Source organism: Esox lucius, chromosome 7 (genome assembly GCF_011004845.1).
Source record: "Esox lucius isolate fEsoLuc1 chromosome 7, fEsoLuc1.pri, whole genome shotgun sequence".
Taxonomy (NCBI): Eukaryota; Metazoa; Chordata; class Actinopteri; order Esociformes; family Esocidae; genus Esox; species Esox lucius.
The window spans coordinates 30,715,633-31,601,932 of record NC_047575.1 but is presented as its reverse complement, the minus strand read 5'-3'; the positions used below and the strand labels follow the sequence as shown (position 1 = coordinate 31,601,932).

At 39.6% G+C, this 886,300-nt stretch overlaps 16 protein-coding genes, 1 long non-coding RNA gene and 5 other non-coding genes across 56 annotated transcripts; 11 read left to right on the top strand and 11 right to left on the bottom strand.

Annotated features, from left to right (window-relative positions):
* Positions 1 to 5,382: 5,382 nt before the first annotated feature.
* ntm (neurotrimin) lies at positions 5,383 to 547,168 on the bottom strand. Of its 6 annotated transcripts, XM_013134541.4 has the most exons (10): positions 546,914 to 547,168; positions 206,975 to 207,065; positions 120,227 to 120,459; positions 66,523 to 66,648; positions 31,315 to 31,443; positions 29,517 to 29,637; positions 25,658 to 25,809; positions 23,982 to 24,017; positions 6,415 to 6,492; positions 5,383 to 6,110 (listed from the first exon to the last, which is right to left on the bottom strand). In XM_013134541.4, the coding sequence occupies exons 1-10, from the start codon at positions 546,972 to 546,974 to the stop codon at positions 6,004 to 6,006; spliced, it is 1,134 nt and encodes a 377-aa protein (XP_012989995.1). In that variant the 5' UTR covers positions 546,975 to 547,168; the 3' UTR covers positions 5,383 to 6,003. The 6 variants fall into 6 exon arrangements, with proteins under 6 accessions (XP_012989995.1, XP_012989994.1, XP_012989998.1 ...); XM_013134540.4 differs by lacking the exon at positions 546,914 to 547,168 and having other exon boundaries at positions 206,975 to 207,583; XM_013134544.4 differs by lacking the exons at positions 31,315 to 31,443; positions 546,914 to 547,168 and having other exon boundaries at positions 206,975 to 207,587.
* LOC117594733 lies at positions 348,334 to 349,002 on the top strand. Its single transcript, XR_004575978.1, has 2 exons — positions 348,334 to 348,625; positions 348,935 to 349,002. It is a non-coding gene; the product is annotated as an uncharacterized LOC117594733 (long non-coding RNA).
* Positions 547,169 to 622,650: 75,482 nt separating the features above from the next.
* lim2.1 (lens intrinsic membrane protein 2.1) lies at positions 622,651 to 629,205 on the top strand. Its single transcript, XM_010902043.1, has 5 exons — positions 622,651 to 622,781; positions 623,900 to 624,081; positions 624,334 to 624,483; positions 627,767 to 627,901; positions 629,005 to 629,205. Exons 2-5 carry the CDS (start codon positions 623,907 to 623,909, stop codon positions 629,064 to 629,066), a joined length of 522 nt encoding a protein of 173 aa, XP_010900345.1. The 5' UTR covers positions 622,651 to 622,781; positions 623,900 to 623,906; the 3' UTR covers positions 629,067 to 629,205.
* A 3,149-nt stretch (positions 629,206 to 632,354) lies between these two features.
* bsx (brain-specific homeobox) lies at positions 632,355 to 634,288 on the top strand. Its single transcript, XM_010902044.3, has 3 exons — positions 632,355 to 632,751; positions 633,275 to 633,465; positions 633,560 to 634,288. Exons 1-3 carry the CDS (start codon positions 632,499 to 632,501, stop codon positions 633,797 to 633,799), a joined length of 684 nt encoding a protein of 227 aa, XP_010900346.2. The 5' UTR covers positions 632,355 to 632,498; the 3' UTR covers positions 633,800 to 634,288.
* A 9,064-nt stretch (positions 634,289 to 643,352) lies between these two features.
* On the bottom strand, positions 643,353 to 667,033 carry jhy (junctional cadherin complex regulator). 2 transcript variants are annotated; one of them, XM_010902041.4, is made up of 8 exons: positions 666,969 to 667,033; positions 666,033 to 666,430; positions 657,012 to 657,807; positions 651,777 to 651,881; positions 649,836 to 650,723; positions 648,618 to 648,704; positions 647,765 to 647,905; positions 643,353 to 644,263 (listed from the first exon to the last, which is right to left on the bottom strand). In XM_010902041.4, the coding sequence occupies exons 2-8, from the start codon at positions 666,419 to 666,421 to the stop codon at positions 644,042 to 644,044; spliced, it is 2,628 nt and encodes an 875-aa protein (XP_010900343.2). In that variant the 5' UTR covers positions 666,422 to 666,430; positions 666,969 to 667,033; the 3' UTR covers positions 643,353 to 644,041. The 2 variants fall into 2 exon arrangements, with proteins under 2 accessions (XP_010900343.2, XP_010900344.2); XM_010902042.4 differs by lacking the exons at positions 643,353 to 644,263; positions 647,765 to 647,905 and having other exon boundaries at positions 648,617 to 648,704; positions 649,816 to 650,723.
* A 6,818-nt stretch (positions 667,034 to 673,851) lies between these two features.
* Positions 673,852 to 683,211, top strand: LOC105028967 (sodium- and chloride-dependent betaine transporter). The gene is made up of 14 exons (XM_010902040.4): positions 673,852 to 674,298; positions 676,408 to 676,542; positions 677,842 to 677,982; positions 678,127 to 678,214; positions 679,014 to 679,146; positions 679,301 to 679,435; positions 679,565 to 679,668; positions 679,852 to 679,976; positions 680,688 to 680,800; positions 680,970 to 681,107; positions 681,646 to 681,748; positions 681,964 to 682,064; positions 682,308 to 682,478; positions 683,110 to 683,211. Exons 1-14 carry the CDS (start codon positions 674,169 to 674,171, stop codon positions 683,209 to 683,211), a joined length of 1,719 nt encoding a protein of 572 aa, XP_010900342.1. The 5' UTR covers positions 673,852 to 674,168.
* Positions 683,212 to 689,834: 6,623 nt separating this feature from the next.
* hspa8 (heat shock protein 8) lies at positions 689,835 to 695,021 on the bottom strand. Its single transcript, XM_010902039.5, has 9 exons — positions 694,906 to 695,021; positions 694,004 to 694,213; positions 693,581 to 693,786; positions 692,594 to 692,746; positions 691,803 to 692,358; positions 691,372 to 691,574; positions 690,955 to 691,153; positions 690,508 to 690,740; positions 689,835 to 690,309 (listed from the first exon to the last, which is right to left on the bottom strand). Exons 2-9 carry the CDS (start codon positions 694,206 to 694,208, stop codon positions 690,109 to 690,111), a joined length of 1,956 nt encoding a protein of 651 aa, XP_010900341.3. The 5' UTR covers positions 694,209 to 694,213; positions 694,906 to 695,021; the 3' UTR covers positions 689,835 to 690,108.
* LOC114839590 lies at positions 690,377 to 690,470 on the bottom strand. Its single transcript, XR_003781988.1, has one exon. It is a non-coding gene; the product is annotated as a small nucleolar RNA SNORD14 (small nucleolar RNA).
* On the bottom strand, positions 691,218 to 691,311 carry LOC114839591. Its single transcript, XR_003781989.1, has one exon. It is a non-coding gene; the product is annotated as a small nucleolar RNA SNORD14 (small nucleolar RNA).
* On the bottom strand, positions 692,452 to 692,545 carry LOC114839594. Its single transcript, XR_003781991.2, has one exon. It is a non-coding gene; the product is annotated as a small nucleolar RNA SNORD14 (small nucleolar RNA).
* On the bottom strand, positions 693,858 to 693,951 carry LOC114839595. The gene has a single exon (XR_003781992.1). It is a non-coding gene; the product is annotated as a small nucleolar RNA SNORD14 (small nucleolar RNA).
* Positions 695,022 to 697,138: 2,117 nt separating the features above from the next.
* Positions 697,139 to 717,304, bottom strand: LOC105028965 (cytotoxic and regulatory T cell molecule). 2 transcript variants are annotated; one of them, XM_034293172.1, is made up of 13 exons: positions 706,952 to 707,008; positions 705,712 to 705,841; positions 703,677 to 703,814; positions 703,237 to 703,392; positions 702,934 to 703,053; positions 702,158 to 702,319; positions 700,742 to 700,939; positions 700,496 to 700,567; positions 700,031 to 700,105; positions 699,566 to 699,640; positions 698,920 to 699,072; positions 697,597 to 697,683; positions 697,139 to 697,448 (listed from the first exon to the last, which is right to left on the bottom strand). In XM_034293172.1, the coding sequence occupies exons 2-13, from the start codon at positions 705,755 to 705,757 to the stop codon at positions 697,282 to 697,284; spliced, it is 1,449 nt and encodes a 482-aa protein (XP_034149063.1). In that variant the 5' UTR covers positions 705,758 to 705,841; positions 706,952 to 707,008; the 3' UTR covers positions 697,139 to 697,281. The 2 variants fall into 2 exon arrangements, with proteins under 2 accessions (XP_034149063.1, XP_034149064.1); XM_034293173.1 differs by lacking the exons at positions 705,712 to 705,841; positions 706,952 to 707,008 and adding an exon at positions 716,532 to 717,304.
* LOC105006577 (heat shock cognate 70 kDa protein) lies at positions 716,157 to 723,166 on the top strand. The gene is made up of 9 exons (XM_029120813.2): positions 716,157 to 716,269; positions 717,971 to 718,204; positions 718,369 to 718,574; positions 718,882 to 719,034; positions 720,918 to 721,473; positions 721,702 to 721,904; positions 722,123 to 722,321; positions 722,406 to 722,638; positions 722,739 to 723,166. The coding sequence occupies exons 2-9, from the start codon at positions 718,000 to 718,002 to the stop codon at positions 722,943 to 722,945; spliced, it is 1,962 nt and encodes a 653-aa protein (XP_028976646.1). The 5' UTR covers positions 716,157 to 716,269; positions 717,971 to 717,999; the 3' UTR covers positions 722,946 to 723,166.
* LOC114839592 lies at positions 721,965 to 722,058 on the top strand. Its single transcript, XR_003781990.1, has one exon. It is a non-coding gene; the product is annotated as a small nucleolar RNA SNORD14 (small nucleolar RNA).
* Positions 723,167 to 724,768: 1,602 nt separating the features above from the next.
* On the top strand, positions 724,769 to 736,567 carry zpr1 (ZPR1 zinc finger). The gene is made up of 14 exons (XM_010865192.4): positions 724,769 to 725,009; positions 725,156 to 725,317; positions 726,552 to 726,642; positions 729,591 to 729,661; positions 729,749 to 729,835; positions 730,087 to 730,209; positions 730,434 to 730,496; positions 730,586 to 730,652; positions 731,384 to 731,454; positions 731,706 to 731,795; positions 733,762 to 733,872; positions 734,296 to 734,385; positions 735,925 to 735,990; positions 736,122 to 736,567. Exons 1-14 carry the CDS (start codon positions 724,890 to 724,892, stop codon positions 736,233 to 736,235), a joined length of 1,326 nt encoding a protein of 441 aa, XP_010863494.1. The 5' UTR covers positions 724,769 to 724,889; the 3' UTR covers positions 736,236 to 736,567.
* Positions 736,568 to 736,749: 182 nt separating this feature from the next.
* LOC105006575 (histone H2A) lies at positions 736,750 to 737,674 on the bottom strand. The gene is given in 1 exon segment (NM_001311044.1): positions 736,750 to 737,674. A coding segment is annotated over 1 exon segment (387 nt). The 5' UTR covers positions 737,591 to 737,674; the 3' UTR covers positions 736,750 to 737,203.
* A 22,759-nt stretch (positions 737,675 to 760,433) lies between these two features.
* On the top strand, positions 760,434 to 762,590 carry si:ch73-261i21.5 (zona pellucida like domain containing 1). Of its 3 annotated transcripts, none has more exons than XM_010865189.4 (4): positions 760,434 to 760,582; positions 760,884 to 761,055; positions 761,441 to 761,552; positions 761,898 to 762,590. In XM_010865189.4, the coding sequence occupies exons 2-4, from the start codon at positions 760,909 to 760,911 to the stop codon at positions 762,032 to 762,034; spliced, it is 396 nt and encodes a 131-aa protein (XP_010863491.1). In that variant the 5' UTR covers positions 760,434 to 760,582; positions 760,884 to 760,908; the 3' UTR covers positions 762,035 to 762,590. The 3 variants fall into 3 exon arrangements, with proteins under 3 accessions (XP_010863491.1, XP_034149271.1, XP_034149270.1); XM_034293380.1 differs by lacking the exon at positions 760,434 to 760,582 and having other exon boundaries at positions 760,749 to 761,055; positions 761,898 to 762,064; positions 762,156 to 762,590; XM_034293379.1 differs by lacking the exon at positions 760,434 to 760,582 and having other exon boundaries at positions 760,749 to 761,055.
* A 30-nt stretch (positions 762,591 to 762,620) lies between these two features.
* Positions 762,621 to 779,958, bottom strand: hyou1 (hypoxia up-regulated 1). Of its 5 annotated transcripts, none has more exons than XM_020048539.3 (25): positions 779,718 to 779,958; positions 776,637 to 776,709; positions 776,141 to 776,234; positions 775,632 to 775,710; positions 775,339 to 775,493; positions 773,707 to 773,783; positions 773,399 to 773,580; positions 773,154 to 773,269; positions 772,770 to 772,956; positions 772,369 to 772,503; positions 772,066 to 772,148; positions 771,150 to 771,282; positions 770,741 to 770,952; positions 769,841 to 769,979; positions 769,601 to 769,658; positions 769,270 to 769,346; positions 768,940 to 769,119; positions 768,325 to 768,527; positions 768,034 to 768,121; positions 766,762 to 767,018; positions 766,279 to 766,363; positions 765,777 to 766,035; positions 765,380 to 765,463; positions 764,839 to 764,949; positions 762,621 to 764,692 (listed from the first exon to the last, which is right to left on the bottom strand). In XM_020048539.3, exons 2-25 carry the CDS (start codon positions 776,701 to 776,703, stop codon positions 764,643 to 764,645), a joined length of 3,111 nt encoding a protein of 1,036 aa, XP_019904098.2. In that variant the 5' UTR covers positions 776,704 to 776,709; positions 779,718 to 779,958; the 3' UTR covers positions 762,621 to 764,642. The 5 variants fall into 5 exon arrangements, with proteins under 5 accessions (XP_019904098.2, XP_019904097.2, XP_019904095.2 ...); XM_020048538.3 differs by having other exon boundaries at positions 764,839 to 764,946; positions 765,380 to 765,466; positions 779,718 to 779,957; XM_020048536.3 differs by having other exon boundaries at positions 765,380 to 765,466; positions 779,718 to 779,956.
* Positions 779,959 to 781,523: 1,565 nt separating this feature from the next.
* On the top strand, positions 781,524 to 795,041 carry vps11 (VPS11 core subunit of CORVET and HOPS complexes). 3 transcript variants are annotated; one of them, XM_010865184.4, is made up of 16 exons: positions 781,524 to 781,709; positions 782,665 to 782,813; positions 782,924 to 783,059; positions 783,159 to 783,322; positions 783,557 to 783,804; positions 786,333 to 786,516; positions 786,675 to 786,826; positions 788,445 to 788,631; positions 790,458 to 790,601; positions 791,041 to 791,244; positions 791,501 to 791,662; positions 791,816 to 791,949; positions 792,240 to 792,442; positions 792,777 to 792,948; positions 793,373 to 793,595; positions 793,746 to 795,041. In XM_010865184.4, the coding sequence occupies exons 1-16, from the start codon at positions 781,568 to 781,570 to the stop codon at positions 793,911 to 793,913; spliced, it is 2,772 nt and encodes a 923-aa protein (XP_010863486.1). In that variant the 5' UTR covers positions 781,524 to 781,567; the 3' UTR covers positions 793,914 to 795,041. The 3 variants fall into 3 exon arrangements, with proteins under 3 accessions (XP_010863486.1, XP_010863484.1, XP_010863485.1); XM_010865182.4 differs by having other exon boundaries at positions 786,303 to 786,516; XM_010865183.4 differs by having other exon boundaries at positions 781,525 to 781,709; positions 786,315 to 786,516.
* A 1,304-nt stretch (positions 795,042 to 796,345) lies between these two features.
* On the top strand, positions 796,346 to 803,763 carry ift46 (intraflagellar transport 46 homolog (Chlamydomonas)). Of its 2 annotated transcripts, none has more exons than XM_020048441.3 (12): positions 796,346 to 796,691; positions 797,027 to 797,093; positions 797,610 to 797,683; positions 797,803 to 797,933; positions 799,608 to 799,682; positions 799,807 to 799,900; positions 800,177 to 800,305; positions 800,469 to 800,587; positions 800,864 to 800,930; positions 801,965 to 802,025; positions 802,195 to 802,280; positions 803,322 to 803,763. In XM_020048441.3, exons 1-12 carry the CDS (start codon positions 796,578 to 796,580, stop codon positions 803,412 to 803,414), a joined length of 1,110 nt encoding a protein of 369 aa, XP_019904000.1. In that variant the 5' UTR covers positions 796,346 to 796,577; the 3' UTR covers positions 803,415 to 803,763. The 2 variants fall into 2 exon arrangements, with proteins under 2 accessions (XP_019904000.1, XP_010863483.1); XM_010865181.5 differs by having other exon boundaries at positions 796,353 to 796,691; positions 797,027 to 797,123.
* Positions 803,764 to 805,677: 1,914 nt separating this feature from the next.
* Positions 805,678 to 836,481, bottom strand: LOC105006567 (BBX high mobility group box domain containing). 9 transcript variants are annotated; one of them, XM_010865175.5, is made up of 16 exons: positions 836,355 to 836,441; positions 834,294 to 834,375; positions 824,367 to 824,462; positions 821,181 to 821,352; positions 818,658 to 818,924; positions 817,602 to 817,803; positions 817,431 to 817,498; positions 816,975 to 817,055; positions 814,778 to 814,858; positions 813,796 to 814,624; positions 813,565 to 813,697; positions 813,072 to 813,226; positions 812,781 to 812,864; positions 812,236 to 812,442; positions 811,863 to 812,055; positions 805,678 to 811,436 (listed from the first exon to the last, which is right to left on the bottom strand). In XM_010865175.5, exons 4-16 carry the CDS (start codon positions 821,337 to 821,339, stop codon positions 811,358 to 811,360), a joined length of 2,538 nt encoding a protein of 845 aa, XP_010863477.2. In that variant the 5' UTR covers positions 821,340 to 821,352; positions 824,367 to 824,462; positions 834,294 to 834,375; positions 836,355 to 836,441; the 3' UTR covers positions 805,678 to 811,357. The 9 variants fall into 9 exon arrangements, with proteins under 9 accessions (XP_010863477.2, XP_010863475.2, XP_019904091.2 ...); XM_010865173.5 differs by lacking the exon at positions 824,367 to 824,462; XM_020048532.3 differs by lacking the exon at positions 824,367 to 824,462 and having other exon boundaries at positions 834,294 to 834,321; positions 836,355 to 836,373.
* A 22,601-nt stretch (positions 836,482 to 859,082) lies between these two features.
* On the top strand, positions 859,083 to 885,597 carry LOC105006566 (galactosylgalactosylxylosylprotein 3-beta-glucuronosyltransferase 1). 11 transcript variants are annotated; one of them, XM_034292978.1, is made up of 7 exons: positions 859,083 to 859,318; positions 869,113 to 869,243; positions 873,386 to 873,903; positions 874,495 to 874,566; positions 874,684 to 874,791; positions 885,025 to 885,128; positions 885,275 to 885,597. In XM_034292978.1, the coding sequence occupies exons 2-6, from the start codon at positions 869,144 to 869,146 to the stop codon at positions 885,109 to 885,111; spliced, it is 885 nt and encodes a 294-aa protein (XP_034148869.1). In that variant the 5' UTR covers positions 859,083 to 859,318; positions 869,113 to 869,143; the 3' UTR covers positions 885,112 to 885,128; positions 885,275 to 885,597. The 11 variants fall into 11 exon arrangements, with proteins under 11 accessions (XP_034148869.1, XP_034148866.1, XP_034148865.1 ...); XM_034292975.1 differs by adding an exon at positions 864,057 to 864,227 and having other exon boundaries at positions 874,495 to 874,791; positions 885,275 to 885,596; XM_034292974.1 differs by adding an exon at positions 864,042 to 864,227 and having other exon boundaries at positions 874,495 to 874,791; positions 885,275 to 885,596.
* The last annotated feature ends 703 nt before the right edge of the window (positions 885,598 to 886,300 follow it).

Sequence of the window (886,300 nt, the reverse complement as noted above, 5' to 3'; positions counted from 1 at the left end):
CCCATGTTTTCTCCAGGTAAGCAACACACACGTACCCGACCATCCACATGATGTAAAAGGAAATGTGATTCATCAGACCAGGCTTCACATTGCTCCATGGTCCAGTCCTGATGTTCACATGCCTATTGTAGGTGCTTTCAGAAGTGGACAGGGGTCAGCATGGGCACCCTGACTGGTCTGCGGCTACGCAGCCCCAAACGCAACAATCTGCACTGAACTGTGTGTTCTGACATCTTTCTGTCAGTACCAGCATTAACTCTTTCAGCAATTTGAGGTACAGTAGTTCGTCTGTTGGATTGGACCACACGAGTCAGTCTTCGCTCCCCACGTACATCAATGAGACTTGGTCGTCCATGACCCTGTCGCCGGTTCACCACTTTTCCTTCCTTGGACCACTTTTGATAGGTACTGACCACTGCAGACCAGGAACACCCCACAAGGTCTGCAGTTTTGGAGATGCTCTTACCCAGTTGTCTAACCATCACAATTTGGCCTGTCAAAGATGATCTGATCCTTACGCTTGCCCATTTTTCCTGCATCTAACATATCAACTCTGAGGACAGAATGTTCACTTGCTGTATAATATATCCCACCCACTGACAGGTGCCATGATAACGAGATTATCAATGTTATTCACTTCACCTGTCAGTGGTCATAATGTTATGGCCGATGGGTGTACATCATAAATTGAACAAGAGGAACCCATGGTTGCTGAGTGTTTGCGCAAGGTTTGAAGAGTCTGAGTATCGATAAAGCATTGAAACTGGCACCAGCGGGCTCATCTTAATGACAGTTATTGACATGTCTCAGGCCTAACGACCTGATTAAGGCCCGAGACCTTGTAAAAACAATCTGAGACTATGGAAATCTTAGGGTGCCCAAACTTTTGCAAATGCTCCAATTATGTTTTTTTTTTATAAATAGTGACTCTGCCTGTTATGTTTTCTGGAAATATGTTTTTCCCCATGTCCTAAGAAAATCATCAAAACATGTTACTTGTCAAGGGTGCCCCAGCTGATGCATACAACTGTTTATTTTCTCCAGTTTTTTTTGCATTATTTCCCTCCATCCATTCTGCCTTTAACAAGATGTCTAGTCCCAGCACCACAGCATGGTCATCATAGTGCTCCCACCATATTTCACTGAAGAGGTTGTCTGTTGAGGCATGTGCGGTGGTAGCTTAACACCACACAATGTCCATGTAGTTTGGGCAAAAAAGCACTCTTGGTCTCATCTGACCAAACAAACCTGACATAACCCTTCCCCACATTGCGTGGGTCACTCTCATGCTTTCAGTTGGTACTTGAGTAATAGCTTCTGTCTGGCCACACTCCGGTACAGGCCGGTTTTATGCAGAGCTCTTGATATGATTGATTGGTGCACCCTTACTCCACTCCCACTAAACCCTGTAGCTCCAAAGTGATTCTTGACCTGTCTGTGGCATCTCTCCTCTTTCCTTCCTGTTAGAGCACTGAGTTTTGAGGGACAGCTTTATCTTGGCAGTGGCTTGTTGGTTTTGATGCAGCTCCCACTTCCTGATTATTGATCCAACCATGCTCACTGGGATTTCCAAACACTTGGATAATAGGGTAATCGTGTTCTCATTATGGAAATTTGTTTCACTGTGTAAACTGTGCAAGCAAGAAACATATTGCCTAATTTTATTTAAATAGTTCCACACATAAAACCAATATCACCATACAATTATTGATTTTGAGTATCAGTGTTAAATGTTAAATAAAATACACTGTGTATGGAAAGGCCCTTAAATAAAAGGTAACATTATGTACTGTAATTTAACAGTTGATCTCAAATCCAAGTGGTTGAGTATACAGAGTAATGTAACTTCTCTCTTTTAATTACTGTCCCTTATTTCTTTTTGTGTAATTTATCCCTATCTTAATCAAATCTCCTCAGAACATAGGTCATATTTAGGGCCCAGTGTTTTGGTGGTTTTCCCATTTGACTTGCTAAGTTGATTGCAACTCATGCAAATCATGACTTTGCGTTGCAGCACATGTATCTTTTATAATACATGGTGTTTCGAAAATAGACTGTATACAATCAAGACTAGGATCAGCAATCCCTCAGCATCCCTCAGTAGCAGTGCTGATTTATGTTCAGCCTCCCCCTGACCACGTCCATGCATTGATTATTATCTAAAAAGCAGAATCAAGACCATAATAAGCACTCGCTTTCTTATTATGGGCCCAGCTATTGTAATAATAATTTAAAAAAAAGATAATAAAGAGGATCAACAGCTCTACAGTCTGCAAACTAGGCCAGTGTTGCTGCACTGCACCGAAGAAAGCTGCAAAATCACTGCGTATTGATTTCACAGATCATCAAGTGTTCTTGCCTGTTAAACAGAAACAAACTGTGCATTGAACAAATGTCTCTGGTAGATGTTTTCTCCATAGCCTCAGATTGAGTGGATGTTAAACGTGAGTACTTAAAAAGGTTACAGGAAATGTTGTGGTTTCTGAGTTTGTCCAATTTCAAATCGGTCCAAATTCCATCGTAAATATCTGTACACAACATGGTATAATATAGATACATGTATATATCCGCATTGTACTGAGTGACAATATATGCAATAAATATACATTTATGTCAAAATGTACCAGCTGAACAGAACCACAAAAGTAATAGTTAATGGTTATTAAAGAATATTTTGGAACAAATACACAATGATGATAAAAATATTGTGATATTAATGGCTGAGAATTATTTGAGCTCATTTAGGTAAAAATCCCATAGACAACACTGCATCACTAAGTAAAAATGTTTCTTGAAGAGGCATTACAGTTGTGCTAATAAGTTTGCATACCCTGGCAGAAATTTTGAAATTTTGGCATTATTTTTGAAAACATGACTGATCATACAAAAAACTGTATTTTATTTAAGGATATTGATCATATGGAGCCATTTATTATCACATAGTTGTTTGGCTCCTTTTTAAATCATAATGACAACAGAAATCACCCAAATGGCCTGGACCAAAAGTTTACATACCCTTGAATGTTTGGCCTTGTTATAGACACACAAGGTGACACACACAGGTGAAAATGGCAATTAAAGGTGAATTTCCCACACCTGTGGCTTTTTAAATTGCAATTAGTGTCTGTGTATAAATAGCCAATGAGTTTGTTAGCTCTCACGTGCATGCACTGAGCAGGCTAGATACTGACCCATGGGGAGCAGAAAATAACTGTCAAAAGACCTGCTTAACAAGGTAATGGAACTTTATAAAGATGGAAAAGGATATAAAAAGATATTCAAAGCCTTGCAAATGCCAGTCAGTACTGCGCAATCACTTATTAGGAAGTGGAAAATTCAGGGATCTCTTGATAACAAGCCACGGTCAGGTAGACCAAGAAAGATTTGTTTGAGATACAAAAAAAAAACACAGGTAACCTCAGGAGAAATACAGGCTACTCAGGAAAAAGACGGTGTGGTTGTTTCAAGGAGCACAATATGACGATACTTGAAAAAAAATTAGCATGGTCGAGCTGCCAAAAAGAAGCCTTTACTGCGCCAGTGCCACAAAAATGCCCGGTTACAATATGACCGAAAACACATTGAGACGCCCCACAGCTTCTGGCACACTGTAATTTGGAGTGAGGAGACCAAAATAGAGCTTTATGGTCACAACCATAGTGAACAGAATACCATCCCCACTGTGATGCATGGTGGTGCATCACTGATGTTTTTGGGGGGTGTGAGCTCTATAGACACAGGGAATTTTGGGAAAATTGATGACAAGATGAATGCAGCATGTAATCAGAAAATACTGGCAGACAATTTGCATTCTCCTGCACGAAAGCTACGCATGGGATGGTTTTGGACTTTCCAGCATGTCAATGACCCTAAGCACAAGGCAAAGTTGACCCTCCAGTGGTTATAGCAGAAAAAGGTGAAGGTTCTGGAGTGGCCATCACAGTCTCCTGATCTTAATATCATCCAGCCACTCTGGGGAGATCTCAAACGTGCAGTTCATGCAAGATGACCAAAGAGTTTGCATGACCTGGACGCATTTTTCCAAGACAAATGGCCAGCTATTGCAACTATTACAAAAGACTGCAAGCTGACATTGATGCTAAATGGGGCAATACACAGTATTGAGAACTAAGGGTATGCAGAATTTTGAACTGGGGTCAGTTTTTTTGTTTTATGATTGTGCCATTCTGTTATGACCTACAGTTGAATGTGACTCCCATGTGTTTCCCTGCTCAATCATGTTTTCTTCACAAATGGTACATATATTACCAATTCTCCAAGGGTATGCAAACATTTGGGCACAACTGTATGTAGAGTTTTTGCATTGTAATATAAGAAAATATAATATATCCAGTTCATTATCACAGATTTTCATGAATTACACACAAATTGCCTGTTTGAAATGTGGGACACTCACATGAGATAGGCTTTGTGTACAGGACAAAATTAATTACTGTTGGATAAGGGTTAAGATTAGAGTTAAGTTTGAAGGCTATGGTGAGCATAACGCTAGCCCATTTGCAGTGCAAGCTTAAATTTTTCTCTGGTTGAAATGCAAGTTGAGCGTACCAACCACATGCCTTTCTTCTAACACCTGAAGAAAATAGTTGTGTACATGAAAAAGGCCTTTTTTATGCATGTCATATTTTCGAATACACAATTTTTATCTATTTAAAAAAAAAATATGTGACGCTGTGCTCAATATATTTATGTAGTAATAGTGGAATGATTGTGTTTCACAACATTTAAGCACCAGAAATGATTTATGGTGCATACAAAAGTGCATCTTAATGAATCCGTATCTGAAGCTGAATCTCTACTGGTCAATAGGGGAGCACTGGCTTCTTTTGTCAAATGGAACATATTCACACACTCTCCTCCATCAGCACCCCTTAAGAGATGCATTTCCAGGATTTTTGGCCACTAGCTGTCAAAGTCGCATCATCTAGCAAAAATGGGTTCCTGCCAATTCTGTACTTTGCCATGCATGTGCCAATACTTGCTTCATTTCAAAATGTGAGGTTTTAATGCGAGGTTTTGTTACTTGCAAAAGCCCTGGAATGCATATTAAAGTGACAGTTAGAATTTGCACTTTGAGTTATCCATAGAGAGTTTTGTTTGGACACAATCTTATACCAGTGTAAGGTGCTAACACTTGTCAGATTAGACTGACCACTTAAGAAATAAGTGAATATGACCCATGTAAAAACATTACGGCTTATCTTACACTTTCACAAGTTGTAGTGTTATTAAGAAATGTTGTGAGAGATTAACTAACTTGAATATAGATGTAAAAAAACTAAAAAACAAATTCCAATCAAACCTAGTTGAGTAGTTACTTGTGGCAGCTAAACGGGAAGAAAAACAGGCTCTTCCCCTAAATAATTACATCTTTTGTATTTTATTTACTCCTTTCAAAATATGTTAAAACTGAACAATAGATAGAATTGCACAAACAACTGAAATATCACAATTTACAATGCTGAAAGAAAGAACAATTTTTTGTGGTTTGTCAATGTCAGAACAAGAAATAGATTGAATTAGAATTACATGAAAAACAAACACGATAACAGCCTATTTGGCCCTAGAGTAATTCCAGTCCTTCTGTTTCAGTGAGGTGTTTGTTTCGTTCACCTCATAAACTTAGCTCTTTATGGCTAAGACTCTTGGGGCTAAGATGACTATGTCAGTTGGTGGAAACTGAGATAAATAAAAGGGAAACAGACATACCACACAGGAAAGGTCTATTTTTGAGTCCCCTAAAACAAACATGTAAGAACCATACATTAATGAGAGGGGAAAGAAAACAAATCAAAACAAAAAAAGTGCCAATGTTGTTATGTTGTTAACACTCCTAAAGAAAAATGTGTATGTTACATAATACTTTTCAATGGTTTGACATTATGTAGCAGGGCCCATACACTCTGTGCATCCATTTGTCTTTCCAGTGACACATGAAACAAGCACACTTTGCCCTTATGAAGCCAGAAAGTCTGCACTGCATCAAAAGCTGAGCAGAAACTGGAGGATGATGGCCAGAAGTAGACAACTGTAGGTGTGTACATGCGTGCCCATCGAGCCACTGTTCCCATCCTGCACTGCTCCAGGTCCTGGCATGGCAAAGCGGGAGTGAGAAAGGGAGGGGACAGAACACCTGGATTAGTAAAAATCTTCAAATCTAAAGATAACAATTTATTCACTGTTCTAATACCATCTCATTGGCGCTCGACAATATACCCAGGTACATTGTGTGGTAGCACAATATATACAACTACAATCCCTCTCAGTAACCTGCAGGTATCAGTAATGTTAACCATCTACGGGTTAGTGATTTATTATGTTCTGATCATATTGACCTTTTTAATAATTAGTTTTGAGGTTTTAAGTTAGGATTTTATTGGATTCAATACAAACCTGCTTGAATTGCAAAGGTTTCAGAGGTGGTCTTTTCTAATACAGAGGAAGTCAAGTCTAACACAGAGGTTGACCCATCTAAAAGAGAGATTAAATGAAAGAAAGCACTAATAATGGATTGCAGCTCAATCACAAAATTATCTGAGTAATTGACACTAGCGGCACAATGTAAAAATCTACTCAACTGAGTAAACAGAGACAAACTACAGTCTTTGATAGACAGTGAAGGAAAGATCAGTACCCACGCCTCTTTTTCATGGCTGGAAGGATGTCTGTGAGCTTTCAGTCTAAACTGATGCACGATAGCAGTAACCGGGCTAATGGTGTGGGGCCAGGAGCAACAGCGGAGTTGAAGGCTGGTCTAATTAAATTGTTAAAGCACTTAAAGTTTCTTAAAGACTTCAACATTTTTGTGAATTTAGAAAAATAACAGCATATTACACCGTCAATTCATACAAATTACAGTATATGTATCTTTAATCATTAATAACTGTGATATATATTTATATTCTTTAATTAATCTATTTAAAATATAGTAATAATAGTGATGCTGGTAATAACAACTTAAGTAAAACATTAATAATTAATATAAAAGACATTTCAAGTTAGCAGGTTCTGATAAAATGCTATAAATTCCAAGCATGACTAATTTACAGTTATTTTGAAAGATGTGATTTAAACCCTATGGAATAGTCCCGCTTTGTATTATTGGTAACTATGATAATTCCGTTTGGTCAACAGTAATAACAAGGTACTGGATTATCATGTTTTGCAGGATAATAATTAGGTATAGAACTTTTTGTCAGCAGTATGAAAACAACAATGTACTGTACCTTCATTTTCCCACTAGTATCTAGACAGGGACTGTATTAAAATGATGCTGCCCATAATGTCAAGGTCTAACATTTTATTGACCTAGAGTGGAGCCTGTCAAGTCTGTTTAGAGGCAAAATAATGACAGTATCATTGATTTGCTCTTAACATTAAGGAACATCAACTGAATCGAGGCCAAAGCTAAAGTACTCAAAAAATGCCCATGAAAAGCATCCAGTTATTTGAATACATTTGTTTTATGTGACTTAAAGACAGGGTTTCTAGTACAATTCCAAAGACAACAGACATTTTGCAAAGCTCACCCCAAAACAGTACAAAACATCATGCCTGAATTTTACGTGAATAATGTGTGCATGTTTCTCGTCACATTCATTTTGGGAGATGGCAGAATACTACATTTTCATTCAACACAGTATATCACAATATGTCATTTCAGGACCAGTGTTGTGGGTAACGTGTTTATAGTAATCAGACCTTTTTTTCACTTTTCCCCCCGTTTTTTCCCCCACCCAATTTACAAGTATCCAATTCCAGTGTATGATCTTGTGCCACCGCTACAACAGTCCTGCGGGGTCGGGAGAGTCGTAGATCGCCACAGGCTTCCCCTGGGACTGGTCTGCTATTTTACACCCCCTCCCTTAACCAGGAAGTCAGTCTGGGCCAACATGTCAGAGGAAACCCTCACTCACACTGCCTTATTCCTGCACAGTGTCACAGGATTTCGTAACATCTACACGAAATCCGTATTAGAAATCTGTCACATGCACACGTAAAAGTAATTTATTCGTGTGTAGGACATGATTTTCTTCCTATGGCGAACCTCATACCGTAGGCAACCACTTTTCGTGTACATGACACACATTTTCTGAAGAAGTCAGAGCAAAAACAATATTTTTTAGTTCATTCTTCTGTTACCTCACACGTGGTCTATACTGACACTATCGTTACGCAGCCTGAAATGTATTCCAAATGTGTTCCAAATAAATATCTAGCAGTATTGGTGCACACTGGCTACAGTAAATGCGGGATCAATAGCCAATGTAATGTATTAAATGCATTATAAAGACGTTTGTGTAATACACATGAAAAACTGAAGCTGTTGCTGAAAGAAATTATGAAATCCTTTAATATACATGAAAACTAAATCCATATATGACATGAATCATTAAGAAAATTGTGTCCTGCACACGAAATTAAATGGCTTTAAAGATCCCTAGAAAATTGTGTCCTGTACACGTAAAAAATGCCTTTTATGTGTGCATTTCACGATTTTCTAATACGGAAATTGACACGAAATCCTGTGATACTCTGTTGCTTATTCATAGCCAGGTTAGAGGCACCCACCCTGCCAGAGATTTTGCTGGAAAGAGGTGGCAGAAGGAAATCCCACATTCTGATTACCTCCCCCCAGGAAGATGCTGACCCAAAATGCAGTGCCCAACGGCCACCCCCCAGCCACAATCGGCAGTGGCACGACCAGGGCTCGAACCTGTGGCCATAGTGACGCAGTTAGACTTGAGTAACCTAACGCGTTAGTTATTTAATTTAAATAATAATTGTTTAGTTTAATTGACTAAATTTCCCTCAGCGCAACCCATGTAGCTTCATGTAGCGTTCCTTTTCTCTAGTAGCAAGTGGCAACAAAGGACCATTCTCTGTTGGACAATCAAAGTTGACCCCAAATCATCCTCCATTTCCAGGCAAAGTTAACAGTTATTACTAAGGTACTGCAATATAAATACATAAACAACTGTAAAAACAAAGCAATACCAGAGGTATTACATTGTAATTACAATAGAAGTATGATTTATTGGTATAGATGATACCACCCCCCCCCCCCCCCCCCCCCCCCCAAAAAAAAATATATCAACCTACAGGTTTTGTAATTACCTTTTGTTTTTCCACGTCTAATAACATATACGATCATTCTATTGTAATTACAATGTAATACCTGTGGTAATATGTATTTACATTGCAGTTTCATAGTAGACAGTAGTGGGACAATGCGAACTGAGCGGGAAAATGCGAACTGTTGTGTGCTGGCGTTCGTGGAAAACCGGCTGGATCCCCTGGTGCCAGACTCGTGTGTCACTCCTGCTGGCTTTTCTATCTACCGTCAGGACAGAACTTCGGAGTCAGGTAAACGTAAGGATGGAGGGGTCTGCATTATGCTTAACTTTAGCTGGAGAACGGATGTTGCAGAGCTCTCAACACACTGTTCACCAGACCTCAAGCTACTGACTGTAAAGGCCCTTCTACCTTCCACAGGAATTCAGCCCAGCTATTATTACAGCTGTCTATGTAGCCCCGCAGGCAGATAAAACACGCACATTGGAAGACCTATTTGAAGAAATACATAGACTAGAGGATGCCCACCCTGAGGCAGCTTCTATTGATTTTAATAGAGCAGATATGAGGAACGTTCTACCAAAATACCACCAGCACATTAACTTTCCTACCAGGGGCAACACTTGACCATTGTTATTCACAAATATGAAATGGTTACAAACCCCTCCCCTGCCCTGCATTCAGTAAGCCAACCACACATCAATTTTGCTCCTCCCATCCAATAGACAGTGCCTAAAACAAGATAAACCGGTTTCTCAGACAGTTCAATGCTGGAATGAGGGATCCATTACTGCTCTACAGGACTGCTTTGAAATAACGGATTGGCAGATGTTCTGTTGTGTCCGCCAAGCTTGTTCCTAATCTCAGGACCCTGGGACTTAACACCTCCCTTTGCAATTGGATCCTGGACTTCGTGATGGACAGACCCCAGGTGGTGAGATTGGGCAAACTCGTCTTCTCTGCACTGACCCCAAGCTCCAATGCAGACCGCAAGTACCTCCAGAGGGTGATGAAATCTGTGGAGCGCGTCAATCGGCTGTATGTAGTGAGAATTAAGAAGAAAAATATATACACAGCAAAAATATAGCAAGAAGAAAAAGCAAAAATAGACATAACACTGTACACTAGCAGCAGTTTAAAAAGAGTACTGTAAACATGCAGCCATATTGGTAGTGGTATTGAAATTCTAGATATGGCAAGTATTGGCAATAATATACATAATGTGAACTACCAGTAAGTTTTGAAAGTGTAGGATGGGTATGTTAATAGCATTGGATATTATATTTACATACAAGTACAAGTATTTGTTACACTGCTGATACACTGCAAGTCTGTAATTTTTTATCATAGGTACTCTTTAACTGTGAGTGACAGAATCAAAACAAATCCAGGAAATCACATTGTATGATTTTTAAATAATTAATTTGCATTTTATTGCATGAAATAAGTATTTGATCACCTACCAACCAGTAAGAATTCCGGCTCTCACAGACCTGTTAGTTTTTCCATTGTGGAGAGGTCTGTTTGATTGAGTGTGTGGACAGGTGTCTTTTATACAGGTAACGAGTTCAAACAAGTGCAGTTAATACAGGTAATGAGTGGAGAACATGAGAGCTTAAAGAAAAACTAACAGATCGGCAATGTATCAAATACTTGTTCTCCCCACTGTAGTTGTAGTGTGCTACGCCACCATTCATAAGCATATTACACTCAAATGTATTTATAACATTCAATAATTCTACTAAATCGCTGCAAGTTTATATTATTTTGTATATTACTGCCTTTCTTGCCATATGTATAATGTTCAGTAATACTACACAGATTGCTGCTAGTTTACAGTACTCTTTTTAAATTGCTGCGAGTTTACTGTATTATGTATTTTTGGCTTTATTTTTTTTATCATACTTTTTTTGTTTGGCTGTATTTTTGCTTAAATATTCTCCTTCTTAACTCTCGCTACGTAGTTGTTGGGCGCCATGTCACAAGAATTTCATAGTGTCGAATGACGCTGTGTTGTTCGGGGCATTTGACAAATAAACTTTGTAATAAGTGTCAACTTAACGGAAAGTGTTACCCTATAGTTAGTAGTAAATTAACATCTAGTATAGTGTGGTGGGGTCCAGTCAGTCAGATCCTATATCCAGCTGGTCCTATTTCAAGAGGATAGTGATGATCACAGCAGTGATTTTTATACTTTTACTCATTTCATTAGATTTGGTTCAGGTGATCACCTTATCAGTACCTCATTAAGTAAAATGAGGAATGCCTGTGTTGGAATTTAACAGACACTGGAATGGAATGGCTCCTATACATGTAGAGATGCTGATTTAAGAAAAATTTGGAGTGGTCTCTTAATTTTTTCCAGAGCTGTAGCTGGCTAGCTTAGCTAACTAGCTTTTTAGACTCCTCCATCTAATAAACTACATTTTACTGTATGTGTTAAATAAATATATATAAAGATTGTCTTCTAGTTCTGTAGCCGAGTTTTGTGTCTACCACACTGCTTCCCTACATATGCGCGCTTGCTCTTTTGTCACACGAATGGCCATTAAACCAATGTTCATGGAAAAATACTCCCACTCTTCGAGTGTCATATAGTAATGCTCATGTTGTATTGGTAGTTTTAAAAACATATATTTCGGTTACCTGAATACTATTCGAATAATAACAATTCAAACAAAAAGCTGTTGGAAAGCTGAAATAATATTTCATTACAAACAGAGTTGGGGAGTAACAGATTACAAAAAAACTGTAACTGTAATCCATTATGTTACCAACTAAAATATTGTAAATGTATTACAGATACTTTTGAAAATAATTACTACTTTTGGATTACTTCAATTGAAAAAGAATAGGTGCGCAAAATAATCATGACATGCTGCGTGCTTGTTTTTTTATTTTATGTTTTAAAAACATTGTTATTTGAAACCAAATTACAATTGAGCACCTCCGTTGTGTGTGTGATCATCATGGCCGCAAAGGTGGACGCGCATAACCAGTTTAGTGATTGATGTAGCGCTAGTTTAATTGGTAAAAACAGAGTGTACAGTATCTACGATAATATTTGTCAACCCATTTAAATGTGATTTAGTTAATCTACTGAACGCATCTTTCTCAGAACAATGATAGGTGATACGTTTACCTCGTGTTATATATATTTAAAGTTTCAAGGTTTATTTGTCAAAAGCACCGAACAACACAGCCAAGAAGAGATGCGCTGAACAACTCAGACAGGAAATGTTATTGAAGATTAGGCAACTATTTGTAAGATATCTGTATCTTGAAGCTGCTTTCAAGATAAAACATTATATGGAATTAATCACGATATTTAAGGAGAAAATATGTTTTGGGAAGCACTCTGCCAAAGGATGATGATTTGCATTTGATGCAGCCACCTCAACTCTGCCCATACATGTAGGCCATGTGATTCTTTTTGCTTTGCACCTCAAAATATTGCATCCATTGGTTATCATTGACTGCTGACGACATTGACTTTAAGCTAGTGTATGCAGGTGTATGATCACAGTTTATTTCTTTCATTTGCGTTTTGAAAATCCCTCGCTGGTGGCCCTAATAATCACAGGTTCTGTTTGCGGGGGGTAAAACTTATTTGTGTGCGGATGTTCACGATTGCAAATGTGCATTCGCATGCCTGGGGATTCTGCAACGTTTTGACAATGTTGGTGCTCTAGACCAAAACATCAGACTACTGCAGATTTAGTGTATGTACGAAAAGCTACGGATATCTTGATTTTTATATACAACAATGTCAGTGCCCTGAAAAGGCTAACACATCCTTCAGTTTTTGTTAAGTTCGGATAAACAGACAGATTCTGGAAGAACGAGGGTTATTGGATTAATTGTAACGATTGAATATCTGACAGACCTTTAGGGGCTAATGTAGAGATGTGACCCCAATCATATGAAAGTGGAAAGCAATGGTTTAGAATCCCTTTCCAAAGGCCCTGTACAAACCCATAAGGTAAAATGCTAATTCCGTTATTGGCCAGTTATGTAAACTCTAACATTGATTGATCCCGCAAAAGGTGTTCAACTGGTTATATACTATTCCTATTTGTTTTCCAAGTCTTCTTAATATGAAAGTAATCTAAAAGTAATTTATGTTACGTTACTGATTTTGAGTAATCAAAATGTACATTACTGATTACAAATGTAGACTGGTAACTTGTAACTGTAATTACATTTAAAAACGAACCTACCCAACCCTGATTGCAAATGCATGATGATAAGGATGTGGATTAGTCATGAGCCTGCAAGGCGAAGCCAAGATGGAGCATTATATGATTCTTGGCTCCTCTAAATGAAAATCTGTGGTTCAGCACATTACATTCTGCCTGTCATTTGAATGGCCTATGAGAAGGAAGTTTCAGAGAACCCACTGGCTAACTTTGTTGTTCAATAGAGGAATGTTCCAGCCCTGTGCTTTCTACCAAAGAGATGATCATTATTCTATCGAAAATTGTAATTACATTTTTGAAGGACTATGCCAGGCAATAATTCATAATTGTTCTACTTTCTCATTAAGCATGCCAAAACTTTTTTAGGCAACCCACTGAAGAATTTGGCAGACAAAAACTTAAATGATGAAAAGGGGTGTACAGTTCTTGATAGGAGTGACTGCAGTACAACAAAAGCATGTAACTCATCAAAATATGCAGGAAGATACGTATTTTCTGAGTTTTGAAATATACTGCATTACCTTGTGTTATGGTAAGAATATAGTTCAGCCTGCAACTTAAGTGGTCAATCATTGATTTTACTGTCAAAATTCCAAAGTCCCTAAAAACATTTCTGGGTTCTCTAATTCTTAGATTTCTTGTCCCCTAACTGCCAGCCCAAAAGTTCAAACTTGATAATCAATTAATTTCAACAATTGTCTTCCAACCCACTGTAGATTTAACCTATGTTAGCTTTGGCTAACAACTTTACTAATCTAATCAAAATCATTTAAAATGTAGAATCAGCTGAGTGGGGGCACTCTGTTCCTTTACTTACATGACCTAACCAAATTTTTTGTCTCACAGTAAAGTTCATTAACAAACTGTTTTCAGAGATTGCTGTGTTCACATGTGCAAATCTGTTAGTCTTATCCAAATCGACTCATGGCTGTAACTTTTGGCAAAGGGGACAGATTTAATTTGTACAAAAAAAAACACTTTCAACTTTCAGACTTTTTTTTTGATGATCAGTAGCAAAAACTCTTGATTAAATCCATTTAGATTTCATGTTGTAACACAACAAAATGTGGAAAAGTGGGATGAACTCATTCTGTTAAAATACATTTCTGTTGATTTTAGTTAGCATTGGCTATCTATTACCTGGTGTTTGTAATGTTTTTTATTAGAAATAAATAAATACATGTATCAATACATATATTTATTAGTGCTGTCAAACGTTTAAAACAATTAATCTGTAGTTAATTGCAAAATGTTGTAAACAATGGACATTGCTTGATTTGAAATTAAATAAGTGAAGAAGCTATCTTTTTTTAAGTTGGTCCATGCAAACAGTGTATATCATGGCCCTTAAATCTCTCCCCTCAAAATATCACAATGACTGTCAGAATCTAATAGTATCCCATGTAAATCTAAAGAGAAAGTTTCTGGTTTGTGATCCAATAGTTGTACCATATTCTACCATTGTGCGCTTGATCAAAGAACCAAGTACAATAACAATTATGTTAGGATTCTGTTTAAAACACCCATCATCCCCTCTCTCTTGAAAGCTGCAGGCATGTTATCCAATACTGAATCACACCTATGCTTTCCAAGTACTTTGCTTACTGGGCTAAAATGTGGTTAGAATGGGGTTCAGGTCAGTAGATTTTTTGATAGGTTTTTGGCCACAGCCAAATACGTTTGTCTTTATTAAATGATCTCCAGATATAAGATTACTTAAATATGCATATGCGTAAGGTAGGCAAGGTAGCCAGAGATGTAACTCCACAAACATTATTCAGGATCAGATATGTAATTAATTAATGCTCAGCATTGAAGTTGATAGTTACGCAATTATAATGTGTTTTAGTGGAAATGCAACTGGCATTGAAATTAATGTCTAGTTTAGGTTATCAACAACATAAAATAGCCTAACTTACCATGCTATAAAGCAAAGTTAACAGGTGGATTTGTGCACACACAGCGTCTAGGGATCAGTTTCAGAAAAGGGACAGAGTAGAAGCATGGCTACTCTGCATTGATGTATTGAAAAAATCTAATGTGAAGTGCTCTCGACCACTCCAGTCAAGAGCCAAATAAATGTACCCGTATACTGCTGCAAATTAAAAAGTGACAGCACTCGCTCAAGTCAAGCAGTAATTATGGTTCTCAGGCTAAAATAAAAAAACATTTTTTTAATGGCGACAAAATAATTTATGGCGTTTAGCATTTTTTATTAATCACATGTTTTAACGCATTAACTTTGACAGCCCTAATAAAAATATTTACAAATAAATTAATGTATTACTCAAAATTACTCAATTTATTTATTCCCATGATCATTAATTTCTGTATTTCCTTGTCCTTACGCTAATGAGGGGCTGTCAATCAAAGTATGTCATGGTATCACCTTATTCCAATTGGTTGATCGGTATCAGACCAACTTTACATGCCTTGGTTGAGACTTTGCTAACCTAGTCAAAAATGATCTGAGCTGATTATTTACTTTTTCACGTTGAGGCTCTGACTGACAATTTTTTGATTTAGATGCTGACACAGAGGTTGACCATGTAGTGTTCATCAATGGAGGATCATTGCCTTAATTTTCCGATCTACAATTCCGATTACACAGAGAAGTTAGACCACTGATAATATATAACTGCATTGGCAGGGGCGAAGGTTTAATTTCAAATGTGAGGGGGACAAATCTTTTTTGTAAATCCCCATGGTTTTGGAATGGGATTCTGCTAGAATAAACATGAAAAATACTGCCTTCAGCCATTTCATTTAATATTACTTAGTTATGATATTATACAATCTTTACAAATTGTAGATATATTAATCTCCAAGGGTATGCAAATGTTTTGATAGTCACAATGTGAGCTTGTATGTGGCAGGTTGGCGTGCTGATATACAGGATAAGGCATCATAAGTCAAACATATATCCAATCAATGGCCTTGGCTGGGTCGTATGGTTCAGTAAGGCTTTGGATATCCTACCTAAAACATGTTGGGGAGAGAGAGAGTGGCTGACACATTTTTCTTTGAAGCTGAGTAACACAATTATATCTAATCTCACTTGGTTTGTCTTAAGAGTTCAGAAGCCTTTCTTTTGGGACATATATCCAATTAGCTACCACAGTCGATTATTCCTATGTGTGCACGTGGGTAATTACAATAATAGTGAAGCTTTGCCCCCACAATCTAAATGAAAGCAATTAATACATCTCTGAGGAGGAGGCTCACTGTCAGGTGTAGTGAAAACAAGCACTCATCAATCCACTCTCAAAAGTATTCACCCCCTTCGACTTTGCCATATTTTGTGTTACATGAAAGCAAAAATGATTTAAACAAGAGTTTTGGCCACTTACAAAAACAAAATAGTCCACTTGTATACTGCAAGTACTGTAAGTATTCTCCCCGTTTGCCATGACATGCTGGAATGAGCTGTACGATTAATTTTCTTTTGAAGCAACGTAATTAGTTTATCTGCGTGCCGTTATGCTGTTTCACATTTTGTAGGTGAAATACATGTTGCCGGGAGGTCCCAAAGTTGGTTAGTAAAAATCCTAACAAAAACTACATCAAGAAGATAGGGGAATATTCAAAGCAAATCCAGAATAAGGTTGTTCAGATAAGAAGATAATTCTATGGCTGAGCAGGGAGAAACTCTGTATACTACAACAATAGCCTGGGTCATTCACAAAAGTTGCCTTCATGGGAGAGTGGCAACATTTTTGGCTAGAGTTTACCAGAAGTTGTGTGGGAGACTGAGAGCAAGTGGAAGAAGATTCAATGGTCTGATTAGACCAAAACATTGCTTTTTGAACTGCCAATTTCACGCACTATATTTGGCGCAAGCTGCAGATTCCCTGAGAACACCTACCATGAAGCAGGGTGGCTGCTGAATCATGCTATGCCTCTCAGTGGTAGGGACTGGGAGGGGGGTCAGGGTTGAGTGAAGCATTAATGTAGCAAAATACAAAGTCCTTATCCAATTTGAAAGATTTTGAGCAATTTTGAAAGCAGAATGGGCAAGAATAGCTGTGTCCTGATGTGCATAGTTTGTAGACAGTTATCCAAATAGTCTATTGTGCTGTAATTGTTGCAGCTCTAGCAACTTTGAACTAAAAGGGGGTGAATACTTAAATACTTAGTAAAATATTTTCTGGTTTATATTTTTTAAAAATTAAAGGGTAATTTCATGTTAAAATATTCATGGTCATTCCATGACACATACAGTTTTGGAATTATTTATTGTCATTTTAATGTTTGATGGATAATCTACCTTTGTAAAAGCTTACCAAACACTGGGAAACTATCTAGAACATGCTGACAGGGTGCATAGGTGAACGGTCAAAAGAGACACATACATGCTCTGAATGAGTATTCAGTTGGGAAGTTAGGTGGGAGGAAAATAATATATAAATGCAGACAACACCAGGTTGAAGAACAAGACTTCTGGAACAATATGCCTGGGACAAACAACTCAAAGGTAAAATTGTCTGGCAGCAATAACAGATGTCAGACTTTGCAAAAAAGAAAGAAACATTTGAACAGAAGAACCACATACCAAGCATGGTGCCAAGGGCATTATGGTTTGAGGCTCCTTTACTGCCTAAGGGCTTGACTAGCTTGCCATTATAGAGTGAACCATGAAATCCACATTGTACCAGATAATACTTGAAGAGATTGTAAGGCCATCTGTCAAAAAGCTGAAGATGAACTAAAATTGGATCTTGCAACAGGACAATGATCCAAAATACTTGAGCAAACTCACAACAGAATGGCTCTAAAATAAGAAATGGAGGGTTATGGAATGGCTGACTTATAGCCCAGTTCTTAATCCTATTGAAATGCTGAAAGGTACTTAAATCAGATTGCACATGTACGAAAGCTCTCAAATATACCACAGTCTAAACAGTTCCACAGGGAAGAGTGGGCAAAAAAGTCATCCAGGTCAGTGTTAGGCCCACCCATTAGGAAATTCAGGGTGGTGCCCCGCTTGGGACTGTAAAAAAATGGATTAGGTTAAATGTTCATAAACATCTTATAAATATTGATAGCCAAGGCTGGTTCAGCAGTCTGAGCTACAGCATGGGTCCGAATCTGGCCATAAGCGTTTTCAGCAAATTCTTCTATCTTTCCCCACTGCCTCTATCAATTAAAGTACAATGGCCCTCATTCATGAAACATGCTTAAGATCAAATTTGATCTTAAAATGAACATACAATCATTTCACCGACAGAGCTGGTATTCATCAATATTATCTTTGTCATGTTATGTCATGTAATGTGTGCTATACGGTCAAAACCCATGTCTAGTTGGAGACCGTGTAAACCAACGTCAAAATGTAAGATCATGCTTGATTCTCAAAATATAAGATCATGCTTGATTCGCAATAAGATCATCATTATCACAAAAAACTAAAATCGTAACAGCATCAGTAACAACAACCACACAATTAAAATTATAATAACAGGTAATATAAAATTATTCTCTCCTATAAATAGTAAATTAGCCGTTTCAGGCTATAATTAATGTTGAAATCTGTCAATTACAAGGCTACTGATTACCACATCCGCATAAATTATGGGTGTGTCATATGTAAATAAGGACAGATGCAGGGCGTTCTCGTGTCTACGCCGTTATTCGATTTGCAGTGACATCTAAGCTCATTTCGACTAGACATCAAAGCTCAAGTGTGATTCAGTTTCCCAACGTTTGAATCTGAGATCTTTTCAGAGAAGGTTCCATGAATGAGGGCCATTGACTCTAAATACAGCTATGGAAAAAAGGTGCAGTGGTCTCTTACATTTTTCTGGAGCTGTATATCTTCAAAAGAATATACACTACCGTTCCAATGTTTGGGGTCATTTTGAAATGTTATGTTAGCACCACTGAAAACTGTTTTGCTGATAAAAGAAGCAATAAAACTGGTCTTCTAGACTAGTTCAGTATCTTCAGCAACAGCATTTGTGGATTCAATTACAAGCTCACAAACAAATAACTTTCTTCAACAGTCTATTCTGTTTCTCAGAAATGAAGGCCATTTCTTGCGAGAAATTAACATGAAAATTATAAAATGTGTAGTACAGTGCATACCTTTACAGAACAGTGCATACTGGCTCTAACCAGAACAGAAAGAGGAGTGGGAGGCCCCAGTGCACAACTGAACAAGATGACAAATACATTAGGGTGTCTAGTTTGAAAAAACAGTCGTCAACTGGCAGCTTCATTAAATAGTACGCTCGAAGTCTCAAAATCAACAGTGAACGCTACTCCTGGATGCTGGCCTTATAGGCAGAGTTGCAAAGAATAATCCATAATATAATAATCAGGAAGTGTCTTCAGCATTGGGAAATATACTGTTCATCCAATGTATATATTCAACTATCACCAATAGGCATCCTGTCTTCAAAAGCTCCTCATAGGTAGAAATGCCATCATTGTGGTTCTCTGCAGATTAAATGAGTCATGAGTTCCACCTGCCGCTTTGCGACCACTTTTGGCCACTACATTTCACCTGCAAATAATTAATTGTAATTATTTTTACATACTAGACTTGGGAGGGTACTCCTAGGTTGGTACAGGTGACCTCTACTCCTTAAATCGATTGTATGAATCCAAGTAAACAAACTCCTTTTGACCAACCTGTTTTGTGATAATGTTTAGAGTTTCGAAGTGAATGACTGTTAATTTTGCAGGAATTTATCCACTCCCTCATCCTTAAGCATTTTAGATTGATAGTTTTATTGAAACACGTGAGAAGTGGCACTTGGATGTGCAACAGAACAGCAAAATAAAATGTAGCAAAAGATGGGACTTAATAAAAGATTTAATAAAATCTTCATTAAACAATCTGCAACATTAAATGCCAGACGAGAGCAGGGAATATACCTGTTAATTCTGTAGGACCAGATATGTTAATCAGCTAGCGAACATGGTGACCACTTTGGAAGGACAACAGGTATAATACTCAGTGAAGCTAGGCATTATAGGAAAGCTACGATAACAATACAACTTTATGTTACCAATACCAAACTAGATGAACGCTACCATCGTGATACAGCTATGGAAACAATTAAGAGACCACTGCACCTTTTTCTTTCCTTTCCAAAAAAGTTGAAAAGGAAAGTTTTGAGTGAGGAACAGAAGCGTTCAATTAGCAGTGGTCTCTCAATTTTAACCCTTCTCTTCCTCATTTAAAACCTTCCTTTTGGACTTTTTTGGAAAGGAAAGAGCTGTATATGTAAAGGTTAATTTGTGAAATTTCTTTCCTTCTTAATGTGTTTGAGCCATTCAGTTATGATATGGTAGGGATGCTATACAGAATACCATCATTTTGTCTGTATTGTAGTAGTTCATCATTAGAAAATGTCAATGTCAACTTTCAATAATTCTTAAAGTGTACAGCCCCATTTCCAAAAAAGTTGGGATGTTGCGCATATGCAAATAAAAACAGAACACAATGATGTGTACATTTTTAGCTTTATATTTAATTGAAAATAGTAAAAAGACAATATATCAAATGTTGAAACTGAGAAGTGTTATTATTTTTGGAAAATTACATGCCCATTTTGAATTTGAAAAGTTGGGACAGGGGCATGTTTACCACTGTGTTGCATCGCCTCAATTTTTTTAACAATACTCTATAAGCGTTTGGGAACTGAGGAAACCAGTTGCTGTAGTTTTGAAAGTTAAATGTATTCCCATTCTTGCCTGATAAAGAATTTCAGCTGCTCAACAGTTAGTTTCCTAATGTGCCAAACAGGTGCGGGCAGGTCAGTTTAGCACCCTTACTCTTTAACTACGGAGCCATGCTGTTGTAATACGTGCAGAATGTGGTTTGGCATTGTCTTGCTGAAACTAGCAAGGCCTTCCAGGAAAAAGACCTCATCTGGATGACAGCATATGTTGATCCAAAACCTGTATATATTGTTCAGCATTAATGGTGCCTTCACAGATGTTGTGTGTACTAATGCACCCCCATACAATCACGGAAACAGCCTTTGGAACTGTGCACTGACAACAGGCTGGTTGGTCCCTCTTTAGTCCGGAGGATGTGGCGTTCATGATTCCCAAAAAATCATTTCAGATTTTGGCTCGTCAGACCATGGGACAGTTTTCAACTTCACCTCAGTCCATCTTAAATAGCTCGGGCCCAGACAAGGAGGCGGCGGTTCTGGATCAGGTTTATATATGGTTTCTTCTTTGCATGGTTGAGATTTAACTTACATTTGTGGATGCAGCGACGTACTGTATTTACAGACAATGGTTTTTGGAAGTCCTCCCCACAATGCAGTGCCGCTTGAGGGCCTGAAGATCATGGTAATTCGATATGGGTTTTCTGTTGTCCCTTGCAGATTATTTCCAGATTCTCTGAATCTTTCAATTATATTATGTACCGTAGATGATGAGATCCCCAAACTCTTTGCAATTTAATGTTAAGAAACAATATTCTTAAATAGTTGCACTGTTTGCCCACACAGTCTTTCACAGAGTGGTGAACTCCTCACCATCCTCACTTCTGACAGACACATCCTCCCTGGAATGATATTTTAATACCTATATCTAATTTACCAAATTAGTTGTGCGATATTCCACCAGGTAAATTTGTTTAGCATTACACACCTTTTCCAGTCTTTTTTTGCCTCTGTTCCAACCTTTTTGAAACATGTTGCTGACATCAAATTCAAAGTGGGCATGTATTTTTCAAGAAACAATACAAAGTCTCAGTTTCAACATTTGATATGTTGCCTTTGTACTATTTTGCATTAAATATTGGGTTTAAGTGATTTACACATCATTGCACTCTGTTTTCATTTACATTTTACACAGCATCCCAACTTTTTTGGAAATGGGGTTGTACTGTAGTTGCAAAAAAACATCAAGCGCAATGATGAAACAAGTGCTCATGAGGACCGCCACAGGAAAGGAAGACCCAGAGTTACATGAGCTGAGGTTCATAAGTTCATTAGAGTTACTAGCCTCAGAAATCAGCAATTAACTGCACCTCAGATTGCAGCCCAAGTAAATGCTTCACAAAGATCAAGTAACATACACATCTCAACATCAACAGTTCAGAGGAAACTCTGTGAATCTGGGCTTCGTGGTTAAATTGATGCAAAGAATCAACTTTCAAAAGACACCAGTTAGAAGAAGAAACTTACTTGGACCAAGACACAAAAGCAATTGACATTAGACGGGTGGGAATATGTTGTTTGGTCACAATGACACATCTACTGTGTCATTGTGAGACACAAGTGGTTGAACATCTTTTTATGTGTGGTTACCAATGTGAAGCATGGAGGAGGTATGATGGTGCAGGGGTGCTTTGCAGTTGATTTAATCTAAATATAATTGTATATTGTTATTTGTTTCTTTCTAACCAAAAAGGTTTTTTGGTTACAACTTGAGTCAATATCCATATATGTTATTTTATAGTTTTCATGTCTTCACTAATAATATACAATTTGGAAAATAGTAAAAACAGAGAAATATCCTTGAATGAGAAGGTGTGTCAAAACTTTATGTATGTTACTGTGTGTTATCAATTCAGTCGTGAATCTCCTTGCACCGACTACTAATCCATTTTTAAACAATTTGGAGTTGGTATATTGATATTTTGACATCATATACTACTTTCAGTGAGTGTTTAGGCTATTTCAGACAGGACACGGAATTGTCAGTCTTGGATCCCAGCAACTACACAGCCAAGCTATTGAAGACACTGTGATAGAATAATGACTGCCATGACCCCTATTTGAGAAGCCCTGCTTAAGTAGATATTGCCAGCATGCTAACCTACTGTATGAATGACTAGATATATAATCTAGCTAAAACATTTTTTTTTTTTAACTTCAGAAACCACGTGCCATTGAACAATCAGCTAGTGAATCAACCTACCATAATGCACTAGAACTTCAAAAACACTATGCCAAATAACTTAAAGAATACTCAAGGTTATGAATTTGGATAATAAGCTTCTTTTTAAAATGAGGTATTGTTTTGGTATTGTCTACTGTGATACTAAACATGGAATACATTTTAACTAAAAATGATGGTTACATGACATCAATAATATAGTCACAGTTCAACAACCAGAAAGACACATTGCTTAACAAATGATCACAACAGTTAAGGCACACACATATTCATTTTTAGGACAGATAGATACTTACACAGCAGAAAAAGCACATGCAAAATCAAAATAAATCCATGCCACATGGTGAGGTATTTAGGTGGTTGAAAAAAGAAAAAGAAAACACTGTTAGCAAAACATTAAAAAGGTACTGAAGTTACCATTTCCACAACCATTCAAGTGACTTATTTTCTCATTGTTGAACCAGGAAAATTCTCCTGGGAAATGTCCCTTGTCGGACATACATTTAAACTTGTTATCAATATTATGAAATGGAATTGGAAGCTAATAACTTTTTCATAAGACCACCAAGCAGCCAAGTAACCATTTGACAATCTCATTTTGTCAGGCAGCGCTCTAAAATTATCTCTTTCCATCCAGTGGCAGAAAAGTAGTCCTCCTGTCACCTCTGTATTAGCACTGAGTGCTACTCTAGTGATATTGGCATCTAGTTTGTTGACGATGTGAAAATGGCAATGTATATCATCCGTTGTTAGCATTCTGTTAGTGCATCAGAGAGGTTAGAGTGGAAACGCATGCTCATGCCGAAAACCGGTACTAACCTTGCAATAGTGTTGAGCTAGTGGGCTCAATTATCTCTACACCAGAAGAACAGAACAGAGCAAAATAAATAAAAACAAACAAAAGAAAAACATTACTGGGAATGTTGCGCTAATGTGAACAACATTAATTTAAAGTTGTCATAACAGTTTGTTTAGCTGTGTGGGTGTTACATGGATGTCCTAGTGAGAAGTATTGCTATTCACCTACTGGTAACAATCAAGGTAAAGGAAACACTTGATAAAAAAGGGGAAGAAACTAGTTGTGTCCTCAGATGTGTGGAATTAACATATCATTATGCTTAAGATTATGTATAAAAATGTTGAGCAGGCCCAGTTGCCCATTACTTAAGCTACAATGGCTACAAAAATTATCAGTGACTTTGTAAGATTAATGATTGTTGGGAAATTGTTGATTGTGGCTTCAATGATGAAGACTGTTCCACTTGCTGAAGTCTCACAATATACCACGACTGTCTCAATCACCAGACCTCAACACAACTGAATTTGATGAAGCCATCAATAAAACATAAAATTTACGTTCCTTACACTGGAGTCTAAGGCAAGGCACATTAAAGCCACCCTATGTTTTTTTTTGGCTGGTACCAGTAAATCATTATGACGAAGTTAGCAGTTTTTCTTACTCAAAATTGGTAATGAGTTATTTATAACAAATTAATATAAAATGCATACACTTTAAGTGAACTGTCAGTCATGCACTGCATAGAAATAAAACATGTTGGACATTTTAAGTACACTTAATACAGTTCATGAATATGCATTTATCCATTTTTCAAAAGATATTAATGATTAAGCATGTCATTCTAAATAAATATTACTTGATAAGCTTTTATAACATGTATCATAATGTAGCAATTGTTTAATATATAAAATAGCACAATATAAAAATAATAAAACATAATATATAATAACCACACACAACACATTTATTAATAGTTTATTAACAATGAACTCCTCAAAATTTCCAAATGTTTCATAACTTAATCATTTACTAATAAAAAATTATATATTTCAGGGTTTTTGTGTGGCCTATTAATACTTATATACCGATGCAAAACATTTGTGTTGTTACAGTAGGCTGAGTAATACCAAATTAAATCAGAAAATACTAACCTAAAGCATGTGACATTATGAACATGTGGATTACAGTCAATCTCTGACTAATCTCTTTTAACCCAGAATAAACAATTTCTGTAATTTGCAAGGTTCAGTTCTGGGTCCAAACATGTTAGTAATTGGGAGATCTACAGTAAGTCTCAACCCTGGTTAAATGGAAACTTTATGGCGAAACCGTAAACATTTGCTAATGTTGTTTTTATATTTGTTACAATTGATATGTTATACGTTGTTTTGAGATCTGTATAGCAGATGTTTTGTTGTTTTTTTTGAAAATATTTCATTGATCTCACAAAACATGAATATAGTATTTCTAAAGTATAAATAGCTTAAACCTTATATGAGGCAAAACAAAAAACTAATGACAGTAAATTGTTTAGGAGCAGCTTGGCTTAAAACATTTTAAGCTAAGTAATGATTCATAAATGACTTACTAACCATTTATGCTTTGTTGTGTGCAGTTATTATAAATTCCTACCCATGCATAATGGCTTATTAACTGAGGTGTTACCAAACACACACAACTCAATTTCAGTGCTTACCATACAGGACAAAGCTTGTGTTGGAGCTGCCCAGTTTGTTGATGGCAATGCATGTGTAATTGCCATAGTCTTCCTCAGACACATTCAAGAAGGTCAGCTTAGAGAGCTGCCCGACGTCCTCAATCTGTATGCCGTCAAAATCGTTGAATATCCTTGAACAGAGAATCAACACCTCACTGAATTAATTGAAGTATTTGTAGAGAATGATCTTAGCCATGTAGGAGTACAATGACACACACTTGTGAATCTTTAACCTTACTGAAAGCAGCTAGACGTTCATCTCATAAACACTAAGACTCCAGCCAACCAAGGCATAGACTGTTCTTCCTGCTCCTGTCCAAAACACCATTGCATTAAAACTCAGACCAATAGGTTGGAGTCAATATCTCCTGGCTATAAGGCTATTAAATGGCTAACAACTACTTCTCTCCCTGTCTCAAAAACTATCCACAATGATTTCATGCCCATCCACAGGTCAATACCCACTCTGACACAGACAAGCACACACACACACACACACACACACACACACACATTCACACAATTACTCTTACTCGCATGCACTTCCTCACATACACGCACTCACTCACACACCCTCATAAACAATCATTACTGACATTAAACCCTTACCCCCACACACCCCCTTATGCATACACAGCTGCTAACAAGTGTATTGATTAAATCTATTACTATCATTATGCTTCTAATCACTGTATGACATTTAAATACCAATACCATCAGTATGTATCTCTTTATCCTGCTACTGGTTACTGTTCCTCTTCAAAGAGTATATTACCATTATACCTATATCACCATCATTATTTATACACTGATGAGCCAAAACATTATGACCACCTGCCTAATATGCTATTGGTCATCTGTGTGCTGCCAACATGGCGCTGACTCACCCAGGCATGGACTCAAATCCTGTAAGTTGTGAGGTGGATATGCCGTGTATCAGACTTGTTTGTCTAGTACATCACACAGAAAGGCAATCGGATTGAGATCTGGGGAAGTTGGAAGCCAGGGCAACACCTAGAACACTTCATTATGTTCCTCAAACCATTCCACCATTCCTGAACAATATGTGAAGTGTTGCAGGGAGGATTTTCCTGCTGAAAGAGGCCACTGCCATAAGGGAATACCACTGCCATGAAAGGAATACCATTGCCATGATTGCGGTTGGTGGGTGTCCCTTTGGTTGATGCCTGGCAATATGGGTGTATTGATTTCCTGCCTGTTGGGCCCTGTCCGGGGCCTCCCCCGGGTAGGGCCACAGTTTCGCTGGACCCCCCCCGTCTCAGTTCCAAGGTCTTACGCTGCTATTGTGCTGGGGGATTGGGTCAGTTCTCCTTCCCCACTAAGTTCTCCTTCTCCACTATAAATTGTTGTTGAAATGAGGAATGCATTTTCTGAATTTTCCCAGTCTCCTGTTTTAAACTTTAGGAGGACATGAGGTCCTGGTCCACACCTGCGGAGTACCTGGTTTGGGGGGCCCGTTGCTCTCCCTGTCCTTGTCCATCTGGTCATATTTCTGACCTAGTCTAAATTTAAATAGACTTTGGATTTAGCCCAGATAAATGTATTAATTAGTATTAAATATCTCACCCGGCACAGCCAGAAGAGGACTGGTCACCCCTCTGAGCCTGGGTCCTCTCTAGGTTTCTTCCTAAAATTCGGCCTTCTTAGGGAGTTTTTCCTAGCCCCTGAAATTCAACACTACTGTTGTTTGCTCCTTGGAGTTTAAGGCCAGGTGTCTCTTTAAAAGCACTTTGTGACAACTGATGTTGTAAAAAGGTCTTTATAAATACATTTGATTGAAAAATACATTTGATTGAGTGTACCTGGTCTGCAAAAAAGAATTTGTTGGTGGCATGTGTCAAACTGCTGTCCACATGAATGACCAGACCCAGAGTTTCTCTGTAGAGCATTACCCAGAGCATCACATTCTCTCCAATGGCTTGGTGTCTTCCCACAGCACATCCTGGTGACTAGTGCCACAGTTGACCTTCTCTCGGTTCGGACCAAACGGGATAGGCTTTGTTGCCCTTGCACATCAATGGGCCTTCTTTTGCCCAACATCCTGTTGCCGGTTTGGGGTTTGTCCCTCCTCAGACCACAGTCAGTAGGTACTCACGACTGCTGACCGGGAGCACCCCACAATTTTTATTGTTTCAGAGATGCTCTGACCCAAATTGTCTGGTCATAACAATTTGGCCCTTTTCAAAGTCATTCAAGTCATTACTCCTACCCATTTCTCCTGGATCCAACATGTTGACCATGAAATCTGATTGTTCCCCAGACCTTGACATGTGTCTTTGTTAGGAGATGATCAACATTATTCGCTTCACCTGTGAGTAGGCATAATGTTTTGGCTCATCAGTATATGTCCAGCAACCAGGCACTGTTAACATGTATATCTATACAACTAGACATACACAACTATATACTGTACCTCTAACAGGTACTGGCACTTCCTCAACAACTCAGATACTCCTGAATAAACAGTTGTGCTCAAAAGTTTGCATAACCTTGGAGAATTGGTAATATATGTACCATCTCTAAAGAAAACATGAGTGAGCAGGCAAAACTCTTGTTTTATATCTTATGGGATTATCATTCAAATCTATGTCATAACTTAGTGGCACAATCATAAAACAAAACATGGCAACAAAGAAAAAAATGAACTGACCCCTGTTCAAAAGTCTGCATACCCTTAGTTCTTAATACTGTGTATTGCCCCCTTTAGCATCAATGACAGCATGCAGTCTTTTGTAATAATTGTCTATGAGGCCCTGAATTCTTGCAGTTGGTATACCTGCCCATTTGTCTTAGCAAAATGCCTCCAGGTCATGCAAAGTCTTTGGTCGTCTTGCATGAACTGTATGTTTGAGATCTCCCCAGAGTGGCTTGATGATATTAAGGTCAGGAGACTGTGATGGCCACTCCAGAACCTTCACCTTTTTCTGCTGTAACCATTGGAGGGTCAACTTGGCCTTGTGCTTAGGGTCATTTTGGTGCTGGAAAGTCCAAGGGCTTCCAATGCGCAGCTTTTGTGCAGACAAATTCTAATTGTCTGCATGTATTTTCTGATAACATGCTGCATTCATCTTGCCATCCATTTTCACAAGATTCCCTGTGCCTTTAGAGCTCACACACCCCAAAAACATCAGTGAACCACCACCATGCTTCACAGTGGGGATGGTATTCTGTTCACAATAGGCCTTGTTGACCCCTTTCCAAACAGAGCGCTTATGGATGTGACCAAAAAGCTCTATTTTGGTCTTGTCACTCCAAATTACATGTGCCAGAAGCTGTGAGGGCATGTCAAGGTGTTATCGGGCATATTGTAACCCAGGATGTTTGTGGCATTGGCACAGTAAAGGCTTATTTCTGGCAACTCGACCATGCAGCTCATTTTTGTTCAAGTATCGTCGTATTGTGTTCCTAGAAACAACCGTTACCTGTGGGTTTTTCTTTGTATCGCAAACAAAAAAGCCAAAGTTGTGGGAAAATCACCTTTAATTGCCACTTGCACCTGTGTGTGTCACCTTGTGTGTCTGTAACAAGGCCAAACATATAAGGCTATGTAAACTTGCGATCAGGGCCATTTCGGTGATTTCTATTATCATTATGATTGAAAAATTAGCCAAAAAACAATGTGATAATAAATGGCTTCATATGATCACTATCCTTAAATATTTCTTGTTAGCTTTTTTGATCAGTCATATTTTCAAAACAAATGCCAAAATGTCACAATTTCTGCCAGGCTATGCAAACTTTTGAGCACAACTGTATGCTAAATGAATGAACATTTAGGTAAATTAACATTTCTGGAATAAGATGTACAGTGATTTACCTTCTGTCGTCTCTGTACCATTCAAAGTCTGCCTCAGGCATTGAATCCACCTCACACTCCAGAACCCCTCTCTGGCCAGGGGCCACGCCGACATCTCTGCCCTCCGATACACTGGGGGCGTCTACGGACACACAAGATGGAACGTTGACAAATTAAAGGAAACACCAACATAGTGTCTCAGTAATGGGTTGGTCCACAACGAGATGCCAGAACAGCTTCAATGTGCCCTGGCACTGATTCCACGAGTACTGGAGGGATGGAAAACAACTCTTCCAAAACATACACTTCTCATGCACTGTGATTTGGGGTTTTCATCCTCAAATTTCATCCTCTCAATTAACAAGCCTCTTTCAAGTCACTTACTGTAGATACTTTCCTCTTGCCAACTTGATCCAACATCAAGGTCAACTGGTACTGCTCAGCATTTCTATACATGCCACAGAGCATGACAGGATGTTAATTGCACCATACAGTACACTTGTATGGAAGAATCTGGATTCGTTATGTTCCTCCACTCATTCAGGTTTTCCTTTAATTTGTCACCCGTCTGTATGTGTCAAGATGTCTTACAGGGGTCAGGTGTAAATAGTGAAAGATTTGGTCCATCAAAAAATATTTACCATTTCAATAGTTGTTAACGTGTTGAATATATCATTAATCTTAGGAGAACCAATTGTAAATGGAGTGGCGTTGAGTTGAGCTGGTACTTCAGATACAGTGGGCTTCATTTCAAACATAAAAGATGCTTAATGAATATACTGTACAGAACATGTAAGTCAACTTTTATCATTTTGTGTCATCTGTCCTTATCATGAAGTCTGCCCCAACATGTCGTCTACTGCTAGCAGCACCTTTACACCAAGTGTAATTCTGAGCACGTGGAAATGTACATAAAGGAAATTCTGATTTGGATACATTTCTGAGTTCATGTTGTAATGATTACCAACAAAATACATTTTATTGTAATTTCTTTGCAAAGGATATGGGACCAAATACAAAAAACTAGATCACTTTAACATGCATTATTAAGCCGATTAATCTAGAAGTTTACATTCTTTTGCCTGCATTGACATTAATGTTGGATAGATTTTCTTAAATACATGAAAAAGTAGTGCTGTAATGTTCATTTGGATAAAGATCTAATAATATGTTAGGTCAAATGTATTCAGAAATACAGAACATACCGAACGTACTTTCAGAACATACAGAAAGTACTTTCACTGCTGTAAGTAGTTTTAAGCAATTTGTTTTACTTTTTACTATATAATCAAAAAGATCTGTCAATGTAGTAAGATAATATGACTTATTTAAGCAAAAGAAGCACATTAGGTTCATGGTATTTCTGGAAGATCTACTTGTGGCAAAGTTTCAGGCTCCTTGACAGATTCAGCCAGGCTTTTGACAAAAATGTCCTTTCTCCAAGAATTTGTGTTAGACCAAGTAATATAATTTTCAAAAACACTTAGAACATGTAATAGCTCAGTATTTATTCATAGCTCAGTATTTAAAAAGTGTGCACCCCTTTATTGCTCATGTTTATCAATGGTGACAATCAATTTGGAGAGGACAACTAACCAGCAGAAAAATTTTGTGAGACATGAGACAAAACCTACATTTTAAACTTTCAGATCCAAAATCATCCTATTTGAATTTGACTCCCAGAATCCTTTTCATTATTTATTTTGAGCTAAAGTCACAGTAACGGCTCAAACATAAACTATGCTACAAAATCTAAATTTTGGAATCTGAGAAGACTTCCAGCAAATAAACCCCAGGACTGGACTGGCATTGAACTCACAGTTGACTGTGATCTCCACGGTCTGGACATCTAAGCCAATGTCATTGACGGCCGTGCACTGGTATGTCCCTGCTCTCTGTCTGGAGATACTAGAAATATCCAGGTACTCGTCCTCTGATGCCAGGTCACCTGTGGACGTAAACAACAACAAGGTATGAGGTATAATTTTTTTTTTAACCCACTGGTCTCATCAAAACTTATTGAACATGTTTCTCCATTACAGAAATAGGTCAGCCATTGATGTCTAGACTGATCTATTGAGCACCTTATAAAGAGGCAGCGTGGCTAAACAGGTCAAAGTAGCACTGTAGCCATTTAAACTCAACTTCTGTAGGCTCACACTCGAATAAGACAGGAATGAAATGAAACTGTCAATTCATTTATTTTATTGTTATTTGTGTTATGGTGGATAAAAAAATAAATACATCTGTATTGATGATGATTGGTACACTTGTACTTGCCTTTTCAACCACTTGTACTTGGTCTTATATTTTTCATGTGGCAATTTCAAGGCTGAGTGGAACTTAAGACCCAGGAGCAGCCCCAATCAGCATGTGATTACAGGGCAATGAGACACAACCGTGGGCACCTGTAGGGTTTATTTGTCTCTATATTCATTATAGAGCAGGTAGTCCTTCATATTTAGAGGACAAACCTGTGGACTGAGTGCAGGAGATTACAGTTCTCATTGAAGTAGATGCCGCACAAAAGAATATGGCCAACCAAAGAGGAGATTGAGGTGTTTCTTTTGGATTCACCTATGTTTACATACGAAGTAGACTTAGTATTAGTGATGGGAAATCAAGGGTTTCTGAAGCATTCAAGGCATTTGTCAAATTGGGCCAAAAATCGGTTCACTGTCTTAAGGTTTTTTAACTCAATGCACAGTGGTGTCATCTGCAGGTCAGGAATAAATATCACGTTTAATGTTTATATAGACATCTTTTTCTATACAATTATTTAAGACTTCCTGGCATAATTGTTAGACCTATGTGCAGTTGGCCCCCCACTCAAGGAAAATTTGAATGGCACAAACAGAGCACAAACAATTGAGCCAATTTTGCCAAATCTTTGCATTGGGTGGGGGGCCAACTTCACGCTGGTAATGGTTAAGCACGTGCATTGTGAAGGGGAAATATAATGTGAGTTTGTATACCACGTTACTATATAAAGTGACCTCTGAAGGTCAGTATTAGAAAGTGTCAGGCACTGAACCAGCATAGAAGCCAGCATTTTATGAGAGGATTTGGAAAAAGCACTTGATCAAACAAGGTTTAATACGTCATGAATCAGTATTGTTACTGCAAGGAAAGGACCCATCCTTTCGCATTGGATCAGACTAGGTTGAAATTTCTAAGCAAACCTCTGGAAATTTTGTTCAATCTTCAGATATGCAATTATTGAAAAACATTTTCATACTTGGTATTATTGAAGCTGCTGAAGACAAAATATGGACATCATTTTTGATTAGGTTATTTCAACAAGTCTGGTTTCATATAAAACATAAACTGAAACATAAGACTGGATTTAACACAGTGACAGTGAAGTCAGGTTATTATCTAATTATCAACATAATCTACTTACAGTTGTGCGTTTGCATATCCTGGCAGAAATTGTGTAATTTTGGCATTGATTTTGAAAATATGACTTTAAAAAAAAATTTTTTTTTGAAAGATAGTGATAATATGAAGCCATTTTCTGTCACATAGTTGTTTGGCTCCATTTTAAATTATAATGATAGACCAAGAAAGATTTCAAACAAAACTGACAGAAGTTTGGGATACAAAGAAAAACCCACAGGTAACCTGCTCTGGAAAAAGACAAAGTGGTTGTTTCAAGGAGCACAATATGACGATACGTAAACAAAAATGAGCTGAAGGTTCTGGAGTGGCCATCACAGTCTCTTGAACTAACTGGCATCGAGCCACTCTGGGGAGATCTCAAACATGCGGTTCATGCAAGACGACAAAAGACTTTGAATGACCTGGAGGACATAATGTCTTGGCAAGAAGAGTATTTGATACACTGCCGATTTTGCAGGTTTTCCTACTTACAAAGCATGTAGAAGTCTGTAATTTTTATCATAGGTACTCTTCAACTGTGAGTTACGGGGGAAAAAATAATCCATTAATATTTGGTACAGAAACATTTGTTTGCAATTACAGAGATCATACGTTTCCTGTAGTTCTTGACCAGGTTTGCACACACTGCAGCAGGGATTTTGGCCCACTCCTTCACATTGACATTCCCCAGATCCTTCAGGTTTCGGGGCTGTCACTGGGCAAAACAGACTTTCAGCTCCCTCCAAAGATTTTCTATTGGGTTCAGGTCTGGAGACTGGCTAGGCCACTCCAGGACCTTGTGATGCTTCTTACGGAGCCACTCCTTAGTTGCCCTGGCTGTGTGTTTCGGGTCTTTGTCATGCTGGAAGACCCAGCCATGACCCATCTTCAATGCTCTGACTGAGGGAAGGAGGTTGTTGGCCAAGATCTCGCGATACATGGCCCCATCCATGCTCCCCTCAATACGGTGCAGCCGTCCTCTCCCTTTTGCAGAAAAGCATTCCCAAAGAATGATGTTTCCACCTCCATGCTTCACAGTTGGGATGGTGTTCTTGGGGTTGTACTCATCCTTCTTCTTCCTCCAAACACGGCGAGTGGAGTTTAGACCAAAAAGTTCTATTTTTGTCTCATCAGACCACATGACCTTCTCCCATTCCTCATCTGGATCATCCAGATGGTCATTGGCAAACTTCAGATGGGCCTGGACATGCACTGGCTTGAGCAGGGGGACCTTGCGTGCGCTGCAGGATTTTAATCCAGGACGCTGTAGTGTGCTACTAAAGCTCTCTTCAGGTCATTGACCAGGTCCTGCCGTGTAGTTCTGGGCTGATCCCTCACCTTTGTCATGATCATTGATGCCCCACGAGGTGAGATCTTACATGGAGCCCCAGTCCGAGGGAGATTGACCGTCATCTTGAACTTCTTCCATTTTCTAATAATTGCGCCAACAGTTGTTGTCTTCTCACCAAGCTGCTTGCCTATTGCCCTGTAGCCCATCCCAGCCTTGTGCAGGTCTACAATTTTATCCCTCATGTCCTTACACAGCTCTCTGGTCTTGGTCATTGTGGAGAGGTTGGAGTCTGTTTGAGTGTGTGGACAGGTATCTTTTATACAGGTAACGAGTTCGAACAGGTGCAGTTAATACAGGTAATGAGTGGAGAACAGGAGGGCTTCTTAAAGAAAAACTAACAGGTCTGTGAGAGATGGAATTCTTACTGGTTGGTAGGTGATCAAATACTTATGTCATGCAATAAAATGCTAATTAATTAAAAAAAATAATACAATGTGATTTTCTGGATTTTTGTTTTAGATTCCGTCTCTCACAGTTGAATTTTTGTCACTTTAGATACTATGAAAAAAAGTCTGTAAAAACTGTTGAAACCATTGAAAATCGTATACATGTGGCATGAAGTCTGAAGTCTCCAGAACTAGGTAACACAATTTTTGTATATTTTGTTGAGAGTCCCATATGTGTGAGTGTTGATGTTCCACAGATTCTGTATAAACTATCGGTTATATTTTAACTAACCTACTAATCCTTACGCTAACCTTTATCCTAATCCTAACCCTACCCTTAACCTAAACCTTTTTCTAAACCTAACCTTATCAAAGCAATTATTAATAATGTCAACAAACATTTAACAAACTATCGACAGAACATCTACAGATGGAAATTGGGACTCTCAAAATAAAGTGTAACCCAAAAGTACAATTAGATGGCACCTTGATGCCAAGTAATTTGGAAGCGTTGACAGAAACCTTTTTTTCTTTTTGAACATCTTTCACTCAATAGGTAGTTATATTCATACAAATTTGAATGTATATACATTTAGATTTAATGTAAGATCAAGCTGATAAACAACAATTTGATTTTTTGCAGAATGGTGTGAATCACAAAGGTTTTTACTTTGAAATGTTTGTAGGAATACAGTACAATGTTCCATCAGGAATTAGCCTTCATTACAATATTATGCATCTGCAAGTGTTGATGTGTGAAAAAGTAATGTAGTAATGCTGAGGGGACTACATTCATTTAAAAATGTTATTCATTTATTCCAGAATCAATTCCTCATGTTGGCATCAGAATGGATGTTTTTTTTTTTTTTTTTACATTTTTGCATTCTATTGTCAGGTGCACAAGGCACCTGAAAATAATATCTTACTACAGACAGGGTCAGCTTATATAACTTCAAATGATGTACGTGTCCATATACTGAGAGTACTGTTACATTGTTATGAATTCAATTCAAAGAACACCAACCAACCAAACCATTGCTCTTTGAAGGCAAAAGTCTAATTGAAACTGTAAAGGACTGTACTGATTTTTTTCTTGATTTAATTAATATTTCATTTCAAGAGATATGTTAGGTAAACACATACATTGAAGAACACATCTACACAACAGATCTCCAAAGAGCTGCTTTGAGGGAGCCTACTATCATTTGACACCAGGACATCATGAATCCTAGGCCTTATAACCTAACCTATGACAAATACTGGAGAACTACTACCATGTGGATAGGATGGAAAGACTGTAATGTTAAACATGTCAACCCAAAACTTCAAAGAGTCCCTACACTAGTCACCATTCTGCAAAATGACACATTCCTGTGGAAAAACATGACTAGCTGATTAGTATGACTGACTGCCTTTGTAGTAATCCACTTTAGCTATCACTGCTCTTCTCTCAGTTTTCATGTCGCTGTTCCCCTCAGAAATCCACCTCACTGTCACATCAGTAAAGCAAATCAAACAATTTCAGAAATCTTAAAAACACTAACACACTCAACGTTTGAAGATTTTCTTTTTTAAAATGCATTGAGGGAGAACCATTCTTGTACAGCACTTACCATCAACATCATGTACAAAGTATTCCAAATGGAACTTGGAGGAAAACACACACATCTCCCCAGGTGTAATAATGACGCATGTATTCACTTTGGTGGGTTTGGAGTAACATGTGACACCCACTTGGGATGAGCCTAAAACAAGAGCAGTCTGGAGTTCAGAGAAGTGGATGAGGGTATCAGGAGAACCCTTGTAATGCACAGGTGTCAGGTGAATCTGACAATGCACAGAAAGCCTCTCATCCTTTTTTCTCTATTCTTGTTTTACTTGTCAGTCTTACACCCCCTCCCTCTACTTCTCTCTCAGGTCATTCCTCTCTGTCTTAATCTTCAGTAATACTAATTAGCCTCATGCTCTGTTAATACTTTCAGTACTGCAACAGTGGTTTCAGACTGCAACACAGAGCTACATTTTCATGAAAAAATCTTTTACAGTTGCGTTATTAAACTTTTAGCAAATAAAACATTGTTATATCGTAATGTAGCCACCTTGGCATTTAAAGATTACATTTTCAGCTGTAGCTTTCCCCTTTGGTGTCTTGTTTGGATATTCAAAAATAAATCACATACAGTACTATACAACACTGTCCAAAGGGCAAGCAGGATCCATACTACATATCCTGTAACAATATGCCCTCTAGCAGATTGGGTATCTAACTGGGTATCAACACAGAGTTAAAGTACATTATCAACACGTTTTGTCTGGCTGACCTTGAAAAGCATATTTTTCAGTATATATCAGTCCTAATAGCAATTGTAAAAGGACATTCATTCTTAACAGTTGATTTTGTAGACATATGCAACTTCTACAGATCATCTGGTTACAGTAAAGAGCAAAAAAAGACAAAGTTCTACTTATAAACAGAATTATGAATCCTTGTATGCATAGAAAAAGTGTGATTTATCAAATAATACTCTGAGTGTCATACCCATAACGGTAGGAGATCACCATTTATTTGGTAGGAGAAACACCAATTATTCTTAACCTCATAACTTGTGCAGGACCAAAACAACTTGCATTTCAAAATTCCCCAAATTAAACATGTAGTAAGAATATGGTCAAATCATCCCATTGAAGCATGTGTGGAATAAAATACCATACAATGAAATACAAAGGTAATGGCAAACAAATCTGTGTTCACTTCAACCTGTTGTCTGATGGTGTATTTAACTGTTAACTTGGCCTACCCTCAAAACAGTGGGCATCAGTAGTCTAGCTAACCCTAGTTGAGATGGCAGACTTATCGACAAGGTCCTATTAGCTCATTGCCAGAAACCAGAGAAAGGATAGTATTTGGATATGTATTGGAATGTTGTGAATTATTTTCAATTCTTGCAATCTCTGTCACAAAGTAAATGTTCTTGAAAATCAGCGATAACTTTGAATATTGCAGTCTGTCAGTGATTCCCAACCTAAAATACTCTGGTGGAGCAATATTGATGATAGTTGCAAATAATGCTTTTACCAACAATTAACTCTGTGGTGTGAAGACATAAGCAATCAAGACATATTGGTCCTAATTATTTATTCAGTTGTAAATGTGTCTATAATGTTCCTTTCACTTTCCTTTCACATAAAATGTGCTGTCGTATAGATTAGTAGAAAAGATCAAATGTATTCCCTTTTTCGGAATACATTTTAAGGCATCAAAATAAGAAATATTTGCTAGGAGTATGTAAATGTTCACTAGCATCTTAGCTGTACAGACAGAGGCAAATCCTGCCTTGGCCACGAGCTGTAGCACAGTCATGGCCTTACTCATTACCCATGCGGGGCCTCTGTGACCAACACCCACTGTGTCACTAAAGCCAGTGAAAACAAAGCAATGTATGCCGTAGGGACACTGACTTTCTGTGTAGAGAAATAAGAGAAGGACATGGGGGCCATGTTGGATCAGCCAAAACAGAGTTGCCTATCAACTGTAGGCAACTCTGCCAACATAGCCTGTACTATCCAGCAAAAAACAAAACAAGCAACACTATCGAAATGCAGTCTGCTACTTGAAAATCCAGAATGCTCAATACGGAAGTACTCAAGTAGATACTGAAGGACGACAAATAGCTGTGAAAGACGAGATGCCACAAAGATAACACAGCCTCCATCGCGTCGCATGCCCAGTCGCCACCCTCACTGTGACTTAGAAATAGAGGACACTCAGGAGACGACACAGAGCATGGAGAGAGCAGAAAGGCAGGAGGGGGCTGGCGTATCTCAGGAGGGGAGTGCTGCTGAGTCTTCAATACAATTGCTGTGTCTTTGAAAAGGGAACATGCACCACACTTATGCCACAGGCAGATCCCGGATGTAGATAGAGAGAGAGAGAAGAACATGGAGAACTCAATACAGAGAGAATAGGCGAGAACAGGAGAGCGGGGAGGGAGAAAAACCTCAAGAGGGAAAGGGCATGAGAAAAAGAACAGGAGGGAAGTGAGGAGGTGTGTTAATCCAAGTAGGTTTTCAGTGTATCAGTCCATGAGGGATTGCAGCCAATGTCAGTTCATACAGTATGAAATTGAGGGTCCATCCTCAGAATCCAATTTATCCAAGGAGACAGTGTTGCGGTACGGTTACTTACCAGATTATTATAAGAGGGGGAAGTCCAGGTAAAGGACAAATGGATGGATTTGCCTTCTGGGAGGAGTGTATAGTTTAAACCTTTTGAATGTCTGTGGCACTAATTTACTTTCCCTTAAACAAATTATATTTGCTCATCGATATGTGTCTGTTGAAACTGAGTAGTAAATGTTTAGCGATAATCCGATCCCAAACCAAATTATAGAATCTCATCTCATGTGCTAAGGCAGCTTTTATGTACAGGAAACTGAAAAAGTTAAAGAAAATCTATTGAAATCAGATGCATTCACACAGGTGTGGAATTACTGTCACATCATGCACAGGGTCATGTATACAATGCTTGGTCCAGTTGGCCATTTTGCCTACATAGCATTATTTCAAGTTCAAAAAAGGAAATTACATGTTTGACATGTTTCATTGAAGGAAATTAATAAACAACTCTTGGTGATAGGATCTGCTCTTTCAGGTTACCTAACTGCTGAAGCAAAGCATCAATATAAAATGACCTACGGCAGTGAGCGCTTTACCAATCCCCCAGCAGAAAACCAGAACTGGAGGAAGGGGTGGGGTTGGCAGCAAAAGGGAATCCATGCGGGTACAAGCAGCAATCGGCAGCAGGATGAGTGAAACGATCTGATGAGTTACAAAGAACGACAAATTAAATAGGCGTGTTTGTTATGACATCTAATTGGGGCATTGACAGCTGAAGCATTACAGAGGATGGCGGCTCACTCAGGCTCCCCTTCTGAACAGGTTAATCTTAAAACACATATGTCAAGGCTCAAAGAAGCCGTTATGGTAGCTGTAGTTGCCCAACTCCCTGTTAAAACTCAGAATTTAATGTAAATTAATTACCTAGAGGGTTCATTTTGACCCCAATAAGAAACTATATGAAATTTATAAAAATTTAAACTTTCTCCTTACAAAATATTATTTAACATTGAAATCAAGTTATATGAAACATTGTATGGATAACCAAAAAAGAAAATGTGCATTACCTGCTTAACGAAAATGTATTGCTTGGCAATGTCACAGGTGTCTCTCAATAACTGGATGGATGGGTCACTTGTACAGTATGTTCATAATAATAGAAATGTCTAGTGAGGAGGTTTAATATTCAGAATATGCAGTGGAAATTAAGTCCAACTATATGAATTATATTAATTGGCAAATACAGATTTAGTAAAAGAATGTAATTATCTGCCCAGCTGTTTAGCCCCTAGTTTCATGGATAATTTTGCCAGGTCGACCTTTATAAAAACCAGAAAATAAACCAGGCAAGCCTAGTTCAGCCGGCCTGCAATTGAAAGTGGTGAATGTTGTTGCCCACACTGGATTTGAAGCAGGGATGCCCACATGAGAGGCTATGTACTTAGCCACTACACCACAGAAATGCATATTTACACTCACCTAAAGGATTATTAGGAACACCATACTAATACTGTGTTTGACCCCCTTTCGCCTTCAGAACTGCCTTAATTCTACGTGGCATTGATTCAACAAGGTGCTGAAAGCATTCTTTAGAAATGTTGGCCCATATTGATAGGATAGCATCTTGCAGTTAATGGAGATTTGTGGGATGCACATCCAGGGCACGAAGCTCCCGTTCCACCACATTCCAAAGATGTTCTATTGGGTTGAGATCTGGTGACTGTGGGGGCCATTTCAGTACAGTGAACTCATTGTCATGTTCAAGAAACCAATTTGAAATGATTCGAGCTTTGTGACATGGTGAATTATCCTGCTGGAAGTAGCCATCAGAGGATGGGTACATGATGGTCATAAAGGGATGGACATGGTCAGAAACAATGCTCAGGTAGGCCGTGACATTTAAACAATGCCCAATTGGCACTAAGGGGCCTAAAGTGGGCCAAGAAAACATCCCCCATGCCATTACACCACCACCACCAGCCTGCACAGTGGTAACAAGGCATGATGGATCCATGTTCTCATTCTGTTTGCGCCAAATTCTGACTCTACCATCTGAATGTCTCAACAGAAATCGAGACTCATCAGACCAGGCAACATTCTTCCAGTCTTCAACTGTCCAATTTTGGTGAGCTCGTGCAAATTGTAGCCTCTTTTTCCTATTTGTAGTGGAGATGAGTGGTAGCCGGTGGGGTCTTCTGCTGTTGTAGCCCATCCGCCTCAAGGTTGTGCGTGTTGTGGCTTCACAAATGCTTTGCCTCATACCTCGGTTGTAACGAGTGGTTATTTCAGTCAAAGTTGCTCTTCTATCAGCTTGAATCAGTCGGCCCATTCTCCTCTGACCTCTAGCATCAACAAGGCATTTTCGCCCACAGGACTGCCACATACTGGATGTTTTTCCCTTTTCACACCATTCTTTGTAAACCTTAGAAATGCCCGTCTGGCACCAACAACCATGCCACGCTCAAAATTGCTTAAATCACCTTTCTTTCCCATTTTGACATTCAGTTTGGAGTTCAGGAGATTGTCTTGACCAGGACCACACCCCTAAATGCATTGAAGCAACTGCCATGTGATTGGTTGATTAGATAATTGCATTAATGAGAATTGAACAGGTGTTCCTAATAATCCTTTAGGTGAGTGTATATAATGTCGGTATAGCATCTCAACATTAGAATATTCTGTCACCAAAGTTTTAATATTTCGCTAGACACCATTAAGCATTGTTTTAAACTGACTAACCTTTCTTATTAAGTTTACCTCCACCACAAATAGCATCTATGAAATGTATGGCTTTTGCCACTGGTCGTTTTAACAGCTCATTAGTGAATGACATTTATACAATAACTATAAGGTGAGGATAATTGACTTTTTTGTCAAGTGAAGAGAGAATTGCGTAGCCAGCAAAGTTTTAGTCTATCCTGAACTTATCCTAATGCATAAATAAAAAATCCACCAGAAATAGTCACAATATAACAATAAACTGGTTTATAACGTTTTATAAAGTGGTTTATAAAGGTTGTAGCCAGCAAAGTTTTTGTCTATCCTGAACAAATCCACCTTTGCCATGGGTCATTTTATCAGTGTATTAGCCATTTTTGAATTACATTGATACAGTAATTATCAATATAGGTGACGATAACTGACTTTTTTGTCAAGTGAAAAGACGAGAGAATCATGTAGCCAGCAAAGTTTTTGTCTATTGTGAACAAATCCTAATGCATAATTCAAAAATCCACCATAACTGTTTAATTTTAGTCTTCCTATAACATAGCTACTGAAGGTTGTAGTTCTTGTGAGGCCTGAACAAATCCTAATGCATAATAAAAAAATCCACCAGAACTGTTTTATTTTAGTCTTCCTATAACATATCTACTGAAAGTGGTAACCAGTGAAGTTCTTGTGAAGCCTGAACAAATCCTAAGGCATAATGTGTTTTGACTGTGATGGGAGTTGAACGCAGGACCTGTTGGTAGTCTGTGCCTCTAATCACTAAGCTATTTAACAAGGAGTAGTCAGTCGGTCGGTCAGTGACATTTGCTCTTCTAGGATGGCTCTGCTAATGCGGTCCGTCAAAAAAGTGGCAGTAATCAATTTCAGACCAATGGTTTAGACAAATAGTTCTTTCTAGTTTATTTACATAGATGGAAGGGGTAGTTCACTTTTCAAATAGTACATTCTCTGCAATCGAACAAATTCAAAAGCTTCAAGAAGATTTTACATATAAACCGAGTTCAACTGAGTTTTTGTTAACTCTTAAGAGGTCATCCATGACACTCTGTTTCACTGGGTTAGGGTTATATAAATATGACCTGACTCTCAGTCATCCAATCCACATGGTGAAGGTCAGAGAACATAAAAACAATGAGACAAAAGGTTTTTGGTCTTCTCACATCAGCCAATGGCTTTAGGTAGTTACAAAGCTTCATGCCTGAGAATACCCATATCCACTATTAGGACAATAGTTCAATAATGTAAAATTACTAGAAATACGATGAATCTGACTTGAAAAGGACACATGTATTTCGCCCTTACGCACAGGATAAAGGATGGTACAATTGGCCCAGAAATCTCGAAGGATTGTGGTGGAACTGGATCTTGACCCGTTTTATGTAGCTAAACTTCAAAAGAGTCAAGAAATGCATGTAGTAACTGAATTTAATAGGTAAAGAAAGGATGAAATTGTACTATAGGTATCAAAGATAGACATTCTCTAGAGATTGTGAGATCTAAGATGCATGCATAGATGAAGACAAAGCAAGAGAGAGCGTTTCCAAACCCAACTCTGGTTTATATCCTCAATTATTTGGGGGGTTTGGATAGCTAAACAAAGGAAGCATCAGCCCCGAAAGGAAGAATAGCCCCCTTATCAACTAGGGACACATTCTTATCTGTTTTTCCTGTGGCCGTATCATATGAGAGTGGTCTAACTTGCGGGTCAATCTAGCGTGAAGGCATGACCTTTTGGTCCTGTATTCAGACCTTACATAATGTCTGTAATACATTAACATTCCAATGATAACATATGACAAGACACACAGGGTGTTGTTTCAAATAGGTATTGAGCACAAATTTATGAATGGCTATTCTAAAAAATGAAGAATCATTATATATGTAAAGAAACAAAGAATTTTAATGTTTCAGTTCCTTCAATTTCAGTTGGAAAATTGCACAAATTTGTTACGTTGTGCTCACCAAGTCTCCAAAACCATGATTTGACTCCACCTCCATGCAGACATGTACCGTCAATAAACCACAAATATAAGCACATGGAGATTGCTAAATGTAATTGAAAATTTGATTGGAACTAGGTTCTATGTAGACTGGCTGGCACGATCCATGTTCCTCACAGCGCAGGGAGAGCTGTGACTCACATCTTGACAGGAGCCTATTGCCACATTCACCCAGAAAATGTGTGAGTGTTCTGATTGTTTTTTATTTACATGCTATTTGCACCATGCCCCATATACTAAGCATATACGAGAAACAATGTTAGTTAATAATAAACAGCTAGCTAGATTGTTATAAAAACTGTGGATGAGAAACTAATGGTAATAACTGATTTATTTTAGGCCTACCTGTTTTCTGAAAGTTTCCCAGCTCATCATTTACATGAACTCTCTAATGATCTACTGAAGTGTTTCTTATTCATTTTACTCTTATGATCTGTCGAAAACAAAACTAGCCTATGTTTTGGGATTTGTTGTCTATTTGATGTCTATGTTGATTAGTTGCCTGGCAACCGTTTCCACTAATGCTTTAGCAATGAAGATTGACATCTTGTAAACTACCTGCTATTCTTAAATTTGCATAAAAGGCAAAGAGATGTATTGTCAGTCATGCTATCTTCTAAAATCGCTATGCTATCTTACTCATCCTCATCCTTCGAGCACGCTACTGTACGTAAACAAACACAGTCTACGTCAACTCAAAATGGAGACATCCAACCAGCGAGACACCAAGGCCACACCCCCTTCATTACCGAAGCCTCTTGCTGACAACATAAAAGCACTCTTTCAGAACTCGAAAGTCAGGAGGACTTTGAGTCAGGTGTCAGCCAGGCTAGGGTCTAGGGTCTAATGAGATTAGGATTCAGCTTTTTGGCAACAAACACCAGAGGTGGGTTTGGCATAAAAGAGCCAGGATGCAGAAAATAACCCAATACCCACTGTGAAAAAAAGGAGGTGGATCTGGGGCTGTTGTAGGGCCTCCTTCCAGAGGGCCTACAACCTTGTTGGGATGCATGGCTACATGTACTCCAACAAGTAACAGGAGATTATAGGCCAAAACCTCTGCCCTTAACACTTGTCATTACAAAGACAAAGATCTTCTAGCCCCACAACCTCCATAGCCATAGAATCAAGCATTTGCAATGGCCATCACAAACTCTTTTGAGCATGCACATGCACAGGTAAGGCAAACCTGTGCAGAGCACATGCCCCTTTGCTATGTAGTGTCTCTTCCAGTTGACATGTGCCCATCTGCCTTGGTGACGCGCGTCACGCACACTGACAGGCATGCGTCCCATCGTTTGTACGCTCACTCACTCAAATTCAGCAGATGCCCCTCAGAAGTTCTGTGGATGGTACTGCTTTTGAGTATAAGATCAAGCTGATAATCAACCATGGTATTTTTCTCAGCCTTTATGTTCATACTTACCTAGGGTGCCAATTCTGGAGGGCACTGTGTATGTGTATACACCAATTAAATTATGTATATCAGCCATAACATTATGACCACTGACAGGTGAAGTGAATAACACTGATTATCTCGTTATCATGGTACCTCAGTGGGTGGGATACATTAGGCAGAAAATGAACACTCTGTCCTCAAAGTTTATGTGTTATAAGCAGGAAAAATTGGCAAGCGTAAGAATCGGAGGGACTTTGACAAGGGCCGTGTTGTGACTGTGTCAGAGCATCTCCAAAACTGCAGCCCTTGTGGGGTTTTCCTGGTCTGCAGTGGTCAGTACCCATCAGAAGTGGTCCAAGGAAGAAAAAATTGTGACCCAGCGACAGGGTCATGGGTGGCCAAGGCTCATTGATGCACGTCGGGAGTGAAGGCTGGCCCGTGTGGTCCACCCACATTGCTGAAAAAGTTAATGCTGGTACTGACAGAAAGGTTTCGGAACGCACAGTGCATCACAGTTTGTTGTGTATGGGGCATAGCTGCAGACCAGTCAGGGTGCCCATGCTACTGCTGAAAGCGCCTACAATGGGCATGTGAGCATCAGAACTGGACCATGGAGCAATGGAAAAAGGTGGCCTGGTCTGATGAAAGAGCACACCTTCAGAGGTGTAGTGGAGTCCATGCCTCAGCAGGTCAGGGCTGTTTTGGCGGCAAAAGGGAGACCTACACAATATTAGAGAGGTGGTCATAATGTTATGGCTGATCGATGTATATATAAACACACACACACACACACACACACACACACATATATATATATATATACACATATATATAGGAAAATAATCAGGTTTTTGTTTTTTGTTAGCACTGAGATATTTTACTGAATATATCTGGTGTTTTACAAACTTGCTTGTTTGACTGACAGGTCAACACTTTGGCTTGACTAGCTACACTATGTTGTTTTAAAATGGATCTGGACACAGTAAAAGCTTTTTGCTTCACATGGTTGCTAGTTCCTGACCTTCTGAAAACATTTTGAGGAGTTGCCTGAAGTGTGAGTGGAATTGGAGATAAAGAAATAAAACAGTGCTGAGGCACTGTGAGGGCAACTGGCTACTATTCGGAACTTTGTTTGATGAGCTTTCTGGCGCCTAGAGCAGCTGAGGCATCAAGATCATTAGCAGACTACATCACAATCTTCTACCATCCTCCGACTGCTTCACTCTGCTAAGCTATGACCTGAAGCTCTCCATCTTCTGTTGGTTAACATATATAATGTTATACAGTAGCAGTCAAAAGTTTGGACAAACCCATTCAAGTGAAGGTTTCACACACATTCAAGTGTGTCCAAGCTTTTGAATGGTATTGTACACCTTTTATCATTTCATTTTGTTTGGGCTGTTGCCGGGCTTTGAGAACATATAGTAGAAGTGCAATACGTTATTTTTATTATGTTAATGATCGAGTGGATGAAAATACAATTACCACCTGTCATGTAGCTGTGGGTTCTATTACATGACTATGACCATCTTTTTTCAATGAAAGATAAGGCATTTTGACAATCACGATCTAGCTATTCTACAACACATCAGGGTCATGTTTTTTGTTGGAAATTACAATGGGTTACGAAAAACCACATCTGGCACTAATGCACTTGCATTTTCATCAGCATGTATTTCAGTTCAGACCTTCAAAGGTGTAACCTGTGAATGTGGACATGTTGACATTTTATTATTACAATAAACCCATGAAAGTGGTACATGGCAATTCTTCAAAAGCATTCAATAGAATGTTTGGGGGTAAAGAGTATTAGAAATACAGCATTGACTATTGACTTAAATCATCAAGCTGTCAAAAACCTGTATAAGGGACAATCTGCCTTTTTCCTTTTTGTCTCCTCCCATCCGGTCAGATACAACAGCATTAAGGCAAAAGCACAGACTAAGTATGATACATGTAAATAACCCCCTTACTGAAAATAATATGTGCAATACCTTGTAGCTCTAGTACAAAGCATTTATTTCAAAAAACTATTAACATATCCAATCAACCTCATGCACCAATTCAACTCCAGTGGCTACCTATTACTGCAGTTATTCACAATTTACATTATGTATTCATCAATTTTGTTGTCTTATCCACTATTGTTGGTTCCTGGTTAGCTAACCAAATGTCACCATCTTTCCTATAGTGCACTATTTTGACCAGAGCCCTATAGGCCCTTGTCAAAGGTAGTGCACTAAATAGGGAATAGGGTGTAATTTGGGGTGTAAGACCTGGTCTTGCAGACAAACATTGCCAGTCTGGTACTGTGGTGGGGTAAGATATCTGGGATCCCTCCTGATCTGGCAGAAGCCCCTAAGCCATCTATCTATCATGAAGCGGGGAGAAGCAGTGAGGCGGCGGGCGGCTGCGGAGCTAGGTCATGACTACAACGATAGCTCCAGACAGGACCAGAATATCATCAATCCCCTCCTCCCCTCCTTCTCCATTCCGCCGCCTTCCACTCCCCCTCTGGATGGATACTATATTTCTGTCACCCTGGAAAATCCTTGTAATAACTGGGCCCACACTGAATGGCCCTGAGGCAAGAGGATAGTGCAGTGCACTGGAACTGTGTGTGATGGTGGTGGGGCTAAGAGATTGAAGCTTGTGTTACCCATGCTATGAAAATAAGCATTCGGTTGGCTTTCTCTGCTTGGCTGTATTTGGCTGCTGAAGCAAGAGTCCACTTATGTATACTGTCAATATCTTAGGGGGAATCTGAGCAGCAGTTAAATGATTGTATCAGCAGTTAAATGATTGTGTTGAAATAGTATAGATTATACGGTAACACTCTGTCATAACCATGTCATGTCATCTGACATAACATTCCGTATTCTATCATAACATGGTCATAATGACACATACAGTTAAGTCTTGAAATGTCTGGACACTGACACAATGTTCTGAATTTTAGGATGGAGCTTTGGTCCGACTGCGGTTGCAGGGAAACCATGCTCCTCTCCATAGTATTCTCTTAGCGAACATCCAGTCATTAGACAGAAAGCTGGACAAACTTAGGAGCAGGCTAGCTTTCCAGCGGGACATTAAGAACTGTAACGTTCTGGTTTTCACTGAAAAATGGTTGGAGCCCTCAATCCCAGATGAGGCCATTGTTTCCTAAAGGGCTATCCATTCATCGGCAGGATCGAACAGCAGAGTCCGGTAAAAGCAGAGGGGGTGGTGTCTGCTTCATGGTAAACAATCTATGGTGTCGGGACGCGGACTGCATTTCTTCTGGAAGCTCTCCTGATCTGGAGCATCTTACAATTAAATATCGCCCGTACTATCTACCCCGGGAGTTTACATCAGTCATTTTAACAGCAGCCCCCCCCCCCCCCAAGCCAACGCTGGAGTTGCGCTTGACAACATTTTTGGAGTTATTGATAGGCTTGAATGTTTACATCCAGAGGTTGCCTTTATTGTTGCTGGCGATTTTAACTGCACCAATCCAAAGAAAGTACTACCAAGGTTAAAAAACACATCAACTTCCCGACACGCAGGAAAAACACTCTTGACAATGTCTACTCTCCATTTACTCATGGATATAAGGCCCTCCTCCGTCCTGCTTTCGGGAAATCAGACCATGCATGGATACTGTCGCTCCCTGCATACAGGCAGAGGCTAAAACAAGAGAAGCCAGTGACGAGGTCCATTCAAAAGATGGACGGATGAATCGGACGCTGACTTATGTGACTGTTTCCTCACTACCGACTGGGAAATGTTCCGAGAGGTGTCTGGAGGCCATATCAATGAATGCACAGAGTCAGTGACCGGTTTTATTAGCAAATGTATTGACGATGTTGTACCACGAACAACTACAAAATCATTTCCTAATCAAAAACTGTAGGTCAACAGTGGTATTCATGCCATGCTAAAGGCACGGACTGCAGCATTCAACTCCGGCAACAAGGACAATTATAAGAAATCCCGGTATGACCTCAGGAAGGCAATAAAAACAGCAAAAAGCCAATACGGAGTCAAAGTAGAATCTCTCTACCAGGACTCCAATACCAGGAACATGTGGAGTGGTCTGAGAACCATCACTGACTATACAGGCTATTCAGGCAGTGTGGGAGAAGTGCCGGCTTCTCTCCCAGAGGAACTGAACTCTTTCTATGCTCGCTTTGAGAACATAATCCTTGGTATGGGAACTCAAATGGACCAGGACGGCTGCCCTTTACTAATGACCAGGTCAGACATCTGTAAAGCCCTAAAGACGATTAACACCCGCAAGGCTCCTGAACCAGACAACATTGCAGGCCGTGTTCTCAAGGTCTGTGCAGACCAACTGACTGATGTCTTTACTGATATCTTCAATCTATCGCTACGTCAGTGAGCGATAGGTTGGCAAGTCGATCACTGTTCCTGTGGCAAAAAAGCTAAAAGTCCTCTGCATTAATGACTACCGCCCTGTAGCACTCACACCAATCATCATGAAGGGCATTGAGCGGCTAGTTAAAACTCAGATCACAGACTCCATGCCTGTAACACTAGACCTGCTACAGTTTGTCTATACACAAAACAGATCCAAAGAGGATGGCATTGCTCTGTCCCTCCACTCCGCAGTCTCTCATCTGGACAAGAGGAACACATTGACTACAGCTCAGCCTTCAACACCATTGTGCCCCACAAGCTGCCGGTCAAGCTCAGGGATCTGGGTCTTGACCCCTCTATGTGCAGATGGATCCTGAAGTTCCTGATGGGCAATGCCACCTCCTCCTCACTGACTCTCAGTACTGGCTCCCACCAGGGCTGTGTGCTGAGCCCGCTCCTGTACTCTCTCTTCACCCATGACTGCCTGGCAACTCATGTCTCCAACACCATCGTTAAGTTTGCTGATGACACCACCATTATAGGTCTGATCTCTTACAACGACAAGTCAGCTTATAGAGACGAGGTTTAGAAATTGCCATCACAGGTAAGGTCACTGACTTTGTGGTGTCAGCTCAATATCAACAAAACAAAGGAGATGATTGTTGATCACAGGAACCAGCGGCGGGGAGACCACGCCCCCATATACATCAATGGGTCTGCAGTAGAGAGTTCACAACATCCGGTTCCTTGGTGTCAACATCAGCGATGACTTGACCTGGTCTCATCTCTCTAATGTCGTGGTGAAGGAGGCCAGGAAACGTCTCTTCTTCCTTTGCCGATTCAGGAGATTTGGCATGGATTCCAGGATACTCTCCAACTTCTACAGATGCACTATCTAGAGTATTCTGACGGGCTGTGTCACCACCTGGTATGGCAGCTTCACTGCCCTCGACCGCAAAGCACTTCAGAGGGTGACCTGCCATCCCTGCAAGATCTCTAAACAAAGAGGTGTAGGAGGAGGAGCAAACAGATCATTACAGATCCCAGCCACCCATGCCATGGACTGTTTACCAAGCTGCCGTCAAGCAGATAGTATAGGAGTATTCCGTCCAAAACTAACAGGCTACGAGACAGTTTCTTTCCACAGGCTGTAAGGCTGCTCAATTCAGGAACCCCTCTTCACTTCCATCCATAGTCCCATGCACACCTGTCACTTTATATCATGCTCATCTGCCAATCATATCATGCACACCTGTCACTTTTACATTTCACTATGGTTGTACAGTTTTATAGTTATTATTATTGATGCATGTTTTGTATAGTGTTATTATTGATTGATTGTGTTATCTTATTTTTTTATATTATAATTACTGTTACTTTTTAACATTTAACTGCACTGTCGGGAGTAGGAAAACCAAGCGTTTTATTGCCAGAACTTGTTATTGCAAATGACAAAAAAAAACTTTGAACTTGAAATGTTCATTTTTAATACGTAGTCGAGAATCCTTTGCATATAATGACTGCTTGATGTCTGGGACGCATGGACACATTTGTTTGTTTTAAAGGGTTAATGAATTAGAAAAATACAATAATGTGTTTATATTGAAGATCTTATCAAATGAAAAAAAAATATTAAGAAAAGAATACGAAGAACAATTATTTCTAAGAACACAGGCTACAGTATTTTCATTAGTTTATTAGAAATGTATAAAATGAAAATTACTCAACAATATTATTAAATTATTCAAAGATAAATCCATTATAATTTACTTTTCATTTTGATCTCACTTTGATGATGTACAAGGTAAAATAAAAAACATTATCGACCAAAGGAAACACGACAAATTTCAAAGAAGGAATAGGCAACAGCATATTTGTAGGAATAACATAGATTGATCCTATGATTTATAGCCTCTCTTCAAGTAAAAATATTGCAGTGTATTATTCAATTAATTGTAAATTCGATTAGCAGAGTAAAATGATCATCAAAAGATGATTTACAGTAGCCTACACCGTCACGGTGCCTAATTTGATCACGCCTCCCTCCGGGGAAGCTCGACTACATTGCTCCCTGTCGCCGGCCTATTATCCACCAGCGTCCATTCTTCCAGTTGCTTCAGTAGCACCGCATTCATGGAACACCCCAGACTCTCCACTGTTACGCACACCTGTTCCTCATCACATCACTCTCGACCTCTCATCATTACGCACGCCGGATCCTCATTACTACAGTCTATAACTGCCTTTGTGTTTGTCGGAGTCTTTGTGGGGTATTGTGCTAGTTGTCCGTGTGTTTGTTGTTTTTCTTACCTAGTGCGCTTGTACCTTTGTATCAGTTCAAGCCGTTTCGGCCTTCATTGTTTGTATTACGCATTACACTTTTCAGCTTTGTAAACCCTTGTTTCACCGTTTCTCCTGTGCCTGGTCCCACATTGCTTACCACACCGTGACATACATGAATAACTAAATATAAAAATACATTTCATATGCAGACTAAAAGGATGATATTAAGTTGACTTAAAGTAGTTTTTGGCAGATGCGTTTGTGGTCGCTGTTGTTTTTTTGTTTTTGCTTTTTGCGAGGAGGTTCAGGAATTGGAGGTGGCGGCTCATTATCAGAATCAGATGAACACCCGACATGCAAGACATCGATTTCGGGATCTTTTTCTTATCCTTCATCTGACTCATCTAAATTTTGCAGCTTCTGCAATGCTGTCAGGGTGTCAAATTGTCGGGTTCGGTTTGCCATTGTGAACAAAACACTGTAAATTGTGTCTGAGTTGTGTCTGACTTGCTCACTCAGTTCAGATTATATAAAATGTCTACCCTCATCATCCTTCTTCCCTCATCATCCTTCTTCATCATTACACTTCAGACACACACATAGGTGTGTCTGGGTTTGTCTGGGTTGATCAGGGGGTCATTGCCCATTCATCCATTGACGTCATTGCTATTTCTTTGCTATTTATTAGATTAGATTCAACTTTGTCATTGAACAAGTACAGTATAACAAAATGCAGTTAGAATCTAACCAGAAGCGCAAATAGAAGAGTGCCTGAATGAACGTGACATCCTGTGTACAGTGGCCTTTTGTTATCTAAACATAACAAGCAAAAACTTCAACAAGTGTCAACTTGGCCTTGTAATTAGGATCATTGTCATGCTGGAAAGATCAAGAGCATCCCATGCGCAGCTTTCTTGCAGAAGAATGCAAATTGTCTGCCAGTATTTTCTGATAACATACTGCATTGTTCTTGCCATACATTTTCACAAGATTCCCTGTGCCTTTAGAGCTCACACACCCTGAAAACATCAGTGAGCCACCACCATGATTCACAGGGTGGATGGTATTCTGTTCATTATAGGTCTTATAGTGAACAGCACTTATGGTTGTGACCATAGAGCCCTATTTTGGGCTCTATGGTCCAAATTACGGTGAGCCAGAAGCTGTGAGGCATGTCAAGGTGTTGTCGGGCATATTGTAACCAGGCGTTTGTGTGGCTTTGGCGCAGTAAAGGTTTCTTTCTGACAACTCAACCATGCAGCTCATTTTTGTTCAAATATTGTCTTATTGTGCTCCTTGAAACAGCCACACCATCATTTTCCAGAGCAGCCTGTATTCCTCCTGAGGTTACCTATGGGTTTTTCTTTGTATCCCGAACAATTCTTCTGGCAGTTTTGGCTGAAATCTTTCTTGGTCTACCTGAACTTGGCTTGGTATTAAGAGATCCCTGAATTTCCCTCTTCTTAGTAAGTGATTGAACAGTACGGACTGGGATTTGCAAGGCTTTGGATATCTTTTTATATCCTTTTCCATCTTTATAAAGTTCTATTACCCTGTAACGCAGGTCTGTTGACAGTTATTTTCTGCTCCCCATGGCTCAGTATCTAGCCTGATCAATGCATCCACATGAGAGATAACAAACAAATTGACTATTTATACAGAGACACTAATTGCAATAAGCCACAGGTGTGGGAAATTCTCCTTTAATTGCCATGTTCACCTGTGTGTCACCTTGTGTGTCTATAACAAGGCCAAACATTCAAGGGTATGTAAACTTTTGATCAGGGCCATTTGGGTGATTTCTGTTATCATTATGATTTAAAAAGGAGCCAAACAACAATGTGATAATAAATGGTTTCACATGAACACTATCCTTAAATAAAAGATAGTGTTGCATGATCAGTCATATTTCTACCAGGGTATGCAAACTTGTGAGCACAACTGTATAAGTGGGATGTGTAAATGTGCAAATTGAAGGTGCAAGGTGGCATGTGCAACTGAAATGAAGAAATAGCAGCAATGAAGTTCCTGAGGTAAACGTACATGTAACAAATAAAAAAGAATGTAAACAACATGTACATATAAAATGCGTATGTGATTTTGTTTCTTTCTCCTTATGAAGACAGAAACGTGTGATATGTTTCCTGAATTGATAATTGGTGATCGATGGTATTGTGAATAATGAATTAGCCTAATACATTTGTAGAAACTTAATCTTCAGTAAAATAAGCAGAGAAAATTCAAAGGGACATGACAGGATGTTTATGCGATTTTGTTTCTCTTTCCTAATAAAAACAGTACTGTGTAATAGGTTTGTTGAATCGGGTATTTAGTTTTTTGAATAATTATTTAGATTTAAAAAAAAATATTTACATTTGATGAACTAGCCTACACAGGAAGCTGAATCTCCTATTGAAAAATGATAATGTGTGATATATACAGCTCCAGAAAATATTAAAAGACCACTGCAACTTTTGAGTGAGAAACAGAAGCGTTCAATTTACAGTGGTCTCTTAATTTTAACCCTTCTGTTCCTCACTCAAAACCTTCCTTTTCAAGGTGCAGTGGTAAAACATTTCCGGAGTTGAATGTTCAATTGTCAAGTACCCTATTTTGTTTGCATTATGTTTCAATAATAGCCTAATTAAATTGTTGAATGGTCATGGAAATCTTGTATTTAATTCGTAAGTTCATTCAAATTCAACCAAGACTATCATTTATCTGGGAATATTGCACATTCATCCATTGATGTCATGCATTCATTGAGGGGTAGTGCCTGGGTACAATTAACGGCTGCCTAGGTAGCAACGCTAAGTGCCGTGGGCTGTTGGCCGATTAAGTCAAAAAACAGTGTAATAAAACTGGTAATTAGGCATTTGGGGGTCCTAGTGTTAATAAACTCCTGGGTTGTTCTCGCAGTATATTTTGGGTCATTGCCCACCTGTAAAGTGAAGTGCCGTCCAAAGAACTTTGCTCAATTTGGCTGAATCCGTGCTGACAATATACACACCCTATACACTTTATGATTCATCCGGCTGCTTCTGTCTTCTGTCACATCATCAATAAATACTAGTGACCCAGTACCATTGGAAGCCATGCATGCCCATGCCATCACACTGCCTCCACCGTTTCACAGATGATGTGGGATGCTTCGGATCATGAGCTGTTCCAAGCCTTCTACATACTTTTTTCTTCCCATCATTCTGGTACAGGTTGATCTTAGTTTCATCTGTCCAAAGAAGAACTAGGCTGGCTTATTTATATGTTTTGTAGGCAAAGTTTAATCTGGCCTTTCTATTTTCAAGTCTTCTGAATGGTTTGCACCTGGTGAACCCTCTATATTTGCTCTTCTCTTTATGGCGGACTTGGAAAATGACATGCCTACCTCTGAGAGAGTGTTCTTCACTTGGCTGAATGTTGTGAACAGGTTTTTCTTTACCACGGAAATTATCCTACGATCATCCACCACAGTTGTCTCCCATGGACTTCCAGGCCTTTTCGTGTAACAGAGCTCACAAGTGCGTTCTATTTGGCCACTCCTAATGTTCCTCGATTGGTTCACTCCTAATGTTCCTCCGCAAACATAACATGTTATGACATGGTCATGAAAGAATTACAACTACATTCGATTAGCAGAGTAAAACACACATCACACGATTATCCTGTCTCTATTAGTGAAATTCCAATAAACGCCCTGAACTAGAGAAAATACTGTTGGAAATACCATTTATAAACCGTGGCTTATACACAGATTTTGAAAAATTTTAGTCCACAGCGGTTAATACTTGGGTGCGTCTAATACATGAGTTGTTTCAACCGGCAAACATTTTCGCAGATGATCGCTTGATGACATTGAGATCCCAGAAAATCATTTAGCAAATATAATACAATTGGTGTTACAAAATCATTTTATTCTTCAACATAATAATTTGGGTAGTGCCCTATAACATATGTTTAATACTATTGTAAAATGTATGTACAAGTCTTAATTTCCAGGCAAATGCAGTTTATATATGGATGCTGTTAAAACTCACGTGTTTATACACACAAAGCAATAAAATGAATGGTGTGGTTAGCTGTGCAACCTATAAACAGGGATTTACGGTAATATGGAACAAGAGGCCCCACAAATGACTAAAATAGTGCCATATAGTTGAAAATAACACATTATTATATTCAAAATCACTAGTATCCTAGTGCTGTCCAAGGGACAAAAGGCATATTGATAACCCCATACTGTAACTTCAAGGAGGATAGAACAAACCGTGAGTTATTTTTACCTTTCTTCCAAACATTTTCAGGAAATGCTTCTTACTCTGGACTTTACAGCTCTCAATTTGATTGGTGGTTATTTTTGTTTTAATTCAATTTCAACAGAAGTTCCAAGTTGGGGATGGTTAAAAGATGAATAAACATAAGCAGGCTTTCAGGGCATTTGTTTTGATCACGGGAGATATCGTCTGGGAGAAATGTTTATTTTCTTTGAAAAGGTAAAACCTATTAAAATGGTTTGTTTGGCTTGTTTCATATGGAAATGTGTCTATATTAAGATGTTTGTATTCCACTAACATCACTTGTTCTAGCATTTCTTAGTAATTAAAAGATAGATATGAACAGATACCTCTAAAAACAACAATTGAAATTACAGTGCTAACTTTCTGGGCATAGCACAACTGAAATAATGCTTATTATTAATTTTGGTGGACATTGTGTGTTATGCAGTTAGTTGCATCTTAAATCCACTTATGGTTCAAATTCCCTATAAAACTATAAAAAAGCACATACCGGCTCATTCTACACATTTTGCCTGGCATGGGGTGGTGAACTCTATATACTTCGGCATGACATACACAATGAAAGTGAAGATGTACTAATTGTGAGTACTACACAAACAACCAAACTGAAGGGTACTCTGAGGCTGACATACAGATATTAATGCTAGTACTGTACAACTAAATCTGAGCATTACAGCATTACAAAACAAAATAACCTTCAGATGCTAAAAATAAACTATTGATCCTATTGAAGTTATTGAGCAAAATAATTCACTGGATTGTGGTGAAAAGGCTCAAGCCACTTGTACCTTTTCTATATTGTGTATGAATCTCGTCAAGTTGTTCAAATTAATTGGCATTTTGTAAATTTCCAGTTGAGCCTAATTAGATGCAAATGATGAGACCCATAACAACATTTGGCTTGATGGCCAACACTGTCAGTACCATAGCATCAAAAAACAAATCTATTTCAACACCTAACTACTGTAACATCATGTGGATGTAAATTGGTGAGGAGGAAATGTTTTATTTGTCTAAATAATATCCTAATAAAAAAAAAAAACATGTGTAATTTCTTAGTGGCTCAAAGGCAAAATAGTACATTGCAAGAGGGCAGTCTACACTAGGGATGGGACAATAGACGATTTTAGTACTAATCGTGATGGAAAATACTCATAATAATGAAATCGTAGAGAAATTCCATACTCGGGATAATTGTAAATCAGGATAACCCTCACGAGTGACTTGAAAAAGTTCTGCCAGTCGCAGAATTTTACCTGAGTGCTTGTTTTATTTTAAAAGTAGAGCGCACATTTCATCTCACGTTGTGTATGCCACTAAACATCCTCTGCAATGTATGGTCAATGAAGCTGAATCACTCAGCTAGCTTAAATAGAGGAGCATTGTCAATAACAAATAAATTCTAATAAGTCATTATGAGTTGGGATTGTATTGTAATGATAGAAAGAATAAACTAGTTTTCCAATTCCTTTCCAACAGTACTAGTCTAACCACTACACTTATTAGTCTACATAAAAAGCTTCTGATCACGTCTCCACTTCCCGCTATATGCAAATACCTGTCCATTCCATTACCACGGAAAATAAGCAGTTGAAACAATGTTGAGCTCAAACAAACCAATGATTTCCTAGCAGAAAAAAGTTGTTAAACTGCAAATTGTAGAAAATATGAATAGGCTATACATTATACACATAACTCTTTCTTTATGTTGTAGGCTAATTGTTAATCCTTTCCTACTAAAAGTGACAGGAGAAGACAAATAGAATATCATTTGCACGGGCCAAAATAAAATTGACTATCTACACCAGTGGTTCCCAACCAGGGGTACTAGGACCCCTGGGGGTACTTAGCCTCTCCACAGGGGGTACTTGAAAACACTCATGACACCATAGACTTACTAGTGAAATGAACATGAGGGGGTACTTCAGGGGTACTCCAAGCAGTGCAAAATCTTTTTGAGGGTACAGTAACAATGCAGAATGGAATTACTGAAATAAATGAACTTTTTGATGATATTCAAATTTTATGACCAGCACCTGTATATTACAGATGTGACATACAGATGTGCAATGTATAGATGTGCAATGAAGGCAAATGCCGTACAAATGGCAATTCTAAATGCCACTAAACATCCTCTGCAATGTTTTGTCAATGAAGCTGGCAACCATATACATTTAGAGATAAAAAGTCTACCTGTTAGTTCAGGGGCAAAAAAAAGTCAATTTCTGCCTAAAATGATGTACCCAAATCTAAATGCTTGTAGCTCATGACCTGAATATAGTAGACATTTTTTTTGTTACCATTTGAAAGGAGACACTGTAGTTTGCAGGAATTATAAATGAATGCAGGAAAGTATAACACAATAGATTTGGCAGAAGACAAACCAAAAACATGCATTTTTTGTAAAAAACTAAATTCCTCATCATGTTTGAGTTGCAAGGCCAAACATGGATTAGGAACCTGGAGGAACTTTCCACTTGATCTACTTGATGTCAGCATGATCTGGGTAAAGTTTCATGGCCATTTGATATAAAATTCAGTGATCTCATCGAGAGGGGTCAGCTGAGGTGGCTTGGGCATCTGTTTCGGATGCCTCCGGAACGCCTTCCTGGGAGGGTGTTCCGGTCCCGTCCCACCGGGAGGAGACCCCGGGGAAGACCTAGGACACGCTGGAGGGACTATGTCTCCCGGCTGGCCTGGGAACGCCTCGGTGTCCCCCCGGAAGAGCTGGAGGAAGTGTCTGGGGAGAGGGAAGTCTGGGCATCCCTGCTTAGACTGTTGCCCCCGCGACCCGGCCCCGGATAAGCGGAAGAAGATGGTATGGTATGGTATGATCTCATTTGTAAAGCAAGGCCAAAGTGTCCTTTCCAGATTGGCCACTTTGTGCCAAATTGGACACATAATGAATGTTTAAATTCATACATACACAGAACATACAACAGTGCAAAAGTGATTAATATAAGGGTTACACACTCCCAGGAATGTTACACATTATGGAAAATTAGCTTTCCTTCATAAAGGTACTAATAGAAGGCGCCACAAGGAGGCAGATGCAATGATCTAATATGTGTGGTGTTTGCATCATATGTGGTGATCTAACATCATAATTGGTGTTTGCATCATATGTGGTGATCTAACATATGTGTTTTTTGCATCATATGTGATCTAACATCATATGTGGTGTTTGCATATTATGTGGTGATCTACCATCATATGTGGTGTTTGCATCATATGTTAGATCACCACATATGATGTTAGATCATATCTGGTATTTATGCCTCCTTACACACATAGATACTAGTAAGCAAACAGTTGGCAGGAGTAGAAAGGAAAAGAGTAGAAGGGAATAGGAGAAAGAAGGGGGAGACTTCTGGGAAATCTCTGAAATGGCCTGTCAGATGATGGCGTCACAGTGGGGGTCAAGAGCCAGAGGGACCTCCTGAATCACTGTTGGTTATTCAGGGAGAAATATGGGGATGAATAGGCCATAAGAAACAGCCACAAAATGTCAAAGCCAAATCACAGACAATTGGTTACATATAAGGACTTTATGAACTCAAATCTACTATAATGACGTGACCCAATTGGCAGTAAATGCTCAGAAACTATATGACATAGCCTAACATAACATAGCCTAACATAGACTAATATGCTAATGGTAATACACTGTATGTCTTGGGTAATCTATCTTATTGTACTCACCAAGTAGCTTGACTCAGAGTCCATGATTTCTTCCAGAAATCTAGCCCAAATTGGTCTCCTATGTCGCTTTTCCACTTAAGAGTAACCATTTAAACTTTAAATGTCAAGTAAAGTTTTGTGAGCAGCGACAGCTATGCGTCTTGCGCAATAGTCAAGTTTGGTTGAAGATTTGTGGGGGTGGTGCGCACTGTTGGTGTGTCCTGTGTGTGCATCTGACGGTGATCTTTCAAAAATTGCCGTAAAGTGTGGCTCATGTGCTCTCAACCTAGCGAGTTTCACATCCATTGGTTGTCATTTGAGGGAGCTATATGCTACCAAAGACATGCGCTCTCGCTTAACCGGTGCCAGACTGCATGTCTGTGCTTACGTGGTGCGAAGCATATAGGCAACGCAGAAGGAAAAACTATGTCTGGTTAAATGCTAGAGACTATTTTTGCTGTGTTAAAACCTAGTAAGGTTTGAATATCATGAATGGTTTTTTGATTTTGTTGTACAACGCTGTGGAGAACATGAATCGTTTTCGATTATAAAAACAGAATTTATCAAACAAAACAATGCTTGGCTATATCTCTGGGACCATCAAGATAAGAAATCAGAAGATTTTTAAGTACACAATTTACCATTTATCAGACACCAAACTAGCGACCCTGGTGCCATTTCTGTGGATGTTGACCATACTCAAATACTTGCATAGGAGTTAGTCGCCGTAATAGCTACTTTAAATTGTGTACTGCAGTTAGATTACCGAGATTTTAAGCTTTCTGCACATATATAATATGGCTATAACAAAAAAAATTACAACACTTTGTGGCATAAACGTGTGGTGTCCCGGCGCCGGGACGGTTGACGCTTTGTGGTGGCAACTGAGTCCATCTTGACATGGGAATATTTGCCCACACTTCTTTGCAAAAGCACTCCAAATCTGTCAGATTGCGAGGACATCTCCTGTGCACAGCCCTCTTCAGATCACCCCACAGATGTTCAATTGGATTCAGGTCTGGGCTCTGGGTGGGCCATTCCAAAACGTTAATCTTCTTCTGGTGATGCCATGCTTTTGTGGATTTGGATGTGTGCTTTGGGTGGTTGTCGTGCTGAAAGGTGAACTTCCTCTTCTTCTTCAGCTTTCTAACGGACGCATGAAGGTTTTGTGCCAAGATTGCCTGGTATTTGTAATAATTGATAATTTCCTCCACCCTGACTAAGCCCCTGGTTCCAGCTGAAGAAAAACAGCCCCAAAGCATGATGCTGCCACCACCATGCTTCACTGTGGATATGGTGTTCTTTGGGTGATGTGCAGTGTTGTTTTTGCGCCAAACATACCTTTTGGAATTATGGCAAAAAAGTTCAACATTGGTTTCTTCAGACCATAACACATTTTCCCACGTGCTTTTGGGGGACTTAATATTTGTTTTTGCAAACTTCAGCCAGGCTTGGATGTTTTCCTTTGTAAGAAAAGGCTTCCGTCTTGCCACCCTACCCCATAGCCCATTCATATGAAGAATACAGGAGAATGTTGTACTCTTTTGCCTTAAACTCTGACTAACCCATTCTGAAATCTGTCCAGATTTCAATACAAGCTTTTTCTTAAAAAAAAAGCAATACATTTTATTTCCTTATACAATACCATACCATCTTCTTCCGCCTATCCGGGGCCGGGTCGCGGGGGCAGCAGTCTAAGCAGGGATGCCCAGACTTCCCTCTCCCCAGACACTTCCTCTAGCTCTTCCGGGGGGACACCGAGGCGTTCCCAGGCCAGCCGGGAGTCCCTCCAGCGTGTCCTAGGTCTTCCCCGGGGTCTCCTCCCGGTGGGACGGGACCGGAACACCTTCCCAGGAAGGCGTTCCGGAGGCATCCGAAAAAGATGCCCAAGCCACCTCAGCTGACCCCTCTCGATGTGGAGGAGCAGCGGCTCTATTCTGAGCTCCTCCCGGGTGACCGAGCTTCTCACCCTATCTCTAAGGGATCGCCCAGCCACCCTGCGGAGAAAGCTCATTTCGGCCGCCCGTATCCGGGATCTTGTCCTTTCGGTCATGACCCAAAGCTCATGACCATAGGTGAGAGTAGGAACGTAGATTGACTGGTAAATCGAGAGCTTCGCCTTGCGGCTCAGCTCTTTCTTTACCACGACAGACCGATACAGACTGCATTACTGCAGAAGCTGCACCGATCCGTCTGTCAATCTCCCGTTCCATCCTTCCCTCACTCGTGAACAAGACCCCTAGATACTTAAACTACTCCACTTGAGGCAGGCACTCTCCACCTGAAGTGGGCAAGCCACCCTTTTCCGACTGAGGGCCATGGCCTCGGATTTGGAGGTACTGATTTTCATCCCCACCGCTTCACACTCGGCTGCAAACCGTCCCAGCGCATGCTGAAGGTCCTGGTTAGAAGGGGCCAACACGACAACATCATCTGCAAAGAGCAGAGACGAAATTGTGTGGTCCCCAAACCTGACACCCTCCGGCCCCTGGCTGCGCCTAGAAATTCTGTCCATAAAAATTATGAACAGAACCGGTGACAAAGGGCAGCCCTGCCGGAGTCCAACATGCACTGGGAACAAGTCTGACTTACTGCCGGCAATGCGGACCAAGCTCCTGCTTCGGTTGTACAGGGACCTGACAGCCCTTAGCAAAGGACCCAGGACCCCATATTCCCCAAGCACCCTCCACAAGATGCCGCGAGGGACACAGTCGAATGCCTTCTCCAAATCCACAAAACACATTTCCTTATACGATTTATTAAAATAAATATTTCCTTAAAAGCATGATAGTTGTAGACAGGGGTGTAAACTGATATTTTAGACACATCAATTGCAATATACTACTTATCTACAACCAGGTGTAAAAAGTACAAAGTAGGAGTACTCGGCTGTGTTCACCAGTTTTGGGAAGTTCCTAAAGAAGGGTTAAATGACCATGTAAACAGAGTTCATAACTCATCAGTGTCCTTAATTGATATTTTACACTCTCCCTTTTTATTTAATTGATCACTAGTTAGTTTTGAACTCCCTTTCCCTGGTTATTTAGATCTTAATTAGATAGTTCCCATAAGTGGTGAACACAGCCGAACCCCGTTGAGTACTTTTACTTTGTACTTTTTACACCTCTGGTTGTAGATAAGCAGTATATTGCAATTGATGTCTAAAATATCAGTTTACTTTCTCCAAGGAAATCTCACATTAAATTGCAAAGTTAGTTCAGACATGAAGTCCAGCTGGTGGCACATTTCTTTACTGACATTCCTCAGCAATGGAGGCAATTTAAATCTAACTCATACAGGAATAGGATTTTAATGCAGAATAAATATTTTCTTCTCATGAACATAAAAGAAAAGTGTTGCTTGCATAGGTTTGTAATTGGACTGTTCGTGGGTATAATGGACGCTTTTCCTAATTTGGGTGTATGCTATCTTCTTACCTTAAATTAGGTACATGAAAATAGAAGTTGGGTTCTCACATCCAGCGGTGGACATATTCTGTTTGCCTAATTATTTCAATATTTTAGGAAGTAAATGCACAAGTCAATACACACTGGCCAAACCAATGATGTTTCCATTGATTCTTTTTTTAAAATTATTATTAATTTGGAGATTTTTACCATGTAGAGTAAGTTGTGTGGATACTATTTTACATTATAATTTGAGGCAGTAAAAAGCAAGCCTAGCAATGGGCCTGGCAAAATACCCTTTTACTACTGTATGCACTGTCCCTCCAAAGTCCTCAATTCTAATGTAAATCCAGTTAAGAGCAATTAGAAAATATGTACCGTGAAGGAAATGTACTTTTTACACTCATTCTAAGCACTCTTGTTTTAGGCCTAACATTAATTGTGCATTTGACAGTCTTTTATGACAATACATGTAGTCAGCTTTCTTGTTCTTGAAACTAAACAAAATAAACATTGGGCCATGAACCATCAATGGTATTATGAAATGTTGGCAAAGGAAGCTGCACCCTATAAACACATTCACAAGCCTGTGATTGCACTTGGCTAAGGTTGAATGGCATCATCAAATAATAATTTGTTGTTGTGAGAGCCAGCATTCCTTGTGATTAATTTCCAAAATGCTTAGATGCCCAAAACTTTAATTTACCATCATTCTCTTGTTATGTACATCATTGGTAGAACTAGTCAACACATACTGTTTCTCTTTGATGGGTAAAAGAAAACAAGGAAAAAACATCTAGTGTAATCCTGATGTAAAGTAAAAGATGGCCCAGCCTAATTTTTTGATTTGCTTTAGATATTTGCTTTACATAGGGGGTCGCAGTAAAATGTAAAAGTATGCATTGTGTACACATTTCTAATCCAGAGTAATTTATATTTCTGTCCCACAATGGAAATTGAACCGACAGCAAGCACTGTGCTCTACAAACTAAACTATACTGTATAAAAATCAATAATGCATACATTTCTTTGAAATGTTGGGGTTTTCTTTGACAATCTGTTTTTTATATTGTTTTACTGTTGATGCTTGAGGTATTGACTCCTCATTTGTAAGCCTTTGCTTTGTAGAGTCAAATGCTTGATGCAATCATTGCATACTAGAAATTTCATTTTTAAACGGCTTACCCAGTTTGGATACACTGTGAACACCCTACAATTAAAGCTGACAGTCTGCACTTTATCCCTATAGTCACTGCATAATTTTAAATCCAAAATGCTGGAGTACAGAGCCAACACAACCAAAATGTATTACTGTCCAAATAATGTTGCACCTCACATTATCTCCCGACATGGCCCTTACAATTGGCTGCATACACACCAACCTCTTTAATGCCAAATGAAAAATCTCACAGTCTAACGACTAATACAGAAGAAGGCAGTAATTGCTTAAATGTGCGTATGTCTTCAGTGCTGTCAGGGGTACTGGCAGAGTAAATGACAGTTACTCTTTTTCAGGCACTGGGGCTGCAATTATGGCACCCCCATTCAAGAAGACCCCCGCCCACCATGTATGGCAAATGGAGGCCCATCAAAGCAACTTGCCACTTATCTTCTTAAAGACAGGGCCAGTCACATTCTTGTGGTAATAACATTTCAATTCAGTGATCCTTCCATATCTACAGAAAAGGAGATAGAGAGAGAGTGACAGAAGGAGTAGAAGAAAAATGTATTGTATAGTCAAGAAATGTAGCTTAGTACAAATGCAACAGCTACTTGGCATGAATAAAAGGGATATTCATGATTTCCTCCCACCTTGTGGAAGTTAGCTAAATTACCGAAAAAACACGTTCACGTTTTTATTTTTTTATTTTAGCAATCAGGATATGACAGAGGGTTTCAGTTGCCCCTGTCTGTCATTGCTCAATTGAGGAAAGTTGATTGTGTATCTTAGTGACGCTGATGGAGAAGAGGGACGTGTGGCAATTCCATTTGACAAGAGAAGCCAGTGTATAGCGGACCAAGCATGCCATAATTAGAAATGAATGAATAAATAGATGCACACAGAAAAAGATAGATCATTATATAAATAAATATATTTACAGTAGGGAGAACAAGTATTTGATACACTGCCGATTTTGCAGGTTTTACTACTTAAAAAAGCATGTAGAGGTCTGTCATTTTTATCATAGGTAATCTTGAACTGTGAGAGACGGAATCTAAAACAAAAATCCAGAAAATCACATTGTATGATTTTTAAATAATTAATTTGCATTTTATTGCATGACATAAGTATTTGATCACCTAGCAACCAGTAAGAATTCCGAGTCTCACAGACCTGTTAGTTTTTCTTTAAGAAGCTCTCCTCTTCTCCACTCATTACCTGTATTGACTGCACCTGTTTGAACTCGTTACCTGTATAAAAGACACCTGTCCACACACCCAATCAAACAGATTCCAACCTCTCCACAATGGCTAAGACCAGAGAGCTGTGTAAGGACATCAGGGATAAAATTGTAGACCTGCATAAGGCTGGGATGGGCTACAGGACAATAGGCAAGCAGCTTGGTGAGAAGGCAACAACTGTTGGTGCAATTATTAGAAAATGGAAGAAGTTCAAGATGACGGTCAATCTCCCTCTGTCTGGGGCTCCATGCAAGATCTCACCTCGTGGGGCATCAATGATCATGAGGAAGGTGAACTACACCGCAGGACCTGGTCAATGACGTGAAGAGAGCTGGGACCACAGTCTCACCATTAATAACACACTACGCCGCAAGGTCCCCCTGCTCAAGCCAGCGTATGTCCAGGCCCGTCTGAAGTTTGCCCATGACCATCTGGATGATCCAGAGGAGGAATGGGAGAAGGTCATGTGGTCTGATGAGACAAAAATAGAGCTGCACCGTATTGAGGGGAGGATGGATGGGGCCATATATCGCAAGATCTTGGCCAACAACTTCCTTCCCTCAGTAAGAGCATTGAAGATGCGTCGTGGCTGGGTCTTCCAGCATGACAACGACCCGAAACACACAGCCAGGGCAACTAAGGAGTGGCTCCGTAAGAAGCCTCTCAAGGTCCTGGAGTGGCCTAGTCTCCAGACCTGAACCCAATAGAAAATCTTTGGATGGAGCTGAAAGTCTGTATTGCCCAGCGACAGCCCCGAAACCTGAAGGATCTGGAGAAGGTCTGTATGGAGGAGTGGGCCAAAATCCCTGCTGCAGTGTGTGCAAACCTGGTCAAGAACTACAGGAAACGTATGATCACTGTAATTGCAAACAAAGGTATCTGTACCAAATATTAAGTTCTGTTTTTCTGATGTACCAAATACTTATGTCATGCAATAAAAAGCAAATTAATTACTTAAAAATCATACAATGTTATTTCCTGGATTTTTGTTTTAGATTCAGTCACTCACAGTTGAAGAGTACCTATGACAAAAATTACAGACTTATACATGCTTTGTAAGTGGGAAAACCTGCTAAATCTGCAGTGTATCAAATACTTAATGAGATCTGTATGTACTTATGTAAACTTGTGTGTCTGGGTGTGTATTTGAGTGAGAAAGAGAGAAAATTAATGGAAAGGGATATAATGTAAATAAACAGAGCCTAATTGAGTTGAGACTATAGGGATTTGTATAACCTGAGGGAGAAAGCAGTTTCCAAGTGAGTGAGGGTTCTGGTTTGCCACTGGCTTGGCACATCAGGGTGACATTGGAGCCTTCGTTGACCACAATGTCCTTCGACAGGTTGATGATTATAGGCGGCACTGCAAAACACAATAGAGAATAATGTTATTTGTTTGTGTTTGACCATTTTAACCGAAAACTATTATAGTAGCTTGGCTACCCAGAATTTGGTGAATGTACAATGGAAAAATATAATACGATAAAGATTACAGGTGTGAGCATATCTAATGTCAAGCTAGAGCTAAGACAACTACATCATAGTGTTTCTTATAACCTATAAGCCAGCCTCCATAAAATGGAGGAACACTCTGAAAAATAAAGTTTTTCTTGACATTACTGTTTACCCTAAAAGGCATTCCCTGCTGGTACAGTGGACTGAACAACGGCCACAGAGCTCTTCAACCATAACCTCAAAAATGTGACACAAGAGTTATTCCCACTTGAAAAAAAAATATGGAGTATCAAGAAGACCTCACTTTACCGTTCATGCAATGGATGCAGATCAGGGCCACCATTGCCTGCTCACCATCAGTAAACTCTGAATTTTTAATGAGATTAACCAAAACTTGTCTGGATAACACTTCGACACAAAAAGTGGAACATGAGATCTATAATGCTAAAAAACTAAATATCCCTTTAAGCTGGATCTAATGAAGTTGAAGGAGAACAAAATGGAAATAGAAACAAACTACGACAATATGCTATGGTTGGTTGGAGTGCATTCAAATTAAACAATTCCTACAGATCAGAAACATGGCCTTTTACATACAGACTAGTATTTTGTACAGAAACACAACAAACCAAAGCTATGCTCTGCTGAAATGTCCCTGGAAACAATGACCTTGATACAAGGGCATTGGAGTGACTCTAATATTTGGGGGGGTGGGGGGGCATTTGACTACAGTGGGAATGTTAACGTATTCACCAGCATGTTTTCTTAATACGTAGTTCTATGTGTTTTTACACTTCTAGAATCCACTTCTAGTTCGATTTACCTTGTCCATGACAACGTTAGATATAGACACGCTCTGGTTAAAAAAGGCGTTGGCATTATTGACCAGTGAAGTGCAAAAAGGGCTGGTGCAACCGACACAGTTTCGCTCTGAGGTAGTCTGGTAGAAAATACTGGGGGTGATTATTGTTTGCCACGCGCCCTATGCAGACACTGCTTGAGCAGAAGGTCTATAATGGTTGGGAGCTGCGTACCAGTGATGTGCTGGGCAGTTTCTCCACCCGTTGCAAGGCCTTCCAGTCAGCCACAAAGCATCCGCCAAACCACACCGTGGCACAGTTCATCAGAATGCTCTTGACTCTGCAGTGGTAGAAGTTCACAAGGATCTCGGAAGACAGGCGGGCCTTCTTCAGTCTCCTCAAAAAATATAGGTGCTGCTGTGCCTTTTTGACAAGTGTTGAGGTGGATCCAGGAGAGGTCCTCGGAGATGTGGACACCTAAGAATTTGAAGCTGGACACGCGTGACTGCAGACGTTAGACTGCCTGTAATCCACAATGATTGAGGGCCTGGTTGTTGTTAGCGCACCATGCCGCCAGGAACTTCACCTCCTGCCTGTAGGCTGAATTGTCATTGTCAGGCCTACCACCGTGGTGTTGTCTGCAAACTTGACAATGGTGTTGGAACTGTGTACCCAAACACAGTCATGGGTGAAGAGAGAGTACATGAGTGGGCTCAGCACGCAGGTTTGTGGAATGCCAGGGTTCAGGATCAGGGTGGAGGAGGTGAAATTGACAAACTGGGGCCTGTTGGTTAGGAAGTCCAAAGTCCAGTTGCAGAGAGAGGGGCTGATCCCTAGGTCATGGAGTTTGTTGACGAGCCTAGAGGGGTTGACCATGTGGAATGTTGAGCAAAAGTCTATGAATAGCATTCTCACATTGCTATTGGTTTTGTCCAGGTGGGTCATGGCAGAGAGTAAAGCTGTGAAGATGGCATCATTTGACCGGTAGGCAAACTGGTAGGGATCCAGTGAAGGGGGGAGATAGGACTTAATCTTTCAAAGCACTTCATGATCGTGGGGGTGAGTGCGACAGGTTGAAAGTCATTCAGGCTAGACGCAGTCGACTGCTTCGGCACTGGCACAATGGTTGTGGTCTTGAAGCACTTGGGGTCAACCGCCTGGACCAGGGACAGGTTGAATATGTCAGGAAAGACCTCAGCCAGATGCCCAGCACATGCTCTGAGCACACGCCCGGGGACACCATCAGGACCAGCAGCCTTGCGTGCATTCACCCTGCTCAGTGCGGTGGATAGTCTGGGGGGGTTCAGCTTTAATGGCTGGCTATTTGTTATCCCTGTCGAAGGGGGCGTAGGACCTGTTTAATTAATCGGTTTAATCAATCTGCAGTTTGTGGTCATTTTTAGCCATCTTGAAGCCTCTTTTCAGGTTGGCCCTGGATGAGCTGTAGGCCTCCGCATCGCTGGATCTGAAATCAGCGTTGCGTGCCTTTAGCAGTTGTCGGACCATCCACGGCTTCTGGCCACACTTTGACTGTCCTCACTGACAGTTTCACAAGTTTAATGACAGGTAAATACTTCGGGAGTAGGAACAGTGAAAGATGATCCAAACGTCCCATGTGGCGGAGGGGAATAGCTTTGGAAGCCTCCGTAATGTTTGCATACACATGGTCTAGTGTATTGTCTCCTCCGGTGGGGACATTTTGGTGAAATTTGGGAAAAACTGTTTTCTGATTTGAATAGTTGAAATCCCCTGAAACAACAAAAACACCATCTGGGTGTTCCGTCTGCTGTTTGCTAATGGCAGTCTGCAGTTCTTTCATTGCTAGTTTAGCATTAGCACCCGGGGATATTTAGACTGCAATAACAACAATAGATGTCAAATCCCCAGGAAAGTAAAAAGGCTTGCATCTTCAGGTATTACAGATTGATTGAGCAGTGACTCCCAGTAAAGTTAGTGTTTGTACGCCATTTTATGTATACTTAAATGCGCAGCCCACCTCCTCTGGTCTTGCCACCCTTCCAGCTCGATTACGTTGTCAGGTATGTTTACGATCTCAATGCCGCCTCCGGGGACTTCCAAGCGGCAATGTAAATACCGTCTACTGAGTAAATAAACCAAGAACTAGTAAGAAAATTACTGCCAATTTGCAAAAACTAGGTAGACACAGGGTCTTGCAATGTGCATGTGCCTGCATCTAAGCTGATACAAATGAAGCTGTGCCTAACAAACTTGAAAAACCTTTTTTTGCCCAGAAAATTTACAATTATTTTAGTATAAAGCTTTTGTAAAAAAAAGAAAAGAAAACTAAACACATTCCTTATAATCTCTAATACCTTTCCGTAAGTTGTTTATAACAGCTATACAGGTCCTAAAACTCCTAAACCTCAATATCAATGCAACATAATCTATGGAAAATCCATCATAAAAAAAATTATCAATAACCTATTATATCAAATCAATAACCAGAATGAAAGAGAAATGGCATTGGGACCTGTAAGTGATAAAACTGTATATGCAGAATTATGGAACATGAGAAGTCAAAATCCATTGGTTAAATTGGTTAAATTCCTCAAGTGTTGTCAGTGGAAAAGTAGTCTTGCGTTGCCAGACTTGCAACAGCACAGGGTCTGATCACAATGTTAGCTTTTCTTGCACTTAGAGATTAAGCGAATACTTGTTCAGGGGATTGGTCACAGAGTTTGGGTATACAGAATTGAGACTTCGTGCTCATGCAAAGTAAATTGTTTTCTTAAGCGCTAGTGGACAAGTAGCAACATCACTGTCCTCTGTATGTTTAATTTCTTATACCTCCCTCTGTGTGCAAATCTCCATAAGTAGCACACATTTCTTAACTGTAGCCATTGAAACATACCGCTAGTACCAGTCAAGCTGTAATGGACAAGACTAATGGAAAAGTTTATTTAAACTATCTCCTCTATTTCAACATTGAAGGATTTTTAAATCCAACAAGAAAAATCCACTAAATAAAATGGCTGACAATAGTTGTTTTGGTTCATTATGAAACAATGTTAATGAGATATAATTCACCCTTTGGCTGATGTATTGATTTCCTTTGCACTTTTAACACTATATGAGAAGAGTGCAGTGTAAGGCCTAATCCTTGTCTTTGTGGAACGCTTGCAGAGCACAAAAAAGAGACAGTCAGCACAAATATACATGTAATAAATAATCGTTATTTAGGGAAACACTGGGAACAGAATGGGTTGTACTGTGTATTCAACAAGCGAGATCTAATTTGGTGGTTATCCTTCACTGAGTCCCCCTCCCTCTAAGATGTGAAACCACACAAATACCCATGGAGAGGTTGGAGACCTTAGAAGTATGAAGGTGAACGGCAAGGCTTTGGATTGACCAATCATTTTTGCTGTGTCTTTGATTGTCTGGCTCACCATCTTCCACCATGACACTCTGCAACTGACCTTATGTGGTGGCTGAGTCATTAGCTTGTTTGCACTCAGCTTTGCCATCCCGGAGGATACATTACGTCATGTTAGGCTTTTCTTGCAGTAATTCACATGATTGGGTTGAATATGTGAAGTGACCTTTCTGCCTTGCTTTGCACCACCTCTGGCTTGTATGGTGGAAGAGATCTTTTTGGACTATACTCTGCCTTGACCGAAAATAGTTTGTTATTGGTCTAATGATGTTCCTTTGGTGGTATGGGCACTGTGTTTTGTAAAGTGGGTAAGTCCAGGTTTCCACCTCCCTCCCACCCTCCCCATAGTAAACCTAAATAAGTTAAGAGAACTCAAAACAATTAAGGCAATCTGTTGCCTTAACATTTTTAAGTTCACAGAGGTTTGCAGAACTTACATGTTTAGGTTTATGTAAACATTTAACTTTTCATTGTATACTTAAATGATTGAGAAAGCATTTTATCTTACCAGGAGGACGCCTAAACAGCACTAAAAGTTCTTAGCAAAGAGTTTCCTCTCAATACCTATACAAACATTTGTGCAGTTATGTGTCCCATCTATAACAACAACTTCACCAGGCAGTCCAGCTGTGGCCATGAAGTCGGCTTTGTTTCTTTGTAGTCCAAAGGTTAGAACTGACACGCCCACTTTTTTTAAGAGTTACTCCTAAATAAGTAAGTTAGGAACTACTTTTAGCCTTAAGATGTTTTGTGAATAAAGCCCCTGGTTATTGAACCCATTCATTTTCTATCATTTCTATTCCTTATTTATGTGTATAAAATATTCAGCAATGAATACTTAACATATCCCTAAATCCTTATTTTGAAGTCTTGCAACCCCCATACTGTAGCTCATGGACTATTCATTTCAGATGTCCTCAAAATGCACTACATTGTCAGATTAAAATCCTAGCACAGCGGCCAGAAAGTCATGGTTAACATCATATTACGTATGCATAGCTGCAAAGCTGCATTTTTCCTGTGGTCAAATGCATATATTTGTCACAACCTTGATCTCCAGTGTTATTGGGTTGTTTCTGTTTGTTGGTGAAATTATTGCCTCACTGACTAGCTCTACTATGATCATAATACCCTTGTGATTAAGGCAATACCTTTTAAAAGCTCAGTATCATTAAATGTTGACCTGATTACGAGGCAGATTGCCAGCAGCAGCCCTTTTAGGATTGTTTGTGATTTGGTCTTAGTGACATAGGAGTCCTTTTGACGACTCCTAACTTTTCATAGCTGATTTTAGCACTAAAACACTTTGTGAAATACTCTTAGACCAAAAAGGTAGGATTCCTAAAATTAGGACTGACACGCCCCCTTGCTTTTAAGAGTTTCTCCTAAAGGAACATTACCAGAATTTCTCAATGCTATCCAAAAGGCATTGGCTTGCAAAGTAATGCAAACTTTCTACTGACATCCAGCTTAAGTTTTGACAGGAAATTGAATTTGTCATGTAACTGTTACAATCAAACCATGATGCAGCCAAGACTATGCTTGAAAATAACTAGGCAGCAACTAAGAAGTGTGTTGTTGGAATTTCTCCCAAACTTTCAAACATATACAAATAATGAAACTTTATAGAACCTGGTAACAGCCTCTCTTCTATTATTGGGTACCATTAAATGTTTGCCATGATTTAACTTCTAAAGTGGTTTGTCTGTAAAATCTGAAAATGAATCGTAGCTATGTACTCTTGACTGGAGATCGCTAATAATGCACCATTATATTTCCTAATTCTTTTAAACATTCCAGATTGCCATATCAGTCAATAAGTCGTGTGGGCATTGTTTTCAAGAACACATCCTTCCGTGACAAAGTACATATACTTCTGAATGTACACACTGCACCATCAGGTTAATATACTATCTTCAAAGCCGTGTTTCATCAGTTGCCTGCTTTCAGACTGAGATGCATTTGGAAAAATCTCTGGAATCCGATTAACACAATGGGCCACTCTGTGCATTATGAGTAAAATGTTGCAGTTCTCAACACTAACCCAGAATTTCTACCAGGGATTTTGTGATGACCAACATGACAAGATGCATGACAAGATGTGACAGGAAGTCCAACTTACTTACACAATAATCAGCACAAACCTGAACAAACAATGGAGAAGCCTGGAGAGAGCATTTAAAGATGAGGTGTATGAATGGGAGGAGCTAGATTAGGTGGGGAAAGAAGAGGAGAGGAAGAGAGGAAATAGGAAGAACGTAGGAGGTAGAAATAGTTGGGGTGGGGGGATGAAAGCGCAGAGGAAGAAGAAAGGGGAGAGAGGAGAGGACAGGAGGGAGAGGGGAGTGAAGAGCAGAGGAAGAAGAAAGGGGAGAGAGGAGAGGACAGGAGGGAGAGGGGAGTGAAGAGCAGAGGAAGAAGAAAGGGGAGAGAGGAGAGGACAGGAGGGAGAGGGGAGTGAAGAGCAGAGGAAGAAGAAAGGGGAGAGAGGAGAGGACAGGAGGGAGAGGGGAGTGAAGAGCAGAGGAAGAAGAAAGGGGAGAGAGGAGAGGACAGGAGGGAGAGGGGAGTGAAGAGCAGAGGAAGAAGAAAGGGGAGAGAGGAGAGGACAGGAGGGAGAGGGGAGTGAAGAGCAGAGGAAGAAGAAAGGGGAGAGAGGAGAGGACAGGAGGGAGAGGGGAGTGAAGAGCAGAGGAAGAAGAAAGGGGAGAGAGGAGAGGACAGGAGGGAGAGGGGAGTGAAGAGCAGAGGAAGAAGAAAGGGGAGAGAGGAGAGGACAGGAGGGAGAGGGGAGTGAAGAGCAGAGGAAGAAGAAAGGGGAGAGAGGAGAGGACAGGAGGGAGAGGGGAGTGAAGAGCAGAGGAAGAAGAAAGGGGAGAGAGGAGAGGACAGGAGGGAGAGGGGAGTGAAGAGCAGAGGAAGAAGAAAGGGGAGAGAGGAGAGGACAGGAGGGAGAGGGGAGTGAAGAGCAGAGGAAGAAGAAAGGGGAGAGAGGAGAGGACAGGAGGGAGAGGGGAGTGAAGAGCAGAGGAACAGAAGGGCCTGAGATGTGAGCAACTAGTTAACCATGTCATCAACCAAGGTCTCACATTGAGAGTGGAGGGACAGAGAATTCTGTATCATTCAAATATTCCTGAGAGAGAAAAGGTAAGTGAATTGTGGGCATTGCATTTCTGAAACACTAGTGTTTGAATATGAAGTACACTGTATGGTACAGTTTTTCTGAATTTATATTACACATTAATATACCAAATTGATGTCCATTTTCTCAAAACAACTAACATTGGACAAATTGATAGATGTTCATATTGTAGCCTCAGTACATTGATTAAATTAGCATTTTGGTCGCTAAATGTAATTGTTTCCCGTACAAAATAGAACACAGAGCAGCTTCAGGTGGATCAACACGGCTTCTTTCAGAGCAAGTACAAGCTGTTATATGTTTATATATAACCCCCTCCGCCTCAAAGAAATACAACAAAGAATAATCCAGGACAATCAAATCTTTCATAACATTCAACAATGCGGTCTGGCCACAACTGATCGTGTCCTAAAGAGAAATGCCATCCGCATGTAGCAGGTATACAGCCCTTACAAAGGAATTCTCATAGAGTAAAGTAGCTGCAATTTCAGTTTTCCAGAAGTCTCTGTATTCACATTTTATATGTTCTATAATATAACTATTAAAACTGTAATGATATATGAACGTGACAACACATGATCAACAGCAAAAACACACTACGCCAACTGAGCCATTGTTTTCCTATGGAGAGAGTGGCGCTAACTTGAGTGTTGTGCCAATATAGTGAAATGTTAAGAAGCAAAAATGTAAGCCTCCCTGTGCATAGTCTTACATCACCAAGTGCTCTTCCAAGCATGGAGATCACCTCAGACCCATCTTCATGTGTTGTCAGCTTTATAGTTCCATCACTAACCATCACATTTTTTGGGTTGTTTTTGGAGGACTGTGCAGTTAGATGGCAGCCCAACAGATTAGGAATACTGTACATCTATGGTAATGAATCTCAAACAAATAAATTAGGAGAGGGAGTAATGTTATTGATCAGCATGTCTCAATGTCCCTGGTCAATGTGATGGTGACATTTACCATCTGTGCTGCAATCTCAATGAATGGTTTAGCAGCCCACAATGATATCTCTGGGCCACACAATGCAATTCATTTATTCCTCAATGACACCCTCATTCCAAAAGAAGAACAAGAAGGAACAACCAGAACGGATTCAGTTTGTGCTGGTTTGGGACAATGTCCAGCCCTGTTTTTGATCACACATGGGGATGGAATGTGTATTGTATGACTGCGAACAAATGCCTGCCAGGGATGGATAAAATAATTCACAAAAAAAAATTCCCCCGATGCATGGTTCGAGAAAACATATACAGGTGCTGGTCATAAAATTTGAATATCATCAAAAAGTTGTTTTATTTCAGTAATTCCATTAAAAAAGTGAAACTTGTATATTATATTCATTCATTACACACAGACTGATATATTTCAAGTGTTTATTTCTTTTAATTGTGATGATTATAACTGTCAACTAATGAAAATCCCAAATTCAGTATCTTAGAAAATTTGAATATTACTTAAGACCAATACAAAAAAAGGATTTTTAGAAATGTTGGCCAACTGAAAAGTATGAACACGAAAAGTATGAGCATGTACAGCACTCAATACTTAGTTGGGGCTCCTTTTGCCTGAATTACTGCAGCAATGCGGCGTGGGATGGAGTCTGTGGCACTGCTCAGGTGTTATGAGAGCCCAGGTTGCTTTGTTGGGTCTGGTGTATCGCATCTTCCTCTTCATAATACCCCATAGATTTTCTATAGGGTTAAGGTCAGGCGAGTTTGATGACCAATTAAGAACAGTGATACTATGGTCCTTAAACCAGGTACTGGTAGCTTTGGCACTGTGTGCAGGTGCCAAGTCCTGTTGGAAAATGAAATCTGCATCTCCATAAAGTTGGTCAGCAGCAGGAAGCATGAAGTGCTCTAAAACTTCCTGGTAGATGGCCGCGTTGACCTTGGACCTCAGAAAACACTGTGGACCAACACCAGCAGATGACATGGCACCCCAAACCATCACTGACTGTGGAAACTTTACACTGGACTTCAAGTAATGTGGATTCTGTGCCTCTCCTCTCTTCCTCCAGACTCTGGGACCTTGATTTCCAAAGGAAATGCAACATTTACTTTCATCAGAGAACATAACTCAGCAGCAGCCCAGTCCTTTTTGTCTTTAGCCCAGGCGAGACGCTTCTGACGCTGTGGCAGGTTCAAGAGTGGCTTGACACAAGGAATGCGACAGCTGAAACCCATGTCTTGCATACGTCTGTGCGTGGTTGTTCTTGAAGCACTGACTCCAGCTGTTGTCCACTCTTTGTGAATCTCCCCCACATTTTTGAATGTTTTTTTTTCACAATCCTCTCCAGGGTGCGGATATCCCTATTGCTTGTACACTTTTTTCTACCATATCTTTTCCTTCCCTTCGCCTCTCTATTAATGTGCTTGGACACAGAGCTCTGTGAACAGCCAGCCTCTTTAGCAATGACCTTTTGTGTCTTGCCCTCCTTGTGCAAGTTGTCAATGGTCGTCTTTTGGACAGCTGTCAAGTCAGCAGTCTTCCCCATTATTGTGTTGCCTACAGAACTAGACTGAGAGACCATTTAAAGGCCTTTGCAGGTGTTTTGGGTAAATTAGCTGATTAGATTATCTTCAATATTGAACCTTTTCACAATATTCTAATTTTCTGAGATACTGAATTTGGGGTTTTCATTAGTTGTCAGTTATAATTATCAAAATAAAAGAAATAAACACTTGAAATATATCAGTCTGTGTGGAATGAATGTATAAATTATACAAGTTTCACTTTTTGATTGGAATTACTTAAATAAATCATCTTTTTGATGATATTCAAATTTTATGACCAGCACCTGTACTGTGATGTTGATGAAATACTCTGGCTTGACAGATATGAAAGTGTTGAAGAATAAATTAATTGCTTAAGTAAATATTAAGCAACTCAAACAGTAAAAAATAAACAAAAAAACTTGTAAGAATGAGGCCACAGCTGATACAAACTACTCCCATGAATGTGAAACTCTTCTGCATATATACAACATTAATTTGCACAATTGTTCAATCAGCAATCAATACTTATTCAGGCATAAAACTGAACCCTTTGAGTTGTTGTTTGCAAGAATTGACCAGGAAAGGGGAAAGGAATAAAAGGTTCAGATTTGTGGTTGTTGAGTTGCTCAAAGTGGAATTCCAAAGTGGACTAGTTTTAGATTAAATTTGTGCCACAATTATTGACCATGTTGTCAATTATGGTCTTTCCATGAGAAAAGCTGGGCAATGGGCCCAGCCCAATTTCAGCAGATCAGCTGTTGCATCTATAGTAAGAATGTTCAAGAATGACAGTTACAATGCTGTAATAAGTGTGAAAAAAACCTTTTTTTAATTGCTCTGTTTTGGCAATGATTTGCTAGCTTGGGGTATATTATTTGTATTCTCTGCACTTCCAGTACAGCATTGATAAAGGGATAAATGGGAAAACAAAATATTTATGGATATCCATGCTCTTCAGTGAATATATCAATATTTTAGGATAATATGCTCTGATAATATGTATACTTGCCTTTTATGGTACACAGTGCAATTATAGTATTAACAAATGGCAAATACATACAAAATAGGGATAACCATTCAGGGGTATATTGATGGTTGTTGTAAGTATTTATTGGGCCATTGCGTAATGACTGATTGAAATAACTAATAGAATATTGTTTTGATCCAAATTCTTGACTTTGTCTTGTGCATTCAATGTTTTGCGTCTCTTGCAAATGAAATGTGTCATTTGGTCGTGCATATTTTTTGTTTGGACATGCGTTTTAAAGGTTTTCTCCATTGGTTTAGTGCTTTTGTAAATAAATGTATAATTCATGTTTTCAAAACAGTTAACACAAAACAATTATACACAAAAAACACTGTAAGCACAAACACAAATATCATTTGAAAAATGCACTAAGACACTAAAGAAATGACACTGAAAATGCTGAAGCTAGTTTTGTGTTATTTTGTTAATATGTTTTGTAATGACCTAGCTAGCCATTAAGGTAACACATCTTTTAGCCAGTCATACCCTATTTTGATAAAGTGTGACAGTAAAGGTTTGGAAGTCAACCAATTTTTTTCAGCCAATATGTTTGGTTGGTTATCTTTCATAGGATCAGAGTTATTAAGTTGCTAGATGGATGATATTATGACAAATAATTGTGTTTAAATGTGTAGTGTCACGGTTTAGGAGGCAGGATACAGGCACATAGTTTAAGGGAAACATTATTTTAATGTTCTTTTTATACTTAATATCAACTTAAAAAATAATTGAGGCGCAACACAAATGGCACAAACAATGATCCACAACTGAACTCAAAACAAGGGCAACTTAAATAGGGTCCCCAATAAGAGGCAACACAGCACAGCTGCCTCTAATTGGGGACAACCAAAACTGCAGAGATGCCCTAGAGGCAGAGATGCCTAGAGGCCCCCAGCCAGGACCTGACAGGTCATAGTGTAAAAAAACTGTAATAAAAAAATCTATATTTGAAAAAGCAATAATAAGTGGACCCAGAGTAAGATGGTCATGTTTTCCGGTCTCTAGTTATCTTTTCTTTACCTTTTGTTAAGACCCACCACTGTTTTTCTCTGTCTACGCAGTATTTATTAGTGTACTTTGTTGACTTTCCATTGCTAACGTCTTTCGTTGTTATGTTGCAAACTATGTCCATGCTTGCTTGTCAGTGTTATTATTTATTCTGAATGCTTCGGAATGCTTAAACACTAACAGCGATTCTTGAAGCATCTCTGAGACCATTAACACATGTAACTAGTGCAATCTGAATGCACATTCTCTGCCTTACACTCAGATTGTCATTTTATAACAGACCTTTTGCAATACTGTAAACACAACTCACTGCTTTACACTCAGTTTACAACTTAATAACACACTCCTAGCAAAACTGTAAACAATGGTCTCTACATTGCTTAACTATTTTGCCAATTGCCTTTCCACATTGACATATGTGATAACACTTCTAGATAATGAGTTCACTTAAAAAATAGGAGCTTGAGCATGATAAATAGGCCACAGGTAAACATTTGGAGGTCAATATAAAAGGGGTGAGAACCAGAGGAGGAGCAGGAAGAGGTGATATAGTACGTGGGAGAAGTAGAGGACTGGGATGAGGAAGGGGAGTCAGGACCACAATAACTGATGAAATGACAGCCACTGTGGTTGATCATACTGTAATGTCGCCCACAAGATGAGCATGAGGGAGGCTGGGATACTGTTGCAGGTATCATCCCGATATTTTCATACAATTTCAAAGAGAATGATCTATCACTAAAACCATTCAAATAGTTTTACAGAACAGCAAGAAAACCAGTATCTGGTGAAAGAGGTCGACGGTTCAACCCAGAGCAGGAGACACACATAGTAGATACGGTCTTTGCAAATAACTGCATCAGACTGAGAGAACTGCAGGACCTCATAACAGCAAATAACACCATATTCCAAAACGTCAACAGAGTGAGTCTCCCTGCACTCTCTCTTTGTCTACTGAAACACAGAGTTAGGATGAAGCAGCTGTACAGAGTCCCAAAAGAAACTCGGACCGCGTAAAACAACTGAGATACAAATATGTGCAGGTAATCTATACCATCCTATCATTGGTACTGGATCTGGATGTTTATGGTGCTACATAATATTGATTGGTGACTGTGTCTTTTCCTAATGTGCTACATTTTTTTGTTGTGTGTCTTGCAGAGAGCCATGAAGCTAGAAGCAGTGCTTCGTGAGCTCATATTATGTGGATGAGGCAGGTTTCTACCTTGTGAAAACAAGGGGTTGCAATAGAACTATGATTGGACACCGTGACATCATCAACACCCTGGGCTATTAGTCAAAATGGCATCCTTCACCATCAATCCTAGGCCCATACAATACTGCACACATTATCCCATTTCTGGACATCCTCAACAACATACTAATCCCTACTGACCTGGGGCCAGAGCAGGCTAGGTACATTATCACCTGGGACAATGTTAGTTTCCACATTATCACATTTCTGGACACCCTCCACAACACACTAATCCCTACTGAGCTGGGGCCAGAACAGGCCAGGTACGTTATCATCTGGGACAATGTTAGTTTCCACATTATCCCATTTCTGGACACCCTCCACATCACACTAATTCCTACTTACCTGGGGCCAGAGCAGGCCAGGTACGTTATCATCTGGGACAACGTTAGTTTCCAGATTATCACATTTCTGGACACCCTCCACAACACACTAATCCCTACTGACCTGGGGTCAGAGCAGGCCAGGTACGTTATCATCTGGGACAACGTTAGTTTCCACCGGCTTCTGTGGTCCGCAATTGGTTCACAGGTCACCCACTGTTCCTCACACTCAATCTCCCCCCACACTCTCCGTTCTTGAATCCTATTGGAGAATTCTTCTCTGCATGGCGTTGGAAGGTGTATGATCGCCAGCCCCACCAACGCATACCCCGTCTACAGGCATTGGAGGAGGCTTGTGGAGACGTCGATCAGGGGTCATGCCAGGCTTGGATACGGCACTTCAGGCGATACTTTCCACAGTGCCTAGCTCAAGACAACATTGCATGTGATGTGGAAGAAGTCTTATGGGCAGATCCACAAAGTTGTTTATTCATTTATTTTCTGTAATTTTTTTTCTAGCACAAATGTTTTTGTTTTCTTCTACTGCGCTTTTGTTGTTCGAGGAGTGTTACAACATTTTTGAAAAAGAAAAATTTACTTTTCCCCCTTATTTGTACTGATAGTGTATTACCGGTATGTATGTTCATAATAAATATCCATACGGCACACATTTGGATACCTGCGTGTATGTGTTTAGTAAATGTATGACCAAACTTTATTGCAAACTGCTATGCCCTGCATCCAGAAAAAGCAAAAGCCACAAGTGTTTTTCTTTCATATCAGTGTGTAGTTGGCTCTCCGTGTGATTATTCAAATGAGGGTTTTGTGTGTACTGTATTGATGCAAAAATACAATTTAATTTGAAGGGTTTTGCAAGAATTGTTTTCTTTTGCAAGAGATGTATAATGTTTTGCTGGTTTGGTGTAAGATTTTGTGGTTAGTGTGTTGAGATTTGCATAAAAGCCTATAGTTTCAGAGATAAAATAAAACTGTAATCAGAGCCTTACATTTGTACACAGTGTACATGATGCATGTTCGACGCACATCATTTAACCTGATTTTATCTGATTGTGACAAAATTGTTGAGAATACTGCCGTATGCTAGGAAATCTTTGACTATTGCTGAGTAACTCACCTCTTTTCTCCTATCGACCTTAAGTATTGAAAGCTTGAGTTGACAGTAGTATGAATAAATAAGTACACAACTCTAATTTAGAAGTGCTGATTATTTCTACCATTTCCTATCAATGAATAATGCACTTAACTCGAACAAATGTGAACAATATCAGTATGACGGATTAAGAATGTAGTTGACAGGTTCAATAACTGGTAACGTTACAGTACATTGAATGTGAGCAAAAACGTTGTCAACCATGGAGAATACTTTCTTTTTTTTTAAATAAGCATTTACACTGGTACACTAAATACAAAGTAAGACTGCATTTACTATTCAGTAAATGTTTAACTCCATTCACAATATTTTGAAAATAACTTTCTATTTTAAAAATAAGAGACACCAATAGATTTTCCAAAAACATTTATTTTCCAACTTAAACGGCATTAATGGAAGAGAGATAGTGAGGCAGAATGCATTTATTATTGTATGAAGTACATACACTATTGAACTGTTCTCATGGAGATTTAAAAATGGTAGGCTCACCCATCTGTGAAAGACAGAAACTTAGGCAGCGTTTGTGTATATAGAGAAAGCATTGAATCACATGCTTAGGCTGTGGGATGACAGAAATTATATTTGCTTTAATTACTCATTCCATATATAATTCTGGGATTTCATTCTGAACCTTCCATACAAAAAAACACAGTACGTACTTTCCTCAAACACAGCATTTAAAAGAATGTACCCATACAGTCAGGCCAAATTCACGTATCAATAGTGGTAGCTAGCTATCAGTAAATGGAGGGATTTAGTAGATCATGATGCTGTTAACCGAAAGTACAATCATCTGACGCCGCAGTGGATACTTTCAGAATATTCCCACAAAAACGTACTTTGCGATGAAGCCATGGATGTGTTTTAGAAATATGCATATACTGGCTGATCTGGCAACCTGGAGTGCAGGTAATTGTTTTAATAGCATAATAAAATCTGAAAAGTGTGTTATCCCCATCTCCAGTTCCATCTCAATATCCAAGAATTTAATGAGATGATATGTTACGCCACGGTTTTCTGATTTCACAGACTGAGCACATGAATCAAAATATTTTACTAACTAATAGGGCTTAGGCTTTCCCAAATGTAATGATTAGTTTTTCTGAGGGTGGCTAACCCCTTAAACAACAAATCAAAACATATGAATTTAGGGAATTAAGGCATACTGTATAAAATATCGAGAGGGGTCAGCTGAGGTGGCTTGGGCATCTGTTTCGGATGCCTCCGCAACGCCTTCCTGGGAAGGTGTTCCGGTCCCGTCCCACCGGGAAGAGACCCCGGGGAAGACCTAGGACACGCTGGAGGGACTATGTCTCCCGGCTGGCCTGGGAACGCCTCGGTGTCCCCCCGGAAGAGCTGGAGGAAGTGTCTGGGGAGAGGGAAGTCTGGGCATCCCTGCTTAGACTGCTGCCCCCGCGACCCGGCCCCGGATAAGCGGAAGATGATGCGATGCGATGCGATGTATAAAATATACAATACTTTATTGTGAGCCATTTCTCATGGCTCTGTTCAACTAAAAGGACCGCTAATTTGATTCATTCTAATTGCTCAATAATGAATGAAAAATGAATGTAAAATCTCAAATGTAAATCTCAAATATCCAATTGGAACAAATGGCAAATATCCTACTGTTATTAACCGGAACTGGATAAGAGGCTGACTAAGTTGCTGATAAAGGGATGATACATGCACAGATCTCCTACTTTCAGAACAAAACTCAAATAAGACAAATTGGTCAAATAGTCCAAAAAGGCCAATTGCTTGCATGACTAGAACAAATATTTGTGTGCTGTCCAAGCAGGTAATGCCACTCCATCTGAATACTTGAGAATTATCCAGTTCATTGAAAAAGAACATCAGCACTACTAGAGGGTGCTGTACATATCAACTTACCTTTAGGTAAGTGGAGAAGCCAGTATACACTGATCAGCCATAACATTATGACCACTGACAGGTGAAGTGAATAACACTGATAATCTCGTTATCATGTTACCGGTCAGTGGTTGGGATACATTAGACAGCAAGTGAATATTCTGTCCTCAAAGTTGAAGTGCTAGAAGCAGGAGGGTAAGGATTTGAGTGACTTTGACAAGGGCCAAATTGGGATGGGTAAACGACTGGGTCAGAGCATCACCAAAACTGTAGCCCTTGTGGAGTGTTCCCAGTCTGCATTGGTCAGTACTGGGAACACCCCACAGTAAGTGGTCCAAGGAAGGAAAAGCAGTGAACCGGCGACAGGGTCATGGGTGGCCAAGGCTCATTGATGCACGTGGGGAGCGTAGGCTGGCCTGTGTGGTCTGATTCAACAGACAAGCTACTGTAGCTCAAAATGCTGAAAAAGTTAATGCTGATACTGATAGAAAGGTGTCAGAACAAACAGTGCACCACAGTATTTTGCGTATGGGGCTGCATAGCCGCAGACCAGTCAGGGTGCCCATGCTGACCCCAAGCACCTATAATGGGCATGTGAGCATCAGAACTGGACCACGGAGCAATGGAAGAAGGTGGCCTGTTCACATGAATCACGTTTTCTTTTACATCACATGGATGGCCGGGTGTGTGTGCATTGCTTACCTGGAGAACACATAGCACCAGGATGCACTATGGGAAGGAGGCTAGCCGGTGGAGGCAGTGTGATGCTTTGGGCAATGTTCTGCTGGGAAACCTTGGGTTCTGCCATTCATGTGGATGTTACTTTGACACATACCACCTACCTGAACATTGTTGCAGACCATGTGCAACCTTTCATGGCAACGGTATTCAATGATGGCATTGGCCTATCTTTCAGCAGGATAACGCACCCTGCCAGAAAGCAAAAATGGTTCAGGAATGTATTGAGGAACTCAACAATAAGTTCAAGAAAATGACTTGGTCTCCAAATTCCCCAGATCTCAATCCAATCGAGCATCTGTGGGATGTGCTGGACAAACAAGTCCAATCCATGGAGGCCCCACCTCTCAACTTACAGGAATTAAAGGATCTGCTGCTAACGTCTTGATGCCAGATACCACAGCACACCTTCAGAGGTCTAGTGGAGTCCATGTCTCGACAGATCAGGGCTGCTTGGCAGCAAAAGAGGAACCTACACAATATAAGGCAGGTGGTCATAATGTTATGGCCTGATCAGTGTACTGAAAAATAACAAAAAATGACAGCGGTATATAAATGATAATGGGCCCACATTCATACTCTTTTTGACTGTCTGGCTCATTAACAATCCCCATTAACAATCCCTGTAACATCTTGATGGTAAACAAATCTCAGTCCAACTATTGTATACATAATAAAATCCCATTTCCAATAATTTGCTGATATCACAACCATGTTAGAAAAGGTTTTGTAAAAATAACATTTGTGTGTTCTAGCTACACAGACTCCCTAATTCATTCTTCATTACGTAAGTAACCCTGACTCCAGAATTGGGGCTACACTAAGCTTGATCAATCTCTTTGGTGCTGTGTCTGGCTCCAGCTTTAATTGGAATAAGTGTGAACTAATGCCTGCAGGGATACAGAACCCCTCTTTGTTAGAACATCTCCCATTTCAGATTTTCTATCTTGACTCATTTAGTAAGAGGAAGTGGGAATGTTCTTTGCTGTTTTTGTTTTTTTTGTGTTGTCTATTTTTCTAGTCTTTTTTTAATGTCTTTTTGTAGTTTATTTTCTTATGTTAAACATTGAAGCACCCATCCTGTCTACATTTGTTGTTAGTTTTGTTTCTTTTCTTGAAACACACTGTATTAGGCCTAGTCCACACGAACACGGGTATTTTTATAACCGTGACTTTTTTTACGCGGTTCGGCCTTCCGTCCACACGAAAACGCAGTTTCAGGGCACTGTAACCGAACATTTTTGAAAACTCCGGCCAGGGTGAGCATTTTCAGAAACGCCGGTTACAGTGTTGTCATGTGGACAGTATAACCGGGTTTTTTGCCTTGCGACGTCAGAGTGTGCGTCGTTATCCGCTGTGTTTGACGTCATATTGTGCGCCGCTAACTGCTTTGTTGATGTTTGTTGACGATTCTTTGCAATGGCGGATGTAGCCCAAATCGTGCTTATAACAACTGTGCTGCTAACAGGGCTTCTAACATGTATACAGATACATGCTCAATTATATCACTATATTGAGGAACAAAGGCGTCAGAATGCAATTCTACGCAGGGCACTGCTAATGACAACGCTAGGATGTCGGCATACTTGGACTGGCAAGACTCCCAGTCCACATTTTCATGTGTTTTGTTAACTTTATATTCACGTGTGACATTAAGTAAAATCTCAACTTCGCCATCAGTCCAAACATACGACTCTCCCTTTCCTCTGTTCGTCATGTTGTTAGTCTAGCGGAACCGGTAATAACTTTTTTCTAGGCTTCTGATTGGCCAAGGTGACTTTACGATTTGGGTTATATCGCCGCCTGCTGGTGTGGCATGCTCTTGACAGCGCGTTTTTGTGTTTTCATGTGGACGGAGATTTATTTTAAACCGAGCATGTGTGGACGGGTTTTTTTTTTAAACGGAGGAGAAAAAACTCCGGTTATAAAAATACCCGTGTCCGTGTGGACTAGGCCTTAGACCACCCCTAATGACTATGTCCCTATCTAAAGTCCTCCTGGTTGTGTTGTAGATCAAGTTGCTGCATAAGGACTTTATACGTGTATTTAAATACTTTGTACAATAACAATGATCATCGCTGTAGGGTTCACATGCTTTCATGCAGCACTGTCCAACACTGTTTCCTAAAAAGTGTAAATAAAAAAAGAATGCAATGATGTGCAAATCATTTAAACCCTATATTCAATAGAAAATTGTACAAAGGAAACATATCAAATATTGAAATTGAGACATTTGATGGTTTCTTGAGAAATATGCCCACTTTGAATTTGATGCTAGCAACATATTTCAAAAAGGTTGGGGCAGACGCAAGAAAAGACTGGAAAAGTTGGGTAATGCTAAAAAAACTAAAGTGGTGGAATATCACACAATTAATTAGGTCAATTGGCAATAGGTCAGCAACATTATTGGGTATTAAAAGATCATTCCAGAAAGGATGTGTCTGTCAGAAGTGAGGATAGGGAGGGGTTCACCACTCTGTGAAAGCCTGCGCTGGCAAATAGTGCAACAAATTAAGGATAACGTTTGTCAACGTAAAATTGCTAAGTGTTTGGGGATCTCATCATCTACAGTACATAATGTAATTAAAAGATTCAGAGAATAGGGAGTAATCTCAGTACGCAAGGGACAAGACCAAAAACCAATGCCAAACCACATACTGCACGTATTAAAACAGCAAGGCTCCGTAGTAAAATAATCTCGGTGCTAAACTGGTCAGCCTGTAATCCAGATCTGTAACCCATTGAAAGCATTTGGCACATTATGAAATGAAAAATACAATTCCTGAGGTTGCCCGAGAGAGACTCCTTGAGAGAGAATCTAAAAAAACAGATGTTCTCTTGTTTTGCAATATCTAGACACATTCAACTTGTAACCAAACTTACATTGATACAGTCAAAATACAATCAGAAAAATACACTACAGCAGAATAGGACACAATTGAAAAACATGTTAGTACTCAACTCTGGTCCTTTGTTTACCCGACCACTTAAGCGCAGCCAGCCTAGAAGAGAATGTCTCTTACTGAGTGAGCGAGTGATTAACTAAGCACCCCCTGTTAAATAGCGTAGTGGATAGAGACGCAGGCTCTGTAAGAGGTCCTGCGTTTGCCTCCCGTATATTATGATTTGTTCAGGATAGACAAAAACTTCGCTGGCTACACGATTTTCTTGTCTTTTCACTTGACAAAAAAGTCAGTCATCGTTAGTGATGGCCATTCGAGACTTCATTACCATTCTTCTAGCAGCACGATATTATGCTAGCGGTGCTAATTCACTTTACTTTTTCAAAATAAAGCCATCATTGAAATATATAATGTAATATAGTTAACATTCTAGTCTGTACATTTGATGTTTAATGTCAGTTTCAATGTTATTCTTGTCTGTTCTTTTTCACAGACTAAACTGTTAAACTATATTGCCTTATACATTTCAATGATGGCTTTTATTGTGATAAAGAAAATCTGACTGCAACCAGCATACTATCCTGCTGCTAAAATAACGCAAATGAAGCCTTGAATGGCCATCCCTAGTTATCGTCACCTATACTGATAAATACTATATCTATGCAATTCACAAATTGCAAATTAGCTGTTAAAACGGCCAGTGGCAAAAGAGGATTTGTTAAGGATAGACAAAAACCTTGCTGTCTACAACCTTCAGTAGCTATGTTATGGGAAGCCTAAAACTAAACTGTTTACTGTTATATTGCGACTATTTCTGGTGGATTTTTGAATTATGTCTTAGGATTTTTTCAAGATAGACAAACACTTCACTGGCTACACGATTCTCTCGTCTTTTCACTTGACGAAAAGGTCTGTTATCGTCACCTATATTGATACAGTAGTTATTGTATCAATGTCATACACCAATGGCCAATAAGCTGTTAAAACGGCCAGTGGCAAAAGCCATCATTTCATAGATGCTATTTGTGGTGGAGGTAAACTTAATAAGAAGTTTAACGCAATAATTAATGGTGTTGATAGGAAATGGGCATGAGAAACTTAACCCAGTACAGATGTGCTGACTAACTCTGAACAAAGGACAATACATAGGATGTGATGCCCGTTACTGATGGGCCCCACACATCCTGTACATACATCTGTCCATAACTCCTGCTAAGAGTTGCCCATGTGACTGTCATAGGCTCTATGGATAGGCCTATTGACCATAGGTTGGAATATACCATACAAGGGGTCTTATAAACCTTTCTTATTGGAGGGTATTGGACTGTGTACTGGTTGGTTATGACCACTGCCCACCTCCTATGTATCCTGGCATAAAACACTGTGTTAACTCTGTAATTATTGGAGAGAGAGAAAAATGAAAGAAGGAAGGATAACATCCTAACCTCATGCTGATTAAAGATGGCTCTCCCCTGACATCCGGTTACATTCATTTTGTTCATGGATCAGAAATGGACAGAATCTAACAGTCTAACAAAATATTCAAACTTGGCGTGATGTTAATGAGTGACAAAATGATATAATGTCAAGAGGCTATAGTGACACCTGGCGAATGTGCAGCTCTTAGGCGTAGTGGTTAACAACACTGTCATTCACGTGGGCGAGCTGGGTTTGATTTTCGAGAGGGCAGCCACGATCAACTCTTTATATTGCGGGCCAGCTGGACATGCCTGGTTTCTTGTTTAAACTTAGTTGGAAGGCTAATGTAATAATAGGAAACATTGTTTTGTCCACGGAGTGATAATATCAAATTCTATAACGAAATAAGTATTCTGATTTGGACTGGCAGTTTCAAATCCAAAAAGTTTTTGATAATAATATTCTGACTGCAGGTAAGTGATGCAACAGATGATAAGCGATGTTTACGCACTACATGCTTCAGCACTCGGTCGCCTCGATCTGTGAGTTTGTGTGGTCTACCACTTTGTGGCTGGGCTGTTGCTCCTAAACTCTTCCACTTCAAAATTACCCAGACTGTTTAAAAACCCAGCATCCATGGATGATAAATCTGGTTGCTTAGACTTACTTATATGCATGTAATTATCAGTAGCTCTATGAATGAGTGTGTGTACGTTCCCAATTACTCCACCGAAGTAAAGATGAAGGAGGAACGCCGTCGTAATCTATATTTCAAAGTAATACAATTTATTCCAATTAAGTAAAAGTTACAATACCAAACATAGTTACATACCAGCAATATGTCCACACAAATCATATCCAAATCTACTAATTATACCTTAAGAGTCCAAAACACACTACATGACAAACGTGTGCTAGGACCAATTGTTATAAATAGACTCCTAACTCGTTTAACAACACAACATGTCGGGAGGTCTCTTTAATGAAAAAACACTCCAAAATAGTAGGCTACAACTCAACGTGTTGGGGGGCCTGTTTAATGAGAACAAACTACAATAACTGTTTGGGATATGGCTATTTATCCTAACAGCAGACATATCTAAAACACTCAACTAATGATTTGCATTACTTTACCTTAGCTAACACAATGAACACGAAGGACAGGCATGGTCCCACTAAACCAATGCAAAATTCCCAAATGGATTTGGTGTTGCCGTCTGTTGTTGTCAGTCGTGCAACATGGACAAACATTCTACAATGTTCTTGTCAAGTTTGATCCATAACCTGTACAGCACAATAAAGTATATCAGACTATTCATCCCTTTATGGGTAACAAGGGAAATCCAAACACTACTTTTCAATGAATACACTCCCACCCTTCCTCATCAGACAATTCTCATTACACAATACCTGTGAGCAATGGGTGTGGATGAAACACTAGAGCTCAATAATTAGGAGGGGTCCATAAACTTTTGGCCATAATGTCTTTATCATGAGGAACACAGTGAATGCAGAGGTTTCTATAAATACTACATGATTCAATTTGTAAATAGGTCCAGCCGATGCATATTAAAAACAGACCAAGTATTTTTGTCTTGCGAATATACCTATGATCGCATGAAAAGCATATTTGATATTTAGAACACTTAGCTGGCCAGGGAACACAACAAATGCATCAAGCAGTTTAGTGAGAGCAAGTACCACCTGCGAACTGCACGCCATAGCCTACAGTATTCTTGCTCAGATGTTGCCCATCACTGATGGAATTCATGAAATGTCCACTGGCAAAATATTGCAAAACAAGGCACACTTGTCTGTACAACATGAGGGCATTACTCCTGCGAGTGGCATTGAAAACGTCTGGCCCTAGAAGCTAGCAAAGTTACTGAATTCCCTCAGATGAGAATCGATATCTTTATTAAAGAACATCATCGGGGTAACCTAGAGGAGTTGCAAGGTTTCTAAACGCCCTTGTCCTTTGGAATGAGCCTCTCACAATCTGTGTGCCAATGTCGATTGGGTCTTCCAAAATGTTTCCCAACCAATTAGCCCACTACGTTGTCTGTGGACACATTCCAATCTACGCCTTCCCGGGTAGTGCCTGTTTAAAGCATTTACCCAACCTAGACTACTAATGCATTACATTTAGACTAGGACCCAGAAACAGAGAGATGTGTGTAAATAGAACAGCAGAAACAAATAGTATTCACATGACATCATACAAGGCACATGCAGATAATATCATAGGATTTATATGATACAGATGTGCTCATAAGTTTGCATACCCTGGCAGAAATTGTGAAATGTTGGCACTGATATTGTAAATATGCAGAAAAAATAAAAAAATAAAAAAATAAAAAAATATATATACATATTTAAGGATAGTGATCATATGAAGCCATTTATTATCATAGTTGCTTGGCTCCTTTTTAAATCATAATGATAACACAAATGGCCCTGATCAAAAGTTTACATACACTGGAATGTTTGGCATTGTTACAGACACACAAGGTGACACACACAGGTGAAAATGGCAATTAAAGGTGAATTTCCCACACCTGTGGCTTTTTAAATTGCAATTAGTGTGTCTGTTTAAATAGACAGTGAGTTTGTTAGCTCTCATGTGGATGCACTGAACAGGCTGGATACTGAGCCATGGGGAGCAGAAAATAACTGGAAAATAAGTGGAACATTTGGAAAAGAAATTTGGAAGAAAGAACTTCCAAAAGAATTGTTCGGGATACAAAGAAAAACCCAGAGGTAACCTCAGGACAAATACAGGCTGCTCTAGAAAAAGACGGTGTGGTTGTTTAAAGGAGCATAGTATGGGGATACTTGTACAAAAATGAGCTGCATGTTCAAGTTGCCAGAAAGAAGCCTTTGCTGCACCAATGCCACAAAAAAGCCTGGTTACAATATGCCCGACAACATCTTGACACGCCTCACAGCTTCTGGCACACTGTAATTTGGAGTGACAAGACCAAAATAGAGCTTTATGGTCACAACCAAAAGTGCTATGTTTGGAGAGGGGTCAACAAGGCCTATAGTGAACAGAATACCATCCCCACAAGCATGGTGGTGGCTCACTGATGTTTGGGGTGTGTGAGCTCTAAAGGTACGGTGAATCTTGTGGACATTGATGGCAAGATGAATGCAGCATGTTGTCAGAAAATACTGCCAGACAATTTGCATTCTTCTGCACGAAAGCTGTGCATGGGACACTCTTGGACTTTCCAGCATGACATTGACCCTAAGCACAAGGCCAAGTGGACCCTCCAGTGGTTACAAAAACACATACGAACCCAGAGCAAAAGAAAGCACTGGGGACGTAACACAGCAGAAAAAGGTAAATGTTCTGGAGTGGCCATCACAGTCTCCTGACAGAGATATCATCGAGCCACTCTGGGGAGATCTCAAACGTGTGGTTCATGCAAGACGACCAGAGACTTTGCATGACCTGGAGGCATTTTGCCAAGACGAAAGGGCAGCTATACCAACTGCAAGAATTCAGAGCCTCATAGACAACTATTACAAAAGACTGCATGCCGTAATTGATGCTAAAGGTGGCAATACACAGTATTAAGAACTAAGAGTATGCAGACCTCTGAACAGAGGTCAGTTCATTTTTTCCTTTGTTGTCATGTTTTGTTTTCTGATTGTTCCATTCAGTTATGACCTACAGTTGAATGTGAATCCCATAAGAAATAAAACAAATGTATTTTGCCTGCTCATGCATGTTTTCTTTACAAATGGTATATATATTACCAATTCTCCAAGGGTATGCAAACTTTTCAGCACAACTGTATATAGGATAAACATCTAAATGGCTATACTAGAAAATGAAGGCTCATTAAATGGGTAGTAAATACATGAACACAATTTTTTTAGCTCCTTCATTTGTAATGTAAAGTGGTATCAAAAATATGAATCTTACATTTGTATTCTCTGTAACCCCTCCCTTGTGTGAAAACTCTGTGATCTCGAGTGATAATGACCTGCGGCAACCATTTAGATTATACATTTCAAGTAGTTGGTCAATGTTTTAGTTTGAATTGTGGACATAAATATTTATGTAATCATTGCCTCATTTAAATGAATCAACTGGATCTGCATCAATGGTACGTCTTGAATTAATTCAACAATGTAAAATAGGAAAGTAAGAAATAAATTACCCTTTTAATATTCCAACCCCCAAAACAAACTTCATTAATAGATGTCCATTAGTCTATTTACTTATTTACTGGTAGTCATCTAATAAATGTTTCTGTCTTTACAAACCATACTGCTAAGAATGTGGAAAAACAAGCAGAATGCACTTTTTAATAGCGTAAAATGATTGCAATATCATAAAATGGTTTCATATTGCTTACTTTAATGGTTTTTTCTTTATTCACATGGATACCCATTTTTATTAATGGAACCAATTGCTGCTATGGTGCAATAGCCTGGTCCATAGCCTGGTCCATAGCCTGGTCCATAGCCTGGTCAAACATAGTGCCGTATGTAGGGTGTCATTGGTTGTGTATTAGGATGCAGCCTGTATATGTTTTTCCATGAGATGGGAACTCTCTAACCTAAATATGACGTCAAGTATGTTAATGACATTTTTAATAGAGCTCTACCTTGCCTTCACTTTTTTCTGGAGGATTTCAGCTTCAAAAGATTCTTAAGGCTGGCTAGTTGTCCAGGCCCTATATTCTTAACCTAGTATCCCAGCTTCTTCTTCATCATTGGAAGCCAGGAGAAAAGATGATTACAGAAGATGAATATGTCTGCCTTTAGGGCTCAGACACAAATAGCATTTGCCTGCTGAGGGTACTTACAGAACAACAACTGGTTTCACATTTTCAATTATAGCAAAAAGTGGTCAATTAGACCTCAACAACATGCTGATCAATTGGTAGAGAACTGGAGATTCACATATAGTGTTGGACCTGTTATGACTGCACATTTCAAAGCAGTATCACAATAATTACATACATATGTAACTATTTTGGAAAACATGAACACAATCAGTATTAACCTATCAGCAATGCTATTACGATCAAATTGACATATCGCAGAGCTATTGGTCCTTAATGTTTTGTGATTAGGCTCAGTGTCAACATATGAGAAGTGCCATTTACATACCATCGGAAACAGGCTGCTAGGGGCAGTTATGAACGTATTAATGGTTAAATGTTATTTATAACAAGGTGTTTTCATTTAATCGGTTAAGGACTTTAAGGAGCAACGTAATCCTCAATGATTTGTAAAGCGAATCATTAACGACCAATTGCACTGGGGATATGTTTGTCAGCTAACATCATTCCTGAGAGATATGGCTGGTACATTTGGAGGTTTGTGTGATCAATGGAATTCAATTGGTTATGACTGTAAGGCCTAACCAGAACCAGTCTACATGAAAACTGTGGCTCAGTAATTTACACATTCAGACCAGTTGGGATTACAAAAAACAGAAATTGTCAATTATCAAGCTAGGAAATCCACCAAAAGTTCACAAAGTCATATTAACTGTGATTTCAAACAAAAGTAAATTGGTTCAGGGCATATCCAAGTGAAACCAATCACTCTGATGCCAAAACATCTATTTTCAGCCACTTAAGTTGTAAACAAACCTCTATGATTGTAGGCAAACATACAGCCACTTATGTCGTAAGCAGTCCACTTTATTTCACTGTGTTCTATTTGAATATACAAGACATTCTAGCTCCACAGCGGAGGAAAAAAAACACCATTATAAAGAATTATTTAAAATGTTAGACCCCCAGCAGAGGTAACATGGTTTTGTCTCTTGTGGAAATGTCAAATGATTTGACATGCAAATGATGACCTCTTTCAGGCATTGATTAACATGCAAATGTGGTAATCAAGCACAGCATATTTGCTGGATCTGCATTTCCACTGATGCAATTTGCCTTCTATCGTAAACAGACTGGGTCATTCCTTTGAGCAAAAGAGCTCCTTTACAGAGAAATCCCTCTTCAGTTCCCATACCCATTAAATAAGTACTGATGAGCTGAAAAGTTTACCTGCATAAGGCACATCCCACAATCCCAAAGCTAAAGATCAATATTTCATTTTTAATTTGGATTTACAGGAGTTGTCTACATTTTCTCAGGGTTGCACGTGTACAAATTAATAGACAAAACGGAAAACAACTGTGTGGCTAATGTGGGTAGATTTTTTAGGTTGTACAGCTTGTAGTCTACTTTATTTACCAGAGTCTATTGTATTTACAATAAAGCTTTGATTTACTGGTATGGCACTGTAACATAAATAAGATAACAGCTGAAATCATTTTAGACAAGTTGGCAAGACAGCAAAAAAATAATGTCAGTGATCCCTTAAACATTAGACATTAAATTAGAATGTTAACTCAAGCCAAAGTACAGTTTAGGGGAATTATCTCAGGCAAATTCTATCCTTATTCAGTTGGGACTAATTAATGCACTAAATCTTAATTTAACGAGATAGCAGCAGAATATATGGATGACAAAAGAAAGTGTGCAAAAAGGAAGTAGAGGCAAAGTTCAAACCACAAGAAATTAACAAATGGGGGAGAAAAACAACAACTGCCGGTAGAGACCAAACAACATGCCACATAGTCTCATAGCCTTGAGCCATTTTCGTCTTCCTTCATAAATGTAGATGACAGTGGAGCTCAACAGAGAGCTTGGCAGAGCTCTGTGTGAAGGGATTACAACAAATTGGCTTAGTTTCTCCTTGACCCCCTCCCCTTAAAACACACAACCAGCAACTATAGATACGTTAGAGTTCCTCCACTAACCAGCCATTCCAAACCACTTAGAGCTGGAGCCTTTCTATCAGCACGTCTAGTGTCTTGCATAAACACTTGCTTGCATTTCCTTGCCACCTCTGCAAACATCCTCGTGGTAATGTTTCCCGCCCACGTCAGCGAAACTGTATTGAGAGCATGAATTTGCACATGAATAGGAAAGACACTGAGGTACATAACAGGCTCTCGATTTCAAATCAGCAACGCAAACATTCAAAAGCTTACTACGTGCAAGTACGTGTAATTGCTTTAGATCAGTGGTCTCCGCCCCAGCAACCCTAAAAACAGTCTGTAAGCATCCAAGATCCCCCAAAGTGGGATGAGAATCCAATTTTCCAGAATGCTGGTTCAATAAAATGGCATACAAATAGAAAATAAAAACAGCTTAATGAATCTTTGATGTCTAAATCTGATTCCACTGCTCAGGTGATGTGGACTACACTAAAGTGGTAGCACAAGGGACACATCTCAGATCAACAAAAAAATGATTGTTTTATTCTGTGCTGTTACAGTAGAAAACCCATGCAACACAATTCTTTAAAAGAAATCTATAGTGAAGAAAACCAATACATCTACTTAAACTGAAACCATCTCAAAAAGTTATAAATATTCAACACAAGTTACAGGTATAGGAAGGTCTTACTGTTCAACAGGAAAATGTATGCACTATTGAAAGGACAGGTGTAATCTCATATACACACCTTAGAAGACCAGCTATTGTTGGTAATACAATTAAAACATTGTCTGAACATTCTGACAGGACCCAAGGTGTTGACCCACCAAACAATCAAACTTTATTTACAGTGGATATAAAAAGTCTAAACACCCCTGTTAAAATGCCAGGGTCTTGTGATGAAAAAGATTGAGACAAAGAGAAATCATGTCAGAACTTTTTCTACTTTTAATGTGACCCATAATGTGAACAATTCAATTGAAAAACAAACTTGGGGTCAACCAATGAGAGTCGGAAATGCAGTGTGTCGAGCATCACAAATGGAGAACACAGGACATCGCAGATGCTCGTTGATGTGCGCGAGCTGTGTAGATACAATAATTGAGTAACATGGATGTTTAAATATATTTTGCAACGCTCGCACACGGGACGAGCCCAGTGGGGAATGCATGTTACCCAACTTTTCCAGTCTTTTGTTGCCTCTGTCCCAACTTTTTTGAAACATGTTACTGGCATCAAAATGGCCTTATGTTAACCCTTTAGACCCCAACAGAATTCTAGAATCCTGGTGTGGATTACTGAGAATTCTCAAAAAAGGTATATGTTTTAACACATTTCAAGCAAACAGATATAGCACAAAAATTTAGAACAAATCAAAATGACATGTTATGTTTAAATTACTTTTGTGGTACACCACAAAACATTAGGCACAGACATATAGTGTCTCACCACAGAAAGGGCAAAAGTTATTTTTACATTTATGTTTGTATAGTTGACATTATAAAATAAATAAACATTTGAATGGTCATCAATCATCATTGAGCTACACCTTTGCCCATATGAATTAGCATACCCAGTACACAGATTGATACAAGTTAACACATGAATGAGGAATACACAAATTAGAACTCTGAGAAGTAATTAGCGTGCCCCCCTCTTAGGGAACCACAAGACAATGGATTTTTTAAATATAATTCACAAGCGCTGCAAAATTACACTTGTTTGCTTATTTGTTCTTACTATTTTAAAATAAAACCTTCAATAGTATGGCTCTTTGAGAGAACATAGTCAATTCAATCAGCTATAGTTGAAGTACATATGGTAGCATAAGACAGCATTCTCAACAATGGTAATATACAAGCTTTTTTCTTCTTGTTGCCCTCAAGGAGAAAATCTCACAGTTCTGTTGCATTGAATACACATGGAACATGGATGTTCTCTGTGTGATGTTTGAGATAGCCTGCAGCCTGACCTCCCCCCAGTTAGCTTGCTTGCTAGCATAGTACAATCAATAGCATAGTTCTGCCTATTGAGACTGTGACTTGTTCTAGGCTGAGAAAAGTAAAACAAGGTAGTGTCAACAATAGCAGCCTTATTACGATAAAGCCTTCCTCCACCACGGTCATGGATAAAAATGACTGTATAACCTCACATATCAAAATGGGACTCCTTAAAGTTAGAGCACTTGCTTCAAAGGGAACTGCAGTAAATTAATTAATTACTGATCATAAACTGGATGTAATTGGCCTGTGTGAAACCTGGCTAAAGCCTGATGAATTTACTGCCCTAAATGAGGCCTCTCCTTCTGGCTACACTAGTGATCATATCCCCTGCTCATCCCAAAAAGGAGGGGGGGATGTTGCTAATATTTATGACACAAAATATACATTTGCTCTTAAACACATCACTGGTTTTGAAGATTTACTCATGAAAGCTAGCCAAGCTGATACATTGTTTTTCATAGCTACTATTTACAGGCCCCACAGACCATACACAATGTTTCTCAGTTAGTTTCCAGAATTCTTGTTTAATCTTGTAGTCATGGCAGATACTATTACATTTTTTGGCAATTTCAATATTCATATGGAAGGTCCAATGACCGTCTTTAAAAGGCCTTTGAAGCCATAATTGACTCAATGGGTTTGGTCCAACATGCCTCAGGGCCTATGCACTGCTACAATCATACCTTAGTCTTAGTTGTGTCACGAGAAATAGCTATTGTGGATCTAATTATTTTTCTTCATTATCCTGGAATATTGGACCACTGTCTTATTACATTTACCGTTAAAACAAGAAACCCACTTGAACCCCAAACAATGATTTTTAAAAGATGTAATATAAATTTTCTCACTACTAAAATAATTGTTTATACTCTTCCAGGCAGGCTCATCGGTGAAAGAGAAATTATTCCATCCATCCATCTTCTTCCGCTTATCCGGGGCCGGGTCGCGGGGGCAGCAGTCTAAGCAGGGATGCCCAGACTTCCCTCTCCCCAGACACTTCCTCTAGCTCTTCCGGGGGGACACCGAGGCGTTCCCAGGCCAGCCGGGAGACATAGTCCCTCCAGCGTGTCCTAGGTCTTCCCCGGGGTCTCCTCCCGGTGGGACGGGACCGGAACACCTTCCCAGGAAGGCGTTCCGGAGGCATCCGAAAAAGATGCCCAAGCCACCTCAGCTGACCCCTCTCGATGTGGAGGAGCAGTGGCTCTACTCTGAGCTCCTCCCGGGTGACCGAGCTTCTCACCCTATCTCTAAGGGATCGCCCGGCCACCCTGCGGAGAAAACTCATTTTGGCCGCCTGTATCCGGGATCTTGTCCTTTCGGTCATGACCCAAAGCTCATGACCATAGGTGAGAGTAGGAACGTAGATTGACTGGTAAATCGAGAGCTTCGCCTTGCGGCTCAGCTCTTTCTTCACCACGACAGACCGATACATCGACTGCATTACTGCAGAAGCTGCACCGATCCGTCTGTCAATCTCCCGTTCCATCCTTCCCTCACTCGTGAACAAGACCCCTAGATACTTAAACTCCTCCACTTGAGGCAGGCACTCTCCACCAACCTGAAGTGGGCAAGCCACCCTTTTCCGACTGAGGACCATGGCCTCGGATTTGGAGGTACTGATTTTCATCCCCACCGCTTCACACTCGGCTGCAAACCGTCCCAGTGCATGCTGAAGGTCCTGGTTAGAAGGGGCCAACACGACAACATCATCTGCAAAGAGCAGAGACGAAATCGTGTGGTCCCCAAACCTGACACCCTCCGGCCCCTGGCTGCGCCTAGAAATTCTGTCCATAAAAATTACAAACAGAACCGGTGACAAAGGGCAGCCCTGCCGGAGTCCAACATGCACTGGGAACAAGTCTGACTTACTGCCGGCAATGCGGACCAAGCTCCTGCTTCGGTTGTATAGGGACCTGACAGCCCTTAGCAAAGGACCCAGGACCCCATATTCCCCAAGCACCCTCCACAAGATGCCGCGAGGGACACAGTCGAATGCCTTCTCCAAATCCACAAAACACATGTGGATTGGTTGGGCAAACTCCCATGAACCCTCCAACACCCCGTAGAGGGTATAGAGCTGGTCCAGTGTTCCACGGCCCGGACGAAAACCACACTGTTCCTCCTGAATCCGAGAAATTACATTTGCAAAAAATCAAAGATCTAAAGTCAACACAGTGAAAAATCTAGATATGGTTGCACCAATAAAAACAAAAGAAACTTGCTTCCTGGTACACAGACAATACTAGAGCACTCAAACATGAGACAATGTCTTACGTGGATGCACTGAGCAGGCTACAAACTGAGCAATGGGGAGCAGAAAAGAACTGTCAAAAGACCTGCGTAACAAGGTGATGGACATTTATAAAGATGGAAAGGGGTATAAAAAGATATCCAAAGACTTGCACATGCCAGTCAGTACTGTTCAATCACTTATTAAGAAGTGGAAAATTCCAAGCCAAGGTCAGGTAGACCAAGAAAGATTTCAGCCAAAACTGCCCGAAGAAGAAGAAAAATCCATAGGTAACCTCAGGAGAAATACAGGCTCCTCTGGAAAAAGACGATGTGGTTTGTTTCAAGGAGCACAATACGACGATACTTGAACAAAAATGAGCAACATGGTCGAGTTGCCAGAAAGAAGCCTTTACTGCGCCAATGCCACAAAAAAGCCTGGTTACAATAGGCTCGATAACACCTTGGCCTACACCTTGGGGTCAACTTGGCCTGGTGCTTACGGTCATTGTCGTGCTGGAAAGTCTAAGAGTGTCCAATGCGCAGCTTTTGTGCAGAAGAATGCAAATTGTCTGACAGTATTATCTGATAACATACTGCATCCATCTTGCCATCAATTTCCACAAGATTCCCCGTGCCTTTAGCACTCACACACTCCCAAAACATCAGTGAGCCACCACCATGCTTGTGGGGATGATATTCTTTTTACTATAGGCCTTGTTGACCCATCTCCAAACATAGCACTTATGGTTGTGACCATAAAGCTCTATTTTGGTCTTGTCACTCCAAATTAGTGTGCCAAAAGCTGAGAGTCGTGTCAAGGTGTTTTCGGGCCTATTGTAACCAAGCTTTTTTGTGGCTTTTTTTGGGTTACAGCAGAAAAAGGTGACGTTTCTGGAGTGGCCATCACAGTCGCCTAACCTTAATATCATCAAGCCACTCAGGGGAGATCTCAAACATGTGTTTCATGCAAGACAACCAAAGACTTTGCATGACCTGGAGGCATTTTGACAAAACCACCTGCATAAATTTGAGGCCTCATAGACAACTATTACCAAAGACTGCACGCTATCATTGATGCTAAAGGGGGCAATACACAGTATTAAGAACTAAGTGTATGCAGACCTTGGAACAGGGGTCAGTAAATTTTTTCCATTGTTGCCATGTTTTTTTTGAAGATTGTGTTTTGTTTTATGATTGTGCCATTCTGTTATGACCTACAGTTGAATGTGAATCCCATAAGAAATAAAATGTGTTTTGCCTGCTCACCCGTTATCTTTACAAATGGTACATACATTACCAATTCTCCCAGGGTATGCAAACCTTTGAGCATAACTGTAAGACAGTGCCAAGCGACCATGTAGTGAAAGCTTTAGTGGGTTAGTGATAGTGACAGCATGGTATTCACAAGAGGATTACCAAATGGGGGCGTGGAAAGAGAGAGAGAATCTCCACTTTGGAGAGATGAGAACACATAGTTGGAAGAAGAAAGGGTGACCGGTGTAGCAGTATTTCTGGGGTGATCCATGTCTCCATCAGGGCCAAAAAGTCAAGTGATTGAAGGGCAGCATAGGCTGAGATGAATTTGGCAGAAATGTAGAGAGAAGCTTACAAAATTAGATATTAACACAAAGATACTTAAGTGGGAGAGTTCTTTACTTTCTCTACTAACTCCTGTGGAACAATTCAGCAGTACTTGTTCGTTTCAGTAACGACACAGCCGCTTACAAGATGGCCGATGTCAGCCGCTGCTGGTTCAGCCGACCCGGAATTAGAACTGACATGTTGTTGCCCTCACTGTAACTCCCCTGGTCTCCTGTGTTTGACTATATAAGATAAAGTTTGACTATTTCACTAGACACCATTAACCATTGTGTTAAACTGACTAACGTTTTAACAGCTTATTAGCCAGTAATAGGCTTACTAGTATAATTTACTAATTGGAATAGTTATAAGTATTGAGCAATTGCTAGCAAGACTGAAGATGATCTTTACACTGCCAAAGCTTTTTCATTTCATTGCACAACAGCATTAGTTTTTTTTTCCATTTGTGAATGACATTGATACGATAACTATCAAACTGACTTTCTCGTCAAGTGAAAAGACAAGAGAATCGTGGAAATCCCTACTCTTTTACTGCCCAAGGGATTGCGATCTAGCCTATATAACCCAAAAAAGCATGCACAGATGTGTACTTTGAAAATCCACCAGAAATAGTAGCAATATAACTGAAAACATTTTTACTTTAGGCTAACTATGACATTGCTACTGAAGGTTGTAGCCAACAAAGTTTTTGTCTATCCAGAACAAATCCTAATGCATAAATCGTTTTGACTGTGATGAGATTCTAACGCAGAAAACTCTTGTTTGGCAGTACGCGTCTCTAACCACTATGATATTTAACATGGGGTAGCCCGTCAGTCAGTCACTCACTCAGTAAGAGCCAATCGCTCTTCTTGGCCGGCTCCGCTTATGCGGTCCAGCAAAATCACAGGCTGTATTCATTATTTTTTTAAATTACTACATTAATAAATGTAAGTTTTTTTATCAAAATGATTATGCAGCTTCTGAAAAAATTAAGAGACCACTGCACCTTTTTATTTCCTTTCCAAAAAAGTTGAAAAGGAAGGTTTTGAGTGAAGAACAGAAGGGTTAAAATTAAGAGACCACTGCAAATTGAACACTTATTTTCCTCACTCAAAACTTTCCTTTTCAACTTTTTTGGAAAGGAAAGAAAAATGTGCAGTGTTCTCTTAATTGTTTCCGGAGCTGTATAAATTACATATTCAAACAGATACTGTTCAAACATTCCTAAACAATAAAATAGACATGTGGGTGGGAGGGGGGATGGGATGGTGTTGGTTTGACAGATCAAATTAGGACCAGAAGCCCTCACAAGGACTAGAAAAAAACATGGAAACACTGCCCTTATTAGGACAATTTGCAGGTATCTGTGAGGACAACGTCAATTTCTTATTTAGTGATTAGGTTCAGGGATAAACTTGTAATTAGGGATATGCATTAAGGCTGCAGCATATTTGGTTAGGTTTAGGATTAGTTAGGCATTAGGCTAGGTTAAGTGTAGCCATTAATGTTTCGTTGTTGCAGTTAAGGTTAGGTTATGGATAGTGTGTATACACAACACTGTGGGGGGATGTGTGTTCCTTCTTGTGTATGCAAACACAATATAATGCAGGGTGATAAGTGCTTGCCCATGATGTGTGGGAATGCTGCACTTGTCACATTATTAAAAATGCTGGCATTCTTAGAATATTTTCATTCTTAATTATTTTCAGAGAATGTTGTGAAACACCCAAGGACTGACCATGCCACTGGGTTGTGCAAGAAGGTGGTCAGCACCTTTTTCTTTAGCTGGAAGAGGAGAGGGCTGAGCTCAATCTACCCACTCACCAACTCATCACAGAGTCCCCAACCCAGTCGGGGTCAAGACAGAAGATGTTTGAACGAATCCTGGAATAAGAAAAGGCCATAGCCCAGGCCCTGCACTCAGAGAAGAAAAGCAGGCACCTGGTGCCCAGCTGGCAGGATATCGACATGTTGGAGTCAGTGAACAAAGCCATAGGCCCACTTCAGGAAATCACTGATGCGCTGTTTGGGGAGGACTACGTTAGCGTCTCCTACCTCTAGCCTGTGCTAAACCTGTTCAACAGCAGCCTGATGCAGCCAGAGGACGGTGAAAATTAGTTCAGAAAGAAAAGAGTGCCACACTACAGTATCTCAATGACAAATATGAAAATCCTGCCACAGTTGAACTCCTTGATATTGCCTCGTTGGTGGATCCCCGGTTCAGGACAACATGTATAGACAAGATGGAGAGCATCAAACAAAGAGCTGTTTAAGTCTCTGCTAGCTGGGGAAAGCACACATCACGCTGGCACAACTGTGCACCAAAAAGAAGAAGAAAGTGAACCTATGTCTAAGAAGGGCAAAAAAAAACAAGCTTCCAAGCTTCTTCAGGAAGACAGCGCTGTCTGCCCCAAAGTAAAAAAAGGACAACATCAAAACTGAGTTGTCAAGTTACTTGATGTCCCCTGACACAGACCCAGACAAAGACCCACTTGAGTGGTGGAGTTTCCATGAGGCCAACATCTCAAGACTGAGTAAGCTTACTAATAAGTATCTGTGTATTCCTTCTACTAGTGCCCCTTCGGAGGGGGTCTTTAGCGCAGATAGGAACACTGTGACATGTCACAGGGCATGCTTCAAGCCAGAGTCAGAAGACAGACTTGTGTTCATCTCCAGAAACATGTGAAGAACAAAGTAAAGGAAGATATTTTGTTTGACAGAATTATTATTGTGCAATCATTTTTTTCCCCTTCTAATATTTTGTTTTAATTGCTTAAAATTATGAAAGCCTGGCAAGCAGTGTTGTTCATCTGTTTTGCAATAATATGTCTAGTTCATATTGAGGCCTTGTATATTGTTATTTTAATAAAATAAAACATTATAACAAATATAATTATGTTTTTTTTATAGGCTTTTTAAAATTTGATTAGAGAAAAACCAGAATAAATTAGATACATATGATTCATCCAAACTTTTGACTATAAATGGAGATATTACTTTTATCAATATTAGAGCTGTGCATGGCCACGCAGTCATGTCTGAACAGGGAGTACAGAAGGGGACTGAGTATGTAGGTCAGGGTCAGTGCAGAGGTAATGTTGGTCTAAAGAAGTCCAGGATCCAATTGCAAAGGGAGGTGTTGAGACCCAGGGTCCTGAGCTTAGGAACAAGCTTGGCAGGCACAATGGTGTTGAATGCAGAGCTGCAGTCCACGAAAAGCATCCTTATGTATGTGTTGCCTTTTTCCAGGTGGGAGTGTGCAGTGTGTGTTGTCTGGGTGGTGGCATCGTCTGTAGATCTATTGGGGCAGTATGTGAATTGAAAGGGGTCCAAGGTGTCAGGAAGGGTGGAGCTGTGAGTACTGACCGCTCAAAGCACTTCATGATGACTGAGGTCATTGCTAAAGGGCAGTAGTTGTTCAGGGAGGAGTCGCAAGGTTTCTTCGGTACAGGGATGATGGTTTTGTGTTTGAAGCAGGAAGGGACTTCAGACAGAGACAGGGAGAAGTTGAATACGGAAGTGAAAACCTCTGCTAGCTGGTTGGTGCACCCCTTGATGACACGGCCTGGAATGCCATCTGGCCCAGGTGATTTCCATGGGTTTATTTATTTAAGAGCTCTCCCCACATCAGTCATTGTTACGGACAGAGTGCAGTCATCCTGGTCCTCAGCAAAACACCTACCACAAGGAATTGTGTCAGTTGCCTTTAACTGCACAGTAGGTGTTGAGCTTGGAGCAAGGAGGCAGGATATCCCACAGGTGGTATAAGGTACCGTTTCAGTTAGTAGTTCCAAGTATGGTGAACAGCGCGCAGCAAGAACAGCAACATTCGTGCTCCAGATTGAGTAAATCATAATGGAGACCCCTCTGCCCCTTATGTTTACTTGACTCTGAAGATCTGTTCTACCGGTAGATAGAAAAACCAGCAGGGATAATGACTGGGTCTTATATCAAGGAATCTAGCCAGGTCTCTACAAATGCTAGCACACAACAGTTTGTAACGTATTGTTGAAAGTTAATTTGTGCATGTAGTTTATCCATTTTGTTTTCCTCGGATTGAACATTTTAAGTAAAATGCTCAGTAATGGAGGATTGCAGTATCTTATAAATAGGATGCCGGCATGTTTGCCTTTCTTTTTTCTCCTTCGTTGGCGTATTGGTAAAAAGATTAGCGGCAGAACAAAGGAGTCATACCATGTGCTTTGGTGAGTAGTGTAAAAGTCCATATTCAATTATGAATTAATTTCCAAATTGATTGTACTTTGTGAGTGACAGTGTGGCATGAACAAAAATAAAAACAATATATACAGAAATAAGGAAAAAACGACACAGTGAATGCAGAGCCTTTGTCAGTGCAACCTTTCTCGACGGTGTACCTGTGGTTGAATGCTTGGCATAGTGGGTAGATTGACTTCCTGCCTTTTGGGCCCTATCCGGGGTTACCCTCAGATAAGGCCACAGTGTCACTGGACCCCCATGTCTCAGCCCTAAGGTTTAACACTGTTATATTATTTTGCTGGAAGAGTAGGGTCAATTCTCCCTTGACATATCCTTGTTAATATAAGGAATGTGTTCCCTACATTTTCTGAGTCTCCTGCTCTGTTTAAACTTAGGAGGACATAAGGTTACACAGCTTCTGCAATGGTTATTTCAAATAACTGTCACTACAGCAATTGCTAACAATCTATTGCTAACGTTAGCAAATTAGAAATAATTTTTTGAATGAATGATAGAGGTAGCTAGAAAATCTACTCAATACTTACATAACTTCTAATTCAAATGTCAATAAATAATGTGTAACTTGTTTTTCGGCTGTTCAGTTGCAAAACAAGTTTGTATTTGACTTGTGAACTTCAAGCCCTCTACAGCAACGTTCACCATCATAGATGAATTGAAGGGAAACTATTGCAGTTCTTTACCTTAGATTTGGCCAACTGAAGTGATGTAAGCACAGTTGTGAACACAAAAAACATACACAGCACTGCAAAATAATCAGTTTCTCTGGTTTCAGAATTGATAGGTATGTGTTTGAATAAAATAAAATGTTTTATTCTATAAACTACTGACTACATTACAGTATTTATTTGTAGAAAATAACTGGTCAAAAGAACCAAAAACATATGCATTGTTTTCAGACCTTAAATAATGCAAAGAAAACTAATCCATATACATTTTTCAACAACAAAATAGTTCAGAAATCAATATTTGGTGGAATAACCCAGATTTTTTATCACAGCTTTCATGCGTCTTGACATGCTCTCCACCAGTCTGTCACATTGCTGTAGGGGTATTTTATGCCACTCTTGGCACAACAATTTGATGGCTTGTGACCATCCATCTTCCTCTTGATCAAATTCCAGAGGTTTTCAATTGGGTTCAGGTCTGGAGATTGGGATGGCCATGACAGGGTCTTGATCTGGCTGTGTGGTATGGAGCATTGTCCTGCTGGAAAAAACAATTCTCAGAGTTGGGGAACATTGTCAGAGCAGAAGGAAGCAGGTGTTCTTCCAGGATAACCTTGTACTTGGCTTGATTCATGCGTCCTTCACAAAGACAAATCTGCCCGATTCCAGCCTTGCTGAAGCATCCCCAGATCATCACCGATCCTCCACCAAATTTCACAGTGGGTGCGAGACACTGTGGGTTGTAGGCCTCTCCTCTAACCAATAGATGACCAGGTGTTGGGCAAAGCTGAAATTTTGACTCGTCAGATAAGATGACCTTACTTAATTCCTCTACGGTCCAATCCTTATGGTGTTTTGCAAACTTCAGCCTGGCTCGTCTTTGCTTCTCACTGAAGGGCTTTTTTATAGCTTTGCACGACTTCAGCCCTGCCCCTAGGAGCCTGTTTAAAACCGTCCTTGGCGTGCACTTCACCCCCGTTGCTGTTTGCCATTCTTTTTGTAGGTCACTTAATGTCATCCTATGGTTGTTGAGTGACATTTGAATGAATTGACGGTCATCTCGGACAGTGGACAGTCGTTTTTGCCCTCTGCCAGTCTGTAGTTTTGTTGTCTCAAATGTCTGTTGCTTGAACTCATTCTTATGAACCGCAGTCTTTGAAATTTTCAGGATGGAAGCAACCTGACGCTCACTGTATCCCTCTGCCAGTAAGGCCAGAATTTACCCCTTCTTTTCATCACTCAAATATTTTCTTTTCAACTTTTCTGTCATGCTGAATAGTAAAAAAGAAAAATCTAATTACCTTTGAGGTACTACTTGCACTGTTTTTGCCATCCAGCTAGTCCTATTGCAAAAGGATAGTGATGACAACAGCAGTGTTTTTTTATACTTTTCCTCGTTAAATTAGATTTGGTTCAGGTAATCACATAATCAGTACCTCTTTAAGTAAAGTGAGGTGTGCCTGTGTTGTAATTTAACAGACACTGGAATGAAATGGCTGCCATACATGTAGAGATGCTGATCTAAGAAAAATTAGGAGCGGTCTCTTCATTTTTTCCAGAGCTGTATGTTGTTATTTTCATATTAAAAGTGTGAAAAAATATTTTAGTATGTATATAAATTTATGAAAAAAAACATGATAGGGACATACTAACTTGTAATCAATGTAAGTACAATTATATAAAATATCATTTTTAGCAGACAACATTTTCCAAAGCAAATTTACTATCATGATTGCATAGATACCGTGGTGAACCATGACTACTGGAGCTAAGCCCTCAGTATAGGAAAACAGATAGAGAACTCTGATGCCTGTGTATACAGTAGTGGTGGGGAGATCGATCCCAGAATATCGATACTACAGATACGTCTAATTTTTGAGGATTGATTCTAGCGTCAATAGGATGGATACCAGTTTTAGTTGTTCTCTTCTAAGTTGTACCCATTTCATCAAAGAGTAGGACTGTTACTCTGAGCAAACAACATTCCGTGGTCGTGCTTCTCCAGCTCCACTGCTGTTGCTTGTGACTGTGCACTCAATCAATGAATAAAGCTCGCCGCACCGAGCACCCTGACTACCTGCACCTACATTTATTGCATGCATGAATGCCATGGCTGAACGAAAGAAGAGCATTGTGTGAAATACAGACTATATTCAGACATTCAGTTAGTATATTTAGCCCATTGAAACATATATAAATTCCATATTTTAATGGAATTTAAAATAATATACCTCAAACCTGAAACATTAATTTTTTTTGTCTGTCATAGGCTATAGACGTAATTATTTTAAAATTTTACCTAGGTGATTCCCCAAGAGCTCTGGATATTAAAAGAAACTCTCCGCTACATGGAAGTACATAAGCCACTTTTAATAATGAAAAGTATTGTAATCAGTAATATATCAGTAATAATCAGTAATATATCAGTATTGGTGATTCTGGCCCTCTATTGCTCGGTATCAGATCCAACCCAAAATGTGTGGTATTGCACACCCCTAGTATACAGAGCATGACTTGAGACCTATGTAGGAGAAGCAATTATTTGATGACATAGTCAAACAGTCCTAAGCCAAGCCTCGGCTGTGGCTCAAAGAAGCAGCAGACGAACACAACGGCTGCAAATATCGATAACACCTTAGTAACATCTGCCATAACAGTCACTCAAATAGTGGCGGAATAAATTCAACCACACAACTACTCACATTGTTTCAATACCACGAACAGTATATGCTGTCAGAGAGAAAAAGGTTGCTTCCAATCGCAATTTCATTAACTTTTTTTTGTTTTCACCACACGACCAGTGATCTGAAGTTGAAATAATGCTACACACTGTATTCAAAATTATATGAACAAGATAGCAACAGAAAGCAAGCTGTGGATGAAAACAAGATGTCCACTCACCAACATGATTATCAAATTAAAAAGTCCATTCTCCTGACCTTTTTTATGAAATTGAATTACGGCAGGTTCACGTAGCAGGTCGTTTGATTTTAAATCCGAAATACATTCTTTTTCGATTGAGATCAAAGTCATTCTTACCATTCTTATGTACACTCAATGCAAAAAGCTCCAGCTAGCTAAGCTCAAACGTGCCAAAACAAGATAAGGCTCGCTATTGGCTCTGAATTAGTGACATATACTTAGGCCAAGAGGGCCTTGAGGCATCAAACAATTGTCCCACCTTTTATATTCTTCCACGTAACGCAGGTTTAAGCGCAATTAATATCATATAGGACCAGAAGTTTACTTCCTATGCCAGTTGTTATTTTTCTGTTTTGTTGTGAAATAAAGTTACAGTAGTAAAATAAAAGAGGAGACCTGTTTTGGTGCTTTTTTGAGGCTATGGAATTTTAAGCGTAATTGAGGTTAGAATAGACTAAACGAAGGTTCGTTTCAATTCACTTGCTATGGGGACACGCTAGCGTTACAGCTCAGCCAGCGTTCTTTTGCCGTTTTTGAGGCTAGGGTGAATTTTTAATGCGTTCTATTGTCCTGCCTAATACTACACTAAAAAGGAACACATCGCTAACTAGCTTACACCACAGTAAACTACTTACCCTCGTAGTTGTGCAGATAACTCGATACGTAGAGTTTGAATCCCTTGTTCCGCTTGCTTGTTGGAGCAGGGGACCAGGCATCAACAATTCGATGGATATCACTAATGCTTATTTTAGGCAGGTCTTGGAGACATCTACTAAAAACTGAAATTTTGGGTGACGCGGGTGATCGCCTTAAGTAAACCGGAAACTGATATGCTGACATCTGGCTAAAGCGGAACTCCGTCCATATGCTTGTGCACAGAGCCTATTGAAAAACAAACTGAAATCTTTGAGGGGGAAAAATACAAATCTCACAATAACCTGGTTGCATAAGTGTGCTCATCCATAAACTAATACGTTGTTGAAGCACCTTTTGATTTTATTACAGCACTCAGTCTTTTTGGGTCTATTAGCATGGCACATCTTGAAGTGCCAATATTTGCCCATTCTTCTTTGCAAAAGCTCTCCAAATCTGTTAGATTGCGAGGACATCTCCTGTGCACAGCCCATTTCAGATCACCCCACAGATGTTGTACTGGATTCAGGTCTAGGCTCTGGCTGGGCCATTCCAAAATGTTAATCTTCTTCTGGTCATGTGCTTTGGGTCGTTTTCATGCTGAAAGGTGAACATCCCCTTCATCTTCAGCTTTCTAACAGACGCCTGAAGGTTTTGTGCCAAAATTATTTGGAACTGTTCATCATTCTCTCCACCCTGACTAAGGCCCCGGTTCCAGCTGAAGAAAAACAGCCCCCAAACCATGATGCTGCAACCACCATTCTTCACTGTGGGTATGGTGTTCTTTGGGTGATGTGCAGTGTTAATGTTGCGCCAAACATACCTTTTAGAAGTATGGCCAAAAAGTTCAACCTTGGTTTCATCAGATCATAACACATTTTCCCACATGCTTTTGGGGGACTTGATGTTTGTTTTTGCAAACTTCAGCCGGGCTTGGATGTTTTTCTTGGTAAGAAAAGGCTTCTGTTTTGCCACCCTACCCCATAGCCCATTCATATGAAGAATACGGGAAATTGTTGTCACATGTAGCACACAGCCAGTACTTGCCAGAAATTCCTGCAGATCCTTTCATGTTGCTGTAGGTCTCTTGGAAGCCTCCCGGACCAGTTTACTTTTTGTCTTTTCATCAATTTTGGAGAGATGTCCAGTTCTTTGCAATGTCTCTGTTGTACCATATTTTCTCCACTTGATGATGACTGTCTTCACTGTTTTCCATGGTATATCTAATGCTTTGGAAATTCTTTTGTACATTTCTCCTGACTGATATCTTTCAACAAAGAAATCATTATGGCAGGTGTGTAATGACTTCTGTTTAACATGAGTTTGAATGTGATTGGTTAATTCTGAACACAGCCACATCCCCAGTTATAAAAGGGTGTGCACACTTATGCAACCAGGTTATTGTAAGGTTTTTATTTTTCATTTTTCCCCCTCGAGGGAAGATTTCAGTTTGTTTTTCAATTGAATTGTTCACATTATAGGTCACATTAGGTGGCAAAAGTTCTGATATGATTTATCTTTGTCTCACTTTTTTACATCACAAAAACCCTGCATTTTCACAGGGGTGTGTAGACTTTTTATATCCACTGTGTATATACACTCACCTAAAGGATTATTAGGAACACCATACTAATAATGTGTTTGACCCCCTTTCGCCTTCAGAACTGCCTTAATCCTACGTGGCATTGATTCAACAAGGTGCTGAAAGCATTCTTTAGAAATGTTGGCCTATGTTGGCCAAATCCCAGTTGATGGAGATTTGTGGGATGCACATCCAGGGCACGAAGCTCCCGTTCCACCACATCCCAAAGATGCTCTATTGGGTTGAGATCTGGTGACTGTGGGGGCCATTTCAGTACAGTGAATCCTGCTGGAAGTAGCCATCAGAGAATGGGTACATGGTGGTCATAAAGGGATGGACATGGTCAGAAACAATGCTCAGAAACAATGCCCAATTGGCACTAAGGGGCCTAAAGTGTGCCATCCCCCACACCATTAAACCACCACCAGCAGCCTGCACAGTGGTAACAAGGCTTGATGGATCCATGTTCTCATTCTGTTTACTCCAAATTCTGACTCTACCATCTGAATGTCTCAACAGAAATCGAGACTCATCAGACCAGGCAACATACTTCCTTCCAGTCTTCAACTGTCCAATTTTGGTGAGCTCGTGCAAATTGTAGCCTCTTTTTCCTATTTGTAGTGGAGATGAGTGGTACCCGGTGGGGTCTTCTGCTGTTGTAGTCCATCCGCCTCAAGGTTGTGCGTGTTGTGGCTTCACAAATGCTTTGCTGTATACCTTGGTTGTAACGAGTGGTTATTTCAGTCAAAGTTGCTCTTCTATCAACTTGAATCAGTCGGCCCATTCTCCTCTGACCTCTAGCATCAACAAGGCATTTTTGCCCACAGGACTGCCACATACTGGATGTTTTTCCCTTTTCACACCATTCTTTGTAAACCCTAGAAATGGTTCTGCGTGAAAATCCCAGTAACTGAGCAGATTGTGAAATACTCAGACCGGCCCGTCTGGCACCAACAACCATGCCACGCTCAAAATTGCTTAAATCCCCTTTCTTTCCCATTCTGACATTCAGTTTGGAGTTCAGGAGATTGTCTTGACCAGGACCACACCCCTAAATGCATTGAAGCAACTGCCATGTGATTGGTTGATTAGATAATTGCATTAATGAGAAATTGAACAGGTGTTCCTAATAATCCTTTAGGTGAGTGTATATATATATATGTATATAGATAGATAGATAGATAGATATATATATATAGAGAGAGAGAGATCTGTAAAGGCATCTTGGCTATCAACAGGGCATCTCGGCCACCTATAGGGCATCTCGGCTAAATCGGTAGGGCATCTCGGCTAAATCGGTAGGGCATCTCGGCTAATCGGTAGGGCATCTCGACTAATCGGTAGGGCATCTCGGCTAATCGGTAGGGCATCTCGGCTAATCGGTAGGGCATCTCGGCTAATCGGTAGGGCATCTCGACTAATCGGTAGGGCATCTCGGCTAATCGGTAGGGCATCTCGGCTAATCGGTAGGGCATCTCGGCTAATCGGTAGGGCATCTCGGCTACTCGGTAGGGCATCTCGGCTACACGGTAGGGCATCTCGGCTACTTCAATATTTATAGGGCCTCTTTGCACTCTGGACTTAAATATCTGGATGATAAATATTTCTCATTCATGTCAATGGGCCATTACAGCTTTTTATGAAAAAATACACATAGAACCAAACATTATTCCTTGTAAGATTACATATCTCTCCTGTCTATTTGTAATGATGCCCTGTAAACTAAAAAACATTAAAGCTAGAAATCAGTAATACATTTAAACAAAAATTTATTGAGTCCATTAGCCTAACCCTAATTCACAAAACTAAATTGATGTTAATAGATATTTTAGAACATTCTATGACATGGTATTTGAAGTGGAGAGGACAAAAATATACCTTCATTGCTGTTAGAACCATGTCTTATCATTCCAATAGGGCCATTACCATAAATAAAGATAATCTATAGAATTCTTATGATGGAGTTGTTCCAAAAGGATGAATTGAATGCTTTGTGGGTTACTTTTCAGGATCAATAACTGAATAATTCCACTGTAGAATTGTCTGATCTGGTTCCCTACAGATAACAGTGTGAAATTGCTAGATGTAATCCTCCCAAAATGTTAACTATTGTTATTTTGGTATGGTTGCATGTTTAGTGCAGTCACAAACGGTCAGAATTGTATGTCAATTTTGACAATAATTTTGTAGATTTTTGCCATATCTTGGCCTTAGATAAAGATACAGGCAAGCTACTTCAGTTACTCCATCAAACTTAGCCCCCAGTTGACATATCCAAAGCACCAGTCTCAACTCTTAAGCTTTCATATTTTTCAAAGAGGTCATGGGTCGTTCCGTAAAGATAAATTGTATATTTAAAAGGGTAAAAAATTGTAGGATCAATAACTGAACAACTCATCTAGTTACAACCTATAGATACAAGGGTGTAGTTGACAATTTAAAAGTTCCAGAATGTTACCTATTGTTATTTTGGCATGGTTGCATGTTGAGTGTGGTCTCAGCTAGTCAACACTGTATATACATGTTGATAACTATTTTATTTTAGCATAGCCACTTCACCCATTTCTTCAGACATAGCCCACTGTTGACATATCCAAGCACCAGTCTCAACTGTTAAGCTTTCATATTTTTCACAGAGGTCAAGGGTTGTTCAATATGAATGAATTGAACTATTTCAACATTAGATGGATGTACAATCATGCAATCTAGCGATATTATTTCCCTCCGTTTGAGACAAAAACAAATGACCATGGGGAGAAAGAGAGAGAAAAATCGTATTACTAGCTACCTAGTTATGATCCCTCAAAGACTGAAAAAAAACTATAATTCTCAAACCAAAACCAAAATTTCTGTTTGTAGCATTGAAAATGGAAGAGGACAGAGATAGCCATGTGTTAATTTATAAAAAAATATAAAATTTAAATATTTATTCAAGAAGAGAGAGATGGTAACCTAGAGGCCCTAAAATACTTCTAGAGAGAGAGAGAGAGAGCGAGCGAGACATTTGTGACTGATCCCCACTGCATGGACAACAATGGGTGGGAACCAAGCATTGCATGACAATGTAGTAAATGTGATTCATGAAGCCTTTATTAAGCAGTGCTTATTGTACATTTTCTGGTGATAAAGTGAAATTGTGATGGCAATCAGGGACAACAGACACCAGCATTACTGTGTTAAACACAGTTTAAGGTTTGTTGTATAATATTTGAAAAGGGGATGAGCAGAACCAAAACAAAGAAAGTATTATTTAAAAGCCCCTCAAACTGATCTAACCTAATTTAGAAAATCTAGTCTACTTAACTACCCAAAATACAGACAGTGGTCTGCCCAGAGTCTTACAAGTAAATGCTAGGTGCAGAATGTAAGCCCATGGGCGGCATGCCTATATGCACTCCCTATGTGCAATCCCGTTCCCCCAGGGATAAACAAAGACAAGTCACATATGACAAATGAGTGCCTAGTGCCAAAAAAAAAGTAAATTAAACACCAGTAACCACAAATGGGGTGGCAGTAACACAGAGACAACACGTATTACATACCCAGACAAAACACTGGACAAACTCTCCCTACTCCGTGTATGTAAATATCTGGATGTCAGAATTAATGTCTGTATGTCTGAATGTCTGAACCTAGTTCTGCCATGAGAATGAAACCTTTATTACACATGATAAATTATTAGAAATGCTTTCTTACAAATGTATGTAGTGCTTGTGGAGGCATTCTGAATCATTTGTAAGTGCAAGATCAATTAAAGTCGGGCTGAACATACTGACTTTTCACCCAAATACCCTGATACCCAAATGTATTTGTTACGTTTTGAATACAAAAATATTTTTATTTCACTCAATCAATTCAAACACAAATGAATGTTGATATACAATATAATATATATATATATATATATATATATATATATATATATATATATATATATACATATACATATTTATCAGGCAACTGTGCATATAGATATTCACTGGTACATTTGTCAACTCTAATTAAAGGGCAGATAAAAGTGGACCATAGGGTCACATGCTGTGGGATGAAAATATGGTGAGGTCTCAGCGGGGGGGGGGGTGAAATTGTCATTACTCAACAATCTTTTGATGTGTGTTGTTCCCACTACCTCCCTGCTTTCTCAAGCACTGCACACACAACCTACTGCCTTCCTCCGTCCTCTCTATTTTCACTCTCCATCATCCATTTGTCCACCTTTCATTTCCTGGCTCTCAGCCACATTAAATCGCTCTGGCTAAAGCTTGGGTATTTGACAAACAGACCTGGGGAAAGATTTGAAATGTTGCCGTGGCAACTCGGTGGGCAGACTAGTGGCTTGATTGAGAGAGCGCTAGGACAACAGAAAGGTCACGACAACACAATGGCGCAGGGTCACGACCACTACTGCACTAGAAGGCTACAGCTGTGGTGGCATTTATAGCACATATTTCCCCTCAACAGGATGCATAGACTGGACGAAATCATTTGCCACTTGATTAAAGCCCCTTCTTCATCTTGCAAAAGGTGGTATTTGAAGAAACCTTTGCATCTGCATTCTATAATGGGCTTAGACCCCAGCCCTAAATACAACACATGCTTACCATATTGTGTACATATATGGTAGGCATTGTATTAATATGCATTTAGAAAAGTATACAATTGTTTGCCAGAATGTTGCTATGGTTAAATAACTATATTTTGTGGCTAATTACAAGAATATTTCATCAGTATTATATGGATATGCTGTTTTGCGATCTTTGACTGAATAATCATCAACGGCTTGACCTGTTGATAAAGAGGGAATCAAATAATGGCGATGTTGTTAGTATTATCGGACAACACAATGCTGTCAGTCCTAATCAATGTGTCCCCAGGGTTTTGATGTAGCCAAGCGCAAATTCTGCTGCCTCTAGCACTAAGTAGCTGTTGACATATTCTCAATCCCCTTCATGGTTATATTTAGTATTTTGGCTATTTGACACATACCAATATCCATTGAAATAAAACATTCACAATGAGGTAAAATGATGTATTGAAAATGTGCTAGATGGCAGAATATTTGTGCGAAAAGGTGATTTGTGTAACAGGAAGAAAAAAAATCCCTCCTGAAAATGGCGACGTTAACGCGTTAGTATTTCCCTCTGTGGCTGATGGTGCTAGTAACACAAAGCCTCTTAAAGAACTAAAGCTATGTTGAAAAGTCCAGCAGAGCAGGGTAAAGCACTTGATTAAAAATGTACATAAATAAAGTAAATACTAAAGAAGTAGAAATTGGTATGTTCAGCCACCTAGTATCTACAAGGAGCACAGGGTAGGAAATCGTTTGGTTCATCAGCCACTGTGGCTGGTGGATGCGCATGTTTTACCAGCCCCTTAACATTTTTACCAGACACATTTTCACTTCAAAATGAATGACCGAAAACAAACACGTAGATGTGTTTTAAAATCTAAAAACATCTATTGAATGTGTATTTCAAAGAACAACAAACATGACAAACATGAGCAACATGTCACTTACTTATTTACTGACTGACTGTCTGGCCCTTGTTAAACAGCGTAGTGTTTAGAGACACAGACTACAAAACAAGTCCCCCGTTCAACTTCAGTCTCAGTCAAAACACATTTTGCCTGAGGATTTGTTCAGGACAGACAAAAACTTCGCTGGCTACAACCTTCAGAAGCTACGTAACAGGAAGCCTAAAATAAAACAGTTCTGTTGGATTTTAGGATTTGTTCAGGATAGACAAACACTTCGCTGGCTACACGATTCTCTCGTCCTTTCACTTGAGTCAGTTATCGTCACCTATATTTATAGTTATTGTATCAATGTCATTCATGAATGGCTAATAAGCTGTTAAAACAGCCAGTGGCAAAAGCCATACAGTTCATAGATGCTATTTGTGGTGGAGGTTAACTTAATATTAAACTTTACTCAGTTTAGCGCAACACTTAATGATGTCTAGCGACATATTCAAACTCAGTGTAATGTTAATGCGTGACAAAAGGATCTAATGTTGAAATGCTATGCCAACTGTGGACCAATGTATAGTTTTGTGGTGCAGTGGGTAAAGACACAGCCTCTTACGTGGGTGACATAGGTTTGAATCCAGAGAGGGCAACAATTATTATTATTTTACATTGCGGGCTGGTTGAACTAGGCTTGCCTGTTTTCTTGTTCATATATACATATACAGCTCCAGGAAAAATTAAGGGACCACTGCAAAGAGTGAAGAACAGAAGTGTTCAATTTGCAGTGTTCTCTTAATTGTAACCCTTTTGTTCCTCACTCAAAACCTTCCTTTTCAACTTTTTTGGAAAGGAAATAAAAAGGTGCAGTGGTCTCTTAATTGTTTACAGAGCTGTATATGAATGTGTCTGCTGTTTGTCCGATGAAAGCTGACGACAGTGCAAACAGTACATTTGCTCTGTTTGTTCATCATACACCAGCCAATCCCCCACCTTTCTGGTGTCATCCTGTTGCTTTTCAGAAAATAAAAATGTCTTCTTTGCTTTAACAGGGTCTGTTTTTTTGGCTGATGTTACTTTTACTGCTGATGGCCTTTTTATCCCAGCACTATGCTGCCACATTTCTGCTATCAAGCTAGCTAGAATGAAAGCAAAATGTTTATCTCCGCACATATGTAGAGCTACCACTTGTTTTACAATGCGTTGACAGATTTTGACCCAACGCTCTTGCCACCCAACAAAGCAATGCGCTCATGATATATGTGGTTCAGATAGATTCCTTGGAGTTAATTTGTGTTTTTCTAAGATTAACACGTTCTGAACCGTCTTTTTGGCTAATGTCTACCTGTCACTGTGGTGGGTAATTTTGGCAAATTTGTGTGCCAAAGCAAAATATGACCTGCATTTGGTCGGTAGCGGGTGTACATTTCCTACCCTGAAGGGGCACAGCAGAACACTTACAATTTACCATTATAGCCCTAGCATCTAACTAGATAACATCTGTCCAGTTTGGCATTATAGCCAATGTTATACATTTGTTTTGGAATTCACATTTGTATAAATTATCCTGCCTGTGGTGTCAGACAAATATGTCTGTGATCTGTCTTAGGCTAATGGTGCCTGACAGCGAAGGTAGCACCGATAGTAAGTTAGCAACAATAGTGACAAGTTTGAATTCTAAATAAAAGGAGAGGCTGGAAACTGAAGTGCATATCAAATTAATTGAAAAGCTGTAGTGCCAAAGAACAACTAGCCCTTAAAGAGTAACTCCCATCTTCCATTTCAGTTATAGCACTTCCCTTCAAAATAATTCTAAAGTGCTATATCCCTCCCAAATGTTTTCTGTATTTCAACTGCAGTACAGGAATATGCCCCATTTCTGCAGTTGAAACCTTAGTCAGTGTCTAAGCTTGCTCTGCTGACTGGGCTAAAAGATGTGATAGCAAGTTCCTGCAATCAAATAAAATTTTCGTGACTGAGCGAAAAGATCTAGGACTTCTCGCCTCCAGAACAGCCAGTTCAACAGATGGCCAAGATCAACCCGGCCCAGAGCCGTGTCAATTTGAAACGATAGCACCACCAGATCAACTGGACCAGGCAGGAGCAGAGGCAATGGAGGAGGGAGAAAAGAAGTGAGCAGTGTCCCATTGGTACTGTACTTAAGCCACATGTCACTTATAATATTAGTTTGTGAGCTGCGGTCAGACACCCAAGCCCTTGGTTTTCCTTTAATATACAAACTCAGTTAATAATTTTCTATGCAGGCACTGCAAAACCAGTCACCTAGAGAATGTGTGCTGCAGGGAAATCATGAAGGTATGTTTTTAGTGAACATTGTAGAGTCTATTTACAATATCAATTAATATTACTAGGAGACTATTTTAATCAATAGCCCATCTCAACATTGGCACGATGCCAACTGCTTTTACTGTAACCTTTGAGAAGGTTTCACACAGTAAAATGCAAAGCAAGTGAAATTCATATAGGGACCGTCCCTTAAGGGATATAGGAATGCCTCTTTTGTGTGCTTCCATGTCAAAATTTGCATTGGCCGTTTTGAAACATAGGAGCAGCAAATAGCTTGATTTTGAAACAAATCCCCCCAAAATATGACATATACAATGAACAGTCAAAACGACAACATGAATGGATGTATTCCTGAACTATGGCCAAAACATCTGGTTTCCAGTTTGTGATTTAATAAAGAATTTGTATTTCTAAGAAATATTGCACCACAAAACATCTAAACTCCTCCTTTAAATCACATCTTATGCCTCTGAAAATCCTCTATTTGCACCTATACTGCTATTCTACATAATAACATTTTCTCATTTTATGGCACACAGCGATATTTTAATCTAATTGCCATCAAAGGAGCTGGGAAGCATTAAGCTTTTAGAGAAGCAGCCTGCTCTGTTCTCTTCTGTTCCACCCTAATGCTCCGGTGCTTAGCAATGACACCGTCATCAATCAAATTGCCTCAGTATGCACTGATTAAGAAAAATACAGTATCGCAGAGGTGCAATGCCGTTGATGGGGCTCAAATCAGACAATTATCCACTTCATTAGAACATGTGGCTCTGAGAATCCTCATCATGAAGTTTACAAGTTTCTGAGTGGAGCCTTGTCACTGATTGTTGTTTACTACAAAGTTCTAGGTTGTATTCATTAGAGCCAAATTAATATCTCTCCCCAAAACCCAGATTGGGCACTTATTTAATTCCAGTCCAAAAACTGTTAATAGTTCACAATAAAACATAATATGTCTGCAACATAAAGCACAGTTTTTTAAACAGAAATGTGTGTATTTAGGGCCAAATCTGAATACTTTCAAAAATTGCGATTAATTGCAATTAACCACAGAAAGATTATGCCAAAAAAATCTAATAATTTGATAGCAAATAGTTCTAAAAAAAAAAAAGTGCCTTATTGAATACAACACTGGATATGAGCTTCTTGAACAGGTATGCAGGGGTATTCAAGGTGAGCATCACATAATGAGTGAACAAGTTAGGGACAATCTATCATAAGCTGTGAAGAGCTAATAATAAGTCCACATAATAGATACACAGACAATAATGGATTACTTCGTAAAGTGCCTTTCCAGACTGGTATTGTTCTATCTGTTGTTCTCATATTGATTCATTTTTTCTACATCCATTCCACAATAAAAGTAATACAAATAAAAAATTTTATGTGGCTATAACTAGTTCAGCTCATTTATTGAGTGCTATGAACTGAAGAGAGACATTCACAAGCACAAATATACAGTGACAGAGAAAGAGACGTAGTAAAGGACACCTGTATACAAGATGTCTACAAGATGTAGGTTCTTCATATTTCGCCTACCTTGGACTAGGATGTGCACTGACGTCGTCCTCGGCCTGCTGCTGGTCTGCACTGCACAGATGTATGGGCCTTCATCTGTCATGTCCACATCCTCAATCTTGATGGTGAACTCCTCCTGATTGAATGTAACCAAGCTCACCCTGGGATCCACCGACCACTTGTCCTCACCAGCGTATAGTATACTGGACCGGTTGAGCCAGGCCGTGTGTGTGACAATGTCCCCCTGTGCACACCTGCAGGATAAGAAGGACCACTGACAAATGAAATACCTATGGAAAAGTAAGGCTTTGCTTTGCAGTAAATGAGAGACCACAGCAGGTCTCATTTTTGATGGCACATACAGATAGTTTCAGAAATATTTGGACACCGACATAATTTTCATAATGTTGGCTCTGTACGCCACCACAATGGATTTGAAATGAAACAACCAAGATCCAATTGAAGTGCAGACTTTCAGCTTTAATTCTAAGGGTTGAACAAAAATATTGTATGAAATGCTTAGGAATTGCAAATATTATCATACACAGTCCCCATATTTCAGAAGGTCAAATGTAATTGGACAAAATAACACAATCATAAATAAAAATATTTTGCAGGCAATGACTGAATGAAGTCTGCAACGCATGGACATCAACAAACGTTGGGTTTCCTCCTTTGTGATGCTTTTCCAGGCCTTTACTGCAGCTGTATTCAGTTGTTGTTTGTTCATGGGTCTTCTTAAGGTTTGTCTTCAGCAAATGAAATCCATGCTTGATCGGGTTGAGATCAGGTGATTGACACGGCCATTGTAGAATATTTATGAAAACAGATTAAACAGATTTTGAGTCAATTGTCCAATTACATTTGGTCCCTGGAAAAAGAGGGGGCTTCATATTAAAGAGCTGTAATTCCTAAACCCTTCCTCCAATTTGGATTTGAACACCCTCAAATTAAAGCTAATAGACTGCACTTTAAGCCCATATTCATTATTTAACTGTAACATTAATAAATGTTGTTTTACAGACAAAATAACAAAACGTGTCAGTGTCAGTCATTTTCAGACCTAACTGTATTTCCCTCAATGGCATCTTTTACTTTAATTCAAATGGAAGCACTAGAAGCGGAACTCCAATTACTTGAAAAACATAAAATCATTTATTTACACAGAGTAAACCACTTTTTAAATAAAATAAAAAGTTTCACTTGGGTTTTGTGGGTTACTGTATGTAAAAAGTCAGATTTTTGTATGTTTTCATTTCAGACTGTAAGGCAACAAAAGGTGAACAATGAAGGGTTGTGACGTTCTATACCCACTGTATGATTGATTAGAAGTTGAACCAACACCAAACCATGGATGCACTTAATTCTGTTAAACAATTTAGGGAGAATCTACTGTAAGTTGTAAAGAGCTAATAAAACAAGTCCAAGTAATGGATACACAATAACAGATTACTTAGTAAAGTGCATTCCCAGACGGGTACAGTTCTACCTGTCTTTCTCCCTTTATTTATATAGATTTTTTTTATGTTCAGTCTAAAGTAAAAGGTAAAGTATATTAATTTGTCATTGTCAAACCTGATCTAAAAATAAATGGAGTCATGTTTTAAAGCAACCATTTTGGCCTTTGTGTTTCCCCGATTGCTTGATCACACATAGTGGTGGGTAGATATGATTGTCCTTGCCCAATAGAGCCACTCCACATTTTTTTCAACAATATTCCTATTGGCCATGACATTGCTGGATAGACACAAATACATACTGTCTCTGTGTTTATATAGATGACAGCCTGATAGGAGCCCTATCAGGCTTGTCCAATCAATCAATCGAATGTATTCATAAAGCCCTTTTTACAAACAACAGTAGTGTTGAATTTCAGTGGCTAGGAAAAACACCCAAAGAAGGCCGAAATTTAGGAAGAAACCTAGAGAGGACCCAGGCTCAGAGAAGTGACCAGTCCTCTTCTGGCTGTGCCGGGTGAAATATTAAGAGTCCAATTGGAATTATTAATAAATGCATGTGGGCTAAATCCAGAGTCTATTTAAACTTAGACCAGGTCAGAAGCAAGAGCAGATGGACAAGGACAGGAACAACACGGGGGAGGGAGGAGGTGTCAGCACAGTGGCAGCTGAAATCGTCAGGTATCGTCTTGATCTGCAACACAACCAGGAAGACTTTGGACAGGGACAGAAACGGGCCCCCCAAACCAGGTACTCCACAGGTGTGCACCAGGCCCTCATGTCCTCCTAAAGTATAAAATGGGAGGAAACTGGGAAAACTCAGAAACTGCATTCCTTATATCAACAACAAGTTATAGTGGAGAATGAGAACTTAATGGGAAAGGAGAACTGACACTACACCCCCAGCACAATAATATAGCAGCGTAAGATCTTGGGACTGAGACGGGGGGGTCTGAGACACTGTGGCCCTACCCAGGGGAGGCCCCGGACAGGGCCCAACAGGTAGGTAATAAATCCACCCACATTGCCAGGCATCAACCAAAGGGACACCAACCAACCGCAACCACCCTGAATGAGGGCCAAGTATTGCCAGCAGAGTACAGCCCAATTGTGCGCAACAGAGAGACAACAACAAGCCAGTGACTCCTCCCCCGAAAGGCATTGGAGGGAGGGCATCCTAGTGGCGACGAGAGCCCACCTGTAAAGACAGTATCAAGCCTTCTGGTCACCTTTATGCCCCTGGGCCAGGCTACACCTAATCATAAACCGTGCTGTAGAGATGAGTTGTTAGTAGATACTTGAAAGTTTGCACTGAGTTTGCATTTCTTTTCTTAATTGGAAAATAATTCCACAGTAGTGGAGCTCTATGAGAAAAGGCCCTGCCACCAGTTGTTTGTTTAGAAATTCTAGTTACAATTAAAAGGCCTGCAATCTTGCCATCGTAGGTTACGTGAAGGTATGTAAGCCTGGATCATTTCAGCAAGGTCAGTAGGAGCAAGTCCATGTATTGATTTATAGGTTAACAATTATTTTTTTTAAATCAGCCCTAACCCTAACAGCATCCTGTGTAAGGACGCTAGTACAGGAGTAATGTTTGTGTTAATTTTTTTTTGTTCTAGTTAGGATTCTAGCAGCTGGGTGCAGCACTAATTGAAGTTTATTTATTTATTTGTCAGGATAACCGGAAAGAATAGCATTGCAGTAATCTAGTCTAGAAGTAACAAAATCATGGATTCATTTTTGTGCATCAGTTTTTGATAGAAAGTTTCAGATTTTCGCAATGTTTCGAAGATGAAAATAAGCAACTCTTGAGACATATTTTATATGTTCATCAAAGGAGAGGTCAGGGTCAAGGGTAACGCTGAGGTTTCTTACAGTTTTTTGGGATACGACCATGCAGCCGTCAAGGATCACAGTGAGATCTGCTAACATTGCTCTTTGTTTCTTGGGTCCAAAAACAAGCATTTCTGTTTTTCTTGAGTTTAAGGGCAAGAAGTTCTCTGTCATCCACTTCCTAATATCTGAAACACATGCTTCCAAAGTAACTAATTTTAGGGCTTCTCCATGCTTCATTGAAATATATAACTGTGTGTCATCAGCATAACAGTGAAAATTGACATTGTGATTCCGGATAACATCACCCAGAGGTAGCATATATAGTGAGAACAATAATGGGCCCAGAACCAAGCCTTGAAGAACAACAAAACATTTGACTTGTCAGAGGATATGCCATCCACACTAACAAACTGATAAATAAGATTTAAACCAGGCTAGAACATGTCTACGTAGCCCAATATGGGTTTCCAGTCTCTCTAAGAGAAGGGAGTGATCAATAGTGTCAAAAGCAGCACTAAGATCAAGAAACAACAGGATGGATGCGGAACTTTTGTCTGAGGCCATTAGAAGGTCATTCGTTACTTTCACGAGTGCAGTCTCAGTACTATGATGGGGTCTGAAACTGGACTGGAGCATTTCGTAAATGTTATCTCACATTGCTATGAATTCTGGATATTGAGCTTTGCGTACAACCAGGAAATGTAGATGTCTTGTTTCTACCAGATCAATGGAACAAACAACATAGACAACCATGTTTTTATTACATGGCAGTATTTATTACATATTTAATTAATTAATTCTTGCTTTCTCATGTTTTGGTTACTACAGTACCGGTCCAGTCGTGAAGTCTTATCAGTTCTGAATGTTATCTGTAGCAACTTTTAACTGCTTCAATTGTGTTGGTAATCAGTTTACAATGCAATAAGGCATATCAGGATTTGTGGTATATTGCCAACATATCACATCTATGCACTGTGCCCAGGCACTCAGCGGTGCATTGTGCCTATGAACAGCTCATACTGCCATTATTTTTCTGCCATACACCACTTTTTGAACTAACTAATAGGTATGAAATCTTACTCAAAGTCTCTGCTTCAAATGTAAATTGAGAAAGCAATTCCCACCAAGAGAAAATATTTAGAAGAGAAAAAGCAAGCCTCAAAGCATTAGCTGTTAGGGGTAGTGATGAGATCTGGAGATAACTTGCACAGCTAATCACTGGATGAGAACAGATTGTCCCAGGAGGTCCACTTTTGATACTGACCCACAAAAAGAGCCAAGCCTGACCCATTGAAGAGCGACCAACTCTTTTTTATCCAACAACATAGACAGGTCTACTCCATAGCCTCACCATAAGATATACCATAGGGTGCACCCAAGTGATTTTTTATATATATGTTTTAAATGCATTCCCCTCTACAATCACTGGCCCCCTCAGCAGGGCCAGATTATGGACAGGAATGGGGCCTGGGCCCAGGGCCCTGTGATCATTAGGGGCCTCGGGCTACAAGGCTCCCCCGATGGCCAATATTTGTTGTGTAATATATTAGGGATGCTTTGTCATTAAAGTAACCTTGCTGTATATTTTACATTGTATCAAATAATAATCAGAAACTCGCAAGTTAGTCTACATCAAAATGCCTAAAAACCTAAAACAAGCCAGTGCATCATGTCATGTGAGATTCATTTCCACAGTAAAGGTGAATTGGATAAGACCGCATCTGGTTTTGTACCTGACTGTATTCAGCCTCATCTCAGGGTAGTTGTTGGTCTGCTGAGATCATTGGTTGTCTGGAACTATCCTTGGCAACATGGGGTATGGGTTGTCCCTGTTCTGGTTTACCTTTGGGGGCCACAGTGTACATTCACCCTTCCTGTCTCATCCCCCAATATCTATTCTGCAACAGTATATGTGCTTGGGGAGCCTGGGTACCTGTTGTTTCTGGTGAAAGGTCTTAGCTGGTGTCTTCTTGGATCTTTGTTAAGCGCCCTCTGAATTATCGTTGGTTTTTATCTATGTCTCGACCTCTTAATACTAAAACTAACATTCCAATGCAGTTAAAAACTTTTTACACTATTTGTAACTGATGATTTTCTAAAAGTGGCTCATGAAAAGCCAACTTACATTAACTCCCAAGGAGTATTTGGACCCGGTGGTCGGTTTAAACTATTGATGAAAGATTTTGCCTTAAAATGCTATGCTTTCCTATAATCTCCACTCGGCACAGCCAGAAAAAGACGAGCAAACCCACAAAGCCCTGCTCCTGTCTAGGTTTCATCCTAGATTACTGCCTATCTAGCAAACCTCTCCAAGCTACTTTGCTTAATTGTGTCAGTATTTACCTTTACTGCACCTGTTATAGAGATTGTTATTCCAGTTAAGATGATTGGGTAGAGTCAGTATATAATGTTCCCTACCCTTGTAATCACTTTGAATACAGTTGTGCTCAAACCTTTGCATACCGTTGGAGAATTGTTAATATATGTACCATCTGTAAAGAATACATGAGTGAGCAGGCATAACATGTCTTTTATTTCTTATGGGATTTATATGCAACTGTAGGTTATAACAGGTTATAAAAGGCACAATCATAAAACAAAACATGGCAAAAAAAATAAAAAATGAACTGACCCCTTTTCAAAAGTCTTCATACCCTTTGTTCTTAATACTGTGTATTGCCCCCTTAACCATCAATGACAGCGTGCAGTCTTTTGTAACAGTTGTCTATGAAACCCTGCATTTTTGCAGGTGGCATAGCTGCGCATTTGTCTTGCATGAACCACACGTTTGAGAACTCCAGAGTGGCCCGATGATATTAAGGTTAGGCGACTGATGTCCACAGAACCTTCACCTTTTTCTGCTGTAACCACTGGAGGTTCAACTTGGCCTTGTGCTTAGGGTCATTGTCGTGCTGGAAAGTCCAAGAGCATCCCATGTGCAGCATTCGTGGAGAAGAATGCAAATTGTCTGACAGTATTTTCTGATAACATGCTGCATTCATCTTGCTATCAATTTTCACAAGATTCCCTGTGCCTTTAGAGCTCACACACCCCAAAAGTTCACACACCACCACGCTTCACAGTAGGGATGGTATTCTTTTCACTATAGGCCTTGTTGACACCTCTCCAAATATAGGACTTATGGTTGTGACCATAAAGCCCTGTTTTGGTCTTGTCACTTTACAATTACAGTGTCCCAGAAGCTGTGAGGGATGTAAAGGTGTTGTCAAGCATATTATAACCGGGCATTTTTGTGGCATTGGTGCAGTAAAGGCTTCTTTCTGGCAACTCGACCATGCAGCTAATTTTTGTTAAAGTATCGTCATATTGTGCTTTTTAGATCTTTATGAAGTTCCATTACCTTGTTACGCAGGCCTTTTGACAGTTCTTTTCTGCTACACATTGCTCAGTAACTAGCCTGCTCAGTGCATCCACGTGAGAGCTGAGAAATTAATTGACTATTTATACAGACACTAATTGCAATTTTAAAAGCTATAGGTGAGGGAAATGCACCTTTAATTGCCATTTTAACCTGTGTGTGTCACCTTGTGTGTCTGTAACAAGGCCAAACATTCAAGGGTATGTAAACTTTTGATCAGGGCCATTTGGGTGATTTCTGTTATCATTATGATTTAAAAAGGAGCCAAACAACAATGTAACATAAAATGGCATCATATGATTACTATCCTTAAAAAAATATTTTTTTAAGGATATTTCTAAATCAAGGCCAACATTTCACAATTTCTGCCAGGGTATGCAAACTTATGAGCACAGCTGTACGTTTGCAGGTGAATAACAATCCCATTTGTTGGATATCAAACCTCTGTCTACAATTCAATAGGATTTACACATAACTTTTCAAGATAATATGTGACCCTCCTGTTACAGTATGCTTCCTCGAAGAAAGGCATTATTATATGTTCAATACATTGCCTTAAAAAAAAATATTTTAAAGGCTAATTAGTCTTAAAACCCAAAATAGTTAATAATGTTTTAAATAGAGGGTTCTAGGTACAGTAAAGCTCTGCAAAGAAATCTACATAGCACCAAAAAGGGTTCTACTTACATATATGGTTCTACTTAGCACCTCTACGTTGCACTTTTTCTTAATGACAAATTTCATTAAAACTATAATGATCTTGATGAATCCCTGACCCAGTTACCAGTTGATGGCATAATGGTGTCTCATTCCTTTTTACCCAGTTGGACTACTTTCATTCACAAAGGATAACCTCGAAAATCACCGGGGAACAGGCTGAGAAAAATGTAGCTGATTTTGCCTTTCTTTTGCTGGCAGTAAGGTAGTCAAGGGCACACATTATCTGGGGAACCGGAGAGAATGTCTGTCCCCTAATGCATTGTGTGAAGTTAATTTTTTATCCATTTTTTTATGATAGACTGCAGGGCATCCTTCTATTGAAACATTAAAATATGGTGTTTTATGTTCTCAGAGTACGACCCTATTTTTGTCTTCTCGCTCTCAAGTGCACCTCATTGAATCAAGAATTTATCCCGGGACCTGGCAATTGTGACAAATGTGTCCCAAGGTGAACGTAACCAAAAAGACCCAACAAGGATTTGTTACCGGTAATACCTAAGAGAGAAGCATTGCAAGGTGCAAATTGTACAAGGTTGTCAAGAGAGACACATTGTGTATTAGCCACTCTCTCAGGGCATTTTGGTTTGACTTAAAAATAGAAATGATATCAAGAGAGTAAACTACTTACTCAATATTAGGCCACACTTTTTTTCAGAATTGCAAATCCTTAAAGTGTCACATTGGGTTTTATTAATGATTCCAGAAACATAGGAGAACACTGGAAGAGACATAATAATCCTACTGGGTAATTCTAAATGTAATAATATTTAATATTATGAATGTAAGATTAAATCAACCGCATCTTGAGGCTAGGGGGAAACTTAAAGTAAGAGATACTGAAAATAAATTGTGATTGACATGGTAATATGAGGATGATGAAAGGGGGATTTCTTGGAAAGACTGTGTTTCACTCTTATTGTGATAACAACGACGGCAAGCTGCTGCTAAAATTCGATGCACCGCTAAGGAAAAACTCAATATATTTGAGTGTTGTTGTTTTTTTAACCAAGCTGAGCTCAGTTTACCTATGCATGGTGTTCGCTACCGCACAAACATCAGAGCAGAGCAATAACGTCCTGCACCTGATTTCTGGATTATCAAGATAGCGAGTGAGGTCAGAGAAACTGGCTATGTCTGTGCAAGATGGCTGTGTCTGTGAACACATGGTAACACTTTCCGATAAGGGTACATGAACTACCATTAACGAATACAGTAGATAACATGAACAAAGGAAGAACAATGACATGAACAAATAGTTAATAATGATAACCCATAATTTATTAATGATTTCGGATGCATTAACTAACAGGGTGTAGTGTCATTTGTTCATGGTGACACAGGACATAAACTCATGTCGTTTTTTTGCAGGAAAACATTCTTTAATGTTCATGCAGGACATGAATTCATGTAATTAGTTGTTTGCATGAATAATAGGCTAAGTAATATACATTATTCAAAAGATCATCAAATTTGTTTATATGATTACAGTGCGGCAACCATCATTACTAAGGTAAGCAAGCTTCAAATAGGTGTGATGCGCACAAAATGTATGGTCCCATTTAGGATTATGTATTGTTTGAAATGGGGATACATTACATATATTAAAGGGCACTTACTATGGTTGGCTAATAGAGGGGAGAGAGATGTGGTCGCGTTGCGTTGAGACTGAATACGATCCAAACAAACACCTGTGTGTCCTCGTGACTCTTGAAGGAAAAGCCATGTTTTCTTTCTCAACATTTATCCAGTTTTCCAGGTCGTTAATGTACAAAAGTACACTGGAAATGTCGATACTTGCCTGTTAAAGTGTATATGTAGAGGGTCGGATAGTGATGTTATAACTATGAACTAGACAGAAAACCCATGTTGAATGTAACGTCATGATGGTGGTGCCTTCCTTTGAAAAAACAAAAAAACTATTTGTAACTCTATGAACTCTACGAAAACAACACTCCTGACAATATCCCTAGGATTTATATAATTGAATTTCGTAACTGTATTATTTCGGAACTTTGCACTTGTTGCACTGTAAGGGTTAACGATTAGCTAGTTCCTGTACTAGCTGGCTCCAGTTAGCTGTATGCTAGCTCCAGTCAAGTGTTTGTTGGTTTCAGTTAGCACTTTGCTAGCTTGTTCAGCCATGTTATATTTGTGTTAACGAGAAGGTAATTTGCAATTGTCTAATCCTTTTACAAGATTTGACTACACTAGCTAAACATGAAGGTGTTTTATACATAAGTACAATATTACTGTTGTATAAGAACTTTGTGAAATGTCTGATGTAAAAAGGGATTGACAAAATTAAATGTGATTGACTGATTAATGTGACTGTTTAATGTTTACATAAGACTTGTCTGTAAACACTACAACTGAAAATACATTATTCATCTCTTCTTTCATTACTTCCATGTTTCCAGAGTGGTTGTTTTACAAATTGTCTTTATAGCCTATACTTTGAGTTATTCCTGTCATTCTTGAAGGGAGAATATTGTGCTATCACTAGTATTCTAACACCAAATCATTAGTTCATACTCTTTGGGCCCACTGAGTAACCATTGAGCTGGAATAAAACATTAATAAAGGGTACTTCACTATTAGGTAATTATTTTGTGTCCCCTTAAGTAAAGTGATGAATTATCCTACCTTAACAATCAGTAACTAATTGGTAGCTATAAACCCTTAATAACTGATACTTCACCATTAGTTATTTTGTGTCCCCTTAAGTAAGGTGATGAATTGTCATACATTTATAATAATTAAATAATGACAAGAGTTCATGTTCTGATTCAACATGCTTGTCTATTAACTTCTAATGTTATGTTTTATATCATGTTTGCTTCGTAAGGACTCCAGGAAGAGTAGTTGCTCCTTTTGTCAGGAGCTAATGGAGATCATAATAAAATGCTAATAATGTTTCGTTTATTTTTTCTGGGATATTAAAATTATGGCTTTGCATGCAGTGCAATGTCCATTATATTGCAATCACCCAACATTGACATACTGTAGGGAAGAGGTCGGCTTAAGCTAGAGCCCTTCTGTAGCATTTGAGAAGCCTTTTAAAAAAACATGTACAGTATATATCAGGTTGCATGTTATTGATCACACTGTGAAATTATTCTTGCAAAATGCCCTCACCTGCTATAGGGCTGTTGTCGTTTGGCGAGAGCCCTGCTTTTAAAATCATGGGGTATGCAAGGTCCTCATACAGTACAATGTTTTCAACCTTCACACCAAATCCACAAAATGCCTACAAATAAAGAAATGAATGAATGAATATTTTATCCTGCACTATTCCTTCTTATCACTGTTGCACAGAAGGCAAACCAATTTAATCCAAATAAAATGTTGACCCTTTCAGCTCTATGAAAGAGATCCAACTACAGCACAGGAGAAAGTGAACATTAGGAAGTGTAATAAACACCTCTTTCGTAGTGTACACTGACACTGAACAGCACTTTCATAAAAGATACAAGCCATTTCTCTTTTCCACAATTAGAGGTTGAGAGTGAACTGCAAGCTTCAGTGGAGTTGGTTAATGTTTAATGCTGTTCCCTCATTGGCTAGTTCACAGGGAATACAAACATTTCTGTTTTAAGTACTAGAAAAGATGAAGATGAATTTTGCATAGCTGCGATACATTTTAAAAAGAAAATAAGGAAGTCTGCCCACAAATGTAATTTCAATACTCTGTATAAACACAAAAACTAGAATGGGAAATGTTGGTTTCCTATTGAATACATATTTTATGTTTGGCTGTTGGCTGTTGGCTTACTCGTATAACACATTTAGAATATCCACACACAGTTAATGTAAGCGCTCTATACTGGGTAATATAAAACAAAACATCAAACTAAGCTTATCAGTCTGAGGATTTCTCATGAATTCAAAAGAGGGGACTGGATGTAATGTAACCTGTATCCCACTGCTGCCTCCACACAGAAGCAAAGCAGGGTTGGTCCTGGATTGGAAAGCAGTTCCTGGAAGTGGTGTTGGGGGCCCAATAGTGAGTTCACTTCCCTCAGGTATAAAGATGAAATCTCTGCCCTGACTCTGTTGTCACTAAAGATCCCATAGCACTGTATGAGAAGGGTTGTTAACCCCAGTGTCCTGGCTACATTTCCAATCTGGCCCACATACCATCATGGACACCGTTGCTGGTCCTAAGCATTGAATTGGCACATTCATCTAATATCCTCCCCTGTAACAAAAATAATAATCATTTTAAAATACTATCTGTACTACATAGTATGTTTTTTGGGGTTAAGATGTTCAGCTAAAGGATTCAAATGTAAATGTAAAATGTATTGGCATTGCCTGTAAAAAGCTAACATAAGTTTATGACAAATGCAGTGGAGTAACATAGGTTACAACAAAGTATTCTGTAAGTTATTTGAAATTATATTAAAGAATTTGATTAACCTCTTGTCATTCTAGGTCATTTACTACGGAGTAGTAAAACAGTTTGCATTGTTTCAGTGTGAACTTAACATCCGGACAATGTAACAAGGGTTCTGTAGCTACAATTATATAAAAGCATAGTTTTGCACAAGGCTGAGGGGTAGGGCTGGGGAAATAGTAACCACTCTAAAACTCATAGACATAGCTATGCAAGCACTCATTTCATTATATAAAATTATTGTTTGTTTAAAAAACATGTTTTGAAATGGTTTGTTTACACTCATTTTGTTTAGAAACTCATATTGTATTTTTGGTCCTGATTTGGTGCAACGAAACCCTCATGCACACTGACACACTACACTTGATAGGATCCAGACAACATCACACATCCACCTCTGTTTAGGTTGTTTTCAGCATGACCGTTCTTTTTTATGGCCATGCCCATCCACAAAGAACAATCACAAAGAAATTATTAAACGACCACTGTCACAGCCATGACAAACAAGGAAAACCACACGTCAACTAAGGAGTAACAATCATTTATTAAATGCTAAAAGCAAACACACAACTGCAATGTCCCTAATGAGAGCCCCTTCAGGCCTGCAAAGCCAGCCTTTAAAGCCACTCCCCAGTTGCACCCAATCTGGCCCAAATTAAGCAGCTCCGCAATCACCTGTAAAACAAAAGCAAAACAAAGAAAGGAATACATGGCAGGAAGGACGTCACACCCCACCCCCGTCCTCATAAAACAAAACCCCAACAAAAAAACATATAACCATCACAACCACAATCACTGGGCAAGAGGCGTGCGTGAGACCGCATCAGCAACCACATAAACCACCCCCTTAATATTCCTGATGTCCAAATGAAAGCCCTGCCAGAACAGGTACCACTTCATAATTTGCTGATTGGGATACTGCATTGGACAGAAGGAAAACAAGTGGCTTATGGTCTGTGAAGATCACCAAAGGGACCTCACCAGACCCCACATACACCTCAGAATAATGCAAAGCCCAAAACAATGCCAAAGCCTCCTCGATCACTGTGTAATTCACCTGAATCACATGAAACCTGTTTGAAAAGAAACAGGCTTGTCAACTCCAAAGTTATCTGTCTCTGGAAGCACTGCCCCAGCCCCAACACTGCGGGGCTTCCACATGTCTCTGGAAGCACTGCCCCAGCCCCAACACTGCGGGCGTCCACATGAAGCAGAAAAGGCTGATCAAAGCATGGAGCGGCCAACACCAGGTCAGAATACCGGATAGCCTAAGCATTCTCAAAAGCATGATGACCCAACTAGGACCAAACAAATTCCACCCCAGCCTTAACCAGATCAGTGAGGCAACCACAGCGGAAACATTCGGACAAAATGGGAAGCCTGTAAATAACCAACACCTTGGCGCGCACCGGGCACACCTGACCCTGTCCAACCAACTCTCTCAGGTACGTAACGGTTGCCTTAGCAAACTCACACTTTGCCAGATTAACTGTAAGATGTGCCTCCAGCAACCGATTAAACAAGGCATGAAGTCTGAACAAATGTTGCTCCCAGGTGTCGCCACAGATCACCACGTCAACCAAATACACCGTACAACCCTCCAGACCTGCTATAACACGGTTCATCAACCGCTGAAAGGTTGCAAAAACTCATAACCTTATAAGCATAAAGCCAGGATGGAGTAATGAATGCAGATATCTCTGGTGCTCTTGGTGGCAGCGGTAGATCAAACTTGCTTACATACTTAGCCCCAACCAGGTCAACAGAGTGCTCCACCCGAGGTACAGGATGAATCAGGCTTAGTAGCACAGTTCACCTTGGGATAATCCATACAAAAATGAAGGGATCCAGACTTATTTACTGCCCATCTGGAGAACTGAAGCATATATCTGACTTAGCTAAAGTCAGATATATCTGACTAACAGAAAAACTATGTGGGAAAAACCTAAACAAAGAAATTACTATTTAAATAATACTTCTCATAAGTTAAAGAACATTATTAGGTGGAGCACACTGACAAAAGGTTAGAGCTTAAGTTAAGCTAAAGAAAATACCTAATAAAAAAAATAATCTTATTTTTATGTTATTATTGTTAATTTGCTTGTGCTAATTAGGTTTGATTGTGTTATAAATCCAGCCACACCATATTTTCCATCCCCCCCACAGTATTGTACAAGGGATACTTTTTGCAGAAAAATGAATCAGTGCTGCAGTGAGTGTATTGTATGAAATACTCAGGAGAGTATTGTAAAGTTACAAATATAATGTGAAATCATGGGGCACTGTGCTACATCCAGCAAAACTATATTTTCTATGCACCCTTTGCCCCCACTGCAACCCACAGTACTGTACATGGAATTCATATTGCCTCATTAGTTAGTAGCTAGTAGCTTCTATTGGGAGTCTAGGAGGCGACTCATTAACAGTTCTAGATAATGGTACATTGAGATTGAGTACTTAGGTTATCATTAAGGAATGATGTTAAAACAGTATTGTCAAATAATGTTAAGAAAATAAAAGTTGACAAGCAAGAGAGACTGGTGTAAAAGGAGGGTGTTTTAGCATTTCACGCCTCAAGCCATTTGTGTCGTCCTTTGTATTCCAAAACATCTTCTTTACTGTGTGTGGGGGCAAGACAATTTTCTTTTCCCTTGTTGATGGATGACCGATAGATGTGTGATACCTAATTTGTATACCCCAGTAAAACAATGAGGAAGCCTTGGCAGACGACAACATAGTTCATTAAGGTAGAAAACTACTTCAAAGCAACAAAAAAAAAAATCATTTAAAGCTTTTCGTGCTTAAAATGTTATGGTAGGCTTATTTCCTCAGAACAATGTTCTTTTATTGGAACACGCTCACAAGCTTCCAGTTTCGGTTTCACACTAACAATACAGAAAATGCATTTGTTACAGGCCATTATTTACAGACTGCAGTAATTATGTAGTAATCAATTTGACTATGGTCCTTGTTGTTCTGTTGAAATCAAACCTTAGCTAACCCAAATTCAATGCACAGAATGTTCTTCTCACTGTGGCCCATGTCAGCTATGAGCAAACAAATAAGCAAAAGAATGCGGAGTGGTCCCTACATTACGGATGGCTCCAAGGCCCAAAAAGGAAGAAACATTATGGCATTTAAACATTTTAATCAATCACACAGGTTAATTAAAGTCCTACTCATAATTAAAATATTCACCCTTGATATTTTTCAACACCTCACTTTTACTATGTTCTCAATGGTAGAATAGTTGATTAATTTATCTATTTCACATTTTCCTCATGTCATATTATAACTAAGACATTGTAGACCTGGACTCTATAATCATTGTAGGCATGGACCCCTGAAGGTGTGCTGTGGTATCTAGCATCAAGACATTAGCAGCAGATCCTTCAAGTCCTGTAAGTTGTGAGGTGGAGCCACTGTGGATCGGACTTGTTAGTCCAGTACATCTCACAGATGCTCAATCAGATTAAGATCTGGGGAAGTTGGAGGCCAGGGCAAAACCTTGAACTCTTCATTACCATTTCGGAACAGTGTGCAGTGTGGCCGGACGCATTAAAGAGGACACTACCATCATAGGATTACCATTGCCATGAAGGGGTATACCTGGTCTGCAACGATGGTGACGTCCACATGAATACCTGGAGCCAGGGTTTCCCAGCGGAACATTGCCCAGAGCGTCACACTCCCTCCCTGATTGTTGTCTAATCTTGTGAGTGGTCACACTCTTCACCTGTGAGTGGTCATAATGTTTTGGCTCATCAGTGTATATGACTAAGTGTCCTGAGAAAACATCCCTTATTGATCTCCTCTTTTTCCGTTTTTTATTTCTGATGTTTCATGGTTCTTGAATGTATTGACTTAAATTAGAAACTGATCCTGATAATCTGGATGCCATATCTATCGATGATTTGGTCATAAAAACATTACCTAATTACAAAGCCTGTTCAGACATGAAACCAGTCAGTCTGATGTGAGCTGGTCTTACTAGCATGCATGTGCAAAGCCACCCGCCATCCACCACCCCTGCTTCTGTGTTCTTTTCATGTGGCGATCGGTACTTTGTACCTTGCTCATTGTCAATGGGAATTGCTACTAATGTATTTAGGGAGTTGATATTGTTATTGTTGTACATGTTTCCAATAAGTGGTTAAACTAATACATGGTGTTTTCTGTCTGAATTTATTTAATCTCACCTTTGAGCTAAACATAATCTCTAAATGATACCCCTTAAAGAAGGTGAACCCTAAAATCTAATCTACAGGACTTTTTTCCAAGGTATCAACGAAAATATTGAAGAAACAAATGTCTATTCAATTAAAAGGGTTGTTACCAATTAAAAAAGTATCAACCCAGCGTCAGATAACACAACACTGATACTTAATCAGCAAACATTGTGAATTACATCATTTATGCATTCGATAACAAACAGCACTGCTTCTCTTTTTAGCAATTTGTGTAATGATGTATGCACTGTTGATCATGTTGCAAAAACCAATCAACACAGGATTGTCTAGTCAGGTCACATTAAGTCTCCAGAACTGGGTTCCACAGGGTTCTGTACATAGGCCATTGTTGTTTACTTCCTAAAGTACATTAGTAATGCTGGTGCAGCAACAGCCAAAAGCCATTTGAAGTGCCGCAGTGTGCATGTACTATTGTCCAGGCTCAGCTCTGTCAGCTGAAATTGCTTTTAATGCTGACAAAGTTGAGTGTTTTCACAAAAGCTATGATAAAACCTCAGACTCCACCAGTATACTTACTATGCAAGACCAGAAACTAGAAAGACAAGCAAAATTACAATATATAGGAATCACTTTAAAACCCAACATAGAAAGTCTTGTGAAAAATCTCAGTCTTGGCATATGCTGATATGTTTCGAGGAAGGATATCTCGATCTTTGACCATCAAACACCAAGTATTTAGGAAATGGCAAGACAATAAATGGAAATTGGAAAGCACTAAATTGGGATGGGAATGAAATTGGGGTTAAATACATGAAAAAATATACTGTCAAAAGTTTGCATACCCTAGGAGAATTGGTAATATATGTACCATTTGTAAAGAAAACATGAGTGAGAAGGCAAAACACATTTTATTTCTTATGGGCTTCACATTCAACTGCAGGGTATAACAGAATTATGTGCCCCCTTTAGCATCAATGACAGTGTGCAGTCTTTCTGTAATTGTTGTCTATGAGGCCCCGAATTCTTGCAGGTGGTATACAGTGGGGAGAACAAGTATTTGATACACTGCAGATTTTGCAGGTTTTCCCACATACAAAGCATGTAGAAGTCTGTCATTTTTATCATAGGTACTCTTCAACTGTGAGTGACGGAGTAATTAATTAGCATTTTATTGCATGACATAAGTATTTGATACATCAGAAAAGCAGAACATAATATTTGGTACAGAAACCTTTGTTTGCAATTACAGAGATCATACGTTTTCTGTAGTTCTTGACCAGGCTTGCACACACTGCAGCAGGGATTTTGGCCCACTCCTCCATACAGACCATCTCCAGATCCTTCAGGTTTCGGGGCTATCGCTGGGCAATACAGACTTTCAGCTCCCTCCAAAGATTTTCTATTGGGTTCAGGTCTGGAGACTGGCTAGGCCACTCCAGGACCTTGAGATGCTTCTTACAGAGCCACTCCTTAGTTGCCCTGGCTGGGTGTTTCGGGTCGTTGTCATGCTGGAAGACCCAGCCACGACCCATCTTCAATGCTCTTACTGAGGGAACGAGGTTGTTGGCCAAGATCTTGCGATACATGGCCCCATCCATCCTCCCCTCAATACGGTGCAGTCGTCCTGTCCCCTTTGCAGAAAAGCATCCCTAAAGAATGATGTTTCCACCTCCATGCTTCACGGGATGGTGTTCTTGGGGTTGTACTCATCCTTCTTCGTCCAAACATGGCAAGTGGAGTTTAGACCAAAAAGCTCTATTTTAGTCTCATCAGACCACATGACCTTCTCCCATTCCTCCTATGGATCATCCAGATGGTCATTGGCAAACTTCAGACGGGCCTGGACATGCGCTGGCTTGAGCAGGAGGACCTTGTGTGCGCTGCAGGATTTTAATCCATGACGGCGTAGTGTGTTACCAAAGGTTTTCTTTGAGACTGTGGTCCCAGCTCTCTTCAGGTCATTGACCAGGTCCTGCCGTGTAGTTCTGGGCTGATCCCTCACCTTCCTCATGATCATTGATGCCCCACGAGGTGAGATCTTGCATGGAGCCCCAGACCGAGGGAGATTGACCGTCATCTTGAACTTCTTTCATTTTCTAATAATTGTGCCAACAGTTGTTGCCTTCTCTCCAAGCTGCTTGCCTATTGTCCTCTAGCCCATCCCAGCCTTGTGCAAGTCTACAATTTTATCCCTGATGTCCTTACACAGCTCTCTGGTCTTGGCCATTGTGGAGAGGTTGGAGTCTGTTTGATTGAGTGTGTGGACAGTTCAACAGGTGCAGTTAATACAGGTAATGAGTGGAGAACAGGAGGGCTTCTTAAAGAAAATCTAACAGGACTGTGAGAAACGGAATTCTTACTGGTTGGTATGTGATCAAATACTTATGCCATGCAATAAAATGCAAATTAATTACTTAAAAATCATACAATGTGATTTTCTGGATTTTTGTTTTAGATTCTGTCTCTCACAGTTGAAGTGTACCTAAGATAAAAAATTACAGACCTCTAAATGCTTTGTAAGTTGGAAAACCTGCAAAATCAGCAGTGTATCAAATACTCCCCACTGTATACCACCTGCAAGAATTCGGGCCTCATTGACAACAATTACAGAAAGACTGCACACTGTCATTGATGCTAAAGGGGGCAATACACAGGATGTCATTCTGTTACAACCTCCATGGTGGTATTCTGTTCACTATAGGCCTCATTGACCCCTCTTTAAACATAGTGCTTATGGTTGTGATCAAAAAACTAATTTTAGTTTATGTATCGTCATATTGTGCTCTTTGAAACAACCATACCGTCTTTTTCCAGAGCAGCCTGTATTTCTCCCGAGGTTACTTGTGGATTTTTCTTTGTATCCCGAACAATTCTTCTAGCAGTTTTGGCTGAAATCTTTCTTGGTCATTTGGGTGATTTCTGTTATCATTATGATTTAAAAAGGAGCCAAACAACTATGTGATGATAAATGGCTTCATATATTCTTTAAAAAAAGTTGTTTTTTCCCTTGATCAGTCATATTTTCTAAATCAGTGCCATATTTTCAAAATGTATGCCAGGGTATGCATACTTATGAGCACAACTGTTTTTAAAAAATAAATGAAAAAATAATAATAATCAAGCAAGTGGCCATTATCAGCCAATATCATTCTACAATCCAGCCTTATAAAGAAAAGTAGGATATCATACATAAATCATCAGCATTATTTACCATATTTATGTTTTCACAGTCAATAAAAAAGTGATTTAGGTTTGTACAGTCTTTCTGTTTTACTGACATATGTATTTTGATGTTTTATGTAGCAATGGTATGTTCTGTACCACAGCTAGGGCAACGTTGCTTTAAATTAAGTTAAGTTTTGCTGTGTAGTCGTGATTGACACACAAAAATCTGATTGAGACACAGCCAACAGCCTTATTGGACAACTGTTAGAATTCCTATTATGGCAAGACCCAATCAGCTAAGTAAAGAGAAACGAGTGGCCATCATTACTTTAACAAATGAAGGTCGGTCAGTCCGGAATATTGCGAAAACTTTGAATGTGTCCCCAAGTGCAGTCGCAAAAACCATCAAGCGCTACAACGAAACTGGCTCACATGAGGACAGCCCCAGGAAAGGAAGACCAAGAGTCACCTCTGCTGCTGAGGATAAATTAATCTGAGTCACCAGCCTCAGAAATCGCAGGTTAACAGCAGCTCAGATTAGAGACCAGCTGAATGCCACACAGAGTTCTAGCAGCAGACACATCTCTAGAACAATTGTTAAGAGGAGACTGCGCGAATCAGGCCTTCATGGTCAAGTAGCTGCTAGGAAACCACTGCTAAGGAGAGGCAACAAGCAGAAGAGATTTGTTTGGGCCACGAAACACAAGGAATGGACATTAGACCAGTTGAAATCTGTGCTTTGGTCTGATGAGTAAAAATATGAGATTTTTGGTTCCAACTGCCGCAGAAAAGGTGAACGGATGGATTCTACATGCCTCGTTCCCACCGTGAAGCATGGAGGAGGTGTGATGGTGTGGGGGTGCTTTGCTGGTGACACTGTTGGGGATTTATTCAAAATTGAAGGCATACTGAACCAGCATGGCTACCACAGCGACATGCCATCCCATCCGGTTTGCGTTTAGTTGGACCATCATATATTTTTCAACAGGACAATGACCCCAAACACACCTCCAGGCTGTGTAAGGGCTATTTGACCAAGAAGGGGAGTGATGGAGTGCTGCGCTAGATGACCTGGCCTCCACAGTCACCGGACCTGAACCCCATCGAGATGGTTTGGGGTGAGCTGGACCACAGAGTGAAGGCAAAAGGGCCAACAAGTGTTAAGCATCACTGGGAACTCCTGTTGGAAAACCATTTCAGGTGACCACCTCTTGAAGCTCATCAAGAGAATGCCAAGAGTGTGCAAAGCAGTAATCAGAGCAAAGGGTAGCTACTTTGAAGAAACTAGAATATAAGACATGTTTTCAGTTATTTCACACTTTTTTGTTAAGTACATCATTCCACGTGTTCATTCACAGTTTTGATGCCTTCAGTGATAATCTACAATGTTAATAGTCATGAAAATAAAGGAAACGCATTGAATGAGAAGGTGTGTCCAAACATTTGGCCTGTACTGTATGCAGGGACATTGCATTATAAACAGATGCCTACGGTCTGAAATAAGATCACGTTGCATTCAATCATTCCTAGAACTGGGTTTACATAAGGAAATGCCTTAACTGTGAATTCCAGCAACAAACACTACCAACTGTATTCAGACAGGAAATCCAAGAACATCTTTTGACTTTCAACTGTTTTCATTTTCAAGACATATTTTTGAGCAGTTCATGCTTGAACTGATAGAGGATAGAATGTATGAAAGAGATACAGTATTAGGAAAGTAGGAAAGAGAGTGATGAAATAGCAGTGGGCTGGAATCAAACTTGTGCTGCTGTGGGGTGTCTGTACCAGAGGCAGCAGCATAGACTGGTAGACTCCTAGGCCACAGCATTTTCATTCCAATAATAAAACCTATAAACAACTACGTTCTCTTTGCATAATGGGCTCCATTACGGCTAAAGAGCTATTGAGAGGAGTGACAGAGCATGGCATGAAAATAAAGAAGGGGAAATAGTTGAAGCGGGTTGGAGAGAGTGAGAGAATCCACATTGATGCCCCAATCCAGCATTGTTCAGTCAGAGATAATTGATTCACTTCCTTTAAACCACCGTAGTAAAACAACCCCACACAGCTTCTGGCTCAGTAGTTACTATGGTGATTGCTGCCTTTCCCTGGACCCCTGGTGAGGTGGATCCAGGGCCTTGAGCCTTAAAACCTGCCCCAAACGTGCGCACGCACGCACGCACACACACACTCCGTTACAAAATATTGTATGTGTAATGACTGCCCCGACAAAATGCGACAGTTCCTGCAAATAACATGTTAAAAGCTGAAACTACATAAGACACACTTTGCGGATCCAAAGTCATCACGAATCTCAGCCGTTCCCCCAACATGTGGCCCTACCCTCTGAGAAGTCAGTACTGTGGATATAACAAATTATAAGAATACCAAATCCACAGTAGGCATACTGTGCAAAAGTCTATGGCCACCTGAGAAAATTCTGTTTAAAGCAATTCCTCTAAACAGACCTAAAAACATACTATAAATACACTCCAGCCATTCTTAGTATTGGTAATGGCCAAGCGAATACAGTTTGACAGAGATTTTTTTTTTTCTTATCAACAAGGTAATACTCAGGGAGTAATAGCCTACCTAACCAGATATTCTAGGTGTGATTTTCAAGTTGTCGTAAAGACATTTGAAAGAAACTGGGCAACTAAAATAAATAAATAGCTCACTGCATACAACAAATAGTACTTAAGGGCTAATTCTGTGAGGGACAGCCAGAAATCCAGTGAAGTGCTTGATCAGCATCTGTCAGGATAAGGGTTTTACTGTGATAGGTCTTCTAACAAAACATTGTTGCAGAAAGGCAACAAGCTGAAGAGATTGCCAGATGGTCTTCAGATGGAACACTTCCTGCATTAGATTGGCCAACTCAGAGCACCAACCTCAAAATAACTGAAGCTGCTTGGAATTACTAGTACAAAGAACAAAAAAGCAGCCAAAAAAAGAATTAAAGGGATAGATCATCCTAGATTCATATTTGGGTGAAATAACACCTACCTTGCGTTTTTCTTGAAGGCCCATTGACTCATTTTTCACAACAAGCTATTATTTACAGCCTGTCCCAGCCTGGAATTAGCATTATTAGCATCGTCCAAATTCATAAATGAAAGTATTTTTTTTACCTAAAAATCCTGTTAATGTTATATTCCTTGAAATAATGTTTTCATTGTCGCAATATGAATCTCATTTTGAACTCAACTGATACTTCCTATGTTTACTGGTCAGTTTTGTTCACAGTGGTATTTATCTGGTATGTCACCAAATTCTGCCAGCTGTTTCATTGGTATGCAGTTAAAAGAATTGTTGCTAGCGCGACAAATTACAAAATTTAGTGCTTTTTGAGTGTTTTCCCTCTTGCATTACAGGTTTTGTTGCTCAGGACGCACTGTTTAAATTCATGAATCTGGTGGATGCTAATCCAGGCTGTGAACGAGGGGAATTATGGTGTGTCCTGAAAAATAGGCCTTCAAGAACAACTTAAGTTAAGGGTTATTTCACCCAAATATGTATCTAGGATAAACTACCCCTTTAAGCCAAATCCTTTAAAAAGTTTTAAGAATTTACAAAAGGACTAATTTAAAAAATAACATTCTATCAATGCGAATTGGCTCAGTTTTGCATTCTTATGTAGGCCGAAAAAAACGCTGTCTTGTTTTAAAAACACAAAACCTTTTGTTTCTTTTTACTATAATGCTTGTTTTTACGCAAATAATTAATAATTTTTTCAAACAAATGAGAGCTGCTCAAGATAAGAGGCTTTAGTTTTCATTTAGTTTTTATAAGGCTTTCATAAAACATGGGAATCAGAGGGAGCCAGACAGAGGAAGTTTTGACGGGTACTGAACTCTGTTCTCCAGTGGGAAGACATAAAGTACATGTATAGAGCTAGGACTGTTAACACTGCTCCACACTGAGACTTTTGCACAGTACTGTAGGTGTAAGTATTGACTCAGGGGAGGGAGTCTAATTGAATGATGCTATTTTAGGACTGAGACAAAAAAATATATATATTTGAAAATATGGAGTATGGTTTGTACATATGTGGAAATCAATTCTAAAATAAATGCAGGATATTTTTTAGGACTAACATGAAAAAAGGGAGGAGCAGACTTTCTATAAGCACTGTAATGGAATATCAACAAAATGGACAACAAACTACAGTGCTAACTAGATTAACAGCTAAAACATAACTAACTAATCAATAAAGGATTCAGATAAACAACTTATTTTGCGAGAGAAGGACTTTGATTTGTTTTCCATACCTTTAGACAAATGAACAAATGGACTGAGGCCATGTGTGTTTCTTTATAGACAGCTAAACTAGCATTTAGCCTACCTGATCAGATGCCCTAATCCAGAGCAATTTATAGTAGTAGGCATATGTTTCTGTAGAAATCAAACCTACCAAATGACATAATAATCATGCTCTACCAACTGAGTGACAAGAGACTCTTGCTACATTTTAATAACTGGCAGAGAAGGTAAGCTAGATAATGTGTGGCTGGTAACAGTTGACCTACATAAATAAGTGGGAGAGACTGTAAATTTCCTGATGTAGCTATAGCAAGCTAGGATTTCAAGGTTTTCCAGGCTCATCCAAATAAAGCAGAAGCCCACCACAACATGATCACTGCAAGTAACTTATGAGGTCTCCAGTAGCTCACTACCAGCTTGGGTAGTGGGTTTAGTTTCCACAGGGGGGCAGATTGAAAATATTTCCACTCACTAATACACAGATGATAGTCTGTTAAATGGCTTAAATGTAAACAGAAAAATGTCTGAAATCTGAGAACTAACTTGAACATGTTTTAAAATCTGTCAGTAAGCACTTCCCATTTACAGACTATGTTAAATTAGACATTTTATACATGGAGAACTGAAAATGTTTTTAATCTTTTATCATAATCACTGTGTTAATATCATATGCTAAATGTGATTGTGCTAAAAAAATAATAATAACACTACATGTGCTGTCCCTAACAAGACACATGATGGATGTTTCTTATCACTGAGTGTGTGTGCTCAAACAAACAGGCAGGCAAAATAGTGGGACCAGAACTTCTCTAAAAGCATTGGGGTACTTCACGTCTACACACTGTACAATTCACTAGTAATATAATAGACCAGTGCTATTATGGCCAAAACCTTTCATTACAGCACACATTACGAGCAGTGTTACAACACACGTTACGAGCACTTTTAAAAGTAACTGATGACGGTTACAGTTCCCATTTAGTAACTATGTTACTTCGTCACTTGTTATCGAAAGTAAGATGTTATGTAACTTAGTCGTTACTTTCGGAATAGTCCTTGGATTCAATATTCACGCGTTGGTCACTTAGAAGGCACACATTTAAGGGGATATCATATTAGATTCAACATTATTGTCATTGAACAAGACAAATATAGTACAACGAAATTCAGTTGGCATCTAATCAGTAGTGCAAATAGAAGAGGGCAGAACATGCAGTGGGATGTATATACAGCTCTGGATAAAAATTAAGAGACCACTCCTAATTTTACTGATTAGGTGATTACCTGAACCAAATCTAATTTAACAAGGAAAGGTATAAAAACCACTGCTGTGGTCATCACTATCCTCTTGCAATAGGACTAGCTGGATGGCAAAACAGTCTAAGTAGTACCTCAAAGTTAATTTGAATAAATAACTATTCAGCATGACAGAACAGTTGAAAAGAAAAGCTTTGAGTGAGGAAAAGAAGGGTTCAATTCTGGCTTTACTGGCAGAGGGATACAGTGAGCGTCAGGTTGCTTCCATCCTGAAAATTAAAAAGATGGCGGTTGATAGGACCGAGATGACCGTCAATTCATTCGAATGTCACTCAACAACCGTAGGATGACATCAAGTGACCTACAATAAGGATGGCAAACAGCAGCTGGGCTGAAGTGCACGCAGAGGAGTCTGTAGCCACACTTGTAGCCAAATTACATGAGGTGAAGTGACTGTCAGTGGGCCACTCGTTTGGTGTGCCAGCCTAGTTGGCAGCGCTTCTGTGTTTGTACTATGTTTGCGAGATAGAAAAAGAAAATGTGAGGTATGAACAGCGCTTGGAGAGTGGGCCGCACTACCACAAATCGTGCAAGCCGTTGGCCCACTACGTGCTGCAGCAGGTATTGCCATGATAAAATTCAATTTCCCGACCCTCGTCACCGGCCCAACAACCTGCGGCCCATACGGGAAAGCTCCTTATTCTCCTGATTACTCACTCCGGCATTGTGCATAATAAATAGTTTCATGACTTCTGAATCTAAATCTGTTAAGAAATGATTCTTTAAAATCACATTTACAAACAAAACATGTATTGGGATGTTTATTTACTATAAACTATAGTGGACAAAAGAAAAAAAATTCTCTGCTTATAATGGAACAACCACTGTTATACCACCATTAACACCTCCCATACAATACAAATAAAATGGGCAACATAATGTTTATTTAGCAACAGAATGAAAGTGTACTCTTGTGAATCCCAAACAAGCCCCACTGACCTATGCACTTTATTTGAGTGACTTCTGTAGCACGAATGGAAGATGATTTGAGATCTACTTTGGTTGTCCAACAGGGGATGATTTGGGATCGAACTTTGGTTGAGATTCCAGCAAAACATAACAGCAACCCCGGTGATGAGTTACAGGCAAGGGTAATAATGACGTAGTCAAAGTAATAAACTGCTACCCAAGCCAGAATTGCGAAGCTCAGCCTTCCGTTGGGTATCCATCTGCTTTTTGGCTTTTTGCTTGATTCCCTCATCACAGGCCGCTTGTGGGCGTGTACAATATTTGTTGTATTTATCAATGCCGGACGTTCACGTTTACTAGGTCCAGTAGCTAGCAGGGCTACAGCTCGGTACAGATACAGAGTAGTATGCTATCTTTCCCCACTGTTGGGATACCTGATAATTAGGCTAATGAAAATTGAAATTGTTCTAGTGAAGATATAGCAATTGCTTTAATACTAGTAATAGGCCTAGTGACATAAGATCTAACTATGTAGCTAATGTTTGTGTATTTGATGACGATGTCGCTTTATAATAACAAATAAAATGACTTCCCTCTTATTAGAAATCTTCCCAACCAGCGGAAACTTGTACCAGACAGGCCTTTTCTGGCTGTTGCCAACCGCCGACAAGGGAAATTCGTCTGACATTTGTATAATACAGCCTGCTCTGTTACGGTACATTCGCACTATTCGCAATGGGAGCGATGGCTCAATTCATTTCAATGAAGGGAAGCGTGGCGAGAAAGTGGGTTACGGGGGCGATGCGTGGGATCCGTGAGAGGTGAAGAAAAAGTGCAGATTTTCCAACTTCATGCAAATTACCTGCGCCTATCGCTGGGGACTGAACAATCACCGGATTTTGTGTAAGTGGTTGTGAAATGCTCTCTGTGCAATTAAAAGAATGAACAGAACTGATTTTGCGGTCCTTTTTAAAAGATGGATGAAAAAATTTAACAAGTTTTAGTAGCAGTGATGGGAGCTATAGGCTACGATTGCACGCTATTTTCCTACAGAGACGCAAACAAAAAAAAATGCAGCATGGAGACAGGTGGCAGAGATTGTTGGTGCTTCTGGTTATAATATTAGATATGGTAGCTGACTGGTGACTACATAATTGTTATGGTTTGCTAGCTAGCATTGCAGGTTGTAAGAATTACATCAATGACGCATATATATTAAGTAGATACATATACAATGTAAAACTGTATTAAAATAAGTTTCTATTCCAATTTTAACCATTGTAATAATCTGACGTTCCTTCATACAAGTGCTATTCTCAAACCTTAATACACAGCTTACCTGGTGTTATGCTAGTTCGCCCACAGACACACCCACAAGTATGCTACAGGCGAAGCACACTGGGCGATGCCAGCGTTGGCTATCCGAAATTTCGCGAATAGTGTGAATGCACCGTTACTCATTGCATCTTTCCCAGAACAATGATAGGCGATAGGCCTACCTCGTGTTATATATTTTTCTAGCTTTATTTGTCAAATGCACCGACCAACACAGCCAAGAACTGAACAACTCAGGAAATATTTTCGAAGATTAGGCAAATATTTGTTAGATAGCGGTAACATGGGTCTGCCTTCAAGATAAAACATTATATGGAATTAATCATGATATTTAAGGACAACAGGTGTGTTGGGAAGCACCCTGCAGAAGGATAGGGATTTGCATTTGACACAACCACCTCAACTCTGTCCATACAGGTGGGCCATGTGATTCTGCTTGCTTTACATTTCAGAATATTGCATCCATTGGTTAACACTGGCTGCTGACGGCATGGACTTTAAGCAATGAGGGCAGTATGATAACAAGTTCTTTCTTTCATTTGCGTTTTGACAATGTTGGTGGTGGTGGAGCAAAACATCAGACTACTGCAGATTTATGCCCAAATTACACGACTACCCGGGTATGCATGCGTCTGAGCTGCAGAAAAAATGCATGGGAATGAATGAGAGAGTACTGACTAGCGTCTAGAAGTCCATCAGTGCGCTTAAAATTATAAACCAAGTCTATTTTTCTCTCGACAATGCCTGCAACTTTGCCCAAATGGGCTGATAACAGAAAACACTTGGTATGTGCCCTGTATATATTGATGAACAAGCATACTTATTTACGATTGGAAAATGGCACGTGAAGGAACATATTGGGAAAATAATATTTTATCATATTTACACAGACATTTGTACACACAGTATATTAATAATAGGGTTTTATTAATTTGTTCAGTGTTTTTATATAAATTGATTTGGTTAACTAAAATGTTAAGATGAAGACTTAAAATTGACGTAATTAGACAAATAATACCGAAATAGGATTTAATAAGGTTTTACACTTTTTTTTACACATTTTTTAACCACGATCGGAAAAGGTTTTGTTTGCCTGGCAGAAAGCCCAGGCAAACAACCATAATATATTTAGTAGCCCGTTTGTTAAAGGAAATGTTGTGAGGCAAACCTACTGTGCATTGAAAGCACATTGACTCTTTGGGCTAGTACATTGTGACAAACAATTGGCAAGAATTAGAACGTTTGGAACGGGTTCTGAAGTAGAGTTGGTGCCACAAAAGGGCCAGGGTGAAGAAAGACCCAAAATGTTGCCTGTTTTCTGGCAATTTCTTTTAAACTACAGCATACAGCTTAAATGTAAGGTGATATTATGCTGGCCTCCATGACAAACACAACAATATACGTTTCATTCGGAAAAAGCATTGTTACATATTTCATCTGTCCAGCCTACTATACCTATGTTTTTGGCCAGTCACCCACCTGACCTGGCATCAACTCACGAAAAACGAATCATTAATAATGAGCGATTAGTCACTGAGGTAGAAAATACACAGAGCTTTCAGATGTGAAAAGCAAGTATTACAAGAACCTGCCAAGAAAAGAAATTGCTTAGCGTGCAGTTTCGTCAAGACTCGCTGGATCATCTCGTGAGTATTAATAAAAGTAAATTTACTTTTGGTTGTAAATTTGAGCAAGCTTGTGTGCATGCATTAGCTAGCTATAATTGTAGCCATTTCAAGTACTACATATAGATCGTGTGCAAATCCAATCAGTACAATGTTAAGCAGGTACGTTATTAAATTGAAGAAAATTTTGTGTACAATAAAACTGGCATATCAGACGCAACACCATTGTTTCAAATAGTTCATAGTGAATTCATTTTGTTTGTGTACTGTACATACATTTATCTAGCGAAATAGGCAAGGCAACGAAAAAATATGGGTAAATCAGACTCGATATTAACACACAGAGAGCTAATAAGTCAATAATTATATGCTATGTTTGATAGATAATTGTAGGAAAGCTAACTAATCAAGTTATATTTGTATTACAAATAGTACAACACTCACTACCCATGATGAGGACTTTTCACCATGAATTCCAAAAAGTTCATAAACCAACGTCCGCAGTAGTTGCGCGCCTAATGAGAATTCAAAATTATGCGCGCAATAATGACGCCTCTGACGTTTGCCTGTCGAGTGATTTGGGTTTTAGTGTACGCACGAAAAGCTACGGATATCTTGATTTTTATATACAATAATGGCAATACACTGTTTTAGAAATTGCCATTTATTTTTCAATAATGTTTTGAAGCATTTTAAAACGAGAATAAAACAAAAGACAGAAAAGGCTATCATATCCTTCGATTTTGGGTTATGTTCAGACTAACAGCCAGATTCTGGAAGATCAAGGGTTATTGGATTAATTGGAACGACTGAATATCCAACAGACTTTAGCGTGTAATCTAGAGCTGTAGCCCAATCTTATTCAAGTTGAAAGATATGGTTTAGAAACCCTTTCCAAAGGCGCCTGTACAAAACCCATAAGGTAAAATGCTAATTCCATTTTGGACCAACTATGTAAACTTGATCCTGCAAAAGGTTTTCAGCTGGTTATATGCTATTCCTATTTTTCTATTGCATCTTAATATAAAAGTTATTCAAAGAAATCAGATTATGTTACTGAATTTGAGTAATTAAAAAGTAACGTTACTGATAACAAATGTGGACAGGTAACTTGTAACTGTAATGGATTACATTTAACCTACCCAACCCTGTGCATTAGTTATACAATTAATCCCTTACTGGTTCATTTTTTTTACTTTCTAACTCATTACCCCCAAACCCTGATGATGAGCTTTTCATCACAGCCTTTCATTACAACATAACAACATAAACACATTAATTTGTAAGATATTTTTCAGCTTTTTCTGTTTAATTGACAGTAAGAAAGATAGACAAGCGAGTGTCTTTAACTAGTGACCACCCAGAAACAAAACCATGTTATAGAGGTATAAGCTACTGGACCGCCTTAGGCTGCTGATAAGTAATATTGTCATGCCATCTTTTAAACAGATTTGCCAGTGCAAATTGCCATGCAAAAAGGAATGAAGTCAGCATGAGTGTATACATTTTCATTGTTAATTGGTTCAATTCTCACATAGAACTGCAAATTACAATTAGTAAACACAGCTAGAGCTTTAATGCTATAACGTAACAACACCTGGATTTCCCATGTCTTTCAAGATGAATGAAGTACACAACATATCTGGTTATATAATTGCTGGGGGGAGGGGGGGTCTCAAATGACATGGTAGTTAACTTGTTTTGGGACTTGGAGATTGCAACTGACAATTGACACAGTGCGGAAGGAAACATCCACACAAACATGCACACACAGCCATTTTCTGCTGTGTTTCAAATGTATGCATCAAGACACACAACCACAGGCAAGATGTGGGGATTGGCTGGTTACTCGTCTAATATGCTCCTGGTTCATTGAGCTGGACAGAGAGTTGGTGTCTTACGGGCTCCTGACACATTCAGGTTATTTTTTATTCCTCGTTTTCTTTCATTATAATCTACACCATAATTTCTTAAGATATTGAACAACTTAAGTGAACTTGATCTGGAATGGAGCTAATACTATGATAACTGTGTGTTCCAGGATGAAATGTTAACTTAGAACTAGGTCGTCATCACTGAGTGGTGGCACAATAGAGAGGCAGACCAAGCAGCATCCTGAAAAGACTACGTTGGTGACCACACAAACCATTCCACTAGTGAATGTACAAAAAACTTGATCGGCTTTGTTAAACAATATCCTACCTACATCATCATGGCCAGAAGACAGACCTGGGTGAGACAACAGTGGGATGGGTGTGTTTCTTTGTTAACAACAAATGTTCTGGAACAACCAATGTTAAGGAAGGTGTATTGCACACCTGAGCTAGAAAATATCATAGCAAGATGAATTCCATACTATTTACAAATTGTGACATCTATATATACGGTTGTGCTCAAAGGTTTGCATACCCTTGGAGAAAGAGTAATACAGTGGATATAAAAAGTCTACATACCCCTGTGCAAATGCCAGGTTTTTGTGATGTAAAAGAATGAGAGAAAGATGAATCATGTCAGAACATTTTCGACTTTTAATGTGACCTATAATGTTAACAGTTCAATTGAAAAACAAACTGAAATCTTCGAGGGGGAAAAATGAAAAACAAAAACCTTACAATAACCTGGTTGCATACGTGTGCACACCCTCTTATAACTGGGGATGTGGCTGTGTTCAGAATTAACCAATCACATTCAAACTCATGTTAAATAGAAGTCATGATCACCTACCAACCAGTAAGAATTCCGGCTCTCACAGAGCTGTTAGTTTTTCTTTAAGAAGCCCTCCTGTCCTCCACTCATTACCTGTATTAACTGCACCTGTTTGAACTCATTACCTGTATGAAAGACACCTGTCCAAACACTCAATCAAACAGACTCCAACCTTTCCACAATGGCCAACACCAGAGAGCTGTGTAAGGACATCAGGGATAAAGTTGTAGACCTGCACAAGGCTGGGATGGGCTACAGGACAATAGGCAAGCAGCTTGGTGAGAAGGCAACAACTGTTGGCACAATTACTAGAAAATAGAAGAAGTTCAAAATGACTGTCAATCTCCCTCGGTCTGGGGCTCCATGCAAGATCTCACCTCATGGGGCATCAATGATCATGAGGAAGGTGAGGGATCAGCCCAGAACTACACGGCAGGACCTGGTCAATGACCTGAAGAGAGCTGGGACCACAGTCTCAAAGAAAACCATTAGTAACACACTACGCCGTCATGGATTAAAATCCTGCAGCGCACGCAAGGTCCCCCAGCTCAAGCCAGCACATGTCCAGGCCCATCTGAAGTTTGCCAATGACCATCTGAATGATCCAGAGGAGGAATGGGAGAAGGTCATGTGGTCTGATGAGACAAAAATAGAGCTTTTTGGTCTAAACTCCACTCGCTGTGTTTGGAGGAAGAAGAAGGATGAGTACAACCCCAAGAACACCATCCCAACCGTGGAGGTGGAAACATCATTCTTTGGGGATGCTTTTCTGCAAAGGGGACAGTAAGACTGCACCGTATTGAGGGGAGGATGGATGGGGCCATGTATCGTGAGATCTTGGCCAACAACCTCCTTCCCTCAGTCAGAGCATTGAAGATGGGTCGTGGCTGGGTCTTCCAGCATGACAACGACCCGAAACACACAGCCAGGGCAACTGAGAAGTGGCTCCGTAAGAAGCATCTCAAGGTCCTGGAGTGGCCTAACCAGTCTCCAGACATGAACCCAATAGAAAATCATTGGAGGGAGCTGAAAGTCCATATTGCCCAGATACAGCCCCGAAACCTGAAGGATCTGGAAAAGGTCTGTATGGAGGTGTGGGCCAAAATCCCTGCTGCAGTGTGTGCAAATCTGGTCAAGAACTACAGGAAACGTATGATCTCTGTAATTGCAAACAAAGGTTTCTGTACCAAATATTAAGTTCTGCTTTTCTGATGTATCAAATACTTATTTCATGCAATAAAACGCTAATTCATTACTTAAAAATCATACAATGGGATTTTTCTGGATTTTTGTTTTAGATTCAGTCACTCACAGTTGATGAGTACCTATGATAAGAATTACAGACTTCTACATGCTCTGTAAGTGGGAAAACCTGCAAAATCGTCAGTGTATCAAATACTTTTTCTCCCCACTGTATATACCAATGAACACAGTGACGACAGTCATCATCAAGTGGAGAAAATATGGCACAACAGAGACATTTCCAGGAACTGGACGTCCCTCCAAAATTGATGAAAAGACAAGAAGAATACTGGTCAGTGCGGTTTCAAAGGGGCCTACAGCAACATTAAATAAAACTGCAGGAATTTCTGGCAAGTACTGCTGTGTGCTACATAGGAAAACAATCTTCTGTATTCTTCATATGAATGGGCTATGGGGTAGAGTAGATGGAAGCCTTTTCTTACAAAGAAAAACATCCAAGCCTGGCGGAAGTTTGCAAAAACAAACATCAAGTCCCCCAAAAGCACATGGGAAAATGTATTATGGTCTGATGAAACCAAGGTTGAAAGTTTTGGCCATTATTCCAAAAGGTATTTTTGGCGCAAAAATAACACTGCACATAACCCAAAGAACACCATACTCACAGTGAAGCATGGTGATGGCATCATCATGCTTTTGGGCTGTTTTTCTTCAGCTGGAACCCGGGGGCTTAGTCAAGGTGGAGGGAATTATGAACAAATACCAGGCAATCTTGGCACAAAACCTTCAGTCGTCCGTTAGAAAGCTGAAGATGAAGAGGAAGTTCAACTTTTAGCAAGACAAATCCCCATAGCACACATCCAAATCCACAAAAGCAGGGCATCACCAGAAGAGGATTAATGTTTTGGAATGGCCCAGCCAGAGCCCAGACCTGAATCCAATTGAACATCTGTGGGGTGATCTGAAGAGGGCTGTGCACAGGAGATGTCCTTGCAATCTGACAGTTTTGGAGCGCTTTTGCAAAGTAGAGTAGGCAAATATTGCCATGTCAAGATATGCCATGCTAATAGACTCTTACCCAAAAAGACTGAGTGCTGTAATAAAATCAAAAAGTGCTTCAACAAAGTATTAGTTCAAGGGTGTGCACACTTATGCAACCAGGTTATGTTTCAAAGATTTCACTTTGTTTTTCAATTGAATTGTTCAAATTATAGGTCACATTAAAAGTATAAAAATTCTGAAATGTTCTCATTCTTTAAATCACAAAAACCTGTCATTTTAACAGGGGTGTGTAGACTTTTTATATCCACTGTACACTCACCTAATGGATTATTAGGAACACCTGTTCAATTTCTCATTAATGCAATTATCTAATCAACCAATCACATGGCAGTTGCTTCAATGCATTTAGGGGTGTGGTCCTGGTCAAGACAATCTCCTGAACTCCAAACTGAATTTCAGAATTTGAAAGAAAGGTGATTTAAGCAATTTTGAGCGTGGCATGGTTGTTGGTGCCAGACGGGCCGGTCTGAGTATTTCACAATCTGCTCAGTTACTGGGATATTCACGCACAACCATTTCTAGGGTTTACAAAGAATGGTGTGAAAAGGGAAAAACATCCAGTATGCGGCAGTCCTGTGGGCGAAAATGCCTTGTTGATGCTAGAGGTCAGAGGAGAATGGGCCGACTGATTCAAGCTGATAGAAGAGCAACTTTGACTGAAATAACCACTCCTGACAACCAAGGTATGCAGCAAAGCATTTGTGAAGCCACAACACGCACAACCTTGAGGCGGATGGGCTACAACAGCAGAAGACCCCACCGGGTACCACTCATCTCCACTACAAATAGGAAAAAGAGGCTACAATTTGCACGAGCTCACCAAAATTGGACAGTTGAAGACTGGAAGTATGTTGCCTGGTCTGATGAGTCTCGATTTCTGTTGAGACATTCAGATGGTAGAGTCAGAATTTGGCATAAACAGAATGAAAACATGGATCCATCATGCCTTGATCGGTGACCTGGATAACTGGATACCACTGTGCAGGCTGGTGGTGGTGGTGGTGTAATGGTGTGGGGGATGTTTTCTTGACACACTTTAGGCCCCTTAGTGCCAATTGGGCATCGTTTAAATGCCACGGCCTACCTGAGCATTGTTTCTGACCATGTCCATCCCTTTATGACCACCATGTACCCATCCTCTGATCACTACTTCCAGCAGGATAATGCACCATGTCACAAAGCTCGAATCATTTCAAATTGGTTTCTTGAACATGACAATGAGTTCACTGTACTGAAATGGCCCCCACAGTCACCAGATCTCAACCCAATAGAGCATCTTTGGGATGTGGTGGAACGGAAGCTTCGTGCCCAGGATGTGCATCCCACAAATCTCCATCAACTGCAAGATGCTATCCTATCAAAATAGGCCAACATTTCTAAAGAATGCTTTCAGCACCTTGTTGAATCAATGCCACGTAGAATTAAGACAGTTCTGAAGGTGAAAGGGGGTCAAACAGTATTAGTATGGTGTTCCTAATAATCCTTTAGGTGAGTGTATATGTACCATTTGTAAAGAAATCATGAGTGAGCAGGCAAAACACATATTTTATTTCTTATGGGATTCACATTAAACTGTAGGCCATAACAGAATGGCACAATCATTAAACAAAACATGGCGACAAAGGAAATAATGTGTATTGCCCCTTTAGCATCAGTGACAGTGTGCAGTCTTTTGTAATTGTTGTCTGAGGCCCCAAATTCTTGCAGGTGATATAGCTGCACCTTCGTCTTGGCAAAATGCCTCCAGGTCATGCAAAGTCTTCGGTTGTCTTGCATGAACTGCACGTTTCAGATCTCCCCAGAGTGGCTTGATGATATTAAGGTCAGGAGACTGTGATGGCCACTCCAGATCCTTCACTTTTTTCTGCTGTAACCACTGGAGGGTCAACTTGGCTTTGTACCTAGGGTTATTGTCATAGGAAACCCCAAGGGCATCCCATGCGCAGCTTTCAGGAAGAAGAATATTGTAACCAGGCTTTTTTGTGGCATTGGCACAGTAAAGTCTGCTTTCTGGCAACTTGACCATGCAGCTCATTTTTGTTCAAGTAGCAACGTATTGTGCTCCTTGAAACAACCATATCGTCTTTTTCCAGAGCAGCCTGTATTTCTCCTGAGGTTACCTGTGGATTTTTCTTTGTGTCCCGAACAATTCTTCTGGCAATATTGGATGAAATCTTTCTTTGTCTACCTGACCTTGGCTTTGTATCAAGAAATGTTCCACTTCTTAATAAGTGATTGAACAGTATTGACTGGCATGTGCAAGGCTTTGGATATCTTTTTATATCCTTTATAAATTTCCATTACCTTGTTATGCAGGTCTTTTGACAGTTCTTTTCTGCTCCCAAAGGCTCAGTATCTAGCCTGCTCAGTGCATCCTCATGAGAGGTAACAAACTCATTGACTATTTATACACATACACTTATTGCAATTTAAAAAGTGTGGGAAATTCACCTTTAATTGCCATTTTCACCTGTGTGTGTGTGTGTCACATTTTGTGTCCGTATCAAGGCCAAACATTTAAGGGTATGTTAACTTTTGATCAGGGCCATTTGGGTGATTTATGTTATCATTATGATTTTAAAAGGAGCCCAAACAACTATGTTATAATAAATGCCTTCATATGATCACTATCATTAAATAGTCCATGATCAGTGATATTTTCAATATCAATGCCAAAATTCCACAATTTCTGCCAGGGTATGCAAACCTATGAGCACAAATGTATACTGCCACAAACCAATGCAGGCACTAAGAACACACTGAATGGCCTGTATGGAGCCATAAGCAAACTAGGAAATATTCGACCAGAGCGCACCCTTCAGAACAGGACTGTCCACATCTCAGTCCCGCTAGTCTCTAGGCTTCTTCCGAGACTCCAACCATACTACAGAGTCAAGCTGATGGAATAAAAGGCTTTAAAAATTATTTTGACTGTTGATTAAATCCGAACTCCATGTCATTTATTTTTCTACCAACCAGCTGCACAACTAGTTGTATTACATGCACAAAAACACAATTTGCATAGTGCCCCAACAGATCAAACCAATAACACCATTGGTGCTCATTGGTGCGTGGTCTATCATCACGCTCTCCATTATGCAATAACGCATTAAAATCAGTTTCATGCACACACACTGGACTATACCCACACACTAATTCAATCATTGCGTAAAAACTTGTTGCACTGTCATTTATATTGTCCTGATTTTTATTGCCTACATTTTTATATTCATTTTAAACTCTTTATTATTGGAAAAAAATTAGCCAACCCCTAAGTTAACATTTTGCTGTTACTCTCCATCTTTTGTTTATGAAGCAACTGCCAAATGAAAATGTAATTTGATAAACAGTACTTGACAACTACAGATCCCTGGCGCTAGCTTCTTCTCGCTTTGTACAAACGCTTTACATTGCACTAGAGTAAATGTAAAATCAAAAACCAGGGAGGCCCTTATTTCCCTGTTGTCATCAAATAACAATAGTTAATCCAATGTGTTAGTGCAATAAAGGTGTATACAATAAAGGAGTTTTTTTCTAGACTTCCAAAACCATTTATATGATAGAATAAACTCCCAGGAAGAAAACAAGACATGACAGCGGCATACAGAATCAAATTAACTAGTAACTTGTCTTGGTTGTGAAAGCAGGCTTTGACACAAAATAAAAATTATAATGTACTTTTTTATTGTTGTAGTTATTGGAAGGTAGAAATGGATGCTAATATTTAATTCAAATCATTGATAATAATAATAATAATATAATAAAACATTTGACTACAATTATTCTTAGTAATATTATCAACCTCATCAAACTTTTCACAATAATAAAACTTATTATGGCTGCCTCATCCATTCAATTATAGGAAACAAATGTGACGAATACAATAAAGGTAATTCATAGCCTTATCTTCAACATTAACATCTCAATTTTCTCTCTAGCAGCGTAACATGTCAGTACATCTGTTTACATTGGACTAAACTACTAATTGTGTTATAATTATATCCACAGCAAGCATGAAAGTCACCTTGTTACCACCTAACCAAGGGGACGGTGAAAATAATCGGAAATGGAGGGAATAATCATTGCACAATTATTGGACAATTAAAGTAATTGGTTGGATTTGCTTGGGCCTAAAAATCAAGTGTGACCAAAAGACAGACATTCTGATTGGGTTGCCCCTGGGTGGGTTGCTCAGAGCACACTGCAGTCGGATTATCTCCCAGCGGAAAATGACCTTGTCTTCTTGAGAAACAGACGCACACAAATGAAGGTGCCCTTTGCAAATAATACCCATTAGGCTTTTAAAGTCATAGCGTCCAGGGTGACAGGAAAGGGGAGGTAGCAAAGAGGCATGCGGCTCTTGGAGGATGGATTGACGCTTCACAGTGGCTCACCTTTTTAAAAAACTCACCACGAAATTCCCCAGTTATCCAGGTCACCGATCAGGGATGACTGCCAATTATGATTCAGCTCAATTAGCACCAGCATTGACTATACTTTGTCATGCCTCGTCTCTGTAAATCAGTTTAACATTTCACAGACAAGGACATGTTTGATACACTGCAGACAGACTGGTATGGTATTTATGTTCGGATGCATCCCAATTAAAATTTCTCACACCCTCTTCCGTAACCGACAATATGCTGAAAGGCATCAATTGTCTCAATAAGAGATAAATAACAGTTTCCACGAAAGCTTGTTTTGCAATTTAGCCTTTGCTGTGGGCTAGTTGGATTCGACTAGAGCGGCAAGCTGTTACTAATGAGTAGACACATTTTGTGCATGGCAGCTGATGTGCACCTGACACGCACCATGATAATTGAAAGGAACTACTTCCTACAGAGAGAGTTTAGATAGTCATCCTAAATCTCCACTTCACTCCCTGTTGGCACTGAGCAGGCTAGGTGGTTCTAATGGCCTTGTGATCCTATAAATAATTTAACTTGGTTGCCTCTTTATTGATCACAGCCTTGAACCAGTGAGGAGCCAGCCAGGCTTGTAGGACTGACCTTCTTGAGTGCTTTGCTGCCTCTCTTCCTTGCACCGTGAATGATCTATCAATGCGGACGCCCAGCACTTCTATAGCAATGACATGACAGTGCCTAATTGGTAGCCATGAGAGTCTACTATTGTCTTGGGTTTACCGTGGTAGCTGAGGGTTTACTGTGGACAAGGTTAACTAATTCTGCTGCTTAGGATGGAGCAGACTAGCCTGAAGAATCACTTTTCACTCACTCTGAAATTAAACTGACCGTCTTTCTCACATATTCTATACATGTTGGTGAATGTGTAGGTATGTATTCAGTTGGACTCTTGAATCATTACAGAGAAAGACTGATTAGAAATACATTAAATGAATATTTTATCTCATAATGCTTTATATTTGACAGAAATTGTCAGGTGACCATGTACACCCAGTCACCTGCCCTCTCAGAGCCCCCACAATGCATAGTGAACTCTTGGTCAGCAGCTTTTAAATCCTTATTTTCACATCAAACACTTTTTGTAGATGTGTTAGATGCACTAACTGGGACTGAGGTTAGGAAGTCCACAGGAGGAGATTCTTGTAACCCCATTTTTCTTCAGCTTGCTGCCACCTTTATTGCAGAATCACTCACACGTTTTTTAGCTTAACAATTATTTCAGGTATCATACCTAAACTGACCCTGCAACCTAAATAATTATCAGCCAATTTCAAAACTCTCTTGCCTACAAATAAAGTATTTTAAATATTCACCAGTCAGGGTTCGGACCCAAAGCACTATCTCTGCTGCTTCCTTTGTTTTAAATGATGTGATAAATAGTCCAGATAACAGGAAACACTGCAGCACTTTTGTACTGATCTATCTAGAGCCTTTGACATTGTTGATCACTTGTTGCTTTTTTTTTTAAATTGTCAGCAATGAACTCATCTGGCTAGAAACTAGTTTGAAAATGACTTAAATGACAGATCACAGTGTGTACTCACAGAAGGGGTGAAATCTCAAAGGGGGTCCCTCAAGGATCGATTCTTGGCTCCATTTTATTTTCCCTTTATCTAAATTATATTGGTCTATCTGTTGATGGCTGTAACCTGCATCTCAATGCAGATGACACTGTGTTGTATGCTATTGCTCCTACGGCTGAGCAAGCTCTTTTTGAGCTAGGGTTTGCATCCAGTGTACTGCAGAGAATGTTTTTATTATTTAAAGTTGGTGTTAACTTCAGAAAAAAACATATTATTTTCTAAATCTAAAAAGGTGCCTGTAAATTTGGATTTGTTTACTCAGCTCATTTTGAATGTGTTCCTGCATACAAATACCTGGGCATATGGATAGATGAAAATCTGTCCTTTAAAAAACATCTTATAACAGACGGTCACGGTTGCCGTGCCAGTGGTTATATTTTTAAGCTCTGTGTGTTTCAGTTCTAGTTTCTTCATTTCAATGTTCTGTTAATTCCCCGTAGTTGATTGGTTTCACCTGTCCAGTTTACTCTTGTCACCTGTTCCTCCTCCTGCACTATTGTTTCTTGCGAGTCATTGTTGGATGTTGCAGTCAATGTTATGTTTGTTTATGTCATGGTTTGTAAAGATGTCTTGGAATTAAAGCACCTTTATGTAGTCACCTCTGCACCTGCGTCCTGCTACCCTTGAGAATGTGACACATGCAAATGTTGAGAATGAAAATTGAGGATGACTATTGGCTTTCTATATAGAAATAGGTCATTATCTAGCAGAAAGCTAATTGCTCAGTTGACTTTCATGCTGGTTATTGATTATGGGTGATATTTATATGAATGCTTCTACCTATGTTATGAACTGTGTGTACACACGTTAACAATTTTTGGGATTTCTCCCGATACTTTCAATTGTTTATTAGTTGTGTCGATGCAGGGCTCATCCGCAGAAGACACCTTTGGTCTCAACATGACCACGCCTGCTAAAATAAAGGTTAAATGAAAAAATATAAAAGGTGTATAAGCTATGTATGTACAATGCCTGCAGAAAGTATTTCCAACCCCTTCACTCTTTCCACATTGTGTTATTGACTGAACTAAATATTTGTATATTGTTTGTAATCAATCTACACACAATATCCCATAATGGTAAAGTAAAAACAAGTGTATTGAAATTTGCCAATTTATTGGAAAACTGAAATATCTCATATAGATAGGGATTCAGACCCTTTGTCATGACACTCCAAAATGAGCTCAGATGCATGCTGTGTCCTTTCATTATCCTTGATATGTAATTACAATTTGGAGTTAACAATTGGCAAATGCATGTCAGAGAAAAAACCAATCCATGAAGACCAAAGAACTCTCTGTAGACCTCAGAGATAGATTTGGGTCAAAGCATAGATCTGGGGGAAAAATGCAAAAGCATGGAATGTTCCCAGGAGCACACTGTTGTGAAATGGAAGACTGTTGAAAACACCAACCCAATTAATACAGCTGTTTGTTCAGCCAAACTAAGTCACTAGACAAGAAGGGCCTTGGTCAGTGCGGTGACCAAGAACCAAAGGGCCACTCTAAAATAACTTCTGAGTTAAACTGCAGAGATGGGCAAACAAACCAGAAAGACAAAAAAATCTCTGGAGTTCTCCATCATCCAGCCTTGATGGTAGAGTGGCAAGACTGAAGCCACTCTTGAATAAAAGGTGTTTTACATGCTTTCTGGTGGATCCTCAGAACATGAGGAGAAACATACACTGGTCTGATGACACCAAAATGGACCTACATGCCTGAACGTCAAGAACTAAGACTGGAAAACAAGGTACCAGACAATCTGCAAGGAAATATTGGTGAAACTGCCTAATTCCTTGTGTGCAAAGCTGGTAGCGGTACTGTATACCAAAGAATACTCAAAGCTTGGATCTCTTCCAAAGGCGCACAAATAAAGTACTGAAAAATTGTTTGAATACTTATGTAAATTAGCAATTTCTAAAATAGGATATTTTCGCTTTTTTAGGTTACAGTTGGTCTTAGAATTAGGGTTATGGTAAATTTTAGGCATTGGGGTAGGTTTAGGGGTTAGGGCTAAATTAAGGTTAGGATAAAATTTACAGTGGGGAGAACAAGTATTTGATACACTGCCGATTTTGTCTAATTTTTATCATAGGTACTCTTCAACTGTGAGTGACGGAATCTAAGAAATCCAGAAAATCTCATTGTATGATTTTTAAGTAATTAATTTGCATTTTATTGTGTGACATAAGTATTTGATACATCAGAAAAGCAGAACTTAATATTTGGTAAAGAAACCTTTGTTTGGAATTACAGAGATCATACGTTTCCTGTAGTTCTTGACCAGGTTTGCACACACTGCAGCATGGATTTTGGCCCACTCCTCCATACAGACCTTTTCCAGATCCTCCAGGTTTCGGGGCTGTATCTGGGCAATACGGACTTTCAGCTCCCTCCAAAGATTTTCTATTGGGTTCATGTCTGGAGACTGGCTAGGCCACTCCAGGACCTTGAGATGCTTCTAACGGAGCCACTAGTTAGTTGCCCAGGCTGTGTGTTTTGGGTCGTTGTCATGCTGGAAGACCCAGCCACGACCCATCTTCAATGCTCTTACTGAGGGAAGGAGGTTGTTGGCCAAGATCTCGCGATACATGGCCCCATTCATCCTCCCCTCAATACGCTGCAGTTGTCCTGTCCCCTTTGCAGAAAAGCATCCCCAAAGAATGATGTTTCCACCTCTATGCTTTACGGTTGGGATGGTGTTCTTGGGGTTGTACTCATCCTTCTTCTTCCTCCAAACACGGCGAATGGAGTTTAGACCAAAAAGCTCTATTTTTGTCTCATCAGATCACATGACTTTCTCCCATTCCTCCTCTAGATCATCCAGATGGTCATTGGCAAACTTCAGACGGGCCTGGACATGCTCTGGCTTGAGCAGAGGGACCTTGCGTGCGCTGCAGGATTTTAATTCATGACGGCGTAGTGTGTTACTAATGGTTTTCTTTGAGATTGTGGTCCCAGCTCTCTTCAGGTCATTGATCAGGTCCTGCCGTGTATTTCTGGGCTGATCCCTCACCTTACTCATGATCATTGATGCCCCACGAGGTGAGATCTTGCATGGAGCCCCAGACCGAGGGAGATTGACCGTCAACTTGAACTTCTTCCATTTTATAATAACTGCACCAACAGTTGTTGCCTTCTCACCAAGCTGCTTGCCTATTGTCCTGTAGCCCATCCCAGCCTTGTGCAGGTCTACAATTTTATCCCTGATGTCCTTACACAGCTCTCTGGTCTTGGCCATTGTGGAGAGGTTGGGTCTGTTTGATTGAGTGTGTGGACAGGTGTTTATTTATTATTTCTAAATTTAAGTAAATGCATGCAATTATTTTAAATATTCTATTGGCAGTAATGTACAGTGGGGCGAAAAAGTATTTAGTCAGCCACCAATTGTGCAAGGTCTCCCACTTAAATAGATGAGAGAGGCCTGTAATTTTTTATCATAGGTACACTTCAACTATGAGAGACAAAATGAGAAGAAAAAAATCCAGAAAATCCCATAGTAGGATTTCTAATGAATTTATTGGTAAATTATGGTGGAAAATAAGTATTTGGTCAATAACAAAAGTTAATCTCAATACTTTGTTAAAAACCCTTTGTTGGCAATGACAGAGGTCAAACGTTTTCTGTAAGTCTTCAAGAGGTTCACACACTGTTTCTGGTATTTTGGCCCATTCCTCCTTGCAGATCTCCTCTAGAGCAGTGATATTTTGGGGCTGTCGCTGGGCAACACAGACTTTCAACTCCATCCAAAGATTTTCTATGGGGTTGAGATCTGGTGACTGGCTAGGCCACTCCAGGACCTTGAAATGCTTCTAACGAAGCCACTCCTTCGTTGCCCGGGCAGTGTGTTTGGGATCAATGCCCTTGCTGATGGAAGGAGGTTTTCACTCAAAATCTCACGATACATGGCCCCATTCATTCTTTCCTTTACACGGATCAGTTGTCCTGGTCCCTTTACAGAAAAACAGCTCCAAAGCATGATGTTTCCACCCCCATGCTTCACAGTAGGTATGGTCTTCTTTGGATGCACTCAGCATTCTTTCTCCTCCAAACACGACGAGTTGAGTTTTTACTAAAAAGTTATATTTTGGTTTCATCTGACCATATGACATTCTCCCAATCCTCTTCTGGACCATCCAAATGCTCTCTAGCAAACCTCCAACGGGCCTGGACATGTACTGGCTTAAGCAGGGGGATACGTCTGGCACTGCAGGATTTGAGTCCCTGGCGGCGTAGTGTGTTAATGATGGTAGCCTTTGTTACTTTGGTCCCAGCTCTCTGCAGGTCATTCACTAGGTCCCCCCGTGTGGTTCTGGGATTTTTGCTCACCTTTCTAGTGATAATTTTGACCCCACGGGGTGAGATTTTGCATGGAGCCCCGGATCGAGGGAGATTATTAGTATGTCTTCCATTTTCTTATAATTGCTCCCACAGTTGATTTCTTCACACCAAGCTGCTTACCTATTGCAGATGCAGTCGTCCCAGCCTGGTGCAGGTCTACAATTTTGTTTCTGGTGTCCTATGACAGCTCTTTGGTCTTGGCCATAGTGGAGTTTGGAGTGTGACTGTTTGAGGTTGTGGACAGGTGTCTTTCATACTGATAACAAGTTCAAACAGGTGCCATTAATACAGGTAACGAGTGGAGGACAAAGGAGCCTCTTAAGGAAGAGCCTTAAAGAAGAGCCAGAAATCTTGCTTGTTTGTAGGTGACCAAATACTTATTTTACAGAGGAATTTACCAATAAATTCATAAAAAATGTGATTTTCTGGATTTTTTTTTTCATTATGTCTCTCATAGTTGAAGTGTAATTATGATGAAATCTACAGGCCACTCTCATCTTTTTAAGTAGGAGAACTTGCACAATTGGTGGCTGACTAAATACTTTTTTGCCTCACTGTAAGTGTATAAATTATGGCAATAATAACATTGATGTCTGGATAAGAAAAGAAAATACATACACATCATTCAGTCATGGTTGCCTAGAGTCAGTTTAGATCAAACATCAAAAGGGAAACTAATCTTACGAATTCAGATGGGAACACTACTTGGATTCAATTAACCCTTGCAATTCCAAACTAAGTAACAGACTAGAAACAATGGGAAATAATGTTCAGTTGGATAAACAGTAAATGATCTGGACTGCTTTGTGAATGTGATGAAAAGTGTAGTGATCCTTTTCAGATTAAACTGATAGCAGACATACAGCTCTGGAAAAAATTTAGACCACTGGAAAAGTATCAGTTTCTCTGGTTTTACTATGAATAGGTATGTGTTTTTATTTGTAGAAACAACAATTGGTCAAAATAACCCCCCCAAAAAAATTCAGACCTCAAATAATGCAAAGAAAACAAATTAATATTCATTATAGTATCAACAACAAAATAGTATTGTTTTAATTTAGGAAGAGTTCAGAAATTCATATTTGGTGGAATAACTCTGATTTCTTTATCACAGCTTTTATACGTCTTTTATAAGCTGATATTTAAAATTATGCACTTAATATACACTTTTGGAAGGAAAACTATTTCAGTCATATTATAATTAATTATAGGTTATATTTCATAGAAATCTAAAAACACTGGGCAGGTACCTTTAAGACAAAATGATAGGTTGCAAGAACTGCTTGGGCAAAAATAACATCAACCAATTTGGTGTTGTTGTACAAGAAGGGAATGTCAACATTCCTACTTCACATCATTAAACATGGTAACTCAGAAAGGGTCTGAACATTAAGATTTAACAGTCAGCCACAAAGTTAAATTTTAACAACCCCCAAACAGAAGAGATGAAAGAGGAAGCAAGACATCACACTCCGTAATAGTTTTTTTTTCTTTGCAAGTTAACTAATAAAGTAGACCAGATCCAGCTATCATACATTTTGTGTCTGGGAGAGCCTCACCCACTTATTCAATAGTAAATGGCTTGAATAAACAAAAATAATGTATTTATTATATTTAGTCACAGTTACGGGTGCTCATGGTCAAGACCCACGTTGCGGCCATTAAAGAAAAGCTGCACCCACAATGTTATCGTAAAAGTGAGAACATGTTTGTATAATGGCAAGGTTTTGGTGGTGGTGTTTAGGAGCAGGCAATCACTAAAAGCAATCTGCATCCCCTGTAGATTCATAATGAATTCAGTGCAGCATGGCTTTAATTGTAAACAGCTGGAAGTCGTAATTGTTTCCTGGTTACTGAGCAGGCATATATTTGAAAAGTAACTTCCATCACAGTAAATATACTGGGACATCTTTAAATCTCTTGTGAAAAAAAAGAACTAACATCATGACTTAACAATCTTCAAGAAAAGTTAGCGAAGTTATCGACTATTTCACTTTTATTAATTGTCACAACCCTGGAACGAATAACCTTTCTGGATCAAATCTGGTCGGAATCCCAGTGGGGTATTCAATAATCTATTAATAATGATCATATATATTATTTAAACATTGTTCTAAAGTGTGCAATAGTCCTGAATCTTGTCAGCAATCCATCTTCTATAGATTATCACCTCTAAAAACATTTGAGTGAAATCAAAAACCTACCAATAACTTCACGCACATACAAAAACAGTATGCCATGTCTTGTCTGGCATACTGTCAAAAGTAAACATACCCTTGTAATAGCTTTATCTGGAGAAGGACCTGTTCAGTGTCCATACTTGGATTCTCCCAATCTCAGTAAGATTTCAGTCCTTCTCACAAGGAGTTTCCTCAAAAGGAGTTCTATAATTCTGACTAAGAATACGATTCTGAATTAGAAAAAGTACAACCAGGGTTGGGGAGTAGTAAATGTATCCCCGGGGCTGGGGAGTAGTAAATGTTTCTCCGGGGTTGGGGAAGTATTAAATGTATCCCCGGGGTTGGGGAAGTATTAAATGTATCCCCGGGGTTGGGGAGTAGTAAATGTATCCCCGGGGTTGGGAAGTAGTAAATGTATCCCCGGGGTTGGGGAAGTATTAAATGTATCCCCGGGGTTGGGGAGTAGTAAAGGTATCTCCGGGGTTGGGGAGTAGTAAATGTATCCCCGGGGTTGGGGAGTAGTAAATGTATCCCCGGGGTTGGGGAAGTATTAAATGTATCCCCGGGGTTAGGGAGTAGTAAATGTATCTCCGGGGTTGGGGAAGTATTAAATGTATCCCCGGGGTTAGGGAGTAGTAAATGTTTCTCCAGGGTTGGGGAGTAGTAAAGGTATCTCCGGGGTTTGGGAGTAGTAAAGGTATCTCTGGGGTTAGGGAGTAGTAAAGGTATCTCTGGGGTTGGGGAAGTATTAAATGTATTCAAACGTTCAAAACAGTATTGTACAGTATAGTAGATGTAACTTGGTTATGGTGCTCATTGTCACTTGTTGAGCTAGCCCTGCCTTCAAATTTCAAACCTGTGTATGTAAGAGGTGGGTTTATCTTGGTCTGGTGGTCTGATGTTGATTTACCATGTGGAAGAACTGGATTCACATCCAATTTCTTACACAATGGCTTACTCAAGATAATACAAATGACATTTTACCACACACTGAGGAAATATAAGCAGGATGCAGCATTTTGGAGAAAGCTATCCCTACATTCTAGAATGTTCATATTTTAAATATTAATCTGTTGGCCCAGAAGAAAGGTAGAATGGTAGGAAAGGATTAGGAAAAATGTTAAGAAGGAGCAAATGTGAAGATTATCTGAAGAAAGTCGGTTAGCAAAGAAAAGGTATAAATAAATAAGTCAAGCCAGCCCGCAATTGAAAGTATTGTCCTCCTGAGATTCAAACCCAGGTCACCCACATGAAAAGCTGTGTTGCTAACCACTACACCACAGATCTCTACGTTTGAGTGGTGTCAGTATAGCCTCTTGTGTGTATCCTGAACAAATCCTCTTGTGCCACTGGCCGTTTTAACAGCTAATTGGCCATTCGTGAATTATACTGATACAGTCAAACTGACTAACGTTTCTTACTAAGTTTACCTCCACATATAGCATCTATGAACTGTTAGCTTTTGCCACTGGCTGTTTGAACAGCTTATTAGCCAGTAATAGGCTTTAAGAGTATCTACTAACTTACTGGAATAATCATAGGAATTGAGCAATTGCTAGCGAGTCTGCCAAAGCTATTTAATTTCATGGCATAAGAACATATTTTTTTCTTTCATGGCATAACTACGTACTTTTTTCTTTCATTCGTGAATGACATTGGTACAATAAATATCAATAAAGGCGACGATAACTAACTTTTTCATCAAGTGAAACAAGGAGAGAATCATGGAAATAAAATAAATAAATGTTGTTATTCACAATATATTTGAACTTGAACCTTCCATGTGAGAGGCACTGTCTTTAACCACAACGCCATGCCATTAAGCATTTCACCAGTCGCTAAACACTGTTGAGCATTGTGATAAAATGACTAACATTTCTTATTAGGTTTACCTCCACCACAAATAGCATCTATGAACTGTTAGGCTTTGCCACTGGCCATTTGAACCGCTTATTAGTCAGTAATAGGAGTACTAGTATCTACTAACTTCCAAGGAATAATCATATGTATTGAACAATCGCTAGTGAGACTGAAGATGAACTTTTCCATGCCAGAAACAGTTGCAATATAACCGTATACAGTTTTAGGCTCACTATAACGTAACTACTGTATGTTGTAGCCAGCAAGTGTGTTTGTCTATTCAGATTCAAAAAAAGCATGCAACTGGAGAAAAACAACATTTGCAAACAATTTAAGAAAGGGATGTGAGAAAGCATGCAAGGAAACAAAATATGAAAAGTGCAGATTCTCCTCTACACCCCTGCCAGTGTGATTGTCAGCTACGTCTGTGATGGAAAAGTGTTTTGGCGGTCCTCACTTGGCTCAACAAATAGGCAGGAAAAAGTTAAGAGGGATTCACCAGATGGTTTAATGGAAAGATTGTCCCAAGTACAACCTACCAGCACTCCTTTAGATGAGTGGATTTGGAATAAGAATGATCCTCAAAAACACAGAATGATCTTTAACAACAAAACCTTTTTTATGCGGCAGACATAAACTAGAAAGTACTCGGCGGTTTATCAGTATTTTAGTACTCAGACTATGATATGTATAGGTGATTTCTATTGTCTACAGCAGGTTTTATATCAGCCCTCCTGTATATTATGGATATGTTAGAGGCATTATTTTCCAATACACAATTTGATCCAGAGTAGTGTGCATGCTTCTGTGCAACTAAAACAGTTTGAGGGTCAAAAGGGATGTAATACACAGCACAAAACCTTGATCAACAAATGCTTGTGTAGAAACATGCTATGACGAGGGCATGCTCGCTCCTTTTTGAATGTGTTCTTTTATACAGAGATGTCCTCATCTACTGTAAAGTGTGTTTCACCTGTCTTCCATTCCCTGTGTCTTATGAGTAATTAGGAGATGGGTCTTAGCCATTATGCAGCACAATAGTTCAGGGAGGGCTTGGTTTTGATAAATGAATGTTTTTTATAATATGCTTTCCCTGCATGTTACCAGACTGTTAAATTATGGAACTGATACTTTGGCAGCCTTACACAAGGAACCGCGTTGAGACAAATTCACTCTGAGGTCATAGAAAAAACAGAATAGGGTCAACTCCACAAGTACCGCATATCAAAAGTGAATAAAGATGTTGTACCCTATCATTATTTCCCTCTTGCCCTCTCCACTTCATAGACAGTCTTATTTCTAATGTGTTCACCCACTGCTGTGTGTGAGTATTGTGTAACATAGTAAGACACAATCCTTTTTGCCTATTTCCAAGGAGATGAAGACCAGGAAGCAGTGTTGAATGATATGGCTAGATTAATATTAGGTGGTGTCTCTTTACCATTCATTACCCACTTGGTTATTTTTTAACAATGACTCCATTGCCATCAGTGACCTCCCTATAATTTATTTCACCCTTCCATCTTTTAATCAGCCTAAGATTATGGAAAAGTTTGCAGAGAAAGATGAAAGAGGCAATAAAGGGGAATGCAGCAGGCGACAACATAATTGCTGGCGTAAAGTTTAAGGAGGATTACCAGTGGCGAGTTTTGTAGACTTGATAGATATGAACTCACAGCCTTATTCACTCAGATAATTGCTATCCCTGTTAATATGTGAGCTCTGAGACTTAGATTTGTCCATTTATGTGTTGAAGCCACAGTTTGATGCTCAGTCTTTCAAGTCCACTGCATGCAATGCACCCCGAAAGATTTTAACAAATGTTTGACAGCTTGGCTAATTAAAATTACATTTTGGTATGCATATGATTGGGAACATATAGTATGTCTACAGTAAAACTTGCTTACATATTGTATGCAATTCAACTCTGCATGACCTTTCTGCAGAACATTGGGTGAATGACCATTATCAAAACACCAAGGAGATATGGCGACAAAAACAGAATCTTAATACATATTTACCATTGATCTTGGTCAACTCAACAATTAATCAACTATATGTATTTTATTAAACTAAACAATACATCCTCAGTATCACCTCAAAAGTCCTCAGACAAGTTCAAAAAGTAAAAAATGCACAAATCAAACTGGGAGTGGGTTATTCCCCATTCCCCACTAACAGTAGTTTAATTATTCCAATTTCAGGCTGTAGAGCTCCACTCATCCATCCAATTCTCCCCCAACTTGTTACCCAGGTGATGGCATGTGCTAGCTTGCCGGAACCGTGGCAGCAACCTGATATTGATAATACCATATGCGGTTTAAATTAGTCTGGGGGCCTAATCAATACTGTGAAATTGTCAGTCCTTTACAGTGACCTCCGGCCTCTGCTGATGAGCATCGATCTGGACTCAGTCGGAGAGGCGAAGAAGAGCAGCGCCCCATGGTACAGGTACACACACACATTGAGAAAAAACACATGCATGAATACACACCTCGACACATGGAGACAAGCACACCAAAAAAGATGCATACAAGTGGAATCGGAAATGGCTCTCACTGACATATTCCATTATTAGAGAGTAAAGGAGAAAATACACAAAACATCCAAATGGTCTTGCAGTAGAAATTGATGGAACTTTTTCCATTGGGTTGGGTCTTGTTGTTTTCTTTAGTCCACATCGATAGTTGAGATGGATACTATACTATACGAATGCCCCGGGCATCATGGCACTGACACTAACCTATTGAATGATGACCAAAAGTAATAATGGCTATCATGATTATACATGTCAGTATGACAAATTAATAACCCACTGTCCATAAAATACACTTTGTTACATACATCTTTTAAAAGTTCATAAAATTGTATTTCTTGTTTGTGAATACTGAGAAAAGTCAATGTAATGATTCAGAAGAACGTACAGTGGGGAGAACAAGTATTTGATACACTGCCGATTTTGCAGGTTTTCCCACTTACAAAGCATGTAGAAGTCTCTAATTTTTATCATAGGTACTCTTCAACTGTAAGTGATGGAATCTAAAACAAAAATCCAGAAAATCACATTGTATTATTTTTAAGTAATTAATTTGCATTTTATTGCATGACAGTACGTCTTTAACATAATGCACTACTTTTTCAACAGAAAAGTGTGTATTAAGGGCAAAGTTTGAACACATTCTAAAACTACAATTATTTGCGATTAACTACAGAAGATTATGTGATCAGTTATTTTAATCGTTTGATTTCAAGCCATTTTTTGTTTCAATCTTGATTATTATAGCTTACAGCTAATGGAAATCAACAATCCAGTACCTTAAAATATTAGAATAAAAAATGTTTAATACAGAAATGTTGACCTGAGAAGAGCTCTAATCAGCTAATTAACTCAAAACACCTGCAAAAGTTTCCTAAGTATGTTAATTTCTGCACTCAATACTTGGTCGGAGCTCCTTTTGCACAAATGATTGCATCAATGCGGCGTGGCATGGAGGCAATCAGCCTTTGGCACTACTGAGGTGTTATGGAAGCCCAGGTTGCTTTGATAGCTCGTTGTCTCTGGTTCAGGAGTGGCTTGACACTAGAAATGTGACACTTGTAGCCCATTTCCCGAACACATCATTGCGTGGTGGCTCTTGATGCACTTACTTCAGCCTCAGTCCACTCCTTGTGAAGCTCCCCCAAGTTCTTGAATCAGCTTTGCTTGACAATCCTCTCAAGGCTGCAGTCATCCCTGTTGCCTGTGCACCTTTTCCTACCACACTTCTCCCTTCCAGTCAACTTGCCATGAATATGCTTTGATACAGCACTCTGCAAACAGCCAGCTCTTACAGCAATGACCTTCTGTGGCTTACCCTCCTCGCGGAGACTGTCAGTGAGTGTCTTCTGGACAACTGTCAAGTCAGCAGTCTTCCCTATGATTGTAGTTGTATGTACTAAAGGATCAGGGAGTTAATTAGCTGATTAGAGCTTTTCTCAGGTCGATATTTCTGTATTGTAACTTCTTATTCAAATATTTTGAGATACTGGATTTTTGATTTACATGAGCTGTAAGCAGTAATCATCAAGACTGAAACAAAAATGGCTTGAAATGTTTCACTATGTGTAATTAATCTAAATTATATGAAGGTGTCACTTTTTGATTTGAATTACGGAAAACGTTTTTCCACAATATTCAAATTTTTTTGAGATGCACCTGTAGCAAGTGTGTAATTCAGTAAACGATTTACCTAGGAAAAGGTTATGTTTGTTTCTCAATGACTGATATGGTTCACCACAAATACGACACATCCACAGATTTCAAATAGGTTTTATTTTGCCATTTCTATGCCATCTTCACTTAGCTAGCTACTGTTGCACTGAAGGCATTATTCTCATGAGCACCTTTATAAGCCCCCCCAAGTAATGGATTTTTTTGGGTTAAAGAGTTTTGAAGCGTTAGCCCAAGCAATAAATTTGTTAGTGTTAATGTGTTTTGAGACATTACTTCGCAAAAAATTCTATAGGTATTCCCCAGGCCGGGCAACAAGCCAGGCCTGGTTTAAGAGGCTAAAAGCTAGAATGAATGTGCATCCTTGTAGCTGTGAGGGCTAGTACTGTCAATTATTTTGGCCAATTGCTTAACTTACCCTTATACAATGCCAAGCAACTGAGAGAAGGAAAGAAGTAAATACAAGTAGCAGAAAGAGATGAAAAAGTATAATGACACAGAAGATGTACATTAACTATATGTACCTATCTGAGATAAAATGGCTATGATGATGTGGAAAGGGCAAACAAGGTATTCTCTGATAACATGTTTCTCTTTCTCTGTTTATTGTTGTTTTTCTCACAGTTAACTCAATATATAGCAGTAGCACTGCTAGCGAGATAACAGTAGGACTACAGTACACATTCCATTACACATTCTTAAGGTGATGATTTTTAATGTTTACAATGAATGATGAATGATGGGCCTGATGGATGATACCGCAGTGGCATTGTTTTGTGAGAGATGTCCTTGCATGAGTGTTTGCAGGTGTATGGTTGCATCAGCATTTCTTGTTATATACCTTACAGCATGACAGTGCTGGATGTGTGTGTGTGTGTGTGTGTGTGTGTGATCTGAGACATAGAGAGGGATGAGAGAGAATAAAACTTTGGGGTGAGAGAAAAAGAGACGGGAGTGGGATATAAAGAGGGAGATTGATTCACAGTCTGCATAGAGATTGCATTACAGATCCACTTATTGATACATAATACATTTGGATCTATGACATAGTTTATGTTTGGTATGTTACATCTACATTGCACTGTCTCTGAAGTAATATGTATGTACATCCAACAAGTAAGGTCACATCCAAGTAAGGTCACTTCCACCCAGTCCTTTCAAACTAGTTCTCAAGTGTGCAGACGATCAAAAGTTGGACAGCAGTAAAACCCATTCCCTAAAATAATTCCATTCATGTAAGGGTTATGGTTGTGAGATCACACAACACTGAAAACTGAGTTACCCATCAACGGTATTGTACAGTGTTGATCGCCCTCTAATGGTGGGCAATGACAGAGGCAATGACAGAACACCCATTTTAAATCTATTTTAACAGAACTTACAACATGGTAAATCTTAAAACTGGTGTTAGGGCTGAAGATCCATGGGTGTTTTAATGAATAAATTATTTATAGTTACAGTACTTTAAGGCTCAACTTCTCACTGTCAAATCAGAAAATGCTCAATGGATAAATATGCTTCATAATTGCTTCAAGTATTTATTATATTTCAAATACCTATTTTGGGTCAAATCAGGCAAAAGTACACACCGTCACCTTTTATTGCAGTCTATTTTGACACAAACATGTTTTACCAACTAAGAAAAAATAGAACTTTCAGAGTTCCATCAATATCATACAAGCATAAGTATTGGAACAATTCACATTAAAGCTAATACATTTGAGTACTTAGTATTTAGTTGGAAATCCCATGCATGCAAGAACAGCGTCTTCAACCCACTGACATGATCAAACAGATCTCGGATTTCAGTTTCCTCTTCAGGAAGTGAAATGCGTGTTCAATCAGATTTAAATCAGAAGGTTGACTTGGCCAGTCTAAAACTTGTAACTTTTTTCCTTTGATGAACTCCTAGGTCCTGTTGTATTGTGAAACGCCGCCCAATCGGTTTGGTGGCATTTTGTTGTACATTAGTAGTCAATATGCTTCCTTACACTTCTGTACTACTTCTGCTGCTACCACCATTGGTTACATTGTCAATAAAGTTGAGGGAGCCAATTCCAGAGGGCAGCCATGCATTCCCATGCCATGACACCACCTTCACCATGCTTCACAGATGAGGTGATATGTTTTTGGGCCATCTGAAGTATAATTTTTTTCCTCCAAAGCTTTGCTTTCCCATCACTATCATAAAGTTACACCTTTGTCTCATCTGTCCATAAATCTCTGTCCCAAAACTGCATCTTGCAGTGTAGCCTTTGTAATTCTGCTGCCAAAGTCTTCTGCAAACTGTAGATTGTGACAGATTTACACTATAATTCAAGACGTTGTTGGTGATTTCGCAGACACTTATTTATGAAGTGTTTTCATTTTCAGGATATTCCAAACTGTTGATTTGGCTATGCCCATCTGTTGTGCAATGGTCCCAAATGAGTTCCTCTTTTATTTTAGCAAATGTTCACAAACTTGCTTTTCTTTCTTAGACAGCTTCCTATTCTTCATCTGGGATTATGCCTACTGTAAAAAAATGCAGACTCCAAAAGCAAAAGACATAACTAAGATTACAACTCACAGCTCTTTTGTGTAAACAATCAATTCAACTGTAAAAATCTGATCAACTAGAAACACTGGTGAGCCAAATGTCCCAAAACTTACATACGATCATAAAATAGGGAGATTGCTATTCTTAATTGACAAAACATACAGGCGTTGAAGAACAAAACAAAGGTGACAATGTACATATATACAACCATTTAGGCTACACTGAAGCGATAGGTTCTGAGTTGAGGATTAGCCACTCAAAATAGAGCAATAATCTGCACTGGGGCAGTGGAGAGGCTATCAACTAGTCCTCCATAACATTATCAAATGTATGAACATATTGAAATATTTTGAAATTAAAGGAATAGATTTTTTAGGTCATACATTTCACAATTGTGCTGGCATTCTGCCAGTCAAAAAAGAGCCCCTTATCTGAATGGTTATTTGTGGTACTTAGGCACATGGGTTTTGTTTCAGATCCCTTAGCCTCCACAGCGAGCTGGTTTGTATTTTCTTCACTCCCCACTTTCTTTTCCCCATGTGTATGAAAACCTAATTAAGACACAACGGTGTTTTGATTGTTGCTAATGTGCTCAAGTCTCTTACCATGAAAAAAACACATTTGCAAGTTCAGGTCTTGAGTGGATTCACTTCTTCTCTGCAATTGAGACATTTTTCCAGGTACACACACAATTGAAAATAATGTTTTCAGTTACGTCTTCAATTAGCCATATGGAGAAGCTACTGCGCTTATTCAACATGCAACACAAGATGACTTCCGTGTGTCTCTTGTAGGTGTAGGTGTAAGAGATAATGGAGAGCAGTGTGGAATTTTTCTGTGCAATAATGAAGAAAAAAGTTCACTACTTAACAGACTTGCACCCATTTGAGAACTTTAGTTAAAACATTTCAAACAAAACCTCACTTTCTGCCGACTTATTTGACTCAGTCATCCTCCCAGAAAGAATACGTTGCTTTAAAAAAGGAAATGATGCATATCATTGTTTAACTTAATGGGGTCATAAGCTTTCATTACCTCTGATTTGTGTTTGCTAAAACTTCATTTTCAGTAAGACCTACTGGCTGGTTGGCTACTGGTTAGTTGGCTTTGAAATATTCCCATTAAGAATCAAAACAATCACAGAGAACTCGAAAAATCAAACATTCATTCAACATCAGGGAGAATCCAGAAGTATGATTATCACCATGGTGAACATGATAATTCTCCCATTCAAATACATGTAGAACGCTGCAGGGAATACACTGATCAAATCAACCAAGGCCATTCAGGAACCGGCAGTACAGAAATTTCTTTAATAATACAAAACACTTCAAATATCAGGTCCCTAGAACAGAAATCCTGTGAGTAAAAATGTGAGTAAGCCTGTGTTCTTTTTGTATTTCCTCTCCTAGCATTTAGAAGTTGATTAGGTTCAATAAAACAGTGGACATGGTTTCAGACATATAGCTGATTGGCCTTAACTGAAACCCTTCTATCCCTATAGTTATGTGTGCTCTTCCTAACCACAAGCAGTAACTATTGTTTATATTCCACATAATCCAGCTCACTCTTTTATTCCAAATGATCCCACTCATTCTTTAATAGCAACATTACTGCCCCTCAAGCTAGAGCTAACTTTACAGCAACGGTAGAACTTCCTGGACATGAAGTGGTGTAGACACTTCATGTTTTTGATTTATTGCCTACCCCGCTCTAGTGGACTTATTGTTAGTTCTTTATTTGCAGTGAAAAAAGAAACACCAACACAAAAAATATATATTGAATGTTCATTTTAAAGCACTGATAACCACCAGAGAAATACAAATACAGACAGTCAATCTACACTGCTCCAAAAATGAAGGGAACACTTACAGTATCTCACAAAAGTGAGTATACCCCTCACATTTTTGCAAATATTTGATTATATCTTTTCATGTCACAACACTGAGGAAATTACACTTTGCTACAATGTAAAGTAGTGAGTGTACTGCTTGTATAAAAGTGTAAATGTACTGTCCCTTCAAAATAACACAACACACAGCCATTAATGTCTAAACCGCTGGCAACAAAAGTGAGTACACCCCTAAGTAAAAATGTCCAGATTGGGCCCAATTAACTATTTTCCCGGTGTCATGTGACTCGTTAGTGTTACAAGGTCTCAGGTGTAAATGGGGAGTAGGTGTGTTAAATTAGGTGTAATCACTCTCACACTCCCTCATACTGGTCACTGGAAGTTCAACATGGCACCTCATGGCAAAGAACTCTCTGAGGATCTGAAAAAAAAGAGTTGTTGCTCTACATAAAGATGGCCTAGGCTATAAGAAGATTGCCAAGACCCTGAAACTGAGCTGCAGCACGGTGGCCACGACCATTAAGCAGTTTAACAGGACAGGTTCCACTCAGAACAGGACTCGCCATGGTCGACCAAAGAAGTTGAGTGCATATGCTCAGTGTCATATCCAGAGGTTGTCTTTGGGAAATAGACGTATGAGTGCTGCCAGCATTGCTGCAGAGGTTGAAGGGGTGGGGGGTGGGGCGTCAGCCTGTCAGTGCTCAGACCATACGCCGCACACTGCATCAAATTGGTCTGCATGGCTGTCGTCCCAGAAAGAAGCTTCTTCTAAAGATGATGCACAAGAAAGCCCGCAAACAGTTTGCTGAAGACAAACAGACTAAGGACATGGATTACTGGAACCATGGAGCTACAGTTCATTGAGGGAACCATGAATGCCAACATGTACTGTGACAATACTGACACAAAGCATGATCCCCTCCCTTCGGAGTCTGGGCCGGAGGGCAGTATTCCAACATGATAACGACCCCAAACACACCTCCATGACAACCACTGCCTTGCTAAAGAAGCTGAAGGTAAAGGTGATGGACTGGCCAAGCGTGTCTCCAGACCTAAACCCTATTGAGCATCTGTGGGGCATCCTCAAATGGAAAGTGGAGGAACGCAAGGTCTCTAACATCCACCAGCTCCTTGAGGACTCCAGTGACAACCCATGAAGCTCTAGTGGGTCTGCCTTCGTCATCCAGGAACTGCCTACACACTCTGGCCACATGAGGCCGGGCATTGTCCTGCACCAGAAAGAACCCAGGGCCCACTGCACTAGCATAAGGTCTGACGATGGGTCAGAGGATTTCATCCCGGTACCTAACAGCAGTACCATTGGCTAGCACATGCAGGTCTGTGCGACCCTCCAAGGTTATGTCTCCTGAGACCATCACTGACCCACCGCCAAACCGGTCATGCTGGATGATGTTGGAGGCAGCATAACAGTCACCACGGCATATCCAGACTCTTTCACATCTGTCACATGTGCTCAGAGTGAACTTGCTCTCATTGGTGAAGAGAACGGGGCGCCAATGGCAGACCTGCCAATTTTGGTGTTCCGCTGGAACATTTTGTAGGGCTCTGGCAGTGCTCATCCTGTTCCTCCTCACAAAAAGGTCATGCTGCTGGGTTGATGCCCTTCTACGGCCCTGTCCAGCTCTCCTCATGTAATGGCCCATCTCCTGGTGTCCCCTCCATGCTCTTGAGACTGTACAGGGAGACACAGCAAACCTTCTTGCGACAGCACGCATGTATGTGCCATCCTGGAGGAGCTGGACTACCTGTGCAACCTGAATGGGCTACAGGTACCGCCTCATGCTACCAGTAGTGACAAGGACACTAGCAAAACCTAAAACTAGAGAAGAGTCAGTCAGGAAGGATGAAGAGAAAACAATTGTTTGTGGCCACCACCTGCAAAAACATTCCCCTTTTGGGGGTTGTCTTGCTGTTGCCTCTCCAGTGCACCTGTTGTCACTTTCATTTGCATCAAAACAGGTGGCATTGACTCACAATTGCTTATGCTTCCAAAATGGACGGATTGATATACCTGAAGTTTAATTGACCTGATGCTATACTGTGATGATTGTGTTCCCTTGATTTTTTTGAGCAGTGTATAGGCAATCAGCAAGACAGTTTGCAAGTATAACAACCTCAGAATATTCAGAATTCTACTTCTCCCTTCAATCATGTTGAGCATCATCACATGGGACCCCCACTAAGTGCTAACTGGACAATCTTCACACAATTTGAGGTGATCTTGTCAACCACAGTTTAATTGATGAGCTGCACTTACAACGTAAAACAACACTTTCCACAAATTGAAGACAAGCATAGTAAACAGACAGTAAGTAAGAGTCATGTTTAAGTAACAATACACTTGTCAATCCTGCTTAAATGTAACTTCATGTTCAACTTTATTGCTAACTTTTAGCAATGCTCTCAGCAGCAATGTTCATTAAAAAAGTATGATTCAAGACGTGGTGTAGCTCACTAACACATAGCTGAGCAAACATGGTCAGTGCGCCCTATTCGTCTTTTAACTGGAAACAGAAACTAAAACATGTAAAAAAGATGTGTACTATTGTGGATCTGAGCCATGTGGGTAAAAGAAAGGATCCACAATAATACATGGTAGCAATCTTCCTATAACCTGACAACAATCTTTCTTTGATATGATCAAAGCTAAATCTATTGTAATGCTTTGCTCCTTATATGATTTCAACAAATTATTTAATTGGTGACTCCTTTAAAATGTTCACAAACATTTCCTACTAAATTTATCACAGGTACATATGGGGTACTTCGATCTGAGAAGCAAAACGAATCAATCTGGCCAAGTTCAAAAGGAACTAACACAATTGGGTAAAACATACAGCAAACAACTCAAAGCTGCAATCAGGAAATCAAGTTGTTTGCTGTATTGTCTTGATCCTGAATAGCTTGGTGATATGTCCTTCAGTTCTACAAAAGGCAGATAATGTGTTTTCATGACTGAAAAGCTTAGCAGAAAAGCAATAAGTGTGTACCTGGGAAAGTACACAACAGTATAAGTAAAACATCTGACAGTACACAACTGTTTTCAGAGGAATATGGCCTCTTGTGATTTAGTCTGAGATATTACTACTTCAACTGCAAATCTACAGATTCACTTGCAAGTTGACAACAGCCATCAGGTAAATAGAGTTACAAAGTTGCAGACCAGAGAGTCAAAGGCATTTGGAAGCTGCCACCACTCAACTGAAATTTCACAGTGGATCATGTCTACAAATGCTAATTCTACCCTTTAATACTCTCCCGTTCAATTCATCCCCTGTTAATAAGCTTGAAATTAAAAAAGACAGAACGTATTGGCCTTGTTAGGTAGGAAGAGATAAGGTCCTGTGATACACAGAAAACCCAGAGGAGGCAGATAACAGCAAGTGACAGGCATTCCACACCACCGAGGATAAAAGACATAGCTACTGAACTGTACAATGCAGGTCTTTTCTGTTTAATAGGTTTGGTCAAGTATAGAGGTGGCACACTATGAAAATTAGTCTTCACACTATGAAAATTAGTCTTCACTGTAACTGTGAATGCAGAGGGAAATTCATTTGATATCGTCTATAAGATGCTCAGGGCCCAGGTTATCAAAATATACATATATGTTGCGATTAAATTAAATGCAGAGAAACAGTTCATAACTTTTTGTTCCATCCATTAGAATTGAATCCTGAAAGATGCAGATACTGGATAAATAACTGGGCACAGGCTTCCACAAGAAAAGCTCAACTTGCTGGAAACAAGTTTTTTTTCTTTTTTTCAGCACTACACTCACTGGCAGTTGAGTGATGTAATTTGCCTTCTATACACTTGAGTGCCTATTTCATCACACAGTCAAAGAGAAGTTGAGAGGAGGCAGAGTGTATCTATGATTTGGGGTAAACGGCATCACATGTCCCTTTTCACATTGTAGTATTATGCAATAACATTTTCTGAAAACTCTGGGTATGTCGGAGGCATTCAAGCCAGGACAATCACCTTTTAGAATGCAAGCATGGTTGGTTAGAAAGCAATCTGGTTTATTTTGTGTGTGTTTTTTTTTTACATTCTGTCTATGAACAGTGCATTATGTATAAAATGTTCTTTGAATGTTTTGCAATCTTACTGTAGATTGTATAAATAAGCCATGAGCTGTTAGGAATTACTCTTTTAATGTGCAATACTGCTTTTGCATACGTGTAAAACTCGAACTTAGTTTTCCTGCAAGATATTAGTGCCTACTATGTTATTTGAAGCTAACTGCTGGTTATGGTAAACAAGTTACACACTAGTTTCTTGCTCTGTTGGAAATGAGTGATGGCTTTGAGTGGCGAGTGATGTTTTTAAAGTTGTATGTTTAAGCCTCCCCAGGTGAAAACAGAAAAACAATTGTTACACAAAACAGTATGACTTACTTGAACTGAATCATATAATGTATGGATGGTATTGGATTTCAGAAGGACAATACAGCTACAAGCCACAAACACATCTTACCAGGGGCAGACTGACCATTGGGAGGTTTTGGACTTTTCCCGGTGGGCTGGGTGGCCCAGCAGCCGCTCATTATGTGCAATCTTACCCAGGATGATTCAAATTTTGTGGGCCGCTCGGCCTGACTTCAAATTCTTTCTCCCTGAATCTATCTCTCTGGCCCACAAAGGTCTTACACAATGGCTACTCACATGGAGCGACCCAATATTTCAATATTGAAGGGGGAGGAGGATTGACCCCCGCATAATTGAATTAGAAATTTTTTGCAGAACGGGATTGGTCAATATCTTTTTTTTTTGCATTTGCTGCTTTGCTTTAACATACATTTCTTGTTAAAATGGAGAGGAAGAGGAAAGGTGGTTTGGAGAAAGTCTCTTGAAGCAGATGCTGCCAAGCGCAGCTCTATAATGGGGATCTTTCGACAGCCTACTAAGAATGCTGCTGAGAGTGCTTCTCCATCACACAGGCAGACTCAGCCCAAAGGTGATTTTCCTGTCATACCAAAGTAGAGTAGTTGTACAACAGTGGCGGGACAATGGCACGCATGATGTCGCGCGTAACTCTCTAGCTTTAACTGTAGTGGTGTTTGTTATAGCCTAAAGTTATTTTAAAATCTAGCTAAATGTTCTCCTCCTGCTGGCAATGTTGAATGTGTGCAAGCTAGCTAATACAAAGTATTGTGTAAATTAATTACTGATAATTGGAATGTTCTGCAAATGTAATAAATTATTAATATTCTTTTTTGTTAAAATAAGTGAAAACTAGATTATGGTATTGTCAACGTAATAGATTATAGTATAGACCACCAAAAAAAATAATGCAGAGAGGATGGAGGCAGGGCTGTAAGTGCAATCAAGGCAAATGCAAGTACAAATGGCAATACTAAATGTGCAGTTAAGGCAAATGTACATGTAAGAGATGAAAACTTCATTATCCGATTTTTGCAAAGCAGTGTCAGAGTCAGAGAATATTTTCTAAGTATTAATGATAGTGTATGTTACAAGAGTCTTTGGGTCCTTGAAAAGCGCTATGTAAATATAATGCATTATTATTATTATTATTATTATTAAATGGCAATTTTAAATGTGCAATGAAGGCAAACTGAAGGAAGCACTGAAATGCAGGGATAGCAGCGAGGTTCCTGAGGTAGACAAATACATGTAACAACTGACAACGGCCAAATCAGACTTTGCAAGCAGTGTAGGTGTTCAGTGGTACAAGGGAATAGTGCAACAAGTGTCGGTTAGTGTCGGCCTACATCATACTTAGTACTTGTAAATAGTAGTTTCCATTAGTGGCCTATTTGAGAGAGGAAGAATTATGCTATTTTACCCATCCATTGTTTTACAGGCAAAATGAACCCATTATTTAGTTACCTGTCTAATTATTCACAAAACTAAAACAGGCGGCAGCATTACCATAGGCTATAGCATGGCTAACATTTAAACGTAGAGACAACTTAGCTTATAGACACCGTAGTCTTCAGTCTGGGAGATTTCTCTCGATTCAGTCAGTACAGAAACGACTTACCGCGCAATATCCAAATAACGTTTTTGTTAAAACGGGATTGGCTATCCGACGGCAAACTTCACTTTACCGTAATCCTTAAAAAATGCATGCACATTTTCTCACCGAAGTAATGGGTAAATTTCAAATTAATGCAAACATCCGTAATTCCCTCCGAGCTAGTGACGTCGTTAAGCCTGGGTGTCCAGGGCTGTACGTAGCCCCAGATCTTTTATGAATAGCCCAGGATCTCTAATTGACAAAAAAAAAAACAATAATGAAATCAGGCAAGCCTAGTTCAGCCGGCCCGCAATAGAAAGTGCTGCCCTCAAACCCGGGTCGCCCACCTGAAAGGGTGTGGTTAATAACTATACACCACGGAGCTGTATATTTGCCGGCTGTCAGTATTGCCTCTTTAGTCTATCCTGAACAAATCTGCTTTTGCCACTGGCCGCTTTAATAGTTAATTGGCCATTCGTTGACATTGATACAGTTAAACTGACTAATGTATCTTATTAAGTTTACCTCCAACACAATTAGCCTCTATGAACTGTATAGCTTTTGCCACTGGCCGTTTTAACAGCTTATTATCCAGAAATAGGCTTACTAGTATCTACTAACTTCCTAAGAATAATCATAAGAATTGAGCAATTTCTAGAAACAGTCGCGGTATAACCGTATACAGTTTCAAACAGCAAAGTTTTCCCCAATACGGAATAATTCACAATGCGTACTTCGCTTCGCCTGCAAGGAGATACTCACTCACTCAGTTATAGACATTCGCTCTTCTTAGCCGGCTCCGCTTACACACCAGCAAAAACACCAGAGGAAAGAGTAGAAATTCAGACAGTTTAAATGAATGCAGAAGGGTCTACCCGTAGTTGATTGCCCTACTGCCCATTATCAGAAATGGAGGCAATTACAGTAGCAACAATGTTGTGTCACATTAACTTGCAACAAGGGCACGTTCAAGCATTTCACTTGTGCGATAGGAAGCAAATGGTGGATTATTATAATAAAAATGTATTTGTGAAGTCAAACGATGTAATTGTTAAAGTTTGTTCATTATTGCCGGGATTATTTTATCCCAGTCTGCATCTTACCATAACACCGCCTCTATTGACTGTTTCAAGTTGCATGGATGAAGTAAAAAACACAGGATAATAATTAAGAACTGTGCAAAGAGTCAAATAATTTATCTTGTCCAAAATCTCATTAGCATTAGACTCCTGCTCAAAACAATGATTCCAACGCTATAACGTCATGAAGTTCAAAAGTATGTATTTTCTTGCCCAAGAATTTTGACTCTAAACAGAACATAAACATTTGCAATGTTGTTTGATTACTGATTCTCTAGTTTGAGCTCCAAGAATGTATGAAAAAGACTAGTCGCCCTAGTGGAACAATCTCCAATAGGGAATCTCCACTACCCACTGCAGTAAAACTAATTAGCTTAGTGTATTTGGGTCATCCTTGAAGAACTGTATGCATTGATCTCCTGTCACTCATTTGCCAAACATTCCCGGAGATGACGTCGACACTACAAACACAAGTGATAATCCAAACACATCACATTATTTCTCCTCTTGACAATGGCCGTAATAATACAGATTATTACCATGTGCTTCTATAATCCTTTAAAACTTCCCATTGGTTACTAAACAGAGGTGTTTTTCCTTGATAACTGTTTCTAGTTATCCACCACAGAGGATTTTAAGCCCCTTGAGGCCAGGTTTTTATTCCAGGCGTGAGCCATTACATTATGGAGGTCATGCAATGGCAAACAATAATCCCTGTATTGCAAGTAGGTATTGCAAACACTGAGTGATTGAATATAAGCTCAAGGACAAAGTAACCTGTACAATAAGGAGTGGAAGAAGAAAATAATAGTGTTATTAAGGATGATGCTTATTTATAAAAAAAAGAAAAAGAAAGCTGCAGGTAGATACAAGGCATTGATCATGCTGATGCAGAATTTTTCAGAACAACAGCAACTACATGTTAGGCTATAATGGGTATAGCCATTCCTTTACATGCATACACAGGACTCATTCCCTGCTTTTTTGTATTGTCATTTCCTGCTTGTAACCATTTCCATTGCCCAGAGTGACACACTAACCCATGGCTCACTATCGAGCAAGGCCCCATAACAGGACGATATTGGAAATCTCTCCAACCCCTCTCTAATCCCTCCTGATGACCCTGTTGGAGTTGCCTGATGACCAGATTGGAGTCATCAGGATGGTTCAGCCAATTACCAACCAGGTCATCAAGACAGATCAGCCAGGTCCCACCCTTTTGACTAAAATAAAGTAGTGGACGCTTTCAACAGCAACATCCATGGTGGAACATGTTTTCACTCTATGGTCGGTCAAAAGCAACTGGCTGAGTCATGCAGTGATAACTTAGGACATAGGGAGGAGTCTTGTTGGGTAGGAATCTTGCAGTCTGATTATAATTTGTTTGAAAATCTTCATGGAAACTAGTATTAATGAGAGCTCATGATTTGGTTTGAAGTAAAATATTTGAAGATATTTCTGTCAGCATTTACACTGTAGGGAATAGGCTGGCTGGCTGTGTCCTATGATGTTTTAAATTTTGCATTTAGATTGGTAGCTGGTCATCTCTTTTGTTTTGTGTATAGTGACAGGCCCAGTCTTAGGAAGACATGCAGATGATCAAACATCAGCAATACAGCTCCTTCAAGTACTAAACCACTTAGCTATATGTACAATTTGCATTTTTGTTGTTTGTTTTTATGGCTAGGTAACACATTAAGATGAATGGTAAGAAATTGCAAAGTGTTTCCCTAAAATTTAAATTAAAGTTTACTCAATAGGCCAGTATGATACTATGGTCACTCCCACTAAGGCCAACTTCAAATGGTTTATATAACAGTCTTCACTGTGAGCTGTAGCCCAATGGATATACAGGTGCATATCAAAAAATGAAAAGTTTTTCCATATTTTCTTCCCTAATTCAAATCACCTTCATATATTCTAGATTCATTACACATAAATTGAAACATTTCAAGCCTTTTTGTTTCCATCTTGATGATTACAGCTTATAGCTCATGGAAATCAAAAATCCAGTATCTCAAATTATTAGAATAAAAAACTTCAGAATCCAGAAATGTCGACCTAGTATATAATGAATTACGGTTAAAAATGAACTTTTCCACAACATTCTAATTATGTGAGATGCACCTGTATTTTACTCTGTCATGTACAAACCTGATTCCAAAAAAGTTGGGACACTGTACAATTGTGAATAAAAACAGAATGCAATGATGTAGAAGTTTCAAATTTCAATATTGTATTCAGAATACAACATAGATGACATATCAAATGTTTGAACTGAGAAAATGTATCACTTTAAGGGAAAAATAAGTTGATTTAAAATTTCATGGCATCAACACATCTCAAAAAAGTTGGGACAAGGCCATGTTTACCACTGTGTGGCATTCCCTCTTCTTTTTATAACAGGCTGCAAACGTCTGGGGACTGAGAAGACAAGTTGCTCAAGTTTATGAATAGGAATGTTGTCCCATTCTTGTCTAATACAGGCTTCTAGTTGTTCAACTGTCTTAGGTCTTCTTTGTCGCACCTTCCTCTTTATGATGCTTCGAATGTTTTCTATGGGTGAAAGATCTGGACTGCAGGCTGGCCATTTCAGTACTGAGCGCTGATAACAACTTGGGTTGTCCTTGACCTCTTTAGTCCGGATGACATGGCGTCCCAGTTTTCCAAAATGAACTTCACATTTTGATTTGTCTGACCACAGAACACTTTTCCACTTTGCCGCAGTCCATTTTAAAAGATCCTTGGCCCAGAGAAAACGCCTGCGCTTCTGGATCCTGTTTAGATATGGCTTCTTTTTTGACCTATAGAATTTTAGCTGGCAACGGTGAATGGCACAGTGGATTGTGTTCACCGACAATGTTTTCTGGAAGTATTCCTAATCCCATGTTGTGATTTCCATTACAGTATCATTCCTGTATGTAATGCAGTGCTGTCTGAGGGGCCGAAGATCATGGGCATCCAGTATGGTTTTCCGGCCTTGACCCTTACGCACAGAGATTGTTCCAGATTCTCTGAATCTTTGGATGATATTATACACTGTAGATGATGATAACTTCAAACTCTTTGCAATTCTTCTCTGAGAAACTATTTTTCACCGCAGCATTGGGGGAATTGGTGATCCTCTGCCCATCTTGACTTCTGAGAGACACTGCCACTCTGAGAGGCTCTTTTTACACCCAATCATGTTGCCAATTGACATAATAAGTTGCAAATTGGTCGTCCAGCTGTTCCTTATCTGTACATTTAACTTTTCTGGCCTCTTATTGCTGCCTGTCCCAACTTTTTTGGAATGTGTAGCTCTCATGAAATCCAAAATGAGCCAATATTTGGCATGACATTACAAAATGTCTCACTTTCAACATTCGATATGTTATCTATATTCTATTATGAAGTAAATATAAGTTTATGAGATTTGTAAATTATTCCATTCCTTTTTTACTCACAATTTGTACAGGGTCCCAACTTTTTTGGAATCGGGTTTGTACATACTGTATGGCCATATGTATCAGGCTAAGAACAGAATGACACAAACCTAAGCAAACCCTTTCTTGCTGTATATTGTAACAGGTAGAGAAAGAGGGAATGGACATTGCATGTGTTCAAGGCTCTGGAGGACTTTTTATTAGGATATACAGATGAGGTAGACGAGGTTTCACACCGCTCTCCAGGGATTGCTCTGTTGCCTCTGGTGCGGCCCCCTGGTGGTGGTTTGAGAATTTGTGTGGGCACTAGTATGTTACCCTTCTTCTGGCTTTCTCCATTTTTGGCTCCTACATCACTGGGGCAGAGCAGCGGGGAGGGCAGCATCACTTGGGGTTGCCCTCTTTATGTCCTATGCAGCTGCTGCTACTTCCTCTTCAGCTGCTTTAGAGGCTTAATTTTTGTCCCTAAGCTGCTCTACAGGGGCCTTAATATTCCTCCCCTGACAAAGTCCTGATTGGAGGCACCTCTGCAGGGGCGGGGCACAAGCTTTGCCGGCTGCCTCCGTAAGGTTCTTGGGCCTGCCAGCTTTCTCCCTTAGGAGCATTGGTGCACTGCTGTCGCAGCAGACAGAGGCACATTCCCGCCACATTATGTATTCACTTTTCTGAGCCTCGGAACCATACATGGTTAGTCCTTGACTTGAGCAGGAGCTTTCTTTCTTTTTTTGCAATAGCACACAAGTGACTTTATTGGTGCTTAACGTGTGCCAGAGCTGACCAGAATGCTTCAAGGTTACCTTTTCTATTTAGCAAAGCAGAGTAGGCATTCATGTCATGAATCATGATTCCACTTTGTTTAACAGCTACAGTCTGTGAATCCTGCTTAACAGCTTCCCCAACCCTGTTGCCCTCTAACATCCCAGTGAACAAGAAGGCCAGAGGTGCCTCCTCTCTGACCTTCTCCAACTGTGTGCGCGGATCCTCCTGTGTGCTGTGTGGCACTTCTCATCTAGGTTGTTGCTCGAGGAGACAGAGAGTGAAACATGACTGTATCAGGTAGGATCCGGCACCAGGCAAATTAACAACTTCTACAAATACATGCTTCCAGTTATTGTAGTAAAATAAGCGCCACAATTTAAGCGGTGTGACATGAAAACATGGAAAAAGATAGATCTTATTTCATTCCAAGTCAACAATAGTCCCTAGTGTAGGTTTTAATGCACATCTTTTTAAACCAATTTCTATACACAAACACACATACACATATATATACATACATACAGTGGATATAAAAAGTCTACACACCCCGGGTTTTTGTGATGTAGAAGAATGAGACAAAGATAAATCATGTCAGAACTTTTTATGTCCTTTTTTAATGTGATTTATAATTTGAACAATTCAATTGAAAAACAAACTGAAATCTTTGAGGGGAAAAAATGAAAAATAAAAACCTTACAATAACCTGGTTGCATAACTGTGCACACCCTCTTATAACTGGGGATGTGGCTGTGTTCAGACTTAACCAGTCATTACACACCTGCCATCATTTAAAGTGACTCTGATTAATCACAAATACAGTTCAGCTGTTCTAATAGGATTTTCCTGACATTTTCTTAGTTGCATCTCCGAGCAAAAGCCATGGTCTGCAGAGAGCTTCCAAAGCATCAGAGGGATCTCATTGTTGAAAGATATCAGTCAGGGGAAGGATACACAATAATTTCCAAAGCATTAGATATACCATGGAACACATTGAAGACAATCATCATGAAGTGGAGAAAATATGGCACAACAGAGACGTCCCTCCAAAATTGATGAAAAGACTAGAAGAAAACTGGTCAGAAAGTCTTCCAAGAGGCCTACAGCAACATTAAAGGATCTGCAGGAATTTCTGGCAAGGACTGACTGTGTGCTATATGTGACAACAATCTCCTGTGTTCTTCATATGAATGGACTATGGGGTAGGGTGGCAAGACGGAAGCCTTTTCTTACAAAGAAAAACATCCAAGCCCGGCTGAAGTTCGCAAAAACAAACATCAAGTCTCCCAAAAACATGAGAGAAAATGTGTTATGATCTTATGAAACTAAGGTTGAACGTTTTTGGCCATAATTCCAAAATGTATGTTTGGCGCAAAAACAGCACTGCACATCACCCAAAGAACACCATAAACACAGTGAAGCATGGTGGTGGTAGCATCATGCTTTGGGGCTGTTTTTCTTCAGCTGGAACCGGGGCCTTAGTCAGGGTGGGTGGAATTATGAACAGTTCCAAATACCAGGCAATCTTGGCACAAAACCTTCAGGAGTCCATTAGAAAGCTGAAGATGAAGAAGCTGTTCACCTTTCAGCACGACAATGACCCAGAACACACATTCAAATCCACAAAAGCATGGCTTCACCAGAAGAAGAATAACGTTTTGGAATGGCCCAGCCAGAGCCAAGACCTGAATCCAATTGAACATCTGTGGGGTAATCTGAAGAGGGCTGTGCACAGGAGATGTCCTTGCAATCTGACAGAGTGGACAAATATTGCCACGTCAAGATGTACCATGTTCCTACCCAACTCCTACCTAAAAAGACTGAGTGCTGCAATAAAATGAAAAGGTCCTTCAACAAAGTATGAAGGGTGTGCACACTTATGAAACCAGGTTATTGTGATATATATATATATATATATATATATTTTTTTTTTTTTTTTTTTTTCTCAAAGATTTCAGTTTGTTTTTTCAATTGAATTGTTCACGTTATAAGTCACATTAAAGGTGGAAAACGTTCTGACATGATTTATCTTTGTCTCATTCTTTTACATCACAAGAACCTGGTATTTTTACAGGAGTGTGTAGACTTTTATATCCACTGTATATATATATATATATATATATATATATATATATATATGAATAAACATGCCCACAAAGCAAGCATATGCTGCCTTATAAATATTGAGATGCAGTCAAGGTAGTAAGGACAAGAGGTGAGAGAGAATCTCTGGTGGATACCAAATTATACAGAGAAATATTCGCTGCTGCTCAGTCAACATTTAGATCATGAAACATGTAGGGGGCAGCTGGCTCAAGAGTAGTTAGAGAACAACAGAGGGATAAAGTACAACTCTTGGCCTACCTCAGCAGAATACACAAACCCTCTCCAGGAGGTTTAGCAGGTGTAGCACAGAGCTGCTTGAACCAGACTGCTTCTCTGCAAGTTTTATCTTTGTTGTTGGCCGACTTGGCTGTAACACTTTTTTAAATCTAGGTAACTGTTCTCCGAGCATTACAATAGTTGTGAACAAGGAAAAGACAGAAAACAAAATCATTAATTAACATAAATAATTAAAAACATGTAATGAATAATTTAAAATTGTGTTTAACTACAGAACAGTCCATAGAAAGTTCCATATATTAAATAAAAAACACAAATACACATTACAATGCGTTTTTTATAAGTTGGAGACATTTTTTAGAACCATTACCCAGGAATATGACTCCTACAGTGTACTATGTCAACACTAATACAATGTTTTAGATTATGGTGAATGTCATCCTGCCATCAACCTAAATAGGAGATCTCAAAATGTTCCCCTTAAAAACCATGCAAAGCTTGCATGGCTTCCAGCATAGCTCTATCTCTCTTTTCACAGAGTAGGTAACAAAGGATGATTTTATCTTAACGGAACATGGAAGACCACAGATGGCATCGTTCATGGATACAATGCTGATGAGTAGAACTTGGCTGTAGAACCTGGATCACCTTTGTCTTAATCATTATTGTCACAAGCTCCAATTTTATTTTCTCTCAATCTTTACTAATAATCAGAGCATCTGGGATTTACTTTTTGGTTTTTGAATAGTGCAACTGGTTAACCAAACAATAAACATTAGAGATGAAAACTGTACATAATGGAATTTGTAATACAGACCTGTTGTTTATATTTATAGTGTTTCAAGATAATAATAATTAATTACCAATTTTACAGCAAAGTTGTCGAAAAACTAAATCTCACAGATTTCAAAAGATATTTCAAAAGAAATTTCAAAAGAAATCAAAAGCTTCTAGAAGTAATTAGGCCCCCAGAGTGAAAAACCAAAGGAGACATGGCTGTTTATTGCATAACTGAACAATCTAAACATGCACACACATGTTAACTGTACAAATAGGGATATAAAAAAAAAGACTAATTCAAACCTAACCAGAAGCCTAATGCCTAAAACTAAAAGTTCCTTTCATTTTAACACTATGCCCAATTTTAACCTTCAAACATAACTATTCAAACATAACGATAAACTTAAGCACAAAATCACATTTTCCAGTGTGCAGACATACCAAAAACCATTGTGTTTGTTTTTTATTTGATGTTACAGCCTTCATGAGAACAATTACATCATGCCTATCATCTTCCAGCAACTGACAGAAATGGTCTAGTAAGGTGTTCTGTCATGTCATGATGTTGACAATAACTTTAAACAGGGGAGGTTTTTAGCTGTACTTGATAAAAAACTAAACAAAACAGAGGGCTATTAGGATAAATATTAGATTTGATTTTGAATGTTAATAGCTTACATTTAAAAAGTAAAATCATATGACTATGATGAATAAGTCCCAGTACCATGTGAATGCCATAAAAGGAAATGTACTGTACATGACTCTAAAAAGATTTTGTTTAAAAAGATCTGGGCTCATCTGGAAGTAGTAAGATGGAATGCTACAATTTGGTCTGATATGGTCGATGGCATCTGTCATTTAAAACCATTGTTGCATCAGTAGTTTCTAAATGATTTATCTTAGTAAATAAAGTACTGCAGTGCAACCAATCAGCTGAAAGACTAAACTGTTTTTAATATCGGATTGGAGAGTGTGGAAGGAGTTTCTTCTAGCCTGGTTATGGTAGAACTTCAAAAAGTGTTCAGCACAGTCATGCCGCCATACTGCTGACCACACTGACATATATGCGACTGAATGAAATAGGTGAGCGGATTTAGTTTAGCATTAATTAAACAAAGAATACTGAAGGTAGATAGGGTCAAGGTGACCTGTGATCAAAATTAAATGAGAGAATTTGGAAGATCAATCACTCTTAGTAAATTTGTCAAAGTAAATTTCTGCAGTAGAGAAATTCATATTTCTGTACAGCAGAACAAGGAAGTTTGACATCAAAATACAAAAGTGCTTCTCATTACATCATAAACAGTGTTTAATCATTTTAATTATGCTTTCTCTGAATGGTATAGTGACTTGCCAATTAAACTTACAAACAAGATGCAGGTAGTGCAAAACAACTATTTGCCATTAGCTTAACTTAACTCCCCAAACACATGTTGGAATTTCAAGCAGTAGGCGTGTTGCTGGTACAGCTCACGGTGGAACAGCTGAAGCTTAGCAACACGTATAACATAATTAGTGGCACTCGCCCTGAATATATAGGCTCACAGCTAGCTATGGTTAATTTGCAACATGGCCACAGCACAGAACTAGCTGCAAGGTGCCAAGAGTGAATGGACCTGCACAGAACTCCTTCTACATCGGTATTCTGCTATGGAATAGTCTCCCACTGCTTCCAAAAACTCCCAGTCTCTATAAGATAGGTCAGAACTCATTTTTGGGGAAAACCCAGTAGCTAAACTTTGTAGTGTGACATGCATTTATACCTTCCCTATGTCATGTGAAGTCGGCTGTTACAGGGCACTGACCGTAACAGCCAGGCGCGGTCAGTGCCGTGCCCAGTTGTTATATTTCTCTGTTGATTGTCTCTAGGTTCAAATCATTCTGTTTCTTTGTTCAGTGTTTGCTCATTTATTGTGTTCATTTATTTCACCTGTGTCTAGTTTAGTCTTCCCACCTGCAGTTTGTTTTCCATCGCCTCACTATTTAGTCTCCCTAGTTCCCTGTCTGTTTTTCAGACGTGAATGTTATGTTTATTTGTTGGTCTGGGCCTGTTAAGCCTTGTCGTGTATCTTGCCTCTCTATGGAATGTAACAATACACTAAGCCAATCAGTCGGTAGAAATGATACTGACGATGACGTTGCCTTTATTTATTTATTTAAAAAACTGTAGATGCAGAATCATTGACTTGCAGTGTTTTGCTAAAGTATTCTGATTATTACATATCTTAAATGGTACATAACTACATCTGTATCACTAGTTTTATGTTAGAAAATATATACAGTGTCAGTCAAAAGTTTGGACACCTACACATTCAAGGGTACTTCTTTATTTAGACAATTTTCTACTTTGTAAAAAAATAGTGAACACATCAAAACTAACAAATGGAATTATGTAGTAACCAAAAAATTTTTTAACAGAAAATTCATTTCATATTGTAGATTCTTCAAAGTAGCCACCATTTGCCTTGAAGACAGCTTTGCATGCTCTTTGCAAAGCTATATGTCATCGAAGACCAGTTTGGAAAGTAGTGAAATCACTTTTACATGTTATCTCCTGTGCTATGTGCATTTCTTTTCAAATAAATAATTTAATCCATAAATTTTGTGGAATAGACCAAAACTGAGGCACATGAAAGTCTATTTTCGATATTGATATTGTGAGAATCCGGCTCACAATATCAATTATAAATCTTAAAAATTGCAGATGTCACAGTACTGCTCAAAATGGGTTATGGTGTGTTTTGTGCCAAAAGATGAAAATTGCAGTGGGCACTTTCAGTTCTGAATGTTATATAAATCAATATCCTTAGGTTTCCTTCTTTTAATCTAGCCAATAGTAAAAACCTAAATATGTGTATTTGCATTGACTATTAACTAAAACTATTAAAATGTCATCATAATGTACAGTAGTTTACAGTACTGTTTTGCAAAATAGGGCAATGCTGTGACAATATTTTGAAATCCATACTTATTTTTGCCTTTAACACATTCAAGCCAAGGATTTGTCCCAGATATCAAATTAGATTCAGTACACTTGCGCATAAATAGCATAAATATGTTACATCACCAGGCACCCTAGTTAAGCATCTCAAAGCACACACTATGGGAAAAAAACAACAATGTACAAAAAAATAACCCTTTCTTCTGAATATGAATAATGCAAAAACATATGTTCAAGTATTTACTTTGTGCAAGTATTTTGCAGAGTTATCTTATAGAACTAACAGACACTATATGTTGCATAGTGTTTCAAATCCTAAAACCAGAAGAAAGGCAGCATATGTGATTTGATGTATTGGCAATTATTTATGGTCTAAGGAAGCAACAGAATAGTAAATGAGTTTCTATTGAACCGTTCTGCATTCTTCTGAATAGGGTGGAGGGGTATAACTTCTGTTGGCATAGTGAGCTGGCTGCTGTTTGGGAAGAGAAAATATGTCTTAAATACCATCTGATTCTCCTTCATCCAAGAGACGGATCACTAACATACTCTGTATAGTTAATGGTATGGGACACTCCCCAGAGCAATAATCAGCGAGGGGCTGGTATTTCTCTTATTAATTGCTAAACATTAGGAAACTGTTCTGACATAAACCCCTGCACAAAACATGAAGAGTGATCCTGGAAGTCTTCATCTGCAAATAAACGTGAAGAAAGGCAAATTGCTGAAAAATCTTGCAAATTGAGCTAAATCTTTTCCATGACATCCCACTTAATATATTCAGTGATAGTTGTGGATGTGAGTGTGTGAGTGTGGTGACTGGTGTGTAGAGAGGTGAACATTAGTATAAATTCATGAAGCCACTTGCAGTGCACTTTTGGTATGCTTTTTTGCAGTTTATTTCTGTATGTGTGTATGTGTGGTGTGACAGTGAGAGTGAATGTGTGGAATCACTTTTCTGTATGTTTTAGTCAGAATGCATTCATCTGTCTGTCTCTGTGACAGTATGAGTAGCTTACATTCTGCTAATCTCCACAGTGGTAAATACACATTGTGTGGGTGGGTATGCACCATGTTCAATATTGCTTTAAATATTGATACATTAAAATGCTGAACGCAGGGTGGAGCGGAATACCCCTTAAGCACATTATTAAAAGCACCCACTCTTTTTCCTTATCCATGCTCCATACTAGCTAGCAAAATACACATGTTTTGCACATGTTATCTGGGCCTGAAATTCAACCACTGTTTCCACAACTAAGCATATGAAAAAAGCTGAAGCTCCTGTCTGAGGAAATTCTGTGTATGCTTCAGGGTTCACTTTATATTGAGTTATCCACAAGACTGACCTTACTGTTTCTTAAGTAAAGCTAAAACAAAAATGATAGATTGTTACACCACTGACTGACACTATCGGCTGTGCAAGATACACACTATCGTGTGTACTTATCTGCAAAGAGACACTGTCAATCAGTTACACAAGTTATTACCCCTTAGAAATATACTAAATGAGAACATATCTAATACATACTTAAAGTAAATGTATCAAAGAAAAAACTAATTCTAAATCATTAAATAAATATTATTCTCAAAAAAACATGTGCTTGGCAACTAGGGTGTGAAAATGTAAAGGTTAAAACATTATTGTGACGTTACGATAAATACCTATAGTGGGGAGAACAAGTATTTGATACACTGCTGATTTTGCAGGTTTTCCAACTTACAAAGCATGTAGAGGTTTTTATCATAGGTACACTTCAACTGTGAGAGACGGAATCTAAAAAAAAAATCCAGAAAATTACATTGTATTATTTTTAAATAATTAATTTGCATTTTATTGCATGACATAAGTATTTGATCACCTACCAACCAGTAAGAATTCCAGCTATCACAGACCTGTTTTTTTTTTTTTAAGAAGCCCTCCTGTTCTCCACTCATTACCTGTATTAACTGCACCTGTTTGAACTCGTTACCTGCATAAAAGACACCTGTCCACACACTCAATCAAACAGACTCCAACCTCTCCACAATGGCCAAGACCAGAGAGCTGTGTAAGGACATCAGGGATAAAAATGTCCAGGGCCGTCTGAAGTTTGCCAATGACCATCTGGATCATCCAGAGGAGGAATGGGAGAAGGCCATGTGGTCTGATGAGACAAAAATAGAGCTTTTTGGTCTAAACTTCACTCGACGTGTTTGGAGGAAGAAGAAGGATGAGTACAACCCCAAGAACACCATACCAACCGTAAAGCATGGGGGTGGAAACATCATTCTTTGGGGATGCTTTTCTGCAAAGGGGACAGGACGACTGCACTGTATTGAGGGGAGGATGGATGGGGCCATGTATCGCAAGATCTTGGCCAACAACCTCCTTCCCTCAGTAAGAGCATTGAAGATGGGTCATGGCTGGGTCTTCCAGCATGGCAACGACCCGAAACACACAGCCAGGGCAACTAAGGAGTGGCTCCATAAGAAGCATCTCAAGGTCATGGAGTGGCCTAGCCAGTCTCCAGACCTGAACCCAATAGAAGATCTTTGGGAGGAGCTTAAAGTCCGTATTGCATCTACATTCTTTGTAAGTGGGAAAACCTGCAAAATCGGGAGTGTATCAAATACTTGTTCTACCCACTGTAATTGAAAACCAATACATTGTTCCCTACCTAAGAGATTCAGATCATCTGAAAAAAAGAGAAAAACTAGGCCTAACTTGTGCAACAATAGTAAAATGTTAGTAGATATATAAAAAAAGATGTTTTAGCAACTACCTCAGCAGTGCAGATGGAAGGTTAGAGGGGCAGATGGGAGGGCTGGCCCCACCCTATTGCACCTGATAAAGGGTCATCTTTTTCATAAGAAAAAGTTACGTAAAAGCCACCTGGTGTGAGGAAAGAGAACAAGATTAACCACTACTGAGACTGCCAGAGCATATATACATACATACACACATGCATACCTACACTATCTTTCAAAAGCTTGTGGTCACTTAGTTTCAAAAGGAAAGGACATTTTTTTGTCCATTGAAATAACAACAAATTGATCAGAAATACTGTGTGGACAGGGTTAACGTTGTAAATGACTATTGTATCCAGAAACGGCAGATTTTTGATGGAATAACTACATAGACGTACATAGGCCCATTATCAGCAACCATCAGTCTTGTGTTCCAATGGCACATTGTGTTTGCTAAACCAAGTTTGTCATTTGAAAAGGATTAATTGATCATCAGAAAAGCCTTTTACAATTATGTTAGCACAGCTGAATATGTGCAGATTAAAGAAGCAATATATCTGGCCTTCTTTAGAGTAATTCAGTATCTTGACTCTTCTAGGCAGAGTTGCAAAGAATAAGCCTTATCTCAGACTGGCTAATAAAAAGAAAAGATCAAGATGGGCAAAATAACACAGACACTGGACAGAGGAAAACTTATGGAGTCTTATGGACAGACAAATCTAAGTTTAAGGTTTTCCGATCAAACAGAATATTTGTGAGACGCAAACCAAATGAAAAGATGTTGGAGGAGTGCATGACGCCATCTGACAAGCATGGTGGAAGGTGGGGGTGCTTTGGTGGTGGTGAAGTGGGAGATTTGTACAGGGTAAAAGGGATCTTGAAGAAGGAAGGCTATCACTCAATTTAATACCCTGTGGATGGCGGTTGAATGGAGCCAATTTTCTCCTACAACAGGACAATGACCCAAACCACAGCTCCAAACTATGCAAAAACTATTTAAGGAGGAAGCAGTCAGCTGGTATTCTGTCTATAATGGAGTGGCCAACAAAGTCACCAGATCTCAACCTTATCGAGCTGTTGTGGTAGCATCTTGCCCGTATGGTACGTAGTGGCCATCAGGCCAATCCAACTTGTGGGATGTGCTTCAGGAAGCATGGGTTAAAATCTCTTCAGATTACCTCAACGACTAGAATGCCAAAGGTCTGCAAGGCAATATAATCTCTGAAAATGTAGGATTCTTTGATGAAAGTCTGAAGGATACAATTATTATTTAAATAAAAAATCAATACTTCTAACCTTGTCAATAACTATATTATCCATGACCATGATCCAAATCAAAGACCTGTCAAATGAAAGAGAGATATATGGCAATCAAGATGGTTATCAAGTCTCAAAATCAACAGCCACCTCCATGCTAACAACCTCTTTGTAAGGGTTGCACAATTTATGTCATTCCTTATCTCAACCCACCAATTGGAGTTCCACTTTTGTTTCCAATACTAAACCCTGCCAAGCATTATTAGAATTACATTTGGAATCCTGTGTTGTGGTCAGATGAGACAAACATTTAACTTTTTGGCAGTTCACACCGTCGGCATATTTTGCAACAAAAAGGGACTGCATACAAAAGAGGGTGGTGAATCTTTGAAGCTTTGGGGCTGTTTTGATACTTATGGTTCAGGGGCTCTTGTTAAAGACGCAGTCTTGGACTTTTTCAATTAAACTAAATTATTTTGTAAACCTCCCATTTCAGCCTGGCAGTGTAATATGTTGTTTATATATGCATATACATTGTAATTTAAATGAGGGTGGTACATATTTTTGTTTTATTCTTCTGAGTCATTAGAGGTCCTCTGTAACTTCCTTTTTCACTGGAGTATAAATATGAGGTGACATACATACCAAATTAATTTATCAATTAACACAGGGATAGTCAGAACACAAATGAAATGAGATAATAGGTTGTAGACCAGTAATAAAATAACCATATCCTTGCATAGTGAGGAGGATGGTTCAGGAGATACAATATTCTCCAAGGATCACAAATACAAAACTGGAAAAGCTGTCTGAATTTTGGTGTCACCAAAAAAGATACTTGGATGTTTTACCAGAAGAAAACCTGAACTAAGTTATCTAGTAGCTAAGTATTTGAAACAGAAATACAGGTATATCAAGTACATAAGAAACCTTGAGATTTGTATTCTTGCTGTTAGCCTAGATATTTATTCTCTGGGTGTTTTTGTGAATATATTTTGACAAGAGCTTTGCCTAGTATATACTTGACTTATTTGAAGAAGTCAGCAATAGTAAAAATAAAAACATATATTTTTTATTTGGTAGAGGGAAACTCTTCTTAGTACCTGTGACACACCTTTTCTCAGCAATGGTGCATTTCCCTCCCATGGTGTCAGCTACTCTATCACTATCAATACAAAGCTACTGGACTGAATAAAATCTGCAAAGAAATAAGGGCAGGGTACACTGCTCTCTATACTTCTCTTAAAACAATGCTGGCAGCTACTCACCAATCAAACTGGGGGTTTTATCCCTAGTCCTCTTTTTGTATGTAGCACTAAAGAAGTGTTTGAAGGGCACCAGGGAGATGTGGATGTACAAATAAAAGCAATGTGGCTGTCTGATTTCTGCATATTTGGTGTTAATCTAAAAGTACTGTGGTTAGTGATTAGGGTCCAGTGGTGAACGTCAACATGGCGACTAGGGGTGGACTGATGATCTTCTGAGCTTCTTATCTTCCTGGACAGATGCATCTACTGTAGACTCTCATATTGCTATAATGTTAGCCATTTGGTTTAGGTTGGGTTAAGCACATACAGAACTTAATGCTAGTAAGAGTTAAACGTAAGCATTTATTCTAACTAGCAAATTATTTTGTATCTACTCCATAATATTGCACAGTTTACAGTGTACATGTTTCTCATGTACACCTCTCAACCCGTGACCTCATTTTTGCAATGTAACCCTTGACATAAAGGTAATTTAGCAGTCTGCCAATGCCCCACATTTAATACAACAATGAATGTTGTAAACAACAAATCTGAATGATGATTCATAAATACATCTTTCTACTGATTATTATGTAACTGATGGTCATTGATTTCTATAGCAGCTTAAACATTTGACATATCAATATCCTGTGTTGACAATCTAGCCAGTGAATTGCAGAGTAATATTTGCAGAGTAATTAGTTAGTGAAAAACTCCTGACTGTAGAACAATTTCAGTGAATCGTTATATTGCCAATCTAGGTGAGGGTCAGTATTTCAAACTTTCTGCAAAGAAATTAATATTTACTCCCCAGAATTACTAATAGGCCAACATTGAGATGGTGATTTTCGATGCAATCCCAATTCACCCAAACTGTGTCATCATCACATCTATCATTTCCATGACTGAATGTGCTGTGCCTCATTAGCAATTAACCAAATCCTTTTATCTGAACACCAAGTTAAGTTTGGAGATGTGGTAAAAAAAAAAAAAAAACTCAGTGTAGACAAGTGAAAAGCAGCAGGTGTATGTGGAAAACATTTATAATTTAATAAAATATTAAAAGGTTTCCAGGACCACTAAGCAAAAAATATAGAACATGGTTACTGTACATGCATGTCCCTTACAGTACATCTTTTGTCTGCCTTAGCGCTGAAGGTGAACCTGTTATTTTGTACTTGGGCCTTACCAAAGACAAAGCAAGGAGAATGTTGTCTGTAATGGGTTGTGTCTTTAAGACAGTTGTTTGTCAGCTATTTTTGTCCCTAATGTCATGGGGATAATGGCATGGTGCCGCAATTCGTATAGTCTGGCTTCGAACCAAAAAGCTTGATATCAAACCAAGGGCTTTGAATTTTCCACAGATCCTTAGCTAAGGGGCCCTGGCTTGCAGTTAGCTCTGACATTAGCCCGATACAGCCAAGAAACACTGCCAGCCACTCGTTATCCCCACAGAGAGCCCTAATCACAAAAAACCCAATTATAGATTTCGACAAAGGTTCCCCCCGGGGGATGGAATTTGCAGTTGAACATGATTTTGTTTGTGTAATTTCCATGCCCACAGACATTATATGATTGCTGTCAGAATTGGCTATCTATGTCGCTACACCTTTCCATGAGACTTATTGTCCCCCACAATGAAATTGGAAAGAGACTGTACAGTAGGTCTTTCACAGAATCATCTTCACAGAAACATCACATACAACATTTCTGGCCTGATTTTGGGTTAATGATGCATCTTTCTATAGATATTCGGTACATGAAAATATAACATAACTCAAATCAAATTGTTTGGTGTAAATAAATTACAATTCTTGTGATTTTAATGTATGTGTCAGAGGACATTGAAAACGTAAGACTGTCATTATCAGCTTATAGCTTCTACAAAAATTAGACATGGTATACCACTCTGCCCTTCTATTGGTAATACTTTTCGATAAGGGTACATGAATGAGCATTAATAAATATACGGTAGTTAATATGGACGAATGATGAACAAAGACAAACAAATTATTAATAAAGATAACCCTTACCTTATTAATAATTTAGAAATGCATTAGCTAACTGTGTGTATTGTCATTTGTTCTTGCTCACACAGGACATAAACTTTTTTGAAGGAAGAGACAGTTTGTGCTGTAGTTGATTATTTTGAAACAGGACGTGGATTTATGTAGCTACTTGTCTGCATGAATAATGGGCAATATAATACAAACTATTCATGAGATAATTCTATTTTTTATATGATTGCAGTGGGGTAACCATCAATCTCAAAGCCAACAAAAGGTTCACTAAAACTATACCAACATACATATTTATGCAGCTTAGCTTAAAACCCACCGTTTTAAGGTGTTCTTTGATCACATTGTCACTCATCAGAACTTTCCAGCTGCAAGTACGATGTTGCAAACAAATCCATTGTTTAGAAGAAAAAACAAGTGTGATTTTTGATTCAAGCTTATTAAGGTATCCCCCGCCCAACTTGATTCATAGCTGATCCTCATTTGGATTGGTATTAAGATCGGCAAGGATATCTCTAAAACAGGGTGACAGGGCCACGTTTGTTCAAATCCCCTGCGGTCATTTCTGTGGGATTATTATGTGAATAGTATGTGACTTAAAATGACTCCAAATGAAGGTGTCCTTTTTTAAAATATATATATATTCAGGAATGTCTATGATTTATTGGACAGGAAAGGGCTGGGCCTAGGCCACTGGACCCTCATATCTGAAGTCTGTTCCAAGGTTTTTACAAATCCCCAAAAAGCAGGTGGATTGACTAAAATTACCTTTTTAGTCACATATTGTGTGTGCCTGTACAGTAGCTGCAAGGGCTGAGAAATTTCTATTCAGTATCAAAATGTATATTTGAAAATAATACCAAAATGGGTAGTCAAACGCAAAAGCAAAATACAAATATTACATAATTTTAAATGTAAGGTCCTAAAATCCCCTCACCATATTATAGCATTCACTTCCAGTATAGACTTAGGTGTTGATTAGTGAGCGAGGGAATAACTTCATTAACTTAATTGAACTGCTGGTTGCATCAAATAATCAATTAATATGTCTCAGAGAATGATTTGTGAGCTGACATCAATGCAGCTCAGATGATGTCAATGAAATGAGTGCAATGACATTGTTTTGCTAAAAAACCTAAATAAGGCAGCATCTTTTGGTTGCAAGAGCAAGGTTCTTCTAACAGCTATTGCCATTATACTACACCACATATGTTTGATCGTACAGAAATATAATTGCCTCAGTCTACCGCACATAGACACTTGGCTAGCTGGTGACATGCTTATGTCAGTGGGTGAAATTGTTAAACATATTTCTATGTAGAAGCCAGCTATTCCACTCAGTGTGCATGTAAACATTTCTAGCAAACTAGTTCTCATGTTGCACATGCCGACCATCCTTGACAAGCTATTTTCTGACGCAGGACTAACATTAACAAACAATAACACAGAACATATGAGGGGAGACGTACATAGCTAGTGGTAATGAAATATGTCTTCCTTGCGGCATCATGTGGTGAGTGCCATGCATTTCTTTGGTCCATGATACAAGATACTCACACGAAACACACAAATAAAAACAATGCAATGATGCAAATCATTTATCCCTATATTTAATTGAAAATGGTACAAAGTGTCACGTCCTGGCTGTGCCCCTAGCCATCTCTCTGCTGGGCTGGGGCCATAATCAGGACAGAAGGTGGTGCCTCTAGGCCCCTCTACTCAGTTTGGTCACCCCAATTGGAGGCAACGATCTACACCTGCCTCCAATTGGGGTGACCAAACTGAGTAGAGGTGCCTAGAGGCACCACCTTCTGTCCTGACTATGGCCCCAGCCCAGCCTATTTATGTTCTATGTGTGGCCACACCCGGTGTGGTCCACCTTGGTTTTGTTTGTACTTGATGCCCTACGTCACTGGTTGCTGCTTTTGTTTTGTTTCATTTTTCATTAAACTATGGATTACTACCGCCCTTTCCTCTCTGCACCTGTGTCCTACCACCACAACCGTGACACAAAGACAACATATCAAATGTTGAAACTGAGAAATTGTACTGTTTTAAGAAAACATTTATATATTTTTGATATCAGCAACACGTTTTTAAAAAATGTGGGTCACGGGCATATTTACCACTGTGCTGCATCACATCTTCTTTTAACAATACTCTGTAAGCATTTGGGAACTGAGGAGACCAATTGCTGTAGTTTTGAAAGGGAAACGTTTTCCCATTTTCTGCTTGATATAGGATTTTTGCTGCATCTCCTTTGAGGTATTTTTCCTTTCATAATGCGCCAAATGTTTTCAATGGGTGACAGGTCAAGACTGCTGGCAGACCAGTTTAGCACACAGACTATTTTACTACAGAGCCATGCTGTTGTAATACGTGCCAAATGTGGTTTGGTGCTGTCTTGCTGAAATAAGCAAGGCCTTCCCTGAAAAAGACGTTGTCTGGATGGCAGCATATGTTGCATCAAAACTTGTATATATTGTTAAGCATTAATAGTGCCTTCACAGATGTGCAAGTCCCCCATACCATCACAGATGCTGGCTTTCGAACTGTGCACTGATAACAAGCCTGATGGTCCCTCTCCTCTTTAGTCTGGAGGATGAGGGGTCCATGATCCCCAGAAAGAATTTCAGATGTTGATTTGTCAGATCAAAATGCTGCATATGCTATATTTAACCAACATGGCAAGAGGAGTGTGGAATATGGCCAGTATACCATGGCTTAGATCTGTTCTTAGGAATGGCACATTGCAATATTACACAGCTTTGAGAACGATATGTCTTGACCCTAGAGAGAGGGAATCAAGAGAGGATGCTCAAAGCAGGCCCAACCTCTGTGAATCAATCGTAGAGAGGAGAATGAAGGAGATCTTGTAGGAGTATTAGAACCTTGCAAATAAACAAATATCAGAGTACCAGATAGCTGTCTACATGTGGAAGGAGTGACCCCTCAGACACAGACATGGCAGAGTGGTGGGGGAAAAAAACTTTGAGCCTTATAAATCCTGTTCCTGAATAAGGGAACTGCAGTTTGCTTTCCATTCCAAACTTCAAGGAGACAAGAGAGAGGGCTGACACACTGACATCTCCCCTTGCCAAAGCACCCAAAGGGTGCCGGAGGAAAGCCTGAGGGAGCTGAGACTTTCGGCGGGTAGAAGCATATCATAATGTTCTTGAGTGAGCAGGAACACAAAGTAGACTGCTGTAGAAAGAATAGGGTTAAAACCTAATGTGTTCCCCGTGTTGCAAAATGTATGGTTAAGAAAGGGAAACATTGAGAGAGATGATAGAGGGAAAGGGGAGAAAGCTTCAAATGTGTGTACCGAACCTTAAGGAATACAGACACTAGGTAGCACAATGTATTTTGTCCCCTCAGAAGGGTGACAGCTGCAGCGTAAGCATGTTCAGTCACAGGTTTGGTCTGCTTCAGGGGCCTGGTCTGAGAACTCCCAAAACACTCAGTGGCCAGAGACCTGAATACCCCAAAGCAGGGCTGCCCAGCCCTGTTTCTGGAGAGGTACTGCCCTTTAGGTTTTCTCTCCAGCCTTAATTTAACACACCCGATTCTGATAATTAGCTGGATAAAAAGCAAAATCAGGTTAGTAGCAATTGAAAACAGGGTTTGGCAGCCTTGCCCCGAGGCAAACTTATTGCCCCCCTCCTGCGTGTGAGGCGGGGCTGAGATACAGAATCCAAGCTTGGGTTTTAAGGGGCAGACAGAAGTTTAAATATCTGCCTTATTTTTTTGCTCACGTAAGACATTCATGTTTATTCACCATGTGCACTTATCCCAAATAACAAGCAACTGAATCCCTGATGACTATTAGGCTATAGGTCAGCCTAATAATCTAATATAATCTGTAGAATAGGACATTATTTGAGATGCTACTTATATGCTACTAATTATATCATTATAATTAGCCTATTTAGCAAACAGATACTACACAGTAATTCAAGCATTATCATGCCACGGGTATTTTTGTCTCCAAACTACAGGCAAAAAGTAATCTAAACCAATGTCTGTACTATTGTGAAGGAGAACAGTTTATTAGCCAGAAAAAAAGTCCTTCAAAAAATCTATTTTGTGGCATTTAATGCTTTATGGAATAGAGACAGTGGGGAAAGTTGGGGAAGAGTTTTGGCTAAAGGTGCTTTGGGCTGGATTCAAACCCATGCGGCGGCATTATACTGTATGTGCACCAGTGACGGACCACACCAGGTCTTTAAACTAATACGTTCCAGTACATTAAACTTTGAACATTTTAAAATATTTTACTTCATTGTGTTCTACAGTATATTCCATAATATGTTTAAACAAACAAATAATTAAGAACAGTGCCTTAAGTAACAACATTATCTACTTCATTGTCGCAGGATAGCAGTGCTGAACGAACAGGCATCATAGTGATACAGTGGGAAACAACTCACTGTAGGCAAACACCTTGATAGAACACTGGTGCTTTTTGCATCCCAAAGGGGAGTAATGTTAACTAATTGGCAGATCAAAATGACATCCAGATGGTGACCAAAATTCCAAGAAATGTCTCCCTCACTCATCAATTAACATAACTTTGTTTTAATGTTAGTTTGTTTGTCTTTTTTTTTTTTTTTTGCCTGACTGGAGTTGCCAACTAGACTAGAAACCTGGCTAATTAGCCAGCTGGTAAGAGTGTGATGTTAGTTTGACACAAGCTTTATCCTTTTTGCCATGGTTTCCACTGTTTAAATATAATCTCCTGGGTTGGCCATCCAGCTTCATTGCGCTTGACTGGCTGATCTTTCCTGATGACCCAGACAGAGTTATGAGCAAAAGACACATTACATGGTTGGAGTCAGATATCAGCACAATAAGTTGGATGAACCCTAACTAAAATGTTTCCTAACACAATTTACATTACGTTGCCATAGTTCATTCAAAGATTGTATACTAGTATGTTTTTATTGTATTACCCCATGATGCATCACCTAGTGGAGAAGTCCTTAGATGAAGAAGTTCAATAGATTTATTAACTTAGGCTACAGAACGTGACAGAATAAAACACCACTTTACTTTTCTAAAATGCACATATTGTGAGGAAACCTCAAACTTTTATTCAGTGGCTACTGACATACTTTTAACTTTTTGAGACTTGTTGCTATGAAAATTGTGGTAAAATGTGTAAAAGCTGAAGAAAATAAACTAAAATCTCAGAATTATTTAATTACATGGATCTCGAGTGATCCAAGAATATTTTTTTGTGTGAATAATCCACACATGGATAGTTATTATAACACATACAGAATCAAAGAGAATAAGGTAGCCTATACGGGCTAAAACTAGGCATTGAATTTTTGGTGTCTAATTGAAAAGATTTAAAATCCCATGTTTAAATCTGTGCTGGTGGACCAGAAGCAAATTGGTTCCAAACCCCAACACAGCGATCACTTGGAGTTCAGTTTATCTTGTTTGTGCCTAATCCTCTAGAATCCCTCTCAATAGCAAATACACATGACGCTTACAATACCGTATCATACCGATATAAATAAATCATTTTGCCCATTCAATACGGCGAACAACGTTAACTAATAACGTTAATGCAACTTTTTAAAACTGTTCACCAGCAGTCACAGTGTAAGAAGTGTTAGAAAATGATTTACCTGAGAAAGACGGTCTCGCCTTGCTTGACAGTAATATTGTCCATCACTTTACTATCGGTTTGAGAATCCCCTTGACTGTGGACAGGCAAACCTGCGGGGACAAGAAACAGCAGCCTGAAAAACAGAACCACCAGGCACTTCCAAGACGCAGCAAAGTATCCACAAACACCCATCTTCTGTAACCTAATAAATCCCACCGCTTGCCACCACGGGCAATGCGTCCGTTGTTTTTAAAAGGCAAACGCGTATAACGGTGTCGCGAGCACGCTTAGTTAATACAGTTCATCTGTTAATCCAAATCTTCTTTCCAGCTATAGTCTATGTAATAGATTAGCGGTCCTTTCGGTTCCCTGACAAATATATGGTCAATGTGGGTAGCTTTTCAGTGCAGGTTGCGGAGTTGAAATGTTTATGCCTTATTAGATTGTTCAGCTGCTTGTATTGATGACAACGCGCACTTGTCATTTCACTTAACGGTTGCTATTGTGGACAACAGCAGAGAAAACCAAAGCAGTATTTCGTTTCGAATGACGTGATATAACTTTAGACACCGCTTCCAAATGCGCAAAAGCCCATAAACAAATGGCTAAGTGCGTGATTATGTCCATCCCAAAAAATCAAGACTTTCTTGGCATTGGCTCATGAGTTTTTGTGATCTCCACCATCCTTTCAGCGCTGTAGCCTATGGGGGCGCTCTAGGGGTTTGCTGCATTTTACAAATAGGCAGGGACAGCAGCACCAATAATGTCCAAACTAGTTTCACTCAAAAATGAATACAATTATCCTGTTCATTTATTCCACCCATTTCCCAATACTTACAATATGAGCAACCAATTGGATTTTGATGCCAAACCCATCACAGTAAGAACTCTGGCAAGTTTAGGAAGAATGAGAGGAGTGAGAAAAAGTGGAAAGGAGGTGGGGTTGTCATGATAGCAGGGACCTGGTGAACAGCTGTACTGGCATTATTGTTAATCAAGGATGAAATTGTAAACATGGACACATTGTGTGTGTGTGTGTTTGTGTGTGTGTGTGTGTGTGTGTGTGTGTGTGTGTGTGTGTGTATATATATATATATATATATATATATATATATATATATATATATATATATGTATGTATGTTTGCATGTATGTATGTATACTTGGCCTATTGATAGCCAGCTATATTGTTCTAATGAGTGAACCAGTAAAATTGAAGTATCATTGGTTAGTATGACTGTAAGAACACATTTTGGTGGTGTGAATACATGCAGACTAAATATACAGCCCATGACTCATTGCATGGATTTTCACACCCTTGGCTGTAAAATGTGTCAATCATTTAATTGCAGTGCTATCATACCAGATGTTTCATTATTGACTCCTAAAGATTAGATGTGCAGCAAAAGATTAAATGAGTGTGAAGGGCAAGTCTACAACCTCCTCCGTTTTGTGGCCTCTGAGCATAACATAGTGTCAATCACAATGACTCAACATTTCTATAGACTCAACCACCCAGCTTGAAGAATGAACACATAGGGTGAGTGGTGTGTATATGGGACACACTTTGAATATTGAAAAAATGGGCCACATGCAAAGATTTCCAATAAAACACTTAAATGACCCCGTTTTCATAATACTCACCCTAGTTGAACAAATACTGTAGCTGGAATGCAATGAGTAATGACCAATAGCTTGTGACCAAATGTTTCACCATTGAAGGATTTTGGTTAAAAGGCAAAAGCAATATATTTAAAATGCACCGATAATCAGTGTGCCATCAAACCACATCGTAAAATGTAATGTTTAAAAATAAAAACACAATGTATAAATAAAATATCTAGCTGCATAAGTATTATTTCCTACTGAGCACTACAGCTTCCATCCTCTGAAAATGACAAATACTTAATGGAGTGACTGGCAGCATTGTCATCCTACCCCTACTCTGTATACTATTATTATTATTTGGTGAGAGGGAATAATTGCACAATAACACCAAATGCACCGGTTATCTGATTTCAATTTGAGAAGGCAGAGTTTGACCGAGTGTCATGATTCAAGTCAGCAACAAAAGCTTTTGATTGCTAACAAGCCACTCAACATTTTGCTAAATCATCTAGCAATGTAGTTACAAGTTTCATGAGAAAATTACAGTAAAATGGAATTCCCTGAATATTTGGTGACCCTTTTTTCAAAAACATAATTATTGAACAAAAACTACACACAAAAACAGAAAAAACGTGAGAGTGAAACAAGAACCAAATAACAAATTGGTGTCTGTGCTCAAATTGAGGGAGAGAGGGCATTGGATTTCTCTGGCACGGCAGGCCTGCGGCAGCCACCAATCCTGGAGCTCCGTCAAAACCCACAGAGCCTTCCAGGACTCCATAGGTAACCATAAACAGCCAGCTCCGAAAACAGAAACAGACAGGAAAGGCCGGCTGAGACGCAGCCCTGGAACCAACAAACCGGGAAGTGGGACAAGAGAGGACTACAGTGGCGCTCTTCTCCTCCAAACAACTGCTGGGGTCGACGGTCTTCTACTCTCAGATCTGCCTCCACTGGGGTCCTGCACTGGGCCTGGAATGCCGTCGCCACCAAAAAGACGTGGGCACTCGCATGATCGACAAACCTGGTCGCTTGCCCCCTCTTGCAGCAGCTGGTGGGGCCGAGTGCCCATCTCCTCTGTGCTCCCATATCTGAGCCAGAAAACACATCTTCTCTGTGCACTGCGGGCCCACCCCGCGGCCGACGAACCCGAAGCCATAGCCCACCACAAAAAAATATTTAGACGGAGCAATTCAACAAACAGTCACTTGCCCTCTCTCCCACTCTGTTCCACTGCTGTGTCCTTGGTTGAGGTTAGTCATTCTGTAATGCTGCGGGCAGGACACAGGCGTAAAGAGAATGGGGGATTTGTAATGAAGGAACTAAAAAGAACCACAAAGTAAAAAAAACTAAAAAGAATACAATGGCACGAAAAACAAATAATTGAAGATAACATACATTAACAAAAAAGGAAAGTTTAAAATAGGTCTACAAAAGGTTGCCTAGAATACGTTTTCTTTTTTTACATTAAACTATAAAAAGTGAATAGAATTGAACATAATTTCTTTTCAATGTACTTCTAATACCATTTATTACTTTTTTAAGACACCTTTTCCAAATTGTTCATTATCAATAATCAAAACTCTCCACATGCTCAATTTGTTTCATTTTATATTAAAATTTTGTAAACTAGCAGGCACTCTTACCCAGAGCAACTTAAAGTTGGTGCATGCATATCAAACAACAGAAAATAACAATATTAGCAATTAAAGGCATATTTGATTACAACATTCTGCAGTATTTTCTGCAGAATGGATATATTTACTGGTGCAAATTGTTAATGCAGGTGTACAGTATATAGGTACTATAGGCTCACACTACCAATTACATTGGTGTCCTGTGTGCAAATGTAGCACCCATAGTGTTGGAAGCACTTACAGAAGGATATAGAACTTAAAGACTATGGCCCTGATAATAAATGCAATAGGTAGCAGATAAAGGGAAGCCATAATGTAGGGTTAGTACAATAGATCCAGATAATTGTTACTCAAGATGCCTCCAACTCTTCATATTCATTAGTTATACATTGTATCATTTTCAAATCCAAAAGACAAGCTACCTTCCTAAACTTTACAGTTCACTTTATTTCTACTTCACTGTCAGAGAGTTAACAAAACATTTTTTTTTTCTTCAGTCACCAAAGCCACCTGAGGGAGTCACTACAGCGGGATGGGCCCTCCCATGGCAATCCTGACCAATTTTCATGACCCATGGGGCTTCCCAGCTACTTGTCAGCATGAGGCAAAGTCCAGACTCAAACTTAGACTGTGGAGGTCAGCTAGGTTCCTTAGACTGCAGCATCACCTTAATATTTTTAAATGGGGCGGATCAGCATAAACACTATTACAAATGATGATGCCCGTCACATAATTGATTGCAGATTAAATCCATCATGTTAAAAAGTTAAACAAGCACCTCAGTAGCTCTACTCCAACATCCTTCTGATGGGCCCCATGTTGCTCTGCCTGCTTCAGAATAATATATGTCATTAGGGAGCTACGGGTAACGAGGTCTTTATTACAAAACATCATGAAAATATCAGCGTATAGGTTCAAGAGAAAGGTACAAGAAAGCAGCTGTTAACATGGAAGCCTTAAAGTAATTGATATAGGGTCATGTACAGATTGCTGTGCACCTTCAGTTCCAACCTAAGGTTAGACTCTATGCATGCATAATAAGATAATAATATAGATAAAAGATAATAAGACTAATAATAACCACACAGTTCAGCATTGAACTGTCTCAGATACATAGATTGCTAATATTTTTCCCAGTGATCTGCTTGCAATCTAACCCTCTACCGCATGTTGTGGCCATAATGGCAACATACTCTTTGTGTTCATTCCCTTGGAACTGTCTCTTTAACAAAACATTCTAGTTACCAACCCATTTTACCAACTCCAAAAAAATATGGAAACATCACGTCTTTTTTTAATGAATTTAGTTTTTGGTAAATCGATCAAATGTCTGTATTGCCAAGCGGCAACAGTGTTCAGAAGTGGAATGACATTACTGCAATAGTTTAGTCAGCTAGCAAGGTAGCTGCAATCAGTTATGCTGTTCAAACAATAATAGGAATAATGAAAATGATATAATGTTGATTATTTGTATGTTAAGGACTGCTCTTGCATTTATATTATGGTTAAAATCAAATTTAATTGGCACTTTTCCTTCTGATGTGGATTGGACATTTGATGGAAGCAATGATGGGGACAATTGTCTAGCCTATAGTCTAGTAAAAACTGTTCCATAATTATGAGGCATCTGCACAAGTTAGAGACTTGTTTTTTATAGATTATAATATGTATTGGATGAAAAACAAAGACTGTATTGTCTTGAATACTTTAAAAAGAATGGAATAAATAAAAGGACAAGTTGTTGGAAAGTATGTTTAAGGTGTTGTATGTAAGTAAAGTGTTAAAGCTTATAATAGCACCAACTGAATCAACACAAACAACATTTCGGAAGAAAAAGTTAAGTAAAAGTTATTTCCACTATTGTATGCTGTTACTATATGGCAACATATCAGAAAGTACCTATACTTGTAGATTTAGTTCATAAGATAACATTGATAGGAAATTCTTGGGGTGCAAATCATTTCTTTGAATAACTGATTTCACATTTTACAGTTAAGCTGATAAACAGCAAAAAAAGTTCATAGCCTTTCTGCTTGTGTGCCAATGATTCTGGAGGGCATTATAGTTTTAAATACATAGTGCCTTGCAAAAGTATTAAAAAAGCTGATATATTCTACATAGTAATGAATTACAAATGGTATATAGAAATGTTGTATTTTATTTTAAAACAATGACAATTACTTAAAGTGCTATGTGTTACGACACCATCACTACAGTACCATGAAGGATGCTGTGGGGATGCCTCTCATCAGCAGAGGCTTGGCATCTTGTTACAGTTGAATGAACAATGGTCGGGGCGAAACAAGGGAAATACTTCAGGAGAACCAACTTCAGTCCACTGAACCTTGGGAGGAAATTCGCCTTTCAGCAGGAAAAAGATCAAGTACAAGGCTAAAGCAACATTGGAGTGGCTCAAGAACAACAAGGTGAATGTCCTCAGTGTCCCAGTCTAATTCTTGATCTTAATCCCACAGAGAATCTTTGGCACTATTTGAAAATCGCTCCACTAGATTCATCAAACCAACTTGAACGACCTAGATCAAATCTGCCAAAATCATTTCGACACTGTGTGGAAAGCTGGTACATACTTATTAAAAGACTTAAAGCTATATCATTTTACTAGTTTTCCCAAGTGTGGAATATCATAATTTCCTATAGCACAGCCAGGAGTTGTGTGACAACAATACACCCATCGGAGGTTTTGAGCTCTTGGAGAAAAACAATAATTAGGTGTAAACAAACAAGATGTGAAAAAAGTAATGAGGGGGTCGGTTGCCAAGAGGAGTCTGCTGAAGATGACAGTGGTAATGGATTTACAGAACGATTCCAAGTGGCTCTGGAAATAAAATGTGATAGTATTCCACCTCCCCAAAGGGATGAGTGATCTTCCAGGGTCAATCATGGGAGGGGCTCAAGCTATCAACAAGAGAGACATAGCCAACGGCCTCCCTATCACTCATAGAGGCTTGTGGGCATCTTGAAAGTGGAAGTGACCATTACTTTATAATAAGAAAATTGATGCCGATAAACCCCTCTTTATCAGCCTTTGGAGATATAGAGGTATTGAGATGGTTTGAAAACATTTTCTATCTTTCCTACACAGGTGAAGTCTATCTGCAAAATTTGCCATTTAGTCAACTGGATTAGTCTGCCACGGGATTGGCTGATCCCTTCTGAAGACCAAGTTGGATATTCCACTGCATATCATAAGGGATCAACATATTAATTGTATTGAAATTGACACTGGGACAGAGCTCTATAGTAATGGCTTCCTGACTCCAGAAGGAAGGTTAAATGAGCTTTGCAAGTGACACATTCTGCCATAATAATGTGGGCACTGTACTGTAGGTACTGGCCAGCCTGGGCACCAATTCCTTTAATCAACATGCATTTTATCCACCCATGTGGAATTTAAATGTGTTTCTTTTTTATATGTTTAGCCAAAGACAGTTATGGAAAGAAGGATTAGCAGCACTCTGCATATCTGGAAACGCTAAACACTGCAGGGGTGTACTGTATGTCTCCAGAAAGGGCAGTCAACTGACTGTATCATCATATCATAACAACAAAAATGTTGCCTGTAACTGTTTTGAATATATTCACATGTAGGCCAAATCTAGTTGCCAACATGCTGATAAGAAAATTTACTTTATCGCTGCATCTTTAATCGAATGAAAGAGGCAATAGGAGATTTGTTCTAGGGCTATTATGGGACGATCAGATTAATGAAAATTGTAGGTTGTGAGGAGCGTGTGTGGAGTGTGTGTGTATTGTGTATTGTGTGGTTATTTACCTTAGCACTTTCGAGGATGAGCTGCACCCAGCGACACAACAGCTGTTTTAAAAGCCCTCCTGCTCTGCTTCGAAGGTTTCTTTCCCTTGACAATCGCACTTTAATAAACACGTTTTGCTGTTCTAAGGGATTTTGCTGTAGATCATAGTAAATGTGTCAGCTGGAGACAGGACTGTGCACATAGTCTTTCGTTATGGGATGGTATTCTTTTCATGGACATAACATTGTCTTCTTAAACAAGATTTCCCTCTGGAAAAAAAAAGAAAGATTTCTGCTCTGTCATAATTATACACAGTAACACATTTTTGGTTGTTTTGGCTCAGTAGTCCAGCACTTTGGAATGATAAAATGACTGAGTTCAATGTTCGGACTGTCAGCTTTAATTTGAGGATATTTATATCTGTATTGGGTGAACAGTTTAGAAATGATTGTATATCTCCAGCAAGGGCAGTCAACTGACTGTATCATTTTTGTTGTTGTTATGATACTTCTGTGCATTGTCCCATCATTTTAGAGAGCACAAATTATTTTGAAAATAAGTCCACTCATACTGTACTGTGTCTGCATGCATTAAAGTAGTCAAAGGTTTAGTAGTGAAAGGTTTAGTTTCCTGTTTTAACACAAATATTATTGTCCCAAGACATGATGATCTCTTGCCATTAGATTTCCCCATATCTTTCAATTATCATTCTAACAGCTTGAATGATGATTTAGGAGTCCTGTAGTTTAGGAGTTATTGGTAGTGCCTGTTGCCCTGACCTCTCTAACTAAGGCCTTTAAAAATATTAACAGGAATTCAAGTATGACAAAAGTCCAAAACCAATTAGACCCCTTACAGTCTGCTTATAGGATCGGGACAGCCATCACTCTTAACTATGTTAGGCTTTTGTCTAATTTCGGACTTGCTTTAACATAGTCTGCTGGCTTTTAACTAATATAACTCAAAGGGTGAGACAATGGTTTCATATCTGGCATGCAATCCTCCACTGGCTCACCACAAAGCACTGTCATTTCCCCTCTGTTGTTTGTTTTGTACACTAATTGTTGCCAGAGTAAAATATATTACTACGTTTGCAGATTATTTGGTTATTGTGAGTCTTGTAAACAATGAGGAAGTGAGCCATGGCCCACAGGTGGTTGAATGTTTTGGATGGTTTGATTGCTCTGACTTAAGACCTAAAGTAAAAAAAATAAACAAGGATATGGTTACAGATTTATGTAGACACTCCATGGCACCAGTAAAAACTCTGATTGATGGTGAACCAGAGAAGATAGTTGACCTGTACAAATACCTTGGCACTTTTCTTGACACTAAGATGAGTTTTGGAAGTTAATGTGGATGCAGTTTGTGTCAAGGACATCAAGTAAGACCTCTTGTAAGTTAAAAAGACCCGAACATCTATGGTGATGTAGCAGTTGCATGAGCCATTCCTTACAGTTTAATTTCTGCCTTATTGCTAAGATCCATAGGCCATCATCATGCTCTAAACACATGTGCATTGAAATGTTCCTCTCCTTTATCTCATGTTTGGTGAGATTATCTATATTTACTTGCATCATATGCTTTTTATCTCCAATCTAAGGAGACGCTGACTTAAAGGACACTAAATAACTGTGTTGAAGACATTTCAGGAGAAAATGTAACACCCCACCACTTTAACTCTCCTCTAATCACCATGGAGACCCCTCCACCATAGAGGAGGCAAGTGCTGTGCTGTAACAATTCTGCTCCTATTGAATTCACAGAATCTACTTAAGTAGACGCCTCATGTTAGCTATGCTTCCAGTACAAATTAAAAACCAAACACATTGCTGCTTTTGTGTCCTCTCTCTCTCAATGCGACAAGTAATTATGGCATTTCATTTGCACTCGCAAAAGGGATGCTGCCTGCCTCCTTCCTGTTAGTGCTTCAGCAGCATTCAGAAAAAGTACAAAATCATTAAGACCAAGGGATTATGGGAAAAGGCTTGTTATAGAATTTCTGTGCAGAGTGGAACACAATGGAAAAGTGTATACTTTTTGAATCTCCATTGCACACAGTACCAATTATGTTTTTTTTCTCCTTCCAAAGAGATGTCACACCATGCTGCGTGAAAGGGGGAAAAAAAACTACAAAAAGAACCACTGTGGGGTCTAACAAAGTAACCTGCTGCAAAGAAGCGACATTCACATGCTTGTTATTTTACCTTATCTTGTTGATAGGAACTTCTGTGTTCAGAGGTTAGTTGCCATGCGAAATGACACGTACAAGAACCGGCACAATGATTGGCAGCCACCGGTACTGGTAAACCACACACCGGCTTGAGTCAACGCCTGCCTTAACAAAACGTTTGCATTCAGCCTTGAAACGCATAGATATGTAAATGGAGGTGGGTGGGGGTGACGATAACCGAATAACTTTTACTACGCCGTGTAATTAATTTTTTTCCTGTGCAAAATAAAGATAAGGACTCCATTAGGCCCTTAAAACATTCTGGGATAATGGATTTTTTGCGGTTGACGGAGCGGTTCATGTGGGACAGGTGGGATTTACTCCCTGGCTCTGTCGGTGCGGCGACATCAGCCAAACGCCAAGGCAACTAGCGCTGTATTCCGCCACCGCAGAAGAAGTCAGCGGAATTTGATGCACCATTGGCACTGCAGGCAAATGAGATTACAGAGAGGCGGAATGGAATTTACTCTCACATTGACAGATTTACAGATCCCTGCTGGATAGAATACAGGCAAAAAGGCTGTAAAACCCATCATCTGTGGGGTGAATTACACACCGCTTGGAACAACTTGTTTGGTTTAGGAAATCCACACATCCCCTTTGATTTACCTGCTTTCCACATCCATCCTCAATTTTCTCACTGGCCACCCTTCTCTCTCTTTGTCTCACTCTTTAACTTTCTCCCTCTCTTGCTCTCTCTCTCCAAGGGCAAACAGACGAGATGGTGGTATTTGTCACTGCCTTAACTCAAGGCTCTAGTTTTTCATCTGTTGGTTAATCCATGAGTGTTATTATTATCTGCAGCCTTTAATCTTGTCTGTGGCCACAATAGGATCATGTCTATGCCAGGCCCAACTTTTGACTGCTGCATTTTATATTTCTCAATGGGGGCAAATGGGACATTCTTCAATGAATTTCATGCAGCCTTATTTATATAAATTCTTGTAGTTGATCTCTCCAAACAGATGTTTCATATTTTGTGTTTTTACTGATACTAGGCCTAGTTGTCACATATATAATAGTTATTTTTTTTACATTTTGCTGAGTCAACACTTGCCTTTACATATTCATATACATATACTTGTTCAGGGAATCAAACAAAAGGACTTAGGCACCTGAAAGTTTAACTCAGGCCATTTCTATATAATATGTAATAGGCACTATTTTGTTTTTACAAATAAACACTTTCTATCCAAATTAATGACTTAGGTTCGACTTTCAGGTGCTTAAGACTTTTGTACAGTACTGTACACATGAAAACATTTGTGAATTTTCCCTGTAATAGGACTAGATGGATATTACCATCTGAGACCACTGGCCGTCCTATATTCCCTTAGCAATAACAATGAGAAGTCACACTTAACTGCATTTCCTACGCCACAATAAAGCTGTCAGAACTATTTATTCCACCATGAGAATTCTGAAAGAACCAATAATAACTCTACTTGTAATATTAGCAGTCATCCATACAATTAATATTTGAATTAAAAACCATTTTACCACTCCAGTTGGTATTTTTATCTTCCTGTTTTTCAACATTGTTCATCGCTGTATCATAGACACAGAGGAAGATACAACTACAGATGTTCAACTTAAAAATGATTTCAATCTGAATCCATTCACATGAACTGCACTACATTTTATTTACACTTCAAAAGGACATTTTATTGCTGCTCTATTCACCTATATATGTCTGTCAATATGTCAGCTAAAAATTGAAATGCATGAACATTATATCTGAAAAAAATGAAATCAATCAAAACATCAGCATTTGTCACAAAGTGCTTATATAGATACACAGCCTAAAACCACAAAGAGTAAGCAACAACAAAACAATGATACACAATGGCTAGGAAACCTCACTAGTAGGGTCAGAACATATGAAGAAACATAGAGAGGAACAGTACTCTGTGGGGTGGCTAGTCCTCTTCTGGCTATGTCGGGGAAAGACTAAAAGAGTACATGTTCACTTTTTAGGCCAAATGAATTTGGGTCCCAAACAGTGTCTAGAGGAGGATTTTCCTTTTAAGTGTCAGACTTGTATCTAAATGTCGAGGTGGGTAGGTTAGATGGGTTTCTTTTTAAAGTGGCCCCCATGAAGAAGTCTGTGATGTATCAGATCCACCACAAACATATGCTGAAGGATCAATGATAAAATGTACTGTGTTATGATCATCTGACCCCACTGTGCAGAGCAGATGGTAACAGATTTAACCTCACAATGCACTGCTTCAGAAAGGTTCTACAGTAAACTGTAATCCTAATACATTTTGAATAGGTTGGCTGGCGTAGATGGATTGAACCAACAACACAACCATGAGATCCTCATCCTCAAACAGAAACATATTGGGTGTATATCCTGAGCTTTATATCCTGAGCTTATTTTGACCTTTCAGTTGTGTTGTTCGAATGAACTGAGAACACAACTGGAAGACAGCAATGTTGGGTATATGTATATACTGTACCATAGTAATATAAACTTAATAATGTTGATCACGTCTACGGTTAATAATGCTGATCATTAAATATTTACTGTACAGTGAAAACTCTGTTCATGGGCTTAATTGTCAACTGATCCATTATTGATAAATGCCCAGAAGTATTTGATGTGATGTCTACGTCAGCATAACAGCAAGACAACTTTATGTCTAGTACATTATTCATGGAATCAATAAGGAATATACCGTACAATTTAGGGAAACAGTTTTGCTTATAACTTTTGTTAAACTAAACTTTTAGTACATTTGAATGTTTTACATTAATGCATAGCCACTAAAAAAATCTGATTATGCCAAAGGGTGGTCTAGTGAATTAACTAAACAATTGTAGCTAATATATGTAGCTGATTATGTGATTGATTATGACAAATAAAACACATTAATTGATTTACATAACATGTTCCTACATCAAGCACTTCAAATGAATGGAAACATGGAATGGGGAAACTATTTCTTATACTGTATCTAAGTCCATTTTAGTATCTGACACTTTTGCCCTTTTCTACAGCTAGGTTAAACATACTCATTCATGCCCTGCAGCGTGGGTAACAAGAGTTAGGGTTATGTCACTATACATATATCCAATCATTAAGTGCCATTTGCTACAGTATGTCTACCAAAGAAAGTAGATCAGCCATGGGCAAATGACGTCCTGCAGGCCACATGCAGCCCTCACCCCCTCTTTGTGCGGCCCTCAGATGAATTTAGAAAATAGTAAAATGATATACACACCAAAAATAAATATCATGTTTAACTGTAAATTTGTTGCAAAGTTAGTATTGGAACCAAAATCTATGCTGGAAACAAAATATAAAATAGACTTGAAACCATTTTTTGCATGATTACACATAAAACAGTAATTTCAGGGTCTCAGAAAGCTGTTGTGATGGCTTTATAAGTGTAGCTGAGAGTGTGCTGATGTTTGAACCATAAAAAACTTGATGATACCTATTACATAAGTCTTTGTACAAGACAAAATATCAATGTAATGAGAAAACAGCCAAAAAACCTATAGCGTTCAAAGGGTTAACATGTTTAATAACATAGCAGCGAACGCGTTGAATCCTGGGAGAGATGAGCAGAGCGGGTCGACACATTGATCAATATTTTAAAATTTCCCAGATATTTGTTAACTAGCATCAGACCTAGTGCACTTTGAATGTATTTGTTAATAATAACATACAATACACGGACGTGTGTGCGTGTTCCAAGTTAATCTGCGGCCCCCTGATGACCAGTACATAAATTATGTGGTCCCCACCACCATCCAAGTTGCCCATCCCTGAAGTAGACATTCATCAGAGATAGGATAGAGTTGAAAGTGGGATATACGTTTGATGTGCTTGGAGGGCATGGATTGAAAAGATGGTTGATTGCTTACCCCTCCATATTTAGTACTAAAGGTCTTTATATGTCGCCAACATATAAATATGTACACATAAACACATACACGTTTCAGCAGCTAATATTTTGGGATGGAAATTGTTTATGCAACAAGCATTTTTATTTTAAAGAAAGTACATGTGGACCAAATTTATGTGGCTGGAATATGATTTGAATGATGCGCCTGTCCTTTGATCTTGGCCTATTGATTAAGGATATGTTTGCTACCCTGGGAGAAACTTCCACTAAAACTTTGGGATTAGCACCTTGGATACTATCCTATGAGAACATCAGAGAACAGAATCTAGCTCTTTCAAATATAAGGTGTTCTATTGATCCCCTAATCACTTAACATTCCTTCCAAGGGCACTGGGCTTATCAGGTTCGACCTACTATCTATCTTTACAACACAAAAATATGCAATTGAACACCATACACACTGAACTTAGCCAATGTCATGAATGTTGACATTGTTTGTCTCTTCAGGGCTTTGGATTACGTTAAATACTTATTATAAAGCGACAGTTAAAATCCGGAATGCTGATTGGCTGAGAACTGTGGTATAAGTGATCGTATATACCGAGACAATAGTGATTACCAAGTAACCTTGGTTAGTCATGCTGCACACAGAAGGCCGGTGAGTGTGCGGCGGTATGCTGAGTACACTTATCACAAGTCCAGTGTCAAGACGATACATTTACAAGGTATTCGGAAAGTATTCTAACCCCTTCACTTTGTGACATTGCAGCAGCATTGTAAAATTTATTAGACTGATTGTTAATATTGCCATATTAATCTACACACAATACCCCATACTAACAAATTTAATAAAAACATATTTCTAGATTTCTTTGACGGACCGCGTAAGCAGAGACGGCCAAGAAGATCAAATGTCTCTTAGGGAGTGAGTGAGTATGCCTTGTGTACTCACTCAATAGCGTTGTGGTTGGAGATGTGTCCTTTCACGCAAGCGAACAGTGTTATAGTCTCACCACAGCCAAACCAGTTAGGCATTAGGATTTGTTCAGGATAGACAAAAACGTTGCTGGCTACAACCTTCAGTAGCTACATTATAGTAAAAAAAAAACTGTTAACTATTTGGGGTAATAGCCTATAGTTCACAATCCCTTGTGCAGTAAAAGAGGAGTAGTTTCAATTATTCTCCTTTTTCACTTAATGAAATAAACAGTTATCTTTACCCTTTATTGATAGTTATTGAATCAATGTCATTCACGAATGAAAGAAAAACAAATGTTGTGCCATGAAATGAAATCACTTTGGCAGTGCAAATGTCATCTTCAGTCAGACTAGCCATTGCTCAATTCTTATGACTATTCCAAGTAATAAGTTGATACCAGTAGGCCTATTACTGGCTAATAAAAGCCATACAGTTCATAGATAGCTAAATATTCAAACTTGGCGTGATGTTAATGCCTGACCAAATTATCTAATGTCGAGATGCAATTTTCGGACGAGGCAGTATGTCCAAATCGGTCCCAGTACTGGCATACTAGCTTATTATGTATAAAACAGTACATATTTCCACCATCATTTGCAAAATACATGTAGTACGTATGTTGTATGTGTTTTGAGATAAAGCCAATGCTTTCTATTTCCTCGTAGTTCACATAGCGTAGTGGTTAGCTATTTAAGATATTTAAAAGAGTAATTATATTATGTGACCCTTTTATATTTTTATTGTTTTCTAAAGAAATTAACCAGCCATTGAGTGACTGGAGTCATTGTTTTCATTATAGGTACTGTATAGCTATTTGCTAGCCATTTATAGTAACCTTGGTTCAAGAGTCCACTTTAGTTTAGTTAATAAACGTTTTGTTGTCCACGTTATTTATGTAGTAATGTAATGACAGAGGTAAAAGTTGCATTCCCACTGTTTAAATTGCATTATTGTTAAAGACAGTCTGCCACATAGGAAACCGTGGATTGAAACCAGTAGGGACGACAACATTCATATTTTCTAAATGCAGGCCGGTTGAACTAGGGTTGCCTGGTTCCTTTTCTGGTTTTCAAACTCAAGCTGAGCTTCGGATACAAGGAATGATGTTTCAACTCGCACTATCCTCAAGTGTTTAGAGCCTGGTACTCAGGAGGTGTGGGCAAATACCTCCTAAGTTTAAAGGGAGCAGAAGACAAGGAAAATTTTTAGAGTGCATTCCTTAGGTTTACAAGCATTTACAGTGGAGAAGGAGAACTGACCCTACTCCACTGGCACAACGATATACCAGCGTAAAACCTTGGGGCTGAGACAGGGGGTCCAGTGTCACTGTGACTGAACAGGCAGGAAGTAAATCCACCCACATTGCCAAGCATCAACCAAAAGGACACCTACCAACCACAAACACCCTGAAATGAGGGCAGAGTATTGCCAGCAGAGTTCACCACAATTGCACAATGGGAGCAATGGAGAGACAACAACCAGCCAGTGACTCCTACCCCAAATGGCATTGGAGATAGGGCATTCCAGTAGCAATGAGAGCCCATCTAGCAAGACAGCAAGGGTGGACAGTATCAATCCTTTCCGTTCACCTTCACACACCTGGGCCAAACTGCACTTAATCATAGACCATGCTGAAAGGAGATGAGTCTTCAGTAGACACTTGAAACACTTTGCACTGTGTCTGCATTTCTAACCTTATCTGGTGCCTACTAAAGAAAAGGGGATTAAGGTAAGAGACCTAGAAGGACCCCATTGCTGAGAGAGACATGAGAATGCCAGACTGCAATTTGCCAAAACACACCTTAACATTTCACAGTCCTTGTGGGAGAACTTCCTGTTTGAGCTTTTTGTTACAGAAAACAGAATTCCTTTACAAAGGAAATAAGAATACCACACATGTCTACCAGATGGAACCAGGACAAGACAATATCTCACTTTGTCACCAGCTTAAATGCATGCTTTTAAGTCTGCAGTCAGATAACTAAATACAGTTTTTACATCATCTCAAGGCCAACCTATGTTTTCTGTAAACATGAGACTTAATGATCATCTCCATTTTCAAAAGAATTCCTCTGTATTCAATTAATGAAGTGTTTACTGTCTTCACAGCAAAATAGTATTTTATTGTCTTGGATGAATCACTGATATGTGCATATTTTTTAACAAAAAGCTTGGTTGACATGTGTGGTCGTCGGTATAACAATTATGAAACAAATGCTATTGTAAGGCAATTTAATAGAAATGTCATAGTATCTTTTCTGCATCCAACCATTTATGTTATCCAGCATCAATTGTACTTTAATATAGCTGTTGTTGTGTATGCTGGTATGCCATTTAAATAGACAACATGTTGTTGACATGAAATGTCAACATTTCCTTTTTAAAAAGGAAATGTTTTACTTATGAACCGAGAGCAAAGAACATGTCTGTCTGACACAGAATCAGATGGAAGATTTGAATAGCTGTTAGGTAGCATTTAAATAGGACAGCAGACAGTCTATGCCAGGTCTCATACTATATGTCACTGATTTATTGTTATCTAAAGGATAACATGCAAAATATAAAAAGAAGAGTCTATAGCATACCTAAAAGTAGAAAATCTACCAGAACCCCAAAAAGTGCCTCCTACAATATGAAGCTCTTCTTAGGTTATTGGAGGCACCTTTATAATGCATGTACGTTGTATTCATTTATAACATTATAATAATAACAACATTGAGCTATATATATATTTACAAATTAATAGTATTACTGTTGATGTCACAGAAATGCAAACAATATATTGAAATACAATGTCAATGATATTTAATTCATGAAGACATTTATATCTGAAGTTCATCAAGATTAAGAACAAATTCCAACAGAACTTCCGTTACACTGTGCATCAAAATGTTTGCCATTGATAAAACACCTGGTATTTGTACAACACATAATTCACATAATTCTCCCACCTCATATATTGACACATTTCTGAATAAACAGAATAGTGCGTTCACTGATATTCTGCATATTCAATATTAAATATGCAGCATTGGTCCATATTCCAAACACATATCAGAGTAAGAGTGCTGATATTGGAATAGGTTGCCATAGGTCTTACAATCCTATTTAAGATATTAAACAGATTCTATGGTAATTCAGCACCTACGTACAGTGGGGGGAACAAGTATTTGATACACTGACGATTTTGCAGGTTTTCCTACCTACAAAGCATGTAGAGGTCTGTCATTTTTAACAAAAAATCAGAAAATCACATTGTATGATTTTTAAATAATTAATTTGCATTTAATTGCATGACATAATTATTTGATCACCTAGCAACCAGTAAGAAGTCCGGCTCTCACAGACCTGTTAATTTTTCTTTAAGAAGCCCTCCTGTTCTCCACTCATTACCTGTATTAACTGCACCTGCCTGTTTGAACTCGTCAACTGTATAAAAGACACCTGTCCACACACTCAATCAAACAGACTCCAACCTCTCCACAATGGCCAAGACCAGAGAGCTGTGTAAGGACATCAGGGATAAAATTGTAGACCTGCACAAGGCTGGGATGGGCTACAGGACAATAGGCTAGCAGCTTGGTGAGAAGGCAACAACTGTTGGTGCAATTATTAGAAAATGGAAGAAGTTCAAGTTGACGGTCAATCTCCCTCAGTCTGGGGCTCCATGCAAGATCTCACCTCGTGGGGCATCAATGATCATGATGAAGGTGAGGGATCAGCCCAGAACTACACGGCAGGACCTGGTCAATGACCTGATGAGAGCTGGGACCACAGTCTCAAAGAAAACCATTAGTAACACACTACGCCGTCATGGATTAAATCCTGCAGCGCACGCAAGGTCCCCCTGCTCAAGCCAGCGCATGTCCAGGCCCGTCTGAAGTTTGCCAATGACCATCTGGATGATCCAGAGGAGGAATGGGAGAAGGTCATGTGGCCTAATGAGACAAAAATAGAGCTTTTTGGTCTAAACTCCACTCGCCGTGTTTGGAGGAAGAAGAAGGATGAGTACAACCCCAAGAACACCATCCTAACCGTGAAGCATGGAGGTGGAAGCATCATTCTTTGGGGATGCTTTTCTGCAAAGGGGATAGGACAACTGCACCATATTGAGGGGAGGATGGATGGGGCCATATATCGCAAGATCTTGGCCAACAACCTCCTTCCCTCAGTAAGAGCATTGAAGATGGGTCGTGGCTGGGTCTTCCAGCATGACAACGACCCGAAACACACAGCCAGGGCAACTAAGGAGTGGCTCCGTAAGAAGCAACTCAAGGTCCTGGAGTGGCCTAGCAAGTCTCCAGACCTGAACTCAATAGAAAAATCTCTGGAGCTGAAAGTCCGTATTGCCCAGCGACAGCCCCGAAACCTGAAGGATCTGGAGAAGGTCTGTCTGGAGGAGTGGGCCAAAATCCCTGCTGCAATGTGTGCAAATCTGGTCAAGAACTACAGGAAACGTATGATCTCTGTAATTGCAAACAAAGGTTTCTGTACCAAATATTAAGTTCTGCTTATCTGATGTATTACTTAAAAATGAATTACTTAAAAATCTTTTGTTTTAGATTCCGTCACTCACAGTTGAAGAGTACAAATGACAGACTTCTACATACTTTGTAAGTGGGAAAACCTGCAAAATCGGCAGTGTATCAAATACTTGTTTTCCCCACTGTACATTGACACAATGTAAATATTTTTGTCTCAAAGCTCTTCTGTATTTTCTCTACTTGTGTAGCAAACACCTGACATTCTTTTTCTGTATTCAATATTTATCAAATGACTCATAATTGAAGAATGAATGTCCTTAAGCTCTCTTCAATAACTATCTATACACATGCTTTAAAATATGCTTTAAAGGGTTGTTTATTAAGTGCTTTCAAGTGAAACAAACACACAGCAGAAAATTAGAATAGGATCAGATGTAATAAAATCATTGAAGCAGATTACAGTCATAAATTAACTTGGTCAGTATTTGAACAGGAAAAACTAAGTTGTGAAAGCATAAATGTGTTGTGAAGAACATTAAATTAATAAATTAATGAATTTTAATCAACTGCAATCCAGAGGTGGAATGGCATGTACATTCTCTTTCGGATACCTGTATCCATCTAACCCAAGAAAACAATCTCATCACAAGGATGTACAGCAATCCATTTTCCTCTGTCCTGAACCCTGAGTGTTGTAATGGCTAACAGAAAAGACTGGTGGTAATGTCTCACCACTTAAATAACAAGAGACTCTTGATTGTGGATCAAAGGCCAATTGGCAAGTAACAGGCAATTGTACTGCAGTTTGGAGGTACCCTTCCATGGAAATAGCTCTTCAAAGATACATAATCAATTTTATGTATGAGAAATTATGTCGGATATTTCTTAAGGCAGGAGTTTAAGAGCTCAAGCACTGCAATTTCTAATTTGCCAACCACCATTTAGGGAATAGTAAAGACTGTATGATGCACATGAGGGTGAAAGGGATCACATTTTACATTTAAAAAGTACAGCGCCTTATGATTACAGAATAATGTATGCCTTATGAATGATCAGAGGAATCATACTTTACAGTAAGTAAATGTAATAATATATACCAAATGTATGTTTGCATCAATGTATGTATGCATCCATTACCAAATGGCTCCTACTACTGAACAGAGGCACTCAAAAGTATTCACTCTCCTTGGACTTTTCCACATTTTATTGTGTTACAAGATGGAATCAAAATTAATTTAATGAACAGTTTTTGCTAATGATCAGAACAAAAAAGTACAACATTAAATCCATAAATGTTTCTACATTAATTACAAATACAAACCCGATTCCAAAAAAGTTGGGACACTGTACAATTGTGAATAAAAACAGAATGCAATGTGGAAGTTTCAAATTTCAATATTTTATTCAGAATACAACATAGATGACATATCAAATGTTTAAACTGAGAAAATGTATCACTTTAAGGGAAAAATAAGTTGATTTTAAATTTCATGGCATCAACACATCTCAAAAAAGTTGGGACAAGGCCATGTTTACCACGGTGTGGCATCACCTCTTCTTTTTATAACAGACTGCAAACATCTGGGGACTGAGAAGACAAGTTGCTCAAGTTTATGAATAGGAATGTTGTCCCATTCTTGTCTAATACAGGCTTCTAGTTGCTCAACTGTCTTAGGTCTTCTTTGTTGCACCTTCCTCTTTATGATGCGCCAAATGTTTTCTATGGGTGAAAGATCTGGACTGCAGGCTGGCCATTTCAGTACCTGGATCTTTCTTCTATGCAGCCATGACATTGTAAATGATGCAGTATGTGGTCTGGCATTGTCATGTTGTAAAATGCAAGGTCTACCCTGAAAGAGACAACGTCTGGATGGGAGCATATGTTGTTCTAGAACTTGGATATAACTGTCAGTATTGATGGTGCCTTTCCAGATGTGTAGGCTGCCCATGCCACACGCACTCATGCAACCCCATACCATCAGAGATGCAGGCTTCTAAACTGAGCACTGATAACAACTTGGGTTGTCCTTGTCCTCTTTAGTCCGGATGACATGGCGTCCCAGTTTTCCAAAATGAACTTCAAATTTTGATTTGTCTGACCACAGAACACTATTCCACTTTGCCACAGTCCATTTTAAATGATCCTTGGCCCAAAGAAAACGCCTGCACTTCTGGATCCTGTTTAGATACGGCTTCTTTTTTGACATATAGAGTTTTAGCCGGCAACGGCGAATGGCACGGTGGATTGTGTTCACTGACAATGTTTTCTGGAAGTATTCCTGAGCCCATGTTGTGATTTCCATTTCAGTATCATTCCTGTATGGGATGCAGTGCCGTGTGAGGGCCCGAAGATCACGGGCATCCAGTATGGTTTTCCGGCCTTGACCCTTACGCACAGAGATTGTTCCAGATTCTCTGAATCTTTGGATGATGTTATGCACTGTAGATGATGATAACTTCAAACTCTTTGCAATTTTTCTCTGAGAAACTCCTTTCTGATATTGCTCCACTATTTTTCGCCGCAGCATTGGGGGAATTGGTGATCCTCTGCCCATCTTTACTTCTGAGAGACACTGCGACTCTACCCAATCATGTTGCCAATTGACATAATAAGTAGCAGATTGGTCCTCCAGCTGTTCCTTATCTGTACATTTAACTTTTCCGGCCTCTTATTGCTACCTGTCCCAACTTTTTTGGAATGTGTAGCTCTCATGCAATCCAAAATGAGCCAATATTTAGCATGACATTACAAAATGTCTCACTTTCAACATTCAGTATGTTATATATATTCTATTGTGAATTAAATATAATTATTTGAGATTTGTAAATTATTCCATTCCTTTTTTACTCACAAGTTGTACAGTGTCCCAACTTTTTTGGAAACGGGTTTGTACAAAACACTATATAGTTGACTTCATAAACATTCATGCCTCTATTTAATATTTGGTAGTGGCACCTTTGGTAGAAGTTACAACCATAAGTCAATTTGGATAAGACTCCACCAACTTTGAATATTTAGACAAAGTTCCATCAATTGGATGAAACCTATGATGAGCAGCATTTTTAACTTGTTCAATTTATTCTCAATGGATTTGAGTTCAAGGCATTGAATCATGCCAGCCAACGACATTCACAGTCTTGTTCCCATGCCACTCCAATGTTGGCTATGTGCTTTGAGTCATTGTTGTGCTGAAAGGTGGATCTTCACCCAAGTCTGGATACGGTTTTGTTTAAGGACCTCTATGTGTTTTACTCCACTCATCCTTCCCCCATTCCTGACCAGTCTCCCAGTCCCTGCTGCTGAGAAGCATCCTCATACCATAAGCATTCCCGTAGCATGACGCTGCCACCACCATGCTTCATGTTAGGGATGGTGTTGTAAGGATGATGTGCAGTATTATACTTGCACCTTAAATGAAGCTTAGCATTGAGACCAAAAACATCTATTTTGATGTCATCAAATCATAGAATATTCGTTAATTTTGTCTCAGAGTCTCCCAGATGCCTTTTGACACACACTAGTGTCACAACCCCTCCTCTGTGACCTGTGTGTTTTGCGTTTCTCGTTGGTCTCGTTGCTGAATGAGTTTCTCTCCTGTGCGCTTGATTCTGTCTGTATGTTTGTTGTCTGTCTGTTTCGGTCTCCCGGGCAACGAGTGAGGGGGTGTGACAACAGCACCGAAGTGATTCCTGTGCCTAGCTGCTCCGACTCCTCAATCACTCACCTGATCCTGCTCACCAGCAGTATTTAGGAGGAGTCTTGACGTCCCGTCCCTGCCGGATCATTAAGTCACCTCAGTATGTTTACTGCGTAACAGCTTAACTCCGTGCTTTGTTTGCTCCCTGTCATTTCATGTTCAAATTATTTGTACCAGTCTCGTGATTCTGTTTTTGTACCCTGCCCAGACATTCCTGCCCTGGGAGATTCACCTGCCTTACCTGGATTTCCGGACCTGCCCTACCACGCCACTTGGATACTCGCCTGCACCACTCACCTGGGATATCGGTCACGTTTCACCACGCCACAAGGATTACTCACCTGCTTTACTTCACCCCGGACCTGTGCACCACAACCCTGCTCCTCACCCCAAACCCTCCTCACATATCTCACCGTCATTGTTGGCTGTTTTCAATAAATACTCTTTACTTACTTCCTGTGTTCGGTCTGTGTTTGGTTTCAGGCCTTGAAAACCTGACAACTGGCCAAGATTTGAAGAGAGTTGCTATAATACATGTGCATGGCTTGTACATACATACAGCCATTAATTGAAGGCATTATGAATTATATAAGCTAATCATAATTTAAAACATTTCGGTGGTCATAAAAAAATTCTATTCTGTACTGCAGTTGGGATGCAGTATTTTACCCAGATTTTTTTAAACGAAAAATCAATTAGCTGCTCATTGTTGATCTCTGTGACTTAAATATGTTCTGGCAGACGTTCTACATTGCTCAGGACATCTTGAATGGAATCAGTTCCTGTCTCAGATCCATCATGAGGGCAATCTTCATCTAAATTGGCACTAAGAAGCTCTATGTAGTTTGGTACACTAGTAACCAATAGATTCCATGAGTAAATTGAACATTTGTTCCATGCAGGTGATAGATGACAATATTTGTGAGAAGTCTGATAATGGAGAAAGTGTGTTGTCTAAGTGAACAAATAATTAAAAAACAAAAACAGAAAATTTGTTTGCTAGCCTCCTTAACCAATAAAAGTAAAAAAGAAGGTTTGAAGACCTGTTGAATATAGCTACAGTTAGTTGAGAAAATAGTATGTGAGGCTTTCAATTTCTAGTGTTATTGACACAAGCTCCTTAAAGCTGCACTATATAGGATTTTGAAAATGTAAGAAAAATTCAAATGTGAGAAACAGCACCATAAATTCTTCCCTCTAAACCCTGTCTCACTCTCCCTCCCAGCCTGAGTTTGATTGACAGCTGGTTTTCTCTTTTCTAATCACGTGAACGCACATGCAGGCAATCTGGTGCAATTTTTAGACACAGCAAACAGAAAATTATTCAACATAGAACCAACTAAATGCAATGACAACATATTTAAGAAACATCAGCTATCTAGTTCTATTTTCTATTGAGTTAATTTAGACAAATTCTATTTTATGTAAATTGGGTGAAGTTAGAGTAGCCAGTTAGATGTGAGCTTGTGCTAGTTACTGTAACATTTTTAACTTTAATTGGATTATCAAATAAATAATGTTAGCCTGCCTGTAGCCTTCTATGGAGAACATAAAATCACATAATAAATATTTCTTACATGCCAGCCAGATAGTGAATTAAGCTACGTATATAATACAGTGATCATTTTCAATTTCCTAACAATAGCTAGCCTAGCTGTGTCCATTGGGAGCTCCAGTTTTTGTTTTTCTATTTATCATTTATTTCAACAGGGAAGTCAGTTGTTTTATTCTGTCTGTGTAAAACAACCCAGACCAAAGTTTTATTTACAACAGAGCCTTGAATAGAACACAAGCAAACACATACAGAGAATATAAAAAGTATGCACACCTCTGTTAAAATGCCAGGTTCTTGTGATGTAAAAGAATGAGACAAAGATAAATCATGTCAGAACTTTTCCCACCTTTAATGTGACCTAATACATGAACAATTCAGTTGAAAACCAAACTGAAATATTTGAGGGGAAAAAAAAACTTGCGTAAGTGTGCACACCCTTAAACTAATACTTTGTTGAAGCACCTTTTGATTTTATTACAGCATTCAGTCTTTTTGGGTAGGAGTCTATTAGCATGGCACATCTTGACGTGGCAATATTTGACCACTCTTCTTTGAAAAAGCACTCCAAATCTGTCAGATTGCCAGGACATCTCCTGTGCACAGCCCTCTTCAGATCACCCTAAAGATGTTCAATTGGATTCAGGTCCGGGCTCTGGCTGGGCCATTCCAAAACGTTAATCTTCTTCTGGTGAAGCCATGGTTTTGTGGATTTTGATGTGTGCTTTGGGTCGTTGTCGTTCTAAAAGTTGAACTTCCTCTTCATCTTCAGCTTTCTAATGAATGCCTGAAGGTTTTGTACCAAAATTGCCTGGTATTTGGAACTGTTCATAATTCCTTACACCCTAACTAAGGCCCCGGTTCCAGCTGAAGAAAAACAAAGCATGATGCTGCTACCACCATGCTTCACTGTGGGTATGGTGTTCTTTGGGTGATGTACAGTGTTGTTTTTGCACCAAACATACCTTTTGGAATTATGGCCAATAAGTTCCACCTTATTGGCCATAATTCATCAGACCATAGAGCATTTTCCACATGAGTGTTTTTCTTTGTAAGAAAAGGCATCATTCTTGCCACCATACCCCATAGCCCATTCATATGAAGAATACGGGAGATTGTTGTCACATGTAGCACACAGCCAGTGCTTGCCAGAAATGTCTGCAGTTCCTTTAATGTTGCTGTAGATCTCTTGGAAGACTCCCTGACCAGTTTTCTTATCGTCTTTTAATCAATTTTGGAGGGACGTCCAGTTCTTGATAATGTCTCTCTTGTGACATATTTTCTCCACTTTATATATATTTAATGCTATGGAAATAATTGTTTACCCTTATCCTGAATGATATCTTTCAACAATGAGATCCCTCTGATGCTTTGGAAGCTCTCTGCGGACCATGGCTTTTGCTCTGAGATGCAACAAAAAAAAAATCTGGAAAATCCTACCAGAACAGCTGAACTTTATTTGTGATTAATCAGAGTCACTTTAAATGATGGCAGGTGTGTAATGACTTCTATTTAACATGAGTTTGAATGTGATTGGTTAATTCAGAACACAGCCACATCCCCTGTTCTAGGAGGGTGAGCACACATGCAACCAGGTTATTTTAAGGTTTTTCATTTTCATTTTTCCCCCTTGACGATTTCAGTTTGTTTTTCAATTGAATTGTTCACATTATAGGTCACATTAAAAGTGGAAAAAGGTCTGACATGATTTATCTTTGTCTCATTCTTTTACATCACAGAAACCTGGGGTGTGTAGACTTTTTATATCCACTGTAATTTCAACTTCTTAATCAACTCTTTATTTAAGTATCTATAAGATAGTTTTTGATCAAGCTATATACCCAGATATTCATATGAGGATACATGTTAAATTTGTGTACTACCTATGGTAGTAACTATATGGTCATTCAAAACTGAGGTCTAAGATCTTGTAAAAAGCATGAATTTCAAAAATTCAAAACACCTGTCTTCCTTGTTACCTTTGTAGTTAAGTGTTTCTATGCTGCTTTGTGAGGTATTGTTTGTATCACTATGACTTACTAAGCCTGCTTTTCCCTTTATTCACAGTTCGTTGTTTAGTGTACCAACCCATTCAACCCTTTTGACTCTGTATCAACCTCTGATTTTGTACTCCTGCCTATTGGATTTCCTGATGCCGGACCTCTATTTGCCTACCTTCTCTTTTGCCCCTTTGGATTGTTGGACTTGTACTTTTGCCATTTTGATTTCTTGTGTACCAACCTCTGCCTGCCTGTACTCAGATTTTTGCCCCTTGGATTAAACTACCCTTACCGTCCTCTACATTTCTGGGTCTGAGTTGTGTCGCTTACACAATGACTGTTGTAGCATGTTTGCTTTAAGATGTGAAAAGACTTGCTAAGCTGTTGTGGCAATATAATACAGCACTGTATCTGTGTATAAATGCATTTTGCAATATTTTACATGCGTATCAACATTATTTATACATAGGGCCTAATATCAAATCTTGTGCCACAGTTCTAGGAATTTGTAGTTCTAGGAATTTAGACTGAACCCTGTCCACCTTGACAGCTTGGATTCTATCTGTAAAATAATTGCAGGCATCAGATTCTAATTCATAAAAAGGAAGCATATCCAACAACAGTGTTATACACAATATCAAATTAAACAACCTGTATAATACAAAAAATATTTTGCCTGTCCAGAAAGAAAGCGCTCACTCCATGTCCAACTTATAGTTTCAATTGGCTAACTAGCACAGCTTGCATTAGCTTAGTAGCACTGGGAGATACCTATAGTTAGCTATTCAAATACAATGCTGAACAATTCCTATAATATTGTGAATATATCAATTTACCTTCCCAGACGAAAACACACTAAATCAGAGTCGAACTTCATCCCTTTAATGCCATTCGTTTTTCCACCTTGAAAATGCTGCTGAACCAATGTTTATTTTTGTCTTTGCTCTTTCATCATCCAGCTCTTTTTATACGAATAGCTCTACTCTCTGAAATCTTTCTTTGCTTCGCAGTTTTCGATTATGATACCTCCAGGCAGTATGTGCATTCACAAACGGATCTAATTTTTTATTTAAATTATATTAACAAACTTCTACAGGTAGTAACTGTTAAAAATGTATATTGAATAATTATGAACCAATCTTAAAAATGCTGTCCTATTTCTAAAGATCGCGGCGAGAAAGATACTGAAACGCTTCACTTGTTGTATCAATAAAACATACGCAATCTATCAGGCAATAGGTGGTGTGTAAATAGTTTTACGTAATTATTCAGAAGCTCTCAAAAAATTATAGATTCCGATTCTTGCATTTAGTAATGGACAAATGCGATCAGTGAAAAGGTAGATTTTTGAAGATTACGAGCTTTTTTCTCAACAAAAGTAGTGCTGCAATACTGTTTTAGTTTGCGCCATCGGTTTGCTACTAGATCTGCCAATTGAACTATTGTGCGTGAACCCTACCAAAACAAACTGACTGGATTAACCCCACGTTAGCTACATGCATTGAGTGGCGTTCAGACGGTTGACATGAAGTCACTTTGCCAGGTAAGGAACACTAAATACACTGCATTGCAAGCTTCTCTTTTTGACTCAAATTCAAAGAGCTGCAAAGAGCTGGTTTATGTGTAACTGTAGCTAGCTAGCAAACATCAGCTAACCGCTAGCAAACGTCAGCTAACCGCTAGCAAACGTCAGCTAACCGCTAGCTAACAAAGTTTGACCTGTAATGCAGTGCAGCTAAAATGAAGATCATAGTTTTCCCAGGATGGCAAATCTGTCCGAAAGACTGGCAAATGTAAATGACCATCAGGTCTTAGAGTTACTCACCTTTCTTTATCTTTGATTGATAAAAAGCATAGCAGCACCCTCAACAGGTAACTTAACTTGAAAGTTTTTACACAATGATTTTGACAGGTTGTCAGCTCTTTCAGGAAATGGTTAGATGCTCTATAGTAGTCGCTAATATAATTCGTTTTTGCGTATTATGTTTATTGTAGAAAATCTAACTTCTAGTGTTGGCTACCTGTTGGTACGTAAGTAACACTTTTTTATGCTTGCTACCTGGTTAATAACATAGTGTGGTCTTGAAACAATTACAATCAGGAAATGAAGTTATAAACGCTGTTTGAGCTAAATGTGAGTAAATAACAGCGCGGTCTGACCAGCCATTGTTACGTCACTCGTACCTAGGCGTTCTAATGATGCGTTCTAAACAATACGTTCTAATCACACCGGTGTGATCGTACGCTTCAGGGACCACTCTAGACTGATCACACCGGTGTGATCGTACGCGTCAAAGGGTTAAATTATCTAAAAACAATTCTCTACTTTGTAGAGTCATATATTTCTCTTTGACAAATAATGAAATTATGCATTCACTATTTATTACAGAATATTTATTCTACATGAAACACTATTTATAGGTTTCATACTTGCTGTAACCAAATGATTACTTCCAGCAAACAGCTGTGCAATATATTGATGATTTATACATTGATTGTCAAAGCCCTGTGCCAAATGCAGGAGATTCACAAATCTTCTGCCTTTGAAACATGAATGTTTAACACCAGAAATAAGTTAGAAAATATAAATCCCTGCCCTCTGAGTAACAGTCTCCCTGACTTTCAACATTAAACACAGGTCCTTTTTTCCCCTCCCTGTCTCTTCTCATTCAGATCCACGATGGAACATGAAGCCATTGGGTCACTCTGGCCTGTCGTGCAACATTATGCTTTGTTGATAGGGAGTCTTCAACTGGGAAATGTACTCTCCATCCTCTGCTCTCTTTTTGCATTGATCCAGTCAAAGATGGCAAGATGATCAAGTGGCTCATTAGGCACTGAAAAAATTAGGTGCTAGTGTAGCAGACATGCGACAGCAATGTCTTCCCTGTGGGTTGGGACCGTTGTTGCTTCCTTGTAAGGTGGAGCCAGAAGAAAGATGCACAGCTGGGCTGTCTGTGTTTTTGTACACCACTGTCTGGGTATATATGTATCTCTGCATGTGTTTTTGAGCGTGTGAGAGGATGTCTGTTCCATTGCAGATCAAGTCTGTATCCCACATCAACAGATTTTCCTCTTACCTCATATGACAGAAAGACCTACTGTAAGATTAATACAAGTTCACAGAGCAGGACATATTGAGGCTAGCTCACAAAGGCTAGTTATCTCCTGTGGGGGCAAGCCTATTGGAATGCCGGCCAGAATTATTGGCAGCTTTGTCAAGACATATATGCCTATAAAAAAGGGCTGCCTAACCCTGTTCCTGGAGATCTACAGTACTGTCCTTAGGCTCTCTCCAACTCAAATTTTGCACACCTGATTCTAATAATTAGCTGGCTGAAAAGCTTAACTGGGTTAGTCACAAATGGGGTTGAAGAGAAAACCAACAGAAAACCAACCAACAGTAGATCTCCAGGAACAGGGCTGGCTGAAAAGCTTAACTGGGTTAGTCACAAATGTGTATTGTTGTTTAACAACAGGATAATGCAATCAAAATATAAAAATAAAAATTGAAGAAATCCTTATTTTCCTATTTAAAAAGAAGTACTTTTGTTGCTGAGTTAAAGCAATGCAGCATGGGGAAAAAAAATAAAGAAATATCTAGTGGTCTTCTATCTTGTATGTATTACTTAAAGTAAATTATTTGCTGTTATAAAATTGCAAACAGATGTTTTGCCATTGCCAATTTCGGTTTTAAGAAAATTCAGAAGGACCAGATAGATAGTGGGGATTGCAACAAAGACATACAGTATGTGTTATTTGCAGTTTACAGACAGCTTTTTTTTAACATGCCACTAACAGGAGACTACACTGAGCTCTGAGGTAACGTAATATTGGTTTCAAGAACAACAAAAATATAGACACATAATGTGCAGACAAGCTGAGAAAACGCTTTTACCATGTTGACCCGGCTTGACTGTAGACAGCAAAAACAACATAGGAAATGTTTATGGAATGTAAATAAAAATTAGAAGTAGGCTGCCAAAATAATCATAAATAAAACTCTAGATTGCAACCAAATCTAGCATATCATTACCAATGCCATTTTACCTCCTCAATATGGAAACAAATTCTCAATAATAAAAGACATTTGTCCACCCTCTTTACCACATTTGGAGTGTGATGATGGTTTGCCAAGAGTTTTGCTGACTTAACCCTTGCAGCCAGAATTCAATGCAATACCCTCAAAATGTATTAAACTGTTTTCCTGTAAAGCGTACCATTCAGGTTATGCTTTACATGTTCACTAGTGCAACCTTTAAAACAATGGTAGACAGCCCTGTTACAGGAGAGCCACAGGGCATGCAGGAGTTTGCTGAGACTGACCTGAAAGACCAGGTGTTTTCAATTTAGTCAATCATGGAAGTGACCCACTGAGTTAATGAATAAGAAGAAGCAGCCATAAAATCAATGTAGATAGTCCTCCATACTCTCAAAATGTTCTCCTTTCTCTTTTTAATTAAAAAAGTACAGCAACCTAAGTGAAATTGATGCTGCAAACTGGAAAAGAATCACCAAACGATCTATGGATATAGTAGTTGGATAACATCGTTTATGGTCCAGCATCTTTTACTGCGCAAAAGCCTGAACTTCCAACATATTGTCCACTAAATGAGAGTGGGAATAACTTACTCAGTTGTATCAAACTTTGATCATAAACATATCGATCTCTCTTTGGTGTCTCCTCAACATTGGCTAATGGCTATGGCTCGAGAAAATATGGCAACATACAGACAGGCAAAGCCTCCATAATGTTCTAGCCACCTTGGATACTCAGACAGAGGGCTCGGAGGAGCCTATACAGTCTGCTCACTCCAGCACCCTGTCCTCTGATGTCAGCCCAAGAGACAGACAGGGGAGGAGCAACTCAAAACCTCGGCAGATGGTTCAAATCCATATTGCATAGAGCACAAGCTGCTGATGACTGATACAGACCGGACTGAGAACAGGGTCCTCGCTTCACAGGACATTTCACGTTGGCGTGGCCAATCTGCACTTTACGGCTTCTAAACCCATCCTTAACTGTCACTTTTGCTAAAGGGTGGGCCACATGGCCATTTCTTTTGGTACAAAGTGGACTGGGATTTGGAAGCTGTTTACATGCAGAGCAAATAAAAAGTTGATATGAATGTTGTTGTTCTTGAGGAAAGGCCTGACAACAACAAACTGTGTATATTTATTCACTCTTTACAGTCATCATCCTTTCATACTTTTTAAAGATAAAATGTTTCAGCATTGCTCTTCGTTTAATATTGTTATTGTGTCATTTACTGCTTCAGGGACTCTGACCCCTTTCCACAGACATTTACGTTTAGCACATTAACAGTAAAAACTTGAAGTACTTAACTGATATGACACAACAGAGATTATTAAATGACATAAACGTTGACTCAATTGTTCTACCCCACATTATAATGTTACATTTAATCCACATGTTAACAACTATATACAGCCCATTCTTCGACATTAACACACCTCCTATGCCCCCTTTCAATTACATAAGGAGTAGAAATCATGAGATCTTCACATTAATTGTGGGGTAAAAATATGTATTCAGTCCACACATTTTGGTGTGGTACACCACCGATATGTTTCAAAAACCCGGCACACACCCACAGCATAGTCATTACAGGGTGAGTTTCCTGAGGGAGGTCACACATGTAGCAAAGATAACAAGCTCTGCTGACTGTCCCCACCACTAATAATTCATAACCCTCAGCCTGTCTACCACTGGGGTACTGCTACTGATACCAGACATGGGCCTTTAATTTCAGGCTTCGGGGCGAAGAAAAAGAATGCCATTCTTGTTTGACAACCGAGCAGCACCAACTGCAGACGCTCCACAGCATCTCTTCCTAACATCTATCTTTTATTACTTGCAATAACTGGATGGAGGAAAGAAGAAGATGCACTGTTTCCTCCAATCTCACATTGAGTCTGATTTGGACCCAACTTACATATGTTTAATGGAAATTATTATATAGAAAAATATATACAAAATGTCTCTCGTCACAATGTTCGACCTCACAATATCCAACCCTAATTTGGGGAGGATATAAAAAAGGTGTGTCTGCAGATAAACCCCATGCAGAGAAAATGTCAATTATAAAAAATAAATAAAAACAAGAATCTTAAAAAGTACGACATATACGAGTGGTTTCATGTAAGAGGTATAAAAAGATATTGCTAGAAATATAGAAAGAGGGGTGGTCTAAAGATTCAGCATCTGGGTGGGTTGACAAGGGACTGATGACATAGGGTATCCAGAGGATAAAGCCCCCCGAAAATGTGAAAACGATTGACTCTCCCCTAAGCAAAATATATCATCCTCCCCGAGCCTTCGGAAAAAAACAACATACATATAAACGTGAATTGCGGTCCGCCAGGATACCATTCAGGAAGAAGTCACTGAGCAACTGTAGCAAGCAAGCACCATGCCATTTCAGTTGCTAACACAATGATCTGGTTCATTATTTCAGTAACAAACAGTAGAATGATGTTACCTTGTGCTAGCTATTAAGTTAGTGTTAGTTAACGCTAGCTAACATTGCTACAGATTTTAGCATGTTAGTTTGTGTTAGCTAATGTTGCTATACAGTTTAGCACCACTCCGCCTTTGCTAACGTTAATTGACGTTAGTTAACGTTGTATTAGCTAAAGTACAGATATTGCTAAAAAGTTTACATAGTAACGCTAGTAAGCATTAGCTAACGTTATGTAACTAATAGAAGGTAACACTACTGGACAGTTTGTAAAAACTCAGGTAGCATAATGTTTTTTCTAAGCGGTAGAGTAGGACCATACATCAGGGTAACGTTAGCTGATGCTAGCTATCTACGGAATCCAAAACAAAAATACAGAAAATCACATTGTATGATTTTTCAATAATTAATTTGCATTTGATCACTTACCAACCAGTAAGAATTCCGGCTCTCACAGACCTGTTAGTTATTCTTTTAGAAGCCCTTCTGTTCTCCACTCATTACCTGAATTTACTGCACCTGTTTGAACTCGTTACCTGTATAAAAGACACCTGTCCACACACCCAATCAAACAGACTCCAACCTCTCCACAATGGCCAAGACCAGAGAGCTGTGTAAGAACATCAGGGATAAAATTATAGACCTGCACAAAGCTGGGATGGGCTACAGGAAAATAGGCAAGCTGCTTGTTGAAAAAGCAACAACTGTTGGCTTTTCTTGTCATCTTGAACTTCTAGAAAATGGAAGTTCAAGATGACGATCAATCTCCCTCTGTCTGGGGCTCCATGCAAGATCTCACCTCGTGGGGCATCAATGATCATGAGGAAGGTGAGGGATCAGCCCAGAACTACACGGCAGGACCTGGTCAATGACCTGAAGAGAGCTGGGACCACAGTCTCAAAGAAAACCATTAGTAACACACTATGCCGTCATGGATTAAAATCCTGCAGCGCATGCAAGGTACCCCTGCTCAAGCCAGCACATATCCAGGCCCGTCTGAAGTTTGCCAGTGACCTTCTGAAAAATCCATCGGAGGAATGGGAGAAGGTCATGTGGTCTGATGAGACAAAAATAGAGCTTTTTGGTCTAAACCTCACTCGCCGTGTTTGGAGGAAGGATGAGTACAACCCCAAGAACACCATCCCAACCGTGAGGCATGGAGGTGGAAACATCATTCTTTGGGGTTGTTTTTCTGCAAAGGGGACAAGACGACTGCACCGTATTGAGGGGAGGATGGATGGGGCGAGATCTTGTATTGCGAGATCTTCCCTCAGTAAGAGCATTGAAGATGGGTCTTTGCTGGGTCTTCCAGCATGACAACGACCCGAAACACACAGCCAGGGCAACTAAGGAGTGGCTCCGTAAGAAGCATCTCAAGGTCCTGGAGTGGCCTAGCCAGTCTCCAGACCTGAACCCAATAGAAAATCTTTGGAGGGAGCTTAAAGTCCATATTGCCCAGCGACAGCTGTGAAACCTGGAGGATCTGGAGAAGTTCTGTATGGAGGAAGGGGCCAAAAACCCTGCTGCAGTGTGTGCAAACTACAGGAAACGTATGATCTCTGTAATTGCAAACAAAGGTTTCTGGACCAAATATTAAGTTCTGCTTTTCTGATGTATCAAATACTTAAAAATACAATAAAATGCCAATTAATTACTTACAATTTATGTGATTTTCTGGATTTTTGTTTTAGATTCCGTCACTCACAGTTGAAGGGCTACCTATGATAAAAATGACAGACTTCTATATGCTTTGTAAGTGGGAAAACCTGAAAAATTGCCAGTGTATCAAATACTTGTTACCCCCACTGTATGTGCAAGTCACTCATGCCATGTGCACTAATGCACCCCAGGCAGACCAGATTACAGTTTTCCAAAGGGAGCAGCGTTTCTGGATCTTGTTCATATATGGTTCCTTCTTTGCATGGTAGAGTTTTAACGTGCATTTGTGGATGCAACGCCATACTACCTTCACAGACAATGTTTTTTAGGCTGGTTCCTGTTCTCAGAACAAGAATATAATCTGACTAGCTTCAGAAGAATATTATTTGTTTCTGGAGCCTGTAATCAAACCCACAAACGCTGATGATGAAGATACTGAACTTGTCTAAAGAAGGCCAGTTTTATTGTTTCTTTAATCAGCACAACACTTTTCAGTGGTGCTAACATAATCACAACATTTCTAATGATCAATTAGATTTTAAAATGACAAACTTGGATTAGCAAACACAACATGCCGTTGGAACACAGGACTGACGGTTGGTGATAATGGGCCTCTGTACGCCTATATAGATATTTCATAAAAAATCTGCAGTTTCCAGCCACAACAGTCATTTACTACATTAACAATGTCTACACTGTATTTCTGTTCGATTTGATGTTACTTTAATGGACAAAAACTTAGCTTTTCTCTCAAAAACAAGGACATTTTATATTTTACAAATAAACACTTACTATGCTAATTACTAATGTTTGACTTTCAGGTGCCTAAGACTTTTACACACTACTGTATATTTATTGTGTCCAAGGTAGCCACAGTGTTAGGGTGTGTTATGTGCATGTATACGGTAAGTCTAATGATCTACTTTGGAAAAGGGGGTAAGAAAAACATAGGTACAGAAGCCCTTCATATTTAAGTGAGAACACAGACCAATAGGTACACCACTTCCAATAACCTTGACCTGTTCATTTTACTTCCTGGCTGGTTCTTTCACAACAGTGAGTTGAGTTAGGTCAGAAGATGTTCAAATAAAAGGAAAATAAATGATGTCTAGGGCAATCTCAGCATGATAAATCCGGTAACAAAGTCAGCTCAAGGACATCATACTTATATATCACAGTCAGAGGCTATGCTCCTCTGATCAGGCCATATTCCTGTCCAATCCGAATGCCTTTTGCAGACCGTATTGCTGACGACAGTCTGTAACTTCTGTCATAATGAGATAATCCCAGACATATTTAATCAAACCTGATTGATCTGCTTCCAAGACAATTTCCCCATACTCTTCAGTTTCTCAAATATATTTTAGCAGATTTAAAGATGCACACTGTATCTTTTATTCCACATGTTTCTCAATACCAGAATCTGTTTCTGTGCAGAAGGAACACTTCAGATGGTCTAATATGAAATTGCTATCTGAATTTAACAGTTTGGTACGGTAGGTCAGCTAAAGCAGGTGCCAGAGGATAAGTGAGGACACAGCTGGGCCTGGAAACGCTGATCCTTTAGAGGGGTTAGCTGAACACCCACTACCCTCCAGACATATCACAGCCTTGGCCAGTGTCTCCCAGACTAATTAAATTGGGTATAGTTTCCTTCACATACATCTCCTTGTCACTGTAATTGTCAGAAGTACTGTCATCCGCTATGTTCAGACACCAGAACTCCATCTGATACATGAAACATTTACATTCTTGTAGAAGGCAGATGGAGAGTGTGGGTTACAAAAGGTGACCAAGATAGAATTCTGGATATGAAAGCCTATACACAATACCCCAGTGTGTTAGACGATCGAAATGCAGGATACAGCTGCGAGGTATTTAAATACTGAATCAATGCTAAGGGAGCATAGCCATTCCAGTGATCACTCACCTGCACCATTTACATTAACATTTTAATCTTTTAGCAGACACTGTTATCCTGAGCGTCGAACAGTTCCCACATTCATCTTTAAATAGCTAGGAGGAACAATCACACAACAGTCATAGTAAGTACATTTTTACTCAATCAAGTAGCTATCACTCAAGTTAGTATTACAAGGGAAAGGAAGTTATATTTTTTTATTTTATTTTTTTACATAGGGAAATATAGGGCTACAGAGCAAACTGCCATGAAACAGAGACAGAAGGACCAGAGGTACTGGATTCTAAGTGCTGTACAGTATTATTGTTTTTTATGGTCAATTATGGTAGATTTATTTTGACTGTATGTTGGCTCTCTTATAGGCGACGAGGTAAATACAGCATGTTTTTCTCCCACGACTGATATTGCATGAGGGTAACTGTGTAGGAATCGACATTTAAGAAGTTGTTTGACTGAAACATCCTGCAGAGGCAAGGAACTTAACAAGCAGGGCCCTTGTACACTTGCACATCAACACAATGTATGTCACAACTAAATATGTAGAGGCATGCGCTCGCTAGCACAAACATACATGTACATTGCACAATCCTCAAGATGTATGGACGTTTCCTTTTAATATGGTTTCAGGCTGTGACATGATAGCATGACAGCTTCCTAGTTTCAGGTAGACATCGACAAGGTTACTGCTGAAGGATGAAGAGAGTCCAGGACTCATGGAGTCTGAGACTCTGTCTAGCTTGCCACTGAAAACTCAGTTCTCAAAAAGCAGATGAAAACAGCATTAAGGAAGGAGGAAAAGGCATAATCTGCAGTGTAGGGAAACAGCGCCACCATCTTTTCCATGGCCAGGGTTATTGGTTTTGTTTTGTTGACCAACATGGGCAGGAGAACATTGTACATTGTGTTAAAGCATTTTGTTTCCATGGCATGTTTATACTTTGAAGTAACTTGTCATTATTGTTCCCCAAACAGACATTGCTCTTTCACAACTAAGCCTTTAAAACATCTCTTCACTTTCTCCACATTTTGCTATATAATTGATTTATAATTGACTGTATTACCAAGCATTACCAAGTTTGAAAATTAATTGAACATTTAAAATGTCACATTAGCATATCCAGTTCACCCAGGAAACCTGATTGGTCATTGACCCAGTGATGCATCAGCTGACATCAGGATTGCTCCAATATCAGATTTCATGCCTGTCTACTTAATTGTAATTTACCTCACTCAGTCTGATATACTGATGGTTGTACTGACACACCCAACCCTCCTGCTTCCACCTGTTTGGTTCAGTGTTTCCCTATAGCGTACATTGCTCATTGCCTATGGGGATGGCTATAATTAATATAACAGTGTTGATGTTGTTATTAGCACGATCTTGGGATGGCAATGAGTTACCCAAGAGGAGTAAAACCTAACCCCCAGACAGTGTATCTGTAATGCTGTGCATAGTTCTCCAATAAATGGTTAAACTTATATGCAGAGTTTTTTGTCTGAAATGTATTCAGACCTTTTGCCATGACCCTTCTAATAGAGGATGCATCCTGTGTCCTTTGATTATACTTGATCTGGCTTGTTCGGAGTTCACCTGTGGTAAATTAAATTGATTTGACGTGATTTGGGAAGGCACAGACCTGTCTATAAGGTCCCACACTTCACAGTGCATGTCAGAGCAAAAACCAAGTGATGAAGTTGTACAGTAGGAAATCTCTTAAGACCTCTGAGAATGGTGCTTAGGCATAGATTTTGAGAAAGTTATAAAATAATTGCAAATGTATTGTAAGTTCCCAAGGGCACAGTGAGCTCCACCAATGTGAAATGGAATAAGTTTGGAACCAGCGAGTCACTTGCATCATGTCCACTATTCAGCAAAACTACGTAAGACGGGCAATGGTTGAGGAGGTTACCAAAAAACCAAAAACCCAATGGCCAGTCTAATGGTGCTTCAGAGTTTCCCTGCAGAGATGGGAGAACGTGCCATAAGAACAGTGATCTCTGCAGCACCATCAATCAGATCTATATGGTAGAGTGGCTAGATGAAAGCCACTCTTGAGTAAAAGACATATGACATGCTCACAAAGAGTCTAAGGGCCTGAGAAAAACATTTAATTGGCTACGGTATGAATTAAATCTATAACACAATTCAATTTAGAGGATGGGAAAGGTTCTGAATACTGTATACATGTTAAAGGGGATATGCCCAATCGCTCCCACTTTATGGAAGTTAGCGCTGAATTACAGAAACAGCACATTCAAGCCAAATGTCCCCTTTTACAATCGTCACTTTAACATGTGGTCGACAAAATGATTCCACACACTTCTCATACTAATATTAGTGAAGAAACCTATGCTCTGCGTGCCTGATCAGAGTGCCCTCCATGGTCAAGTATTGCTGATGAAAATCTTAGGTGGATTTTCAAAGAGTACCTTGGGGATTAATGAACGCATCAAATTTGGGACACACTCAAGGCTTAAATTATGTTATTAACGGTCCACCTTTAATTAATAAAAACAGCATGAAATTCAAATGAACAAATCCCTCCTGTCATTTTAGAATAAATAAACTTCACCAACAATTAAACATTTAATTTAGGAGTTATCTTTCTTTCTGTGTCTCAATCAAACATTGACATAAGCTTATGTCATATAATTAGACAGGCATCCATTCCTTCTTGTGAAAATTGTGAAAGCGAAGAAATGTGCCTTATATGATTCCACTTCACTGGTGGAGCCTGGAGCGTTGCACGCTCACTGTCACTGGAGAGTCTAATTACCCCTCTACCCCCTTGATCATGTTGCGTCCCACAGCTTTGGGCCATTGGTGCGAGTGGTGGGAGGGTGTGGGACCAATGGAGGGGCGAGGGAGGAGGGAGAAGGCGATCATTTAGAATTTAGCATGGGTGTTGGCGTGACGGCGCTGAATGCCGCTTTTCCATTCGACAGTAGAAGTCACTATGTCTTTCGGCTGACCAATAGAAAAAGTCTTCTTTTGTAAATGTTGCGAAACACTGTCGTTCCACTACTACATCAGGTACATTATGGACATGTTACATATTATTCTGATATTATAATGAAAACAATTCCACCTAATGTCATCATCATCATCATCATCATCTTCTTCCGCTTCATCCGGGGCCGGGTCGCGGGGGCAGCAGTCTAAGCAGGGATGCCCAGACTTCCCTCTCCCCAGACACTTCCTCCAGCTCTTCCGGGGGGACACCGAGGCGTTCCCAGGCCAGCCGGGAGACATAGTCCCTCCAGCGTGTCCTAGGTCTTCCCCGGGGTCTCCTCCCGGTGGGACGGGACCGGAACACCTTCCCTGGAAGGCGTTCCGGAGGCATCCGAAACAGATGCCCAAGCCACCTCAGCTGACCCCTCTCGATGTGGAGGAGCAGCGGCTCTACTCCGAGCTCCTCCCGGGTGACCGAGCTTCTCACCCTATCTCTAAGGGAACGCCCAGCCACCCTGCGGAGAAAGCTCATTTCGGCCGCCTGTATCCGGGATCTTGTCCTTTCGGTCATGACCCAAAGCTCATGACCATAGGTGAGAGTAGGAACGTAGATTGACCGGTAAATCGAGAGCTTCGCCTTGCGGCTCAGCTCTTTCTTCACCATGACAGACCGATACATCGACCGCATTACTGCAGAAGCTGCACCGATCCGTCTGTCAATCTCCCGTTCCATCCTTCCCTCACTCGTGAACAAGACCCCTAGATACTTAAACTCCTCCACTTGAGGCAGGCACTCTCCACCTAATGTCCCTTTAGTTTAATCATTGATTATCATTATTTTCTATTATATTATTATACCCACAATGAAAAATAGGGAAATGCCAATATTTTCAGGATTGTTTAGCATTGCTATAAATGATACAGAAGATTACTAATGTGTAAATATATTAGGAATGACAAAAAACAAGCAGTGTAATCTTTTGAATGACTTAAATGTTTTGTTGGTTCTTGGTGGAGTTACAGCTTCCTTGTGCTTATCTAAAACTTCTATTCCTGTAATTACACAAAGCTGAATGAAATTGATACTCAAATATGTATTATATATTTTCATTATACTTAAATATATTATAAATAAGCATTTTGAAATGTTGACCCTGATATCATGCATTCTTCCCTTTATTTATAGAAAGACCAAATTCTTGGTTTAGCTAAAGAGAGTGTAGGATGACATTAAGTGCCTGACGTTTGAGAAATAGGAACTCTTAAGTTGCTTCTGCTTTCGTCGCCCAAAACAGCAAACGGGTCAATAACCCATCATTATAGGACCTTCATGCTTGGCTGGCTGTAAATTTACTGCCTGAAGGTCCATTTGAGGGATTAAGAAAAAGGAGTAATGCCATTGCTGGGAGACAGCATTGCTCATCTTCTCCATCTACTAAAACACCTCGACGCAGGTGATTTCACAATAGGGCACATGTTACATTGGACCAAAGCGAGGCGCCATGACATAATCCTGTCACTGCGGGTGACGAGGGGAATGACGGCAGGACATACATTTACTTGGATCAATGTTCCTAGTAGAACACTCACTCCGCTGAGCAGAAAAAAAGAAAACCCTTCAGTATAATATTAGATTGTACAAAACAAAAATCCACCTCGTAAAATCCACCCCAAAGTCTCTATTGGAAAAAGCCTTAATCCAACCCTTGAGTTATAAGTGAGAATGTTTATGATCAAAGTGGACAATACACTTGCAAAAGGAAGCTTTTTGGCCATTGATATGAGCTCTTTTTGTGGTGAATATATACACACAAAACATCTGTGAACAAAATAGTATGTGTGTGAATATGACCTACAATGCAAAGTGGTTTCCATGAATGTCAATGTCAGCAGTAACTTCCGGGTATGTTGGTGGCAAGTAAACTTCCTAATTTCATATTACAGTATATTTGCTGTAATATAAATATGGTATCAAGGCAAGTACTGTTTAATGAACCACCGTGCAATACTATAAAATGAAATGCTACTGTAATCAGAATGTATAAAATCATTCAATGTAAAATGAGTTAATGCAAAATACCAAATTCTCGTCTGGAATGGAGTATACTCATTCTCTAAGTACATTTTTTAATGCGGTTCAGCATTCTCCACTTCACATAATGTTGCAATTTGTAATGTTATTATGGGTAGGCATCTTATTGTTGTGGCATGTTACACAGGGGCATGATTTGGCAGTCTATGGTGTACAGTACCAATTGATCTAATTTGTCTCTTAGGCAACCAGATGTGACCTTCCATTCTCCCTATGAAACAAGTGCAGTGCATCCCATATGCTATGAGAATGTAGATCGTCATAAACGAGGGCCTTATTACATCTAACACTGTGCCATAAATAGCCCATTTACAATGAAAAAGACAGGCTTATCCTGCGCAAGTAACCATCAAAACAAATGTGCAACACTGTTTCTGGTGTCATCTATATACGCAAAATGACTTGTATTATTAATTGCACTATTATCAGAGAACTTGCCATTTGACAAATGAAAATGTATGTTTAGAAACAAAATGTGTATTACACACACCCAGCAGCCATGCATTAAAGTCTAAGCTAACATAGAATCCCTAACACAAACTATTCATTCTAGCATGAAGAAGAGAAGACAAAAATAAAACATTTAGGTGAAAACAGCAGAAATATTTCATTATTTGCACAAGAGCAAACACGCAAAAGGTTAGAAAAGAAAAATGTCAGTCAATACGGCTTTAATACTACCGCACATCCCAGGGGACGGGGGTGCTATCCTGATTTGCCGATATGGTTTTATTATCTCTTTGAGGCCTGAACATGGTGCTGGCAGGCTGGCGGTAGCAGGCGCTGCCATGGCTAGCTGCTAGGACTAATGGAATTCCAGCACTGGGGTCTCATCTCTCAGATTTTGATGGCTGGCTGACAAAACTTGATGGATGGCTGAGGCTGAAGGCACGGTGACAGTTGTGCTCACTTGATGAATTGTGAAATGAGACAGAAACACAAAAAGCTGTGGGCAGCCATGAACCAGACGGGCCGTCATCGGAGGACCAGTGAGTTTCTGTTCAACAGCGAGTGGAGAGCTGACCCCCACCCTTCCCTCATGCATTCATCTTCCCCTGACTTGTTGCCACGGTAATGTTTGAGCACTACAGACAAGCAACTTCATCCTCAAGACTTAGGAAGCAGGCCAGTTTTTAAGTGTTTTAATGACGGATTGAAAGCATTTGTCAGAATGACAACCTACGAACAGCACAGGCCATGAACTCTCATAACAACTGCCGATGAGAGCACAATAAACAAACACTTAAATAAGATAAGACTTATGCTATATGGCTATTGAGTGTTATTATGTAACTGCATAATAACTGGCTTTAAATTGGCATGGAGGGCTTCAAGGAGCAAGAAAAAGGCAGTCTAGTTAAACTGATAGGATCACAGTCTATATCCTGGAAAAATATTTTAGGCAACGATATCTCATTTAAGAATGACCTAAAAGGGAATTGTTGGGCAGAGAGTGAATGGACAGGGGCCAACAGAGAACACCTTGGCCGTCAATAATCACCGAACTCTACTATTAGACATCATAATCATAAAAAGCGTAATTTAACGGTGTGACATTGCTTTTATTAGTGTTCAGAGCAGATGGTGGTGTGCTGAGAGTTTTCATCCTTGCTATGAATAGATTGTTTCCAGTCCTATTAAGGACAGCAGATAAAAGAAACAAGGAAACAGTGAACAGATAATCCCCAGCAAATAATGTAGCGCCACCTCTTGAAACATTTGGGATACATAACTGAATTCCAGTTAATGCATATACTGAAGGTCCAAGTCACTAAATTCTGTTAACGTAATGCAATTTTTAGAATCAATTGGCGTAGATACATTTGTATTTTGATATGGAGTTGTAGAAACTACGTAGCTGTCCTGAAAAAAAAAAGTATGGAAAATTATGGACAATAAATGTGCCCTCTAGTGTTTATGCGCATAAGAGCAGATTCTGTAAAATGTACTAAGTTTTGTCTAATTATTAACTGCTTTGTCAATTTTGTGTCCAAAAGAAGGGGTTGAAAGTATAGATGTTTATTTTATTTTGATGTTTTATAGTTGATGAGCCTGTGGTACAAAAAAAATGAATACCACTTGTTCCTGAGACTCTCCTGATTCCAATGGAGTTACTTATGACAGTCGTCAGTGACAACCATCACTGATGACTCTGGATGGATTCAACTATATTTAAGGCTCTGTGGCTTTCCTTTCAATTGACGTGTACTGCACTACACGCTGGTGTTACAAATGGCACGATATTCTCAGTCGTCTTAGTGATGATGTCTGTCTCATTTAGGGCACCCCACCTTTGCAAAAAGACTGAAAATGCATTTACTGTAATACAGCTGGCACAACCATAACCGAATCAGGCGACACGTAATGACGTGACCATGCAGTTGATGACTATAGCCCTTGGCTTGGGATCATAGTCCATTTTTTAAATGCTGTACAGTATGTCCCTGACAAGACGCATCATCATAGGTATCAAAAATATATCAGGACGTTCGTATGCATGCGCAGATGGGAGGGAGGGAGACTGATCCATAGCCATTTCTGCGATTTCATTGTGGGGGACCATAAGCAGGGCGCTAGGGCATGTCAGGCAAGAACCGCTTGTGGATCTCATAATGAACGATTACTTAGAGGCTAATTAGGCATATTCTTTCTCAAACACTGTATTCATGCACAGGACACCGCTGGGTGATTATGTGACCTGTGATTGGGTTCTGTGTCTGCTTAAAGGGGTGCCAAGGGATAGTTTGGATGGCTTTAGGTAGCAACGATCACCTTCTGGCCCATTGAGAACATGCCCTTGTGTGTTGTTTACCTAGTGTTTGGAACTCTTTTTTGTCTTCTGCAGATGTTCCCAAATACATTCAATTCCCACCTCATGAACCATTCGTACTAGTTTTCATTCTATCCCTAATTTATAAATGTATTATTCATGCCGGCTTGAAACTTTTTTTTGCTTGTTTGTTTTGTATCAAACACTAAGGCCTCAGCAGTTAAATCAATGCACAATGTGATCATAATAGAGAAATCCCTTTGCCTCTAGAGGCGCAGATATCACAGTAGGCTCACATCAAATGCACACACATATGCATAAATATTCATTAATTAAAACTTGCAACAAATCAATGCATCTACAACACTCAAGTAGGATGACTTGAATATTTGAATGTCTATTTAATTAAATAATAATAAAAACATATTTATAATATTATTTTCAAATACCATAGTAAAATGTGGGTATATTTTAGTCGGTCTGAGTATTTTCTAAATTTAAAGAATACTTTCTTTGAATATGCTAGAAATTAATTTCAATATTTTAAATAGTATTGGAACAGAGATCTTGATGAAGCATACAGTATCTACACAAAAGTGAGTACACCCCTCACATTTTTGTAAATATTTGATTATATCTTTTCATGTGACAACACTGAAGAAATGACGCTATGCTACAATGTAAAGTAGTGAGTTTACAGCTTGTATAACAATGTAAATTTGCCCCACAGATGCCCCACAGACACTCAATAGGGTTTTGGTCTGGAGACATTCTTGGCCAGTCCATCACCTTTACCTTCAGCTTCCTTTAGAAAGGCAGTGGTCGTCTTGGAGGTGTGTTTGGGGTAATTATCATGTTGGAATACTGCCCTGCGGCCCAGTCTCCGAAGGGAGGGGATCATGCGCTGCTTCAGTATGTCACAGTAAATGTTGGCATTCATGGTTCCCTCAATGAACTGTAGCTCCCGGTGCCGGCAGCACTCATTCAGCCCCAGACCATGACACTCCCACCACCATGCTTGACTGTAGGCACTTGTCTTTGTACTCCTCACTTGGTTGCCGCCACACACGCTTGACACCATCTGAACCAAATAGATTTATCTTGGTCTCATCAGACCACACGACATGGTTCCAGTTATCCATGTCCTTAGTCTGCTTGTCTTCAGCAAACTGTTTGCGGGCTTTCTTGTGCATCATCTTTAGAAGAGGCTTCCTTCTGGGATGACAGCCATGCAGACCAATTTGATGCAGTGTGCGGCGTATGGTCTGAGCACTGACAGGCTGACTCCCCACCCCTTCAACCTCTTCAACAATGCTGGCAGCGCTCATATGTCTATTTCCCAAAGACAACCTCTGGATATGACACTGAGCACGTGCACTCAACTTCTTTGGTCGACCATGGCGAGGCCTGTGGAACCTGTCCTGTTAAACCGCTGTATGGTCTTGGCCACCGCGCTGCAGCATAGTTTCAGGGTCTTCGCAATATTCTTATAGCCTAGGCCATCTTTATGTAGAGTAACAATTCTTTTTTCCAGATCCTCAGTTATTTGCCATGAGGTGCCATGTTGAACTTCCAGTGACCAGTAAGAGGGAGTTTGAGAGCGATAACACCAAAATTAACACACCTACTCCCCATTCACACCTGAGACCTTGTAACACTAACGAGTCACATAACACCGGGGAGGGAAAATGGCTATTTGAGCCCAATTTGGACATTTTCACTTAGGGGTGTACTCACTTTTGTTACAAGCAGTTTAAACATTAATGGCTGTGTGTTGAGTTATTTTGATGGAACCGCAAATTTACAATGTTATACAAGCTGTACACTCACTACTTTACATTGTAGCAAATTGTCATTTCTTCAGTGTGTCATTTCTTCAGTGTTGTCACATGACAAGATATAATACTTGCAAAAATGTGAGGCGTGTACTCACTTTTGTGAGATATTGTAGGTACACTATATGGTAGAGTTGGAGTCAAAACCACAACCCTGGAGACCCAGACCAAGACCCAGCAGGACTCCATCTCTGCTATACTGCATGGCCAAACATATGTGGATGCCCCAACTAATTATTGAGTTCAGGTGTTTCAACCACACCCATTGCTCAGAGGTGCATAAAATCCAGCACATAGCCATGAAATCTCCAAAGACAAACATTGGAAGCCCAATAGGTCGTACTGAAGAGCTCTGTGTCTTTAAACCTGGCAATGTCATAGGATGTCACTATTGCCAGGAATCAGTTTGTGCAATTACTGCCCTACTAGATCTGCCCGGTCAACTGTAAATGCTATTATTGTGAAGTGGAAGCATCTATGAGCAAAAAGATGTCCAGCCAGGAAGTGGTAGATCATGAAAAAGACTGCTTAAGCGCATAGTGTGAAAACATTACTTATCATCTGTTGCATCACTCACAACAGAGTTCCAAACTGCCTCTGGAAGCAACATCAGCACAAGGACTGCACGTTGAGAGCTTCATGAAATTATTAACATACACAATGCCATGCATTTGCTGGAATGGTGTAAAACACACCACTGGACTCTAGAGCAGTGGAAATGTCTTTTCTGGAGTGATCAATCACGTTTCACTATCTGGCAGTCTGATGGACAAATCTGGGTGTGGTGAATGTCAGGAGAATGCTACCTACCAGAATACACAGTGCCTATTGTATAGTTTGGTGGAGGAGGGATAATGGTCTGGGGCTGTGTTTGAGTTTGGCCCCTTATTTCCAGTGAATGATCATCTTAATGCTACATGATACAAAGACATTTTAGACAACTGGCTGCTTCCAACTTTGTGGAAACAGTATGGGGAAGACTCTATCCAGTTACAGCATGACTGTGCCCCTGTGCACAAAGCGGGGACTAGACGTGGAGGAACTTGAGTGACCTGCACAGAACCCTGACCTCAACCCCATTGAACACCTTTGGGATGAACTGAAATGTCGATTGCAAACCAGGCCTTCTCGTCCAACATCAGTGCCTGACCTCACAAATACTCTTTTGGCTGAATGGGCACAAATTCCCACAGAGACACAAAATCTTAAGGAAAGCCTTCCCAGTAGAGTGACAGCGGTTATAGAGGAAAAGAGGGCGGGGGCAACTCCATATTAATACACATGGTTTAGGAATGGTTTAGGAATGGGATGTCCAACAAGTTCACATAGGTTTGATAGTCAAATGCCCACATACTGTATTTACATCATCTTGACACTGTATACAGTATAATTATGCTTATGTGTAATTATTGCTTCTGCAGGCATTTTCTGATCAATCAGCAAGTACAGTTCATAATTGATCATTTGACCACTCTGATGGATTAAGATGTATTCAGCCCCTCTTTTGAGATTCCACTCAGTATTCTGTAACCCTTTGCCTTCAGATTACACTCAGTATTAGGTAGACTTCACCTTGAGATTACACTCAGTATTCTGTAGCCCTTTGCCTTCAGATTACACTCAGTATTATGTAGACTTCACCTTGAAATAACTCTCAGTATAATATAGCCTCACCTTCAGATAACACTCATTATTATGTAGCCTTCACCTTGAGATAACACTCAGTATTATGTAGCCTTCACCTTGAGATAACACTCAGTATTATGTAGACTTCACCTTGAGATAACACTCAGTATTATGTAGCCTTCACCTTGAGATAACACTCAGTATTATGTAGCCTTCACCTTGAGATAACACTCAGTATTATGTAGCCTTCACCTTGAGATAACACTCAGTATTATGTAGCCTTCACCTTGAGATAACACTCAGTATTATGTAGCCTTCACCTTGAGATAACACTCAGTATTATGTAGCCTTCACCTTGAGATAACACTCAGTATTATGTAGCCTTCACCTTGAGATAACACTCAGTATTATGTAGCCTTCACCTTGAGATAACACTCAGTATTATGTAGACTTCACCTTGAGATATCACTCAGTATTATGTAGCCTTCACCTTGAGATAACACTCAGTATTATGTAGCCTTCACCTTGAGATAACACTCAGTATTATGTAGACTTCACCTTGAGATAACATTCAGTATTATGTAGCCTTCACCTTGAAATTGTCCTCAGAATTTTGCAGCCTTTATTTTTACATGACATCCAACATTCTGCAGTGTCAGTGTAGTGAATACTACTCCATGTTGACATCTTTGTAATATTTCTTTTGGATGGCAGAAAGGGTCCTACATGAGTTGACAGTAAGGAATCATGCAGGCAAGATCATCTCCGAACCCTCCCATCCCCATCACCCCAAGTTCCAAAACAATTGCCTTGGCAGACAGGCAGTACATGCCAATCATGACCAATAATTCCTGACACCTGAACAGTTTCTTTCCCCATGGTGTAGACCTCAGCAATTGGCCATCTGTTCATCACCCGCTGATCAACTTTACACATAATGGGTGTTTGTCCAGACCATAGATGCTGTCTACCACTAGCAGCACCATTGTGCTAACTTATCTGTGTTTGCTGTATGTACTTAGCAAATGAAGGGGATTCCAGTTCTGATACACATTTCTGAAAGTATTGCACCAACCTGCAGTCTAAGCCAGATTAAAACAGGCATTATAAAAACAAACAGGCTTACAACTTGGAGTAGAATGTCTTTAAATAGCTTTGTTTACCTTCTTGACCTTTTCCCCTCAATCTTGAAATAGTGATGCTCTGAATCTTGTTTGTTATGTCTCTTAAAAGATCCCCAATTTAGTTGAGAAAGTTAGGCTGACCCAAAATCAGTACAATTTGGGGCTGAACCGAATTGTAAAAATAGGGAATAGAGCTTTTACTACTAACAATTCAATTGTTATAACTCATGGTACTAAGGCCCAACACATTAGTTGCATACCAATGAAAGAATATGGGGGAAAAACTACTTGGGGGAAGTTGTATTTTCAGGCTGTTCAGGTAGGTATGGAACATTTTGCCTACTCTGTGATGTGACCATGTTGATTTGAAACACATTGATTAATTAGCTAAACGGTGTAATTATTCAATAAATACTAAAAACTGCATGGGGACTTTGACTGAAATAGAATGAGCCATAATCCCCATAAAACCTAGCAGAATAACATGAAGGCAGTTCTTTTGTTTTACACCATTGATTCCTATTTCTCATAGGAGATTTTAATATCGAACTTCAAATAAGGTCTGTGTTTTTGTCTAGGCTTACCCTGACTCTGCGTTATGATACTTGGGTAAATGCCGTCCTGACAAGGTGACATTTGTCAATATATTTGAATCAATTCACTACACAAAACAAATGTTGGCTAAACACAGGCAAAGGTTTTGATGAACTTGTCCTTGTCCTAGAGTGAACTTGTCTTAGAGATATTTACAATCATCAAAACGCAGAGGAAGTGGAAGCCTAAACAAAACACAGGCCTTGTTTGAAGTTGATCAAATTATCCCCTTTGGTATAAACGGTTGGTAAAAACATTCAGTTAATGTGTCCATATTTACCATGAAATGTGTACTTTTAGGGGTACTTGAGGAATGGAATTTGGAAACAAGATAATACTATACCTGAGTGAGTGACTAACAAAATGAAAAGGGTCCCTTGTCCATTGTGTTTGGTCAATAAAACCATAATTACTACAAGTCTAGAGAGCTGGCTAGACTAATTTACTAAAGCAAAAATATTGCTGACGGATGGGTGAATTCACTGACTGTCTGTGATTGCTGATGCAAAACCAAATTTCTATTATTGAAACTCTGAAATGCAATTTGAGACCCTGACAGACTTTTATTTTGGGCCGAGGGGCCCTAAGCTCCCACTTATGCGGTAACACCTAGGGCTGGACCTGGCTAACTGATGGTATGATAGGATGATATGACAATGATATTTTTATAAGAGGATTTGTAAGATTAGGTTTCTCACTGGCACATAGTGGTAAGGATGAGGGAATACAGGAGTGAGACACGACCCCGGACTGTATGACATTAATGAGCATGGATCATCTGGCATGAAAGCCTCAAAGACCCAGAGGAAATGGATGAAGACATAACCAAGGGCACATGGAGAGCATAGGAAGATCTGATGCGTCGTTGATTGAGTTCTAGGTTGGAGTTATCTTAAAATTGGAGTTTGATTATACTGAACCAGATTGCACAGCATGACATGACTTGGCAAAGTAGGTGATGGAAGAGTACTCAGCACTGCCCAGTCATATTATCAACAGCATGGTGCAGTTTTCAGAAAAACACAAGAAAGTGTACAGGAAAAGTCCCCATCATTTTTTTTTTCTTTTTCTAATTCGACCACAGTTTGGGGACATTTCTGTCACCATTATATAGTTAAGTCAGGAAGACACAAACAAATTAAAGCAAATTCTCCCCTGATTAATGGTTAAAATTTAGATAAACACTGACCTCATTTCTGAGCCCTAAAATGCTTCCTTTCCCCTTCTCTCTGCGACCCAATGTCTTTTTTTTCACAAATTCCCTTTAAATTCCCTTCCCCCTTAAAAGAAGCCCTAAAAAAAATAGCATTTTACGAAAAGAAAAAATATGTAAGAAATGTTTTTTCCTGTAGACAATTAGATGCAGCCCCAGTCAGTCAGGTATTCAAGGGTTTGTGTTTGTTAAAGGAATCACAGTGTGGAGTTGAAACCGCAGCATGGCTAAACACCAGAAACAGTGTGAATCCCACCCCAGTGGGATCAATTAAAAACCATGATGCATAATCTGTCAAAAGGACGAGAAAAAACCCTAGATATTCAAGAGGGAGAAAAAGAGAGAGAGAGAGAGATAGAGTGAGAGAGAGAGAAAGGGAGAAAGACAGAGAGAGGAGAGACTGAAAGAGAGAGAGTCTAGCTGTCATTTGGCTGTCACTCCCTCTTTCAATGGAGACCCTAAGAAAATGGCACCTTAACGGAATGCTAAGCAGGGAAGAACAAACAAACAGCACTCTGACGGATATAAACACCAGTCAACACTTTCCTCCAAAACGGACCACATATTAGCAGCCTTGAGCTGTTTGGACCGCCAGACAGATGTGTATGACACGAGAAAACCATGAAGACAGACTTAGATCGCTCTCTGAAGGCAGAGTTGGTTGATGTTGTTTTACCATGACACATTTACTATGTTCCCACCAATTACCTTTGCTTGACAACTGACTCCTTCAAACTGCTTATTGTTTGCACTTTGAATCAATGGGTGGTTGCCAGCTCCTTGTTTGTCTTTCAGTCAACAGCTTGGGAATGAGCACTGACTATGAGTTATTGCTAATGTATCAAGGGACTTAAAAGTACTAAAAAGTATCTCACAAAATGTATTGGTTTATTTTAGTACAATGTATATTGTATACATTGATGCTTTGACAATACTTACACAATTTTTTTCCTGCAAATAAAGCATCTGAATTGAATTGACTTAGAAGTACACTAAAGACACTAAAGTTAGTGTATATTTTTTTTTTACCTTGAATTTAGGCTGCATGGTATGGTTACACAGATTTTACAATAGGTGCATAATTATTATTACATTAAAACTCAAAATCCAAATGTTTAAAATGCGTTTGTTTAAAAGTAAACAAATCTGTGCAAGACCACCATACCCATGACCTTTTGGTAAAACCAATGGTTTAAACAGTTGAAATAGCTAACTGCTAGCTTTTCCCTTAGGCCAATCTGGCAAAATGCTATTGGTAGACCAACTAAGCAGATAATTATTTCTGTTAACTCAATTTAAAAAATATCAACCAATTAAAATGTCTATGTATGTATCTTGACTTGACCCACAAATGTTTGAACTAAAGGGTCCTTAACAACAAGCTCTGTACTACTGGTTTGTGCCCATTATGGGGCCAGGGAAACTCAGTGGAGGAAGCTGACTGTCCCCGAAATGGACATCTAAAGAGATTGGTCACCAGATAGAAAAGTAGTGAAAAAAAGACTGGAATTGGGCTGATTGTGAAAACGCATGACTTTTGGCTTGCTAGCACACTTAAATCCAAAAATCTCGGTAACAAAAATATAGGATTGTGTTAAATTGCATTGCTATGCATCATATTCATATAATGATACTTACTGACAGATAGTGTGCAGACTCTGTATTGTTGCTGTGTCATTTCAGACAGATGCATACCCCAATCACTGTCACTCTCTGAAGTGTTCTAGTCTCTTACTGAATGTAGGCTGTGTTTGGTCCTGAGGAAGTGTGAGTGTCTAAAGCTATTCTGAGTTTTTCTAGCCAACCCCTTGGGTATACACTGTTTTGCATGCAGTGACTCATTTTGTTTCGGCCAAGCTAAGTCGCACTGAATGGAAGCTCTTCTCACTTTTCTAATTGGCTATGATGAAATTGCTGGAGAGAATATTGAGAGCCGACTCAATTGATAAAGGGAATTATGAAAATGGTTACAAAACTAGGAGCTGTGAGACTCTTGATGACATTTCCTCTATCTCAATGGAAATGGGGATTGAGGCTTTGCATACTAGATTTGTGTGTTATGTTCCTCCATCGGTGAGTACTACTATGACATCCCCTGATCTCCTAGTGGAGTTGAAGAGCCCTTTATTGGGCCGATTCAGAGTTCAGAGAAGTACACATTTTGTACATATGCCCAGTAATGGGCTGTATTTCTTTAATTCACATTTAAAGTACTTTTGAGTGTTTTGTCATTTGTATGCGGCTCCAGATTGCAATTCTTATATCAACAAACATGTCTATTTTTCCTTTCAAGCAATCAGTTATTGTTCAAATAAATAAATAAAACGTATATTTCGTAATCTTTCGCTCTGTTAACAGGTAGGGCAAGAATAATTATTTCTGTGTCAAGCATAGGTTTAGCTCACGGCATAATGACAAAGACATCAGCAATGGAATACTGATTGCGATTGATTCGGCAGTTGACAAACATTTTTTTTTATAATAATTAATATAAGTAGGTCGATAGCAAGAACAATAATTAGCCAACCAGGGCTTTTGATTCACACAGCTTGTTTGCACAAATAAGAGACAGATGTCTTGCCAAACCAGAACAAGACGTAACCATATGAAGGTTATTAAAAAACAGATCTAACAATCTCTAACAAATCATTGTTGACGAGGTTGTCTTGCTAGTTAACTTCAGCTGAGACGTGCTCTCAGCAGTAGATAGAAATATAAACAAAGGGGATTTCTAATGATAGTACTGAAGTTTCAAGCCATAGTTGTTTCATGTCCGGCTTCCAGAAGCCCCGCCAATGTAAACCCGAGAGTGGTAGGCAGCTGAAAATGTGACGCCCAACAAACAAGGCAGGTACCCGACTATCGAATTATTGATGGCAGACGTGGCAGGCCGCTGACAGAGCACCACCAGCAAACCAATAGGTCATTGCTAGCTGGGATGGCTATAGCTAAATTATGTATATTATGTTCCAAATTTGTTACGAACACTTCTAAAACATATAACATCTCGTGAATTAACACAAAGATATGTTATTTCACAAATGATATTTAAAGCTGGTTTAGACATTACAGTACCGGGCAGGATTAAGGACAGGGTTAAAGTTTGAAAACAAAAAAGGATAGAGGCAAGGCTACGTATCACAGTACTGCTGTTTAAGGTTACTGTTAAGATTTGGGTAAATCACCTCTGGTTGGATTCAAATCTTAATTCAGATTTCTTGATTTGTTTTAGATTAATTTAGATACCTCTTGTGTTATGTTGTTTCTACAGCTTCTCAAAAGGAGGTTTATTTCTAATTTTTTAAGAAACATTTGTTTTAAGAATGTGTGAAGCATAAATGTACTCTGCCTTGCAGAGTTCGGTTAAAAACCAAACAAGCTATGTCTGTCGGCAACTTTAGTATCATCTGTGGCAAAAAAAACAAGTCATGACTCTAAAAGTCAGCAAATGAATCGTTCACAAAATGTGAGTCACATATTTTCCTGCAAGAGTGTACAGAGCACTGTTTCTTTTGATAGATGCTGGAATAAAATGTTTTGAATGAAAAAGCATGCATTGGTAAAGTACTGGTTGTGTTCATGCCAACCAGTTTTTTTTGTTCAGTTTTTGCTCACCTTTTCCAGAATGACAAACAGTTGTGAGTGCATACATTTCTAACCTGGACCCGGCCAATGGGAAATGAATCCACAACCTCTGGCGTTGCAGGCGCTATGCTCTACCAACTAGGCTGCAAAGGACTTTTAAGCAATTTACAAGGGACAATTAGGTCTTTTTTCAGATACCATGTTTTTTAAATGTCAGTGTGATTTACACTCTGAGTAAGCCTACTTAACATTGGCAGTATTAATAGTATGTAAAAGGCAGTTTTGTTTGGTTGGGATGTTTTAATAAATACTCTGATACAGATTAATTAAAATGAAAAGAAAATATTTAGGCCCTAATTCTTAGAATACTTTTTATTTTTCCTTTATTCAATAAAATATTGCTTGACCATCTGCATCATCAAAAAGTACACTGTACATACAGGAAACAAACTAAAACATTTTAATGGCATGATAAAAATATAGCGATGTAAGGATGAAATATACATGGTTATTATTCATGGTTGCTACCCATAGTGGTTAAGGAGTGATTGTAGTTAATCATATTTTGCATATAGCCTTTTAAATTAAAGGAAACAGGAAGTTGTATGGGCATATGGTTAAAACAATTTAAAAGATGAATGTCCTCTAATTTGGTTGGGCAAATACACGAAGCATGTATTAATAATAATCCCTCAAAACTGATAACTAATGTACTTACATCAGGGAATTAGGTAGACATTTGTAAACTACAGTCAATTAGAGAATGCTACGATTTGTATCTGACATATGTATGCACATCTTTACTTTCTGGAACCAGCAAGTTTGCTTGAACTTCATTCATATCCTCATGCGTAAAGGGGGAGGAATTGAGTCTTGATTGTACATTGGACTTAGTTTCCAAGCTCAAATCAAAGTGTTTAGCTCAAATGCTTTACCTGCTTTAATTAAATAGGCATTGGGACCAAAAGCATTGGGGGCTTCTTTCAATCTTAGCATGATTACGAAACCCTTTTTGTGCGTGTAAAAGTCAGCTTTTCACATCTATGGCGATCCACTACAACACCTGCTCCCCATCAATGATTCTGTGGGGATCCTCCCTCTAATTCAGTCGACTCTGAAGAGGGCAAACTGATTAGATAACAAGCTGTGATTGTGGAGGTAGCATTTTGATGGGTGGGTGGGGATGTGAGCTTCTGTCTACAATGATAAAGGGATGTTTTGGTTTTATATATATATATATATATTTATATATGTATATATATATATATGCTATAATACAATGTGGAGGCCAATCTGAATGTGAACAAAGAAGTGATAGGGCCCTCTGCTGTTGGAATGAATATTTAATCTCCTACCATGAAGATATTTGTTGAAAATGAAGGTGACCTATTTAAAGGGTGTGTTATGCTAAAAAAAACGACAGCCAGATTTTAAAACGAAATAACACAAATGTTACATACAACATTCAGACATTTCATACAGACATTTTTGTCTAACTACTACAATTGTTACATTCTCTCTAAGGCCTCCTGGCTAGTACAAGACAGCCATTATAGACATTTACTTATCGATAATCTCAATCTTTCCAACAATGCAGAGTGATCTCTATGTTCTTACAAAGAGAGAAACCAATACGCTCCTATACTCCACAGCTTTCCTGTGTGTCCTATCACAGCCCGTGTGTCCTTACATTCTACCGGGTTGTCTTGTTGAGGTCAAAATATAAAACAAATTCAAGGGAATATTCACATTTAGCTTCCCATTCAGTAACTGTAAGGTGGGAGAACAAGGTCAAGACAGACAGTCCCAGGCCATGGCACTGCACATACAGTAGGGCTCTGACATCTGTGGGAGGGAGCGGTTGGCGGTCAGAGCTGGCACTCACCACGGCCAGCTGTGTGGCCACGAAGGTCTGCCATGAACCCCAGTAATGCAACCACCACCACATGGGCAAGATGTAATTCCAAGGATCCAAAGTGTCACCTTATCACAATATCACGGCACCAACACACACAGAGGCTGTTCCTGGCCAACACCTGTGCTCTCCCTACGCTGGTGGGCACTGATGGCCAATATTGGGAGCACTCAATGGGATATGGAAAGTTTGAAGGAAAATGGCGTTTTTTCCATAACCTAGCTTGAGGAATAAAGAGTTAGTCAAGTCTGAGCTCACATTATTTTGTCACTGAAATAACGGTTACTGTGTGTTAACCTGGTGAATGACGAGAGCAAAACGATTTGTTTCATATTCTTGGATTTCCACATTTACGACAAATGGGGAACAAAAAGGGACCTGGCTGGTGTTACGTTTGAGATCATGTTGTTACCATCACATATCTTACATTTTCTTTCTGCATTGATTGTTACGAAAGATTAAGTAAGGAATCTACTTTCAAAGAGTGTGACAAGGTAGTATTGTGGTAATGGCTGGCTTTTGATGAACTTTAAAATGTCAAAGTAATAAGTCTACGCTATGCAATGAAAAACAGTTACTGTAAATACACAAAGGTTAGCGGGTGACCCAGTGCTAATGCTGAAAGTATTATATAATGAAAGGTTATGATTTAGTTCCCACAATGGTGAGGAAAGTACTTGTGTTAAATTAATACTTTATAAAACCTGGCAACAGTACCATTTATGATCGATTCAAAGTAAAGCAGCAGCCACATTTATAAGTGATAAAACAGTACACAACACTGTCTGTTTGAATATCTCTGGCATCTTAGAATATAGTTTTGTTTAATGCATGAATATAGTTCAGTGAACCTAATGTTTTTTTCCCCAAAAACAAGTATTGACTGAATACAGAAAATACTTAAATACATGTTTTTAAATGACTAAGCATATTTGAAAAAAATTGTAGCGATGTTTGCAATGCATCATGGGAATGTGGTGGGCACTTTTCTGGAGTTTTAATTTAAAGGACTCTAGTTTAGCTTGATTGAGATGACCATGTGAAGTCATATTATCCGTCTTCTCTTCTTCATTATGCACTGCCTCCTTCCCTATTGACTGCAGCCAAAGGAGGTTGTCATTAAATCAATTCTTCCCAGAAAATAAATTGTTTGTGTATGAACAGTCCTTGCCCCTACTACCAATGGCAGCAGCACCAATTAAATTCAGAGGGTAACAACGGAAATATATTCTAGTCAAATCTAGTTTCTGTTTTCCTAATCATACCAAATGTCCTGTACTGGGATAATAAGTATTTTGTCACTAAAGAACAGAATATCAAGAGGACCAGTCATATTCCAACTCTGAACTCTGTGTGCGAGATGACGGGTCTCTGTCAGAATCTTGATCGCCTGTGCCTTTTATTTGATTTGGTTGTACATATGGTCACTGGAGATGAGTCCTCTGAGTGAGTGAAGGAGACAGAGTCGTCAAGCCTTTTAACCTGTCTGTTCGTTGGTACACTCCCTTGGATGCCACCCAGTGATCACATGCTTTTAACAGATGACACATCGAATTTAATTCATAGCTTCTGGCAAAGGAGAGAATGAAAGATGTATTTAACCCAGATCAACGTCTCTCTACTTTTCTACCTAGCTGTAACTCTCTCCTGTTACATGTACATCAAAGGGTGTGCACAAATATTGTAAAAATTAAGAAGAATAAAAATGTGCTCTCCCCATAAGCATTTGAGAGTGAATAACATTATGCCAACTGAATTGATATGCAGTATAAATGGCAACAAAACAATTAAAGAATGAATGGCATTAGAAATGAGAGATCCTTTAGTTCCTGCTGTGCAAACGTGTTAATACACCACCTATCTATATTTTAGCTACTGCTGACACTTGTGTAAGACGAACATGAAGATTTAATGTTATAAGAACTGTCATAGGTGTCATCATAAAAGTAGAAGTGGGATGGCTTTTGTCAAGACAGCGGTGTTAGGACTGTGTTGATAACATCCTCTCTTCGTCGGTATCATAGAATGGTAGATGTCATAGTGAATCCTGCTTATGTCATGCAGAAGCACAAAATTAAGTGTTATGAAACTATAATGTCACCATAACAATACATTTCGCCACCTCAACTACTGTACCACAAAAAATGGTTGTTGAGTTGAGATATTTGTTATGACACACTGAGAAAGCCTTAGAGATTGGACACATTCAAATTGAATATAAAACTGAATTGATCTAAATCATACATGCAATGATCATATTCCGATGTGCGACTGTCATCTGCTCCTGATTCATCCTATTTAGGGATTTTGTGGAGCAGTGCAATGGGGAAATAATGACAATGAAAAACACACTTCATTCAGTAGAACTCTTCTGCCCCCAAGTGGGGAAGACACACACACCAATATACATGCACACAACACACAAATGGCACACACACACACACAATCTCACACAGTCACACACCATGCAGACCCACACACAATAATATTACAGTACATAGACAGGAGAGGAAAAAAATCTAATTTTGTGGAATCATTGTACCAATTCAACCTATTCAACTTTTAATTCTCCCACTGTTAAGCAACAGCTAAAGCACCCCAGCACAGTTTATCTAAGGTCACACCACCCCACAGTGAGTAGAATAATGGAAGACAATGAGAGCATAAAGCACCTTTTGTCTCACACATAAACTTTCAAATTCAGCTGGTACATCCGAGGTTCATCTCACCCCATGACACCCCAACTTTTTAATTAGTACGTCCCCCGGGCCCCCTTATCAGTGATGGTCTATTCTCTTAATGAGCTGTTATTAAGCTGTTTCACTCCGGGCTGGTCTCACAGCCACCAATGGCATGGGCTGATTAGCACCAACCTCAGTTCACTCCTATTCCTTTCCCCCAGGTGAACTTCAGCTTCTTCCCATCCATAATTTGACATTTTGAAACGCAGAGGTAGTCATAATAAGAAAAAAAGTTGAAAGTCAAAACTGTATTCTGTGGTGTAGTAAATATAACTGCTCTTGTAATGGGTGGCTCAGACTCATGGGTGGAATGAAAACGTGGAGTAATGGGGTAGAATTGTTGACATACTGCAAATGTACAGTGAGGAGAACAAGTGTTTGATACACTGCCGATTTTGCAGGTTTTCCCACTTACAAAGCATGTAGAGGTCTATAATTTTTATCATAGGTACTCTTCAACTGTGAGTGACAAAATCTAAAACAAAAATCCAGAAAATCACATTGTATGATTTTTTTATAATTAATTTGCATTTTATTGCATGACATAAGTATTTGATACATCAGAAAAGCATAACTTTATATTTGGTACAGAAACCTTTGTTTGCAATTACAGAGATCATACGTTTCCTGTAGCTCTTGAACAGGTTTGCACACACTGCAGCAGGGATTTTGGCCTGCTCCAGATCCTTCAGGTTTCGGGGCTGTCGCTGGGCAATATGGAATTTCAGCTCCCTCCAAAGATTTTCTATTGGGTTCAGGTCTGGGTTCAGGCCCCATACATGGCCCCATATTTGGTACAGAAACCTTTGTTTGCAATTACAGAGATCATACGTTTCCTGTAGCTCTTGAACAGGTTTGCACACACTGCAGCAGGGATTTTGGCCTGCTCCAGATCCTTCAGGTTTCGGGGCTGTCGCTGGGCAATATGGAATTTCAGCTCCCTCCAAAGATTTTCTATTGGGTTCAGGTCTGGAGACTGGCTAGGCCACTCCAGGACCTTGAGATGCTTCTTACGGAGCCACTCCTTAGTTGCCCTGGCTGTGTGTTTCGGGTCGTTGTCATGCTGGAAGACCCAGCCACGACCCATCTTCAGTGCTCTTACAGAGGGAAGGAGGTTGTTGGCCAAGATCTCGCGATACATGGCCCCATCCATCCTCCCCTCAATACGGTGCAGTCGTCCTGTCCCCATTGCAGAAAAGCATCCCCAAAGAATGATGTTTCCACCTCCATGCTTCACGGTTGGGATGGTGTTCTTGGGGTTGTACTCATCCTTCTTCTTCCTCCAAACACGGCGAGTGGGGTTTAGACCAAAAAGCTCTATTTTTGTCTCATCAGACCACATGACCTTCTCCCATTCCTCCTCTGGATCATCCAGATGGTCATTGGCAAACTTGAGATGGGCCTGGACATCCGCTGGCCTGAGCAGGGGGATCTTGCGTGCGCTGCAGGATTTTAATCCATGACGGCGTAATGTGTTACTAATGGTTTTATTTGAGACTGTGGTCCCAGCACTCTTCAGGTCATTGACCAGGTCCTGCCGTGTAGTTCTGGGCTGAACCCTCACCTTTCTCATGATCATTGATGCCCCACGAGGTGAGATCTTGCATGGAGCCCCAGACCGAGGGAGATTGACCGTCATCTTGAACTTCTTCCATTTTTGAAAAATTAACCAACAGCCTTCTCACCAAGCTGCTTGCCTATTGTCCTATAGCCCATCCCAGCCTTGTGCAGGTCTACAATTTTGTGTGGACAGGTGTCTTTCATACAGGTAACGAGTTCAAACAGGTGCAGTTAATACAGGTAATAAATGGAGAACATGAGGGCTTCTTAAAGAAAAACTAACAGGTCTGTGAGAGCCGGAATTCTTACTGGTTGGTAATAAAATGCTAATTAATTAGATAACCTTTAAGCTTAGACCCAAAGAAAATACGGCATGCATTAAATAGGTAGAATAATATAGCTACAGGAATGTTTGTTTGTCCCCCATGTTACGTGGTCTGTGGTGAAAATAAAAAAAGAATCAACAGAATGCTGGTTGTACCTTGCATTTGAAGAATTTCATGTGGACAATAGGCCTAATCAGTCCCTGAAATACCCACCCAGAGATGTGGTGTGTTTAATCTGATTCAAAATCACCTGGTGGTATGTCTGTGTCAAACGCTCAGCTTTGCTTTGAAAAAGACTGCCTGGACAAAAATCTTGTAACTAGCAATTATTTAGATAATCGATTAATCTGTCGATTACAACTTTGATTAATCAATTAATCGTATTGAACAAATACATGATTTCCAGAATTAAATGCACGTGTTTTATATAAAATAAAGTAAAGTTTTAAATGCTTATCTTTTTACAATGCCTTCATTAAAACAACTGTAGGCAATAATGATAAAACTAATAAAAACATGTGCAAAAACTAAAGGGATGCCGATGACACAGTAAAATGGGTGATGATACAGTAATACCATTTTCAGGACTGTTGAAAAAGCATTCCAGGGAATCATGAAGCTGCTTGAGAGACTTTTGACTGATACTGTAAATATTAATGGGAATTGTAATGCATTTAAATGCCTCAACATTTCTGTTGTGGAGAAATATAGAACTCACCAAATTTGACATGAATGGGTTAATTCATCAGTGACGTAGTGAATGGTTAGCTAGCTGGAGCTGCTCACCGGAGAAGGGCCTAACTGCAGACGTTCACTGTCACCCCGGGCACTATGGGCTGGTAAGTGGGGATTGGGCACAGTGGGCTGGTGGGCGGGGCTTGGGCACTGTGTGTTGGTGGGCGGGTCTTGGGCTTTTGAATGGGACTCACAACTGCTGTTGAAACACATGTCATTTGCTACTGATTTAATTAACTCTTTCACAGTTTTTTTTTAACTTTTATAAACAATAACCATAATGTTTTTAGCAAACATATATATATATATAAAAGTTATTACAGTCTTTTGGTCTCTGACAAAATGACATACATCTGGGGTGAGTTTTCAAAGCATTATAAAGAATTGTTTAAAATCCATAAAATCTTCCTCCATCTGATTTTTTGTATTCTGTGGATTAATTAAATAGCATGCTACCAATTTAGCTACAAGTCTTTATCCAGTAGACTACATTAGTTTATAAATCAATGTGCATTAATTGTTTATCTGTTGGAGATTGTAAACCTGTAATGACAATGACACTGTGAGTCCAAACTGTGAGGCGTGTTTGGGCACTGTGAGGCGTGTTTGGGCACTGTGAGGCCTGGTTGGGCACTGTGAGGCCTGGTTGGGCACTGTGAGGCCTGGTTGGGGACTATGAAACCTGATTGGGCACTTTGAAGTCTAGTTTGAAGTATTTTACTATAATTAGCAATTATTTAGACAACTTAATCTGTGGATTATTTTTACTTACTTTATTCTTTTGTCTGTATTACTTTACTTCAGGTATCTCAAAGCTAATACTGTAATGTGAAGCTAGCTAACTAATACTGTAATGCGTTAGTAACACGTTAACTCAGTTGAGTCCAAAGTGCTCAAGCCCCACACACCAGCCAAGAGTTCCCTGGCTGACAATGCCCCACACAGCAACTTTGAAAATTTAGCAAAAACAGTTTTCGTTGAATTCTTCAATGAAAGTTTTTGGTCGTACACAATGTCCCTCCGACGTAGCCTCTGCCATCTTTCACAATTATTATTTTTTCCTGCGACTCGTGTCGACCCAAATAATGACATTCGTTGGCAACATTTTCTATTATCAATATTATCTATTTTTATGGATTATTTGTTGCAGCCCTAGTCTTGTCACAATTTATGAAAAGAGCTATGAACTGTACATTTCCGATATGGTTCTGCTTCTTCCTGCAGTTGTGAGATTAATAAAATAGTTTATAGTATGTTTACATTATCCACAAATCATGCAGTACACTTTAACAATCCGTAAAGGTGTTCATTGGCAGAAAAAAGGTACCATACATGGACATTTACTTAATAATGTTCACATTTCAGATAGGAGCATTTTTGGTTGGCTACTGTCTAAAGATACTTTAGTTGTAACACCTCACTGCCTTTCATCAGAGAATGATTTATTATAATATTTTTGGAAAAGAATAAGGGTATCCAGTTGACCATGAGTTGTCAACCCTTTAATGTGATAGTGCAGTTGCTGTCCATCTTGTCCTGTAATCGCCGTTGTATGTACAGTTGTGCTCAAAACTTTGCATACCCTTAGAGAATTGATCATTTATGTACCCTTTGTAAAGAAAACGAGTGAGCATGCAAAACACGTCTTTTGTTTCTTATTGGATTCACATTCATCTGTAGGTCATAACAGAATGGAACAATCATAAAACAAAACATGGCAACAAAGAAGAAAATTAACTGACCCTTGTTCAAAAGTCTGCATACCCTTAGTTCTTAATAGTGTGCATTGCCCCGTTTAGTATCAATGACAGCATGCAGTCTTTCGTAATAGTTTCAATAGCTGCCCATTCGTCTTGGCAAAATGCCTCCAGTCTTTGGTCATCTTGCAAGAACCGCACATTGGAGATCTCCCCAGAGTGGCTCAATGATCTTAAGGTCAGGAGACTGTGATGGCCACTCCAGAAACTTTTTCTGCTGTAACCACTGGAGGGTCAACTTGGCCTTGTTCTTAGGGTCATTGTCATGCTGGAAAGTCCAAGAGCATTCCATGTGCAGCGTTTGTGTAGAAGAATGCAAATTGTCTGCCAGTATTTTCTGATAACATGCAGCATTCATCTTGCTATCAATTTTTACAAGATTCCCTGTGCCTTTAGAGCTCACATACCCCCAAAATATCAGTGAGACACCACCACACTTCACAGTGGGGATGGTATTCTGTTGACCCCTCTTCAAACAGAGCGCTTATGGTTGTGACCATAAATCTCTATTTTGGTCTCATCACTCCAAATTACAGTATGCCAGAAGCTGTGAAGCATGTCAAGGGGTTGTAAGGCATTTTGTAACCAGGCTTTTTTGTGGCTTTGGCAATAATGTATTTTTCCAGAGCAGCCCGTATTTCTCCTGAGGTTACATGTGTGTTTTTCTTTGTATCCTGGACAATTCTTCTGGCAGTTTTGACTGAAATCTTTCTTGGTCTACCTGAACTTGGCTTGGTAAATCAGACTTAAAATATCCAGTTTCATGAATGTGGACAGATCACTTGTTTTGTAGACCAGTAATAAGCCTCATCTTGTAATTGACCAAGCGTAGATGCTAACCATCGTAACAAATATGTTATCATGCCCAATGGTTTGAAAGTGGAGTTGATTTATAAAGCTCACGTAGAACCTAGTGAACTAGAAGTTTCAGAAGGATGAGCAGTCAGATATTAGTCAGATGAGGTGCTAGCTATACAGCAAAAATAGTTTGCTCTTTTCTGCTCAGAAGTGCAGGACAATGGCAAAAAAATGTCTTTGCGAGAAATTTATATTTTGGCGAAGAAATTATAAAATGCTTTTTAATGCATTGTTGTGTAGTAATGCTTTTCATTTTTTTTTACAACTTATGTCTCTGTGGTCTATGCTGCAGACTCTTTTGTCATTCTGTGCCTTCAGCTCTGTGAAATGTTTCCATCCCTTTTTGCTCGTCTCCTTGCAGTTTTTAGAGATGCTTCCCATCTTCCGGCCACAACCCTTCTAATCTTGTGTTCTGAAACAAAACCTAGGATGCCCTATCATCCTTTCATTGCCTCATTACTACCTTCTCTTCTTAATCTGCTGCTAAAGCCACTTTATATCATTTAAAATGTCAAGCTTATTCTAACCCCAGGAAACTTTTTTTCCCACCTTCTCCTCACTCTTCTTTCCTCTCTGCAGACTTTAACAACCCCTTAAAAAGAAGGTTGATGACTCATTCACTCTGCTTTGTAGGTCCACTGGTTGCTCACAAACCAATGTTGTCCATTTTGCTTTCCCCCAACTCTCTCTAGATGCAATCCTGCAACTAAAGATATCCAGTTGCTCAACAACATGTCCACTTCATCAACCACCTAAAGTTCAGCCTCAACAAGATGGAGATGCTCTTCCACTGGTTACATGAGCATCAGAGGTTGCCAGTTCCACAGTGTACCCCTCCCAGAGTGGAATGAACTCTGACAACACCCCACTGCTGATAGCCAAGTCACAGAGTAGGATATATTCACTACTACTGAGTTGTGTAGTTGTTTCATGTAGCATGGCAAGTCGCTTTGGGTTAATGTATTGGCAAAATGATAAAAATGTGAATATAAGCAAGCCCAGTTCAGCACAATACATTCAGTTGCTGCTACTGTGAATAATCAATAGCTGCAAACCTACCACTTATACAGCTTCTCGCACGGTTGCCACCAACAGTACTCTAAATAAGTCATACATTTGTACATTGTTGCCAGTTCACAATGGTTCTTTTTGATAATTAATATAATTCCTGTAGAATGGTATTTGGGGCATAAGCACAAGGATGTGTGTGTATGGGATGTGTGTGTTGTCCGTGTGTGTGCACGCCTCCATGTGCATGCATTATCCATTATTTCCTCACTCTTCATTTCACTGAAAAGCGTGGAGGAGCTAAATCTGTATCTGTAGTCCACCATGGGTGGATGTAGAACTACTCTTTCTCACTGTTTGGGACTTTTCAAATGATGTAAATGGGTTTACCACGTCATTGAGCCGAGTGAATGGCAGTGACGGCTTGACGGTAGCCTTCAAAATGCTCCCGTCTCGTTCCAGTCGCCCACTGTGCTCAATACAGGGCCTTCTCTCACCACAATGCGTCCTGTCAAAACAGCCTTATTCGCTAGGCCATTCGGACCGTCGAGTTGGATTCAGGTGGAGCGGCGCTTGATGCTGCCAATCACTTGGAAATTACCGCGGACAACCGAAACAGGTCATCCACAGAATTGAGCTCAGTGTTCAGCGTTGCCTTTCCCTTCTCAGAAAGAGGCCACGTGAATGGCATTGTGGACGTTGCGTCCTTGCAAGCTCCAGTGATCGTGGATTGCTGTGGTGCTGGAAGGGAGTTGCGATTTCAAGCATACCACATTTGAATGGGAAATAGCTTTTTTCCCACATGAGATGCTCAGGAGCGGAGAAAAAAAGGGAAATTGTGTGTGAGGGTGTGTAGGACTTCAGATGCACTCTGGCAAACAATAAAAACATTTGACTGTCTCGCTCTACTTGACAGACCTATTACTACATGCAAGGCCAGTGAATTTGCGAGAGCTGTTTGTGAGATTGACAAGTGCACAATACAGTTCTTTCATTTTTATTTTTTGAATGTTGTTGAGATAAGCCATGTGTGTCAGCCCCATATTTACTGATTTGTATGTGAAAAAAGTGACATGTTGATAAACAATGGCCCTGAGCATACCCTTGAATGTTTGGCCTTGTTACAGACACAAAGGGTGACACATACATGTGAAAATGGCAATTAAAGGTTAATTTCCCACACTTGTGGCTTTTAAATCTTTTATTAGTATCTGTGTATAAATAATCAATGAGTCTGTTAGCTCTCACATGGATGCAGTGAGCAGGCTAGATACTGAGCCATGGGGAGCAGAAAATAACTGTCAAAAGACCTGCGTAACAAGTTAATGGAACTTTATAAAGATGGAAAAGGATATAAAAAGATATCCAAAGCCTTGCAAATGCCAGTCAGTACTGTTCAATCACTTATTAAGAAGTGGAAAATTCAGGGAGGATGGATTGGGCCATGCATCGCGAGATCTTGGCCAACAACCTCCTTCCCTCAGTAAGAGCATTGAAGATGGGTTGTGGCTGGGTCATCCAGCATGACAACGACCTGAAACACAAAGCCAGGGGAACTAAGGAGTGGCTCCGTAAGAAGCATCTCAAGGTCTCCAGACCTTAACCCAATAGAAAATCTTTGGAGGGAGCTGAAAGTTCGTATTGCCCAGCGACAGCCCTAAAACCTGAAGGATCTGGAAAAGGTCTGTATGGAGGAGTGGGCCAAAATCCCTGCTGTAGTGTGTGCAAACCTGGTCAAGAACTACAGGAAACGTATGATCGCTGTAATTGCAAACAAAGCTTTCTGTACCAAATATTAAGTTTTGCTTTTCTGATGTATCAAATATTTATGTCATGCAATAAAATGCAAATTAATTACTTAAAAATCATACAATGTTTAGATTCCGTCACTCACAGTTGAAGAGTACCTATGATAAAAATTACAGACCTTTACATGCTTTTGCAGGAAAACCTGCAAAATCGTCAGTGTATCAAATACTTGTTCTCCCCACTGTATATTACCAATTCTCCAAGGGTATGCAAACTTTTGAGCACAACTGTAAACAATCCGTTGTAAATCCAACATAATTCGTTCAAAGATCTTCTGGTTGAAGGGAAAGAAGAGAGGTAGGAGGGAAAAATTGGAACAAGGCCTTTATTCTTGTTCCAATTCACTCCACAGTACCTGCTTTACTTTCTGATACAACCGCCAAAGGCCATGTCCATATTTACATCTGCCGACTGACAGGATGATGCATGTGTCATTAGGACAGAGGGAGACAGGAAAATATCCCACATTAAATGGATTGATTTCACTAGGCTTATAGTGATCAGAGATGATAATGGAAAACATGGGGACGAGTCTCCATACCGGTCCATTAACCCTCCGCTCAACCTTACTTGCTATACCGCATACCAATGCTGGTTGCTAAGCTACAAAAGGTAGGATAGATTATTGCCGGTGCAAATGGGTTGAAGACCTTGTTCTTTTTTAATTCCTGCACACTACTCTGTCTTCTTGACAATGAACTTGCATATAGAGTATAAAGTGTCTCAGCGTGTGAGCTGTTGACAGCTGCAGGGGAGAGGGTTACAGAAGCAGTGTGAGGTGATAAAATAGGAGCATTTTCTGCAAAGCTCACTTGTCTGTTTTGCTTGTGTACTGAAGGAAAGGCAATACACTGCCTAGTGTTAGTTTTAGTAGTAGATATAATATCCCCGCCAAAAAAGTATATATACATTATAGTTAGGGCATAACTAGTGTCCACAAATTCACTGGTTCTAATACCCCTACCGCCAAGGTGAAAGCTATGTCATTTTGTCCCTAGGAAAGACAGTTAACTTTAATTGCTCCACCTTCTACCGTAACATTACCCCCAGGTTGTTGCTGAAAATAAATGGGTTCTTAATCAACTTGCCTGGTTAAACTACAGTAAAAATGAATGGAGAAATTGAATATTGTAATCTTTCACTGTCTGCTTATGCACCCATTATATAGCCTAGATCTACAGTTCTGTTCCTGGTGTACAGGGAGATATTAAAGATGAAATGCCATATTTTTGGCCATTCTTAATCTAATTTTGCCAGTGACGGTCTCATCCCATTCCACATTTAATCTACAAAACATTTAATAAGAACCATTTAATCAATGTTTTCAAGGTTCCTATTTATTTGTTGAAAGTATGTAAGTAGATTGATTGGAAAGATCTTCAAGATCCATTTTCTTTCACCCACACCCTATCTCTCCGCCTCACTGTGTTAGTGATTTTATAAGACTTTATGCCTATGGGCCTGAGAATGCCTATTACCTTTACAAAAGACCTGATGATTTGTTGCTGTGTACTTGTACTTCAGCTGAGGGTTATAGGCAAATTGATGTACAATTACTCAACATTAATGTCAGAGGTGTTGCTAGGATCACAATACATTCTCCTCTCTCTAACACCAAGACCTACTCGCACATTTCTTTGGCAGTACGCTGTACGCCGCATATTCAATGTTTCTGATTGGTTAGAATTTGCTGTTCAAAGTGTCTGCACAGCTATATCATTTCCCTGACCCGTGCATGTTGTTATTTTATTGGGTTGTGGCTATTACTTTTTGTTAGTAATAGAACCATCACGGAATTGGGATATTTTAAGACTACTCACTTGAAATCACTTTTAATAAATTGGGACGAGTGAGAGGCGTGATCAGAACAATGTATTGTATAGTTTGACTCACCGATTTGAAACATACAGCTGGATATTTGAATAGTAAATGTTTATTGTCTTAAAAGGGCAAAAGGCTGGGGGAGATGTGTTGTAAGATCGCTTGTAGACATGTTTTAACTGAAAGGATCATGCCGTAGCTTGCCAGACTCCAACCTTTATACTCATAATCTTAATTATTATTTTAAAGTAGGCAAACAGATTCTAAAATCAACACCTAATAGGCCTAAATTTTATACAAATACGAATATGATTATAGCAAAGATGGCACAACAGTAAAACAGTAAAAAATGCCATAAATCGCATGTTCAATTTCAATATGATTTGGATTTATCGAGCAGCCCTACTTAACAAAAAAATATAGTTTACTCACAGCTGCCAAAATCAGATCACAAGGATGACAAACCCTGTACCTGGTGCACTCACTCTTTTTCTCTCGGCAGGCTCACACAAAATAGTGTGAAGATGATCTGCTGCTTGAATGACACACAAAACATTTAAGATTTTTTTTTATCAACAATATCATATTTTTGGGCATTTCATGCATGATCGGAATTACAGATGAATAGATAAGGGCTTATTTTGTTATTATAATTTTTTGTTTAAAATAACAGCACCAACGATTAATGTAATGACTCCCAGTAATGGCAGAATGTAATTCTTATCAAGTTACATACTGTACATGAATAAGGAGTCAGTAGACTTAAGTATATTGTGACACAATACACCCACATCCCACAAATCTGCTTCGCACCAAAGCTCCCAACAGAAACAGCTGGTAGGTTCCAGAACATTCCGGAAGCTACCAGCTGGCCAGCCCCGCTCCTACACACCTGCCTAGTGGGATCTCGTCTGAGGAGGTATATAACGGCTCCCAGGGAGCAGCTTGGGGTGGAGGCCAGCAGAAGAAATGTGGAACCAGGCAAGGCTGTATGGCCAGGAGATGGAGGGTGCTGGTTCCGCCAAAATTATTACTTCCAGCCCATGCCCCCAAACCACCACCAGAAGGCTGCCCCAGAAGTGAAGCTGCCTCTCCATACAAGGGTTTTGTCCTTTTAGTAAAATGTTTCCCTCACCTACTCCTCTCTCACTTATGCTTGCGTTAAACACCCTCCAGGGCCCTGAAAACACCCTCTGTGTCCATTCCTGGTGTCTCTCCCCATTACATTATGCACTACGCAAGTCAGCAATATCAACTATTTGTGACTTTAAAACAGCAGTATATAAAACTGAATTAACAGTTTTATTGACAGAAGAGGCTCAGTTGACAGCGGTAGTGCTGTTTGGCCAACTATATGTCAGCTCCATTTGTCATTGTTTTAGTGCATTTAAAGAGTAGTGTTTTGTCTGGTGCTTGCGTCAACAGCCAAATGAATTGATTAATTTGCCCCACCAATACTTTGCCAATGCTTAGGAGGCTGGCTTGTCTAATGCTAGGCTGCCCAGCTCAACTGCATTTAGTTAATGCACTGAGCAATGGCACGTTGTTTCAATAGACCTATCAGGTTGCTACTTGATATGTTCAGTATGTTCTTTGTGCAAAGGTGTGTTCTGAATCAAATAAAGCCTTTTCTAAAAAAACAAAATACAAAAATAAATGTAACATTGAAATATAGTTATTGAACCCTGGGAAACAATAAATAAAACAGTTTTCTTCCTATTTGTTGTCATGCCAAAAAACAATGGCATAGTTTGTATGAATCTAACAGTTCACATTAGTCAAACTGCTCTTAGTCATACCTTCAAAATATTTGATTACACCTCTGAAATTTTTCTGTTTTAACTGTATGAACATTGTAAAGACCCTTCTCCTATGATTGGAGTATTTTCTAAAGGTGGGCATATCCAAAAAGAAACAAAACATGATGGGTTATCAAAATATTTCCCTTTACACTTAGCAACTTCATAAGTGTCCCATGTCTTTCATTACATGAATCTACAGGATAGGGGCACTCATATCATACAATTGTTCCGATGTCGATCCTGCCTGTCCATGTTATATCTTTCCTTGTTTTGGTTTCAACCGTTGACCTCAAGAAAACCTCATAGACTCCCACACAACACGACATATCAGGAAATATGTACAAAGTTTGATTGCAACATTGGATCAGGAAAAAGTGTTCGGGATGGCACAATGTTGTAAAGCTGGCATAAACTACTGTCTCTGTCATAGCACTTCACGTCCTCTGATTATCAATTCATCTTTCTATTAAACAAAACCACTAAACAAAGCAAAGTAAACATAAAATGAAACAAAAATAAACCACACAATCTGATAAGGTATGTCTTAAGATCCCTCTTAAAGGTCTGTAGAGTTTCTACTTCTCTCAGAACAGGCAGGCTGTTCCAAAGGAAGGGGCCATAATGGCTGAAGGAGGTTTCACTAATAGTGTGGTTCTGTCCTTTGGGACAACTAAACGACAAGTGCCAGAATATCTGAGGGACGGACCAGGCACAAATCTAAATGACATGTCAGAGATATATTCCGGTGTTAGCTCTCCTCTTGGTTTTAGTTAATACACGTGTGGCTGCATTCTGAAAAGTCCCAGTTTTCTTTTTTTCAGTAAGACCAGACAAGAGAGAATCGCAGTAGTCAAACCTACTAGTGATAAAAGTATGCATAAATGTCTCAGTTTTGACCTGGCATTGACAGGCATTGCTCACCTAATGATTTATTTATTTTTTACTCTAAAAATTGCACAAAATTGAGATCAGAGCTTAAAATCATACCCAGATATTTTTACTTGGTCTGTCAAAACTATATTTAATGAGAGAAAATGGACAGTCAATTTCTCTCACTGGGCCTTGACACCTATAACCAGAATGACTGTTTTATTTCTGATAAAACACGTTTTGTGCCATCCATGTATTTATATATGTAATGCATTTAATTAAGGTCTCTATATGTCAGCTCCATACAGAAATAATACAGTTGTGCATCATCACTGTGATGCTTCCAAGACACCTCATTTACAAATTGAACAGCACAGGTCTTTGAGAGACTCCACAAGAGATCTCCATTTTCTATGAAACTATAATCACCTAAAGCAACAAAAGAGCCTCGGTTAGTGAAATATGACGTGAACATCTTCAGTACAAAACCTGAAAGGCCAACCCAATGTTCCAGTCTTCCAAGGAGAACGTTAACGCTATGATCCATGGTGTCAAAAGTAATACTCAAAGATGCACTAGATACAATTACAGCATTTTTGTTAGCGTTCCTGGTTGCTAGCTATAAAGAACTAGTCTTCTTTCACTTCTTTGCTGTTTTCATACTGTATTCTGTAGTAGACAAGGGAGGAATTTGCAGCGTGTCTCCAAGCTGGTCTCCAGCTGTCATAGTTTCTTACAGTAAGCAAACTTTGATCCCAATTGGGTACTTATGCTTTATATATCTTCCCTGTAAAATGCACTTTTTCAAAATAAGCCAAGGATAAAAACCTGCCTCGCAGAAGGCGATTGGCTGGAAGGCCCACCTCGCCAAAGACGGATGGCTGTAACAGAACTGCTGTAACATAATACGCTGGAAAGTAGCGGCACACTCCAAAAATGATGAGCTGACCTTCCACTGGCACTGAGCTGTCTGTGTTGTTTAACAACTCTTAGAGTGCCTCATTAGCTTACAAAACATGTTTATAGGGGACAGTTTTTTGCCTGAAATAATCCTACCTAGTGCAACATTAAGTCAAGCTGCACATTAACAGACAGCTGTCACCTGTATTTACCCTAAGGTTGTTTACAACTTAGTGACTGCTATCTCTGTAATACATGGAGCATGGAAACCAAACAGACATTTTTCATAAATGCAATATTTGGTTAGATTGTCATTTGTCACTGTATAAAAACAAAATTTGAAAGAAAGTCATTGGTTTGTATAAGTGCTGTTTTACCAACTACCACAGCTGAGTAGCCAAATTAAGTGGAACAGTGCTTGGCTAAATTGTGAATGAGGACAGCGGTTTCAAAAGCCTCTTGACGTTTGGTGGTATCTCTGAAAATGGCAATGCAATCATGTTTCACCTGTGCTCTGATTGAGACGGTGCAGGGAATGCATTCTGGATTAAAAGTAATACGTTTTAAACTGCAAACTGGAAAAGCCTGAGCTGCTGAGATCTACTAGGGCAACAGTAACGTATAGTGTGAACAAACATCATGCTCCGGTACTTTAACAAACGTTTGGTTTTTGCCGTGCTTGGAGATTGCTTCAAGCATCATGTACTCCCTCATGCTCGGGGTGATGTTGTCTCTGTCAGGTATATGTAGTAAATGTCATAAATAATAAATTACACTCCCGTAAAAAGGTTTGGAGTTGCTTAGAAAGGTCCTTCTTTTTAAAGGAAAAGCACATTTTGTGTCCATTAAAATGACATCATATTGATCAGAAATACAGTGTAGACATTGTTTATGTTACAAATGACTATTGTAGCTGTAGAAATGGCTGTTTTTTAATGGAATATCTACATAGGTGTACAGGGGTCCATTATTAGCAACTATCACTCCTGTGTTCCAATGGCATGTTATGTTTGCTAATCCAAGTTTATCATTGTAAAAGGCTAACTGATCATTACAAAACCCTTTGGTAATTATTTTAGCACAGCTGAATACCGTTGTGATGATTAAAGAAGCAATACAACAGGCCTTTAGAGTAGTTCAGTAACATCAACGTTTGTGGGTTTGATAACTGGCTCAAAATGTCCAGAAACAAATAACTTTCTTTAGAAACTCATCAGTATATTATTGTACAGAGAAATTAAGGCTATTCCATGTAAGAAATTGCCATCATACAACGATGTGTAGTATTCCCTTCACACAACAGCACAAACTGGCTCTAACCAGAATAGAAAGAGGAGTGGGAAACCGGCCCTTAATTCCTTAACACTGAAGCACTGTGGTGATGTATGTTCGCATCCCTCTTTTACTCACTTTATACAGACAACAATGAGTCTTTGAAGGTTACCGCAGATTACACCACACACTGATGGCAGTGAGTCCATATTGGACAACATCAGTGATCACTAAGATGTCACACCAGCAGATGTAGCATGGACAGTTATCTTTGTACATCAGACACAGAGTCCATCCTCACCTCCTACATCAAAGTCCGATTTGTGTCTACATCTGTCAGCTGCAAAGGTAAACTGCAACGCATTGTACAGCCCGTATAAAGGGCAATCGGCTGCCATCTGCCATCAAGGTCAATGCAATAGAGTGTGCAGTCAAGGTCATGGCTGATCACTCCCACCCGGGTCATAATCCCCAAAAACTCTCCTCAAGGCTGAGGGCATGAAGGTAGTGTAGGTCAATCATGACCAAAGAAACCAGCATCCTGAGCAAATCTATCCTAGTGCTCTGACGACTATCCCATAGAGACAAACTAGAATATGCTAATAACATAGTGGTCACCTCCACACTGTTTACTAGAAATTTACAAATACACTAAATGCATTTACATGTACTGGAGCTGCAAATGTATACATCAAGGGTAAACTACTGTATAGGATATACTTAACGCGCAAATCACATCAGTTCATACACTCAACAGCCTTTATGCTGTATAAATGTAGGTCAACTTCATGTAGATCCTGTTTTACATCAAGTACAATTGTCTATATGTGTAAGCCAAACTGGACTGCAAAATGGATAGGGGTTTACTCCTGTGGTGCCACTCTTTTAATTCCAGTGTGGTATTAAGTTGATGAAGTATATATTGAAATTACTAAACCCAGGATTTATGTTATATTATATTCACATTCCGTCCAAGAATAATTCAGGGCAGAGATCCTGTGGAACAACTGCCTTGATATTCTGTGACAGACCCTGTAATGTACTTAGCCTGGTCAATAGTACAAAAGGGTTAACAGAAATCAAAGAAATGAATGAAACCACTGAACTACAAAGAACATATCAGCAAAGTGCAGGGCTTGTATAAACAAAGCGTTGTCAGCTCAAAAGCCCTTGGTTGCAGTATTTTACATTTCCAAACAGCCCTTGCCCCTACCAACTTGTACAGAGGGCTGATGATACTCCCAAAGTTGACTTTCAGAGAGTAGCGAGGGAATCAATAAACCCAGAAACTTTATGAAATTCAAAAATCAAATCCCCTATTTTTCTTTTACATGATACATATAGTATTGTGCAAAAGTCTTAGGCACCTGAAATATATATATAAAAATATATTAAAACACTTTCTACCTAAATAAATGGCACAGTACTGTACATCAGAATCAGTTAAATGTTCATTTTAATTTAGAGGGTGTACATTAAAAAGATGTATTCTCATTGGGTTTTAAAAGCAGACAAAACTTGCACTGTGTAATAATTAGGCACACCTATCAATTATTTTGTGTGAAACTGCTTAAACACAAACATAACTCAATGCTTTAAGAGTTTCCACTTCGCTCATGAAGGCTGCATCTTTGCAGACTTGCTGGAATGGACCACTGGAGGCCCAAATTAGCCTCCACACCCTTGATTATTCTCTCAACCTCAGATTTGGGACACTTGTTCAAATGGAGGAGGCATGAGTGAACCAGCAAATAAAAGGCAGAGGGCCAAGGGGAAGGTCATCAATGGGATTTAGTCATAATGTTTCAACGTAATTCCTTGCCAGGCAAGTCAGTGAGTGCCAACAGCACCACTCAAAGTCTCCCTGCAGGTGGCAATATAACCACATGTTCCAGGCAATCCAGCTGACCCACTGCTGAGAATATACAGCACTAGCCAACCAAGTATGCCTTAGTGCATTTCAGATGCTCTCTGCATTGTTCGTTGTTGTATGTGTTATTGTATATCATTAACCAGGTGCTTTGAATCAGGAATGCTGATTGGCCTATATCTGTGGTACATGAGAACATATTCACCATAGGTATCACATCAATTTTAAAAGCTCTAAATGCGTTGGTATTCAGTTTATAATAGCAATGAGGCATCTCAGGCAGCTAAGCGCTGTGTGATGTGTCATACATAAGAACAGCTCTTAGCCACAATACATTGGTAATTTAGCACACCCCCTCGTGCTTTATTGCTTAAATATATTTCTCACTGAAACCAAATTGTGTAGTTCGTTTAAATGAATATTCAGCAAGTAGGCACAGATTTACTTGAGATATAAAACTGACGTACTACATTTAGATATTGCTGTGTAAGACCGTGGACACCCACCCAGCTCATTCAAACATGTTGAAAAGAATTACATGAACTGAGAACTTAATGTGTAATTCTTGCCACTATTTAAAAGGGAGGCGATTGACAACGCATTTATAGTTCAGCGAGAAGCTTGCTATAATAATGTTCACTAAAGCCCCGCAACTCATATTCATGAACACACACAATAAGAGAGGAAGCATGGGGGCCAATCTCTCCATCTCTCTTAGTTTATCAGTCAGCTGGGCCTCATAGTGTGTACATCTGAGAGGATTAAAAGTCCTGGTATACAGCATTAACCCAGCTTTAGAAAGAAGCAGAAGTAAAGACCAGGCACAAGTCTTGGATTTACCCCCAGAAAGCAAGCAGGAAGTGTGTGGAGGGCAGAGCAAGGCCTTGGGTTTACCCTTCCAAAGTCATGTTCAAAGGGCTGTGTTCACCCACTGACAGTCTAGAGTGAGACATTTATAGTACATATATATGTACAATATGTAGGGAATAGGGTAACATTTAGAATGCAAACAAAGACATTTCTGCTTTGTGGTGGTTTTTAAATGTGATGGATAATTAACAAAGCTAAAAGCTGGGTAAATGGTTATATTTCTCCCCCAAAACACAGTAGAAGAAAGGGACACAGGCAGCTTGGAACTGGACTGCTGGATTTAACCCACACTAAAAGGCAGAGTGGAACGAAGCATATGACAGGAGTCAGGACCTGTTCTAGCGTAGACAACTGAATGTGACTAAGTTGTTTTCTTTTTCTCCAGCCAAGCAGTATAATTGTTCTTTTTTCTTTTAAGCCAAGCAATAGCAAGACTCTACTAATTAACTGATCATAGTCTTCAATCGAGATTTTGATTAGGAGAGTTAGGTGTCACTGGTTTCGTTTGGTTGAAACAAGGTTGCTATCAAAATCAGCTGGTAGCATGGAGCAGGTATTATTGGATTGGTCAACTCTTATGTACAAAGAGTAGAAGGCCATATGAACGTTCGAGCCTCAATGTATGCATCCCAAATACCACCCTGTACACTCCCTTTGACCAGGGCCTATGCGCCATTTCTTACAGGATCTCACTGTATTTTGCTCCATTCATCCTTCCTTCAATCCTGACCAGTCTCCCATTCCCTGCCGCTACGAAGTATCCCAGTAGCACGATGGTGTCAACACCATGCTTCATAATAGAGACAGTGTTCTTAGGATGATGTAAAGTGTTAGGCTTATGCCAAAATAGCACATAAAAAAAGCTTGATTTTCATCTCATCAGACCAAAGAATTGGTTCCAGTGTTTCCAACACGCCTCCAACAGGCCTTCATAGACCTTTTCTAGACAGATTCATGTGTGCCATATTCTCTCTATTTTGTAATAATGGACCACAGCTCAGTCTGGCGTGTCAGCGCTAACAGGATGAATACTCATGCACTCTTGCATCTTTTCTGTTATGTATTTGTAATTAATGTAGAACCATTTGCAGATTTTATTTTTCACTTTGAAATTACAGAAATATTTGTGTTAATCAGTGGCAAAAATTCCTAATTATCATAAAAATCATTATGATTTTCCTATTGTCTCACCTTAAATATCCAAGAAAGTGAATACTCTCAAGGAGCACTGTATTGCCTGGTTTCATTTTTTGTTCTTTGATCCCCACCCCACAAGCAAAGCAAAGTTATAAATGTAACTTAATAACATTAATAATAGAAAATATATATTGTATGTGTTAACTGTATGTATGAACTAACCAAAATTGTATAGAAAATGAAACAATAGGCTAATCTTATTCCCACTCTGCCAGCACGTTGAGTGAAGACTTAAACAGAGCGTGAACTTATTATTTTTCAGGAAATACTCTCCATCCATAAATAAGATATGAGAACAAAGACAATTCATTGCCTGTCAATAATCTTGTCATATTTTCAAAATCATAATTGACATCTACAATCTTGATGTATTTTACTTAAAAAAAAGATCAGAGTTAATAAGTAACAGTATACTATATAAACAAAATGAAATATCAACTATGAATATTATTTGAAACTAAAGACTCCACAATAAAAGTTCAACATATTTTGGTATAATGCTGCCACTCGGTAAAAAAGGAATGTACCATTTTTGAAACAGATCATTATAAAAGTCATTATATAATTACAATCAAAATGGTATCAACCTTGTTTTTTTTATTTTAGTGGCATGGCTAAGTGTCTTTCAAATGTGTAATAACAAAACAGTAGTTGCATAGTAGTATAAAAAAATTGTACAAAGTGTATGTGTTATTTCACAGTCCCTGATTTTAATGTTTAGTTTATTGATACCATGTAATTTCAGTCATACCTATGCATTTAGAATGTTAGTACTCAGGTTACTAGTGCTAAGGGGCAACTTGATGTAATGTGTAAAATCAACTCCCTTTGTCTCTGCATTTTTTGCTTGTGTCCCAAATGGCACACTCAGTAGGGATACAAAAGACTGGAATGAGACAAAGCGGTGGCGTTCTTGGCATCCTATTCCCCATTACTTTTGACTAGGGCCCTTAAGGGTGGCATAAGGCCATATAATCCATCCTTCTGGAGGCAGGGGGTAAATGGGGGCATATTGTGAGGCTGACATTATCCATAAAAAATCTGCAGAGAGAAAGGAGGGTAGACTGAGTTTCTGTGTGTAATTGTGTGTGAGTTACCACACACATACACACAAGCCTGTCACTGGAGTCGTTTGCAGAGGAAAGTGACCATAACGCAAGGCTGTCTTTGCTAATTGAAGATCTGTAAAGAGAATAAAGTACAGTATAGTATATTACCAGTGGGCTCAATCCTAAAACCCTGTTAGCCATCCCATTTGCCATCCTCTCCATCACGAAAACCTCAATGAGTAGGTGGTGTTCCAAATCAACTTCACGTGAGGGGTTGTGCTTTTTTCAGTTCTCTTGTTCGCGCTCTAAAAAAGCAAATCACGATGCATATAGGGGTTCATCAAACTCCCATGATGCTCTCAAACACAAAGATCTAAAGATGCTTGAGGAAAGAAATCTGACAGTGGAACATGTTAGTAAATGTTGAGACAAAAAAGTATGAATATTTTTGGGTCATAAAGTAATCACATTTCATGTTCCGGATGAAGAGCATAAAGACAGCCATAATCTTATGAAACCCAGGGTATGTAAATAATTTATCTTGCCAAAGCATGTAATGCAAATAGAGTGTCCAACATTGCCTTGCTGTTTATTACACATATTTAATTATTATTTAATGCACCAATTTAATGTTAGAAATATTATTGTTATTAGATATGTAAGATGTAGCAGTAGCAATGTTTTTTCTTATGTATTGTATAGATTATTGTGTATTTATAGCCTACCACTGACAATGAAGGCATAAAGGAAATTAACATTACTTATCAAACTTCTATAGAAATAAAGTCAGCTTTCGGTACCACCAAAACCAGAGAATGGATACATTACTCCCACATTCAGTGTCGTTATACTGTTCTTACTGTAGTTTTGATGCAAGAGAAATTATAATGAAAGCTTACTGCCACCAGTATGGGCATTGTGTGAATTTATTGTGTTGTATCTATTGGTAGTTATTGATGTGCTGGAGTGATGTAGTGACACCCCATTTGTGACACCTCTTAGGGAGATATCCTCTTAGGGAGATATCGGAATTTTACATGTTCAGACATGTTCAGACAGGGGAAGGTCATGCATTTTAAATTTCAGTCTTGAGGAGGGTTTATAGTTAATCCAGGGAGGGGAGGGTCATTTAAATTTATAATCGATTACATTTCAGTTAGCATCTTATACAGGTGCTCACAAGAATAATGCCTTCAGTGTAATAGTAGCTAGCTAAGTGAAGATGAGATGGCAGCAATATTTTCAAATAATACCCAATCAAAATCTGTGGATGTATGGCGTGTATCAGTCCTTGAGAAACAAATATAACATTTTCCTAGGTATAGTTGTGCTCAAAGATTTGCATACCCTTGGAGAATTGGTAATATTTGGACCATTTGTAAAGAAAACATAAGTGAGCAGGCAAAACGCACATCTTTTATTTCTTATGGGATTCACATTCATCTGTAGGTTATAACAGAATGGCACAATCATAAAACACAATATGGCAACAATTTTATTTTTTTACTGACCCCTGTTTATAAATGTCTGCATACACTTAATTCTTAATACTGTGTATTGCCCCTTTAGCATCAATGACAGTGTGCAGTCTTTTGTAATAGTTGTCTATGAGGCCCCGAATTCTTGCAGGTGGTATAGCTGCCCATTAGTCTTGGCAAAATGCCTCCAGTCTTTGGTTGTCTTGCATGAACCGCACGTTTGAGATCTCCCCAGAGTCTCGGATGGCTACTCCAGAACCTTCACCTTTTTCTGCTGTAACCACTGGAGGGTCAACTTGGCCTTGAGCTTAGGGTCATTGTCGTGCTGAAAGGTCCAAGAGCGTCCAATGTGCAGCTTTTGTGCAGAAGAATGCAAATTGTCTGCCAGTATTTTCTGATAACATGCTTCATTCATCTTGCCATCAATTTTCACAAGATTCCCCGTGCCTTTAGAGATTACACAACCCCAAAACATAATTTAGCCACCACCAATCTTCACAGTGTGGATGGTATTCTGTTCACTATAAGTTTTGTTGTTGCTTCTCCAAACATAGCGCTATTGGTTGGGACCATAAAGCTCTATTTTGGTCTCGACACTCCAAATTACAGTGTGCCAGAAGCTATGAGGCGTGTCAAGGTGTTGTCACATTTTTGTTCAAGTATCGTCGTATTGTTTTCTTGGAAACAACCACATTGTCTTTTTCCAGAGCAGCCTGTATTTCTCTTGAGGTTACCTGTGGGTTTTTCTTTGAACAATTCTTCTGGCAGTTTTGGCTGAAATCTTTCTTGGTATACCTGACCTTGGCTTGTTATCAAGAGACAGTAATTGTCTGCTCCTTATGGCTCAGTATCTAGCCTGCTCAGTGCATCCACTTGAGAGCTAACAAACTAATTGACTATTTATACACAGACTTTATACACAGACATTCATTACAATGTAAAAAGCCACAGGTGTGGGAAATTCACCTTTAATTGCCATTTTCACCTGTGTGTGTCACCTTGTGTGTCTATAAGCCCAAACATTCAAGGGTATGTCAACTTTTGATCAGGGCCATTTGGGCGATTTCTGTTATCATTAGGATTTAAAAAAGCATCATTAGGATTTAAAAAACAACTATGTGATAAAAAAAAATGGCTTCATATGATCACTATCCTTAAATAAAAGTTTGTAAAATTTTGTTTGCAAGATGAGTCATATTTTTTAAATCAATGCCAACATTTCACAATTTCTGCCAGGGTAGATTTAACAAGATTTGACTTCTACACAGATAAACAGATTTCCCAAAGACTGTTGAACAGTGCTCTATATTAAAGGAATTATTTCACAACATTAAAAAAACAGTTAATTGCAGGTGAAAGGGTTATTCTAAATGAGGCTTAACATTTTCAAAGGGATGCTAAAGGCACGACCCAAAGAATACATTCTGTCTCACCTAAACAAGTACAGGGGGAAAAAATATGACATAGGCATGTTCAGTCTACACTAGCCCACTGTAAAAAAAAATATATATAATAAAGGAGCAGATGCACTGGGTAAAAAATCAGTTGCAGACCCAGTGCCGCTTCATGCCGCCTCAGCCTGGGCATACTAGATGATCTCCATGGGAGAGGAATGGAAAATCTATTTGTTTTACTCCAGCATGGCGGGGGCCCCCGTTCACCTTCCACCACAGAGCTGATACATGGGGAACTGGCTTCAGGGAATACAAGGACACTCAGAGTCAGCACTCCTCTCCTCCCAACCCTGCCAGGAGTCAGCCAATCAGGGCCAATCTAGAGTGACGGGTGGCAAACTGCACTCTCAATCAATTTCTACCACTTCAGAAGGTCTATGGAGATAAAAACAGTATTGTCGTTGGTGTTGGCTTTGAATGCATAAGTAGGCCTGTGAATGAACTCTATACATGACAACAAAAAAGATAGAGGGAAAGACATAAAGAGAGACATAAATACAGAAAGAGCTTTTTGTGTAATGTTTACTGTATATTTTCAGTTTTTCGTTTCACTGTTGTTATTAATTAAATATGTATTTTTCCACTTGCTTTAGTAATTTTTTCCATTCCAATAGAGCCCTTTAAATTGAAATTGATCATTGACAAATGAAAGAGAGAAAACCAGAGAGAAAGACAGAGCTAGATAGAAAAAGCGACTATTTAGAGCCTATTGTGACAACAATTTAATTTGAATAATATTTACAAAATATGTAAATGCAATTTTCTATTCACATGGAATAGAAACTCTCACTGTGCCAGAGGTTTAGGGTAAGGTGTAAGACCCCTGACTTTGACCAGACCCCTGACCCAGAAGGCATATACACTCACTCACAATGTTGTTGACCCGGTAACCAACATGGTGTTCTCTTACTCCGTCTATGCATGGAACCAGACTTCCTATGTCCCTGCTCATTCCACACCAGCACACCTTGAACGACACTTCAGCAGTTTAATCCAGATGAGGAAAATGTTTGGATAGATCACCTTCATTAGGACACTTCCCTGGCATATTCCCTACCACTGCGGTCTAAAGACAAAGTCTCACTTAGTGTGTATTGGAGTAAAATGAGTGGTGACAAATTAAGCCTGGTCCTTTTGTAAGCAAACTAAAAAACCTCACACTGGCACCTCAAACATTCTACTATCACCAGCAACAGCACTTGTTTTACGGAGAGGACCATGTTAGTTACAGGTTGAACTCCATAGTCAGTCATTTTATGTGCCCCCCGGGGCAGGAGGCTATCCCAAGTGTTGCACGCACCTGTGTTGTGCCTTAAGGCATACCTCAGGCCCAGCAAATGATTCTAGTGTGAACAGAAAATAGTATTTTCATATTATGCAAAAGTCATTTAAATGAAGTTGTCATCTGGACAATTGTTGTAGAAACACATTAAGATTGAGACATAAAAGGACTTTTACACTGATAGTTTACAGAGCACACAAAGTAAAATGGATTCACACTAGCAACAAGTTACCCTTGCTGTGCGGTTAGACGAAACACAGATCACTGATCTGGAAACTCACAGACAATGTTCTATAGGTGGTAACTAAAATGGCACACTCCTATAAAAAATGGCTGTTGCTGCTGATAGTAGAATTGTTCCAGTGCCTATTTGATTCTATTTATGGAGCAAGAAAGACTTACAGAACCACACTTCCTACATCACCATTCATTCAACTCCATAACACATTGAGGGAGACGTCATCTTCAGACCTCAAGTTACAAGTGCAACAATCACGTGTTCACACAAAAAACTAATGTTTCTCTCATGCAAATCTGGCTACAAGTCTTGTTCTCCTAGACTAAAATACTGTAAAAATGCTCAGCAACACAAAGAGATAAAAACAATGGAAGAGAGAGATCAAGATAAACAGGCTATTTACCTACAATATCTTTTCACAAAGTATCAAAGAAAACTAAGGAATATTATTTTGTTCTGTAAACTTCTCTAAATGTCGAGCAGCTCTCTGGCACTAACTTCCAACAGGAACCATACTAGTTTAAAGGTGCCCCCCATGGGTTTTTCCCTTTTAAAGTAAAGTAAGAGTGTAGCAAGAAAACTAACAGTTTCCAAAAATGAATGATTTAAGCAAAGTGTTTTTTTTTTATAGAAGCCTACATTTCCGGCCAGTTAAATAAAACTCAACAAATGCGTCAGTGAAACTGGACGGTGCACTCTTGTTGTTAAATATATGAGAAATAAGCAGGATTTTAGATTTCAGAAGTGAAAACTGGGGGAAATAGATTTTTAATAGGTATACTGTATTTCTAGCATATTAATTTAAGCTTGGGGGCCTGGTAATGTTATGCAGCCTTTATTTACCATGAACTTACATTAAGAATTATATTTGGCATTAAACTGTGGCCTGTGGAAACAGAACAGTTTGATAAGTGCTACTTGTGGTTTAATCGAAAGCCATCTTGAGAAATAAATGTTTTGCGCCAACTAATAAAACATACCAAACGTTAATTGACAATATTAAACAATATATCACAGGCATTTCTGACTAGATCCTATATTTCCACAGGACTTCATTTCATATCATTACATTGATAATTTTAATTATGTCTGTAATTGCCATGTCGGTAATTCAAATTTACCAGACAGTAATATTTTCTATACTCCTGTCTGAACCAAGATTTGTGTGTTTTCAGACAAATGCCAAAGGGCAACAGGTGCTGTTCACAGTTTCAGTAAGAAAGCAAAAACATATTCATAAATTACACTGTTTTTGTTCAATTATTAGATTAATTATTAGTGTCTCAAATCACCCTTTGAAATACTTTTCACCTAGTCTTTATTTTCAACAAATCAAATTAGTAAATGACTAGTTCACTTTGTCATCCATATGAAATTTAATAGGCAAAGGTTGTTGTCAGTACATGCCAGTGTAAATTGAAACACTGTTGAAATGATTATGAAAAATTAAGACAATTAACTACTAAGATGAATCTAGCAATAATCACATAGTCCATGTACTGTTTTATTCACTATATTTCATATTTCTAAATATGCCCAGGCGAAGGACCTTTTGTTTTAGTATAGTCTATAAAACCCTATAAAATACGAAGATGATGAAGCTGTTGGGCCACTGTGACACAGGAACCTAAAAAGAAGAAGATCCAATGCCGCCTCACCCTCCCCAGTGGTTGAAATTTAGATTTCTGTATGTAGATGTTTTTTTTCCTCCCCACGTCTCTTGTGGTTTGTTGCCTGAACCACTAAACCAGCGTCTGTTTCTTGTGTTCTCTCCACATGACAACTAGGGGAAGATACATTCAGAAGCCAAGTGCCTATAGGGACACAGTGAATATTCCCCACCATCCAAGTCCTGCTTAAGATCAATGTCCAGCAGGAGTCAACCAGCAGGTATCTGACTGGGATATATCATCGGGAATCTGGAGGACCAACGGGCACCGGCACAAACCTAACGTGGGTGCTACCTATGAGAGGACCCTGTATCCCCGTAGGCTCTCGGCATTTCCTTTGGCAAATAATCCATTTATTTTTTGTTGATTAAGGTAGCATGTCTGTAATGCAAAAGTAAAAGGAAATATGTTGCTGGACCCTTAACTGCTCATGTAAATTACTCTGGATAAGAGCAAATGACTAAAATGTTAATGTAGCAACATGTTGGTCACCACCCAGAAGCTTTATTAACTAGGCTAACTGCTACCCACAACCTATGACAACACAGAGTAGGAAACATAACTGCACAAAACACTGTGTGAAGCAGCATTAATGAGCAAATAAGTAAAATACACTTTCACAAATCTCAATGAAATTACTTGGACTTTCCACCTGGTTGGCTCCTTATGGTTTATTCAGGGTAAAATAGTATACCACTGGAATTAAACAAATGTCATGCATAAAACCACATTCTAGAAAAAAACAGGACCTAATGCGGTGTAGTCTCTGAGTGCAAAGCCTGATGTCATTTCTACCATTATAATAATACAATTGTCTCATAATGGACCATGCCATGAGTCTAGAGCTTTAGCAGGAAAGTAAAACTTTCTATCTTTGACAGAATTCATATAGGGATTGCTTATGCAACAGACTTTGGAAACTATCGACTACCAACTCATTTCAATTTTCTAGAGTCACTTTAAAATCTATTTACCTCAGTGGCCATTTAATTCCTAGAAGCTTCCTTTTTTTAAGCACCAAGCTGACCACCACAGATTTGGTTGACAAGTGATTTCCTGGTTGGAAAAACAGTGCGGAAAAAAGCAGATTGGCTTTTCTTGGATGCCTAGGGCTTTTCAAGTCTTCCACTCTCTCTAGATAAAGTCTACATTTAGATGGAATCAGAAACATTTGAGGCCTTAGAGTGTGTCGACCACAGCCATTTTGTCTAGTTCCACTGACTTTGCATAGATTAAGAAGGCGCCGCATTGCAAATACACTAAAACAAGTAGCTTAACAAATTATTATTCCCAGGATGTAGTAATTACGTGTTAGAGTGGAAAGAAGTAACAAGTTATGTTGCTTTTTTACATTGACCCCAACTTCAAGGAGCAAATGAAAGAGTAGCTAGGAGACATAAGCTTTAAGAAGTTAAATATTTTAGGGCTATGGAGATGTAGGTAATTTAATCACTACTAAAAAGCAGTGCACATTCATTATTAGGTAAATCAATTCATAGGCCTAAACAGTGAGATGAAATGTTTTTCATCTCTTTTATTAATGCTGCCATTGAAAATTGTTAGTCAGAGCACATTTGTGATGTCACGTACTGTAGCCAGGGGAGTGTGTTTTAATTCTGCTGTAAAAGTCATTTTGGCCAGCAGGTCAGACAAATAACAAAAATGAATGAGTCACTCTGGATAAAAATATTCTAGACCCTGACCCTGGAGTCAGAAAATAGTTTAATAACAGTGAGTCATTTGCTAAACAAGGTGGTTCAGGTGGTTTTAAACTTTATCCAAAAAAATATAATACCGAAATGGCATATTGGTGTCCAATGTATGGACAGGATTTGAAAGGAATCCCTGCTTTGGTTTGTATGTACGATTGAGAACGTCAATCTCAATGTTCAGTCCTGTTACCTATATTATTTCTTAGATGTTATTATGATTTTTTGATACTATCATTGATGCCACGTGGCTACATTTCATGTATTTGCGAATGTTATGTTAAAAACATGACTGTTACTTTCAGTCCTGTTACTCATTTGAAGGGTAACATAAACTGAAAAAGTTAAAGTAACACAAAATAAAAGTAACAGGAGTGAGAATATTGAAAGAAATAGCCATTTAAAATGTGTCTGGTATATACACTACTATTTGGGGTCACTTAGAAATGTCCTTGTTTTCAAAAGAAAACCTTTTTTTTTTGTCCATTAAAATAACATCAGATTGATTGGATATACAGTGCAGACATTGTTAATGTTGTAAATGACTATTGTAACTGCAAACAGAAGATTTTTTTATGGAATTTCTACATAGGTGTACAGAGGCCCATTATCAGCAACCAATCATCAGTCCTGTGTTCCAATGGCACATTGTGTTTGTTTATACAAGTTTATCATTTTAAAAGGCTAGATGATCGTTAGAAAACCCTTTTGAAATTACAGTGGGAAGAACAAGTATTTGATACACTGCCAATTTTGCAGGTTTTCCTACTTACAAAGCATGTAGAGGTCTGTAATTTTTATCATAGGTTCACTTCAACTATGAGAGATGGCATATTTCAAGTATTCAACTTGTCTTTCTAAATAAAGAAAAATGCAATTGAAAGTAACAGAAATTCTCATTGTCATCAGACTCCAGGTCTGATGACAATGAATCAGTACACTTTCACAATCTTTCCATCCGCTGTGCAAGGGATCACGTTCATTCCTGTCCCTTGTCTCAAGGATTTTCTCTCCTCAATCAAGCTCTCCATAGCCAATTTTTTCCCTCCACTCTAAAGACAATACGTGGTGCTTAAAATAGCAACAGAGACATAACAGGAACTAAGACAACCTACTCAAAGACACACACACATATTTTTTTTTACTTGGGAGGGGCCTCTCTTGTATAACAAGTGGCAGATTTCTTCAAATGGACTGTCTCAGTTCCTGTACAGTCTTGCTAAATTCAGAGTGCAGACATCATATTGATGTAATGTGGGGGCGAGATCTAAATCTCCATGCTGACCCTGATATAAATCAAAATGTCTGCATGCTTGTGGACATTACAGCCACAAACCAGCCTTTGGGTAGAAATCATGTGGAACGTTTGATAAAAGCCACTAAATAATTATCAGTTGAGTTAAAATATAAAGAAGTGTTTGAAGAGAACACACCCAGGCATACAAACTTTGCATATACACCTCCACCTGATGGAATGGCAATTCAAGTGAGGACCTAAAATGTTATACCCTTGAAAAAATATATTTTCCATATGCCCTAGCCCCAAACCTAAAGTGAAACTTAACCCTTATACCCCAACTTTAACCAAATCTAAATAACCTACAGTGGGGAGAACATGTATTTGATACAGTGCCGATTTTGCAGGTTTTCCAACTTACAAAGTATGTAGAGGTCAAAAATCCAGAAAATCACATTGTAAGATTTTTTAATAATTAATTTGCATTTTATTGCATGACATAAGTATTTTATCACCTAAGGAGTGGCTCCGTAAGAAGCATCTCAAGGACCTGGAGTGGCCTAGCCAGTCTCCAGACCTGAACCAAATAGAAAATCTTTGGAGGGAGCTGAAAGTCCGTATTGCCCAGCGACAGCCCCAAAACCTGAAGGATCTGGAGAAGGTCTGTATGGAGGAGTGGGCCAAAATCCCTGCTGCAGTGTGTGCAAACCTGGTCAAGAAATACAGGAAACGTATGATCTCTGTAATTGCAAACAAAGGTTTTTGTACCAAACATTATGTTCTGCTATTCTGATGTATCAAATACTTATGTCATGCAATAAAATGCAAATTAATTATTTAAAAAACATACAATGTGATTTTCTGGATTTTTGTTTTAGATTCTGTCACTCACAGTTGAAGAGTACCTATGATAAAATGCTTTGTATGTGGGAAAACCTGCATAATCTGCAGTGTATCAAATACTTGTTCTCCCCACTGTATGTTAGCACAGATGAAAACTGTGCTGATTAAAGATGCAACAAAACTGTTCTTTAGAGTAGTTGAGTATCTGGAGCATCAGTCTAAGTTTATTTATTTGTCAGATGCACTGGATAACATAGCGTCATTCCAGAGGTGGGGGACTCAAGTCACATGACTCAGGACTTGTGACTTGCTTGATTAAAGTATGAAAATGACTTGACTTGACTTTGACTTGAGAACAAGTTACTTGAGACTTGACTTGACTTGAAGTGGAAGACTCGACAATGACTTGAACTTATAATTAACAAACAGCAATACAATTATTTTATATGTTGTGACATCAGCAGCACTAATCAGCGTATGTGCCTTTAACGCTGCACAATTCAAACCGCGCCAAACATGGCAGACAGTAAGGTTAGTCGAGCTCCACAAAATAGTATTGTTTGGATACAAGGACTTTGAACTGGACCGTGTGAATAAAAAAAGATTTGCCAGATGCAAAATATGCAACAACGTCAAATGTCATTCGTGATTTTAAGAACCACAGGCAAGAGTAAGAAAGTAATCTCTCTATATTCAGTTTCACTAAGATCTATAACGATTAAGTTACTAATGTAATGAATTAATCTTTTGTTTGTCATAATATTATGTTTTATTTTTTTCTTGTTAGAAATGTGACCATTATCATTACTGAATACGTCTGGTAAATAGATGTAAGGGAATTTGACTATAACAGTGGCATAGCCTAAATTTTAATGTTGATGGGCATCTAAAAATGAGCAGGCATGTATATTATTACACGTAGGCCATAATGTCTAAAATGTGCGCATATTCAGGTGTTTGTGGACTGCGTGTGGAAACTAAAAAGCATTGTGCTTACACCATAACAGTTAACTTTATTGCATGAAAGGCTAACACGAGGTGCCGATGTGATTACTAGCACCTAAACATTTCGAAGAGTTTTTTTTTTTACTCATACAGACAAGAATAATTACAGCGTAATTACATATTAGGCAGTTTTTCAGTCACAATAATTAGTTTATAAGGTTGTTAATATTAGCCCTTATTACATGGATTGGCTAAATTCCAGTGCAGAATGCGTGTTATTTCTTGATAATAGACCGTTGCCATGAAAAACAGCACGTTGCTATGGACGCAGCAGGATTCTAACCAGAGACAGAACAGACTATTTTCTTTAGAGGAAGCAATACAATCATTTTGAAATCAATAAATTCCTTTTGAAATCAATATTTTGTGTCAAATTATTGATTTATTTGGTAGGTAGCCATGTAATAAGCGGGATACGGAATAGCGATGCAGTTGTTATAGGGAATACAACCCCTTCAGGCTGACTCAAGATCCCTACGCTTTGTCCCCCCAAAAATTTGTACCGCGGAGGAGAACAATATTTGATTTTGAAATCGAGCTTTGCACCGAGCGCACGTCAGAAACAGAGGACAGTGTGTGTGTGTGTTCATCTCTTTAGTACTGTGACTTGACAACTTATAAGGACTCGACTTGACTTACTTAGGGTGAACCCTTGACTTGACTTGACTTGCTTGATTTATCTGAACTGTGACTTGAGACTTGACTCGAGACTTGATGGTTAAGACTTGAGACTTGCTTGGACTTGACCATGTGTGACTTGTCCCCATCTCTGCGTCATTCTGAACAGTGAATTTCTTGTGACATGGCACGCAACATCTATGCAGTCGCCATTAAGAAATATATAAAGCACACATAATAGCAAAAATATTCATAGAAACTAGCAGCTATTCCAGAGAATGTAGAAATTGAAACATGGACAGTATGAAAAGGAATCTTAAATATTATAAATATAAGTGTAGTAGTGCATATAAATGGAAACAATAATATGTGCTAATGTTCATGAATGTACATAGAAAGTGACCAGAGCATATGAAGTGATCATGTGACCAATAGAACAATGTTTCTAGTAGAGAAGCCTTATAGCCTGGGTGAAAAAACTGCTTGTGAGTCTGGAGGTACGTGCACTGATGCTCCTGTAACATCTACCAGACGGCAGCAGTGTGAACAGACCATAGCCTGGATGGCTGTAGTCTTTTGTGATGTTCCGTGCTTTCCTCAAGCATTGTTTATGGTAGATGCCCTGCAGAGAAGGGAGATGGCAGCCGATGATGCGCCCCGCTGACTTGCGACCAGCAAATGTAGCTTGAGAGGAAGCCCCTCAATGGTACACCTGTAAAAGTTGGTGAGAGTTTTTGCAGACATGTAAAACTTCTTAAGTTTACTCAGAAAGTATAGGTGATTTTGGACTATTTTTACTGCCGAGCCTGCTTGCTTGGACCAGGTGAGGTCACCTTTGATGAACACACCGAGGAACTTGAGTCAGAGACTCTCTCTACTTCAGCTCCATCGATGTGTATGGGGGCATGATCCCACCTCTGCCACTTCCTGAAGTCCACAATCATTTTCTGAGTCTTGCATTGAGAGAGAGGTTGTTGTCCTGGCACCATGTTTCCAAGTCACTTACCTCCTCTCTGTATACGGTCTCATCATTGTTGGAGATGAGACCCAGGATGGTTGTGTCGAGGGAGTACAGGAGGGGACTGCGTACACACCCCTGAGGGGCTCTGATGCTCCGGGTCAGTGCAGAGGAGGTGAGGTTGCCCATTCTCACCATCTGGTGTCTGCTCAGCAGGAAGTCCAGGATCCAGTTGCAAAGGGAGGTGTTAAGACCCAGGGTCCTGAGCTTGGGAACGAACAATTGTGGGTTCAATTACAGGCTCAATATGGCCCAAAACAAAAAACTGTCTTCTAAAACTCATTAGTCTATTCTCTAAGAAATGAAGGCTATTCCATGCGAGAAATTGCCAAGAAACTGAACATCTCGTACAATGCTGTGAACTACTCCCTTTACAGAATAGCACAAATTGTCTCTAAGCAGAACAGAAACAAGAGTAGGATGCCCTGGTGCACAACTGAGCAAGTGAACAAAAACAGTACATTAAAGTGTCTAGTTTGAGAAACAGACACCTCAAAGATCCTCAACTGGCAGCCTCATTAATCAATCAATCACATTTATTTATAAAGCCCTTTTTACATCAGGAGTTGTCAGAAAGTGCTTTTGTAAAACACCCAGCCTGAAACCCAAAAGAGTAAGTAACAACAGTGTTGAAGCACAGTGGCTAGGAAAACGGGTGAACATTTTAAGAGTACAAGCTGTAATAATTAATAAATGCATGTGGGCTGTGTCCAGAGTCTTTAAAACCTAATCCAGGTCAAAAGTATGACCAGATGGACAAGGACAGGGGCAACCCAGGTGGGTACATGAAATAATACCCTCAAAACACCATTCACAATGTTAACAGTGCAGGGGCAACACTGTAATGCTGGACTTCTTCTGGAGCTGGAGTTACCAAGAAAAAGCCATATGTCAGATTGGCCAATAAAAAACAGTGATTAAGATGGACAAAAGAACAAAGGGACTGGACAGAGGAAGATTGGAAAAAAGTGTCATGGAAAGATGAATTAAGAGTTTGTGGTGTTCGGATCACAAGGAACAAGATTCCTGAGACGCAGACCAAATGAAAAGATGCTGGAGGAGTGCTTGACGCCATCTGTCAAGCATGGTGGAGGCAATGTAGTAGTCTGGGGGTGCTTTGGTGACGGTAAAGTGGGAGCTTTGTACAGGGTAAACAGGATCTTGAAGACGGAAGGCTACACTCCATTTTGCAACACCATACCATACCTGTGGACAGCGCTTGATTGGAGCCAATATCTTCCTATAAAAGGAAAATGACCCAAAGCACAGCTCCTAACTGTGCAAGAACTATTTAGGGAAGAAGCAGTCACACAAGCACACACTCCATACACACACTCTTGCAAAAGCATGCACACACAATAGTTACAGTTATTTTTGTGGTTATTTAGACTAAGGTTTTTTTGACACATATAATGACCTCTGTTTTATCTTTTTTTTTTTAAGTTGTGTAACATCCAGTTATTCCCACACACACAAGCACTAACTGCGGTTACTCAGTGCCCATTCCTATTACCAAATGTTCATTCCTGTAACTTAATTGTTTTTATCAAAAATTAAAGATGAATAACTTATTTTTCAATTATGTTTGTCCATCATTTCAATAATTGTATGATAAAACACATGATAGATTTTTGATAAAATCGAGGTTAGGTATAAACCAATAAAAAATTTAAATTTCACCTGCATATGTTGTGACTTTTCAGCTTCAGATATAAATGTTTTGAACATGTAACCAATTATTTCTGTAAAATATCTTATTTGAGGGAAGAACAAAGAAACTAGTTGGCATGACTTTTAATTAATATTTAAAAAAAAAAACAGGACTGAGAAAAATGCAACCATCTTCCATTAACACAATTACAATTGCTTGAGATTGACCTTAACACATTTTGAATAGTTAAACGTGTGTAATTATATACAGTGCTGAAAAAAGATAAAGAATGAAGTTTAATTTAATTCGCAGAATGACCCACCTGACACAATGCATAGTGCCTACTGTAACATTTGGTGGAGGAGGATAATGGCCCGGGACTGTGTTTCAGGGTCTGGGCTACAATAGGCCACTTAAGCATTTTGAAGGGTCATCTTAATGCTACAGGATACAAAGACATTTTAGACAATTTGGTGCTTCCAACTTTTATGACAACAGTTTGGGTAAGGCCGTTTCCTGTTCCAGCATGACTGTGCCCCTGTGCACAAAGTGGGTTCAATAAAGACATAATTTGACGTGTTTTGTGTGGAGGAACTGGAGTGGCCTGTACAGAGCCCTGAACTCAACCCTATTGAACACTTTTGGGATGAATTGGAACTGCGATTGCGTGCCAGGCCTTCTCGTCCAACATCAGTGCCTGACCTCACAAATGCTCTTTTGGCTGAATGGGCACAAATCCTCCACAGAGACACTCCAAAATCTTGCGGAAAGCCTTCCCAGAAGAGTGGTGGCTGTTATAGCTGCAAGGGGGGCTACTCCATATGGAGTAAAAAAGTAGACAAAAGTAAAACAACAACCCTGTTAATAATTTCCAATATGATTATTCAATAATAGCAGGAGCCAAATGGGGAGTTAAAAATTAGGGGGGACTATGGAGAGGGCTGTCAGTGTCAAATGCAGTTGGTGGCAAAGCATTGGTAGGCACACTTCTATGTGAAGCAAGGCAGACAGGTGAACCTCCATCCCTAATGCGGATTCAGCAGTTCTGCAATTATACAAATGACAACGCTCAACTGACAAACATCTGGGTGTATACTACCATTCAAATGTTTGGGGTCCATTAAAATAACATCAAATTGATCAGAAATACAGTGTAGACATTGTTAATTTTGTAAATGTCAATTGGAAACTGGAAACAGATAATTTTTTATGGAATATCTACATAGGTGTACCAAGGCCTATTATCTGCAAACATCACTCCTGTGTCACTAAACTGCTAATTGATCATTAGAAAACCCTTTTGCAATTATGTTAGCACAGCTGAAAACTATTGTGCTCATTGAAGAAGCAGTAAAACTGGCGTTCTTTAAACTAGATGAGTATCTGGAGCACCAGCAATTGTGGGTTCGATTACCGGCTCAAAGGGGCCAGAAACAAATAACTTTCTTCTGAAACTCGTTAGTCTATCCTTGTTCTGAGAAATGAAAACTATTTCATGTGAGAAATTGCCAAGAAACTGAAGCACTCATACAACGCTGTGTACTACTCCTGAACAGCGTAAACTGGCTCTAACCAGAGTAGAAAGCACAACTGAACATGAGGATAAATACATTAGAGTGTCTAATTTGAGAAACAGACACCTTACAGTTTATCAACTGGCAGCTTCATTAAATAGTACCCGCAAAATACTAGTCTCAACGTCAACAGTGAAGAGGGGACTACAGGTTTTTGGCCTTACAAGCAGACTGGCCAATAAAAAGAAAAGGTTGAGATGGGCAAAATAACACAGAAACTGGACAGAGGAAGATTGGAAAAAAGTGATATAGGCAAATCAAGTTTGCGATTTTCTTATCACAAAGAAGAGCATTCATGCAGACCAAATGAAAAGATGTTGGAAGAGTGCTGGATGCCATTTGTCAAGCATGGTAATGTATGTATAGTATGTCTTACTATGATGCGTAGTTCCTTGATAGTTTGGAAGTCACTAAAAGCCCCTTTGAATCATGTCAAGGAGCATCATTTTTCAAGACTATTAGCAAAGCTTGTCTGTCTTCTTATTGTTTCCATTCTGTTTGTTCTTCCTGTCAGTCCCTTGCCTGTCTGTGAGTCCGCATGCGTGCATTCCTTCCGTTATCTGTAAGTCTGTCTCCCTGCATGCCTTTTCGCAAGCGCGACTCCTGGTCTTTCTGTCCACCTTTTGCCTGTCTAACTATTTAGCCATTATTCAATTTACATAATCAAATATGGTTATGGCCTTGAAAACCAACAATCAATTAACAGTGTGCCACAACAGTGAAATGCAGCTTGTGGAAGTGTGTGGTGGGGATATGTTTTATTAGGCATTAAATGGATCAAGTGATTATATAATGTACTATACGTCAAACCTCTATTGAACACTGATTGCCCACTCAACACTGTCACTGGACATTTCACAGTGCATTAGTCAAGTGACAGGTCATACAATCCAATAACTTTAGAGGCCATATCACAGTCTTTGTAGTTGCCATGCAACGTAGCAAGGAAATCATTTGGTACATAAAAACTAATACATTTCAAATGACTTTGTTCGGACAAACTTCCAAACAGCAACTTAGCTATAATTACAAAAGTGTCCTTGTTGCAGAGTAATATATGAGCAATATATTTTAGATTTTATGCACAAAACGAAGTCATGCTGTCATCAGAGATTGTCTAGGAATGAACAGAGTATAATTCACTCATGTAATGTTTCTCTTTCATTCCAAATATCCATGAAAAATAACATTTAAAATGTGTCCTCTAATTTAACACCGTTGAAATTTCAATTTGTGTTTCTTAAGGTGCAACACAGGATGGTTTTTGGAAACATTATTTCCCATGCTTAATGTTAACTCAGCAAACACAGGCTTATAATTACTACATGTAATCATTAGTAGTATTATGCATTTTATGTCAAAATAGAAAATCTCAATAATGAATTTGCCAAGACGACTAAATGGTTTCTGGCATATACTTCAAATAATATACATTTCAGGACAGTAGAATATATTCATTCCATTTCACAGAACACCTTGAGTAACATAATACCTATTATTCTGCTGCCATGATTTTATGTGCAGAGGCATGGCTGCCCATAAATTGAAAGATTTTGGACACTACTTTTTCCCAATTGTTCATTTCTACGGGCCTAGTCATGTTTCAAGTGACTTCGATTTGTCCTTGACCTTGACAAACTATACTTCTGTCATAGCTCTAAGCATTTATGAACTTTACATTCAAATGCACGCTTAACCCACTCGCATGTGTAAGTGTCCTTTTTTCCTAATGCACAAAAGGATAAGTGCTATTAGAGTAAAAAAGAGCCTATAACCATTTTCTGCACAGAGCACCTGCCTTTTGTTATCTGTGATTGGAGTGGATGTTTGTCGTACAAGGAAAATCATCCAACGTTCCGATTGAGTTTCAGTGGCAGCCACAGCGGTTGTTTAAAGGGTCATTTGGATGCAATCTGGGATATTTCATCCAAGATTTATGCCTCCCCTATTGCCTCTGCTCTTCAGACGGAAGCAAATGGTAAACGGCACTGAGTTATTGTGTCAGGGACCACACTCCCATTCCTTCCCCTAGTACATGAGGCCAAGAGCTGAACAGTCTGGCCCTGTGCTGTGCATTTCATTATGTCTAAAACGTAACTAGTAGCTAACACCTCAGCTGAGTTAAGCTGCTATGACGGTAGGTAGTTAACACAACCATAAGAAACAACAGTTCTTATAAGGCAGTACTATTCAACAGTATTATTATTATATTAAAGGTTATTTGAATGTTAATTTCAGGGAAGCCAGATATTTTTTACATCTGATTATTCTTTAGAAGGACTGTTTAAAAAACAATGCATACTTACTTTGTCTCCTCCATAACTACCTGCCAGCTCCAAACACTTTGACTAAGTCAACACACTGAATTCACAAATATTAGAAACCAGAGGAAAACATTATCAGATTCCTTCACTAGAATTAAATAAAGCCCTAAAATGTTCCTAAGGTAATTAGGTCTTTAAAATATATTTATTTTACATTTCTAACATTTTCTCTATAGTGCCCCTAACAAAAGTACAGATGACATTTTATGAAACAAAGATAAATTATTTAATGAAACTTCTGTATTTGTCCTTATTGTCATTATCTAAATGAAAATAGTTACCATGTAAAACATGTACAACCCCGTTTCCAAAAAAGTTGGGACAACATGTAAAACGCAAATGAAAACAGAATGCAATAATGTGCAAATAATGTATTCCTATATTTAAAAGGATAGTTCATCCAAAATTAATAAGTCCACAAAAACCAAGAGATATTACTGAAAGCTAATTCTTTCAAATAATCCATTATTCAGCTCTGTCCCAGTATTAATTAGCGTTATTAGCATTATCCAAATTCATGAATGGTTCATACCGCTGTCGCAAACCAGCATTTCAAGTGGAAAACTACTCCAAAACAATTAAAACTACATTCAGTAATCTGTTGTAGTAGCATCGATTATTTTGTCACTGTGTTTCTGAGGCTAGCCCTAAAAAGTCGATGCTAACCCTGCTCCATAGCAGGACTAGCTAGCCCTAGGCTGAAGGTGGTGCTAGCCCACGTCAAAATATGCAAGTGCGAACACTTGCTGGACTCTGATACTGCCTTGCAAAGTCTGATAAGTACGTTTTCATTTGTTACATGTACCATCCACCTTCAATTTGCCTGCACTGCAAATTTAGAACTGTGTTTGTACTTGTATTTGTATGAATAATGTTGGACATTTTACATATAAAACTGACAAAAAACAGACATTACATTATTAATTTGTGTCTCCAGCACAATGTCTTGTTTTGTCAAAACCGTGTTTTTTCTAGCCAGAAGAAACCTATTGGTCAAATAAAAATTCACTATGGCTCAAAATTTGGCATGGGTATGATTACACTTGAGCTTAACTGTACTTTATACTTAATACTGTACTCCTACTGTTCAATGACAATAAAGTTGCATCTAATCTAAAATGCTAGAGCCAAATTAATAACTATAACTGAATATGCTATGCTGAATAACTAGGACTAAAACCTCTAAAACTGCTAGAAAACAAATAGTTAAACTTTTTGGCAATAGTGATCTTATTTTTGCTTTATTGTATCCCCCAACTTCTCATTCATGGTGAGAACTGATCAAAGGACCAGATCTGTCCCAAAACCTGCCAGTTGAATAGCCCTGACATTTTGTCAGCTAATGTTACTGTAACACTTTCTTATCTACATTACATATATCAGACACTATTTCATTGTAGCTACACAGCCATAAATATAGCTAACAATGTCCTAAGAATGATGCTGCACTTGCTTTAAGGAATTGGAAACAGTGGGCAACTCTATAGCATTATTACAATAAGCAGCATACGATGGTGGTGGGTCAGTGGAACATGTAGTTCTCATCAATCATACTGTAGGTGTGAGACAAATTACAGTATACAGTAGTTCTGATTTAATAAGTCCTGACTCTCTATGGCCTCCAAAGATCGCATGGCACTTATCGTGAGGGTAGAGAGTTAATCCTGCCGTCCTGGCAAATTGTCCGGCCTCTTATCAAAATGAACATCTATTCACTCTATAAAAAAAATGCACAGTTAGGTCCGGAAATATTTGGACACTGACACAATTTTCATAATTTTGGCTCTGTATTCCACCACAAAGATTTGAAATGAAACAACTGAGATGCAATTGGAGTGCAGACTTTCAGCTTTAATTCAAGTGGTTGAACAAATATATCGTATGAAACATTTTGGGATTGCAACCATTTTAATACACAGTCCCCTTGTTTCTGGGGATGAAATGTAATTGGACAAATTAACAAAATCGTAAATAAAATGTTCAATTTTAATAGTTTGTTGAGAATCCTTTGCAGGCAATGACTGCTTGAAGTCTGGAAAGCATGGACATCACCAAACACTGGGTTTCCTCCTTTGTGATGCTTTGCCGCGCCTTTTATTCATAGGTCTTTCTGTCTTAGGCTCTGTCTTCAGCAAGATAAATGCATGTTCGATAATGTTGAGATGAGGTGAATACTGTGGCCACTGCAGAGTATTCCACTTCTTTGCCTTGTGTTGCTTTCATAGTATGTTTTGGGTCATTGTTCATCGGTAAAGTGAAGCGTTGTCCAATCAACTTCTCCGAATTTGGCTGAATCTGAACAGACAATATATCCCTATACACTTTAGGATTCATCCGGCTGCTAATATCTTCTGTCACATCATCTATAAACAATAGAGACCCAGTGCCTCTGGAAGCCATGCATGCCCACGCCATCACACAGCCTCCAACATGTTTTGCAGACGATGTGGTATGCTTCGGATCATGAGCCTTTCCAAGCCTTCTCCATAGGTTTTTCTTCCCATCATTCTGGTACAGATTGATTTTAGTTTAATCTGTCCAAAGAATGCTGTTACAGAACTGGGCTGGCCTTTTTAGATGTTTTTTGGCAAAGCCTAATCTGGCTTTTCTATACTTCAGGCTTATGAATGGTTTGCACTTTGTGATGAACGCTCTCGTATTTGCTCTCGTAAATTCTTCTCTTAATGGTAGACTTGGATGATGATGTGCCTACCTCCTGGGGAGTGTTCTTCACTTGGCTGGATTTTGTGAAGGGGTTTTTCTTTACTATGGAGCTCACCAGTGCGTTCTCTTTTTTTAAAAACCTGCTATCTCTCTGATAGCGATTGTTTTTGCAGCCCCAGTTTCTCTTGCATTGAGAGCTCCTTTGACTGCATGTTGTGGGTTAACAGCAACAGCTTCCAAATGCAAATGCCACACCTGGAATCAACTCAAGACCTTTTACCTGCATAATTGATGAAGAAATAATGAAGGAATAGCCCACATCTTCCATGAAAGAGCTTTTGAGTCAATAGTCCAATTACTTTTGGTCCCATGCTAAAGAAGGGGCTACATATTAAAGAGCTGTAATTTCTAAACCCTTCCGCCAATTTGGATGTGAATACCCTCTAATTAAAGCTGAGAGGCTGCACTTTGAGCCCACATTCATTACTTAACCGTAACTTGAATATATTTTGGTAAACAACATTTGTGTCAGTGTCCAATTATTTCTGGACCTAACTGTATATGCAACCACTATGTGGAAACTACCAGTTACAGTTCAATGGGTGTTTGAACCACACCCATTGCTTACCGGTGCATTAAATCCAGCACATCCATGAAATATCCACAGACAAAGTGACTCAGTGACTTTAATGGCAGCACTCTCATAGGATGTCACCTTTGCCAAGCTGGTTTGTGAAATTTTCTGCGAGATAAATTCAACTATCATCTGTTGCATCCCTCATAACAGACTTCCAAACTGCCTCTGGAAGCAACATCAGCAAAAGGCCTGTGCATCGGGAGCTTCACGAAATATGTTTCTATAGCCAAGCAGCTGTACTCAAGCCTCACATCAACATGAGCAAGGCCAAGCATCAGCTGGAGTGGTGTAAAGCACACTGCCACTGGACTCTGGAGCAATGGAAACATGTTCTCTGGAGTAATGAATCATGCTTCCCTATCTAACAGTCTGATGGATGAATCTGGGTGTGGTGGATGCCAGGAAAATGCTGCCTACCAGAAAGCATTGTGCTTACTGTAAAGTTGGGTGGAGGAGGGATAATGGTTCAGGGGTAAGTTTCAGGGTTTTGGCTTGGCCAAAGGGTCATCTTAATGCTACAGGATACAAAGTCATTTTAAATTGGGTGCTTCCAATTGGTTGCTTCCCACTTCGTAGCAACAATTTGAAGAAGGCAAATGTTCCAGCATGACTGAGCCCCTGTGTACAAAGTGGGGTCCATTATGACATGGTGCGATGAGGTTGATGTGGAGGATCTCTTTTTGAATAATGGGCACAATTTCCCACAGAAACACTCCAAAATCTTTGTAAAGCCTTCTGAGTAGAGTGCCGGCTGTTATAGCTGCAAGGGGGGGGGGGGGGGGGAACTCCATATGAATGTCCATGGTTTTGGAATGGAATGTCTAACATGCTGGTGTTACTCTGTGGGAATGGTCCACACATACTTTTGATCATATAGTGCATAGATGGATGGATGGATAGATGGATGGATAGATAGACAGATGTAACCCCAATTTTCCAACTAAACAATGTTTTATGTTTAATGACCCAAATGTATTCCTAACTATAGAATGAACAGTTGAGGTGAAAAATGCCAGTGGTCATTCAGAAATGCTAATTTGCTACTCAACCCACAACCACATTGTAAATGTGTTGTTATATTGAGTATCTTCTAATATTGGCATGGGTCAACCAAGGTAATTGTTAAAAGGCTAATTAGAATATCAAATTTGATTAATGGCAGTTTAAAATAACATAATATTGCAGTTACAGTAGCAAGCTTACAAAAATATTTAGCACATTACCTAAAAAAAATTTGCAGGATAAATTAAAACATAAGTGAAGTGAATAAATAACGGATGGTAAAATAGCTTGGCTAATGACAAAAGCCCCTAGTTTATTTAGCCAGATATAATCAGAGTGAGCTCCCAGGGATCCAAGAGTAGTGGGTTGAAATGGATTTAGTATTTTTCCAAAATAAGTGTCCATGTTGTAGGAATACGCTTTACATGGCGGAATAAAAGTAACACTATAGTATTTCCTACTGTTGCCTACAAAATACCAGTAGACATGCTTCTAAGTCGTGCGGTCACACCTGCTGCCTCTTGCTGTATATGTGGACACTGTCTCCTCATAAAAAAAAGAGGCAATCAGCACACCCTCCATGGTTGACCTTGTTTTTTTGTCACATATATTAGGGTAAATTTAAGAGCCTGCCCTTCAGCCCCCCTGCTGGCCAATTGTAGATGCCCTAGAAACCCCTAATGCCTTTCTCACCTAATAGATGCCTGCTCTAGCAATAGAATCTCCCTTGCTTGATGCAGTCAGTGATTTTCTATAAATGTTATTTCCATTTAGCATATTGTACAGTTTTGAATGTGTGCAATGGGGAGGTTGTGGGATTTGGGAATAAAGGAATCCGAACACTACTAGCAATAAAATGTGATAAATATTCCTGGAAATGAGATCATCAAACGCCTTCCAACACTGCATGTATAATTAGAGGGGTGTCATTAATCATGTGTTACCAGGGCTGTTGGGAGTAATGAGATTCCAGAAGTGAAATGTATTAATCCAGGGTGGCACTAAGCACACTGTTTATTACCCAGGATTCTTAACATCATTCAGGAGCCAATGACTAGGCCTCGCCGTTGGGCATTGTGGGTTAAATTGGCCCAAAACGCCCACATTTTTTTACCTTCTACTCAAAACCTTCTGTCACATATCCTCTTACAATTTGTTTTATCATGACAAGCCCACACATTCTTGGGGATTCTTGACTATTTCAGAGCAGAAAGTTACACCAATTTCTGTTGGTGCAATGGTTTGTTATGACGTTGAATAAACAAAATACTATTGTGGTCATACAATAAAAACGTCTTATGCTAATTATGCATTCCTGATCACATATTTGTCGCAAGACCAATTGTAATCAAACTCAACATTGCCTACAGTTAACAAAGCTACTGATTTTTTTCAACAGGATGCATATTATCCTAAACCACAAAGAATATACATACAGTATAACCACACAGACAATCAACAAAACAGGCTACTTTTAGTCTTTTTTATGGTATGAATGAATCATCTAGGTCAACTCAATCCAGCCGCATGTTGAAGGTAGACAGAAGTCTAATAAGACAGAATAGGCCTTACACAGAATTACTATTATTGTTTAATGGTAATTGAACGCTAAAAAGAGCATAGGGGAGAACACAGGGTCATCAATAGCATAAAATAATTAAACAAATGTAGGTGGCGAGTACATTTCATTTCTGGGGGGAAATATATTCAGAGAGATATGTTATGTATTTGCTAATATTCTACTGTAGAACTGAAGAAATACGCTTTGGCTTAGAACAATCCGAATAGCAAACGTTTTCCCATGGCATAGAACAGCACAAGTGGAACAGCATAGCTATTCTATTATGGCAGTTATCCAATCAAAACACTACCTCCGTCTGTTGCCAGATCAATCATGCCCAATCACGCCCAACAACTCATTTAACAGCAATTTCCCAGCATACTGTAAACTCCTTTCTACCCAGAGGCAGCCATCCAGGAATAACTGATCTAATTATTTAGTGCCATAGCCTGACTGATACTGGATCCATAGGTGTTCATTGTTCCTCACTCAGTTTGAATAATGCAAATGAGCTTTTAACCATACAGTACATGGGATAGTGAGGCAATTTGGTCATTAGGCGCAGGCAGGACAGGAGTTCACATAAAGTGGATAAGGGTAAGTTTAAAGGCACTCACACAGCATACACACAACAGTGTCCAACGACAAACAATAACCGACTGCGAGAAAAGGACACAACTAAATACACAGGCAAAAAAGGAAACAGGACAAGGTGAATGGAAACACAGGTGATTATGATGAAACTGAGTAATTGAGGGCAGACATGAAGGAAAGACCAAATAAGGACATGTGAATCAACTACTGTCTAGGAAAGGGCATGACAGGACAAGACAAAACCAAAAACAGAACTGCAAACAGTCCCTTTCGGCTGGGACCGTTACACCATGCAGAATAAAACTCCATAAAATAGCAATATAGTAGCATTGAAAGAATTGAAATGAGGCCTAGCTTTGTTAAGCAGTTGTGTTCCTTGGAGAGAGTTTAAAATGGGAAAGATCCTAATCTCATTCCCAGACACTGGATCAACAATGTGTCAAAGTTTGCTATTGTTAGCCGATTAGAAAAACATTTGCTGCGCTTTCCATCATTGAGTCATCTACTGTTACACCTTTTTACATGTATTTTGTGCACTGAAGCCTGACACGATACTGCATTGACTAGGGGCAGTACAGGCAGTTTCGACTTGATTATAACTGATTAATTGTGATAATGTCCCTAAAGTAGGTGACCAGATAGCTGTCACCTGTTTTGGTGAAAATTAAAGTGACAACAGGTGCACTGGAGAGGCAACAGCAAGACAACCCCCAAAAAGGGAAAGGTTTTGCAAGTGGTGGCCACAGACAATTGCGCTCTCCTTATCCTTCCTAAATGATTCTAGTTTTGCATTTGGTAGTGTCCTTGTCACTGCTGGTAGCATGAGGCAGTACCTGCGATCCATTCAGATTGCACATGTAGTCCAGTCTTCCAAGATGGCACATCCATATGTGCCATTGCAAGGTTCACTGTGTCTCACAGTACAGTCTCAAGAGCATGGAGGAAATACTAGGAGACTGCCATTACATGAGAAGTGCTGGACAGGGCAGTAGAAGGCCATAAATCCGGCAGCAGGATCAGTATCTGCTCCCACTGTCAGACCTTATGCTTGTGCAGTGGGCCCTGGGGTTCCTCCTGATCCAGGACAATGCCCGGCCTCATGTGGCCAGAGTGTGTAGGCAGTTTCTGGATGACAAAGGCATTGATGCCACTGATTAGTCCTCACATTCCCCAGACCTGAATCCAAGTGAGAACCTCTGGGACGTTATGTGCAGTATCTCACAAAAGTGAATACACCACTCACATTTTTGTAAATATTTGAGTATATCTTTTCATGTGACGACACTGAAGAAATGACACTTTGCTACAATGTAAATTAGTGAGTGTGCAGCTTGTATAACAGTGTACATTTTCTGTCCCCTTACAATAACTCAAAACAAAAAAAAATACTCTAAACCGCTGGCAACAAAAGTGAGTACACCCCTAAGTGAAAATGTCCAAATTGGGCTCAATTAGCCATTTTCCCTCCCCGGTGTCATGTGGCTCGTTAGTGTGACAAGGTCTCAGGTGTGAATGGGGAGCACGTGTGTTAAATTTGGTGTCAATGCTTTCACACTCCCTCATACTGGTCACTGGAAGTTCAACATGGCACCTCATGGCAAAGAACTCTCTGAGGATCTGAAAAAAAGAATTGTTGCTCTACATAAAGATGGCCTACTTTAGGGACATTATCACTATCTAACATTGTTTGGATTTTTTGATTACTGATTGCTTTTTGGTATTCTTCTGTGCTGTTTTGGGCCCATCTGTATGATTTGTTGACATTGTACAGTTTACTGGGCTTTGAACATGTGGTTGTGTCTTTGGTCTTTTAAAGAACAAGGTAATTTGGCTGTGATCAGATAAAGGAGTAAGTGGCGTTACCCTGAATGAGCTGAGAAAAAGGGATCCATGTCTGTAACTATGCAGTCTACAGTGCTTTGGCCAAGAAGTGAGATCTTTCTAAAGAGTCCCCCCCATAACCTACCATTGATAACGTACAGACCCAGGCTTCGGCAAAGCTGTAACAGGCCCCTTCCATTTTTCTTGACAATGTTGGCACGGTTGTTTCTAGGTTGTGGACTAAAGTTGTTAAAGACACTACGACCGATAACTCTTTCAAATTAAACATATTAACATACACTGTAGAAGCAGATCCCAACCAAACACTAATAATTGTAATAATTGTATTGGCTAAACCTAGTGGTCACTTCCACTGACCTAGGCAATGACTTATATCAAATTGCCTCTTCCTTGGGAATATCTACTAATTCTCACTCCTCCATCACTTTACCTTCTCTCATTCTCCTTCTCTTCCATCACATTAGCATATTTTGTCTGCCTCTCCACCTGTGTCACTTGCCTTCCCTAAATGCTTTTTCTGGGTTGAATCTTTCCATTTCTCTCTGTCAGTCATGAAAGGAACCCTACAAGGACGTTTTTCCTAGCCACTGTGCATGAACTGTTGTTGTGAGCTTTTTGTGGATTTAGGCTGGGTGTCTGTTAAAGCATTGTGTGTCACGGTGCTTCCCGTGGTCATGCCTCCCTCTGGGGATTCCCGACTACATCGCTCCCTGTCACTGGTCCATTAGCTGCCTCCATCCAGTCTTCCAGCTGTTAGCAATCCATTCAACTACACACCCCAGACTCTCCATGATTCCGCACAGCTGATACTCAACACCCTGGACTCTCCATGATTCTGCACATCTGATTCTCATCACCCTGGACTCTCCATGACTCCGCACACCTGATTCTCATCACCCTGGACTCTCCATGATTCCACACAGCTGATTCTCATCACCACAGCCAACAATCGTTTTTGGGTTTGTCAGTGTCTTTTGTGGATTATTTTCATGTTGTTGTCAGTGTGTGTTTCCTGTGTTTTCTCTTGTTACGAGCACTATTTAGTTCGCACCAGCCTGTAGCCATTTCAGTGATTTTTGCATTCAGTACATCATACGCACAGTCTGCTTCAGTAAACTCCTGTTCATGGTTCATCTTGCGCCTGGTCTTCATATCACACACCATGACACTGTGACAACTGCTGTTGTAAAAAGGGCTTTATAAAATAAATGTGATTGATTGTTCAGTGTTAATCCCAGTATTGATTTAAAGAAAGTTCTTTCACAAAATATTATTGTATTTCACTGGAATACAGCCAACAATCAAGGTTTTATGGATTAAGGCTTAATGTAAATATAGTTATTTCTACAGCTGATTACACAAAAGTTATTGCCAATTACCCAAAACTTTGATATCTCCAGCTACCTATCATGCATGTGTATATCAAAAGTATTTTACTAACTTCACTAACAGCTTCAGTACTGCAACAAAGACTCTTTCTCACCCCAAACACTGTCAAAGACCGACCTGTGCGTGAACGTCTTTGCAGAAATAAACTTTAGGAAACCAAGATCTCTGCCGGTCTTCACTTCGTAATGCAAGCAGGCAGTGATAATGAATTCTACTAAATATTTAGATTTATTTTAATCAGTGCACCACTTTTATGAAGTGTGTAAAATATGAAAGAAATACTGGGGACGTAACCTCTGTGTCCTCAATGCTAGCTACCGGCCTGGGCTTCTGGCAAACTCTAGCCAAGATTTGATGGGAATATCTTCCTTTTGGTCACTCTTCCATGAGTGCAACTCCGGAAAAAATAAAGAGGCCACTGCACCTTTTTCTTTCCTTTCCAAAAAAGTTGAAACGGAAAGTTTTGAGTGAAGAACAGAAGTGTTCAATTTGCAGTGGTCTCTTAATTATAACCCTTCTGTTCCACACTCAAACCTTCCTTGTCAACTTTTTGGAAAGGAAAGAAAAGGGTGCAGTGGTCTCTTAATTTTTTCCGGAGCTGTATATACAGTATATATACTGTATATACACTCACCTAAAGGATTATTAGGAACACCATACTAATACTGTGTTTGACCCCCTTCGCCTTCAGAACTGCCTTAATTCTATGTGGCATTGATTCAACAAGGTGCTGAAAGCATTCTTTAGAAATGTTGGCCCAAATTGAAAGGATAGCATCTTGCAGTTGATGGAGATTTGTGGGATGCACATCCAGGGCACATCCAAGCTCCCGTTCCACCACATCCCAAAGATGCTCTATTGGGTTGAGATCTGGTGACTATGGGGGCCATTTCAGTACAGTGAACTCATTGTCATGTTCAAGAAACCAATTTGAAATGATTTGAGCTTTGTGACATGGTGCATTATTCTGCTGGAAGTAGCCATCAGAGGATGGGTACATGGTGGTCATAAAGGGATGGACATGGTCAGAAACAATGCTCAGGTAGGCCGTGGCATTTAAACAATGCCCAATTGGCACTAAGGGGCCTAAAGTGTGCCAAGAAAACATCCCCCAAACCATTACACCACCACCAGCCTGCAAAAGTGGTAACAAGGCATGATGGATCCATGTTTTCATTCTGTTTATGCCAATTTCTGACTCTACCATCTGAATGTCTCAACAGAAATCGAAACTCATCAGACCAGGCAACATTCTTCCAGTCTTCAACTGTCCAATTTTGGTGAGCTCGTGCAAATTGTAGCCTCCTTTTCCTATTTGTAGTGGAGATGAGTGGTACCTTCTGCTGTTGTAGCCCATCTGCCTCAAAGTTGTGCGTGTTGTGGCTTCACAAATGCTTTGCTGCATACCTCGGTTGTAACGAGTGGTTATTTCAGTCAAAGCTGCTCTTCTATCAGCTTGAATCAATCGGGCCCTTTCTCCTCTGACCTCTAGCATCAACAAGGCATTTTTGCCCACAGGACTGCCACATACTGGATGTTTTTCCCTTTTCACACCATTCTTTGTAAACCCTAGAAATGTTTGTGTGTGAAAATCCCAGTAACTGAGCAGATTGTGAAATACTCAGACCGGCCCGTCTGGCACCAACAACAATGCCACGCTCAAAATTGCTTAAATCACCTTTCTTTCCCATTCTGACATTCAGTTTGGAGTTCAGGAGATTGTCTTGACCAGGACCACACCCCTAAATGCATTGAAGCAACTGCCATGTGATTGGTTCATTAGATAATTGCATTAATGTATATATTGTAGTATATTTAAATGCATAGTATATACAGTGGATATAAAAGTCTACACACCCCCATTCAAATGCCAGGTTCTTGTGATGTAAAAGAATGAGACAAAGATAAATCATGTCAAAACGTTACCTATAACATGAACAATGAAATCTTTGAGAGGGAAAAATGTTAAACTCACAATAGCCTGGTTGCATAAGTGTACACACCATCTTATAACTGGGGATAACTGGGCAAATTTAAACTCATAGAAGTCAATATACATCTGACATCATTTAAAGTGACTCTGATTAATCACAAATAAAGTTCAGCTGTTCTAGTAGGACTTTCCTGACATTTTATTAGTTGCATATACCATGGAACACAGTGAAGACAATCATCATCAAGTAGAGAAAATATGGCACAACAGAGACATTACCAAGAACTGGACATCCCTCCAAAATTGATGAAAAGACAAGAACAAAACTGGTCAGGGAGACTTCCAAGAGGCCTACAGCAACATTAAAGGAACTGCATACACCTATTTAATGAAGCTTCCAGTTGAGGATCTATAAGGCATCTATTTCTCAACCTAGACCCTCTAATGTATTTGTCCTTATGCTCAGATGTTCATCAGGGCCTCCCACTCCTCTTTCAACTCTGGTTAGAGACAGTTTGTTCTGTGAAGGAACACAGCATTGTAAGAGATCTTCATTGTATGGGCAATTTCTTGCATGGAATAGCCTTCATTTCTGAGAATAAGAACAGACTGAAAACTTTTAGAAGAAAGTGCTTTGTTTCTGGCCATTTTGAGCCTGGAGTCGAACGCACAATTTCTGTTGCTCCAAATTCACAAATAGTCTGAAGACGGACAGTTTTATTGCATCTTTAATCAGCACCACAGTTGTCAGCGGTGCTAACAACATTGCAGAAGGGTTTTCTAATTATCAATTAAACTTTTAAAATGAAAACCTTGGATTAGCAAACCCAACATGCCATTGGAATACAGGACTGATGGTTACTGATTATGGGACTCCTTTGTTTGCAATTACAGAGATCATACGTTCTTGACCAGGTTTGCACACACTGCAGCATGGATTTTGGCCCACTCCTCCAGATCCTTAAGGTTTCAGGACTGTCACTGGGCAATACAGAATTTCTGCTCCCTCCAAAGTTTTTCTATTGGGTTCAGGTCTGGAGACTGGCTAGGCCACTCCAGGACCTTGAGATGCTTCTTACAAAGCCACTCCTTAGTTGCCCTGGCTGTGTGTTTCGGGTCGTTGTCATGCTGGAAGATCCAGCCACGACCCATCTTCAATGCTCTTACTGAGGGAAGGAGGTTGTTGGCCAAGATCTCGCGATACATGGCCCCATCCATCCTCCCCTCGATACGGTGCAGTCGTCCTGTCCCCTTTGCAGAAAAGAATCCCCAAAGAATTATGTTTCCACCGCCATGCTTCACGGTTGGGATGGTGTTCTTGGGGTTGTACTCATCCTTCTTCTTCCTCCAAACATGGAGAGTAGAGTTTAGACCAAAAAGCTCTATTTTTGTCTCATCAGACCGCATGACCTTCTCCCATTCCTCCTCTGGATGATCCAGATGGTCATTGGAAAACTTCTGATGGGCCTGGACATGTGCTGGCTTGAGCAGGAGGACCTTGATGGCGTAGTGTGTTACTAATGGTTTTCTTTGAGACAGTGGTCCCAGCTCTCTTCAGGTCATTGACCAGGTCCAGCCGTGTAGTTCTGGACTGATCCCTGACCTTCCTCATGATCATTGATGCTCCACGAGGTGAGATCTTGCCTGGAGCCCCAGACCGAGGGAGATTGGCAGTTATCTTGAACTTCTTCCATTTTCTAAAAATTGCGCCAACAGTTGTTGCCTTCTCACCAAGCTGCTAGCCTATTGTCCTGTAGCCCATCCCAGCCTTGTGCAGGTCTACAATTATATCCTTGATGTCCTTACACAGCTCTCTAGTCTTGGCCATTGTGGAGAGGTTGGAGTCTGTTTGTTTGATTGAATGTGTGGACAGATGTCTTTTATACAGGTAACAAGTTCAAACAGGTGCAGTTAATACAAGTAATAAGTGGAGAACAGGAGGGCTTCTTAAAGAAAAACAGGTCTGTGAGAGATGGAATTCTTACAAGTTGGTAGGTGATCAAATACTTATGTCATGCAATAAAATTCAAATTCATTATTTAAAAATGATTTTCTGGATTTTTGTTTTAGATTCCGTCTCCTACAGTTGAAGTGTATCTATGATAAAAAAATGACAGACCTCTACATGCTTTGTAAGTAGGAAAACCTGCAAGTGTATCAAATACTTGTTCTCCCCACTGTATGTAATTTCACCATGTTTCCAGGAAGTACTGAAAATTGAGAAATGTAGGCATTTAAATTAGTCTTGTATTTAACTACCTTTTACCACAAACAAATGTAACCCCCTGTGATATATTTTGTTTTCAACACATTGTCTAGGGTGTATGCAGGGCTAATAAAATAAGAGTGACATTAAATTACTTTTATTAACTGAAGTGAAGCATCTCAGTGTCCTTGTTCCCCTCATGTTAAGTGTCTTATAAAAAACTATTTTATAGATTTCTAAAAATACATCAACTCTATCTACACATTTTAATGGTATCTGTATTGCAGTTTGGTTTTCCCAGGATTTGCTACTTGTTATGAAAATTTATTTCGAAAGACATTCATTATAATCCGTTTGGGAGAGTACACTTAAAAATGTAAAAGCATTTACAATAGGAAACACATGCATGCATAAAAAAGAATGAAAAAAAAAAGAAGAATGAGGGAAATATGGACAAATAGACATGTATGTGTCCTTTATACAGTACTGTGTAAAAGCTATTTACCTTGGCAGTGTAAACATGTTGAAAAAGCATATAACAATAGATTAAAAACATAGACATCAACAAAGTAAATTTCTTTACTTACTCTAGCATTTAATTGTAATTTTTTGTAAGAAAATGTGTTCTTTTCTGAAAGGTAATTGATATCTTGTGAGATAAATGGAAGAAATCAATTAAGAAACTGTTGAAAACAAATAAAAATACCCAAAAACCTGTCTGCCAAACAATTATACATATTATCCCCACCAATATCTTAATGTCCAATTTGTGATTATGGCCCTGCCTTTGTAACAACTCCACAGTCAGAAGATGGAAATCTTACATCAAGTCATGCTGTTCTGCGTCCCAAAAAAATGCTCACTCAACAAAGATGAACGCATTCCCCACCTTCATATGAAAATAGAGTTTTGAATCCTGGTGCTAAATGAACACAAATACAGACACATTTCTGTATCATTTGTTTATACAATGTTAAACCCCTTATCAACAGAGGTTATTGATACTGTACTAAAGGCAGATAGCAACATAATGGTAGACGTCAATAACAGCATTTTAGAGTTTTTTCAATTAAAGAAACAACTCTTTAGTTTTTAGTTAAAGCAGTATAATACATATTATTCACAAGCAATCCTTTTGTTTGCATTAAAATACTTGTGTATCAATTTCATTAATTAATTTCTTACAGGAGATGTGATTAGGAAGTACACCAAACTATTTCAATTGCTCTGGTAGGTTTGCAGTCACTTTCATTGACTTCAGTGTTAACTTGGGGCAGCATGTATACAATGTTAAAATGACTAAAACAAGACAAGCTAGATGTTTGTGACAGCTGACATAGAGTCATTTCAGTGAGCGAGCTCCCAAACAGCTTTTCAATCAAAACGTATAAAAAATTACACTTGATCCATGAAAGGATTCCCAATCTTCAACATAAAGCTGAACAATTATTAGATCACCCTACTGTTAAGAATGTGTGTGGGCCAAAATGACAGTCTCTCCCCACAATTTATTGGTTCTGCTGTGCTGATGCACAGTCTTTCCTGAATATTTAGTACCTTAACAACAGACAAAAAACGAATACAAATCATGGAGCCAAAGTGACAACTCCTTTCATTAATGGGATTCAGTTCCCTTTATTTATCAAAAAGAGCTGTTGTTCTCAAATTATCTATAACTATTATAGAGCTATATTTTTGTATGTAAAGTTGTCAGCTTCACAGTGTCTATTCATATACGCACTATTAATTAGGGGTCTGTAATTTTTATCATAGGTACACTTCAACTGTGGGAGACGGAATCTAAAAATCCAGAAAATCACACTGTATGATTTTTAAATAATGAATTTGAATTTTATTGCATGACATAATTATTTGATCACCCACCAACTTGTAAGAATTCCGGCTCTCACAGACCTGTTTTTCTTTAAGAAGCCCTCCTGTTCTCCACTCATTACCTGTATTAACTGCCCCTGGTTGAACTTGTTAACTGTACAAAAGACACTTGTCCACACACTCAATCAAACAGACTCCAACCTCTCCACAATGGCCAAGACCAGAGAGCTGTGTAAGGACATCAAGGATATAATTGTAGACCTGCACAAGGCTGGGATGGGCTACAGGACAATAGGCTAGCAGCTTGGTGAGAAGGCAACAACTGTTGGCGCAATTTTTAGAAAATGGAAGAAGTTCAAGATGACGGTCAATCTCCCTTGGTCTGGGGCTCCATGCAAGATCTCACCTCGTGGGGCATCAATGATCATGAGGAAGGTGAGGGATCAGCCCAGAACTACACGGCTGGACCTGGTCAATGACCTGAGGAGCGCTGGGACCACAGTCTCAAAGAAAACCATTAGTAACACATTATGCTGTCATGGATTAAAATCCTGCAGCGCACGCAAGGTCCCTTGCTTAAGCCAGCTCATGTCCAGTGCCGTCTGAAGTTTGCCAATGACCATCTGGATCATCCAGAGGAGGAATGGGAGAAGGTCATGTGATCTGATGACACAATAATATAGCTTTTTGGTCTAAACTCCACTCGTCGTGTTTGGAGGAAGAAGGATGAGTACAACCCCAAGAACACCATCCCAACCGTGAAGCATGGAGGTGGAAACATAATTCTTTGGGGATGCTTTTCTGCAAAGGGGACAGGACGACTGCACCGTATTGAGGGGAGGATGGATGGGGCCATGTATCGCGAGATCTTGGCCAACAACCTCCTTCCCTCAGTAAAAGCATTGAAGATGGGTCGTGGCTGGGTCATCCAGCATGACAACAACCTGAAACACACAGCCAGGGCAACTAAGGAGTGGCTCCGTAAGAAGTATCTCAAGGTCCTGGAGTGGCCTAGCCAGTCTCCAGACCTGAACCCAATAGAAAATCTTTGGAGGGAGCTGAAAGTCTGTATTGCCCAGCGACAGCCCCAAAACCTGAAGGATCTGGAGAAGATCTGTATGGAGGAGTGTGCTAAAATCCCTGCTGCAGTGTGTGCAAACCTGGTCAAGAACTACAGGAAACGTATGATCTCTGTAATTGCAAACAATATCTGTACCAAATATTGAGTTCTGCTATTCTGATGTATCAAATACTTATGTTATGCAATAAAATTCTGATTAATTACTTAAAAATCATACAATGTGATTTTATGGATTTTTGTCCTAGATTTCGTCACTCACAGTTAAAGAGTACCTATGAAAATTAAAGACTTCTACATGCTTTGCAAGGGGGAAAACCTGCAAAATCGCAGTGTATCAAATACTTGTTCTCCCCACTGTACATTCGATTTTACTTCTCAAAAGGGACCCCCCCCCCTTGTATTCTTTCCTGTTTAATTTAATGGGCTGAGTTAAGTGGGAGGAGATTTCTACAAATAAACCAGAGATAGGCCTGCATTAAAGCCTCACCACAATAAGCTTTTCTTTGTATCTATATTTCTGTGTAAAGGACCATGTAGTTATGTCATAGACTGTTACCAACAGCACAACTAATATCATAACAAAAAACAAATGCAAAGAGACAACCCAAGCCATTCAGGGAAGATATTAGCCAACTGGACAAAGTTGGGTTTTGTTGTTGTGAACAAGGTGATGTAACTGAAAGTAAAGACTGGAGAGAGACCTGTACCGCAATGAAGATTAGATTGTGTGGAGAGATTGACGTCTTAATCGCAACAGCATTGGTTTTTCACTTTTCTGCTGGTTTGTTCTCTTTTTCATTCTGTACCTCTATTTGAGGATCTCTCTCTGTTTTCTAGTTCTAGCTTTAATGCTAAAGCTCTGTGCTTCACTACCAACACTGCCTGTTTACTATGCGTTCCAATATGAATCATTAATTGTCTCTTTTCTGGGCTTCATAGTTTAATTTTAAAGGCCTCAACTAGGCATTCTACAGAGATCCAGTTATTTGATTGAGCTGTGTTATGCTGATGGCTGATAAGCATAAGGCTGACAGAAGGCCCAGGACTAATGACTCAAATAACCCCCCCTCCACACATACACACACACATTCAATCTACAATGACCTTGAATGTGGGAAGGCAATTATTGTCAGTCACTTCTTTCTGTCTGTATGCCCTGGTTTCAAAGCTCCCATCTTCAAATAGTTAGGGCAAGGAGAGATTAGATGATCCAGCTGCATGACAACACCTCAGTAGACCCTCGGCCTAAGGGGTCATCAATAAAAAAAATGCGAAGAGATACAACGATAGAGCAGGGAGGTATAAAAATGGCTGTTCTGTTACTTGTCAGCACAACATTTTCCATGGCGCCTGTTAAATGTTGCTATTTATTTACTAAAGGTATACCTGTTTGACAGATAAGGGAGCAGGGGATTTGTCAGCGGAGGCATGTTGGGTTTAGTTCAAAGCAGTGCAGAGTCAAAGGTCTGGATTTTACCATAGCACTGCCTGAGCGAGCGAACAATGAAAACGTATTGGTGTTTTAAATATGGATTTTGAGAGTACATAAGAAGAGTTTGAAGGGAGGTTTATCTTCCACCTTCAATCAATGTCCCCCTTCGCCTTCCCTGGTGGCTGTATTTTTGTCATGGTGCAAATAACTTAGCTAACCACACAAAGAAAACGTAACATTAGAGAGAACCAAAATAGCAACACAAGTTAAGATATATTAAGCACCTTGCGAAACTATAAAAACTGTGTGGTGTGGTGTTGCATTATAATTTTTTTAAGTCAGACAGAGAGACTTAATTTGACTGTATATGCCTTTGAATACACATTGAATGCGCATTGTCTGTGGCAATCAATTTCCCTTTTTCTATCTACCATGTAATATTATTTGATACAATATGCAGAAAGATTTGTTTCAATAGCTGGTGTTGCTTCCTGTTGGCTGAAATAACTTCATGCAGTCACTATCTATAAGTCTCTTACATCGACTAGGAGGGATATTTGCTCACTCTTCTTTACAGAACTGCTTTAACTGTGACATGTTCGAGGGCTTTCTTGCATGAAAGACTCCATGTTTTGTTCAGCTTCAGAACGTCAGACAGTTTTCTTCCTTCCTGACCTATTATGTAGGCCAAGTCTGAACAGTCTCTTTCTGACTGTTGACTTCAACATTAATTGTGGCAAGAGAAACCTGTATATCTTGATTTTACCCTTGGGTTCTTCAAGACTTCTAGTGCATCTTTTTGTTGTTGGCCTGAATTTGGTGGGAAAACCTGTCATACGTAGATTGGAGGTGGTCTGGACATTTCTCCATTTGCAGGTGATCTGATGGACAGTGGAATTATGAACTTTAAGATGCTCGGAAATGTCTTTCTTGTGTATAAAAGAGGTCACCTTTGAGCTTTTGTTTGCAAGAAAGGATCAAGCAAGTGGAAGGGTAGAGAGGTTCAGGTGGATGGTAATGGAGTAGCCCCCCCTTTCAAAATGTACAGCTCTGAAAATTAATAATAACAATAAAATACCCTACTTGGATAAGTGACCTTGCTGAGGTATTTTCTTCCAGATCACGAACAAATCTAATTGCTGTCTGTGATCAATTTAATTATCTCAGAATAAAAGCAGTTGTTCATAAAGGATTCCACTACTTAGTAGTGTAATTCAAAGCAAAGAATCCACTATGGGTGGAAAGGTATATCCTAAAGATCTACAATAAAGTTGTGCAAAGGCACAAATCAGGGGATGGATATTAAAAGATTTTAAAGGCTTTTTCTATCCCTTGAAGCAGAGTTAAGGCCATTATTAACAAGTGGAATGTGTATGGCACTACACAGACCTTGCATAGATCAGGCCATTTCTCCAAACTGGATGACTGGGCAAAAAGGAGACTGATCAGAGTGGCTACCATGAAGCCAATGGCAACTTTGAATGAGCTTCAGACCTTAAACCAAAGACCGATCAATGTGTGCATGTGACAATATCAGAAACGCTCCACAGATCAGCATCAGCATCTATGGGAGGGTGGCAAGAAAAAAAACATCCTCCGAAAAGGCAAAATCAAATCTAATTTATGTTTTTCCAAAATGCACTTTGTTGATTCCAAGCCCAAGTGGCAAAGGGGCTGTGTATCATTTTGCGTTCATGCAAAAATGAAACGATATGTCTGATGGGAAAAAAATACAGAATTCCATACAAAGAGCACCATGCCTACAGTAAAGTATGGCAGTGGCAGGATCCTGTTGTGTTTTTCTTTCTCTTCAGCAGGGACTGGAGCACTTGTTAGGATAGAAGGGAAAATGGACAGTGCAAAATACTGACAGATTCTTGAGGATTACCTGCAGCCCTCTGCCAGGAAGTTAAAAATGGGAAGATGGTTCACGTTTCAACATTACATTGACCCAAAGCATGCCACCGAAGTCTGATTTTATGTGTTTTCATTTCAGGCTGTAATGCAACAAAAAAGGTGGTGCCTCTCATGAAAATGTATACATCAAATGCTGAATGAAACAACCAAATGTTTACATTCTAGCATCACTATTCTAATACACATGAGGGGACTGTACATCTGACTACTGAACAAACACATTATATGGCTCGGTTATACCAATACAGACTGCAGAGCCATTTGTGTAATCTTATTGTATCCTTCGTTCCTTCCTTCATCTGACTTCAGGGTCTTTACAGTAATCACTGATCTTACATGTTGACATGTTGCTTGCTTGCACTAATAAAGTCCGATCTGTGAAGAAAGGTAGGGTGGAGGGATACAATTTACGAGTATTCAGAGGCAATTATTTCAGTTTAAAAATGGTGTGCATGTAATGCGACTGGATCAGCGCTCATGTAGAAAATACCATATGATCCTAGAGGCCATGTGTCTATCCCATGCCCTGCAAGAAAAAAATTTACCTCTGCAATTATTGTAATGATAAGGAGCTCATATGCGATTTCAACAAAATTACACCGCATGACTTGCATTGCATTGCAGATACAGTATCAGTATCAGTTCATTGCAAAATGTAACCGCTTAAATGTACTTTTCTAACACATCTTGAAGAATTACTTGGAGTGACAATGGTACAGTTGAAAGTGGTTTGTGTAAGGTTTTCACCGGACCTTGTAAGCGGAGCTGGCCAAGATGAGCAAATGTCCCCCCCGTTAAATAGCGTAGTGGTTAGAGATGCGGACTGCCAAGCAAGAGGACCCGTGTTCGAGCTTCATCACAATCACAAAACATTATGCATTAGGATTTGTTAAGGATAGACAAACACTCTGCTGGCTACAACCTTCAGTACCTATGTTATAGTAATATACTAAGTAAAATAAAACTGTTTACGGTTATATTGCGACTATTTCTGGTGGATTTTTGAAGTCCGCATCCATGGCAGCCTATAAATCACAATCCCTTGCGCAGTAAAAGTGGAGGGGTTTCCACGATTCTCTTTTTATTTAACGATATAGTCACTTATTTTCACCTATATTGATAGTTATTATATCAATGTCAACATTGTGCCATGAAATGAAATAGCTTTGGCAGTGTAAAATTAATCTTCAGTCGCGCTAGAAATTGCTCAGTTCTTATGACTATTCCAACTAGTAAGTTAGTACATACTACTAAGCATATTACTGGCTAATAAGCTGTTAAAATGGCCAGTGTCAAAAGCCATACAGTTTATAGATGCTATTTGTGGTGGAGGTAAACTTAATTAGAAACGTTAGTCAGTTTAACCAACATGGTCTCAGGGAACTATGTAGACTATTTTGTGTAAATCCATGGCACTCGATTTCATATGATATATTACGTTATGTTTGGTTACATTACAATGCACTACCAAAACGTATAATACATTACGAATTGGCTAAAATGTAACATAACTTACGAAGGCTATTACAACGTATAATATGATATGCCAGACAAACATCATATTTTAGGAATGGTACAAAAACGTATCATTCATTATGAATTTGCACAAAAGGAACTAGCCATGTTTCGAACCAGCAACATTCAGGTCTGAAGGCAGGAGCTCCATCCACTGCTCCACACAGGGGTTATGGATGGTAATGACTTTGGTAATGGCCTTATAAAAGTTGCTACAATATGTAATAAATGCATTTTAACGTTACATTTAGGTTCATGTTAGGTATCAACACTGGGGTTAAGGATAGGGTTAAGGTTTGGGGTAAGGTTAGAAAACGAAGAAGTTCAGGTTAAGGTTTGGTTAGGGTTAGGCATCACATCACTGGGGTTCAGGTTTGGGTTAAAGGTATCACAGCACTGGGGTTAAGGTTAGGGTTAAAGTTTGGGTTAGGATTAGAAAGAGAATCACTTGTAACATATTGATGTTGTAACACCACTAATCACCTCCTCTAACAGGAAGTTAATGTTTGGAGCAGTGGGTAGAGCACCTGTCTGGACCTGGGTTCAAAACATGGCATACCTTTTTTATTGGATTATTACTCTAATGTGACTTGACCTAATGTAATATATCTTAAAGAATTTTCCTGTGAAAGATTTACGTAAAATAGTCTGTGTAGTCCCCTGAGACCAGGTTGGTTTAATATAATGCTTAACAGTGTCTAGAGAAATATTCAAACTTGGTGTAATGTTAATTCATGACAAAATGATCTAATGGTGAAACGCTATACCCAAGGGCTTTTGAGTGACTTTGATATTGAGGGGGACACATTTGACTACAGTGGGAATGTTAATGTATTCACCATTTACACTTCTAGAATCCACTTCTCGATTCTCTTTGTCCATGACTATGTTAGATATAGACATGCTCTGGTGACCGACACAGTTTCGCTCAGAGATAACCTGGGTTGAAAATACTGGGAGCGATAATTGTTTCCACAATGCTGGCTCGCAATACTCATTATGTCTGGAAAGGTTGTAGCAAATAGAATAGTAACCCCAAACAATGTTGTCTTTCTGTATCAATGCCTTGAATGTATTGATTGCACTCAAGTGTTCAGTGTGAAAATTCCAGTTTGACTCTAAGACTGTGGCGATTTCTGAACATGCAATAGTCCTAACTAGCATTGATAAATTATACTGTGAGAGAATTTTTTGCATGGTGGGACTTTTCGGCTGGAAAGGTATTTCAGATAGATGATAATGTAATCAGAGTGCATTTTTTAAATAACAAATACTACAATGATGTTAGTAACATCTCAGTCAGGGAAGTCCAGCTTTAAGTTTTCCAATCTGTTCCTATAGACCGCCTTAAATTACTACTTCTCACTCTCTTACCTGTTGGTTTGTGGCCTCTCTCCCTCACTGTGCCAACTCTCTGACCAGTGTTTTTGTTATGACAGCCTCTCTTCTGCATGAAGTAAGCACATACAGTACACCCCTGAATTCGGATGCTGTTTTTTTATCAAAGATCTTATTCAATGACTCTGAATGACATGACGACAGATCAACAGTCTATCTTGGCATGGCACTAATCAATGATTTACCTGTTGGTTTGTGGCCACTTTATCTCCCACTTTGCCTGTATATTCATGTCTATCACTTTCCTGCCCTGATCAAATATAAATCAGTATAAACCAAATTCTTAAAATACTGAACACTCTTTAGCTATGTATATCTAGATGATTCAAAACACCTAAACTGAAGAAAAAAAATTGCCAGCTGTTGTATGGAGATTGTTATCAAGAAGCTTAGCTACTTACACTCCATTGGTGATGGTACATTACTAAGCTAGCTACTTACAGATCCTATGGTGATGGCTGAATCAGAGACTGCAAATCATTTTAGCAGGCGTTCTTCCTTTCAAATAATTCACTATCAGTGTTTCACACAGCCATAGGAACTACTCAGTGTTATCTATCAAGCAAGCTACTACTGTAACGTTTGTTGGATTAAACTTAAAATATAATAAAGCTAGCAAGCTTACTACGTCTTAACATTTTCTTGGCCAGAAGAAATATTTTATCACATTCGTTCGTTCTACAGCTATGAAAATGATTAGTATTGACGTTTATACATGTTGTAATTACGTATAGCAACAGTAATCCATTTAGCCAACCTACACACACAGCTCGTCATGAAAGAATGAATGAGAATTATAGATTTGGTCGCAACAGAGACGTGACAAGTTCCAAAGTGTATTTTTTCCAAAATAAAAATATTACGCAAAACAACATTATTGGGGGGGACACTATCAGTTTCTAATATTGGGGGGGACATGTGCCCTCAGTCCCCCCCGGCTCCTACACCCTTGGCTATATAACACCCAGCAAATGTAAATCTCCATGGCATAGTGGTTAAAGACATCCTCACTTGTGGGTGACCCACCTTTGTGTCCAGTGACGATAACATTCATTGTTTCTAATTGTTGGCCGGCTGAGCTAGGCGTTCCTTTTCTGGTTTGTTTATCCCTGAATCACAGGTTAAATATTTGCAATAACAAATTGTAAAGAGCACAAGAGTCTAAGAAATGTTCACATATACATATGAATATTTCTAACACGTACGCTTTCAAAGAAATAGAAATGCATAATGAAGCATGACTGGCCCTTGTGATATTTGTCACTTTGTTTGCTATTTGTTAGGTAGAAATACAACCTTCAGAGTGAAGCGTGGGTACTCTACCAGTGGCATGATGTAGTTGAATAAGGTGCCCAAGGTGGTCAGCTTTCAATCAGTTGGAGTAATTATTGTCACTTACCTGAAAAAGAGAGGAAAAGAAAGACATAGGCATTTTAAAGACATAGGCATTAGTATTATAAAATGTTTACGCTAGGGACAAATTCGTCTTCATTTTTTTTGGTATAAGCTAAAAAATGTATTACAACGAATCAGCTGAATCATCAGCTGCATTTTTTTCAGGTTTAAATAGAACAAAATGATGCCCATCACAGAATTATCCAGCATTATCACTGTGGTAAAAAAGTTCTAGTGTGTATGTTTACATGCACACTAATAATTGACTTCTACAGTTGTTCACAATATGTATTGGGGTACTCAGAGTCCTTTTTTGTGTTATCTAGTTAACTTAATACATTACTCTTTTCCAATTCAGTGATAAAGTTAATTCTTCAAAATAAGTAATTTCTCTATTTAACATTATTTCACCTGTTTCTTTCTATTTATTTTAAGTAATTTCCGTATTTCCTTGCAGTTTCATTCCTTTCAGTTCTCGCCCTTGCCTTTCCCTCTTATACAAGATCAGGAAGGAATATTCTCAGTCAATGCTCTCTGTCAAGTGTTGTGCACAGCGGGGAACCACCGCAAGTGTCCATCACTTTTTGTCAGAGGAGACCACGAAAGTAACTTTTTAAAATGTCAGTGACTTTAACTTTATATACAACCCCATTTCCAAAAAAGTTGACACGCTGTGTAAATTGCAAAAAAAGAGAGAATGCAATGATGTGCAAATCATTTATCCCTGTATTTAATTGAAAATATCTAAGGTTGAAAATGAGGAATGTTATTGCTTTTGGAGAAATACATGCCCATTTTCAATTTGATTATTTTAACAATACTCTGTAAGTGTTTGGGAATTACACATTTTCATTTGTCAGATCACCGGACAGTTTTTCACTTCACCTAAGTACATCTTAAATGAGCACAGGCCCAGAAAAGGTGACAGTGTTTCCGGATCTGGTTTATATACGGCTTATACAGCTCCGGAAAAAATGAAGAGACCATTGCACATTTTTCTTTCCTTTCCAAAAAAGTTGAAAAGGAAAGATTTGAGTGAGGAACAGATGGGTTCAATTTGCAGTGGTCTCTTAATTTTAGCCCTTCTGTTCCTCACTCAAAACATTCCTTTTCAACCTTTTTGGAAAATTGTAGTGGTCTCTTCATTTTTTCTGGAGCTGTATATGGTGTTTCTGAGGCCATGCAGTGATTTCCAATATAGGATCACATCTGTTTTTAATGTAGTGCTGTCTGAGGGCTTGAAGATCACAGACATCCAATATTGGTTTTCAGCCTTGTCCTTTACATACAGAGATTTCTCCAAATTCTCTGAATCTTTTAATGTTATTAGGTACCGGAAATGAGATCCCCAAACTCTTTGTAATATCACAATTCTTAAATTGTTGGAATATATACCTGCACAGTCTTTCACCGAGTGGTGAACCCCTCCCCATCTTTACATCTGAAAGACTCATCCTCTCTGGGATGCTCTTTTTATTCCCAAATCATGTTACTGACCTGTTGCCAGTTACCCTAATTAGATTTGATTAGATTTAGATTAGATTAAACTTTATTGTCATTGAACAGTACAGTACAATGAAATGCAGTAAGCATCTAACCAGAAGTGCAAAGAGGATAGAAAATGTACAAGTATTTACAAGTATATGTATATTACATGTGTAGATGTGCAATGTAAGTAAATGCAGTACAAACAGCAATACTAAATGGGCAATTAAGGCAAATAGAGGAGGGCGGACATTTTACAAGTATTAGGTATAGTGTATGTTAGGAGTGGGATAAAAGTTGTTCAGGTACAAATGGCAATTTCTAAATGGCATACAAGATGTGCAAATGAGCCAAATGAAGGAGTACTGTAGTAGGGTAGCATGAGCAGCCGTGATGCATAGAATGCCGCACTAATGTCCTCAAGGTAGACGTGTGTGTAACAACTGTAAAAATGCAAGTACAGTGGCAATACTAAAAGTGCAAAGAGGCACTGGAGGTCTGCGATGGCAGGGGGCTGGGCATCAGTGATGTGCTGGGCGTTTGCCTATTGCAGGGCCTTCAGGTCGGCTATGCAGCAGCTGCTAAACCACACTGTGGTGCAGTTCGATAGAACGCTCTTTATTGTGCTGTGGTAAAACTTCACAAGGATCTTGGAAGACAGGCAGGATTTCTTCAGCCCCCTCAAGAAGTACAGGTGTTGCTGCATCTTTTTGACCAGAGCTGAGGTGTTGAGGGACCAGGAGAGGTCCTTGGAGATGTGGAAACCCAGACATTTTAAGCTGGACACACGCTCATCCTCAGTACCCTCGATGAGGACTGGGGCATGGCTGCAGCTTTTAGACTTCCTGTAGTCCACAATGAGTTCCTTGGTTTTCTTAGCGTTCAAAGCCAGGTTGTTGTCAGCGCACCATGGTGCCAGTCGCTTGTAGGTTGACTTGTTGTTGTTACACAGGCTTACCACCATGGTGTCGTCTGCAAACTTGATGATGGTGCAGTCGTGGGTGAAGGGGGACACAGTCGTGGGTGAAGGGGGAGTATAGGAGAAGGCTCAGCACACAGCCTTGTGGAACACCAGTGTTCAGGATCAGGGTGGAGGAGGTGAAGTTGCCTGACCTGACAGACTAGGGTCTGTTGGTTAGGAAGTCCAAAGTCCAGTTGCAGAGAGACGGGTTGATCCCCAGGTCATGGAGTTTGCTGACCAGCCTAGAGGGGATGACAGTGCTGAAAGCTGAACTGAGGTCAATGAATAGCGTTCTCACATAGGTGTTGGTTTTGCCCAGGTGGGTCGGGGCAGAGTGTAGAGCCATGGAGATGGCGTCCTCTGTAGACCTGTTTGACCGGTAGGCAGATTCAGTGTTGCAGGGAGGCAGGTCGTAAGGTGGGCCAGAACTAGTGTTACTAAGCATTTCATGATTGTTAGGGTGAGTGCAATGGTCAGGGTAGTCAGGGTAGTCATTCAGGGTAGATGCTTCGGCACTGGCACAGTGGTTGTGGTTTTGAAGCACGTTGTTGTAAGTAGCTGTACAAAAGTTGTACGATATTCCACCAAGTTTTTTTTAGCATTACACAACTGTTCCAGTAATTTGTTGCCTCTGTCCCAACTTCTCTGAAACGTACTGCTGGCATCAAATTTAAGTGGCATATATTTTTCAAGAAACAATAACATTTCTCTGTTTCAACATTTGATATGATGTCATTGTACTTTTTCTTTTACGTCCCAACGTTTTTGGAAAAATGGCTGTATATAGCATTACATTTTTTTTTTGAAATTATCCAAATTTGTTATCAATCTTAGTAAAATAATGTTGTAATATTAGGGTCTTAATGTGAAAAACTATACACAATTTGAGTTGCATGGCTTGTGTTCAGCTAAAGCTGTGCAATAAGCATAATCTAAAATACTGTGCTGAATTGGTGTCAAATGTCAACAAGATAATGAAGAATAATTCCACCACAGAGGCTGGGACAACTGTAATTCAATAGGGAGCATAGCAGGTCTATGGAAATGGTCAGGATAGAACTTTTCTGTCAGTCTCTGCATGGCTGTTTGCTGGCAGATACAGCTTTAGTTGAAGTCCCCTGAGATTATCCTATTGCGTATGCACTCAGCTGCTTGTCAGTTTTGTAAAATGCATCAGGAAAACCTTTATCAAGCATACATCTCACTTGTCACTAGCAAGGGGGATCTTATGAGGGGAACTTCTTATGTATCTTATGCAAAAAATATGGCTCTTTTTTTAAATGTGGTGTCCCTTGACCTTGGCACTGACTAAAAACATTAGATAATTAATTTGACTGTTATTTATAAATTAAAGAAAGTCCCTTATACTGGAAAAAAAAAATCACATGTATCATTGGTGTTTTTACTTTTACCTGGGGCATCATTATCGCAATGGCACAGCATATTAGTTGAATGGGAAGACGTACCAAAATAATTATTATCAAAATATATATCTATCTTTTTCTTTCCCCCAAAATACTCTAAATATTTAGCCTACACATAAGAATAAAAGGACATACATTTTTATGTGTGTTTTCTGGGGGCTTTTTTAAATCAATGCAATATTTTGTGTGTAACTGATCATTTGAAATGATAAAAAGGAAACTATGTAATCTTATATTTGAACTTACCTCCAACCAGGTAAATGTTGTAGCATATGCTATAATGTGTAAGATGAATTGATTGAATTTAAAAGTTTTTTTTTTTTTAATTCATAGCCATCTGGACTTGGTCAAAGTTAAATTCATGTGAGCAGTTGAAGTAACTAAGTGTTTATGCTGAACATATGGCAGCATGCAGGTTTAAAACATGGTGTAATTACCATACAGTATTTATACTGGCAAGACAAAGCTTATCAGAGCTTAGCACCATTCGAATGCTTGTTATTTGCGTACTTTCATCAAGGTTGCCAATGATTTCGGACATGAAAAAGCCATTTTAATGGACTTGGGCATGGTTATCTGCCATTCTCTGTGAGTGAGACAATAACAAATCTTGTCACATACAGAAAGACAAATACAGTAGAATGATCACGTAATTTTTTGGTGTGTGTTTGAGAGTGAAAGAAACCGAAAAGTTAGCAAAAGGCTCCTGTGATAGACATCAAGATAGCTACTTTGATCATTTTTGACCCAGCCAAAATGGAACTCCCAAATCACAGCAAAGTCTCATCATTTAGTGTTCAAATGACAAAGCCCCAGCACAACACAGCCACACCAGTCCAGTCTGTGCCTGCTCCACTGACTTAAAATAATAGTCTGTGTTTCTGTCCAATTATGGCATCTCAGAGAACATTAAATTTTTTGACTACTATGACAAAACATAAAACATACAAGTATACAAGTATGCAGAGCAATAGCTCCGCCAGCACTGAACAGATTTTGATTATATTTGTGCCAATTATTTGACATAAAGACGTCCTGTGTGATGGAAATTCCAATGTATCGACACTCGGAGTAAGGGACACAGAGACAAAATTATCTTTGTACATTATAACCGTTTTATTAATTATTATGCACAGAGACTATTATGAGAGACGCGTCAACCGCTTACACACACATAATTGTCTGAGGTGTCTCTAACTCCATACATGAACAATCCGTATTTATTACATAGAAAAAGGGGTGTGGTAAGATGCTGCCATCGGTCTTGTCACAAGAGTTTACCCAAAGGGCGGGCTGTCCCCCCACCTTATCCTTCTCAACTCCTGAGGAGACACAATGTCTGGATAGTCAACAGAGACACTAAAGGGTTATACAGATTTACGAGTACCCCTCTAATCCACCCGTGCCGGTCAAGGATGTCTCCTATTCAAACACCAGACCCCTATCTTTAACTAGTAACTCATTCATACATGTATATGACGACAAAGAATACATCCTTCTTCTAGGCAGGAATACCTAATAATCCTCTGATATTATACAGACATGTGTGTCACAATCAAAGTACAGATTTACATATCAGCCAATAGAAAGACAGACATTTCTCAAATGCACCTTAGTTCAAAATTTCCATAACACCTGCCATTTTGGTGCTGTATCAAGTAAATGAAAGTCCTAACATTTGAAAGTCCTAACATATCTTTCAGCTGCATGAAGTCTGTGAGTGTGTGAGGTGTAGTTTGCACAGCGTTGTGAGGTAAAGCTTAAACAGGTGTAGGGGATTAAGTTTAGGGTAAAGTTTATACAGGTGTGTGAGGTATGGTTTGAACAGGGGTGTGGGATAATGTTTAGATAAGCGTATGGAACAAAACCTGGTTGAATGATACAAATTATTATTTCACAATATTACACACTGATTTGTAATGGGTAAAACTGCTCCATTCGGGATGACTACACAATAACTGTTGCCTTGTCTGAACATGTATCAAACCAAGGTTGACAATGTACTGCCACCTGCAGTAATGACTGCCTGCTCATGACTATAATTCATGACCTGGATTGATTAATGTGACCTTTCCTTGAGTAATAGGAATTTGCACCATGTTGATTACTTCACCATGGTGAAAGCCCTCAAAAGCTATGTAAAAACCAGATTGTTTCCAAGAAGTGTTCTCCATCCATCTCTAAGGCCTGCACAAACATACAGTATCTCGCAAAAGTGAGTACACCCCACACATTCTTGCAAATATTTCATTATATATTTTCATGTGACAACACTGAAGAAATGACACTTCGCTACAGTGTAGAGTAGTGAGTGTACAGCTTGCCCAGTTTGGACATTTTCACAAAATGGGATGTACTCACATTTGTTGCTAGCGGTTTAGACATTAATGGCTGTGTGTTGAGTTATTTTGAGGGGACAGCAAATGTACACTGTTATACATTAAACAAGCTGCACACTCACTACTTTACATTGTAGCAAAGTGCAATTTCTTCAGTATTGCCACATGAAAAGGTAAAATCAAATATTTGCAAGAATGTGTGGGGTGTGCTCACTTTTGTGAGATACTGTATATACACCCACACTAAGTTGAAGTCTACTATTCCAATTATTCGCCTCAGATGTTTGGATCAAAGGTGGTTGATGGTTTCAAGGAAGGACCTTTGTGACAGAGGTATACAACAGACCGCTGATTGTGGAAGACTACCAGTGCCACCACCAGTGCCAGTGCCACTGCCAACCATCAGATCAAAATACAATTCATTTTGGCTTCATTACATAGCCCTCTGTTGAAAGGGGAGTTTGAAAATTAATTTCATGCCTGATTTAAAACATCCTGGCGCTTGAGTGCACCAATGGCTGATATAATAAACATCCGCCACTTAATCTTGTTCCCCGGTTTCCAAGTTATGAATGAGTGTGAGGGAAATAGATTCTTTTTTTTATTAGACAACTTGAAGTCATGTGCCAAAGCCGACAGGCAAGTTTACCTTGATGAGCTTTCTTCCACAGTGATTTGTCATGCCAGGGCACATCTATGGGTACCTGACTGGTCCCTGCTTGGACTAAGTGGCACCTTAGAATACAGGTCGGACACTTCATGATTGAATACATAACAACTGCAATGCTGTCCTACTTTTGACCGAGAGAGAGAAGCTAAAAAGACTACAAAATACATTCTGGTAATAAAGCAACTACATTTGGCAGAGCTGTTTTGTGGCACAAATTTCAGTTTGTTGCTTTTATATCAGTTTGACACTCCGGAATGAATTAGCATATTACTTCTGTTGTGGAATGTAGACTGGGGCACAATATGTAATGATGCATAAATTAGGACAGCATTTGGTTTAAAATTAGAAACATTAGGTTTTATGTTTGAAAGTTGGAACAGGTAAGGGAAAGTTAGAGCCAGTAAAATCAGATGTTAACTTAACATCATAGAACTAATACTGGAATAGTGGACTGGAATAGCATAATGATGACTTCTTACTTCTCAATATTTGTTGCACAGCGGACATCACATTAGGACTAACATTGATTTCTCTAACCTCCAGTATAGCCATTCATGTGTAGACCTCATCAATCTAACGTTACTTTCTTTTGAGTGTCTCAAAGTAAAAAGCAAAGAACTGCTAAATTTTTTCTTTATGGTACACTCAAAAATAGGTCTGCCTTGTACTGATGCAACTTTGACAAAGGCCTAATACATGCAGTACTAAATTATCAGTCACAAAACTAATTGTTTGCATTTATTGTGATAAATTGCCCCCCCCTAGACATCAGACCTTCACTGAACTACTTAAACAAGATACATTTAGAGAGATTACATTTTACGATAAGCGACTGACCTAAAGTACCACAGGCTACCTCGGCGGAGAAATTAGACTGAATAAACTCTGTTGAATGTTTTTGCGATTGCTACCAAACTAATACATTCCTTAGCCTACTGACTTTGCTGCACCCTTTATGTCAGTGTTTTTAGACCTAGCCACATTATGCGCAATGTAACTTGATTTGATGTGTGCGTACAGTATATGTGAGCAGTACATGTACATAACCAGGTGTCAAATGCATGGACACAGGAGACCGCAGGCTTAGTCCATGGGCCATAGCCTTCTAGACCTCTTGGTCGACAAATCAATTAATTATTTTTGTTCAGATGGTGATGAAAACAAATATTCATAACAGGTATCCCCAAACTGCAGATTAAAACCATAACAAATGGCTTTATGGCCACCAAATAAAACCAGCAGCTTGACAACCCCGCTAGCTGGGACACTGACTGGCTATCACCTAAACTGCCTGGATGTGATGTGCTTATCGAGGCTTCCAGGCAGAATGGAATATAAAAGTGTTTCATGATAGTGTCTTGGTTCACTGTAATAAAAGCTTCATAACACCTCAAGGCTTAGAAAACACTGCTATGCCAGCTGCTTTCTTTTCAGCTTCGATTTTCCATAGTGAGAGTTACTGTAGTGGTTGCACATGGCTTCAAACTTCTTCAAAGTGGATATTTCCACTTTTCCCTCTCTGTCCAGATCCCATGTTACTCAGCTCATAAAACAATGCACTTACAAGGTCAAGGTAGTGGGTTCAATTGCCACTGTATGGGAAAGAAGTTGGAAAACGTATGCATTCTAGAATTTACAGTGAGTTGATCTGGATAAGAGTGTCTGTTAAATGTCCATGCCTTCTTTTGAATGTCAGGCTGTCTATGACACTCATCCATTCAGTGTTAACATGGAAGTAATCTATTATCTACCATGTGCACCTGTGGAATTCCTCAAAGAGCTGGACACCTGGATGAGCTAATTTCCTGATAATGGTTCAGCATATTGGGTGACTTCAATCTTCCAACACTCTAACCCTTTTTGACCTCATCTGCCAGATTGTTCTCCTGCATCTCCAGATTCTGCCCATTCCACCCTTCAGTACTTTCCTCATTTACTACATCCTATGACTCTCTATGCCACCTTTTGTCTCGGCCAGCTCATCTCTGCCCTCTTGAGCCAGAGCTAAATGACTCACTGTGAGCTCACAAAAGAAGGCTGTTTGGAGCAAAGCATAAAGCCATCATCTACCAATTAAAATGTCAGTCTTTTTCCCTTCCCCATCCCCTTAACTATTAGCCAAATCCTCATCACTCTATAAACCTCCCCCTCAATCCTCCTCCATCTTGCCACTCTGTAGATTACTTTGTCAACCACTTTGAAAGGAAGGATGATGACAACTGCACCTTACTCACTCAGGCAATCGGTTCCATGCCAACCTGTTGCTCAACATTCTCAAGTTCTCCCATGTCACCCTGCTCCTCCGCTCATTCCACAGGCTTCTAGTTGAAGCTCACTTCCATTACATACACATGTTGCATTTCGACAGAGCCGCAAGGGAAACAAGAACATCTTCTAAATGATTGAACTGTGAGACATGAACTTATTTCCTCCTATTCCTTTGCTCCCTCAACATCGCATCCCTGACCAGTGGATGCATGCTCTCTAACTTCCAGATGGCTCAGACCACTTTATTCCAGTTAAAGCTTGTGCTTGCCTATGGAGCAGCAAGTGTTCTGTCTGTAAGTCGGTCTGGATAAGCGCAACCTCTCAATGATTAAAACGTTAAATGTAAACACACACAGAGTACTGTATGATGGCTTGCCTTTGCAGGTTCATGGTCTACAACATTCATAGTACAACTTTACCTCAAACAGGAAGATGCGTAGGTACTTATCCAGAGATGTATCTGATTTATAGATTATTGTAATTCACTAATTATCAGTCAGAATACCGCAACTTGTCACATTTTTTTATTTGTCAAATTCCCCCACCTGCTCCTTTGTCCACAATGACTTTCAGCTGAAGTTGCGATCACTAATTGACCGTGATGCTTCCCTAAGGAGCAGCAATGGGATCTGCCCTTCAGTCAATGTACAAACAAATCTTTCTTTTACCACCTGTGGTCTGTTCATCACACACCTCTATGGAAGGCCAGCTCCCAATCAGTTTAGTCAAACCCCAAGGGTGATACCAGATTCTTACTGAACCTAGGACAGATGATTCAATGCCTAGTTTCTGAAATGATCTAAATTATATGCTAATTGCTCAAATTAAATAACAAAAAAGAACACAAACTCATTCAACATTTGTCCATGTATTTATTATTATACCGTTATTTTTAACAAGGAACACAGACAGATAGCAAGTTCTCTATAACAGCTGGGCCCTGCATATACATGTTTACATATACAGTTTGGGACAATAGTTAAGTAATCAAACAAACAGCACAGAAATTACACAGCAGCAGATTGTTACATTTACACTGAGGTTATTCCCCTGATAGCACAAGAACTTGCATGATCCAATACAATCAAACATATTTTTTATCCCTAAATAAATGGTACCTGTGTGATTCAACTCACAATCTTTTACAGTAAATATAAATAAATGTAAAGTATGTATTTCTTATGGAATTGTAAATATTGCTTTGTGGTAAATGTAAATCCACGTTTTATCTGAATCTTTTTCCAGTTTTAGGTGTGTATGCATTTCTTTTTTATTCTTTTTTATTGATCAATTAATAGTTTATTCATCTAAATAATCAAATAAACAGTGTTTTGTTTGGGCGCCTTGTTTGTTAAGCCACATTTCCAATTTACTATTGAATCCTTGACAATAGATCATAAAATGTGTTGAGGATTGGTGGTTAAAAGGACTGATAGCACAGATATGTTTATTGGGTGTAAAATGATGCAGTATAATCATATTCAAAACAAATATTCATATCTTTTTAAATGACCACAGTGTTTGATGCTGCTTGATTTTGAATTCCCTAGAGGGAGCCTAATTAACTTCAATTAGAGGCTTTTAGGCTCTAATGTGCAATTGCTCATTACAAATTAAAAGGTAATTACACAAGGACAAAAGCAGCATTCTGTGTTCAATATGTTGCATACTTTTATTTACATTTATGTCACTTAGCACAGTCGCTGCAGCTCTTTCAGAATCTCCAAAATGTGAGCATTTACTGTCAGATTAAATTATGGAAAAGGTCCTTGTAATTCCTGTTTGATCCTACAGTGGGGAGAACAAGTATTTGATACACTGCCGATTTTCCTACTTACAAAGCATGTAGAGGTCTGTCATTTTTATCATAGGTACACTTCAACTGTGAGAGACGGAATCTAAAACCAAAAATCCAGAAAATCACATTGTCTGATTTGTAAATAATTAATTAGCATTTTATTGCATGACATAAGTATTTGATCACCTACCAACTTGTAAGAATTCCGTCTCTCACAGACCTGTTAGTTTTTCTTTAAGAAGCCCTCCTATTCTCCACTCATTACCTGTATTAACTGCACCTGTTTGAATTTGTTACCTGTATAAAAGACACCTGTCCACACACTCAATAAAACAGACAATGGCCAAGACCAGAGAGCTGTGTAAGGACATCAGGGATATAATTGTAGACCTGCGCAAGGCTGGGATGGGCTACAGGACAATAGGCTAACAGCTTGGTGAGAAGGCAACAACTGTTGGCGTAATTATTAGAAAATGGAAGAAGTTCAAGATGACGGTCAATCTCCCTCGGTCTGGGGCTCCATGCAAGATTTCACCTTGTGGGGCATCAATGATCATGAGGAAGGTGAGGGATCAGCCCGGAACTACACGGCAGGACCTGGTCAATGACCTGAGGAGTGCTGGGTCTAAACTCCACTCGTCGTGTTTGGAGGAAGAAGGATGAGTACAACCCCAAGAACACCATCCCAACCGTGAAGCATGTAGGTGGAAACATCATTCTTTGGGGATTGCAAAGGGGACAGGACGACTGCACCGTATTGAGGGGAGGATGGATGGGGCCATGTATTGCGAGATCTTGGCCAACAACCTCCTTCCCTCAGTAAGAGTATTGAAGATGGGTCGTGGCTGGGTCCTCCAGCATGACAACGACCAGAAACACACAGCCAGGGCAACTAAGGAGTGGCTCTGTAAGAAGCATCTCAAGGTCCTGGAGTGGCCGAGCCAGTCTCCAGACCTGAACCCAATAGAAAATCTTTGGAGGGAGCTGATAGTCCGTATTGCCCAGCGACAGCCCCGAAACCTGAAGGATCTGGGGAATGTCAATGTGAAGGAGTGGGCCAAAATCCCTGCTGCAGTGTGTGCAAACCTGGTCAAGAACTACAGGAAACGTATGATCTCTGTAATTGCAAACAAAGGTTACTGTACCAAATATTAAGTTCTGCTTTTCTGATGTATCAAATACTTATGTAATGCAATAAAATGCAAATTAATTATTTAAAAATCATGAATGTGATTTTCTGGATTTTTGTTTTAGATTCCGTCATAGTTGAGTACCTATGATAGAAATTACAGACTTCTACATGCTTTGTAAGTGCAAAATCGGCAGTCTATCAAATACTTGTTCTCCCCACTGTATATGCACCACTGTATATGCAAGTTCATTCAAGAGGCAATTTTTCCTAATTCAGGGACATTAATATGTAGTAATAATGTGGAATTATCATGTTACTTAATAAACAAAAACAGCTACTGTTATAAAATGGGTTCTGAAAGGCATCTGCCAAGGTGCCCACTGGGAGTTGGGCTTATTTGGGAGGGACTCATTTTACAATCGCAGGGAAGAAGTGGTTTTTCGTGATTACTGGTTGCTGAGAACAGTGAGTCATAAAACTACACCATATATCGAACTGTCAAGATTGCATGAGCATTTGGTAGTCGAAGAAGACCTGGTAACTCCCTGACTAGGCCGCGAATAAAATCATGCAAATCTCTAGGCAGAGCCGGCCTGTCCATTAGGCAATATAGGCAGTCGCCTAGGGCCCCACCTTTCAAGGGGGGCCCCCAATCTTATGACGTTCATAATAAATATTTTATTAATAATGTTACTAAAAGCTCGGGTGAGCACTTTTAGATTAATCATTGCGTGGACCTTACTAAACATGATACAGTTCACAAAGACGGTAGCTACAAAAATACTCAGACCCACTACATACATTAAAAGGATAGCTCTGTAGGCAATAGTTCATACATGACAAATTTCAGAAAAAGATAAATACATAAGAATAGAATGAATAAAATACGAAAACATAAGAAATATACACAGTAGCGCGTCACACACTAATTTGCATAATGCCGCCCGTGATATAGTGGGAAACCTCAAGTACCGTAATTATAACAGTATTCACACACACGGACTCCACCACACTTCTCTCCAAAATGCTCACTTTTTAGAAACAAGAGACATTTTTTTTTAATTTGTGGCGCTCTAAACTTTAGTAATGCTTAGTTGCTTAGGCCTATATATTAGGCATTTTGCATGACAAAAATGTGCTGTCAAAAATAAAATACCAAATATTATAATCTCTATGCTAATATCAACTTCACATATTTGGATTGCCTCGTCTGTCATAACGTCACAAAGTCTCGTCAGAGTCGAAGTCGTGTCAGCAACTCAGCTTTGCTTTCTAGTTAATTGAAATCAGAATTTTAATAGAAATGGCATCCAAACGCCATCTGTCTGGAGCTGAGAAGAGGAAGAGGAAAACGCTTGAGGAAGAAAGACAAGCTCAAAGTAAAGGTATGTTCTTCTGACTTATATAAATAATGCGTTATTTTTTGCTGTATTAGTTTGAATAAAAATAAATGTAACAATACAATGATAGCAGACAGACAGACATGAAAAATTGGGCCACATTCAGCGTGTTAAGAATTATCTACCCATGCATTTTGTATAGATTTTTACCCTCTGATGAAGTTATAGTACGTTAGTTGTTTAAATTAAGGCGGGCCATCTCAGGCCTAGCCTAGGTGAAGGGTAATTACGTTGTAAAGAGTACGCAAAATGGCCGTTTTACCCCTTTTGATTAGTTAATTATGCAATTAATTTATGTTAACTGTCTCTTTCTCTGCAATTTCTCAACTGAGAATAATGGTCATTACTAATCACGATTATAATTTTGAGCAAAATCTAATTTCATTATTATCATGCAGTCCTAACCCACCCCACCCATTCTCCCTCCCCGCTAAAAATATTCTCCCTCTCTCCAAATTCATATTCAACCCACCATAAAATGTCAAAATAATGCAAAGAAAAGTGTTATTGTGATCATCATCATAAAGGTCTTAAGCTGAAATATAGTATTGCATTTCTAGTCATTATGCCTAATTGTAACAGTATCTTATGCATTACAAAAACACCTTTAATTTATCCTTATTTTATATGCTTAATTTTGTGTGCTTTCTGTCTTTTATGTACTTGGGGCTATGCTGAAATTCCTTAAAGTACACACAGCTGCAGCGACAGTCACAGACTCAGTCCATGATGTCGCAACATCAGAATGTTTCCGTAGTGCTACTGGTGAGGATTATATTTTTTTGTTGCACTCTGATATAAAACACTAGTTGTATTAATTTATATTGTACAACACAACATTGTGCCTACTTTATTTAAATCAGCCTTTACACTGTCCATTCATTCAGGCTGTTGCTACACTTAATACACATTTATAAACTTAAATATTGAAATTGTCGTCTCATGTGCTTTCTCTTCCTTCATAGAATTGTAATGACAGTTTTTTACTCGAGTGGGGCCAATTTTCATGATCTTGCCTAGGGCCCCACAACCCCACGGGCTGGCACTGTCTCTAGGGGTGCATAAATTGGAGAGAAGCGCTAAACTGGATTTCCTTGACAATGCTAATTGTTTTAGACGATTATACAGTGACTTATAATAATAAAACAGAATGCCGTCCAGCTGTACAAAATACGACAGGAGGAGGACTGCAGCCTCTGGCTATCATGGTGCGAATAGGACACCATCAAGAACGAAAAGATTCATTAACAACGATGCCTGGAATTGGAATGGACGTAAAGAAAAATAACGTTTTCTGGCTGAACAAGATTCTGAGGAAGCTGTGAATGGGTACTTATGAAGTTGGAACAAAGGAAAGTTAAGATGGCCGAGAAAGAACAACAGTCGAAAGGTGGGAAAGGAGACAATCAAAATACACAAAGATGAATTCTGTCTGACTACCTGGCCGACCGACAGTAGTCTCAAGAGTCTCTGCCATGGGACCCTAGAATCAGGGTCAATACAAGGATACTGATATGAGATTTTATAACCATTGATTAAGAGTTCTGAATGTTCAATGTTATATGGTATATAATTTCTTCACACAAGCGATGTTGCTCATTGATTTGTGTTTGTGAATCTTTGGTTTTTTAACATTTTCACTTTGTTTTGATGAATATTCAGTATGCAACAACTTCTCGGACGGATTCTAGATACATCCCTATTACCAATTCTCTATTTTTCATGTCCGTCCCGAAATGATGGCCAGTGTGGGTTCAGGATGGTGCCTCCTGTGGCCATATTTGTCATTGATCTTCTTTCACTCATGGTGTCACTTTTCCATTGACTTAATTAAGTAAAAGCAGGGGGGGATGTATGATATGATAACTGATTATGATTGGAAGAGCTGAACTCAGAGTTCAGAGTGAATCAAATTCGTATTCATAAGGAGTTACATGGAACATTTGGTTTATCCTGTTTGCATAGTTATAACGGAGCATTGGCGTCTGTTATGTTTTACATCTTCCATTCACAGGATTTGTTTTTAAATGGTTTATTTGGAAATGTTTTGTTTGATGTAAGGTCTAACATTTTAATAGTTGAATAGAACATATCTAACCATTTCTGATTTGGGTACGCAAAGTCAAGTCTGGCAATTGTATTCCACTGCTAGTTGCTATCGGGCATAAATATAGCACAAGGAATCAAACATCAACCAAGCCAATTCTGGAAGGAAAAGGAAATTTGACATAGACTATTATGGAAACTTCCCTTGATAGGGTGTACGATTCACTCTAATTATGGAAATTCTGAGATCCAAAAGTTTTCAGGACTGTTCTATTGACTTCATTGAGTTGACGGAACAATACCCAGTGGATGGTAGTTTGGACAGTTGAACCACACCAATTGTTGTTTTGCAGTAATCATTTCAACAGATTAAGACACAACCCCTTTTCTGATAAAACATCACATTCCCAGTGAGCAATCGATGGCGGCCCGCCGGCGTTATGCAGCTGGCGGGCCGCAGGAGGCTATAATGTCCTACAGCCAGCGGGCCACCAGCTTTTGACACTTTTCTCCTGATCTCAATCTGCATAAGCTAATTTGCATCTCAGGCGGCTTTCCACCAGCAGCCCGATTGCATTATGCTGGTGGCTTAGCTGCCGAAGAGAGGACTTGAGCTGTGATTTGCTGTATCTGCTTGTGTTGCCATTTTCTTCCAGCAGAGATGCTATTGTACCCCTTTTATTCTTGTACTGATTATTTATATTAACTTTATTTTAATATTGTTAAATCTTAGTGTACATAATTCTGGTCAACATTGGTAGTTTATAAACAAAATAAACTTTGACTTTTGCTTGTGTAAAGGACCTTTGTGTAGACATGTACAGTAAACACACAGAAACAGCCATCTCTCGTTTCTCGAACTAATGGCCATATTCCACAGCATGGTACCGGCTCAGCTACTCACCTATAGCCTCGACTTTAATCGCTTCATGCTGGACAGTTCTTTACTGTGTTTAAACACCGCCGTGTCCATAGGTGGCGCTGTAGCGAATGTGAATTGCACATAAGGCAAGTTAATCCCCATTTTGCACGCTAGGAATCCCACGTTCTAGTAAAGTGAAAACTGGATCATTTTAGTAACTTGGTTCTTTAAGTCTCGTTCAGGAAAAGGAACAACTCTTTTTCAAAGGGTGTAAGGTTTAAGCTATATGCTCTGAATTGGACAATACAACATGTGGATTATGACATTGTTTTACTACAATTTGATGAACGCAGAGTCACCAACATAGGTATCGTGAGTTCTGTGTTGTTAGGTTACTGAGTAAGAACGTAATGACTTTTTTTGTATTAAACAATTACTGTTTGCAATATTCTATTAACATTGGAAATAATAAACATCCAATTCACAGGGGGAAACACTAAGATTTCATTTGGTGTCTAGTCTGCAAGTTTTCCTGACAATTTGGGGAAAGTAAAAACAACCGAGTGGGTGTCAGTGTGTGCATTTACGCTTGCCTGTGTGTCTCTCCGCGTCCATCTTTGAATCCCTGCACTGTCGTTACTGGTTTGCCCATTCAGATGTTAACTCACTACATGAAGTGTTATTGGTTTACATTTAAATTAGTCATAATTTGATCAAACTTTTGAAAACCTTTTCTGTGAGTGTCAGTATTCTACTTCATAACACTGTTCTACTTTATTATAATTTTGTATAATATTAAAATAATAAGTGTTTTTGATTATATGTTGGACTTTATGTTGATTTCACCAAGTTCCAGTCATGTGTAGGCACCACTTAAAACATTACATTCTAGATTAACTACCCTTTTGAGTGCATTAACATAAAGGCAAAGGACTACTCAGAATTTCCTTTGTCCTGAACTTAATCATCTGTCTGCCTTTCAAGGTTGCTACTTTAGCAAATGCATTATACATGTAGTGCATAAGTATAAGCCACATAAGTGAACATTTTAGAATTCATTATGACTTGATTATTGCAAGGCCTTACATGAATGTGTCCCCCTCCAAGGTCCATGTAACTACGTGAACAAGATTAATTTGGTCGATGTTGCAATTTAAAATGGTCGATGTGGAGATGTGTTGTCATTTGAAATACATCCAATGTTGTTTGGGCGGAAAAATATCACAAAATATCTTAAAGCTAAAATTAGCAGCTAACTTGCTGATTTAGGAAAAATTCTTAAAAACAATGGGCATGTCAGACTCGTTAAGATTACTCCCCATTCCTTAGTAAAAGTCTTAGCAGCTTTGTGAACAGGTTTTAAGAGGAAACTCTTAGCTTAGAACGGTTACCGCTGTCCGGGAGTTACCCACTAGTGGTAAGACAAAATGTTTTGTGAAAATGGCCCCTGGTTGTTATCATGCTGCTTGCTCAGCCAGGAAGAGTAAATCAGAATTCCTGCGAGCAGGAAGGGAACGCATTCTATGGCCTTCTACCTAGATTCAGCCACTAGAGGAGTCACTAAAACATGATGAGGCAAGGCAGCTGTATTTTCATACACATCCTTTCAAAACCTGGATCAAGCCGGCCAATTGCACTGGACCCCTGGGCCTTTTTGCAAACGAGAATCAAACCATGGTCTCCCAGTGATGCAGCTAACTGTGAGGTAGTGACTTTACTGCTGCACCCTCACTATGCTTGGTTCATGTAAACCGCCATATGTACTTCTATGTGACTGTTACTACTGATATGTGATTTATCAACTATATCTGCACAGCTCACTACTGAACCTTTTTTCTGTACGTCAAGTGTGCACATTTAATTTTTCAATTAGATAATGTAGATGAGAAAAAGAACTATGATTTGATTTTGCAATTAACTTTGTTAGACGGTCCTGTTAGTTTAGACCCATTTACAATTTAATATGACCTAATGTGGCTATAGGATTCTAGAGATATATATCTTGAAATGAGTTCACCATGGGTAGGCAAAATTTACATCACTGATAGCAAAATGTTTAATAACAAATGTACATAGTTGCCCTTTTTAGTGTAAGATTATATCAAATAATTACATTCAAAACAATTATTCATATCATTTTAATTTACCACAGTGGTTTAAGCTGCTAAATGTTGAATTCCCTAGAGGGAGCCAAATTAACATCAATTAGAGACTATTAGGCTCTAATGTGCAATTGTTCATTATAGATTAAAAGGGCAGTCTCACAAAGGGAAACCATCATTCCAACACTCTGTTTAATGTTTCATATTTAAAATGTTTGAGGTACTTTCTATGGGTATCAGCCAAAAGAGAGCATGTGGCTGATACCCACTCATCATGGAAAAAGGTCCTTGTCTTTCCTCATTTGAGAGGTATTTAGTTTTTCTTGATGGATGGAGGGTGTGTTAATGACAATTCATATTTGTAAGCCACCACTTTTCCTAACCTTCCATCAATCTAAAGTCAGAGCATGCAGGTATAAATGATATATGGAAAAACAGGGAACATAGACATTTTCTAATTAAGTATCATTAAACTACTAAGTTTCACAAAGCCTTGAATTAAGTGTTGTGATGAAGCAAAGGTATCCATGAGGGATTCCGTAACGAATAGCTTAGCAAACTATATGACTCATCAGGAAAACCTGAATTTTATTGACTGACCATGTGATGGCTGGAAGCATTGTACGATTCTTCATTAACTGACCAACATCTTTCAAATCTCCTACTTTGCACAGCTACAATACTGGTTTATTAAAGACTTGAATTATAAGCATGTCTATTACCATATTTGATTCAGCAGATTATTGAAGCAATTTTCCAACATAAATAATTATTTCATGAGCTTATATAGATTCACAATATTAGCTGGCTACTGTACCTAACAAATCCAACCACCTAAATGCTGTTTTGCTAGGGTATGCTCTCATCCTAGGCTCATACATATAGCACTCTTCTTTAAACTCAATTGTTTTCCTTCAGACAATACATTTCTCCAGCAGACACAAAAAACAGTATTATAGTCATGTGAAAAAGGAGTACACCCATGGTAGACTTAAAAATGACTATGCCCTAAGAGCAACAAAGCAGCCCCAATCCAAAACAGCTGAGGTTACATTGTTTAAAGTCTGTTTCATTTTCACCAAACGTGGCGTCTGGCATTGCGGACAATCTACTCCACCTTTGACTCATCAGTCCAGACCATATTGTTCCAGTAGTTTTAATCTTTACCCATGTGTTGTCTGCTGTCATGGCCAAAAGTGACACAGCTTATGTCATAGTGACATACACTCAATACTTTCCATCAGATAGTTAAGCTAGTTAGCTAACTTTTGTTGTCATACGTTATCTGGAGATAAGAACCCCTCCTGTTCTCCACTCATTATCTGTACCTGTTTGAACTCGTTACCTCTATAAAAGACACCTGTCCACACTCAATCATCTCCACAATGGCCAAGACCAGAGAGCTGTGTAAAGACATCAGGGATATAATTGTAGACCTGCACAAGGCTGGGATGGGCTACAGGACAATAGGCAAGCAGCTTGGTGAGAAGGCAACAACTGTTGGCGCAATTATTAGAAAATGAAAGAAGCATGCTGACAATATAACAGGCTTGACAGTGCAACTACACTCTTAAAATTGATGTGTTAAAAATGAACACAAAATATGTGTAAAAGGATTTGTAACACATTTTGTGTTACTACAGACACATGATGTGTAAATGTTGTTTACACAATTACTGTGTTAAACACGTTTAGTCGTATATGCTTATATAAAAGGCACATAATCTGTTGCAAATACTCAACGGGCGATGTCAACTTGAAAGATTTTGTGTATCATTTATTTATGTATCAGGTTGCAAATGTGAAAAAAGCATTTTAACTCGCTGGGGGGAAACAGCTGTTGTGACGACGCAAATTATCTTGCTGCGCCTGCGCAGTGGCGTTCTTTTCCAACCGACGCCGCGCCGACCTAACAAGCCATCAGAAACGCGTCATGGATGCCTCAGGTGAGTGAATCTAATTAAACGTGTAAAATAATACATATTTCCCCACCTAGCATGAGAAATAGTTGTGTTAAATGTCCAGGAAACATAATTTGTTTGTTTTAACCTTTTTTATGCCGTTTTCATGTTCCGTAGCCGACTATGTGTTTTGTGTAGCACTAACGACGTCAGCACTAACGTCTCATGCTTTGCCAAGCTGTTTAGGGATTTATTGATTTAAGACTTAAAGGTTAAAATACATCATGGCAGCTTAAGTTTGAACTCCTAACAGTCTTTTACCAAAAACTATGCAGTGGTTAAAAGGAAGTTGTGGCTAATAGTTTTGTGTGGTTTAAAAAGCGCGCCACTTTGTGCTAACGTTAGCTAACTTACATTGCTTGTCACTGACTATTTCAAATTTAACTTCTTGATAGCTCCTACACTTAACGTTTACATTTTCTCATTATTAAATTATTACTTTTGTATGATTACAGCATTATAATGTGGTGTTATTATATCTTTTATCTAGGTAATGGAAGACGAGGGGCAAATCACGTTTAACGTTACTCTAACGGTTTTACACAGAGTTCTTGCGACTGTCTTCATTGACGGCAAGCAAACATGGAGAAAACTATTCACAGTTGGAAGTGTTGGAGAACTGATTAACTCAGCCAAAACTGAGCTCTCTCAACAAGTATCTGTTGATTAATGATGATTTGATATGTGAGTACAAAATATGAACTATTTGTGTATGGTTATTTATTTGACTACAATTTTTAAGTTCATCCGTATATTTGTTCTATTTGAGAACAAGATGAGAAAGTTTTCTTATTTTGGAAATGGTTTCAGACTTTGTTCTATTTGAAGTCTATTTTACAGTACCTAACAGATATGAGTTGATAACAGATATTAATTGATGTACGTTGTCATTTTCAAAGTGTTTGATTAATGTTTTATATCATTAATGTTATTTAAAGTGTTTGATGAATGTTTTATATCATTAATGTTAAGAAATGCTTTTTTTATCAACAGTATTTTTTACAGAATGAATTCCATGTTAAAACCAGAAAAAAAGCAGAATAAACAGTATGTAAACAGTATTTGATGTTTCCGTGTGATTTCATGATAACTGTACATATTGTATTCTGATCTAGCTTTTTTAATACTATTTTATAATTGCATTGCATCATCTTCCGCTTATCCGGGGCCGGGTCGCGGGGGCAGCAGTCTAAGCAGGGATGCCCAGACTTCCCTCTCCCCAGACACTTCCTCCAGCTCTTCAGGGGGGACACCGAGGCGTTCCCAGGCCAGCCGGGAGACATAGTCCCTCCAGCGTGTCCTAGGTCTTCCCCGGGGTCTCTTCCCGGTGGGACGGGACCGGAACACCTTCCCAGGAAGGCGTTCCGGAGGCATCCGAAACAGATGCCCAAGCCACCTCAGCTGACCCCTCTCGATGTGGAGGAGCAGCGGCTCTACTCTGAGCTCCTCCCGGGTGACCGAGCTTCTCACCCTATCTCTAAGGGATCGCCCAGCCACCCTGCGGAGAAAGCTCATTTCGGCCGCCTGTATCCGGAATCTTGTCCTTTCGGTCATGACCCAAAGCTCATGACCATAGGTGAGAGTAGGAACGTAGATTGACCGGTAAATCGAGAGCTTCGCCTTGCGGCTCAGCTCTTTCTTCACCACGACAGACCGATACATCGACCGCATTACTGCAGAAGCTGCACCGATCCGTCTGTCAATCTCCCGTTCCATCCTTCCCTCACTCGTGAACAGGACCCCTAGATACTTAAACTCCTCCACTTGAGGCAGGCACTCTCCACCAACCTGAAGTGGGCAAGCCACCCTTTTCCGACTGAGGACCATGGCCTCGGATTTGGAGGTACTGATTTTCATCCCCACCGCTTCACACTCGGCTGCAAACCGTCCAAGTGCATCCTGAAGGTCCTGGCTTGAAGGGGCCAACACGACAACATCATCCGCAAAGAGCAGAGACGAAATCGTGTGGTCCCCAAACCTGACACCCTCCGGCCCCTGGCTGCGCCTAGAAATTCCGTCCATAAAAATTACGAACAGAACCGGTGACAAAGGGCAGCCCTGCCGGAGTCCAACATGCACAGGGAACAAGTCTGACTTACTGCCGGCAATGCGGACCAAGCTCCTGCTTCGGTCGTACAGGGACCTGACAGCCCTTAGCAAAGGACCCAGGACCCCATATTCCCGAAGCACTCTCCACAGGATGCCGCGAGGGACACAGTCGAATGCCTTCTCCAAATCCACAAAACACATGTGGACTGGTTGGGCAAACTCCCATGAACCCTCCATCACCCTGTAGAGGGTATAGAGCTGGTCCAGTGTTCCACGGCCTGGACGAAAACCACACTGTTCCTCCTGAATCCGAGGTTCTACTATCGGCCGTATTCTCCTCTCCAGAACCCTGGCATAGACTTTCCCGGGGAGGCTGAGAAGTGTGATCCCCCTATAGTTGGAACACACCCTCCGGTCCCCCTTCTTATAAAGAGGGACCACCACCCCGGTCTGCCATCCCAGAGGCACTGTCCCCGACTGCCACGCGATGTTGCACAGGCGTGTCAGCCAAGACAGCCCCACAACATCCAGAGACTTGAGGTACTCAGGGCGGATCTCATCCACCCCCGGTGCCTTGCCACCGAGGAGTTTCTTAACCACCTCGGTGACTTCAGCCCGGGTGATGGACGAGTCCACCTCTGAGCCCTCATCCTCTGCTTCCTCAATGGAAGACGTGACGGCGGGATTGAGGAGATCCTCGAAGTACTCCTTCCACCGCCCGACGACATCCCCAGTTGAGGTCAACAGCTGCCCACCTCTACTGTAAACAGCATTGGTAGGGCACTGTTTCCCTCTCCTGAGGCGCCGGATGGTTTGCCAGAATCTCTTCGAGGCCAGCCGATAGTCCTTCTCCATGGCCTCACCGAACTCCTCCCAGGCCCGAGTTTTTGCCTCCACAACCACCCGGGCTGCAGTCCGCTTGGCCTGTCGGTACCCGTCAGCTGCCTCTGGAGTCCCACAAGCCAACCAGGCCTGATAGGACTCCTTCTTCAGCTTGACAGCATCCCTTACTTCCGGTGTCCACCACCGGGTTCGGGGATTGCCGCCTCGACAGGCACCGGAGACCTTACGGCCACAGCTCCGAGCGGCCGCTTCAACAATGGCGGTGGAGAACATGGTCCACTCGGACTCAATATCTCCAACCTCCCTCGGGATCCAGTCAAAGCTCTGCCGGAGGTGGGAGTTAAAGATCTCTCTGACAGGAGACTCGGCCAGACGTTCCCAGCAGACCCTTACAGTACGCTTGGGCCTGCCGAGTCTGTCCAGCTTCCTCCCCCGCCATCGGATCCAACTCACAACCAGGTGGTGATCAGTTGACAGCTCCGCCCCTCTCTTCACCCGAGTGTCCAAGACATATGGCCGCAGGTCAGATGAAACGACAACAAAGTCGATCATCGACCTGCGGCCTAGGGTGTCCTGGTGCCACGTGCACTGATGGACACCCTTATGCTTGAACATGGTGTTCGTTATGGACAAACTGTGACTAGCACAGAAGTCCAATAACTGAACACCGCTCGGGTTCAGATCAGGGGGGGCCGTTCCTCCCAATCACGCCCCTCCAGGTGTCACTGTCGTTGCCCACGTGGGCGTTGAAGTCCCCCAGTAGAACGATAGAGTCCCCAGTCGGAGCACTTTCCAGCACCCCTCCCAGAGACTCCAAGAAGGTCGGGTACTCTGCACTGCCGTTCGGCCCGTAGGCACAAACAACAGTGAGAGACCTATCCCCGACCCGTAGGCGCAGGGAAACGACCCTCTCGTTCACCGGGGTAAACTCCAACACATGGCGGCAGAGCTGGGGAGCTATAAGCAAACCCACACCAGCCCGCCGCCTCTCACCATGGGCAACTCCAGAGTGGTGAAGAGTCCATCCTCTCTCAAGGAGTGTGGTTCCAGAGCCCAAGCCGTGCGTAGAGGTGATCCCGACTACCTCTAGTCGGAACCTCTCAACCTCACGCACCATCTCAGGCTCCTTCCCCGCCAGCGAGGTGACATTCCACGTCCCTAGAGCTAGTTTCCGTGTCCGGGGATCGGGTTGTCTAGGCCCCCGCCTTCGACTGCCGCCCGATCCTCTCTGCACCGGCCCCTTATGGTCCCTCCTGTGGGTGGTGAGCCCACGGGAGGGCGGCCCCATGTCGCTCGTTTGGGCTTGGCCCGGCCGGGCCCCATGGGGAAAGGCCCGGCCACCAGGCGCTCGCGAACGAGCCCCAACCCCGGGCCTGGCTCCAGGGTGGGGCCCCGGCTGCGCCATGCCGGGCGACGTCACAGGACACACAATTTTCTTCTTCATTAAGGGGTTTTTGAACCGCTCTTAGTCTGACCCATCGCCTAGGACCTGTTTGCCTTGGGAGACCCTACCAGGGGCATATAGCCCCAGACAACATAGCTCCTAGGGTCACTCGGGTACTCAAACCCCTCCACCACGTTAAGGTGGCAGTTCAAGGAGAGGTTAAGGTGGCAGTTCAAGGAGAGGTAATAAATATTTTATAATAAATAAATAAATCTATAACACACAGTTGTGTTAGATGTATACAAAAATAACACATGAATGTGTTAACTAAAGTAACACATTTGTGTGTGTGTGTTCACAACACATATTCTGTGTTGTATTTAACACAACATGTGTTGTCCCTGAGCACACTCAGAACATGTGTTGAAAATGACACATGTTGTGTTGTTTTCAACACATTTGTTTTAAGAGTGTAGTTGTTATATGCTTGAAGTTGTGCAGGTGCATTAGTCTGAAGTATACGGTGCATCCTCATTTCTAGTTAGCTACTGGTTTACAGTAATGTTCATACTGAGGCGGAGGCTGAACTTTATCAAAATCATTGGTAAAAAATATTGGTTTTGTTGCCTAACAGTCTTTAAAAAACCTTTCAGGAAAAAAAAAATGTATATAATTAATGTCCTTAAATGTGGTATAAAGTTTGAATGTGGTATAAATGTTACAATTACAGAGATCATACATTTCCTATTGTTCTTGACCAGGTTTGCACACATTGCAGCAGGGATTTTGGCCCACTCCTCCATACAGACCTTCTCCAGATCCTTCAGGTTTCGGGGCTGTCGCTGGGCAATACAGACTTTCAGATCCCTCCAGAGATTTTTCTATTGGGTTCAGGTCTGGAGACTGGCTAGGCCACTCCAGGACCTTGAAATGCTTCTTACGGAGAAACTCCTTAGTTGCCCTGGCTGTGTGTTTCGGGTCGTTGTCATGCTGGAAGACCCAGCCACGACCCATCTTCAATGCTCTTACTGAGGGAAGGAGGTTGTTGGCCAAGATCTCGCGATACATGGGCCCATCCATCCTCCCCTCAATACGGTGCAGTCGTCCTGTCCCCTTTGCAGAAAAGCATCTCAAAGAATGATGTTTCCACCTCCATGCTTCACGGTTGGGATGGTGTTCTTGGGTTTGTACTCATCTTTCTTCCTCCAAACACGGCGAGTGGAGTGCAGACCAAAAAGCTCTATTTTTGTCTCATCAGACCACATGACCTTCTCCCATTCCTCCTCTGGATGATCCAGATGGTCATTGGCAAACTTCAGAGGGGCCTGGACCTGCGCTGGCTTGAGCAGGGGGACCTTGCGTGTGCTGCAGGATTTTAATCCATGAAGGCGTAGTGTGTTACTAATGGTTTTCTTTGAGACTGTGGTCCCAGCTCTTTTCAGGTCATTGACCAGGACCTGCCGTGTAGTTCTGGGCTGATCCCTCACCTTCCTCATGATCATTGAAGCCCCACGAGGTGAGATCTTGCATGGAGCCCCAGACAGAGGGAGATTGATCGTTATCTTGAACTTCTTCCATTTTCTAATAATTGCGCCAACAGTTGTTGCCTTCTCACCAAGCTGCTTGCCTATTGTCCTGTAGCCCATCCCAGCCTTGTGCAGGTCTACAATTTTATCCCTGATGTCCTTACACAGCTCTCTGCTCTTGGTGGAGAGGTTGGAGTCTGATTGAGTGTGTGGACAGGTGTCTTTTATACAGGTAACGAGTTCAAACAGGTGCAGTTAATACAGGTAATGAGTGGAGAACCGGAGGGCTTCTTAAAGAAAAACTAACAGGTCTGTGAGAGCCGGAATTCTTACTGGTTGGTAGGTGATCAAATACTTATATCATGCAATAAAATGCAAAATAATTATTAAAAAATCATACAATGTCATTTTCTGGAATTTTGTTTTGTCTCTCACAGTTGAAGTGTACCTATGATAAAAATTACAGACCTCTACATGCTTTGTAAGTAGGAAAACCTGCAAAATCGGCAGTGTATCAAATACTTGTTCTCCCCACTGTAGTTAAAGGGTGTCAAATGCAGCTGTTTATATTACTTGGTGAGCGACATGCAATGTAACATGCCAGTCGAGTAAAGTGAATGCCTCTGAGATTCATAACAATGGTGTGAGTGACCTGGGACCTGGTGTGAAAGATTGGAGACGTGACAGTCCGGGAAGTGTTTGTGTGATATGGGAACTTATATGGCACGGTGGCGCTGCTGCTCCACGCACCATGACAGCAATAAAAGCTGTAAATCTATTTTGATAAGTCTCTACAAGCTTTGCACATGTAGACCCAAAATAGTTTGCCCATCCTTCTTTGCAAAATTGCTCAAGCTCCTTTAAGTTGGATGGGGAGGTTTTACGAACAGCAATCTTTTTATTTCCCACATTGATTGAGGGATTGAGTTACTCCAGGAACTTTTCTCTTTTGAAGTCACTCCAGTGTGGCTTTGGCTGTATGTTTGGGGTCATTATCCTGCTGGAAGATAAATCTTCTCCCAAGTGTCAGGTCTCTTGGAGGCTTCAGCAGGTTTTCCAGGATTTCTCTGTATCAATTTTGCCCACAGAATGATGCTGCCACCACCATGCATTCTCAGGACGGTGTGCTGTGTTAAGCTTTGGAAAAGGCCTAACAGTGCTAAGCATTGTGGCCAAAAAGCTTTGTAAAAGGCATTGTATATACACATTGTATATACACATTTTGGCCACTGTGGCCACCTGTTTGAAACAGCTGCTGTGGAAGTATACCTTTTCTACTAATTATTGAAACAGAAGTAAATATAGCTGCAGGCAGCGATTAAGGGGACCATGTAATGACAAAAGGAAACTTTGAGGACCCTTGGAATGTATATGTTACTGTAACTAAGCAATTGTCTTTACATTTGCAACTTAAATTAAAGCTGCAAGCAGCATTTAGCGATTTTCAGCATTTAGTTAGCATGAAAATAATGCAATATGTTATGTAGGGTAAAAGAAACTGCACACATGTGTACAAGGATTAACCCAATGATGGAATTTTTTTTCCTGTCCAATGGTGACCCCCATGTTGTTTTTTTACATACTGGTCTGGTTTATACAACACTTCAAGATCTTCATACATACCAAATGTCAAATTACATCAAATTACGTCATTTGCTGCCATGAGTAGTGTTTTAAGTGCTTTTCAAAATTACTAAGATGGCTGTAAATCCATGATGGTGATTTTTTAGGTCTCAGCGGCAAAAAAATTCATAGTGAGGGAATACACCTATGGACTGATTTCCAAGACCAGGTCACAAGGGATTGGTATGGTGGACTTTCAAAAAGCCCAGCTTCACAGGCTTGTGCCACCATGAGGCTGATTGGCATGTCCACTGCACCAGAAGTTTACTATATTAATTTGGGTATCTATACACCATTTTACTCACAGGTATTTGCATAAAGGACAGTTTTTTTGCCCGAAGAATAATAGTGAACCGGAACATAATAGGATTTTAGCATACTATTGAAACCCTAATGACACACAATGTCAATTGACTGTTTGTGGAATAGCTTAGATTATAACAACAAAACATCCTCAGCATCAGTGTAATTAAAGAGATGAATGTCACACTCAGACATCTTATATAGTGAAAACCTTAATTTTTCTAAGCCACACATTGAAAATGAAAATTACCATTTGAGAGGTTAAGTTAAAAATTATATTAAAACTAGCAGAGCTAGATAATGTAGGTAATAAATTAGAGACATTACTTCTGTACATTAATAACAATCACACCTTTACCAGAATTGAGTAGTCATGTCAAATAATTTTTATTGCTAATTTAGCCAGTTACTAATAAAGGAATCAATTTCCATTTTGGTTTTACTCAACTTTGAAGATATTTTTATTTACAAAGTGTTTACACACAAATCAAATGCATTAATATAAAAAATATGTGCAAGTCCACATTTTAGTCATTTAGTAGACGCTCTTGTCCAGAGCCACTTACAATAAGTAGAGGTACATTTTCCTGGAATAAATTAGGGGGGAGTGCCTTGCCCTAGAACACAACATTTGGCTCAATTGGGAATCAAACAGAACTTAATTACAAATTTCACTCTAACTATAGAGCCACTTGAACACACACAACGACAGGATCTACACCCATGCAAAAAACACTCAGCATAAATCCAGGTTTGCGTGGCATCTATAAAACTAATAATATTGTTAGTCAATTTGAAATACATATGGAAACCTTTATTTTAGCCATGGAATTGATCTGAAATCGAACAGGACAAGTTATACACTGCGGGCAAAAAGTTTGAAATAATTTACAAATGTTGCTGTTTTGAAAGGACATTTTAACTTTTATTCAGCAACGTGGTATTCAACTGATCAAAGTATAGTCAGGAGATTAATGTAAAAAACATTACTATTTAAGTATTTTTGATTAAATCTACACAGGCCTAATTTCCAACAACCATTACTCAAACACCTTATCCTTGAGTGATCATGCCAAATTGCTAATGTGGTACTAGAACATCACTTAATTATATCAAAAACAGCTAAAAGCTATTTTCTTTGATAACTTAAGCTTTATATGGTCTTTGTGTTTGAGTTGCTACAGTCTGCAGTAGACTGGTATATGTTGAGGTCAATAGTAGGTCAAAAAGTGCAAAAAAGAAACAGCTCACTGTAGAAACCAGTCAGTCAATCAGGAATGTTTTGAGGAATGAAAGATGTGGAAGGAGCAAAAGTACAACTAAAAAGAATAAGTAAATCAGAATGTCTAATGTCAGAAATTGACACCTCATGTCCTCAGCTTCATTTAATTCCTTTCTGCCATTTGTAACATAATACCTACCTTAACACATGCCAGTGCATTACATACTGTGACAACTCACTAACACAGACAACGTTAAGTTTAATTTAAATAAACCAAATAGGTTTCAGCTGGGCTTAATATAATGAAAAATTATTTTCTAATACCAAACAAGCATTTTAGAATTATTTAAGGATGAGGTGTTATAAAAACATCCCCTATAGTGTCTTTCAGAATTCAACCTAGCAAAGATACACACTGAAGAAGGAAAACACTATTGCAAAGATAATGTTAAATTATTTTAAAACAAGCCAAGCAACTTTGACATTTAGGTTAGTAAAATACAGGATTGGAAATGTAGTTTTTAAGTGAGGGTGAAACATTTTTGTAAAGCTCCTGAATACTAAAATTGTACACAATTGAATATCCTGCTGAGACATGGTGCACCAGTCTTGTAGGCTGTATTACCATGACAGCGAAACATGTAGAACGTCATTACAGCGTGACAGAATGTTTTAATATTAAAGAATTTGGTATATAACTGACAGACCCTCTGAAAACTCTCCTTAAACGTCCTAATATCGGTCGTCAATCTCTTATATTATTTCATCTTTACTGATGCTAGATTAGTGATATAGCCGGTCTTAAACCAGCTTTGTTAGCTGTCTATAGTGTAGCTCTCCAGCACAGCACTAATCAACTAGCTAGCGATCAACTTTATGTAGCTCAATCTGTAAATAAGCTAGCTACAATAACGCATACAAAATAGTTGTAAGACATTTGGTCGTTATCAACCTTGTTTGAAACAGGAACTAGGTCACTATATCAATGAGAAAGAGGGCAATGTATGCTTTACCTGCTTGTGCACTACATGTGAGGAATTTGGTTGCGAACTCTCAATCAAACTCACCTTACTATGCGACATAATCCTTCGCTTCAGGAAAACTCACACGCAAGCAGCTTCTGTTGCAAGGAAGTCTAGCTGCACATACCATGACCAGAAACAATTATGAAAGAAAGAGGCGAGATGTCAGAGTTTGATACCCTCTGGCTCTCTATATATATATTTTTGTTGTTGAAGGACGTTGTCCTAATTTGGAAGAGGTGGACAATAATGCAATTTCGAAATGTGGAGGGGACAAGTCCCTATAGTGAAATTTTCGCCTTTCAAAAATGTGGCTTTCCAATAGCTTGTTTAACAGTTTCCATTTCCAGTGTGCAGGCTACATTAGATTACTTTTGACAGGAAATGTTGCAACAATTAAGCAAGCAACACGCCAGTGGCCCACGAGCATGTTTATTATACAAAATAAACATTTGCAAATGAATTGAAATAAAAATGTTACAAAATCAAATAGTGCTAGAAAACGTGTCCAGTAACAGATTGGTAAATTACAGTATTTGAATGTCAAAGTACAAAATAAACATAATAAAATGCAAAATAAACAAGGGGCTATAATGACAGTAATATACATAAGTATGACCTAGCAGCAATCAATAGTTATTGAATATCAGATACATCAGTGCAATAAGCTTATGAATGGTGGCATAACACTACAACTACAGTCAGAATTAAGAACATTCACACAGAGCTATAAATATATTGAGGATAATGCAATCACATATAACACTGTACATAGTAGCAGTAAAAATAAGAAAATAGGCTACAGTACTGCAGCTTCGCAGCAATATTGGTTGTGCTGGAGATGTCATTCAAATTCACGGCAGGTCCCTTGTACCGCCGCGACATCTCCCACCTGCACGGTCAGCTGCCCCTTTCTGGTACCTGGGGACCTGGTTCTGGACAGCCTCATCAGTGGCATCTCAGTTGGAAAGATTCTTCCTTATGGCTCCTGTAATACAGTAATCAGATATTGTACTTAAATGGTCTGACATGATTTTGAGAATTGCATGACATTCAAGACAAATTAAATGTTTCATGAAGACAACATGCTAGCGCAACTATAGTCTCGTTTTTACCTGATTGTAGAGGCAGCTGTGCCCTCGGCTTGACATTCTTTTCAGTCAGACGTTAATCTGAAGCTGAAAAGCACAATGGAATGTCAATTGCTTAATAGTGAAATAAACGAACCTACAATTACCTATGTAGGCATCCTCTACATGGTAGCGAGTACCTCTCTGGTGCCTTGGAGTACTGTGCTTGCTCCATCCTAAAAATAAACATAAAAGTTGGTGAACAGGTAAATATGGTGAAACCAAGTAAACATTGCAGCAATTATGAGATCAACATGTAATTCACATACCTGGCATGGAACTGCTGCCACAAAGTCATCCAATGATAATTGAATTGAAGATACTGGTCCCAGGTTCCATCTCAGCGAACGGGGTGCAAATCCGTTCAGCGGTTTCCGAGGAGATGTCGTTAATGGGTTTTCACAAAAGTAAAATTGAGTCCATATTGTTTGAGTTATCAACTTATCTTATATAACTTTTAAAGACAATGGTCCAGTGGTCCTTTACACTGATTGTCAACCAAATCTGTTCAGCGGTTTCGTCTGAGATGTTATTTAAGTGTGTTTTTGTTAACAGCAAAATCGTGAGAAACATTGGTGATGTTTATAACACCCCCAAGAGGTACTTCTGTATGGGACTTTTTCTGTCCATTCCTGACAGACACATTTACGAGTATGTTTCATTTCATAGCTGTTTGATGTTCCATTTGGGATTAATGGACGTCTAAACTCATAGACCCGCCCAGCTCAATTTCATTCGCTGTTTTCAGCCATACTATTTGAGATATCAACTTTTATTTTTTATATAACGTTTAAAGATAATGGTTCAAAGGTCCTTCACACCAAACGGCATGCAAATCCGTTCAGCGGTTTCGGAGATGTCGTTAACGAGTTTTTCACCAAATTCAAAATGGAGGCAATATTGTTTGAGATATCAACTTTTCTAATATACATTTTAAAGTCAATGGTCCAGTGGTCCTTTAGGGATTACCTATTATGATCTCATCCTTTCCCAATCCCCTCCAATTTACAATGCTGGAAATGCACTTGATCTTATATTTACTAGCTTCCCCTACAGACAGAAAGTTGTCTCACAAATTGCATATGGTCGTGCCATCATGGCTAACTAAACATGCCCTGCTCACTGCTAACTGCAGCATGCTGTGCATATGCTTTGAGGCAAATCATCTGTTAGGGACAATGTAATTAACCAAAATTAAACGTAAGTGTTTTTGCTCTGCTTTGCTCTCTTAACATTAGCAGGTGAACATCAGAGCAGTAGTGCATTCAGGTCACTATTAGTAGGCTACTCACTTGAAATATATGCAACAACTCTGGATGCTAATGCACATTCGAGTTCATTCCACATCTTGGCACTACCCGAAGTACAATTAGTTGACATAAATGCATCTGATACTGTCTATAGCCTTGCTAGCCTACTGTTAAGATTTAGGCTAATGTTGGGTTGATGTGAAAATGAATAGCATAGTTAACGCATGGTTTTTAGCATCCAAATTGAGGGCTTTTGTCAATAGTCAGAAACTTTTGCATTTCTCAAACCCCTGTCTGTTAAGGAATGCCTGCTGGTCCTTGCCATATCTGCCATGAAAAAGTCCCATTCACACTTCCTTCATAGTTACGGATGTATGAATGTAAACACTGCAATGTCCTCAATTCAGAAGCTGGCACATACATTGATTTTCATTTCATTCTAATACATTCTATTTTCATTAACTTCCTAATATGATTTTGATGCATTTAGCCATAGCTGTAAATAGACTTATCATACATACCTTTTTGTTGTTATTTAGGTGAGTTTATTTGAAATGCTACTTTCCAACCCTACAAGGGAGCTTTTCCTTACCACTTAGCATTAATTTCTTGTTGTCTCTTGCTCTTTGGGGTTTTAGGCTAGGTATCTGTATAAAGCACTTAATGAGAACTGCTGAAAACATACACTTTTTTATTTAATTACAAAATAGTTTTCAATAGCTCTAATGTTTCCAAAAAATTTAATTGCTTGATTCACCATGTCATGCCTATGTTAAAACCACCTCATGAAGCTGGTTGAGAGAATGCAAAATATACAAAGCATAAAAAGGCAAAGGGTGGTTACTTGGATGGATCAAAAATGTAAATGTATTTTTATTTGTTTTGTTACAAAATGATTCCATATGTGTAATTTTATATTTTTGATGTCTTCTCTATTATTCTATAACGTGGAAAATAATAAAAATAAAGAAATAAGCCCTGAATGATAAGGTATGTATGGTATGGTAAATATACAGTGCTTTACATTCACAATGTTACTCAACAGTGATTGCCCCCTGAATCTCCACAAATCCATTGGAGACGACTAAGCGGGTCACACTCCGGTTCTTTCTCTCTGTCACCATGCACCCTGCAAACTTGTAAAAAAGACATGGATATTATTTGCTATAAACACAAGCGATCTCAGGAATTTTACATTTTATAATGGTAACCACCTGGACATAGATTAGCTTTTTTAGAATGCCCTCCCCTCTTTTCTAATTTATTACTTGGTAATCTTCTTGAGTCTCACTTCGCTAGAGACTAACTAAATTCCAATGCTAATGATTTCATTAAAAGAAGAGATTAGTGGGTGCCAAGACCAATTTCAATATTTTTTAAGAGGTTAATTCTTTCTGATTATGTTTATTTGAATTTGTTTTAATTACACATTTCTGATATGGACTCTGAAAAGTAATCAATAATTAAACAGATCTAAATTCTCATACTAATTATTTTTATTGATCATATTACAAAGTAATTAACTTATAGAGTATTTGCTCCAGATAACTTGCAATTAATATTAAAATGAGCGCATTAAAAGGACTCATCAGTGACTGTAACTCTTTTTTAAGAGGAATCATCCATATTTACATTGAGCAAATTTGCTACAATATTCTATCATTCCATTTCAAGTTTTAACATACAAGAAAGCTGGCAACAGTGGCAGGCGCCTTAAACTTCCCCGATAACATTACATATGATGGAGACAGGAGAATCTGAGATGTTCATGCCTGGCTACATTTATGTGTGTCATAGCAAAGGGTGAACATTTTTCACCCTTTGTTATGACAATCATTTATTTTCTGTTTTGTATTTGTTATTAATTTCGAACAATTTGTAGATATGTTTTTTACTTTCACATTCTGGAATTCTTTTTTAGTAGCCACAAATCCATTTTGATGTTGGAACACTATAAAATGTGGAAAGGTCCAAGAGTGGTGAAAGCTTTTGAGAGCTCCTGACAAATGCATGATAGCTTGATTCTCAACAATTTTATCCCTTGCCTATAACAAACATCACTTTGACATACAATTTGCCCTGATAAAGTGACACTAAATATCACAGTGGTAGGTAGGCAGGCAGGACACGTGGCGCAAAGCGAGAGGGTAACATCCTTTTATTTACAATAACAAAATCGACAACAGCGGCACACCGTGAACTGTAGCATGACTGGCACAACGCAAAAGGCAAAAATTGCAACTTAAATAGGGTCCCCAATTAGAGACAACACAGGACAGCTGCCTCTAATTGGGGACAAACAAATGTAGAGCGCAGAGATGCCTAGAGGTACCCCAGCCTGGACCTGATACTAAACTGCTATTTCTTCACAAAATGCACCATCAAATATATTGATCCCGTCTGGCGTATGTCAGTGCAGAGTCCTATCCATATTCATAGTAGTCAATGTTATGTGTGAAGTATTATTCATTGGCGGTCCCTTCCTGCTATCTGTGATGGGTCATCAGGATCAGGATAATTCAGCAATTAAATAATACTTGTGAATAAGGAAATTAACTCTTTCAAAACAGAAACATGCAGTAGTGATACATATTGATTCAGTGTTATTTCATATAAACTATCATCTCTATTTCCAGTTCTCAACCATGGGTTGGTAGGGCTCTCAGGAAATAATTTGGGGGAAACAACATGACAGCTATTAATGGTAACAAAGTAAAATATATATTGCTATTACTAACAACCCAGTTCTTACCATGCTAGAATGTAACGAGGTAAACCTAATCAAATGGATGAATTGCATCCTCAATCATTACCATCCAGCAACCTTGTCCCCAAGAATCTGTGACCAAATATCCATTATTGTTCTCCTTCATCATCGATCACTTCTTTCCATCATGAAATTAATGTTTTAACAAAATTTTCCCTTCACCAGCATGTGTGCCCAACAGGAAGTGACCTTCAAATCAGCAGGGTAATGATGCATTGTTCAAAAACCTCTTAAATTATTCATGACACTTTATTCTGTAACATTTTCATCAAAGATATTAGATTGTCCTCCTTGTATTCACGCAAGGTATTTTCTTGAGTGTAGTATGAACTTGCTGTATTATTCATCAACATAGGAGGGTGTCCCCATGCCCATTGTTATGCTGAACAACGCAGTCAGAGAATGTAATCACATGACAAATATTTTAATATGCAGATGGCATAATGGACACTGCACCCACATACATACACAGACAGTAACAGATTACTACAGAAATACTGATTCTTTACTAGATATATCAGATTATGCACAGTCACACACACACAGACACACTACTACATCATTTCAAGCAGTTCATATCAAGTGGGCAGATCAGAAAGTATAATTAGAGCTAGCAAGCTGTTTAGTTCAAATGGGTCTGGTAAGCCCCAAAAGGTCCATATCCCTAAAAGGATTACACTGGGAAAGGATGCTTTGACTGACACCCACTTCCCATCTACTATCTTCCATTACTTTAGCAGTCAGTTGTAGGTAACATAATTACGTCTAAGGCCAGTTTGACATTACGATTTACACCTATCTACAGGCATCGTAATGTTCCCGAATTACTTAAAAACGCAGTTACAGGGAAGAAAGCACAACCCACAACCTATGCCACAATCTATAAAAATATAAGCACATTCCATATGTTGGTCTGATGGCTCTCATAAGCACTCATGTAACAGAGGCACTTATCTCGATACAATTGAAATTACAAAAATCGTGGGTGGCAAACAACTGTAATTGGCAATTAAGGCACCTTAATTATTCCTGTAAGGGCATCTGCTAAATAATTAACATTTAAATATTTTCTAAATTCGGGCAATATCAGCTATTATCGGAAAATGTGAGCAGTGCTCAGAGCAGATGAGGCAGGTCCAATTTTCAGCCAGTGGCCGACTCAAAACTAACATGGTTCTCTTCATTTACTGTAGGCCTACCTCACAAGTTCATCACAAACTACCATGAGCTATCTGGTTGGGCCTGTTTAAAGTCACATTCAATCATGTTACCTGATGATCTTTCTGAAAAATCCACATTCTATCCAATCTATCAAATCAAATATTTCTCATTTGCCATGATGACTGACACATGAACACACTGCAAATATTGACATAATCTGTCTATAATTTTTATATGGTCACGTACTGTAGGTCCTGGCAGGTTCATGTATAATACTAATTATTAGTTTACTATGATTTGGAATGACTGAGTCTGCAAATGTGAGAGGTTCTCCGACTGGTAAAGCCAGTAGATCCGAAAGAAATCGAGTAGCGTACTTGAGCCATAGGAGTTCACTCAGAATGTGCACATTATATTTCAAGGACTGGGATTTCATGTTAATTATACAACATATATCACATCATAAACTTCCAAAAGCAATACCCACAAAATTTAAATACTGTGTTGTGTGATGGTTTTCACATGCTAAATCTTTTAACTCAGATGTAGCATTAACATTCTGAGAGAACTAACAGCCATCTCTACATTTAAAAGTTAACATAAAATGATATGGCTTTATACAGACTAACATATTCTACTGATGTTACTATAATAATTATTACAGACCCAAATCTAATATTGTTTTCCCACACTGCACATGCATTTTTCTGAGTACACAGCGAAGATCCCAAAAATTGCCTTAGAGCTTAACTAAGCGCCGAACGGAGCACCAGTCCTCTTGACTGCCACCATTTGACATAGTAACATTAATCATTAGTATCATTACTCTGATTATTACAATAATAATAACACCAGTAATTTGGTTTTATGATCTGTTCATCCTCCCATCTGCTCAGTCCTCCTCGTGTCCTGGCTGCCGTCGACTCCATCTGAACTCCCTCCCTCTGCCATCTGGCCTCTTTTGCTAATCCCTCTCAGTCCCCGACTCGCTCCCTGTCTCTTTGCTACAATGCTGTCACGTGCTATAATTGGCTTTGTCATATGTTTGGTTGTTTTTTGTTTCATGTCTGAATGTTTGCTTAATGGTGGGTTTGTGTGTGTCCCATAATAATTGTCTATGTGTCACACAGGCTACTCTTCCTTTCATCAAATAAGGCTACTGAATTAGCGTATTACTAAAATCGGTGGATTGCTAATATGTGTATATGGGTGGTTAACATAAACAGTGAGGGAAAAAAGTATTTGATCCTGTGCTGATTTTGTATGTTTGCCCACTATAATGGGTTTTGCCCACTATAATTTTAACGGTAGGTTTATTTGAACAGTGAGAGACAGAATAACAACAAAGTCCATAAAAACGCATGTTAAAAATTTTATAAATTGATTTGCATTTTAATGAGTGAAATAGGTATACCCATCCACGACCCATTTTCAATGCCCTGGCTGAGGGATGGAGGTTCTCACCCAAAATTTGACGGTACACGGCCCTGTCCATTGCCCCTTTGATGCGGTAAAGTTGTCCTGTCCCCTTAGGAGAAAACCACCCCCAAAGCATAATGTTTCCACCTCCATGTTTGACGGTGGGGATGATGTTCTTGGGGTCATAGGCAGCATTCCTCCTCCTCCAAACACAGCGAGTTGAGTTGATGCCAAAGAGCATTTTGGTCTCATTTGCTTTCACCCAGTTCTCTGAATCATTCAGATGTTCAATGGCAAACTTCGGACGGGCCTGTACATGTACTTTCTTGAGCAGGGGGACATTGCGGGCGCTGCAGGATTTCAGTCCTTCACGGCGTAGTGTGTTACCAATTGTTTTCTTGGTAACTGTTACGAACCCTGTGGCTCTAGCAGTCTAGGGTGGATGGTACAGAGATCCGTAACATTAAACTCATGCAAAGTGGTGTAGTGTAAATCAACAGTGAGAACAAACGGCACAGACAACCAAAGCTACTGTCAAACATAAAACGTTTATTATAAACACATGGTTAAGGGGTTAAGGAAAAGGGGCTGATCTGAACCTAAGAAATGAAATAATATAGTCCAAATACCCCTAAACTGAACTTGCCTGCCTCAAGAACTGCTTAGCTGACTACTAACCAATACAAAAATACAGTGGGTGGTCCGCTCAGTTCTAACTAGTGTTTTTAGACAAAGTTTTCCTACGGGTTGTGTATGCCCAAGGGCGACTTGCTATAAAACCCCTTTTCCCAGGGACACAGGGACAAACAAAACACACAGTGCTAAACTAAGTGATTTAGGAATGAACAAAGTGTCTGTCTATCAAAAGGGTATGTATCTCAAGAATGTTTATGTCACTCCCTTTAAGAGTGTGCTCCTTATCCCAGTTCATTACCTGTATAAAAGACACATGGAAGCCAGAAATCTTTCTGATTGAGAGGGGATCAAATACTTATTTCACTAATTAAAATGCTAATAAATTAATAAAATTTTTAACATGTGTTTTTCTGTTGTTTTTGTTGTTATTCTGTCTCTCACTGTTATAGACTGATAATTTCTTTGTCAGTGGGCAAACGTACAAAATCAGCAGGGGATCAAATAATGTTTTCCCTCACTGTCAGCCTGATTTAAAAAAAAATAAAAATACTTCAAATATTGAGCATGAAAATTATTGAGTTGTGTAACTCTTAGATTTCCAAAAATATATCTTTAATATTTTGTGGTCGTTAATATTTGGAATCTGAATGTATTTCCCAATTTGTTATATTAGTGCCTAAAATTGCAATATGGCATAAGAGGAAATTTACAGTAAAAAACTAAAATGGGTTATACTTTTCTTAAAAAACTCACTTTATCATAATTCTTTATCATTACTATTTTAAGATCCAGCATTTACTCATGATTTTTCTTAATCATCACGCAAAGTCAGACATCCGTTCTCAATCTTTCAATATATTTGTAGTAATTCTGACAAACCCTGTTGCAAATCTAAGAAAATGCTCATCTCTTGCTGATACTATTTCACGTGTGTTCCATTCAGATGTTTATGACTTATCACTAACAAATGCTTTATTGGTCACAATTCTGAATGTCACTCCAAATTATATAATGTCATACCATAGGATGATCCACACCACACTACAATTTGTCAATGCAAAACATGTATTATATGCATTTAACATTCAAACAAAAACTGTTTAAGAAGAATCACGCAAAGGTGTGAAACATTCTGCCACTAAACAATGTATAGCATTTGGTTATCGGACACACGAGTAGTGAAGAACCATATGTCTAGCGATGAACACACTAATAATGAATAGTATCTCAAGCAATTGTTTACAGTTAAGTCTGTTGAATATTAACAACCGGTAAGTCTTGATTACTCATAATTACTCCTACGTAAATCAGTCAAATAAACGAGGTTAGGTTAGTGAATTAGTAAGTATGACAAATAGTGTATTTACAGTCTTCTTCAAAGGGCACTACGGTAAAATAATAGGCTACTTTGACAGTGAGAGGTCAGCTAAAGAAAGAAAATTAATAACACTCTGTTAAGCAAGGCGTTCTTGCCCTGTCCAGCTATCATGTGATAATAGACAAAAAGTGTTAAAAAATGACAAAACATACATTAAGCTTAGCTATAAGTTATAAAATACAATAATAAATGAGGTTTTTACAGTACTTTCTGGTAGAACAAGAACACCTCCTCCCTAAGGATCTACAAACAATTGCCTGTTTAAATATCACAATATTGTGTCACACTAAATTATATCAATTTCTGGGACAACATCTTTTTGATCAAAGCTGACTCAAAATATTATGACTGGACTTCTGTGTTATCATTCTGTACTTGCATTCATTTTTCTAGGGTATATTCAAGATAACATTTTGTGAAACGTGCTTGGGACAGTCACACCATATGAGCTTTTTCATGTTTGGTAATCATTTTTTGAAAAGCTAAGTGATTAATTACATGAACGTTCTGAACAATATAACACATTTTTGACCAATTTAAATGTTGTTTATTTGTGTTAGAAAAAAAGGCCATGTCATGTCAACTATCCATATATTGAATCATACATTGCAGAAATATATCAAATCATACTCTGCAGAAATCTCAGTCGGGAGTGATCAGACCCCACTTGGATGTTTTTTTTATCATAATCATTATCTGTTTGAGCATTACCGTTTTTATGCACAACCAACCATTCATCTGAACAATATTCTCAGCCCTCATTGTGGACGTGCTTTCAGTTCGGGAACAAATTCTTTGTGTTGCATTTTTCTCTATAACATCGGTGATGCTGAGCATTATGTCCAAGGCAACCGTCTCTGTCGGGCTGTCATACATGTAACCAGTGTCAGCCGTAGCTATTTGGGGGCCCAAGCAAAATGTTATTTGGGGGCCCCCTCTCCCCTAGCGGTCCAGGGCTCACAAGCAGTCTGGGGCCCCTTGGCGGTTGGGGGCCCTAAGCAGCGGCTTATGTCGCTTATGCCTCTGACTGTTGTACTGAAATGTTTTCTGTACACTTTTGTAGTGTTCTAAGTCAGACACACAAGACTCATCAAAAAAGAATACCACAGAATTGCAGGTATTAGTCTAAGCAGTAATTAGTTTATTTAGTATGATGCTTTGAGACTTGAAGCACAAATCAGTTAATATTTTAGGGTTTCCAGGGGTGATTGGCTGCATAGATGGCTCTCATACTCCTATCACAGCTCTTTCAGTAAATGAAGGAAATTATGTGAATAGGAAGTCTTTCCACAGCATTAATGTGCAGATAAGCCAACAAAGAATTTTACTTTTTTTGAGAATTCTTATTTTTTGCCCTCGAAAATGTCACTTACTACTTAAATATATGTAGCCACTGAGAGGTGTTTAATTAGGTAGGGGAGGCTAAACAGCATCACAATTGCTTAAACTGATATGATACTTTTCCTGTTTGAAGTATATTTTTTATTTCATCTTCAGTTGCTGCCAAGTACGTTTTGTGCCTGTTGAGTTGCACCTGCATAATCAGATGACCTCACTTGGTCCAGGCAAGCAAACTCTGCAGTGAAAACTGCCCAAAACCACTATACTTCCTGAGGAGACACAAGAAATTGGGCATGTCTGTAAGACTCTCACCAACTTCTACAGGTGCACCTTTGAGAGCATCCTCTTAGGCTGCATAACTCCCTGATATGACAGCCGCTCTGATCGCAAGTCCCTCCAGAGGGTGGTGAGGTCTGCGGAGTGCGTCATCGGCTACCATCACCCCTCCATGCAAGGCATCTACTGTACACGATGCCTTAGGAAACACGGAAACATCAAAGACTACAGCCACCCAGGCAATGGCCTATTCACACCACTACTGCCGTCTGGTTGACACTATCAGAGCATCAGGACACACACTTCCAGACTCACATTTTTTTCCCTCAGGCCATAAGGCTCTTCAACCAGCAACACTGATCCATGATCATATTGATCACACATGAACATTCCAAATGCTCTGATGTCTTTCTATGTACATTTAATGTACATTCGAATTTTGTTGGTTACTGAATAAAGAATGTAACTGTACCAGAGAATATAAAAATGTTATCGGAAAACAGCAATATTTTGTGTAATAATTATTTCTAATACTAATTTTCATGATGAGAACACACTTCATATCACTTTCAAGATAGCATTAAAATATATGCCATTTATCATACACATCATACACATATATATCAGAGAAGGCTTCTGGTCATTTTACATTATTTATGTTGTTATGTTTATTGTCTTTTTCACTTTCGAGTGCCTTTGGCCAGATTGTTGAAATGAGACGACCTGGTAGTTTTTTAACATATTGTTGCTTGTGTTTTTTTTCAGAGTAAAAAATGGAGACAACAAATTTGAGACTATTTGAAATTCCAGGATAATTCTAGAAAACTTGAAGGCTTCTAGAGCCATTGAGAGAACAAGGAATGTAAAGTATAAAACTTAAAAATTGCATGATCCTTTGAGGTCTTGAAAAACTTCTGTCAAAATTGTTATCAACCAGACCATTGAAGAAAAACAAAAGAATTAGAGCTGGTTAGGATTACATTATTGTTCCATAATGGAGAGTGGTTATAAAAGCCAAACTTTAAATTTTCTTTGCATAAATGCATTATATTATTTATAGTCTTCTCCCCAGGCCTGACTTTGCACTCACTACTATGCTATGGGGTTGTTTCACCAAGCTTTCCTAAACTGTATGCACTTACTGTACTGTAAATTGCTATCAATAAATTTATCTGTGACTAAACTGTAAATGTAAAGGGGATGAGATTCTAAAATGTATTTTGGCCTGTCTATACTTCAAGTAAATTAGCAATTCAAATATAAGTCTTTTTTTTCATTGCAACCAGAGATTTTCTAGACTTATTGAAAACAAATGAAAAGTCTGAAAGTGATAGAACTCAGAATTACATAGCACTCTGCCAAATGGTTACTCTTACAGTGATATCTGCCAAAATGGTTTGGTGCTTGCAGGGTAGTTAAGCATATTCTAGGACTTTTGCCTTTCCAAATTAAATTCCCGCCTAAAGAACACATTCTTAGAAACAAAGAAGTGCGGGAGAAACCAAACTTTAAGTCAAGAAAAATATTCATAGAAACTATTCTGAAATGTTTACAAGACCAGAGGTCCACTTCCTTTTTCATTTCCCCATTAGCATCTGAGAAATTGTCTTAACAATAGGTAGACAACTGCAGATTTCTGTTGGAAAACTTAGGAGGTCCAGCATAACAAATTATCCATAGATCGACAGACTTGTTAGGGTTAGGGTTAAAGCTGCACTCGATCTGATATTTTCAGTAAAAAAAAGTTAAGCCCCCGATAAACATGTTGTGTAAGCTTATGAGGCGTAGGTACACCACAGGGAGCGAAGTTCACTTACCATAATAAACTGTAATGACAGCTGGAGACCAAGAAGACAAACTGCTAATTCCTCCCTTGATTACAGAATACACGAAAACTGCAAAGAAGTGAAAGAAGACTAGCTCTCTATGGCTAGCAACCAGGATCCATAAGCTAATTCTTAAGCAAGGCTAAGAATAACATCAAACTGTGAGTTAGTTTTTTTGGAACAGATAATTCTATTTATATGTGTGTGTCACTGTGTGTTACATACAGTTTTGCCAACACATGAAGGTGGCAACCACACTTTCAATACTTTAAAGAAATACATGGATTTAGGGGTCTGGACAGAAAAAATTGCAAACTGAAATTCATACTAGCAAAAATGACACTAGGTTCTAAAGTCTCAGACATGCAATACTAAATGAAAAACATAACTCTCTTTCTGATCTGAAAAACAGTAGCCTATGGTCAGCAATTTATCTTAAAAATTCACATCCAAACAGAATCCAAAACTATCTATGATAAAGAACAAGTGCTAATTGTCAAACAAGTTCACTTTACAAGTTATTGTCTTACAATTTCCTCCTTTATTTTGAATTGCCATACAGAAATCATGGAGCAACCATTACTCTTTCAAATGTATCATTTTATATAGGTTTGTCAGTGACCTACTTTTACAACATTCCTCAAAGAATGATTCCAAGTGTGAGCTCTCTCAGACTCTGTGACCAGTGAATTTGTCCTCTCATGCCATTTATATTTAACTTGGCTTTGGACACTTTTACTTGAAAGGGAGGCTGTACAGCTAGCTATTGTGGATCCTTTGACAAAGATCTGTTGAAGAACCTCTTAAGGCCAACCACTAGAGAGTACCTAGGCCTGGAGTAAATGGATGAAGCAAGATGCTTTGTGCATTGTTGAAATGCCTTGAATGAGCAGGCACCAGTAGATGTGCCATAATTGCCCATCAGCTGACTATGGCCCTCAAAGTGCCTTCATTCCCTTTAGGAATCAGGGGAAACTGTGGCACTTAGGCCTAAATAGACTTATCTGACTCAGTTTGTCAAGTATTGCCCTAGCAAAGCCAGGGTTGTGGGCCTAATTCACAAGAACTCAAATACATAATGTGGGAGAACAAGTATTTGATACACTGCCAATTTTGCAGGTTTTCCCACTCACAAAGCATGTAAAAGTATGTAATTTTTATCATAGGCACTCGTCAACTGTGAGTGATGGAATCTAAAACAAAAAACCAGAAAATCACATTGTATGATTTTTAAGTAATTAATTTGCATTTTATTGCATGACATAAGTATTTGATACATCAGAAAAGCAGAATGTAATATTTCGTACAGAAACCTTTGTTTGCAATTACAGAGATCATACGTTTCCTGTAGTTCTTGATAAGGTTTGCACACACTGCAGCAGGGATTTTGTCCCACTCCTCCATACAGACCTTCTTCAGATCCTTCAGGTTTCGGGGCTGTCGCTGGGCAATATGGACTTTCAGCTCCCTCCAAAGATTTTTCTATTGGGTTCAGGTCTGGAGAATGGCTAGGCCACACCAGGACCTTGAGATGCTTCTAACGGAGCAACTCCTTAGTAGCCCTGGCTGTGTGTTTCAGGTCGTTATCATGATGAAAGACACAGCAGCGACCCATGTTCAATGCTCTTATTGAGGGAAGATCTCGCCCCATCCATCCTCCCCTCAATACAGTGCAGTCGTCGGGTCCCCTTTAGACCAAAAAGCTCTATTTTTGTCTCATCAGACCACATGACCTTCTTCCATTCCTCCTTTGGATCATCCAGATGGTCATTGGCAAACTTCAGACGGGCCTGGACATGCACTGGCTTGAGCAGGGGGACTTTGTGTGCACTGCAGGATTTTAATCCATGAAGGCGTAGTGTGTAACTAATGGTTTTCTTTGAGAGTATGGTCCCAGCTCTCTTCAGGTCATTGACCAGGTCCTGCCGTGTAGTTCTGGGCTGATCCCTCACCTTCCTCATGATCATTAATGCCCCACGAGGTGAGATCTTGCATGGAGCCCCAGACCGAGGGAGATTGACCGTCATCTTGAACTTCTTCCATTTTATAATAATTGCGCCAACAATTGTTGCCTTCTCACCAAGCTGCTTGCCTATTGTCCTGTAGCCCATCCCAGCCTTGTGCAGGTCTACAATTGTATCCCTCATGTCCTTACACAGCTCTCTGGTCTTGGCCATTGTGGAGAGGTTGGCGTCTGTTTGATTGAGTGTGTGGACAGGTGTCTTTTATACAGGTAACGAGTTCAAACAGGTGCAGTTAATACAGGTAATGAGTGGAGAACAGGAGGGCTTCTTAAAGAAAAACGAACATGCCTGTGAGAGCCGGAATTCTTACTGGTTGGTAGGTGATCAAATACTTATGTCATGCAATAAAATGCAAAATAATTATTAAAAAAATCATACAATGTGATTTTCTGGATTTTTGTTTTAGATTCTGTCACTCACAGTTGAAGAGTACCTATGATAAAAATTACAGACCTCTACATGCTTTGTAAGTAGGAAAACCTGCAAAATCGGCAGTGTATCAAATACTTGTTCTCCCCACTGTAGTTAAAGGGTGTCAAATGCGGCTGTTTATATTACTTGGTGAGCGACATGCAATGTAACATGCCAGTCGAGTAAAGTGAATGCCTCTGAGATTCATAACAATGGTATGAGTGACCAGTGCATCAGTGGAAACGTTGCACAGCAGCTGTTACTATTACTATTTTACCAGAGGTAGCTAACGTGGCTCACTTTTATAAAATGCAATACTTTTTTCAAGTAGGATAGTAGTTTACAGGAAAAATGTAATGGTAGTACAACATTATTAGTGTTAACCAGCTGGATGTCAGGGATACTATCTCGTTCGCAGAAGTCAGTGTCCTTCACTCGCTTGCTGAGGCATTGGTGAAGGTAGAGGTTTACTGTACTAACTTAATAAGGAAATTTGAATTTTGTTTATTTTAATTCCTTACATTGTTCCCAAGTTATTTTAGTTCTCTGATTGTTAAATTGGGTAACCTTTATCAAAAGAAGTGGTGTAACATTTGATGAATAATTTAGCTCAATGTAAAAAAGAAAAAATACAACTTACCACAGGATGTACTTACTTTTTAAATATAGGGAACAAGTTAAATAGAAGATTGGATGATTTATAAATTACCTTAATGACATCACTGTCACATAGAAGTAAAACATTTTGTGCTCAAATGTTAAAAAGTAGACATGTCTAAAAAATAAATGCTAATGATAGGACTTTTTCTTAAAAACAAACATACCTTTGCCTTTCAACTGGATTTTATCCCGACACTACAAGACAGCCTTAAGAGTAAAGGAACAGACTGGTCAAACCAGTTAGATTCTGTCTCTCACAGTTGAAGTGTACCTGTGATAAAAATTACAGACCTCTACATGCTTTGTAAGTAGGAAAACCTGCAAAATTGGCAGTGTATCAAATACTTGTTCTCCCCACTGTAAATATGTAGCATGCATGACTGTAAATTTCTTTAGATTAAAAGCCTTCAGAATTGCAGATTCTTTGGTGTGAATCCAATATAAAATGGCCTGTACTAACGCACTTGTTACACTAAAGTTAAGATGCCATTTTGAGGGCAATCCCATTAAGCAAATCCCATAAAAACCCAGCTGAGCTGACATACATTCAGGTGCCCCAGCACTGAGAGATGGAGCAAGGCTAAGGGCCTATTCAATCAATGTACTGAAATTAGTAAAGACAGTTTTTGCTGCCAAATTCCGGTAGCTACAGTGGATATATAAAGTCTACACACCCTGTTAAAATGCCAGGTTCTTGTGATGTAAAAGAATCCACCTTTAATGTGACCTATAACGTGAACAATTCAATGGAAAAACAAACTGAATTCTTTGTTTGGGAAAAATACAAAATAGAAAACGCACAATAACCTGGTTGCACAAAACTCACAATAACCTGGTGTGCACACCCTTAAACTAATACGTTGTTGAAGCACATTTTGTTTTTATTACAGCACTCAGTCTTTTTGGGTAGGAGTCTATTAGCATGGCACATCTTGACGTGGCAATATTTGCCCAATCTCCTGTGCACATGCCTCTCTTTAGATATAAATATAATAACAGATGTTCAATTGGATTCAGGTCTGGGCTTTGCCCGGGCCATTCCAAAACGTTAATCTTTTTCTGGTGAAGCCATGCTTTTGAGGATTTGGATGTGTGCTTTGAAGACAATGGCATATAATGAACTGTGCCTGGTATTTGGAACTGTTTATAATTCCCTCCACCCTGACTAAGACCCCAGTTCCAGCTGAAGAAAAACAGCCCCAAAGCATAATTCTGCCACCACCATGCTTCACTGTAGGTATGGTGTTCTTTGGGTGATGTGCAGTGTTGTTTTTGCGCCAAACATACCTTTCGGAATTATGGCCAAAAAGTACAGCCTTGGTTTCATCAGACCATAACACATTTTCCCACATGCTTTTGGGGGACTTGATGTTTGTTTTTGCAAACTTCAGCCGGGCTTGGATGTTTTTCTTTGTAAGAAAAGGCTTCTGTCTTATCACCCTACCCCATAGCCCATTCAAATGAAGAATACGGGAGATTGTTGTCACATGTAGCCCACAGCCAGTGCTTGCCAGAAATTATGTTGCTGAAGGCCTCTCGGAAGCCTCCCTGACCAATTTTCTTCTCGTCTTTTCATACATTTTAGAGGGACAGTTCTTGGTAATGTCTCTGTTGTGCTACATTTTCTCCACTTGATGATGACTGTCTTCACTGTGTTTCATGGTATATCTCATGCTTTGGAAATTATTTTGTACCCATCTACTGACTGATATCTTTCAACAATGAGATCCCTCTGATGCTTTGGAAGCTCTCTGCGGACCATGGCTTTTGCTCTGAGATGCAACTAAGAAAATGTCAGGAAAGTCCTACTAGAACACCTGAACTTTATTTGTGATTAATCAGAGTCACTTTAAATGATGGCAGGTGTGTAATGACTTCTATTTAACATGAGTTTGAATGTGATTAGTTAATTCTGAACACAGCCACATCCCCAGTTATAAGAGGGTGTGCACATTTATGCAACCAGGTTGTTGTAAGGTTTTTATTATTCATTTGAATTGTTCACATTATAGGTCACATTAAAAGTGGAAAAAGTTCTGACATGATTTATCCTTGTCTCATTGTTTTACATCACAAAAACCTGCACAGGTGTGTAGACTTTTTATTTTCACTGTAGATCAATTCTGTAGCACCAGTCTATACCCAGAGTCATGACTTAATGTAAGTTTGTCCGCATACCTGACCCACACACATAAATCTTTTAAGAGCAAATCAGTGACCTAAAAACATGAATAGTTAACTCGACTTCAGGGAAGGCAATCTACTTGATATGATCCAGCAAATTATGTACACATTGACTACCACAATTGGTTTAAAAAAGAGAATTCTTTAGATTCCGTAACCAAATGAAAGTTACTTTCAGTTTTCTATTACTTTCCTTTTAAGAGAAATAAGAAGACAAAACGCAATATTACTGTTTAAATCTATAAACGGATCGATCAATAGAAGATTTTACATACAGTGGGTACAGAAAGTAACACCCCTTGAAATGAAAACATGGACTATAACCAACCAACTTTCAGATTACAAATCAAGCTAATTGACTTCCATCTGCGATCAACTGTAGTGACTTTGATTTGTTCAGAATAAAAGCAGTTATTCATAGAGAACTCTCCTGCTCAGTTGTGCAATTCAAAGCAAATAATCCACTATTGGGGGAAAGGTTAGTCAGGGGACGGATATCCCCTGTCACTCCAAACTGGATGACCAGGCAAGAAGGAGACTGATCAGATAGGCTACCAAGAAGCCAATGGAAACTTTGTAGGAGATCAGGCCTTAATGTCTGGTCATTGTATGCATGAGACCACAATATCACAAGCGCTCTAGAAATCTGCCCTCTATGGGAGTGTGGCATGAAAAAAAAACACTCCTCAAAAAAGGCAAGTGGCTGAAGGGGAATGGCCTTGAGTGGTCTAGTCAGGAACCCAACCTAATCCCATTGAGAATCTTTGGAATGAATTGATGAGTGTCCATTAGTGTTCAACATCCAATTTGACAGAGCTTGAACAGTTCTGCAAGGACAGTCTAGGTGTGCAAAGTTAGTAGACAAATTCAAAGAGAGTCATGACTGTAATTCAAGCGAAAGGTGGTTCCACCAAGTATTAACTCAGGGGGGTGTTCACTTGTCCCAATAGGGTATTTTACTGTTTTAATCATTTTTATTTTCTTTTATTTGGATTTTGTGGATTACTTTGTGTAAATAAAGCTGGGAAAAGTATGATTTCATGTGTTTTCATTTCGGGCTGTAAGGCAACAAAATGTCAACATTTTTGAAAGAGGATGGTGACTTTCTCTACCCACCTTATGTCACAGCCACCCAAGGTGTTTTTGTACTATATAAATAAAATAAATACTAAGCATTTAAAAACTGCATTAACACATTGAACTTGATCCTATACATCTCCTGGATATGTCTGTCAACCTCAATATACCAACAATCAGTTGTAGTACACTTGAGTGCTTCATCTACCACCACCACCATTTTTCCTTCCTGCTACTCAGAGGACTGAGTGGAAGGTTGCCCTTTCTACATTTTGAGCACCTGCCTGATGAAAGCTCTGTGCACGCCCCTGGTGACAGGACAAGACTAAGCAGGATGCTCTTTCACAAAAAAACTGTATGCGTTGAAAAGCTCTACAGTGCTCTGGAAATTGATTCTGCCCTCCTCCTCTTTCCCTCCATCCCTCGATACTCACCCTAAGCTTTTGAGTAGTTGTGTTTTGGCAGCTTGTGCCCATCATAGATTTTCTTAAACACCAAATTCCATGGAAACCTGTGGTGGTGTCTTGTCATTCTGTTGTTGACACATTTTCAAAGTGAGAGATGAGATTTATGAAGTTGGGTTTTGTATTTTTGTGTCATCGCCTTCCAGACTTGGCACAAAGCATTGCAGTCACAGCAATTTGGCAAGGCCAAGCGTTTAGTGAGCAAAGCCTCCACAAACAGCTGCGATTGAAGCCAGTGGCATATAATGAACTTTGTTTGGGCTCTACTCCTGTTTCTCAAGTACATGTTTTTTTTGGAAGGAATAAGTTAAATGTACAATGTATGTAAAAGAAACAATGAATAGCACAACACAGGTGTAGATAAATATAACAACATACAGAAAAGTACAATCAAGCAAAAATAAGTTTAGCAATACAGCACCCAAATAATTTTTATAGTTCCCTTTCCTTTTTGCAGATAATTGTTGATGTTTTGCAATCCCCCATGGACAGAAGATAAACATGAGGTTAATGTGCTGGTGCAGATCTTATCTGATGTCTTTCTAATATACTGCTTTCTATAGCTGGGAGTGCTTAAAAGAATAAATTGTAAGACATAGCTCCCTTCAAACGTACATTATTCCCTTCTTCTAATAACAAAGTAATGGAAATATATACTGTAAATAATATGGCCAGAAGTATGTGGACACCCCTACTAATTATTGAGTTCAGGTGTTTCAGCAACACCCATTGCTCACAGGTGCATAATATCCAGCACATAGTCATGAAATCTCCATAGAAAAAAATATTGGCTGTACAAAGGGTTGTACTGAAGGCCTCAGGGACTTTAAATGTGGCAATGTCATAGGATGCCAGCTTTGCCACAAGTCACATTCATGAAACTTCTGCCCTACTAGATCTGCCCCTGTCAACTCAAAGTGCAGTAATTGTGAAGTGGAAGACTGTGATGGCCACTCCAGAACCTTCACCCCTTTCTGCTGAAACCACTGGAGTGTGAACTTGGCCTTGTGCTTAGGGTCATTGTCGTGCTGGAATGTCCAAGACCATCCAATGCACAGCTTTCGTGCAGAAGAATGTAAATTGTCTGCCTGTATGTTCTGATTACAAGCTGCATTCATCTCGCCATACATTTTCACAAGACTCCCTGTGCCTTTAGAGCTCACACACCCCCAAAACATCAGTGAGCGACCACCATGCTTCACAGTGGGGATGGCCTTCTGTTCATTATAGGCCTTGTTGACCCCTCTCCAAACATAGCGCTTATGATTGTGACCATAAAGCTGTATTTTGTTCTTGTCACTCCAAATTGTAGTGTGCCAGAAGCTGTGATGTGTGTCAAGGTGTTGTTGGGCAAATTCTAACCAGGCTTTTTTGTGGCATTTGCACAGTAAAGGCTTCTTTCTGGCAACTCAACCATGCAGCTCATTTTTGTTCAAGTATCGTCGTATTGTGCTGTCTAGAAACAACCACATTATCTTTTTCCAGAGCAGCCTGTATTTCTCCTGAGGTTACCTGTGGTTTTATCTTTGTATCCCAAAACAATTATTTTGGCAGTTTTGGCTGAAATCTTTCTTGGTCTATCTGACCTTGGCTTAGTATCAAGAGATCCTTGAATTTTCCAATTCTTAATAAGTGATTGAACAGTACTGACTGGCATGTACAAGGCTTTGGATATATTTTTATATTTTTCCCATCTTTATAAAATTCCATTATCTTGTTACACAGGTCTTTTGACAGTTTCTGCAACCCATGGCTCAGTATTTAGCCTGCTCAGTGCATTCACATGAGCTAACAAACTCATTGACAATTTATACACAGACACTAATTGCAATTTAAAAAGCCACAGGTGTGGGAAATTCACCTTTAATTGCCATTTCACCAGTGTGTGTCACCTTGTGTATCTATAACAAGGCCAAACATTCAAGGGTATGTACACTTTTTATCAGGGCCATTTGGGTGATTTCTGTTATCATTATGATTTAAAAAGGAGCCAAACAACTATGTGATAATAAATGGCTTCATATGATCACTATAAAAGATAGTATTTTTCAGTCATATTTTCGAAATCAATGCCAACATTTCAAAATGTTTGCTAGGGTATGCAAACTTAGGAGCACAACTGTGGAAGCAACACCAGCCCAGCCATCAATCAATCAATCAATCAAATTTATTTATAAAGCCCTTTTTACAACAGCAGTTGTCACAAAGTGCTTTACAGAGACACCCGGCCTTAAACCCCAAGGAGCAAACAACAGTAGTGTTGAATTTCATGAAGTGGTAGTCCACACACACACACACACACACACACACACACATACACACACACACACACACACACACACACACACACACACACAAGCGGGTCTGCCAAGTGCTGAAGCACCTAGTGTGTAAAATCAGCTATCATCCATTGCATAGCTCACCACTAAGTTCCACACAGCCTTAGGAAACAACATCAGCACAATAACTCTGTGTCAGGACCTTCACAAAATGGGTTTCCATGGCCGAGCAGCTGTAACCAAACCTCATATCAACATGTGCAATGCCAAGTGTAGGCTGGAGTGGTGTAAAGCATGTCGCCACTGGACTCTGGAGAAGTGGAAAACTTGATGAATCACACTTCACTATCTGGCAGTCTGATGGATGAAGCTGGGTGTGGTGGAAGCCAGGAGAACGCTACCTACCGGAATGTAGAGTGCCTACTGTAAAGTTGGGTGGAGGAGGGATTATGGTCTGGGGTGTTTCAAAATTTGAGCTAGGCCCCTTAGTTCCAGTAAAGTGTCATCATAATGCTACAGGATACAAATACATTTTTGATTGGGTGCTTCCAATCGGGAACTCAAGTGACCTGCAAAGAGCCCTGACATCAACTAGAGGTGTCGCAATATACTGGTATTGACGATAACCGGGATATTTAAAAATGAAATATTGATATCATGTTGAAAATACACATATGATAATATCATATTCACTAGGTGAAAATGACAGTCTATTTTTCCAAAAACCCATGATTTTGGAAAAATACCATGCATGTGCTTAAAAAAAATACCATGCATGTGCTTAAACTACAAGTCTGGGCCTATACACTGACACTGAAAATCAACTTGTTAGTCCCACCAGAACCCCTGGGAGATCTACAAAGACAAGCCGTTTTTGTAGCCTATTCCCTTGGATAAGATTATGCTGTAATTTTCCAAAACCTTTTTATTCACGTCACCTATAGACATGTATGCGCTGAAACTAAGAGTCTGGGCCTATGCACTGGCATTGAAATATTTTTTTTTGCCACACGAGAACCCCCAGGAGAGATCCGCAGATACGCCATTTTCATAGCCTATTCACTAGGCGAAAAATGATGTTGTATTTTTCCAAAAACCCCTCTCGGTCTTAGGCCTTGTGGGTCTTTGGTTTATCAGTTCACCTGATTGCCTTTTTACTATCCATTAAGTGTAATTGTTCTTTTTGTATACTATTTATTTGCACAGTTATGGTTACACACTCTCCTCACCTCCCTTCACTCATATTTTGTGTGGAATATAATTAATTTGCTAAAAAAGACACAAAACACACAAACTAAGTTAAAGATTAATTTGGCTATAGATATGAATTGCCAGAAGAGTGGCAGCTGTCATAGCTGCAAGGGGGGGGGGGGTGTGGATGCCCTGGTCCATGACTTGGGCCTTGCACAACTTTACATGTATAAAGTCTAACAACAAATGTTTTTGGTATTTGCCATCAATTTGGTTGTTTTTTGCAAACATGTTTGTGTTGCAGTCGGCATCTGCACCCAATGTGACTGTACTGCGGCTCATTCTCAAATTGTACTGACCCACTTGGACCTTTCAGTGACCGAGTATCTGAACATAGACACAACAGTCGTACAAGGAACCCCACTATCTTACAGAGTGAGCACATTGGTCACAGACCAAATGTACAATAGAAAGTAATTGGGACTATGAAATCACGTAACTAAATCATATTATAATCCTGAATTCCATTGGAATATATTAGGTTAGGGACTCCTTGGAGATGCTCCAGGCTTCTCTGTGGCAGCATACTGTACAAATGACATTGGAAATACTGTGAAAAATTCTAACATAAATTTGTATGCTGATGACACAGTATTATAGTGTGCAGCACCATCTGGAAACCAAACGTTTTCACTTGGCTATTTATATACAGTTCGGTCCGGAAATATTTGGACACTAACACAATTTTCATAATTTTGGCTCGCCACCACAATGGATTTGAAATGAAACAACCGAGACGCAACATTCAAGGGATGGAACAAAATTATTGCATGCCATTTTCATACACAGTCCCCTTATTTCAGGGGCTCAAATGTCACTGGACAAATTAAATGTTCATTTTTTATACATTGTTGAGAATCCTTTGCAGGCAATGGAACACATGGACAACACCAAACGTTGGGTTTCCTCCTTTGTGATGCTTTGCCAGTCCTTTACTGCAGCTGTCTTCAGTTGTTGTTTGTTCGTGGGTCTTTCTGCATTAAGTTTTGTCTACAGCAAGTGAAATGCATGCTCGATCAGGTTGAGACCAGGTGATTGACTTGGCCATTGCAGAATATTCCACTTTTGGCAAAGTCTAATCTGGCCTTCCTATTCTGGAGGTTTGCACCTTTTGGTTTGCACCTTTTAGTGAATGCTCTGTATTTGCTCTTGTAAATTATTCTCTTAATGGTAGACTTGGATAATGATATCCCTACCTCCTGGAGAGTGTTCTTCACTTGGCTGGATGTTGTGAAGGGGTATTTCTTTACCATGGAAAGGATCCTATGATCATCCACCACTGTTGTATTCCATGGACGTCCAGGCCATTTTGTGTTGCAGATCTCACCAGTGCGTACTTTTTTTCTAAGAATGTACCAAACTGTTTATTTGGCCACTCCTAATGTTCCTGCTATCTTTCTGATGGATTTTTTTTGCAGCCTAGGGATGACTTGATTCACTCTCATTGAGAGCTCCTTTGACCGCATGTTGTGGGTTCACAGCAACAGCTTCCAAATGCAAATGCCACACCTGGAATCAACTCCAGACCTTTAACCTGCTTAATTGATTAAGAAATAATGAAGGAAAAGCCCACTCTTGTCCATTAAACAGTTTTTGAGTCAGTTGTCCAATTACTTTCGGTCCCTTGAAAAAGAAGGGGCCACATATTAAAGAGCTGTAATTCCTAAAACCTACAATTTGGCTGTGAATATTGTCACATTAAAGCTGAGAAACAGAACTTTAAGGTAATATTCATTAATTAACTGTAACTGTAATCTTGGTAAACAGACAAAATAACAAAACTTCTGTCAGTGGGCAATTATTTCCAGACCTAACTGTGAGTGAGCATTTCATGTAGTAAACTATCACAAAAACTACAATCTACTACCGTACTAAAATCAGGGGCGAAAATGTGATATACATTTTTGGAGGGGACAATTACATTACATATTCTCAAGAGCTATTCTTGGAAGGGGACCCCATATACATATATTTAAAACTTGTATATTTTCTGCCCTCTTCTATTTGCACTTCTGGTTAGATACTAACTGCATTTTGTTGTACTGTACTTGTACTTGTTCAATGACAAAAACGTTTAATATAATCTAATCTAATTTAAACTAAATCAAACAGCTGCAAACACTGGTTGATGTTACTGTAGCTAGCTAGAAAACATCAGCAAACTGCTAGCTAACAAGTACGAAATGTAATTCAAAGCAGAGAAAATGAAGGCCGGTGACAGTTGTGTTTTATTGTATTGAGTGGTAGAAGTAAAGAAATGTCAAACATATCCGCTAAATCTACATATTGAAAGTCGGCCACCAACCACAGACCTGCACGATGTGCCACTGCTGAGGGCTGGGGGAGCAGTGGATCAAACCATTGTGAGGCAAAGGGCGTGGGGGTTGGAATCTTTTGAAACTTAAAAACATGCTATTAAATGTCTATAATGAGCACAATTGCTTTCACTAAGCATTATTAATATTATTGAAATTACATTGTTATGTTCACAGTGATATAATGGCGGGGTCGTGCCCCCCCGGTATTTCTGCCTATGACAAAAAAAAACATCTACTCTTTAAAAAAATGTTAATAAAATTATATATGCACTTTTATTGAAGCATTCCACAACCTGTTTGCCGCCCAAACATCCCTACCATGGATGAGACTGACTTGGAGTATGTCAACACCTACAAATACCTTGGTATTTGGCCTGACTACCCCCTCTCATTCAATACCAATATTGCCTACCTTCAGTCTGAATTGTTTTCTGAAAAAAGTCATCATTCACACATGCTACTAAGTATAGACTTGTTAAAATGACCATCCTGCTAATTCTCGACTATGCCAATAAAATCTTTATGTTTGCCGCTAAAAAGCTCCTCCATATGTTAGATATAATTTACCACTCTGGCATCCGTATTTAACCTCTGGCCCCTTCAACACGCATCACTGTGACCTACATTTTGGTCTGACTAAACATTACTAAAATGCTTTCATGAACAATTAACAATAACATGAACAATTATTCACTAACATGGAACTTCCCGAAAACATTTCAGAATTTGCCCTGACTTATCTTCTACGAATAGAATGTTTTTTTGTTGTTGTTATTTATAAGGTTCTTCACTGTTTGCAAAAAGAGATACTAGGGACTATCGATTGACAGTCAAGTTTTGTGCATGTAGGGGTAAAAAAATCAATAGCCATGCAGAAGACAGTTATTTGTTGTGGTCACTCCTAAGCCACAGAGAAAAATAAAAACTACAATTATTCAATCTGAAAAAATGCAGGCAAACACTTAAGGTACCATTCAGTAAATGGGTCTACCAGCGGTCACAAATATAAATAGTCCTTGAACATTGTGCACACTTGAAGGGAGACAGACCACTTAACCTAAACCCCACCTGAACTGTTTTGCACTCGTGGAGATATTTCAAATGGGATAAACAGAACATGATAGAAAACAAAATACAAAATGATAGTGTTTATTATATTCTGCAGTACGTCAAACTGAAGGCCAGAGGGAAACAAAATGATGCCAATCCTTGACTGGAACATACAACTTTCTTTGAAGCACATTGGTGGCAAATGCTCAGACAGAAAACCACAGGGGATTTCATCACTCAGCAAAGCATATACCACTATCAATCTAACATGCGGTCGCTACTAGCTTGTGGTTTTCTGGAATTCTGCCTCTTTCAAGGCCAGACAAACACTTATCAAACCACAGAGGCCCCATTCCTCAGCAATGCTCACCTCTCAATGAGTGAAAGAGGGGGAGGGGAAGAGGGTGGGAGGAGGCTTTGCAGTTGATGTGGTCTATTCAAAATTGCCAATAGATCTTCACCTTTCGCAGACAAGGCATAACCCTTCATACCCCGAGCGGGGGAGAATAATACTTATGGTACTTCAAGCTTAATTGTCTAGGGAGCTCTGCTCAGTCATATTGGATCATTTGTTAAATCATGGTGGCTGGGTGTAATTTGAAATATATGCCTATAATTTAATCAATTTCCAGGCAAGGTTCAGGTGTTGACCTCATTTACCGAAGGGTTATTGAGGGGGAAGAGCACTTGTCTATGGTAAACAGAGGATGTAAGGTGTCTTGCGATATTGATTCATATTGACTAGTAATAACATAGTCTGCCTTAGGGATGAAGATAAGAGGCAGAGCAATGTGCTATCAGTTGTTGAATTACCAATAAGTATAAGTCAATAATTACCTCTGCCTAGCCAAACCAGATATCATGAAATTGATGCCCATGGTTCCACCAAAATCAATGCCTCAGAGTTCAGTTTGGGAGGTGTAGGGGCTGCCACAATAAGCACCTGGGGACCAATTAGTCAACAGCCTTGTATATTTATTGTCTTTTTAGCTTGCCAGCGTGGGGATTTTGAAGAAGTACTGCGGAACTTTGGATCTCTATCCATTAGTAAATTCTTACCCAGCTCAACTAATGGGTTAATATATTACCGAAGTTGGGAATATATATAACAAATAATCCGTTACATTTAAAAAACAGTAACTGTAATCCGTTACATTACTAAAGTATTGTAAAAATTGATTACTTTTGGATTGACACATTGCATGTTTGATTTTCTTATCTAATGTAAAGGTGGGCGCGCATAACCAGAATAGTCACGATGAAGCGCTAGTTTAATTTTCTCCGGTTTTGGTTGATTGGATGGTTGATTGGATGACTGGTATAAACAAATTATATCTACGATAATATAAGCTGACCCATAAAAAATGTATTTCGTTATATCTTTTTCAATTTCACAGTGGATAAAAAAAGGTTTACAGTGGATATAAAAAGTAAAATGCTAGGTTCTTGAGACAAAGATAAATCATGTCAGAACTTTTTCCACCTTTAATATGACCTATAATGTGAACAATGAAATTTAAAAATAAACTGGAATATTTGAGGAGAAAAAATAAATAACTCACAATTACCTGGTTGCATAAGTGTGCACACTCTTAAACTAATACTTTGTTGAAGCACCTTTTGATTTTATGACAGCACTCAGTCTTTTTGGTAGGAGTCTATTAGCATGATACATCTTGACGTGGCAATATTTGCCCACTCTTGTTTTCAAAAGTGCTTCAAATCTGTCAGATTGCGTGAACATCTCCTGTGCACAGCCCTCTTCAGATCACCCCACAGATGTTCAATTGGATTCAGGTCTGGGCTCTGGCTGGGCCATTCCAAAATGTTAATCTTCTTCTGGTGAAGCCATGCTTTTGTGGATTTGGATGTGTGCTTTGGGTCATTGTTGTGCTGAAATGTGAACTTGCTCTTCATCTTCAGCTTTCGTGCCAAAACTGCCTGGTATTTGGAACTGTTCATAATTCCCTCCACCCTGTCTAAGGCCCCGGTTCCAACTGAAGAAAAACAGCCCCAAAGCATGATGCTGCCACCACCATGCTTCACTCTGGGTATGGTGTTCTTTGGGTAATATGCAGTGTTATTTTTGTGCCAAACATACCTTTTGGAATTATGGCCAAAAAGTTCAACCTTGGTTTCATCAGACCATAACACATTTTCCCACATGATTTTGGGGGACTTGATGTTTGTTTTTGCAAACATCAGCCGGGCTTGGATGTTTTTCTTTGTAAGAAAAGGTTTCTGTCTTGCCACCCTATCCCATAGCCCATTCATATGAAGAATACGGGACATTGTTGTCACATTTAGCACACAGCCAGTACTTGCCAGAAATTCCTGCAGTTCCTTTAATGTTGCTGTAGGCCTCTTGGAAGCCTCCCTGACCAGTTTTCTTATTGTTTTTCTTCAATTTTACCAATTCTTGGTAATGTCTCGGTTGTGCCATATTTTCTCCACTTGATCATGACTGTCTTCACTGTGTTCCATGGTATATATAATGCATTGGAAATTATTTTGTATGCATCTACTGATTGATATCTTACAACAATGAGATCCCTCTGATGCTTTGGAAGCTCTCTGCGGACCATGGCTTTTGCTCTAAAATGCAAATAAGAAAATGTCAGGAAGATCCTACTAGAACAGCTGAATTTTATTTGTGATTAATCAGAGTCACTTTAAATAATGGCAGGTGTGTAATGACTTCTATTTAACATGAGTTTTAATGTGATTGGTTAATTCTGAACACAGCCACATCCCCAGTTATAAGAAGGTGTGCACACTTAAGGGAAAAATGAAAAATAAAGGGTTTTTTACATCACAAAAAACCTGGCATTTTAACAGGGGTGTGTAGACTTTTTATATCCACTGTATTTGTCAAATACACCGAACAACACAGCCAGGAACGAGTTGCACTGAACAACTCAGACAGGAGTTGTTCATACGATTAGACAAATATTTGTTGTAACATGGCCCTGCCTTCCAGATAAAACATTATATGGAATTGATCACGATATTTAGGAGAAACGTGTGTTGGGAAGTGCTCTGCCAAAGTTATCATTGGCTGCTGGCGAGTGGCAACATTGACTTTTAGGTAAGCGTGCAGGTGTATAATCACAATTTTTTAATTAATCTGTGTTTTGAATATCCATTGCTGGTGGCCCTAGTAATCGCAGGTCAAGTTCCCACAGGTAAAACGTATTTGTGTGCGGGTGTTCACGGTTGCAAATGTGCATTTGCGTTCCTGGGGTTTCTGCAATGTTTTGATAATGTTGGTGGATGTGGAGCAAAACATCTTTTAGTGTATGCGGGAAACGTTACGGATATCTTCATTTATGCTTACAATAATGTCACTACCCTTTTCAAGAATTTTTTTTATTATTTTTAAACAATGTTTTGAAGCAATTAAAAACATGAATAAAACACAGAATAGGCTAACACATTTAGATTGTGGGTTATGTTCAGATAAAAAAATTGATTGTGGAAGATCGAGGGTTATTGGATTAATTGGAATGACTGAATATCTGACAGACCTTTAGGATATAATATAGACGTACCCCAATCATACTGAAGTAGAAATCAATGGTTTAGATTTCCTTTCCAAAGCCACTGTACATAACCCATAAGGTAAATGCAATTTACGTTTTTGTCCAGCTATGTAAACTCTTAACATAGATTTATCCCAGATTCTTTTTTCAACTGGTTATAGGCTATTTATATTTGTTTTCTAATGCCTCTTAATATGAAAGTAATCTGAAAGTACTTCAAAGTAATCAGATTTTTACTAAGTTGAGTAATCAAAAAGTTATGTTACTGATTACAAATATGGCCATGTAACTTGTAACTGTAACAGATTACATTTAAAAAGTAACCTAACCAACCCTATTAAAAAGTAAGACAAACCCACTTAGAAGGGCATATAACAGTTAAGTCATGCATTTGATTGACAGTGTGATCATTGCAGTCAAGCAAGCCTCATAAGGTACCTCCATTATCTAATATATTTTCTATTGTCTGTGAAGGTCAGAAAACTGTTCTAAAGCTAGAAATATCCTACTAAACCAGAGGTTCCAAAATTAGGGGTCACGACCCCATGTGGGGTCACCTGATAAGAAAATGGGGTTGAGGGAGAATGTTTTACAATTTACTCTCATTTACTCTCATTATATACATTTTCTTCACATGGTTGGGGTCGCAATTATTTTTATATTGAAATCGGATTGTTGGCCAAAAAAGTTTGGGTACCACTGTACTAAACCTAGAAATACTTAAGTGGAGAAAAATCATATTTACATTAAAGTAATTTATTAGTAATTTACAACTCACAGTAGTGAGTGTATACACATTTTGTACTAGTCCCCCAGTGAAAAACAACTATTTCCTACATGGTTCCAGTATTTTTGTTACTTTTATTAAACCAGGTAAGCTGATTTAGAGTGACTACCTGTCCAAACTACTGTAAGGGAACACTCAGTTACACATGAAAAACAATCAAAAATATTATGGAGAATATTTGGAACAAGCAAGAAATACATACATTATACATTATATACAGAAGAATAATGTGAATTGGTGCTTACTACTTGAGATGATGCATATGTACAGAGGGATAAGGTGCTTAGCTGGTGCAATGATGAGATCATGTTTTTAAGGATTAAGGAGCGATGAAAGTGCCAAGTTTGAGAGTCTTTTGCAATTTGTTCCAGCTATTGGCAGCAGTGACGAAAAGAATGACAGCCAAAGGATGTGTTACATTCAGGGATGACCAGTGTGAGGTAAAGTGATGATTTTCCTAAAAGGGACTTAAACTGGTACCAGCGAATCTGGCGTCACATGTCGGACGAGGGCGACTTAATCTGAGTGTGAATATCACAATGATGAGTGTTGTAGGGGCACTGGTGACAAAGTAGATGGTGTTGTGTTAAGCTGTGATAAATAGTTCAAGGCATGTTAATTAGGAACATTGAGGAAAGTATTTTAAAAATAGGACCAGCCGCCCTCAACAGAGGAGATAAGGCTGATTCTGTCAGTCCACAGATGGTAGGGTTGTGTCCATTCATTCATCAATGTTCAAGGAAACTTTTGACAATAATGAGTGGAGGCCATTTGATAGAGGTACTGTTGCAAACACAGGCAATTATACAATAATCAATAAGGTCTTCACAGAAAACTGAAGAGGTGCTTGGCAGCCATGTTAGTCAACATAATATCAATGCGAATGCCCTTTTTCATAGACTAATATCTATAAATGGTTATATATGGTGGGTTCATATATAATTTGTACGAGATTGAAGGCATCTAGCTGTAGCTGGACAGGAGAATTGGTATTGAGCATGTACCAGTTTTAGTTGCCAATTAACAAAAACTATGGACAAGTAAAGGGCAATTGCATTGACGGTGGTCAGGGGATAATTAGGAGCCGATGACGGTCTCTAGCAAGCAGCCACAATAAAATTGTTATTCCTAGAGAATTATTTTTACAAGGAAAAGCTGTTACGGTTTTGGCAATGATCTAAATAGAATAATATATATTGACAATGTCAGATTCTGCTTATAATATATGTCTACCCCACCACCCCTGACAGAACTATACTGACAGAATATAATGTATTATAGCTAGAAATGGAGTTGGTAGCAGATCTCCTAAGCCAGGATTCTGATATGGAGAAAAAAACTCAGGTCTAGACTTGAGTGTTAGTGCTGTTAACTCATCACGCTTAAGGAGGAGACTCTGGATATTATTGTGCATAAATTCAAGATTTCTGGGCTGCAGAAATAGTCAAAAGACTCTCATTAGCTTTCTGCAGGACAAGATGGCAAATATAGTTTACAGAGCGTGGATTTAAATTAACACTTGCAGACACCAAAAGTAGTAATGATGAGCCTACAACTGAGAACTCTGCATGCAGGCTGCCTAGTATGGGAGAGTTTGTTAACGATGGACTTATGGGAAGGAGCATGATTAAAAAAAAATATGTTACATAAGAATACAGGCAGACAGAGAATTAGTTTAATGAAAGTCCCACATCAGTAATATTTGGTTGTGATGAAAGAGATCCCTTGGATCTGGGTTGGACCAGATCTGACCCAAAACATGACAGATTAGGTTACATCTGTTTAGACCACAAAGAATTAGAACAATAAAAAAGCGTTATTGCTGTGCTAGCCACATGTTTCACATGCATTTTCTGTTTTACAATAATGTGTGTGGTCTAAACATTGCAGCTTAGTGTTTTCCACATGACAACCCTAATTGGATAGAAAACATTATGAAGGAACATCCAAAAAAGTTGAAAAACATGCCAAAACTCTAAATGGAATTTTTGCCCACTCTCCTTTACAAAAATACTTTCTTGGCTTTCTTGCAGTATTTCAATAGGACTGAGATTTGGGCATGAACTTGGCCATTCCAACCCTCTACTTCATTTGGAGACATTCCGTTGTAACTTTGTGTGTTTTGGATAATTGTTCTGTTGCAAGATCCAGTTCAGCTACAGCTTCTTGATGGCCTTATGTTCTCCTCAAGAATTATCTGGCAAAATGTGGAAATTCATGGTTAACTCAATGAAGGCAAGTTGGCCAGGCCTTGAGACAGCAAAGCAGATCTGTAATCGAAGGCTGAATATATATACAGTTGCAAATTCAGTTGCAAATTATTTGAAAATACACACATGTACACTTTTCGTATACATGACACAAATTTTCTGCAGGAGTCAAAGCTAAATAATATTTTTTTCTTAATAATTATTCTGTTACCTCACACGTAGTCTATACTGACATCATCGTTACGCAGCCTGAAATGTATTCCCATACCCCCCCCCCCCCCCCCACGGTCAAATGTGTTCCAAAAAATATCTAGGAGTATTGGTGCACACTGGCTACAGTAAATATGGGATCAATAGCCAATGTATTGTATTATATGCATTATAAATATGTTTGTGTAATACACGTGAAAAACTGAAGCTGTTGCTGTAAGAAATTATGAAGAAAGTCATGTAATATACATAGAAACTAGATACGTATATGACATGAATCATTAAGAAAATCGTGTCCTGCACACAAAATAAACAGGGTTTTATAGACCTAGAAAATCGTGTTTTGTACACGAAAAAAATGCCTTTTATGTGTGCATGTCACGATTTTCGAATACAGAATTCGTGTAGATGTCACGAAATCCTGTGATACTCTTATTGCATATACATACACCCAATTCATTAAAGCCGATAAAAAGGATGCCTAAGTGATATCACACTTGACCCTTGACTCAAGATTAGAAACAGCTCTGGACAAAATAAAGAGACCACTGCACATTTTTCTTTCCTTTCCCAAAAAGTTGAGAAGGAAAGTTTTGAGTGAGGAACAGAATTTTTTATTTTAACTCTTCTGTTCCTCACCCAAAACGTTCCTTTTCGACTTTTTTGGAAAGGATAGAAAAAGGTGCAGTGGTCTCTTAATTGTTTCTGAAGCTCAAAATCTTTACTGTATCTTGTGTAATTCATTGAGAACAAAATGATGTAACAATGGCCAATGGATAAGGGTGGATGGTGTCCTGAGGGATCTCCTCCCAGGCCTGGATCAGGTCATCAGTGTGCTCCGGGACAGTCTGTGGCATTACTTTGCGGCGTCGGATTCACTAATATATAATGTCCCAGAGGTTCTCAGTTGCATTCAGGTCTGGGGAACATAAGGGCCAGTCAATGGCATCAATGCTTTCATCATCCAGGAACTGCTTACACACTCCTGCACCAGGAGGAACACCAGCATAAGGTTTGGCGATGGGTCTGAGGATTTCAACCCAGTGCTTGTCAGCAGTCAGGGTACCATTGGCTAGCATGTGGTGGTCTGTGCGACCCTCCAAGTTTATGCCTCCCGAAACCATCACTGACCCACCACTAAACTGGTCATGCTGGACGATGTTGCAAGTAGTATAGTGTTCACCGCGGCATCTCCAGACTCTTTCACATCTGTCACATGCTCAGTGTGAACCTGCACTAATCTGTAAAGAGAATAGGGTGCCAATGGTGTACCTGCCAATTTTGGTGTTCTCTGGCAAATGCCAGTCAATCTGCACAGTGCTGGGCTGTGAGCACAGGTCCCACTAGAGAATGTCAGGCCCTTATGACACTCTCAAAGAGTCTGTTTCTGGCAGTTTGGTCAAAAACATGCACACCAGTAGCCTGCTGGAGGTCATTTTGCAGGGCTCTGGCAGTGCTCCTCCGGTTCCTCATCGCACAAAGGAGCAGATACCAGTTCTGTTGCTGGGTTGATGCCCTTCTATGGCCCTGTCCAGCTCTCCTTGTATAATGGCTCATCTACTGGTATCTCCTTCATGCTCTTGAAACAGTACTGGGTGACAGAGCAAACCTTCTTGCGACGGCATGTATGGATGTGACATCCTGGAGGTGCAACTGGAATGGGCTGCAGGTACCGTCTCATTCTACAAGTAGTGACAAGGACACTAGCAAAATGCTAAACTAGAGAAGAATCAGTCAGGAAGGATAAGGAGAGAGCAATTGTCTGTGGCTACCATCTGCAAAACCATTCCTTTTTGGGGGTTTTCTTGCTGTTGCCTCTCTAGTGCGCCTGTTGTCACTTTAATTTGCACCAATCGCTAATGATTGATTCACAATCGCTTATGCTTCCTACCTAGACAGATTGACAGAACATTGATGGAAAATTACTTAGTCAATGTACTAATGCTTAGTCCACAGCTAGCTTGAAATCTATACTTTTTGTATAGCTCAAAATGTTGGAACGTTGTAATGGAGGGTTGTTCATGTGTTTTATGAAGTAGAGGACCTGAGATTGTCCCCAAGTTGGGGTGAAACAAGTGCGGGTGGATGTCTCCGCTTACGAAAGAAAAATCTTGTTTCCTAAAACAAAAAGAAAGAAAATATAGAAGAGAAAACAAAAGGCAACAATATGTTACCCAATTTTTCAAAAAGGAAGGTGGGTGTAGTCCGTGAGTGGTGGAAATGAACCTGTTAGCTTAGTCCATAGTAAAATAGGCTACTTTAGTTACTTAATATCAACACAGACAATTCTGAGTGGTTACATTTCGTTACTCTTTTAGCCGACATTTAATCAATGTAGGCAAACTTTTAGCAACTATTGATTAAATCAGTTGTCCCTGTCCCTGCCTGGTGCCAAGCCCAACACATGCAGCTACAGGCTCAGCAGCCCTGTCTGCCCATCCCCGTACCCCTGAACCAGCCCTACTCCCAACTGAAGGAGGTGAGCAGAATGATGAGAGACATGTCAGTTGGCATAATTGCAGGGGGTCCGTGGGATTTTAAAATATATATTAGTAACAAAAGAATAATGATCAAATCCTTTTCATTAAGAATTCAAACATTCTATATCATCCTATTGATGATACTAATCATTTATTTAATTGAAGAGGTTAATGTATATTTAAGTTATATTTATTTTAATTTATTCATTAATGTTGAGATTTTTCCAGTCAAGACAGTCAAAACCTTTAGACTGTAAAAGATGGCCTTTAGCATATTTCTTATAGAGGGTATCAGTCGTCCATCACACAGTCAATTCCACTCATAAGAGCTGACGGTGCCTTTGGCTTTTGTGGTAGAGTGCTGGCAACAGCTCCTTGAATCATGTGCATGCTAAAGAAAATACTTCCAAAGGACTCCACTTAGATACGGATAATAAAATGTATGGTGTTTGCTTCACAGTTAACAGAGTACGTTAAATAAATCTTCTTAGACAAAGTGAAGTAATTCATACAAATAACTCATGCAACTACGGTTAGAAAACTGTGTTGCTCCGCAGTCCAAAACCTTGGACACCCATTTCATTACAGCAGCACACAGCTGTAAAGTCCAATCACCTCCTGTCTAGAGTCTCCTGCCATTGTAGTAAAATGTCAGAAATTACGATAACAATAATTGGACAACAATTTATACCCAGTGTTTAATATATACGGTAGTGAAATGTCACTGATGGGGCTCCACAGTTAGTACCTTTGTATAGCTCAAATTGTTGAAATGTTTTCAAGGAGGGCAGTCATGTGTAATGGAATGCAGAAGACCAGAGTTCGCCCAGTGTGGACCGAGGCAAACTGTCTAGTTGGAAGCTATTCTGTTAGCAACATCACATTTGACGTTGGTTTCAAAGGGAAAAGCATTTGTGAGGGATGATTGGGTGGCCTTGAATTTACTTGACCATAATGAAGAGGACAAATACACTGCATAACACAAATTAAGGTGGGACAGAATGTCTCTTTTTGTATTATCGAATGGATCCACAATGATCTGCAAGTTTGGAGGATCTAAGGGGACCCCAAGAGGTCATGCTAAATGCGCAAAACAAGATAAAGCTAAACATTATTCAATAATTACTTTTGTGGCTTCACCCATGGACAATGGCAAATGAAGGGTATTGTATTGATCACAGACTAGGTCTGTGTGCTTTTAGAGATGTATTCAAACATAATGCACCACCAAAGTGTGATGGCTATCATGTATTGTTGCTTTGCTCCAAAATATTTTGATCAGTGAAACCCATTCATTGTACAATGTAACTTGAAAATGCATGTGCAAGGTACTTTTTCAGTGGTTCTTGAGGTATGTGTAGTTTTACTATTAGCAACCATTTGTGATTAGGACAATCACTAATTGCTACACAGTGGGAGACAAACGCAAAACATACATACTTTGGAAACTTACAGGAAATAGGAATTACTGAACAATTCAGCTGTCATCTGTGATGCATTTGGGAAAATAGATTTATTTTAAAAACCATTTGCTGATTACTAGCCATTTTTAATATTACTGAATTCCGTTTAAACGTCTCGATTCAGAGATTCTGTCTGCTTTTCCACAACAATGATTTTATAGGGCCCTAAAATTATTATTTTGTGAATCACATTCTCTAAAACCAACAAATCCAACCAGTGGGATTTATTTGTCATTTCTACAGTCACCCCCAATTCCGTAGCTGTAACATTTCTGATCTTGCATTCCCTGTCTGGTTACCCCATGTGGAATACCTGCTATCTGGCAGTGTTTGGAACTATCGATCACTCCTAACAGGTTCCACACCCACCACCTCTGTCTGTTGATTTTTGTAAACTTTTTTGTTTATTATTTGTATGGTCTTCTGACCAGCACTGACCTTTACCAATAACTAATTAATTGATTGGAATACACTTACAACAAAACTGTGTGGTATTTTCACCAAGCTCTTTTGAAATGTATTCACTTACTGTAAGTCGCTCTATATAAGAGTGTCTGCTAAATGTCTAAAATGTAAATGGGCACTTCCTTTTGCTCAGGATTGCTCTTGTGAGGGTGTGTGAACACATATGTATACTGCTGAAAAGTAGAGAATGTTTGAGTTATTCCCCAGAGAGCATGGAGGGTGCTATATAAATATTTAACAAAATAGCATTAATTTTCCCTCTGTAGTCTTAAACGATTTGACTCCAATGCAGGCTGCCATATGTTTAAGTGAAATATTTGTTATATATCTGCACAGTCTGTAAGTAGAATTACCTTCAAAATCTGGAAGGCAGGCTATGTTTAAGGCTTAGCATCTAGCGGTAGGAGTGACAGCTACCTTAAGATTAGCTACAACAAAAATAATTTTCCGCAACGCATTTTAGCTCAACATCACCACTCTCCTGAAAGTCATGAAACCCATATTAAATGGTAGAATGTTATTTTTTACAATTGAAGTTACTATTTCCTGGCCTGTCTTGATGAATCAGACTTGTGTTGTTACATTAAGAGGCAACATTCATATGTTGCAACAGATCCTTCTGCAAAAGTGAAATTCCAAAATGTTTATTTACATTTGTAACAAGACATTGTGTTAATACAAAAAATATATATATATATGTGTAAATGCACACTTGACATCCTAAAGGATGTTTTGTAATTTCCTTTTGTTTTTCCATAAGTGTAATGACCTACACCGATAAATTATTGTTCTATTGCTAATACAACTGTTAATGTGTATCTACATAGCAGTTACATATTACTAAGTGTCAACTTAATGGAAAATATTGACAGAAAAATATTCCTTTCTAACTGAAAATTTTATTTTATTCCCAAAAATAGAAGGTAAATAGTGTAGGGACCTCACCATCTGTTCACCAGGCCAATCTCAAATGCCTGGCAAGTGGCCAACCTTGATCTAAATACACATCGATCTGGCTGCCTTTGAAGCAGGACAATGACCCAATCATCCTTTACCACCTCCTTACCAGGCCTGGAATTAAAATACCCCATTTTCATTCCTTCATACACTTCAAAGGATCTCCTTGGGACAGAACATTGCCTGGTCAGCGGGGGAGAGGCAGGGCAAATGAGTTGCACCGAAATGTGTGAAAAAGGAATTTGGAACTTTAGCTTTGTAGCTATTGGAAATGTGATATTTTCTGTAGGATAATTTCTTACCAACGTATAATTTTAGGTGGTGCTTATTATTGTATAAAAATACATCCACATTATATAATTATACTCCATAGATAATAAAATTATGAACATGTCAGCAACATGTTGAGGCCTGTTTTTGGTTGAAATAGGGTGCCCTAATGAAATAATTAAACTTGATGCATTATGATCTTCAATATATGTTATGACAAATATATTAACTTCAGACTTATGGACAAGGTACATTCTCCTATTGACCCAAAACCAGTCTTCTATAGAAACGAGATGTCACCAGAACCAAGCTTAATCGGGCATTAGCCACAGATATTAATTGCTTTGCCCAGAGTGATTTCCAGGCATATATTTGCTAAAATTTTCAGCCATTACCAAAACAGAATTTCCTTGTCAATCATAATTAACCAGCCTCTAGGAACCCCATATATTATTTAATACATATTTCAAAATGTATAGCCAATGAATTTGTCCCAATCATAACAAGCAACGTTATACTCATGTAAAAATGGGAGGGGTGGAAGGGTATTTCATCACTGTTTTATTTATTAAGTCTACCCAAGCAAGTCATTACATTATCATATTGGCGTCTCAAAGCATCCTCTGACTACTAAGGCCCCTTGATTGAGACTGAGAGCAGGCAAAACAATATTTTGAGGAAACTAGCTGCTTCTCAGACACAGCAGGGCAACAATGAAAAACAAGTGTGTTGTTCACAGATAAAAGATGTTCGCTGACAGCAAAATAATCAGAGTGCTTGAAAAGTGAACACAAAAGAAAATAAATGCAATCCGAGCCAAATAATTACAATGCTTATTTAGATGTCACGTGGTGTCATACTCTATTTAGATGAAACAGTCCCAGGAAGGGTAGCGCTGATTGTCATGCCACACAGTACCTTAGCAGACCCCACACAATGCATATTAACACAGGTTTCAAAAGGAATGACAAAGTAGGAAATGTTTAGAGGTTTCTCTCATCTGGTACGACTCATTGAAAGTCCATAGAATGCAGTATGGCTGTACATTGCACAATATGCTTGGGTTATGTACTGTGGTCCCTCTATACCTTCATGCCAATAAACGCTACACTTGAACCTGAGCACTCTTTTCTGCGAAAAAGAGTGCTTCCCACCCCTTTAGAGGGGTTTGCTCCCCCTCAGCTGTCTGGACCTTTTCAACATTAGGACTTACTAGCCCCGGGCCAGCAGGCCATTGTTAATGTTGCATCCGAAATAGATTTTTGCTTTGGACGGCATTGAGATGCTTTGCACTTGTCATAAGAAGATTTGTGGTGCCGCCTTAAATGATCAAAGAAATTGGTCGTGTTGCCTCATGTTGTGGCAACAATTGCAAGGCACTCTCGACAAAGTACCTGTTTTTGGTCAAAATCATCCTGTCTGTAGCCAAAATATTTCCATATAATTGACGATGCGTTTCTTTTTGCAACCAAATTCTCCATTTCTGCCTTTTTAGCCTTTCCTTGCTCATCATTTCGTCACGCACAAGCAGAAGCAGCATGTCAACCACCTGTAGCAATGAACTCTGTGTATCATATAACCCATAAATCGGAATAAATTACATTACATCAGACAGATATAATGCTAGTTTTCCATTTGAAAAAATATAAATTGTAGACTGATATATGTTTACCTTACTAAAGCGCACGTTCTGCAATGTGACTATTAGGTTGGAACATACCATACAAGGGTACTATGTAGAATAAATCTTACAATAGACTCTGTTATGGTTGGCTATGATCACTGATCGCCTCCTATGTGTTCTGGCATAAAAAGAGTGTATTAACTATGTAATCATTGGAAAACATGTAAGAACAATGGACGAAAAGATACTCCCCTGACTTCAGTTTCATGAATGACAAAGTCATGTCAAAGAAAAAAATTAAACAACAGTACATGAAAGCACACAATGCACTGCATTAATGTGGATGCTCTGGGGATGAAAAAGACAACTTTAAATGGGATGAACTTATTGGTACGGGACAGTCTATGAACAAACATTGCTGAGGTTATGATATACATTGGTGGCTTAGCACTGGAAATAGCACTGTGAGTTGTGTGAAGTAACTATGAATTACATAACTGTAAGGGAAAATCTTTGAACAAAATGTATTTAATCCTACATGTTTTATATTATTTTATAACTGTCATCCGTAGGCCTGTGCATCACTGCCAAGACTGATTTAACTAATTGTTTTGCAGCATTTTGTGTTACTGGTCCTGACACCTAGATGTTGCAGTATTTACAATATGATTTCTTGGGCCAGGTGGTGAAGGGGAAGTAAAATTTTCTATGGGCACCTGATGTTTATTTCTCTTTTGAAATAATGATAACTCCAGATCTAAAAAAAAGGCATTGTAATAAATTAACTATGCTTTTCATCCAGTCAGTAATGCAGTTCATCATACTGTGCTGTTGTTAAAAATGAACAGCACATCTGTTGCTTATTGAACATCTGGGCTAATTTGCATATTAATGAATAATTATGTAATTTTATTGCCAGTGCATAGCTATAAATTAAAGATCTGCCCATATGACTGTGGTAAATTTCACATACTTTTGTTCTCTTACTGAAGATCATTACATATTTGTTGAATGAAAGAAAACAAGGGAACACCTTGTATTACAAAATTAATATGTAAACAACACAGTAATAACTCTACTGACAACATAATAGTTACATAAATATTGATATCGAACTATACAATAATAAACAATTAAACGTATGTTATATGCAGAAAGGCTTATTTGAGTTTTACAGAAGGAGCATATTATCACAAGCAGATCTAAGCAAGTATTCACACTGAAATATGCCAAAACATGAATGCCCACTAAATGTACCTGGTGAAAGGCAAACCAAACAGGAAATAACGAAAGTTTCAGGTTTGTAATCTAACATTAAGTGGGAGATACAGTTAAGGAGATCCTGTGTCAGCATCTATTTTTGTGCAAACAGCTCTTCAATATAAATGTATACCATCACAGGTGAAACCTTTTTTGACTAATGAAACATCACATGACCAACAAGGATTACTTCAGTTTGGGAGTGCCTCACACCAAGAAATCAAACTCAAAAAGGAGAATTTCTGATCTGTGACAGTGTCAATCTTTAATGAATACTGAAAGATTGTTTGGGGTCCAGACCCTGATCATAATAATTCACTGAGCCTCTGATAGTATCAACAGTAAACTGTGTCCCAAAGCAGCTTCAAGCCTTCTGGGTTAGATTCTTTATGATCAATGTTCACCAAGAGTGATGTGACGTATTCTGTAACATTGGGGAACAGTCCACTATGCCAATACCAGAATGGCCCTTTTAGAGAGATACAAGTCTATAATATCTTACCTTTAGAAGTCCATCAGAAAGGCCAGACAGAGCACCCCAAAAAAGAATGAGAAAACACATATTATAGCAATCTTAAAGAGAATTGTTTCAGATAGGAATGTGCTCTGATTCTTACAAGAGAACATCATTATCTCTAGCCTCACTGTATAATGCATCACCGAATCAATTTAGAATATCATAGTAATTTTCTGACAAATGTCAGTCATCGTACACATAATTCTTCTATTTCAGGTTCTCTGTGAAAGAAATAAATACAATCATTTAGTCTGCTAAATCACTGACATAAATGCAAATTTAATTGCACACTCTAAATACAAATGAACTGCAAATTGCAGACTCCAACATTCAACAAAACAATTGCAGCAGACGATTCAATGTTCTGAAGGTCATAGGTGCTAAAGGATCTTACTGAGGAAAATGAATACACTTTACTTTCTTACAGGGCTTTCAAGAGGCATCTTAAAGAAAATTACTGACTTTGATTAAGAATAAGCTATAACCTGGATAAACTACATGAGGACATATCGGGTTGGACTTACTATGAGGCAGATGAGGCAACTGCCCCAGGCGTGACATTATCATGTGAACCTTTTTTGCATAATTAATCATTATTTTTCAATATATATTTTAATTCTCAGCTCAAGTCCCTGACATATTCTGCTTGAGACCCCTCCCGAGACCCCTCCCTCACTATCATGGACAATTGAACTATCCAATCTTTTTCTGTGGCTTTAACATAGGTACACTCTGTTTACAGACAGTTTTTTTTCATTTCAGTTTCAGTCATTTCAGTTGTTCGTTTGAACTGTTGGGGATCTGGAAGCTACCAGCTGGGCAAACCCTGCCCATACACACCTGCCTCCCCTTGGGACCTTGTCAGGGGAGGTACTTGAGGGCTCCCAGAGAGCAGCTCAGGACAACAGCCAAAACGACAGAAGATGAATTAGGAAACGTTTTTGCCATCCTTTAGGTTTAATAGAGTCACAGTCAGAGGGCTGTTTTTTAGCAAGAAAAAAAAGTAATACCTTTGGTTTAAACTCATACTGTACAATCTCGTACTGTATGCCAAAGCTTTCAGACAGACAGGGTTCACACAAGAATTACGTTTGCATGGAACTATTTTGTAAACCGTGATTACGTTCAGTGTTAGCATAAATCGGTGCAAATATGTTCACTATCAACATATCCCAATATGTTTAATTTTGAAAAACAAGGTGTTCTACAAAATAAAAACACTTTGTTGGCACATTACTGGCATTAGGGTTAGGAGTAAACAACACAATTTCCCTAACAAAAATTGTATTTGAATGTAATAGCACTGCTGATATGTTCATACTGAACAGAATCACATGTCACGCCATCAGTCTGAACATGAGTACCAAAGTGTTCTTGTATGAAACATTTATCTTGTTTGGATGTCTACGACTTTGTAAACAACCACATTTGCTTGGACATTGTTAGCCTGTCTATTCTGGAGTGAAAGCAGACCATAGACCAAGGCACAGCGAAATGATACTGTGCTGCACTCAGGGGTACTGTAGTGTGCTACTTCAACAATACTATATTATCACTAGGAACTCCATTTGACAGGATGTCAGGGAGTATGGTATAACATATTAATGACTGCTAGGTATTGAGAAAGACATCTAGCAAAGTTTAGTCTGTGGTTTTCTTGAGAAAGTAGGTTCACAAAACCTTTAACATTCGGATTTAGGTGATGTTCCCCATGGGTTTTCTTCACTCCCTTTGGAATAGAAACGTTCCCCATGCCGCAAGCCATGATACAAAAGGATGTTTTGTACTATATAAACATATAAAAATACACATGCGTACATGAATATGTGTGCATGCTTGTGTTGTATGTGTGTGTGAGCGTGAGCGTGTTTCAAAATGTGTGTTTTGTGCATTTCTGAATGTGTGCATGCACCTGTGTTTCTGCAAGCATGCAGCCATGGAATGACATCACTGAACCAAACAGTTCTTGCTTTGATCCTGTTCACTAAAGACTTACAAATCCCCATTGTTTACAGGCAAAGTATCAAAGCCTGTCTGTGTGAGACAAACCTTTGTTTTTATAAGAGCAGTCACTGTGGAATACAGAAATAACATAGAGCCAAAAAGGAATAGATCACTGTACAAAAAAAAAGAAAATAAATACCTATACATTTTTTGAGCACTGCATGGCCATATCACTCCCAAGTAATGACAACATATTTCATTAGTATTACCATGTGTATGTAATGGAATCTGCTGAGCTGATTTCTTGACTTGTCGAAGATCCTCTCTGCTAAGAAAGTTGAGGAAATAACATGTGTATGGCCATTAGTTAAGCAAGTCATTGCTGTGACTACTAATGTAAATTTGTGACAAGCTGCATTGTTCCTCTGAAGGCCGGGAGGCCTGTTACGCTGAATTTGCAGAGAAAAACATGACTAGAAAATGACGGGGGAAAAAACTATTGTCACAACCACAAAGATGTTAATGAAATGTACCCGAGAGACAAGACTCCTTTCAGAGAACATTTCACACGGGATCAAATCAATCGCAAGCAAATCCCCACCTAAACCCAGTAACAATGTTTCTCTGTTTCTCCATCTCCGCTCGTCTGTCGCTCAATTGATATTGTCATGTTCTCTTCAAACCCATTGACAAGAGAGACAGAAAACATGGACTTTTACTCTCTCCTCTTCTCCCTCCAAACCCCAACTCAAACCAAAGGCTTGCCTGTCACCAAGGCACCCGGTCTACGCTTTTACTTCCCCTTGTGCAGATTTGTATTTTGCTCAGGCTACTAATCTGCTTCTTAACACTGAGGCTATACCATGGCATTTCCCCCTTAAACCCAGATAAGTATATCAGGCACAGCCAGAGGATGGACCCCCAGCCTGCCCAGAACACGGCTTGCCTTTCTCATCAATCAATATGACATGTCCAAGCCACAGAGGAAAGCTACCCCCTCCCGACCACCAGCAACCCCTACTCTATTTGCGATATGAAGCCACTGCACAATAATACCATGACACAACAAAGAAATATGACATCCACAAAGCCTGTATGTATAGGATGTATAGGATGTTCAAGAAAAATGAATGTAAATAGTGATTCAAATACATGTTGCAGTATAAATACAAGCATGCGCAACATATAACGAATATGTGGTCTGAAGCGCTTAGGTGTGTGCAGTACTGTATGTGTCCTGATGCCCCCTGTCGCTGCCATAGATAATTCATACAGCAGAGACGCTGCCGCAGAGGATGGAGGAGCTACAGTAGTTACCTGAGAGTGTGTCAGAGCAAGCCCTCCCAGAGGATATGGCATAGCGTGACAGAGGTTAGCGCTGCTTAGCGCCAGTAAAATGGCAGTGATGCACCCCAAAATACGTATTCACACAAACAAAAACACACAAACATGCACATACATCAGCTTTTTCACAACTGACTGAGACACAAAATGACAAAGCAACACTACAACGACACTACACACACAAATACATAAGACACCCATACATAGGAACAGGGGTGTGTTTAATTGAAAACACAGAAAAGACCAATACACACAAATGTGTGTTCAAAAAGGCTCACCTGTGCTGCTGCCAAGCACAGCAGCCATTGTCTGCTACAGCTAATGCTATAATCCCTACCCAGGCAAATGAGCACTAATCTAACAATCACAGTTATAGTTGGTTGAGAATACAATGCACAGCTAATAATCCACTTTGTTCGTCTGTTAAATTATTCATTATTCTGGGAAGCACTGTGTATTCACTTTTGCTAAGCTGTTGTTTGACAGCCAAGAGCAGTTATTTTGAGGACAACAAATTATTTCCATTACTTAAAACATTATTTCATCAAAACTGGCAATCAAGAGCTTCAAAACAGGGTATTGCAAATTAAATAATTATAAACTAGTTATACTAATATACATATCTTGTTTCAGATATTTACCATATTGATTATGTGGATATGAGTGTACTGCCATATACCCAGGTAGCAAAATAGAAATGTGGCTATGTTATACCCCAGACACTGGGTAATCAGTTCTGAAAGAGGGTCCTTGGTGTATTCTGTGATTTATGAAGGTGACAGTGTTGGAGTTTTTGTGGTTGGAATATTTGCCTGCAGGGTTAGCTGAATTTGAACAAAACTGAAGACTGGCTGGTGAGCACATACCTGTTCATTTTTTTTTTACTTATACTGTATGACTAATAGTCACTAGTTCATGTTAATAGTCACATAATCACAACAATTAACACATTCATCAATAACATGCTATTTTCATGTAACTGATTCCCAATTAGCTATCAATCCAACCAGTGCAAAGTACAAACCCTACCCGTCTTACACAACTGTAAGGCTAAATAAAATTCACAATGTATACTATGTGATCCTTTGTCTGTACCAAATAACGTTATGGTTTAAAATGCAGCACCATACTTAGTATGCATTTCCTTGACCTGACACACATTGTTAAGATGACAGTCCAGTGTGGTTTAAGACCACTTAGTTGTAATCACAATATGGTTACCTATAGCTACATTAAAATAGCTGTTTTGGGATTTTGAAAAGTGTATTAACTGATTTGCATGTCCAGAACAATTCATAATGCACTGTTCTCAACCAGACATGGAGAACTGATTGAGCTGATGTCACACTCATTTGGAGAATGTTTGTTTTGAGAACAAATCTTTGAATTCTGATAGACGAGTGAGGTGAAATTTTGCATTGGGACCTTTTACGTGTCTTTTCATACATATCTATATGTGGTTATATTAAATGCCCCTGTAAAAACCCACAAACCTCGGTCCCTTTCTAGGAGTACAACTGAATTTTCTTTACCACGATAGGTGCCCTTGTCAAAGGCCCTTCCTGCCTTTTGTGCACTGGGGCACATAAAACATCTTAATTGCTGTACTGCTCAATAGTGGACCCAGACCGAGTGAATGGAGGGCGAAGGACACACACTGTAAAAATGTGTTCATAACAAATAACAATTAATGGTTGGACAAAAGCATGTTTACCTTATAATTAACTCATCTAACGGTTTGTCAAACTTTTGACAGAATCAACAGACACTTCAGTCTCATTCCGAAGTATATATCTATATGAAGATTAAGGGTCATTTACAAATTAAGTTTGTGTCAGAACAGAAGCTTCTTGAGGTTAAAACAACATTGATAGCATGATGCCCCAAAAAGAGTGCTCTCATTTCAGAGTTGTGTGAAGTATGAATTTACAAAAATGCCCTAAATTGGGTAGAAATAGCAAACTATAAATTGCTAGCCTTGCCACTGACATCTTAAAATTAACAATATACTGTGAGCGGAATGCTTGTGGCTCATTTCTGTCAAGCTCCGAAAAGCATTTTACAATGCTTCTTTTCCATTTCATTTAATAAATATTTGCGATTCTGTGCTATCATGGCCCAAACACAGCATATTCTGGTCCTGATAAAAATAATTTTAAAGCTGTTTTAAAACATTACATGCCTCCTGTAAAACCCAATAACGCATAAACCCATGAGTGTGAGTTATGAAATTACAAAGTTTTTATAAATTCTGAAATTAAGCCAAAATGTATTTAACATAAAAACAATTTAATTTTTTTTCATTTTTGTTTCTGTTCACTGTAAACATATATAAACAACAGAACAGACATTCCACATTTCTAGAGTGGACTTCGCTACTACAGATACTACAGATAAAATGAGTATCGGTGATCAACCTACCTTTAATTACTAAATAGCAAAAAAAAACATTTCACAAATAGGCTAACCTTAGACAATTTCTGTTATCAGAAATGGTTGGGGAAAAAAACTAATTTCATACAAAATATAATTCTGAATATGCACCAGGTTAATACAACTGGTCATTTATGCAACAATTTAGGAACAATTACGATTAACTGGCCCTCACAGATTTTTCTGGGATTTCATCTAGCAAATGTTGGATTTCACAGTCAGATACCCTGCTTTGAATTAAAATCCAGGCTACAGGGACTGCACAACCACAAAACCAATTACACTTCATGGGACATTTTCCTGGACAAAGATTAAGCATAGTCTAGGACTAAATCTATAAAATGTGTACAAATTACTGGGGCTTATGCAGCAAAAAGCGCAAGACACTCCGTTCAAACTCTAAAATGTGTATACTGGTCCAGATTAGATTGTAATCAACTTGTTGATATATTCTATAATTTTTAAAATATTTAACTAATAAAAGTCCATTGAATTGAACTTGAATGGGATTTCTTCGGAATTCTGAAGGTTCCATTGTTTACACGCCAACATTCTAATAACTTTTTGAAAAGTCACAGTTTTCTGAAAAGTAAAAAGTCCAAATATCTACTTTTACACGTTTCTGAACAACTTAGAGAAAAATCTAAAAAGATTGTGAGTATCCTCACATTCTCAGCTATTGTTTTCTGAAAGAATTACAAAAACAAATGAGTCAGAACAAAACTTACAGCGATTTAAGAAACAAATTTAACAAGATTTCACACATCTTTAAAGAAAATATATCTGCAATTTGGACCAGTATACAAATGAGATAGAAAAAAGTTAGTGCGATTTATATCTTTGTCTACTTTTCAGCTATTTGAATATTTTTTTTTTCAATATTTCCCAAACAACTGCCGTTTAACCCACTTTTACAGCATGATGGACAAAGGGTTTCCTATATTCCATTACTTCCCAGCTGTTTAGATCAGAAAAGATAACATGAATATCTTTTACCAAACTTGAGATACTGCAACCGGAGTAACCATAGCAACAGGATGTTCCCAACTTTTTTAAAACAGCTCCAATGGAAATAACTTTCTGAATCAGACCCACCAACATGGAGGAACTTAAATGTAGATATACTTGATCGGTGGTAGGTGATCAAATACTTATGTCATGCAATAAAATGCAAATTAATTACTTTAAAAAATAATGTGATTTTCTGGATTTTTGTTTTAGATTCCTTCACTCACAGTTGAAGAGTACCTATGGTAAAAATTCTCCCAACTGTATATATGCTTCTCACCGATTCAAATAAGAAAAAATTTAAGAGAAAGTATTTTTGCCAAACATAAGATACTCCGACTGGAGTAACCAGACCAATTAACCAAACCGATTTTTTGAGACGTTTACACAAGCATGGACATCAGCTTTCAAATACATTTCATAATATATATTTTTTTAATATTTCAAAGTTTGCTGTACCAATGAACTGGCTGAAACTTACTTTGAATACATAAAAGCAAGCCTCAGTAACTTTACTTGCCAAGTTCAAATCTAGTTTTTATATATTAATTAAATATATACTGTAAATGAACAAGGAGATTTGCAGTTGATATTGATTTTTAATCCATGACTACGATAATTCTGTGATTAGGAAACGTGGGGTTCAGGTTCAATATGTTGTTTTTTCCCATTATTTTATCATTAATGTAAAGCACTCCTTTGTCTAAACAAGTATAGTATACTGTATTTCCTGCAGTCATCTTTAGTGTAATACAACAGTAATTTAGTATGAACCTCTGGAGAAATGCTTTAAATCTTGAAAACTCCAAACAGGATATACATCATTTTTAGGGGTTCCTATAACTGTGCAACCGTAGTTATTTCACAACACTTTCACACAATGGAATATTGCAAAATATAATGATGTGTTACTTAACAAAACGGTCCCCATTTTTCACAGAGAACAGTGACTGAAAATAGTGGTAGGTTGTCTGTCTTTGAAAGTCCATCTGGATCTGTAACAGTTTTGTTTTGGATGACTGCCTTTGTGCCTGCTCAATCCCCAGTGAATACATCAACTTTGATTAGGCTTGTCGGCTTGGGAATGCCCTTGGCAAGGTGTTTATGACTATTCAGCAAACTACAAATTCTTTGGTGTGATTCCAAAACAAGCGGAAAATACCAGAGAACAACAGTTAGGGCAACACTAGCTTCCTTTCCTCTCAGAGGCCAAAAACACAGGTGAGACTCTATGAATAGAGAGGTGTGACTAAGTAACTATAGGAGGATGTCTGAGAAGGGAACAATGTTGTGTTTGCAATGTTGAAGGATATGGTTATCAAACTTTGAGTATGATGTCTCCATTCAGGATGACTTTCTGAAGTGACAGGAAAAATATGCTGCAAGAAATGAAGAACAAACTATATGCAGAGGCAAAAGTACTGTAGATTCCATTTATTAGACAATCTATCATGCACATGCTTTAATTCTATAGATTACATACTCTATGTATGATATTTGTTTGTGCTGTCTAGTTATGTCAGTTTTTGGGCTGTAAATCCTCACCACTAGAGGGCTGTTTCACTGTAGTTAAGGGTCAGGGGGTGGGGCATTTGTACAAGGTCACATGTAAACAGGTAGTGGACATGCTTGGATGTATATGGAGATTCATAAACTGATGTAGTCATCACCACCAAGGTAACCCAGCAACATTTTATTTGTCAACACATCACTTCATTCATTGAATGGGAACAACACACAACTGTAAATAAAAAACTAAACATTATATCATTAGCACATCAACAAAACACTTATCCACCACTCATGAATAAAGCCACAAATTATATCTTGCAATAACCACCACACTATAATCACTATTTAGAAGCCTATGAACTCTATAGGTCTAGGCCTATTTGTCATTCAACTTTTATAATGCATTTGATTTTCACACAATCACTTCATACTGTAGGGCACTTATGTTGGCTACCCTCATACATGTTGACTCTCAAATAAATTCCATCATCTAAAAAGTTCACTACGCACTCACAATTAGCTTAATGGAAAGAGGCATCTGTCACAAAATTTTTTGTTTATGCAATAACATTCAGTGGCGTTCAAAGACTTTCAATTTGACCACAAATATTTTACAATGCAAGGCTCCGGACTGGAGTGGTGAACATTTTTATTATTAGGTCTACTTGGTTTTCCTTGTCTGTTAACCCTATCCAGGTAAAACTCAGGTCTTTTTACAGTATGATGTAATTCATATGTTGTAAAATGTCTAAAACTCTCAGAGTCTTGAACAAATCCTAAAGCTTTATTCGAAAATCCACCAGAACTGTTTTATTTCAAGCTTCCTAGAATGTAGCCACTGAAGGTTGTTGCCAGCTCAGTAAGAGACATTCCCTCTTCTAGGCCGGCTCCACTTACACGGTCCGGCAAATAATATTGATTATGACATTGAAGGAGTTTAAAACCCATGTATTACTCTTCCATTTCTGTGGACACAAGGAAGACAAGTTTTGCAGTTGCTTGAAAAATCTCGCTTGAAGGGTTTGAAGCAAGAAACAAGCTCCAGGGAATGGCCTGTTTACCTCTGGCTGTGCAGGGTTGAGCATATAAGAGTACATGACATCAAAATATTCAAAGGTTACCATGACCAGCTGGCAAATAATGTCTTGTCAGCAGTAAATGTCAGTTGGCTTTGATAACAAGTGTTAAAAAAATAATCAAAAGGGGTTACAGACGATTAGGGGTTGCAAACGATTAGATCCCCTGGAGAAAATGTAAATGTCAGCTGGCTTTTAAAAGTTGAAGCAAAAATAGCAAATGAGACATTGAGATAGAACATAGCCATACTAAGCCTTGTATGAAACTTAAATTAATGCATCATCTACTTAAAATAACTGAATTATTAAAATGTGTTATTTTAACTCTTGCTGTAAAATTTGGAATTTAGTTACTAGTTAGAAATGTACTAGCCTAGCAAAATAAATGAAGGAAATACAGAGTTAAAATAACATATTGTAATAAAAATAAAAATCTAAGCAAAACCAAATTGACCTAAAAAATCTGTAGAAAAAGCAAGCATACTGTAACATGTACAGTAGGACTAATGCAGGACCATCAGCCAGAATTTTCCAAACAAAGTGTTAAGAAGAACTACTAGGCTAATTATTAATTATTCATTAGTAATCTCATCAACACAATCCAGAACAAGCTAATTTTGCAGTCGAATACACTTCCACTGTTCATAAAATACCACAAGTTCCTGAAATTATAACAAACAAATACTGCCTCACTAACAAAATTGCAACAAAATAACAAAATTGTTATTTCGCAATTCTTTTGCCTGGTGCCAGTCCCCAATGCCCACATAAAAAATAACTACAATGACAGATTGCATAGGTAAAAGCTTGTTAGCAAAACCTGCTATTACCATGCCAACAAACATTAACAAAACACATACAAATATGTTCATGATATTAAAACTCTAAAAACATAGACTGATTTAAGTCCAGAACAGATAGAGGGGATGTTTTTAAACTGACACAGCCTTTCTATTGTCATTGGCTTTACTGTTCATGACTTATTGTTTATTTTAATCTCTATTGTTTCGCCAAAGTAGCAGCTATTTTTCTGGGGTCACAGAAAATGGATGACATTAATAGAAGAAATATTAGGTTGTCCTGGGAAAAACTACAGATTGTAAACAATTTAGATTCAGATGTACACACTAATTGAAACGTTGCCAGATTTTGACAAATATTCTTCTTCACGCGCTTAATGGAGCAGGAAAATGTTAAAGCACTTTTTTCAAAACAACCAATTCAGGTGTCTTTTTAGTAGGGATGCACCGATGCATCGGTTGGACATCGGTATCGGCCAATATTTGCCTTGTTAACTGCCATCGGCCATCGGGAAATAAATATGACATTCGCCGATGTGGAGAATTATTTTTTATTTTTATTTATTTTTTTGGCGGGAGGGGTGGGGGAGATACCGAGGCGGAAGAGGGCACCCGTGAACTCTCTTCAGTAACTTAGATTAAACAAAGAAGATGGCGGTCGTGTGGCAATATTTTAAAGTTTCAGAGAAAGATCAGCGTTTTGCAGTTTGCAATACGTGTTCCGTTGAAATCTCAAGAGGGGGGTCTGTTAGAAAGTCATTTAACACAACAAATCTCATTGGACATTTGAGGAAGCAGGCACGAGGCGGTGTACGGGGATTACCTGCAAGCTGACCAAAAACGGAAAAATGAAGCCGCTAAGGAAGCGCAAACCCCCGTTAAGGCTCAGACTTCAATTGACACAGCGTTTGAGAAAGCCAAACAGCTGCCTCCAGACAGCACCAAAGCGAAACAGATAACAAACAAGGTGATGGAGTTCATAGCTTTAGATGACCAGCCTTTCTCTGTAGTGGAGGACGTGGGTTTTCGGAATCTGATGAAGTTTATGGAGCCACGCTACACGCTGCCGAGCCGACGTCACTTTGCCGAGGTCTGTCTCCCCGAAATACACAACATTGTGGCCACGCACATTCATGAGCTACTGGCTTGCGACATCGCTGCAATCAGTTTCACCACTGATATATGGAGTTCAGATGTAAGCCCTGTGAGCATGCTTAGCCTCACGGCACAGTGGATTAATAAGGACTTCAACCTGGTAAAGGCAGTGTTGCACTCCCAGGAGTTTGCAGGTACTCAGCATCTGCTATCTCGGAGGCTTTTTAGAAAATGTTCCAGACGTGGAAAATCGACAAAACCAGAGTGCATGCTGTCGTGAGAGATAATGCTAAGAATATGAAAAAAGCTATGATTGACAGTGGTCTGGCTAGTTTTGGCTGTATGGCGCACACACTGCAACTGGCAATTCATGACGGTGTTTTTAGCCAGCGCAGCCTCACTGATATTGTGTCTATATGCCGAAAAATCGTCGGCCACTTTAAACACTCACCCCTTGCCTATTCACGTCTCCAGGCTGTGCAGATCCAGTTGGGAATGAAACCAAAAAGGCTGCAGCAAGATGTTTCCACACGCTGGAATAGTACATTTTATATGATGGAGAGCTTGCTGGAACAAAAGCGCGCACTTGCTACATATGCCGCAGACTACGACCTCCCGGCCACTCTAACTGCGCACCAGTGGCAATTAATTGAAAACTTTATAACACTCCTCTACCCATTTGAACAATTGACGAGAGAAGTTAGCTCATCAGAAGCATCAGCTGCAGATGTCCTCCCCTCTGTGACAGCCCTGAGACGTCTTCTGAGTAAGCAGGCTGACACCGATCACGGCGTTAAAACAACAAAGACCTCATTATTAGAGGCTATAAATAGACGCTTCGATCAAATCCAGTACGATCCCATGTTCTGCATTGCCACCTATTTGGATCCCAGATACAAGGATCGTTACTTTGATGAGGATGTTAAACAACGCGCTCGAGAAATACTTGAGGCACACCTGTTGGCTGATGCCGGTGCAGAGGATGTGACGCGCGATGGAGAGCGCGCACATCACACAGAGCGCAAAAGGCAACGATCCGACAGAACAGGGCCCTCCCTGCATGATGTGTTTGAGGAGATTCTGGAATAAAATGGATCAGAGAGGACAAGTACCTCGTCTGTATCCCAACAACTGGGTATTTTCCTGTCAGAGATCACTATTCCGAGAGGTGAGAGCGCACTTTGCTATTGGAGAAATAACCATCTGCGTTTTCCAGAACTCGCACAAATAGCACGCAAATACCTTAGTGCGCCATGCACCAGCGTAGAGAGTGAGCGGTTATTCAGCTCTGTGTCTCATGTCTTAGATGAAAAGAGAAATAGGCTTTGCTGTGACAAGGCAGAGATGCTTATCTTTGTAAAGAAAAACATGCATCTTATTAAGAAGTAGGCCAGAGATACAGCAGGTGACTTATGTGTCATTAATGATCAGAAGTGGAGGTACTGTTTTGTTTTATAAAATGCCCCGTGTTCGAGCCTGTGAGTTCTGAAAAAGTAATGTTTTATTCTGCATGAGAAATACACAAGGTGAAAGATAGCCCTATTTATGTTTGCATTTATGAATAACATAATTTATTTATTTAAATAATATAATTTATTTATTTCACTTGTTTTTGCATTTACACTTGAAGTATTTTTTTTTTATTTATCAGAAAAATATTTTTTATTGGGCCATGAAAATAATCTCATTGAGAACATTTTTGTTTATTCTGTATGAGAAATACACAAGGTGAAAGATAGCCCTATTTATTTTTGCATTTATGAATAACATAATTTATTTATTTTAATAACATATTATTTAGCCTATTTCACTTGTTTTTACATTAACACTTGATGTTGTTGTTTTTTTTTTATTTTATTTTTTATCAGAAAAAATATTTTTTATTGGGCCATGAAAATAATCTCATTGTTTAAGTTTTTGTTTATCAGGCTAAAAGCACTCAAATAATTTTGTTGGGCAATGTACTGCTGAAACAATCTTTTCATTGATTACTATTAGTTAGCAGTCAAAGGTTTTTGAATGTTATATTTTTCAGAAAATAACTTGTTATAAATAAGATTATAACTGTCAACCAGAAAGTGACAATAAAGGTGTTTTTTGTTTCATAAATTGGTCTGATTGAATTTGTGCTCATTCTAGGATAGTGTGATCAAGAGCCAAAAGACTTTTGTAGCACAAAAGAAGGAATAAATAACAAAAAAAAAAAAAGCATCGGCCATCGGCCAAATTGTTATGTTAAACATCGGTATCAGTATCGGCCCAGAATTTCCCAATCGGTGCATCCCTACTTTTTAGTTAGGACCCACATTATGGGTTGAATTGTGAAAAAACAAATAGACACCATATAAATGGTGAAAACATTTGAATAATACAACTTCCAGCTTCACGCAAGTGAGTAAATATAAGACAGGTAAATAATTAATCTTTGCGCAGCCGTTGAAAAATAGTAGAGCACTGGCTTTAACAGGTTGAAATTGCCAACAAAAGTGCTTTGACAAAAATAGAGTCCTGCCTTTATCATTATTTGCAACGATTGGGACCATCTGCTTTTTTAAGTGTGCTTGTTAACAAAATTACATTGAAAATAATACATTCACTAGTGATACCGGTGCAGAGATTAACCCTCTGCTTGATTAAAGCAAAAAGACAGGGAGAGATTACAGGAGCAGAGGGAGAGAAAGGGATCAATATGAGCTGGTGCATTGTTGTCATCTTCATTAATGTCACCATGACCTGCACCTCTGATTAACTTCCCAATGTTGTTTACCGGCCAAGAGAAAATCGATGCAGATGGAAGGGAAGCCATCAGTCTTAGGGGCCAAAAGAATAAGGATTCCAAAATGACGGAGGGCAAAAAAGAGCGAGTGGTTGTAAGGTGTCTGAAAAGGGAACATATGACAAAGAGAACATATGACAAAGACGACGTATGAAGTAATAGTATGGGAATGGAGGTCAAGGGGTAATGGCAAGTTTAACACTAGGTCCACCAAATGCCTACCCCAACCGCCGTTTGAGGTTGTAATTAAAATAAAACTGCCATTTTGAAAGCTACACCCTCCTCCTTCCATGACTTTTCCTAAATAGGCGTATATTACATTGTTCTGTTTCTAAACTCACCAATGGAAAACTATTAAGAGTATTTACCTAGGCAGCACAAATAGTACCCAGGCATAAACCACCCCTCACTGAATGCATGACACCAATGAATAAATGCGTGATGCTCCAGGGTGAATGATATTTGAATGAATTTAAATTAACTTACAAATGAAATACAAGATTTTGATACAACAATTTAATTAGGCTATTAATAATACAGATGATATAGGCTACTTGGCAATTCAAACTACAGTGGGGAGAACAAGTATTCGATACACAGCCGATTTTGCAGGTTTTCCTACTTACAAAGGATGTATAGGTCTGTCATTTTTATCTTAGGTACACTTCAACTGTGAGAGACGGAATCTAAAACAAAATCCCAGAAAATCACATTTTATGATTTTTAAATAATGAATTTGCATTTTATTGCATGACATAAGTATTTGATCACCTACCAACCAGTAAGAATTCTGGCTCTCTGTTAGATTTTTCTTTAAGAAGCCCTCCTGTTCTCCACTCATTACCTGTATTAACTGCACCTGTTTGAACATGTTAACTGTATAAAAGACACCTGTCCACACACTCAATCAAACAGACTCCAACCTCTCCACAATGGCCAAGACCAGAGAGCTGTGTAAGGACATCAGGGATATAATTGTAGACCTGCACAAGGCTGGGAGGGGCTACAGGACAATAGGCTAGCAGCTTGGTGAGAAGGCAACAACTGTTGGTGCAATTATTAGAAAATGGAAGAAGTTCAAGATGACGGTCAATCTCCCTCGGTCTGGGGCTCCATGCAAGATCTCACTTTGTGGGGCATCAATGATCATGAGGAAGGTGAGGGATCAGCCCAGAACTACACGGCAGGAGCTGGTCAATGACCTGAGGAGTGCTGGGACCACAGTCTCAAAGAAAACCATTAGTAACACACTACGCTGTCATGGATTAAAATCCTGCAGCGCACGCAAGGTCTCCTTGCTCAAGCCAGCGCATGTCCAGGCCCGTCTAAAGTTTGCCAATGACCATCTGGATCATCCAGAGGAGGAATGGGACAAGGTAATGTGGTCTGATGACACAAAAATAGAGCTTTTTGGTCTAAACACTCGTCGTGTTTGGAGGAAGAAGGATGAGTACAACCCCAAGAACACCATCCTAACCATGAAGCATGGAGGTGGAAATATCATTCTTTGGGGATGATTTTCTACAAAGGGGACAGGACGACTGCACCGTATTGGGGGGAGGATGGATGGGGCCATGTATCGCGAGATCTTGGCCAACAACCTCCTTCCCTCAGTCAGAGCATTGAAGATGGGTCGTGGTTGGGTCATCCAGCATGACAATGAACACTGAACACTCAGCCAGGGCAACTAAGGTGAGGCTCTGTAAGAAGCATCTCAAGGTCCTGGAGTGGCCTAGCCAGTCTCCAGACCTGAACCCAATAGAAAATCTTTGGAGGGAGCTGAAAGTACGTATTGCCCAGCGACAGCCCCAAAACCTGAAGGATCTGGAGAAGGTCTGTATGGAGGAGTGGGCCAAAATCCCTGCTGCAGTGTGTGCAAACCTGGTCAAGAACTACAGGAAACGTATGATCTCTGTAATTGCAAACAAAGGTTTCTGTACCAAATATTGAGTTCTGCTTTTCTGATATATCAAATACTTATTTCATGCAATAAAATCCTAATTAAATACTTAGAAATCGTAGAATGTGATTTTCTGGATTTTTGTCCTAGATTTCGTCACTCACAGTTCAAGAGTACCTATGAAAATTAAAGACTTCTACATGCTTTGCAAGGGGGAAAACCTGCAAAATCGGCAGTGTATCAAATACTTGTTCTCCCCACTGTATGTATCACGTTAATGTTTTTCAACAAGAGATCCAGCTTCTTGTGTAGGCTATTTCATCAAATATAAATATAAAATGTAAATCTAAATTATTATTCATGAAACGAAAAAACCAGACATTCTGTACCAATCACCAATTCACCAAACGTATTACACATTACATATCCCATCTCTCTTTGAATTTTCTCTGTCTATTTTACTGAAGATAAAGATTCTACAAATATTGTGCTAAATAATTATTTAAGAACCAAAATACAATCACCATTTATCAATTCAGGTATTATCAATAAGGTATTACACATTACTGTTTTTATTAGGAGAGAAATAAAATTGCATACACATTTTCATGTAGACTACTGTAAATCATTATCTGAAATTGTGTACCTGTTGTTTACTTTCTTTTTCAGCTGTTACACACCTATGCATGTGACTGAAGTGTAATAATGAATGATAATGAGGGTAGAAATTGTATATAATCTGGACTCAGTGAGCAAGTCAGACACAACTCAGACACAATTTAAAGCATTTAGTTCACAATGGCAAACTGAACCCGACGATTTGACGGCCTGACAGCATTGCAGATGCTGCAAAATTTTGATGAGGTGGAGTCAGATGGAGGATCAGAAATTGATCCCGAAATCGACATCTCGGATGCCGGGTCTTCATCTGATTCTGATATTAAGCCGCCACCTCAAATGCCTGAGACTCCTCGCAAAAAAAAAGAAACGAACCAACAGTGTCACGGCGTGGTAAGCAAGGAGACCAGGTGCAGGATGAATGGTGAAACAAGGGTTTACTAAGCTGAAAAGCATAATGCGTAATAAAAATAATGAAGGCCAAAATGGCTAGAACTGATACAAAGGTACAAGCGCACTAGGCGAGTAAAGCAACGAATACACATGGACAACTAGCAGACAATACCCCACAAAGACACCAACAAACACAAGGGCAGTTATAGGCTGTATTAGTGAAGATCCGGTGTGTGTAATGATGAGAAGTCCGGAGTGATGTGATGAGGAACAGGTGTGCATAACAGTGGAGAGTCTGTTGATGTTCCGTGAATGTGGTGCTAGCAGCCGGAAGAATGGACGCTGGTGGCAAATAGGCCAGCGACAGCGATCAATGTAGTCGAGCTTCCCCGGAGGGAGGCGTGATCACGGGAGGCACTGTGAAGGTGTAGGTTACTGTAAATCATCCTTTGATCATTCTTTTACTCTGCTAATCAAATGTACAAATAAAATGCATTGAATAATACACTGCAATGATTTTACATGGAGAGACTACATATCCTTTGATCTATCAATTTAATTTCTACGTATAGGCTGTAGCCTATGTGTTGTTCATTCTTTGAAAAGTATCATGTTTATCAAGCAACCGTGCTTTAGGCCCATGTATGGCTATTCAAACATCACATGGAAAAGGACTGTTACTTTGAAGTAACTAAATCACAATTAAAAACACAGCTGCAGAGTTCTCATTAAGTTGATTGACAATTATCAGTACACATGTGTCAGCCAAATGAAGAGGTCTGACAATTAGCACTTTGATATTCAATTTTTCAAAGCATTGAGGTAACTAATGCCATATTTCTAGTGGTGCTTTACCCCCGTACCAGGGCTACACAAGTGATTTATGCTAATGTTGGCTGTAGACATTCTTATTTCAATTATATGTTTGGTACCAAGGATTTAAAGAGAGGCACAGGTGGGGAGGGAGGAGTAAACTATCAAAGCAATTTGGATCTCCAGTTACTTTCCAGTTAGTTTCAGGTAGTAAAATAAAATGAACAATAATGACATGCTCAGTTTGTTTATAATACAGTGTTTGAACTTTGACCGGCTCCTTCTCCACCTACCCTTGTGACACTGCATCTGTAAGCCAGTGTATTCATTATTTAGTTTAATAAGTATTTAAAAACTATCTGCAGTACCTTTGATAGAAGGATTTGGGAGAATGCTAATGTTGGTAATGTTGTGTTGTTATAGGTTCTGCAGGCTACGTGTCGGTCTCAACGCTACATTTTTCTGTTGAGTCAATGGCATCGTCCTACCTTCCGTCGTCCCAATTCTTTCTGTTGTGAAGTGTTTGCTTCCCTGTACTGTTGCTTTATTTTCTTTATTTTATCACTAATCTGTTTGTTAGATTGGATGAAAACCATTACGAGAAGCCTAAAAACTAAGCAAATGATCTACATTGTTATTTGAATAGCACAACGTGCAGCAATTTTGCAGTCAACACGCAAACCCTCCCCTAAGTCCTAAAGTCCGGGGCTTGGTCAGAAAAACTGTACAAATGATTTAATGAGTCAAAGGGAACAGCATATGCCAAACATGGACAAACTATATTGGCAAAGAGGAACATTGGTTGCAAGTAGAAGGTGACCAAAAGTGTTATAATCAGACACTCAACATGATAGTTGCAAAAATGCCCAAAAGTACAGGCTCGAAAATTATACCAGAATTGAATCAGCACCTCTGTGACCCAGTCTTAACAAAAACAGAGCTTCACAAAGTCCTAATTCATGCCAGGACTGCCATTAGAAACTGCTTGTATCCTAGTCCAACACACATAACGCATAACTTTTAAGGAACACAAAACCTAGACATCCAGAACAATGGAATTGCTCTGGAATTTGATTCACCAGTCATCATTCACCCTATTTCCTTAAATCCGGACAGCTTTATGTTTGGAGAAAAAACAGTAAGCCTACAATGTCTGCTGACAAATGTAAAATAGAGGCGGATCCATAATGGTATGGTTGGCCATCTTGTGGGACTCATTGGGAATGAGGATTGCTTGTATGATGTCCAAGGAATGGAAGGCAATTTTGCAGGACCAGCTGCACCCTATGGTGCAAACACTGCTCCCTTATGCTGTTCCAATATTCCATGATAATGTCCCCATACACACTAAAGAAAAATTGGTTTTATGAACACTAGGATGACGTCAAATGTCTTCCATGGCTTTCCCATACACCATACCTAAACATCATTGAATGCATGGGATGTTCTGGAGTGTTAAGTAGATTTCCACCTTCTTCATCTCAAAGAATTCGAGGCATTTCTTCTTGGAGAGTGGTGGAATAGCCCACTACACACAGTTCAGGAATTATATGACACCATTCAATGGATGGGAACTGTTCTGGAGGCAAGGGTGACCCTACTGCTTATTGTGTCCATGATATTAATATGTTGCTAGGTGTTTTCGTTATTTTGTCCACCCCCTGTAGAGACACAGTGGATAGTTCTGTAAAGCTTTTGCAATTTTACTTAGCTTAGGTTAGAATAATAGTAGGGCCAAAACAATGGAGGGAAAGAAAATATGTGTTTGATGGAAGAAAGTTGCTGTGGCAGCCAGTCTTTGTCTGCTGTTATTCCACCCAGCAGGGCTCTTATTGCCAGGGCACTGGCTATACCCCCAGAGAGTAGCCCTGAGAGCACAATGGGTAGAGAAGACAAACGCACAAACATTGGCCTTGCACATGCATGCACACACACTCACTGGTATGCTCACACACACACACACCTGAAGACTAAACAAAGGTGTCCTGCAGACTTACACACCTATGAGAGGTGACAGGACTCCCAATGGGTCTTACTATGAAATTGTCTGTTTTGATCGAGGCATAGAGATTTATGGCCACTAGATACAGTACATACCACAACCAAAGGTAACCTTAGGAAGGAGAGACAGTTGTCAATGTCGAAGATGTTTTATTTTTTTTTGTCAAAAGGTTCTACTCGTATTACAATGTATGAATTTTGGATGTCAAACCACAAATCTACACAAAAAACATTCACATATTTGGGAAAACAGGAGAGTAAAGTGCCTGTGGCTATAATAGCTTTCTGTGTGCAGTTACCTCACAGCATAAAATTATCCCCATACAGTCACTGACAGTTCCTTTGAGGATCCTGCCACTTTAGAGCCTATTTGCAAAGGGTGTGAGAATCTCCAGCATTCTTTTCCATTTAAGTAAATCGTTATCATGCTTATGAATATCAGGGGGATGAAAGCTTTGCTACAGTTCAGTGAGACAATCACCACACCAACCAACTCCAGATTCTGCTGTACATATCAGATCTGTAAAACAGCAGTCTAACTCTGATTTACTTGACTAATGAACACATTTTGAAATAGAAGTAGAAAGCTTGCTTTTCTTAACTTAGGCAATCTACATGAATGCAGAAGCTTAGATCACTAGATGTTGTCTACTGCTGTGCCATTTGATATACCTCTGATTACAGCTTTAGGACACATCACAGTTTTTTTGTTTCAGTTGTTGGGATGGGCTACTCTAAATATGAGAAGAGAAACATTCTCTTTTGTTTATTCACAAAGAGCTCTACTGAAACATCCAGCATTTTTTTTTTACCATGACTTATTAGGTAAGTGTACTGAGAACACTTTTTTATTTTACAACAGTGACCTGGGAGGAATTAGGGTTAAATGTCTTGCTCAGGGACAGAACAATTGTACTTTAGATGGGACAGTTAACTACAGTGGAAGCATGTGTGTCAGATATTAGCGTGTATTTTGTTTTAGACGTAATCTAAAACAAAAATCCAGAAAATCACATTCTACGATTTTTAAGTATTTAATTAGCATTTTATTGCATGAAATAAGTATTTGATACATCAGAATAGCAGAACTTAATATTTGGTACAGAAACCTTGGTTTGCAATTACAGAGATCATATGTTTCCTGTAGTTCTTGACCAGGTTTGCACACACTGCAGCAGGGATTTTGGCCCACTCCTCCATACAGACCTTCTCCAGATCCTTCAGGTTTCGGGGCTGTCGCAGGGCAATACAGACTTTCAGCTCCCTCCAAAGATTTTCTATTGGGTTCAGGTCTGGAGACTGGCTAGGCCACTCCAGGACCTTGAGATGCTTCTAAATGTCTTGCTCAGGGACAGAACAATTGTGCTTTAGATGGGAGAGTTAACTACAGTGGAAGCATGCGTGTCAGATATTAGCGTGTAGATCATGGAGAACTTTTTGCTTTAAAACTCAAAAAATTAAATGCTCGTTTTAGGACCCAGGAAGCAAAAGAGTTTTTCTGGCAGATCTCACAATGAACCTCAACAGTTGTAAGGTCGTATCCCAAAAAGCTGTGAGAAACTTCGGCTTACCCTCGACCCTGACCTCTTCATTGATGAACTTATAAAATATCTCAAGAGCTGTTTTTTTCCATCTTCAAAACATTGCAAAAATCAAAAAAGTTTTAACAAAAAAATTATACATACATACATTCTAGATTAGATTACTACAACACTCTTCTGTCCAGTTACCCTGATTAATCAATAAATTAACTTCAATTAGTGCTAAACACGGCTGCTAGAATCTTAACTAGAATTAAAACATTTTGACACATTACTCCAGTGTTAGCCTCTCTACACTGGCTGCCTGTTAAGGCTAGGGCTGATTTGAAGGTTTTATTGTTAACCTATAAAGCAATACATGAATTTGCTCCAACTTATCTAGCTGAATTGATCCAGCCATACATACCAACACGTAACCAAAGATCGCAAGATGCAGGCCTTCTAATTGTACCTAGAATTTCGAAACAGCCAGAAGCAGTGCTTTCTCCCAATTAAGGTTAGAAATGCAGAATCCATGCAAACCTTGAAGTGTCTACTAAAGATCATGTCTTCAGCGTGGTCTATGATTAAGTATAGTCTGGCCCAGGGGTGTGAAGTTGAACGGAAAGGCTTGATACGGCCTACCCTTGCTCTCTTGCCAGATGGGCTCTCATCTCCACTGGGATGCCGCCTCTCCAGGGCCATTCAGGGGCGGTGTCACTGGCTTGCTGTTGTCTCTCCGTTGCACCACTCAAGCAATTGCTGGCAATACTCGGCCCTCATTCAGGGTGCTTGTTGTGGAATCTGAGCATTAACAATTACAATATGAATGTACGTTTCATTGGAAGTGAATGTGCCTAGATAATGAGATGAGATTGAGGTTGTGTAAGGAAGACCGGGTCCGTAACCTCATGAACAAGACTTTCTAATGCTGCAATAAATAATATAATTTCTCTCTCCCTTGACAAATGGGTATGCGGTAATTATTACAACCACTATACGAAACAGCCGATTTCTAACATTGTGGTTGGTTGGTGTCCATTTGGTTGATGTTTGGCAATGTGGGTGTATTGATTTCCTGCCTGTTGGGCCCTGTCTGGGGCCTCCCCTGCATAGGGCCACAGTATCATTGGACCCCCTGTCCCCTATCACCGGACCCCCCTTTTATGCTGCAATATTATTGTGCCGGGGGAGTAGGGTCAGTTCTCCTTCTCCATTGTGAATCCTTGAAAATCTAAGGAATGCACTCTCAAAAATTTCTCCTGCTCCGTTTAAACTTAGCAGGACATGAGGTCTTGGCCCACGCCTCCAGAGTACCAGGCTCGAAAGCCTCATTGCTGTCCCTGTAGAAAGTCTGATTTACAGATCCAGACAATACATAACGATTTCAGCTGCCACTCTGCTGACCATTCCTCCCCCTGGGTTGTCCCTGTCCTTGTCTATCTGGTCATTCTTCTGACTTGGATTAGGTTTAATAGACTCTGGACTCAACCCACATGCATTTATTAATTATTACAATTTGTACTCTTAAAATGTTCACACAGAACAGACAGAAAAGGACTGGTCACCCCTCCGAACCTAGTTCCTCTACGTTTCTTCCTAAATGTCAGCCCCTTTTAGGGAGTTTTTCCTATCCACTGTCTTTAAACACAGTTGTTGTTTGGACCTTGGGGTTTGTAAAAGCACTTTCTGAAAATTGTAGATGTAAAAAAGGGCTTCATAAATAAATGTAAATGATTGATTTATTGACACATTATTGCCTTTATTGCACCATCAAAAGATGAACACACATTTGTTTATGAGCTGCCAGACATGTACGAGGCTGACAATTAGCGGAACATATACTTCACTAGTCAGTATATCATTCTTGGTTTCATGTTCAATCAGTGACACACCAACATTTTTATTTGAATATCTTTAATTCAATAAGGCAACATGACACATCACATTATGGGGAGAACAAGTATTTGATACACTGCCGATTTTGCAGGTTTTCCCACTTACAAAGCATGTAGAAGTCTGTAAGTTTTATCATAGGTACTCTTGAACTGTGAGTGACGGAATCTAAAACAAAAATCCAGAAAATCACATTCTACGATTTCTAAGTATTTAATCAGCATTTTATTGCAAGACATAAGTATTTCATACATCAGAATAGCAGAACTTAATATTTGGTACAGAAACCTTGGTTTGCAATTAAAGAGATCATATGTTTCCTGTAGTTCTTGACCAGGTTTGCACACACTGCAGCAGGGATTTTGGCCCACTCCTCCATACAGACCTTCTCCAGATCCTTCAGGTTTCGGGGCTGTCGCAGGGCAATACAGACTTTCAGCTCCCTCCAAAGATTTTCTATTGGGTTCAGGTCTGGAGACTGGCTGGGCCACTCCAGGACCTTGAGATGCTTCTTATGGAGCCTCTCCTTAGTTGCCCTGGCTGAGTGTTTCGGGTCGTTGTCATGCTGGAATACCCAGCCACGACCCATCTTCAATGCTCTTACTGAGGGAAGGAGGTTGTTGGCCAAGATCTCGCAATACATAGCCCCATCCATCCTCCCCTCAATATGGTGCAAATAGTCAATTAATTAATGTAACCAATTTATTTAATATATAAAGAGTAGTACAATTACAGTACAAGTAAAAAAGATAGAAAGTTCTCCAGAGATTGAAGATCTCTGGAGTGAAAGGTAAATGCAAGAAAGCTTCCTCAAACCCTCACTCTGGTTATATGCTTAAACTTAAGTTGTGGGGGTTGGTTAACTGACCAAAGGAAAACAAAACCAGTCCTGTAGAATAGACCCCTTATCAATCCCTGGGGCTCTTCCTATGACACAGGGGTGTTATCTCAAGGATCACGCAAGCTAGGCAATTAAAAGCAACCCCTTTGTCTCTGCATTCGCTCCTTACAGAAACAACTGTTAACCATAAGCATTCCAATGACAGCCTACTAGAATATAATTAAGTACATACAGTGCATATAAAAAGTCCACACACCCCTGTAAAAATGACAGGTTTTTGTGAAGTAAAAGAATGAGACAAAGATAAATCATGTCAGAACTTATTCCACTTTTAATGTGACCTATAACGTGAACAATTCAATTGAAAAACAAACTGAAATCTTCAAAGGGGAAAAATAAAAAATTAAAACCTTACAATAATCTTATAACTGGGGATGTGGCTTGTGTTCAGAATTAACCTATCACATTCAAACTTAAATAGAAGTAATGACACACCTGCTATCATTTAAAGTGACTCTGGTTAATAACAAAGTTCAACAGTTCTAGTAGGATTTTTCTGACATTTTCTTAGTTGCATCTCAGAGGAAAAGCCATGGTCTGCAGAGATCTTCCAAAGCATCAGAGGGATCTCATTGTTCAAAGATATCAGTCAGGAGAAGGGTACACAATAATTTCCAAAGCATTAGATATACCTTGGAAAACAGTGAAGACAGTCATCATCAAGTGGAGAAAATATGGCACAACCGAGACATTACCAAGAACTGGACGTCCCTCCAAAATTGATGAAAAGACTAGAAGAAAACTGGTCAGGGAGGCTTCCAAGAGGCCTACAGCAATATTAAAGGAATTGCAGGAATTTCTGGCAAGTACTGGCTGGGTGCTACATGTGACAACAATCTCCCGTATTTTTCATATGAATGGGCTATGGGGTAGGGTGATAAGACCGAAGCCTTTTCTTACAAAGAAAAACATCCAAGCCCGGCTGAAGTTTGCAAAAACAAACATCAAGTCCCCCAAAAGCACGTGGGAAAATGTGTTATGGTCTGATGAAACCAAGGTTGAACTTTTTGGCCATAATTCCAAAAGGTATGTTTGGCGCAAAAACAACACTGCACAGTACCCAAAGAATACCATACCCTCAGTGAAGCATGGTGGTGGCAGCATCATGCTTTGGGGCTGTTTTTCTTCAGCTTGAACCAGGGCCTTAATCAGGGTGTAGGCAATTATGAACAGTTCCAAATACCAGGCAATTTTGGCACAAAACCTTTAGGCATCTGTTAGAAAGCTGAAGATGAGGAGGAAGTTCACCTTTCAGCACGATAACGACCCAAAGCACACATCCAAATCCACAAAACCATGGCTTCACCAGAAGAAGATTAACATTTTGGAATGGCCCAGCCAGAGTCCAGACCTGAATCTAATTAAAGATATGTGGGGTGATCTGAAGAGGGCTGTGCACAGAAGATCTGAAAGATTTGGAGAGCTTTTGCAAAGAAGTGTGGGCAAATATTGCCACATTAAGATGTGCCATGCTAATAGACTCCTACCCAAAAAGACTGAGTGCTGTAATAAAATCAAAAGGTGCTTCAACAAAGTATTAGTTTAAGGGTGTGCACACTTATGCAACCAGGTTATTGTGAGTTTATTCTTTTAATTTTTTCCCCCTCAAAGATTTCAGTTTGTTTTTCAACTAAATTGTTCGTGTTATAGGTCACATTATAAAAAAGCACTCTTGCTTTTTTTTTTTTAAGAATCTCGGATTTATCTTTGATAGCTCCTTCAAACTCAATAAGCAAATTTGTCTAGTAGCGTAATTGGCAAATGTTAAGATCTATCTTCCTCCAAGGGATTTTGAGAAAGTTATCCATGCATTTATTACGTAATCGGCTGGATTACTGTAATTCCTTGTACCTGGGGTAGATCAGAAAACCCTAAATCGGCTCCAGTTAGTACAAAATGCCCCTGCTCGACTTTTAACCGGTATAAGAAAACGGGAGCACATAACACCAATTTTGGCCTCCCTCCATTGGCCTCCTGTTCATTTCAGGATTGATTTTAAGATTTTAATGCTTGTCTTTAAGGGTTTAAATGGATTGGCTACTTTATATCTGCCTGAACTTTGACATCGTCTTTCTCCAACCCGAGCACAGAGGTCAACTAACCAGTTACTTTGTCCTCTGGAATAAGTGAAATGTGTAATAACATCAGTAATTACTAGGGCTGGAAATAAAATGAATATTTTGTTTTACATTTTACATTTTTATAATAAAAATGTTTTCACCTTCACCCTACACAACCCAGAAGTCACTGTGACATACAGTAGAGCTAGAATGCGTCCCATGGTTAACCCATACAAGTCTTGAATTTGGTCATGTGATTATGTGTTGCCTGATTCCACCCACAGGAGGGACCATAAGGGGCCGGTGCGAAGAGGATCGGGCGGCAGTCGAAGGCAGGGGCCTAGACAACCCGATCTCTGGACACAGAAACTAGCTCTAGGGACGTGGAATGTCACCTCGCTGGCGGGGAAGGAGCCTGAGCTAGTGCGTGAGGTTGAGAGGTTCCGATTAGAGGTAGTCGGGATCACCTCTACGCACGGCTTGGGCTCTGGAACCACACTCCTTGAGAGAGGATGGACTCTTCACCACTCTGGAGTTGCCCATGGTGAGAGGCGGCGGGCTGGTGTGGGTTTGCTTATAGCTCCCCAGCTCTGCCGCCATGTGTTGGAGTTTACCCCGGTGAACGAGAGGGTCGTTTCCCTGCGCCTACGGGCCGAACGGCAGTGCAGAGTACCCGACCTTCTTGGAGTCTCTGGGAGGGGTGCTGGAAAGTGCTCCGACTGGGGACTCTATTGTTCTACTGGGGGACTTCAACGCCCACTGTGGGGCAACGACAGTGACACCTGGAGGGGCGTGATTGGGAGGAACGGCCCCCCCTGATCTGAACCCGAGTGGTGTTCAGTTATTGGACTTCTGTGCTAGTCACAGTTTGTCCATAACGAACACCATGTTTCAAGCATAAGGGTGTCCATCAGTGCACGTGGCACCAGGACACCCTAGGGCCGCAGGTCGATGATCGACTTTGTTGTCGTCTCATCTGACCTGCGGCCGTATGTCTTGGACACTCGGGTGAAGAGAGGGGCGGAGCTGTCAACTGATCACCACCTGGTGGTGAGTTGGATCCGATGGCGGGGGGAGAAAGCTGGACAGACTCGGCAGGCCCAAGCAAACTGTAAGGGTCTGCTGGGAACGTCTGGCCGAGTCTCCTGTCAGAGAGATCTTTAACTCCCACCTCCGGCAGAGCTTCGACTGGATCCCGAGGGAGGTTGGAGATATTGAGTCCGAGTGGACCATGTTCTCCACCGTCGTTGGAAAGCTACAAGGAGAAAGCTACATTGTCGAAGCGGCCGCTCGGAGCTGTGGCCGTAAGGTCTCCGGTGCCTGTCGATGGCGGCCATTCCCCGAACCCGGTGGTGGACACCGGAAGTAAGGGATGCCGTCAAGCTGAAGAAGGAGTCCTATCAGGCCTGGTTGGCTTGTGGGACTCCTGACGCAGCTGACGGGTACCGACAGGCCAAGCGGGCTGCAGCCCGGGTGGTTGTGGAGGCAAAAACTCGGGCCTGGGAGGAGTTCGGTGAGGCCATGGAGAAGGACTATCGGCTGGCCTCGAAGAGATTCTGGCAAACCATCCGGCGCCTCAGGAGAGGGAAACAGTGCCCTACCAACGCTGTTTACAGTAGAGGTGGGCAGCTGTTGACTTCAACTGAGGATGTCGTCGGGCGGTGGAAGGAATACTTCGAGGATCTCCTCAATCCCGCTGTCACTTCTTCCATTGAGGAAGCAGAGGATGAGGGCTCAGAGGTGGACTCGTCCATCACCCGGGCTGAAGTCACTGAGGTGGTCAAGGAAACTCCTCGGTGGCAAAGGCAACCGGGGGTGGATGAGATCCGCCCTGAAGTACCTCAAGTCTCTGGATGTTGTGGGGCTGTCTTGGTTGACACGCCTGTGCAACATCGCGTGGCGGTCGGGGACAGTGCCTCTGGGATGGCAGACCGGTGTGGTGGTCCCTCTTTTTAAGAAGGGGGACCGGAGGGTGTGTTCCAACTATAGGGGGATCACACTTCTCAGCCTCCCCGGGAAAGTCTATGCCAGGGTACTGGAGAGGAGAATACGGCCGATAGTAGAACCTCGGATTCAGGAGGAACAGTGTGGTTTTCGTCCGGGCCGTGGAACACTGGATCAGCTCTATACCCTCTACGGGGTGTTGGAGGGTTCATGGGAGTTTGCCCAACCAATCCACATGTGTTTTGTGGATTTGGAGAAGGCATTCGACTGTGTCCCTCGCGGCATCTTGTGGAGGGTGCTTGGGGAATATGGGGTCCTGGGTCCTTTGCTAAGGAGGCTGTCAGGGTCCCTGTACAACCGAAGCAGGAGCTTGGTCCGCATTGCCGGCAGTTAGTCAGACTTGTTCCCAGTGCATGTTTGGACTCCGGCAGGGCTGCCCTTTGTCACCGGTTCTGTTCGTAATTTTTTATGGACAGAATTTTCTAGGCGCAGCCAGGGGCCGGAGGGTGTCAGGTTTGGGGACCACACAATTTCGTCTCTGCTTTTTGCAGATGATGTTGTCGTGTTGGCCCCTTCTAACCAGGACCTTCAGCATGCGCTGGGACGGTTTGCAGCCGAGTGTGAAGCGGGTGGGGATGAAAATCAGTACCTCCAATCCGAGGCCATGGTCCTCAGTCGGAAAAGGGTGGCTTGCCCGCTTCAGGTTGGTGGAGAGTGCCTGCTCAAGTGGAGGAGTTTAAGTATCTAGGGGTCTTGTTCACGAGTGAGGGAAGGATGGAACGGGAGATTGACAGACGGATCGGTGCAGCTTCTGCAGTAATGCAGTCGATGTATCGGTCTGTCGTGTGGTGAAGAAAGAAGCTGAGCCGCAAGGCGAAGCCTCTCGATTTACCAGTCAATCTACGTTCCTACTCTCACCTATGGTCATGAGCTTTGGGTCATTACCGAAAGGACAAGATCCCGGATACAGGCGGCCGAAATTGAGCTTCTCCTCCAGGGTGGCCGGGCGATCCCTTAGAGATAGGGTGAGAAGCTCGGTCACCCGGGAGGAGCTCAGAGTAGAGCCGCTGCTCCTCCACATCGAGAGGGGTCAGCTGAGGTGGCTTGGGCATCTTTTTCGGATGCCTCCGGAACGCCTTCCTGGGAAGGTGTTCCGGTCCCGTCCCACCGGGAAGAGACCCCGGGGAAGACCTAGGACTCGCTGGAGGGACTATGTCTCCCGGCTGGCCTGGGAACGCCTCGGTGTCCCCCCGGAAGAGCTAGAGGAAGTGTCTGGGGAGAGGGAAGTCTGGGCATCCCTGCTTAGACTGCTGCCCCTGCGACCCGGCCCCGGATAAGCGGAAGATGACATGATGACATGATTCCATTATGTTTGCGCTAACCGTACCATTTTTTATTAACAATATTCAGCAGAATCTGCCAAAACCAGGCAATATAGCCATATGAAACAAATGAAAGAAATTGCCCTAATGAGGACAAAATTACCTAACCATTGGCCTCCACCTGGGAAACATTAAAGTAGCTGTCACACTTTCTGGATAAAAATTTAACAAATCATTGGTCAGGCTGTGAATCTGAAGTAAGAATTAAGATCAATGAGAATTATAGTGAAGCAAGAGCCAATCAAATTAATAGATTGTATAAAGCGTATAATAATAAGTGTTTGGATATCCCATTGAGCACAGTTGGATAAAAAAATCAGGTAGTGGAAGCAGCATCAGAGAGAAGCCATAGAGACAGTCAACAATCACTTTGAAGGAGCAACCGACTTTAGTGCCTGAGGTGGATTAATGTGCACCAGTCAACCATATCCAGAGCTCAGCATTATCCTGGACTGTATAATTGGGTAGCAAGAAAAAAGCTGTTACTGAAAACATACCATCTGAAAGCACATCTGGTGTTTGCAAGATGAAATGAGAGCATAAGTCAAAAGCAACATTGGAATGGCTCAAGAACCAAATAGATCATGTGCTACAATGACCCAGTCAAAGTGCTGATCTCAGTCCAATTGTGAATCTGTGGCACACAAGCATTATCCAACCACCCTGAATAACCAGAAGCAAATAGCAAGAATGGGGCAAAATCCTTCCAAAACTATTTGCAAATCTAGTACATAGATACACCAAAAAAGAATAAGACATAATTTCAGAGAAAGGTGGCTCTACCGAAAATGAATGTTTTCTAACAGAAAGAAACGACTAGGTCACGTGTTCAGTAATATGAGCTAAGCAATTAATATAAGAAACATTTTCAGGGATTTGATTACTTTTGCAAGGCATGGTATTTTATTAATTCATCTATTACAATCAATTATATTTCTTGAAAATCCATCATCATTCAAAAGAGCACTACAATATTTACAGTGTAGAAACTGACTAGATATCTCTTAATATTTGCCTATTTAATTTAAAGAACTGAGTTGTGTGTTTAATTGATTATTCAATGGCTAGACATATCCGTAAAATACAATTTCTATTGAAGTTCCATTTATGCCAACCAGTGTTCTCCTGCTGAAGGTCATCTGGGCATCTGTCCCAGTCTTGCAGTTCAACACCTACTTCAACCAAATCCATAAACCCATGAGACCTTGATTTTACCGTAAAAGTATGTTCAGTGTTAGTGCTGAATTGGGACAAATGCACATACACAAACACACACAGACACGTACTACACTCGGAACAGGTTAACCGACACTCATTTAGACGTTCTCTTCGTAGCTCTCCTTGTAGCTTTCCAACCAACTGAGCTCCATTCTAACCTGAACCTGAAACTGGTTGAATAATGTAAAACTTTAAACAGATATGAATCATTTACACAGTAAAGGTCAACAGAGGTAAAGTGCCAATCCTTGGTTCTATAGATGCACACATGCTAAATAATTAATGGAATATAATCCACTGTATTTCTAGGAAAAAACACCTACAAAACCCAGGGATGCTTAGCCATGATAAGGGATGTGCCACTTTGTAAAAATGTAGCCTATAAACAATATGACAGCCAAAGTTGGCAACAAAAAAAAATCATCCAATATTATTCTGTTTTACCAGCCCCAACAAAGTTAATGTAACACAAGACTATATGAATTTAAGGGGCAGTTAAATCAATGACGCAACTCAGGAGGCATTTCATCCTCACCCCCAACACACACACACACACACACACAATATCACTATCGGTTTGTTGTTCAGTAGATGTTGTTCTGAAAAGTGTAAAATATCTAATTTCAACTCTAACTAGGATTATGATTTCAATTTTTTTTCCAATTGGGAATTTCTGTCTGAATGTGTAAATGACGGAATTATCAACAGAGAATGACAAGTGTCCAACCCACTTCCCTCAACAAATGGAAGATTATTTAACGGTTTATAAATCCAAGGGTCGACTTTAACAAAGCAGCCAAAGAGCTGGGGGACCAAAAACAAAGAACGAAAGATTTCGAGAAGTTAGCTCTCCATAAACAACATTAGGGTTGCTATTACATGGTATTCACCTATCCATTAGTCTGTCTCTCTATACATCTATCAAGTTCAAACAATCAATCAGAAAAATAATACACCCATCCATCAAATGTATTATTGATTTGCATTGTTAAATTAATGTCACCATGGTTAATAGAATTAGTGGTTGAGTAGGATATGTTTACCCCTTTCAGTAATGCTGATTACTTCTCATATTCACTATCACAAGTGTAAATAATTATCCTGTTACTGACGAACATTAAGGCCCACTTGAAGCCAAGCTGGAGTCAGTCTTTATTAACACTGGAGCAGCATCCCTCTGAGAGCTGCCAGCTGGGGTGCTCTGGGTTTGGCACTGTTATCAGTGGGCCGCCGGGTATGCTTTCAGCACATTCCTCAGATAACTTTGGCTATGACAAATGAAATGCGGCAAGTCGGCGCAGGGGGGAGGTAGAGAACGAGAGTGGCAGAGAAAAAGAAACATAGAGAGACAAAAGGAGCAATATAATGTGTGTGCGTGGATACATGGTGTGTGCAAAGGGGGGGTACCTGCAATCCATTGTTCATATGTGCGGAGTAGCAAGTCTCTGCCTTGGCTTCAATTAATCATTCCTGAGCTTTAATTTCATATGCCAAAGACAACATGATGCAAAACATGTAACTGTGTCACTATTCAAATGTGTTTGAATATCAACCAGATCATCCTTACATCCAGAAAGGGGGAAAGGGGAGGGAGGTGTATGTGCATGTTGTCGTCGTATTGGCTGCTTTCAAGATCGACCCCTGGCGAAGAGCGATGGACTGTCATCCTTTACGTGGATAACGATGTCATCAAGACATGTGGTAACATCATGACATATCTTGCCAGAAAGACCGCCGGACCAGTTAATTAATATTGTGGTATGTAATGCAAGAAGACTGACACCACTTAACCAAAAATAGGCATGTATAATTGATACAATTTAGATGTCAACTATTAACAATTTTGCAACTGTTACAGTCAAGTTGCATCCAAGACATAGTTGTAATGCTGGATGTAATATATCAGTGTTTGTGAAAAAACTAAAAGTGGAGTATAACAGCTCTTGTAAGAAATGCAAAAAGCTGGTGTAAATAGTTTTCCATTTGCAGTAGAACCACCTTGGACAACATTTTCTACAGTGCAGGATCTGTGTGGTGACAGCATATTTCTAAATCATGCTAGGCTAACTGGAATGCAACTTATCACTTCACCCCTCAACAACCAGGGTCCCTTTGGCTTTCAGAGATTGATTAGTCTGATATCTGAGTGATGAAGGATGTAAGAAAGGGGGGAGATGGGTGGGGTATTAACATCTTCTGATTGGTGGAAAGGAGGGTTCTTAAAAGGCCTGTCACTAGGGACCGCTGGGCTGGCCTGTTTGTTATAATAGATTAGCCCTAAGAAGCTTAAATCAGGGGATAATGGGACAGTTGAGCCACTTGAGTGATACATCTGGCTTGTAGTGCAGACCCGCAAGTCATATCGTCTGTTCAAATCCTTGCCCTCCACTACATGTAGCCTACATTTGTATTGTGAACTTCAGCTACTGAGACCATGTGGCAGTTGAAGGGCCTAGGGATACTTGTAAATGTACAATCTGAGTCTCATCATGTGGCTAGAGTAGCAGTACCAGCCTGTGTCCATTTCCCTGTCGGTTTTTCACCACATTACCTCTGAACCTTTGCAGATTTATGGTTTACTGGGGAAAGAAGTTGACATGGCCCAGAAAGGCAGTCCTTTCTCAAAGAGTTCCTCAGCTTGCTAAGTATTAATCCTAAATGGCTGTGTACATGAAGCAGTGTCTTACACATGCAAAACAGCATTTGCCTGGGGAAATTATTTGGACTAGAAACAGCTATTGGACCAAATATTTACTATTGAGTAAGTATGCCTTAGTATTTTTCTGAAATTCAAATTAATTATGGGATTGGCTCCATTCTTGCATTATCTCGCTGGAAGGCTAGTCATACAAACTGCTGGTTGATTAAAAAAAATATAATAATCATAGTAACTACCATTAAAGCAATATTTGAAATATTTTGGACAATATTATTGTTAAAATGAATAGTTACATTTACATCTGGATACATTTTTTTTTACTGGTATAACATGACAGCGATTATCTTAATGCCATTCCTTGTGTCAGCTAGAGAAGTGTGTTGTCTGACCTCGGCTCAATGGCATTAGAGTGTCATTAGTCAACACTGTACAGCCATACATGTATGACCTTGGCTAGGTACAGTAATGATAGCACAGAAAGTATGCCTTAAGAAAGAACACAGCAGTGCAGCTAACCAGGCTCCAAAATGTATGTCTGGCAACCGTCAAATGCGGGTAGATTTTACATTTGGCGAGCAAATGTCAGAAGGCTATCTGCCACACTGGGGGGTAAATGTTTGTACCCAATCTTTCCCTCTTATTGTAATCAGAGCAGAGGGGAGAGGCACTGCTATGTTGTGATGCGCCAGAACATAAAGGCATTTTTTTTTACCAAGCTTAGCACATTTTCCATCGCGTGCATCACTATCGCACGAGCATCAGAGTAGACCGATCACGTCCTGAACCCAACGTTTGGAGAATAAAGCCAGCAAGTGAGGGTCTGAGAAAAGTAACTGCCTGTGTCTATGCATGCGCATGTTTGTGTTGAACCGTCAGTAAGTGGCTGTTACATTGATAGAAATTTGCTGGTCAGTTAACATCATTACCTAGCTAGCTAACATTAAGAGTAACGTCTGTAGCTATTGCTAGATAACTAGCAATGCAAAAAATATTGATAACTTTCTGAAAATAAATTAACTGTAGCTAGTCAGCATATGCTAGACTTACCTGTTCAAATGTACTGTACTTAATTCGTTTTTGAGTTAGTTAGGTAAGCTACTGTAGCCACCTGAATTATTTTATTTAGCAAATTATCAAATTTAGCTTGAACAATGTAGATTTGTCATTGTACATAATACAACATTTGATAAACCCTAAAAAAAAAATTATTAGTTGTCTATGGTCATGCTATGTGCCACTTGTTTACACATACTCCTTTCATTGGGAACTTGAACTTCCGTCGTAATATTGAACGCATGCACTACACCAAACGCACCGCAATGCATTGAATTGGAAACTTACCTTTTTGGATTGCTTAATTGACAATTAATTACTTCCAGCGCATTTGACAAAGACATTTGACGTACCACAATTCTACCTTTTTTCGTCATATTTCTTTAGCTAGCGAGTGAGTTTTTACCTAGCGTGTAGAAAAGAGAAGGGAATTCAAGATGCAGATAACATCTGCCCTGACATTGGTAGCGGCAATGTTCCTGATTCTCAGCGGCAATGGTCCCGATTCTCCTGATTACTCACACCGGCATAACTTTGGTTGATGCTTAGATTCATATGAAAATCTATGATGCCATTATTTTCTATCAGCGTTGCAAACAAGACACTGAGAAATGTGTTTTGGGAGGGCTTTTTTTTTCCATGTGGCAGCACCAGCTGATACACATATCCTACTAAGCACAATGCTGCACTAACTGAGCATGCAACAGAGAGAGCGATTTTATTAGCCAATTTATTGTTGAATTTATTTACTTTTCAATCACTGTGGCAAGCCCAGCCCGTCTACAGTATCACATTTTAATGTCTGCCTTGTCCTGATCAGTCTGTGAATGAACACCCTACCTCTGAGTCACTATGTCTTCAGCTGTAGTTTTGCTGGTCTTGATGCTGCTAGCCTTTCCTCCACATCACGGAAAGCCTTTCAACACAGGCAGGATTTTGGCCTAGCTCACTAATTCAGTTCAGAGCATGATATGCCTGCGCAGAGCAAGGCTGTGGCTACATTCCTATAGTACTCATTTACAATAACGCCAGTGACCTGATGTACAAGTTCTGCATGGAGTTGTGACTCTTCTGTACCCCTGTCCAATTCTTTGTCATACAATTTCCACTATGTGAAGTCGATGATTTTGCTTTGTTCATTTTACCATGGCATCGCACCATGGTAAATAATGAAAAGTTTTTATTAAATACAAGAAAATACAACAAGAAAAAAAGGAAACACTTCAGACAATAAAGATTCCAAAATGTATGATAACTGCGCAGTTACTTACTGTCATAGTAATCGGAGCCCCCAATACGCTCTATGCAGATGAGCTGTACAACATGCATAGTTGTTCTTTCCATATTCCCTGCGAGCACAGCATGCAAAAAAAAACTCTTGTTTTCCCAGTGAGCACAGTAAATTATTTCAGAGTGTATGCCTTTATAGAAGAAGAGAGATAGAGAGATCACCAGAGGAACACAGGTTGAAGGTACCAGATGTTTGTTTACATGACTACGTTAATTAGCTAACTTTTCAGCTAAAACAAATTATTGTCACCTTGTTTAGATGTTGCGATCAATATTGCTGCCACATTTGTATATTAAGTTATACTGAGAAACAAAGCCGTTAGGCAAAGCAAGTTTTGCTATAACAGTAGATTTCTGCCATGCTAGCTACTTGTTCATCCAGCGTTTTAGATGTGTTTTATTTTTTCTTAAACTGTGTTTATTATATTTTAATTAGTTGCAGCAAAAAGACATAAGGGGAGCAGAGACTATAGTGTCAGGTAACTTCACCTAGTTTGATGAAATCTGAATTATATGATGTACTTTACTTGAACATAAATAACCATATTAAAAGATTATGCTCTTTTTTTTGTAAGGAGTGTATGCATTACCTTTTTTAGGCAGGGAAGAGACAGTCTTGAAAGTGTGAGACAGAATGGTACAGAGGAGAAAGCCAGCAGAGGAACATGGAAGAGGAGAGAATAGACCAGACTGTTAAAGAGTAGAGAGAGCAGAGAGGAGAGGACAAAGTATTGAAAAGAGGAATAGTGGAGAGAGAAAGTAAAGAAGAGGTTGTGAGGAGGGGAAGAGAAGATAAGAAGTTGACATGAAGAGAAAAGAATAGAATAGATGGAGAGGAGGGAATAGGAAGAAAGGTGAGAGGAAGAAAGGAAAGAAGAGTTGGAGGGCATCTAGCTACCTGCAATATGCCCTTTTTACAAAAGCCTAGAATATTAGGTGCATCCCCCCCCCCCCCCCCCCCCCACACACACACACACAGCAAGAACATTATCCAGAGGAAACACTGATGGGAAGCAATATGTTTTCACTGACGCTGTGTCGTGGTTGAAAACAAACTGTGTCCCTGATAATCATCTGTAATCTGAATACTAAAACAGGAATGCCATAATCGGCGTTCAGCATGAAACCCTGAAACCATTCCCTTTCTACTTGTCGTTGGGAAAAGGAGCAAAACAACTTGAAGGCATACTGATAGTACAATCCACATGGATTATTCTCTACATTTGGAAGCAGCAACTCCTCCAACACAGGAACAGAGACTGCAAAGAAACTCTAAAATTATTGAGTGGAGAACATCACAACTGCATTCCTTCCGTAATTCTGCAACGCCTCTAAGGTATTTTTTTTGTTGTTGATTTTCTAGCCTTTTTTCTACTATATATTGTGCTATATCCATGATCTGGATATGTCAAGCACAAAGAGGGACTGATTGAATAGCCAATGGAAAGGTGGTATGTTCAGTCAGTCGAGTAAATTCTGTAAAGTCTGACATACAGGCTACTGAACTGTAATCGATTCTAAAATTAAATGACCCTCCCTTGGACTTTATAAAACCCTCCCCAAGACAGAAATAAAAAATGCATGACCTTCCCCCATTTTCCTCTCTGTCTCTTCATGTGATATTTCGAACTTTCCCTCAGTTAGCATGCTACCATCGCTAACCGAACAAGCTAGCGCTAGTTAGCTAACTAGACCTGCAATCTGTAGTGAAAACTAATAGAACCCTCCAAGTCTATGAATGTAGCTATATAAACAGTGGAGAGTCACTGGATGCAAGGTTATAACAATTCCTTCATGGGGAAGTAAAACCAAAAAAGAACGAGCTAAGCTATGCTGCTAGTATTTATGATTGCAAATTATAACAAAGTTAATAATGCAAAACAAACTGCTTCTCTTGTACTGGAGTGCCCTATCTAGTTAGCTAATAGAGGCGAACAAAAACACTGGAGTTTGTAGAATGTCCCTTTGTTTAGTGAAAGTTACAATGCATGTTGCAAAGTAATTACTTGTCTAAGATGTTTTATTTCATTGCACAAAATATGATTCAATATTGATAAAAAATAATGTGCTTTTCTTGATGTGTTTGAAGGACATCTGATGGTTTCTTTCTCATTCTTAAGCTATTATAAATGCTTATTCCACCCATCATACACAAGCTTAATTGGATAAATCTTTTCTGCATCTTCTGGCGTACACTGCAACACCATTGGCAGGCATTGCAAAGTTCCGGCAAGAAATTGCATAGTCATGTATACAGTCTAGGTACAAAAAGACCGGCCTGGATTAGAAGCCACTTCCATAAATTAAACCACAATGGGTATGGTTAACAGAGCAGGCTCAGAGCCACAGATCCTTATTACAGTACCCTTTGTCAAGGCAAATGGTCTGGGACTCATGACCCTTCAATGACTAACAGTTAAATACATTGTCACAGACAGTCCGTTTCCTCGCTGTTATTGAATGTGCCCTCCTTCATCCAATAAAGTTGTCAAATATATTTGTATAAAATAATATGCACTACCGTTCAAAAGTTTGGGGTCACTTACAACCCCATTTCCAAAAAAGTTGGGACCCAGTGTAAAATGCAAATAAAAAGAGAATGGAATGATGTGCAAATAATTTATCCCTATATTTAATGTAAAATATTAAAGACAACATATCAAATGTTGAAACTGATTTTATTTTGTTTTTGGAAAAATATATGCAAATTTTTATGCCAGCAACACATTTCAAAAAAGTGGTGTAATGCAAAAAAAACAACAACTTGTGGAACATATCACAACGAATTAGGTTAATTGAACTTGCCTGCCTCAAGCTGAGTACTAACCAATACAAAAATACAGTGGATGGTCCATTCAGTTCTAACTAGCATTTTTAGACAACGTTTTCCTATGGGTTGTGCCCAAGGGCGACTTCCTAAAATGTTTTACTTTTCCCAGGGACACAGGGACAAACAAAAACACAGGACTAGAAAACACAAAGCAAAACACCACAGCAATACATACTCACATGAAACAGGTGAGATGTATGTGCTGAACTAGGTGATGTATGAATGAAGTATCTGTCTGTCAAAAAAGGGTATGTATCTCAAGAGTGTCTATGTCCATGTTGGGTAAAGCAAAATAGTCTCTCTGGGAGAACCAACTGACTGGATTCTTAAACCAGGGATGTGTGATGCGATTGGGTAATGGAAAAAGGAACAGGTGGTGCAATTTGGAGGGGTGTCCGCTGAATGGTCCACCTCAGCAGACAGGCGGATGCGCTCATGTCTGCCAGGTGGGAAACACCAACTAGCACAAGCAGGAACATAAAGGAAACCTGGGGAAAAGGCAGGAGAGGAAAAACACAAACGCACATACAGGGTACCTGCAAGCGTAACACTCCCACCCTTTAAAGAGCAAACCTATTATGGTTTGCGACACAAGACATAAAAAGTATACAGAACACTATCCAACGTACAAAGGCATCCACACAGGATAGAAAATAAATCATACATCTCTAAACAGGACGCAATTGCCAGTACATTATCAGACCCCTTTTTCTGGTGGATCTCCAAATTATAATTTTGCACAACAAGTGCCCAAGGCACAAGGCGTTGGTTCTGGTTGTACATACGGTGTATGTACTAAGAGGTTATGGCCTGTATACACTATCACTGGCAGTGCACTGGAACCAACGTAGACTTCGATATACTGCAGAGCTAACAACAAAGCAATACCTTCTTGTTCAACGGTTGAATAGTTAGTCTGATTGTCATTAAAATGACATTGAATTGATAACAAATACAGTGTGGACATAGTTATTGTTGTAAATGACTACTGTAGCTGGAAACTGCAGTTTTTTATGAAATATCTACATTGGCCAACTTTTATGGTAGGCTATGGGTGTCAATAAGACATGTTCTCCTAGACCTGGAACCCTGTTGACTCAAAGCCCCACTCCGTAGCACCCTCTTTACCTCTTTCAAATAGCTCATCTCAACTCAGTTCAACTCATCTCCTATTATCAGAGAACAGGGAACAGTTGCACATGTAATTAGCCTTTGTATAATACTCAAATCTCTCAACAAAATATACATGAATGTTTGACTGTATTTATTATCATCGGTAACTGAGTAGGGCTGGCAAAAACAACATTTCCATTTCTGGAAAACAACATTTATTCATCATTACTGGGCAGCAAACCTCTGTCCTTGTCATTTTGTTGGCATCATTTACAATGAGATGTCTCTACGTGTTTTCAGGTTAATAGTCCTCATTAGGTTGATGTAAGAAGTTAATCATTGCATATTTTTAGCACGCTAAGTCTCGCCAGCAATAGCTCATTGTGATAGACTGGCTATTTGAGGCGGCTATCCATGCGCTAAACAGTTCACTGTGACAGTGTCCAATATGTGATTGGTGATTCAAGGAAGCGGACAAGGATGTAAAACAACAACCCGGTTTCCAAAAAACATGGGCACTGTGTAAAATGTAAAGAAAAACAGAATGCAATGATGTACAAATCATTCAAACCCTACATTAATTAGAAAAAAGTAACATATCAAGTAACATTTCAAGACAACATATCAAATGTTGAAACTGAGAAATGTTATTGTTTCTTGAAAGCTAGAGGCCCATTTAGAATTTGATGCCAGCAACACATTTAACAAAAAACTGGGACATGGGCAAAAAAAATACTGGAATGCTAAAAAAACCTGGTGGAAAACCTCCCAACTAATTAGGTTTAGTAACATGGCATAAAAAGAGCAACAATTTGAGAATAACGTTTCTAAAATTGCAATGTAAAATTGCAATGTAAAATCTCATAATCTACAGTACATAATTCAGAGAATACAGAGAAATCTCTGTATTCTCAAAACCAAAAACCAATATTGGATGGACTTCAGGCAGCATTTAGTTTAAAACAGACATGATTCTGTAGTGGAAATCCCTACATGGGGTCAGGAACACTTACGAAAACCACTGTGTGAATACTGTACTTTGCTGCATCCACAAATACAAGCTAAAAGTCTACCATGCAAACAAGAAACCATATATAAACAAGATCCAGAAATGCTGCCGCCTTCTCTGGGCCTGTTCTCATTTAAGATAGACTGAGACGAAGTGGCAAACTGTGCTGTGGCTTGATAAATCAAAAATTTTAATTCCTTTTGGGATTCATGGACACGCCTCCTCAAGGCTGAAGAGGATAGGGACCATCCAGCTTGTTATCAGCGCACAGTTCAAAAGCCAGCGTCCATGATGGTATGGGGCTGCATTTGTGCACATGGCATGGGCGACTTGCACATCTGTGAAAGCACCATTAATGATGATCAGTACAGGTGCTGGTCATAAAATTAGAATATCATCAAAAAGTCTATTTATTTCAGTAATTCCATTCAAAAAGTGAAACTTTTATAATGTATACATTCATTCCACACAGACTGATATATTTCAAGTGTTTATTTCTTTTAATTTTGATGATTATAACTGACAACTAATGAAAACGCCAAATCCAGTATCTCAGAAAATTAGAATATTGTGAAAAGGTTCAATATTGAAGACACCTGGTGCCACACTCTAATCAGCTAATTAACCCAAAACACCTGCAAAGGCCTTTAAATGATCTCTCAGTCTAGTTCTGTAGGCAGCACAATCATGGGGAAGACTGCTGACTTGACAGCTGTCCAAAAGACAACCATTGACACCTTGCACAAGGACGGCAAGACACAAAAGGTCATAGCTAAAGAGGCTGGCTGTTCACAGAGCTCTGTGTTCAAGCACATTAATAGAGAGGCAAAGGGAAGGAAAAGATGTGGTAGAAAAAAGTGTACGAGCAATAGGGATAACCGCACCCTGGAGAGGATTGTGAAACAAAACCCATTCAAAAATGTGGGGGAGATTCACAAAGAGTGGACTGCAGCTGGAGTCAGTCCACCACGCACAGACGTACGCAACACATGGGTTTCAGCTGTCGCATTCCTTGTGTCAAGCCACTCTTGAACAAGACACAGTGTCAGAAGCGTCTCGCCTGGGCTAAAGACAAAAAGGACTGGACTGCTGCTGATTTATGTTCTCTGATGAAAGTAAATTTTGCATTTCCTTTGGAAATCAAGGTCCCAGAGTCTGGAGGAAGAGAGGAGAGGCACAGATTCTACGTTGCTTGAAGTCCAGTGTAAAGTTTCCACAGTCAGTGATGGTTTGGGGTGCCATGTCATCTGCTGGTGTTGGTCCACTGTGAGGACACCACAGTGGACCAACACCAGTTGACCTTGGACTCTGAGGTCCAAGGTCAACGCAGCCGTCTACCAGGAAGTTTTAGAGCACTTCATGCTTCCTGCTGCTGACCAACTTTATGGAGATGCAGATTACATTTTTTATCAGGACTTGGCACCTGCACACAGTGCCAAAGCTACTAGTACCTGGTTTAAGGACCACAGTATCGCTGTTCTTAATTGACCAGCAAACTCGCCTGACCTTAACACTATAGAAAATCTCTGAGGTATTGTGAAGAGGAAGATGCGAATACGCCAGAGCCAACAATGCAGAAGAGCTGAAGGCCACTATCAGAGCAACCTGGGCTCTCATAACACCTGAGCAGTGCCACAGACTGATTGTTGCAGTAATTCAGGCAAAAGGAGCCCCAACTAAATATTGAGTGCTGTACATGCTCATACATTTCATGTTCATACTTTTCAGTTGGCCAACATTTCTAAAAATCCTTTTTTTGTATCGGTCTTAAGTAATATTCAAATTTACTGAGATACTGAATTTGGGATTTTCATTAGTTGTCAGTTATAATCATCACATCTAAAAGAAATACACATTTGAAATATATCAGTCTGTGTGTAATGAATTAATATAATATACAAGTTTCACTTTTTGAATGGAATTACTGAAATAAATCAACTTTTTGATGATATTCTAATTTTATGACCAGCACCTGTCAAATCTTGCTCCAAAAAGATATGCTGCCATCCAGACGTCTTTTTCAGGGAAAGCCTTGCTTATTTCAACAAGACAATGTCAAACCATGTTCTGCACGTATTACAACATCATGTCTCCATAGTAAAAGAGCCCGGGTGCAAAACTGGCCTGCCTGCAGTCCAGACCTGTCACCACTGAAAACATTTGGCACATTATGAAACGGAAAAAAATGACAAAGGAGACCCTGAACTGTTGAGCAGCTGAAATCCTTTATCAAGCAAGAAAATGAAAACATTTCATTCAAAACTACAGCTATTGGTCTCAGTTCAGAGTATTGTTAAAAGAAGAGGTGATGCAACACAGTGGTAAACATGCCCCTGTCCCAACTTTTTTGAAACATGTTGCTGGCTTCAAATTCAAAATGGGAATGTATTTTTCCAAAAACAACAACATTTCTCAGTTTCAACATTTGATATGTACTATTTTTGTATCTTCAATTAAATGTAGGGATAAATGATTTTCACATCATTGCATTCTGTTATTTACATTTTATGCAGTGTCCCAACTTTGGTTGGTATAAGTAAATGGCTCTAATCCTTCTAAATTATGCAGATGTTCCCAGTCTTGTCTAATTTCTTCATATCTAAATAACAAAACCAATTGTTTATATCTAAGATGTGTTTATGAGGACTTCCAACTAGAATAGGGAATTTGAGTCATGCTATTTTACCAAAGATTATAATGGCCAAACACAGAACAAGTTAAACTGGAACTTACTGAATTAATCAGTCATTGCTTCTGTGACACTTTTCAAATCGTAGCCTTGAACTATGCAAGGCAAATTTAATTACACTGCTTCCATTCAAGCCTGAATTAACTTGGCTCCTGTTCTTTACAAATGAAAGAGGAAGAAAAGAAGGGAACAAATACAATACTGAAGGCCACAGTGTCACCTTTGTTGTGATGGAGTCTCCAGCAAAACAGTGACTTGAACTGCAATTAAGCTTGTGCATCACAAAAATGGTTGGTTGCACTGAGTAAGAAAATTATATTAGAGTAGGGGAAGACTAAGCCGGCTGTTGTGCTAGAGGTCAATTAGGTATGTTAAATCGTCTGAGCACCAATAAACTCTCGGCTGCCATCATGTATTCTGAGCCGGCGTCGCCCGCTGATCTCCAAGGCTCGATGCATCTCACTGAGGATAATATTAGCTGGGCTGTCTAGGGGGCGTGTACTTTTAAAAATCCTCCTCCTTAGTTTAATAGGGGGAAATAAGACAATACTTCTCCATGTTATTGCTCTTCAAAGGACCACCACGTTTAGTTGAAGGTGTGGAAAATAAATGGAAGAGGGATGAAGAGAAAGGTTAACCCTGTGTCATGCAGTCAATCTATCAGACAACCCAAGATGCTTGTTCAATCCCACCACTACACCCACCGCTTTCTTACTCGGTCCCTATAGAAGAATGAAAGAGCACTTATAAACAAGCATGATTTCCCATTACTCTATCCAGGTACTTTGATAGGGTGTTGGACACAGAGTGCAAGCAGCGTTGGAGGAGATCCAGACGTGTTATTGTTGACTGTATTGTTGTGCTGGTTCAAAGTGGTGAATCTGCTTGGTGTGGTAATATTAAAACAAATATTTACTCTAAGACAAATTGTTTAGCATGGAGATTGTACAGAACAATGATATATAAAAATAGTAGCAATGTACAAATATTACATGTATAAATAGTTCAACCTTTCTCTTCATCCCATTTGATGAAAAAATTAAGAGACCACTGCACATTTTTCTTTCCTTTCCAAAAAAGTCAAAAAGGAAGGTTTTGAGTGAGGAACAGAAAGGTTCAGTTTGCAGTGGTCTCTTAAATTTAACCCTTCTGTTCCTCACTCAAAACCTTCCCTTTCGAAAAAGGTGCAGTGGTCTCTAAATCTTCCCCAGAGCTGTATATTATTTTAAAAAGTAAAGGAAGTAAAAAAATAAACAAAATATAAAGATTTGAAAGAATGCCCCAACGTATCATCTCTGACATTCGGTGGTAGGCTATTCCAGAGTTTAGGGGCCTGAATAGCAAAGGCCCGGTTCCTTTTAGTTTTCAGTTTAGACTCTGGGGCAGCCAGAAGTCCTTTTTCATCTGATCTGAGAGGCCAAACAGTGCAGTATGGGTTGATCATGTCACTAATGTAATCAAGTGCCAGACCATGTAGTGCCTTAAAAGTGATAAATATAATGCCAACACTGGGGTTATATGAGACCTTGATTTAGTCCTTGTAAGAAGTCTGGCTGCTGAATTCTGTACAACTTGGAATTTATCTATGTACTTATTGTTGAGGCATTACAGTTCTCAGTGTCCTCAAAAGGTCAACAGATCTTATTTTGGCAATGTTTCGAAGTTGGTAAAAGCATTACTGCACCAGTTTTTTGATGTTATATTCAAACTGTCTGGATCAAAGAAAACTCCCAAATATCTGGCCACAGGCACAACATTTTTTGCTAGCGATCCTAGAGCCAACCCAACTTCATCTGAAATAGATGAGGGGCCAATAATTAAAACTTTGGTTTTATCAGTGTTTAACTGAAGAAAATTATTGGACATCCAGTTTCCAGGAAATTATACAGAACACACAACTTGCTTAAGTCATTTGGCTGACAAATACAACTGTGTATCATCTGCATAACAATGAAAACAAATGTCATGCTGACCGAATTATACTCCCAAATGGAAGCAGATACAGAGAAAACCGGATTTGCCCCTGGATGGAACCCTGCGGAACACTACATATGACAGGCACAGAGGAAGACATATAATTGTTAATGGACACTACAAATGCTCTATTTGATCGATACGACTTGAACAAATCTAGTGCAAAGTCTGTCTTAGATCTCTAACTTTACAAGCAATCATTAGAAGTGCAAGAATGTACAGTGCCATTACACTAGAGTAAGATACAAGAAAGAGAGAAGTGCTTTCCCCTCCTTAAACAACTTATAAAACAACATTCTCCTCATGTACCCCCTAACACTGCAATCAAATCCCTTTCAATTTATTTTTCATAATTCTTCATATTGTAACTAACTGACCCTCCACAGACACAGAAAAATCTGAAATAAAAACATTATCCTTATCCTCAAGAGGATGGAGCAAGCTATTTTGCTAATATTGCTGCTATAAAAGCGCAGACATTTAGCTAAAATGTCCTTAGGAAAAAAGTAGCTAGCATGATTTATCACTAATGAAGTCTTCCATATTACCAACCACAAGATACCACTGTTCCAAGCTGTCTGAGCATGCCTGTGGCGTTAGCTAGCTAACATCATTAGCAAGCAAGAAAGCATATTTACAAGTTTCAGATGAGAGCACTAGACCCAACAGGATGTCACGTGATTTACTTGCATCTAGCCAAAAACTGTGATTGGCTGTATTTAGTAGTCCTATTAAGCTTGGTGATGAAAGTTCTTCTCTCACTTGAAATTAAAATGACTAATTTCATTAAATATTTTAAGTAATTTAAAATACACTAAATACAATCCCTCAAAGTATTTTGTTACAATCTGATTATTTTCTGTCCATCAAAATACAAATTACAAAATACTCAAAAGTAGTACAAATTAAATATGTATTTTAAATAAATTTAATTGAAATAGTGCCCATCTCTGTTTATGGTTAACAGATAAAGAATTCTACATGGAAAACAATTATAATTGCAAATAATTGGGGTAACCTTTTGGGGTAACCAAGTCTCCAAAACTAGAATTGGGTGCCACCTCCATCCCAATAAGCCATTTGGGCGTCTTGCCAGAAGAAAGCCTTTACTATCATCAATACATACAGTTAACTCAAGATGTGTTGGCACTCCTCATGAAAATAAGCAAAAGTGAATGCAAAAAAGCAACAAATATGAGTCATATTTTGGCTCAAACATTGTGTGAAATAAGCTGTACCGTATATGCTATTTTCACACAATAATTTCTCAAACATAAAAAACTTAAATCAGTATGAATTGTTACAATCAATATTTCATGATCCCTTCCTTGGAGTATAAACAGTATTGAGCCTCTTCGGGTAAAGTCTAACAAGGTTAGCACACACTTTTGACAGGATCTCCATGCAGCACATTTAAAGATCCTTGATAGTCTTAGGTTTGCGCTTGTGAACTGCCTTCTTCAATTTAGACCACACGTTTTTAATTGGACTTGAGTCCATATACTGAGATGGCCATTGTAAAACAGGGATTGTTTTTTCTTCTCCTGCAATCATTTCCATAATGATTTGATATATGTTTTGGGTCATTGTCTTGTTCAAAGGTCCATCCACAGTCAAAATCTCATGGCCAAGGCAACATGGTTTTGGGCTAAAATATCCTGACATTTAGTGAAATGCATTATACAATCAATCTAAACAAAAGCCCCTGGAACACTAGTAGAAAAACAATCCCAAATCATCAACCCATATTTTACTGTGGATTATTTCAGGTTGCCAATACTTTTGAAACTGTTCGCAGAAAAAATTCAACTATTCAATTAAATGTTTCATTTTTTGTGCTTGGGGGATTAATGTGTTGAAATAAAAGTGTACAGCTTCCCCTTATGTTTCAGTCCAAACTATGATGCATTGTTTGTGTTATTCATTGTTTTGCATTCACTTTTGCTCAATTTAATGAAGGGTTCCAATACCTTTTGAGTAAATGTACACACCTGGTTACATACAGTATTGTGTCTTAGGCACCTAAAAGTCGAACAAAGGCCATTTATTGGGCTGTTATTGTTTTAATAAAAAAATACATATAAATACATGAATATAATATTATATATATATACATATATATTTTTTTTTACAAATAAACACCTACTATCCAAATAAATTAGTTTCAGGTGCCCAGGACGTGAATAGTACTTTATACAAGAAGTGAGTTTGGCATAAAAAGAATGATGATCATCAGAAAAATAATCCCCATTGTGAATTATGGTGGTGAAAAAATGCTTGACCTAAACTCTGTTGCAAACATTTAGGCTGAGTTGCAGAGGAAAGTCCTCAAATGAGAACTAATGACCCGGACCAAATGTGAGAGATTCTGCATGGATGTACTGTATGGTCTCAGATCACTGTCTATGTGTTCTTTACTTTTAAATATGCTTTATTTGTTCCCTAATGAAATACGCTCCTTAAAAATATCAGTGCTTTGGGTTACATGCATATTATTCTTTAATTGCAAGACAAGAAAATTCAAGATTATCTGTATCATAATGTGTTTTAATAGTTTATTACCTGAACACAGCACACATACAAAGTCCCCTAACAGCTTCTGGCATTATGAATGAGTGTTTTCCTAATATGTGATTGACAGGTTGACTATAGGAAAAGTTACTTAAAAACCCATTATGAAATTCACTGTAACCATATGAGTTCAGGTCAGCCTAGCAAAGAAATTTGATTTACAAAAGAAGTAGTAACAAAGAAATTGAAAAGGGGGCTTAACAGGAAAACATTTCTAAAAGGACTCTAGAAAGGGGTTGGAGCACTCAACAGGACCATATACCACTTTATGTTTCAGTTAGATAATTCTACACACATAGACCGCTATGCCCTGTCCCTCTATCCAGCACACCGTCTCCCAGACCTTCGCTCTCATTAACACCCTTACTCACAACAAACAACTAACATAGTTTCACACATACACACTTGAATGCACATGCATCCAATCCAAGAAAACATAAATAAATTACAAAATCTTAAATATTCTTTGGAATATTTTAATGTTATAATGCCTCGGTTCAAGACTTTCTCTAAATTAGCTCTAACTTTGGAAACAGACCCACAAAGCGTTTCTGTCAGCATCACACAGTAGCCCCTTGATACATCTGTAGCATTGACTGTATGCAGGCTATGGTGTAGGTGAGAACAGAAGTGAAACAGACTGAAGAAATCATAGTTAAAGGGGTATTCTACCCTAAACATAGATTCCAAATTTATAGTACATTGTTGCGATAAGATAGCTGCCAATATGTGAAATTAGTTAAAGAAATATGTTGAGGCTACAATGCTCACTCTAAAATGCTCAGTCTAGATTGGCTCTGAGTAGCTAGGTACATTTTCATCTCAGTAACTTGGTAGTTGGAAAATGTCAGTGGTGGGCCATCAGGGCCAGCAAGGCCTTCTCTGCTGACCTAAAGAAAATGATATTTGTATTATTTAACATGTTTTCATTAACGCTATATGTATTTTTAATTCCCATCAATCTATTAACGTAATTTCAGTGCTACTCTCTCCCTCAGTTGTGCTACTTCTCATGCAGCTCATATAAATGTAAGCTTTTATCTAATCAGATTTTTCACCTGTGCAGTCTCCGGGTAAATTGGAGGTCTTCAGAATTTCAAGTGAATCCCCTCTGCTATTGAAGTGAACTGGACCATGTTATTGATTGTCGTATTAATTAACCAATCCGATTTTGAGTTTTCCATGTAGGGCATATACTTTGAAACACTGGAGCCTTCTAGCTGGCTTAGGCTTACGTCAGCATTTTTCGTGTTGCTGATAGGACTGGCAATTAGCTAATTGAAGTACACTAGCAGACACCTTACCAAGCATTATCTCCAGTTGTTTGAAACTTTCAGGGCCGGTTTCGAACAGACAGATAAAGCCTAGTCTAGGACTAAATAAACAAGCTCAATGGCGTTTTCTATTGAACCTGATTTTTTTGTCCTAGACTAGGCTTAATCTGGGTCCAGGAAACCGGCCCTCATTGTTTAGCTGTAGGGATTTAGATTTGTTGTTTAGATTTTTACTTTTGGCAGAATGGCAGATGGATGAGAAGAAATAGATTTGGTGGCGAATTTACTAAAAGATTAGTCTTTTTCAAAAAAAGAAAGGAGGATGGAGTTTGTTTTAAAATAACAAGCAGCATGTGTTAAGTTTGATGGATTTATTATGTATTTTTACATGCAGGGCCGGCGCCGCAATGGGGCTTCGTGTTTTTGTATTGAGTTGTATTTAGAACTGAAACACAGCAGGAGGAGATCGATAAACAGACAAACTTAATCCTGGTGCCGGGCCTGTTAATAGCTATTTATTATTATTGCTTGATTTAGATCTGCTGGTGTGAAGCATGTTCAGATGCAGTGGCCTACTGTAGCTGGCGGGTGCCTTGAAGTCTGCATTGTGGCATACATGTGCATTTAGGTCCAGCAGGTTGGCTGGAATCTCTGGGGAAGCCTGTTGCATCCTGATTGTGTTGTTCCTCCCTGCATTTTTGCTTGCTTTTTGGTCATATGAGTAAATATGACTGGTTGTTGTGAGTTTGTTCTAATGAATTTTGTGAGGGTGTGTGATGCAGGAAACTGTCATACTGTATTGTGGTGGTACATTCCTGATGGTTTCAGTCACTGTGTATTCATGTCATGTCAATTAGTGTAGTCTCAGGTGTTGAGCCTAGTGTCAAATCAGTTGATTTCACTAGACAAAGAATATCACTGTGAATATGGGGTGGTTACATTGAATGTCAATATAATGTATCCCTATAGTGTCTTGGTGACATTATAAGAATGTGGTTTAATTACAGAAAATAGTGATGAAGGCCTAAGTGTAAAATGCACGGCGCGCCACTGGAAAATGTATATACACAATAATATCAAAGTCAGTATCAACATGTGAAGCAGTTACAGTGCCTGACTGTCAGTATTAATTTAAAGGTATTGTCATCATTATAATCATTCAGTTTAATCATTCTGAAATAGCAGCAGAAATAATCCCCCCATTTGAAGTTATCTAAGTTATTTGGTAAATTGTCTTGGTGTCTGACAACACAAGAATAAAGCTTCAGTGCAAGTCCAGCTGGCGTTATGATACCTATCAATCAGAATAAATTGATCAGAGACATAGCCAAAACATTTGGCAATGCCAGATGTTTGCCTTAGCTCTGCTATGACAAATGATCTGGTATACCAACTTAGACTTCTACATTGGATGACCAAAGAATGTTCACCATGATGAAGAAAAAAGAACAATAGTTATCCTCAAAAAATACGGGCTGAACAAATACCAAATAACTCAGCCTGCAGAACAAAAAGTATTGTGGACAGATGAGACAATTAGCATGTACAAGAAAGATGGAAAGAGAAAAGTGTGGAGGGAAAAAGCAACTGGCATCAAAACAAATCTGTAAAATAATGTGGAGGGAGTGTAACATTATGCTATGCTGTTATGCTGCCATTGGAATTGGCTCACTTGTCTTCATTAATTATGTAACTGCTTATGGCAGTAGTAGGATGATTACAGAAACATCATGTCTGCTCAGATAGCCTCCAAACACAAGTCTCCAAACTCATTTGACAGAATTTGCAGCAACACAATGACCCAAAACAAACTGATAAAGAAACAGAAAGGATTGGCAACAAGTACTAAATATGACTATATTTACAGTGGATATAAAAAGTCTACACACCCCTGTGAAAATGCCAGGTTTTTGTGATGTAAAAGAATGAAACAAAGATGAATCACGTCAGAACTTTTTCCACTTATAATGTGACCTATAGTGTGAACAATTCAATTGAAAAACAAACTGAAATCTTCGAGGGGGAAAAATGAAAAACGTACAATAACCTGGTGGCATAAGTGTGCACACCCTCTTATAACTGGGGATGTGGCTGTGTTCAGAATTAACCAATCATATTCAAACTCATGTTAAATTGAAGTAATTACACACCGGCCATCATTTAAAGTGACTTAATCACAAATAAACTTTAGATGTTCTAGACATTTTCATTTCATTTCATATCTTTCAGACATTTGCACAGAGCATCCAAAGCATCAGAGGGATCTCATTGTTGAAAGATATCAGTCAGGAGAAGGGTACAAAATAATTTCCAAAGCATTAGATTTACCATGGAACACAGTGAAGACATTCATCATCAATTGGAGAAAATATGGCACAACAAAGACATTACCAAGAACTGGACGTTCCTCCAAAATGTATGAAAAGACGAGAAGACAACTGGTCAGGGAGGCTTCCAAGAGGCCTACAGCAGCATTATAGGAACTGCAGGCATTTATGGCAAGTACTGGCTGCATGCTACATGTGACAACAATCTCCCGTATTCTTCATATGAATGGGCTATGGGGTAGGGTGACAAGACGGAAACCTTTTCTTACAAAGAAAAACACCCAAGCCCGGTTGAAGTTTGCAAAAACAAACCAAGGACCAGGGAAAATGTGTTATGGTCTGATGAAACCAAGGTTGAACTATTATTATTCCAAAAGGTATGTTTGGCGCAAAAACAACACTGCACATCACCCAAAGAACCCCATACCCTCAGTGAAGCATGGTGGTGGCAGCATCATGCTTTGGGGCTGTTTTTCTTCAGCTTGAACCAGGGCCTTAATCAGGGTGTAGGCAATTATGAACAGTTTCAAATATCAGGCAATTTGGAACTGTGCAATTTGGAAACCTTCAGGCGTCTGTTAGAAAGCTGAAGATGAAGTTCCCCTTTCAGCACAACATCCAAATCCACAAAAGCATGGCTTCACCAGAAGAAGATTAGCGTTTGGGAATGGCCCAGCCTGAGCCCAGACCTGAATCAAATTGAACATCTGTTGGGTGATCTGAAGAGGGCTGTGCACAGCAGATGTCCACGCAATCTGACAGATTTGGAGCGCTTTTGTAAAGAAGAGTTGGCAAATATTGCCACGTCAAGATGTGCCATGCTAATAGACTCCTAGCCAAAAATACTGATTGCTGTAATAAAATCAAAAGGGGCTTCAACAAAGTATTAGTTTAAGGGTGTGAACACTTATGTAACCATGTTATTGTGAGTTTTTTATTTTTCCCCCTCAAAGATTTCAGTTTGTTTTTCAATTGAATTGTTCACGTTATAGGTCACATTAAAGGTGGAAAAGGTTCTGACATGATTTATCTTTGTCTCATTCTTTTACATCACAAGAACATGGCATTTTTACAGGGGTGTGTAGACTTTTTATATCCACTGTGAGTAAATTCAATTCCAATTACATTAATTCCGCTAAAATGAGGGGACGATACATAAACGTAAGTGTAAGTGTTTTGGATAGAAATTCCTTGAAAGGTAAGCCTTCAGTGTACTCCACGGTTTTACGCTGCGTTCAATATTCCCCACCACGCAAAAAAAAAAGTATAACGTTTGACACATTTGTCATGGTACAACACCATTCTTAAGGGTATTTAGTTCGTTTTACTATTTTCTGAATGCAATTTGAGAAACACGGATCGCACTGCAAAGGAGCTGAACGAGGTTACAGACGTCCTCACCGCGTGCGTGTGCCTCTTCCGTGGGAAGGAGTCACCCGAGGAGCGCAAGATATAGGTACCAGTCATTTGTTTGGTTAACTAGCTCAATTAACTAACTATTCAGTTAAAGCAGAATTATTCTCACCTAATAATTCTGCTGAATTATTCTCACAATTATTCTCACCTAATTTAGATGTAGCTAACGTCCCCCAGTTATCGGCCAGCCCTATTATTGGCCGTTTCTAGCGGTTGGAGAACTAAATCCTCTAAAAGTTCAATATTGTGCTATTTTGCTATTAAATATATCATTTCAACTAACCCACCACCATTTTTATAAAGATATAGTTTTTATTTTATTTAAAAAATTAAGTTACAAATCATGAAATTCAACTTGAATTATTTGTATCATCTTTAAAAGTTTATGCTTTGTTTTTTTATAAGTGTATGAATTAATTTACTAAGCAGGTAAAGGACATAGTCATGAGAGTAAAGAACATAGTTTGCAATTTATTTCAGGGGGCTAAGGGGGATCTTTAACATCCCACACCCCCTGTGGAATCCTGTTTCAATGTCTATTTGGCCAATACATTTTTTGTAAAACTTAAGCAAGAACATTTTCAAAATCCATTGCAGGTAGAGAGCCAAAACAACAATCCTTTTTTTCACAGTCTAAAAACCTATACTGCAAGGTATGTTGTTGACAAAGAGGAATAGTAATCACTTGCATTAATATAAAAGCAGATTTCTTATAGAAACCACAATAATCTGAATAAAAACTTAATAAATCCATGGCTGTAATAGATGGGTATGAAATAAATTACTTATAAAAAAAAGAAATTGTGCAAAGACAGCATATCAAATGTTGAAACTGAGAAATGTTATTGTTTCTTTAAAAATGTATGCCCATTTTGAATTTGATGCCAGAAAAGTCGGGACAGGGGCAACAAAAGACTGGAATAATAATGTAATGCTAATAAAAAGATGGAACATCTCACAGCTAATTTGGTTGATTGGCAACAGGACAGTAACATGATTAGGTATAAAATAGCATCCCAGAGAGTCTTTCAGAAGTAAGTATGGGGAGGGGTTCACCACTCTGTGAAATACACTGTTTATCAGAGGTGGGGGACTCGAGTCACACAATTTTCAGGACTTGTGACTTGCTTGATTAAAGTATGAAAATTACTTGACTTGACTTTGACTTGAGAACAAGTTGCTTGAGACTTGACTTGACTTGAAGTGGATGACTCGACAATGACTTGAACTTATAATAAACAAACAGCAATAAAATAATTCTATATGTTGTGACATCAGCACTACTAATCAGCGTATGTGCCTTTAACGCTGCACAATTCAAACCGCGCCAAACATGGCAGACAGTAACGTTAGTCGAGCTCCACAAATACCATTTGGATACAAGGACTTTAAACTGGACCGTGTGAATAAAAAAAGATTTGCCAGATGCAAAATATGCAACAACGTCAAATTTCATTCGTCATTTTAAGAACCACAAGGAAAGGTAAGAAAGTAATCTCTTTATATTCAGTTTCACTAAGATCTATAACGATTAAGTTACTAATGTAATTAATTAATCTTTTGTTTGTCAGAATTTGGCCTTGGTTGCATTTTATGTTTGTTTTTCTTGTTAGAAATGTGACTATTATCATTACTGAATACGTCTGGTAAATAGGTGTAAGGGAATTTGACTATAACAGTGGCATAGCCTGAATTTTAATGTTGATGGGCATCTTAAAATGAGCGGGCATGTATATTATTACACGTAGGCTATAATGTCTGTATTAAATGTGCGCATTTTCAAGTGTTTGTGGACTGCGTGTGGAAACTTAAAAGCATTGTGCTTACACCATAACAGTTAACTTTACTGCATGAAAGGCTAACATGGAGGCGCCGATGTGATTACTAGCACCTAAACATTTCTTTTACTCATACAGACAAGAATAATTACAGCGTAATTACATATTAGGCAGTTTTTCAATCACAATAATTAGTTTATAAGGTTGTTATTATTAGTCCTTATTACATGGATTGGCTGAATTCCAGTGCAGAATGCGTGTTATTTCTTGATAACAGACCGTTGCCATGATAAACAGCGCGTTGCTATGGACGCAGCAGGATTCTAATATGTTGTGCTAATTATTGATTTATTTGGTAGGTAGCCATGTAATAAGCGGGATAAGGTATAGCGAGGTGGTTGTTATAGCGAATACAACCCCTTCAGGCTGATTCAAGATCCCTCCGCTTCGTCCCCCCAAAAAATTGTACCGCGGAAGAGAAAAATATTTGATTTTGAAATCGAGGTTCGCACCGAGCGCACGTCAGAAACAGAGGACAGTGTGTGTGTGTGTGTGTGTTCATCTCTTTAGTACTGTGACTTGACTTGACTTGAAACTTATAAGGACTCGACTTGACTTGCTTAGGGTGAACCCTTGACTTGACTTGACTTGCTTGATTTATCTGGACTGTGACTTGAGACTTGATTCGAGACTCGATGGTTAAGACTTGAGACTTGCTTGGACTTGACCATGTGTGACTTGTCCCCATCTCTGCTGTTTATTATCTGAACCGTGTATTACCCGCAATTTTATAGCTTTGTGTGTATGCAAACCCGAGTATTAACAGTATTATAAACCGCATTTGCCTGGAGAATTAACCTTTCCCAAAACCCCTCCCCCAATCCTACCTTAGCCTTGTCCAATCCTACCAGTCACTAGTCAGGGGCGGATGTGCAGCAGGTGCCGTAGCGAAGGCTCACTGTTTTTACCATTTCGAGCCTTAACGACGAAAGCTTGACAGACCTTCTTTCATGAATTTCTGAGACTCATGTAAACTCACGTCGTCAAGCAATCATGGTCTGACAAATAAAAATGTTAAATTATTTTTTGGGAGTCATGGACACCGCGTCCTTTGGGTTAAAGAGGACCATGAGGCTTGTTATCATCGCACAGTTCAAAAGCCATCTTCCATGATGGTATGAAGATGCAATATATAAAGGCTTTGGAGCAACATATGCTGCCATCCAGACCATTTGTTTTTCATGGAAGGCCTTGCTTATAGCTAGACAATGCCAAACCACATTCTGCATGTATAAAAACAGGATTTCTCTATAGTAAAACAGTGCTAAACTGGCCTGACCTGTCACCCATTGAAACAAAAAATGTCAAGCAAGAATTGGGAATACATTTCACTTTCAAAACTCCAGCAATTGGCCTCCAGCAATTTGGTTCCCAAACGCTTACAGAGTATTGTTAAAAGAAGAGGAGATGCAACACAGTGGTAAACATGCCCCTGTTCCAACTTTTTTGAAAGGTGTTGCTGGCATCAAATTAAAAATGGTCATATATTGTTCCAAAAACAATAAGATTTATCAGTTTTAACTTTTGATAAGTTGTCTTTGTATTATTTTCAATTAATTAAAGGGATTAATAATTTCCACATCATTGCATTCTGTTTTTATTTGCATTTTATGCAGCAATTTTTTTTTGGAAACGGGTTGTATATTAACTTAGGACTCAAATAGCAAACCCTACACCTCCATTTTTATCAAGGAATTGATAATAAGTCCTTTATTATAAACCCCACAATGCATGAAGAAAAAAATGCTTGACTAGGCTATGGATAGAAATTGTAATTTACCCTGTTGTTATTTTAAAATATTTTCATAAATCAGTCATGCAACAGTCTCAAGTTTGGGTTATTTTCTTCGATTTGATACAATTTAGCTAAATGAGGCATTCAAGTTGTTTCCCAACTGAACTTGTGTTTGCATAAAAATAATCTATTTTTTTATTTATTTTTAAAAAATATGCTAATTGTGGACCCTTTTCTCCAAAGATCATAAGTGTCAGGATGCTATGTTGACTGGAATGAGAGAGGCCCCATTATAAGATGTAGGTGGGGCTTTCAGTACACAGATCCCCTCTGGGGACAGGGAGGAAACATTGGAGATAGAATGAATGTCAGAATGCCAGGGGCAACTCCTCATACACTATCATTCATGGAAATGGACTGTGAGATGAGCAGGAGGATGAGATTTTACAGGAAACAACAGTGTAACACAGACTATGCCTGCCCGGACAACATCCCACCAGTTTTCTGAAAGACTGTGGTTTAACCTACTCTGCCCTCATTTGAACCACAACAGAGTGAAAACTTTTGTTGAAAGCATATAAATGATTACAAAACAAATAAGTAAACTAAGCAATATTAGAATGAAACAATGTTTTTCGTATGGTAGCCTAGAAAATGTCAAGGACAATGTTATAATAATATAATAGTAATGATATCATTGGCATGTTGATACGTTATCATATTTGATTATTTATACTATAAAATACAATGAAAAACAATAGTGCAATTTAGGAAGCACAGAATTATTTGGCATTAGCTGGCAGTTCATAAATCTGTTGCATGTTGTAATCTGTTTCATGCACTACACTCAGGAAGACATGACATTTCCGCTGTTCAAAGACGCAATTAATCTCTGCATTTCACAACTCAGACTCATCAGAGATATGGGCTTTTGGGGGAAGAATCCACTGTTGGTAACACCAAGCCCTTAGAAATGCAGCAGAATTGTCATTGCGTACAGCCTTAAAAATTAGGAGGCTAGGCAGTTTCTTGGAGGCTAGGCAATTGCCAAGGATCCAAGCAAAGTCCAGAACTAATTCACCATTCAACACACGTACCTAATAGATTTTTACAACTATTACCATTTACATGTAGCAAAAAATAGAGATTGGAGGAAAGTATTGCATCAAAAGACTGGAACAATACATTTCCTGGAATGTTTTAAACAGATAATATGTGGTTAACAGGATCCAGTGGAATCTGTGTCAAAGGCAAAGTGAAAAATTTGAAGTCAGGGACATGTCCATCCACCCAATACTAATACAATTCTGTACATGCTTTTATGTAAATTACTATCTGCAACAGGCAGAATCAAATGTACAATTTAAAGATGTCATCAGTATAATTTTTTTCCAGCAGTAGTAGCTGAAAAAAGGGCCTTGATTAAACTTGAGGCAGATAAATTGGAAAAGCTTGCCAGACTCAATGAAATCAAATGTGGTAATTGAGTCAAAGCATGCCGATTCACATCCTTCCCTTGAAAAGGAACGTGTTGAGTAATGATGTATGAGAGTTTCAGAGCAACCAAAGTTTTCTGGTGAAAATGTTTTCTGAAGTTTTTCATTTTCTTGATTTGGTAGCCTATCCAGTATAACTTTTTACCAGGTTCCTGTCTGAAATGATGTATTTGTTGCAAAAAGGTTTAATATGGTTATGATAGAAAACCACTTGTCAAACAGATAGCAACCTTATACTGTATTTAAATAAAGACAATAAAGTTTTTTTCCCATACATAGACAGAAGAAGCAACATGATGTGGTTGCTTTAGGTACAGTAGCTTCACATTTTTCTGTCCTTCGCCCAAATTAAAATGTAATAGGATTAATGATAAAAAAGAACTGATAAAATTTTATGTTTTTGTTGTTTCCATGCAATTCAGAATATCAGTGTAATACTTACATTTAGATTGCAAATTTTTTTTTACACATGGTATAAAACGATAAAAAGGAAGGCGTTCCGGAGGCATCCGAAACAGATGCCCAAGCCACCTCAGCTGACCCCTCTCGATGTGGAGGAGCAGCGGCTCTACTCTGAGCTCCTCCCGGGTGACCGAGCCTCTCACCCTATCTCTAAGGGATCACCCAGCCACCCTGCGGAGAAAGCTCATTTCGGCCGCCTGTATCCGGGATCTTGTCCTTTCGGTCATGACCCAAAGCTCATGACCATAGGTGAGAGTAGGAACGTAGATTGACTGGTAAATCGAGAGCTTCGCCTTGCGGCTCAGCTCTTTCTTCACCACGACAGACCGATACATTGACCGCATTATTGCAGAAGCTGCACCGATCCGTCTGTCAATCTCCCGTTCCATCCTTCCCTCACTCGTGAACAAGACCCCTAGATACTTAAACTCCTCCACTTGAGGCAAGCACTCTCCACCAACCTGAAGTGGGCAAGCCACCCTTTTCCGATTGAGGACCATGGCCTTGGATTTGGAGGTACTGATTCTCATCCCCACTGCTTCACACTCGGCTGCAAACCGTCCCAGTGCATGCTGAAGGTCCTGGTTTGAAGGGGCCAACACGAGAACATCATCCGCAAAGAGCAGAGACGAAATCGTGTGGTCCCCAAACCTGACACACTCCGGCCCCTGGCTGCGCCTAGAAATTCTGTCCATAAAAATTACGAACAGAACCGGTGACAAAGGGCAGCCCTGCCGGAGTCCAACATGCACTGGGAACAAGTCTGACTAACAAGCTCCTGCTTCGGTCATACAGGGACCTGACAGCCCTTAGCAAAGGACCCAGGACCCCATAATCCCGAAGCACTCTCCACAGGATGCCGCGAGGGACACAGTCGAATGCCTTCTCCAAATCCACGAAACACATGTGGATAGGTTGGGCAAACTCCCATGAACCCTCCAACACCCCGTAGAGGGTATAGAGCTGTTCCAGTGTTCCACGGCCCGGACAAAAACCACACTGTTCCACCTGAATCTGAGGTTCTATTATCGGCCGTATTCTCCTCTCCAGTACCCTGGCATAGACTTTCCCGGGGAGGCTGAGAAGTGTGATCCCCCTATAGTTGGAACACACCCTCCGGTCCCCCTTCTTAAAAAGAGGGACCACCACCCCGGTCTGCCATCCCAGAGGCACTGTCCCCGACCACCACGCGATGTTGCACAAGCGTGTCAACCAAGACAGCCCCACAACATCCAGAGACTTAAGGTACTCAGGGCGGATCTCATCCACCCCCGGTGCCTTGCCACCGAGGAGTTTCTTGACTACCTCTGTGACTTCAGCCCGGGTGATGGACGAGTCCACCTCTGAGCCCTCATCCTCTGCTTCTTCAATGGAAGACGTGACGGCGGGATTGAGGAGATCCTCGAAGTACTCCTTCCACCGCCCGATGACATCCCCAGTTGAGGTCAACAGCTGCCCACCTCTACTGTAAACAGCGTTGGTAGGGCACTGTTTCCCTCTCCTGAGGCGCCGGGCGGTTTGCCAGAATCTCTTCGAGGCCAGCCGATAGTCCTTCTCCATGGCCTCACCGAACTCCTCCCAGGCCCGAGATTTTGCCTCCACAACCACCCGGACTGCAGTCCGCTTGGCCTGCTGGTACCCGTCAGCTGGCTCAGGAGTCCCACAAGCCAACCGGGCCTGATAGGACTCCTTCTTCAGCTTGACGGCATCTCTTAATTCCGGTGTCCACCACCGGGTTCGGGGATTGCCGCCTCGACAGGCACCGGAGACCTTATGGCCACAGCTCCGAGCGGCCGTTTCGACAATGGCGGTGGAGAACATGGTCCACTCGGACTCAATATCTCCAGCCTCCCTCAGGATCGAGTAGAAGCTCTACCGGAGGTGGGAGTTAAAGATCTCTCTGACAGGAGACTCGGCCAGACCGGGGTAAACTCCAACACATGGCGGCAGAGCTGGGGAGCTATAAGCAAACCCACACCAGTCCGCTGCCTCTCACCATGGGCAACTCCAGAGTGGTGAAGAGTCCATCCTCTCTCAAGGAGTGTGGTTCCAGAGCCCAAGCCGTGCGTAGAGGTGATCCTGACTACCTCTAGTTGGAACCTCTCAACCTCACGCACAATCTCAGGCTCCTTCCCCGCCAGCGAGGTGACGTTCCACGTCCCTAGAGCTAGTTTCCGTGTCCAGGGATTGGGTTGTCTAGGCCCCCGCCTTCGACTGCCGCCCGATCCTCTCCGCACCGGCCCCTTATGGTCCCTCCTGTGGGTGGTGAGCCCACGGGAAGGCGGCCCCACGTCGCTCCTTCGGGCTGAGCCCGGCCAGGCCCCATGGGGAAAGGCCCGGCCAGCAGGCGCTCGCGTACGAGCCCCAACCCCAGGCCTGGCTCCAGGATGGGGCCCCGGCTGCGCCATACCGGGCGACGTCACGGACCTCAAAATTTTTCTCATCATTAAGGGGTTTTGAACCCCTAAGGAAATCAGTTAATTACTAATGTAATCCGTGCCTAATCTACGGAGTCCCTATGTCTGGGAATACAGATATGCATCTATAGGTCCTAGATACCGTTGATCCTAAGCATCCCAAACAGGTTCAGTGGGAAACTGGTGCATATGCAAGCCATGAAGAACTGGGAATTGTGTCATGGGGCCATGCATTGTCATGCAACCAAGTAGGTGGTGGCAGCAGAAGAAGCCGGATGTTGAGTTCTTGAGCTGTATGTTTACACTGGGTGGTTGTGTAAACGTACAACCACTCTGTGGTAGGACGTACTGCCAAAGTCTTAAAATGACATTGGAGGCAGCATAAGGTAGAGAAATAAACAGTAAATTATCTGGCCACAGCTCTGGTGGACATTCCAGTAGTTGATTTACCGATTACACTCTCCCCCAACACTTGAGTCATTTGTGGCTTTGTGTTGTGTGACAAAACTGCACATATTAGTGTCCATTAATTGTCCCCAGCACCTGTATTATGACCATGCTAATTAATCAGATTACTGATAAGCCAAACCTGTCAAGTGGATGGATTATGTTGGCAAAGGAAAAATGCTCTCGAAAAGGGACGGACATTTTTAGATAAATCATATTTTTGTTCAAACATTTGTATGCCATTTACATGCATTTATAGTATTTGTTTACAACAGTTTCATAGTTTACAACAATTTGCCCCTCTTTTAAACACTTTGCATCAATATATTGTAATAATCAGAAGTGGTTTGGCACTGCCACAGTTCACTGGAAAATGCTGTGACATATGCAACTTGGTCATGCTTTGCAGCTGCCCTGTAGTGTTTTCCCTTGATATAATTCAAATAATGGGAAAAACATGGAGACACAGAACACTTATTTCTGTAATATCACAGACATAACTATTACTGCTCTTAATTTACTATCACTGGTCTGCTGTGTCTTTGAAGTAAAATGTATCTGTTATTTTCAAAATACAAGTATATGTTGTTATTTTCAAGACTCCAACAGTGCCACTTTGTGTGTGTGTGTGTATTCCTATTTATGCGTAATCAGTGATCAGACCCCCTCCGGTAACTGAAGTGGCATTGTTCCTGATTTATTTTTATTTTATGAAGATAATTTGTTTTTGCATTGCAATCAAATATTCAACATACATTTATTTTTTATGTAGGGAAATGACCAAAGGTGGAAAAGCGTCCAAGAGAAAGCTGAAAATGTTTGTCATGCTGGTGGTTTTAGTTATAAATGTTTCAATTACATTTCTTTGTTGTTGGAATCTGCCAACCCCCTGCTGCTTTGGCAGTTGCAGTTAAAGTATTAACTGAACATTGTATCTATTTTTCGGAGCTGGTTGTTTTTGGGGATTTGAATCTTGACAGGCTATTAAATCTTGACAGGCTATTATACATTAATTAGGCAAAAATACTCCAAATCCAAATGGCCTAGTTACATTTGTAACATTTTCACATTCTCATTGTTGCTTAGTGCTTATACCTATGTAGGTGCATATTTATTTCAAATGTAACTACATGGTATTTACAATGGTTTTAGCATTTCGATTTTTGCTGATTATTTGCTTTTTCTCGGTAGGTACATATTAATTATAAATTAATGATATTGTTCATAAATAACATTTGATTCAATGGTAGAATTGTCTTTGTTTCAGTTTAAGTAATTATTTCCTGGCCTTGATTATTTAGACTTGTGTTGTTATATTCGGTCTAGTTGTTCATATGTTGCAACAGAGCTGACTGTAAAAGAAAAATTCCAAATTGTCTTTGTTTACATGTGTAACAAGACAATAGATAATATTTTTGTTGATACAGTTGTTCATATGAACTTACATACTTACAAAGTAACAAGTGCCAACTTAATGAGAAGTGTTACGCAGTGTGACTCCTGTCAAACAGAGGTATTTCAAGACTGCTGCTCCACAAATTCATTATAATAATAATTATTATTATGTCTACTGACAGGACAGTAGGAAGGAGAGTCTAGTGTAGGGGTATTCAACTCTTACCCAAAGATGTCCAGAGCCTGCTGGTTTTAACTATAACTGCCCCCATCTGGTGTCCCAGGTTTATTTAATACCCTGATTAGAGGGTAGAAAGGAAAAATGAAGTGCAGTTAGCTTTTAGACCCAAAGTTCAGTTTGAGGGTTTTAAGAAGACAAGGAAGAAGAGTACAGACAGTTGTGACTCAAACTGGCATCAACAGGGCATGTATGGTCCGGGAGCATACACCAATTTAACAGACACTGTCAGAACTCCCCAAGTGTTTCAAATTGTTTCACTTCTTACAAAGACTCCTAAACACCTAAACCAGAGTTAGACTTGGAAGTGTTTCAATGTGAGTCAACAGGAGTGTCCTGTATTCCTAAACAAGAGTTAGCCCTGGAAGATTTCTCCTTTATCTTCATTCACTTGGCAGACCCAAGTGTAACAGATTTTACATAGAAACATAAGCTTACTCTACAGTTAACACAAACATTTAACAGATGGAGCTTTCTAATTGGTACCTCTTGTATAGCTCAAGTGGTTGGAACATTGTCAAGAAGGAGGTCATATGTTTTGCAAAGCAGATGATCACTGTTTTAAGCACGTTATGGGGAAGTCAGACAGTAGAAGCTAAGCTGAAAGCAATGCACTGATGTAGGTATCACGACCGTACCTTTTCAACTAACTGATGTTACAACAAATCAAATCTTTAGTATTCCTTGGGTGACAGTTTACCAAGAGCATCTTAAGGCTAAGTTCATAATTCTTACAATGAATTTAGCCTAAATAAATGTTTGGGAAATTGGGCCCAGATCTTTCTGAGCTTATTCAGAAAATGAACATGACCAAGGAAAAAGCATCTGATTACAAATATTTTAGACAACAGTAACAGATCTACTTTTTTGATTAAGAAAGCTAAATCCACCTACTTATTAAGCAACATCTTTGACTCTGATTCTTTGAAAATTCTGTAAATCACTTAAGCATGCAAATTCTTCCCTGCCAAAGCAAGTTCAATCAGAATCGAGTATAATTTCTAAAAATAATTAGATAAGAGATGCTTTTGAGCATTTAAGTTCAGCAAGTCTAGTATTTCTTAGGAATTGGGGTTTAAAAACCCCAGGTTTGACAGTTTGTGGTTCTTTTTGCTCTTAGCATCAAGCAGACTTGAATTACAACCTGTCAATGTTAGCAAGTATATCTGTATTTTACAAACAGAATACAAGTGAAAACCTGTGATGTGTGATGCTGGTGTTTGAACTGTGCACTGATAACAAGCTGGATGGTCCCTCTACTCTTTATTCCTGAGCATGCAGTGTCCAAGATTCCCAAAATGAACATCAAATTTTGATTAATCAGACCACAGGACAGTTTTACACCTCGCCTCAGTCCATCTTAAATAAGCTCTGGGCCAGATAATGCGGAGGCAGTTCTGGATCTAGTTTATATATGGTTTCTTCTTTGCATGGTTGAGTTTAAACCATAGACTGTATATAAAATGGACGACGCCCTTTCGCTCTTTTCCATTGGTGAAAAATGAAGCCACCAGTGTCCCGATACGGCGCGGACATCTTGGACTTGCGTCTGCGCAGATAGCGATCTTGGGACCAGTTCTGCGCAGTAGTTATGCGCAGTAGCGAGCAGGAAGTAAAGCCGTAAAGCGGCGAAATCAACGGCCCCACCCCTGTGCCCCGCCCTCACTCTCCCTCGCAGAATGCGCATACCGTAATCAATCGCAAGTCCAAGTACAGTACAACCTTTGCTTGTTAAACCTAGACGATATGTTATAGCCTAACTTACATCATGTTTAACCTTAATTTAGAATAGGCCTAATACAAAAATAATTGGTAACTTCTAGCTAACAATCCCCTGCTAGCTATTAACATGGCTATTAACGAGGCTTGTTGTCTTTTAGCTAACGTTAGCTAGCCCATTACATTTATTTACTAATTAAATAGCTTATAAATTTAACTTACCGAAAAAAATTCAAAGATCGATTGGAAATGCCAGATCGGTTAGCACAATGTACTGCAGAACAACCCATTTTGTCCGTGTGAAATTGGCTCCTTGGCTCAGATAGCTGTCAATCAAAGCTGTGAATCACGACGTCACACCACCGTTTTTAGAGCATTAAATAACTAACTAAAAACCAACTTATTTTAAAAACAAACTCTTGAATTTACATTAGCGTGATACAAACTACAGTAAATGACAGAAACCAGCTTCGGAAAAAAGATAATTGAAGGGTAATTTAATTGTTTAGTTGGTCTCGTGTCCCATTGAATAACATGGGGAGGGCGGGGTTTATGACCTATACTGGGACCACTCACCAGGGGGCGATCGAGACGTTTTGGCTTCACTTTTCAGGGCTTGTGCGGCACGCTTGGTTTAAACTTGCATTTGTGGATGAAGCAACGTACTGTGATTTTTAGAAGTGTTCCTGAGCCCATGCAATGATTTCCACTAAAGAATCTTGTCTGTTTTTAATGAAGTGCCTGTGTGCCCGAAGATCACAGCCATCCAATATAGGTTTTCAGCCTTGTCCCTTGCATCCAGAGATTTCTCCAGATTTTCTGAGACTTTTAATGTACCGTAGATAATAATATCCCCAAACTCTTTGCAATTTTACGTTGAGAAACATTATTCTTAAATTGTTGCACTATTTGCATGCACAGTCTTTCAGAGAATGGTGAACTCCTCCCCATCCTCAATTCTGACAGGCCCATCCTCTCTGGAATTATCTTTTAATAACCAATAATGTTACTGTTGCCAATTGACCTAATTAGTTGTGTGATATTTGAGCAGGTTTAGGTTTTCAGCATTACACAACTTTTCCAGTCTTTTGTTGCCTCTATCCTAACTTTTTTAAATGTGTTGCTTGCATCAAATTCAAAGTGGGCATATATTATTCAAGAAACAATAAAATGTCTCAATTTCTACATTTCATAGGTTGTCTTTGTACTATTTTCTATTTAAAATAGGGTTTAAATTATTTGTACATCATTGCATTCTGTTTTCATGTACATTTTACCAGCGTCCCAATTTTTTTGGAAACAAGGGTTGTGATAATAATGTGTATTTAAAATTTCATTACAACATGGATCTCAAATAAGTTTTTAAACCAAACAAAAACAAAATGATGATTCTGGCCATGGCAGGATTAGACTTAGATAATTGTCTTCAACAGGTGACAAACTGTTGGAAAGTACAGAGAGGTAGCAGTAGCAGAGGGACCGTCAGGGTCAGAGACACGTCATTCAAACCGCCATGTGATTCTTGATCAGCCATCTTCACCATATCCTCCTCTGTAAGCTGGCTAGATCCAAAACCACTGACAGTGGCAATGCTCAGCACCCAAAACAATCTGCAGTAGGTTGTACAGTCAACCTAAAATGCAAGCTCCATCCTCAGACCTCTAAAACATTAGTCACACAGTGAAACAACAGAATGTGTAACAACATCAGTAGTTACATGTTTGTAATTATATTCATCAATGCATGTGTAATTACACATTGTTTTCTGCAATTTTGTAACAACTGATCCCATGACAACTCTATTACATGTGTTCACATAATAATAATGTTAGTTACATAAGTATGGTAATTTATGGCAATACAAACATTTACCTATTAATACTAAACTTTCACTAATCCTTATTGCCAATAGAGATGGGGAGATTTTTATCCACAATTCGTATTTCATTGCAGCCAGCTTTTCACGAGCCCTTCAATGAAACAATCCCAGTTCAATGAGACAATAATCTTCCATAAACTGGTATTACACCAATCAGAACTTTATGCATTACTGCAGAACCTTACAACATATCACATACATTCACCCCGCAGAACAGTCCTTGAGAATGATGAAAAAACTTTAATACTTTTGACATGAACCCTCCATTTCCCAAATGTCTCTCCACCCTAATTCTAAGGCCCTGCCAATTCATCTTGCTCCCTAGCCCCACCAAATCCCCTGTCCAGCCCCGTTTGATACTCCATGTCCTGTTTTAATGTAAACAAAAGGAGGGTTTCATCCTCTCTCAAGTTGTCGAACTCACTCATGTTTGTAGCTGTCAGAAAACTCATTTTAGTATAAAATATAAGAAAATATTTTCAGAGGTTTTCAAAAATGTTGACTCCTGCAGAGCTACATCAATGATGGGTCCCTGCTGTTCTGCCAGGAGGGAGGTATGGTGGGGCAAGGGGGGAGATAGATTGGCACGGCCTTAGAATTAGGGTGGAGAGTCACTGGGGAAATGGAGGGTTCATGTAAAAAGTATTAAAGCTTTTTCATCTGTGTGCAGCAGATTATGTGCTGGTGAGCAAGTGGAATGATGTCTGAGATTGTCACCCACTGCAGTCGATAACTGCAGTGAGAAAGAGAGAGACAGGAGGGCTGATGAGTGGATATAGGAGTGTATGGGAACACACAACAGCCCACTGAAATGGCTCAAACCGTCCTTTGTTATTTACGTTTAAAGGTGCAGACATATGTCCATAAAAGGTTAACATGCTAGACTTATCCCAATGTCTGTCGTCAAATGTTTTTATCAGAACATCATCACAAGTAATTATGGCCTCTGGCTATTTTTAGTCATGGAGTGAACATGAACACAAGCAAAAAGAAAGCAATTAACTGGGAACATTGAATATTGCCTCTGTTTGGTTTAATTAGCCAACCATAAAATTCTATGTAGTGATGGAAGCAGGGATAATAGTGGGAGGGCATACCTGGGGGATTTATACCTGGTAGAATCATAGCTTGTTTCTCACGCCTCTTCTTTATACCCTACAAGATGAGCTAAACAATGCCACAATCTTTACTAATATCTCTTTGCTGTCAAACATTCCTGTGTACCTGTGCTTGCTATAGCACAAGACAAATATGTCATTGTTTTTAGGGAACAAATCACAAAACCCTAAATGAAGCAGTGTTTGTATGTCAGTTGCCACCCCCTCATAGACACCACTGTGTGCTAACTTACCTTTCCAGGAGTTCAAGAAATCCTTTGAAAGGATCCCCTGGGTGTTACAAATGAACTATATAGTTCCCCAACCCACAAAAGATAGCAGACAGAAAAAGTCCAACAACTTGTTTTTTGTGTTTCCTTATTTTTTGTCTGTTCTGGGCCCTAATTAAAATCTGAAGGTTCCTACTGCAGTTATCATATTTGAGATGGGTTGATAAGAATGTAATTCAGAATACTAATCTGACTTTGAAATAGCATCAGGACAATTTTTTATTTTTTTGCATGGGCTATGAACATAACTTTGTAACCAAAACCCATTGCAATGATACTGTTCTTGGACTTTGTCTCTCCAATCAACACATTATGTGTGACAACTGCGACCTCTGCTGGTTCACCTCCCCCTGCAGTGGGCGGGCCCCAGCGGTCGACGTCACCGGCCTTCTGACACCACCGTCTCATCATACATTTCACCTGTGTCTCGTTTAGTGCACCTGTTCCTCATCATCGCTGTTTCCCCCGGTATATATGTTCCCTCTGCTCCCCCTGTCTTTGTGTGTGATTGTCTCTGACTTCTAAAGAGCTGTACGACGCTTCGTCACCTGTATATACATATCTTGTATTGGTTCGTGAGGATACCATTAAAAAGATCCTTCCACCACGCCTTCTCCTGCTCCTCCTTGTCCAAACCCCGAAGCCGTGACAGAATCACACACCAAGACGACAAACAAGGATATGGAGCAACAAGGAGCCACAGGCGAGACCGGTGTTGCGGAGGTGGTAAAAGTACATTCAACCTTGCTGGCCAGCCTAGGCGCCGCGATGGACACTGTGTTGAAAGCGGTGCAGCGCCTAGAGCTGAGCCAGTGGAACCCCGCAGCACCGGCCGTCTCTCCACCTCCCCAAGCCGCATCGCCCAGCATGGGAGCGATGCCCATTCCGCTGCCCAGGGCCTACGACGGGGCAGCGGACCGCTGCCAGGGTTTCCTGCTACAACTGGACATCGCGCTCCAGGCGATGCATCCTGCGCCGACCGAAGCCCAGAAGATCTCTTCACTCGTCTCCTGCCTGTCTGGGAAAGCCCTGGAGTGGGCCACCGCCGTTTGGAACATCGAGCAGCCCACCCAGGGCAGCTACGCCGAGTTCACCCGCCGCTTCCGAGTCGTGTTTGACCATCCTCACGAAGGGAGAGAGGCGGGTGAACGACTGTTCCACTTACGGCAGGAGACGAGATCGGCGCAGGAGTTCGCTCTGGAGTTCCGGACCCTGGCAGCGGGATCGGGGTGGAACGAGCGGGCTCAGATCGACCACTACCGGTGTAGCCTTCGCGAGGACGTCCGGAGGGAGCTGGCTTGTCGAGACGTGTCCCTCTCCTTTGACCAACTGGCGGACATGTCCATCCGTCTCGACAACCTGCTAGCTGCCCGAGGACGTCCCGGAAGAGGCCCGCCCGTTCCACCCTGCCAACCAGACGCCGCCGTCCCCATGGACCTGGGGACGGCTGCGCTGTCGGGCAGGTGTAGGGGAGGAGAGGTGCGGAGTGCCTCCAAGAGGAAACAAGGCCGTACAACCACGCCGCACCGCACCTCCCTCCCCGAGTCAAGAGGTGACAGGCAGGGCACTTCCGCATCACCCCAGGTAGCACATGCACATTCACCACTAACCTCTTCCCTCTCTATGTGCACTGTCCCTGTTAGGTTCCCCGGCTTTCCGCGGCTCTCCCGGTGTAAGGCGCTGGTAGACTCAGGCGCAGCCGGAAATTTCATGGATAAGTCTTTTGCCCTGCGGTCACGCATACCCCTCCAGGCCCTCGACACCCCCCTGCCCGTGAGAGCTCTAGACAGCCGGCCACTAGGGTCAGGTCTGGTCACGAGTTGCACTGTTCCCCTCCTCCTGGTTACCGACAACCGACACAGTGAAACCATATCCTTTCACATAATCGACTCACCCACATTCCCAATAGTTTTAGGTTTCCCCTGGTTATCCCTACACGACCCCGTCATCTCCTGGTCTAGTCGACGTCTGTCGGGGTGGTCGCGGAAGTGCCAGGGTAGGTGTTTGGGTGTTTCCGTTGGCTCGACCTCGGTGGAGAGTCCAGACAGTGCGCCCGCCGTGCCCATTCCCCCCGAATACAGGGACTTGGCTACGGTTTTCTCCAAAGCCAAGGCTGCTGTGTTGCCACCACACCGGCTGGGGGATTGTGCGATAGACCTCGTTGACGGAGCCGCACTCCCGAAGGGTCACGTGTATCCACTGTCTCGCACCGAAACGGAGACTATGAACGCCTACGTTACGGAAGCGTTGGAACAGGGATACATTAGGCCCTCCAAGTCACAGGTCTCCTCGAGTTTCTTTTTTGTGAAAAAGAAGGACGGTGGTTTGCGCCCGTGCATCGATTACCGGGCGCTGAACAAGATCACCATTCCGTTCCGCTACCCTCTCCCTTTGATCTCTGCGGAGGTGGAGAGGATGCACGGGGCCCGCTTTTTCACTAAATTAGACCTCAGGAGTGCCTATAACCTGGTGCGTATCCGGGAAGGAGACGAGTGGAAAACCGCTTTTAGTACCACATCTGGCCATTACGAGTATTTAGTGATGCCGTACGGGTTGATGAATGCTCCTTCAGTCTTCCAGTCCTTCGTCAACGACGTATTCCGGGACTTGTTGTGCGAAGGAGTGGTAGTGTATATTGATGACATCTTGATATTCACTGCTACCCGCGCCAAACATGTCTCGTTAGTGCGCAGAGTGCTGGCTCAACTGCTGGAGCATGACCTGTACGTGAAAGCCGAGAAGTGTCTGTTTTTCCAGTCGTCTGTGTCCTTCCTGGGATATCGCTTTTCCAGCACAGGTGTGGCTATGGAGGAGCCTCACATTGACGCCGTGCGTAATTGGCCGACCCCAACCACGGTCAAGGACGTGCAACGTTTCTTAGGCTTCTCTAATTACTACAGGAGGTTTATCCGGGGCTTTAGCCAGGTCGCGGCTCCGATCACCTCCCTTCTGAAGGGGGGGGCGACCCGGTTGAGGTGGACCGTGGACGCGGAGCGGGCGTTTGTGGAACTGAAACACCGTTTCACCACCGCTCCGGTCCTGGCCCATCCCGACCCGTCGCTCCAGTTCATCGTGGAGGTGGACGCGTCCGATTGTGGGCTCGGTGCCATCCTCTCCCAGCGGACGGGGTGTCGTAACACGCTCCGTCCCTGTGCCTTCTTCTCCCAGAAGCTCAGTGCGGCGGAGCGGAACTACGACATCGGTGATCGTGAGCTGCTGGCCGTGGTTCGAGCTCTGTCGGCGTGGAGGCACTGGTTAGAGGGGGCTAAACACCCTTTCCTCGTCTGGACTGACCACCGGAACCTGGAGTACATGCGGGCAGCGAGGAGGCTGACCCCTCGCCAGGCAAGGTGGGCTATGTTCTTCACCCGGTTTGTGTTTACTCTCACTTACAGGCCGGGGAGTAAGAACGTCGGGGCTGACGCGCTGTCCCGCCAGCATGACACGGAGGAGAGGCCTGTGGATGATGCTCCCGTGCTCCCGGAGTCATGCATCGTGGCACCGGTGGTATGGGAACTGGACGCGGACATCGCCCGAGCGCAGCGCGACGAGCCCTCTCCGCCCACATGCCCTGAGGGCCGTACGTATGTGCCGGCGTCTGTCCGTGACCGCCTCATCTACTGGGCGCATACATCTCCCTCCTCCGGTCATCCTGGCATCGGGCCAACAGTGCGCGCCCTGGCCGGTAAGTACTGGTGGCCCACTTTAGCCAAGGACGTGAGGGTATACGTCTCTTCCTGCTCGGTGTGCGCCCAGAGTAAGGCACCCCGGCACCTACCTGTGGGCAAGTTGCACCCCTTGCCCATTCCACAACGACCATGGTCCCACCTTTCTGTTGATTTTTTGACTGATCTCCCCCCTTCCCAGGGCCATACCACCATCCTGGTCGTTGTGGATCGGTTCTCGAAGTCCTGCCGCCTCTTGCCCCTGCCCGGCCTTCCTACTGCCCTACAGACCGCGGAGGCCCTGTTTACGCACGTCTTCCGGCACTATGGGGTGCCCGAGGACATCGTGTCTGACCGGGGTCCCCAATTCACGTCTAGGGTGTGGAAGGCATTTATGCAGCACCTGGGGATCTCGGTCAGCCTGACCTCGGGCTACCATCCCCAGTCCAACGGGCAGGTGGAACGGGTCAATCAAGAAGTGGGTAGGTTCCTCCGGTCCTACTGCCAGGACCGGCCGGGGGAGTGGGCAGAGTTTCTGCCGTGGGCGGAATACGCACTGAATTCTCTGCACCACTCCTCCACGGGAGTGACGCCTTTCCAGTGCGTCCTGGGCTACCAGCCGGTCCTGGCGCCGTGGACGCCGAGCCAGACCGGTACCCCTGCGGTGGACGACTGGTTCCGGCGGGCAGCGGGCACATGGGAGGCAGTACAATCCCGCCTCCGGCTCGCTGTCCGCCGTCAAAAGACCTCTGCAGACCGCCACCGCGGGGAGGCCCCGGTGTATCGGCCGGGCGACCGGGTCTGGCTCTCGTCCAGGGACCTGCCCCTCCGCCTGCCCTGCCGGAAGCTGGCCCCGCGGTTTGTGGGGCCTTTTAAAGTCCTGAGGAGAGTCAACGAGGTAACATATCGGTTGCGCCTTCCCCCCGACTACCGTATTAACCCCTCGTTTCATGTGTCTCTCCTCAGGCCGGTGGTGGATGGTCCCCTCCAGGGGTGTGAGGTGCGGGAGGTGCCCCCTCCCCCTCTGGACATCGAGGGGGCCCCGGCGTACTCTGTCCGCTCCATCGTCGACTCGAGGCGCCGGGCGGGGGGCCTCCAGTACCTCGTGGAGTGGGAGGGGTACGGCCCGGAGGAGCGGAGCTGGGTTCCGGTGAAGGACGTCCTGGCTCCCGTCCTTGTCCGCGACTTCCATCAGCGTCGGCCGGACCGCCCTGCTCCGCGCCCCCCGGGTCGGCCCCGAGGCCGGCGTCGTCGCGCGGCTGGGGCCGCGCGTCAGGGGGGGGGTACTGTGACAACTGCGACCTCTGCTGGTTCACCTCCCCCTGCAGTGGGCGGGCCCCAGCGGTCGACGTCACCGGCCTTCTGACACCACCGTCTCATCATACATTTCACCTGTGTCTCGTTTAGTGCACCTGTTCCTCATCATCGCTGTTTCCCCCGGTATATATGTTCCCTCTGCTCCCCCTGTCTTTGTGTGTGATTGTCTCTGACTTCTAAAGAGCTGTACGACGCTTTGTCACCTGTATATACATATCTTGTATTGGTTCGTGAGGATACCATTAAAAAGATCCTTCCACCACGCCTTCTCCTGCTCCTCCTTGTCCAAACCCCGAAGCCGTGACATTATGCCAAAACTCCTACTGTTCTAAGTGCTGAGCTTCATTCCGTGAGTGCAAAATTAACATATGCAATTAAATTAAATTGAATTGTGCATAGATCATTTTGTATTTTGATATGGAGTTGTCGGACCTATGTAGCTTCTATTGAATGTGACAATGAAAGTGCCATTCATGCAAATAAGATGATTATTTAAAAAAGTTTTTTGAATTGTATTTAATTGTTTGGTGGATCTCATTGTCCATTTTCCCACAGAGCACTCTGCTTAACCTTACCATTGCAAATCAGCCAGTGGGTGTCCTACAGCAAACTTAAGACTAAAAATGGTATGTTTTGATTGATGTATATGAACCTTTTAAATCTGTCTGATTAGGGCACCCCACCTCAGCAAAAAGAACGCGATTGACATATTCTGGTAATTTATTTACCATAATGGCATATATCACCTGGTTCACAAGATTCTGTAAAATGATGTAGCTAGCACAAACATAACGGAATCAGGCGACACAATACACATGACCAAATTCAATCACAGCCGTGTGATGATAGACTAATATGGACCAGAGTGACTTGCAAAAAACCTACAAAAAACCTTCACTTTTCAATGCCTTTGTGTGTCTTTTAGACAACAGGCCCCAATAGTGGAAAGTCAGTGCCCCACTTCAATCTCTCTGTGTTGTTCACCATCTGACACCTTCAAAGAAATCCAAGATAATCTAGAATCTGCTAGAAGACTCAATGGTAAACAGGCAAAACAGCACTAATCCATACATTAGTGATAACATAAAAAAATAATACTTCATCACACCTTGGAGCAAACTTAACAATGAATTTCCACTCTAATCCTTAGCAGTGCCCAGTTTTTGGTGTTGTTCAAAGCAGATAGCCTCAAATAATATCACTGACTATGTCTTTCTAATGTTACCACATTGGTCCACTGTTCAACAATTCTCTTTGACACAACTCAATGTCAGACAGTGGCAGGCTGTTCCAGACAGAGTGGTATCTGTGGAAATGTTTTCATAATTTACATCAGAACATTTATGGGACATCATGTGTCATTGGAGTGTAATAATGGGCTAACACTATATAGTACACATTTCAGAATCAGGGTCTCTTGAAAGTAAAGAACACTTCTCCTGAGGGGAACCAGAGAGCTTCAATGGAGGCACAAAATAAATTAGAAATCAGTCATTTATATTTTTCTATCTACTGCTTATAAATCGTCAGTCTGTCAAGCTGTTCTCTAATAATGAAAACATATCATATCAATGTTAGATAAATATCACAAACATTATTGACATTGTAATTTCTTCCCAGTTTTGATACAGCAGTATTGGAACACTGAATTTGCAACAGTGTACAGTATGTAAAGTTACTTTAGAGTTGTTGACTGCTAGATAGAGAAAGTGGCGCTGTTTTGTTCGCTTTTTAGTAAAGATATCTCCAATAGCATGTTTTTATGTTGAAAGGTATAACACATACACCCAAAAACTTTGTAGGGATTCTAACTATCACATAATAGAAATTAGATACAAAGAAATAATGTTGCACACTGTGTTTCAGCTTCAACTCATTATGAAGTTAAACACTTGTATACTCTGAATATATGTAAATGTGTATTATATTATTAGAAGTACAACCCTGTTTTCTAAAAGTTGGGACACTGCGTAAAGTGCAAATAAAAAAATAATGCATTGATGTGCAAATTATTTAATCGCTATATTTACCTGAAAATAGTACAAAGACAACATATCAAATGCTGAACCAGAGAAATGTTATTGTTTTTGGAAGAAACATTCCATTTTGAATTTGATGCCAGCAACACAGTTCCAAAAAATTGGAACAGACATCTTTATTGCTGTGTTGCACCTCCTCTTCTTCTCCTCTTTAACAACACCTTGTAAGCATTTGGCAACCTAAGAAACCAATTGATGTAGTCTTGTTTGATAGAGGATTTCAGCTGCTCAACAGTTCGGGGTCTCCTTTGTCGTATTTATCGTTTCATAATGTGCCAAATGTTTTCAATGTATGACAGGTCTGGACTGCAGGCAGGCCAATTTAGCAACCGGACTCTTTTACTACGGAGCCATGCTGTTTTAATATGTATAGAATGTGTTATGGCTTAGACTTGCTGAAATAAGCAAGGTCTTCTCTGAAAAACAGGTTTTCTGGATGGCAGCATATGTTGCTCCATAACCTGTATATATCGTTCAGTATTAATGGTGCCTTCACAGATGTGCAAGTCTCCCATGCCATGTGTTCTATACTAATAATCACGGATGTTGGCTTTTGAACTGTGCACTGATTATAAGCCGGATGGTCCCTTTCCTTTTTAGCCTGGAAGATGCATTGTCCATGATTCCCAAAAATAATTTACATATGAGCTTTGGCCCAGGGAATGCGGCGGTGTTTCTGGATCTTGTTTATATATGGATTATTCTTTGCATGTTAGACTTTTAGCTTGTATTTGTGGATGCAGCGAGAAATTGTGTTCACAGATAATGATTTTTGGAAGTGTTCCTGAGCCCATGCAGTGATTTCTGCTACAGAATTGTGTCTGTTTCTAATGCAGTGCCGCCTGAGGGCCCGATGATCACAGCCATCCAGTATAGGTTTGCGGTCTCGTAAAAATATTTCTCTCGATTCTCTGAATATTTTAGTGATTTTATGTACTGTAGATTATGAGATCACCAAACTGCAATATTACGTTGATGAAACGTTATTCTTAAATTGTTGAACTATTTGCCTGCGCAGTATTTCACTGTGATGAAGAACCCCTCCACCATTTTACTTCTGAAAGACTCTTTTCATACTAAATCATGTTACTGACCGGTTGACAATCAACACTAAAACCGGCAAGCCTTTCAGAGCAACAGTATCAGCCAGAGTCGAAGGCCGTTTCTCGTCATTAGCCCTATTAGCATAGGCAAGGCAAGGCAATTTTATTTATATAGCACATTTCATACACAATGGTCATTCAAAGTGCTTTACATAAATATCCATTTGACAGAGGAACTGTTACAGAAATAAGAAATAATAAAAACCATTAAGAATATAAAATCAAATACAGAACAGTGAAGAAATAAGAAAAATTAAAACCGTTAAGAATATAATGTCAAATACAGTTTAGAATAAAAAATATAATAAAATAAAGGACAGTGAAAACAGTCGGACGGACAGTGGCACAGTGCTCATTCATTAAATGCAAAGTAAAATAGATGTGTTTTGAGTCTGGATTTGAATGTGACTACTGTAGGAGCACATCTGATCTCTTCTGGAAGCTGGTTCCAGCTGGGACTGGCATAATAGCTAAAAGCAGACTCTCCTTGCTTAGAGTGAACCCTTGGTATTTCTAGCTGATGTGATCCTAATGATCTGAGTGTTCGTTTGGGTTTATATTCATTGAGCATATCTGCAATGTATTGAGGTCCTAGGCCCTTGAACGATTTATATACCAGTAGTAATACTTTAAAATCGATCCTATATGTAACTGGCAGCCAGTGTAAAGACCTGAGGACTGGTGTGATATGATCATATTTTCTGGTTCTGCTGAGAATACTGGCCGCGGCGTTCTGTACGAGCTGCAACTGTCTTATGGTCTTTTTGGGAAGGCCAGTGAGGAGTCCATTACAATAATCCACCCTGCTGGTGATGAAAGCATGCACTAGTTTTTCTAAGTCTTGACTAGAAACAAAGCATCTAATTCTTGCAATATTTTTCAGATGATAGTATGCTGATTTAGTTATTGCTTTGACATGACTACTGAAGTTAAGGTCTGACTCTAGAGACACACCGAGATTCCTGACTTGATTTTTAGTTGTTTGACCTTTAGAGTGAAGCATACACATTCTCCTCCATAGCAGCACCATCCAGCCAGTGCATCAGTTCATCTACTGGGTCATTATCAAACTATATAGAAGAGTCAAAAAAATAATGAATTGCAGAATACATTTTTAAATGGATAATGAATTTGAAAAATAACAAGAATGTGTTTTTATTGAGGGACTTATCATAAGAAAAATATCGACTAAAATAAGAAAACAGAACAATTATTTCTAAGAACACATGCTATAGTATTTTCATTCATTTATTAGGCCCTATAAATGTACAAAATGAAAATATCATTCAAAATAAATCCATTATTATTTTTCATTTAAATAACAGATATTATCGACCAGTTTGCGACGATCAAAGGATATTTGCATGAATAGCCATACATGGGCCTAAAGCACGGTAACTTGATAAACACGAAACATTTCAAAGAATGAATAACACGTAGAAATGATATTGATACATCCACATATATGTAGCCTCTCCAAGTATAAACATTGCAGTGTACTGTTGTATTCGATGAATTATTTGAATAATACATTTGATTAGCAGAGTAATGATGATCGAAGGAGGATTTACAGTAGCCTACACTGTCATGGTGCCTCCCTATGACCACGGCTCAACTACATTACTCCTTGTCACCGGCCTGTTAGCCACCATTGTCCATTCTTCCAGCTGCTAGTTGTCGGCTAGTTGTCCGTGTGTGTTCTTTGTTCTTCTCGCCTAGGGCGCTTGTTCCTTTGTATCAGTTCTAGCCATTTCTGCCTTCATTGTTTATATTTCGCTTTTCAGCTTAAGATGCGTATGCCATTTTGTTTCTCTTTCTCTAAACTCTCCAAATAAAAACAGTAACATGTAATACGTTTGCTGAATTGATAATTGCTGATCTTTGTTATTTCGTTTTGTAAATAATTATTTAGTGTAATACATTTGTAGAATCTTAATCTTCAGTAAAATAAGCAGAGAAAATTCAAAGAGCAATGATATGATGTGTATGCAATTTTGTTTCTCTTTCTCTCCTAAGAATAACAGTAACATGTATTACCTTTGTTGAATTGGTAGTTGGCTATTGGTAAAGCATGTCAAAAAGGTGGTTCCTGGAGAAGTGGGTATACTGTAATCAGGGGCGTATAAATTAGGGGGGACAGGGGGGTCGTGACCCCACCAATATTACAGACAGGTAAATGTGACCCTCCTGGAAAATTGTGAAAATCCTGGGATTTGGCTAATGACTCATAATTGAATCCTAATTTAGTTACTTGGTGTTTGGTCATGAAGGGCCTACTTTGCATCAGCAACACTGACTCAGTGAAAAACAAGTCATTCATAAGACAACTGATGACACCTTTATTCATATCAACTAGTTTCTATGTAATCATTTGATTGTTAATCATTAAAATTGTCAGGCAGTCATTCATGCAATGGTATGCATAATCACAATCCTATTAAACAACTACTTGAATTAGGGTACAATCATTTAGCAATCAATTATTGGACACCTATTTGGAAGTTGAAAACAAACATTTGAGCACTTTGTCAACAATTATTAAATGATCGATATGTTTTGACTTTAAATGTAGCCAGAAACCTCATCAGAATGTGGAAACAGAACTTATCAAGGAGTATTAACCCAACTCCAACCACTGAATCTATTGTAAGATGCAGAGTATAGGTATTGAGGATACATACACATTAATAGTGTAGTAAGAACATTTACTTAAACTCCACTAGAGAATACTACAATAGAGAATACTACAGACCAGGCATTCCAAAACAGTTCAAAAGTTCTACCAAAAACAGTCAAACTTATGTGATTAATTGAGTTGAGTGTGTGTGAGATAGGGAGTGGATTGAATGAGAAAGTGTGCCCTGTGCCCCTGTCTCTTTAGCTACTGATGCCTTTAAACACAACTAACTTTTCAAAAGGTGTGGAATTTAGACATTGTTGATGGGGCCGGTTGATCAGTCCAGCAAAGGAAAATAAACGCTCTACTGTAGCTGAGGATAGGATTATTGTGCTAAACCTCCAAAAAGGTGCTTGATTAGGGGATACTCATCCAAAGATGCCAAATACACATTTTTTACCTTGACCTTCTTCAGGTATGGGTGCCTTTTCTTTTCTGATCTCAACAAGCCTGGGCAGATTACTGACTAGGCACCAATTAGAGGTAGAATTTTTATGATGTCATCATTTAGACTTTTCACAAACTATTTTACAGCATATTTAAGCTATAAAATACAAAATACTAAAGTATTTTGATATAAATTATGAAGCAATTATCATCAAATACAAATGACAAAATTATATTTTGTATTTTGTATTTCAAATACATACATTCATGAATACGGCCCATCCCTGGGTAACACCATGTAGATACATTGGAAATTAAGTCTATGAACTACCCTAACTTACCCAGTTTCTTGCATCCAAACTAGAGGTTTTTGGATTTTATAGTAAATCTTTCACTTTACTGTCTATAGGTCTGGCCAATTATTAGTGTCTATGAAGAACAAAAACATACAGTATACTCAGTAATTTACAATGACCAATTTACACCACAACAAGATTGCAATATTGTATTAAAAAGAAATCCGTGTGCAGTATGATCCACGCTTGGCCATATGAAAGCTAACTGGCTACCAGTCCTGATGTCAGCTCACCCTACCTGCATTTTCCAATTGAACTAGCTACCATTTTCAAAACAGCTAAGTAAGCTAGAAAACATTAGCTAGCAAAGGCAGTTAACGAGTGAGTACTGCCAAACCGCAACATTGACACATTGATTTAAGGCAAAAATACATAATTTACTGATACACTGTACGGTACAGTCTGTTCCAATGGAGGTACCAAGTCCTTACCATGGAGGATCCGGTGGCTTTCAAAATCTGGAAGTGCACCAGCAGAGCTGGCATTTTTGTCTGCTGCTCGACTAGGTTTATTTGGTTGGATAAACGACAAAGCTGTTTCATGAGTTAGTTTCATAATGTATTTCGGAAGTAATGTTAAAAATATTTGCCTGAAGTGAAGTAACATGACTTTCTAAATAACCAGCCAATCAGAGTTATGTCATACGTTGGTCTCAGGCACAATGTTTATTGGTTGTTTTAAAATGTTGCGTTTGTAATAATTTTTGTATGCTAATTATGCATGCTTTAACACAAAAAGTATGTATATTGCATATACGTTCACTGTACTACATTCATACGCAACAGTAAGATGTCTGTATATGCTATGCCCGCTGACAAAAATGTGGGTAGCAAGCGTATTCCTGCCTATTTTTGTATTGTATTTTTTTTTATTGATCAAAAATCCCTAGAGGAAACATCTTAAAGCTTCCACATGTTGTCTCGACACACTGCCATCTGACTTCTTTAAAACTATTTTAACGCTATAACAATGGATCTACAGCAAATAGTTAATGGCTCTCTGCAATCAGGCATTATTCCAACATCTCTAAAAACAGCTGCCATTAAGCCTCTATTAAACAAGAAACCAGGCACTCCCTGGACTTGAACCCGGATCTCCGACATAAGAGGCTGTGTCTTTAACCACTAGGCCAGAGATATCCAGCGCTCAAGGGCTGGTATAGTGTTTCAACATTAGATAATTTTGTCACACATTAACATCAACATTAGATCATTTTGTCATGCATTAACATCACACCGAGTATGAATATGTTGCTAGAGCATTGTGTTAAACTGACTAACGTTCCTTATTAAATTTACCACAAATAGCGTCTGTGAACTGTAAGGTTTTTTTCATTGGCCATATTAAAAGCTTAATAGCCAGGCTTACTAGCATCTACTAACTTACTAAGAATAGTAATAAGAACTGAGCAATTGCTAGTGAGACTGAACATGAAATTTCCCTGCCAAAGCTATTTCATTTCATGGCACAAAAACATTTGTTTTTCTTTAATGTGTGAATGACTAATATAATAACTATCAATATACAGTGGGGAGAACAAGTATTTGATACACTGCCAAATGTGCAGGTTTTCCCACTTACAAAGCATGTAGAAGTCTGTAATTGTTATCATAGGTACTCTTCAACTGTGAGTGATGGAATCAAAAAAAAAAATCCAGAAAATCACATTGTAACTTTTTTTCATCTGGTCTGCGTCTCAAGAGTGTTCTTTGTGATCCAAACACTTCAAACTTAGATTTGTCTGTCCATAACACTTTTCCAATCATCCTCTGATTTTGATCTTTTCTTTTTATTGGCCAGTCTGAGAAGTATTTTTCTTTGAAACTCTGCCTATAAGGCCAGCATCCCGGAGTCGCCCCTTTCACTCTTGTCGTTGAGACTCAATTTATTGAAGCTGCCAACCGAGGACCTGTGAGGCACCTATTTCTCAAACTACACATTATTTTTCCTCTTGCTCCATTGTGCACTGGACCTCCCACTCCTCTTTCCATTCTAGTGAGAGCCTGTTCTGTGAAGGAATTAGTACACAGTATTGTACCACATCTTCAATTTCTTGGCAATTTCTCACATAGAATAGCCTTCTTTACTCAGAACATGTATAGACTGCTGAGTTTCAGAATAAAGTTATTTGTTTCTGGTCATTTTGAGCCTGTAATTGAACCCACAATTGCTGATGCTCCAGATGCTCAACTAGATACATTTCCAGCTACAATAGTCAATTTCAAAATTAACAATGTACACTGTTTTTCTGATCAATTTGATGTAATTTTAATGGACAAATAAATTGCTTTCCTTTCATAAACAAGGACATTTCTAAGTTACCCCAAACTTTTGAATGGTTGTGCACCGGTCCCGAACCACTACAAAGTCTGTAGTAGGTCATTGTTCTTTTTCCCTCTATAGCCTCATATTCTGGTAACATCATACATTTCATTTTGGCTGACCTACCTTTGTGATTTGAACCTGGCTTCCTTCATACTCTTCAAACAAATGAGGGTAAGGCTCAGATTGCTAATCAACTTGAAATCTACATAAGCAAAGGCAGTCTGTATACATTTGATATGCCCCACTGAAGCAGAGAATAAACTGTAATTGGTGTTGTGTGACAGCATGGAGAGAGCTAGTTACAGTATGAATCCCAAAATCCTTTTGTGTATTACAGTCAGATAACACCTCTCAACATGTCTAGCAAAATGTATTCTGCTTTTCTGTTATGTCAGTATCATAAAAGTCAAGTATATATTTAAATATGGTGCTTTCTGTAGATGTATGTGGCTTTTATTGCTTGTCTGTTGACCATATTTCAGTGGTGGTTGATTGGCTGTGCCTGATCCACTGTGTAATAGGAGCGGTGCAAAATGTTGATATAATATTTACATCAAAAAGACATGTATTGCCGTCCTTTCAAGCAACAATTATTGTTCATGTAAATAAAATATATAGTTCCAAATCTTTCTCTGTTGACACGTAGTGTAAGAATAAATAATACTGGCAATTGGCAAGCATGAGTTTAGCTCATGACATTAGGACATATGCAGTACCACTCGTACGTTTGGACACCTACTTATTCAAGGGCATTCAAGACATCAAAACTATACAATAACACAATAAATACAAATATTACATTTTAGATCCTTCAAAGTAGCCACACTTTGCCTTAAAGACAGCTTTCCACACTCTTGGCTTTATTTCAACCAGCTTTATGAGGTAATATTTTTAAACAGTAAAATGTAAACATAATTTAACATACTTATATGACAATTTGTAACAATCTTTTTTGACCCAAAAAGTATTATTTTATTTCATATTATTATTTGTATTATACTGTATCATTATTATTATTATTATTATTAGTAGTAGTAGTATTAGTATTATTATGTAATAGCAGTGGAAATCCAAGCCTATTATAAGAAAATGCTAAATACAGTTTAGAAAACAAAACTCAACAAACACATTTAACAGAATCTATTGATCAGAATCTGCCCATATTTTCTTAAAATAGGTAATTGGCTATTTCCTGATCACCCTTCCTAATGGCTGATTGGGAGAACTGATCTCTGATATAAAACACGTCAGCCAAAATTATTTGATTCAACCTTTTTTCATCAGGAGTTCTTATTTCCTTAGACTACCAATTGTCATTAGAAAAACACTCACAGATCAGATAGTTGAGAGTAGGCTATTCACTAAATTCCAAAGCAATCATGGAAGCTATAAGACCCACCTTACAGTGTTATGTTAGTCTGCAACTATAGATTGTGGCAGCTCTTGATGACCAACTTAAATGAGTCTCCAACAATTGTATTTTTTTAGGATTGCATTGATCTATTAAAGATAGCAATATTCAACAATATATCACTTAGTTTGTCAAATGAATAGGCCTATTGTGTCTCTACAGCACACCATGAAAAAAATAGAAACGGAGACAAAAATAGATTAGTAGATTAGATTGGTAGTAGGCCTGAGAATGTTCAACAAATCAGATCTGTGCATCCCTAATAGAATTCCTGGATTTCTTTGGCCAAGTGTTAATGATTTGTGGAAATCTAAATTTGATATTAGGTATAATTTTAGAGGGTGAGAGACAAAAAGGATATTGTGGACAAATCTATTAATTCAACGATGTGCAATTTTAATGAGGTCTGTCTAGTAGCAAGCAAATAGCCACAAAGTCAAAAGGACATAACCAAATAATAAACACCAGTGCTGAGGTGATACCTTTCTGCTCAATATCACAGATAGCTCCAGAGAAAAACATTGTTAGATTCTAGGACTATAGTTTATAATTCATTACACACTTTGTTCACAGCTTGATATACATGATACAGATAAACCTTGAGCAGAACCCTTGAAGGCATATCAAAGGTATTTTATTTAACAGTTGATACCTCTCCTTTTGCTTTGCTAATTTCGAGCTAAACAAATATTGTTTTGTAACAATTTGTATTCACTATAGATCCATACTGCATGTCCATACTGCTCTTAAAATGACACAACAATGCCATTATTATGGCTTTTTACATGTCAAAACAATGACCAAAGGTCAAACAATGTTAGAAAATGATTCTGAAATATAGCCTTCCTCTATTTTATATTGTACAAGCACAATATACTCTACTAGCCAGTATAGACCTGTTACTTACCAAAATACATCAAATACATCCATCTTCTGACTTTATACCCTTATATTACCAAGTTAACTGAGAACAAATTCTCATTTACAGCAATGTCCCTGCAATTATGGTTAACTGCTCTGCTCATTGTCAGAACAACAGATTTTTCACACCGACCGCTAGGCTACCCGGTGTCCCCAGAATAAATTGGTGTGTGAAGGGCTTAATCCTAAGAGAAATGTTTACATATCAAATTGTGTCATTAAGGATGGCAGTATAAATCTTATATTGTAGGGTGCCAAAACTTTTGAAACCTATATTTTTTTCAGAAAAAAACAGAAAAAGAACCAGGCAAGCCTAGTTCAGCCGGCCTGCAGTTGAAAGTGATAAATGTTGTGGCCTTCACTGGATCCAAACCCAGGTCTCCCGCGTGAGTGGCTGTGTCTTTAACCACAGTGCCCAACGTTTGCCCAGTGTCTGTGTAGCATCTCGACATTAGATCATTTTGTCACGCATTAATCTCACACCAAGTTTGAATATTTCGTGTTAAACTGACTAACGTTTCTTATGAAGTTTACCTCCACCACAAATAGCATCTATGAACTGTATAGCTTTTGCCACAAGCTGTTTTAAAAGCTTATTAGCCAGCAATAGGCTTACTAGTATCTTTCTTACTAATTTAACTTAACACAGCCATAGCTATTTCATGGCGCAAACACTTTCGTTTTTCATTCATTCGTGAATGACATTGATACAATAACTCAATATAGGTGACGATAACTTACTTTTTTGTCAAGTGCAAAGATGAGAGATTCGTGGAAACCCCTACTCTTTTACTGCCCAAGAGGTTTTTATCTAGCCTATATTACCCCAAAAATCATGCACGGATTCTTACTTTGAAAATCCACCAGAAATAGTTGCAATATAAACAGATTTATTATAGGCTTACTATAATGTAGCTACTGAAGGTTGTACCCAACAAGGTTTTTGTCTATCCTAACCCAAAAAGCATGCACGGATGCATACTTCTAAAATCCACCAGAAATAGTTGCAATATTGTCATGGTGCGGTGAGCAGCAGCGCCACCGTGCCATATTTTCACAAGTTCCCATATTCTCACGAACACATCCCGGACTGTCACATGTTTTCAATCCTTCACACCAGGTCCCAATTTGAATCGTTTGTATGTGTATATATGTTTCCCCTCTGCTCCCCACAGTGTGGCTCATTGTTCTTGTCGTGTTTGGATGTCGTGTGTTGCCGGTGTTTGTAAGTACTTGGTCCATTGTATAGTCGTTTTTGCTGCTTTAGTCAGCCCTTTGTTTTTGTGTGTTTTGTGCTCGGAGTTTGTTTATTTCTTGTCTATTAAAGACTCCACACCGACTACACCTGCCTGCACCTGATTCCTTGCTCTCGCAACATATCACTACACCACCTATTGTGACAAATATAACCATGAACATTTTTATTTTAGGCTTACTATAACATAGAGGTTTTTGTCTATTCGGAACAAAGCCTAATGCATAAAGTATTAATTACGTCAATTATATTCAGCTGACATAAAAACATTTGGAAAGTGATGAACATAATTCGATACAATCACTCTGACTAAAAATCTGTAAGCTTCCCTGAATGAAGGCGTCTCCATGTGTTGGTATTTAGCATGTTTAATACTAAGGATTTATTTTTTATAAACATGAACATTTGATCACCACTACTATAATAATGAGTATTTACTGTCAGTTGCTGTTATCTCCTTGATTTACTGTCAATGGGGGCTTAACTGAAAAGGTCAAACAGATGGTGAAAATAACAACCAAAGCCAGTACGCACACACACACACACACACACACACACACACACACAGCTGCTTCCCACAACCAGGAAAAGTATTAAACTATATAAAATGAAGGAAAAGTGACCCTAATTAACTGACAGAGTGTATCATCAACAGAATATGAAACATCTGAATCCGTCAGGCATTTCACTAAACACAATATTTGGTTTAGTGTTATACAAGTTATATTATCAGGGCTAAAATGGGGTTATATGTCAGCTTCAAATAAAGAATACCTCCCTAACTATCTTTTGGGAAAATTGGGACACAGATGGTAGTTTTCACATTCCAGCATTTGAAGGAAATAACATCTGGAAGGGGTCAAAAACACAGTACACATAGCTCAGCCATAAACAGGGGCTACGATACAGTATAAAATGCCTCAAATATTGATAGGGCAAAAAACATGATTCCAACATTCTAATGATTTTAAATAAAGTCACTGTAGACACAAACCACCAAATTACAACCCTTTACCAACTACTTAGACAAAAAATAACAGTTTAAGCATCCTCACAGTCTGAGCTATTAAAATTTGAAAGAAAACCAAAAATACATTATGCAGATCAAAAATAACAGTAAATTACAAAACTGATTCTGCAATTCCCCAACCATTTTTTAAAAACATCTGCAATTTCGACCACTGTGAAAAAATGTTGCTCACACATTGAAAATCATAGTAAAAATATGTCATACAGATCCAACGTTATAGAGATTTTGGTAACCATAGCAAGGTGTTTTTATGCATTTCTTTTCCAAACAGCAGCAATCCAAGTGGCCAGTACTTAATCATTTTAAATACTTCTGAAAGTAATACGATTAATAGAACTAATTCATGTAGAGCTTAAAATAACTGCTCCTACAATTACTAGCAATGCCGCTACTACTACTATTAGTATTACTACCACACTAACATTACCACTTCTAATACTAACACCACCATTACTATCACTACAACTGCTAAAACTGCTAGTACTGCTGCTACAACGACTACATTTCACAGAGTTGTTATCCATTCTGGAGTGGATTTTCATTTAAGAAACAAGGTGGCACCGTTTATGTCAGCCACTGGCAATCAAGAAGGATCCCTCCAAAAATTAATGCAAAAATGTGGATTACTGAATTTAAACTGTTATTAAATCTCTCTTAGACCAACACATTCAATAAATTTATTTCATTCTGGAGTAGATTTTAACTCAATAAAAAAGGGGACAACTTTTCAGTCAGCCACCAGTGGAATCAGTGCCCTCCATCAATCAAGATGACCAACATATTAAATCTGGTTATTTTATCCTGTAGTAGATTTTAACACAATAAAAAGGGGGCACTGTTTCTGTTACCAACCAGTAAAGTATGTGCGCCGCTGCCAGTCAAGATGGATTGTTGCAAAAATGTATATACTTATATTGGTGTCTTTTTCTCACGAACACATTCAACACTTTTTTTTCTGATATAGATTTTCATTCAATTGAAGAAGGGGCCACTATTCAATGTCAGCCACTGGCAAAAGCTGTGCCCCCCAGTCAATCAAGATAGATTGTTGTAAAAATGACTGAACTTAAACTATTATTAAATCTCTCTCCAACTAACATAATTTTGAAACCTTAAATAGCCTACTACCAAAAATGATTTCAAGAATGCTCCATAATTTTGGAAAATTACCATGTAGTCTGTATTTGCAACCTTGAACTTGATCTTAATACTTACATCGGTACTGTGAGGCCTAACCTAAACCATAACCAAACACTAACGCCAGGAGCCTACTGTGATGCTTAACCTTAAATTAACCTTCACTGTAAACTATAAGTGTAATTCATAATAACACTGTTTTTGTTTTGAATCAATTACATTAATGACCAACTGAAATGTTAAAATAGCAACATAATCATTATGGAACAAATGCGCTAGGAATAAGTTGATAGGCTAGTAAACTTAATATCACTGGTGATATGTTGAATGTAATCGCGTTTTACACAATAGTATGAACATAATTCCTGAGATGCAGTTTTGATGTTTTTCATGACTCAATTGTTGGGGTTTGAAGTAAAGAAATTAGGAAACGACTGGGATAGATAACAAGTCAATGCATGCGGATTCCACTTCAGCTCACTGTCTGTTTGCACAGCATTTCAGATGGATAAACAACCATGAATATAATAACATGCATACAGGACATCTTTATTTTGCAATCTCTAAAAAAACTATATCTGATTACAATGTTTTCCAAATATCACAAACCAGTCTGACCATCCCAATTTGCTTCCTGGGTTTATGAAAGGGAGAGGCAAATTTAGAGGGACCTGCTGCTATGCTAGTGAGATGAGCTTTCTCAGCTGGGATTCTCCTCCCAATGATATCATTCATTTTTCTAGGGCAATGATAGCTGCAGAAATACTGTTACAGTACATTTGTTTTTTGTCGAGAACAAAACCTTTGTCTTTTCAATCAAAAATAATTGTTCTGAAAGCAAAAACAAGGCTTTAATGTGAAAAATGTTTTTGCGAACAATCAAATATTTTGAGAACAAAACATTTATTTAAAAACAAAAATTAAACAACATTTTATTTGCTATGAACCACCCTTCATGTTGACTAGTCTGCCCCATTTGCTTGCAGTGGCTTCTTCTTGCGTTGCTTTTGAACCTTTCTTTTCATTGAAACTTGAGAAAGTTATTTTACTTTTGACCCCACTGCCGTGGGAGGTGTGGATGATGCTTTGCCATTGGTCAGCCATTTTTGTGTTCGACTACAACCAATACTGTTCAGACTTTCTTTCTGACACAAATAAAGTCATAGCAGACAACCAATACTGTTCAGATTTTCTTTCTGACACAAAGAAAGTCATAGCGAACAACCAATACTGTTCAGACTTTCTTTCTGACATAAAGAAAGTCATAGCGGACAACCAATACTGTTCAGACTTTCTTTCTGACACAAAGAAAGTCATAGCGAACAACCAATACCATTCAGACTTTCTTTCTGACAAAAAGAAAGTAATAGCGAACAACCAATACTATTCAGACTTTCTTTCTGACACAAAGAAAGTCATAGCAGACACCTGTGACGAAGAACTGTGTGATGCTGGCATGAACACACTTGCTCCCCATTCTCACCTGAGACCTTGTAACACTAATGAGTCACATGACATCGGGGAGGGGAAATGGCTAATTGGGGCCAATTTGGAAATTTTCACTTGGGGTTTACTCACTTTTGTTGCCAGCGATTTTGACATTAATGGCTGTGTGTTGAGTTATTTTGAGGGGACCGCAAATTTACACTGTTATACAAGTTACACACACACTACTTTACATTGTAGCAAAGTGTCATTTTTTCAGTGTTGTCACATGACAAGATATAATCAGATATTTGCAAAAATGCGAGGAGTGTACTCACTTTTGTGAGATACTGTACATACATGCATACATACAGTACACATATGCGGTATATACACCAATAAGCCGTGACATTATGACCACTCACAGGTGAAGTGAATAACACTGGAAACCTCGTTATCATAGCACCAGTCAGTGGGTGGGAATTATTAGGCAGCAAGTGAACATTCTGTCCTCAGAATGAGCATTGCTGTAGACCATGTGCACCCTTTCATGGCAACGGTATTCCCTGATGGCATTGGCCTCTTTCAGCAGGATAATGTACCCTGCCACAAAGCCCAAATTATTCAGGCATGGTTTGAGGAACACAACGAGTTCAAGGTGTTGACTAAGCATCCACATTCCCCAGATCTCAATCCAATCGAGCATCTGTGGGATGTGCTGGGATGTGCTTATCGGTGTTTGCATCTTAGGGCTGTATTTGGCAAATTAATTACACTCAAAATATTAGTGTATGGAGGTGGAGAGAGTCTGTAACCATAACTATACAAATACAAAAATAATAGCCTACAAAAAGAACAATTATATTTAATGGATAGTGAAAAAGCAACCAGATGAACTGATAGACAAAGGATCCACAAGGCCTAACACCAAGAGGAGTTTTTGCCTAGTGAATAGGCTACGAAAACACTTTAACTCAAACGCTAGTGTAAAGGCCCAGACTCGTGGTTTAAGAAAATGCATCGTTTGTCCATGAATAAGTTATGGAAAAACCAAGAGGAGTTTTTAGAGAAATACAACATTATTTTTCTATGTGAATAGGCTACAAAATCGGCATGTCTTTGTGGATCTCTCCCGGGGATTCTCGTGGGGCTAACTAGTTGTTTAATGCCAGTGCATAGGTCCAGTCTTCTTGTTTAAGCACATGCATCATTTTCCATAGGTGACATGAATAAGTTATAGAAAAACCAAGTGGAGTTTTTGGAAAATACAACATCCTTTTTTCCATGTGAATAGGCTACAAAAACGGTGCGTCATCCTTCCTCTAGTGCAACCTAGTGCCATGTGTTCTCCAAGTAACCAACGCACACACCCACGGCCATCTACGTGATGTAAAAGCAAACGTGATTCATCAGACCAGGCCACCTTCTTCCATTGCTCCGTGGTCCAGTTCTAATGCTCACATGCCCATTGTAAGTGCTTTCAGCAGTGGACAGGGGTCAGCATGGGCACCCTGACAGGTCTGCAGCTACGCAGCCCCAAAGCAACAAACTGCGATGCACGGTGTGTTCTGACATCTTTCTATCAGTACCAGCATTAACTTTTTCAGCAATCTGAGCTACAGTAGCTCGTCTGTTGGATTGGACCACATGGGCCAACCTTCGCTTCCCACATGCATCGAGCCTTGTCCGCCCATGACCCTGTTGCTGGTTCACTGCTTTTCCTTCCTTGGACCACTTTTGATAGGTGCTGACCACTGCAGACCAGAGAAATCCCCACAAGGGCTGCAGTTTTGGAGATGCTCTCACCCAGTCGTCTAGCCATCACAATTTGGCCTTTGTCAAAGTCACTCAGATCCTTACACTTGCCCAATTTTCCTGCTTCTAACACATCAACTTTGAGGACATAATGTTCACTTGTCGCCCACCCACTGACAAGTGCCAAAATAATGAGATTATCAGTGTTCTTCACTTCACCTGTCATAATGTTATGGCTGTTCAGTGTAAGTTCTAGAGGTTTACTCAGCACTAAAGCTATCTGGAATGTTCTGGAAAATAGGTACATTTCAAAATATCACTGTTCTGGGCCCGGTTTCCCGATAACAAGACACTTACGACAGGTTAACGATGCACGTAGCCTTAAAATTGACTTTGTTAAGACAGACTTACGCCTGTTTCCCAAACCACCACATATGTCGCTATTTATTAAGTGATTCGTAATTTACGTTACAGACGTTGGGAATGGAATTAGACCATGTCTGGGGTTTAGAATGGAATTAGGCTACAAATATGTTTTAAAATATAGCCTATTGCATTTCAATAGAGTTTGATTACTTATCAAAATCATATAATATCACTGACGATGTATTTTTACTACTACTTAGGCATCAATAGGAAAACGTAAAACTCAAAATGAGTGAAATGTAGGGTGGACGAAACATTATATACAACCAATGGGGTGGACTTCAGCCAATCAAAATCACATCTTTGGAAATCGATCACCAATCATCAAATTATCAGTTCCGTGGGTAGCTATATAGAACAGTCACATAGCAATCAATATTTGGTTAACTGGGAATTAAAGCGTTGTTGCAAAAATCCATTCTAATTGTTTGAAATAAAACTGGAAAGCATGAGAAAACATGCATTCAGAGCTGAAGAAATCAATGTTAGCCTGCAATGCAGGGTTTCAGAAACATGAATGTACATTTTTAACACCTTTTCTAAATTATTTCTTGCTTTATGTAAGTTTTTCTTTATCATCAGTTGACAGTTGCATTCAATTACATTCACATCCACTCACGTACTTATTATATAATTGGTCTAAATAAATTGGTCAAAATTAAAATGATAATAGTTTTGATAATAGTTATATTGCATTTTAAACAACTCTAAATTAAGGAGACATTTTCCTTTTTTTATACTCCAATCTTGGTGCAAAAGATCAATACCATTAAAACAAATAATAACAATAATATAATTTTGATGGGAAAAAAGCATCCTGTAATTTCTCCTTCTAGTTTTGGAAAGGAGAGAACACAATGAATGCATATCGACCACAAATCACCTACATTCTGCATAATGTAATGGCTTGTATAAAGAAACGTATTTAGATTCATAGGAATTTCATTGCTTTTTAACTTTAGACATTGTTTCTTACTAATGATATTGTTGATCCTAACCTATATATTCTCACAAGATTTAAGGTTTTCTGGAGGAAAGGAACTGGCAAACTTGTAAATTATGAAGTCTTCATGGGTGTTTGTTGGTAATCAGTCTTGGTTAAGACATCAGTGTCACTGGTCATCTGGAAGCTTACAGGCAACAGATTCCACTCAGTGCTGTTAAAAACCCAGATATGACTCCTGGTGAATTGGTGTTCATATTATCACAACCAATTAGAATGTACACCAGAAGCAGCCAGTGTTTTATATAATGTAAGTATTAGACTCTGGGTGTAGCCATCACAGCCCATACATGAAAACAGCACTGAGATTAAATAGGTGTTGGAAAGAGAGAGCCTAAGATGAATGCCATTTCAGTTTCTCAAAAGAGAAATTGTACAGACATTGGCACTAGAGCCGTAATTGCAGCTGTGTCTACCAACTGACTTCCTCTTGCAGTGAGATATTCTGTGTCCAGGCCAAAAAAGGGTATGTTATCTTGAGGTGATATGATGACATGAAACAATTGTTTTCATTGAATTAGGACTTAATATACTGACTTAGTATATTGATCAGTATGTTGGTATTAAATTTGTATATTGGTAATAAACTAATTAGTATATTGGTCAGTATTTTCAGAAGAAAACAGTCACAGGCTCAATGCCAGGTGTCCCTTTCTAAAGGTCAATCATTTTAAAGATGTTTTGTTTGAGGGACAAGCACCTCTCACATCTGTTCTTAGAAAGCCTTCATAGCTGTAACAGACATCATGAACAGCAGCGCCCGGTTAGCACCAGTTGACTAATACATTTTTAATACCACCCTAGGCGACAGTTAATGTAGTGCCTGGATGGCTGGAAACATTAACACATGTTTTACACACTTGTCTCCGATACTATGGGCCTCTGAGAGGGTGTAGGCATTGTTGTGATGCTCCACAAATCTCTGTATATTTGTCCAAATACAAATTTAAATTGACTGGCTTCCATTATGGCCAAATGTTTGCAATGGGTGACAGGTCTGGACTGCAAGCAGGCCAGTTTAGCACCCAAACTCTTTTACTACGGCACCATGATTAAAATAAGCAAGGCCTTCCCTGAAAAAGCCATAGTCTGGATGGCAGCCTATGTACAAAATCTGTATATATTGTTCAGCATTAATGGTGCCTTCACAGATGTGCCCATGTGATGTGCACTAATGCACCCCCATACCATCACGGAAGCTGGCTTTTGAACTGTGCACCGAAAACAAGTCCCTCTCCCCTTTAGCCCGGAGAACGAGGTGTCATGATTCTCAAAAGTAATTTCACACTTTGTTTCATCAGTCCACAGGTCAGTTTTCCACTTCACCTCAGTCCATCTTAAATGAGCTTGGGCCCAGAGAAGGCGGCGGAGTTGCTGGACCTTGTTCATACATGGTTTCTTCTTTGCAGGGTTTAACTTGCATTTGTGGATGCAGCGACAAACTGTGTCCACAGACATAGATTTTCGGAAGTGTTTCTGAGCCCATGCAGTGATTTCCACTACAGAATCATGTCTGTTTTTAATGCAGTGCTGCCTGAGGGCCCACAGATCATGGCCATCCAATAATAGTTTTTGGGCTTGTCCCTTGTGTACAGAGATTTCTCTGGACTCTCTGAATCTTTTAATTATGTTAAGTACCATAGATCATCAAACTCTTTGCAATTTGAAATTGAGAAACATATATTTTTTAATTGTTGCACTATTTTCCCGCACAGTTTTTCGCAGTCTTCGGAAAGACTCATCCTCTCTGGGATGTTCTTTTTATACCCAACCTGTTACTGACCCGTGGCCAATTAATATAATTTGTTGTGAGATGTTCCACCAGGTTTTTTTTAGCTTTACACAACTTTTCCAATCTTTTGTTGCCCCTGTCCCAGTTTACTTGAAACATGTTACCCAACATCAAATTTAAAATGGCCATATATTTTTCAAGAAACAATACAATTTCTCAGTTTCACCATTTAAAATGTTGTCTTTGTGCTATTTTCTATTGAATATAGGGTTTAAATGGTTTTTATACATAGGTTTAACTGTGCAATGATTGTTGACTAGACAGCAAATGTTGGCTGGTTTATAAAAACGTACGGAATAAAGTTGATCTTTAATATCCTATATTGCTTTTCAAATCTACATCTTTGTTTTTTCATGGTGTTACATCGGGATACATAGTAACCAAAGATCCTGTTTGTATTTTCTTCTGATATGAAGGCCATGCTGGAATGTCTACCCAGAGACACATCAATATAGTATTTTTGTGTGAACAAATAGTTATTTTACAGATATTTCTAATACTAAGTATACGGAAACAAATCACGATATGGAGAGACTTTCATTTTGGCTCCCTAATTTTCATACTGCTACCACTTTTTGGCAGTTTTCTTCAGCTAATAATAATAATAATAATAATGATACTAATAATAATAATAATAATAACAGTAATAGACACATTATTAATACATTTTATGAAATCTTAAAGATATAACACTTACAAATGATGTATCCCCATATTTGTTTTGCAAGATAATTAGGGCTATTCACATAATATTATGTTATAAAATATAAAACTTGATAATCCAGCAATTTATTGTCATTATTGTGACTGTTAAGGAATACTAACATTTCAATAAAGGACAAAAAATTATTAAAAGTTAATACGTTTAACAGACTCCTAAACAGACCTGATTGTAGGCTGAGGCATGCCTAGACAATATCTAAAACATCTAACAATTCAATGAATTCATACAGTGCCTTCCATAAATATTGGGACAGTAAAGTCAAAATGTATATTTTTCTTGTACACTCAAGGCATATGTAAATAAGATTAAACGATCATTACGAAGCAGCAGTAAGGAATGTCATCTCTCTTAAAATACTTATGTTATACCAGGGGTAGGCAAAATAAGGCCCGTGGGCCGAATCCGGCTAGAAAGGCAATTCCAGCCGTCCTGTGGTAGGTAATAAAATTGTTTTGAAGGGAAGTAAAACATAGAACCTGCATTTCAAATATTTAGACATTATTTAGACCTTTTCTGGGCAATAAAAAGCATCTGCTTTTGCCTTTGGAGATTGCATTTGGCGTCATTAGGCAATTTGGATGCGTACAAAAAGAGAAACTCAAATAAAACCATAGCACAAAAGTTGGGCATAGCCAAATCAACAGTTTGGAATGCACAGAAAAAAAGAAAGAAACCACTGGTGTCTTCTGCAATCTGCAGCCACCAAGTCAGCCAAGGAAAACAATAGCAGATTGATGACATAAAAATAAACATAGCTGTGAAAAACATCCTTAAAATAAGTATCATTGAAATCCCCAATAACCTCCAGAATGCTGGTGTGAATAATTACAAAGGGTACAAACCTCTGATCAGCATTAAAAACAGGCCAGATAAGATTTTCTACTGTACATTCAGTGATTTCAAATGTAATATCTTTCTACACCATACCTCAAGTAATGTTAATATTCTTGGAAGTAAAAAGATTAAAAAAATATATACAGCTCCGGATAGAGACCACTGCACCTTTTCCTTTCCTTTCCAAAGAACTTCTAAAAATATGTTTTTTGTGAGGAACAGAAGGGTTCAAATTAAGAGACCTCTGCAAATTGAACGCTTCTGTTCCTCACTGAAAACTTTTCTTTTCAACTTTTTTGGAAAAGAAAGAAAAAGGTGCAGTGGTCCCTTAATTTTTTCCAGAGCTGTATTTTTGATGGAATCAAGGCATTAAAGTCAGAGGGTATATTGGAATTTGGGAAGGGCTGGAGCCCTACATTCGCTGTGTGGGTGTGCGTGCGTGTGCATGGGCGTGTTCCTGTGCAAGAGCATGGTGATGGGAAATTGGCATGAGAAACTTAACACAACACAGATGTGCTGACTAACTCTGAAAGAAGGACCATAGACAGGACGTGTTGCCTGTTACTGATGGGCCCCACACATCCTGTCCATACATTCTGTCCATTCCTCCTGCTAGGAGTTGCCCATGTGACTGACATAGGCTATATGGATAGGTCCATTGACCATAGGTTGGAACATATCATACAAGGGTCTGTTGTAGGATAAACCTTTCTTATTGGAGGGTATTGGAATGTGTAATGGTTGGTAATGACCACTGGTCACCTCCTATGTATTCTGGCATAAAAACAGTGTTGCCTCTGTAATTTTGGTGAGAGAGAAATGAGAAATGGAAGGAAAACATCATAGACTCATGCTGAATAAAGATGGCTCTCCCCTGACTTCTGGTTGCATTTATTTTGTTCATGGTTCAAACTTGGACAGAATCTAACAATGGGCAGGCTGGCTCCATGAAAAAAAACTATGATGTCATACATAAAGACAATCCATTGGTTCCCAACTTTTTTCAGTTACTGTACCACTAGATGAATTCTGCCATGCACCCCTGAAGAACCTCACACATTCCTTTCACAGTAAGCCTGTGGTCTCCTGAGTCTTCTCAAGTACCCCCTGTGAATAGATCAAGTACACCCATGGGTCCTACTACCCCAGGTTTATGCATAGGCAATAAACCTGACATATCATTGAAATATTGTCGCCCAATACAGTAACAAGATTTTTGGAAGTGTTACCAAATCATCTGATAGCAAAACACGGCCGCATACGTTTCATCAATACAATTATTTCATCCCCTGTTAGTTAACTACTCACTGATACTTCTCACACACCCCAGGACACAAAAAGAAAATATTTGACTGTCCCAGTAGTCTTTCAACTAGTTCATTTTTGCCCTTCCTGCAGCCTCTTCTGCTCACTAGTTTTTGTCTAAACCCAAGGTCTCGATGCATGAATGCAGTCTGTAGAAGCCACGTTGCGAAAGTAGAATGTGTGTGCAGATGGAAAATTGGCTGATAACAGGGTTACAGGTTAACGCAGAGTCTGCAGGAGTTGGCCCAATTTGAACCCCTCATTAAAACGTACAAGAGGCCACCAAAATGGAGCTTTCTTGACAAAACATTTAGAACCCAGTGAGGCTGTCTACATGTTCTTCTTTGGCAGGCAACTCCATGAACTTAGGGAAAACACTGCATCAGTGATAGTATCTCTGGTTCAACTCATGTCAGGGGATGAGAAAAGCTGGAGAGATTGCCAGTGTCATAACATTTATATCCATCTCTCGTCCAGGTCACTTTCTAGCATCTTGGAGGCTCCCCTCAGAGAAGCCAATTCGTAACACCGGTGATCGCTATCTCACATTCTGACGTGTGTTTCCGTCTGCTCTATCACTTTTCAGACAGTCTCTTCCACTAATGTCTCCCTGAGGGGTAGAGCTGGGACACTGTTCAGACTGAAGGAGATGTTATTTCGAAATAACTCACTTTATCTTAGTGGTAAAGTCTACGTTCTCGAAGAGAGGAAAACATTGATTGCTAGTTAAACCTGAGGGTTATTGTACATCCCACAGCTTCGGTTACAGCTACAAAATGCTCTTTCTTCTAATTGGGGTGCCAGCAAAGATATCCTTTGGAGGACAACTTGCTAGAGCTGTTGAGAAGACATTGCTAATATTCTGCCAATTTGTTCTTTAAGGGGAAAGTAAACATGTTATAAAGAGCAACAATTTTCAGAATGTGCTGTTCTCTTTTTGCCCAATACCTAACACAGCAAACATAAAATGCCCTATCACCAGGGAATGAGCAGTTTGCTGACACTTCTTTGATAATTAGAATGAAAATGATTGAATCATTTTCCATGTTTGGTGTTGAGAAAATAAATTAGACACTAAATTAATTTTCTCAATTTAATGGCAGTGTTGTAGTTATATTATACATTTTATTAGGCATTTAACTTAAATTACACATTGCCTGTGACTCCTATAAGAATCATATATCTTGTTTTCTGTTTTGTGTCAGCATATCTTTGTTAATAAGGAATTTCAGGAATGGTTTGGTCAATGATTTGTTACACCTGAGAAGACAATTATGCCGTGAGCCACATTGGATATACATACAGATCCGAAAAAAAATATTTGCTTATTCGCTTCAGTTCTGTAAACATTTATATTGTCAAATCTACTTGTATGGATGCATAATAATGTAGTCATTGGCCAAGAAAGATTTCACAGTTAGGTCACAGTGAAAGGTCTGTCCCGTACTAGCTACTGTACTGATGGCAGTTCACCCAGCAGAGTTGAGAGGACGCTTTCCAACAGAATGAGATGCAGTGTGCTGTGACCTGGACCATGTGGGCCCCAGGGAGCAACCACCAATTTCAGCAAGGTCAAGAGTTCAGGAAATAACTAGGGCTTCAAACACAGCAGAGAAACCATGTCGACTGTTCTCAAATACTCAGCTAGCTGTCGTGTTCCCAGAGCACTATTCCCCACTGGTTTCACTGTCGACTGTAACGTGTCTAGCTCCCTTTTCAGAGGGGGCCTGGTTCATTGGAGAAAAGGCCAGATGACTCATAACAAGATATTGTTGAGCAGTGACAGCAAAGTCAAACACTTCACCCTTTATGCTGACATTCAAAGGAGCGTGGTATATTCTCCCCATTTCGGAAAAGTCTTGCAGATGGCACGTCTACCGGGCAGACCTCTGAACGTTTATCCTGCCCTTGAGCTGCCATTCAAAGTTTACCAGAACAGTCTCTGAGCTGACATGGATCAACCCTTTTCTCTAATAAATATCAATTACAGGCTCAGCTAGGCCAATTGCTCGGGCTCGGACTCAGCCCGGAGGGATCTCATTGTGAATTGGATTGCCGATTGCAGACCGATGGAGGATCTATACCAGACCTGTCTGTTTTCATGAGGCAAGAGTGGTAGGCCCTGACACACTCGTTCCTGCAGTTTGACCCTGATTGACACTGCCTAAATCCTTGATTCCATCCTAGCTCTGTAAACCCATGGGGCTTTGAATTCTACAGTGGATTCTGCTGTGAACTGGGTCCTCACATTATATTGTGAGCCGCTATGGTGTTACAGAACAATATTAATATCAAGGTCAAATTTGAAATAGTTAGTGTTGAATTTTAAACAATCTTTTTTTGGAAACCTTTCACCTTTTATTCAAAGTGTACTGTGAGTATTCAGCCTCTTTTTTAATCACACGAAAGTCCCACTTTATTGTTAACCCTTTCAATTTCAAAGGGGTTCTCGCTAATATACACATTCAGAAGTTTTGGGTCACTTAGAAACTATATTCTTCCCCGTCCTTCTCCTCTTCCTCTCCCCATCTCCTCTTCCTCTCCCCACCCGTCCTTCACTCTCCTGTTCGTCTCCATAGTTTGTTCAGGCTTCACAGATTTAACACAACAATTGCTGATTTGGTGTTTAAACAATTAAGCAAGTTGTACTTGTTTTGTGTGATTTACTAACACAACAATTTGATGGCAGTTAAATGCCATGTGCATTTTTGAAGTTTAGCTGACTGCGTTGACTGTTTTCAGTTTTGTAAAATTGCTACAGGTTTAATTGTCTCTGGTAATTGTTTTGAGGGCATGGACATTAGTTGAGAAATAGGTCATATAAACTGAAAAAACTGCTCACGGGCAATTAGTTATTCAACTCACTTGAGTCAATAAAAGTAACACTAACGCAATCACTTGATTAACAACATACAAAATGAACAAATTTAACAGTCTGCCACGGTACACAGTAAACTAAAATAATGTTGCATTCAGGTTTGATGGGAATTGCTACCACGGATAACAACCTATTTTGTTTACATATGTAAACAATGTGATTGGGTTTAAAATGTGATTATATATATATATATTATGCATCACAATATTGATATTATGTGAAACAGCAATGTTAAACACACAGCTTTTGTCTTGGATGGCTGTATTCATAAGGCATAACAGAACAGGTGTGCGCTGATCTAAGTGGTTCCAGACCTTTTTTGGTAACTCTACCACCTACTTTCAAATTGCACTGAATTAATTTAGAAAGGCACACACCTGTCTACACCATATTGTCCCACACCTTATAGTTCACTTCAAAGTCAAAACCACACCATTAGGTTCAAGGAACTCTCCGTAGTCTTTAGGGATGTGTCATTATGCCTTTTACTTAGAAGTGGCCTGTCTAGCCACTCTACCAAAAAGGCCTAGTTGATGGAGTGCTGCAGAAATGGTTGTCCTTCTGGCCGTTACTTAGTTTGGACAGACAGCCAGCTCTAGGAAGAGTCTGGGTGGCTGCAAATGTCTTCCATTTCACAATGATGGAACTTTTCTCCAGGAAATGTTTGATGTTTGAGCATTTTTTAAAACAACCTTCCCCAGATCTATACCTTGACATAATTCTCAAGTATCAGAGGTCTGCTTTCCCTTAGTAGAATGCAACCACAACTGGAATACCTGATTAGAGAGGTACTGAGAGCTGCAGGATAACAAGTAAATGTCATGATTATTGGGAACATATGCTATGAATGTGGAGTAACCATAAATACAAATAAGAAAATATTCAGTGGATCTAGTGTATGAAAATGTCCTATTTCATTTAACATGCATGTAAACACAAACTTAAATTAGTGTTTATTAAATTCTTGCCTCTTTGAAAGATCTACTTAACCCAATTACATAATTTAGAGATATGAAGCATTAAGTATGTAAATTGCAAACTTCAAAGTTTGTGTTACAGATTACAATGTCATGAACATTTTATGTATTCATGCTGAGATATAATCTGCATTTGCTATATGATTACCCATACACTGGTAAAGAAAGCAATTTCTTGCAAGAGAGAAATACCTAGCAAGCAAGGATAATTGTCCCAATGAACAAGATGTTGGAAGTTGTTGGGACAATAACTAAATACAGGGAGTTCAAGGGCTTGTTTATAATATGCTACATTTTCCAAAATATATTGAATACACTAGAGTATGTGTAAATTATCAGATATCAATAGCTCAAATCAACTTCAGAGGTTGCCTGTGCCACATTTACAATGGACTCCCCCGTGGAGTTGTGCACACTCATATCGCTACATTATTCCAAGATTGAAACTCACAATCCTGCTATAAGGTGTGACTGAGGGCCCATTTTTAAATAGCATAGTGGTTAGAGACGCAGATGGCGACCGGCGTTCGATCCTCGCCATGGACAAAACAAATTAGGCATTTCGTTTCATTCAGGATAGTCAAAAACGTGGCTGGCTACCAGCTTTAGTAGCTACATTGTAGTAAGTCTAAAGTAGAACTGTTTACGATTATATTGCGATGGACGGATTGCACCTACAACAACCCTATTGCTCTCGATTTCAATTTACATTTCAAAGTTCACATAGCGTAGTGGTTAGCTATTCAACTGTCATTGTTTTCATTATAGGTACTGTACAGCTATTAGCTAGCCATCTACAGAGATCTCTTTATAATTTATTGCATTGAATGTAGTGTAGTGACCAGGTTATATCTGTTATTGGTTTGGATGTCAGCTAATAATGTAGGGAATTTGTTTTGAGAACCGTTTCAACTAATTGGTTTGACAATGCTAAATTAAACAGACACCACATCGCTACCCATGATTCACATGCAACACTACCCCGTGTTTAAATAGCATAGCAGTTAAATATGCAGTCTGCCACATAGAAAACCGTGGATCAAATCCAGCCAGGGACAACAACGGTCATTCCTACTACTTGCAGGCCGGCAGAACTAGACTTTCCTGGTTCCTTTTCTAGTTTTTATTTTTGGTAGGCTTTGGATAATTGTGTACCAACCTGTTTCTGCCTGATTTACCTTTGACTACGATTCCTAGTCTAGCCTAAGTCCAGCCACAGTCTGTACTTTTGCCTGCCTTTTGGATTCCCAGTGTATGACCTTCTGCCTCTCCATCGACTAAGCTTCCCGCCTCCTCCTTTGGATTCTTACAATAAACATCTGCTGTGCTCTGTGCTTGAAACCAGTACGCTGTATTCCCTCATTCATTACACCTGTATGGTATGTCTTGAACATGCCAGTGTAAATTCAAACACTATGGAAATGATTATGCAAATACAAAAGCTATACAAAACAGAGTAATGACTGTCAAGGTTAGCAGTGTTCTCAGTCTGGATACACTGAAACTTGCAAAATTGTCACTAACATTTCAAACCATCTCTCAATATGGATCCCATTTAGTTGTCTAGAAAATACAAAACATAGCTTGCAGCAGCAGTTGTTCAGAGGTATCAGAGAGCTGATATTTTTAGTGCCAATATTTAAACAAATTAAATTGGTAAGAGTTAGTGATGTCATTGTCTTGTCAAATTTCATTAAGTGCCAATAAGACTGAAATCCAGTAGCCTTAAAACTGACATTAACATGGATTGATAATACATAAAAATATGCAAACAAATTAATTAGTCTGTGTTGGGAGTTTTGAGACATTTGAAAGATAATAATATCTCAAACTCACAGCAAAATACCATTACAGGACAGAAGATGAGGTCAGTAGATGTCAACTCAACTGGGTTATGATTGCAGATAGGAGCCAGATAAAAGTTCCAACATGTCTGGAACTGTAATGTAAAGTGGTTGCAACAGCAAACCATTCAGACTTTAAGGTTAGTTAGGTACACTTCTTCTGCCATACCCCTATAAGCTCAGTCTTTTATTTCCTACTTTACTTGGCAGCATGGCAGTAAGGAGGGAGAACTGGCAGTCTCTGCCCACCACTATCACACCACCCACCTGCTTTGACCTTTCCATTAATAACATGCTTTCAGTGCAGGTTTAGAATGTGCAATTTGGAAAGCTCTCCAATTCATTGTACAACATCTTGAGCTCTTGTGAGAAGACGTTTCAGTGAGAAAATTATCCATTCCCCCAAATATCTCCCCCAAGCCTAGTAATCCTTGCTAGACAAACACAGGGTCTGACCAAATTGAGATACTAAAAAGAGAAAGGGATGAAGAACAGATGGAGCAGGTGGTGAGAATCTACTGATGTAATGTTTTTATTTTTTAAAATATGTCATCTAATACAGTTTTTAACAAAGAAAGTATTGAATGTGATATATGTGTAGTCAGGTATATTTCAGGCAGCATCTTGTAATAGAAGAAAACAAACTAACAAGCTTTCACATTAAAGTATTCTCATTACAATTAAATTGATGACAAGCAATAGAGTAAAACACTAACATTAGGTTGTTGATGTGATGCAACATCAGCAACACGAGGCATTTGAAGTGAGATTCTTATAGAATCAAAAGGCCAGTTGCAAAAAAAAAAAATACAGTTTACAAATGCAAGGCAATCTCTTGTTAAAACAACAATAAATTGTACAATCACCTACCAGGTGATCTGCCATCCATTAGATATTTTTCCTGCTTTTTCAGTAGACCAAGTGCAAGTTTCCAATTTCAAAATAATGCTGTAAAACTGAAATTAAAAATCCTAACAGACCATGGTAAATCCAATGAAGCAATTTACTGACACCTTTAAATGAAAGTTTACCTCAGTGTTCCCCAATCCAAGGGGTGTACATTTTAGTTTTTGCTCTAGTTGTCATGCAACTGATTTAAATGTTGCCCCAACACTTAAATACTTGATTGTTGCAATCAACCTATCTTCATGTCTTTAATTTGGTGTAGCCATAAGACATCTGAACACCTGATTTGACACCAACACTGAGCATGCTGGGCACTCATGCATTCATTCACGCAAGCATACCCATCAAAACACATACACTATATCAATGAAAAACAAATGTATATTATTATTTACTCTGAAATATTTAAAATCCTAATAAAATCCTAATTACTGAACTTGATGATTTAGGTCCATTAATACTGCCACATTGTTGAATGTGGTTCAAGTCCAGGCTTTGGCTTTGCCAATCATAAACAGACTCAAAGACACTCAAGGGATTTCTTTGTTGTGTGCTTTGGGTCAATTAACCTTCAACCCAGTGCAAGGTATTGGATCAGGGACCTCTGTGAATTTTCCTCTGTTTCACCTTCCATCAACCCAGACCCAGCCCCTGACCCAGGGAAGCATCCCCATACATGATGCTTTCACCACCATGCTTCACCGTAGAGTAGAGATGGTATTAACTAGGTGATGAGCAGTACCTTGTTTTAAAGCACTTGGCATCCAGGCCTCATGCTGTCAGTGTCCTTCAATGGAATTTTATATGCCTTTTACACAGGAGTGGTGTCCGTCACAATTGTTAAATCTGTTAAACAATGAGGGAAACAAAAACTATGAACCATCAGGCTTGGGTAGCGATGCTAGATTTGTGTTGGAACTAGTTCCTCTTGGAAACATTGTATGCATAATTGTATCTAACTAACATGTTTAGTATAATGTCGTAAGAAGGCAGTTGTACAATCAAGGTTGTGGTAAACAACTTTTTTCATCATGGCCATGCTGATCTACAATACTTGGCTATTGGTTCATCTATGATTTTAAAGTAGATATCCAATAACATTTTGGAATTGGTGCTGCTAGGGCATTTTAGACAATTGCTGAGAGCAATTTTCCCTGGAAAATGTGTTTTCCGTAATTGTGTTTTGCTTTTTATGTATTGTTTAAGGCATCTTTTATATGTTGTACTTAATAGGTTCGGTATAAACACACAATTTATGTGATGTACCTTTAGAGTTTATTTGAATGTGATGGGAGGATATTTTCTAAGGCAGCCTCCAAGGCAAGGTTGGTAGTAAAAACAAATTCTCACAAACTTGATGCCAGAGCTGCTTCCTAGGCACAATTCATGGAAAAACAAATAATAATACATATATTAACCTAAGCAAATTTGAAATTTGAATTATTAGCTGTTTAAAATATATATCTTTAGTCATATATCATTTAATCCAAACATTTCACCATTCCAAAACGAATTCTTAAAAACAATTTGACATTTTTCAACATCAGTGACAACCTCAATTTAGACTAGGACAGACACAGGAAAACACTGAATGACCAGCATCCATTTGCCTGCATACAATGTACAAGAAAGTTATGATGCCAAGCATATATTGAAGTTTGCTTTGAATCAAGGCAGTAAAACACAGTGGTACTCTGCTCAGATGGCAGCATATCAATATCTGATCTGGTACATCTGGCCAAATGTAATCAACTGTACTTGCTGACATGACATAAAATGCCTGAAGATCCCAAATATCCTGACAGAACTGACCAGCACCAAAACCCTAAAAAGTTATCTGAATGATTAGAATATATGTTCACAAATATATGGTCACATAAATGGCATATAAAAATATGGGTTAGGTATGTCTCTTTACAATGGGGTCTGCTTTCTACTGTCTAATTGACAGCAAGGTGTTTTGCTGGATTGTTCATATGCCTTTAAAGTATACAGGCTACTGCTGTCAATTCAATAAAAACAAATTATTTCAAAAAGCCCTTTTTATATCAGCATTTATTACAAATGTATTTTACAGATACCTAGTGCAAAAGCCGCTGCTCCTTTGCATCGAAAGGAGCCAGTTGAGGTGGTTCGGGCATCTGGTAAGGATGCACCCAGGACGTCTCCCTAGGAAGGTGTTCCAGGCACGTCCAGCTGGGAGGAGACCTCAGGGTAGGCCCAGGACTAGGTGGAGAGATTATATTTCGAAACTGGTCTGGGAATGCCCCGGGATCCCCCAGTCAGAGCTGGCAAATGTGGATCGGGAAAGGGAAGTTTGGGGTCCCCTGCTGGAGCTGCTGTCCCCGCGACCCGATACCGGATTAACAGATGAAGATGAGGTTAGATGAGACTAGCCCAAAACCCCAAATAGTAATTGCACAGTGGCTAGGAAAAATTCCATATTAGGGTCCAAAATTAGTAAGAAACCTACAGAGGAACCAGATTCTAAGGGGAGAGGGTGAATTGTGTATGTAATTGTAACATGACATTGTATAGTGTTCAAATGAAATCAATGTTTTATAATGTTGTTTGTACTTATCTTTCATAATTCCTGTTATTTTATTTGACATGAGAATTCAGAAAAAAATATTTACTGGTTAATGGAATGGATTCACTGGGCAGCAGCCTATCTTTAGTGTTTGAACTATCATAAACTACATATCATAAACTACAATTACCAGATTGTTCCTTTGTGAATACAGTATATATATATATAAGTTTAAGAAGAAAGACTAATCTAAAGCCCACTAAACCAAGTGAAACAATCAGTTGTGACAAAACACACCCATTTAGAAAACACTGTACAGAACTCCTCACATGTAATCTACTGCCTAATAGCTTGGGTGGGCTGCCAGGTTGAATAGCAGAGGGCCTTGGCATTAGTCATTGTATGGGGAGTTGCAGGTAAATATGGCAACTGGAGTATGGGGGGGGGTGTTTATAGGGTGAGTAGGTGTGTCAAAAGTGGAATAAGCTAATTGGATAGATTACAATTTTCCGTGGCTGATTAGGCTGCACTACAATGTCTGATGATACTTAAACACATTTGTTCAAGTAGCCTAGAAGTAGCTGCAGCCCTAATGTTCAGCTATCCTACTTGAAATAAAATCATGGGTAGGAAGTAAACCTTGTGATAGCTGTACTGTGGAAAGGAGGTCTTTGCAACTCAACTGGTAGCCAGGTTTGCATATGTGTTTAAGGTAGAGAATACCAACTTTCATAACTGTCCTCCCAGTTTGACATACATACAAATTTCAGACCTCAGTTCTCCCTCCCATTCAGCTTGATTCTATGGAGGGCAGGTTGACAGGTTACATGATATAACTCACTACAGTAAGTAGTGCACTACACCCTGGGTAAGACCGTCTGCTTAATGACTTTAAATTGAAAGCGGGACTCTTCATCATCAGTAGCACAAATTACGTGGTCTATGGTCAAGGTGTTCCAAATGCGGATTGTGCTATGTATGATGGAAGGATCACTATAAAATGAAAAGGGCAGACAAAATAAACAATGTTCATGCTTCTTTCTTAGCTGGCTAGACAACACTGGGGCCAGACCAGTAATGAAATATAGGGTTAGGGAGGGTGAATCCAAATGTGTTTTTCACCTATTCTATGTGCTTTAAGTTAAATTACAGTACAATCCGGGACTTAATGGTGTAAATAAGTAGATAGTGTGGAACAGGTGATGCACTAAGTCTATCCAACAAGGAAACAGGTAGGATTCTCCTAAAGAGAATGTTGCTTTTTATCAGAAAGTTTCCTTTGTAGATGAAAATATGGGTGATGTTCTAATCAGTATGCATCCATACAGGCCTCTGCATATAGAGACATGTATTTCAAAGTATTTAGACAAGAGGTTTTATTACTAAAGCAAAAAGTAGCAGCAAATAATAAACACACAAACCTGCTGTGTCCCTCTTTGAAGTTTATATTGATGTGATATGTTGGATCCATTAAATAAGGACTGCAAATCGGTAAGACCCTTTGAATGTTAAAAGCCTTGTCCACACCAAGAAATACAACAGCAAAACCCATATTATGTAATACCAATTAAAGAGACATTGAAGTTTGAAAAACATCCTGCTATGGATTAAGCCAATCTAATATTAATGACCCAATCTGCCCACCTACAAGTTGACTACACAAAACAATTTTTAAGTGTTTGGAGAAATCAGTCTCTATTGACCGATCTCTTCTGGATACCTTTGTTATTCATGTAAAACCATAATAATGGCTTCATCCAGAGTAGGCAGAACTACTGGGTTGGGTACTGATTGACATAGTGACTGTTTAACTCTTCAGAAACCTGCCTGAATCAGAACGAATGCATTATGCTGAAGGTGACCATTGGATGAGAAGTTACAGAAATGATCACCTTCACAACTTGTTCAACCATCTTTAACCATGTAATCTGTTAACTGAGTTACATATTTTACTTTTTTTTTTAAAAGAGTCAAGACTACTTTCAGCTGCTTCCTGAGTCTGCATCTTTTTTAAAAGTAATTTTTTGAACAATATTTGTACAAGGCAGTTTTGTCATGTACAAATACGTAATTACATACATAATGTTGTGTTTCTATAAGGCATAGAGTTTAATGCAATCATTTTTATTTACCTTTTTATAGTGTTTATTTTTTATTCTTATATTATTTTGAGGTATACGTGTATGCAGTATGAAAAAGTCTGAAAAGAAACACACTTTGATTTGGATCACAGCGTCTGCTGAATTGCTTACAAGTAATTGCATGCCTTTGGCCAGATCTTCACTGGAAATGAGAATTGATTCTCAGTTGACATACCTGTTTAAACAATTGTGTTATACAGTAAATAGAACATGCTTATTTCCGTGAATCTACCTTCACCTAAGCTATTAATAGACAGGAAGCATAAAACTATACAGCTTCAAGCAAGCCCCACTGCATACGTCACACAAGAGAGGAATTCATATTCCAGAATGGTATTCTGGGGACTGGGGAAATAAAATAAAAATCCAAACCATCATATTATATAAATTGCTAATATAAATTGCACCCATGACTTAATCTTTCTTGCACACAAAAAACATTATGTATGGAATGCAACTGTATTACTTTTGAAAGAAGGTAATATTTTAATAACGGTATACTACTGTATGGCAAATGAAATCTCATCACATAACTTAAACCGGAAATTCATGCAGCAGAGATCAATAATACTCAGAGTTTCAGGGGATTTAAGAAACAAATGCCAAATACCACGATATTGCTTTTGACCTTTTAGTCATACATATTTATTTTATGGGGTCCTTTCTATAGTACTGTACATCGAAGCAGAGATGCTGAGATTTTGCAGCTTAGCTAGCTAGGCTTCAGTTAGTATCACATACCCATATATCATTATAATATATAATTATAAATAAATACATTGTATAAATCCTCCCTTGGAGTTTCAAAGACTTTTGTGTTAGCCACAATGATTTGTAATGGATCACCAGCGGCTAGCAGCAAGATTTTTACTAGATGTAACAACCTCCAAATGCCCACTGTTGATACTCTTGGTCACTTTTCTTCCTTTGTGTTACCAAAGACCACAGGTATTATATGCAATGCAATTCTAAAAGAATAATGAATTACCAGTGTAAGTTATAACACCTAATTAAAAAAACACCCTGTAGGATGTTATTCCAAATGTGTAATTACACAGTATTCTTATTATAGTAATAACAATGTCTTCTTACACATATAAATGAAACAATCAAGAAAAGTTATGGAATTCATCTAACTGACACACACTACAGGCTAATCCATGATTATTGTCTGGCTAAAATGTTTTCCTAAAATGAAATGCTATGTATGAACAATGTGATTCATTTGTAACTATGTACCTACCTAGAAACAACCAAATAAAATTCTAAAACTTTGAAAATACCATATAGTTACTTTTGTAAATGTTTCACTTTCTCATAATTTGCTTACTCCCAGCTACTGTATACGTATATTTTAAAGCTGCACTAGGTAGGTTTCTTTCATTGAAAAAAATATGTTGTGTCTATATAAACATGGTGTCTAAGTTAAATGAGGCCCTTCCTGTGAGAGATGATTAGCACCACAGTCAGCTCCCTGCCCTTGGAATCCCACACTGAAAACATTTCCTCAGGGAGTAACAATGCAGCCAATTCCAGCCAATCACTTTTGCCGATCACTTTTGCGATGCGGGGCTTGGCTCGATTTGTGAAAATGCGCACAGCTTGAACAGCAATAGTCCTACAATGGTAGCTAGAGATGACAGCAAATTGGTCATATTATTATAGGAATTGTTTAGCTTCGAATTTGAATAGCTAACTATAGGTAGCTCCCAGCACCACTAGCTTGACTAATTACCCAAGGAAAAATGATAAATTGGACAAGGAGTTAGCGCTTTCTTTCTGAACAGGCATGTGCTTTTAATGAGGTACATTAATTATTAATGCATTTAAATTAGGTCTAGTTGCAGCTTCAACACAATTAGATTTAAGTGTTTTGCTTGACAGCTGCCTGCGAGGGTGATGAGAACATTGTTGGCAAACTGCAGAGCATTTCTAAAAATAACATATTGTAAATTAACTTCATATCACTAATATGTGAAGTTCAACCAATCAACAGGTTTCCCCCACATTGGTATCTGTGTGTATCACATTTGATTCGGGACAAATGTCTATGTCAGTATGCAACTTAATCTATGTATTTAGAAAACATTGGATTGAGAGGGCATTAATCTTTTTGATTTGAATTACTGTTTTACAGGGGTGCTGAATTTAATCAAGATTTCAGTATCTTGCTCTGTTTGCTCAATCGTCCTGTCTCTTTTGCTGCATCATTTTGATAAGTCTCCTTGTGTAGGGCAGTAGATGCCTACCTGTTTCATGCATCAACATGAGGCTGTTGTCACAGCTACTCCCAAATCTTAAGGAGGGGTAAGTGAATGTGCAAACACACAGCCACACTCATCTTTCAAAACATACATGAGAGACTTTGAAATCAGGTCAAGGATGATACACGTTAATGTTTTTCCAAATTGCAAATTTAAATGCCGAGCTGAAGTAAGAATGTACCCACTAATAATCAAAGTCCAAAATAAAGCAATTCAATTACACACCCACTTAAAAGAAAGATACTCTCACATGTCCATAACAAAGCCCTCATCTACAGAGGGAAGAAACTGGAGAAGAACCTCTTAAGACAGCTGGTATCGGGGCTCTCTTCACAAACCCTAACAGACCCCACTGAGTCTCGGGAGAGCAAAACAATTAGACCCAACTAAATAATGAGAAAAAAAAGGAAACTACTTGACATACTAGAAAGAATCAAACCACAAACAAATCAAATTGGAATGCAACCGTGCTCTAAACAGAGTGGACAGTGGCAGAATACCTGAATACTGTGACAGACTCTAAATTTTAAAAAACCTTGACTATATAGAGACTCACTGAGCATGGCCTTGCTATGGAGTGTCTGTTATAGGAAGACCTGGCTTCACTCCCCAGAAATTTGATGGAAACAGCACTGCAACTTAACTCCTGTCGAATGTATGACCACATTCGAGGCACATATTTCCCTTAGTTCAAACAGACCCATAAATACTTTTAAATCAAATCAAACAAGCTCCGATATTTGTTAGGCAAAATACCTTAATGTGCAATTACAGCAGTTAGATTTGTGATCCATTGCCTTTACGAAAAGGGCAACAAACAACATTGTGAACAGTGGCCTTTAGAAGTACTGATACAGTAAAGTCAAAACTGTTATTTTTGCTGTATACTCAAGGCATATGAAAAAAAAACTATTAAAAGATGAATATAAGGCAAAGGTACACTTGTATTTCTGGCTGTTTCAACACACATATATCCACAAAAGTACTTGCCTTTGGAAAACTACCAAAAAGGCCTAGCACAAGGCAAGTAGTAGTTGGAGTACTCAACAAGTGCTTGAAGTACTCAACAACAACTTGCCTTGTACTAGGCCTTTTTGATAGTTTTCGATGGCAAGTACACTGTTGATTTTTTTTGTCACTGTTGTTGAGGACCCCTCCTACCTTTTATTTGCTGAGGCACGTAACCCACCTGAACACATACAGATCTGAAAAAAATTAAGAGACCACCGCACCTTTTTCTGTCCAGGTGTTCATAATGTTTTGGCTGATCGGTGTATCTCCCAATCCAATCAGACAAAACTTGAGAGTATCTACAAAGGAGAATGAGAGAAACTGTGCAAATCCAGGTGTGCAACTCAAAGTTGTGATAGCTGTCAAAGGTAGCAAAGTATGTTTTTAACGGTTATATATTTTTTTTTTGTTTACATTGCTTTGGCAATGTAAACAAATGTTTCCCATACCAATTAAGACATTTAAATTGACATTCCATTTGGATTGAGATTGAATTGAGAGAAAGGTAGGTTTTAATTCACACTATCCACTTGTCCTATACACATCACAGAAACATGACAGTGATGGCTGCCTCATATTAGCCAAGTTAAATTGGAGACCCCTCAGTCCTGATCCCTAGGGAAATGTCACCGCGGCAGAGTTTACGCAGCCACAATAGCTTGGCAAATGCTTAGTTAATGCTATTTGCCAGTCTATCGACTGTTTAGCGATTGATCTGAACCATGTGCACACTTAAAGTGAATTAGCTTCCAGGTCTCTGTGGAGGGCAAACGGTATACAGGAATGCGGGTCCCAGAAAATTTCATAAACACCCAGCTCTCCTGCCACCCATCACAAGACACACAAATCAGGTTCCACGTACCTAAAGCCCACCTTAATTGTAAAGAACCATCACTCTTTCCTCCCACCTGCACCCTGCACTCATTACAATGTGTACTGCATATCTTATTGAAAGGGGGAAGAGAGAGAGGAAAATCCCCCAACTTCAGTACCACACGAAATTGTAAATGTCAGAGCATCTGGAAATCTTCCTCTCCCATCAATACTATGCCCTGTTATCACGGTAATGCAGTCACCAGAGCACTGCAGTGTCCACACCCCTTGTTGGCATGTAATTCTGACTTTTTGTGAAAAGGTGGGGTGGGAGGTGGTACAGGATTTAAGAACTGGTTCATTACAATGAAAGACTGTGAAAGTGTGTGCCTGTTTTGCGGGGAAGCCAATGCATCAGACTGTGACTGGTGATCCAACCAGAGGAATTACATGCAGCTCCGGAAAAAATTAAGAGACCACCTGCACCTTTTTCTTTCCTTTCCAAAAAAGTCGAAAAGGAAGGTTCTGAGTGAGGAACAGAAGGGTTAAAATTAAGAGACCACTGCAAATCGAATGCTTCTGTTCCTCACTCAAAACTCAAAACTGAGCTGTTTTCTACCTCTTAACTTCAGTGTACAGCTCTGTACTAAACAAAATAATAACTAGGGAATGCATGTTTTTACAAGACTGTTAGTAGCTAGCATCTTGTTTCCACTCAACGTTTTCGAGAAATCAGCCTGCTATGTTACTTGGAAAAAGAGAATTCTTACTATAACCAAGAAATGTGGAACTTCATATCATTCATGTTTTAAAGAAATCGGTTGAGTATGTTATTTTGAATTGTACTTTGTTAATGACTAATAACTGTAATCGTAAACTAAATTGAAGTCAAAGTTCAGTAGTTGAAGCAGCACTAATGAACGGTTTTGCGGACACAGCTTAAGTTCAGTAGTGGACAGAAACAAATCTAGCTAAATGGGGATTTTCCATTGCTAGTAAGCCAAAAGTAAGATAAAGATTATAAGTGTGACTGATGAAGAGAAGAAAGTCATATTAAAAAGCACACTGCAACAAGTAGTGAGTAGCATTTATGCACATGTTCCATTCAGCATATATTTGGGTAGCCTAATTTTCATCTCTGGTTCACCTTTGCTCAGCTACCCAGCCAAAGTAATATTTCCTTAGGTAGTTATCTAACATTAGTTACTAAATAAAGAGTAATGTTTTAATGGACTATATTACACTAAGTCCAACTGAAATGTTATATATATATATATATATATAAAATGAGTGTGTATATATACAGTGGGGAGAACAAGTATTTGATACACTGCCAATTTTGCAGGTTTTCCTACTTACAAAGCATGTAGAGGTCTGTAATTTTTATCATAGGTACACTTCAACTATGAGAGACGGAATCTAAAACAAAAATCTAAAAGATCACATTGTATGATTTTTAAATAATCAATTTGCATTTTATTGCATGACATAAGTATTTGATCACCGACCAACCAGTAAGAATTCAGGCTCTCACAGACCTGTTAGTTTTTCTTTAAGAAGCCCTCCTGTTCTCCACTCATTACCTGTATTAACTGCACCTGTTTGAACTTGTTACCTGTATAAAAGACACCTGTCCACACACTCAATCAAACAGACTCCAACCTCTCCACAATGGCCAAGACCAGAGTGTGTAAGTACATCAGGGATAAAATTGTAGACCTGCACAAGGCTGGGATGGGCTACAGGACAATAGGCAAGCAGCTTGGTGAGAAGGCAACAACTGTTGGTGCAATTATTAGAAAATGGAAGAAGTTCAAGATGACGGTCAATCTCCCTCGGTCTGGGGCTCCATGCAAGATTTCACCTTGTGGGGCATCAATGATCATGAGGAAGATAAGAGATCAGCCCAGAACTACATGGCAGGACCTGGTCAATGACCTGAAGAGAGCTGGGACCACAGTCTCAAAGAAAACCATTAGTAACACACTACGCCGTCATGGATTAAAATCCTGCAGCGCACGCAAGGTCCCCCTGCTCAAGCCAGCGCATGTCCAGGCCTGCCTGAGGTTTGCCAATGACCATCTGGATGATCCAGAGGAGGAATGGGAGAAGGTCATGTGGTCTGATGAGACAAAAAATTAGCATGGAGGTGGAAACATCTTTCTTTGGGGATGCTTTTCTGCAAAGGGGACAGGACGACTGCACCGTATTGAGGGGAGGATGGATGGGGCCATGTATCGCGAGATCTTGGCCAACAACCTCCTTCCCTCAGTAAGAGCATTGAAGATGCTGGGTCTTCCAGCATGACAACGACCCAAAACACAAAGCCAGGGCAATAAAGGAGTGGCTCCGTTAGAAGCATCTCAAGGTCCTGGAGTGGCCTAGCCAGTCTCCAGACCTGAACCGAATAGAACATTTTGGAGGGAGCTGAAAGTCTGTATTGCCCAGCGACAGCCCGAAACCTGAAGGATCTGGAGAAGATCTGAATGGAGTGGGCCAAAATCCCTGCTGCAGTGTGTGTAAACCTGGTCAAGAACTACAGGAAACGTATGATCTCTGTAATTGCAAACAAAGGTTTCTGTACCAAATATTAAGTTCTGCTTTTCTGATGTATCAAATACTTGTCATGCAATAAAATGCAAATTAATTACTTAAAAATCATACAATGTGATTTTCTAAGATTTTTGTTTTAGATTCCGTCACTCACATTTGAAGAGTACCTACGATAAAAATCAAAGACTTTACATGCTTTGTAGGTGGGAAAACCTGCAAAATCGGCAGTGTATCAAATACTTGTTCTCCCCACTGTATATACATATACACACACATACATACCAAGGCGTTATTGCAGGTCTTCCTTTACCCCTTTGATGACTGTCCCCTGTTGATGTGTAGGGGCTCAGGCCAGTCTGTCGGCTCCTCTTCTTTGGTCTTTATTAGTTCTCGTCTGTTCCTCCTGAGCTGCTGTCCTTCAGCTTCTACAATATAGGATCATGGTGTAGAACTCAAACCTATGACCTTGCCTGGTTTCCAATGATCGTTATCCCTAATTCAGACAGGGTCCCCTGGTTGCAGTATGGAAAGGGCTCTTGATCCTCAGTCATAGTAATGTTTTTGGTTATTTTTCATTCGCAGACCGATTCCCCATATGCAATTGGGTTTAAGCAGCTCCGGTTCAGTGGGGAGTCTCGCTTGCATCCTGTGACCCATTAGCAACTGAGCTGGTGATGGCAAACCGTTCAGTGGTGTGTTGCAATAGTCTAATAGTGCCAAATAAGGGTCTGGTTTGTCATCCTTGGCTTTTTTCAACAGTGTTTTAGCATTGTGAACAGCATTTTCCGCCTTTCCGTTAGACTGCATGTATTTTGGTGAGGATGTTGTGTGCTTGAACCCATATAGCTTGCTGAAACTGGCGAATTCTGCTGAAGCATAAGCTGGGTCATTGTCAGAAATTAATTCTGAAGGTATTCTGGGTCTGGCTAATTGTTTTGTCTTTTGATATCGTTGACTTTGTTGATTTCAATAAAGCTAGAACAATAATACACCAGTATGATATACTGTTCTGCATTAAACTCGAATATATCTGTTCCGACCTTCTGCCATGGTCTCTCAGGTATCTCATGGCCTAAAATAGGTTATTTGCAGTTTTGTCTTTTGTATGCGTTGCAAGTGTGGCATCTAGATATTAGGTCTGTTAGCTGAGCTGTCATTCCTGGCCATAACAGGAAGTCTCTGGCAAGCTTTTTTGTTTTTTAAATTCTCTGATGTCTAGCATGTATTTTCCACATCATGTAGTCCTGAGACTGTGGGGTATCACGATCCTGTTACCTTTTAGTATCAGGCTATTGTCTAGCGTCAGTTCACATCTGTGGCCCCAGAAAGGTTGGGCTTCATCTGGCACCTCCTGTCGCCCTTCTGGCCATCCCTGTAGAACGAGTCTCTTTACTATAATTAATGGGCGGTGCATTTGGCTTCATTGCACATCTACACATTCCACTTGTAATATACATATACTTAATACTTGTAAATACTTGTACATTTTCTGCCCTCTATTTGCACTTCCGGTTAGATGCATTTTGCATTTCGTTTTACTGTACTGTTCAATTACAATAAAGCTGAATCTAATCTAGTCCTTCGAACACATCAGCATATCTGTCCTCTATGTTCTTCCCTTGATGCTCTGTCATTTCCCCAACGCGTTTGATGAGATCCATTTGTACACGTTTTTAGCCCCAACAGTTGTTGTACGTCTTCTTCCAGAATTTGGTATTCAATATTGTGGTATTTCCCTTTGTATTCTGCAAACTGAAATGCGCTTCATCTCCCTTTTACATGCAGCAGCGTGCAACTCTGCACCTGTTGCAATTTGTCTAAAATTTTTTATACCATTTGCTCCAGTTATCTGCAACGTTACCTTCTATTTGCAGTGGTGTGTTATTTTGTAATCCTTCAATGTTTATGCTTGAAGAATCCCACTTCTGACACAAGGAAATGCGCTACACTATGCTAGGTGTAAACTTTCAACTGCTTTATTTCCTGATCCTTCCCAGTATATTATTTTCCGTTGGTGCTCCCTATTGGTCTAGCGTAGGTGTGGGAACCTTTTTTCTGCAAAGGGCCATTTGGATATTTATAACATAATTTGCGTCATACAATATTATTAACTTAAAAATGTGCCTGCTATATTTGGTCAAACATGTAATTAACTCACCCCTAATGTGATGGCTGGAACTGCTTCTCTTTGGTGAGGTGTGTGATGTTAGCTGGTATTGATGATGTTGCTACTCGCAACTGCTTTTCCAGGTTTGCGTCAGTCAGTCTGGAGCGCAGTTGACTCTTTGCGATGGTATGTTTTGAAAAGAACTGCTCGCAGCAGTAAGTTGTTCCGAACACAAATGCATATTTCAATGCATGTATCCTCAAAGCGGGAAATTCATTACTGTTTATTTAACGTTTATAGAACTCAAGCAGTGGGAGGTTGTTGTGCCTAGCTTTCAGCTCATCATGGCTTTGCAGCTGAATTATTTCATGTTGTAGGTTATCTGGCACATCAGCTGGTTTCACATTGAATGGTGTAGCAAAGATGTTCAATTCCATTTGTTTACTTTTCGTTTCCTTGAATCTTAAATCTTTAGTCTCAACTAGTTTCGCACATTCAACAGCATCTTCAAGTGTCGTATAAGGCCTTTGTCTTTCCAGAGTCGGGAAATGCACTGTGTTATTCCTTTCGAGTTTCATTTTCCACAGCCTTAATTTGGCTTCAAATAATTTCATGTTTGAAAGCAGGGAGCTGAGAAACTGGTTGTGGCCCTGCAGCTTGATGTTAAGCTCTGAGAGGTACTTGGTAATGTCCACCATGAACGCTAGATCACACAGCCACTTGCTATCATTGAGTTCCCTGACAGGTTTTCCCTTCATCTCCATGAACCACTTGACTTCATCCCACAGTTCGTAAAACGTCATGAGCATAAAACCGAGACTCAGCCACCGCACTTCACAGTGATAAACAAGATCACTGTACTCAGAGTCAAGATCATTCAGTAACTCCTTAAACTGGCAGCTGTTAAGCCCTCTGCTTTTGACTAAATGTATGCATGACACTACTGTTGACATCACGTTGTTGAGCCACAACGACTGTACACAGAGACTTTCTTGGTATATGACGCAGTGGCATATAATTAAATAACTTGGATCATGACTGAGACGATTCAGTTCTTTCTTGTCAAATGCAATTAACCCAATTTGCAAGCCAACCATGGCTGGAGCTCCATCTGTAGTAAGGCCACTTAACTTTTCAAATGTTAGCAAAAAAAAATTTCATTTATAAAACAAGTCTCTCAAACAAATCCTCACCTCTTGTAGTGCCATGCAGGGCTTCCAGAGACAACAGTTCCTCTCGCATGTCAAATGCTGCAGTTATCCCACGAACGAAAACAGCCAGTTGGGAAGTATTTGTTATGTTCATTGTCTCATCACAAGTCAGAGAGAAAAAATTGAAATCTCCTGCAGAATCCTTCAGTGTTTTTTCAATATCTTGTGCTAAGTCAGTAATCCGGTCTGAGACGGTTCTCTGAGACAAACTAACACTCTGAAAACATTTTATTGTCTGGTGCAACTTTGCAGCAGCCACCATGCACTCTTTCACAAACTCTCCCTCTACATGAGTCCTCAGCTTCTTTGCGATTAGCTCGCTCATCTGAATAACGTTGTCTCAATGAGGCCTAGTGGAAGCAGCTTGTTGTGATTCCAAACTCTGCTCAGGAGCATTGATTTTATCCAGATGCATTTGGCCTACAAATTCATTGAGTTTATCATGTTCTCTGGCGCCAACAACCATGCCACATTCAAAGTCACTTCAATCCCCTTTCTTCCCCACTTTAATGCTTGGTTTGAACTTCAGCAGATAATCTTGACCAGTGGCGTAATTAGGCCTGGGCGCCCAGGGCTATAGCCCCGGATCTTTTATGAATAGCCCCTGATCTATGCATCTATAATTCCGATCAAGCATTATGACAGTGTATATGTGTAGGCTGCTAGCATGTACATAGACATTTTCATCTAGCAAGTACATTCAAAACCCCATACTTTCTGTCTGGGGGGTGGGGGGCTAAGCCCCAAATGTATTGTGATCCTAGCAATGCCTCTGATCTTGACCATGTGCACAAGCCTAAATGCCTAAATTGATTTGCCATGTGATTGGCTGATTAGATATTTGGGTAAACGAGTTGTTGAAAAGGTGTACCTAAGGGAGTAGCCAGTGAGTGTAGGCTAACACATTAAAAAGTAAAAATAATTGTAATCCATTTCACATACACTGTGTCCAGGGAGTGTGTATCACCCTCCTAGTTTAATCAGTCCCTCCTAATGTAGGAATACATTCCAGGGGCTATCCAATCGTCCACAATCAAAGTGCTGTGGACGAAGGATTTACAGAACACCAAGCCAATAGAAAACAATAGATTGAACTCATTTGTATGATCTTTTCTCTACTGAGGAGAGAAAGGAAATACTGTCGACAGGCACCTAAATACTCTTTTGAGCTAAAGATTGCTCAGGGGGAAAAGTGCCTATGCTGGAAGCTGGGCACGATTAGATTTTGCAGGCAGAATTCTACTCATCTATGCGTCCTGTAATAGGATTAGGCTGCTACCTCCCGCCATGGACAGACGCTCTATTGGTGTAAAGGGCTAATTTCAATGAAAACCCAAGAGGGGAGGGAAGGGGTATTTGTTTTTCCACTCTCTTCATGATGAAGGAAAAAGAGGTGTTTGAACCTCCACCGTCAGCAGTTTGTCCAACGCGTTGGCGGTGACGGATGCGTTCCAACGTAGTCGGACAGTGTCCCTGCAGTCTGCATGTGTGTAGGCTTGACACTTTGACTGTGGGGACCAAGCATTAAACAAAGAATTACTTCTAGCCTCTGTAATGGGTTTGCCAGTCATAAGTTGATGGGGCATTGCTAAACTTGAAAGTATCTTTGATGAGCAGCAGACCGCCATGTTGCCACTTGCTTTAAAATGGGATAAAATATGGGCACTACACTGACACACGCTCTTCATATCATTTATGTTCACTTTTCTGTTTATGTGACCAGGAACAAAAATCAAGTGCTTTGCTTGAGTGCCAAAAAATGTATCTGAATTCAAACAAGTAGCCTGAGTAGCCTATATAAGACAACCACAAAGCCATTTGCCAATTGTCATGACAAAGACAGAGGGAATGACTTTGCATTACCAGCTCTTAAACTGTTGTCTTAAACTGTTGCACCATGAACACACTGGAGTACTCTATTATACCATCTGGCCCTATTAACACAATGTCAGCACAATTCCATGGTAACAGAATTACACATAGATAATCTTTTATTTAAATGTATGCAAAATTAAAAATATATTGTTTTTAAGGAATTCATGTTAACAACTTGTACAAAATCAGTGGAACAAAACAAAATGTTGGTAACCAAATTATTATAAATTCTCCTTGAGGTTTATGCACCCACGTTTAAAATTAAACAAACATCTGATCCAATTATATTATAGTTACCATCTTTTTATATTCCAGTCATTTATCAACATCCACTTACAGGAGCAATTATAGTAAAGTTCCTTGCTCAAGGGCACAATTAAAATGTTTTACCTTCTCAGCTCAGGAATTAGAACAAGCAAACTACGTTACTGACCGAACACTAATTCCACAATGATCTTCATCAATATGTCTGGGGTTATTTTTTTTTGGTAAGGGACAGGGTGCAAACTTTATATATACAGTACAATTCGTACAGAAAATTTACATACTTTCTTCGGTGCAATATGATTGCAGTTTAAACTTTCTGGCAGCAAAAAAAGATCCAAAATGGCATCAGATGTATTCTGGACACTTTTTTTTTAAATCAACTATCCCAGGAGGTTGTTATTATTTCATATCATGAAACTGGGGCTAAAAGTAACAATGAATTCCATGTTACTTAGCCTGGCTTGTTTGTAATTTAGCAACAGATTTTGGTGGAAAGTTCAATGTTTTGATGGCTGCAACTGGTTACCAGAATCTCTAATCATATTCCTTTTACTGTAAAATAAAGTTTGACTGGCTGACTCAGCAAAATGGTCAGCTAACATGACTGAAACCCATTTACTATCTACTAGAAAACTGTTCCTTTCCGTTCTTATTAGTTTGATTCCATTGGCCATTTAATCACAATTTGCACTAATCATTAATCCTGGATAACTAATTTATTTCAGCCAGGATTATATTCAGAATAAATCTTTGTTAGAAGTACATTCTGCCTCTAGGAAATTAATTTACTTATTCATTGTAAGATTTGCAGTTCTGTTTGTGGTTTTGTCTTGTCTGTCATGCCCTCTCCTGGTCTTTAGTTGCTTCCCATGTCCTTAATTGGTCTTTTCTTCCTGTCTTCATTCAGTCAATCAGTGTCATCATACTCACCTGTGTCCTGTCCAATATATATGTAAGTAGCAGATAGGCACCCAAGCCCAGTTCCATGGCCCTCTACCACCTCAAAACCTGGTCCAAGTGGGGCTACTGTAACAGTCCCAGCAGAACGGGACCATTTGCAATTTCTGTTTTTGGTTTGGTCTTGTCCTGTCATGCCCATGTTCTTTCCTCATTTCCCTGTGTATTTATTATTGTCCTTATCTCCCAGTTGGTTGTTGTTTGTCGTGAGAGACTGTTGCGTTTGTTTTGTGGTTTGAGTATCTTGGATTGAACTTGCCTGTTTCTTTGAACTCCCGTGCTGCCTGCGCCTACTTCCCACACCACCCACTCAACCTTGACACTCATTTAAAAATACTCAATTGTTTCCAGAGAGAATATCATAGATTGATATCTATTTAAACGAAAACGTGTGTATGTCGTAATAAAAATGATAATGCTTGTTAGCTCTTTTCCAACTGTTTTTTTGTGAGCAGAACTAGAGGAGGGACAGCTAGTTTTCCAGTGGCGGCTGGTGGTATTGATAAACCAACATTGTAGAATCCTGTTTTAAATCTAAATTTTAGCAGAACTTCGGCAAACCTGCACCCTACAATGGTGAGGGACAGAGATACGTTGCTAAAACATTAACTGTGTGTCGACACTGGTTGACGAAAGTAGCCTACACAGCTGAAAACACCAAAAACAGACTCATCGACGCCAACATAACCCCTTTATCAATATTCAGGAGCAACTTGGCAACGTAAAGAAACAATACAATGTTGGCTCCCCAATGCATTGAAACAGCCCAGAACAGCAGTCTAATTGGGCTAAAGAAATGTCAAGAGTAATGGTTGTATGTATAGTCATAGAGATGGTCCCGTACTCAGTGACTAAGAACACAGGGTTTCAGCACTTTCCAAGGTGCGCAAGCCACATTACGATTGTCCATCTTGTAACTATTTCAGCAAAAAGTTAGTACCCACACTATATGTTTTGCCATGATTACATATTGGAATGTATTTTACATTGTGCTCTCATCAGGCATTATTCTTAGACTCTCATAATCTTCCTGGATTTGTGTTGTTTTTATGTTATTGTACTTTCATATATTTTTCTATGGAAAGCACATAGAATTTCTTCGATGTATGAATTGTGCTATATAAATAAACGTTCTTGCTTGCACTAAACTAAACTAAAAACTAAATTTAAATTAACAGTGGACAATACATTTTTGTGCTGTACCCAAAATTTACTGAACCATGATCCTAAAACAACAATACCTGTCATAGCATTGGTTAGACATGTTAATCACCCCTAATATTATCAGGTTCTCTTTGTGATTACGCAAGTACTGGGGATAAGGGAGTTTTATAAAATCAAATCAAAAAGACACAGCGCCATTCATTTCCTAAGTTTGTCTAAAAAACTGTTAGCAAAAAGAGTGCTACGGCTCTTTCAAACCTCCTTGCAGCAGAACATTAAGGGCCGTGAGGTCAATCTGACACTGACATCGTATTAGAAAACAACAAGCTTTCGTCTAGCTCTCCACTCTCTCACTTTTTCTTCTACCTCACTCCCCGCCTTTCCTATAGATCTACATTTATTGTATTATTGTCCCACTTTTGTCCGTAAACTGTCCATTCTGACCCTCCCACACCATTTAACTCCCACACCAACTGAATGCTCAGGTTCTGCATGATTCCACTACTCTCATTAAAGCTTCATCATTGCAGACTCGCTAGAAGGGGCCACAGGAGAGTCTGCTGGGCTTCCAGTTTTCACTGTTTCAGCTTTGGGACATTTGTGTAAAAGGCTGCGGCACACATAAATAGACAAAACGTAAAAAGAATCCACAACTTGATGTCCTTGTAGGTAAAACAGGTAGAACATCACATTGATGCTAATGGATAAGCGAAGCAACATAAATTAGTGTAGGTGAAGTATATAGGGTGGCTATGGGTGCCCATGCATGTCCAGGGTAAAGCAATTGAATATTGATGGCCCAACTGTCTGGGATGCTTGGGAACAAGCACAAGATTGACTGCTAATGCACATGGAAAGGCCTTGGTTTTCTCCCCTTGATTGAGGGCATACATTTCCTTGTTGAGAATATTCTAACATATTTTTTAAAGTTAATGAATGCAACAAAGAATGCATTAATGTATTGGGAGGCAGGATATGAAATATGAATCATTGTTCTTTCCAAAATGATGCAAAAATATTTCTATAATGACAATATTTTCTGTTGTGTTTCAAAACTAAGAGGAAAAAGACACAAAATGATAGATGCAGAATGTAAAACAAATTCTGCTTGAATTGCCCACCAACTGGTAATTACATGCTAAACTCTCAGTAAGGATTACTGTGAGAACATTTTTGTAATTTATCAGACTCCTGTCCAGAGCAATCTATAGTCTGTAAATTCATTTAACCGGGATGGAACAACCACAAAACTATAGTAGTAAGTATATCCTACTCAATTACATCCCACTCAATAAGTACTGTATATTTCAGCAAAGTCAGTGCTAGAAGGAAGATGGGGTGGGGTTCAGTTGTTTTCTGAACATGAGCAGGGACTCTTCTGTCCTAGTTTGAATATGCTTACTAAAAAGTGTCACGGATGGAACGACTCTGCTGATGTTTTTAGTACATGGGTACTTTTAAATCCCCAAATCATACTCTTTATTTGATAAGTTTACCTATGTCTTAGTCTTTACTAAACTTATTTCCCCCTGGACTTTTTCAGCCCAGACACCTTAGTTTAATTCCTAGCCATACCCCTCATTCCAGATTGCATTTATCACTCACCTTTCTACTTCATAGATGATGTGAGCTCAGCTTTTTGGCACATTGGTTTCTGTGCATCACTTTTTTGGTGGTGGATTAGGTGATTTTCCCTTTTACAATGTAAAGCAATTTGAGTACCTTAGTTTATATATCAATCTAAAATAAAACCAATTTATTATTATAATATGGATTATCAAGTATTAAATAAATAACAGTGTCTCACAAATAACAGTGTCTCACATAAACAGTGTTTACAGATTCCGCCACAAAACTACAGAAAAGGTATAGAGTTTACTGAAGTCCATTAAGGCCCAAAGAACATGAGAAACAATTTTTGTTTCTGAAGAAACACATTGTGACAAGGACAGGTGTTTAAAACGATCATATCAATTTAATGGACAGTAAGCCTTTACAGTGAGTGTGGTCATGCCTTTAAATGACAAATTGTGCTTTTAATAATCTACTCCATTGTGGTCACTCTACACATTTCCCCCTCCATTCTTCTGGAAACGTCTCCATTCTCAACCCCCTTGCAGTTAAGAGAGTGCTGGAAACACCCTAGGGGAGCTCATTTTGTTGCCCATTTCAGCCAAACAAACAACACATTCATTGCTGCTTCTTTCGCCCTAATGTTTTACCATTCATCTTCTGAGACAGAGCTGAGATACAATTACACTGTTCTCACACACTGGAACGTGTGTTTTCTGCCGATAGGAACTCTTCCGGGTCCGAAATATAACATTGAAAAATAAATACAGTGGCATATTGGCCTACATTTACAATTCTATAATTGATTAAAAACTAGCATATTTGTTTTCATAGTCGCAGAAAGAGGATAATTAAAACTCACAATTAGTCATTTTAAAATGATTGGCAACCTGAGGGAAGATTGCTGCTTAAATGTATGGGCTAGCCGAACTGTCTATGTAATTGACATGATAGTTTTAAACAGCTTCTGGAATTCTTGTAGCAATGTAATTCCTTAGTAACAGATGTTATTTGTCTCAATTATACAGCTTTGTGGCAAAGCACTCCGATGTAAGGACTAAAAGGCAGGCAGGTTGTTTGGTTCCAATCGTGAAGAGCGAAGGAGCACGCAAAAAGAGCGGTCCAAGATACCGTTCAGGTAAATATCAAAATCCAGTAATCCAAAAAGGCACACAGGTGAAGGTACACAAGGCTAAGGCCAAAACTCATAGACTGAGGACTATGAAAAATACAATGTCAAACACGGTAAGTCAAAAATCTTACAGATGAACTCTGTGACTAAGGCTTAGTGTGTATTCAAAATGTACAACACCTCAGTAAGTGAGCAAGAAACAAACTGAGGACTAAATAGTACACAAATTCAAACAGACACAGGTGAAATCCATGTGTTTGTGGAGGGAAGGTGCAGTGTTTGTGGAACACAGGATGACAAGGAGTCCGGGGGTGTGCAGGTAAGAGAACCAAGACATGGAGTGATCAAGGTAAGTGTAGTGAGTGCGGGAGCTGGGTGAAGGGGCTTGGGAAGGCTAGGGTGTGCTGCCTTCAGGAGGTGCTGGAAAAGGGAGTGAGCAAGACCTGACTGCAGGCCTCACGTCTGAAACATCAAGACAACCGAAACATTTATGTTGAGGCTTTACGAAACTCTTTACGAAACACTCAAAAGATTTACTATTTTTCACCCATCACTCATATTGTTGCTAAAGATTTAGAGGCGCAACAGTTTGGCGTGTGCCCATTGAAAAGGGAAATGATCATGTCGGGATGGTATCCCAGATTTTCTTGTGCTTATTAGGGTAGGGTGAAGAAGGCTACTGGCCCTGATGTTATCCCTGGCTGCGTGCTTAGGGCAGGGCATGTCAGGGCAGCTTTCAGGACAGGTCAACAGATGATGCAATCTCCATTAGACTCTGCTCTGACCCATCTGGACAATTACAATACGTGTGTGAGGATGCCGTTCATCAATTTCAGCACAAGGTTCAAAACTATCATCCCCTCCAAGCTGGTCATCAAACTCAGTGACTTCAGCATCATCCCCTCCAAGCTGGTCATCAAACTCAGTGACTTCAGCATCAGCACCTGCCTCTATAACTGGACATTAGACTTCCTGACAGACAGACAAGTCACGTCCTCCACCCTGACACTGAGCACCGGTGTTCCACAGGGCTCTGAGCCCTTGACTGTGTACCTGTGAATGGTTCTAACACCATCATCAAGTTTGCAGATGATCCTACAGAGAGGAGGTCCAGCACCTGGTTGCCTAGAGCGCTAAAAACAACCTGGCCCTCAACACCAAGATGTCCAAGGAGCTCATCGTGGACTACTAGAAGTCAAAGGGCAGCACACACAGTCCTAACCCCATCAATGGCTCTAAAGTAGAATGTGTGTCCAGCTTTAAGTTCCTGGGAGTCCACATCTCCAAGGACCTCTCCTGGTCCCTCAACACCTCCACCCTGGTCAAGAAGGTGCAACTGCACCTCTACTTTCTGTGGAAAGCCCTCATGTGCCATCAGATCCTGCTGAACTTCTACCGCTGTGCCATCGCGAGCATCCTGATTAACCGCATCACGGTGTAGTTTGTCAGCTGCTTTGGGTGCCAATGGCGGACCTGCCAGTTCTGGTGTTCTCTGACGCAAAAGCTCTGAAAAACACCCAGTAAAGAGCCCGTAGCATCAGCAGTTACCCCATCAACCCCAACATATGGACTGTTTGCCCTCCTCCCAACACCAGCAGGCTAAAGGACACTTTTGTTACACTTTTGAACTCCAAGTCCCAGTGGTAACCCCACCCCATTACAACCCCAACTTCATTACCAGCACACACACCCGTCACCCCCTACCAGCATCTGAGGACTTCATATATACCCCCTGAACTTTATAGACTCTCAGACTCATACTGCACTGTATGTGTATTCATATCTACCTACTGAAGCACATTACTAATGTACAGTTGTGCTTAAAAGTGTGCATACCCTTGGAGAATTGGCAATATATATACCATTTGTTAAGAAAACATGAGTGAGCAGGCAAAACACATTTCTTGTCTTATTTCTTATGGGATTCATATTGAACTGTAGGTCATAACAGAATGGCACATTCATAAAACAAAACATGGCAACAAAGAAATAAATTAACTGAGCCTGGTTCAAAAGTCTGCATACCCTTAGTTCTTAATACTGTGTATTGCCTCCATTAGCATCAATGACAGCATGCAGTCTTTTGTAATAGCTGTCTATGAGGCCCCGAATTCTTACAGGTGGTATAGCTGCCCATTCGTCTTGGCAAAATGCCTCCAGGTCATGCAAAGTCTATGGTCATCTTGCATGAACCGCACATTTGAGATCTCCACAGAGTGGCTCGTGATATTAAGGTCAAGAGACTGTGATGGCCACTCCAGAAACTACACCTTTTCCTGCTGTAACTACAGGAGGGTCCACTTGGCCTTGTGCTTAGGGTCATTGTCGTGCTGGAAAGTCCAAGAGCATCCCATGCGCAGCTTTGGTGCAGAAGAATGCAAATTGTCTGCCAGTATTTTCTGATTACATGCTGCATTCATCTTGCCATCAATTGTCACAAGATTCCCCTTGCCTTTAGAGCTCACACACCCCCAAAACATACTAGAACCACCACCATGCTTCACAGTGGGGATGGTATTCTGTTCACTATAGGCCTTGTTGACCCCTCTCCAAACATAGCGCTTATGGTCTCGTCAATCCAAATTACAGTGTGCCAGCAGCTGTGAGGTGTGTCAAGGTGTTGTCGGGCATATTGTAACCAGGCTTTTTTGTGGCATTGGCGCAGTAAAGGCTTCTTTCTGGCAACTCTACCATGGCTTGGTATAAGAAGTATATCCTTTTCCATCTTTATGAAGTTTCATTAGCTTTTTACGCAGGTCTTTTGACAGTTATTTTCTGCCCCTCATGGCTCAGTATCTAGCCAGCTCGGTGCATCCATGTAAGAGCTAACACACCCACTGACTATTAACACACAGACTCTAATTGCAATTTAAAAATACCACAGGTGTGGGAAATTCACCTTTAATTACCATTTTCACGTGTGTCACCTTGCATGTCTGTAACAAGGACAAACATTTAAGGGTATGTAAACTTTTCCTTAGGGCCATTTGGGTGATTTCCATTATCATTATGAATTAAAAAGGAGCCAAACAACTATGTGATAATACATGGCTTAATATGATAAAGCCATTTATAAAATTTCTTAAATAAAAGACATGATCAGTCATATTTTCAAAATCAATGCTAGGGTATGCAAACCTTTGAACACAACTGTACATAAATATAGATGTTAAATAATTACTGCTCTTAGATTCACCTTACACTTCCATTTGCACTCCAGCTACAATTACAGCAAAAAAGAATCTGGACCTTCATAAGCCCAATTCTTTTTCCCTTTTTCCCTGCAGCTGTTGCAGTGTTTATTTGTGTACTCTTAACTATATCCAATAGCACTGTACATTCAAGCCATTGACTGTATTATAACTGTACTGCCATTTGCACTTTCTAGGTTAGATGATAAACATTTCGTTGTCCTAGTGCATTTCGTTGTCCTAGTACTAATGAATCTAATCTAATTCACTCTGGTGTATTCTTGTTCAGAAGTTGGCATTATAATGCACAAAACCACTACAGAATTAATGATAATAGAAATGTTTCTACACTACTCAAAAATGTAAGCGAACATTTAAATCACACATCGGGTCTTGATGAACTAAATTTATTAAAGCTGAAATCTTTTACATTGTGTAACTCGTTGAGAACAAAGTGACATAACATAGGCCAATGGAAACAATAATAACCAACCAGTTGAGGGCTGGATTCAAACTCACACAGAAAATCTAAGTAAACAGTTGAAATCACAGGCTGTTCCAACTTGCATGAATTTCTTCACGGCAACTCATAATGTGACTCAGTAGTGTGTATGGACCCCACGTGTCTGTATGCACTTTCGACAACATCTGGGCATGCTCCTGATGAGACGGCGGATGGTGTCCTGGGGTATCTCCTCCCATACCTGGATCAGGACATCAGTGAGCTCCTGGACAGTCTGTGGCGCTACCTGGCGGCATTGGATGCACTGATACATAACGTCCCAGAGGTTTCTAATTGGTTTCAGGTCCGGGGAACATGAGGGCCAGTCAATGGCATCAATGCCTTTGTCATCCAGGAACTGCCTACACACTCTGGCCACATAAGGCCGGGCATTGTCCTGCAGGAGATTGTCCCACTGCACCAGCATAAGTTCTGACGATGGGTCTGAGGATTTCATTACGGTACCTAACAGCAGTCAGGGTACCGTTGGTTAGCACACTGAGGTCTGTGGGACCCTCCTTTAGACCATCACCGCCAAACCGGTCATGCTGGATGATCCTGCAGGCAGCATAACATTCACCCCGGGGCCTCCGGACTCTTTCACGTCTGGCATGTGCTCAGTATGAACCTGCACTCATCTGTGAAGGGAATTGGGTGCCAATGGCGGACCTGCCAATTCTGGTGTTCTCTGGTGAATGCCAATCAAGTTGCACAGTGCTGGGCTGTGAGCACAGGTCCCACTAGAGGACATCAGGCCCTCCTGACAGTTTGGTCAGAAACATGCCCACCAGTATTTTGTACTGCTCTGGCATTGCTCCTCTTGTTCCGTCTCGCACAAAGTTTCATATACCGGTCCTGCAGCTGGGTTGATGCCCTTCTACGGCCCTGTCCAGCTCTCCTTATGTAACGGCCCATCTCCCCGTATTTCCTCTATGCTCTTGAGACTTTACTGGGAGACACAGCAAACATTCTTGCGACCGCACGTATGGATGTGCCATCCTGGAGGAGGAGGACTGCCTGTGCAACCTGATTGGGCTCCAGGTACCGCCTCATGCTACCAGTAGTAATATGTCAGGCAGGAAGGAAAAGGAGACTGCAATTGTCTGTTGCCACCTCCTGCAAAACTATTCCCTTTTTGGGGGTTGTCTTGCTGTTGCCTCTCCAGTGCACCTGTTTTTACTTTCATTTGGACCAAAATAGGTGACACCGATTCACAATCGCTTATGCTTTTTAACTGGACAGATTGATATCACTGAAGTTTAATTGACTTGGTGTTATACTGTGATGATTACATGTTTCCTTAAATTCATGAGCAGTGTACTTCAATTGAAAAAAGTTGTTTATAAGAGATTGATGTTTGAACGTATTGACACAGGTGCTCAGGCACTGAAGAACTGTGGAAACCGATACTTTGCAACAAGCACTTTAAAACGAGATACTACTAATCAGGCTAACTTTTAACAATTGTTATACAGCTATCCCTCACAATCTCTCAGTAATCTTACAAATGTCTCTCTTGCAACAAATTGACACCATTCAAAGTTGTTGGTATTACCACCTCGTTTTCAAAAACTGAGACAGTCAGATGTCAGACACTCATCCGACACTGAATATTAAATATCGTGACAAAGTGTTTCGACACCTGCCGTCACGTGACCAGAAGTGTTTCGGAACATTGTGGCGATGCAGTGAGTGTCAAAAAGATCAGAACAATATTGAGCGTGTGTGCAAAACTGCCCATCACTACTCAAGGAATTATTCCAATGCAGTGAGTGTCGAACAGATCGGAACAGTATTGAGCATGCGTGCTGAGCAGCCCATCACTAATAATAGGGTTATAATTTGGTTATGTTTACTGGACCTTTATTGGCAGAGTTTATTTGTAGGTTTATGATTTTGCTGCATTGTGTGCAGAGGCTTATATTCCACAAAAAGAAAACGTTATGCACAGCAGGCACAGGAGCGCACTGCTAGAAACTGAGAGCTCACTCCAAAAGGATGCGTTGATTGACTCAGATCATAACCGGCAGTCTCTGTGGTTATATCAAGAGTGCAGGCGGGTTTAGGGTCATACAATATTGTTTAAAGGGCGGTTGGGATGCAATGCCTAACCATTTTTGTTTTGCAAAGCAATCTATAAGAACTAGCAGATAGTATTTCTCAGCGAATAGTAAACTACATTTCAGCTGCCAGCACACGCACATCTGTCACTCCAACAGTATTCAGCGCTTAATCACTATGCAAAACGTACAGGTACAGGACAGGAGCATTTTCCATTTTTGTGGGTTTATGGGTAGGTTGTGGCCTTCAGAACTTCACTTGTTTCACACCACCTAGGGGTTTTATATGGAAGTGATAACCAGCAGGGTCAATAAATGCATGTCGGCTGTGTCCAGAACCTTGAAGCAGAATGACCTGCCCAACCTGCGGACAAGAAAAGGGACGGCTAGTGGGCTGTAGGCAATGACAGCAGGAATCATCAGGCGGAAACTAGTTCAGCAACACAAGCACCAGGACTTTGGACAGGGACAGCTATGAGTCACCAGGCCAGGTAGTCCTGAGGCATGGTCCAAGGGCTCATGTCCTCCTGACCTTCTGTGTATTTGGAAGTAGGTGTCTGAAAACAAGATTTATCTAACCCCGCGGACTGATGCATTTCTTAATTAAATCGGGATAGTTGGAAATCATTTTGTTAATCATTTCCCTAAGCCTGGAGCAGACTCAAAAAATGCATCAGGTTTTAGGTAGAGAAATGCAGCACTTCCCAAACAATTGCACAATTTGCTTTAGACAACCACTCCTAATTAGGGAATGTGACACAGGTTGTTGGTACTGTTCATCAAACCCATGGCGTTTTCTGGGCCGTCACCCATCTGTTTTTCATGGCCATAAAAATCTGTTCTCAAAACAGAATAGGTTTCTATGTTAATTCACACATTTCAATGTATTTGGAATTGTGTCCATCATTACCTACTATCACCAAAATCAATGTTATCAATGTTATTTTTACATATTAGTTGTAGTCACCCCTCAGTGACCCTGAATTTGATTAATCAATCTATGGGGGTATTTTATACCTGTAACAACACTAGCAACACAATATTAGCGACATTCTATTTTCTGCTCAATAACAAGATAAAATATGAATTACACATTTTGTATAGGCAAAATCTCAAAGAGTAGTAATTTATGGGCCCAAGATACTTTAGGACAAATGGGGAACATTTAACACCTTTGCATACTAATAGCCATATTATTTCTTCCATGCTCACAGTACATTAACTAGCGGCATAGCAAAGAACACAACTTCTAAGAAACACCATCTGGAGAAAGTTATACAGTGTTGTGGTTCCAAAATATGCTAAGAGATAGTGAAAATATGCTGGGAGACAGCAGTGATTAATTTCAGTCCCGGCTCCACGGATTTCCTGATTTTGATAATATTTTAACACTGGTGCCCCCATCCCGACCACCACAACAGGGTTTCATACTTCTGACAATACAGTGCGGACTTGCGTTTAGCACAACTCAATGTACATACCAATTAAATGTACCCCCAGCATATCTACTGTTTGGGAGTGGATAGACAAACGGTACTGTCATGAGAAAGTATGTTGTATGTTTCTAAAAACACTGCAAGCAGATTTCTTGGTCACAGATTAAACCTAGTCTAGGACAAAAAATCTATGAATTTTGTCTCAGGCTAGGCTTCATCTGTGTCCATGAAACTGGCCCTGTGTGCCTGGTCTTAATAGGGTTTGGGCTAAGTGAGGTCATGGAGAAAAGGTACTGTTTATTGAAGGAAAGAGGCATACACTATGATAGCTGCTAGCAAATCAAACAAAATAAATGTCCCTTGTCAACAACATCCACAGCTGTTATCCCAGAGTCAACATGACACTGTCATTCTCCAATAGCTGCGTTCCATTCTTTCCATGGGAGGGAGGAACCCAACTGTGTGAAGAGCTTTCCTCCATCAGGTATTGATGATGAAAGTCCTTCAGCATGGCTGTTGGCTTGCCTTGAGGATATGACAGTTCAAATTTAATTTCACTTCAAATGTTCCAAACCTCTTTCTCCTAAAACCTATGGCTACAGAATAGAAAATATGTTCACCATATTTTCTGAATGTCTTAGAGAGAGTTTGTTTAGAGCTTTATAGAGTGAACTCCTGATAAGTATGGAGATGTATGTGCATCAAAGCTAGAAATGGCAGCGTAACAAAAGACAAATGGCTAGAAATTATCAGAAAAATACGAAGGGGATTTATTGCTGATGGTTGCAGTCAACCTGCCAAGATCCACAGGCTGTAGTAAAAGTTGTCCTTCATCTTTCCAAACACAGCTCCTTTTAAACCCCAGCAAATCTTAGCACACAGGTTCATAACATGACACTTTCATTGGTGCTGTGTTTGCTCACTGAAATTATACAGTGATCCTAACGCTGGAGTCTTTATTATATCTCAATTCATCTTGTTCTACACAGATGTCATTGCAGCCGGTAATGAGATATTAAAATCTGGGAAAGCAGTAGATGAGAAGTGAGATTTATGATAAAAACAGCTTTGACACATTCGGCAGCAGAGCACCCATGCCGTAACATCTTATTGCTGCCATTTGCGTCATAGCACCAGAGTTGGCCTATACTATTTAAATGCATTGCAAAAAAAAAATACAGTACAGATGAGATGAAAGAAAATACTGCAAACAAAGTCTGCTTTAAGCATCATCTACAACCCCAGATGGCACATGGGTGAGCTAAACATGTATGCCGACAGGCGTGAAGTTTTAAGGTTGGCAACATTTTAAGGTTGGGAGTTCAATAGAATTCATTTTTGTAACTGCCAAACCAACCCAACAGAAATGTACATTGTTACGGTTAGAATCAAATTCATGTCTCGTCTATAGCCTGTAAGTTGGATGTCTCTCAGATGAAAGAGACGTTTTGCTCACTTATACTCAGGTCACTAAAAATAGATACCATCACAGAACAGAATTAGCCTTTCTAGAAGTACCTGCAGGGAAAAGGATTAATTTTTTCAGGATTGTGGTAATAACAAAGACCATATATCCCCTCACTCTCTTAAAGCTTTTGAGTTTTTATGTACAAGTTCTACATCCACCCGTAACATTTCTCTTTTTTTACTGAGCGACACACAAGAAAACTTATGTTCATTCTTTAGCAACCTTCTTTCCTGGACTTAAAAATGCTGACATCTGTTTTCGGTACAATTTTAAATGTTCCACCACTGCAGAATCTATTTGTGATAAGGAAATTAGTGTTTCCAACATCTGTCACTTATGTTTTAACATTTAATGAGATTAGTTAGTATGAGGGCATGTTCAATCTGCTGTTATTAAGAGAACTGGGGGCTCACAGTGGCCTAGTTCATGGAACATGGCACTTGCAATGCAGGGTTTGTGGGTTCGATTCCCATCTGAGACCAAAATAAAAAGATATGCCTTCACTAATACTGAATTATATGCTATGGATAGGAGTGGCTTCTAAATGACTGTGGAATTGGTATGTAGGATACACAGGGTCTCAAGGAAACATTATACTCAACATACAAACTATATACACAAATGGTGGAGTGATATCAAATTATACTGTAAATCCAACTTCTGGGACTTACACTAAGATATGCAGTGAATTTTGCTGTTGTAAAATGGCTGTGGCATGAATTTCTTTCTTAATGACAAAACCCCAGAGTCAAAATATCTTGTTCTAAAAGAGAAATGAACATTATTTTAGTTATGTTAATGGTACTTAATATATTTGATTAAAGTATAAGAACCACCTTAATATGTAAACTGACTGTATTTGTCTCTAAACAATCTGAAACAGGTAATAATTGTCATTGGTGCCATGACATTAAAACAAATCATATTAAAGTCATTGCAACCAATATTGATATTCTTCATGTTCAAATAATCTACAAGTGGCTTCACAATTAATGTAATTTACCTTCAGGTATTGTAATTTGGACAGGAATGTTCAAAATTGCTAATATTGTTACCAGGAGTTAGATGGGATTTGTGCCACGAATGCTAAAAGGTTTGCATTTGGAACATAAAGCATGGATTGCTATCAAACGCTGTCCATAGACTGCTTATCAGTTAAAGAAACAAATGTGTTAATATAGAATTTGGTGAACTCTCTCTTCAACCATATGCATACACTAGTTTAAATGGTCAATCAATGATCTTGCACGGGAATAACTTTTTTGTCTCCTTACTCAACCGTTAGCACCTTGGCTAATTACCCAATGCAATTGCTTCGATTGACTGACAACTACTTATCCTACCACACGCTATGTTTTGACATCTGAGAACCATGTCAAGTCTATTCAAATCCAGACTTCTGTATTGTGAAGTGAATGACTGACTTGCTAATTGTGTCCAATTATCATGGTTATCAAGAGTAGAAACCTAAAGAGAGGGACCTTTAACATTCCTTATCTTCAGCCTGTGTTGTCATTCATGTTGTTGTGGAAGAGTGAGCATTTTGCTCTTAAACCCTCCAGAGTTAATGTCAGGACTACCGTGGTGCCATCGACAAAGTGGCAAAGAGAAGCTTTAAATGCATAAAGCAACATTTTACATTGCACAGTGTGCAGTGATTTCTTTGTGGCCTATTTCAAGTTTAACTTACCAACAAAAACGATTTTGGAGAAACCACAACAATGGGATTGTGATTAATGAGAAACATTCATTTTTATATTGACCTCAAAAGGCTATTAAGATTGCCACTCAAGCGTTGAACATTAATTACAAGGGCCCCCATAAGCTTCCATGAAATTCAATGAGCATTGCGAAATCTGCAGTCACGCAAAGTGCTCTGTGGAAAAGTTTGGATGCAAATGAGTGCTGAATCAACATCCAAATTAAACTTTAATAGTTTTTTTTTTAACATAAACACATAGTAGTTCATTTTGTTCAGTATTACACTGACTATGTACAGTATATAAAATACATAATATTATGAATTAATAAACTGAGAAGTTCAAACAAAGATTTACAAGGAATGAATACTGTACAGATGACTATAATTTACATGAAACCATAAACAACTCAATATGCCTATCAACTGTATGTTAACTGTATCAATTGAACATGCCGCCAATGAGCCATTTACTACCGAAGGAACACTGTTAACTAGAGCTGACTACTGAGTATCATATCAAGACTTCACACCACCGCAGTATAAAACCCTTTCACTTGATTAATTAAGCCATTCACGCACAGGACAAACTAGGGCAATTCCATGTGAAGGTCAACCTGAGCACACCTAAAGGAAATTAATCAGTTTCCAAAAGGAAATTGTGTTCCTTATTATCTTTACAATCTATATTTTTGAGTGCATACTCCATTTTGCCAATTCATGTAGTAAACTGGCATTTAAATAAATCATATTGCATGGATTTTAGAAAGAGCTAACAGCTTGATTTCTTCTTACAGGTGTAAGTTATAGAAGTGTTGTGTGTGTATGTGTTTCTAAATCATTTAGGGTCAGGCAATATAACATTATTTATGTTTATTTTGTAAGTGTTTTTGTACAACATGTATCTTTTAAGAGATTGTCTTCAAAATGTATTGGTAAAACCACAGTTTATCAAGGATTAACGTTACCTAAAGTTGGATTCAAAACAGCAGATAGACAACTTACTGTAGGGCAACAGAAGAAACAAAACATCTTCCAGCTTATGCTGACTCAGCTCTACACATCAATCGTTGAGTCCATCCTCACCTCCTCCACAACCACATGATCTACCACAGTTCCAAACATTCTCCTCAGCCAGCTGAAGGACAGGCAGGCAGTACAGTTCAATCAGGACCAAACAACCAAATAATTAATCATTGGTTTTATGTTTTTAAAAACTATTCAGACCCCTTTGATATGGTAGTATAACTGAACTGCAAATGGTAAATAGAAAGTCAGAGTAGTTAGAGATAAATTCATTTAAAACCCTGTTTCCAAAACAGTTGGGATGCTGCGTAAAATGCGAATAAAAACAGAATGCAATGATGTGCAAATCACTTATTCCTATATTTTACTGAAAATAGAACAAATACAACATATCAAATGTTGAACTTGAGAAATTGTCAGGATTGCGGAGGCAGGACACACGCGCAGGGTGAACAGATGACATTTAATGAAACAACTAAAACATGACAAACTAAAACTAAACATAACCAAAACAGAACAACCAAGACAGAAGGCTTACACCAAAACAAAGACCGACAACATACCCTGGGAAAGGAGGAACTTAAGTAGGAACAGTGAATAGGGAAACAGGTGAGGGCGATACACAACAAAACGATTGTCCATGATCCAAACGAGGGAGAGAGGGCTTTGGATCTCATGTGCCAGGACGTGACAGAAATGTTATTGTTTTCGGAAAAATACATGACCATTTTGAATTTGATGCCAGCAACACTTCCATTGGTAAGCACGCCTTGAGTTAGCCAAAATAAGCTAGCCATTAGGCATGAGACTAACCCAGCTGCAATGTGGGAAACGGCTTTGTGGTCAATCAAGGAGTTTTTTGGCCAAAGTGCTGTGTGTGTCAACAAAAAATTGCATCTGCGGGTTTTTGTTTCTACCTTGTAGTTGACTGACTAATTATGGCCACTAAATCGTAAGAACCTCCACTCAACTGGTTGTCTAGGTATCAATTGGACAGCTGAAAGGAAAAACCATCAGATCGTGATTTTGCATGCAGATCAAGTGAGCATACTACTTGACTTGCCCAGTATGCAGATATCGGAACAGTGCCCCTCTTCCGGTGAACCGAAAACCAATTAAATTCAAACAATAGCCATCAGCTGACAACATAAGATCACAGCATTAGCCTAAGGAGATAATTTCAAAATGCTCAGGAATGCACGGAGACAACCAATACAGATTGACAGCACATTCTTCTAATCCTCCCCACATACAGCCTAATCATGTTTGTAAACACCAGTGGGGCTTGCCTAAGACAGCTGTTGATATGATATTATGATTAAACATTTCATTATTAACATGATTTGCCTCTGAGTAATGTAGGCGCTCTACTTTTGGGGGAGTCGTTGTAACGCAACTCATTAGCATTTATTGAAGCCACCCCCTCAAACACACACAAACTTCTCAGCATTACTCATTTTTGTTCAGCAATACACTCACAGACATGCATTTAAGGGCACAAAAAATGGCCGCTAGTACAGCTTCTAACCCCTTGCAGTGAGCTTGACCAACCGTCCATTGGTCTCTGAGTGATACAAATACTGCATTTGGGACAATGTAAATGCCACCAGTAACTGCAATATACTGCTATTGCATCTCATGAAACCCTTTTAAACACTGCATTGGTATTCTGTTTTATGTTACAATATTTACAGTATATAATACTGTTTATTCTCTATGTTTTCTATGGTAAAGTGTCTATATTCTGTTTGTATACAGTCTTCTACAGGCAGTTACATTTTAGATATCTGTAAATATACTTTGTGAGTAAAGTGATTTTGATTCTGCATAAGGCAGAAGATCCTTATTTGTAAAATATCACTAAGTCTCACGGTTGCAAAATAATATGTTGAGTCATGATCAATCAATAAATTAACAAGACTAACATATCTGGGCATACAATATATTTCCAAATATTGCTCTTTCAGTGTTAGATTTGGTTGGACATGACAAATTAGGTGGAATATCAATGTTTAAATAAAATGGCCATTGAGGCAATGATGTTCACCCAAACATACTCCATGTATGTTGTATGACAACATGTATGACATACTCCAAACTTTGCATTGCAATGTAATTTCATTTTACAACTTTGCAAAAACAACTTGGCTAAAGGAAATGGCAATCTATGCCCTTGTTAACGACACTCTCATTCTCCAGTGCATCAAAAGCCTCCTAATAACACTCTCAAAGATTGGCATTGCCGAAGCGTTTGCCAAGAGGTTTCCAGCACAATCAGTGATAGCACTAATTGAAATGTCGTCGCTATCCAATTCCCTGCACCCAGCCTCAAACACACTGGGCAGGCCGGCAAGTAATCACAGACATAGGGATTAACGGCACTGACCATGTGCTAGCATACGACTAGTTCCGCCATCTGGTCCACAACAACAGCCACTGCCCATACCCTAGATGAAAATGAAGAAGGCACTTTTCCAACTGTTAGGGTTGTTTGGTTGACAGACCAAAGTATTGAGTGACAACACGCCCAACTATGAATGCAGATGAGGACCAAGCAGACGAGGGAAACTCCAGAAACTGGATTCCTACTTCCTCTCTTTTCTTTCAGACAAAGCCAAAATCTGGACAGTTCGATAAGGGCATCCATTACTGCTTTGACCCATGTTCTGTTTTTAGATCAGTGCATACGAAAGACAGGGGATAGGAAGAGGAAGTGATTTTAAACAATTCGAACACATATCCTGCAGATCAGATCAAAAGAAGTGGATGTATGGTGGTGGTATTGTAACATGGGTGAGGGGCATCAAGAACCCAATGCAATTTTAGCAGAGGGAGGAAAATATGCAGCTAGCCAGTCAAGACACACGTCATGCATCGGTAGCCTGTGGAGAGGGATTGAATTATGACTCCAAACGTGCAGAGAGAGTGGATCAGTGGTGTGCGATGGAAAACTCATCAAAATGGTTGTTTTGATTAAAAATGTAATTATATACTGTACTTTTTCAATAATATTTTGTTATCTATATTTTTTATGTCAGTGCTGCTGATGGTTGTAATGCAAAACAAATCTAAAGTTTGCTAAAACTGCATCAAAACCTCATAAGGCCCCAGGGTATGCATCATCAATCTGTGCCTACATTCCCATTCATTTAAATGCATTAAAAAAATTTGCATGAGCTGCACTCCTGACTCCTTTCCATATGAAGCAAGCTTAATTCATTTTCAACAAACTAATTTCATAGTTTGCACATGCATGCGGCTTCACAAAGTATATATAAGGCTAAATGCTGGCACCCTAGTATGTAAACGAACATTCATATAGCTAGCTAGCTAGCTATATGAAAATTTATATTATATTTTATAACTTCTTGTGAGTAAACCTAGCTTTGTGCTCAGCCAGCCACTGACCTCACCACACCTCCCTGGATGGATCAAGGCGTTGTTAACAAGTGTTTCGCCTCACAAACCTACAGGTTAATTAATATTCTGTATATAAGAAATACAGACTAGTAGCTTGCACATACATTAAACACATTTTAACCTCCTGAGACCCTGTGTCTGCATTTGAGGACACTGTTTTAAGCTTCCTGCACCATGTACTTCATTCTGCTTAACTTAAACCTATTGTCCTTATTAGAGGACAGTTGTCTGCGCCATGCTTAGATATTATACTTATCAGGTCCTACTAATCCCAAATAGCTAAGAGAAATTAAAAATGCATACATTATCAAAGCTCAGGTCTTAGGAGGTTAAAATACATCTCTGCAATGCAGCCCTCATCTACCACTGAAATGTATCTTGTCTGGAATAACAACAGCATTCAGTCTGAATTGATGACAAATCTAGGAAGATAAAATTGTGGTGGCATGACAAATCGGAAAGAGATTCTGGAGAGGAATTTTTTCATGAAACGATAATAAGGATCGGAAACAACGGATATCTTGAAAGTGAATTGACATTTCCCTCCCAATGTAAATCTTTAACCTTGAGATAGTTTCTTTTTGACAGAAGTCACAAATCTGGCTGAGCGTTGGGCTGTGAGGTTTCTATGCCACCCTGTAAGTCAGCTTCTGGCAGACCTCCAATGGAACATGTATTATACTGTATACAGAAGTATCTCCAATGTCTCTGTTCGCAGTGCTGTATGGTGGAGCGCTTAGAGCAAGGGACGAGGGCAGCGCTATTCCTTTGACATGACAACCCATGAATGGTCTGCTCTGAAGTCAACCCCGACATGGATTATTCATCAGTTTTCTGCTTTACTAAACTCTACCACACGACAACTACACTGGAACGTGGAAAAGACGGTGCAGAACAGAGCGTTCTAAGCGGCCCATAACATCGTATGATTGTACTGCAAATGATTGTCCCTGTTTATAAACAAGTTATTGTTTTTTATTTCATTGTGTATTTATTTCCTAGTTTTTATAATTGTTATTTATATGAATGTGTGAAATCAGTATATTCCTTGAGTTATTGTTTTTTAACATCTATGTGAAATTATTTTAAATTCCACATTTGGAAAAAAGATTCCCTAACTACATTCTCATGTGCAAGAAGTTTTCTGGTGCCCCCTAGCCAAAATATACTCTAGACTCTGCGTTCAAATAGGAGGGCCAAGGGCTCACCATCGCACGAGCAAAAAGCACTCAGTGCGCAATGTGAGCAATTGTAGACATGACTGTTGTGCAACAGCATGCAAATATTGAGGAAGCACCACAAGCAGAAGTGCAGGACAATTTCTGGAAATATGTAGGAAGCCTAGCAAGCAGGATCCAGGCTGTATTTATCTAAGGTTCTTGCAATTCTGAAATGTACAAACCTTCACTCACACTGCCTGACTGTAACCCACTGAAATAAGTAAAGCACAATGCAATTTAAGAGAAAACACATCCAAAGGCTTTGAAAGCAATTTGTGCACAAAATAACTGAATATGGATTTGTGGCTATGAATATGTTAATTCATCTATTAATTTATATTAACCTTTGGTTTGGAAGAAAACAATATGTGGAATGTTTTTGTATCATATTTCAAATCTATGTACTATCGACATCTCATTTAAAGCATTGTTATGATGTTGACAAAAACAGTTATCTCTTGGTTATGGCAGTCAATACCATTGTCAATGTCTTGCCACAGGGTAGCCCTTTGGCATTATAAATGTTTTTCTTTAATAATCCAATTTCATATGTGACCAACCAGGGAGTCTTCTGCATTCAAAAAGACTGTGTTAGTCCACTGACCTAAAACTAGGCATTTGATCTGGGAGCTAACACACATCAGCTCTCTGACAAGTTTACTCATCACATAAACAGGGTTTAGAAACCACCTCTTAAGAATACCTAATGATGTTTTCAATAGACCCTCAGACTTATTAGATTCAAATCAAAGGCAAAAGGCAAGAAGAACCAACAAGTTACATAAATGTATGAATATATACTGTAATGCCACCAAAATATATTGTTCCACAAACCACTGATGAATTAGCCAATATTATAACCAATGACCTTTCAATACCTTCAGGAAATTAAAAACGTCTACTTGTTATTCTGACAAAATGGGCAAAGTGGCAATTTCACATTTGGGTAGTAACCCACAGTCAATTATCTACAGTCCTCATCTTCACATAATATACTTAATTTGCTCAATAATACATTGTGCTGGGAAGCACAGGTGGAAAATGTCTTAAACGATAGGTAGAATTTGACATAACCATATGGAAGACATAACATATGGATTTGCAGGAGTATAAATATTAAAGTCCGAACACAAGGTTACACATCACATGTCTATATATCACATAAAACAATGTCTCCAAACTGCCTAGCTAATAATTTTATGTTAGCGCTTCATGCCAAAGACTTTCAACACTTAGTTAGCTCGCTTGCAGATTAACAGTTGCAATAGAGAACTGAGGCCATTTTTGAAAATTGTGGAAATGCCATTGATAATGCCATTTAACCAGTTACCCAAATATTTTAAGCAGTCATCTCAGATTACAAACTAGCCAGGTAACATTAGCTACTTAGCCCGCTATCTAGCCTAGCGAAAGGTTCACAGTGATGAACACAACAAGAACAGAAATCCTTTGCAACCAGATCAAAAAGCATAGAAACCTATACATACTTCTATTCTATTTCACTGCTTCGGCAAAGGTTTAAAATGTCAGGGAGAGTAGGAAGGGACTTCAGGCAATGGACAAGGCGACAGAATCATCCAAGAATAAGCTGGTTGGTATGGAGTGAAGACTTGGGGATGGTTTTGCACACACAGATTAAGCCCTGTCCATACTACCTTATGTCCCTTTAAGCTAAGCTCAGAAGGCTTAGCTTTACTTAGGGATCGTATAGTTCTCATCTGTGCTGTGTTCAATGTATAATAAATCAAGTTGGAATCCAACACTAGTCTAAAAATCAAGGACTAAAAATCAAGGTCAAAGGGGAATTCATTTTGTGACCAGAAAACCCGAATTTTAAGTACTTGGGCATGCCCAAAGTATGTAAATTACACAACAGTTATATTCCAAAAACGTAAGAGTTGAAGGCTCCAGGAATATGGAACCCTTGGATTCCATAAAAAGAACACTAATACAGAAAGCTGAAAACACTAAATTCCTTTCTGAGGTTATATAATTTCACCTTCCCTCACGATTTAATTTGAATGGGTTATGTTCCTCTACCTTATCATATTTACATTAACATATCACTCTACAGATTGGTCATATTTAGCTAGTCATATAACAGCCTCAAGTGAGTAGCTATAGCCTTGTGATAAGGAAAAGACACACCACCCATTTGTAATTAAATTGTTTTCACTGAGGCAGCTCAGTTCCCCCAAAGCACACTCAGTTGGAAGTCAAATAACAAAAAAATATATATATTTAACCATGTATTATGGTTCACCTTTGGCTGAGTCAGGTTGGTGGAAGGAAGGACTAGCGGACACAATAGACTGTAAGGGTCTTGGCTGGAGTGCTGCAGTAATATGTTCCGCATCCAGGCAACACTTGGGCCAGAGCTGATTCAGAGCCACACAGAGAGGCTCAGGGGTGAGGGGGGTGTAGACGGGAGGAAAACACCAGCCTGTTTAGCCCCCTTGACAACGCGACACAGCCGTGCCAAATGTGCAATTCTAATGCACTCAACTCTCAACCGTGTTGCCATGTCCACAGTTTCCCGCAAACTGAGCAACTTTGAAAAGAGATGCTGTGGGTGAAAATGTATTGGTCAGAGTAGCAGGTTTTTGGGCAGTTTCTAAATTGCTATGGCATAAACACTGTCAGTTCACTGTGACCTGCTGCTGTAGACTATCAGGCAGGGAAGCAGGATGTTGCTGTGTCCAGTATGTGTATGTGTGTGTGTGTGTGTGTGTGTGTGTGTGTGTGTCCGTCCGTGTGTCCAAGCGCACACGCGCGTGTGTATGTATAGAGCACAGCAGGCAACTGAGTGAGTGAAAGAAGAGCAGTGCCAGCACTACGCATTATGACAAATGATGTGAGAATACAAACACATTGGCTACTTCTTGTTTCCCTTGTTCATTGTGTCCAAGTGGAGAAAGAGTGCACAGAGGCAATATTCCCCCACTTCTCATAATGGTCCTTGTTTAATAAAGTCGAGATCAAAGTTAAATATCTCAGTTGAAAGATCACCTACTGATTAATTAGTATTCTGCACAGCAGTCTGAATATAACATCGTACTATAATGTTATTGTAAGGCCTAAAACACATTGTCAGTTCTTATTTGACTAAAGGATGGCTGCATTTTATGTGGCCAAAAGTCAATAAAGAACCCAGGTGACAAGCTTTTGAATTCAGACAATATATTGTATAAATTCCATCTAAAATTCACATTTTATATGGCTCTCTTCATTGTTTTAGAGAGAGCATAGTAAGGCAAGTGAGAAATGTAACAGTGGCTTGTAAATGAGCAGTTTTGTCATCTTTATTTTATTTCTATATTAAACAATTGGTTGGCATGAATATAATTCTGTGAATCTAAATCTGCATACAACAGCTACATGAAACTTATATACACATACATAACACATCAATAGTCAACAAGGCAGTGTTGGTGAACTTCATAGTTCATCAAGCTACCAATTACTTCATACTGAAATAAGTTATAATAGTCTTTTGATTAATATTAATCTGCCAGGAAAGTCAGTTGAGAACCAATCCATATTTTCAATGACAACCTAGCTATAGGGATTAAACTGCCTGTACTAGGCAAAATAAAAAAACACAAATAATTTTACAAATATAAAAAAACAAAAAATAAACACTACATCATTTAAACTGGAAAGTTTTAGTAAGCATATTAAAAATACACATTAAACTCACAGGAAATCAACTCCATATTTGGTTTGATGTTACTTAAAGGAGATATGGCCACTTCAAAATAAACATGCTCACACGTACTGATTACTTCCACTGATTACCAGCTAACTGTAGCTAATGTTAGCAGAAGTGTGTATTGGCTTTTTAAAGGAAACTGGACAAAAAGTTACAGTGTCTCTTGGCTTATAGACTAATTAGTCTTAGGACCCCATCAAACATCAATTTGAAAAAAGTGTAATTCTCCTTTAACAACTCCAAACAGTGAGTTTCTAAATAAAATACTGGCCTGCAACGGAGTAAGAAAGCTTGTGCTTGATCTGATATAAAATGCATAAAACGGTGCTGTAACAAAAGTTTTAACCATCTTGCCAGCCCTCAACTGGAGCAGGCACGACTGAGCAAATTAAAGTAGGCTGCAGGAGCTGTAAATCAAATTAGACTTTTCTAACTTTTGCAATGTCTCTAACTTCTCGGGTCTGAAATACTATGTTGATAAAATAAAATAATTAGGTATTACTGATCAATACACAAAAACTAGAATAATTGTTTATGTATCTGTAATTACCTAATGTTAATACATTACAAATTTTGAATGAGAATATTTAATCCCATTAAAAAGACCGTGGCAATCAACACTCATGTTACGATGTAAGACGTGAAACGGTATTGCTTAGCCCTTCACCCACGTTTTCTTTTTGCAAAACAGAAGTAGCTGTAGTTTACACCGCTACATGGTGGAAAAAGTAATTAACTACTAAAAACATCAAACACCTAAATGTGCATTTACGAATCTACTGCAAAATGTAGATAATGGTTCGTTTACATACTAATACCTCAGTGTCTCGATTCTCGATTTGAGGAATGACTGTTAGCAGGATTTGCTAGCACAGCATTGGATTAGGCTGCCAACAATCAGTTGATAACTTAAAACACGTCAATTCTAAGAACTGCGGATTTAGGTAGCCAGCTACAGTAGCTAACTACCACCAACCACAAAGACAGTAAACTATAACAGTACAATAAAATGTTAAATCACTGGAGTTTCCTCTTAGGGTTAACGCGGCTTAACTTCGATGACCTGAACACACTGTCATGAGGATTAACCATACTTGATCAACTTAACGCAAAGAGCTCCCGTCCGGAGTGACGTACTGTACAATGCATCAAGAAGGCGCTCTGCCAGCAAGAGCCACAAGGTGCATCAAGAGACATACGAATTGATCCATTAGAGAAGGAATAACGTCGACAATACATACTTGTGAAAAAAATAAGTAGGCTATATTTTTGAAAAATACAAATATGAAAGTTCGAATTAGGCTACTGGGATATAAATAAAAGCACTCCTTAACGAGGGACGCTTAACAAGCATTTTGAACAAGTAGGCTTTTTCAGAGGCAAAACACCCAAACAACTATACGGCCACCAACATCTTGACAGACGAATAACACACGCATCGCTTGATTTAAGCTGACACTTTGTTGGCAGGTGATGTCAAATGTCGGAACCACGTAAAATGAAGCTAGTCTACTGTAGAAAGCGTGCGCATTTCTAGAATAATTGCGCACTCGCGTACCAGTGTAAAATAACGCAATTGCTATATCCTTACATTATTTGACGCCTGACATTTCTACCAGCAATATGAAAATAGCCTACCTTGTTGAATCAGAAGAATGCCCACACCGGTCAGCAAAACCCAGAACATAGGATTCTTCATAGTGTTTTTTTGACGGTCGCCTCTCTGTGTAGTAGTAAAATAGTGTAGGCTGTTGTCGCTCAGATATTGTCTACAATCGAAATCCTCGGAAAAGTGAAGTGTAGCGGACTGCAGTTCCCGCTAAGTCCCGTGTCCCTCGATCTGACTGGGGGTGTTCTATTAAGCCAGCCCGGTTTGAATCGGGTAATGGCCCGTCACGTTAGCGGGTAAAATCGGTGAGGGAGGACTTCATAAACCTAAGAGAATAGGCGCCGCTCAATCTTGTTGTGAACTTATCAACGGGGTAGCATGGTACTTTGCCAAGGAAGCAAACACTGTATTTACTATAAAATATGTGTGAATGTGCAGTTTTATTGAGAAGTGGGACAAATCATTGTTATCAAAAGCTATCACTGTTGCATGTGATGACACAGAATTCTACTCCATCACTTTTGTTTTGAACCGATTTGTGTGCTGTGATCGTGGCACTTTGATAACGCCCCGAAGGAAGCTGCTTTCGTTTTAAAACCCGACTATGACCAGCTTATTATAACGCTGTAATGTTTTTTTGATTTTTTTATGCAAACAGCATCAAGTCCCTCCTTAAAGCCATTCGTCATGATTTGTGAGAGTGTGCTTGGATAGTCTTCCAAAGGCACGGCTGTTCAGGAACCTGCTTTGATTCCAACTAACCAAGTGAACATCGCGGTTTTCTCACAGCTTGTTTTGCGTGAGTTACAGAATAAGGATTGCTTTGTTATTATGTTGTCATTTAATGTTTTTTAAACATTCGACCATTTTCGAAAATGTGGTCTAATCCTTTAAGCAAACAATCTTTTTGAGAAGGTGGTCTATCTGATGTTTACAATTTATTCATGCATTAGGATAGTATACAGTCTTACATTGACTTAGATTTAGACATTTGGATGAGTATTATACTTTTGCTTATTGATTGTATTGTACATAAAAGGGAAATAGCTTGTATATTTTCAAAACTAGGCAGAATTAGACAAAAATGACGACGCTCTGAATTACTGATCCCGAATAAGTAATCATAATGCAGCCCACGTAATTCTGGTATCACATCTTACAAAAAATACAGGGATTGCGTTATTATCCAGTGTTGAAAGGCCCCGTCATGTTACTATTCTCTACAATGCCAGAATGTAGACTAAGATGACAACCTTTTGTAGGCTACTGCCCTCTCTTCAGCACTGGACAGCTCCCACGCTTTCCCGATTGCACTTCACAGGTAGACTAAAATTAACTGCACTAGAGAAGACTTTTGATCCATGCTGTATATTATGTATGGACCTACTTTTATCCATACCTTTTTGTTTTTCCCTCTTAGTCATATGGAAATCTGACTGATTTAATGCTGAAATCCTTTCTATACTGACATTAAAACTCCAAACTGAATGCCAGAATGGGAAAGAAAGGTGATTTAAGCAATTTTGAGCGTGGCATGGTTGTTGGTGCCAGACGGGCCGGTATTTCACAATCTGCTCAGTTACTGGGATTTTCATGCACAACCATTTCTAGGGTTTACAAAGAATGGTGTGAAAAGGGAAAAACATCCAGTATGCGGCAGTCCTGTGGGCGAAAATGCCTTGTTTGATGCTAGAGGTCAGAGGAGAATGGGCCGACTGATTCAAGCTGATAGAAGAGCAAATTTGAAATAACCACTTGTTACAGAGATAGGGTGAGAAGCTCGGTCACCCGGGAGGAGCTCAGAGTAGAGCCGCTGCTCCTCCACATCGAGAGGGGTCAGCTGAGGTGGCTTGGGCATCTGTTTCGGATGCCTCCGGAACGCCTTCCTGGGAAGGTGTTCCGGTCCCGTCCCACCGGGAAGAGACCCCGGGGAAGACCTAGGACACGCTGGAGGGACTATGTCTCCCGGCTGGCCTGGGAACGCCTCGGTGTCCCCCCGGAAGAGCTGGAGGAAGTGTCTGGGGAGAGGGAAGTCTGGGCATCCCTGCTTAGACTGCTGCCCCCGCGACCCGGCCCCGGATAAGCGGAAGATGATGCATGATGCGATGCACTTGTTACAACCGAGGTATGCAGCAAAGCATTTGTGAAGCCACAACACGCACACCCTTGATGCGGATGGGCTACAACAGCAGAAGACCCCACCGGGGACCACTCATCTCCACTACAAATAGGAAAAAGAGGCTACAATTTGCACAAGCTCACCAAAATTGGACAGTTGAAGACTGGAAGAATTCTGTCTGGTCTGATGAGTCTCGATGTCTGTTGAGACATTCAGATGGTAGAGTCAGAATTTGGCGTGAACAGAATGAGAACATGGATCCATCATGCCTTGTTACCACTGTGCAGGCTGGTGGTGGTGGTGTAATGGTGTGGGGGATGTTTTAGGCCCCTTAGTGCCAATTGGGCATCGTTTAAATGCCACAGCCTACCTGAGCATTGTTTCTGACCATGTCCATCCCTTTATGACCACCATGTACCAATCCTCTGATGGCTACTTCCAGCAGGATAATGCACCATGTCACAAAGCTTGAATAATTTCAAATTGGTTTCTTGAACATGACAATGAGTTCACTGTACTGAAATGGCCCCCACCAGATATCAACACAATAGAGCATCTTTGGGATTTGGTGGAACGGGAGATTCGTGCCCTGGATGTGCATCCCACAAATCTCCATCCAAGATGCTATCCTATCAATATGGGCCAACATTTCTAAAGAATGCTTTCAGCACCTTGTTGATTCAATGCCACGTAGAATTAAGGCAGTTCTGAAGGCGAAAGGGGGTCAAACACATTATTAGTATGGTGTTCCTAATAATCCTTTAGGTGAGTGTATATTATTAAACACAGATAATACCAGTGGAAAAGGTATTGCAAGACTTGTGCTGCTCCAGTGGTTCAATAGTGTGGGGACCACTGCATTAAGTTATTTTGCTATTGATCACCTCTGATTTGTCAAGTCACCATTCTTGTGAGTGGACAGCGTGTGTTATACGGCGTAACACAACATTACATAAAGCTGGGTATCCCAAACCTTGTCTATGGCCCTCCAAATATGTGATGTTTTTCAACACTAAACTAGCTTTAATCACTCAACTAATCACTAAGCCATTGGTTATGTGAATCAGATATGGCATTTCATGGTTAAAACAAACATATAAAACTTGGGATTCCCAAGGAGAGGTTTGGGAAAAACTCAAGTAAAGCATTCAATCCTTAGTGAGACATTTTCCTGTGAAAATGGCCACAAACCCCCCTGGCTTTCCCTAACTGCTAACCAAAAAGTTTGCTTGTGAGGCCATCAACATTATGGCTAATGCACTCTGATTTTTCTTTGAGCGAATGTGCCATTTTGAGGATTAGAAAAGGCAGAGGAGCCAGAATTATTTCCTATGTCCTGAGAAATTAAGGGCAGGTTACACAACACTAAGGGAACATTGACTTCCTGGGGCCGGTACAGAAAGCAAAATTGTCTTTTAGACATTCCTGTGTACTTTCTGTTTTTCTGCATGTTCTTCAAATCCTTAACAAAAGAGAAGCAGCAGAAGTAAATGTGTTTTTAATGCAAATGGGAAACAAGAATTAACCAGCTCAGCCAAGTGCAACCCCAATCAGGTTCAGTGAAGAGCAACTGCAGTCCAAGTGTCAATGAAATCCCCAAGATCAATTTTTGAAATCTAAAGCCAAATCCCAGTATGAATGACAGTACTGCTGTGGTGGAAAAGGAGGCATGCGGGCAAAATTTATTATTTGACAATCCTGCTTAGCGTCACATGTCAAGACAAGTCATAAGGATTATTATTGTATTCATTGACATTCACTGAAACAGGACTGTCCAGACAGAACAGAGAAGGTCTGTTTCCATTTGAAAGGGATCTTCAAATAACAATGTTCAATGGTTCCTGGAACCATTTAAAAAACTTTTTGGGTAGATTTTCGAGCAAGTAGGTTGTCCATGTGTTTCTTTGAGTAACAAGTGTAATTAGTTCTTTACAAGACCCCATGACATTTTTCCTTGTTTTACTTACGGGGTACTCCAAAAGGTTCAAAGTGAAGGATAGTACCTTTTCTTTTTAGAGTGTATGAGTGACCCTCTTGACTCAGTGATCCATTCATTTAATTTCTACCTCCACTGGCTTGAGCCCCATCGTATACTGTATGATTGGAATACATGGAGGCAGGCAACTAGTGTACACCACCAAGCCTCTTTTGCATATTTCAAGTTGACTTCTGTTAGTTTGCATTGCATACCTCACCTTGCCCTATTCTGTGATTAGACAGCCATGTGTCTGAAAGAAAGAAGCAAATAAGGAAGCGTACAAGACAGCATCCCTAGAGTACGGGTATAACACTTAAAAAAATATATTCCACCACATAATAATTTACATATATCTGCACAAATGGGAAGTGTCAAGAAACTTGCAACACACTATCAGAATAAAATCCAGTGCATTAAATGGAAACACACATAAACGCCTTTCAGGAGACAGTGAAGGGAGAAGACTTACCTTACGCCTACCAGATAAGAAGTAGGGTGATCTGGCACAGAGCGAGCAGTGAATATGCCAGGAAACGCCACTCTGGGGATATGCAGGCAAAAAGCTGCATATTTAATAGCAACGATTTCATTGCATACTTATTCAACTTGAGCACCGTTGTAGTGCATACAAAAGCGCCCAGAGTCTTATTAATCCACATCTAAATGTCATTGTCAGTTCTATTTCACTAGGAAACAACAGAAGTGTGTGCCTGCAGTCTCTAGGAGGAGACGGATAATGGGAGGGCGGCGAACATGGAACTGCACTGGGAAGAGAAGGTTCTGGGATTGGAGCGGGAACTGAGAAACCGATCGCACAGTGAGTTCGGATTGGGTTGTCGAGGTGTTCTGCAATGCAATACACCTGCATTTGGGCCTTATACAGGGAATGGATGCTTCCTGCATGTGGACAAGGCCTGTCAAGCTCCGATTTGATGAGTTGAACAATCATGATCGGGAGGTCCCAGTCATAATTAATCATGTTCTTGATAAATGACAAAGCGTTTTCACCCCAGAAAGACATGAATTACCAGACATTTTTGTGTTGGACATTTTTGTGTTTGAAAAGTGTAGAAATTCCCTGCAGTGGGTGCTGTAGAACATATTTCTAATGTGTGTGTTGTTTGTTAATGTCCAGTTTGCCCAGCATAGTTTAGCTGGTCCCCTTACATAAGAGGTATGGATCTTCTCTAGTACTTGGCCTGAACCAAACCGGATTCATGCCATACTGTCTATGCACTGATCATGCCCTTCTCTCACTTTGTTTTTTTCCCAGATTGTTTGATATCCCATTCGTAATTCCATAGATTGGATGAAAATATTTTTTATACCAACAATTATCGATTTCATAACCACCGTTCCTTCATATACATTTGCTAAACTCATGACTTCCAGAAATGCTTGAGTTACTTTGAGGCATATTTGCACCTGAGGCAAAAATGAATGTGATTGGTTGACTCAATGGAGAAAGAGGCTGAATGCTCTTCGATATTTAACCAAGGTTAGTGTTTGTCCCCACCCTAAATCCTAATCCCTAACCTGTTTAAATTAAATGTTAAATGTAATGGTTTCAGAGTTGGAATGTGTGCTCAGCACTTTCCATTGAGTAAACCAACGACATTTATTTCTGTCATTAAGGAAGATCAGTCCCCAAAACAAATACATAAAACTCCCTACCCACAAAAATCCTCCTGGTACATTCACAAGTGATCAACTCGAGGCAATGCTAGGATCATTGTTTTAAGAAAAAGTAGCCTAAATTACACTGAAATTTGGAGAGCCACACTAGCGTTTCCCTTAGTTGCTCCCTTGTGGGAGTGCCAGCAAGATTGTGCAAAACAGTTTCGCTAAAGTAGCTAGATACAAATGACACAAGTGGAGAAAGACTAAACTTTTGATTGATAGAACCAAAATACACTGCTCAAAGAAATGAAGGGAACACGTAATCATCACAGTTTGACACCAAGTCAATTAAACTTCAGTGCATTATGAATTGTTCCGTATAGAGGAAAACTTCGCTGGCTAAAACCTCCAGTAACTACATTATCGTAAGCCTGAAATAAAACAGCTTATGGTTATATTTCAACTGTTTCTGGTGGATTTTCGAAGTATGCATCCATTCATGCGTTTTGGGTCAGAATAGACAAACACATTTGCTGGCTACAACATACAGTAGTTACGTTATAGTAAGCCTTAACTAAAACCGTATACGGTTATATTGCGACTGTTTCTGGCATGGAAAAGTTCAATTCTTTTGATTATTCCTAGGACGTTAGTAGATACTAGTACCCCTAGTACTGGCTAATAAGCTGTTAAAACGGCCAGTGGCAAAAGCCACATTTCATAGACGCTATGGTGGAGTTAAACTTAATAAGAAACATTAGTCAGTCAACACAATCCTCAATGGAGTCTAGCGACTGCTGAAAAGTGTAATGTCATGGCGTAGTGGTTAAAGACAGTGCCCCTCATGTGGAAGACCTACATTCGAATCTATTGAGAGCAACAACATTTATTAATTATTTCTGGTAGATTCCACGATTCTCTTGTCTTTTTTTATTATTGTATTAATTGTCATTCACTGAAAAAAGTTAGTTATCGTCACCTTTATTGATAGTTATTGTTTAAATGTAATTCACAAATGAAAGAAAAACGTATGTTGTTTTGCCATGAAAGAATAAAATACATTCTTATGCCATGAAATGAAATAGCTTTGGCAGACTCACTACCAATTGCTCAATTCTTATGATTTTTACAGCAAGTCAGTAGATACCTGTAAAGCTTATTACTGGCTAATACACTGTTAAAAATGCCAGTGGCAAATGCAATACATAGACATGTGGTGGAGGCAAACTTAGTAAGAAACATTAGTCAGTTTAACTATATCAATTTCATTCACGAATGGCCATATAACTGTTAAAACGACCAGTGGCAAAAGAGGATTTGTTCAGGATAGAGACAAGAGGCTATACTGACAGCTGGCAAATATGTAGCTCCGTGGTGTAGTTGTTAACGGAACAGCCTTACATGTGTGTGACCCGGGTTTGAATCTCGAGAGGGCAACATTTTCTATTGCGGGCCGGCTGAACTAGGCTTGCCTGTTTTCTTGTTTTTAATGATATTTGTACACGATGAGGTCAAACGAACACTGAAAATGTGAAAATTACAATATTGCCCTTTGTGAAGTAAGGACTGATAAAACAAATAGGCCAATAACTGTTTATCTGGGTACAAAGGAGTGCTCTACACCATCTGTCAGCCAATCAAGCCTGCATTTGTAAATACCACAAAGAAATTCTTAAAGCCCACGCGCTCAGACTAAGCACATTAAAGACCAAAGGAGGCAGAGAAAATATATATTTAAAAAATATATATTGGAGTTATTTTCATGGAATGAAAACATAACACAACACAGGATTTTTTTAATTACAGCCTGAGTACAGCAATAACAACAGTTTTCCTTTGACAACACACAAAAAAAGCTTGAGTATTCTTTAGGGGTTCTACAAAAGGGAACCCTTTATATAGGGTTCTTCAGGAACCTTTTCTGTTTTAAGTGCATGGCACATCTTTGGCCAATATATTTGACTGGTCAGTCTAAGAAGGCATATGCCTATAAATCAGCTTAGTTAAAATGTAAGGATAAACTCGAAATGTGCACCCCTGAATTGACCTACATTAGGCCTATCTATCCCCATCCTCCCCTAACATGTTGAGTTATACTCTAGGTCACAGATGTTAAACTATTTCCATGAAAGGCCTTGTGTCTGCAGGTTTTTGCTCTTACTTTGTACCTGGTAGGAAATGAAGGTCACTAACTCCCTAGGTCTGAATTGTACACCAATTAGAAGGAAAAACAAATACAAGCAGACTCTAGACACTCAATGGAATCAGTTTGAAACCCCTGCTCTAGCTGAATGTGAGACGATTCCACTTCAGAAAGAAAAATATTTTCTGCAGCTGCATTGTGCCCTCTGCTGGGCATTTATTGCATGTGCCATTGATTGATAGAACATTATCTAGCTTGGGCTTTTTATGCCTGAGAGCAGATAATTCTCTATATGGTTAGCTTCACTGGATTTCTGTTGACACAATATTGTCACAAAATTACATGTGTTCCCTTGTGATCTTACATTATTCTGGTATATGTGCTAGATCAGGTTAATATCAGTGCAACTACTGTAAAGTCGACTGGTATTTGGTCAGTGATAGAAGTTTTGTTGGTTTGGCTCTGTACTCCAGGATATTGGATTATGAAATTCAATGAAAATGTAAATAATGACTGAGAGGTTAAAGTGCTTTAAGGTGCTTTAAGGTGCTTTAAGGTGTGTTGGTATTTATTAATAAACAGTAAAAACATTACAAGTGGACATGAATGGGTAACATACTGTCATGAATGTGACCTTTACACACAATATTGCATAAAGTAGAAAAGAGTAGCAAAAACAATCACAGAAATGATTTCAAATCAAATTTACAGACACCTGAGCGAGTATCTTAAAAGATCCAGGCCTCTTCTCTTTTTAACAGTATGTGGTCAATATTGCATCCTCTCCTAGGATGGGTGACACATTTGATTCCATTATAAAGGGACAAAATAGGGTGGCTACATCCAAAAAGTGAGCATCGATCCAGATTGGGACAGTCTGCCAGGTGTTCAACCTACCCAAGTTCTCTCATGTCAGCGGCTCCGTTGCACAATCCAGTAACTTCCAGTTGAAGCTGGCATCCACTGCATGGCCACGGTACCTGACAGGCTTACTACTCAGCTAAATGCTAATATTTAGAACATCGCAGGTGAATGTTTAACTCATAATTAGAGAATTAATTGAACAGCATGCTGACAAACTGGAGACTGCTTGAATTGATAAAATGAAGAAAAAGTTATCTAAGTTGAAAAGATGCAAATTGAAGCTGTGGATCTGGAGTGCCACTATAGACATAATATGTATTCATACCATTAGAAAACGAATCACGCCCCACAGCCTTCTTGTATTGTTTCCGCATAGAGAGCCTGAATTACACTTGCTTCTTCAATTGCTTCCTCGTTTGGAAAGGGCCCAGAGCATACCGACTGCTGGAGGTCCGCCTCAGGATAGAGGCAGAATCGCTTTATTGCTTGTTTTCACTGTTATTTTGTTATCCCTGAAGTTCTATGACTGCTCCAAAAGAACTTTCAAAATCTTCTTACTAGAATTGTTAAGAACATGGCAAATGTAGTCAAGAGGTTGCCATATGCTATTAACTGGGCGTCCACCCAGCTGTGCTATTCACTGTTACGCTGACCTGTATTGTCAGATGGTCAGGCACGATCATTTTCTTCACAATGTGATGCAGAGCATTACTTGAAAAGGCTGTCTGATGAAAAATGCTTGTCATTTAAAAAACTATTTTGACGTAGCTAAAGGTGCACTCCAAATAGATCATCCATCTGATATCACAATTCAGTTAAAAAGTACCACCTGGCCAACTAATCACTGGTTTAGAAGACCAAATAAGAGCGACAACTACATCTACCCTATTAAAACAGAAACAGAATCTCCCCCGCCCCAAATAACCTGCTGGACACATGAATCACCCGGTGGTGAGATGTATGAGACAAGGTGAGGATGATAAGTTTTAGAACATTGTCATTTTAAGAAAACATTTTACTTTTAATGGGGTCATCGTGTGACATAAATTGAGTCCACTGGAGGCCATTTCAATTGACTGGACATGATAAGCACACACCTGTCATAAGAATTCACAGCGTATTTCAGAACAAAACTAAGCCATGAATTCAAAGGAAGTCACCTCTGAGATAGAATCGGGGTTGTGGCGTTGATGCAAAGGTTATACAACTTTTTAATGGATTAAAAGTTGTAAAGGGCCTTGGTCAAGGAGGTTAAGCATGTGGTGGGAGCATCATGTTTTGGGAATGTTTCTCAACAGCAGGGACTGGGAGACTGGTCAGTCTAGCTGGGACTATGGTTGACGGAAGTAGGGATGGAGCAATATGCAGAGAAGTACTTGAAGACTTCACACAGGATGTTGAATTGGAATGAAGACTTATCTTTCCACACAATGCTGGAGTGGCTTTGAGATTCTGTGAATGTCTTTGAGTGGACCAGCCAAAGCCTGGACACTCCTGATTCAATCTGAAAGAGCTTGAGAGGATCAGGACACAAATCCAGGTGTGCAAAGCTACAAGAGGCATACCCAATAAGACTCAAATCTGTGATCGCTACCGAAAGCGTTTCAACAATGTACTGAATAAAGGGTCTGAATACTTATGTAAGTGAGATACAATGAAATATACAAAAGAACAGAAAGCTCAAACAATATATTAATATCAAGGACGTAATAAGGAGTAGGTCAACCTTTGCCTTCTGAACAGCTCCAAACCCAAGTCCTGAACTGTGTAGTAGGATTTTGTACCATTTATCAAGAAAAAAAGCCTTTAATTCTTTGAGAGATGAAGGAGGTGCATTCTGTACTACAAAATGTCCCATAAAGTTTCAATGGTGTTCAGAACTGATGATCGGGGAGGCCATGGAAAGTGTTTGACATCATCCTGGTGTTCATAAAACGACTCTTGAATTTGTTTAGCAGTGTGCGTGAGGGCATTTTCTTCCAGGAATGTTTGAACATTATGAGGAAAGTATCTTTACATCAAGTTTTCTGTCTTTATGTGCTGACCTTGGATACAAATGACTTCCCAACTGAAACCTTGTGACCGATGCACCTACAAATCTGGCCCTGATTATTGGTCCTCTTTGGAACATTATTAGTTGCATTATGTTGCTTTGAAAACTCATACATTTTTAATTGTAAGAAGGCTTTTTCAGCTGACCAGTGGTTGAAATTAGATGTTGGAGGTGGGGGAGCCCTCAGTCACGTGCAGTTGGGGTAGGGATATTTGGAAGAAAAAAAAAAGTGTGATATGGTATTACAAATGTTTTTTCCTATAGTGATTATTCATTTGTCAACAGAAATGTTATTTTATGTTCTCCAGAAAATTCCATTTAAATTTTGTAAATTTAATTAAAAGAAATATGTGCAGAGGTCGTGTATTGGCTAAACCAATCTCCACCACTCCCTCTAACGTTCGCTGCCGCTGTTGCTCAAAAAGGTTGGGGCAAAAGCACTATCTCCCTAGTTCAAGCAAATGCAAACACATTTGACTATATCGCACGCGTAGTGCTTTCACATATTCTTACAAATGGGTACAGAAGGCCTATTTGCTTTTGGGGCGTAGTTATGTCGCTGCCTGCCAATCAAAATATTTTACCCACTGGCTCTCCAGTCCCATGAGAACATCTAGAAAAGCTAACTGGCCTAGCTAGCTATTCATGGAAGTGTCAAATTCACTGTCACATCTAGAACTATTTTGCACTTTATCTTTTTTCATGTGCTGCTGTCACTTTTAATATATTAAAAAACGTGTATAGGTCAGTCTGAGCAGCGTGTGGGGCTGTAGCCCCGAATGTTTTATGAATAGCCCCAGATCTATTAATCCGTCATTCCCAGTGGCGTTTTTATATGTAAAAAATTGGTGGGGCACAAACCATTTCAAAATATAGGATACATACCAATAAAGATATAAAACTCTCTCTTGCTACTGATTTTATTTAACACATCAACAAACAGCGTGGCTCCACAAAACACTTTTAAAGACAGAGCGGCTTGCTTCTACCAGGTGTTGTAGTACATATACTGGAGAGAGAGAGAGACCTTCTTGTGTAATTGCTCTCCTTCTCTCTCACACATGTAAAATTACCACTGTCACATTTACAAACCTAAATTAGGAATGCAACCAAGCTCAGAACCAATGTGCCTACACATAACTTTTTAGGGATACAGATCCATTCTATGACAACAACCTTAATAGATAGGCATGGACACACTGACACTCGTCACCATCTATATCAATTGATCCAGCACAAAAATATGACCAATACACGGACCAGCAACACAAAGAGAGGATGATAAAATGCTTTCACTCACCAAGGCTGAGGGCTCACTTGAAGAGAAAGGTGGCACAGCAGTTCTTCCTATGGGCAAACTTTTCGATGACTTTGGGAATTAACTCAAATAGCTGCTGAATCAGCTGGCTTTCGATGGACAACATGGCCAATGTGTTGAGTCGTGGCTGTCCTATGGTATTGCGAGTGAAGGTTTTTACCCTCTTCAAGGTGGAAAAGTTCCTCTCTGACTCGGATGTTGTCATGGGTGTTGTTATGATAATTTTCAGCAGAGTCTCAGCAAAAGCCTCCTCTAGGTTGTTCTCATGGATCGATCTTAATAGAGACAGGGCCTTCTTACCAGTGTGAAGCTCAGTGTGGCGGTACAGAGTGGCCAGCTCAGACTTAAACTTTTCCTAATTTCCTAGAGGCCATAGTTTCACCCCACAGTCAAGCTCAGATGTAGGGAATGACAGGACAAATTGTGGGAAGAGCGAGCTGTCAACCAGCTTGGCAGCGATCAGGTGGTAAATGTGAAAACCTCTGCTCCACCTGGGAGATGACTGCGTCGCATGCCTCCTTCATCACCGGCGCTGTCTTGGTGGCTCGTCTGTTCCATCGTGAACAGTGGCAGCCCATTCATCAGTTTGCTTCTGCATATTCAGGACATTCTCCTTGAAACGGGTGAGCGCACTGCTAATCCCAGATGAATCAATGCTCTGTTTTTGCAGAGTGTTGTGTAAAACATCAACTTCTGGCATAAGGAAGAAAGAAAATCACAGCAGCTGCAGAAAGGCTCGGTTCCGGAGTTTTTTTGACAGGCCATATGCCTCACATATGGTGGCCTCATCCCATCCTGGTTGTATGCATATGTCCTCCATACACAGGAGCAGTGCAGCGCTGTTTTCCCAAACTGCATTGACAGTTCTACTTTTAAAGTTCCATCGTACAGCAGGTGCCTTGGAATGCGTCTCTTTGTTGCCTCAGCAAGTGCCACAACACGTTTTGGAGCGCCAGAGTAAAATGTGGCAAAATAAGTTAAATCTGCAAAAAACAACTTCAGGATGCTCATCGTTGCTGAAAAAAGTTGCTGCAAGGTCAGGTTCAGCTGGTGAGCATAGCAATGAACAAACTGGGCATGTGGGTATGTCTCTTTCATTAGCGTCTGTACCCCTCAGACGTTTCTACTCATTACAGCCGCACCATCGTAAGTCTGAGTGATCTGCTTTTCTCCCAGCGTCAGTGGTTCCAGCACACACTTGATGCTATTAGAGAGGCCAAGTCCAGTTTTATGTTTTACTTCCACAAACTCCAAAAACCTCTCTGTCACTGTATTGTCAGGCAACATGTATCACAACACAACCACCATTTGTGATTTACAGGAGACATCAGTTGTCTCATCTGCCTGTATGGCAACAAATGATGTCTCGTCCACTTGCTTGGCTATCTCCTCCCTGTAATATTCCAGGATTTAGGGAGTCCACCAACTTGTTGTGCCCCTGCAGTGTGGTTTCACATTTTCCACAGTTTAATACATGTTATGATCCGACTGAGAACATACCTGTTTTCCTCCACCTGTTTGTTATGCTGCTCAATGGAGTGCCTGTATGCACTGTCAACTTGGGCTGCCACATTTACCCTTCCTAGCAAGCCCAATTTCACAGCATTGTCCAGATGACTCCCGCTGCTGTCATGTTTTGCAATCCTCTCAGAAAGAGGTTTCAAATCTTTTAACCCGTCCTCGTCCAAGTACCATCTCCACCAAATAGCAGACATGAAAAACAGAAAAGTGCCTTCTTTTGTATGCTAACCGTCTTTTTCTTCAAAAACTACTCCATGTTAAACCCACAGTTACTTTTACCATCGGTTTGAGTGATGACTATATCCCGTGGCTGATGGGCACCAAGTCACTTTACTTCAAGTTTTTCCTCCAAATTAAGGGGTTCAAACCGGTGCTTGGGTATGAAATCCACTTTATTCATTTTCTCAAGTTATCTGGCATTTGTGAAGCTAACAAGCTAGCTAAGACAATCTACCCTCCTCAATTTTATTGCCAACTAATGTTGGCACCAGACAGACAGCCAATGAGGTCTGAAATACGAAATGACGCTATAGTGGGGCTACCCACTTGGCATCAAATTAGTGTGATCTACATTGATCACACTAACAATCTAAGCATGCGTGTTAATATTTTTACGCGTACAATGTACATTGCATTGTTTGAGAGGAGCTAGCCCCACATTCACGCTTAGCCTATGGCCGACTACTGCGAACGCAGTGTGAAGCAGCATGGCACGGACCAATGAACATGAAATAAAATCCTAACACAAATAATATGCACTTTAGGAAGTTGCTATATTCATAGATAATAAATGATAGGAAATAAAATAAATTTAAAAAACATAATTTTGTTGCAGTTCTTTCTGTTGACAACAGGTGGGGCTGTGCCACACCTACCCCTAATGACTAGTCGCCCCTGGTCATTCCGATCATGCATTAAAGCTCTCTAATGATATGATATCATTGATCAAATACGCAAGTATGTTTTGGGTCCCCTGTGTAATTCAAGCAGCAGATCTACTACACTATTTGGCCAAATGCATTCTGTGTGAGCGGAGAAAAAAGAGTATGCAACAGTTACATGGCATGTCATTGTTGGCATCTGGTGGTAGCTAATTCATTAAGGCAAGATGAGTTGGAGGGTGGCTAAGAAGCTTTCTCAAAAAGAAGAAGGATCATGAAGGCAAGGAGGTGCAGTCAAGGCTAGAGGAAGTGGAGGACCAGGAAGCATTTATCTCCTGTAGCAGCAGAGGAGTCAGGATGTGAGAATGCCACTGCCTCATCTAATGTTACAAGCTCAGGTTGGTGAAGAAGAGGGCTCTTTAGCTAGCAAGCTAGTCTAGCTCAGTGGTTCTCAAATGTTTTTGTCACAAGGCGCACCATTTATGAGAAGTTTTGCTAAGACACACCTTTACATATGATTATAGCCATGTAAATAAACATAAACAAGCCAAGGCACACCTTGCCATCTCCCAGGGGTGTAGAATTATGTTTATTTATTATGACCCCTCCCCCCCCAATATTACAGACAGGTCAATGTAACCCCCCTGGATAAGAGTGAAAATCCGGGGATTCAGTGACGCTGACCCCCCAATAAACAACACAAACCTACGCCATTGCCAGCTCCCAAGTCACACCAGTGTGTGATGGCACACAGTTTGAGTTTCACTCGTCTAGCTAGACTGCACTCACTGTGATATTGTGGAACTACATATGGGCTAAGCACAGAAAGAAAGTGGGATAACCTTACTTTGCCTTTGTAGAATCCAATTGATAAGTCTTCAAGCCATAATTAATTTCCCTTGAAGCATATGTATGACTCATATGCATCCCTGCAACTTTGACAATTGAAACGTACTCCACTTAGATGGGTAGCTAGCTAGGTACCATAGCATAGTTCACATTCAATAACAAGCAGAAATGTCAAGATAGCGATAGGTCATTACATGCTTCCATTGCCAGCAGCAAGGTAGGCTGCTTATAATAACTTATTATTATGATTATTAGGGGTCCTCGCCCTGAAGGATTATTGCTCAGAATAGGATTATTATTATTATTCCTTTTTTTGGACACATACTCCTGTGAGATGGCATGCGCCACAGACATACCACTTGGCCAATAGGTGTATACCGTCTGCTGAATTCATCTATTAGACTATGGGTCCAATTGACCCCTAGCTGGCACTATAGTAAGCAATCTAATTCGCTCCAAAAGCCCCACTGGCATTTCCACCCCTTATGACCTAGAGATCTGAAATTCAGTCCACATGTCCCTCTTCACAGGAACGAATTTGCCTCACGAACCCATAAAGTTCATCATCTTGGATTTTCCACCATTTAGAATTTTATCTTAAACCCTCAAAAGTTATCTTTAAATGCAGCGCTTTACTGAATTAATGAGTCACTGGTGATTCAATGGGATTCTATGGTAAATGCAGGGAAGTCAATATTTATTATTACTATTGTAATTATTATAATATTAATATTATTTACAAAGTCCTACAGGAAATGTATTGTATACATACACGTGTACATGTATACACGGTCACATACGCAGTGGTATACATGTTCAGTCGTCCAACACAGTCACACTATACTGTCACCAATATACGGAGTGTCAGTATATGCACTCAACGGCTTCGGTCGACTGACTTAGACAACTGAACGCACATGTATACATGTATTTATTCACTTATCCAGTAGAGAGGACTGGTCTTTCAAGAATCTTTTCGCATGAACAGAGCATACAAAAAAGCATCTGACTGTCTGGCATTCATTTGTCTTAACACTAGATCCGTCTAATGCCTAAGCTAATTGGATTTTGAGTTTGTCAATAAAAAAAGAAAAAAATGCAATTTGAAAGCTAAACCCTCCTCCTTTTTTATGACTTGTCATATATACAGCTCTGGAAAAAATTCTGAAACCACTGCAAAAAAGTTGAAAGGGAAGTTTTTGAGTGAGGAACAGAAGCATTCAATTTGCAGTGGTCTCTTAATTTGAAACCTTCTCTTCCTCACTCAAAACCTTCCTTTTCAACTTTTTTGGAAAGGAAAGAAAAGGTGCAGTGGCCTCTTAATTTATTCCGGGGCTGTATGCGTATATTAGGCAAAATTCTTCCGTTGTCAGAATTCTAAACTAACACACTGAAAACTATTTAACCTGTTGTTTGTTTTTACCCTGTATCCCTGCCTAATCAGCCAAAGCACGAGTTGGTACCCAGGCAGGCGCTAATCACCCCTGAATGACTGACTCAATGGATGAATGGGCAATACAATAAAAGATCAGAGCTATGATCAGAAGGCATACTCGACCATTCAACATATGTATTACATGTTACTATATCATACTTGACGGATGTATGCACGGATGCAAACATTGAAAATCCACCAGAAATTGTCGCAATACAAGTGTGAACAGTTTTATTTTAGGCTTACTGTAACATAGCTACTGAAGGTTGTATCCAGCGAAGTTTTTGTCTATCCGGAACAAATCCTAATGCATAATTTGTTTTGACTGTGACGAGATTCGAACGCAGAAACCTATTGTTTGCATTATTTAACAAGGGGTAGTGAGTCACTCACTCTCAGTCAGTAAGAGACATTCGCCCTTCTTGGCCGGCTCCACTTATGCAGTCTGGCAAAAACATGTTTTGCTGGTAACATTCTCTGGGAGATTCAAATGTCACTCCTTTTTGTAAGCAAGAAGACGATCTAACTGAACATATGCAGAGTGAGTATAATGACTCAAGCTTGTTTCTGACTGTAAGAATTCAAGGTGTTACAACTGTCCCATGTTACAACTGTCCCTGGTCTCCCCTACGTAGCCTATTAATATTGCACGTTTTGAGTGTTTGCATGTGTGTTTGTGACCTCGTTACAATCTACTTAGCTAAACTTATCAACATAATTGAAGGCGGGAAGAAAAATCAGAGGTTGCTAGTTTGCAATTAACGAGTGTCAAACAAAGATGAAACGACTGCTTTGGGACCGGTGAACTGTGTGACCACAGGTGCTCCATAGAAAGGATAGACCTTTTTCAGTCAACTTGGACTTTAGGGAGCCCTTATTGAAATTTAAACTTTTGCACTGCATGGTAATTTAATGTATATATTATGACATGCACAATATGCACTCATTCAGGCCTATTTATCTATGAGAAGGAAATAGACCGCTGATTCATAAAAGCACGTCAGTGAAAATGAATGCGAGTGAGTGAACTCTTTCCTCCATGATTTTCGACTGTGTGTAATTGGTTAGGGAAGCTTTTTGCCCAGCTGCTTTTGTTTGTGTTGCTACAGTTTTGGGTACATAACCACCCTTCCTACTGAACAGCACACTGGCTTTCCACTCTTTCCACTATAGCTCTGTCATTATCGGTAAGAAAGGCAGTCGCAAAAATGAACCTTTATTGACACAAACGATTTAGCCTATTTTGAGTGAATTTGACCTATAAAATATTCTTTAATATCAAAAACATTATAGCAGCACAAACAAACATTTTAACGGCACAAACCAATATAAATGATTAAGCCTATGTTGACGCAGTTTTGCATTGGATGGGGGACCAACTTTATGCAGGTAATACCTTTAATTGCTTGTGCTCCATTTGTGCTGCTATCGTTTCAGATATTAGTTCTAAAGAACATTTTATAGATCATTCTGAGGTCACTCAGCCCCCCAACATGCTCCAAATTCACTCAAAATAGGCTCAATCGTTTCTAATCTGTTTGTGCCACTATGTGCCAGTTACATTTTTGCAACTGTCTTTCCTACCGATACAGCTGAAGTAATGACTGAGCTATAGTGGAAAGAGAAAAAAGCCAATGTGCTATGCATTAGAAAATGAGGTTATGTAGAAGCACAAACGAAACTTTTAACGGCACACACAAACAAGACTATTTAGGGTGAATTTGGAGTATGTTAGGGGGCTGAGTGGACACTCCCCATCTGCACTGTGTAATCACAATGTAAAACTGCAATGCACATGTTAGGAATTGTGTTTCACATGTATTTCAATATGCTTCCAGAAATTGAGGTATGAAGTATAATACTTTAAACAACAATACTGTTTTAAAATACTCAACATGGACTGAATAATAACCAGTAGTCATTAAAGCATTTATTTCCATATTTACAATGTACATTTACAAGACATCTACAATATGGAAAAATAATGTATGTATGCTACACATTACAGGTAGGACTATCACTTACCTGTGAAAAAAACATTTAGAGAAAAAGAAAACCTGTGAGATGGACCGAATCCAACACAGGATAGCAAAGACAGTAATAAAATTTTTTTTTACTAAAATGATGAGCCTAAAAAAGATGTTGTGGTTATAGGGTGATATACCATTAAGCAACAAGAAGCTTGATTGAGCAATGGACATTAACTTTGGTTTTGGAAGGGAAGACGTATAGGCTATAGCCAACAGCCAAAATTTTATGGCCACATTGATGAAATGTTCGAGAGTGAAATAACTACAATGTCGCTAGCAAACCGAGGCAGCAAAAACCTACTGGTAACTAGCTATATTGCATGTTACCAAGCACCCCCAGTCAACATGCCTGGTGGTATTAACTAGATGACTACCGTCACTCACCTGTAATAGCAGAAAAACAAACCTATTCTTCATCTCTTCATCAGAAGTGCTTAAGGTTTGGGTTAAGGTCAGGTTTCACAGCACTGGGGTTAAGGTTAGGGTTAAGGTTTGGATTAGAAAGAAAATAAAATCACTTATAAATTGATGTTGTAACACCATTTCTCACCTCTTCTCACGGCAAGTTCCTGTCTGGAGCAGTGGGTAGGTCCTGGTTTGAAACACGGCCTACAATTATTTAATTTTTTATTATTACTCTAACGTTACTTTACCTGACTTAATATATCTTACGAAATTGGTCTGTCAAAGATTTACATAAAAAAGTGTGCATAGTCCACTGAGACCAGGTGGCACATATAAACTAATGTAAGACAATAAAACCAAAATACATTGTAAAAGGAACCCTTGTCACACAATAGAAGTAGAAGCTATGAGACCAGGTTTGGTCAATTTTCAGAATTGGCAACATACAATCTAGCATATGACCACTTCATCAATGTCAAGGCTTTTATATTTTCTTAGGGTTTTACTCCTGCTGATGAAGAAAAAAATAATAATTAAGAAGTTGAATAAGAACTCAGATTGCACTCAAGTCTAGCTAGGTTACATTATTGCTGGCTGGAGATTGTTTTTATCTTTCTCATCCAAAATCTTAGGTAATCTTTTTATTAATACTCATTAAAAGTGCAGCAAATAAATACATTTATCAAAATATATATATATTTTTTTCCGGGGGACAATGACCCCCTACATTAGGCTTGGACTCAATGTTCTGTAATCCCAGCAACACCTCTGGACATTCAGATATTCATGAATACACAGCAATATGTGGTGCTCTAACTACTGAGCTCGTATTTCATAGCAGTATCTAGTGTGAATTTAAAAACACGTCAAGGTCTCCAATCTTGAATGGTGCTAATGATCATAGATTGATCATAGCTCAGCTCCACCTAGTTCTCATTCGGACCACATGTGCAGGAGCTGAGCTCTGACCGGCTCCGACCCATGTACTGCTAATTGGAAATCTACCTAATTTGAACCCTGCAGCTGTGTTTGTGATTATGATTAAGTTACCTCAAAGTTACAGTGCTTTTCCATGTAGTGTGTCTGATTTTTTTGTCCACCCATGCATTTCTATTTGACCAAAATGTGTTTGTGCTTTGTCGTTGTGGGGTATTGTGTGTAGCTGTAAATTACATCTATAACACAACACAATGAGAAGAAAGAGCTGTCCGAATACTGTCCGAAGGCACTGTATAATCCTCCCACCCAGCAAGTAGGGAGCTTTCCATGCTCTAGGCATTACTCAAATTAACAAAATTAAAGCTTTGTATTTTTAACTGAAAGTATTGAGGAAAAAAAAGGTCAGAACCATATTGTCGACTTGTGGTTCCTCCTTCCATAGATTTACACTAATTATGCTGCCTTTGTGACACGTTTGACCTATCCAATCAAAAAACTAAAAATAAACATAAAAGTATGTGATTCAGAATGTTGTTGGATAAAGACATTTGTAACATTAGTCATTGTTTCTATAAGGACCCCAAAACTAAAACTGATTCAGGTAAATAAAAATCTTACAAATATTTATTTTAGCAAATGCATTTGTAGCTAACTCTTGAAATTGCTTCCTTGTTAAACCTCTGGCTGTACTGGATTGGTCAGGCCAACCTGTTCTCACACTAAAATCGTACGAATTCAGATGAAAATTACATGAAAATTACAGAAGATGACATATTAATAAACATAATTTTTTATTAGCATCAATTAGATTTTACAATGAAAAGTTCCACCTTTCAAACCAATCACTGGTTTATAACAAAAGAAAATAGAATGTTATATAAACAACCTGCTGCACACCTGAACCGTATTCTGATTGTTATTGGTGGTGACATATCTAAGATATTGTGAGGTCACTTTTAGAACAGTGTGTTTTGGACGAGGTTGACAATTTACAGTAAATGGGGTGATCATATGACCCAAGTGCAGCCTTAAAGTATTAGGGCTGTACTAGTCCTATTTTAAGACAGCTTAGTAAATCTGCTCCTTGTGTAACATCACATTCTTACAATAGGTGGCAGCAATGTTCTTCAATGCAATATTCTTCACAACTGCTCTAAAACAGAGATTCCACATTTGAAATGGGTTCATGGCCTTTTCTAAAGTGGACATCCTGAATTTCCATATCCCCTCTTCCTAGTCCTCTCATTTCTTTTTTTAAAAGTGCTTGGTAAGCATGGTGGGCATATGAAGGACATGGGAAGAGTGATTCAAACCAAGCATTCATTCCAGCCATTACATTAGTATAATGGTATTTATATTCTCATGCCTGAATGTCTATACAGTAATTTTAACTTATTTAAAGTGAGCTACAGACTTTACTTCATAATCACCATAGAATTCAAGATAGGTCTGTATTGTCTGTGGCCATTTCATAATATGGCAAAACACTTTTCGGTTAAATTAAAGCACTTTTCTGTTGGACCGCATAAGCGGCAGCCTCGCACAGCTGTCTGATATAGAGTGCTCACATTTAAGCACCGCATGGATATCAGTCTGGTCATGGTGAGTACGCTGGCCGTTTAACTGGGCCTATCAGCGCACTTTCATGAATTATGGGTGTGATCTAGGTGGCGTTGAGTACTCAGCAATGTTAAACCTAATACTATTGATCTTTCGTAAAAAAAATTGGAAACGCCTCATGCCCAAACAGTTTGAATCACTGCTAGACAAAAAGTATATCCGTGTCACACAGGTTTGAACGCCCCATGGGAAGTCATGGTAAAACATGACATGGAATTGTGTGACGAGTGTTTGGTGTTGGAAATGGTGGAACATGTATTGTTTTTCTGTGAAAGGTATGATGTAGAGCAGGAGCTCTACATTTAAAATATGCAACCCAAGCGCAGGGTGTCAGGACCAGGCATCCAGGGGCAACTGTTCCAGGGGCATCACTAGACACAGGCTTTCGGGGCACTAGCCCCGGATGTTTTTTGGTCAGCCCTGAGGGTTCTGTGAGCTGACATAAGCACAGCAATGGAATCAACATTTGCAAGGCAAGACGACAAGTGCTTTATGAATCGTGACATTTGCATGCGCTATGTATCAATTACGCAGGCTAGCTGGAACGACTGCCTCCCATCAATGAATCGCAGCAGGCACTGCGTTGTTGAAACAGTATTGTCAGATATCGCAAGAGAGGGGCTGTCAAAACAAGCCTAAAACCAGCAACTTGGAGCTGCAGACAAAGACCCCAAAACCAACTGCTTTTTACACACACATACCATTTAGTTAGAGAGAGGTGAAGGGGTTTGTATAATCAACCCCTTTCTAATATTTGTGTAACTAGAAAATATACACTTGATATTTGGTAATTTCATTAAACTATGGTAGAAAAATACCAACATAAGTGTGGACAGAGGTCTAACAGGGTGGACAGTAGCATAACAGGTTGTAGAAAACCCATTGTCATGGAAAAGATGTTACTGTGTTTCAGAAGGTTGAAATTATTGGCCTGCATGAAGCAAAGAAAACAACTAAGGAGAGTGCTGAAATTACTGGAATTGAGTTAAGAACTGTCCAACACGTTATTAAAACATGGAAGGATAATGGTGAACCATCAACCTCTCTGAATAAATGTGGTCAGAAAATAATCTGGAATGTCTGGGATCAAAGGACACTTACGCTTGTTGAAGACACTTGGTGAAGTTGAATCGTTAAAAGAAATCTGCATTAGAACTCACGGCCATGTTTATTATTGAAAGTAAGAGCATTTCCACAAGCATAATGCAACGAGAACTCACAGAATTAGGATTAAACATCTGTGTGGCCACAAGAAAAACAGTGAGACTAATCAGAGACAAATGCTTCACTTTGATAGAGATTGTAAAGATAGGACTCTGGAGCAATGGAAAGAGGTAATGTGGATCACAATGCCTTTGTCATCCAGGAACTGCCTAGACACTCTGCCCACATGTGGCCGGGCATTGTCCTGCACCTGGAGGAACCCAGGACCCACTGCACCAACATAAGGTCTGACGTCTGTTACGTGCTCAGTGTGAACCTCTCAACTATGAAGAGAACTGGGCACCAATGGCAGACCTGCTATTTCTGGTGTCCTCTGCTGAATGCCAATTGAGCTGCACGGTGCTGAAATGTGAGCACACGTCCCACTAGAGGGCGTCGGACCCTCATGGAGCCTATTTCTGACAGTTTGGTAGCCCACTGGAGGTCATTTTGTAGGGCCCTGGCAGTGCTCCTCCAGTTCCTCTTAGCACAAAGGAGCAGATACTGGTCCTGTTGCTGGGTTAAAGCCCTTCTACGGCCCTGTCCAGCTCTCCTCGTCTAATGGCCCGTCTCCTGGTATCTCCTCCATGCTCTTGAGACTGTGCTGGAAGACACAGCAAACCTTCAAGCGATGGCACGTCTGGATGTGTCATCCTGGAGGAGCTGGACTGCCTGTGCAACCTGAATGGGTTGCAGGTACCGCCTTCTGCTACCAGTAGTGACAAAGACACTAGCAAAATGCAAAACTAGAGAAGAATCAGTCAGGAAGGATATGGAGAGAGCAATTGTCTTTGGTAGATTTGCACGATGAGTAATAAAGATAATCGTCAGGATTCTTGAAGAAAAATCCACGTTCTCTGTCTCATCGTTTATCCTGTTTTCCAGAAACTACGATAGTGTATTCCGAGGTATAGGAATTTTGTGTTCAACAGCGCGCTGCATGGCATCCCAGATGTGTTCGATAATATTGACATCTGGTGACTTAGGTGGGCATGGCAAGACTGGCGCATTGTCCTGTTGGAGGAGGCCAAACCCATCAGAATGAACTCAGGACATGAACAGGTATAACTCATCAGAAAAGATGCACACAGCGTTCACCTGTCAGAGACATATGTAGACGTACCAGGGGTCCCATTGAATGCCAGTTAAACCAATCCCATACCATTACAGAGCCATCACCAGCCTGTACAATGCCCTAGTGACATGGAGCCATCATCATCCTATACAATGCCCTATTGACATGGAGCCACCACCAGCCTGTACAATGCCGTTGACATGATCCATACCATTACAGAGCCACCACCAGCCTGTACAATGCCGTTGACATGATCCATACCATTACAGAGCCACCACCAGCCTGTACAATGCCGTTGACATGCGGGATCCATGGCTTGGTGTGGTTTTCTCCACACACGGATCCGTCCATCTGCCCGAAACAGTTGGAAACGTGACTCGTCAGACCAGGCTACTCGTTTCCAGTCATCAAGTGTCCAGTGGCGCTGTTCCCGAGCCCAGGCGAGGTGCATAGCTGTGTGTCAAGTACTCATCAGGGGTACTCAAGTTAGGCATCGCTCCTAAAGCCCCTATCCCGGGGGGGAACGTTGCACAGTCCTCATGCTGATGTTTGTTGAGGGCCCAGCATTGAATGCAGATGTTATTTGTGGCAGTGTTGCACAACTATTGCGTGAAATGATTCTTGCCAGCCGGCGCTGGTCACGTACTCCCAGTCTTTTTACCGCCACACTGCTGTTGTAAGTTAGATGTTTTGCCATAATTCTTGTATTCAAGGTACACGCTTGAAATGGTACTACGTGAAAATCCAAACTTTTCTACCTCCGAAATGCTATGACCCGTCTCACAAGCTCCAACTATTAAACTGCATTGAAAGTTGATTAAATCGCGATAACTTGCCATTCTCATGGCGGAAACAGCTCTAGATGCTTCTGCAGATGTCTATCGCTTTATACTGTATAGGCACTGGCAGACGCAACAAATGATGTGCATAGGTGTGTGTGCTATGTATTTTGTATGGGCTCGTCAGTACCTGTTTTCCTGGCACTTCAGTGTATTTAACCATTAGGTAATTATGTTGTGTCGCCCTGAGTACAACGATGATGTAACCCCTTGTTCATTTAGAAACGCCTCTTGCCAGGAATCATTTGTGAAACTAAGTAAACACAATTGTTATAGTTCTACAGTGGTTTCTGACTCTGAAAGTACAGGTAATATAATTAACCATACTAATAACAACTACTTTTGTATAATGAAAAACAACAAACAGCAATTTTGTTTATTTCAAAAGATTTTCAAAAGATTTGTAAAGCAGGATGTAAAGAGACTGGATAGGGCAATTCTTACATCTGAAAATGCTCCTGAAAAGGATGACTTCTTCCTTGGCCTTTTCATTGTGAAGGACACATTCCCTCTTTGGCCAGTATTTTGATTGTTGATAAATGCTGAAAAATAATAAAATCATTCTCTAATGGAGTCTAGCTCCTTTGAATATTGAACCTTCCTAATTTAGGGAAAAAAAATAGAGGCTACCAAAGACACTTCAGAGTGACTCCCTTCAACAGACAATAAGCCGTCCTTCATCAAGGCCAGAACCTTGTTGACAATCTCTTTAGCGATGTAAATGAGGACTTGGTCTCTCTGTGCTGGAGAACTGGATGATCTGATCGACTGGCTGGCATCAGTGTCCATTACAGCAAAGTTGCTTTCCCAAAAGTTTCCAATCTCTGACATAGGTATAGAAAAACAAGTCAGGTAACAGAATAATCTTTTTATAATGACCCTGATCGAGTCAGTGGCCTGATTGTCTCCCTAAGTTCTTGGTAACCCTGTCTGAGACCTTTCGGAATACAAAAGCAGACAATTTGGCAATCAGCTTGTTTTTGCAATAGACACTTGAAACACATGAATACATCATTCAGTAATTAATCAGTAAAATGCGTCATTACATATTATCCAGATATCAAAATATACAGCTCCGGAAAAAATTAAGACCACTGTGCTTTTTTCTTTCCTTTCCAAAAAAGTCAAAATGAAAGGAAAGAAAAAGGTGCGGTGGGCTCTTAATTTCCACCAAATTGGCTTCAGAATAATTTGGAGAAATACATAATTAATGAACTTACCTATTACATAATTAATTAACTTACCTATTAGAAGAGGTGCTTGATGAGGGTCTTGAAAATGACTTGTTTTTGGCCTTCTTACAGACTTGAATATTACTGCTCACCCACTTTTTGGATACTGGAGGCACAGGCCTGTGTATTCTGACAAAACGCTCAACTGGAGGCATGATTGCACACTTTCTGACATCATCCCTGCAAGTACTGCCTTCATCGCCTGTGTGATAGAATGTAGGTAACCCAAAGCTGGTCTCTACAGCCAAGTTCCACAAAGACAAACAATCTAACATAATGTCATGCGTTTTTAAGTTTAAAAAAGTGCGACACCCCTGCCTTTTTCCTCAAAATGGTTTGATCCACTGCCCCCACAGCCCACAGCCCACAGCAGTGACACAAGTGTGCAGGTACAGTGAGAGTGTGGGAATTTGACAGGAGTCTGTCGTTGGTTGCCGTCTTTCAGTAAGTAGTTCAAACAAAGGATATGTTAGACATTTCTTTACTTCTACCAATCAATACAATAAAATACATTTCTAACTATCACCAGCCTCTGCATTGAATTACAGGTCACATTTGAAAGAAGCTTGCAGTGCGGTGTATACATGTAGTGTTGCTTAGCTGGCAAGGTGATAGTGTTCGTGTCTACCGTCTGAAAGGCACTCACTGCACGTAGCGAACATGAGGTTAATCCAGTAAGTTTGTTTTATGATGGTAGGGTTCACACCAAGTGACAACCTCCAAGGCTGAAGACAGAAGCCTACCCGGAAGTGCCATAAACTGCAATTCATCGAATGGCCACTTGAGGCTGGCTGCAAAAGGGAGCAATCTCCATAGACCTCTATGGCAAAATGCACAACTTTACTACAGAAATAAACATGTTTACAGCCTGGTTAAAAAATGGTTTTGGTGTATATTGCTTATTTTCCCCTTTTTAACAACTATGGGAGGGGGGTGATTTTTTTTATAACTCGTCCGTTTAAATTATATTAAGTCTTGTAATTAGGGGGTTTGGCCTGTTGAGTGGCATGTGTGGTGCTCCTAGCGGTTTGTCCTGTCTGCTATATTGCCTCAGCTAACTCCAGTCGTTATAATCAAGTGACATCCAAATAAACAACTCATAACCATGCAGTCTATGCTCATAACTTAAGTTATGTGAAAATCGAATATATAAAATCGAAAATCTCTACATATTCTTTTACAGTCTATCATCTCGTCAAAATATAGAGCTGCAAAATTACCACATTTATATATAAAAAAATGCTGAAACATTTAAGCATTTAAGTTTATGTGTATAGTTTCAGGTTAACTTGCCTCAAGTGTAAGCTGGTAATGTTAAGGTGACTGGCTACCAACCGCTAGCAACGCAGAGTAGCATACTGGTAGCATTTAGCCTAGCTTCTTAGCTTTTGCTAACTTGGTAATGTCATGCTAGGTGGGCATTGTTGCAGCAACCAGGCACCTCAGCTGCAACAACGCCCCACCTCTTTGCCCAATTTTGGTTATCCAGGAGTTAGGACGAGTGACACGCTGCCAAGATGGCGACAACCATCTCCGCCAAGAATTTGCTTCAAAACGTGTCTTCAGACACCTATGGGTGACGTCACGGTTACTACGTCCATATTTTTTACAGTCTATGGTTCACACACAATAGCTGAATTTGCAGAGCTGCTGTAGCAAGCGTTTCCTTGTTCTGGATTCTTTTGAAATCTTTTTTTCTGATTGGCAAGAATTCTAGAATGCATATTGATTTCTGATATTGAGACAGTAGAATGGACATACATTTCTGATAATGATGTAAAAGGCCGCAAATACACTATATTTAGATATCCTATATGTAGATTTTTATCCTGCTTATGCCAGATGCCAATGAACAACAATTTAAACAAACATATAGGGTAAGATGGGGTAACTCACCCCAAGAACATGGTCTACTTGCAGATAGAAAAATTTAAATGTTGGGGGGAGAAAAGGTATGTGGATGATGATTAAGCTTAGGTGAATAAACTATAAGGGAACCAAATGGACACAGTTTGTACATTTTAGATATTTGATTAAATGTTCTTTTGTACCCCAATAGGTAAAAAAAGGTTTTTTGTACCCCAATCGTGTTTGCACATGCAAATCCATTTAATCTGTTTTATGCATACATTTTATTAAAATAATACTGTAATACTAACTACAGGTAGCAAGCACAAACTGAGCTTGTGATTGCACAAATACCATGCATAACTATAAAGGGGTTAATTAGCCTCGGGGGGCCAGTTACCCCTTGTAGAAGGGGGTGAGTTACACCCCCAACACACTCATCCAACATAATACTGCTTTATTTAAAAAGTATTCAACATTTTCTCTCTAAACAAGTGGATTATTCATCTGAAGACTTCACTACTTGTACATAAAGAAATTGTGTAGCTCTAACCTAATTGAAATATATCTGGAAATCTTTAAACATTTTAAAAAATGTGATCAACTTACATCAGAATCATTTTGTGGAAATATGTCAAAGATCTGTGATGACACAGAGAACATTTCTAGTTAAGATCAGTGGCAGCCAGGGAAAGTGTTGGGCAAAAAATGTGGTCACACCTTGTGGGATTTTTGTGAATTACTTTGGCGGGGCAATTTTACCCCATCTTACCCTACTAGCAAGTGTTTTATTCATATTTACATGTATCAATATTTGTATTGCTACAGACACAAACCGGTTGTTCATTCGACACATTCTATATCAAAATATAATTTAACTGAGTGGCAGCAGTACCAACATAACCATGAAAAAGCCTAAATGAATTAATAAACCATGTGAAAATAAATGCAAACAGTAACACTGTAACACTAAAGTTCTGTACATTACCTTGCAAAATGTATAAATTTGTCTAACCCGTTACTCCATTATTCCAAGGTTATATACAGAACGCTGGTTAGTCCTTACTTATTGTTAACTTGACACTGCTATCGTGCACTGTCGAAGCATGGGCATTCCAGTCGCATTTCAAAAAGAAAACATTTGATATAGAAATATAAAAATTTAAAAATATATTGTTTTTTGTACTTGACTTGACACTGATACGTCATCAGAAACATGCACTTCATTTCATTTGCGCTGTTAAAACAAATAATTTAATATCCCACAGAATTTTAACTCATGTTATTACACAACATGCGATCACCCAGCCCTGGCGTCTTGTCTGAGCCCGGAGTGGCAATTAAATATGAATTTCACACACCTGTGGTATTTTTAAACTGCCATTTGTGTCTATGTATAAATAGTCTATGAGTTTGTTAGCTCTCACATGGATGCACTGAACAGGCTAGATACTGAGCCCTGGGGAGCAGAGAAGAACTGGCAAAAGACCTGTGTACCTAAATAATGGAACTTTATAAAGATGGAAAAGGATATAAAAAGATATCCAATGCCTTGCATATGATAGTCAGTACTGTTCAATCACTTATTAAGAAGTGGAAAATTCAGGGATCTCTTGATACCAAGCCAAGGTCAGGTAGACCAAGAAAGATTTCAGCCAAAACTGCCAGAAGAATTGTTCGGGATACAAAGAAAAACCTACAGGTAACCTTAGGAGAAATACAGGCTGCTCTGGAAAAATGAAAAAGGCCAAGTGGACCCTCCTGTGGTTACAGCAGGAAAAGGTGAAGGTTCTGGAGTGGCCATCAGTCTCCTGACCTTAATATCATCAAGCCACTCTGGGGAGATCTCAAACATGTGGTTCATGCAAAACGACCAATGACTTTGCATGACCTGGAGGCATTTTGCCAAGACGAATGGGCAGCTATACCACCTGCAAGAATTCGGAGCCACATAGACAACTATTACAAAAGACTGCACACTGTCATTGATGCTAAAGGGGGCAATACACAGTATTAAGAACTAAGGGTATACAGACTTTTGAACAGGAGTCAGTGAAAAAAAAATCTTTGTTGCCATGTTTTGTTTTATGATTATGCCATTCTGTAATGACCTAGACTTGAATATGAATCCCATAAGAAATGAAAGACATGTTTTGCCTGCTCACTCATGTTTTCTTCACAAATGGCAGATATGTTACCAATTCTCCAAGGGTATGCAAACGTTTGAGCTGCATATGTCGTGGAAAACACTTCAGATTACCAGACAAAAAAGACGCAAAGACTCAGGAGCCTTCGAATCCAAAAGTAGACTTTATTGACGTCTGCAGAGCAACCAAGCCATGTTGGTCCGCAGAACAACTGACTTCCAAACATTAAACACACATTTTTATACAGTATGGTTATACAATGATATTAGGTCCTCCCATTATGCAAATTTCTGGATGGATCCTTCTCGAATCTTCCATCAATGTTTTTCACAACCCTCTGGGATTCGCTCCCCCAGCCACTACTCATCATGATTCAGCATATTCTCTGAAATGAAAAGATTTCCTTATCTATGGGCTCACTCATCCTCCCAACATTTTGCCAAGACAGTCAAGGACAAGCTACAGGTCCTTCTGTCCTCAATATGAGATAACAACAACCACTCATTGCACTGACCATGGGAACAATAGTTTATCACTCTCTCTTAACAATTAAACTTTTGGGAAAATAATAATGGGCCCTGGTTAAATGTTTCATCAATTAACACCCAATTAATATACAAGTGATCACATGAGACATTCTGTCTACTCTTCATCAGGTTAATGTGAAATAAACTTTTATGAAAATATCCCTACACACACACACCATTAAATATGTTACATGCTAAGCTAGCTAGCTAACTACCTGTTGATGAGAAAATGAACCGCCAGCTGCTGCAATGTCCGCAGCTAATCAAAATGGCCTGTTGTTGAGAAAATGGGCTGACAGCAGGCAGACCGATATTCAATCATTTTGGAGTATTATTATAACTTTTTGAAGCACATTGTTTGTGTCACAGAGGGGATAGCCTCCCTTAACTAAATATCTGTGCTACTTGTCAAAAACAGGAAACATCCTTTGACGTCTATATGTACATATCATATTACTAAAGATAATCTAGACAGGTTGTATTTGGACTTTTTCACTTAGGGGTGTACTCACTTTTGTTGCCAGCGGTTTAGAAATGAATGGTTGTGTGTTGTGTTATTTTGAGGGGACAGCAAATTTACACTGTTATACAAGATGTACACTCACTACTTTATATTGTAGCAAAGTGTAATTTCTTCAGTGTTGTCACATGAAAAGATATAATCAAATATTTTGTGAGATACTGTATAAGATTGCTTTCATTTGGTCGTTTGTTTGTGACATTTCTTATCTTTCATTTAAAAACATTAACAAACCTGGGTATTTTTTTTCTTTTCACATAGTTTATGTTTTGAGCATGATAACATCTGATGTGGTTTTCTTGTTTCAATCAACAAACAGCCTCTGTTTAAGCTCATTATAAAGGAGGTATTGGCAATTGGATTACATTAATTCATTTAATGAATACACCATGAGGGGCTTATACACAATGACTTTGGTCTACCCCATTCAGTGATATTATTTCTCACATTGTCTTGCTTTAACCACTGCGAAAAGCTAAGTCTCTCTTTTATTCCTCTTGTCAAGTCCATGTCCAATATGTCTTGTGTCATGTTGCCAGAAGGTCTCATTTGAGCCCACAGGTCTAATCTTCATAGGGAGGGATGAAACCAGGAGGAACAAATCTGTGGTGATTACCTCATAGTCCCTTTCTTCCCTTCCAGCCATTTCAAAGCACCTGCCAGCAACTCCCACAATACAGTCCTCAGTTCCCTGCAGATTTTCACCATTAATTCTAGATTAGCAAGATTTTGTGGATTCCTTGAGCCTCATGCCAGAGGCTTCATGAAAACGTGGGTACAGAATAAAATGCTGGGTTGTATTTATTAGCGCACATCAACCAAGTTTAGGTTAGTCCCTTTCCGTCCCTACCTGTTTTTTCGGGATTCTTAGTGGATAAACCTCTGTTATAAGAGAGCAGGGTGGTTAGGGATTAAACTTGGTAAGGACGGGGTTAATGGGTGAAAGGTACTGCAGACTGAAGATTCTGGACCTCAGGCTCAGCCGGATACTGCACCAAACCAGATTGCTCTGAAGTAACCTTGACTAAAGGGATTTAGAAATGGATGTCTTATCCTTATGCTACAAATGGTTGTTTGTTAAACCAGTCTAATAAGAAAAGCATTTTTTTCATTTGCCATGCTCAGAGATTTTTTGCATCTATTAGGTGAGTTACTGTAATAGTAAAAACCTGTTACTTTTTCCTGTTTAGTGCAGTTCATCATTTTACTGAAACTCAGCAAATAATATCTGGTTGAAAATGTCTGGCAGCCAAAGCTTTTCACTGAATTTGTAAGTAGTATGGTACAACAACTGTATTAAATATATCTTCTGGACTTTTTTTGGACACTGGTTGTAAAAGGTTTGTCAAACCACAACTGGTCTCTGGATATGGTATGCTTTGTTATGTATGTGCCATGTGTGTTCCCCATGTAATCAAAACCATCCGCTTTCAAATTTTAAATGTCATGGCTGACAAGTAAGATAATGATTCTACTTAGAACATACATAGATTTTATTAATTATTTTACAATAATAGATTAATCTTTATTTCTTAATTCGGATAAGGTACCATAACCTAAGAAGTATGTTATCTTAAATAAATAGTACCAAAGTTATTGTATCACACAGTATTTCCAAAGGTTTGTTGGAAATTTGTATTTCACTTGAGGTAACATTGTCACCAACATTCTGTATCACCAGCTGGATGATTCTAAATTATTATAATTATTTATGGTATACAATGTCAGGGGAAATGAGCAGGGGTATATGACATTTATGGATCCCCACATGATTCCAGAGTAATTTTCCTTTTTTCTTCTAAATGGGCGGTGAAAGTCAGGGGAATTGAGACATGATAAAACTTACAAAATGATCTAAATTGTTTTCATGAAACACTGTTCAGTTCACATTAGGGGATATACACTCACCTAAAGGATTATTAGGAACACCTGTTCAATTTCTCGTTAATGCAATTATCTAATCAACCAATCACATGCATTCAATGCATTTAGGGGTGTGGTCCTGGTCAAGACAATCTCCTGAACTCCAAACTGAATGCCAGAATGGGAAAGTAAGGTGATTTAAGCAATTTTGAGCGTGGCATGGTTGTTGGTGCCAGACGGGCCGGTCTGAGTATTTCACAATCTGCTCAGTTACTAGTCCATCCGCCCCAACCTTGAGGCGGATGGGCTACAACAGCAGAAGACCCCACCGGGTACCACTCATCTCCACTACAAATAGGAAAAAGAGGCTACAATTTGCACAAGCTCACCAAAATTGAAGACTGGAAGAATGTTGCCTGGTCTGATGAGTCTCGATTTCTGTTGAGACATTCAGATGGTAGAGTCAGAATTTGGCGTAAACAGAATGAGAACATGGATCCATCATGCCTTGTTACCACTGTGCAGGCTGGTGGTGGTGGTGTAATGGTGTGGGGGATGTTTTCTTGGCACACATTAGGCCCCTTAGTGCCATCGTTTAAATGCCATGGCCTACCTGAGCATTGTTTCTGACCATGTCCATCCCTTTATGGCCACCATGTACACATCCTCTGATGGCTACTTCCAGCAGGATAATGCACCATGTCATAAAGCTCGAATCATTTCAAATTGTTTTCTTGAACATGACAATGAGTTCACTGTACTGAAATGGCCCCCACAGTCACCAGATCTCAACCCAATAGAGCATCTTTGGGATGTGGTGGAACGGGGGCTTCATGCCCTGGATGTGCATCCCACAAATCTCCATCAACTGCAAGATGCTATCCTATCAATATGGGCCAACATTTCTAAAGAATGCTTTCAGCATCTTGTTGAATCAATGCCACGTAGAATTAATGCAGTTCTGAAGGTGAAAGGTTCTTACTGTGTCAAACACCGTATTAGTATGGTGTTCCTAATAATCCTTTAGGTGAGTGTATATGGGATATATACAGTGGGGAGAACAAGTATTTTATACACTGCCGATTCAGCAGGTTTTCCTACTTACAAAGCATGTAGAGGTCTGTCATTTTTTATCATAGGTACATTTTAATTGTGAAAGACAGAATCTAAAAAAAAATCTAGAAAATCACATTGTTTAATTAATTTGCATTTTATTGCATGACATAAGTATTTGATCACCTACCACCCAGTAATAATTCCAGCTCTCACAGACCTGTTAGTTTTTCTTTAAGAAGCCCTCCTGTTCTCCACTCATTACCTGTATTAACTGCACCTGTTTGAACTCATTACCTGTATAAAAGACACCTGTCCACACACTCAATCAAACAGACTCCAACCTCTCCACAGTGGCCAAGACCAAAGAGCTGTGTCAGGACATCAGGGATAAAATTGTAGACCTGCACAAGGCTGGGATGGGCTATAGGACAATAGGCAAGGAGCATGGTGAGAAGGCAATAACTGTTGGGGCAATTATTATAAAATGGAAGAAGTTCAAGATGACGGTCAATCTCCCTCGGTCTGGGGCTCCATGCAAGATCTCACCTCGTGGGGCATCAATGATCATGAGGAAGGTGAGGGATCAGCCCAGAACTACACGGCAGGACCTGGTCAATGACCTGAAGGGAGCTGGGACCACAGTCTCAAAGAAAACCATTAGTAACACATTACGCCGTCATGGATTAAAATCCTGCAGCGCACGCAACATCCCCCTGCTCAAGCCAGCGCATGTCCAGGCCTGCCTGAGGTTTGCCAATGACCATCTGGATGATCCATAGGAGGAATGGGAGAAGGTAATGTGGTCTGAAGAGATAAAAATAGAGCTTCTTGGTCTAAACTCCTCTCGCCGTGTTTGGAGGAAGAAGAAGGATGAGTACACCCACAAGAACACCATCCCAACCGTGAAGCATGCAGGTGGAAACATCATTCTTTGGGGATACTTTTTTTTGCAAAGGGGACAGGACGACTGCACCGTATTGAGGGGAGGATGGATGGGGCCATGTATTGCGAGATCTTGGCCAACAACCTCCCTCAGTAAGAGCATTCAAGATGGGTCGTGGCTGGTTCTTCCAGCATGACAACGACCCGAAACCCACAGCCAGGGCAACTAAGGAGTGGCTCCGTAAGAAGCATCTCAAGGCCCTGGAGTGGCCCAGCCAGTCTCCAGACCTGAATCCAATAGAAAATCTTTGGCGGGAGCTGAAAGTCCGTATTGCCCAGCGACAGCCCCGAAACCTGAAGGATCTGGAGAAGGTCTGTATGGAGGTGTGGGCCAAAATCCCTGCTGCAGTGTATGTTAACCTGGTCAAGAACTACAGGAAACGTATGATCTCTGTAATTGCAAACAAAGGTTTCTGTACCAAATATTAAGTTCTGCTTTTCTGATGTATCAAATACTTAGGTCATGCAATAAAATGCAAATGAATTACTTATAAAATAAAACAATGTGATTTTCTGGATTTTTGTTTTAGATTCCGTCACTTACAGTTGTACCTATGATAAAAATGACATGCTTTGTAAGTGGGAAAACCTGCAAAATCAGCAGTGTTTCAAATACTTGTTCCCCCCACTGTATTTCTATCCTTGAGTTGCCATTTATTGCTCTGTGTTTAGTCATTTTTCATTGTTTTGTGTGTGTGTCCTAAGCTGTTAACCCATAAATATTTTACAGCTCCATAATCTAAATGTCAGTGTTTAAAACTGTCACGTCCTCAGTGCTGACAAAAACATACACATTGCTGGTTTAGATATACACTACAGTTCAAAAGTTTGGGGTCACTTAGATTTTTTTTTGTTTTTGAAAGGAAGGCACATGTTTTTTTGGAATAACATCAAATTGATCAGAAATACAGTGTGAACATAGTTAAAGTTGTAAATGACTGTTGCAGCTGGAAACGGCTGATTTTTAGGGAATGTCTACATAGGAGTACAGAGTCCCATTATCAGCAACCATCAGTCCTGTGTTCCAATGGCACATTGTGTTTGCTAATCCAAGTTAATACATTTTTAAAGACAGTGTGATCATTAGAAAACCCTTTTGCAATTATATTGGTGTAACGATGTAAATACAGCTCTGGAAACAAGGCAAGCCTAGTTCAGCCGGCCCGCAATAGAAAGTATTGCCCTCATGAGATTTGAATCCAGGTCACTATGTGTCCACCACAAATAGCATCTATGAACTGTTAGCTTTTGCCAATGGCTGTTTGAACAGCTTATTAGCCAGTAATAGGTTTTACCAGTATCTATTATCTTACTGGACTAGTCATAGGAATAGTGAGTTTGACAAAAAACTTTTTTCTTTCATGGCATAAAAACATACGTTTTTCTTTCATTCTTTCATTTCATTCATAAAACTGGCCTTCTTTTGACTGGTTGAGTATCTGAAGCATCAGCAATTGTGGATTCGATTACAGGTTCAAAATGTCCAGAAACAAAGAACTTTCTTCTGAAACAGTCTATTCTTGTTCGGAGAAAGGAAGCCTATTCCATGCAAGAAATTGCCAAGAAACCCAAGATATCGTAACATATTGTGTACTACTCCCTTCACAAACTGGCTCTAACCTGAATAGAAAGAGGAGTGGCATGCCCTGGTGCACACCTGAGCAAGAAGACAAAAATATTATTGCCTAGTTTGAGGAACAGATGCCTCACTGGTCCTCAACTAGCAACTTCAATAAATAGTACCCGCAAAACACCAGTCTCTACGTCAACAGTGAAGAGGCAACTCTGAGATGCTGGCCTTCTAGGCAGAGTTGCAAAGAAACAGCCATATTTCAGAATGGCCAATAAAAAGAAAAGGTAAAGATGGGCAAAAGAACACTGACACTGGACAGAGGAATATTGGAATAAAACGCAAGGCTTTTTGCTAATGTTGCTTCCAGGCCATGCTTCTGGTGGCATTATCAGCACAAGAACTGTGCGTCGGTAGCTACATTAAATGGGTTTCTATGGCCAAGCAGATGTACACAAGCCTCACTTTTACATGCCAGGAAAATGCTTCCTACCTGAATGCATAGTGCCTACTGTATTGTTCGGTGGAGGAGGGATTATGGTCTGGAGCTGTTTTTCTGGGTTTGGGTTAGGCACCTTAGTTCCAGTGAAGCGTCATCTTAATGCTACAGGATACGGTCTGGGGAAGGCCCTTTCCTGTTCCAGTATGGCCGTGCTCCTGTACACAAAGATATGATTCCACAAGCTTAGTGTGGAGGAACTCGAGTGGCCTGCACAGAGCCCTGACCTCAACCCCATTGAGCACCTTTGATATGAATTGGTGGCCAGTCCTCTTCTGGCAATGCCAGGTGAAGATGCTAAGAGTACATGTCTTTGCGTGATCAGAAGACGAAGTCAATAAATTCAGTGGGCTGTGTCCAAAGTCCTTAAGCAGAATTCAGCTGCCAAAAAGATACCCAAAAGAGTGATCAACAACATGAGTAGATTCACAGTGGCTAGAAAAAAACTCCCAAGTCCCACCAAACTGAGAAGGTGGGGTGGGCTGGGTGGAGACACTGTTTCCCAGTCCTGAGGGTAATGTAGTAACTAGGAGGTGTCTTCCTCCGGGTATGTCCTCCTCCGGGTTTGTCCTCCTCAAGGTTTGGGTTAGACGACAGTCCACCTAGTGGATCGTGTAACCCCAGGCTAAACTGAATCATAGTTTATTGCAGCGCAAAAACTAGGGACTGAGACAGGGCTGGTTGCGGGGGTGGAACCCAGTGGGCTTTGACATAGATTTTACGGGTGTGGAACTCTACTGGGAGATGGAACACCGTTATTTCTAAGGATATATCCTCATTTGGTGTTTTGATGATGGTGGTCAGTCCAAAATCTCCCATAGGCTTTCAACTGGGTTGAGAGCTGGTGACTGCAAGGCATATGATGTACATAATCTTCATACTCATCAAATCATTCAGTGATCCCTTGTGCAGTGGGGATGGGGGCATTGCATTCCTGGAAGAGACCCAATAATAAACCCACTTACAAAGTTACTCAGATTTTACTTGATCCAAAATCGAGATTTAACTAATTGTTTAATTTAATCATCTAGTTCCCCTGTATGGAAGCATCTGCATTTATTATTTTCTTCCACTTTTCATTTCTCACCCGGCTAAATTGAAGTATACTTCGTTTCCATACATGTATGTTTAGTTTTTTATTTATTGTATAATCAGAAAAGGATTGAAATCAGTAGGTTCTGACTGTGAACAACACAAAAAGTCCATAATATCTAAGTGAACAACAAAACCTCCCAGTTGTTGTAAAGAAATACAAAATATTAAATTACTGATAAAGTATAATAAGTATTCACCCCATTTGCTATGGCATAACTGAATGCCACCAATTGCCTTTAAAATTCACCCTATTAGTGGAGTCCACCTGTATGCAATTAAGGTATTTCACATGATTTCAGGTTAAACAAACCTGTCTTTGGGAGGTTCCGCAGTTGGTAGGTACAGTTTCCTACAAAATCTACATCATGAAGACAAAGGAACGTTGAATATCCCCCAAGCACAGTAAAGTCCATTATTAAGAAATAGTGAGGATATTGGTATCTGGGTAAGAAGGGCACTCGTCAATGAAGCCACGAAGAGGCCTCTGGCAACTCTAAAGAAGGTACAATCTTCCACGGCTGACCTAGGAGGTTCACAAACATAGCCTTTATGAAAGAGTGGCATAAAGAAAGTGGTGAAAGATTCTATGATCTGGTGAGATCAAAATATACCTTTTTGGTCACAGGGTTAAGTTCTACGTTTGATGCAAGTCTACTGTAACACTGTATATCATCCTGAGAACAGCGCCCCAGCTGTGAAGCATGGTGGTGGCATTATCATGCTTTTATGTGTCAGGGACTGGAATGGCAAAACGGATGCAGCAGAGTACAAAGAAATCCTGGAAGAAAACATGTTAAAGTCTGCAAGAGCCCTGGACATGGGAGAAAAATGAATATGCCAACAGGACAATGAACCCAATCAGACAGCAAAAGCACATTGATGTGGTTTAAAAACAAAAAGGTGAATGACTGGGAATGGCCTAGTAAAAGACCAGAAATCATTTATGGATATATGGAATGACTCAAAAATAGCTGTTCACCAAAGATCCCAGTGCAAACTGACAGAGCTGTCCCCAAATGTGCCAAGCCGGTGGAAACATATTTAATAGACTCTGGCTGTTAATTGCTGCCAAAGGTGCCTGTACCAAATATTGACTAAAGTGGTGAACGATCAGTTGTTTTGTATTTGTAATTAATTTCGAAACACTTTTTCATTTTATTTTTAACTTTGCCATTATGATTTTTTTTTTATCAGTGGTAAAAATGTATTATATGTATGCTCAAAACTGCAGACCTTTTGAGTGCAGATTTTGTTGGTGTTAAAACATGATTATTTATGAAAGAAATCTTTCTCTGTGGATTATCATAGCAGTTAATAATTATTTAACAAACCAGCTCATGGCTCTGAGGCATTCTGTTTATAGATAATGTAACTGTTGATGTGTCAACGCAGACCTCCTAAAAATGACCGTTTGTACTAACAGCATTGCCAAAACAGTGAATACAAACAGTTAACAGCAGGGGGCACTACTGGAACAGAAAAAACATAGTTTTCAACCTGAGCCTGGAGACTGTGGGGTGTGGGCCCAGTATTTACACTCCACACTTAAGAAATCAAAAACAAAGTTATTGTTTGATATTTTGTTAAGATTTTACAATATGACAGTTTTTTACTTGCATTTGTGCAAAACTATTTACCGGTTTGGCCTGAGTTTTTAATTTGCGAGCACCACCTACCAAATTACACTTTTTTGTGTGAATACCTAAAATATTTTTAATTGTTCTCCTAAATTTATTTGTGGGTGCCTACACTGTTCATCTTAGAAACTGTTCATCTTAGAAACCTTGTGAAAAACGTCCGTGAGTACTAGGATGGAACTAATTTCTACACACCCTCTTGGTCTGCTGAACAGAGATGTTAACACCAATACATCTCTTTCAGCAAAAAGTATTCAGTACTGACTAAAATTGCTTTCGTAAGTGTACAAGAGCAGGAATCCTCTTTGCCTGGCAGGAAATGGCATGACTACAACTGCATTCAATATCATGGAGAAGTATTTCAAGAAACCTTGCATGTTGCCAGTCAGGTATAGTTTTAGCTGGAGTATTTCAGTTTTTTATTCATGTTACCCAACTAGTATTATGTGAACCAATGAATACACGTCTTAGAACAGGTCATACAGGTTTCAGAACACCTGTCAAAAATGTAGAATAGGTAGAATAGGAATATGTCTCTGTCTTAATAGAGAAACAGTCGGTAATGTTTTGATTCAGTATGTGGGAGGGTTTTCTAACTTTTGTTTTGCTTTGGTAAGGGTTCGGTGTGTTTTATTTGGCACAGGGGATGGGGAGGGTGTTTTGTTCTCTGGTTTACATGTGTCTTTTTTGCAGGTTTCACAATATAATTTATTCCATCTTTGTCAAATGTCCATGTGCATTCATGCGACTCCCTTATTAAGTACTATTTGTGCTTCCTTTATTCCCTACACTTTTCCATCTCTCTTACTGCAGCACAGGTCAGTGTAGTCCACCAGTCAACTGTCCATCCTTCATCCAAATTGACAATAGTGGTAAATGGATTGTTTGCTTGATATGCAATATATTAACAGTCATACCACAATGATGCAACATGTCCTGCTAATTGACTGTGACATTTTCTTAATTTTATTGATTTGGATTAGTTATGGGTCTACTCTCAATATCATTTTATGTTCATAAAGGTATAGTAGCAGGCTGCATTTTACGTCTGTCTGTTGCATTTCCCTATTCTTCCAAGTCATTGTATTACTGTGGCCACATAAGCCCATGCTCCCAGCTTTCCCCAGTTTATTCAGAAAAGCTTAATGCTGGTTCTGCCACCTTCACAATCCAAGCAGCCATACAGCTGAAACATTTGTAATTTAACTTTCAAATGCATAGACACCAGTGACATTATTTTAATCTGATTTGCCTATTTGGCTACCACTCATTGTTCCTTCATCTGTAAAAAAATAAATACCAAAACAATTAATGAAGTTCACAAATAGTGAGTATGTTTCACATGTACCTCTTTGGTTGTGGTGTAGAAAATGCTAAACATGATGTGGAAAAGATCTAAATCTGTCTTATTCAGGTATGTTCTTTAACTTTTGCATTGGCACAGCAACTTGTTGGTGAAAAACTGCTGTATATATTTTATAGATGTATAAAATCAAGATGTTTAAAATGTGATTTTCCACTAGCATGGAATCTTAGTGGGGGAGAGTGAGCTTGTCCATAGTGGTCAGAGAACTTTTAACCTTCTGATCTGTAGCCCTAACTTGCATCCATTGCTCCACAAAACAATGCTGAGATTAATAACCCCATTTATAACCACATGGCTGCTACAATTCCTATTATTTGCAGCCGTAATTATTTATATTTGAGATCATTTCTAAAAGTGTCTGTGTGTATATTGACTAAATGTATGTCAGTAGTAATTCCACAAATAACCAATGTGATTGACCACCAGTATTCATGGCTCATAACCATTTACATATTGTAATGTTGAGTTAGAATGGACTGAAATGGACTTCAATGTTCAAGTAGGTATCTTGTTTTTGTTTAACCTTTAAATGCAAAAAATCAGTGGACAGTTTGAAATGATGGCTTGCTCTTCTGATTATCACTCGGTAATGGGAGAATCATATGGACGGACGGGTGAAGAAAGAAAGAGAACCTGCCCCATGTCACCCACCAGCAGCAGTTCATGCAAAGGACCGGAACTGCACACAAAGCCTGTCATGTGAGGGGGTTGGTGGGGCATTGGAGGTCGTGGCAGAGGTGCATTAGAGGGAGGGCCCCACCATGAGAGCACTTAACTGGCTAAGAATGCTGGGAAGAAAGAGGGGTGGAGGTGGACCCGCAAGTACAAAGCCTGGGTAATAGGCATAAATTTTTTATCCTTGTTTGTCTCCTTCTTTAAAAGCTTTACAGTACTTTTTTCCTCAGGAGATGGATTGCATTGTATTGAAATGATCCGCGTTCAGAAGGACCCATATGGTCGGCCATTTAAAGGATACCGTCTGGTAGCGGCTGCCACGGCGCGGGGCCCAGCGCTAATCCTTTGCTTTTTGAGGCGCACACGGTGGAGCCCAGACCCTATTAGAGAGGGCTGTGTACCGGAGAGCCATCGCGGACACTGGGCGGAGCTCCTTGGACTGAAACAGCCATGCTCGTCTCCCTCTGCCATGATTGGCAGCTCGGTTTTTTCCCCCACGTGAGTAGGCCCTGTGCTTATTGATTCCCCTCCAATGCCTAATTCCATTAATCAGAGCAATTTCCCTGTGGGCAGTGGTTTATTTCCGTCATCAAATGCCTGATGAAATCTTTAGACGGCAGCGTATTAGGGCCAATCCCCAACAAATAACTGATAGTGTTAACCAGTCACAAGCTGCGCCGGAGCGGAGCGTGCCCCTCTAATTTGAAAGCTAGTGAGGTGATAATGCGATGTGTCATCCTTTTGTGGGCGCGCATTAATGCCACTGCCGGCCGAGACGGCGATTGACGACAAATCGACTCTTTCCAATGGCAGTGAAACAAACAGGAAACGGGATGAGAATGGGGACCATTCGAAAAAATAAGGAAAATTGACCGGCTAACTGTGGAATGACCGTGGCCTTTAATTCATTATAGCTCCTAACAGGGGACGGACTAATGCATCGCCGGCTTAGAATTCTTTTGCATTTCAGTCCCTCTGCCTCCTTCACCCCCCTTTCTCCATCTCACTTGTTGGTCTCAAGCTGAACTATTGGTTGGGCATTAGTTGCAATAACCTGGAGTAACATTTGTTATTCATACCATGCAAATGAGACAGATAGTTTCACTGCTACTGAACCCAGCTTTAAACTACAGGATATATATCTTGGGTTCCACATCAAATTTGACTGAATGTCTGAAAAAAACATGCCATGTTGCATGTAGAGACATTCATGACGACATGCAGTACAGTTGACATAACAGTTTATGTCACTTATCCACCTATGCACAATATGTCTTGCCATCGTATGAACACAATTGATTTAAGATATTTAAGTTATGAGGCTGGTATTAAATGGAAACTGCAGGTTTGGCAGTGTCATTTGGGTCAATACTAATTGCTTCTTATTTTATTTAATGTTGAAAAATTATTAAAAGCACTTGTACTGTAGTACTGTTGCACTACAATTTCATATACAACACATCTAAGTATACAGCTGCCAATATTACAGTGCCACAGCAATCACCATATAAAATAGAAATACATATCTTCATGTTCTCTGTAATGAATTCCAATCAGACCGTCAAACAGTACACTATATTCACTCGGGAACCCTACAAATGTACCTGAATATTGTTTCATTAGTGTATGTACGGCTTCTTACCACCATTGCTTATACTCCATGCTGCCACCTTAAAGATTTCCAATGTAGACTCTTGTCCTTTATTTCCCTACGAGAGCCATCTATGTAATAACCAATTGCTTCTACATCCCAACAAACAATCTGAACCCTGACCAAGCAATCTACCACAACCCCTGACTACATTTCATTGCATATCCCCATATTGAGTGTTTAAAAAAACCCAGTGTGGGTGATGGGAAAGGCTTTGTAAAAATGATTAACTGAAGAATGAAGGAAATATGCACAGGTCCTGCCCTTAATTTGAACATACATACCTTTTCGTTTATAGAATAAGGGGGGAAGGGTATTGTCTCCATGCTTTGGTATGTGTCACTTCTATGCCTCTGCCATTGAGAAGACAACAGCTGTTCATTTGGTGCAGCTTGCACCTTTGCTGACCCCATTTCCGTCTGTGTAGTTACAGAGACAGAGGAGAAATTAGTTGTATTACTGGATTCCTGCTGCGACCGGTCTAGCTGTGATTCTGCCCAGATTCTGTCCATTACGACGGCCCCTCTGGCTTATTAGCCGCAACACAACCGCTAAAATGCCAAATCACTGCTTCGTTTGGCCATGAGAGCTCTACTCTGGGAAGACAGGCGAGGGAACACAGGGTCCTACTTGACACCAGACAGGTGAAGACAGAGATGTGCCACGAAAAGTGCTGCATGTTGTTTAGCATGTGCAATATTTGATTGTAAAAGTTAAATGGATAAGGTGACTTGTGATACGCACAAATAATATGTGTTTAAGCCAAACACATGCGTGGGCTTTTCAAAATGAGTATGGGGGAAATAAAAAGGGGAAAAAACAAATAAAATACTAAAGTACATAGGAACGCAAGTGTTCTGTCACAGCGAGAGTACACAACTGGGGAACCACCAACGGATTGACATCTAAGAATAAACAAACTTCTACAATATTCCAACTGTGATCTTTGGGGAAATGCATACCCTCAAACCATCCCCTTGACTGAGCATGGGGGAAAATGGCAGGTTCATCACAGCTATACTTGAGTTAAACGTCTTGATTATTGCGCATATAGTGGGGATGGGAACTTTCAGGTATGTATCTATTTTTATACGCATTACTTAATTTATGAAGGTCGAAAACCTCTATCTCATTTCATTTGTGTGTTCCTTAACGTTTCCCATGTTGATGAATGAATTACAAATTTGGCATATATTTCATCCGATATCTTAGACACAGTGTTCCTAATGACTTGAACAAACATAAAGCATATATCAAAGGGAATATTGCATAGATTTGATTCTTAAGAATTTCTAGGAGTGCCAGTATTCTTCCTACATGTTTTTGGGTATTTATATATTAACAATTATTTTGAAGGTCCATGTTTTCATTTTTCTCTGTCCATGATTTGAAAACCCTATATGTTCGGCACAGTAAAGAGCATGGGGTTGGAATAGGGGTACAAAAAAACAGTTTAGGGTTTGGGTTGGGTGTGTGATTCAAAATGTTTATTGACAACAGAATAAGTAGGGAATATGTAAAGGTAGGGAATGAACATTTTCACTTGGTTAAACATAAAACTACCTAAATCCCCCGAAAAAGTAAAAAAACATTTATTTTATGAAGCCAGTTTTACATCAGCAGTTGACACAAAGTGCTTTCACAAATACCCAGCCGGAAACACTGAAGCGCAAGCAACAAGAGTTAATGCAGAGTGGCTAGGAAGAATTTTCGAATAGGGTCCAAACTAAGAAAGAAAACTAGAAAGGAAACAGACTTGGAGGGGTGGCCGGGAGAAGGTTATAAGAGTACAAGACGTTTGGGACCATGTCAATGTTTTTGCATAATCAGAAGACAGGCAGGTCAGTAGATGCATGTGGGCTGTGTCCAGAGTGCTTAAACAGAATCCAACTCAGCTGCATAACCTGGTGGACAAAGAGAAGGACAATCGGGTAAGCTGTGGGCAGTGGCCGCAGGAATCATCAGGCAGCAACTCAATCTGCAACACAACCAGGAGTATTTTGGACATGGACATCTACGAATAATTTCGGCAAGGTTGCCTTGAGGCAACCTTGCCGAATCCATTATTCAGCTCTGTCTCAGTCAGTAATGAGTGTTTTTAGCATTGTACAATTTCATGAATGGAAACCGTACGTTCCCCTATCGCAAAACTGCATTGCAAGAGGAAAACTACTTTAAAACACTCCAGACTAAGACAAGTGGTGTTGTTTACCTCAAAGAAAATGACAATGTTGTATTCCTTCAAATAAAGTTTAAATCTTTACAATATAATTCTCATTTCAAATAAACGGGTACTTCCTGTGTTTAACGGTCAGTTTTGTTCACAATTGTATCAATCCACGCATTCATTCAGGAAGAAAAAGTGTATACACAGTAAACAAAAGTTAGTATTCACTAGTTAGAAAGCAAGTTATCTATTTCATCTTTGATATTCCCCTCGGACAGTCAAACTGAATTTACTTGAGAGAGAAAGGAAAATACATATTTATTATGTCTGACACTGAATACGAGCAGGAAGAAATTTCTAGGGGGAAAGGGCCTTACTTGTTCTAAACATAATACGCAGATGATGAACTGACCAAACAGAAACTTGAAAAGCAGCTAAAGGCGGGGATGGTGAACACGTTAATCCCCAACCGTTGCCTAGAATATCCGGAGGCGACGTGTATTTAGTGTATTATAACATAGCAAACGGAAAGTATTACTTACAACCTGTCTTGTCTCCACTGGTTGAACTGGGTAACTTGATGGAATTGCATTTGCCTTTAGTCTTCTTCTAAGTGAATGTGGGGCACGATCCTCTGTATTAACATGTTTCGTTTGCGAAGTTGCTCCATTGATTCTCCCACAATACGACTCGGGAGAGGCAGAGGTATCGTCCCAATTGCAGAGCGGGTAGAATTTCATCAACTCAAGATCCACAAGCAGGCAGAAGTCGACATCAATACAAACAAAGGAAATCCAGAAGTTCAAAGTTAATTTATTAAATGCACCATATAACACAGCGTCATCCTGCACAATGAAATTATTGTGACATGGCACACGACATCTACACAGTACACAGTAAATATTTAAAGTAAAAATATAGTAATAATATGTATAAATGTAAATTAGCAGCAACTTTAAAAAGCTAGGCGAACCAACCTATATTCACATGGCATGTTGAGGTTAAAGTTCACGCTAACCTCAATGACAATCAATGCCGAAGAACAGAAGCTGTGTATGGTGGCTATAGGAAATAGTTTGCTAGTACCAGTTTGAATTCAAGTCAATTCCGACGGCTGTTTCGTCAGTGTACAGTTTAAAAAATTTATGCTGCCGCGACAGATTACTCAATGCAGTTTGAAGTGTTTTGGAGTAGTTTTCTGCTTGCAATGCCTCTTTGCGTTAAAGGCACAAACCGTTTCCATTCATGAATTGGACGATGCTGATAATGCTAATTACAGACTGGGACAGAGCTGAATAATGGATTGTTTGAAAAAATTACTTCATATGTATTTAGGAATAATGTTTGGCAAGTGGACTTGGAGAAAAATATGAATTCCGGACAAAGTATCCCTTTAACCATACTTTTCAGCCTGTTCCTCATCACATAAACTAATGCAACAAAAATTGGGTCTTGAATTCCACCCATCAAATTTATTTCATAAAGCTAAAACTTACATCAGCAGTCATCACAAAGTGTTTATACAGATACCCAGTGAGATGGGGGCGGGCGGGGTATGGAGAGACTTTTTCCCAGTCCTGAGGGTAATGTAGTAACTAGGAGGTGTCCTCCTCCGGGTTTGTCCTCCACCGGGTTTGTCCTCCTCCAGGATCCTCTCAGGGGGTCGCGTAACCCCCAGGCTAAACTGAATCATAGTTTATTGCAGTGCAAAACCCAGGGGGACTGAGACAGGGGACTGGACACCTTCTCCCACGTTGGAGGGGGTTGGGCGGTGGCGAAGTAGCTAAGATCAAGGCAGAACAGACTGACCTTTGTCCCCTGGCACAAGCGTAATACTAGGGGCTGTAACAGCACAGAAACCCAAAAGAACAATCGACAGCAAGAGTAGATTTATTGTTTAAAACATGTATATTGTATTTTGATGTGTGTGGTGTATATAGGGATTATGAAATCCCCATTTATTTTCTTTAATACAACATTTAATACAACCTTGTAATAAACAATGTATTCTCTTGTAGTGTGATATATTCCTTAACATGTACCCAATTAGCCTCTATTAATCTGTCCTTTCAGTAAATCATCTGTTTGTTACATACATATACGTGCACACAGAGCCTTGTACAGTATGTTTAACTCTGCACGCACAAACAAGCCCCTATCTGACCATTTATTTATTGACCTTTTTTATTACATTTTTGAAACAGATTTTTTGCCTTTAATAGTCACTCAAACACAATGGTTGTCTAAGTCATATTGATTGTGTGCTGATTTAAAAGTACCTAAAGCAGGGTGTCTCTAATCCAACAGGTCTTTTAGGAGTCACCTGGTCAGACAAATGGGGCCTTTTAAAGAAGTATAATGTGTTCTTAAATTATTTTATTGATGGGAAAGGGGATGGCCTCCACAGGTTCCCATACAAACTGACTTAACACGCTGTGAAAGGGTCAATTTGGCCTCCATTTTCCATTTCTTCATTATTTGCATTTAGAGTCAGGCTGAGTGTCTCAATGGGGTTTCGAGAAACTTCAGCCTTGACTGCATTTAGCATTTGGTCTCGCTGCTTCACAGTGGACTAGTAAGATGTTTTAATTGCTTTTGACGTGTTAGTGTTTTAAAAGAAAGGAGGTTCATGCAGGTTTCTACGGCACTCGAGAGCACTTATTGTTTAATACCTATATTTAAAACCAACGAAGCCTCTTTCAATGGCTCTCTATGTTTACTGAATGCTTGATAAAAAAAAATGAATACAAGACATACAAATCACTATTCATATTGGAATAACTGCTTGTGGAATAATATATCTATGCATATTACTCTATACAATCCAATGCCTTGAATGTGGTAATATTGAGCGATTTGGCAAATCATGTCTAATGAGGGAACACTAAGAATAATGTGGATACTGTAACTTTGGTCTATTCAAATTATATTTTGTCCAACAAAATCAGCACATCCATACTTTTCCTATGCTGTCTCAATTATTATTGAAATAATATTACTAGCTTTATTTGCTTATGATAATTAGGCCAACTCATTCTCCTGTGTTACGCGAATCATATTTAATTAGGAAAAGTATCAGACAAAGGAAACTCCAAGCATTTGTCTGCTTAAGCCAGCTGTGAACCTCGGAGAGCTAGGCTACAGAGAAAACCCACGTAGTATCAAACAGGTGAGTGGAAAGGATAATTGGCATTCTGACTGACAACAATCCACTATCAGAGATGATTGTATAGACATTCTGTATGCAGTTCACTTCAAACACAGAAGAAAAGCCACAGGCAGAAGGTTCATCAGGGAGGATGAGTGGCTGTGTAATGCAAAGGATAAGTGACCATGTTCCTGCAGAAAATATATGAATGATCATACATAATGGTCATAATGAAGAATAGGAACTGTTCCACTGATTAGGACACAGCTATTAAAGACAACACAAAAACATAGCCTAAATTAACCAAGGCTACAATCTTCAATCTTCTATCTATTTAACCTTCTCCTAACCCGAATACATATGATCCTTTTGGGATATAACAAAAACTGTGATATAATTGATGATTTGAAGGCAAATCAGTAAATGATATTGCACTGATGTTTAGGTGACCCCAAGTTAAGTAGCCTACATAAAAGCTTAGGTGATATTATAGGTTCAGGTGAATTGACTCTAACAATTAAAAGGTCCTACACCACATGGATGCTCTGTTTTGGTATAGCTGCCCCAAAATGCAAATTACTCCTATTTTAGACTCCATTAAGGTGAGCGACGCGCTGAACATTTTGTCATAGGATTCAAAGTCAATAGGCATGTAATCAGGAAGTCCAGAGTATGCCATCATCACTGAAGGGGATAATTAAAAAGATTGCCTTATGAACTGACTAATTACTACACTGACTGTTTGCCCTGAATCTCCCCAAAGTGGCACATTTGTTCTTTAGCCGACATCATTTAATAAATGATGGATTAGGAACAAGGTGTAGGGGAGCAGGGAAGACAAAACAGTAAATTCACACTCAATTATGTGCAAACTGTGGGTTGTATTTGCTTACGGGAAACAAGTTTGTAATTAAAATGGGTGATAATGAAGCTGTTTTAAAATGGGCAAGTCATCGTGCAGTGCCACCAACAAGCTTCTCAGACTGATAAAACAATGTGGGCTGTGTTTATATACAACTTTATATATAACCAAGTTCTCATTTCTTTTTTAGGTTGTCTCCTTTTACATATTATTTGTGCGTTCCTTCTGATGTGGCCTCAGTAGGAACAGGTTCAATACTTATTTGTTTTCAATTTTGAGATGGTTGTTGTGGTAGCGGCTGGTCATGTACAAAACCCCTACCTCATCACAAAGAAATCAGGTCTGCACATTGCCTTAGCATGTATCAGGATTTATGTAACATTAGCAATTGTACATAGATATCACAAACTAAGTAACAACTGGTGAAGTGAAATCCTTATTTATGGGCTCAGTCATACTAATGCTATGTAAAATAAATATAGAATGTAAGTATTAAAAAGATACATATGGACATGATAAAGGACTCCATAAACAAAACTGGGCAATATGCATGTTATATTGATTGACTAAGGCAGTGGTTTAAATAATAGACCACAGACTACTGGCTGATTACAGTGAAAAAGTGGTTGCTCTGATAATTGGCAGACAATACGCAGAAGAGTAGGCGCCTATGAAGTCAGCTGAAAAAATATTGTATGTAGGTGTGTGTCTAATTCTGGTTTTACTAGAAACAATGACAACGACAGTAATACATGGCACCCACAAGTATTGTACCCGGAAGTTTGTTTTGCCGATCCCCACAAGGAAATACTCCAGTTTTAGAATGAAGAGTGTAAAACGTAAGATTGGGGTTAGTGTTAGGTTTAAGCAGGAGGGTTAGGTTACCATTAGGCATAATAGAATTAGCCTTAGGTTAAGGGTTTTCGTTTAGGGGATATAGTAAACAGGAAAAAGAAATGTTGGTCACTACAACGATAGAAAAACAAAACTATGCTCACCTTATATCACTATACATATAGCAACCATGAATCGCCCAAAATTTTGGAAAAAGGGAAAATGTCCAAATTGAGGTTTCTGCTACATTCAGACATTACAGCTTTGAGTTTAATGTTTTGAGACCATAAATTCAAATCTTTTCTTGCCTCCTTGGAAGTCTGCAAACCTTTCTATTTTTAAAATGGTTAAATCAGAGTGAAGTATCTGATTGCTAAGATACACTGTTGCAATCCAAGAAACCTCCCCCAAACACTTATTGTTTGCAAATGTGTTCTGATCACACAGAAAGCATTTTGTAAATTGTTGTTTTTTTTCAAATGATAGTTTGCAACATTGTACAACCCTGTTTCCAAAAGAGTTGGAAAGCTGTGTAAAATGCAAATAAAAGAAGAATGTAGTGATGTGCAAAACATTTAAATGGGCTCAGGAAAATTTTTGAAAATCGTTCTCTGTGTACACAGCACACAAATGCAAGTTAAAACTCTACCATGCAAAGAAGAAATGACACATTAAAAAATCCAGAGCCACCGCCACATTCTTTGGACCTTCATTCTTCGGACCTTCATTCTTTGGAGTTCATTAAAGATGGACAGAGGCAAAGTAGAAAACTGTCCTGTGGTCTGACAAGTAACATTTTTTATTATTTTTGGGAATAATGGACGCTGTGTCCTCCAGATTAAATAGGAGAGGGACCATTTGGCTTGTTATCTGCACACAGTTCAAAAGCCAGCATCCATGATGGTATGGGGGTGCATTAGTGCACATCTGTGAAGGCACCATTAATGCTGAACAATATATACAGGTTTTGGAGCAACATATGCTGCCATCCAGACAACATCTCCTTCATGGAAGGCCTTGCTTATTTCAGAAAGGCAATGCCAAACCACATTTTGTACAAATTACAACACCATGGCTCCATGTAGTATTAGAGTCTGGGTGCTAAACTGGCCTGCCTGCAGTCCAGACTTGTCACCCATTGAAAACATTTAGCACATAATGATATGAAAAATAAGACAAAGGAGACCCAAACCGTTGAGCAGCTGTAATCTTATATCAAGCAAGAATGGGAATGCATTTCACTTTCAAAACTACAGCAATTGGTTTCTAATCTATAGCAATTGGTTCTCCTCTGTTCCCAAACCCTTACAAAGTATTGTTAAAAGAAGAAATAAACATGATGCAACACAGTGGTAAACATGCCCCTGTCCCACATTTTTTAGAAATGTGTTTCTGGAGTTACATTCAAAATGACCATGTGTTTTTTCAAAAACAATAACATTTCTCTGTTTCAACATTTGATATGTTGTCTTTCTACTATTTTCAGTTAATTATATGGATAAATGATAAAGCACATCATTGTGTTCTGTTTTTATTTGCAGTTTACGCAGCATCCCAACTTTTTGGGAAACAGGGTTATAGAAGATGGACAGAAACATGGTATGTTCTACTCACAACATTGAATTAATGAAGCCATTTCTCTGCTTAAACGTAATACTGAAGAAGAGACATTTGTGCTTGTCTACGTACAGGTAATAGTAAAAGGTTAGTAGCAAGCATCACTGACAGTCTGGGATGTATTGAAAGTAAAGAAATCAGTTATAGGTTTCTCCTATTGTTTTGATTCAGGACTCTGAAAGGAATGCATACATGAATCAAATAGAGTGAATAATATTATCTTGGGAACTTGCAAAAGTTTTGTTGACCATACTGTATATGATAGAAATGTTGTTGGAGTCAAGAATGTCCACGCAATTGATTTATAGGGTGTCCATCTTTTTTTATTACCTTTTTAGCATAGTTTACTTTAATGGTCTAAAAGATTTCAGGGGAGCAGTGTGGGGCAATGGTAACTACACTTTGTTGGTGACTGTCGCCAGGGAGTTCAGAGGACCGCGGGTTCATGCTCACATGGGGTGGTCAGACAGTGGAAGTAAATAGTGTAACACACGAGCTTTGACCAAGTAAAGAATTTCAATGGGGTGACTTATTGTGAGGCGTTACTGATTTAAAATGTGTTTGAAACAGATATTCTACACCCCTTTTGAATAGATCTTTTCAGCATTATTTTGTCAGTGGCTAGCGTAACTTTAAGTTCAGGCGTAAAGGTTAGGTTTAGGGGACAGGGAATCCTATTTCTTTTTTAAATATGTGTTTAAAACATAGGGTTTAAAAGTGCAGGTTCCCACAGTTCTCTCTTTGATTCCAAGTAGCTTTCAATCACTGATCTCTATGTGACCTTATTTACAATAGTTTTCATAATTTGCTACTCCAGTGTTGGCACCTCAGATAATCAAGGACTTGTTAATAGGTTACAGGCATTTGGACAGGATTGTGTCCTGTTGAATTTGAAACGACACTATTTATTGTTGTTTAAATAATTCCTTTCTTTTGTGTATGCTGTGAGATCCTTTTCTTCGTTATCTTAAACATTAATATGAATGTGACAGGTCTTGGTATTGGGACTGGTGTAACAGTTTAATGTGTTTCAATCTGTAAAATAGAATAAATTATGAGATGGGAAACGTGGCTTCCTTTTCCAGAGTTCTCACAATTATGTCTATTACTCGTTATTTAGCATATTGTCTTTTTTCCACTTTCTTTAAAGTAAATTAAATCTGCCACAAATTGTGGACATATCATTTCTCAAACCAAAAATAAAATCCATTAATGCAAAATACAAATACACATCGACATTTCACATTTTTAGCTAAAACACACCTACTACATCTATACTTTACTCTTTAAATGAGTGTTGCCCACTATAGCCTCATAGGAGACTGCAAACCATGTTGATCTTAATTGTCTTAAACACTTACACACCATTACACACATATGTACAATAAAATACATTCAGATGAAAGGATGGGACAATTGCTAATTGCTTTCATTTATTGACTCAATATGAACATGGCTGTGGAACTCAGCAAAATGTTAGGTTACCAGCACTTTGCTAGTGAACAATTGACTGGGGCCAGTTAGCAACCAACTGAAGCTGGCTAACAGGAACTAACTAGCGGCTTTTCGCTAATAGCTAACGGGAGCTAGCTAATTGGAGCTAGCTAATGGCTAACCCTTTCACTACAACAACTGTAAAGATTAAGTAGTCTGAAATGAGAGCCGTGCTACTTGGCCATGACCTAGTGGCCGACTGGCCCGTGTCAGTGGAAACAGAAAAAAATCAGGATTTCAGGGTAAAACACTAGTGATTGGCTCCAGTGGAAAAGCGGCATCATGACTTCATACTGCAAAAGATCACAGCACCTTTATCCATTATGTCACAAATTTTATCCAGTATTGTTAGGAAAAGAAGCCTATTTAAAGATTAGCCATGCTATATTTATTACCAGCAGATGTCACTAATATGCACTTTATTTAATGAATTGAGCAATTCATATTTTATTTTTTTTATGTTTCAGAAAACCTCTGTTACTTGTCATTTGTGACAGGAGTGGCAGAATTCACTACACTGAAAAGGTCCCTCACATCAGCTTCGGAAAGTTTGAGTACTTCATGGGTGGCTCGGTGTTTTTCGCCTTGAAGCAAGTTTAAGTGTGTTGAGCTTGTCAAGGAGATAGGAATCAGTTGGCACCATGCAGCTGGATTTGCCCATGTGATCCATGATAGCATGCCTTCCTTCAGTTGTAAACCATCAATGCCAGTTCGAGCCTGTAGTCTTTTTTTGCTTCTCTGATGTGCTGCTCTGGGTTTTCAGAGCTCATCATTATTATCATGCGGCCTCTCAGCATGAAGACGTGTTTGTCTGTTTATAGTCTTCAGGTTAGGATACGTTTAAATTGTAATCATGATAACGAATGAAGCCTGTGATAGCCAATATCCAGTATTATACTATAGTTTTATCGCCCCGCCCCAGTATTTTCCTTACTTCTTCTGATGTCGATGATCTGCTCTTTTGTCTCGCTGACATTGAGGGAGTGGTCATTGTTCTTAAAACACAATGCTGAAAGAGCGGTTGTTCTTCTCACACTGTTACATTGTGGGAGTGATTGTTGTTCTGACACCTGGACGTTGAGGCAGGGATTGTGGTCATTGTTCTGACACCTTGACATTGAGGGAGTGGTAGTTGTTCTGACACCTGGACGTTGAGGGAGTGATCATGGTTCTGACATGCATAGCACTGAGGGTGTTGTGCTAGTGTTGTTGACTGCGAAGCTGTCGTAGACATCAAAAGCATTCTCAAATACAATACATGTATTTATTCATTCCTGTTGTCCAGTTGGAAGAGGCAGTTGTGTACTGGAATGGAGATAGCATAATCTGTGGATTTTTTTATTATTAGTTAATTAATTGGTGTGGTGTCTGGTATGATAACTGCATTTCGTTGTATTGTACTCATACTGTTCAATGACAATAAAGTTGATTCAAATCAAATAGCTGGTATTGAGAATTATATTTATAATTTTGTAGATGCTCTTATAAAGAGCAATTCACTGGAGCAATTAGAGAGAACTGTTTTGTCCAAGGAAATTACAGATACATTTTTTTAACTTGCAGGCTCAAGGACTATTTCCAGATTGAAATTTAAATATGGATTTGGTATAAATCGAGAGTCAAGAGCTCTGACTACATATATTTTTTTTTTAGGTTTATCTTCTGGGACCCATTATAGCTCGATAGTGCCAGTTTTACAACCTGTGCATAGAAATCTAAGAATGCTTCTTTAAACATGGACAACAGCAATTGAATGCAGTATGTACTTGGCTAGGAAATTCATAAACTTAATGGTAACATTTATTTTCAGAGTCTCAAAAAGTTTTATCTATAGATGCTGTACCGATTATATAATGTCAATCAGTAAAAATCTACTAACCCTATGTAGATATATTGATTGTATAAGTTAGTGAACTGTTGTAAGCTGTTGTAAGCAATGAAGCTAAATATTAAGAGTTTGTAACATAAGCTGAAACTGAAGGTGCAAGTAGGAGAACAGGAAACCCTGTTCAAGCGGTTGCTGGGGAGAGAAAGATTTAGTATGTCTGTCTTTTGAGAAACAGGACACAGGTTAGAGACACACACACATAGCCTGACAGACAAGACAGAAACCAGAAGGGGGCAAGAAGATGTTTGCATTATCCTTATAAGTTAGAGAATTAGAATTGGACCAATGACACACTTGCTTTGCTAACTTAACGCCTCTATCTTTTGGGCGTAGTTGAAGTATAAAATGCTGTTTTGACTGTTGATCCTTAGACATTGTGCAGCGACACTTGTCTCCAAAAGCTTTTGTAATAAACGGAATATGCGGTACGATAATTGACCTGACTCCTGGTGTTTTATTCTCCTTTCCAACAAACCAACTCGGGGAAATGTTGACTTCAACACCTAACACTTAGCTAACCCTAACCTTAACCTTTATCCCAACACAAACCTTAATCTTTACCCTAAACCTTCTAAACCCAATCCTAATCTTAGCAAGCAGTTGCTTGATAGTATTACAATGTTTGTTGATAGTATTACCACCTATAGAACATCTACAAGTGGAAATTGGGACTTTCAAAATAAAGTGAAAGCAACACAATTTGAAGCCACTGCAGTGGGCGTGGTTTCCTTGGGGATTTGTATATATTATTTTAGATTTAGATTTAACATTTAGATTTAGATATAACATTTAGATTTAACATTTAACATTTAGATATTATATATAAATCTATATAATTTCTGTCTCAAATGTGAGGAAAATGCACTAAATGTGAGGAAAGTGAGCTAAATGTAGAAAATGTATCAGCAAAAAAATTGTAACCTAACTTTTACATTCGGCACCCCATATGCTCCTGGTTGTCTCTACTTAGGGACCCTATTTAAGTTGCCCGTTAAGTCTGTTACTTTGTGGTTCGTTGTTTACTTTAGTTGAAGTGACAGTTCTTGATTGTGGCATTCCTTGGTTTCGTTTCTATTTTGAACATAGTTTAAGAAGGAATTAAAGGATGTTCTCTGATTTGTATTGCTTCATGTGTCCTGCCTACTTACAGCTGTGACAACTGTATTGTTTTATTACACAAAATGAATAAGTATAATAATTGGTGACAGTGTGATGATGATAGACAATGGCCTGCCTAGGTGTGAGTGGCCATTGGCCAAAGTTTTGGAGACAGTGGATATGGATGGACTGGTGAGGAGAGTCAAACTCTGTCTTGGAAATTAGGAACTGGACCAGAATGGTAAACGTCTCTTAAAGCTGCCAGTGTTGGAACGCCCAGTTCAGAAGCTGGTCTAGTTGTCGTAGATGGACTGAGTTTGCCTCCAACTCATGATTGTTTCATCTCATAGTTGGTGCTTCATGTATACCATACATTGTTGTTATGCACACATGATTTGGTGGGAGTGTAAATTACCTTTAATATGTTGTATATATAATAGGAGCGTATTTATGGAGATTTCATATGAACTGTATGTACTTTGAGAATTATGTAACTTTTATTTTGAAGGCTTTTGCGCTTCTTGCAATGGTATATGGGAAATTGCAAACAGATATAAGTAATCAGTTGTTGGCCTGATGAAAGTGAATTGTTTGGTGTGACAATCAAAATCATGGTTTGGTGTTGATGTTCCTCTTAATTGACCTTTCAGCAATTCATGTTTTTGTAAAGTGTTAAACTTCTGGTCATTGCATGCAACACACACTTGCCTTCATATTTTAAGAGCTGTTTTTTGTCCATCAACTCTTACAGTCTGTTTATAATAAATAATATTTGCAAAATTGCTCAAGATCTTACAATTTGGATGGGGACCTGTTTGGTGTGCAGCTATTTTCAACTCATTCTACATATTCTTATTAGGACTAAGGTCTGTGATTAACTGGGCCACTCCAGGAACTTGGGCCTCATTCACCACTATCTTCCTAAGTTTTTTCTTAAATTTGTTCTTGACGAAGGTCCTAAAAAAAGTCTACGTCAGATTCATGTTCGCATCTATGTTTTTATAATGATGAATCCCAAGTCCTCGTAAATTGAAAGCGTGTGCCAGTTGTTCCTAATTAAATGCCACACCAATCCCCATAAAAGAGCATTAGACTGCAGGGCCATGTGCACACAGACTTTACACACAGAGCTGAATCTCAAATCGTATACTGCCTTACTATATATTATGCGAGAAGATTGATATGTCCTGTCCCAAACCATAGTACGCTGAAAACAGCATGCCACAAGTTCCCGAATTGTCTACTATGGTCTACTACTGATAGGACTCAAGTGTTCAGTGGGAAAGTTCCAGTTTGACTTTAAGAAAGTAGTGATTTCTGGACATGCAATAGGCCTAACTAGCACTGGTAAATTATACTGTGTTTGAATTTTTTGCATGTTTCTTCTTGAGCCATTCCTTTGTTGCCTTGGTTTTGGGTCATTGTCATGCTGGAATACCCATCCACAACCCATTTTCAATGTCCTGGCTGAGGGACGGATGTTCTCACCCAAGATTTGACGGTACATGGCCCCGTCCATCGTCCCTTTGATGCTGTGAAGTTGTCCTGTCCCCTAAGCAGAAATACACCCCCAAAGCATAATGTTTCCACCTCCATGTTTGACAGTGGGGATGGTGTTCTTGGGGTCATAGGCAGCATTCCTCCTCCACCAAACACGGCAAGTTGAGTTGATGCCAAATAGCTCGATTTTGGTCTCATCTAAGCACAACGCTTGGAATGGCTTTTGTCTTGTAGCCCATTCCAGCCTTGTGTAGGTCTACAATCTTGTCCCTGACATCCTTGGACAGCTTTTTGGTCTATGGCTATGGTGGAGAGTTTGGAATCTGATTGTTGATTGCTTCTGTGGATAGGTGTCTTTTATACATGTAACAAGCTGAGATTAGGAGCACTCCCTTTAAGAGTGTGCTCCAAATCTCAGCTCGTTACCTGTATAAAAGACACCTATCCACCTATTCTGTTTGAGAGGGGATGAAATACTTATTTCACTCATTAAAATGCAAATCGACTTATAACATTTTTGACATGGGTTTTCTGGATTTTTGTTGTTGTTATTCTGTCTCTCACTGTTCAAATAAACCTACCATTAAAATTATATCATTTCTGATCATTTCTTTGTCAGTGGGCAAATGTACAAAATCAGCAGGGGATCAAATACCTTTTTCCCTCACTGTATAGTACAATCCTAAATTCAGCTGCTATCCTTTTATCAAAGATCCTATTCAATGACTCTGACTGATTTACATGATCACAGATCAACAGTCTATCTTGGCATGGCACTAATCAATGATTTACCTGTTGGGTTGTGGCCTTTCTCTCCCTCCTTGCCGGTTTGTTAATGTCTATCACTTTCCTGCAAATGATCACACTAGCTATATCTAGATGATTCAAAACATCTAAATTGAAGAAAGAAATTGCCAGCTGTTGTGTGGAGATTGTTACCATAGTGAACCTTAGCTACTTACACTCCATTCTTGACTGGTGGTGGCTCATCCATTACTTAGCTAGCTACTTGCAGACCCTATGGTGAAGACTAATACAGAGATTGTGCAAATCATTTTAGCAGGTGTTCTTCCTTTCAAATCATTCAGTACTGTATCACTTTTTCACATAGCCATAGGAACTACTTAGTGTTCTAGCAAGCAAGCTACTGTAACGTTTGTTGGATTAAACTTGAAAATGAAGATAGCTAGCTAACTACATCTTAACTATATTTTTTAGCCAGAAGAAAGCTTACATTTTATAACGTTTGTTCAGTCTATAACTAAGAAAATGTATTGATGTTTTTATAGGATGTACTTACTGTGAAAACAAAACTTATAGTTACAGTAACCCACTTAGCCCCCCCCCCCCCCCCCAGCTCCTACCCCCAAAACGAGGCTTTGCTCCCCCCATCCATGATTTTCTAGTGACATCCCTGGAAAGGGTTTAATGTTTGTTCCTTGTAAACAAATATATTTGATGTGGCCAAGAGACTTTATCTCATGTCTCACTGTTAAATTGAATGGAAATCAGACAGGCTGCGTATTTACATGAATTAATAGGTAGAAATGTCATAATTGATCGTTTAAGTAAAAAATACATTTAAAATGTAGTATAAGCTGCATGTGTGGGAATATGTCCATATTTAAAGTGGTTGCACAATTTATTGTAACCTTTTTTCTTACAAAAAATGTATTGATAACATTGTATTTCAAAACTCTCACCATTTGAGTATTGTATACGATATTATGGATCCCTGAGAAAATAACACCAGGAAGGGGTAGTTTTTGCATATGTGGAAGGCCCAAAATGGAGCAGCCCTAGAACACATGTTGAAGTTCATAAGGTGACAAAACACTCATTGTTTCACTTTACAACCACATTTGTTCTGCCTTTTTGCTCATCTACTTAATGTCCAGACTGAATTGTTGGAAGGGGTTTAGGCTAAGCTAAAAGGGCCTGGCGGGAGGCAGGAAGGAGCGGTGTAGTCAGGCTTTCACCCGTAGTTCTCTCACCAATGCAAGTGTAATCCTCCCAATGTGGGCCCTTGTACCTCCCAGAGTCCTGGTCATCGTGGTTGTCCTGGTTGTGAACACGAAAAGGGTTGTTTTACATGTTTCTTCTACACTTTTATATCCTGGGGGAAGATTCCCCCCCCACCCCCTCAGTAGGGGCAGAGTCACACACATAACAGCCCCTCCGTCAATGGATATGTCTCTGCTGACCCGTAACGACCTCGCCATTCTGGCAACAACAAAGGTGGAAGTGAAAGAGGCATGAGATCACACACATTTAAATCAACTGGGTGGGTGCTCTCATTCACTCAATCCCCACCAGGTTGAATAGGCTACTGACAATGTGCTGGTTGTGTGCCTTCCACTATTATAAAGTGATGGGGAAGAAAAAGTGATGGCTATATGTCCAATGTCTTTTTTTCTTTCTTTTTTCTTTACTCATCTGGGACAGTTTGTGATGACCCAACATTTTTATCCCAAATATTATATCACTTATTTAGTACAATTAAGGTGTGCCTCTGCTACAACAATGTTAATAATGTTGCAAAAATATATATGAAAAGTGAGGATGAAAAAACGACTATTGGCACACTTTTATTTTTATTAACACCTCTGAATTAGAATGAATATATCATATAAATATGAGTATCAGAACATGAAAAATGATTAAGGACATCAATCTCTTCAGTGGTGGCAGCTTCTGTCTCTGACTTGGTTTCCATTAAAAATGTCAGATAATGTCATGTAGCCTGAGCAGAACTTTTTTTTTAATATAGCCTGATATGTAGTTTACTGCTGAATCTTAACTCATGATAATTGGATTACTTACAGGAATGGACATTTTGGCAGTAGGATAATTGGGTTGAATGGTTTATTTGCAAGGACATACAAAACATACAATAGTTAGAACAATGTATTATTTGTGAAATATTTAACACTATGGTTCCACCCATCATTGAAGAAATATGATCTTCCCTTAATCTATGGGCAAAATCTTAAAGTAATATTTGTTGGATATTTGTAAGATGGGCATTTGTGAGAATAACATGATACATCATCATATCGGAAATGGCCAACAGAGCAGGAAACAACTGCTTTATTGATCAGTTAGCAAATTAATACCCAATGTTTTTCTATAATAACAGAATAAACGGAAATCAAAGATTGATACATGCTTTTTTGCACTACTTATGAGGGTTGTTTATGTTAGTATTTCTTAGTTGTGTGAGTTTGTATGGATTATTAATTTCTGTAGTTGTACAGTATTAATTATTAGCAATCATGCTACTATGTACGATTTGGATTGGTCATTTGATTAGGTAATGAGAGATGGGCCTTAAAGAACAATGACATGGCTGAAACGACAAGAGGTATTTTTCAAATATAAAACAAATCCACAGTAGATAAGAGTAGTTTTCGCACACAGTGAGAGCGAGTGCTCTGAAAGCAGTGGGCCTGCAGGTCCCGTAGTGTGACCAGAATGTGAGGTGATCCAGGTCTGTCTGGCACCCGGGTGAAACGGGGGGCTGCTGTTGAGCTACCCTAAGCCACCTTGCCCTTCTCTCTTTGGCCCATGTCCCCATGGATTAAGTGGCCCTTGCTACATCTCTTGTAGGGCTGGGAAACTTCTTACGTCCACAGATGAGGTGTTGGCCTCCTTTTTCTTTTTGCTCAGTAAGGGGGAGCAAATGACCAGCGAGAACTCAATTAGCAACATGTCTCTGCCCCGACATGGGTCGATACGGAAGCTTGTTCCAGTAGGCCTGGTCATGCAGAGTGACAAGGAGAGAGAGAAAGAAGAGTGGCATCTGCCCCAACACAGATTTGCTTAATTGAGTTTGACTCCCACAATTACAGGGTAATAATGGCTTTTGAATAGAACCAGTGAAAGGCTTGCAGCCCGATCAGTTGCTCTGTACTCCCTTGTGTTGTCAGCTGGCCTGGGCCAGCCAGAGAAAGACACACAGAGAGAGGGGAATTTCCACTGGACTTTGGTTAAGCAGTGGTTATTGAGTCCTTGATAGGACCCCAGGAGACCGCGGGATCAACAATGGTGAAATTAATGTGCAAGGCGCGATGAGAATGTCAGCGCCACGGGAGGCGTGTGGCCTTTGAGCCTGCCTTCTTCGCCAATATGATGGCGCTCTCTTGATCACTATGACTAGGCTTGGCATGTCTGTTTGTTTGTACTTGTTGTTGTATTTTTGTCACTGCATTGTGTTGCCGAATTTTCTCCATTTGGGTTATTTGGTTGCTTACCCAATCAGGGGTACAACCAGGTCTTCTTTGGAATAACAAAATATGGTTACCTAGTATTTTGTTTTTTACAGTTGTTTAAATTTGAGGTATTTCATCTATTTAAATTGCTACAATAACAACACTATGTGTTTCTACTGATTGTTTACAAACAACAGTGTTTGAAAATGTATTTGAATGTTTATCTGACCAAGTTCTCTTTCAGACCCTTGTTTTAAACTGATCTAAACCAGAATGCTTAAAGTAGTTGAACACATTTCTTCCAGAGTGCACATGTCTGGTAAAACTGTTTCGAAATAATACAGAGGTAATAAAACTATCAATGAAAGGATGGTGTTTTATGCACAGCAATCTCAGCACAGCAGCAGAACATAAATTAACTTTAGAATAAAGTAATATGTGCTCCCAGTTTCTGCTCTCACAACAGATCTAATAATAGAGCTTTTAGTGAGATAAAAATACAAAGGCTGTGTTGGTCAAAATATGTTTTTGTCTCACAAAAAGCTTTATGAAAAGATCAATTGCGGGAGCACCAAAAGGTAAGCGAACATCACTTAATACTACAATAAAACCATAAACCAGGACTTGAACTAATATGCATTTTCTACTCAGTCATATACTCAAGGCTTCTTATTCACAGCCTGTATGTTTACACATAGCCTAATGAAAGGAATAGACAAGCAAAATGACAAAATAGCTTTCCATAGACAAGGGAGATACTACCATCCTCGATTTGGGTTCATTGATTTTCAAATAAAAAATCAAGCAATGACATCAATGTTGTGTACATTACCTTGGAGACAAAAGACGCATTGTGACTTTCATTGCGCTTATACCAGTACTGCTATGTAAAAATATTAAAGCAGAAATTAACTAATACAAATGTAATGTATCCAATTATGATTGCTCTGGATAGGAGGGTCTGCTACAAAATGTCCACTAAATTACTAAATTAAATTAAACTAGAATCTGCCTGAATACTCCTACTGTTCCAACTGGAATTTTTGACACACTGGTCATCGGAGTGTTTAAACATATTGATGAACAATATAGCCTTAAAAGTCAACAGAGGTGTGCAACATTTTTATCTCTTACTAGCTAGATAGCCAACAATAGCAAACAAATGTTTGGGGTCACTTAGCAATGTCCATGAAAACATGCATGAAATTAGTTTAAATATGAAATATATCAAAATGAATAAGAAATATAGTCATTGACAAGGTCTGAAAAAAGTATTATTAATTGAAATAATAGTTGTGTCCTTCTTTGATGAAAATAATGGTTTCATCAAAGAATCCTCCATTTGCATCAATTACAACCTTGCAGATCTTTGGCATTCTAGTTGTGCATATGTTGAGGTAAACTGAAGAGATATCTCCTCATGCTTCCTGCAGCACCTCTCACAAGTTGATTTGGCTTGATGGGCACTTCTTAACATACAGTGAAGCTGATCCCATAACAGCTCAATAGGGTTGAGATCCGGTGACTGTACCGGCCACTACATTATAGACGGAATACCAGCTGACTGCTTGTTCTCTAAATAGTTCTTGCATAGTTTGGAGCTTTGCTTTGGGTCATTGTCTTGTTGTAGGAGGAAATTGTCTCCAATCAAGCAGCGTCCACTGGGTATAGCATGCCGTTGCAAAATGGAGTAATAGCCTTCCTTCTTCAAGATCCCTTTTACCTTGTACAAATGACAGGACCTGGGACAGAATTTAACGTTTAGGACCCAAACCCCGGTCATAAACATTTTATTGTTTAATGTTTAAATTCATAGCTAGGCCACATTTAAATCTCTTTGTTTTCAACACAGATTTATGTCAATGAATTATGTCAATTTTTTTCCATTCATAACCTACTCAGGCCCAATCAGCAATTACTTAACTGCTACACATATTAAGCATTCTCTTTTAGATTTGTCATTCCATTTCTGTGCTCCAGGTTTTGGTTGCATGGTGGCAATGTTTTAGCCAGATAGCTACATTACTGTAGTTAGACAAGGGAGGAACTGACTGTTTCTCACCCTGGTCTTTAGCTGCCATTATAGTTTCTTACAGCAAGCAAACTTTGCACCTTACGGAATACTTATGTTATATATAATATCATCCAGGTAAAATGCGCATTCCCAAAATAAGCCAAGGAAGAAAGCCTCGCAGAAGGCGATTTGCTGGAATGGGATTGGCTCGGTAGTAGCAGCATGCTCCAAAAAATATATGTCTAGTGCGGCTTTAACAAAGTTATGTTGGTGCTGGGGTTTAGGGTATCACCCTGATTGGCTGTTGGTTTTAGGGTATCACTCTGATTGGCTGTAGGTGTTAGGGTATCATTGATTGGTTGTTGGTAGAATAAACAATTTTTACAGAAAAGGGTTTAATTATAATATTGTATAAAAAAAAAACAGCAAAGAGTAAATACATGAATCCCTACATCAATGCAATTCTTCTGTTTAATAAATGTTAACCTTCTCGACAGTACTGAATACTAACACTGACTGACATAATAATCATTATATTTAAGCCAACCAAATGCCGTCCCCCCAGGCCTGGGCCAGGGACAACGTTCACGGTTGTCCCCCCTGTCGGCGTCACTCCTCCAGCATCTTTTAATTCGGCCTGCATCTCAAAATGTAATTTTTTCTGATCCTCAAACAAGATTTGTCTGTCCAAAAATTTTTTACAGCCCTCTTCTGCCCAGTGTCCATGTTCTTTTGCCCGTCTTAATCTTTTCTTCTCATTGACCAGTCTAAGATACGTCATTTTCTTTGAAACTCTGCCTAGAAGGACAGAATCCCAGAGGGAGTGGTGAGACTGGTGTTTTGCGGGTACATTTAATGAATCTGCCAGTTGAGGACATGTGAGGCGTCTGTTACTGTACTCAAATTAGACACTGTAAGGTTGTCCTCTTGCTCAGTTGTGCACCGGGGCCTCCCACTCCTCTTTCTATTAACAATGTGAGAAATTAACAATTTCTACACTGTATTTCTGATCAATCAGTTATTTTAATGGACATATATTTTTTGTTTCTAAATGATCCAAAACCTTTGAACGGTAGTGTATATCTTCGCAAAAACAAATCAATACTATCCAGCAAACCAGTTTTTGCTTTGTTGGACCTGGGTTTACTATGCATTTAATATACGTCATTTCATGTGTTTGGTGATTTGGATTTCTGTAACTTTGTAGGAGCTAGGTGTAAGACACATATTGAACATTCTACAGGACTAACAAGGTGAAATTATGAAATTGAAACAGTTACTATAAACAGCTAAGCATTTAACCATGTTCATTAAGTCTGGCGATTTCTTGTTTGACTGACATAATATACAATGTCAGTCTTTTACCAGACAAACTAAAAGAGGAAAGAGAGCACTCAGACATATAAATAAACGTTCCACTGTTAGCCGACTTCAGTGGACTTTTAAAGCACACACCCATCAATCATTATTAGGCTTAATGATGTCCCCATTTTGACACTGGAGAATCAGTGTGGGCAAATAGCCCTGGGAAGAGGAGCAACATAGAGCAAGATAGCTTTTCTCTGATATAATTTGCGACCACAAATTACAAAACAGAAGCCATAATAATGTGCAAAGTCAAGTTTGGTGAGGGAGAAAATGGAAAAATGTAGGGCTGTGTGCCACCCTAATGGATATCCTTGTAGCCGGAAGAAAATAGGACACAATAATGTCCCCTTAATGTGCGCCAGCGGTGTTTCAGGGAACGTATCAGGAGAAATGTCCCCTGTCATTTCTGCAAGCAATCACTTAATGGGACCGGCAAATGTCGACACAAAGGACATGCACTGAGCTAGTTCTGGTTTTGACAGCCAGAATGAATCTCTGCTTCTTGTGAGGGGGGAAATAAACAGAGACAGAGAACAGAAAAAACAGGCAACACGGGGGGAGAAGGAAAAACAAAAACCTTTCACAATCCATTCCCATCCAATGTGTATAATGTTTCTATACTGCTAAAGTGCAGACAGTGACAGGAATTTCAATTATTTCATTAGAGGGGAAATGAAAAGACTTAAGTGTTGGGATTTCTGCAGTCTTTCATAGATCAATCTAATGTGCGCTCAAATTGGAAATCAACCAAAATGGAAGAGGCAGAGTGAAGCAGCGTCTTCTTAAATCATGCAATTAAAATGGCAAATTAGTTTCTTGATATATTAATTTAAGTGGTTAAGTGGAAGGGTGTCTCTCCCCATCCGTGGGGAGGTGTAGCATGCGTGGGAGGAGCATTGTCTGCATGCTCTTTTGATTAAAGCCACTGCTTAAATGCTGAGAAAAAAGGTTGAAAGCACTTGCTGTCCAAATTAGCCAGCCGAAGGCTTCAAAATTCTATTCTTAAGAGTGGATTTAAGCATTTAGGCAGAATGCGGCTGGCAACTTAAAGGATTCAGAAACATTTTGCTGGCTGCATTCAACACCTTTTAGTGGTCGTGGCTAGAATAGTGGATTTATGGTTTGTCATCCTGCAAGTGCAATAGAAATTGAGGACAGTGAATACAGTGAGGTTAAGTCATTTAATAATATGTATTCCCTCTCTGTATAATAAGGTCAATATAATATCATCATAGGCTTTAAAATCTATTTGATAACACTATTATATTAGGTTGTATGTCATAATTGGTCATTGTAAAGGCTTATAGGAAATACATTTTAATTTTTCTTACAACAATTTAACATCATGCTATTTGTTTATAAACATCCTCAATGTTCTAATCAATAAGCAATTGAATGCAATGTCGTATATTGTACAACGTTGTTTGTAGTCTCAATTAACTCATTGTACACCTCTCAAAAAAAGTTAGGGAACACAATCATTACAGTATAACAAGTCAATTAAACTTGGACAGGGATATCAATCTGTCCAGCTAGGAAGCATAAGCGATTGTGAATCAATGTCATCTGTTTTTGGGCAAATGTAAGTAACAACAGGTGCACTGGAGAGACAAAAGCAACAAAACCCCCAAAAAGGGAATGGTTTTGCAGGTGGTGGCCACAGAGAATTGAACTCCTCCTTCCTGACTGATTCTTCTCCAGTTTTGTGTTTTGCTAGTGTCCTTGTCACTACTGATAGCATGAGGTGGTACCTGAACCCATTCAGGTTGCACAGGTAGTCCAGCTCCTCCAGGATGGCACATATATATGTGCAGTCGCAATAAGGTGTGCTGTGTCTCCCAGTACAGTTTTAAGAGCATGGAGGAGATACCAGGAAATGGTTAGTTACATGAGAGGGTGGCATGAGGGCCCGATAAACATTACATTTAGAAAATTACATTTCTACAATAAATGAATAAAACTGAATACACTCTGAAATGCCTGAACTCCATGTTATTTGTCCCTTCCAGTACAATGTTATATGGACTATAAATCAGTCAGAAGCAAAAATTCAGATTACCTTCATATATTGTCAAGCTGCATTTATTAGAATATGCATTAGCATATCAAAATGCATCATTTCGATACTTACATCATGATAGAATATTATAACTGGCGCAATCTCACTGATTCATCAGTGCAGACTTTTATTCTCTGACTGAACTGCCTATCCTATACTTAAATGTGACATTTAATTGAGTAACTGAATTCCCAGCAAAATTCTCTGAAATACATGTACATATATATCAATAAAGAGCATATCAACAAAGAAAATATTTACCATTGATATAAATCAGAAACATTTATTACATTTTCAAAATTGACTACAAAATGTAAACAGGATAATTATAGTTTTACAGTAGGTCTAGTTCAAAAACGAGTATTGCAAAATGATAGGTCAAACTGAAATTATTTGTCAGGTTAGTTGTGTTCCCAGTCAAATACTTTATTTTTATCTGTAAGGACTCTAGATCTGAGAAACTCCTCAAGAAGTTCTAAATCAAAAAATGACTGATCCAATCCAATGTCTTAAAAATCAATAGGTTCCATCTGATTGGTCACCAAAATCAGTGGCTTTGGCCAGACCATGGACACAGATGGGTAAAAATAAAGGTTTGCCACAGGCAAGGTTGCCATCATTTGTTAGAGATTATCCATTTGCTGATATCTTTGTATTGTGTGCCACCTCTGAATTTACCATAACCTAAATTACAGTAATGACTTCTCCAACTTCTGAAATAAATCCTTCATGATGCTGGGCCTTCTGACTCTTCTCCCTCAGCCATCATCAGCCTTTTTGCTATCATTGCTAGCAGTCTGAAAATAATTAAACAATTAGTCTTGTAAGATCTACATAATGGTAGTGGCCATTATTGCTGCGCTTATCACCATAATTTATTCACATGACTAATAAAATATTTAGTCATATGTTACTTAGTGTTTATAAGATTACTTTATTATTTAATAAAGTAAGTCACATTTTTTTCAACCTTTTTGCTTGGCTTGAAAAGTAGTGTTATTTCCGTGCCCCCCTTAGCGTGGCAAAAAGTAGTAACTGTTTTATGCTACAAAGAGCCGTCAACCAAAATGAATTAAGTAGTTCAGTTATTTAAATACATAATACTTTTCGGTCAGTACATGAAATTGAAGAATTATCAATACTGCTACCTTGTCTATCTACACTCATCACTGAGTTATGTCCAATACCCATTTTTGTCTCTTCATCTGTGAGCACCCAGGCGCAATGATATGGTCATTGTTTTTAATTACAACATATTTTGCACTCTAGGTTGCATTGCATCTATGTCTAATAAAATGTTTACTTTAAATGTCCAGCGTCTCACAGGGTTTCTGATTCTCAACCTAAATAATTGATTCACTCCTTAAATTAAAAGTGGTAATCCACATCCAAAAACACAAATCATGATATTCAGATCATGATATTTGGTGGAAGTCATCCAGTATGTTCTATTAGTGGGTAAACTTTTGTTCAAAATTATTTAACTTATTTAACTGTGAACCATTTGTAAAATCAGGAAATCGAACATCATAGCTATTACATTTTATACTATCACATTTCATAATGCTTTCAAAACAATTACTTACACTCCAGATCTCCAAATCAGCCAGTTGATGGTATGTGCATACTCATTATAGGGTATTGTGTGTAGACTGATGACGAATAAATCTATTTAAACCATTCAAGAATAATGCAGTAACAAAATATGGAAAAAGGGAAGTAGTCTGAATACAACCCTGTTTCCCAAAAAGTTGGGACGCTGAGTTAAATGCAAACAATTGCATCACCTCTTCTTTTAATAATACTCTGTGAGCGTTTGGGAACTGAGGAAACCAAATGCTGTAGTTTTGAAAGGTATTCCCATTCTTGCTTGATATAGTATTTTAGCTGCTCAACAGTTCGGGGACTCTTTCGTCATTCTTTTCGTTTCGTAATGCGCCAAAGGTTTTCAGTGGTGTCAGGTCTGGACTGCAGGTAGGCCATCTGAGCGGACAGACTCTTTTACTACGGAGACATGATGTTGTAATACGTGCAGAATGTGGTTTGGCATTATCTTGCTGAAATAAGCAAGGCGTCTGGGTGGCAGCAAATGTTGCTCCAAAATCTATATATATTGTTCAGCCTTATATATACAGGTTTTGGAGCTAAGTCTCACTTAAAAAACAGCAGCGTTTATGGATCTTGTTTATATATTGTATATTATTTGCATGTTAGAGTTTTAACTTGCAATTGGGGATGCAGTGACATGCTGTGTTCACAGACAATGGTTTTCATGCAGCGATTTCCACTAAAGAATCGTGTCTGCTTTTGATGCAGTATTGCCTGCATTAAACAATATCCAATATTGTTTTTTTTGGCCTTGTCTCGTGTACAGAGATTTTTCCAGATTCTTTGAATCTTTTAATGACATCATGTACTGTAGATGATGTGATCCAGGATATTAATTTTTTGCATAACACAACTTTTCCAGTCTTTTGTTGCCCCTGTCCCAACCTTTTTGAAACAAGTTGCTGGCATTAAATTCAAAGTCAGCACATTTTTAAAGAAACAATCAAATGTCTCAGTTTGAACATATGTTGTCTTTGTACCATTTTTTATTGACTACAGGCTTTAAATGATTTGCACATCATTGCATTCTGTTTTCTTTACATTTTACAGAACGTCACAAGTTTTTGGAAATGGGTTGTACTTTCCTTATGCCCTGTATGCCTCAATTTGACCAAAACAACAAGGGGATCAAAGGTTTGTGTTGCGTTGAGAGCATTTGTATGAAACCAGTATATCAAACAAAGCTATTAAATGCACCAGCTGCTCTTTTTCTATTCAGTCTGATTTGCCAGAAATTTGGCATCTGAACTGTGAATTCATAAAAATCATAATATTATGTAGTAATCATAATATAATACTGCAATTGATTGGACTCATTCCAAATATGTAGCATGCACAGGGAATATCAAATGTCTGTACACTCTTACTGAAAATGCAGATAACGTTGAAGTAAAGGTTAAAAGCAAGATAAATCATGTTAGGCCTTTTTTCATTGAGAAGATCTTGTCACTAACAATATTTAAGCAAAACATATTTTTATAATTTTTCTGACATATATTGAAAATAAAAATGGTTATTAAGAAGTTTGCACATCCTTTAAATGGAATTAAACTGTTTTCAGATCAAGTTCCAAATTATGTACACAGGTAACTCGTCACCTCATATCAATTAAAGTTACTCAGATTTGCCCTATACACATTCAGTTATTCCTTTAGGATTTTCTTGATGGTTTTCTGTGGGTGTGTAGAGATAGCTATGGTCTACAAGGAGCTGTAATGATCTATGGGACATTATGGTTGAAAGAGAAGTCCTTAAATAAAACCTGATCCAGAATGCACAGGACTTCAGACTAGTCCGAAGATTCATCTTTCAGCACCACAAGGCAACCAACAACCAAGGCAGTGCTGGAGGGGTTCCTGGACAGGTCTGTAAATGTCATTTTGAGTTTGGCTGCTTGGTGTTCTTTTCCCAAAATGTAACATACTCAGTTATGTTGAGGTCTGGGCTCTCCAGTGGCCAGTTTAAAGTGTGTTCCCTCTAAAGTTCAATCAAATACCTCTTTTTCTTACAGCACAATCAATATGTTTGTATTGTATTAATGTGTATATATTATATTTTCTTTTCTTTCTTTTTTTTTACTCTTACTGCCCAGCTAAATAGCTTTATTCCTCAGGTGGCTTAAGATGTCTGCATAGTACAGTACTTTATGTGTGTGCTCTTCATATCAAGTTAATCTGTCAAAAGCAAGATGGATTTGAGGAAGATGTATTTGCTCTTCTAGCACAGAGGGATATTGTCCACTTTGATGATGTAGAATGAAACCCTTCTGGTTGCCTAGTTGAAATGGAAGAAAATAGGCGGGTGTCTATAAAAATGAAGTTGGAAGTAAGTACGCCACTCACTGAGGGAGGGGCCTTTTCCCGGGGCTATGTTGTAGTCGTCAATTGGTCTGAGCAACTTGGTGTAATGCAGATAATGGAGCTACTCTTCTCCTTTCATCTTCAAGGTGAGTGTGTGGTGAGCTGAGTGAAGGTCCAACAGGAGAGGCAGATCAGTCGTAATGGACATGCATGAATATACAGCATGGGGATAAAACAAACCATTATTCTAAAAACCTAATAGCCTACTTGCTTAACTTTATTTTCTGTGTGGGTGTGTAATCTGTCTTGGTTTGGAATGAAATGAGGAAAATGTACTTTGATGTTAGGGGGCAGTTAATATTTTGAGTTAGCGTCTGTGAGATTTACTGATTCTCACTCGGGGAGAGCAGTCAGACGTTTTTTTCTTCTTTTTAACAGTAAAATTTAAAGTACTTTAATAATTAGAACATGCAAAACCTGTCTGTATCCTGTTAACATTATAGAGCAACAATTCCTTCAAACATGAATTTCTTCCTAATAGTAAACTTCTGTCTTCATAGAAATAGAGGGTGCTATGCAGGGTGCTATGCAGGGTGCTATGGAGGGTGCTATGCAGGGTGCTATGGAGGGTGCTATGGAGGGTGCTATACAGGGTGCTATGGAGGGTGCTATGCAGGGTGCTATGCAGGGTGCTATGGAGGGTGCTATGGAGGGTGCTATGCAGGGTGCTATGGAGGGTGCTATGGAGGGTGCTATGCAGGGTGCTATGGAGGGTGCTATGGAGGGTGCTATGGAGGGTGCTATGCAGGGTGCTATGGAGGGTGCTATGGAGGGTGCTATGGAGGGTGCTATGAAGGGTGCTATGGAGGGTGCTATGAAGGGTGCTATGGAGGGTGCTATGGAGTTGATTCAATAATTTTGGTGACAAGTTTTGTAATAAATATACCAAACAGGGCACAGACTAGATACACCAATCAGCCATAACATTATGACCACCTCCCTAATTTTGTGTAGGTCCCCCTTTTGCCACCAAAACAGCCCTGACCTGTCAAGACATGGACTCCACTAGACCTCTGAGGGTGTGCTGTGGTATCTGGCACCAGGACGTTAGAAGCAGATCCTTTAAGTCCTGTAAGTTGCGAGGTGGGGCCTCCATGGATTGGTCTTGTTTATCCAGCACATCCCGCAGATGTTTGATTGGATTGAGATCTGGGAAATTTGGAGGCCAAATCAACACCTTGAACTCGTTGTTGTGTTCCTCAAACCATTTCTGAACAATTCTTGCTTTGTGGCAGGGTACATAATCTTGCTGAAAGAGGCCAATGCCATCAGGGATTACCGTTGCCATGAAAAGGTGGACATGGTTTACAACAATGCTTAGGTGTCAAAGTGACATCCACATGAATGGCAGAACCCAAGGTTTCATTTTGCACAGTGAAAGAAATGAATGAAGTTTTGTGGCCTTTGTGTTCTGTCAATTGCTTGATCATACTAACAGCAAGTAAGGTTAGGCATGGTTTTCCTTGTTCAATAGGGCCATTTGACTTTTCTCGTGACATTGCATGATAGCCAGGTTAATACATTTTCTCTGGCTTTGTAAAGACTACATGATGGCTGATGGATCCCTGCTTTCTTGTCAAATGTGTTCCCTCAGAGGTGGGCTTTTCACAATGAGGGCAGTTCTAGTTTTTCAGATTTTCAGTTAGCTAGCTAGCAAGTCTGTATGAGGCTGTAAAATAATAAAATGTTGATGGCAACTATAAATAGGAATATATAGGAAAATAGAGCAGTAGTCAAATGTCCCTTTAAATCAGCTTTTCTTAATAGATTTGTGGTCTGATTATTTCTGGTGGTTCATAAACGGGAATGATAGAAGCCATCAATATTTATGGGATCAAATCCAAGTTCCTTGAGTTACATGAAGGTGTGCCTCAAGATTTGATACCCTGCCCTTTACTGTTTACTGCCTTTTCACATTTGAAAGAGGACTTTCTGGTGCAGCAGAAGACTTTCAGAACTTAACTTGAAAAATATTTTTTAAAAAGGCATGCTTTTGACTCATTCACATACATATTTGTATGTAAGAAGAGAGCAGCACATTCTGGCATTTAAAAAATAAATAAAGCACTAATGCAGAATCATCCTGAATATTTAACAATGTTGATACATTTTTGAATTAATATTTTCTGAACCAATTCAAATGATTGGATTACACTACCGGCTGCCTCGTTTTCTACAGACTTTCTCCATGCGCCGATCACTTCGCTGTGGTCTTCCTTGTCTGTTGTCTCCTATGTAACTGGGCTAGCTCGGCATTAAGGGCTGTAGTCCAGTTTGTGCCTGATTTGGCCCAATTATACCTCCTTTTGGGGAAGCTGCTGAGCTGCATTTAGGGGGCATATGGTTCTCACTGGGTGTTGGCCTGGCACTGATCCAGACTAGGGGGCCTCTGCACCACGACATTAATGTTGGAATTGTGTTCCTTAATTATGTGTAGTCATGTTTCATGTTTTCGCAGAACTTGTAAACACAGTGGGAAAAGAGGGGTCTCACAACTTTCAGCATAGTTGCTAACATTGTCACATGCCACAGGGCCCCTCTGAAGTCTGACGCTGTAGACAGGTTCGTATTCCTAGCAAGAAGCTTGGCAGCCACTATGCCAAACAAAAATTACAAATTGCCCATATTGACTGTATTGGACAATTCAGTAGGTTTGTTGATACTGTATGTCGGAATGAAACTGTAAGCATTGTATTCATAAGCAGTCATCCAACAACATCAAACTTGACAATATGTTTGACATCAGCAGGTCCAAAACAGTCTTAGTCAGGCTAGAATATTTCGGCCAGGTGTTTGATTACACTGGTAAAGAATCATGCATGAACTGGGTCAGCTCAACTTTGGCCCATGCCATCAGACTGAAGCATACAGTTTCTAAAGCCACATCACGCCACTATCAAAATAGATTCCTGAAAAGGTCTGGAAAACAGTTGTTTATGCATATCAGTCTGGAAGGGGCTACAAAGCCATGTCTAAGGCTTTGGGGCTTCACCACAGCACAATCCGACATATTTTCCTAATAGAGTAGATTTGGGACAGTAGTGAATCTTCCTAGAAGTGGCAGTCCCTCAAAATTATCTCCAAGCGGAAGGAGTAAAAACATTAAGGATGTTACAAGGAAGTCTATTATAACATACAGGGATGCTCTTACCTCTAAGGTCAGTGTTCCTGACTCCACCGTCAGAAAGACAATGGGAATAAATGGGATTCATGTCATTCTACACGTCTGTGAGCGGAAGCTAAAGCGCAACTAGGTCAAGTAGTAACACAATGACTCACTGCACACAAGCAAGTCTACTATCAGAAAGGTTGACATGTACAATTTTGGAATAACATCAGTTCAGACTGAAACCCCACTGAGATGTTGTTACAACCTGAAAATTCATGCTTGGAAATCCATGAATGTCGCAGAGTTAAAACCATTCTTCACGATGGAGAATGCCAACATTTCTTCATAGTGTAATGAGTGATTGCTCAATAACTACAGGACATTTCTGGTTGCAGTCATTGCTTTTTAAGGTGGCGTTTAACTAATATAAGGTTTCAAGTTTTGGTTTAAGAACAGACAACTGCACTGTTAATGAAATGTAGTTCTGACCAACTTCATAAACAAAAACGTCTGTAGTATTCAGATTTGTCAACCTTCACGTCATATAACACACACTGAATTTCTCACAAACATTTAAAGCTAATGTCTATGGTTGAAATGTATTAAAATAATTTAAGTAGAACTATAAATGTCTGAACATTCATTTTTTGAAAAATAAAATAACAAGGCTGGTTGCGGGTGAACCTCTGATTTAACGCCTGGCCTGTTATCTACTATAGCCGCTTCAGTCCTCCACTTTCAATCAAAAACATCCAGTCATCAGTATTACTTCAACCTGACAGCTTTTGACATTTGTGTTTTTTCAGCAGATTCCCAAATGATAAAACTAGTCCCTGCTGATTGGTTAGCTCTCCGCCTGCCCCTTTGTCTGTTCTCTCTGTTTGTTCTATCCTGTTTCTCTATTCACCGACTCTAACTCTATCACTATTAGCCAGCTGGAAATCTGCCTGTCTTGGCATTATAGGGGCCTTGTTGTATTTTGTCAGGCAACCCAACTTTAATACAGAGTCACTTGGTCTTCTTAAAACGGGTCAATTAAGGTAAGCTCATTGGAAATAATATAATGCGTTTGTGTCTCTGTAGTTGTTTGACAGACAAATGTAGGGTTACTAAATACTGAAATGAATTAATAGTCTACATATGGTCAGGTTAATGAGTATATAAAATTTCAAGATTAATATTACCAACTTGTGTTAATAAAATGCCATCTTCTGCACTGGTAAAAGCGATAAAATAATGTGTTGGGAAAATGTTGGTTATTAAACCAATGTGAGAAATACTGATCAAATGTCTAAACTATGGAATCAGTTGTCCTTGTAAAATACACCACCAAATTGTAACCAACAATTTAGTTGATTTAAATGGGGTATTGCAGATTTAATCTGTATAGCTGATACCAAAAACAACTAGGTTGCCCTCTTCTGGCCAGTGTAAAATGTATCTGTGATTTATGAATGTTTACGGCAAATGTTTATGTTAATGTTCTTTCTTAAAAATCTAAATATTATGACTTACTTATTCAGATACAATGGCACCAATTGGCACTTAACACTGGCTCTGAAAGATTAACAAAAAAAAATATGCATTTGGGTCAGTTCTACAGAAAATATTATTGCAAATTAATATTCAAAACATATTTAGGGTTAAGATCAAAAGGTGCTATAAAAATAAACAACGCATTTAACCACATCAAATGGTTATTACAAATACATTCATGATTTTACCAAATATGTGTCACATACAAGTAGTCAAGTTGAAATAAATGTGGAAATTAGAATGAGAAGGGTTTGGTTAAAATAAATTGTTTTTAGGTGGAACAAGTGACAATACATGTATCAAATATCAAAGATACCCTGGGCAGATGCCCCGAGTGAAGCTTTATAATATAAAAGGTGGCTATGAGGACTCATCTTTCCCACTGATCTCCCAGAGAACAAAGTGGACCTCAGAGTAGACACATGCCTGCGACCCCTCAGCTCAATCCAGTGGAAATGATGTGTTCATTACAATGCAATTACCGACACTTAGGGCCTCTCTCACTGAAGTGTGTGCCTGTTGAGAGGGGGCTGTGGCTGACCCCCGTATGCTAAGTGACCTTGTGCTCTTTATTTTGTGTGTGTGTGTGTGTGTGTGTCCGTGCTTGTGTACTGGTCTGCAGGTGCAGGATGTACAGCTTCATGGGCGGAGGGCTGTTCTGTGCAGGCGTGGGGAACATCCTCCTGATTGTTTCCACGGCAACCGATTATTGGATGCAGTACCGGCACTCTAACAACTACATGCATCAGGGCCTGTGGCGGTACTGCATGCCCGGGAAGTGCTTCACACACAATGACAGCATTGGTGAGGACTAGGGCCAGTGCACCACTGCTGCTATTAACACTGTCACATCAATCAACATGTCATAACTGTTCATAACAAATGGGCAATTTTTGCATGAAATATGTACTATCCTAGTCATAAGATGCCAATCAAGGCTTCTTATTTGCCAAGCAGTCAAAATCTGTCATCAATATTGGTAGTTTGTCCGGCCAGAAAAGGCCATGGACAACCTCTGTTGTCCTTACACCCCTGTTAACGTTTGACCCTGTGTAGCCCACTTGGACGCCACCCGAGCGCTCATGATCCTCTCCCTCCTGGCCTGTTTCATTGGGATCATCATCGGCATCATGGCTTTTATCCATTACTCGTCCTTCGACAGGTTTGACAAAACCTTTGCTGCAGGCATATTGTTCTTCATTTCATGTAAGTTGGGTTTACCCATTTACCCATCTGACACATTTAACATACTCTTTGGTTTCATTTACATATCAACTGTGGTAACTCTCGGACGGTATACGAGGTATCCTTATTTGATACATCTATGTAGTATTTTGTTGCAGGGTTGTAGCCAGGGTCTGATTTCTAGTGAGATCTGAAGGAGGTGGCAGTCCACTAAATTACAAGGTGTAGTCCTTAAACATTAGTGTCTTCATGTAGCTACATCCTTATTTTGTTGGATGTGGAACACAACTTCTAATTCATGTAATCAGTCCAATGGTATTTTTAAAACCATATTGTTTTCGAAACAGAACTAATAAACAAATATTTCATGGGACGTCATCAGGGCTGTGCACAGACCTTTCGAGAAGCATAGGCTGAAACTGAAAAAAGGGGCAAAATTGTTGGCTTGGATTTTTCTTCTTATTCTCACTGAGCTAAATTTGCCTACATTCAGTATATTGTGTGCTTGTGTATTTGGTATTTCATACTATCCCAAGGAAAATATTGGAGCATGATGCTTGGTATGGATGTTAAATCCATCCCTATTATATGTTAATGGAAGCAGATGCATCAACTGCAATACAGCTAAAACTAACTTTGACTAGTACCACCCATTTTTATTAACTTTTACCCTGATTATTCTCCAGAATTTTCGTAATTCGTAATTAAGACCCTGCTTCATTGTTTAACTTCCAGTGGACTTGGGACTGTTGATGTTGAGATATGTGTCTTCTGAAGCACATCCTAAAATGTTGTAGTACTCATCACATTGCTCGCTAAACCAGGCAGTCTACAATGGAATCCTTCCACGTCGGAAGAAATTCACTCTTCTACCTTGATTGAACTCACAGGAGCCTTAGCTGTCACAAGGTGTTTCTAGATAGTGATGAGGCAAGTCAAGACACATTTTTTTACACACATCCCAACCCGGGCAGTGCTGGGCAGTTGCACCACCCACCATCAGATGCCTGGGATAAACCGAGAGATGGATTTCAACCAGGTCTCCCATTGATGAGGCAGTGAATTTATCTCTGCATCATTCAGGGGCCTTCTATCACTCATTATAGCGTATGCTAGCAGTTTAGGCTACAAATTGGAAGTAGCATATAGCATTCACTTCTATACCAGATGCAGCAAAAATTGAGGAATATATAGAGATATGTCTTAAGTAACCACGTTTTGGGCCCATATTTGCAGAGATTGTAAAAGTTGTATTAGCATATATATATAAATACACATACACACACAGGGTTGGGTAGGTTAAATGTAATCCATTAGAGTTACAAATTACCTGTCCACATTTGTAATCAGTAACGTAACTTTTTGATTACTCAAACTTAGTAACTTAATCAGATAACTTTGAATTACTTTTAGATTACATTCATATTAAGAGGTATTAGAAAACAATTAGGAATATCCTAATAACACCTTTTGGGGGTTCAATCAATGTTAGAGTTTACACAGCTGGCCAAAAAAGGAATTTGCGTTTTACCTTATGGTTTATGTACAGTGCCTTTGGAAAGGGTTTCTAAACCATTGGTTTCTACTTGAATATGATTGGGCTACATCTCCACATGACATGCCAAATGTATGTCAGATATTCAGTCATTGCAATTAATCCAGTAACCCTCGATCTTCCAGAATCCGACTTTTTATTTGGACATAACCGAAAATCTAAGGATGTGTTAGCCCATTGTGTTTTATCCCTGTTTTTAATTGCTTCAAAACATTATTGAAACATAAATGGCAATTTCTCGAAAAGGGTATTGACATTTTTGTATATAAAAATCAAGATATCTGTAGCTTTTCGCCCGTACACTAAATCTGCAGTAGTCTGCTGTTTTGCTCCACAACCACCAACATTGTCAAAACATTGTAGAAAGTCCAGGAACGCAAATGCACATTTGCAATCTGGAACACTGCATGTAAATAAGTTTTACCCAAACGTTACCAGTGATTATTAGGGCCACCAGCAAAGAATTTTCAAAACACAAATGAAAGAAATAAACTGTGATCATACACCTGCACTCTTAGCTTAATTTCAATGTCGTCAGCAGTCAATGAGAACCAATGAACGCAATTTCCTGAGAGGCGATGCATAGCAAACAGAAACACATGGCCTACCTGTATGGAGTTGAGGTGGCTGCATCAAATGCATTTCATCATCCTTTGGCAGAGTGCTTTCCAACACCTTTTCTCCTCATATATCGTGATACATTCCATATAATGTTTTATCTTGAAGGCAGCGCCATGTACCAGCAATCTAACAAATAGTTGTCTTATCTTGTAAACAATTCTAAACAATTCCTGTCTGAGGCATTCGACGCATTTGATAAACCTTGAAACTTACCTGATGTAACAACAGGTAGTGGTATCGCTTATCATTGTTTTGAGAAAGATGCATCGATATAGATAACTAAATCACATTTTATATAGGTCGGCTAATATTATCATAGATAGGCCTATATTATTGTAGAAAATTTAACTAGTGCTTAATCGGTCACTAGTCTAGTTATGCGCACCCACCTTTGCGTGCATGATGATCACACACAACTGAGGCGCTCAACTGTTGTTTTGGTTCAAATAACGATGTTTTTAAAACATTTAATAAAAAAATCAAGCAATGCAATCAAGCATTTTTTCAATTGAAATAATCCATGACGTAATCACAATTTCTTTCACAAGTGTTTGTAATCCGATTACAATATTTTAGTTGGTAGTTTAACTGATTACAGTTACTTGTTACCTGTAATCCGTGATTCCCCAACTCTATATACACAGTATATATATATATATATATATATATATATATATATATATATATATATATATATAATATTACACTTTTTTAAATGTAAATATTCATTCTTAATGGTTAAGGTAAAATTTACCTTTTTCCCATCCAGGCTATTGCCCACAGCACATATTAGCCTGGAACAACTATCAGTTAAACTTTGGCATTCAGGGAGTGCTTTTCTGTACTTGGATTTGAATTTATAACCATTGGAGACAGAGTCTACAACATTAGTACCATGCAGTGTTTGTAAATGGATTCATCCCTGCCCCAAGTTGGTGTACTAAATGCAACATATCATATGTATGTATACCATACCATGTCTATGAGACCAGATTTTATACATACGTCATAGTTTAAAAGATTTCCATGTTGACATTTTTAGAAACAAAATGGTCAGACAAAGAAAAAACATGGATGCGTTAAATTGTTATCTTGCAGTTAGTAGTTGGATCTTTTCTTTTTCTACAGGCTTTTTCGTGTTGCTAGCAATGGCAGTGTACACTGGTGTGACAATTAATTACTATGGTAAACGCTATGGCAACTGGAGGTTTTCCTGGTCCTACATCATCGGCTGGGTGTCAGTGGTGCTAACCTTCTTTTCAGGTAAAACCAAGACAATACAGGTCCCTCTACCAACATAACAATGCAATTTGAACACATTATTTAGCAAATATTGATTTAATACTCCATTGTCAATCCTTGGCTGGTATTCAGAAAGTGTCTCAGAGCAAAGCATTGCTGATCTAAGATTGGTCAATCAAGTGTACTTTTTTAAGGTAATGCCCTTTTTTATATCAATTGTTGCGACAAAGTGCTTATAGCGATACCCAACCTAAAAAAAACAGAGTAAGTGGCTGCAATCTTTTTTTTTAATGGAAAGGCAGCCAAATGGAGGCCACTCCTCCTCTGGCTGTGCCAGTGGAAGGTTAGTGTACATGGCCATTAAGTTTAGATTATTTATGAAGTTGTTCAAAACAGAGGCACTCACAAGCTGAGCAGCATGACATTGCCGCTAGATTACTAGTGACAGGGAAGCCCTGTCGGTAATACAAATGGGTTAGCATAGGCTTGAGAACAGGGTTTCTTGATGGGCAGATCTGTTTGATTCATTGTGCTCTTTTGACTCCCTCAAGTGACTCAGGCAAGTGCAATGCTAACTAAGGTCATCAGGTGGGGGAGTGTGCTCTCACACGTTGACCCGTGTCTTCCTGGTTGGAGAGCAAGTGTAGGAAAAAGCCTGAGGGATTATTGAAATGAGACGGGACCATTGATACCATTTTGATATGATGAAATTGGGGGATAAAAATGATAAAAGGTTGTTCAAAAGTTTCTGATAATCACTGGATGAAAAATAATCCTAATGAATAAAAGAATACTTGATCCTAAATCAGCATTTTATACTCTGAGACGCTCTGTGAAAATGGACTGGGGTATTATAAAGGAACATTATGTTTTTTATTTAACCGTAACTTAGCCAGGCAAGTAACTCAGAACAAAATGTGCAACTACTGTATGAAATTCTGAAAATGTACAGCTTTAAGTTAATTGAAAATTTTACTATCATAATTTAATCTAATCTAGGCACAGTGTGTGTGTGTGTGTGCATATGTGCATGTGTGTGTGCATGCACGTGCATATGTGTGTGTGTGTGTGTGTGTGTGTGTGTGAGTGTGCATGAGTACCTGATGTCTTTGTCTTTTTTTCAGGTATATTCTATATGTGTGCCTATCGGATGCACGAATGCCCCAGAAACTCAAACTCTCACTAGAAGACTTCAGAAATGATAATCAATATATTATTATATTGAGAGCCACTTGTTGATGGTTCCATGAATTTGAGAGTCAAGATGGAACGACCCACTACTAACTTTTGGAACATGGATTATAGACTTTTTAATTTTCTGAATAAAGGACATTGGGAATAAATGTGTCTCCTTTGGTATTACTAAATGCTTGTTCTTTTATATTTCCAAAGAAAAAAAAAAAGTACTACATTTTACATTACATGTTGTGATATGCTACAGTGGATGCATTTTGTGAATCATTTAACCTTTTCAGCATAAATTTCATCTAAATGTAATCAGATCTTTATCCAAAGTTTAATAATAGATTAAGCTAACCTGACTTTACAAATTACCTAAAAATATTTTAAAACAGTAGTTTTAAATTTGAGCTATTTGATCCAGAATTCCATTTATTTGATGTATGAATTATGTGAATCCTGAGATCAGGGGAGGGCAAACTTTTTGGCTTGGGGGCCACGTCCAGATTTTGAAATATAATGGAGTGCCACAAATATATTTTTGTAATTTGTTAATCAGAAATGATTTGCAAGCCAGGAAAGGGCAATAATTAAAACCTTCATGCAGTAGGTGCATCATCATTTTAAAATAATTTCTATTCAGATGTGTGGGCTAGTGAGTTTTGTTTTACTTCCCCCCAAAACTATTTTATTACCTACAGGGCCAGAAGGAATTGCCTCATGGGCCGGATTTGGCCCACGGGCCTTAGTTTGCCTACCACCTCTCTAGATGACTGATCTAAATGGATATTAAATCATTAAAAGTTTATTACAGGTCCCATATATTTTCATGCTCACTTTGAGAAAATTCCAGAGGCAACATGAATATCTCTCACTATTACAAATGAAAGGGGATTTTGTATATGTATTTAGATATATAAGTATTTTGGAGGATTTTCTGTTTAGCATTGCAATCTACTCATGATTATTCACAATTTGTTCATGATTATCCATAGTCTCAGTAATTTTGAAGTGTTACAGAACAGATTCTATTCTTACAAACAATTGCCTCAACAGTGACAGAAGACATATCTACAATTCAATTCCAGTTGGGTAAAACGCAACACTAAACCTGATATAAAAAACCTGCATTCAGCTTTCATAAACATTTAACACCACCATACAGACAAACTAATACAGATTTATTTAAGTGATCCAAGCCCTTAGCTGCTAACATATGATGTTTCGGATACTTGCATTCTGTCTCCTTTACATCGGTATTAAAAGCCATTTTCTAGAACAGCTTCTAACAAGCTAGTTTTAACAGAGATAAAACGTAGGCCTCAAATATAACACATTGCCAAGGGTCATGTGATACGCTGGTACAAGGTTATTACATCAATATATCACATTATTGTTCAGTAATATTTTACATTTTAGTGTTCAATTTGACTTCGATTAATTGATGAAGTCCAATGTTTTGACCAACAAGATGTTGAAAGGCAAACACAACGTGTCGGATCTAAAAAAAAAAAACAGCTTATTCCCACTTGATTTACTTTGATTTGTCTTGTTAGCAGATCAATAAATATAGTAGCCTAACGCTGCTAAGAATGGCAGTGTCTTTGAAGCTAACCGACATATTACCAAATGCAATGCTGCAAACCTCTTATCGAACGAAATACGCCACTTAGGAGTGACGCACTGGCTCCCAGGCACCACATTTTACTTGATGAAATGACCGTTAAAAGCCGCTTAACCCACCTTAAGAACGGAACGGATCCTATTGACTATTCTTGCAAAGACGATTTCATCACCATTAGTTCATTTACTTCATAATTTTGATCTAAAAGAAACTAGTTACCCTGATGTCCCAAAAAAGTATTAAGAAAGAGCACGTCCACCTCGGACTTATCAGGAAATACTTTGACTTTTAGGCTACTATTATACAACAGCTAATATGCTTTGCACTTCTCATCAATATAATTTCCATATATATTTATATAGGTACATTTAATTATTTAATTATAGTTAATTATATTAAATATACACATTATATACACATATATATATAGTTATTATCTGCAATACCTTTTTATTAGTGTTTAAAGTGAGCTATGGCCTCAACATCCAGTCATATTCATATCACTTCATTTGTCTGTTTACTCTAATTTGAATTATTTAATTGAGCAGTTGTGTGATTGCTATTCAATTCTAGCTATATCTGCGGTCAGAAAAAATAAACAATAACATTGTCTTAAACTGCCACATTTTCCAAGTTCATTAAACTCGTGCTAAATTATATTTGTAGTCATTTTGCAAGGCGCGCATTCATAATCCTTATACAAGCTCATGCATATTGGAGGACATGTTTAAAATTTGGTGCAGTAGGCTAATGCAATTTCGTGAGTAATTGAATTCTGTAATTAATTTGTTCTGCCTACCTGATCAAATGGAAATCCTGTCCTCGTGCCCAAGGACTACAAATTCCGCTCTAACATCTCCCCTAATTGCCTAATAGCATTGCAGCGAGAATTCTGCTTGCATTAAGACACTTTCACATTAGCCAGCGAGATTGGAAATGTGATGACAACACGATATCAACAAATTAAGTCTTCTGTCGCCTAAATGGCGCAGGAGCACCACTTGTACTCCCCCAGATTGTAATACCTACAATTACAGCAAATTTAGGGAGGAATTAGCAAATAGACACATTATCTCCCGCTTCAGAGATCCGTCCAAAGTCATAAACTCAGAAAGGATAGATAAAAACTGACTAGCCTACAAGGGATTAGTCTATAACAAAACGTAGTTTCTCTAAACAGTTCTAAAGAGTTTACGAGTCATTGAGAAATAATGAACTTCTGGAGGAACAAAAAGTGAGATGTTCCATAATTCACCTCCAAATCATTGGTTTCCAGTTGTTTCCTTTTTTGTAAACTGTGGATGTTCTTAATAGGCTGTAATTAGGTACACAGGTGATAATATATAGAATTGTCTAAATGAGTGGGATATGAAGCTATATAGTTTATATTCTCATTCTGGAGGAACAGAGGCAAATGAAAGGAAATTTGACTGAGGCGTGGGAACGACTGCAGAACTCCTGTTGCAAGGCTGTTTCAGCACCTCGGCGAGCGACCCTCCCTCTCTGTTGTCACCAAGATTAATCCGAACACAACTAATTCCATGCTCCGCCCACCGTCTTGCTATTGGCTGATTACAAATCAATTTCACAATTTTCTACAGTGGCTCCCGTTGGATAAATAGTAATTTACCTCCCACTGAATACATAGTAGCCTAATCCACCTGGCACCGCTCACTGCTGCCACACCGACGATAATTCTAGTGTCCGAGACTGAGGAGATCGAGGCAAGAATTGTACACCCTTCTCTGGTTTATAAGGGTGCGCATAGCATCAACACCGCACGAACTCCATTTTGAAGGTGTTTTAAGATAAAAGATGAATCTGAACTACACGTCCCCCGTGCCTCAGTTGCCAGCACAAAGGTCAACGTCGTTCTTCATCGAAGATATTTTATTACACAAGCCCAAGCCCTTGAGAGAGGTCTTCCACTCGCCGTTCTCAAGCTCTCTGGCGTCCCGGATGCCTCTCCTAGAATATGGATACCCACTGATGCCCACTCCGATACTTGCGCATCACCCGCATCATCCTATACACAAGCCCGACCATCACCAATATTTCTTTACGTCTGGTAAGTAATGCAAGCTACATGACATTGTCTTGAGAGTTAAAACAATGGCAATGTATTTAAGCCTATCATTATTTAATTTTGAATAGGTTGTTATTTCAAAATGTTTGGGCATGTGATATTTCAATTTTAGTTATTAGTCTGAGAAAACGACTGAACTGTCTCCAGCGTTTTGTAAAAGATACATTTGATTTCGTATTGTCACGTAAAAGTGAATGCAAAACGTGTTTATTATTCATTTTATTCATGGTTATTTAACCAGGTGAATTGCAAATTGGAAAGGCTGGGGGGAAAAATAAATCTCGAAAATATCTTACTGAATTAGAACCGAACCAAAGAATAGGCCAGTTCCGTATAACTGTATTTTTGTTAATTATAACAGGCCTATCATAACATTCTAGTGTGAAGAAATAGCATCGGGTTAAACACTCTGAATTGGGACCAAATGTCTTCGTTGTCCATAGGCCTACAGAGTTTTACATTTTAACTTATATTGTAAACATTTTTGCATTCTTTATTTTCACAGGGATGCAAATGCCAGCGTTATTTCAGCATCATCCGGAGTTACCGGGCAAGCATTGCAGACGCAGAAAGGCAAGAACGGTCTTCTCGGATTCCCAACTATCTGGACTGGAAAAGAGATTTGAGATACAACGGTACCTGTCCACCCCAGAGCGAGTAGAGTTGGCAACCGCGTTAAGTCTCTCGGAAACCCAGGTAAGGCAACGAATATCACACCACATCAGCCTTTCGGGTAGTCATTGTAATGCAAAAAAAGTTTTAAAAAAAATATTCCACCTTTGTCACACAGGTTAAAACATGGTTTCAAAACAGACGGATGAAGCATAAAAAGCAACTGAGGAAAACACAAGACGACCAGAAAAATCCGAATGACTTAGATAGATCCATGGAAAACTCGAGTGAGAGTGAACTCAACGAAAAAAACACAGATGTTAACAATGGAATCGACCCGGACTCATACATTTTAGAGGAAAATGAGGACGATGTTGATATCGAGGATGACATTTGCTCACCAGAACATTCACTATAGTGCAAGTGGCAATGTGTTTTAAAAACAAATAGCCACAAACAACTGTAAATGTACATATTGGATTTTGACTTTTCCATATTAAATTATATATTGTTTTTGTAAAAAATCATTAACAATAATGAAAGGTAGTATTTATTCAAGCGTGTATGGGTCACTACACATTCCTTTTAGGCTATGTCTATATGTGTTTTCCGTTACTGTAAAATGCATAAATGTCAAACAACTGTGCATACAAAATATAATCGGAAGCAATGTTCATTATTATTATTATTATTTAACAGAAATCAAACAAAACCCAGACATCATGTTAATAAAGTGTATTATTTTGGATGTTTATAGCCACCAGTTAATTATTTTCGGAGAAAAATACATTTCTATATTCCTACCCTTATCAACAAAATTACTCTTCATTTCAGAATGAAATTTCTACCTTTTTTTGCATTTTCGTTCAGGTAATATGAAATATGTTGCAGGATATGCCTTTTTGAAATGTACATGATTTACTATTAAAACCTGCATGATAACCAGAACTAGCCTAATTGTTTAAACTATACATTTGTCGTGTATAATCCGTGATTATTTTTATTTGGCTAAGTGGTTGCAGTAGCATTTTCAGTCTAATACCAGTTATTACTTTAGTATAGTAGTTCATTAAAAGTTTTTATGATATAGAATTTTTACATATTTAGGATATAGGACACTGGGTATTTAACGATTTGCGGATATATATTTTAATTTAATTTAAATGTTGCTCGGAATACTACTGATAATTAGGCAACTTGACTTCAGAAAATAGATGATAGCCAATTATTATTTATGATCACTGTGGTTCTACCACCTATTTTGTAGCCTACTTCAATAATAATTTTGCCATTATTAAATATCGTTCTAATAACATGTTTGGAAGATGTGAATCAAAGGCTGCCAGATTAGGTTGCTCATTTAAGGGCGTGCGGTGGTAGCGGTAAAAATATAAATATACATCGTAGGGTCATGACGCAGTGCAACATCGTTCCACGTGCGTGGTTCTTGGTTAGTCTGCTGAGCCAGTCACTGGCGTAGAAAAAAAGTGGAAAGATGTCACATGCAAAAAAGGCTAATGAGGCACACATGCTGCACTGTCTCAAGCAGAGTATTCGTGCCGGGTTCAAGACAACTAGAAATTACAGAATTATCTTGAACTACGATTGTCTGACCTTTTTGTTGTGAAAGCACCGTCGGAAAATGGTTCGTCATTCCAGATCACCAAAACAATGTGTTTAGTGCGAGTCTGAATTGGAACATACTATTTTGTTATTGTTTGGTGTTATTAAATAAACTCATCGTTGGGCTTTGCATCTCCGTGGTAGAATGCTAATCTAAAATGTTAACCAAAAGTAATTGATAGACATATAGAAAAATAGTAGGCTATATAAGATGAAATATAATTTTACACTTAAGTGAACTGATTTGTTCACATATTTTAATTAAAATGTATTAAGGTTCCGTAACCGAAAATGTTCTGGAAATATGGACAGATACCTGGGGAAATTCAGCTTCCTACCATAGCGTAGACATTCATTCAGCTCTTGAAACAATGCAATGAAAAAATATATATAATTTGGATAAACCTTATTTATACTTGTGCCAATTATCTATCAATTAATTTCCCATTAAACATGGACAGAAAACTATTTGGTACCATTTCAATGTACAATAGGCCTACTACACAGATGTTATTAACACATAGGCCTATCGTGCTTATTTTAATCACAATATTAATGTTAGGAATTTGTTTTAGCTTAACGTTGAAAACGATATTCAAGTGTTGGTGAAACAAATGTTTAATCTTCTCTGAATATGATCATATGATCAACAGGGCCATTCTTAAAATGAAAATGAAATACATGGACGTTTTGTCATTGTATTTCCCCACACCGTCCACTCGTTTTCGTAAGGACACAATGTTTAAGGGTGAGTCGAAACAGTCCCAGGGATGGTAAGAGTATATAATAAATTCTCCACCCCCGGGTGGTGGACCCAAATTCACCCTTTATAATTTTGTTTATAATGAGTTTGGCCAGATTCATATACGAATCATAATGATTTAAAACAAACACAGGCACATTAACTAAAACTCGACTAGCCCATCTGGCATTTGCCCTAAATGCCAGTTGGCCAGGCTCCAAGTGAGGACGCAGTGGACCCGGCTTCATTGTTTTCTACGTTTTGTTTTTTAAACTTTGGCGCTAGATGTTGTGTATTATCCCTATGGGTTGTCTACCAACAGCAGCCCATAGCAAGTAGCCTAACATTTCGGATTATATATCAACATGCACTTATTACACATATTTACACACACTGACACTGGCCAAAATTATTGAATGTATTCGGTCTTTTAAATGTGCTACAGGAGGCATCTCTCCATTATTTTGGAAGTTTTATCCACGCTCATGCAAATAGGATATTCAGCACTTCCGCTCTTTCAAAAGAAATTCATTCGTTTTCAAAACGTAACGCGGATTTACTGGGAAAATGTAAAAAATGAAAGTGTTGAAGAGAATAGGCCGCGCGGAAGGTGATCAATTAAAAAATTAAGCTTTTTGCAACACATGGACGCATCTGCATTTGAGCCTAATAGCGGAGCCATCAGCTCATTTTCTGGGGCCTGCCGCCTACTTAGGCGCTCTCCTCACATCAAAGCATGCGCTTCTGCCCCGGCTATTCCAATCGGCAGAAAGGGATGCTAATTTAGCCCCCTTCATGTGTGGTAGTGAGAGACTCCTTCAATTAACTGGATTTATACGGCAAAAAGAGTGGTGGGGGAAAGATGCAAAGAGTGTTGGTCTGGATAGGCAACGTTTTTCATTAATTCAAAAGGTCCAGTGTTTATTATTACCCCCGCGCATCTGAGGCTTTAACACTAAAAACACAGTGCATCAAAGAGGCCATGATGGGTTAAATAGAGACTATAACCTAATTAAAATTATTGCATAGGAGTAAATAGCTCTTTGATAATGATCTGACGATTCTATTAGATGTTTATATTAAAGAAATGCAAGTTGTCTGAGATTTGTTTCATTGGATGGGAAATTATCACTTAACAGACGAGTTTACAGGGCCCTAATCAACAAAGTAATATTTGTTTGACACATGTTTTATCTGAAAGTAAAGCTGGGGGTATACATGGAGAAAATAATAATGTCCAGAACAAACATAATTCCTAATTTCAACAGCAGGTGAAAGTGGACATATTGGAAATGTGGCTAAAACACAATTGATGTATAGACCCATAGCCAACAAAACGGAACATTTGATAATATTGAGTAGAAAAATAATTCGGATTTAATAATGTATTGTTAAAAATACTTGTTTAAATGTTCAGCACTTTCGAGTATTATTTATTTCTATGCCGTCTGTTTTGTTTAGCACTTTCTTTTAATCCCTGCCCTCTGTCCCATGGGAGACCTTTTGCATTTGGCCCCACAGAGGCAGTTATTGTAAAAAATGATTTGTTCTTAATTGGCCTGCCTGGTAAAACAAAGGTAAGATAATCACAATTAAAACAAAAGAAAGTGAAATGGCACTTTGTTTTGAGTGTTTCCAAAAGGTGTTCTTTGTAATTAGGAAAACTGTTTGACCATTACAAGACTGCAACGATGACCCTGCATATTATCTGCATGATACTGCTGGATTTTCTAACACACTGGTAATGGGAGATTACACTGAGCTTTGAGCTGAAATCAACTGAAATAACAACAAAGGGCCCATAAATGGGCCCACAGTGGTTGTCACTGATTCATAGTTAAAGAACATTTTATTGCAAGACCATGGTTCAGATTCCTCTCAAGGATCAGCCTGGCATAGGGCAGTGCAATTAGCCAGCCAGCAGTTTGTGCACCTGTGCACTCAAAGTTGTAGGCCTGAGTGTGCTCCTTCCGGCACATAAGGATTCTGGGGTAGACATCCTAGATACCTGAGCAGGTGATAAGAAACAGAATGGAATCAGTTGTGCTTCGCAAGACACATACATCTCAACATTGTCTATCCAGAGTCCATGGAGAGTTGCTGAAGCAAGGCCTTAATCACAAATTGGATATTGAAAACTGTGTAGTCAAATTGTTAAATTTTTTACACACAAAATGTCGATATAACAAAGAAAAATGTAGTAATTTAACATATTACAAGTAAAACTGATTAAACTCTGCTTAGGCTGATTAAACTCTGCTTAGGATAATCTTTGTTATACCAGCTTAACCATGAACCAAATGCAACTCTAAATAAAGTATCATAACTTAATTAACATTTAATTTAATAATATTAAAATATTTAAACTTGGTTAGGTTTAGCCTGGAGTTAGAGAATACAATTTTGATAATAAATGTCCATATTTGATACAGACTAATAGACAATTCATTTTCCGCTGCACAGAATTATTTTCAAATATATTACTTGCTATAGTTTTCCCTTCTAAAATGTTCTGTTAATATGTTCCACCAGAGGGAGGAATTATCGTAAAATGTTGGTTGCAATGAGGACCTGACATTTAGCATATACTGACAGAACAGCTGCCATTAATCTAGCAACCAATGTTCCCTTGGCCCCTAACCAATGATCTACCCTGCTTCTTTTTGCTCAGTTGCCTATTCATTGGCATCCAACAACTTATAATAATATTGTATTACAATAGTAATATTGTGCTACAACAAAAAACATACAGTGCCAGGCAAAAGTTTGGAAACCCTACGCATTCAAGAATCTTTGTTAAACTTTACTATTTTACACATTATAGAATAATAGTGAAGACATAAAAATAGAAAAGAAGCCACAAAAGGAATCATGTAGTGACCTACATTTTTTTTAAGCCAATCAAAATACATTTCTTATATTAGATTCTTCAATTCAGCCACCCTCTGCCATGATGACAACTTCGCATTCTTTCAGTCAGCTTCATGAGGTAGTCACCTGCAATCAAGCACAGATCTACATTGTATGAGGCCCCTGGGCACAAGTGTATTTGGAAGATGCCTCCACCCACAAAATCATGCAATGTTCGCACACACAAAGCCCTCTCGTTTTCATCTTCTCTTAGATTTTCACGTTAATTAAGGAAACATTGCAAAAATGTTTCAGCATAATGTCTGCACAATTTTCTTGGTGTTAGGAAAGGTAGTAATTATTTCAAATCATAATAATCTGAAGCTTTGTTAAAGCCTAAATGTTGGGAAAATTATATAATGTGCTTTTATGTCAAGTTAATATCAAGTGAAAAATATAAAACATTGCTTGCATCCCAGAGTCTCCTCTTCACTATTGAAGTTGAGACTGGTGTTTTGCACATACTATTTAATTAAGCTGCCAGTTGAGGACCTGTGAGGCGTCTTATTCTCAAGCTAGACACTCTAATGTATTTGCATCTTGCTCAGTTGTGCACCAGGGCCTACCACTCCTGCTTCTTTAAACAGAACAACAGTTTGCAGCTGTGCTAACATAGTTGGAAAAAGGTTTTCTAATGATCAATTAACCTTTTATAATGATAAACCGGGTTTAGCGAACATTACGTGCCATTGGAACACAATGGTGGTTGTGATAGTTGTTGATAATGGGCCTCTGTACACCTATGTAGATATACCATAAAAAGTCAGCTGTTTCCAGCTACAATAGTCATTTACAACAATAACACTCTCTACACTGTACACTGTATCAATCTGATGTTATTTTAATGGACAATATTTTTTGCTTTCCTTTTGAAAACAAGGACCCCAAACTTTTGAATGGTGGTGTATATATGGGGGGGGGGGGGGGGGGGGGGGGGCTGGTATGGATTGAGGCGGAGCCTAGGGGTCCTGGTATGGGTTCTGGTGGAGCCCTGGTAGTCAGGGGGCACTTGATGGGCTAAAGGGTCCATGTATTCAAGCACTTTCGGTCTATCCACTTTTTTTTTCCACAGTAGATTGTCCCTAGTGTATTGGACCCCTGGGGGCATCAGGTGCATGTAGCCCAAGGCCACTAATGGTCAGAGGCCCCTGGACCCAGGCCCCATTTGCCTGGTCCACAATCCCGCCCCGCCTGAAATGCTTAACCAACAGTCTTGGTCAAATAGGCCTTACACAGCCTGGAGGTGTGTTTTGGGTTACTGTCCTTTTGAAAGGCCATGCTGGTCGAGTAAGCCTTGAATTCAAATTCTGTGAAACATTTATTTGGGCCGCAATCTGTAGTGTAGTTAATTGCCGATTTCTGAGGCTGGTTATTCAAATGAACTCATCCTCTGCAGCAGAGGTAACTCTGGGTCTTCCTTTCCTGTGGCGGTCCTCATGAGAGTCTGTTTAATCATAGCGCTTGATGGTTTTTGCAACTGCACTTGAAGAAATGTTCAAAGTTCTGGAAATTTTCCAGATTAACTGACCTTCATGTCTTAAAGTAATTACTGTCATTTCTCTTTGCTTATTTGAGCTGTTCTTGACATAATATGGACTACTACAGTATAGATATAGAGAACATAATGACGGTCTTCTGTATACCAAGCCAACCTTGTCACAACACAACACAACACAACATAAAAGAAATTCCACAAATTGAGTCTGAAGGAAGCACACCTGTTGATTGAAATGCATTCCAGGTGACTACCTCATGAAGCTGGTTGAGAGAATGCAAACATTGTGCAAAGCTATCATCAAGGTAAAGGGCTGAAGCATCGAAAACAGTGTTTCTCAACCCTGCTCCTGGGCGCCCCCCTTGCCCTGCATGTTTTAGATCTCTTCTAGCTGGCAGCCTGTCTGATGGAGACAACAATTATTTTATTCCCTCGGGCCAGACTGTCAAGCGTAGGTAAGGAATGTAGCTTTGGAGAGGTGGCCGAGGCAGCATCCCCACCACCTTCAGTGTGGATTTGTAAGACGTGTGCAAGCCTGAGACCCCTTGGCCCAGTGTAATAGCAGACACCACAATATCCCGGTGTGAGGGAAAGAGACTGCCCACGGCTAAACGAGCAGATAGGCATTTCCCTCCAGTTCTCCCAGAAGGCCTGGAGGAGTCCATCCACACCTGGATTACCCCGTACCCCATCCTCCAAGAAACCGGTTCACGGTGGATCGGTTCTAGACACTGTTGACACGAAGGGGATTGGGCTCGCACACTTGTGGAACGGCTGGCTGCTACCCATCAGCGCCCTAGCCAGAAGATCTCTTCAACAGGACCAAGCCTTCCGTCCAAGTATGAGCAGTTTCAGTCATCACTGACAGAGGTGGTCTGCAAGTCTGTCGCCACAACGGCAGGCACTCTCAACAATACCTCAACTTTCCCTGCACACCATGCTGAGCTGCAGAAGGAAATCTCTTCTCCGCCTGAACCAGACCAACGAGATTAACTCAAGAACAGACCGAAACCTATAATACCACGCCGCGCCACCCTCTTTGGGCGATGGGGCACATAGGCTCTCTCTCAGCACAGAGCCGTAAACTGTTGCTCACTGAACCACTGACAGAGTGAGCGGCTGCACAGTGTGGAGTGTGGAGAGAAGTGCGCTGTATCAAATTGGGTACAGGCAACAATAGACAGGGGATACAAACCGCAATTCGCAGCCACACCTCTGCGTTACTAAGAAACCATTCAAATTAAAGCGAGTGTGTGTGTGTGGGGGGGGGGGGTGTCAGTGCATGTCCTCATAGGGAACGCTCCTGTCAAGCAAAGCCACTGTGGAAATAAGACGAGATATTGTCTATTTCCAAAGAAGGTGGGTGGCCCCTGCCTGATCTTAGACTTAAGGGCTCTAAACTAGCACATGAGAAAGTACACATTCAGAATGTAAAACACTTTAAACTTACTTCCACTCATTTTGAAGAGAAAAGTTTGTCTCTTTTCCTTACATTACAAACTTCTCTGAAACGACCAAAGCCCCTGACAGAGGGGACTGGCTGCTAGGCTCTAATTTGAGATGGGATCTCGAAACGTGGCCAACTGCTTTTGGAACATCTGGCGGCTTCAGGTTTCTAAATAAACACAGTAAAGATTGTTCCAATCCCCACACAATCTCTTTATTGAGTTTAATATTTTAAACTCAATAAAGAAGTCGCTCCAATATTGTCAAAACATTTATTTCAACTTTCTGTCTCATCTCCGTGTCTGAGTACAGTATATCAAACATTTCCATTATCTCAACAGATTGCACAATAGCACTAGAACCTTAGAGGCACTCGTTGGTTCTGTCTTAAGGGGTCCAGATGGGCACTGTTTTCACCAGAAAAGTAGTAAAGATGGAGGATGCATCCCTCATGGGTTGGGGTACAACTCATGAGGGCAGAGAATTGGACGGGATGTGGGAACCCCACCTCCACTCAATCCACATAAACTGCTTGGACCTCCTGGCTGATTTCCTAGTGCTGAAGTTGTTTCTCTCCATTCTGAGGAGGCTAATTGATCATGTGGGGCAGTGTGCACCTTGAGTCACTGAGAGCATGTAACAGGGGTGCTGAATTTAGGTGTGGATTTACTCTCCCTTGGGGAATCCCCTACATCAGCAGTGGAATCTCCATCCAGGGGATGTCAACCAGATATGCATGTCTTTTGGAATTCCAATGGTAGACTTCTATGCTTAAGGGAAAATGCGCTTCTTCCCCTGTTCTTCTCCATAAAGAATCAAGATGCACCCTTAGGGGTGGATGTATGGGAACAAGTGGCCACATGTCCTCCTATGTGCATTCCCACCCTCTAGCCAGAGTTTGAGAGAAGGATCTGTCCCTGACTCATAGCAGCGGGTTGGCCAAGGAGATTACTCAGCTTTTATTTGGTCAGCTGTGGCCCCTCATGCTATTACAGGATCTGTTGTGCTTCTTGTAAGATTATACTATTGTTAGCCTTGGCCCTTCACTAAGCGTAACATTGATGCTTTTTTAGTCATGTGCACAATTTGGTGCTGGTAATGATAGTGCCATTGCAGCCCAACCCCACATTTCTTCCTAAAATTGTCAACCATTCTTTGATGTTCCTTCCTCTTAACTTTGCAACTTTTATCCCCCGCTGTGGTCTTCTCCCAAACATCAGCGGCTACATATGTAATGTCCTGTGTGAACCTTATGCATTTATAGTCAGGGCTATCGCTCTGAACTACACAAACATGGGCCTGCAACCTCCAGCTAGTCTAAGGGCTCATTTCTCTAGAGGAATGGCCACTTCTGGGCTCTGTTGAAGGGCATGTCTGTACAGGATATTGCTCAGTAGAAAGTCAATCTTTAATGCATGCATTTATTTGGTTTTATAGGCTCTCTAAGATTTCTCTTAGATCTAGCTAAAATATCCTCAGTCTGCTTTATATTACCAGAAATGTGCCTAACATACAGACTTGGCTAACCTGCTAAATGCAGTGGTCACTGGGTAAAGTAATTTAACATATTACTTTGAAGAAGTGAGTTGTTCCATTCTGCTGTAAATACAGCTAGCTAACCAGATGGAGTTAGCCAATGTTGCACATGTCATGCAGACCATATTTGCGAAACAAAGTTAAGCAAAAAAAACAAACAGTGTAAATGAGGGGAAACGTAACTATCTAGAAATATTAAGAGTCTTTATTGCAGCAACTTGTTTTTTGTGACATGCATTTCTCAGGTCTATGCAAGATACCAAGTTTTTCAACATTTCCACAGATATCAGCTACACTTGTCAGTTAACTTTCTAAATATCTTTGGTCAGACGATAATGTTGCCAGCCATGCCTTGGACACATGACAGGAAAAATGACCTGATGTTTCCTGTGTGCCCCTGTTTGACAGGAAACTGTCAAAGGCTTTGAACCCCGTTTTAAGTTCAGATTGCAGATACCTCAAATGTTTCTCAGGCTTCAGCCTCGTGGGTTCTCACATGGCAGAGATGTTCAGTTATTTCTTAGCAATGTATGGTTTGTTATGTGTTAATAATCACTAACTTTAAACTCCATGCTCAAAAATCTATTTTGTTTGGGAATACAGCAACATGTTTGTAGAAAGTACCATTACTAATGGGTGTGGGCATAAAATCATATTAACAAAGGCACATGTTTATCAGCATAATTTGTTGTAAAAACACATTCATATTAAATGCCTGTCATCCATCACATGTAAACAGCCTATGATGTATAATGCCATGAATGATTAATTGCTGCACCAAATTGTTCCTCAATCTTGTTTATATAGTAAGTCCTTTCCCCAAAAGTTTAATGGTAATGTCACTTGTAAGGGGAAAACTGTTGTTGTATGAGCCCAATATGTTGTGAAGTGACTGTGCTGATACAGGGTCAGGTGGTATGCACCATCTTAAAGCGTGCCACAATCTCCTTCTCCTGCTCGTGACGTTTCCTCAGAGACTCCAGTGTGGCCAGCTGGGATGGGGTAAAGCCCTCCAGGAGGCAGATGTGGCTCTTATCACCCTCCTGGGTCTTCTCTGTTTCTCTGGGTTTAGGCTGTTTAAGTTGGGGCGCCACTTTGGGCCTCAGGATGTTCCTGGCGTACTCCAGGGCCTGGAATCCAATGAAAAAGGTGTTGTTTTAATTAATCCCGACAGTTATAATGGTGATGCATTACAACAGTCCAAACTAAAAGATGCAGACTGGGACTTCTGTGAGTTTTGTGACTTTTTGGCCTGGATGTATATGTTGTTTGCATATGCAAAATCTGTAGAATCACTATCATACCTCAGTAAGGCATGAAATTCACAGTACACCATTTGTGGGGAAAGTTTTTGGCTCGACTATGTGACTTTCACAAGTGGAAAAACTGTAATATACTGATGAAAAACAGCATTGTCTTCAAAATTCTTCTTGTGACAAAATGTAAGACACTGAATAGGAGTATGAGTAAAAGGGGCTTAGCAGTGGGTTGAATTCAGTCCTGATCAATAATTTTTTATTTATTTAACCATATTTAACCAGAAATTTCTATGTGACAATAAATTCTCATTTTACACCGATTAGCCATAACATTATGATCACCTGCCTAAAATTGTGTAGGTCCCCCTTTTCGCCACCAAAACAGCCCTGACCTGTCAAGACATGGACTCCACTAGACCTCATAAGGTGTGCTGTGGTATCTGGCACCAAGACGTTAGCAGCAGATCCTTTAAGTCTTGTAAGTTACGAGGTTGGGCCTCCATGGATCAGACCTGTTTGTCCAGCACATCCCACAGGTGCTCGATTGGATTGAGAATTTGGAGGCCAAGTCAACAACTTGAACTCGTTGTTGTGTTAAAAAAAAAAAATCTTTGTGGCAGGGTGCCTTATTCTGTTGAAAGAGGCCTTTGCCATTAGGGAATAGCGTTGCTATGAAAAGGTGCACATGGTCTGCAACAATGCTTAGGTAGGTGGTACATATCAAGTAACAAGTAACATCCACATGAATGGCAGAACCCAAGGTTTCCAAGCAGAACATTGCCCAAAGCATCACAAAGGCAAGCCGGCTTGCCTTCATCCCATAGTGCATCCTTGAGCCAAGTGTTCTCCAGGTAAGCCACGCACATGCACCCAGCCATCCACGTGATGTAAAAGGAAACATGATTCATCAGACCAGGCCACCTTCTTCCATTGATCCGTGGTCCAGTATTGATGCTCACATGCCCATTGTAGGCACTTTCGGCAGTGGACAGGGGTCAGCATGGGCACCCTGACTGGTCTGCAGCTACGCAGCCACATACACAACAAACTGCGATGCACTGTGTGTTCTGACACCTTTCTATCAGTACCAGCATCAACTTTTAAAGCAATTTGAGCTACAGAAGCTCGTCTGTTGGATTGGATGACATGGGTCAGCCTTCGCTCCCCACGTGCATCAATGAGACTTGGCCACCCATGACCCTGTCGCCGGTTCACCACTTTTCCTTCCTTGGACCACTTTTGATAGGCCCTGACCACATTACAGACCAGTAACACCCCACAAGGGCTGCAGTTTTGGAGATGCTCTGACACAGCCGTCTAGCTATCACAACACGGCCCTAGTTAAAGTCGCTCAGATCTTTACACTTGCCCATTTGTCCTGTTTCTAACACGTCAACTTTTAGGGCAGAATGTTCACTTGCTGCCTAATATATCCCACACACTGACAGGTGCCATGATAATGAGATGATCAGTGTTATTCACTTCACCTGTCAGTGGTCATAATGTTATGGCTGATCTGTGAATATTCTTGTAGAATGTTTGATGACATATGAGAAAACGTAGCAACAGATCTGAGAGCACTCATCCATGTAGAATCCCTCCAGAGTCCTTGGTCGTTACTCATGGACTGTCCTCTTCAGCTCACCCCACAGATGTTCAGGTTTATATCAGGGGACTGGGATGGCCATTTAAAAAACATGATTCTGTGGATAGTGAAACATGTTTGTGTGGATCTGGAGGAATGCTTGGTATCATTTTCCTGCTGGGAAATGATACAAAGCAAAACCAAGTGACCCAGTTTTAGCCCCCGGACGGAGGCAGACAAATACAAAAATCTCCTGGTACTTCACAGAGTCCATGTCAGGTATCCTAAAATTCCCATCAACACTTATTCACCACCATACTTCACAATGGGGATTAGCTTGTTTTCTGCAGGTTATTTTCTTCCTATTTTTATGCCAAACCCACCTCTTGTGTTTTATGGCAAAAAAGCTATATTTTGTTTCATCTGACCAAAGAACATGGCTTCAATCAAAGTTCCAAAGATATTTAGCCAACTCCAGGCACAGATGAATATGTCTTAGTGTGGACAGTTGCTTGTGTGCTACCACTTCATAAGGGAAAGGACACTAGAAATATTTATAAATATTGACCAATTTCTTAGATATTTTGACTAGCTATTAGGGTAACATGGGGCAATATGCCAACTGGAGAAAAACGCCCTCCCATGTAATTCTCACAGAAAACACAAAATGTCACCATTCTTTTTTACAAAACATCCTCTGGCTGACTCTAGTCTTAATCAACTACAAATTTCCTCTGTATCATGAAGATACAGCCAACTTCTCAGCCAACTATTAAAAATGGTTTCTTCATTTTAAGGACTGTTGGGATTTAAAACATCGCCTTATTTAAATGATAATAAGTTTAGTTTAACTCTATGAGATGGCGTGTAAGGAAAATGTAAGTGTTAGAAATCCTTAGGCATTACCTACTATTGGGATCAGATTCCCCGGAGGGCAACTAACCTCATGGGGGCATATTACCCCAGTAGTTGGAAAAAATGCCCCGTTCCTACAAAATACATTTTATTAAATACAAATTAATTTGTCAACTGTAGCCATTTATTTTACTTTATAATGCATTATTCTAAGCCAAGCCATCTTCAACATACAAAAACTCACTACATTTTAGTTTTTGTTTCAGTAAATAGACATTGATCTTGCCTTATTCTAGATTCTTTCTGTTTGAATTTCCTTTATATCTTTACATGAATCAAGTTTAGACAAGGTTATAACACTGTTAATGCAATCACTTTGATGGCAAAAAAAAACAACCCTGACACTGATATTATAAAAGACAGTGTCAACCATGTTGCCTTTTTAATCGAAGTTGTCAATGTGTTTCTTATACTTCTTAATTTCCTATATCATCTCTCTAGACCAAATAACATCCACCCTGAGTTAATTAAAAAAAGACAAAAGATGGTTACATCAACTAATATACAAGTAATAAAGTGTTACACCTGTAGGCTATAAGTGTTAGAGAACTGTAGTTTGTAAACGGGAGGGCAAGTAGCCTAGTGTTTTTGAGAGAATACAGTAAGCTCGTACACAGTCCATATCTGAAATCCGGCTTGCTTGTTTAGTACTTCCAATTCTGTAAGCATCAAATATCTGATGCTGATGATGGTTATGATTGTGATAGACATATTGAGATGGATGCACTAGTTATGTAGAGAGATTGGATGTGCTATATCTCTGTTTTTCTCTTTCTTTATCTCGGTCTCTGTCTTTCCACTTCCTTCTAACTATCACCCCCCCACACTCCACTGTCTTTCTCTCTCTCTCTTTCTGGCCCACTCTCTGTTACCTTCCTCCTGGGAACCATGTTGTCCTTGTTGTTGCTACCCACTGGGTTCCTGGCGGCCGGCAGAGAGGGAATCCTATTTATCTTCTTGTTCTGCTCACGGATCACATTTGAATACAGCTTCTGTCGTCTTATTTTCTCTCCCTGGGCCACGTTGTGAAAGACCAGAAAGAGAGAGAGAGCAGAAGGAGAGATTACAAAAGAGTGGGTTTAATTAACTGAGACATTTTTCCCTTAAGGTTCTATTCTGTTGCTTTATACCTTGGCTGAACCTCTCCACACTGCAAAAAACCAACAAATACAACAAACCATTCAGCAGGCCTATCAACATTTACACATATCATTCACTAATAGGGCCAGCCCTAGAGACAAAGGTGGCCTCAATTTAGTGCAAATTGGCCATACATGCTCATTTTACTCTCAAGGATTAACAAAAGATATATCAGACCCCAAATTCCACTCAACATCCCAGGGCTACTCTCATTTGCTTTGTAAATCCAATTTAATCTGTTCAGAACGAGACAAGTCTTTAATGAGAAAAGGGGCCAGAGGGGCGGGTTATAATGAAAGTACAAAAAAACTATTGAAGATCATCTTAAATGGATAATATAAACCGGTAAATGGATTTATAGGCCATCTAATCACTGTTGTCTGTTTTAAACATTAATTTTGCATTCCTTTTTTTTTTTAAACAAATACATTTTCAAGATATAATCTCTGAAAACACAGAAGAATATACTTAGATATAGGTTTTCTTAAAATGTTCACTGAGGTTGCTAAATAAACTGCAGCATAGAGCGTAGAATTACTGAAAGCCATAGGATAATATTAATACATGGTGGGCAGTGGCACTCACTGTCATTTCTGCGGTGGCGTAATCAGGTCCAAGGCCACCCAACTTCATGTCCTGCATCAGCTGCTTGTAGTCCTTCAGGGTGTAGGCCTAAGACAATACCCATATGTACGCACACACATGCGCACACACACAATGATTACTTATTAATAAAAGGCATGTGATGACACACACACATTCAACTTGGTACAGAAACGTTGCCTGTGTCAGTACAAAAACATCGGAAGTTGTGGCCTAGCGCTCTAAACTGCTGCCTTGGAATCTGGCCCACTGCTCCATCAGCAAAAGGCAGTGTCTTCCCCAGACACGTCTTCTAATTCTAAACATAACTCTAAACTTAAGTCAGATAAAGTAAGGCCCGCACTCCTCGATTCAAATGAGTATTTTTATAAAGGAGACGGGAGCACCATGGAGGTGAGTAGTCTCTAGCCATTTTAATGATGTCCTGTTTAGCTAATAAAACGCCGTCAGACTCCAACAACTCCGCCTGTCTCTGCGTCTCCTTTCTCTGCCACCTTTTACTATATATACAGCTCTGGCCACGGCATCTTTTTCTTTCCTTTCCAAAAAAGTTGAAAAGGACAGTTTTGATTAAAGAAACAGAAGCGTTCAATTTGCAGTGGTCTCTTAATTTTAACCCTTCTGTTCCTCACTCGAAACCTTCCTTTCCAACATTTTCAGAAAGGAAAGCAAAAGGTGCAGTGGTCTCTTAATATTTTCCAGAGCCTGTATATGTATAGAATAACATATATATTGGAGCATATCCCTTATTTTTGTTAGTTTTTTATTATAAAGAGTGCATGTACTGCACCCTGGAGTCCCTGGGATGGGGGCTGAGTGATGCTCTCTCTGCTAGGTGAAGACAGAGGCTAAAAACCTTAATCCACTATGTACGTCTGAGGTGCACTAGAGCAGCAATCCACAAGCTGCCCCGAACAATAGGAGACTAATCACTCCAGATCGGACTGGCTCCTTTCATGGGCTCAGGCCACTTTGGAATTAGCAATTTGTCATGGAGACTGTGGGACTGCTTCTTGTTGTTGTTTTGTTTACACCCTCATCTATCATTCTTTTTTCTTTTACAAATCTTGTCAGCCTTGATTGCCTTATATCAGGAAGTTTGTGTGTACCAATACTTGCACTTATACATTTAAAACTGTTTGAACAATTGTTTTGTAAGCTCTTATTCAGAATAACTTACAGTAATAAGAGCACACACACCTTGTAGGTGACTGTTTGCTTCAGTTGTTTCTCTGTCAGCATCTGTGCCAGGTAGCCATCAGAGATGCTTCTCTTCATACAGGTGAATCTTTGCGCACCTCTGTCACTGAACAATGTAGGGTCTCCCAAAGTTGTTTCACCTATAGGTGGCAGCAGTGTGTAGGAGCCGGGGTTGTTCTTTATCTGGGCAGCGTAGGTAGACCTGTGACTATCGCCATCCTCATACAGCATGTGGTTTTCAGGCTGCCATGGAGTATTCTTCTGGTTCCTAAGGTTTGGTGGTTCCTGGGAGAGAGGGCTAATCCCTGGGAAGCCCTGCCTGCAGTGAGAGCCCCAAACTGGGTTCGGTGCAGATCCATCAGCCTGCGGAGTCCAGACCGGCTCCACCGAAACGTCTTGGGAGAAAGGGTGAGGGCTTAGGTGAGAGTTAGGGTTGATGAGGACGGCGTTCCTAAGTGTTGTGCTAGCATCCATGTTTTGAGAATTCCATTGAGGCCCGGGGCCACTAAATGGTGAGGGGGAGGTAAGAACACCTTCTTTGTGATTACGATGGAGGAAAGGGAGGAACTTGGAAGAGGTGTTATGGTTGATGTTGAGATGGACACTTGGGGGCTGTGTTAAAGAGAAAGGCTGGGACTGGCGTGGGCATGGCCGGTTGTCCAGTATGCTACACTGGGGGTCTGTGTCACTGAGTGCCTGAATGTTGGGTGAGTGCTGGGGTTGTTGGTGAGGGTGAGGCTGAGTCCTAGCTGCAGGTCCGGGGTTGTCGGTGAGGTAGCTGTCTGTTGGCCTGGCTTTGCCCACCTGTGCAAGGGGTCTCTTCTCACTGGGGGGTTTGGGGTTCTCTCTCCGCTTAACTGTCTTTTCTTTTTTGGAGATTTGGGTTACCTGGGAGTAAGGGGTATAAATAATGGTCATTATGTGAAATAACATCATAGCAACCACTTGGCTGACAGCAATATGATCAACAATGAAAACAAGGAAAAAATATGATAAAAGTTCACGGGCAGGTCAAATTCATTGATGCTGGAAAAGAAGTCCAAGAAGTCCTGAAAATCAGGACTTCTTGCATTAAATTATACTAACACTTGATTGATCAATGCCATGTAATACATTGAACAATGAAAAAATATGAATCTGAAAAAAGGGTAATGATCAAATATTTCATGATCCAGGAGGACACCAAAGTACTAGAAAGGATCTTTTATTCACAAGACATCATATGACCTAAGCTTTGGAGAAGAAAACCACATAATGTACTTCCCATGATTGAGAAACACAAAATACATATTTGTAAACAACATAACAGGGGCATCATCTGTTCCTTAACCGAATGTATCAGTAGGACGACTTCTGGAGGATCCCATCCGAAATGTGGAAAAAATACCCCTCTTTTCTTATGTAACGGATGCTCTGTCGCTGTTGTCATGGCCAGGGCAGGATAGGGTAATGTTGGAGCTTTTCGGAGCAAGGCTCTCCCAAATTATTTTGCTAGGCTCTGTGAATGTGTGCCTCAGCAGCTAATGCGTCTGATTTAGCAAACACCAGCTTTCCCTCATTCTAATGGGAAAATATTTACACTCCTCTCCTTTGCCAGGGCCGCGTTAGGGTGACTGTTCAAGTGCTGAAAATAATGATGCCTCTCCATTCCACTTGCTTCCTCCCACCTGCTGATGCTTCATTTCAGGACTGTTTTCTGGCAAGGGTTGCATTATGCCTCGACAACTCTATCAAACAGATTGGGTCTGTTGTGGGGGTCAAATGAAAATCCCATGTTACAATAGTGCACCGACTGGGCAGAAATGTTCATCTTGAGCAGAAAGCCCCTTGCTGGCAGTTATGAGTAATGAGGCAATGGGATGTTGAGGTAAGCAGCCCTCACCAAAAACACAAACAGGAGAAAATCTGTCAGACCACAATAAGGTGTGGAGAGGGTCTCACCTGGAGTTGCTGGGTTTTTTGGTGCAACCTCATCTCTGGGGCCAAATTGTCCCCTTGGCTTTCTTCTTCCTGGCTACCAATAATTTCCTCAGTAGAAGCAGAAACCTTTGTATAGAAAAAGAGTAAGATACAATTAAAGGACAGGGCAGAAAAAATACCCCTTAAAAATGCACTCACAGGACACATGAAAGACACTAACTATGTTGCTAAATGTTGAAACTGTGCACTTGAGCACTTGTATGAATACATATGGTTTGCCTTGCCACAAAGCAAATTGCAGGTAAGCGTTTCAAGGCACAATGAACTACAAGTTAAAAAAGTCCAGTCAGGTGCACACCTCTCAACATGTGCAGATACATCTGTAACACCTACTCCCTGCAGGAAGGAATCAGGTACGCCATCCTAAGGAAATGAGCCCTATGACATAGTTTTTTAGTATATGCATATTGCCCGATGGTAGCTGATCATTTTGCAAATTGTGATGGTAATTCCATCGATCGACACTCTTAAAGGAGTAAGAAACAGAGACAGAATTCTCTAGGCACCATTTTAAGAGAGACGCGTCATCCGCTTACAAACATAATCATCTGAGGAGTCTCTAACTCAATATAGCTCATTCAACAGTATATATCACATACAAAAAGGGGTGTGGTAAGTTGTTGCCCATCTGTCTTGTGTAACATTTACCCAAAGGGCGGGCTGTCCCCCCACCTTATCCTTCTCAACTCCTGAGGAGAAACAATGTCTGGATAATCAACTAAAGGGTTATACAGATTTACTGATTTACAAGTAACCATCTAATCCACTGGTGCCGGTCAAGGATACTGGTCAAGGATGCCTCCCCAGGCAAACACCAGACCCCTCTCGGCATCTTTAACTAGTAACTCATTCATACATGTATAGGACGACCAAGAATACATCAGTTCAAGAATTTCCACAACAAGATTTAATAATAATAATGACATTATTACCATTAAACCTTCAGACATGTTGGACCTCTCAGGAAGAAAGCCCACAGGTTGTAATTCCCTGGCGATGGGTTTGTTCAGAAAACACAATAGGTCATGTTCCTGTAGGGTGTCATACCAACTGACCAACTGAAAGGGAACAGCTCAATACATCCCTTATATTCCCCAAATAATGTAAAGGAGAACACTCCGAAGAAAAGTGCTATTTCAGAGATAAGTAATTTGGAAGGAAGAAACTTGAGGCTTAAAATGAATTACAAGAACATTGGTACCACACATGTACCAATGTTTTCCCTTAACACAAAATCCACTCTGCTCTGTCAAATCAGTAGCATAATTGATTATTTAGCAAGAAAAAACAATGCATGTTTAACCATTGGGCAAAACGTTTGACAATTCTGACAATCTGCAAGATTTTATTGAAAACAAACTTCACACCTTTTTGTCTCTCAAATACAATGTTACAGTTGTTGGGAGCTAGTTAACGCCTAAAGGACTCTGAGAGAATTAGGAAAACAATTCTGTGGATCAAAATCAGATTATAAGACCTGAAGACTAAATGCTACGTCTGGTGAAAAAAATGCTACGTCTGGTGAAAGAAATGCTACACCTGGTGGAGCTTCTCAGTGCCAGGGACTGGGAGACTGGTTAGGCTGGAGGAAAGGATGAACTGAGCAAAATACTGAGAGGCCCTTGAAGAAAACACTGTATACTTTTTCAAGTAGGCTGCACAACAATCAATTCCCTCCTGTTTTCCCTAAGCTTCCACAAACCCTCACATTACATCCATTCTCCTTCATTTTGTCCAGTAATGTACAATTTTTGAGAGAGAAATGTCTTCAACTAATGCCGTAATGAAAATCATTTAGTTAACTCAGGGCCCTCCCTGGGCGCCCCGAGGACAATCTGAGGGGATCGATGGTATTGACAGGCTGAGGAGTTCCTCATTGAATGCCACTAATTCTAGAGTAGTGAACAGGCGAAGGTCAGAGAGAGTGACTGGATAGAGTTGTAATGTATCCATCAATAAGTGTGGTGTCAAACTGTTCTGTCTCTCCGCTGAAAGGCCAAGTATGCGGGGAGCTGGTCTGATAACAAGATGCAGTGTCCTCCCTATCTGGGAAAGAAGGCACACAGATTATGGCTAAGCGGCGGCAAATGCAGAGCCACTGCTGCAATAAAAGGCAAATGACAGAAGAAACTGAACAGCAATTTTTTTTTTTCCTCTCATCTGAAGAATAACACTTTATCATGGTGACATCTTGTGCAGGACACAGGCCACACTGCAAATCCTTGAAAATGAAACCAACAAATCTGCCAGGCATCTAAGAGGATAATCTATTTTTAAAGAATACATTTGTTTTAGTTCAACTTCAAAATGTCAAACCAGACAAAAACTAGGCCTGAATTGTATCATACCCACTTGAATATCAAATGTTTGAAATACCTCTCTGTTTACATACTAATATTTGAAAGTAGTTTGATACCAATTGATCTGTTAAGTCATTTAAAACATTGAACTCAAAGATTCCCTTTTCCCCTGACACTGGCTGAGCAGCAGCTGTTACGTGTGTAGATAAGTAACAGGTGTCAATGACTCTACCACAGATGCATTCAACCACCCACCTACCTCTTACTCCTGAGCTCTCCCATGGCAAGACATGGCCACAACCTCTGCCCATGCCCCCTGCCACTGCCTTTTGTCACCCATTATAAAAATTCCAATCAATTGGAGCCAAATGATCTAAGCCAAATTGCATTTCGAGCATTGTAAGCTGTGTAATATCTATTCTGCTAAATTGGGGCCCGTAATTGCCCTCCTCTTGGCGAGAAGAGTCACAACAAAGTCCAGGCAATCGCGGCATGCCATTTTACCTCGAGCATCACAGGAAACATCAGCTTTTGCAATGAAGACTTCAAAGGGCTGCAGATCTTGGATTGCTATTTGGTTGCTATTGTGGCCAGGCCCAGGCAATCTTGATTAGGTGTTTACACTGAGGTAGGGTATACAGTGGCAGAGAGCCCCCGGGAGGCTTTGGTCTAAAGCTATTAAGAGATTGTACATTATGTTCCATGGCTTTGAAGTGAGGGCCTGAGAGACGGCAAGGGACACGGCGGGCTGAGTGCAATAGCTGAAGATTGCTGCTACTACTTCTATCTTTATCAAAGGGGGCCACTGCTGGAGCCCATCGTTACTCCTGCCACTCGCCGGCTACAAAGTTGACCCATTACAAGATTGTGTACATTTAATAACACTGCTAATTATAGCAAGTTCGTTTCATACGGTCTTGTCTGTCAAGGACCAAATGAGGCCTTTTAAAGGGAGCCAAAGGAGCATGCTTAGTTGGGCTCAGATAATGACGGCTGGGAAACCGATGCGATTTGATTTGGAAATTAGCCTCGTTTGAGGGACATAGTGGACAAAGAGAAGGAAAAGTCCAAGTTTCCAAAACTAATATAATATCTGAGAAGCCTGGTAATGACTCATTGTTAAGCTGTTTTTGTTATTTGTTTATTGCACCTCTAACTTCATTGACATACAAATGATACAAGACAACCTTCACAGGAGTCAGCAGAGACAGACGGTTTAAGGGAGGGAGAAGCCCTGGCTCTGTTTACCGTGCCACAATGCTAACAGCTCTTGACTATGCTAATCTGGATGATACAAGACATTGTGACAAGCCTAGGGGCTCAGATGGGTAGATGGTGGATGGGGGAAAATGGTTTGGGGATATAGCTACCAAAGAGGCATATACCCCGGCACAGAGGGAGCAGGCTACCGTCCTCAGCCAATTATGCCCCTGTGCCAGGTGCACGGGGATATCTAAGAGGCTATTGGTAACCATGCCTCTCTGATGTTCCTAATAGCTACTGTTGTACAGATCAACTCATAATAGGTACTAAATAGCCAGACATGGCTCCCTTTCTCTTCTCAAAGTGGGTAGCAATTGAAAACAGCATTGCTACTGGCAAATTAATTTTTCAGATTGGGTCAGAGACCACCGGTGCAAATTCTCTTGTTTCTGTGTGAGTTGAAGGGGAAATTGCATTTATATTTTGGAGTAAAAAAAAAAAGGAGTGGACATAAGACTGGTTATATTAAAACATGTCACTTATTGCTTTCTTTTCATTTAAAAGATATGAGAAGAAATTAGGAATACATGAAATATTAAGATTCAGGAAAGGTAGCCTATCATTTGGCTCATATTTGCCATTGAGGGGATTTAAAAGATAATGTGAGGTTGAGCACTGAGGACTGCAGCAAGCTTAGTAAAGGAACACAACATACTTTTCATGTAAATCAGAAAAAACCCTCCCTTTTAAGGGTGAGGATACTAAGGTCACTCTTTGGATCATGTAATGCTTAAAAGGTCTAGCTTTTTCTTTCAACAGCCAATTGTTGTTTCTACCTAAACAAGAGCGTGCTATTCTTATGTGAGTGGTTATACATTTGAAAAGCAGCTCCATTTCAGTGAAGCGCTGTCTATACTGCAATTCTCCATTGTAGAATCTCAGCATAATATAAAGAGCAAAAACAAATGAAGAGTTTACAGACAGGGAAAGGTCTTAATATTGATCCAGCGCATGTAAATCACCTCCCTCCAGAGACGCTGTACCGCATTTAAAATGTGCATTACAAAACACAACACAGGCAACATCATATCAAACAGCTTCATACTAACATGCAACTGAACATTTTAACATTTAAACTAGATATTTATTCACCCCTTGATTAAGACTGCCCACTTCCCAAAATTGGAAGGAAATGACTTGTTTTTATACTATACTGGTGAGTATGTGTAACCTACTGAAATGTACATGTTTATCTTTATGTTTTAAAAAATATATATATATATAAACAACTATAACTATGGGACCTGGACAGATGACACTCCTTCCATTTGTTTTGTCTTCCACCTTCCTGAGGAAAGGAAATATCAGTTACAGATGTATCAGGTTCCAGCAACTGTTTAAATTGGGAACACAAACAATACAATTAAGTCCTCTATTGATTTACACTACACTCTTCAGGCTGCGGGTTTAGTAGAGATTAGGTGAAAGGAAATGTTAATTTATCACTATGTTTGTGCAGCTCCTAGTGGCAAATGTGATAACTGCAACATAGTCAACATCCAGAAAGAATCGAGCTGGGGAGTGAGTGAACAGTAAGAGCCTACATGTGGTCTCATTTCCCGTCAACGTAGAATGACTGTGTACAAAACCAAAAACATTCGGAAACACACTTTATCTCACCAAACAGATCTACCTGATTTGAACCATGTGTTTTCAACTCCTTCTGTTGTGCATGTGCTCTCAGGTACGAGCCCTGTTTGGCTGCGCTGATCCCCAGTGTCACTCTGTTGCGTTCAATTATGTCCTCTCTTGGCTTTTCTGGCTTTCTGTTAGACAAGTGCTGCAATCCCTTTGATCTAGAGGGCGTTAAATTCTGCGATGGTTCCTCGGTTGCAGTCCCAGAAGACTGTCCATATTGTTCTTGATTACGGTGAATCTGAAACTCTCTATCATATCTTTCATGTGACTCCCTGTAATGCTCTTCCAGGTCAGGAGAGCTACCTTGGCTTTCATCACCAATGACATTGTTTTGGTTTCTCACACCTCTGTCGGCTTTGACTCTCTGGTGTGAGTCTGTATCCACGGTTGTTTCAGATGGTAAACCAGGACTTTGGCAGGTGGACTCTGACATGCTTTCCCCAACAACCTTATTTTGATGAAGGTGTAGGGGGTACGAAGATGCTGGTGAAACCTCTCTGGTAGCTTGATTCTGCTTTGGGTGTAAGTGGTATGACATTAGCGGGTGTTTAGACTGAAATTTGCTTTGTGTGGTTTCTGGACTGTGAGCAGTGATGTATCTGTATCCTTCTCTTCCTGAAAGATCCTTTCTTATCTCCACATGTCTCTTAGATTGTTCATCCGAGCTGTGGGATTCATCCAAGAGGGGAAGTTGTGAGGTCATCTTGTCAAACTGTCGAGCCCTCTCATGATTAATCCTCCAGTTGGGATCATAGCGTAATTCTGCATAGATGTCGTCATAGTCGATCTGTCTGGAAAGTTTCAGAATAGATGTATTAGTATATGATTTACATGACTAGTGTAATCAGAAATATGTTTAGGGAGCTATTCCAATGTGGAAAAGTTCAATACAAGTATATCATCAAAGACAAATAGCCTTTCAGGGCTTGCCAGGTATGGGAATCCCTCCAGTCCAGTCAATCATCCTCATCCGTAACCCACTTGGCCAGTAAAACAAGTACTGTATTAATGCAATTTTTAATCTACACTACTTAATTGCTTAAAACTATACTTTTCTTCACTGGCCCAGTGTGTGATTTATTTATATATCCCTGAGATGGGAAAAAAAGCAAATAATGAGACCTTCCCGGGTAACTGGCCAATTTAAATTTCCCATGGGTCTTCTCAGACACAATAAGCTAGAGGCAATGTAGTGGTCAGCTAAGTGCTGAGAAAAAAAGCCTAAGACCCCCACATGGTCGACCCAGGCCCTGCTTTTGATCAAAGAAAATGAAGATAAGAAAAAATGAAGATCCTATTATGAAAATAAACATATTGGGATTCATCCATCCCTAAAATAAAGATTTCAGAAACACCAGAACACAGGTTTAGAGGTCATAAGTACAAGAGGTATTACTGCACCCCTCAGTGATACTGATGGTGTCCTTAAACAATGAGAATGAGTCCTTATTTGAACAGACAAGCTGCTGTTTCAAATTTAATTTGACATCAGCACATTATCTGCCTGTATTTATACGTAATCTTCATATTTTCACCTCCTTATCCACTAATGAGGGAGTGTCTGAAAACTACTACTGGCGAATGATACACAAATGGCAATTTTCAGCTTATAAAATGGACTGAAATTACTGCCTAATGTGCCGCTTCTATTGGTGATGAAAAGACCTCATTAAAATAATTAGCAGAGTGCCTCTTTGTTGTAATGCTTGGCGAATGAGGGAAAGCGTACATCTCATGATGCCCTTGTATAGGGCTGCCTAGGTGTAGGGCCCTTCACTCAATGAGGCCAAAAGGGTAAAGGATGGCTCAGTAATGACTCAACTGCAACAAGCTGGAGAATGTATTATGGATGCAACACAGCTGGGCGACATCTTTACTGTGTACAAAACAACACCCATAGCCTATTATATGGCAACTGAGATACAGACCAACCATGCAACCACCACAATGCACAAAATGGAAACTGTGCAAGACTATAAATGGGACTGTGTGTGGGAAGTAGAAAAGGATTATGGATGATTATGAAATATTTAAACAAATAATTCTTTATCAGTATCCTAAAGAAATAAACCAGAGAAAAGTATTGCATTGGATGAATAGAGGTACTTGAATTGGGTTTGAATGATGAGTAGGCTATACATGGGTGTGTGACATGCCCACGGCTTTGAGGCAAGAGCCGGTCAATGATGAGGCTATGAGACTATGACGCTGGGACAGTTCTCAGTGCACACAATCTCAAATAGACTCTTTTGTGAGGATCTGCCATGGTCATTTTTACAGAAACAATGTGTTAAAGTGGATCTTCATTTTGTGGACATCTATCTGCCTAGATTACAACAATGACAGAATAGTCCCTTTCTGTTCAGAGTGAAATTAGTATTGTGAGGCCATTGAGGTAACTGTTTAAGTAGATGGGGAGAGTGAAAAACTGATTTGGGAGGGTTGGGGGGGTGGGCTCTCTTCAGATTCCTGCATTACAAAGATCTCTGCCGTATTGACAATGAAGCGGCAGCCAGGTAATGGACAGTAGAGTGACCGTCTATTGTGATAACCTAAAAAGAAAATGAAAATCAAATTTGCCTTAAATGTAGGCAGTTATTTGGAAAGTACCTAAATTAGCTTAAGGGCCCACTAACAGCACTGTGCCAATGTGTGTATCAGGCACAGTTACTGACCTTGTTCTATTGTTGAGTCAATAATGAGCCTTATTAGTCTTTTATCCAAATGTGCTTTATGTGAGGAAAAGGATTGATTGGGGCAATAATTTTGTATACTTAGACAAATTTTACACTAAATTATCAACTTAATTTTTATTAATTTGTGTAATTTAAAAAACAGCTCAGTAATGACGTAGTCTTAATTTAACTGATGCAAATGCTAATTGAAAACCAACATAAAAAGGGAAAGCCTCGGCCAATGAAAAAAGTATTCACTGTAGGTTTACATGAACTGTTTGTATTTCAAACGCTTCTAACAATGTTCAGTGCCTTGGAAAGTATCCAGGCCATTTCACTTTCTCAAGACTTTGTTATGTGATAGACTTAAATTATAATTGTTAAAAAATATATTTTCAAGTGATCAATCTACACACAATTCTCTTGAACATACGGAAAAATCAGGAGATACTGTGTCATGACACTTTAAATTCACAAGAGATGTCTACAGATTCCTCTGATTGGACATGGTTTAGAATGCAACACACACTGGTCTATTTAAGGTCCCAGACTTCACTGTAGGGCTGCACGATTAAGCTAATTATGCTAGAAATTGCAATATTGACATGTGCAATATCCAAATTGTCCACTTAGACAATTTTGGTCCATTCTTTGACATTCTAACACAACAGAAACTAAACTATGGTACCTCCAATGAAAGGTGCAAGACTTCTTTCATTCATCAATCAGCAGTATTAGTACCTTGAAGCCTGATCCACTATAGTTTTTTAAGGAAGAGATGAGGCTACATCATCCCCTTTAGATTCTGAAATGTCTGGACCATCCTCATTGGATTTTGTCATGTCTGAAAACAAGTAGGCCTAAGTGGAGTATCATTTAAACACGATAAACTTCCTCTACATCTCTGATTCGAGTTTTGTATTCGGCTGACCTGCACACAGTGCACAACAGAGTGTGGAGCGGGGAACTGTGCATATCCACAATATAATATAAATACTGATTGGTTAACCTGTACTCTAACATTGGTTCAGTATAACATTTTGCGGTATAAACAAAATGTTTGCACTTTCTGGTTTCTCATTTGGGAATATCTAGACATTACGGTGCATTTATGTATTTTTTTGCAAAGTTTTTATAAGAAATTGGAAATAATGTCATATAGCTTGCAGTGCCACCAGAGGGTAGTGACGGAAAGCTCGGCACTCACACTTCGGCCAGACCAAATCCACCAGTTACATTGTTGTATGCATCAGAAGTCCTTTCCATATAGCTACGCATTATGTTTTTATTTACTAATAATATATAAATAGAGAGGCTGATATGTGCCCTTTTTATTTTTGATAAAAAGTCGGCAGCCTCACTCAATAATTCGTAGAAGCTTTTCTGCGAAGGCCATCTTTATTTATTTAATATAGACTTAAATGGCATTCCTTAAACCACTATGTAAACCAGCCCATCAGTGCATGTCACGCTTAAAATTAGTGCGTTCTACCGCCTCCTGGTGTCAAAACATACAAATCTCCACACGCATTTGCAGATCTCTGCTGCGGTAGAAGTGCAGCAAAAGTCACATGTAAAAAGACAGCGAATTGAGAGCCCCGTCTGAGTTGTAACTGATGACTTGTCAATGTACGCATTTACAGATATACATTTACAAATCTTTTACACAATTCTGATTAAACACACACAGAATCTCAATACACATTTGCAGATTCCTGTACAAATTCACAAAACTTGGTACGCATTTTCGTTTACATATTTAGAAATCTGATTACACACACACGGATTGAGATACAGTTACACAACTCTCCACAAACATCTGTAAATAGTTTTGCAACAATAATGGCCCCAAATGCAACGGCACATTTGTCAGCTCATAACTTGCTAGTTACATGCAAACTCTGTCTGTTCTATCTACAGAAGCTGTATAAGTAGTTTGAATGTGCAGAGAGCAGTATATTTGGCAGCTTTTTGTTCATTTTAGTCATTACAATTGTAATTATTTAGGCCATACATTTTACACATATTTTTTTTATATTCCGTTCTGACAGTGCTTTTTGGATGCACAACCTAGTTATAAATTGACAGTTTACGGTTTGATTAATGCACACGTTTTGGCGCACGAGTAGGAAAAATCCAACGCATGCAACTCCCTAAACGCACTGCATCCGCAAAGGGTACACATAGTGCTATACGCCTGATGTCCACCAGATACGTCAAACTCGTTGCGTTGCATTATAGCAGGCTATCTCATTTATAACTGTAGTAGCAATTCGGCTCCAGACAGCATTTTTGGAGTTGATGTCCCGGTAACAATAATTCAAATTAGACTTTAATTCTATAACAAATTGTTTTCTATAAACGTGCTTACAATTGTTTTATTGTCAAGAAACCAACAAAAATAACATTTTAAATAAAAATAATAAATTAGAAAGATCAGTAATAGAACTGCAATGGCAAAATAAAAAGCAAGCAAGTGTAATCTTGTTAAACAGCACGGCAAAAAAATCTTATGATCTTTCTTTTAATAATTCTAAAAATTATTACAACTATTTTGGGAATCCACATAAGTCAGTGGACCAGTTATTGATGGTCAAGTCAAATGCAGCAGGCAACTAGTGAAACTTTACAGGGCATATCCAGGTACCACATAGCTTTCTCATCACAACAATTTGTTTCTACAAAATGAGTGTTTATTTAATAGTCATGGTTTTATATTGAATCATTTTTCATTAGGGCCCCTTACCGAACCATGCGTCACATCATCTTGTATCAAACTCAGGTGCCTTATGGCCTTTACATAGTTATGTGACACCTTCTGTGCAAGCATGAGCGGGGCCTCATCCACAGACATTCACACAGGTGCTTGCCATCATACTTGCATGTAACACCAATGCATAGACTAAAGGGCAGCATTGTATTTATTAACCTAGAATCTAAACAAAACGGAGAAGAAACAGATGAAACAGAAACTAGTTTTCAAAATATCTGACACACACTATCTTAGAATACACACAATGCGTTGTTACGACAACTCCTCTGCCAGCCTCTCCAAGCTACGGTTACCCAATAGCCCCCTCTGTGGCACCTTACACAGCAGTTGACATCTATCTTCAGAAAAGAATATATTGAACTTCACACCACCTCTGTTAATTTATTTTCATTTTGAATGGGATGGCTGATATGAAATTCCTCGAATTTTTGGTCCCCCATGACTTTACTCTCCTACCAGTGTCCTCGACACACCAGCTCAGAGATCATCCAATTGTCACAAGTACCTGTGTTCCCTGATCTGCAGTTAACACAGCCCTGTTTGAAGAAAAGCCTACTCTTTGTTCCAAGTCTCCCTAAATCCATGCACCAAGAACAGTTGGTGGTTTCCCTACACCTGGCCAGAGCGATAGAGGCGTGCACGAGGGAGCAATCCAAGTGTTCCCAGTGAAAGGCAGTCAGACAGCCAAGAGGGAAGTAAACTATGGACAAAGGTATGTGGACACCCCTACTAATTATTGAGTGCAGGTGTTTCACACCCATTGCTCACAGGTGCATAAATTCCAGCACATAGCCATGAAATATCTATAGGCATACATTGGCAGTACAATGGGTCGTGATGTGACTCCAAACGTGGCGCTATCATAGGATGCCACCTTTGCCACATGTCAAGTTTGTAAAATGTCTGCCTCCCTAGATCTGCTCCGGTCAATTGTAAGGGCTATACTTGTAAAGTGCAAGCATCTAGGAGCAAGAACAGCCCATCCACAAAGTGGCAGACCACACAAACTCACTGAGTGGGGCTGCCAAGTGCTGAAGCATATAAAAATCATCCATCATATGTTGCTTCACTCACCACAGAGTTTGAAACTGTCTCTGGAAGCAACATCAGAACAAGAACTGTGCGTCGTGAGCTTCATGAAATGGGCTTCCATGGCCAAGCAGCTGTAAGCAAGCCTCACGTCAACATATGCAATGCCAAGTGAAGACTGGAGTGTTGTTAAGCACGCAGCCTTTGGACTCTGGAGCAGTGGAAACATGTTGTCTGGAGTGATGAATCACACTTCACTATCTGTGAGGAATGATTATGTTCTGGGTCTGTGTTTCAGGGTTTGGGCTAGGCCCCTTAGTTCCAGTGAAGGGTCATCTTAATGCTACAGGATACAAAGTCATTTTAGAGAATTGGGTGCTTCCAACTTTGTGGCAACAATTGGGGAAGGCCCTTTCCTGTTCCAGCCTGACGGGTGCTCCTGTGCACAAAGAGGGGTCCGTAAAGATATGGTTTCACAAGGTTGGTGTGGAGGAACTCAAGTGGCCTGCATAGAGCCCTGACCTAAACCCCACTGAACAGCTTTGAGATGAATTGGAACAGCAATTGCGAGCCAGGCATTCTCGTCCAACATCAGTGCCTGACCTCACAAATGCTCTTTTGGCTGAATGGGCACAAATTCCCACAGGCAAACTCCAAACTCTTGTGGAAAGCATTCCCAGAAGAGTGCTGGCTGTTATAGCTGCAAAGGGGGGGCAACTCCATATGAATGCCCAAGGTTTTGTAAAGGGGTGTCCAAGACGCTCATACAGGTGTGATGGTCGGGTGAAAAATGTACAGTCCCTTATTGCACATATACAGTAATAAAGGGAAGCCACCTGTTCTACAGCACTATACTGACATGAAAAATCTCAACGTTTTGCCTTGTGGATTTGTGGTGCACCCAGAAACTCCACTTGGTGCCAATCACTGAAGAGTTTGTTACCCATCATTTTTGGCTTGTAGAGGTGAAGTGCACTCTAGCAGACAATGTGGGCGCAGCTGCTCATCTAAGAGTGGTCAATAGCAAGGCCATGTTGAAGACCAGTCACAAGCACTACTGGTAGGCTCAAGGCCAGTTGGCCATTACAGGCTTGAGTTTGTGTGACTTTGAAATGGACACTAAAAATGAAAAAGCATCTGGGAAAGGAAGAAGTCATTACTGAAATGAAAGAAGAGTGGACATAGTACTACACATACATAGACGATCCTGCTCCAATCTGCATGAACACATGCATTAGCACGCTAAAAATATTTCACTTCCTTGATGATTTCCAACAACTGAATGATTTTGATGTGGTTGGTAGATTTATACAGTATATTCATTTGGATTACAAAATAAATCTACAATAAATCTCTCCTACGCAGAGATTCACATAAAACCACAGCACTGTGAACTTCTTGTCATGCCAAACAATGAACAATTTCAATACTGACAATTTATGCTTCCTCAGCCTTGCTTTGGATTGAACTACAATTTATATTGTAGCTATTGTTAATGTGCTTATTATGGGATAATTTTTAAACATACAGAAAAGACCTGATAAACTTAAGTAAAATAACAAATGGTTTATATTGTAGGCACTTTGTTGAACATCCATGGTTATCTTACAAGTAAAAACATTGTAAAACATTATCTAGTAAAAATGCAGGCTTAAATAATGTAAAAAAACCCAAATATTATATAGATATTTTTAACAAAATAATTTCAATCACAATTACTATTACACTATCAAGAGATCAGGTTCAAATCATGTATAACAATTAAATGTCAACTAAGTGTTCAGTTGCATTGACAATGTTGACAGATTTGATTGATTCTATACTGCTCAATGACAGCCTAAATCCCACAAACTCCACTCAAAACCCACCCAAATTCTATTTTTTCTAGAAAACTATATGTATAATTATTTGGCTATTTTATTAACCTGTCCATGCCCATTCCATTATTATGGGAGTTTACTCCCAAAATAATGAAGCAATCAAATGTATTTTAAAAAGCCCTTTTTTAAGTCAGCAGCTGTCAAAATGCTAATACAGATATCCAGCCAGAAACCCCCAAGAGCAAGCAACAAAACATGACGCAAAGGGATATGTCAACCATAATTTCTCCACTGACCAGGGTTTGAGAAATGCTGCTTTTCATGTTCTATTTCACTCTATGAAACACGCTGTGTACGACACATTAAAAGGGCCAGTGGTAATGTCATGTCTTCTCTATTACTATTATTATTAACTATTACATGATGTTACCTGATGTTCTCCCAATACAATTATGATGCATTAAAATCACTACAAACAATAGACCTAAATCATTCAGATTGTTATTTGGTTGAGTTAATTAACATTATGGGAGGAGTCTAAAGGCCAATTATTTTAAATGAAATATGCGATTTTTTTCCAATAGGTGTCCTAAAATAGAGATTTTGATTGCTTAACAGATAACGTTACGACTATATTATGACTATGGAGAGAGTTGAGGTTATAAATACAATGTAACCTTCACCATAGAGTGCTAGTTAAACAACGTTTTAACGCTTACCTGGAGAACTGTTTGTCTCTGTGCTGTAGGTGGACTTTGATGGGACTCGGCCCGTCATTCTTTTTACTCTGCCTGTGCGCTGTTACATCGAGACTATCGAAGATACGAAGTTCCCCCTCATCTTGCTCTTCTTCTTTGCCATCTTCCCTATTCAGGCATAACTTTTCTTTGTCTTCCTCTTGGGATTGTGTCATGGATTGTTCAGCGGACCCTCCAATTTGCTTCTGGAGCTCAAACTGATAGGCCCTCTCCTGGACCAAGCTATCTGTGTCTGATTCAATTGAGTCCCACAGGCTTAGACAAACCCCCGGTTTTGGTGAAGATTTTCCTGGTTCATTCTTTAACCTGACATAGATCTTTCCATGCTCAAGCCTCTTCTCATCTTCCATTTGGTGCTGCTGTACTGAGCAAAAAGGTGAGAGCTTACAGTAGTTGTTAGTTGAACTTTCACTGTCAGTGAAGTAGACAGTGCAGTAGATAGTGAAGTACAGAACAGTAGATAACCGATGATATTAAACTTTCATATTGCATACAGGTTTTCTGTACTGATGGCTACTTTCCCACTTGGCAAATTAGAAAAGAAAAACGAAATATTAAAATAGAACACACAGTAAGGCTAATATTTCAGATATTATATTTAGTTTCGCACATTTCTAAGGCTACTTAACTTTTCTACGTATCTGTCAACGGCAGCCATTTAAAGATACGTTAAACGTTAACAGTTTGCAACGAACAAAGGACTACAATACGGTATACTAGTTACAGTGATTAGCAGTATTGTTAGCTAGCTTATTTGTCTCGTGTTATGAAATTATTGCCGTTTGCTTGTTAATTTAGCTAAAAATAGTTGTTTAGGCCGTTTATTGTAGCTAGAGACATTTCAAGTCGAGAGACGTTGGCTTTATCAGTTTTGTAGCTATGTCAAAAAACACTCACCAATTGTATTATCCACCAGCATTAGAGAGTTGGAACCATGGAAACAAGAGGACGCGTACACAGTGATTGGCTGTAGCCACTACATAACCGATAGAGGGCGCAGTCAAACTGGTTTTCGACAGGTATTCTGTATTTTACAGGAGAGAAATAAATGTTTTCGTCCTTTACTCCATGTACTGTCATTTACTCGATTTACTGTCAGGCAGGTGAGAATAATCGTAATATCGTAACAATCACACACTTTTCAGCACTAATCCAGTGGCGAATGTAATACTCGGATAAAGCCCACTGTTTTTAGTCAATCAGACTTTAGTATATTTATCCCTGTCGCTGTTTCAACATAATGGTTTTGAATACCAAGCTGATTTAAATGAGCAGAGCCAAAACGGATGGCCGTAAATTGGCACAAAGGTCTTTCAAACCTGTGTTGCTAGCTGTAAGAAAATAAATACATAAACTGACAGAATGCATAAAATCAATATAAAATTAACATTCAAGTACATGAAATGGATGGTAAGAATTTACTGTTTGCAAATGAGAGGTGAGTATACAACACATTTATTTACAGTTGTTGTAAACATTTACATGTAATTTCCAGTGACCTATAACCAGGTTCACCCTCAATAAAGAGGCAAAGAGAGAGTTCTCATAAAATACCGGAGTTTATTCAAGAAACAAGACAACAATAATAATAATAGTAATAATATAATCTCAACAAGTAAATCCCTTACCTGACTTTTTCTCAGCTAAAAAAGGGCACTCAAACTGAAGAAGCTGTGAGCTTACTTGACTGTTAAGTTTTGCCTTGCTTGAACTCACCCAGACCTGCACTTCCGGTGGACCCTCTTCCTGAAAAGTCACTGTCCTTTTACAACCAAAATACCACATTGAGGAATTACTTTACCCATAATCTCTACATCCAGCTGTAGGTAACCCAAATAGGGCATTGACACGCCAGTAACTGCTTTAAGGGTGAGCCATCAACACCCCCCCCCCCCCCTATTTTCAAAGTACTCCATAAAGAAACTCTCTGTAATCATGGTGACTGTTGAACCAGTATCAAACAGTCTTGGACTCAACACCCCCCATACAGACACGGAGGACCGGTGTAGGCCCTATTTAACTGCTCATTACCTCCTGTGTACTAACAAGCTCCATTGAGCCAGTTGGCCCACACCCATAGTTTGGCTCAATACTACAGGGGGAGAAAGTTTCCCTGCTGCACTTGGGCATATCCATGTTCTGATTTGATTTTAAAGATAAGCCCTTACAAAATCTAACAATATGGCCTTCCTGCTGGGACCTAAAACATAAAGGCTTACCAGAAGGGTCCTACCTGGGTTCCTGTCTGTGGTGGCGCACACGTCTCCCTTCCAGCATCTGCTCCAACGTCTGAGTCAAGTTCTTCAGTTATGCTTCCTGTTTTCCCATAACAGTGGGTCCGATTTAAAACCTACACTGGTCCTCTCTGTGTCCACTGCAGTGGTCTCACACGTGTATGTTGTTTTGTCCTTGTCAGTATCATCCTCATCAAACACAATGGCCTCCTGTCTCAGAACTGTTAGCTTGATATTAGGGTTTTGTCTAAGAGGTTTCTTTTGTTCTCTGCGTAATGCAGGATCTTTAACATCCTCTTTAACAACTGACGGCATACAACCTGCTCCCCACACAATTCCTTGCCCCCAGTGCAACGGTTGATTTCTTTCCGGCAGAGATAATAAAGCATGGGAGTACTCCTTTAAACTCTCCCACCTCTCTGCTTCCTAGCAAAAAACTGCTTCTGTGTCTGAGTTAAAGAGCTTCTCTAAGAACCATTAAGATTCGCTCAGGGTCTCTTTTCACCTCTACGGGAGAATGTTTTATCTCTTGCCACGCTTCCCCTTCAAGATGGTCTTAGAGATAGGCAGCCTGTTCCCCCCGGCCTTGTATCTGCTAAAGTTCACAGAGTTCTGAACATCATCAACCCAGTCATAAAAAGATTTGGATAGGTGCGGTATTTGACACTGCTGGAGACGGGGGTCGCGTTTGAGGAGAGTCTCGTAGGGAAGGTTGATTAACATCCTGCAATCGGGCAAGGAGAAAGTCATTTGTGTCTTTTAGACAGGTCACGCTCCGCTACCAACATTTCCCTCAAAGCCTTCAGATCATTTTCTAATTCCTGGGCCGATATGACAAATAAGGCTGTCTGTCGCAATGCTGTTATCCCAACCAGCCGCAGTCTTCAACCTATGCCACTGTTTCTTTTTTTTAGTGTAACTTAAATTGAAGCCTGATCTGCTAATTGACACTGCTCACAGCGGCAGACTGTAATGTCCAGTGACCTATAACCAGGTTCACCCTCAATAAAGAGGCAAAGAGACAGTTCTCATTAAATATGATAGTTTATTCAAGAAACAAGACAATAATAATAATAGTAATAATATAATTAAGGACCCAATAGGACCGAACTCAATCCGCTGTAACAGATCATACTTGTACAATAAAATGCTTGGTGCTAAAGTGTCTATAAAAACACCTCTCTATTCAGTGCTCTATCAATAACATTGAGTCAATAAAGTTATTACAACTTCTCTGCTTAAATGCTGCTCTGGCGTGCCTTCCTACAGGCTATGGTAGAAGTTACATTTATTATGCATGGCTGACAGTATGTGGTTTCGTGAAATAAAAAATGTCAGTAATACTAGTGGTTTCTCCACTGATTTCAATAATCGAAGATCAGGTTTGTGTTCTGAACGCAAAAGGAATTGCTGCAGCATATGCAGGTCAAAACTAGAAGGAGGACGAGAAAATAGCCAAGGTCATTACACTATCATTCTAGGTACTCCTGTGAAACCTTTGTTGGCACAGGGAAATGGCAGCACTTAATTCAAATGCCATTATTCAGTAACCATCTATTTAGAATGGCAGATGATGAGTTCCAAACCGATTCTTCTTCTTTCGTTTTTGGTTGGCAGATCGCATCCAACTGAAGGCATATACCGCCACCTACTGCACTGGAGTGTGAGGACGTTCATGGCCTCTCGACTTCCTACCTTCACAATAAGACCTGTATTCCTAGGAAAAGAAAACAACACCTTAATAACTACCACCTTCCCATTCCCACCCCCAACAACACCACCCGTGTCCCACTCCCGCTTAGCCTCCACAGCCTTGTCATGCAGTCACTCCCTGTCTACGTCATACCTTTCGCAGAAAAACAATACCTTCTCCACTGTTTACAACACCAAACACTCAACAAGTCCTGTGTCATGTTTTCCCATGACTCTCAATGTGGCGTTCAAATCTGTGTGCCCATACCACAACCTGCTCCATACATCTTCCTCTCTCCTACACCCCACAATTCCCATGGCCTCACAGAGCTATGTACTCTATAAAAATGTCTACCTTCACCCCACTCTCCCATAACTAAACCCCTGCTGCCTGTATTAAGGACTTGACCTTGCTGAAAGCAATTCATTTGATTGGGTTAACATGTTTTGAGACATTACTGAAAAAGGTTTTTGACACCCCTTTGTAACAAAAAACCTATAACAATCCTATAGGTATTATTAAGAGACTAGGTCCATAGCAACCACAGGGGCCTTTGGTATGTATCTCATAATATGCCTGATGCCTTTCCAGACCAAAGACCACGAGTTTTCATTTCCCTAAAAGTAATACAAAAGGGCATGTTTTTATTGTGTTTACTAAAATTAATTGCATGCCAATGTCATCAGCATAAATGTTCTTCTTTTTAAAAAAGTATCTTAATTTAATACGGAATGCTAGACTGTAATTGCTGTGAGAAATCTTGGACAAGGTAACATACGTCAATCTTAAGGGTTAGCCCTGCATTTAGTTTTCATTCAATCTGTCTATTATTTTATTCAAGAGCAAGAATTTCATGTGGTAAGCATATTACTTGGAACCCTGGGCAGATAAATCAAATGGGCAAGAAATTATTGAATTCATTATCTTTAATATTGTTAGATTTTGCTGTTCTTTTTCATGTGGTGCCTTGGTCAAGGGTTTGAATAGTTATGCAATGTGTATTGTAAGTGCTATGTGGGTTATTTATTTAGAAAAATAGCAGTGTTAAATAGTTATGGATAATGATTTTCAGGGCACTTTATTGTATTATTATTATTTTATTTGTGTTCTTCTATATAATATATCTTTGAACAAATAAACAAATACTGTTTTCCTTTTCATCAGAGGGCCTAAGACATCTGCTCACTAATGTATACAAAATGCAATTTCCAGAAGTAAACCAGCTATCTTGCCTAAATATTCAAAGTTCAGTTTAAAATGGGCATGTTATTACACACCAAAAAACTGATGTAAATTGAGCATTAAAGAAATCATGAAAATCTGTAGTCATTTCTAGTTGTTTTTCAACAGTAACTAACTCATTGAACCTTCTTTGTAGTAGGCCTCTAGTAGTCCTGAAGTAGCCTTGATTAATACCCGGCTCATCAATGAAATTGTGCAAGCCACCTTTATGTCAATTATATATTATACTTGGAGTTAGGAAAAGTTATTATGTTGCAACACAAAATAAAAAAATTTTTATTATGTGTTTGCCCCAAAAGTGATCAATCTGCAAATCGTTCTAAGACAATCAAAAATATAAAACAGAACAGAACAGATTTTTTTGATTAATTAACATTGCTTTCAGTACAGAACCTCATATACATTAGGAAATTGACTTTGAGGGAACTCTTTCAACTAAAGAAAGAACTAATTTCTGACATTTACTAGGGTACAGCAAAAGTATGTTTCTGTCTTTTCCCTGGACTACACTAGGGCAAGTTATACAATTATCCCAGTTGTCTCGTACTTGCATAGTTTTAAGCTAATTATGTTGTTATGAATGCTCATCATATTTATCAATATATTAGCTTCCCAAATTGCACAGCCTCATCCTGACAAAAAGCATATTTTACCAGTTGTCAGTCCCATTAAGGCTTTATGACCAAGAAAATCAATGGACTGCCCTTGGTTTTCCAATTTGACAGTGACATGCTGAAGGAGAGTTACAGTATGGCTAACGAAAAAACATTGTTAACCATTAATCCCCTGGTGTAGCAGTTTCTTACAAAAACTATTCTGAAAGTACCCTAGCCAAAAAAGCTGTATACTATTTTGGAACCACTTTTTGTTGTAGTAAGGTACACTAGATGCAAGTCCTTTCCACATTTAAGTATAATAATTAAGACATAAAAACTATGAAAAAAGTCATATTTATAATTTAGATTCTTTGTAGACGCCACTGTTCGCCTTGATGTCTGCTTTACACACTCTTGGGATCCTCTCAACCAGCTTCATGAGGTAGTCACAATGAATGCTTTTCCAACAGTCTTGAAGGAGTTCCCACATATGCTGAGCACTTGTTGGTTGCTTTTCCTTCACAATGAAGTCCAACCCATCCAAAACCATTTCAGTTGGGTTGACGTCGGGGGATTGTGAAGGCCATCTGATGCAGCACCATTACTCTCCTCAGTCAAATAGCCCTTACATTTTGACTAATCAGATCATAGCACTGATTTCCACCAGTCTAATGTCCATTTGTCATGTTTCTTGTCCCAAGCAAGACTTTTCTTATTGGTGTCCTTCAGTAGTGGTTTCTTCACTGCAATTCAACCATAAAAGCCTGATTCAGGCAGTCTATTCTGAACAGCTGATGTTGAGATGTGTCTGTTACTTGAACTCTGTGAAGCATTATTTTGGATTGCAGTGTGCAGTGCAGTTACATGCCCATTTCTGAGGCAAATATAATTTTCTTTGTCTAGAAAATTATACATTAAAAGGTATGCTTGTGGGAATTAAATGGCTCTTTTACACACACTCATACTACACACTTTGATATACCTAATATATGACTTACTTGTTAATTAGTAAAACCAATTTATCTAGTCTGTAAAGTACTCTTAAGTCCAATTGGTCACTAGTTTGAACTGTGGGATTAAATGGTTACTGTATTCATTTTAAAGATTCTATCACACCTCCATGTGTTATAGTGAAACTTGAGTGGAAAATCATTCACATATTGGGCAAAGTTCATTCCACAGCGGAAACATCATTTTGAAATCCACAGCCTCACAAGTTATTCATCACCATTGACCATAGACCAGTCATTTATTATTTCACTTGGCCATGAGAGGTGATTTGAGGCCATGCATCAAACTATCACATTTAAGACATCTTGAGATTACATGCATTCAGTATGCAACATGTGAGAGCAAATTACTGCATTGTTGCAGGGGCATAGGATAAATGATAAGCACATTCTGTGTCAACACAGAATGTGTCATATGCCGATGATCTGCCAATTAATTTGAGCTTAATTCTTTACTGAAGACTCATCTCTTCATTAGGATCTATGATTAAGTGTGTTGTCTGGCTCACGGGTGTGAGGTGAACAGCAAGGCACTGGATTTGTAAACCACCCTTGCTGTCTTTGCCGATGGTATTCACATTCCAATGTCACAGGCTTACTTGTGTTCCTCCATTCTGTCCATTACGCTTGTGCAATGGGAATGGACTCTGTGGGCTATACTCGGCCCTCCATCAGGTTGGTTGCTTGGCAAAGTGGGTGGAGCTTGGCATAATAGCCCCAGGCGCTAAAAGGCCCTCAATGGCAAAACAGGAATAAATGTCTTGAAAGCAACTGGCCAAAAACTTATTTATGCTTCTTTTTTTGAAGACTATTTAGTAATTCTGAATTATGCATGCAGATGTTGGGTGATATTAATACATGAGAACAGTAAGACATCAATCACCTCGGCAACAGAGAGCAATGTTTAGCCTCTTGAGATAGTTCAAGGTTGAATTGTCACGCCTCTGAGAAATCTGTGTCCTGTATAACTTGGGTCACAGGGTTAAAAAAAAAAAAACACTTGGAAAAACATTTAAAAATGATGTAACTTATGTGTAAGCAATTAAGCAGGTTAGTCCTATTATGATTGTTCAGAAAGATAACAGGATAAGGAATCCGGCTTCATTTCTAATCTCCAACCTTAGGTTGTAGCAAAAAAGTTTTTTGCATCAACAGCAGATAATTGTGCGCTTATACAGATGTAGTGCGTATACAGACAACCGGAACAGAATTTCGTAGCAACCAGATGATCAAATTAAGATAAGACAATTAGTTGCTGACCATGAGATTTGGTATTTTAGAAGACATTGACAGATACTAAAAGACAAAAGAAGACAAAGAACATGGAAAGAGAGGTAGGGAACCGGGAGCAGTGGAGCAGTAAAACAGAGTTCCTACTCACAGTCTGTGGTAATGTAGTCGGCCTGGGAAATGTATGGAGGTTCCCCTATCTCTGCTATAAGAACGGTGGTGGTGAGTAAAGTCATTTAAAGTGATTTTAGGATTTTCCCAAATGGACCATTCTATAATGTAGTGTTTGAGATATGATTTTTTTGTAGTATACCACTGTTTAGAGCTGTTACAATGTCACAAAGCAGTTTTTAATCCAACCATTTTATATGAATTAATATTTAAAAAATACTCCTGTCTATTCAGAATAATGTCTATTTTGAATGTATGAATTGTAATGATATTGTAAATGGCAGATCACTTAGGCAAGATGCATCATTCATCCAGTTTTTATTCAAATCAGGCCAGTAGTGTTTCAAGATATTTGGTGTTACTACAAAATTTCCGTCAAAAGTGGCAGCTTAGAGTCAAAGTGGCAGCTTAGAGCCAATCAGTGTAATTCTATTATTGCTGAATCTCTGTGGCAAGACACATGATATACGCATTTAGATACAGATGACACTTGTGAGAAACAACATTTGTTTGATTACTTACCATCATATACTGTCTGTGTTACACAAGCACCTGCATGATAAAGGATATATACTCTAGGCTTATAGTATGTTGATGTTATAGATGGAGTTATGGCCAGATAAGACATTTTTGAACTTTTATTGGAATAATTACACAGTACATTTTTGTTTATGTTTCTCTAATACACTTTACTGTATACACTCCTAAAAAAAATAAGGAAACACACATCGTGTCTCGATAAACGAAATATTTTAAAGATCAAAAGCTTGACTGTACATTGTGTAATTCGCTGAGACCAAAATAACGTAACAACGGTCAATGGAAACCAAAATCACCAACCAATTAAGGGCTGGATTCAAACTCACACCGAAAATCGAAGTAAACAATTGAAATCACAGGCTGTTCCAACTTGCGTGAATTTCATCACGGCAACTCATAATGTGACTCGGTAGTGTGTATGGACCCCACGTGCCTGTATGCACTTTCGACAACATCTGGGCATGCTCCTGATGAGACGGTGGATGGTGTCCTGGGGGGGATCTCCTCCCAGACCTGGATCAGGACATCAGTGAGGAAATTGATTCCTGGACAAGTTCTCAATTTGATTCAGGTCTGGGGAATGGCATCAATGCCTTCGTCATCCAGGAACTGCCTACACACTCTGGCCACATGAGGTTGGGCATTGTCCTGCACCAGGAGGAACTCGCCCCCACTGCACCAGCGTAAGGTCTGACAATGGGTCTGAGGATTTCATCACGGTATCTAACAGCCGTCAGAGTACCATTGGCTTGCACATGGAGGTCTGTGCCACCCCCCATGGATATGCCTCCCAAGACCATCACTGACCCACCGCCAAACCTGTCATGCTGGATGATGTTGCAGGCAGCATAACATTCACCATGGCGTCTCCAGACTCTTTCACGTCTGTCACATTTGCTCAGCGTGAACCTGCTCTCATTTGTGAAGATAACGGGGTGCCAATTCTGGTGTTCTCTGGCGAATGCCAATCGAGCTGCACGGTGATGGGCCTTGAACACAGGTCCACTAGAGGACTCCTCATTCCACCCTCATGGAGTCTGTTTTTGACAGTTTGGTCAGAAACATGCACACCAGTAACCCGCTCAAGGTCATTGTGTAGGGCTCTGGCCATGCTGCTGTTCCTCCTTGCATACCAGTCCTGCTGCTGGGTTGATGGCCCTCTCCTTGTATAACGGGCCATCTCCTGGTATCTCCTCCATGCTCTTGAGACTGTGCTGGGACACAGCAAACCTTCTTGCAACAGCACGTATGGATGTGACATCCTGGAGGGTCTGGACTACCTGTGCAACCTGAATGGGCTGCAGGTACCACCTCATACTACCAGTAGTGACAGGGACACTAGCAAAACACAAGACTAGGGAAGAATCATTCAGGAAGGATAAGGAAAGAGCAATTGTCTGTAGCCACCACCTGCCAATCATTTCCTTTTTGGGGGTTGTCTTGTTGTTGTCTCTCCAGTGTCACTTTCATTTGCACCAAAACAAGTGACACTGATTCACAATCGCTTATGCTTCCTAACTGGACAGATTGATTTCCCTGAAGTTTAAGTGACTTGGTGTTATACTGTGATGATTACGTGTGTCCTTCATTTTTTTCCACAACGTATGTGTCTGTTAATAGGTGCCTTCCTAGTTCCCTACCTGCTGTATGTTGTGCTATGTGGTCTTCCTCTATTCCTCCTGGAAACATCAATTGGTCAGTACACCCAACAAGGCATTGTAACCTCTTGGAGGAGCTTATGTCCGCTTGCTGAAGGTGAGCTGTTTCCACACTTTTTCAGTCTACTGTCTTCATGCAACCAAATTATAAAATAACACATTTGTTACCTTACCCTGTAAGGAACTTTGCTTTTTCTTTATCAAAAGACAAAATCACATTTCATTGAACTACCCTGTAAAGGTAGTTGTTACATACATTCATATATACATACAGGTATACAAACACATTCAAAAGTTCGGGGTTACTTAGAAATGTCCTTCTTTTCCATGAACACATGCAAATGAGTCTGAATGTCAGGCTTCATAGGAACGAGGAGCAAGAAACTTGGAGTTGTCTGTTGAACGTCTTTAATGACGAAAAGCACCAACATATGCTCACGTTGGTGAGACAATAACACACAAAGACCAGGAGAGCAGAGGGAACATATATACTGGGAGGAATGATTGTGAATGAGGAACAGGTGCGCTAAACAAGACAACAGGTGAGATGAATAGATGAGATGGGTGGTGGTGTCTGAAGGCCGTCGACGTCGACCGCTGGAGCCTGCCCGCTGCAGGGGGAGGAGAGGCAGCAGAGGGTGCACTCATCACACTGATTAGGCTAAGCTAACACAGGGCCAGTCTTAGCCTGGGGCAATGGAGTGTGAAAAAGCCTTAAGTGACCCCAAAACCTTTGTACCCTAGTATATATGTTATATACCCATTAGGCCTTTTCACACTGCATTGTTCTTTTCACAACTTTCTGAGTACTTAAGATTTAAAGTGGAACTTACACCATTTTAACAACATGAAATCGTATTAAAATATTTTCAAATATAATCCAAGAACATTCCAAGGCATTTGTGGATATGCTATATAGCAATGTAGGAAAATGAACACCAGGGATGTGACAAACAGACTATTTTCCAGGTTTTTCATATAATTCCAAGTGAATTGTCATGTTCTGCTTGTCGTCCAAACACAAAGAGGCATGAGATTAAATTTAAGCAGTACTTTAGGAAATATTTGACTAATCAATTGAAAAGGAAAGGATGTACAACACCAAACAGGGCTTGCTATTTATTTAATGGATTTCGAGATTAGAAATGGCAGTTAGAAGTTGTATATTCTCAATTGAATTAACCTGGTGATAACTAAAATCCTGTCATTCTGTCCCTGAGCAAGACAGTTACATCTCATTGCTCCAGTGCATTGCTGTAAATAAGAATATGTTCTTTGCACGCTTATATGGTAAAATAACAACATTACAATATAAAATACAACGGTACTGATTGCTTTGTTCTCTTTGATTTCCCATTAAATGTTCCACCTTATTTTACCTGTCAATTCTCTCTAGGTGTGGGCAGGGCAGAGCTACTCATCCTGATTTATGACTCTATTATTTACCTTGTGATCCTGGCCTGGACTCTCTTCTACCTGGTGTTCTCTTTCAGTTCTCAGCTACCCTGGGCCAGCTGTGACAACTCTTGGAACACAGGTGAGCACACCTAGATTCTCTGTATGGTGGTAAAACCGTTCAGTTCATATGAAGTTCAGTTAATATGAAAGCAATGATACACAAAGTTGGGAACATATATGGTTGGGAGAAAAAAATGTGGACTTACATTATTGAATTTAATAGATCAATGTGTGGATTTCACTTCACCAAACCAAACAGCCAACTGGACAACAATAATCAACACTACTTCTGCTGCTGTTGAGTTCTGGGAGTAAGTACCATGCCTTACACAATGCAAGAAATACAGTATCCTGAATATGTTGTCATTGTAACCCCCTTCAACCAAGTTCATAAGGTGTGCTGTAATCTTCTGTGTGGAAGTGGTAACTCTTCTGCATGCAAACCCAGCAGCTTAACCATACTGTACTATAAAAACACTTTCTTGTAAGTCTGTTTGGATTATTTTATGCAACTTGTGCAAATTGATGAAAACATCAGAATTTTAAGTTGGGATAGCCTAAAACCTTTGAACCTTTCATCTGTTAGTGGGTTCATTCATACATTCAAATTTGCAAATGTAGCAAATGTTTTGCAAAAGGCACCAGCTGAGAACATTAAAATATTTATCTGAATATCAACACTATATAACAATGAAGTAAACACAGTGAAAAAAAGTATTTTGTGTGGCTTCCCGTAGAAAACAAACGCACAAAAGGCATCATCTGAGATCATTTAAACCTAAAGCTGTGAAAGAAAAAAAATATGTTTATTTGATAGCCTATACATGTAAAAGGAAGTTTATTTGGTGACTTAGTTGTATTGTTTATAAAGTTTTCGATTTCTACAAGGGTTTTTAAATGCCAATTAAATTTGCACAAAAATTTAAGTGGGAAAGATAGTGGAAAGTTTTTGCTGAAAGAGCAGTGAGATAGATTGAACCCATTATAAAGCAGTACACGGGCAGGAATCAGATTAGACCTTTGAAATCCACAGCCTTCATGCTATATGACAAATTCATAGTAAATAACATATTTAACACCAGGTATAATACTCTTCTGTTGCCCCCACAGGCTTCGTGTGTTGGCAATCTCTGGAGGCATTGATGAGGTGGGCAGTGTAAGATGGGAGCTGATGCTCTGTCTACTTGCTTGTTGGGCAGTCTGCTATTTCTGTATCTGGAAAGGAATAAGGTACTCAGGAAAGGTCTGTCAAATATTTTCTACTGCTATACATGATTATACTAGTAAATATTATATAAACTAAAAAATCTGATTGTTTAGTTATTGGTTATTTGTGCTAATTGTGGTGGTAAAGTGTTTTGCTAAAACTAGCTTTTTTACTGTCATCCTTTCATTAGGTAGTGTATTTCACCGCCACTTTTCCCTATCTGATGCTCTTGGTTTTGTTGGTGAGAGGGTTAACTTTACCTGGAGCTTGGGAGGGAGTTCAGTATTACCTGTATCCAGACCCTATCCGCCTTGCTGACCCCCAGGTAAACATTTTAATTGACAATAATTTTGCCACGGAAGTTTTTCTTATCATCGTAGTAGTGTCTGTGCATTTTGCTTCTTTATTTTGGGCTGTTGAATTTCTACATGCTCATGAATCTCTGGCCAACCAGGTCTGGATGGAAGCAGGAACTCAAGTGTTTTTTTCCTATTGTGTTGGACGGGGCAGTCAAACGGTTCTGGGAAGCTTCAATAAATACAACAATAACTGTTACAAGTAAGATTTTTGTTTGCATATACAAAGTGGTTGTAACATATTAATGCAAAAAAATAGAATTGTTGATATGGAACATTTAATGAATTTACAGAAAGTTAAAACAGCCTGTAAAAAACGTATGCTCAAACGTATGTTTTAAATTTTTTTAATGTAATTACTTTGACACATTTTATTTCTATTCAGAGACAGCTTTTGGCTGTGTCTGCTGAATGGTTGTACCAGTTTTGTGGCTGGTTTTGCAGTCTTCTCAGTGCTGGGATTCATGGCACACAACCAGGGGGTTTCTGTCGCCATGGTGGCAGAGTCAGGTATTGTGCTCATTACCTTCTTTTACAGCTTTTTTTTTTTGCCACAATGTCCTACACCTCCTGGTGGAGAGGGTCCCGTTTTCTGCTGGCATCTTATTTTTTGGGGGTCCTAATAATAAGGACTAAATGTGCTATATTTTGAAATACTTCCCAGCCTGCTATGTGCTTGCATCATGTAGGCTAATCCTGCCATTTGATAGACTGTGTTTGTAAATGTTTATGCAGACTTTTTTGCTCGAGTCTCATAAGTAATACGATATTACAGTTGATCATTATATTTTACAGGAGGAAAGTGGAGAGTGCACAATGAGCTGTGTGCGTTGTGCCTGGGTTGCTTGAGTTGCAAAAAGACCCATTTAACACCAACCCTAAATCACACCTGAAATGTAATCTACAAAAGTGTGTTGTGCTTAGGTTTGCAATTTTGTTATAACAGACAACAGTGTTACGCACAACATGGCAAATATGACTTTTGTGTACAACATGATTGTTCAACAGTTGCACGTGCACATGAACAAAGGCTCAATTATTACCCAAATACATACTTTTTGAAACAGCAACACCCTTAACATAGTGATGCCTATCTTTAGTTGTACAAATTACATTTATTTAGTGTGCAAGCATCTGCAGGCTTTCTAACACTAACAAGAATGAGACAGCACAAGCATGCTTGCACAGAGAAATATTGCTGAGGTCTAGTGCTGCTCCTAGGTCCTGGCTTGGCATTCATCGCCTTCCCCCAAGCGGCAGCCATGATGCCCTTGCCTCAGCTCTGGACTGTCTGCTTCTTCGTCATGCTACTTCTTCTGGGAATAGACACACAGGTTAATTACCATACCTAGAAATACAAAATGTATCCTCAGGTTACTCTACAAATAACTTCACAAAAATGAAACATGATTAGTTGTGTGATTATATGAAAATCTAACCGAAATATGCTGTGTTCACATTTTGGTTTCACTGATGTCTTTTGTCTTTCTTCTTCTTATTCAGTTTGTCATAATGGAGGGCGTGATCACCTCTTTCACAGACTTGTTTCCTGTTACTCTCCGAAGACCGAGATATCGAGAGGCATTTGTCCTATTCTTCTGTCTCTGTTGTTTCCTCTTGCAACTGTCTCTTATCACGGAGGTAAAACATTAAATTAGCTTCCTAATCGACTGTTTCAATAGTTTTTCTGAAGTTGTGCCCTCAGTGCGCTAGAGTCCAGGCCCAGATAACCCGAATCCTAACAGAATGTTCCACAACAATCCTTATATGGACATGTGGCTAGGACTACTGCATTGACTTCACATTGACTTCCCCTGCTGATTTTGTAAGTTTGCCCACTGAAAAAGAAATGATCATTCTATCATTTTAATGGTAGGTTTATTTGAACAGGGAGAGACCGAAAAACAAAAAAAAATCCTCAACTCATTACCTGTATAAAAGACACCTGGGAGCCAGAAATATTTCTGATTTAGGGGGGATAAAATACTTATTTCCCTCATTAAAATGCAAATCAATTTATAACATTTTTGACATGCGTTTTTCTGGATTTTTTTGTTGTTGTTATTCTGTCTTTCACTGTTTAAATTAACTGATAATTTCTTTGTCAGTGGGCAAACGTACAAAATCAGCAGGGGATCAAATACTTTTTTCCCTCACTGTATGTGTTTGGTCCTTACAGGGAGGGATCTTCGTGTTCCAACTCATTGATTACTATGGCTGCAGCGGAGCATGTGTCCTCTTTGTGGCTGTATTTGAGTCACTGGCAGTGGGGTGGATCTTTGGTAAGTGCAAACCATGTGCCCTGCCAGTTATGTTATTGTGCGCCCATTCTTGGGGATGGAAATAGTTCTAAATGACTGAGACTTTGTCTCAAGCCCTGGATTTGTTGTAGTTGAAAAGCTCCACTACACTCCACAAAACCATACAGTTGTTATAGGCTACTAATTTGGTATGTAAGTAGCCATCCTCTACTTGTTTTCCTGATGTCTATCACCAGGGGCAGATCAAATGGAGAATGCCATTAAAGACATGACCTCACAGAAACCGTGTATCCTCTTCAGACTGTGCTGGCGTTACTTAACCCCTCTGGTGTCTTTGGTAAGTCAGATTGGTGATATTCATGCTTGTAATGTGGAACATAGATGGAAACCATAGCACAAAAGATTTGCATTATAGAATTATTTAAATATAAATGTTTCAGTTTGAGACAATATATGTAGCATTTTACCTGAATGTAGTCTCAGCAAATCCAAGCACATTGCCTATCTTGATCTTCCACCCTGCAGACTGAAACCAGGCCTTCCTAATTGGGTGCTTTGCTTTTAATTCATTTCTTCCCAGGGTTCCTTCATCTTACACATGGTGGACTACAAGCCCCTCAAGTTTAACCACTGGTATGTTTACCCAGATTGGGCATATGAACTAGGCTGGACCATGGCCCTTTCCTCTATCCTCCTGGTGCCACTCTGGGGGATTGGCAGAATCTGTCTTGGCACAGGCAGCCTCAAGCAGGTCAGTACAACATCAGCTACACACCCAAATCAAACTCACACTTGCATACCAATACATTTTTATGAAGAGAGAATTTGTATTCTAGAGGTGATATTTAAATGTTTTTTGTGTGATGGTGAGTTACTATGTAAAAAGCACTGAGTAGCTATGTAGAAATACTGCATTATTGAGAGTAACTGCTTCAATTCCATTTCAAGCAGGTTACTTATAAAAAAAAATTTAAAGTATGGTCCAGGGTAGCATTTTGTGTATCTCAGTATCAAAACACTTCTAGATAAGAAAGTAGCTTACAGTGATTTTTTATTTAAATTGTCAAGAAGTAACACAAAATGCTTATTAGAAAATTGAAAATCATGTTTTCTACCTGCAATTAGAATTGACTTGGAAAAAACTGAACTTGACATCTGGTGGAAGAAACATTAGTAAAAATCATTAGTAAACAACAATTTTACACAATAAAATACAAAACCAAAATACAGACAAACCGTTAACAAAAACAAAATGCAATATAGGTGAGACCGTTGATTAATGTCCTTAACCACATCAAAATTGTGACTGAGGGTAAATAATATGAAGAAACCATCCCAGGGTTCATAAATTCAATGTAATAATATCTCTTTGTTTTTTCTAGCGTTTGGCAGTCCTTTGTCATCCGGACGACAAACTCCCTCTGACCCAGAAGGGGAAAGGTGAAAGTAAAGATGGACATGAGTTGGAGAGTATTATGATATAGTTGGCGGCTTACAAGCAACAGATACAATACTGATACTGTTTTTTTTTCTTGTTAAAATTATGCGCATGCTCTAAGATGTGCCATTTGTCCTGATCCATATTTTTAGATAGGTATAGATTATTAAAATACTCATTGGGTCCATACTTTTGTTTGAAGGGTCCATGTTTTTGTTTGAAGCTTTTGTCTGAAATGGATTGGTTCCAACTATTCTAATAAGGTCAACTTGAGAGAAGCTGTCACAATGCTAAGGGCACTACACACAGAGTGGACTCAGTAATGATGTGGAGAGCGAATCATTTCTTTACTTTCAAGTATTATTATGAGACGAAAATATCAATTCTTAGTGAGTTTGTGCATGTATTACAGCAATAAAAACATACAAAATTCACAGACAAAATTCACAGACAAAAAACACGCACACATTAGGAAAAGCAATAATTTTGGCCAATGGTCATTTATCAGACAGTTAATTGGCCTCATAGGCACCAGGGTTTGTTGTATGTGGAAGTTTCAAATATCAATATTTTATTCAGAATACAACATAGATGACATATCAAATGTTTAAACTGAGAAAATGTATCACTTTAAGGGGAAAATAAGTTGATTTTAAATTTCATGGCATCAACACATCTCAAAAAAGTTGGGACAAGGCCATGTTTACCACTGTGTGGCATCCCCTCTTCTTTTTATAACAGACTGCAAACATCTGGGGACTGAGGAGACAAGTTGCTCAAGTTTATGAATAGGAATGTTGTCCCATTCTTGTCTAATACAGGCTTCTAGTTGCTCAACTGTCTTAGGTCTTCTTTGTCACACCTTCCTCTTTATGATGCGCCAAATGTTTTCTATGGGTGAAAGATCTGGACTGCAGGCTGGCCATTTCAGTACCCAGATCCTTCTTCTATGCAGCCATGACATTGTAATTGATGCAGTATGTGGTCTGGCATTGTCATGTTGGAAAATGCAAGGTCTTCCCTGAAAGAGACGACGTCTGGATGGGAGCATATATTGTTCTAGAACTTGGATATAACTGTCAGCATTGATGATGCCTTTCCAGATGTGTAGGCTGCCCATGCCTCACGCACTCATGCAACCCCATACCATCAGAGATGCAGGCTTCTGAACTGAGCGCTGATAACAACTTGGATTGTCCTTGTCCTCTTTAGTCCGGATGACATGGCGTCCCAGTTTTCCAAAATGAACTTCAAATTTGTATTTTTCTGACCACAGAACACTTTTCCATTTTGCCACAGTCCATTTTAAATGATCCTTGGCCCAGAGAAAACGCCTGCGCTTCTGGACCTGTTTAGATACGGCTTATTTTTTGACCTGTAGAGTTTTAGCCGGCAACGGCGAATGGCATGGTGGATTGTGTTCACCGACAATGTTTTCTGGAAGTATTCCTGAGCCCATGTTGTGATTTCCATTACAGTATAATTTCTGTATGTGATGCAGTGCTGTCTGAGGGCCTGAAGATCACGGGCATCCAGTATGGTTTTCCAGCCTTGACCCTTACGCACAGAGATTGTTCCAGATTCTCTGAATCTCTGGATGATATTATGCACTGTAGATGATGATAACTTCAAACTCTTTGCAATTTTTCTCTTAGAAACTCCTTTCTGATATTGCTCCACTTTTTTTCGCTGCAGCATTGGGGGAATTGGTGATCCTCTGCCCAGCTTGACTTCTGAGAGACACTGCCACTCTGAGAGGCTCTTTTTATACCCAATCATGTTGCCAATTGACATAATAAGTAGCAAATTGGTCCTCCAGCTGTTCCTTATCTGTACATTTAACTTTTCCGGCCTCTTATTGCTACCTGTCCCAACTTTTTTGGAATGTGTAGCTCTCATGAAATCCAAAATGAGCCAATATTTGGCATGACATTACAAAATGTGTCACTTTCAACATTCGATATGTTATCTATATTCTATTGTGAATTAAATATAAGTTTATGAGATTTGTAAATTATTCCATTCCTTTTTTCTTTTGTACAGTGTCCCAACTTTTTTGGAATCGGGTTTGTACTATATATATATATATATATATATAGTACAAAAGACATGATGGGACTGAACAATCAAGGATTGTAGTTGATTTTTCTCCATAAAAACATGACATTATCCTGTGTGAAAGTAAAGGTATATTTGTGTCAAAACACAATTCTGTCATTATCGAGAACTTTTTTTTTTATGTATTAGCATCCACGGGTTTTAAATAAAACAATCTCCCTCTGGTGGTCAAGTTGGCCCATACATTCCTGCAACATTACAGATGTGGTAACCTAACCATAAGGATCCACAAAGTTGACTTGACAAATCCACATTCTGTTTAAAGAGGACCTCAACCCTGCACCTCGGTCTAGGTGGAGGCGAGGTTCCCTGCAGTGTGTTCATTGATCACCAGGACAGACAGGATTAGCTCAAGTAAACATACAATTTCTATTACAGAACTTTAAATGGACAATGGTTTGAGAATGAAATGCTCTGTTTCAAACACTCTGAAATAACAAGCTGAATTTACATTAAAACATCAGTTTTACAAATTACTAATTGCGACCGAACATGAAAGTATGTACATGGGACAGCTGAGAACACCATGTACAACCAACACACCAAGCAAATGCAGAAAATGTTACTTCAACCAGACACTGAGGACAGTGAATGTTCTTGTAAGTGCTTAGAAATCTATCGTTAGATTGCTCACTAACACCTGTGGATACTTAGATGATTTATGTGTGTCTGCCTGCTTTGGGCACGCTACTGTGTAAGGGCTGCAGGTGTCACAAAGTAAGTAAACATGTCAGATAACTACAGAGAATAATGTACTTAATTGTGGCCTATACATTTGTCAGTTATTTTACTGTATTTGCCTTGTTCAGTCAGCAAATCATTGAACTCAGGACAGATGTTTTCAGAATCTCATTCTGGTGATTACATAGATATTTCAAACTGGAATTCTAGACCAGAATTGTTACATGCTGAAAGGAACACAGTATAGCCTTATACCTTGAGCTCACATGTGCCCAAGCCACCTCAAGCAGTTTCTAGAAAATGGGGCAAGACAAACTGACTTATTACTGAGTATTTAATAAATGGAAATGGTATGTGACAGTACCAGTGAATAAATCCTGAACACTGTTTATTTTCCTTTTTGAAAAGTTTGTATAAAAATGCGCAAATATGCATTCATGTAATTACCTATAATCCCAAACCAGTTGATCACAATTTTCCAAGTGGGACCATGCAGTTAATGCAAAGTAAAGTAAACTTAATTCCTGTTTAATTATTTTAAAAACCATTGTTTCAAGTGAACACTTCAGCTTTACAGCTAATTTGCATTTAAAATGACTTCCAAAGGAGGGAGTGATTCAAGAACTGTATCAAGAATGCAGGAAGAAAGCTATCAGTGCAAAATGTAATCCACAGGACCACAGGAACCACAGGACAGAGAAGTGAGACTTGCCAGCGGAGAGGTCGCGCTGGGAGTATTGAGACGAGGTTCGAGCAGAGCCCACTGTTTGGAACTTGGCTACTGGTGATCTGCATCAATGATTCCTGTTGTCTCCCTCCTCTTGCCTAGGCGTTGAAGGAGTTACGCTCCGGAACCAGATGGAAGAGTATCGCATTCAGGAACTGCCGATTGGCGGGAGGTAACGAGCACAAACTCTTTTTACTTTATATTTTCTGATGGTTCAGTTGACAGGAAGCTTCAGCAACAGCTCTGATGAAGAATGCAGGCTTGGTAGACGAAACATGTCACGTAAAAAACACCTGACTTTAAGTAAGAATCAATTAAATGAAGTCAGACAAAATTAACCACGTCAGTTGTTAACATGTTCTTTCACTGTGCATTTTAGTGCCCACACTGCAAGCAAGACAAAGTTAATCTGCACCTGTGTGCTGGAGACAAGGGATTCTGCCTTATCAAATATGGGGATGATGTTACACTGGACAGGAGCCATGCTTACAACTTCCAAATCCAGGCACAGCTTCACATTCTTTTTCAAAATAAAAGCCGTCATTTTAAATATATAAGGCAATATAGTTTACAATCTAGTCCATATATTATGTTCTATGTCCGTTTCAATGTTATTCTTCTCTGTTCTTTTTCACAGACTAGATTGTTAACTATATTGCCTTATAACTGTCATTGATGGCTTTTATTATAATACAGAAAATCTGAGTGATGCCAGCATATCCTGCTGCTAAAAAAACACAAATGAAGCCTAAAATGGCCATCAATATTTCTATGTGGTTATCGCAATCAGACCTCAAGATCGGCTTTCCATGCGAAAAGCTCCGGAAAAAATTAAGAGACCACTGTACCTTTTTCTTTCCTTTCCAAAAAAGTTGAAAAGAAAGATTTTGAGTGAGGAACAGAAAGGTTAAATTAAGATACCAGTGCAAATTGAAGGCTTTTGTTCCTCACACCAAACGTTCCTTTTCAAATTTTTTGAATAGGAAAGAAAAAGGTACAGTAGTCTCTTAATTTTTTCCGAAGCTTAATATCACTTCACAATTTTTCACCCCCCAAGTATGGACAGCTTGCTGCACGGCCAGGCGTCACCATACTACACCAGTATTTGGCCCCCTCACATTTGAAATCAAACCTACGCCCCTGACTACACTTATTACTCTGTTTCATTTTAGAACTTTTCGTACGGAGCATTCACATGACAACAGGCAACAGTATTGACAGTTCAGTAACGTTAAGGCTAGCTAGCTAGAAGGCTAACATTCCACGTTTCACAAAAGTAAACCGCGAAATATCCATAGATATAAAGCATATGGGACTTATAGTTCTATCTGACGTCTCGATAGCTCCGTTATCTTACCTGGTACCATTCAAGTCACTTAACAATAGTCATGATGGTATTTCGTGCAGCAGTAATTTTGTCCAGAAAAAGGATGAACGAAACTAGAGGTCGGAAACATTGTTCACGCATCAGCAATAGCGTAGAAATGTATGATAACATACTACCGTACATACCATGTTTTTAATCAATGAACAAGAAAGCTAATCCAGCCTAGCTGTAGCTGTTGAGCTACGTAACTTTACTGTATCAGAATTCGGTTTATTTTTTAATTATAACGGTCTCGGCTAAATTGCTACAGTAAATTATGAATTAATGTTGCACACAACGTATGTGAAATAACGTGTTTCGTCGAAAAAACGTAATTACTGTATATAATCAGCAGATGGCGATGTTGGGTAGCCTCTGTCCAACAAAAAAAGTAGCCAAGGTTACTCCTATTTCTGTCCTCCGACTACAATGCTGCTGTTAGCATACCAAATTCAGTGAGCTAGCTTGCTCCGTTTAGCACACCGTTGCTAAAAGGGATTTCTACAATGAAATGTATATTTATATGTATATACAATACATACATGTATTGTAATTTAAGACCAGTTAAATGTTCTGGAAATATTCGTTTGTCCTGTATTTGCACTCCTCAGACCATAGCCATTTTGTACTCTAAATTCTTGAACCTATTTTAAATGGATTTGTTTGTTAATATTCTGAAGATCATTATTATGCTATGCATGACATTGGCTATTTATATATTAAGGAAACGTAAATAAGAACTGAATAAGAAAACGTAAATGCTACTTCTACCATGGGTTTGTATTGTAGATTGTTTAGAACAGGTCCCAGGTAAAATGGCTGTCTAATTGCTCCATTCTGATGTAGAGGGGCTCAATGACATCAACCCATCTACTGTTCTATTATCTATGGAAGTATCCTATAAAATCACAATCACCTGCGCTTTTAAGTACGGCCAAAATAAACAAATGTAGTCACGTGTGATTTTCGTTTAAGATTTATCATAAATGCGGCCACGTCTAGTGATGTGACATCGTACGTTACTTCGAGATGTCAAAAAGCGTTGTGTATTCTCCCACTCCGAGGTTGGAACATTCCCACTTGCTCATGAACGCAACCTGGAAAACGGAGGTTTGATTCAATTAAGCATTAAGTCAGCTGTTTATTCATAACTAGCTAGCTTACCTTCATGTAGCCCATTCTTGGGGTTGTTCTGTTGTGAACTACAAACCGACTGCTGACCGAGATTTAGACCGTAGCACGGGCATAAAGGCCATGGTCACCGTAGGGCAGGGGTGTCCAAACCATTCCAGAGAGCCGTGTCTGCGGGTTTTCCCCAATAAATCGGTTCCCAGTTCAGACCTATACAACCAGGTGAGGGTAGAAACTAACCCATCAAAAACCTAATAAGTCAATCAAGTACAAGGAGAGAGCGAAAACCTGCAGACAGCCCACCATGGAACAGTTGACACCCCTGCCGTAGGGCGTACGGTTTTCGGGACATCACAGACCGATCAAAGTGCAACGATAGCAGTCTAAATTCCTAGGCTGATGGAATACTTGAGTCAAAAACTGAAAGGCAATTTGACTAAAATGGCTCATTATCACTGACTAGACTGAAATCATTCAAATGACAAATGTGACTAAGACGCTCACTGATTAATTTATGAAAAAAGCATGCCAAAATGAACACCAGGAAGCTATACAACTTCGTCATGTCACCAGTTAGAAACGGTTTTAAGTCTTGCCTTTGAAAGAATAAAACCAGCAGTCAAGAAAAGTCCATAAACATTTGAAGTTGAGGGAGGTCACTGTTTAATGTCATCAAGGCTTTGTGACAAAGGCAAGTTTCAGATTTACAAAATACTGAAATATTACATCTTAGTTGTGCAAATCAAGTAAATAACTGTTCCCTGTTGTGTAGCAAACAAAGTTGCCATAGAAATGTGATCCCTCAACCAGTTTTTTTATTTTTTCACTCCGTGGCAAGTCACTTGGACTGAGCCACAAGAGGGCAGAATCCATTTCAAACATTGCTTAAGGGGAGGTAGTAGCAAAAACAAAGGAAAGGTTTAGTCAACTTCCTCAATGGTTGGTCCAGATGATCCACCGCCTCCAGGAGCAGCGCCACCAGCCCCTGGGAATCCACCAGGCATACCTTCAGGCATACCACCTGGCATGCCACCAGCACCCTGGTACAGCTTGGTGATGATTGGGTTGCACACCTTCTCCAGCTCCTTCTGATGGTGCTCATATTCCTCTTTCTCCGCAGTCTGAAAAGCAAATGGCAGCATTAGGAAAAAGCACACCAAATTCAGCATCGCTTTCAATATATTGTAGTCGCTCAGACATCCAAGGAAGGTGTTGGGCCATCTTTGGTCTTTCAACCTCTGGTGGAAACTACGAATGGGAGGAAAAAACTTCATCACAGCGAGTGGACAGGTGAAGACTAGGCATACTAAAATTATTACCTGGTTCTTGTCCAGCCAGCTGATGACTTCATTGCACTTCTCCAGAATCTTGGCCTTATCCTCATCACTGATCTTGCCCTGCAGTTTTTCATCCTCCACAGTGGACTTCATGTTGAACGCATAGGACTCCAGGGAGTTCTTAGAGGAGACCTTATCCCGCTGCACATCATCTTCAGCCTTGTATTTCTCAGCCTCCTGGACCATGCGCTCAATGTCTTCCTTGCTCAGACGACCTGATGGCAAAACAGGACAATTTCAATAGAAGTTGACACTGATCTATTTGAATGTCTTCAGCAGTTTTGTCGCTCAGACATCCAAGGAAGGTGTTGGGCCATCATTGGTCTTTCAAACTCTGGTGGAAACTACGAATGGGAGGAATAAACTTCATCACAGCAGACCTATTTGCAGTTACTGACAGTAATTATAGACCATGTTACAGAATCCTACCTTTGTCATTGGTAATCGTGATCTTGTTCTCCTTCCCAGTGCTCTTGTCAGCTGCAGACACATTCATGATACCATTGGCATCAATGTCAAAGGTGACCTCAATCTGGGGAACACCACGAGGTGCAGGGGGGATTCCAGTCAGCTCAAATTTGCCCAAAAGGTTATTGTCCTTTGTCATGGCCCGCTCACCTTCATACACCTGAAAGATACTCAATATTAGCACAATATGCATCATCTTCAAATAAGTAGTACTATTTGAATAGTCGCTCAGACATCCAAGGAAGGTATTGGGCCATCTTTGGTCTTTCAACCTCTGGTGGAAACTACGAATGGGAGGAATAAACTTCATCACAGCGAACAGACCAGGGAGGGAAAAAAGTTGCCCTGAAATGGACATCTCAGGGAGGCCTTTCTCACCTGAATGAGCACCCCTGGCTGATTGTCAGAATAGGTGGTGAATGTCTGGGTCTGCTTGGTTGGAATGGTGGTGTTACGTTTGATCAGAACAGTCATGACACCTCCTGCTGTCTCAATACCCAAGGACAGTGGGGTGACATCTAGCAAAAGCAGGTCCTGGACATTCTCAGACTTGTCACCTGAGAGGATGGCTGCCTGGACAGCTGTGAATGGGAATGGAAAGGTTAGACAAGTAAAGACTATCTGTAGCACCACAGTAACCTAATTGTCGCTCAGACATCCAAGGAAGGTGTTGGCCATCTTTGGTCTTTTAACCTCTGGTGGAAACTACGAATGGGAGGAATAAACATCATCACAGCGGGACTATTGGTACGGTAACTTACAGCAGCTCATTAGCTACAGAATGAAAACAAGATTACAAGTCATCCCACCTGCACCATAGGCCACAGCCTCATCTGGGTTGATGCTCTTGTTAAGCTCTTTGCCATTGAAGAAGTCTTGGAGCAGTTTCTGGATCTTGGGGATACGAGTGGAGCCTCCAACCAGGACAATGTCATGGACCTGGGCCTTGTCCATCTTGGCGTCGCGGAGGGATTTCTCAACTGGGTCCAGGGTGCCCCGGAAAAGGTCTGCGTTGAGTTCCTCAAAGCGAGCCCTGGTGATGGAGGTGTAGAAGTCGATTCCCTCGTACAGAGAGTCGATCTCGATGCTGGCCTGGGTGCTTGAGGACAGGGTGCGCTTTGCCCTCTCACATGCGGTGCGGAGACGGCGAACAGCTCTCTTGTTGTCACTGATGTCTTTCTTGTACTTGCGCTTGAACTCTGCAATGAAGTGGTTTACCATGCGGTTGTCAAAGTCTTCCCCACCCAGGTGGGTGTCTCCAGCTGTGGACTTGACCTCAAAGATGCCATCCTCAATGGTCAGGATGGACACATCAAAAGTGCCACCTCCAAGATCAAAGATGAGTACATTCCTTTCAGCACCAACCTGAAAGTGTTTCAATATTGTCAATGAGACATTAATCAATACAAGCTAGAACCAAATCAACCACATAGCAAAACAAGCATAAGGTACTAATAGTCGCTCAGACATCCAAGGAAGGTGTTGGGCCATCTTTGGTCTATCGACCTCTGGTGGAAACTACGAATGGCAGGAATAAACGTCATCACAGCGATCTGCCGTTTGTTACTCCAAAGAATGAAGACCACAGCACACCACGTACCTTCTTGTCCAAGCCATAGGCAATGGCCGCAGCAGTTGGCTCATTGATGATACGCAGAACATTCAGGCCTGAGATAGTGCCAGCATCTTTTGTTGCCTGGCGCTGGGAGTCATTGAAGTAGGCAGGTACTGTAACAACAGCATTGTTGACAGTCTATGGAGAGACAGTCAATGTCTTAGATTACTTAAATTAAAACTAATTTGAAACTGATAGTTCACTCTAAACATTACCTTTCTTTTAAGATAATTTTTATTTGACAGGCTAACAACTTTGCCACTCATTCTTTAAGGATTTTGATTGACTTGCATGTCCACAATAAGCAGTATCTCTCGCATTAAATATAACTCCGGTAAAGCCTTAACCAGTTTGGAATGGTACATAAACTTTTGTCCGCAATCAGGGCATTTGTCCGCAAACATGTGACAATGTTAGCTGTCAAAAGGCAAGAATGTGGCCATGGTAACAAATTCACTGCATTTGCCTGTTGGAGAATGCCGTTTTTTGCTAGCCTGGGTCAGATTTGTCTTTGCTCGTAGTGTCAATTTAAACAATTAGCAGTGCACTATCACTAAGGTTTTAAAGCTGTCAGAAACCAGTGGATGGGATTAAATCTAATTTAAGGAAATAGTATGATAGTCTAGACGCTACTGCGTGCAGTTGAATGAAATAAACATGGCTATTAAATACCACAAATACTTAGGGCACATTGTGTGCTATAAATTGCAACATGCATACTCCAAATATTCTTGGCTTAAAGGATACTAGCTATCCGGAGTTCTTGCGATATGATATTTGAAAGTGCAAATTAGAATTGCATGCACACATGGTGACAAATTGCTTTAAGAACCACCAACTGGCAGATGAATTTGTTAAGCCCATACAATCTCTGATTGTGCTCAAGATGTACTTTTAACATGTCCATTCTCCTTGTGACTTTTACCTGTCCTGGATAATAATTAATGTCAACCCCTGAAATTCATTGCTTACTTTTCCAAGGTAGGCTTCTGCGATCTCTTTCATCTTGACTAGAACCATGGAGGAAATTTCTTCTGGGTAGAAAGACTTAGTCTCTCCTTTGTATTCAACTTGGAGCTTAGGCCGAGTAGAATCATTGATGACTGTGAATGGCCAATGCTTCATGTCCGATTGAACAACTCCGTCATCAAACCTGCGGCCAATCAGTCTTTTGGCATCTGTAAGAAAACAACTTAGGTTAAACTGAATGTTTTCTGCAACTGCACTATGTCTTGGGTCATAAAGCGGGTCACTCAGACATCCAAGGAAGGTTTAAGGCCATCTTTGGTATTACAACCTCTGGTGGAAACTACGAATGGGAGGAGTAAACTTCATCATAGTGAAAGAAACTTTTACACACAATGAAGTCAATACAATTTCCCAATCCTAACTTACCAAATACTGTATTGCAGGGGTTCATGGCAACCTGATTCTTGGCAGCATCACCAATTAGCCTTTCTGAGTCTGTGAAGGCAACATAGCTTGGAGTGGTCCTGTTGCCCTGGTCATTGGCAATGATCTCAACCTTGCCATGCTGGAACACACCTACACAGGAGTAGGTGGTTCCAAGATCAATGCCGACTGCTGGTCCCTTTGACATGTTGCCTAGAAAAGAGGAATATGGTGTCAGTTCCATTTGCTCAAAATGGAAACTTACTTCCTGTCCATAAGGATGTTTTGTCCTCAATATGAAATTCCTCTAAGATATTCTCAGCCACCAGATGTGCGTCACACCACGTGGGGTGCTGCGGAGTTTCTAGAACATTCTACAGCTAGGCCTCAAGCCACGAGGATGGTCTCGCATAATTATTTTACTAAATAGATTTAAATACGCAACTCCCACTGTTGTTCGCAATTTTAACTAATCTAGGTAGTTAATTATATGCGAATGAGGTTTTAGCCATTAGGTATTACAAATGACTGGCTCAATTGCCCTTCACAAGCGTCACTGACAAAGCCTTGTTACACAGCAGCGGTAAGCTAATAGGTATTAGCTGGCAAGTAGTGTTCATTTTATTTGGGCCTACGGGCCTCGACTAAAAGCTGGATTTATTAAATTAAGTCAAATAATCCGTCAACTGGGGTTTTTCCCTCATCTCTGGGCGAATAAATGGACAGTAATGTTCTAAATTCAACTAGGTACAACGGGTTGGCCACCATTTCAGTTAGCCGGCAAAAATTCAGGACATGAAATGCATCTCCTGTACTTGCGGCGATCTAAATAACGTTGAAATAACGTCGTTGAAATAAAATCTTAATGTATTCAATTAAAGATTATTATATTATATTCTACTCACCGAATAAATTACTTGACCGAAGGTGATGTTGATATTAGTCGGAGTTGTAAAAAGACGAAGGCTCCCTTTCTTCGCCTTGTGTGTAAAAGAAAGTAAAATGATTCTATCACTTTTATATCACCGGCTTTGCAGCCAATCATATATCTGGATTCCACTTGCCACTCTGATACACCAATTAAAAACGCAGGGCGGTCCAAGCGTTTCCTCCTATTTCATAGGAAGGCGTCCTACTATGGCAGAATCTTATGTCATAGTCCCCTCGTCACCTCTTCTACTATCTTTCTCAAACGTCATTGGATGATACATTTCGAAGTCCCGCCTGCCTGAACCGGTCTGATCTAAGCTTTTAGTTAGAATGGGGGACGCTGAGAGAAAACGCTTGAAGCACTATATTGAGATCTTACCGTAAAGGAGAACTTCCTCGTTGTTAACATGATTTTATGTACTTGGAAAAAGCAGCGTGGCATTTTACAAGGTTTAGCAACCGAGTGATAGAATGACAACCTATTTTCGAACCACGTCTGGTTGGAATTGACAATTGAGATTTTCAGCCTTTATATATTGGATGAACGTGCCTTTTAAGCTAAGTCTTAAACCCATAGAAACGCATTGTGCGTATTTGGAACAGATTTTGGGACGAGTTAACTCACTTTGGCTGTTCCTTTATGGTCTGTTGAGTGGTAACTAGACGATATTATAGAACAAGTTCCATATTTATACAATTGTATTTCTTGTTCAGTCAATCAATCAAATTTCTTTTTAAAACCCTTTTAACGTCAGCAATTTTTACAAAGTGCTTTTACAAAACACCCAGTATATTAGATTAGGTTAATGTGTAAGAATTTATTGGGGTGCCAGTAATCATAACCCTAACTTTTCTTTAATTAAGATTAAATATTTTCTTTGAACAATGCTACTTCAATTAAAGGTTACATTTTACTCAGATTTTCATTGACAACCATCATATATTTGGGGTGTCAAAGCTAATTTGCGCTATTCGTTTAAAATATTTAACACGGATTTTTGTCACAGTTAAGTCATTTTTCTTTTTTGAGCTTCGGGACCATCTACGTCAGTGCTTGACTTAGTATTTTAACAACAGAATACTGGTGATTTTATTGGCACTTGTCTTGTGTGAATTGTGTTTTGTTGCCACTTGTCTGTAATTACTGCCAAACAACATGCTCAAGTGCACAATAATAAGAGAAGGTGGGATAAATCAACATTTTAAAATTGTAATTACTTTTGATTACATTATGCAATTAGTTGTGAATAATTATTTTAATCATTGGACAACACTCCGTTTTACATTTCCATTTTGGCCAGTCTTTACCAAAGAGTGCCAGTAATCGTGTACACATTTATAAATACTTTACAGTGGATATAAAAAGTATACACACCCCTGTAAAAATGCCAATTTCTTGTGTTGTAAAAGAATAAATTATGTCAGAACTTTTTCCACCTTTACTGTGACCTATAACGTGAACAGTTAAATGGAAAAACAAACTGAAATCCTTGAGGGGGTAAAATAAAAAGTAAAAAACTCACAATAACCTGTGCACACTCTTATAACTGGGGGTGTGGCTGTGTTCAGAATTAACCAATCACATTCAAGTACTGGCTGTGTGTTACATGTGACAACAATCTCCTGTATTCTTCATGTGAATGGCCTATGGGGTAGGGTGGCAAGACGGAAGCCTTTTCTTACAAAGAAAAAACATCCAAGCCCGGCTGAAATTTGCAAAAATAAACATCAAATCCCCCAAAAGCACATGGGAAAATGTGTTATGGTCTGATGAAACCAAGGGTGAACTTTTTGGCCATAATTCCAAAAGGTATGTTTGGTGCAAAAACAACACTGCACATAACCCAAAGAAAACCATACCCACAGTGAAGCATGGTGGTGGCAGCATCATGCTCTGGGGCTGTTTTCTTTCAGCTGGAACCAGGGCCTTAGTCAGGGTGAGGGAATTATGAACAGTTCAAAATTATCTATATCAAGGATATTTCTTATGCTCTTGGGGAAGACTATTTGTTGTTGAAAGTAATGTGATGGTTCAGTAGATAAATCACCTAAATAAAGATAGTGATGTGATAGTGTAAGCACAATGCACTTATACAATACAATTTCCACAGAATAATTATTTTATTGTTTATTCTTCGTTGTTTTCAAGTTTTTCTGTATAAAAATAAACTTCTATAAAAAAACAAATACTAATATATAATAGCAGCTTATCAGCCTGTGTATGCACATTATTTAAACAATATTCCATAAAAAATATACAGTTTGCAAAATCTTAGTCATTTCTAAATCATAACTACTTTTTGAATTATCTTTATAAACACACACACACACTCATACAAGACTGAAATATTTCACAGTTCTGTCTCCTTAATCTGAGAACTTTGGGTTGCTCCATTTGTCTGTGGGACAACTTGAATTACAGGAGCCTCTTCTGTTATTTTTGTTAGTGATGGCGTCTTTGTCTCTGTTGCCATGGGTTCTTCAACAACATATTTTGTGAATCCAATCTGAAAGAGGCCTGAAAAAAGAAGGAATTGTTTACATGCAATTTCCAGTAGCATGCATTAGAGCCAGTTAATGATTGGACACTGTCACTGTGTTGTTGAATTGACAAACGTTTTTTTATAGGTTATCACAATAATCCTGCATCGTAGGATATAACATACCATTGGCCCTCCTCCCTCTGGATTGCTTCTCTTCATTGCTTGATTTTGATTTGCTGCTCTCCACAGATTGATCTGAGTCTTCATTTTCTAAAATGATCACAACAACAATAATTTCTGAACATTTAGATATTTAGTGGCGGACATACAGGTACAGTACATACTTTATAAGCCATAAACCAGGGGTGCACAACCCAAGTCAGGTGCTAGGCATAGCTTTTGATGTACACCTAAAAACAAAAAGATGCTATGGATGAAGGAAATCTAGCTCTGGTATTATACTCCATCAAATGTTTCAGTGTGGCCATGTACAATATCTCACTGTCCCCTCAAAATAACACAACACACAGCCATTAATGTCTATACCGCTGGCAACAAAAGAGAGTGACACTGTTATACAAGCTGTACACTCACTACTTTACATTGTAGCAAAGTGTAATTTCTTCAGTGTTGTCACATGAAAAGGTATAATCAAATATTAGCAAAAATGTGAGGAGTGTACTCACTTTTGTGACATACTGTAAGATGCCTTCAGATATTCTTCAACTAACTTGCATTTGGCAATACTATCTTTGTTCTTGGTTTGGCTTAAGTATCTTCTAAATGTTTGTGTCAAGAGGCAGGTTCGATTAATGTAGAAAATACACTTCGCTCTTTGAATTTATCCAATGCCACAATATAATAAATCTTAAACCATCTCTCATTGACTGAGTGTTATCATGAGATATGGGTAGACACCCACCTGTCTCAGTCAGTTAAAATAGTTTTGAAAATATCAAGATGGTGGCATTGGATTACTTCATGGAGAAAAACATAAATTTTTGTTAATTACAGAGCATTTTCTAAAATAAAAGGAAAGCCCAGCAACTGAAAACAGATATTTGGAAGATACTTATTTTGCCAAATCCATAACAGAGGTAATATTGACAAATGCAGGTAAGCTGAAACAACTTTGGTTGTGTCTTACAGACCAAAGGTTCCCTAAATATTTGACTTGATAATGCAGATCAACTGGCCAAGTTACTTAAACCTGGGTGGAGTTGCTTAAACATCAGCTTGTGATGCAACAGTGGCTCCCAGACACACGTCAGGGCACCTTTGTCATGCGGGCTCTTACATAAAGTTTCCCTGTATCATGCAAAGGAATAGCACGTTATGCTGTTTCATGCTATATCTAAAAGAAGTCCAATTTGAGTGAAATTTCAGAGACTTGAGCTGTGCACACCTGCCATAATCCAAAGATGTTAGGCCAAGATGACAATATTTGCAAGGTCAGTAGAAGATACTAAGCAGTTAGAGCTGATAGGTGTGCTGGTCTCTAGTTACCTTTCTTCCAGAGTATGTGAGCTCTTCTTAGCTTGAACCCGAAGAATGCTACTACTATTAGAAGACCAAGGATGAGGCACGTCACAAGGAAGATAAACAACTGAGTACTTCGATTATTTCCTTGCTGCCTCTCTGTCTCATCCAACAAAGTTCCTGTGAATGAGACCAACAGTGAAACTACAGCTATTTCTATTGTCTGGCATAGACAACACAATTAATAAGACACTGCTGACCAGATCTATAGACAATTCTGATATTTTTCCCTGTAATTGGCCTGGCCTGTATAAATGTAGTCTTGGATGAATATAATACCATGCAACTTTACTGTCCATACACTGAGGCTCAAAAGTATTTGGACAGTGAACCATTCCTTCTAGTTTTGGCAATGGCTATGAAGTTAAATGACAGACTGTCAAATTTATATTGAAGATATTCTAATCCATATTCTGGGATCAGTTTAGAAATTCCAGAACCTTTGTACATTTGGGGGAGATACACCTGAATACACCAGAATACAATTTAATCATGATGAGAGTCATAAGTAACATAACCACCAATCTGTTAGGAAAAACATACCCTCTTGCCAATCTGGTCATAGGGGTAAACATTTGTTCTGACACTAGGCTGTCAGTTTCTCTGGTCTTACCTGTGTCATTGCTGGAGTTGCTTCCTGTGTCATTATAAGGTGTGTTCATGGTGGTTTGGGACACTGACGACAAATCTATTGGTGATAACAGGGGAGGAATTCATGTTTTATATAGTAATTGTAGACTGTCATCTCATTCAGTAGTATATGGAATCTATTTGAGGATATAACAATATGCATTTTTAAAACAAATATGTTATTTGTATATAACAGATTGGATTTTACAACTATTGTTTTTACAGCTGTACATGTAAATGGCTTATATAACTATTTACTTTATTTTCAGGAAACAACTTACTGGTGTGAGAAGAGCTTAGTGATTTGAGCATTGAGCCAGTAACCTAAAGGATGCTTTTTCAAATGCCAGCACCAACAAGCTCACACAACTGTTTTTGTACCCTTGAGCAAGGGACATTACTGTGGTTGCTCTAAGGTGGATATCTTGCTCTATCTAATATCTCTTACCTCTAGCATTGGTGGAGTTGCTTCCTGTGTCATTATAAGGTGTGTTCATGGTGGTTTGGGACACTGACGACAAATCTATTGGTGATAACAGGGGAGGAATTCATGTTTTATATAGTAATTGTAGACTGTCATCTCATTCAGTAGTATATGGAATCTATTTGAGGATATAACAATATGCATTTTTAAAACAAATATGTTATTTGTATATAACAGATTGGATTTTACAACTATTGTTTTTACAGCTGTACATGTAAATGGCTTATATAACTATTTACTTTATTTTCAGGAAACAACTTACTGGTGTGAGAAGAGCTTAGTGATTTGAGCATTGAGCCAGTAACCTAAAGGATGCTTTTTCAAATGCCAGCACCAACAAGCTCACACAACTGTTTTTGTACCCTTGAGCAAGGGACATTACTGTGGTTGCTCTAAGGTGGATATCTTGCTCTATCTAATATCTCTTACCTCTAGCATTGGTGGAGTTGCTTCCTGTGTCATTATAAGGTGTGTTCTTTGTTTGAGACAATGACGACAAATCTACAGGATGTAACGGGACAGGTGTTAATACATTTTACAGTTATTTTAAACAGCACAGTCACCTTATTTATCAGTGAATAAAAAAAATCTCAGAGTAACATGAAAGTGAATTTTCTTCCATACATGCAGTATAGATGTTTTTTTACTTACATACTTTTTATATGAATTACTTACTTTCTGTGTTGAGTTGTGAGTAAGGGGTGGATGCTGGTGATCCCCTTGTACTGGACCAATTTATTACTGTAGCTGTTGGTGTTGCTTTTGACGCTTGTGGACTAGGCCAGTGGGAGACTGTTGTTGTGAGTACCTTATTTTGAAGTTGTTTACTGGTCCAATGAGAGGCTTTTGTGGTGAAGTGCGATTCTTCAGTGGCTGTAATATAAAATATAATTGTATTATATTTCAAGCCAACAAAATGTTGTCTTTTGATTATTAAGTGCTTGTATATTTAAATAAGGATTAAGAGGGTCTGTTTTATGAGCAATGTACCAAAGCTATATGCTATTCTTAGGCATAATGGATTGCAGAGTGCTGTATACCGCACTTATAAACCCCCATGATGCCTTTATTATAAACTATTAAAAAACCAGTTACCAAAGCAACTACAACAGTAAGTTATGATATGTCATACCTGTGATATACGGTATAGTATATCACAGTTCTCAGCCAATCAGGATTTAAACCATCCAGTTTATAAAAAGTTATAATGCAGTTAAAATAATACAATAAATTGAATAATATAATGTATCCAAATATACATGTAAATCCAAATGATTCAGTCTGGCATGATACTACAGTTCTCATACGCTATTTTAAACAAGGAGGATAAATACCCCACAGTGTCACTGTGCACTGAAACCACCAACATACCCACTTTCCTTTCACTGTTCCTCAAACAGACCACCGGAAGCAGAACTACTTTTCAAATAAGGGCTGATTTGTTTGTTTAATACTTTGTTAGATATTTCCACTACTCTCACTAGTGTCATCATTCTGTTGAGATCTTTATGTCACATTATTATGTCGTGATATGGAGAGGAGTCTTAAGTACACAGGAAACATTCAATCATGACACACTTCTCAGCTTCATCTCCAGGTGGCAGCATCAGCCAAGTCAGGGGCTCTGCCAGGAAGCCTACACTGAAGCCTTAAAACCGTAATGATCTGTCATAGCAGAGCTGTCCCTGGACTCGGGAATGTCTGCTCTCTCCTGGGCATATGACAAAATAACACTATTCTCCTACACCAGAGATTGGTAACAGGCGGAGTTATTATTTTTTGGCCCTCCAATGAGGACAAGTTTCCAGAAAGACCTCACCAACCAGATATTGTCCAGGAGTTTATCCCAAAAAAGTATTAGGTATTTGCATGTATATAATACATAATAATACATTCCACTTTATTCTTAAGATTACTGACCCGCCATAAAAAACAAATCAGTTATCATAGAAAAGTATTGAATTTGAGTTTGTGACAGTAGCCCCTTGCCAACCATCGCTATTTTCAAATATGATTTCTTACATTCAGCTTTCAATTAGCTTGGATACCATGTTGACAACTAAAAGCGTGAACAATAAACATGGTACTTACGGTTGGGTCCGATTTTCACAAAATTCATCAGAGATGAATTGTATAAGGCTGGATGATGAACAATGCATTTTATTGTGACTTTCCTCTTGTGGGACCGAAGAAGCAAGGTATCCATTGAAGAATATGTGTTTTTCACTTTCAAATACTGGGGTTGATGCTGAGCTTTATAACAAGAAAGGTGTTTTATTAACTTTTGACTAAACATTTTAAAATGTCATATGTAACAGGTCGTCATCAACAAAATCCACCATCCATATAAAACAGTGACCTTCACTGCCATTTACAGGAAAAATACAGAACTTTCACTTCCCTTTATTTTAAATGATGTACAGTGGGATGTGTGGGTAAATTAGTTTCATGGGGAAAATCTCAACAGGTTTTGAGGCCTTTCCTTTGGTTTTATTTCAGAACACCCTCACTCTCCTACTAAGTATTTTCCTATTCTTTACTTGTTTACTTTTTCACACTCTATGTTTTTTTGTTTTTATAAGACAAAAATGTTGAATACTGTAGTGATTTGCATGAAAGTCCAACACTTAAACTGACAACTTAAACTTAATCTTAGTCTTTCTCTAAACATTTACGTCCTGCAAAATACCTTTTTATTTAGCATTTATTTTGGGGTGGGATTACATATATATATTAATACTAGGCCTACAACCGTTAGAATTTACAAGTGAAATGTCAATAGGCTAGCTAGATGATCTCCTAGTATAATTGTTTGTGATTTTGGCTTCGCTAAACATAAAATACATCTAGTATAAAAGTTCACTTACCATCAATTTCTACCCCACTCCCCAACATCCATGATATTTTGGGAGGATGGCTGTTTGCCATTGCAGAACATTTGACAGCAGTTTTTCCATTATGTTCTGTTATCTCCAATTTTGGCTTACCTTAAACATGAAATAAAGTGATTTATAGATTCAGCTTAATTACCTGAAGGGGAATGAGGCAATCACTGTATTTACTGTTTTCCAACATCAATTGTCTCCTCAATAGAACAGTCTATGAGAAGGCTATGTGTTTCCTAATCTCCATTAGAGCATCGCAGTGATGACACATTAAGTCATACTTACCCAAGACAGTCACTTCAACCTTTTTTATTACAGGCTCTTTGTGACTGTAATGTAAACATGTGTAGAGGCCTCCATCTTTAAAGGTGACATCGGACACACTGATTGAAAAATCGGACTGAGACAGGTTGATTATCTTGTAGCGCTTGTCCTTCAGGGCTGTTAGTGTAGATAAGGGAAAGGCATGTCAGGAGATGACTTAACTGCTACTTACATACAATCTGAGTGGGAATAACAGAACATTGTTTCTATATAATACCACTATTATAAAAAAAGACCACTATTGTCATTCAAGTCATATAGCTGTCCAGATGAATAAATATCCACCCAAGTGATTATGTCTTGTATCGCTCATTTAGTAGGCTTACAATCTACATTCAAATGGAGATATTGCCTTGTAGATGCATCATATAACAGTCTACAGGTGATATTATAATCCTCACCCTTCTGATGATTGAAAAACATAACATGCCCGTCAGGATTCTTCCATTCCACATGGCTTTTGGCAGCATTTCTTATGTGACATGCCATGGTTAGTGTCTTACCCTCCATCAGGGTCATATGAGACACTGCAACAGATCCTGAAATGGGAAATATCAAAGACATGCTTTTATTGAGATAACAGATCATTTCAATTTGGAACATGATTTCAAAGTCACCCAACTTTTCAACAGCACATTTCTGTTATACACATTCACAAAGTCATGAAATATATTATAATGGATGGATTGTAATGAAAAGCAATCATATAAAACAGATTTAGCAGATGTACACAAATGAAACTGTGGACAGTGTAAATAACCTGGGCCCAGTTTCTAACTGCCACTGCACTGCACATACACCTACAGATCAGGCAGTCAACTTTCACACATCCTTCTGAGCGACAACTCAGACAGGAAATCAAATATTGTGTGGCCAGTCACTGTTCACATGAGGGTTGGGAAATAGAAAACAAAGATCTTGTGGTTTTCTTCACACTGTGTGTCATGTGCTTCGTATATGCTGCTGTTAAGGCCTACTGAATGGAAACATGAACTGTGGGGGCAAATTGACACCAGTGGTGTTGGTGGGCTTAAAGCAATTTGAAAAGTAACTGTTTATCAAATGTTGTGGTCTAGCAGAATCTCACGTACTTATCAAGGGCATGCTGCAAATAGCACAGACTGAAACCAAGTCAATTCCATGGGGGTGGTCTATGGGGGTATATGGAATTACCATGGCGTAGTATTAAGAAGTGAATTTTAGAACTGTCCGATTTAACTGAGGGTGCATTATGATAAGAAAACAAGTAGAGGATGTATTGCTGAGAAGTCTTTCTTTTTTATAATATCTCATGTTTTTTATGACTAACCTATGGTCATTTAGAAAACCACGTGTAACAAGTGACAATTAAACAGGTAGACAGTTTCTACTTGATATAATCCTCAGAGAATTTGAACAAACTGCCAGAGAAACCACAAGGTGGTTATCAGTAGTAGAGTATACATAGTATATAACACTGAAAAGGTCTAGCTTTAAAGATGTCATTGTAGTCAACAGTGGGTTGTTGTGCTTCTTAGTATATAAAACAATATTGGCTAGGCTGTAAATCTACAAACACCATCTTTCCAATTTGAGTTAATTTTAGTAACAGCAACGTTATGTCAAAATATGTTAAAATCATGGGTCCAATTACTCATCCAGTCATTCATCTTCACTTCAAGGCGCCTCCACAATTTCTATGAAAACAATGCAATGCTTTATAGCACAAGTGTCAATAAAATTTATTTTTATCTATTTGACCAGATGCACTGACATAAAGGAAGAATGAGGAATGGTATGCAATATCAAAATATAAACTATTAAAAAAGAAAATAAGGTAATCGCTATTTCAAAGATGTGATCAATACAATCCGCAATTTAACTTGTATTGTATATACAATCCGCAATGTAACTCTGTATTGTATATATGATCCGCAATGCAACTTGTATTGTATATACAATCCGCAATGTAACTCTGTATTGTATATATGATCCGCAATGCAACTTGTATTGTATATACAATCCGCAATTTAAGTCTGTATTGTATATACGATCTGCAATGTAACTTGTATTGTATATACAATCCGCAATGTAAGTCTGTATTGTATATACAATCCACAATGTAACTCTGTATTGTATATACGATCCACAATGTAACTCTGTATTGTATATACAATCCGCAATGTAAGTCTGTATTGTATATACAATCCACAATGTAACTCTGTATTGTATATACGATCCACAATGTAACTCTGTATTGTATATACAATCCGCAATGTAAGTCTGTATTGTATATACAATCCACAATGTAACTCTGTATTGTATATACGATCCACAATGTAACTCTGTATTCTATATACAATCCACAGTTTAACTCTGTATTGTATACATGCAGCCTATCTGGGTATTACTTAATTTTTTGTTTAAGACATAGTTTATAAGAAGTAGCCTACTCACCCCGTACAAACAAGACTAGGAAACAAAGCTGCAGCTTTAGTGCCATGTTGACTCTGTCAGATTCAGATGTGGATTTTCAGAGACACTTCCTCTCTTCTTTGCCTTTATATGACAGACTACTGCAAGGGGCCTTCCGTGACATCACAGAAAATGTTATGGGGTTTCCACACAATAAAATATATACATATATATAAACACAGCTACCCCTCCATCTTTCCCACGCCAAACAATCAAAAATGATCTGGGGGCATCCGTAAAAAAAAGTAGTTTGTGAAACTGGGAATTTGTCAACATGTGGAGAATCCCCAAAAAAATTACTACTTTGAGATTCCATTGAAATCGGATTCTCTCTGCTAAAATCACAACTGCCTTATCCCATTTGACCTCTGTAGAGGAATAAGACAGGTTTGTGCACTCTAATTTAGATCATCTCCCCTTATAAAGCTTCCCAGACAAATGTATACTTTCACAGGTTTCAAGCAAAGACTTTTAAGAGAAACTGAAATAAAACATTTTGTAGAAGCCTCCTGATAACACGGCTGGTAAGAATCGGGTTTTATTGCTGTATTTTACTCTAACTGTTCCATACTCATGTTCTTACTGCTTTGATATCAACTAGACTTATATTAATACAGATGTGCTCAAAAGTTTGCATACCCTTGGAGAATTGATAATGTATTTAAAGAAAACATGGGTGAGCAGGCAAAACTTTTAATTCTTCTGTATTCAACTCACATTCAACTGTAGGTCATAACAGAATGGCACAATCATAAAACAAAACATGGCAATAAAGAAAAAAGATTTACTGACCCCTGTTCAAAAGTCTGCATACCCTTAGTTCTTAATACTGTGCATTGCCCCCTTTAGCATCAATGACAGTGTGCAGTCTTTTGTAATAGTTGTCTATGAGGCCCTGAATTCTTGCAGGTGGTATAGCTGCCAATTCGTCTTGGCAAAATGCCTCCAGGTCATGCAAAGTCTTTGGTCGTCTTGCATGAACCACACATTTGAAATCTCCCCAGAGTGGTTTGGTAATAAAACACACAGGATAGATAAAATAGTGATTATAAAAATCCACAGGATAGGTAAACTGCACCTCTGTTAATCCAAAATGGATGGAGCACTTTTTTCTCTAAATGTTCTGTTGAGCCGCTAACATCCATGCTGTCATGTACAATGGATGCAATTTGGGGAAGTTTTGCTTCTGACTTTAATGATGTCAGATCTTGGGGATTCATACCATGTAGTAGTTGTCCATAGAGTGAGTCTTTGCCTCTTCTGATTTGTTGATGGAAACCTATGATATTATGAGAAATACATTTCCAGATACCTACAGATTAGAGACTGATAAGAAATATTTTACTGCTAAACTTCTGACCCACAGAAACTAACAAGGATACCTCAAAAAGCCACCTCCAAATGATTAACTGTTATGCTGAGGTGTACATTTAGATCCAAATAATTCTCTCAAGTGTCCTGCTGAGTTTGATGAGGACCACGCCTTTGGACTACCTGGCCTGGCGACTCATGCCTGTTCAAGTCCACCTAGCTGTGTTGCAGATCCAGTGTCATTCTGAGAATTCCTGCTGTCACTGCCCACAGCCCACCTGGTTGTGCTGCTGATCTGGATCATGGATCAAGACTCTGGACACAGCCCACCTATATTTATTGACCTGCTGGACATCTGCAAAAATATTGATGTAATCCAAAACATTTATGTACTTTAATCTTATATGTGTAACAACAAGCTATTGTAAAAAGGGGCTTCATACTTTTGATTGAATATAAAATTGTTTGTCAACTTTGACATTCAAAGATTTTGTGAATTCTGTCCTTATACAGTGCCCTCCACAAATATTGGCATCCTTAGTAAATATGAGCAAAACAAGATTTGAAAATGTTTTGCTATTTATCCTCTTGGTCTTTCTTTGAAAATTTTCACAAAAATCAAACCTTTAATTGAAGTCATTTAATTGAAAAAATACATTTGAAATAAATGTAATAAATATTTTTCTCCAAAACATGTGGCATGCCTAGAAATTATTTTGTGTAAAAGCCAAGTGTGTAAGTATATTCCGATTCATATTTTACATGTATAAGTTCACCTGAGGGATTCTAAAATTAAATCATGTGTACTCCAACCTTGTTACATAGAAGAAGACCCAGAGTATTTTCTAGAACATATATATATATTTTCAATTGTTTGATGTTAATTAAATGTTTGATTTGGTTAATATTTTAAATGAAAGATCAAGAGTATGAACAATGAAGTACTTCTAACTGAACTGAATTCTAATTCTTTTTGACGGCTGCATCAGAATACATCCCAAGGAATTAGAGGATCGTTGTTGTTCACTTGTTTTTGGTCATGAATGTTTGTTTCTTCTTTTTTTGGTGTATTTTCATATATTTAAAGAACAAAAAGCAGAAGTTCTTATATTGTTTGCTTGTATGTACAATCTTTTTTTTATTTTTTATTAAATGTTGATTGAACTTTATTTAAAATAACTTAATCTGCCTTCCAATTTAAACATTTTGAAACAACTTTAAAATAAAGTAACATTTGTTGTAGAGGCATTATAATTACCATCTTAAAGAATTAGCAGTGCCCCCCCTCCTCCTCCCCCGGTGGCTGAAACGAGTAATTGCATAATAACTTTTTTTAAATAACACAAAACAACTAAATGGCGGTAGGTAATACATCTGATTTCATATACTGCTTTAGTGAACATTCAAGCCCCCCCTGGCTCGAATGTCAAACTCCGCCTTTGAAAAAGTATACATGCATCCATTAGCAGCTGGGGTTCAAAGCATTTAAAACTTCCACCATTTTATTACCCAATCATATTAAACAGCCTAATTCTATTTTAACACTGCAAACTGGACAGTTTCAAGTGTGCTGGAAAAGTAACGTGATGAAATGTTAAGATTTAATTTTAAGCATTTTTGTTTTAATTAAATTTTACATACATTGAGCAACTGAAGTCAATGTTTTGGTTCAATATGTATGCATCTGCCACCCATACTCTTACTGAAATAACCATATCTTGAAATAACATAACTGCAACTTCTGTTCTGTTTCCTTGTATTGTATGCCAGTGGACCTGTGTGTATTCAGTTCCTCTACTGTATTTCTTGAATAATTATTGGCTACAATGACCTTTTATTTTGTATTCCTATTGAATATATTAATAGAGTGTATATTGTGTAATGTGGTTCAGACAGAAAAGCGTATGCACTTTTCTAGGTCCTGATTGGTCAGCTTGCCTGACACGCTCTGACAGGGTAATAAAAGGGTCTCAGCTGGAACCATACCTTTTTCCTCTTCAGTCTAACCCTTATAAGGACATGGTTGGACTTGCACTGATGTGTTCAAATGGTTTTGTTTCCTCATTGCATTGTGTGCCAGTATACAGTTGTGCTCAAAAGTTTTCTTACCCTTGGAGTATTGGTAATATATGTACCTTTTGTAAAGAAAACATGAGTGAGCAAGTAAAACACATGTATTTTTTTATTTCTTATGGGATTCACATTCAACTGTAGGTCATAACAGAATGGCACAATCATAAAACAAAATATGGCAACAAAGAAAAAAATTAACTGACCCCTGTTCAAATAGTTGTCTATGAGGCCCTGAATTCTTACAGGTGGTATAGCTGCCTATTCATCTTGCTTTTAAAATACCTCCAGGTCATGCAAAGTCTTGAATAGCGTGCTGCGCCTAGAAATTCTGTCCATAAAAATTACAAACAGAACTGGCGACAACGGGCAGCCCTGCCGGAGTCCAACATGCACTGGGAACAAGACTGACTTACTGCCGGCAATGCGGACCAAGCTCCTGCTTCGGTCGTACAGGGACCTGACAGCCCTTAGCAAAGGACCCAGGACCCCATATTCCCAAAGCACCCTCCACAGGATGCCGCGAGGGACACAGTTGAATGCTTTCTCCAAATCCACAAAACACATGTGGACTGGTTGGGCAAACTCCCATGAACCCTCCAGCACCCCGTAGAGGGTATAGAGCTAGTCCAGTGTTCCACGGCCCGGACGAAAACCACACTGTTCCTCCTAAATCGGAGGTTCTACTATCGGCCGTATTCTCCTCTCCAGTACCATGGCATAGACTTTCCCGGGGAGGCTGAGAAGTGTGATCCCCCTGTAGTTGGAACACACCCTCCGGTCCCCCTTCTTAAAAAGAGGGACCACCACCCCGGTCTGCCATCCCAGAGGCACTGTCCCCGACCGCCACGCGATGTTGCACAGGCGTGTCAACCAAGACAGCCCCACAACATCCAGAGAGTTGAGGTACTCAGGGCGGATCTCATCCAGCCCCGGTGCCTTGCCACTGAGGAGTTTCTTGACTACCTCTGTGACTTCAGCCCAGGTGATGGACGAGTCCACCTCTGAGCCCTCATCCTCTGCTTCCTCAATGGAAGACGTGACAGCGGGATTGAGGAGATCCTCGAAGTACTCCTTCAACCGCCCGACGACATCCCCAGTTGAGGTCAACAGCTGCCCACCTCTACTGTAAACAGTGTTGGTAGGGCACTGTTTCCCTCTCCTGAGGCGCCGGACGGTTTGCCAGAATCTCTTCGAGGCCAGCCAATAGTCCTTCTCCATGGCCTCACCGAACTCCTCCCAGGCCCGAGTTTTTGCCTCCACAACCACCTGGGCTGCAGTCCGCTTGGCCTGGAGTCCCTCAGGAGTCCCACAAGCCAAACAGGCCTGATAGGACTCCTTCTTCAGCTTGACGGCATCCCTTACTTCCGGTGTCCACCACTGGGTTTGGGGATTGCCGCCTCGACAGGCACCGGAGACATTACGGCTACAGCTCCGAGCGGCCGCTTCGACAATGGCGGTGGAGAACATGGTCCACTCGGACTCAATATCTCCAGCCTCCCTCGGGACCCAGTCGAAGCTCTGCCGGAGGTGGGAGTTAAAGATCTCTCTGACAGGAGACTCGGCCAGACGTTCCCAGCAGACCCTTACAGTACGCTTGGACCTGCCGAGTCTGTCCAGCTTCCTCCCCCGCCATCGGATCCAACTCACCACCAGGTGGTGATCAGTTGACAGCTCCGCCACTCTCTTCACCCGAGTGTCCAAGACATACGGCCGCAGGTCAGATGAAACGACAACAAAGTCGATCATCTACCTACGGCCTAGGGTGTCCTGGTGCCACGTGCACTGATGGACACCCTTATGCTTGAACATGGTGTTCGTTATGGACAAACTGTGACTAGCACAGAAGTCCAATAACTGAACACCGCTCGGGTTCAGATCTGGGGGGCCATTCCTCCCAATCACGCCCCTCCAGGTGTCACTGTCGTTGCCCATGTGGGCGTTGAAGTCCCCCAGTAGAACGATAGAGTCCCCAGTCGGAGCACTTTCCAGCACCCCTCCCAGAGACTCCAAGAAGGTTGGGTACTCTGCACTGCCGTTCGGCCCGTAGGCACAAACAACAGTGAGAGACCTATCCCCGACCCGTAGGCGCAGGGAAACGACCCTCTCGTTCACCGGGGTAAACTCCAACACATGGCGGCAGAGCTGGGGAGCTATAAGCAAACCCACACCAGCCCACCGCCTCTCACCAGTCCATCCTCTCTCAAGGAGTGGGGTTCCAGAGCCCAAGCCGTGCGTAGAGGTGATCCCGACTATCTCTAGTCGGAACCTCTCAACCTCACACACGATCTCAGGCTCCTTCCCCGCCAGCGAGGTGACGTTCCACGTCCCTAGAGCTAGTTTCCGTGTCCAGGGATCGGGTTGTCGAGGCCCCCGCCTACGACTGCCGCCCAATCCTCTCCGCACCGATCCCTTATGGTCCTTCCTGTAGGTGGTGAGCCCACAGGAAGGCGGCCCCACGTCGCTCGTTCGGGTTGAGCCCGGCCGGGCCCCATAGGGAAAGGTCGCATACGAGCCCCAACCCCGGGCCTGGCTCCAGGGTGGGGCCCCGGCTGCGCCATACCGGCCGACGTCACAGTGCTCAAAATGTTACTCATCATAAAAGGGTTTTGAATCGCTCTTAGTCTGACCCGTAGCCTAGGACCTGTTTGCCTTGGGAGACCCTACCAGGGGCATATAGCCCCAGACAACATAGCTCCTAGGGTCACTCGGGTACTCAAACCCCTCCACCACGTTAAGGTGGCAGTTCATGGAAGGGTACATATATATATATATTTAATCAATATATATACTGCTTCATATATACAGCTCTGGAAGAAATTAAGAGACCACTGTACCTTTTTCTTTCCTTTCCAAAAAAGATGAAAAGGACAGTTTTGAGTGAGGAAAAGAAGCAGTGGTCTCTTAATTTTAACCAAGCGTGCCGCACAAGCCCTGAAAAGTGAAGCCAAAACGTCTCGATCGCCCCCTGGTGAGTGGTCCCAGTATAGGTCATAAACCCCGCCCTCCCCATGTTATTCAATGGGACGCGAGACCAACTAAACAATTAAATTACCCTTCAAATATATTTTTTCCGAAGCTGGTTTCTGTCATTTACTGTAGTTTGTATCACGCTAATGTAAATTCAAGAGTTTGATTTTAAAATAAGTTGGTTTTTAGTTAGTTATTTAATGCTCTAAAAACGGTGGTGTGACGTCGTGATTCACAGCTGTGATTGACAGCTATCTGAGCCAAGTAGCCACTGAATCTTCGGAGGACTGAGGAGATTGGAACTTTACATTTAATCTCTAAATTTCTATAATTGATATAATTTCACACAGACATAATGGGTTGTTCTGCAGTACATTGTGCTAACCGATCTGGCATTTCCAATCAAACTTTGAATTTTTTTCGGTAAGTTAAATTTATAAGCTATTTAATTAGTAAATAAATGTAATGGGCTAGCTAACGTTAGCTAAAAGACAACAAGCCTCGTTAATAGCTAGCAGGTGATCGTTAGCTAGAAGTTACCAATTATTTTAGTATTAGGCCTATTCTAAATTAAGGTTAAACATGATGTAAGTTAGGCTATAACATATCGTCTAGGTTTAACAAGCAAAGGTTGTACTGTACTTGGACTTGCGATTGATTACGGTATGCGCATTCTGCGAGGGAGAGTGAGGGCGGGGCACAGGGGTGGGGCCGTTGATATCGCGGCTTTACGGCTTTACTTCCTGCTCGCTACTGCGCATAACTACTGCGCAGAACTGGTCCCAAGATCGCTATCTGCGCAGACGCAAGTCCAAGATGTCAGCGCTGTATCGGGACACTGGCGGCTTCAGTTTTCACCAATGGAAAAGAGCGAAAGGGCGTAGTCCATTTTTTTTACAGTCTATGATTTTAACCCATCTGTTCCTCACTCAAAAACTTCATTTTCAACTTTTTTGGAAAGAAAGAAAAAGGTGCAGTGGTCTCTTAATTTTTTCGGGAGCTTTATTGTATTTACATATTTATATGAATATATATATTGTACAAACCCGATTCCAAAAAAGTTGGGACACAAATGTGAATAAAAACAGAATGCAATGATGTGGAAGTTTCAAATTTCTATATTTTATTCAGAATATAACATAGATGACATATCAAATGTTTAAACTGAGAAAATGTATCACTTTAAGGGAAAAATAAGTTGATTTAAAATTTCATGGCATCAACACATCTCAAAAAAGTTGGGACAAGGCCATGTTTACCACTGTGTGGCATCCCCTCTTTTTTTACAACAGACTGCATACGTCTGGGGACTGAGGAGACAAGTAGCTCAAGTTTATGAATAGGAATGTTGTCCCATTCTTGTCTAATACAGGCTTCTAGTTGCTCAACTGTCTTAGGTCTTCTTTGTCGCACCTTCCTCTTTATGATGTGCAAAATGGGTGAAAGATCTGGACTGCAGGCTGGCCATTTTAGTACCCGGATCCTTCTTCTATGCAGCCATGACATTGTAATTGATGCAGTATGTGGTCTGGCATTGTCATGTTGGAAAATGCAAGGTCTTCCCTGAAAGAGACAACATCTGGATGGGAGCATATGTTGTTCTAGAACTTGGATATAACTGTCAGCATTGATGGGGCCTTTCCAGATGTGTAGGCTGCCCATGCCACACACACTCATGCAACCCCATACCATCAGAGATGCAGGCTTCTGAACTGAGCGCTGATAACAACTTGGGTTGTCCTTGTCCTCTTTAGTCTGGATGACATGGCGTCCCAGTTTTCCAAAATGAACTTCAAATTTTGATTTGCCTGACCACAGAACACTTTTCCACTTTGCCACAGTCCATTTTAAATGATCCTTGGCCCAGAGAAAACGCCTGCGCTTCTGGATCCTGTTTACATATGGCTTCTTTTTTGACCTATAGAGTTTTAGCCGGGAACGGCGAATGGCACGGTGGATTGTGTTCACCGACAATGTTTTCTGGAAGTATTCCTGAGCCCATGTTGTGATTTCCATTACAGCATCATTCCTGTATGTGATGCAGTGATGTCTGAGGGCCCGAAGATCACGGGCATCCAGTATGGTTTTCCGGCCTTGACCCTTATGCACAGAGATTGTTCCAGATTCTCTGAATCTTTGGATGATATTATACACTGTAGATGATGATAACTTCAAACTCTTTGCAGATATTCTCTGAGAAACTCCTTTCTGATATTGCTCCACTATTTTTCACCGCAGCATTGGGGGAATTGGTGATCCTCTGCCCAGCTTGACTTCTGAGAGACACTGCCACTCTGAGAGGCTCTTTTTATACCCAATCATGTTGCCAATTGACATAATAAGTTGCAAATTGGTCCTCCAGCTGTTCCTTATCTGTACATTTAACTTTTCCGGCCTCTTATTGCTACCTGTCCCAACTTTTTTTGAATGTGTAGCTCTCATGAAATCCAAAATGAGCCAATATTTGGCATGACATTACAAAATGTGTCACTTTCAACATTCGATATGTTATCTATATTCTATTGTGAATTAAATATACGTTTATGAGATTTGTAAATTATTCCATTCCTTTTTTACTCACAATTTGTACAGTGTCCCAACTTTTTTGGAATCAGGTTTGTATTATATATATATATATATATATATATATATATATATAATCAATTATGAATTGTGACTATAACAATAAAATGTGGAGAAAATGAAGGTGTCTGACTACATTTTCTCTCTACTGTATATTTATGTTTTTAGATGAAAGCCTTGCAATTACTTTTGAAGAGCAAACAGATTGCATGGCGCTATCACGTCAGCATGGACCAAGATCCCTAAGTAATGTGTCCAGCATCTGCTTGAATCCCTGTAGCAAAGAATTCAGGTTGTCTTGGAGGTAAAGGGGAATCCAAGCCAGTACTAGATAGCTGTGGGATGTAGGGTTCCACTTATTAAAGTGTACTCACACCTAGATTAAAAAACCTCCAGTCTTCCATTGTGTAGATCTGTAAATAAAATTTTGTGGGCAGGTTTTTGGTATACTGGGGCAGAAAGAAAATAATCTGGTATCACAGAGACCAATTTAGGTTAAACACAACATTTATTATAAAAAGTCACAAGTTGTTGTTTCCAGTGAGTGGCTGTTGAAGAAAAGTGGCAAAAACCTAGATGGCAGAGAAAGATTCTGTTAAGAAAGCACACATTTTTTTAATGTGTGTAATAAAATTCTCCCTGCCCCTATTTTAAGCAACAGCATTTCAATTTTGTGACTTTGACTAAAGTTAAACAAATGTAGGTTACTGTTCAGAACCCACTCCTCCTTTTAGAACAGAATCAGAGCACAGAGATCAGAGTTTTAATTGAGAACATTTCACAGAATGTCAATTTCTTTCTCCAAAGGCTTTCATAGACACTTGGCTTCCTCTGCCCATGGGCAGTGCAACTGCTGATTTAATGCCTCATAGGTATAGCGACCAGTGGCCTATTTGTTTCCCAATATCGGTTTTGCGCACAGATGCTTTAATAGCAAAAGAACACCTCTTTTGAATGACTCTTTTTGGTGAACAAATTGCATTAATGAAAGTAGCAGTACATTGGGCTCCTTGATTTCCTTTGTTTTTAAGCTCAAATAATGATCATTTGCGAAAACGTATCCACTAAAAATGGTGTATCCACACTACAGAATAAATACATTGTGGGAAGAGCATGTCTACAAGCATTATTCCAATAGGGTAGTCAGCGATCAGTCAGCGAATTAATAATTTGGACGGGTGAGATGTAACCTGTTTGAATGTGCATTTCACACTCTAAAATATTAATATACTTTTTTCCGTTTTTCCATTGTTTTCCGGTTATTTTAAGCATTTTGAACGAAAAGCCGTTTGTGAGTCAAATTAGACAACACTTTTAGCTTGACATCTTCCAGAAGAATTGGTTCACTAAAAATACTCTGGGTGGGAACGAAAAAAATACACCTATACTGCCCTCTACCGCTCAGAAATACTGAAACATATCAAACAGCGAACCTGGAAGTGCAGAATTCAACCCGCAGGTGCGACGAGTTATTGTAAGCTGATTGGTTCACAAGATTTGCGGAAGAGGCTACATGAGCACTTAACGCCGGCATCTTCTTTTCTCATTCATTGAGTGGCGGAGACAGCGCACAGCATTCATACAGAATTTCCTCCATCACATCCAGGTAATCAAAGCAAAATGTTTTAATACGTTGCGGCCTCCATTCATGTCGTTGACATGCAGATTCGTTTTATTTTCATACAATGATTTATTAGCTATACTTATTCGGTTGATTGTTTCCTTAAAATTTAAAATCTAAATTGAATATACATGTATCGATGAAGAATATTTCAGTGTTGTATTCACCGTATGTCTATTTAACCATTCGCCTAGACTTCAAACTTTAATAGAATGCCAGATGCAGTCTAGAAAATGTCATAGCCTACCGGTGAAATGGCCGCAATTTTAATGTGCTTGGATGCGGAGCCAGTGGAAATGCAGTGCTCAGCTTTGTCCTTCAGAATCCCTGTTGGGGGAGGGAGTCAAACACGTGCCTCCCACTTCCCCAATGGACAGAGATCATCCCATAAATCTCTTTTGTGATTCTTGCCAACCTAGTTGATGCCAAGACATGATATTGAAAACGGTTCGATTGTTTTATGATTTAAAAAAAAGGCTATGAAGTAGTCGGTTCATGACGTTTTAAAATAAATGAAACATTTGGGTTTCTAGAAGTGTACTTGCACCGTTATTTGCAGCCGTACCCCCTATGGTTGGTATGTCCTTGGAAATTCCCTAACGTCATAACGTGTCATTGTCAACTTCGTGGTACACAGCAAATTTCCCATGGCACTGCAGTAGCCCAGCCTTAAGTGTCAGGCGGTCACTGGCAGTGCACCCTGTATGCTTCTTGCCTCGTATAAAATGGCTGCCTGACCAAGGGCATATGAGTGAGGATGTTATTGGAGTGGACACGTCTTATTTTATTTTTCAAATTGTTCTTACTAATTGGGGCTTGCAATTGACCTGCTTCTAACATTGAGGGGAACATGTCCATGCCTATTCCATTGGCTTGCTCCTAAAAAGTCAGCACATACTGTTTTCTCAAACATGATTCCTTGCCTTTCTTAGGAATTACAATTAATTCTTGGGAATACATTTAAACAAATTGAGTTGCAAAATATCTGTATAGAGGAAGCTGATCATAATCCATTGTGTGACTCATAAACCACAGTGCAAAGACTAGTGCCATTTCCAGTGCAACTTACCCCAACACTTATAGGCTGCCACTGTTTATGATAATGTGGGCCTGTATTAATCTAGATTAATGCCAGCTGATCTCTCTGTCAAACCACCAACACACTTAAACCCACCTGCACAAAGCTGATCTCAATTGCAGCCATTATTGGCCTCGCTTGGCCCCATGTCACAAGGTTGTATAAACAATTCCTGGAAATGTAACATTCTTCCGTGGCCTGCCTACTCAACAGACATGTATCCCATTGAGCATGTTTGTAATGCTCTGGATGAACATGGAAAACAGGGTGTTTCAATTCTCACTGACATCTAGCAACCTAATACAGACATTTTAGAGGAGTGGTATTACTTTCTACAGGTCACATTAACAGCCTGGTCAACTCTGCAAAGGAGTTTTGTCGTGCCGCATGAGGCTAATGGTGTTCACACTTGTCTGAGCCATTCCAGTACTTTTTATTTTTTGGTATTTGTGACTAACAAATGCATATCTGTATTCCCTGTCATGTGAAATCCCTTGAATTACCCGATTTAATGAATTCTAATTTACTGATGTCATTGTATTAAACAATGACATCCAAACTTCAACTCAGTAAAGTATTTTAAATTGTTGACTGTTTTTTTTTCCCAGTGTAGTATCTATCTATTCTCGCAGCAACTATGTCTAAGGGAACTGCAGTTGGCATCGATCTTGGAACCACCTACTCCTGTGTAGGTGTGTTCCAGCATGGCAAGGTTGAGATCATTGCCAATGACCAGGGCAACAGGACCACTCCGAGCTATGTTGCCTTCACAGACTCAGAAAGGCTAATTGGTGATGCTGCCAAGAATCAGGTTGCCATGAACCCCTGCAACACAGTATTTGGTAAGTTTATTTTCTGCAAAGGTCGGTGGGTGGGTGCGCAGGCATGTGGTTAAACCCGGCTATGTATCTTTACTGTGATGCCAATTATTGTGCCAGTCAAGGTCAATTGGTTTGGTGTTAACAGTTTCTCTATAATTCAATTGTTTTAACTTTGCATATTTCAGATGCTAAGCGTTTGATTGGCAGACGGTTTGAGGACACCGTTGTTCAGTCTGACATGAAGCACTGGCCCTTCAATGTCATCAGTGACAGTGGACGCCCTAAAGTGGAGGTTGAATACAAAGGCGAGACCAAGAGCTTTTACCCTGAGGAAATCTCCTCTATGGTGTTGGTCAAAATGAAGGAGATTGCAGAGGCCTACCTGGGGAAGGTGAGTTTGAAATGCATTGCATTTTAAGATCAGGAATATGCGTACCTGTTGTTGGTACAATTTGTTTGACTGAAATTGCCTGGGGTTGTCCGGCATTCACATAACAGTCAAAGCTGATCCATGATTAGATCTTCAATGTGTCATTTGTCACAAAGTGAGTTATTTGCAGATGGTTTGTGACCCAGCAATATGAAACATTTGAATTGATTCACTGACTGATGCCTGCTACTTTTGGATTGGGATTAATACATTTTAGATCATCATTAGACTTATTGACGATTACTCTTTTTCACCCTTATTTTTGCAGACTGTATCCAACGCTGTTGTAACAGTGCCAGCTTACTTCAACGACTCTCAACGGCAAGCAACCAAAGACGCTGGAACAATCTCTGGTCTGAATGTTCTGCGAATCATCAATGAGCCAACTGCTGCTGCTATTGCTTATGGCTTAGACAAAAAGGTGAAACCTATATTCTTTTAAAAACATGTATTTTACCTTCATACAGAGAAATCAACGGAGACCAATGTCTCTTTTGCAGCTGAGGCCTGTACTACAACAATAAAAATGTATTCAAAATGGAAATAAGACATGCAGTACCAGTCAAAAGTTTGGACACAACTACTCTTTCAAGGGTATTTCTTTATTTTTACTATTACTATTTTTACTATAAAACACAGAATCATGTAGTAACTAAAGTACTAAACAAATCAAAATACATTTAAAAATGTTAATCATTCAAACTAGCCACCTTTGCCTCTGACAGCTTTGCACACACTTGGCATTCTCTCAACCACCTTCTTGAGGTAGTCATCTGGAATGCTTTTCCAAAAGCCTTGAATGAGTTGCCACATACAGGTGCATCTCAAAGAATTTGAATATTGTGGAAAAGTTATTTTTTTCTTCTCGTAATTCAAATCAAAACAATACATATTATACATTCATTAAACAAAGTGTATTATACACTTGATGTATTATATATTTTTCTATATTATAATTTTTTTTTATGCTAATATTTTGAGGTACTGGATTTTTGATTTCCGTGAGCTGTAAGCCGTAATCTTTAAGATTGAAAAATGTCAAGCCTTTTTTGTTTCACTTTGTGTAATGAATCTAGAATATATAAAAGGCGTCACTTTTTGATTTGAATTCCTTAAAAAATTTACTTTTGCACGATATTCTAATTTTTTCAGATGCACCTGTATGCTGAGCACTTGTTGGCTTCTTTTCCTTCACTCTGGGGTCCAACTCATTCCAAATAATCTCAATTGGGTTGAAGTTGTGTGGAGGCCAGGTCATCTCAGACAGCACCATCACTTCTTTGATCAAATAGCCCTTATTCAGCCTGAAGATGTTTTTGGTCATTGTTTATTAAAAAACAAATGATAGTCCTGCTAAGCTACAACCAGATGGGATGGTGTATTGCTGCAGAATGCTGTGGTAGCCATGCTGGTTGAGTGTGCCTTGAATTCTGAATAAATCACTGACAGTGTCACCAGCAAAGCACCCCCACACCATTACACCTCCTCCACCATGCTCCATGGTGGGAACCACACATGTGGAGATCATCCATTCACCCACTTTGTCAACTTAAGTATATAAAAGACAGTGATGTGTACACATATTTGTACCAGTGATAATGACCTAGAAAATAGCATATAAAAATACATGCCCATTTTGAATTTGATGCCAGCAACATGTTTCGAAATATAGGGACAGGGGTATGCTTACCACTGTGTTGCATCCCCTCTTCTTTTAACAATACTCTGTAAGCATAATGCCGAATGTTTTCAATAGGCCTGTTTAGCAGCCAGACTCTTAATACAGAGCCATGCTGTTGTAATACATGCAGAATGTGGCTTGGCTTTGTCTTACTGAAATAAGCAATACCTCCCCTGAAAAAGACAGTCTGGATGGCAGCATATGTTGCTCCAAAACCTGTATTTATTGTTCAGCATTAATGGTGCCTTCACAGATGTTCAAGTCATCCATGCCATGTGCACTAATGCACCCCCATACCATCACGGATGCTAGCTTTTGAACTGTGTGCTGATAAAATGCCTCTTCTCTTTAGCTCAGAGGATGCAGTGTCCATGATTCCTGTGTCACAGCTTTTTTTGCAATGTGTTGCTGGCATCAAAATCAAAGTCTGCATAAATTTTCCAAGAAGCAATAAAATTTTTCAGTTTCAACATTTGATATGTTGTGTTGGTACTATTTTCTATTGAATAGTGCAACCAATGGCTAAATACCTTTGGTCTACTGTTACATTCCGCCATAGGTAGTGTCCTAAGATTTGTATTTTTTTTTTTTATGCACATATTGAATATTTTCTCCTGTTTTAGGTTGGTGCTGAAAGGAATGTACTCATCTTTGATCTTGGAGGTGGCACTTTTGATGTGTCCATCCTGACCATTGAGGATGGCATCTTTGAGGTCAAGTCCACAGCTGGAGACACCCACCTGGGTGGGGAAGACTTTGACAACCGCATGGTAAACCACTTCATTGCAGAGTTCAAGCGCAAGTACAAGAAAGACATCAGTGACAACAAGAGAGCTGTTCGCCGTCTCCGCACTGCATGTGAGAGGGCAAAGCGCACCCTGTCCTCAAGCACCCAGGCCAGCATCGAGATCGACTCTCTGTACGAGGGAATCGACTTCTACACCTCCATCACCAGGGCTCGCTTTGAGGAACTCAACGCAGACCTTTTCCGGGGCACCCTGGACCCAGTTGAGAAATCCCTCCGCGACGCCAAGATGGACAAGGCCCAGGTCCATGACATTGTCCTGGTTGGAGGCTCCACTCGTATCCCCAAGATCCAGAAACTGCTCCAAGACTTCTTCAATGGCAAAGAGCTTAACAAGAGCATCAACCCAGATGAGGCTGTGGCCTATGGTGCAGGTGGGATGACTTGTAATCTTATTTTCATTCTGTAGCTAATGAGCTGCTGTAAGTTACCATACCAATAGTCCCGCTGTGATTATGTTTATTCCTCCCATTCGTAGTTTCCACCAGAGGTTAAAAGACCAAAGATGGCCAACACCTTCCTTGGATGTCTGAGCGACAATTAGGTTACTGTGGTGCTACAGATAGTCTTTACTTGTCTAACCTTTCCAATCCCATTCACAGCTGTCCAGGCAGCCATCCTCTCAGGTGACAAGTCTGAGAATGTCCAGGACCTGCTTTTGCTAGATGTCACCCCACTGTCCTTGGGTATTGAGACAGCAGGAGGTGTCATGACTGTTCTGATCAAACGTAACACCACCATTCCAACCAAGCAGACCCAGACATTCACCACCTATTCTGATAATCAGCCAGGGGTGCTCATTCAGGTGAGAAAGGCCTCCCTGAGATGTCCATTTCAGGGCAACTTGTTTCCCTCCCTGGTCTGTTTGCTGTGATGAAGTTTATTCCTCCCATTCGTAGTTTCCACCAGAGGTTGAAAGACCAAAGATGGCCCAATACCTTCCTTGGATGTCTGAGCGACTATTCAAATAGTACTACTTATTTGAAGATGATGCATATTGTGCTAATATTGAGTATCTTTCAGGTGTATGAAGGTGAGCGGGCCATGACAAAGGACAATAACCTTTTAGGCAAATTTGAGCTGACTGGAATCCCACCTGCACCTCGTGGTGTTCCGCAGATTGAGGTCACCTTTGACATTGATGCTAATGGCATCCTTAATGTTTCTGCTGTTGATAAGAGCACTGGGAAGGAAAACAAAATCACTATTACCAATGACAAAGGTAAATAATAAAATAAAACAAACTTCAATATAATATGCTCATTTAGATATTGGGTGTACCATTAACTTTAAATTGTTTGACCAGGTCGTCTAAGCAAGGAAGACATTGAGCGCATGGTCCAGGAGGCTGAAAAGTACAAGGCTGAAGATGATGTGCAGCGTGACAAGGTTTCCTCCAAGAACTCTTTGGAGTCCTATTCTTTTAACATGAAATCCACTGTGGAGGATGAGAAACTGCAGGGCAAGATCAGCGAAGAGGACAAGACTAAGATCCTGGACAAGTGCAATGAGATTATTGCTTGGCTGGATAAGAACCAGGTACAGTATATTGCGGAGTCCATTCATTTAAACAAAACGATCAGCCATAGTGTGTCAAGAAAAGTAATTAATACATGTTAACCTATTTATATTTTTCAAGACTGCAGAAAAGGAAGAATATGAACATCAGCAACAAGAGCTGGAGAAGGTGTGCAACCCTATCATCACCAAGCTGTACCAGAGTGCCGGTGGTATGCCCGGTGGTATGCCTGGTGGAATGCCAGGCGGCTTCCCAGGTGCTGGCAGTGCTGGTACCGCTCCTGGAGGTGGGGGATCATCAGGCCCCACCATTGAAGAAGTGGATTAAATCCAATGTTTCATTCAACCAAATGATAAAACAAAGCATGTAACCCCAGAGGCCAATCTGTAAAGCCAAGGCTGGTCATTGGCTGAGGAATTTAAACTGATAATCGCTGCTATGTATGTTTTGGATACTTGAAGGTGTACACTGTCAAAGACAGTGGTATTTTAAGAAAGAAAAGTTTGTCTATACATTTTGGGTCCTGGTGAATAAATTATAATGTCAAACCACATTTTCATCCAAACTTCTTCAAGTAATGTCTTTTATTCAGGTTTGATGGAAACGTGAAATACTGGTGCAATATCACAAGTGTTCGTTCGACATGGTAGGATGTTTTTATGTCTGTAAAATTAATTTTAACAATTGAAGTGAACATTTTTTACACTGTAGTGAAAAAAGGCATTAAGAGTTTATAGGATGTTAGAATACGTTATACACTTGATGGATGGTGATGATTCACATTTCTAATAAATATGGAGGGTTTTCTTTGAATGCTGGTGATATGATTGACACTTGGCATGTAGTTATCAAATAAGTGTTACTACTCGTCCTTCCATCTCTTATTATACATATAATTAGCTATTTCTTGCAACAGTTTTAGTAACAAATGTATGGGCACATGATGACATTGATGGAAGCACTAAAAAAAATCATGTATGTTATCACGTACAATAACATGTACATTTTGTGGAAATCCCTTTGGTGGGAAAACGTTTAGCACATTTGATCATGGAATCCGATGGTATAATGTTAATCAGATCACTGACATTTTAGTTACCATATTGAAAAACCCATTAAATGCTGAGAGCAGACCATTGGCAAAATTCTTGTCAAGGCTTCAGAACGTTTTCAGTTATAGTGGCATTTCAGCATGGTATTATGAAGAGGAAACAACTTTACTAGAACACATTCTAAAATCACAAATATCCTCGCTTTATGATGTAATGTAAGATTAGAACTGTAGAAACAGCAATATTTGGTCGAAGTTTCTGTAATGGAAATCTCAACAGCTCAAATCGGAAGTAATCGTTAAATAAATTTAATCTGTTAACAATTTTACTCACCCGTTGAATTCATTATTACCAATTAAGGCTCACCTAATGATTAACGGTAAACTCTTATTCTAGAAGGATAGAATACTTCATGACCCGGCAGTAATTATTGTTTCCTGCGTCACAATATTTTGTGTTCAGTTAAAGTAGGTCACAGCTGGATGGGCTAAAGGCATCTAGATTCTGCGTCAGTCTGCGGAACAGTACTGCGTCCCCTACTGGATATAAATCTGTGTTACATGAGTTCGGAAATTTGCGAATTAATGACTCACTGATATTCAGTAATTAATGAGTATCAGTGAGCTAAGACAAATCAAGTTTAAACGTTATGTCCCGCTTATCTACCCATATGCGGGCCAATTGCACTACTTGTGTTGTCGACAAAATAGTATTATGATCTCCACTAAGAAAATATGTTAACTTTCGGACGGCTGCGACGACGCCCTCGTAAAATGTCTAAATATTTTGTACATCCTACAGAACACACCCAACCCCACCTCAGCTGAAACTTCTTTTTCAATGTTTTGAATGGGGGTCTTGCAGCAGCTCATCATACTCCCATATATTTGACCTCAGAACATTTAAAATGATAATTTTACAGAAATATTAACAAATATGAATTATTGTTACTGTGTACACGCTAAGTGTTTTCAAATATGAATTCAGGTCATTTTAAAATGTTCCACTATTACGTGGGAAGTATTCATCATATCGGACGTGACCCGGAAGTACTTCTCAGTGTTTTTTGACAAGATACCAGTTAAGAAGCTCATGTGTTGTAATTAGGAACGCAGGAAGTTTCGGAAACAACGTGTGGCGTTTGCGACATAACCGTTGGTGTATTATATATATTTATATATATATATATTTATATGTATCAACATCGTAAAGTGAAATAATGTCCCTCATAACAGAAGGAAATGTCCGTGGCGGTAGTGTTTTCAAGGAGATCAGTGCTGATGATGAAGACAATCAAACCACCGAAATTGAGAGCCTGTGCATGAATTGTTATCAAAATGTAAGTACCGTAGTGTAGCCAGCTCAACGTGAGCTAATTAGCTTGCTAGGTAACACGTCAAAGTGTTTTACTTAAATATTTGGAATTGTATTTCGCGGTATGATTGACTGTCACTGATATGGCATGTGTTGTCTCCATATTTTTAGGGATTGACACGTTTTCTTCTCACGAAGATACCCTTTTTCAAAGAAATTATCGTCAGTTCTTTTTCCTGCCCTAACTGCAGTTGGTCGAACACTGAAATCCAATCTGCTGGTCGCATACAGGATCAAGGCATTATCTACACTCTCAAAGTGAAGTCAAAACAGGTAGGTTACTCTAACTAGAGTGCTGCATTTCCCCCAGACATTATGTTCCCTACGTAGTAAATTGAGAACACTTCTCCTTCCTGTTTCTTTGGGTTAACTGTCTTTTTCAGGGACAGCACCACAGGATTATTCATCTTGTTAGTTCTGGTGTTACGACCAACAATCTTTAGTTTTTCTGGCCCAACATTCTTTACCACTTGGCTGCTCTGGACATGGTTTATTTAATTGTGTAAAATGTGTGTGTGAATCCGTGGCAGAAACAAACTTGTTTATACAGATGTACTGTATGGGTATTTTCTGGGAACATTGTTCAGATTTTCATCTATGGCTCCTGCAGCCTGAACCACTATTGTTCGTGGTTTTGGTTTTGTCAGGTACATTTTAAATATGTACCTACTCTGTCAGACCACGCTCACTTCTGTCAAATAGTGCATTAGCAGATTTAGTTTGTTTTTGGGATGTGCTGCAGGCTGGCTGTAATATATGTAATATATATGATAAGAGGATGAGGTACACTCTCTGACTTGTCTGCTATCACTCCCTAAATACCATCACATTATATTCCCTTTTGTGCTTTATTTTAAAAGAATGTTTCTGCTGAGTAGCAGTGGATGGATTTGAACCCATGCTATAGCAGTACCTGTCAAATGGACCACCGGACTCATGCCGTGCAGTTTTGACAAGATCGATAGGCTAGATACGTTCTCCTAATTATTGTGTAAATTTGGTGGACTCATTTTGGTTTATACCTGTAATTGGTGTTTTAACCATTTCACAACTTGATGATTACTGAAGTTTAAAATATGCTGTTGTGATTGTAGTACCAGCCAATGTATTAATCTAAGTGTTAAACATCTGCAATAACATTTCAAAGACGTCATTGTATACTGAACTAAAATAGAAACGCAACAATTCTATTTTTTGCTGAGTTACTCCCAGCTACCGTTGAAACCCGGATTCATCTGTGAACAGCACATCTCCAGCAAATGAATGGCTGTCGAAGGAGAGCATTTGCCCACTGAAGTTGGTTACAATGCTGAACTATCATCTTGAGAAATGATCACTTACATAGATAATAATATTTTTATGAGTATGGAAGACCTCTGGGATCTTTTTCGGCTTTGGAGCAACAACACATTTTTTCCCCAGTGTATTAGACTGAAAATATTGATGCACAGTTTTCTTTAAATGTTGTTGTATTATTAGATATTCAGTCTGTTATCTTGTTTTACAGGATATGAATCGAGAAATTGTTAAAGTGGACAGTGCTACTACCAGAATCCCTGAACTGGATTTTGAAATCCCTCCATACACACAGAAAGGATGTAAGTACTCAAATGTTTTAGTTTTGGAAATAAATATTCACTGTACATACAGCTGTTCCATGGCCACTAATACCCGTTGGCCTGAGAATTGCTAGCCCTGTCTCAAATCTACTGCATTACCTTTAGTGTGTTCATCCAATATATAGGCTTTTAGAGCAGAAATTATTTTTAGCTTTTAGTACTGTTATTGTTTCCTTTTATTTACACAGGTATTGAGGAGATTTAGAATCATTGGTGACTCAGCTCAAACTGGGGGGGAAAGGTGGTAACTTCCAGAGCGGGGTAGTCAATGGAACTGTGTTGTAGGCAAAATGTTTATCCAGTTGTTATACTAAGTCAAGCTGTGTGCCCTTACAGAGCCTTCTGAAAGTATTCCGACCAGCATTTTGTTGTTATGGACTTTATAGTCATAATAATTACATTCTATTTTTTCTCATTAATCAAGCAAATGTTTTGAATTTATTGAAAACACAATGTAAATATATCATACAGTGCCTTTATTTAGTACTTTCTGGAGTTTTTTTTTTTGGTTGTGATCACAGCTTTAAATTTACGTAGGTATGTCTCTACCAGCTTTGGACACCTGGATTTGGGTAGTTATTCCCATTCTTCCTTGTAGGATCTCCTTAAGCTGTGTGATATTCAGTGGGGAGTGTCAGTGAAATGAGATCTTCAGTTCTCCTCACAGATGTTCAAAGGGGTTCAAGTCCGAGCTTTGGCTGGGCCACTCATAGACATTCATGGACTTGTCCTGAAGCCATTCTATTGTTGTCTTGGCTGTGAACTTCAGGGCATTGTCATGCTGACCAATAAATCTAAGCCCCAGTTTGAGGTCCTGTGCACTCTGCATCAGGTTTTCTTTAATGACCTGTGTATTTCATATCCTTACCTGTCTCCCAGTCCGTTCTGCTGAGACACATCCTCATCAGGGATGCTTTGATATATTGCCTAGCAGTCAGTATCTGCTAATTATAGGCAAATATGTAATAATCGATGTCAGCAGATTGCTTTCAAATGGCTGATTATTTCTGACTGATTATTTCTTACTGTCTTTTTTTTTTTTGCTTGATTCATGTCCTATTGGATTATTGTTTATTCTCTGTTTCAGTCTCGTTGATTTAATACTTATTTACTAATCTAAATGCTTATCCAGGCATTGTATATTGTACAATTAAAGAATGTGTTTTGTCATCTTTTTTCTATTTATTTTATTTTGTTGTATGATAACATTTGTATGATTTCATTTGCATTTGTTGAAATTTAAAAGCCTTATCAGGGCACGCTGGTACAACATGACAAAACATCATTATTTATTTTGGCCAATGGTGTTGAAAGAAAATTGTCATTATCAGTGAACCATTTTCTTATCCGTGCATCTTTTATCGCCATAACATGTTGCTCTGACCACTGTGGATGGTAACTTTTTTTTATATAGGTTTAACTTTCTAAATCATGTCCAATTGATTGACTCCATTCAAGTTCTAGACATTTCAAAGTCAAGGATGATCAAAGGACACATGATGCAGCTGAGCTTAATTTGGAGTGTCATAACAAAGAATTGTGTACATAAGATATTTCCTTGTTTAATTTTCAATAAATTCAAAACAATTTATAAAAACATGTTCTAGCTTTATCATTATAGGTTATTGTTTATACAACCCCGTTTCCAAACAACTTGGGACGCTGCATAAAATGTAAATAAAAACAATGCAATAATGTGGTAATCATTTATCTCTATATTCATTTGAAAATAGTAGAAAGACAACACATCAAATGTTGAAACTGAGAATTATTATTGTTTTTGGAAAAATACATGCTCCTTTAGAATTTGATGGCCTCATCACATTTCAAAAAAGGAGCCATGCTGTTGTGATACGTGCAGAATGTGGTTTGGCATTGTCTTGCAGAAATAAGCAAGGCCTTCCCTGGAAAAGTCATAGTCTGGATGGCAGCATGTTTCTCCAAGACCTGTATCTATTGTTCAGCATTAATGGTGCCTTCACAGATGTGCTAGTCAGCCATGCCATGTGCACTAATGCACCCCCATACCATCACGGATGTTGGCTTTTGAACTGTGTAGTGATCACAAGCTGGATGGTCCTTCTCTTGTCTGGAACATGCAGCATCCATGATTTCCAAAAATAATTTCAAATTTTGATTTGTCATACCACAGGAAAGTTTTCTACTTCGCCTCAGTCCATCTTAAATGAGTTTGAGCCCAGAGAAGACTGCGGCGGTTCTGGATATTGTTTATGTATGGTTTCTTCTTTGCGTGGTTGCGTTTTAACGTGTTTTTGTGCATGCAGTGACCTACTGTGTGCACAGATAATGGTTTTTGGAAGTGTTCTTGAGGCCATGCAGTGATTTCCACTACAGAATCATGTCTGTTTTTAATGCATTGCCGTCTGAGGGCCCGGAGATTACGGCCATCCAATATTGGCTTGCATTCAGAGCATTCTCTGGATTCTCTGAAACTTTTAATGATATTATGTACCATAGATGATGAGTTCCCCATACTCTTTGCAATTTTACGTTGAGAAACGTTATTCTTAAATTGTTGCACTATTTGCCCATGCAGTCTTTCAGAGTAGTGAACCCCTCCCCATCCTCTCTGGAATGATCTTTTAATACCCAGCCATGTTACTGACCTGTTGCCAGTTGACCTAATTGGTTGTATGATATTCCACCTGGTTTATTTTTTATTTTTTTGCATTACATGTGTTGCTGGCATCAAATTCAAAGTCTGTATGTATTTTCCAAGAAACAATAATATTTCTGTTTCAACATTTGATATGTTGTCTTTGTACTACAAATAGGATTTGCGCACATCATTGCATTCTGTTTTTATTGACATTTTATGCAGCGTCCCAATGTTTTCGGAAACAGGGTTATAGATTGAGGGCAAAGTGAAGGTGTCTTAATACATTCCGACATTTCTTGCTCCCTAGCACTGTCGACAATCGAAGGACTGTTAGACCGTGCAGTTGCAGGTTTGAAGCAAGACCAGCCACTGAGAAAAGTATAAACTGTATTTGTTTACTTTGATTTCACAAAATGTAATAAGTACTTAACTGTTTGTTGACTAAATCATTTTTTACTGTTGAAGGTATCTGTACCAGAAGTTGCTGAGAAGATTGATGGGTTCATTGATGAATTGAATAAGTTAAAAGATGGTGAAAGGGAATTCACACTGGTGAGTCCAATTATCCCTCCAGCCTCACCTGTCTACTAGTTTGAAATTGCATGGAATTTAATTATGTTGGCTCTAATGTCAAGGTACTGGATCCCTGTGTATTCTTACAGTAGTATTAGACAACGATATAGACAATTAAATCGTTAATTGACATTATTTGTTTGACAATTAGTCAGCCAACAATGTTAATTTTACTTTGGATTACTTTCAGAGTGAACCTCTGTTAAATAAGCATTGGTTTGTTTTTCTAGATCATTGATGATCCATCTGGCAACAGTTTTGTGGAGAACCCCTTTGCGCCACAGAAGGATGAGTCACTCTCAATCAGCCACTACAAGAGAACTCCCCAACAGGACGCCCAGTTAGGAATAAAGGTGCGTCGTTTGACTTGACACATCACGCCTCTTGTTTAACATGGCATATCAGAAAGGCAGTGCCTCAGTTGCTGTTCACTTGATGCCTTGGGTCGATATGTTCGGAGTCATTACAGGTTCAAACCTGTAACATGGAAAACATGATTACTTTGTCATTTGGTTCACTACTAAAACATGTCTGGCATTAGAATAATGTGACAATGCATTTTATTTATTTTTCACAGGCTGAAGAAGAGGATGAGGAGGAGGAAAAGCCCAGTAATGACATTGACAGCATGAGGAATGAGGTAAAATGTGTAGATAGACATTTTGCTTTAAAATTTGACATTTTTCCTCAATAATTGACTTGTCCTGAGTAATCTAATTTCTCCCTCAGGTGTTAACATTTAATACAAATTGTCCTGAGTGCAATGCCCCAGCCTCAACCAATATGAAGCTTGTCCGTATCCTTTCCAGCCTGTTTGGTCGTCCCCAACAGTGGTGTTGTATAAGATTACACCTTTTTAAACAGAGTTTTCTTTTTATCAGACCACGGCAAATCAATATTATCAGTGCATTTGCATTGAAGCAAATACACCAATAATGGCCAGCACTGTTAAAAAAAATATGCTTAAAAAATGTGTGGTTTGAATTCTGAATGCTAATTGACTGATAACTGTGGTATATGGTGTACCCTGAGTATGACATCACTTTACTGTTTTAAATGCATTGGTAACTGGTTTTTGTAAGAGTAGTAAGGCGTCTTGTGCTTGTGGTATATCACCAATATACCACAGCTAAGCACATATTTAGAAATGATTAGGTGTAAGTGACACTGAAATTAGTCTTATCAGCTGTTGTACAGTCTGGTATAAAAATTAGGTATGTAATTCTAGTTGCAGTGGGGCTTCTTTAAGTCAGTAACACTGTACCTTGATGATTCAAACTTCCTCTTTATTCGTAAGGGGTCAAAACCCATTTAGCATTTTAAATCCTTGGGTGGTTTGAAACACATGTCCATGGGAAGATCACCCTGCTTTAATGCAGTTTACCCCTCTATTCATGGCTTAGCTGAATTATTTTGGTATGGCAAATCTGAAGAAGTTGAAGCAGTATATTTAAAGGTGCACATAGTTGGGGTTTATAGTGTTTTGTCTTGCAGAGTAGTAGGCATATCTCCTTAATATCTCTTCAGAAATTCCCCATTTCAAAGAAGTCATTATTATGGCAACAAATTGTGATGACTGTGGACATCGAACCAACGAAGTAAGTGACCTATTTTTTTAATGAAAAATGTCCCTTTTAAGCATTGGCTAACGTCAGTTTATGTTAGTAATGGCGTAATGTAAAACTGAACCATGAATGCGTTTCTGTGCGTCCATATACTTCTATGAAGGTCAGGAACTGTCTAATATGATGTTTGGTAATAGTCATGCACTTGATTTTATTTTCATGGCCTATTCATAGATATTGAAAATGTCCTAATACATTCCAACTTCACGTCTACTGTGGTTCAGGTGAAATCTGGGGGTGCCACAGAAGAACTAGGCACAAGGATAACCCTTCACATCACTGACGTGTCTGACATGTCCCGAGATCTCCTCAAGGTACCCCCTTCCATTGTCATTGTATTTTCTGGCATCATTTCGTTTTTATTCTTACTGCAGCATTCCTTAAGTTTGTGCTTTTGCCAACTCTATTGCTGCTATATTCATGACAATCAAAATTTGTGTGACTTTGTTTGACGGAGCAGCACATGCTTTGATCTTCACTGTTATAGCATTGTGCATTGTCTAGCAAGGAAATTCAGTTTAAAGCAGTTTAGTACAGTTCAGATTAATGCACTTTGTGGCATGGATGGAGATGCAAAGCAAGAGCTCTATCAGCCTACAGTCAAGGGTTTTTGACTTTCATAGATTAGTAAGCATATGTTAATATGTAGTTAACCTTTCTGTGTGTGCGCGTGGGTGCGCACAACGTGGGTTTAGAAAGTCACAACCTCCTTTCAACATGTTCACCTTTTGTTGCCTTACAGCCTCAAATGAAATTCCTCCTGCTTTATTTGCACACAGTAACTCAGAATTTCCCAGAAGAGAAAAATCTAAATTAAAACAGTAAAGTATCCTGTTTGGATAAGTGAGCAGCCCCCTTAGAATTGCAGTTGCGAACCTGCTGAGGTATAACCTTCCACCTTTCAGATCACGACTCAAACTAAATATCTTCCATCTGTGGTCAGCTGTAGTGACTTTAAATAGTTCAGAATAAAAGTTGTATTATAGAGGACTCCAATGCTTAGTTGTGCAGCTCAAAGGATAGAATCCATTATGGGTGAAAAGGTGCTTTCAAACAAGAAACCAGGCCAGCCTAGTTCAGCCGGCCCGCAATAAAGTGTTGAAAGGCTGTGTCTCTAACCACTATGCCACAGAGCTATACATTTGCTGGGTGTCGGTATAGCCTCTTGACATTATATAATGTCACGCATTAACATCACGCTATGTGTGACACCATTGTGTTAAACTGAGTAACGTTACTTATTAAGTCCACCACAAATAGAATCTATGTACTGTTTGGCTTTTGCCACTGGCCGTTTTAATAGCTTATCAGCCATTTGTGAATGACATTGATACAATAACTACTGTATCAATATAGGTGACAATAAAAGACTTTAGTCAAGTGAAAAGTTGAGAGAATCGTGTATAGTCAGCAAAGTTTTTGTCTATCCTGAACAAATCCTAAGACATAATTTGAAAATCCACCATAAATAGTCACAATATAACAGTAAACGGTTTCATTTTAGGCTTCTTATAACGTAGCTACTAAAGGTTGTAGCAAGCAAAGTTTTTGTCTATCCTGAACTAATCCTCTTTTGCCACTGGCTTATTAGCCATTAGTGAATGACATTGATACAGTATCAATTAATATGGTGACGATCACAGACTTCTTGAGAGAATCGTGTAGCCAGCGAAGTGTTAGACTATCCTGAACAAATCCTAATATCCACCAGAACAGTTTTATTTTAGGCTTCCTGTTACGTAGCTACTGAAGGTTGTAGCCAGCAAAACTTTTGTCTGTCCTGAACAAAACCTGAGTTGTTAATAATGTGTTTTGATTGTGACGGGAGTCAAACGCAGGACCTGTTGTTCTGTAGTCCACGACTTTAACCACTATGCTATTTAACAAGGGGTTGTCAGTCAGTTCAGTCCAGTGATATTCTCTCTTCTAGGCCGGTTCCACTTACACGGTCCAGCAATAATCTGACAATGTTGTGGAAAGGCACAGGTCAGAGGATGGACCTTAGTAGAAGAGGTCTTGACATTTCTTATGGGAAAAATGGAAAAACAACCACTATCACAATTTCTCACTTGGTTTTATGGGGATAATGATACATCAACTATTCTGGTATATAGCCTAGTAGTCGGTTCACCACCAGTTACAAGCCTCATTAAATAAATGGTAACCGGTAATCAAGGCTGATGGGGGGAAAAAGAGTGACAACACTGCATTTGTGAACACTTCACTTTAAAACAATATGTCAATGCCAAGTTGGTCCATGTCGTGGTTGTGTTTTTGCAGTCAGAGACATGCAGCATCCTCATACCTGAGCTGGAGTTTGAGTTGGGGATGGCGGCTGTCGGCGGCAAATTCACCACCTTGGAAGGACTTCTTAAAGACATCAAAGATCTGGTGAGAACTTTTTATGCTTTATTCAGACTCTTGGAGTGATAAATGTATGAGGAGGGACAGTAAAGAGTGTACACAGGAGTTAGTCTCTAGTCATTACCGGAGAGTTGTGTATTTTTTTAACATCTAATCATTGACTTTACAAGACCGGTGATAGCTACTTCATTAAGTGAAATGTCATTATCGTTAATGGGTTGTATGAGTGTTCCACCATATAGTTCTTTACCTGTTATTTGTGAGGTCACTATGTTCACATGAATGACTAAAATGTCAAAAGTTTGATTTGTTTAATCCTAAAACTGAACCAAAAGCAGCACAACAGCCATTGTTACAGGTTGGTCTGGAACCACTGGACTATGGTCTGTTTTACTGTGGACTCAAGATATTCACATGTATCCACCACCATGTTGTTCTGTGTTCATCCAGATTGTTTCCAAAAATCCCTTCACTTGTGGAGACAGCTCCACTTCAGATCGAACAGAGAAACTGAAGCTTTTTGGTCAGAAGATCGACCAGGTTAGTGGCATACATTCTTGGAATGTGACTGTTTTGTTTGGAACCAGATTTTGTCAAACTTGTGATTCATTACCTTGATGTACTTACACATTCCAATGTATTTAGAACTGTGAACAATGTGACTAATCACCAGTTTTGGGGTAATTTTTGTTACTTCAAATGTACCACATCCCAAAACGTCACGCACAATAGACTGAACCAGACACAAACATAGTTTCTCACCAAAGAGGGGGCAAAAAATGTTTTAATAGCTAAAATTAATAAACGTTTGAATGGTCTCAGTCATTAGGTTAGACCTTTTGCCCACCTGGATTAGCCAACCCTTTAAGTAAACTTAACACACAAACAACAAACTCACAAATCAGAACCTCTGAGAAGTGATTTCACCTATAGGATAGATACAAATAGTTTTTTACACTAGTCAGAGCGTAGGCTTACATTTTTTTATGAATGCATGATCAGGAAGACTTGCACCACAGTCTGTAGAACATAAATAGTCATGTCTCACACACCGATGTCTTTTCCATATGATATTTCTTCACGTAACCAACTTGTGCTAGGCATCATTAGATCATTATGTGACACATGACACTAATAGCCACAAAATAAGGATTGTATGAGCAGAGACGCAAAGCTAAATAAACCCTATTACCACATTGTACACTGAGATTTTTCATTCGCATCTAAGCCAAACTGCTAGCCTATTCCCTTCATTTTTCTTTGCATTATTATGTTATTAGAATGTACCTACATCACATCATGTGGGCAGCAGCAATATAGGAAGAATAATGCAGCACCGGAATCTTGTTCCCAGACACTTCCACCCAAGTGCGCTGTGCAATAAACTCAGGTCTAGCTTTGCAAAATATGTTTATCCAGGCAGGAAAGAAATAGCATATTAATAAGTCTTTGATCAATAATTCTAATATATTACTAAAATTAGAAGCATACTCTGTTACATTACTCATTACCATAAAAAGTCATTATTATTATTACTACTACTGTAATGTGTTACATTGTAAGGTGTTACCCTCAACACTGGTAATCATACATGGATAGGTTTTAGTTTTTTGCATTTGATTTGTGAACTTAAAATAACTCATTGGCTAGTTGTCTCACACAAAAAAAAAATTTGTAACTATTAGATCCAATGATCTCAATTATAGTTATTGCCAGGCTTGTAAATGTTATCAATTGGTAGAGCAGTTGTTTACTAACCGTGTTACTACACTGCAAATGCATTGAAACATCTTTGTTAATTTACAGTATATACATTTTAACTTCAGTTTATTGAATACAGTGTTAAGTATACTGACCCTCAATCATCCAACAGCTATTAGTTAGTTAATATTTAGACATGGAATTTTTATTTAGCTAAACTTTATAACTACATATGTGGGATACTTACATGTGTAGCAAGGCAACAAAGCAGCATTATTAAATGCAGAACAGTCTAGCACCCAAGCTAAATCTGTTGTATCTCAGAGTGCATTGTAAGCTGGATTGGGACTTTAACCTCTTTTTTTTTTAATATTATAGATCATGGCAGGAGAAATGGATGTGCACATTGTTCTTGATGACCCTGCAGGGAACAGCTATCTCCAGGTAAAAGGCAACCGTACTCAGACCTTTTAAAGGTTTCAATACATTCTCATCTCCAGTTATTAATTTGGTTTCATTAATCACACATTTCCCAACCTTGTTCATTAATGTACTGTCTGAACATTTGCCTGCAGAATGTTTATGCACCTGACCCAGACCCAGAGATGACCACTGAGAAGTATACCAGGACATTTGAGCAGAACGAAGACCTTGGTCTCAATGACATGAAGACTGAAGATTATCAGTAGTGACAAAGGCAGCAGTACAAAATGTTGACCTTAAAAGAATGCATCCCATACATTTATTTCAGGTATTATCCCTCACTGAAGTTTACTTGCAGTTACAAGGGCATGTGGCCCAGATGTCTTATGGTTTTCATTTTTGGAAAGTTTGACACCATAATATTGATAACATTAGTCAATATGGTGTGAAATGTTTATATACTTTAAGAAATACAAAACATCCAATTATGGCTACATTATCATATGGGACTGTTTTGAGTCCATGGAATTTACCCTGTTACCCTGAGATGTTCTGTTTAATGGAAATAAAGCAAAAGCATACTGGTTGCTGTATACATTTTTGCTCAATTCCTGGGTTTAATTTATGCTTTCTGTAAACCTATAAAATGTAGTACTCTTCAATTCAAAACACTACAATTATTTAAATAACATTCGAGAATAAAGCCTCTAGATGTGTCCTTTGTTCATGGAGCCCTTTTTGAAATTCCCCATATTGTGAATAAAGACTGGAAATGACGTTACTGTGCGTGCCCTGTACCAGAAGGCTACAGATCATTTATTGAAATAAACAAAAGACAAATAAACATGCCTGATGGCATCTACATAGTTTAACACAATGCTAAATAAAAACAGCCCCAATATTGGTCGATAAAGATCTACAATTAAATATCTGGTGTTATTAACTCCCCCCCTCAAATGCGCCACCATACTGTAGTTCAGATCCAGGAGAGCACAATGGCGACTGGTAAACGATAATTTCACTTCAATGGCGACGACATTTTCACGTATATAAATTGTCCAAATGGTAAACGACGGTGGGTAGGCTATGCATGGTTGAAACCAGTAACACAAAGCATTGTCCGTCTGCAAGCCTACCTATGTATTTGGTACGCTGGCATTGTACAGGAGGCTAAACAGAATTGTGTGGCTCTTGAATGAGCTCAGCTTCTGTGGTGACATTGTTTTCAAGCTGGTTACTTGCTCTTTGCTGGCTTTTCAGTCTTCTTGGGTAGGAGAACAGCCTGAATGTTTGGCAATACTCCTCCTTGCGCGATGGTGACACCACCTAAAAGCTTGTTGAGCTCCTCGTCGTTTCGGACAGCCAGCTGAAGGTGGCGGGGAATGATCCTTGTCTTCTTGTTATCCCTTGCAGCGTTGCCAGCCAGCTCGAGGATCTCAGCCGTTAGATATTCCAAAACTGCAGCCAAATACACTGGAGCTCCAGCACCCACACGCTCCGCGTAGTTCCCTTTGCGCAGTAACCTGTGGACCCGTCCTACGGGGAACTGAAGCCCGGCGCGAGATGAACGTGACTTTGCCTTAGCTCTAGCCTTTCCCCCAGTTTTGCCTCTACCAGACATGGTATTAAGTTGGATACAATTTTAATTAAAAAAAATGGACAGTGGCCCTTTCAAGAAAACAGCGACTTCCTTTCTTGCTTTTACGTAATGCAACTGAGGGCGTACGTATTTATATCTGAAAAGTCATTCTGATTGGACGGACACGTTGAAAATACTTTAACCAATAGTAATGAACCACTTAATTCAAGTGTCCAATAGCAAGAGCGTCACTTTCCATATAAATTTGCATTGGGAAATGTTATATATACAACTCTGAAAAAAAATTAAGAGACCACTACAAAATTATCCGTTTCTCTGGTTGTATTGTTCGTAGGTATGTGTTTGAGTTAAATCAACAGTTTTGTTTTATTCTACAAACTACTGACAACATTACTCCCAAATTCCAAATAAAAATATTGTCATTTAGAGTATGTATTTGTAGAAAATAATAAACAACTGGTCAAAATAACCAAAATAATATACATTGTTTTCAGACCTCAAATGATGCAAATAAAACAAATTCATTTTCGTTTTTCAACAACAAAATACTAATGTTTTAACTTAGAAAGAGTTCAGAAATCAATATTTGGTGGAATAACCCTGATTTTTAATCACAGCTTTCATGCTCCTTGGCATGCTCCCCACCAGTCTGTCACATTGCTGTTGGGTGACGTTATGCCACTCCTGGCACAAAAATTCAAGTAGTTCAGCTTTGTTTGATGGCTTGTGACCATCCATCTTCCTCTTGAGGTTTTCAATGGGGTTCAGGTCTGGAGATTGGGCTGGCCATGACAGGGTCTTGACCTGGTGATCCTCCATCCACACCTTGATTGACCTGGCTGTGTGGCATGGAGCATTGTCCTTCTTGAAAAACCAATTCTCAGAGTTGGGGAACATTGCCAGAGCAGAAGGAAGCAGGTGTTCTTCCAGGATAACCTTGTACTTTGCTTGATTCATGCGTCCTTCACAAAGACAAATCTTCCCGATTCCAGCCTTACTGAAGCATCCCCAGATCATCACCAATCCTCCACCAAATTTCACAGTGGGTGCTAGACACTGTGGCTTGTAGGCCGCTCCAGGTCTCCGTTTAACCATTAGCCGACCAAGTGTTGGGTAAAGTTGAAGATTTGACTCGTCAGAGAAGATTACCTTACCCCATTCCTCTATTGTCCAATCCTTATGGTCTTTTGCAAACTTCAGCCTGGCTCTTCTTTGCTTCTCATTGATGAAGGGCTTTTTCTAGCTTTGCATGATTTCAGCCCTGCCCCTAGGAGCCTGTTTCAAACCGTCCTCACAGTGCACTTCACCCCAGCTGCTGTTTGTCATTATTTTTGTAGGTCACTTGATGTCATCCTACGGTTGTTGAGTGACATTCAAATAAGTTGACGGTCATCATCAAATTACCTTTGAGGCACTACTTTCACTGTTTTGCCATGCAGCTGGTCCTATTGCAAGAGGATAGTGATGACCACAGCAGTGTTTTTTTATACTTTTCCTTGTTAAATTAAATTTGGTTCAGTTAATCACCTAATCTGTTCCTGATTAAGTAAAATGAGGTGTGCCTGTATTGGAATTTAACAGACACTGGAATGTAATGGCTGCCATACATGTAGAGAAGCTGATTTAATAAAAATTAGGAGTGGTCTCTTAATTTTTTCCCAGAGCTGTATATAAACACTGTTTATTCCCTAGACCAGTGATGAGAATTCTGAGTGTTTGAGGTGAGCCAGCTGATTTGATTTCTGAATGACTCTTTACATTTTAAGCATTTTAATCAATGATTAAAAGCTATTAGACCCCTTTTTTCTTTGTAAAAACTGTCATTTGGAGGCAGAACATTGGGAAGTTTTAGGTTTTCTTGACTTGTTGGTAATTCTGGTGGTAGCCCATGTCAGGACTGATGACATGGCACTGGCAAGTTAGGTTAATTAACGTTGCAGGTTGGTACAATGAGGTTATGGGTAAGAAAATAGTTGTCCAAAGATTGGACAAGGTGCAGGATAGTCCACTGGCGTATCAGGTCATCTTTTCATGTCCAGACAGTGAAAGCATTTGGCACAGTTGAGTGATCTGATACCAGTATATTGGTCCAATACTAAATAAACCCTAAGCCTTACACAATATTCACTTGTGGAGATTGTGATTGGAATATGTAATATGGGAAATCTTAGCCGTAGCCTATTCAATGGCAGTTCAGTTGGCAGAGCATGGCAATTGCAACAGCAGTATTCTGGGTTCAATTCCCACAGGGGGACAGTATGAAAAGACATTTAAAACCAGGAAAGGAACTAGGCAAGCCTTGTTCAGCCGGCCCGCCATGAGAAGGGATAAATGTTGTTGTCCCTGGCTTGTTTCAATACACAGTGTTCTGTGGCAAACTGTGTCTTTAACCATTACACTATTTAAACAGTGAAAATTTAACTTTTAACTTTTTTGCTGAAATAACGTGGTGAACAGAATGTTTATTAATGGAACTTAAGTGTATTCTTGTACAAAGATTCCTGTAGATGGCTAGCAAATAGCTATACAGTACCTGTAATGAAAACAATGACTCCAGTCACTCCATGGCTGGTTTGTTTCTTTAGAAAACAATAACAATATATAACTTAATACAATTTAAATATTGTTGTAATGGCTGAAAAGTACTGAGTGGATAAATATTTTAAAGAGACAGAAACTGATCCAGGATCAAAATATTGAAGGTCAGGGATGTTCCCACAAGACCACATAGCCAGTGCTGGTAGTTAGTTTAGCTCTGTATTGTCTCTTTTAACTTTTACCCCAGCCATTACATTTTTGCTGAAATAATGTGGGCAACAGAACCTTCATTAACCCAACTAAAGTGTACTCTTTTACAAATATGTCTGTAGATGGTTATCCATATAATAACAGTTGAATAGCTAACCACTACGCTATGTGAACTACGAGGAAATTGAAAGCGTTATTGAATCTCTAATCGAATACAACATACTACGTACAAGTACCTATGTACATCGCGGATGATGGTGAAGTACGTATTGTTTTGTATATAGTAAGCTAGTATGCCAGTATTAAGGCCGATTGGGACATACTACCTCGTCAGAAAATTGCATCACGACATTAGATCATTTTGTATATTACCCCAAAAATAATGCACGGTTGTTTACTTTAAAAATCCACCAGAAATAGTCGTAATCGTAAACAGTTCTATTTTAGACTTACTGTAACGTATATACTGAAGCTTGCAGCCAGCAAATCTTTAGTCCATACAGGATGTTGCAAAGATCGAACACCACATGGCAATCCACGTCTCTAACAACTATGCTATTTAACAATGCATAGTCAGTCAATCGTTCTGTCTGTCTGTGTCGGTGACATTCGCTCTTCTTGACCAGGTCCACTTACAGTACTGTAATTCACTCTGGTTAAAAGAATCTGCTAAAGGATGTAAATGCTAGAATGCCCAATGATTTCTTACTAGTTGCCCTGCCATTCTTTTAGAAACTGCTCAATCAGCTTTACTAGTCTCCCATTGGAAACAACAGCATACTTGGCTGCATCCCAACCTCTTACGTGTTCTATTAAAAATAGTAATTTACAAGGATTTTCCATGACAATTAAATAATTTATTATCAGATAACTGAACCACTTGCATGTGAAACTTTATTCCTCATGTCTTCCTGACCTTTGGTGGCCTTATTTTCCACATTGTCCCGCATTTCATTACATGAAAAAGTATTTTAATTGTACATTCTGTGGTAAGTTTCCAGAGACTCGTAGGTTTTTAATGTAACCTATGACAGATACTGTAGCTATAGACGGCAGGGTATCCTAGTGGTAAGGAACCATGTGCCAGCAAACAAAAGGTTGCTGTTTCAAATTGCTACAAGGTAAAAAAAAAAAACCTGTTGCTCAGTATCTGAACAAAACATTAACCCTACTTGTTCCCATGTTGTTGCTTTAAATATGAATTTGTTCATAGCATACTTGCCTGGTAAAACAACTTTAAAAATGCAATTATTTAAATTACCAAAAAATAATCATTTTAAGATTATACGTTGTGTTTGTCCTTTAAGTTATTTATGTAACATGTCCATGTACCCCTAGTCTGATTGCTCTTTGTATACCATTTATGTATATTTGTGTTCCCCTGTTATATTTGTATGCATCAGTATTGCATATTTGTGCATTTGAGCTGACTTTATATTGGTTAGAAATAATGTTACTGCTGACAACAATATTGTCCTTGATTGGACCATGAGATGGGGTAGGCATGCCCCATCTAGCCACAACAGAAGAAAGGTAAACAAATACATGGCCATAACTACCAATATAATTGAGACATGCTGCCCAGGATGTATTGAAATGTTTGAGATGGTCTGGAGAAGGCAAAAAAATATATATCTCACTTATGCCACATGTACATATGTGTATTTATTCTCACTTTCAGTATATTATATTAAAACATCTCAAATATTTCATAATGTTAGCACATGGTTTTTAGTATCATGTGTATCAATGTATCAATTTGAAAATCCAGATACCAGGATTTGTGACATACAGCCAGTGAATGAGGGGATCAGGCAGGAATGTAGACATTTATGTAAGACCATCTGAAGGCCACGCAGTCTCTTGTGTCTAAAAAGGAACTGATCCAGCTCAATTGCTCCGGTGACACTGGCAACAGGACCAGTGTTTTTGTCTAGCTGGGTGTGTCCTTTATTCTAACTGTTACAAGTCATCTCAGGGAGAATGTTGTTCAAGAAAGCGTAATAGCCTGTAGTATGAAGGAAAGAGGAAAACAAGAACAATATATGAAATATGTATGTTTTATTATCATTTACAAAAGGACCTTCTTAACTGAACCTAGGAACATTTTCAAATATAGGAAAGCCCCAGAACTATGTGTTCCAGAAAAAAAGTTGAATATAGTTAGGTCCAGAAATAAAGGGATACTGATACAAGTTTTATAGTTTTGACTGTTTACCAAAATATATTCAAGTTGCAGTTAAATAATGAATATGGTTTAGGAATTACAGCTATATTTAGGCACCAAAAGTAATTGGACAGTTGACTCCAAAGCTCTTTCATGGTCAGGTGTGGGCTATTCCTTCATTAATTCTTCATCAATTAAGCAGCTAAGTCTGGAGTTGATTTCAGGTGTGGCATTCACATTTGGAAGTTGTTGCTGTGAACCCACAACATGCAAAGGAGTGAAACAGGACATCCTTAGGCTGCACATTTTTTTAATCCATCATAGAGATAGCAGGAACATTAGGAGTGGCCAAATCAACAGGTTGGTACATTCTGAGAAAAAAAGAACACACTGGTGAGCTCTGCAACACAAAATGGCCTGGACGTCCACGAAAGACCACAGTGGTGGATGATCATAGGACCCTTTCCATGGTAAAGAAAAACCCCTTCACAACATCCAGCCAAGTGAAGAACACTCTCCAGGATGAAGGCATATCGTTATCCAAGTCTACCATAAATAGACTTCACAAGAGCAAATACAGAGGGTTCACCACAAGGTGCAAACCATTCATAAGCCTCGAGAATAGAAAGGCCACATTAGACTTTGTCCAGTTCTGGAACAGCATTCTTTGGACAGATGAAACTGAGATCAACCTGTACCAGAATGGTGGGAAAAATAAAGTATGGAGAAGGCTTGGAACAGCCCATGATCCAAAGCACACCACATCTGTAAAACATATGGGAGGCAGTGGGATGTCATGAGCATGCATGGCTTCCCATGGCACTGGGTCATTAGTGTTTACTGATGATGTGACAGAATACAAAAGCAGTTAGATTAATTCTGAAATGTATAGGGATATATTGTCTTCTCAAATTCAGCCAAATTCACCGAAGTTGATTGGATGGCGCTTCACTTTACAGATAGACAATGACCTAAAACATACTGCAAAAGCAACCCTGGTTTATTTTAAGGCAAAGTGGTATATTCTGCAATGGCCGTGTCAATCACCTGATGTCAACCTGATTGACCATGCATTTCACTTGCTGAAGACAAAACCTAAGGCAGAAAGACCCACAAACAACTGAAGACAGCTGCAGTAAAGGCCTGGCAAAGCATTACAAAGGAGGAAACCCAGTGTTTGGTGATGTCTATGCGTTCTAGACTTCAAACAGTCATTGCCTGCAAAGGATCCTCGACAAAGTATTATAAATGAACATTTTATTTATGATTGTGTTAATTTATCCAATTACATTTGAGCCCCTGAAATAAGGAGACTGTGTATGAAAATGGTTGCGATTCCTAAACGTTTCATTTTATATTTTTGTTCAACCTCTTCAATTAAAGCTGTAGGTCTGCACTTCAATTGGATCTCGGGTTGTTTCATTTCAAATCCATTGTGGTGGCGTACAGAGCCAACATTAAGAAAATTGTGTCGGTGTCCAAATATTTCCGGACCTAACTGTATCTCCTTTGCCATGATTAAAAGATATATTTTTCTATAAGGCATAGCAATAAAAGGTTAATGAAAGTCCAATTGCTGAATCATCCGATGAAAATTTGTTGCAGTACAAATAGGCTTAGCGCAGTTTGAGGTTGGTGTTGAACATGGTTACTTTATCTTTTAGCCACCCCATGTGCTTCGGATGACACATTTCCATTTTTAAGTCTCCCAAGTCTGCCGAAGATTCCTGCAATCAGGCAAGGCCGTCAGCGGACACTGGATTCCACCAAATTGTTTGAGGGTAAAAACAGGATTTTACTTTGATGCAAAATAACAAATGCTTTGGGAGCTCATCTAACTGGTCAAGGATCCAAAATAAACAATAACCGCCACTGTGTGTTTAGTTGTGATTATAACCTGTGTCAACTTACAATATTGAAAATAATCATAATTATAATAATACTTGGAAATAGTGCACATTGCAGTGGAATACAAGCACATTCCACATATTTCAGACCAGTCTAAATTTTTTAGAGTTGAAATGGCATTTCTACGTGGAAAGTTTCCATTTCGCAAGTCTGACAAACATGGCAGTACATTGATATACAGCTCCAGAAAAAATGAAGAGACTACTGCACCTTTTTCTTTCCTTTCCAAAACGGTTGAAAAGGAAAGTTTTGTGTGAGGAACAGAAGGGTTAAAATTAAGAGACCACTGCAATTTGTACGCTTTTGTTCCTCACACAAAGCTTTCCTTTTCAACTTTTTTGGAAAGGAAAGAAAAAGGTGCAGTGGTCTCTTAATTTATTCCAGAGCTGTATTTACAGTGGGGAGAACAAGTATTTGATACACTGCCGATTTTGCAGTTTTTCCCACTTACAAAGCATGTAGATGTCTGTAATTGTTATCATAGGTACTCTTCAACTGTGAGTGACGGAATTTTAAACAAAAATCCAGAAAATCACATTGTATGATTTTTAAGTAATTAATTGGCATTTTATTGCATGACATAAGAATCTGATACATCAGAAAAGCAGAACATAATTTTTGGTGCAGAAACCTTTGTTTGCAATTACAGAGTTCATACGTTTCCTGTAGTTCTTGACTAGGTTGCACACACTGCAGCAGGGATTTTGGCCCACTCCTCCATACAGACCTTCTCCAGATCCTTCAGGTTGCGAGGCTGTCTCTGGGCAATACGGACTTTCAGCTCCCTCCAAAGATTTTCTATTGGGTTCAGGTCTGGAGACTGGCTAGGCCACTCGAGGACCTTGAGATGCTTCTTACGGAGCCACTTCTTAGTTGCCCTGGTGTTTCGGGTCGTTGTCATGCTGGAAGATCTTCAATGCTCTTACTGAGGGAAGGAGGTTGTTGGCCAAGGTCTCGCGATACATGGCCCCATCCATCCTCCCCTCAATACGGTGCAGTTATCCTGGTCCCCTTTGCAGAAAAGCATCCCCAAAGAATGATGTTTCCACCTCCATGCTTCACAGTTGGAATGGTGTTCTTGGGGTTGTACTCATCCTTCTTCTTCCTCCAAACACTGCGAGTGGAGTTTAGACCAAAAAGCTCTATTTTTGTCTCATCAGACCACATGACCTTCTCCCATTCCTCCTCTGGATCATCCAGATGGTCAATGGCAAACTTCAGACGGACCTGGACATGCGCTGGCTTGAGCAGGGGGACCTTGCGTGTGCTGCAGGATTTTAATCCATGACGTCGTAATATGTTACTAATGGTTTTCTTTGAGACTGTGGTCCCAGCTCTCTACAGGTCATTGACCAGGTCCAGCCATGTAGTTCTGGACTGATCCCTCACTTTCCTCATGATCATTGATGCCACACAAGGTGAGATCTTGCATGGAGCTCCAGCCCAAGGGAGATTGACCATCACCTTGAACTTTTTCTAATAATTGCGCCAACAGTTGTTGCCTTCTCACCAAGCTGCTTGCCTATTGTCCTGTAGCCCATCCCAACCTTGTGCAGATCTACAGTTTTATCCCTGATGTCCTTACACAGCTCTCTGGTCTAGGCCATTGTGGAGAGGTTGGAGTCTGTTTGATTGAATGTGTGGACAGGTCTCTTTTATACAGGTAACAAGTTTAAACAGGTGCAGTTAATACATGTAATGAGTGGAGAACAGTAGGTCTGTGAGAGCCGGAATACTTACTGGTTGGTAGGTGATCAAATACTTATGTCATGCAATAAAATGCCAATAAATTACTTAAAAATCATACAATGTGATTTTCTGGATTTTTGTTTAAGATTCCGTTTCTCACAGTTGAAGTGTACATATGATAAAAAGTACAGACCTCTACATGCTTTGTAAGTACTTGTTCTCCCCACTGTATATTTATTACATTAATATATGATAAACATGCCAGTCTACATGTTTTAAAGTTGTTCTGATTTTAGTAGCTCGGAAAAAATGATGTGCCGAATCCAAAAACATCCCATTTTAGTATATGGACCTTTATGAGCAATTAAAACTACTAGAGTTCCAAAACTATTGATGCTATCACAAAGTGGTTTACAAGCAACCTATTCCGAGCTGTTCAGTTTGGATGGAATGTCCTGTACAAACGACCAGAAATTATTCAGTTTAAATTCATGGCAATTGGACTGGCTATTTAAAAATATCTTCAATTGAAACTTAAAAAGTAGAAGAAACCACAACACCTTCCTGGAACGCTCATGTGTACTCAGGCACTAATTATTACATACTATGTTGTTTTGAGACATGTGATAGCTTGCCTACTGAAGGAAAGTTATGGCAAGTAAGGTAAGCTTCTCTGAAGTGGCTGGCTCAGACTAGACTGGAGGTAATGGACAAGCATTCACTTACATTGTAAAAATGTCAGACACATTGCTGTATTTGGTGTCACAACTTAGCAATATTTAGATTATTTAGAAGTCAAAAGACCGTATACTTCACTGTGTTAGGTCAAGGAAATAAATGGTCACTAGGCCAACAGGTTTCGTTGTCAGGGAATGTGTAGGAGTCATGCATTGCCACGCAAATGTGGTTGAATAGGCAGTACAGGAGAGGCATCCCTGTTAAGGGTCAGCATGTTAGGCATGTTGTTGTGTACCCTCATTACTCTGGGTTGGTCCTTTAGACAGATTACCTTGGTGTTCTTGGGCACTGTGTCTAGTGATTTTTTTAAACAGGTATAATATAATGCATCAGGGAGAGTTTTAAAATGTCAGTAAAATAAAGGGCAGCTGGTCAGCACATACTTTGTCCTAGAATTACATCTGGACGAGTGGGCTAGAGAATGTTTCCCTGTTTATGTCCTACTCACTTTGGCAATAGAGAGCTTTGGGTGGTTCAACATGTTGGAGTTTTGTTTAGGAGGGTGAAAGCAAGGGACACTGTTTTTTCCCTATGTCAGGGAGTCAGAAAGTGGAGAAAGAAGTAATTGCTATGCTAACAGCGCATTGGGCTTTACAAATGCTTTTATTTATTTTATTTTATGGGGACCCAGAGAAGAGTAGCTACTATTGATCCAAATATATTGTCCTATTCTTTAGGCTCCATGAAGGCAACATGAAATTCTACAGTATTTCAGATAAGATATTTGGTTTACAAATGCTTTTTTAGCGCTCCTATGTCATCAACTTCTTCACATGAAGTCAATGTAGAACTGGTGATCAATGAGGTCTTACACAAACACAAAAGACTAAAGGTATTTTGTTCCCGGGCGTTGTCAGATGATCCCAAAGCCAAAGCAGTCACCGGTAGTTCTTCAACTGCTCACACTGCTCTCCCATACTCTTCCCAGCCACCTGTTTATTTCCGGTTGTCCTCTTTCACACCCATTCACTGGAAAAGAGGCCAGTATATAAAGCCATGATGCACGAAGGGAGAAAGAGAATAAGAGTCATCACAGCAGAGGAGATGGAAGATCGTAAGCACACAAGGTAATTACTATTTTTATCAGTTATGATTGTTAACAATGCAACTGGGAGGGATGAATAGGGAAAGTATTGTAGTTTCAGAGATCCATTTAAAAGAACATTCATCTTAATTAGACTCACTTGGTAAAACAATGGATGATGACTTAGAAAACTTACAGGGTACATAAAGTTCTAAAATGCTACCTTCATCCTGATCTCCTGATTTAATTTGTTTACACTTATGAGATCTGACAATCAGAGCAAAACACATATTTAAAAAATGTACACCTGTCTAAACATGTGGTCACGATTCAAATGTGAACAAGAAAATGGGATAATTTTAGCCTCAATGTGTGTAAATGGGACTCATTTTATTCACTGCGTATTACCTTTCTACTTTTATTTTTTAAATGTTGTGAGGAAATGTTTTACATTTATACAGACTACTTTTGTAATTCTTTTCACAATTGCTACAATTTGAAGTAAAATAATTTCAATACTTTAAACATTATTTAAATTTCTCTCCTGTCAGAGCGGCCTTGCAAAAGCAGTTCAGAGTGAGATCTTGATACAGGTATCTGGGTTTTCCCTTCTGGTCTGAGGACAATGTGGTTGGTCCTGTTTGTGTATCAGCTTTCTCTGATTTGTCTCGTCCAGGCTCAGAATGACTACTGCAGCACACACCCCACATTCAGGGAGCCAGGTCAGTGGAAGCTGCCACTCATTTCCTCCTCCAGACCTGTACTTTTCTGCTCCACTCCCCTTTCTTACCTTCACATATTTGCTACAAAATAAGAGTTTGTTAGGGTCACACAGCAATTTCAGGAGTCTTTGTTTTCTGAGTGAGATATATATATATTATGTGGACTACAGGAAATAGATTATTGTTTTAATGGCAGGCATGCAGTGTATGTGGTAATACATACTCATAAGATACTGGGCAGACCAATGGACTGTAGAATGTCCTAGCCATTCTTTTAGTAAACAGAGCCCCTATAACGATGTAACAGTTAAGTTGGCACAACAGTTCCCACTGTTTGATGAGGGATGTGTTGGATGCAGTCCAGGAATTTGAAAAATATCCCACTCAATAAGAAGAATTACATTTAAACATTCTTAGATCATTGTTTGACCTGTTGTCCCCATAGCCAACACTGACATGGATGTCTTCTGTGGCACAAATCGTGTGGAGCTCCAGATTCTACTGTGTCCCATTTATTTTGATGGATACAACGAAACACTGATAGCACTAAACACTCAGTACTTCAACAAAGAGTGCAGAGGGACCCCGAATTGGACAGCCAACCCGCCTGTTCTGAAATTCAGCTTCTCTCTCACAGTGGAAGCACTGTCTGTCTGCAATAACAAAATGAAGGTAATTGTAGATCATTCTAGTGATTCTGCTTCTATTGCATCATCTACACCATAGAGGAGACATTTGATGATTGACATTAGAAGTTTCTTCAAATCTGGGTAGATGGATTTGACCCCATTCCTAATCATTTCTCACAACCTTGTTTCCAAAATAGTTGGGACGCTGTGCAAAATGTAAAGAAAAACAGAATGGAATGATGTGCAAATTATTTAAATCCCATATTCAATTGAAAATAGTTCAAAGACAACATATCAAATGTTGAAACTGAGAAATTGTATTGTTTCTTGAAAAATATATGGCCAATTAGAATTTGATACCAGCAACAAATTCCAAAAAGCTGGGACAGGGACTGAAAGGTTGTGTAATGCTAAAACAAAAAAAGGCCGCCCGCAATTAAAAGCGATAAATGTTATTGCCTTCACTGGATTCAAACCCAGGCTTTTGCCACTGGACTTTTTAACAGCTTAATGGCCAGTAATAGACTAGTATCTAACTTACTGCTTGGCATAGTCATAAGATTTGAACAATTTCTAGTGAGACTGAATACGAATTTAACACAGCCAAAGCTATTTCATGGCACAAATTAACTTTTTCGTGATAAGAAAAGAGAATCGTGGAAACCCCTACTTTTTTACTGCCCAAGGGTTTTTGATCTAGCCTACATTACCCTAAAAAACGTACAGATGTGTACTTTGAAAATCCACCAGAAATAGTTGCAATATAAACAGTTTTATTTTAGGCTTACTACAACGCAGCTACTGAAGGTTGTAGCCAGCAAAGTTTTCTATATATCTGGAATAAATCCTAATGCATAATTTGCTTTAACTGTAACAAGATTCGAACATGGGACTTACTGGTTGCAGGTCTGTATCTCTAACCACTATGCTATTTAACAAGGGGTAGTCAGTCAGTCAGTCAGTCAGTAAGAGACATTCCCACTTCTTGGCCGGCTCCACTTACGTGGTCCGGCAAAAACCTGGTGGAACATCTCACAACTAAATAGATAAATTGGCAACAGGTCAGTAACATGATTGGGTATAAAAAGAGCATCCCAGAGAGCATGAGTCTTTCACAGGTAAAGATGGGGAGGGGTTCATCACTCTGTGAAAGACTGTGGCGGCAAATAGTGCAACAAGTAAGGAATAACGTTTCTCAACCTAAAATTGCCAAGAGTTTGGGGATCTCATCATCTACGGTACATAACATCATTAAAAGATTCAGAGAATCCAGCGAAATCTCTGTACGCAAGGGACAAGGCCGAAAACCAATATTGAATGGCCGTGATCTTCGGGCCCTCAGATGACACTGCATTAAAAACAGACACAATTGTGTAATGGAAATCACTGCATGGGCTCAGGAACACTTCTGAAAACCATTGTCTGTGAACACAGCACGTCACTGAATCCACAAATGCAAGTTAAAATTATACCATGCAAAGAAGAAACCAGATATAAACAAGATCTAGAATGGCCAGCACCTTTTCTGGGATCAAGTTTATTTAAGATGGACTGAGGTGATGAATCAAAATTTTACATTATTTTCGGGAATCATGGATGGCACATCTTCCAGGTTAAAGAGGAGAGAAACCATCCGGCTTCTTATCAGCACACAGTTCAAAAGCCAGCAACTGCGATGGTATGAGGGTGCATTAGTGCACATGGCATGGGTGAATCTGTGAAGGCACCATTAATACTGAACAATATATACAGGCTTTGGACCAACATATGCTGCCATCCAGACAATGTATTTTTCAGGGAAGGCCTTGCTTATTTCAAGACAATGCCAAACCACATTCTGCATGTATTACAACAGCACGGCTCTGTAGTAAAAAAAATCTGTGTGCTAAACATGCCTGCCTGCAGTCCAGACCTGTGACCCACTGAAAACATTTGGCGCTTTATGAAACGAAAATACAACAAAAAGACCTTGAACTGTTGAGCAGCTGAAAACCTTTATCAAGCAAGAAATCCTTTATGACTTTCAAAACTACAGCAATTGGTCTCCCCTGTTCCCAAATGCTCACAGAGTTTTATTAAAAGAAGAGGTGATGAAACATCATGATAAACATGCCCCTATCGCAAAATGTGTTGCTGGCATCAAACTCAAAATGGGCATACATTTTTCCAAAAACAATTAAAGGTCTCAGTTTTAACATTTGATATGTTGTGTTTGAACTGTTTGTAATTAAATATAGGTATAAATGATTTGAACATCATTGTATTCAGTTTTGTTTGCATTTTATGCAGCGTGCAAACTTTTTTGGAAACAGGGTTAAAGATTAAATCCCTTGGATATCTATCCCTCTGACACAGATCACTCAGGAGGTGGGTTCTGGGCCCTTTGCAGACTTCTCCAGCATTCAGTTTGTCAACTTCTCAGGCATGATAAACTCGCTGGATCTCAGTTCGGGAGCCATCACCTACCGCAAACACAAGATTTACAAATACTCCTGCCGTTATCCACTCCAATACTTGGTTAACACCACTAAAATGAGCGTGTGAGTAAACCATAACTAATGAGGTTTGAGTTAAATTAATCTGAAGTCAATTTAGACTTTCCCAATAGTAAAACATTTAATGGGATGTTGTTTTGGCATGAAGATGATTCAAGCAAAAAAAAAAGCTAATAAAATATTGCAATACAATTCATATTGGACAATTATTAACGCAAATTGGAACAGAATAATTTGTAAGCATGGAGTCAGTCAGCATCGTTGGATCTGGTGATTGGCCACTGTAGGGTGTCAACATAGTTGGTTGTGGCAAGTGTGCTACAGGTTTGTATTACACTTGTTTTAAACTTCATCCTGGGTTGCATGCATGCATGGTGATGAACTTTATCTCATGACAATTGATAGTAGCTAACAGACGTTTTATTCTTGTACATACAGGTCTGGGGTGAGACTCGCCGTCATGGACAGTAATGGGAGTTTCATCAGTACCCTTCATATGTTGCTGTACTCGGTAAGAATGTGTTTGTGAAATCCATTTTCAATGACAGGGAGAGTTCCTTTGTCACATTTCTTATATTGGCTTCCACCATGTTTCTGGTATGAATGTTAATAACTTACTTCAAGTACAATTGAAGTATTGCTGTTTTTGCTGTACACTCAAGTTAAATGAAAATATGATTCAAAGATAAACATGAGGCAAAATTAGAGAATATCACCTTTCATTCATATCTGCTTCAACACTTACATGTTTTGCCAACTAAGAATGATAGCACTGTCAGAGTTCCATCCCCCCATTTTAGGTGAGCAGAAGTAATTGGACATTTGACATTTTATTGATTAGATGTTTCCTTTTGCATTGGTTGTGAATGTTTAGTCTCAGTTCTATCCTGGGGTTTTGCGTTTGGCATCTGCATTTGGTGTCAGTAGGCATAATTCAACATGGAGACAATGAAAGAAAAGCAAGCAATGGACATGAAAAAAAGAGGTATTGAAGATGAACCTTTATCAAAGTGATGGGAAAGCAAAAGTGTGGAGAAAAAAAGGAACCGCTGATTATCTAAAGCATACCACCTCCTCTTTGAAATGTGGTGGAGGTAATGTCATGGCATGGGCGTGATTGGCTGCCTCTGCAACAGGCTCACTCATTTTTATTATGTATCCAGTCATAACAGATCAGAAATGTACAGAAGCACTTTGGCTACCAATGTACCACACATAAAAAAAACACGGCACTTCAAAATACAACAGGACAATAACCCAAAACACACTGCCAATGTAACCAAGGAGTTCACCAGGGGAAAAGTGGAACATTTTAGACTATCATAATCACGCTCATGATTTAAATCCAGTTACTTAATTCAAGTAAATATCTCTTCAAAATATAGTTACATTCATTTTTTTTTTTTTTTTTATAAATATTTTGCAGTGTGGAACTCTGAAATATTGTTATTCTCTTTTAAGTGTATTTTCATATGCTTTGAGTGTACAGCAAAAATATAAATTTTGACTTTACTGTCCCAGTTCTTATGGAGGAGACTGTATATTTTAAACACTATTGTGCATGTGAAGGCAATATTAATGATCCCAATCTTGTTCCAATTGCTCCAAGGACAGGTTCTACAGATCCGAGCTCCACATCCCTGAAGGAGGTTTAAATTTGAAGACACGCATTTTTGTGGAGGTCAAGGCCACTAACCTAACTGAAAGGTACAAGTGTAGCAATATCTTGTATGAAAAATACAAGCAATTTATGCTGCAAGGCTCCTGGTGCAATGCTATATGGATGAATGTACTTATCACAGTTACATATGGTGATGGTGTAATTTCCAATAAAACTGACCAGGTTTCCATTAGCTTATGCATTTAATTGCGAGTATGAATCCTGGAATGGTCGTTCATCTTTTTTCAAACTTGATCTCGGAAATGAAACCCATGATATTAATTGGATAGGAGCAATATGCTAATTGTACAGGAGCATTATGCAAATTGGACTGGAGCATTATGCCAATTGGACAGGAGCATTATGCTAATTGGACAGGAGTATTATGCTAATTGGACCAGTGCTTTATGCTAAGTGGACAGGAGCATTATACTAATTGGAGAGGAGCATTATGCTAATTGGACAGGAAATGTTTACATGCATTAATTTTCACCCCCTATTTGGTTATTTAAAATGTATTTTACAGACTCAAACTCTGCCATTAATTAAGACATTGTCCGTGGAAAAGACTGAATGGTGATAGGTCATGTAATTAACCAGAAGGAATTGGTTTGATACAAAATTAGTTGAAGGCACTATTTAGAATAGAACACACATTTTTCATATGAACAAAAACATATATATATTTTTGCCAACAAGTGTTCTCATTTCCTTCTCTTCCAGGTTCAATGTGCTGTTGGACCGATGTTACGCCACTGCCAGTCCTAACCCTTTCTCTAGCAATTATTATGACCTCTTTGTTGGGTAAGTGAGACTGGCCAGCCAAAAAAATAGTTGGTTTAGTCCTTTGGGAACCACTGTCTGGACCCTTATCTCTGTGAGACACTTTGACAGTCTTAGAGAAAATAGTGTCAGTGGCCCTCATTTATCAAAAGTGCGTACACCAAATTTCCAGCGTACACCCAAAACCACGGTGGACGTTGGCGTACGGCACTCTCAAATCCTACGCCAGCTCAGGAGGTGGTGTACGCACGTTTTGAGTTAGTGAGGAAATGCGCAAAAAAAAAAATCCTAACGCACTGACAAACTAAAAGATATGATATATTATGACCCACTGTAAAAAAAACAAAATAATTATAAAGTTCAGTGTTTATTTTTGTGCGCACGGACTGGGTTCAGTAATAAAAGGCTTTTAATGACCAAAATATAATTCAGACTGACAAAATAATAAAAATGACATTCTTCTTTTAAATAATAATAGAAATAATGACATTCTTCTAAATAACAATAAACGTCATTAATAATAAAAATCATAAAATAATAAGACGAATATTACAAATTGTCATGCAGTTATTAATGTGAATGAATGGTACTGCACATCACATCATCATCATCACTATTGAACACCCCTAATACATGTGACGTGATACGAAATGAAATGCTAATTGTTTCAAACGCGTGCTGTAAAATGCAATGTGATAGGTCATTTGCTCATCCAAAACAGCTTTATAAACTGGATTTCCACCGTACAATTGTATTTCTTTCTACCTCCCTGGTGATCGTCTCAATCTTCACGTCAGAGAAGTTTCTCTTTTTTGCCGTCTTCCGTGTGTCCATGGCGTAAAATGAGGGCGTGGGGAAGCGGAGACTTGAATATATAGGGGCGTGTTGTTCTAATGACGATCGTTTTCAGCCGCGGCATTTATCAAGGGCAGGTATTGCGTACACCTGGATTTTAAAGGTACCACAGCTTCATAAATCAGGCGGTGAGAGGAGTGTAAGCAAAATCTTACGCCAACTTATACGCCCGTTTCTACGCAAAAATGATAAATGAGGGCCAATGTGACAAAGGTATTCAAATATCATATTTATAGGACACCATATTTACATATGTCCAGTCAGATCCAGAATGATATGGCACCCTTGTTAACCTGTTGAAAGTGTTTGTGAGGAAGTGACAGGACATTTTCTGAAAAAGCTCCTGCCATATTTCATGTCCCCTAAGTAATCCATAAAAGCCCCAAATATTTTCTCCCCAATTTTGTGATATTGGATTTGTGATTAAGGCCCTCGCTGAAGTTGAAGTTGAGATATGTGTCTTTTTAAGCACATCAGATACCGTTCTGGTTCTTACCTGCTAATTAAACCTGGAAAAGTTGACCGGAATCCTTATGCACCAGACTTAACTGTGACTTAAAACTCTGGCCATACAGTAGACCCCTCTTATAACAGTCAACTAACCCTGACCATAATTGTAAGAGTAGGAAAATTGGCACCATTTAACAGAATGGATGACAAAGATCTATCTGCCCTGCCTGCATTCAGTGACGCACATACACACCACAGGTATATTCAGGCCTTTCTTCCAAATACAGATTCAATTCTATGAAAAGATTGAATTCTATAAATCTACAAATCTGCTTATAAACCACTGCAGTTGCAAGCTCGAGGCTCTTCCACATATCTGAATTCGGGCAAATCAATTCTTTCTCCTCATAGGCCAGGAAATCTTAGCTGGCATTCCTGTCACAGATTTCACAAAAAGCATAAGGTGAATGGGTGGACCGAGTTGCTTCAGTGAGTATGAGGCTGAAATAAATGTTGCACAATGTAGAGAGCCTGCTGTTTATAGAAATGTATATGTTGGAACAAGTCCATAACCACAAAAAGGTCCCCAAACTACAATGCTCATAAAAACTTAAGGGAACATGTAATCATCACACTTTAACACCTAGTCAGTTAAACTTCAGGGATATCAAACTTTCCAGTTAGGAAGCAATAAGCGATTGTGAATCATTGTCACCTGTTTTGGTGCAAATGAAAGTGACAACAGGTGCACTGAAGAGGCAACAGCAAGACAACCCCCAAAAAGGAAATGGTTTTGCAAGGTGGTGGCCACAGACAATTCTCTCTCCTTATCCTTTGTGACTGATTCTTCTCTAGTTTTGCATTTTACTCGTGTCCCTGTCATTACTGAATGGGTTGCAGGTATCAAGGTAATACCTGCAGCCCTTTCAGGTTGCACATGCAGTCCAGCTCCTCCAGGATGGCACATTGATATGTGCCGTGTGACCAAACTGTCAGAAACAGACTCCATGAGAGGGTGGCATGATGTTCCAATGTCCTCTAGTGAAACCTGCACCATGCAGCTCGATTGGCATTCGCCAGAGGACTCCAGAATTGGCAGGTCCACATTGGGTTCTCTTCACAGATGACAGCAGGTTCACACTGAGCACATGTAATGGACGTGAAAGAGTCTGGAGACGCCTTGGTGAACGTTATGCTGCCTGCAACATCATCCAGCATGACTGGTTTGGTGGCGGATCAGTGATGGTCCGGGGAGGCGTATCCTTGGAGGGTCGCACAGACCTCCACGTGCTAGCCAACAGTACCCTGACTGCTGTTAGGCACCGGGATGAAATCCTCAGATCCATCGTTTGACCTTACGCTAGGTGGGCCCTTGAAATCCAATTGAGAACCTTTGAGACGTTCTTTTTAAACAAGAACCTGGCATTTTAACAGGGATGTGTAGACGTTTTATATCCACTTTATTATATGCCCAGAAGTATGTGGACACTGCTAAAAAAATGTCAGCCACACCTAATGCTCAAAGGTACATAAAATCCAGCACATTTTAAATCTCCATAGGCATTGGTAGTACAATGGGTCATACTGAAGAGCTCAGTGACTTTAAATGAGGCACTGTCATAGGATGACATAGGATGACAAAGTCACGTTCATGAAATTTCTGCCCTACTAGATCTGCCCCAGTCAACTCTAAATGCTATTATTGTGATGTGGAAGCGTTTAGGAGCCACAACAGCCCAGCCACGAAGTGGTAGACCACACTAACTCACAAAGCAGCGATGCCAATTGCTGAAGAGCGTAGCACGTAACAATTACTTATTATTTGTTGCGTCACTCACCACAGAGTTCCAATCTGCATCTGGAAGCAACATCAACACAAGAACTATATGTCGGGAGTTTCCCAAAATGGGTTTCCATGGCCGAGCTGCAGTACACAAGCCTCACATCAACATGTTCAATGCCAAGTGTCGCCTGGAGTAGTGTAAAGCACACTAGACTCTGGAAACGTTCTCTGCAGGGATGAATCTCGCTTTACTATCAGGTAGTCTGGGTGTGGTGGAAGCAAGGAGAACGCAACCTACCCGAATGCATAGTGCCTACTGTAAAATTTGGTGGAGGAGGGATAATGGCTGTGTTCCAGAGTTTGGGCTAGGCTCCTTAGTTCCAGGGTCAACTTAATGCTACAAGATTCAAAGTCATTTTAGACAATTAGGTGCTTCCAACTCAGTGCCAACAGTTTGGGGAAGGCCCTTTCCACTTCCAACATGACTACGCCCCTGTGTCCTTAAAGACATGGTTCAATGAGGTTGGTGTGGAGGAACTCGAGTGGCCTTGCACAGAGCCCTGACCATAACATTTTTGAACATCTCTGAGATGATTTGGAACAGCGATTGTGAACCAGGCCTTCTCATCCAATATCAGTGCCTGACCTCACAAATGCTCTTTTTGTAGGCGGGAGCCTACAAACCATATAGATGACTGCTACTTCTGCTTGACTCCACCTATAAAGGCAGGATTGTCAATGAAGAAAAGAGGAACAGTTCAATACCGGAATTTTCCATCTGCTATTCGACCTATTCCACATTCAGATAGTTTACCAGTTCTTACTCCACCTCAACATTATGAGCATGAAGTAGAAAATGAAGACAGTGTGGAAGAAGAAGATCCCAACAAGCCTTCCACATCCCATGACCCTGATTTTGGGGTAAAAGATGATACACTGCACCGACTGAGTCAAGCAGAATTGAGTGATCTCATTCCTTGACTTGTCAAAGGAGAAGGCAGAACTTCTAGGGTCAAGACTACAGCAATGGAATCTTCTCGAACATGATGTCAGGGTCTCACATTACAGAGAACGTCAGAGGTATCTGATTCCTTTTTTTGAGAAGAAAAACAATCTGGTTGTTTGCTGCGACGTTAATGGCTTGATGAAATGTTTGAATTTTAACCATGATCCAACTGAATGGAGGCTATTCATAGACTCCTCCAAGCTTAGTTTGAAAGCTGTATTACTTCACAATGGCAACCGTCTTCATTCTATTCTTGTTGGTCATGCAGTTCACATGAAGGAGACTCATGCAAACATGAAAGCCCTCCTCGAATCAATCAAATATGCTGAACACAAGTGGAAAATCTGTGGCGATCTCAAAATCATTGCTGTACTCTTAGGAATGCAACTAGGGTACACTAAGTACTGTTGCTTTTTATGTATGTGGGACAGTAGGGATAGGAAAGCACATTACATTCAAGCTGAGTGGCCTGCAGGAAATCTTGACTCTAGCGAGAAAAAAGTCATTGCTGAGCCTCTCGTGGACCCAAAAGATGTTCTTCTTCCACCCCTTCATATAAAGCTTGGTCTGATGAAAAATGTAGTCAAAGGTATGAACCAGGAAGGACAGGCCTTTAAGTACTTAAAAGACAAATTTCCTAGATTGAGTGATGCAAAGGTTAAGGAAGATATTTTTGTTGGGCCACAAATTCGACAAATTCCTGCATTTGACCCAGTTTTGGAGGGGAATGAAAAGGAAGCTTGGGAAGCCTTAAAGGGAGTTATACATGGATTCTTAGGCAACAAAAGAGATGATAACTACACTCAGTTGGTGACAGTACTTCTGGAAAAATACCATCAACTAGGATGCAATATGTCCCTTAAAATCCATTTTCTCCACTCCCACCTAGACTTTTTCCCTCCTAGTTGTGGAGCTGTCAGTGATGAACACGGAGAAAGATTCCATCAGGATATTTCTGTAATGGAACAAAGATATCAGGGCCATTGGAATGAAGCTATGCTTGCGGATTACTGCTGGTCTATGTGTAGGAATGCTCCGGAATTTACTTGCAAGAGGCAAGCCAAAAGAAAACGATCTCATGAAGCCACCACATGATTCTCTTCACACCGAACCACCTGCCAGGTATTCATCCATCAATGTAGAACTCTTAGAATATAACTGACATTATAGAAATTTGAAATGCACTTTCAATTATGTTGGCATATGTAATTAAAATGGATTGTTTTCTCTTAATACGCTAAAATAAAACATTTCCACCTATTGTATATCATAGAAACTAGAACTAATAAAGATTTTTCTTTGTCATATTCATTTTTCTCACCCCAAAATTAGTAAGATTTGACTAATGAAGTTAAGGAAACATTCCAATAATTATTTTCTGTTGGCCAGTGTTTTCACAGAGACACTCCATCATCTTGTGGAAGCCTGCCCAGAAGAGTGGCGGCTACTCCATATTATTGCCCATGGTGTTGGAATGGGATGTCCAACCAGCTTATATAGGTGTGATGGCCCGGTGTCCACATACACTATTAGGCCAAAAGTATCTTAATGGCCATCTTGGTCTCTGGACTTTAACCTCACTGGAAGCCATTAGTTTGATAGTCAGGATTTGGAAAGATGATGTATGGAGGATGTTCTAATATTCCTCTCCAAATAACAAACACAAACAAAAACATATGATGTATTTTCATTTATTTTACAAAACTAGTATATTGAACAAAAACTCAGATCTCAACTTCTTCATTCAATAGCTTGCGGCACTTCAATTAGCAGCGATAACAAAGTCAGTCTCTGATGTTTTTTCAGGAATTTTTGCCCAGTCCTTGCCGAACTCAACCAATTGAGTGAGGTTTGAGGGGGGTCTGGCATGTATTGCCCTTCTTCAGGTTCTGCCACAGCATCTTGATTGGATTAAGCTCAGGACTATAACTTGGCCAATCCAAAACAGGTCTTCTTTCTCCTGAGCAATGCTTTTGTAGATTTGCTTGATTGCTTTGCATTGTTGTCTTGTTGGAAGACAATTCCAATGTGTTTATAGTGTGTTTTGCTTTTGCCAGTATGTGTAACATTATCTATTAATCAGATTGCCCAAACTCCTCCTAAAGATCCCTCCTTTGATTGGTTCACTTTTGATTGACCCAATTATTAACCATACTGATTGTACTTACCTACTTGATTTAACCAGTGCAACTTGGGGTTCACTTATTTTTGCACCTGCATACAAACTTCCTGTTTTGTAATTTAGTTTTTCTACTACACGCTAAATTCGCTCCAACCCACCATATGGAATCTATAACTATAAATCTGTAATATCACATAACAAAAACATTGGTTTTGATTTAATACAGATTTAATGGTGAACACTAAAAAGATCTTTGATTGCACAAAGGGTTCACACAATCAATCAAATCAATCAAAATGTATTTATAAAGCACTTTTTACAACAGCAGTTGTCACAAAGTGCTTTACAGAGACACCCGGCCTTAAACCCCAAGGAGCAAACAACAGTAGTGTTGAATTTCAAGCAGCACTGTTCAAGTTGTATATCAATAATTTGGGACCTGGCTGTACTATAGTCTATTCTAGTTATTGATTACTTATTAAGTTATTAATTATCCAGTTTTGGTAGAGATAACATGGTGCGGTACTTCTCTCAGGTGTAACCGAGGCAGCCAGACGGTGATGGGGGTGAACGGGCAACAGAAGGAAGCTCGTTTCTCGTTTGAGGTCTTCCGTTTTGTCCAGGATAGTAACACAACACTGTCAACTTTCTACCTGCACTGTGTTAGCAGACTCTGTGAGAGAACCGTCTGCATTTCCTTACGCCAGGTCAGTTGATGTTCCTTTGCAGACGTTGAAGCCACTAGACACATTTCATTCCATTCCCAAAGCAGTTGTGCTGCAATCAGCTAACGAATGGTTGAATGCTGTGTCATGTACTTTATGACCAGGCAGTAGATTGCATGAGCCAGTGTTGTGGTTTGGTAGTTGATTGCATGACCCAGTGTTGTGGTTGGGTAGTTGATTGCATGATCCAATGATATCTCTGGGCAGTAGATTGCATGATCCAATGATGTCTCTGGGCAGTAGATTAAATACCGACATCGGATCATGCAATGTAAAACGTTGAGTCTTGGGGTACCATGAAGGCATCCCGGAACATGTGTTACATAACCTTTCATAAAATTTACATTTATGTAACTTTTCTTCCCAGAACTGCACAGACAACATCAGGAGCATAAGGAAAAAGCGGGAGGTTCAGGACACGTCTGTGACCAATACAGCCACAGTCAGCTCTGGCCAAATTCACATTCAACTTCACAGTGGTGAGCCATGACCATTGACCATCAATTACTTTAGCATTCAGTGGCACATCAGCATGATACTGACAACACAGAAACAATTTACAGTTCATATTTACTTCACATCCATATACCAGTAATACCTTCTTTGAGGGCTGGGGTTTTCATATTATGAATACAACTTCCATTTTATTTTGTCAGCGATGTTGGATATCTGATATGTGTTGATACATGTGATTCACGTACCTTATTACACATAGATTACATTAAGTATTTATTTGAATTTCAAAGGATATTTAATTGCTAAAATGTTGCCTGAAAGCAGTGTTTGTGACATACTTTCTTTTACATGTGTCATTCTCTTGGCAGTTGGCGAGCAGCCAAGTGGAAATCATACATCTGTGAAGTGGGTAGTTGTAGCAGCAGGGGTCATTGCTGCACTCTGTATCTCCATAGCAGCCTTCAGTGCGTACCGGATCATTGTGCCAGACCAATGGGCCCACTGAAAACTGAACGTTCTACTCTACAAAAGAAAGGTTTGTTAGGCAAAGGTCCTCAACTCTGAGGCTGGCGACGTGGACTACTGTTAGTTATCCAGTCTACCTGGTAATTTATTGTTATCACCAGGAAGAAAACCAGCAGTACTCTCCAGCTCCTGAATCCTGGAGTTGATAAGGTGGGCCAGTGCAGTAGCAACTTGACCATATTGTTTTCATCCAACAAGTTAAATCAAGCATACAGGAGATGGGTTAGGATTTCTCTTTAGTTGTTGGGACAGAATGATTTTTGAAAGTCTGATGGTCACATTGAGATAAAAGGACTTGAATATCAATATCTGTGTAACCTAATTTATGTTAAATTAAATTGTTTATTTCCATTAAGATATTACAAAAGTCTGGTGTTAAACTTAATGGCTGTTTGTCACAATAAAATAACTACATATTTATTGGTGTCTTAGGGCTTTAATCACTCCTTTATGTTGGCCATAAAATAATCATTTAATATTTTGCTATAACTATGTATTTTACCTTTCAATTTCCAAGTCTTTACAAATATTGGTGTAATTACACTTATAATACAAACATATACAAATTGTTTTCTAAATTGTATTAGTTTTTTTCCTCCTGTTGTCTTTTACTACATTTTAGAACATTCCAGAATTGAAACGGAAGCATGAGAAGTCAATACTTTCAACAAGGATTCCATTTACAGCATGGACCCTAGCCCAGAGTTACAATTGTACCTTTGAATTCAAACTTAGTTTCAGAAGAGACTATAGATTCCTCTATCCTCCATGTCAAAATACATTTGTCTTTTCAAAGAACAACACTTGAGTGTTCAAACAAAACATTATTGGCATCTCCCATTTGTTTATTTCATTTCCCCCCCATAGACCTCCCATGGGGATGCAGAAAACAGCTCAAAACACTCTGAAGCTTTTTAAAACTCTAGCAGAGTAGGGAGAACATTATCTAATTAGTCTTCAGGCAGTGCAACGGACCTCAAATTCATACCAGCACCCATTCACACATTCTGAAAGGCACAGTGTACAAAAGTATTATGCAATGGGATATGATAGTCTGTGCCATTTCATTCCATAAACATTTGAACTCCAGTCATGGCAAGCCTAAAAATTGTTTACTGAACTATTGAACACTGATGGGAGACTGCAATGAAGTATGATTATCAAACGGTAAATGTGATTCAATAAATTGTTTCCCCCTTATACCAATTAAGTTGTTTTTCGTAACAATTATCATGAGACTATGTTGAGGGTTCTGACAAGCAACACATTAGGATCACTGACACTTAACAGTGATTGTCAAAAGAGGGTTATATGTAGATGATGAAATCCTTTGTGGAGTACTGTACAGACCTCACTGTTTTTGCATTTTCAGTGTGTTAACAAGACTTACACTATGCTGCCTGGTTGAGTAAACTATGAATGGGCTTCCAAAGTACCGGCAACATTCAGTAAAGAACCTATCTAGATTTCAATCATTTAGCAGACACTCTTACCCATAGCAATTGACAGGAGTGGTTTGTTTTAACGGTCTTGCACAAGGACAAAATAACAGACTTTAAAAGTTGTGGACTCTGGAATTCAAAACATTTCAAATACTGTTGAGATGCTATAACTGATTAGCTTCTGCTGACCATATAAACAGATCAAAATGGACCAAAAAATAAACAAACATGTATTACCACCCTGCTATTACTCTAATCAAGCAGGCATGCTGAAGCAAGCTAACAAGTTTGCAAGACTGTTGGTACAAATTACTACAGATGTAAGCAAATTAATGCACAAATGTTATAGCCATCTATCAATACATCTATCCAGCATGACCACATTTGAATGAATTTGATAACATGAGTTTCAAGCCCATCCAGAAGCAATAGCATGGGATGACACAGGCAACAGGCAGGACTTAGTTTAGTAAGCAAGGAATTCGATATTTAACTAAAACATACTGTTCCACTTGCCATGGGGAGCATCCATCCCAACTAGATGCACACAGGCATACACACACACGCACACACGCAAGCACACCTAAGTGCATAAACAAAATTTGCCCTGGAAACCCCCCCCCCCCCCAAAAAAAAAAACAGGTTTGAGGGTAACCATGCTTGAGAAGACAACTCAGAAACCGCCCTTTTTAATCACAGAATGTGACGAAAGCTGCATTTTTAGACAGTGTTTCAGTGGAGGAAATGTAATATTATTATTGGTCCTTACAAAACAAAACATCAAGTACTTGTTCTGTTCTATGCAGGGCAATTATTACAGTTGTCAAATATGGTGTGGAAAACTAAACCTTTAGGGCAGGATTGTAGAACTCAAACTCGAGATCTTAGATTCAGTTCATTGACTGGTTATTCAAGACTTTTGAAGTCATGCTTCACCAGCGTGTCAGTGAGCGTGGGAGAAATGAACAGTGGCGGGGTGAAGAACAGAAAGGGAAGAGGTCATGACAGTTCAAGGTCTCACTTGATCCAATGTCTTTCGGTTTTCAACATAAAATGGTGGAAAAACTAAACCAAAACAAAAAACAAGGAAACTTGAACATTTAAACAATGTCAATAAATACAACAAGATCTCTTCAGTTCCAGCTGTTATAATTCATCCCCTATATGGTTTTCTGACTGGTTTTTCTCTGTTGATTCTGGAAATAAAGAAAGAAAAGCGGAATAGAATATTACAAGCAACACTCAAGAGTATTATAAGCACAACTTAACAATATTATGAAACCAAAATAAATACAAAATCAGTCATTAACACACAAAAGGGTAGTTGCTATGAAAAACATACCTGTAGTTGCTGTTTCATCTTCAAGCTGTGATGGACTGGACGAGTCAGTATTCTGTCCAGCGGGCTCTTTAATGGGAGGTTCTTCTCCTGGACGCACCTCGTCATTGCCTTCTGTCAAATAAAAAAGGCCACCAATGAAAATGAGACTGGGAACGTGATTACATTCTTTTATAAGGTATTACACAAGTCCAATGTAAATAGGTCTCCGAAAACACCAAGTGTTGCCTCTCAAGTTATCCAACGGTTTGAGTCCGTGGCAAGTGGAGGACTTGAGAAATCAGGGAAATTAAAATGATATTCAACCTTGGTTTCCCTCAGTTCTCACCTCCCTAAAAGCACATTTGTTGAGGGGACTGAAGGCCCCTCTTACTCTAACTGACTCAAAGATACACCCTGCCTAAGGAAACAAGGACAAAGGAAGCAAGCATTTCATTTCTGGAAGAGTTTAATTACTGACTACACATGTTAGTCAGATACACACTTCCATATTCACTCTAGCAAAACACTAGCTGCTCTGTCAGACATTGTTGCTATGACGTACCTATAGTCACTGTTTCATCTTTAGGCTGTGATTGGCTGGACGAGTCTGTGTTATGTTCCTCTCCTGGCCGGATCTCCTCAGCGCCTTCTGTCAAACAAAAACAAAGGCCACCAATGAAAAGGGGAAACTAGGACTGTAATGTCTCCAAAAACGCCCATTTGCACAAAGTCACGGAGTGAAACATCCAAACAATGAGTCAAGCGTCTTTCTGAAGGTTGACTACAAACCTGTCACATATTGGCCCCTTATAAAAAGGACCTTATTACAGGATAAGTGAAAAGCTTGCGCTGACAAAACTTTAGACTACTGTCTATAATGTGCCCTACTGAACAAGATTAAAGGGCATGCACTGAACACAAAGCACAACAACAAAAGGTGTGGGAATTCTCCGACTCACCTTGGTCTTTGGTCTCTTCAGGTGGTATGACTTTGTCCTCTGTTTGGCTGCTGTTGGCCTTGCTGCTGCTCTTTGGGGGGGTGGTGGTGCTGTTGTTCTTGGGCTTTGCCTTAGGCTTGGCAAACTTGGCCTTGTTCAGCAGGTAGTTGACCTCACGGTCCAGCAGAGACAACTTGGCTTCAATGTCTTTGGACAGCAGGACAGGCCGCTCGGTGGGAGACCGCTTCTCCTGCTCAGCCACCGTGTCGTTCTTCCACGTCTGAGGAGATGAGGGTAACAGACACATACATTTTAAAGGTTGCCATTTTTCATTAGACCACAGTGATGAGAAATAAAGGACAACAAAAGTGAAACGAGGTAAGGTGAAACAGTTTGTTTTGCACCACTTAATCTAAAATATGAGTAACTTAGAATTCCTGAGGTGGTGATCCATCAAATAATATCCATGATGAATGTGTCGATGACTAAAACAAATAGGAATTTATGAAACATCAGTACATACAGTGGTCTCATTGATGACTTTTTCCAACGTCTTCAGCTCAACATCCGTGAAGATTTGGTCGTCCTCAGGTATGCTTCTGGCGCCCCTTTACAAAAACAGACAAAAAAGCCATGTCAAAAGGATGCATTGTAGATGTCATTCACATCTGCCGGACACATAACAGGGTTGATCCGGGACAGTCCCCGGACAGAGAACCAGACGCAGCTGGATGTGGTGATAGAGAGATGGCGAGGAGATCCCGATGACCCATGACCTTTGCATATGCCACACAGTTTTGGCTCAGATTTAGCGGGCGCAAACGTTTTTTTAGATCAGCGACAAGGTCCCCAAGTTGTTGCCTACGAGGCGTGATCATCGAGTCTTGTTTCATGTGAGCGGACCAAAGGTGCAGTCAGTTCAACATTTCCCCTTCTACAAGTTAAGAGTAGGACTGGGGGAAGTAAAGCTAATCTGAAATGCTGTACTGGGGCTTCTGGGACCCACCTGAGGAAGAAGCTGGACTGGTTGAGCATGTTATCTAGGGCGACCAGGCGGTCAGGCCACTTCTTCCGCTCCTCCACGCGAAAAAAAACAGCCTTGCACAATTTCCTGAGCTCCTGAAGCTTCTCTCGCAGCTCCTTGGTGGTCGCGGAATAGCCCTCTTCGTCCAGCCAGGCTGATGCCTCACTCAACTTGGCTGTGATTTCCTCCTTCTCCTCCTCAGACACCACAGCCTGGTACTCCTCCTGGTACATCTTGTCCTATGGGAGGGAGAGAATGGGGGGGGGGGGGGGATTGGGAGAAATAAGCTATACGCACAAGACAGACCCCAGGGAGGCTGTAGCAATGTGTGTACATGAGCGAGTAGACAAAGTTGTTGCTGTGGTAGGACTTCCTCTAATGTGCATTGTGTAGAAGTGAATCTTTTGAGCTTCTCTCCAAAAGCCACATTGATTTGTGTGGGCCAGGAGTTCTGTCACATTGCCATTAGGAAATTATAAATATAAATTGTATATTTTGTTCCCATTTTAAAACCAATGCAAATGTTCTTCATTGGAATCTGTTAAATACTTTTAGAGTGATTTGTAATTTCATTTAAAGTAGTAAGGTTTGAAAGGCAATGGTTTGGAAATATTAGGGAACCATCAAGGAAGCTAATCAGACTATGATCTTCTAATATTTATTTTTAATCCTGTGAAACGTGGTTGGTTGAGCAAGGCACATGCAATGCTATGGTTGTGGTTATAAAAACGTATGCATTCACTACTGTAAGTCACTCTGGATAAGAGCTCCTGTTGAATGACTAAAATGGAAATATTTACATTGTGTGTCATCCTTTGTGATCATTTTCATTTAATTTACTACCTAATCCTGTCCAGTCTCTTCCTGAGACAGTGAAATGGATAAATATGCTTTCTTCTGGACCAACTGCAATTTTCCAAGTATGACAAAACAAAAGCTTGTATGAAAAACATACTTAGTATGTATGTATAATCAGTTCTGTGAAGTCATGTAGTCTCAGTATTTAAGGGAACAGTCTTGTAACATGAGTTCTGACTGCTTAATCCATCGCTTACTATTGGTGTTTCCAGCTTGTTCTCTTTTTTATTTTTCCTGGTACATTAAATTGCCAACCTTGCATTTATGCCTGTTCAGACATAACAGGTGGCAATAAGCATCCATTTGGTTTGTTTACCAACTCAGAACAGAACGAGAGAGACAGGGTAAGTGAAATCACAGCAAACTGGTGTTTTACTTTAAAGGTGCTGTTCTAACCTGGGTCTCAAAAATGAATGCCTCAAGACTGTTCAGGGTCTTCTCTCTCTCATGCTTTTCCAGGTCTCTGTCAGTTAGGTCTTGGAGCCTGACAGGATTTGGACAAAAACACAATTACTACACATTAAAGAGGTTGCTTGGATACAAACTGGGTTAATGCATCAAACAAACAACTTTGCTACAACACCAAGAGACTCAACCGTCTGGAAAGGTCTTATGTCGACTGAAAGATACACTTTCCCCAAACATGCACCCTCCTAAAATGTCTCAAAGAAAGAAAGAGCAACATACTTCTTTTTTGAGGACGTGATAGCTTCCAAGCTAGGGTTAAGGATGTCGTTTACTTGGAGCTCCACTGCGACATCCTCTGAGATCTTACTTTTCTTCTGAGGCTTGGCTTTCTTCTCTACCTCCTTCTCTGCCTCAGTCTTTTCTGCCTCATCTGTTCTTTTCTCATCCTCTGCTTTTCCAGATTTGGATTCCTCCTTTTCATCCTATGCAGAACCATGTACATGTTCAATGTTAAATGGAACCATGGTTTATTCAAGACAGCTTCATTAACACAGTCGTTACCCATCTCTACGTAAACCAGAGAAGAATACATTCGTGATGTGTGTGTGGTCATTATAACATGACATTTTTACAATTATCAGATTTAGCATCACAATATGGAAGTGTCCAAGTACTCTAATCCAAAACAATGTTATGGCAAAAAAGCCGTTTTAGCCGAAGTCACAGAATGGCAGTTAATTTAGACAAACTCGACTACTGGGTACAGCATCTTAAAAAATGCAATTGGTCACTTTGTTAGTTCTTCGTAACATAGTTACAGATAAACATTCCACAACAGCTAAGTCCAGATGCATCCCAGATTTGATGCAGAAGCCACCTGAACCTAGCTCCTACCTGAGGGTCAGCCTTGGTGTCTACTGGTTCTCCTTCAGTCTTCTCCTGGGTTGGGGCCGCCTCCTCCTCCTGTGGCGGAGTCTCCTGAGGTTCCAGCTTCTCTTCCTGGTTTGCAGCCTCTTCCTTCTGGCCCTGCTCCTCCTGTTCCTTCCCAGCCTCCGGATGGACTTCCTCCTCATCCTGAAAACAAAACCAACCGGGTCAAGACAGAGTTAGCCATGAACTCCTGTTGAGAGGAATTATAAAGTGAATGACACTGCAGTTCTAGTTCAATGTTAAATCCAAACCACCACACGACCAAGTTTCATTATGAGGGAGGGAGAGGGTTACCTGAACTGGTTCTGTTACGTTTGTGCTGGGCTCTGAGGATCCGCCTCCAAACAGGCTGGAAATTGTATTTCCCAATTCTGGTAAAGCAAGAGTTAAGAGCCAATGACAAATCAGCAGTTTTATTAACTAGCGGAGTACTGGGGATAGAAACAGGTCATTGTCCTGGACAGAGTCGTGGATCCTCAAGGCTGGAGGTTCATTCAGATATTCCCCCCCACCCAAAGTGGTTTCCACAAAACGGATTTGTTGCTGATAAAGAGTGGAGGAACGGTCACATTTACATTGACAATGCGGCCACTGGTCTAGGGACGTACGAAAGCAAGAAACATACTTGTCAGAGTCGACTCCTCTTCCTTTTCTTCCACAATGGTCTCAAAGACAGACTCCACCTGAGGAAAGCAACCATTGTTTAAAATGTTCAGTTCTATATAACCTTGTTTATGGACTCAACACTGCCTTAAGCAAAAACACTAAAGTTTTTATTGCATTTCCAGAAAGGACCACAATGATAAGAGGGGTGCAGGGTACCACAGACATCACATCATTTGCATTCTAATGACGTGGTACTGACCCGGTCCAAGAGCAGCACGCCACTCTCATCCATGTTGAAGTGGGCCTTGATGCCCTTGGACTCAGCATCAATGTGCTTCTGGAAACTGCTGCCCACCCCAGACAGCTGCACTGTAGTCAGGTTGAAAGAGCCAAACACACTGGCCGAGCAAAGGAAGTAAGATGGAAATAGACATTTAAAATAAAACACTTTAGTGTATGAATACTTGAGGTATATACGGTACTGCTAGCCTCCACCCCCCAATCTTCCTCTGTCCAGTGTCTGGGTTTCAAAAATGTATTAATAAATAAAATAAAACTTCTCAGAAGGACAAGATACACTATAACAATAATACGCATGGACTGGTTTTTGCTCCCACTGACCACTGAATGCTGAAGACTTGAACCGGACTTCATCTCATTTGAATCTCTAGTTTAGTCGATTGTTCCATCCCAGATATGCCCTGGGATTAAAACAAACCCACTAAAAGTCTGTGACAGATTAAAACAAACCCACTAAATGTAAGTTGTTCTGCATAAGAGCGTATATTTAATTGCCAAAATGTCAAATGTTTTGTGGTGGCTCACACAGATTCCTATAAGTCTCTGTGCTGTTTTCCTGGAAAAAGATTAAGAGCCGGATCCAGCTATGCAGTGCATTGCTCTCCCTCCACTCAAGCGTTTTGTCAGAACCAATCGATTGTGGTGCATTCCATTTACATGTTATGTGATAACAGTCTGTGGCTGTTGTCGGTTGACCTTTAACATCTCCACAGAAGCAGTAAGCCCATAAGTCGACAATGGAGGAGTCCAGCAACTACTTCAAGTGATTGATGAACTCAAATATTGTTAATGAATTGCTATTCCACTTTAATCAGTGCCCAGGATTCTGGCCTTAAATCTCCACTGGCAAGGGCCTCACCTGAGGTCATCTTCGCTCAAGAAGCTGAGGTCTCCGTAGTTAATGTAGAAGGCAAAGTCATCAGTGTAGCGGTTGAAAGTGATGACTTTGCGCTGTGGGTAAGGAGCCATTCTCTGGAACAGGACACGCTTGTTGTGCTTCAGGCTCTTGGAACCATCTTCCTCCTCAGTCTCCCTGGTGAACTCCACCTGGAGATTAAGAGAAAGATCTAGCTGTATGCCACACCCAAAACTATTAACCATACAATGTTCAGTTTGGTGGCACTACCACAAACGGTTATTATATACCTATATTAGGTCCTAAAAGACCAAACATGATTACACAATGACTAATGATATGACCATCTTTAAACAACTGTTTTTGCTTAGTAGAAATTGCAGTAGTAAAATTTAAGAATGGGGTGTGTTACCTGGATGGGGAAAACGGCAGCCTCTCTGACCAGGAAGGGTTTGACTTTGAAGGCCTTGCTGAGGGCAGCGGCCTGGTACACAGCACCCATGGCTCCTGCCTCGTCTGCGTTGATATTCTTCCCCAGCTCCTCTCTAAACACCAATACCGCCACAGGTCATATAACACTTCAATTTAAAGCAATTTCAATGGATCAAATGGAAAGGAGCCAAAACAATTTTACTCAATCAGCAGATGTCAAAGTGCTTACACCAGGGCGATTAAACTACATTCGTGGACAGATTTGGAGAAAACATAAATGGCTTGCCTTTCTGTAGAAGAAATAACACTTCCAAAAACAAACAAATCCAAAAGAACAATAAAAATTTAAACAAAGCTGCTAAAAGTTCATTTTAAATGCTTCTGGAATAATTCAGGGCACCAGGAGCAATTTAGTGCATCTACAAAATAATTAAACCCATTCTAATAACAAATATTCATCCATACGTCACTTTATCTTCTGGTTTTATTCACACATAGGAAACAACACATGCAGGGCGAACCAGCATATTCATTTATCAGAAAACTTAATATCATTTAAATAAAAATAAAAAAAATGTATGATTCCATTAAAAACTATTTTGTTCTCATCAAAGCAACTCCCAACAGTCTAAGAAGGACAGCCTCCTAAGCATCTGCGCTAAACCTTTTTACACACCGCACAGCCAACCAGAAATTGAGCTAGCCTTAAACCTCAGTTACCGCCTTGCAAGAGCCAGCAAAGCGGCTCTTGCATCTAGGCAGGTTTCTTTTGAATAAAACCTTGCAGTTAAAACCATGCAAAATAGGGAGCTTTATAGGTCCCTTCTGTTTGTCTTTTCATGCAATATATAATCCCAGCTATTGACAGTGTCAAGTTAAACCGTTGACATACTTACTTCCCAACAGCTTTGAGAAGCACCTCCTGCACCTTAGGCACTCGGGTGGCCCCGCCCACCAGGATCACCTGCTCAATTTCATCCTGTTAGAAGACAGGTGTTGGAAAGGTTTATGCTAAGGGGCACCGCTCACATCATACTGATTGTTCGGTGTCTTTCTTGGTCAGTTGATGATTTTCTTTGCAGTATTGTTTGTATTCCCCCACAGAGATGAACAGAGAAACTACCAATAGAGAAATAACGTTGTTCATTGGGTATGCAATTAAAAAGATTAGACAGAAATGAAAAGTGGTGGTGACTCACCAGGGACATCTCTGCTGAGCTGAGGGCCTCATGCACAGGTCCAGGCACTTTCTCAAACAGGTCAGCACACAGGTCTTCAAACTCCACACGAGTCACCTTGGCCTTGAAATCTATGTCTTCCATGAGCCCTTCAACCTGAACAACATACAGCGAGAATGAGGTTAACGTGCTATAGAGCGAGGGAGGAGCAGTGGACAGCAAGGTAGACAGTCAAACCGGCAGTGACGAGAAAGACGCATTGCAATGGTATACCAGAGTCTAATTACTTCCCATGGGCAGTGACACATTCATACAACGTAACACAAGGTGACATAGGAGTAATCAGCCACTACGAGCTAAGGTAAAAGAAGTGGTAGAAGACTGGTTTGGAAAATTAAAAAGGTGAGCCACAGTCCATTCACCTGTGCCATGAAATCAGCGTTGGCACTCAGAACGGTCTTGAGTCTCTGGGCCTCTTTAAGGAGCTTGGCCATGGCGCGGTGGTTCTCCCTCACGTCCTTCGGGGTCTTCTTCTGCTCATTGAAGAGCTTGGCCAGATGGTCCCGGAGCCGCAGCTCCATCTCAAAACCCCCTAGAGAGCGGTCAAACCTGGACAGGTGCGGAGAACATCCATTAGGTTGGGAAGTTCAGCCTGTCACAGCTCTGGCATATGACAATACAAATACCTACATGTGGTGTAAAAATACACGCTTTACATTGAAAACAGCAGAGGTCGAGGTTTTTGCTTCCCCCAACATCCTGCATACTAGTGTGTGTGTGTGTGTGTATACAGATAACTGCCTCACCCCACTCCTCGTATCTGAAGCTGTGGCTGGGTGCCTGACTCTTTGGTCTTGACGGTCTGGTAAGTGACAATGGTTGCCGTGGTGCTCCCTGAACCCATGTCATAGAACATGATGTTCTGTAGAGGGAGACGACAGGAATACAACACAGCGTCTGGATTACAGGCTGAAAGCCATACCATCTCAAGCCACTTTGCAGAGCAACCTAACGAAATATACAAATGTTAAAAATGCCCTAGCTTGCGAACCTGAGCTGTGCTGTTGATATCTTTCCTTCTGAAGACACCGTAGTTGAGAGCCACCGCAGTGTTGTCGTTAATAAGCTGAAGGACCTTAACACCCGCCATCTGCGCAGCCTGCAGGACTGCCCTGCGCTCTGCCTGATTGAAAAACGCTGGGACGGTGATCACGGCATCTTTGATGGGTTGCTCTGTTGGCGAAGAAAAAAAAATAAACATTCAGCCAGAGTGCCTTCAAAATATGCTCTAAATAATTGGACAATGTAAAATATTGAATGAAACAAATGTTTCCCTGTATTACTGTTGAAAAAACAAACCTGCAAAGTCCTGAGCCAGTGCCCGTGAATAGTTCAACACCATGCCCAGGAGCTCCTCTGGAGAGTACTCCATTTCTCTGCAGGAAAACAGAAAGTGGACATCAGAACTACGGACACTGGAAACAGTCTTACACTCACATACCATGATACTCTTTTTGATAAAGTTATATAGAGAAAATATCACATTACTTATGTGCGAGTTATACCTGCACCTAAACTCCAGTATTTCTCTTTCATAGCTTGTTCTCCATCCTAAAATGGTAAGAATTTAATTTCAGCACTTATTTCCATAACTAACCACATTTGCAACCTCTATACGTACATGTGGGCGCCTGTGCAAAACATTATGCCTAATATGCTGCGGCTCCTCCACGTGCCGCCAAAACAGCACCAACCCGTTGTGATATGGACTCAAAACCCCTGAATGTGTCCTGTGGTATCTGGCACCAAGATATTAGCAGCAGATCTTTCAAGTCGTGTAAGGTGACTGGATCAGACTTGTTGGTCCAGTACATGCCACAGATGCTCAATCAGATTGAGATCTGGGTAATTTGGAGGCCAGGGCAACACCTTGAACTCTTTCTCATGTTCCTCAAACCATTCCTGAACAATGTGTGCAGTGTGGCAGGGCACATTATCCTGCTGAAAGAGGCCACTGCCATCAGGGAATACAATCACCATGAAGGGATGTACCTGGTCTGCAACAATGTTTAGGTAGGTGGCACGTGTCAAATTGACATTCACATGAATTCCTGGGCCCAGGGTTTTCCAGCAGAACATTGCCCAGAACATTACACTCCCTCCTCCGGCTTGTCTCCTTCCCACATTGTATCCTAGTGTCAACACTTCCCCACAGAATGTAAAAGAAAACAGGACTCATCGGGCCAGGCAAACTTTCATCAGTGTCTGTCTGTCTAAAACCTATATAAATCACAACAGATGTGAGGAATATGGAATGTTTGTATTTTTCATTTTTGTACCAGGTGGGATGGTCTTGCATCTGTACAATTTATTATTGCAATAAATGCCAGTGGACATGCCTTTATGTACAAATATTGATTGAATAACTATAATATTGAAGTAAACTAGTACGTTTATTGAGGTCCTCCCCCAACGACTCATGAATGCAGGTAACGTATAGGGTAGAAATGTGAAAAATGATGATGCAATGGGGAAAATGCCAGGATGGGTATATTAAAAATGCAAACCAATTTTTATTTGCATTTATGTGATTTCATCTGACTGTGTCATCAAGCACTGCTTTCTAACTACAAACTCTCACAGGTGTGATCTGTTTGAAAATAAAACCATATTATCAAATCACAATACATCGCACATTGTAATAATGCTGTATTATGAGGTCCCTGGCATTTCCCAGCCCTAATAAGAACCCACAACTACAGCATAGGGCGTAATAGAGCAGTGGTACCGACTGGTTTATGCAGTATGCAAAGGAACAGAACTATTAAATAGTTGGGTCAGCATTCTGCCCCGCAGCACTGACAGCCCATAGACCTCAGTATTATTAATACTATTCCACTGTACTTAAACAACAAATCAGTGGATTCAATCACATCCCGCTAAACAGAAAGTGAAAGGGAGTCAATGAGAGGAAATGGCACTGAAACTTACTCAGAGTTTCTAAAAAGAACTGTGCCCCGGATTTCATCTTTCACCAGTTTGTGCTCGGGGAAGCGTTTCTGGTAGATTGCCACCTGTGGGTTGTCGTGCTTCTTGCCCAGGAGGCTCTGAAGATGCCTATAGACAAATTTTGGGTTCTTCACAGACTGTGGAAAAAATATAAATGTAAATCAATGCAGGTGAAGATATGATTTAACTAACACTGGACACCAGTGGGAAAAACACAAGACTGTATGATAGACATTTAAAATGAGTCATCGGAGAGGCCTCTGACAGTCCCTTACCATTCCTAATGCATTATCTCCAAAAAGACGCTCATTTTCTTTCAAACACACAGCTACCGGCGTTTTCCTCCTGGACTCCCTGGGCCACACAAAAGACAAGAGACACTATTAAAATGTGTTTGTGCCCCGAGAATGAATTTGTAAGATGTGTTTTCTGCTTAATTGAACAGGAAAGTGGGAAAAACAGTTTTTTCGCTGAAAGCACAGTGGGACAGATGCAACCCCACACTACAGAAGTGCATGTGCACCAGAGACAGAATGCTGGACACCACTAGGCAATATTTATCTTCATCAGAAACTGATCCTTGGTTTCCTCTCCCAGCTCATCAGACCCCTGATAACTTTCACAAACATGTGTTAAGATGGCACAGGCCCATTTAGGTGTTTCCATGCTAACATTGCCAACAGGTTAAGGAACAACAGCTAGCTAAATTCAAAATGAGGAATGTTAGTAGTTACGCATGAAATTGAATAACATTGTTGGAGATTCTGATAATGGCAATACTCACTTGTTTAAAGCAATCTCCATTGGCACGCCAGGTTTTACTATTGCTACTTTCATCCACTCACTGCCCAAGTCTACTGACATGACTGCCACAGTGGCTGTAAGGAGAAAAGAATGGGGATGAATGTACCGGTAGTTTTCTTTTAAGACAGCTGAAGATTACACATTTCACAATATAGACAATACTGAAGATAATTAACTTTAAACATTTCTCACTGGCTACTGGGTTGTGGTGGTAACAGGCACAAGCAGTATCTTTAAAGTCCTTTGGATCAGTTACAACTTATTTGATCTTCACTGGCGCATGACTAAATTAATGTGTGTCAAAAGGACCAAATAGTCTATGCAACACATAGTAAAGTGACAAGCCCATTGTCTTGCAGGACTGAAAGGTGAGGCACTCAGAGATAAGTTGACATTTGCATTTGGTGTTAAGAAAATCTTCTAGTGATCTATGTGGGCAGGTGTCTTGCATGGAGAACCATGCAGAGCATTAGTACCTGTTTGAGAAGGGAAAAGAGCCAGGACCAGGCAGAACAGGACCGATAATGTCAGCTTCCTCCTCATGGTAACCTGTGCACACAAAGCATAACCCAAAAAGTTTTTTCCAAATGCTATCAGGCTCCCTGGATTCATGGCAGGCTGAGTGTGCTGAAGAATTTGATTTAAATGGTTGAAGACCCTTTCAATCAAATGAAGAAAATGTTCTACAAATGACTGATTCCATAGAAAACCGAGACAGAAAATCATGATTTCCATTAAATTAAATCCATAGATTTGTCCTTAGAAGGAAACACATTTCATTTTTGACACACCTTAAAGCATACACCTCCTGCTTATAGCACTTGCCAGAACATCATGGTTCAAAAGTAAATACACTCCTTCAAAATGACTTATGTGATCTCCAGCTTGCTAGCTTCCAATGTTCCCTCTAAGTGTTGTGGATGCGTGGCCATGCAACTTCCAGAACTGACAGAGAAGAAACTGAAACCTGCACAGACGCACAAGACTCAACATCAGTGTTCGCCCTAGCAGAGTGCGCTACATAACAGATCAAGCCTGCCCAACCCTTTTCTTTGAGAGCCACCACATTGTAGTTTCTCTCCAAACCTAGTTTTGACTAACCAGGATTCAGGGTTTTACAAGCGGTCTGTCTTAACAGCATGCATATTTACTTTCAGACCAGAGCACAGATAGGAGTACAATTTTCTTTGTTGTAATTCTTTGCTAAGTATTGAGTTATTAGTACAGTTAAAGGTTAAATATTGGTCTACAATGGATGAGTTACTGCTTCCTACAGGAGCAGGAAGGATGTAGTCACCTAGGCCTAGGGCAAGAGGTCAGGTTAAAACCTTGTTTGTAGTGAATTTAAAGGCAGACTTGGATTGAATATGGAATTAGATAACGGAGGGTAGAACGTATTGGCAAATTTCCTGTTTCTTGCATCATACAACCTGAACACCAAATATAGGTGAAAATGTTAAATGTTCTTTGCAAACCACAATGGTGATGTATTCATTACATTTGGCAGGAGTTTGCATAGACTGCCAGTATAAAAAAACTAAATTGTAATGTTGCTTTTGAATGCAAGAAACAAGATAATAAGATTGTAAGGCATATATTAATGTCCTATTGTCATCATCACATTTCAATACGCCCAAATCTTAGTGACCATTCAAACCAACTCAAAAACATAAGCATTTAAGAACCCCAAACTTGTTTTCACTTAGAATTACTGCATAAATCCAAGGTGAACAGGTGTGGGACCAGATGGTGATGAATTTCTTTCATCCAAAGTCGCTTGCACCAGTGCATGATGTCACACTCTGTAATGTCCCGTGGCCTACTTTTCAACTCTGATAAAGGCTTGTCAATTATCCTTTTAGATACGTGGAATAGGCTATATGTCAACAATCCTTCCTCGCATACCATTCTATGGATTACATTTCTGGAACCCTCCCCAAATGCCAGTGTATCTTTGTCCCTATTTCATATGGAATCACACATTATACTGTGTTTTAAATCTCTGTGACTTAAAGAGTCATTGACAGACTCTTCTAAAAACAAGAACCTTCCATTATACAGTAAAAAAAAAGTTGACTTTCTACTTGAACACGTATCAGCAAATAGAAAATAAATGTGTGGTTCAGGCAGGATACAGTAAGTACATCCGAACGCACATGAAGCAGCAAGGCACGCAGTGAGGCAAACTCAAAAATGCCTCCTGTCCTTCATGTGTTTGCAAGGTTGAAAGTAAATAGCTATGTCCACTACAGTAGGTGCACACCATGTTGCTTTCACCTAACCTACTGTATCTTTTCACACAAATGCAGATGTAGGGAGACCTTTTACATTTAGATTTTCTCCGCCATTACTCTTCAGCACCTTATACTGGTTCCTTACACAAGAGTTTCAAACTCAAGGTGGGGACAATGCGCTAGCCTGTCCAGCTGGATTTGTACAGCTCCAACCCTTTGATCTTTAATATACAATCAACCTAATGGGCCTGATTCCACAAACGAACTTGTGTGGGTTCTGACATGAGGCATTAGTTGTGAAGTAGCTTTAAAGCCTGAGCAAATGTAAATAGTTTATTAGTTCTGTTATTGTCAATTGAAGCGCTGATGGGAAGGAAGTATGGCAACATCTTGAGTTGAAGAATAGCTTTTGCACGCTGCTAACTAAAAAGGCTAAAGCCTCTTTGAAGTGGCGAATAGGCAATCAGCAAGTTAATAATACTATAACACCAACAGCATGCCTTTTTAATGACCCTCTCGTTTAACCCTCTCATAAAGGAGAACTGATGTACATTACAAATGTAATAACTATCCAACAGGCAATTGTGAACTCAGGATTTTTTTTTTTATAAAGATACATTATTTCTGACTTCCCCACCTGAAGATCACAGTCATTAGGTATTGACATCGCTCTTATCAGAGCTCTGAAGATTAGATTTTCCCACCTGGACATCAAGAACTAACCTTGTCTTAGTAGCCTAGTGCTGAACATCACAAATTACAACTTGGTACTCTATAAAAATTGGAGCAAGTCGATATTGTATCAGTCATCTTCAGGGAGGAGACTGAACTCTTAAATGTTGCCTGATTTTCCAACGTGGAATTCTGAATGGGATTAAGGTGATTTTTATGTTGTTTTCCTTGTCTTCAAAGTACAAAGGAGGAAGTTGGAGATTTGCGAGTTCCAAATGATTTTGAACGTGGCATATGCACGTCCAGTACAGGTGATGCCTTCATCATTGAAACACAAAGACTCTTAGGTTCTAGAAACGGTTTTAGTGTGCTATGTGTAAAAATAACGATATTTCGAAACATAGCAAACTGGGTAGAGTGCAGTACCGTACACCTTTAAAATCTCAAACTGGTTAGCAAAATGATGTGAAATGATTTGAAGTGTAACCAAATAACAACTGGGAGTTTGGCTACAGCTACTTCAGTGGACCTAAATTAACAAACCAATCTATAGATTGCTTGACTATGGGACAGCAATTCAACTACTTAATTCACTTTAGATAGTTAACACGCAAACATGTTAATAACAGGATTCACAGAGCAGAACCTTACCTTGATCCAGCCAGCAGTAGAACGTTTTAGGAAGCAGGCTGGTTAACGCAAAATGAAAGAGCACGTAGCTATTAAAACTGTTAGTAACGTAGTTATTGTTCGTTTGGTCTATTGACTGAAACCTTCGTAACCCCACTAATAACGTTTTTCTTATTTCCTTGCTAACGCCGGCTTGTTCTCACACCATAGGGCCCAGAACGCGGCGTGATCTCATTGGATCTACTCGAGTCGTTTTTCCGCGAGGATAACGCTGACCCCGGTAACCCACAGATCCCGCCTTATACGTCCCAAGTGATAGGTCCACGTTCAGCGATGGCCGTTGAAAACGAACCTTTGTCGATACGTGATTGGTCCACGTACAATAAAGGGGCGTAAATCCTATGACGATTTTTCATTTTTGATTACCTATTATATTGGCGACTACCAGTAGGTGTAGTCAAAATACTGTTGCAGTCCTTTTATTGGTCATAAGTTCTAATTGATGGACCTGACAATGCACAACTTGGAACGACACAATTGGTACGTTACTGCTAAAAAGCAAATGTCTCAACCAATGGTTCAATACAACACTCTCGACACTCAGATTTGGTAACAAATATACTATGTCTCCACATTTGCGTATGTTTTTGTCTAATAAACCTTAACATATAGAAGATGTCTGCTTTCTCTGTGCATTGACATTAAATATTAGCATTATAAATATATAGCATAAAATATAGCATTCCGCAGCAATACACCATCCCATCTGGTTAGAATTTAGGGGGATTATAATTTGTTTTTCAACAAGACATTGACCCCAAACACACCTCCAGGCTGTGTAAGGGATATTTGACAAAGAAGGAGAGTGAAGGGGCTTGCATCAGTTGACCTGGCCACCACTATCACCCTACCTCAATCCACTTGAGATGGTTTGGGATTAGTTGAACCATAGAGTGAAGCAAAAGCAGCCAACAAGTGCTCAGCATGTCTGGGAAGTCCTTAGAGGATGTTGCAAAAGGATTCCATGTGACAAGCTTATGCAGCTGGTTAAGGGAATGCCAAGAGTGTGCAGAGCTGTCATCAAGGCAAAGGGAGGCTGCTTTGAAGAACCTAAAATATATGTGTATTTTTTATTTTTTAATTATTTTTTTATTGACTTTTAGAAATTACAACTCCAGTCAGGGGGTACAATAAGTAAAGCAAATAAACAAGCATAAAAATACATATACATATTCAGTTAAGTTAAGCAAAAATTTTAAAATGTTTACAGATTGAAACACATTTTGCAGCTTTCCTATTTTTCAACCCCAATATTGTATTTATGTATTGCAAAACTTCTGCTCGTAAAATCAAAAATAAAGGCTTGTTTCCTCCAAATTTACATTTATGAATACTAAATTTAGCTAACAAAAGAAGCAGATTAATTAAATAGTATTCCTTGTGATAAGATTTGTCATAGGAGAAAAAACCAAATAATACATTTTTAAAACACAGTTGAAAGCAATATATGTGTATTTTGATTTAACACTTTTTTGGTTACTACGTAAATCCATGTGTTTTTTTTCCATAGTTTTTATGTACTATTATTCTACAACGTGAGAAATAAAGAAGAAGTAAAGAAATACAACTGAATGAGTAGGTGTGTCCAAACTTTTGACAAATTTTTAACTTTGGATTTATTACAAAGAAAAATAATATTACGTATGTAGCTGTGACTTTCGATTTAGCAACCGTATGACGCAGCATGACAACATAAACGCAATTGGTCACTAGTCTTCTGGGTTGGGATGTCCTCCTGTCTCTTCTCACACATGACTTGTCATGGGTAAGCTGTCACATGACTTCTTCATTTAGGATACAGAGCGAAGAAAATGGCTGCTTTCTTGCAGTGGAGAAGATTTGTATTTTTTGATAAAGAGACAGTGAAAGACGCAGGCGATAATGGAAAAAACTTTGTCCTCCCGGTCAGCATATCGGCATGTGATTCAGGCCGAGGCCACATTGTTCTTGGAGATATCCTTTCAGTTTTTTTCCGTTATGTATACATTGTTGTCTAGCTAGCTAATGCTAACTTGCTGAACAGACCAATTCCGAACTGACTAAGCCATACACCCTATGCATTTGTGGAATATGATTTGATTGGTATACCATCTAAGTAATATGGATACTTATATCTACATTATCCGAGTGCAAGGTGGAGACATTATATTGCTTACACACATCAAATACTCTCAGAATTGCATAGGGTAGGGTTTTGGGCCAATTTCGGCCTTGTAATTTATATTGGTCCAGAGTGCTTCTCGAACAGCCAAGTGAGCTAAAATATTATAATAACACGTTAAGATTCTATTTACAAATTATGCTTTCTTGCTACTAGCTAGTTGTAAGAAAGGAAATACTTATAACTCGTTATCTAGCTAAATAACAAACCTTGGTTTGAGTTTACTAACTAGCTAATGAAACCAGAACCTTTTTATTTCATGAACCAGAATGGGCAGAGTGGTTTGAAGGCATTAGGCAGCTCCATAATCTATAGTCAGTATTACAGTCACTATATCAAATAAAAAAAATTGATACCACAATCCACTTAAAAAAAAAGCGTATGCATAACCAATGGTTGAAATTGAAGGAACAGAAGAACAGGATTTGTAGTGTAAATACATGTAATATTTGACGGGTCATTAAAAATGTTGCGTGGTCATTGTTTTAACGGCAACTGATGCTGCAAGCCTGAGTGGGAAAGAGTTCGAGTCTAGTCAATTTCATGATCATATATTTTGTATTGATATAATTGCTAGCCAGCTTTTATTCATTACTCTTCATATGGCTAATGATAGGCATTTAAGAATATTTAAACATGACCGTGCTTTTTAATGTCTCATTTGTCATCTCTATTTGTAACTCTGTGAAAACCGCCTTTTGTTTCTCCTGAATTCTCATGATGCATCCTTGACCCAGGATGAATTACATATGGAGGGTCAGATCTGGTTTTTGACACGATCCCTGCAGTTGTCCTCGTTTCAGGCTTACAAGCTGCGAGTAACCCACCTATATCAGCTCAAGCAGCATAGCATTTTAGTCTCAGTTGGGCAGGATGAGCCAGGAATTAACCCCCTGGTAAGAAAATTAGGATGTATTCACTACAGAAAATAGAAATAATTTCTTGAGTTGTTTGTGATTATTTGTGAACCAATGTTAAAAGCCCCTGCTGTATTCATATTTCCCAGGTAAAGGTGTGGAATCCGGACAAGCGAGACAGTGGGAATCCTCTGTGTACTAGAATTTTCCCAGCTATTCCTGGGAACAAACCAACAGAGGTGTCCTGCCTTAGTGTACACGAGAACCTCAACTTTATGGCCATTGGTAAGCTGCATTTATTCATCACGTTTTGTCACTCGGATGTAGTTTGGATTTGGGATTGACATTAGTGTTTGCTCCATAATCACTATGGTGTCCTTGCAGGCTTCACCGATGGCAGTGTGGTTTTGACAAAGGGTGACATCACCCGGGATAGACACAGTAAAACCCTGACACTGCATGAGGGCACCTGTCCAATCACAGGCCTCGCTTTCCGTCAGCAAGGCAAGGTCACTCACCTATTTATTGCCACTCTGGAAAAAGTCCATGTAAGTAACTTGAGTTTTCCAATGTCACTCTGACATGTGACATCCTCACAGTTGGGTTTCAGATTGTCTCATTCAGGACATTAAAGTAAATTACAATTATATATTGGAAGTGCCATATGTATATTTACAATAAGTATTTGAATAAATCGATTTTCAATGGCATCAACATCAAGGTTGTCACCCATACTACATTTCAAGAGTAAGCACTATCTTTCCTTTTTCTTTCATGATCAGTGCTACACTTTGTCAGTGAAGGAATACCCTAAACTGGAGCTGGACACCCATGGCTGTGCACTTCGCTGCTCCGCGCTCACAGACCCCTCCCAGGACTCCCAGTTCATCGTTGCAGGGGACGACTGTGTGTACCTTTACCAGCCTGATGAACGGGGACCATGTTTTGCGTTTGATGGGCACAAGCTGTTGGCGCACTGGCACCGGGGCTACCTCCTGCTGGTTACCACGGACACCAAGTCTCCCAACAAGTAAGAACAACTCTCTCAGATTCTTTCACGGTTGTGTTGAACAGGTCCCATAAAGGCTCCTTGAAAACTTATGCAATTTGTAAATGTAGCAGTGTTTTAGAGTGATTTCTTTGTCATGAAAAGCAGGACATTACACAATTATTATATCATTTTTAATTAAGGTTCCATCAGTAGATGGCTAGAAGAATTTGAAGGTTTTCTTTCCAATAAGCTTACATTGTTGATAATGCTCAATGTGATTCTCTTGCCTTTACCACAACAAATATCTCCGCCTTGGCAAATGTGGCAGCAAGACATAGTGTTACAAAGCTGCTTTAAATTGTCAAACAAAGGCCTACAGACACATAGGTCTACACTTTAGCCAAAGTCCATGTAAAGGTTTGAAGATTATCCAACTGCCCAAATGTAGGTTTTGCACCATGAAAACCGTAAAGGAAAAGCACAGTACATTGTATTTTGAGTGGAACACTAAAAGCCACTCAACCATCACAAATCTTCCTGCTGAAGAGGCCCTCATTCAAAACGTCATTGTTGGTTTGGAAGAAAATAAGAGTAAAAATCAATAACATTGAAACAGACAGAAAGGTCATCACCTTCCCAAAACAACCTGCTACACATTTTATTGTAATTGGTAATATAATGTCTGAGTCAGGGTGACGTCACTTTTCAAGAACAGTGTGTTCTTGAAAAGGCAATTTAAATTGAGTTATCATGTCATCTGAGTGCAGCTTTAAAACCTTGTAAGTCTGTAGGATTCCCACACTGAAAAGACTGACATTCACTACTTTATCTGCTGTCTCTGTCCTGCAGTGTAACCCCACTAGTGTATTAGCGTGTGAGACTCCGCTAAATTACTTGAACAATTGTTAATGAACTATAGTCTTTCTCAGTTGCTGTTGATTACACAAACTAATATTTTTCTGCAAATGCAGAAGAGACACATCCATTGCACACACTTACAAATATGTAGCTGAAACACTAATTGGACATATTTCCAAACATTAGAAAAAGTTTCAATTGAATCATCACCCACTGAAGTGCAGTACTGTAAGTGCATGTGATCTAAGGCTAGATGTAAGCTATTCCTGTAACATTACTGTAATACAACCAATACTATAATAAACAGTTGTTCATAATTATATGGTCTCTGTGTAGAGTGACGGGTCCCAGATAATTATTAGATTCGATTAGATTCAACTTTGTCATTTAACAAGTACAAGTGCAGTATCACGAAATGCAGCTAGCATCTAACCAGAGGTGCAAATAGAATTAAGTAATCAAGTAATTTACAAGTAATCACATAATTATCACAGATTGTGGAGAGGTTCTGAATGTTCTTTTTTTCCATTCAAAAGATAAGTATAAACATGGAATTTGTCTTACAAAAATCATGAAACGTTGGCACTATGTGCTTGAAAAAGATCAGCAGAAGGTTTAAATGTAGCCCTCTAGTGGCAAGGTTGTATCTTTCTTCAGAAATGCAATTGGTTCATGGAGAAATGTTCACTGATCTGAATAGGCTGGATCAAGAAGTTATTACCCAACGTATTTACAAGCGGCTGTTTATTATTGCATTGGGGCTGAATTTGCAAGCATATATAATGCAAACTGTAGCCTTTGATCATGTGCCACTACAACAATAATCAATCACATTTATAAAGCATTTTTTACATCAGTAGTTGTCACAAAGTGCTTTTACAAAACACCCAGCCTAAAACCCTAAGGAGCAAGCAACCAACAGTGTTGAAGCACAGTGGCTCGGAAAAACTCCCTAAGAGGGACTGAAATTTAGGAAGAAACCTAGAGAGGAACCAGGCTCGGAGGGGTGACCAGTCCTCTTCTGGCTGTGTTGGGTGAACATTTTAAGAGTACAGAGAACATTTTAAGTTGTAATAATAAAAAAATGCGTGTGTCCAGAGTCTATAAAACCTAAACTAGGTAATACGCATGACTGGGGGGGCAACTGGAATTGTCAGGTATCGTTTTAATCTGCAACACAACCGGGAGGACTTTGGACAGGGACAGTTACCAGTCTTTTAAGCCTGGTACTCCGGAGGTGTGGGGAGTACCAATGTCCTCTTAAGTTTAAACGGAGCAGGAGACAAGGAAAATGTAGACAGTGCATTCCTTAGATATACAAGTACTTAGAGTGGAGAAGGAGAACTGACCCTAGTCATCCGGCACAATAATATAGCAAAGTAAAACCTTGGGGCTAAGACGTGGGTCCAGTGATACTGTGGCCCGATCCGGGGGAGGCACCGGACAGGGCCCAGCAGGCAGGAAGTCAATCTACCCACATTGCCAAGCATCAACCAAAGGGACACCAACCAACCGTACCCACCCAATAATAGTGTTCTGATGCTTAAACATAATGTACATTTTCTTTGTGTTCAACAATGTGCATGAGGGGTCAGAAGACTTGAAGGTTTTAAAGATAATCCAAACCAACCATGCATACTTTGAGCTGATGTATCTGAATACATTGCATTGAATACCAGTTCTTTAATCAGGCCTGATTTTGGGAGCAGAGAGACGAGTCCATCAGAGAAGCAAATATTGACCATCTATGACCTGGACAACAAGTTCATTGCCTACAGTGCATCCTTTGATTATATCATTGATGTTCTGGCCGAATGGGGCTCCTTCTACATCCTGACCCGGGATGGAAAGATGTTTGTGCTGCAAGAGAAAGACACACAAACCAAGCTGGAGGTGAGCATAAAATAAATTGCCTTCTTTTCCCAATCAGATGTATTAAATTAAACTCAGTACCATGTTTAACTGGACAGACTACAGGTTTCAGACCTAATAAATTGTTTACTGTGGTTGTGCTATTGACCAAGGCACATTACTTTTCAATCTGCCTTTAGATGCTCTTCAAAAAGAATCTGTTTGTGATGGCCATTAACCTGGCTAAAAGCCAGCACTTGGACAGTGATGGTCTGTCAGAGATCTTCAGGCAGTATGGTGACCACCTCTACATAAAGGGGGACCATGACGGAGCCATCCAACAGTACATTCGGTAAGGCTTATCAAGGGGTTGATCCATTACCATTATAATACTTGATGTTAATAATGACCATATTTCATTAGGGCTGCAATATTTGTATTTTTAACTAGCAGGGTTTACTTAAAATGAGTTGTTTTAGTACAACTCTGTTTCCAAAAAGGTTTGGGTGCGGCCAAAAGTTGTGTAAAGCTAAAAGAGTAAACCTGGTGGAATATCACACAACTAATTAGGTCAATTGGCAACAGGTCAGTAACATGATTGGGTATTAAAAGATCATTTCAGGGAGGATGGGTCTGTCAGAAATGAGGATAGGGAGTGTTTGACCACTCTGTGCACGGGCAAATAGTGCAACATTTTAATAATAACGTTTCTCAATAAAAAATTGCAGAGAGTCTACGTTACATAAAATCATAAAAAGATTCAGAGAATCCGGAGAAATCTCTGTACGCAAGGGACAAGGACATAAAACAATCTTCGGGCCCTCAGGTGGCACCTCATTGAAAACAGACATGATTCTGTAGTGGAAATCACTGCATGGGCTCAGGAATACTTCAAAAAAACATTGTCTGTGAACACCATTTTTCGCTGCATCCATAAATGCAAGTTAAAACTACCATGCAAAGATGAAACCATACATAAATCAGATCCAGAACTGCCGCCACCTTTTCTGGGCCTGAACTAATTTAAGATGGCCTGAGGTAAAGTGGAAAACTGTCCTGTGGTCTGACAAATCAAAATGTGATATTCTTTTTGGGAATCATGGATGCCACATCCTCCGGGCTGAAGCAGAGCGGTTCAAAAGCTAACATCCATGGTTCAAAAGCGGTTCAAAAGCTAACATCTCAGTTCAAAAGCTAACATCCATGGTGGTATGGGGGTGCATTAGTGCACACGGCATGGGTGACTTGCGCATCTGTGAAGGCACCATTAATACTGAACGATATATACAGGTTTTGGAGCAACATATGCTGCCATCCAGGGAAGGCCTTGCTTATTTCAGCAAAACAACCCACATTCTACACATATTACAACACCATGGCTCCGTAGTAAAAGAGTCTGAGTGCTAAACTTGCCTGACTGCAGTCCAGACCTGTCACCCATTGAAAATATTTGGTGCATTATGAAATGAAAACTATGGCAAAGGAGACCACGAACTGTTGAGCAGCTGCAATCCTGTAACAAGCAAGAATGGGAACACATTTCACTTTTAAAACTACAGCAATTGGTCTCCTCAGTTCCCAAACACTTACAGAGTATTGTTAAAAGAAAAGGTGTTGCAACACTGTGATAAACATGCCCCTGTTTGAAACATGTTGCTGGCATCAAATTCAAAGTGGGCATGTATTTTTCCAAAAACAGTAACATTTCTCAGTTTCAACATTTGATGTGTTGTCTTTGTATTTTTTTTTCTATTTTCAATTAAATATAGGCATACATGTTTTGCACGTCATGTTTTAATTAGCATTTTACGCAGCGTCCCAACTTTTTTGGAAACTGGGATGTAATAGGTGAAATGGCAATTAAAAGGGACACAGATTTTCTGAACTGAATGTGGCCCACAGTCTCACCCAAAAGCAGCTGTGTTTCATCATGTCTATTGATAACTCAACCTCTGTCCTCCCTCCCTCAGCACGATTGGGAAGCTTGAGCCCTCTTATGTAATCCGTAAATTTCTGGATGCTCAGCGGATCCACAACCTGACAGCCTATCTGCAGGCCCTGCATCGGCAGTCATTGGCCAATGCTGACCACACCACCCTCCTGCTCAACTGCTACACCAAGCTCAAGGACAGCTCTAAACTTGAAGAGTTCATTAAGGTTTGCATGTCAACTGTCTCCATCCTGATTAAATGTAGTTAACTGTGTGCAGAGCTTCAGATAATCATGGGCCAAACAACAGTTTAAAATCCCACACAGGCAGTGGAATGTTGCCCAGCGCCTTCTGTGTTGAATGGCCGCCATTTGTTACCTTATCATGTCTCGTTCTAACCATCTGTTGCAAGTGACGTGCCTGCAAGTTAATTGTGATTGTTAGCCAGAAGAGTGTTTATTTCAAAGTCTGTTGATCCTGGCTGATTTCTCAGTTGAGTGATAAGAAGTAATGTAATGTCTTGGTGGGACGTGTCTCAGAAGACGTATGTCCCAAACTTAGACTCTCAGTTAGGAGTGGTTGCAATGAGACAAAACTATGTTATGAATTGGATGATAAAAAATATTATCTTTTACTGTACTGTCCATATACAGTAGATCAACATTGAAGCTACAGATACATTGCCGGGAAACGGTATTTGTCCCTGTTTGGTGTTTTAAATTTTTGCATATATTTGGCACTAAAGGTTCAGAGTTTGTAACAACACTAAATGTTAAAGGGATCGTGAGTGAACATGCAACACAAATGTTCAAAGTTATTTGAGTTATAATAAAGTATATAATTTATTACTGAAGAAGGTTTTGCAACTCTCAGGAACCCCAAAGTGATAGCCCCCTAAGTGATAAAAGTGATAGCCCCCCAAAAAACTAGTTATGCCACCTTGAGCAGCAGTGACTACAACCAAATGCCTCTTATAATTATTGATCAGATTATCTAAACGCCGTGGAGGAATTTTGTCCCGCTTTTTCATGCAGAACTTGAACACAGGGACTGCTTGTTTCAGGTCCTGCCACAATATCGTAATGGGCTTCAGGTCTAGAGTTTAAATACGCCTTTACAAAATGATCCAAAATGTCTTTTGGATCATTTTCCATCTGTGCTTCAGTTTTTTGACAGATGGCCTGACATTCTCCTGTAGAATTCTCTGATTCTCAGAATTCATGGTTCCTTCAGTAATGGAAAGTTGTCTAGGTTCAGATGTCGCAAAGCATCCCCAAACCATGCTTGATTGTTAATGTGTTTAGTTTTCACCAGCCCATGATGCCCAAAAATGTCCACTTTATACTTCCAGAACACCTGGAAGATAGATCATCCAGATGCCTTTTGTCAAACTCAAGACAAGCGTTCATGTTCTTCTTAGTGAGAAGTGGTTTCCACCTTGCTAGTCTGGCTAAATCTCATTTTTGTTCAGTGTCTTTCTGATGGAGTCGTCAACACTGAAATTAGCTTAGGCTAGAAATTGAGTATTGAACACTGACCTTCGCTTAGGCAAGAGATGCCTGCTGATACCTAGATGTTTTTCTAGCGTTATTTTATGTTTTGCTCATGGACAGATTACTGCTACTCTCCCAAACTTTATCCGTTCGGACAATATGGCTCTGGCTGTGGTTCAGTAGAGTCCCAGAGTATAATAATTAATTTGTAATCCTTTCCAGAATCCATCAACAACTGTTTTCCCGAGGTGTTAAGGATTTTTCTTTGATTGTAGCATAATATGACTTGCAGCCTGTTACCTGTGTGCTAAATTCAATCTGAGTATCAATGTTAGATTTTTATTGGGCTGGTCCAAATTAAGCCTGTCCGACTGCCCCCATATATAACTACAACCCACAAAAAAAAGATCTGACCAAATTAAATGTAAAAGAAAAAATACAGCAATGCTGAAAATCCGCCTTGGTCAAGTACAATTTCATAGCACTGTATCTACAGTATGACAGTTTATGTAACATCTCTGAGTGCTGTGACAATTTTCTTTCACCTTAAATCCCTTTAGAGCAGCGAGAGCGAGGTCCACTTCGACGTGGAGATTGCCATCAAGGTGCTGCGCCAGGCAGGCTACCACAGCCATGCCGTCTTCCTGGCCGAGAGGCACCAGCACCACGAGTGGTATCTGAAGATTCAGCTGGAGGATCTGAAGGTGACAGGAATTAGGAAGTAATTGTGAATGTACTAATGTTATTTTGGAACCTAACACAGAAACACAACTGATTTGAAAATTGCAGTTTTGGCTTTGATGTTAACCAGGAACCTTTATCCACAATGGCAAAATGGACAAAAGTTTAAGTAGGATTATTCTGGCCATGACGTTTTGTTGCATTGAAAAACTGTTTTGTGAGGTGAATGTAACTGAGGATGCCACGGCTTTTGAGTTCAACCCTACCCACATGGGACCACATCCTAGCATAGACTAATCACAGCAGTAATCAGATCATTTGGATTACAGTCAGGCTGTGTGCTGCTGTACTCAACAGGCTATCCAATCATTCACCATAATCAACCTATTTAATACGAGCCTGTGCTAACCTTAGGTATTGACAACCTGGGCAACTCTTAACCGATATTCAAAACCCATACAGAACTACCAAGAGGCTTTGCGCTACATTGGGAGACTTCCCTTTGAGCAGGCAGAGAGCAACATGAAGCGATACGGCAAGACCCTGATGCACCATGTCCCCGATGGCACCACACTGCTCCTCAAGGGCCTGTGTACCGACTACCAGCCACACCGGGACACCGCGGACAAAGACAGCCTGGACAGAGGCCAGGTGGCAGCCAACAAGGTTGGTTGGTTAGTTAGTGGATGTCTTCACCAGGCGGTAACACCCCACGGGCAGCCAAGAACAAAGAACATTAGTTTTGGCAACACTGTGACTCAGGATATGCGATCCATCTCTTTGGGGTTGTCATTTATGTTTAAGTATTCAAGTTTGTTAATCAGGATTGTTCTACTTTGAATTATACAAATATGATAAAACGCTTATATCAGAGTAATAGTGATGGTTATAGTAATTGCATTGTACTCCTTTCAACTCCCAGGCCAATTCAGAGGAGTTCATCCCTGTATTTGCCAACAATCCGCGGGAGCTAAGGGCCTTCCTGGAGCACATGATCGAGGTGGAGCCCTTCTCTTCTCACGGTGTGTATGACACTCTTCTAGAACTACGGCTGCAGGACTGGGCACATGAACAAGACCCTGAGGTGAATTGAACACACGTTACTGACAACCTAGACTCACCTAGATGGATTACATGACACAAGGTTTTCAGTTAAACACTGTCGTTTATATTGCAGGGTCATTGATTATGTTTTAACTATTGATATTTGTTTTGTCTGGTCTGTTTTTGCTGGCAGAGGAAGAAAGTCCTGCAGGGCGCAGCACTGTCCTTGCTGAGGAGTGACAACACTGTGTTTGACAAGGCCCTTGTCCTGTGCCAAATGCACAACTTCAAAGAAGGGGTTTTGTACCTCTATGAGAAGGGCAAGCTGTGAGTCTTCCTTCAACTAAACATTTACGTGACCGCTGTCTCTTGGTCCTGCTCTGTATGTAAGATAAAATAATGCCCTTAGATGTTTGCTCCTATAAGACAACAGTAGAATAAGGTGTACTATACTGGTTATTAACAAAGATCACAGAGGATATTTCTGATCTCCATGATGAGTCTTGGCCAATTGCCATGTAAAAATGCTTCGGGGTGTCTGGTGTGAGAACCATAAACCCCATTAGTGTATTTATATTGTCAACAATTATTACATTTTGTTGTGTTCCTATCTCAAGGTACCAGCAAATTATGCACTACCATATGCAGAATGAGGAGTACAGCAAAGTGGTTGAGGCCTGCAAGCGCTATGGTGACCAGGAAGTGTGCCTGTGGGAGCAGGCGCTAGGATACTTTGCCCGCAAAGAGGAGGACTGCAAGGCTTACATCAGCCAAGTCCTGCATCACATCGACCAGAACAATCTGATGCCTCCGCTGTTGGGTGAGCATGAACAGCTGACCGTATTTGTTTTTCTTCATAAGACTGGTGCTTTCTGTTGAGATTTTCCTAATACTGACTGAATTCTATTAGACCTCACTAATTTAAGAGGTCTTTCACCTCCACTTATACTGTTACTGATTGTGTCACTGTTTGGTTATTTTTTACTGAGTGGTACACCTGTATGTGAAACGCACACTGATCTGAACACATCAAATGTTGGGTATAGATAAAATATTTCTATATGCTCATATAATTGGCATTTTAACAGAGTTTAGGTTTCTTTTTTTGGGGGCTGTTTTACCAAGTTGTGTTTGTGTCAATGCTCTTGTTACAGTGGTGCAGACTCTGGCACACAACTCGACCGCCACACTGTCAGTCATCAAGGACTACCTGATCAACAAGCTGCAAAGGGAGAACCAGCAGATCGAGGATGACGAGCGCAAGATTCGGCAGTACCGCGAGGAGACTGCCCACCTCCGGGCTGAGATCCAGGAGCTCAGAAGCAGGTGAAGGACAGGACAATGCAGGCTAGGGGCAGTTTTGACAGTTGTAGTATTGCACACTAACTTCAATGGATTCAGAATATGTGTTTGTGCTGTAGGCTGAACGCTTGATTTGGCACCACCAATATTATTGATTGAATCAATAGCGGTTGGTGGGTGTCCCTTTGGTTGATGCTTGGCAATGTGGGTGGATTGATTTCCTGCCTGTTGGGCCCTGTCCGGGGCCTCCCCTGCATAGGGCCACAGTGTCGCCCCTGAAATTCAACAATACTGTTTTTTTCTCCTTGGGGATTATGGCCGGGTGTTTTCTAAAAGCACTTTGTGACATCTGCTGATGTAAAAAGTGCTTTATAAATAAATTTGATTGATTGATCAACTGATTTTGATGTTTTATTGTTTTTCCTCACACCCCTTTCATCACTCATAGCGCAAAGATTTTCCAGAAGACCAAGTGCAGCATGTGCAACAGCCCACTCGAACTGCCCTCGGTTCATTTCTTGTGCAGTCACTCCTTCCACCAGCATTGCTTTGACAGCTATGCCGAAAGCGAGGCTGAGTGCCCTACCTGCACACCAGGAAACCGCAAGGTCATGGACATGCTGCGTGCCCAGGACCAGAAACGAGACTTGCACGACCACTTTACTAGACAGGTAAAAAAAACGCACTAATTGATCAAATCCTAACATCAATAGAAAATGTACTAGTATAGCTAATTCATCACAAGTTTTATTTCCATCAAGACTGATGTGTGGGGAAAAACTCTTATTTTGGTTCTTTTTTTTTATCTCTGCTAACTTCAGCTGCGCTGCTCAAATGACGGTTTCTCTGTGGTGGCAGACTACTTTGGCCGTGGGGTATTTAACAAGCTAACCCTGGTCACTGATCCGCCGGGCAACAAGACAGGGGTGGGAAGCCTGGAGACAGACCTACAGAGGGACCTTCTCATCCACACCAAGAGGAACACTTGAGATACGGGACCAACCACTAGTGGCATGGATGCCTAAACTAAACCCATTGCATACTCTCATACAGTACTGACCCAAACTATACTCGGTTGGCTTGGGTAGTTTGGTTTCAGAATGTCCTTTTCAGTGCACTTAATTGGGTTGGTTGACTTGGATTGTTTCATTTCAATAGTGTGAGTAACAATGCTTTGATCTGTTTAGTCCAGCTATACCTGAGTCAGACCCCTGACACAACACAAGTAAGAGATGTATTGGTGAATTATGTTTTCATGCCATGCGTTTCTTAAGTGTGCAGTCATATTGTAATGCATGTCACTCAGCACGAACGTATGTGCACATGTACTGTGTTCGTTAGGGCCAGTAAAGTAAAACGGTGTTTCACAGCTTTCAAACAACATAAATATGACCTTTTTTTCAAGTCCAAGTTGTCCATATTTTCTTGTTTTGGAACCAAATGAACAAACCCCTAGTCAAAGGACTAATAATAAAAACTTAAGAAGAAAAACTTAGTTTTGCAAGGATCATCTTTGATGCGCTATGTTTTTCAGTCAGGTCAAAAAATATTGGCACCCTTGATAAATTATCAAAGAATACTGTATGAAATCATACATACTGTATTATTGTATTTTGTTTGTGAAATATGTACAACTAACAAATATTTCTAGGGGAGAAATTGCTGGCAACAGTTTTCAGTACTTTTTTTAACACTCACCTTGTGAAGATAACAGCCTTTATAGGATAACAGCATTCGGTTCCTAGACAACTCCTACATACATTATTTATCCATATATTTTGATATGGTTTGTGCCCATGGAACACCGCCTTCAATTTAGACTACAGAATTTCTATAGATTGATATCCAGAGATCAAGATGGCAATTGGATAATGTTGGGATGCTGCTAATTGTTTATGGCTTGGGCCAATCATTTTACCCAATATTTGTTTTATATATAAATATGTTAAATAAAAGCTAAATATTAGTATGTAGGGTGCATTTCATTTTTTGGACCTGACTGTGTATTCTATAGTATATAGTATGTACTGTCTTTGAGTACTCCCTTGTAATTTGTAAACAAAGCATTTTTACTTCATCTTTTTTCTTTTTCATATTCATAATTGCCCCCCCCCCCCCCCCCCCCCCCAAAGAATTCCTCTAACTATTTGCATAAAGAAATACGGCATACTGTATGCTGCCCAGAATGCATGTACCTTTTTTTTTGTGCCTTTACAAATGCAGCTTGCATGTATTTTATCTGTTTAAAGTCTGAATATGGCCACCCTCTAAGTAACTAGAATGCCTTCATGTACGTTGTGTGTATAGATTTGACCTAGCCTGGGTACTGTGTGTTTAGCTAACATTCCACCTCTTATGTTAAGAAGTGGAATGATAGCTAAAGAGACTGCTACCCAGGCTATATTTGACCTCAACACTGAACAATTAACTGGCTTAAATTGCTTTGAATTGTCATTCTATTGTCAAATGCATTAGCAGACCATAAAACTTTTAACATTGGTTATGATCATTTTGGGAAATGTTTGCACTTATCTAAATAAAAATGCACAGATAAAACTCACCTATCTTTATTTAGTTTCCAAACAGTTTTGAGCTACACCTAAGACCCCACTGAGGGGTTGGTTGGCAGTAATTAGAATGGCTTGGATAAAAAAAAAAAGGTACATGAATGGAATGTCTCAATTCCTGGACTGTATTGCAGCTGATGCAACTTTCACTTTTGTACAGTAACCAGATACACTGTGTTTACCGGTTTATGTATGAAACAGAAGACTGGTAGTGAAAACCTATGTAGCGGTTTGGAACTGGACTAACTTAATTCAAAATTAATGAAACATCTAAAGTTTTAAGAACCTGTTGGACAGTTTTTTGTCAGTTCATATTTTTATTATGGTAAGCATTCGGTCATCCAGTGTAAATACTTACTACTGTTGTTTTTACAAGGCCTACAATTGTATTTTTTTCCAGACTTACTCTACTCTCATAGACCCCAATGGCAGACTCCAAAGGAAAATGGAAAGAATCAAGACTCAACAGTGTATACTCTTTCAATCCTGCAGAAATGATGAGGGAACACGCCTGCCAGAAACAGCTGTCAAGCCAATTGTCACAATACTTATGGTTCCATGAAATAAAAGGGATTATATCAATGGTTTTGTAAATGAACGTTTGATGCCACATTTTCACTGGTGCTTTACACCGGTACCAGGCTACACCGGTGATGTATGCTAATGTTGGCTGTAGACTTTCAAACGCCGTATTGTAAAAAAAATAAAAAAAAACTGAGCATGGCATTATTGTATATTTTATTTTACTACCAGAAAAAGATCACCTTTTATTTTTCATAACCGGAAAAACAAATCGCGTTGATAGTTCACTCCTCCCTCCCCACCTGAGCCCCTCCTTAAATCCTTGGTACCAAATGTATAGTCGAAACAGGAAAGTCTAGAGCCAACATTAGCATAAATCACCGGTGTAGCCCTGAAACCGGGATAAAGCAGGAGTGGAAATGCAGCATAAGACCGACATTCCCTCTTCTTGGCCGGCTCCGCTTATACGGTCCAGCAAAAATCTTACATATTGCCCATTTAACAATATCGCTCACACAGTGCTTCGTTTTTCACCCCCTTTCAGTTGGTGGCGGTAATGCACGGATGTCAACCCCGGCGGTTAAACTCAACCCACGAAGAAGAAAAAGCGAGCGACACACACAGGTATCCATTGGTGACTGTAAACTGGCTTTCATGGAGAGAGCTGATAAACAAAATGTAAGTAAAACGTCAGATTATTGTTCACAGATTATCTCCAAATGAATGCAATAATTATGTGGTAACTGGTATTGCACTCACGCCTTACTCAATATTGTTCCTAACGTGTTTATGCTAACGTTTCCTAGTTGGGGCAGTCTAGGTTAATTCTCGTTAGTAGTACTACAGAGCTGTAAGTACTGTAGTCGACACGTTACTGTAGCTTATACATTCGTGTGGCCGCATATGAAACAAAAAAAACATACGAGTCAAGAACAGAGTTACTCGGAGAGTAAGTACCTATCAATATCCCCTACTTTGCATGTTATGTAGTGATATGTTGTGTATGTCTTTAGACGAAGCTCATAACTAACCAGCCATACGACGAGTGCCTGGAAGTGAACGACTCAGAAGAAATAGCAAGTTTGTACACCCCGACACCACGACTATCAGGTACAAAACGTTATCTAGCTAGGGTCAGTCGTGAACTTCCCAAGCAAATTGCATGCTATCTCACCATAACCCAGTGGCTTCCAAACATTTTCGATCGCCCGCAAAAGTCTTAACACCCCATCAAAAACGTTACCAATTATCACACTTATTTTGAAACCGCTCTCACGTAGTTGTTAAGTTTTTGTTTGTGCTATTGAATTAACCATGTAAACTTTGACTACACAATTTTAACTGCACTGGTCGTGCAAGTCTCATTTCTGGTCCTGGGACCGCAGCTTGTCCATTACTTTGCGATCTAATGTTTTCCTAGATGAAAGGCAGATAGTGGGCAACAAGCATTGATACAGAGGTGCGTGACCTTTCACACAGTCACCAGTTGGGATTTATAGGTTATTACAGGGAACCACCAATTATGATGAGAGTAGCAATTGAGGTCTGCAGCTGTTTTCTGTAATTTCAAACAACTTCTAAACTTATTTCCAATAGTCTCAAAGAAGAAAAGCAGACTGCTGCATGAAATGGCAAACCACAGTAGTGATGAATTTGAAGAAGACGTAAAGGTGATTATGAATTGATATAATGAATTGTACCAGCATGTACAATTTAACGGGTAATCTATAAAATACAGTATATTCCAAAACATTCTGAGAGACATTTTTTTCTGTTCCACCACTGACAGCCTCAAAAGAGTGAACAAATTAATGGCCAGCCTGCCTTGAGTGACAATGAGGAGGAAGAAGAGGACGATGATGATTCGGATGAGACTGATTCTGATGAAGAGGAGGGTGAGCTGGGATCCGCCCCTGAAGGGTGAGTGCAGTATTATCAGAGTGCACACACTGAGTAGGCTGTGGCTATACACAGATCTGTGTGTGTTAACACACTGATATTTTACCAAGACACACTTACACATGTTGCTATGTCGATAAGAACCTATTTGTAACAACAATGTATTTCAAAAAATCATTTCCCCCCCCTTACTCTAAAGCAAGTTCTTACTCCTAAAGTTCAAACCTGACCCAAACTCCTAAACCAAGCCCTTATCCCCTAACTGTAACGTTAATTCTAACCCCAAACCTCATTAACCTTAAACTCAAGGCTAAAATACCAGCAAAAGTTCCTCACTTTGCCTGATTGCCATGGGTTACTATACTTGTGAGGACTTAATTTGGTCTTCACAAGTATTGCAAGACATGTACACACAAACTGACATTACTCCGTAGTCATACAGACTTGGCTATTTCAGTACAACGATAGTCAATTAAACCCTCAGTTAGTTACATTCAAATTAGGCAGACACATTAACAATGTTTTGCATGCAAGAGCGCAGGGCCTGAAGATACTGTATGTTTATCATAACTTAGAGACAGTGTATCTTTGAGGGAATAGACAGCGGATTCACAAGTTCCAAGCTTTATGTTCAGGTCCTAGCTCATTTTCAGTTTCTTTCCTTGATTCCTCCTTCTCAAAATGCAAAAATCAGAGGGAAGGCTAGCTTTTCTCCTATGCAGTTTGAGAAGGTGAGGGGAGAGGTCCTTGTTATATGGAGGTCATATACACTTATAATCATTAGCATGTACATTTTGTAAGCAGACCACAAGGGCCAGAGATAGTGAAGTATCTTAGGGAGAAGTCAACAGAAGATGATTCCAGCTATAAGTGCAGGTCAGTTTGAAATAAGTATATATTTTTTGTCATTTTATGCTTTATTAGATAGAAACGGGATGTTAGGAGTTTTTGCTGAAAGAGTAGTAGGCCCAATTGTAACCCACAGCGCAGCAGTACCTGCATACCAGAGGCTGCGTCTTAGACATCTGGACCACTCTTGGCCACTGCAGGTCAGTTGTTGTTGTTGAATAAGATGCAATTATATTGAGGCTACGTAGAGGGCACCAGAAGCACTCCTCCTTGTCAACATTGTTTCTGTCAATCTTCCAATATTAGTGATTGACTGAACAGTGAAGTACAGAACATCATAACAAAAGGGTGGTCCAGCCATCTAAGCCACTGCTTCCAGTGCACATGTACTAAAACAGTATGGGTTTCAGCAAAAACTCTACTCTCTTTCACCACTTTAATGTCGAATAAGGCATGAAATGCTAGAACATATCTTAAAATGTAAGTATAATAAAATTATATTGAAGACTGGAACATAATTATTTAAAGGCTGTAAGATTAGGGGAGGTGAGAATACATTGTTTTTTGGAGCAAAGTAACAAATGTCTGTGGATTTTAATTTCAGAGTGCTTTATGCAACTAGGCATACATTTGTCCACTCCTGTTCAGCATTAATTCTGTTCACTGAAATATTGTTTTTCATCCATTCTCATTTAGTTCTGTTGAAATATAATAGACAGGCAAGCAAACAAAATTGAATTTGTTGGATGATTGCTGCATTTGAAAGGTAGAAAAACAAACATCTGGGACCTGGCCAGTTGCAGCCAGGTTATCATCCATAAGACTGTAATAAGTGCTTCTTTGCAGGGCATATGACCCATCAGACTATGACCATCTTCCTGTCAGCACGGAGATCAAAGAACTGTTTCAGTATATAACTCGGTGAGTTGGCCTGCCACTCAGACACAGGGCTGTGTGCCTGCCTGTGCAAATCTGCATGATTCAAGAAACCAATTCTTCTGTTTACTACTTTTTTTTTTGAGTGACATTGTACATTAATCTGCAGGTACACTCCACAGACCATTGAACTAGACCACAAGCTGAAACCCTTTATTCCAGACTTTATCCCAGCAGTGGGAGATATTGATGCCTTCCTTAAAGTAAGCATTTTTAAACAAACATGTTTTCTTCAGCATTTATTTGATGAAGCCTGTACCTTTCTTCCTTGCTTAAAGTAACGACAGTTGACATTTCTGTAAACTTTGTTTTCTAATAGAATTGTCATATCATGCCTGTGTAGCTGGGTTGGTGGAGCATGGCATTTGATGGGGTTTGATTCCCATAGTGACCCGGTACAAAAATTATATGCAAGTCACTCTGGATAAGAGCTAAATGCTGAAATGTAATGATCATTGGTTACATCATTGTAACTTTAGGTCCCACGTCCTGATGGCAAAGCAGACAATCTGGGTCTGCTGGTCCTGGATGAGCCCTGCACCAAGCAGTCAGACCCCACCGTACTGTCACTGTGGCTCTCTGAGAATAGCAAGCAGCACAACATCACTGTAAGTACAAGGGTATATGGGAAGCAGAACACATTCCGGCTTTATTAACAGCTCACAGTCGGGTGTGATGTAGTACATTACACTGCACATTACTGTGGGTACTGCTTTAAGACAGGAACACACACAGCAATCCACTGAAGCCTCCTTTCCATCTGCTGCTCAGGAGGTGAAAGTGAAAAGTGTGGAGAACCCGGAGAAGAATCCCAAAGCCATCGAGAACTGGATTGAGAGCATCAGCGAGCTCCATCGTTCCAAACCCCCAGCCACTGTCCACTACACCAGGCAACTGTTCACCTCAGATTACTGCTACTGCTGTAGCCTGGTTCCAGATCTTTTAGTGACAAAAAAACTTGTGAAAGTTGGCAATACAGCACCAACAGATCTGGCAACAAGATTATATATAATTCAGTTCAGTAATTTGGGTCTGTGCCAAACCTCCAATTTCCATATTGGCATAATGCAAAGAAAAATGTCAGGTATCTGATATGCTATGGACATGGTATGGACATTGGAATGTACTGTTATGCATGAAATGGCCGCTGTATTTTTCCATTTCAGGTCTATGCCAGACATTGATGCTCTGATGCAGGAGTGGCCATCTGAATTTGAAGAGTTGCTGGGAAAGGTTAGTGGCCAAACATGAACTTGCTTGTTTAAACAAGCAGCAAAAAAGGTGTTTGACAGTGAAACATTATTTTTTTTGGCTCTGTATTCCAGCTTCAAATTAGAAATAATAGACAGTTAGCTTTTATTTGAGTGTATATTCATCGAAATCAGACGAACAATAAAAAAAAAAATACAACACGTTTTGTGTGTTATCCAGGGATTTTCCTGTAAAACTCAAAGGCGGCCCCTGTCCCAAAATCTCGCTCCGCCTCTGTGTGTCAGCGTGGTAAAATATAATTTTGCGCTCATACGCTAAATAGCCTACCAGGGATATACTGCAGTGAATGTGACCATAGGAGGAAACATTTATCATATTGGCAGGTTTCCCCCAGGCAATTTCTAGTGGGCTTGAGCGGGTCGACTTACAGATGGGTTGTATAGAAGATATAGCGTTAGAGCGGATTTCAGTTTACTGTCAATGATCTGGCAACCTTACCGGTCCTGACATCAAGGAGATGAGTAAAGTCGGAAAAACAAGTGGAACCTAGTTTTCTTTTACATCCAAGCATGTTAAAATATTTAAATAAAATGTAATAACGCCTAAACTACATCCAATCCACATAACATTTATTAACGTTTCAGATGACGTCTAGTAGAATCACAGTTCTTTTTTCAATAGTTAGAGTTAGTGAGACAGACTGAGGTGATTAGTGAAAAGATGATTAGATTAGGGTGTAGGTCTTCAGCCCTCTCCTGGGGACCCCCCCTGCCATCTCACTGTTTAGTTTTTGTTAATTAGTTAAAAAGTTGATTGTCACTTCCACCAAAGAAGCTTTTTTTTTTTTGTCAAGTTCTGATGCATTCTAAGAGTTTCTGGACTGCGAGGTGGCTAGTAGCAGTGTTCCCTTCTATTGCATAATATTCAAAACTCCAACCATTGTGAAACTAAACTTTCTCTCAATCAATCAAATGTATTTTATAAAGCCTTTTTTACATCAGCAGTTGTCAAAGTTCTTTTGCAAAACACCAACACCCTTCATAACCTTTTTCTAGGTTAGCCTCCCAACAGCTGATATCAACTGTGATCTGACTCAGTACATAGACATCATATGTGGTGAGAATTCATTTAATCATCTACTGTATGCTTGAACTGGTTTAATCAATGTCTCGTCTGCTTGTAAAATACATTCAGATAAAATAAGGGACTATTCCAATAAGAAAAGCCCATTTTGTTTTTCGTTTACCTTCATGAAACAAAACACTTGTTTGTCCCTATTTTAAAGGCATCCTCGACATCCCCATCTACAAGAGTCGGATTCACTCTCTCCATGTGATGTTCACGCTTTACTCAGAGTTCAAAAACTCACAGGTATTACAGAATTTACTCCTCTATTCAGTGTTTCCTGTACCGCTATACTGGAGTGGCGGTATGCTGCTTTAAAGCTACACGGCCACGGCAAAACAATGTTATATTTTGATGAAGGAACAGGTCTTAGGGCAACAGTTTATTACTGTTAATACAATGCAATGAAGAAAAACAAATCCCCCCCCCCTAGGACAATTAGTGCCCCTGATGCTGACAGAAAAATCCTTTAGGAAACACTGCCTCTGCCTTCCAGTTCATTAAAGACCAAGGGTATTACAGAGTATTTCCTGGTATCCTTCCAGCTGAAAATTCCACCTTGCAAACCAATCATTGGTTTAGAAGACAGTGACTGGTTGTATTTGAGTCAGACAGCAGTGACCCACCATCCACAAACAACCAGTTGCAGACTTGAACCAATTGGAATTGTGATTGGTGATGGTCACGCTTTTTGAAAAAGAAAATGGTTACGGCCCACATCAGCTGTCATCAACTGACAACATGATTTGGTTAGCTTATACTTAAAATGCCTATTAGCAACATCTGAGAAGAGGAATATACCTATTAAGTGGATCTGGTCAAGTGGATCTTGCCCTACTCATTAGCCCTGGTAACATTGCCTGCTATAGGGATGTCATTCTTTTGTCCTGGGACAATGGCATCATGAACTTTACCCAGTATCAGGACCATCTAGCCAGAAACCTGGTTGCTTGTTCTTAAAATGTGCTATATGTTGGAATAAGTCTAATAATATTTAAGCAACCATATTAACATTTTCTCACAACCAAACCTTTTGCAACTACTGCTGTTTTTGATTATTTATTTCAGCCTCCCTTCTATTGCAATGTAAATTTAAAATACTTCCACTACTAACAATTAATAAAAGCCTCATAACGTCACTTGTAAACTTTGAATCTTTAGTTAATTGCCCCATGAACTTTAACCATAGACAACATCATTTGGTGAAGTATCCATTTTAATGTAACTTTTACTTTGCTCTTTTTAAGGATAAATCCCATCACATACAATTATTTGTCCTTGTTTCAGCATTTCAAAGCCTTAGCAGAGGGTCAGAAGTCGGATACACTGTCAGCTCCTCGTTCTGCCACTGCAGAGCCAGATATACTTGCTTTCGATTGAGGACAGACTACTGACTTCTTTGGAAGCTTTATTGTCCACCAGGTGACCAGACATAACCAAGGCTCCTCCATCTGTGGAAGCAGTTGTGTCCCAAATTATTCAGTATTCCCTGTATCGTGCACTACATGTAACCATAGCCCAATGGAGAATAGGGGGCCATTTGTGGTGCAGATTTGGACGAGGCCCAGTATTCTACTGTCTGAAGTTCAGCCCTTGGTTTTACTAAGGCTACTGGGAATCTATGCTTTCTCTTTGCTGTTGCTGGTTGTATGTAAATATTAAGTTATACACATCTTCTAAAGTTTTCTACGATTTAAAAAATGTAATAAATTGTTTTCTAATTTCTAAAGTCTCTGGTGTGCCTAGTTTCATCAGTATTTACAGTTATATTCCCTGTGCCGAGGAAGACTTTGGAGATGGTTTACATTGAACCATATTATCCCAAACATGCTCAATGAGTCTGGAGAGTATGCAGGCCTTGGAAGAACTGGGATTATGTTTAGCCGCCAGGAATCGTCCTTACGAAATTAAGCTGAAACATGAGATGGCTGCGGATTAATTGCTCAGTGAGACTCAGGTGAAAGATTTGTGTCTTACACTACATTTTCTGTCTTGGCTAAAATCAAGACAAATCTGGTCTTTTTAACATTTAATGAGATCTTTAAATGTCTACATTCAAGTGAAAATCTAAATATTCATTGCATGATTGTGCATATTCCAGAATACTTTGTGGAAGCATCCTTTGCTTCGATTACCGCAGTAAGCCCATTTGGTTAAGGCTCAATCAACCTAGCACACCAGAAATGTTCAATTATATCCCACTCTTCACTGCAGACATGATTTCTAGCGCTCCTGTGCACAGACGCCAGTAAATATTTTCTCTAGGATCAAGGTCCGTGGTCTGACTGGACATTGATCTTCCTTTTTGCAAGCAATTCCTTCATTTATTTGGGTGTGTGCTTCGGGTTGTTGGCATGCTGAAAGGTGAAATGATCTTCAGGGTTTTGGGCCAAAATTATATTAGGAATTATTCATTGTCCCTTCATCTTCACCAGAACCCCTGTCCCTGCTGGAAACCTTTTATGATGTAGGCTTCATTATGACATGACATCATACTGGCTAAGTGCAGTATCCAGGTACTGACCTGTTGAGCCTAGGAATTGACTTAGTGGTATATATCGGACATAAACCGCACCCCCTTATGCCTTATTACAACCATAAAATATACCATTATAACTTGTCAAATGGTTTGACATCTATGTCATCTCCAATTCTAGATGTCTTTAATAATCTGTACATTATGTAGCTTTAACCAAATGTTTAAAATATCAAATGGAATGGAATTCAATATTTTTCATTCCAAAGAATTACCACTGTGATGGAGAACCATGTGTATGATGAGACTGGAAAACAGATTGAAACCATGTTTAATGGCAGTAACAAACAATCATTATCTGGTCACTCAAATCAGTGTGGGCCTTTGTTTAAAATGCCTTATCTCCGTGGATTCTTGTATGTGTGCTTGTAGTAAAAATATCTCACGTGTCAATACATACCTACTTCCCTCCTGGTGGATATTGGCTGCTACACCACCTAACCAGACTTAGACAGTCACAGTGAAAGCTTTAGATGAAAAATAGTTTAATTTAACAGCTAGACACCATTTGGGGTGTTTCTGTTTTGTATCCTTAGATGAGTGATTTTAAGTGTTTCAGACATAATTGTGCACCACACCAGTATTAAATAATTATCACACCAGTATTTTAAAAATGTTGCACCAGTTGAGTCCAAACAATGACAATTGTTTGATTGAAACTTCTGTCGGATTTAAAAAGGAATCTGTCATGTTTTGCAGAACATATTGTAGCCTTTGTTTTATCGATTACTCGCACACAAGTGCATCGACAATGTTCTTATCGGCCACAATGTCGAAGGATTTCCTGGTTGACACATTTTCTCTTGGTTTGTAAAGATGGGGGCAGCTACTCATTTTTACAGACTCTGACGCTCTCTAGCTAGTTATTCAGAGATTGTGTAAATTACTAAGAAACTGCTATGAATTCTGAACATTGCTTTTTATACCAGTGAAATGCAGTAACTCATTTGCGTTACATGAGGAAATTCTAAATGTCTTGTACAGTATGTTTACATGTTAACGTACATACATAAGTAGGTAAGTAGAGCAGCAGTTCAATTTCACTAACATTCACTTTCACATATTCCAAAAATTCTGGATTGAGTTTGTTGAAGAAAAGACTTAAGAAAATGTTTAATATAGGTTACTTTAATAGGTGTTCAAGGAATAATAGTTGCGTCAGCAGACAGTGTTATGACATACGACTCAGTTAAAGGGGCTGAGGGCGATGGCTAAGGGATCCCTCACTAAGCAGGGGCTCCAGTAAGGCAAGGCTGCATTAAACAACTGGGCTGTAACAATCAAGTCCATAAATGTCATGATACAGTACTATTGACATAAATAAGATCGAGCACATATTGTACAAACAATCAGAGGAAACATACTTAAGATCTGGCGTCACCTCTTCACAAGGACAAAAGGGAAGCCATGATCTACATTCCTGTAAATATTTTTTTTTTATCTGGGTGCATATTCAGTTTTTGTATTCTTTTTTTACTAAATTAACAACTATAAAAAGGAAATTGTCATAAATAAGCTTGAATACAGAGGGTTTGGCAATTGTTCTTTGTAACTGCAGGAGTGTCCCTGGTTTCACCCTTTCCTGAAGTGAGAGCCTAATTCAATTGCAGAGAAGAAACCAATACAACAGTCCGGGGTGACAATATCCCTCACAACTGGAAGAAAAAAAAAAAAAAATGTCATATCACTTAAACAGACGTTCACAGGTAAGTTGCAATGACTTGCAACTCCACACACTTCCACAGAGTTCCCAGCCCAGCAGCTGACTCGTCATGAGGACCATAGGTTGTAACAAACTATTCACCTGTGGAAACAGTCCACCATCACATACATACACAGTAGAGTCAAGACTTGAATTGGAATTAGAAAAATACAGGTACAAAATTGATTACATTCAAGAGACAGTACTAGCACAAAAGGTTATCTTCTATAGTCATTTTAATAACTAATAATATAGGAATTTTATAGAGGCATCTTCTAGATAGAAAAGGTTGAGGGTGATACATTATGGCTGTTTAAGATGTGTGGGGTTTGTTTTCAGCTTTATTCTAAAACGCTCAAATTAGTTAAAATACTTCAATGCATCATTTCATAAGATAGACATAAATACCTGTGTAATAATTTACCTCATGATATGGAGGAATTCTAAAAACCCTTGAAAGGAGTGTTACACGAAATGGGGGATAGATTACATTTTTAGGATCATCAAGATATCCTTTTGGTTTGGGTCATAAGGTGCAAATATTGTCTATTAAAAGAGGCATTGAAAGGTACCATTACAATGTACACCCTTCCCACTTGGGGTTTAAATCTTAGGAAACCCATCAGATATATAGGACTAGTTGTGCTGATATAATACATGTTACCTGAAGATCTATAAACCAAGAAAATGCAGTGCAACTGCTATGCTAACCTTTGTTTTCAATATAATTTCATTTAAAGACAACTTTCCCTTTTCTTTGGCAAATGTCTGTAAAAACTACTTGTTACAAGCATGTACATCTTCACTCTTTTTGGGAAGACCATTTCTTCATTTCTGTGAAAGAACAACACTGATGCCCATCAGTGGAAGAACTATGTATAGTTTACAGATCGGATGACTTTAGTCATTTATTTTTCTCAAAATTGGAAAATATATACTTAAGTCTTACTTAAAAAGAAAATATATATTTGAAGTTTCCTTCTAGCTTGGAGTTTAAGTCATTTAGGTCTGCTCGTTTATAGTATGTTAGCTTTAAGGGATTAATGAACAAATACATGCAAGATTGTCAGCATTGCTCATATCCCTCACAAGTCAGCCCAATCCTGTAGGGATATCTTTAATATATTTTTAATATATTTTACTTTGTAGCAATGTAATCCCTTAGCTAATACTAAATACCTCCATTGGACATTAAGGTAGAGCTTATAGCCTCTTTCTAAAAGGTCATGCTGTGCCCAGACAGCAAATATAATTAAGACATAGCCCAGAAATGGCAATGCAGTTGCATTAAGAATACTAACTCCTAAAGGCAGAAAGTACCTTTCTAAAAGCAGTGCATCTTATCTCAGTGCTCGTTTGCTTAACAGATACAGTAAGCATAGAGGCATTACTTTGTGTATGAGCTCTTTGACAACAGTCTTAATCCAGTAAACTAAGCCTCAGAAAACACCACTGAGGTTGACAACACAAGATAATGGAGAAAACAAAATTTAGTTCAACAGCATCATGTTGCACACACTATTTGTAAGTGAAGAGGAAGAAGAATAGAATAGAAAAACATCATCTCAAAGAGAAAGCAACAAGGAAAGAAGTATGATTTACTGCACAACCTTCAGGTTAGACCTCCAGGTCTCTTGACAGTGAGACATTTCATGGTGGGATTCTGAAGACTCCAAATAAGAGACAGATTCAACCGAGCATTAGGTGGGCCCCTTTCCCTATTATAAAGCACCACTGATCATTCTTAAGCATGCTTCTCATCCTTGTGCTCCTGTGAGTATTGAAATGCAGTTTCATTTGTAATTATTAGGGGTTACATATGCACTTTCCTTGACATTTCATATGGGATACGTCCAATCCCTATAACACCACACGCATTTCAAAGCCAAGGGGGTCCAATCTACAACAACCATCAGAGGTCTCAAATCTGATTTTGTACACACCATGACGATTGCACAAACAATCTGTTAGTCAGGAACGACCCCAGTCAGGAAAAACGTATAATAAGTGGAGGCCTAGCATGAATTATACAGTCCCAAGAGATAGTAATTCCTCTGACGAGGGACATTTTATAAGCCCCTCCTAAGGCTCTCACCCTCTTTTATGAGAGCTCTGTTTTCATTCACACCTCTTCTCAAAGAAACAAACTCAAATTGTCTTTTTTCTTTCAAAAACAAATCCAGCCCATGTCCAGAGGACCCTAGTATCTAGCTGAGGATTGATATTTGCTTTGTTTGCAAAAGGTGCAATATGGAACACAGCAAACCCCTTTGGAGCGTGAACTACTTGAATGTCACTAGCTAGCAGTGACGGTAGCAATGAAAAGCAATGAGATTGAAGTAGAACCCAATATTTTAACACAAAAATACCATATTTGTTATTCAACATCAGAATGATCGGAATTCTTCTGACCTGTTGTTGGAAGTGTCAAAATGTGCACCTCCCACACTAAATGCTCAGTCAAAAGGTCACTGCTGCCCCACACTGCAGCGCTTTAATCAACTTTGGAGAACATCAAATTCACAAAAATAATAATCCTGTCACAGCAAACCTACTCAACCTGGGAAGCATAATCAATTGTGAGAAATACATATTGTTTTGGGTCATGTATTTTTCTGTCGCACAATGAGGGGCGTGCACACAGTTGGCTATAGGCCTACAGACTATGTTTGCAACATATAATCAATGGCACTGCTCACAAACACACCAGCCATTTAGAATACATCCAATACAACTATCACCCAAAACAACACCTTATGTTATACAAAAAACATTGAAGGAGAGTAATGGCTTCTGACCAGTATACTATGGTTTGTTGCATAACGTATTTTAAAAAATGCTTGTGTGATGACGTGAGCAGCTCAATTGTTTGTTCAGATCACGAGAAAGAGAAGCTAGAAAGATCAGAGTGGGAAGCTCATTCAACATTCCCTCGGTCTCCAACATTGGTCTCTTCAGTCTTATGACTGGAATCCCACAGTGAAATGTTCAGCAAATATTTAAAAGAAAACTAAGAGGAAAAATAATTGGTCAACTTACAAGAGTAATAATAATAGAGCATGATGGCAACTTTGTGGAGGACATTGGTGGGGACTCTCAAACCTAGAAACTGGCTTGCAATGTAAGTTTGTCATACACTACTTTTCCCAGCTAATTAGCAAACACCTAGAGCAGACATCAAGAGTCCCCCACCCCAAATACAGCACACACAGAAACAGACACAAGGATCTGCTCTCTGAATATGGAATGGACGCTAGCCTGTTCTACCGCAGTTAGAACATGCAATAAAAAGTGTTAAAAGCAACATCTGTCTTGTTAATGAAATACAAATACGTTGAAAAGCAAAACCTTTTTTCTGATAGTCAAAGAGTGGATTTACTTGGCATTAGAAAATCTGAAGGCCAATAGGAAAAAACAGAACGACAAGGGAAAACACATTGCCCTACTAAGAACATCTTAAAAGCGTCTCCTACGTTAAGCTAAAAATTAGTGCAGTGTCTGTTAAAAAACTCTTAGGAAACTAGTAGCACACATTTGGATTAGCCTTATAGATGCTACGCAGACTGCGATAAGATCAAGTATTGAGACAAAATGCATTTTCATAATTCAAGTATATTCAAACTGATTTAAGAATTATGTGACTGGTTGAGTGAATATGATTGTGGTCAGGAATAAAAAGCAAAGATTGTGGTACGGTAAGGGGCGTGATAACAGATTGAAGAACCAGCTATTCTGTCAGTAACTTTGCTTCTGATAACATTTAGCCCCACTGTAGTGGCCCAACAGGCAGGTTAAGACAACAATATGCTAACCAAAGGCCTTCAACCTATACATAAACACAAGCTTAAGTTCAAATGCAAGAGTGTAATGTGTTGTGTTCAAACTGACAACTGAAACTTTAAGGTTAAACAGATTTAGCAGTTGCTAAAAGACTAGGGGTACAACAGTATTGAATACTTAACCATTTAGTCTTCGTGGTTTACCTCACTTAGAAAGTTAAAGGTCAAATTTGGGGGGGAAAAAACACAAATAGTTCTAAACTGTACAACTAACCAATACATACTCATACCAAATAATTTAATGTTTATAAAATAAAAGTATGAGAAAGACATTTAGCTACAAAGTGCCATTTCTTAACCTTTTTCAACAGTTTACATCCTCCAAAAACCCTGTGAAAATAATGTCAACAAACACTCAACTCAAGGAGCCCAGGATCCTGCTGATAAATTATCTGGCAAGTGGGAGTAACTTAATGTCACTGATGAACCACCAAAAGCACACCCCATCTGCTTTGAAATAAAAGAGGTGGTGTTTTTTGTGCCCAAAGTCAACCTTCAAGGTTAAGAGGTCTGCTGTATCTCTAGACCACAAAATTAGTAAATCAAAATGAGGGTACCACATCAAATAACAACCTGTGTGTGTGTATTTTGGAAAATGTTCAGACACAAAGAGAATTTACCCAGGTTCTGTCAGTTAAGTTTCAATCAGGAAGGTGTGCAGGAAGCCACTAGATTCAACTTATCTATACACTGAGGTATGCTTAGAGGGGGGGACTTTGTGACACAGTGTTTGAAATGGGGAAGATGTTCTCAAACCTGCTCAAACTGACTGTGTGTAGTTTCCTTTTTTGTTGTTTTAAATGCTACTTTTGTTTGCAAAACTTGACCTTAAAATGGCGTAATATCGGACAAAAGTTACACGTTAACGTGAACAAACCTATTTCTAACGGAGAAGGAAGCCATGCTCTCAGGGGGCCAGTCTTCCTCCTCTTCCACAGGGTCTTCTTGGTAGGAGCTTCCGGGAAGAGGGGGGTGCTGGGGGGGTGGGGGGGGGTCACCTCCTACTGCCAAGGGAAGGTTCCAGGAGAACACTGAGAAGGTGAGTGGATGGGAGGAAGGAGGGGCCTCTAACCCCTCTTTTCCCGTCAGACCAGAGCTCTTGTTAATTCACCACCAAGGGCTCCATCTGCGAGTCACGTCCCGTCTCCTTCTTTCCACGACAGGATCAGAAGTCAGTCAAAAGTTTCAACGCACACAACACGCGAGTGTCCGTTTTATTTTGCCAGAGGCAGGAGGCTGATCCACTTCACTGGTCAGCACAGGAGATGAGCACAGGGGTCTGGGCCATGTCCTTCTTCTGGCTATCGCCAATCACTCGTTGGCCTCTGAAACCGGAGGAAGAGAAGGTTAAAGAAAAAAAATAGTCCAGCCTTTTCAATGCAAAATATCTGTTTAAAATGTAGTAGTAAATATATTGTTCTTTGAAACAACACATTTCTGTCATAGTTATGTAACTGAGGGTGGCCCTTCTCCAGTTATGGCTTCCACTGGTCCTGGATGAACGACAATGTTATCAAGTACCAGGAGATTTAAGCTAGAACCCTGGTTTCTGCCTGAAACTTTAATTTAGTAAAAATGTGTTACTGTATAAATATGTTCTACCGATCTCTCTACCAATCTAGCAGTTGTTCAAGAAACCGCATAAGCTGTTTTTCTTTCTAACTTTTAGAAAAAACGTCTGTTCTGACCACTCCCCTGAGCTACTGAGACAGAAAAGTGCGTATCCTCTCCATACATTTCTGTCGGTATACCTGTGAATGTTCTCCATGGCTGCAACCTCAGCAAGGGCAGCCAGGCTGAAGAAGGAGGGCAGGTCTTCAGGTGCCCTGCTCCTATCTGCCTCCTCTTGCTTGGGTGCGTTATAGCACCCTGTTTCGTTGCATAAAGACTCTTGCGATAATGGCTTGTCATCCTGGTCTGGGGTCAGGTCCCTGGCTTTGTCCTCTGGTAAAATGGACCCCAAAAAAAAGTTGTCAGGAGTTAACTGCCGACTCTCAATTGCATGGCCAGAAAATGGTTGAAATGGTTAAAACGTTTGAGTGTTTTCCAGCTCACATACTGTACATTTCCTTAAATCCTAATAATGTCCAGAGTAAACTGCTAGTTATTAAAAAGATGACTCACCCTCAGCTGGGGACAACCTGCCGTCAGCCGAGCGCACCAAGTGGGTGATTTTGCTCTTTCTAGCCTTCCTCTTCTGGCTGCCGACCGGCATGCTAGCACTACTCCCCAGAGCGTCGGGGGACAGCGTGGGGGTGGCACTGGGGGTGGGGCTTGGCCTTGCCTTGGCAGCCGAATCCAACATGGAGGGGTCAGTACGCACAGCTAGGTCTGAGGAGAATTGGGATAACTTGATGCACAATTGTCTATCATTTTTAGATGTGAAAGATCTGGGCACAATAGTAACCCATCCTAAAGAAAGTGGATTAGACCATGTTCTGCTAGATGGTTTGAAGTGGAGATAGGATGGTATAGCATGAACTTTAATGCTGTTCTAGACACACCTCACTTTTAAAACTTGACCACATGGTAGGGGAAGACAAAATGCACTACAAGTTTACGGTCCTTACAGTATATATACATATATGTTTACTGTATCCATCGTCTCCAACTGTGTAAATACCATGCCAAAAACATTCACAACCGGATAAATATGTGCTCTAATTCACCTTTGTCCACAGTATGGGGCTTGTCCTTTTTCTGCTTGTACTTGCTAACAATCTTGTGGAATAAAGTCTTTTTCTGAGATGGACCTAATATAAAAATAAAAATAAAAACAAACAAGAGCATGGCATGCTATGTTAAATGGTAATAATGCCTTTTTATGAGAGAGAGCGGTACATTTCCTGAAGCGAGGAGCCACAGGAGTGTTGTGGAGTGTGGATGGGAATAATGAGGGATGGCTTCTGTCAATTAGGATGAACAGTTTGGGGAAACCTCTGGAAACATGCTTCGCTCACCCTTGGCAGGTTTGGGGGGTTGTTCCTCTGGTGTGGTGCTAATATCATTTTTTTTCTTCTTGGTGACAGCTGTACTTTTCTTGTCGAATGTCAGAGGGCTGTACTGTGGCAGGCTGTTGAACTTTTTCTCAAACTCTTCCTCCAATTTCCCCAAACTGAAAAGGTGACATGTTGTTGATAAGAAACAGGGTGACATGCTCACCTTTTTTCATGTGGTAAATAGGCAGGAACATGTCGTCATGTTTGTTATGTTGTATTTTAATTAATTAATTAATTAATTACAAAATCAAGTCAATCAGCAACAAGCCACAAGAGCACAGCCAATTAACAGTCACTGAGTTCCATCAGAACAAACCTGAATCCTTGCATGACATGAATGCCCATTGTGAAACAAGCGCAGTGTCTGTTCTTTATACTCTGCACCCACTAGTAATCTTCTACTGAAACAAAACAAGCCTTTTTTGGTTTAAATTATTTTGGTCAAGCTAGTTACCCTGGTGCCGTCTCGTCTTTGGATTTGGACTTCTTTAGCTTCTTGGGATTAGAGGGTCCCATTTGTGAAAAGGCCCAGGCCTCGTCAGTCCACACCCCTTCATCAGACGCACTTCGAAAAGTACCTCTTTTTCCTGATCAACAAAGACACACACAGACACACACTTTGAAAGAGTCACCAGTAAAAGGTGGGGTGGGGGTGGGGGTGGGGGGGGTGGTTACTAATGGATACCTCTGTCAACGTTGGCCCTCAGTGAGGTCAACATCCCTTCTGACACCAGGGTCTTGTATAGCGCGCCCTTGCAGCTCCTCTCCGACTTCCTGGAGCCACACCCTTCGGCGACAGCTTCCGCTTCCCTCTCTTCAACTTTGTGCTTAATGTGTGGGGGGCTGGGGAGGGCAGCGTGCTCCTCCATGCTGCCCAAGGAGGTGATGTTGCTGCTGACACGGGCCTCCTCAATTTCTTTCTTGGGGCTTGCTGGATTCTCCAGGGATGGCGGCACTGTGCTCCCGTTGTCCTCCCTTTCCTCCTCCACCTCCATCTCCATCTCTCCCTCACCCTCTTCCTTAGCCTTTAGGGGCCTCTTGGCTTTGGCCTTGGCCTTCTTTTTAGGTGAGCTAGGCTCTCCTGGAATGGTAACGGCAGCACTGCCTGCCTTCTTCCTGGGCACGTGCTCCTCGGCATTGCCCCAGGCTCCTTTAGCCACAGCCTCGATGGTGTAGAGAACGCTCTCCAGTTCAGACTCAGACGATGGCCGCTTCTTCAGGGTCTTTTTGGGCGAGCTTGGACCAGGGCTCTTGTCTTTGTCCACCACTTTGGCCGGCTCTCTGACGCTGCTGTCTTTTTTCTTTCTCTTTTTGATACTGACCACCTGGCCGCTGAGCAGCGGGAGACTGGTGTCAGATGGTGTGGAGGAGGAAGAAGAGTACACGGGGGAGGAGAGAGGAAGAGTAGGGGGGTCACCGGCCGCTTCCTCCTTGACCACAGTCTCAGTTTTGATGTGCGAGGTGCAGGTACTCTCCTGTGTCTCCATCTTCCCTGCCTCGGAGGCCAAGCACATCTGTACCAACAATGTACATTAATGAACATTTCAGTAGTGTGAAAGTGCTGGAGCTAATGAATCAATACCACTGTTGGGCTTTTGAAGGTTTCAATAGTGTTAAATGGATATTCATGGACACAAGGCTTTTGTAAAAGGGAGGGCTTTCGGTACCTCAGCGAGCTGGAAAAGTGCTGACTGGCCACACTGCTTTCCCTCCTGTACATTCAATTGGCTCGAATCAGAGGAGATCTGCTTTAAAACAGAAGAGAATTACACAATATCCCTTTACATCATTGGTGTTACAGTTTCCATTGATATTTATACATGGCAATTTAACTGCAATCTCCATTTTGCAATGATCCAAAGCGATTGGGGGCTTAATAAAACAGCCAAGCAAGAACTATAGACTGGATGCACTTAAATCCAATAAAAGTTCTACTAGTCATTGACAGGCAGAGGAGAACAATAAAAATAAGAGGGTAAAAACCAACATATGTTTAAAAAAATAATAATAATAAAAAATGCAACTTGTTAATGTAAAAAGAATAAAAACATACGGTAAGTAAAGATTTGTTTTTTTGCTTGTATATTGGTTGCTATTAGGGAGGACATTGTAGCGTGTATTAGCTGCTAAAGTGGACACGGACAACAGGGCAGATTTAACACTAATAGTTAGACAGATGTTATACAAGGTATTTCACCAAGGGCCGTTCGGTGGAGCGCGGGTTATAGGTTGTTGGGGTACCATCTCTGACCTTTACTGTTTTGTTTGTGTGTGTGTGTGTACCTGTAACCTAGTTAGAAAATGTAATTTCCACTTCTATACTAATGACAGTATTGTCTACAGGAGCTCCATCTCTTCTATGCTGATGACACAGTATTGTATACGGCAGCTATCCCTTGTAAAAGCATTTTTGTACTAGCAGTCACACTTCCAACAGTTGCAAAGTTCACTTAGAGATCATCAGTTAGTTTTAAATACAAATAAAACCAAGTATATGGTGTTCTCTAGAGCCGAAGAAATATTCTTAATAGAACTACAGTGGACAACTGGGCCCTGGAGTACGTTACTTCATACCTGGGTATTTGGCTGGATAATAAACCCACATTACTGAGGTGGTACATTTTTTTTTATGAAACTCAGAATTGGGTTTCTTTACAGAAGGAATGCATGCCTGTCATCTTGACATAAAGGAAATTGTTCAGGCTATATTTGTCTGTGCTGGACTATGGTGATACACAATACATACATTCTTCAGCTTCCGTTTTAAAAAGTCTGGACATGGTCTATCATGCAGCTCTACGTGTTATTACTGATGCAAGCTTTTGTCCACACTATTGTCTTTTACACACTACTGGGATTCCTTGTCTTCCAGAAGAGCCAGACATTAATGTTAGTTAATAAAGCAGTCCTACAAAAACATCCTAATTATCTTTCCTCGAGAATTAAAGAATTAGCTCTTATATCACACGCTCTCAAGAGTGGCTACTTCTCGAAAGTACCCAAGACTCCATCTAAGATAGGTTCAACTTCGTTTACCTTCTGTGCCCCGCAATCCTGGAATGAGATTATTTTCCAGTGAGATTTAAAACATTTATTTTATTTGTATTCTGCATTTTATTGTTAATTAGCGTAATACAGGGCACCACTGTAAATGTGACCCTGGTCTCAGTCGGTTTTTAATTGGCTGGAAGTCGATCGTATAGGTTATCAGTTGATTATATTCAAGTTGGGTTTTTCCTCTCTCTTCACTTTTCTTCCTGTCTCTTTATATTTCAGTTAATAGGTAACTTGCACCATATTCTAGAGAAAGGTCATTTCGTTGCATTTCCAGGGCTTACTTAATTTCTTCGATGTCAAACTGTGTCAGGGTTACAACTCATCAGGCTTGAGTTGGACTGAGATTGAATAAATATATTTTTTATTCAACTAATTCTAAAGTTACCTAACACATTCATGAATAAAACCATATTATTCTTCTTCTGATATAATATGAAATGTATTTATTATAATGCTGATGTAAAAAAAAACATGGCATTGATGTGAAGGGAGATCCACTGAGGATCATCCTGTGTAAAAAGACACTTTGAAAACTGATGCCTTTAAGTCAGGAAGACAAGGCATAAATGGGTATAAATTCTTCAATTAGGCCTTCAGTCACAGAAAAGGCATAGCAGTGCCACCATTTCAGAGTATGGTAGGATTTCATGTTGCATGTTGGGTTTTGTATTGTAGACAGAAGAATTATATGCAGAATATTTTCTATGAGCATTTTATATTAACTTGCGTCAGTAGCTGCAAAAGCCCCATGTAATATTGTATTATACGACATTAAAGGGATAGCCTTCTCTTTTCAGATGATCTTACCTCAGCAAGTTGGAATCGGGAGGATTTTTCAGGATACTTAGAGACATCTGTGTCTCCTGAATGTGAGGAGCTGGAGGAAATCTGTGAAGGTTCAATTCACACATTCAGCATAACAATTTCAACTAAATGACCTTGAAAATGCACCTTACAGTGCTTTTCCAACAAATCTCTGAATGAATTATCATTTCTAAATTTAAGTTCGGACACATATGGATAAAATCAGCTTCACAAACCGACCAAAAAAAAAAACACGACTGGGATAGACCCTGAATCTCTGAGGTCCCCTGGTGGTGAATCGTTGCACTACAGAAGAGGTAGGCAACCCTGCTCACGAAGCGCCAAAGGTGAGGCAGGATTTTATTTTGGTTAAATCAAAAGCTTGAAATGCCCGCATCACTCCAAGACCAGAGTTGCATACCACTGCAATACAGTGATGTAGTATATTATGCGACATACCTCTCTAGCAGTAAGTGCATGCTCTCCAGCCAACAGCAGCATGCTTAGGCCACCCATCTTAGTAGGATCTGGAAATGAACAAAAGGCAAGTTGGGACTGATATTTACTAAATTGTTTTGAATTTATTTTAATACATTAAATATGTTATACAGCAAGGTAAACCTGACACACCTGCCATGGCGAAATGAAGCTGTGGTGTGCTGTCTGTCTTGGGTACTTTCTTGGCAGTGGCACAGCCTTTAGTGGAGTTGGAAGGAAAGGACCACACTTTTTTACGGGCGTTGCTGACAGTGTGGCAGGGACTCTTGACTGGTTTGTTTGTGGTGGGGCACCACTTGTAGCCAGGGTTAGCCTTCATGAAGGCATCCTTGTACTGGAAGATGACATAAAAAGCCAAAAAGGCAATCAGCAAAATAAGACACAGTAACTAATACTTAATCTAGCAGAGGTGTGATGAGAACTTTCATATTTTGCAGGAAATCTCATTTGCTTAGTGACTATCCTAAACAAGTTATGGTAGAATTGTTCAGTAGTGTGAATACATTGGCATGCATTACAAAAGGGAGAAATAGGATCAAAATTGATATTACTGCCAATGCACTCTAGTTTGAAATACTGTATTTTCAATCTCACATTATCTTTGCTGTGAACCTGTCTTACAACTCTTAACCAGCTCCTTTTCTAGTCACTACACAAATTATGGTTCAGTCTTTGAGAAAAACAGAATTTTGTTTAATTTCAATTATTTACTGAATCAAACAGAATTGTCGTCTTCTGAAAGAAACAGGAAAAAGAGAATCCCAAGCAAAGGCCAAAGCAATCATGTATCTGTTTTATCAATAAACTCAACAATATAATTGTGAAAATTACCTTTAAGTGTAAAACATGTTTGAAAAACAAGAATGTCTGGATTCTTAGTAGGTTATGGTGGGATGGTTTTTGACCAATAATAGTCCAATAATGGTTTATGGGTAATGGGGCGGGGCTCTAGACCGTCTTATAGGGGACAATACCTGCCCACATGATCATCATAAGCTTTTTAATGTCCAATAGAGAATCATGTAATTAAGTAAGAAATATTTTGTATAAACACATTTGACAAATTGTTACATGACTATAAAACAACTAATCTTTTCAACTTCCAATGCCTAATTTGAAGTTAGAATTCCCCCCCAAATGAATAAGAGATGTTTGACGGTCCAGTACATGTTTTCTTTGGGTGCTCACCTCCTTGGCCATATCTGTGTACTTCTGTTTTTCTTTGGGCTCCAGTACAGCCCACCAATCAGCCAGGATTTTGGTGGCACCGCGGTTATCCAGCCGTGGATGCTCCTGCCTCACCAGCGAGCGGTGTCGCTTGCAGAAAAGCAGGAAGGCATTCATGGGCCGGCGGGCCCGCTGCTCTGAGGAGTCCTCCTCCCCCTCCTCAACCTCCATGGGTCCCCCGCATGGCACGTCAGGCCCCTGGCTCTCCCTGACCAGCAATGGCTCCTGCTAACAGATGCATCAGTGACAGACATTTCAATTTTTATCAACACCATGACAACAACATAAGACAGACTATTATATAGTCCAGAGTCCAGTGTATTTATAAACACATCAAAACGTTCCCAAAAAATGTCAATGAATTCAAGTTAATTCTTTTTTTTTTAAACATTGAAGATAGAGACCTTCTACTGCTTTCTACAATCTGTATTGCTCACTTGCATTCTGCAAACAGTAACTATAGCATAGTACATGATGAGGACACTGTATATACAAATTGTAGGCTACGGTTAATAGCGAACCGTCAATTTGGCATGTTTCCATGCTGTGCAAAAACATGAATTGTTTTGGTAATGTTATCACTACTGACAATGGCTGATCGCCAGTGGCCAATGATATTGTAACATCGCTAAACACGATCCACTTTTGAGTCCATGAGGGGGTTTAGGTGAGTTGCAGAAATTAAGAATCTTCCAAACAATTATTTTTCTAAAGCAGATGGGACGCGGCGGAAAACGGAAAAAACTGAATGCAATGATGTGCAAATCATTTAAACCCAATATTCAACAGAAAATTGTACAAAGACATCATACAGTTGTGCTCAGAAGTTTACATACCCTCGCAGAAATTGTGAAATCATGTAAATTTATTTGAAAATATGAAAAAAACATTTTATTTAAGGATAGTGATCATATGAAGCTATTTATTATGACATAGTTGTTTGCCACCTTTTTTCTTTGTTGCCATGTTTTGTTTTCTGATTGTGCCATTCTGTTATAACTTACAGTTGAATATGAATCCCATGAGAAATAAAAAACATGTTTTGACCACTCACTCATGTTTACTTTACAAATGGTACTACCAATTCTCCAAGGGTGTGCAAACCTTTGAGCATAACTGTATCAGATGTTGAAACTGAGACATTCTATTGTTTCAGAAAAATATATGCCCACTTTAAATTTGATGCCAGCAACTTGTTTAAAAAAAAAGCTGGTACAGAGGGAAAAAAAACTGGAAAGGTTGTGTGATGCTAAAAAAAGCAAAACCTGATGGAATATCACGTAACTAATTAGATCAATTAGCAACCTGTCAGTAACATGATTGGGTATTAAAAGACCATTCCAGAGAGGATGGGTCAGTCAGAAGTAAGGATGGGGAGGAGTTCACCACTCTGACTGCACGGGCAAATACTGCAACAATTTAAGAATAATGTTTCTCAATTTAAGTTGCAAAGACTTAGATGATGGGGATCTCATCATCTATGTTACATACTATCATTAAAAAATTCTGAGAATCCAGAGAAATCTCTGTATGCAAGGACCAGGCCAAAAACCAATACTAGACGGACAGGCCCTCGGGTGGCACTGAATTACAGACACAATTCTGTAGTGGACATCACTACATGGGCTCAGGAACAATGCCCAAAACTATTGTCTATGAACACAGTATGTCGCTGCATCCATAAATGCAAGTTTAAACTCTGCCATGCACAAAATAAACTATACAGAAACACTTGCCTTCTCTGGGCCCAAGCTCATTTAAAAATGAACTATTCTTTTTGGGAATCATGGACGCTGCATCCTCCAGACTAAAGAGGAAAGGGACCATCCAGCTTGTTATCAGCACACAGTTCAAAAGCCAGCATCCGTGATGGTATGAGGGTGCATTAGTGTACATGGCATGGGTGACTTGCACATCTGTGAAGGCACCATTAATGCTGAACAATATATACAGGTTTTGGGGCAACATATGCTGCCATCCAGATTACATATTTTTCAGGGAAGGCCTTGCTAGTTTCAACAAGACAATGCCAAACCACATTCTGCACATATTACAACAGCATGGCTCTGTAATAGAAGAGTCCGGGTGCTAAACCTGCCTGCCTGCAGTCAAGACCTGTCACCCACTGAAAACATTTGGCGCAAACAAAAATACAACAAAGGAGACCCTGAACTGTTGAGCAGCTGAAATCCTATATCAAGCAAGTATGGGAAAACATTTGAACATGTACCCAGGTATGATTTGTAGATCATTGCATTCTGTTTTTATTTGCATTTAATGCAGCGTCACAACTTTTTTGGAAATGGCGTTGTATTATGTCGTCGTCGTCGCGACATAATACAATTCAGGTCTGAACTGGGAACTAAAACCTGCAGACACTCGGCCCACCGTTGAACCGCTTTGACACCACTGGTCTAAACCATCTCCACAGATTTGGAAATGTGCTCACTGAACGTGACAATGTCTGCAAAGCATAATGATCACCTTCTCCAGTTCTTCTTCATCTTCCTCCTCTTCCTCCTCTGAGAAGTCCAGGGACTTCTTGGAAAGCAGCGGATGCCATTGTAGACACTTGCGCTTGGGCCGCTTTCCGCTCACCTCGACCTCCACTGGAGGTTCCTTACTCCTTCCCCCACCTTTCATGGCGCTGCCGAGCCTAAAGTGTGGAAATAATTAAGTAATTGGTAAGTCACAATATAGGTAGGTGCAGGGTGGAATTGTCTCAGACCACGATCATGGGTCCGTTTTTGCATTCTTTCTTTCTTATACAGATTTCGGACTGGAGGGAAAGCTGATCCTGGATCTTTCACTTGGGTATACTTGCCAGGATATTAGTTGTGCACTCACTTATCAATGACTTAAGTAGTACTATAGAAATACATTGGAATGACTGAGTTGATTCTTTAGTCTCTTGAGCAACAGCTGTTAGTTGCCATAGTGGTAGCAGATTAAAGGTTAAAGGTCATAAAAAAGTGATAGAAGTTGACCTCAAAACACTACTGCATAAGCAGATTAATAACTTGCTGTTCTAGCCCTAACCCAATAGCAAAGAAATGTTATTACTAAGAATGATCAGCAATAAAAAAATTGTTGAAACATTTACTCAGCAATCTGAAAAGCTATACCAAAGTAGACTTTTTTTTACTGCCTAAATTTAACATAGCTCTCAGGCCGGTAATACTTAACCCCAATATTAACATTTGACCGGAACCTAAAATAACAAAATATACTACCAGTCAAAAGTTTGGATACACATTCCCATTCAAGGGTATGTCTTAATATTTTCTATTTTCCATATTCTCGAATAACAGTGAAAAAAATTATGAAATAACACATGAAATCATGTAGTAACCAAAAGTGTTAAAATAAATGTATATTTTAGATTCATCAAGATAGCCACCCTTTGCATTGAAGACAGCTTTGCACACACACTCAGAATTCTCAACCAGCTTCATGAGGTAGTCACCTGGAATGCTTTTCCAACATTCTTGGGCATCTTTGTCATGTTGAAAAAAATAAGTTCCACTAAGCTCAAACCAGACAGGATGGTGTATCGCTGCTAAATACTGGATGAGCGTACTTTCTAAACAAAACCACAGGCAGTCTCACCAGTAAAGCAGCCCCACACTATCTTGCCTCCTCCTCCATGCCGCACGGTGCAAACCACACATGCAGAGATTCGTTCACCCACTCAGCCTCTCACAAAGACAATAGATGGAACCAAGAATCTCTAATTTGGACACTGACCAAATGACAGATTTATACCTAATTTCAGTTTTTTTTGGCCCGTGCAAATCTCTTCTTCTTATCAGTGTCCTTCAGTAGTTAAGCAATTCAACCATAAAGACATGATTCACACAGGCTCCTCTGAACCATTGATGTGTCAGTTAACTGAACTCTGTGAAACATTTATGTTGGCTGCAATCAAAGTTGCAGGTAATTGCTGATTTCAGAGTCTGGTTTCTAGAAGTAATGATGGACTGTTGTTTCTCTTTGATTGTATTTAGCTGTTCTTGTTGTAATATGGCCTACTACAGTAGTCCATAGACATAATTATGGTCTTTTGTATACCCACCCTACCATGACACCCTATGTATACCCACCCTAATGCGAATTTATTTTAACAATGCACACCTGTTAATTGAAATGCATTCCAGGTAACTACCTCATGAAGCTTGTTGAGAGAATGCAAAAAGCGTGCAACGCTATAACCAAGGCAAAGGTTGGCAACTTTGAAGAATCTACAATATGAAATGCATTTTGATCTGTTTTAACGCTGTTTTGGTTGCTACAAGATTCCATGTGTTGTTTCACACTTTCAATACCTTCACTATTATCCTACAATGTGAAAAAAAATAACAACAAAAAACATTAATGAGGTGTTTCAAAAATGTTTGACTGGTACTGTATATAGTGCTGCAATTATAGATTTTTTTTAGTTCTCACTATGAAATCTTTATTTAATTACAACCAGTTTTTTTTAATCTGACATAACATGTAGTTACCATTTCCATATGCTGGTTTAGATGAAACTATATGTGTAGTAAAAAATCTCAATTAAAAAGGACTTAATTACAAGTAGAAAAATAAGTCAACCCCACGATGCACTGGTTAAATCAAGTAGGAAAGCAGAATTAAGTGGGTAAACAATTTGGTACCAAACGAACCAACCAAAGGAGGAATGTTTAGGAGAATCTGGGCAGGACGCTGATAAATGTAAACAAAAATCTGTACAGGCAAAAATCACCACGCAGAGACGAAAGGAGATCTCAGAGGACATCAAGAAGAGGGTAATGAGAGCACATCAGTCTGGGGAAGGCTATTACAACTATCTCACACAAGATCAATCTAAATCAATAATTTACAAATGGAAAGCATGTAACATGACAGCAACTTAGCCTAGAAGTGTACACCCTTCCAAAATATCCACAATAAAATCAGGTAAATCTGGAGATTTGCAGAATTCCCTTGCTGAAACTCAGGTTACTGTGCATGCATCAACAATAACAAGAGCACTGAATCGAAATGGCATTCATGGGAGGGTTGCAAGAAAGAAGGCTCTGCTGCAAAAAAAACTAAACTGCCTTAACTTTGCCAGAGACCTGCTAGACAAACGAAGATTTCTGGAAGTCCATTCTCCGGACAGAAGAGTCCAAAATTGACCTTCACATTCAAGATCAAAACCACTACATTTGTCCAAAACCGATCACCTCAAGAACCTTATTCCAACAGTCAAGGCTGGGGGTGGGAATGTCAAGATCTGGGGCTGTTTTACCACCTCTGGACCTGTTGACTGCACATCATTAAAGTGATAGTATGACCTAGATTCATATTTGAGTGAAATAACGCTTGCTCTGAGTTACTTACTCAAATTTTTCACGGCAAGCCATTATTCATATATCCTGAAATTAGCATCCACAATCCAGTTGAATAATGGATTGTTTTGAAAAATTACTCCATGGGCCTTCAAAAACAACTCAAGGTAAGCGTTATTTCCCCCAAATATTAATCTAGGTCAAACTATTGCTTTAAGGAAACCAAGAATTCTGGAGGTATACCAGAACGTCAGGCCATCAGTCAAGGAGCTAACACTGGGTCGGAAATTACCCAAAGCATTAAAGCAAATCTACCAAAGAATGGCTCAGAAGAAAGATGTGTCAAAATCCTGACCTTAATCCAATCGAGATGCTGTAGCCGGACCTGAAGCGGCAGTGCACCCCTGAAACCTCACTCAATTGGCTAAGTTCTGGAAGTGGCCAAAAAGTCCTAAAAAAAGAGATGTCAGAGACTTATTAGTGGCTTATTGGGAACTTGCATGTCTGACCATGGCGCCCATTTAATCAATGCCAATTGAGATTTGCTATATGTATTACATGCATAAAGGTAGAGTGATTCACAGTACTTTCTAGTTAGTTAACCAAATGACATATGCTTTTCAAGCCTCCAAAGGGCCAGAAAAGCTCTCTGTATAAGAAAGCTACTGCATAGCTACAGCCACCCAAAAAAAATTATGTATTAGAAAAAAAGTAGCACATACAAATTACATTCACCCCCTTGATATCTTGACACTGGTTTTTAGAAGACTTCAGACATTTTCGGTTTCAGTTTACAAAACTTAATAGTTTAGTTAAAACCTGACAAAATAAAGCTGAATGTCAAGACAGTTAAACTAGGAAGGTCAGTGGGGATTATAAATAAGTAATAACATGGCTAGCTGATGTATTTTTGGAGCTAGCTCAACCTTTATACAGCCAGCTAGTACATTATTACTAATTTATGATTATCACTGCCCTTGCAAGTTGTGTTGATATTCCCAGCCTTATTGTACTTGTTTTTGTCCAAAATATTGAATACTTTAAACTGAACATTTGGGATTATGCATAATCCCAAATGGCAGGAGGCAGCACAAAGTACAAACCTGTGATTTACAGACTGATTTCTACTTATCTGACTACCTAGCAATATATTAGTGAATTATATTAATACTTCATTGAAACGCATCAATTCAGCCAACAATTCCTCACCAAAGGCCATGGAATATAAAGTCAAATAGAACCTATTTTGAAATAGGTTAAATAAACATGGTTTTGTAGCATAAAATTGCTATCTGATGTACTTTCAATTTTATATATTTTTTTATTGTAGTTAAATTATTGGAAGTTCCACTTTAAGATATGTTACTCTAAATCTTAAAAGGATAAACAGCATTAAAGAGACAACATGTAACATTTGAATTGTTTTAACATTTCAATGCAAAGTTACATCATACATTTCACTTTTGTAAATTATTACATAACTCTGATAATATCTGATAACTGATCATTTTCAAGTTATGGTAAAAGTTGAACAAGCTATTAGAGCCAATGAGAGGCACCTTAAGAAGCCATCAAAGTCCAATCCATCAAAACTTTGTTGCAGTGTTGGCAAACATGCTGAAAAGCACTGAGGAAACCTGAAAATATTCAGCTAATATCAGGAAAAGGTGGGGAGGAGGGGTCTCTTTCATTGTGAAAGAATATTTCAGTAAGAGGAAGGGCACCGTTCCTGAACAACTTGCAAGGTACAGGAGAGGAAGGGGGATAAACAAATACCAGGTACGTGAAGGAGATCACACAACAGTACAGTCCTATAGTCATTGGCTAATGTCACCCCGCTGAAGAGATCAGAAAATAAATAGTTTTTTCAAAACCCATCTATTTTAACTATATGTAACCTAACTGTGTCTACAACTACTGTAAGTTACTAAGGGAAAGACCACAGTGTGTGGTATTGAATAAAAATGAATGCTACTGCCCCATTAACATATGCTTAGAGGGATAACAGAATCAGCAGCAGCCATTCAACAACGCTGTACACGGAGGATGTTTTTTCAAAAACACTTTTGGATTGAACACCAGAAACTGTCAATGTCTTGCTATTGGCATAATACCACGGGCCACAGCCAGGTGTGGTCCACAGAGTGCAAACGGAGTGTAAACATGCTTGTAGAATAGTTTGGATTTGAGTGTGTGAAAATGATGTATATGGTGTTTTTCAGAGTTAAGCCAGTGGACCGGCTGAGCATCAACTACAATCAGATTAGGGGGGACAATAGGCTTTTTGTACACTTATCTGAAATCCACATCATCCTACTGACAAATTGTAGTAGGGTGTAATTTATGCAAATTAAAAAAGGTTTGAGGTAATAATGTCCAATATTTATTTGTAGAACCTAGCTATGAAGTAGATAATTACAGCACAGCTTTTGAATTCCCCCATCTTAACAATAAATGGTGTTGACTGGGGCTTTACTAAGGAGAGCTGCACTCCTGCCACCTTGCAAATAGATATCACTCTCTAAGGCTCTGAACATAGCCCTAAAGAGCAGCTGGTGAAAGCAATAGCTGTACTCAATAACTTAAGCAAAATTACAATCCATTTCTAATGGTGCCCCTGGAAATCCCAAAATTACAAGATATTATTGATCCTGATCAGACAGTTTTCATAAAAACGTATTGCAAAACAAATTATACAACTACTATAAATAACAGAAAATTATGAGAATAAAGGGATAATCTTCATAACAGATTGAAAAACCTTTCAATAATATCCTTCTAGATTTCTATTTTTGGAGACTGATAAACGTAACATACAACAAGCATTTATCAAGGCGGTAAAACTATCCCCATATATATTTATTATAGCCACTGAATTGTTAGTAAAAAAAAAGGGTAAATGTAATGACAACATTGAAAGCTTAAAATGTAAATGTCAATGTATGCTGATGACTCAAGTTCTATCAAGTCCTCAATATTCAACCTTGAGTTGAGTTATTGAAGACTTAAAAAAATACTTAAAATAACTATGTACCATACCACGGACCTGGTCTAGAAATATATATATATTATTTATAAAAGTAAGTTCATCATGAGCAACTCTTAAGTGGTCAGCCATGACTTCCTTTTTCACTAGGGTATAAATATGAGGGGACACATGCCAAACTCCCTTATTCAACATAAGAAAAGTCAAAGAGTACATTTTCCAAAACTACACATCAACTCCATGCTAATATGCTATTTGGACACTATCATCAAGAGACAAAACATACACACCTGGAGTTTGATTAACATCAGTGGAAAAAAGCAGACTGTTTGAATTGGCTCATCTTAGTTCATCACCATCTAGCATGGACCTTAGTTTCAACCATTACATTGTCGACAAAAATCACAGTTTGTAGAAATCGCAAATACATTTTCTGGTTGCTAAAATGCTAAAATATTTCCCAATTTGCATTTATGTGACAAAACAAGAAATCCATAGTGTAAAGAATCATGATATCAATCCATTGTGAGATGTATTTTATTTATTACCTTTTATTTTTATCTGTTTGAAGTCTGGGATGTGATGCATAATAAATTAGCATTCAGAACAGCTCTAACACTTATCAGACTTGCTTCTAATGAGAATTAACGACAAATTCACATTACCGACAATTCTTTATCACATTTCCGACAAATTTTGAGTGGTTTATGTGCAGAGCTACGTATTTTGCTTTTCAAGGCTTGGGCAAAACAAGTGAATAATTTACAAAATCTTAAAATGAACATCTTATAAATAGCTTTCAAATAAAAACATTACATACAAAAGCTCAGAATGAATTGGGAAACCCAAAAAAATTGTCAGTTTAGCATTTGATTTTCCGTTGAAGTAATTATTTACAATTATTCATGAAACTCTCCTCCCTGGGCTATATTTGCTACAGTTAGTGTCCTTCTGTATATCTATACAAATATTATGGCGGGTAGCTGACATGGTGGCGGCAGCTAGAATGGGTACAGACACAGTCTTTATCTTGGAAGTATTTACATCACTTTGAATTGGAAGAAGAAAATAAAAAGATTCTCAATAAATTGACAATTTGTTGGGCCAAAGTATGTGCAATGTGAGAATTTACATTGTGATTTTGCATGCAAATGTAACATTCATACTGCTGGAAATGCAGTGAATTTCTGTGTGGTATTTAGGGTAGTCTAAAGTACCATTGAAACGTCACCTGAAAATCATGTACTAGAATGGGGCAGTGAGTTTTCCTTACATTTGTGACCTTACAAGTGCCCTGAGTCTTTACTGGTCTGATTGGACAAGAAAATCCCAGAGCCCTACTGAGTGGCTCACAGTGTGACCTAGGGGTGTTTTTCAAGTCAAAACCTGACAGTCACACCACTGTTGAAACAATTAGCGGCTGCCATCACTCAGAGCAGACCGGCTGTTCTGGTTAAGGAGCGCACAGAACATCCTAATGCTCAATCAGATGGTTCCATAAGAGGAGAGGACTGACGACATCTAAGAGAGGAAGCTGTTAAAGTACCTGGCACTTGTGGAAATAATGCACGGACAAAGGATGGAGGCATACTACACACCAAGGTAGATCTGTCAAGGCTTTTCTAAGAAAGGTGATTTAAACCATTTTGAGCATGGCATGGTTGTTGGTGCCAGACGGGCCGGTCTGAGTATTTCACAATCTGCTCAGTTACTGGGATTGTCACACACAACCATTTCTAGGGTTTACAAAGAATGGTGTGAAAAGGGAAAAACATCCAGTATGCGGCAGTCCTGTGGGCGAAAATGCCTTGTTGATGCTAGAGGTCAGAGGAGAATGGGCCAACTGATTCAAGCTGATAGAAGAGCAACTTTGACTGAAATAACCACTCGTTACAACCGAGGTATGCAGCAAAGCATTTGTGAAGCCACAACACGCACAGCCTTGAGGTGGATGGGCTACAACAGCAGAAGACCCCACCGGGTACCACTCATCTCCACTACAAATAGGAAAAAGAGGCTACAATTTGCACGAGATCACCAAAATTGGACAGTTGAAGACTGGAAGAATGTTGCCTGGTCTGATGAGTCTCGATTTCTGTTGAGTCAGAATTTGGCGTAAACAGAATGACAACATGGATCCATCATGCCTTGTTACCACTGTGCAGGCTGGTGGTAGTGGTGTAATGGTGTGGGGGATGTTTTCTTGGCACACTTTAGGCCCCTTAGTGCCAATTGGGCATCGTTTAAATGCCACGGCCTACCTGAGCATTGTTTCTGAGCATGTCCATCCCTTTATGACCACCATGTACCCATCCTCTGATGGCTACTTCCAGCAGGATAATGCACCATGTCACAAAGCTTGATTCATTTCAAATTGGTTTCTTGAACATGACAATGAGTTCACTGTACTGAAATGGCCCCCACAGTCACCAGATCTCAACCCAATAGAGCATCTTTGGGATGTGGTGGAACGGGAGCTTCGTGCCCTGGATGTGCATCCCACAAATCTCCATCAACTGCAAGATGCTATCCTATCAATATGGGCCAACATTTCTAAAGAATGCTTTCAGCACCTTGTGGAATCAATGCCATGTAGAATTAAGGCAGTTCTGAAGGCGAAAGGGGGTCAAACACAGTATTAGTATGGTGTTCTTAATAATCCTTTACGTGAGTGTTTGTAATCATAAGTAAAAATCTTCATTGGTCTTGGGCTCACTGCTCAATCATTCACCTGAGTAAGTGGAATTAGCAGTGAGTTAACAGGCCCTGTTGCTGGTTAAAAGGTGTGCCACGTGAGTTTGAACTCAAAAGTTGATGGTTGTTACATTTCTGACTCAACCATTTCGCATCTTATTCCACCCCTTCAGGTGTCTATCAGTGGAGGTTTGAGTAAAAGGAGTTTTTTTACCCCGCGGCACAGAATACTTTTGGAGTAAGAGAATGCAGAGAAATTGTCTCTCGCACACCTGGGCTTAAGGCAGAGAGGGCATTAGAATTGCTGTGGCTTGACTTGGTTAAACCAAGCTGACTTAAATCAGGTTTAATCAGTGCACCCATTAGGAGGTGTGGTAAGCATTTACAAAACATCTAATGGAGTAGGCATCTTACCAGAGGATGACCCATGAGCAGCACAACTCACATTTACAGGTACATAACTGTACATATTTTTAGTGAGGATTTCGTTTTTCTCGCAGATCAAAAGTCTTCAAACTTAAGGTGGATGTCAAAACTACACACTTACTAAAAATGCAGCTTTTGTTCACAGAAAGCCTGAAATGGTGTCCTTTTTCACCTTTATTGAGATCTTTTAATCAACAATATTCAAGTGAAGAAAACAGATAATATCCCTGGAGAAAAAAAGGTCAATTACTTGTTTGCAGATATTTGCATTCCCTTTATAATGGGGATTGGAGCCATCCACATTCAAATTTAACAAATCACATTCTGAATTATGTACAAAGCTAATTTATAATGACCTGACGTTTGTTAAAGTTATTCTGATGAATGAAATCAGCTACTCCAGTAGGATTTCCTTAGGTTTATTGGTGTGCATACTGTAGAAATAGCCATGCACCATAACAAGCTAACAGCTGATATACGGGATATTAGAGTTGAAAGTTACAGATCAAGAGGGATGTACAATAATTTAAAAGGCATTATCATGGAACACTGAATACCCTCATTTAGTGGAGCCAAGTTGGCAGGACCAGGATATTCAAAAGGTCACGACTTCACTCCAGAATTGATGACAAGAACACTTACCAGGAAGACAACAAAGAGGACAACAGTAACATTTAAGGAGGTGCAATAATAAGGCAAGAACTGGGCACTCCCTACATAAAACAACCAATGCACATATTTGCCACCAATCTGAGCTGTAGGTAAAATGGGTACCAAATATCAGTATATCGTACGTAACAACAGAATCTTGATAACAGCCCTGAGTGAGATTTAATATTCATGTTTCATGCCATTATTATTTTCTTCGCATCTGTAGTGTTTTGTAAATATTCATTTTTCTTTAGCGAAAACAGATTAAAACTTGAAAGTTGCAAGAAGATATTCTCTCACAGACACAAGAGCAATTTGCTCCCTTACTACTGGCAAGATCCCTGACCTTAAAGTGGGTGCAGAATGTTATGTCTCATCTGTGATATTTTGGTTAAAAGGCTCCGGTCACAAAAGTTAAAGGAAATTCAGCAATATACTTAGTTTCTTCAGGCAAGCAATAGTTGTGCTCATACGTTTGCATACCCTGGCAGAAAGGGTGACATTTTGGCATTGATCTTGAAAATGACTGATCATGTAAAAAATTGCTGAACATTGATGTCATTTATTTAAGGGTAGTGATCATATGAAGCCATTTATCATCACAGTTTTTTGGCTCCTTTTTAAATCATAATGATAACAGAAATCACCCAAATGGCTCTGAGCAAAGGTTTACATACCCTTGAATGTTTGGCCTTGTTAGACACACGAGGTGACAAACACAGGTGAAAATGACAATTAAAGGTGAATTTCCCACACCTGTGGCTTTTTAAATTACAATTAGTGTCTGTGTATAAATTATCAATGAGTTTGTTAGCTCATGTGAATGCACTGAGCAGGCTAGATACTGAGCCATGGGGAGCAGAAAATAACTGTCAAAAGACCTGCGTGACAAAGTAATGGAACTTTATAAAGATGGAAAAGGATATAAAAAGATATCCAAAGCCTTGCAAATGCTAGTCAGTACTGTTCAATAATTCATTAAGAAGTGGAAAATACAGGGATCCCTTGATGCCAAGCCAAAGTCAGGTAGACCAAGAATGATTTCAGCCAAAACTGCCAGAAGAATTGTTCAGGATACAAAGAATAACCCACAGGTAACCTCAGGAGAAATACAGGCTGCTCTGGAAAAAGACAGTGTGGTTGTTTAAAAGGGGCACAATATGATGATACTTGAACAAATATTTGCTGCATGGTTGAGCTGACAGAAAGAAGACTTTACTGCGCCAATGCCACAAAAAAGCCCAGTTACAATATGCCCAACAACACCTTGACACACCTCACAGGTGCTGGCACACAATTTGGAGGTACAAGACCAAAATAGAGCTTTATGGTCCCAAATATAAGCGCAATGTTTGGAGAGGGGTCAACAAGGCCTATAGTGAACAGAATACCATCCCCATTGTGAACCATGGTGGTGGCTCACTGATGTTTTGGGGGTGTGAAAATTGATGGCAAGATGAATGCAGCATGTTATCAGAAAAATACTGGCAGACAATTTGCATTCTTCTGCACAAAAGGTGCGCATGGGACGCTCTTGGACTTTCCAGCACAACAATGACCCTAAGCACAAGGCAAAGTTGACCCTCCAGTAGTTACAGCAGAAAAAGGTGAAGGTTCTGGAGTGGCCATCACAGTCTACGGACCTTAATATCATCAAGTAACTCTGGGGAGATCTCAAACGTGCGGTTCATGCAAGACGACCAAAGACTTTGCAGGACCTGGAGGCATTTTGCCAAGCTATAGCACCTGCAAGTATTCGGGGCCTCATAGATAACTATTACAAAAGACTACACGCTCTCAGTGGCGCTAAAGGGGGCAATACACAGTATTAAGAACTAAGGGTTTGCAGACTTTTTAATAGAGGTCAGTTCATTTTCTTTGTTGCCATGTTTTTATTTTTTTTTTGTGTCATTCTGTTATAATCTACAGTTGAATATGAATCCCATAAGAAATAAAAGAATGTGTTTTGCCTGCTCACTCATGTTTTCTTTAGAAATGGTACATACATTTCCAATTCTCCAACGGTGTGCAAACTTTTGAGCACAACTGTAAATTTATTTTCTGAGAAACATCACAGTCTATTCATATGTTGAGGAAAATATTACATCTCACATGTGTATTGTATGTTCAACATTTCTCAGTAAGAACCTGTCTTTTGCCAAAAAAAGTATACATTTTTCTATAACAAAAACCTGAATGTTACAATTTCAAGCTTGAGTTCTGCCTCTTGCAGTTACCTAGCAGTTAACATACAGTCCAAGAGTTGTAGCTGTCTAACAAGCTTCATCCACACAAGCCATGTATGTATTTTAGTAATAGTGGAAACAATTCTAAGAGCCTGTCTTCTGCAAAAATAAAAGCAATCATGTCCATTTTTCGAAAACAAAAAAGTTTTATTTCTGTGTTTTCATGAGGTGTCCTGCAACTTTTATATCAATTCTGGAGATTTTAATAATAACTACAAATTGAGTGAAATTGTAATTTTAAAGCAGCTGGAAAGGTTACTGTTGTCGGTACCAAACCGCAGTACCAGAAAGGAAACATTTCAATTTCAAGGGATACCCATCACCAACTCTGGAGAAGGGTGGAAAGACCAAAGCAATTTCTCACAAAAACGTTACATGCAAACCTATATAAGCTTTCAAGATATTAATAGTATATTTGGTTGCAAACCCTGCTGCTCTATCCCAACAGAGTTACGGCTGTAATCCAAGAAAAAGGAGTTGTGGGGTCTGCATTCATTTCTTTATTTTTTTCACTGAACTATTATTGGTAACAAGATCTTCTTAATAGGTGAAAATATTTTCACATGATTTTTCTTGCGGTCACCCTTTTCATAAACAACATCTGCATTTTCAATAAGCGGGTGTAGATTTTTGATACCTGCAGTATGAACAGAGCAGCCTTTGATGTGAATACAAAGAATTTGATTGTGATAATGCTTATGATAAAACAAATGTCTCTGGCCTATTATGTGCTTATTTAGCCTTTTCTTTTTGATGAGCAATATGTTCAAATGTGTGTATAAAATATGTACAAAAGAAGTGTTTTCTCATCATTCTGCACCTTTTGATAGTTGTATGTCCAGTTTTGATCATTCTAATTTTGTGACAGCAAAGTAAATGTGCAAATCTGCTGGGCCAGACAACATTTCTGTGTGTTCTGCAAGGGCCCAAGAGAAATGTTATGTTTTGTTTTAATATCTTTGCATGCAGTTGTTCCTTTTATCAATAAACTTTTTTTGTTTGTATTATAAACGTAATGCATTAGTTTGGACAATGTCTACATTGTTAACACACTTAGTGTTTTTTTAATGCAACACAGTTCTGCTTCTTGAGACCATTTGTGAAACGACAACATTGTTAAAACAAAAATGATGATTGAGAACTGTAATGATGGTATAATAACATGAGGCTTCATGGCATATCAATGAGTGGACACCATGGGCAATTGACAAAAACAGGTAGGCCTAAACAAAATGTAAGAATCATTGACTTGTATGGGATGGATTGCAGGCATACTTACTTAGGCACAGACTATGGAAATGCTGTATCTGAAAGATGAAGATGAATCTGTCAGTCAGGCTTTGTCATGCGATGATGATGACCTATAAAATACAAGACACTGCTCTCAGTCAAGCGATACATTTGCAATGCTAGGTTAATGCACCAAACAACTAGAGGCTATCATTCTAGTTAAATTATTTAGCAAACTAAACATTCTTATTAATCATCACTTTGACAATAACTTAACATGTATGTGCATGTTATCTTTTGATATGTAAGAAAGCTCCAAACTATAGTGGAACATCAGTTGTTGTTGATGTTTTGTGCAGCCCATTCGATCAAGACGATTGCTGCAATCCCGGAACGTAGACAATATGGAGCAATGAACATTCAGTACACAATAAAGACGCAATATCAGGTAGATACAGTTCAGTTGAGAGTATATACCACAGTATTGCAGCGGTTGTTTTCAGGTATAAAACCGGTGTTGCCTGCAAACCCGATTACGCTGTCAGAGAATCAATAAATTGAACCCATGGTAAACATTCCTTGAGCTATAACAGTGGGCTAATACTTGCTAATTCATAAACAAAATTTTTGTTGATCGAGCGATACGTTCTTCATATTAAGATAACATTTACATCTTCGTGCAAAATGTCGATCTAGGTCTGACAAGATAGACAAGCGAATGAGAGTCCATCTTGCTTTGGGGAAAATGAAGTATAAATCTCACTCCTGTCAAACTCGTATGTATTCATTGACAAAAGTATTCCACACGGAATCAGCACCTTTCATTACTTAAACTAGGGATTATCCGTCCAGACATTTACGGCAATGCATTTAATGAGTATGGTCTCCATTTCCTCCCAGTTATAGGAATAAAAGTAGCTTGTTAGCTTGCTAGCTCTCAAACGCGAATTGCTCCAGCCCGCCTGCTGAACGTGTCATATGCAAAACATGCAATGGTTCCAAAACCCCACGAGCAACTACAAACATCCATGGAATTGTAACCAAACTTAAGTAATTTGATGGTTTTGACGCAATCGAACGTTACCATCATTCGCTTAGTAACAATGTAGCCGTACATTTCTTGGGGGAAGTGCTCCGGTTTCTCTGAGCAAAGCAAATACTCTCGCTTTGCCGTGTCGAAGGCTACATGTTGTTAAAGGATTAAGCATAATCGTTTTTTTACAGAACAGTGACTGAAAATGTACACAAAACGGCTTTGTCGGATTTAATTTTCGATTAAAACAACACGTTTATAAATGAAAGCCCATTATAGACGTAAATTAATTCACGAAAACAAAAAAACACCACGCTGCCACTTCCAGAGATGAACGGCACAGATCTCACACTGGATGACTGAGTGGTTTTGGGGAAAACGACACTGGGATTTTGATACAGGCTAAAATACCAACAAGTTCTCTGTCATGACGGCATATACATATTAAAACATACCTCGGATACCCAACTCGAATGCCAGGGCCCTCTCATCCCCAGATGCGTCCTCCTTAAAACTTATTGACACATCATAACAGTTCGGCACTGGCTGTACAATAGGAACACTCTTCACCGGATGAACGCTATACAGTCAGCGCCAGGCGCCCCACAACGATGCAAAATCACAAAACTAACAAGGAAATTTCAAAAACTCTATCGAAATAACATAAATGACCAGTTACATGAAGTCGCAGTACTTTCGTTTTCCTCGACCAAATTTCTCATCTTGTCAAATCTACCCTCCCCCCGTTCGCAAAGGGTTCTGCTATGGTCTTGTGCAGTAGCCTAGGCTATGATGTTCACAGCCAGCACTGAGACTGGCCTAGCCGTGTCATCACCATTCAGATTCTGACCTTACAGCGCACGTACATATTTTAAACAAACTTTCTCTATGCAACGTGTTTTGAAAAAGGTCACTGAAAAGATGTGACTATAGAGAAACTGATGACTGTTTAAGCAGAAAGCCACTGCCTGTGTCTCAGTCGTGTGTGACTACTTATAGCTTGAGCTTCCTGGGTGTTGCATTAGGGATCGGAGTGTTCGGGGAAAAGTATTACAGTAAAAGTATGCCAGCACTCACCCGCAACAGGCCACCCAGAATGTAAAGGTAAGTAAAGAGTGGTGCTCCAACTGAGCCGTTGTCCACCTCATTCACCCTCTTAGTGTGCTTCTCTGATCAGAACAGTTTTTGCAACATACAGCCCTGTACGCAGAGTGAAAATATCTTAATAATATAAGGCTGATCGTGATTGGACGAAAGATTGAGGGACAGCCAGAACCTACCAAACAGAGAGAACATTAGCCAGTTGTTGTTCTGAGACAGCAAAATTAACGTCTTCATTACAGGACATGTACAGTTACACTTCACAACCAGGTAGGGTAGAGCAAAGAACATCTAAAATGAATGCAATCAAATGCATATGGCCGTACATTGTAAATTAAATGTTCACAGTGTGACCATGATATAAGGGTATATTTCAGCTAACAATTTTAGGATGGTATAACGTCTTTTTTAATGATATCAATGATTTTCGTGAGTGTATTCATTCTGCCAAATGAAAGGTTTTAGTTGCGGAACCTTTTTTTACAACAGAAAATCTACTGGACAAATGCAGGTAGGTCCCTCCCTGCTTTGTCAAACAAAAAAACCCAGCGAGGGACCAATATACTTGCATTTGTCCCATAGATACTCTGTTTAGTTCAAGCGTTTCTCAACTAAAACGTTTTGCTTAGCGAAATGAGTAACACATCCCTGATGTTTCTGATTTTCGTTTTTCATTTGTTAGCGCTACATTCTACGTACAGTACCAGTTAAATGTTTGGACACACCTACCTATTTATGGGTATTTCGTTATATTGAATATTTTCCACATTGAAGAATAATAGTAAAGATGATCAGAACTATGAAATAACACATATGAAATCTGTCATGTAGTAACCAAAATGGTTTTAACCCAATCAAAATAGATACGTTTTAGATAATTCATAATAGCCACCCTTTGCCTTGATGACAGCTTTGCACACTGCAATCTCTCTACCAGCTCCATTGGCTAGACATCTGGAATGCATTCAATTAACAGGTGTGCCAGTAAAGGAAAATCCAGAGTTACCTCTGTTGCAGAGGATATGTTCCAGCATCAGAAATCATCAATTAACTGCTTCATTAGATTGGAGCCCAAATAAATGCTTCGCAGAGTTCAAGTAACAAATAATTTCAACATCAAACTGTGGGGAGACTGCATAAATCAGGCCTTTATGTTTGAATTACTGCAAATAAATAACTATTGAACGACACCATTAAGAAGGGACATGCTTTGGCCAAGAAATGAACATTGGACAGGTAGATATCTGTTGAGTCCCAAATAGAGATTTTTTGTGTTGCTGTTTCTTTCATGAGACACATAGTGGGTGAATAGATGATTTCCACATGTGTGGCTCCCACCATGGAGGAGGAGGTGTGATGGTCTGGGTACTTTGCTTGTGTAAATGTCTGTGATTTATTTAGAATTCAAGGCACTCTCTACCAGCATGGCTACCAAAGCCCTGTGCAGCAATACGCCATCCCATCTTGTTTGTGGTTAGTGGAACTATTATTTATAATTCAACAGTACAGTGACCCAAAACAAACCTCCAGACTTCCTTTGATGTCTAACAGAATTACCTAGAACGTGGATATAATTTTCACAAAATAGTAATTTTAATGTTTTAGAAACATTTCACAAGACATTTCTAACACATTCATATGTCCAGGTTTCTTCCCACTCAAAATACAGGGAACAATGTTACGAGAACATAACATATTAATGTTCTAAACATGTTTCATGGAACAATGCAAAAACCTTAATGTGTCAGGTTTATTCCATAAATGTCCCACCAAACATAGCCTACATGGAACATACAGTGGTTAGCGGACTAGGGTGGTCTAGAAATCAAAGCTACTGCCTCAGGTGCACATGTACTGCCGTAGCTTTGATTTGAATCCGATCTACTTGCATTTTAGTATAAACTCACATTTTCTTCACATTTCTGTCAAATAAAGAATACAGTTGCTTTGGGGAAAACATACAGTAGATGCTATGTTCTTAAAAGTCAGAACAGAAGATGTGTATGAGTTTTAGACATATTTCATGGGACATATTCATGTGTCCAGTTTTCTGAGGATTAGGAGAATATTCTAATAACACTCTACCAAACATGCACAGAACATGGTTGTCACGTTTTCAGAACTAAGTGTTTATTGTTCTAGAATAATTTCAGGGAAGCATTACAGCTGTGTATCCATTGGTTTCAAACAAAAATCCAGGCTTTGTGAACCAAGAGGTGAGTTTGGACAACCTGGAGTTCAAATCCCTGGAGTGGATGTGTTGAATTGTAATTACTGTATACATGAACAATGTATGCATGTACTGTAAATCAAAGTTGATCAAAGGTATGTTTAAAATTGTGTGTTAACATCTTTCTCTATATTGGCTAACCTGTTTTAGTGATACTACTGAAACACTATGATCAATAAACTTGAATGTATTTTTAATTGAGCTGTGGTCCACAGGAGTATAATATAATTGTTTATTTATTTATTGTATATTTAAAAATATACAAAAGAATGACAGTTTGGAGTATTAATGTTATTATTGTAGGCAAGTTTAGATGCATTTTGACAATTAACTCTTATGTAATGATAGGCCTGTACGTTCATTGACAAACAAAAAATATTCTGTACATACATAATCTCCAACTCCATAAATTGAACTTCAAGAGCTTTTCACAGTGATTTGGAGGTCCCCAGAATGGAAAATATGTAGAAACACTGAATGAGGATATTCATCATTGGCTAGCATTGCACATACTTGTCATGTAATTTATTTGTCAACATTTTTAAAGTTTTCATGGAAATTAGTGTTTCCATTAAACTTGCACCTTTGAAAAAAAAGGTTATTTGCAAAAACAAAAAATGTGTAATACAAATGAATGGCTGACTAATTTCTATGATCCATTCAGCCCAACTGCGCCATAACGTGACGAGTCTGTATGCCCTGCCCCCACATGTCTATTTAATGTGTCAGATACCATGCCAAAACAAGACTGTTCACATATTTGCCATATTGCAAATCATTTTCATGTGCCTGTTTACTGTCATGGTCCATACCATACTAACCTGCCCTCCTATAGGCCTAGAGATCGCAGTGTGGCCAATAAACTCAATACATTTTTACACTGCACCAAATACTCCTGTTTCGTAGTCTTACTTACCTCCAATGAATGTTGCCAATTCCAGGCCAGTCGTGAGAAGTACAGTCTATAATTACTCAACACTCCAAGCCGGTTTATGTTGCAACTTTTCACTACGAGGAACCGCAAAGGAATTATCCACAGTCAAGAAGTTGGAATCCTGACTGGCAACAGCTCCAGCATGGGACATTCTTCTACTCTTCCCTACTTTTAAGGGAACCCCACCACTGGGCATTAGGACATATCATGAGACACCTCACCATTGTTACAGCCCCACCCCCTGCTGTGAAGTATTAAGATATCAATTGAGGACAGATTGTGACCGGCAATGATTCCAGACCTTGACTTTTATCGAGTGTCCACCAGTAAAGACATTAGGATATTTTGCGACTTTTACCCCATAACCCCCCCCCCTTCCCCCCTGTTCTGTGTCCTACCCCCCCATGTTTATTCAGTCACAGCGTATACCAGTAAAATGCTTTAATTTTTTTAAGTGCAAAAAATTCAGTATTTCACAATGAATGTATACAAATAAACAGCTGTACAATTGTCAAAGTAGTGTAAACAAATTCAATAAGAAAATGCTTGTAGGTACCCTCACAGCGATGCAGCAACAGAATGTTCTTCAAAGTATACAAACTTTGATGAACGGGGGGAAAAACAGGATTACAAGAACAGGATTACAAGAAAATGTTACGTATATTAATTCAAATCAAATAAATATTGGGACACATTACTAAAAACAGCAATGTAATTAAAGATGCAAATAGTTACATCTAAAGTGGAAATGCTTGCTTGCAGGTTCCCACACAGCAAAACAAGAATAGAAAGTTTGAAAAAAAATTGAATAATGTACAGATTTTGAGTAACAATAGAAAATCAATTGTGAATAAAACCTTTACGCAATACTAACCTCACAGCAATTCACCAATAGAAAGGCTAAAAACAAAATGGACAACAAAATAAACACACCCTAATAAAGAAACTAAAAACTATTTAAAGTAGAGTGTCTGGTAGCAGCAACTGAGACTTGAGTGTGTGTGTGTGTGTCAATCAGTCCAGTTCAAGTGACATTCATTGGTCAGCAAATTTTATCAGGAAATCAAAAATCCAGTCTCCACACCAGACATCATGTCCTCAGTTGCCCGGTAAACCACAGCTTCTCTTCTCTTTAAATGTTTTGAAGGTGTTCAGTGTAGGGCTGTGGTGGTGGTTTTGGCAATGCCACTTCTCCCCATAAGAGCGGTTGCCTCTCCTTCATCTGTCAGCTGATTTGATCAGGTACTCAAACTCAGCAGATCCCCAGCTAGGAGAGGAAACCAGAAATCCACCGTTGTCAGTCTCCATACCAGACATCATGTCCTCAGTTGCCCCAGCAAACTGCAACTTCTCTTCAGCCAACGGTTCTCTCAGCCAACTAGCCAAAGCCTGTGAAAGTACAGTAGACAATAAATTGACAATGTCAAAACAGTATAATGTCAAACTAAAAATCTAGAGCGGTCCAAACATTACAGCAAGTCATACGCTTCACATTTAAGGAAGCTAAAGGTGTTAGGATAAATTCAAATACATATTAAAATTATGAAGGTAAAAAAGCAACTTACGTTTTTTTTATTTGTAAAACATGTTGCACACTTGTAAAAAATATCTCCAAACTAGTAATTACTTTTGTAGTTGTATAAAATTGTCCATACTTTTAACCAACTTGATGAATACGGATACTCAGAGTTTTGTCACTAAAATCTTGCTAGAACTTGAAATTATTTTTATTTGTGTATCACAGTCTGCGGTAGTACGTTTCACAGCGTTTTCAAGCGGAAATACCCATGAGGACTCTGATTGGCAGGCCATACCTTTTTCTCCCAATGAAATGAATGCATCGTGAACGTAACGTTTTCACCTTTTAACCAATCTGAGTAGATTCTGGAACAAGAAGTGCCAGAATTTTAACCGGTTTCAACTCATAGTGATGCAGAGGAAGAAAAACATGGCTAAGCACGGCCGGCTTCTCGTACCTCAGTTTTTGATGGGATAACAAACCTTTTAGATGATTTTTCCACCCAGCTAGATCAATGCACAAAGTTTACTGAAGTCTACTAGCTAAATTACTCAAATGTAAATCTAGCAACTAGCAAGGAATTTACATGGCTACTTTGACATGGATATGCATTAACCACAAGAATAATAGAAATTCACTTTGCACAATTCATATTTTGTATTAGACTAGTTTGGGTGTATCCATTCCAGTTGAATATGGTTCACATCATAACATGTAGTTTTTGTTTATCATTTGAAGTGTTTGCATTTGTTCTACAATTTTTTTTATCTGCTAGTTTTATTTTTACTTTATAGGAATTTCTGCTCCAAAGAACAGGGTACAGTTTCAGCATTAAAGATCATATGCAAAATTAGCTAATTACTACTTTTCCATCGTAGTAATTTAGCATGTTATTATTTCCTATAACGTTTATTTTTTTTCAATCAAAGCAGTTTTTCGTACTTTTCAAATGCATTGTCGCATTGAACTAACTGGATAAAAGGTTTGGTATAGTATCAACAACTGAGGTATGAGCGGGTAGGAAAAGCTGACCATGCTGAAACCTGTTTTTCCTCCTCTGCAATACATCACTATGAGTTAAAACACTTGTGTTCCAGAATCTACTCAGATTGGTTAAAACATGTAAACGTGAAGGACTCACCATGCACAAAGGCTATGCCGTGCCAATCAGAGTCCTCATGGGTATATCCGCTTGTAAACTCTGTGAAACATACTACTGCAGACTGATTTACAAATACAAATCATTTTGTCACAGTTCTAGCAAAACTTTAGTAACAAAACTCTGAGTGTCTGTATTTTACATTGGCAAGTGTTATTAATGAGTAGAAAGATTCTAAATATCAAGTTAGTTACACCATGCACAGTTTTTATACAAATACAAAAGCAACTCCAAGTTAGCAAATCTTTTTTTACAAGTGTGCACAATTCTTTTACAAATAAAAAACGTTTGTCGCTGTTTTACCTTCATATAAAAAGGGATATACAACCATTTTAGATGTGGCCTTATTTTATTTATTTTTAAGATAAATTAGTCATCACTTCCAATCAAATATAAAACAAACATTCTCAAAACATGTATTTTCTTAATACACATTTATAAACAACCTGTCGCTTGCAGCACCGTGTCTGTGGTTTGATGTCCCTCTTTGCTGCTTTGTCCAGGTTGTCCAACGAACAATGTTTCTCCCTTTGTGTCCAGTATTGGCTTGCAGCTGCATCTGAGAAGTCATGTGTGGTGTTTTAGCAATTATAATATGCTTTATAATCCTTAATTCAAGGTTGAGTTTGCAGTCAGGCTATTTCTTACCTTCAACGTCAGTCCAGCTCCATTCTTCATCAATACACTTTAGACTAATCTGATTTACAACTAATCCCAGCACACAAGTGTTGTGTTGACTGTTCTACCTGAGATATGTAGACAAAAAATTCCTTTTTCAGCACAGTATTGGAGCCATCTATCACAGATGATGTACATATTCAACCAATGCAGTAAAGCAATAAATGTGAAAATATTTTTGCCATGCCCCTTCTACGCGAAACAAATAAATGTCTATAGATAAATGCTAATTAACAAGTTATTAATCAAGTTAAAGTCAATAACGAGGTGTTAAACAATTCATATAACTAGGTAGTGTTTATTGTAGTGTTATTCCCGCCAAATTATTCCTCCCCAAAGCCCACAATCCAGACCACCGAAGACTAATCTTGTTTAATACATTTGCATGATGAATGTTCCATTTCACGCAGCCACCACACACTTATTGGTTTATTTCTTTTAAATATATTAACAAGTAGGCTAATATAAATGCACATTCACCTTTCATGCGGCCTATACTTTTCATCCTCTCCAGCAGTGTTGCGTAGGTCCCGACCGCACGCTATGAAAAAAGGTTCTAATAATTCTAATAAAATTACAAACCGCACAAATCTAACGTTCAACTAACAGATAATATTTTTCGTCTTGCTCGAGAAGACCAGGCCCGGGCCTTCCGTAGAGCAAGCGGTTAGAAATACAGCCAATAGTCTGGTTAATTTGCTATGGATGTATGTGTATAAATGTTTCTATATAATTTTTTACTAGGGTTAGTTATCTAGTTACAAGGCGCGTAATATTGCTTTTTGTACCTAACAACGGTACCCAGCAAGTAAGTTAACTGAAACACAAAACAACTCCTTACCGCAGGTACTGCAAGCTAATGTAAGCTCTAGCTGTCGACTCTTGATTTGTAGTAACAAAATTAACAAAATTACTTGGACTGCCGTGAACAGTTGTCGCGTTTTCAGTAGCCATTTCGAGCTGAATAGAAATTGCTGGAATGCATTCTTGACGCTTTACTGAAATGTTAGACTTTCATTATAACCGCCAGTAAACCACAATTGCGAAGTAAAACGTTCTCGTGAGTTTAAAAAAGAAGCGGGATTGTAGGAAACTCCAATCCTCTTAATTTCACTGCAAATTGAAAATCGTCACGCCCTCACTCCTGGTTTTCTTCGCCAAATTGGGTTATTTAGTTTTCATCACTACGCACTCCTACTTCCATTAATTTGATTGGCCATCGAAATATATAGTCTGTGCAGAGTCCGTCACCGTCCAGTTTTGAGCCATAATCGGAAAACTATGTCATCTCAGCTCTTATGTGTTTAACACCTTAAACGTAATTTGCTCCAACATACTTGAGTCCAGTCAAATGACGGACTTGAGTCAAGTCGCTATAATGTCAAAACGCAAGGCAGATGATCGCCAACAGAGAAACTGGCCAATGCAGCAGTGTGCACCAAGTGCAAATAAATGTTGGGCCACAAGCTAAGACAAAAGCAGAGAGGAAATCAATGGAGACTGAAAAGAGTGAGAATAACCAACTGTCCAGTGTTTCATTTGAAATTACTTCTGATATTATTTGCCTTCCCCGTAAAAAGCTGGTTGTTATGTCAAATGAAGATAGAAAGGATCTGCATGGAGTTTTCACATATATCCATTGAGAAACCAAACTTTTGCACACCTGTAGATCGACCTATGCGTTGGAAAAAACCAAAGGTCGATTCAAGTAAACAAAAGAACTCCTGAACCCAGTCTGCTTAACTAGCAATAAGAATTTAATAACAACGTTTCGGTTCCAACTTCAGGTTGCATGCTGAATGTAAACTGTTGAAATCTTGGTACCGAAACGTTATTACATTTTTATTGCATGGGGGTTATTTTGTTTTCATTATTATATCCAAACAAGGATCTTGCCATTGTTCAGCTGACATTGTTTCTTTAACTTTGCAATATAACATCAAGCTTCTTGTGAATCTGAATCCTCAACCAGCCTATTTCTAAAGACGTTTATTTAATGACCTTTGTTATTTTATTGTTCCATGTAAACAGCCACATACTTGTAAACAAAAATGTTGTTGTTTTATTTTAAAACCATGCTAAATATATTTCAGTGTGTTAAAATTGATACAATTATTTGATTTAAATTTTATACAAGAATATAACATTTTAAAATAACTGTGTTATTTACCTAATTTAACTATTTCTATACTACTTTTTGTCTAGTATATTTCTTTTTATCTTTAGGTTGCCTGCTGAGTGTAACACTGTACGAATACATAATATAATTAGGAAAAATGCTTATTGGGCCAGTATAGTTAGAACTTGTCCAGAATAAACTCCATCCTCTGCACCCTGGGTATGTGACCATAGTTCTTCAGAAGTGTCAACAAAACAGGTTTTCATAAATATTCCTTACAGCCCCCTTGAACCATACACAGCATTCCCTACTGAGTTCCCAGAATTCTTATTGGAACATGGAGTCCAAGGTTCTTAATCTCACTGTGGCAGATAAATTTAAAATGTTTCACAACCTCCAATATTCACATGGAAAAGTCCAATGAACCTCTCCAAAAGGCCTTTGGTGCTATAAATGACCCAACATGTTTCTGCACCCATGCATGCCACAATCTTACCTTGTATTTTTATCTTGCGTAATATATGTTGGATCTGTCTGTTTTTCTTCATATCCCTGAAATACCAGCCCACTATCGTATTAAGTTTACGTCAAAATAACTAATTAACTTTTAAATGTCCAACCAATAACTTTTCAAAGTGCAATGAAAACGAAGGACTCATCCTCAATTGTTGCACACGTGTGATTTTGTGCACAACAGGGTATTTATTTGACTGATTTAAAATGTTCAAACATTTTGTACAACCCCATTTTGAAAGAAGTTGGGACACTGCATAAAATGCAAATAAAGACAAAATGCAATTATGTCTTTTAAACTGTGTCCTGATAACAAGCTGGATGGTCCCTCTCCTCTTCAGCCCGAAGGACGCGGCGTCTATGATTCCCAAAAATTATTTCACATTTTGATTTGTCAGACCACAGGACAGTTTTCCACTTTGCCTCAGTCCATCTTAAATGAGCTTGGGCCCAGAGAAGGCAGAGGCGTTTCTGGATCTTTTATATATATGGTTTCTTCTTTGCATGGTCGAGTTTTAACTTGCATTTGTGGATGCAGCAACGTACTGTGTTAATAAACAATGGTTTTCGGAAGAATTCCTGAGCCCATGCAGTAATTTCCACTGCAGAATTATGTCTGTTTTTAATGGAGTGCTGCCTGAGGGCCCGAATATCATGGCCATCCAATATTGTTTTTCTGCCTTATCCCTTAATTGCATACAGAGATTTCTCCAGATTCTCTGAATCTTTCAATGATATTCTGTACCGTAGATGATGAGATCCCCATACTCTTTGCAATTTTACACAGAGAAACGAATTCTGAAATTGTTGCACTATTTGCCTGTCCAGTCTTTTACACTGTGGTGAACCCCTCCCCATCTTCACTTCTGATAGACCCATCAGCATATACAGCTCTGGAAAAAATTAAGAGACCACTCTTAATTTTTCTTAAATCAGCATCTGTACATGTATGGCAGCCATTGCATTCCAGTGTCTGTTTTACTTTATGAGATACTGATTTGGTGATTACCTGAACCAAATCTAATTCAACAAGGTAAAGTATTAAAACCACTGCTGTGGTCATCAGGGCTGTGGCCCTTCATCAATGAGAAGTAAAGAAGAGCCAGGCTGAAGTTTGCAAAAGACCATAAGGATAGAGGAATGGGGTAAGGTCATCTTCTCTGACGAGTCACATTTTCAGCTTTCCCCAACACCTGGTGGTCTAATGGTTAGATGGAGACTTGGAGAGGCCTAAAACCCACAGTGAAATTGTTGGAGGATCGGTGATGATCTGGGGATGCTTCAGCAAGGCTGGAATCGCGAATCTGTCTTTGTGAAGGAAGCATGAATCAAGCAAAGTACAAGGTTATCCTGGAAGAACACCTGCTTCCTTCTGCTCTGACAATGTTCCCCAACTCTGAGAATTGTTTTTTTCCAGCAGGACAATGCTCCATGCCACACAGCCAGGTCAATCAAGGTGTGGATGGAGGACCACAAGATCAAGACCCTGTCATGGCCAGCCCAATCAGGATTATTCCACCAAATATTGATGTCGGAACAATTCTTAAGTTAAAACATTAGTATTTTGTTGTTGAAAAATGAATGTAAATTTGTTTTCTTTGCATTATTTGAGGTCTGAAAACAATGCATCTTTCTTTTGGTTATTTTGACCAATTGTTATTTTCTACAAATAAATACTCTAAATGACAATATTTTTATTTGTGTAATGTTGTAGTTGTGGTGTAGTGTTGGTTAAGGAACCAGGCGCAGGCATTTCTCTCGTTCGTGGAGTTTAATCAAAAACAAACAAGACCGAACGGACAACGATAACTAATATACTGATGAAAAGAAAGGTGCGCGACAACGCGTCTTAACTAGCAAACTTCAACAGTACAAACAAGCACCACTCACCGAGACACGAACAAACACAACCACAACAATGATCCACAATGTGGGGAGAAGAGGGGAAACATTTAAACACATACAAACGATATAAATTGGGACCTGGTGTGAAAGATTGAAAACATGTGACAGTCCGGGATGTGTTTGTGAGTGATGGGAAACTGAAGGTGCACGGAACGGTGGCGATGCTGCTCACCTAACCGTGACAATTTGGAATATGGGAGTAATGTTGTCAGCAGTTTATAGAATAAAACAAAACTGTTTATTTTACTCAAACACATACCTATGAATAGTAAAACCAGAGAAACTGATAATTTAGCAGTGGTCTCTTAATTCTTTCCAGAGATGTATGTAACCTTCAGATTTGAGGCCTGCATAAGACAGAAGCAAGGACATCTTAGCATATGTACATTTTGAATTCTATTTCTATGTAAATTGAAACAGGAGGTAAATGGGCAGGTTTGTAGATTCAAAGAAAGCATTTAAAAAAAAAAGTTTGCATAGCCTTGGAGATTTGGTAATATATGTGCCATTTGTAAAGAAAACATAAGTGAGCAGGCAAAACACGTCTTTTATTTCTTATGGGATTCACATTCAACTGTAGATCATAACAGAATGGCACAATCATAAAACAAATCATGGCAACAAAGAAAAAAATTAACTGACCCCTATTCAAAAGCCTGCCTACCCTTAGTTCTTAATACTGTGTATTGCCAATGACAGAGTGCAGTCTTTTCTAATAGTGGTCTATGAGGCCCCAAATTCTTGCAGGTTGTATTGCTGCTCATTTGTCTTGGCAAAATGCCTCCAGGTCTTTGGTCATCTTACATTATTTTATCGGATGAAGGAACATTTGTTAATTTGACAATTACATAGAACTAACAGCATTTTGATTTGTTTATTGTGTTGTAGTCTAAATGTGCCCGGTACAATTCCCAAATGACCAGTAAAATAAAATGCTGCTGGTCACATTGTCCAGAGACAGATTTTCCTTATGGAAGCCTTACCACAAATGTCAGAGTAAATAAATCTGATAACAATCTAACCAATGATCTAGACTTAATCCAGGGTAACTTCATAGATGCAATCATGCCACTAAACATTTTACAAATTTCTAACAAGAAACTAGCTCTCTGGTATAGGCCTACAGAAAATAAAGTCCCAAAGCAAGCCTCCGGGAACATTTGAATTGAAATAGTACTCCACCAAGTTGGAAGTATTCTGTGTATCCTAGAAATACAGTGCAAATATCAGCCACATTTTCCAACCTGACTGAGGAGAACCGAAACAATCCAACATTTCTTTATGAAACAGTTGCAAAACAATAAATGATGTCATCCAGAAACACAATGTCAGTTTTCACTGCTATGTAGATAACAAATGCACTTTATTGAAACATGGCGAAGCACCAGAAGTCCATGGAAGCCCTTGTTTCAGACATAAGCAAGTGTATAAAAGAAAATGTTTTGCTGTTAAACTCAGAAACAATGTAAACGCTCATTTTAGGTCACAACAGAAAAAGAGATTTGCTGTCAGATCTCACAATGAACTGCAACAGTTGTACAGTCATCTTTAAAAATTCTGTGAAGGATCTTAGCTCTCCTCTTGCCCCTTGATCTCTCTTGATGAGTATGCAGTGTCTCTCAGAAGTATTAACCCCCCTTGGACTTTTCCACATTTTATTGTGATACAACATGAAATCAAAACAATTGAATGAGCATTCACCCCCTTTGCTATGACCCATCTGAACGAGCTGTGGTGCTTAACATACACAATGTTTTCATGTGTCAAAAATGTATGCTGAATACCAGTGGCGTCGTTAGGCCTGGGGGTCCGGGGCTATAGCCCCGGTTCTCAAAATGACCAAAATAACTATGATAAAAAAATAGCCTCTCACCTATTCATCTATAATTCTGATCACGCATTATGACGATGTAGGCGTGTAGGCCGCTAGCGTGTACATAAAAAAAATCAGCATGTACATTCAAAACCCTTTCGTTATTATTACTTTCATCTGTTTCCCTTATCACTGTCCTTACTTAAGTTCCTCCTTCCCTAGTGTTTGCTGTTGGTCATTATTTGGTTCTCACACCATTGTGACAGTTTCTTTCTGTGGAGTTCTGTTTTTGTTACTGTTTCATTGTTTTGTTTGAAGTTCTATGTTCTCCTTGCGCATGTCCTGCCTTATCCCTGCAGCATTACAGAATTACAGACCACAGCAGAGGGCACAGTAGTTGAACGGAGGACTTGGGAGAGAGGGCAAGTTACTGTCTGGTGGATATCCCCCCCTAAAGATTTTTGGGTGGAGGTCTTTGGTGATGTTGCAGCGAATGGGTTGGCTGGTTGCAGGGTTGCCCGCAGTGCATGGAGACGATGAGTTTACCGGCTCTGGCTTGGGTCCCCTGTGGAGGCAGATCCAAATAAGGTCACCTGTTGGTTATTATTGCCCTCACCCATGTTCCTTATCACTGTCCTCATTTAAGTTCCTCCTTCCCAACTATTTGTTGTCGGTCATTATTTGGTTGTCACACCTGAGTATTTGTTTTTGGTTCAGTTTTTTGTTACTGTTTAGTTATTTTATTAAAAGTCCTCCGGTCTCCCTGTGCTTGTGTCCTGCCTCATCCCTGCAGCATTATAGTAGGCAAGAGGCAATTAACTAGTTAGAAGAAACTAAATAAAAAATAATCTTGTATTGTCCTGTAAATTACAATTCTCAAAACATTTCAAAGTGTAGAAATAATAATAAAGACAAGGTTTGGGTTACAATTTTTTAGATTAAATTGAAGACATTTCTTCAAAACTAGTATAATGATTATAAGCCGATTTTTACACCCACCCCTGTTTGCGCTCTGACAGCCCTTAGAGGACTTATTCTCCCTAATTTCTCCTCAGTGTTTGTATTAATAAAGCAACCTAAATTGAGATAGCTTCCAAACCTGTACTGCTCCTGTTGGGAAAAAGACCAATCTCTAATATTTAGAGGCAGAAAACAATGTACCATTCTTGAACCTAATGCCTAGTTATTTGACTATCAAGCATGTATTGGTGAATTACAAAACATCAATGTAATTAGTTTGAATAGGAAATTGAGCAAAATTATTTGGAAATATAGTCATTGACAAGGTTAGAAATAATGATTTTTAATTGTGTCCTTCAAACTTTGCTTTCGTCAAGGAATCCTCCATTTGCAAGAATTACAGAAATGCAGATATTTGGTATTCTTGTTATCAATTTGTTGAGGTAATCTTTGTTGAGAGATTTCCCCCCATGCTTCCTGAAGCACCTCCCACAAGTTGGATTGTCTTGATGGGCACTTCTTACATACCATACGGTCAAGCTGCTACCACAACTCCGTTATAGACAGAATACCAGCTGAATGTCTTCATCTTCATCCGCTTATCCGGAATCGGGTCACGGGGGCAGCAGCTCCAGCAGGGGACCCCAAACTTCCCTTTCCCGAGCCACACCAGCTGAATGTTCAATCAATCAATCAAATGTATTTATAAAGCCCTTTTTACAACAGCAGTTGTCACAAAGAGCTTTACAGAGACACCCGGCCTTAAACCCCAAGGAGCAAACAACAGTAGTGTTGGATTTCAGTGGCTAGGAACAACTCCCTGAGAAGGCCGAATTTTAGGAAGAAACCTAGAGAGGACCCAGGCTCAGAGGGGTGACCAGTCCTCTTCTGGCTGTGCCGGAATGTTCCTTCCTTAAATAGTTCTTGCATAGCTTGGAGCTGTGCTTTGGGTCATTGTCCTGTTGTAGGAGAAAATAGGCTGGGTTTCAAGGTCTCTTTTACCCTGGAAAAATCTCCCACTTCACCACCACCAAAGCACCCCCATATGATCTCATTGCCTGAACCGTGCTTGACAGATGGCATCAAGCAATCCTCCAACATCTTTTCTGTTGGTACGCATCTCACAAATGTTCTTCTGTGTGATCCAAACATGGAAAACCTTCATTTCTTAGAAAAAGTATAGACTGATGAGTTTCAGAAGATAGTTCTTTGTTTCTGGCCATGTTGAGCCTATAATTGAACCCATAATTGCTAATGTTTCAGATACTCAACAAGTCTAAAGGCTAGTTTTATTGCGTCTTTAATCAGTACAACAGTTTTTATCTTTGCTGAAATAATTGTAAAAGGATTTTCTAATGATAAATCTGATGTTGCTTTGATGGATAAAAAATTTGCTTTTCTTTCAGAAACAAGGATGTTTCTATGTCACCACAAACAGTAGCGTATATTAAAAATATATTAAAATAAACATATTTTAAATCTATTCTGCCAAGAATGCCTTACGCTGTCATGGAATGTTAAGTGAAATATAGCTTATTCCAATATGATGTTGGTGTACAAAATGTCTATATTGTTTTGTATTTTAAAATTGTTATTTTATTTTATTTATATTTTGAAAGTAGGTAAATAGTTGTTAGTTCTAGTTTAAAGTGACTGTGATGAAGTTTAAAGACAGGGTTGATTGCACAATAAGGAGAGGGAGGCAAACTTGAACGATCTGTGTCTGTGTCATTATAATGCATTTTAGTGGTTTATTTTAAGGTACAAACCAACTGCAACATTTTCATTATTATTTGCTTCATATTATTTATTTCATTCAAATTTGTGAAGTAGATGCTGTGAGTTTCATTTTAAAATGCTGTTAATTAAAGACTATATACAGTGGGGCAAAAAAGTATTTAGTCAGCCACCAATTGTGCAAGTTCTCCCACTTAAAAAGATGAGAGAGGCCTGTAATTTTCATCATAGGTACACTTCAACTATGAGAGACAAAAATAGAAAAAGAAATCTTAGAAAATCACATTGTAGGTGTTGAGGGTCCAGGAGAGGTCCTTGGAGATGTGGACACTCAGGAATTTGAAGCTGGACACACGCTCCACCTCAGTGCCATCAATGAGAACTTGGGTGTGACTGCAGCCTTTAGACTTCCTGTAATCCACAATGAGCTCCTTGGTTTTCTTTGCATATAGGGCCAGTTGTTGTCAGCGCACCATGCAGCCAGGCGCTTGACCTCATCATTGTCACTGATCAGACCTACCACTGTGGGGTCATCTGTGAACGTGGCAATGGTGTTAGAACTGTGTACAGGAACTCAGTCGTGGGTGAAGAGGGAGTACAGGAGGGGGCTCAGCACACAGCCTTGTGGAACACCAGTGTTCAGGATCAGGGTGGAGGAGGTGAAGTTGTCTAGCCTGACAGACTGGGGTCTGTTGGTTAGGAAGTCCAAAGTCCAGTTGCAGAGAGAGGGGCTGATCCCTAGGTCATGGAGTTTGTTGACCAGCCTGGAGGGGATGATCGTGTTGAATGCTGAGCTAAAGTCTATGAATAGCATTCTCACATAGGTGTTGGTTTTGTTCAGGTGGGTCAGGGCAGAGTGTAAAGCTGTGGAGATGGCATCCTCTGTAAACCTGTTAGACCGGTAGGCATGTTGGTAGGGATCCAGTGCTGGGGACGGCAGGACTTAAGGTGGGCCAGAACTAGCCTTTTGTGGGGATGAGTGCGACAGGTCGGAAGTCATTCAGTCTAGACCTTTGCCACATTTGCTAAATTTCTGCCCTACTAGATTTGCCCCAGTGAACTGTGAGTGCTGTAATGCAAAGTGGAGGTGTCTAGGAGCAGCCCAGCCATAAGTGGTTGACCACGCACAACTCACAGAGCAGGTCTGTCGAGTGCTGAACCGCATGGCGAATAATGCTGTGAGTGTTGCATCACTCACCACATAACATCATCACAAGAACTGTGTGTCAGGACCTTTGTGAAAGGCCGAGCAGCTGTACGCAAGCCTCACATCAACATGCACAATGCCAAATGTCGGCTGGAGTGGTGTAAAGTATGTCGCCACTGGACTCTGGAGCAGTGGAAACGTGTTCTCACAGAGACACCCCAGAAGAGTGGTGGCTGTTATAGCTGCGATGGGGGGCTGCTCCGTATTAATTACCATGGTTTTGGAATGGGATGTCCAACACGCTCTTATAGCTGTGATGGTTGGGTGTCCACATATTTTTGGTCATATAGTGTATGTACATGAGATGTTAAATTTTAAAAAATATTTAATCAATTCAAAATGAAGATTAAACAATATGAGTTAAGTCAAGCGGTCTGATAGGCTCTTTATGAAAGTACATCGACAATTCCAAATGACACCTGGAAATCCAAGTGTAATGCGTACAAGGGACACCAGATTTTTCAAGGGTTTCACCCATGTGGGGAATGCTCATAAACACTACTAAGGACCTGAGCAAACTGGGATAAAAAACACACATTGGTGAAGTTCCAGAAGCACAAAAAGATATTTCAAATACAGGAAGAAATAAACCTAACTAAGATGCTCAAGTGAGAAAGTGGCACAATGCCTTCTTCTTTTTCCTTTGTTTCCTTCATTAACTTTGCAGATGTTTTATTTATTTGCTGAAAGAGCAGCAGGCCTGATTCTAGCCCATGTTGCAGCCATATCTGTGGACTGGAGGCAGATCTCCACAGTCCACAACCACAGAGTTTGTTTATAACCTATTCAACATTTACAAAATACATACAGTAAACAGTCATTTAAATGTGTATGGCAACAATGAAATGGCCATTTAACCCTCTGAATAATAATCTTGTAAAGAGGGCACAAGAGTATGTGAGCTGCTATACGTTGAAATTAAAACCTTCTGAAGACATTAATTTCCGTTCATGGATGTCTGTTCTTGAAGAATGCTTTGATCATGGTCTGGCTGTAACAGACCACGCTAATCAGAAAAAAGGGAGATTATAAGAGGCCAAAAATTTCTACATATTACAACATTTATTAATATACGGATAAATAATAAAGGAAGAGTGTAGAAATGTTGTGTAATATAATGAATGAAGTAAATGTTGACAACCTTTAAATGAGAGAAATGTGAACACTATGGGATGTTGACAATTAACAAAATGTAAATAAAACAACATAATTAAATCCAGTTCAGATTGCCCTGTTGAGTAGAATTTTGAAATCCTTTTTCATACATTTTTTAAATTCTTGAATTAAATATTAATATATGATTCTGGAAACAAGACCTGGGGACTAGCAGTTCAGATGTGACTTTTGTGTCATTTCTTTGAATGCATCATGGTGAAAACTAAACAAAGGAAAGGCCTCATCAAATAATCTACCAGGGACCTGGGGGTATGAAAGCCCTTTGCATAATCAGGTTGTATGCTGTGGATAACTGAAATATAAGCGAAGGGTTAAGTACTGTATGTTGCAATCATGATGGGCAGTAGAAGTCATATATGCCATATATTTGATTCTTCATCTAGTATGAAGGAAATTATAGGTATTGTCATAAGACATTAGCACAGAGACGAGAAGTATTTAGGACCAGCTAGCATGTTTTCCACACATTTATCTGACTTTAGGGGGTTCCTTGTAATAATCCTGAAATGTTTGTTTTATTAGTTGAATAAATAATATATGGTATGCTACTGAATATGCCTTATAAAGTGCAAGGTTCACTGAAAAGGCCACTAGATGTCCTACTTGATCCACATACATATTTCTAAAAACCAGATATGAGCAAGACAGCCCACTGGATGTATCTGAACCATCATGACGTCATTTCCATGTTCCACGGGGAGAGAAACCCCAACGGCCAGGAAGTGGAAGAAAGTGAGGTGGAACCGGACTGTGTTTCTGCATGTTTCTTCATCAATTAAATATCTGAAAAACCAAATAGCTTAAACCAATTCAGATCTTTTTCATTGTAAAACTAATATTAATCATAAACAAAAGATCACAATTTATCGGCCTGTGTCAATACAACCTTACAAACCACCAACCCCAGTAAGGGAGTTCCTTTATCTGGGTCTGGTGCCTGTACAGGCTTGTTTTGCACTGGATGAAATTGGAATACATTCACTTAGAAACCAAGCTTCAAAGTCTGAGCCAGGTGACCTGCTCAAGGCACACAGGCAAAGTGGTATACACATTTAGCATTTCAAATAATGGGTAGGATTTTCTTTTCACATTTTAAAATGACTGCTTTTGATAAAAACACTTAAACAAAATTCCAGCTGAAAACAAATTAGAAAACTAACATAATATATGGAAACAAGATGTTGCATTTTTCTGGACAAATGCATCAGAGTCGTTCAGATTATGATTTGATTTCAACAGGGATTTTGAAAAGGAAACGAGAGGGCATGAAGAAGTTCCATATTCAATCTTACCAATTAGGTTGATCTACCAACTGGCTCCTCAACTATATTTTTCATTACAATGGGACAAGTCATAGAATGGAGGCCAGGAAAAAGATGTAATGAAAAAGCACTGGAAGAAAAAAACAAATGGTAGAAACCAGGGGGAACAGGTCCATGACATCGCATCCCCACTTTTATGCTTGTTCTGAAATAATGATTGCTGCTATCCAAATGAGAAGTTTCACTGAAACAGAAATGCAGACACACACTTTGAAGATACTATCTCCTTCCCAATTTGCAGCAGAGAATAGCTGGTATTCATAGTGTAGTGATGGATATGTTATACCTCCCAGAACCCTGGCCATTTAATATATTTTGTTTAAATAAAATTGTGTTGAACTTTTTTGACATATACTCTATACACCTCATATACAGTAAACATTCCAGCACAGTATGTGGCAGCATGCATCTAAATGTGAATTGCGGTCCGCCAGGATATCATTGAAGAACAAGTCACTGAGCTACTGTGGCTAGCATGTCCAGGGTTTGGTGGTCCTAGGGCTTGGTGTGTGTGTGTGTGTGTGTGTGTGTGTGTGTGGGTCAGGCCCAACACCAAGGGGGGGCTAAAGGGGGGTTAGCACCCTCAATAGAAAATGTTGTCCCCTCAGTTTTAATTTAATACAGAAATAAAAACAGAAATAAAAATGTGCCCCCTTTAATCCATCAGTCACTTAATCCTGCAGTGAGGCCTGGTGTTTGTGATGGGAGACATGATGTTTCTGTGACATATGTTTATTGATACACCTATGAGATGGTTAGCGGTTGTGTACATGGCAAGGAAAAAGAGCAAGAGCAAGGAATGTGTGAAGCTTTCTGTTTCTGCCAGTATATCAAATAGAGTGCTCACTTTGAAATGTAGTGTTAAAACATTTAATGAAAAAGCAGTAGTTTTTTGTTTGTAATGGTTGGCATTTTGTAGCTGTAACCCACTTTTATTGATATACTTACAGAACCATGTGTCACCTTCCACTGTGCCTTAGGAAAAACTGCTGTGTGAGTGTTTTTTCCAGAGCTGATATTTGGGCAGAAGATTTACAGTACCAGTGGCTATCGGTGGCAAAAATGTCCACATTGTAGGATAATAGTGAAAACATCTAAACTATGAAATAACACATGGAGACATGTAGTATCCAAAACAGATCTTAAACAGATCACAATACATTTCACACACTACTTCTATATTATCACATTACCAATCATTAGTGTGATTACTTTTCATACTCATGATCAGTGGTGTGACTAGATTATATGAACAATGTTTCCACTTGGCCACATGAGGATACCAGTGAAAAGGAACAAGAAACTAGGCATGCCTAGTTCAACCGGCCCGCAATAAAAGCATTGAGTGTTGTTGCCCTCCCGAGATTTGAACCCAGATCGCTCATGTGAATGGCCATGTCTTTAACTACTAAGCCCCCAAACTATACAGCTGCCAAGTGTCAGTATAGCCTCTTGACATTATATAATTCTGTTACGCATTAACATCACATCAAGTTTAAATATTTCTTTAGACATCCTTAACCATTGTGTTAAACTGAGTAAAATGTCTTATAACCGTAAACAGTTTTATTGCGGCCCGCAATTAAAATGAATATATATCGCCATCCTCACCAAATAATTTCTGCACAAACTGTCAGAAACCGTCTCAGGGAGGCACATCTGCAAGCTCGTTGTCCTCATCGAGTTATCGAACTGACTGTTGTTCGTCGTCGTAACCGACTTGAGTGGGCAAATGTCACATTGAACATGTGTGGGATGCCCTGGATCGGCGTATACGACAGCATGTTCCAGGTCCTGCCAATATCCAGCAACTTCGCACAGCCACTGAAGAGGAGCGGACCAACATTCCACAGGCCACAATCAACAACCTGATCAACTCTATGCGAAGGAGATGTGTTGCACTGCATGAGTCAAATGGTGGTCACACCAGATACTGACTGGTTTTCGTGCCCCCCCTGGACCCCCCGGTTCCCCCAATACAGTGAAACTGCACATTTTAGAGTGGCCTTTTATTGTGGCCAGCCTTTTATTAAGGCACACCCGTGCAATAATCATGCTGTCTAATCAGTATCTTGATACGCCACACCTGTGAGGTAGATGGATTATCTTGGCAAAGGAGAAATGCTCACTAACACAGATTTAGACAGATTTGTGAACAATATTGGAGAGAAATAGGCCTTTTGTGTACATAGAGAAAGTCTTAGATATTTGAGTTCAGCTCATGATAAAAGGGGGCAAAAACAAAAGTGTTGCGTTTATAATATTGTTCAGTGTAGTTAAACTCACTATAAAAAGGAGATTTTTTGGAAAACAAATTCTTGAAGGTTAATTCCATGATGTGTTGATGAGAAATGCTTAAAGTACTGCATATTCATATATTTCCTTAATTTAAGACATAATATTCAATGTTAAAATATATGACATGCATTGTGTTATAATATTCTGAGAATCGCAAGTTATATATTTCATGAACATATTCAGGGCACATTATGTAAATATATGTTGATAAATCCTCTACATATATGGGCATATACGTTTTGCGTGAGTTTTCCGTGTGTGACCCCTCCATATTCTCACTTCTGAAAGACCCATCCTCTCTGGAATGATGTTTTAATACCCAATCATGTTCTTGACCTGTTGCCAATTGACCTAATTAGTTGTGTGATATTCCACCAGGTTTAGTCTTATAGCATTACACACATTTTCTAGTCTTTTGTTGCCAACTTATGTCCCAACTTATTTGAAATGTGTTGCTTGCATCAAATTCAAAGTCAACATGTATTATTCAAGAAATAATAAAATGTCTGTTTCAACATTTGATATGTTGTCTTGGTTCTAATAGATACTTCTCCTTTGTGACAACTGACACACTACCTTGCTTGGGACTGTCCTATGACTGTTGCAGGAAATGGTCTAGAAACGTTGCAGACCAATTGCTGCAACATTCTTGTTTCTTGAACGTTCAGTTGTGACTCCAACTGACCCAGGCCAACTATTGTTCACTGTGGGAGATTCAGAAGCCCTAAACCTTCTATCCAAGTACAAACAACAAATCAAAATTACCCTCTAACCCTCCATTTTTGTATTGCTGGTTTGGAATTCTGAGGGGGGGGGTTTCAAGCCCTATTCAGCTCATTTCCTATTTAATTTTCCATTATCAGCATTTCTTTCATTCCAGTCTTAATGCAATTTAGAAGTGTCTTGCTGTACTGCCTGTTTTCTGTTTGTTTCATCCATGGCATCCATGGCTAAACCGAATGTTGTGAATCTCACAATCTTTTAATGCCTCATCGCTAGGCACACCTATATTTGTAGAGCTGTGAATTTTTGATTTATTTAATTGTCCCAACATGTCAGCGCCCGAGCACTCTCAGCTCCACCCTCATTTCCTTTCCATTGGCATTCAACAATCCAAGCCTGTGTTTTTGGAATGAGAAGAAGCATTCTTCCAGAGGGATGACCTCTTCTGTCTCAATAGGAGCTGGCACTAAGGACATGACCCTGCTGCCCTCACATCAGATACCCGGCATGGACTCACTGTTTGTTTCAGTCTGCTCAGACTCAGAAGACATAGATCCTCTATGAAGCAAATTATGTTTTCTTGGTTAGTGGGGACAGAGGAGGAAGTGGATGTTATAAGACTCATAACGGCATGATCAGATTTCCTTGTGAGTATGACAAGTTTTCACAATCTTATCCTTACTTAAGTCGATGTGGCATTTGATTTGCATAATCAAGGCAGTGCTGAATTAGTCTACAGCATGTATAATACTGTGCAAATGTCTCAGACTTTTACACAATATAATATGTTATGTGGTATCTGCTGTATCAGTCTATGGCATGTGTAATATGTATGTTTCATGTGAAAAATGTGTTGCTGCCTTATCCTGTCTGTATAGTTTTGTAGGTATTACTGTCAACTGTAGAAGTATAAGAGACTGTGTCCCCTTTGAGGGATTCAGAATTATAGACACTTCATCTACTTCTGAAAGGCTCACTTTCAAGTCTACTGCTCCAAGAAACAGCCGAGAAAAAATGTGGGGACAAAGTATAAAAAAGTGCTGTAATTCTAACATGAACATGAGATCATTACAAATCCAATGTTCTTGAGTAATTCTAGAAATACTCGAAATTTCTCAAAATATTTGAAATACTTAAAATGCACTAAATGGAAGTTACTCTGCTAATGGGCTAAAATGTATATGTAAAAGCATCCAAATCTTTGGTACTTCAGGATTAAAAAAGCAAAGTAACTGAAAACCATAATGTTCACTGTACACAATAATGGCACCTCTCCCTTTAAATCATTGGTTTTGGGCCATTGAAAATTAAGTATGGATTTTTTAAAGATTTGACTAAAAACAAGTTTGTTTTTGCCTTTTAATCTGTGGATTCATCCTCGGAGTAGATATAGACATGATTTTGTTTTACTCTGAATTAGCATTCTACAAACATCCAGTACAAAAAATTACTTAATTTGTTCAAGATCTGCTAACCCAAAAGTAACCTGTGCTGTGGCAGATATCACTCTGGTCACTCCTAAAGTCTTCACTTCCGTACTGAAATGATCAACAAGCCATTTAAATGATGCCAACAATGACTGTAATGATTTACAAAAGACTTGGACGTTTGAGACTCAGAAATTCCAAAATAAACTAGCTGCTATCTGATGAATGCACATCATTAAATCCATAATCCTATCTGTACATTTGTCCCACTGAATATAGTGTAATTTAATGTTTATTTGTTTGTTTACAGTATTTGTGTTCTGTTTACTGTCTTGTCTTGCATTTCAATTACTTTGATTTATTGATTTACTGACCTAGACTGTCATTGCTTCCAAAGGCGCTTCAACAAAGTACTAAGAGAAGGGTCTGCATACATATTTAAATGTGATATTTCTGTTATTACATTTTATTATACACCACCTCGTTTCCCAAAAAGTTTGGATGCTGCATAAAAAGCTAATGAAAACAGAATGCAATGATGTGCAAATAATTTTTCCCTATATTTAAATGAACTGAAAATAGTACAAAGACAATATACAGTGGGGAGAACAAGTATTTGATACACTGCCGATTTTGAAGGTTTTCCCACTTACAAAGCATGTAGAAGTCTGTAATTCTCATCATAGGTACTCTTCAACTGTGATTGACGGAATAAAAAAAATATATAAAAAAAATCATATTGTATGATTTTTAAGTAATTAATTTGGATTTTATTGCATGACATAAATATTTGATACATCAGAAAAGCGGTACTTAATATTTGATATAGAAATCTTAGTTTGCAGTTACAGAGATAATACGTTTCCTGTAGTTCTTGACCAGGTTTGCACACACTGCAGCAAGGATTTTGACCCACTCCTCCATACAGACCGTCTCCAGATCCTTCAGGTTTCGGGGCTGTCGCTGGGCAATATGGACTTTCAGCTCCCTCCGAAGATTTTCTATTGGGTTTAGGTCTCGAGACTGGCTTGGCCACTCCAGGACCTTGAGATGCTTCTTACGGAGCCACTCCTTAGTTGCCCTGGCTTTGTGTTTCGAGTCATTGTCATGCTGGAAGATCTTCAATGTTCTTACTGAGGGAAGGAGGTTGTTGGCCAAGATCTCGCGATACATGGCCCCATCCATCCTCCCCTCAATACGGTGCAGTCGTCCTGGTCCCCTTTGCAGAAAAGCATCCCCAAAGAATGATGTTTCCACCTTCATGCTTCACGGTTGGAATGGTGTTCTTGGGGTTGTACTCATCCTTCTTCTTCCTCCAAACACGGCAAGTGGAGTTTAGACCAAAAAGCTCTGTTTTTGTCTCATCAGACTACATGACCTTCTCCCATTCCTCCTCTGGATCATCCAGATGGTCATTGGCAAACTTCAGACGGGCCTGGACATGCGCTGGCTTGAGCAGGGGGACCTTGCGTGCGCTGCAGGATTTTAATCCATGACGGCGTAGTATGTTACAAATGGTTTTCTTTGAGACTGTGGTCCCAACTCTCTTCAGGTCATTGACCAGGTCCTGCCGTGTAGTTCTCGGTGATCCCTCACCTTCCTCATGATCATGGATGCCCCACGTGGTGAGATCTTGCATGGAGCCCCAGACCGAGGGAGATTGACCGTCATCTTTGAACTTCTTCCATTTTCTAATAATTGTGCCAACAGTTGTTGCCTTCTCACCAAGCTGCTTGCCTATTGTCCTGTAGCCCATCCCAGCCTTGTGCAGGTCTAAAATGTTATCCCTGATGTCCTTACACAGCTCTCTGGTGTTGGCCATTGTGGAGAGGTTGGAGTCTGTTTGACTAAGTGTGTGGACAGGTGTATTTTATACAGGTAACAAGTTCAAACAAGTGCAGTTAATACAGGTAATGAGTGGAGAACAGGAGGGCTTCTTAAAGAAAAACTAACAGGTCTGTAAGAGCTGGAATTCTTACTGGTTGGTAGGTCATCAAATACTTATGTCATGCACTAAAATGTAAATTAATTATTTAAAAATCATACAATGTGATTTTCTGGATTTTTGATTCAATTTCTCACAGTTGAAGAGTACCTATGATAAAAATGACAGACCTCTACATGCTTTGTAAGTAGGAAAACCTGAAAAATCGGCATTGTATCAAATACTTGTTCTCCCCAATGTATATTGTTCAGCATTAATGGCATTTAAAGATTTCTGTATTTCAAGGTAATTGTATCCATACATCAGTTACTTGTAGTTTGATGACTTACGCCGTACCAACATCTACCAGGCAGGTTAGCAGAAATACTTAAGGGCCAGAGCTCTGCTTTGTCAGAAATCACAAGACAGATTAGATGAAGCAGTGAAGCACACCAAAACAAATCATCTTCATTTCTATGGTATGCACAAAAACACGACCATAATCCCCCAAAAACATTCCAAAGGGTAACACTGTACATAAATTACAAGATGGCATAAAAAAACAAAGCTCTGTCATCTTCTTATTAATTACAATAAACATAAACATTAACAAAATGAACAGCCGCAAGTCATGCTGGGATATCGATAATAAAAAAGAAATACTCCTTATTTATACAGTTCATTTTTGTAAAGAGCGAATCAAAGTCTGTGGAAAAACAGATAATTATTGTGTTTCCTGATAACAGACTTTTCCAGTTATATTGGCTCTAAGTTTTATATCCAATTGAAAACAGAAATGTACAGTCATCATGAAATACAGAAAATCACGTAAAAAACTAAAGTAAATTACCTTAAAATAACATTTATATTTTAGTGTAAGGTTTAAATGACTACATAATTGTCTTTATTTACATTTTATGCAGCATCCCAACTTTTTTGGAAATGGGGTTTTAATTTAATGGTATATTTCATAATTGAATACTGTTTCTCATTGTGAATTTCATGATTACAAGGGATAAGTCAATCAAGTGGGTGGGTGGTTTTTAGCCGCTGATAGGCTAATCCAATGACATCAGCTTCACCAACAGATGCTCGTTTGTTAGCATATAGGCACAACTAGACATAAAAACATAGAATATGGTAGTAAAACTACACAAAAATATATTGAATCATATAGTGAATTGGAGCATAATAAATGTTTGTTACTTTATTAGATAAAGTGGGAAACTGTTTTTCTAGCAGGTGGATGAAACAGCTTTGACCACTGGTCTCCCTATTTGCTTGCTTGTAATTTTCCTTAATTCATAAAGAACACCAACGTCACGTTTGTGTGATTTGGTCAGATACACACCATTTTTAGTGCATCTGGCATAACGATTGAGCTAAAGAGCTGAACTGTGGTCTGTTAAAGATGGAGTCACACCATTTGATCACTCAATTAACTCCTGATAAACAAAGGGATGTTGAATAGATTCAATTACTTGATACCAAACCATATCTTTCTACTAGGAATATTTTCACACAGCTAATCATGTTCCTGGCACACAACTAGTTAGCTAGCTCGAAATCATCTTGACCAATAGCTTGCTTTTATTTAGAATTACACTGTAGACTAGCTGCCATCAAATAAGAGTGACTTTTAATTGGAAATTACTATGTAGATCAACATCCCAGTCATGCTACTTTTGATAAAGCAATTTAAAATAGCCTAATCAGATTTCATTTGGGTAATCTACAACCTACTGACTACAATTATAAACAGATAACTGTAACATATCAGTCTGACCGCCTCTCATTGTTCCTACTCCCCAAGTGTCTCACCCCTCACTGAGGGCAGTCTAAGTGTGGCCAGAGGGAGCAGACTCACTTTTACAACACCAGTTTCAACACACAGACTGGAGGTTGTTCGCAACTCAAGCTACCCTTGACTCCCATACAAACATTGAAACATATTCTTCCTCTTTTCTGGATTACATGAACACCTGCACCAATGATGTCACCGGCCCTAAACTAATAAAGACCTTCCCCAACCAGAAGCCTTGGATGAACAGCAAAGGACCGACAACTGCTAAAGACACGTGACGCTGCATTCAGATCTGGCGACCCTGAGGCTTACAGCTCGTCAAGGGCCAACCTGTGAAGGGGCATCAAGATGGCTAAAAATGCAGATCGAGGGGCACTTCAACAACAACTCTGATTCTCGACGTAGGTGGTAGGGGATTCAAGCCATCACAGATTACCGGCCAAAGAACCCTACCCCCACAGCCAGCGCAAGCGGTGTCTGCGCATGGTGCACCGCATCACCAGGAACCCTTCACACCCATAGAGATGCCTAGAGGCTATTTGGTGAAAGCACACACACATAAATTCCCTACTCCTTGTATCCCTTTTTCTCTCTTCTCGTCTCCTTCCCAAAGTCTATTGGAGGAGAAAGTCAGAGGGGTGGGATCTCTGAGAGGATGCAAGGTATATGCCCTTGAGATCTTCCACTTCCAATACACTACATTAAACCACACCCACGTTGAACCACAAACAAAATGTTCCTGGGTGATGATACTTGTGAGATAATTTAACCTAACAGCCATCACATAGACACCATAGCTCAGGGGCATTATTACCACAGACAGTTCACAGTCTGTATTCAGTCAGTAGATCTACATCTAGACAAGGACGTGTGTCCCATCACTTTGAAAATAACACATTATTTAATGTACCTAGCCATCATTCCATTTGCAGAGGTGATATGGTTGAGAAAATCAAGAAAACATTTCTGTGATTTAATTAGATCAGGATTCAGTTGTCTGTAAAACAAAGCTTGGTGATATTTGGCATGATCACTTTCATACAGAGAATTTGACTGTTTCATAATTAAAACATTCCTATTATATTGGAACCTTAGTTGGTGTAAATAAAATACAGTACAGAAACATTCAATTGAACCTCAGGTCTAACAAGAGCAAAGCTGAAACTGTAATTAATCAGGTTGATCCAATCTCTAGGAGTAAAAGGTATGTAAATGCATCTTCTTCATTGCATGAATAGAAAGAGGCACCACAGAAGAATGCTCTTTTGTATTGCTTTCATCGGTCTAGATAAATCAATAGCATGGTGTGTCTGATGTATGAGTCTCCTGTCTGTATTTGTGCATTTTCAGCTGAGGTAATTTAATTAAAAGACCAGCAAACATTTCAGAGTGAATCACTTTGTCCAATCAGTTTATGGCTGGCCTGCTTAGTCACTGGGGCAATTTCCACATGTGACACAGCAAACCCTGTCAACAATAAATAGAGCAACATAATTTGATTTCTCATCAAAGGCTTTGATTGCTACCTCCCAACTCTGCTTTGCTCTCTATATGTTATCAGGTGAACATCAGAGCAGTAGAGCATTCACAGTAGGCCACTTTGCTACAAGAATTCAACAACCCCTGGCTGCTTAAGGATGTTCAAGCAAATTATCCTGCCACCTGAACATGTTATTGACATAAGTGCATCAAATGTATAGCCTAGCTAACACTTTTTTCCAATGTCCCTCAGTCCAGTGTCTGTTCCTCTGCCCATCTTAATCATTTCTTTATATTGGCCCGTCTGAGATGTCTTTTTCTTTGCAACTCTGCATAGAAGACCAGCATCGCGGAGTTGCCTCTTCACTGTTGACGTTGAGATCTTCAGTTTCTTGGCAATATCTCACATGGAATAGCCTTCATTTCTCAGAACAAGAATAAATTGACAAATTTCAGAAGAAAGTTCTGTAGTCCTGTAATCGAACCCACAATTGCTGATGCTCCAGATACTCAACTAGTCTAAAGGACAGCTTTACTGCTTGTTCAATCTGCAAAACAGTTTTCCACTATCCATCCATCCATCTTCTTCTGCTTATCCGGGGCCGGGTCGCTGGGGCAGCAGTCTAAGCAGAGATGCCCAGACTTCCCTCTCCCTAGACACTTCCTCCAGCTCTTCCAGGGGGACACCGAGGCGTTCCCAGGCCAGTCGGAAGACATAGTCCCTCCAGCGTGTCCCCAGTGGGACGGGCCCGGAACACCTTCCCGGGAAGGCGTTCAGGAGGCATCCGGAACAGATGCCCAAGCCACCTCAGCTGATGTGGAGGAGTAGCGGCTCTACTCTGAGTTCCTCCCGGGTGACCGAGCTTTTCACTAAGGGATCACCCAGCCACCCTGTGGAGAAAGCTCATTTTGGCCGCCTGTATCCGGGATCTTGTCGTTTCGGTCATGACCCAAAGCTCATGACCATAGGTGAGAGTAGGAACATAGATTGACCGGTAAATCGACCGCATTACTGCAGAAGCTGCACCGATCCGTCTGTCAATTTCCCGTTCCATCCTTCCCTCACTCGTGAACAAGACCCCTAGATACTTAAACTCCTCCACTTGAGCCAGGCACTCTCCACCAACCTGAAGTGGGCAAGCCACCCTTTTCCGACTGAGGACCATGGCCTCGGATTTGGAGGTACTGATTTTCATCCCCACTGCTTCACACTCGGCTGCAAACCGTCCCAGTGCATGCTGAAGTTCCTGGTTTGAAGGGGCCAACACGACAACATCATCCACAAAGAGCAGAGACGAAATCGTGTGGTCCCCAAACCTGACACCCTCCGGCCCCTGGCTGCGCCTAGAAATTCTGTCCATAAAAATTACGAACAGAACCGGCGACAAAGGGCAGCCCTGCCGGAGTCCAACATGCACTGGGAACAAGTCTGACTTACTGCCGGCAATGCAGACCAAGCTCCTGCTTCGTTCGTACAGGGACCTGACAGCCCTTAGCAAAGGACCCAGGACCCCATATTCCTGAAGCACCCTCCACAGGATGCCGCAAGGGACACAGTCGAATGCCTTCTCCAAATCCACAAAACACATGTGGATTGGTTGGGCAAACTCCCATGAACCCTCCAGCACCCCATAGAGTTGTCCACTATGCTAACATAATTGCAAATGGTTTTTCTAATGATAAATTTTTTTTAAATGATAAACCTGGATTAGCAAACACAATGTGCCATTGGCACACAGGAGCGATGGTTGCTGATAATGGCCCTCTGTATGCCCATGTAGATATTCCATTAAAAAAAATCAGAAGTATTATATATTGACATGCAGCTCCAGAAAAAATTAAGAGACACCTTTTTCCTTACTTTTCCAAAAAAGTTGAAAAGGAATGTTTTGAGTGAGGAACAGAAGCGTAAAATTTTGCAGTGGTCTTTTAATTTTAACCCCTCTGTTCATCAATAATATTTTGTTTTGCAAAACCATACAGGTAAGTAAATTGCCGCTTGACTTATTAATCCGCTCTTGGCGTCTACTATACTGTCACAGTACTTCAGTGAAACACTGTTTATCGTCGTACCTCTGTTGTGATATTCAGTCCGGTTGGCTTTGGTCTATTCCGCTGTCCAACCTCGGACTCGCGTGATGAATTTTGCCAAGAAATAGCGACCGATGTTAGGTTGCGTCTCCATTGTGTCTCCGCTGGGGCGATCAGCTACACAAACGAATCCGACACAACGTCGCAGGAAAGCTCTTTAGCCACCCCTCTTCACTCGCCATCAACACATAGCTCGCGATATTTACGGTAGTAACTACGGTAGAACAATTTTTGTTTCACTTCTGTTTGACAATCGATACGTTTTCACCTCTGCTCTTTATGTTCAACTGGTCAAATCGACTCCGCACCCAAAATGCGCCATTTTCAGGTAACTTTAGTTCATCATCTGACAAGTATAGAAAACTGCCGTGTTTCGGTCTTTATAAATACTTCTATTGTAGGAAAATGTGTCTTTATTAATACTTATATTGTAAGAAAACATATCTGTTTTCCCACTAATTTACTGCGCTCAAATATGATTTTAAGTTTGCAAGCTCTCAGATGCAATGTCAACGCCACACTCAGGCAATTGCGTGCGAATAAGTGTAGGACCTTTTCCCGCCACACAGTGCGGCGAATAGATCTGGGGGAACGCATATTAAGGTTATGATCAGGTTGTAGAAATCCGCTGCCAACCGTTCGAATGAATATAATTGAACGATTCACTAAAATAAGAGTCGTTCCAAAACAACTTTACACTTTGCAACGGTTCATGCAAATTAGTGTTTATCAAATCCTCCTTCAGGAGGCGCTGGAATGCTACACGCCAGTTCTCTGGTCGCAACTCGAGTCGTCTGCTGTCAGGACGGTGCCACATGTCTCACGCCGTAAGGTAGGGCGCGAAGATTAGTCGTGTCACTTTTCACCATTTAGCAGCATCTTATGGTGAGTGACATGCATTTCTCCGGCCTATGCGGTCATTACTCAAGGTACTCCCACATTGTTTATTTTGACTACCTGTTTTTAGCTACACTTCTGTAAGGCATACTCCTAAAATTGGAGGATATAAAGAAACAACCGAAGCTAACCAGATTTTGTTTGAAAATTAACTAGTCACAAGTTCTTGCCGTGCAATGGGTAGTCATAGCTACAAAGGCTAACCTGATACGTTTGTTGACTATCGCTATCATGAAGCACTTTAGCATAGATTTTCTGAGCTGTCAATTTGTGTTATGTACATTTTGGGGCGGAGTGGATTGGCCTACATGACTGTTCTCGTAGCTACTGTGACTAAGACAGTCTCACTCAGCAATTGTTATTTTTTTGGGGTCAATGGTCTGTTATGTTATGTTAGATTTGGTTATGGAATTTTAAGCTAGTGAAATTGTCCTCCATGCTGAACATTTTTTTTAGTCAGGGAGCTTGGAGAAATTATTGATACTGTGAAGTCACTACGTGATTTGACTATTTCAGACAGATGATGTGCAGATAACTGGCATAGTCAATGTTTTGAAGCCCAATTAAACACTATCACATTGCAGATATCGCATTAGTTTTACATTAAAATATAAACACATTCGCTGTGTTTAGAGGCAGGGGTAAAGGAGTGAACAGCGTGAGTGTTGAATAGTTGGCAGATGTTTGAGTTACTATTATAGATATACTTGTAATCAAAACAACACTGCCATAGACAGCCAATCCACATATCCAAGATATTCTACAAGGTTTCAAAGTTCTGTGTAGCCTTCTGAACTTTAATCGTCTGTTGTGTTCCAGGTAATGACGTGGCTCAGGTTGGAACCTGGAGATGCCGAAGACACGAGACATTTTGGCCTTTGTATTGATCGTGTTGCCTTGGACACTACTCATCGCTGTTTGGGATTGGAGTCCTATCAATGACTTCAAAGGTAAAAGTTATTCTTCCGTGTCCTTATTTCCCTATGGTCATGGTTCTCAAACCTCACCTCAGATGTTTTACAATTGTATTCAGAATTAGAACATATTATTAGGGAAGAATTGGATGACTTTCACTTAAAATAGGCAATTGGCTGATCTCCCTATATAATGGATGATTGGAGAAAAAAATTATTGCTGTGTGTGAGCCAACATTTTTCCTTGATTTTATTTTGTGAGTTCCTATATTGTTTTTTAGCTTAGAGATTATTATCACAACAGTCAAAGATCTTACTAGATTCTAAAATAGTTGAGTGTAGGCAATTCATTTCCATAGCAATCAGTGTGGGTAAAGGATTCGTCCTAGGCGCTATGTTCATCTAGTGCAGTTTTTCCCAATCCTGGTCTTTGGGACCCAAAGGGGGGAATGTTTTTGTTTTTGCCCTATCACTCACACACCTGATTCAAATTAACGACTTGATGATACGTTGATTATGTCAATCAAGTGTGTAAGTGGTAGGGCAACATTTGAAACAGGTGTGTGAGTGCTTGGGCAAAAACGTGCACCCCTTTGGGTCCCGAGGACCAGGATTGGGAAACACAGATCTTGAGCAGTGTTTCTTAACCCTGCGACTGGACGCCCCCCTGCCCTGCATATTTTAGATCTCTCACTGCCCTAACATACCTGATGTAGCTCATGAAGGACTTGATAATGAGCTGATCATTTGAATCAGGTGTGACAGAGCAGGGAGAGATCTGAGCAGGGAGGACAGTTGGACCCCCATGGGCAGGGTTGAGAAACAGTGATCTAGAGCTATTTGTTGCCGCAGCTCCACAATGAGTGCACAACAGTTTGACTTTAGAATGATGCATTGACCTATCTAAAGGCAGCAATATAAGGTGGGCCATGGGACAAAACAGTTTATAAATAATGATTGACAGCCATTGTTGATGGTAACGACGTCACAATGTCAAAAATTATGATTGATGGTATTTCAAAGGTTCCGTATGTAAGATTATTACTTTACCACTAGCATAATACAAGCATAAATGACCAAAATATATCTGCAGTTCACCTTTTAATTCATGTTTGACATGAAGAGACATGTACCCTCCATAAGTCTTTGGATAGTAAAGTCAAAATAACAATTTTTGCTGTACACTCAAGGTATATGAAAATGCAATTATGAGTCAAATGAGTCAATGCTATTATTTCTAGCTGTTTCAATGCAGCACTTTCACAGTTACATCCCCCGATTTCTGCCTCCCATGTTTCTGTATAACACATGTTGCCCGAGACAAAAGTTTGTGGTTTGTGAAATGACTGTATAAAAGAATAATCAAATAAGTTAAGACAAACCTGGCAATGTTTTGCTTTTTAAAATTTAAGCCACAAACCGGTTCTTATGGTGTGTGTGTGTGTGTGTATAGGGGATTTATACACCAGTGATTTATTCAGTGGTCCAACTGCTGTACTGTTAACAGTTTGCATACCCTTGGAGAATTGGTAATATATGTAAAAAAAAAAATTAAGATAACATGAGTGAACGGGTGCTTAGGGTCATTGTCGTGCTGGAAAGTCCAAGAGCATCCTATGCGCAGCTTTCATGCAGAAGAATGCAAATTGTCTGCCAGTATTTTCTGATAACATGCTGCATTCATCTTGCCATCAATTTCCCCATACCTTTAGAGCACAAACACCCCCAAAACATCAGTGAGCCACCACCATGCTTCACAGTGGGGATGGTATTCTGTTCACTATAGGCCTTGTTGACCCCTCTCCAAACAGCGCATATGGTTGTGACCATAAAGCTCTATTTTGGTCTCGTCACTCCAAATTACAGTGTGCCAGAAGCTGTGAGGCAGGTCAAGGTGTTGTCGGGCATATTGTAGCCAGGTATTTTTGTGGCATTGGTGCAGTAAAGGCTTCTTTCTGGCAGCTTGACCATGCAGCTCATTTTTGTTCAAGTATGGTCATATTATGCTCCTTGAAACAACCACACCATCTTTTTCCAGAGCAGCATTTATTTCTCCTGAGGTTACCTGTGGGTTTTTCTTTGTATCCCAAACAATTCTTCTGGCAGTTTTGGCTGAAATCTTTCTTGGTCTACCTGACTTTGGCTTGGTATCAAGAGATCCCAGAATTTTCCACTTCTTAATAAGTGATTGAACAGTACTGAGTGGCATTTGCAAGCCTTTGGATGTCTTTTTATGTCCTTTTCCATCTTTATGAATTTTCATTACCTTGTTACGAGGTCTTTTGGCAGTTCTTCTCTGCTCCCCATGGCTCAGTATCTAGCCTGCTCAGTGTGAGATCTGACAAACTCATTGACTATTTTTACACAAACACTAATTGCAATTTAAAAAGCCACAGGTATGGGAAATTCATCTTTAATTGCAATTTTCACCTGTGTGTGTCACCTTGTGTGTCTGTAACAAGGCAAACATTCAAGGGTATGTAAACTTTTGCTCAGGGCCATTTGGGTGATTTCTGTTATCATTATGATTTAAAAAGGAGCCAAATAACTGTAATAATAAATGGCTTCATATGATCACTATCCTTAAATAAAAGATCAGTGCATGATCAATCATATTTTCAAAATCAATGCCAAAATTTCACAATTTTTGCCAGGGTATGCAAACTTTTGAGCACAACTGTATCTGTATTGTGTTCTTACCTCCTGAGATAAAAATTTGACTCCAGGATCCTGTACTGATCAATCCTGAAACTTTTCAGCATTTGTAGAATTAATTAATACATCAGCTCAATACATTTCTATAACACTTCTCTGGGCCTGAGCTCATTTAAGATGGACTGAGGCAGTGGAAAACTGTTCTCTGGTCTGACAAATAAAACATTTATTTTTAGTAATCATGGACGCTGTGTCCTCCGGACTTAAGAGGAGAGGGACCATCCGGCTTGTTATCAGTGTGCAGTTGAAAAGCCAGCCTCCATGATGGTATGGGGGTGCATTAATGCAAATGGCATTGGTGACTTGCACATTTGTGAAGGCACCCTTAATGCTGAACAAAATATATAGGTTTTGGAGCAACATATGCTGCCATCCAGATGACATTTTTGTCAGGGAAGGCCTTGGTTTTTTCAGCAACACAATGCCAAACCAGATTCTGGACATATTAAAACAGCATGAGTTCGGGTGCTAAGCTGGCCTGCCTGCAGTCCAGACCTGTCACCCATTGAAAACATTTGGCACATTATGAAACGAAAAATACAACAAAGGAGACCCCGAAATGTTGAGCAGATGCAATCCTGTATCAATCAAGAATGGGAAAACATTTCACTTTCAAAACTACAGCAGTTGGTCTCTTCAGTTCCCAAACACTTGCAGAGTTTGTTAAAAGAAGAGGTGATGCAACACAGTGGTAACATGCCCCTGTCCCAACTTTTTTGAAACATGTTGCTGGCATCAAATTCAATATGTTAATGTATTTTTCCAAAAACAATAAGATTTCTCAGTTTCAACATTTGATATGTTGTCTTTGTACAATTTTCAATTAAATATAGCGATAAATGATTTGGACATCATTGCGTTTTGTTTTTATTTGCATTCTACGCTGCGTCCCAATCTTTTGGGAAACAGGGTTGTAGTAGGTGGTATGTTATTCATGCCAATTGCTCCATGCGCACACACCGAACCTATACACACCGAACCTATACACACCGAACCTATACACACCGAACCTACACACACCAAACTTATACACACCAAACCTACACACACCGAACCTACACACACCGAACCTACACACACCAAACTTATATACACCGAACCTATACACACCGAACCTATACACACCGAACCTATAAAAAAATCGATCCCATTAATTTACATACAATACCCAATAATGATGAAGCAAACATGTTTTCAGAAAATGCATGCCAATATATTGAAAATACTTCACATATCTCAAGTATTCAGGCACTTTTATGGTTTCATTTCATAGTTTTGATGTTTACACTATTATTCGACTTTGGATATCCTAAATACCAAAACACCACCAGATCTAAAACCCAAGACATTTTCACAACCCAGTCCACAAAATAACACTAATACAATTACACTCTATCGCTAAGAAAGACATTACATTGAATTATTTATTACAGTACACTTCAGGTTTCATTCTCTTGTTCTAGATGACAGACCTGAGAAGCGCCCATACTCCAAGATCTCCTTCCCACTTAAGAAATCCTGCCCTCCAGAGAACAAAGACATTGTACAGGCGGGTCACACCAAAGACGTCTACAGACGTTCACTACCCTGGTCTGATGTCCTCCCCATCCTCCACGTCATCACCCCAACCTACAGCCGCCCGGTCCAGAAGGCAGAGCTGACCCGCCTGGCCAACACCTTTCTCCTTGTGCCTAACCTGCATTGGATTCTAGTGGAGGACTCTCAGCGACGAACCCCACTGGTCACCAGGCTTCTTCTTGAAACAAGCCTGAACTATACCCACCTCAATGTGGAGACACCTAAAAACTATAAGCTGCGTGGGAACAAAAAGGACTACACGATACCTCGGGGAACCGTGCAGAGGAATCTAGCATTGCACTGGCTTCGAGGCACCTTTAGCCACAACAATAGCAACAGCCAGCCAGGGGTTGTCTACTTTGCAGATGATGACAACACCTACAGCCTGGAGTTGTTTGAAGAAGTGAGTGGAACTGGGAGAGTTGTGATATATTAATAGTTTTTTCTTTTGAAACACCAGAATATGCAAAACGTGTGGTTTCTGTATGACATAAATCAATCACCCAGTAAAGGTGGCTACTTATAGTATACAGTGTGAGGCTGTGTAGGGGGAAGGCAAGTTGAGGTATATCATCAGGTGAATATCATAATGACATCTTCTGCAGTTTTCAGTAGTAGATTAAAGTCTGAGAATGCATGTTGTTGTACGGTGGATAGTTAAGTGTTCAGTAAAGGACCAGTTGTGTACAAGATAGTGACATCAGCATAAAGGTGGTTCAGGGAGTTATAAATATAAACAGAATATATGGTCCACCCAAGAATCAAACCTTTAGGAATACCAATAGATAACGCCAGAAATGTGGACATCTGGCCCTCAGATTTAAATGTACTTTATTTAGCTAATTAATGAAGAGTTTCACATACTTTGTGAAACTGTATGTGAAACTGAACAAAAACTTAAAGTCAAGGAGATTGAACAAAAGCCCCAAATAACATACACTTATATAAAATTATCTTAATGGGCTCAACCCTCTCTTTTTTCCCTGTTGTCTAGATGCGTTCAACGAGGAAGGTGTCAGTTTGGCCTGTAGCTTTTGTGGGTGGGCTGCGTTATGAGTCCCCTAAGGTGAACACCATGGGCAAGGTGTACGGCTGGAAGACTGTATTTGACCCCCACCGACCGTTTGCCATAGATATGGCTGGGTTTGCAGTAAACCTCCACCTGATTCTCTGTAAACCTCAGGCCTACTTCAAGCTGCGGGGAGTCAAAGGAGGATACCAGGAAAGCAGCTTACTGCGGGAGCTGGTCACCCTTAATGACTTGGAGCCTAAGGCTGCAAATTGCACCAAGGTGAGAAAAGGGTAGTTATCCTGAGTGGCTCAGTTGATATAGCATTGTGCTTCCGACACCTAGTGATTTCCACTAAGTTCAGCCATACGACAATGTAAGCATTCACTACAGTAAATTGCTTTGGATAAAAGTTTCTGCTAAATGGCATGCTATTATTTAGGGCTGCAACATCTAAATACTAGAAATTGAATTAATTTACTATTTTTATTATCAATAAGTTGGGTCTACATGAGACAGAGCAGACAAAAAAAACATAGAAAAATTGAGGAGACCTAGTCTAAAACAAGTGTCTGCTGTTCAAACAGCTCTGTATTAGGTTGGGATCATGAGAAATTTCAATGTTAAAGAATACATTCAAATTCGATGTTTCATTAGTTGCCTATACCTTATTACAGATGTTGTTTCTGGTGTAGCAATGCAGTTGATTAAATAGTGTACAATGGTGAGAGAACCATTTAGCGTTTCCTGGAGTGGCCTAGCCAGTCTCCAGACCTGAACCCAATAGAAAATCTTTGGAGGGAGCTGAAATCCGTATTGCCCAGCCACAGCTCCGAAACTTGAAGGATCAGGAGAAAGTCTGTATGGAGGAGTGGGCCAAAATCCCTGCTGCAGTGTGTGCAAAACTGGTCAAGAACTACAGGAAACGTATGATCTCTTTAACTGCAAACAAAGGTTTCTGCACCAAATATTAAGTTCTGCTTTTCTGATGTATCAAATACTTATGTCATGCAAAAAAAATGCAAATTAATTACTTAAAAATCATACAATGTGATTTTCTGGATTTTTGTTTTAGATTCCGTCACTCACAGTTGAAGAGTACCTATGATAAAAATTACAAACTTTGTAAGTGGGAAAACCTGCAAAATCGGCAGTGTATCAAATACTTGTTCTCCCCACTGGATACTACCCTAAAAAGCATGCACAGATGCGTACTTCAAAAATCCACCAGAAATAATCGCATTTTTACTGTTTAACAGTTTTAGTTTAGGCTTACTATTATGTAGCTACTGAAGGTTGTATCCTGGAAAGTGTTTGTCTATCCGGAACAAATCCTAATGCATAATTTGTTTAAACTGTGACAAGATTCGAACATGGGACCTATTTTTTGCAGGACTGCATAACTAGCCACTACGCTATTTATCAAGGGTCACTCAGTCAGTCAGTGACATTTCATCTTCTTGGCCGGCTCCCCTTACGCGGTCCAGCAAATAGCCTAGAATCAGGACATCATTGACAGCTATGCCTTCACAAATTATGCAACGGAACATTACTAACAAACCAGAAACAGCAGTACATATGTTGCTTTGAAATAGAGGGATTGTTTATACAAATCATTGTCATTCTTAAATGGTGAGACCAATATGTATGTTGAAATCATTTCAGAGAATTAATACTTTAACCGTAATTGTTTAATTTCAAATCCTAACACTTGTAACGAGTAGAGACACAGAGTAATGACACAGTGACAGTGTTCTGGGTCCTGGAGGGCGTAACTGTAATTTGTTCAAATTTCAGTAAATATTTACTGAAATATAAATTACGTTTATAACACAACTAATATGTCGAGAAACTGAAGGGTTCTAAATACTTTGAAAGGATGTCAAGTGGTCAGCTAATCTCCATAGACCTTAATATGGTTTCATTTGGATATGGCTACGATAGCAACCACATTATCAAAATTGCACAATTTCCCCAAATATGCAAATGAATATTTACTTTCTTGGGCACTGAAAAATAAGGACCCTTCCAATACTGTAATTTATCACACAGCTAAATCTTACCCAGGTGACAGCAAATGCGACAATGACAGTGTGGCAGTTGAAAGAAACGGGCTCATCCTTGTTCAAGTGGTGCTGAATGTAAAATGCATTACAGGAAGTGCAAGTTCAAAAAAACTCCAATCACTTAAATTGCTAAATGTTTCTCTCTTAGGTCACTAGAAGATAAGTTCACATTCAGTGCTTGACTTGGAATTAAATAAATGCAAGTTGTCACAGCCCTTAAATGTCAGCCCCTAACTTACCACAATTACTGGCAGCATCTATATATAGCCCATATACAACCCTGTTTCCAAAATAGTTGGGACGCTGCGTAAAATGCAAATAAAAACAGATTGCATTGATGTGCAAATAAATTATCCCTATATTTAATTGGATATAATACAAAGACAACATATGAAATGTTAAAACTGAGAAATGTTGGAATGGAAAAATATATGCCCATTTTGTAACCGGTGTAGTAGGTGCGTGAAATAAGGAGCCAACGCAGGGAGGTAGTTTCAATCGCTATATATGTATATATATTCACACAAAGGGCACGCATAAAACTCAAGCGCACAGGCGCAAAACAAGCGCGCAGACAGCTCATACAAAATGTACACCGCACATAGAACAATACCACACAAAGACAGCCGGAAACACAGGAACTTATATATGCGATCTAATGAGGGAATGGACACCAGGTGTGTGCAATAACAAGACAGGACAGTGCCGTGGGAGGAGGAGCGGCATGGCTAGAAGGCCGGCGATGACGCGCGCCGAGCACCATGTTGGGAGGGGTGGCGCGCGTCCTCCACGCGTGTCCTCGTTACAGTACCCCCCCCCCTCGACGCGCGGCTACGGCAGCCGACCCGGAGGACGCCGTGCAGGACGATCAGGGAAGTCGGCGAGGAGCTCCGGATCAAGAACATCCACCGCTGGCACCCAGCAACGCTCCAGAGGGGGCGGAGGGACCTCCCGCACCTCAGGTTGCTGGAGGGGACCAGCCACCACCGGCCTGAGGAGAGACACATGGAACGAGGCATTAATCCTGTAATCAGGGGGAAGTTGTAACTTATAGGTTACCTCGTTCACTCTCCCCAGGACTTTGAACGGCCCCACAAACCGCGGACCCAGCTTCCGGCAGGGCAGGCGGAGAGGGAGGTTCCGGGTCGAGAGCCAGACCTGGTCGCCCACTGTGTAGACCGGGGCGTCGCTACGCCGGCGGTCGGCAGCGGACTTCTGGCGAGCCCTGGCGCGCCGGATGTGCTGATGAGCTACGGACCAGGTGTCCTCAGCGCGCCGGAACCAGTCGTCCACCGCCGGAGCCCCGGTCTCGGGCTGGCTCTGCCACGGTGCCAAGACCGGCTGGTACCCCAGGACGCACTGGAAAGGGGTCAAGGAAGTGGAGGAGTGGCTCCGACCACTCCCCCGGCCGGTCCTGGCAATAGGACCGCAGGAACCTCCCCAGGTCTTGGTTCACACGCTCCACCTGCCCATTAGCTTCGGGGTGGAACCTGGAGGTGAGGCTGACCGAGACCCCTAATCGGCCCATAAAGGCCTTCCAGACCCGAGACGTGAACTGAGGGCCCCGGTCAGATACAATGTCCTCCGGCACCCCGTAGTGCCGGAAGACATGGGTGAAAAGAGCCTCCGCGGTCTGCAGGGCCGTCGGGAGACCAGGGAGAGGAAGGAACCGGCAGGCCTTTGAGAACCGGTCCACAACAACCAGGATCGTGGTGTTGCCTAGTGAGGGGGGTAGATCAGTCAAAAAATCAATGGACAGGTGAGACCATGGTCGTTGTGGAACGGGCAAAGGATGTAACTTACCTGCCGGAAGGTGTCTAGGTGCCTTACACTGAGCGCACACCGAACAGGAGGACACGTACACTCTCACATCCTTGGCCAGACCAGGCCACCAGTACTTGTCGGTAAGGCAGCGCACAGTACGGTCTATGCCTGGGTGACCCGTGGAAGGGGACGTGTGGGCCCAGTAAATGAGACGGTCACGGACATCCAGCGGGACATACTGACGACCCGCAGGACACCCAGGAGGCCCAGGATCGTCACGCAACGCCCGCTGAAGGTCCACGTCCACGTCCCACAAAACCGGCGCCACAATGCATGAGGCGGGCAGAATCTGTGTCTCATCCACCCGCCTCACACCCGCGTCGCACAACCGAGACAGTGCGTCTGCCTTGGCGTTTTTTGTACCCGGCACGTATGACAGCGTGAAATCAAACCGGGCAAAAAACAACGCCCACCTGGCCTGACGAGGGTTCAGTCTCCTCGCCGCCCGGATATACTCCAGGTTTCGGTGGTCGGTCCAGACTACAAACGGGTGTCTCGCTCCTTCGAGCCAATGTCTCCAAACAGTCAAGGTGCTAAACACAGCCAACAGCTCCCTATCACCGACGCCATAGTTGCGCTCTGCCTCACTGAGCTTCCGCGAGTAAAAAGCGCAGGGGCGACGCTTAGGAGGGGTACCTGATAGTTGGGACAACACAGCACCTATCCCTACCTCAGAGGCATCCACCTCCACTATGAACGGCAGTGACGGGTCGGGGTGAGCCAAAACCGGGGCAGAGGTGAACATTCTCTTAAGGGTGCAAAATGCCTCGTCTGCCTTGGCCGTCCAGGTGATCTGGCTCGGCCCACCCTTCAATAAGGAAGTGATAGGAGCTACTACCTTGCCGAAGCCCCGTATAAATCTACGGTAGAAATTGGCAAACCCAATGAACCGCTGTACCGCCTTAACCGTGGTAGGAACGGGCCAATTACGCACGGCTGACACACGATCAACTTCCATTTCCACCCCATCGGCGGAAATTCGAAACCCGAGGAAGGAGACGGCTCGCTGGAAGAACGCGCACTTCTCTGCTTTAGCGTAGAGGCCATGCTCCAACAGCCGCCTCAGCACCCTGCGAACGAGAGACACATGTTCAGCACGCGTAGCGGAATACACGAGGATGTCGTCGATGTAAACCACAACTCCGCGCCCCAGCATGTCCCTAAACACATCGTTCACAAAGGACTGAAACACTGCCGGGGCATTCATCAACCCATACGGCATCACCAGGTATTCGTAGTGCCCCGTGGTGGTGCTGAAGGCCGTCAACCACTCGTCTCCCTCTCGGATTCTCACCAAGTTATACGCGCTCCTGAGGTCCAGTTTCGTGAAGAAGCGCGCCCCATGCATTGACTCGATGTACTGGGAAATAAGGGGGATGGGATATGAATAACGGACCGTCAGTTTATTCAGCGCCCTGTAGTCAATGCATGGACGCAAACCCCCATCCTTCTTCTTCACGAAAAAGAAACTCGAGGAGGCGGGCGAGGTGGAACGGCGGATCTGCCCCTGCCGCAGGGATTCGGCCACGTAGGTCTCCATTGCTGCCGTTTCAGCCTGCGACAGGGGATACACATGACAATAAGGCGGCACAGCGTTCCCCTTAAGATTTATAGCACAATCCCCGGGCCGATGTGGTGGCAAACGACTTGCCATGGCCTTAGAAAAGACCAGCGCTAAATCGGCATATTCCGGGGGTATGCGCACTGTGGAGACACTGTCTGGACTTTCCACCGAGGTCGCACCTACGGAAACACCTAGACACCTCTCCTGACACCCCTGAGACCACCCTGTCAATACTCTCTGCGACCAGGAAATAGTCGGGTTGTGTCCCGACAACCAGGGAAGACCCAGCACCACAGGGAAAGCAGGTGAGTGGATAACATGGAATTCAATTAGTTCAGTATGGGCGTGCTGTACGGTCATCGTGATGGGGACCGTGACGTGCTCAACGAGACCAGTGCCTAGTGGTTTGCTGTCTAAGCCCGTAATGGACCTAGGTTGAGACAATGGCACCAGGGTAATCCGCAGTTTCTGTGCGTAACCGCTGTCCATAAAATTCCCAGCTGCGCCTGAGTCTACGAGCGCCTTACACTGAGAGTTAGCAGGAAAATCAGGGAAGGCCACCAAAAGTGTCATGTGCTTCGCAGAGAGCCCTGACAGTGTGTGTGGTCTACTCACCTGACTCAGTGTAGGGGTGTCAGGCCTCCTCCGCTCGACCTTCTCTCGCTGGAAACAGTGGGAGGCAGAGTGTCCCTTCCTCCCACAAAAGGAACACTCCCTAGGCCGCACTGTCTCCCTACGTGCGGCGCCTCCCACTTCCATGGGTTCAGGTCCGGCGACGGGGTGTACCGGAGGGGGCTGATCATTCCCGGTGCGTCCGCGGGTGGCTAGCAGATTGTCCAGCCGGATCGCCATGTCGACGAGCTGGTCGAATGTCAACATGGCGTCCCGGCATGCCAGCTCCCTACGGACGTCAGACCGTAAGTGGCACCGGAAATGATCGATAAGTGCCCTGTCGTTCCAGCCCGACCCCACCGCCAGGGTCCTGAACTCCAGGGCGAAGGCCTGCACGCTCCTTGTCCCCTGCCTCAGGTGCACGAGACGCTCGCCGACCTCCCTGCCGTCGTGCGGGTGATCGAACACGGCCCGGAAGAGGCAGACGAACGCCCCGTAATGGGCCAACTACGGCCCGTTAGTGGACCAAACGGAGTTGGCCCAGTCCAACGCCTTGCCCCTCAGGCAAGAGACAAGGGCCGAGACCTTCTCCCTATCCCCCGGGTGAGGGCTGAGGGAGGCAAAGTAGAGCTCCAACTGGAGCAGGAACCCAGAGCACTGGGCAGCGTCCCCGCCGAATCCCTGGGGAAGGCTCAGCTGTATGGTCCTCCTCTGCGACGGTGGAGACGATGGCAGGGGCACTCCAGCCGGGTCTTGTGTCGGGGGTTGCTGCTCAGATGGCAGCCTCGCCTCCAACCGCCGCATAGCGTGGACCATCTCCGTCACGGCCTCCCCCAGGGACGCGATCATGTTCCCATGCTGCAGAATCAGGTCGCTACCCGCTGACTCCATTCGGCAGGTGTGGTATTCTGTAACCGGTGTAGTAGGTGCGTGAAATAAGGAGCCAACGCAGGGAGATAGTTTCAATTGCTATATATATATATATATATATTCACATAAAGGGCACGCGTAAAACTCAAGCGCACAGGCGCAAAACAAGCGCGCAGACAGCTCATACAAAATGTACACCGCACATAGAACAATACCACACAAAGACAGCCAGAAACACAAGAACTTATATATGCGATCTAATGAGGGAATGGACACCAGGTGTGTGCAATAACAAGACAGGACAGTGCCGTGGGAGGAGGAGCGGCGTGGCTAGAAGGCCGGCGATGACGCGCGCCGAACACCATGTTGGGAGGGGTGGCGCGCGTCCTCCACGCGCGTCCTCGTTACACATTTTGAATTTGATGCCAGCAACACATTTAAAAGAAATTTGGAACAGGGGCATATTTACCATTGTGTTGCATCACCTCTTTTAATAATCGTCTGTATGCGTTTGGGAACCGAGGAGACCAATTGCTGTAGTTGAAATGTTGGGTGTTGAAATGTTTTCCCATTCATGCTTGATATAGGATTGCAGCTGCTCAACAGTTTGAGTTCTCCTTTGTCAAATTTTTTGTTGCATAATGCACCAAATGTTTTCAATAGGGGACAGGTCTGGATTGCCGGCTGGCCAGTTTAGCACCCAGACTCTTTCTACGGAGCCATGTTGTTGTGATATGTGCAGAATATGGTTTGGCATTGTCTTGCTGAAATAAGCAAGGCCTTTCCTGAATAAGACGTTTTCTGGATGGCAGCATATGTTGCTCCAAAATCTGTATATATTGTTCAGGATTAATGGTGCCTTCACCGATATACAAGTCACCCTTGCAAAATGCACTAATGCACCCCCATACCATCACGGATATTGGCTTTTTACTGTGCGCTAATAAGAAGCCAGGTGGTCCCTGTCTTTTTTAGTTCAGAGGCTGCGGCGTCCATGATTCCCAAATAGAAATTTCAAACTTTGATTAATCAGATCACAAAACAGTTTTCCACTTTGCCTCAGTCCATCTTTAAAGAGCTCTGGCCCAGAAAAGGATTCATATTCAAAGTGGGCATATATTTTTTAAGAAAATGTCTGTTTCAACATTTGATATGTTTTCTTTGGATTATTTTCTATATAATATAGGGTTTAAATGATTAGCACATCATTGCATTCTGTTTTTACTTACATTTTACACTGCATTCCAACTTTTTTGGAAACAGCGTTGTAGATAGGAACTTTTTGTAAAAATTTTGTTTGTCTAGTTGGGATAGACTCATGGCGATGGTGTCATTAATTATTCTAGAATGATTGGGGTGATTTTGTACAGAACTGCATCTTCATGGAAAATTTAATTAAAAAATGAAACTGAAAAGGACCTTTTACCTTTTGACTTATTTTGGGTAGTTTAATTTATGATATTAATTAAATTAAACTTTTTAACTGTATACAATCTGTTTTCTTTCTAAACAGAGTACCTAGTAAACTAAATAAATGACTGTAGAATAATATAGTAAATCTAAATTCTATTCAAATATAATAACTTGACTTTAAGCATGTATACATTGCTCACTCAAACTTGAAGGTTTTTGGCCAAGAATACCAATCTATTCACCATTACAGGCTTGAGACATGACCGTTGGCAAGTGACATTGACTGAAAAGCCTCTCTGAGGGGGAACTTGTAGTGGGGATTGATAGATACTTGCAGGCAAGCTTGGCGAGATGTGGAAAGCTTACTCTGTGTTTTCAACCATTCAAGTGGATCTTCTTCTTTGTTTATAGAAGGTGTTAGCAGGTAGTTGTTTATTTCTGCTTCCACAGCATCCTTGTGGGTCAGAGAAGAATCACCCTTTGCTGCAGGTCCGCTCTGTTTAAAGAAACTTCCCAAGGACTTCTTGGCTTTCTTTGCCTGGGATGTATCAGCAACTTCAGGCTCTACTTCAGTGCTGATGCTTGACGTCTCTTCCTGGCATTCCATCATTTCTGATGCCACTCTGGCCTTGACTTGCTGCTTGTTGTCTTCATGATGAAGTCCATCTTGAACCGGGGGTCCAAAAAAGAAGCCACATCTAGCAGCTCCTGAGTAGCTTCATCTCTATATTTCTCTTTTTTTTTTCCATCTCAGTTTTCAAGGTCTTGGTCAAGTCTGTGTCTCCCTCTTGTATTAGCTGCATTGAAGTGTTGAAGAAGGTGAAGAACTGGCTTCACATATGAGACAATAACATTGTCTTTCCTTGGACCACTTTTGATAGGTACTGACCACTGCAGATTGGGAACACCCCACAAGGACTGCAGTTTTGGAGATGCTCTGACCCATCCGTCTAGCCATCACAATTTGGCTTTTGTCAAAATCGCTCCGATCCTTACGCTTGCCCATTTTTCCTGCTTCTAACACATCAACTTTGAGGACAGAATGTTCATTTGCTGCATAATATATTCCTCACACTGATAGGTGCCATAATAACAAGATTATCAGTGTTATTCACGTTACCTGTCAGTGTATCTGCCCCTATGAGCTTAATTGCTACGTCTGACTGTTAAAACCCTGCCTCCTCATTAGCTTAAGGGCAAGGAAATACAGAAATAAATAAATACAGAAATCAAAGAATACGAAAAAATATCGTCATCATCATTTTCTTCTGCTTATCCGGGGTCGGGTCGCGGGGGCAGCAGTCTAAGCAGAGATGCCCAGACTTCCCTCTCCCTAGACACTTCCTCCAGCTCTTCCGGGGGGACACCGATGCGTTCCCAGGCCAGCCGGGAAGACCTCCCTCCAGCGTGTCCTAGGTCTTCCCCTGGGTCTCCTCCCGGTGGGATGGGCCCGGAACACCTTCCCAGGAAGGCATTTCCGGAGGCATACGAAACAGATGCCCAAGCCACCTCAGCTGACCCCTCTCGATGTGGAGGAGCAGCGGCTCTACTCTGAGCTCCTCCCGGGTGACCTAGCTTCTAAGGGATTGCCCAGCCACCCTGCGGAGAAAGCTCATTTCGGCCGCCTGTATCTGGGATCTTGTCCTTTCGTTCATGACCCAAAGCTCATGACCATAGGTGAGATTAGGAACGTAGATTGACCGGTAAATCGAGAGCTTCGCCTTGCGGCTCAGCTCTTTCTTCACCACGACAGACCGATACATCGACCGCATTACTGCAGAAGCTGCACCGATCCGTCTGTCAATCGCCCGTTCCATCCTTCCCTCTCTCGTGAACAAGACCCCTTGATACTTAATCTCCTCCACTTGAGGCAGGCACTCTCCACCAACCTGAAGTGGGCAAGCCACCCTTTTCCGACTGAGGTTATTTCAGGTTTGGCCCCCCATAACAGGCACCCCTGTGATGGTTAAACATGCTCGTAAACTTGTAAACTGATTATTATATCAAATAAACTCAACATTTTCAACAGTTTATTTTTAGATAATAAGAAAATTCATGTTTCATAAGCACATCTAAACATCCTTCCATCTCAAAGTGGTATAAAAGTGGTTGTAGTATAACTTTTCTAATGTTTTAACTTGAACCTACATTTTACCCCCCTAACAGGTTCTTGTATGGCACACTAGGGCAGAGAATCCTCTTCTGGTGAATGAGGGAAGGAAAGGTTTTACCGACTCCAATGTGGAGATATGACACGTCATCCAAAACAGGTAATAAGAGAGCTATCAGGTTACTGGTAAAAATGCAGAATCTGTCGGAAAGGTGTTCATCTAATGATCATCCATATTTTGGATGAATTGTGTGGAGTATTTTCCTTGCTCATCTTATAAACCCATATACCATTGTGTTATTACAGGTAATACACAGTATGGCTGGGATTCCAAACAGACAAGCTCCCAGCTGGCAGGATCGGGGTGAACTATTTACTATAATAGTGCTGTTTTAGCAGTGGTCCAGTGTTACACTGGACAAAGGATATGTAGGATACATAATATTGCTTTACAGAGATATTCATATTCACAGTATTCACCAAGATGAGTTTTCAATGTAATTCTTATTATTTTCTGCTGAAAATGTTCAAACACAAGTTTGTTGTAATTTAAAATGTGTTTTTCTGCCTTATGTAAAAATGTACACAATTGAAAGAAATTATATTCAAAAAACATAAAAAAGTCTAGAAGGTGGGCATTTAAAAATAAACAAGTTTTAAGACCCACTGCAGAGTCAGACAGCCACTTTGTCTATGTGTACAAAGCCTCATATCAGGCATAGAATATCAAAGCACAGATTCATAGAGAATGTTTTTTCTGTACTTAGCTAAGTGTTGTACTGATGCATTGATGGAAGCTGCCCTCAAGGAGCTTCAGAGGGGAACTTATTACAAAATACAATTGGTGGTTCAGACAACTGGATGGTTTCAAATAGTGACAAATTAGAAGAACCCTTTAGCAACGCCAAACTAACCAACAGCCCAATCATCCATCCTGAAATAGGTAATGGACCAATCTGGACTAATCAGGGGTCCTAAATGGCCCTGTGTTTGCTCAGGATTTGGCTCCTCCTGTAATGGAGCAGGCTGTTCTTTAGTATAGAACAGAGCTGGATAAAGAGATGGACAAGGACAGGGATAACGATGACCAGATGGACAGGGAGCAGTGGCAGCTGGAATCGTCAGGTATTGTCTTGATCTGCAACACAACCAGGAGGACTTTGGACAGGGACAGCAACGAGTCTTTTGTGCCTGATACTCCTGAGGTGTGGTCCTCATGTTTACATGGAGCGATAGACAAGGAAAATTTAGAGAGCGCATTCCTTAGATTTATAAGGATTTACAATGGAGATGGAGAACTGACCCTACTCCCCGGCACAATATACCAGTGTA

Coding starts and splice junctions, on each gene's coding strand:
- hyou1 (XM_020048536.3), bottom strand. CDS start 776,703: ATGAGGAGGAAGCTGACATTATCGGTCCTGTTCTGCCTGGTCCTGGCT. Junction 775,494..775,631: donor GAGATAATGCATTAGGAATG/GTAAGGGACTGT, acceptor TTTTTTCCACAG/TCTGTGAAGAACCCAAAATT. Junction 769,980..770,740: donor TTGAGCGAAGATGACCTCAG/GTGAGGCCCTTG, acceptor TTGCTCGGCCAG/TGTGTTTGGCTCTTTCAACC.
- LOC105006577 (XM_029120813.2), top strand. CDS start 718,000: ATGTCTAAGGGAACTGCAGTTGGCATCGATCTTGGAACCACCTACTCC. Junction 721,474..721,701: donor GGCTGTGGCCTATGGTGCAG/GTGGGATGACTT, acceptor TCCCATTCACAG/CTGTCCAGGCAGCCATCCTC. Junction 722,639..722,738: donor CTTGGCTGGATAAGAACCAG/GTACAGTATATT, acceptor ATATTTTTCAAG/ACTGCAGAAAAGGAAGAATA.
- LOC105006566 (XM_013134535.3), top strand. CDS start 869,144: ATGCCGAAGACACGAGACATTTTGGCCTTTGTATTGATCGTGTTGCCT. Junction 869,244..873,385: donor TCCTATCAATGACTTCAAAG/GTAAAAGTTATT, acceptor CTCTTGTTCTAG/ATGACAGACCTGAGAAGCGC. Junction 874,792..885,024: donor AGGCTGCAAATTGCACCAAG/GTGAGAAAAGGG, acceptor CCCCCCTAACAG/GTTCTTGTATGGCACACTAG.
- hspa8 (XM_010902039.5), bottom strand. CDS start 694,208: ATGTCAAAGGGACCAGCAGTCGGCATTGATCTTGGAACCACCTACTCC. Junction 692,359..692,593: donor CCTATGGCTTGGACAAGAAG/GTACGTGGTGTG, acceptor AAACACTTTCAG/GTTGGTGCTGAAAGGAATGT. Junction 690,310..690,507: donor GCTGGCTGGACAAGAACCAG/GTAATAATTTTA, acceptor TTTGCTTTTCAG/ACTGCGGAGAAAGAGGAATA.
- LOC105028967 (XM_010902040.4), top strand. CDS start 674,169: ATGGAAAGAGAGGTAGGGAACCGGGAGCAGTGGAGCAGTAAAACAGAG. Junction 676,543..677,841: donor CTTATGTCCGCTTGCTGAAG/GTGAGCTGTTTC, acceptor AATTCTCTCTAG/GTGTGGGCAGGGCAGAGCTA. Junction 681,749..681,963: donor GGCAGTGGGGTGGATCTTTG/GTAAGTGCAAAC, acceptor GTCTATCACCAG/GGGCAGATCAAATGGAGAAT.
- bsx (XM_010902044.3), top strand. CDS start 632,499: ATGAATCTGAACTACACGTCCCCCGTGCCTCAGTTGCCAGCACAAAGG. Junction 632,752..633,274: donor CCAATATTTCTTTACGTCTG/GTAAGTAATGCA, acceptor TTATTTTCACAG/GGATGCAAATGCCAGCGTTA. Junction 633,466..633,559: donor TAAGTCTCTCGGAAACCCAG/GTAAGGCAACGA, acceptor TTTGTCACACAG/GTTAAAACATGGTTTCAAAA.
- LOC105028965 (XM_034293172.1), bottom strand. CDS start 705,757: ATGGCACTAAAGCTGCAGCTTTGTTTCCTAGTCTTGTTTGTACGGG. Junction 703,815..705,711: donor CCTAGTCTTGTTTGTACGGG/GTGAGTAGGCTA, acceptor TTCCCATTTCAG/GATCTGTTGCAGTGTCTCAT. Junction 703,054..703,236: donor GGTTGAAGTGACTGTCTTGG/GTAAGTATGACT, acceptor TTCATGTTTAAG/GTAAGCCAAAATTGGAGATA.
- ift46 (XM_010865181.5), top strand. CDS start 796,578: ATGTCAACCCCGGCGGTTAAACTCAACCCACGAAGAAGAAAAAGCGAG. Junction 797,934..799,607: donor CTGGGATCCGCCCCTGAAGG/GTGAGTGCAGTA, acceptor GCTTCTTTGCAG/GGCATATGACCCATCAGACT. Junction 799,901..800,176: donor ATATTGATGCCTTCCTTAAA/GTAAGCATTTTT, acceptor TTGTAACTTTAG/GTCCCACGTCCTGATGGCAA.
- jhy (XM_010902041.4), bottom strand. CDS start 666,421: ATGGAAGATGAGAAGAGGCTTGAGCATGGAAAGATCTATGTCAGGTTA. Junction 650,724..651,776: donor AAAAAACCCAGCAACTCCAG/GTGAGACCCTCT, acceptor CCTTACTCCCAG/GTAACCCAAATCTCCAAAAA. Junction 648,705..649,835: donor AGCAAACAGTCACCTACAAG/GTGTGTGTGCTC, acceptor GTATTGTCTTAG/GCCTACACCCTGAAGGACTA.
- LOC105006567 (XM_020048529.3), bottom strand. CDS start 836,425: ATGAGGTGGACAACGGCTCAGTTGGAGCACCACTCTTTACTTACCTTT. Junction 817,804..818,657: donor ACACAGATATGGCCAAGGAG/GTGAGCACCCAA, acceptor GTCATCTTCCAG/TACAAGGATGCCTTCATGAA. Junction 812,443..812,780: donor GCCCCATACTGTGGACAAAG/GTGAATTAGAGC, acceptor AATTCTCCTCAG/ACCTAGCTGTGCGTACTGAC.
- zpr1 (XM_010865192.4), top strand. CDS start 724,890: ATGTCCCTCATAACAGAAGGAAATGTCCGTGGCGGTAGTGTTTTCAAG. Junction 729,836..730,086: donor GTGAAAGGGAATTCACACTG/GTGAGTCCAATT, acceptor TTGTTTTTCTAG/ATCATTGATGATCCATCTGG. Junction 731,796..733,761: donor TGTCCCGAGATCTCCTCAAG/GTACCCCCTTCC, acceptor GTGTTTTTGCAG/TCAGAGACATGCAGCATCCT.
- lim2.1 (XM_010902043.1), top strand. CDS start 623,907: ATGTACAGCTTCATGGGCGGAGGGCTGTTCTGTGCAGGCGTGGGGAAC. Junction 624,082..624,333: donor CACACACAATGACAGCATTG/GTGAGGACTAGG, acceptor GACCCTGTGTAG/CCCACTTGGACGCCACCCGA. Junction 627,902..629,004: donor GGTGCTAACCTTCTTTTCAG/GTAAAACCAAGA, acceptor TCTTTTTTTCAG/GTATATTCTATATGTGTGCC.
- ntm (XM_013134540.4), bottom strand. CDS start 207,147: ATGGGTGTTTGTGGATACTTTGCTGCGTCTTGGAAGTGCCTGGTGGTT. Junction 120,460..206,974: donor GGCGAGACCGTCTTTCTCAG/GTAAATCATTTT, acceptor CTTATCCTGCAG/GTGTGCACAGGGGGACATTG. Junction 31,444..66,522: donor GAAACTGCTTTCTCCCTCAG/GTTATACAAATC, acceptor TTACGTCCACAG/GTGACCTGGCATCAGAGGAC.
- si:ch73-261i21.5 (XM_010865189.4), top strand. CDS start 760,909: ATGGGGGTGAACGGGCAACAGAAGGAAGCTCGTTTCTCGTTTGAGGTC. Junction 761,056..761,440: donor TCTGCATTTCCTTACGCCAG/GTCAGTTGATGT, acceptor TTTTCTTCCCAG/AACTGCACAGACAACATCAG. Junction 761,553..761,897: donor TCACATTCAACTTCACAGTG/GTGAGCCATGAC, acceptor TTCTCTTGGCAG/TTGGCGAGCAGCCAAGTGGA.
- vps11 (XM_010865182.4), top strand. CDS start 781,568: ATGGCTGCTTTCTTGCAGTGGAGAAGATTTGTATTTTTTGATAAAGAG. Junction 783,323..783,556: donor CCACTCTGGAAAAAGTCCAT/GTAAGTAACTTG, acceptor TTTCATGATCAG/TGCTACACTTTGTCAGTGAA. Junction 788,632..790,457: donor AACTTGAAGAGTTCATTAAG/GTTTGCATGTCA, acceptor AAATCCCTTTAG/AGCAGCGAGAGCGAGGTCCA.